Genomic DNA, 1,072,301 nt, shown 5'->3' with positions numbered 1-1,072,301 from the left:
GATACACCCAGTCAGGATACTTACTACAGTCTGAAGAAGAGTCTTGACCCAAAAGGTCAGCCATTCCTTCTCTCCAGAGATGCTGCCTGACCCACTGAGTTACTCCGGAGATGCTGCCTGTCCCGCTGAGTTCCTCCAGCATTTTGTGTCTACTTACTACAGAGCATCTGCAGAAATTTGTTGGGATATTCGGTGACTTAGCGAATCTCTTTAAGCTTCTCGGAAAGCCAAGGCACTGGTGCACCCTCTTGTGATTATATCTGTGTGCTGAGATGGGGCATCCGAGATGTTAACGCCCAGCAATTTGAAACACCTTGGCCTCTCAAGCTGAATGTGTTATATAAAAGCATGGGCTCTGAACAGAGTTTCCAAAATCTGATTCTATTAAAGTCATTAGAATTGCATTTATGAACCAAAGTGCATGCATTCTCCTGCCTCCAGTGGAAAATTGGTCCACCCAAAGTACTATTTAAACTGGAGGTAAAACCACAATGAGATGATGAGGGGGAGGGGGGGGGGGGGAGGCGTGGGTTAAAAATAATCACTAATGTTGAGCTGAGTGGTCTGTTTCTGTGCTAAATTATTTACAATTTTTCTTACTGACTGGCTTGTACTCAACATGGCATTTGTAATGGAAAGGCCGTGCATCGATGTTTTAGCCTTTTTCAAACGATCAATAGTATGATTCACAAATTTTAATTCATCATCAAAGTGACCAGTAATTGATCAAATATTTGATTAAATGTCACAGCAATGAGGCAGAATGTTAAAAAGAACTGGACCAAGTGGACCGTTAGGCCCAAACCACTCCTGCATTTGTGCAGTACCCTCTCCTGCCCCCTCCCCCCCTCCCCCTTTCCCTCCCTCTCCCCCTCCCTCCCTCCCTCCCTCCCTCCCTCCCTCCCTCCCTCCCTCCCTCCCTCCCTCCCTCACTCCCTCCCCCCTCCCCATGCCCACTCCCCCCCTTTCCCCCCTCTCCCCTCCCTCCCCCTCCCCCCTGCCCCTCCGTCCCTCACTCTCCCCCCTCCCCCTACGGTTGCCTCTTCTGCATTAGTGCAGCACCCTCTCCTCCCCCACTCCATCCCACACCATCCCTCCCTCCCTCCCTCCTTCCTCCCTCCCTCCCTCCCTCCTCCCTCCCTCCCTCCCTCCTCCCTCCCTCCTCCCCTCCCCCTCCCTCCCCTCTCTCCTCTCTCCCCTCCCACCCCCCTCCCCCCACCCTCCCCCCTCCACTCCCTACCCCCTCCCCTCGCTCCCCCTCCCCCCTATCCCCCCTCCCTCACCCACCCTTCTCCCTTCTGCCTCCCTCTCCCTCCCCCCCTCCCCCAGGGTTGCCTCTCCTGCATTGGTGCAGCACCCTCTCCTCCCCAACACCATCCCTCCCTCCCCCCCCTCCCTCCCCTTCACCCTCCACCCCCCACTACCCCTCCACCTCCCCCCCTCCCCCCTCTCCTCCTCCACCCCTCCCTCCCCCTCCCCCTCCCTCTCCTCCACCCCTCCCTCCCTAATCCCCACCTCCCTCCCCCTCCCCCTCCCTCGACCTCCCTCCCTATGCTCCCTCCCTCCCACTACCCCCCATCACTGCCCCGCCCCCTGCCCCTCCCCCTCCCCTCCTCCCCCATCCCCCCCCCTCTCCCCCCACTCCCCCTACTCCCTCCTTCTTCCTCCCCTCCCCCTCGGGTTGTCTCCTGCATTGGTGCAGCACCCTCTCCCCCCTCCTCCCCTCCCTCCCCCACCCACCCTTCCTTCCCCCACCATCCCCCCTCCCTCCCTCCTCCTTTCTCCCTCTCCCCTTCCCCCCTCGGGTTGCCTCTCCTGCGTTGGTGCCGCACTCTCTCCTCCCCCACTCCCCACTCCCCTCCCCTCAGCACTTCAACTCCCCCACCCATTCCCAATCTGACCTTTCTGTCCTGGGCCTCCTCCATTGTCAGAGTGAGGCACAGTGCAAATTGGAGTAACAGCACCTCATATTTTGCTTGGGGAGTTTGCACCCCAGCGGTATGAACATTGACTTCTCTAACTTCAATTAGCCCTTGCTTTCCCTCTCTATCCCCTCCTCTTCCCGGTTCTCCCACAGTCCTACTGTCTATTTTAATGTTTTAATGTTTAAGATGTTTCGATTTTAATGTTTAAATCTATCTACGAGGGAGGGAGTGGGTGGAAGGAGGGGGGAAGGGAGGAAGGGCGGACATAGGATAAGGGGGGATTGAGGGGTTGGAGTGGGGGCAGGGGGGGAGTGGAAGGGGGGAGTGGAAGGGGAGGGAGGGGGAGGGGGGGTGGGAGGGGGAGGGGGGGTGGGAGGAGGGAGGGGGGAGGAAGGGAGGGGGAGGGAGGGAGGGTGGGTGGGGGTGGAGGAGGTGGGATGGGGGTGGAGGGGGTGTAGGGAGGGGGAGGGAGGGGGGAAGAGGGGGAGGGGGAGAGGGGAAAGGAGGGGGAGGGGGAGGAGTGAGGAGAGGGTCGGTGCACCAATGCAGGAGAGGTTTGGGCCCAACGGGTCCACTTGGTCTAGTATCAGATAAAATTAGGGGAGAGCAATAGCACCCAAGTGTTGAGTGTGAAAGAACAATGAGGGGAACAAATAAAACAACAATGAAAACGTTTCTACTGTGATGTGCACACATTTAAAATGAAGTGGGAATATTCGAGGCAACTGTTTGTAGTAAGTGGTCAAGTGTAAAGAGAACAACAGAAACATGCCTTCCAACAGAATAGGGCAGCTCACTAAATATTACAAGGAACAGCACTGATAAAACTTGAAAGGGAAGAAGTGGATGGATTGGCTGAGAAAGTACAGTTGAACAGAGAAGAAAAGAAAGATGTATGCATTTCAAGATTGAAACAAAGTCCATGAACAGAGGAGACACAAGAGGCCGCAGATGCTGGAATCTTGAGCAAAAACACAAAGTGCTGATGGGACAACAGGTCAAGTAGCCTCTGTGGAGAGAATGGACAGCTGGAGTTTCAGTCGGAGGAAGGATCCCGACCCAAAACGTAGATTGTCGATTTCGCTCCACAGATGCTGCCTGACCTGCTGAGTTATTGAAGATCAGAGAACAGTTACTCAAGTTAAAGAAGAAATGTAGCAGACCTATGAAAAACATCAATAAAAATCATGGCTGGTGGAGATAAGAGATTTAATAGTTACTAGACCGTGGACCTGTTGAGCTTAAACCTCTCCTGCATTGGTGCAACACCCTCTCCTCCCCCCCTCCCCCCTCCCCCTCCCTCCTCCCCAACCTCCCTCCCCCCCCCCCTCCCTAGGAGATAGATTTAAACTTTAAAATGTGAATAACTTAAAAAATATAACACCGATTTCAATTAAACTTGTTCCATTAGCACCAAAGGGACGACGGTGAGTAAGGTGGGCCTAAAATTGTTGCTCTATCGTGTACCGTTTTGACTGTAGTTCAGGAACATACAAACAACCAAACAAACGAGTGTTTTAGTATACAGATGAGGACAGCCAGTTGTAAGAAGTGGAATCAATCCCAGATTTAGTGCTGGGAAACAAAGCAAGGCATTTCAAGATGAAAGGGGGACACTTGGGAAATAATAATTGTTACATGACGTTAAAAAATAATTAGGAAGGGCATAAGGCAGGGGATATCAAGATAGTGAAGTAATAAAAAATATTTTGAGAAATGAAGGTAGATTGAGGATAAACTGAAAGTGTAAAGAGAGAACAGTGGGAGATTTGTAACATAGGATCATTAGTGCTTTGGAGAAATAGAACCCCTTAAAAAATAACACCAAGAATTAGTGAGACATCTGGTATGAAAAATAAAATAATTGGAAAATAATTGTTATCCAATCCTATCACAAAAATTAGCCTGATGCCAGGTAAAGGTTATTTGTGTAATTTTACCAGAGGGTGCTGAAATATCTTTAAACTAATAGATTGCTGTTTAATATGTTAATGGTTCTCTATAAATCTTAGAGTAACTGATATTCAGTCTAATATAAGAAAATAACTGCAGATGCTGGTACAAATCGAAGGTATTTATTCACAAAATGCTGGAGTAACTCAGCAGGTCAGGCAGCATCTCGGGAGAGAAGGAATGGGCGACGTTTCGGGTCGAGACCCTTCTTCAGACTGATGTCAGGGGGGCGGGACAAAGGAAGGATATAGGTGGAGACAGGAAGATAGAGGGAGAACTGGGAAGGGGAGGGGAAGAGAGGGACAGAGGAACTATCTAAAGTTGGAGAAGTCGACGTTCATACCACTGGGCTGCAAGCTTCCCAGGCGAAATATAAGGTGCTGTTCCTCCAATTTCCGGCGGGCCTCACTATGGCACTGGAGGAGGCCCATGACAGAAAGGTCAGACTGGGAATGGGAGGGGGAGTTGAAGTGCTCAGCCACCGGGAGATCAGATTGGTTAACGTGGACCGAGCGCCGGTGTTGAGCGAAGCGATCGCCGAGCGTACGTTTGGTTTCGCCGATGTAAATAAGTTGACATCTGGAGCAGCGGATGTAATAGATGAGGTTGGAGGAGGTGCAGGTGATCCTCTGTCTCACCTGGAAAGACTGTTTGGGTCCTTGGATGGAGTTGAGGGGGGAGGTAAAGGGACAGGTGTTGCATCTCGTGCGGTTGCAGGGGAAAGTGCCCGGGGATGGGGTGGTTTGGGTAGGAAGGGACGAGTGGACCAGGGAGTTACGGAGGGAACGGTCTCGGCGGAACGCAGAATGGGGAGGGGATGGGAAGATATGGCCAGTGGTGGGGTCCCGTTGTAGGTGACGGAAATGTTGGCGGATGATTTGTTGGATTCGCTGGCTGGTGGGGTGGAAGGTGAGAACGAGTCTAATATACCCAGATCAGGATTGATACAGGTCTGAAGAATTACATTTTCCACTTGAAATAGACTACCCTTCCAAAGTTGGTCTAACTATGTCAGGATAAACTTTACAGACATTTGGGAGTTGGATAATTAAATGTGAAATCTTGAAATAGAAGATGGATGAAATCCCTATTTCTTTCTTGGAAGTAGTCAGGACGATGGCTATGTTAAAAGGGATCCCCCGTCATAGATCATTCCCAGCCAAATTCATAAAAGGAGCCTTTTGATATACAAAAGAAAAGGGCTGTTAGGGGAATAATACTCCTATCTTGTCTTTGAACTATTTTCAAAGACATCAATGGCATTATTTCTCTTATATTCAGTAAGTGCTTTCAGTAAAACTGTAAGTATAGAAACATTTCCTGTTCATTTTACATTCACTGTTTGCTCTTTTCCATTGCTAACTCCTGCATCTTCCTTTGTGCCTTACCTTGAAGTAATACATTGTGTTCAGTGTGTACAGCTAACTTCAGCTCTGCCACCTGAACTGCTTCTGAAAGGTCTTTTAATCTTTCTTCTTAGGTCATCCCATTTCAACAACATCAGCTGGCTGTTTATTTGTGCACCAATTCTATGCAAACATAGCCAACTATATTGTGCTTCTGTGCTAAAACTTGACATCAGTTTAGCAAATGGTCCAGTGCTGATCGTTATCAATGAAAACTTAATGCTGTGACTTTCAAAGTGCAGTTGAAGTTACAAGAGGAACAAAGACGATTTTTATAAATAGAATCCCTTTGATAAACTGATTCATTATTTTCACTCCGGCATCAAATGCTGTTGTTGAACTCCAAGGAATGAAAACAAGTTGTTCCCTGACCTCTCAACATCATTTCAATGTTTGGCTTCTCCTTTATTCCGCAGTTATAATTAATTCATGCTGTCATCTGTGCTGTTAATTTAAATTTGATAAATGTCAAGATAATTTGTGGATGTCACATTTTTCTATAATACCCATATTTTGGCTGGCAGCTTTTTTGATCAATTTTAGAGCAAGCTGACAATTAAATCTAAATGCATCTATCTGTTCACTTTGACCAAGAGCTCGCTTCCTATGGCTTAAATACAAGCCCATTGCACCAACTATTAATGCCCAACACTTCCATTATTCTTCGAAGAAGGAAAATGTTTTGCCAGGTGGGTTGGAATGAAGACTCACCAACAAAAATGAAAAGTGCTGTACATATCTGGCAAACAAGTGGAACATGATCTTTCGATCAGTCACGGAGTGCGGACACACATCCAAATTTATTTGGAAGCAAATGTCACATTTTTTGGGAAAAGACTGCTACACTCAAAGACCTATGAGGAAAGGTCTATTCTACAGGACCCATGGGAACTCTTCAATCTAAATGCCCTGCAACACTGAAAGAAGTTCACCAGAACTTTGGTCTTTGAGCAGCGACACAGACAACACACATCTGAACACTTCAGGAAAACCCTCAGACTCAACTACAAACTGGAGGTCCATGTGGCATCAGTGATTCCTCCCTCCATGGACAATCTCCACAATGTATGGGAATGTCTCCTCAATGTTCACCAAATACATTTGTAGGAAAAGTGGACTGGAACCAGTGCTCTCTCTCCCAGGCCACATCTCCAGCTCTGATACCCAGTCAACTCATTGGATAGACCACATTGTTTACATGCCTGACCCTAGACGCCTGAAACACACACACACAGTGGCAAAAGGTTACTACATGGATACAGGAAAAGATACAAAGATAATCACAAATTCTTCCTTCAGGCAGTGCTTCACCTTCAGCTACAGTACTTGTGGGAATTCCAGAATCACAACTGTTCCAAGTGGATTAGTTGGACTTGGGATTGCATTGAGAACCTTGAGTCACTCATCATGAACATCCAAAGCATAACTCATGAGGCAGAAGAAGCACACCGAGCCCCAGGCTACTCACTCGCTCCTCCACCTGACTCTTGCCTCCCTGTCTGTGGCAGCGTCTGCAGGTTGCACAACTGCCACGCCAGAACTCACTGGACTGGATGCAAATCATTGTCAATGTGCAGGGACTGGACCGCCATGGAAGAGTTTGCACAGTATTTGCCAAACAATCAGGAAACCGTAGACTTCTTCAAAAAAGGCCATTTAAATCAATTCATCGGCATGGCAAAGGTGTTCACTTGCTCGCTCTCAATGCCTCAGGCTCAAGATCTTTCTACGTAAATGATTTAGCTTTATGCAGCATGCTTACTCTCTTCCTTTGCATTAACTTTTCATCCTTTTATACTAGAAGACTAAATCTACGTTCCCCAAGCAATTTCCGTCCATTCAATGCAATATTGAAGAGTTCAGAGATTATCTGAAACCCAGGCACAAAAAATACTCACCTTGTCTTTTGAAGATCTCTTTAATTGAGAATCTCTTTGGTAGAATACAAGTGCTTGGTCCGGAGGTTATTTTTGAGTTCTTGCTCTGAAATGTGAAAGAAAACACACAAGAGTTATTAGGAAAAGTTAAGTGTGTGACTTCCAGGGTCCTCAGGTCTATCAATTGTATGACTTCATCTTTTAAACGATGAGGCACTAAACCGTACAGATTTCCTTTTGGATCTGTTTTATGATGAATGACTGGAACTGTTAGAAATACTCGGTAAGCCAGGTAGCATCTGCTTAGGGAAAATGGCAGGTCGACATTTCAACTCAATTAAATGATGAAGGCAATTAAAGGCCCAGTATAGATGCTGTATTTTCAAAAACATACAGTGCATTTCAAAATAGTTTACAGTGTGAAATGCTTCGTATCTACCTTTCAAGATAAGATCGTTCATAACTGTAAATGCTGAAATTATGTTGTTCAGAAATAATCTGCTTGTCCGCAGCCCAAGAAGGCCAGTGTGCCAAATCATCGAGGGTAGACAAAATAGAATGCAAAATGTGTAAGAAGGAACTGCAGATGCTGGTTTAAACCGAAGATAGACACAAAAAGCTGGAATAACTCAGCGGGACAGGCAGCATCTCTGGAGAGAAGGAATGGGTGACGTTTCGGGTCGAGACCCTTCTTCCGACTGGTTAGGGGTCAGGGAAACGAGAGATATAGATGGTGATGTAGAGAGATAAAGAGCAATGAATGAAAGATATGCAAAAAAAGTAACGATGATAAAGGAAACAGGCCATTGTAAGCTGTTTGTAGGGTGAAAATGAGAAGCTAGTGCGACTTGGGTGAGGGAGGGATAGAGAGAGAGGGAATGCCGGGGCTACATGAAGTGAGAGAAATCAATATTCATACCACTGGGCTGGAAACTGCCCATGCGAAATATCAGATGCCGTTCCTCCAATTTGCGCTTAGCCTCACTCTGACAGTGGAGGAGACCACACTGATATTGTGGAAATTCATTCCCCTCTGCAATTTCACAGTTTATGCTTCTCTACCTATGGTTATTTACCACTATCATGACGTTAAATTAATAAGGATAAATCCACAAGTGTGCCTACCATGTATGGTCTGCTGGGCGCAGTGATCTTTCCACACCATACTTCACGTCCTCTTGAATCCAATGTTCTTTGCCATCCATCATGCCCCCCCTCATTCATTGCTCCACTTTGCTGCCACTTGGTGCCTCTCAATTTTTGTGTATCTGCATAGTTGTAAATGATCGGTGAAAATGATGGTGAACTAATATTATTTGTTAAGAAACGTGTTTCTTCTTCACTATTCTCACACTTAAACCAGGACAAGCGAGCACAGCGCACTCCCTGCACATTATTGTTTTACATACGTGGGCATCCCACGCCCAGGTGGGGTACGCATCTTCATGAGGCAATGCTCAACCACTCCATGTTTGTAAAGGCTGAGATTTCACTTCCCACTTCTCAGGCTCCAAACCTAAATGCCTCTTTGCCTTGCATTGTTTGTCAGTGTCTTTTAAATTCCTCGTTTGTCACAGAATAATCTAAATTTCATCATTGCTAAATACACTTCCCACACTGCAGAACATCTGCATGTCGGTACCATCTCACAATGTCATTCTCAGAACCAATTAAATAGAAAGGAATTCTAAAATGCGACCATTTATCTTTTTTTCAAATGAGCTGTTGAGCTTGTGTTTAAGATAAATAATGTTTGCAGGGCACTATTCTGGGCATTGATCAGCAGCTTCAGTCAAACATGTATTTGTAGTAAATGCTTCCAGTTTAACCCTGCTTTCTTTATTTGTAAGTTAAATGAAAATTCCTGATTTTCCAAGCAGCAAAAAAGGAATGTCAATAGACAATAGACAATAGGTGCAGGAGTAGGCCTCTCGGCCCTTCGAGCCAGCACCGCCATTCACCGTGATCATGGCTGATCATCCACAATCAGTACCCCGTTCCTGCCTTCTCCCCATATCCCTTTACTCCACTATCGTTAAGAGCTCTATCTAGCTCTTTCTTAAAAGCATCCAGGGAATTGGCCTCCACTGCCTTCTGAGGCAGAGAGTTCCACAGCTCCACAACTCTCTGAGTGAATGTCCCCAGCAGTCATCTAAAAATAATGGATCGATTTCTTGCATCTCTCAATGTTGAGCTTCACAAGCAGCTGGTGAGGTTGGCACAGACTACCACATGGACAGAATGAGTATTGAAGGTAGAATGGCCTGCTCCCACTTATCTAGCCAGAGGCAATTAAAGTGACAGAGGATTCAGTGCGATTAGCTGTTTCCAGTGCAAGGGTAGCAGTCTTAAAATTAGATCAAAATAATTAGGATTGAAATCAAAAGCAACAATTTTGATCACCTCCCTGCAGCCCATTCCCCCTTCCACCATCCCCTGAACCCATGAATGTCTATCTCAACCATTCCCCCTTCCACCATCCCCTGAACCCATGGATGTCTATCTCAACCATTCCCCCTTCCACCATCCCCTGAACCCATGGATGTCTATCACAACCATTCCCCCTTCCACCATCCCCTGAACCCATGGATGTCTATCACAACCATTCCCCCTTCCACCATCCCCTGAACCTATGGATGTCTATCACAACCATTCCCCCTTCCACCATCCCCTGAACCCATGGATGTCTATCACAACCATTCCCCCTTCCACCATCCCCTGAACCCATGGATGTCTATCTCAACCATTCCCCCTTCCACCATCCCCTGAAACCATGGATGTCTATCACAACCATTCCCCCTTCCACCATCCCCTGAACCCATGGATGTCTATCACAACCATTCCCCCTTCCACCATCCCCTGAACCCACGGATGTCTATCACAACCATTCCCCCTTCCACCATCCCCTGAACCCATGGATGTCTATCACTACCATTCCCCCTTCCACCATCCCCTGAACCCACGGATGTCTATCACAACCATTCCCCCTTCCACCATCCCCTGAACCCATGGATGTCTATCTCAAGACTCCGATCAATTTATTTTCGTGAAGGAAGGGCCTCAGCGCTGGTCAGTTCAGTAAAGGTTTACTCATGGACAGACATGCAAGGATGATTGAACTTGAATACAAACCTGTCCACAAGACGTGTACCTCAACACCATACTCAGAAGTCTAGCCATTTTCTTTTGCAAGAATTATTTTTATTACAAATACAGAATGGGTGGGATGAGCAAAGTGCATTTTTACCAACGACCACAAATCTTCAGCCTTGCTTTAGTTAGCCTGTAAATAAGGTGATTTTTGGTCGGGTTTTTTTCGAGCTGATTTGGGGCAAATCCCAACGTGGCAGCGGAAACCTCGTGTTGTCAATTGCACAGTGGTGCAACACCGTGGATATCAAAGAGTTCATTGGGCAGCTTCTTTCTTACATCCAGGTTGAAGAACTAGTACACTATCTGGAGCTTCACATAGTAAGATAACCAAATAAATAGTTTAAAAATGAAATGACGTTCCTTAATGAAGGTCTCACAAATAGAATTAACAACATTTCTCTTCTGGCAATTTTTGTTGTGGACTATGGATGATTATCTTCATATGCATTGAACAATCTGTTCCAAACACTTGACGTCAAGAGCTGTCATTGCAGAACCACTTAATTTGTTTTGTTTAGTTTGGAGATACAGCGCGGAAACAGGCCCTTCGGCCCACTGAATCTGCTCTGACCTGTGATCCCTGCACACTAACACTATCCTACACACACTAGGGACAATTTATAATTATACCAAGTCAATTAACGTACCAACCTGCACCTCTTTGGACTGTGGAAGGAAACTGGAGCTCCTGGAGAGAACCCACATAGGTCACTGGGAGAACAAACTCCGTACAGGCAGCACCCGCAGTCAGGATCGAACCCGGCTCTCTGGCACTGTAAAGGCAGCAACTCTACCGCTGTGCCACCGTGCTGAGAGTGGTTGAGTCCTAAAAGTCACTGTTGAATCCACATTTCAGGCTGAGTTCGACAAGGAACTGAATATATGAAATGCAAGGCAAAGTTTGTGACAAACTTCCCTGAGATTGGCACACTGGAGGAACACATTCTGAACGATAACTACTGCTGGGCACGTCAGCGATGGAAGACAGCCTATATAGTTCATTAAATAAAGCATTACTTCTGTAAGACTTAATAGCAGAGCTGTCAGGCTGTCCACAGAACCTGGATTCTGCACACTCTATCAATCCACCATCTGTTGCCTGATTAAATATATTGCTTCACTCTAGGCACGAAATGCCATGACAACCTCCAGCTCCTTGATCATATCAAAGGGAAGAGCATCAAACATCGCAGCACGAGTGGGCCAGTCGATCACAGCTCCTCATGTGGGACAGCTGCATTTGCTATTTTGCAGAATTCTTGTCTTGCTGGTTACCATTTCCTCTGTCCTTACAGACGCATTTAATTCTCCTCGTAATCACGTACTTGATCTTCAGTCTTTGTTTGTCCTCCCCAGCACCTGTCCTCGGTCTTTACAGCACCTCATTCCCATGAGCTGTGAAGCGATAGTGAACATTGGGAGACATCATTGTGCCAAGGTGAGATGTTCCTGCAGGAGATATCACCGTGCACAAGGGGTGCCTGGCTGTGGCTGGTTCAGACATTGCACGCAACTGCCACCAAGGACACACTTTCAGTTTATTTTAGAGATGTAGAGTCGAAACATGCCCTTCGGCCCACCGTGCCGAATCCGCGCCGACCAGTTATTCCCATGCACTAGCACTGTCCTACACACTGGGGACAATTTGCGATTTTTACCAAAGTCAAATAACCTACAAACCTGTGTAAGAAGGGACTCGACCCGAAACGTCACCCATTCCTTCTCTCCAGAGATGCTGCCTGTCCCGCTGAGTTACTCCAGCACTTTGTGTCAACCTACAAACCTGTACGTCTTTGGAGACTGGGAGTGTCTTTAGAGTGCGGAAAGAAACCAGAGGAAACGTACACGGTCACAGGGAGAATGTACAAACTCAGTACCGACAGCATCCGTAGCCAGGATAGAACCCGGGCCTCTGGATCTGTGAGGCAGCAATTCTACCGCCGCGCCACCATGCCATCCGGGAATGGAGGTGTGCGTGTGGAGAGTTATATTCCTGAGGGTGAACTGCCTGTACCTTGTAAATCTATTCCCTTTGTCAAGCTTTCAAGGAGATATGTTTTCTAAAGACATAAATAAAGTTTATTTTTTGTGGAACTGAATTAAACAGAGCAACATTTTGTTGCAATGGCCAGAAGCCTAGCAACAAAAACACAAATTTTACCCCTGAGAGTTCACAGAATTCAACACAAATGTTGTTAGATGGTGTTAGATATTCTGTTAGTCGATGATTGAACACTGATGGAATAGACAAAGGCCCATCAGTGGCCACCACTGCGACACCACTCATGACTGCGTGTTAGTAACAGGGTTCAACAGATGGTCAAAGGCTGATTAATGATACAGGAGATGTAAGTGGTGAAAGGATGAGTGGCGATGAAGCTGGATACCTGTGTGTTGTACACTTGCCTGGCACATTGGGGAGAGATGGGCTGGAGGAATTCCCCAAGAGGACTGTAGCGGGGGAGGAAGTCAAAATTGTCAAAAACGGAGGCGTGATCGGGAGGCAGCTTCAGCCCAGAACACAATCACGCGCGTCTGACGGGTCAGTAATTACCACAGCCGGTAACATCATTAGCACATGGTAATGAGGCAATTCTGAATCAGATTAAACAAGAAGTTAAATTTAAGACCTTGAGGAATGGCTTTGCGAGAGTCTTGCCAGTAAACGGGACTGAGTAGGCTTCATAATGAGGTCTTTAACGTTCAAATTGCTGATCTCGACAGACATCCAGTGCTTTCAGCCATGTGCCAGTCAGTGCTCTCTCTGGTAAACATCTTGCAGAGTGTTTGTCAGCATTCAGATTGGGTTTTTTGAGAAGTCGGAAGGTTTTCATATTGGCCTCAGCACCATGAGATGGTGGGGCGTGTGGACCTCGGGTGAAGTGGACACTAATTGTCCAGCAGTCACAGCTATGCCGTGCAGAGTCAGGATCTGCAGGTACTCTCAGATCTGGTGCAGGGAGGAGAACAGAACAGAGCAGTGCAGGCAGGGGTTTGTGTGAGCCACTGTGGCAATCATGTAGGGTTGAGGGTGACTTGCTTCTGGAGGGCCATGGTCAATGTAGGATCTGCCACAGGATGGGTAATTGGATACAAACTTTGAATCGGAGTGTGGCAGTGGTGAGTTGTGCTTCACTTTGGAGATCAGCGGGGCGCCACAGAGATCGGTGTTGTCTGTCAACTATGTTAACGATTTGGATGGCAAGATAGTTGGCTGGGATAGTAGGTTTGCAGATGACATCGAAATTAGTGGTAACATTGCAATGAAGAAGGCTCCCAAAGATTACAACAGAATCTAGATCAAAATGGGAGAGTGGGCCAAAGTGAAATCTTGTGACACTTCGCTCCCTGATGAGATGAATGCTTTTCACGCTCCTGTAATAGGATTAGGCAGAGACAACATAGTTTATGAAGTACCTTCACGAGCCTCCACATCCCCTTATGACACTGTGATCTGAGGCCAACGTCAGACGATCCTTCAAGAGGGCGATGGTCTACCTGGCCACGTTCTTGAAAACCCGCGTGGACTAACGGTGCACAGGTCCAATGTCTCAGATCTCAAACCTGAGAGACGTCATGGACAGCCCTTCCAAGTCCAGTGAAGAATCCCTCCAGGGCGTTGCAGAAGAACTATCAGAAGCACCGTCTGTAATCTTCAAGCAGCCCAATGGGTCTGAAGTGGTCTTTCGTACTCACCAGAGGTGTGCAGCATCATAGCGGTGGACTGCCTCCCATGGACCATGTTGTGTTCTCATCTCCTGTGGGGTGAAGTAAAACAGGCCATAGAGTGAGTGACGGACAGATATTGTCTCCTTTGAGGGAAGCCATCGGGGCCTGACATGATGTCCCATTAGCATGGACACAGAGACGGGTGAGATGGGAAGTGAAGATGCAGAAACAAGGAACTCTCCGATGGAATTTACTTGGCAAATGACGTGAGGAGAAAGTGGTGTGGGTTTGCATTTCACCAGATCAATGTGTTAATGCGTGCACTGGCTGGCCAGTTAAACTGCTCCCTGCCCCATACCTTAGACTGGACACAACACATCTGTTGCTTACCGCATTCATTCCGGCCACATTACTTGGTGAGAGGGGCACATACTTTGCCAATGGCTGGGAAAACATCCATCTAGCTTTGGACAGCATTTGGCAGTAATGCCAGGGGAAGTCAGTGAATTCTCCAGCTCTCTTGGCTGCTTGTGAATCCATCTGAAGCAACTTGTTGCTGCTCCAAGTGCCATTTCTGCATTGGTTCTGGACTTTGGGTCAGGACTGCATCATGTCCACGTGCAGCCTGGACATACAACCACTGGGTGGAAGACGATGCTTGTGTTAAACCCAGATGGGATTACAACCCATTATCTTTATTTCCAAAATATTGCTCACAATTCCTTCCCCATCCAATGCCCACATCACATACGAAGCCTACCCATGCATTGTTATCAGGAACGTTGTGTTTATGTATATGGACTGTGAGTTCCTTATTTCCCACCTGTGAAAATGCATACCTGAAAATGGTTTGCTTAAGAAATCAATGGAAGATGATTGATCACTGCATTGTTATGCTATCGACTATGGAAGACCTTGATTTCTGGGGCATGTAAAGGATAAAAGAGGTCATGGAAGTATTGGATTTGAAGTCAGAGATTTACGCTATATAATTTCAGAAAGCTGGTAGACAAGAATTGCTGAAGGCATGGTGAATTGAGGTGATGAATTGCCACGGATGCAATGGAAGGGAATGTATCTGGAAGGAAATAAACAGAATGCTATGTAGATTTTATGTATATTTTGGAAATATACTATATATAATCACACGAACTAATAAAATAGAGAGATAACAAGGCAAAAAAAATGAAGAAAGCCGGATAAAAACAGAAAATGCTCAAGAGGCAGTTTGCACAGCATCTGCGGAAAGAAAAACACAGTTAATGTGCAAGGTCTGAGACAGCTTGGCAGACGTGGGATGGAGAGGAGTAACTAGTTATCTTTGGCAGAGTAGATAGAGGAAATAGACACAAAATGCTGGAGTAACTCAGTGGGATAGGCAGCATCCCTGGAGAGAAGGAATGGGTGATGTTTTGGGTGGAGGCACTTCTTCAGACTGAGAGTCGGGGAGAGGGAAATGAGGAGGGTTGAGTAGAACAGTGGGCACAACACCGATAGGGTGAGACCAAATACGGGAGTTAAGAGCACAATCTGCTCCTTTGTCTGCGAATGTGTTGCTAATGACAGGGCTAAAGGTCACGTCCAGTAGATAAACCAACAGGGAGAGACAGTCTCATCATCCCTTGAATATAAAAGATTGAGGGCAATCTGATGATACAAGGAGATGCTGGAGCGGATAGAAATAATTTGTCCAGATATGGCGAGTCCGAAACTTGTTGGTTGTAAGAGGAGTTTATTGCAGCCGCAATATTCGGATACAGAGTTAAACAACAAGGTAAAGGACAACCAATACAAACTTACTGTCTTCCTTGAAGACTTCGCCGAACTGACTCAATCGGGCGCCAAACGCGCACATGACATCGCTGGCCAATCAGCGATGTCGCTCCCTGGACCAATCCCTATGGTCGCGTTCCCACGTGACCTCGCTGGCCAATCCGAGGGTTCGACGACCTGGACCATTCTTTATGGTCGCTACATGACCCCCCCCCAGAACCCGAGGTGCGGAACCTAGCAGGGAGCCGGATTTCGCGACCATAACGAGTACGGAGAGGGACAGCCTGAACCACAGGAGCCGGAGGTTCCGGACTTGGCGGAACAGCCGGAACGAGAGGTTCTGGAGGAACTACCGGAACGGGGGGACCTGGAGGGACTGCCGGAACGGGGGGTCCTGGAGGAACTGTCGGAACGGGGGGTCCCGTACTGAGCGGAACTAACGGAGGTCGGCCTCTCCTAGGGGTTTGACCGACCAGGACTGGTTGATCCGGGTCCAAATGGGCAGGTTTGAGCCGGGACACCGAGACGAGCTCACTCTTGCCGCACATGTCTAAGGTGAAGGTAGCAGTTCCCTTACGTAAAACCCGGAACGGCCCTTGATAGACCCTCTGCAACGGGGCGTGATGGGCATCTTTACTCAGAAAAACAAACTCACAGTCCTTCAGGGAAGACGGTTCATGTACCATGGGACACCCATGACGTGAAGTCGGAACTGGAGCCAGGGAGCCCACCCGTTCCCGGATAGATGCTAACACTGATGGGACTGTAGGCAGCAGGTCTGAAGGGTCCGGAAACAGATCTCCGGGTACTCGAAGTGTCGAGCCATATACTAGCTCTGCGGACGACGCACCGAGATCTGGCTTAGGAGCAGTCCGGATGCCCAAAAGAACCCAAGGGAGTTGGTCTACCCAGTCCGGGCCTTCAAGCCTTGCACTGAGGGACGCCTTAAGTTGGCGGTGGAACCTTTCTACGAGTCCATTTGCTTGGGGGTGATATGCAGTCGTGGGTTGTAACTTGGACCCGTACAGTTCTGCCAGCGCGGCCCAGAGGGACGAAGTGAACTGTGGCCCTCTGTCAGTGGTAATAACTGCCGGGACCCCGAAACGAGCTACCCAATGAAGGGCCAAAGTCCTAGCACAAGACGCTGACGAAATATCAAACAATGGGAAAGCCTCTGGCCACCGGGTGAACCGATCCACCACCGTGAGGAGGTGGGTGTAGCCCCGGGAGGAAGGCAAAGGCCCGACCAAATCCACGTGGATGTGGAAAAAACGAACAGCCGGGACCTCGAAATCCTGTACGGGGGGCTGGACGTGGCGCTGGACTTTAGCGGTCTGACAGGGCACGCAGGAACGTGCCCACCCCGCTACCTGTTTCCGCAGGCCATGCCAGACAAACCTCGCTGCTACCAAGGCAGAGGTGGAGCGGATGGACGGGTGCGCCAGCCCATGAATGGCATCGAAAACCCGGCGCTGAAGGGAGGGCGGTACTACCGGCCTGGGACGGGGAATAGAAACATCGCACCAGACTTTCGTGCCCTCCGACCCACAAGCTACCTGGGCCAACTTCAATCCCGAAGTGGTGGACCGGTAACCCGAAACGGTATCCGCTAGGAGCTGTGCCTCCGCAAGCTCCTTGGGATCCACTTCGCAGTCCACCGCCGAAATAGGGGGAAAAGCAGGTCTAGACAGGGCGTCAGCAACGGCATTAAGCTTACCCGCGACATGACGGACATCGGTGGTAAATTCGGAGATAGCGGTCAGGTGCCGCTGCTGGCGGGCCGACCATGGGTCAGACAATTTCAAAAAAGCAAATGTTAATGGCTTGTGGTCCGTAAATGCCACAAATGGGCGGCCCTCGAGGAAGTACCTGAAATGACGAACAGCTAAATAGAGAGCCAGAAGCTCTCGGTCAAATGTGCTATACTTCAGCTCGGCCGAATTTAGTTGCCGGCTGAAAAACGCTAAAGGCTGCCAACGGCCACCGACCTGCTGCTCCAGAACCCCGCCCACCGCCACGTCAGAGGCGTCAACCGTCAGGGCCGTGGGGGCGGAGGGGCTCGGATGGACCAACATGGTGGCGTCTGCCAAAGCTGCCTTAGCTGCTGTAAAAGCCGACTCAGCGGTCGGGGACCACAACAACTCTACCGGATTCCCTGCATGGCATTGGAAGAGTGGGCGCATGACTCGCGCAGCTGCCGGAACGAACCTATGGTAGAAATTAACCATGCCTACGAACTCCTGTAGCCCTTTTACTGTGGTGGGCCTAGGAAATGCCCGGATAGCCTCCACCTTTTCGGGCAAAGGGGAGGCGCCGGCAGGGGTAATTCTGTGCCCTAGAAAATCAAGAGCAGGAAGGCCGAATTGACATTTGGAGGGTTGGATTATGAGCCCGTGGTCTTGGAGCCGCTGGAACACGGTCCGCAAATGGGCCTGGTGTTCCTGCACTGAGGGGCTGGCTACCAGGATGTCGTCTAAATAAATAAACAAAAACGGTAAACCCCGGCCCACGCGGTCCATCAGTCGCTGAAAAGCCTGTGCCGCGTTCTTTAAACCGAAAGGCATACGCAACCATTCAAACAACCCGAACGGAGTAATTGTTGCAGTTTTCTGTATGTCCTCCGGTCGCACCGGAATCTGATGGTATCCTCGCACCAAATCGATTTTGGAAAACACCACCGCTCCTTCCAGCCCAGATGAAAAATCCTGTAGGTGCGGTATGGGGTAGCGATCAGCCGTGGTGACAGCATTGAGACGCCGATAATCGCCACATGGTCTCCACCCCCCAGATGCTTTGGAGACCATGTGTAACGGCGAGGCCCACGGGCTGTCAGACTGACGGACAATTCCCATTTCCTCCATTTTCCTGAACTCCGCCCTTGCCACCACCAGTTTGTCTGGCGGTAGTCTCCAGGCCCGAGCGAAAACGGGAGGGCCTTCGGTGCGGATGTGATGGACCACACCGTGCTTAGCCGAAGGCGTGTCAAAACGTTGGACGAGCAGCTCCGGAAACTCTGCCAGAATCGCAGCATACGAGTCGGGGGCCGCGACGACGGCCTGGACAGTAGGGCTGGGCGAGGAGGCGATTGTCGGAGCGACGTGCTCATCTTCGGCGGAGGGTCGGAGGTCGTTACCGCGGACATCAGGAACCAGTGAAAAAGCCCAGAGAAAATCTGCGCCCAGGATCGCTTGTTTGACGTCGGCTATGATGAATGGCCATTCGTACGTGCGGAGGCCTAACACAAGGGACATCTTCCGTGTACCGAAAGTGCGAATTGGGCTGCCATTAACCACGATGAGGGTGGGACCTGTCTTACCCGATCTGGTTTCGAGGTCGGTCGGCGGCACTATGCTGACGATGGCTCCCGTGTCTACCAAAAATTCTGTGTCCGTGAATCGATCATGGACATAGAGGCGCCGGTTCTGGCCAATCGTAACTGCCCCTATGTACGATCGGCCGAGGCATTTCCCGCGAAGGTACAAGGCAAACGACAGTTGCGGGATTCGTTACCCCATCGTAGGTGATAATAGCACCAGCCGCGCTTGTGCGGATCTTTTTGGCGGGCTTTCTGAGAATTGGCGGGAGACATGGCGCCATCTTGCCGTCGCTGTGGCGTGGTCACTGATGTCGAGACTTTGTTGATCGAACCACTCGCCTTGTTTTTTGCCGCTATGAGCGCGTCCGCTTTCGCTGCATATGCTTCGGGGTCCTTAAAAGAACAATCCGTGAGCAGCAGTCGGACATCCTCGGGAAGTTTCTCGCGGAATGCCTGCTCGAACATAGGGCAATCCGTATGCTCACCGGCTAGCATCATCATTTCGGCCATGAGGACGGAAGGCAGTTGGTCTCCAAGATCCGGTAGGTGCAGAAGTTTTGCCGTACCACCATGCTTATTAAACCCGAAGGTTCGCAGTAATACTTTCTTCATGGCCTCGTACTTGTTTTCCGCAGGTGGATTCACGATGAACCGCATCACGCGCTTGGTTGTGTCCGGCGATAGAGCGCTGACGAGGTAGAAGTACTTCGTGGATTCGTTCGACACCTTCTTTATATGAAATTGAGCCTCGGCGTGGATAAACCAAGCTTGCGGTGCGTGCGTCCAAAACAACGGTAGATGATCGCCTGCCGCGCTTGACTCCGGTGTTCCCTGCTCGGTCATCGTCAATGAGGCGTCGGGTTCCTGCTCAGTCGGTGATCGTCCAGATCACGTCGGGGTCACCAATATGGCGAGTCCGAAACTTGTTGGTTGTAAGAGGAGTTTATTGCAGCCGCAATATTCGGATACAGAGTTAAACAACAAGGTAAAGGACAACCAATACAAACTTACTGTCTTCCTTGAAGACTTCGCCGAACTGACTCAATCGGGCGCCAAACGCGCACATGACATCGCTGGCCAATCAGCGATGTCGCTCTCTGGACCAATCCCTATGGTCGCGTTCCCACGTGACCTCGCTGGCCAATCCGAGGGTTCGACGACCTGGACCATTCTCTATGGTCGCTACACAGAGCAAAGGGCAATACGTTAACATTAAAGTTGTGCTGTTCAGAGGTAAAGGTAAGAAACAGTCCTCACACACCACAGATTGTGATCAGAAACCTATGGTGACATCCAGATCCTTCTATGTGTAAATTAATCGGTGACAATAAAAAGCGTTGCCGACGACTTCAATAACGCCATGTTTCTCAATTATATGTTGAGTAGCTTCAGTGGGTGAAAAAGTGGAAAGTAGTAATAATGCATTAAAAACTAATTTGTCCAAAGGATGTCTTTTGTTAATTTATATTATGATGTTATTATAAAATTACATTCTGCTTCATATTATCTTTCTATAGTACAATACGATTACATTTCTGATTAGCTGTGATGCATTTTTAACAGACACTTTCCATCGCTGGCATCATTTCCTCACTTATGTTAACATGGATTTGTAGAATTAATTTTCCAAAGATGTGCGTTTATTGCAATCAGTTTGGTTTGAATTGTGCTCCCACATACTTAGGAAAATCGATGTTACGTTGGAGCAAAAAAAAGACACAAAATGCTGGAGAAACTGAGTGGGTCAGGCAGCATCCCTGGAGAACATGGATAGGTGACATTTCAGGTCGGGATGCATAGGTGATGTTTCAGGTCGGGATCCTTCTTCTGATTCTTTTTGCCATTGCGTTGGTGCAGAGTAGCTTGTAAATTCATCTTGGAAGCACCGTAACAGGAAGGTACACTGTTGTTGGTACACATGGCAATTACACGCTTTTGGCTCTTTATCTACATGTACAGCTTCCCTGGCCATTCATTCCATATACCCGCCACCCTCTGTGTGAAAGGTTTACTCCTCAGACCCCCCCCACCCCCCCGTTAAATCTTTCCTCTCTCACCTTCTTCAGATTGATCACTTATCCACGTTCTCCAGAGATGCTGGCTGGCCCACTGACTTGCCCCAGCTCTTTGTGTCTTTTTTCTTCTGTTTAGTTTTACATTCCCCTACCCTGGGAAAAATATTGTGACCACCTACGCCCCTCATAATGTTCTAACACCTGCAAGGTTACCCTTCAACCTCCTACAATCCAGGGTGAAAAGTCTCAGCCCGTCTAGCTTCACATACTGTATCTCCGGCCCCAGGGCCGTTTTTACAGCATTATAGGCCCCCGGGCAAAGCAGTGTACTGGGGCCCCTACCATTACTCTCCCCCACCCCCCTTCCCTACCAGCCCCCCCCTGTCGTGCCGGCGAAAAGCACTTACCGAAAAGCACTTAGCGATGGACTTAGGGTGCTACATTGTTGCGAAAAGCACTTACAGATCGCTGTGAGAAGCACTTAGTGACCGAAAATGTTGCGAAAAAAACACTTATTGAACCTACATTTTTAAAGTAGTATTTATTTATTGCAAGTCACTTAACATACACAGATCAGCATGGGACCCCTATGCTCGTGGCCCCCCGGGCAAGTGCCCATCAGGCCCATGCGTTAAGACGGCCCTGTCCGGCCCGCCAGTCATAGAAACATGGAATCATAGAAAATAGGTGCAGGAGGAGGTCATTTGGCCCTTCGAGCCAGCACCGCCATTCATTGTGATCATGGCTGATCATCCACACACAGTAACCTGTGCCTGCCTTCACCCCATAACCCTTGATTCTGTTAGCTCCTCGAGCTCTATCTAACTCTCTTTTAAATTCATCCAGTGATTTGGCCTCCACTGCCCTCTGTGGCAGAGAATTCCACAAATTCACAACTCTCTGGATGAAAAAGTTTCTTCTCACCTCAGTTTTAAATGGCCTCCCCATTATTCTTAGACTGTGCCCCTTGGTTCTGGACTCTCCCAACATGGGGAACATTTTTCCTGCATCTAGCTTGTCCAGTCCTTTTATAATTTTATATGTTTCTGTAAGATCCCCTCTCATCCTTCCAAATGCCAGCGAATACAAGCCCAGTCTTTCCAATCTTTCCTCATATGACAGTCCAGCCATCCTGGGGATTAACCTCGTGAAAATTTGCTGCACTGCCTCAACGGCAAGGATGTCCTTCCTCAAATTTGGAGACCAAAACTGCACACAAAACTCCAGATGTGGTCTCAACAGGGCCCTATACAACTGCAGAAGGACCTCTTTACTCCTATATTCAAATCCTCTCGTTATGAAGGCCAACATGCCAAGAGCTTTCTTCACTGCCTGCTGTACCTGCATGCTTACTTTCAGTGACTGGTGTACAAGGACACCCAGGTCTCGTTGTACTTAGAAACATAGAAACATAAAAAATAGGTGCAGGAGTAGGCCATTCGGCCCTTCGAGCCTGCACCGCCATTCAATATGATCATGGCTGATCATCCAGCTCAGTAGCCTGTACCTGCCTTCTCTCCATACCTCCTGATCCCTTTAGCAAAAAGGGCCACATCTAACTCCCTCTTAAATATAGCCAATGAACTGGCCTCAACTACCTTCTGTGGCAGAGAATTCCACAGACTCACCACTCTCTGTGTGAAGAAATGTTTTCTCATCTCGGTCCTAAAAGACTTCCCCCTTATCCTTAAGCTGTGACCCCTGGTTCTGGACTCCCCCAACATCGGGAACAATCTTCCCGCATCTAGCCTCTCCAACCCTTAAGAATTTTATATGTTTCTATAAGATCCCCCCTCAGTCTTCTAAATTCCAGCGAGTACAAGCCCAGTCTATCCAGTCTTTCCTCATATGTAAGTCCCGCCATCCCAGGGATCAATCTGGTGAACCTTCTCTGTACTCCCTCTAAGGCAAGAACGTCTTTCCTCAGGTTAGGAGACCAAAACTGCACACAATACTCCAGGTGCGGTCTCACCAAGGCCCTGTACAACTGCAGCAGAACCTCCCTGCTCCTAAACTCAAATCCTCTTGCTATGAATGCCAGCATACCATTCGCTTTCTTCACTGCCTGCTGCACCTGCATGTTTACTTTCAATGACTGGTGCACCATGACACCCAGGTCACGTTGCATCTCCCCTTCTCCCAATCGGTCACCATTCAGGTAATACTCTGCTTTCCTCTTCTTGCCGCCAAAGTGGATAACCTCACATGTATCCACATTATATTGCATCTGCCATGCATTTGCCCACTCGCCTAATCTATCCAAGTCACCCTGCAGCCTCCTAGCATCCTCCTCGCAGCTAACACTGCCACCCAGCTTCGTGTCATCCGCAAACTTAGAGATGTTGCATTCAATTCCCTCGTCCAAATCATTAATATACTCTGTAAATAACTGGGGTCCCAGCACTGAGCCTTGCGGTACCCCACTAGTCACTGCCTGCCATTCCGAAAAGGACCCGTTTATTCCTACTCTTTGCTTCCTGTCCGCCAACCAATTTTCTATCCACCTCAACACTGAACCCTCAATACCGTGTGCTTTAAGTTTGTACACCAATCTCCTATGTGGGACCTTGTCGAAGGCCTTCTGAAAGTCCAGATATAACACATCGACTGGTTCTCCCTTATCCACGCTACTAGTTACATCCTCGAAAAATTCTATAAGATTCGTCAGACATGATTTGCCTTTGGTAAATCCATGCTGACTTTGTCCGATGATTTCACTACTTTCCAAATGTGATGCTATCACATCTTTAATAACTGACTCTAGCATTTTCCCCACTACAATTCCCCGTTTTCTCTCTCCCTCCCTTTTTAAAAAGTGGGGTTACATTAGCCTTTTTTTTACACTTCCCTTTTTACCGAATCTGACACCATTGAGATAATAATCTGCCTCCTTGTTTTTGCCGCCAAAGTGGATAACCTCACATTTATCCACATTATACTGCATCTGCCACACATCTGCCCACTCACCCAACCTGTCCAAGTCACCCTGCAACCTTCTAACATCCTCTTTGCAGTTCACACTGCCACCCAGCTTTGTGTCATCTGCAAATTTGCTAGTGTTACTTTAAAAGTCCTGGTAACATCTTTGTGAATCCTTCCTGCACCTTTCCATGTTATTGACATCCTTGCTGTAAGAAGCAGATCCTGGGTCTCTCATGTTGGCTGGTTCCTCTGCCTTGCTCAGTGCAACCACTCCCTCTGCACAGTCAGTCTGCTTGTCAAAGATATAGCAATCGTCCTCCATTTACCATTGGGATCAAATGTTGAGCATCGATGTCCCCACAACACGTTTTGGTCTTTTTTTTAGTTTTAGAGATACAGTGAGGAAACAGGCCCTTCGGCCCACCGTGTACATGCCAACTAGCGATCACCCCGTACACTAGTTCTATGTTATCCCAGTTTCCCATCCCACACACTTGGGGCAACTTACAAAAGCCAATTATCCTACAAACCTGCACGTCTTTGGAACGTGGGAGGAAACCGGAGCGCCTGCAGAAAATCCCACGCAGTCCCAGGGAGAACGTACAAACTCCATACCGACAGCACCCGTAGTCAGGATTGAACCCGGGTCTCTGGCGCTGTAAAGCAGCAACCCGACTGTTGCGCTACCCTGCTGCACCTGTGGTGGTGAAGCAAGGTGTTGGGTCTGTGAACACCCCTGCCTACAGCCTCTTCCCTCACCCCCACAGCCTCGACATACATTCGAGAATCACCTCCAATGCCTCTTCCATTTTCCGGCTCTCTCAAGGTCCCGTGTCACAGTTACCCGGTTACACATGATTACACAACTCTGAACCTTGGCCGAGCACTGCGACTCCAAGCTGGAAACCTTGGAAACGTGCCCGCACGGCACGTTTGTGCTGTCTTCCTTCATGGCCACAAAAGGCAGAGAGATAGAAACCTGAAACCTCATCCAAAAGCCTAATCTCAGAGGCGAGCAGATGGATGAGGCTCCCTACTGCACCATTAAATAATACAGATGCATACAGTGTGCTGACAGAAGTCAGAGGCAGCACTACACAGCACCAGCAAGAAGATTTAAATGCCAATTAATCAGTCAACTGGATACCCAGCCAGAGAAATGAACACACGCTTTGCCCAAGCATTGCGTGTCTGCCAGTCCCACCCCCTCACCATCCCCTTCTCACCCCATCCTCTCCCCCTTCACCCCACCCCCTCCCCACCCTCCCTCATCTCTCTCCTCCTCTCCCGATCCCATTCTCACCCCACCCCTACGCATTCTCTTCCCCTTCCCTCTCCCCACCCTCCATCACCCACGCACCACTGTACCACACCACCCCAACGTATAACTGGGCGGCACGGTGGCGCAGTAGAGTTGCTGCCTTGCAGCCCTTGCCGCCCCTGAGACCCAAGTTCGATCCTGTCTACATGTGCTTGTCTGTAAGGAGTTTGTACGTTCTCCCCATGGCCTGCGTGGGTTTTCTCAGAGACCTTCGGTTTCCTCCCACACTCCAAAGACATACCGGTCTGTAGGTTAATTGGCTTGGTATAAGTGTAAATTGTTCCTAGTGTGTGTAGGATAATGTTAATGCGCGGGGATCGCTGTTCAGTGCGGACTCGGTGGGCCAAAGGGCTTGTTTCCATGCTGTATCTCGAAACTAAATTAAATTGAACCAGAGGAGTGATTATCTGTTTTGGAATAATATACCCACACAAGCTGAAATAGCTGTTGTTCCTTGTTAGATATTCTGATCTGAAATAGATATCTCCACAACTTTAGTGGTGTCACCTTCCCATGGGTGGGTCCAATTCTTAGCTTCTGACAGAAGTTGACTCCCATTGTAATCTATTTACCAGCTTGTTATCAACAAATGAACACGACGATGAACTTCTCGTGCTCATGACTGCATCTGTGTGCCTTAGGCAAATCTGCACCTTAATCCTCCAAAGCTGGCCCGAATTAACAGATGGCACATTTGTGAGTTGCAATATTCTACAGCAACAAAACAAGTGTCGAGAGCTTTGGGGTTTGACTGGACGTATAATGTACAGTCAGTATAACTGATGGTCTTTTACAATTACAAAGCTAATGGAGGTCGCAGACGAGGTCCAGCCAAAAACCCTCCTGAGGCAGAGAGGAAGGAGACCAAGTTTGGACTTGTCTTCTTACTTGAAGATGATGACAACTCTGTGAGTCATCTCTGCAACCACCCCCTCCAACTAATTGAACAGCTGCCCCCCAAATCACAGAGTGGGTTCCATCCAAGATCGGCGGACAAGGTCTTGGGAAATTCTGAGGACATCACCAGTCACTGTGCGTGGCCTTGTTCAAACTCATTGCAGCCGTAGCCAGACCAGCTGGGAGGAAATGTGGAACATCCTTCCCAACAGTGACGCCCACAGAAAGGTGTCCATCTTGTATTTGCCTCATGATCACGTGCAGTCTTTCCTCCAAACCAACAGGCATCAAGCAGGGCCAATCATAGTGAAGACCCGTGTCAAACCAAGCTGTGTCATTGCCTTTCAATCTCTCGGCTCGAATCTGCACCTCATCTCCAACAAATTTCCCGTGGGAGTGAAGCGAATCTTCAGACCTAATAGAAACCGTTCAGTCCATTGTGACTGCTCCCAGACCCCAGCTCACCGAAGCGTCAATACTTTATCTGTTGAAGCAGATGCTGGGTGCCGTTGTGCACATTCAGGCATCAAGCTCGAAACCATCGTTTTTAGGTTCGTTCATTAGTATCGTTTATTGTCACGTGTACCGAGCTTTTGTTGCATGCTAACCAGTCAGTGGATAGACAATACATGAGCACAATTGATCCATTCACAATGTACAGATACGTGATAAAGGGAATAACGTGAATAACGTTTGGTGCACGAAGAAGCCAGTAAAGTCCAATCAAAGATAGTCTGAGAGTCACCAATGTGGTAGATAGTAGTTCAGGTCTGCTCTTTAGTTGTGGTTCAGTTGCCTGATAATAGCTGGGAAGAAACTGTCCCAGAATCTGGAGGTGTGCGTTTTCACACCTCTGTACCTTTTGCCTGATGGGAGAGGGGAGAAGAGAGAGTGACGTGTCCTAAATTATGCTGGTGGCATGCGATATAAATAGAGTAAATGGAAGGGAGGTTGGCTTGTTTGATGGTCTGGGGAGCGTCCACAATTCTCTGCATTTTTTTTTGTGTTGACAGTACTTAAATCATAAAACACAGTTTTTAAGTAATATTCCCTGTTTTTTTTGGACAATTTGGATGGCATGGGTGATATTTTCCTATCACCTTGAGGTGACTGCTGCAGTTCATCCTGGTCCCTGTATGGTGGATGGTCCTTAACTTATCATCCACGAGACAATGACAATGTTCCTCTAGCCAACTTCCCCTGTTGTACAACATTACTCTCCAGCAATGTAGGTTCGGGGCAAGGTCCCAGATATGTGGACCTTGAGAGGCAACTCCCCATGAAAGAAGGCATTGGTGATGTTCTCATCGTCAATGTGCCCTGCAGCCTTTGGTTGACTGGGGAAGCAGCTGTTGAACATCAACATAGAAACATAGAAACACAGAAAATAGGTGCAAGAGCAGGCCATTCGGCCCTTCGAGCCTGCACCGCCATTCAATATGATCATGGCTGATCATCCAACTCAGTATCCCGTACCTGCCTTCTCTCCATACCCCCTGGTCCCTTTAGCCACAAGGGCCACATCTAACTCCCTCTTAAATATAACCAATGAACTGGCCTCAACTACCTTCTGTGGCAGAGAATTCCACAGATTCACCACTCTGTGTGAAAAAAAACGTTCTCATCTCGGTCCTAAAAGACTTCCCCCTTATCCTTAAACTGTGACCCCTTGTTCTGGGCTTCCCCAACATCGGGAACAATCTTCCTGCATCTAGCCTGTCCAACCCCTTAAGAATTTTGTAAGTTTCTATAAGATCCCCCCTCAATCTTCTAAATTCCAGCAAGACCTCAGGCTCTGCACAGAATTTTTGGTGAACAGGTATCTCTGCCCTCCATATGTCTGCACGACCTCCATTAACTGCAGCAGTCACCCCAGGCACTGGGAAATATCACCAGTGCCACCTTGGCAAAATCCTTCAAATAATTAAAAAAAACAAGCAATATTTCTTAAAAACAAAATATTACATGATTTAAGCTTTAAGTCTTGCCAATCTAAATTTCAGCAAATATTCATCTGTTCAAGCTATCTTTTACTTTTTGTTTTTTTCACTTTGATCCATTTTTCTCCATAATAAAATATAATCTGGTTGAAAGTTGCAATTGTATCACATCTTTACAATATATTCAACCGACTTTGTGCCGTTTATGATTCTATCGGCATCATTGTGTGAAGCATCAAGTCCTGGATTTATAATCTTTTCCTTACCTTTACTGGCAGCAGAACTCCCAGGAAAGACTTTGCACCCTAGAAACCAAAGTTGCTTAGTTGGATTGCTTTGATTAAGGAAGAGGCTTTGATCAAGCAAGTACAGGAGAATGGACGTTTTGCTTAGCTGAGGGGCCAAAAGGCAAAAGGCACAGACATTAAACAATTGGTGAAAGGATCAGAAGGGAGAGGAGAGGAAAAAAAATATTTGCGAGGGGGTAGTCATGAGGAAGTGATTGTCTGAAAGGGAGATCAGGACAATAGACAATAGACAATAGGTGCAGGAGTAGGCCATTCGGCCCTTCGCGCCAGCACCACCATTCAATGTGATCATGGCTGATGCACTCATCAGTCAGCACAGGAATGTATACTTGAAGAGATGTGATCTGCACATTCCTGGGCCAAGAATTAGACTGGTTAGTTATAGTCATATAGTGTGAAACAGGCCCTTCGTCCCAACTTGCCCATGCCAATCAACATGTCCCATCTACACTGGCTCTACCTGCCTGCATTTGGCCCATATTCCTCTATACCTATCATATCCATGTACCTGTCCAAATGTAAGTTAAACGTTGTGATAGTACGCACCTCAACTATCTCCTCCAGCAGCTCGTTCCATATGCTTACCACCCTCTGTTTAAAAAGGATACCCCTCGGGTACCCACAGTTCTTCACCTAGTCACCTGCATCATTGAGTCACACGGCTCCAATAATCCAAAGCTCTTTTTATTCAATATCTCACGTTCCTTCTTTTGCATAGTGTATCACATTTAAAGTTCTTCAGCCTATATTCTTCCCGAGACAATATCCCAGTCCCACATTGCCATCCACACTGGCTCTCAGCAACTGCACATCAGTTTCAAACCTCTGCTCCTTTCCATTGCTTTGCCTTTACCTTCTCTGCATCTGGATTCAGCCGGACATCTGTTCCAGGAGTGTATCGGTAATGGAACCTGCCTGATTATCAACCGAAAACAACTCTCAAGAATAATCCCGCCAAGCTTGAAACATGACCCTGTGGAAGCATGCACACAATCACATTGTCTCATGGCAGAGATGGGCTGACATCAGCCATTTAAATCATGTAGAACAAGTATAGTCGACGAGCTCAGGTTCACAGAGGGCTGATGGGCTGTGCACCATCTGTGGAGGCAAAGGGATGGTGAATGTTTTGGATTGAGACCCTGCACCAGAAGCCTGTATTTGTGTCTCCAAATTACTAAGGTTTTCCTTTCACGTTGGCGAACAGATGAATGGAGCAAGTTATTGACTTAAATTGAAAGGTGCAGTTTTCTGCTGCAGTATTAGATTGTGCTGGGGGTGAAGGTCTTTGTTGCAGCAGAAGGTCACATTTGCCGAGGAGATAAACTGAATCAGATATTGCTTCCAGTCTCCTCGCAAGGCCAGTGAAGTGAACCAGTGAGGGAGAGGTTGCACATCTCCAAACCAATACAGGGCGCAGACAGCGCGGCACGGTGGCACAGCGGTACAGTTGCTGCCTTACAGCGCTTGCGGCGCCAGAGTCCCGGGTTCAATCCCGACTACGGGTGCTGTCTGCACGGAGTTTGTACGTTCTCCCCGTGACCTGCATGGGTTTTCTCTGAGATCTTCGGTTTCCTCCCACACTCCAAAGACGTATAGGTTTGTAGGTTAGTAGGCTTGGTATAAGTGTAAATTTCTAGTGTGTGTAGGGTACCATTAATGCGCGGGGATTGCTGGTCGGCGCGGACTCGGTGGGCCGAATTGCCTGTTTCCGCGCTGTATCTCTGAACTAAACTTAACTAAAGTGCTCAGCTGGAATGGGCGGCTCTCAGCAAGACAAAGAGATTTGGAGAAATGTTTGAAAATGCCAGGATTCTCACAACAACTGCAGGTAAAGTCCCACTGGCAGGCTGCACTGTTTTTTTCAATGCAGCTTCCAGAGAGGAGGGAACAGCTTGGCACAGCTCCTGAATAATAATTTGTAAAATAAAATAAATTAAACAGCTGAAGTGATTGTCTCCCGAAAGGGCATCCGAAATGAAATGGGAAGCAGAGAAATCACACTCCCTTGTCGTGTCAGCCAGTTTATCCGCCCCTTGAGATGAGGATTGCAAGCACAGAACCACTCGTTATTAGAGATAACTGAGAATTTAAAGCACCTCACAGCCATACGCTTGTACATGGAATTCTGTCACTTATCGTGCCTCAAGTCCACGTTAAGGCCATGGGACAGTCGGAAGGGCCAGGAGACGGGAAGATCTCTAGCGTTGTCAGCAGCAGATTGCCTAGGACTGTCCGTGACTATTACCGTTATTATAAAGATTAGTGCGCTGTCTGCTCAGGGACAACAGCAGATCACATATATCAATCCTCAGCATTTTGAATCATATATCAACACATTGGCGTCTCTTTGGAGAATTTGTCTTCTCGGGATTCTCGTTGCTTGTCAGCGTGCTCTGAAGGTTTCAGCTGCAACGTAACTGAATACCAAGAGACCATTCCCACCAGCACCTGTCCTGCCTTTCAATGGGCAGTGGTACCAACAGGCCCCAATATCGCCTTATGATAGGTGGGACCACTATTAGAGTCACAGAGTCATACAGCATGAAAACATGCCCTTTGGGCCAACTTGCCCATGCCACATGCCTCATTTACACTAGTCCCACCTGCCCCTGTTTGTCCCATGTCCCTTTAAACATTTACTGTCGATGTACCTGTTCAAATGTCTTTTAAACATTATTATTGTACCTGCCTCAACTACCTCCTCCAGCAGCTCGTTCCATACGTGTAAAAAAGCTGCCCCTCAGGTTCCTATTAAATGTTTCCCCTCTCACCTTAAACCTATGTCCTCTGGTTCTTGATTTACCTCCTCTGGGTATAAGACTCTGTGCATTCACCCGATCTATTCCTCTTGTGATCTTATACTTATTTATTATTTATATGACATGTAATTGCATGTTAATTCTTTGCTTTGCAGGTTATGCAGCAATGTAAGGCAGGGACATTTCAAGCTAAGATTATTCATAGAAATTCACCTCCCTGTTGATTAAACCAAATGCACTAAATAACTGCAGCTGTGCAGTTACTCCCCACCGTGACCACCACCAACTGTACTTGCATTTCCACACAACGCTTGATGCCGTACAGAACTCACAAAGTAACTTTTTAGGCTTAGGGTTCGGCTTATTATTGTCATGTGTACTGAGGTACAGTGAAAAGCTTTGTTTTGCACGCTATCCAAACAGATCAGATAGAACAGAACAGAACAGACCATTCCTTCTCTCCCGAGATGCTGCCCGACCTGCTGAGTTACTCCAGCACTTTGTGAATTAATACCTTAGATCGGATAATACTATACATAAATACAATCAAGCTAAACTCAAGTACAATAGGTAGAGGAAAGGGGAAGATACGGAGTACAGAGTGTAGTTCTCAGCATTGTAGTGCACCAGTTCCATAGACAAAATCCAATGTCTGCATGAGGGCAGAGATTAATCAGAGAGTACCCTAGAAATCGCAGCGACTGGTGGACTCAGCCCAGACCATCACACAAACCAACCTCCCTTCCATTGACATTTATACCTCACGCTGCCTCGGTAAGGTCAATAGACAATAGACAATAGGTGCAGGAGTAGGCCATTCGGCCCTTCGAGCCAGCACCGCCATTCAATGTGATCATGGCTGATCATTCTCAATCAGTACGCCGTTCCTGTCTTCTCCCCATACCCCCTGACTCCACTATCCTTAAGAGCTCTATCTAGCTCTCTCTTGAATGCATTCAGAGAATTGACCTCCACTGCCTTCTGAGGAAGAGAATTCCACAGATCCACAGTCAGCAGCATACTCAAGGACGAGTCGCACGCTGGCCACTCCCCTCTCCCATCAGGCAAACACACACCTCTAGATTCAGGGACAGTTTCAGGTAGCTGAATCATCCTACCACAACCAGAAAGCAGCCCTGAACTACTATCTACCCCATTGGTGACCCTCGGACTACCCTTGATCGAACTTTGCTGGCTTTACCTTGTACTAAACGTTATTCCCTTATCATGTATCTATACACAGTAAATGGCTCAAATGTAATCATGTGTTGTCTTTCCGTTGACTGGATAGCAATAAACTAAACTGAAATGTCAATTTCTATGACAATAAACTAAACTGAAATGTTTGTGGAAGGATCGTTGAGAAGCCTGATAACAGAGGGTAGTCAGTAAACAGCGTACTAAAATGAAGCTTTATAATCTTTCTGAGCCCACATTTTCCAGTGGCCCTGACAATAGGCTCAGCAGGCAGATGACCAATGGTGAGCCCAGAGGACCTGTCTAACTCTGGCGTGGGTAGACATCAGGCTGAGCGCCACGCTGCTTGGCCCATTTCCACTCCAGTCATTCACTCAGACTGCTGCCTCGCTCAGGAACAGTCCAGGAGCAGCTGAAACCTGTCTGAATAACTATGAACATCAGGGGTCACAGAATAGAACATAGAAGATATAAAACATAGTACAGTACAGCACAGGAATGGCCCTTTGGACAATGTTTGTGCCGAACATGATGCCAAGTTGAACCGATCTCATCTGCCAGTACATGATCCATATCCATCTATTCCTTGCACTTCAATATGCCTATCCAAAAGACTCTTTAAAAAAAAAAGAATTAATCTTTAAATCCAATTTTGAAATTCAAAGGGAGATGTACTAAACATATTGACATTATTTTGGAAGGTGTGGAAGAAGGACAGAGGGCTGGAGAAGTGGGACACATCGCCAGGAGAGGGATGGAGATTTCCTCTATTTTTTGGAGGTGCAAGATAGTTTGTGGTGTTCAGCGTGTCCTGTATGGGTCAGGAGGCATGACTAGCCACTCAAAGACAACTTGTGGCCAATCGTTTGCTGCTGCAGTGCCCACAGCCTGGCTCACCCTCAGCCAGCCCCGCTGTCTCCCCGCTGTGATTTATAGCAGCTCCTGAGAGCGTTTGGCTGCCTGGCATTTCAAGTGGATGGTGATAACTGGGAGATGGCAGCCGGTCAATAATGGCAGCTTGCTTTCTGCATGTTTAACTTCCGATCTAAGTGTTTGATCAGCAATCTGCTTGTAATGTGGGCACTGTGCTAAAACAAATTAAATGTTGGTTTTATTTGTGAGTAATATCTGATTATCAACCTTGGGAAGCTAGATGTAATGGATTCCCTGCAATCTAGATCTGTGTGACATGAACTTGGTGATCTGTTGGTGAGAGAGGGAATCTCCACACTTGGATAACTATGTCACCTGCTGGAGGCGACTCAATGGTAAGTTAAGGAAGAACTGACATTGAAAGCCCATGTAGGAAAAGACAGAGCAATGAAGGAAACGAACATTAGAAAGGGGCGGCACGGTGGCGCAGCGGTAGAGTTGCTGCCTTACAGCGATTACAACGCCGGAGGCCCGGGTTCGATCCCGACTGTAGAGGCTGACTGTACGGAGTTTGTACGTTCTCCCCGTGACCGAGTGGGTTTTCTCCGAGATCTTCAGTTTCCTCCCACACTCCAAAGACGTTCAGGCTTGTAGGCTAATTGGTTTGGTATAAATATAAAATTATCCATGGTGTGCGTAGGATAGCGTTAATGTGCGCGGGTCGCTGATCGGTGCGAACTCGGTGGGCCGAAAGGCCTGTTTCTGCGCTGTATCTCTAAACTAAACTAAACTAAAAAAAACTAAAGGGCTTGGCAAACCTGGAATAGAAACGTGCAAAACCTCCAAATTGAATGGAAGGCCATTTGAACTGTGTCTAAAGATGCGGTAGTCAACATTGAATGAGTCGTTCACCATACATCAGAGATGGTTATTTGGTGGGTGCACAATTGGCACCTAGTTCATCATTCCCTGTTTTACTACATCACCAAGAATAAAGCCCACTGACAGGGGAATGAAACTCGGAATGTGAGGATAAGTGCTCAGGATGCTCGGCTTGAACTAGTTTAGTTTAGTTTAGTTTGCTGTCACGTCTACCAAGGTACTGTGAACAGCTTTATGGCTGGATGCTATCCAGTCAGCGGAAAGAATTTACATGATTCCAATCTACAGTGTACAGATACAGGATAAATGGGATCATTAATGTGGATGAAGGGAAGCATAACTGGAGTAAAAGTGAAGTGTGGAACAGCAGAGTATTGATGAGGAAATGGAACATAACGCCAGCATGTATCTGGATGGAACAGGTGAATAAACAATAATAAATTCAGAATAGAAAATCGCATGTTAATCCAACACAGTGGCGGTGAAAAGTGAGTGGAGGGTTTAAAAATTAAAGGAGTTAGAAAACGAGTTCAAAGGCAGGTACATGGATAGCAAAAGTTCAGAAGGACATGGACCAAATGCAGGTTAGTGAGACTAGTTTGTATGGGCATCTTGGTTGGCATGAATAAGTTGGGCTGAAGGGTCTGTTTTTGTGCTGTTTGGCTCTATACAAAGCAATAAAGTTTAAAGTAATTTTAGAGAGTATCATGGCGAAGAATTATTTGTCTACCAAATTCTAAAACAAAGAAATTAGTCCTTACTGTACATGCGTTCAACACAGATACATTGTAATGTTATACAATGTACTCAACTTTATTCCGATTGACTTTGATTTCAAAAGCAAACTAATAAGAGAAACTGCTTATAAAGGTGGCTATCTTACTGATGACAAATTTCTGACTTCAATAAAAACAGAAAATGCTCGAAACACTCAGGCTGAGTGGAAAAAGCAAAGTTATTGTTTCAGATAAAGACTGATCAAAATATCACTTAAGCCATAGGAATGTTATTAAATAATAATAAATTAATTTATTGTAAAACCTGTTTGTTGTAAATAGTGCATTGATAGTTTAAGAGGCAGGTTCTACCACAAAGGTATAGAAACTATTGCAGATATAAAAATTAATATAGACCAATATAAACCAGAATTATGACTTTAAAATATCTTCATTGCAGCATGCCTGCACTAAAGAATGAAACAAGGCAGAGAAATTGCTCAATGCTTTGGTTTTGATTATTACATTTAAAACGGTTTACTGGCTTCATTGTATAATAGCCCCCACATACTGAGATTCCCCCACCTCCCTGCCCTTTCTCCACTTCACCGTGCCTGAGGGTCTGTCACTGGTACCTTGACTTTGCATCCAACACCCACAGGCCTTGGTGAGACCGCACCTGGAGTATTGTGTACAGTTTTGGTCTCCTAATCTGAGGAAAGACATTCTAGCCTTAGAGGGAGTACAGAGAAGGTTCACCAGATTGATCCCTGGGATGGCAGGACTTTCATATGAAGAAAGACTGGATAGACTAGGCTTATACTCGCTGGAATTTAGAAGACTGAGGGGGATCTTATAGAAACATATAAAATTCTTAAGGGGTTGGACAGGCTAGATGCGGGAAGATTGTTCCCGATGTTGGGGAAGTCCAGAACCAGGGGTCACAGCTTAAGGATAAGGGGGATGTCTTTTAGGACCGAGATGAGAAAACATTTCTTCACACAGAGAGTGGTGAGTCTGTGGAATTCTCTGCCACAGAAGATAGTTGAGGCCAGTTCATTGGCTATATTTAAGAGGGAGTTAGATGTGGCCCTTGTGGCTAAAGGGATCAGGGGGTATGGAGAGAAGGCAGGTACAGGTTACTGAGCTGGATGATCAGCCATGATCATATTGAATGGCGGTGCAGGCTCGAAGGGCCAAATGGCCTACTCCTGCACCTATTTTCTATGTTTCTATGTTTCTAAACCCCCCTTGCTGCCCTTTTCTCTGTGTACCAGTGTAAAGCAGGAGTTCACTTGTTGAGCCCAGGTTAAGGTCTCCAGCCAACCCCTGTCTCACAAGTCGTAAGTTAGAGTTGAAGTATATTTCAATATAGGAAAATAACTGCAGATGTTGGTACAAAATCGAAGGTATCACAAAATGCTGGAGTAACTCAGCGGGTCAGGCAGCATCTCTGCTTTTCAGTTCTACCACTTCCTCCCCTTCTCCAACTACATCCTTTCTTTGTCCCGCCCTCTCCCCTGACATCAGTCTGAAGAAGGGTCTCGACCCGAAATGTCACCCATTCCTTCTCTCCTGAGATGCTGCCTGACCCGCTGAGTTACTCCAGCATTTTGTGATACCTTCGATTTTGTACCAACATCTGCAGTTGTTGGCCTGTGCTAATTGTTTAACATGTGCATAACAATGCGACATTTCCAAGAGGTGTGTTAGATTTGTACTTTCATCTCCAGCTGGTTACTGAATTAATGATGCACATATGAAATGAACTGCAGAGTTATTCAACTTATGTGCGCTGTTTCCTTGTTATCTGGCTTGTTAAAATTGGCAAGCTTGTTCATTTGTTTAAAGTTATTTTGCTCTGATGACTGGTCCAATACATGGAATTAATTACTTGTACCTCGGGATGGCATGAGAGTGAAATATCAGGAGTGAAAACGTGCATAGGATAATGTCAGTGCAATGAGAATGAATACAATGTAGAAGATAGACACCCAAAGATTACACAGCTCAGTAGCTGGCAGGGTGGCCAGTTTGGGCTCCTGTGCAGCCAAACAATAAGGATATTGTTATGTCCTTCACAAGTTCACAAGTTCACAGGTTATAGGAGTAGAATTAAGCCATTCAGTTCATCGAGTCTACTCCACCATTCAATTATGGCTGATCTCTGCCACCTAATCCCATTTTCCTGCCTTCTCCCCATAACCCTTGACACCCATTCTAATCAAGAACTTGTTTATCTCTGCCTTGAAAATATCCACTGATGGCCTCCAGTAGAGTTCCACAGATTAACTACCCTCTAACTAAGGAAGTTCCTCCTCACCTTTTTAAAAGAGTGCCCTTTAATTCAGAGGTTATGACTTCTGGTCCTTGACTCACCCAGCAGTGGAAACATCCTTTCAACATCCACTCTGTCTATGCCTTTCATTATTCTGTACGTTTCAATGAGATCCCCCATCAACCTCTAAACTCCAGGGAGTAGAGGCCCAGTGCGGTCAAACGGTCGTCATATGCTAACCCACTCGTTCCTGAGTTGGCATAGCATACGGTTCAGAAACCATTCTCATTTTGGGGTTGTATCTCAGTCCCTTATTGATGGCCTGCCTCGCACCACAGTCCATTGGGTTCCCAACTCCCGAGTGAGGGACTTAATGACGTGATGCAGGGTCATGTGCCGGCCGCTTTCTGCACCATTACTTATTCAATTAGGCAGGAACATAAAAATCTGCCTGTTTAATTAGCAGGGGTCAGAGTTGGGAAATGAGAACAAGGCGCATTGCAGAAAGACCAGCACAGCCGACAAGTCTCACGGACTGATCTGACACACACTTTCTCCAGAGATTTAGATTCAACAACCAGACACTGTACGTTCCTTGAGATCATCGCGCCCACATTGGCCCTGGATGTGAGGGTGCAGGAAGTGACAGGCAGAAAGGCCAGGGTGCAGACATGGTGATGAATTAATGTGTCAGGGACTGGGAATAATCGGTCACTCCCGTGAACTGAACACAGGGGCTCAGCAAAGCCACCACCTGTCTGCCAAAGATCAAATCTGTTGTACACAGATCTTTCCCGTTTTACATCTCTTTGGGAATTGCAGGCAGCATGGGCAAGGCGGTAATGTGAATGACTCCTTGCTCACGTTCCAAATGAACACTGCAAGACCCTCGGGTGGTGTTGTGGGCAGACAGCATGGCACAGCAAGCCGTTTCACCCACTTACTGAAAGGACAATGAGTTGAAAGAACTTTAAGATGCATCTTTCTTCCCAGCTGTTATCCGGCAACTGAATCATCCTACTACATCCAGAGAGCAGTCCTGAACCACAATCTACCTCATTGGTCACCCTCGGACTATCCTTGTTCAGACTTTGCTGGCTTTACCTTGCACAAAACGTTATTGCTTTATCATGTACCTATACACTGTAAATGGCTCGATTGTAATCATGTATTATCTTTCCGCTGACTGGATAACACACATCAATAGCTTTTCACTATAACTCGGTACATGTGATAATAAACTAAACTGAACACCTCAGCTTGACAGCAGGATGAAGCTTCTGCCTTTGAGGCTGCAGAAGCAGGTGTCAGACCTGGACAGTGTGTGGAACTGTGAGCATGTGTCCTTGGTACCAACAGCCACAGGCTGCCAGTTTTAATGTAGGATAAGCTGAGACTGAGCTCTGCCCTTCAGGGTTTTATTTATTCCCTTTAAATTTGATGGGTGCACCTGCCTGCCAAGCAGCTTTTAATGAAATCATTCAAAACGGTGCCTGACACAGAACAACACAGTGACACAGGAGAAGCCCCCAAAACCACCACATGACACCTGCTGGCATGAACAAGAACAATCAACAATAAACATTTAGTTAAATATATATATGACTAATAGTAAATTCTGTACATTGCTTCGGGAATCCACTGGAAGTGTCCACATTCTGTCTGAATTCCCAATAATTTTCTAGAGCACTGCCCATCGACAAAGGGAAGTTTAGTTTAGTTTAGTTTAGTGTAGTTTAGAGATACAGTGCGGAAACAAGCCTTTCGGCCCACCGAGCCCGCGCCGACCAGCGACCCCCGCATATTAACACTATGCTACACACACTACGGACAATTTACATTTATAGGAAGCCAATTAACCTACAAACCTGTACATCTTTGGGGTGTGGGAGGAAACCGAAGATCTTGGAGAAAACCCAGGCGGTCATGGGGAGAACGTACAAACTCCACACAGACAGCACCGATCAAACCCGGGTTTCTATCGCTGAAAGCGCTGTAAAGCAGCAACTCTACCGCTGCGCCACAGTGCCGCCTGGAAGTAAAATAGCTTCCTTGCTTTCCTTGCTAAACAATGTACTCATCGCTCGGGAAATGTTTAAAGGTTTAAGGGAGGTTTACAAAGTCATTCCTATCTGTAGATTTCAACAAGGAATTCATCTTATATCAGAGGGCAATGTTATGGACGCCAGCATCCCATTCTCATCCCCTGCTCTGAACTGTTAACATGTGTTGATCCTACAGTGTACCTTCTAGTGTAAGTTAATAGGATTCTGTGTAAAATGGAACATTACAGTGAGTTTTGTCTTCATCTATCATCTCTCCTTTCAAACTATCTCAAGTGAATGGATCAAATGCAGCCAAGTCACAAACTGATGCCTTCTACTGAATGACACTATTCTCCTTACAACCTAGCGCAGCAGCATGATAGATACATGGATGTTTGGACAAACTATTGAACTGCATCCTATAGACAACTCTGTAAGAAAAGAAAGGTAAGGGTGGCACAGAGCGCGCGTGCAGCGGGTAGAGCTGAGACCGGGGTTTGATCCTGACCTCAGTGCAATGCAATTCTGTGTGCAATTTATACATACTCCCTGTGACCACGTGGACTTCCTCCAGATGCTCCGATTTCCAACCACATCCCAAAGACGTGCAAGTTTTTAGGTTAATTGGTCTCTGTAAATTGTCCCTAGTGTGGGCGGAGTGGATGAGAAAGTGGGACTTGTGTGAGAGGGTGGTCAATGGCTGGCATGGACTCGGTGGGATGAATGGCCTGTTTCCAGACTGTATCACTAAATCTCTGGCCTGGACAATAATCTAAAGAGTTTATACTGAGACTGTGACATCCAATGACATCTTGAGATGAAGCAAACTGTGGCCACTGACTAGGTCGGATATTCCATCATGAGTTGTTGCATTTCACATGCCCAGTGTCCCCATGCCCCCTTCACTGCCCTGCGGTCCAGCCGCCTGGGCCTTACTCCTTCACGTGTGGAGAGCTTGGCAAGCTGATCCTCGGCACCCAAGAGGCAGCTGTGAGGCAGACCACACTCCAGGCAGTGAGGAGACCTCAGGTGGTCAGGGTAGGGTTTGCGTCACATGTGAACCCACTGAGCTCTTCACCTCAGAACCGGGCTCTTTGGCAGCTCACTGCTGACGGAGGCATTTAACAACCTTTAAACATCATCATCAAAACATTTCAAAGGAGTTCAAATGCATTTGAATAACGTTTTAACGAAGAAAGTTTTTTATAAAATCACTGTAAAACATGGACAAACAATTACAAGTATTAGCATGAGGATAAGACATCCAAGCCGTGCCCAATCCATGGATTGGTGACTCTACTCCAATAAATGCGGTCACCATTTGCTCCCCGCCCCTCCCTGGGTGAAGGCCTGAGGCCCTACCCATTTTGCCCCACTCCATGGCACAGGATAACTCTGTCACTGGGCCAATGATCAGTGCACTGGTGAACCAGGAGGGAAACATGCTGGCATCTGATCAACAGATGCTACAGATGTCAGTTCAATTAGTCAGTTCAATGTTATTTCAATGCACAGCGTTGCAGTTGTGTCAGTTGTGTTAACTGAGACATTGTGAATGATGCGGTCTTTGTCAATGCTTCCAGCACCAGGGCTGCCCAGCTTTGATGTTGTTACAAAGTGTATTCATATCGCTTGGAGCTGTAGTGTAATGCCTTGCCGATTGGTTCAATGGGTTCAAATTATTATGCTCTATGTTGCACAATGGTACACTCTCCAAGACACTCCAAGTTTTATAACGTACAAATATTGGATGTTTATAATATAGAAATCCCTCCTATTTCATCCTTGCATCAGGGATATTTGCAAGTATTGGCAAATGGCCTTTATAGAGACTGTTTTATACGATACGATACGATACGATACGATACGATACGATACGATACGATACGATACGATACGATACGATACGATACGATACGATACGATAGAACTTTATTTATCCCGGGAGGGAAATTGATCTGCCAACAGTCATCAACGGCACGGTGGCGCAGCGGTAGAGTTGCTGCCTTACAGCGAATGCAGCGCCGGAGACAGGTTCGATCCTAACTACAGGTGCTGTCTGTACGGAGTTTGTATGTTCTCCCCATGACCTGCATGGGTTTTCTCCGAGATCTTCGGTTTCCTCCCACACTCCAAAGACGTGCAGGTATGTAGGTTAATTGACTGGGTAAATGTAAAAATTGTCCCTAGTGTGTGTAGGATAGTGTTAATGTGCGGGGATCGCTGGGCGGCGCGGACTCGGTGGGCCGAAGGGCCTGTTTCCGTGCTGTATCTCTAAAATCTAAAAAAAAAACACAAAATACATGAAACATGAAATTAAAGTGATGAGTGGAAAGGATTGGGGATGTTCAAAATTTGGGGGGGCTGAAGGGGTGTCAGTCAGTCTCCTCACTTTATAACTGAGACAGGATACTGGAAGGTGTGTAAATACATGCGCTGGTATTGTAATATATATGTTTTAATCAAATATCATATTTAGTATGTGCTTGCTGACATTTTGTTTTCAATAAAGATCTTTTGCGCATTTCTCATCCGCTGCTTGAGTTCTGCTTCTGTTATTTTGCAGTAACGTTCACATCTTTATTTGGTGCTTTTCTTGAAAAGGTGTCATTTTACCTTTCTTCCTCTCCAACCCACGTTGGCCCGACGGCATTCATCATCGTTTTATTCTCTGCCCTTTAAAAAATATTAGCAAGACGGAGCTTAAAAAAAAAGATTGTCTTCACTGTCAGCCTCCCGTTCTCTCAGACGGATGGAATATGCCGCAGTTGCTTTGATGAAAATATGAGATCGCCTGTCGTGCCTTCTTTGTGATTATTGATATATCCACCTTCATTGAAGGCGCAGCACACCTGAGTTCCTATCACAAGTCAGGCCCCTGCACATTTAATATGCTGGTGACGTATGTGTGCTCAGTCCCTGCGAGTTCACCAGATGATCCACTAGTAAAGGAAGGAATTATTCCCAGAATTTCATTGTTCCATTGTCAATACACACGATAATTAAACACCCTTGACTCCTGACTGATGCTCTGCTGTTGACACAAATGTTGGATGATTGGCGTATGAAAACCAGCACCCCTAACATGCACTGATGTCCTTCTAATATTATTTCTCATAAACTCATCGACACAATGCCGCCCCTCAGAGCAATCTCATCAGTCCCACTCCTCAGTTATTCCCCTCTAACCCATCTCCCTCACGCCCATCAATTCCACTCTGATTACCCAAACACCCGTCTACATCAGGAGCAATTTACAGTCTGCACGTCACCCACCAATATGTCCATGTGCTGAGAGAGGAAATGTGCAGGAAAGAACTGCAGATGCTGGTAGACACAAAATGCTGGAGTAACTCAAGCAGCATCTCTAGAGAGAAGGAATGGATGACATTTTGGGTCGAGACCCTTCTTCAGACCGATGTCAGTGGAGTGGGCGGGACAGAGATAAAATATATTCGGAGACAGTAAGACTGGTGGGAGAACTGGGAAGGAGGAGGAGATGGAGAGAGAGGGCAAGCAAGGGCTACATGAAGTTAGAGAAGTCAATGTTCATACCGCTGGGGTGTAAACTACCCAAGCAAAATATGTGGTGCTGTTCCTCCCATTTGCACTGGGCCTCACTCTGACAATGGAGGAGGCCCAGAACAGTAACCAAGCGCAGGCTCGGCGATCGTTTTGCTGCACACCTCCGCTCAGTCTGATCTCCCAGTTGCTCAGCACTTTAACTCCCCCTCACATTCACAATCTGATCTTTCTGTCCTGGGCCTCTTCCATTGTCAGTGAGGCCCAGCACAAATTAGAAGAACAGCTGCTCATATTTTGCTTGGGTAGCTTACACCCCAGCGGTATTAACATTGACTTCTCTAACTTCAAGTAGCCCTTGCTTTCCCTCTCTCTCCGTCCTCTCCCAACTTCCCAGTCCTCCCACCTGTCTCACTGTCTCCGACTACATTTTATCCCTGTACCGCCCACTTCCCTGACATCAGTCTGAAGAAGGGTCTCGACCCGAAACGTCACCCATTCTTTCTCTCCGGAGATGCTGCTTGTCCTGCTGAGTTTCTCCAGCATTTTGTGATTACCTTTGATGAGAGAGGAAACTGGAGCACTCCATGGAAACCCAACAGCCACAAGGAGTTTGTAGGAGCTCCCATGACTGGCACTAGGATCAAACCCAGGTTACTGGAGCAGCATGGCAGAACTCGGTGTGGCATCTCAGCACTCCATGTGGCATCTCAGATCTCAGGGTGGCACTTCAGAACTCATAGTTACTGGAGCGGCGTGGCAGATCCCAGTGTGGCATCTCCGACCTCAGGGTGGCACCTCAGACCTGAAAGTGACACCTCAGTACTCAGAGTGGTATCTCAGACCACAGTGTGAACTCTCTGAGCTGCCTGACCACCCCTCAGATACCTGATCACCACCCACTGGCCTTCGGCACTTCGGCATTGCTGGCTTGGTATTAATTCCACTCATTTCCAGAGGATTACAGCAACAGGCGGCACGGTGGCGCAGCGGTAGAGTTGTTCCCCAACAGCGCTTGCAGCACCGAGTTCGATCCCGACTACAGGTGCTGTCTGTATGGAGTTTGTACCTTCTCCCCGTGACCTGCGTGGGTTTTCTCCGAGATCTTTGGTTTCCTCCCACACTCCAAAGGCGTACAGGTATGTAGGCAAATTGGCTTGGTAAAATATAAAAATTGTCCCTAGTGTGTGTAGGATAATGTTAATATGTGGGGATCGCTGGTCGGTGCAGACCTGGTGGGCCGAAGGGCCTGTTTCCGTGCTGCATCTCTAAACTAAACTAAACTAAACAGCTTCCGCAAAGACCATCTTTACCATCTCAAACAAAGGAATTAAGACTAATTATGAGGGCAAGCATCAATTTTCTTGGCCAAAGAGTGAGACCAGAAGCAACACCTTGTATGAAGAAGGAGAAACTGAAAGGTGTTGCAAAAGAATCCTGAGCCTCACCCAATAGGAGTTGGTCAGTTGATTAAGGTTCCCAACCCAAAATCGTGGTCCTCCAAAGATGCTGCCCGACTCACTGAGTTAATCTAGATGTTAGGGCGGCACGGTAGCGCAGCGGTAGAGTTGCTGCTTTACAGCGAATGCAGCGCCGGAGACTCAGGTTCGATCCTGACTACGGGTGCTGTACTGTAAGGAGTTTGTACGTTCTCCCCGTGACCTGTGTGGGTTTTCTCCGAGATCTTCGGTTTCCTCCCACACTCCAAAGACGTACAGGTATGTAGGTTAATTGACTGGGTAAATGTAAAAATTGTCCCTAGTGTGTGTAGGATAGTGTTAATAGTGTTAGTGTGTGGGGATCGCTGGGCGGCGCGGACTTGGTGGGCCGAAAAGGCCTGTTTCCGCGCTGTATATATGAAATGAAATGAAAAATGCTTGTGTTCTATGAAAGATTCCAACATCTGCAGTTCGCTGTGCCTATCTGGAGTTGTTCACTTTGTTGAGTGTATGTTGGGCTGCTGACATATACTAACCTCTGGGCCCGGACCTTTCAAAATTATGCTTACTGTGCTTTTAGTTGTTGAAGGTGATTCACAAAAGAAAGATTAGCCCTCGCTCAAAGCTATTATTATAATTACAAATTCAATGAGAAAGTACCCAGAGGTAATGACTTGAATGAACAGAGGAAATGTGAAGGTCACTGCAACTTGTTGTTTCCCCAGACTGAGAAGTCATGGACATTAATGAAAGTAGCTCCAATAATTGTTATTGACCAATGCAACCCAATACCTGTTCACACTGGCCGGATATTTTGGAAGATTTAATTATTTTTAGATTTCCTTGTCATTTACCAATTTCTAGTTCCAATTCAGCAGTCATGACCCCTTCATTTGAAGACAACCTCCGCACCAGGGAGGTTGGAAGAAGTCGCGTTGTGCGGACAGATTCCTGGAGACGAAGACTAATTCCTTCAGCTGGAGCTGCAGACATTAATGAGTCAAGCATGAACAGCAACGGAGCAGAGAAGCAGCTCCAGCAGCCACCAGGATCATTATCGCATCAACCAAAAGACGTCTTGAAGCAGCACTTCAAGTTGCTGGACCTGGAATGTTTTACGAAACTGCTCTGGCAGGGACTGCAAGATGATTATAATTTGCTGCCTGCTGCTGAGTTTTGCCATCCAAAGACGTGCAACAATGGAAGGAGAACCTCTGGCAGCGACGACTGACAAATACCGAGTATTAGCTCAGGATATCACAGCTGAAACATCTTTAGAGACAAGAGGAGTTTAGATGACAGCTTCCCTTAGATTAGGCCCTTAGCTAAATGCCAGATTCATTTCAAGAGAAGTAATTTATTCCATTCTTCAGCCAGTTAGTTAAAATAGCAAAGGAATAGGTAAACTCTATGAGTATACTGAAATGGTGCAAAAGTTATTTTAATGAATTTATGCGCTGTCAGGTAATGGAAGTTAGTAATTAAATATGAAGTACCTGCTCTTTTCCATTAAGCATGCAAACCAATGACAGCCAAATAACTTACATAAGAAATTTGATTCTTCCACAACCATGTTCCACAGCACCAACATTACAACATGACCCAGTGCAACAATGCAATGAGTCATAAAGTCATACAGCCCTTCGGCCCTTCGGCCCAACTCATCCGTACAGAGATAGCCATTTAAACTAGTCCCATTTACCCACATTTGATCAATATCTCTCTAAATCTTTCCTATCCATGTAACTGTCCAAATGTCTCTTAAACATTATTGTACCTGTCTCAGCTAACCACCTCTGGCAGTTTGTTCCCTATACTCACCACCCTCCGTTGCCCCTTAGGTTTCCGTTAAACCTTTCTCCTCCCACCACACTTTCCCAGATGGCCATATTGCTTGGCTTGCATCAATGAGGTTGTCACTTGGTTCATATTTAGATCTTTTTTGTAATCCTATGAGCCTGTGCTTATTTGTTCGTCAGGAAAGCCTTGAATAACTTCACCAGTAATCCCTGCCATCCACAGACGAATCCAGATAACTGGGGTACAAACCTTGTGTAATGCTTTGGGGAGGCAAACTGATTTTTTCATGGATCATGAATTCTATTCCTATCTTTACACACAATTGTCAGGAGGACAGGCAGCATCTGAAGAGAAACAAATGCCATTGTAGTGACCTGAATTGTGTCTCTCCTTCTCTCTGCTCACATGCTGCCTGGCCCGTTGACTATTTCTAGTATTTTACTAGACCAAGTGGACCCGTTGGGCCCAAACCTCTCCTGCATTGGTGCAGCACCCTCTCCTCCCCCATCCCCATCCTCTCCCCCTCCCCCTCCCCTCCTCCCTCCTCCCTCCCCTACCCCTCCCCTCCTCCTCCCTCCCCTTCCCTCTCCCCCTCCCCCTCCCCTTCCCCTTCCCCCACTCCATACCCCTCAACTCCCCTTATCCTCCCCTTTCCCCCCTCCCCTTTCCCTCCTCCCCCCTCCACCCCTCCCCTCCTCCCCTCCCCTCCTCCCCCTCCCCTCCCCTCCCCCTCCCCCTCTTTCCCTCTGCTCTGCCCCTTCCCCCTCCCCTCCCCCTCCCATCTCTCCCCCTCCCTCCCCCCCCCCTCCCTTGGAGATAGATTTAAACTTTAAAATTTGAATAACTTTAAAAATATAACTAATTTCAATGAAACTTCTTCCATTAGCACCAAAGGGACAACGGTGAGTAAGATGGGCCTAAAATTGTTGCGCTATCGTGCACCGTTTGGCTGTAGTTCAGGAACAAACAAACAAACAAACGAGAGTTGTAGTATATAGATTTCAGATTTGAACATCTGCAGTATTTCATAAATATAGTCCAGATATTGCAAGCAAACTGGTCAAAGCAGAACTCAACAATCAGACAGCTTCATGAAAATTAATCAATGTTAACTTATTTGGGGCAGATCCTGGTAGTTTTGTGATGAATTGGGTCTGGAAGCAGAATTCACAACGCTTGAGTTTATTAGAACCTCACTCACTCTCTGCTTCACTTTGTTGGATTTACGATGGTGATTTCATTAACATGGATTAGGGGCTCACACCACAGCCCAGAGCAAATGTTTCACTGTGGACGGAATGGGCCACAACATGGAATGAATTTACTTGTACATTTCTCTCCACTTTGGTGCTGTTGCAGTTTTTTAAAACTTTTTCAATCTGATATTATTTCACCTCACTGTTTGTTGGAATGAAAGGTTTATATGTGGAACCGCAAAAAAAAATGAAGTATTAAAAGTGACAGTTTGATTCTATTTCTCACTGGTATTCTTGTGACAGAATAAGTTTAAAGGGTCTCCATTTAGTGCTCTGTCCTTTCTTTCTGTCGGCAGTTTTACAGCATCTAACTCTATTAAATTTAGACGACAAAGTCTCCCACTGACAGATTCGCCGCCCAGTATCACTTTCACCTGCACTCAATTCAACACTCGTATAATTGTCTCAATACCTAAACCTGACAACAACTATAAAGTGGCAGCAGTAAGTTTATTACTTTAATGCGGCTTAAATAAAAATTGTTCCGTTTTGAAAGTCATTTCCCTTTCTTTATTTATGGGATGTGAGCAAAACCACCATTCATTATCCACCCCTCACGGAGTTGGGATGCGCTGTTTGGGTGCTGTCAGAAGGCAGGCAAAAGTCGATCAGAGTGGGCGGTGTGAGGTTATATGGAGTGTCACAGATGGCAAGAGGCAGACTTCTCTCCATGAAGATTATTACCTTCTATGGTCACAATTGTTGTTTCTTAGAGTTATAGAGTCTTAGAGTTATAGAGTCATAGAATCATACAGCATGGAAACTGGCCTTTCGGCCCAACTCTCATTTGCTGCCCATTGATCTGACTAGGGCCTGTACTCGGTTGCTGGAGTGATGGGACTGGGGCTTGCTGGAATTTGTGAGGGAAAATGCCAGCAGTTCCAACAATTTACTTTTGCACCCAACTCAAAGGCATTCCTGGCAGAAGAGTTAAAGAATAATCGGAAGAGGAACCCCCATGAATTAGACAAGTCTTTAACCTGAAGTTGTTTTGCCTTTCTCCCTCTTCAGATGCTGCCTGATCTCTTCAGCTTTTCCAGCGTTTGCTACTTTAAATCCCTGTTTCTGTTTGTGCACCTGTGTTTATTTTTGTAGTTGCTTCCAGACTTGGTATTTTCCACAATGAAAGGAAAAAAGATTAATCACCCCCAACAATTAAAAATAGAAATTGTTACGTGAAATAAATAGAGTTTTGAAAAATGTCGGAAGACTTAGAATGAGTCAAACTCAGTAGGCCGGTTATCTCTGATAACTTTGCCGCATCTGTTATGAAAGCCTCCTTTTCTCTCTACAACAGTCAGGCTCCACTGGTTTACAAAAGATGCAAAAAAAAAATCAGACAATAAGAGCTCAATTATTCCATACACTGTTTTATAAAAAGCAGTGCAGTTAAAGTAAATACGGTTATTTAGCAGTAAATAGCCCTGGGCCTTCCACTGTGTTCCATTTTATGGTATTGTTTGGATTCATGCTTCAGATCAGGAATTTTTGTTCAACCAACCTGCAATATGAACTACAGCATTCCAAATTAGTAACAGAAGCTGTAATCCCTGTCTCTAGTTCCGACTCAGATATTCAATCTGGAAAACCACAGGCAAATGTGAATGCCTGGCTGATTGATGAAGATACGTAGACCTCAGCTGGCTGGACGTTTAATGGCCAGGTCTCATGCATCTGATGACACCTGAATGGCCATCCCTAGAGACAGCTGGCAGGATTCAGCCTCATGAAATACTGGGCAGCCCCGAGGCTGCAGGTTAAACTGCCAGGCTGTGAATGAATTAGGGATGCCGACATGGATGATACAAGGATGCCTTCGTTAAACTACTCTGTGAGCTTTGGAGGAGCACCATCTTGGAACATCTCCACCTCTCAACTCTGCCTGCTACTACTGTGCAGAGTATTATCATTGTTTCATGTAAATGGTAAGAGAACAAAATAACATAGAGTCATAGAGTCATAGAGTCATAGAGTTGTACAGTGTGGAAACAGGCCCCTCGGCCCAACTTGCCCACACTGGCCAACGTCCCAGCTACACTAGTCCCACCCACCCACATTTGGTCCATACCCCTCGAAACTTGTCCTATCCATGTACCATGTAACTGTTTCTTAACTATTGGGATAGTCCCTGCTTCAACTACCTCCTGTGGCAGCTTGTTCCATACACCCACCTCCCTTTGTGTGGAAAAAGTTACCCCTCAGATTCCTATTAAAACATGTGGATTTATTATCAGGTTGTGGTGCAGTGGATGTATGGATTTAATTTCTGTATATATTTTCCAAAAGGAAAGGCTATTCATGGATGGGAAATCAAACGGTAACTAATTTTGCAAGTGACTTAAAGAGTCACAAAGTGCACGCATTCTGAGTTATCATGTTCGATTAGTTTAGCTCAACCATGTTGTAGTGGTCCATCTAATAGAAATTTAATGTAATGTGTTGGCATGAGATTCCAATCTTTCCTGTAGCTTCAGCAAGCCTGATGGGTTCATGCCTGGACAATAATAGTTTTTTAAGCTTTAGTGGAGGGCAGTAAAATGATAGCGCTTTCTGAAATGGTTGTGTGAAGATTCTAATAGGCAATTATCCAGCAATGATCATTGACACGGATATCAATGTGGGTCTCTGGGAAAATATAATTGACTTGAGAATAGAAGGACTAGAACAGAGATTGTTCACTTATGTTGATACACAGGAGTCATGATTGCCCAGCTAAAGAGTTCTCCATTGAGTTGTTGCCAGTGAGCCTTGCATGTTCTCAACGTGCTCGACTCTTCACTGTGCGAGAGAGGTCCTTCATCCACAGGCCTCTCCAGGTGTTATCTGCAGTATTGGAGCATTGGCTAATTGACCAGAAAGCATGGTGCTGATCACCTGGTGGTCATAAGCAGGAACTGATACTGAGTGGCTGGGAAGAGGAGGAAAGGAGAACTGCAGCAACTGAGCAGGACGGGTATGAATATCAGCTGTGGCGATAGTCGGAAGATGTAGCTGGAGGTGAGGCAAAGCTGTCACACTCCTTTGTGTAGGAAGGAACTGCAGATGCTGGTTTGCACCATAGATAGACATAATTTGCTGGAGTAACTCAGCAGGACAGGCAGCCTCTCTGGAGGAAGGAATGGGTGACATTTTGGGTCAAGACCCTTCTTCAGACTCCTTTACTTCTTTCCAACTAAGCGGAGGTGAGGGTTATACAGTGTGAAACATGGCCATCTGGTGCAAGACCCCCATAATACCAAGCAAATTAGTTACTTGGGTCTGGGAACAGCTTCGTTGGAACTCTGAGTTGGGTCGATACTGAGCCATTAATGTTAAATCTGATTTATGGGAAAATTTGTCACAGAAAAATAAACCAATTGTGAAATCAGCAATATAGGTATTTCCATCTTCATGATCAGGTTGACCCATGTAAAGTTACAGGAGAGATTCTACTTCCAAGCTTCTGTTGAGGAAGTGCATGCCAGACAGGCCACATGAAGAATTGTTTCCCTTCGACTCTGTTCTGCTCTTAAACACTCGTAAAAGGACAAGCAGCAGAAAGAGGATGATGATAACTCAGAAGAGCTGGAATGTTGTTGTTTGGGAATGTGTGAGCATGATCTGATATTCTGCAAATCCAACAATTTTTAATTGTTGGGTAATTCTAGATACAGACAGACCAACACACATTAGGATGAAAGAAATTATAACCGTAGATCTCCTCCAAAAACATCTCCCCCCCCCCCCCCCCCCCGGTTTGAAGAAAAACTGTAATTTATTTTTTAAATGTAGGTGTTTTTCTTTGAACAAATAAACCTTGTGGTGCAATGCAGCAAACCGAGCAGCTTCCAGCTCCTCCGCTAACTGTGCCTCGGGAGGTCAACAAGTGAGGTGAGGAGAGCACTTTGATTCACAGCTTATGAGAGAGCAGGAGTGATTGGGAGCAGTCAGAATGGCACTGCTTTCTCTGCCTCTGTCTCTGCAATCATTTCAGTTGACCTCAACGTGCTCAAGAGTAACCCCAACTGCACCCCAGTGTGTGTTCTGCACCCTTGCAACAGAAATTAAGTTCCCATGGGTAGAAGGTTTCCAAGAATCAGAGAGTCTGCAAAGAAAGATTTTTGGAAATACATTTGTCACTTGCACTTTTATTTGGAACTAATGTTCTTGTCTGACTATGAATATTTGCTTTAATTAGTAGAACATATTTGCAAATCCTTTTTGCTACTTGGTTCTCTTGAGAGTGTCGAGGTAAGGAATAATGGCAGTAGGTCTCAGGGAACAGCTTCATTAGAAAATCTGCTATTTCTGGGGAATGATAATTATTTCTGCAAGATGTTAGCTCGGTGGATTAAAAACTCACAAGCACTGACAGACCAACAAGCACACAGAGAACTGAAAAGAATCTGTCTACTTCCCTGCCTGTGAAAGAGCCAATTAGGATTTCTGTGATTGCATTAGTCTGTATGCCAAGTCTCACTTATTAGGGACATTGGCTTCAGGCTTTTCCTGAGTCTCCTTGTGTGAAAAATGCAATGAAACTTCTGAACTGTAACTGCGACTGGAAACTATCAACATCCAGAGGGTGTAAAATCAACCTTATTATTTCATTACTTATTTTAAATGACGACATAACTGTACTGCAGGGTGATTGTAAAGGTTCTAATTTCAATAATCATGCAACAATATTCTAATTAATTGCCTGTAACACTTTTTTTTTAAAATTAGACACGGTATGTAACAGTGGCAAACAAGAATTCATAATGAAGGCACAAAATCAGGGGTCAGCTGAGTTTAAGAACGCCGAACTGTGTTGTGTTGTGTTGGACAACTTCTGTAGGGCTTTCATGTAATTTTGTTCTTAAATAGCCAGTTTCCAAAGGTAAAGCATAGGACTAACATGACAAGGAAAAAAGAGATTTGTAAAAGTTGGGATGGCGGTTTGCAGTCTGGGGAATGAAGACAGGAGTTGCCAGCAGGAGGAGGAAAGAATGTTTCACTGCCTTCAAACATAGTTGCCCGCCTCTCCAAAACTGAAGTCTGAATATTGAAGTAGCTTCCGTGAGCTGGGAGATATGTCGTCTCTAGATTGTCTGAAGTGAAATGATGTTCCAGCTCAAATGACATCTAAGTCTCCTCCATCCACACTGCTAATCACATGCATCACACCTAACCTACACCGACATGAATTTAATGAACATTCAGCTATATTTTTCATTGTTTTACTCTCGGTGTCTGCAATTTATTTATTTATACAATGAGTTATCATGTCTAAGCCTGAACTGTTTCAAAACCATCTACATCGGAATCATCTACATCTGAAATAACATTAATTGGATGTCTTGGTGGATGAAGAAGGGTCCCCACCCAAATTGTTACTAATCAATGTTCTCCAAAGATGCTATCTGACCAGTTGAGTTATTCCAGCTCGTTGTGTCTTTAATTGGATTCAGTACCATTTCCAGTTTGTGTTTAATTCACACGGTCCTCACTCACCCACAATTCAACATTTATCAGAGAAAAAAATTGCATGCAAAATCATGGGTAAAATAGATCGGGTAAATAATAATATAATAATAATAATATTCATTTATTGTCATTGCAACGAGTACAACGAAATTAAAAAATAGCCAATCCTGACGGTGCGTACAAACATATATGCAATAAATGCAAAAACAAATAAATACATAAATACAATTATATTAAGTACAAGATTTTTTAACGGTGTTGCCTAGTGCAAAGGTAGTGTTCAGTTCTCGTATGGCCCTGGGGTAAAAACTGTTCTTAAGTCTGTTTGTTCGGGATTTGATCGACCTGAAACGTCGACCAGAGGGCAGATGAACAAACAGACGGTGGCCGGGGTGGGATGGATCTTTTATTATTTTGCCTGCTCTACTGAGGCAGCGTAGGCTGAACAGGTGCTCCAGGGAGGGCAGTGAGCAGCCGATGATCTTCTGGGCCGTCGTGATGACCCTCTGAAGGGCCTTCCTGTCCTTTTCTGAGCAGCTGGCATACCATGTGGTTATACAGTATGCCAGCACACTCTCGATGGAGCAGCGATAGAAGGACAACATGAGCTTCTCCTGCAGGTTGGTTTTCCTGAGGATCCTCAGGAAGTGGAGTCTCTGCTGTGCCTTCTTTACCGTGGTGATGGTGTTGGTAGACCAGGTAAGATCCTCTGCGATGTGCGTACCCAGGAACCTGTAAGCGGGTACCCTTTCCACACAGACCCCATTGATGTAGAGTGGGTCGTATTCTACACTGGTTTTTCTAAAGTCAATTATAAGTTCCTTTGTTTTGGAGGAGTTCAGGACCAGATTGTTCACTGAACACCATGCTGCCAGCCTTTGGATTTCATCCCTATAGGCTGTCTCATCTCCTCCTGAGATGAGTCCAACCACAGTCGTGTCATCCGCGAACTTGATGATGGTGTTGGTGGGATGGGTGGGGGTGCAGTCGTGAGTGTAGAGGGAGTAAAGGATGGGGCTCAACACACAGCCCTGTGGTGAGCCGGTGCTCAGTGTAATGGTGGAGGAGAGGTGAGGGCCTATTTTGACGGTCTGGGGGCGGTTGGTCAGGAAGTCCTTGATCCATTGGCAGATGGTTTGGGAAAATCCAAGGTCGGAAAGTTTGGTGACCAGTCTGCTCGGGATGACCGTGTTAAAGGCAGAGCTGAAGTCGAGGAAGAGCATCCTCACATAGCTCCCCTGGTGTTCAAGGTGGGTCAGTGCAGTGTGAAGAGCAGTGTCGATGGCATCCCCTGTAGACCTATTTGCTCTGTAGGCAAACTGGTGTGGGTCGAAGGTGGGTGGGAGGCTGGCTTTGATGTGCTGCAGGACCAGTCTCTCGAATGCAGAGTCTCCTGTCCAGAGTTGGGGAATCAAGAACCAGAGGACATAGGTTTAAGATGAGGAGGTAAAAGGAAGCATGCAGGTACAGCAGGCAGTGAAGAAAGCCAATGGAATGTTGGCCTTCGTAACAAGAGGAGTTGAGTATAGGAGCAAAGAGGTCCTTCTACAGTTGTACCGGGCCCTGGTGAGACCGCACCTGGAGTACTGTGTGCAGTTTTGGTCTCCAAATTTGAGGAAGGATATTCTTGCTATGGAGGGCGTGCAGCGTAGGTTCACTAGGTTAATTCCCGGAATGGCGGGACTGTCGTATGTTGAAAGGCTGGAGCGATTGGGCTTGTATACACTGGAATTTAGAAGGATGAGGGGGGATCTTATTGAAACATATAAGATAATTAGGGGATTGGACACATTAGAGGCAGGAAACATGTTCCCAATGTTGGGGGAGTCCAGAACAAGGGGCCACAGTTTAAGAATAAGGGGTAGGCCATTTAGAACGGAGATGAGGAAGAACTTTTTCAGTCAGAGAGTGGTGAAGGTGTGGAATTCTCTGCCTCAGAAGGCAGTGGAGGCCAGTTCGTTGGATGCTTTCAAGAGAGAGCTGGATAGAGCTCTTAAGGATAGCGGAGTGAGGGGGTATGGGGAGAAGGCAGGAATGGGGTACTGATTGAGAGTGATCAGCCATGATCGCATTGAATGGCGGTGCTGGCTCGAAGGGCTGAATGGCCTACTCCTGCACCTATTGTCTATTGTCTATTGTCTATTGTCTATTTAATAGGAACCTGATGGGTAACCTTTTTGCACAAAGGGTGGTGGAATGGTGTATGGAACGAGCTGCTGGAGGAGGTAGTTGAGGCAAGTACTATTGCAACATTTAAGAAGCATTTATACAGGTTCATGGATAGGATAGGTTTAGAGGGATATGGGCCAAAAGCAGGCAGGTGGAACTAGTGTAGATGGGATATGTTGATTGGCATGGGCAAGTCAGGCCGAAGGTCCTGTTTTGACACGTTATGACTATGACTAAACAAAAGATTTGATCGGTAAACCCAGTGGGACAGCAACTCCCAATCTCAATCATGATGTCAAAAGGGATGGAAGTGATTAAGCAGAAATCCCAAGTTAAAATGTTCAATGTTCAATTTCTGTATGAATTCATCTGTGAAAAGCAATCCTAGCTTGTACTTCAGAAGTCACATCTCAATGACATCTCCACTGTGGCATCTGTCATGACACCAGATCAGCAATGACCACACTGGCACACATAGCAAGGTGAACTCATGCCGAACGCTTTATTTCCAATTTCCAGTGACAAGAAGATCCAGGTCTGCACAGGGGCATCGTCCTTCGTTGTCATTGAGGAAGCACAATTAAAAAGGGCTTTTCTCTCCCCCCTCTCCCCCCCCTTTCTTCCCCCCCTTCCCCCCCCCTTTCTTCCCCCTTTCTTCCCCCCCTCCCCCTCCCCCTCCCCCTCCCTCCCCCTCCCCCTCCCCCTTCCTCCCCCTTCCTCCCCCTTCCTCCCCCTTCCTCCTCCTTCCTCCCCCTTCCCCTTTCTCTTTCTCTTTCTCTTTCTCTTTCTCTTTCTCTTTCTCTTCCTCCCCAGAACTCCTGGGTTAACAAGGTGAGTTGATACAACAATCACCAATGGTATCCAGCTGTGGCTCGTTTGACTGGGGCCTCAGCTCAGTCCAGGGTGCTGGTGTTTCCCAGCAGCCAGGTGCTATTGGTGGGCTTCTTCTGACCTGTCTGCCGGTGACAGGGGTCGGATTGGACCGTAGGGAGGACATGTCATCACACCAGACTTCCGGTGACTCAGATACTAGGTTCCGTCTCTAGCTTAGTAATCTTCAGCAGCATTTTTGGAGAGATAGGCCTCGCTTGTTTAAAAAAGAGGTATTTGAGCTTTTATTGATTGTTTTTGATGGGAGGTTATTTGACAGAGCCTTTGCTCGAAGGAGAAATTAATTAATTTGGCTTCTAATTCCATTTGAGTCATGTTAATTATGTAGTTCGTTTCACCAGTTTCAAAATCATAGAATAAGTGAACAGCATGCATGTTGACTTGGTATCCAAATAATCTCAGATATTTTAACAAACCTATTTTCTCTCTGAGCAATTGAGATTAATGGATTGCCTACAAAAGGTCAAAGAAATGCCTTGATGATTGTGAGTCCAAGTCCACCGAGATATGAACATGAGGTAGACACAAAATGCTGGAGTTACTCAGCGGGTCAGGCAGCATCTCTGGAGAGAAGGAATGGGTGATGTTTCGGGTCGAGACCCTTCTTCAGGTTCTTTGCTTTGTTATTGATGAAGGGTCTTCAGCCTAACATGTTGACTCCACAAATGTTGCCTTATATTTATTTTAATTTTCATCCCTGCTCCTACATTCCAATCGTCTCTCTATGATGACCAACATACAACTTAAACATCTGTTAAAGTTGCATATTTACTTTCATTGACTGGTGGCAAGGACACAATGTTCTCCTTGCACCTCTGCCCTTCTTATCGTATGGTCTATGGCTATTCAGATTATAATTGGGCTGCCCTAGAGTGGATAGCCTCACGTTTATCTGCATTGGACTGCTACGACCGGGCACTTACCCTGTTGTGTTGGAACCTTTATGCATCTTCCTGACAGAGCCACACTCCCACCCTGCCTTGTGCCACCTGCAAACAATCATTTAATTCCCTCAACTGAAGGCGGCGGTGGTTTGAAGACCATCTAGACAAGTGGGGAAGTACACTGGATGACTCTAATCACATTTGAAACAATAGACAATAGACAATAGGTGCAGGAGTAGGCCATTCAGCCCTTCGAGCCAGCACCGCCATTCAATGCGATCATGGCTGATCACTCTCAATCAGTACCCCGTTCCTGCCTTCTCCCCATACCCCCTCACTCCGCTATCCTTAAGAGCTCTATCCAGCTCTCTCTTGAAAGCATCCAACGAACTGGCCTCCACTGCCTTCTGAGGCAGAGAATTCCACACCTTCACCACTCTCTGACTGAAAAAGTTCTTCCTCATCTCCGTTCTAAATGGCCTACCCCTTATTCTTAAACTGTGGCCCCTTGTTCTGGACTCCCCCAACATTGGGAACATGTTTATCATATCATATCATATCATATCCATACAGCCGGAAACAGGCCTTTTCGGCCCACCAAGTCCGTGCCGCCCAGTGATCCCCATACATTAACACTATCCTACACCCACTAGGGACAATTTTTACATTTACCCAGCCAATTAACCTACATACCTGCACGTCTTTGGAGTGTGGGAGGAAACCGAAGATCTCGGAGAAAACCCACGCAGGTCACGGGGAGAACGTACAAACTCCTTACAGTGCAGTACCCGTAGTCAGGATCGAACCTGAGTCTCCGGCGATGCATTCGCTGTAAAGCAGCAACTCTACCGCTGCGCTACCGCTACCGTTTCCTGCCTCTACTGTGTCCAATCCCCTAATTATCTTATATGTTTCAATAAGATCCCCCCTCATCCTTCTAAATTCCAGTGTATACAAGCCTAATTGCTCCAGCCTTTCAACATACGACAGTCCCGCCATTCCGGGAATTAACCTAGTGAACCTACCTACGCTGCACGCCCTCAATATCAAGAATATCCTTCCTCAAATTTGGAGACCAAAACTGCACACAGTACTCCAGGTGCGGTCTCACCAGGGCCCGGTACAACTGTAGAAGGACCTCTTTGCTCCTATACTCAACTCCTCTTGTTATGAAGGCCAACATTCCATTGGCTTTCTTCACTGCCTGCTGTACCTGTATGCTTCCTTTCAGTGACTGATGCACTAGGACACCCAGATCTCGTTGAACATCCCCTCTTCCTAACTTGACACCATTCAGATAATAATCTGCCTTTCTATTCTTACTTCCAAAGTGAATAAGCTCACACTTATCTACATTAAACTGCATCTGCCATGTATCCGCCCACTCACACAACCTGTCCAAGTCACCCTGCAGCCTTATTGCATCTTCCTCACAATTCACACTACCCCCCGGCTTAGTATCATCTGCAAATTTGCTAATGGTAAAGGCCATTGATTGAGGGCTGGGCAGTGATGCTCAACTTGGAATCCATATTCAGCTAACTATGATATGATGGACCAAATGTCTTCAAACCCTGATGTGAACAGTTATGATTATATGATTAAATGTGCTGACTGAATTATAAGACAGCTTTACAGAAAAATTGAATTACCTCCCTAAGTCAATGGCACTAAACAACACTCAGGTGTGATCAGCTTGCTTGATCTGATGCACATTTGGGGTTGTGGGATGGTGGATCTGCCATAACTCCACTCCAAAGTGGAGTTTGTGTTAGTCAGGGGTCTGGAGTTTAGAATGAGTGGTGACCTCCTTGGAATAGGACACAGGGCTAAGAAATCAAGAACTTGAAGCCACACTCTCAAAATAAGAAGTCGGCACGGTAGGACTGAAATAAGCAGAAATATCTTGACTCGGAGGGTGGGGAACCTTTACGCTGCATTATTACTCATTTCTGTTGAAGACCTCATTTGTTTACTCTGAGCACCATTGCATTCCACCCCTCTTCATTAGGCTGGGTCTAAGTGACCACACTATCAACAGTGTGGGGAAACAAATCTGGAATATTAAGGGGTGCAAGGTGTTGGCGAGGTAACCCCCACCCTCACCACATCTCTTCATGACATGATGCAGAAGAGTGTCAGAGGAAGTGGCCAGGACCTTAGCATTACCTGTTCTCCACGTCAGTGTGTATGCAAGGCAATTACAAAGCAGCCTACCTGCCCTGCCAGTGACTTATTTGCAATAGAACCTATTGGTTTCATGGTGCAAGCGCAGATGGTCAGTACCCTTGTGTGAACGAGCTCTGCCATTCTCCCAGGCGTTCCTTCAAAAATCATTGGCCTTGGTGTTACAGAGGAAGCCGTTCTCTGCTTTGAGATTATAGCATAGGTCTTAATGCAGTTGCAATGATATAGATCAAACGAGACACTGGGAACAAAAATATAATGGTTTTACAAATGAGAGGGATGTGCAGAAATAGAAGGTGAGCAAGGAGAGACCTGATTAATAAATATTTCAGTAAGGTGGACTAGGAGAATTGTTTTTTGTTAGATTATGGAACATCTTCAAACCTGCATCACGTTTTCCAAAGGTAGATGTGACAACCAGGAGATCAAATCACCGTCTTGAATGTAAGATGATGATGTGTTTATTAGATAAAAGTAGAGAGACAAAATGATAGTGAAATGAACATTAAGGGGTTTATTGAAGATCAAATGTGTCCCTCCTTGTTCCTTTATAGGTTTGTGATGAACAGCATGGTCAGCCCCCTGATGGATAAAGATCCTTTGACAAACATGGACAGGGGAATTATCCACAGAATGTTCACTCCTACCCAGACCATTAAAATGAGACAATTTGCATAAAACTTCATTTTGATCCTTCAAATTGAATAATGTGGTTTCTGAACACCTCACTTGCATATAAATAGTCACCATCAGCAGTGCAGTTTGAGACATGGGAACTATTTTGTATTTTTCAATATATTCATATAGTCGGCAAGTTTTCCAGCCGCCCTTTCCTTTTCATGCTTGGCAGCTCTGTTCTAAGTGAACACAACATGCTGGAAGACAGTAGGTATTTAACATAAAACATTGAACCTATATTCCAGATTCAAAAACGCACAATCTCTTGTTCACATTTGGAAATTCCGACTATAATTGACCTTCCTTTGCCAATTTTCGAACATCGTATGTGACTGGACTGAAAATCTGGTCAGAAGCTTGTCCATTTTGGCTGAACCTCTTGTTCGAGGAACAACACTAATGAGGGCGGAGGTCATTCAAGTTAGAAAAGCATGATTAAATAATTTAATCCCAATTTATGTCGGCCTTCTCGGGACGTGGGAAGACCAGAAATCACTGTTCAGGAATGGCTGCATGTTGGGGAATCCCACCCAGTTGGCAAAAGCCATGGCCCCCCTTCTCCCCACACTGATCATCTGAAGGAAAAGCCAGTGACATCTCCTCTCCTTCAGTGTGGAGACCATGTGGCCTGATCAATGCAGCAGCCTACAACAAACCATAGATGCAACAATCCAGCATGAGCCTGAGGTCAGGGAGCTAAGATTCACTCTGACCCCAACCTCCATGTACAAACCATTAAACACTATGATCCCAACCTCCACGTACAAACCATTAAACACTATGATCCCAACCTCCACGTGCAAACCATTAAACACTATGATCCCAACCTCCATGTACAAACCATTAAACACTATGATCCCAACCTCCATGTGCAAACCATTAAACACTATGATCCCAATCTCCATGTGGAAACCATTAAACACGATGATCCCAACCTCTATGTGCAAACCACTAAACATGATGATCCCAACCTCCATGTGCAAACCATTAAAATGAGACAACTTGCATAAAACTTCATTTTGAACAGACATGAGGTTTGAGGTTGTTTGAGATCACAGAGCAAGGTGGGCAGCACAGTGGTGCATTGATAGAACTGCTGCCCTCCAGCTTCAGAGACCCAGGCTCAATCCTGAATATGGGTGTTATCCGTACAGAGTTTGTGCATTCTCCTTGGACGGCGTGGGTTTTCTCCAGGTGCTCTGGTTTCCTCCCACATTCCAAAGACATAGAGATTTGTAGCTAATTGGCTTGGTATAAAATATGGGTTTTGTAGGTTAATTGGCCTCTGTAAATTGTTCCTAGGGTGTAGAGCAGAACTAGTTTATGGGTGATCGCTGGTCAGTGTGGATTCGATGGGCCAAAGGGCCTGTTTTCATGCTGAACCTCTAAACTAACTACAGTGAGGGCAATGTTTGAGTGTTGGCCCTTTATCAAGCAAAGTTTCAGGGGAAATGGAATGTGGTGAAATCTCGTTGTTCTCAAAGTAAGGAACTGTGATTTTCAGTGCAGTGAGGTCAAAGATCGTATTATACATAGAACATAGAAAAATACAGTGCAGGAACAGGCTCTTCCACCCATAATGTATTGCAGATGGATGCTGTAGTTTCCAGAATTCTTGGAATAGGTTGGGGGAGTTTTATATGAGAAATGCAATGTGGGTGAATGAAGATCCCAGGAAAACCAAGGAGATGAATTTCCGCACCCAGAGACATGCACCACTACTGTTTTCTGGTTTTGGTAATTCTCTTCAGCACAACGCTGTCTTTTTCAGAGTTATGTCAATCAATTCTAGTCCCGAGTGTCAAATTTATGGAACTGAGGAAAATTGTTTAAAATCTAGCTGGAAAATCAATTTTGCAATCCTCAGACTACTTCATTTCCTCTTGCTTGGAATGATATATTTATTTGTGGTTCAACAAATCCCAACTGTTTGCTATATTTTACTCAGCACTGACCTTTTTATGGCGGGTTGGATGAAATTTGACTTCAACTTCAAAATGCCTTCCAACAGGCTGCTCATAAACCCTTCAGACAGCTCCCCACTGATCTTCGCACCACCTCCAGACACCCTCCTCTCCTCACACTTCATGGCCAGCCTAGTGAATGCAACATGCACACAGGCAGCAGGGAGGGACCTGCAGTCCCTGAAACCGTTGCACTGACAGCATCCCTGATCCAAACAAACAGCTCCTTTCCAGCATTCTGGGAATGGTGATCACTACTCCTCACGTGTTAAAATAACTGTGAATAAGTTTGGACCTTGAGGGAAACTACTTCAACGGGGTTGTGGGGGGGGGAGGAGTTACAGCATTAATAGACAGGCACAAGGGAGGGTAAAATTAGCGCAGCTGTTTTGGGGTAAGTCCACATGCAATATGTGGGAGTGTGTAGACAATAGACAATAGGTGCAGGAGTAGGCCATTCGGCCCTTCGAGCCAGCACCGCCATTCAATGTGATCATGGCTGATCATTCTCAATCAGTACCCCGTTCCCGCCTTCTCCCCATACCCCCTGTAGGAAGGAACTGCCGATGCTGGTTTTCACCGACGATAGACACAAAATGCTGGAGTAGCTCAGCGGGACAGGCAGCATCTCTGAAGAGAAGGAATGGGTGACATTTCGAGTCGAGAGGGGTCTGAAGAAGGGGCTTCACCATTCCTGGCCCGCTGAGTAACTCCAGCATTTTGTGTAACATGTGAGAGATGTTTACAGACATCATTTAAGGCTCCATTTGGAGTATCGCATGCAATTCTGATGCACAGACACCATCTGTCCTGCAGAAAGGTTGTGGAGGGTTTGGATAGGGTGCAGAGGAAGTTTACCAGAATGCTGCCCGGATTAGAGGAATTAGCTGTAAGGAGATGTTGGATAGACTTGGATTGTTTTCTCTGGAATGTCAGAGAGTGAGGGGAGACCTGATGGAAGTGTATAAAATTATGAGAGGCATGGATAGGGTAGACAATCATTTTCCCAGGGTGGAAATGTCAACAACTAAAGGATACACCTGAAGGTGAAAGGGGAGAAAGATTAAAGGAGATGTGTGGGGCAGGATTTTTTTATATAGAGAGTGGTGGGTGCCTGGAATGTGCTGCCAGGGGTGGTGGTGAAGGCAGATGCAATAGTGGTGTTTAAGAGACTCGTTTATCTTGGCATCAGGTTCAGCACAGACATTGGTGGCTGGCAGCCCTGTCCCAGTGTCCTACTGTTCTATTTCTATGTTCTAGTTTATAGCTTCTAGTTTTTGTCTCTATGATCACCCTGGAACATGAGTGGGATTCATTGAGTAGTTTGTGGGAGTCCAGGGAAAGTCCACAGCGTCAACAGATGATGCTTTGGGTAGTGTTCCAAAGCATCTTCTGGATGTCTCTCAGAGTCAGGCATCTTTAATTAAAATGAGGACATGAGGATATTTTCACTATACATTCTCTATCCACAAATAAAGTGGGCATTCAAGAAATGGAGATGGACTCTTTCCCGGTCTTGCCAAAGGGTCTTTGATCTGAAATTCACAAATTCACAAATGTCCCCCAACCCGATAAATGTTCCCAGCATCTGCTTGTTTAATTTTCATTGAGTCATGGATCACTTTGTGCTTGTGATGTATTATAGATTAGCGACTGTGACACAAATTGTTGATACATTGGCGTGGTAGAGGTGGCCTGCAGTAGATATGAACTGGAGAATAGTGTTTGCATAGAGGTGAACTATGCATGGGGTGTATGCTACAAATTAACTGTGGATTAGAAACAGCATTAGTGTAGATTAATTTGCTTGTTACAGCTATTGTTTGGAGTATAGTCTGTGACCGAGGTTGACTATTGACTGGGTTCTTAGTGCCTGGGCTCTTAGTGCCTGTATTAGAGCTGCTTCGTACATTGGTACCTATGGATTAATGAAAGTATTATTAATAGAAGAGGGATTAGTGTTAAAAGAGGGATTAGTGTTAGAAGCGGATTGAGAATCAGTTTGAGTGTCACAAATGGAATGTGCATTAGGTCCTGTGCTGGCGGTGGAAAGTGAAGTAAGTGTCTCTGTAAAAGATGAATTGGGGACTGTGGATGGTGTCTGTGCTGCAGGCAGAGTGTGGATGGTGTCTGTGCGACAGGCAGAGTGTGGTGTGGAGCCTGTCCTACAGGTAGAGCGTGGATGGTGTCTGTGCTAGAGGCAGAGTATGGAGCCTGTGCTACAGGCAGAGTGTGGATGGTGTCTGTGCTCCAGGCTGAATGTGGAGCCTTTGCCACTGACAGAGAGTACAAGAAAATAACTGCAGATGCTGGTACAAATCGAAGGTATTTATTCACAAAATGCTGGAGTAACTCAGCAGGTCAGGCAGCACCTCGGGAGAGAAGGAATGTCACTCATTCCTTCTCTCCCGAGATGCTGCCTGACCTGCTGAGTTACTCCAGCATTTTGTGAATAAATACCACTGACAGAGAGTGGTGTGCATTCCATCACGCCTGTCTGACTCGAGCCCGTCGATGGTGGACGGGCTCTGGGGAATGAGGAGGTGAGTTATTCACTGCAGGATGCCTCATGATCACGTTACCTTTAAATCCCACCACTGAATATAAATTCAGGCAATTAGTAAATCTGGAATGTAAAACTGGTAAAAGTAACGATGAACCCACCGGATCATCTGGTTTTCTAAATGTCTTCAGGAGAGGAGGACTGGTCTGTCTGACATCTGACTCCAGCTCGGCCGATGTGATCGACTCCTAACTTCCCGCCGACGTGGGCGGCAGTCACTCCGGGGCCAATTAGAGACGGGTAATGGAGCAATATGCATGCCACGAATGAGCAATGAAAGCTTGAGCTGGAGATACTGGGGAAAGCCCACCTATGCAAGGCCACAGACAGTGACAAACAATTCACCCAACTCATCACATCCTTGCATTACTTACCGATGACATGATTGTCACTTACTTTAAATATGGTGATAACATTGTAAAATGGGAACAATCATATAATCCGATTACAAATGCCACATGTAATTATCCCCACACATTGTAGAGCAGTTGCTTCCATTCAATTCAGTGTTTTGTTATAGACAAGGGTGCCAGTAAGCATATCAATTAAAAATTATGGTATACAAAATTAGGAGATGCAGAAACTGCATATCAAAAGTATGCCTATCAATAATAAATTAAACTACATTTATCAAGTTTTTTTCCATTGATAGATCCAATGTTGGGGCCACTTTAACCTGTAATATAATAACTGAACTCTAAATCTAAACAAATAAATGTTCTACTCCATTCACTTATGATCCATTAGCTCAGTACAAGCACTAAACATACATTAGATGTGTCAGCATGCCGTCACAAAAAAAGCACTGGTTCCTGGAAGGGTCTGAAGAAGGGTCTCGACCCGTGACATCACCCATTCCTTCTATCCAGAGATGCTGCCTGTCCCACTGAATTACTCCAGCATTTTGTGTCTGTCTTCGTTTCCATTCCATTTCAGCTGCTCAACAGATGCAGCTGCTTATACCTGCACGCAAACCATAACACGAGGGGCCCAGGTGATAACCATTCTCTTTCAGGAGAGGCCTGATTGTCTATGTCTGACATTCAGTGGCATTTTCATTGCCACGTGTCTCACCATCAGTAGCCTGGACATCATCATTGACCAGAAGACCATAAGCTCAGCTGATCCAGTCACATGAAGATCATATCGGCCAGTGGAGATCAGAGGATGGTTATCCTGGGCCACGTGACTACCTACCTGACCCAGCTCCTGACACACATGGCTTTTTCAGCAACTATAAATCGGGAGAGGTTGAAACGTCCATTTTCCTGGATGAGTGCTGCACCAAACAACTCACCGTTCCCCCCGTACCCTCGCCCCCCCCGTCCCCACCCCCCCCTCCCCCCATCCCCCCCTAAGACAAAGCAACCCCCAACTTGCGTCTGAACCACCGTCTTACTCTCTGTCACTGGTGGACAGTGTCTGCAGTTTGCACCATCTCCACTTATTTTCCCAGTCACCTCTAACAGCATACCCAAACTCACAATGGCCACCGCCATGAAGGAAGAGGACAGCACACCCAAGCTCTCCGTCATCCAGCTGTGAAGATATATTGCTGATCATTCATCGTCAATGAGTGTCTCAGATCCCGAGCGCCATTTTCTTACCAGAAGGACTGGAGTGGGCGAAGGGGCAGCTCACCGCCACCTTCTCCAGGGCAGCCAGGGGTGGGCGATAAATGCTGGTCTTGCCACCAATGTCCACATCCAAACACTAAACGTAATGACTTGTGGAGGACCGTCAAGCCTTCAAAACGGCGAGTGTTGATTGGGAAAGCCCGACTGAGTTCATGGAACATCCAACAACAATCCGAGCTCCAAAGTTACGATGACCTGCCATATTATAGTCTGCTGCTTTCGAACATAGAACAGTACAGCACTGGAGTGGACCCTTTGGCCCACAATGTTTGTGCCAAACTCGATGCCAAGTTAAACTGATCTTAACTGTACATGATCAATATCCCTCTATTCATTACACTTCCATGTTCCGATCTAAAAGTCTCTTAACTACCACTATCATACCTGCCTCCACCACGACCCCCGGCAGTGCTTTTCAGATTCCCACCATTCTCTGTGTAAAATAAAACTTGCCCAATGCATCTCCATTAAACTTTCCTCCTCTCACTTTATAGCTATGCCCTCTAGTGCCACCCTGGGTTACAGGTTCTGACTGTCCCTATCAATGCCTCTCATAATCATATACACCATAATTACATTCATAATTTAAACAGAAAGGTATGAGGCACTCAGCCATGACTCGAGTTTCATGAATCCAATGAAAATGTGTTTGTTTGCGATAATTATTACGACTCTTGCACTTATCTGTCAAAGTAAATCTCAAATGTAATCACCCGGCAGCTATTGGCACTCCTGCACTCAGTCCACGCTAGCACGTACCTGTATTTAAGTTTACAGTTTAGACATGTACCATGGAAACAGGCCCTTCGGCCCTCCAAGTGCATGCTGACCATTGATCACCCGTGTGCTGTCAGTGTGAGCCGCGCCTGTCCAGCTTTCCGTCTCGTTACTGGACCTGGAGCAGTTCCCGAGGCAATAATTTCATGGTCCACACCAGGCTGGAATATGATTAGTCCAGCTCTCCAAAGGTATACAGGCACATTGATGGGATTGTTACATTGGTGACTGTTTGTAGACAACCCAGGTTGGAAATGGAGTGTCACATTAATCTTCATGTACCTGGTAGATTCACATTAAATTCACCTACTCATTACTTTGTAAAGATTGTAACAAGTAATACATGCGATTCATCCTTCTGTGCTAAAATTAACCGAGACTTTGAGCATCTTGCATCACCTGGAGTTATTTCTGGCCTGGAGTTTGCAGATTTAATGGCAAAGAGCCGCTGGCATTTCCCTTCATTAACTCTGTGAAACTGGACTCAGCTCCTGGAACCACAGTTTAGACACAAATGTCCAGAAGTTGCTGTCAGCAACTTGCTGTTTCTCACAATGTAAACTGGTTCGCAGCCTTCTCCAGCATGACCTTCAGAAATCACTGTTCAAACAACAGATTCAAACAGTTATGCCTCATTGAGCAGAGTTTTTAATGGCCATAATTAAGCCCTAATTGCTCTTTAGTAACTTCAATCCACTTTACAAAATACCTCTACATATGTGGATTATCACTCCCTCAGAAAAACAATGCAAGATTCACAGTTTTTTAAAAATAATAAACCTGGGGTCACACCCTCTTTTCCAGCTCCACACATCTGCTGGCGTCAGGACCATTGATGATCTAAAGCTCAGGATGCCGGGCTTGGTGAGGGCTTCACTCTGAATCGTGGACAGTCCAGGATATCTGTAGTATGGCAGTGAGCAGCTACCACCCACATGGGGAGATGTATCCTCACATTTCGGTGGTTATTTTTAAGGCAGAGATCGATAGATTTTTGATTAGTCTAGGTGTCAGAGGTTATTTGGAGAAGGCACGAGAATGGGGTTAGGAAGGAGAGATAGATCAGCCATGATTGAATGGCGGAGTAGACTTGATGAGGCCGAATGGCCTAATTCTACTCCTACCCCTTATGACCTTATTGCCAGTTGTCTGGCGAGGGAATCTATTCTACACCGGATGAGAGGTTGCTGCGAATGAAACTGTCTCAACCCTACCACGAACCTGAGGATGAAGCAACAATGCTGATCATGAGCGAGGACACCTCTAGTAACACTAGCCAGATCATAGAAACAAGGAGCTTCAGATGCTGGTTAATGCACAGGACACAATGTACTGGAGTAACTCAGAGGGTCAGGCAGCATCTCGGGAGAACATGGATAGGTGACTTTTCGGAGTTCCGACCCGCTATGTTACCCCAGCACTTTGTGTCCTTTTGTGTGCTGACCAAATCATCTCGACTTGAATAAAGTGCCGAGAATATTCCAGCCAATGAGGTAAATAATAGATCTGGACCGATAACAGAACTGTCCCTAAATCTGGACCTGTGTTCCACCATCTATTTTCTCTTCAGTAAAATAATTATTTTCCCTTTTCCATAATTTGTTGTCCTTGAGAATGTGTCGACGTATATGAGTTCACAGTCCGGTCAGGGCTGTCATTGTTGCTGGGCCTGAGAGATCCCTGGCAATTGCCATGAACTAAGGGACTCCCTCCCAACCACATCACTAGATCCTTTTATACAATGCCATTACCTCACCACCAACTGCAAAATACAGACTTATTATTTTCCCAAATGTGTTAAAATATTCACAAGCTCAATAGCAAAACTCTTGTCTAATCATATGTAAAAACTACCAACTTTCTGTCCTCCACAAAACCTCCCACTGGGAAATCCTCAGGAAAGCAGCCATATCCATGTGTGTGAAATTTTGCATTGTTACCTATAAATATTATTTCTGAGTGCTTGCACTGCACACATGGAGAGTCGCAGGACAAGACCATCGACTGTGAAAAGAGAGAAGTGTTTCTGCCAAGTCTTGAAATTGGTTCATTTTGAACGTACAATGGAGAGGTGTATTAACGCAGAGAGACATGGCCTCCCTGCTGATGTGAAACTATTCATGCTGCACCTGAACATCAGTTTCCTGTTGTGTGAAATGTAGACCTCTCTCCTTCATCCCCCCAGCCTTCTCCTCGCCCCATGTAACAGCGGCTTCGGTCTCCATGGGAGGGACAGGTGTGGGGGGGGGGGGGGGGGGGAGGGGGGGTGAACTGTATGTAGGGGTTGGCACCTTCTTGTCAAAGATGCTCAATAAAGTATTAACAGCTAATTTAAATTGACTCCGGGCGCATTGGTAACAGTGGATGTCTCCTTACAATGCATCTTTCTACCTGCAAGCCATTTTAAACATCTTGCAATGTCAACTTCACAATATTGTGCTTGAGACCTGATTCTTGAGACCTGCCAAATGTGGCAATAATTTAGTGCAGCAGTTAGGAATGAAATTTAATTTGTTGGTACCAGTGATAAATCTGATGTTTGTGTCAAGGATTAATGTGAGCACAAGCACACACCACCTGGCATGATAACCATGATAAAATCTCTCGTCTTTTCAAATAATTTTGAATCTCTAAATGGAACAAGATTGCTTGCATGGGAGGTTGCCTTGAACAATAACGTTGACAAAATCGTCTGAGTAATTCCCCAGCTAAATGGATTCTACTCATTCCACATGCATGTTTTCTCTTGAGACAATTACTTCCACCCTCAGAGTCCACAGTTGGCAGTGCGTCTCAATGTCAGAGGTTTAGTCCAGCGGAAAGAGATGCTTATGGTAGGTTGGACTGGGTACTGATGCCCCCTACCCTGTATGCTAAATGGGTCAGCGTGTCTCCCTCCCGCTCCACCCGGCCTCCCACTCCAGCCATGGAGCCAGCACTAGGGTCCTCCGTGCACTGACTGCACTGGATTGAGGAGATGGATTCATTCACTACTGACTCTGCAGCTGGAATTTCCAGGGACCCCGCATGCCCATCTTGTTTGATCAGGTTTGATGATGTTCACAGCAAAAGGCAGGGCAAGTTGCATATCTTTCATTCCTTTGTTCTATTTTTTCTCTGTATCACCATCTATATCTCTGGTTTCCCTTTTCCCCAACTCTCAGTCTGAAGAAGGGTCTCAACCCAAAAGGCCACCTATTCCTTTTCTACAGAGATGCTGCCTGACCTGCTGAGTTACTCCAGCTTTTTGCGTCTATCTTCGGTTTAAACCAGCATCTGCAGTCCATTCCTACAAGGACAACATAATTATTGGTTTCTGAAGTCTGAAGAGGGGTCCCAACACAAAACCTCAGCTATCCATGTGCTATGGAGATGCTGCCTGTCCCATAGAGTTTAGCACTTTGTACCCTTTGATGCATTCATTTTGTTTGATACGGTTCATTGATCTTCATCGCAAAAGGCAGTCTGAAGAAGGGTCTCGACCCGAAACGTCACCCATTCCTTCTCTCCCGAGATGCTGCCTGACCTGCTGAGTTACTCCAGCATTTTGTGAATAAATACCTTCGATTTGTACCAGCATCTGCAGTTATCTTCTTATAGGACTAGTTCATTGTTGGTTTCTCTTCCTTCATTTCAAACAACAGTTACATTTTAATTAATTTAGATGTGTTAAATGCGATTTCTTATTCTAAATTGTAAGTTATATAAAATGTGCGTAGACTGTTTTTAATTACCTCTGAACTTTAGAGTTTGAGAGACAGGGGGAACATCACCTGTGAGTTGCAGTCACCAGGTGGTGGGAGGAGAGGTGTTCAGGGCCAATGGCCAGTCTTGGACCACTCTGCCCATGGAATGCCCATAGCAGGGACCCCTCAGTGACAGTACACAGCCCACTGACAGGTTGTGTTGATGCAGAGCTCGGATCCCCTCTGATAGCCAGACTCCAGGCGAGGTGTTACCAAGAGATATGATGGCCCCCCCCATCTCAGACTCGCCCTTTGTGTGGTCTCTGTGGTCAGAATGACCAGTCATGGGCACATGGGACCCGTGAACTGGAGGGCTCGTTGCCACGGCTGTGTGGCAAGCAGAGACTCGGCCAAGAGAGACAGGCCCCCAGGACTGATCCCCGACTCACGGCATGGCCGTTCAACAACTCGTACTGTGAAATCTCTAAATGTTTCTGAGTGATGTGTGAACTCGTGCATACAAGATATTGGTGAGGCCGCACTTTGAGCACTGCGTTCAGTTTTAGTTGCCCTGCTATAGGAACGATGTCAATAAGCAGGAAAGAGTGCAGAGATTTACAAGGATGTTGGCAGGACCTGATGGCATGAGCGACAGGGAAAGGTTGGTCAGGCTAGGACTTTATTCCTTGGAGTGAACAATCTTATCGAAGTGTATAAACCCATGGGAAAGGGTAGGGTAAATGCACAGAGTCTTTTACCCAGAGTAGGGGAATCAAGAACTAGAGGCCATAGGTTTAAGGTGAGTTGCCAGGGGAGGTAGTTAAGCCAGGTGAAATAACAACATTTAAGAGAAACTTGGACAAGCAAATGATCCAAAATGGCGGCGCTGCCATAGCAGCTGCGGCTTACCTGCGGTCCATTTGTCTTTGTGTTTTTGTTGTTTTTTTGTCTTAATTGTAGTTGTGATGTGGTGTTTTTGTGTTTGTGTACTATGTGTGTATGTGGGGGGAGGGGGGAACTGTAAAATTGTAAATATGTGTCCCTTCCGAACGGAGACCCGACCTTTGTTTTCTGGGCCGTGTCTCCGTTCCTGCTGCGGCCTACCATCGGCCCAACTCCTGGAGCTGGCGGCCTCCAGGGCTCTGGTTCGCAGAGCCCGCGGACCGGACTTACCATCAGCGGAGCCGGCCGTCTTCGGAGGCTGCGGGAGCGGCTGCGACTCGCCTTAGGCTCGGGCTGCGTGGATGCCGACATCGGGAGCTCCGGCAGCGGCAGCGTGTTCGCCCACCCCGGATTGCGGGGCTTGGGCCGCGGACATTTCACCTTCCGGCGCGGCCTAAAATATGCCGCGGGATTTTTCTCTGCTGGGCGGGGGCTTCAATGTCGGGAGCCACGAGCGCCCCGACGTGCAACAACAGCGGCAGCGTGTTCGCCCGCCCCGGATCGGACTTATCATCGGCGGAGCAGGCCGTCTTCGGAGGCTGCGGGAGCGGCTGCGACCCGCCTTAGGCTCGGGCCGCTGCGGACCGTCCGGCGCGGCCTGCAACCACAACAACCTGGCCGCGGGAGAAGACGGCAGGAGAAGGGAAAGACATTGTGGCCTTCCATCACAGTGAGGAGAGGACTGGAGGAGACTCACTGTGATGGATGTTTCTTTGATGGATGTTTCTTTTTTTGTGTGTTTTTGGGGTTGTGTAATTTTAATGCCTATTTAATGCTTTTATTGTTGGACTGTGGGTGACTGAATTTCGTCCAATATTGGATGGCAAATAAAGCGATCTTGAATCTTGAATCTTGAATCTATAGGAAATGTTTAGAGGGATATGGGCCAAACACGAGCAGGTGGGACCAGTGTAGATGGGACATCTTGGTCGGTGAGGGCAAGTTCGCCAAAAGGCCGGTTTCTGTGCTGTGTGAAGTCATGATTCTATGACTAAGTTTAAAAAATTAAATTAAAAAAGAATATTTAATTGTCATAAAATAATAGTAACATTGTGCCCAGTAACACTGTACCTGGTAAAATTGTACCCAGAAGCTGTTCCACTCTGCATGAGTTGATGCGTGATTTTGGCGTGGTGTTGGCGTGGTTTTGGAGAGGTGTTGGCGTGATGTTGATGTGGTATTGGCGTGGTATTGGCGTGGTATTGGCGTGGTATCGGTGTGGTGTTGGTGAGGTGGTGCTTGCTCCTGTTGCTTTAGACGACACACTGAATGACACAGGCATTGCTACTGATGATATTCTCTGCCTCACCAGTTCAGGTCTAAGTCGGATATGGATGCTGTTCCGTCTCATCTGCCGACCAGTCTCAGTCTTTATGATGTACAACCTTCGGGAATCATATCGATAACTTTAGCTGAATTCGAGCTTTTCATATCTGGTTGATGTGCAAGCGCTCTCTGCCCTCGGCCCTCTCAGGGAATGATTTAGCGTGGTTGTTGTAGTGTTGCCTTCCTTTATTTTGTGCATCAGTCAGTGCTCGAGAGACTTCTTGTGGAAGTTATATTTTATGTGCAAAAGTTGTCTCGTCGTGCACTTTCTGGCAGCCAATGGTTCAGCTAGCAATTAAGAGATGTGGACTGGAGTGAGAACAATGCAGGGTTTGGGGATTCTTCAAGCTCTGTGTGTGATTAGGCTGTGCCCGATTGTTTTAATTCTGGATGAAAGTTCTGCAATAAATGTGATCTTGTCCGTGTATCCTTTTCCAGAGAATAGGGATTATTTGTCAGCATTTAGCCCGAGCCTCATACATCATCGCAGTGATGGGAAGATTGGTCGGCTTTGTCATTCACTCCATCCATCTCTATGTCATCTCCTCTGCCCACTGTTTCTCCACATCCTCTGAGGGTCCAGTTTATTTCCGCTGAAACATGTCCTGGAATATTGGAATTTGTATTGTTCAAATCACTGAGCCTAAGGGCCTGTCCCACTTAGGCAATTTTAAGGCGACTGCTGGCGACTAGGCTGTCGCCGACAGTTCGCTGGGGTGTCGCGGGCATGATCGTGAGGAGTCTTCAAAGAATCGTAATGGATCTCGGCGTGTCGCTGAGAAATTTTCCGGATAGAAATTTCTCGGCGACAGCTGGCTTGTCGCTAGGTATCGATGCTTATTGCGGGCGCTGTCACATGCTGTCCCCAGGTTTGCTAGGTTGCCGCAGATGCATTTAGAAGCACGTAATATTAAATTAAGAAAAGTCATTTGAAGATACCATAAAATACTTATGTTTAACCAATTTATTTACCGTCAGGACATTTGGCAGGTAGATTGGAGGCGACAGTTTGACGGTCAGGTAAGCGTGGGAATTTTGTGATGTTTATGGCCATCAGCGATTACTTTTAAAGTAGGCTCCCAACCCAGATATGCAACCCAGAAACCAGATGTGCATCTCCCGTACATTTTCAAAGAATGCCCACACTCCGCACAAAAATCCATTTAACTACGTTTTAAATTAAATTTCTTAATACTGCTATTAATAAACTGGAAGTCAATCCAATTTATGCCTTGTTCGCATGAAGCTTGGTTTTCAAGTAACCCAGGTAAGATGTTATATTTCAAAACTCTCAAGTAATTACAGACTTGTCAGTGATTTCAGCGAAAATTAGGACGCTGGAGAATCATTGATAAGCATGGGAATTTCGCGATGTTTCCGAGAACGGTGTAATCTCTTAGACAGGTGGTTTCAGAAAAACAAGTGGTTCAATGGAGCAATGGGCTGGAAGGGAATGCTTTGAGTGCTTGCAAGGACTTTTGTTTCCCTTTAGGTTAAAATACTTAATTTCTCTTTGGAAAAGTGTTTTCAGTTCTCTGTGCTCCTCCTCCATCTCTTGGTTTACGGAGATCTGCTGTGATTTACGATAGCTCCCTTCCTCTTGTCCACTTATATCAGGGCTGCCTCAGCTTCTGACCGAGCCTGACATGAGTTGTTTGAATCGTCATCTATCTATTTTACATCCTTGGGCTCTGCCTGTATCCGTAGCTTGTGCGACAGTGAACGCCTGCTTGATCAAAGGTTGCTGTGCCGTTGCTTCTGAACATGGTGAGCCCCAAATGAGTTGCACTATGAACCTCTCATCCACTACCTTGCATATGTTTTTGGCGAACTGTGTTTGCAAGCTTGTATGGGAATTGTCAAAAGGCCAACATGGTTCCAGACTCAGACTTCAGATCAGTGATTCAGTTTCACATCAAAGTACATTCTGAGTTTTTCAATGATGGCGTGGGGACCTTTATTCTCTGACACACTTGTTTCCCAGTTGTTCCAATTATTTCTCTCCCATCCGCAACAGAATACAGAGGACCTTCTCTTCAGAAAACTGTTGAATGTCAGATTATATTTTTGTTTAGAGTTTCCAAACACATCCATTGCATCATCAGCTTCTCGGCTCAACAAGGGCCATGAATGTTCAGTCATCAGTCTTCCTCAGCACACCCAGTACCTATAATAACCACAGATTCGTTTAGTTTAGTTTAGTTTAGATCATTATTGTCATGTGTAGCCAGTGAAGAGCTTTTTGTTGGATGCTAACCAGTCAGCATAAAACTATACCTGATTACAATCAAGCCATCTACAGGGAACAGATACAGGATATAGGGAATAACGTTTAGTGCAAGAGAAAATTCAGTAAAGTGCAATTAAAGATAGTCCGAGAGTCTCCAATGAGGGAGATAGTTGGTGATAGGATGGATCAGTTGCCTGATAACAGCTGGGAAGAAACATTCCCTGAATCTGGAGGCGTGCGTTTTCACACTTTGCACCTCTTGTCTAGAGGAGGGAGAAGAGGGAGTGACCGGGGTAAGACTCGTCTTTAATTATGCTGGTGGCCTTGCTGAGGCAGTGTGTTGGCCTGGGCTATGTTCACAAGGTCACATTTTAATTTTAGTTAGTTTAGAGAAAACAGGCCCTTCAGCCCTCCGAGGCCATGCTGATCCAAGAGCACCTGTTCACATTAGATTCATCATTCAAATCATGATGCGTGAATTTTACACACTGAATGCCTTCCACCTTGTTACATTTTTTGTTCGCAGAGTTTCGTAACTACAATTCAATTCTCAAATTGTTGTGTTTGTTTTCAGACACAGGCCAGGAGTTGCAGAGAGACACAGTGCGTTTTCTGCTCAAAATACAGCACTGAGCGTGGTGAATGGAATATGTGCTTGTGATAATATAATGATTTGTAATATTTTAATAGCTGTCGCTCGGAGCATTAAAAAAAATCAGAATTTAAAATTGAAAGTGAATCTCATCTGTCCCCATGCAATAACATATCCACAGACGTAGAGATAAATAAGTAATTTGATCCAAATTGTAGAAGAGAGATCCTCAACGTTTTTTGTGCAAGACTATCCCACTGAGAGAAATGGTTAAGAAATTTGTACATTTTCTTCAAATTTTATTTGATCAAAAATTCATCTTTTGAAGACTGTAAATGAGATGACGAATTTGTATGTGTGTAGGATTGCATTACATTATCACCTTACAGCTGCGGTGATGTCACATATTCCAGTCAGTTGTTAAAAGATACTAAGAGTCAGATTCAGAAACAGCTTGTTCCTCATATCATATCATATACAGCCGGAAACAGGCCTTTTCGGCCCACCAAGTCCGTGCCGCCCAGTGATCCCCGCACATTAACACTATCCTACACCCACTAGGGACAATTTTTACATTTACCCAGCCAATTAACCTACATACCTGTACGTTCCCTGCTATTATCAAACTACTGAATAGTCCTCTCATGAGCTATGGGTCTCGATCGCCCACACCACCTCACTGCAGCCTTTAGACTTTACTTTAGATTTTACACTTTAGAGATACAGCATTGAAACGGGGCCATTCGGCCCACCAAGTCCACACTGCCCAGCGATGACCCTGTACATTAACACCAACCTACACACCAGGAACAATTTATCATTTTTACAGAAGCCAATTATCCTACAAACCTGTACATCTTTGGAGTGTGGGACTAAACAGTTACTCCCGGAGAAAACCCATGCAGTCTCAGGAAGAACGTACAAACTCCATACAGCACCCGTAGTCAGAATCGAACACAGAATCAAACACAGAATCTAACACAGAATCGAACACAGAATCGAACACAGAATCGAACACAGAATAGAACACAGAATCGAACACAGAATCGAACACAGAATCGAACACAGAATCGAACACAGAATCGAACACAGATGAATTTAAAAGCGAGTTAGATGGCAGCCATGATCACAATGAATGGCGGTGCTGGCTCGAAGGGCCAAATGGCCTCCTTCTGCACCTATGTTCTATGTTTCTATGTCTCTGGTGCTGTAAGGCAGCAACTCTACCGCTGCTCCACTGTGCTGCCTTTACATTTTTTTTTAATCTGCACTTTCTCTGTAGCAGTAACACTATATTCTGGACATATTTTTCCTCTTGCCCCCCACCCCGCTTTTGTATATGGCTTGACTGTACTCATGTATAATATAATTTGATTTGACTAGATAGCATGCAAGCAAACTTGTTCACTGTATCTCGCTGCACGTGCCAATATTAAACCAATAACGATACCACTTTTTTAATTGATTTTTGTTGAGTACTTGGCTATCGAATAATTGATGTAATAATTCCATTATTCATGTAAAACGATTAATGGCCATTTTTGAAGGTTTCTATTGAATTTCTCCCTTCCTTGCTAGTATAATGTGGGCAAGTTGGTCCCTCCAATGTAGACAATGGGAGCATCCTCTGAGATGTGTACAAACCAGCTGCCACAGCTGTTAACAAAACCCCATTACAGATGTGGCATAACAAGACTGCGTAATATCTTCTCCAAGTATTGGTTGTGACCCTCCCCCAACCACGGTTATTTCCAGAGGGGGAAGTCTGGGCAAATGAGTTTACCTCCTTTCAGTTGTGGCCTCACCAAATGGTTTGCGAAGGGTTCATGGAGCATCTGGTGAAGGCAGTGGTCAGGGGTGATAGGTAGAGGGTCGGTGGACCCACCAGGTGAGCTGCAGGAGGCTCAGGTATACTCAAATTGAGCCATCATTTTCAGAAAGTACAAGAGAGGAGAGGGAAAGGTTAAAGAGTCTTTTAGACAGGCGCATATTATGCAGGGAATGGAGGGATATGGATCATGTGCAGGCAGATGAGATTAGTTTATCTTGGCTTCATGTTCGGTACAAACATTGTGAGTTGCAGGGCCTGTTCTTGTGCTGTTCCATGTGCAAAAATGCAACACCTTGCTCTTGTCCAAATTAAATTCCATCTGCCATTCCTTCCCCAGTTTACCCGGATCCTTTTGTAATCTTTGATAACCTTTCTACTGTCCACGACACCACCATTTTTGGTGTCGTGTATGAACCTACTAACCGTGTTAATAATATTGTCATCCAAATCATTAATATAGATGGCAAACAACAGTGAACCCAGCAAACAACAGTGAACCCAGCACTGATCCCTATGGCACACCACTGGTCACTGGTCTCCAATGTGAAAACAACCCTCCACTACCACCCTCGGATTCTCTCCACTAAGCCAATGTTGTATCCAAAGGGCAAGTGCACCATGTGATTTACCGTTCCAGACTAACCGATCATTCCTTGTCAAAGACCTTGCTAAAGTTCATGTAACAACCTCAACCAGCCCTGCTCTTGTCAATCCTCTTCATTACCTCTTCCAAAAGCTTCGTCTAATTTGTTGGACATGATTTTCCATGCACCATCTTGCTGGATCATCCCTTATCAGTGCTTCCCTTTCCAAATACTGGTAGATTCTGTCCCTCAGAATCCCCTCCAGAGTCCTCCACACCACTGATGTTAGTCTCAGCGGCCTGTAGTTCCCTGACTGGTCAGGACAACTGCTCCCATCACACTTGCTGGAACAGGAGGTTCCTGGCCAATGTTCATGTACACAAATAAAAGGCTTTTATTTTACCTGCAGCATTAATTCTGCTACCTGTTACCTTGCTTGGAATGTCCCTCATATTGATTCCAAATACCGCCAGTAGTTGACGTCTCTCTTAAACCATGGCTCAATAGAGGCTTCATACTTCCCCTGCATGTGACTTTTTCCCCCTCTTTCTTGTTTCAGTCTTCCCATTGCAGGCTCTGCGCTTTGCAAGACTGGAGGGGACAGTGGGCTGGAGATCGGAAATGATGGGCAATTCATCTCAGACTAACTCTAGCTCTTAGAATGAACAATGATGCATATCAGGTGAGAAGATTGAATCAGGGAAGATGAGATACGACATTTAATAGAAATCAAAATAAAATTCTTCAAAATGTAAGAGTGAGTAATCACATTTTTACTCAAATTAAAGTCCTCAATAACGTTTCTTCCTACACATATATCTTTCCACCCTCTGTGCGTGTCTCTACCTACAAATCTCTGCCATTAATCACGACAGATTTATGACTCCAAGCTCAGATGAGTTTGGGTTTTTCATAAGTTTCAGTTGCGTATAAGTTAACTATTATGAGTAATAATCTGTGATCGTCCATGTTAATGTGCTTGAGTGCCTGCCTGCGTGCGTGCATGATGCAGCAGAAGTCGTGCCGTGTGGTGAAAGGTTTGTGTGAGCTGTGGAGATGTTGAGAGTTTCGTGTGACCCAGGACTGGGGATTCAGCATGTCCACCGGCCTTTAGTGAATGCCGCAGGCTCTGGACACACAGTCATGAGTGTGGCCCACATCAGCATGTCCAGTACATTCATTGATCACTCCCACAGATACAGGATCTCACAGCGCTGGAGAGATCTGCTTTGTTGTTCCTTAATGGTGGCCTTTGAGCTTGCCCAGCCCATCGACTCTGAAGCTGGGACTATATCATTTCAAAGTACAGAGTTATTCATTGCAGTGCTTCCCTCATGTATGCCTCTCACTCCTCATCTTCAGCTATTTCATGAGTGGCCCAGGCATCTGCCAACCATGCCTTGAGGTCATGTACCACAGCAACAAACTTCCAACAAAACATTCCTTGGCCCATTTCCTGATTAAGGCCACTCTCCATCATTGCTGTGCTGTACTATCTGTTAGTTTTCATACTGAAGAAGTGATCCCCTTTCCCTGCCTCAAGATATTGCAAAGCGCGTTAAAATCAATTTTAAGTCTCTGTCCATGCACCCTATCTATTCCACTCATGATTTTATACACTTCTGTAAGATCACAGAATAAACAATTGAATTGTTTCAAAAATAAAATAATAGATATTTATTCAAAACACAGGATGCATTATGAATTCATGAAAAACATTAGTTATATAGGTTAATTTGACTGGGTAAATGTAAAAATTGTCCCTAGTGTGTGTAGGATAGTGTTAATGTGCGGGGATCGCTGGGCGGTGCGGACTTGGTGGGCCGAAAAGGCCTGTTTCCGCGCTGTATCTGAAATATGAAATATGAAAATAATAAATAAAATAGTGTCACACAGCATGGAAACAGGCCCTTCAGCCCAACTTGCCTATGCTGTCCAAGATGCCCCATCTATTGACCACGTGAACCAGTTTTGGCCCATGTCCTCCTAAACCTTTCCTATCCATGGTTGACGATCCCATTCATGTGAATGGGCTCATGCACAGGCATGAGCCGTGGTTGGACCAAATGTGAAGGGGTACCTACAAAGCATGTCCAGCCTTATAACTCACACTCAGCACAGGTGAGTTTCACCTCTGGAGTCCGTGCTGAGTCCAACATATACCCCACCTCTGCAGTGCAATGTGTAAGCAGAGACATCAGAAGCACAGAATATAGAATAATAATAATAATAATATATGCCTTTATTCATCCCACACCGGGGAAATTTACAGTGTTACAGCAGCAAAGTGGATAGCAAGCGATCATTCATTAAAATAAATAAAAGTAAAGACAAGGATAAATTGTATTCCTTAGCTGTTACTGTTGACTCATCTGCTGGGAGCAGTGCTGGTTGTGCAGTCTCACAGCAGCGGGAAGGAAGGACCTCCTATATCTCTCCTTCACGCACTTGGGGTGAAGGAGTCTGTCACTGAAGGAGCTACTCAGTGCAGTGACAGTGTCCTGCATGGGGTGGGAGTCGTTGTCCAGCAGTGATGTTAACTTTGCCATCATCCTCCTCTCTCCTCTCTCCCACCGCCTGCACTGAGTCGAGGGGGCAACCCAGGACCGAGCTGGCCTTCCTGACCAGCTTGTCAAGTCTCTTCCCTTCTGCCGCTGAGATGCTGCTGCTCCAGCAGACCACTCCATAGAAAATGGCCGATGCAACCACCATGTTGTAGAAGGTCCTTAGGAGTGCCCCCTGCAGTCTCCTCAGCAGATAAAGTCTGCTCTGGCCCTTTTTGTATAGTGCATCGTTGTTTTCGGTCCAGTCCAATTTATTATTGAGTAAACACCCTGGTACTTATAAGAGTCCACCCTTGTCATTACTCCATTACACCACAGATGGAGGCCAATCACCCCATCATGTCCATGCCAGCTCACAACCAGAGCAGCCTTTGGTTCCACCCACCCACCTCCACTTTGTCTGCATTTTCTCAATTTCTTCCCGCAAGATAGTTATCCAAATCCCTCTTGAGGGTCACAAGGCAACTCACCTTCCCCAACACATGCCAGGGTCCACACTGCAGAAAACAACAGAATCTTCTCATTTCATTTTTAATTCACTTCCCTCTCATTTTGTACCTTTGACTTCAAGTCTTGAATTCCCAATGGGAACAGACCTCGACTAACCACTGTCCCAGGACGCCTCCTCATTTTGTATACTTCTATCAAATCTCCCCTTAGTCTTACCCTTCAGTTTCCCCCCAAAACAACAGTTCTGGTTCCTCAAATCTATCCTTGGGACTGTAGACCTGAAAGGACACAAGACGTTAGCCCGTGATTTGCTGCAGAACCACCATCTGCAGATGAGCCCAATCTGGGTCGCTGTACTGTCAGTGACACAACACCATTCTTTCCGTGAGGATCGTGGAGTCGGTTTTATTCCCGTGGGCTCCCAGTGGGACATTGCGGTTCCTCTCCTTCCTGCCTGAAGCAGAATGAGGACATCCAGCCTTATTAGTGTTCTGTCAGATGCTGGAGTTAGCGTTTCCTCTCTAACCTGCCAGCCATACCCATCCATGCTGACTGTTCATGCTCGTGTCTGACCTCTCCTTGGATCACTCTTACATAAGCACAGAAATAGGTTTGTTTTTCAGGTCAATCTATTCAGTCAAAGCTTAAAAGAGGCAATCTTATTCTTGAAATATTAATTCCGTCAGTTTTTGTCGTTTCATAATTGCATTTTGATCACAGTGGGCAAGTTTATTAAACTCAGTTGGGATATATTTATAGTGCACTGAGTTCCTTGCAACTCCAGGATCATCCACCAAGACAAAGCTTTTCATTTTAATAACATATTTTCAGTATTTACAAGGGGAGCAGAATGGAGAAAAATATAAAACTTGATTTTCCATTAAAGAAATATACCCACAATAAATTAATGTCAGCGTTTCTCACAGGTAGGACTCGTGCTTCTGAGGTAGGTCGAATGCCACTCCAGATTACAGGCCAAGAGAGTACTTCACCATCTGAGGAAACATAGATGTTGGCCTTCCAGCTTTCCATTGGAAAGAGAAGATCCCAGCATATTATTACAGAAGAGGGGAGGAGTTGCCCCCAATACAATGATCAGTATCTGTTGCTCACTAGAGACACGCCACCTCTCCAATGGCTCATTGTCATTTGTGTGATCGAGCTCTGCACAACTTGTGACTGCTGTTCCCAACAGTCATCACTCCAAAGATAGACACAAAATGCTGGAGGAACTCAGCAGGACAGGCAGCATCTCTGGATAGAAGGAATGGGTGATGTTTTGGGTCGAATCCCTTCTTCAGTCTGAAGAAGGGTCTCGACCCAAATCATCACCCATTCCTATCCATAGATGCCGCCTGTCCTGCTGAGTTACTCCAGCATTTTGTGTCTATCTTCGGTGTAAACCAGCGTCTGCAGTTCCTTCCTACACAGTGACCTTTCCAAAATATACAAACAACTTTGGATGACACAGGTCATGTAAAGCGTCATGTACATGAAAGTCCCTTCCTTCTCTTCATTGTGTTTTGTTTATAGCTTGTTTAAGAGTGGACACACATGTGTGAATGTCCCTGCATGCCCTGTTGCTAATTATTTCTCAAGAATGGTTTTTTCAAAAGATCTTTATCTGTTTTATTTTGTCTTTTTTCTGAGATTGTGGTGAACAGTGAGCTGCTTCTCTGATCTTTTCTAAGATTCGGTTTGTACATCCAGCAGTTGTGCCTTACCAGTGCTTGGGCTGCTGCTTCTTTACCTGATCAGTGGCACATTGCCCTGACTTGGAAATATATTTCTGGGTCTCCATTCTGAAACTCTCCTGCTCATTAGTAATGAAACATGTGTAGCAAATGTCGTCTCAATAACAATGCCCATATCCCTGAATGAATTTTGCAAAAGTACCAAAGATAATGTTCTCAGGCAATAGGGTTATTGCCTTCTGTCTGGAATATGATGCTTATAGAGATATATCACATGCATATTTACACACACACACACACTTTGGCAGTAAACTGATGCTGGCACTGGCAATGTGGAGAACATTAGAACATGAAGAACAAAAAGGAATAAGAATCCATCAAACTGCACCAGGAACCTTAAAGTTTTGATTAAAAATGTACTGTTCAGACTTCTACGGAGAACTGTTCTTCATTGTATTGTCACCCTGTGTGATCAAATAAAGTCAGTTAACAAGGTTCATGTTAACGTGAGCTTGTGCTAGCCTGACAGGCCAAGCCTTTTGAACTTATTTAAGCAACTGGCAATGCTGAACATCTGAAAACAAGTCTTGTACTGTTCCTGACACACGTCACAAATTAATTGTTCATTAATATTCATATATTTTACTGTTGCCACTTTTGGATTTTCAAAATCAGTTTAATTCCCAAAGTAATTTGTCTCAATGAGTGCAAAAGCAGTTCTGCTTGTAACGTGTTTGTTATTACAATTCACATCATTCTACTCCTTGGAATATATTTTTGCTGCATAAATTAATGTGACTATGTTTGCATCTGATCTGTTGTAGCATCGGTGGAGATTTGTTCCTTTGCTCAGTCCAGGAACTTTTCACAACACTTATCCAGCGTTTATAAACTTCCACAGCCTCACATGTTCACCCTCTTGTGGGTTTCTACCTGTTTGGGATCGAGAGCTCTCTGTTCCCTGGAGGGTCATCTTTTGTCTCCTACTGCAATCAGAGTTCAGAGAGAAGCCTTGCGGATTAATCCACATTCAGCCGCTGTGATTATTCTCTCACTAACAAGATTGCTGGACTCCATTTCACACATTTTCTGTCACTTTCATGAAGCTGTGTAGCCGGTGTGGCAGTGCATCAATCATAGTCATAGAGCTGTACAGCACGGAAATGGGCCATTCGTCCCATCTCAGCTAAGCCCATGAAGTTGACATTCTGGGCTAATCCCATTTGCTGCATTTGGCACATATCCCTCTAAACCCTTCCTATCCATTTATCTGCCAATATGTCATTTCAACGTCATCATTGTATCTGCTTCTACAGCTTCCTCTGGCAACTCATTCCAGATCGTATCTCCGATCGCTCTGAGGCCTAGCCTCATGGAGCTGGTGGCCTTGCTTGAGACTGACTTTGAGCCCCACCGCGGGTCTGTGGATTTACCATCGGAGCCCTCGATTCCTTGCCTGGGATCGACGCTTCACCTGATGATTTCACCATCGAGGAGCTCACAGTCTCGGGTAGAGACTGATGTCAGGAAGCTCCATAGTCGCAGAAGGTTCGACTAGCCCCAACCCGTAGTCCAATTGAGATCCCCCCAATGCAGGAGCTTGATCACCCCGATGCGGAGGGCCTGACCGCTGGCTATGGGACCCAAGATCGCCCCATCAACGGAAGGCTCGAGGCCCCCGACCAAGGGAGGACAAAGAAGGGAAGAGATTGGACTTTTTTTTCGCCTTTCTTCACAGTGAGGAATGTGGAGGAGTCACTGTGGTGGATGTTTATGTTAAAATGTATTTTGTGTGTCGTGTTGCTTTTTATTGGTATGACTGTATGGCAAATCAAATTCCTCGTATTTTGCAAACCATACTTGGCTAATAAAGTATAATTATGATTATGATCATTCTGATTATGATTGAGTTCCTCCATTACTTTTTGTGATAAATCATTGAGATGAGTTTAATTTGAAACAGTTTATCCACTTGCAATATAAAAAGATTTAAATAGCAACAAGTTGCTCTTGCTCCACCAAAATGTGAAATGCAGAATTCTCATACCTCTTCCTTCTCCCCCTTTTCATCGCGGTTGGCTTCAAAGCCACGATCCGCTGGCACTCTGCCTTCCATTGACACTGGGTTCTCTCTGTCTCTTCGTCCCACAAATGATTATTGCCACTTCAACCCCAATGTAATTCTCAGCCCATTCCACCTCTCCAGTGGACTTTACCTCAGTAAAATCGACTGAAAATGACCCGCCAAAATGGATCTATGGAAAGGATGGACTTCGACGTTTCAGGTCAGGACTTCAGACTGACCCCCAATGATTTACTGTTTGGGAAGACAATTGTTATTTTACGGAAGCTTTAAGCATTGTTTGTGGTCTGCTAGTTATCAAGTTATCGTTACACCTTCAGTCTTCTTTCTACCCATGTTGGAGATATGTCCTATCACTCCTGGAGCATCACATCTGTCAGTCATGGCACGCTGCCCATTTTACAGATGTGTGTTATTATACAGGCTTATAGCAAGGCCATCCAACATCTAAGTTAATGTTCTGAAACTTCAAATATAAACATTGGTTTAGACCCATTGAATAAGATTGATATTACTGAAGTTACTTGCAAAATCTATTAGTTTTGCAAATGTCAGTGTTCACAGCTGTGTTTATAAGTAACACGATCTGCATTTGTGGCCAGACTGGCAAAATGTCAAACTTCAAATGGCAAATATTTTCTGCTGTTTGCGCCTTCCCTTTGTGGTAATGGCTACGATTTGACATTCGAGAAAAATAATGAAAGGGACTTTCAAATTGGAAATGCCTTTTGCATCTCCAACAAGTCAGTGCTCAGAGAGGACAGTGAAAGTTATTACCTCTCATGACCCTTCATTTGGACAGGTGCATGGACAGAAAAGGTTTAAAGGAACATGGGCCAAAGACAGAGAGCTGGGTCTAGTGTAGATGGACCATTTTGGTCGGTATGGACAAGTTTCTAGATTTAGATTTAGAGATACAACGCGGAAACAGGCCCTTCGGCCCACCAAGTCGGCGCCGCCCAGCGATCCCCGCACATTAACACTATCCTACACACACTAGGGACAATTGTTACATTTTACCCAGTCAATTAACCTACATACCTGCATGTCTTTGGAGTGTGGGAGGAAACCGAAGATCTCGGAGAAAACCCACGCAGGTCACGGGGAGTACGTACAAACTCCGTACAGACGGCGCCCGTAGTCAGGATCGAACCTGAGTCTCAGGCGCTGCATTCGCTGTAAGGCAGCAACTCTACCGCTGCGCCACCGTGCCGCACCTTCTGTGCCATATGACTCTATGATTCTATAATTGTGAGTCCTGTGTTGTTTGCAGGTACATGTGTGATACCAGCAGCAACTTGTAGAGTTCAGTGATTCCATAAGGATGCCGTTCCTCCTCCATCAGCAGAAGGACGTTATTGTTGACATATGTCAGTCTGAAGAAGGGTCTCGACCCGAAACGTCACCCATTCCTTCTCTCCCGAGATGCTGCCTGACCTGCTGAGTTACTCCAGCATTTTGTGAATAAATACCTTCGATTTGTACCAGCATCTGCCGTTATTTTCTTATACTTATTGTTGACATCTATCTCTTGTTGGCCTGGAACCCCTTCCCAGTGTGTGTGTCTGTTTCTGCACATGATCAGGAGCATAAACCCCAATGTAAGTCATGAGAATTGCTGAGCCCTGAAACAAATGGGAGAAGCTTTATAATATCAACGAGTTGGTTGTCGTCTGTATTTTGCACTGCAATGCTGTGACATTGTGCCTCCTTTGATGTAAAATGAAAATTACCACTGCTGAAAAAATACTTTCAAAACCTGAATAAGTAATTACTTCACCCTTTAGCAGTAAATTGGAAAAACTTAATTATTCCCTGCTGGCAATGAATTTATGTGTGAATTGTTTTTAAGCATATTTCAAGATTAGTCACGGATTTTAACTTTACTTTTAGCTCAGAATTACCCTGTACTGTTTCTTATCAACTTGCTTTACTTTTCCGAGAACACTTAAAGGTCAAACGACAAGGATTTCATAATGTTTTATTAAAATGGATTTTTTTGTGCATGTATTTCTTACCAAGTTTTAAATGCAATTAATTGCATTTATTTACATAAAAGTCATGAGGTTATTATGCTAGTCTAAGGAATGTTTCAGTCATGGAGTATATACTCAGGCCACGAATGTTGGTGATGGAAGAACAAAATAGGCTCTAGGGATATAAGAAATCTATCTGAGATTCACTAGGAGCTGTTTTACTGGGGAGGCAGGAACAGACAGAGCAAAGCTTGATTTTTACTTTTTTAGTTTTTAGTTTAGGGATACAGCATGGAAACAGGCACTTCGGGCCATTGAGTCCACACCGATCATCACCCATCCACATTAGTTCTATGTTATCCCACTTACGCATCCTACATGTTAGGGCCAATTTACACAGGGCCAATTAAGCTGCAAACCTGCATGGTTTTGGGATGTGTGAGGAAACCGGAGCACGCGGAGAAAACCTATGTGGTCACCGAGAGAATCTGCAAACTCTGCATAGACAGCACCCGAGGTCAGGATCGAACCCATGTCTCTGGGGCTGTGAGGCAGCAGCTCTACCACTGCTCCACTGTGCCGCCCTGATATGGTGTGTCTGCACACCAGCAGCGATGTTTGGCTGATGTTAACAACATGCAGTTTTGCAGACCTCCCCACAACACCAGGTCCAGCAGAGAAAGATTGAAGTCCCCTTAAAGTGGGCAGAGACAGGTCATCAGCTGGGGTTGAATGAATAAGGCACTGAATGCTCTGCTGTTAGGAGAGAGGGAACCAGGGGATTCCTTGTGAGGGCTGGATTACTTTTGACCCAAGGAAAAAGAACCAACAAAAATCTTCCTTGTCCTTGTAAGGTGGTGCAGCGGTAGAATTGCTGCCTTACAGCGCTTACAGCGCCAGAGACTCGAGTTCAACCCTAACTACAGGTGCTGTCTGTACGGAGTTTGTACGTTCTCCCCGTGACCGCGTGGGTTTTCTCCAAGATCTTCAGTTTCCTCCCACACTCCAAAGACGTACAAGTTTGTAGGTTAATTGACTTGGTATAAGTGTAAATTGTCCCTTGTGCGTGTAGGATAGTGTTAGTGTGCGGGGATCGCTGATCGGTGTGGACCTGGTGGGCTGAAGGGCCTGTTTCCGCGCTGTATTCTAAACTAAACTAAACTCTCGTAAAATAGCTTGTGTTCTTTCTATCTTTGCCCTGGAAGGAAAATCATTAATGTTTCTTCTTGTGAGTGAAACATACCTCCAGCCACAGTAACAGCAGCCAATCAGGAACTATTCATTTGTAGAGCCCCTCATTGGTTTGTGGCATTTTACTTTGTCTGCTTTTCAGGCAGTGGAACCTGGGCAGGTCTCTGTCCATACTACTTATTCCCACTATCTGTGTCACATCGGGTCAAAATTGGGTCCATCAACCTTGCAGATGCAACATGAAAACATACTGTCAGGTTACATCACAGCTTGGTTTTGGAACAGTTCTTCTCAGGACCGCAGGAAATTGCAGAGTAATGTTGAAGTAGCCCAGTCCATCTCACAGACTAGACTCCCCATCAATGACTCCATCGACATTTCACACTGCCTCAGAAACGCAACCAATAAAATCAAAGACTTGCCCCAACCGGTATTTCCTTCCTCTCCCTGCTCCGTCCGACAGAAGGTACAGAAGCTTGAAAGCGGGCACCACCAGACTCAGGAACAGCTTCTACCCCTCTGTTATCAGGCTTCTGAATGGTCCTTCCATCAGCTAGGGTACAGTCCGACTCACCTCTATCCCCTTGTGGACATTGGGTTTTGTCTGTGGAGCTGATGCGCTGCGATGCTGAGATCTATATTCTGCACTTGCTCCATCATTTGTACATGAGTTTGACCTGTATGGTATGTCTGATCTGTTTAGATAGCACAGAACAAAACTTATTTACTGTGCCTCAGTAAATGTGAAAATAGTAAACATAAATCTAAACCTAATGCAAGATAGTCATAAAAAACATGACCTTTGTAACAAATGCTCTACCAGTTTATTCAGGTTGGCCAAAAGGCAATTATTATATTAAAATATTCTAAATGTAAGACTTCCACCAAGGTAAGCCCGGTCAGGTTTTGAGAGCAGGAGCAGCATTGTGCTCTATCTGGGCTGCTATACGCCTTCACTAGTGGTGGAAACTCAAGCTTTGGTTCTTCACTATAGGCTTAGAATCCATTTCTGCTTTAAAATTTGACTGGTGGAAGAAAAGATTATCTTTTTTCTATTTTCGGGAGTGATTGATCTTTTCAGTAATTATAAATAATGCCTTTTCAGTCGATGTTGTTAAGACCGTCAGTGGTGATTGAAATATTTCCCAAATTTTGACATAAATGTTTGAGATAAAAAGGAGCTGGTATGTAAACACTGTTTTTAAAACATAAATTGATACTTCAGCACAAGCTGTCAATAGCAAATTGCCAGCGTGGTGCAATGTTTGTGTGTATAACGTTTTCCATTTCTGTGAGGCAGAGTGGGCAGTAAATTACAGACAGGAAGCAAATGTTGTTATGTTGGTTATTATTATTCATTGTAGAACATAACTGCAGACCCTGGTTTATCGGCATTAACTAGAACGCTCGATTTAAAAGAAAACAATACCTTTATTTTTAGCATTGTAAACTAACAGTGTTTGTCATGCTAAGTTGGATCTGAAGCACCTCCTTTGAGAGGACAATTATTTCCCACCCATTTGTCATCATTAAACATCCAAAAAAATAACCACCAAGACTCTACAGGGACTAAAGGTGCCATATTAATGGAGACACAAGAAACTGTAGATGCTGGAATCTTGAGCAAAAAAACCCCAAAAGTGCTGAAGGAAGTCAGTTGGTCAGATATTATCTGTGAAGGAAATGGACAGACGACATTTTGGGTCGTGACTCTTCAACAGTCTGAGTCTGAAGAAAGTTCCGACGCAGAACATCACCTGTCCATTCCATCCCCAGATGCTGCTTGACCCATTAACTTTCTCCATCACTGTGGGTTTTTTTTGGTGCTGTATTAATGATAGTTTAAATAATGCTAGCCAAAATATTGTTTCAGAAAGATGATACTAGTGATTATACAATGCTTGTGTATAATTGGTACAATTGATATGAATCAAAAATCTTCCCCAGCCAAAGGTAAATCTAAGTTTTCTTTCATTTACAAATTTTTCAGGATGTGGGTGCTGCTGGCTTTATCAGCATTTATTGTCCATCTCTAACTGCACTTGAAAAAGTGGAGATGAGCTATCTTCTTGACACTGCAGTCCTTCTGGTGAAGGTCCTTTCAGTGTGGTTGAAGACAGATTTTACAGGATGGCCCAGAGATGTGGAAGGTAAAGCTTCACAGCAGATTTCCAAATCTGTATGGTTTGCAACATGAAGGGGAACCTGTAGAGGGTGGTGTTCCCATGCAATTGCTGCCTTCCCTTTCTCGGTGGAGGTTGTAGATTCGGGAGGTGCTGTCAGAATAACCTTCTGATATCTGTAGTGCATCTTTGAGATGGAACAACAGTGCAGCCAGTGTGTGTTATGACGGTGGAAGGAGAGAGTGATTATGGTGATGGATGGAATGCCAATCGGCAGAGGTCATCGAGGCAAGTTGAGATGGTTCCATTGTGCTGCTACTTGTGATTTATTTATGGTGGAAGAGCTTTGTGGTGTCAGCACATTTGTCACTTGCCTCCAGATATCCAGTCATTTCCCTGTGGTAAGGAAACAACCTACTGTTGCAGTTACAGAATTCATCTGCTTGGTCCAACTGAGTTTCTGATCAATGATGACCTCCAGCGAACAGCAATCTCAGCAATGGTGATGAATCTCCAGTCCAACTGGCTGGATGTTCCTTGGTTTGGGCTGGTCATTGCCTGACCTTTCTGTGGTGCAAATGTTACTTGGCACCCATCCCTCCATTCCTGAATGTTGTCCATGTCTTGCTACATGCTGGCATGGGCTGATTCATTCATTCAGTAATTGCAATACATTGTTCCACTCAGAATACTTTGATTTAAATCTGTATTAAATGGATTCTCTAATGCTCAACACAAATAGGATTATGCTTTAAATCTGTAGTTAATTTGAGTGATGGGACAGTAATTTAATTTTAGGAACAACGCTGGTTTGATAAAACCAGGAAATGAACCCAAAACTCTTCTTGCTACCCTTGGGAGAGATTACAGCCCCTGCCGTTTGACATAATTTGTAACGATAATTATCGCTCTGAGATTGCATAAGAAGACTTAAAAGAAAGGGTTTTCTGGTTAGAAATCAAGGAGGTAATTGAATTAAGACTGCCAAATTTAAATATGTAACATAGTCTAAAGTTGGATTAACAGACTGATCTAAATCCATAACAAAGTAGAATGGAAAATAAATCTTATATCAGTGCAGTGCGATAACATTTATAATGTAACCTTAGGGTTGGATTAATAAAACTATATTAAAAAATACACAGCTGCAAATAATTTGAAGCTAGATAAAGAATTTCAGTGATTTTACAGTGTGAAATTCTGCCATCAGGACAAGTCGTTGAACTGCAGGGGAAGGAGCTTTCTACAGGTCCTGAGTCAGGGAGGTAGGGCTGAAATTGCTGACCTACTGTACGCAGGGAATCCACGTTAATGAGACCTACGGTTGACGTTTGAGATGTAGCTGCCTTCAGGAAGCATTCATTCATTCTCTTTAACACCTCTCCAAAGGAGTCCTTTCCCTGTTGGTAGTAGTCTTCTAGAGCAACACACTTCAAGATGTTTCAAGACTCCTAATTTCTTGCCCACTTTTATTATCAATTATTTTAATTGGATTTCCTTATTTATGGAAAATCTGTTTTTTATATTTTGAGGCGATTTATTTGATTTATCTACTGAGGAACTGAGTCAGCAACAGACCACAAGACACTCCTCCGACTTCATTATGCATTTACTGCTAATAACTGGCCGTGAATTTTGAAGCAAATGTCATGTGAAAGTCATGACTTTTTGAGAACTTGAAATTGCTTTGTTTTATTTGGCAAGTCATGACTTTTTGAGAACTTGAAATTGCTTTGTTTTATTTGGAAAGTCTTCGGCACCTGGAACTATTTACGATTTTGTTACAAAGGGCTGAGGTGAACTAATGCTGATGAATAAATTGTACTCACAGCTACTAGGTGCTCAGCAATGGACAGAGTCTTTGGGAATCAGGGAGACTTTTGCAGGTTCATTGTGAAATGAAAAGAAAACCTTGGCTGAAGTGGTGGGGGATGAAAGATGACATTCTGGAAAATTCAACCCCTATAGTTTTCATAATTAAGAGAGGAATGGTGGGATAGTAATGAGATTTTTGCTCGTGAGGGAGCAGTTGGGGTATATTGGAAGCCGGGAGAAGACACGATCCATTGCAGTGTCTGGCGCCTCCCAGGAACCCGCTGCACCTACTGACAGAGGGAACAGGCCATGTGACCAGCCGAAGTTCTGCTGATCAACAAGCCCCCATGTGCAGAAATCCTACGTCAATGCAGTTTCTTATTCTCCCTATGAACACCTCCCAGGTTCTACCACAAACCTACACAGGCAATACAATTTACAGCAGCCAATTAACCCACTGCCCACCCACCTCTGGGATGTAGGAAGAAACTAGAGCACCATGAGGAGAACATGAAAACTCCAGATGGATGGCACCAGAGGTTGGGATTGAACCAAGTGACTGGAGCAGTGAGTTACAGTTCCACTAACTGCATCACTGTGCTGCCCCTGCTCTATGACTGTACTCACTGCCCGCAACCAACTTGCCCCTCATTATTGGTGCAACAGCCCTGCACACATTCTCCCCAATTTATTCTCCTTCTCGTCCTCAGCCGTGAACATGGATAATTTCCATTGTCGCTAATTTTGTGTGACATGTTGGTGGCAGACGCAAAGATTACTGAGGTCAGAAAGCAGTTGACCTGCTTGTGGCAGCAACAGAAGGCACAGCCATTCAATATTGTATGTCCCAGAATGGAAAACGTTCATTAAATGCAACATTACCATCATTCTCCACGTACAAATCTGTCAGAGGTAAAATGATTTAATAGCTGAAGGCCTTTGAAGTTAGTAGTAACTGGTCTCTTCTGGTAAACTGCTCACAATGGCCATGAACTAAACAGAACAAAGAAGCTATTGTGTTGCAGTGGGACTTGACATTGAGAATAGAGGCCAAACTAGATGGCTCACATTGGAACAGGCTTGCTGGTTACTCGCTCTACCTCATTTTGCTCGGATGTGATACCATTGGGTTGCCTCTATAAGGCATTTTCCCCATGTGCATGATATCTTCCACAGCCGTGGTCGAGTCTTGTACTTGCGTTTAGCTTGGTTATCACCCAAATCAAGTTTGTAGATAATTTCTTGAACATCTTCCCATCCTTCTCATGAAGTGTCTCGTTCCGAAATGTCACCCATTCCTTCTCTCCTGAGATGCTGCCTGACCCGCTGAGGTACTCCAGAATTTTGTGATACCTTCGTTTTGTACCAGCATCTGCAGTTATTTTCCTGCACAACACTCGAGAGATATGATTGAACGCGAAGGTGCGGAGGAAATTCACCAGATGTAGCCTGGAATCGAGGGTTTGGTATAAGAAAGGCTTGAATGTTTGTGTTTGCTTTCCCATGTACAATCCCATAAAAACTCAAAGGGCAGAGTAGAAAAATATTCCTACAGCAGAGAGATCTAAACACAGAGCATGAACGTAGGGTAAGGAAGTTAAGGAGAATGGGAGGAAGATCTTTCCTCACCTCAATTCTACAGTGTTGGATGTGTTTTTTTTAATGACTGATCCACTGTGCTTTGATAAGCTAGTTGTATTCAGCTCAATGTAAAGCAGGAAATCACTAAGCAGATATTCAAGGGTTTGGACAGAGCAAACAGTGTGAGCATTATGTAGACAGCACGCCAAAGAAGCAGCAAAGTGCACATTGTAACAGCAGTAATGCGCTTCTGCTCTTGCTTATTGTTCTCTTTTGAAGAGGCAATTTTGGAAGCTCATTTATTCTTTAATACCAAATTACTGCCTCGGATAGACGATGGAATCTTTACTTATCAATGATTTTCAGCAATCTCAGTTTTGCATTGAATCCTCGACATTTTACCTTTCCCGGCACAGCTCAGAACCCAGCGCCCAGAGATTATTCTTAGCAGGTTTCTCTGAATCCTTTCCAATCAGTGCTACTTTGAAGATGGAATACCAACAATTCTACAGAATAATCCAAGTGTGACTTTAACAAAGAGTAAGACAAGGTTATATTAATCGGGGGATGTTGTTTAGAAAGTTGATTTATTTAGAACTGAACATACCTAAACAGTAAGCTGTTAAAAGCTTTGGTTAATCAAGCAGGAAATTTTCACTGCCAACCAAGGAGAACATGAAGTGTTGGTTGTTTATAGAATAGCCTGTTCAGTCAGAGCAATGTTGGAAATAGACAAATCAATTTCATTGTGATTTTACCCATTGAAGGCAGTTTGAACAGAAGGACCTGAAATAATTATTTCTGTATATGTTCCCCATTCTACACATAGGCAGAGCAAATGTCACCAATTTGAATTTCTATTAACGTTGTCACAAAGCTTTGTAAGTATCCAGGCAAGTATTCTTTATTAATTAGAATGTCACAGTCATGGAGTCATGCAGATGGAAACAGGCCCATTGGCCCAACTTGCCCATGCCAACAAAGATGCCCCATCTACACTAGTCTCACCTGTCCGCGTTTGGCCCTTATCCCTCTAAATCTTTCCGATCCATGCTGTCCAAGTGTCCTTTGAATGTTGTTATGAATGTATTTTAAATCTTGTTATAATTTAATTATAATTTAAATAGTGTTACATGAACTCTTTCTTTTGAAATTCCTGCAGTTAAATTGTTAAACCCTTTGTTCAAATTTTAGGGGGTAATCATTTATTTTAGTTCAATTATATTAAGTGTTTCTCTCAGCTTCATGGAATTGTGCAGTACTCCTTGAAGTATGAATTTACACAGGAATGTTTGGCAGCACCTTCGAACATGAAGCTGAGGATCTCAGGAAGGTAACAATGGCCAATTGGTTCAGTGATCAAACAGAAATCTATCATCTACATCAATCCAACTTTTTTTTCGTAGCTCTGCAAATTCTCCCTTTTCAGATAGCCATTTATCTCCCCTTGAATAAGGCAGCTGGATCTTCCACTCACCCCTGGCAATCCAATCAGGGTCGGAACAATTTTCCTCAGCACCTTTAGTTCCTTGCTAATCGCCTTCATTGCCTGTCCCCTGATCCTTGACCCCCTCCACCATTGGAACAAGCGCTACTGTAAACTTTGTCCATACACAATGTATTTTTAGTCCCTCTGTTTGATGACTTCAGAACCTTTCTCGCTCCAGGAAGACCAACCACAGCTTCTCCCCATATCTAAAGACCTCTCTTCCTGAAATCTCTTCCGCAACCTCTCTAAAGCTTTTTACGTCATTGTTAAAAAGCAAAACCAAGAACCGGACAAAGCAATGCAACTTCCTTGCTCTTGTGCATCTGTTTAAAAAGCCCGAGATCCCACCTTTTAACTGGTTCTCTACTTTCCCTGGCACTTCCAATGACTGGCACACACAAACACCCAGATATCTCGGTCCCTGGACCCCAGATAGAATTGTGCACTCTCGATAATGTTGCCTCTTCTCGCTCTTCCTACCAAAATGCAGCATTTCAATTTCTCAGCACTAAATGTTATTTTGCTACCTATTCATCCATTCCAGCAACCTATTTATACCTCCTTGGTCTGTTACCCTTCACCTCACAGTTCACTACAAGTTCTGTCATCTGCAGATTTGGAACTGTGCCAAGAACATCCAAGCCCAAGTCATTATTATCTACTAAGAAAAATATTGCTCCTGGTATCAAAGGTAGACACAAAATGCTTGAGTAACTCAACGGGACAAGCAGCATCTCTGGAGAGAAGGAATGGGTGACGTCTCGGGTCGAGACCCTTTATCTTTGGGGATCTCTGCCAGTCCAAACAAACTTCCACAACTACCCTCTGCTTCCTATCCTGGCCAATTCTCAGTGTAAAATACTTTCATTTCGTGGCTTCCAAACTGCTTCAGGGACAGAACAGTTTCATTTTAGTTGTGTTGCAGGGTGCAAATGGTTTATATGTTCCTCAGATATACAGTTAATCTGAGAGCCAGGTCTCAGCGCTGGATTTCTTTCACAACTCCTGTGTTGCCTGCACACATTTTCACAAAGATTGGCTCGGGGCCACTGGACACATATATATATCAGGGTAATGTCAACATTTCCAGTCCACACCTCCACACCAAGTCTTTGTGGACTATTTGCTAATACAGTTTATTCCCTTCAAGTCCAAAACATTTCATGAAACAAGCAAATGAATTAAACATTGAAAGTTCTGGAAGCATGCAGCAGAACAGACAATATTTTTTGGAGAGAGAAACAAGACACTGACCCTTCATCAGAACCACGATGCAAAGATGCTGCCTGACCTGCTGAGTACTTCCAACATCTGTGTGTTTTTATAACTCTGAATCAATTCAGGTTATTCCCATTCGAGACTGCAGAATGTTTCAAACAAATAAAATAACTGGGAACAGCTGTTTTGCTGCAATTGCAATGCTTTTATGTGACCCCAAGAATGATTGTTCAAGTGTACGGCCGCTTTTCAGTGGAGACTGTAGATGAAAAATGCTTCATCACCCAATGAAAGGGTGAAGCAACAGTGATCTGCCTGTGATGCAGCAGTGTAGGACTAAATTTAGAATTTAGAAGGATGAGAGGGGATCTTATCAAAACGTACAAGATTATTAAGGGGTTGGGCACATTAGAGGCAGGAAACATGTTCCCAATGTTGGAGGAGTCTAGAACCAGGGGCCACAGTTTAAGAATAAGGGGTAGGCCATTTAGAACAGAGATGAGGAAAAACTTTTTCAGTCAGAGAGTTGTGAATCTGTGGAATTCTCTGCCTCAGAAGGCAGTGGAGGCCAATTCTCTGAATGCATTCAAGAGAGAGCTAGATAGAGCTCTTAAGGATAGCGGAGTCAGGGGGTATGGGGAGAAGGCAGGAACGGGGTACTGATTGAGAATGATCAGCCATGATCACATTGAATGGCGGTGCTGGCTCGAAGGGCCGAATGGCCTACTCCTGCACCTATTGTCTATTGTCTAAACCCGTGAAAATAATTTGTGAATCAAAATTGCAAAGAAAATTAAAATGTATATTAACAATTCGAGCAGAATATTTGAGCACAGGTTGAAACATGAAACTGTGGTACATGTGCTTGAGATGCACACATATGGCAGCGCTGCGCAGCAGCTGCGGCTCACCTGCAGTCCGTTTGTCTTTTGTGTTTTTTGTTGTTTTTTGTCTTAATTGTAGTGTTTAGATGTGATGTAGTGTTTTTTTGTGGTTGTGTACTATGTGTGGGGGGGGGGGGGGGTGGGACTGTAAAATTGTCTCTTCCAAACGGAGACCCGACCTTTTTTTTTTCTGGGTGGTGTCTCCGTTCTCACTGCGGCCTACCATCGGCCAAACACCTGGAGCTGGCGGCCTCCACCTGGGACCACCTGGGCTCTGGTTTGCAGAGCCCGTGGACCGAACCTACCATCTGCGGAACTGGCTGCCTTCGAAGGCTGTGGTGGCGCCGCGAGTGCGGCTGCGACTCGCCTTCGGAGGATTCGGCCGCGGGCCGCGTGGATATTGGAAGCTCGCAGTCCCTGCCCTGGGTAGGGGCCGACATCGGGAGCTCTGGCAGCGGTAGAGTCTTCGCCCGCCCTGAATCGTGGGGCTTGGGTCGGCCCGCTTTGGACTTTTCACCGTCTGGCGTGACCTGGAACAGGCCGCGGGATTTTTCTCTGCCCGGCGGGGGCTTCAATGTCGGAAGCCACGACCGCCCCGATGTGGCAACTTCAACAGCCTGACCGCAGGAGAAGATGGCAGGGGAAGAGAAAAGGCATTCTGGCCTTCCATCACAGTGAGGAGGTGACTGGAGAAGACTCACTGTGATGGATGTTTCTTTTTATTTGTTTTGTGTTGGTTTGTGATTGTGTGTGTTATTGCTTATTTTTATTGCTCTTATTGTTGGACTGTGGGTAACGGAATTTCGTCCAAAAGACTTGTTTTTTTGGATGACACTAAAGGTGATTCTGATTCTGATGTATTTTTATATGGGTGGGAAGAAGGCATTTTCTACATTGCAGTCTCTCTTTGTTACCATTACTAATTATATCGCAGTACATAGACATCGACTGCAGTACCATTAAAGTTTCATGGCTCAACGTTCACCTTCTCTTGTCTGAGGAAGTGTGATGTGAAGGACATAGTTGTGATGAGCAGTGCTGCTGAAATGTGGCTCCATTGTTGGCTGTTGCTCCAAACTGCACATTTTTATGATACAATAAAGGACTATTTCAGGATTGTTCTCTATATTTACCTGTAGATTTAAATGTACAATCCTTGGCTCCCCACTGACACTCAGTAGCTTTTTAGTTTAGTTCATTATTGTCATGTGTACCGAGGTAAAGTGAAGAGCTTTTGTTTGTATGCTATCCAGTCCAAAAAAAAGACTATACATGATTACTTATACTATCTTTTGTAACCACTTCTTTCTATTTTATCTGTTTCCATTTATATTTTCTGTCCATTCCTGAGGCCCCCAGAAACAGTGTTTTTTTAAAATCTGCATTCTTCTCTCTTGTGTTGATTTTTTTGGAAAATCTCTATAACAAAAGACAGCTGTTCCTTTTCTTGTTGCTGCCATGCTGTTTAGATTTGGTGAATTTACCGCATCTCTGCGAGAATTTGCACCATTGCTTCGTTCACTGGGATTCGGCTAGAAGTCATCAACAAAGTTCGATGCGCAATTGAAAAGATTAGCTTTTCCTTGTGTCCCAGAACTCTTGTGGTGATCATAAATAACACTATTTTTTGTTTTTAAAACCACAAACTATAGTTTGAAAATATCCCCGCAGAGATCAGTTCAAGTTTAAGAATTTGGGAGTTATTTGGGGATTGGGTTCCCCAAATGGGTAAATGTTCTCGTCTATCGGATGGAGTTAAGAAGAATAATTGTTGAGGGTTGGGCTTTGTTGGTTTATATCAATGACTTGGATGAGAATGCACAATGCATAATTAGTAAGTTTGCAGATTTCACTTATGTGAATGGTATTGTAATCAGTGAAGATGGTTATCCAAAATTACAGTAGGATCTTGATCAGCTGGGCATGTGGGTCGAGGAATGGTTGAGTTTATTACTGATAAGTGTGAGGTGTTGCGGTTTGACAAGTCAAACCAGGGCAGGACCTACAGAGTGAATGGTAGGGCTTTGGGGGGTATTGTAGAGCAGAGGGATCTGACTATGCAGCTATATTTTTCCCTGAAAGTGGCGTCACCGGTAGATAGAGTGGTCAAGACAGCTTTCAGTCCTTTGGCCTTCATCAGTCAAGGTATTGAGTGTAGAAGTTGGCAGTCTATGTTATAGTTGTACATGCTATGTTATTGTTGGTGAGGCCGCATTTAGCGTATTGCATTCAATTTTGGTCACCTTGCTATAGGAAGAATGTTAAAATGGCGAGAGTGCAGAGAGGATTGATAAGGATGTTGCCAGGATTTGAGGGCCTGACCTATTGGGAGAGGTTGGATAGGCTAAGATTTTATTCCTTGGTGCGCAGGAAGCTGAGTAGAGATCTTCCAGAGATGTATAAAATCATGAGGGGAATAGATAGGTGAATGAACAGTGTATTTCACCCAGAGAAAGGGAATCAGGAACCTGAGACATAAGTTAAGGTGAGAGGGGAAAGATTGAATTGGAACCTGAGGGGCAGATTTTTTACACAGAGGGTGGTGGGTTATGGAACGAGCTGAGACAGGTACTATAACGCCATTTAAAAGACGTTAGGACATGTACACGAATAGGAAAAGTTTATAGGGATATGGACCAAACATGGGAAAATGGAATGTGTAGATTGGGCATCTTGGTTGACATTGGAAAGTTGAGCTGAAAAGGGCCAGTTTCCGTGCTGTATAACTCGATTACTCTATAAGGAATATGTACAGTGAGAAAAACTTAATTGTCCAGAACTTTACAAACCAGCATGCCTCTGATGTCAGGATTTACGAGGGAGGAACCGGTCTGGAGAGACCTTCACTGGGAGAGTAGCTCAACATGCCTGTGACCAAAGGTTTCAAAGGTCTTTTTTTATCACGTGTACCAATTAAGGTACAGTGATATACAAATTATCATACAGCCATACTAAAAAAAAGCAACACGGCACACGACTACATAAAAGTTAACATAAACTTCCACCACAGCAGATTGCCCACATTCCTCACTGTGATGGAAGGCAATAAAGTCCAAACTTCTTCCTCTTTATTCTCCCGTGGTCGGGGCAGTCGAACCATCCGTCGGGGCGATCGAAGCTTCCGCAGCCAGCGGTCGAAGCCCCCGCAACGGGGCGAGGTAAGAGATTGGAAAAAGTTTCCACCAACCCCCCCCCCCAACATAAAACAAGCTAAAGAACACTAAAAACATACATTTAACACAGTATTAAAACAACAAAGAAGGAAGGAACAGACAGACTGTTGGCAAGGCAGCCATTGCTGGCACAACCCAGTGGTCAGGTCCGACACATGCCTGATAACCAATTTTTTACTGTTCTCTTAGTTTATCACATAGTGATCATAGTTAGGGAAGACAGCAAGGCCAAAAGTCTTAAAAGATGAGGTATTCTAAATGTGAAGCACATCAAAATAATATCCCATAGAAATGAATGGAAAGCTCTCATTTGATTACATTATCTGAAATTGAGCAAATTAAATACTTGCACATTATCTCTTTCATACAACCGATGTGCAATGTAATTTTAAACAAGGAAATGGAAAGAAAATACCTCGGAGACACATTAGCACCTTGTTCCAGTGTGGCATGAAGTAATAGGCAAAAGCCTAAAATCATCAATACAGAATATCTAGCAGCACTTAACACTTCACTATTTTGGACTCAAATCTAAGTTACTGATAAATCCTCAAAAAATCTGCTAAAGGGATTGCTAACCGTGATCTCCCAATACGTGCTTTGGTTTCAAATAAATGGAGCCAATTTTCTCTCCCAGCCATTCTTCCCACAAAATTGCAAGGCTGCAATAAAATTTAATGACTATTAAATAATCGCAGTTGCTTTTGCCATGATCAAATTCATGTTTGATTTCAATTAATGTTGCCACTGCATTGGGATAGATTTCAGCAAGAGAGTTAACCAATGGGATGAACTCCCAATGCAGAGTTTAATGAGACGGGGCATGTCTGAGGAATTCAGTCAATGGGCCCAGCAATTCTCCTCCACTCATTAGGATCCCATGTTCATGGCAATGAGAGTTCAAGATGATGGTATGATTTAGAAATAAATTATTTATAACCCCCATTTCAATTGAAACGGATTTTCTACTTGTTTAAGTTTATTTCTGGCAATAATTTGCGATATAATGATTGGCTGGTATAACCTGTTATAGGTGTTCTATAGAAATATAGAAACATAAGTCAGGTGTCCCATAGAAACATAGAAAATAGGAGTAGGCCATTCAGCCCTTTGAGCCCATTCAATATGATCATGGCTGATCATCTAGAATCAGTTCCCAAAGTTGGGGGAGTCCTGAACCAGGGGCCACAGTCTTAGAATAAAGGGGAGGCCATTTAAAACTGAGGTGAGATGGAACTTTTTCACCCAGAGGGTTGTGAATTTGTGGAATTCTCTGCCACAGAGAGTAACGGAGGCCAAATCACTGGATGAATTTAAGAGAGAGTTAGATAGAGCTCTGGGGGCTAGTGGAATCAAGGGATATGGGGAGAAGTTGGGCACAGGTTATTGACTGTGGATGATCAGCCATGATCACAATGAATGGCTGTGCTGGCTCGAAGAGCCGAATGGCCTCCTCCTGCACCTATTTTCTATGTTTCTATGTTTCTAGTACCATGTTCCTGCTTTTTCCCCATATCCATTGATTCCGTTAGCCCTAAGTTATCCAATGTTTTAGACAACAACGCACTGGGATTTGTGCAGAATTATCAGCCCACTATCTGGACAGTTTTTACTGGGTCTAAAAGCCCACAGTAAAAACAGGTCAAAACACATCGCTCCTTACAATCCTGATGGTAATGAACCTAGGGCCCAACCCAGAGTCCTTATGAGCCTCAGAGTTTCATGGTTCAGTGCAGAGTGCATGAGTGCTTATCCAAGTCTGAAATTTGGCTCTGGTGTCGTCCTTGGAAATTCACCCCAGTTGACAGCCGTAATCTTGGAGATAGCCTAGGGGGTGTTGGCATATTTCTTGGGAGCAACCAGGGATGAGTTGGTCGACATGATTGCACTATTGTCCGATGCTGTTGATTGCATTTGTTTCTGGTCACTTCTTGGCTTCAGAGATTATCTGTTTGACTGAACTAATCACGTAAATTGGGGGTAAATCTCAAACTGGTGAAACTGGCACCAACTCTGGATGAATCTGGCCTGGAATCAACCACTCAGATTGTTTGCTTTGATTCCAATCTGGCCCCTGCATTGCATGTTAATTATATTAAAGAACAAAGATTGATTTTGGTGATGAGGTGACCTTTGCTGCTCAATAAACCCAGACAAGTAACACTGCCAATATTAATTATCAAACTGTCATTGCCTCTCCAAATATATGATATTCTCTCGCTCTGAACAAAATATCTACCCAGACTCATTTCTATTAATTGTTTCCTTGATAACGTTAATGTACCCAAACTGACAGGTGAACAGATGAACCATTGAACTATCCCCTTAATAGTTGAGGAATTAAGTAAATGCATTAAAGATTTGGGAAGCACTGCCAGGAAATTGATTTTCTATTGAATAAGAGATTTAAAGGTAAGTTATTCACTCCTCTCCTGTCCAACTGGCTGGGGAAGTACTCATTAAGTTCCATCCGTATCTATTGTATCAGAGCCAGGGAATAACGAGTGATGGAATCTCTCCCAGATCTTGCACCAATTCCTCCAGTGTTTCTGATCGATCTCTGGCCACTCTCTGCTTCAGAGTTTCTCCCTTAAAACACATCCTCCGCTGCCTCGTGTACGCTCTTGGCTGGCTTAATAGTGCCTCACCCGTTCTAAATTTTCAGAACATTCAGCGTCCAGTTCTGCATGAACAGAAATTTCCACAGATGGATTGCCAGATATACCAGAGCTACCTGTAGCCAGCAACTCCGCCCCCCTTCCCAGCAACCTGCCACAACTATTTGATGCTACCTAGAGTTTTGGATCATTTAACCATGCCATTAGTCAACCACACAATCCTGTCCCGGTGATACCTGACACTGAAACACTGGAGTGGAGTATCATTTATCAGTTCCATGGTTCGAGGGCGATTGCGGTTAAAGGAAGAAAACACAAAAGATTGCTGGGATCTTGGATAAAAAACAAACCATTGGAGGAACTCAGTGATTCAGGCAGCATTTCTGAGGGAAATGGGCAGACAACGTTTCTGGTCGGGACCTTGCTATGAAGATAAGCTTAAGGACAAGGGGGAAGTCTTTTAGGACCGAGATGAGAAAACATTTCTTCACACAGAGAGTGGTGAGTCTGTGGAATTCTCTGCCACAGAAGGTAGTTGAGGCCAGTTCATTGGCTATATTTAAGAGGGAGTTAGATGTGGCCCTTTTTGCTAAAGGGATCAGGGGGTATGGAGAGAAGGCAGGTACAGGCTACTGAGCTGGATGATCAGCCATGATCATATTGAATGGTGGTGCAGGCTCGAAGGGCCGAATGGCCTACTCCTGCACCTATTTTCTATGTTTCTATGTTTCTACGAAAGAAAACTGATGTCAGCCATTTGTCACTCCATACTTTAACTACGTAGCCTGATTTATCTACACTTGCATGACATTGCATTCAGGCAGACAAATATTTGGGTTAGTGTGTTTCAGTGGTCTAAAGCTTTGATGCTAGTTATGCCAAACCAGATCTATGCCAACGCTTTCAAATCTCAAACCCCCACCTCTTGGGGTGGACCCCTCCCTTGAGATGTGGAATTGAAATTTCTGACATCAATATAAACACAAAACTGTCTGGCCCTTCACCCCAGAGATACTTGTCGTGAATGGTTCATTGGCAGGGCATGTTTCCATGTTTAAATGTCCAGACTTGGTGGCTTTAGACCTGAACTACTGAACTCAAACCAAGTGTAAATATAGATTTCCACAGTCTCTAGGCAGCAACAATTCTCCAGCTGGCAAATGTGTGACTCACAGCTCGCTGGGCCAAAATAGCGTTCTCCTTTGCCGTAAGGAAACGTGTAGGTACGTCCCAAACAAAAAGTGAAAGGAATTTAGACATCAAAAAATTGTTCCTCTAACAACATTTCCAAATGCAAATTAAAATAGTAAAGATGTTTTAATTGTCTGTGCTGTGATGCCACTGTGGATTACACTAACATTGTTATTTAACTACAGTCAGGTTATTCACAGGTAATCCTAAACCCAGTCTAATAATCCAAACTCCCAACCTCAAAGCCATGGCAACTGGGGAATTTAAATACCGGTGATTACCTCTAAGTCAACCCTGTTGTGAAATTTGACTTTTAATATGGAATTTATAAGCTAGTATCACTACGCGATTTATTCATGTAATTTTGCAAATAATTCCTGCCACCCTTAACTCATTTTGGCTGTGTGTGACTCCAACGCTACAGGAATAGGTGCCTCAAGAGCTCTGAGAATTGGTGTCTCTCGCCATCTGCTTGGGGTCGTTAGGGGCAGGTCACAATGGCATTTGTGACCTGCCCCTTCTGCCTGGATCAGTAAACCTGCCGCATGCCCCAGCATCTCCGCACGTTTGGAGGAGCTAAGGAATTTCAGCTTCACATTCATGCGGTCACATCAGAAACTGGAATGGCCACTCAGCCCCTCGTTCCTGCTCTCCCATTCAGGCCTCTCGCCTCAGCACCAGGTTCCTCACTAACCCATATCCCTGGGTTCCCATCTTCTCCCGAAACCGTCGCGCCTTCAATCCCCAATCAAAGCTGAGAATTAATTGTAGATCTAGAGCAGTGACTCAGTTACTGGGATTCCGCTTCTTGGATAAATCATTACATGGAAGTCCTTGCCTGCTCTCCCAATAATATTTATCAAGGAATGGATAATTTTCCTTGCGTTCTGCTGACGTTTGTCCTGCAGATTGAACCATTGCAGTGTACCTGTTCATTGTCACTGTTTGCCTGCGTTCATACAGTGATGACACTTCACAAGTGTCTCAATGTCTGGAAAACATTTGAAATTATACAAAATGAGAACTCTTTGTTTAACATCCGGGAATCAGTCCTGTTGCTTTCTCTTTATCTGTGCAATAATAATATATATTTTTAAATAACCCCTAAGAAAATAGGTAAATACGTGCGTTTGCTTCTCTGAGGGGAAACAACTCACCTTATCTCTGTCCTAGATGGGTGACCCCTTACTTTTAATGCGTGATTTCTACAGCTGCACTCTCCCACAAGTGGAAACACCTGTGCTACATTCAGCCATAAAAACTCCGAGCACCTCATTAATTTCAATCAAGGCTTCTCTCGCTTGTTTGAATTCCAAAAGATAAGAGCCAAGCCTCCAATGTTCTCACAAAGAGTTCTCGCTCATCCCAGGTATTAGTCCAGAAGACCTTCCTCAAATTGTTTCCAGCAAGTTAACATCCTTCATTCCATCAGGAGACTAATACTGTGCTCTGTAATTCAGAACCTTGCTGGCACTTGCCCATCCTGACTGCCCGGTCAATCACATCTGCCGTGGCATCATCAGCAAGATGTTTATTCAATTATATTAATTTGGGACTGGGAAGGAATGAAAGTTTTTAAGTACACATCCCGATTTCTGGTATTGTAATTTTCGTAACCCGATTCATTTGTGGAAACAATAATGACCTTATCACCTTTTAGATCTTTAGATCCTTAGAGATGCAGTGTGGCAACAGGCCCTTCGGCCCACCGAGTCCATGCCGACCCCAATCATCCTCTACACTAACACTATCCTGCACACCGGGGACAATTTACAGAAGCCAATTAATCTACAAACCTGCATGTCTTTGGAGTGTGAGGGGAAACCAGAGCACCTGGAGAAAACCCACATGGTCACAGGGAGGATATACAAGCTCTGTCCAGACAGCACCCATGGTCAGGATTGAACCTGGATCTCTGGCGCTGTGAGGCAGCAACTCTACCACTGCGCAACTGTGACGCCAGACCTCTTAGTACAGGTTTTATCACCAAAAACCTGTACAACTAATTCAAACTCTGTGTAGTTGTACCATCCTTATCGCATCTGCTTTAAAGAGATGTTTTTTTATTTGGAGAGACAAATTCTGCCCAGATGTCCTGATGTTGATCTTTCTTTCTCACGGAATACCTGCATGTTTCTGGTAACCGCAATGCTTCATTTAATGCTATTACAATTCCATTTTCTCAATCACTGAGAAATTAAGTGCCCTGAATTATTCCAGGCAGAGATGGATCGGGAGTGATTTGCCTTGGTGTTCACAGGTAATAAATCATCTCACCGTGTTACAATATGATCATTAATGAGAACAGCCATGATCTACAGTCACTGACTCTGAGTGGTAGGAGCTTTCATTCATATGTAAAGATGTCGTGACACATAATAATCGTTGTATATTTTATGTAATCACCCGTGTCTCACAGCAGCAGCTGGGTTCATTTCTGACCTCTGGTGCTGGTTACAGTGCTTCATGTTCTCCTGTGACACGTGGGTTTCCCTGGGTGCCTCTGTCACATGTGCGAGTTCTTCCTCATTTATCCTTCCTCGTTCCCCCATTCCACTACACACGGGCACCAGAAGGAAGATAAATTGAAGGGCCAAACGCAAAAGGGAGGTGAATGGAACCGACAGGGTTGCTCCACAGACAGCCGGCATTGCCTTGATGGGCCACATGCTCATCTTCTGGACAAAGTCCAGATGTTGATCTCACAAAATTTAATGTCTAGTATTAGTGGTTGTTTCCCAAGTTACTGATCTTGAACAACAATGTCACCTACAGGCATGGAGGCTGCTGACACGACCATTCCAGAATACTCATGCCCATTTTAGTCAAACAACATTTTGGCCCATATCAACTCATCCTCTAAATGAACTGAAGTTCAACGAGAGGAGTTATGTAGTCTCCAAATCAAGGGTGAAGCTCACAATATTAGACACAATAGAAGATCTTTATTATGACAGTTCTTCAAAGATTTAATCCAGACAGATTGCAAAATCACAGAGAATAAAAAGATGGTGCTGAATTTGAATATGATTTTGCCTTTGCATTCTTCCCAGTGATGAGTTGTGTAACTGAGCAGCATAAGTTCAGGTGCCTTCATCAAATGGTTATGTTTTGTTTGGCCACAGGGTAGTTGTGACTGAACTACTTCTATACAAGGACATCCACACTAGATGGAATGTCAATAGGCTTCCGCTGATGAGCATCAAAGGCACAATGCACATCACTTGGTTATGTAGACTCCCACAAATGCATTGTGGGATGATTCCATTACACTTGCAGCCCATGGTAGCACTAGGAATCTTTGAAACAGGCCATTCTCTCTCTAGTCTAAATGATCATTGTTAATCCCAGGATAGAGAGTGTGAATGACCATCACATCGCATCTTGTTCATAAGTGTTGTCTTTCTCGAACTTGTCACTTAACACTATATATTGGAATAGCGAATGGGATAAATGTTTCTCTTTGTAACAAAGCCCATCTTCAGAATGAATACTAAAAATTCACTGATATCCAGAGACAGTGCCAGGCTGAATGTCATTCTGAATGTAATTTTTTAATTAGTACCATGCTGTTACTTGCAACAAATGACAATAAAACCAGCAATGCAGCAAACACCAATAGAACAATTGGTATACAGATGCTTTTCACAATCACAATAATACTTTATCAGCCAAGTATGTTTTTCAGCAAACGAGGGACTTCATTTGTCATACAGTCATAACAATAAAAAGCAACAGGAGACGCAAAATACATTTTAACATGAACATCCACCACAGTGACTCCTCCACATTCCTCACTGTGATGGAAGGCAAAAAAACAGTTCAATCTCTCTCTTCTTTGTTCTCCCACGGTTGGGGGCCTCTAACCTTCCGTTGATGGGACGATCTTGACTCTGGTAGCCAGCGGCGGGCCTTCCTCGTCGGGGCGATCAAGCTCCTGCATTGGGGAGGGGGGGATCTCAGCTCCCCCGTGCCAGCAATCCACCCTGGGTCGGGACCAGTCGAACCTCGTGCAGCTTGGAGCTCCCCGGTGTCAACCCAAGATTGCTAGCTCCTTGATGTTAAGTCCGCAGGCCGTGTTCGAACGTCGATCCCAGGCAAGGAATCGGCTCAGATGTTACGTCCACGCCCCCGCGGGGGCTAAAGGTCAGTCCCAGGCAAGAATCCAGCTCCTTAATGTTAGGCCACAGAGCCACCGGAGATACGACCCAGAAAACAATCGCATCTCCGGCAAGGTAAGAGTTTGAAAAAAAGGTTTCCCTCGACCCCCTCCCTCAACCCCCCATAAAACAAACCAGAGAACCTTTACACAAACTTTTAAAACACACTAAAAATATCAAAGTGAGTTTAAAAAGGAAAGACAGACTGTAGGCGAGGCAGCCATCGTGCGGCACCCCCTGGTGGTTGGACACAACAGTCCATCATCTCCACGAGTGCGTACTTTTGAAGACTGCAACTTTGACAGAACGTTTTGGTTGTTGAACTGATTTTGAATACTCGATAATACCCTGAACTCTGATAGTTTACTGAGCAATCAACCAGCTTTGTCACCAGTGCTCCTCAGGTGTTGAACTGCTTGCTAATTAAGATGGAACAGGTGGAAAAGGTTAATTCAATCCCCTTTTCATTTGATGGCCGACAGATTGTGGTGGTTCAATCAGCAGAATAACTGCAAACAGAAGTGCTTAGCAACCCAATGTCCATGCCTCTTCTGTAGATTGTATTTCTCTTTGCCTGCAGTTTATAATCTGATGGATCTAGCTGTGGCCTTCAATGAAATTGGACTTTCTGTTCAAGGAAAGGATTTTCTGAAGAAAACTTTGTGTAAGTACAACATCTCTCACAAAGGGAAGCATCGCTCTGGCATGTGAATGTAGCCCGTAAACAAACTTAATGAGGATAATTCCTGGATTTGTTATAGCACAGGAAGCACCCATTAGGCCCATAAAGTTCATGTTAAATGGCACTGCATGGAATGTAAGGTCGGGAGACAAGCCGTTAGATCCCACTGGCTCGTGCTGCAGTTTACGCTTCAGAATTACTTCCTTGTCCCTTAAATTAATTTCTAATTATTATTTCTCTTCAAAACAGCTGTACAGTAAGGCATGAGCTACAACAGGAAACAGGGGTGAAGGTGACCTACTGGTGAAATCAATCCTTACTAACGGGTACCATATGGGTACCATGCCATATTGGTGAAGTTCAGCCCATACCAACATTTCCCTCGCCTACTCCCGAGATGAGATGAGAGACTCAAAGTGGGAGATGAAATGTTATAAAACAGCGGCTGCATTGTTTGTTGGATATCCTACCAGAAAGCTGACAACAGCATTTGTGAAATTTGTATGACAGTGCCTGGTGATACAAGGAAATTGCAACATTCTCAAAATACTATTTTGTTTCCTGAAGGAAACGAGTGGCAAAGATTAATCACTGAACAGAGATTATTGTCTTTGTGGTTAGACGGGGAGTTTTTAAGTAGTTGTCTGATCCTCTGATGTAATTCAACATTGCAGTTAATGCAGGTGAAGTGATTTACAAAGATTGATGCCTCACCGCTCTATATTAAGTATTAATTTAGAAATCAAACATTGTGTACCTTTTTCTTTGTATTTTTTCCAAAAAAAACCAACTTAACCCAGATCAGTATCTCGTCAGAGACGGAGCACATAGAAACATAGAAACATAGAAAATAGGTGCAGGAGTAGGCCATTCGGCCCTTCGAGCCTGCACCGCCATTCAATATGATCATGGCTGATCATCCAGCTCAGTAGCCTGTACCTGCCTTCTCTCCATACCCCCTGATCCCTTTAGCAAAAAGGGCCACATCTAACTCCCTCTTAAATATAGCCAATGAACTGGCCTCAACTACCTTCTGCAGGTTTATTCCTTAAAACAAGCAAGACGATGTTGTTCACCTGCCTACAGTCATGGATGGATTTTTAAGATGCTGCAGTATTTACTTGTACTTCAGTGTGGAGGGCTCTGAAGTATGTATTAAACAACTGGGTGAACAAGAAAATATAGATTTTTGATTATGTGAGAGACAGAGAAACAATTAAGCAGGAAAGACTATGAGAAATACCAATGTTTCCACGCAAATATTTATTGAAATTGATAATCTAAAAAGCAAAGTGCATCTCATTTCTAGGGAGCAGGTCATCCAGACGGGTGGGAATGTATGATGTAGCATCTTTCGAGGCAAAGATTAAAGAGAGATGGACAGGCTGATGCAGATGATTGGAGAGGACCAGTAAATAACACAGTGGATGGTTCTGCTGAGGAATCTGCTTGTGCGCTGTTGGGCCAAGGCTTTGTGCTCTGCAATGCTTCAAATTCCTTGATTGTAGATTTAAGGCAAAATAATCATCAACAGAATGGATTAAGAGACACCTAGTAGAATAGTACGCACCACTTTAATATCTTAAAAAGCACTTTGATATGTGCCTCTGCTTGCCGGAGATTTTTAAGAAAACTCTTGTCATGAATGCCAGATCCATTCGCTTACAATTGTCGGTGATCAAAGGCTTCCCCAGCATGTTGTAACTGACTAAAACTCTGCACTGGGAGTTTTAATGAGGCTACAGTCCGCGCTGGTAACTGTGGTAACTGTCTGTCTCTTGCTCAGACAGTTTAACAGATTCTCCTGTCTGAAACTCTGCTCAACTTGACAATGCCAAAGGTTGAGAGAACTTTGAGGTTTATTGAGATTTCCAAGCTGCTGATACTCTCCACAGTTTTACAGTGAGCTGCATTCCTGTTCATTCAATTTCCCAGGCAATACCACTGGATCAATACGAAATAACCAAATTTCATTCCAATAATTTTGTCTATTCAAAAGCAGTGATGAACAAAGGTGATGGTTATTAACAAGTTTATGGAGGTTCCTGGAGTCCAGTTTGGTTTTATCTGTTCTTCAAGCAAGCCAGACAGTGATCCTCACAGCTGAAGAATGCATTGAAGCAAATCTATTGAATGTATATTATTATGTTTGCTGGACGGTGAAGCCTCATCTCACTGCTCTGCCAGTTCCTAATGCAAACTTTCTCCCACACCAAAGGCTGCAACAGAATGAGTTTGGAATTCTGAATGTGAAGGAAATGTGTCTGGACTGCATACTAGTTTCCTGCTTGTCTTCATCAAAACTTAATGGGCAGTCTTTTAATGTGACAAATTACAAATTACATTTCTCACTGAAAAATACTTTGTTTTTCAACAAAGTCTGACTTGATTTTGGAATTGGATTAATTTGCTATCTAAGCTCTCTGTCAAACCACAGAGAAGGGGTCAGTAATTGGTGGGAGTTTCAGAATTACTGGAAGTCTGAGTAACATACCAGATGGTAACCAGTTCTCTAAATCATTTAATGTGAATTGGTGGCGTTGCGTACAGAGGGTGGTCTCGGGACCACAGGTTGAGATCAATGTGTATTGAAATGGCAGATGGATTTTAATTCAGAAAAGTGAGGTGATGCATTTTGGGAGTACTGATGAGGCTAGACCATGCACCGTGAATGATAATGTCCTAGGGAGTATTGAGGAACGAGGAGACCTTAATGTGGAAGTCCAAAGACCGTTGAAGGCGGCAATGCAGGTAGTTAAGGTGGATAGCGAAGCATGTGGGACACCAGTTTTTAGTCAAGACGTTGAATACATGCGTAGGGAGTTACACTCTGTGTTGATCGTGGGTCTGGTTTTAAACAGGCCACTCCTGTTCTATGCAATAATTATTAAACCTGCTCCATTGAACATAGAAAGACAGATTTCCTGTTGTACTTTGCATTTTAATATATCATGATATTGGCTTTTCAAATATTTGTGTTCCAAATTAAATTATGGGTCTCGAGTCCAAATATTTCATGTGTTATTCCTGTAATAGCCTGGTGACAGAGAAAACACATTCTCCAATAACTCCAATCAATTAATGAAAAGCACATGAATGCTCCTGATCAATTAAGTGCATTTTTAACAAGTTTAATTTAACAGCTTTTGGAAACCACCTGTTGAAATTGAAATGTCACCAAATAATCATTTACACACACCAGGGAATTTTCTACTGTTGTGTCAAGAGCAATAAGGTAAATCAAAATGGTAATGTTTATAAAGAAAAGAGAAAATGTAACAATATATTGCAAATATGTTTTAGACAGACTTTTGAAGTTAGACGCAGTACTGAAGTACTCCAGCACTTTGTTTCTTTTTTTGTTGTTGTAAAGCAGCATCTGCACTTCCTTGTTTCTCCTCTGACTTTTGAAGTTGCCCAACTTAAAAACACAAATGGATGCCCTTATAACTGGTAGATAAATCATTTTGCTTACAGGGTAAAATCGAAAGCCATCAACCACATTGACGGCTGATGATACTGTTATCAATGAGTGTAACAATAGTTTCATGTGATATAATTCATCCGCCTAACAGTACTTGGAGATTCCCACCATGAGCTTAGCAGAAATGGAACCACTGCCTGGTGTGTGGCCATCCAAGATGAGTCCCAGACTCTGTTAACTTTCTGTAAGTCCAGGACTCAATGAATGACACCAGTTACTCCTGCTGTTGCCTAGTCCATGTGGAGTCTGAGGCAAAGGAGGTTCAGAGATCCCATTAATACTGTTCATTTTCTCAGCCGGTAAATTGGGATGGTAACTGTAATTGTTCTTACTCATTTAACATGATTATTTTTGTGTTAATTGGCTCTTTGTGTAAATAAATTTAAATTATTAATAATTTTAGTTTGTTTGTCTGAGTATCAGATATATCTAAAACTTTAAGTAACGGCCTAGCTTTGATAAGACGGCTCCTCATGTAGCCCTGCTTTTCCCGTCGACTGCCTGTGTAACGGACAATGTGGGTCTCGGCTCCCACTCACCACTGAGCCCTGGCACCTGTGCAAGACAAGATGGAAGGCCCCTCCACATCAGCCTAGGGCAGCGGCTGAGTATTATACAGCCCAGTCCAAAGTTTGACTGAGAAATAATATTTCATTCTTTTGTTTTTAAATTCAATAATGTTCTTTTTATAAACAGTGATTTTTAAAAAAAACTCTGTCCGAAGTAATAATATTTCGTTATGAATGAAGTATATTGTTTCATCGCTAAGTTGGGAGCAGTTTTGTGATGGAGGAAAAGTTCTAAGGGGGTAAAGATATGTTATGCAGTCTGAAATTCATTTCCCTTAATCTAAGCAGTTGTGCAGGAAAATAATCCTTCTTCATTAGACACTGCTGTCCAAACATAAAGATAATATCTCTGAACTAAATCATTTAGGCCTGAAAATATTTAATCGAGCGCCGTGTCTGATAAACCACTGTTTTATGAATACTTTACTCATCATAAAATAATCCAAATCATAGAGAAAAGTTATTTTTTCTACCTCTAGATGTGTAAAAGCACCAGAGTTTCTTTCAGAAACCTACCTAAATATTTAATTCACCTGTAATTAAAAAAAATCCTGGTGTGTTTAAATTTATATGTTTTAGTAGGTTCTGATCCCAATGGTGCCTGAAATAAGAGATGCACTGCTTTGTTTAAATTTTGCTGAGGGAAAAAAGGTAGATTGTTAAATTTTCAATGAAGAATGTAACGAAAGTGATCTGATCTGTATTTTGAGTGAATCCACATGATCTTGTACAAATGTCCAGCTTTAAAAAATAATAGAGATGGAATTGAGCAGAAAGCTTGGTTGTAATTTAATCAGTTTATGTTGTGGCTTTTCATTTATGAACAGGGGATTTTAAAAGTCATTTTTAAAGTAAAATAATGTATGTCATTTGGCTTTTCTCTAATTATCCTAGGGACTAAAAATCAATCAAACTGCTTCTGTGCCTAATGTACCTGGCATATGTATATTCTGCAGTGATCCTAAGTGAACCTTCTGCAATTGGTGTCCGATCGATTGAATGAATCCCATTTGCATCCATTTCCTATTTCATATAGCCTAACCTTAAGCTTTCGTTGTTCCAACATGTATTCCTTTTCTCCTTTTATCTGTTTCCCGACAGAACTCTCTCTGTCAATCTGAATTGGTTTCTGGGTAGTATTGTTAATAAGATGGGTTAAAAATCATAGGATTTTTATAAAACGTTAAAATCCACATAAACGAAGTGCAAGAAACCAATGGAAAGGGAGACTTGCAGTTTGCCTTTGCTGATGGGTGTTGACACAGGCCACTTGCAAATACCCACCAGCAGAAATCAAACACAGTACTTCTCAAATCCAAAGAGATTTGGAAGTTACAGACACAACAACTGTTCCATCACATGTCCACTACTTGTAAAGAATGAAGTATTTTTGACCAAGAAAACCAACATCACCCTCTTCTCAACTGCACCAAATGAGAGGACAGGAACAGAGTCGTGACTAAGGTAACAGACTAATGGCTAAAATATCCATCCATTTTATTGTTCAAAAAAACAATGCCTTGTATCAAAGTTTGTCCTCTGTGGTAAGCACTGAACATACAACATAATGACACGTACATCCAGTTCAACATGAGAAGCTGCTCAAACACCTTCCCCACAGTGCTTATGCCAGAGACCAATGTTTTGGCTGTGAATCATGATGTCAGCTGAACAGTATCTCCTTCCTTCCCCATTCACCAATGCAAGAGGATTGTGACTGTGACTTTCTGGTACTTCTGTCTCCATCACCTTGGCCAAGTAATTGAAGGAAATACAGCACCTGTCCATGTGCCTCTTCCTTTCCCATTATTCTGGGGCCAGAGTGGACTTTAGGTAGACAGGTGATGTACCTGTACATTATACAATCTGGTAATACCGCCTACCGCACGGTGGCGCAGCGGTAGAGTTGCTGCCTTACAGCGAATGCAGCGCCGGAGACTCGGGTTCGATCCTGACTACGGGCGCCGTCTGTACGGAGTTTGTACGTTCTCCCCGTGGCCTGCGTGGGTTTTCTCCGAGATCTTCGGTTTCCTCCCACACTCCAAAGACGTACAGGATGTAGGTTAATTGACTGGGTAAAATGTAAAAAATTGTCCCTAGTGTGTGTAAGATAGTGTTAATGTGCGGGGATCGCTGGGCGGCGCGGACTTGGTGGGCCGAAAAGGCCTGTTTCCGCGCTGTATCTGAAATATGAAATATGAAATATTCAATGCACGCGTTGTGGTGGTCTCTACATTATAGATTGACCAGCAATGTCTCTCTGCAAGGCAGAGTTCAATCTAATTTCTTGTCGGTGTCATTCAGGTCTATCTGTCTGTGGCCTCGTGTACTGTTATAACAAGGTTCAAAGACAGCTTGAGCAGCAGCTGCTGACTTGCACAGTTTGAATCAGAACTGGTCACCTGTAACATTTGTTCATTATTTTTCCTCTTTGGCTGATTTAGCCTGACCTGCTGGGCACTTCCCGCAGATCGACACTTCACATCTATGGTGTACTGCGTTTACTCTTTAACTTCCCTCACTAACCTACCACATGTAACTTCATCAACTGCCAGTCATCCTGCCAGCCCGAGCTCACCCTACCAGGGATATCTCCCCTGTCCTACAGCCCTGTCTCCCTGCGTTCCAATAATAACCCCAAGTCCATGACTCCCTGAAGTAGATTGAGTGGTGAAGAAGGCATTTGGTATGCTTGCCCTTGTTGGTCGAGGCATTGAGGATAAGAGTCAGGAAGTCATGATGCAACTTTAAAGGACTTTGAGGCTGCATTTGGAGTATTGCATGCTGTTCTGGTTGGCCCATTACAGGAGGGATGTGGATCCTTTGCAAAGGTTGCAGAGAAGGTTTACCAAAATTATGTCTGAATTCGAGGGTATTAGCTATGGGGAGAGGTAGGATAGACTTGGATTGTTTTCTCTGGAATGTTGGGGATTGTCGGGGGATCTGATTGAAGCACAAAAAGAATTGAGAGATATAGATAGTCAGACCTTTTTCACAGGGAAGAAATATCAAAAGTTTGAGTCCATGGCTTTAATGTGAGAGGGGCAAAGTTTGAAGGAATTGTGCGGGGCTTTGTTTTACACAGGGCGGTGGGTGATTTGAACGTGCCGTTAGGGGTGGTAGTGGAGACATATAATACTGGTGTTCAAGAGGCTTTTAGATAGGCATGGATTTGCAGGGAAAGGATTGTGTGCTGGCAGAGGAGATTAGTTTAATTTTTTGGCACAAATATTCTGGGCCGAAGCCCTTATTCCTGTGTTGGACTGCTCTGTGTTCTACATTTTCTCTCTTCTCCCTGTTCTGAGAAAAGGTCTGTGACCTGAAACATGACCTTAATTTATCTTTCCACATATGCTGCCTCACCTGCTGAGTGCTTCCAGCATTTTCTGCTTTTATCTCAGATCGGGAGGAAGAACATTGTACATCGAATGCTGATATTGCTGTGCAAAATAAAGGATTGCCAATTAGAATCAAATGATGGCCCTAAGCACATGGTGAATCCAAAGAGGTATTAATGCATTGGTATCCGTTTAATACAGCATTTAGTCACATGCCTGAGATGTGTGAGTTACGGCTCTTATCCTGAGATCACAAATCACAGGTGGTTGTACGCTGGATGATGTTGTGCACCTCCACAGAATTATTAATGAGGAGAGCCTTGTTTAGCAGACCGGGCTCTGAGGGAAAGCGTCACTAGTTCAATGTAATTAGAGCGGAACATAAATAATATTCATTTGTGAAATCCTTCAGCAATGAACTGGAACATCACACACTTAACTAGCAGCAGAATTTGTGCATTTCACTGAATTCTCTTTCTTTGTGGCCACTGTGACCAGCATTAAGGGGGCTATGTGTGACAACTGTTCCTGTGACTATCCAGTCAAGGCCTGTGCTCTCCACTGCGTCCGTCTCCATCCTCCCCTCAGCTCACATTGCTGACCCTAGCCCCGTGTGAGTTGTTTCTCAACCACCGTCTTTTAGCAAAGTCTGGAGATGTCTTTGCTGTTGAGCTTCACTTCCTGACCATCATGACCAATTGTCTTGTGCTTACACTGAGATTTGCTTGCACTTCTAATTAATAATAAACACACCTGATGTGAGCTTGGGTAGACCATTTGAACCTGTTCCACCATCTAACACGATCGGCTGATCATTCACCCTGTTCTTGCCACCTTTCAATTTTACTTAATCCTCTGGCCTTGAAAGAGAGTGAAAGCTGTCTGCACTGATATATTTCATGACTCTGCCTCCACTGTCTTCTGAGGTAGAGAGTCTCATGGCACATCACCAACGCCTCCTGGTCCAGCTTGTGGATGACATGTTCCATGTCCAGGGATGAGAAGGGGCATGAAGTCATGAGGGGCATGAATGGTCACTGTTTTTCCCAGGGTAGAAAAGTCCAAAATTAAAGGGCATAGATTTAAGGTGAGAGGAGAGAGATTTAATATAAACCTGAGCAGCTAGTCTTTCCAGACAGATATGTGGAACAAACTGCTAGAGGAATTAGTAAAGGCAGGAACAATTCCAATGATTAAAAGACATTTAGTCGGGTTCATGGATACGAAAGGTTTCGAGGGATGAGGCCCAAATGCAGGCAACTGGAACTAGCTGAAGAAGACAATTTTGTCGGCATGGATGAGTTGGGCCAAGGACCCTTTAATTTAATGACTGTTTAATTAGAGTCATGGAGTCATGCAGCTTGGAAATAGGCCCTTCAGCCTAACTTGCCCACCTCGACCAACATGTCCCATCTACACAAGTCCCACCTGGATCTGAGCGAGGCACATGTTACACGTACCCGAGGCATATGTTACATGTTCTCAAGGCACATGTTACATGTTCTCGAGGCACATGTTACACGTACTCGAGGCACATGTTACACGTACCTTGGTGGGCAGACCTGACTGCAGCATAAAGCTACGGTGCAACATTCTTGCCTTTCTGCATTTTTCTCTCTGCTACAACAGACTCTTTCTATGGAAGCAGCAGCACAGGACTGGCCATGCAAAGATATGGAGATTCTGGCAGTGTTCTGTGTGAGGGAGAGGGTAGGGTTTGTGTCCGGTATTTCTCAATTTTGGAATGCAGAGGAACAAACAATGTCTAATGTGTCAGCTCTTTATTGCGGCATGCCTGAACTTGAATAACACTCTTGAAATGTGATGTTCTTTTTTTCACTTCAGTGGTGAGTTTCAGGAAACCCTTGCACAGATGATTATGTTTAAATGCTGCTTGAATCATTCCAATAATTTACCGATTTTTAAACATTCACATCACAAGCTCATCTCTCCCGAGGAGCTAGTGCAGAAGGCCGAGCACATCACTCCTGAACTTTGAAGTCAGCGCATATAAACCAGATGTGCTAACATCATATGATACCAATTGTTCATTCGTACCTAAACCCAATCCCACCAAGTATTTCTTGGGATGAACAGCGAAGCATCTGCTTTTGGTTTTGAACAATATGAAAAATGAAACATCTTTTGTTCTTCTCGAGGAGCTGTGAATTGACCCTAATTGCCCGCAAACTGGAGACCACAATTGATACAATTTTAACATATTTCAAGGTGCACTGGAATGTTGCAATATTCAAGAGTTTACATTTGATTCAATATTAATTCAAGAAATTCAACTTTTGACTCTTTCCTACTACAAAACAGCTTGAAGCTTTTCCCTTTGAACACTGTATGTTGAGGTAGTTTTGAAGTCAATATCAAATTCAAATTGGAAGAGAGATATGGATAACTGCCAATTCACCATCAACCATTCCACATGGGAAGGGAATCCACCATTAAGTCCAATTTCAATTTCATAGCTTGTCCAAAGACAGGATAACATCCAATCAAGTACAGCTCATTACCCTTTTCCCCCAAAGAGTAAATTAATTGTCTTTATATCATATGTTGAGCAGATTAGAGGATTTTTGGTTTGGCTTTAAAGCTTTAGTTTTCCAAAACATGTTAGAAAGAATGTGAACAGAGGCAAGTATTACAGTATTGTGTTAAGGGAAAATCTTGAATTATTGTATTTTGCTCCTTGGAATGACACATAAATGCTATAAAGTTTGTTTTTGCACATTTAACTATTTTATGTTTTCTGAATCCAGTGGAACAATTAAAACTTCCCACACAACCGTCCAAGTTCAGGGTAACCGGCTTCCGTTCCAGTTTGTTGGGATCTGATGTTGCTGAGAGGTCAACATGGGACCTGTGGACTCTGCCCCTGGTCCACGGTTGCTCGAGGGGCCAGTCTGATGCAATGTCCAGGGGGTGGTGGGCTCTTCCTGCCGTTTCCGCTTGGCTTCATTGTTCTGTCCTTGAAGTGACACAACAGGTACTGCCTTCTGAGGTGCGTAGGGGGAAAAACTGCAGATGCTCCCGAGGTGCTCTCTCTCTCCATTGTGAGCAGGTATGGCTCATGGATTCCCATCATTAAATGTAGATGTTGTTTATTTTTACCCCCTCAAAAGAGACTTTGAGAGTGTATTTGCTTAGAGCTTAGAACATAGAACAGTACAGCACCAGAACAGGTCCTTCAACCCATGATATCCATGCTGAACATGATGCCAAGTTAAACTAATCTCCTCTGTCCTCTGGTCCTTGTCCTCTGGTCCAACTCTCAGCGCATGGTGTATTTTGTGGAGCTCACAGTCCCTTGGGAGGATGCTGTGCAGGAAGCCTTTGAAAGAAAGAAACTGCGCTACACAGACCTTGCAGCGGAGGCAGAACAGCGGGGCTGGAGAGCAAAGATCTGCCCGGTAGAAGTTGGATGTCAAGGATTCGTGGCAACATCTACCGTAAGACTGATGAATGACCTGGGGATCAGCGGGCAAGCCCTACGCCAGGCTATCAAGGAAACATCACAGGTGGCAGAGCAGAGTAGCCAGTGGCTCTGGCTGAAGAGGAAAGACCCCATCTGGTCTCCCAAATAAGCCGGCTAGGCAGATACAGAGGGGGGTGGTTCTGGGACGCCAGAATGCACTGCTGAGCCTACTGGAGACGTCGTGGGTCCAATCAGCGAAACGTCGATGAAAGTAGGTGCCCACTTGATAACCCCAATGACGTGTCTGCCTAGCCTTTCTCAACATCGGAGGAGCATAGGTGAGTGCATAAGCCTCCCATTACCACCGGGAGCAAGTTGACATTTGGCACTTTGGATTTCTAACATCTTGTCCTGTGTATTTGGAAACATCTCCTCCGCCTGCACATGATCCATGTCCCTCCATTCCCTGCATATCATGTGCCTTTCCAAAAACCTCTTGAACACCACTAGCATATCTGCTCCACCACCATCCCTGGCAGTGCATTCCAGGCACCCATCACTCTCAGCATAAAATATGAAAACTTGTCTCAAGCATCTTCTTTAAACATTGTCCTTCACACCTTAAACCAATGACCTCTATCATGTTTCAACACTGGGGGAAAAATATCCCAACTGACTACCCTATCTATGCCTCTCGTAATTTTAATTTAATCCACTTTTGGTGGGTTGTTTTTGCTGTGATTGTGTTCAGAGTGAGGTGTTTATTTGGAGAATCTGGTATCGGGTCAGTGCTCTGACACTGGGGATGATGGTCTTGGTAGGAAACCTGCTGTGAATTCCCTTGTCTGGCCAATGGATTTTGTAGCCTGGTAATATTCAAAGCATGGACGTGTCGACTGAAAGTTGTCCGCAACTCCAAAGCATACAGAGGTTGATTAACTGACACAACATTGTCAGTGACAATGAGTGCTAAATCTCTTTCTTTAGACAATACAAAAGTGACCTTAGCAATGGGTAAATAAAAAGACGAAAAGTGCTGGAGTAACTCAGCGGGTCAGGCAGCATCTGTGGAGAACATGGATAGGTGACGTTTCGGATCGGGTACATACTTTGAACAATGGGCATCTGTCAGTTTGAACCATCTTCCCAATGTCTTGGACTTGTTGAGGCTACATGGTTAAACCACACTGAAATTTCAACTTTTGACCAAATGATGACGGAAACCTGTGTTGCTGTCAGATTTCTGGGAGAAATGTATGAATAATTTTCAGCACCACCAACCAAGCAGAGAGTGAAGGATACTGAGAGATTCAAACAAGAGTGTACACATCTGCCACACAAATCAGCTTTTTCTACACGGCTCTCTACTACTTCCATGTTGTGTCACTAATCCTGTTTAGCTTGTTTAGTTGTCACCGAATACATTTATCATACTTTTAAGCTTATGGATATTTTTACTGTGTTTGTCTTGCACATGTGACCTATTTTTGTGCTGCATGTAGATTTCCTTCAGGGATTTTGTTCTGTTTATTAATTATCTCCCATTCACTTTTCCATTGTCCCCTCTAATTCAATTGCGGTGGACTTTGGCACTGCTTGCAGGCACCAATTTAACATGCATTAAAGCAGCGTGTCCTAGTCTGAGTCATACACAATCATTTGTGGTGTGTTAAGGTTAATCTTTCTTTAAGTCTATTAATTTATAAAATTGCAATATTATAATATGTACTAAGCTTTTTAATAGTATCAATCAGCAAAAACTTGTCTACCAAATTTGTATCATACTACATTATGCAATTTCCACGGCGATTTTCTTTAGAAATACATACAAAATCGAAGTGCTTGGTGCCTCAGGCCATGGTGCCACATGCTGAGATAGTCTTTACCAATGATCTTTGATGTCGTTTATCTGAAGGTACATGTCAGATTAATCCTTACACTGGAAAACAAATTGAGAAACATTTCTGTTCTGCACAACTCTGGTTGGAGTTAAAGAACATAAATCTGCAACTTCACTTTGATATTTGTTTCAGTGAAGTGAAGAACATTCCTCAGCCAAGAATCGGTTGCTTACATTTGGCAAAATGGATTGCACATCGACTGCCTTCTGAGCATCACACAATGCATGGAGCAGACCTACTTGAAAAAGCAGCACAAACATGAAACACACTTGCGCATTTTGCTATAAAGCATATGCTCTGTCTCATTGGCTTTTATCTCATTAAAATTAGTTGAATTAGTGAAGTAAACGTCAATTGTGAACATTATTATGGAGACACAAGGAACTGCAAATGTAGGTTTACAAAACAAAAAGACACAGTGCTAGAGCAACACAGGTCTCGACCCTTCTTCAGACCTACTGTGTTGCTCTCCAGAGATGCTGCCTGTCCTGCTGAGTTACTCCAGCATTTTGTGTCTATCTTCGGTGTAAACCAGCATCTACAGTTCCTTCATACACAGCAGGTCAGGCAGCATCCCTGGAGAACAGAGATGCTGCTTGATCAGTTGACTTACTCCCATCACTTTGTGTAAATCGCATTTAATCATTTTGATGTAAGAATTGCATTTTATACCAACCAAACCCAGTCAACCAAACAACATCATGTTGCAGAAACATATCTAACATTTAGTCTTCCTGGGGATTTAAAAATTGCATCCATCCAGATAAAAAATGAATATTAAACGGAAAAATAATAAATATTATTATATCAGCTCAAATTCTCTAAAAGATACCATTTTAACTCCATCTCATTTTCTAGCTCTACTTGGTTAACTGCTTGGAGGTCTCGCTAAGTCTGGGCGCATTAAAAAAAATATATATTAGAGATATAAGAAACTGCAGATGCTGGAATCTTGAGCAAAAACAAGTTGTTGCAGGGACTGAGTGGTCAGGCAGCATCTGTGGAGGGAATGGACATTGACCAATCGGATCGGGACCCTTCTTCAGACCGTCTGAAGAGAGTGGCGCCCCGAGCCACCGTCTATCTGTTTCTCTCCGCAGACCCGCTGAGTTCCTCTGGCGGTGTGTTTGTTTTTATTCAAATTGGTTAAAGATGTGTATGATATTGCACTCGGATCTCTTAAAGAACAAGTTCAGGTGTATAATAATATTGAAGGTTTATTTTCACCAATAAACAGTACAAATTATTTTCTGCAAAATAAGTACAAATTTAACAGTCCATGCATCCAACTTCACATCTCCAAATGTTAAATGGGCTAACATATCTAATGAGATAAATACTTATCACATTGGTTGAGAAAATAATGAAAAAATACAATTCATAAAAAATGTACATTTTTGGCACAAAATGTATCTATCACATAAAACACCTGGCAATGTTTTACAGCGTTTGCTTTCCCTGTTATCCCTTTAACATTGCACTCGAGGCACATGTTACACTTACTCTAGGTACATGTTACACTTACTCTAGGTGCATGTTTCACGTACTCTAGGTGCATGTTACACTTACTCTAGGTGCATGTTACACGTACTCTAGGTGCATGTTACACTTACTCTAGGTGCATGTTACATGTACTCTAGGTGCATGTTACACTTACTCTAGGTGCATGTTTCACGTACCCTAGGTGCATGTTACACTTACTCTAGGTACATGTTACACTTACTCTAGGTGCATGTTACACTTACTCTAGGTACATGTTACACTTACTCTAGGTGCATGTTTCACGTACTCTAGGTGCATGTTACACACACGCGAGGTGCATGTTACCAGTACTCTAGGTGCATGTTACACGTATTCTAGGTACATGTTACATGTACTCAAGGTGCATGTTACATGTACTCAAGGTGCATGTCGCAAGTACTTGTGGTGCATGTTACACATACTTTGGTGTGCAGACCTGATTGCAGCATAAAGCTATGGTGCAACATTTTTGCCTTGCTGCATTTTTCTCTCTGCGAGAACAGACTCTTTCAATGGAAGCGACAACAGAGGATTAACCATGCAAAGATATACGAGATTCTGGCAGTGCCCTGCTTCACTCCATATGTAGAATGTCTTTGTCCAAGCCTCCGTGCGAACAATGGAACATTGCTGACCCCAGCATCCATTATAGATTGCCAAGGGACATTCATACCCATACAATTCTTTCAGATAAACAACAATAATCAGTTTAAGCATTTTTTTAAATAGGACTATTTGGAAGAGCAGTTTAAAAAATATATTTTAATACTTTTTCATGGAATAATACAACAAAGAGTATAATTGCCATCACATAAGATCTTTATATCCATCCTTTGAGAACATGAAATCAACATTCATTTGCAATTAAAATTCAATTGCTTTATCCATATTCAAACCATAGTTATTTGGCCAAGACCTCTGGTGATTTATCAAGTTTTTTTTTAGAGATACAGTGCGGAAACAGGCCCTTCGGCCCACCGGGTCCGCGCCGCCCTGCGATCCCCGCACATTAACACTATCCTACACACACTAGGGACAATTTTTACATTTGCCCAGCCAATTAACCCATATACCTGTACATCTTTGGAGTGTGGGAGGAAACCGAAGATCTCAGAGAAAACCCACGCAGGTCACGGGGAGAAGGTACAAACTCCACACAGACGGCGCCCGTAGTCAGGATCGAACCTGAGTCTCAGGCGCTGTATTCGCTGTAAGGCAGCAACTCTACCGCTGCGCCACCGTGCCGCCCTTTTTTAGCATCCCCTAGAAACAAAAATTGTGCTTCCGAAATCTCTTGATATCGATTCCGCACAGACAAAGCGCAAGCCTCACCCGTGTGCCATTTGCAGCAGAAACCCTTTTCTAGTGCGGCTGCAGCAGTGGGACATGAAGTGTTCACTACAGAAGTTGCAAAGAAGCTTTGCCGAAGCTTTGTCCATGAATTAGAACTAACTGGTATTACGGTGAAACTGGGAGCAGCCAAAGAACAACAACGACAAGAGCTCGGTCTAGGGGGAGGGTCTGCAAATGTCACTGAATATTTTCTGAAGTTAACCACTTTTATTTAGTAATAATAATCAAGTGGAAAAGTTAAGTGAAGAAAATAATGAACAAGCTTCCAGCTGGTTATTGTATTGAGTTTATCTCTGTTAACATCTGTGGTGCAATGTTCAATTTAATTGCCTGCTTATTCATTAAAAGTCAGTCTGTGAAAGATTTTGAAATGCAAAGGGATTGAAGTCGTTTTAATAAAGGAGGGTTCTTATAGAATTAAAATTTTGCTGCTGTGAAGCTGGAGGATTTACTTTAGGTCAACAGCACTAGGTCTAAGGGATAGCTACGAAGGATCACATGATCTTGGTATAAAAGGGAACTGCAGATGCTGTTTTATACCAAAGAAAGACACAAAGTGCAGGAGTAAATCAGCAGGTCAGGCAGCAACCCTGAAGAACATGGATAGGTGACATTTCAGGTCGGGACCCTTCTTCAGATGTTGTTTAGCTTGAAGTTGCACATTTAGTTCTATTGCCCACCCTTTTCCAGAGGAACTTGACACTTGGAAAGTGTTAACTAAAATAACAAGACTGATAAAAAATAATGAGACTTATAAAAATCATATCAGATACAACCTCAAAGTTAATTGTGATAGAAACCTGTTTAGTCTTGTCACGGGAGACAATTTTTAACATATATATTTATAACTAGAGCCAGGATATTTAGGCGCTAAAAATCTCTGAAATAGGCAGGCAAATAGGCATAATAAAATTACAAAAAAGGCACGAAAAAGGCATTCATTGACAAAAAAGGCATAAGAAGGCATGTATTTCCACCCTCAAAATATGGTTAAAAATGATAATATAACGATATACTACATTAAATGACCAAAGTTGCCTGGTTGCACATAATCACTAGTTTTTTTTTTCAAATTATCTGGTTTTAAACTATGCCGTCTGCCAGACAGAATATGCTTCAGTTGTGGAAAACTTATTTCTACCCCAGCTGATGTCACTGGTGCATACCCGAAACAAGCTGCAGACTCTATATTCATGTCGATATACTCCTTGGATGGTTGACCTGCCTCCAGTACCGATGACCACATTGGCAACATATCTCCCCACAGCATCGGTTGTCTCGTCTATTGAGATCCATATTTTCTTGCATGCAACTTCATCTCTAATTTTCTGCACAACAATGTTAAAGTTGCTGTCAACATAATTTTTCCGTAATAATGACTCGCTCGGAATATGTTCCTCTGTGTGTTTCTCTAAAAAAAACTATGAGAGATTTGTTTTCCAATTTCCACAGTGGAATTCCAGCATCAATAAATGCCTTGCACAGATCACTCAAAAACTCAGATTTTTGACAGGAGCCAGCAGTAAATGTAGTGAGGAGACAAGCTTGCGTATTTCCCACCTTCAGTTTCTCTGCTGCCGACTTGTGTTTAGCTGTCTGTACATGCTGGGAGACAAAATATTTCTTATCATGATTCGCTGCTTTTCACATGCTTTGCAAAACAGTACACAGTTGGCTGTAGAGAATATATCACTCTGGTACACTCTCTCCAAATCGTTCAGTTTTTTAAAAGGCGTTGACTTGACTTTAGGCATTTTGATGCTTGCAAGGGTAGATCCTACAGGAGCGGGGATGCAGACCTCTACAGGCAGGCCAAGTACAAGCTGAGAAGAGGAATCAGAGCTGCCAAGGAAAGGTACTCTGAGACGCTGAGGAGCAAGTTCTCAGCTAATGACTCTTCTTCAGTTTGGAAGGGCTTGCAAGAAATCACAAGCTACAAGAGGAAAATCCTTGGACAATCGCCAGCCGACCAACGACCTGAACGAGTTCTACTGCAAGTTCGATAAACAGAAACTTAACCCTGGTACCCCCTCACCCCCCCCCCCTCCCCAAACAACGCTTCACACCTACTCACAGCCTGACTCCAGTTTGAAAAGACTGGACCCTTCCCCACCCACCCTTCTCCAATCACCACTTAACACCCACTTACAGCCTGACTGCAAAAGACTGGGGCATCGTACACTACCCACGAATGAACGACCGACGGTGGTGCCCCCGGTTTCGCCCCGGTGGTGGAAGTTTTCTTGTAAGTCACGTTAACACGGCAAAAAAAGGCTGATCTTGCTGAAATCATCAGATTGAAGAAGGGTCTCGACCCGAAACGTCACCCATTCCTTCTCTCCTGAGATGCTGCCTGACCTGCTGAGTTACTCCAGCATTTTGTAAATAAATACCTTCATGATATTGTTGGCTCTGTTTCCTTTGTCCTTGTAAAACAACACAGCTTCAAGGGTTTATGAAAGACATGTTGCTCTGAACTGGTATTGATCTACCAGTTGATTATATTGATATAATCTCGCTTGATTATAAAGTCAAGACTCATTGAATGTGCAATCATTTCCTGGGAGAATTTGATGGGTCAAACCATACTGACCAATAGGTGGACATTAGCTGCTCACTGTCTGCCTTGTACCAATGTGTACAATACAATACAATACAATATATCTTTATTGTCATTGTACCCAGGGGTACAACGAGATTGGGAATGCGCCTCCCATACGATGCAATAATTTAATTAATTTAACCAACAACAACCCAACGAAACAATTGTAACAGTTTTAACACAGAATAAAGTGCAAGTAGATCTGTGCCGGTTCACTGTGCGATGTGACCATCCGGCTCAGCAGGACCGGTTCATAGCAGCTATGGCCCTGGGGATGAAGCTGTTCCTGAGTCTGGAGGTGCGGGCGTAGAAGGCCTTGTATCGTCTGCCCGATGGAAGGAGTTCGAACAGACTGTTGCAGGGGTGTGAAGAGTCTTTGTGGATGCTGGTGGCTTTTCTGAGGCATCGTGTGTTGTAGATGCCCTCCAAGTCTGGTAGTCAAACATATAAGTCTGCAAAGTCCTGATGGTCAATGCTGGTGCTTCTGTCTCTCTACTTTGGAGACCTGTGACTCATTGAGGAATGTTGTTTGCAGTCAATCCTCTTGGACTGGCATAGGAATGTCTGGTGTAGTAACAAGGACCTGCAGGTGCTGGTTTACAGAAGAAGACAAAGTGCTGGAGTAACTGAGTGAGTCAGGCAGATTTATGGAGATCATGGACAGATGACGTTTCAGGTCGGGACACTTCTTCAGACTCTTGAAGGAATGTCTCCTGACGTACAATAAGGAATGTTTTTTTTTTCATTTCAATATTTTAAACTATTTGTTAGTTTTATAATGTGTTTAATTTTAGTTCATGTATTAATTTTAATGTTTTCTGGAATTGTTTAAGTATATTTCCATTGTTTTTAAATGTTTCTATCTATTCTATACTGCTATCTATACTGCTGTCCAATGCTATACTACTGTCCAATTATATACTGCTATCATTGAGTCCGTCCTCACCTTCTCCATCATGGTCTGGTTTGGCTCAACCACCAAGCACAACATCCGGAGGCTGCAACGGAACGTTCGCACAGCTGAGAAGGTTGTTGGCTGCAACCTTCCCCCCATTGACGAACTGTACACTGCAAGGGCCAGGAAGCGAGCGGGCAAGATCATCTCTGACCCCTCTCACCCTAGCCACAAAATCTTTGAAGCACTGCCCTCTGGAAGGCGACTCCGGACTGACAAAGCAGCCACAGCCAGACATAAAAACAGCTTTTTTCCACAAGTAGTAGTTCTACTCAATAACCAAAGTCTGTAGTCTCTTTTTTGCTCTGGTTTATTTTCACCCACATGTTTGAGACCTTAATGTTGTATCCTTATTGTTTTGGTGTTTATGCTTTATTCTTAATTGTTAACTGTATGTTTGTGTTGTCATTTGTGGGCGGAGCACCAAGGCACATTCCTTGTTTATGCACATATTTGGCCAATAAACTTATTCATTCATTCATTCATTCATTCATCCATTCGAGTGCCATATGACAGTGAGCAAGCTGTGAAAGCCTATGGGCAGAATCCAGGCTCGAGGCCTTGGGGTAGGTTGCGTGAGGCAAAGTCACAGTGCGGAGCTCACTCCCTCTTGTATTCGATGCCATGCGTCAGGTCATTAGGACCCGCACCTTCCAGAGGAGGGAGATTGGGCGGGTCGGCTCCACTGACGGTGAGTGCTTGCTCATTCCGTCCGCTCCAGAATGATGAGATGTGCTGTTACACTCAACTCAGCCCAGTATTAATCCTGTGACATTTGGGATGAGGTAATGTACACACTGCGTACGCATGCCAGCAGTTTGGATTTAAAACGTGTCGGCTTTTGTGGGACTTTGGTTCGGCTAAGAAAGTGAGCAGAATATGACCTGTAATGCTGAGGTAACCCACTTATGGTGCAGGGCCATTGAGCAGAAACGTGGTCTTTGTTTCTCAGGGTGCAGATGCTGCCTCATCTGCATTCTATTTCCAGCATTTTACACACGGATCAGACTGATTAACTGGACTAAAGTCGCAACTTGTCATCATCGGTTTAATTCAATTATATGCAACCAAAAGCTTGCATTGTACGAACCCAAGTTACTATTATCCTCAAAGATAGACACAAAATGCAAGAGTAACTCAGTGGGTCAGGCAGCATCTCTGGAGGAAAGGAATAGGTGACATTCCGGCTCGACTCTTCATCACACTAAGAGTCAGGGGCGGGGGCACTGGAGGTACAGAAAAAAGCAGAGCCTGCATCGATGACTCAGGAAAGGTGGAGCCCACAATGATCCCTTGTTGGCTGGGGATGAGGTGATAACGAAGGAATATAAAGGTGAAATTGGCAAGAGGGCTAAGGTCAGGGAAGGACGGAGAGAGAGGGAATGCAAGGGTTACATGAAGTGAGACGTCAATATTCATGCCGCTGGATTGTAAACTGATCAAGCGAAATATGAAGTGCCGTTCCTCCCATTTGCGTTTGGCCTCACTCTGACAATGGAGGATGTCCAGGACAGACAGGTCAGTGTGGGAATGGGAAGGGTGACTATTACTATTACTATTGTCCTCTACATTTCTCAATTAATATATTTACTGAAATGGGGGAATTGGCCACTGTAGAAATGAGCCAGACTCTTTTATCCTTTAAATTAGTTCAGTAAGAACTAACTTTCCTGCCAACATGTGAACAAGCTGTTCAGTGACGGCTGAGAAAAGCCAAGAAATGAGCAGCAAGAAACTCACAAAACTGTCAAAAGCCAACGATGTTAAAAGTCTTCAAGATGTTTTGTATTCTTTTCTTTCTTGACATTGAAACACTTTCCTCTTGTCATGTAGTTATGAAAATCTGTTCCAGGCATTTCCCTACATCTGAATACTGCATAGCAAAACTCAAGGAGGAGGCCCTAGAAATCGTGGATGCATTGGTGATCATTTTCAAATGTTCTCTCGACTCTGACTACCCTCCAGTCCATTGGAACTGATCCAATGTAACCCCATTTTTTCAGAAAAGAGGGAGAGAGAAAATGGGGAATTATAGACCAGTTAGCCTGACATCGGCAGTGGGGAAAATGCTCGAGTCAATTGTTAAAGATGTTATTGCAGAGTATTTGGAAAGCAGTGACAGGATCAGTCAAAGTCAGCATGGATTTATGAAGGGGAAATCATGCTTGACTAATCCTCTGGAATTTTTTGAGGATGTAACATGTAGAATGGATAAAGGAGAGCCAGTGGATGTGGTGTATCCGAACTTTCAAAAAGCCTTTGACAAGGTCCCACACAAGAGATTAGTGTGCAAAATTAGAGCACATGGTATTGGGGATAGCGTATTGACATGGATAGAGAACTGGTTGGCAGACAGGAAGCAAAGAGTAGGAATTAACGGGTCCTTTTCAGAATGGCAGGCAGTGACTAGTGGGGTGTCGCAAGGCTTGGTGCTGGGACCCCAGTTATTTACAATATATATTAACGATTTAGATGAGGGAATTAAATGTGACATCTCCAAGTTTGCGGATGACACAAAGCTGGGTGGCAGTGTGAACTGCGATGAGGATGCTATGAGGCTGCAGGGTGACTTGGATATGTTGGGTGAGTGGGCAGATGCATGACAGATGCAGTATAATGTGGATAAATGTGAGGTTATCCACTTTGATGGCAAGAACAGGAAAGAAGATTATTATCTGAATGGTGTCAGATTAGGAAAAGGAGAGGAGCAACAAGACCTGGGTGTGCTTGTTCATCAGTCACTGAAAGTAAGCATGCAGGTACAGCAGGCAGTGAAGAAAGCCAATGGCTTGTTGGCCTTCATTGCGAGAGGATTTGAGTTTAGGAGCAAGGAGGTCCTACTGCCGTTGTACAGAGCCCTGGTGAGACAGCACCTGGAGTATTGTGTGCAGTTTTGGTATCCTAATTTGAGGAAGGACATTATTGCTATTGAGGGAGTGCAGCGTAGGTTCCCCAGGTTAATTCCCAGGATGGCGGGACTGACATGATGAAAGAATGGGTCCACTGGGCATGCATTCACTGGAATTTAGAAGGATGAGAGGGGATCTTATAGAAACATATAAAATTCTTAAAGGATTGGACAGGCTAGATGCAGGAAAAATGTTCCCAATGCTGGGGGAGTCCAGAAGCAGGAGTCACAGTTTAAGAATAAAGGGTAGGCCATTTAGGACTGAGATGAGGAAAAATGTCTTCACCCAGAGAGTTATGAATCTGTGGAATTCTCTGCCACAGAAGGCAGTGGAAGCCAATTCACTGGATGTTTTCAAGAGAGAGTTAGATTTAGCTCTTGGGGCTAATGAAATCAAGGGATATGGGGAAAAAGCAGGAACGGGGTACTGATTTTAGATGATCAGCCATGATCATATTGAATGGCGGTGCTGGCTCGAAGGGCCGAGTGGTCTACACCTGCACCTATTTTTCTGTTTCTACGTTTCTAAAAACTTGCATTGATTTAACCATCTTTTTAAAACGACTTTTAAAAGACGTTTGGACAGATAGGAAGGGGTCAGATTGATGTGGGGCAAATGCAGGCAAATGAAACTAATCCAGTATTGCCAACTTGGTCAGCGTGGGCAAGGTGGGCCGAAGGGCCTGTTCCCATGTCATACGATTATTTATTGCTTCTGAACTTAATTCTCAGAAAGATTTTACTAATTATTTTGAGACCACATTAAAAGGCATAACTATGCAAAATACAGTAAAACTCCAGCATTTTGCTCTCTCACCATTCTGAAATCTTGATTGTTTGGCACCTGGGTCACTGAGTTATGATTGGCGTGAAGCCATCTGACTCTTTCACTCACTGTGGCCCTGGTTCTAGTGTCCCACTGTGACTCACTGTGGCCCTCGTTCCAGTGTTTCACTCTGGGCCTGGTTCCAGTGTCCCACCCTGACTCACTTTGGCCCTGGTTTCCATTATGGGAATACTAATAAGGCTAAGACCTACACCATGAATTGGGTAAAGTCCTTGGGAGTATCGAGGAGCAGAAGGACCTTGGCATGCAAGTCCAAAGAACCGTAAAGGTGGCAGCACAGGTAGATAACATGATTGAGAAGGTATGTTATGCTCCAACTTTATTGGCAGCTCTCAGCTGAAGTAATGCATGCAGTTCTGATCACCGCGCATTGTGAAGCCAGTGACAGTGCTGGGCGGCTGGTGAGGAGATTCACTAGGAGAGGCAGGGTCTGTTCTCTGGAGTGGAGGAGGTTAAGAAGGGACACGCTGAGGTATGTAACATTCAGAGATGTATCTATAGGGCAGAAAATGATTCCCCCACATCAGAAGGCATAGATTTAGGGTATGAGAGGATCTGAGGGTGACCTCTCTCACCCAGAGAGTGGTGCGTAGCTGGGACACAGTGCCAGAGAGAGAGGTGGAAGCAGAGTCACTGTCAGCACTAGAGTGTCTAGATGAGACCTTGAAATGCCCAGGGCTTGAATGCTATGGCCAAACATTGGGAGGTTGGGTGAGTGGCCACAGGTCAGTATGGAAAGATGGCCCAGGCACCTTTTTCTATGTTGTCTGACCCTGACCCTGGCCCTGCCTATTGACAAGGGAAGCACACATATGCTCATATGCTCATTTAAATCTGACGGCTCTTCACCAGAAGAAAAGGCAAGTTGACCAGAGCAGTCTGGATTCTCTTGGAATTTAAAATGTATTCTAATCTGAGTGTTTAAGATGATTTGTCTGGGCAGAGAGAGGGAAAAGATTAAATGAACAAACCAATGGTAATTAAGAGTTGATTGTGAAATGTATTCTTGCATCAATGTCCAGACTCTTGCCTCTAATAAAAATAAAACAGCCTGAGATAATCTCTCTGCTGCCCAGTCACATAAAACATGGTGTGCCGTGGGGATTAAATGCCCACTGTCATGTGTTTCATGTCTGACTGGAGAGTATGTCTTTGGAGATTTTACAGATGCTGTTCCCATGGGCTGACAGTTTGCCTGAGCCTTGACCCTCTGACAGGCTCCGTGTAGTCCTAGTTATTGAAGTGAGCGCCCTGCTGGGGCTGGGGAGACACAACTGTGGGCACGGGGACCTTGAAGGAGAGACCAATCTCCCCAACAAAAGGCTGAAATAAATCAGAGGCTGGAAATCTGGAACATAAGTGGTGTGAGATGTTCTAGGTCAGGAATATCCATGCAAGAAGATTGTCTAAAGAAGGGTCCCGACCTGAAACATTGCCTGTCCATGTTCTCCAGAGACGTTGCCTGACTCGTTGAGTTACTCCAGCATTTGCGTCCTTTTGAGGAAGAAACAGAGTTTCAGGCCAATGGACTTGATGGAGACAGTTGTGTTTTTATTTCAGATAGCCTTTGCCTTGAGAGTCCCGAGCCACTGTCTGGCATGTGTATGTGAAGGGCCCTCGCCTTGCACTGATTCCCTTCTGGTGGTCATCTTAACCTTCCTTTTAAACTAATCTGTATTATTGTTATTCTTATTATTCTTCTTCTTCTTATTATTATTATTATTATCAATATTGACAGACATGATCTGATGGATAGTCTGCACAGACAGCACCTATAGTCAGGATCAAACCCGGGTGTCTGGCGCTGTAAGGCAGCACGTCTACCGCTGTGTCACCATGCTGTCCTACATGGAGTCATCTTGCAACGACCTCAATCCTGTGATGCTTTGTTATTCCTGGAGTGCCATGCACTGGTCACCTCTGAAGCAAATTATTCTAACCTCTCTACAGTCAGTGTTGTATGGGAATGATGCTATGCATCGCTTGCCGGATGTGGGAATGATGCTATGCATTGCTTGCCGGATGTGGGAATGATGCTATCCATTGCTTGCCGGATGTGGGAATGATGCTATGCATTGCTTGCCGGATGTGGGAATGATGCTATGCATTGCTTGCCGGGTGTGGGAATGATGCTATGCATTGCTTGCCGGATGTGGGAATGATGCTATCCATCGCTTGCCGGATGTGGGAATGATGCTATGCATTGCTTGCCGGATGTGGGAATGATGCTATGCATTGCTTGCCGGATGTGGGAACGATGCTATCCATCGCTTGCCGGATGTGGGAATGATGCTATCCATCGCTTGCCGGATGTGGAAATGATGCTATCCATCGCTTGCCTGATGTGGGAATGATGCTATCCATCGCTTGCCGGATGTGGGAATGATGTTATGCATCGTTTGCCGGATGTGGGAATGATGCTATCCATCGCTTGCCGGATGTGGGAATGATGTTATGCATCGCTTGCCGGATGTGGGAATGATGCTATCCATCGCTTGCCGGATGTGGGAATGATGTTATGCATCGCTTGCCACACGTGGAAGTCCCATCGGGGCCACAGAGTTGTCTCCCATCCAAAGCACCGGCTGCACTTGCTAAATGACACAAAGTGACCCAGCAGTGGTGGCCATTAATTTTCACTCCTGGACAGATCAATTTTCAATCACAAAACACTGAAAGAAAATGCTATGCAATTGGATTTCTAGAGAAATGTGCTTTCTATTGCTTTTTGGGGGAATAAATTGTTCTGGTTATTCTACTTTTTAATATTGTGTCCACTTTTCTTTGAGAGATAGCTGTTGGCAGAGATGGGACAATTATTGGTTCTGGTGATTTAAAATCGTCTCAGTGACTTTGACTGCAGTCAGAGGGTTAGAAGGTGGGATGTGCATCGTTGGGAAATGGCAGTGTTTTGTGGGAGATTGGAGGGGAGGTTATCAGGCAGATAATGTGAATGGGTTATGGATCTATCCCCGTTATTAATCCTGATGCCTCGTCACCTGTTGAAGCCAGTAATATAGCAAAATGTGTTACTGTGCCTGATGATATATCACAAACTAAACTGCTTTGGACAGTCCATCAATCAGTTTAACATCACACATTGCAGAGCATCAAATGTTGTTGGGGATAAAGACAAAGAAAATCGTAATGGTTCAGGTGAGTGACATTTTTGCAGGTTCTGTTGCTTACTTGTAAACTTAATTGGAGCAATTATTATTATGGTGTATATTAATTAAACTTGGGAAAGTAAATACTTGGAAAGAGGTTCCACGTCAGGAATCATTTATAGATTTTGGATTCAACCACTTTTCTTCAGGCTTTGTGCAAATTTTGCAACGGTGGGAGACCAGGGACATGTTTACCAGTTCTGTAACATCGGGGGCTGCTGTTTGTGCAGATAAGTAAATAACTTCTGTCATTTATTTTAATGGAAATACTACCTGGAAAGTAACCTTTCACTTATCTTGCTTTTTTTTTCTCCTATATCTCTCCAAGCCTTCATTCTACTGTTAAGTGAACAGTTTATTGATCTTAAATTGAACTGCCCTCTTTAAACATAATGTTTCACCGTGAAAGACTGAACGATGTTATACATACAAAATATGCTTCAGATGTTTAAGGCTGAAGCGACAATGGCCAGGACTGTGCATATCAGGATAAGTCGGCATCACGACAGTGACGTTGTCATCCTTTTGCTCTGCACATGGATGGTGCACAAACCTGCTCGGTAATAGTGCATCCAGTGTGACTCCTCATGAATTCATCCATGTCTTGCTATTGCTGCCTGGAAGTTGAGGAATAGTTGCGACATGCTTAAAACAGCCTCTACCAATCGCAATGGTCATCCTTTGACCTTTCCCGGTTTCTTGATACAACTAATGTTATCAATAATGTGCAGGAAAGAACTGCAGATGTCCCTCCCCACCCAAGTCGTTGGACTAGCTCCAAAGTCATCTTGTTGAGTCTCGTTGTCAGTAACACGTTTTCAAGTATCCCTTAGCTAACAATGGCCTGTTTCCATTAACATCGTTACTTGTTTGCATATCTTTCATTCATTTGTTCTATATCTCTCTATGTCACCATCTGTATCTCTCATTTCCCTCCCCCCTGACTCTCAGTCTGAAGAAGGGTCTCGACCCGAAACATCACCTATTCCTTTTCTCCAGAGGTTCCGTCTGTTGAGTTACTCCAGCTTGTTCTGTCTCCAGAAAGCTGTTGGGTTACTCCAGCTTTTTGTGTCTATCTAATGTTATCAATAGTTTCCTAAAGTTTAAGATTGAATTATATTCTGATGAGAGCTTGCCATTTATCAGTTCTTTATAATTTATGACATTGTGACCACTGTTCACAACAAGTTTCCAATTTACAACTGAGATGGTGAGTTCCGCCATACTCGGGTAAAACAATAGTATCGACACAAAAAGCCAAAGTAACTCAACGGGTCAGGCAGTATTTCTGGAGAAAAGGAATAGGTGACGTTTCGGGTCGAGGGATTTCTTCAGTCACCCATTCCTTATCTCCAGAGATGCTGCCTGACCCGTTGAGTTACTCCAGCTTTTTGTGTCTATATTCGGTTTAAACCAGCATCTGCAGTCCCTTCCTAAACGGGTTTGTAAATTACACGAGTGATCAATGAAGTATATTATCTAAAATATTGAGCCAACCCCTGATGTGATTTACATGCCTAAAGATGTGAGGCTGTTTAATTTGGCTGTAAAGGGTAAGCATCCTGAAACCAGTCTAGGTCCTCAGGTTCCAGGCGTTGGCAGTGGCAGTTCAGGAATGAAACACAAACACTAGGATTAAACATTGCAAATTAATTAATTCTCATAATTAGTCATTTATTTTCCAACACTAAATTGGGTAAAACAAATTGAATTATTTACATATTTACATATTACAAATTTAACATAGGCATTAAACTAAGCTGAAATTGCTTCACTTATGAAGTCAGACTTTGAAATGATTCATGCCTTTAAATACTCTCACCACCAACTTAAATTCTGCTCCCATGCTGTGAAAAACACAACAGGCCCCATCTTCAATGTTAGACTGAATTGTTTAGGTTCATCTGTTCAAAACTTTTTCTGCTTAGATGCAAGGTTCAGTTTTGTGAACTTCACTTACAGAGAAATACTGTCTTCCTATAATCATTCAGTGATGAGTAAAATGATTCTCCATCTCAAGTGTGAAGGATAAATTATAACCCTCCACATTGTATTTAATGTATGAGATTGTCACTTAATGGTTCAATCTGTTGGATGTGTTCAAGAATGTGCTTTAATCCTTAATACCTTAATAGGATTGAACCTTTTTTAAAGAGAGCATGTATTCTTTTGATGGAGCCTTACTGGTTTTGCTCAGCTGCTAAGTCATGGCAACCTGCTGTGGTTTGTCTGCCACGAGTAAATGGATCTGATATCGGGCTGAGATTCCATTCTCCACAATTGGAGATTCACCAACTCGCTCCATTGACCTAAGCATTGCTCTCGGTTGTACAAGTGTGAACAATGGCAATAAATAAACTATCAGAGACACACTCTGATATGTCCACACAATTGTTTTTTGGTTCTACCATTATTAGCATCCCAAGCAAAACATTCACAGTTCAAACTCAAAATGTGCTGAACCGAAAATAATTAGATGCAGCCAGCTTGGGGTTAGACAGGAAGATTGTGCTTGACAAACCTGATAGAGTTCTTTAAGGAGGTGACAAACAGGATGGATGGGTGAGTGTGAGCTTTCTGACAGCCTTTGATGCAGCACTAACAGCAGAGCATTGGAGGAGATTAATGGGCATGGAATTAGAGGAATGTTAGCAAATTGGATTTTAAAACTGTTTGGAAGGGACAAAACCTGTGGTGGTTTCACGTGATGAATAGTGGTGTTCACTGGGATCTGTTCTTCAAGCCATAGTAAATAATGTCCGACATCTCCCAAGCCATTCTAAACAACAAACTGCACGTGGCTAAAGATTAAAACTGATATTGTTGTTAATTGATCGTGCTGGAGGAAAATTCTGAACATGTGAGACATAAAAAATGCTGATGAAGGTACTGACGTTCTGGTTTGCTCGAGTCGTGTCTGATGTGTGTTCTGTTCCCCTGTCTGTGAGAGAGAGATTGATCCAGGGACTGAGCTTGGAGCTGACCAGGGAGCAGGCTTTGTGCAGACTGCAACACCTGGAAGTGGCTGGAGCTGTCCGATGTACTGGTGCCCAGCACCGGCCATTGGCATTTGTCCCTGCCTCTTGTCGGCTGGATGGTGCTTTGTTTGTGGTTGAAGTGGGTGATCTGGCAGCTGAAACCTCAGCCAGAACAGGTTGAAACAGCAACATACCGCATCAGCGTGCCACCATGCAAAATATAGCAGCGTTGTTAAACTTTTTAATTTATCAATGGCATCTTAATTTATTAATGATCTATAACACATTTTAAATGATGGCTGCATTCAAAATTATGTCTAGGTTAGCACAACATGGGGATGACTACTAGCTTTGTTTTAATACAGTTAAGAAATGCCATATTGTGCAATTGAAACAGAAATCAGCTGTGTAATGTGTTCATTCACATCCACAGAGGCCTCTGCCTCATGAACGTAGATATGGTAATCACATCCAAGGAACTCTGCTCATCCTCAGAAGTGGTTAATTAGCTTGATCAAATCTGAGAGAATACATCTGACGCTTTCAAAGAGACTAATCAGACCTGTTAGTTCCTAGTTACTATGAATATAAAAAGAATAACTATATGCAGAAAGGAAGCTAATTGAAAGTTCAAGCTTGCTAATACCCTATTATTTTGAGGAGTTAGTACAAAAGCTACTTTAGAATTGCTCCACTCACGAAAAGCTACCAATCACGATGTGGACAAGTCAGATTGGTTGTCCCCCCCACCAATCACCTAGACAGGGCAGGTATATACACTTGCATTGCCTGCAGATGTTATTGTGAAAGAGATATCGACTGTGCGGACAAAGAGAGGACCATGATTTGAGATTGGAGTCCCCACCTTGTGTCACCTCTATTTATTCACTTGCTCATCAATCATTCACTCGGCTCTGTTGAACATTACAGTCTAAACAGGGGCTAATGTTACGACACTGTGCTCTGCTTCTTTTTAATTGTACGAAACACAAAGAGGCTGTGGAGACACAATAGCTAACATGACTTTGAATGCATCTATTTTTGTTCATTATTCTGTTCATGGCATCACAGCACCTTGGTAAGATCACACTTGGAGCATTGTGTTGAGTTCTGGTCTGATTACGGGACTGATGTCGTTAAGCTGGATGTGCAGAGAAGGTTTTCGAGGATGTTGTCAGGACTCGATGGCCTGAGCCATTGAGAGAGTTTAGAAAGGCTCGGACTTTGTTCCATGGAGTGTAGGAGGATGAGGGGTGATCTTAGAGGTGTACAAGTTCATGAGAGGAATAGATAGGGTGAATGAACACAGTCTTTTTTCCCAAGTTAGGGGAATCTAGAACAAAAGGGTAGGGGTTTAAAGCCAGAGGGGAAAGATTTAAGAGGAAGCTGAGGGGCAACTTTTTCATATAGAGGGTGATGGATATCTGAACAAGGTGCCAGAGGAGGTAAGTGGTAAGGTAAATAAAAACATTTAAAAGACATTTGGAAAGGGGACATATGGATAGGAAAGGTTTAGAGGGAAATAGGGCAAACGTAATCAAATGGGGCTAGCTTAATTGGAGGAATCTTGGTCGGCTTGGATTCTAAAACCAGCCAGATATCACAGCCAAGAAAAAGTTTCTCAAAGGCAATGATTCCTCCATGGTGCTATTCATCCATAACATAACTAAAATATCAAAAATTAGAAGCCACCCATCTCTACAAAATAAGGGCATCTGTGTGTAGTTACATGTCTTAAAATGTGACATTGTGTAAGTTACTGTAATATCCTCCCCGACATGGATTATCATACTTGTTTATGTTTTGTAATCTTATTTGGATATCTAAACAAGGAGCCAGAGAAGGTAGGTGAAGCAGGAAAGAGGAGGATGATGGCAAAGATAACATCGCTGCTGGACAACGATTCCCACCCCATGCAGGACACTGTCACTGCACTGAGTAGCTCCTTCAGTGACAGACTCCTTCACCCCAAGTGTGTGAAGGAGAGATATCGGAGGTCCTTCCTTCCGCTGCTGTGAGACTGCACAACCAGCACTGCTCCCAGCAGACCAGTCAACAGACCAATTAACAGTAACAGTTTTTTAAAAATACAGTAAATGATGACAATTATCCTTATCTTTATTTTTATAATAATGAATGTCTCTTGCTATCCACTTTGCTGTTGTAACACTGCAAATTTCCTCGGTGTGGGACAAATAAAGGAATATATTATTATTATATTATTATTCTGGCACCAATAGTGGAATTTAAGACGTTTCTGCTAATGATCAGCAAGTAGTTATGCGTTGAACATTATATAAAGTCTACATTGCTAAAGTATGCTCAGAAATTCAGAACTCTGACCAAAGAACTAAATCCCTCTACTAATATGTATTCCAATTAACTTTTTGAAAATCTTTACCATTTATAATACTGGGGAAATGCTATCTTTGCTAACTTTTTCTTTTTTATTGTGGCTCTCTCATAAATATTTCTAAATACAGGTGAATTTATTCATTTATTTTCTTATGACATTTCAGTTGCCATAAACTGCTGCACATGTTGACGAAGGGTCTCGCCCCCAAAACATCACCCATTCCTTCTTTCCAGAGATGCTGCCTGTCCCGCTGAGATACTCCAGTATTTTGTGTCTCTCTTCCAATCCTCTTCATCAGGCAGTCACCTCGGAAACTAATTGAAAACTGTGTGCTATCTGTGAGAGTTTTTTGTGTGATGGGCTACTCAGCCAGACGACGACATCACAACTGCTGGATGCAGGAAATCCTCTTGAACGGAGACCTGGTGCTGAGGATGTGGACAGAGGAGGCTCCCACCAGAGAAGGCGGGAGAGATTTGGCTGCATCTTTCTTCAAGGGCAATGTCATTATTTTCAGCAAATATCACAACTTATAGGGCCCTTTCCAGCACAAGGTACAGGCACCAGCCTTCTACCTCTGCATGTGCGACACCATTGGATAGGGCAGGAGACCATTGGAGACACAGCCGAGGGGGACTTGACCCGTTTGTGCAGATCATTCAGTTGAGGCTGTTGGGCAATTCATAAAGTGCTGGAGGAACTTAGTGGGTCAGGCAGCATCTGTGGAAGGGATGGGCAGGCGACATTTCAGGTCAGGACACTTCTTCAAAGGGAAACCGATGAACCTAGCCTCCCAATAGTCACTTCGATCTAGTACATTTCTAAGCAATTTCTAACTTTTAGAATAATTTATTTTGCATGTAACAAGTTGAATTTTGGGAGAATGAATCCACATATTGGGAGGTTATTAAAGAGGAAGCAGAGCTTGCAATGCGAGCAGGAACTGAAATACTGCTTTGACCAATTCTATTATTGACGATTGATTTTTATATTTTAGTCTACCCAGTTTGTTATTTATTGATCCAATCCTGCCATTTAAAAAAAAAAAGATTAATGGTGCAAGTATGTTGCTGCTGAGGTCAGATTTCATTGCTCTTGAAGATGAGCTTGCACTTCATCAGCAACTTGCCTAGGGGGGCTGTCACAATGCATGGCGATTTTATTACCACTGGATTGACTTGCTAGGCCTGTGTTTGAAGTTCGGCTATTATGCAGCGAACATGGAATTGATGAAACAGGTATCCTTCCCTAACAGGTACGAGTAGATCAGATGGAATTGTATAACAACCCAGCATTTTAATGATTACCAGAGTTGATACAAGTATTTTTATTTCAGAATACTTAATGAATTGACTTTAAATTCCATGGTTGTCAAGGTGAGATTTGACATGTATTTTAGATTACAAGTCCAAACTCCAGATGAGTCATCCAATCCATGACCATCAACCTTCAATCTACTCAAGACCCTTTGTATTCAGGACTAAAAGCTTTTAAAATCCAGCCCCATAGTGTCACGCTTTTTTCCACCTTGGCCTGTCCTTCGTCCACCAATTTACCAGATGACGGGATATTTGTGGAATTTAAATACACAAATCTGCAGTCCATCGCTCCCAGTTTCATTTCAGTTAACACCTTAAAATGTAGTGATTTAAACTGTGAAACTCTTGTCCTTAGAGGAAACCGATTCACTTCTCTCACCAATTAAACCACAGGCAAGTGGGATAGCTCTTTAGAGCATCAAATTCTTTCCACTTTTTTAAAGACTAACCAGTCCTTCGCCATATCGCTAACACAGTTGATTATTTAGTATTTATCCACTGGATTTTGGTTTGCAAAGTTACGATAGAACTCAAATTAATTCATGTAGCCCTGATCAATCAAGTAGCCTTTCCACGGAACATTTTGCTACTGGGAATTGCTTCTAGGAGGAGATCTCAGTCAGACCACAGTGAGGTGTGTTCATCATTAAATGTTTGTGGAGGTATTCTAATCTCTCTGTTTGCTTGATGTTAAGATTCATAGTTTAGTCAGTCACTAACTGAATGGTTCATCATGCAAGATTGGCACATGCTCTTTACTTTGATCCCTTGGCCCTTGTATCTTGAAGCATGGATGCGGTACAATCTTATCTAATATTTAATATCTAATCTAATCAATCTAATATTGAAAACAACGTTTTCGCTGGTAAAAGGAAACCAACCATTGTACTTTTCTGTTTTTGTACAATAAATCATCATCAGTTCAAACAACAATCTATTGACCAGCTGTAATGAATTTCTTTGTATATGCTATCACTCAATAATGTAATAATCACTTGAACTGTGAGACTGAAACAAGGAATTGAGCTTTGCAGATACTACATGACATATTAGGAATTGTGGAGTTTATTTTGGAAATCTAATGAAACCATTAAGAAAGGCCAGAGGAAACTCTCCTCTTCAAACCTAATCACCATTCAACATTTCCTCTTGATTGTAAGTCCCAATTCAATTAGAAATGTATCAGAGACATTGAACTATGCTACACGGAAGGTAGTTATTTAGTTTATTGTGTTTGTGCAGGATCTGTAAAAACACCGTTCAGTTCCCTTGATCTTTCCCGTGGTCTTTCACATTTCTCTTTCTCTGGCATAAATACAATTCCTCTTTGAAAGTTCGGACTGTATTTATTTCAATCACCTTCCCACACAGCATATCCCAGATCTTAATCAGATATAAATAATGCACAATTTCATCATTTTATATTTAAATGCTATCGCTTACATCCAGGTTCAGGTTGTTGCTTTACACTAATGCCACAGGCAGGCAGATGGACAAATGTGACTCTAGAACATTTAAATCCTTGTTTTCCCACCTCCCCCCACCCCCCACCCCTCCCCCATCCCCTCCAAAAAAATAATATACAGCCCTTGGTACCATTTCTCGACTTTGTGCTCTCTCAAGATGACAAATCAAAATTGGATCTGTCTAGGCCACAATTACACAGAAACCTAGGGAAGTTTCTGTGATACCTCACTCTATGGGCTTGCACAGATTCTCTGCCCCTTCTGAATCCCCACGTGCTATGTAATCTGCTCCCTATTGAAAATGAAACACGTTGTACAACCCACTGCTTGGATTCAGTCTTGCTTGAGATTACAAAATCATTTTAACTTAAATCAGATGTATCTCTCCCCAACAGGCCTCGGGCATTTTTGTTTAACTTCCTCTCAGTACTGTATCAGCACTACATGTGGAAAGTATCACTCACACATCCACACTTGGGAATCAGTCTGAACATCATTTGGTTCTGATATTTGATCACATTTCCTGGTCTTTTCAACTTTATCCTCACCAAAATGCTGCTGGAATTATTTTAAATTGTGCCAAATTGTGTCATCTCCCAACCTACCTCATTATGGCCCTTGCACTTTTTTAATTTGTACTTTCTCTGTAGCTGTAACGTTATACAGGTATTGCTGTAACACTCTGGTATTGTTCTCTTTGTGTGTGGCTTCTTTGTACTCATGTATAGTATGATTTGACTGGACAACACGCAAAGATTTCTCACTGTGTCCGGTTAATGTGACAATAATGTACCAATACCAGCAGCAGATCCTGGTCATATACGTGAACAAAGAACAGTGTCTCGTTTCTGTACAAAGGGCAGCTCGTGTTTACATTCCCCTCCCACCATGAGCTCTGTTCAAATTCATCTGAATATTGATGACCCAGCATGTGCGTTGAGCCAGTGTAATTCTGCAGCATTTTAAAATGCAATCTTTTAAATTATTGATTTTTAATAATGATAACTTGATAAGGTTAGATTAAGAGAACTGAAAAAAGTAGTTTTATTACTAAAACTGTATTTAAATTGGATGTATAATTTAACATTAATGTAGCATTCTTTCATCTTACTCTGATCCCTGATGCATCCCTAATGCATTTTGTGCCTTGATGCAGGGGGTAAGGGGAGAAGATATTTATCTGCAATGTGGGGGGATTGTCTGCAATTCTCTGCATCCACCTTTAGGATTATCCATATCTTTCACTCCGCACAGTTTCTAGATCGACAGTGTGTTGGTTTAACATGGTTTATGGGAACAATTGAGGGGCTGAGATGCAGAGATTGTTACAGCACTGGTAATGCAGAGGCTTAGACTAATGATATGGAAATGTGAGTTTCAATCGTGCCACAGTAGTTGAAGATTTATCGGGGAGGCGTCAGGGGAGTGGGATTAATAGGGCTGCTTTAAGAGAGGCTAGAAAGGCCATGTATAGTGCTGTCATGGTTGTACAAAAGCTGAGAACAGGTTGTCAAGACCACAGCTAATTCCATTTCTCCACGGGCTGATGTTTTCCAGCCATTTCCCAAAGGCCAGCAGGACAAAATACTTGGGAATGTTATCTAGGGATGGGGTGAGATTGGTTAGTCTTATTCATTGAGAATCTGAGTTTGCCTCATTTCAGCAGCGTTAGTATTATTTGGGACTGTTAGCAGCTGAGGTAAGGTGGTGATTGAAGCACAAGTGAGAATGTGCACGTTGTAGCGATTAGCTGGGTGCTTACTTTACTGCATAAAGGTCGTAGAGTCATGTGCTGTGGAAACAGGCCCTTGAGCCCAACTTGCCCACACCGACCAGCATGTCCCATCTACACTAGTCCCACCTGCCCATGTTTGGTGTAAGAGTTAGCTAGACACTGGCTTCTTCCTTAAATCAATCGCACATTACTTTTATTTTGAAAAATAATACTTCCAGTGAGTGGTTCGTCACCATCATTTGCTGAGATGGTTTGCACTGCCTTGATCAATTTTGTTAATATCTATGTGAAGTATTCTACACACCTTAAAAATGCTGCAACATAATTCTGTTAATGTCAGTTGTGTTAGGATTAGGGTAAAAAATATCGCTAGAAAATACAAAAAATCTTCTCATAAATCCATCCTTGTGAATATTAAGTATTCATTTATCACTTCGCCACGTGATTGGTATTCCAGTTGAATGGAATACTGCATACTGCTGCAATCAATTACAGCAAGTAAAAATAAATCTTAAACATGATTTCACATTTAGACTAAAAGTAATTCACAGGAAACCTACTGAATGTTGTGTTAATAGTTTCCATTCTTGTCTCAGTACAAAGAAGGGTCCCGACCTGAAATATCACTGATCAATGTTCTCCAGAGATGCTGCCTGACCCGCTGAGTTACTCTAGCACTTTGTGTCTTTGTTTTGTAAACCAGAAACTACAGTTCCTTGCTTCTACATTTTTCCATTCTTGTTCGTTCATTTTGCCCATGCAACGACTTGTGAGAACTCATCAAAATATATTCATGAAGACTGTTGTGATTTTTAAAAATAATTATTTTGGAACATTTTCCATGGCTGTATTTATTTTTTTCTAAAAAGAATAATGATTTTAGAAAAGTTGCGGTAGGCATCAAGACTGTAGGATTTGCTTCACTGAGATGCTGACCTGCTGTGTATCATAAGTAACCTTGACCACTTGAATAATGCTTTCTGATTCCTTGTGGGGTTTCTGCTGCAAGCTACATTTTACGGGATTATAGAATTACTGTGAAAAACTGACGACTAACTAAGTGAAAAGAAAAGCTGTTTTATTTTCATAGAAAAGTTTTTTGGTAAGTTTCTGTTTTTAAACACTTTTAGTTGTCCATCTTTTAACATTCGTGTTTACACAAAGCCTTCAGTTTTCCTTGCACCATCAGAAATCATTGCAATGTCTGTCCAATGTTTCAGGAGTCTACAAATCTGCACCATGATCGCTGGATGAAAGGGAAATTGGAAATTACTTTTTATCAGTAAGTGTAATTTATAATTCTAAACCAGGATTCCAATATTGGAAGAAATGTTTTTTTTTACTGAAATTCCCCTTCAACCTCCTTTCTTACTTGTATGCAAACGCTTAGTGCAGCAAATGTCTTGTACAGAACATTCCATTTAAAACACACCCTTTACATTGGGCTTTAGGTAAAGATGCACAGGAAACAATAGAGCCTGTAATGTGTCCCTGTGGTTACCCAATTTATTTCTACACAGCAAGTTGCTTCAGGAAATCCAAAGTCTGTTTTCATATAGACAGCATTAGACACACTAAGATGCCAAAGCAAACATGAGTATGTTTTTAACCTTTTTTTATTGGCAGTGTTGGAGTTGTATGATGTCCAGCACATTGATGTAAATCCTTTGGGAAGTGTTTGGACCCTCTGCAGCATGAAGTGGCTAACTCTCTGATCTCACGTCGGACCATAGTGCAGCCACTGTCACAGTCATCGTGCATTGGGCGGCACGGTAGCGCAGCGGTAGAGTTGCTGCTTTACAGCGAATGCAGCGCCGGAGACTCAGGTTCGATCCTGACTACGGGTGCTGCACTGTAAGGAGTTTGTACGTTCTCCCCGTGACCTGCGTGGGTTTTCTCCGAGATCTTCGGTTTCCTCCCACACTCCAAAGACGTACAGGTATGTGGGTTAATTGGCTGGGTAAATGTAAAAATTGTCCCTAGTGGGTGTAGGATAGTGTTAATGTACGGGGATCACTGGGCGGCACGGACTTGGAGGGCTGAAAAGGCCTGTTTCCGGCTATATATATATGATATGATATGATATGGGTGCGTTTCTGTGCTTGGGTGTTTACTCTTGCCTGTAGAGCATTCTTCTTGGATATTTTTTAACTGATCTAGCCAGTCAGGTTTCACAGGGCAGATTTTGCTGGGCATGCAGGATCAAAACTATTTTGTGGTCTGAACTTTAACCAATTGGAAACATGATTTAAAATGCATTCTCAGTTGTACGGTGCCCTCCATAATGTTTGGGGAAAAGACCCATCATTTATTTATTTGCCTCTGTACTCCACAATTTGAGATTTGTAATAGAGAAAATCACATGTGGTTAAAGTGCACATTGTCAGATTTTAATAAAGGCCATTTTTTATACATTTTGGTTTCACCATGTAGAAATCACAGTAGTGTTTATACATAGTCCCCCATGCAGTAATGTCACTCACTCAGGTACAATGAACCATTACATTAAACTCACATGAAACACAAATCAAAATAATACTCATGAAAGTGTGATTACATTCCAGGCTGCCAAATCATAGCTGTAAAATGTGGTGCGGAATTGCACGGCAGTCAATTTAACAGTCAGAGAAGCTACAAAATGTTGCAATAATCCTGATGGGATACATGATTAGAAAATGTCTTGACACCAGATAATGTTACTGAATCAACATTCATTGCTTCTTTTGTAAAGGTGAGTGCCTTTCCATCTGTTTACCAGTCATCTTCTAACAGCACCCTGAGGCCCTTAACTCTAGGCATGTTAATAGTCCCACAGAATCCTAGGCACTGCCTTTTATAATAATGGGTTTCCACAACAGGTAAGTGAGACTTGGACTGTAGCGGTTATTCATCAGGAGGATCGGACTTGCCATCTGATTTTTTTTCCCCGGTGTACTTGACTCCAGTAAATAAAACGCCTTGTCTTGCACCCAGTTCTGTGGCCGAGGAATCAAACGATCAATACACACGTGCCAGGACCACATGGCCAGACCCAGACTTGCTGCCGAACAACAATAAACATTGTCTGTTCCACTACCTATGTTTGCAAAAGGCAACAGGTCTGATGTTTGGCAGTTTCAGTCGTCAGAATCCACTCACGGATGGGGTGCAGCTATCCGAGGGACCGCGGCGAATTCAAACGTTCAGTTGAAACTATTTCAGCCTGGATGTCTGGCTCAGAAACCCAATATTCACAGTAAGTAGCATTCATAGGTCTGCTCCTATTGGGATGGATAATAAAGTTTAATTCATTCATGTGTCACTTTGGGGCAAATACCATCTCTTGGTTATGTGTTGGTGGCCTCATGAGCTGGCAGATCCTACACTGGACAAAATACAGGTTTTTAAAAATCTATTAGGTGAATTTATTTCTGGGTTGACATCTGGTTGTGGATGATGATGAAACTGATACATTGAGTCCATTCCAGGGAATTTGGAATTAGTCGGAACAGCAAGTTTCCAACCTGAAGAAACTACTTGACCTTTATAGACCAATGTGGTCAGCAACAAGTGATTCCCACGTTAAAAGAAATAAATTTAAATTCTCAAAAGGCTATGGTGAGATTATTAATCCAGCATCAACATCATGGCACTGCCACACCCGGAATCTCAGCAAAGTGTTCGTGGAGGGAGCTAATACACCCCACATGTAACTCAGAAAACGCAGGAAGACTTTTTTATGAAATCACCAAGGAGCTTGAATGAAATACAAGGTGTGCCAGCTGGAGATAAAGAGAGGATTTGTAAAATGTGAATAATGATCATAGAAGCCATGAAAACCTGTTAAAGCAAAGCACTGAAGACATCTTGCATAATTTACTGAGCAAAACTGTGAAAAATAAAAAAGTCTCTTTATTTCATCTGAGCTGCCCAAGTTGCAGTTAATGGCACAATGTGGCAAACAGGGAGTAATTGCACAATTTTGAGATATTTCTCTAAATACATCCAAAGCACCACTTTGATGTTACAACAAGCCTTGAATTCATCTTGCATCATTCTGTTTTTACAAGACTGATGAATCAAAGGCAGAATTGAGCTCAGTCCTACATTGAACATCCATTGGATGAATGGTTATTGGGACTTGTTAACAAGTTGGTGAGATTTGCCCTCCATCTCTTTATTCCAGAGCACCAACAAGTGCAATGTCCTCTTCCCGCTGTGAGACACACCATCTCCCACCCAGCTCCATGCAGGATGTAGCAAAACCTGCACCGGCTCCAGCAAATTACATTGCACCTAAAATACATGAAGAACATCCTGAACTTGGAATGTACAACTGTGAGTGTACGCCACAATGTGAGTGGACCGCTGTGAATGTACACTAGAACGTGAATGTATGGCTGTGAGAATGCACCACAATGTGAGTGTACGCCACTATGTGAATGTACCACTACGAGTGTACACCACAATGTGAATGTACCACTGTGAGTGTACACCACTATGTGAATGTACCACTGTGAGTGTACACCACAATGTGAATGTACCAGTGTGAGTGTACACCACTATGTGAATGTACCACTGTGACTGTACACCACTATGTGAATGTACCAGTGTGAGTGTACACCACTATGTGAATGTACCAATGTGAGTGTACACCACTATGTGAATGTACCACTGTGAGTGTACACCACAATGTGAATGTACCACTGTGAGTGTATCGGAACACAGCTACCAGACTTGGAGGGCATCTACAACACACGATGCCTCAGAAAAGCCACCAGCATCCACAAAGACTCTTCACACCCCTGCAACAGTCTGTTCGAACTCCTTCCATCGGGCAGACGATACAAGGCCTTCTACGCCCGCACCTCCAGACTCAGGAACAGCTTCATCCCCAGGGCCATAGCTGCTATGAACCGGTCCTGCTGAGCCGGATGGCCACAACGCATAGATCAACTTGCACTTTACCCTGTCTAAAAACTGTTACAATTGTTTCGTTTCGTTGGGTTGCTGTTAAATACTTAAATTATTGCATCGTATGGGAGGCGCATTCCCAATCTCGTTGTACCCCTGGGTACAATGACAATAAAGATATATTGTATTGTTGTATTGTACGTGAATGTACTATTGTACGTGTACACCACAATGTGAGTGTATCGCTGTCAGTGTGAATGTACCACTGTGCATGCACACCACAATGTGAGTGTACTCCATAACAAATATGAACCTGCTTTTCGCGAGATGCCCTGAGCATGGATAGTGTACGCACCACATACAGGAAGCCAGTAATGAGGATTTGAGGCCCTCGATTAGCAACAGTTGGCCTCGTTTTCCCTCGTTTTCCCTTCCACTGAGCAGTTCCTGCAGTAAAGCGCTGTCACACAAAATGCAGAACCATTCGATGTACAAAATAATTGGGCGCTTGTGAAAGAGCTGGAGGCTATTTATTGAGCTCCCTGTTGCTGACTGCCAATTCTGAGCTATCAATGATGTTCTCCACCCCTATGGCTGGGATTGGAGCAATCTAAACAATATGTCCAAACTGGTCGTTAATTCTGATCCAGGAGCAAGGGTGATGGATGATCGAGTGCAGTGTAGAAATACCTGACCCACACGGCCACCACCAACAATTGTGGTCTTGTGATGGAATAAGGAGTTCCCAAATGGTTTTGAAATTGCACAAGTTGCATTGGGATTCCTGAAACACAAGAGTTTAAACTATTTAATTCCTGTACCAAAGCCGGTCAAGTCTTAGGTTGGTTTCAACTTGCTTTTTTATGTTATATTATAACGCATTTTATATTGCTCACAAAGCATGTGATATTCCTCCTCCCCACCACCTTTCCCCTATACCCTCACAGCAACTAGTCTCCGGACATCCAAGTATCCTCTCCGCTGTTTACTTGCTATTAGAGACCCATGGGTTGAATATGAAATATTGAAATAATACTGCCAAATTCAAGGAATGCTTCATTGAACATATCACTTGTAAAACCTTCAAGTCTGAGAAAGATGCAGCATGTTTACAGCCACTTGGGCCCTCCCAGTCCATATGGTATTAAACACACATTCACACTAATTGTACATTGAGCCCTGTACTCCAGAGATGCTGCCTGATCCACTGAATTACTCCAGCACATCCTTTTTTTTTGTAAACCAGCATCTGCAGTTGCTTGTTTCAGCAAATATCTTCATTCTGGTTTCTCTTGAAGGCAAAGACTTTGTCCTAGACGTCGGCCATCCCCAGATGTGTTCCAAGCTCTCTGACATCGCCTCTCTCCTCACTGCCCATCGCTCTCTGCTCCCTATTCTTAACTCTCTTAGGCTTTTCAGCCAAACCCTCCTCTTTTGACAAGGGTAGAATTCTCTGTCTTTACGTTTTCTATTAAAAATAGTTGTAACACCAGAGCTAGGATGGTGAATAGTGGATAACTATAACCCATTGGAGATCTGAGATTATCTGACTGTGCAAATAAGAAAAGTTAACATTTTGTATAGTAATATTTTGATCAGAGTGATGGAAATTCATCCCAAGCAGCATTTCACACGAAAAATGTTCCAGACTTCCAGACTTTCACACTAAGGCTCTATAAGGCGCTATTCAGGCTGCATTTGGAGTATTTTGAACAATTTTCGGCACCAAATCTGAGGAAGGATGAGCTGGCTTTGGATAGGATCCAGAGGAGGTTTACAAGAATTATCCCAGGAATGAGTGGGTTAACATATGATTTGGAGAGGATGTTTCCACTAGTGGGAAAGTCTAGGACTAGAGATCATAGCCTCAGAATTAAAGGGTGTTTGTTTAGGAAGATGAGGAGGAATTTCTTTAGTCATAGGGTGGTGAATCTGTGGAATTCTTTGCCACAGAAGGCAGTAGAGGCCGTCAATGGACATTTTTATGGCAGAGATAGATTGATTCTTGATTAGTACGGGTGACAAGGGGTGTCCCGGGTGTCAGGGAGAAGGCAGGAGAATGGGGTTAGGAGGGAGAGATAGATCAGCCCTGATTGAATGGCGGAGTAGACTTGATGGGCCAAATGGCCTAATTATGCACCTATCACATGATCTAATGACTTGTGTATCGGAAATATCTTGTCAAAATGTAAAAAAGTCAAGGATAAATGCCTGGAGAAAATTCCAGTATGGAAAAAAAATTATATGCAGAGCTGAGGAGTCTTGTTCTGTTCTATCCCCTTCCTCAGTTATATCTTTAAATGTTGGGGAAATCTGAAATAAAAATAGAAAATGATGGAAATTAGAAACTGGTCAAGCAGCAGCATCCGACATTTTTCTTTCATTCTGGAATTTTCTTCGGGCATTCGGTTTGTGAATCATGCCATTTACAAACAAACAAAGTGGAAAGGTGTTTGGTCAGAGCAAGGTGGTTTAGCTTGAGGTATCTTTGGTTAACAGGCAATGCAGACCAGCCTCAGAGCTTCTGAGTAAGCAATTCATCATGATTGAGTTCAACTGTCAGTCCTATTCAAACGCACCGGCAGAAAATAAAAGTTGCAAGCTTCTTTTCACAGACGGTGCAATTCGCTTTACGCAGCAACAAAAAACCTTCCTTCCGGGAAAAGACTGAGCCACTCTGTTTCTAACAAATTATAAGTTCATAAGTTCAAGGTCCATTCCGCCCATCACGTCTACTCTGCCATTCAGTCATGGCTGATCCATCTTTCCCTCTCAACCCCTTTCTCCTGCCTTCTCCCCAAAACCTCTAACACCCATACTAATCAAACATCTGTCAATTTCCGCCTTAAAAATATCGATTAACCTGGCCTCCAATGAATTCCACAGATTCACCGCCATCTAACTAAAGAAATTCCTTCTCATCTCCTTTCTAACGGTGCACCCTTTTATTCTGAGGCTACGGCCTCTGGTCTCCCACTATGTGGAAACATCCTCTACACATTCACTCCATATAGTCCTTTCATTATTGGATAAGTTTCAATGAGATCCCCGCTTCATCCTTCTAAGCTTCAGCGAGTACAGGCCCAGTGCCTTCAAATGCTCATCATACGTTAACCCACACATTCCTGGGATCATTCTCGTAAACCTCCTCTGGACCCTCTCCATTGACAGCACTTCCTTCCTCAGCTATGGTGCTGGAAACGGCTCACAATGCTCCAAATGCAGTCTGACCAGTGCCTTACGATCCCTCACCCCTCCAGAGGAGGTTTACACTCCCTCATCCCTCCCTCCCTCAAATGATCACCTCTCAGCGTGTTATACTTGCCATTTTTCTCAGCTATCATTGGTCATGCTTTCATCTTAAATTGACCTTCCTCCAGTGCCCGACCTGAAATTCCTATTAAAGCCAAGGCATTGAACCATTATCATACTTGTAAGTTTTTAGAGCTTTGAAAATTGGACTCGGCTGATATGAAAAACAGTCATCAAATCGCTGATGAAAGGATCGTTTTTGATTCGGGAGTAAAAACATAACACGGAAGGTTAAAGAAAATGCTCAAAGTACGCAGTAGGTCAGGCGTTGGAGATCCTCAACCTCCTGATACAAGCAGAGAACATGCGTAACCTGGAGTTGCTGCATTTGACATGGAATCTGGAGGTTGCATTGCTCCCAATCATAATTAAGATGCTGTTCCTTCAGCCTGCTCTGACCCTGACTGGAACAGTGAGAGGCCAGGGATGGATAGATCAGTGTGGGAGTGCACCAGAACATTAAAGTGAGAAACAAATGGAAGCTCTTCTCTCCTCTGTCATCCTGGAATAAGTATCTCTCCCTTCACTCTCTGCTTTCCTGTTTGCACCTAGCTTATTCTCCTGGCTCTTGCCAGACTCCTTGCCTGACTCCTTGTCTTCCCACAGTCCTCACTACTCCATTACCCTTGCCCCATCTCCTGTACCCCTCCTCAGGGCATTGAAGGAGTTTGCTCAAACTAGGCCCACTTCAACACTCTCAAAAGCATGAGGAATAGATGAGACCTGTTCCCTTGTCCTGGCCTGAAGGGTAAATGGAAGATATTCTAAAGGAAATACATTGTCTTGCAACAAGCCACCATGGTTGAGAATTTGATCTTTTTTTCTCTCACTCACAAACAGCCATGTGTTGCGTTTAACAATAACATTGGGTCATCAAAACTTCAGCCACTGAACCCTCTCAAGCTCTTTGCAACCACAAGATATATCAAAGGGGTGGAATGATAATGGGGGAATTACTTCCACTGCAAGAGGAACCTTGTTTTATTTTTATAGCTTGTTACAGATTTAATGAAGGGCAAACAAACTGACTTTAAGTATGTCAGATCCCATGTGATCGTATAGAGTGACAAAATGTGGAGTTAATTGGTTGTTCATGCAGTGACAAGATATAGTTGAGATCTTGGACTCACGTCGCCTCTGTTGTGAGAGTGGAAGGGATGGAGAGGGGGAGTGGAGGGGAGGGGGAGTGGAGGAGACGGGGAGTGGAGTAGGAGTGGAGGGGATGAGGGGGGGAGGGGATGGGGATGGGGAGGGGAGGGGACGGAGTGTGATTACTCCACGGTGGCACAATGGCGCAGCGGTAGAGCTGCAGCCATGCAGCTCCAGAGACTCAGGTTCGATCCTGACTACAGGTACTATCTGTATGGAGTTTGTACGTTCTCCCTGTGACAGCATGGCTTTTCTCCATGTGCTCCAGTTTCCTCCCACACTCCACAGACGTACAAATTTGTAGGCTAATTGGTAAATTGTTCCTAACGTGTAGGATAATGTTAGTACTGTTAGTGTACTGGTCAGCGCGGACTCAGTTGGCCGAAGGGCCTGTTTCCGCGCTATATCAAAACTAAAAACTAAACGACTCATCTCCCTGCCGAGAGAGTGGAGGGGAGGGGAGGGGAGGGGATGGGGAGGGGATGGGGATGGGGAGGGGAGGGGATGGGGAGGGGAGGGGAGGAGGAGTGGAGGGGAGGGGATGGGGATGGGAGGGGATGGGGAGGGGAGTGAATGGGGAGCGGAGGGGATGGGGAGGGGAGGGGATGGGATGGGGAGGGGATGGGGAGGGGAGGGGATGGGATGGGGAGGGGATGGGGAGGGGAGGGGAGGGGATGGGGAGGGGAGGGGATGGGATGGGGAGGGGATGGGGAGGGGAGGGGATGGGATGGGGAGGGGATGGGGAGGGGAGGGGATGGGGAGGGGATGGGGAGGGGAGGGGAGGGGATGAGGAGTGGAGGGGATGGGGAGGGGAGGGGATGAGGAGTGGAGGGGATGAGGAGTGGAGGGGATGAGGAGTGGAGGGGATGGGGAGGGGAGGGGATGAGGAGTGGAGGGGATGGGGAGGGGAGGGGATGAGGAGTGGAGGGGATGAGGAGTGGAGGGGATGGGGAGGGGAGGGGATGAGGAGTGGAGGGGATGAGGAGTGGAGGGGATGGGGAGGGGAGGGGATGAGGAGTGGAGGGGATGAGGAGTGGAGGGGATGGGGAGGGGAGGGGATGAGGAGTGGAGGGGATGGGGAGGGGAGGGGATGGGGAGGGGAGGGGATGGAGAGGGGAGGGGATGGGGAGTGGAGGGGATGAGGAGTGGAGGGGATGAGGAGTGGAGGGGATGGGGAGGGGAGGGGATGAGGAGTGGAGGGGATGGGGAGGGGAGGGGATGGGGAGTGGAGGGGATGGGATGCCTGATTACTCACCTCCCTGCAATGCTCCTGTCAGACTGAAGGTGACTTCACTGTCCTTCCATTGTTCAACTCCCTCTAGTGTTGACAAATTGCATGTAATCCCCACAAAGTATGCCTACTTTGAAGAATTTCTCACCCTCTCCAACGAGAATTCCGGCTCATCGTTGCTTTTTGCAATCGTTCATTAATTTCTTCTATTTACTTTCTATATCTGCAGCTTCCCTCTCCCCTGATTCTCAGTCTGAAGAAGGGCCTTGACCTGAAACGTGTTCCATCTCTCCAGAGATGCTGCCTGAGTTACTCCAGCTTTTTGTGTCGATCTTCATGTGCATGAGGTAACATTGGCTTTGCAGCCAAACAGCAGGGTGGGTAAAGCTGCCTCACTGCTGGTGTCTTCTGTCTGACAGTCTCGCGAGTTGAGTAATAATATTAGAATAACAAGTGACAGAGACTGAAGGAAGATCTCGGATGATTAGAGAAGAAAGTGATCTCTGCCTTCCATGAGATTTTGGGGCAGTACGGTTTATCAAGGAGGGTTGGGGTTAGGAGCTGCTTCGAGTCCCAATGACTGTAGATGGTACTTCTGATTTTGTCAATATTGATTGATTGAAAAATACAGCATAGAAATAGACCCTTCAGCCACCGATCGATCCCCTGTTCACACTAGTTCTACGTTATCCAACTTTCTTATCCATTCCCTACACACAAGGGGCAATTTACAGAGGCCAATTAACCTACCACCCTGTACGTCTTTGGGATGTAGGAGGAAACCGGAGCAAATGGAGGAGACCCAGGCAGTTACAAAAAGAACGTGCAAGCTCCTCACAGACAGCACCTGAGGTCAGGATCGAACCCGGGTCTCCGATGCTGTGTGGCAGCAACTCTTCCAGCTGCACCATTGTGCCACCCTTAAATAGTTCCATTAAAGCATGGATTGAACATGTGGAAAGGATGGATTCATTGTGAAGGACATCGTGGAAGACAAGGTGCCATCCATTTCAGTTAATAAGTCTGAAGAAGGGTCCTGACCCAAAATGTCACCCATCCTTTTTCTCCAGAGATGCTGCCTGTTCTGCTAAATTACTCCAGCACTTTGCGAGTATAAACCAGCACCTGCACTTACTTTCCACACACATAATAAAAACATTGCTGGTTTCCGCCACGTTATGAAATAAGATACAGGTATTTGAATGTGTGGAAAGGAACTGCAGATGCTGGTGTTCACCAATGATAGACACAAAGTGCTGGAGTAACTCAATGGGTCAGGTAGCATCTCTGGTGAAAAAGAATGGGTGATGTTTCAGGTCAGGACTCTTCTTCAGGTTACAGGCATTTGAAGACCGAATTGAATTGGAAAAATACCTCAGTCCCTGTTCAGTAGTACAAAGATATGAATTTAAATGAGAGTTATCATCCAGGTGAAGGTATTGAGGACAATTGAAAGGCACAAGGAATGGCAGGTGCTAGAGGACATGTTCTCCAGAGATGTTGCCTGACCCGCTGAGTTACTCCAGCACTTTGTGCTTTTGGAGGACAATTGATAGTTAATTTAAATAGTGAAGGTCTCCACCCAGTTAAAGGTTAAATAGAGTTGGATGGATCTGATCTGGCTATTCTCAATTAACTTAAAGACTCAAAGTTTTCAACTACAATGATTTTTTTCCCTTGCTGTAAGAAGGGCTTCTGCACATCAGTTGCTGAATCCTAGAAAATGTGAAATAGACAAAGAAACACTCTGTGCTCAGATGTTCATCGTTGCTGCTGAGTTCATGGGTCCAAGTTGATTATGATCCAGAGAAGATGTTGCTGTCCTCCTGTGAAGGGCCACTGGGGTGGTGAGTTAGTGCACCAGATCCAATATGGAGAATGGGTTAGCATTTGATGAGCGTTTGACAGCACTGGGCCTGTGCTCCCTGGAGTTTGGAAGGTTGAGGGGGGGACCTCATTGAAATTTACAAAATAATAGAGTGGATGTGGAAAGGTTATTTCCACTGGTGAGAGAGTCTAGAACCAGAGGTCATAGCCTCAGAATTAAAGGGCGCTCTTTTAGTAAGGAGGTGAGGAGAAACTTCTTCAGTCAGAGGGTAGTTAATCTGTGGAACTCATTGCCACAGAGGGCTGTGGAGGCCAAGTCAGTGGATATTTTTAAGGCAGAAATAGACAAATTCTTGATTAGAACGGGTATCAAGGGTTATGGGGAGAAGGCAGGAAAATGGGATTAGGAGACAGAGATCAGCCATGATTGAATGGTGGAGTGGACTTGATGGGCCGAATGGTCTAATTCTACTCCTATAACTTGTGAGCGTGAACTTGTGGAATGGCTAATTAGTCTTGCATCATGGACTACTTGCATAACAGAGAGACGAAACTCACAATGAGATGACGCTTTGTGACTATCCAGTTTAGCATTAGTTTAGTTTTTTGTTTATTGTCACGTGTACCAAGGTACAGTGAAAAGCTTTTGTTGCGTGCTAACCAGTCAGCGGAAAGACAATACATGATTACAATTGAGCCATTTATAGCGTATAGAGTTTAAGAAGATCATAGTTAAAGTAAGAAACTTTGCTGTAGGGTTAGAGATTTAAGAGTGTGGTGCAATTGTGATATGTGATTGTAGATTTGCTTCTGTGGCTAGCACACAAATAGTCACCTGGGTTGGGCGGCATCTTGGAAGCCCATCTGCAGAATGGCAACATTTCACAGTTAATCCTATGATCAGAAGTCAGTGATTTTTATGGACAGAGTCTGCAAGGTGTATTTGGTGAATGGAAGGGGACACCACTAGTACCATAGAGTTAGAGGGGAGAGACGGGTGTTCACATTAATGGCATGTGTCTCACTGTTGAAGTAGATGATGGACCAGTCAGTGCAGCTTCCTGCAAGATATCGATGCAGATAAGATTGTATCATTCCATCACACAAACCAATCTCCCTTCCATTGACTTCATCTACACCTTCATGCTGCCTCGGCAAGGACACCAGCATCATCAAGGACGAGTCTCCTCACAGTCATTCCCTCTTCTCCCCTCTCCCCTCCCGGGCAAGAGGTACAGAAGTATGAAAATGCACACCTCCAGATTCAGGGACAGCTTCTTCCCAGTTGTCATCAGGCATCTGAACCATCCACCCACCAACTAGAGAGTGGTCCTGAGGTCACATCTACCTTATTGGAGACCCTCAGACTATATTTAATTGGACTTTACTGGACGTTATCTTGCACAAAACATCATCCCCTTTATCCTGCATCTGTACACTGTCGATGGCTCGATTGTAACAATGTATAGTCTTTCTGGTGACTGGATAGTATGCAGCAAAAAGCATTTCACTGTACCTCGGTACACCTGACAATAAATTAAACTAAAGTAAACTAATCATTGCTCACAGACATGGTCAGTCCCGTGGTCACCACCAACAGAGAGTTACCACATAACACAGAAGCATTCTGAAGTGCTTCATGAATGATACCCAGGTGCATCAGGTATCAAATAAATTGCCAGAAGTTTTATCTGATGCCAGGACTAGATAAGCACTTGGAGGATCCTCTGGAATGTCTGCAAACAATCCACCACCTGCACCAACCCATGACGTCAAAACACTTCCATGTTTAAGATGCACCAGAATGATACGTGATGAAAGTTTCTTTCCCCATTTGTGCTAACGTCATCTCCACTTACTCAACGCAGACAATGTACGGGGCCGATGCCAAAGCCGATGCCTAACAACAAAGTTAACCAAACCCAAAGGTGACATCATCCGATTAACTCAATGGGACAACTTTCTTCATGTATTCATTTTCAAAATTCAACGTGGAGAGTGGAGGGTATTCCGAATGCAGACTGACCAATGTGGCAAAACTCAAGGTTTAATGATTATTCTGCTGGAAACCCAGAGCGATCTTGGGGATAATAATGGAAGAGTGATTGTATCAAAGGCGGGATGGAGGTCACCTCCCAATGGTTCAATTTCTGAGCGATACTGTGTTTCATAAATTTGCTGGCTTTTCATTGATTTTCAGAAGGGATTACAGATATTGAATCATTCCCTTTCTAATGCCTGGCATAAATGTTGCCTTTTTCTACTTTATGAAGTGGAGGAACTCACAATTTCTGAGCTATTCTTGGTATTCAATTGTTATTTCTTTTTTGTCAGACTCTAAAAGAGATTTATATTTCATTGATCATTTTTCAGTTCTTTTTCACATGGGTGGCTTCAGTGGGAATTTTGTTTTATTCTTTGTAAATTAATCTATTGTCTTTCAGCTTTGTAACTTCAATCTGTGACATTAGAAATAATTTTCTCCCCACATATCATCTTCCTCTTCCTATCAGGCTCAGGGTTTCATGCCCAATCGTTAGTACTGAAGCATTTTTGTGTATGACTCGTAACTTTGGGGTCAAGATCCAGAGAGGAAGGGTTGTTCTGAGCTAGATGTTGAACAAGGAGTGATTTACTCTTGTGGGAAAAAAAAAATCAATAAACTGTAAGCTAATTGATCACAGGAGATACAACAGACAATGTTTCTCAAATTAATGCAGAGTCGATCCCATCTCCAGCAAAGGAAAAGATACACTGAATAAAGTTGTGCTTCACAAGGTGAGAAGGGCAACAAACAAGCATTTGTTACAGGAGATGGTCAAAGCAGCATCCAAGATTGTCTGAGGTCCACGAGTCTGCTCCGCCATTCAATCATGATTGATCTATTTTTCCCTCTCAGTGCCCTTCTCCTGCCTTCTCCCCATAACCTTTGACACTCTTACTAATCAACCTGTTAAATTCCGCTTTAAAAATACCCAATAACTTGGCCTCCACAGCTGTCTGTGGCAATGAATTCCACAGATTCACCAATCTCTGACTAAGGAAATTCCTCCTTATCTCCTTTCTAAAGGTAGGTCTTTTTATTCTGAGGCTGTGCCCTCTGGTTTTAGACTCTCCCACTAGAGGAAACAACCTCTCCACATCCACTCTACTCAGGCCTTTCAATATTCTGTACGTTTCAATGAGGCCTCCTCACATCCTGCTGAACTCCGGTGAGCCCAGACCCAGTGCCATCAAACACTCAGCTTATGTTCACCCAATCATCCCCGAGATCATTCTCATAAACCTCCTCTGACCCTCTCCAATGCCAGCACATCCCTCCTCAGATATGGAGCCCAAAAATGCTCACAAAACTCCAAATGAGATCAGACCAGTGCCTTATAAAGCCTCAGCATTACATCCCTACTTTTATATTTTAATCCTCTCAAATTAAATTCTAACATTTAATTTGCCATTTATAACCACCAATTCAACTTGCAAATAAACCCTTTGGGAATCCTGCACAAGCACGCTCAAGTCTCTTTGCACCTGTTCTAGACCTGCCAATATATTTTACTCCTTTACCTCTAGACCTATATAATAGGTGTTATCTATAACTCCTCATGTTGACCTTGCTATTATATTAGTCCCTGCTATTTACTCTATCTAGGCCATTCTTCATTTTATGCATATTAACTAACTCAGCCTTCAGCTATTCAAATGAAAGCAACTCAATCTAATTCTCTCATAATTAACCATCTCCAATCCTGGCAATATATAGTCGTAGTTGAGAAGCTGCTGGAACTGGGCCTGGGTCCTGGACTTTCTCCCTGCCAGGCCCCAAGTGGTCAGGATGGGGGAACACACATCTAGCTCCCTCACCCTGAACATAGGATCCCCCAGGGCTGCGTCCTTAGCCCCCTACTGTACTCCCTGTACACACATGACTGTGGGGCCAGGTTCAGCTCAAACTCCATCATCAAGTTTGCTGATGACACTGTGGTGGTGGGCCGGATCTCCAACAACGATGAGAAGGCCTACCGGGAGGAGGTGGCTGATCTGGCACTCTGGTGTCAGGACAATAGCCTCCTCTTGAATGTCACTAAAACAAAGGAGCTGATTGTGGACTTCAGAAGGGCTAAACATCCAAGGACGTACACGCCACTGGAGATAAATGGGTCGATTGTGGATAGGGTGAGCAGTTTTAAATACTTGGGAGTCCGCATCGCAGAGGATCTGACGTGGGCAACGCACATTGCCGCACTGGTGGGTAAGGCTAAGCAGCGCCTTTACCACCTTAGACAACTGAGGAAATTCAGAGTGTCTCTGAAGATCCTTCATTGCTTCTACTCTGGGGCTGTAGAGAGCATCCTGTCCGGCAACATTACAGTCTGGTTTGGGAACAGCTCTGCCCAGGACAGGATGGCCCTGCAGAGAGTAGTGCGTTCGGCAGAACGCACCATGGGAACTACACTCATCCCCCTGCAGGACCTATACATCAGGAGGTGCAGATCCAGAGCAAGTAAGATCATGAGGGACCCCTGCCACCCCAGTAACGGACTGTTCCAGATGCTACGATCAGGCAAACGCCTCCGCTGTCACGCTGTGAAAACGGAGAGGATGAGACGGAGCTTTTTCCCACAGGCCATCAGGACTGTCAACTTTTATAACCCCAGAGACTAAATTTTTGTCGACACTAATAGTAACTTATTAACTTTATTTATATGCTGTAACTGTAATTCTTTTTGTGCACAACCCGCAGGCATTGCCACTTTCATTGCACTGCACATCGTGTATGTGTATGTGACAAATAAATTTGACTTGACTTGACTTGACTAGATTCATAGAGGAAGGCAGCATGGGAACAGGCCTCTCAGCCCAACTCATCCATGCCAAACAACTTGCCTGTCTGAACTAGTTCCACGCTTAGTTTTGTTTAGAGATAGAGTGTGGAAACAGGCCCTTTGGCCCACTGAGTCCCTGCCAACCAGTGATATCCCATACACTAGTTCTCCCCAACATGCCAGGGACAATGTACAGAAGCCAATGAACCCACAAGCCTGTATGTCTGGAATGTGGGAGGAAACCGGAGCACCCAGAGAAAACCCACACGGTCAAAGAGAGAACATAGAAACTCAGTACAGAGAGCACCCATAGCCAGGATTGAACTTGGGTCTCTGGCGCTGTAAGGCAACAGCTCTACTGCTGCTCCACTATGCCACCCTTGATTACTGTACCTGCCTACATCATTTCTTCTGGCAGCTCATTTAAGCATATTAGCTCATTATAGTTTGATTGAATTTTTACTGTAACAGCTCCAAGGTCAGTATATCCTTGCTGAAGTCCCAGTTCTAGAACACTGGCGGCATGTACCCCATGTGCTAATGTTCATGCAGACAACATCTACTGATCTGCCTGCAACAACCTTCTTAGTCTCATCTACTCCAGAATCTAAAGAGTTTTGAAAAATTATCACTAATGCATCCACTATTTCTAAGGAAGTAGCCTCAGAAATAGTGGATGCATTAGTGATAATATTTCAAAACTCTTTAGATTCTGGAGTCGTTCCTGAGGACTGGAGGGTAGCTAATGTAACCCCACTTTTTAAAAAGGGAGGGAGAGAGAAAACAGGGAATTATAGACCAGTTAGCCTAACATTGGTAGTGGGGAAAATGCTAGAGTCAGTTATTAAAGATGTGATAGCATTTCATTTGGAAAGTGTTGAAATCATCGGACAAAGTCAGCATGGATTTACCAAAGGCAAATCATGTCTGACGAATCTTATAGAATTTTTCAAGGATGTAACTAGTAGAGTGGATAAGGGAGAACCAGTCGATGTGTTATATCTGGACTTTCAGAAGGCCTTCGACAAGGTCCCACATAGGAGATTGGTGTACAAACTTAAAGCACACGGTATTGAGGGTTCAGTGTTGAGGTGGATAGAAAATTGGTTGGCGGACAGGAAGCAAAGAGTAGGAATAAATGGGTCCTTTTCGGAATGGCAGGCAGTGACTAGTGGGGTACCGCAAGGCTCAGTGCTGGGACCCCAGTTATTTACAGTGTATATTAATGATTTGGACGAGGGAATTGAATGCAACATCTCTAAGTTTGCGGATGACACGAAGCTGGGTGGCAGTGTTAGCTGCGAGGAGGATGCTAGGAGGCTGCAGAGTGACTTGGATAGATTAGGCGAGTGGGCAAATGCATGGCAGATGCAATATAATGTGGATAAATGTGAGGTTATCCACTTTGGCGGCAAGAACAGGAAAGCAGAGTATTACCTGAATGGTGACCGATTGGGAGAAGGGGAGATGCAACGTGACCTGGGTGTCATGGTGCACCAGTCATTAAAAGCAAGCATGCAGGTGCAGCAGGCAGTGAAGAAAGCGAATGGTATGTTGGCATTCATAGCAAAAGGATTTGAGTTTAGGAGTAGGGAGGTTCTGCTGCAGTTGTACAGGGCCTTGGTGAGACCGCACCTGGAGTATTGTGTGCAGTTTTGGTCTCCTAACCTGAGGAAAGACATTCTTGCCTTAGAGGGAGTACAGAGAAGGTTCACCAGATTGATCCCTGGGATGGCGGGACTTACATATGAGGAAAGACTAGATAGACTGGGCTTGTACTCGCTGGAATTTAGAAGACTGAGGGGGGATCTTATAGAAACATATAAAATTCTTAAGGGGTTGGAGAGACTAGATGCGGGAAGATTGTTCCCGATGTTGGGGGAGTCCAGAACCAGGGGTCACAGCTTAAGGATAAGGGGGAAGTCTTTTAGGACCGAGATGAGAAAACATTTCTTCACACAGAGAGTGGTGAGTCTGTGGAATTCTCTGCCACAGAAGGTAGTTGAGGCCAGTTCATTGGCTATATTTAAGAGGGAGTTAGATGTGGCCCTTTTTGCTAAAGGGATCAGGGGGTATGGAGAGAAGGCAGGTACAGGCTACTGAGCTGAATGATCAGCCATGATCATATTGAATGGCGATGCAGGCTCAAAGGGCCGAATGGCCTACTCCTGCACCTATTTTCTATGTTTCTATGTTTCTATCTTGAAAAACTCTATCAAATGTTGAGACACAATTTCCCATGCACAAAACCATGTTGACTCCCTAATGAGTCGCTGTCTTTTCGAATGCAGTAAGATTCAATCTTTCAGAATCCCCTCCAATAACTTACCCACCACTAATTTAAGGCTCATCGATATGTCATTCCCAGGCTTTTCCTTGCAGCCTTTCTTAAATAAAGGCACAACATTAGCCTCCTCCAGTCCTATGGCACCTCACCAGGTTATTGATGATAGAAGTATCATCCTGTCAAAGGCCCTGCAAGTTCCTCCCTAACTTCCCACAATGTCCAAGAATGCACATCAACTTTGCATTAGTGACCAATCATTTTTCTTTATCACCTGCCCATTCTCTCCACAGATGCTGCCTGACCCATTGACTTCCTCCAGCATTTTGAGTTTTGCTCAGGATTCAAGCATCTGCAGTCTCTTGTGTCTCCATTTTCTTTTGTTATTTTGAAAATGTCATTTCCGTGATCATACTAAGTAGTTGTTACGATGATCAGTAGGAGTCTCTACCACCAATGAAGGACCATAATTAATTCTTTGTTAGAGGGATGATGCTTTTGAAAGTCCCTGGCTGTAACTGTTTGCTTCTAATGATTAGAAAATAAGTTGGCAGTGGCAATTCCTCTTTGAAATACGATGTAGTATGAATCACACTGGCACGAAATGGCTTTCCATAAAAACAAATTAGGCACAGGCTGTTTGTGCCCCTGTAAATAATCCACACAGGGAAAACTCATTTTTTTATTTGCATCCATTAGAAAATCAGATACAAATAGATAACTAGCTCTAGCTAATAATATTAGAATATTCTTCAAGAAACTGGATTAAAATGGTTTTGTGTTACTTGAGTCATCAGCCATAACAGTTAGGGCTCAGACTTGTCCATTAATTGCTCAATTGAGCTAAATCAATTGAACGTCAGAACCGCATATGAACATATTCATTATCAAGAAAAAAAAGTCATAATTTTTACACTTCATTAAACGCTAATCATATCTGATTTTAATAGGGAGGCTGAAAATTGGAAGATGCATTTAAAAAGTGAGCACTTGATTCATGCCCGCTGGCAGCTCCTGATACTGAGAGTGGTGTTGAACGGACAACCTCAATACACCAACCAGTAAATTGAATGTACGTGTGCAAGAGCTTAGGCTGGGCAGTTGAATGGGACATGTGCTTGTTTCACGTTTTTTTGTTAACCTCATTTTGAAGATTTCTAAATTTCGTTAAGTTAACTCAAACACAAACTGAAATTTTCACTTTGATAGTGAACACAGAACACTTTTACCTCGTCATTTGAAGTACATTTGGTTTCGGCATTAAATCACAGTGATGGAATTGCATAACAAGAAAATAGGACAAAGAACGTAGATGGACACAAAATGCTGGAGTAACTCAGTGGGTCAGACACTATCTCCAAAGAAAAGGCTTAGGTGATGTTTCGGGTCAAGATCCTTCTTCAGACTGAGACTCAGGTGACAGGGAACCGAGAGATATAGATGGTGATTATAGGTAGATATAGAACAAATGAATGAAATATATGCAAAAAGGTAATGCTGGTCAAGTAACAAAGAACATAGACGTCACATGTGAGTCAGGAAATGCATGTGGATGATCTGAACTCAAGCAAGTTTTAAGAAACGACGCCATCCTGGTCAAAGCAGCCCAGCTGAATGGCACTCAATCAATCAACCTAAACACTCACTCTCTTCCCCTTGGTGCACTGTGGCCGCAGGTGATGTTATCTACAAGCAACTTTATCAAAACCTCTTCAGCAACACATCCTAAACCCATCTTGAAGGACAAAGGCAACAGGTACATGAGATCAGTAAGTTCACCTCCAAGTCATACCCCACTTTGACATGGAAACTATTACCATTGCACCACTAGGTCAAACCCTGGAACTGTCTACCAGGTGGAAGTGCTGTGATAATTGCAGAAAGTGATTACTGCCCTCTCCTCAAAGTCCCATCGGGTTGAGCAATAATGTTGATCTTACCAGCGACATCCACATCCTCTGAATGAATTGAAAGAAAGCAGACAAATGCTTCAAACATTTATTAACATGCGTCCTCACAGTTTTAATGCATACATTATTCCTTAATTTTAAGTAGATTCCTTAATTTTATCATTGATCATCGATCCAATGATAATAGCATCAATATGCTCTTGGCTGTAAACGTTGAAATACAAGCAAACGCTGTGTTAATTTCCAAGAGTATTATTACTTTTTCTAAAGAAGTATCATTTGATTTCCTGGGTAAAATAATCTGAGAGTATCAAACCTCCGATGCAGGTTGGAACCTTCTTTTCAAGCACAAATTCTTGGCATCTGCAAACGACGTGATTGATGAGCAACAATTACAAGCCCTACCTCCACAAGCAAACAGCTGCAGGAATGACTGCAGATGCTGGAAATTTGACGTGATATCAGAAAATATTGAACATTTTCAATAGATTTGACAACATCTGTGCAGAGAAAAACAAAAACTGATTTTTAGGTGGTTGCTGAGCCCATTTATAAAGTAACGGACCTTGAAGGACAAATTAAACTTCAGATGCTGGAGCCTGAAATGTAAATAGAAAATGGTGGAAGAACTCTGCCAGTTGAGCATCTGTGGAAAGAGATACCAGTTGACATTGTGTGTGGGGTGGGGGTGACCCTGCTTTGGAACTGTGGGAAGGGTGGATGGACTAGCTTTCATAGCTCTCTGAACCCTGAAGCTGTGAGCCCTCCCATTCTCCCATTCCACTCTCAGTTCAGGTGGATTGCAAGTCCAGTTCCCTGCCTTTCAATGTTATCTACAGACCTTCTTTTTCATTCTCCCCCCACCGCCCCATATCAGAAAATCTGCTTTATCTCGAATTATCCCCTGTTCAAATGAACAGACATTGGCCTAAATGTTTCTAGTAAAATAATGTAAATCAACTTCTTCCCTTTATCCATTATCCTGTTTACACACATTTTGACTTTGGAATTGAAAAAGCTGAAAATCAATTTGGTTAAACCATCTTCTCCAAACACAACTTAAGCATTTGTGTTACTTATTTATATGGTCACTGAATACAAAGGCAGAAAATTATCTTTATCTCGCACAGTTCCCTTTCATTCAATGAGTATTCTGATTGAAAAAGAGTAAGCACATGCAGACTTACAAACATACCTTTGGTGCATGTAGGTGACAATCTTTAATATTCATGAGCAGTGCTGAAGTTTAAAACAAAGGGAAAACTCTTGTGGAAAAACTAGACACAATCAGGTCATAGCTGGGGAAAACACTAATAGCATGTTGATTTACAGAGCAATCGTACATTGTGGCTGAGATAGCAAAACTCTGCAGCACATAAAAAGAGGGCAATGGCAAATGTTTAAGCTGTATATTGCAGGAAGCATTGTAAATGTGTACAGTAATAGGCTACATAGGTTCATTGGCTTCTGAGGATCTGATTTTCTTTTACATATAGAGGATCAATGCCTTCTATATGGAGTACATTATCTAACTATCTTGAAGCTGCATTTATGCTTTCTATGGGTTTTTTTTTTGTCATGCGCAACGAGAATAATGTGCAAATATGTAGAATACAGTGTGAAAAATAATTGCCTTACATTAGCTGATAATTGATGATAAATTCCAATTTAGTATTCTAAGGTCAACTGTGTGGTTGGTGTTTCTGCAATGTTCCAATTATATATACACCTTTGTAATAATTAGCTTTACTTGTTTCATGTTCCCAATTTGAGCATTCTGAAGGATGTGTATCCATCCTCCAGTGACAGAATGTGGTAAACAACACCAACTCCTGTGCAGTACTGTTGAGCCAAATGATATTGCATGGTTTTGTTTTTGTAGGACATTTCCTTCACTATGGATACCACTTCATATTCAGGCAAAGCTTTTCATAAAATAATGACTGCATTGGAAGAATTACTGTGAAACAGCTCATAAACCATAATAAATCTGAACTTCTCTCTCGGTTTCGCTCTCTGCACCTTATTATCTGGGACTTCACAGCTCTCTGACTGGGTACTTTGCAATCATTGCTCTATCTTGTGAAGAGTAAAATCAAGGAATGGGGAGGTGCATGCACAGCTTGGTTGATAACAATAGGTGAGCTAATAAACTTTTAGTTTAGTTTAATTTAGTAGGAAACCATGTGAATGGCAACAAAATATTGTGAAATTGGGAGATTAAATAAGTAAGCAATGCTGGCAGCTAAAATTGAATAATATTGTCCATTTTGGATGTACGTAACACAGACAGAAGTATTTTTCAAATGATGAAGGGTCGGGAACTGAGTGAGATTTGGGGGCTTGGGCACAGACTTCATTGAACTGTGGAGGGATAAGAACAAAAATAAAAAGATAATGGGATGTGAGTTTTCATTTCAGGAGAGCTAGGATGCAAGGGGTGGGGAAAAAATGGGGAAATGATGGAGAAAGGTTGAGGGAGGATGGGGTAAGGTTTTGGAAAGGATGGGGAAAGATTGGGGAAGATGGGAAAAGGATGGGGAAAGGATGGGGGGGGGCGTGCAGCTAGCGTTCTGGACATGGGACTTCAGCAAGGATATTCTGACCTTGCAGCAGTCACAGTAAAAATGAAACCGAGCTCTAATGAGCTAATACACTTAAATTATGAAGAAAGTTTGCACAGACTAGGCTCATTTCCCCTTGGGTATAAAAATTTCAGGAAAGGTCCAACTATAATTCAAGAATTAATGGAGTAGAAAAGCTATTTTCTCGGTCAGGTGAAACCAGAACATATTAGAACATGAAGAGTGTGAAACATTTTTTCACATGAAGGGTAATGAAAGTCTGGACATGTTTCTCAACAAAAAACAGTTGAGGCAAAGTCAATTAAGCAGCTCAAAACGAGCATTGATAGATGTGCACAAGGCAATATTAAGGGCTATGGCAGACGGGCAGGCCAGTGGGCTCAAGAGAGAAAATGTCTGTGACCAAATTGAATTTCTGAGCCAGACTGAGGAGTGTATTATTCCCGTTCTGAAGTGTACGCTGCCTTTTGCCTATCAGTATAAAGTGGACCTTCAAAAGGCAAGATGCATATTGATTCCATCAGTCAAGGACATGGTAGAAAACCGGCTGAAACAATGGAGACACAAGGCACAGATGTTGGAGCAAAGCAGACATCTATGAAAGAGATAAAAATGATGGTATTAAATGGAGTGTCACTGACCCAAGAATGAGAATGGTGCTGAGGGCACGGAAGACAAAGAGGAGCTGACACAAAAAGGAATGAGAGAAAGAGGTAGAAAGTCTGTTAGAGGAAGATAATTTGAATTTTTTTTGTCTGTGAGCAATGTCAGTGGAGATTAACTGTCTTACAAGAGACAGTGTGCCACCTATTTACAACCGGTTGTTACAGGAGGCTGGCTCTTTGTCAGACCGCCGGAGGTGAAATGTAACAGTCAAGTGCTCGGCTGGCAGGTCATCCAGTTGATATTTTAGGCTGAAAATCAAACATGAAATAAAACAAATAAATACTTTTTGTAATATGATCTTTACAATAGCTCTTTGCTGGCTGCCAAATCTGCATTGTCCCCAAGGACAATTACATTAAATCCATTACATTAAAGTCAGCCAGTTTAGGCATTTTATTAAATTATTTGTGGTTTTCTAAGATTTATTTTGCCTCCCCATTACAGGTAGATTTGTTAGCTGTGCTTTACCCCTTCTTGTGGCTCCCATATGACAACCCTGTTTGGCTTCACACCAGACAGGGATTCAACCTCTTGCTTGCTCCATTTTTGAGTTTAATGCATGGATCACAGCAATGGTGTTGATTAATAATTGGGATGTCGTCTACAGTTGATACAATCTTATCGAAACGTATAAGATTATTAAGGGGTTGGACATGTTAGAGGCAGGAAACATGTTCCCAATGTTGGAGGAGTCCAGAACCAGGGGCCACAGTTTAAGAATAAGGGGTAGGCCATTTAGAACAGAGATGAGGAAAAACTTTTTTAGTCAGAGAGTTGTGAATCTGTGGAATTCTCTGCCTCAGAGGGCAGTGGAGGCCAATTCTCTGAATACATTCAAGAGAGAGCTAGATAGAGCTCTTAAGGATAGCGGAGTCAGGGGGTATGGGGAGAAAGCAGGAACGGGGTACTGATTGAGAATGATCAGCCATGATCACATTGAATGGCGGTGCTGGCTCGAAAGGCCGAATGGCCTACTCCTGCACCTATCGTCTATTGTCTATTGTCTATTGTCTATTGACCATCACAATTAATTTCTGAGCAACTGGTCAGTGTTTCACATAATCCTTGGTGATTTAATGGTCTCTATTTGTTTTATACCTTCGCGTATTTATTTTATTACTGTGACGCAAGTAGTATAAATATCACTTCTTTGTGCACTACTTTCACAACTGAGGCGTAATTACTGGATAACTTGTAACACACCATTGTGTGTATAACAGGACTTCCTCCCCCTAAACCAGTTACTGGTCATAAGTAACATATTAAATAGCCCAACCTCTGCTCTATCAACTCAATTTACAATGACAGCTGCCAGAAAGATAGCCAATATAATCTAGGACCCTTCCCACCCCTAGTTACACTCTTCTCCTGTCTCCTGTTTGGCAGATGATTCTGAAGTTTGTAAGAATGTACTACCAGACCCAGCTTCTTTGCCACTGTTATCAGACTCTTGAACATTACTCTCACATCTTAGGATGTTCTTGATCTCCCAACCTACCTTGTTTCAGCCCTTGCACTTTTTAAGTTGCACTTTCTCTGTGGTTATTTCACCACATATTAGATTTTTTTGTTTGCACTATCTTGCAGGATGTCTTTACTTATATATGGTATGCCACCTGGACAGAATGCAAAACAAAGTTTTTACACTGTATTCTTGTACATGTGATTGAAAAAATACGTACTCAAAGCTAGTTGTAAGGATCACTAGCCAGCCTTGGTTTAAGCTTTCCTCAATTCACCCAGAACCTGAGGCAAACAAAGCCTTTTGATGAGAATTTTAACATTAACATTGTTGGAGAGCTTATCACAGTGAAGGCCTCCATTTTTTATGCTCATTGCTTCTTTTCTGTCTGCTATATCATTAAGATATTTTTGTAATTAGCAAATAGAAAGTTCACTCATATGCAAGTACACGTTATCAGCAATACCAAGTATCCTTGTACTTCGAAGCAGGCACTTCCAATGCAAAGGAATGTGAAAAAAAATATTTTGTATCATTTTTATATCTCTAATAATAGTGAAACCAACTAATGCAAATGCAGTGCCAATGGAAACTGAATGTTTTGTCTGTATGAAAATATTCTGGGGCTAATGTTGAGGAGCTCTACCTCCTATCTTGTAAAAATAGCCTTCATTCATTTTCATCATTTTAATTAGGAAATGAAAAATCATCGTGGTGTCAATTTATTAATATGAATTCCATTGCAGAAGATTAGTTAAGTATTTTTCCCAGAGGTATTGATCTTAATAGATTGAATCTTGCCCATGCTTATGTGATGAATGAAGTACTCCCTTGTAATTTACTGTCAAAATAATGATTTTGATTGAAAGTGGCTGTGGTGCCATGTCCAACACATTGCAACTCAAATTATGAAAGTTCTCTCAAATTATGAAAGAACTGGGAACAGGAAAGAACTAAATCTCTTGACAAAGTGAAATCATTAGGAGGATATAGATTTTATTGATAGAAGGTTTAGAGTCAGTAAAACAGTTTTCACTCCATTGATGAGATGTGAATTGGATTCATCGACCCTGTTACGTTTACAAAGTTCTGAAATGTACAGTGAATGGTTTAAACCACAGGACTTCAGATGGCAATTTGGAAGATGGGAGTGATATAAAATGGCCAGCACGAATAAGATGGGCAGAATAGCCTCTCTTTTATGTTGTAAATTCCTATGAATCCATGAAGGATTTTGGCTGTTAATCCTTCTGTCTATTGGTTATCTTTACTGATGATTTAGGGAACACTATTTGTATTATAACTGATGATTTAGGGAACACTATTTTCTATTACAACTGAAATATGGTTATAATCTGATTTCCAATGGGAACTGGAGAATTATTTAAATGCTCCTTTGGAAAGCGACAAGCCCAGAAAAGCTGTCTTCAGCGTGAAAAAAAAATGTCTCTGGGGGATAAAAGTGTTTATATAATCAGGGTAGAGGATTCTAGAACTAGAGGGCATAGACGTAAGGTGAGAGAGGAGAGAGGTTTAAGTGGGACTTCAGGGGCAACTTTCTCACAGAGAGCATCCCACATCTGGAATGAACTGCCAGAGGAAGCTACATAAATGTGCACAATTATGGCATGTTAAAAACATTTTGACAGATATATAGATAGGTAGGGTTCCATAGGATCATGGGCCAAATACAGGCAAATGGGACTCACCCAGAATGTCAACTTGGCCGGCTTGGGTAGGATGGACCGAAGGGCCTGCTTCGCTGATGTGTAGCTCTATGACTTTAATCTGACACCAGTGTCTCTTAAAAACAGTGCATTCTCTGGAATGTCAGAGTTTGAGGGGAGACTTGACAGAAGTACATAAAATTATGAGAAGCTTAGAAAGGGTTGAAGGTCAGAACCTTTTCCCAATGATGGGAATATGCAACACTAGAGGGCATAGCTATAAGGTGAGAACGGGGAATATCATGCAGATGTGCGGGGCAATGTTTTTACACAGAGGTTGGTGGGGGCTTGGAACGTTCTGTTAGGGGATGGTGGTGGTGGTGGAGGCAGATAGGGTCGTGGCATTTAAAAAGTTATTCTATCGGCACATGGAAGTGCAGGGAATGGAGGGATATGGATCACTTGCAAGGCAGATGAGGCATCGTGCTCGGGCACAAACATTGTGGGCTGGGCTGCCTGTGCTGCACTGTTCAATGTTTACACACCTGGCTCTTTACACGCAATGACCATGGAAACTGACAATCACTTGCAATGATGCCCTGTTCAACAAGTTAACACACAGCCTTTGAAAATACCTTTATTTATGAAAATCCCGCAGCAATTGTTGTTGCCAATCTGAAACTCTGTAGCCCCTAACGGCTTTCTCCCCATTGACACAGATGTATTTAATAATGCGATCTTTCGGTAAGGCGGGTTTGTGGTAGAAACGCACCTCTGGCGCTACCGGGCACTGCCCCGGCTTCTCCACCCGGCTGTGTGTGTGGGTCCCCGGCTGTGTGTGTGGGTGCCCGGCTGTGTGGGTGCCCGGCTGTGTGTGTGGGTGCCCGGCTGTGTGGGTGCCCGGCTGTGTGGGTGCCCGGCTGTGTGGGTGCCCGGCTGTGTGGGTGCCCGGCTGTGTGTGTGGGTGCCCGGCTGTGTGGGTGCAGTAACGCCGTGTTGTCTTGGTGCTGGGTCGCCCCGCGCCCGGACCCGACCCGTTCCCCGCTGGCCCTGCACTCCGCTCCCAGTCGGCGCAGGTAACTACGAACCGCTGGACACCCGGCGGCTCGGGCAGTACCAGCCGGTAGCGACCCCACACCTGCCCTCCCTCTCTCCCCAACCTCTCCCACCACCTGCCCATCTCTCTCTCCCCCACCCCCTGCCCATCTCTCCCCACCCCAACCCATCTCTGCCCCGCCACCTGCCCATCTCTCTCTCCCCCATCCTAACCCAACTCTCTCCCCCACCCACCCACCCCACAGACGCTGCCCGACCCGCTGCGCCGCTCCAGCTGTTTGCGCCGCTCCAGCTCCGGGCTCCAACATCTGCAGTCTCCGCTATCCCGAGCAGCGCGCGCGCCCGCGCACCAAAGGGTTCTCGCGGCGCGTGCACGCGCGCCCGATCTGTTCCCCGCCACCTGTGGCCGCGCGCGCCCCCCCCCCCCTCCTCTCCTCGTGCACGCGCCCACTCGGGGACCGGACCCGCGGAAACTTTGTTCCAGCCCGAGCCCCGGGTACCCGCGCCCCCGCCCTGTACCCGCACCGCCCGCACACTGAGCCCGCACCCCGGGTACCTGCGCCCCCGCCCTGCACCCGCACCCCGGGTATCCGCGCCCCCGCCCTGCACCCGCACCGCCCGCACACTGAGCCCGCACCCCGGGTATCTGCGCCCCCGCCCTGTACCCGCACCGCCCGCACACTGAGCCCGCACCCCGGGTACCCGCGCCCCCGCCCTGCACCCGCACCGCCCGCACACTGAGCCCGCACCCCGGGTACCTGCGCCCCCGCCCTGCACCCGCACCCCGGGTACCCGCGCCCCCGCCCTGCACCCGCACCGCCCGCACACTGAGCCCGCACCCCGGGTATCTGCGCCCCCGCCCTGTACCCGCACCGCCCGCACACTGAGCCCGCACCCCGGGTACCCGCGCCCCCGCCCTGCACCCGCACCGCCCGCACACTGAGCCCGCACCCCGGGTACCCGCGCCCCCGCCCTGCACCCGCACACTGAGCCCGCACCCCGGGTACCCGCGCCCCCGCCCTGCACCCGCACCGCCCGCACACTGAGCCCGCACCCCGGGTATCTGCGCCCCCGCCCTGTACCCGCACCGCCCGCACACTGAGCCCGCACCCCGGGTACCCGCGCCCCCGCCCTGCCCGCACACTGAGCCCGCACCCCGGGTACCCGCGCCCCCGCCCTGCACCCGCACACTGAGTCCGCACCCGGATACAACGGACAGCGCCCGCACACTGAGCCAGCGGGCAGAGGGAAGCGGGGTCCGCCCCCCCCCCCCCCCCAGCCCGGGGAAGGAGGAGCGGGCGGAGGGAGGGAGGGAGAGAGAGAGGGAGGAGAGAGAGGGAGGAGAGAGAGCAGGCGGGGGAAGTTTGGTGCAAGTTTGATGTGGATTGTTTGAGCGGGGCGGTAAGACCCGTGCACCCACCCACCCACCCCCGGACCCGTGCACCCACCCACCCACCCACCCACCCCCGTCCTCAGCGGACGCCGGCGCCGCCCCCTCCCTCTCTCCCTCCCTCCCTCCCTCCCCGCTGCCCGTGCGAGGCGAGGCGAGGCGAGGGGACGCGGCTGGCGGCGGGGACGTGCGGCTTGTGGCCGCGGGCGGGCAGGATTGTGAGCTGCGGACGGACCATGGCGGGGAAGAGCTGCCTACTGTGGACGCTGGTGGTGCTGAGCGGGGCGGCAACTCGGGCACAAGGTAGGAGCGAGAGAGGGGAGGGGATGGAGGGATGGAGAGAGGGAGAGAGGGGAGGGGATGGAGGGATGGAGGGAGAGAGGGGATGGAGAGAGGGAGAGAGGGGAGGGGGGCTTGGATGCAGGGAAGGTGGGCGGCGGGTCAGACAGCCGGCAGGGCCGAGCGCCAGCCCGACTTACACTCACACTTGGGAAGCAAAACGTGTAGTTCAACAGTCTGTGCCGGAATGTGGGGATGGGGAGCCTGGCCCTGGTCGTGGGCACATTCACCCCTGGTCCCGGCGGGAGGTCCCTGCCGCTTACACACAGAGAGGGGGACGGGGGAATTGAGGCAACGGGAATTGAGGGAGAGGGAGAGGGGGGAGAGGGAGAGGGGGGAGAGGGAGTTGGCAGGGGAGAGGGGGTTGGCGAGGAGAGGGGGTTGGAGGGGGAGGGGGAGAGGGGGGGGGGAGGGGGAGAGGGGGGGGGGTTGGAGGGGGAGAGGTGGTTGAGAGGGGGGAGGGGGTTGGCAGGGGGAGAGGGGGGAGGGGGTTGGCGGGGAGAGAGGGTTGGCAGGGAGAGTTGGGGGGGGGGGAGAGGGGGTTAGCAGGGGGAGAGTTGAGCGGCGGCGGGGGAGGGGGGGGGGGGGGGGGGTAGTGTGGAAGTGACCGGGTCAGTGTGTGGTCGGTGACGGGTCCTCCTGCTTTCCGTGTCCAACCTGCGCATCTTTTAAACAGCGACCGCTCACACAACAGATCCACGAGCTCCTCTCTCCTGTGTGTGAATTAGTCGGTGCAGATTTTGGCGGCTTGTATGTGCCCGGTGTATAACGGCCACTCTCCCCGCCTCGCCTCTCCTCTCCCACCGCTCTAACTTGTCCTTCGCCGTTACTGGCGAGAGAACAACGCGCTGACTCCTGGCAGCTTCTGCCGCGATTCAATAATTCCCAACAAACTAAATGATCTCGCAGAGTTAAAGGGCAGTGATCAGTGTTTGCAATGTAGCGTTTTTGTTATGTAGCGTTGTTTTGAAAACTGAATGTGACATTTTAACACTGTTTTCAAATGGTGGTGGGTGTGAATCTGCAATGTTTCGGTCGGGGCAGGGGATTTGTGGTCAGGTGTATGTTTGCCCATTAAGAACACTTTACATTCTTATATGAGACTTGTCTTCAATGCGGCCACTGCCTGGGCAGAGGCAGCTTTCCGCCGTTGAAGGCCGTGCAGCGATGTAATGTGTAATGTGGGTGAAATGCGGATCTGTCGCCTGCCTTCATTTGAAGCTGCGAGACGCGGACACTGAAGCGTCGCAGCTGTTGCTGCTTTACATTGCAAACTTTTCCTTGCCGGCTGGCTTTGGCACAGAGGCAGGGCGGGGACCGCCGCCGCTCACAGACCCCACAATGTGGCAACAGCACCTTTTTTTTTTACAAAGTAAATGTAGAATCGACCGGCAAAGTGTGTGACAAGATGCTGACAATGTCCGACAGACACTGAACCTATTGCTCACGATGAGAGCCGATAACTAACAGGTGTGCGGGAACAAAGTTGGACGTGAATGCGAAGGAAGCAGCTTCGCAAACGTCTCATGTGGCGTTGAGCCTTGGGTGAGATGGACAAAGTCGCTGTCCACCACCTACTACTGCCAAATACCTCTGTGATCGCGGCCACTTCCCGGTTAACTAACGCCGCGATCACAGAGGTCTTTGACAGTGTAGATAGACACAGAATGTTGGAGTAAATCAGCGGGACAGAAAGCATTCCTGGATCGAAGGAATGGGTGAGGTTTGGGGTCGAGCCCCTTCTTGTGTTTGCTGCGGTGTGCATCGCCATCTCGGCCACAACTCACCTGGAACAGCTCTCTCTCTCTCTCTCTCCAGCTTCACGGCAACAACATACCCAATCAGTTACCTTCCTGAGCAGACTGCCTTGAAATACATAGTATAAGAAAATAACTACAGTCTGCTGGTACAAATCGAAGGTATTTATTCACAAAATGCTGGAGTAAGTCTGAAGAAGGGTCTCGACCCGAAAACGTCACCCATTCCTTCTCTCCCGAGATGCTGCCTGACCTGCTGAGTTACTCCAGAATTTTGTGAATAAATGCCTTGAAATACATGCACTGTGTTTGCTGCGGGAAGTTTTGAAAGCAGTGGAGGCAGTTCTAGTCCTGTGGGCCGCTTAGTGAGCGTAACGAGTTCCACTTCGGCTTTCTCCCCCCCCTATAAATCTACAGCAGGTTCCTGACACAACGTGCCAAGTATGAACCTTTGCAGAGATTACATGATACTTGATGTCGCTAATTGTAGCCTTCGGCAAGACTTGGGGGGGGAATAGCTGTTAAAATACCTCCGCATTTCTGGTAGCTGTACCCGATAACACCACATATGCGAAGTCATGTCAAGTCTTCAGTTTTAACGTTTGTTGTGGCTATTAAATGTATAGCGTTTCTCGACACATTTAAATACTTTACACAATCCTACTGCTTCTGGGAACGTCTAATCGGCGAATATTTTTCGACTAAGATTTTAACTAATCTTAATATTTTTGACTAAGATTCAAATCACTTGGAAGAGTTCGCCAGTGGAAAGGGGGGCGGGGGGTCCCCAATGACGAACATCGCCAATGGGTGTGTGCCCGCAGAGATTATTGTGCTTCATGGACAGCTGATACTGGGGGAGAAATTGTAGAGAAATAGCGGTGGCGCAGTGTTAGAGTTGCTGCCTCCCAGCGCCAGAGACTCGGATTCCATCCTGACTGTTGTCTGCAGGGAATTTGTACCCTCTCCCCGAGACCTGCATGGGTTTTATCTGGGTTTCCTCCCACACTTCAAAGGGCTACGTGTTTGTCGGCGAATTGGCTTGGTATAATTGTAAATTGTCCCCAGTGCGGGCGGTAAAGAAGTCTGTGTGCGGGGTTGGCTTCGGCGCGGTCTCCGTGCTGCGTCTCTGAACTAATAAAACGGGATGTTCAGTCTCCAGAGATGTGCTGCCTGACCAGCTGAGTTATTCCAAATTTTTGATCTTTGGTATATTTGATTTTGTTTAGTGAGAGATGGCCATCATGAAGTAAAGATATTTTTTTTATTTCGTGAAAATTAGATTCCCCCAAGGACTGCACAGGGCAGAATGTGGAAAAGATGAATCGGTAGTTTTGTACCTTTTCTCGTGGTTTGTCGCATGACAATGTTATTTTTCCTATTTCTGAAAGCACTGACTCCTTGCGATGGACTGACCTACAGACTTTGTGTCATCCAACTGAAGCACGGGTTTGTACAATGATGCACTAACAGCTACATGACGTTTGATAATCCAAGGCCAAACATATTTTCAGATCATGTCATAAGGGGTAGGAGCAGAATTAGGCCATTCGGCCCATCACGTCTACTCCACCATTCAATCATGGTTGATCTATCTCTCCCTTCTAAAACCATTCTCCCCATAGCACCTGACACCCATACTAGATGCACACTTATTTGATGCAAAATCCCTACCTGATCCTTGTTCAGGCCAGACCATACATAGACTAGTCAAGAGTGTTTTATTGTCATATGTCCCACATAGAACAATGAAATTATTACTTGCTGCAGCACAACAGAATATGTAAACATACTACACTGTAAAGAATATGATAAAAACAGTTCAGTGTGTATTATTCACATACTCACAAGTACACACACACACACACACATACATGTATATGTGTATATACGTATATATACACATACATACATGCTCAAAAAACAAACAGTAGTTGTGCAATCATAATAATAATAATAGTCTATTGAAGTTCAGAGCTTATTTGAGGTTGTTGTGTTTAATAGCCTGATGGCTGTAGGGAAGAAGCTGTTCCTGAACCTGGACGTTACAGTTTTCAGGCTCCTGTACCTTCTTCCCGATGACAGTGGTGAAATGAGTGTGTGGCCAGGATGGTGTAGGTCTCTGAAGATGCTGGCTGCCGTTTTGAGGCCGTGACTCCGATAAATTACTTCGATGGTGGGGAGGTCTGAGCCGGTGATGGACTGGGCAGGGTTCACAACCTTTTGCAGTCTTTTCTGCTCCTGGATGTTTAAATTGCTGAACCAGGTGATTATGCAACCAGTCAATATACTCTCTACTGTCCACCTGTAGAAGTTCAAGAGAATCCACTCTGGCATACCAAATTTCCGTAATCTTCTCAGGAAGTAGAGGTTGATGTGCTTTATTTACAATTGCATCAATGTGCTAGGTTCAGGAAAGATCTTCGGAAATATGCACGCCCAGGAATTTGAAGTTTTTTACTTTCTCCACCATCGTCCCGTTGATATAAACAGGATTGTGGGTCCTCATCCTTTCTCTTCCAAAGTCCACAATCAGGACGCTTTGCCGAGACATCGTTGCGGCACGGTGGCGCAGCGGTAGAGTTGCTGCCTTACAGCGAATGCAGCGCCGGAGACTCAGGTTTGATCCTGACTACTGGCGCCGTCTGTACGGAGTTTGTACGTTCTCCCCGTGACCTGCGTGGGTTTTCTCCGAGATCTTCAGTTTCCTCCCACACTCCAAAGACGCACAGGTATGTAGGTTAATTGACTGGGTAAATGTAAAAATTGTCCCTAGTGTGTGTAGGATAGTGTTATTGTGCGGGGATCACTGGGCGGCGCGGACTTGGTGGGCCAAAGGGCCTGTTTCTGCGCTGTATCTCTAAATCTAAATCTAAATATCGAGCTATTATGTCCACAGTGTATTGATCATCTGCAGTGGTCAAATGATCTTCAAACCAATGATAATGAAAGGTGTATTAAAGAACTCAGATGCAGGAAAGCTGCAATAAAATTCAAGAAATTCGCAACAGGTCAGGCAACATCTGTGAAAATAGATTTCAGGTCTGAGACACTTCTTTCCCAGTGGAATGCAGATGGGAAGGAAACGAGAAATACAGGCTCGGTCGTAAGTGCGTTTTGAGGATTGGAGAGGTTTCCCTTGCATTTGTTCTGCTACACAGTCATCTGTCAATTATCCGTTAATATCTGTTAACTTTCACAGACCACAACACGTCCTTTTTGCTGAGAGAATGCCTTCATCGTATATTTTTTATCTTACCTTATTTTTCCACATTTTAGCATTGATGTTTTTCTCTATTTTTCATCTCTGACCTTCCAATTACAATGTGCCTGAGGGCATATACGGCTATGATGTGATGACAGCCACAATTTAGGGAAGAATGTATGTCAGAATGAATGCCCGGTGAGTCTGGTGCAGCTCTGCTGGAGGATCATTGCTTTACAAGTCAGAAAGTCAGAGCAAACCTCCTGCTTCTGGAACCTGGCAGTATCTCTTGCATCCACCTTTGAAGATGTTTGGATTTAAGACCAAGTTCGGCATATAGCAATGGTCAGAAAAAAGAATGCAGAATTAAACAAGGTTGCAGTGCAGTTTTGCCCTGAGATCCTTTAAATGAATGAAGTTAGTGTGCAGGAATTTCTGGTAAAATGTTTTTCGCTGCACAGAATTGTAAATTTGTTCTGTGGGAGGCAACTTCCCTTAGTTTTTCAATTACTTTGTTTGGTTCTATTTCTGTCTCATGCCCTTTCCTCCTGGGCAACACTGAAAGGGTATCTTTCTTCTAGGTTTCTGCAGTGTTTTGTAAACATCACTTTGCATGGTCGCTAACCTTGCTGGAAACTCCTTGAATATCCCAGAATTGAATATTCCCCTGAACGTTCTAGAAGAGACCAAGGAGATGATTGTTGACTTCAGGAAGGGAAATCCGAGGGTCCATGAACTTGTCTTCATGGGCAGGGCAGCGGTGGAGATCGCCAACGGCTTTCAAGTTCCTGGGCGAGTACATCTCTGAAGATCAGTACTGGGCTCAGTGCATTGAAGCAATCTCAAAGAAAAGTCACCAATGCCTCTACGTCGTCATTCCGAGGAGAATCAGCACATTGCTCAATTCTCAATCTGCCTGAAGAAAGGTTTCGACCCGAAATGTCACCCATTCCTTCTCTCCAGAGATGCTGTCTGTCCTGCTGAACTACTCTGGCATTTTGAGTCTATCTTCAATTTAAACCAGCACCTGCATTTCCTTCCTACTCCCCCAATCAAACCTCTCTAGATATAAGGTAGAGAGCATAGTGATCTGTTGCATCACTGCTTGGTTTGCTCATTCAAACACCCAACAATGAAGATCACAGGAAGTAGTGGCTGCTGCTGTGTACATCATAGATCTGAAGAAGTGTCCTGACCCGAAAAGTCACCCATCCTTTTCCTCCAGTGAAGCTTCTTAACCTGCTGAGTCACTCCAGCACTTTGTGTCTATCTTTGATATAAACCCGCATCTGCAGTTTCTTTCTGCGCATAGGCATTGACCTACCAACCATCGGAGGGATCTATAAGAAGTGTGTCCTCAAGAAGGCAGCCAGGATCACATAAGACCTACACCACTCTGTCCACATTCTTGTCTCACTGTTACAATTGGGAAGGTGAAACAGGAGCATGAGAACCATTACTGATTCAAAGCAACCAACAGGTTGCAAGTAAACATCAGGCCCTTCAACCACCCTAACCACAACCTGAAATCAGCACAAATTATGATAGTCTTTTTTTAAATTAGGTTGCACTAATTACTTCGGCTTGCGCTATTATGATCTGGTTACCTCGTAAACCAGATAAACAATTCTTTCTATCATTGTTTATTTGTACGTTGTGTTATTACATTAATGAGCTGTACAGCTGCAGCAAGTGAGAATTTTGTTGTTGTTCCATTTCTGGTGCATATGACAATTAAACACTCTTTGACTTTACTCTTGACGTTGAAGATTAATGTTCCTGGGGCGCCAGTGCACATGAAGAAGTAACATTTGGATGCATTATTATTAAACTAATTTCATGATGGGACACTTTTCTGAAAACAACCAGGAACCCAGGGCCGTTTTTACAGCATTATGGGCCCCCGGGCAAAGCAGTGTACTGGGGCCCCTACCGTTACTCTCCCCCACCCCCCTTTCCCTACCAGCCCCCCCCCCCCCCGTCGTGCCAGCGAAAAGCACTTACCGAAAAGCACTTAGCGATGGACTTAGGGTGCTACATTGTTGCGAAAAGCACTTACAGATCGCTGTGAGAAGCACTTAGTGACCGAAAATGTTGCGAAAAAAGTACTTATTGAACCTACATTTTTAAAGTAGTATTTATTTATTGCAAGTCACTTAACATACACAGATCAGCATGGGGCCCCTATGCTCGTGGGGCCCCGGGCAAGTGCCCATCAGGCCCATGCGTTAAGATGGCCCTGCAGGAACCTACTGGTCAGAATACAAGTTGGAGGAACTCAAGATGCTGGGGTTTGATAACGTTAATCACTAAGGAAGTGCTGCACCTGTAGTTGATGATCAGGCACTGCTGAGCAGTGTCTGGAATGTTTTCTGGATTGCACAAGACGGAGGTTGTTTTGTCACATCCAGTTTATGCTATCTCACAGAACGTTCTCAGTCCCTCATTAACTTCCCTGCCACCCATTCATCTCTCACTTCCACCAACTCTCCCGAAGTTCTACCACTAGATCTGTATTTGATGGCGGAAGAAATGTAATCTTGTGCTGAAACAGTTTGTAGAGGGTTCTCTGCCCAGTAGATTTTATTAACTTCTGTCCAAGTATAATTGACAGATTTTCCGATAGGCAACCCACGTGCTTGTTTTGGGTATGTGGGAGTTGGTGGAGTGGGGTGGGGGGGGGGGGGGGGGAGGGTGGAAGGGGAGGCCCAGGGTGTGGCAGAAAGATGACAGCACTGGAGGACAGGATCTTATCCAGGCTCCTATCCCCATCACTGAATGACAGTCACACAGGCCTGATAGTTCATCTGTCACGGTGATGGGGTGTATGATGGTTGGAAGCCGGACGGGGAAACGTTTTGTGAAGGAAGGAACTGCAGGTGCTGGTTTACACCGAAAATAGATGCAAAATGCTGGAGTAACTTAGTGGGACAGGCAGCATCTCTGGAGAGAAGGAATGGGTGATGGTTCAGGTTGAGATCCTTCGGTCTCAACCTGAAACATCACCCATTCCTTCGGTCTCAACCTGAAACATCACCCATTCCTTCTCTCCAGAGATGCTGCCTGTCCCGCTAAGTTACTCCAGTATTTTGTGTCTATCTTTAAGGAAACATTTTGGATGGTCATTTGAGGATGTGGAAAGGGTGTTGTCATTGGAAAGATGGAATTGAGGAAGAATATTCACAGGGGAATGATTGCACTGTGGGGTCCTTCTGCCTGATTTTCTCCTAGATCTTTGCTACCTTTGGTTCATCCTAGGAAGCCACACTGCTGTGCTGCTTCCCAGTTGTATCATTCTCTCTCCAGACACGAATACATGATCAATACTTTTCGCACAGAGATATATAATACTGAAATAAGCCAATTTGAACCAACATGTAAGTTTCAACAGTTACAATTATGTAAGCTTCGTCCTTGTCATCAAACTCTTCAATATAACATTATATTCCTCTCTCAAACTAATGATGAGCACTGAAGAGAATTTTAAAAAGCATTAGGGTAACAGGTTCCATGGGAACTCTTTCTGACTTGTTAATCAAACTTGACATTAGTGTTCGATGCCAACAGAAAAGTGAATCTGCAAAGTTAGTGGCTTCTATTGCTTGTGGTTTTAGGCCTGAGTCTTTATAATATATCAATACCCTGCAAATGGATACAAATGTCTGGTATGTCAATTTCCCATTTGTGGAGTGAACAGCAATTTTCTCTAAATGCGTTCTTGCAGTCAAGGAGTAAGTGGTGAGATGCAATGTGTTGCCTGACCTCAGTTGCCTTGAGGACATGAAAAATCATTCACGTGATTGAAACTGGAGTCATGTGGAGTAAAAGTAGCATCTTCTGTTCGCTCTTGGACATCAGAAAACCTGTGGAATTGCAGTTTCACTATTTGTTATAATGAGATTCAAACTAATATCCTCCCAGTACCAATTTCATTCCCCTAACGTTGAATGTAAAATAGAGCATGGGCTTAAAAATGTTCTTAAAGTTAATAAACTTCTTAAAGTTATTTAAAATCCCAGTTGGTAACAGGTGATTCAATATGCAGTTTGGGACTGTAGACTGTTGACTTCATAGCATCAGTACTGTTTTTAATCAATTCAATAATTAATAGTAAATTTGACTTCAAAAGCAAGTGGCTGGCACAACATCAACAAAACCAATGTAGAATGTAAAATTAGCATTTGCTGTCTTTTCTGTTTTATGCGATCTTCCATTTTCTGTGTAAGTCTGCAGTAAACTTCACGGTCTACCTCCCTATTGTACCTGCAGTGCATTTATTTTGTGTGATCTTGTTTATTCTGCTAGATCTCCAGAGAGATCTCTAGCTCTGCTTTGGAACTATTAGTGTGCATGTTTGCACCTTAGTGATGTTCCTGAAGAAAATCATAGAAGTGTAAAATACACATTAAAAGGTTTGAGGGCTCTTTGGTAACTGGGAGAGAGTTTCACTGGAGCGATTTGGAAAACAAAGCGGATTTGGCTACCGTGTTTCGCATTAATCAACAAAGAAGTATCTCGCGTTTGAAATAAATGATGATAAAAGGAATCCAGTTGCTATTTCCATATTAATTGATGTTGTGGGAAATACCACCCTCTCTCCAAAGTAAATATATTAAAACACTTGCCAACAGTAATCGAGGAGCTGTAAATAAATAGAAATCTGGCAATGCAATTTTTAGTCTGAGATTTATTATTTATGAATCACTTTAGAGAAATGCACCTTTCATACCTTACAACAGTGGAAGAAAAGACTGAATGCTTTAAATTTGCATCACCTGTTTTCACAATCTATACCGTTAAATGGCATGAAACAGCTTTTATATTTGATAGTTTCCAACAATTGTAGTACAACAGGAAAATGGGAATTAATAGGTTTGTGGTGAATTTCTGAGCAAGTGGTATTTTCCCAGGTTCAGTGTCTTCACCGATGGGACTTGGACTCTGGGAAGTCTGCCGCTCTGGAGGTGAGTGAGGTGAGGGCCACTGTAACAAAGCAGAGGGGAAATAGATGCCAACGAGGAAGGAACGGTGTAGTTAGGACATTTTGAGGCTGAAGTGTGGAGTTCTGGCAAGAGACAGATTGTGTATCATTAACGGAGGCACGGGCGAGGATGAGACAAGAGTCATACAGTCACAGAACTGTACAGCACAGAAACAGGCCCTTCAGCCCACCTGATCCACACCAACCAAGTTAGCATACCAGGCTAATCACATTTGAAATGATGAGCATAGATTGGGATGGGTTGTCTTTTTCTGAGCAGGGAGCCTAGAACTAGGAGGTAAAGGTTTGAGTTGAGACGGGAGAAACTCAAAAGAGATTTGAGGAGCAAGTGGTAATTATATGGAACAAGCTGCCAGAGAAGGTAGTCGAGGCAGATACAATTACAACATATCAGAGGCATTTGGTAAGTACGGATAGAAAAGGAGGAGAATGCGGGGAAATGGGAGTTGGATATAAAGGCATCAGTGTCAGCACGGACCATTTGGGCTGAAGGACCATTTTCACCACTCTGATTCCGTGAGAAAAAAACAAGGCTTTTTAAAAATAAAAGAATGTTGGAAAGTTGAAGGTTTTTATAAACACTCTGTCAACATATCCCAGGTTTATTGTTGCATTGCTACATGCAGTGCAAATGTACATGACAACGTCACACTTTAACTTATCCCATGAAGATCTTCCCAATGTCCTTGCATTCTCATTGAGTGAGATTGCCCAGGGTAAGGTTACCTGCAAACAAGTCTTCTATGGTGATCTCTGGTGACCTGAGTAAGGTCTGCATGAAGTTGCTGGGAGAGAGTCACTGGAGGGCTGGTATCTCCATTCCACCTGCCAGCATTAAACCAAATTTCCAAGACAGTTTCTAAAGCAGTGAACTCTCAAACTGCCAGTGAAGTGTTCAATGACTGTGCTTTTATTAACGGCATAATTGCTTGAACTTTATCTTAGTTTCTGACCCAATTCTGTTAGTGGAATCTGAAAGGAAATTTCACTGGAGGCTTGGTGCTAAAACCCAATCAGATTATTTAATAATTAAGGTTGAAAACACACATTCATGCATCCACTGCAGCTTGATGTGCATAATTATAGTAACTTAATGATTGAAATTGAACAACAGAAAACTCAGTCAGATATTGAGAAAGAATATTTGAACAATGTCTATGTTGGGCAGGTATTTGTTGTTATAGTTGAAGCTGCCTTGTTGTCCTGTGAGCTGTGGGAATACTTTAGATCCGCGAAGATAACATTTTCTTCTACTCTGTAATTTGTGAGTTTTCTTCAGTAGAGCAGTTGCCATATCAATCCCTGATAGAATGCTTTCGCTGGTCATCTGTAGACATTGGTAAGTCTTTGGAGACGTGCCATACTTCCTTAGCCGTCTGAGGATATAGAAGCATGATGTGCTTTCTTGGCTACGGAGTCAATGTGGTTGTATCAGGACAAATTGTTGATGATGTTTAAGCCTAGAAACTAAACTCTTAATGACTCTCCACTTCAGTGGTGCAGACTGGGGTGTGTCCTCCACCCTGCTTCCTGAAGTCCATCACCAGCTCCTTCATCTTGCTGACATTGAGGAAGGGGTTGAATTCTTGACACCATGTTACTAAGCTCTCTCTTTCCTTCCGGTACTCTGTCTCATTATTGTTTGAGGTCCGCCCATCACAGTGGTGTCATCTGCAAACGTGGAAGTCAAGTTGGAGCAGTATTTAGAACGCATGGATGCGCATGTATTAAGAGTGTAATTAGGGGCTAAGAATGAAACCTTGGCACAATGGAGTTGAGCATTATCAGGGAGGATGGTTTGTCACCTCTCCTCATTAATTGTGGTCGCTCGGTCAGGAAGTCAAGGATCCAGATGCAGATATGCTGAGCTTGGTTGAAATGATGATATTAATTATCGCACCAGCTTGAATAAATAGTAGTGTGATGTAGGAGTCCTTGTTGTTCCAGGGATGAGTGTAGGGCCAGAGAAATGGTGACAGCAGTGGACTTGTGGTGAAGGGAGGTGAATTGCTGTGGATGAAGGCTGTCTGGAAGGCTGGGGTTAATTATGCCATGACCAGCCTCTTGAAACACTTCATAATGGTGGATGTCAGAGCCACTGAGGATGGCACTGGGATGGTAGTCCTCTTAAAGCAGGTAGGAACCACAGAGGGGAGTGGGGAGACACTAAAGATGTCCCAGAATTCTCCTATCATCTAGTCCAGGCAGGTTCTGAGGACACGGCCAGGGTCTCCATCGGGGCTGGGTGCTTTCCATCGGTTCACTCTCGGGAAGGTCAATTTAACGTCTACTGTGGTTACCCTGGGTACAGGCGCACCCGAGACTGTCGCGGGGGATGAAGTCATTCCTCTGACCTTTTGTTCAAAATGAGCATCTTTGGTTGTGTAGCAGTGGTTGAGGGTTTTTGGGCACCTGGTGTGAATGTGTTTATATATTTTCTTAGCGTACCCTTGAGGTTGTCCTGGTTGAAGGCCCGGTGATGATGAACAATGCCGCAAGGTATTTTGAAGACTATTAGTAGCAATGTACAGTACATCCTGTGTAAGCTTCACGTCTGCATGGGGTGGGATGTGAACTGCCAAAGTTAATTTTCACAGCAGGTAGTAGGGATGGCACTTCCCCATCAGATATTCCAGATCCAGCCATTTATTGTTGTTTTTATCAGTGCTGTACATGTACAGTGTACTGTGCACTCTGAGTTCACATGAACATGGAATTTCTTTGCATCCTGGTGTATGACCATCAATTAATCAGAATCTGGGTTTTTTTAATGGATATTTTTCTCTGGTTGGAAGGAAGTATTGTTGATACTTGTTGATTGTTGATATTGGCGGCACGGTAGCGCAGCGGTAGAGTTGCTGCTTTACAGCGAATGCAGCGCCGGAGACTCAGGTTCGATCCTGACTACGGGTGCTGCACTGTAAGGTGTTTGTACGTTCTCCCCGTGACCTGCGTGGGTTTTCTCCGAGATCTTCGGTTTCCTCCCACACTCCAAAGACGTACAGGTATGTAGGTTAATTGGCTGGGTAAATGTAAAAATTGTCCCTAGTGGGTGTAGGATAGTGTTAATGTACGGGGATCACTGGGCGGCACGGACTTGGAGGGCCGAAAAGACCTGTTTCCGGCTGTATATATATGATATGATTGATGTTCGAATGAAATAAGCATTGTTTAGTTTGCAATATTTTGTTCCGTAATGAGAATTCCAAAATACCTTTGTACATTTTTAATGAAAAATATTCTATCTTTATCTCAATTGAAAGTTAAATTCTATCAAGTATTCATGATAGACTTTAACTTTTACAATGCACAGTTTAAGATCCTACAGCTTTGAATAAAGCTTTCAGTAAGGAGAAACCCTGGGCAGAGGTGTAATTTTTGGCGCTGCGTATGTGAAGTGACCTTCACTGTTGGGTGGAATAGCTTTATTTAGCTTTTAAATATTGCATGCCACCATGAAATATGGTGGGCAAATTACTCCAGTTTCTGTAGCTCCAAGTTAGCAGCTATTGTGAGGAGCAGTGTGCAATACTTTCCCCTAATTGCTGACTTCACAAATATTGTGGCATCTTTCAGTTTTCCATTTCCGGAGCAGCAAATTTAAATTGCTTCTTTAGCAAATGAACTGTCTTTATATCTTTGCAATCCTGCCTGGAGTTTTAGCAGTCAGAAGATAGGCCATTGCTTTCCCTTAGATGATCAAGTTTTGGTACGATGTAACATGCAACAATACAATATTGTTATTCAAATTCAAGGCAAATGCGACATTGCGATATAGTGATTTTATTCAGACTGGTGAATAGTGTTGCTATAAAGCACCTGGCCTTTACCCTGATAATGAAGGCTCCATCTTTTTTATTTTACTACAAGTAGCATTTTATGCATCAATACTGAAATACCATTGCCAGCAATCAGTTTTAATTGTGCAGCTGTGACGATGATGTGACCTTCAGGAATATAATACATTTCTTGTATACCAGATTTAATTTATTTCATAAACCCTGCATTACATGCAGTATAACTTGAATTGTTCGTCACTTTAGCTGTTAAAACATTGAGACAAGAAATATTCGAGTGGAGGCAGCTGAGGACACTTTCTTTATTTGATTAGTTGCAAAGTTCTTTTGTTTCTTTGCTATGGGGCAATGCCTCTGATTGGATTTTGATTGATTTTAAGACAAACTGGTGCATTTTGCGTTTTACCTCTCATGCCTTGAGCTGTGCAACGATGTTAAGGAATGCAGCATGGAAACCGGCTCTTCGGCCCATCGAGTCCATGGTATTTCAGTAAATAAGAACATTCATTCAAAGACTCATTGGCCAGTTTAAAAAAAAGATTTTAATCAGTGTGACCTTAATGCCTGGGCAGATGTTCACCAAGTTATGGGGTCGCGTTGGTTAAACTTGGAACATTCTGTTTTCCAGCATAAAATCATACAATATGACAGCTATTTGTAGCACAGTTGCCTGGTGCTCTCACTTCTTTCTCCCCAGTTGTTCCTTTAAGACCGGTAATTCTGAGTGGAGCCATTGCAGGTTCCATATAAAATGGACATTTTTGTGATTCCCTACTTGGGAACAAAGGCAAGAATAAAACCCGCACATCTCTAACATAATACAGTCGCTCGTGCGGGCTAATCTGACAGCATCCCCCACACCTGCACCCCGTGCCTCTGAGAGCGAGAGCAGGTGCGTGGGGATTCCTGCGACTTCTCCTCCCAGTCTCTCACCTCAGGACATGAGGATGTGTCACTGTTCTTTAATCAGAGCTTGACCCAGATCCCGGCGTCTGCCTGAGCAGCATGGGGCACCTTTACCAGATGGATGAAGTGGTTCGGGAAGCTCTCTCGCTCACCGCTCCCTTCTCTGGTATCCTCGCCAACAATGTCCACATCCTCTAAAATGGTTCTTTTATGGAAAAGATAAGTGTGCCTTTATTGCAAGCAACTTTCCCCTAAATTCTTCTTGAACAAAAGGTCTATATTGGGGCACGGACAACTTTTAAGAACGTTTTTTATTACTTGTGTGTAACCGAAGAAAGTGACGATTTTCCAATATGTCATTGACTTTTCTTACTTCACCTGCTCGACATTTGTTTCCTGTTCCTTGAATTATGCCATTGTGAATACAACTTGCTTTTTTTTAGCTGGATTTACTAATTAGTATTGCAAGGAGCGGTTGAAAACTAAATGCAAGGTTTTTAAGTGAGTTTAAGACAGTGAACATGGGGTTAGAGGATGCTCAAGACTTGATGAACATTAAATAAATGGTGGCAGAGACTAGGATGAGCTCAAGGTTTGGGAAAAGAGTCAAAAGAGGAAAGGACTGGAATTGCATAATCTACCAGAGAGTTTGGGAGTATTAGAAAGGACCACCTTGAAATGTATAAAATCCTGATGGAACTGGACAGCGGAAAACCAGGAAAGATGTGCTAATCCTACTCCTCATTTCTAGGGTTGCCACAACTGAGGAGTTTGACAATGTCCTAACAGCCATATTTCAGGTTGAAACGTGTTAATAGTCTGAAACAGAAAGCTTAAAGTGTTGGCAAAAAGCAGCATGTGTGGACAGAACAAATTATGGTGACACCTTTTGCTTTGGTTCTGACAAAATTCAACCCACGCAATATTGTTTTCTCCAGAGATGGTGGCTAATCAGTTGAATACCCCCAACATTTTTATTTTTATTTCAGAGTATTTTTATGAGAAAATACAGCTCACAGACATCTGTGCCACTCTCCAGTCCCTCAGCAGTCCAGGGGCAGGAGAGGATTATCTGGATTTAGGACATACTGATTTAATTAAAAATTTAAATGCTTATGGAGGGATAAGAGTCAGGCCAGTATCATCAAAACAAATCCTTTGAACTCAGATGACAACTGCAATATGGATGGTCTGGACTTTTCTAATTACTGGATCATGAACACGTACAAATTAAATTAATTCTCAAAGTTGCTACCAAGATCTGAATACTTTGCTTTATAGCAGTGCACTGTTTTATGTATTACTGTATTTATGGCAGTGCACGGCATATCTTCGGAGTTTAACATCAATAAATTTCAACATTTGAAATTTGCCATGTCATTTTACAAATTATGTATAGTCCGTTGTACCAGCTGAATTGTTCAATTTCTAAATCATGAGAACTTAAGGGGGCATTCTGAACTAAATGCGTTGCAGGGACAAGAGTTTCTATTGTCACCAAAACAGAACAATGAAATTCTTACTTGTATACAATTTTGTACACATAGTACTCAATAGGCAATATAATAAACAAACATTAAAAAAAGCTAAATAAATCGAAAAACCCACTAAAGTGCAAAAAGCAAAACAAAGCCCAAAGTGCCTCGTGCAACCAAAGCAGTTTCTAGTTCAAAGTTTAGATGGAGTTCATAGTGTTCAATAACCTGATGGTTGTTGGGAAGATTAACACATTCTTAGCACAAAGAACATCTGACTGCTCGTAAGGCGATAGAGAGCAGGCAGTTTCATTTTTATCTACTGCTTAGAACATGAAGCGGTCAACTTGCAGTAAAACCTGAAAAATATTCAGTTCACAGGCTGGTAAGTGGTAAATAACATTTACACAAGTCCCAAAACGTGACACGAGTGAGTCTAACCACATCCACCCTGATGTCCAATGGCTTCCTCATCGCCAAGTCTCCCACCATCAATTGTAAAACAAGCAACTCAATAAGCTACCAAAATACAAGCAGGGCAGGTCAAAGACCAGGCATTTGTGATGGTACTCGCAATTTGGCCACTTGTAAGACACAAGTTAAGAGTACAGTTAAATGATGTCCATTTGCCTGTATGAGCACGGTTTCAACAACACAAATGAAAGTGAGTATTATAATGAACCTGCATGAGTGGCAACCCATGCATCACCTTGAATATTTATTTCCTCTGCCACCAATGTATCCTGACATGTCGGTAATACCTACAATGACAGCACTTCTCCAACCCAAAGCCCATGCTATCAAAGAGCGCAACGTCAGCAGAGCCCCGACAAGCCGCTCACGGTTTCAATCTGTAAATAAATCGCTCCTCCTTCATTGTCACTAACTTAGAATCCTACAATTTCTCCATCCAACAACACTGAACTGGTCATTATTATTGACCAGGGAGAAGGATGTTGATCAAGAACACAGAACAGTACAGCACAGGAACAGGCCCTTTGGCCCACAATGTCTGTGCTGCCCATGATGTCCAGTTAAACCAATCTTGGTTCCATGTGGGTAGACACAAAATGCTGGAGTAACTCAGCGGGAAAGACAGCATCTCTGGAGAGAAGGAATGTGTGATGTTTCGGGTCGAGACCCTTTTTCAGACTGATGTCAGGGGAGTGGGAGATACGGTCATTCGATTTAAACCACCATCTGCAATTCTTTCCTACACACTTGGTGTCATGTAGTTCCCTGTCCCTCTGTTTTCTTCAACATCTTTATTCCCCTCTCAGTCTTCATTTATAGGATGTGGGGATTGCTGGTGACCGAGCAATAATTGCTTATCTCGAACCAAAAAACAAATGTGAACATTAATGAAATTTGTGAATAATTAAGCTGCCTGCTTTAAACATGTGCACATGTATGTCTGGCAGTGACTTGGAGACTTCTATGTGAAGATAGCCGTGTATTTGTAGCTCCTGCTCTGTATACTTGTATTTGTACTCTGCTCTGTTCTAAATGACATACATTGTTTGGGTAACAGCCAACATATCATGTCCTTGGATAATCACAGCTATTCTCAATTAAAGCTTTGTTCAGTTTGGTGAATTTTTCATTCGGTTGATATAGATTACAAGTGGCAGCCAGGCCCAAGAGCCAATTTCTCTGCACCCTTTAGTCATTTGAAAATACGGTTGATTAATAAGATTCTACTAATTAAAGTGTTAACGTGAGTTTAGCCGCTCTCATTCCACAATAACTTTCAGGGAAAAGAATGAAGCAAATGATAAATATGACTATTTTTAAGAAAGTTATCATGTTCAAAAGTTATAGGAGTAGAATTAGGTCATTTGGCCCATCGAGTCTACTCCGACATTCAATCATGGCTGATCTCTGCCTCCTAATCCCATTTTCCTGCCTTCTCCCCAAAACCCTTGACACCCGTTCTAATCAAGAATTTGTCTATCTCTACCTTAAAAATATCCACTGAATTGGCCTCTACAGCCCTCCATGGCAATGAGTTCCACAAATTAACTTCCCTCTGACTAGAGAAGTTCCTCCTCACCTCCTTTCCAAAAGAATGCCCTTTAATTCTGAGGCTCTGACCTTTGGTCCGAGACTCTCCCACCAGTGGAAACATCCTTTCCACATCCACTCTATCTGTGCCTTTCATTATTCTGTAAGTTTCAATGAGGTCCCCCCTCAACCATCTAAACTTCAGTGAGTAGAGGCCCAGTGCTGTCAAACGCTCATCATATGCTAACCCACTCATTCCTGGAATCATTCTTGTCAAGCTCCTCTGGACCCTCTCCGGAGCCAGCACATCCTTCCTCAGATATGGGGCCCAAATTTGCTCACAGTACTCAAAATGCGGCCTGACCAGTACCTTATAGAGCTTCAGCATTACATCTCTTTGTTTAACAAAGTCATTTTACAATGGTGTAGAGTGCACATGAAAAACTTTGGTTGCACTGATTTTCAGACGTGCTGGAAATATTTTTATTAAATAACTACATGAATAGTTCTCGGGTGCTGGCTTGAGTTTTGTAGTGAATGTGGCACGTACGAAGGCCATAGCTCCAGACCAATGATAGGTGTAATATGCCCAATCCACGATGGTTGGAGGCCATGCAATGATGGCCCATTGGTTGTCGATAAAATGCCAGATAGTAAGCTTAGTCAGCATTCAGGTGGTGATTATTAATAATAATACTATATTCCTTTATTTGTCCCACACCGGGGAAATTTGCAGTGTTACAACAGCAAGAATCATTCATTATAAATAAAAATAAAGATAAGGATAATTGTCATTATTTACTGTGGGGGTTTTTTTAATGTCAGCTTTGCAATTTGGGAGCTCGGCGTTCTCCGTCCTCTCGTTTGGCAGAACCTGCTTTCAACAGCAGATGGAACTTTCCAAGTGTAAATTATAAAAGGATCATACGCAACCCTACAGTTTGATCCCATTTGCTCCTGTTTGGTCAAAGTCAAACTACTGAAACATTGGTGAGAAAATTTGGGACAAGCACACTTGGCCAATGTAAGGGGAAGTCCTGGTTCAGATGTGATTTAAAGGAATAAATGAGAATGGCTCCAGTCAGGAACATTGCCATTTATCAGGGCAATCTGTTGCATTGACACTAGCGAGTTTAGTTTAGGTTAGAGATATAGTGCGGAAACAGGGCCTTCGGCCCACCGGGTCCGTGCCAACCAGCGATCCCCCACATATTAACACTATCCTACCCCCACTAGGGACAATTTTTACATTTACCAAGCCAATTAACCTACCATACCTGTGCATCTTTGGAGTGTGAGAGGAAATCAAAGATCTCGGAGAAGACCCATGCAGGTCACGGGGATAACGTCCAAACTCCGTACAGACAAGCACCCGTAGTCGGGATCAAACCCGAGTCGAAGGCACTGCTTTCGTTGTAAGGCAGCAACTCTACCGCTGCGCCACCTATGTGCCGTTCTATGCAAACACCCATGCCATGTCATGGGACAGTGCAGTGTGGGGGTCACGGAGCCACAGGGCAGTGCCGTGTGGTGGGCACGGATTCATGGAACAGTGCCGTGTGAAGGACACGGAGCCACAGGGCAGTGCCATGTGAAGGGCACGGTTACAGGGTGGTGCCGTGTGAAGGGCACAGAGCCACAGGGCAGTGCCGTGTGAAGGGCACGGAGCCACAGGGCAGTGCCGTGTGGTGGGCACGGTTACAGGGTGGTGCCGTGTGACAGGTGCTGATTCCTCAGAGTAAACCTTCACTGCCGTCCCCTCTCGGTTCACAAACCATGGGGTGGCTGCAGGAGTTTGTCTTCCATTTGTCGATATGGAAATCACATTCCAATTAAGATTTGAATCTACATTACAGGAAGGATTTCACACAAACAGAAAATTCATCGAGCATAACATACTTCAACATGGATAACATTAATTTATTTCAAGAAGATTGTCGCGATCAGTCCAACAGGCTCATTATCATGCTTCATTGGGCAAATGATGTTCAGCTGCAAGACAATAATGAAGATATTGCCGTCAAAACTGATGTGATTGCTGTAATGATAACACTGGAATTGAGGGAAATATTTTTGAAGGCAGGCAGATATGCCTTCAGAGCCAGCTATCAATACATAAGTGCTAAACCAGCCAGCCCCTCTCATCTCCACTTAACACTTAGATTGCTGAGCATATTTGAGCTGTGGTTGAAGCGAGAAGAGAATTTTGTAAATATTACTGCCTTTGATGTTTTGGTTTAAAATTCATAGGAAGTTGAGAACGATGTGGATATTTATGTGCAGAGTTGAACTTTGGGATTCCCCAAGGTTTACATGTGACAGGATCCTTAAACCCACTGACTCTGGTGGGAATTGTAGGGCCATAGGGTAGAAAGGCAAGTTAATTATTTGTGATAGATTTTATATTTAAGTGCCTTTTAAGCAATTTAATTGATTTTTTTTAAAACAAATTTTTGTCCTTTTTCAAACCATTTTTATGGTTTTTCAAATATTTACGAATATCGGAAACACTTGGAACACTCCAAATTCGGCAACTGTCGACATCCGCCAGGAGAATTTCGTGGAGTGGGCTTGTGCTTGCTCTGGCTTGTCCAAGTCCCTCTAACAATGATGGGACCAGACGCCAGGTCCATTTCGGGAGGCAACGTTAACCATTGAGATTTGCCTGAGGGAAGTTTGGCTCAATGGTGACACCAGGCGATGGGCCAGTGGCAGTAAATATCTAGCCAATACAGTCTGAACAAAGAATATATCAAGGGTACACTGCACACTACACCAGTGATTTCAGTGAATAGTACACTTTTAAAGTGATTTTCAGTGATATTAAACTGGGCATTGAAAAATAAATTAGAAATGATAAGATGTGATAGGCATGTAGCTGCATTAATAGATCAGGAAATGGTTAATAACGTTACATACTTCAATGATTGATTTGGAGGAAGAAAATAACTACTACATTCTGCTATATTGTTCTTATATTGGTTTCAGAAAGGCTTATGATAATCTGATGATATTTAACTGTATCTTCATTTCATTGTGCCCAAATGCCAATTATGCTAAAAAGCAATCTGTCATCTGAGATAACACCAGACTAATTTCCCTCATAAAGGCTTCCGTGGAATCTGTCCATGTTGTTAAATTCAACAGATTGGTCCAGTAATATTTACTCATTCCAATGTTTTTTCTTCAGAAAAATATTACAACTATAAAAGATATCTGCAACCTCAATCACTGCAAAATACATCAATTGTTTTTGCATTCATTCCAAACTGAGCAAAGGCAAGTGGTTTTGGGCGAGGGTACTGATGCCCATGGGCCAGATCAAAGTGTCAGTCTCTAGTGAGAATGAATCTCCAGCAGTGAACACGTTATTATCACAGTGATTATCCCACTGCCCGCACACTAACACTCGAACCTTCATGCATACATTGCATCTGCAGTGACAGGGAGTCTGTTATGTGAACACTGTCTTTGGATAGAACTTGCCCATAAAAGCTCACAAGCCCTCTCCATCTGAGGTTCTACCTTAGGAAAAGCCATTGACTTCCATAGATATATATATACTTTTTAAAAATCAATATAGCAACTATTGTATTTGCCATAATTATACAATACAGAAACAAAATCTTCCAATAAACAATACAGAGCCCAACTCATCCATGCTGACCACAGTAACTACCCAAGCTCGTCCCATTTGCCTGTGTTTGTACAAATCCCACTACACCTTTTTTTAAACCAATGTATCTGTCAAAATATCATTTAAACACCACAGTCGTTCTCACCTCCACCACTTCCCATGGCAACTCGTTCAATATTCCATCGCTATTTGTGTGGAAAAAGTTGCCCCTCGGGTCCCTTCTAAATCTTTCTCATCTCACTTCAAACCCTATGAACTCTAGTTTTTTTTATATATAAAAAGATTGTGATCTTCTACCCTCTCCAAGCCCCTCATGATTTTATAAACCTTTAAGGTCATCCATCAGCCTCCAATGCTGCAGGGACAAAGTCCCAGTGTTTTCAATCTCTCCTTATGACTTGACCCCCACCCCTCCCCCTGCAAATAACATCCCTGTGATGTTTTCTGCTCAATTCCAGTTTACTGACATCCTTCCAATAAATTAGTGATTAGAACTGTGCACAGTAATCCAAGTATGGTCTCACCAAAGACTTGTACAGATGCAACATGACATCCCAACTCCTGTACTCAATACCCTGACCAATGAAGGCAAGCGTGCTAAACATTGTCTTTATCTCACTGTCTACCTGTGTCACGACTTTGAAGGAACCATGTACCTATACTCCTTGGTGTCTCTGTTCTACATCACTTTCTGGGCCCCTAACACATTGTATAACTCCTCTCCTGGTTTAACTTTACAAAATGCAGCACCTCACACGTGTCCGAGTTAAAGTCCATCTCCAGTTCCCCAACCCACTTCTCCAGTTCATCTGGATTGTGTTGTAATCTTAGACCACCGCCTTCACTGTCCACTGGATCACCAGTTGTGGTGTCATCTGTAAACTTACTAACCATGTTAACAACATTATCATCCATAATGGAAATATAAAGGACAAACAACAGTGAACCTAGCACCAATCCCTGTGGCACACCACTGGTTATAGGCTCAGTCTGAATAACAACTCTCCACTACCACCCTCTGACTCCTGACACTGAGGCTCACTTGGATCCCATGTGATCTAAGCTTCCACACCAGCCTGCCATGCCGGACCTTGTGAAAGGCCTTGCTAAAGTCCATGTGCACAATGTATTCCACCCTGCCCTCATCTATACTCTTTGTCACCCCTTGTACTTATGTATGTACTTTATTCGAGTAAAACTGGAAATATTTTGATACAATAATATTATACCTGCTTTGATGTTTGATCACATTAAACATGTTCCACAGAGAAGACCTATACTCAGGGACATCAATATACTTTTTATTAGCACAAGTGCCCCTGTACAGTAATCTGTCCACGCGCACACACACACACACACACACACACACACATTTAAGTAGATTACTGATAGCAAAATCACACTACACATTTTTTCCCTGAATATTACTTTCCCTGAAATGATTTTCCCATAGCCTGTGGCTACACTCTATTACATTTATTATGGGAAGGTGCAAATTCCACAACACACACAATTTGATTCTCAAGGTCACTATAATGAAAATGCTGTAAATATATTAGAAAATGATTCCTTTACAAGAGAAGAGAAAGGAGCAAAATTACAAAGGGCAGCAAAGAACAGATTGCATAATGTATCTCAATGTGCTGTTTCCACTTGTTTGACTTTTAATCTTTTTAGATGAGATGATTATTTCCTCTGCAGTGTTGTTCCTGCTGATCTGTGCTGGTCACAAAATAGGGCGATCGTGAAATCATAATTTGGTCATGTTTCATCTACTTCATGCTGTTGCTGCAATTCCTGTTTGCTGCTGTTTCTTCATTACACAGTAACCTTCAAATAGAACTGAGAAATGATGTTTGTAATGGACATGTGCTTTGTTTTACTGAATCTAATTACCCAATAATTTGCAATTGTTAGAAACCGAAGCTGTATTAGGGCATCTGACCTTTCACGCCTGTGGTGCTGCTCATTGAGATCATGACTGATCGATCATTATCTCAACTTTCCCTTTATCCCTTGATATTCAAAAATCTATCACGCTCCGCCTTAATATTACAGCAATGTTGATAGCTCTTTAAGCAGAACTTCCACACATATTTTTAAGTTGTGTCGATCTAAGTAATTGGCAAAGCTAAACAAATGCCAAACTCCATGATCAGATCAATGGATTATAGATTAGGGGATGAAATGCTGGCGGTTTCGTGTTATGGTCTGTTACTGTACACGGTATATACTGTTGATCGCTGAAATGTGATGTTGCTCATGAAAGGGACTGAACTGTATGGAAATACCTGGAAAATCGTTACTCTCTGAAGACAAACTAAAAGGGAGGCCAGGGCACACTGATAAGGAGTCAATAATGTTCAAGCAATTTCCAACTAAAATCAGGATACCTGCGCAGAGAAAGTGATAACTTTGTGTGGGGGAATCTTGGTGCGAAAACAGGGGAAAAATAATAAAAACAAAGATTGGAATTCCAGATAAATAGTGGTGGATTTTTTTTTTAATTGATGAACCTGGAATGTATTACAACTTGTTTCCAAGATTGGCATTAAAGAAGGTAGAGCAGAAATGGACGGGATGGAGTGGTGTACATCTGCTGTAACCTAACGACAATGGGACATGCACTAGGGCCAAACAAGCTGCTTTTCCTGTGATCTTGGGCAGTGAAGGTTTTGGCTTCTGATGCAGCTGTTTGTGGATTCAGGCAGATTGGAATGGTTTGAGATCATCTTTGAGACTGAGAGAATTGTGCTCTGTAGGATGTGCTTTTTTCAGAAGAAATATTGATCAGAGGCCCTCTCTATATCCTTTCAGGTGGGCATGAAAGAGCCTGTGGCAGCATTTGAAAAGCAGCAGATGAGATGTCCTTGCCAGTGTTTCCTCCTCAAAAATGTTACTTAGGCGGATTTGTAGTCAGTCTGCTTATTGCTCTTCTCAGGACCGTTTAGTCCACAGCTCATTTTTCTTGTCTTTCCTTCATGATCATACTGACAATACCTTAAAATTCTATCATTGTAAAACTCCTGGCATCCTGAAAAGCTAGGAGTTGCGAGCTACCTGCTTTTAAGTCTTTCTCCAGCTGTGGCCTTACAAAAATCCTTTTGAAATTTTTCATATATATTTTGGTATGCCATCTGAAGTAACAGATGTTGTTAAATGTCTGGCTACTAGTCCATTATGTAATGGCTGTATAATAAAACATATAAATATGTTGATATAATAAAATTGTAACAAGATCAAAATAATTCCAAGACATATCAAATGTTGTCCTGTTATATTTAGTACATTTACACAGCATCTAAAATGGCATTTATAATTAATTCAACCCTGAAAATTTAGTGTAGTTTTTCTATCTGGTTTACGTGGATTCCATTGTACTTTGTGACAAATACTTTGACTTAAACCTCTGGCCATGTTTTAAATGTAGCCTGCACACATTTCTTGCAATTTTAATGGTCAGAAAAAACTCATCCAAGGTAATCTTTTGGATGCTATAAGTGTTTCTGCAATCTGGTGAGATGTGGGTTGGAAATTTGAGTGAGTTATGTGTGCATACAATGAAGGCTGACATCTGATCACTTGGCTGCAAGTGGAAACAGCTATAACTCTGCATACAGGTTCTTATTTGAAATATTTCACATTTTGAAATATCTTCAATGTAATGAAAATGGAATCAAGGAAAAGAATGTTAAAGCAACAACGAACATGGTATTATGAATTTCCTGCAGATCTTAAACGGTGCTAGTTCAGAGACAGAATCCAGAGGAGGGTAGAATGACAATGTGGGAGAGAGACCTAGAATTTACACTCAGCACTTTTGCCAAGGTAATGGTGGAGGAAATCCAGCAACATGGCCAATGAACGGTTCGAGAAATTGTGGTGCAGCTCCCTCTTGTTCTAGGGGGAGGGAAGGGGACAATTCTTCATCCTCTATTGGCACAATCATTGAAAACCTGTGAACTGATGCAAACTTTGTCAAATCCCTCCCCACCTACGTCCAAGACACCTCACATGCTCTCCGTCTCCTCGATAACTTCCGGTTTCCAGGCCCCCATTCCCTGATCTTTACCATGGATGTCCAGTCACTCTACACTTCCATCCCCCACAAGGATGGTCTTGAAGCCCTTTGTTTCTTCCTCGACCGTAGAACCTGCCAAACCCCATCTACTAACACTCTCTTCCGCCTAGCAGAGCTGGTTCTTACCCTTAACAACTTCTCCTTTGACTCCTCCCACTTCCTCCAAACTAGAGGCGTAACTATGGGCACTCGCATGGGCCCTAGCTATGCCTGCCTCTTTGTCGGGTACGTCGAACAATCCCTGTTCCGGACGTACACTGGCCCTATCCCCAAACTCTACCTCCGCTGTATCGACGACTGTATTGGTGCTACCTCTTGTACCCATGCAGAACTCACTGACTTCATACACTTCACTATCAATTTCCATCCGGCTCTTAAATATACTTGGACTATCTCCGACATCTCCCTACCGTTTCGGGACCTCACCATCTCCATCACAGGAGATAGACATCTAGTGACTGACATCTACTATAAACCCACTGACTCGCATAGCTATCTGGACTACACTTCTTCCCACCCTGTCTCCTACAAAAAGTCTATCCCCTACTCCCAATTCCTCCATCTACGCCGCATCTGTGCCCAGGATGAGTTTTTTCACACTAGGGCATCAGAGATGTCCTCATTCTTCAGGAAACGGGGCTTCCCCTCTTCCATTATAGATGAGGCTCTCACTAGGGCCTCTTCTATATACTATATCCCTGGGGCTGATGATATACCAAATGGAAGCCTATTGAACTGAAACAATCCCAAATGCGTGTTAATAGTTAGCTTGGATTTAGATTCGTCATCTACACCTAACTGCAAGTAGGCATTTGTCAAGTCCATTTTTGTGAAGACTTGGCCGCCTGTGAGTGTGCTAAACAAATCCTCTGCCGTTGGTAGGGTATCTGGTATGCTATCTTCAAGTACCTGGTTTATGGTCACCTTATAATTCCCACAAAGTCTAACACTACCATCAGGTTTAGGTACAACTACAATGAGTGTTGCCCATTCACTACTTTTTACCTTACTGATAATGTTTTCAGCTTCCAGTCTTTTCAGTTCTTTCTCAACCTTGTCCTTAAGAGCATACGGCACAACCCGTGGTTTGCAATGCACTGGTGCCGCATCCTGCTTCACGCGTACTTTCACCATGTACCCCTTGATTGGCTCTCCCTGGTCGCTAAACACCTTTGGATGTTGCTTGATTACGTCCTCCGGACACTTGAATTCTTCACAAACGAGGAATATCTCGTTCCAGTTGAGCTTCAAGATCTGCTGCCAATTCCGACCTAGCAACGCAGGTTTATCTCCCTTTACAACTACAAGGGGCAACTCCGCCTGTTGCTCCTTATACCTAACTGGTACATGTACACATCCTAACACTGGAATCTTCTCTCCAGAGTAACCACGTAGCTCGATTCACTTCGCTTCCAAAGGAATTTGACTCAGCTTCTCCCGATACACAAATTCTGGAATCATGCTCACAGATGCTCCTGTGTCGACTTCCATGCTAACATGAGCTCCATTCAACTGGACTTGCACGGACACATTCTTTGTCTTCCGGTTTACTAGCTCATTGCTGCAGATGGTGTATATCTCGAGAAGCTCTTCCTCTACCTGCAGTTGATCCACAATGCAGCCTACTTGTTGTTGAACCTTTTTTCTGCTTAGCCTTTTGACAAGCTTTCGCTAGGTGTCCCATCATGTGACACGAGTAACACTCTGCCTTGAAGAACAGGCAAGACTGTGCTAGATGTGAGCCCAAACAGCGATAGCATGACTTTGTAGTCGTCTTGCTACCCTTCCATGGATAACGATTCTCTGACGTCTTTGTCGACTGATCCGTCTTTAGTTCACTGGACTGCAGCTTGTTCAACTCTTCCGCTGGTTGTCTAGAAGTTGTCCTGACTTCTCTAGAAACCCTTTCTGCCATATCCATTGACAAAGCAGTTTTACAAGCTGTTTCAAAGGTCAGGTCATACACCGTCATCGGCTTACTTCGGATCCGCTCACTTCTCAGTCCACACACAAAACGGTCTCTTAACGCCCGGTCTTGGAAATTTCCAAAATTACAATGAATTGATAACCTCTTGAGTGTCACGATAAAATTACTAATATCCTCCTCTGGAAGTTGGCATCTCGTTCCAAAACGATAGCTTTCAACTATTTCTAAGGGCTTAGGGTCATAATGTTCTGTTAACTTCTTCAGAATATCCTTGAAAGGCGTGTCCTTTGGTTTGGCTGGAGCTAATAAATTCTTTACTGTATCATTAACATCGGGACCCATTTCAGTGAGAAAAATTGTTCTTTTCCTAGTTTGAGTTGCTTCATTCAACCGTCTTGATTCTGCATCAGAAGCTTCTATTTCAGTGATGTTATTTGCAGTAAAAAACATCTCTAAACGTTCGATGTACGCACTGAACGGTTCCCGGCTTTGCTGGAACTCACCCAATCTTCCGATATATCCACTGGGCATCGCCATTTTAGATTTCTTTTTTTTTTTAACAGTCTCACAGAATTCAACTTTGTGACCCGATTTCCAGCTTTCCTTGAAAGTTGTACAACTTTCTCCGTGCCTCTGTAAAATTCCTTATCTACACCAAACAGTCTTTCCAGGTGAGACAGAGGTTCACCTACACCTCCTCCAACCTCATCTATTGTATCCACTGAGCTAGATATCAACTTCTTTACATCGGCGAAACCAAACGCAGGCTCGGCGATCGTTTCGTTCAACACCTTCGCTCAGTCCGCCTTAACCAACCTGATCTCCCGGTGGCTGAGCACTTCAACTCCCCCTCCCACTCCCAGTCTGACCTTTCTGTCATGGGCCTCCTCCAGTGCCATAGTGAGGCCCACCGGAAATTGGAGGAACAGCACCTCATATTTCGCTTGGGCAGCTTGCAGCCCAGCGGTATGAACATTGACTTCTCCAACTTTAGATAGTTCCTCTGTCCCTCTCGTCCCCTCCCCTTCCCAGTTCTCCCTCTATCTTTCTGTCTCCACCTATATCCTTTTTTCCGCCCCCCTGACATCAGTCTGAAGAAGGGTCTCGACCCGAAACGTTGCCCATTCCTTCTCTCCTGAGATGCTGCCTGACCTGCTGAGTTACTCTAGCATTTTGTGAATAAATACCTTCGATTTGTACCAGCATCTGCGGTTTTCTCCTACACAAACTTTGGGTAAATATCAGCTGTTATTTTTTTTGAGGAAAATTATGAATATTGCATTTTACATGAAGACTAAAAGTTGATATTACTCGTAAGCTGCAGTTATTACCTCAAGGTGTTGAGGATGAAAAAAATAATTTTAATCTGTGGATTGTTACAACTTCTAATTATTTTAATTTTTAATAAATATATTGTATTTTATTTGAATCTTGGCTGTAAACCCTATTCGTTTATTTCACACTAAAATATTCCAAAATATTTTGAATAATACCTAAAAATTGGTTTCTTTTAAAATTATAATCCTTTTGTCTTTTTATCTCCTTCTATATTTGACTTCAATTGTGTGGTGTGTCTTAGTCGCGAGGCGTGCCTCAGTCGCGAGGCGTGTCTCAGTCGCGAGGCGTGCCTCAGTCGCGAGGCGTGTCTCAGTCACGAGGCGTGACTCAGTCGCGAGGCGTGTCTCAGTCGCGAGGCGTGCCTCAGTCGCGAGGCGTGCCTCAGTCGCGAGGCGTGCCTCAGTCGCGAGGCGTGTCTCAGTCGTGAGGCGTGTCACAGTCATGTGGAGTGGTTGGTTTCTCTGCACAATTGCAAATGCCATTTCCAATGGAGGCTAATGATCATTTAAACAAGAGGGGTAAAATTCATGTCACAATTCACCAGATTTCGGGCAACTTTCATTGAGGCTGGCTCCAAGAGCATGCTCATTGATTACAAACTCCTGGCCTGTGTTTCTCGATAAAGTGGATATAAATACAACATTGACATTAGACCCCAATCCAAATGCACAACCAACTTACATACAGTGCAGTGTGTGTGTCTGCAAAGTTATTTAAAAGAGAAGGCATTATGGAACAATGGGTGCACAGCAGTGACCTTTCTGATGGGCTCAGCAGCTTGTTCCAGCACAGGCAATGCTTCCGCTGAGCAGTGACAGGAGGCGTTTGTTGTCAGTGGCAGCCTGGTGGGCAGTGGTTTAGGCTAGTGATCAACCGACCAGAGTACAATTCTGCTGGGCGGCCCACAGACATTATTCACACCAAAACAGCAGCAACGATTCACAAACAGATCTATTTTAGCAGCGTTAATTATTTCGCGGTAGTTTACTAATTACCATATTCGCCTCACACTAAAATGAGACTTCTTCATTTGCATCCCCGTCTAGACTTCTGAATTATGTTTCGGGCTTTATAAAATAACGTCCACTTCGCAATTGACCTGCTCGCTTGTTCGTGCGTCAACCTCCATTGTGTTTCAGTAACGACATTTAATCTCAGTGATTTCCTGCTCTTTTGAAGTTATGATAACAAACTGTTTTGTAGCTTGCTTCGAACACAGAATGCTGGAGTAACTCAGCAAGTCAGGCAGCATCTCTAGAGAAAATAAATACATGACGTTTCTGGTTGAAACCCTTTTTCAGACAAACGGAGTAAGGGGGAGAAAGCTGGAAAAGGAAGATGGAGGCAGGGCAAAGTCTGGTGATAGGTGTATTCAGGAGAGGGGGAAGAGAGAGTCATTGTGTTTACATTAAACAGCTAGCTGTATTGTGTTCCCTTCATTCAGCTCAACGAGCCTACCCTGCCATTCAATCATGGCTGATCTCTGCTTCCTAATCCCATTTTCCACCCTTCTCCCCATAACCCTTGACACCCATTCTAATCAAGAATTTAGCTATCTCTGCCTTTGAAATATCCACTAACTTGCCCTCCACAGCCCTCTGTAGCAGATGAACTACCCTCTGACTAAAGAAGTTCCTCCTCACCTCCTTTCTAAAAGAGCGCCCTTTAATTCTGAGACTATGACCTCTGGTCCTAGACTCTCCCACCAGTGGAAACATCCTTTCCACATCTACTCTATCTACGCCTTTCATTATTCTGTAAGTTTCAATGAGGTCCCCGCTCAACCTTCTAAACTCCAGCGAGTACAGGCCCAGTGCTGTCAAACGCTCATCATATGCAAACCCACTCATTCCTGGAATCATTCTTGTAAACCTCCTCTGGACCCTCTCCAGCGCCAGCACATTCTTCCTCAGATATGGGGGCTCAAAACTGCTGCCAGAGAACCTGGTTTGATTCCGACCTCGGGTGCTGCCCATGTGGAGTTTGCACATTCTCCTGGTGACGCGTGGGATTCCTCCGGGTGCTCCGGTTTCCTCCCACTTCCCAAAGACGTGCGGGTTTGTAGTTTAATCGGCCTCTGTAATTCTCCCTGGTGTGTAGGGAGTGGATGAAAAAATGGGATAACATAGAACTAGTGTGAATGGGTGATCGACGGTCGGTGTGGACTTGGGGGAGCCGAAGGGCCCGTTTCCATGCTGTATCTCTAAACTAAACAAAACACAAAATTACTGTAAGGGTACAGTCCCACCAGTATCAGCTTCACCGGTGAAACTGAAATTTAAATTAAAGAGGCACTTCCATTAGTTCTCATGCAGAGCATTGTTTCAGATAATTTCCAGCTGTGCCTGCCGGACGGAAGATCAGGCACCATGGAGCTTCCGGTCTCTCCCCTCACGCTCACTAATAGCATCACCCAGCTGTCCTGGTGAGGAACGTTGAAGACTCGGGTCCAGAGTGCACTCCGTGACCTCGCCACCCTCTTACTGGATTCTACGAGGAGGGGTCCCATTCACCTTGCTGAGAATGGGAGCTGCATCTCTGGCTTCCTTTTAGTTTAGTTTAGTTTAGTTTATTGTCATGTGCACCTAGGTACAGTGACAAGCTTTTGTTGCGTGCTAACCAGTCAGCAGAAAGACTAGACATGGTTACAATTGAGCCGTCCACAGATACAGATACAGGATAAAGGGAATAACATTGAGTGCAATGTCTAGTTGTTGATAGGATGGTTCAGTTGTCTGATAACAGCCGGGAAGAAACTGTCCCTGTATCTGCAGGTGTGTGTTTTCACACTACTGTACATCTTGCCTGATGGGAAAGGGGAGAGGAGGGAGTGACCGGAGTGTGACAGGTCCTTGATTATGCTGGTGGCCTTGCCGAGGCAGCGTGACATGTACAGCGAGTCAATGGAAGGGACACAATTCTATGCAATTTCCTGCGGTCTTGGATGGAGCTGTTCACAAACCTTCCATGCCTTCCCATGAATGAAGTGATACCACCACCCCTCTCTCTGTACAGAACTGTCCCACCGGGACAAGTGGGCCTCTGGAAGGTCACAACATACCCAGGGCCACTGCTGGAAGGACCATGTGTTTTAGAGTAAGGCTACATCTGCCTCTTGTTTGACCAGTCAGTAGAATATCTCTCCTAATTCTGACACATTCCCAGATGCTACTGAGCAGGACTTTGTAGCTTTGACAGCCGTGGGAATGAATGCCTTTGTCCCTGAATCAAGAACCTACTTTGATACCAACTTTTATTCTTCATGGTAATTATATTCAACTGAGTGTATTTTATAGAGCAGTTCAGATTCAAGTGAATCACTGGAATTTCAAGACGTGTTTTAGCTAGACCAGTTAAAGTGGTGTCCATCCTTCTCAGAATGGCAGCAGAACTGGATAGGGTTTTACAATACAATACAATACAATATATCTTTATTGTCATTGTACAGGGGATACTGACCATCTGGTCGTGTCTTTGTCAGCACTATTGATGCTTGCTTTCTATTCTATATTAAATTAGCTCAGTAACCACCATGCTACTGCAGAATAATACAACTTTCTTAATGCCTCTAGTGTGAGATGCCATCATTACAAAAATTATTGTTTTACAGCAACACTGTAAACTGTGTTATTTACTTTATTCTTTTTTGTAGACAGTCAGAATGTGTCTCTCTATACATCAATCATTGTTACTGCTGACTGTGTCAACTTTCCATCTGCAAGTTTTATTGGACAAGTAATGTTTATGGAAATATTACACCAGAGAAGGGACCTGCTGCAATGTACACTGCAGTTGTAGTTTGTTCTGCCAAGGTTATGCAAAAATTCTAAATAAAAACTTCCACCAAAAGAATGCTTTTGGTGAACGTTTTTATTTAGAATTGTTGGGATTCTTTTATGTTAACAGGTTATTTTTGTTGTATTTGCCTATCTGTTTGAAACTGTTTTTATTGTTTTTTTTATTGAACGCAATGTGTTTAAGTCTGATTTTAGAAGTGAACAAATCTCATGAAGTAATTTGACATGGCTTGCTTTGAGAAACTCTGTTCTCGTCCATTTCCCTGTTTCACATCTATTAGAATGGGTGGCTACAGTTGGATTTGTGGTATGTACATAGACGGCAGCACCTGTCCTCCCAGTCATATTAGAATGAGAAGACTTCTTTTTCTTTCATGGTGAGATTTGGAGTTTGGGTTGAGCCATATGGATTTGGAAATTTGATCTGTGTGTTGAGGGAAGCATTTGTGGTAACACATTCTGCTCGGCGCAGCTGTTGAAAGTCTGGAACTAATTTGCCTGTAATCTGGTTCTTAAGCATTGGATGCTGCAAATATCCGTGCAAAGAATTTCTCCGACCAGTTGGATTGCTCAGTCTGATGGATGTGTGTTTACATGGTGGGAATATAGTGCAGGTCATGTGCCGGTATGTGTAGGCAACATCATATCCACATTAATGCTGAGGATAGAGGGTGGTCAGAGGGAGGGCTGGACATCTAGCTCGGGGTTTAGAACTTGCACAGTAACATGTGGTGCATTGGAATTTCCCAGTTTTCCCAGAGACTTCATGTCTGGTTCATTTACTGCTTTCCTGGACCCGATTATCTTAGCAACATGATACCAGCACATTGATTATGTTATGCATAGCGGTTTGAAAAAAGAAATCAGCGACACAAGATGCAGGATTTTCAATTGAAACCTTGGAACATTTTGTTTTACTGAGCATATTTTTCCCATTGTTCTCTCTCGCTTGTCTCTTTCTCACTCAATCCCATTCCGCTGCTACCTACATGGTTTTCTCTGCTTGCCATTAATCCTCCTCTGCACCTCTTTCCTGCCCTCAATGCAAAAATCAGGATTGCTAAGCTGTTTTGGAGTGGAAACGAGGCTGCCTGTGGTGTGATGTTGGCTTATTCACTGTAATCAACAATTACTTATCTATATACTAAAACTCTCATTTGTTTGTTTGTTTGTTCCTGAACTACAGCCAAAATGGTACACGATAGCACGACAATTTTAGGCCCACCTCACTCATCGTCGGCACTTTGGTGCTAATGGAAGAAGTTTAATTGAAATCGGTGTTATATTTTAAAAGTTATTCACATTTTAAAGTTTAAATCTATCTCCTAGGGAGAGAGAGGATAAGGGGGGTTGAGGGGGATGCAGTGGGGGGGGGAGGGAAAGGGGAAGGGAGAGAGGGGGTGGAAGGAGGGGGAGGGGGGTGGAGGGAGGGGGGAGGGGAGGAGGAGAGGGGGGAGGGGGGGGAGGAGAGGGTGCTGCACCAATGCAGGAGAGGTTTGGGCCCAACGGGTCCACTTGGTCTAGTCACAGATAAAACCCAGAGAATCTTACTTTCCACAGTGTTGCACACAGCAGGTACAAAAAAAAGCATTGATATTAAATACAGGATTGACATCTGATGATGTACTTTTAGGAGAAACAGAATAATTATTGCTGTCGGACTCAATAGCAGGCTTGTTAAGGAAGGCTGCATCTCATTATGAGACCTAATGATCAATAATTACTGAAACGCATTGTTAGGTGTAATACCCGCCTAATCTACTGTCGAAGTCTGGATGAAGAATAGACTGATTTGGAGTAGAACGGGGAGATCGGAAAGTAACTGCGCTCTGAAACGTAGCCAAAAGACAAGGCAATGTGAAAGGCAGGTGAGAATGGTTGAGAAGTGTTGAAGTGCTTTTAACTATTGGGGAGAACACATCCTGCATGCATCATCTTCCACAACACTTCCTCGGGACTGAGGGCGATGGTTCCACTGTGGACAGAAAGGTGCCTGTGCAACATGCGATAGTTGTTGCTCACCAGCCACCTCACACGCACTCTAAGTATATCCCAGACGTACTCAGACCACACTCTGACACACTCGCAATCCTGCACACAATCTTCAGCATCCCTACCTCTGCACCTGTTTCTCCTGCCCGCCCCCCAATCTCTTGGTCCCTTCCTCTTAACCTACAGGGCGGCACGGAGCCGCTGCCTTGCAGTGCCAAAGACCCGGGTTTGATCTTGACCTCAGGTGCTGGTGTGGAGTTTGCACATTCTCCCTGTGACACGTACGTTTCCTCCCGGCTCTCCGTTTTTTATCATATCATCATATCATATATATACAGCCGGAAACAGGCCTTTTTGGCCCACCAATAAAGACAGAGAGCTGGGTCTAGTGTAGATGGACCATTTTGGTCGGTATGGACAAGTTTCTAGATTTAGATTTAGAGATACAACGTGGAAACAGGCCCTTCGGCCCACCAAGTCCGTGCCGCCCAGCGATCCCCGTACATTAACACTATCCTACACCCACTAGGGACAATTTTTACATTTACCCAGCCAATTAACCTACATACCTGTACGTCTTTGGAGTGTGGGAGGAAACCGAAGATCTCGGAGAAAACCCACGCAGGTCACGGGGAGAACGTACAAACTCCTTACAGTGCAGCACCCGTAGTCAGGATCGATCCTGAGTCTCCGGCGCTGCATTCGCTGTAAAGCAGCAACTCTACCGCTGCGCTACCGCGCCGCCCACATCCCAAAGATGCATGGGTCTGCAGGTTAATTGGCCCCCTGTAAATTGCCCCTAGCGTGCAGGGAGTGGGATAAATTAGAACTGGTGTGAACAGTTGATCTATGGTCGACATGGGGCAAAGGGCCTGCTTCCATGGACGTCTAAACTAAAAACCAGCTGCCCCATTGCTCACTTTCTACCTGGTTAACTCAACCCCCTCTTCTTTTCTCTCTTGATTCCATGCCCCCACTCCTTCCCAATCTCCTACCTCCAGCCCTGACCGAGAGTGAGGTACCACTGACTGGTTCTCTGGGGGGGCTGCTCCCCAGCTGCCGTGTGGAAGCTGCATTGTGTGTCACTGATCTGGTCGGCCCTGCACAGAGAGAATGGAGCACTGTCCCTCTGTTGATACCAGCTGGGTGTGAGCCTCCCAGCCTTCGATGGGGTTCTCCGTGCGATGGTGCCACATTACTATGCCAAGACCAAATCCACGTAGATCACAATACTTGAACTTAACCCTGCTTCCAGCAATCAGTTGGTATCTGAAAGTGTTGTTTCCAGATAGGTTGGGGAGGGTATTTGGCCGCTGGTGGGGATAAGGATCTGTGGGTGTGGGCTCGTGACCCGCCCATCTCCCTCGTGCCTCACTCACTGTCCCTTGATGCATGGCCTTGACACATCCAGCACAACTGCTGCCCAGAATACGGTTGTCAAGAGGTCCACGTGTAGAGGTGATGCTGCACTCTACCCCTGGTCTCTGAAGGTCGATGGACGCACGGGCCAGTCTCCGCATGACGACAACTGCCTCACTCTCGAGCAATGGTCCCGTGAAATCTCACATTAAAATCTGCCTGGCCAGTGACTGGTCAGATTTGCAGCAGTGTAATCCAATTTCTCGCTGCAATATTGCCGCACAAGGATTTCTGTCACTATGTGCATCCTGTGTGAATTTCCAAAAGATATTGGACAAGGCGCCACCGCGAGGCAGAGCGATGGCGCGTCGCTCACAGCAGTGGGTGGGTTAACAGGTGCACGTCTTTTTCAGAAATGCTGTTGACTCTGGATGGAGAAGTTGTACATTCCCTCACAAAAATATTGCCTCAATACTATATTAATTCCTGACTTTTTTTAAAACCCGAATGCTACAGTAAAAGAAGAGGAACAAACTAAATAATCGTTTTCATAAAGAATGGATTTCTTTTACTATGCCCATTTTTATTGTATCCCATCTCCACCTTGGAGAAAAAGAGCCAGAATATGAAAGAAGCAAACAAAAGATCCCAGTGAATTTTGGACACTGTGTTCCAAGAAGAGTCTTGCTTTAACTGAGCCTGCGTCAGAGCCTAGGCTATACCGTGCCTGTTGCCTGCCTCTGCTGCCTTTGACCACTGCTTCCCACTGCGATGTTTGCTCTGTTGACCACAGGGAGGCGGCTGATACAAAGAACTTTTCAAGGGGCCAGGTGAAAGGATCATTGCGGGCAAGTATCAAAAGTCAAAATGACAATGGGAGAGGCTGCAGCGACTGAGGATCTGATCCCTTAACTTAGTCATTTAATGAATACTCAAGGTCAAGGCACAAAGATAGGAAAATAAAGAAGCTGGAGAACGGTGTGGTTGCTCAAAAGTCGATCAAACGTCCTCTGCTGGTTCGGTGCCACAAGTCCGTTCTCCACCAAGATTCCTACAATCTGCTGAATGGCTGCTGTTTGATGTTGAGACCAAACCTGGAACAGCCCACCGCCCTGTGAGATTGTAAACGATTGAGATAACGTCCACCCAACACTTTAGAATGTAAGTGAAGATCTATGATCAGTTGGGGCAGGTTGCACACGATCTCAGCCATTGTTTTGTGACTGATGTAAAAATAGCATCTGCATCCTGCCCTTGGGCACCATGGATTAATTTATAATGGATTAACTTTGGAAATCTGTAGGTCATAAATTTGCTAATGAGCAGGAAAGCTTGCTGGCAGAAAGGCGCAATGATTGATATCGCTAATGGTTTGTAACATGGTTCCTCAACAGACTTGGACATGCCAAGTCTTGTGAATTTACTCGCATATTTGAGAGGCACCGTGCGCCAAGGCAAGACCGGGTAAGACTGCAGAGGGAGGAGGGCGAACTGCAAAGCCAATCCAGCTGCAAAGCCAATCCAGCTGCAAAGCCAATCCAGCCACACAGCTGGTAGCTGCCCACAGCTGGTCACACATTTCAGTAAGAAAACAATTTGTCCACTCTATTAATCGCGGAGCTGAGAGTCCTGTAGTGTGAAGCTGTTAAGATTTCGGAGTAAAGGGTAAAATTGAAAGGAGTTTGGGGTGTAGAGTGCATTGTGAGTTACTTTGCCGTTGGTACTGTGCGGAATTTTGGAACCAGACAATCCTTTTGGCCCCCGGCAAGTTTCCACATATGTCTGGCTGCAAATCCACAATGAGCACAGCAAATCACAAAAAACTGCCTCATCCGTTGGATGACTGTCAGTACAGCTGAGGTGAACAATGGTATAATGTAAATCCGAATGGTAGCAAATAGCTGACAGCTGTTAAAGAGGGATGGAAGGGATTAGTGCCCCCTTGGATGCCCGATAGATTGCAGATTAACCCACTGAGGTTTACAATATCTGCTCTGCATTCGTTTTGCTTTTGCATGTAATTCTCACAGAGCTGAATCAGGTTTATCGGTGCTTACACAAGGCAAAAATATAATTAGTTTGCTTTCAAAGTTTAAAATAGTCAGGTTTTCCTGATCTAATGCCACATATGCACAATTTAAGAAGAAAATGTTAAGAATAACAGTTTTGCGAAGCAGAATTTCCGATTGTACAGACCAGTTTGAGAAAATTATTTCAGATCAAGGCAAGGTTAGATTGGGTTGGTGTGAGTAAGAATCACCATGTTAAACTATACTTGGAATGATGCTTGCATAGTCTCATCCTGTAAACCATTGATGGTAACTGGATCTTACAGACGTTATTTCTGTCTTTTTGTATTATGACAACTTATTAAGTCATAAGAGCAGAATTAGACCATTTGGCCCATCAGATCTACTCCAGATAGACAACACCCACTGGCTGATCGATCTTTCCATCTTAACCCCATTCTCTTCTCAAGAACCTGTCAATCTCTGCTTTAAAAATACCCAATGGCTTGACCTCCACTGCCATCTGTGACAATGAATTCCACAGATTCACCACCCTCTGACTAAAGAAATTCCTCCTCATCTCCTTTCTCCAAGGTACATCCTTTAATTCTGAGGCTATGCCCTCTGATCCTAGGCTCTCCCACTTGTGGAATCATCCTGGTGAGGATGTTTTCTGTAATAGTGAATTACAGAATTCACTATTCTGTAAGTTTCAATGAGGTTCCCCTCATTCATCTAAACTCCATCAAGTGCAGGCTCAGAGCTATCAAGCGTACATCATACATTAACCCAATCATCCCAGGATCATTCTCGTAAACCTCTTCTGGACCCCCTCCAAGGCCAGCTCTTCCCTCCTCAGATATAGACTCAACATTGCTCACAGTACTCCAAATGTGATCTTAGTGAGACCCGTGCCTTATAAAACCTCAGCATTACATCCCTGCTTTTATATTCAAGTCCTCTCGAAATAAATGCTAATATTGCATTTATCTTCCTTACTACCGATTCAACTTGAAATTAACCTTTTAGGAATCCAGCACCAGCACTCCCAAGTCCCTTTGCATCCCCGATTTCTGAATTCGCTCCCCAGTTAGAAAATAGTCTACTCCTTTATTCCTACTTCCAAAGCGCATGACCATACACGTTGCTATGCTGTATTCCATCTGCCACTTCTTTGCCCACTCCCTCAACCTGTCCAAGTCCTTCTGCAGGCTCACTGCTTCCTCTATACTACATACTCCTCCACCTATCTTTGTATCACCCACAAAGTTGGCCACAAAGCCATCAATTCCATCATCCGAATCATTGATATACACCATGATGAGTAGCGGACCCTGCACCGATCCCGACGGAACACCACTAGCCACTGGCAGCCAACCAGAAAAAGCCCCCTTTATTCCCACTTTGCTGTTTGCCATTCAGTCAACCTGCTCTCCATGCTAGCATCTTCCCTCTGATAAATACAATGGGCTCTCATCTTGTTTAGCAGCCTCGCGTGCAGCACCTTATCAAAGGCCTTGTGAAATTCCAGATAGACAACACCCACTGGCTCTTCTTTGTCTATACTGTTATTTTCGACCCTCAAAGAATTCCAACAATTATATTTATTTATAACACTTTTCATACAGACTAACGTCCTGAAATTGCCTTGCAGAGAAGCAAATAAATATGAGGTTGGGAAGGAATGTGCATTTGGAGGAGAATTGGAGCATTTTGTGCTGAGAACCCAAAAGTCATGATCTCCACTTGTTTATGGAGATGGAAGAAATTGAAGCGTGAAGAAATTGAAATTGAAAAAAAAGAAATTCTGCCAGAGCAGCTGTATGTGGAACGTGCAGTGTTGGGGTGAGATCTGGTTGATGTATTCTGTGAAGCTTGGCTTCATTGCCCAGTTACTCAGTGAGGAGCGGAGGGTTAAGTGAATACAATTATTTGGTCGGTCGTCAACAGAAGCCTCAGCATGATACAAGTGTTACAGTAAGCCATTTGTAACATTGTCCCTTAAGTTAGGAGCAACTCGCCAACCTCAGGGTGATATTTTCCCTGACCAAACGGGTGGTCGTGCAAGAGTGGAGATGGTTGTGATGAGGTTATATTTCAGCAACACAACCCAATGATGGTGACTGATGCCATTGACTGGTTACATAAGGCCACAGAAGAATGTCGGCAATCTGCCCGAATGTGGCAGTGGAGAACAAATTTTACAAGAAATTGTCGTAGTTGAAAAGGGAAAGTACACCATGGTCAAGTCACAGGAAATAATTCATGGTTTTGTGCAAGACCAGCTCATGCTGTGGGAGGGTCACTCCAGATTGGAAAGATTCAAGAGTTTTCGAAAATAAAGTCATGGATGTTGGAGAGAGCATTGTGTTCAAGCACATAGGAAAGAAGTGAAACCAAGTACAGAGATTTGTATTTATAACGCTCAGTACAATTAACTATTGTCAGCTGAAAAAATAGTCAGTAAACTACATAGTTTAAGTAGATTTAAGCTTATTTTGATTCTGATGTAATGATATTCTTTTCACTATATTCACAAAAGAGTGCATTCATAACAAAGCTGCCCATGAGATTATCGCATATGAGCATTTCAAAGGCCACAATGAGAGAGGTTTTTTGGCGATGTTGAATTGTTTGATTGTATGTCCATTCACTGCATCTTTGTCGGTCTGCCACTGTTTGCCTGGCATCAAGGAGAGTATCGTATTCCATCAACGTCCACTCTTGGTCCAGCTGCGCTATCTGTGTGAATGGACTGGGGTCTGGGTTACCAGCCTGATATCCTGGCATACCATGCTTCTACAACACTGTGTAGAAATGAATAACCTCGTCCAATAATAACCTCGTCCAATAATTATATGGTAGCTGTAAGCATATTGGAAAATTGGCAGTAATTAAGGTCACAGTTGGGATTTGGACGTAGAGACCTTCTGGCTTCTTAGGTATTTTGAATGTTGTATTTTCTGTTACCTGAAGTGGAGGAGATCATAGATTTGGGACTCCCTTCATTTTATTCTTGATGGTAACTTTTTCATTTGAAATCCTCATTGTCTTCTCATTGAATGTCTCTAAAACCTCTCACGCATTTCCTTCTAATAGTTTAAGAAGATAACTGCAGATGCTGGTACAAATCGAAGGTATTTATTCACAAAATGCTGGAGTAACTCAGCAGGTCATGCAGCATTTCAGGAGAGAAGGAATGGGTGACGTTTCGGGTCGAGACCCTTCTTCAGACTTCTTCCTTCTAATAGTTGCTTCCTCTTTGCATTTCTACTTTGCCTCCATCTTGCAAGTAAAGTTGCTCATCCTCCAACTTTAACATTTTCCATTGGTATGCTAAGTCTCTGAATTGCAATCTGCAGAAAAGGCACTCGCTTGTCTATGGTTAAATTATTTCTATAAATATGAAGTGGTTATTTAGCAACTTGTGTCTGTAACTGATGTGATACAATGTTGAGAACTATGTTCTGCACTGTCTTCTCCATCACTATCTTTTATACGTGTTTGATTTGATTGTATTCATAGTTAGTATTATCTAATCTGTTTGGATAGCATGCAAAGCAAAGCTTTTTACTGTACCTCAGTACATGTGAGAATAAGCCTAAACCTAATCCACTTCAAGAATAAAGTTGCAATTAGGGAAGTCCTTGAAGTGTTCCTTATTATGAGCGTGTACTTGGTCAGTTCATTTCTATTCTTAGTTTGTCTCAAAGTGGAGTGGGACTTGCAATGCTTGGGCCATAGGTGAGATATCGTAGCGTTTATGAAACTATATGCCTTGCCCTTCAGCAAATTGTTGGTGGACCTCTGACCTCTTTTCACAAATGGGAGTGACATTCACACCGGGGAGATTTGAAGAATTGTAGAATGATTTATGATGGCTTGAAAAGGCAAGGTCTGGAAGTTGGCAAAAACCAGCACTTATGAAAATGACCATTTCAAAGCAGGGGTGGAACCTTGCTGAAGATACCTGAGACTTGGTTGTGCTTATTGCTTTCTGCCTGAATTTGTACAAGAATTGGCTGCATTTCTGAATAAATCTATTGGCTGAGACGTATTTTGGGAAGTTCTGAGGATGAGGTGCCATATAAATTCAGATTAATTCTCGAAGAATCTTGTCATTAATCTGCAAGTACATTCCTTGTGGAGCAGAATGACACAGATCCGAAACTCCAAGGTAGGATTTACAATTGCTGGTGAAAGCAGGATTAAACTGTGAAAGGCTTTAACTACCTTTTGTCCTTGTGTTTGTCAATGGAGTCATACCGCATGGAAACAGGTCCTTTGGCCCAACTTGCCCACTTTGGCCAACGTGTCTTATTGACACTAGCCCCACCTGCCTGCATTTGGGCCATATCCTATCCTCTAAACCTATCCTGTCCATGTACTTGTATAAATGCTTCTTAAAAGTTATGATAGTACCTGCCTCAACTACCTCCTCTGGCAGCTCGTTCCATGCACCCATCACCCTTTGTGTGGAAAAAGTTACCCCTTGGGTTGCTATTAAATCTTTTCCCCCTTTTCTTAAACCTGTGTCCTCTGGTTCTTGATTCCCCTACTCTGCATTTACCCGATCTATTCCTCTCATGCAATATTCCAGTCTCTTGCTGTTTTATCAATTTTGGGAGAGTGCCACCATGTACGATGAAAAGTGAGCAAACTCAATTGAATATGTCTTTATTATGTCCAAGTTCAATGCAAATGTTCCACTAGACCAAGGATTCTTGCATTCTACAAGGAGATAAGTGATTTTGAAGACACGGACGCACCGTGATGTGCTGTGCACTCTGCCACGCTGCATGTCTGTACGGACAGGTGATTTTATGACAATTCACAGTGAACAAGCTGGGAACTGACACCAGTGCCTATTGTGAAGCTGCATCCACTTCATATCATTAATATTGGCTCCGTTCATGCGCAAAACCTTTTTTGTCATTTGGAATTGGAAAATAATCCTTTCCGAGAAAGCTAGAGTGGATGATTGTGTTCACAGCAACTGTTCCCTGATGATGAACGTTTCTCAATTCTCCTACTCATTTATGAATTACTTACAGTTCAGGTACACTGTTTCAGGGCACAGACAATCATTTCCTATATACTGTATGTTATACATTTTCAGACAGTTGTGTTGTTCCTATATATATATATATATATATATAAATATCATGTATGCTCAACCAGATTTTTAACTTTGATTACATGCATGCTATTTAGCACTTTAGTTTGGTCATCAGTTTCTGAACCTAGATCATGGTTTAAAATTTTGTTTGTAGTTCAGTTTAGAAAAGGAAACAATTGATACCATGTCAGCTTGAGATGATGAGTAGCAACCGATGGGACTGAGAATTTACGGGTCACCTGGTCCAGTACACAATGCACGGCATGTTCTAGTTATAAAATGGATTGAGTTAAGAGGATTACTAAGTCTGCACTTGGCTAAAGTCGCCTGTGAAATAATTGCCTGTTATTTCAAGACTGATTTGGCTACTTTGAATAAACATTCAAAACACAATGTTTGTTGATCTCAGTTGTGCCATTGGATCATCAGGCTCAGCTCATGTACCTCACCGAATTGTCTTTATTTGGAATGTGGATAATCAGCATGAAAGAAAGCCATTAGGAAAAAAGACATGTGACGGGGTGAAAACATAATGAGTCCAATTATATCTTGCAGCGTGGGGAGGTGGCTGGTGAAGATTGGGATTATCAATTTTGGACAAACTGAACAAAGATTTTCCCAAGCATTCCCTTTTAAAAAAATATTTGAGTACAACTAAAGTTATTGAAAGGGAGACAATTCATTGCCCATTTCTAACTGATGAGATAGTTAATAGTCAGCCACTGTGGTGTGTTTGTTGTCACATATTGATTGGGCCAGTAAGGATGGAAGCTCTCCTATGAAAACCAGCTGCATTCTACAATAATCTAATAGTTTTGGTGATCACCATTACCTATAATCAGATTTATTCCAGAATTAATTTATCAATCGAACTTAACCTGAGCAGAGATTTGAGCTTGTGTTTCCTGAAAGCAACGTCACAATACCTTCAGGTCATGTTTTAGAAACCTAATACCTACCTGTGAATCTTGAAATGGGCCACAAAGCACACTTCGAGCTGTCTGTTGAAGTTCATTGGTTGACTACCATGTCCCTCCACAGCTGAAGGGAACAAGGATACAGATGTATGGGGTTGGTTTCCCTCTCAGTTGTACAACCTCCCAACAGAGCGAGATCAACATTACTTCTTATCTGTGTGTCCAACCCTGGAAATCCCAATGTAGTGCCGGTGGGAGTGACTTCTGGAGACAACTGCAGTCAGAGGCACTAATGAATGAGTAACAAACGTGGCCTTGCTTTTGTTGTTAATTCTGAGTGGCGTCTGATTCATTGCAAACTCTACGTGCCTTTTCAGTGACTCTGGACGAATACTAGTGTGTGGGTGAGTGAGGTATGTATTTTGTAAAGTGATGTTTCTTGAAGGAATACGTAGACTTGCATTAACATCAATTAAAGAAAGCATCAAGGCCGTAGTAGATGAATTATTTGTGTGTCTGAAAAATGTACCTTGGAGTTTTAGTCTGTAACCATGACTGGAACTATTCAGTGTGTGTTACAGAGAGAGAGATTCAAGAGAACAAGACATGAATAGGACTAGAGATTTCCTTTTAAAACTTTAACCATGGGAGAAAAATGTGCTGTTTGAAGATGAGGTTATTTTGTGTGGGGTGGTAGAGGGGATGGGGTGTGTTGAGGTGGTCTCTGTGGGATGGTGGTCCTTGAGGTTTTGGCAGATGCTCCTAGACATTGGCTGCGATTCAGTGCGTCCCAGATGTTGATCTTTGGAAACTCAACAGTGGGGTAATACCTCCCCAGGGCAGTCAAACGAAAACAACAAAAACCTCAGAAAGAACCATAAATCTATCAAGGGAAATTAAAAAAAGGAAAAAAAAGTTTTTACAATCACATAAACAATGAGAAAACGAAACCGGTTTTATGGGGAATATAAAATAAACTAAATCAAAAGTGAGGGAGATAGAGAGAGAAGCAGTGTACGTAAGGGACATATTTTGGGCAGATTTTTTGCCACATGTGAGGATCATAGTTGTGAGTATTTTACTTGTAAGACCAAATGCGCTTGTACCTCTTCTTGCTGTGTTTGAACTTGTGCTTGCCATCTGGTACACAGGTTAGCAAATGTGCTCACAGTGAGCAGTGTGCATTTCTGACACATTTATAGTGCAGCAATGCTGTGGAAACATTGAAAGGTGCCCCGCACATGACAACCGACCAACAGTGGAAGCGCTGTACAAGAATGTTACGCATGCTATTTGGGAGAGTTGATGGGCAAAGGAGAGAATCGGTTGCATGGAAACTGGAAGAAGAGGGGGTGTGGGGTGCGGAATGTTGCGAGACCCAGCAAAAACAAGATGCTGCCTACTCCTACCTTAGCAATAACCTGAGCAGTTTGCGTACCACCACAATAGACCAACAGCGATATGGCTGGCTCCCCATCCTGCACTGGACCGCTTGGACAACAAGAATCCATACATCAGGCTGTTCATCGATTACAGCTCAACATTCAATACCAACATCCCCTCCAAACATGTTGCCAAACCAGGAATCACAGTCTCTCTGCGCTTCCCTTTGCAACTGGATCCTCTATTTCCTCATGAACAGACTACAATTGGTACAATAATGGAAACAAAACGTCCTCCTCGATAACCATCTGCACAGAGGCACCTCAAGGCTGCGTGCACAGTCCTCTGCACTTTTCACCCTATGCCCATGATTGCGCAGTGGGACACAGTTCCAATGCCATCTTCAAATTAGCTGGCTACACCGCCGTTGTTCTATGACAAAATTACGAGTAATGATGAGTCGGTTCTATAGGAAGGAGATCGATTGTCTGATTGAATGATGCAAGAACAACAATCTTTCGCTTAGTGAGACCAAGGAGCTGATTGTTGACTTTAGAAGAGGGAGGCCGAGAATCCACAAACCTGTCTTAATTGATGGGTCGGTAGTGGTGAGTCAAGAACTTCATGTTCCTGGTGTGCATTTCTCTGAAGATCTGTCCTGGACCCAGCACATTGATGCAATCATTAAAAAAAAACATCAACACCGATACTTCCTTAGAAGATTCATGAGATTCAGTCTGTCGATGAATTTCTCCAGATGTACGGTAGAAAGTGTACAGACTGGTTGCATCATGGCCTGGTTCTGCAACTCAAACGCCAAATAACAAAGGAGATTACAAAATGTCTTGGTCCATCACGGGTACTGACCTCCCCACCATCGAAAGGATCTGTAGGAGGCGTAACCTTAAAAGGGCAGCCAGCATCATCAAGGGCCCATACCACCCTGGCAATGTACGCATTTCACTTATTCCCTGAGGAAGAAGGGAACGTCTGAAAACATTGACCTCCAGATTCAGGAACAGCTCCTTCCCAAACACCACAAACACCAATTAAACTACGGACTGTCCTGGTTGCACTAGGGCTTTTATTTTGCATTAATATTGGGTTTAGAATTGTGATTAAAAAAAAAAATTATATTATTTATTGAGTACTGTGTTTACAAACCTGTAATGCTGCTGCAAGATTTTCATTGTTTCCTTTTGGTACATATGGCAATTAAACACCCTTGAGAATTTGTCACGATACTCTTGACTAATTCTCTGCTCCATCTCTCCAGGACTCGTACCTCCATCCCTCTGATCAAATCCCAGAGCTGAAAACAGTACTTCTGATGGTTCTTGCCAGCTCTCTGCACAACTCTTAATTAGATGACTTCCACCCCTTGTGTTAAAGGGCAGCGTCTTATTAGTCTTTTCAGTTATTTCTGTACTTGTATATCAGTTTAGTTATCCTTGTAGTGGAACAAATGAAACCCCTCTGCTTATCTGCAGTTTTTAGCTTCTCACCATTACTGCTTGCTTTCTTCAGTCCAAAATGATAACACTCACAGCAGCTGCATTGATTGCCAGCTCCCACTAATTTGTCAATGTTCTGTTGCAATGGGGTGCTTCCACCAACAACTTACCCCGCCAATTAAGTAATTGTCCTTCCAGTCCTTCTCTGACCTCGGAGTCCAAGCTTCCACAGACTTGCAAGTAGTTCAGTGCCATGCCTTGGCCACTGATTGAGTGCTGCAGTGTCTGGGCTTGACATCGAGTTCATTACTCTCAGACAATAGTGACTGATCAACAAAAATGTCCTTTACGTGAAAACTTGTTGATTGCCTTCTGGAAGTCAGTGTAACTGACAATGTTGAGTTTCATCGTCCGTAACTCATTCTCATCTAACACACAGCTAACAATGGCTTGTTTCCTTTATCATCGTTACTTTTTTGCATTTCTTTCATTCATTTGTTCTATATCTCTCTACATCACCATCGATATCACTCTTTCCCTTTCCCCTGACTCTCAGTCTGAAGAAGGGTCTCGACCTGAAATGTCACCTATTCTTTTTCTCCAGAGATGCTATCTGACCCACTGAGTTACCCAGTTTTTTGTGTTTATCTTAAGCAGAGGCAATGCTTGTTGCTTTCTCGAAGTTCATTAGAAATTGAACGTTTTTAAGACATGTGGCATTCAACAGTTGTCTCAGCCAATGAAGAGGAAAGATTTTGAGGGATATGGGCCAAATGCAGGTGAGAGTAGCGTAGATGAGGCATCTTGGTCAACATGGTAAGTTGGGCCAAAGGGCCTGTTTCCATGCTGTGTAGCTCTGACTCTAATGAACTGGAGACAGGCTGGTGTGTGCACCCCTCGCTCCCACCAATCACCTGTTTGTTAATAACATCTGTTTACTCATAGGGCAGACTTTTGAAAAGAACTTTCAGCAATTTAAAAATAAATAAGTTGGGTAAATCCTGAAGAAAAATACAGGGAGAGAACAGTGAAATACAAAGAATCTGCATAAAGTCAGTGGGGAGGAACTCAGCGAGTCAGGCAGCATCCATGGAGAGAAATGGACAGATGAGGTTTTGGGTCAGGATCCTTCAGTTCCTCCAGCAGTTAGCTTTTCTGCTCAAGATTCCAACATCCGCAGTCTCTACAGATGCTGCCTGCCTCAAAGAGTTCTTCTAGCAGTTTGTGTTGCTGAAGATTCCAGCATTTGTAGTCTCTTGTGTCTGCATAAAATCCATCTCAGTCATCTACAGCATGGCAATAATCAGCCTTGATTAATGACAATTTAACACTGAATCTCACTCTGTCAATACCAAAGATACTAGAGGAACAAGATGGACCACTCCGTTGAAACGCCTATACTGAAGTGTAGTACGCAAAGGAGCGTAACGTCCGCCATTTTAGTAGGCAAAACCCACCGTTCGCTATGCCTCTCGCAGTGTAATCAGTGTTTTGGGGGAACAGTATGTGTGATGATACCATTAAAATGCAGAATATATCTCATCTATCAAGTAACAGATTTTGGTATTTTTCTTTTTAAATGTTTCTGCAAGTTTCTGCTCACTAAAATGGCGCCATGACGTACTACAGTTTTTAGGGTCGAGTGGTCTATCTTGTTCCTCTAGTATCTTTGGTCAATATTGCTATCACTGTAATCCACAGTCAATTTGTCCTGAATAAAAAGATCCCTGTAATATCCACAGCTGATGTTATATTCAGAGCCCAATCATTTATTAATTTTTATCTTGGAATCATGAAATGACGTAAGTATTTTGCACTCCAAAGAGACAGTCAAAAATCAGAATTCTGGAAGGACAAGTTGAATGCATTCGCACACATTTCTTTAATACCTAAAGCTGGAAATCATCAGTTCATGGTGAGTTGACAACATTCAATATGATGGATGATTACACTGTGAACAGGATGCAGCCCGGATGTTTACACATGTGTAATGTCACCTGGAATCCCAGCGATGCTCCCAGTAATTCATCTTTCGTCTATTGGCAATTTTTCTGATGTGGAATCGAGGAAGGACACTTGAAATGACATGAAATTATTTACAAACTTATCCTGCTTTAAAATTATCTGGAAGTTTGTACTTTTTGTTATGATCAAGTCCAGAGCATTTGAAATGACAATCCATAATTAGCATTTCGCAAACTATCTGGTGCTAAAACAAAAATTTAATATATATTGTAATTGCCTAGTATAAATTTTAATTTCAAAATATGCTTTTACACAATAATCACAATAATACTTTATTAGCCAAGTATGTTTTGCAACATACGAGGAGTTTTTCATTTGTCATACAGTCATAACAATAAAAAGCAACGGGACCACAAAATACATTTTAACATAAACATCCTCCACAGTGACTCCTCCACATTTCTCACTGTGTTGGAAGGCGAAAAAAAGCTAATTCTCTCCCTTCTTTGTCCTCCAGCGGTCGGAGGCCTCTAACCTTCCGTTAACGGGACGATCTTGACTCCCATAGCCGGCGGCGGGCCTTCCTCGTGGGGGCGATCCAACTCCTGCATCGGGGGGGGATCTCAGCTCCCCCGCGCTGGGCAATCTACCCCGGGTCAGGGTTTGTCGAACGTTGTACGGCTTTTGGAGCTCCCAACCGGTCTCAACCCGAGACTGCAAGCTCCGTGATGTTAAAGTCCACAGGCCGCAGTTGTAGCGTCGATGGTAAGTCCACGCCCCTCAGTGGGGCTCATAGTCAGTCCCAGGCAAGGCCTCCAGCTCCACGATGTTAGGCCGCAGAGCGACCAGAGATACGACCCGCAAAACAATTGCATCTCCGGCAAGGTTAGAGATTGAAAAAACATTTCCCCCGACTCCCCTCCCCCACCCCACACATAAAACAATCCAGAGAACATTTACACAAACTTTAAAAACTTACCAAAATAACAAAAAGGACAGACTGTAGGCGAGGCAGCCATCGTGTGGCGCCCCCTTTTAATTTCCTTGCATGCTGCGTAGAAATTCTTCCATGAGGATGCACTTACAACTTTAAAAAAATATTTGGACATGTACATGGAGAGGAAGAGTTTAGAGTACTATGGTCCAAATGCAGGAAAAGGCAAGACATACTTGCCCAGCATGCCAACCTGGTCAGCATGGACAAGATGGGCCAAAGGGCCTGTTTCTGTGCTGTATAGCTTTATGATCTATGATTGGCTCCACAGTTGAATATCGATAAAATATTGCCATCTTGAGTAGAAAAAAAACAAGTACAAGTTACGAATATTTACTAGACTCTTGGGGAAACTTTATCAAAGTTCTGAATTAAGCCTTGCTGCTGATGACAAATTTTGGCCAATATTGTAGCAATTACTTTTGTGATTCCATGTTAGATCCGAACATGTACAAAATGTAGAGTCTGACCGGCTTTTATTTCTGAGCGTAGTTGTGTACAGTCCATTTTGAAATCTGCTGGGATTCATGTAAAGAGTTCTGGATGAATTGTGATAATTGTGAGTACTTTTTAGAAAGTGCGTAAACATTAACAAAATGCATTGCTGTACCCATCAACTTTCATATTGTTCTATATTGTCTTCTGCCATCAAGTTCAGATTGAGTTTAAATAAGAGAGTGTAATCTCATTGAAATTCTTTCAAAACTTTAATGTGGGCATTCATATTGAATTGTTTCCGTATCATTTTCCAAATTCTGGATCATAGTATGCATCTTCCACTTTACTTACAGAGGCTCATGAAAAAGTGCAGATGCTGGAATCTTGAGCAAGAAACAGTGTTGGAGGAGCTCAGCAGATCAGGCAGCATCTGTGGAGGGAATGGTTAGACAAAGCTTCAGGCCAAGACACTTCTTCAGACTGGATCCCTTCATATTGAAGGGATGAAATGATCCAAAATGGTGTCTGAGCATTCCTCTATAGATGCTGAGTTCCTGCAGCACTTTGTTTTTTGACCCAATTAACTTATCTAAAGTGTATCGCAGATGGAGCCCGAATGGAAAAGTAGATCTCACCACATGACTTGAGTTGGTCTGAATTCTGTGCATTGAGGTCTGATGCTGACATACCTCCATTTATTTGTGGCATTTTCTCAACCTTGATGAGAGCGCAAAATGAAATCGTTCATTTTGGTTCCACGCAGCTATTATGAGGCTCTGATCTTGGTTCGATTGAGCTTCATAACTGCTACTTAAGTTAAACCCAGAGAATTCACTGCTACATTTCTGCTACTGCTAAACCCAGAGGATTGACATCTTGGCAAAGCATTAGTCTGGATCTTCACAATCAGGCCCCACAGCCAGCTCAGTATTTTCCATGATCCCTATCCTTGGTACATGAGATTTAGAAATACAACAAGGAAACAGGCCCTTCTGCTCACTGAGTCCACACAGACCATCCATCACCCGTTCACACTAGTTCTATTCTATCCCACTTTTGCATTCACTCCCTACACACTGTCTACACACTAGGGGCAATTTACAGAGGCCAATTAACCTACAAACCCGCTCATCTTTGGGATGTGAATGAAAACCGGAGCACCCGGAGGAAATCCGCACGGTCACAGGGGAATGTGTAAGGCAGGCGAGGTCAGGATCGAACCTGTGCCTCTGGTGCTCTACTTACTGCACCACTGTGCCGCCACTGTGTCCATTAGCACATGGTTCTGCATTTGTTATCCCCTTCACTGTATTAGTTGCGTGTGTACTTTTTGATGTTAGACCTTGCCGTGAATCTTTCTACTCTCAGAAGAGCTTCACAGTAATGTTCTCTTCTCTGCCTTGAGTCCTTTGAGCTTCCTGTTTCTGTGATTGATGTTCACCGTTATCTCCCTGTGCCTGCTGCTTTAGCACATTTTACTGGATGTGAGGACCCCAATAAAAAAATTCATCTGCAGTTTGATGCTTTCCTGCTCCCTGTTTAAAGGAGAACCCCATTCGTCAAGTGAGTAGAAGAACCAATTTCTGGTATTCTGAAGTTTCTCACTGGATTATTTTCCCCTCACCTATCATCCCCTGCATTCAATTCTCTGGATGTTGGTGTGTTCGTGTGTGTGTGTGTGTGCATGTGCGCGTGCACTGAAGAATTTGTCAAGATAATTTTAAAGGATTTTTGGGTTATACTTCCAAATATGAAAAATACAGGGAGAATAATATGTTTACTCCATGCAATGTTTTTCATTGATTTTTACTTCATCTTAAATGTCAGAGAATACTCTGCGTGTATTCCATTCTTTTAAAAGTAGAAAATAAAGAAAATAAGATTCCATATTCTCCATTACATTCTGTCCCTCTGGAGCCCTGTAAATCCTGACTCATCACCACACGGTCACATAGAGAATGGACAAACTCCGTTGCAGGCAGCACCCATAGTCAGGATTGAACCTGGGTCTCCAGCGCTGTAAGGCAGTAGCTCGACTGCTGCGTCACTGTGCCGCCCTTTGGTCTTCTCCCCTCTTTCTTCAGCACTCAGAAGGGATTGTTCCTTTTAAGTCCTTGGCCAGTTATATTATCTCCACAAATCACTCCGTTTCTGACAGCACCTGCCCATGCAAAGGCATACAATGCAGCACCAGTACATTTACAAGGTTCCTTCCCACATCCAGATACTTGAATAAGGTTCTCAGTTGCAGCAGCAACTCATCTTCACTTTTTCCAAACCGCTGCACTGTATTACACTGCACTCGTTCCATATTCTGATGGATCATCTTTGAACTGAAGCCTTAATATCTGCCTTTCTTTCCTCAGATGCTGCCTGATCAACTGAGTTTTTTCCATGTATTTTCTGTTTGTATTACTGCTGTATTACTGCTGAATTCCAGGCTTCAATGTTGTTGCATGCCACTCTGGCAGAAATGTATCAGGATATCCATTAAGTGGCCAGCCAGTTAGCTTTATACATTCTATGCAACTATGTGAAGGCAAAGTCACCACCCCTCCCTTCCCAATTCAATTTGGTCCCACCTCCACAGCTTCTCCATCTTCACCTTTGCCTTTTGCACCCCAGATCCCTTACAGAGCACTCTTGGAGGGTTTACCATCATCCAGCTTCCAGGAACTTCTAGTAGTTCATCAGTAATGTTGTCAGGTTTTTTTTCCTGTCCCACTTTGGTGAGTATGTTTGTATTGTTAACTTTTGTTGGCTTCCAATGGCTTCATTTTGGATCCTAAAAGTTGTGTCCAATCTATTTCATGGTCTTGTGCTCTCCAATGTTTATAGTGACCTCCATGTCATTTTGTACACAGTTTCTCCGATTTTGGTGATCTGGCCTCCATCTTTGAGGTCTTCACTCTTAACATGAGAACTCCTTTCTAAGACCTCTACTTTTCTGACAGCTTTCAAAACTTCTTTACAAAGCTAGCCATCCTGATAACTTTTTCTTTGGCTCAGCAATTATATTGCCTAAGCCACTTATGTGATTTACAGTGAGTAAGTGCTTTGTGTTTACCTTTGCACATAAATGTGAGTTGCTGCTTCAAAAGAAATGTCACACTTGAAGAACATCTCTCTTGTTCATCTAAAAACATGTAGTTCCACATAATGAACAAATACTTAATTGACCTGCCAGCCGAATGTTGATTTGCAGTGAGAGAATACTCCATTCATTTCAAAACTGCAGAGTATTGACAACATGTAGCCTCAAGGAAATGCAGCAATTCCATTTTGCTCAGTATAATGTCCCTGCCACTGTAAAATAATGCTTCCCAGTCAATTGGTTATCAAACTTGCATTGAACCTGGAGAAAATGTTTAACATTTTTCATTATTATGAAGCTACACAGACATTTGAGCAGCATTTTTCTTGAATAAATTTAATCTAAGTTTAGTTAAGCTGTTATTTTATTATTCATTTATGCATGCAGCTAAAATGTTTCTGGGATTAGGATCGTAGCCAAGAAGGGACATTCCTATTTTTCCCCCACCATAGGGGTGACCACTAGTAAGAAGATTTGAGTGCAGACTTTAAATGAAGGATTTCCTTTTGCAGGATTCAGAAATTAGCAAGTATATAATCTACCCAAGAGCTAAGACAGGCAATATGATGTTTCATTAGGTATAGGGACTAGATTATGGTGACAACTGAGAAAAGCAGAATTCTGATTCCAAGAAAAATCGGATGTTTTTATGTGTTGCAGTAAAAAGGGAGAAACATATTATTCTCCCCATTGATTTGGCATAAGATTAGCTGCATTAAATTATCCAGGCTGTGTAGGATCTGAAAGATTTGAGCAAATATGCGTATTAATCTTTGAAAGAGGCAGTGCATGTTAGTAAATCAGAAGGGATCTTGGGATTCATAAATTGAGGCAATGTGAAGATATGTTGAACCTCTGTGAAATACTGGTTCGACCTCAGCTGTCCCAGTTCTGGTCTCTCAATGTTTGGGAAGATGCAAAGGCTTGAGGGAGGATATAGAGAAGATTCACTGGTTCGATTCCAGGACTGAAGGATGTTAGCCAAGCTTAGACTGGAGAAACTGCAGGTGTTTTCTGTGGAACAAAGAAGGTTAAGAGGGAATTAACCAGCGAGTAAGATTTTGATAGGGTAAATAGAGGATTTGTGTTGATTGACTCATTTAATCGTTGAGGAACACGTTTAATCTTTTGGGCAAAAGGTACAAAGGGGTTCTGAGGAAAAATGTTTTATGAGAGAAATTCTGATCATAGATTTGCTGCCAAAAGGATGGATCAAGAATCAGTCAGTGTCCCCAAAATAGTAGAAACAAATAACTGCAGTTGCTGGTTTCTACCAAAGATAGACACAAAGTGCTGGAGTAACTGAGTGGATCTGGCAGCATCTCTGGAAAAAAAGGATAGGTGACCTTTCTGGTCGGGACCCTTCTTCAGATTGAACGTAGGGGGTGGTGGGGGGGGGGGGGGGGGGAGAACATACAAACTCCATACAAGTTGCAGCCATATTCAGGATCAAACCTGGGTCTTTGGCACTGTGAGGCAGCAACTCTACTGCTGCGCCACTGTGCCGCCCTGATACCCGGGTGAGGGAGGAGGTGGTCAAACAGAAACCAAATCATCATTATTGATCTAATCGGAAATGAACAAGGAAAGATTTATCTGCATCGTTAACAGTGCAACTCTGTCAGAAGTAATGTTAGTCTCATGTTATTGGTTCACCTTTTACATGGTAATCAAACGATACCAAGTTTCAAAAACTGCTCATTGGGAAATTGCAGTTACAACATTTTGCTATGTAAGATGTGGATAATTTGGTGAAAAAGCATGCATCTCAAGATTCAAACCAACTTGAGCTCTGGGCCTGTACTCGCCCAGTTTAGAAGGATGAGGGGGAGTTTAGAAGGATGAGGGGGATCTCGCTGAAACCAACGGAATAAGGAAAGTCCTAGATAGAATGGATGTGGAGAGGATGTTTCCACTATTGAGAGAGTCTAGGACTAGAGGGTATTGGGTCACAATAAAAAGACGTACCTTTAGAATGGAGGATAAGGAGGAATTTAGGTTGCCAATCTGTGGAATTAATTGCCACAAACAGCTGTGAAGGCCTAGTCAATGGATATTGTTTGAAGCAGAGATTGATAGGATCTTGATTAATAAAGGGCATCAAAGGTTATGGGGAGAAAGCAGGAGAATGGGGTTGAGAGAGAAAAATAGATCTGCCACAATTAAATGGCAGAGGAGATTCAATGGGCCAAATAGCTTAATTCTGCTTTTATATCTTATGGTTTTATGATGTTATGAACGTGTTAAAATAAATACTTCCTAAATTCTGCATTAGATCCCTAGACAGATGGAAGTCTGCAGTTCAGTTTGGCAGCTGGTGAGAAAGCTATCCGTTGATGCAGCAATAATTCAACCAAAAGCTTTGGAGGTCAACTAATTGAATGAGGAGACACCGTGCCAGAATGCATGTGGTACAAATGTTGAATCACAGCCAGGTTAGCAGGCATACTGCAAGACTATATCCAGTGTGACCGGCCAAGAACTGTGCCTAACTTAGATCTTCATATTTATGTTGCTAATCCTTGGAAATGTTAAACTCACTACTGGAACAAAAATAATGGAATCATTGATTTACCTGTTGCCTATTCTTCCCCCCCCCCCTCTTCCCTCCTCCAGTAGCCTTTATCCAGCATTTCCCTTGGAGTATTAGTTGTGGGTGCAGCTTTATTCTTCCTATCAATGTGTAACCCTAGAGCTTTATAGAATTACTAGACCAAGTGGACCCGTTGGGCCCAAACCCCTCCTGCATTGGTGCAGCACCCTGTCCTCCCCCCCTCTCCTCAACCCTCCCCTCCCCCTCCCCTCCCCCCCACCCTCCCTCCTCCCCTCCCCACTCCCTCCTCCCTCCCTCCCTCCTCCCCCTTCATCCCCCTACCCACCCGCTCTTTCCCTCCCCCCCACTCCATCCCCCTCAACCCCCCTTATCCTCCCTCCTTCACCCTCCCTCCACCCCTCTCCCCCCACCCCTCTCCCCCCTCCCTAGGAGATAGATTTAAACTATAAAATGTGAATAACTTAAAAAATATAACACCGATTTCAATAAAACTACTTGCATTATCACTAAAATGATGATGGTGAGTAAGGTGGGCCTACAATTGTTGCACTATTGTGTACCGTTTTGGCTGAAGTTCGATCACAAACAAACATACAAACGAGAGTTTTAGTATATAGATGTTAGTTGTCCTATGTTTTTTTCCCCATTTGTGTCTGAGTGCAGTTCACAACTCCTCTTCATCGCTGTTGCATCCTCACGGTATTTCTGTTTAATTTAGAGATACAGCTTGGAAACAGGCCCTTCGGCCCACTGTGTCCATGCTGACCACCGATTATCTGTTCACACTTGTTCTATGTTATCCCACTTTCGCTTCCACGCCCCAGACATCAGAGGCAATTAACCTATAAGCCCACATGTCTTTGAGATGTAGGCGGAAACCAACGCAGTCGCAGAGAGAATATGCAAACTCCACACAGTCAGTAACCATGGTCAGAATCAAACCCAGTACTCTGGTGCTGTGAGGCAGTAGCTCTACCAGCTGCACTACTGTGCCGCTCCATTGTATCTCACTGTTTAAATTAACGTGTTTGGTGATTCAAACTTCAACTATTCTCTGTGGCCCAGTGAGTTGTACGCCAACAATTCTGTGGAGGCATTTCTCCCAACCTGACAGCTGGTGATTATTCTAACTTGACTCTCCCTCTGAACATTTCATAATTCTAACCTGCTCTAACTTTGCTCTTGATGTGCCTTGCTTCACTGTCTCAAGCCATTCCACATTACTGTGTTTCTCTATCACTGGCTTTTAACAATTGAACCAGTTTACTGTCTTGCATTTTTATTTAAGTGGTACATGATGTACCTAATGATTTATGGTACATAAATAATGATGAACATTTAATCAATATTTAAAATCTTTTATGCAACGATAAATCTCAGAATTATCTTTGACTTTTACTAATCACTGTACATCTGCATGTAAATAGTTGTGTGTTTGAACCCACATTGTCTCTGTCCATATCCTCCTCCAATGTCTTACCATTGTAGGTATCTTCTATTTTACCAGTTTTGTTTTCTCACATTATCCACCTTCAGCTGTTTCCAACAAACATCTGAAGTGCCTTCCTTATGCTAAACTCCTGGCAATCTGTACAGGAGAACCCAGTCTTGTGGGAGGATTGCATTTCTAGAAATCAGTTTGCATCATGATCTTCGACAAGGCAAAACCTTATTTCCAATTGAAACCTTGTTTATGTGATGGGTTCCATTGGGATGTTTTTTTCTGATCTGCAGTTCTGATCAGGATCTGCAGATGCTGGTTTATTTTTTAAAAGGACACAAAGTGTTGGAGCAACTCAGCGTGTCAGGCAGCATCTCCGGAGAACATGGATAAGTGACATTTTGGTTCGGGACCCTTCTTCAGACTCTGAATCTGATGAAGGGTCCCGATCCAAAACGTCACATATCCATGTTCTCAAGAGATGCTGCCTGACCCGCTGAGTTACTCTCCAGTATTTTGTCACTATTGCAGGAAGGCTATGAGGGCTTTGGAAAGTGTGCAGAGGAGGTTTACCGGATTGAAGCCTGGATTCGGGGGTTTTAGCGACAGGGAGAGGTTGGATGTACTTGGATTGTTTTCTCTGAAACTCTAGAGGTTGTAGGGAAATCTGACAGAAGTGATTATGGATCGGTAATGAATCCTGGTCTTCCGCACTATGCTAACACCCTGGTAATAAATAAAATGTACTGATCCTAAGCCATGTACATTTTTATTACATTCATAATATATTTGACGCAATAACTAAATTGCATTTTCTAAGTATTGCTTTGTCAGGTAGTGTGGATCAGTTTATGTACCAAGCACAATGTATATTTTATAAACAGATAATATTAAAATGCATGTATAAGCCAGCTGGGGCATTTAGCTTGCCCCAAACAACCTTGAAACATGGAGAAGCATGGTTATCATTCAATCTACAAGCACTTGCACTCACCTTCCTATCATCAATCCTTCAATATCCTGCGAAAGTCCTCCCCAACGTTCTCAGGTAATTGAAATCAGTTGAGGAGATCACATTGATCATGTACCTACTCTCATATTTTGTACAAAGTGATGCTCTTCTGAATTAATATTTGCCCCAAGACATTTACCACTTCTATTGAACTCAGCTTTACGTTTGCATAAGCTTTGAATTCATGCTTCCCCCAATCAATCTTTGACTTTCTTACCACTTTGTCTGATCTTCTGAGTTCCTCCAGCATTTTGTGTTTTGCTCAAGATTCCAGCATCTGCAATTCCTTGTATCCCTCTTAAATCCTATCTTGCAATTCTTAATAATAAACCTGATATTAATACATTTATTTGGTTAATAATATTTTTCTAAACGATTTTATGGCAGACTAGGTTTTACAAAGGGCACTGCTAGCGGCCAGGACGGAGGTTCTCCAGATAGGATTCGCACACCGGACGTCAACATGTTATCTAGAATGTGTTCTTCTTGGGTCTGAGGTGGCATAATTCCAGTGAGTGCCAGGAACGGTCACATGCTGCCCAGTAAACCCATCTCGATCATCCCCCAAATCCTTATGCACAACACAGGGCTGTGTGCAAAGCAGGAGCGGGGAACCTCACAGGACGACCTGTAGGCTGTATAGTTTAGACAGCAGAATAGGAATCCAGTTCTCAAAAAGATTTAACTATTTAAATTTAAGTTAAATGGACTGAATGTTAGACTACTACAGATGGGCTGTCCTGCACTAATTGTGACATTAGGAACAGCGATATGTTCATTCACGGATAGCTGTATAGAAAATCAGCCATCAGTGAGGGGTTGTAAAGGATGGCTAACCAAGTTCCATGTTGTGACAGAAGCATTTTGCTTGATTTGTAATTTTATTTTGCTGCTCACTACCTCTTTAAAAATACTGCATAAGCAAAATACTGCATAAGCAAACCATCTAAGATTTGACATAAAATAAGTTACTGTCGTAGAAGTTCAACCACTTAAAGGGGAAGGTTGTGCAGTGACAACTAGCTAGGTCATGATTGATGTTCTTCACACACATGCATGTTAATGTCTGGAAGATGCACGGATGTACCAGCGACATGTTTAACTATCACTAAATAAGAGAGAAAATGTTTATTCATCATGCAGTGTGACAGTACAGAGTCCTTGATATTGCAATGAGAACTACCAGTGATGCGTTGTGCAGGTTAAAGCAGGTTCCTGTCATCTACTTTCATAAAGATATATGGGGCTGGAAGGAGTTGGAGCATGTAATTGCAGGCCAATCACAGTGGATAATTGGTTTTTAATGATAGTGACTGCCTTGCAAACTGTTTTCAACTCACCATCATTCTCAATTTATCAGTAAAGGTATTGTAAGCAAACAATGTAACTGGAGACGTTGGAATCCATTAGTACATTAAATTTTCTGGTATTTCCTGCGTCAATAATTACATTTTCTCTCCAGCAACAGATTAATGTTGTTACTTTCATTTCCAGATTGTGGGGTCTTTCTTCAAATTGTCTCCCGAATGTAATGAGAACTCATCAATAATTCATTAACTCTGCTGAGTGCAGAGGTCAAAAATGTGTGAAATGAACAAATATAAATTCAAGGAAGACGGACACAAAATGCTGAAGTAACTCAGCGGGTCAGGCAGCATCCCTGGAGAGAAAGATTAGGTGCCATTTGGGGACGAGATGAAGAAAAAGTCACTTATTCCTTTTCTCCAGAGATGCTGTCTGACCCGCTGAGTTACTCCAGCATTTTGTGTCCATTTATGGTTTAAACAGAATCTGCAGTTCCTTCCTGCACAATATAAAGTCAAGGGATGGAGACATGGAATTATCATGGCAGAGGATGTAGGTCATGAAGCCTATGGGATCCTGTTGCCTTTCAGACAAGCTAGGCAGCTCTGATCTCCCACTCGTTCACCATTGCCTTGTAAAATATTCCTCAGTGGTCTACCCACTTGTAATTTCAAAGCCTGGGTGGTGACAAGTTGAGGATGATAACCAGTTGTGTTATACACAGTTATTAGTAACCAGCATATCAGAAGAAATAACTGACAGAAATCTGATTTGGAAGTGATATAATTGGAAAACATTAGCATAGAGAATATTTTGTTTTGCATGATGCACAAATTAAGGTTGTTTGCATATTTTGTAGATAAATAATGCAATGGCACACAGATTGAATTTATAATATGTTTATGAGGAAAATGTGAAATTTTGCAAAGAAATATATTTTCTTTTCTTTATAGGAGCTGCTGGTGCTCAGAGGCATAATGCGAGTCATAATCACACTGTATCATTAATAATTTGTGCACTCTATCTTTGTGTCTAAGTGGAGGTCATTCCTCTCTCCCTAAAATGTCTAGAATGTAATCAGAGTCATGTATACTCCAATTCAGGGTCATCTATTTACAGTACAATGATTACTAACTTAAATTCAGTCTTATTTACGGCATACTTCATCAGAACATGAGGGAGAAGTACAAGTTCAGCATTCCTCTCCGCATATCTCTTGACTCTCTCGCATTTTAAATGTCCTTCAACATCTGCCTTGAATAACTCCATCTCCACACTTCTCTGGAGTGAAGAATTACAAAGATCCATGAATTTCTGTCAGAGGAAATTCCTCCTCGGCTGTCTTAAACAGTCTTTTATTCTGAAACGCCGCCGCTTAGTTCGAGATAACTTCTAGAAGTTGTCACATCTCAGCATCCACAATGAGTCTTCCTCAGAATCCAACATGTTTCACCAACATTATCTCACAGTCTTCAATAGTCCAATGAGTATCAGCCCAAACCACTCAACATTATTCCCTTAATCCCAGGAAGCCAGTGTAAGTAAATCAGTCTGAACAATGGTCCCGAATCAAAACATCATTAATCCGTAATGTTGAACCTGCCGAGTTACTCCAGCACTTTGTGTTTTATGCAAGATTCCAGCATTTGAAGTTCCTTGTGTTTCAGTGTGTCCAGAGAGACCAGAACATCGTGCAGTATTCCAGATAAGTCTCACTGCATCATAATTTCCCTACCTTTCCCTAAAGGCCAACATTCCATTAGTGTCTTAGTAGGAAAATAACTGCTGATGCTGGTACAAATCGAAGGTCTCACAAAATGCTGGAGTAACTCAGCAGGTCAGGCAGCATCTCTGGAGAGAAGGAATGTGTGACGTTTCGGGTCGAGACCCTTCAGTCAAAAGAAGGGTCTCGACCCAAAACGTCACCCATTCCTTCTCTCCAGAGATGCTGCCTGGCCTGCTGAGTTACTCCAGCATTTTGTGTTACCTTCCATTAGTGTCTTGATCACTTGACTTTATGCTGGCTTTGTGAGCTTTGTTTATCTAAGACCTCAGATCCTTTTGTACCCAACATGCTGTAGTTTCACTTTTTAAAAATTATTTACTTTTTCACTCTTCCAGGATGGGCAAGCTTACATTTAATGATGTTATAATCCATCTGCCAACTTCCTACCTACCCAGTTGACCTACCAATATCCCTTTGCAGGTGTCAGTGTCCTTACTCACAACTTGTTAAGCCACCTGTTCTTGTATCATCAGAGAATGTGGCTACTGCACACATTACTTCAACCAAGGCATCAGCATAGATTATGAATTGTTAGGGCTCCAGCACCCATCCTGGTGGCACCCAATTACTGACTCTTAGCTGGCCTCCAATGGACTGGACTGATTCTGTTTTGAATGTAGAACAGTACAGCACGAAAATAGGCCCTTTGGCCCTCATTGTCTGTGCTGGACATGGTGCAAAGACATGATGCACATAATCCATATCACTCTATTCCCTATATGTCCATATGCCTATCCAAATGTTTTTAAATGTCACTAACGTATCTACAGCAGCATGTTCCAGCACCCACCACTATCTGTGGTTCTAAAAAAAAATGCCCTTCACATCCCCTTTAAACTTTAAATAGACTTAAAATGCTGAAGTAACTCAGTGGGTCAGGCAGTATCTCTGGATCTCACGTCGGGACTTATGTTCAGTGTGAAGAAGGGTCCCGACCCGAAACGTCATCTATCCTTTTTCTCCAGAAATGTTGCCTGATCCGCTGAATTACTCCAGCACTTAGTGTCTATCTTTGGTATAAACCAGCATCTGCAGTTCCTCATTATTACATTTATCCTTTAAATTTTGCACTTCTCACCTTTGATAACTATGCCTGCTAGTAATTGATTAATTCTCCATGCCACTATTAAATGCAATCAAAGTATTCGCAAATACTGTCACGTCTGTTTTTCACACGCCTGCTTCCTCTCCCATTGCATAAAACGTGCCACATCTTTTATCACTTCAGGAGAATGATGGGCTGATGATACTGCCAGCAATCAGACCTGATCTGCTGGCTTCAATACTTGGCATTTAATTCACTTGAAACGGTGACAAAAGGCTTCGGTAATTGTGTGTCTAAACAAAGGTGAGGCACACTTCAAACCAAATTCATTTCATCAGAATAAGTTCAACATGAATGGCAATTGTGTCTTGCCAATGGTTGGCATCCGGCGATGCCAGACATATGTGCTTGGCTCCGCCCAGCCATTATACTTGGAATCAATAGCAGAATATTTAATAAGCATTCCAATTCACTGCTTCCAGTGTATTTTGTAAGAAAATTGCCTACTTATTGCCACGGCTGATTGATGGAGGAGGACAGATGACCAAGGAGAAGAGTCGTCATTGAGGCAACATCAGCACCGGGTGTGAATGAATGCCGACACGCGAAGCTGGCAGCAATGTTGATTGAAATGTCACTGACACTCCACCAGGATGCACTGGGGTATCGAGGGCAGCGGGGGCAATTTAAATGCACAAAAAGATCTGCCTGCCAACTACTAAATGACGATTGAGAGAATGGTTCACCATCTGGAAAAGTACCAGCCTCAGGACTTGGAGCGAATAATTCATCGAGTGTGAAAGATCAGAGCTGTTCCTTCGTGCCTGACTGCACATTAAAAAAAATTGCTTCCCCCAGTTACAATTATTCAGCCTTCTATTCGGTGATTTTTAGTAATCTATTTTATATTAACTTGTGCTGTTTAATGTAACAATAATATTGAACAAAACCTTCTGAGAATGCAGTTGCATTCAATGTACAAATAAATAATTCTTGCTGATAAACAGTCTCTCCATCCTCCACAGGTGCTGTGGAGCATATCATATTTTTGCCAATGGCAACTGTTCATTGAGAATTATGAGTGTGCAGCATATGGGTAACCCATACCACTTAAAAAAATCTGCTTTAAAAGAATAAAGCCTTACACAAAAGGCAGTATAAGTTCATCTTACTTTTCTAATATGGATATTGATAGGTCGTAAGCAGATGGTCAGCTCTCTAGGTTTTGCATGTTACTAGTTATAGTGATCATATTATGTTCCAATTTTATATTGATTTTAAAATAAAGTCTCATGCCATATCAAGGAAGACACTAACCGTTGTGGCACCACTTTACTGTAAAACAAGAAGATTTGAGTTTTTCCTCAAAGCAAATAATGTAATACTCATATTTTCTGTGGAGTTTTCATGTCTGCAGATAGAACGGAAATAGTGTATTACCTTGATCCATTCATGCAGATTAGTGCATTGACATATACACCAGTGAAATTCCTTGTTCGCATGAAGCTCACAGAGTTGACTGCGAGCATACAGTAGCAAACAGTGAAATCCAACAAAAAATACGGTGAGTGCAAAGCAGCAATATGATGCAAGATTGTAGTGCAAAATCCCGAGTCGTGCAGAAGAATATTAAAGTACACCAATGGAATAGCGAAATGAAGTAGAGTTAAGAGTAAAATAATGTGGCAGCACCTCTGGAAAAGGGGTGTGAAAGAGGTGATTGGTGCAGGAGTCTGATAGCAGTGGGAGTGAAGTTGTTCTTAAGTCTGTATTGCCAAGCAATCGAGTTCCTTTTCCTTTTCCCAGAAGGTAGAGGAGAGAATAGGGAATGACCCGGGTGGCAGACAATACTTCCAGCCCTCCTGATGCAATGCACCGTGAAGATGCACTGGATGGAATGACTGACGGACTGGACTGTGTTCACCACTTTGTGCAGATTCAGGCAATCAAGGGCGGAGCAGCTATCATGCCACTTTCTATAGTGCATTGGTAGAAGTTTGGGAGAATCCTCGTGGACATGCCAAATCTTCTTTGTTACACTTCCTTGATATCTGCTTCAGCATGAAGGGGTGAGATGGTGGTACGGATGCTATTGATTGTTTACAACAGTGCCTTTGCTGAAGATGCTTAAATTTACACCACGTTTCCTTAGGTCAACAACCAACACTTTTGTCTAGCTGACGTTAAGGACTAGGGTGTTGTCCTGACACCATAAACAATGTTTTTGGTCTGTTTACTGTACTTCATTGTAATATTTAACATTTATCTTCTTGTCACATAAGTTCATTTTTCTGGGACCACGGTTCGGCAGATTTCTTGTTTGTGGTATTTTAGGAGTATCAACAAAGAGTGAGAAATGTTCACCCTGAAATGCAGTAAAATAGAGTTTACAATTACAATCGTGTCCCACTATTTGTTAACAGGGACAGTTTCTTCCCAGCTGTTGTCACGCAACTGAATGATCCTACTACTACCACAGAGCAGTGCTGCACTACAATCTACCTCTTTGGTGATCCTCGGACTTTGATCCTTGATTGGACTTTGCTGGCTTTACTTTGCCCTTATCGTTATCATGTATCTATACACTGTAAATGGATCGATTGTAATCATGTATTGGCTTGCTGCTGACTAGTTAGCACACAACAAAAGCTTTTCACTGTACCTTGGTACATGTGACAATAAACTAAACTGAAACTGAAATAGAAACTGAAACAAGTCCAGGCCACCAGGGCCGTGCACCAAGCTGTGTTGCTTGTGTCCTTTCCACCCAAAGCTAACCGAGCAGTTTATTGTTGATGGGCATTGCTTCTCCACAAGCAGTCCATGTACTGACTCTGATCTTCAAGAGCATCTGCTCTGCTCCACGCCGGAGTGAATTGTTAATAAATAAACAGATAGACGTTAAAAGAAGAACAATGACAGAGAAATATAGATTTATGCCTGGAGAGGAATTTTTAAAAACCTCAGGCAGTTCACAGTGAGGTTCCAATACGGTCCATTTCCCTTGCGTTTCGGTTGTCCATTTATAATTATGTTTTGTGTACAGCTTTCCAGCGAAATCAGCAAGAGTCCAATAAACAAGTTAAAGAAGGATTTTACTTTATCCATAAACTATGTCACGCAGTTACTGCTGGATGGGTTGTTGGGACGGGTAAACGTAAGAGAGACGGACAATGTAATGTAAAAGACGAAATTTGAGAAAAGGTGCGACAGCATTTGATGTTCAGCAGCAAGCATGATGCCTGGTGAAGCAGGGGATGGGAATGGTGTGAGGCAGAATAAGGTGGAGGCACACTGTGGGTGAGACAGGCTCTGCTGGCTACCTCACTCAACAGGATTATCACACCGGCAAATGCCAGTCGGCCGTCCTCATCTGATGGCATATTGTCACTGCATTGTCACGGGTAGCAACCAAACATTGGGACTATCATTGGCACTACTAGAGTCCTCAATAAATGAACAAGCATGAGGTTAAAAATGTTTCTTTGAAAGTAGTTCAGGTGCGAGATTATAATGCGTCATAACTTCCAGGAGTAAAAAAAGCGCCCTCTTGTAATCAATCTGGAGAACGGTCCCGGCCCGAAACATCGTCCGTCCCTTCCATCCACAGATGCTGACTGACCCACTGAGTTTCTCCACCACTTGGTGTTTTGCTCAAGGCACCAGCATCTGCAGTCTCTTGTGTCTCTGTTGTAATCTTTGCGCCTGCATTGAGAATGACCTGGGTGCTAAAATGAGAGTGCCATGTGTGTGCCTTTCAGTGAGTGATTGATGAAGTGTTTATCTGAGGTCCATGGTTTTTCTTTCTTGTTGATTGACTTAACCAGCTGTGACTGCCACCCTGACAGATCATGAATTGAGGTGACTGTGTGTGTAATACTGACTTCATTCACTGTGGAACACATTCCACAGCATGCATTAAACTCTGTGAGTCAAGGGAAAAGTAAACAGAATCGTTTTGGTGTAAAAACGGAGCAATTAAACCTAGATATTTATTTAGACATTAGAGGAAATGTTAATATTGTAACAGTATGAGCTGTGGTGATATTAAGATTCATTTAAGCAAAAATTAGATGGAATTCTGGATTTTGACCCCAGTGTTTTTCAGAAATATTACCAGAGTGTTAATTGTGTGTACGTCTCTTGTCTCCCAATAATTTATATTTTATTGCCTCTCTTAATAACTGGATTTTCTTTTCAAGATCTGATTTCAACTCACAGTGGCCCCATATTTCAGAAAGAATGCAGCACTTGTTACATCATTGGGTTGAAAGAATCGTACCATTGAACTGCAATGAATAGTAGCCCCTCTGAGTGAGAGTGCTTTGATATAAAAAAATGGTCGTAAACTTTCATTGGAACAATTTGAGCAGCAGAATGGTGTGCAACACTATTGCCATCTCCACGTTGACTTGTTTAAACAAAAGCCTCGGGACCTGCAAAGTTCCTGTGTTTATAATTACAATCACTAATTGCTGGTGCAACATTTTTAACATGTTTTAATCCGTGCTCTTTCGTTTTAGAGATACTCCATGAGAAACAGGCCCTTTGGCGCACCGAGTCCGCACCGACAAGCGATCCCCGCACACTAACACTACCCAACACACTCAAGGGACAATTTTGCATTTATACCAAGCCAATTAACCTGCAAACCTGTATGTCTTTGGAGTGTGGGAGATAACCAAAGATCTTAGAGAAAACCCACGGGGAGAACGTATAAACTCCGTACAGACAAGCACTTGTAATCAGGATCGAACCTGGGTCTCTGGTGCTGTAAGGCAGCAGCTCTACCGCTACGCCACTGTACCACCAAAGTGGATAACCTCACATTTATCCACATTAAACTGTACCTGCCACCCACCCAAGTCACCCTGCATCCTCATTGCATCCTCCTCACAGTTCACACTGCACACTGACAGCTTTGTGTCATCTGCAAATTTGCTAATGTTACTTTTAATCCCTTCATCTAAATCATTAATGTAAATTAATTGTAAATAACTGCGGTCCCAGCACCGAGCCTTGCGGTACCCCATTAGTCACTGCCTGTCATTCTGAAAGGGACCTGTTAATCCCTACTCTCTGTTACCTGTCTACCATCCAATTTTCTATCCATGTCTGTACCTTATCCCCAATACCATGTGTTCTAATTTTGCCCACTAATCTCCTTTGTGGGACCTTATTAAAGGCTTTCGGAAAGTCCAGATACACAACATTCACTGGCTCTGCCTTGTCCATTTTCCTAGTTACATCCTCAAAGAATTCCAAAATATTAGTCAAGCATGATTTCCTCTTTGTAAACCCATGCTGACTTGGACCGATCCTGTTGCTGCTATCCAAATGTGCCACTATTTAATCTTTTATAATTGACTCCACATCTTCCCCACCACCGATGTCAGGCTAACTGGTCTATGATTCCCTGTTTTCTCTCTCCCTCCTTTCTTAAAAAGTGGGATAACATTAGCTACCCTCCAATCCACAGGAACTGATCCTGAATCTATAGAACATTGGAAAATGATCACCAATGCATCCACCTCCTTGAGTACCCTGGGATTCAGACCATCAGGCCCTGAAGATTTATCAGCCTTCAGTCCCATCAGTCTACCCAACACTATTTTCTGCCTAATGTGAATTTCGTTCAGTTCCTCAGATGCCACAAGTACATCTGGGAGATTGTTTGTGTCTTCCTTAGTGAAGACAGTTCCAAAGTACCTGTTCAACTCGTCTGCCATTTCCTTGTTCCCCATAATAAATTCACCTGTGTCTGTCTTCAAGGGACCCACATTTGTCTTAACTATTTTTTTCCTCTTCACATACCTAAAGAAGCTTTTACTATCTTCCTTGATATTCTTGGCTAGCTTACCTTCGTACATCATCTTTTCTCGCCGTATTGCCTTTTTAGTTATCTTTTGTTGCTCTTTAAAAGTTTCCCAATCCTCTGACTTCTCGCTCATCTTACCTATGTTATACTTCTTCTCTTTTACTGCTATACACTTGAGCTATATCTGAGATGCTTATCTAAGATGTATCTAAGTGCTTATGTATAATGATATGTACTGAACTGTACATGTGACACATGAAGTACCATTGAACCACCATTACCACTTTGGCCTTCTGACCAATGCAAGACTCCAGAATTATGCAAAATCTAGATTGATAAACTCTTTGAGATGCAGGGGCAAAGGGTTCTGGCTGCGGGTCTTGGTCAGGTTTGAGCTTGATATCAGAGCCAATGGCTCTTGCCATGCCTTGTGACTTAATGTCTTGTATCCATTACTTGAACAAAGCGGCAGTGAGTTTAAGGACCAGTGGCTTTGTTTAAACATTGTTGGGAAGGTTAGAGGAAATAAAGACTGCAATTCCAGCATCCATTGTAGTTTATTCAAGATCACAGTTCTTCAACACTGCTGTCAGGATGTTGGCCACAGGTTAAGCTGGTGGTCAGTTTATGACAACAAATACCTCCAGAAGATGCAGGGATGAATTAGGTACTTTTGGCTCCAAACCTGACGTGGTTGTGTGCTCATATGCCGTGGCCTGTGGCATCTCCTTCTGTCCTTCAACATGCAGCTAATGTGTAAATGAAGCAATATCAGCTTCGCGCCCAATTTCAGTGGATATTTTTAAGACAGAGATAGATAGATTTTTTTTTTTTTTGATTAGTACAGGTGTCAGAGGTTATGGGAGAATAGGATTAGGAGGGAGAGATAGATCAGCCATGTTTGAATGGCGGAGTAGACTTGATGGGCCGAATGGCCTAATTCTACGATCACTTATGACTTTACAACATGATATCTAGGGTGTGTCTGATGCTGGTCCTGTCCTTCTACAGTTAAGGACTAAGGTTCTGACAGGTCATGGTGTTAAAGATCTTGGCTGAAAATGGATCTTTTCGGAGAGCCCACAATATCCATGCTTTGTACGACCCGTCCAATTCCGTGCAATGGGAGGACCATAGACAGCAATTGAGAGAGTCCTCAGTGGGAACTGGCACTCTGCGTCTCTCAGTGGTCACTTGTGGTACTGCAATGGGCAAACAGCCTGAACAGATACATCTGTGAGTCAGAGTTCTGCAGCACAAAATCCACTCTTTGGCATAACTGGCTGTGATGCCTGCCTACGCTAATTCCATTTTCCCACATTAAGCCTGTATCCCACTACTTTCCTGCCAAGTTCCTGTCCAAATACTGTAATTACATCTGCTGCTTCCCCATCCTCGGATAGATCGTTCCACAAAATCCATTACCAACAAAGTTAAAACTTTGTACCCTACATCTTTTAACTGTCTCCCTTCTCACCATGAACCTATGCCATAGAGTTATAGTTATTGTTGTACAGCACAGAAACAGGCCCCTCAGCCCAACTTGCCCATGCCAACCAAATGCCCATCTACACTAGTTCCACTTCCCCGTGTTTGACCCATGTCCCTCTAAACCTTTCATATCCCATCCTATCCCTATTCTATACCGTCTCTATTTTGACTCGGACAAATACTTAACTATTTGGCCTAATCTGTGCCCCTCATAACCTGAATTATAGTCACTGTTTCCAGAGTGTTTCCACACGTCCACTTTCATTCATTTCATCGTCATTCCCTGCGATAAGGTCGACTACAGCCGTTGCTCTGGGGGATTCTCTATGCCATTTTATAGAATGCTCTTAGATGTATGTGCAAATTCCACTCCAAGCCCACGAGTAAAAGGTCAAATTAGTTTTCCCCTCTGGTTCTTTTGCAGTTCCCTCCTGCTCTTCTTTGCAGTTCAGTCTTGTGGTCAGGCGTGGTTGACTGATCTTGAGATGAGCATTAATCCCAGTACAGTTGTGTGTTGCTGCGCTCAGTGCCTCATCAGTTTTAGTTTGAGTTTAGTTCATTGTCACGTGTGCTGAGGTACAGTGAAAAGCGTTTAGAATCGTTTTCAACATGGACGAGCCTTGGTCATCTGCCCAGAGACAATGTAACTGATGGAGAATAATGGATTGGAGTGAAGAAACCTATTAATGCATTAAATGTCACAATTTATGCCCAAGATTGTATCATAACAGAAGTTGTGTGATACCCAGGGTCAATGTTGAATAAAACTGTAATTGCTGTGTGTCTTTTCTGCCCTTATTAGAGAAGAAATGTTGATTTATTTGTATTCTTCACCCTTGAAATCCTGGATCATTAATCTAATGCATCAGTGCTGTGATAATCAGTTTTACAGCATATTACCAATTAGAAACATACCCGGCTTTATGTGTTAATCAATGACAAATCATTAATTAATACTCAGTTCTTGGCCTGGCACTGGATGGCTTCCTCTATGAGCTGGATCAGGTGCAGCCGCTTGGAGCCTGTGTTAGTTTAACTCAATGTTTGTAAGAGATGTTGATGTAAAGTAGTACCGGAGACCAGCGCAGTGCCCAGCTGTACCACATTACTTGCTGAAAAGACATTGCAGACAGACGAGGATGAGGAAGCAAGGGAGGATTGTGTTTTAGTCTATCTTTTAAGAAAACGAAAACTTGATGGTGAGATGAAAAATGTCTGCGAATACTCCTGCCAGCTGGTCTGCACAGGTCCCATGGACCGGGCCGGTGACTCCATCTGGGCCAGTTGCTTTCCCCATTCCATGCTCAGGAAGGACAATCTGACACTTGTGATGGTGACCATGGGTACAGATGCACCTGAGGCCAACAGGGCAGATGTTGTCCTTCCACCGACCAGTTCAGACTGAGCACAGAAAGCGTTGAGCTCATCGGGGAGGGACCGGTTGGTGTCAGCGATATTGGCTGACTTCATTTTGTAGCTTGTTACAACATACAAGCCTTGCCCGAATCAATGGATGTTCATGTGGTTATCCTGGGACTCGCTTGGTCTGGAATTTCCTCTAGGCATCTTTGATGGCTTTGCAAAAGTAGTTGATAGATTATTTTGTACAGTCTCAATTGTTTGACTTCAATGCTGCAGACTTTAAAGACACATGAAAGACACCTGGACGTAGATGGATAGGAAAGGTTTACATGGATATAGATCAAATGTGGGCAAATGGGATGAGCTTAGATGGCACATCTTGACGTGGACAAGTTGCACCAAAGGGTCTGTTTCTGCGCAGTATGACTTGGACTTAACCTGGGAGTGGTCCTCACAGTTCATTTATGGTTTCCCACTGGGAAACAGTCATATTGTTGGCTTTGGCATGCATTCCTCTCCACACTCCCTGATGATGTCTGTGGTGATAGTGGCATGCTCTTTAGGTTGGCTGCAGTGTCTGAGTGAATACTGTCACAATAGATAAACAGTATTTGATTGTGGACTTGAAATGAAATGACATAAAGGCCAAGGACCAAGTGCTGGAAGTTGAGATTCATATAGATAGGGACTCTACAACTTTCAATAAAAATAAATCTTTTCACAAATATGCTTGAAATATCCAAATTGAATATTTCCAAAATTCAATTTGTTTCCAAAACTTAATAGTTGTTCAGTGCAATCTATACTTTCAAGCATCTTCTACCTCCTGTTCATATATTTTTATATGGATCTTCAGTCTGTAACTTAGTTGAAGTGGGTATTGGGAGCAGTCATCTACATCAGTGTGGCAACTCTATCTTTTGTACTTCGGCAATTTTTTTCATGGACACGCTGAGTGCTATTATATTGAAATATATATTTTAATCCGACCCTCTTCAAAATCTATAATGTTTTCCTTTTTAATAATACTTTGGCTTTAAGACCATGTGAACACCTTACTATCAACACTAAAGTATAATGTAACAGCTGCCTGAAATAATTACTGTTAAAAGCAATCGTATAAAGAAAATATGTAAAATCATTTTGTACCAAGTACATCAGAATACTTTGGCTGATTTGCAACCATTGTTGTTGTTATCCATTTTTGTTATAAGTTCAAAGGATATGAATTCAAGATCCAATCTTGCTTCTTCAATTGTTTTTAGTTTAGAAATAAAGTTAATCAGTAAGTAGCTGGTTATCTCCTTGGCTTTTCTCAAGCTTTCAACTTTAGCAAACATTGGTGAGTATAATTGATTTGGGAAAAAGTGTGTTCTGCATCATTAATCCATAAGCTGCACGGCGATTGAAAGCCAACGAAATGAAAAAATCACAGCCAAACAACTAATGTGATTAGTTCTAAATTGGTTGGTTAATTAGCTTTGGTCCAAATGCTCAGACCTGCTTAGTCTTGGTTGCAGCCAAGGCACCATTCCTCCTCAACAGCTGGGGCCTGTTTGGCTGCTATCACAGATCTATTTGCAAGTACAGTCCCAGCATTGGCAAACCATTCATGCCAACTGTTCTAACATTGTGTTGCCATTTCTGCAGCAGGACACTCAGCTATTTTTTTTTAAAAGTCAACTTACAAAAACAATTTATTTCACAGATATATATATATTTTTAGGATTCAAACACTTTTTTTCATGTTTGACAATCTTAAATTTATATTATCATTTTGCATCAGAAGAACGTAAAGACAGACGTAGTCACTTTGCGAAGTAGCCGTTCTGAACTTGCAATTTTTTTTCTTTCTGCACAAAAAAATCAAGACTCCTTTTGCTAAAAATCAATGCAGGTCCCTGAAGACCATACTTGGCATCAATGCTTAATATTGGCCAAAATGAGATTCTAAAGACAAATCGTTACCACATGCAACATTTCCAGTATAAAAAACATTTTTGATTGTTAACATGATGTCTGGATAAAGAACTCATTCATTGATCTGTCCTCGACTGTCTATTATACAGTTTATTTCAGTGAATGTGACATGCATTCAAAGTACCCCCTTGTTTTAGGAAGTAAAGTGGTGGATTCAGCTGCATGTTGTTGGACTTTCGTGAAATGATCATTCCACCTGTCAGTCAGCTCCTGTGCTGTTATCCAAAACCATGTTCAAGGCCATGACTGTCTTTGAAACATTTCTCAAAGAAATATCGGTGTTGAGCTTTCAGTGCAGCATATGTCCTGTGGGTTCCGGGGAAAACGGCATGGGGGAGGCATGTTGATGAGAAACAGTTCTGGCAAGAGCAACAAGAAATATAGTCAATTTGTAAAAGTAAGAATCCTCTGTATTTTTGCAAAATTGGGAACGCGAACATCTGAATAAAAATGTGCCCAGCCATATGAGTACATCTCCATTCCAATGAGACGCCGTGGATTGAAGAATTATGATCCTTTGCTATTTTAATATAGCACTTGGTTGCTTGATTGTCCAGTCTTAGGCATCAAAAATTGAGTAGATTCTTGGATGTCATCTGTATTTATGCCAAGGGGCATTTTTATATGTACCATTGTCATAATGAAATTTCTTTGTGCACATGGAGTTGTATTATATTTAGATTTTTCTCCTCAGAAATTGAGTTTGGGCTGGCATCGTCGGTCAGCAATTCTTGAGCAGGGTGAATATGGAAACTTTTCTCCTGTCACATTCTTGTATATCTGTTATTTCACATTCTGAGCTGTGAAAGTGTCCACATTTCCCAAATGAATGACTGTTTTACTTGTTGATGAGTTCTGGTTTCCATAAGTGTGACTTTGATCTCAGACCTGCTTCTGCCAGGGACCTTGGCAACTCTCACCATTTTACATTGTACATGACAGAATGTATAGTTACAGGTTACAGTGCAAATTTACAACAGACTGATATTTAATTATTTCATCAATTTGTATTAAAGCTTTCTCTGGACATAACTAAATAAATAGAAATAATACTTCTGCAACTGCCATTTCACTAGAATTATCAATTTCAACGTCGCCCATTCCTTCTCTCCTGAGATGCTGCCTGACCTGCTGAGTTACTCCAGCATTTTGTGAATAAATACCTTCGATTTGTACCAGCATCTGCAGTTATTTTCTTACAATTTCAACTAGGTAATGTCATTGTTCCTGCTGGTAAAAAGTCTATTTCTACTTTCAGTTTAGTTTCAGCAGATGTGTGAAGTTAATCAATGACTCACCAAATCGGCCACTTTCTAAAGGGAAGTTTGCAGGAAAGAACTGCAGATGCTGGTTTAAATCGAAGGTAGACACAAAATACTGGAGTAACTCAGCGGGACAGGCAGCATCTCTGGAGAGAAGGAATGGGTGACGTTTCGGGTCAGGACCCTTCTTCAGTGTCCAGCTGAGTTACTCCAGCATTTTGTGTCTACCTTCTCAAGGGAAGTGTCAGTTTGACCTTGCACTTAATCAGAACATTAACTTTCCATAGTTATACAAGAATACCTTTGATCTTATCGTGAGGTTCTGTGTAAAGTATTTCTCAAGATCTAGCCAGATAATCAACTGGACTTGCCTTGTTAAATGATTGGTCTACCCAAACAACGAACAAAATAAACTTCTTGTTGAACCAACTCAAATCTTTTATTGAGAAATTTGTTTGATGCCTGTAATTGCTTAATGTTAGAGAGCACTTGGTACATCATCTCTATCATCTATTTCAGAGATGCTGCCTGTCCCTCTGAGTTCCTCCAACTTTTTGTGTCTATTTTCGATTTAAACTAGCATCTGCAGTTCCTTCTTATACACTTATATTATGGCTGATCTTTCTTTCCCTCTCAACCCCATCCTCCGGCCTTCTTCCCATCACCTTTGATGCCCTTACTAATCAAGAACCTATCAATCTCTGTTTAAAAATAACCAATGACATGGCCTTTACAGCTGTCTGTGACAATGAATTCCACAGATTCCCAACCCGTTGGCTAAAGAATTTCTTCTTCATCACCATTCTAAAGGTAGAAACAAGGAACTGCAGATGCTGATTAATTCACAAAAGGACACAAAGTGCTGGAGTAACTCAGCAGGTCAAGCAACATTTCTGGAGAACATAGATTGGTGATGTTTTGGGTCGGGACCCTTCTTCGGGTTAATTATGGGGTGGCGGGGGAAAGAAAATGAAGAAGGTAGAGGCAGGACAAGGTGTAGCAGGTAATGTGGTCACAGGCAAAGGGGAGGTTGATAGGCAGAAAGTTGAGATCCTTGTTGATGGGTGGCACCTTCTTGAGGCAGCGCCTGGTCTAGATGCTTTTGATGGTGGGGAGAGGAGGGGGGTGTCCTAGCCCATCACTTTGATTCAGCAACACCCTAGTGTTGGATATTTGGCCTTTGTCTGTTTATATTTAAGAAGGTCAACTCTGGCGCCATGGTTAAGCTGTTAATGGACCAGAGGTTGTGGCAGTCTTGAACCAATGATGCATTTTTATTTTACAATCCATTGGCACCAAACTCTCATTTGAAAACAGCCCTAAACTTGAATGTTGAGATGTTGTGGTGTGGAAAGGCCCTGTCATTGTAATATCATCACATCCTGAAGTAGGAGTGAGGAGAGAATTAAATAACAGAAAGTTTGACTGTAAGTGTGTACTACTTGTTACCTAGTTGACATGCTGGTATCTCATTCTTTGTTGCCAAACTTCAAAGGCCCAAAGATGATTATTAATTCATTGATACCACAATGCAAATCAATTATTCACACTGGATTCACTTTAACTATTTCTCCCACAAGTATTTCAGATTAAAGGTGATATGAATATAATTCTAAGAAAAGACACAAGGAACTGCGGATGCTGGATTCTTGAGCAGAACACAAAGTGCTGCAGTAACTCAGCAGGCCAGGCAGCATCTCTGGAGGATATGGATGACAGGTGATATTTTGGGTTGGGACCTTTCTGCAGGCTTATTTACTTGGATTTGTCTGAGGATTTTGTGGATGTCATTATGGCCATTTTCAACATCTTTCTTCATTAAAAAAACAATATTTCATCTGTAGATTGGGAGGAAACCTGTCTGTGGAATTAATAGAATTATCTGTTATCTCTTTAACAAATACTTGCTGTTTTAAGTTTCCTGATAAAATTGCTTAGAAGTTGGACCATTCTTTCAGTTATTAAAGCATTACTTTATCATTGTAGCCTTACATCTCCATTCAAGTGAACGGGATTGTGTGGTGTTTGCATGTTCTCCCTATGACTGCGCGGATTTTGTCTGATTTCACCCCTTCCCTCCCGTCCGTCCATGGGTGGGGAGAGAGAGAGACAGAGAAGGGTGAAATGGTGAACGGATAATATGGGGAGAGGTGGGATGGGAGCTGTAAAGCTGATTGACTTCCTTCAATGTCACTTCAAGGTAGTGACACATGATAGGATCAGTTATTCATAGAATATTTTGTCCAAGAACTGTACTAGAGTAGAGCATCATGTACCCAAAACCAATAGCTTGATGCATTTGACATAGTGAACAAAGTTATGGCCTTCTATTTTAAATGCAACTCAACTCACACATAGAGCTTGGATTAATTTTTAAATTCCAAATTAGTAAAACAAACTGTCAGGACGAAAGGGGCATCTCTCATTTCTGTAAAGATAGGGAGCAAGTACATGGGCAGTTTGACCAGAGTAATTTACTCATTTGCTTGCTTGGGGGCTGTGCATTTGTATTGATCTTTTAAAGCAATGATAAGAATCTGACTCCGGACTGAGTACAGAGAACAAGGAGTCATCCAAAACTAAAGAAAGCATTCTGCAGCACTATTTAGATTTTTTGATCTTGGTGAACATGTACTTATGAAATATTCCATTGTGAGATAAACATCTTGAGGAAGGGGGTTGGACTAAAAATGGGATGTATTGAAGCTGCCTGGCATTCTGTGAGGGAAGATAAAATGAGGGTAAGGTCATTGAGATCAACTACATTTGTAAAGGACTTCTACTCTTGAGAACCATCCTCAGGAACCCTAGAGGGAGTAGAGATGTCAGAAAATGCCACCAAAAACTTGGTTACAATGCAAAGTGAAGGTAAATTATTGTTTGGCATCTGGCTGGAGGCTGACAGGAAGGCTAATATTGGGCTCCAAGGTTTTGTCGACCAGGAGATCCAGAAAGTCTGCAATGAGATTATGAATAAAAGGAAAAATTGAAAGAAGTTTCTCGGATCTAATCTGTGGGAAGAGAGCTGACATTTCAGGACAATGACATTTCAGGACAATGACCTTTCACTAGAAGTGCAATAAAATTTGATTTGCTATGGATTCAGACAACTGAAATCCCATGCTGAATATCGGCAGTAAAATGTGTCAGTTACTTTAGAACTTGTTGGATTTGTGAATGTTTCAGGTGCTCGGATCAGTTTCTTGTCATATTCACCAGGGTGCAATGACATTCTTTGTTCTGATGAAGCTCAGAGTAAGCAGCATGTATACAGTATTGATAAATACAACAATGAGATAGTCGTGCAAAGAACATTAAAGTGCTCCAATGGAATAGCCAACCGAGGGTAGAGTTTAGGGTAAATGTATGTGGCAGCACCTCTGGGTACAGGATGTGAAAGAGGTGATTGGTTCAGGAGTCTGATTGCAGTGGAGAAGAAGCTGTTCGTAAGTCTGATGTCCAGGGTTTCAAGGTCCTGTTTCTTCTCTCAGGAGGTGGAAGAGACCTAAGGTGAATGTCCGAGGTAGCAGGCATCCTTGATGATACTTCCAACCTTCCTGATGCATGAGGATGGACTGGATGAAAGGAAGTGATGAGTCTGTGATGGTCTGGACTGTGTTCACCACTCTCTGCAGGTTCAGGCAGTCAAGAGCAGAACAATCGATGTACCCGGCTGAGATGCATCCATTAGAATACATAGAAACATAGAAACATAGAAAATAGGTGCAGGAGGAGGCCATTTGGCCCCTCGAGCCAGCACCGCCATTCATTGTAATCATGGCTGATCATCCACAATCAGTAATCCGTGCCTGCCTTCTCCCCATATCCCTTGATTCCGCTAGCCCCTCGAGCTTTATCTATCGTGTTTCTGTAGATGTCAAGAGAATCCTTGCGGCCATGCTGAATCTCATAGTCATTCAGCATGGAAACTTCCACCCAACTTTTCCATGCCTACCTAGTTGTCTATCGACACTAGTCCCAACTGCCCGTGTTTGGCCCATATCTCTCTAAACCTTTCCTATCCATGTACTTTAACCACATTAACCATTCCTCAGCCCACTTGCCCAACTGATCAAGATCCCGCTGTTAATTGATCAGTTCAATGAATCAAATGTAATAGATTGGTTGTAATATCATGAACCTTTCGTTTCAATTTTGACACTGGTTTGATTGCCAATATGCATGCTCTTGAAAGAATGATAAGATGAGTGGTGATTGACTAAATATCCCACCAGCCACCTTGTCATCTGCCATGGCTGTGCTAAAGGTCTTCGACTTGTCGTGTTAGGCGTCAGTGAGCCACAATAATTTTCCCTTGTAAGGTTATTAAATTCAACAGATTCATGCATTTACTCTCTCCTTTCTTGAGCCTGGCTCTTCCTTCTATCTACACACAAGTTCTTTATTTCTTCGTCAATGTGTACAATGAGATTACTATAAATCCTACATGTGGTGTGGAATCCTCAAGTACTAAGTTTAGCAAATCCATATTCACTTTAAAATTGTGTTCACTCAATTTCGCAATATGTCAGGCCATTTTCTTTCTGAAGGCTTGAGAGGCTCACCATTCCGACAGGCTTAAATATTTAATTTGAAAATAGAATTGTGGAGCAATAGCTGTGAATTCCTCACGGCCTGATCAGGGCGATGACCGGAGATATGTTCTCTGTGGATCCGGCAGAGATACAGATTCCCCAGGAGCGAGGCTCATTCATACGCGTCTGTGGTGACTACCGTTTGGCTGACGTACAACATTTGGCATCACCTCATGAGAGAGGCACCTACATTTTTCGATCCGATTCAGATCTACTCTGGCTATTGTGAACATTGTGGAAGGTTTAAAACAGCACATTAGCTAGCCCATAACTAAATTATTCTCTAAGGTATCTGAGAAGCCTCCCAGAATTTAATGGCGACAGCGGGGCTGATTTCTTTAGGGTAATGAGTTGATCAATTCATCATGTCCTTCATCAGCAACACAGAATCAAGCAGGAGAGGAGGTTGTGAGCACCTTCCCAGTCAGTTCACCAGCTCCTCACTGTCGTTCAGTGGGTCCATATGATGCACAACCCACAGTGAATTATTGGTGTTGCCTACTCATCGGTGTTCTCTACTCAACACATCACGCTGTTGGTAAGCTGTTTTGCTGGCACTGCAATAACAAAAAGTGTTTCGCTTTAGTTGATTTAACAGCTGATGGACACATTTTATATAAATATGGAAAGAGCAAAGTTAATTTAGCATGACATTGACAAATTATGCCGCAGTGCACTGAATGTGTTGAAGCAGGAGCTGGTACCATTTTGATGTTGTTTTAACATATATTCATTCCAAAGTTCAACTTTGGCAGAGACCAGCATTAAGACCCCTGCTGCTGCCTAAGCTGATCACGACTAATTCAAAGCAAATTGAGGTTAGAACATGAAACCTCTTAGCCAACCACAGATATGTTTCTGAATAACCTTCAAAGCAGATTTTGTTTCGTATTTTGATTTTAATAGACCTTCACTTCCCCTTTTTATGGTCAATACCTTATATATAAAATTCTGAATTACATTGGCTTTTTGCAGCAACACTGCCAAATATTTGTGGAAAGAGCATTGTCGGGGGTTAAAGAGTGAGGATATATAAATAGTACAGGTGAAAAAGGCCAGCATGATATTGAAGGGTCAAATGACTTCCGTTTCAACCACAAATGTTTATGATTTTTGAAACCCCCTTTTATTTTCCTGCAGGTGTAGATAATTTCCTAGAAATAGCTGTGTGTGTAATCTGATATCATTAGCACGCTGGGTGTTCCAGTATCATTCCACATCATTTCTTCAAGGAAAGGCCTGTCTACTTTAATTATGCTTTTCAGAAAGTTTTTTTTCTTTAACTTATTTAACCATGAGATGTTGAATTAAGCTTCCCTGAACAATAATGGGTTCAAACAAAAGTACGCAAAGTGCTGGAGAACTTAGTGGGACAGGCAGCACCTCTGGAGAACATGGACAGGTGACATTTTGGGTCGGGAGCCTTCCTCAGACTATGTCGGGTATCTGGGCAGTTAACGGTTGCAGAGTCAATACTGCAGGTGACCTCACCAAAGGTGGGCATTGTGATGTTCTTCTGCGGCTGAGCACATCAGATTTTCCTTGTGCCTGTTTGCTTTTGGTAATCAATGTATTCTGCTGCACCTTTACCGGGCGAGTCAGCTGACAAAGGCTGCATTTCTAGGATTGCCTTGACTTTACACTCTCGCGGCAATGGGACCTCAGCAGCGGTGAATCCTTGCGATGGCGGAGATGCCTCGCGGGTCGACTCACAGTCGATGAGTACGTGGGGGAACTGCCTTGAGGGATGGGGAAGAATAATGGAGGACCCGGTGTGGGGGGACCGCTGTGAGGGAGGGGAAGGACAATGGGGAAGGGGAGAACAAAGGTGAATGGGGAACCTCTGGGGCGGGGGGTGGAGGGGGAAACAGAGGAGCTGGCCTACTTTGTAACTTTATCTGTGCTGTAGGTGGCCGCTATTCACATACATTGGGTATGCAAGCAAAGACTTTCACTGTGCCTTGTCACATGTGACAATAAAGTACTCCATTCCATTCATTTGCCTATTCTAGGTTACCCAAAATGAATCCTGTACCGGATGGACAAATATGTGCTTAGAGAGGTGTAAGGAGCAAAACACCAATTTATTTTTGTGCTATCTGGAACATGCTTCTGATACTGGAACTGGGGGAGCTGGCAGCTGCAGGCACTGGACAGCTTTTATAAGTCTGAAGAAGGTCCTGAAAAACCACCTATCCATGTTCTCCAGAGATGCTGCCTGACCCACTAAGTTACTTCAGTACTTTGTGTCTTTTTTTGTATACCAGCATCTGCAGTTCCTTGTTTGTTCAGTTCAGCTTTGTCCATAAGTCACAGGAGCAGAATTAGGCCATTCAGTCCATCGAACCTATTCCACCATTCAATAATGACTGATCTATCTTTCCTTCTCAACCTTATTCACCTGCCTTCTCCCCATAACCTTTAATGCTATTGCTAATCAAGAACCTGTATTGACAGGTTTAAAAATACCCAATGACTTGGCCTCCATCACCATCTGTGGCAATAAATTCCACAGATTCACCACCCTCTGATTTAAGAAATTCCTCCTCATCTCCGTTCTACAGGTACTTCCTTTTATTCTGAGGCTGTGCCCTCTGGTCCAAGACTCTCCCACTAGTGGAATCATTCTCTTCACATCTGCTCTATCCAGGCCTTGCAGAATTCGGTGTGTTTTAATGAGGAGAGCAGAATCTCATCCTTCTAAACAGCAAGTACACACCTGGTGCTGTGAAACATGGTATATGGGCAGAGGTAAAGTTGGAGATAACAAATTCCAGAGTATTGCAAGGTAAGATATGGCTTCATGGTGTGGAAGAAAAGGTGAAAGTACTTGGTGGCTCACTGAGAATAGAGGCTGCGGTTCGGGCTATGGGAACCAGGTTTCGGTTTATTATTGTTTTGTGCACCGAGGGACAGTGAAAAGCTTTGTTTTGCATGCTCTCCAATCAGATAATACAATCAAGCCAAACTCAAGTACAATAGGTAGAGCAAAGGGAAAGATACAGAGTGTAGAATATATTTCTTAGTATTAGTGTGCATCAGTTCCAGAAACAAAGTCCAATGTCCGCAATAGGATTGAGGTCAATCGGACAGCACCCAAGCTAATGGAAGTACCGTTCAGATGCCTGACCAACAGAGTTAATAGAAAGCATTGAGATCAGGCCAGGAGGATCAATCAGGTGGGGTGGAAATTTGGGACTCTTTGAGTTAAAGATGCCAGAGTCAATGGTGGAACAACTGTTGGGAGGATGTGATGCCATGCACCTTTGACATGGAAATGACTGAAGAGTGCAAACATGACTTGTTCCTGGAAGTATCTGGTCATTTCTCTGGAATACTGTACACCAGCCCACATGGTTCATTTCTGCAAAAGGCCACTCCTGATTGCATCATGCTGAAAAAAAGATGGTTGGGTAACTAGATTTCTTGGTGTTGATGTAGGAGTGTGCATGGCGGTATGTTATTCCACTACTACAACTGGCAGCAGGGGACTTGTACATTCCCCACTCTATCTGCAGCTCACTGTCGGATTGATATTGGGTTGTCGTTAAGATAAGGTTGGCATTGATGAACATGCATTAGTAGAGTCATAGGGTGATACAGTGTGGAAAAAGGCCCTTCAGCCCAACTTGCCCACACCGGCCAACATTTCGCAGCTACACTAGTCCCACCTGCCTGCATTTGGTCCATATCCCTCCAAACCTGTCCTATCCATGTACCTGTCTAACTGCTTCTTAAATGTTGGGATAGTTCCAGCCTCAACTACCTTCTCAGGCAGCTTGTTCCATACACCCACCACCCTTTGTGTAAAAAAGTTACCGACCAGATTCCTATTTACTCTGGGCAAGAGACTGTGTATCTACCCGATCTATTCCTCTCATGATTTTATACATCCTCATGACATGTCAGAACAGTTCGTTTGTTTGTTTTTATGTCTTGACTGTTTTTGTAAAGCGTCTTTGAGCATTTGGAAAAGCGCTATAAAAAATAAATGTTTATTATTATTATTATTATTATTATTATTATTATTATTATTATCATAGTATGCTGGTGAAAGGCTGGAAATTAGTAGATCTAGTGGCCTGTTCTGAACTAATCCAACATTTCCAAAATTGATAACAATTTTGTTTCAAAGCCTGTGAGATTGAGTAGGAACGTTATTTGGCTCTCTCAATCAGAGCCACACAGAGAAACTGAGTTTGGACTCTCAGCTTTGCTTAGCTTTTCCTTTGATTCCTCTCCTCTCTGGCATAATGGGTGGGTGTACAGCTGTGTGAAAATTCTGAAGACTTGTGGTGGAGACTCTCAGAGGGGGCTGGGCTAAACCGCTGGTGCCTGCCACTGTTCTGAAAAACGGCGCCTCTTATCCCGCGAGTGGGCGGAATACACAGCAACTGACAAATGCCTCCTTTGGCCTCTGAAATATGAAGTCAGGCAGCACTGCTGGGAGCATTCACTGCTTTGACCTCTATCAAGTAGGCTCCAATTAAAGCACATATTTCCACTGAGGGTAAGAATAGTTTAGTCAAGGATATTGAGCACAGATGTGTGAACTCAAACTGAAGAAATGTAGACTGCCGTGTCATGAGGAATTTCTTTCTTGGATGCAAAAAATAGCAATTGATAAAAATGTAAACATCATCAGGACATTACTGATGGGCCTGGCTTGTACATTAACAGTGAAGGTGGGGGTGTCATTGGTATGAATTATAAAGGGGTGTCTGATGCTGTAGTTTCATAACTAGCCCTTTTTGAAAAGAGTTCTCCAAGGGGAAGTAGTTGAGGTAGGAATAATAGTAACATTTAGTCATAGTGGCAAAAAAATCATAGTCATACAGCATGAAAACAGTTCTTTCGGCCCATCTTGCCTATGCCGACCAAGATACCCCATCTACACGAGTCCCACCTGCCCGTATTTGGCGTATATCTCTCGAAATCTTTCCTATCCATGTATCTGTCCAAATGACTTTTAAATGTTGTTATGGTACCTGCCTCAACTATCTCCTCTGGCAGTTTGTTCCAAATACCCACCAATCTCTGTGAGTAAAAGGTTGCTCTTCGGGTTCCTATTAAATCTTTCCAATTTCTTTAATCTCTATCTTCTGGTTCTTGATTCCCCTAGTCTGGGTAAAAACTCTGTGCATCCACTATATCTATTCCCCTCAGCATCTTATGCACCTCCATATGATCACCTCTTTGCCTCCTGCACTCCAAAGAAAAAATCCTACTCCTACTGCTTAGACCCTCAAATCCCAGTAATATCCTTGTGAATTGTAACTGCACTCTTTTTAGCTTAACAGCTTCTATCCTGTAGCAGGGTGACCAAAAATGAACACAGCAATCCAAATGCGTCCTCACCAACGTCTTGTACAAATGTAATATAACATGCCAACTTCTATACAGTACCCTGACTGATGAAGACCAAAGTGCCAAAAGCCTTCTTGACCACACCACTATTTACATGCATTCCAAGATCCCTCTGCTTTACAACACTCCCAGAGCTCTGCCATTCATTGTAAACATGTTGCCCTGGTTTGACTTGCCAAAAAAGCAACTCCGCACACTTATCTGCATCAATCTCCATAAACAATTCCTCAGCCCACTTGTCCAATGGATCACGTAGTTTTTGATAACCATCTTTGCAATCTACGCTATCTTCCGAAAACACATTTGGACAGGTACATGGACAGGAAAGATTTTGGGTTATGAGCCAAACATGGGCAAATGGGACTACTTTAGATGGGGCTTTTTGGTGAGCTTGGAGGATTTGGCAGAAAGGCTTTTTCCTGTGTTATGTGATTCCATGACTCTATTCAGCTTCTGACACTGATTTTCAAGAATATTCTGGCTTTGGTGTGGCCATTGTTAACTGGCTTGTAAAGTATTCCTCGTGTGGCACCATGGGGTTACGGGTGATGTGGTATCCGTTTCGCTCCTCACCAGTCCATGCTGGTTTATTGGCAATTTAAAACTTGTGATAGATAGGCACAAAAAGCTGGAGTAACTCAGTGGGACAGGCAGCGTCTCTGGAGAGAAGGAATGGGTTTTCGGTTTAAACCGGCATCTGTAGTTCCTTCCTACAAATTTAAAACTTGTGTTCTTTATGTATTTTCCATTTTTTAACCTGGGCTGTGAAACTGTATAATATCTAGTTCATCCTGAGTGAAAGAAATTGAAACAAATGCTTGTGCTCAACCGTTGAAACTGACACATTAGTCCGCTTCACTTTACTCACAGCGGTTGAATGTGGAATTCCAGTGCCGTGATAAAACAAAGCATCGTTGTTTTGCAGCAGTTTACTCAGTAAAATATTTAGTCCAAAAAAGGCTCTTGTATCATATGTTTTGATTGCAACCTTCCACAAATCTTTAGAATGAGACTGAATGGTGAAAAGTGAGAACAGAGGTGTTCTACTCCTCCAGGGCTGTCTGTTTCTTCACACAACCCATGTGTTGTGGGCCTTGAAAAATAGAGTGAAGCAAAGCTATTTCTTTTCAAATGAACTTTGAACATAAAAGAGTGAAGGACACCCACCAGAAGAATTGAATGTTACTATTTTCATTGTCCAATTTGGCTCCAAAACAAAGCAGGTCTGTAGATAGTGAATAAAGCAAAAGAACGACACAATTGTTGTTCAGTGCAATTCGAACAAAACACAAACATATTCATTTTCATATAGGAGTCAGTCCTTTAGCAAGGCTTAGTTCTTAACCCCAATGAAGTGCAGTGAATTTTGTACAGGAATGCCGCAAACAAACCAGCCTCAAAACTGCTAGGCGCTTGGAATGGCATGGCCCAGCAGTCTGCAAATGTCATCTTAACCCAAGACACAAGGCACCCAAAGGTGTCTCCTCCTGCATCCAGTTGCATGGATGACAACAATAAGGTTATGGGAGCGAGGCTTGGGATGTGGTGAGAGGATGGGATTGGGCAAAGATCAGGGGCGGGAAGGTTGGTTTGGGTCATGTGTGAGAGGATGGGGCAGACTGTGTGTGTGGGTGACGCACAGGCGGAGGGTGTGATTGACTTGTGGAAGGATCGGCATTAGATTGGAAGCTTGGGTTGCTTCCAAAGTACTGGGGATGGGGTTATTGGTTGGGGCATATGTATAGTTCACTGTGGAATAATTATTAACAAATGCACGGTTACCACTGAGAAGCCGAGGCCGGAGCCTCGGACCTCGCGGGTCGGAGGTGGAGACGCGGGGCTGACGGAGCCCGCGGGCAACGGTGCCTGGGTCGACGGAGCCGGTGGCTGGGGCCTGGGTCAGCGCCACAGAGGCATCCGGAGAGGAACCGGCAGCGTTAGTGGAGAGGTCGATGCGGCGGCCGATGATGGCGCCGACCGACGAACGAGGACGGACACGTGGAATGAGGACGCAGCTGCCGTGGGATGGAACAAAGGAGGACCTGGCGTGGGGGGACTGGTGTGAGGGAGGGGGAAGAGCAACATGGACCCGGCGTGGAGGGGACTGTCGTGATGGGGGTACATCAATAGACAAGGGGAGCCAGCGTGGGGGGGGGGGCACCATGAAGGAGGGGGGAGGCAGGAAGAACAAAGGGGAACTGGCGCGGTGGGGGGGGGTTTGTAACTTTGTAAGTCTCCTTTATGGGCGACTATTTGCATACCTTGGCAGGGTACGCAAGCAAAGAATTTCACTATAACTTGTCACATGTGACAATAAAATATTCCATTCAATTCACTTGCCTGAACTGGTTTTCCAATGATGAATTCTATAGCCTGGGACCATAGGCAGGTCATTTTTTTAATATCATGACAGAGCAAGTTCATGTGTTGAGAAGGTCTTATGGTCTAAAGGTCTAATCATGGACTCTATATTTTGGAGAACTCTGGCAAAAGTCTGTTGCATGACATGTTGTGCCAAGGGAAACAATACCCTGGCCAATTAGTTACGGATGCAAATTTAAAAAAAGTGTTCAATGGAAGATATAGATCTCATTGTATTTTTGCAAATGGATGTTTCTACTCAGGAATGTGGAGATGTGAAGATTTCAGCATAGCTGAGAGTTCCTTTGGGCTTAAGACTTAATACAGTAGCCTCTGTCATTGAACCACATCCCATCAAAACTCCATTGCAATTCCTGCCTCTGCCCAGATGAATAGCACATGACTAGGGACCAGTGTGTGCTTCTCATAACTACCCCCAACCTCGTTCACAAATCATGACGCAATACAGAGAGGCTATCAACATTCCACGTCCTAGTTCCACTCCTCGGCACTATACACATTGAGTTTCAAATTGGGTTGACTATTTATTCAATTCCCTGTTAAATTTATAATTGAATCAGCCACCTTCGCCGCTCCAGGTCATTGTAGTTTGTGAAATGATAACCCATTTACCCAGCACATCATCATGTCTCTGACAATTACCCACTGACCACTTATATTTCTCAACTTGTTTTCTGCAAATACCTTTAGAATTAAAATATATATTTCTGGACTGCGGACTGAAATAATTTGCTATAAAATGTATTGTCTTTGTTGCATTAGAGGGATTGTATTCTGTACGGTCAGTGCTCTTTTTCTGACAGTACACACCTGTACAGGTGCCTCTAAAAGCTTAAAAAACTGATTTTTGAATTTTATATACTTTTTAGTATACTTTTTAGTTATTAGTTTGTTTGAAGTTGATTGGTTACAAAATCAAACAGAAGAGAGAGGAATATTGATAGGAAAATATTGTTGTTAAATATAACTTCGTTTTAGATTTAGAGATACAACATGGGAACAAGCCCTTCGGCCCACCGAACCTGCACTGACCATTGATCACTTAATATTTAATTGATATAAAATTTACATACCAGAACCTTTTCATCTACAAAAAAAAGCACTGGGTGCAATGTCATATTTCTACATATGGAGGCTCTTCCTAGTACATTACCTGGCTTATTACCTGGCCAATTATGAATTTTATGCTTTATTCCTTGGAGCACAGGAGGCTGTGGAGTGATCGCATAGAAGTGCATCAAATCATGAGGGGAACAGATAGAGTGAATGTACAGAGACATCAGAGTAGATGAATCAAGAACTAGAGGGCAAAGAGTTAAGGTAGGAGGGGCAACTTTTAACATGAACCTGGGGTTAACATTCACAGAGAGGGTAGTGGGTTTATGGAACAAGCTGCCAGAGGAAGTTCTCTGAGGTGGGTACAATAACAACATTTAAAGGGCACTTGGACATGTACATGTACAGGAAAGGTTTAAAGGTTTAGATATTGGCCAACTGCAGGCAAATGTGACCAGTTTAGATGGGGCATCTTGGTCAGCATGGATGTGTTGTGCCAATGGGCTTGTTTCCATGCTGCATCACTCGGTGACTCTATGAGGAAAATGTTGGTCACTTACTTTCTTGTGGCAGCACCTTTTCTCCATTTGAATACTTTGCCATGTTTGATAGGTTGTCCTTTGCATGTCTGTCTTCTGCTGTGCCTTTGGTAATGCCTTGATATAATTGTTAGGCAAAGATCGTTGCACTGAACTGATAGCAATGCATTTAAATAGCATGTTTAATGTAGTAAACTGTCCCAGGTTGCTTCCAAGAAATGTAATCTTGCAACAATGGATGTGAAACCAAAGAAGAAGCTAATAGAAATCAGTGATCAAACATTTGATCAAGAAGGTGTAGTGCAAAGAACTTAAGGGAGAAAAGACAGAGTGTGACACATAGTTTATTCTTCATTTGGGAGATTAGCAAAGTGCTAGAGCGAGGGGGGTCTGGTATTATGCAAAGCAGGTACTTTGCGAGAAATGGGCATGACCACAAAAGAATTTAAAATAAGAGGACAAAATGTGCAGGAAGGAACTGCAGATACTGGTTTAATCCGAAGATAGACACAAAAAGCTAAAGTAATGTAGCGGGTTATCTCTGGAGAAAAGGATAGTCTGAAGAAAGGTCACAGCTCAAAACATCACCTATTCCTTTTCTCCAGAGAAGCTTTCTGACCCGCTGAGTTATTCCAGCTTTTTGCGTCTATCTCAAAGTAAGAGGGTATGGATTTTAAATCGGATTACATTGGAAGTAATTTTGATTGCAGAGATCAATTCAAGCTGGTGGGAGGTGGTGGGAGGTGGTTGGTGGGCAGGGTACATTGAGCTGAATATTGGTTGTTGATGTGAGAAAGCAAGTGCAGTTCTGTGGGCTGGAGGGGAGAGGCATGAATGAAGGTTAATAGCAAACCTTCCTGGCAGGTGTCCTGATTCAACACTGTTGTACAAGGAATATTGTATTGAAGCCTGAAGCAAGATCTTGACCCAAAACATAGACCGTTCCTTTCCTTCCACAGATGCTGCTCAACCCGCTGAGTTCCTGCAGCGATTTGTTTTGTGTTGCAGATCCGCCCTCTGCAGTCTCTGTGCCTCTAATGTTGCTTCACCTTGAACGTGTGAAGGATATGTGAACACCAAAGAAAGAATTGAAACTTTCATAAAAGAGAAACTGAAATAGGCCATTAAGGTGAACTAGTTATTACTGTTTGTAAGCTAAAGAACTGACATAACCTTAAGGCATCGGTTTGGTGTTGCTCCGAGAATGCATCATGTTCCACTGGTAATGGCTGGCTCTGCCTGGCAAGACTGAAGAGCGAAGTTGGAGAAGGTGCCCTGAGGCTACATCCTCAGAGGCAAGTGTTCAGCAGCACATCTGTTTCTGAAGACCAGACTTTTTTTAGATCAATTTGTTCAAACATGTTCTTTTAATATATAACAAAAGGCTCAACCCTGCCTGTTGCCACCCTGCAAGAACTCTTGCTTTGCCTGGGCTGCCAACAGCGATAGACTTTGTAGCCTGTGAAGCTCCCAGTGTTTCACACTCAGATGGCAGTTCAGCTAAAACTTCAGTCCAAGTTTGAAACGCGTCTTTTATACCAGGTAATCTCGGAAAATGTGTGGTTTATTATCCTTTATTAATAAAGTGAAATGCTTTTGGGGAGTGTTTCATTCATTAGGGCTGCTCAGACCCAAAGTTATGGTGACAATGATGAACCCAGTAACTGGTAACATTTGGTCAGATTAGTCAAAGGACATCTTGCACATCCAATTGCCATCCAATAAAATAGGTGATTGTTTCCAATAAATCCTACCAATTAAACATGGTAAATTGGCTTCATTGTTCATAGCAATTGTTAAGATCTTTGTATTGAGTACTTTCAGAGGAGATAGTCAGAAGTGATTTTTTTTAAAATTTGATTATGCAAAAGCAAATTTCAGGTCTTGTAATGCAAGACCTAATCCTGTCATTCTCCTCTGTAATCCTGTCGTTCTGCTCTGTAGGAGTGAGAAATGTACAGTTGACATCAAATGCAAACAGGATTACAATATGATTTCAATATGATGAACATGATGGTCGGTACTACAAAGAGGAAGTCTTTGTAAGTCAATGACACGCATCCCAGCCAGACAGTTCACTGGAAAATGGAGAGTTCATTCGCAATATTGTCATAAATCAGATAAACTAACCTGCAGATAACTGAGTGCAGGTCCTCCCCAGGTTAAGGCAGGGTTCCATTCCGGTTAGGGTAACTCTAAAGTCTCAGATTAATCGTAACCCGAACAGTTTGCAAGTCGACGATGTGGCCATGAACCGAGTTCCTACCCGGCAGGAGATGCGTGAATGCCTGCAGCAGTCTGCAGATCCACCTCACCATCACCCAGACACTCGTACATACATATGGGCTGTACATTAGTCAGCAGTTAGTAAGATGGGGAGTAACAAAAATCACAACCTTCTGCCAAGCATTTGTATTCTCACTCTGTGTAAGTACTTGCGTGGAGCAGTGTGGAATGGGATGAAGATTGTATAAGCTCTGCCTAAGTGGGAGATATTTAGTGCTTCTCTCATGATTTTGTTGTATTTATGTTTTCGTTGGTGGGCTTGACCCTGAATTTGAAAGCATTGACAAAGTTGGCTGATGAACTTTTGACATTTTGGGATTTCACATAAGTTTAGGTTTATGGTTTGGTAAAAGTGTACTCCTAGGAAAGTAGTGAATGTTGACATTTTGTTGCCTCTGTCACAGCTTGATGATGATTGTGTTTCTTGCTTATTTGTCCTGCTCCAGATGCCTAGAAGCAGACAGGTTCTGCAGTTGTGATCATCAGGAACATTGCTTCCTATGTTTGCAAAACAATTCACCACCATGGGACCATATCTGAATTACTGTGAATGGCTCGGTGTTAAGAAAGCATTTTCATGCTTCCAGTTTGGAATTTGCTCACAAATGTCTTCACTCTGATTTCCCTGTCTGAGATTAATTATATTTTATGATAATTTAATAAGGAGACCCCCCGAAATACAGCGATTCAGATTACAGATATTTGCCCTTATCAATATCTGAAAATTTGAGATAAGGAATAAAATTTACTCTCTCGTGGGACTTTGCAAACTAAAACGTAAACAAATCAAAAAGGGACTTTATTTCCTTGACTCCTGCCAATGATGTGGCTTCACATCATGGGAATTCACAATATGGATTGCTTTCCAGAAACCAACCCCCCCCCCCCCCCCCCCGATAACATGGGGGATCTTATTGAAACATAAGATTATTAAGGGGTTGGACTCGTTAGTGGCAGGAAACATGTTCCCAATGTTGGGGGAGTCCAGAACAAGGGGCCACAGTTTAAGAATAAGGGGTAGGTCATTTAGAACGGAGATGAGGAAAAACTTTTTCTGTCAGAGAGTTGTAAATCTGTGGAATTCTCTGCCTCAGAAGGCAGTGGAGGCCAATTCTCTGAATGCTTCTAAGGGAGAGCTAGATAGAACTCTTAAGGATAGCGGAGTCAGGGGGTATGGGGAGAAGGCAGGAACGGGGTACTGATTGAGAATGATCAGCCATGATCACATTGAATGGCGGTGCTGGATCAAAGGATCGAATGGCCTACTCCTGCACCTATTGTCTATTGTCTATTGGATGCCTGAATATGCTGATTAGGATTGTGCTTCAAATTGTGAATAATGAGAAATAAATTGCAATTTCAATCGGTGAATTGGCTTAATTTACATGTTGCAAAACGCGTAGCAACATGACAAAGAGAGCCGTCCTTCGATGCTGCAATGGGAAAGGTCATCGTTGACTGTCAGGGGTTTGTTCTTCGTGAGGGATGAAGTTGGCTCTGCACCTGATCTGTTCTGGTGGGAGAGTCTTCAGAAACTGACAACATTTTATGATTACATTTGACTGAGATAATATTTTGACTTTTTAAGTGTCTTTACAGTGGTGCAGGGAACAGCACAGTGGCGCCGCGATAGAGTTGGTACCTTGCCAGAGACCCAGGTTCGATCCTGATTACGGGTGCTGTTTGTACGGAGTTTGCACATTCTCCCTGTGACTGAATGGGATTTTTTGGGTGCTCCGATTTCCCCCCTAAGATGTGCAGGTTTACAATTTAATAGTAAGATTAAATGAGAACTTACCAGTTCGAAGTTTGATCTGTATTTTATGAGGAGTTACGATGAGGGATTACGTGAAGACCCCGTCCAGCACGCATGCGCGACATTCTTCAAAGCAGCGGTGTGGATTCACAGAAAAAACACAACGATTGAAATAAATATAGTAAAGAAAGAATAAGAACTTAATTACCAGTTGATCTGTATAAAAGAGGGTGGGAGCGGAGGGCACGTAATCCCTCCTCGTAACTCCTCATAAAATACAGATCAAACTTCGAACTGGTAAGTTCTCATTTAATCTTACTATTTTATTTCGGAGTCACGTGAGTGACTACGTGAAGACTTCAAAGCTCTGTGATTCCGAACCGTGTACCAGCTCATGCTTCACTCACTGTCTGAAGACCTTAGAGGGAGGAAGTATGTTATCGCAATCAAGAAACCTGTTTGTGAACAAAAAAGGTTTATTAATGACAACAAAAACAGAGAGCTCCCCAGGGCTCAAATTAAATATTATCTGCAGACTCTAAAATTCTGTCTGCAAATGTAGCAGGTTTCGCCAGCGGTTTATTATAAAACCTTTGGAAAGTTCTTTCCGAGGACCATCCTGCTCTGGCCAGAATATGGTCCATAGGCACGTCCATTCGACTAGCCGCCGACGTAGATGCAGCCCTGGTGGAGTGAGATTTGTAAACATTCGTATTGACTCCCGCGGACTTAAGCACCTGCTTGAGCCACCTTGAAATGGTTTGGCTCGTCACCTGACCATGAGGCTTCTTGTGGCTTATCCATAAGGCTTTTTCTCTCCCTCTTAAGTTGTATGTTGTGTCTATGTAATTGGCGAGATGGGTCTTGGCACACAGCCGTGGGTCAGATGAATATGCCCAGAACTCCATGACTGGAGGCGTGGTACCTGGTCTAGTTTGTTTGACCAGTCCCTGAATATGGAATGTGAAACAGTCCAATGACTCTGTCATGCTGTCCAGCCTCAGAAGGTGGAGGGACTGTACCCTTTGAGCTGACACTAGTGCCATGAGCATGACTGATTTCAGTGTAAGTTGTTCCAGCGTGAGTGCCCTGGGCGGTGGCCATCCCCTAAGGTACGTCAGCACAATGCTGACATCCCAGATCTGAGTGTACCTTGGTCTGGGGGAGTTAGTGTTAAAAATGCCCCTCATGATTTTGATTACTAGTGGATGGGACCCCAAAGCCAGTTGTCCTGCTGCTGGAACCAAATAAGCTGACAACGCACTCCTGGCTGTATTTATGGCGCTGTAGCTGAGTCCTTCTCGATGTAATCCAACCAGGAACTCCACAACACTGGTGGGTGTCGCTGTAGTGTAGGTAGTTCCTGTTTTGGAGCAATACCGTTCCCATTTCCTTATGTTGGTCAGGTATTGTCTCCTGGTGGACTCCCGGTGGGATGCGGTCATCATGTTGATGGCGTCCTCAGACAGTCCCAGGCCCAGTAGAGGTCTTTTTAGAATCTGCAAGCCAGGAGATTGACTCTGTCATGGCACGGGTGACTAATGCCTGACACTGGGTGGATTAATAATTCCGGACTGCTGGGGAATTCCAACGGTGTTTCGACAGCCATGTCGAGGGCCACTGGGAACCATGGCTGTGTAGGCCAGTCGGGTGTTATCAAGATTCCTGAAGCGGAATCCAATTGAATCTTGCGTAATACCCGACTGATGAGGCAGAAGGGAGGAAAAGCATAAAAGAACATTTTCCCCCAATACAGCGTGAATGCATCAACTGCTGCTGCCTCAGGGTCTGGTTCCCAAGCGACATACGTTGGTACCTGGTGATTCAGCCTGGATGCAAATAGATCGATATCTGGTGTGCCATATTGCTTTGTAATTTCGGCAAATACTTTGGGATTTAACATCCATTCGATGTTATCGTTAAATTTGCGTGACCTGGTGTCTGCCACTGTATTTTGCTTACCTGGTAGGTAAGTTGCTGATAACCAAGTATGTCTTTCGACACACCATTGCCAGATTAGGTTGACCAATTTGTCACACGATATCGACTTTATACCACCCATGTGGTTGATATAAGCCACCACCGTGGTATTATCTAGTTGCAACCGGACATGTGCATGATGCGTATTAGATGAATATGCTTTTAAACCATAAAACGCACCCAACATTTCTAAATAGTTGATACCCCGTGTCTGTAGGCAAGATGATTCAGAATTAGTCCATCTGCCCCCTGTGCTGGATTGCATGTTAGTTGCTCCCCAGCCCAAAGCACTGGCATCCGTTTGAATGGTTAATACTGGGTTGGTGATTATTATGGGACTGGAACTGAGCCTAATGTTCCTTGTCCACCATTGTAACTCTGGAATGGATTCAGCAGTTAAATACATAGCTCGGTCAAAGTGACCTGAGTTTTGCTTTAGTGCGTGCACTTTTGCTCTTTGTAAATTTTGGTAGTGCAAAGGCCCAAATTGTACAGCTGGAAAAGCTGCTACCATTTTACCAATAACTCTAGCTACCTGCCGTATGGTTGGCTGACGTTTATGCATTAGTTCGTGGCATGATAGTGCCAATTGTGATGCTTTCCCCTTCGGCAGAGTTACAAACATGCGAACAGTATCAATCGTAAATCCAAGATAGTCCATGGTAGTGGATGGTGTAAAATTGGATTTATCTGGATGTATGACAAACCCCAAAGTTTCAAACAAACGTTTGGTGGCTGCTACTGCCAAAATAGCTGTCTCCAAGGTTTTCCCTACTATTAAAATGTCGTCTAAGTACGCCATGACTATATGCTTTTGTTTCCTCAATAATGCCAAGGCGGGTTTTAAGATTTTAGTGAACAACCTTGGAGCGGAGGTTAGTCCATTTGGTAAGGCTTTAAATTGCCATAGCTGTTTCATCCAGATAAACTTTAAGTATTTACGATGCTCCTTGTGTATGGGTACTGAGTAGTAGGCATCTTTTAAATCAATGCCTGCTAGAAAGTACCCTCTAGAAATCAAAAGTCTGGCGGTTTCAAAAGTTTCCATCTTAAAATGTGTATACTTAACTGACTCGTTTAACGTAGTTAAGTCAATGATGATGCGACATCCACCATCTTTTTTAGTTTTAGTGAAAATATTAGACACAAATTCCAAAGGTTCATGTTTTGTTCTTTCAATGACACCTTTTGCTAGTAGCCTCACAAGTTCAGCTTGACCCTCTTGTTTCTCTTTGACTGAGAGGGTGAATACCCTTTGGGGTATATGCTGAACTGGCGGAATGTTTTCATGAACAAAGTCAATTTTATAGCCATGAATGCAGCTTAGTATGTACTTGTCATTAGTGATGGTTTCCCATGCATCCAAAAACAAGTGCAATCTCCCCCCTGATAGTATAGAGTCCCTACTGCTCATATGCTGAGAGGTACCAGACCCACCTACCTCCATGGTTACTGGTGTTACTTCTGCCTCTTCGCTGGACGATGAGGTGTCTGCTGGGCTGTAGAGGGCTGCTGTTGACGTTGATGTTGTTGGGGGTGGCGCATTTTCCATGGGGTCCGCTCTGGGCCCTGGCCTAAAAAAGGCTTACGGGGAATGGTTGCGGACCCCGAGCTTTCACCAGTCCCATATGGTGGTCTACGACTGGTGGACGCCGTGGGGTACTGCCGCCTGGGTTTGTTAGGTCTGCTCGGTCCCAAACCTGCCCTCACGAGACCAAAGGTCTTGGATTCTTCCTCTAGGTCTTTCACCTTTTTTGGAAGGTCCTTTCCAAAAAGCAGAATTGGAGGTTCTGAACCCGGTGTTTTGCAAAGTCCCGCAAACTTAGGGTTGAGGGCAGGCTTGATGATTTCCTTCCGTAAAATGTTTATCTGATATTGAGTGGTGCACAGCAGAGCTAATGTATCTTGCTGATTTGTGGAGATGTCCACACCATCAATGGACCGAGCATATGATGTCATCCCTGCAGTCAGGAGTTTAAGGATTTTCTGGAGCTTCAACTCCAGGTTCCTGATGTTCTGCCCCAAATGTCCCCAAATTTGGCTGTTTACAGCTGGTACATTCAATGATGTACAATTTTCTGGGGCTGTATATAGTTCAAGAGCCTCATTGACCACCCGTTCTTGTAGGGGTTTTGAGGACAGGTGGTCAATGCTGGCTGCAAGTTTCGGCTCTAAAGGCCGACCCCCTCGTGGAATGACCACGTAGCGGTTGACCACACCCAGCAGCTCTTCCTGATCCTGTACACTCTGCGTACTCCGGACATCTTCAGCCAACAACCCCTCTTCTTGACCAGCCCAGACCTGGTCGCCAATGCTGCCTTCAAAAGAAGGTGAGGCAATGGCCAGTGCCGTAAAGGGCACTGCGGGAGTACCTGGGCTCCCTTGGCGAGTCTGCTGCTGCTCTCTCAGCAGATCTCGCTGGAGCATTTGCTCCATAAGCCGTTCCATTCGGCTTAGGCGGCTGCCAGTGCCGCTCTCGAGCGGTGTGGCATCTTCATCCGAATCGTCGGATACTACCGCCCGGTTCTGGCTGCAGGTACCTCCAGCTCGCTGCTCAGGCTGCACTAGCGGTGCTGGGCTCGGCTCGGTAGTTAATGCTGCCGCCTCTTGCCCCCCCTCCAAAGAACGTTCCTCAACGGAAGACGAACGGGGGCGAGCTGCAAATTTCTTCCCTCTGGTCTTGCTCATTTTCTTGGAACCTAAAGCAGACCACAGAGAAAATACTCACGGCCACGGTAAAACTTACCTGTCGGCCCGACTTTTTAATTTGTAGCGGGAGCACCTTGAACTCCCGTTCGTCGCGGGTGCACTGCATGAACGCTAATGTCGCGCATGCGTGCTGGACGGGGTCTTCACGTAGTCACTCACGTGACTCCGAAATAAAATTGGCTTCTATTAAAAAATCTAATTTCCCCTAGTGTGTAGGATAGTGCTAATGTGCAGGGATCACTGGTTGGTGCGGACTCGGTGGGCCGATGGGGGTGATTCTGTACTGTGTCTCTAAAATCTAAAGTCAAAAATCTGTTTCATCCAAAATGGATAATTAGTTTAGCTTGTAACCATTTTTCATTTCCTGAATAGTTCCCTCCCAGAATTAAAAGCTGGCTTGAAATATTCTGAAACTTACATTGTGTTCATGGATTTGACAGCAATATTTGGTCTATATCTCGATTAGAACACCAATCAAACCGACAGTTTGAGAGGGTTTAAGTTTTGGGTGAAGCACGTCTTTGAAGAGTCGTCAAACTGCAGAAATGCAAATTATAGTTTAAGATCAGAAAGGTTTTCAATCCCTGGCGGTAATCAGAGTGGATAGCGTTTTCAGAACATATTTTATGTGATATATTCAGAATTTAGTAACACGACAAAACCAAACTACATGTTTTTAGATTTCTGTCACATTGAACACATTCGGGTTTTCATTTCAATTCAAGGCTAATCAAAAAAAACTACTGATGCTGGAAATCATCAGGGAAAAGCAAAATGCTGGAAATACTCAGCAGGTCAGACAGCACCCATTGAAAGAGAAACCGAGCTAACATTTCAGACTGAAGGCAAAGAGACTCAAATCTAAAGGGTTAGCCTCATTTCACAGATGCTTCCTCAGTTCCTGATGCGACCAGTTTTTTCTTTTTTTTTCATTTTAATTAGTTATTTCCTGCTTAAATACATATTACACATTTGACAATAGCATCTCATATGCCAGTCATCTATCAGTTACTTCCTGTAGAATATTAGAAGATGATTTTCTCTTAAACTGTCATTTCTTCCAATGATTATTGTCTGAGTGTTCCGCTCCGGAAATCTGCAATTTGTCAATGCGTGCCTTCTCAATCCCCTATGTTCTTTCCATCAATTTATTGGTCTCGACAGGAAATTACAGGTGTAATTAAACAATCTGCATGCCTCTGATATTGACTTTTACTGCAGTAAATGAGAACGTGTTAATTGGCCTCAGCTGAAGCTACGTTTGGTATTTCATAGAACTGTGGTTCACGAAAGTCTTAATCAGAAATTGATTGCTTATTGATAGGTGGTTAGCTAAAAATGCAGGCAATTTTGGGAGGGTAATTAGTTTAGCTTATTATTACTGTCACGTGGACCAAGGTACAGTGAACAGCCTTTGTTAGTGTGTTATCCAGTCAAAGAAAGGACCACACATGATGACAAACAAGTTGTCCGCAGCCAACAAAATAATAACACTAAAGAAAATCAATGCAATGTATTAATTTATAAACTGAACTCAAGTGATCGGGAAAAGTAATTAGTTGGGTGGCACTGAGGCACTTACTGCAGTAAAAGTCAAATAATGCTCAGCATAAACACTGAATGTAGCGTTCAAATGTAACTTGAAACAAAAGACAAGTTGTGTACTGCTCTGTTCGATGTGTCTTCAACCGGTCTACGCCAGCAATCAATAAAGTCTGAGAGGGCCTCAGCAGGTCAGCCAGCATCTGTGGAGGGAATGGACAGAGAATGTTTCGGGTTGGGAGATTTTGGGTCGAGACCTTCCTCAGACTGACTATGCCAGTGTTGACATTTGGATTTGTGGAACTTGTGGTTTAACTTTGTCCACGATATGCAGAAGTGCAGAAGTCCTTCTAGTAAACTCCTCCAAACATTAATGATTGAGTAGACAACCTACCTCATTCTGCAGCGTTGTGATGTGGCATGAATTTACACAGTTCATTAATTCCATTCACACTGTTGAATAAAACAAAATCCATGATCTCAGTCCCTTCATATTCATGCACAGTTAATCATTGGCATATTTTTCCTTTTTTATCATTAATGACAAGCTTTTGTATTTGATATAAATGATTATAAGCTCCTTTGAAGATAAATATGAACAAAACAGAGCAACAATGCAGAGTATGGTACCAGATAGTATTGGTGTTGGTGTATTATGGTCACGTGTACCAAGACACAGTGAAAAGCTTGTTTTGTGTGCTTTACAGTCAAATCAAAGCATTCATGAGTACAATCAGCTATGTGCAAGTACAACATGTAGTGCAAACAGAAAGATACCAGAGTGCAGAATATGTTGTTACGGCGTTATTGTGTTGCAGTTACAAAGAAAGTGTACTAAAATATGCAAGGCCCGCAATGGGCTAGGTTAGGAGATTAGGTCCACACCCATAGCTTATGAGAGGTCCATTCAGCAATCTGACAACAGGGAAGAAGCTGTTCCTAAACTGGTGGTATGTTCTTTCAAGTTTCTAAATCTGCCTGACGGGAGAGTTGAGAAGAGAGAATGACTTTGTGAGTGGTCCTTGATTAGTTGATTATGTTGGCTGATTTCCTAAGGCAGCATGAAGTGTAGATGAAGTCAATGGAGGGTGGGGAGCAGGAAGTGACGTGTGGTCAGTGCGATGGACTAGGCGATATCCATAACTCAGAAATTTCTTGCAGTCTTGTCCAAGTTATGATGTTATTCAATGGTATGCTTTCCATGGTCCATCTGTGGAAGTTGATAAGAGTCATTGGAGACATGCCGAGGTTCTTTAGTCTTCTGAGGAAGTAAAAGGGTTGGTGTTTGTCAATGTGGGTGACCCAGGATAAATTGTTGCTGATGTTTACACCATTGACTTGATCTTGACCATCTCCACTTCAGCACCATTGATGTTGACTGGGGCATATACACTGAGTTTAATAACTAGTTCCTTCATCATGGTGATATTTTGGAAGATGTTGCATCTTGACACCATGTTACTAAAAGTTCTCAATCTCCTTCCTATACTCTGCTTCGTTATTGTTACCACGGTGATGTCGTCTTGTACAACTCGGGACTGTTTGACTTGAACACTGCAGACGTAGACTTCCAGGTAATGGACTATGGTTCATCCATGGTTTCTGGTTGGGTTTTAGTCTGGAATTAATTCCACCCCACCCACCGACCCATGGGTTCCTCCTGGTGTCTAGTTTCGTTAGAGTTACAGCGCAGAAACAGGCCCTTCGGCCCACTGAGTTCGCACCGGCCAGCACTATCCTACACACTAGGAACAATTTACAATTCTTACTGAAACTATTGGAGGGCTGCCCCATACCTCCTGCTGTTGAGTTTATTGGTCTAGGCTACAACATTTTCAATCTCTTGTGTCTACAAACAAGTAGCATTGTTGCCTTTGAGAATACCATTCTGATTGAATAACATGCTGTTTCACAGAGAAAATATTGGTGATTTCACTCATTTAAAAGGAACCAATTTGCTACCTGTTTACATTCTTACCGTTAATCGGTCTTCATTAAGTTGTTTATGAACTTCATAAGTCAGAAATATTAGGTAGATGCACCAATTGTCAATCTTTCTCCGAGCATGCATTTTATGCTATGTTATTTATTCCCATATTTATACTGGTAAAACATTACATCCCAGTTCAAGCTGTTTGGAAATCAGCTAACGACTATAAATAACGTGGTTTTGATCGCACCTTGTTTGGAAGGCAGGTAAAATGCAAATAAAGTTAATTCTCTCAAATTTATCAATTAAGGTTTTACAAGCTAATTGCATGTCAGTTGTATCTTAACCAAAACAATGGCACTGTGGAAAACCTGAGATTCCAGTGAAGATGGGAAATTAATTAATTTAGTGACAAGGTATTAGATACGGCCATTAAAATGGCAAGGTGCCAATTCATGGCAACATTCTCTGAAGCTGACTTTAAATCGGTGAAATGGTTCACAATGCTGACCAATTAAACATCTATTTTGAACAGGTTCAAACTTCATAAAACATCAGAAATAAACCACAAAATTTAAGATATTGATATTGTTACAACAGAGTCCAAGCCATATAAAAATCAGTCTGAAGAAGGATCCTGACCCTAAATGTTATCTGAGCATTCCCCCCCATGAATGCTGCCTGACCCATTGTGTTCCTCCAGCACTTTGTCTTTTGCTCAAGATTCTAGCATCTGCAGTTTCTTGTGTCTAATCTCAACTGGACTGATTTCACATGATAAGCTATTTGTGGATCTTTAACCTTGTTTTTGGTGTTTCTCCCACACCAGCTTTCCTAACTCCCTTCATCAGCATCTATGATCTCCAGAATCAAATCCTTTGCCGTGGGATTTAAACTTCTGATTCTATTTAGCTTCTATTTAAACTGTGAAGCGCAAGAAGAAATTGAACGCAATTTGCAGGCAATTTCTTCTCTTCAGATAACTTCTCTTCAGAATTTTAATATCATTCCAATATTCCATTTGCCATTTCTAGGCCTATCTTCCAACCTATCTACATCCAGCTGTACATTTAGAGATCCCTTGCTCAGTATCAATAAGACCACCAATTTTGGTGCCGTTGGAAATTTACTAATAACGCCATTTACTAATGTTAATTTACTAATGTTAATGTTGCTAACAAACAACAGAGGACCCAGCAACGACCCCTGTGACATTCCATAGTCATGGCCAAAAACAACACTCTTTGCTTTGGCAAGGTGCACGATTGTTCAAGGGGAAACAGGGGGGCAATGGTAGTCACTCAATATTTTAAAGGAAGAAATAACCCGCAAATCCAGATTTGGAGTTTCTGTATGCGCTTCCGGGATGTCTCTTGAGGGATAGTTGTCTAACTTCACTTCAGGTCATCCATTACTATGGAGAAGAAATCCTTTCACAGCATGTGTAGGTAGGAACTGCAAATGCACTTTAAACCGAAGATAAACACAAAACGTTGGAGTAACTCAGTAACGCAGGCAGCATCTCTGAATAGAAGGAAAGGGTGACGTTTCGGGGCAAGACCCTTCTTCAAAATGTCACCCATCCCTTCTATCCAGAGGTGCTGCCTGTCCCGCTGAGTTACTGCAGCATTTAGTGTCTATCTTTCACAGCTTGTGTTGTGTTTGACTTTGGTTTTGCATATGTACTCTGTACTTTGACAGAAACAAAAATATTTCAATTATAACCAATTACAATTTTCCTCAAAGTGCTGACCTTCCTTGCTAACGTTCCTTGCAAAGTTGAACAACATTTAATTCATGATTACCCATCTGATTCCAGGGGCTAATAATTTTAATTGAAAAGTGCAAAGTTGGCCGATGCTGGAAATCTGTCACAGTTGAGAGGAGAAAAAGTTAACCGTTTACCTGGAGTGTTAATTTAGTTTTCTCTCCAAACTGATGCGAACTGACGTGCTGAATATCCTGAGTGCCTTGTTTTACTTCATGGAGCTGTATATCCTAGTTTGCTGGCTACACCGTGTTCAAAGACTCGGTGAATTGTCCTGAAGGGAATGGAAAGCTGCATGAGGTCATTGATAGATGAGGAAACTGGGCAAAGCTGGCAGATGGACTTCCAGTGTGGGAAAATGAGAGCTTCAGCTGTTCAGATTGAAGAAGGGTTGATCAAAGCATTTTCTAAATGGTAAGGAGCTGTACATAATGAAAGTGTGGAGAGAATTAGGAATTCTAATACAGAATTGCTAAAAGCTAGTGGTTAGGAAGGAAAAGTAATTAAGAAGGCAGATTCTACGTTGACCTTATTTCCGTGAGGGCTGGTGTATAACTGGGTGGAATTTCTGATATTCTGCAATCTGTTTTGGAGAGTCTCCTGCAATATTACCTTGAGCTAGAACAGCGCATTTGAGAAAAGATGCATTAATCTGGATGGGATTTCTGCACTGATTCGTCAGGTTAATAATCCAACTAAAGCAGTATGGTTCTGGGGCAAGTTGCATTGAGTGTAAAAGACGAAGAGGCGATTTAACAGAGATCTTTTATGTGATCAAAGGATTTGCTGGGATAGATAGAAATGGAATCCACATCGATTGGAACTAGTCATTCAGGGGTGTTGATGGGAACCATCTGTTCACACAAAAGGAAGTCAGAATCTGGAGCAACCTTTGAAAAGGCTGATAACACTTGCTCAGCTGAACATACATTGTCCATGCTGGACTTTATAGTTTTACCCTCACTCTGTATTCTCCAGTCACGTGGATTAAAGCAGGTTGTTTAGTTTAGTATAGAGATACAGAGAGGAAACCGGCCCTTTGGCCCACTGAGTCCGCACCGAGCAACGATCCCCACACATTAACACTATCCAACATGCACTAGGGACAATTTACACTTATACCAAGCCAATTAACCTACAAGCCTGTACGTCTTTAGAGTGTGAGAGGAAACCAAAGATCATGGAGGAAACCCACGCAGCCACGGGGAGAACGTACAAACTCCATCCAGACAAAACCCGTAAATGGATATCCAAGATCGAACCTGGGTCTACTGGCGCTATAAGGCAGCAACTCTACCTCTGTGCCACCGTGCCGCCCATATTCATCCCATGGGCATTGGTTCTCATCAGCAGTTTGACCTTACACGACCTCAGCCAATTCAGATTGTACAAATCACTGGTTGGGCAGTACTTGGAATATTGTGTGTAATTTTAGTTACTATGGTGATATAGGAAGCATGCGATTCACGAAACTGGAATTTTGCCTGGACTCGAGAACTTGAGTCACAGAGCTATACTATACAGAAACAAAGTTAGCATTTGGGCAAGTCCCATATTCCACTAAACCCTTCCTATCTATGTGCATCTGCCCAAATGTCTTTTAAGGATTGTAACTGTATCCACTTCTATAGCTTCCTCCGGCAGCTCTTTCCAGATATGGAGTACAAAATCAAAAAGGTGCTTCCGAGGCCTCTCTTCAATCCCCGTTCTCCTGCAGCCTATGCCCTCTAGTTTTGGTCCTCCACTGTGAGTGTTCACTTTATCCATGATCTTGGACGCCTCAATAAGGTCACACTTTAGCCTCCTACTCTCCAAAGAAAAAAATACAAACCTATCCAACATCTTCCTATAACTCAAACCCTCAAGGCCAGCTAACATTCAGGTGAATTTCTTCTGCATCTTTTCCAATTTAATGGCAATCCTTCCTGCATCTGGGCGACCAGAACTGCACACCGTACAAGTGTAGTCTTACCAATGACTTGAACAGCTGCATTATGATGTGTCAGCTTTGGTGCTCAATACCCTTCCCAATGAAGGTAAGTGTGTCAAACATCAACCTTACCATGGAGACACAAGGAACAGCATGAACAAATCCAGAACTGCATGAACTACAAAAAAAGACCCAAGGTCTTGGAGTAACTCAGCGGGTCAGGTAACAACTCTGGAGAACATAGATAGGTGTCATTTCGGGTCTGATCAGAAATGTTACCTACCCATTTTCTCCAGTATTGCTGCCTGAACCATTGAGTTACTCCAGTGCCTCCTTCACCATACTGTCCATTTGCCTTGCCACTTTCAGGGAACCATGCACCTTTACTCCCAGAGAGATTGAATAGGCTTGAACTATTTCCCCTGGAGCAAAGGAGGCTAAGCAATGACCGTACAGAGGTCTGTAGACTTACGAAGAGCATAGATAGGTTAGCTACTCAGTGTCTTTCCCAGTGTGTGGGAAGGAGGTTATCTAAAACTCGAGGGTATAGGTTTTAGGTGAGAGCAGAAAGATTTAAAGGAGATCTCATGGGTTGGTGTTTTGTACAGAGGGTGATGTGTATATTGAACTATTGAGCTGCCAGAGCATGTGGTGGAGGCAGTATAACTACAACATTTTAAAGATATTTGGACAGGGGTACCTGGGTAGAAAGGTTAAGAGGGACATGACCCATATGCAGGCAAATGGTATTAGTGTAGTTAGGCATCCTGGTCGGCAAGGGCAGGTTTGACCGAAGAGCCAGTTTCCGTCTAACTCTGAATCTATAAATGAGGGTAGACACCTAATGCTAGAGTAACTCTGCGAGTCAGGCGCCATCTCTGAAGAAAAACATTAGATGCTGTTGTGGGTCAGAACCCTTGAGACAAATGAGGAACAATTTGGAATCATTTTACTTCATCAATGTCTCTTTCAGCACTATTCCTCGAGTACATGTCACATTTATTACCCTTGTGCATTGCTTTGTAGCAATATCCGTGCTAAATTTGAATCGTCACTGAGTCACCAAAACACATATTCAAACTAAAAGTAGACACAAAATGCTGGAGTAACTCAGCAGGACAGGCAGCACCTCTGGAGAGATGGAATGGGTGACATTTTTGGGTCAAGAAGGGTCTCGACCCGAAAAGTCACCCATTCCTTCTCTCCAGAGATACTGGCTGTCCCGCTGAGTTACTCCAGCATTTTGTGTCTACCTTCGATTTAAACCAGGATCTGCAGTTCTTTCCGACACATATTCAAACAACCTAATTAGAAGTTTATAGTAATTTAATCAGATCGTTGATGTTTTCTGAGTTTCAATAGCGAGTTTTTGAATCTTGTTTGCTCATGTAAATTAAAAGCCTAGTTTTGGATTTCAACATTGAACCCTCGGGTATTCCCATTCACTCTGACAAATATTCCTGAACACCTTACTTACTACAGCCTTCATCTTTCAGCCAATTTGTTCACTTAAAAAAAATGTGTATTGTTTTATTCTTTGAATTAAGTGCCAGAGCTACACAGCGGGAATTGTGAAGTAAGATCTATTTGAACAGATGGTGTTTGCAGTGTGAGTAAAACACTTTAATGTGATCGAGGAATGAGATAATGTAGTCAAAACATCTTTCTGTTGTGTGAAATGTGTAGAGATTGCATCCTTCCAATGTTGTGTAGTCAAATGTTTAGAGCCAAGTCTAATGAATATTAAATGGTAACAATAAAATACTGAGGAAGACTTCTGAACCGAGTCTGCTCTTCCCACAGCCCAAGTGCAACTTGAGTGTTTGATTTTTTTCCCAAGGTGCTTAATAATTTTGTTCCAAATTATTTAATTTCCTCAGCAAGTTGAACAGTGAAGGATAGTGAGATGAAAACAGACTTTTTTTTGATAGATTGTGGCACAAGATGTAAATGCTAACATGCAAATGTAGATGCAAACATGCATAATGGAACAAATCCGGAGCTGTAAATAACAGTAAAATAAAATCAAAGCTTAATGTTCTTTGTTTAAATGCACACAGTATTTACATCAAGATAGATGTATTGACAGCACAGAGAGCAACAAAGGGGTATAATGTCATCAATTTTTCAGAAAGGTGGTGTGGGGTGAGACAGGAGCAAGAGCTCAACATTTCAGGTCAACCATAGCCCAGGCATTATTAATCAAGGAAGATGTAGATGGACTTCACACAAGGGTCTAGTTGTCTAGAAGATGATGAAGAGCGGGGGGGGGGGGGGGGGGGGGAGGAGAGGGGGGGGGGGACACACACTTGTGTTAAGTGATCCCCGAGGCAGTAGTTAGCACAATGTGAGAGAATTCTCCGGGTAGTCGGAGGATGAGCACCAGGGTCCATAACCAGTGGAGTATTTACATGTCCAGAAGGCATTTGACCAGGTGTCACAGAAGAGGCTGGTGTATAAATAGAAAACCCATGGTACCGAAGGAAGTGTGTTGGAATGGATTCAAAACAGGCTGGCTCATCGAAAATAGAGTTGGAATAAATGGGTTCTTTTCGATGAGGAGGGAGGTAATTAGTGGAGTATTGCAGGGATCAGTTCCTAGTGCACGATTGCTCACTATTTATGTGAATGGCTTGGAGGAAGGAGCAATATGTAAGATTTCCAAATTTGTCAACGATACATAAATAGATGGAAAGGCATGTTGCAATAAGGACACCTTGATTCTGGAATGGGATTTTGATAGATTGAGTGAATGGGCAAATGTCTGGCAAACAGAGATCAATGTGGGTCATGCCTTTTATGATGCGTGAGGTCATGCCCTTTGGTAAAAGAAATTGAAGGGCAGATAATTATTTAAATGGTGAGTGACTGCAAGTGAGTGAAGTTCAGAGAGATCTTGGTGTTCTTGTGCATGAAGCACCAAAAGATGGCAAGTAGCTCAGACAACTAGTTCAGAAGGCCAACGGTGTTTTGGTCTTCATTGCTCAAGGATTGAAATTTAAAGATAGGGAGGTTTTTTTGCAATTGTGCCGGACGGTAGTGAGGTCTCACCAAAAATACTGTGTGCAGTTTTGAACTGTTCAGCTAAAAATACAGCGACATTAGGAGGCAGTCCAGAGGAGATTCGCTGTGGGTTGCTGGGATGAGAGGGCTGGTAGTCTGGGCTTTAATCTTTGGAGTGTAGAAGAGTGAAGGCTAACCTTCTTCAAACATATCAAATTCTAAAGAGGCTTCACCGGGGAGATGTTGGCATGTTTTCACTAAATGTAGAGACCCAAACAAAAGGACACAATGGCACAACAGGAGCAGACCATTTAAAACTGAGGTACACAGACATTTCTTCTCACAGAGGGATGGATGGTAATCTCTGAGATTGCTGGCAGCAACATGTTGAAAGCTGGATCATGACAAGTATTGAAAGTGGAGGTAGGTCAATATTTGATGAGTTGTGGAACAGTGGGATCTGGAGAAAAGGAACAGAGGAAGAGTTCAGGCCAGCAGGGATCGGCCGTGATTACATTCTACAGTGGGGCTGACCTGAAGGGCTTGGTTGCCTCCACCTACTCCTATTTTCTTGTGTACTGTGAATGCAAAACCAAATTTTCGAAGTGAAGATTTGTAGAACAAAATTAAAAGCCACCCAAAAAAAAATCCCAACAGCACAAAAATAGGTGTCAGCGTGGCCAATATCTCTTGTCCGGAGTAAAAAACATATCTTCCTTACCTCAGTGATATAAAGAATCTGTTATTATGGGCATTCAGCTGACACCTTTTATTGAAGTTTTTGGTACAAATTCGAGTCAATAAACACTTGAGTTACTTCCTTTTCCAGCAAAACTGCGGCAGCTTTTATAGATTTTTTTTTTTCATAGAGGAAAGTCCGCAAATGTCATCTTCAATTTGCTTCTGGAAATATTGTGGGCTAACACCTTCTGGAGATATGACCTGACTACAGTGGAAATGACAAACTTGTCCATTTTGTTGACATATTCCGGAGAATTGTAGTCCAACAGAGGACTATCCAGACGGCTGCCGGTGATCGGCCTGAGGCATTTGGATGCTTATCTGATCAAGCCTGAGGAACCTCTCTTTCTGCGACCAAGAAAGCTGCACATATTTAAAGGCAGTTCCACATTACGACAGGATTTTGTTCCCGGGAAATGTTCGTAAGTCGGGGATGACCAAGAACGGTGTGTGGGAGAGGGTCACAGGACCAGGGGTGGCGGAAGAGCGAGTAGGCGGGGGGTGGGGAGAACGGTCACCAGCCGGCCTCACTGGCTCAGTGAATGAGGGGTGAGTCCGCTGAATGCTCCCAGCTCTGCTTGGCCCCACCCAGCACCCCCCAGATGTTGCAGCTCGAGGAGGGTGGGGCAAGAGGGCAATGGAAATGCCCCCGTACCCCCCTAGCTGAAGATGACTGCAGCACTGCAAATCCATCTCGCCACTCACCCACACGCTCGTTTGTATGTACAGAGTGTTCATAAAACAGGCCTTTACATTCTGGAGGGAACTGTATGGATTATGTCTGTTTTGGAATAATAAAGGCAGCTTGTTATCACTGATGGACTTATAACACAAGTAAGTGGTATAACTGCCATTAATTGACACTTCGCTGTAAGACTCAACACACTTCCTGGAAATTATCTTCCGTGAACCTTGGCTGTGAACACCTCGTGACATAGAGTTGTACTATCGGTCTGCAACTCAGATTCGGTTGTTTTACCACAGCAGCAAACGGCTGTTGTTTTCTTACATGTGAAAAGAACGCTGGTCATTTATCACCTCACCCCAGGAGTGCATTGCAGCAAACCATCACCACTGTGATACTAAGATTAATTGTGTACAGTGAGCTCAGCTACTTGTGTAGCATGTGGCTAAATGATGCACAAATAGATGAACTGATGCCACGTGGCTGGAAGCCAGCTCTGCTACTGAAACATTGCAACGAGGCATGTTTATCATCACCGCATGCTCTCTGCGTGTGGATCCTGAATTTTGCCAGCATCCATGTTCCATTGTGCGCACGTAATATTGTAACGGAATGAACATCTTATGTGTGTAAGACTGCATGTTCCAAGGTCAAGCTGTCATCCATTATGACGGGTAGGGCACAACTTCAGATTTTTGCAAAGAAAATAACTTTAGAACCAGCAGGCTCATTGCTTTACATAATAGAAATTAAAATGAATTCACATACTACTTTTCGCTGTCAAATATGTTAACAGAAGTATCATCTTGACAGTACAACGATCACCCTTTATAGATGAGCTGCTTCAGCTGGATTGCTCTCTTGATAATAGAACCACTTTTAATACCACTACTGAGAAAATAGCTTTGTCGAGTCGAGTGTTTAATTGCCATGCGAACCGGAACAGAACAATGAAATTCTTGGGTGCTGCAGCTGAACAGGCTCATTAACACAATAACACACAGTTAAACATACAATAATCAATAATACAATAAATTGTGAATCGTATACTAAGTAACCAAACATAGAATATGGTCCAACTGTCATCGAGTATTTAGCCTGTGCGAAAGAAGGGAGAGAACGGTTCTATATTTCCATTGTGTTTTGATCCATAGTTTTCAAGGGGTGAAGATCGCCAGGATTTGTTGACTTAGGTTAGCCTGTTAATTCAGCAGGTCTAAATTCGCTTTTTTCCCAGGAGTCATGGCCAATGAAACAGCTTCCTGAAAAATGAAAATCCATTACTTGTTATCAGCTAGTAAATTCTGTCAGAAACTCCGCTTGACCTGAACCTAAGCAGTTGTCGTTATCTCCCTAATTGAAAGTACTTTATCCAGACCTGTGATGACCACTGCTACCACAAGGTGGGATTGAATGGGAAGTGTAGATAGCAAAGTATTTTGAGGACAGGTTGGACCAACAGATGAGGGTGACAGTAGCAGGTGGGCTTGTTGACAGATGTGGATGACAAAGTATGGCTTAACTAGGACCGTCCGCTCGCATGTTCTGGTTTGCTTGAGAAGTTTGGAATAAAACAAGATTGGACTATTCAATAGAATATTTGCAAGTGAATTAACATTAATTTGGCTTGTGCTTAAAAGTGCTCTTTGGGACTTTGATACAAATCTACCTGATGTGCGGTGTGTAATTCTCCTAATTAGAAGAATCACAGTGTGTGCAAGGTGATAAATGGAGCGCTCTCACACAGATGCAGTTCAAATTGATCCCCTGCTTTAAAGGTCTGTGCAAGCAATTGGTGTGGAATAGAGATGGCTCTATTCTTCAGTTGCCATGGAAGTATTAAAAAAATGTGATTTTCAAAACGTAACAAAGTGCTTCACCTGATGCGCAAAGTTAATAAATTAGTTGATCATTTAAAATATATATATATTTCTTTCCCATTGTATAATGAAGTGGTGTTGTCCATTTTAACCTGGACCACCAATAGTGGTAAAAACGCTGTTGAGGCAGGTGTTGGCACGGTCCAATTGGTGTGATGGTCAACCACAATTCACTTGTTCCGTGGTTACCAAAGTTGCTGAACAGCGCTATTGAGCCAGAACCCAGTGCCCGTAACAGGTTATCGCTGTTTGTACAAGTTATGGATGTTGCTCTTCTGAATCTGACAATGTCGACATATTATCCAAAGCTGTACCATTGAAAAGCGACAAAGCCTTTGTGTGACATGATATAGTCCTGGGTCTGAGGATTATGGCACTGAGGGCCTGCTTGTGTGGTGATGAGAAGATGGAATACATTTCAAAACTTGATTGTCTGGTAAAGCCATTGCCTCAGGAAGCTATTAAGTATTCAGAATATTTCTGAATGTGTAGGACCTTCAAAATCCTTTGCAGATACAAACATTTAAAACTATTATGAATCAATCACATTTGAAACATTATTGGACAGTTTTGGACAAATAAAAATACTTATAAACAGTCAGGTGCAGTAAAGCAAATTCAATTAACTCAAAAAGCACAAAATATCTTAACTTGCTTTTTCTTTCACGCCCACTCCTCTCCTTTTAACTGAACAAGTGTCTGCAGAATTGCAGCAATTTGTGCTTTACCTGGGGACTGTACGCGCCTGTCAGTGTCAGAGTGCAGATGAGGGGAATGGCAGTGGAGCTTGATTGGGAAGTCGTCTCAACCCGAAACGTCACCCATTCCTTCTCTCCAGAGATGCAGTTTAATGTGGATAAGTGTGAGGTTATCCACTTTGGTGGTAAGAATAGGAAGGCAGAGTATTATCTGAATGGTGTCAAGTTAGGAAAAGGGGACGTACAACGAGATCTGGGTGTCCTAGTGCATCAGTCACTGAAAGGAAGCATGCAGGTACAGCAGGCAGTGAAGAAAGCCAAAGGAATGTTGGCCTTCATAACAAGAGGAGTTGAGTATAGGAGCAAAGAGGTCCTTCTGCAGTTGTACAGGGCCCTAGTGAGACCGCACCTGGAGTATTGTGTGCAGTTTTGGTCTCCAAATTTGAGGAAGGATATTCTTGCTATTGAGGGCGTGCAGCGTAGGTTTACTAGGTTAATTCCCGGAATGGCAGGACTGTCATATGTTGAAAGACTGGAGCGACTAGGCTTGTATACACTGGAATTTAGAAGGATGAGAGGAGATCTTATCGAAACGTATAAGATTATTAAGGGGTTGGGCACGTTAGAGGCAGGAAACATGTTCCCAATGTTGGGGGAGTCCAGAACAAGGGGCCACAGTTTAAGAATAAGGGGTAGGCCATTTAGAACTGAGATGAGGAAAGACTTTTTCAGTCAGAGAGTTGTGAATCTGTGGAATTCTCTGCCTCAGAAGGCAGTGGAGGCCAATTCTCTGAATGCATTCAAGTGAGAGCTAGATCGAGCTCTTAAGGATAGCGGAGTCAGGGGGTATGGGGAGAAGGAAGGAACGGGGTACTGATTGAGAATGATCAGCCATGATCACATTGAATGGCGGTGCTGGCTCGAAGGGCCGAATGGCCTCCTCCTGCACCTATTGTCTATTGAGATGCTGCCTGTCCCGCTGAGTTACTCCAGCATTTTGTGTCCACCTTCGATTTAAACCAGCATCTGCAGTTCTTTCCTACACATTGCTTGGGAAGTCTGCAGCTTCTGTCATAGTGGACATTGTGGACTGTGGACAATGCTAATTCTGCTGGTACATTCAAAGGGTACTGCTGTCAATTGCACATGGAACTGTCTGCATTTCCAGCAACTCTCTCCTATTAATTTGGGGGGGGGGGGGGAGGGGGGAGGGAAGGGAGGTGTGCATTGGAAAGAACACTGCTAAAACAATTACATGAACCTCAATTACCAAGTTGCTTTGTGTGGTTGAGATGGCAATTTCAATTTAATTGAAGAAAGTGATAGCGATGAAGTGCGTGATAAAATTAAGTTAAAAAAAATTATTTGTTTACAGACAAATATATTTTTACTTGATAAAGGGGAGCAACAGAAAAGGTTATATGTGCAACCAGGGTAATCAGGAATTAACAGAACATTTATGTGATTTAAAATTCCTTCACATACTGAATGAGCTCGTTAAAAATGCGACCTAATTTATGGTGCCCTGGGATCTCATTTCCTGTCTGTAGTTCATGTATTTTGTTTTAATTCCTCAATTCTCTTGAAAAATCGTAATCTCTTATAGACCCAAGTCTGGATATTATTATTTATACTTGCACTAAAATAGTTTTGTGTGTACAACGTGCTACAGCTATAATAAAAGGTGCCTTTCAGATTGCAATCTTGCATTCCACGGTTAACAAAACTGATGATGCTCTATCAAGTTTAATGCCTGTTTTTCCCACTGATCACGGTGATATTACACAGCTGCCACCACTAAACCTAGTAGCTGTGACTTTGGGAGCAACCTTTAAGGAGAGCCAAGGTGCACCCTTCCTCCCACTGGAGAGTGTTGCTTCTTTAAAAATATGCTTTAATGATGGAAGAGAGAAGGGCGAGTAGTCTCTGGATCTTATTTCGGAGACCAGGACAGTTTTACAGAGGCAAGGATTCAAGGTTTCTAGGTCAGTTTATTGTCACATGCACCAATTAAGGTACAGTGAAATTTGAGTTACCATCGAGCCATAATAAGTGAAAAGCAACAAGACACTTAGCCACATAAAATAAAAGTTAACATAAACATTCACCACAGCGGCTCCCTGCATTCCTCACTGTGATGGAAGGTAATAAAGTCCAATTAAGTTGAAGCGCCGGGTCGGTCTCCAGGAAAGGCCACGCCACTCCACGGTGAGGCCGCACTAGGGACGGAGATACGATACGGGAAAAAAATCGCATCTCCATCGACATAAGAGATTGAAAGAAGGTTCCCCCAGCCCCCCCCCCCCCATCCCATCCCCCACATAAAACAAAGCAAGGAACACTAAAACATGCTCTTTAATACGTACTTAAAATAACAAAACAGAAGAAAGGACAGACAGACTGTTGGCGAGGCAGAACCTGGAGGACTGTAATCTCTGCAATGGCACCACAGGGACCCACAAAGGTCACACCTGGTGCTCCTGGCATGAGGTTACCTGGTTTGGCTGCAAAGAGTGATACTACATGAGTACAGTAATGCATGACTGCGCTATGAGGAAGTAGTGTCAGTGCCTTTGTCTGTTCCCAGCTGGAGGGAAAATAGATGAAGTCTCTTCTCCTTGAGTATGGAGTTAGACACCACCCAATCATTTTTGGGGGAGTTTAACGTTGGAAACATATTCTTTGCATGAGTGAAAATCCAAACAGGTTATCCTTTCTTCAGGTGCACAAAATGCCTGGAACTATGCTGCAATTTTCCTTCAACCCATGTTCTAACCTGCATGGATGTTCAGTCCATGAATAATAATGTCTTGTCCCTAGTGTTATTTTAGTTGTGAGGATGGGAGAGGAGCGGGTTCAGGGGTGGAACATGTTTTGTTAGTGCACTTCCTGTCTGTAACCTGCTCCATTACAGCTACACAACTAATTAACAGAGGCTTTACACTCGAGTCTTGGGTTCAGCCATTTTAATTCAGGATCTCCTTGGCTACCGCCTCATGGGTAATATATCCCTGGTACTGCACCACCGGGTGCGCTATTCCCATAACAGAACAGACAGTGAATTGCGGCAGTGAAGCTGAGATAAAATAATAAACCACTTCTCACACTTGTAAAAACTCTGTCATCTACCAGCAAAGTTGAGCAAATGTATGGGAGCAATATCTGTGAGAAACCACTCTGTGAAAGTTGCTCTAATGGGTGATATACATCAGAGTCTAGCTTTTTTGTACAAACTCTTTAAGTTGCAAGGGAGAATTGGAATGTTGAAGGATTTTTTTATATTGAATAACAGCATTAAATATATTCATATTGATAACCAAGCTCAAATATATTCTTGGAAGATGTGACAGAGAAATGGATTGCATAGAGAATTCTGCTTATCTCTGGTTTCCTGCAATGTCTGGTGCTGAAATTGGGTGGTAATGCAGTGAAAGCAAACTCGCTCAATTGAAAATCATAGAACTGCAGAGCCTGGAAATCAGACAAAATACCCTGAAAAATGCTGGAATAACTCAGCAGGTCGGGCAGCCTGCCTGGAAAGAAAAACAGTTAATTTTTTAGGTCTGAGATCCCTCATCAGATGTGGTGAAAGTTCAAAACAAATATGTTAGGAATTGAAGAGAATGAGGGGTAAAACAATAGACAATAGACAATAGACAATAGGTGCAGGAGTAGGCCATTCAGCCCTTTGAGCCAGCACCGCCATTCAATGCGATCATGGCTGATCGCTCTCAATCAGTACCCCGTTCCTGCCTTCTCCACATACCCCCTCACTCCACTATCCTTAAGAGCTCTATCCAGCTCTCTCTTGAAAGCATCCAACGAACTGGCCTCCACTGCCTTCTGAGGCAGAGAATTCCACACCTTCACCACTCTCTGACTGAAAAAGTTCTTCCTCATCTCCATTCTAAATGGCCTACCCCTTATTCTTAAACTGTGGCCCCTTGTTCTGGACTCCCCCAACATTGGGAACATGTTTCCTGCCTCTAATGTGTCCAATCCCCTAATTATCTTATATGTTTCAATAAGATCCCCCCTCATCCTTCTAAATTCCAGTGTATACAAGCCTAATTGCTCCAGCCTTTCAACATACGACAGTCCCGCCATTCCGGGAATCAACCTAGTGAACCTATGCTGCACGCCCTCAATAGCAAGAATATCCTTCCTCAAATTTGGAGACCAAAACTGCACACAGTACTCCAGGTACAAAACAAAAGGGAAGTAAAACATTAAAGAGAATGCTGAAAATGTTCAGCAGATCATGTGGTGTCAACGATCCCTAGACCACATCTCATCTACTTTTCAAACTTCTTTTGAACAGACCAAGGATAGAGTTTCCCTGGTCTTCATCTCCCACTCACATCCGTGATGATCATATCATCTTTCAATTTCTATCAGCATTAACAAAATTCCACCACCAATCGCGTCTCCCCTCCTTTTCACTCAGCATTTCAAAGGGACCATTCCCTTTGTGACTCCCTGATTTGCTCTTCCACCCTTGAGTTACGTTTGCATAGAGACGATGTACTGTCCACAGTCCCAATCAGTCATTCAAAATTAAGCCACAATTGTTCTGCATGTATTGTTTACCATGTCTCCTCTACAATGTAGAAAGTACTCGTGAGTTGGCTACAGTTTTGCAGGGTACCTGTATTTAGTCCATTGGGGTCTATCAGAACTACCTCTGTAATTCTCTGTCCCACCCCACATTGACCTGTCTGTCAACTTCTGTGCTGTCACACACTTAATGAAACTCATTCATTCATTCATTCATTCATTCAATCATTCATTCATTCATTCATTCAATGCCAAATGCAAGCTTAAGAAAGAGGACCTTATCTTCGATTGGGGCTTCTCATCTTCTAATCATGAATGATCTTTCCGCTAACTAGATAGCACGCAAAAAAAGCTTTTCACTGTACCTTGGTACATGTGACATTGAATTAAACTCAACTCAACTCAACTCATCTTTTGTTTGGACCTTTCTGCACTTGTTGTAAGGTCACTTGTTTTCTCTGCATGCGTTGAAACTGGCCATTTCCACTGTGTCATTGCTCAGTTTACTCCTCTCATTACCAGTGCTTGACATGCTGAGCACATCCGACAGTGCTCAATTGTCCATGTTCTTTTGCTGGCATTCATGCTCTCCAGCTGACCTTGCATCAATGGGGTTTTTTTCCAATATTTCCTCTCTCTAGCTTCCCCATTAATCCATTGACTGGATAATGTCTGACAAATTATCCCCATTGCAACCCCGTTCCAACCTTATCCTTTGTCTTCTCCACTCTTCCCCCACCTTCTCTCGGACATCAATTTAATCTATTTTTCTCACTTTCTTGTTTCAGAAGAAAGGACTTTAAACATTGTTTTTCTCTCCACAGCTGCTGCCTGAATGTTTCTGATTTTATTCAAAATATTGTGTAGGTGCCTGTCTGGTTTATCTCGCTAGTTATAGACTGTGGGAGCTGCACTGACTTTCTTCAATCAGTGGGTAACTTTGTCTGTCCTGATTCCTTGCAATGATTACCAATTCTTCAGAAACTGTCTCCCAATGTACTAGCATCAGTTTTTCTACCGGGCTTTGCGCCCTTTTCAAATGTGGGCCCGCATATCTTAATTAAATTTGAAGAAGGGTCCCAACCTGAAATGTCACCTATCAATGTCCTCCTGAGATGCTGCCTGACCTACTGAGTTACTCTAGCACTTTATGGTTTTTTTTAATATAGCAGCATCTGCAGTTCCTTTTTCCTCTCGCTCAGCTTTGTCCAAAAATCTTCAATTATTATTATAACAGTTTGGGAAAAACATGTTAATCATGATTGGATCTTGTAGATTGTAGCATCTTTGTATATCAAATATACAATGTTTTTGTATATTTCGTCGTTGTAACATGTACCGAGGTAGAGTGAAAAGCTTTGTTTTGCATGCCATCCAAACTTCAGATATACCGTACATCAATACAATGAAGTCACTCAAATACAATAGATAGAGTAAAGGAGACGATACAGAGTGCAGAACATATTTTTCAACATTGTAGCTCATTGTAGCACATCAGTTCCATGGACAAAGTCCAATGGGGTAGAAGTGAATCGGGCAGTTCCCCGGCTTATGGGTGGACCGTTTAGATTTATTATACTTTAGTTTACATTTATCATCCCGTGGTACACCCCAATGTGAAACAGAATGAGAACTGACAACTATGATCCATTTCTTTCTTGCTCAGACTGCCAATGGCAGCTGGAAATTCCAAGGATACAATGATGACTAAAAATGTTTTTTTTAGCATGCCTCATGTGCTCCTTCACAGAAGGTGAGCCAGTTACATGTCTCTACAACTCTCCTTAGTTTGAACATTTAATGTTCATGAAATATTAAAAAATTCGCATTCACTACCTTGTTATATTAAATATTGCCTCTGAATTTTATTACACTGGGTTTTAAGTTGAACTATTTTTATTGGCATTTGTCAGTCAGATAATTTAATAGTTGGATCTGTGGCTCCTTGCTTTTAAAAAATATCAAGCCTCGGAAATATTTTGCTGGACAATTGACTCACATCAAAATCGGTGGCATTACATACTAGCTACAGTGCCCTCCATAATGTTTGGGACAAAGACCCATCATTTATTTATTTGCCTTTGTACTCCACAATTTGAGATTTGTAATAGAAAAAAAAATCACATGTGGTTAAAGTGCACATTGTCGGATTTTAATAAAGGATATTTTTATACATTTTGGTTTCACCAGGTAGAAGTTACAGCAGTGTTTATACATAGTCCCCCCATTTCAGGGCCCCATAATGTTTTGAACACAGCAATGTCACGTAAATGAAAGTAGTTATGTTTAGTATTTTGTTGCATATCCTTTGCATGCAATGACTGCTTGAAGTCTGCGATTCATGGACATCACCAGTTGCTGGGTGCCTTCTCTGGTGATGCTGTTTATTGGCCTGTATTGCAGCCATCTTTAGCTTATACTTGTTTTGGGGGCTAGTCCCCTTCAGTTTTCTCTTCAGCATATAAAAGGCATGCTCAATTGGGTTCAGATCGGGTGATTGACTTGGCCACTCAAAAATTTACCATTTTTTCGCTTTGAAAAACTCCTTTGTTGCTTTAGCAGTATGTTTGGGATCATTGTCTTGCTGTAGAATGAACCGCCGGCCAATGAGTTTTGAGGCATTTGTATGAACTTGAGCAGATGGGATGTGTCTATACACTTCAGAATTCATTATGCTACTACCATCAGCAGTTGTATCATCAATGAAGATAAGTGAGCCAGTACCTTCAGCAGTCATACATGCCCAGGCCATAACACCCCCACCACCGTGTTTCACAGATGAGGTGGCATGCTTTGGATCTTGGGCAGTTCCTTCTCTCTTCCATACTTTGCTCTTGCCATCACTCTGATATAAGTTCATCTTCATCTCATCTGTCCACAAGACCTTTTTCCAGAACTGTGCTTGCTCTTTTAAGTAATTCTGGGCAACTGTAACCTGGCCATCCTGTTTTTGCAGCCAACCAATGGATTGCATCTTCCAGTGTAGCCTCTGTATTTCTGTTCATGAAGTCTTCTGCGGACAGTGGACAAATCCGCACCTGACGCCTGAAGAATGTTTCTAATCTGTCGGACAGGTGTTTGGGGATTTTTCTTTATTATAGAGAGAATTCTTCTGTCATCAGTTAGATAGAGCTCTAGGGGCTAGCGGAATCAAGGGATATGGGGAGAAGGCAGGTACGGGTTACTGATTGTGGATGATCAGCCATGAGCACAATGAATGACGGTGCTTGCTTGAAGGGCCAAATGGCCTCCTCCTGCACCTAATTTCTGTTTCTATGTTTCTATCATTTGTGGAGGTCTTCCTTGACCTGCCAGTCCCTTTGCAATTAGTAAGCTCACCAGTGCTCTCTTTCTTCTTAATGATGTTCCAAACAGTTGATTTTGGTAAACCTACGGTTTGGCTGATGTCTCTAACAGTTTTATTCTTGTTTCTCAGTCTCATAATGGCTTCTTTGACTTTCATTGGCACAACTTTGGTCCTCATGTTGCTAAACAGCAATAAAAGTTTCCAGAGGTGATGGAAAGACTGGAGGAAAGACTAGATGCTGAGAGCTCTCTTTTACCTGCATGAAGAAGGCACCTGAGCAATTACAAACACCTGTGAAGCCATGTGTCCCAAACATTATGGTGCCCTAAAATGGGGGGACCATGTATAAACACAGCTGTTATTTCTACATGGTGGAACCAAATGTATAAAAATACCCTTTAATAAAATCTGACAATGTGCACTTTAACCACATGTGATTTTTTAACCACATGTGTCTTTGTCCCAAACATTATGGAGGGCACGGTAAATTTAGTGTTGAGTAAACTGATGAGTAGTCAGAGTGGTCATAGACTCCCGAGACGGAGTAAAGGCAGGAGCAGACTCTTTGCAGCTGTTGTCTGAAGTCCAATGCACACACGTTAAATTGGCAAATCGCCTGAAACTGATGGGATGACTGTGAGCTCAGACATTTGTAGTTTGTCTTGAAACAGCTGACAGCACAGGTCACCTTCTTGACTGATGAGAACTGTGTGGATAAAATACTTAATTCCTTTTTGTGCAAGATAGTAAAGCAGTGGATCCAGTTTAAAGTTCCAGGATAGGCAAACTAAATGTCTGTATTAAGTGCTGTTCCTTATTTCACTTTAAGGGTTTGATCGATCCATCTGTGGCCAATATTTTGGTTGATAAATTGGTCTACAATGAATACAATATGGTCATGATGCCAGGACAATATAAATCTTTTTGATTCTGTGAGGTACACGAATTGAGTTACTCCAGCACTTTGTGTCCTTTTTGTATACCAGCATCTGCAGTTCCTTGTTTCTCTAGTTCAGCTTTGTCTAAAAGTCTTTAATTATTATTATTAGCTTACTTTGGGAAGAACATGTTAATCGTGATTGGATCTTGTAGATTCTGGCACCTTTCATTTTTACATGAATGATTTTGCAGGACTGTTGTGCAGATAGAACATAAAAGATAAAACAGTAGAGCAGAGGAACAGGCCCTTCGGCCCACAATGTCCATGCTGAACATGATACCAGGTGGTTGGGATGTACTCGGCCCAGTGGCTTTGCTCCTTCCACATTTTATGTTGCTTCTGTGTGCTCCTTAAACCTAGACTTATCATTCTCATGACATCTTGGATGCACCTCTGCCACTTTGTGTGGATGTGGACATGGGATTCCCAAGAGCCAGTGAATTTCTTCAAGAGGGTTTGAACATATCATTGAAACTTGCCTTTGACAGCCTGGTAACCTCTGCCTGTGATAGAACTGAAACCAAGGGTTCTATTTGACAAGCTGGTCTTAGGCCAGCAAATAGCATTTGTTATTGTTAATATGGGAGTGTAAGCAAGTTGTATTAGTGTTACCCACATGCTAGATGTTCCAGGTGTTGCTTCTTAAGTCTGAGCCTGCCCTGAGTTCTGAGTTCTGCCATTTGGACCGTGAAATCATTGTGGTAAAGGTGGTTTTAGCAATTGTCTGGTGATTTCTTTCATCTCACCGGAGAATGCCTGTGGTGTTGTCAGAAACGGAAAACCACTGACTCACCCACTTAGCATGAAGTCTGAGAGGCAGCATCTCAGGGTCTGAAGGCTGAACATATTGCACATAGAATGGGTAACTCCATTCTCCTTGGTACAACACAGTACTTGTGATCATGTCTGGAATTCTACAGGAAATTGACCAGTGGTGGTAGAAAGTACAAGTTGCCTTGTTTGTCCTGTTGTTGTTGTGGAGCCGGAAATGTATTTTCTCTCAGGGCAAACAAGCCTCAGCTTGGGAAAGTGTCCGTGAACGGGATACCTGCCAGGGTTGCCAGGACCTGCTGATGGGGATGGAACTCTCCCTTCTCTCTGTACCCCTGACATGAGGAAACTAATCATCAATGCCACTTTACCAGTGTGTATTCAATCTTTTATTGCAGGATTGTTTTATTCACTTCACAAGTCTACAATTTCCGCCCACTTGTCCAACACAAGTCCCTTGTCCTTTTGTCCAAAATAGTCTAGGCCTCATTAAGAAGATTATTATTTTTTTACTGCTTGAAAACAGTGTTGCACTTAAAACTCTTTAGAGTAACATGATGCCCAACGTACTGTTTCCAGCACTTTATAAACTCTTATCTTCACTTCAGGTAGTGATTGCATTGAAATAACGTGGAATCTTGTAAAATCCTGATTCAGGTGACATAGGATATTGTCATCAGTCAGCCAGTTTAATAATCTTTAATAATTACTAAAACAAATCACAATATATTGATACTTCACCTGCCACTAGTTGAGGCACACTGTGAGGTTTGAAACAGATCCCCAGGGTAAATGTGTTCCCTATCCAGGGGCTCATCCCAGGAGGATATGTAGGCAGGTGGCTGATGCTTTGTTGATAGATCTGATGACTGAACTGGTGTTCAATCTGAAGAAGAATCCCAACCTAAAATGGTGTTTGTTCATTCCCTCCACTTATAAGACCCCAAGACATAGGAGCAGAATTAAGCCATTCGACCCATCGAAGCTGCTCTGCCATTTGATCATGACTGATCTATTTTTCCGTCTAAACCCCATTCTCCTACCTTCTCCCCATAACCATAATATATTGCCTGACCCACTTTCTCCCGCATTCTCCCCCCTTCTCCCACATTCGCCAACCTTCTCCCCATAACCATAATATACTGCCTGACCCGCTGAGTTCCTGCAGCTTGGTTTTCTTTGCTTCTTATGAAATGAGTATTCTTTAAGTTCCAAGGGTGAATGCCTTGTTTTTAAATAATCAAGGCTCGGAATTTATAACAAAAAATGCATTCTCCGTAATTTTTCTCCAAAACGGTCCTTGCAATTACTTCATAATTTACCACAGATGGCATGAACAATTAAGATTGGAGATAAAATATGGGAGTCCCAATTTTCTACCATCTGTTTATCTAGCACATGATAATTATTGAAAATCATGATAATTGGGATTAGTTATTAGAAAATGATGAATGGTCGCCTTGATGAGCCTTTTTATTTCATGCTATTGATCAAAATAATGAATTCTGCAACATCACAGTCAATTCATGTCAACGCATTTAAATGACTAGTTTGTCTCAACATCAAACTGAAATCCTGAATAATGATTTGTAACATTCCTTTCCAATAAAAGTCCCGACATGTCACATTTGTTTTCAAACGTCTGTGAGTATTCCCACTTTATATTCACTGGTGATTGAACTCAGATGCTCAGGGTGGGAATATGTGAACCACCTCTCTCCATCCCCACTGTTCCTGTGCATCAAACGATGTTTAATGTTCCGATGTTACCATCATATTGATATCTTCCTTTCTGACAAGATCAAACGTTTGTTCATTTTTTGCTGTTCGTTTTCAAAAGAAAAATGAAATATAATTTTTCCAACAATTAATGGAGGACTGTTTCATAAGTTATTGCGGATGTACTTGTGATAATTTAAAAGGAGTAGAACTGAATCAAATCATCGTTCCTCAAGATTAAAGAGATCTTTGATCTTCACTCACTGGCAGTGTGTGAAATGTAACCCCTTCAGTGCCCAAGAGAGATGATCTACCTTTATTTTGGTTTAAGTGAATATACTAAACATAATGTTCTTGATCTAAACTATACCAAAGTTTTGGGATGTGAATAGAAGAAGACAAAAATAAGTAATATAATTGTGTTTCTGGAAGGAACTGCAGATGCTGGTTTCCACCGAAGATAGACATAAAATGCTGGTGTAACTCTGAAGAAGGGTCTCGACCCAAAATATCACCCCATTCCTTCTCTCCAGAGATGCTGCCTGTCCCGCTGAGGTCTGGGGGTAAACCCATACTACAGGGGATGTGTAGTGGACCAGGTGCATTGTTTGTGCTTGCCATCCCTTTGCAATATCGATAAGACATTGTGCTCTTTAGTAATGTCACTGACACATAAATATGCACAGTAGCCTTTCCTCTTCCAGCTCTGCCAGTTTGATCCAGTGGAGGGAAGCGGAGTGATGGTGTGCTGCTCATTGCTGGTGGTGGGTCTGCGGGAGGGACGATGAGGATTGGAGATAGTTGAGATGGTGTGGGCAGAATGTGGCTTCAGGAGTTGGAGGACCTAAAAGAGGATCTGCATGTGAATGACCATGATCACGTAAATGACCTAGTGAGGCTGCACTCTTCAGTATGGGAGGGGTATGGAATATGCCTGCAGTGTGGAACTGAATCTGCAGGACTGGTCCAATGCAAGCACATTGCAACCATTTGTTCCTGTTGCCAAAGTGCTGCAGTCACGATGTTGCTGCATGCCAGTTACATGGAATTCAAAAAAGTAATCTGTCTACTAAAGTGTTGGTGGACATGGGTAAACTTGATTGGATTTAGATTAGTCTCATCACGCAGCGCACAAGAAGGTTGCAACATAATTTAGAATTTTACGGCCGATGTTGCAGAGTCTAGTTAACTTGTGCGAAACAAATGCTTTTGTTGCAGCATTTGTTCAGGTTGGGCAATTAAGGCAGAAAACTTTGATCCATTCAAACTTTAATCCGGGTGCATGTGCCACTTTCAGAGTGCCGGAACTGCAGGTTTGCATCGTCATGGCCTTCTGTTCATGCAGAACACTGATTTTATCTTCAATCTTAACATGCAGTCACCCATGCACATCTAATAGATAACAAGTATCGACCATGGATAAGCAGATGTTCTAAGTTGATAATTGGAAGATAGATTTTGCTTAGCCCGTGTGAAGCCAGCAGTGACTGCCTCGCCAACGTCTGACTGTCCCTTCCCTCTGTTGTTTGTTTGTATGTTTTCAGTGTTCATTAGCTTGTTTTATATGGGGGGTGGGGGGAGGTGTTTGGGGGAAACTTTTTCTAATCTCTTACCTTGATGGAGATGCGTTTTTTTCCGTACCGTATATCCGTCCGCCCTATCCGTCCGTCCGTCCGAGTTGGCGGCCTTTGCTGGAGACCGATTTCGGGAGCTCCACCGCAGAAGTCTGTGGACTTACAATCACGGAGTCTACGATCCCTTTGCCAGGGATCAACCTCTGGGCTCCAACTGCCGGAACCTGCGGACTTTAACATCGTAGAGCTTGCAGTCTCTGGTCAGAGACCGACTTCGGGAAACTCCAAGCCGCAGGAGCTACGACAGCCCCGATCGCAGGAGTTTCGATCGCCCCAACGCGGGGGCTTTGACCGCCAGCTGCGGGAGCTTCGATCGCCCGGACTGAGGATGGTTCCACTGCCCCGACTGTGGGAGAATAAAGAGAAAGAAGATTGGACTTTATTGCCTTCCATCACAGTGAGGAATGTGGGGAAACCACTGTGGTGGATGTTTATGTTAACTTTTATGTAGTTTGTGTCTTGTTGCTTTTTTTTTGTATGGCTGTATGGTAATTCGAATTTCACTGTACCTTAATTGGTACATGTGACAATAAACTGACCTTGAAACCTTGACCTTGAAACCTTGAAGCAGTTATTTTTGATAGATTGCAGTGCTGAGTACAATTTTCATTTACATGACAGGTCACTTAATGGAACAGAAAGTTTCATTTACCCGGCTTTGGCCATGGTATGTGTTTGCAGTTGCACTTGTTTGTAGGGGCTTCTTAGTACTATGAAGAAAATCATATTAGCTTATCAAGTGAGATCTACTGGAATCCCTCTGTTTAAGTCAACCTTTGTCCACAATGCACATCTTCAGAAACATCAATATGGCGATGTGCAGTCATTCATAAAGGTGGGTTTAGCCCTTAAAGCAATCTTTTGATAAATGTTCAATTGAATCAACTATCTACATGGTGCTACACAATGAATTCTGTACTGAGCTGTACATAGTATTCTGTATGTAATGCAGTTTGCAGACCTCAAGAACATAAAAATTGTTACACAAGAAAGAAAATATTTCTGATCCAAAGATAATTATTTTTACAACACAAATCTTGTTGAAGCATATTTACATTTTCATGTGAAATATAGTATTGGAGTTGCATTGAAGCAAGTTTATAGTATCACGTGGATTTTAGCATTACAGTTGCATTGAAGATTAAAATCATTATTTGGTGCATTTTGCTTTTGCATTTTGTGAAGCCTGTGACTCAGAGTCAATAGAGACAATAGACAATAGGTGCAGGAGGAGGCCATTCGGCCCTTTGAGCCAGCACCACCATTCAATGTGATCATGGCTGATCATTCTCAATCAGTATCCTGTTCCTGCCTTCTCCCCGTCATACAATTGCCTTCGGCCCAATGTGCCCAAACCGACCAACATGCCCCATCCACACTAGTCCCACCTGCCTGCATTTGGTCGAACATCCCTCTAAACCTGTCCTATCCATCTACTGGTCTAATTGTTCTTGAGCATTGCATTAGTGCCTGTCTCAACCAGCTTCTCTGGCAGCACATTCCATACACCCACCACCCTCTGTATGAAAATGTTACCCCTCGGGTTCCCATTAATTCTTTCCTCCCTCACCTTAAACCTGTGGTTCTCGATTCCCCTACTCTGCAAAACTCTCTGGCACAATTGAAAGGCAACATAAGAATTAGATTATTTACAGAGTTTATCAGACTGAGCTACGGGATGGTAGGACTGATGTATATTAAACATAAATTTGGACAACAGCAATTAGATTCACCTGAGTTTAATGGGAAAACACCAACATGAAAGTTCTAAAATCAGACAAGACTGGATAGACGAATGCAGGAAGGATGTTTCAAATGATGGGTGTGCAGACCCAGGATCAAGCAAAGGAGAGAGGAAATGGCATTAGGATTGCGACTAATTAACTGAGACTATTATCCAAACAGAAGGTATTTGGGGCCAAATCATATATACAGTAATCACCCAAAATTGCAAAATAAATGGCAGTCTTCTGTAAAGGCCATTCGGCCCTTCGAGCCAGCACATCTGTAAAGGCAGGGCATCGGTAAAAATCCAGGGGAACCTGGGAGGAGAGATTTATTCCCAAGCATTTGACCCACATGGCTGAAAACCCTGTGTCTGATTGAGATGCATCAATAGGATAGGAGGGGGTTACAGAGTCACGTCAGGACATTATTTATAAATGGGGACAAAGAATTTCAGTTTGGAGCGATGGCGAGAGGGAATCAGTGGAAATCGAAGATCAGGATTGATGATAAGTGGGATGGAATGCTCAATAGGATGCAACGACCTTTGTTTTTGACACATACTTTAGAAATATGATATTGAGGAGCTGGAGCTGAAATGATCAGCAATCCATTCTGATGCCAGTGGTTCAGTAATATGGCACGACTTGACACCCCATGACAAATTGGGCAGATATCTATCTTTAATATTAATTTATTGCATGAGTATCCTCATTTGCATTCATAAACATGCCATTGCTGCTATCTAAATTTACATTTTTCGCAATGAACCCAGAAGGATTTTACTTGCCATAGAGCAGCACAAAGATTTATGAGATTGATTTCTGGGTTGAGGGAGCTGACCAAAGATCAAAGATTGTGAAGGATCTGCTTCTATTCTGTGCAGGTAAGAAAAACGAGTGGCGTTCTCATCGACACACTTCATGTGTAGAGAGGGATTGACACGTAAATCTAGAGAGGCTTTTTTACCAGCCGGAAGGGTTACAGAATTAGGGCAGATCTGCGTGTATCAAACGACGATGAGAAGAATTGCCTTCTGTGATTTGGATGTAGTCTGTAGAATTCTGCAGCGGAGAGGGTATCAGTAAAATAATAATTAGTTGCAGCTAACTCACAGAAATGAAAATATGTTTTCATGCATCAAAGGTTTAATATAATAGATTGGATGTCACATTGCAACTTTACAAACTGGTTTGATTACATTCAAAGTACTAGTTGGCCGTTCTGACGACTACAGTATAGGAAGGATGTGGTTGGGCTGGAGAGAATGCAGAGGCGATTCACCAGGATGCTGCTTGGATTAGAGGGCTTCAGGTACGGGGATAGATTGGATAGGCTAGGCTTGCGTATCTTTTTTTTAGGAGATGGGGCATGGAAACAGGCACTTTGGCCGGCCGAGTCCGCTCCGACCAGTGATTATCCATACTCTAGTTCTATCCTGCACATTAGGAACAATTTACATATAACAATAACATATAACAACTACAGCATGGAAACAGGCCTGTCCGGCCCTACCAGTCCACGCCGACCATTCTCCCTGACCTAGTCTCATCTACCTGCACTCAGACCATAACCCTCCAATCCCCTCCTATCCATATACCTATCCAATTTACTCTTAAATAATAAAATCGAGCCAGCCTCCACCACTTCCACCGGAAGCCCATTCCATACAGCCACAACCCTCTGAGTAAAGAAGTTCCCCCTCATGTTACCCCTAAACCTTTGTCCCTCAATTCTGAAGCTATGTCCCCTTGTTGGAATCTTCCCCAAGCTGAAGAACACTAAAAACATACATTTAACACATATTTTTAAAACACCAAAAAAGGGACAGACAGACTGTTGGCAAGGCAGTCGTTGCTGGCTCCACCTGGTGGTTTCTTCAAACTTGCCCCTCTAACCAGGAGCCTGTGTTGGTCTGGGTCAGACTTTGTTCCAACAGATCCAGGAGGCACTTTGAGAAGTTTTGATCACAACTGTTGTTGGCTACTGATATCGCAATGTCTTCATGGAATTTCAGTTTAAGATTCTCAACTCAAACAACATTCCTTTTGCATTAAACTGAAAATGTAAGGGACATTTTTTTTCGAACACAATGGAGAATCAAAGACTCAGTAAAGTTTCTCTGATTGGACTTGTAATAATTATGAAAGATGGAGTGTGTGAATCTCGGAGATGGGCTGAGGGAAATACTCATTCAATCTGCTTTATTTCATAAAATTTTAAACAGTAAACACCAGTGGATCATTGCAGTTGACTAATTCTCTCAATTGTGATGTGTTGACAGTTACAATAAATAGATGGTAATCATTTACTCCTGGGAGATAAAGTTGCCAACATCTGTGAGATTCCAGAGAGAGAGAGAGAGAGAGAGAGAGGGAGCAAGAGAAAGACACAGGCAAAAATTCTCACCAGAATTTCATTTCTTTTTACATTAAATCAGAATTAAATTTAAATCAAACAATTTTTCTGCTTATGGAAATGTAATCTATTGTACTGTTTGATAAATGGTCCTTGCATGCCGCTGGGTGGGATCGCTGCCTTTGTTACTCCATCTCCATTCCAGAACCACTGGAAAGAGATGACCTTGAAAGCAGCATTGTGTGCCGCAGTCCGTCTACAGCGAGCTGAAATCATTCAGTCTTGCCGAGAACAGGAGTGATTCCTGCAACTATGTCCATCATGTCTGTTTAGTTTAGTTTTGTTCATTGTTATTGTCACATGTACCATGGTGCGCACATGTACAAAAACTTGTTTGTGTGCTGTTCACTCAAAAAATAGACTATACATGAATATAACCAGGCCGTCCACAGTGCAAAGACAAAGTATAAAGGCTGCAGCATTTAGTTCAACGATGCGACTTTGAAGTCTGATAATGTCTGATTAACGATCATTATCATTGAAAGGTCTCCAATGAGGTAGATGGGAGGTCAGGACCACTCTCTGGCTGATATTTCATCATGTCAGCAGAGATCGTTCTATTCAATAAGTTTACTCTTAGACTATCTCTAGTGACCAGTTGATCATATGTTTTTACATTAGATGTCCTCTCCAAACAATGCTGAATCATTTCTAGACTGATCTTTCATGATTTTGCCTCTCGCTCTTTCACCACATTATATTTGAACCTGATCACTGACCTCCACAGGAGTTCCGGTCTCCAACTATAATTGATGGATAATGATTGGCAGGAATGTCAGCAAATGTCTGGCCCAACCTGGGAGTGAATCGCCATTGATGTTAATTGCACGCGCACTGCCAAGGCCAGCTGGTTGCAGTTTACTCAGCATGGGGTTAAGAGTGGATGTGTGAACTTCTCAGTTTCTGCAGCACACTGTTACATCAAGATTTGTATTAAGCCATTGACCCATTGATACCCAGCAGTCTAAGACACAAAGGATCAGTAATACACAGCAATTGCATGACAAATAAGCAATCAGCCACCTCCCTTTTTACAATGAAATCTGCTGATTATGAAATAACTACAAAGTTTCATCCTGGGACTGCAGAGAGCTGTCTTTCTTTTGCAATGCTTCAAAATGACCCACAGAAATGGCATTATTGCTCAGTCCTTGGCCTCCACTATTCCCCTGAACGGTGATGCCCATAAACTTCTTCAGTGGTTTCACCAGTGCCTGCGCTCTGGTGAAGAGACTGACCCCCGACTGGGTGGATAGACTGGCCTAACCAACCATGGCCCTTGCCTTTGTCATTTGCAGTTTAAAGATAACCTGATGCCTCCTGACCTCATTGTGCAAAGGCCATGAGTCCGATTCCCTCAGTGTCAGGATGGTATTTCACTCTGGAAGTTGCTTACGTCACCTGTAATAGAGTTCTCAGTGTGGAGTCAGCGCAGGGCTCTCATTGTTGTATTATCATTTCATCTCCACCTCTAGCGCGCTCCTCTGATGTTGTCAGACTGCCAGTTGGGATGATATTGCCACGGTCATGAAACGGGGATACATCTTCATTCATCGGGATAAAACTTGAAAATACTTCATAACGATCACCATCTTTTAATGTATAACTGTGAGCCCGCATTTATAAGTTTTAAAACATTTCTATTCTGAAAATCTGGACCTGAAACATACTCTTTTTTTCACCACTAAATCAAATCTGGAAATTGCCGACTTTCTGAACGTCACCTGTAGCAGTTTCTGTGATTGCACCCCCCCCTGTTAATTTGACCAGGCAAGTTCTGGTTCTGATGGTCACCTTCATACCAATCAAATGCAGCTGTGCATTGTTTCCCCTGCAATATTCCCTCTGGGGCTCTGAGGCACACAGAAGCTCACCACGGCAGGTCATCTGCTTACCTTTTGTCCTTTGCCATAGACCGGTCAATCCAACCTGCCAAGTTCCCCAGTCCCAATACCCCACGGGCTCCAACTCCCTCGACCTGTTCATTCCATGGCTGATCCCCCTCGCACCCACCCACAATGCCTTCTGATCTGCTCCTCCTTCGCCACCCCAGAAACATCGATTGGTCGAAACCCGGAGCTCCCAGATGTTGGAGGTCCTGATCTCCGAGACCTTTCCAAACCCTGGCCCTAGAGTGACCCCCAACTGCTGGACAATGACCTGCTCACTCCGACCTTCTCACCCCTGGGCCTTGGGGGCCATTGAAGTTGGAAGCAGTGGTCTCATGGTTGGAACGGTCACTGCCACAGTGCAACCATGGTTACCTGGTAGATCTGTGGAGGTGCAATATCATGTCAGGTTCACGGTATTTTTTATCAGGAGGTATCCAAATAATTATCCCGTGCTGTTACTGGCCAAGCAGTAATTTCCAGTGCATCCAGAGGTCTCTACCTTGTTGGCCCCACTTGCTGAGAGTGCATTTAAAGTCTGTGATTTATTGTAAATTCCTCTGCTATTAATGGCTGTGGCAAAAGAAAAAGTATTTAATTTAGGCTGCTCAGCCATTTCTGATATTTAACTCCTGGACATTGATTCCTGCTCTTCATATGGGGGAGGATGTAAGTCTTAATGGTTCACGAGCAATAATATTCTTGGGCGGCACGGTAGCGCAGCGGTAGAGTTGCTGCTTTACAGCGAATGCAGCGCCGGAGACTCAGGTTCGATCCTGACTACGGGTGCTGCACTGTAAGGAGTTTGTACGTTCTCCCCGTGACCTGCGTGGGTTTTCTCCGAGATCTTCGGTTTCCTCCCACACTCCAAAGACGTACAGGTATGTAGGTTAATTGGCTGGGTAGATGTAAAAAATTGTCCCTAGTGGGTGTAGGATAGTGTTAATGTACGGGGATCACTGGGCGGCACGGACTTGGAGGGCCGAAAAGGCCTGTTTCCGGCTGTATATATATGATATGATATAAGTTTGTAGCCAGTGTAACCAAGTGATATCATTTGGTATTTACTGTGCGTTTGGTCTGTCTTTGTAGTACATCAATCTTATTCTTTGTATTAAACACATTCAAGAATAAAGAGCCAGTTATCCACTCTGTTTGAAGATGTGCATTTGTAGACTAATTTTAACTGAAATCCAAAGCCAGGCGAGTCATTGATAAAAAGATTTCGGCAGTTGATTTTCTTCCAAATGTCAGAATACGATTTTGCTTTTTCTCTGTCTTGTTATTTATTAAGTCGGTTTAGTTTAGAGATACAGCGTGGTAACAGGCCCTTCGGCCCATCGAGTCCACACCGACCAGCGATCCCCACACACTATGCTATCCTACACACTAGGGACAATTTACACTTATAACCAAGCCAATTAACCTACAAACCTGTACGTCTTTGGAGTGTGGGTGGAAATCGAAGATCTTGGAGAAAACCCACACGGGTCACGGGGAGAACGTACAAAGTCCGTAAGGCAAGCACTCGTAGTCAGGATCGAACCCACGTCCCTGGTGCTGTAAGGCAGCATGTTTACCACTGCATCACCACGCCGCCCTGAATCACGCACATCCTGTTCTGTTCTGTTCTATGCAATGTCTTCTCTGTTCATGGAGAACATTATCCTCCTCTCCACCGCACACTCTGTTGACCCTCCTGAACCCTCCCTTGTCACTAGTCTCGTGCTTAAAAATCTGATTTGTGCTGTCTGCTGAAATATTAGCCATCCTTGCAGCGGGAATATATCCTTTCATGTTAAGTCCCGCTAGTAACTGTGAAGCCAGAACCGTTATGATATTATAATTCAGTGGAGTAACAGTAAATAATCGGACAGGCAGGGCAATTACTGAGATCTCGCCAAACCAGCAATAATTGTGTTTTATCTCCCCTCAAGGCTTCCATTGGAACTCTACTTTTAGGTTGACATTGGATTAGTTTACAATTTATTGGCTGTGTGAAACGTGTGATATCTGAATGAAACTGTGCGATCTTACCAACAGTCACAGCATCAAATCATGGCAGAGAAGTACTTCTTCTGGCATGAAATCATGGCGGCGGCTCCTTTGTCAGGGAGAGAGAGAGCATGGCAGATGATCTGAGATGCCATAATTGAAACCATAAGGGAAACCAGTCTGACCACAGAGTATCACAGAGATCGCAGTAATTACAGAGGGATCTCTATGATCTCAGCCGCTGAAGAAATCGTAACGAGAATAGTTTTCAGTCAATCCCCCAGTGCCCCGCAAGTTGGTCTCAGAGCTACAGTACGCTTCTTGTCGGTTGAAAGAGAAAATGGACACGGATCACACTTTGGAAACATGTAGAGAGCAGAACTGAGCAATATACATGGCCCACGGAACGGTACATGGTTCCACCTCTTCTAGCTTTTTTCTCCCCCTACAATCAATCTGAAGAAGGGTCCCGACCCGACACGTCACCTATCCCAGTTCTCCAGAGGTGCTACCTGACCCGCTGAGTTACTCCAGCAGTTTGTGTCCTTTTTGTGTATTCACCAGCATCTACATTTTCTTGTGTATTTTCTACATTTTCTACATTTTCATACACTGTGTACGGTTTATTTGACCTCACACATTGTTTGGCTAGTTTTAATTTTCAACTGAAATAGTTTTAATTAGATATAATGCTGAAATAAAAGTGTAAATCACATCATCATCATTTAATCTGTTTTTAAGTCTGTGCCAGCTGCTTGTAAAATATAAATTATATCCATCCACATCAGTCTGATTCCGGCTTTTTCAGACTGCTTTGTTTTCCAAACTCCCTTTTTAACCACATCCTTTGTGTGGGATCTGGTACTAGATTACATGAAACAAATGTCCTCCAGCTTCACGCAAAGATATTTAGTTCTTTGCTTTGTACAAAATCTTCTGTCTGCACAGAGAATTGCTGAATTGTATATTCCTTTCAGACGTTTCAAATGTGCAGGATTTTGTGGGGTGAGTGGTCTGTGTTCAACGTTTTCTCTGATCTTTGAAGGTATTGCTGATCAGAATCATCAAACAACACATCCTCAGTGCACTTGCAATGGGCTGGACACACATTTCAAGCAATGGTCATGAAGTGTGGACTCGGCTGTTTGCAAGTGAAGTAATAAAACATTGTATGTTATTGGTCATGGGGAGTTTCATTAATGATGTAGTCGATGTTCACATTAGTAACGGGTAGGAAAATAACTGCAGATGCTGGTTCAAATTGAAGGCAGACACAAAATGCTGGAGTAACTCAGCGGGTCAGGCAGCATCTCAGGAGAGAAGGAATGGGTGACGTTTCGGGTCGAGACCCTTCTTCAGACTGATAATAATGAGGGTCATTACCAAATTGGAGTGATAGCGATGATACAATACCTACGTCTAACGTTAATGATTGCAGAAACCATGAGACGTTTTCCAAAGAGGTCCAGAGGAAAATACACGAAAGTCATTGTAAAACTTTTTTTCAGATCAAAAGTTTGATGTACCTCCTTTGTGAGTCTGCTAAACTGCATATAACTGACCATTGAGAAACAATGTGCTCTTTAATTTTTTTTGCAGAAATCAAGTTATTTGCTTGAATTTGTCGTATCTCATTTCTGTGTCAGAAACGTTGACCCTTACAATGACATTTAATTCGCAGACCAGTGGAAGGTGGATGGAGCTATGACTGACAGTATATGTAGTATTGTAAAAAGGAACTTAGCATGTTTCGTGAGGCAAAGATTTTGTGAGGTTGGGGATTTATGGAAGCAATTTGTCATGTGTTTGATGACATAGCAACAGATAATTGGTAGGTTTTCATGTCTAGAGTTTGATGATAATTAACTGAATTTATGTTAGTCATTCAAGCACTGCAGCTCCAACATTAACATTATCAATTATCAATGATAAAATTATCCAACATTATCAATGCAGCTCCAACGTTAAAGAGCTTTCCCCAAAGCAATCAGATATTTGTATATAATAAAGAATGGGCCTTTATTTTCGGGGAGGTTTCATTTGTAGGAGAGGAAATATAGCTGGCATTTGTAAACTGAGATGCGCTGCATGAGTTTACCCGAGAAGATTCAATACCCTTGCATCACATAAGACAGTTCTCCATCTGATGCCCTTGAATGGAAACACGGCCAGCCCTGGTGACCATGCTGTTGTCATTTTCCTGCATTGTCCCAGTTAAGGACACTTTTTTTGTTGACTGCCTTACTTGCAAAACATACTTGGCTAATAAAGTATTATTGTGATTGTGATTGTGATGATGTGGCTTCACGCTAAGGAAAGTTGTGTTACGGATTGTTGAGGTCGGAACGTAACCTCCCCCCACATTATGCTGGCGTTGCATGACAATTGAGTGTTTTTCTGCCAGTTGAGTGTCAGTCATCATGGGCTTCACTGGATTAAATTGTAAATCTGAGACATACAATGCGACCTCCCCCGTACACTCCTGTTCCTGGGCTTGGCATTAGTTGGGTCTCCGATGCATGTATCCCTATAACCTACTCTCCCCTTTCCCAACCCCTTCACTAGCTCATTGCCCAAAGATCCACCCTAAGCACGTTACATTATAAAATATGGGTGGCTTTGTTAAGTCAAAATCTTTAAGTACATTAGAGTATGGTTATAAAAGCTGAAGTTAGCTCTGTGAGAAAAATTAAATTGTTTTCTGTATCTCGTTTACTGCTCTACATGCTCGGACCGCTGTCTGATTGGCCTTTGCTGGAGTATTTCTAATGAAGGATTATAGGAACAGGCTAGAGTGGTTCCAGGAACAGGGCAGGCTTGATCGGCAAATTAAAGTGTTGAATGTAGACTTGGTATACTAACTGCAAACTGATATACAGAGCTGATTTGCTAAGTGGACTATAATGATTTCAGCGGCCATGAAATACAAAGAGTACACGTATAACAATAATAAAAATGGGATGCTGGGATCTCCAGAGTCCAAGGATCAATGTTGATTTGATATTAAAATTATAATATTCAGCAAAAGGCAGTGCAAGACTCCCTTCCACCATCACGTGGAGCTTTTCAAGTTTTAATTATTTGTATTGACATGGAAATGTTTTAAAGTGCAAATGTGATGGCATAAAAATACAAATTCAGCCAACAACATATCTGATGTGATGTTGAAAAATGAACATTGTTCAAATTACTTAAAGTGAAAGATCGTGGCTCTCAATCTGAATGCTCCCTTGTTCGTTTCAAGGAGTCAAGAGTTTAATTATCATATGTATCAGCAACGGGGTGGCATGGTGGCACAGCGGTAGAGTTGCTGCCTTACAGTGCCAGAGACCCGGGTTTGATCCTGACTGAGGGTGCTGTCTGTACGGAGTTTGTACGTTCTCCCTGCCACCTGTGTGGGTCCACACCAACGTTTCGTGCTTCTGGAAACTAACTTTCAAAACTCATGAGCTTTTGTCAACATTTTATGCTTTTTCAACTGCAGAGAGCATTGCATTTCTTCCAATATCAATGGAAATTCAGTTTTATTATGTTTGTTCATGGTTCACTGTTGGAATTTGGAATGAGACATGACAATTCTGTTTCATATACTGTCCATAGAGTCTTGTTGATAGACACTGTCGGAGAAACCACATCCAGTCTACAGTAACTTCACTTCTAAGTTCAATTCCAGAGAAATGCTGCTGTGGGTAATATTTTGTACTGGGGGTAAAAAAAAAAGCCATTTTAATTTCTACATTCCTAATTTCCACACACATCAGTTTGCATTCATTATCATAATAGTGTCCATATTAAATATTTGACACACTATGTCTGCAAATTGACATACATTACTGACACAGAAAACAGAGCAGAATGGCCTGCATAATGCTTCCGTGACAGCCAGATAATAGCAGAAAAGAAGAGAGAAAACCTGATAGTAGCTGAAATTAACTGGAGGTTGAAAGAGAAATCTGGGGAAAAAATACAGCTCATATTGATGACTCTCAACACGGTGTTCAGTGTAAAGTCAGTGATGCCCATTCCGTGGTTCTGTCCAGGATTGCCAACATTGGTTGGATTTATTCCCGGAGATATTGGTACACCATTTTCCACTCTAATACCTAGTATTATCGGTCTGCTTCGTTGGTTTAAATCATTCATGACAGATAAAGTAGGCGCACTCCATCTATACTTCATGCTGCCTCGGAAAAGCAGCTAACGCAATCAAAGACTTGTCCCGCCCCGGTCATTCCTTCTTCTACCCACTCCCATTCGGTGGAAAGTACAGAAGCTTGAAAGTGCACAGCAGAGACCTAGGGACAGCTTCTTCCACTCCATTGTCAAGCTTCTGAACAGTCCTTCCATAAGCTAGGGTACCATCCGATTCACCTCTACCCCATTGAGGTCATAGGACTTTGTCTAAGGAACTGGATACAATGTTGAGAACAATATTCTGCACTCTGTATCTTGCCCTTTGATCTGCCTATCGTACTTGAGTTTGAACTGATTGTATCTGATCTGTTTGGATAGCCCGCAAAACAAAACGTTTCACTGCTCCTCTGTGCAGGTAACAATAATAGACAATAGACAATAGACAATAGGTGCAGGAGGAGGCCATTCGGCCCTTCGAGCCAGCACCGCCCATTCAATGTGATCATGGCTGATCATTCTCAATCAGTACCCCGTTCCTGCCTTCTCCCCATACCCCCTGACTCCGCTATCCTTAAGAGCTCTATCCATCTCTCTCTTGAATGCATTCAGAGAATTGGCCTCCACTGCCTTCTGAGGCAGAGAATTCCACAGATTCACAACTCACTGACTGAAAAAGTTTTTCCTCATCTCCGTTCTAAATGGCCTACCCCTTATTCTTAAACTGTGGCCCCTTGTTCTGGACTCCCCCAACATTGGGAACATGTTTCCTGCCTCTAACGTGTCCAACCCCCTAATAAAGCTAAACCTACTACTGAAATTGCCCTGTCCCAAGGCAGTGCAGACCACACACGTGCACTGAATGCATCATAGGATTACACGGAGCCCCTGCTGCCACTGCAGTCATGTGTGAACATTCATGTTTAAACTGTGGTAGTACCACCGATACAGTCAGCCAGTGCAATCAGCAAGAGAGCACATCGTCTCCAATGCTGTTGTGACCAAATCCATGGGATTAATTCTCCAATGTAAAATAATGCAGGACAGACAGGGAAGGCTGGCATTGTGATAATAGAAAATACACTAGTGTTTGCGTTGTTTGGATTTTTGGGATAGTTGAAACTGAATTCTTAACCACATGTTCTGAATTTATCTGATGTCCAACAACCATCCTACCCAACAGACAACTTCTGCATCTTCTGCAGTAGGGACTTCTTCAGATCCCACAAAACCAGAATGGAAACAAGCTCATCCTAGGTTCCAATCTAATAGAAATACTTGAACTAACGTTCACCCAATGTGTTTCATTGTTCGCAACTTTTAAGTGTCCATAGTCTTTGTAACCTGCTGAAATAGGTCAGACTTTTCAGTGGGAATAACCAAAGAGCAATGTCACAAACCAGGGCCATGGTATTCCAAACAAAAAGCAGGTCTGAGTGATTCAATGTGACCTAGGGCTGAGGCTAATCCCTGTGACAGTATAAGGCACAGGCTGGTTTGAGGCGGGTGGAGCTGACAGCCCTGATGTGTCAAGTTACAGTGGCTGAACCCCATCTGCTCCGAGAACCCCACCATTGCCCCGTCCTCTCCGTTCCAATGTCACGATGGCCTTTGTTGGAATCTCTGCACTGCCTTAACTAAATATTTCCCATTCACTTGTAAAAATTCTAAGCAGTCCTTTGTGCTCCACCGATATTTTTAAAGCGTGTCTCTGTGCCACAGGGACATTATGTTGTGTCTGTGAACTGGCTCAGCGAAAGTATATTTTAACATCAGCTAAGGATTTGGAAAAACACATCACAGAGCCTTAAAATCTTAACCTGGCACTCGTTAATGGAAGCATTGAGGGCACATTCGGGAATGTTGCAGCCAAACTGTGACTACAAGCTTGTCTTGGTTTAAGAAAGGCTTACATTGTATAGTGTCCTTCACAGACTCAGACCTGAACAAACACACATTACTAAAGCAGAATGCTGGGAATCCAAAGTAAAAGCAGCAAACGCTGGAAATATTCAACAGGTTCAGCAGTGGGTTTTCGGCACTGCAGAGAGAGAAAGAGTTGGTGCTTCAGGTCACTAAACCTGCACCAAAACGTATCAGCTGGACACTTATCTCATTTTTGTTTATGGACATACTTTGACTTTGCTTGATTTGACTTAGAGTGTCTGTCACTTCATGAACATTTCCAGGGACTTCACTCCACTATTCTTCACCATAGGTCAGACATTCGCATCTAATATGGTTACATCCTCCCCTCCGCCCTACCCCTCCCCTTCCATCTACATTCCTTCCTCTAGCTTCACAATTTGCAACTCTTCAATTCTTTTGTCTTTGCAAACCCTCACTATCAGCCTATAAACTCTGCCCCCCCCCCCCCCCCCCACCTGTATCAACCTATTACCTGCCAGGCTTTGTCCTGCCTCTCCTACTTTCCAGATTTCTTCTCTCCCCCTCGCAAACAATCAGTCCGAAGAAGCTTCCCGACCCAAAACGTCACCTGTCCATGTTCTCCGGAGATGCTGCCTGACCCACTGAGTTACTCCAGCACTTTGTGTCTTTTTTACATCTCTCGGTCATTCAGCAGAATTTCTCAGGTTTTTCTATGAAAGCTTTCTGCGTGCACATTAGTGTCGACATTCATCAGTGGCCACACTTCAACAAAGAATGTCTTGGAGAAGAATTATCTTGGAATGTTCTGAGGTTATAAAGGAAACTAAAGAAATAGTAAATCTTTTGTCTCTCTCTCATCATTGCAGCCTAACAAAGGGCTTCCAAATCCATCAACTTGGTTACCCTTCCATGGGCAAGCCCTCACGTAAAGCAGAGCAAGGAGACAAACCTCTAGTGGTGTCTCAGGAGCAGGCTGCAAGTTTCATTGTCACTTTTCTGCAACTCCAGCTGATTCTGTTAAAAACTATTAGAGTGGACAAAGCCTCAGTTGTCTGGACAAACACTGGGAAAAAGAAACAGTCATGTCTGCAGGTCTTCATTGCCAAATGAGTGCTTGAATGGCGTGCCGAGGCCGCAATGGGCAGTGTATTAAACACTTTGGCTGCATGCGAGCAAAGGCTTAGCCAGCACAACATTCCGTGCCTCCACCCTCATCCCCATGGAAACCTGTCAGACAGAACGGAATCATCATTTCCCATTGAAAGTGCCAACCGTACATCGTGCACCAACTGTGTATTATGTGTAGGAAAATAACTGCAGATGCTGGTTCAAATTAAAGGGAGACACAAAATGCTGGAGTAACTCAGCGGGTCAGGCAGCATCACAGGAGAGAAGGAATGGGTGACGTTTCGGGTCTCGAGACCCTTCTTCAGACTCAATGGGTGACATTTCGGGTCGAGACCCTTCTTCAGACTCAGATGTTTTGGGTCGTGACCCTTCTTCAGACTGACATTTCGGGTCGAGACCCTTCTTCACACTCTACGTTTTGGGTCGAGACCCTTCTTCAGACGCAGACCCTTCTTCAGACTGTGTACCATAGTCACAATCTCCTGATGAAATTTGCTGCATGTCCAAGTAATGTAAACGTGCTGTCAAACAACATTGGTTGGGCTTTAAAGAATATCTCAACAGCATCCTATTATTTATTCCAGCTCTTAAGTCTGTCATAATGTTATCTGCCTCGGAGTGTATTTCATTAATTGTCATCAATATTTCTCATACACTGTGAATGCCAATGCTCCTAACATCCCAAGCTTGATACACTGAATTGAATTGAATTAAATTGAAAGATACCGCATGTAAATAGGACTTGCAGTCCAATGAGTCCACGCTGACCATTGATCACCCATTCATACTAGTTCTATGTTATCCCACTTTCCCATCCACTCCCTACACATCAAGGGGCAATTTTACAAACAATTTTACAATTAACAATTTTACAAACAATTTTACAATTAATTTTGGGATGTGGGAGGGAACAGAGAACATGTAAACTCCACACGGACAGCACCTGGGGTCAGGATCAAACCCAGAACTCTGCACTGTGAGGCAGCAGCTCTACCCGTGATGTGATTTTTGACTCTGAGCTTTTGAGAGGTGAATCAAGATTTTGGCCAGCAAAGTGTATCATCAACATTTTGTGTCGTACATCAATTTATGCTTAAGTATTTTACATTGAAAACTAGTAGCATTGTTAGATAACAATATAAAGGAATGAGGTTGACTAATTTAATCTGAAAATCTGCATATGTTTTTAATACATGTATTTGGAATCTGATATGTGGCCACACACTTTGTGGTGAAGTCTGGGTTTGTGCATGTATGAGCAAAGTAATGATTGTACTTCCCAACGTTAAAGGTAGAGAAGTTTAACAGTACGCAGGTGACTGCAAAGCTCTTCAGCACAAGCAGAGGCCCTTGAGGGTGTCCTGTCAGTATATATCGATCCTTCTTAGTAATCGTAATCCCTTTGTTATTGTAAACCTGCCCAGCCCTTTGGAACGGTGGAGATTTATAGTTCAGCTTCCTGCTCCCTTGTAGATATATTTGGCAAGAATGAAGTGGGAAAAGTAGATTCATGGATAAGATGGTGGATATTTTATAAATCTCAGCAAAGATATATTTATATTGGAAACCACAGCTCCAGAGGAACGATGCATCATCCGTGACTAAGTACAGGAGTTGAGGATGGTATTAAATTGAAAGAAAGGCACACAAAGAATATGAAAGTAATCCTGGAAATAGCTTAGACACAGATAGTAAAAGGTATATAAAAAAGTAAGTAGGTGTGAGGACGGGTCCTGACCCGAAATGTCACCTATCTGTGTACTCCAGACATGCTGCCTGACCCATTGAGACTCCAGCACTTTGTGTCTGTTTTTAGGTTAAATAAATATTGGATCATTAGAGGAGGAGATTGGAAAATTAATGATGGAAAACGGGAAATGGGACAGAGACAATTAATTATTTTGGATATTCCTCATAGTGACCATAATATCCACTATAAACATGTCGGTGATAACAGATAATCATGCGGGGAAAAAGTAAAAACAATGTCCATTACAGAGGACAAATACTCGGCATACTAATGGAGCAAAGGCCCCCTTTCCCCACAATCCGATGGCCTGAGTCCATGCGTCTTCACGACATTGATTCATTGGCTCTAATACATCCAATTCCATGGATCCTGGAGCTACCCCAGGCCACCGGAAAATTACAAACATAACGAGGTAGGAAGGAGGCTATAAGCAGGACATGGTAGACCACTTTGCCTCGCATCTAGAGTCATAGAGTCATACAGTGTGGAAACAGGCCCTTCGGCCCAACGTGCCCACACCGCCCAACAACTCCCATGGAAAATGTTGGGGTTCATTAGTAATGAGCTCGGAGCAAGAGATTTGATCAAAACATATCAATCATGCAGATTTATCCTAGTTTTATGAATGCAGAGTTGTACTTAACAAATCAGTTGAAGCTCTGTGAAATGTTATGCATAGAATGCTGAGAAGGATTTGAGACATTAGGTCATCCTGACCAATATATAATACCGACAGAATATCTGCTGGAATTTCCAATATTGTTCAAGTCCCAATTTATACTGAAATACATTCAGTATTTTGTTAAAATCTCACCATATTTAATTCTCCATTCACTGTGTGAAATTGGAACTGTGTTTGAGATGAGGCCTGCAGGGTATAACTTGGAAATCCAGTTACTTACTATTGTGGCAATGTTTACTTATTCCATAGAATAACCGTCTATATGTTGAGAATTGCTCGTAAGCACTCATTGGATCAGTCGTGGGTAGAGTTACAAGTCTGCCCACAGAAGGAATGTATGAACTGACCTTTCAAAAGAAGTAGCAGATGTTACAGATTAAGAACAGGGAGGCTGGAGTATTTTTCAAATGTACGTGTTTATATTTCAGATTTTGTGTGTCTGCAATTCTCTTTTCATAACCGATTTATATATCATTGAACATCAAGTCATTTTAAAGTCAGTATGACCCATAATGAAGAGCAATTCTCCGTGAAGGAAATCGTCTTGATGTCGCAACACTGGGAACATTGACTACCGATATTGTTGCTGAAAGGTTTGCAGTAGGTTCCGGTGAAGCCTTCACCACAGGCCAAGGCAATTAAGAGAAACAGATGATTATCAATGTCTGAAGCCTTCTTTATGTACCTCTGTCTACTTCTTGGTGTAAAAATGCCCCTTCGGATGGGTCAAGTCAGGTTTGCCTTTTAATGAGCCTGGGGAAGAGCACATTGAGTGCATTTGTTCACGAAGCAGCTGTGTGTGATACTAATTATGCCCAACACACCCATTTCACTTCAATAATCATTAAATCCTACTCAGGAGAGAAGATCAGAGCTGTAATTATTTGTGCATCCACTAATAGATAAGAAAAGAAATGCATTCTCCTTTGATTAACGTTGGAATGATTAACGTGAATTAATTATGAACCTCAGAGTAGAGACTAGAGCCGGTTTTACATTCATGACTGTTCTCCCCTAGGGAAACACGTACAAGTTTTGAGCTCTTTTTAATCCCCTTTTTATCCTCGGCAACTCATGCTTTGAGTGACAAGTTATTGTGCAGAAGTGTTTTGACTTGAGAAGAAATCAACATTTTTATTTGATTGCTCAAAATATTTTCCCTCTGGCTGATCTACATAGACCAGGTGGTAGTGACATAGATTGATGCATATTCTCCAACACTACACAGAACAGATAATAGTGAAGGGAGGAACTGTAGATGCTGGTTTAAATCGAAGATATGCACAGGAGAGAAGGAATGGGAGACGTTTCGGGTCTAATGATGGGTCTCGACCCAAAACGTCACTCATTCCTTCTCTCCAGAGATGCTGCCAGTCCTGCTGAGTTACTCCAGCATTTTGTATCTTTCCAAGTAATATTGACATGGATCAATACTCCAATGCTACACAGACCAGGTAGTAGTGACATGGGTTAATGCATAGATTCCAATATAAGCCATCATACACATTGTAAACCATGCAATAATCAATGCTCACAGCTTAAAATAATCGTGCCAAATTGATCTGAGACTGTTGATGTTTTTGCACTTTTTGAAATAAAAGAATATGTAAATAGAGAAAAGTTCACTCTTCATCACTTGCAAAACTCGTTTTAGACTTTTCATTATTTTTTTCTTTGCTTCTAATGGCAGTCCCTATCTCTGATTCTTATTAAAGTCCATGACCGAGGAAGCTTTTGACCCCTGATGGGGATGGCTATTTCAAGCTAATAGATGAGTTTGAGAGCTGAATGGATTCCCTCGCCTTCTTTCATCTTATTGTTCAGAGTGGAGTTTTACAGAAGTCACACAGGAGCTGCTTGGGTTTAACAGTGCGGTCTCAGGCTGTCTAGCATTTGCTTCCATCTAGTATTCTTGCCTGAGTATAGACATGTTTGGAGCAGCAGACGTAATGAGGATTACATTGAACATTCAGCACGAAATGGAGGTGTGGCAGTGTTTATATTTCACAGGAATTGTTCCAATCTTTTTACCATTTTATCTATCCATCTGCACCCATTCTTGTTACAAAACCATCTTGCGTATTTTTATAACACACTAATGTATCTTTAACACAATTAAAACTGTGTCCCTCATCCATTATCTGCGGTAATAAATTCCACATTCTAGGCCCCCTTGAGTGAATCATTTTCTCCTCATTTCCTTGTTGGATTAATGAGCAACTGCCTTTAATTTACATCCAGCCTGTGGTTTGGGATTCACCCACGATGGTAATATTATCCCCACATCTATCCTGTCCAATTCATTCACATTTTTAAAGAGCAGCTTTAACACTTGTGAAAATACCAATCTGGTTGCCTTTCCCCTTGTACTGTAATTACAAGGTTCTGTTACATCCTCTCGGTGAGGACAGATGGGATTAGTCAGGTTGGCCACATGGTTGGTGCAGACAAGGTGGTCAAAGGGCCTGTTCCTGTGCATTTCCGTGTAACATAACTATCATGTCAGGCCTAGCTCAGGATCTGACTTAAATTTAACTGAGTACCCCAAGTAATACCTCGCTTTTTCCTGAGCACAGCCATGATTTAAATGGTGTTTTCTACCTGCACCCTGACGTCCCTTTGCCTTTCTACACCATTCTGTTATATATTTCTACATTGTGATATTTCTATTATCTTCTCAAGTGTTTCTCACTTCTGATAAGGTTATTTTGTCAGCTGGCTGTCGAGTTTGGCAGTTTTTTCATTGTTGTTTTGTATGGTGTTGCAGGCCTCTGTGCATGGTTTGGAACCAACTACAAATGTTGACATTGACTTCCTCCTTCCAGAAACTCTCAGTGCTGTGAGAGTCAGTCGTTGCTCCGAGTGTTAGTCATACCTGGGAGCTGTTAGTCGTGGCTCTGATCGTTAGTTTTTGCTCTGAGTGTTAATCGTTAGAGGGAGCTGTTAGTTGTTGCTCAGAGCATTAGTTGTTGCTGAGAACATTAGTTGTTGCTGAGAGCATTAATCGGTGCTGAGAGCATTAGTCGGTGCTGAGAGCATCAGTCATTGCTGCGAGCTGTTGGTCATTGCTGGGAGCTTTAGTCAGTGCATTGAGCATTTGTCATGTTTCTGAGCGTTAACTGTTGCTAGGAGCTTTAGTCGGTGTGCTGAGCGTTAGTCATGACTGAGCATTAATTGTTGCTGGGAACTGTTATTCGTGTCTCTGAGTGTTAATCGTTACTGGAAGCTGTTAGTCGGCGCTCCAAGCATCAGTTGTTGCTGGGAGATATTAGTCGCCATTAGTGTTGCTTGGAGCTGTCCTCATGGGAGGACACAATCTCACACGACAGGTTTGCACGAGCAATGTTAATTCTGAACGTGGTCACAGGAATTATAATGTAATATTAAAATACGTGCAGGGGAGGGAAAATTCTTGATGGGCGAACAGAATGAAGAGCGTAAAGAGAAATATTCATTTCAAAGTTCATGGTAGACTGATGGAAAAATCTCCAGTTTGTGTGTTGGGAAGGTTTAATGAGTTTCTGGTGTCCAGTGCGTTAAGGGAGAGCAGACCTGACTGCACGCCAGTGGCAACCAAGTCAGAGCAGCATCGATAGAGCTGCCAGAGATTCCGTCCCGTGTCAGTGACGGACGCCATCTGACTCAGCTGCCTGTGCAGCTGCGACTCTTTTCTCATTCAAATTCTTGTTAATAAGTGTGATCGCATCTCTCGGTCTGAAGGAAATTAAACATTTGGTCTTTTAAATGAATGTTTTCATTGTCAGTGTTTTCTCTGTTGATTTTCCCCCAGTGTTTTCTCTTCATTGCTGACACTCTTGGCAGATGCCTATGGTGTTTGAAGCTGCACTGCTGTATGGAGTCACTGAAAGATGATCGTATAACCTAGAAAACCATGAAGAGTAAAACCCTAGTACGACAGATTCCTTCAGTGCTAACCAACGATCCAGTTTACATTGCTGCAAAGCTAACACAATAATGCACTCTGATGGTAATGGGAAGAAGTTGTCCCAGTCTTAATGGTTGTTTTATTTCCGGGCCAAGCCCTTTGATCCTGTCGCACCAAACATGATATCTTCGACTTGATTTGCATCAGAGGAATGAGATACGGTCGTCTTTGTTCATCGCTGCTGAAAATCAACAATGACTTTGGTGCCCTGATTCCACCAGATGTGATTCACATCATTGCCAGCGGTAGAGTTGCTGCATTACAGCGCCAGAGTCCCAGGTTCAATCCTGACTACAGGTGCTGTCTGTGGGGAGTTTGTTCGTTCTCCCTGTGACCGCATGGGTTTCTCCAGGTGATCACATTGCCTCCCACACTCCAAAGACTTCAGGTTTGTTAATTAATTGGCTTCGGTAAAATTGTAAATTCTCCCTAGTGTGTAGGGTAGAGCTAGTGCACAGGGTGATTGCGGGTCGGCGCGGACTTGGTGGGCCGAAGAGCCTGTTTCCACGCTGCATCCCTAAACCAAGTTAAACAGTGATCAAATAATGATGCGTGCAAGCAAACAAGGTTGGTTATGTTCCGAGATTAGGATGGCCATCCATTGATAACCCATGCAATGCGAAGAGAGCCACAGTGTTTTACTACGCACATCTTCAATCAGTGGCTTAATTAAGACAAATTATACACCAATGTTCCCATTAGATAGAAGTGTTATTAAAAGATTACTTTTCTCAGTTATAAATCAAAAGTGTGAAGCAACTTGTCTCTGTTTTTAAATCTTTAATAATTGATATTTTTAATTCAATGCTGAAATTTGGTTCTATTTGCATTCTCTGAGGTCTGATTTGTCTGATTTCTATTCAAGTTACCATGAAACACATTCACAAAGGATTAATTGAATAAACCAGACTTCCCATCCGGGGCAGCTTGACTGAGATCCGGGCTCTTCCACTGCCATACAAAAAGTCTACATTAGTTTAGTTTAGTTTAGAAATACAGCATGGAAACAAGCCTGAACTGCATGCGGACCCAAAACCGTTGAGGTGGGTCTGAAGAAAGGGTCTCGACCTGAAACGTCACCCATTCCTTCTCTCCAGTGACGCTGCCTGTCCTGCTGAGTTACTCCAGCTTTTTATGCCTATCTATGGAAACACACCCTTCAGCCCACGCCGACCAACGATCACCCATACACTAGTTCTATCCCACACACTGGGGACAACTTAAAGGAGTCAATTAATCTCCAAACCTGTATGTCTTTGGAGTGTGGGAGGAAACCTGGAGCACCTGGAGGAAACCCACGTGGTCACAGGGAGACCGTACAAACTCTGTACAGACAGCACCTGTAGTCAGGATCAAACCCGGGTCTCTGACACTGTAAAGCAGCAACTCTACCGCTGCATCACTGTGCTGGATGCTTAGTTTGGATGCACCTCTATCTCATTGGCCCTTGGACTTCCCAGAGTGGTCTCCACCAGTGCAGCACATTTAGTGATGATATGTCCCTGAGGAGCAGTTTACAGCGGCCACTGGGCCTCGGCCATGGAAGCTGAAGTGGATATTGGAATGGAGACCAAGTGCTGGAGTAACTCAATGGGTCAGACAGCATCTCTGGAGAAAATGGATAGGTGATGTTTCAGGTCGGGTCATTGGAATGACCTGATGGCTTTTTGATGTCAGAAGGCCTTTTCCACTGCTTCTAAAAATCTCATGATTTAAACGAGTTAAAATCTATTTACAAAATAAAAATGAATGTATTTTAAATACTTATTGTGTCAGTTAAAATTATTTTTTTAAATAGCCAAAATCAAGAATAAATGAAACCAATAGCAATAAATAACTTCAGATGCTTGTTTATATGAAAGATAGACACAAAGTGCTGGAGTAACTCAGGCAGCATCACTGGACAAAAAGGATGCGTGACGTTTTGGGTCGGGACCCTTCTCAGACCATTCAGTTCATTTTTCTAATGAAGGGGCCGCACTATATGTGGCTGGTTTAAAGCTAAGAAAGAAAATACAAAGTGTATCAACTCAGTAAAATTGGAAACCCTAGTCTAGCTGTTTCAGTACAAATATTGCACTGGCGTCTACCATTGATTGTCTATGTGTTCTGCTGACGAGAGCCACACAAATTCCGTGACTGATTTATCATCAACTCATCTGCTCTCGATCACCAGTAAGCGATGGATATTGTAATCAGCAGGAGCCAAGCTGCCACTAACCTGGTCAAGACTGCTCCAGCCGCATTCAACCACAGCCTTGCTGTCCAATGCTGTAATAGTTTCATTGATCAGTATAAATGACTGCCTGCTTTTTCCATCTGCCTGCGTTATTTGTGCTTTCACGGGTGACAATCCTCGTGCATTTATTACTGTTTTGCAGTGAGCACGAGCCTTTTCTCTTGAGGTGCACCTGTCACATTTTAAGACTATTGATCATTTATATTTTCTTCATAAAAAGATTTGGGAATGAGTTTTGTGTTAAGTGTTGTGTTTTAAAGAGTGCTCTCCGATGATTTTGCGAAGGCCGTAGCTACCCAGACCAAGGGTTTATTGGTTCATAAGCCAGGCAGTGTAGTTTTATGTTAATGCACGACGTGTCAGGCAATGGAAATTCCTGGTTCACAATCGTTTTCTTGTTGAGACAACTAGAATCCATGGTTCAACTCTGCCCTGTTAAACCAGGAGGGGCACTGTTGACTTTGGCACTAAGAGGGGCTGGTTCCTTTAGAAAGCAGGAAGTGAGAAAACTGAACCAGGGACCAATTTGGAAAATGCTGGAACCCATTGCTTGGAAAATATGAAGACATGGGCAAACTCAACATAAATTGATCAAAAGGAAACTCAGCTTGGTAAATAATGATACAGTTGTGTGTTGTGAAGGATGTCCCATGGTTCATTGAGGTTTGATGATGTCAGTTTTTCCATACATTTGCTCACTGTTGCAAAAAAAAAACAGCTGACCAATCCACCGATTTATTCTGGTCCACCTTCAGAAAGCTTACTGAAAGGCACATGGAATGTAGGCAGCTTGCAATGTCCAAATAAAATCACAAGGATATCTCTTAAATATTTCCAGCTTTCTATTCGTAAGTCTTGGGTGTGTTCTGAACAGGTGCAGGATGAAACGAATTGTGAGGCTCCCAAATTAACACTGTTAACATGCTCACTTTGGGCGTTGGGTGTTTGGCCATGAGGAAGTCAACCAATTCAATTGTTGGATGCTTCATTGTTGATGTGATTTTCCAGACACATTTGCCAGTGAAGCACCAAATATTTCTAAACAACGGATGTAAATGGAAATACATTCTGTTTGCAAGGACAGAGTCATGTTGGATATGTTGGAAATAAATTGTTGAGAAACATAACTTGAATTTAAATTGATAAACATGCTTCTCAGCATCATATTGTCTACAAAAAAGTACTGGATACAAGTATTCTTTAAATATAGCATAAGGCACCCTCCTCAGCAAGGTCAGTGTGAGGTACATACCAATGATACTAGTAGAGCAAGATGAACCACGTGTAGTACGCAAAGGGGCGTAACGTCCACCATTTTAGTAAACAAAATCCGCCGTTCGCTATGCCTCAGTGTTTTGAGGGAACAGTATGTGTGCTGATACCATAAAAATGCAGAATATATCTCATCTATCAATTCACAGATTTTTGTTATTTTTCTTTTAAAATGTTTCTGCAAGTTTCTGCCTACTAAAATGGCGCCATGACATACTACGGTTTTTAGGGTTGAGTGGTCTATCTTGCTCGGCTCTATTATCTTTGGTACATACCGAGGTGTGATTCTATGGCAGCAACATAAATAATGTTGGCCTTGTGTACGCCATCGTCCATTACACGTATCAACAGGTGCCCAGTCTGACCAACTAACATCAAATATTATTTGGACTTCCCCGTCTCCTCTAAGTACAAAAGTGGACCTTCGTTGAATGTTATTTGCGATGTGTTCATGGAGTGGCCAGCCTGTGAAACATCCCATTTCATAGCGTTTACCATCCAACAACACAAGCAGAAGATATTAATCTTATATTGTGATAAAATAGTAGCATGAAATTGTATTTCACCCCATGGCAATGCACATCAGTCTCCACTTGTAAAGTTGCAACAACAGAGAGAAAAAAATACCACCGAGAACATCTCAAACATTGACTAAGTTTGCTGAAACAAGTCAATGCTGTCTTGTTAAACGTAAAAATATCATAGCTATTTGGCAAAGAATAAATCTTTTGAACTATCTGCTAAAAGCCCATAATTAATAATCATAGCTTCTCAAATATTGTCTGTTAAATAAGTCATTCTTTCATTTTTAAAGAGGCTTCATCAGAAAAACTTCAGATTATAAAGGTTACAATGCGCATTTTGTACCACTACATCTGTACTGTGATTGATGCCACATAATGCAGGTTCTCAAAAGCAACAGTTACAGTGACAATCTCTCATGTTTCTGCAGTGTGACAAGAGAAAGCCTGCAGAAGTATCACCATATTAAAGTGTCATATTATTATGGTGATTTTTTTGTAAATGCATATACGTTTGTTAATTCAGTTGAAGGTGCTGTTAATGGTTAAAAAAAACTGCAATGTGCTGGATCTTATCCAGAGTACAGAGTCCTGGCAAGCTGTATTCCCCACTTGGTAAACTCTAAATAGAATCGATTCACAAAAACTACCTAACAGCTTGCGTTCTCTTCTCCACTGTAGCTCATTCTTCAGACTGGAAGCAAATGGTAGTACTTACATTTTTAACTTTAGTTTTACTGTATGATGGCAAGGACTCTACCATGATAGTTTTATTTGGGGCAAGGGAACAGAATGGAAAAAGGTTCACTCTGGCTAATTAGTTTCCAAATACACAGGACAAGATGTTGTGTCATCCAAAGTGCCAAATGTCAATTTGCTCCCGGTGGTAATGGGAGGCTTATGCACTCACCTATTCTCCTCCGATGTTGAGAAAGGCTAGGCAGACACATCATTGGGGTTATCAAGTGGGCACCTACTTTCATCAACGTTTCGCTGATTGGACCCACGACATCTCCAGTAGGCTCAGCAGTGCATTCTGGCGTCCCAGAACCACCCCCCTCTGCATCTGCAATTGCCAAAACAACTCCACCAAAACTCTTGCGTCACAGAAAGGCTGGCTGTTGAATGCAACGGGAACAATGCCCTGCGATGTGTAAAAATGGAAGATTCTTTGCATGAAAGCATCAACAATGTTTCCATATGAGTTGGGAATGAGGGAAGCACGAGATTACATTTGTAATCCACTCCTTCTTCACCCTTGACGTGACTGCACAAGTTGGTCGGCAGTAAAAATAATTGCTGATGATTTTGAGATGAATAGTTTTGAATCTTCTGAGGGTTTGCACTAATCTTACAAATATTGTTTGTAATGCAGCAGAAAAATACTTAGCTTGGTTTTATTATTGTCCACCTCTTATCTTGCTCCTTAGTTTTACACCAGCCACATATACTGTGGCCTCCTCATCACAGTATTGTCCATCCCTTATCTCCTTCTCCTTGCTCCTTCCAGTTTCTTCCCCAACCTTCTCCCCCCCCCCCCCCCCCTCACCCCAGCTCCATGAGCCCATGTTTATTTATAATGTTTCCACCTATTGTCCATCAGCTCCCCTCCCAACCCAATGCCACCACCTGAAGTAGACTGAGTTATCCAACACGAGAGTTCCAAAACAGACACTCTGCTCTGAGCTCTGTCACAGGCAAAGATTACCGGGCAAACAGATAAAAAGATTCAACTTTGACTCCTGGGAAGGAACATTGTGGAATTGACATACATTGCAGCTGTTCACAAACTGGTCCAGCTGCAAATTCCCTGGAAAATCTTACACTTTGTGACATGAAGTCCAAGTGAGTTTTTAATGACATACAATGCCACCTTTACTGTGGAGAACACTGTCCTGCTTTTGTTGAAATTATTTTATGTATCTGGAGAAGCATCCCAACCTGAAACGTCACCTATCCATGTTCTCCGCAGATGCTGCCCGACCACTGTTACTCCAGCACTTTAACACTTTTTTGTGTAAACCACCTCCTTCAGTTCCTTGTTTCTTTATCCTTTAAATTTTAGAAATACAGGGCAGCCTTCAGCCCACAGAGTCTGCACCAACCTGCGATCACCCCGTATATTAGCACTATCCCACACAATTGGGACAATCTACAATTTTTAAAGAAAACTGATTAACCTATAATCCTGTACATTTTTGCAGTGTGGGAGGAAACCGGAGAACCTGGAGAAAACCCACACGATCACAGGGAGAATGTGCACACTCCGTACAACCATTGCCTGTGGTCAGGATCATACCCAAGACTCTGGAGCTTTAAGGCAGCAACTATACCGGCTGTGCCTCAGAGCTGCCCAAATATTGCTGCATGATTACTCATCGTCGTTTAATGACAAAATTGCCCTTATTATTTCTCACTCTTTCTCAGCCTCATCCCACCATTTTGGTGCTTCCTTTGAGGTTTGCAGCCACTACAATCCTTCAATCTCCATGGACTTCCAATTTTTGCATTTTGGACATCCTTAGTTGTCATCAGTCCACAGTTGAAAACTCCCTAAATCTCTCTCCATCACTTCTACGTGGCTTGATGTTCATTTTGTTGTGGGATGTTCATGTAAATCATACAGGGATTTGAGGAGCAAGAGAAAGATAGTTAATGTTATGTACTTGAAAAACATTTGCTTCCAGTGGTTTGAGAATGGGACTGCATTGAAATGTGCGTGTGGCTTACATATCAGCTGATAGACATTCCCAAATTATGAGCTACCTTGTTTTTCTGAAACCTTGCCATGTCCAAATGATCTGATAGATCCCAGTGTCGCATGTGCTCTCAGCCCCGTGATAATCTCATCATTAGTCTCTTCCACAGGAAGATTGTGTAAGCTCACAAGAAAATTCAACTTGATGAAGAGCGCACTGCATTATTAACTGTGAGAACAGTGGAGACACTAACCCCACAGGCTGCACAGATGATCAGAGTAATCAATTCATAATTAGAAAGCTGTGGCCAAATGAGATTTGGTAGTGCTCAATTGGGGTAATGTTTAAGTGGTTTGTGAGTGCCGTGTACACTTTGGAAGACCCTATGGCTTTCTGGAGTTAGGAATGGGATGTCAGAAGTGCAACGGAGGCATCAGACTTGATGTTTAATGTGAGCTCTCTATGCTCTGAGGGTACTGCCTATGAAGACCAAAGTTTCTGAAGATGCACAACAAAAGTTGCAATGGGGACGTAACTTTCGCGAGGGAATTTTATCTGATTGTTTTGCTCATTCTGGCAGTAATAACTGCAAAAGGGCAGGCCAGTGGAAAATGGAAGTGTAATATGTTGATGCATTTAGTGAGAGCTTGTTGTATACTTGAGGGAATAGGTAATGAGGACAATGTGTGGGGATAATTACAGTGGGAGGAAACTTTGTGGAGTGTAAATACTGTCATAGTACAGATTAATGAAATGACTTGTTTCTCTGCTGTAGATTCAATGTAATTATCATGTGCCTGTGAAGGATAAAAGGTGAATTAAGAGTATCTCTTTTATCTGCAACCAGTGATGGATGACAGTTTGTGGACCTGTCAGAGGGAGCTTGCTGCAAGTTGTACATCCTTTGTAATGGTGCATTTGTTGGAGCAGGCTTCTATTTGTAACTTGGGCTTTTTTACTTGTTAAATGTCAGTGTGCGGTTGGAATCCATTAATTTTTTATGTCAGTCGGTAAGGTAATCCTCCTGATTAAACAACGTGCATGCGGAGGAGTGCTTTATGATCCTGCGGTCAGCGTGGTGTTTCAGTGATGCAACGTTAGAAGCTGACAGCGAGAGGCCGGACTTTGGCCAAGAGGCAGATGTGTGCAAGAGCCCGCGCGGCTCGTGGGTTTCAGGACAACATTTCCAACCGTGAGATTCATTAAACTAGGATGATCTAGGCGGCACGGTAGCGCAGCGGTAGAGTTGCTGCTTTACAACGAATGCAGCGCCGGAGACTCAGGTTCGATCCTGACTACGGGTGCTGCACTGTAAGGAGTTTGTACGTTCTCCCCGTGACCTGCGTGGGTTTTCTCCGAGATCTTCGGTTTCCTCCCACACTCCAAAGACGTACAGGTATGTAGGTTAATTGGCTGGGTAAATGTAAAAATTGTCCCTAGTGGGGTGTAGGATAGTGTTAATGTACGGGGATCGCTGGGCGGCACGGACTTGTTGGGCCGAAAAGGCCTGTTTCCGGCTGTATATATATGATATGATATGATATGATCATTTAAGAAGGCTTTTCTCCTTCAAAGTGCTGCTCCCCTCCTGTAACTTGCAAGTTTTTGAATTGAATTTCAAATCACATCTGCATGCCACGTTTATTTACGATGTGGTCAATGGCTTCAATAGCAGGTGCAGGTTAGTACAGGGGGGATGATTGAAGATGCAAGAGAGATTGGAAAGATCAGAGATTATGTTCCACAAACATTCATAGAATGTGCAGTTCAGTGTAGAAAGATTATAAATGGACAGTGCTCAAATTATGGCTGGAAATTGCACCATTTTATCAAAGGCAACACTGCGGAGGGCAAATATGAAGGAGAACACATACAATGGTCCAGAGTCAAACTCCTTGGTTTTGGCCCGTTTTGTATGTAGGGAAGGAGCAACCCCTAACATCCCGTTTTGTATGTAGGGAAGGAGCAACCCCTAACATCTCTACCTACCTCGACTCCATCCTATCCCCCCTGGTCAAATCCCTCCCCACCTACGTCCAAGACACCTCACACGCTCTCCATCTCCTGGATAACTTCCGGTTCCCAGGCCCCCACTCCCTCATTTTCACCATGGATGTCCAGTCACTCTACACTTCCATCCCCCACAAGGATGGTCTCGAAGCCCTCCGTTTCTTCCTCGACCGTAGAACCAGCCAATCCCCATCGACCAACACTCTCCTCCGCCTAGCAGAGCTGGTTCTTACCCTCAACAACTTCTCCTTTGACTCCTCCCACTTCCTCCAAACCAGAGGCGTAGCTATGGGCACTCGCATGGGCCCTAGCTACGCCTGCCTCTTTGTCGGGTACGTCGAACAATCCCTGTTCCAGACGTACACTGGCCCCATCCCTGAACTCTACCTCCACTACATCGACGACTGCATTGGTGCTACCTCTTGCACCCATGCAGAACTCACTGACTTTATACACTTCACCTCCAATTTCCATCCTGCCCTTAAATATACCTGGACTATCTCTGACATCTCCCTCCCGTTTCTGGACCTCACCATCTCCATCACAGGAGAAAAACTAGTGACGGACATTTATTACAAGCCCACCGACTCGCACAGCTATCTGGACTACACTTCTTCCCACCCGGTCCCCTGCAAAAAGTCTATTCCCTACTCCCAATTCCTCCGTCTACGCTGCATCTGCGCCCGGGATGAGGTGTTTCAGACTAGGGCTTCCGAGATGTCCTCGTTTTTCAGAAAACGGGGCTTCCCCTCCTCCATTATAGATGAGGCTCTCACTAGGGTCTCTTCTACATCCCGCAGCTCCGCTCTTGCTCCCCATCCCCCCACTCGCAACAAGGACAGGATCCCCCTCGTTCTCACCTTCCACCCCACCAGCCAGCGGATCCAACATATCATCCACCAACATTTCCGTCACCTACAACAGGACCCCACCACTGGCCATATCTTCCCATCCCCTCCCCTCTCTGCATTCCGCAGAGACCGTTCCCTCCGCAACTCCCTGGTCCACTCGTCCCTTCCTACCCAAACCACCCCAACCCCGGGCACTTTCCCTTGCAACCGCACGAGATGCAACACCTGTCCCTTTACCTCCCCCCTCAACTCCATCAAAGGACCCAAACATTCTTTCCAGGTGAGACAGAGGTTCACCTGCACCTCCTCCAACCTCATCTATTGCATCCGCTGCTCTAGATGTCAACTCATCTATATCGGCGAAACCAAGCGCAGGCTCGGCGATCGCTTCGCTGAACACCTGCGCTCGGTCCGCATTAACGCAACTGATCTCCCGGTGGCCCAGCACTTTAACTCCCCCTCCCATTCCCAGTCTGACCTCTCTGTCATGGGCCTCCTCCAGTGCCATAGTGAGGCCCGCCGGAAATTGGAGGAGCAGCACCTCATATTTCGCCTGGGCAGTTTGCGGCCTGGTGGTATGAACGTCGACTTCTCCAACTTCAGATAGCTCCTCTGTCCCTCCCTTCCCCTCCTCCTTCCCAGATCTCCCTCTATCTTCCTGTCTCCACCTATATCCTTCCTTTGTCCCACCCCCGACATCAGTCTGAAGAAGGGTCTCGACCCGAAACGTCACCCATTCCTTCTCTCCCGAGATGCTGCCTGACCTGCTGAGTTACTCCAGCATTTTGTGAATAAATCGATTTGTACCAGCATCTGCAGTTATTTTCTTATACTAACCCCTAACAAAAGATGTGGATCATAATCATGGTGCACTGGTTCCATCTATATCACTGCTATCGTAACAACTGCAGAATTGTGATGATGAGGTAGGTCCAAGGTCGAGCTCGATACTGAATGTTGGTGAAATAAAATGGATTCATGATAAACATCCATGTGAGTTGGAAGCTTGCCAACTCATGGCTTAACATTGACATTTTAATTCGAATTAAGGCACAGGATCGAAGACTCTGTCGTACACATTGAATCAGAACCAGTGCAGTAACTGGCCTGCTCGTTCCCTTTCCCTGAATGGAAGATGAACTCTTCTATCCCAATATCCTGGTTCTTGGAATATTGTTAATACCCATTTAATCAAAACAGCAGACAGTTTCCCACAACAAACGAAGCAGCTACATAAGAATGTGAAAGAATATTTAGTCAGTGAATTAAATTCATGAGGAGAAAATAAGTTTGAAAGACACAAAGTGCTGGAGAACTCAGCGGGTCAGGCAGCATCTCCAGTGAACATGGTTAGGTGAAGTTTTGGGTTGGGACCCTTCTTCAGATCCTGAACCCGAAACGTCACCTATCCATGTTCTCCAGGGATGCTGCCCCCTGACCCTCTGAGTTACTTCAGCACTTTGTGTCTTTCCTTTGTAAACTGGGACCTGCGGTTTCTTGTTTCTAGACAACATGTTAGAATCTGAACAAGTTCCTAACTCGGAGGCAGCAATGATCATGACATGTCTTCCCTCCATTTTAACCCCCTACTGCCATGCATTCTGCCATCCACACAAAAGCTGCTCAGAAATTGTGTTTGTTAACTGAATATCAATATCAATATCACTCAATGTATAATTTCAGATATTGTCCTGTAAAAAGAAACTGGAAACTATTCTCAAATGCGAAAGAACGAAGTAGTGTAACTAATTTCTTCGAAGGAAAACTAGGAGAAATCGGCATCCTCACGATATCAGGAATGTCTGACATAGTCTGGAGGAAGGCGAGCTGTTTTGATGTGCAGCCATTTTCCAACGTCCTCGCAGGAGCTGGAAAATGCCAACAGATGACGGCCCTGGCAGGGAGCTGGGCATGGTGTGGCCATGCTTAGTCCAGGGTGGGGTGTCATACCAAGGTTCACAGGAAGATCAGACCTTCCTCCAGTGCTTTGAAGGAAGATTGGAAAGAATTAGATTTTCAGTGTCGAATTCAGGGAAAACCAAAACTATTCATGCTTTGCGTGGATAGGAACTTGTGAAATATTTGCACAGTTTATCATTCATTTGCAAATATTGCACAGTTGTGAATTCTGCACACTATTGCTGATCAATAGAGCAGATATTTAGATTGATGCTAAGTCCAATTTTACCTCAGCAAACAAATTCCCAACATGAATCTCCCAATCTACCCATACAGATAAATCTAGATTGGGTCAATTTGTCACAGTGAAGCTCAGAAATGTTGTAAATCATCCAATATTGGCTGAAGGATTATTTTTTGAGAGCTATTCTGAAAATTGGCTACAATGCAAGATAATTTATTTTTCCTTTGATTCCATTTTTATGGATTAGTTGATTAACTTGAACAGCACAACACAATAAGTCTCAAATTAAAATTTAAATAATTCTCACTGCTGGTTGCCAAGTTATCACAAATGAGGATTTATACTTATTGTTTTCTAATCCCATTGCAAAACCATTAAATTAGTTTAAAAAAGAGTCTGTCCAATTCTGTAATCGATGAGGCTGACAGAGAGAAAGTATTCCATCACTGTTGCTGTCCACAGTTCCAGTAACAGAAGTCCTGTTACTCAAAACTTGTAACCAACATAGCAACTTTATCTCAATACACAAGGGTAGAATTATTCATGGTTTATGGTTCAATGGGCAGATGTGGCTCGTCAGCCGGGGAAGGCAGTCCATCACGGAGAGGGAAAACTCTGATCTAAAACCTCCACTGCCTTGTGGCCATATCCAGTCATGGAAAAGGCTCCAGGTGTAAACCTCTAGAAAAGTCCGGAGTCGTCATCCCTAAGGCAGTTCGTCGTTGTCTACAACCTCGTTCTGGCAGCTCCTGCGACGGCGCTGGGGCCAAGCTGTAACGGCTCTGCTGTTCCTTTGGATCGATCAGCGACGTGGAGACGTGCAGCATGGGCAACAGCCTGTCCTTCATATGACATCGCCCAGGCTTGCATCCGACCACACATCAACGCTGCTCTAACCGAGGTTTGGAGCAAGCAGCCAACAACCAGGATGCATCACCCATGGTCAGCCATGACCGAGGGGGGCCTTATGGTTCAATGGTTTCTTATTGTCTTATGTACCTAAGTACAGTGAAATTCCTTTTTTTGCATGGAATTCATTAAAAATCTTAATTAGGCACAGTCATACCCAAGTACATGAGTCTAAGAATAGTAGATTAAACAGTACACAAGAATTACCATATTTCCAGCGCCATCTTACACCCTTCAAGTCTCAATTTTTTTTAAATGCCCGTTGTCCTGGCGATGACAGTCCTACTTCAGCAGATCAAGTCAAGGTTTGATTGTCATATATACCGACAACGGAACAATGAAATTCTTACTTGCTGCAGGGTAACTGGCCTAGAAACACAATAACACATGTAAATAGAAATAACTCATAATACAATAAATTAATAACCTTAATACTAGGTAAGCATAATAGTGCAAAACCAAAGTCCATAGTGCAACCAAAGACACAGTCTGTAGAAGATCATAGTTACTGTGGTTAGTGTTGTGCAGCATTTAAGAGCCTAATGGTTGCTGAGAAGAAGCTGTTCTTGAACCTGGAGATCACAGTTTCCAAGCTCTTGTACCTTTTCCCCAGTGGGTGTAGCGAGATGAGAACATGGCCAGGGTGGTGTGGGTTTGTGATGATATTAGCCGTCGTTATGAGGCAGCGCCTCCTGTAGGTATGCTGGAGTGAGTTTGTGCTTGTGAACTAGGCTTGGAAATTGACTGTTTGTTGAACAGAGGAGACAGGAATATTATTAAATATATATTTTTACTTTATGGCAATTCCAGGCACGGTTTTGTGCAGTAAAATAATTGAAAAATTAACTTCAGTTACGCATAAATTTCTATCTCAAACTGTAAAACAAATTAAAAGTTAGAGGGTGAGCCGTAAAATCAGAATAAATATGCATATTGATTAAAAAATTCACTGCAGTTTTCTTTATTAGGTTTCATAATAAAGTTACACTTTTCTTCTTAGTATTGTTCTGCTCTGCAGTGCTTCACAAATCCACGTTTTTAGCGACCGTGTTCGAAAGCATTAAATTCACTGTCATTGAGGAAAAGTGAACCCAGGACTTTGCAGGAAACTAATGTTGAACATAACTCTGAGCTAGACTGCAGCACTTAGCCCTCAGCAGTTCCTCGGCAGCTATGAAACATGCCGTACAAGGACTAATCAGTTACCAGATCTTAACGGTTTCCAGGAGCATCTGTTGGAATGTTTCTTCATTCCTCTCGCCTCCCCCCCTTCCCCTGGCGCCACTTCCCAGTATCCGGCATCATGTCCACTCGCTCAATGCTCATTCCTTCTATACAAATGGCAGCTGTTCATTCATCTGAGTACTCACTCAAAGGTGAATCAATGCAAAGCACAATGTGCTGGAGGAACTCAGCGCGTCAGGCAGCATCTGTGAAGGGAATGGACAGATGGTGTTTCAGGTTGGGACCCTTCTTCTGAATCTAATCCAACACTTGCACACATAATGGAGAAACAAGGAACTGCAGATGCCAGTTTGTTCAAACTTGAGATGATAATAGGGAATATTACTCTGACAATTTCCTCGCCATTTTAACCTACCTTTTCTGAAACAAGTCCAACAAGTGAAGTATATGTTTCCATATATTGATCAGTCTGCAATGGCGTAAGATGAGTCTGACTGTTATTTTAACCAGTGGCTTGGGAACCCAAAATATTGTAAGATAAAAAACATAATTTTTTAGTTCTTGTTCAGCTGTGGTGTACAAGTGCATATTTTCCCAAATCCAGTCTTGCCCTGGTACTATAATGAATCTGTGCAGAATCGTACACCTGTAGTTTTCCAATACATGTCACAGATTCCCGCTACCCCATTTCACCTCTCACTTGACCATTGACCGGCGTTAAAATCCAGGCCAACCTTATAGTTCCCCATTCCCACAATGCCTATTTATATCTCCATCCCAAAATCCACAAACAGAACTGCCCTGGTGCACCCATTGTTTCATCCTATTCCTGCCCCACTAATCTTTTCTTCAAAATGCCTCGATTTTATCTTGTCCTCTTTCCCCCCCCCTCCCCCCCCCCCCCCCCTCCACTTGTACACTCATACTCCACTCAGACAGCACCAGAGGTCGGAGCTGAACCTGTGTTGAGGGAACAGCACGAGCTGCCTCTACCTGTTGTGCCGCTCCTGTTGAAGCACCTGTCTTCAACAGAGTCAACGATGTTTGGTTTTTGCATGCATCGGCGATGGAACAATTAAATTCTTACTTATTGCAGCTTCACAGGATGGTAAATACAATAACACACAGGTAAATATATAATAATTACAAATACAATAAATTACTAACCTTAATACCAGGTAACTATAATAGAACAAAACTGAAGTTGGTAATACAGCCAACAGTCCACAGAAGATCATAGTTGCTGAGGTTAGTGTTGTGCAGAGTTCAAGAGCCTGAAGGTTGCTGGGCAGAAGCTGTTCTTGAACCCGGTGGTCACAGTTTTCAGGCTCCTGTACCACCTTTTATAATAGTGAAATGGGAGGGTGGCCAGGGTGGTGAGGGTCTTTAATGATGTGGGCTGCCTTTGTGAGGCAGCAGATCCCTTCGATGTAGATCCCTTCGATGGTGGGGAGGTGATGGACTGCGATGGACTGGGCAGTGTCTACCACTCTCCGCAGCCTCCTTCATCTCTGGGCATTCACGTTGTCCACATCTTATGAACAGATGATCTTGGTTTTGCAACTGTTTCAACTAATGTTGACATTCATCTCCACGCTTTTTATAAGAAAATATTTGGTGCTTTGCCCACATAACTCAATTGTTATTTCCCTGGGCTACTGCTGCGAATTCTGTGTTTCATTTATTCAGTTTCCTTTCATTCCAATATCATTGTTTCATTCAGTCAATTCTAAATTCCAGCAAGATTAACTTGAATCTGTTCAATTTAATGCAACTTAAATAAGCAGCAAGAGAAATGGACTGTGAATTTGAAAGATATCAAATTGGCTAACTTTGAGGCAAGAATATGTTCCAGTCTGATCATTAATAGGGTCGATGTATGACTAATCCTGTTCAGTCTGTCTCTGTTTAATCCTTGCAAGTAGACGAAAATCTCATGCTCCAGTAAATTCCCTTCAACCTTTTTTGAAAATTACGGGAGTTTTTTGCCTTTGCTTGTTACTAATTATCAAGAAAAATATAAAGGTTATTGATTTAATTAACATTTTAAAAAGAATCAAAGACCATGTTTACATCAAAGTGAACACTAAAGCATTGACAAAAGAAAGCAAAGAAATGGGTTCCAGCGAACAAATCAAGAGTAAAAAAATTAAGTTTCAAGTAACAAAATAATGAAGTCAAGCAGGCAGACAAGAAGTGAAGGGCCATGTTATTGATCAACACTGATCACGAGCAGAGTAGTAAATATTTTACCCAATATTTTCTTATAAATATTCGTCAATCTCCATTTTCTGCCTCATTCTATAAGAAGCATAAAATGCAAATTTAATTCAAAAAATAGGCACAAGAATTTATTTTAAAAACTACCAAAACAAAATGCCTAACTTGCTAACTTACTAACTTTAGTTTAGAGACAAAGCATGGAAACACCTTCTTCGGCACACCGAGTTCACACCGACCGTCGATCAACCGTTTATACAAATTCTATATTATCCTGCTTTCTCGTCCACTCTTGACTCTTTAAAGGCAATTTACCGAGGCCATTTAACCTACAAACCCACATGTCTTTGGGATGTGGGAGGAAACAGGAGCACCCGGAGGAAATCCTCGCGATCCCAGGGAGAACATGCAAACTCCATACAGACAGCACCTGAGTCAGGATTGAATCTGGATCTCTGGTGCTGTGAGGCAGTGACACCACCCACTGCACCACTGTCCCGCACTGTGCCATCTTAGCACTCAAACAACTACGGATCCCACGTTACAGCCTCTGCACTGGGGTTAATATGATTAGTTTTAATTTGCAATTTGAGAAGGAGAAGGTTAAATCGGAAGTGTCAGTGATGCAGTTGAACAAAGGGGACTATGAAGGCATGAGAGAGGAGCTGGCCAAGGTTGACTGGAAAGGGATCCTAGCAGGAATGACGGTGGAACAGCAATGGCAGGAATTTCTGGGCGTAATCCGGAAGACGCGGGATCATTTCATTCCAAAAAGGAAGAAAGATTCTAAGGGGAGTAGGAGGCAACCGTGGCTCACAAGAGAAGTTAGGGATGGAATAAAACTAAAAGAAAAGATGTATAACACAGCAAAGAGTAGCCGGAAGCCAGAGGATTGGGAAACTTTCATAGGACAACAGAAGGTAACAAAACGGGCAATACGGGCTGAAAAGATGAAGTACGAGGGGAAGCTGGCCAAGAATATAAAGAAGGACAGTAAAAGCTTCTTTAGATATGTTAAGAGAAAAAGAGTAGCAAAGTCAAATGTGGGTCCCTTGAAGGCAGACACGGGTGAAATTATTATGGGTAACAAGGAAATGGCAGAAGAGTTGAACAGGTACTTCGGGTCTGTCTTCACTAAGGAGGACACAAACAATCTCCCTGATGTACTGGAGGACGGAGGATCTAGGGGGGTAGAGGAACTGAAGGAGATTTTCATTAGGCGAGAAATAGTATTGGGTAGACTAATGGGACTGAAGGATGATAAATCCCCTGGGCCTGATGGTCTGCATCCCAGGGTCCTCAGGGAGGTGGCTCTAGAAATAGTGGACGCATTGGTGATCATTTTCCAATGTTCAATAGATTCAGGATCAGTTCCTGTGGATTGGAAGATAGCTAATGTTATCACACTTTTCAAGAAAGGAGCGAGAGAGAAAACGGGGAATTACAGACCAGTTAGCCTGACTTCGGTGGTGGGAAAGATGCTGGAGTCAATTATTAAAGAAGTAATAATGGTGCATTTGGATAGCAGTAAAAGGATAAGTCCAAGTCAGCATTGATTTATGAAAGGGAAATCATGCTTGACTAAGCTTCTGGAATTTTTTGAGGATGTGACAAGTAAAATGGATGAAGGGGAGCCAGTGGATGTAATGTATCTAGACTTTCAGAAAGCCTTTGGTAAGGTCCCGCACGGGAGATTGGTGACTAAAATTAGAGCACATGGTATTGGGGGTAGGGTGTTGACATGGATAGAAAATTGGTTGGCAGACAGGAAGCAAAGAGTAGGAGTAAACGGGTCCTTTTCAGAATGGCAGGCTGTGGCGAGTGGAGTGCCGCAAGGCTCGGTGTTGGGGCCGCAACTGTTTACCATATATATTAATGATTTGGAAGAGGGAATTAGAAGCAACACTAGCAAGTTTGCGGATGACACAAAGCTGGGTGGCAGTGTAAACTGTGGAGAGGATGTTAGGAGGTTGCAGGGTGATCTGGACAGGTTGAGTGAGTGGGCAGATGCATGGCAGATGCAGTATAATATAGATAAATGTGAAGTTATCCACTTTGGCGACAAAAACAAGGAGGCAGATTATTATCACAATGGTGTTATGTTAGGTAAGGGGGGGTGCAGCGAGACCTTGGTGTCCTTGTACACCAGTCACTCAAAGTTGGCGTGCAGGTACAGCAGGCAGTGAAGAATGCTAATGGAATGTTGGCCTTCATAACAAGAGGATTTCAGTATAGGAGTAAAGAGGTTCTTTTGCAGTTCTATAGGGCCCTGGTAAGACCACATCTGGAGTATTGTGTACAGTTTTGGTCTCCTAATTTGAGGAAGGACATCCTTGTAATTGAGGCAGTGCAGCATAGGTTCACGAGATTGATCCTGGGATGGCGGGACTGTCATATGAGGAAAGATTGAAAAGACTACGTTTGTATTCACTGGAGTTTAGAAGGATGAGAGGGGATCTTATAACAGTATAACAGTATAACAGAGCTTTATTTGTCGTTCGGTACCGAAGTACCGAACGAAACTACATAGCAGTCATAGAAAAAAAGAACACAAGACACATAGCCCCAACACAAACGTCCATCATAGTGACTCCAAACACCCCCTCACTGTGATGGAGGCAACAAAACTTCCACTCTCTTCCCCACGCCCACGGACAGACAGCTCGTCCCCGACTGACCCACACAGTCCCCGCAAGGGGATGGAAGTCCCCACGGCCGAGTCGCACCGGGTGCTGAAACGTCTCGCGGCCGAGCCGGGCGATGGAAGGCCCCGCGACCAAGCCTTGCGCAGCTAAGTCCCGTGATCGAGCCGCACCAGCGATGTTAAGTCCCGCAGCCGAGCTGCACCGGGCACTGTTAAGTCCAGCGGCCGAGCCGCACCGGGCGATGATAGGCCCCGCAGCCGAGCCGCACCCCGCGCCATGAGGAAGAGAAAAGTTTCCCCCACCCCCCCCCCCGCCACCCCCCACCCACACCACCACCCCCCACACATACACAACCAAAAAAAATACAAAAACCATCCCAACACCGACACACAACAAAAAAAAAAGGAAAAAAGACAAACAGACTGCTAGCGAGCCGCTGCCATTAGGCGCCGCCACTTCCGCATGTGATTTCTTTCTTATAGAAACATATAAAATTATAAAAGGACTGGACAAGCTAGATGCAAGAAAAAATTTCCCAATGTTGGGCGAGTCCAGAACCAGGGGCCACAGTCTTAGAATAAAGGGGAGGCCATTTAAAACTGAGGTGAGAAAAAACTTTTTCACCCAGAGAGTTGTGAATTTGTGGAATTCTCTGCCACAGAGGGCAGTGGAAGCCAAATCACTGGATGGATTTAAGAGAGAGTTAGATAAAGCTCTAGGGGCTAGTGGAATCAAGGGATATGGGGAGAAGGCAGGCACGGGTTATTGATTGGGGACGATCAGCCATGATCACAATAAATGGCGGTGCTGGCTCGAAGGGCCAAATAGCCTCCTCCTGCACCTATTTTATGTTTCTATGTTTTGAAGACTGGATTATTGGTGACCTTGTGCTCTTTGACACCGCATTTTAGAATAATTATAGATTCTGAATATCAACCAGACCCTGTTATGGAATAGACATCATTGTCATGTTCGAATTAGCTAATCCATACCACAATTAAATGTTGCTTCTATTCAACCAGCAGGAAAGACACATTTGCACACATTTCTAATTAATGGGAAGTGTTATCCAGAATACATAAAACTCGGTTTAATCATCTCAAACTTTCAGTCACCGACATACGGCTGAGAAGCTTGAAGTTTAAATGAGTTTAGTTTATTATTTACTGTCTTTCTAGATTATCCCAGATTCTAACCACATTGAAACAATCTTATTTTTAAATGCACAACATTATACAACTCTTTTATATAATGCTTTCTATCTTCACTCTGATTAACTTTGATGTTAATTCTTTAGTTTGCATGTATTGAAACTGACGGCAAGATGGGGATAGTAATATCTACAACTTCCACAAAGAGCTTCCAGTGGGAATGAGATGGAATTTGAATGGTAGATTGTGAAATAGGCACCCACGGCTCCACTGCTAAACCAGCAAGGCTTCAAGTTTAGCCACCTTAATCCTTTCCTTGTCAGAACTGTTGAGCTCCATTTATATTGTATCATATCTTGTCAGTCTTGGGAGAGTTTTCAATCATTTGTGTTTTAAGAAGACTTTGGGTGCAGTTTCAATTCCTTTTTTTCCATGGGTTGGAAAACATTCCTGATTGTTAACCCAAGGTGGCGTTCACAATTGCAGGTCTAACACAATGAAATATGTATTTTTGTACAGTAATCTGCCATCAATTACTGAGAAAACTGTGATGTTTAAAACATGACAGTTTAAACCAATTCTTAGCCCTCAGTTCTGTCCAAAGCATTATTGGATACAATGCTGAATGCAATTGGATTAATATCCTTCTACTCACATCAATGATTGTTTCTATTTCCAATGTACACAGTCAACTGCAGCAATGAACTTTGAGTACATATATACCGGAGTTTGTGCTTTCTCTATTGGTGTAGGATTGAAAAGTCATAGTATTTGTGCAAAATGCTGAAATATACACTTGAAATGTGTATTCAAGGGTGTATTCTTAAGTGAAAGGTTTACACTCATTAATGACCTTGCACGTGCATAGCTGTTATGATTTACCCGTGAGAACTTGTGGTGAGAGGCACTGAGCATCAAGGCCTCAGCATCATGAGCAAGGGCCACCCACAGAACTGCTGGAATATAATCAGCTATGCCTCCAAACAAAAGTTGTGAAAGTTTCGGACATACTGAAATGTCCAAAATAAAAGTTAAAAATTATTCCGACTTAAACTGACTCTGAAATAAAAACTGATTTCGAGATCTGTCAGTGTGGAGTTTACACGTTCTCCCTGTGACCACTCGGGTTCCCTCCGGATGCTCCGGTTTCCTCCCACATCCCAAAGACGTGCAGGTTTGTAGGTTAATTGACCTCTTTAATTTGCCCCTAATATTTATGAAGTGGATGAGAAAGTGGGATAACATAGAGCTAGTGTGAACATGGTGGGTGCAGACTCAGTGGGCCGAAGGGCCTGTTTGCATGCTTTATCTGTAAACTAAACCTGCCGCTGCAAAATGCATAACTCTTCTAAGTTGCTCTTCAGCGGAGTCATCAACGATCTCTCCTTCACACGGTCAGAAGGAGCATTGATTCCTTGTGATCACAATATTTTCAATTTAATATGGAGCTCTTCAACTGAAGAAGGGTCTTGACCTAAAACATCACCAATTTATGTTCTCCAGAGACGCTGCCTGACCTGCTGAGCTACTCCAGCACATTGTGTCCTTTTGTGTATCAACCAGTATCTGCAATTCATTGTTTCTGCATATTCCTGTCCACATCAGTGTCGGGACAACACTCAAGTTAGGAAGTAACGTTCACAAACACAGGTGGAAGGCAATGACCATCTCTTGGTAGTGGTTTATTACTGTCATCTACTGAGATGCTGTGAAAAGCTATGTTTGCATGCTACCAGCCAGATGATACTACACATGAGTACCATCAAGCCACACACATGTAAAACTGGTAGTGCAAAGGGAAGAATACCAGAATAATGTGTGATAGTATTCTAGCATTACAGTAACAGAGTAAGTGCAGGTAAAAAAAGTACAAGTGGTAGGTTGGAAAATCAGGTCTACACCCTTACCTTATGGGAGGACTGTTCAGTAGTCTGTTGAGAGCTGTTCCCAAATCTGACGGCACCTGCCTACCTACAGAGCACGGTGTAGCTCATAGTTGGGATTTACTTCCTGATTCCAAAGCCTTTCTATAGCCTGTCATTAACAAGAGAGGAGCGTGAATGGATAAATGCAGCTTCAGCAACACTGAAGAATTTTGACATCATCCATTGTAAAAGAGCTTGTTTGATTTGTCTTCCATCCACCATCTCAAGGCTCAAGACCGAGTCAAAAATATTTAATTGTCATATGTGCAGTCAACGGAAACATTTTTACTGTATATATTACATGAACATGCTGCTGGGGGTGGTGGTTAAACAGGTACGTTAGTGGCGTTTAGAAGACTTTTGGATATGCACATGGATATGGAGGGATAAGTGACAGTCTTGGCATCATGCTCAGCACGGACATTGTGGGCTGATGGGTCTGTTCCTGTACTGTACTGTTTTATGTTCCATTAGACTTTAGAGACACAGTGCGGAAACAGGCCCTTCAGCCCACCGAGTCCACACCGACCACCAATAACCCCGTACACTAACACTATCTGACACACTAGGAACAATTTTTTAACTTACCGAACCAATTAACCTACAAACCTGTACTTCTTTGGCGTTTGGGAGGAAATCAAAGCACTCGGGTTTAAACAACAGAGAAGGTAGGGGAACACAAATGTTGCTGAGCATAACATAAAATTGTTCTGTATTCTCCATTCAGATAAGATAGCGCATTGGAGCAGACACAGGGATACCTCATGCGGAAAATGTAAAATCTAATTGAGTGTGTTGTTGTTTAATTGGGGGTACTGATAAAGCATCAGGAGCACAGTTTCACTCTGCACTATCTGTCCCAGAGAACAGTTAATTATGCAGCCCCTCATCATGGCATGCCTTCATAATTCAACACAAGTAATTTAAAAGGCAAATAAATAGAAGTGGAATGGTCAAATGGCCGTGAAGCATCTCGAATCAATGAAAGCAGTCACTGTTTAAGTGAGTTGTGGGCAGTGGAGATAATTGAACAGAGAGAACAATGGGGGGGATAATTGACAATGAAACAAAAGGAAGGTGGCAGAACATTTTAACAAGGAAAATTATGAGCAAGGATGCGATGCTGAAAAGGATAATGGATGTATGGTCAGAGTTACCACCTACCTCATTGGAGACCCTCGGACTATCGTCAATCGGATTATATTGCAAATTACCATGCACTAAAAAAACATTTTTCACTTTATCCTATATCTGTACACTGTGGATAGTTTGATTGTAATCATGTATAGTCCTTCTGCTGACTTTCAGTTTCACTGTTCCTCGGTACACCTGACGATAAACTAAACTAAACTAAACATTCCAAGGTCAGTTGAATAAATATTTGATAAATTGGTAATGCTGTGGAGAATAATAATAATAATAATAATACATTTTATTTATATAGCGCTTTTCATATACTCAAAGACGCTTTACAGAGATTTTGAGAACATAGGGAAATTAATAAATAGATAAATAAGTAAATAAATAAATGAACAGAGAAAGGAGACAGTAGGTGAGGTGACCTTCAGTGGTTGAAGGCAGTACTGAACAGGTGAGACTTCAGCGATGTTTTGAATGTGGTGAGTGTGGGGGAGTCTCTAACGGTTTGGGGTAGTGAGTTCCATAGGGTGGGAGCAGCGATGGAGAAAGCCCTGTCCCCCCAGGATCTGAGTTTAGTCCGGATGTGGGGGGATAGGAGATTGGCAGCGGCAGAGCGGAGGGTGCAGGTGGGAGTGTGCCTGTGGAGGAGGTCAGTCAGGTAGGATGGGGCCAGGTTATGGAGGGCTTTGTAGGTTATGAGGAGGATTTTGTACTGGATTCTCTGGGGGATGGGGAGCCAGTGGAGTTTATAAAGGACGGGGGTGATATGGTCAATGTTCAGGATAGTGCAAGTTGTGGAGCAGTTAGATCACAAACCTGATGCAGGTTGGATGGGGTAAAAGGCCTCATGTTGTGCAATGGCCAGTCACATATAGATTCACCGAGCCCCAATCCCCGGCTGAATCATACAGTCCTGGACGATTCTATGTGTGTTTTTACAGGCACAGATGCCAGGAGCCTGGCCACTGACTGGTGCAGCTCCATCGCTGTAACTTTTCCCTACATATTGGCAGGGTCTGGGCCTCATGGGTAAGACCAGTCCTTGGTGCAGTGCAGGCAGCAGTAGTGGTGGTGGTGGTGGCCCCTGCCTAGAATGGCTGCAGTCCTCTAGGTGAAGATCCTTGGGGCCATTGGGCAGCGAGTTCCAGGTTTTCGACCATCAATATTGAAGGAATGGGGTAATAGATTTCTAAGTCAAGATGAACCTGCAACTTCGAGGGGAACCTGCAGGTGATGGTATTCTCAGGTCCCTGCTGCCCTTGTCTTTGTGTGATTGTGTGATATTCTGTGTTTTTTGGTTATTCTTTGCAATATTTTTAATTCTTTAGTAAAGGACAAAGTGCTGGAGAAACTCAGCGGGTCAGGCAGCATCCCTGGGGGACATTTAATAGGTGACATTTTAGGTCAGGACCCTCTTTACTTCCATTGTATTGGTTTTGAATTTTCCATGACATAAGGCGTTTAATTGTCCGTGAATGTAAGACATTTAAAAACCATGAGCTGCACCACCTCCAGTTTACCAGCTGTGAATTGCCAGAGTAGTTCCAGGCAGGATCTCACCCTCTGCAGTACATTCATGATGTTGGCTGGGCTGGGGGGTGTAGAGAGGGACTCTCTGCGTCCAGACACAGTGAAGGCATGTGTGGACCACCGCAGTGGATCAGGTCCTACTGGTTCTGGTTGTTACCTGCATGGGTAGATACAATGGTCACCGTGGAGTCATTCAACATGGAAACAGGCCCTTTGGCCCTTCCCTCTAAACCTTTCCTATCCATGTACCTGTCACCGTGTCTTAAGGGGTCGAAGGTTCTGGGGAGAAGGCAGGAGAATGGGGTTGAAAGGGGAAAATAGGTCAGCCATAATAGAATGATGGAACAGACACGATGGGCCAAATGGCCTAATTTTGCTACTATGTCTTATGGTCTTTTAAATGTTGTTATTGTACCTGTCTCAACAACCTCCTCTGGCAGCTCGTTGTTTATACCTTCCACTCTCTATGTGAAGAAGTTGCCCCTCATGTTTGTATGAAATCTTGGCCCACTCACCTCCAATATGTATCTTACCTTAATCATCTATAGATACAACTAGCATTATATCTATCAAAGCTTGTTTCTGTTTTTCCTACCCTGGGGAAAAGTGATTGCAGGAGGGGACCGTTCTGCTGTGCCCACTGTTGTCTGATGCCATTTCTTTCCCCCAGAGATGGTGAGAAGAGTGATTCTCGGCTGTGCTCGGTGCTGGCGTCAGTAATTCTGAGCTCAAATCAGGACTTCAGCATCTCAGTGAAGTAAAACATTATGTCAGGTCAGGTTTTAGTGTGCTGCTCCTTTCGATCCAGCAATCTATTTAAAAAGTGCAGGGCAACAACACAAGCATGTGCAATGGATGAAATGGGCAAGTCTTGTTGAAACTATTACCTTGTAAGTGTTATCCAGGTTTTTCCCATGGCAGTCAGTGTAGTTTCCTGGAACATTGCCAGTGTTTTTGGATGTATCATCATGCCTCAGGTCAGGGACTCCAAGAAGTAAAAGTCTTCCCTAAATGACTCGCCATTCTTGGAGAGGATAAATACTGGAGTAAAGTCTTCCCAGTGGGCTAAAGCAGGCTGCACATTATTAAATAAATTGGCAGCACAAAGCTGAAGCCACAACCTGTTGGGAATTGGATAGAAACTTGCTGATCTGGAAATGGAAATCCTGCTTAGAACGGTATGATCCTCGAGTGTGCTTACGTGAAGACGTGCACCCAATGTTTTGGAAAAGTATGCCAAATAACAACAACAATGTTATATTTTACACCTGTCATCTTCCATTTAGGTGATCACATTTTATATGGCGCTAAACTTTGTTATCTCATATTTTAATTTGTTAAACTATAACTACATGAAAAAAAATAATTGCTGTCCCTATATTAATGCCCTGTCTTTCATGGAGAAGTGAAGATTAATTTGAGAATTTCATTGCTTGCTGTGTTCAAAATACCAGCAACCCTGATGTGTATAGTCTGTTTAACAACCACAGCAGTCAGTGTACACAGTTGACATTATTTAAAATGGCTGTAATTCATTTTACCCAGACAGAAAATTGTGGTTTAGAGACATCGTGTGCAAAGACATAATTCAGGTGCACTTAATACATGTGAGCTAGTTGATAAGGAATTCCATTTAATGGAGAAGAGGGCAACATGATTGAAATATTAATTGATGCTACTTGTCTGACAAACACACTTGATTGTGGACTTTGATGTGGGAATGGACACTATTTATATTCCGGTGGTTATAGTGATTTTAAAGGGCTTAATGATAAGGAACCCTTTTATTGATTAAGGTCTAGGCAAGGTAAGGCCAAGGAAAACTACAGACATTGAGGATGATAGAAAGATCATCATGAGCCTGCCTTTGTATCTGCAATGAAGATGGCCTTTAATGGTGGAGCCTGATCATTGTCATCCTGGATTATTATTGCAAGGACTCTTCAGAATATTGTCCTCACGATTTGCCTCAGCGATTACCGTTTCTGCCCAAAATAGCAGGAAGATTCTGTTGACTGTTCATTCAGTAGAGTTCTATTCTTAACTCATATAATGAGGAAGTCGTCCAGTTCATCTGACAGCAGGAGCTGCAATATATCCAACAGGGACAGTGGTGGGTGGCAAGTTAATGTCACCAAAGTATAGGCTCTGACCATGTCAAATGGCAAAAGATAAATTACACTGATAAAAGGTGCTGGAGTAACTCAACAGGTCAGGCAACATTGCCCAAAGGTCCTGATCTTTTTACTTTAGAGATTCAGCGTGGAAACACGACCTTCTGCCCGCCGAGTCCGTTCCGACCAGCGATCGCACCTTACACTCGCACTATCCAAAACACTAAGGACAATGTTTCATAATTTTTTATCGTAGCGAATTAACCTATGAGCCTGTACATCTTGTGGGTGCGAGAGGAAACCAGAGCACCCGAAGAAAACCCACACTGGTCACGGGGAGAATGTGCAAACTCCGTACAGACAGTATCCACAGTCAGGATCGAACCCGGGTCTCTGGTGCTCTAAGGCAGCAACTCAACTGCTGCACCACTATACTGACCTGAAACGTCACCTATCCATCTTCTGCAGGGATACTGCCTGACCTGCCGAGTTACTCCAGCACTCTGTCTTTTTTTGTAATCTAGCATTTACAGCTCCCTATTTCTACATCAATTAAATTGACTTCAAAAAGTACACAATTGCAGAGATTGTGAGTGACAGCAATTTGGCAGTTGTCAGATGGTGGACTCTCCATTTCCACCACTTGACTACAAAAGCAGAGAGAGCCTGCGTGTCCTGAGGTTCGTGGATCACCTGAGCTCTCAAATTCTCTGAACCATTTCCGTGATTGGAGTCGCCCTGTGATGGAACGTTTCTCACCGGCCTGGCCACAGTAAAGAAGCGCGGTACAAACAGACAGGGTGCAGAAAGAGAGTTTCTACTTGTCTGCATCTTTCATACTCACAGCAAATAAGGTTATTTTGCAGTGCAGAAAAGTGGTCAAAACAATGTCCAAATTCTTTATATCCAAGCTAATTTTTTATCCAGTCAGCCAGCTCTCCTTAGATCCCATGCGATCTAAACAGTGCCGCAGCGGTAGAACTGCTGCCTCACAGCACCAGAGACCTGGGTTCAATCCTGACCTCGGGTGCAGTCTGTGTGGAGTTTGCATGTTCTCCCTGTGACCGCGTGGAGTTCCTTCAGGTGCTCCGGTTTCCTCCCACATCCCAAAGACGTGCGGGTTTGTAGGTTAAATCGTTCTCCGTAAATTGACCCTAGTGTGTAGGAAAGAACGAGTGTGAACAGGTGACCACTGGTCGGCATGGAGTCAGTGGGCTGAAGGGCCTGTTTCCACACTGTATCTCTAAAACTAAAACTAAAATAAATCTCAGTAATATGAAAGATTTGGGAAGAACATATACTGAGAACTATGTAATGCCTCACAGCATGGATCCTAGAGACTGAGACCGCTAAAGTTTATACTGATAAAAATGTCTATAAACAAATTCCTTTACAAATCATGTGATTCAGCCATAATAATTTGGAGGAAAATAGTCATGCTTAGAACGGTTATGGCATTTCGTAATTTTATGTTGTCAAACATTACATGGTCAGACATTTAGACAATAGACAATAGACAATAGGTACAGGAGTAGGCCATTCAGCCCTTCGAGCCAGCACCGCCATTCAATGCGATCATGGCTGATCACTCTCAATCAGTACCCCGTTCCTGCCTTCTCCCCATACCCCCTCACTCCGCTATCCTTAAGAGCTCTATCCAGCTCTCTCTTGAAAGCATCCAACGAACTGGCCTCCACTGCCTTCTGAGGCAGAGAATTCCACACCTTCACCACCCTCTGACTGAAAAAGTTCTTCCTCATCTCCGTTCTAAATGGCCTACCCCTTATTCTCAAACTGTGGCCCCTTGTTCTGGACTCCCCCAACATTGGGAACATGTTATCTGCCTCTAATGTGTCCAATCCCCTAATTATCTTATATGTTTCAATAAGATCCCCCCTCATCCTTCTAAATTCCAGTGTATACAAGCCCAATCGCTCCAGCCTTTCAACATACGACAGTCCCGCCATTCCGGGAATTAACCTAGTGAACCTACGCTGCACGCCCTCCATAGCAAGAATATCCTTCCTCAAATTTGGAGACCAAAACTGCACACAGTACTCCAGGTGCGGTCTCACCAGGGCCCGGTACAACTGTAGAAGGACCTCTTTGCTCCTATACTCAACTCCTCTTGTTACGAAGGCCAACATTCCATTGGCTTTCTTCACTGCCTGCTGAACCTGCATGCTTCCTTTCATTGACTGATGCACTAGGACACCCAGATCTCGTTGAACTCCCCCTCCTCCTAACTTGACACCATTCAGATAATAATCTGCCTTTCTATTCTTACTTCCAAAGTGAATAACCTCACACATATTTAACACATATTTGGACAAGTACATGGATAGGAAAGCGTGAGAGGATTATGGGCTAAACATGGGCAGGTGGAACTAATGAAGATGTGACATCTTGGTCAGCATGGGTAAGTTGGGCCGAATGGCCTATTTCTGTGCCGTATGGCTCTATGACTCCATTTTGATTGACAGTAAAAAGCTGAAACACAGTTTGTCTAAAGGTGCAATCGGCATTTCTATATTACGAGCATGTCCTTTTCAGAAATGTGTTTGGATCAGCTCTCTGATAGTTATTTGTGTAGAAAGGAACTGCAGATGCTGATTTATACTGAAGATAGACACGAGTGCTGGAGTAACTCAGCGGGTCAGGCAGCATCTCTGGAGAAAATGGATGGGTGGCGTTTCGGGTCTGAACCCTTGAAATTGAAAGTGTAGGGGAGGGCACTGGAGGTAGGAAGAGGCCAGAACAAACCCAGACCGACGGTTATTGTATTGGTTTAAAACATGTATTTGCATGGCACGTATTTGAACAGTGTAAAAGTGGAATGAGGAGGATTGGTTAAAGATATCTGTGATTTATTTGACCATCCTAGTCCTTATTGAATTATGAAAATTGTCACAATTTTCATGGCTTCCATTGTCCACATGAGGTTGGGGAGCTTTGCACTTAATACAGCCACAAAGCTGGAAGCAATTATAAAATCAATCATTGAGGCTATGTTGGCATTAACAGATGATTTAACGTTTCCCCAGAGTTTCCATATAGTCATCTTACACGGGTCTTTATTCTTTATTGACTTCTGCAACAAGCAAGAAGAACAGTCCAATTACTTTAGTTTATATTTAATGTTCTTTTTCTGTAGCCATATAACCTCGGGTCACTATCCTGAGTTAACCAGTTATTAAATATTGTTGAACATGTACTGTTCACATCAAACAGACTATAATGTGCCTTTTCATGTTTAAGGGCTTGCTGACTAATTTCGTACAGTTTTTTTCTGTTGGTGTCTTTGCCTCCTGCCTCCATGTCACTGTCTCCAGAAACTGGAAATGTTGTGCACGTGATGCTAATTCCTCCACCTGCCTCAATAACACTATCAATAACAACTAACAGCTGCTACTAATTAATATCATTTCGGGTGTGATATTCACACAACCAAAACCATTGAGATATTGTGCTGTAAATTAGTTACCCACTCATTTATTCTGAAGAAGCGTCTCGACCCGAAACATCACTTATTCCTTTTCTCCAGAGACGCTGCCTGACCCGCTGAGTTACTCCAGCATTTTATATCTATCTTTCATTTATTCCTCAAGTTCTCTCGATGGTGAAAGACAAATTTGTGCTTCAAAAATACTCTTAAAACTGGAACACTAGCTTATGAGTCTTGTTTTATTTCCCCCTCACTGCCTCACTGCCTCTGACAGTCAACAATACCATCGGGGATCACCCAGTCTCTGCATCGTCATGCCTTTGCAAGCATCCCCTTGGCTTTACCCCACCCCTTCCCTTCTCTGCAATTTAAAACCTGTCAGATTTCTTACTCTTCCTCTTTCAAATAAAAGGTCACCTGCCTGAAATGTTCACTCTTTCTCTTCCTGTAGGCAATGTCTGGCCCTCTGAGCATATCCAGCATTTAATTCATATTTCTAACATCTGCAATTGATTGCTTTTGCTCTGAATTGGACAGCAGTCTCAAAGTTGTGGCACGGCATTAGGGTCCAAATGGTCATCCTCACAGTTGGAACCAGCAGAATAATGTCACAGAGTGAAGGCCGTTCTCATTGTGTTTGTGCTCTGTGATATATTTGAGATAAAAGGCAACAGAAGAATTAGAAGGGAAATGTGTTGGAATTCTCCCTTTTTTTACAAAGTTTTCCTCCTTTGAAAGCATTTGCAATAAATCAGTCGAACATATTTTGATGAATAACTTAGAATCAAAGTGATAATAAATCACCTCCTAGTCGCTCTGAGTATTGCGACTGTACGCCATTAATCAGGGTGCAAGCAAGAGTGATGTTACGCAGAACATTCTGGGAGAGGATAGATTGTTGGAATCTTTAAAAACAAATTCTGTTCCAGCTACAAAATGGAAATGGCTAATGGCTTTTCCCTGCTAAGCTTTCCTGTCATCTGAGCCTGACCCGCATGCATTCTGTTGTCGATTCCAATCTGACTTCTTTCCGTAATTACGTGGATTTCATTACTCTTCGTCGCTTGCAGCTGCAGACACGCCGTGATTATGTTTTTGGACAAATAATCCAGAAATAGGAGTCGGGGCTATCCATCAGTTTGAAGTAGGGTCCCAACCGAAAGTGTCATCTGTACGTTTCCTTCCACAGATGCTGCCTGACCCACTGAGTTCCTCCAGCACTTTGTGTTTTGCTTACTTGCTGTTGACTCCGCGGGGCCTTCCATCCCCTTGCGGGGGCTGTGCGTGTCGGTCGCCTCGGTAGGGGTCGAGCTGCCTGTCCGTGGGCGCGGGGGGAAGAGAGTGGAAGAGAGTGGATGTTTTGTTGCCTTCCATCACAGTGAGGGGGTGTTTGGAGTCACTGTGATGGATGTTTGTGTTGGGGTCGTGTGTCCTGTGTTCTTTTCTTTTTTGCTGTGTCTTGTGACTGCTGAAATTTCGTTCGGTATTTATACCGAATGACAATAAAGTTCTGTTATGTTATGTTATGTTATGTTTGCAAATCCATTCAAAATCATCTGTGAATATACACATGAAATAACATGAGGATGTTGCTCCATTTTAGATCACTTGCACTTTTTTAAGGTTCATAGTTTCCTGATGCCTTTGCCTGATGGACGAATTTCAATTCACTTTGATTCAAGGAGGCTTGGACAATTCTGGTAAAAACATTTCCGCACGTAGGCTGTCAATGCAATAGTTACAGATGTACAAAGCTTGTCTTTCACAGACATAGATGCCAGTAGACCTATAACTATGATTTATCCAATTGTGAGTTCTGGATGGGTGGCCAAGGATAATGGCTGCTGCAAGCTTTCCCTGTGTGGGAAGGGCAGAAATTAAATAAAATAGAACAAAATATTCCGAGGAAGTCCCCCTGACATTGTGCAGACACCTGTGACCACCATGGACCCACTATCTTCCTCTTCACATACAATGCCACTGAATTAAGGTGTAGTGACATATTTAGCATTTACACCAGTAAAGTATGATATTTATCAAATCAAAAGCTATTTTTATTCTGAACTGCTCCCTTGTTTACGAAATATTGGAATTGTATAAGAATAGACATGAAGCCATATTGAACAATTATGGTGAGGTATAGTAAGTGTAAGAAAATAACTGCAGATGCTGGTACAAATCGAAGGTATTTCTTTCACAAAATGCTGGAGTAACTCAGCAGGTCAGGCAGCATCTCAGGAGAGAAGGAATGGGTGATGTTTCAGGTCGAGACCCTTCTTCAGTATGATCCCCCTTCAGACTGAAGAAGGGTCTCGACCTGAAACATCACCCATTCCTTCTCTCCTGGGATGCTGCCTGACCTGCTGAGTTACTCCAGCATTTTGTGAAATAAATAACTTCGATGGTGAGGTATAGGTGCAATGAAAATCTAGCTTGCAGTAGCACCACCGTCACAGAGTATCAGACAAACACACAATGTAAATTATACATAAACTACACATAAACAAATGAAAATAAAAATACTAAGAAAAAGAAAAAAGACAAATGACGTATTAGTGCAACACATAATTAAAAAATGAATTCCGTGGTAGTGCAAGAGGTGGTCCATGTGCTCCGTTGCTGAGGTAGGATTAAGGTTGTGGGGGTCGGTTTACAAGCACCTGATGGTTGTAGGAAACTCGCTGTTCCTGAACCTGGTGGTGTGGAACTTCAGGCTTCTGTACACCCCGCCCGACGGTAGCAGTGAGAAGAGGGCACGGCACGGATGGTGGGGATCCTTGATGATGGATAGCGCCTTCTTGAGGCAATGCCGCAGATAGAAGGTTTTGATGGAGGGGTGGCCTGTGGCCTGTGACCGTGATGGATCAGGCTGAGTCCGCCACTGTGGAAATGCTTCACCAGGATATGATGCAACCAGTCAGGATACCTTCTACAGTGCATCTGTAGAGGTTTGTTAAAGTATTTGGTGACATGCCAACTCTGTTTCAACTGCTAAGAAAGTAGAAAAGTAGAGGCACTAATGATACTCCTTGTGGTTATATCTGTGCTGGATGAAGGCAAGTCTTTTAGACATCATCTTCACCACCCCATCCCACTGTGTTGCCACTTTCAGGGAACAATATACCTGAATTTTGAGGTCTCCCTGCCATTCACTCTGTAAAATCTTCAGCATCCTCTGCATTTAAGATGCATTCATTTTTTCATAAAATGCATGTTATTTATTGTCCCCTTTCATGCTGCATCAAAAGAATCACAAATAACATTGTTGAGCAGCCAGCAACTCAATATACAATGTCACGGAACACCCCTATTTATCTTGGATTCACACACTTATTTTATCGTTCAATTTTGGAGCTGCTTTGTATTCATTTTCCAATAATATTTAAGTCATGACAATTTAGGATTAAACAATTTAGAATTGTACTTCACTGTGAAATATGCATTGTAAACAAAAGTATAGTTTATGCTGTGAAATCACATTTCAACACATTTATTTTCATTAGCTGCCTTCCCCATCTATTGGTTATTTAGTAAGGGTAAGGTTGCACACAGCTATAATCAATCACAATACCAGAACTCCTGATTTGTTTGTATTTGTAGGGATTAAATTGGTCTTGGACAGAGTTCGGTTTGACTGATGTTGCTCACTGCCTCATACCTCCACCGTTTTTGATGAACAAGACATACAGGTGTGCAGGTTAATTGCTTGGTACAACTCTAAATTGTCCCTAATGTGTGGTGGATAGTGTTAGTGTGCAAGGATCACTAGTCGATGTGGACTCGGTGGGCCAAAGGGCCTGTTTCCGCGCTGTATCTCTAAACTAAACTAAACTAAACTAAACTAAGTCCAGTCACTGTAGACAGGCTGCATCCCAGTGGACAGCAAAACACACAATTCTAATGCCACACCTGCATACTTGCCATTAGGAACCGTTTGATCAGAATCAAATTATGGAGCCGTGTTTGATGTTTCTCCCCCTTTCCTCATCCAGGGACATTTTACAGGTGGACAAGCCGTACACCTTCCAGACTGTTGAGCCACTCAGGTAGATTGTGGGTGATTTGTAATTAGTCATAGAATCATACAACATGCAAACAGGCCCCACGGCCCAACTCGTTCATGCTGATTAGGATGCCCCATCTAAGCAAGCCCCATTTGCCCATATAACATATAACATATAACATATAACAACTACAGCATGCAAACAGGCCTGTCCGGCCCTACCAGTCCACGCCGACCATTCTCCCTGACCTAGTCTCATCTACCTGCACTCAGACCATAACCCTCCAATCCCCTCCTATCCATATACCTATCCAATTTACTCTTAAATAATAAAATCGAGCCAGCCTCCACCACTTCCACCGGAAGCCCATTCCATACAGCCACAACCCTCTGAGTAAAGAAGTTCCCCCTCATGTTACCCCTAAACCTTTGTCCCTCAATTCTGAAGCTATGTCCCCTTGTTGGAATCTTCCCCACTCTCAAAGGGAAAAGCCTACCCACGTCAACTCTGTCCGTCCCTCTCATAATTTTAAAAACCTCTATCAAGTCCCCCCTCAACCTTCTACGCTCCAAAGAATAAAGACCCAACCTGTTCAACCTCTCTCTGTAGCCTAAGTGCTGAAACCCAGGCAACATTCTAGTAAATCTCCTCTGTACCCTCTCCATTTTGTCGACATCCTTCCTATAATTTGGCGACCAGAACTGCACACCATACTCCAGATTCGGCCTCACCAATGCCCTGTACAATTTCAACATTACATCCCAACTTCTATACTCGATGCTCTGATTTATAAAGGCAAGCATACCAAACGCCTTCTTCACCACCCTATCCACATGAGATTCCACCTTCAGGGAACAATGCACAGTTATTCCCAGATCCCTCTGTTCCACTGCATTCCTCAATTCCCTACCATTTACCCTGTACGTCCTATTTTGATTTGTCCTACCAAAATGCAGCACCTCACACTTATCAGCATTAAACTCCATCTGCCATCTTTCAGCCCACCCTTCCAAAAGGCCCAAGTCTCTCTGTAGACTTTGAAAATCTACCTCACTATCAACTACTCCACCTATCTTAGTATCATCTGCATATTTACTAATCCAATTTGCCACACCATCATCCAGATCATTAATGTAAATGACAAACAACAGTGGACCCAACACAGATCCTTGGGGCACTCCACTAGACACTGGCCTCCAACCTGACATACAATTGTCAACCGTTACCCTCTGGTATCTCCCATTCAGCCATTGTTGAATCCATCTTGCAACCTCACTATTAATACCCAACGATTTAACCTTCTTAATCAACCTTCCATGTGGAACCTTGTCAAATGCCTTACTGAAGTCCATATAGACAACATCCACAGCCTTGCCCTTATCAATTTCCCTGGTAACCTCTTCAAAAAATTCAAGAAGATTAGTCAAACATGACCTTCCAGGCACAAATCCATGTTGACTGTTTCTAATCAGGCCTTGATTATCCAAATAATTATATATATTGTCCCTAAGTATCTTTTCCATTAATTTTCCCACCACAGACGTCAAACTAATAGGTCTATAATTGCTAGGTTTACTTTTAGAACCTTTTTTAAACAAAGGCACAACATGCGCAATGCGCCAATCTTCCGGCACCATCCCTGTTTCTAATGACGTTTGAAATATTTCCGTCATAGCCCCTGCTATTTCTGCACTAACTTCCCTCAATGTCCTAGGGAATATCCTATCAGGACCTGGAGACTTATCCACTTTTATATTCTTCAAAAGTGTCCGTACCTCCTCTTCTTTAATCATCCTAATTTCCATCATTACTCTACTTGTTTCGCTTACCTCACATAATTCAATATCCTTCTCCTCGGTAAATACCGAAGAAAAGAAATTGTTTAATATCTCCCCCATTTCTTCCAGCTCAGCACATAGCTGTCCACTCTGACTCTCTAATGGACCAATTTTATCCCTCACTATCCTTTTGCTATTGACATATCTGTAGAACCCCTTGGGGTTTACTTTTACATTACTTGCCAAAGCAGCCTCATATCTTTTTTTCGCTTTTCTAATTTCCTTTTTAAGATTCCTTTTACATTCTTTATATTCCTCAAGAACCTCATTTACTCCCTGCCGCTAATATTTATTGTATATCTCCCTCTTTTTCTGAACCAAGTGTCCAATTTCCCTGGAAAACCACGGCTCTTTCAAATTATTATTCTTTCCTTTCCACCGAACAGGGACATAAAGACTCTGTACTCTCAAAATTTCACCTTTAAATATCCTCCATTTCTCTATTATATCCTTTTCATAAAACAACAATTTCCATTTCACTCCTTTTAAATCCTTTCTCATCTCCTCAAAATTAGCCTTTCTCCAATCCAAAATCTCAACCCTTGGTCCAGATTTGACCTTCTCCATAATTATATTGAAACTAATGGCATTATGATCACTAGACCCAAAGTGCTCCTCAACACATACCTCCGTCACCTGACCCATCTCATTTCCTAACAGGAGGTCCAACACTGCCCCTTCTCTGGTAGGCACCTCTACGTATTGCTGCAAAAAACTATTCTGCACACATTTTACAAACTCCAAACCATCCAGCCCTTTAACAGAATGAGATTCCCAGTCTATATACGGAAAATTGAAATCACCCACAATCACCACTCTGTGCTTACTACTAATATCTGCTATCTCCTTACATATTTGCTCTTCCAATTCTCGTTCCCTATTTGGCGGTCTATAATACACCCCTATAAGTATTGCTAAACCTTTCTCATTTCTGAGTTCCACCCAAACAGCCTCCTTAATCGAGCCTTCTAGTCTGTCCTGCCAAAGCACTGCTGTGATATCCTCCCTGACAAGCAATGCAACACCCCCACCTCTTGCCCCTCCGATTCTATCACATCTGAAACAATGAAATCCTGGAATATTTAATTGCCAATCGCAACCCTCCTGCAACCATGTTTCACTGATCGCCACAACATCATACTTCCAGATGTCAATCCAGGCTCTAAGCTCATCCACCTTTCTTACAATGCTCCTAGCATTAAAATATACACATTTAAGGGACCCATCATTTCTTATTCTCAGTTTATTTCTTTTCCCTTCTTTCTCTCCTACATATTGGGTCTGAGTGTTTCCCTTTTCTGCCTCTTGCCTCACACACTGCCTATTAGCTATCTGTGTTTGAGTCCCTCCCCCCAACCGTACTAGTTTAAAGTCTCCGCAGTTATTTTAGCAAATCTCCCCGCCAGGATATTGGTTCCCCTCGGGTTCAGATGCAACCCGTCCTTTTTGTACAGGTCATACTTCCCCCAGAAGAGGTCCCAATGATCCAGAAACTTGAAACCCTGCTCCCTGCACCAGTTCCTCAGCCACGTATTTATCCTCCACCTCACTCCATTCCTATTCTCACTATCGCGTGGCACAGGCAGTAAGCCTGAGATTATTACTTTGGAAGTCCTTTTTTTTAACTCTCTTCCTAGCCCCCTGAATTCTCTTTTCAGGACCTCTTCCCTTATCCTACCTATATTGTTGGTACCTATATGTACCACGACCTCTGGCTCCTCTCCCTCCCCTTTCAGGATATCCTGGACACGCTCAGACACATCCCGGACACCGGCACCAGGGAGGCAAACCACCATCCGGGTCTCCCGACTGCGTCCACAGAAACGCCTATCTGACCCCCTCACTATAGAGTCCCCTATTACTACTGCTCTCCTCTTCCTTTCCCTACCCTTCTGAGCAACAGGGCCGGACTCCTTGCCAGAGGCCCGGGCACCGTCGTTGCCCCCAGGTAGGCTGTCCCCCCCAACAGTACTTAAACAGGAGTACTTATTTCCAAGGGGTACAGCCACCGGGGTACTCCTTAGTCCCTGCCTCTGTTCCTTGCCCCCCCTAACAGTGACCCACTTGTCTACCTCCCGTGGTCTAGGAGTGACCACCTCCCTGTAACTCCTATCTATAACCTCCTCACTCTCCCTGATCAGACGGAGGTCATCAATCTGCCGCTCCAGGTTCCTAATACGGTCCCTTAGGAGCCCCATCTCGTCACACCTGGCGCAGATGTGGATGTCTGGAAGACTATCAGACTCCCAGATTCCCCACATCTGACACCCAGAACAAAAAACTGCCCTGGCAGTCATACTCTCCAAACAAAGCCCCGCGCTCGGTTACTAAATCTACCGCCCGGCCGCTACTCCAACCGCTCCAACCGCCCACCCAAAAGAACTGAGTGATCTCCTGGGAGAGGCGAAAAACCGGATAAAAAACCCAGGCCAATTTGGGAAAAAATCCGGGAAATTCCTCTCCGACCCCAAGCTAGGCGATCGAAACTAGTCCGGGAGATCACACAGGTCTTACTCCTTACTATCCCCACACAATCCCCACACACTACTTCCCAAGCAACACAGCTTGGTGCTGCTGCTGCTGCTTGGTGCTGCTGCTGCTGCTTGGTGCTGCTGCTGCTGCTTGGTGCTGCTGCTGCTGCTTGGTGCTGCTGCTGCTGCTTGGTGCTGCTGCTGCTGCTTGGTGCTGCTGCTGCTGCTTGGTGCTGCTGCTGCTGCTTGGTGCTGCTGCTGCTGCTTGGTGCTGCTGCTGCTGCTTGGTGCTGCTGCTGCTGCTTGGTGCTGCTGCTGCTGCTTGGTGCTGCTGCTGCTGCTTGGTGCTGCTGCTGCTGCTTGGTGCTGCTGCTGCTGCTTGGTGCTGCTGCTGCTGCTTGGTGCTGCTGCTGCTGCTTGGTGCTGCTGCTGCTGCTTGGTGCTGCTGCTGCTGCTTGGTGCTGCTGCTGCTGCTTGGTGCTGCTGCTGCTGCTTGGTGCTGCTGCTGCTTGCTACTGCTGATTGCTGCTGCTACTGCTGATTGCTGCTGCTACTGCTGATTGCTGCTGCTACTGCTGATTGCTGCTGCCCCTCTAAACCTTCCTTATCCATGGACCTACCCAAATATCTTTTAGATTTTGGTATAATACCTGCCTCAACGACCTACTCTGGCAGCTTGCTCCACAAACCCACAACGTTAGTTCTCTGCATGGTTTAATGGAGACCTGGATAAAGAGACAAGGCTGCAACTAATTATCTCAGCTCCAATTATAGTCAAGGTCTGAGTAAAGTGCCTCAAAATCACAAACAGCATGATCTTCTCTCCTAATGAGGTAGATTCCGAGCAGGACGGCAAACCTAACCTAACTGTTCAAGCTTTGTGAATTTGCAGTGGCGCAGCGGTAGAGCTACGGCCTTACAGCGCCAGAGACCCGGGTTCGATCCTGACTACGGGTGCTTGTCTGTACGGGTTTGTACGTTCTCCCCATGACCTACGTACGTTTTCTCCGAGATCTTCAGTTTCCTCCCACACTCCAAAGATGTACAGGTTTGTAGGTTAATTGGCTTGGTATGAATGTAAATTGTCCCGAATGTGTGTAGGATAGTGTTAGTGTGCAGGGATTGCTGGTCGGTGTGGACTCGGGAGCCGAAGGGCCTGTCTTCATGCTGTATCTCTAAACTAAACGAAACTAATCTGGAAGAACAAATTTGATGGATTTCCCATGATATTAAAAATAGAAAAATGTTCATATCAGGGTGGCATCGAGGTTTATGTCATAGAGTCGTGACAGGCTCTCAAACAGGCTCCTCAGCCCATCTTGTTCATACCAATCAAGTTAGCATATTGAGCTAGTTCCATTTACTTACATTTGGCCCTCTCGACCCTTTTTATCCATATATCGATGCAAATATCTTTTCAAAGTTGTAATTGTATCTATTTCCATAGCTTCCTCAGATGAGAGAGAGATCTGTTTTGTTTCTCAGGACAAAGAAATGATTGCAAGGGTTAAACTTCAAGCTGCTACTTCTGCACAGAGAGTGGGATTAAGCTTATGTTTTGGTCTTTGTTTTTGGGGCCTGTGCAGCATTGATACCACTGCAGTCGAGCCTGCCGCCTCAGTCCAACATCTGCTCAAATGATTCTAATACTGTATTGAATGAGGGAATAAAACCTAATCCTGTTTTAGTCAATAACAAATCTAGTGCAGACATTCAGATACAATTAAATGAAAAATAGCTTTCAAGAAAGAATAGAATATAGCTTTGTTCCTTTATTTGATGGCATTAACTTCAAAGGGATTTTTTTGTGCGCACCAAACAAAACAGTAGGAGGATGGGAATTTCTATAATAAGAAAGTAATTATCTCAATAATACATCAGCAGGTTCAGAAACAGCTACTTTCCAACAATCCTTGCATCGACCTCCATCAGCAACAGAACACCACGGCCCACATCTTGTACTAGTGTGGACTTGTTTTCTAATTGTGTTTTCCACCAAGGTCTTGGTTTCTGTACAGTCTTTTTCTATACGCTGTCTAGTAGAATGTATGTATAATTTATGTTTCATGTGTTTTCTGAGTTTTGGCTGTGTGCCTTTGATGTTGCTGCAAGCATGCTTTTCATTCTTCCTGCATCGTGTTGTACTTGTGCGTATAACAATAACCTGTACTTGACTTGACTTTTGCCATATTTTTTTAAGTTCTTTGTTCTGAATGCTAAATCTCAGTTGATTCAGCAGGCATATTCAAAACTTTGGAGGCAAGGTTTGCACCTTTGTCCAGAATGATTTTCTACTGGTACGAAAGAATAGGTTACAGCGAAATGGCCTGTTAGAGGGTTGGGATCGTCCTGTGGGTTGATGAGGACACGATGGGCTGAATGGTGCCTTCCCTGGGTGTAAGAACATCTGATGTATCTAAGTGGCAATGTGACATTTGAACTATTGGAACAAGATACCCAGTTCTGTCCATCTGCTCTCGTAGAGTCAAACAGGCAAGGACCTCATTATCTCATTAAAACCCAATTGTGGAAAGATAAATCAACCACCCAGTCTGAGTTACACTGAGATGTAATAGATAGAAGTGGTAGCTTGGGAGAGCAGACTGGAGGTAGTGATCATAACTGAGTTATCTTATGGTAAAGGTAAGAATAAACAAGGTTTTAGTGAAACTAAGGCCCATTTTGATTAAGCTGAAGTGACCCAATGTCATCACAGATCATGTCTTTTTTATAGTTTGCTTCCAGTTACAGCTATCCTTTGATTATGATCAACTTTTAACAATACAGCCAGAGAATGACATTGTGTTTATGGGGATATGGCCATAAATAGAAACTCATTACGTGTCATTATTGTGAAAAGGTCTCAGCATCTCTGGATGCGAATCTGAATTAACCGACTTGGACAGACGGATGCTGCAACAGCCCATCTTCCATCGTCAGCTTGCATGCGTATGACCAAACTGTCTCTAGGTTGTTTATTATTATGCCAATTATGTTTCATGTGCTCTTTTATTTATTTTTTCAGAAAATATCAATGTTAATAAAAACATAAATCAGTAGCAACTTTAAACAAAAGTAAAATGATGTTTAACAAAACTGAGCTTCCCCAGTTTCAAAGAGGAAATTCCAAGTGGAATTAACAGGTTTTCAGGTGGGATTAACTGTGCCGGGTCGAGATATGTAGGAAGGAACTGCAGATGCTTTTTCTTAACCAATGATAGACACAAAACGCTGGAGTAATTCAGCAGGTCAGGCAGCACAACTGGAGATAAGGAATAGGTGATGCTTTGGTTCAGAACACTTCAGACTGAAAGCTGGGGGGGGGGGACTGGAATTGAGGAAAGGCCATCCCTGATTTGTTCTGGCCTTTTCTTGCCTCTAGTTCCCCCCCCCCCCCCCCCCCCCCCCCCCCCCCCCCATCCCTCTATCTTTCAGTCTGAAGGAGTTTCCGACCCAAAACATCAGCCATTCCTTCGCTCCAGAGATGCGGCCTGACCCCCTGAGTTACTCCCGGTCGGACTGTGCCGTGTTGCACACTGCACCGGGGAATTCAGACAGGAACGGGGCTCTGGCCTTAAGTTCCACGTGGCTCTCTGTCATGATGAATGAACCCATTAATATTAACAGGGCACTGACGTCTGCTGTATTGATGCCAGCAAGATCTAAGGTACAAAAGATTGTCCGCAGATCTCATTGAACACATTTGTGGATTATTCCAGAATGTTTGAAACTTTACAAAGCCTCAGGCAGTCCCTCATGGTCAAGGATCACCTGTTTCCGCTTCAGTTCCGTGGGTGTTGAGCTGGCAAATGAGGCCAATGTGGGAAGCGCAGGATTCTTCCCGGGACAGGCATGAGATGTGCCAGTGTGTAGTTGGTGTAGCGGTGTGCCCTGTCTGAGAGTTGTTGTGTGCTCCCTATGCATGGCCCCACTGCCCTCAATACCACCCTGAATGGGCCTTCTCCCAGCCATGAGCCAGGGATTCCCAAAAGTCAGGGGGAACATTGCAATTCCTCACGGAAGCTTCAAGCACACACTAGAATCTCTTTCTTTCTACACCTGGTAATCTCTTCCCATGACCGAATTCAGAAATGGGTGTTTTAAGAGTCTGGTGTTGGCCCTGTGGAAGATGAGCCCAGTCCAACCAAGCCAACAAGGTAACTAGAAGGTCCGTGCTATGGACTTTGGTCTAGGAGAGGAATCTGATATTTATCCTTCCACTGGCTGTGGAGATTTCTGTGGTGGCACCATTGATAAGATTTTCACAGTGCCTTGAGATTCCTGTTGTATGTGAGCCAGGTCCTGTAAGGGGTAGGTGTTCCTACCGCCCACCAGCCACGAGTTTCAGACCATCTCTGAGGTCAGGTCTTCAATCACAATCCACCAAAGGCTGTGGTGGATTTGATCCTCAGTGAAACCCTCACTGAAAGGAAAGTCTCAAGAAATGAGAAATCATGTTCCTTCTGAAGAAGGGTCCTGACCCAAAACGCCACCTGCCCATTACCTCCACTGATACTGCCTTGTTTTATAGGTTCTTACAGAGAGCTTTGACTGTGGGCGAGCACTGTGGTGCGGTGTGGCAAGTTGGTACAGGACCTTGGTCCTGTGGATGTCGATTATGGGCCCAGCCTTTCGTATGCCTCACTGACGGAGTTGACAACACCTTAGATCTTGGCAAATGCAACATTATCTCCATATTGCAGCACTGAGGCACTGGAGTGGAGTTGCCAAAGGTTGAACGGTTTCCCATTAGTGCAAGACCACCCCTGTGAGCATTTTGTTGGAGGTGAAATGCAGCACTGGCAGCAAGGACTACACTAAGTGTTAGAGCGATTAGAGAGTTAAACATTTCCCTGGGATATAAGCTCATAATATCTCATAGTCTCCCTACACTGGACTCTGCTTTCTTCAATAATATTAAAAAATCTGAAGTTTTTATCTCTGTCTATTTATAACACTGTTCTTGAGGAATGAGGATAATTTCCCAAACTACATGACAACATTTGAGAGTAGGAGAAAACTCCAGGAACTGCTATTAAACGTTTATTGGCTCTGAGTAAACTACATATTTTTCCGTGAGTGGAATCTGGCATTGGTCATTAGCAAGGTAGCTGATCCGATGTTGGCATTTAGTCTTCAGTCGGCAGCACCTCTTGCCTGGCATCCTTTGCTCCTGGATACATATCACAGAAAGATGTACAAAGCTGCTTACTGATGGAGTCTCCAGCTATTATCAGTTGAATAGCTCTCTCGTGAATTCAAGGTCTGAAATGATTGGACTTCTGGAAGCTGTGAGAATAAGATCAAAGCTAAATGCTGCTGCATTGTTAAAGCAATTTTATCAATGTTTTAGTGGTAAGCGAATTTGTGGGGATGGGAATGTCATTTGCTTTATCCCGCATTTTCTCTGAAAGTGTTGAAACCACAAATTTGTAGGAACTGAGAATGAAATGTAAAATATGACTAAAAATAATTTAACATAAGTGAGTTTGTGACACGGTTGTAGACACTTCAATGTCCATTTGCAAAATACTCATGCAATGATGAATATTAAAGATGCCATGAAATGGTGTCCAGGTCGAAAAATTTAAAATAATTGAGCACAGAGCATTTCAATATTGCCATTGTTTAACTGGTTATTACCAAACATACTTGCACAAGCAAAAAAATCTAATCTCTGGTGTTTGATGCCAATGCCCAAAAATACATTCACAAAATTTAGGTCTAGGTTCTCCTGCAAATGTTAGTTTGTTTGGTTTTATGTTTCTGTTATTTAAGCAGCTGTTATTTAACTGATTTAGCATTCACCAAAAGGCTTTGACAATCCCAACTCTTGATCTGTTCTATAAACCATCATTAGCAACCCCACCAACAGTGACAAATGAATGTCAGGCTTCAGAAATCAATTCTGTGCCAAGGGGAACCATCCATGCACCTGTTATAGCAGATTGATTCACTGCTTCTAATTACAAACAGTTTAGATAGTTAATTAGGAAAAATAGCAGCTACTCATTTTCCTTGTGGCTGTTGGCTTTTAGTTTAGAGATACAGCATGGCAACAGGTCCTTAGGCCTGCCAAGTCCGCACCAACCTATGATCACTGGTACACTAGTTTTATGTTATTCCAGTTTTGTATCCGACACATTAGGGGCAATTTACGGAGGTCAATTAACGCACAAACCCGCACATATTTGGAATGTGGCGGGAAACCAGAGCACCCAGGGGAAGGCCACGCTGTCACAGGGAGAACGGGCAAACTCCACACAGATAGCACCCGGGGTTGGTTATCGGGTCGGGACTCTTCTTCAGAATGATGAACTTCCATCACACTCCTTTTTCGTGCCTTATGGATAGTGGAAATACTTTGGGTGAACAGATGGCTACTTACCACTGGATCTCCAGTCTCTGAACACTGCTGATAGCCACAGTAGTTATGCAGTTGGTCCAAGGAGCTTTCGACCAAAGTGAGCCCCAAGCCATTAATGCTGAGGGATTCAACAACATTAATACCAGGGTAGGTGATTGACTCTCTCTTGCTGGAGATGGTCATTGGCTGGAATCTTGTGGCATAAAAGTTATCAGCCTCATATCACCTCTTACCTGAATGTTTTTGAAGTTTTGTGCTATACACACATGGACAGGTTCATTTGCTGGGGACCTGGTCACAGACAGTTATCTGCAAATATTTCAACTTTATGTCGACCAGATGAGCACATTGAACTAGATCATATACAGTCTGACCCACATCCCAGGCGGCACAGTGGTGCATGGTAGAGTTGCTGCCTCAAAGCGCCAGAGACCTGGGTTCAATCCTGACTATAGCTGCTGCCTGTACAGAGTTTATCCATTCTTCCCGTGACCATGTGGGTTTTCTCCGGGTGCTTGGGTTACATCCCACACTCCAAAGATGTGCAGGCTTGTAGGTGAATTGGCTTCTGTAAATTGTAAATTGACCCTAGTGTGTATGATAGTGCGAGTGTACGGGGTGATCCTTTGGTCGACATGGACTCGGTGGGCCAAACGCCCTGTTTTCATGCTGTATCTCTCTAGTCTAATCACCTTATTCGGCTAGATCCCATAGTCTGCCCTACATCCCCGCCTGGTGAGACCTAGCATGGGCAGGTATGGAGAGTGGTTCAAGCAGCCTGGTCCTGACTCCCTGCCCCAGAGATCCCGAATATTGGAAGACAAGCCTGGGGGTGAGCAGTCAATAGTCAATAGTCAATAGTCGTTTATTTGTCACATACACATAAATGTGTAGTGAAATGAAACATTACCCGCAGTTGAACAATAAGACCAATAAGATTAATCAATAAAAATGCAATAACACATACAATCACAACTAACACCAAACAAAAAGAAACATCCATCACAGTATGTCTCCTCCAGTCCCTTCTCACTGTGATGGAAGGCAAGAATGTCTTTTTCTCTTCCCTGCCGTCTTGTCCCACGGTCAGGCTGTTGGAGTTGCCACGTCGGGGTGGGCGGTGAAAAATCCCGCGGCCTATTTCAGGCCGCGCCGGACGGTGAAAGGTCCGTGGTGGGCCGACCCAAGTCCCGCGATTCGGGGCAGGCGAACACGCTGCCTCTGCCGCTGCTGGAGCTCCCGATGTTGGCCCCCATCCAGGGGCCTGCGGGCTTCCGACATCCACGCGGCCCGCGCCGGAGCCTCCGGAGACGAGTCGCAGCCGTTCCCGCAGCATCCGCAGGCAGCCAGCGCCGCAGGTGGTGAGTCCGGGCCGCGGGCTCTGCAAACCAGAGCCCCAGGTGGTCCCAGGTGCATGGCCGGTGGTAGGCCGCAGCGGGAACGGAGACACGACACAGAACAAAGGTCGTGTCTCCGTTCGGGAGAGAGAATGTTACAGTTCCCGTTCCCTCCCACCCCCCCCCCCCCAAAACATAACATACAACACTACATCATATTAAACTACAATTCAGACAAAAACAACAAAAAACACAAAAGACAGACGGACTGCAGGCAAGCCGCAGCTGCGACGGCAGCGCTGGCTCCTCCTACAGTCTGTCCCGTCATGGCCCATGAGGTTCCTTCCACCGGTCCTGTCAAGAAATATCTCTGACATTCAACTGCAAAGTGAAATATTCATATCACTGACGCAAACAATGTTTAAGCAGAAAAATATAGATAATTAATTTTAAAACATGTATTATTAATTCATGGAAACATAAACCAAAGTGTAATAATGTTACAAAATATGGACCACGTTCCCTGGGTGAGATTCCTCATTGTAGTGTACAGGACTCCATCCGTTTGGCAGCTGTAACTGGCGTTGAACGATTTACGTGTGACCAGACACTATTGAGTTCCACGTCGGGTCTCGTCCAAAGGCAGGATGGCAGAAATAGTGAGGCAGTAAGTCCTAAGCTTTGACGTCAGGCCGACTTTGACGACAGGCCGACTAAAGTCCAGTGCCTATTTGCTCAGGAACTGAACAACATCAGATCCAAAAGGTCATAGCCAGCATGATTCAGCTCGTCTTTACACTAAACCTTTCCATAAATCACTGGCAAGACTCCAGCTGGAGTATTGCCTTCAGATAGGAGCACTACACTTCAAGATGGATTTCAAGGTCTTACAGGTGATGTGGAAGAGATTTACTAGCGAAATACCAGGGATGCGGGATTTGAATTAATTGGAGAGATGAGAGAAGATAAGATTGGCCTTGGTACATGGCCTGTTTTGGGGAGAATTGGGTAAAGGTATTTTAAAGCCTTTAATGCAGAAAATACCGAAAATCTCTTTTTGTGAGCACAGTGAGGACACAGGCTCGAAGTAATTGGCAAAAGTGACAACAGGGATCATTCATCTCAGCGGTACAGTTGGTACTAATTTGTAAAAGTGGAAAACATGAAACACATAGTTGCAGCTGGAGAAAGTTTCTGCCTGCAGTCATGGCTCAACGTTAAATCCAGAGTTAAAAGTAAAAGACTATTTATTTTTACTTCTCTTTCCAAATTGATGTTGGAAATAACATACACATTATTGAAACCTTCTCTCAGCAGCTTAATGTGAAATTGCCAGAACTTTAAAAACAGAGCTAACTAGTAGAAAGCCATAAATTACTCAACAGTTGTTAACATGTACCCACTCAGTAGCCTAGTCCCTTAGATGAATATACCTCTCCAATATGTCAGTGTTTTCAGGATAAAAATGAATGAATTTCTTCCAGACTCCCCACCTTTCATGCATTCAGTGTAACCCCGTGTTGTTCTTGGGTAAGTCAGAGGAGAGAGAGTTTGGGAGGGATGTACAAACCATGGTTGGTTTAGATGGAGCGGCTGGTCCCAGCAACAAATGGTTCATCAAAAGGGAGCACAGCATTCAGATGTCCAGCGGACACAGAATTGGATAACCTTCGAAAACTAGGCACTGTGGTAGCGGATGCAATAGATAGCTCTGGTGCTGTGAGCTGTGCATGTCTACTTCAGTACTGTTCATTGAATCTCCCCTGAATGGGGTGGTACGGTGGCGCAGCGGTAGAATTGCTGCCCGACAGCGTTTTCAGCACAAGGGAGGCGGGTTCGATCTCGACTGCAGGAGTTTGTACGTTCTCCCTGTAACCGCATGGGTTTTCTTCGAGATCTTCGGTTTCCTCCCACACTCCAAAGATGCACAGGTTTGGAGGTAAATTGGCTTGGTATAAATGTAAAATTGTTCATAATGTGTGTAGGATAATGTTAATGTGCGAGGATCGCTGGTCGTTGCGGACTCGCTGGGCCGAAGGGCCTGTTTCCGTGCTGTATCTCTAAACTAAACAGCTAACCATACATTTATAATTCCAATACTCTATTGGTCTAATTTTCCCAGTAGGCTTGCGTTGTTGCACCACAGTGTGTGAAGTAACTTGATTATCCCATTAGTGTTGCACAACCCCATGTGGATAGAGTTTAATTGGGACATTCAACATTTGGTACATTCAACATTTCTTGTGTTTTTTAATTAATAATTTGTCCATGTAACCTGGGACTTTGATATTTTCATTCTTCCCTCAAACTAAACTAAACCAATTTCTTCAGGTGTCTAACTGAAGCCCACCATCCCTGGAATTGTTCTGGTTAATCTTTCTGCCTCCTGTTTGGGACCCTCACATTCTCCTCAAAGTCAGCTGGCCAGAATTGAGCTCAATATTCCAGTTGCAGCCTCACCAACGTGCTTTGTCCAAGCTTATCACATCTCCTTTGCTTTGTACTATTGCTCTCTGCTTATGAACTGAGAATCCCATGCATTTTACCAACAACTATCTCCACATGCACTGCCACTCATGAAGATTTACATACATCTGCAGCCAGATCTCACTGTTCCAGCAAACCTTTTAAAAATGCATCACTTATCTGATGTTGTGTTATTTCTGCCAAATTGTATTAAATTACAACAGCCACTTGTCTGCTCTTTCTGGCAGCCTATCTGTATCTTTTACCAGTTTATCACGGTCCTTCCCCCTCCTGGCCAACCCCACAGGCTTTATTTCATCTGCAAATTCGGGAATGTTATTCTGCATGCTTGTGTCTAAATCATTGATCAAAGGGCAGTGAGTGGTCCCAGCACAGGTCCGTGGGGAGCACCACAAACTATCACCCTTCAGTCTGGGGATACAGATTTCTGTGATTCAGTGATTTCTGGATTGCTTGAAGCCAGTCTCAGGCCACAGCCACTGCAGGCTGCAGTGTTTGTGTGCCGGGGACTGAGCTTCTATCTGAGTCTCACCGATTGTGAATGCAAGCAGGGTGCCAGATGAATCACAACACATGCGTGCGGCTGCATTTCTTTTCCATTTTCCTTCACTAAATCTTGCATGTGGTTTTGAGACACTGAGAGAATGCATTAAGTTAATATATTTAAAACCAACACTGAGCAGTCAGCTCCTCTCCTTTCAACATCGTTGGCCTGTTTTGAGATTCAATTAAAGATGACTTCTGAATGTAAGAGCCTTTCATACGTATCAGATTAAAACTCCCATCTGCGGTGGAAGTTGAGTCTGATGTGAGCCCACCTTGCTGCTGCCTCTGCTGCTACGAGTTAGCATTCCCTGAACCGCCACCAGGTTTTATTTATTTAGGAAGCAACAAGATAATTTGACCAAAGCCAATGGTTTATTCACAAAGGAGAAAGGATTGGAGTTGAAACTAAAACCCTTGTCTTTCCTCTGGCATCATCTGTCAGACATTGCAGACTCTTTCAAGAACGTTCTTCTCTCAACTGTTCTGGTAACTTGGGCTGCTCATGAAATGTGGAGGTGCATTTAATAAGAGCTCATGAATTATTCAAGTGCTTTGCAGAATATCACACAGTGTATTATATATTCTTAATAAATAGGGCAATAACAATATTGAAAGCATGACCTTTGCCAGTGCTTGCTATAGTTCATGACCAACGTTATTGATTACAATGAGTAAATAATTGATTATGGCGTAAATGGAGCCACTTAGTTTCTTCTGCATCATCTACAACATGGCAGGACTGTGTCCAGTGCAGTCGTGGATGAATCATCTATTGATTATTAGAGATGGATCTCGTATTAATGGGACTATAGAGTTTAAAAAATGGGAAATTAACCGCTGGTTCATCAGCATGTTCCCCATTACGGAGACATTTGGATGTTAACCAGTTAATTGCGTGAAGCACCTTGTGACTGTCCCAGTCTCTAAAACAACCAGATTTTGCCAGGAAGGAGAGGACGGTGGCAATGTGAATTCTGAAGGGCCCTCGTGTTTGATGCTGTTCTTGTAATACCATGAATAATTTAAAGTGTGATCGTTCTTCTGAGGAAGACAATAAGGCATTGAAATGGTGTGTACTTCACAGCGTTATAGTTTAATTCCCCGCCAACAGTATTTCCCAAATATTACTGCTATTATATACCAAGAACAATCTAAGCTTTCCCTAATGGTTGATTACACCACCTGTCTAATGGGGTAAAAGGCAAAAATAACCCGAGTCAATATCAGATCTTATTCTGGTATGCAACAAGATGAGACATTGGCAGAGAAAGCCACTACATGGACAACATGGACAATGTGTGAAATTAAACCAAGTTCTATGAATTGCTCAGATCCCCCGCACCTTTTATAAGCTGAGGCTGTACCTAGTACTTGATGTTTTGTTCATGCTACAAAAGCATTTAAACGAGGTTTAAAAACAGTACTGTAAATGCACAATATTCTAAATGCGGTCTCACCGACGTCTTATACAACTGCAACAAGACCTCCCAACTTCTATACTCAATGCTCTGACTGATGGCCAGTGCCAAAAGCCTTTTTGACCACCTTATCTACCTGCGACTCGAACTTCAAGGAACCATGCACCTGTACTCCTAGATCCCTCTGCTCTACAACACTACCCAGAAGCCAACCATTTACTGTGTAGGTCTTGCTCTTCTTTGACGTCCCAAAATGCAACACTTCACTCTTTTCTGTATTAAATTCCATCAACCATTCCTCCGTCCACCTGGCCAATCGATCCAGATCCTGCTGCAATCTTTTCACAAACATCTTCACTATCTGCAAAAAAACGAACTTGTATCATCAGCAAACTTGCCCTGTATGTTCTCATCCAAATCATTGATGTAGGTGACAAACGGGCCCAGCACCGAAACCTGAGGCACATCACTAGTTGCAGGCCTCTAGTCTGAGCAGCAACCTTCCACCATCACCCTCTGCTTCCTTCCATGGAGCCAATTTGCTATCCATTCAGCTATCTCTCCTTGGATCCCATGCGATCTAACCTTCCAGAGCAGCCTACCAAGCGGAACCTTGTTGAACACCTTACTGAAGTCCATGTACACAACATCAACAGCTCTGCCCTCATCAACCTTTTTGGTCACGTCTTCAAAAAAATCAATCAGATTGATGAGACACGACCTCCCACATACAAAACCATGCTGATTGTCCCTAATCAGCCCTTGCCCGTCCAAATACCTGTATAACCTATCCCTCAGAATACTCTCCAGTAACTTACCAACCACAGATGTTAAGCTCACCGGCCTATAGTTCCCAGTATTTTCCCTGCAGCCCATCTTGAAAAGAGGCACAACATTTGCCACCCTCCAGTCTTCCAGCACCTCTCCTGTATTTAAGGATGACTCGTAAATTTCAACCAGGGCTCCCGCAATTTCCTCTCTAGTTTCCCGCAATGTCCTCGGATATATCTGATTAGGCCCTGCAGATTTGCCTATCTTCAGTACTTCTTCTATGGTAACCCTGACTGCTCTCAAAACACTTCCAGTGACTGCTCCAATTTCCTCCGTCCTACTGCTTTCTCTTAGGTAAATACAGAGGAGAAATAATCATTTAGGACCTTGCCCATCTCCTGTGGCTCCACACAGAGGTGACCATTTTGATTCCTGAAATTCATGAATGAAGAAAGTTACTCAAAGATTGTAACTAAGCATGCCAGCTACATGTTCACTGACTTGGATTGTGAAGTGAAACAGTTTATAAAGAAACAGCCTTGTGCATCTGGAAAATAATTAATTATCCATTTTTTTATTTGCGTCATCCACTGTATATCCTTGTAGAGTAAGTCACAAATAAGAAGCAAACTTGAAAGAATCTCAAAACCACACACTCCACCCTATTGAAAGTGGCTTTTTTTTCCAAAGGAGCTTCTTGGACCTGATGTGTTCTGGCCCACCAACGTGACAGATTACTGTTTCTAGAGCCAAACACTGAATGGATCTCACATGGGATGGTCTGGATCTGGACCAAATGGGTGTGTGGCAGAGGGGAAGAAGACCAGTGAGTGAGGGGAGAGACACACACCAGATGCTGGAATCTGGAACAAAATACAAAGTGCTGGAGGAACTCAGCAGATCAGACAGCAACTGTGGATGAAATGGACAGGCGACGTTTCTGGTCGGGACAGGAAAGAAGGATCAGTTCTGAAGCAAGGTGTCAACCGGAAATGTTGTCTGTCTATTTCTCGAGAGTTGCTGCCTGTCCATCCCCTCCAGAGTTGCTGCCTGTCCATCCCCTCCAGAGTTGCTGCCTGTCCATCCCCTCCAGAGTTGCTGCCTGTCCATCCCCTCCAGAGTTGCTGCCTGTCCATCCCCTCCAGAGTTGCTGCCTGACCCACTAAGTTCCTCCAGCACATTGTGCTTTGAGTAAGGGTGCTTCACCCATTCAACAGCATCAGGACTGTTCACTAACACAGCCTGAGGAGACAGGTTCATCTACCATCTCTGAATGGTGAACTCAGATCGAACACCTGACTGATTTAGTGTGGAAACTGAAGATGTTGTTGGCTTTGGAGACGCGGGTTTACAAAAAAAGACACAAAGTGCTGGAGTAACTCAGCGGGTAAGGCAGCATCTCTGGAGAACATGGATAGGTAACGTTCCGGGTTTGGATCTTTCTTCAGTCTGTATTTAGTTTGTTAGTTGTGCGCAGAAGAGTCACGAAGTTAATGAAACTTGCCAGCTTCTCCGGTCTCTTAAACACCACAAATTAAGTAGATTTTGCAGTGAACCACCAAGCTGGAGTGGGAAGAGTTAAACTGTATAACTTAGATGTTTGAAGTTGGTGTGATTATAAAAGATGTAATCTTAGTCCATTGGTCTATGAGAGGTGAACTTTGAGTGAACTGAAATGCCTAGCTCGATAATTTTTCTTAGTTCTTCAAAGCAGTCAGCAGAAATGGATTTGCAAGACAGCTTTGAAGGTTTTGTCATTTTTTAATGTTAATTTACACACAACTGACTGTAGTTTCTTCAATAAACCATGTTGTAATTTGAAAATTATCATCAATAAGAGACCGATTACTAAAAAAAAATTGTGAATCTTATATTTCATTTTTTTAAGTCTACCAAATTATTCTGCATTTGGCGGCAGTAAGAAACTGCAGCAATTCCAGGAATAAACAAATACTTTTGAACATGCTGGGTAATGTTTAATTACCCTGTTATTTTCCCTGTAACCTCTTCTTCCCAATTCCCATCAAAGCCATCCTAGATTCTGCTGTCGGCCTGCACTCGAAACAGTTTATTGCAACAATGGAACACCCGATGGAAATGCTCACAGTACAAATTCCACACAAGCAACACCAGAGGTCAGGATTGAACCTGGATCACTAGAGCTCGGCTCTCCCAGCTGCGTACTGTGTGGTCCGTGATAGTAAGTGTCCGTTCAAAACTGATTACCCCACACATCCCTGAACGCAGGCCTTCCATTGAAGTCCTCTGCCACAGAAACGCACAGCTACGCATGAAACACAATGCAGGATCACACAGTGACACTGAAGGTTATCTCAACTTACATTTAGGAGCAAAGGGAAAGTACTTTATTCAAGTAAAATTATTTGCAGAAAGTATAAAAGTTGGAATAAACAGCATGACTCATTTTATCAAACACTGAGTCAGTAAACAGGAGATGTATTAGAATTATTGAACCTAATCATAATTTATTTAAAATAAAGCGGCCACGAAATTAAATTGTGTGCTGCTGTTTATTTTCGGACCATGTGAGCAAAAATGTGTTTGACGCTTGAATAAATGTGACAGCAATAAATGTAAGAACCAGAAGGCATAGATTTTAAGGTGAGGGGAAAAGATTTAATAGGAACCTGAGGAGCAATTTTTTCACACAGAGGGTGGTGCAGGAGTTAGTTGAGACAGGTACTACCACAACATTTTAAAGACATTTGGACAAGTACATGCATAGGAAAGGTTTAGAAGGATATAAGCCAAATGCAGGCAGGTGGGACTAGTGTAGATGAGGCATATTAGTCGGCGTGGGCAAGTTGGGCCGATGGGCCTGTTTCCACGCTGTGTGACTCTATGACAAGTGAACACATTTTACTCAGAGTTTTACTCACTGTAAGTTGTGTGAGACGCACTTAAAGTTATTTTGCTCCCTAAGTTTAGTTTAGTTTAAAGATACAGCGTGGTAACAGGCCCTTCGGCCCACCATCTCCACGCCGACCAGCGATCACTGCACATTAACACTATCCTACACTAGGGACAATTTACCAAGCCAATTAATTTGCAAACCTGTACAACTTTTGAGCGTGGAAGGAAACCGAAGATCTTGGAGAAAACCCACGCAAGTCACGGGGAGAACGTAAAAACGCCATACAAAAACAGCACTCGTAGTCAGGATCGAACTCGGGTCTCTGGCTCTGTAAGGCAGCAACTTTACCGGTTCAAGTGCGTTGCTATTTTCCATCTTTCCTATCCTTGCATCTGTCCAAATGTCATTTAAAAGTGGTGTTTGATCCACAATTTCATAGGCTGATAGAGATTGATGGACTGCATGGATCTTCCACATTCAGGATTTAATAATGTAAGCAATAAAGAGCAGGAGTGGGCTGAGAGGCCCCCGTTCCTGCCTCAATAATTGTTCCTCAGCTCCAGGTTCCAGCCAGTTGCCCAAGATACCAAACTCTCCTGACTCGGCCTTGAATACCTTCAATGATTCAGCTGGTGGAGCACAGATTTCTGAAGATTCATGGTGCTCAAAGAGAAAAAAAAAACTTCCTCTCTTAGTGTGTGACCCCTTTGTTGAGGACCGAATCACATTGACACTATCCTACACACACTAGGGACAATTTTTATATCTACCCAGTCAATTTACCTACAAACCTGTACGTCTTTGGAGTGTGGGAGGAAACCGAAGATCTCGGAGAAAACCCACGCAGGTCACGGGGAGAACGTACAAACTCCGTACAGACGGTGCCCGTAGTCAGGATCGAACCTGAGTCTCCGGCGCTACATTCGCTGTAAGGCAGCAACTCTACCGCTGCGCCACCATGCCGCCCATTCTCCAAGATCTTCGGTTTCCTCACACATTCCAAAGACGTACAGGTTTGTTAATTCCTACACTTTGTTTCCTGTCTGCCAACCAATTTTCTATCCATGTTAATACCCTATCCCCAATACCATGTGCTCTAATTTTGCCCACTAATTTCCTGTGTGAGACCTTATGAAAGGCTTTTTGAAAGTCCAGATACACTACATCCACTGACTCTCCTTTATCCATTTTACTTGGTACATCCTCAAAAAATTCCAGAAGATTAGTCAAGCAAGATTTCCTCTTCGTAAATCCATGCTGACTTGGACCGATTCTGTTACTGCTATCCAAATGCGTCGCTATTACATCTTTAATAATTGACTCCAGCATCTTCCCCACCACCGATGTCAGGCTAACTGGTCTTTAATTCCCTGATTTCTCTCTCCCTCCTTTCTTAAAAAGTGGGATAACATTAGCTACCCTCCCAATCCACAGGAACTGATCCAAAATCTATAGAACATTGGAAAATGATCACCAATGCGTCCAAGATTTCTAGAGCCACCCCCTTGAGTACCCTGGGAGGCAGACCATCAGGCCCTGGGGATTTATCAGCCTTCAGTCCCATCAGTCTACCCAACACCATTTCCTGACTAATGTGAATTTCCTTCAGTTCCTCCGTCACCCTAGATCCTCTGTCCCCTAGTACATCTGGGAGATTGTTTGTGTCTCCTTAATGAAGACCGAACCAAAGTACCTGTTCAACTCATCTGCCATTTCCTTGCTCCCCATAATAAATTCACCTGTTTCTGTCTTCAAGGGTCCCACATTTGTCTCAACTAATCTTTTCCTTTTCACATATCTAAAGAAGCTTTTACTATCCTCCTTTATATTCTTGGCTTGCTTACCTTCGTACTTCATCTTTTCTCCCCGTATTGCCTTTTAAGTTACCTTTTGTTGTTCTTTAAACGTTTCCCAATCCTCTGGCATCCCACTCATCTTTGGTATGTTATACGTCTTCTCTTTTCATTTTATACTGCCCTTGTCAGTCACGGTTGCCTCTTACTCCCCTTAGAATCGTTCCTCCTCTTTGGAATGAAATGATCCTGCATCTTCGGGATTATTCCCAGAAATTTCTGCCATTGCTGTTCCACCGTCATCCCTGCTAGGATCCCTTTCCAGTCAACTTTGGCCAGCTCCTCCCTCATGCCTCCATAGTCCTCTTTGTTCAACTGCAATACTAACACTTCTGATTTTACCATCTCCCTCTCAAATTGCAGATTAAAACTTATCATATTATGGTCACTACCTCCTAATGGTTCCTTTACCTTGAGTTCCCTTATCAAATCTGGTTCATTGCACAATACTAAATCCAGAATTGCCATCTCCCTGGTTGGCTCCAGTACAAGCTGCTCTAAGATAGGTGCACGCGGGCTGAGCGAAGATGTTCTGCGAGATGAATCGCCCAGTCTGCGTTTGGTCTCGCCGATGTATGTCCACATCTTGACCAATGGATACAGTAGATGAGGTTGGAGGAGGTGCAAGTGAACCTCTGCATAACCTGAAAGGACTGGCGGGGTCCCTGGACAGTCGAGGGAGGAGGTATAGCGACAGGTGTTGCATCTTCTGCGGTTGCAGGGGAAGGTACCTGGGGAGAGGTGTACCATGCTCTGTCCTTGTTCAGATGTAGTGACTGTGGAGCAGTTTAAATTTTCTGCACAATGAACCTGACACAATGTGGGATTGTTTAGTAATACAAGAAGGTGAGGAATAGAAAGGTCCAACCTTCCAGTTTTTTGATAAAATTTGTGCTTCTTGGAGATGTCCAACCATCGGAGCGGTTCTTGCCTGAAGAATGTGGTGATGGGAAGAGATGTAACATAAAATGAAGGAACGCTTATTTTTAAAAAAGAATTATGGATACTTTGAATAAATTCAATTTTTTTTTCACATTTCAAAGGAGAAATTCTGAATGTACTCGAGACACAAAGGTATTTAGCAGATTATTAATGTGATGCTGAGAGCAATCTTCAGAAATGAATGATCCATTAACTGTGAAATGAAATGAGCACAGATCATTTCCCACACATACTGCAAGAAATATTTCAATAGAATATTAATCGTTCGGGCTGCAGATAATGTTATCCCTGTTGGATGTTTTTACCTGAATGGAGATTGCACTTCAGAATGGCATAATTTAATTGTGATTTAATCTTGGATTATTCCTGGATTCCATGGATTTTAAGAGATTAACTTTGTTGGTTTTTGCTGTGCCCCATGTTGCTGTGGTCCCCAGTACCTCCAGCAATTAGCTAGGATTCTGCCGAGGAGACTACTGACTCTGAAGCTGCCAGTGTATGTTCGCCATTTCATTCTGTAAAAGACTGAGACCAATTTTTGGGTTTACTGCACAAATGAACAAGGAAATCAGAACCTACTGACCATGAAACCAGGCTCCAATCCAGTGCAGAGCCTCTGTTGATGCTAGAACATCAGCTTCTTTCATATACCGCGACATAAAAACGTCTGAGAGAGTTGGAGCTTGTTCATTCAGGAACAAGATACAACAAATTCATCAGTCGTTTACAGCACCAAACATGCAATGTTCTCGCCTCTAATGTTCGTTCTACAGATTTCACCAAAATCTATTGTGGGTGCAAAGTATAAAATCTATCACCATCACAACAAATGAAGAGTGAATTTCAAGGCACGAGTTTCTTAATTGTGTGTTAAGTGTATTTACTACCAAACAAGTTTTTTGCCACTGCTCTGAAAAATTAATTTGACAAGTAGTGTTTTATTCCTGAGGAAGAAAATAAAGGACACACCTGTCTGCTGCTGTGAACTGTTCACTGCAGCCAGTGAAAGGAGTGAACAAACAGTGCACGGGAATGATGCTGAAGCGAGATTCACCGTTGTTCTCGATAAACAACGCCATTCGCTACCATTGCATTTTAACCCAATAATCCAATTTATTTATGAACTCATTCTGAAATATGATTTTTCACAATTTAAACCATGAACAACTGATGAAGTTATTGATGAGACGGTAATATTCAGGCAGAGGGAGAGGGATTTGGAAATGATAAGGCAGATTGAAATTTGTGATGGATTAATGCGAAATCAGTTCTCCTTTTGATCGGTGCAAAGTTGGAAGTTGGTTTGGTGCATGGTTGGAAGTTGGTTTGGTGCATGGTTGGAAATTGGTTTGGTGCAAGGTTGGAAGTTGGTTTGGTGCATGGTTGGAAATTGGTTTGGTGCAAGGTTGGAAGTTGGTTTGGTGCATGGTTGGAAGTTGGTTTGGTGCATGGTTGGAAGTTGGTTTGGTGCAAGGTTGGAAGTTGGTTTGGTGCATGGTTGGAAGTTGGTTTGGTGCATGGTTGGAAATTGGTTTGGTGCAAGGTTGGAAATTGGTTTGGTGCAAGGTTGGAAGTTGGTTTGGTGCATGGTTGGAAGTTGGTTTGGTGCATGGTTGAAAGTTGGTTTGGTGCTCTAAACACAGGGTCACAGGACTTTCCATCTTGTTTGCGTGAAGCTCAGGATCACACCTTCACTGTTTGGTGATGTGTGATTGGAAGTTGGTATGGTGCATGGTTAGAAGTTGGTTTGGTGCGTGGTTGGAAGTTGGCTCCTCCCACCTGAAAAGCAACCAAAGTCCCCGACAGTGAGATGTTTGTCAACAACTTGTCGCGTGTGCAAATAAAACCCGGTCTCTCATCATTGATTTTCATCAGCTAACGACAACCAATTCTCTTTATGGAGTTGGGAATGATGTATTTGTTTGTTCTAAAATAATCAGCGAATGTGTGATCCTGAGCTTCTCACAAACAAGATGGAAAGTCTTGTGACCCTGTGTGACATGGTGTACTTCATAAGTCACAGGAGAAGAATTAGGCCATTCGGCCCATCGAGTCTACCCTGCCATTCAATCATGGCTGATCTAACTTTCCCTCTCAACCCCATTCTCCTGCCTTCTCCCCATAACCCCTGACACCCTTACTGATCAAAAATCTATCAATCTCGATTGCCCCAACTACAATTTGGTAGACGGATTTAAGAATTGAAGATATTGAATGAAAGAACATATGAAAACCAGATTTCTCAAAGTTTGACAAATTATTTTAATTTAAATCTGTAACTTTTTGAGGCTCCACTTCTTCAACGTCTGCAATAAGATGCTGCAGATGTTCTACCAATCGGTGGTAGCCAGTGCCATCTTGTTCGCTGTCGTGTGATGGGGCAGCAGGGTGACGGCCGCGGATGCCCTATAGAATTAAACTCATCAGGAAGGCTGGCTCCGTCCTGGGGCAGAGTTGGATTCATGGGAGGTGGTCTTGGAGGGGAGGATGCTCCTCAAACTGTGGAGCATCCTGGACAATACAGCTCACCCCCTCCATGACACACTAGTCAACCTGAGAAGCACCTTCAACAACAGACTGGTCCCAGCAAGATGCAGGACAGAACGCCACAGGAGATCCTTCTTCCCTGTGGCTATCAAACTGTACAACTCATCCTCCTTCTGTCGTGAGGTAGACTGAGACTGAGACTGAGACTGAGACTGAGACTGAGACTGAGACTGAGACTGAGACTGAGACTGAGACTGAGACTGAGACTGAGACTGACTCCCCCTCCCCAATCTTTGCACATCCCCAATCCTTTCCATGCATCACTTTAATTTCATGTTTCCTGTATCTTGTCTTTTTTATGACTGTTGGCAGATCAATTTCCCTCCTGGGATAAATAATGTTCTATCGCATCGTATCGTATTTTGGCCTCGGATGTCTTTTATGCTGTTTTTTCTACTATTCAAATTTAGTATTTTCTGAAATGGAGTCGTGACAAATAAACAGAATTAGTTTTTATTCGATTTGTGTTGATTCAGAAAGCCACACAGAGGAGTGGTGAACGGGCCCCAAATCGATAAATTATAATCCATGGAGCTAAGCTCCTTGAAGTTGCTCCACAAACTCAAACTGATCTGTTGCTTCCCATTCCACATTGAATGAGTGGTGAAGAGGGTTTTATAATCTGTTAACACTCACGCACCATCAGCCGCCAGGTATCTCCAGTCCAAACAGTGACAAGCAGAGCACCAGAAAGGAGAATCCCTTTTTAACTGGAGCATAGTTTGTCAAGTTTCCACTGCCCAGAAAAATGTTTGCCTTATAAAAACAACTTGCATTTATGGAATTCCTTTAATATAAACGCACGTCCCAGACAAATAACCCATAGTCTTTGTAAGAAAATAACTGCAGATGCTGGTACAAATCGAAGGTATTTATCCACAAAATGCTGGCGTAACTCAGCAGGTCAGGCAGCATCTCAGGAGAGAAGGAATGGGTGACGTTTCGGGTCAAACTTCAGTCTGAAGAAGGGTCTCGACCCGAAATGTCACCCATTCCTTCTCTCCTGAGATGCTGCCTGACCTGCTGAGTTACTCCAGCATTTTGTGAATACATAGTCTTTGTAAGGTGCACTGCCCTGTTAATGATGCGGTAATGAAGGGAGGAGAAGATTAAGAGAGGAAAGGTACAAGAGTGTGTAGGAAAGAACTGCAGATGCTGGTTTACCCCAAAGAGAGACACAAAATGCTGGAGTGACTCAGTGGGACAGGCGTGACTCAGCGGGACAGGCGTGACTCGGCGGGACAGGCGTGACTCAGTGGGACAGGCGTGACTCGGCGGGACAGCATTTTGTGTCTATCTTCGGGGTAAACCAGCATCTGCACTTCTTTCCAGTTACTCCAGCATTTTGGGTCAATTTAAAGGTACAAGAGTCCTTGACTCGAGATGTTTGGATACCTTGAAGATCTGTGGTATAGCCGGAACTTCCAGAGAAAGGGGGGTGGACGATGACAAAGGATTTCTAAGAGCAATTGACAAAGTTAACACTGGGGCATTTTTTTAAGCAAAAGCCCATATTCCTGTGCTGTATTGTTTCTATGTTCTATGTGTTCTATGTTCTAGGTCAGCAAGGGAGTGATGGATGATTGAACTTGGTGCAGGTTGGGATACTGTGCAGCAGAATTATGAATGCGTTTTAGTTTCGGTTTCGGGGGAGTGGAAACTGGAGCTGTGGGCAGGTGTGTGTCTGAGAACAAGGGTTCCTGCAGCCAATGAGCTGGGGCACCGCTGGCAAGGGGCAGAATCTCACAGTTAAAGTAGGCAATTCTGCTCTTGAACTGGTTATAATCAGTGACCCCCCTCAGAGGGTCAGAAGGTTAAAGTTCAGACTAGCTCAGCCCACAGCTGCATGGGATGGGTAGGGTCAGCGGTGGAAGAGTGAGTTCGTGCCAGGGAGCTAACACAGGGGCATTGTTGGTCTTTCGAATCTTCAGCTGGGCAAAATATCTGATACACCATCTCTGAATGTCACCCAAACACTGACGGATCAGAGACCATGGAGGGGCCAAGGAAAGTGCTGATGAAGTAAACTTGGGTGTCTTCACCAAATATACTGTCATACTATTTTAGTTTGCTTCAAGACTTCTAGTGCTAAATATTTGTCTTACAGCTTGAAAACACGTCAAATCAAGTCAAGTCAAGTGTGTTTTATTGTCATATGTCCCAAAACAGAACAATAAAATTCCTACTGACAGCAGCACAACAGATATGCTCAGGTTGATAGCTGGAGTAACTCAGTGGGTCTATGGAGAAAAGGAATAGGTTTCGTTTCGGGTCGAGACCTTTCTTCAGACTGAGAGTCAAGGGAAATGGAAATGAGAGATGTAGACAGTGATGTAGAGAGATATAGAACAAATGAATAAAAGGTATGCAAAAAAATAACGATGATAAAGGAAACAGGCCATTGTTAGCTGTGTGCTGGATGAGAATTGAGTACAGACAATGGGACTCAACAAGACGACTTTGAAGCTGGTACGACTTGGGCGGGGAAGCTGGTACGACTTGAAGTTAGAGAAATCAATATTCATACCTCTGGTTTGTAAGGAGTCCAAGCAAAATATGAGATGTTGTTCCTACAATTTGTGTTTGGCCTCACTCTGACAATGGAGGAGGCCTAGGGCAGAAAGGTCAGTGTGGGAATGGAAAGAGGAATTAAAGTGTTTGGCAACCGGAAGATCAGGTAGGTCCAGGCGGACTGAGCGAAGGTGTTCAGCGAAATGATCGCCCAGTCAACGTTTGGTCATGCCGATGTATCAGAGTCCACACCTTGAACAACGAATACAGTAGATCTGCTGAAAAGGCAGAAGTGAATGATTGCAATAACTCCATCAACGGGAAGTGTTCAGAGGTACTGAGCAGCAATGTCTCTGTAGACCCGGATTTTCAAAGGCTGCCATCATTGACAAAAGGGACATTTGGCTGTGGGGCCAAATGTAAGATTTCAAAGTTTGCTCATAACACAAAACAAAGCAGAAATGTCAGAAGTGATGCAAGTCAAATCACGGTTATTATCTCTGTTGTTGTTTTTTTAAATCTGTTTATTGATGCAAGAGCCATCAAGTGGATATAAAACATTAAACACATCGACAGCACCAGAACAGTTAGAGTGCAATGCATACACTGGAACATTATCCACTTCACGGAAAGAAATGAGCAGAATATGTTTTGAATAGAAACATGGAAACATAGAAAATAGGTGCAGGAGGAGGCCATTTGGCCCTTCGAGCCAGCACCGCCATTCATTGTGATCATGGCTGATCATCCACAGTCAGTAACCTGTGCCCAACTTCTCCCCATTTCCGTTGATTCCACTAGCCCCCAAAGCTCTATCGAACTCTCTCTTAAATCCATCATGATTTGGCCTCCATCTTAAATTCATCCAGTGATTTGGCCTCCAATTTAAATTCATCCAGTGATTTGGCCTCCATCTTAAATTCATCCAGTGATTTGGCCTCCATCTTAAATTCATCCAGTGATTCGGCCTCCAGAATGTTGAGAGACTGGGAGAGGTTGCTTTCCTTGAGTCAATCTATCTTTATATTCTTCAGTGGAGTTTGCTAAAAGTTGAAAAGCACTGAGGTCATATATTTTGCAGTTGCAGCTAACTGCGGCATGGTAGCGCAGCGGTAGAGTTGCTGCTTTACAGCGAATGCAGCGCCGGAGACTCAGGTTCGATCCTGACTTCGGGTGCTGCACTGTAAGGAGTTTGTACGTTCTCCCCGTGACCTGCGTGGGTTTTCTCCGAGATCTTCGGTTTCCTCCCACACTCCAAAGACGTAAATGTAAAAAATTGTCCCTAGTGGGTGTAGGATAGTGTTAATGTACGGGGATCACTGGGCGGCACGGACTTGGAGGGCCGAAAAGGCCTGTTTCCGGCTGTATATATATGATATGATATGATATGATAAAGATACATGACCATTGTGTTGGACTGTAGACATACGATACGATACGATGGAACTTTATTTAGCTCAGGCGGGAAATTGGTCTGCCAACAGTCATAAAACACATGAAACATGGAATTAAAGTGATGAGTGGAAAGGATTGGGGATGTGCAAAGATTGGGGAGGGGGGGGAAGGAGGGGAGTCAGTCCACCCCACGACAGAAGGGGGAGGAGTTGTACAGTTTAATAGCCACAAGAAAAAAGGGTCTCCTGTGCCGTTCTGTACTGCATCTTGGTGGAACCGGTCTGTTGCTGAAGGTACTCCTCCGGTTGACCAGTGTGTCATGGCGGGGTGAGCCGTATTGTCCACGATGCTCCACAGTTCCGCAAACATCTGCGTTCCCTGGTTCCCTGTTATTCTGACCGCTCTGTGGCACCCGTGTCCGAGGCTCTGCGCGGTGGGTGGCCTCTGGTCTGAAAACTGCCGATGGTGGTGGCGGCAGTCCGACTTTAGGATGGACGGTACTCGACAGCGCAGTCCAGCCAGCCACAGCGAGACGGTGGTACTGGCCAATGTCATAGACTCTGCTCAAGAAGGGTGGTGCCTCTGTTACCCCCTCTACCCATGGGCAGGGGCCCTGCACTCTTGGTTTCCTGTAGCACTGCACTTGAATGACCCTCCTGCTCCTTGGAGTTTTTGGCGAGTTATTCCAGATAGGAAACATTTAGAGAGATATGGGTCAAATGCAGGCAGTTGGGACTATCCTAGATGGGGCGTTTTAGAGTCATGGAGTCATACAGCGTGGAAACAGGCCCTTCGTCCCAACTTGCCCACGCCGCCCAACATACCCTATCTACACAATATATATATGTACACAAGAAAGGAGCAAAATAATTGACTGCTCCAGTTTTCAGCCAGTAATTGACATCTATTGTTGACCTTACTTCAAAAAACGTAATCAATAATAAAATTGTCAGCGGCAGACTTGGTGACGTCTTTACACCAATGCTCTGCGATGTGTCTCAGCCAGAAATAACCCTTCTATCCAGACTATTGATTCTGAGCAGCTTCTCAATTAGCCTTTAATGTACTGATTTACATGAAGTTAGATGAAGTATGGACTTTGATATGAAGCACCTAGTTTAAAAGAGTATTGATTTCATAAGAGCTCATTCAGGGTGGTAGAATGCGGCAGGAGTAAACCGATATCTGACGAATCAAATTCTGAAGCAGAGTGTGAATTGTTGATTAGACAAAAAGACCATCTCAGTGTGTACAGAATCTGCTTCCTTTAGAGAAAATGGGTAATGATGCCAAGAATATCGGGGGCATTTTAATTGTGTTTAAAAATCTCATGAAAAGGACACCTTTTGTGCAGAACCTTTAGACTTCATTTACATTGCGTCTGTGGCATTAGAGGGAAGGAGCTCTGTATCTGAATGAAAGACTCACCATAGATTAACTCCTCCTGACAACCGTGCAGACTGGGAAATGCGGAGAAATAGTCTAAAGAAGGGTCTCGACCCAAAACGTCGCCCATTCCTTCTCTCCTGAGATGCTGCCTGACCTGCTGAGTTACTCCAGCATTTTGTGAAATAAAAAGCCCTTCTCAATACATCGCCAGATCCATGAAGATCGTATGATGACCCAGGTTTGCCTTGGGTAAATGCCGCTACCTCTTTTTCTCCAACAGGCCAACCATTTGAGCATATTTAACACTGAATAATATCTCAAAGTAGTGATATAAAATGCAACAGCTCTCTCCCTCTCATCACTTGCCACCTTCTCCCTCCCTCACTTCCACCAGCACTCTCTCTCTATTCCAAATTGCTTCTTAGAACATAGAACATTACAGCACAAGACAGGCCCTTCAGCCCACAATCTCTGTGCCGAACATGATGCCAAGAGCATCACTTATCTACGTGCACATAACCCATATCCCTCCATTCCCTGCATGTCTATGTGCCTATCCAAAGGTCTTTTAAATGCCATTGACGTGGCTGCTTCAACCAAGACCGCTGGCAGTGCATTCCAGGCACCCACCACCCTCTGAGTAAAAAGACTTGCCCCGCGCATCTCCTATAAACGTTGCCCACTCTCACCCCCACTCTGCTCCTTATCTTTGCGAACTTCCTTGGTGGGAACATGAGGGTTTTGCCGCGTATGCAGACTTCACCTTAGAGAGATGAGACTGACCTATACTGCCAACCCAAATGTTTACTGCTGATATTCATGATAGTATGGACTCTGGACTAATTCTGCCGTTGCCGTCTTGTTGGTCAGGATAGTGGTGACATTATTTAGTGAAGCCCTGTGGTTGTACCTGCATGAAATGTGAACTCAGGCCGGTTCAAATTTATCTGGATTGTGTTGTTTGGAGACTCAAGATGTTTAATGCCCATTTAATTGCATTCAGAAATGTGTTAACTAGGACCCGATAAGAGCAAGTGAGATTCACAATCTGTGGTCAATGGTGCTTTATTATTACATGTGCAAACACACAATGAAATTATTATTTTTTGCATACAGTTCAATAAAGTATTACCATCCCCGATTAACAAAGTGAGGAGAAATGGTTCACTGAGACTGCATGCAAGAGGTGCCAAGTTTTGGTGCTATTTTCAAAGTCCAGTTCGTGCTCTTGGCCTTACGAGCTGTAGGGCTTTCTTGGGCGTGTGGATCGACCTGCGAACCAAAGTTCCTCTCCTTGCCCGTTCACCTTTGTGCCCCGGTGGCGCCCCCTGCAGCCGACCTCGAGGGCATAGAAGGCCAGACCCTGGTTCTTTCTCCTATCAGCCTTGCTCCTCACGTCCGTCGTCACCGGCTACATCTTCTCCAGTCTCTGGTCTTCGGAGGACGAGCAGGGACCGGCCTGGCAGCTTCCCCCTGCAGGTCACGGCCCGCTGGATCTTCTGCAAGTGGCCGGTCTTATTTACTACCACTCTGGTGCTTGTCTTGAAGAGAAGGAAATTAACCGGTGTGCCAAGAGGTGACCCTGCTCGTTGAATAGATCCTTGAAGATTTTGTGTAAAAGTTAACTAGATTGACCAGGTGAAAAGTAAAAACTGAATATACTGAAATAAAAAGAAAAACTAATGGAATATTCAGCAGCTTCCATGGAGGCTAGTTTAATTGCTGTGTTAATTTGATCATTTAGTTGCAAAGAAACAAAGTGCTGGAGGAACTCATCGGGTTGAGCATCTATGTGGGAGGTGGAGGGGGAAGGTATTGTCGATGTTTCGATTTGAGACCCTGCGTCGGTGGCTGAGAGTGGGGAGGGAAGGGAGTCTATATAAAGAGGGGATGGCCAGGGGTGAGACAGGTGGTGCTAAGCAGGTGATCCACCTTACATGTACTGGCCCCCTGTCTCTCCCTCAACCCATACCCTCCCCTACCTTCGTTCCACTGGCTCTCTTCCCTCTCCACTCTCAGCCTGATGCGGTACCTCAACCTGAAACGCCAACATATCCTTCCCTCCACTAATGCTGCTGGACCCGTTGAGTTTCTCCAGCAGTTTGCTTTTCACTCCAGATTCCTGCTTTGTGTACCCCTGATAATTTTGTTATATGGATTCATAAACTTTGGAACCACTCCCAGCTGCAAACTGTTAACTCGGTTTCCTTCTCCATAGAAGCTGGCTGGCCTGTTGACTATTTCCAGTAATTTCTCTTTATTTCAGACTGAAATGACCTCAGTCTAACACCCGACTCAAAAGATAATGGTTCAGGCAATGCTCAGTGTAATACATGAGTATTGAAATTAGCTTGCGTGTCAGAATTCTGCAGTGGGCATTCAATCCAGTATCTTTTGATTGACAAATGTAGCAATGACTCATTTCTGCCAATGGCAGGTTATAAATGGCCACTTGCAAGTATTTCACTGAGATGAGACATACTTTATATTACTGTAGGTCTTCCAGTAAGATCTGGTCATTGACGTAACACACAATTAATTCATAGTACCAGCAGCCCACTGTAACATTTCTGAATCATTCCGAGCCATTCACTTCCTCGGCTTTATTCTCTGTTGAATAAGGGGAAGCTTGCGAACCTCTTTCAAGATAATGTTCCATATATGAGGGATGCAGAATTAGTTTTTGCTGTGCTGTCCCATACAAATATGTAAAAGATAGTTCAACTGTGGTTTGAATCACATTTTGTAGACTCTGTGAAGTAAATGAATTTAGGCTGACTGAAAAATGTCTTCTTTGATCCTGTGTCATTCAAAGAAAACCCTTTAACCTCATCAGTGAAACCTGAGTGGTTTGTTTTCACCTCGGCTCTTTGTTATTTTCTTGTTTTACATTATGTGATAAATACCGAGATTCTGACAGCAATGAGCAAATTTGGGCGTCATGGTGGCGCAGTGGTAGAGTTACTGCCTTACAGCGACAGAGACCCTGGTTCGATCCTGACTAAGGTTGCTTGTCTGCATGGAGTTTGTATGTTCTCCCGGTGGCCGTGTGGGTCTCCTCCGGGAGCTCGGGTTTCCTCCCGCACTCCAAAGACGTACAGGTTTGTAGATTAATTGGCTTGGTATAATTGTAAATTGTTCCTAGTGTGTGTAGGTAGTGTTAGTGTGCTGGTCGACGTGGACTCGGTGGGCTGAAGGGCCTGTTTCCGCGTTGTATCTCTGAACTGTATCTCTAAACTAAACAACAGAGATCTCAGCTGCCATGACAGAAATTAAGGAAGTGATACAGTCCATTTTCTTTCCAAAACTACTTTATCTTCAGAGGGAATTTCCTTTACTAATGTCACCCTTTATCCAGTATACGTGGACAGTGGACAGCTTGATGTAATCATGTATTGTCTTTTTAACTGACCAGATAGCCCATAACAAAAGAGCATTTCACTGTACATGTGACAATTATAAATTAAACAAAACTAAATATACTTGTATACATTACGGTAAATTCAAAGCAATCCGCACTTGTGAAACCTGACGAGTGTTTTGTTAATTTTGTTGTGAACTGTATCTTGCTGTGTGAGAAGGTCAGCTTCACCTCCAGGACAAGAGCTCCCTACTGATGTACAGCTGTCGCACAAGAGGCCTTACACATCTGGGAAGAAGCACAAGCAAGCTTGATAATTTAGTAGAACAGTTCAATAATCTTTGGATCTAGTAGGTCCAGCTGTATTTAGGAAAGACACAAAGTGCTGGCATAACTCAGTGGATCAGACAGCATCCCTGGAGAACATGGATAGGTGACCATTCAGTCGAGACCCTTCAGTCTAAAGAAGGATCCCGATACGAAACATCACCTATCCATGTTCTCCAAGGAAGCTGTCTGATCCACTGAGTTGCTCCAGAACCTTGACTCTTTAACGTTGACAGAGTGACAAGCGTGGGATCTGGACACCAAGTTTAATTTGTTTTGAAAACAGAACAGGTTGGAAATGTTCAGCAGGTAAGGTACCTTCTGAGGGGAGGGAACCAGTTAAGGTGTCAGATCCATCCAAGACTCCTCATCAGCCCGAGAGGCGCTGCCTGCCCTGCTGATTGTTTCCAGCATGTTTGATTTCATTTCAGATTTCCAACATCTGCAGTTTTTTCCTGAATTTAATTGTCTCTTGTTTTATTTCATTTAATGCTTGCAATTTTCAAAAAGTGTGATTGGAAATATTCTGTGTATATATTGTGGAAGTGTATCAGAAAAGTGTCTATTAACAGATTTGATGACTGATGAGACTCTTTCAATAAGACAGGTCAGCAGGTAACCTTGACTATGTTTCATTCCACAGCTCCTGAGCTAAATTTGGCACCTCCTTCATTCTCATTGGTCTAAGGTTACAAAAAGACTTGTCTTCACTCTCTTGGTGTATTGAATTGCTGAATCCCTAATCCCAATTCAGAACACCTAAATTAATATATATCTATCGATTGAGTAAATTATTAAAGGCATTGATTTAGACTTCACATCTGACATCAGAACCATTATGTCTAAACTCAAAAAAAAAACTGTAAAGACGTTTGGCAGAAAAAAATCCAGAATGAAAAAGAGCAGATAAAAATGTTTAAAAGGTACAGTCAATGTGAAGGTTAATGTTACAGAGCTGTGTGGCTTTGCACATAAAGAGCGACTGATGAATATAGATTTTAATGGGAAGCAACACTTTGTTTCATTTCTCAAGAAAATGTGAAGCTAAGTAACAGATATTAGCTGTAATGTTCTGACTGATTACACCATGTCATCGAAAAGAGATTGCTGTCCTGTGGAGTTACCACAATATATGCGTGAAACCAATTGTACAATCAACCATTTTTTGGCTGAATAAAATTGAAGAGATCTTACCAGGGATGTATTGCGGTTGTGCGTGCTGCAATGTTCTTTGTTCTGAACACGACCGGTGAAGCCCCAGAGCTGGAATAAAACTCCAAATCTCGACTTTGAAGGTGGGGGTAGGCGCCGTGTAAATTCATCAATTTACTGTAGGTACAAGGAACATCAGATGCTGGAATGACATGCTGATAGGGTAAACTGTCAGAACGTTTATCCCAGGGTGGAAATGTCCAACACTGGAGGGCACAGCTATAAGGTGAGAGGGGGAGATGTACTGGGGCAAGTTGTTTACACAGAGAGTGGTGAGGGCCTGGAATGCACTGCTAGGGGTGGTCGTAGAGTCAGTTACGATAGTGCCATTTAAAAGGCTTTTAGATAGGCACATGGGAGTGCAGGGAATAGTGGCACACGGATCATGTACAGGCAGATGAGATCGTGTTTGGCACAAACATTGTGGGCCGTAGGGCCTGCTTCTGTGCTGTACTGTTCTATGTTCTATGAAGAACATTTATTTGTCAGCTTCATTGGTTGCAACCCACATCTCTCTGCATTGTTTAATTATCACTCTGTCCCTGAGTTTCAGCTCTGCACAGTGACAACAAACACCAGGTTTGTTTCACCATCTTACAGTGGCATTGACAGCAGCTATTTCAAAAATTGCTCCATAAACTGAGTGAACATATTTAGCAATTTCTTTTCAGTTTCACATCAGTAAACAAATTATTCCCTTTGCGAAGTTGCACCATTTTTGTCCATCCTATTTAACATTTCTGAGTTTATGGCTCGCATCTTGTCTCTCTCTCCCTGTTTGCCTGTTTAAATAACACTCTCATTGCCTTTCTACGTTTTCCACTCATCCTCGACTGACCCCATGTCCCGTGGGGAGCAGGAAATTCCCTCCACTGCCCTGGATAATAACCTTGAATCAACATCAAAGACATAAATAATGTAGGCAAGGATACATGAGCGCAAAAAAAACACTGCTGGAGGAACTCAGCAGGTCAGGCAGAATCTGTAGAGGCAGAGGAGAGGGTAGAAAGAGGTGCAGTTGCAACCTTTAAAAGACATTTGGACAGGTACATGGATAGGAAAGGTTTAGAGAGACTTGGGCCAAACACAGTAGCATCGTATTAACATAAATATACCTTAAATATACCCTTAAATATACCTGGACTATCTCTGACATCTCCCTCCCGTTTCTGGACCTCACCATCTCCATCACAGGAGAAAAACTAGTGACGGACATTTATTACAAGCCCACCGACTCGCACAGCTATCTGGACTACACTTCTTCCCACCCGGTCCCCTGCAAAAAGTCTATCCCCTACTCCCAATTCCTCCGTCTACGCCGCATCTGCGCCCGGGATGAGGTGTTTCACACTAGGGCTTCCGAGATGTCCTCGTTTTTCAGAAAACGGGGCTTCCCCTCCTCCATTATAGATGAGGCTCTCACTAGGGTCTCTTCTACATCCCGCAGCTCCGCTCTTGCTCCCCATCCCCCCACTCGCAACAAGGACAGGATCCCCCTCGTTCTCACCTTCCACCCCACCAGCCAGCGGATCCAACAAATTATCCACCAACATTTCCGTCACCTACAACGGGACCCCACCACTGGCCATATCTTCCCATCCCCTCCCCTCTCTGCGTTCCGCAGAGACCGTTCCCTCCGCAACTCCCTGGTCCACTCGTCCCTTCCTACCCAAACCACCCTAACCCCGGGCACTTTCCCTTGCAACCGCACGAGATGCAACACCTGTCCCTTTACCTCCCCCCTCAACTCCATCAAAGGACCCAAACATTCTTTCCAGGTGAGACAGAGGTTCACCTGCACCTCCTCCAACCTCATCTCTTGCATCCGCTGCTCTAGATGTCAACTTATCTATATCGGCGAAACCAAGCGCAGGCTCGGTGATCGCTTCGCTGAACACCTGCGCTCGGTCCGCATTAACGCAACTGATCTCCCGGTGGCCCAGCACTTTAACTCCCCCTCCCATTCCCAGTCTGACCTCTCTGTCATGGGCCTCCTCCAGTGCCATAGTGAGGCCCGCCGGAAATTGGAGGAGCAGCACCTCATATTTCGCCTGGGCAGTTTGCGGCCCGGTGGTATGAACGTCGACTTCTCCAACTTCAGATAGTTCCTCTGTCCCTCCCTTCCCCTCCTCCTTCCCAGATCTCCCTCTATCTTCCTGTCTCCACCTATATCCTTCCTTTGTCCCACCCCCGACATCAGTCTGAAGAAGGGTCTCGACCCGAAACGTCACCCATTCCTTCTCTCCCGAGATGCTGCCTGACCTGCTGAGTTACTCCAGCATTTTGTGAATAAATCGATTTGTACCAGCATCTGCAGTTATTTTCTTATACTATCGTATTAACATAGATAGCTATCTTGGTCGGCATAGACAAGTTGGGCCAAATGGCCTGTTTCCATGATGTATGTCTCCAGGAATCCGAGTTCAATAATTTTATAGTGCAGCAGCTCTGAAGAAGGATCCTGACCCAAAACATCACCTATCCATGTTCTCTAGACATGCTGCCTGACCTGCTGAGTTGCTCCAGAACATTGTTTTATTTTTCAAGCATTTTAAAGTTCTACACAGTACTTTAATATGAAATTAAATGGACTCCATCATAAATGTACATGCATAATACATAAAGTGGTTCAGTCTCATGATTGCAGCTTAAATTTATGTCTTATTTATTAACATCAGGCCACAGAGTTTATTGCACACCAGAATATTGATGTTTTTAAAATATGCATGTGTCTTTGTTACATCTGGGCAAACTTGCTCTCTGATTTTCACTCAGTTAGGTTACTGTTATAGGTACATTATCCATTCAGTTTTGGACGAAATGTATTTCCGACAGAATAAAGTCTGAGTTCAACATTGGGTCAATAATCTAACCTTCGCGGCACATCCAGCTAACAGCCATCCATGTACAATGGACTTCAGCATTGAGTTTAAGAGGATGATGGATGAGTCACATTGCAAGCTATAACTAGTTTGGAGAAATGTGAGATGAATTCACCAGCAAAGATTGGACAGAGCTATTAATTGATAAAACCAGGGATGAACAGAGGAAGTGTTCAAATAAACATTTGATGACACACAACGTCTGTGCATATCCTAAAGAAAGAAGAGGTGTCACAATACAAACTCCTTTGCCTGCTCTATGCCTTGTCGGCCTCCGAACAGAAGGCTGTGGAGACCGTCAATGGATATTTTGAAGGCAGAGATTACCAGATTCTTGTAAAGATGTCAGTGGTTATGGGGAGAAGGCAGGAGGATGGGATTGTGAGGGAAAATAGATCACCAATGATTGAATGGCGGAGTAGACTTGATGGGCTGAATGACCTAATTCTGCTCCTACAACATGAATTGATGTAATGAAAACTAAATTCCTGTGCCAATCCCATCCCTAACCCAACAAAACAGTCTGTCACCAACAGAAATAACCCTTCAGTTTTAGGTCACCTGCAATATTAAAGATTGTGCATGTCCTACACATGTAAGAGACTGTCACCATTCTTATTGCCAAATATAAAATGTAACTTCCTGCAACGCTACCCCCTATACGACGTAATGAGAATTAAATGGTTTAACAAAAGTTCTCTGATCAGTGGCCATGTCAAGCATGGAACCCTTGCTACGTTGGAGGCAAGTGGACTGTGGTAGTCTTTCGTGTGTGTGGATCACAGTTGATTGCCTCAGGAAGGCAGGCACAGTGACTTTGTAGAAAGCAGCAAGAAACCTGACTGTTCCAAACCTGCTGCAGGGACCGCATCAGGCAGCACAAATGAACTTCAAATCTGCAACTAAAGGCAAACTTGGCATCTGCTGCTCTGCAAGCAGAGTGCGCAACAAGTAGATTTCACCACCTAGGCCATCAGCAGAAGGGAGTGAATACACAACGTCTTACCCTGGCACGTTTCCAGAACCTGCTGCGCAGAATCTCTGATTATCACACGGGAATACAAGTGACAGACATTACTGTTGGATAAAAGAGCAGAGTTGTTAATCTGCATTTGTTAATAAATGGTACACAAGGAGCAGAAATGAACTGAGGCGAAGTAAATGGGCATGAAGGATCTGACACTCTGCTCAGCATGGATTCCCATGGTCTCCAGGCTTCATTACCGAAAGCTTGCTTACTCGCCCGCCACAAATGCTGCCTGACATCCTGACTATTTCCAGACTCTCTCTCACACTAATCATCATCATATAGGTTCAATAGTCCGCTCTCGGATTTCATATCCTCAGCCATTCCCGCGAAGCCACCTCCAAACCAAAGCTCGACGTAAAATGCTGGAGTAACTCAGCGGGACAGGCAGCATCTCTGGAAAGAAGGAATGGGAGTGAAGAAGGGTCTTGACCCAAAATGTCACCCATTCCTTCTATCCAGAGATGCTGCCTGCCCCGCTGTCACTCCAGCATTTTGTGTCTACCTTCGGTTCAAACCTGCATCTGCAGTTCCTTCCTACACTTCCTGAGCTCGTTCCTATTCATCCATTTCTTTCCCCACGCTTTCTTCAGTGCATTCTTCCTGGCACGCCTTGGTGATCACCCGGTTGCCTCCTCATTTTGACCAAGACTGCCAGTGGTTAATGGGAATCACTGACATTTCATCCTGTAACCAGCAACACAAGTGCGGCACAATGACGCAGCGGTAGAGTTGCTGCCTGACAGCACCAGAGACCCGGGTTCGATCCTGACTACAGATACTGTCTGTACGGAGTTGGTATGTTCTTCCCATGACCACGTGGATTTTACCCAGGTGCTCCAGATTCTTCACACGCTCCAAAGACATACAGGTTTGTAGGTTAATGTGCAGGACAGTGCTAGTGTGTGGGATAGTGCTAGTGTACGGGGATCGCTGGTCAGCGGGCCAAAGGGCCTGTTTCTGTGATGTATCTCTAAACTAAACTAAAGTGTGCTGTTCTGTCACACTAATAGCTTTCATTGTAGCTGTCACTCTGAACCTCCCAAGACAAAGTCTACTTGGGTTGAGAGGAGCATAGATCAGCATTGCAAGCATCACATGACCTTCTGCTTTGCAAAGAACCTCTTGGAAAGGGGAGAGAAGCCAGCGGCGTGGCAGGGCCGTCTTTACAGCATTATGGGCCCCGGGCAAAGCAGTATACTGGGGCCCCTACGACAACTACTCACAGGAATAAAAATGTAAATGGTCGATAAAATTAAACATATATTTATTTTATTGGCACTTCCAACAAAATCGGTGTTGAAACATTAAAAACATGCTGTACAGCAACAACTAATCAACATGATAAACATTGTTGCGAAAAGCACTTACAGATCGCTGTGAGAAGCACTTAGGGATGGAAAAGCAAAGCACTTAGGGAGCTAATTGTTGTGAAACAGATCGCTGTGAGAAGCACTTAGGGATGGAAAATGTTGCGAAAAAAACACTTAGGGACCGAAAATGTTGCAAAAAAGCACTTATTGAACCTACATTTTTAAAGTAGTATTTATTTATTGCAAGTCACTTAACATACACAGATCAGCATGGGGCCCCTATGCTCGTGGGGCGTTAAGACGGCCCTGTGGCGTGGGAGTTATGGAGGCCGGCAGTCGACTCATGCAGACTGATTCGTGACAAGTGCAATGTTGAGGGAGCATTGACTGCAAATTTCAGTTCCTAAGCATGTCAATGTTCACGGGATAAGACATATTTTGTTACCCCTAAAATGTTTCTGAGGCAAGCGTACCAAATATTTATGGGATTTGAGCAGAGAGTGGGATGAAGCAAATAGACTTAAATAAAATATTTTTTTTCCTTTTTGTGACTTCAGTCTGTCAGAATATAAAAATTAATACACAGGAAGGGTAAAGCTCAATCTTACACTGCCTTCCACAACTCATCTCCACAGGTCTGTTTGGAATGAATTATTTTTTTCTAAAAAGATTTGAACTGGTGGAATGTATTCTTGTGCAAACTCAAGACGAAGGTCAAAGTGTGATGGAGATTTACAGCCCTGTATACAGAGCTGAAAATTGGTTTTGCAGCATGTGAACCAGAGATCACATTGCCACGCTCAGCAAGGGGCAGGGGGTCAGTTCAGGAATTTACTACGTGATTTGTACCAGGGCTGGTGTGGAATTTCCAATGTTGCTAAGAATGAGTGTATTATTGAAAGGAAAATGTTGTGCTCAGATGAAACAAACAATAAACTTTAAACTATACAGGCTATTCTGGGTTTACGCAGCAGGGATGTGTTTTCAATTTGTCGTAAATTTACATCTAATTACTGAGATGTAAAGATATTGTGGTGTTAAAATAGGAAGTGATTGGAATTGTGTCATAGTTGGAGCAACGGATCTGAAATGCGAGCAGAAATGTGGGCGGCACTTAATGGGTCAAACAGCATCAGTGGGGGAGGGAAGTGGGTTAATGTTTCAGGCCAGGGATCCTTCATCCACATGGAAAAGTGAGGAAACAAGTGCATTTTAAGGTGCAGGAAGCTGGAGGAGCGGGGAGAACAGAGGGAACATCTGTGATAGGATGGAGACCATAGTTGTCAATGGTGACGACACGTCCTCCCTCAGGGCCACTCCGATCATCATCGCTGGCAGACAGGCCAGAGGAAACCTGCACTCATCACCACAAACAAAGCCTGGCTGCTGGAAAACGCCAGCACTCTGGAGCCAACTGAGGCCTCGGACAAACGAGCCACTGCTGGGTCCAATTAGTGATTATTGGATCAACTCACCTGTACCTCATCAGCCCACTCTTTATAAACCCAGAGAGCAGGGTCCAGGAGAAGCTGCTGGGATGAAGCCAGGGGTCTCCTCACGGCTGATGAAGGACTCTGCCCTGGACCTGAGAGGCCATTGTTTGACGTTGGAGTTACAGCCTACTGCGTGAGTTCACCTTTCTATGAGTGCTAGTGTAATCGTTGTTCGTCTGGTGTCACGACTGATGCCATGCACTGTAACAATCACTTTAAAAAGCTGACTGTTGGTGAGAGAGAAGATAAAAAATAATTAAATTCCACCTGGTCCACCATGAACAGATCATCCTCTCTAACCTTCTCCCCTTCAGTGAGACTGCTCCATCCCCTCCATTTCTGCCTCTACCTCCCTGGCTCGCACTTCCATCCCCACCAACCATTTCCCCTCTCACAATAGTTATTGTATAAATGCAAGGGATGTAATGCCCATCTTTTATTTATCTCTTCCCTTCTTGCCATCCACGGACCAGAGCAATCTCTCCAAGTGAGGCAGGAAGTCACTTGCATATCTTGCAATGTGGTGTATGCATTGGTACATCGTGGTCTGGCCCAAATGCAGAGCACTGCTTCTCTTGGAGCCACCAGGACCCGACCTCATTAGAGACCCTTGGACTATCTTTAATCAGACTTTACTGGGCTTAATCTTGCACTAAACATTTTCCCCTTTATCATGTATCTGTACACTGTGGTTTATCATGTATCTGTACTCTGTGGTTTCCCTTCATCATGTCTCTGTGCACTTGATTGTAATCATGAATTTTCTTTCTGCTGACTGGTTAGCACACAACTTAAACATTCAACGCTGCCTTGCTCTTTCTATTTCTTCCCATAACTATGTTTTAATGTTGAATTTGACTACCAGTATCAATGTATAGCCTTTGTATCAAATACCGTTTAATAATTTTCTGTAGTGCAATATTTTGCTACATTAAAAGATATTTATGCGAATTCAAGAGAGATGCAGAACATCGCAGTTGTGTGGGAAATGAGAGAGAAAGCCCTCGGTACATGTGACAATGAACTGAACTTCAAACTTCAACTTTGCTGGAGGAGGGCTCTGAGCTTCCAGTTACATTCCACTTTAATTCTCCACCCGACTCCCTCTGTTGACCTGACCACTCCGTCTGCAGCCTCTTGCATTGCTGCAATGACAAGCAACACAACCCTGAGGGGCAGCACCTCATCTCCTGGTTACGCATGCTACAGCCCTCAGGATTCAATATTGAATTTAACAGTTTCAGGTATCCATTCCTCTCTCTCTTTCTCTCTCATTTCCCACACAACTGTAATGTTCTGCATCTCTCTTGGATTCGCATAAATATCTTTTAATGTAGCAAAATATTGCACAGTGCATTACAGAAAATTATTAAACGGTATTTGATACAATGCTATTTATTGATACTGGTAGTCAAATTCAACATTAATAAATAGTTAAAGGAAGAAATAGAAATAGTGTTGAATGCTCAGCCAATTAAGTTCGTTGATCAATGTCTACAACTTACCCATTTTTATTGACTTACTTAAGAATCTTTGTTCAAATTCAATGGAAGCCTTTCTGATCATTACTCATAGGACCTCACTATTGAATTTATTTTAGTATTCATACAAACATTTCCTAGTTTAATGTGTAACAGCAAGCAAGATCTGGTTCTTCTGTTCTTCAAATGGTGTCCCTGAGTGATACTGTAAGATCCTTGAAATGTGTGGGAGGGAATGTTAAATACTAAATGGTTGTGCAAAGCTATGAGAAAACTCAACAGAATTTACATCAGGGCCAGGGACAGACTGTCTATATTTCACATTTTATATCCGCTTCACAACTGAAAAGAACCAATTAAGGCAAGTCAAGTCAAAATAAGTTTATTGTCATTCTCGCAAGTACGGTGAGGTACAGGTACAAATACAATCTTGCTGGCAGCAGCATGATGGACACATAGACTCAGACAGCACACTGAAATATAAATGACAAATCAAACCTAGATTATACAAAATCATGCAGTGAAAAAGACTGAAAAAAAAATTAAAACATTAGTGCAAAAATACAATTTTAAAAAGCAGTCCATGGTAGTGTTCCGTTATTGAGGTAGTTTAGGATTATGTAGGTCCGCTCAAAAACCTGATGGTTGTCGGAAAGTAGCTGCTCCTGAATTTTGTAGCGTGGGTTATCGGGCTTCTGTACCTCCTACCTAATAGTAGCAAGGCAAGGCATAGCCCAGATGGTGGGGATCCTTGATGATAGATGCCAACTTCTTGAGGCAGCGCCTGGTGACGAGGGCTGTGCCCATGATGGACCGGGCTGAGTCCACCTCTCTCTGCAGCCTCTGGTGTTCCTATTGGAATTATCGTCCAGGCCTTGATGCAACCACTCGGGATACTTTCTACAGGGCGTCTGTAGAGGTATGTTAGAAAATTCGGTAATGTGCTGAATCTGTTTAAAATTTGAAGAAAGGTCATGTGCTGGCATGCCTTCTTCATGATTACATCTGTGTGCAGGGCCCTGGACAGATCATCTGCCATGTAAAAGCCAGGGAACTTGAAGCTGCCCACTCTCCACTGCCGACCCACCCATTAAAAACTGGCTTGTGGTCTCGCAATATGCCTTTCTTCAGTGAAAGCTAGGGCCAGGACAGTGAAGGGAAAGAAAGATGCATACGACAAGCTCAGAGGGGAAATAAAAGTTAACTTATTTCTGTATTACCTTCAGTTCATCTCAGTCGTTTCATTAGCACACTTGCATGAAGGTTCTGAATTTGTTGGAAATATAAGTGGTTAATCCATTAGATTGAGGGAAAAAATGCTGGAGTAACTCAGCAAGTCAGGCAGCATCTCTGGAGAAAAAGGATGGGTGGCATTTCGGATCAGGAGCTGCCTTCAGACTCAAAGGGTCCAAAAACCCAACTTTTTTTCTCCAGAGATGTGGCTTGATCCACTGAGTTCTCCAGCACTTTGTGTCTATCTTCGGTATAAACCAGCATCTGCACAAGTTAATCCCATTGTGATGTAAAGTCACCCGATCATCGTGCCGGATAACAACATCCCAGACAGGTTGTGGGCGTAGCCACTGCTCCATTTGCTCCACAGATTGGAAGATTCGAGACATTTCCGCCCATGCTAATTGAACTTGCTGCAGTCATTAAGGGCTGGCACTTACCAGCATCAGTGCCATTATAGTGATGTCCTTGGAATGCCATTGAAACTCTTCAGAAAGGCAACAATTAAGCTGTGGGGACTGACTCATTCTGTAAGCTGTAAATTGTTCTTAGTTGTTAATGTTTGAAATTATGAACTTTAAAAGTTTTTAGCTTCTTTTCATTGTCCCCATGCATCTCCCTTTTAATTCAGTCTTCCCCTTTTATATTTCATCACATGTCTGATTGAATTTTTATTCACCCAATTTCCTTCTCAATCGGTTCCCTATTGCTTACTCAAACCTAAGATCCATAGGTCAAAGCGATGGACTCTCATTGTTTATCATTGTGCCAGGGGACACATTGACCTGAATATGACAATCACACTGTCGACTCTAATAACATGGAAGATACGGCACAGGGAAAGGTCCTTAAGGCAACTATGCCTGTGCCAGTCATGATGCCAACTATGAACTAATGAAAATATCCATTTGAACATGCTGTGACATTGACCGGTTTAGCAAATCCTTAATTGCAACATATGACACCGAAGCAGACTGATCAACCTAACTGGACTGCACTTTGGTTAATGACCCATTAGGGGCACCATTTCGTTGCCACTGTTGACTGTGGAGGCCAAGTCATCAAGGTGCAGATTGATATCTTCTTGATTAATAAGGGTGTATGGGGTTATGGGAAGAAGGTAGGAGAATGGGGTTATGCGGAAAAGGTAGATCAGCCGTGATTGAATGTCGGATTAGACTTGATGTCGGATTAGACTCGAATTTTTCTCCTATTACTTATGAATTTCAGAACTTTAATTTCTTTTAACCTACCCTCACCTGCACACACTTGCATTCCCTTCTCTCATCTGTTTGCCCAGATTCATGTTAAGGACTGTTGTAGTTCATTTCCACCGTCACACATGATCACTAACTCCACATTCGTCAACTGTTGCTCACAATATTCACTTTGGTGGCACGGGCATTTTGCTTCCCACCATTAAAATATTACTGCCCATATTTTTAATTTACACCATTTAAGTCACCCTGCTGCAGGAAGGATGTTGTTAAACTGGAAAGAGTGCAGAGAAGATTTACGAGGATGTTACCAGGACTCGAGGTCCTGAGCTGTAGGGAGAGGTTGGGCAGGCTTGGACTTTATTCCTTGGAGGGCAGGAGGCTGGGGGGTGATCTTATAGAGGGGTATAAATGATTGAGAGGAAAAGATTGGATGAATGCACAGAGTATTTTTACCCAGAGCAAGGGAATCAAGAACTAGAGGACATATGTTTAAGGTGAGGAGGGGAAAGATTTAATAGGAACCTGAGGGGACACTTTTTCACACAGATGGTGATGGATATATGGAACAGGCTGCCAGAGAAGGTAGCTGAAGCAGATGCTATAACAGCTGAATCTGTTTATTTACCTATTCCCATCATGGTTTTATACACCTCAATAAGATTACCCCTCAGTCTGTGCTCCAAGTAGTGAAGTCCTAGCCTGCCCAACCCTGAAGTCCTGGCAACATCTTAAAGTCTGAAGAAGGGTCTTGACCCGAAACGTCACCCATTTCTTTTCTCCAGAGATGCTGCCTGTCCCACTGAGTTACTCCAGCTTTTTGTCACACTTTCCCTGCACTCTTTCTAGCTTAATGGCAACTTTGCTGTACAGGATGAGTGAAGCTGGATGCAATGCTCCTCTTGTGTCTCTCTATGACAGGAAAAGTGGCCAAGAACTCTGGTATCCATTATCTCTTTGAAATAACGTTGTCCTAAAGCTGCGTAATCCTCTGCAGATCTCTGTTCTGTGAGGTGTGGTTGCTCATTTTCCTTGCTCCTGTCTTTGTGCGCGTGTCTGACGGTGGCTGCTGGGTAAAGAGGTCTGGACTGTTGTCGAGTGGAGCCAATGCCCAAGGCAGTCCCCAGAGTGCTGGAAGCAATTATTGATTTAAGCACGCAGTGTTTTGATCAGTTGATGATGAAAAGGACTTGCATTTCTTTGTGAACACCCCATGCCGAACAAGATGAAAGATAATTGTAAGTGAGGTTACCTACTGAATGACAGGAGTCCCAAAAAATCACCAAATTAAAATTGACTTCATGGTCTTGGTTTATCATTGCTGTTTGGCGAGCATTTATGCTTGTGGGTTGATGTTTGCATTAAGCGAGCACCTCTGTACCAATTTGTATTTCATTTAGCCTTGTAAGAGAATTCTATCATTCTGAATCACTGGCATTTGTTGACCATGTCATTTATTATCCAAGCTCCACTAATTGCATCTTTCAGCAACGTCTGTTGATGGGATATTTGATTCCCTACTAGCTTTTGCACTTTACTGGGACAGAGAAGCTTGGAAGTTTCATTTTTTATTCTCTCATGGTTCATCTGCTCCCTGGAGCAGATCCATTAAAGTGACGATGCAGCCATGATTGTAGTTGAGAATAAACCCAGGAGCACTAACCATTACAATGGATTCCTTCCACTTTGTCCATTAGAACAAAGCGACTGATACTCCTCATGTTTGTAAACTGCGTCCTCGAGCACTGAGTACTTTCTGTGGATCTGGTGTCAGTGCTCGCCAAACCTCTCTTGGGGTCTGGTGTCAGTGGTCGCAAAACCTCTCGTGGGTGCTTTCAAACGGTGCTCAACCCAAGTCAATGAATGATACATGGGTCCTGTGTGAAGTCAAGGCTTTTGATTACTTGGCATCCAACAATAATTGTCACTATGGGTTTTAAAGCTTTCGGTTTGCCAGTGAAGTGGAATTTAATGTGGGAAGGAAATGCAGATGCTGGTTTATACCGAAGATAGACACAAAATGCTGGTATAACTCAGCGCGTCAGGCAACATCTATGGAAAAGAAGAATAGGTGACGATTTGGGTCAGAACCATTCTAAGGATGGGTCCTGACCTGAAACGTCATTGATTCATCTTCTCCAGAGATACTGTCTGACCTGCTGAGTTACTCCATCACTTTGTATCAATCTTAAGTGGAATTTACTGTTATTCTTCTGTAGGTTTGATCAATTTTTAATGTCTGGAGAAAGTTGACCATCTGCTGTTAGAGAATAACCTGGCAAAGCTTGTTGGTTCATCGTCTCATTCCACATTTTGTAATTTGTCATCAGCTTTTGGATGATGGGTCGAGGGAAGCATTTGTTGTGTGGCAAGCAGTGTTCTTCACATTTGCTCCAATACACCGTCACTGAAACTGTCAGCTCACCCTCTTTTAGTAAAATAAATGCCAATCAATCAGTTCCGGGCGCACCTAGGAATTCCTACAAACATTGGCATTTAGCAGGTCGGAACAATTTGTACTGCCTGAAGCAGTTTTTATGTGTGCTTATAAATGTTAGCGTGGGTTGCAGTAAGTCCATTCTGAACCTGCAGGAGCTGCAGCAAGAAGGTTGATTTTTTTTTTAGTCACTGATTTTATGGTGTCATGTTCTGCTTTCTCTATGCTCCCCAGAGTTAAGGAGTATATAATGTGTGAGGAACTTTGCTTCCTTTGTATATTTCTTCTTCTTTGGTTTTATTGTCTCTACATTTCAAACTTTCTGTCGAGTCATTGAGTCATACAGCTTAGAAATATGCCTTTTGGCCCGTCATGTCCATGCTGATTAGAGGCACCTGTCTGAGTTAATCCCATCCTTCCCCCAATAAACTTGCAGCCTTGTACACCTAGATAATGTTAAACACTGTCATGACGGCTTCCGCCAGCCTCTCTGACATTGCATTTCAGGTATTCACTACCCTCTGGGTGCAAAATTTCCCCCTCAAATCCCCCTAAATCTCTTACCCCCTTATCCTAAATCTATATTCTCCAGTATTATTTATCTCTGATGGAGGGAAATGTTTCTTGCAATTCACCCGTTCAATATCTCTGATAACTTTGCATATCTCAATCATATCCCATCTTCATCTTCCCCTTGTCTCAGAACTGAGCTGTTCCATGCCAGGCGAATCTCCTCTGCCCTCTGTCCAATGCCAGTGCATCCTTCCCCATAATGGTGACAAGAACCTGAACCTTTTTCATTGTATGTCACAGCATGATATTTGACTAGTTTCAGCCTTGCCCTAACCTGCATATTTCTAATTAAAATCTGCCAGCTTCTCTCCCTCTTGTGATCATTCGCTCACACAGTATCAGTCCTTATCCTGAACAAACTCTTCCTCCTGTCTCTCAAACCCCCACCGTAGACTCCCTCTCACATGTCCCCTCATTACCCAACCATGTTTCTATCATTCTCCCTTTTATCCTCCTCACTCACGCAATGACTTAATGTTTAATTGACTTAATTCTTTTTTGTGCACAATCCGCAGGCATTGCCACTTTCATTTCACTGCACATCGTGTATGTGTATGTGACAAATAAATTTGACTTGACTTGACTTGACTTTTACATGGTGTCCAGTTGTACTGTGACAATACGATGTGAGCATTCTAGGTCTGACTATCACTCCAGCACTAATGTAATTCTCTACATGTGTCTTGTTATTCCCTTAGATATTTCATGATCTACCGGATTTCAAAATAGTTGTTAATATCAGAGCATATTTTTAGATATTTCATTTGATTTTTTATTCCAATTTTTTTCAAGCGCCGATTTTTAAGCTATTTGCACATTTTTGTATTTTTCCTCTGCAGTTTGATATGCGTGGGAATTCTGCAGACTTGGCCCGTTTAATACATGAGTGGAGGGCCAGTGTGCACTACAGTGACATCTGAGATCAGTGCTCCCTCTCTCTCTCTCTCTCTCTCTAAACTGCAGTTCACCACAGTGATCTCCTCACCAAGTTCACAAGACTGGAGCTTTCAAAGGAATGGAACCTCGTTAAGAAAAAAAGAGAAATTTGGCTTTGACACAAAAGATTTCTATCTCAAAATGTGAATTGAAATGCCTTTGTTCACTTCAAAATAAGTCAATGTTTGAGTTATGTTTTCCCTGATGACCACTCACTTGATTTGGTCTATTTCCCATTTACAATACTACGTTGCTTGCAGCACTAGCTCTAGATTGTTTGAACTGCTGCAGTCACATAATACATTCATCCCGTTTATTTGCCTGGTTAATGTTGCATTAAGGAGACACATTCCTCCTTGATTGTTGTATTTGTAGTAGCATTTATGTGGTTCCACTTGGGAGATATTAGCCAAATTACTGTTAGTGGCAACATTCGCTTCCACTGTGAGGTGTAAGTGAAGTGATGGGCAATAAGTACTTTGGTCGATCTCTGAAATTGAATTACTGCACCATCAAAGCACAAATTACATTTCAATCAAGCAAAAACTGTCTTTCCTTATGTTAACCAACGATTACTCTCCTTGTTTAACTGTTGAGTTAACATTAAGAAATGGTCACTGCAGTGTCCCTTGTTTCTTTGTCTCTGTTTACAATGCAAGCAGACTTCCTTCCCTGTCCCAGGTAACACTGGATGGCTAAACACAATCTGTCAAAACCGAACTCTTGTTTGCATTACCCAGTTCCATAATGAGATGAACATTTACTAAGTAAAACATTACAGGTGCTTGTAGCTTCATGTTTAGTGTGCAACAAAATCATTATCAATTTGCAATTGTGTTTAAAATGATCAATTGCAAGCTCTTCACTTAATTAGCAACCTTGCAGAGCATAATTAGATCATAAGAGTGCTGGGATGCTGTCCCAGATAATCAAGGCCAGCACTGCAGAGTCATTGGTGGTTTCTCTCCATAGCATAATAGAACTTGGTCTGTTCTTGTGAACAGAAGAAACCTGCTTTGGATCCGACCACCATTTCCCGAATCCACCTTTTTGTTCAAACTCACATTTTATACTGAGCTCCTCCTGCGCTTCCACAGAACAGCGCAGGCAAAGCACCAAAGCCACAACATATTATTTAATTTAAAGATACGGCAGGTAAACAGGCCCTTTGGCCCATCGAGTCCACTCTGACCAGCAATCACTCGTATACTAATTCTAATAGGTTAGATTCTAATTCTGTATATATACTAATAGGTTAGAACTAATTCTGCCCTACACTGGTTCTAATCTACACACTGGGGACAATTTACAGGAGCCAATTAACCTACAAACCTGGACATCTTTGCAATGTGGGAGGAGACTGGAGTACCTGGAGAAAACCTATGGGGTCACAGGAAGAATGTGCAAATTCCACACAGGCAGCACCCACAGTCAGGATTGAACCCGGATCTCTGGCGCTGTGAGGCAGCAACTGCCACTGTGCCACTGAACCGCCCTTATTTTGGTTTTATTTTGATTGTGATAATGTAGGTTTCAGATTGTATAACAATCATTCATGCAGCACATTCAGGAGTTTCCAATCAGGAATGCTCTCCAACTTTTAATGAGATTTATATTTAAACTGTAAAAATCCAACATAAATAGAATAGAATAGAATAGTTCCTTTATTGTCATTGTAACATGAGCCATGTACAACGAAATTGTAAAATGTCAGCCAGTCAGTGCACCATTCAAACATTTCTAAAAGCTAACGATACATACAAGGTAAAATATTTTAAAACAGATAAACAACTAAAATAAATATCATGAAAATAGCACGCATAAACACCCAACCCTACATCCTTCTGTCGATTTCACAGTCTCTTATTATGTATCGCCCCTGCGTTCCTTGGCGGCTACATTTAGTGCCTTTATAGCAGTGGGGTAAAAACTATTTTTAAATCTGTTTGTCCTTGTCCTTGTAGATCTGTACCGTCTGCCTGACGGTAACAGTTCAAACAGGGAGTGTCCGGGGTGGGAAATGTCCTTTATAATACTCTGGGATTTTTTGATGCAGCGGGAACTGTGTAAGTCCTCCAAGGTAAAAATCCAACATAACTAAAACACTCAAACGATTGGAATGAAACACCATAGAGTGATGTCATTTTCCAAGTGAGGACCAAGTATAATTACATTATACTTGCATTTGAGAGTTGGCCTGTTACCAATGTGTTGGTTGGGAAGCATGTTGGAGACTTGGATGCATTGTAACTGTAGAAACAATTTGCTTTCCGAGAGTAGTTAAGCGGACAGGGCAGTGAAGGTGTTTGGCACGCTTGCCTTCATTGGGAAGAGTATTGAAATCAAAAATTGGGGTATCCTGATGCTGCTGTGCAAGTCGTTGGTGAGACCAGACTTGGATTATTGTGTGCAGTTCTGATCACCTAGCGAAAGGAAAAATGTCATTAAGTTGGAAAGGGTGCAGGAGAGATTTACCAGGGTGGATGGGCTGGGACCTTCTTCTTTGGAATGTTGGAGGCTGGCAGCGCAATACACCTGAGCTTATTGAGGCATACAAGATCATGTGGCATGGATAAAGGGAACGCTCAGTCTTTTTCCCAGTGCAGAGGATTCTGAAACTCGATGGCATAGACTTGGGGCGAGAGGGGAGAGATTTAAGAAGGACCTCGGGAACAACTTTTTCACTTGAAGGGTATTCAGCATCTGGAATGAGCTGCCAGAGGAAACTATAGAGGCTGATACAATTATGACTTTTGAAAGACATTTGGACAGATATACGGATAAGAAAAGTTTACAAGGTTATGAGCCAAATGCAGGCAAAACCAGTACGCCAACGAAGTCAGCATGGACAAGGTGGGCCGAAGGACCTTTGTTCGTGCTGTACAGCTCTATGACTATCATATTCTCTTGAAACTCTGTTCCCCTCTATACTCCAACATAACACCTTGTGGTTCCCTTTATGTTTGCTGCCACATATGCTTCTTGTCTCGATGACAAACAATATAAATCAATCTTCTCGTGCTCTAGTCCTATCCCTGAGACGGTTTATCTCTCCTAATCATTTTAGCACTAATTTATTTTCTGTATTACCTCACCGTGCTCATCCCTGCTGAATTGCTGCTGACTTTGCCCACGGCTTGGGTGAGGTAAGTCCCAAGGACATTGGTCCCTGCTCCGTGGAGCTGCAATCATTTCTTTGTGGCTCCCAACACCCCAGGAATCCTCCAGTCTCAGCTGCCCTCCATCTGTCTGTGTTCTCCTCCTTTGGGTAGTAAAGAAAGAAACTCATTGCTCGTCTTTATTTCAAGAGGGCTTGTATACAAAAACAGGGATGTAATGTTGAGGCTCTATAAGGCACTGGTAAGTCTGCATTTGGAATATTTGGACACCATATCTGAGGATTAATGTGCTGGCTCTGGAGAGGGTCCAGAGGAGGTTTACAAAAATGATCCCAGGAATGAGTGGGTTAACCCAGAGATGGTGAGTTTGTCGAATTCTCTGCCTCAGAAGGCAGCGGAGGCTGATTCGCTGGATGCATTCAAAAGAGAGTTAGCTAGAGCTCTTGGGGCTAACGGAATTAAGGGAAATGGGGAGAAGGCAGGAACGGGATACTGATTGTGGATGATCAGCCATGGTCACATTGAATGGTGGTGCTGGCTCGAGGGGCCGAATGGCCTACTCCTGCAACTATTGTCTATGTATCTGTATCTATGTATTCACTGTGAATGTCCCCAAGCTCCAATAAACCCTGAGGCGTTTTGCTGTGAGCTGCCAAGAGTGAGGAATTTGCCTATGAGTTGTGTGTGGTCTGGATAGATGAACGCTGAGGTCGGGTAACCATCGGTGCTGTGAGCCTTGCAGTGTGAGGGTGCAGGGAAGCTATGGCAGGCCACAACTCCAGCCTATGTCTAAGTGAAGACACTTCATGCTGATCTGAAACATTTACCATTGAACATCAGACATTCTACTCTCTCTCGGGACTGGGAACTGAATATTCAGGGTTATACATCCTATAGAAAGGACAGGCAGGTAGGCAGAGGAGGTGGGGTAGCTCTGTTGGTGAGGGATGAAATTCAGTCCCTTGCGAGGGGTGACATAGGGACTGACGATGTGGAGTCACTGTGGATAGAGTTGAGGAATTGTAAAGGTAAGAAGACACTAATGGGAGTTATCTACAGTTCCCCAAACAGTAGCCCGGATATAAAGTGTAAGTTGCAGCAGGAGTTAAAATTGGCATGTAACAAAGGCAATGCCATTGTGGTTATGGGGGATTTCAATATGCAGGCAGACTGGGAAAATCAGGTTGGTTCTGGACCCCAAGAAAGGGAGTTTGTAGAGTGTCTCCGAGATGGAATCTTGGAGCAACTTGTACTGGAGCTGAGAGAAGGCAAGAAATAGTATTGGGTAGACTGATGGGACTGAAGGCTGATAAATCCCATGGGCCTGATGGTCTGCATCCCAGGGTACTCAAGGAGATGGCTCTAGAAATCGTGGATGCGTTGGTGATCATTTCCCAATTTTCAATAGATTCAGGATCAGTTCCTGTGGATTGTTATCCCACTTTTCAAGAAAGGAGCGAGAGAGAAAACGGGGAATTATAGATCAGTTAGCCTGATGGGGAAGATGCTGGAGTCAATTATTGAAGAAGTAATAATGGCGCATTTGGATAGCATAAAAGGATTGGTCCAAGTCAGTATGGATTTATGAAGGGGAAATCCTGCTTGACTAATCTTCTGGAATCTTTTGAGGATGTGACAAGTAAAATGGATGAAGGAGAGCCAGTGGATCTCGGGAAATCCTTTCAGAAAGCCTTTAATAAGGTCCCACACGGGAGGTTGGTGAGCAAAATTAGAACACATGGTATGGGGGTAGGGCATTGACATGGACAGAGAATTGGTTGGCCGACAGGAAGTAAAGAGTAGGAATAAATGGGTCCTTTTCAATATAGCAGGCAATGGCGAATGGAGTGTCGCAAGGCTCGGTGCTGGGGCCGCAACTATTTACAATATATATTAATGATTTGGATGATGGAATTAGAAGTAACACTAGCAAGTTTGCAGATGACACAAAGCTGGGTGGCAGTGTGAACTGCGAGGAGGATGTTAGGAGGTTGCAGGGTTACTTGGACAGGTTGAGTGAGATGGCAGATGCAGTATAATGTAGATAAATGTGAGGTTATCCACTTTGGCGGTAAAAACATGGAGGTAGATTATTATCTCAATGGTGTCAGATGAGGTAAAGGGGAAGTGCAACGAGACCTGGGTGCCCTTGTACACCAGTTACTGAAACTAAGCGTGCAGGTACAGCAGGCAGTAAAGAAAGCTATTGGCATGTTGGCCTTCATAACAAGAGGATTTGAGTAGAGGAGCAAAGAGGTCCTTCTGCAGTTGTATAGGGCCCTGGTGAGACCACATCTGGAGTATTGTGTGCAGTTTTGGTCTCCTAATTTGAGGAAGGACGTCTTGCTATTGAGGCAGTGCAGCGAGGGTTCACAAGGTTAATCCCTGCGATGGCAGGACTGTCATATGAGGAAAGATTGGAAAGACTGGGCTTGTATTCACTGGAGTTTAGAAGGATGAGAGGGGGTCTTATAGAGACGTTTAAAATTATAAAAGGACTGGACAAACTAGATGCACAAAAAATGTTCCCAATGTAGGAGTCCAGAACCAGGGCCCACAGTCTAAGAATAAAGGGGAGGCCATTTAAAACTGAGGTGAGAAGAAACTTTTTCACCCAGAGAGTTGTGAATTTGTGGAATTCTCTGCCACAGAAGGCAGTGGAGGCCAATTCACTGGATGAATTTAAAAGAGTTAGATAGAGCTCTTGGGGATAGTGGAATCAGAGGATATGGGGAGAAGGCAGGCACAGGTTACTGATTGTGTATAATCAGCCATGATCACAATGAATGGCGGTGCTGGCTCCAAGGGCCAAATAGCCTCCTCGTGCACCTATTTTCCATGTTTCTAGAACATACACTTTTAAAGCAACTTTGGAGGTAGTTGAGGCAGGTACAATAATAACATTAAAAAGACATTTGGACAGGTACACAGATTGGATGGGTTCAGAGGGGTATGGGCCAAACGTGGACAAATGGGACTAACTTGGATGGGGCATCTTAGTTGGCATGGACGAGTTGGACTGAAGGACCCGTTTTTGTGTTAATGACAATATTTTACATTATTGTAAAAACATACAAATTATAAAATAATAGGCATAACGTGTGCTTGTGTTTAAAGATGAGGCAGTAACATCCACAAATCTTTTATTTTGAGATGTTCATGGATGACAATTATATAGCACATAAAATCTAGTTGTTTAAGAATAAGGAGTTTGCTGCGTAGTAATTGTGGCTTTGTGCATCATTTAAAACTCACTTGGGCCCCATTGACAGGAAGTTGTTACTTCATTTTATAGTCGGTTTATCATATCATATCATATCATATCATATATATACAGCCAGAAACAGGCCTTTTCGGCCCACCAAGTCCGTGCCGCCCAGTGATCCCCGTACATTAACACTATCCTACACCCACTAGGGACAATTTTTACATTTACCCAGCCAATTAACCTACATACCTGTACGTCTTTGGAGTGTGGGAGGAAACCGAAGATCTCGGAGAAAACCCACGCAGGTCACGGGGAGAACGTACAAACTCCTTACAGTGCAGTACCCGTAGTCAGGATCGAACCTGAGTCTCCGGCGCTGCATTCGCTGTAAAGCAGCAACTCTACCGCTGCGCTACCGTGCCGCCCGTCCGTGAATAACTCTAGTTCTTATCAATGAAAGTGATTTCATGTTGGTCGAAATAGAGAAGGCTGCAGACAGCTCAGCCAAAGGGGAGCTTTGGGACACTAACATTGGGATCTTTATATTAAACTGCCCAACAAGGAATACCTCGCAAACTGGACGAACAGCACCTCATCTTCTGCTTGGGTAGCTTACAACCCATCGTATGAACATACCACTTGGACTTGCACCTAATTCTCCCCTCCCCCTACCCTTGGACTTGCACCTAATTCTCCCCTTCCACCCACATTCCTTCCTCTGGCTTCACAATTTGCAACTCTTCAATCCCTTTGTCTCACACCTGCTTTTTATCTCTGCCCTTTGTCCAACCATCTGCCTATCAAACACTCCCTGAACTGCACCCATCTATTACTTGCAAGGCTTAGTCCTGCCCGTCCTCTTTTTCAGCTGTCTATCATCCAACCCCATCCACAATCAGTCTGAAGAAGGGTCCTGACTCCAAAACATTCCCTATCCATGTTCTCCAGGGATGCTGCCTGACCCTCTGAGTTACTCCAGCACTTTCTTTTGTTGAAAACCAGCATCTGCAGTTCGTTGTTTCCACTTTCTCAGGAATGTCCTCAACATGCTGGTAATTCCACAGCCTAACAACATCGATCGCCAGCAGCCTCACTGTAATTGCCACTTCAATGTTCGTGCCTCGACGCCCGCCGAACAAGAGTGGAGGAAAGTCTTCCTGCATTCCAAGGGACTGCGTACAATGAAGGGGAAAAGGGCTACTGGTCCTCCACAAGGAGTAGACCCCAAGAAGAGGCAAGGACTGATGTTGACCACGAACCCGAGGCCATGCCATTTCTCGCGGTGCCGTGCCCATCTCCTTGAGATATACACCTGGCATTGACTTCACAGTTATGAGCTCTTGTGCCATCTCGCTGTGCGACTGATCTCTCTCCGAGTTTGAATCGAGAGGTGCAGCCTCCCGATGAGCAGTGAGCAATGATATTGTAGACTCTTGCTAGCTCGTGCATTCAAAGAGCACAGCTGGGAGTGATCGCAATCACCGGAATAAACACAGCAAGGAATTGCCACCAATGGCCGTGGACTAATAGATGCTGCTCTCTCTGTCCATATTCAGAGGCTCACCAACTCGACCTCAAGATCATTTAAAATAGAGCAAACTCCTCCATTAAAATCTTCAGAGCTTTACTTTGAATGTCCTGGAAACACAAGGAACTGCAGATGCTGAAATCTTGAGTAAAATACAGAGTGTTGGAGTTACTAACCTGGTCAGGCACCATCTCTGCTGGACCAGGATCGGTGACATTTTGGATTGGGACCCTTCTTCAGACAGGATATAACCTACATTGGTAGTAATGGTCATACATCTGGCTTCCATGTTTACTGTGGTGAACATTATCCACATTATTGCAGATACGTCCTCTCATGTTCAAGGGCTGTGGACTAAACGTGTGACAACTCACGGACACCAGGCTAAAATAGGAATGCGCTATAAAGCAAGAGAAACATTAAATTTCAGAAGACTGAGCCAAGTTTTTAATTATAATTTAATCTACTTAAAAGATATAATTTAAACCTAACCAACAAGTGAAGTCAATGGCGGGACCAGTAACTTTTTACCAATTGCATTTGAAACCTTTGAAGTTGTTTTTAAAGCAGCTAAGACATTAAAAGTGGAACATGTGAAAAACCTTTGAAGGCCAGTCAGTTCATTTTAATAGCTGGAAATGTGTGGACAATCAGAAAACTGTCTGCAAAATGGATTTCAAGACACAGTCACCACTGGTTTTTTTTTACCAAGCTTAAATTGCTATCTGAAACATTCATGCAAAAATTGCTGGGCAGTGAGTGAATGTGTTCCATTGCCACGCGATGTTACCTCACCAAAAGGAACATTGTTCTGCAGGCAACTAATGGATTTCCATCGCTCATGAGGTGCCTGTGTTTCTAATCGTGTGTTGACTTTACAAACTACATGAGCTGAACTTGTCATCCCATTTGCTCTGGATAATTCTTTGTGGCTGGCTGGCTGAATTTGCTGAGGGGTAGACGTAACTGATGGAGGAGCAGGTCACTGGCAGGAACACTGCGAAGCTCACATCATTCACAAAGTCGTGTTGAAACATGACCCCCTTCAGCTCGCAAGGGTCTAAAACTTTTGAGAGGAGGTGCCAGTTAGAGTATTCGTACTACTTCGCATGCAGACAGCTCTGTTAAGTTTTTGTTTCTGCATGAAATGTAGAACATCCATGTCTCATTTTATCTGAAGCTAAATTTCACAATCCAGAGCTGCCATTTGTCATGTTTACGATGGCAGTCCCTTATGGCAGCAAGGTGCCAGATGGTGTACTTATTACAGCTGTGTAGATTGGATGCAGATAGCAGCAAGTGACATTGCACTGGCACTCGGCTACAAATAGCTTGTGTTCCTGCTCCTGCATATCCTCGGGTAGATCGTTGGCTGGCGACAGGTTACCGGCTTAGCTTCTGTCTTTTCAGCAAATCTCTTCTGACGTACCTGACAGAAAGGTACTTCTGCTTTTGTTTGTTAAATTGTTTATAAGACTCTCAAGATTGAGCTGCTACCTCAGTGCCAGAGACCCAGGTTCAGTCCTGATCTCGGGTGCTGCCTGTGTGGAGTTTGCATGTTCTCCCTGTGATTGTGCAGGTTTCCTCCGGGTGCTCCGGTTTCATCCCACATCCCAAAGCCGTGCGGGTTTGTAGGTTAACTGGCCCTGTGTAAATTGCCCCTGGTGCGTAGGGAGTGGGTGAGAAAGTGGGGTAACGTAGAGATTGTATGAATGAGTGATTGATGGTCGATATGGGCTGAGGGGTATGTGTCTGTGCTGCTGTATCTCACTAAAATAAACAAATATTATTATGCTTCCCACATACTATGATATGTCCTAAGACAGACAAGCCTTTCTTAATGCAATACTTATCACAAGCTTTATGTTATTGTGAGCAAGCACACAGGGTGATCCCAATGTGTACGTTCAGAATATGGACTGAATGACTGTGTGGTCATTGTAACACGAAAAAAGAGCAGAAAGCAAAGACTAACAGTCGAGTGCCTTCAGCTCTTTGCTATGGCATAGAAAACAGAGAATTTCTCTCAGTTTTGATGACAGGTTTTGATATTTGGCAAGAAACAGGTCGGTGACCCCCAAGCGCTCTTCAGTTATTCCTGTCAGGCAAATGGATGGCTTCAATCGAGAGCTCCACTTCCAACCCGTGTGTGGAGATTGCATCAGTCTTTCCCCAGATGAAGCTTTTAGAAAGAAAGGCTTCTCAAATTGGTTTCCATAAAGCATCTGCGACACGTCAGATAGTTTAAGATACTGAGTACAAAGGGTAAGGTGCACAAAACTTTAAAAATAAACTATGATTGCAATGATTTTGCAATAAATTAGTTGAAATTAATAGCAGCCGACTTATGGTGCCATTGTCTTAAACTTTGCACAGAAAATATGAAATGCATTTAACTTTTTAGAAGGAACAGAATGTTGAACCTTCAGATAAGTTCAAATCCAAAGTTATATAATTTTTTTCAAAACACTCTGCTAGGGGAACATGGTAGTGGGAGAGTCTGGGACTAGAGGTCATAGCCTCAGAATTAAAGGATGTTCTTTTAGGAAGGAGATGAGGAGAAAATTTATTTAGTCATAGGGTGGTGAATCCATGGAATTCTTTGCCACAGAAGACTGCAGAGGCTGTCAGTGGATATTTTTAAGGCAGAGATAGATTTTTGATTTGTACATGTGTCAGAGGTTATGGGGAGAGGGCAGGAGAATGGGGCTAGGAGGAAGAGATAGATTAGCCATGAATGAATGGCGGAGTAGACTTGATGGGCCGACTGGCCTAATTCTACTCCTATCACGTACAACCTTATGATCAGCCAGAATCTGTGGGAGGGAATGGGCAAGCGAAGTTTCAGGTCAGGATCCTTCTGAAACATCACCTTTCCATTCCCCCCTCAGGTGCCGCCTTACCCACTGAGTTCCTCCAGGACTTTGCGTTTTGCTCAAGATTCCTGCACCTGCAGTTCCTTGCACCTCCAATAAACCGTCAAATCATTCCTCAAACATTAGATTGCATTCAAGCATTACAAAATGTCTCCACTGATAATTTCAGGAAGGATACAGAATCATGTGCAAGAAATAAATCCCTGCACTACAGGCAGAATCCGCAGTAAATCATGCCACCATGTCACCTGAGCGGAGCACGCGCCCATTTATAATAACAGTGGTGTGAGAGGTTATTTTGCTAACCTCCACTTGCAACATGAGCAAAGTGAAACGCTGGTGGTAAAGTGTGAGCAGAATCTCAGTGTTTGGAAATATTGGGCATTGAGGCCTGGGTGTGGTCATGTGGAGAGCTACTGTTTCACAGCAGCAATGCCCAAGCTTCCATATCTGGATGTAAGGAAAATGCTGGAGGTTAGCAGTGATGCTTCTGTCACCTCGTCAAGTCCAGACATCATAGACGGCAGTGTGCTGCGCCCAGCTACCCTCTGCTCCTGGCGCCGCTGCCACAGGTCGGTAGGTTAATTGGCTGCTCTCACTCAATCAAGTGCAGTACTGTGGCGCAGTTAGTCGAGCTGCTGCCTCACGTCGCCAGAGACCTGGGTTCGATCCTGACCTCAGGTGCTGTCTGTGTGGAGTTTGCAAGTTCTCCGTGGTTGTGTGAGTTTTCTCCAGGTGCTCTCATTTCTTCCCACATCCCAAAGACGTGCAGGTTTGTAGGTTATTTGACCCTCTGTAAATTGCCCAAAGTGTGTAGGGAGTGGATGTGAAAGTGGGAAAACATAGAACGAGTGTGAACGTGTGATCGGTGGTCTGTGTGAACTCAGTGGACTGAAGGAACTGTCTCCATACTGTTTACAAAAAAACTTTCTTAAATGTCGCCCTGATAAGTAAATTAGTGGGGAAGGGAGTCAGTGGGAATTTAGGAGGATAACATGGGATTAGTGGACAGTGTTGACTTGGTGGGCCGAAGGGCCTCTTTCCATGCTGTATATCCCTAATCGTATCTGATGGATCCAGCTCAGTCTTGTGGTGTCAACCTTAATGAATAAAGTTACGTGAAAGTATCTTTTTACTTTAGTTTAAATAATCATGTTGTTTAATTAATGTACATCAGTTGAATGTTTTAAGCAAATTGGGTTATTTTAATTAAGCATTTACATTTTTTACATTCATCTCAAATGACATAGACATTTGAACGGAATGCAAAGGTGTCTCTGAGTGTAAGTGGTGATGCAGAGAGAACTTGGTGCAACTCTGGGCCAGTGCTCCAGTGCTCCAGTGCTAACGAGCACAGGCACAGTCAGGCCAGCGCAGTGGAACCCGAGTCAATAAAAACCGAGGAAAAAGTGAAAGAAATAGAATCAATCCTTTCCCGAATAAACATTGTAAATATTCTATTCTACTTCCAAAGCGTCAAAGGCTGTCTCTTCGAAGTACCGGAGACCAATAATCGGTTTTATGTTTTGCTAGGCCTGATCTGCTGGGCATCCTCTGCGGTTGCATTGCACAACCTTTACATGTTCTTTGACATTCCTTCTCTTTCTCTCTCCATCTCCCTCCCTGCCTGCCTGCCTCTTGTCGGTCTGTGTCTGTCTATATATCCCTCTGTATTATCACCATGACAACCTGGCTTGGTCAATCAGAGATTATCCTATCAAATCTTCATTTTGATTCCAGCCTTGCCCCAGTTACTCAAAAAAAACATTTGCCTGCATCTTGAGTTCAAACTTCACCAGTTAGTGTGGGCTGAATGCCTACCAAAGACTTGCAATACAAATTGCTGGAAATACTCAGCGGGTCAGGCAGCAGAGGGAGAGAGCAGAACAGAGTTAATGTTTCTGTTGAGTGACCAAAAATTCATTGCCTGGTTTTATATCAGTTTTCCAGCACATGCAGTGTTTTCCTTTTGGCTTTACTTGGCTTAATCTAGGACCCTTAATTCTTGGAATGCTCCATAATTTAAGGATGCTTTATTTTCCTAAAGCTGAGCATCTGGCTTCATTCCCAAAAGAAAATATTGTGTTAACTTTTGTACACGCCAACAATAACCTTACAGTTGAATGATGTCATTGCTTACTAATGACTATGGAAACTACTTGTACTGCTCCAGTCTTATTCTACTTTTTCCTTGCTCTTAAATCTCTAGGTGTCCAACATTATTAGAATTAGACAGGGTAAAGCCGTTTTGTTTAACTTGCCCAAACCCTTACTTCTCCATCTCCACAACTAAACTAATCTCCTCTACCTGTATGTGGTCCATATCCCTGCATATCAAAAAGGCTCTCAAACAGCACTATTGTATCAGTCCCCACCACCACCTCTGGAAAGGGCCTGTTTCCACACTGTATCGCTACCTCTAAACAAGCTTCAGTTAGCAAGTAGTTCTGCTGTGACTTGTTGCACGGATGTTGATGTTAAGGCCCTGAAAAGACTGCAGTGTGAAGTTTTCCAGCCCTTCTGCAGACTGTCACCAACGTTAGAGCAACCAGTATGAAGCTGCTGGAACTTTGTCAGTGCAGTTCAATGCAGACTCAGTGTCTGAATGGAAATTGATTGCTTCCTATTGAATCCCAAGTCCTACAGTGAGTGAGGTTGAACCGTGAAGCCTGTTTGCTTGGATTTGAAAGAGAATGGAGTGCGAGACGAATTGTGGACATTAAACCACCTGAGATCACTTCCCAGTTTGGGGTGGTTACACAGTGATAAAAATCTGCTCACAATTATCAGAATCAGAACAAACTCAAAGTTTGAAAGAATTTTGACTCAAGTTCACACAGAGGCGAGTTTAATTTTTATCATTTCGCATGTTAAGGCAATGACAAAAGCATGACTCGGTGAAAATAAAACAGAGTCATCTGCTGTGACTTTCCCCTCATCTCCCAAATGGCCAGTGCACACATCTGAGGTCCGCTGTAGTAATGTATCAGCTTTCAACTGGGAAGATGTAGCCCTTGGCAGAACCCAAGGATTCAATTACCACTGAAACTCAGTTTGCCAAAAGCAGTCCATAAAAAGCAAAATTAAACAATGGCAATATGGCTCACGAACAGTAAAAGCCCTTCTCTGATCACATTAAGCCCTGTGCAATGTAATATCTTCTCGCCAGCTATTCGTGTAAGAGAAGGTTATGATGGAGCATCTTGATGAGAACTTTAAAAAAAAATATTTATGAATTAAACAATTTAATTAGTTCATATTCTGCAGAAAGAAAGTTTTATATTAGGAATTCTCTACCACAGAAGGCAGTGGAAGCCAATTCACTGGATGAATTTAAAAGAGAGTTAGATAGAGCTCTAGGGGCTAGTGGAATCAAGGAATATGGGGAGAAGGCAGGCACAGGTTACTGATTGTAGATGATCACAATGAATGGCGGTGCTGGCTCGAAGGGCTAAATGGCCTCCTCCTGCATGTATTTTCTATGTTTCTATGTTTTCTATGAATGGTAAGATATATTGCAGAAACCTTTATCAACTGATACATGGGCCAAACTCGGGACCAGCCTAGAAGAGGCATCTTGGTTGACATGGGCATGTTGGGCTGAAGGGCCTGTTTCAGCGTTGTGTGACCCTGATTCTTACTGAGAGAGGGCAAACTTACTCCAGGATATATCTTGGAGTTACTAGTATGGTAATAACAGAGTGTTGCATGCTAGTGCTTGAAGCAAGCAATACATTTTTAGTGCGAAGAAGGATCCCGACCTGAAACCTCTACAATCCATGTTCTCCAGAGATACTGCCAGACCTGCTAAGTTATTCCTGCACTTTGTTCCTATCCTTGGTAAACCAGCATCTGCAGTTCGTTGTTTCAACAAATTTCACTTGCTAGATCAGAACTGATGTTCAAATGTTTTTTTAAGTGAGCCCTGTGGAGTATTTCAGCTGCTCTGTAATGACAAAGAAAATAAAAATCGCATTCAAACTTTCTGAAAACCCAGTAGTCTTTTGCTCATTGAAAAGTAAGTTCAGCTAGGCTAACCAGTCAAATTATTGATTTTGAAATTGGTCTTGCAAAGATCTTTGAAAGAGAGAGGGATGAACAATTGGAGAGATTTCGGAACAGGGACATGACAATCTAGTGAAGCAATGAGAGTGGGTTTAATAGGCAGCCTGGTGGGGAGAGTGTTGGCACATAAAACTAAAGGGCTTTGCAGAGTGAGGGTAGGATCACAAAAATAGGGATCTGCTTTGAATTTTCTGTGATAGGGTCATAAAGAACACAATCTGGATATTATTGGTATTCTGCACGAGTTAAAGATGAACTAGTAAAGAACTCACAAGGCTGATTCAAGGCTAATTCACTCCAGCCTTCCTGTGAGGCATGGCGCCTGCTTGAAACTATTGAGTTTTGTGAAGTTTTTTTAAGGTAAGCCTTTGATAGGACCATCCCTGATGTCCTAGATTTGGCATCGAGCCAGCTGCTTGTACTCAAATGTTCACATTTATGGGAAATGTCACAATGTGAAGAATAGGCAGTGAACTGCTGATTAATACGCTATGAGTAAAACATACATTGGAGTGTTTCGCAGTTATCTAATCTCCAATTTAATGCTCTCCATTTTATAACCTTGAGACACAGCCCAACAATCACAAGACACAGAGTGACTCAGTGGGTAGACAGCACCCGTGGAGGGATTGCACGGGCGGGTTTAGGGTCAGGACTCGTCCTCTGACTCGTGACCGACCCGAAACGTTGCATGTCTACTCTCTCCAGCAATGCTGCCTGATCCAGCGACTTCCTTCAGCACTCTGCGTTTTGCTCAAGATTCCAGTATCTGCAGTTTCTTGTGTCTCCGCATACTGTTCAAATTTGTTACAGCAAACCTTGGTGCCTTTGTCTTGGCATTGTAACAACTGATGCAATCTCCATGCTGCACAGGTCTGCTCAGGCAACGCGGGGTTCAAATGAAGTTTTAACCTAAACTAACAGCAGGGTAAATGTACCAATTTTATTGTCTGTTTTGGGGATCAGATACTATTTCCGAGCACCATTGACAGTGCAATCAGACTGTAAGTGTTGTTTAATGGAGACCTGATAGCACACTCAGCCTCCTGTAACAAAATATAAAAAGGTTACATTTTTATTATTGTCTACCCTTAAAAATAATTCTTCCTTTGAAAGAATTCTCCAGGAAGATTTACTTGCATGGTCCATAGATTAAAGCCAAAACATCCAACCGTGAGGTGGTTTGCTCACTCACTCACTCCTCACTCACTCACGGAAGTGTATTAGCTGCAAAGTATTTGGCTTCTACTTCACGGTGATGGGAAGACAGCAAGGCCTCTGATCCGTGGAGACAAACTGGACAGATGAAGAAAACCACATGGCAAGCAGTAATGTGACCAACATCCACTTTATGGTTGATCTGCTAATTAGTGTTAAGTTTCTTTGGAGTGCCCAGACTGTTCAGCAGCAGCATCTGTACAAGGCATTCTCTTTATCTGGCCCATGTAAGATTTTTTGCAGTATGGCTGAAGCAACTGGTGATTAAAGTAAACGTGCCCATTGTTGAGCTAACCACTTTGGTGTTGAGAGGAGGATTTTATATTGCACAGTGTAAGTAAACATTAAAGGAAACTGCACATAGAAACTAACTCTTTTGAGAGTGGAAGGGTAGACAAAGGTCAATGGACGAGACACTCTTTTAGGAAGGTATTTTTGTGCATCAGACAAAGGAGTTTCACCGCAGACCCGATCTGATCCTTCATGTGTGGTTCTCATTATATTAACTCCAGGTAATCGTGCTTCTTACACTCAGGAACATTTTGGCAAACCATAACGATGAAGCAAGACGTAAATGCATATCTCTTTTTCTTCAGCAGAAACCTCCTGCACCATTTGTGAGTACAAGTGACAGCGAAACTGTGGTGGACATGGAGTTTAAGACCTAATGCTTTAAGCATCCGAGTTACTTGAAAAATGTTCAAAGCCGATTCCGCCACTTGCAAAGCAATTGATGATGTGATATTTTGGGCACGTCGGTTACCTGTGGACCTTTTTAACAAGTTCTTCAAGAATGAATTAATGCATATCTGCTGTCAATACAAGTAAGACAGATCGCCAAATGTGCAACCTGCAACATCAAAGTACCAACCATCAGAAAGATTAACTGCTCTGATCTTGGCACTATCGAGGCACTCTGAATATAAATGTAGAATTAGCATTTGTATTGGGTGGAATTTTAAGAGGGTGTGGGTGGACAATTGTTCAGAAATGCAGTCCCTGACAGTCGAGCTGAACATTCTCCATGGGTGCAGTTTGCTTTGTAGAACGTAATTAAACAGGAAAAAGGATGGGCTCTGGACCCCATCAGGCCTGCCTGGCAGAGGTTCATCTGCCCCACACCTCATCTCTTTCTTTGACAGTTCCCCAATGCGTCCATTGACAGATATTCCAAAAATTAATTTCTCTCCTTGTTGAATACCTCTTCTTACCTCAAGAATAGAGATCTAACCCGTTGAGCCCCTCATGACAGGCCAACACTTTCATCCAGGAATCAATCTGGTGAATCTCTTTTGGACAATCTCCTGTGAAAGTGTTAGAACATAGAACATAGAACATGGGTCTTTAGCCCACAGGTTCTGTGTCAAACATAATGCCAAGACCATAATTTAACTACCTGCACATAACCCATATCCCTCCATTTCCTGCATATCCACCTTGCTCTCCAAAAATCTCCTCCCCCCCCCCCCAACGTGAAACGTGAAATTAAAGTGACGTGGAAAGGATTGGGGATGTGCAAAGATTGGGGGGGGGAGGGGGATGGGGAGGGGAGTCAGTCTACCCCACGACAGAAGGGGGAGGAGTTGTACAGCTTCATAGACACAGGGAAGAAGTGTCTCCTGTGGCGTTCAGTACTGCATCTTGGTGGAACCAGTCTGTTGCTGAAGGTACTCCTCAGGTTGACCAGTGTACCATGAAGGGGGTGAGCTGTATTGTCCAGGGTGCTCTGCAGTTTGAGGAGCATCTTTCCCTCCAAGACCACCTCCCATGAATCCAACTCTGCCCCCAGGACGGAGCCAGCCTTTCTGATGAGTTTGTTAATCCTGTGGCGTCCATGGCATTCGCCTTCCTGCCCCAGCGCACGACAGTGAAGAAGATGGCATTTTTTCCCCTTTTTCAGACTGATTGTAGTACGGTGGATCTTTAAAATGTCCCCCTGCTCTTTTGATGCCCGTATGTTACAATACCGGGCATCGTCCAATGTGATGTGCTTATTGACACCCAGCACGATGCACTGGATACAGCTGAGGCTCTGACCCCAGCGACATCGTGGTTCTAGTGAAGAGGTTCCCCAGGTCCAGCCTCGTATGTTGCCAAGCTCCAGTAAGCATTTTTGCAGTCATCAATAATGATGCCCTTGCCAACAAGGCAGCTACAGACCCAGTCTTGGTGTCAAGGATTGGCAGTAACTTCGAAGTCTCCGCAGATCAGGGGAAGATCCTCCCCTGTCTGGTACAGGCTGTAGTTGTGCCGCATACAAAGATAATTGTTGTTGGAAGCCACTCTCCTAAGCCCCAGGCAAAGCTTCAGGACTTCCTCCAGGGCCGGACTGGGCACTGATCTTTTCCACTGTTTCAGTGGTGTGATTCTTCCATGGTGAGAGAGCAATCACTGATCATGTTGTCCATTTCCATTCACAAATTCTCAGCTAATGAAATCCAACCCCACAGGCAGCAAGGTGCAAGGAAGGTAATATTCAAACCAGGTGGGGACATGAGAAACTGCAGGTGGTGAAGCAAGGGGCAGTGCTGGAGGAACTCGGCTGGTCAGGCAGCATCTGTGGAGGGAATGGACAGATGATGTTTCAGGTCGGGACCTTTCTTCAAACTGATTTAAACCACACGAGTGGCAGGCAATGATGGTCTTCTACAAGAGGGAGTCTGAATAACTCTTGCTGACATCCAGTGATGTTACCATTGCCAAAGTCCACTTTCCCAACATGGTCATAGAGTCAGAGCCATACAGTATAGAAACAGGCCCTTCGGCCCAACATGACACGCTGACCAACCTACCCCATCTACACCAGTTCTACCTGCCTACTTTTGACCCATATCCTTCTGAACCTATCCTATGCATGTACTTGTCCAAATATTTTTAAACGTTGTGGTACTAGCTGCCTCCTCTGTGATAGTGCCTCCTCTGGCAGCTCTTTCAATAGACCTACCGCCTTTGTGTGTGTGTAAAAATAAAAAATAAATAAAAAGTTGCTCCTTTGGTTCCTATGAAATGTTTCTTCACTCACCTTAAACCGATGTCATCTGGTTCTAGATTCCCCTTACTGGGGGAAAAAGATTCTGTGCATCTACCCTATCATGATCTTGTACACCTCTGTAAGATCACTCTTCGGCCTCCTGTGCTCCAAGGAATAAAGAACTAGCCTGCTCAACCTCTCTGTGCAGCTCAGGCCCTCGAGTCCTGGCAACATCCTCATAAATCTTCCCTGCACCTTTCCAGCTTCACATCTTGGGATTACTATTAATGGTTTGCCGATGTTAATACTCTGGCTCATTGACAGAAAATGGTTGAGCATTCTGCTTTGAGTGACTTATTTCATGTCTCCCTTTAGACTGTGACTAAACTCAAGGAATTAACACTGGAAATCTGAATCACGGCTAGTAAATGCAGGCAGCAGTTTAGGTAAAATGCATATAGCCTGGATTTCTGAGCACCTGATTAATTGTGCAAGTTAATGGTCATTGAGAAAATTACCCAACATCAGCAACCTTGAACAGAGCACAAAACAATCAGGTAAACCTCTTTTATTAAGTTATCGACTATTTTTCATGGAAAATTAACATTCCAGGATGATCCCCCACTGCAGTTTATATATCATCGTTAAGTTCAAAGTTGCTACAATACAGTACGTAATAACTATACAATGTGCTTTAATACGGACTAAAAGAGCAATTGTAAATCATCTGCCGGAGGTTGTTAATAGATGAGGCAGTAAAGGGGTGTAGATTTTTAAGCTGAACCCGACGTTGGTTGAAATCAAACGCCTTAATTGAGTTCCACAGCTGTATTAGTACACGTTTGATTGATTTGTCATATTTAATAGAGATGGCCTGCACCTTCTCAATGCACGAAGGCAAAGGAAAAAATAATCTTTTTTCAAAAAGTGAAATAGGAACTGCAAAATTGTAAAGAGCTGGATATGGCCCAGCAAGATTCTACCTATAAATATTTTACACTCCACATGCAGTTTTATCACAGAATATTTTGTTTCCAAAATCACAGGTAGATTTTGCAGGTGATTGGAAAGTGTAATCCCACAACAATCTTGTGGAATGTTTTTTGAGATGATTTTGACAAGGTCATGGATGAGTTTAGACATGAGACATAAGGTGAGGTTTCTAAAGCTACTAAGATGGTAAATTAGCCCAGGTTTTCTGTCCCAGAGCTGTGGACTTCAGATGGAAACTGAATGAAGTGTGAAATTAGTGCAACCATCAACACCAACAGAATCCATTCTGCAGGACAAACTATGGGGAGGTGGCAGTGCATGAAAAGATGGAGAAAGAAATAGTTTGAAATGAGCACGAAGCAACTTTGACTTGTTTCAGCTGTAAATCTAAACGTTCCTCATTAGCAGTTAAATTGTCAGCATAAACAATGCTATTTATTTATTCTATATTTGGTGCATTAAGGATCCAAGTGATTTATGGTGCAAGCCCATTTTACGGTACTGTAAACAGCTTCATTTGATTTTCTAATGCATGGGGGACCATGTGTTGAGCAAACTTGAAGCAACTATAAATCAGGGACATGGCAGATAAGTTATTCTTCTGTCACATGTGGAAGTGGCTCTCTGATGCAATGCCAGTGTAATAACATTATTGGAAAGGTAAATGCAATCGGGAATGTTAAGGACATTACATGATTACCAGCTACAGCTGATTTTATTTGCACTGCTGGCCATTACAATATTATTTTCTTAATCTTTTGTACAAAGTGATCTAACAAGTAAAATTGCTGGTAATCACGTGCCATCACCTGTGGTATTCATTTTCTCAGTGTTTTTGTCTATATATACACTGTGGCGCAACGGTAGAGCTACTGCCTCACAGCGCCAGGGACCTGACTATCCTGATCCTGACTATGGGTGCTGTCTGTACGTTCTCCCTGCCACCATGTGGGTTTTCTCCAGCAGCTCCGGTTTCCTCGCTCATACCAAAGACGTGCAGATTTGTAGGTTAATTGGCCTTTCTAAATTGCCCGGTGTGTAGGATGAGAAAGTGGGATAGCATGCAACTGATGTGTGGGTGATCAATGGGCAGCGTGGACTCAATGGGCCGAAGGGCCTGTTTCCATGCTGCATCTCTAAACTAAACAAGCTTCCAGCATGATGAAATGATTACCCATAAAGCAGTATACTGCAAACATCCACATTTATTTGCTTTTGAATCATAAAAGTATAACGATCATTAGGGGTTCAGTTTGCTTCACATATTATAAATGGATTGTCCATTTGCAAATGCACAATTGAGCTAAAGGTTTGTGACAACTCCATTATTCAAAAATAATGTATGTACCAACACAAAGAAAATATGTTAGATATGTTAATATGCTTCAGTGTGGATATGAAGCAGCATTCATTTACACCTTAAAAGCAGAACTTTCATGTCATTAAAATGTTGTGCCTATATCACATTAGACTGTTTAATGGTTAAACTAACCATAGAAACCTTCGAATGGTATTTTTTAACAATCTCCAGTGAGGTTTTTTGTAAACTCTGATCAGATGATTCAGAACATCAGGGAACAGATGTTCCTGCCAACTTGATTTGTTATGAGGTACAAATGAGGGGTGGGGGAAGGGGGAGGCAGGTTTAAGTTTCACATCAGATGGAACAGAACAGACCTTTGTTACTCGCCCTTTCAAATATATACTTTTTTTTGTAAATTGTACAGTTATCAAGATGATTGATGTTGGTGCAAGGGAATGGAACACATGCTGACTGGTATCCAGATTCATCAAATACAGACACAGTGGATTACAGATTACAACTCCATCTGCCAGGTTTAAGAACAGCCTTAGTCGCATCAACTGCCTCAACAACATTCTCCAATGATCTATGTGGGGTTTTTTTTGTTGTGGACCAACCCCTTGAGAAATGATGGTGCTTATTGTGAGAGAAAGAAAGGCGGGAACCGTTTATCTCTCTGGATTCAGTTTGATTCCTTGTTTCAGTAACCCCTTCATGCGCTCGGATAATGTCAAACAGGTAAATTACGGACCTGTTTCAAGCACTGAAAATGGTAAGAATGTAGAAATAGGAGGAGCTGAAAAATAAATTGCACTTGCCTTTCTTGACTTCGATGTCTCAAAATAATTCATGGTTAATGGTGGATTTCTGAGATCTTTTCTTAAAGTAGTGAATAAGCATACAGCAGAGTTCCACAAATCTCACTCTGAATCTCCCCCTCCCCTCCCCTCCCCTCCTCCTCCTCCCCTCCCCTCCTCCTTCTCGCCTCCCCTCCTCCTCCTCCCCTCCTCCTCCTCCACCCTCCCCCAGGTCCGTCTTAACGCATGGGTCTGATGGGCACTTGCCCGGGGGCCCACGAGCATAGGGGCCCCATGCTGATCTGTGTGTTAAGTGACTTGCAATAAATAAATACTACTTTAAAAATGTAGGTTCAATAAGTGCTTTTTTCACAACATTTTCGGTCACTAAGTGCTCCTCAAAGCGATCTGTAAGTGCTTTTCGCAACAATTTAGCACCCTAAGTCCATCGCTAAGTGCTTTTCGGTAAGTGCTTTTCGCCGGCACGACAGGGGGGGGCTGGTAGGGAAAGGGGGGTGGGGGAGAGTAACGGTAGGGGCCCCAGTACACTGCTTTGCCTGGGGGCCCATAATGCTGTAAAAACGGCCCTGCCCTCCCCCTCCTCCTACCCTTCCCTCCTCCCCTCCCCCTCCTCCCCTCCCCCTCCTCCCCTCCCCCTCCTCCCCTCCCCCTCCTCCCCTCCCCCTCCCCCCTCCCTAGGAGATAGATTTAAACTTCAAAATGTGAATAACTTAAAAAATATAACACCAATTTCAATTAAACTTCTTCCATTAGCACCAAAGGGATGACTGTGAGTAAGGTGGGCCTAAAATTGTCGTGCTCTCGTGTACCATTTTGGCTGTAGTTCAGGAACAAACAAACAAACAAATGAGAATTTCAGTATATAGATAGATGGGCCAGGCGTGGGCAAATGGGGACTAGCAGAGATGGGGCAGCATGGGTGATATGGGCCGAAGGGCCTGTTTCTGTACTGGATGATTCTAGGGGATGTTAACCACTGAGTCATAAATGTTAATCATTCGATCAGAAGAGATCTTTTGCTCTTCCCTCAAGCGTATCATGAAATCCGACCTGAGATGGTAGATGATACCCAGTTTAATGTTTCATTCAGAACATAGAGATTGACCTACAGACTTTATAATCTCAAAACTGCCAGCATTTCTCTCTTTACACATTGGGATCCGTCACCCAGATTGTTGGGGTGTGGAGACCTGCCAGATGTGGGTTTGGTGAGGTCTCTGGCTCTGTGTGGCCATGGGATATATGGCTCAGTCTGGGTCTTAGTAGTGGTTGGGGGAGGAAGGTGTGAATGCAGAGTTATCTGCCTGGAAACCTAACATTTATTTATGTTAGTGATGGGTTGAAAGAGCAATGGGTGTGCTTACTCAATTCTTCAAGAAAGGGCGACAAAATGTATTTTCGGTCCGGTGACTGACCCAAGATCCCCAAACTGAGGGACTGGTGGTTTTGAATGAGTGGATATTGTATCAGATCACCACATTTCCACTGCCAACACAAACTGGATTAAGAGAGATCAGAAACTGCAGATGCTAGGATGTAGAGCAGAACACAATGGGTCAGAGCTTCAGAATGAAGAAGGGAACTGACCCAAAACATCAGCTGTCCATTATCTCCATAGATGCTCCCTGACCTGCTGAGTTCCTCCAGCACTTTGTTTTTTCACAATGCTAAAATAACTTCTGTTCTTACACCAAGCCCATGCACCCAGGTGCAGCTCACCATTTGCCAATGCTGGTGTCTCGTGCGGCTTTATTAGCCAGGATGTGTTCACTCTCTGCTGAGCGTCGCCATGGCGATGGCCTTACCCTTGTTCAATCAGTAACAGCCTTGAAGGATCTTAACTCTGCAGATCTCACAGTAGCTTCAGTAGAAGTATTTACCATCAGGTTCTTGCTGGGAAAACAGTACCATCGACTCCCATGTAATACTGAACAGATTAAAAACATCAGGAAAGCTGTGACTGCTATTGAAAACTTCACTGAAACAAAACTGCATTCACGTCCCGTTAAAAGGTGAGGACACTAAGTGCTGGAGTAGCTCAATGGGTTAGAGAACATCTCTGGAGTACTTGAATAGGTGACGTTTCAGGTTGGCTCACTTCTTTGTAAACCAGCATCTGCAGTTCCTTGCTTCCACGCATTAAAAGGGATTGGGTTACTTAATATATATTATAATATATGAAGTTTTCGGCTGGTGAGTGACAATGTTTGTATCAAGATCGGTAAGGTCGTTTATGAAATGTTCAACAGGAGGACACATAGTGAGGAAACTTTTATCACCACGTTCGTGAGCATTTCGTAATAATAAAGGAGATTCTGATGTCACATTATATGTGTGTTTTGGAGGACTCACATCACGAGCATGCCCCAGGCAGGTCACAAAATACAGAAGATGCAGGAACTTAAGGTGATCTGCAGTTCCCCAGGTAGTTGATGGAAGTAGTGTAACAGCATTCAAAGGACACCTGGACAGGTACATGGATAGAAAAGGTTTCGACAGAAATGGTCCAAACGCAGGCAAATAGAACCAATGTAGATGGGGCATCTTGGTCAGTATGAAGAAGGTGGGCCAAAGGGCCTGTTTCCATTTAATGACTCTCTAGAATCTATGTATGACTCAATGACATAACTAGCAGAGAGGAACAGTGAGCACTGGATCAGAGGCACTGTGTATATCTACACAACTTGCCCTTATACCACACCTTTTAGGATGTAAAACATTCTAATGCATTCCACAAGAATATTCCCAGACACATTTAATATGGAGCTCTGTACAAATACTTGGTTGGATGGTGAAAAGCTTGGGTGAGTCGACTGGTTTTAAGGAATGTTCTAACCGAGCGCAGGGAGTGAACAACCAGAGAGAACTTGCTGTATCACATGGAACAGATTCAATGCATTGTCTCGTAAATCATATTTTCAAGGATAATAAACAGTAATTCTACCCTCCAAGGTTACACTGTCACTTTTTTTTAAATAGGCTGGTGGAACTTTGCAGGATCTTATTCAATTTTAAAAATATTTCCTGCATTCTTACAGCATGAGCTGTAAAGGTACAAGCATTGCACATTTATTGTAATAGTTTACCATGTCACCACAGCACATAAATCTGAAGCGACAAACAATGCTTCCAATATTCAAAGTCCATCGTTAAACATTGTACTTGGTGTCCGTCATATCTAAAGTTCAGAGGATGTTAATTCCGAATTCCTTCGGCCTGAAATGTCAAGAAATATTTGCTGGAAGTGGAGATCACAGCACAGAAACAGGCCCTTTGGCCCACTGAGTCCACGCCGACCATCGATCACCTGTTCAGACCCTGTCTGAAGAAGGGTCTCGACCCGAAACGTCACCCATTCCTTCTCTCCTGAGATGCTGCCTGACCTGCTGAGTTACTCCAGCATTTTGTAATACCTTCGACCTGTTCACACTAGTTCTGTGTTATCCGACTTTCTCATCCACTCCATACACTCGGCAGGTAATTTACAGAGGACAATTAACCTACAGACCTCCGTGTCCTTGGGATGTTAGAGGAAACCAGGGCACCCAGAGGAAACTTATGCAGTCACGGGGAGAAGGTGCAAACTCCACACAGACTGCTCCCAACGTCAGGATGGAACCTGGTTCTTTAGTTCCAAAGCCATCCCCAGTAACAACACTGATATATCTTCTTTCTAACAGCTGGAAGTGATTCTATACGAAATGACAATGGCCTGACTCAGACCTAACTCAGCTTGGTTGCAGGATCCCACCCCGAAGCTGATTGCAATGGAGCATAAATTAGCCATTTCACTCAGACAGTGCTTGATTACCTGCTACACAGGTGGGAGACAGCGGAAGTGAAGAGTGTCCTTCTGATAGACACAAAGTGCTGGAGTAGCTCAGCGGGTCAGGCAGCACATCTGGAGAAAATGAGGAGGTGATGCTTCTGGTCGGGACCCTTCTTCAGACTTTCTCAGTCTGACGAAGGGTCTCGACCTGAAATGTCACCTATCCACTTTCTCCAGAGATGCTGCCTGACCTATTGAGTTACTCCAACATTTTGTGTCTATCTTTGGTATAAATCAGCATCTGCAGTTCCTTTTTATTAGACTGTCTATCTGAGGTGGCTTTACTGTTGTGACAAGTGGAAGGAGAATTTGTTCTGCATCTGCTCTTGCTTTGTGGTTGTTGGGATCGAGTAGTGAATGGTTTCTCCACTCTGCTCTGGCAACCCTAATTTAGGTGAATATAAAAGGAAATGTTGTTTATTGCAGAATTTGTCCTCTTCAATTGAATCGGAAACATAAATGTCACCAACCCATTTTTTGAATGCACTGAAGTTAATTCTGTGGTTAGATGTTTTTGCACAACAAATGAGCTGCTGTAGGCAGCAATCACATTCCCCGAAGACGGTCGTCCCTCGGATCAGTGATTATTTTAGTTCCAGGGGTAGCGTTGGCAGCCACAACACAGCAGGCAGCAGCTTTCTGTCCACAGCAGCCTTGCAACAAATCAGTAAAAATCCATGTTACACAATTCCAATAGATGGAGAGTAGTTTTACTGGAGCTGTCATGAACAAGTGTTTGTATGGAATGGAGTTTGTGATCACAGGAAAATAAATGTAAACCATTTAAGATTGTAGCTCTGTTTGTTCTTTAAGAATGATGCAAGTGAAATGTGTCATTATAAACTGTGATGAACAATCATGTTGTTTCTATCGGTTGCTTGCTGCATCACTTTCCCAGCTGACGATGCTTCCAACAGCCCATTCAAGTGGCTAACAAGGAACAGGCCTTGGCAGGTAATATTTGCAGAAAGTCTACAATGAAGGGCATCACAATCCCTCTGAATTTCACTTGGCATGGTCATAGCCACAGGATTGCTGTTGGGTGGCTTTCAGAATGGACCACCATTCACTGCAGAGCTGTGAGGAGGTGGAAGTATGGCTGATGCCCTCACTTTGGCAACCATGGGCCAGTTGGATCAAGCAAACCAGTGCAGAGCTGCTGGCTGAGCACTGATGAGGAATTAAAGACCATCGCTCCACAGGAGTTGTAGTAACAGGATTCTGTCCTCTGGCCTGTGAACAAACTGTTCTGCTGCCTTCACAAGCAGATGCTAGTTCTGTTTTTTACTGTATACTTCATGCAGTGACTATAGTAGCAGATTCTTCCCAGTTATCCGGCAACTGAACCATCCTATCACCAACTAGAGAGCTGTTCTGACCTGCCATCTACCTCATTGGAGACCCTCGGACTATCTTTAATTGGACTTTACTGAGCTTTTTCTTGCACTAAACGTTATTCCCTTTATCATGCATCTATACACTGCAAACAGCTCGATTGTAATCATGTATAGTCTTTCCGCTGACTGGACAAGCAACAAAAAAGCTTTTCACCGTACCTGTGACGATAAACAAAACTAAATTGAACCTTGGGCCACCTTGCAGGAAAATAACTGCAGATGCTGGTACAAATCAAAGGTATCACAAAATGCTGGAGTAACTCAGCAGGTCAGGCAGCATCTCAGGAGAGAAGGAATGGGTGACGTTTCGGGTCGAGACCCTTCAGTCTTCTTCAGCAATTTTGTGATACCTTGGGTCACCTTGGGTAACTTGCATCAAAGAGCGATGGAATTCGTTCCCTCGTCTCCCTCGCCACTGCCTGTCAGTCTAAAGAAGGACCTCGACCCGAAATGTCACCCATTCCTTCTCTCCAGAGATGCTGCCTGACCCGCTGACTTACTCCAGCATTTTATGTCTATCTTCGATGGAATTTGTTCCGCAGATTGGACTACATTGAGGTTGATGCTGGCCAAACACAGGGTGGACATTGACACCAATCTATCAGTCCCATTGGTGGATTGAAGGATGGCAGGCTTGTCAAAATCAGGAGAATATCACATCATCAAAGCATGCGTTCGAGCAGCAATGGAACGTGACTGCACTGGGCATAAGTGCCAGGAGAAATCCACAGTTTGGTGGACTGCTGGAGGATGTGTGCTGACATCTGGCAGAGATGTTGTGAAGTGAATCTAAAGGAATATTCTACCCAAACTTTCAACAGGAATTGGATGTGCATTTGAAGGGAAACCATTTGCTGTGATGTGGGTGAAACAGTGGGGAAGAAAACAAACTGATCCAGTAGCTCAATGACCTCTTTCTGTGCTGAAACAAAGTAGCTGCCATACACTTATGCAATTAAAATCCGCATGGTAACTAAAGAAAAGATATAAGTCGTAATTTTACACTTTAGTGACGCTGTGCGGAAACGGGCCCTTTGGCCCACCAAGTCCACGCCGACCAGCGATCCTTGTATACTCGCACTATCCTACACACTAGGGACAATTTACAATTTTACCAAAGCCAATTAATCCACAAAAGATGTACATCATTGAAGTGTGGGAAGAAACCGGAGCACCCAGAGAAAACGCACGCAGTCACAGGGAGAACGTACGAACTCCATACTGACAACATCCGTAGTCAGGATCTAACCTGGGTCTCTGGCGCTGTAAGGCAGCAATTCTATCGCTGCGCCACTGTGCCGCCCCTAAAGGAACAATGTAAAGGAAGCAATGGCAACATAATTCAGCTATTTGCGAAAAAGATTAGTGTCGAAACTTCCCGATCTGTGGAGAGTGATTTGAAGATGTCAAAAGGGTGAAGATCTTCAAGAAAGATGTTTATTGAAAATCTCTGGCAGGCAGAGGGTCAAGTCAAGTCAAGTCAATTTTATTTGTATAGCACATTTAAAAACAACCCACGTTGACCAAAGTGCTGTACATCTGATTAGGTTCCAATGGAAAAAAAATGAAACATACAGTAGCACGCAAACAGTTCACAGCGCCTCCTCAATGAGCCTCAAACGCTAGGGAGTAGAAATAGGTTTTGAGCCTGGACTTAAAGGAGTCGATGGAGGGGGCAGTTCTGATGGGGAGAGGGATGCTGTTCCACAGTCTAGGAGCTGCAACCGCAAAAGCGCGGTCACCCCTGAGCTTAAGCCTAGACCGCGGGATAGTGAGTAGCCCCAAGTCGGCCGACCTGAGGGACCTGGAGTTAGAGAGGGGGGTTAGAAGATTTTTGATGTAGGGGGGGGAGTGTCCATTTAGGGCTTTATACGTGAATAGGAGGAGCTTGAAGTTGATTCTGTACCGTACAGGGAGCCAGTGGAGAGAGGCCAGAATCGGGGTGATGTGGTCCCTGTGTGCTGATGTGGCTGGCTGCTGAACCACTGTGTAGGCTACGAGGAACAGTTCCAGGTAAACGGACATCAAACATGTAATCAACACTTGCAAAGGAAACTACTGAAAATTAACAAGTAAAAAGACCTTGAAATTGGAGGTTGTGATCTCTTAAACAACAGTTCAAGAAGTGAGGTCAGGTGGTTGGATGATATATTGCAGCAGATAGCCTGAGGTTATTGGCTTCATGAGATAATAAAGAAGGAAAGAAAAGAGAGAATGCATTTAGGTAGCATCTTTCATAACCTCCTCACGTTCCAAGTGCCTTCCAGCCGATGAATAATAAAAAATAAACAACACAGAGCTACTATACTCACCTCGCTGGCTTTGGTTGTAGAATGGGTCGGGGATTTCATGGGAAATTCTGTAGCTGGCTAGTTGGGGAGGGGAAGAGTGATAGGGAGGATGCAAATATTAAAGGGTAGAGGGCATAGCTTGAAGGTGAGAGGGGCAAAGTTTAAAGGAGGCATGTTTAGGGATGATGGTGGAGGCTGATCTGATAGTGGCATTTAAGCGGCTTTTATGAATGCACATGGATGTTCAGGGAATAGAGGGATATGGATCACGTGCAGGCAGAAGAGATTTGTTTATCTTGGCATCATGTTCGGCACAAGAATTGTGGGCCAAAGGGCCTGTTCCTGCACAGTTCTGTTATGTGTTTCAAAGAATCTCATCCTAACGTTTCAGCCTTCATTGCTGCCTGCTGGGTCAGCTGATGTTTGTCCGGCTCCTGTCTCTGTCAGTCGTTTACAAGTGAAGCCGCTAACATGGGGGAAAACAATCATCCCAATCCTCTTTCTGGTGTATTGGCTGCTTCTGTAATGTTGGCCAGAATTTCTCCTTCATCTAAACCTCTTCTGCAGCATTATCAGGCATGATCAGGATCCAGTAGCTCATTGAAAGATAGATCAGGTTCATTGGGCAAGTTTGATGGGTTACTTCTGCAACTAGTTTCACACCTTGAATCCTGGAACGATTCGCAATATCTTGGAAGTCAGCAAACAAAGTAGGATCCGTCCATCCGTAAAACAATCCTGCACGTGTCATTCACAATTTACAACAACAGTTAGATGGACAACTTGACTGGATTGTCTTTGCAGCGCTTTGTTTTCCAATGGATGTGAAATAAACACCATAGATTTAAAATTTGACGTCCTTTCCTCAAAGAGGGATGAGTCTTGTGAGCTGTTTTACATTCGCTAACATCATTGTAAAGCTATGTAGGAAAATAACTGCAGATGCAGGTACAAATCGAAGGTATCACAAAATGCTGGAGTAACTCAGCAGGTCAGGCAGCATCTAGGAGAGAAGGAATGGGTGACGTTTCGGGTCGAGACCCTTCTTCAGACTCCTAGATGCTGCCTGACCTGCTGAGTTACTCCAGCATTTTGTGATACCTTCATTGTAAAGCTATGTGTTCTAGTCTCAACCAATGAAGAGGAACAGTTACTTTGCAGATTATACATTATAATAGATTGCATCTCAAGACTCCCCTGTTCGTATTTTATTATTTGATGAAGTTGTTTATTCGCTGTTTATTTTAGTGCAGAGCTGCCGTAACCTCTCGTGCATTTTCCTCCTTCTCCTCTGCCTTTGATTTCTATGATTTTACACGGGTTTTTCTTAAATTCATACATCGTTTGCCATCACCTTATCCGTGTACCAACATTTCCCTTCACCTTCAATTTCTCTCCTTACCTCTCCTCTTATTTCCCTCCATTTTTATGCCAAATATTCACTTTCCTGTTTCTGGTTAAAATACACAAAAATTATCAAGACATCACAGTTCCCCCCCCTTCCCCCCCTCCCCCCCCCCCCCCCCCCCCCCCCTCCCATTAAATAAACATAACCCTAAATAAAAGATCTCCAGAAGTTGGGAATTTGAAACAGAAACAGAAAATGCTGAAAGACCTTGGCAGGTCAGGTGTGCAAGGAAAAACAGTTAATGACAAGTTTTTTTTACAGAGTATCTCAGGCAGATACAATAGTGGCATTTAAAAGGCTTTTAGATAGGCACGTGTAAGTGCAGGGAATGGAGGGATATGGTTCATGTTCAAGCAGATGAGATCACTTTAAATTGGCATCATGTTCAGCATGAACAGCGTGAGTTGAAGGACCTGTTTCTGTGCCGTCCTGTTTAGTATAGTTTAGAGATATAATGCGGAAGCAGGCCCTTCGGCCCACCATCTCTGCACTGATAAGCGATCCCCGTACATTAGCAATGTCCTGCGTACTAGGGACAATTTGTAATCTTTATCGTCGCCAATGAACCCGTACGTCATTAGAGTGTGAGAGGAAACCAGAGCACCCAGGGAAAACCCACGTGGTCACAGGGAGAACGTTTAAAAACTCCATACAGACAGCACCCGTAGTCAGGATCGAGCCAGGTTGCCTGGGCCTGTAAGGTAGCAACTCTACCGCTGCATATCATGCTACCATTCTGTGTTCTATCCTTCGGTGCTGGTTTTTGTTATAAACCATCGCTGTGAAGTGCCTAGCACCTGCTTTGACACGCTTAACATCAATGGAAATTACTGCAGTCCCAAAATAATACCGTTTATACATCAGCACTGTAGATTCAGTGCAACACGGTTACTACTGTTCTACAGGAGTGGTTTTTCAGGAATATGACTGCTGAAGTCTCCGAAGTTAAACGACTGCTGGAGGCAACATCTTTTCTGCAGCAAGCAGGGAATTCAAAGGAAGGGAAATGTGCATGCAGAGGGTCCATTTGATCTTTCCAACAAGTTTAAGATCAGAGACGAAGTCAGCCGTGCTGTCTCACACGAGAGCAGTGCTCATCACTCTGAAATCTTGGATAAGACTTGTGCACCAGCGCTTGACCGGACTCCTGCCTCCAACTCCAACTCATTCTCTGCTCCTTTTACTGCTCAGAGCTCCCTCATAACGACACGGAGTGTTGGCTCCCGCTTGGCGCTCTGCCAAGTGTTCACTTATGCTGCATTTATTAGCTCTGCTTGCCAGTGGATACCCAGAGGTTTCATACCCAGAAACGTTCCATGTTATTCAAAGATTATATTCTTCTCCGTCTTTTTATCAAATAATCTTTCCATGTTTCATTCCCTTTCCTCTAAACCAGTCAACTGACCAAACCACTCCCTGTCGTATGCCTTACACATTATTATATATGTTTGAAGAACGGTCACAACCCCAAAACGTTACCCATCCTTTTTCTCCAGAGATGCTCTCTGCCCCACTGAGTTACTCCTGTACTTTTGTGTCTGTCTTTGGTATAAATGAGCTTTGTTTCTACATTGTATATGTATTGTTGATTGAGAATTTTGAGTGCATGTCCAATAAGCTGAGGAAGGAACAACTAACTGTACAGATGATTGGCAATAAAATTGTGAAAATCAGCTGCCTGTCTTAGATTCCATTTTCCACAAGACAGATGCTCTGGTTCAAACATGCTCGAGTTGAGCCATTCCTTGGACAAGCACTTATTGTATCATCAAAAAATGTCTGAGACATTTGTGTGAATGAGTTTTTTTGCCCAGAGTAGGGGAATTGAGAACCAGAGATATAGGTTTAAGCTGAAAGGGGAAAGATTTAATCAGAACCTGAGGGCCAATACTTTGAATATATGGAACAAGCTGCCAGAGGAGGTATTTGAAGTAGGTACACTGACAACATTGAAAAGACATTTGTTCAGGTACATGGATAGGAAAGGTTGATAGCGATATGGGCCAATTGTAGGAAAATGGGACTAGCTGAGATGGGCATCATGGTTGGCATGGATCAGGCAGCACCTGTGGAGGGAATGGACAGATGACGTTTCAGGTTGGGGCCATTCTTTCCACTGAAGGATCAACAACAAGGCATTAGCTGTGCTTCTCTCACTCACAGATGCTGCCTGACCTGCTGAGTGTTTCCTGCATCTAACTCTGGAAATGAGAGACTTGCGGCATTTGCTTCCGTACAGAATCAGTGGAAGACAGTGAATGTGTTGTGTTTTTTGGGTTAAATAAAAGTGTGCACAATAGACTGAACAGAATTTAGTTCAGAACAAAGCAGGAAAATCCAAGATGAGGTGTTGCTATCCTTCATCAAAGTGACTTCTCGCGCAGGGGCAGGGGTGTGCTTCATGCTGGGGACACAGTGGGTGTGTTGGGGTGACTACCCACCTTAAAGTCAGGGCCCAGGCAGATGGCCCACCCTGCTCTGCCCAGCAAGTTGGGCCAAAGGGCCTATTTCCATGCTGTGACTCCCCTTGCTTCCCTCCCCTCCCCCCCACCCATCCCTCCCTCTGCTGGCCAAGTGTGTGGCTCAACATGTTTAAACAAAGTGTGGGTTCAAGTAGGATAAGCTGTTGTCTTGCTGATTCAGCTGGATCCAAACTAGCAGAGGTGATCCTTAGTTTAGTTTAGATTATTATTATTGTCACCTGCATTGAGGTACAGTGAAAAGCTTTTGTTTGTGTGATATCCAGCCAAAGAAAAGATTGTGCATGATTACAATAAAGCCGTCCACAGTGCAAGGATAAAGGGTAAAGGATGAAGAATTCTGAACCTAAAGGGTCAGACCGCATCTCTGGAGAACATGGGTTACTCCGGCAATTTGTGTCCTTTTTGTTCACCTGCATCTGCAGCTCCTGGTATCTACTTGATTCTGAACCTTACCAGTCGTGCCTCTACCCAGTTCATCACAGAGAGGACCAGCATGCAGACAGGCCCCTTGTCCACTGCCTATGCATCAACCGTACATTTCTCCAAATTCTACATTAAATCCATTTATTTTGCCAGCGGCGTTGAATAATCCCACTGGCAATAAATGCTAGTTCATCGAGTCATTCCTTATTACTCATCGCTCAGTTGCCGGAGGGATGAGTAATAAATAATGACTCGATAAACCAGCACTGTTCAAAATCAAACGGAGATGTCTCGGGGGGAGATTATAAACTATACAGGGTATTTAACAAGATTGAGATTGAGAAAGTAAGCTGAAAATAATATTTGCCAATGCATGCACACAAGCTCAACTTCCAACCTCTGGCAGCCAAATCTAGGACATCTATTTAGACATTTGTTTTTGGTACAATATTAACCAACATCTATTTGGGATTTACCAAAGACAGACACAAAATGCTGGAGTAACTCAGTGGGTCAGGCAGCATTTCTGGAGAAAATGAATACGTGACATTTCGGGTCAGAACCATTCTTCAGACCCTTTTCTCCAGAGATGTTGGCTGACCCGCTGAGTTACTCCAGGACTTTGTGTCTATGTTTGGAATAAACCAGCATCTGCAGTTCCTTCCTACACATTCTGTTTGGGATTTGCCAGTAGCTCATTCTTATACAATCTTACAAGACAGACAAAGGCTTTTTTGGCCCCTCAAGTTTGTACAATCTCTTTCAAAGAGCAAAGAAATTCACCTATGGACACTCCAGCAAATGTACCCTCCAAAACTATCTGTCCAGTCCCCTTTTAAAAGACCCAACAGGTTCTTGTTCCATCATACTTTCAGGTAGAAGAAATTTCTCCACAATTTCCCCTCCAGTCCTTCTCCCAACCAGTTTAGATGAGTAGTCCTCAGTTGCCAGGAGAAATAGTTTCCCCGAAACCTATTTCGCCAAAATAACCATAATTGACTCCTGCTGTTGGAAAAACGATCACAACTTCTAATCTCTCCACATAACGGAACATTTCCAGTCGTATCAAGCTGGTAACCTCTTCTGAAACCTGGTTCAGATTACAAACTTCACGATCAGAAAGCTGCTGTAACATTGTCACTTAGGCTGCCCTATGGAACCATGCCATCTTTACATGGTGAGATCATTTCGCTGAACACCTCCCCCGAGTCCGTCTTAACCTCCCGGTGGCTCAGCACTTCAACTCCCCCTCCCATTCCCAATCTGACCTTTCTGTCCTGGGCCTCCTCCATTGTCAGAGTGAGGCCCAGCGCAAATTGGAGGAACTGCACCTCCTATTTCGCTTGGGTAGTTTACACCCCAGTGGCATGAACATTGACTTCTCTAACTTCAGATAGTCCCTGCTTTCCCTCTCTATCCCCTCCCCTTCCCAGTTCTCCCACTAGTCTTCCTGTCTCCGACTACATTATATCTTTGTCCCGCCCCCTCCCCTGACATCAGTCTGAAGAAGGTCTCGACCCGAAACGACACCCATTCCTTCTCTCCCGAGATGCTGCCTGACCCATTGAGTTACTCCAGCATTTTGTGTCTACCTTCATCTTTACATATATTGTCCGTGCTAACATCAGCAGAATCAACTGGATCCATTGTTCTCTCCCCAAAGCAAACCAAATGGAGATTTGGATGTGCTGTAAGAATCAACTAGATGATGCAGTACAGCTCACAGAAGTGGCATTCAGAGACACAACATCAAATGAGCTAAAGAATTTCCTTTATCTAAATTGCTTCTTTTATCTGGCAATCTTCTATAGTTTATGATCAGATAAAACTTGGCTACATCCAGGTACTTAATTTCCCTCTGACCAAAAATGTTAATGGGGATGGGATTGTTAACATTTATTAGATTTGCTGGTAGTGAGGTCAGTTATGTTGAGCATGTATTTATGTTCGGGGAACCTTTTCCAACTGCGAAGATTGTCAAGATGAATGTATAGATCAGATTCTGAATTGCTAGAGGTTGAGGCCACTTGGCTAACAGACAATAGACAATAGAAAAAACAGATAGTCTGGCAGCCATGAGAAAGAGGAACAGAAGTGTGCCATTCTGCAGTGCAAGTCTGCTCGCGTTCGATCAACTTTCCATCAAATCCAAATCCCTGCCTGGATGCACAACCCTCGGTTCCTTCAGCGTTGTGCACGTTCCTGAATTCAGCCTCCAGGGAAGATACTCCAAGCTTTTCAAGCCTTCCTCCTCTCTGTGTTAGGTTAGCACCTCACCCTGAGTCCCTTTGGTCTGAGATTCTCCTGAGGGGCAACATCCATCCCAGCATTTGCCCTGTTACTCCCCTGAAGGATCTTTCAATAAGATCACCTCTCAATTAGCATGGACGCAACTCGGTCAACCCTTCCTCAGAGCCCTCCATGCCTAGGATCAGCCTGCGATGAACTCCCTCCAACAATAATATGTTTCCCGTAACAAAGGGACTCAAACTGTTGTCTTTAGTCAATTGCGGCGGGTGTCATTGTCGTACATGTACATGATTAGGAAAAGTTTAGGATGTGAGCCGTGCGCGGGCAAATGGGACCAGTTTCGGTGGGGTATCTTGGTTGGCATGGGCGAGTTGGGCTGAAAGGCATGTTTTTGCACTGTGTGACTTTATAACCCTAAGTTCTTTAAAGATGCCAAGGAGGTTACCAGTCAAATTCAAAGAGATAAAAAGAAGTGATTAAAAACTTGTTCAGCGGTTGGTATTAAGCAATGGGAAATCCAATCTTCACCACAGGGAGAATGCTGAGAGTGGTGTGGAAGGGATGGGTGGAGAGGAGGGGAAGGGATGGGTGGAGAGGAGGGGAAGGGATGGGTGAAGAGATGGGGAAGGGATGGGTGAAGAGGTGGGGAAGGGATGGGTGAAGAGGTGGGGAAGGGATGGGTGGAGAGGAGGGGAAGGGATGGGTGAAGAGATGGGGAAGGGATGGGTGAAGAGCAGCAGATGTGAGTGAGTGTGGAGCCATGGGGAAGTGTAAAGCAGAGCGGTAAGAGGAAGACAATCCATCAGGCACGGAGGGAGCGGGAGATGCAGAGAGTTAGCAGTGTTAACTCACCACTGGGTAAATATTTAATTTGGTTTTAAATTATGGGTAGAGTTCATTAAGTATTTAGCTTAAAAAAATAAAAAAGCTTTCCTGTTTAAATACAGAAAGTTTAATTAATTAATTAAAGGTTGGATTTGTTGATTGTGGTTGGTTGGGGAGTTGCACTGGTCTACTTCAGTTGCTGGGAAGAGCATCGCATTCATGCAGATGGCAACTCATGGAGTCACAGAGACATATAGCACGAAACAGCCCAACCGACCAAGATACCCCATCTAAGCTAGTCGCACCTGCCCACATTTGCTCGAAATCCTTCTAAACTGTTCCTTTCCATGTCCCTGTCCAAATGTCTTTTAAATGTTGTTATAGTCCCTGCCTCAACAACTTCCTCTGGCAGCTTGTTCCAAACACCCACCACCCTCTGTGTTCCTCTGCAACAAACGTCTGCACCTCGAGAGGCTTCAGTTCCGAGGTGTTGGATTGGACTCCAATCTGATCGCAGGGCGTCAGAGTGACACAGACAACTGGATGATGGATCCTGGAGGCAGTCAGTGCTCTCCCGCCGGGTCCAGCAGAGACCTGGTGCGTGGCCACGTGACAGGGAGATCAGTTCCTGAATACAGTGCAGTGGGAGACACAACCCTTCTCCTTCCCAGCACACTCACGGTGCTAACTACTAGTAGAGATGGGAGCAACTCTGCAGGCTCCATGAGCAAACTGCCCACTGCACAGGTTCAGGAAGCCACTCAGCTGTAACGCCTCAGAGGTTTACCTTTAAAAAAAAATGGTTTACCTTTAAAAAAAACAAAGTAAACGCTCACATGTGGTCGGCATGATTGTAATCATATATAGTCTTTTCGCTGACTGGATAGCGCACAGCAGAGAGTTTTTCACTTTGCCTTGGTACATGTGACAATAATCAACTAACAATGAACTAAATTAAAAGAATCTTGCATCTGGAACTTCTGTGGAGAAATCCAGTTACATTACAGAATTAACACTGGTATCAGGTCGAATGTCTGGGCCAGACTAATCGGGCAGGGCCAGACTAATCTGGTCTGGTTACAGGAACAAATGATTTGAAATGTCAGTGTTTCAGTTTTGTGAAGTTATAGATACCCAGGTTAACAAAGGACAAAATAGTGAATAAAGCATTTTTAGATTTTCAAGTTTGATTTGAAATGGTGCCACGCTAAAAATTATTGCAGGATAATTGCAGCACAGTGGTGCAGCGAGAAGAGCTACCACCTCACAGCACAAGAGACCCGGGTTTGATCCTGATCTCGGGTGCTGTTTGTGTGGAGTTTGCACGTTCACCCCGTGACCGCCTGGGTCACCTCCGGGTGCTTTGATTTCTTTCCACGTCTCAAAGACGTGCGTGTTTGTTGGTTAATTGGCCTCTGTAAATTGCCCCTTGTGTGTGGGGAGTGGATGTGAAAATGAGATAACATAAAACTTGTGAATGGTTGATCAATGGTCAGCATGGACTCAGGTGGCCAAAGGCCTGTTTCCATGCTCTACCTGTCAACCAATTCAATCAATCAGAAATTAGATATCAAGAGAATGCCAATAATATCTGAACAAGGAATACTTGTTGGCAGATGGATGAAAGAGGGTGTAAAGAAGTTGTCCACGGTGGGTTGATGGGATGTGACCAGCAAGGGTCATTGCCTGAACCACAGCTGTTTATAATCTGTATCAATGACTTAGATCAAAGGAATGATAGAGGGGATTGGAACCCAAGACAACACCTTCGTTCTGATCTTTTGTTTGTGACTGTTGAAAATGAATATTAAAATTGATGATTATCTGCATATGATTGATTGAATGTTCAAATGGAGTAGCCATGAATTGATTTCAGTCTGTTCCTTCTCTCGTACTGCTGTTGGTCAACATGGTGCCGTACTGCAAGTGTGCAGGACACTTCACCACTGGCAAACTCTTTAGAATTAATACCATCTTATAATACTGTTGAGTTTTGTGCTTTGCTTGCAAACTGTTGGCAATATCCTTCAGTTCCACATATTGATGACCCCCAAATCCGTGTTGAAACAAGCTCGGATTTATTTTGGACGACAACGATGACACTGTGTGCTCCATCATTTTTTTTGAAGTTTGATTCTATCTGTTTCTATCAATCTTCTGAACTTGCTGACATTTTTCAAAGAAAAAGCAGGATAATTCAATGTGAGGGAAAGAGAAGACAATTGACTGTATTTAAAATTCACATTCGAATACTTGGACAAAATGTACTGATGGACATCAAAGGTTGTTTTGTTTTATATGGAGCCAGTGGTGTTGCCTTAATTCTGATGGTTTCCGTTGTAAACAGCTCCATCAGCAGTCGTTGAAAGCTTTCATTTCTCCACATTGCTGTTCTCTGTCTGATCAGTTGTGTCAGTGGGCTTGTGGGATGAATGTTAAGGCTGCTATGTGACAATTAAAAAATCTTGACAGCTGAATCCAAAGGAAGGTGTTAGGGTGGATAATGCTGAAATGTTCTAGAGTTTCACATCATCTTGTAAGTATATTGACTGATGAAAAGTTCCGTGTGGCATCAACAAAAAACAAAAGAAGCCACATCATGTCAATGTCTAGAACAGCACTTTTTCTTCTCAAAAGTTTTTTGTCTGCCAACAGAAGTTCAAGCCAAGGATTCCTCAGTCAACCACAGCTCCACAGGCATCAGTCGGCTTATGGTGAAACGGTAGAGCCATAGAGTCATGCAGCATGGATGCAGGCCATTTGGCCCACTGAGTTCAGACTGGCCACCAAGCACCTGTTTGCACTGAACCCCTTGTTTTACTCTCCACGTCCCATTCAGCTCCCCACAGATCCTACATCTTATCTACACCAGGGACAATAAACTGTCCATTTTAATCCACCAACCTGCACTTCCTTGGGTATGTGAGGAGACCAGCGGAAACCCACAGAGTCACAGGGAGAATGTGCAAACTCCATTCATACAGCACTGAAGTAGAGACCTAGTTTGTTGGAGTTGCAAGGCAGCGGGACATCCAGCTGCAAAACTGCTTGAGAGCGACACCAACAAGTCCAGCAGCAAAGGATCTCCTGACATCCACCTGTGCACTCCCAGAAAATGGCAACCTGATGGCAGCTTGGCAGCAGATGCCACAGCTCCATTGCATTCACTGCGTCAGATAGGCTGAATAAGGTTGCATTTGTCCCATGGTAACAGCCCTAGAGAAGATTGGGGCAAGGGGAGATTGAATCTGGGGTTCCCAGATCTGCATGGCTTCAGCATTGGTAGGAAAACTAGGGCAACCCTCAGGAAAGAAGAGTAATGACTGACAGGAACTTGGACATGACGGAGAATTACTGCTGGTTTCCAGGCCCACCATCACCAACCTTTGTTAGTTGCATCATGACTGCAGTTCATTGAGGCAAGGCAAGGCTGAATGGGGTTTGCTCATGTTGCCAACATTGTAGCAACAAATGGAACTGCATGGAAAGAGAACATTGACCACAAGCCAAGGATACAATCTACCAATCCAGCTCATTGTGACTGTCAATCTGCCATCACAGCAAGATTTATCTTTATTCGGGAACTAAGAGTTGTGTCTTGTCAAAATAAATGATGAAGGCAAATGCACCCAGTCATTGGCCATTTTTCTTTTAGCTTTAAAGATAAAGCATGGTAACAGGCTTATCGGCCCACCGAGTCCACGCCGACCATCGATCACCATACACAATAGTCCTACGTTATCCCACTTTCTCATCCACTCCCTACAAACTAGGGGTAATATACAGAGGGCCAATTAACCTACAAACTCGCATATCTTTGGGATGTGGGTGTAAACCGGAGCACCCGGAGGAAACCCACGTGGTCACAGGGAAAACATGCAAACTCCACCCAGACAGCGTCTGAGGTTAGGATCGAACCTGGGTCTCTGGCGCTGTGAGGCAGCAACTCTACCCACTGCACCACAGTGCTGCTCTTTTGTGTTCTGATAGAAAACATTTGGCCAGCTGCAGAATTTGTTAATGGGCCAACAGCCGTCATATTAAAGGGTGTTCAAAAATTGTCCTTTTTAAAATCCCTCCGTGGATCTGAGGTCCACATGGCCCTGTCTAAAATTAGACATTTAAAAAAATAAAATTGAGGAAGAAACTTCAGTTCCCAAGCTTTCTGCAATAATGTTAAGCTATGCAATGTCTTATAGAGGGAATTGTTGTAATATATAAGACAAGGGGGATGTTGTGATATTGCTGGGACTACTTTGTTTTGTTTCCCTTCAGGGCTTTTCTTCTTCTTTTTTTTCTTCTTTTTAACCTTTTCTGCTCGGGCATGCTTCATTCCCTCCCTAGGCGAAACACCAAGCCGCTGCCACCATGTTGTTCTTCGTGGTCCGGTACCTGTTGTACCTTTGTTGTGACTCTGGATGGACCACGAGTGCACATGTTTAAGATGTTATCATGGTGGAGCTTGTACTCCAGGCTGTTTATTCCAAGGCCGCCTGGATCCAGAGTGACCGCCTAATCACACCAATCACTTATATACACAGGCATACAAAGTAGTCCTTGGATACACAAAGTAGTCCCAGCAATATCACAACAGGAATGAGACCAGACAAAGGTGTGATGGACACCTCAGGAATTAAGCATTCAGCAGATCTTTTCAGCTCGTTGATTCCCTTAGTTAATAGTTTAAAAAAACTGATGGCTTTGAAATAATCCAACATTAAAATCACTCAAATGACTTTATTGAAATGACTCTGACAGTAGTAGTGTCAATTTTTTTTCAGTAAAATGTTAAAAATTAATTCAGCAATCCTGCATTCTGAACAAGTAACCCAGGGATGGATGCATCACAATATTTAGTTTGCTGTTCTGAGTTCCTGCTGAGCTTAGCCTAATGCTGGGAATGTGGAGATGCTGTACACGTCCATAAATTGGTAAACAACTCTGCTAACGTTGCATTTCTAAATTAGTAACATGCTACTTAATTTCAAGATCCTTGCAATCCATTTTTTTATGTTACCAATTACAAAACTGCCATCATTGCTAATGCGGTTTATTGCAAAGCCAATTGGCTTTGTACAATGGAGAACACATCTGTGAGTGGGTTTTGGTTTGAAGTGAAGGAGAATTACCTGTTTTAATTTAATTCACCTCTACAACTCAGTCGTTTTCTTTGTCCTATTGAATGTCAAAGGACATTTCAGAAAAATTGACACTACTACTGTCAGAGTCATTTCAATAAAGTCATTTAGGAGGATTAAAGAAGAGGAGGTACGGACACTTTTGAAGAATATAAAAGTGGATAAGTCTCCAGGTCCTGATAGGATATTCCCTAGGACATTGAGGGAAGTTAGTGCAGAAATAGCAGGGGCTATGACGGAAATATTTCAAACGTCATTAGAAACAGGGATGGTGCCGGAAGATTGGCGCATTGCGCATGTTGTGCCTTTGTTTAAAAAAGGTTCTAAAAGTAAACCTAGCAATTATAGACCTATTAGTTTGACGTCTGTGGTGGGAAAATTAATGGAAAAGATACTTAGGGACAATATATATAATTATTTGGATAATCAAGGCCTGATTAGAAACAGTCAACATGGATTTGTGCCTGGAAGGTCATGTTTGACTAATCTTCTTGAATTTTTTGAAGAGGTTACCAGGGAAATTGATAAGGGCAAGGCTGTGGATGTTGTCTATATGGACTTCAGTAAGGCATTTGACAAGGTTCCACATGGAAGGTTGATTAAGAAGGTTAAATTATTGGGTATTAATAGTGAGGTTGCAAGATGGATTCAACAATGGCTGAATCGGAGATACCAGAGGGTAATGGTTGACAATTGTATGTCAGGTTGGAGGCCAGTGTCTAGTGGAGTGCCCCAAGGATCTGTGTTGGGTCCACTGTTGTTTGTCATTTACATTAATGATCTGGATGATGGTGTGGCAAATTGGATTAGTAAATATGCAGATGATACTAAGATAGGTGGAGTAATTGATAGTGAGGTAGATTTTCAAAGTCTACAGAGAGACTTGGGCCTTTTGGAAGGGTGGGCTGAAAGATGGCAGATGGAGTTTAATGCTGATAAGTGTGAGGTGCTGCATTTTGGTAGGACAAATCAAAATAGGACGTACAGGGTAAATGGTAGGGAATTGAGGAATGCAGTGGAACAGAGGGATCTGGGAATAACTGTGCATTGTTCCCTGAAGGTGGAATCTCATGTGGATAGGGTGGTGAAGAAGGCGTTTGGTATGCTTGCCTTTATAAATCAGAGCATCGAGTATAGAAGTTGGGATGTAATGTTGAAATTGTACAGGGCATTGGTGAGGCCGAATCTGGAGTATGGTGTGCAGTTCTGGTCGCCAAATTATAGGAAGGATGTCGACAAAATGGAGAGGGTACAGAGGAGATTTACTAGAATGTTGCCTGGGTTTCAGCACTTAGGCTACAGAGAGAGGTTGAATAGGTTGGGTCTTTATTCTTTGGAGCGTAGAAGGTTGAGGGGGGACTTGATAGAGGTTTTTAAAATTTTGAGAGGGACGGACAGAGTTGACGTGGGTAGGCTTTTCCCTTTGAGAGTGGGGAAGATTCCAACAAGGGGACATAGCTTCAGAATTGAGGGACAAAGGTTTAGGGGTAACATGAGGGGGAACTTCTTTACTCAGAGGGTTGTGGCTGTATGGAATGGGCTTCCGGTGGAAGTGGTGGAGGCTGGCTCGATTTTATTATTTAAGAGTAAATTGGATAGGTATATGGATAGGAGGGGATTGGAGGGTTATGGTCTGAGTGCAGGTAGATGAGACTAGGTCAGGGAGAATGGTCGGCGTGGACTGGTAGGGCCGGACAGGCCTGTTTCCATGCTGTAGTTGTTATATATGTTATATGTTATAACCGCAAAATTAACTTGATCACTTGGGAACACCATTGGCTATCAACAGGTTAGGTGCATTGATTCTGGGACAATGTACAACATTAACCACCACCTCAGCAACTGTGATCGACTGAGGACTTTGTTTTGGTCACACAATGGACTTCTGTTTTGCAGTATTATGGTTCAGTTATGGTAGTACTGATTATTAATTTATTGTGTTATTGATTATTTTTATTCAATGGGCCCGTTAAGCAGCAGCAAGTAAGAATTTCATTCCATTGTCGATACATATGACCATTAAACACCGAAGATAGACACAAAATGCTGGAGTAACTCAGCGGGACAGGCAGCATCTCTGGATAGAAGGAATGGGTGATGTTTCGGGTCTCGATCCGAAACGTCACCCGTTCCTTCTATCCACAGATGCTGCCGATCCCACTGAGTTACTCCAGCATTTTGTGTCTATCTTCGGTGTAAACCAGCATCTGCAGTTTCTTCCTGACAATTAAACGCACTTGGAACTCTTTGTTAGAATATTGTAAACAGCTGGTGTCATTATGTTCTTTAGTAAATAAAATCAGTACAAGATGCCTTGTCCTTACACATTTCCTCTATGTATTTCAGATGATGTGCCTCCCTATTTTAAAACCGAACCAATTCGCTCTCAGATCCATCTGGAGGGGAACCGCCTCGTGCTGACATGTATGGCTGAGGGGAGCTGGCCATTAGAGTTCAAGTGGTTGTACAACAACATCGAGCTGACACACTTCTCTCTGGAATACAGGTCAGAGGACATTTTACATTTTCATTTTGCAAAAGTGGAATGAACAGTCAGAGAAAGTTGTTTATGCAAAATCAATCAATGCCTTTTAAAAAGTACCTGGATTACGTTCTGCAGATGGGAAATGGTGTTTGAAATTTGAAGGGTGGAAAATGGTACAAGAAGCAATTTATCTCTCTCTAATACGAAACAATCAGCCACAGACGAGTCTGATTTTGTTGGCTATGAGTCCCATTCGAGGAACTTTAAGCAAAATTCCAATGCTTAGATTGCAGTGCAGAATTGAGCAAACTGTCAGAGTTGCTTATTTTGGATGAAATATTAGTTTAGTTTAGAGATACAGCATGGAAACAGGTCCTTCAGCCAACCGAGTCCGCCCCGGCCAGCGATCCACGCACACTTGCTCTATCCTACACACTGGGGACAATTTTCAATTCTACCAAGCCAATGAGCCAACAAACCTGTACTTCGTTAGAGTGTGGGAGGCAACTGGAACACCCGGAAAAAACCCAAGCGGTCATGGGGAGAACATACACACTCAGACAGCACCCATAGTCTGGATCAAACCCAGGCCTTTGGTGCTGTAAGGCAGCAACTCTACTGCTGTACCACCGTGCTGCCTAAATATTAATCCAAGGCCTTGTCTGCTCTCTCAGCTCAACGCATTTTTCAGTGAAGAGCAGAGGAGCTATCCATCATTTCCGAGCAACATCTACCTCTTAATCACTATCACTAAAACTGAATATATTGTCATTAGATCACTGTTCGTAGGTGCTGAGTGCAAATTGGCCACCAAGTTGTTTCATTACCTTTGTCCCGCCCCCCTGACATCAGTCTGAAGAAGGGTCTCGACCCGAAACGTCACCCATTCCTTCTCTCCCGAGATGCTGCCTGACCTGCTGAGTTACTCCAGCATTTTGTGAATAAATCGATATATTGTACCAGCATCTGCAGTTATTTTCTTATGTTTCATTACCACAACAGCTACACTTCAGAAAGTACCCAACTTGCTATAACGTCCTTTTGAACATTTAGAGGTTGTGAAAGTGATATAGGTGATATCAATTCAAGATTTTTTTTTGTCTTTTAACATCGGATCAACAAATAATGATAGAGGGAAATGGGTATTATGAAAAATCAAACTGATCTGGAATGGATCTGGTTTTATGAGCCAAATAGTTTTTTATTGCTTCGGCATTACTTGTGTATGTAATGATATTGTCATGAATTGTATGCCTGCCATTCTTTTTGAAAATGATTATCTTCAATCTGGCGTTTGTGATCTTAATAACCTGGCTGTTTCCTCATGGCAAGAGCTCGGGATTTACAGGACCAGTCCCCATCACTTATAACTGTATGTGCGTCTACAAGTATTAGTTCCTTGGTTTCCTTGATGCTGAATGAGAGGTTGTTGTTGTGGCACTACTTAACCAGGTGTTCTATCTCCCCTTCACACTGACTCATCACCACCCGTGATTTGGCCCACAATAATGGTGTCTTTGGTGAATTTCTAAATGGCATTGCAGTTGTGCTTAGCCACACAGTCATGGGTAACAAGAGTAGAGCAGGGGGAGGTGCCCCAGTGTTGTAGGTCAATGAGGTGGAAAGACCCAAAATGCTGGAGTAACTGAGGAGATGGTCAATGAGGAGGAGATTGTGTCATCAATCTGCATTGAATAACGTCTGCCCTTGAGGAAGACAAGGATCCAGTTACAGAGGAAGGTACTGAGGCTGAATGAAGAAATCTTTACCTCAGTTAGTATCCACTGTCATGTTGCATCCACTGTCATGAAGTGTTTTGAGAGGTCGGTTATGGTGCGAATGTGGCAGGGGCATTCCCTTGCGTTTGGCTTCTTATTTGGTGATTTTTTTCTTTAACACCACCAGGAGAAGGTGAAGAGTGGCGTTGAAATGATTGGTGTGTCTGGGCAGCTTAGTGATATAAACACGCAGACCACAGACTGATCCCGCGTAACATCAAGGGAGGTCATCTGTTGGCCTGATACCAATGCCCGTAAATCTCTCTCAAGCTAACTTGCAGCGCTCGCAATTTGGATCAAAGAACGTTGCTATCTGCCATTACAGGAATTGGTTGGCAGATTGAGTATTTGGCAGTCATCTGTTTTAGCTGATCGGCTTTCATGGAATAGATGGTTGAGTCGTGCTTAAAGAAGCAAGTTGCAAACTGAGGCCGTTGTGGAAGGGGTTGAAATCAGCGGTCCACTCCTTTGTAGAGTCTTTGAATCGAGCAATTGTCCTCTGCTTCCCTGTCAACTCTTTGTCCTTTCTTTCTGATGACTTTCTGACTTCTACCCATGTGACTCAGAAAGGTCCACCTTATTTTGTTAAATTTGATATATTTTCTAATTAAATAGAGATTACTAAAGCTGCTTTATTTTTGAAACTGCTTGTGTCTGAGGTAGAACTTACTGCCATTGCAAGAGAGAATTAATGCAGGAGCAACAATTCGTGGGATAGCTGGTGTCGATTGTAGAGAGGAAAAGTTTATAACCAATTCAATGGTTCATTGGAACCTTACTATCACATCTACCTAGTTACAGTGAAATATTTTGTTTTCATAAAATTTGGTATAATTATACTAAGGTACATAAGCACAATCATACATAACTACAACAATTATAATGTAGGAATAGCAGATATTTTCACCAAGGCAGTATGCAAAATGTTACCATGTTTCCGGCCTCATCTACTACCAATGTATATTGTATTAGCGTGGCACAGTGGCACAGCAGTAGAGTTGCTGCCTTGCAGCGCCAGAGAGCCCGGTTCAATCCTGACTACGGGTGCTGCCTGTACAGAGTTTGTATGTCCTCCCTGTGACCATGTGGGTTTTCTCTGATGCTCCGGTTCCGTCCCACATTGTATCTTTAAACTAAACTAAACAAAGTTTATATTCAGACCAAAATGTGAACTTCACATTAACAGAGGTAAAACCACGCACTGACCTGGTGTGGACTTTGATTCAGTGCAGGAAAGGCAACAAATAGACAGAGAAAAATAACATCATAGTGGAATCTGAAACAGAAGAAAAGTGAAAGACAAGAAGATGCAGACTTTATAAAGGAGAGACAGATGAGATAAGATGAGAACACACAGACAAAAGGAACACAAAGATGGATGACAGCATCTTTATGGTGGACATGGTGAGACCAGTCACCATAAACAAGGCCACAGGGCATTTACTCAAGCCTGCCACAACAAACAGTTTATTTTGTTGCACCGAGGAACAGGAAGGAAAGAGGTTAATTTGTATTTTCTAATGGAATTTTGCATTTAGGATGGATCACTAATGCAAATGTTGGTGTGATTCTTAGTCATGTGACTCATTGGACTTAAGCAAAAAGGTGTTGTGACATAAAGCACATGTGGTATACTTCCTATGGACTATTAAATCGGGAACATCTATCACACAGTTTAAAAGAAACATTTTGTGACTTAAAATGAAATAATGCTTTCAGTGAAATGTAGAATTGCTACAAAGCCAATGGAGCCAACGTGGGGGGACTGGCTTTGTAGGAAGTAGGCGTGGGGGGACCACTGTGAGCGGAGGGGGGGGGAACCGCCACAAAGGAGGGGGATTACTTTGTAATTTTGTCAGCGCCCTTTATGTGGTGACTATTGCATACCTTGGGTATGCAAGCAAAGAATCTCACTGCGACTTGTCACATGTGACGATAACGTATTCAATTCAATGGTGTGTTTAAGAGGAGTGTAGCACAGGGTGGATGCTGTGTGAGCTTGTGTTTGGTTCATTATTGCCAATGGGTAATGAGGAGCAGGTTCGATCCATTAAGCACTGAGAGAGCGGTGCTATTAGTCAGCTGCAAGGCATGGAATGTGGCGATGCACTTGAATGGAAATTGCCAATCCACTCCTCCTCAGAACTGAATGTGAAATGTGGGCTTTTAAAATATGATTTACGAGTTAATTTTTTCTCCAGTTAAACTAAAATAATAATTCTATTGCTTGCCCTTCTCCCTTTTATGGCTGATCCTATGAAATGCTAATTCAGAGAACTGTAAAACGACAAGTGAGCAGAAATCGGACCTGATAGAAAAGCATTGATGTTGCTGTGAAGATTTGCAATCATGCCACCGTCCCAAACATCGCAAGGCTTCAATGTAACCACAGTCTAGAGATCTTCCACTGCTGGAGATCTTTCCCCTTTCACCTTAAACCCATGTCCTCTGGTTCTTGATTCCCCTACTCTGGATAATGACAATTTCTTCCGCCTTATCCTAAATTTATGTATTTTTCTCATATCCACCTCAATGTTTCCTGCTGTAAACCCTCATAATTTTATATACTTCAGCCATCTCCCCTTTCAACTTCCTGCACTCCAGGCGAACAGATCACTCCTGTCCAGCCCTTCATAACTGAAGTGTTCCATCCCAGGTTATATCCTGGGATTTTTAAGTCTGAAGAAGGGTCTCGACCCGAAACATCACCCATTCCTTCACCAGACCAGAGGTCATAAGGTCATTAGTGATAGGAGCAGAATTAGGTCATTTGGCCCATCAAGACTACTCTGCATTCAATCATGACTGATCTATCTCTATCTCCTAACCCCATTCTCATGCCTTCTCCCCATAACCCCTGACACCCGTACTAATCAAGAATTAATCTATCTCTGCCTTAAAAATATCCATTGACGGCCTCCACAACCTACTGTGGCAAGGAATCCTTAGGTTCAGCACCTTCTGACTACATAAATTCCTCCTCATCTCCTTCCTAAAGGAAGGTCCTTTAATTCTGAGGCTATGACCTCTAGTCCTAGACTCTCCCACTAGTGGAAACATCCTCTCCACATTCACTCTATCCAAGCCTTTCACTATTCAGTAAGTTTCAATGGGGTCGCCCCTTCTAAACTCCGGCGAGTACAGGCCCAGTGCCATCAAACACTAGCTCCTGCTGCCTGGCCCGCTGAGTTACTCCAACATTTTGTGAATATCCTGGTGAATCTCCTCTGCACCCTTTACAGTGTGGTCCCATGCTTGCAAGAGCCTGGCTCCTAGAAGTACACTCAGTACTCCACTTGAGGTGTATCCAAAGTCTTATTCAGTTGGGTCAGAACCTGGTTTGGTATTCAGTGCCCCGACTAATAAAGGCCAATATCCCTTATGGCTTCCTCATCACATTATCTACTTCCAGTGCTATCTTCAGTGATCTCCGGATTTGTACCTGGATAGGCAGGAGCAAGGGAAGGTTGGGAGGAGTTGTTATTAGGGATGTCCACATTTGGCAAGTAGGCATCATTGAAAGGCCAGCCGGCACAAATTCAGGATGAACGGGTAGGTCCTTGGAAGGAAGATAAACAAGGAGACCAAGGTTCGAGTACGAGAGACTTTTGCAAATTTAGTCGCAAAGGAAAAGGAAGCATACATAAGCTGAAATCAAACAGGAGGCTTTGAAGTAAACAGGAGAGAACTTAAAAAGGAAATCGGAAGAGCTGAAGGGGCCATGAAACGTTCTTGGTGAGTAGAATTAAAGAGAATCTCAAGGCATTTTATGCATACATTGCAAATGAGAGGGTGACTAGGGAGAGGGTAGGACCATTCAAGGGTAAAGGAGGGAATTTATGCCGGAAGCCCTGAAGCCAGAGGAAGTGTACAAGGCACCAGAAGAGTGCATCAGTTCACCAAGAGGAGATCAGGGTGGGGTATGCTGCAACTGTTGGCCATGTTGATATCAAGAAGGAGAAGGTGCTGGGTCTCCTGAATAATATTCAGATGGATAAATCCCTATATTCCCTGATGGAATCTATCTTGGGTTATTGAGAATGGCAAGAGAGAAGATTGCAGAAAATATTTTTTTTGTATCGTCTTCAGGTGTCCTAGGGGACTGGGGAATAGTCAGTCTTGTTCCTCTGTTTAGGAAGGGCAATGGTGACAAACCAGGAAATTATGGACAGTGAACTTTATATCAGTGGAGAAGACATAGCTAGAGCATTAACTCGCATCTGGAAAAGCAAAGAATTATCGAGGATAGTCAGCATGACTTTATGCAATGTAGCTTATGCCCTACATACTTGATTGAGTTCTTTGAAAAGGTGACAGAGGGTAAGGCAGTGGATATTGTATGCATGGACTTTCGTAAAGCATTTGACAAGGTTCCTCATGGTAGGCTGATCCAGAAGATTAAGGCACATGAGGTCCATGGTAACTTAGTAGATTGGATGCAAAATTGGCTTGGTCATAGAATTGAGAAGGTAGTGGTGGGAGGGCTATATTCTGGCTGGAGGTGTGTCACTCGTGGCCAAAGTTTAAAGGAAATGTGTGGAGTATGTTTTTTACACAGTAAGTGGTGGGTGCCTGGAATATGCTGACATGGGGTGATGGTGGAGGCAGTTATGATAGTGGCTTTTAGAAAGGGGCATGGATATGCAGGAAATGGAGGGATATGAATCACATGTAGGCAGAGGAGATTAGTTTATCTTTGCATCATGTTCAGCATGGACATTGTGGGCCATAGGGCCTGGTCCTATCCTGTGGTGTACAGATCTATGAATCAAGTTTGTTTCTGAAAATAAAAAATAAATACTTAACTGACCTAATAAATATTGAGAAAAAAAGACACAAAGTGCTGGAGTAACTCAGCGTGTCAGGCAGAATCTATGGAGAACATGGAGAGGTAATGTTTCTGAAGAAGGGTCCCAATCTGAAACGTCACCTATCCCATGTTCTCCAGAGATGTTGCCCGACCCGCTGAGTTACTCCAGCACTTTGTGTCCTTGTGTGTAAACCAGCATCTGCAGTTCATTGTTTCTAATGGTAAATATCAAGATTGTAAAGATTATCCAGGAATGAATGTGCTGCAAATGCAACTTTTAAGTGTCTAATTGTGTAACTCACAAAGACTGTTTCTCAGAATCCACAACAGTTCTTTGTGAACTGGTATCATTAAGCAGGTTGACGTTCCCACAACAGTGCTGACATCTAGAGGCAGGCTGCATTTGATATCCTGAATGTTCAAAGACACGTTTACAGAATTGAACCCTCTGAAACAATACAGCTTGTTTAAATGATCAGTTATCTTTATAATGAAAGGAGGATTTTGGTGATGTTTTGAAGGTTGAATGATCATGTACATGTCCAGCCTTGACAGCCATTAAACTGATTACATTCTGAAGCAACATCCAATGAACCACTTAAGGTGATCATTCCATGCCTGGTCATTCCACATTCTGCTCCATCTGACAAACCGGTCACAAGAAGCCAAGTGTCCACTTACATGTCCACAGTCACATTGACGTTTGTGCTTCTGTCTACATTACTTGTCGAACCTGGGGCTGCCATTAGCAGTTTTCATTTTAGTTTTAGTTTAGTTTAGTTTATTATCAAATGCACCCAGGTACAATGAAAAGCTTTTTAATGCACGCTATCCAGTCAGTAGAAAAACTATAAATAATTACAATCGAGCCATCCACAGTGTACAGGCACATGATAAAGGGAACAACATTGAAACCAGTACCCAGAAACCAGGCTCCCTGTCGAGGCATTGTCCTGAAACATCGTTTGTCCATTCCCTCCACAGATGCTGCCTGGCCAGCTGAGTTCCTCCAGTGTTTCGTGTTTTGCTCAATTTCAGCTTCTGCAGTCTCTTGTGTGTCCAAAAAATGTGTTGTAACAGTTGCTACAGCAGGCAGTGAAGAAAGCCAATGGAATGTTGGCCTTCATAACAAGAGGAGTTGAGTATAGGAGCAAAGAGGTCCTTCTACAGTTGTACCGGGCCCTGGTGAGACCGCACCTGGAGTACTGTGTGCAGTTTTGGTCTCCAAATTTGAGGAAGGATATTCTTGCTATGGAGGGCGTGCAGCGTAGGTTCACTAGGTTAATTCCCGGAATGGCAGGACTGTCGTATGTTGAAAGGCTGGAGCGATTGGGCTTGTATACACTGGAATTTAGAAGGATGAGGGGGGATCTTATTGAAACATATAAGATAATTAGGGGATTAGACACATTAGAGGCAGGAAACATGTTCCCAATGTTGGGGGAGTCCAGAACAAGGGACCACAGTTTAAGAATAAGGGGTAGGCCATTTAGAACGGAGATGAGGAGGAACTTTTTCAGTCAGAGAGTGGTGAAGGTGTGGAATTCTCTGCCTCAGAAGGCAGTGGAGGCCAGTTCGTTGGATGCTTTCAAGAGAGAGCTGGATAGAGCTCTTAAGGATAGCGGAGTGAGGGGGTATGGGGAGAAGGCAGGAACGGGGTACTGATTGAGAGTGATCAGCCATGATCGCATTGAATGGCGGTGCTGGCTCGAAGGGCTGAATGGCCTACTCCTGCACCTATTGTCTATTGTCTATTGTCTATTGCTACTCTGCAATGTTAATTGTTTCCAATCGGAGGCAAGAGGCTCTTGAATGAGTTTTTGGATGAACCAAACATGAAGCTTGAATAAATGCAAAATCTTGATGATGAGCTTGGAAGTGAAGGTACCTCCCGTCCGATATTTCTTCAACACAGTGCGCAACGGAAAGGGAATGGATTCAAAATAAGGAATGGATCTCGAGCTCCAGGATTATTGGGAATGTAGTAGGAGACGTCTGTGAAACTCTGGCAGGGGCTTATGGAAGGAATGGCTGTGTCTCTGATGCAAAATACAGTGCAAACTGCACAGTAAATGTGCGCAAAGGTGTAGAATACAAAATATATTTTAAAAATAACAAGAAGGTAGGCACAAACTGCTGGGGTATCACAGCGGGACAGGCAGCATCTCTGGAGAGACGGAATGGGTGACGTCTCGGGACGAGACCCTTCTTCAGGCTGATTAAAAGAAACAAGTTCCTTTCAATCTTTGAACAACTGAAAAGAACATATCCCCTAGATAAAAGGTTTCTGAACTTCTGCAGGTTACGGTTAATGCAGTAATCTGGCTCTAGTTTCATAAATGAACAGCCATGTAGGATTTATATTGTAATTAGATTTTTCCGAAATACATCAGAATCAATCAATTTAAATTCATTTGTGAATTCTTCTCTTGAAATAAATCTAGAGATAAATGTAATGTGACCACAACAGATTAAAAACAGCAATGACACTACCTAATTTCCAAAGTATCTACGTTCTCTCTGGTGATATTTATAAAGTGAATTAATGGTGAGGGTAATCCTGTTGTGGGATCACAGAATTGCTGTGAGTAAATAATGTTTAATGCGACCTTGGCTGCAGCAGAAATTCAAAACACATTGCATTTTTGCAATTACTATCCTTTTCTGAACTGTGCCTATTCAGAATACCACCAAATTAATTCAAACCTGCAGTTATCTATGTTCTTTATATTATATTCTGAATCATGTAGTGATTTAGAATATAATAAACTGCATAAAAATTTAAATGATGTCCGATGATCTATGACTGACGCAATGAGAACTGTTTTGCTTTACTTTGATGCTACATGAACTGTTTTCACTTTCAGATCATCATTGATGTAGTCTGTCTCCTTATTTCAACTAATGACTTGCTGTTGGCTCTTATATCTCAGCGGACAGATGGGTTTCATTTGGGTAGAACATGATGCAAGTGGAAACGGCTGTTTTTTCATCATAGATATTTGAAGAGTAGCGATAAACTACAAATAAACCGGCCTCTCAAAGCTTAAGAGCTTCAGCTCTTCAGAAAACAAGAAGGTCTCATCTAAACAGTAAATGGAGCAAATTTTGTGGGAAAGACTTTATTTTAATGAAGGGACTAAATTGCTTTAGAACAATCGAGTTAGATGCAAAAAGTGGATTCAGCTAATCATATGCGTTCCCTCCATTTCTGCTCTGCCATATTGTCTCCATAAAGCTTTAATTTCCTTCGGAAGAAAAGGAGGTCTTTACGATCACCCAGAATAAAATCAGGCATCAAGTCCAAAATTGATTCTGACATCTGAGTTATCTATTTTGATTTGTTCCTTTCTTCCTTGTGTTTGATCATCTACACTACTTCTCCAGAACAATTAGTGTTACTGGACACAATGAATGTATGATGGAACAATACGGCTAAAAAAAATATTCACGGAGCATAAACTCAGAAAAATCTGCACCATGAGGCTTTTGATGGAAATATGTAGAGCAACAAAAGCCCAGACTGTGCACAGCTTCTCCAAAAGGATTCGATAAATCCTACAATCTTGCCATTCTCAATATTAGTAATTATTCCCGCAACCAAAGAAACTTGCACTTTTCACAAGATAGGCAACTTTTTATTAAGTGGAAAAAAATGTATTACAATTTATAATTTGATAATTGTGTGCTCCAGATTCAAAACTTCCTCAAAAAAGGGCTAGCCATCCTGCTATTAACTTTCAGTGTTTGCATTAAACGAAGCTTAAATGAAGATAGGTGACAGCATTGCATTGTTTTATTCGATGAGTGAATGTCGATTGCCAAGTGTGGGAATAAAGCTGTAAATTGATACCGTGCAGTGGATATCTATTATTCATATTCCATCCATTGAAGAACTTTCATGTGTTGGGAAATGTATTACTAAAACATAGCTTACATTTGTTATGACAAAATGGACCTTGAAAATGTCAAACGTCACATCATCAACTAACTTCAGTGAATTAGTCTTTTGATCTCACGAAGGTCAAAGGTTTGTGTAGGAAGGAGCTGCAAATGTTGGTTTACATGAAAGATAAACACAAAATGCTGGCAGCATCTCTGAAGAGAAGGAGTGGGTGATGTTTCAGGTCGAGACCCTCCTTCAGGTAGAAGGTTTGTTAATGCTAGAGTAGTGCAAGCCAATGAGTCATCCTGGACTCCCTTTAATGCTGAAAGTTGTGGCCAATATCAGTTGAAGTTCAATTGCATTCAAACAGGTCTACATGGAGACATAGACCTCTTACTGACGACTGATTGCTGCTGCATTATTGATGTTACTTTATTTCACATTATAAGGACACAACATGCTTGAGATATTTTGGCCCTCAATCACAAGATATGAACACAAAATTAAAAATTAATTCAAAAGAAAGAAAAATAGAAAGGATCACATTCCAATTTTGTGCTTCGACTCCTCATCCTAATTTCATGCTTGGCTTTCAGTCCCATCCCAACAGCTAATTTAATTTCATCCCAACTTGCTGCACTATTTAGTTCTCTCTCACTCCAGTGCCTTTTTAGCTTCTGCTCCACTTCACTGGCTCCTGACATCTCATTTCACCCAGGCTTTTATCTTTTTCCATCAGTTGGAGATGCCGACAACAATAACGTTTTTGAGATAGCTTACATCTTTGTGCAAAACAACAATGTGCTGCGGGAACTCAGTGGGTCAGGCAGCATCCGTGAAGGGAATGGACAGATGTTGCTTCGGGTCGGTACCCTCCTTCAGACTGATAGCATGAGAGTTCCTTGTGGCTCTATCCTGCATCCTCTCCTGTGTGGTTGGATCAGAAGACCTGATTTCTCATTGATGTCGGGATAGGCTTGCTTTTTTCTGGGTTAACACAAAAATGGCTGGGAGGTGATAACTACAAGAGGAAGAGTAAATTGCTCAGAGTTTATGATCATATTTTTTGAACCAGGGAAATCAACATTTTCTCCCATCAATATGAAATTTCTGACTGCCAGTGTGCATTTGTCAGCCCAGAGTGTAGGAATCATATTGGGTGCCTGACCTCAAATCGTTATCTGTCGAGAAAGGCTTTTCTCTCTAACTATTCTGATTTAAGAACTGAATATTTTATGGAGGAGGAGACATGGTGAATTAGAATTAGATTTAACAGGTTTTTACACTTTTAAGAACCAATCTTATGTTTCAAGTTCAATTACAATCAATGTGTAATTATGATTAATTGAAGCAATGGAAAGAGCTACAATTTTCACACGGCTTCTAACCAGAGTTATTTTATAGACAAAGAAATGTCTATTACTATGATATGTACACATACCAATTGAAAATTAAGCTACATTTATTGACAATTTATGTCCCCCACTTTGATTTTGTGTCCAATCATATTCTAATTTAACAGACTAATAACAAAGTATAAAATCAACACATGCTAAAAATCAAACATTAATCTGGATTTAAATGTTTTCGAGGTGCTGGCATGCCGTACCAGCGCATACCATTGTACAAAGGCACTGCTAACAACTAACCATTGCAAAGTTTCCAGCTCCTTGTGGCAATGGACAATTCAGAGTTCACGTCTTTCCCTGCTGTACAATTAATGCCGCACAACTCCCCATTAGCCGGACCCAGCAGGTTCTGCACCAACGATATAATCTTTTGCTCCAAAATCAACCATGGCTTGCTTCTTTCATTGGCTAAAGTCAAAACTCAGAATAATATAATACAGATCCCTTCGATGGTGGGGAGGTCAGTACCTGTGAGGGACCGGGTAATGTCCACCACTTTATGTGGCCTCCTTCATGCCTGGGCGTTCGAATTATCAAACCAGGCTGGTGGTACGGCTGGTTCTGCTGCTTTGGCTGACCCCATGGCCTTTTCTCTATCTAAAGATTCAAAGTACTGGAGTAATCCTGCAGTCAGGCAGCATCTATGGAGATGCATGGATAGGCAATGTTTTGGGTTTTTAGTTTCAGAGATACAGGATGGAAATAGGTGCTTCAGCCCACCAAGTCCATGTCAACCATCGATCACCAATTCACACTAGTTCTATGTTATCCCACTTTCTCATCCACTCCCTATACACTAGGGGCAATTTACAGAGGCCAATTAACCTACAAACGGTACGTCTTTGGGATGTGGGAGAAAACCAGACCACCTGCAGGATGCCCAAGTGGTCACTGGGATAATCTGCAAACTTCACGCAGACAACATCTGAGGTCAGGATCGAACCTGGGTCTCTGGCGCTGTGAGGCAGCGGCTCTACCAGTTGTGCCACTGTGCCACTGGTAGAGTTATTCTATTCTGAATCTATATTCTCCTGCTGTTGTGGTAGGATCCACACCGTAAGCCTCTGTATATCAATCCTTAACCGTTGTGCCTCTGCACCTAATTCCTGTGTGGGGGGAAGCTATCTAATTACAATTAAAAACTATGTTGTTAAGTTACAGTTCAATTACTGAAAAAACCATTCATAATTTATCAGTGAATACGAACATTTGGAAAGAATAATAGAAGAAAAAGGTTATTTAATCCATGATAAGTTTAATAGAAATAACCTGGTGAAGGTTTATTAGCTGAGCTGAAAATGGGTTTACGATTTTTAATTATTAATGATTTTAATTAATGATTTTTAATTAACCAGGAGAATGATGTTCAGTTCTCTACTGGTGAGCAACCTGATTAAAAATCACTGGAAATTGCTTTAAAAAACCGCATCCTACGCCATTTAGTTGTTTAATTAGTGTGCACAAGTAAGTTTCTGAGAAAATTAAATATTTTACTCCATGAAACTCTTATGAACAGGCCAATGTGTGTCTAAGAAAATGAGACTCATCTGAAACGCCTTCCCTGATCTTGCATTTTCCCTCAACGTGCAAATTGAATGTGAAATCAGCATAAAAGATCATAGAAACAAGAATGTAAGTAGTTTTGGGCATAACCCGCTGAAAAATGCCTGATCTTTTGCACAAGTTCAGCCAATTAATTTTGACTGGATAACTTACAACTGACATTGCAAAATTAAAATTGCATTTGAACAAATTTAAAACTCCAAATTATTCAAGACTTCATTACTTCATTACTTCCACCAAACACCTATTTTTCTAGCAATTTGGCAAAAATCAGGCAGTGAAGTGTGAAGTGTGTTACAGTTTTCCAATGATTGACTAGCTTACTGTTTTAAGAAGGAAGTAGGCATTTGGACACAAAATGCTGGAGTAACTCTGCTAAGTTAGGAGCCACTTTTAGTTGTTTCACCACAGATGATCTCCATAGAATTGCTCAGGTATGACATACACCTGTACATGGTGTGGGAACTGGGACTGCAGATCACAGGTGGACATGTCCAATATTTTCCAATGAAAATGCCTCACTTTACCCATTCAGAGACTCATGGAATTTTAATTCTTGGTCAGTAATTTCAGTTCTTTCTGAAGTTAAGGAAATGAAAGGCAAGATATTTTGAGAGGATTTAGTGTGCTTCTTCCAACCTACACTGACCTTTCTTTCTTGGGGATTTGTTTCTATTCCAAAGCAAGATCTTTGAATGGAAATGTCCTCTTACATCTCACAGCTGCTTCAAACAAGAAGGTTGCTTCAGAATTGGTGGCCAAAAGCTTTTGCAGCTTAGGATGAAGTCCCATTTTATACTGCCAGTGAAAATATTGCTCATACCGTGCACAAGTTGCTGAATCTTAAAGGTTCTGGGGCTTGGACCCCTGACAACTGCCCAGTGACAGGCTGGAAGTATGAGGCTGGATGGGATGTTCCCATCCTTAGTTAAAGGATACCAGGCTGACAAATGGGAGGTGGCATTTTGGACAATGTTTCAGTTAATGAGTCTGTAAAGCTGCAACAAGTAACAACTTCATTGTTCCGTATCAATACATATGACAATAGACAATAGACAATAGACAATAGGTGCAGGAGTAGGCCATTCAGCCCTTCGAGCCAGCACCGCCATTCAATGCGATCATGGCTGATCACTCTCAATCAGTACCCCGTTCCTGCCTTCTCCCCATACCCCCTCACTCCGCTATCCTTAAGAGCTCTATCCAGCTCTCTCTTGAAAGCATCCAACGAACTGGCCTCCACTGCCTTCTGAGGCAGAGAATTCCACACCTTCACCACCCTCTGACTGAAAAAGTTCTTCCTCATCTCCGTTCTAAATGGCCTACCCCTTATTCTCAAACTGTGGCCCCTTGTTCTGGACTCCCCCAACATTGGGAACATGTTATCTGCCTCTAATGTGTCCAATCCCCTAATTATCTTATATGTTTCAATAAGATCCCCCCTCATCCTTCTAAATTCCAGTGTATACAAGCCCAATCGCTCCAGCCTTTCAACATACGACAGTCCCGCCATTCCGGGAATTAACCTAGTGAACCTACGCTGCACGCCCTCCATAGCAAGAATATCCTTCCTCAAATTTGGAGACCAAAACTGCACACAGTACTCCAGGTGCGGTCTCACCAGGGCCCGGTACAACTGTAGAAGGACCTCTTTGCTCCTATACTCAACTCCTCTTGTTACGAAGGCCAACATTCCATTGGCTTTCTTCACTGCCTGCTGAACCTGCATGCTTCCTTTCATTGACTGATGCACTAGGACACCCAGATCTCGTTGAACTCCCCCTCCTCCTAACTTGACACCATTCAGATAATAATCTGCCTTTCTATTCTTACTTCCAAAGTGAATAACCTCACACTTACCTACATTAAACTGCATCTGCCATGTATCCGCCCACTCACACAACCTGTCCAAGTCACCCTGCAGCGTTATTGCATCTTCCTCACAATTCACACTACCCCCCAACTTAGTATCATCTGCAAATTTGCTAATGGTACTTTTAATCCCTTCGTCTAAGTCATTAATGTATATCGTAAATAGCTGGGGTCCCAGCACCGAACCTTGCGGTACCCCACTGGTCACTGCCTGCCATTCCGAAAGGGACCCATTTATCCCCACTCTTTGCTTTCTGTCTGTCAACCAATTTTCTATCCATGTCAGTACCCTACCCCCAATACCATGTGCCCTAATTTTGCCCACTAATCTCCTATGTGGGACCTTGTCGAAGGCTTTCTGAAAGTCGAGGTACACCACATCCACTGACTCTCCCTTGTCAATTTTCCTAGTTACATCCTCAAAAAATTCCAGTAGATTTGTCAAGCATGATTTCCCCTTCGTAAATCCATGCTGACTCGGAATGATCCCGTTACTGCTATCCAAATGCTCAGCAATTTCGTCTTTTATAATTGACTCCAGCATCTTCCCCACCACTGATGTCAGACTAACTGGTCTATAATTACCCGTTTTCTCTCTCCCTCCTTTCTTAAAAAGTGGGATAACATTTGCTATCCTCCAATCCACAGGAACTGATCCTGAATCTATAGAACATTGAAAAATGATCTCCAATGCTTCCACTATTTCTAGAGCCACCTCCTTAAGTACTCTGGGATGCAGACCATCAGGCCCTGGGGATTTATCAGCCTTCAGTCCCATCAGTCTACCCAAAACCATTTCCTGCCTAATGTGGATTTCCTTCACATTCCAACATTCCTGACAATCCAACACTCTTGATACTTGATAGACACAAAACGTTGGACTAACTCAGCGGATCAGGCAGCATGTCTGGCGAAAATGGATCGATAACGTTTCGTGTCGGAACCCTTCAGACTGATTGAAAGGTCCCGACCAGTAACGCCGCGTATCCATGTTCCCCAGAGATGCTGAGTTACTCCATCATTTTGTGTCTACGTTTTGTATAAACCAACATCTCCAGTTCTTTTTTATTATTCTTGACTCTTGAATGTCTTGACTCTTGAGTACAGCTGAGCACATTGAGGAGTAAACAAAAATAATAACAACACAACATTGCAGGGAAAACTTGTATTGAAATGAGAAAATACAGTTTGAATGTGTTAAAACAAAACATGCAATTTTTTTACTTTGGACATAATTGTCAATAGATAATTTACAGTCATAGTTTGGAATTGAATTATTTGCAAGTGTCTGGTTAAGCTATTTCCATGCTGCCAAACTCTGGGTATTGCACAAGTAAGCACATTCAGTCAGGTTTTTATTGTGAACATATTGAATGTTTGCAATAGTCTGTGAAGGTAAACTGATTTTAAGTGGTTGGAAATTGGTACACTGAACCAATTGCTAGTTTTGCAGTGCTCATAGCATTATGTAGGACAGAATCAGGCCCATTACCCCACTGAGTCCATGCCAACCATTGAGCTCTCATTTACACATCCTGCACTCATTCCATTGCATTTTACCCACATTCCCATCAACTCTCCCCTCATTCTGCCACTTGCTTCTACACCAGAGACAACTTTCAGTTGCCATTTTAACCTCCCAATGCTCATGTCTTCGGGATGTGAGAGAAAGCCAGAACCTCCAGGGAAAGTCCATGCAGTCACAGGGAGATTGTCTGCACTCTACACTACCTGTTGTACTTGTGCAGAAACAAGGAACTGCAGGTGCTGGTGTACAAAAAACCCACAAAGTGCTGGAGTAACTTAGCGGGTCAGACATCATCTCTGGAGGGCATACGCAGCTGGCATTTTGGGTCTGATTAGCCTGAAGTAGCATTCCAACGTCACCTATCATGATCTCCAGAGATAGACACAAAAAGCTGTAGTGACTCAGCGGGAAAGGCAGCCTCTCTGGAGAGAAGGAATGGGTGACCTTTCGGGTCGAGACCCTTTTTCCAGACCCGAAAAGTCACCCATTGCTTCTCTCCAGAGATGCTGCCTGTCCCGATGAGTTACTCCAGCTTTTTGTGTCTATCTTTGGTTTAAACCAGCATCTGCAGTTCCTTCCTACACATTATCTCCAGAGATTATAGAAGTTGGAAGGTCATGTTGCAATTGTATAAGATGTTGGTGAGACCGCATTTAGAATATTGTGTTCAGTTCTAAGCACCATAGTTATAGGAAAGATATTGTCAAGCTTGAAAGGGTTCAGAAAATATTTCCAAGGATGTTATAGGGAGAGGTTGAGTAGGCTGGGTCTCTATTCCATGGAACGCAGAAGGATGAGGGGAGATCTTACAGAGGTATACAAAATCATGAGAGGAATAGATCGGGTAGATGCACAGTCTTTGCCCAGAGTAGGGGAATCCAGGACCAGAGGACATAGGTTCAAGGTGAAGGGGAAAAGATTTCATATGAATCCGAGGGGTAACTTTTTCGCACAAAATGTGGTGGGTGTATGGAACAAGCTGCCAGAGGAGGTAGTTGAGGCTGGGACTATCCCATCGTTTAAGAAACAGTTAGACAGATACATGGATAGGATAGGTTTGGAGGGATATGGACCAAGCACAGGCAAGTGGGACTAGCGTAGCTGGGACATTGTTGGCGGCGTAGGCGAGTTGGGCCGAAGGGCCTGTTTCCGCACTGTATCACTCTATGACTCTATGACCCGCTGAGTTACTCGAGCACTTTGTGTCTTATTCTGTTGTACTTGTGTATAGGTTGATTGTACTTGTGTATTGTATGATTTGATGCGACTGGATTGCGAGCAAACAAAAGCTTTTCTCTGTATCTCAGCACACGTGACAATAATAAAGCAAAAGCATTAGCAGCAATGTTTGACATTCTACTATTTATAGACAAGTGCCAAAAGAAAACTTTTAAAGGTCCTCTCAGGGGGCCACAACTAAGTGTGTTCATTGGAAACTCAACACGGTGATGATGTGATTTGGCAGCACAGCCTGTTTATGGATGGATCTCCTCCGAAACATGCCCTGTACGGGGCAGAGCTTGTGGCAATCCCATTTGACCTGGAGCGTGAAATTTCAAAGTCTTTTGCACTGAATCAGACCAATTTAGACAACTTTCATGCATTAATCAGGCCAGCTAGTGGAGTCACCAGCCCAGCAATTTCAAGCAATTCGGGACTTCAGACTCTTCTTGCTTGTTTAGTTTAGTGATACAGCATGGAAACAAGCCCTTCGACCCAGCGAGTCTGCCCTGACCATCGATCCCCGCACAATAACACTGTCCTACACACACGAGGGATAATTTACACTTATACCAAGCCAATTAACTTACAAACCTGTCTGTCTTTAGAGTATGGGAGGCAACCGAAAACATAGAAACATAGAAAATAGGTGCAGAAGATCTCGAAGGAAACCCACGTGGTCAATGGGAGAACGTATAAACTCCATACAGACAGCAGTCAACGTTCGGGATCAAACCCGGGTCTGCAGCGCTGCAAGTGCTGTAAGGCAGCAACTCTACCGCTGCGCCACCGTGCTGCCCTTGTGCCTTGAACAATGTTTAGAAATAAATTGTGTGAGCTTGTCAGAGAGGGAGTTTATCTCCACTGCATGTGTAGGGAGCAAGAGATGATGATAGGTTTTGTATTTGACCTGGGTCATATAAACATAGAAAATAGGTGCAGCAATAGGCCATTCGGCCCTTCGAGCCAGCACCGCCATTCAATATGATCATGGCTGATCATCCAAAATCAGTACCCCATTCCTGCTTTTTCCCCCATGTCCCTTGATCCCGTTAGCCCTAAGACCTAAATCTAACTCTCTCTTGAAAACATCCAGTGAATTGGCCTCCACTGCCTTCTGTGGCAGAGAATTCCCCAGATTCACAATTCTCTGGGTGAAAATTCCACAGATCCACAACTCTCTGGGTCACCACATTAACAGAAAGGGCAGGGTTTAACTTGATATTTATGCATCTGGTTCTCGCCTCATCCATGACATAGTCAGATGTCGTTTTGAACTATCTGTGCCCAATGAGGCTGGTGAAACAAGGGTCTTGCATGACTTCTGAGGAGGAAAATGTGAGATACTTTGGAAGTACCTGTGTTATCATTGTGGGTGGCCCCATGTGGTTCAGCATATCTCCTTGAGCTTATCTGCTGGGGCAGGCCTGGTTTACTAATGTCACGATGATTGAACGCTTCAGTTGGTAATTTCCCTGGAGAAAACACTTAATTAGCAGAGGGTAGAATTACATTGTAAGTCACGCAGATGAGAGTCATATTATCAGTGTCATGAATTTAGTAAATAAATTTACATGCTACACGAGATTACTCATTGAGAAATAGCCAGGCATTTGTAACGGCACGGCACGGCATTTCTTGAACAGCACCTACGGTACGTGGAGTATAACAACCCATTGGTTCCCCATATAATTTATTTTGTTAATTATATTAGGATTACATTGATTTGTCTGGCAAGTGATTTTGTGGACATTACTGGGAGAAATTACTGTAGCAGCTTCCTAATGTAATCTAATGTTAAATTAATATTGCACAGAGTATACAATCACTGACCTTCCAGTTTTCAGTTCGAACACTGGTCACGTTTATGAAAGGGACACAGTAGCTGGTTTTGACAATTGCTGTTATTATTGGCCTGGAAATTGTAAGGGAAATTGTAGGGAAAATTCCCTTCATGAGGGAGTAAACAGCCAAGTAATTTACAAAAGGCACAAAGAGTTGGGTTATTCAGCATTGCAGACAGGGGTGGTTCCCACCACACCAAACTTTCCCTTCCACTTTCATGTCATCTGAGAAATTGTTGGACCTTTTTTCTGCAAAGCGGCCGAGGACCGACTGTGGAGACAGAAGGAACTGCAAATGCTGCGATCCTGAGCAAAACACAAAGCGCTGGAGGAACTCAGCAGGTCAGGAAGCATCTGAAGAAGTGTCCCGACCCGAACCATCGTGTCTATTCCCTCCACTGATGTTGCCTGACCCGCTGAGCTCCTCCAGCACTTCGTGTTTTTGCAGAGACTGACTGTGATCTTTTCACTTCACAAAATGCTGGAGTAACTCAGCAGGTGAGGCAGCATCTCAGGAGAGAAGGAATGGGTGACGTTTCGGGTCGAGACCCTTCTTCAGTCTGAAGAAGGGTCTCAACCCGAAACGTCACCCATTCCTTCTCTCCTGAGATGCTGCCTGACCTGCTGAGCTACTCCAGCATTTTGTGAAGTAAATACCTTCGATTTGTACCAGCATCTGCAGTTATTTTCTTACACTACGTGATGTTTTCACTGATGCCCAGAGCATTATTTTGTTTGTGAACCTACAAACTTGGCAGTGGTCAGATCCCCTGAGCTGCCCAGTGCTTGTGATTATTTACATCAGCTTCTTCACAAAGTACTGAATAACATATCATTTTTGCTGAACCGAAACATCCAATTTAAAATATTAGTAGGTTTAATCATAAATGTTAAGGTTTGAGTGTCTTGCTTTTTTTCTATTTTGGTCTTGAAATGCCACATCTATCAGTGCTGTTGTGTTTATAATTTGTGCCCCAAAATATTGAATGTAGAGGAGATGAAGTGCCATCTGAGAGATTGTGCACTGTGTAAAAGCTATTTTCATTTTATCCACGACAGATCAGGAGTGAAATGATAAATTTTGGGGCCTATTAATCCGAATAGGTGACATATTGTTCTGCACAACTAGCCTCACTGGACAATCTGTTATGTCAAAAAGCATCTGCTGCCATTGGAAGCTGGCGAGTGGCTCCAAGTTGGGGAATAGTTAATGGAGACATCCCAGAGGCATGCTGGATGATGTACAACAGCATCTTTAATGGACTTGTGCAGAAGCATTGACAGAGGAAGTAATTTAAGCAAGAGATTTAATGGAGCGTAGTCCTTCATGGTGGCCAGACATTTAACAAAGTAGATTGATGGACTTCAGGGTTCTGATTTACAGATGTGAAGACTGATGGCTGGGAGCTGAAGATAACTGTGATACTTTAGACGTAGGTTTAACATTGTGCCTGTTGAAGTTGAAAGCTCTTATCAGACTGCTGTTGGAAGGGAATATCATCCGATTTTACCCTTTCATGCTCAGCCTTTCAAAGGCACACAGCAGCACTCCTTTGTTATCTAATGGTAAATATTTAACTTAATTTACTGGTGATGATAGTTTGTAAAATATAATAGTCGAAAGAAGAATTTGGGGTGCAAATTCAGTAGCTCTCTGAGCTTGACAGCATGTGCCACCAGACTTGGGAATGGCTTCTTCCCTCTGTTATCAATCTTCTGAATCGTCCTCCCACAAGCCAGAGTGTAATCCAGATCTTCCAACCAACCTTATTGTGGACATTGGACCTTTCCTCCATAACTGTAACACTATCACGCATTAATACTATATTCTGCACTCTGGTATTTTAATTTTTCCGCTAACTGGTATATACATGTGTGGCTTGATTGAACTCACATGTATTATGATTGAACTCGTGTGTAGTATGATCTGATTTAACCATGTAGCACACAACTTTTTGCTTTTCATTGTATCTCAATGCATGTGATAATAATAAACCAATAGCAATACACTTGGTCTGATGAGGGTAAATCCAAAGTGTTGTTGAAGGAGCTGTCATTGGACAACTCTCAATTTGGCAAATGGAATCAGAATAGTTTATGGAGACACAAGAAACTGCAGATTCTGAAATTTTGAGCAAAAAAACAAAGTGCTGGAGGAACTCAATAGGTCAGGCAGCATCTGTGGAGGGAATGGACAAACAATGTTTTGGGTGAATGCAGGTGGGGGGAGTTGTGTGAAGTAAGTGACAAAAGCTGGAGATAAAAAGGAAACAAAAGGGTATCAGACAAGGAGAGAAGCGGAGGAGTGAAATGTAAAGCCGGAAGGAGGGACATAGGTGGAAGAGAGGGGGAGGGAAAGCGGAGAGATAAAAGGGAAATGGGGATGGGGATGGGAGGGGAGCAGAAGAAGAAGGGGAAAGGATCAAGGGACTGGGATGGTGGGAGATGGAGGGAGAAAAGTGTGTACTCTGGGGGGGGGAGGAGAGGGGGGGGGTGGGGTTCTATCATATGCACAAACTGACATAGAAGATGGAAGTTTACTGTTACTAATCACTTTATTTCTGAGATTATTCTAGCATAATCAAAGACAAGTCGCACCATGGCCATTCCCGCTTCTCCCCTCTCCCATCAGGCAAAAGGTATAGAAATGTGAAAACGCACACCTCCAGATTCAGGGACAGTTTCTTCCCAGCTGTTACCAGGCAACTGAACCATCCTACCATAACAAGAGAGTAGCCCTGAACTACTGTCTACCTTTCTGGAGAACCTCATACTATCTCTGATCGGACTATTCTGGCTATATCTTGCACTAAACATTATTCATGATATTCCCTTTATCATGTATCTGTACACAGTGCATGGCTTGATTGTAATCATGTATTCACTTTCTGCTGACTGGCTAGCTCGTAACAAAAGCTTTTCACTGTACCTCGGTACACGTGACAATAAACTGAACTCAAACACAAATATTATATTTCCAACTTTTCAGTTATAATTGGTAATCTGTTGTAAGCCACAGTCATAATTCATTTTTAAGATGTTTGTCTTCTGAAAGAAAGATTCTTGTAATCAAACGGGACATTGCACTCCACCTTGTGTCCTTCTGGGGTTGGGAAACTGCCTTCGATTTCCAGCAATGTCCTGAGGAGGATTCTAGTGACTTTCTGTCATACATGTTAGTGTGAGCCTCTGCTTCCTATAAACACTGCAGCTGGGGTCTGACAGACTATAGACACCCACAGGGCCAATTGATCTGAACTGTCCCAGTTGAGTGCACTTTAGAATCGTTCTATTGAACAGCGACACCCTTCGTGAGTCAAAGGGGGAAGAAAGCAGGTTGTTTCCAATCACTGGTAACGGTTATATTTGAAAGGTTCTTCCATTTTGTTAACATAGAACAGTATGGCTTGTATACATTGGAATTTAGAAGGATGAGAGAGGATCTTATTGAAACATATAAGATTATTAAGGGATTGGACATGCAAGAGGCAGGAAACGTGTTCCCAATGTTGGGGGAGTCCAGAACCAAGGGCCACAGTTTAAGAATAAGGGGTAGGCCATTTAGAACAGAGATAAGGAAAAACCTTTTCACTCAGAGAGTTGTAAATCTGTGGAATTCTCTGCCTCAGAAGGCAGTGGAGGCCGATTCTCTGGATGCTTTCAAGAGAGAGCTAGATAGAACTCAATGATAGCGGAGTCTGGGGGTATGGGGAGAGGGCAGGAACGGGGTACTGATTGTGAATGATCACCCATGATCACATTGAATGGCGGTGATGGCTCGAAGGGCCGAAGGGCCGAATGGCCGACTCCTGCACCTATTGTCTATTGGCACAGGAACAGGCCCTTCGGCCCACAATGTCCGTGCCAAACTTGATGCCAAGATAAACTAATCTCATCTGCCTGCATGTGATCCAAATCCTTCCATTCCCTGCAGATCCATGTGCTTATCTAAAAGCCTCTTAAATGCTACAATCGTATCAGCCTCCACCACTTCCTCTGGTAGCAAGTTCCAGGCACCTGACACTTGCTGTGTAGAAACACAGTATAAGCACAGTCATAGCGTCACACAACATGGCCCTTTGGCCCAACTTGCCCATGCCGATCAAGATGCTCCATCTGCACTAGTCTCACCTGCCTGAGGTCGGCCTGTATCCCCCTAACCCTATCCTATCCATGTACCTGTCCAAATGTATTTTAAGTGGTGTTAAAAGGCATATGGATGGGTAAATCTCTAAACGTAGCCCCTCTCACCTTATAACTATGCCCTCTAGGCTTTGACATTCCCAAGGAAAAAGGGTTCTGACTGTCCACCCTATCTAAGCCTCTCATCATTTTATATACTTCTGTCTGGTCTCCCTTCAACCTCGGGCATTGCAGAATATACAATCTAAGGGTATTGTTTTCTTTTAGTAACAAATTGGCATTAATTCACTCAATTTTTCACTAAACAATTTGTCGGCCAGTTCATCTTTGCTTCAGGCACTTTGATGACAGAATTTAGACTCTACCCGGGTACGGTAGCAATGGAATCTCATGTCATCAGAAAGGCCGACTCACTGCTGGGATGGCAACAGAATATGTTATTAATGTTCATTTACAGTTGATATTCTGAAAAGAGGGCATTAAATGGGATTACGGGCTTCCTCCATCCATTCCCAACTTTACTAGGAACAGAAATTGAAAATTAAAAGAACTGCTGATCTGAAATAAAAAAATTTAAACGTTGGAAACATTCAGCAGGTCAGGCTGCATCTACGGAAAGGAAAACAGAGTTGACATTACAGTTTGAAGACCCTTTGTCAGAAAATAGTTCAAACTTAGCCTTAGACCCCTTGTAAGTCTGACGTGAGGAAGGCAGATGTAATGGAGGATTTGAATGAAGACCAAACAAAGGGTCTTCAGCCTGAACATTAACTCTGGGTTTTTTTTCATAGATGTTGCCTGACTATCTCACTAACTATTTCTTGCAGTCTTTGTTCTCTACAGGAACTGTCTGACAACAAATTATTTTTATTCCCTTTATGAAAGTGTTGATTCTGTGCAATTTTCTTTTTCCGTAGAAATAACATAGAGAGCTTTGAACCATGCTCATCTATCATTGTCTCAATACTTCCCTCCTTCCTCCACAGCTTCAGTAGAAATTCTAAAATGTTTTAAAATCATTTTTTATTTTATATTCAGACCAAATGTATAAAACTTGCCTTTGATATGCAACATACCGTTGACGAACCTGGCTTGGGGAAGGGATAAATGGCCATGAACATCTGGTATATTTAATATTGCAAAAAGATTTCTAAATTTTCAAAAAATAAAATTTCTCAATTAAATTTGCGGTCGGGGCCATAAACAGCTGATAGGACGACAATTGAATAAATTGAATTGAATTAATTGAATAAATGTTGTTAGCCAAGTGTGTATACATACTTGGTGCTTTGCTCGCAAGTAATAACACGATATACAGTAAACAATTAAGAATAAAACATGCTAATTTAAATATGTGAAGAATGCAATAAATTACCAGAGCAAAAGGAGGCTACAGAATTTTGCCTGTTGAGTAGAGCTACTGCTTGTGGAAAAAATATGTTTTTATGTCTGGCTGTGGCGGCTTTGGCAGTCACCTTCCAGAGGGCAGTGCTTCAAAGAGTTTGTGGCCAGGGTGAGAGGGGTCAGAGATGATCTTACCCGCTCGCCTCCTGGCCCTTGCAGTGTACAGTTCGTCAGTGGGGGGAAGGTTGCAGCCAACAACCTTCTCAGCTGATCGAACGATCCGTTGCAGCCACCGGATGTCATGCTTGGTGGCTGAGCCAAACCAGACCATGACGGAGAAGGTGAGGATGGACTCTGTGATGGCAGTATAAAATTGGACCATCATTGCCTGTGGCTGATTGTGTTTCCTCAGCTACCATAGACACTAACAGCAAGAAAATGATGTGTGCACTGACACATCACAGGGTGACACGGTGGCTCAGCGGTAGAGTTGCTGCCTTACAGCGCTTGCAGCACCGGAGACTCGGGTTCGATCCTGACTACGGTTGCAGTCTATACGGAGTTTGTATGTTCTCCCCGTGACTGCGTGTGTTTTCTCTGAGATCTTCGGTTTCCTCCCACACTCCAAAGACTTACATGTTTGTAGGTTAATTGGCTTGGTATAAATTCAAATTGCCCCTGGTGTGTATCGGTAGTGTTAACGTGTGGGGATCATTGGTCGGCACGGACTCGGTGGGCCGAAGGGCCCGTTTCCACACTGTATCTCTGAACTGAAAAAAAGGTTTAGTTTAGTATCTCTGAACTAAACTAAACTAAACTTTTTGCTCTACAAAAGAAAGTATTGCATTCTCACCTCCCACATCATCCATTGCAAAGGAATTTAAACGGAATACGAGCTTCCAGCAAAAAACAGAATGCGAAGACTGTCTTTTTGCCATCTCTTTATGACGATTTTATGTCATCACCTGATCTTTCCTTGACCTTTGTGCCATAAAGTCAGTAGAATTACAGCACTGGAGGCCATGGTATTCTGAATGGCTGTGGACTATTGAGTCTGATTTAATTTCACTGCCTTCTCCCTACAGGGTTACAGATTGTTCCTTTTAAAATATTTGACCAGTTCCATTTAGAGGCTATAGTTTCTGTGTCATTAGAAAGTTATTAATAGAGTCTATATAATTCCCTTCTCTTGTATAATGATAATATTACTAAATTCATGTATTTAATGTTGTAACAATCAATGACACTATTCTTCATAGAATCAGTGAAATGTTTTGCCACAAAGGAGGCCACTTAGCCCATCTACACTGACTCCATGTCGAGCAATCCCAACAGCCCCATCCTATCCCACTGGCCTGCACATTACCTACACTTACCTACATATCCAATTCACTTTTGAAAGCTTTAACGACCTTATTTCCATCAAAGGCAGTGAGTTCCAGATCACAGCCACGTACCTTCACAGAGCTATACAACATAGAAACAGGCCCTTCGCCCCAACTCGCCCATACCCACCAAGGTGCCTCATCCATGTTAGTCCCTCTTGCCCACGTTTGCCCCATATCCCTCTGAACTCTCCCTATCCATTTATGTCTGTCCAAACGGTTTTTTAATGTTTAGGGGGAAAAAAACTGCAGATGCTGGTTTAAATCAAAGGTAGACACAAAATGCTGGAGTAACTCAGCGGGTCAGGCAGCATCTCTGGAGAGAAGGAACGGATGACGTTTCGGGTCGAGACCCTTCTTCAGACTGATGTCAGGGGAGGGGGCGGGACAAGGATAGGATGTAGTTTACATCCTATCTTTGTCCCGCCTCCTCCCCGACATCAATCTGAAGAAGGGTCTCCAGCTGAAACCTCACCCATTCCTCTCCAGAGATGCTGCCTGACCCGCTGAGTTACTCCAGCATTTTGTGTTTACCATCTTTTTAATGTTATTGTGGTACCTTCCTCAACTACTTCCTCTGGCAGCTTGTTCCATATACCCACCACCCTCTGTGTGAAAACATTAACCCTCAGGTTCCTATTAAATCTTTCCCCTTTCACCTTAAACCTATGCCCTCTCGTTCTTGATTCCCCTACATGGTGGAAAAAGTGCATTCACCCTATCTATTCTTATAATTTTATACACCTCAATAAAACAACCCTTCTCTCTCCTGCACTCCAAAGGATAGAGTTGTAGCCCTCCCAACCATTCTCTATAGCTCTCGCGTCCTGGCAACATCCTCGTAAATCGTCTTTGCACTCTTTCCACCTTAATGGCGTCCTCCCTACAGCAGATTGACATCTCACATCCCCTTGTATCCTTTTTACCAAAATCTTAATTTCCGCTCTCTTGAAGTATCCAGTAACAGGTTAGCCGCTCTCTGAAGCTAACATGCTTTTGTGCAGTTCCATCAAAACTCCTCTCAGCTGTTTTAGCTTCAAGAATATAGTAGTGGCAGCGGTACAAGTAAATGGCTGAAGTCCCTCATGCCAGAAACCACTCCACTGAATCTATTCTCGTCTTCCCACGTCCATCAAACCTTCCCTCTTGTTGAGTAACCAGAAATGGACACGAGGCCCCAACCGAGTCTGACTGGTGTTTGATGACAGCTGAAGATAACTTTGTGTTTCTGTCCGCTGTCCCTGTTTACGAACCACGGGATTCATCCTTTTCATCACACTCTCAGCATGCACGGCCATTTTCTCAGCAACCTGATTTATGGGGCAGAGCACAAACTGCTGGAGGAACTCAGTGGGTAGGGCAGCATCTGCGGAGGGAATGGACAGATGACTTTTCAGGTCCGGGCCCTTCAGACGCTGCTTATCAGAGCAGTGGGCATAACTTTAAAGCAAGATGAGCAAAGTTTTTATGCAGAGAGTGGTCGGTGCCTGGGATGCGCTGCCTGGGGTGGTGAAGGAGGCAGCTACAGATACAACAGTGGCATTTATGAGGCTTTTAGTTCGGCACTTCTACTTAGTATGATTGTAATGTATAGTAGGATTGTCAATTAACTGTTTGCCAAAAGAAAATTGCACTGTACATGTGACAATAAATTACTATTGAACATGGATTTGCAAGGTATGTTGAGGTGTAGATCATGTGCAGGTAGAGGAGATTAATTTAACTTGGCATCATGGTTGACACGGACATTGTTTAGGATCTTCAGGATGGAATGTGGATGGTTAGGTTTAGGTTTATCATTGTCACGTGTACCGAGGTATAGTGAAAAGCTTTTTTGGAGTAAGCTATCCAGTCAGTGTGGGCTGAAGGACCTGTTCCTGTGCTGTACTGTTTGATGCATTGGGTTCTAATTGTCTTACTACCAAGCCCTCCATATCCTTCTCCTTCCCATGTTTACCCAGCCTTGTCTGACATATCTCTCTACTCTTCACCTCATCCACATTCTCACCATTCCTTGCCTAAAGAAGCTTCTGATGAATTCCCACCGGGTGGCGCCACCAGCACTGGCTGCCTCGCCAACAGTCTGTCTGTCCTTTATACTGTTTTTATTATTTTAAGTATGTGTTAAAAGTATGTTTTAGTGTTTTTTGGTTTGTTTTATGTGGGGGGTGGGGGGGGGGGGGGGGGAGTTGGGGGAAACTTTTTTCAATCTCTTACCTCGACGGAGATGCGATTTTTCTCCGTATCGTTTTCCTGTCCCCTCTGAGGCCTAACATCGTGGAGTGGTGCAGCCTTTCCTGGAGTGCGGGTGCGGCGCGAACTTTAACATCGTGGAACTGCGATCCTTTGCCAAGGATCAACTATGGAGAGCTCCAACCACGGAGCCTGTGGACTTTAACACCGTGAAGCACGCGGTCTCTGGTAAGAAGAGGCCGACTCGGGAGCTCCATGCTGCGGAGAGTGTTTCAACCATCCCGATGCCGGAGTTTCTGACACGAGGGCCTCAGACAGTCGGCAGCGGCGACTGCAGATAGTTCAACAGCCCCGACCGCGGGTGAACGCAAAGAGGAAGATAATTGAACTTTATTACCTTCCTTCGCAGTGAGGAATGTGGAATCTGCTGTGGTGGATGTTTATATTAAATTTTATTTTATGTGGCTGTGTATCTACTTAGTATGGTTGTATGGTAACTCAAATTTCAATGTGCCTTAATTGGTACATGTGACAATTAAATTGAATCTTGAATCTAGAATCTTGGTCACAGACGGGCACCGGCAATGCCTGTTACCATGTTGACGCATTCTCTCCATGTCTATTCTATGAAAACAGTTTGTGATTTTAGTGCCATTTGGTCATCCCTCAGTCTTCCATTTCCAAGAGAAAAGAAGTACTCTGATCATCCTATCCTAATGTGTATAACCTTGCATTTCTTGGGTCTTGGTCATTCATTCCATACCTTTTCTGATACTTCTATATTCTTTCTGTAACATAGACACCAGCTTAATATGCATTGATCCAAGTGGTCTAGCCAAACTTTGATGGTGCCAGAAGAGACGGCAGCTGCTGGAATCTTGAGCAAAGGATATTTTTCTTTCTGTATCTGACAAATCAGAACCTGCATGACGATGTGCTAATAATTCCAACGGATGAAAATTTGCAAGTGATTTGCACCACCATTAGTTCGGTCGAGGTCATCCGAAAGCTTCACGCATCATCTCGTACATGTTGTAACACCAACATTTGCTTCATATTTTTACTTCCATGTATCTGTGCCACCAGAAAACTGTGCAAAGAAGGCCTGTTAGTCTGGCGTCTGTGTCTGTAAAATATTCTCCACAGGAAATCAATCCGATATTGAACGTTGTTAATGTGCCCTCTTGCAGACTTGGATAGAACACAGCAGTGGCCTCGTGGCATCAAATCTCACTGTTGCCTGGCAACGTAAGTGAATGAATTTACATCTGGATTTATACCTGACATCCAATCTCAGAGTTACAGATAACAGGGAACAATTATGATTATTTGAAAAGGAACACTCATGGCTTTGTCAACTGGAATAGCACAAGGGTGATGCAAGTGTCAAAAATGGGCACAAGAACGTTAAAAATATGTAGATATAAGTCCTGCCTCTACCGTTACGAAACATAGCATTATTGAATAAGCTGATGCATTGGTCAAGTTTTTAGATTCAGACATTGGGAATCTCAGCCTTCCCTGACCAAACAAGATGACTTTTGTATTTCCCAAGGCTCGACAGCCTGTCGGAAGGTGAGACCATGGAGATGTGGAAAGTAAACAGAATGTCAAACTAAGAATGGAATAGAAGTCTGAAGGCAAGAAAGGAATGTATCTACCATTCATGTCCCTCTGGGTTTTTTTCGCTGTGCAGAGACTATCCTGTTCAAATGAACAAAACAGATGGCAACGTTTTAGTTTAGTTCAGAGATACAGTACCGAAACGGGCCCTTTGGCCCATCGAGACCACACCGACCAGCGATTCCTGCACATTAACATTTTCCTACACAAACTAGGGACAATTTACACTTATATCGACCCAATTAACTATAAATCTGTACGTCTTTGGAGTGGGAGGAAACCGAAGATCTTGGAGAAAACTCACCCAATCACGGAGAGAACGTACAAACTCCTTACAGACAGCTCCCGTAGTCGGGATCGAACACGGGTCACCTGCGCTGCAAGCGCTGTAAGGCAGCAACTCTACCACTGCACCACAGTGCCGCCGTTGTCTTCCAATGTTATGGAAGTTGGCTCAGTTGTTCTTCCTTTCCCACGAGCGTAGCCTGGAAATGTAGAGCAGAGACCTTTTACGTTCTGATTTTGGAGACAGGATGTAACCCGAGCTGTTCTTGAAATCCAGACCTAGTACCATGGTCTTCATTGTGAGGAAGACTTCACCACACCTTTGTGTTTTGCTCAAGATTCCAGCACCTGGAAGTTTCTTGTGTCCTCACTTTTGTCCACCTTAGCCGTGGCTAAATGTTAGTTCAGATTTGTCACTAATTCTCCTTCCCACCCCCTACCCTCCACAGTTGCAGTTGTAGGGTGATCATTCTGATCACATAGCGTTTCAATGATATGAAAGTTTGTAAATCGACGAGTTGAAAATGCAAACCGCTGGAGGAACTCGGGGGGGGGGGGGGGGGGGGTCAGTCTGAATCAGTCTGATTCAAATCAGTCTGAAGATTCCAGCACTTGCAGTTCCTTGTGACTCTATTCAATCCCTGCGAGGTTATGATCAATTGTAGCTTTCCAGTAGCTACTGTACCATGATTTAAGTTGATTTGTTGAAGTTAATTTGTTGAAGATTTGTTGAACTATCATTTATAGTAATGTTCCTGCTATTATTAAAGAATCATCAATTGGAGTGAGATTTCATAGCTTAGTTCACTTTTTACGGGCAAACTTGTCATTCACACGCCCTATTAAACAAGAACTACCCTGTCATTTCTTAAATTGGCATTTTTTCTGTTGAGGGGAGATGAGGCAAGACGAGGTATCGGCTTTTGAAGCTGACAGGCAGCATGAGAGGGTTTTCCGCTTGGAATCCTGTTTATCCCAACAACCTCCTTTAATAATCACGTAGAAACAAAGAACAGCAGATGCTAGTTTACAAGCAACGACCTGACCCGCTGAATTATTCCAGCACCTTCGAGATGAAGGGGCTCATCCCGAAACGTCACCTATCCATGTTCTCCATAGACACTGCCTAACCCATTGAGTTACTCCAACTCTTTGTGTCTTCCTTTATTGTTTGTTCATGTTTGGACAGCTCCTACCAATGCGAGTGGTTTTCACCTGTACTGTACCTGTTCTGAGGAACAGTGAGGCAGATCTTCTGCTATCACCTGGACGGTGCTATAGCATCTGGGGGCATCCTGACCACAGGTGGGAGACCTGGTCATGGAGAAGGTGCATGGGACTTGTCCTAGCACAGGTGAGCAGGTACACCCCCAGAATGGCCTCGGCAACCAAAGGGAGGCACAGTGGTACAGTTGCTGCCTCACAGCGCCAGTGACCGCGTGGATTTTCTCCAGGTGTTCCAGTTTCCTCCCTCACTCCAAAGATGTAGAAGTTTGTAGGTTAATTTGCTTCAGTAAAAATTGTAAATTGTCTCTCGTGTGTAAGATAGTGCTAGTACACAGGGTGATCGTTGGTCAGCATGGACCCGGTGGGCCAAAGGGCCTGTTTCCGCACTGAATCTCTGAAGTCTAAAAAAGGTCAAAGGAACACTGCACGCATCGTCCCAAGGCATCTCCATTATCAAATACGTATGACATTTAAACTGTATGTTTGTGAATATCCAACCGTTTGCCTGAAATTCTGCATTTCCACAGAATCAGAGTCATACAGCACGGAAACAGGTCCTTCTGCCCAACTCATCCATGCTGACCACCCTCCGTGTGAAAAAGTTGACCCTCATTTTACAGCCCAAAATTAGCCGAGCCTATTTTTCCCTTTCTTCACTTCTCTTTTCTCTCACTTTTACTGCTGATGATATTGACTTCAACACCTCATACAAGTAAGCGTTATTTATGTTTGAAAAGTGACAGTGGCTGTCATCAGCCTATTATCTATGAGATGGGAATCCATTACAGGCGCCGGCTGGTGTTTGAGAGGCAACCAATTTAATCCCTTCGTGCCGTGCTTGAGGTCAGTCACAGTTCTCCTGATGCTGCCAGTGTTGACGAAGCAGGGGATTGAATGTGGTGCCATCCTGGCCGCGCTATAGTTTATTACTCAATAAGTAGGCAGATTGAAACGCAGCCAGTCGGGTGTAGCAGAGAACATTAATGGAAGCAGCAATATAGCGTGAAACTGTAACTCAAGTGTGGCATGCAACTATTGAAGGACTGGGGGGTAGTTCATCTTCTGCTTTTCAATCCCCTCTTCCATGCAGCAGGCTCGTCAAAGCGACCCGCAGGGACATGTTCGCAGATAACCGCTTCCAATTCCGACCCTTTTCTGCAGAAAGAAAGAAATAATCACACAAACCGAATGACGTTTGTCGCCCAACTTTCTGACACATGCCTTGCCGATGTATTCACACTGTCTGTGTTACCTTGCAGAGTGTGCTGGTATCCGGAGAGCTGCTTTAGTTTGTGGGATGAACAAGGTCCCCACTCACCTCTGTGGTGAACCCTGATAAACTCAGTGAGTTGTCAGTGCATTATTTTGAGAGTGCAGCGTTCGAGGTGAGCAATGTCAGTGGAGGCCATTATGCTCACTCTTGTTCATTCTTCTGTGGATCTTCTGATGTCTGCCTCGGTGACTTAGATTCAATGCCATCAGGGGCTATATGCAGGAAGAAGGGGCACAGCCAGGTGGTCGGACTTTTTTTTTAGAGATACAGTGCGGGAACATGCCCTTCGGCCCACCGAGACTGCACTGACCAGCGATCCCCACACATTAACACAAGTCTACACACACACCAGGGACAATTTACATTTATACCAAGTATACAGACCCAAACCATTTAACCAAAAACCTGTACGTCTTTGGAGTGTGGGAGAAAACTGAAGATCTTGGAGAAAACCCATGCAGTCACAGGGAGAACGTACACACTCTCTACAGACAACCCCTGTAGGAGTGGTCGAACCCGGGTCTCTGGCGCTGCATGCGCTGTAAGGCAGTAACTCTACCGCTGCACCACCTTTAAAGCGTGTACTTCAGCAAAATGTCCTGAAAACTACCGCATGATTCTCAAGAATGTTTATTGAAGAGATTATAGTCTTGCCTTCTTTCCTAACTTTGTATTCTCAGAAGTCAGATTAAATATGTAATTTGTTAATTTTTAGAAAAATAGATAATTTGCTTGTTTCTCAGAATCGGAGGAACTTTGCTTGCTTTCCACAGGACCCTACGTCACAAATTGCAAGCACTAATTTCAATAGAATGCTCCATTATACGCCTGTTAATGAACAAATCATTTAATTGACATGTTACTTTAGTGTATTTGCAATATTTAGGGAGGTAATTTGTCTTAGCTATGTGGGCTACATCAATCCTGCAAAGCCTTAAAAGATCTCGGAAAATCTATATTCCAAATAAATGATTCCACAAAACTCATGGCCAAATGCAGAGGAACAGTATAGATCAAACACTGATCAGGAAAATCTTTTAAACAAAAAAGAAGTGGGATTTGTTGAAATGAAACTAATTTTTTACTGTTGTTGGACTTAGATCCTAGACAGCCCTTGCAACCCCTGACACTGAACAACATTCCACACAGGACAGCATTCAGAAGGGTTCTGAAACCAGACATGTCAGGTCATAAGTGATAGGAGCAGAATTAGGCCATTTGGCCCATCAAGTCTACTCCACCATTCAATCATGGCTGAACTATCTCTCCCTCCTAACCCCATTCTCCTGCCATCTCCCCCATAACCTCTGAACCCTGACATGTATATCAGATGGATGATCAAAATGTCCAATGAAACCATTACAAGAATGAATTTCTAAAATATGTACTTAAATTCTGTCAATTTTCTTTCAACATAAAACAATGACTGAGAAAGAGTTTAATTAGTATTTAACATTGTTGATCAAAGAGAACAGAGAATATCTCCTACTTGTAGTCAAATGATATCACCTTCAATCCTTCAATCCTTGTGTGGTTATCTGAAAGAATAGACAAGTTCCATTGATTGAACATCTCATGGAAAATACACCACCACTGTTATTCATGACTGCCCTGGCTAGGTGTTCCAGTGCTAGACAATAGACAATAGACAATGGGTGCAGGAGGAGGCCATTCGGCCCTTCGAGCCAGCACCACCATTCAATGTGATCATGGCTGATCATTCTCAATCAGTACCCCGTTCCTGCCTTCTCCCCATACCCCCTGACTCCGCTATCCTTAAGAGCTCTATCTAGCTCTCTCTTGAATGCATTCAAAGAATTTGCCTCCACTGCCTTCTGAGGCAGAGAATTCCACAGATTCACAACTCTCTGACTGAAAACGTTTTTCCTCATCTCAGTTCTAAATGGCCTACCCCTTATTCTTAATCTGTGGCCCTTTGTTTCTGGACACCCCCAACATTGGGAACATGTTTTCTGCCTCTAATGTGTCCAACCCCTTAATAATCTTATACGTTTCGATAAGATCTCCTCTCACCCTTCTAAATTCCAGTGTATACAAGCCTAGTCGCTCCAGTCTTTCAACATGTGACAGTCCCGCCATTCCGGGAATTAACCTAGTAAACCTACGCTGCAAGCCCTCAATAGCAAGACCTGGTTACAAATCTCCAAAAGTAAAGACACAAAGTGCTGGAGTAACTCAGTGGGTCAGGCAGCGTCTGAGGAGAACGTGGATCGGTGACTTTTCGGGTCGGGGGTTCCAGCGCTGAGTCTTTTTTTGTCATTGTATTTGCAAATCTCTAACCTCTCGATTATTTCAAATGAGCCAAGCTGCTATTTTGCTGTTTGACTAGGATGCTTCCAGAGGTTTGAACCACTGCTGTTTTTGTTTGGAATCAGCGCATGGTCGTCGTGTCTTTTCCTGCAACAAAAGCCACGAGCCTCAAGCAAACCATCACTCACTGTGCACAGGCCTACAGGAGATTGACAACCGCCTCTTTTGTTCTTTTCATCAGTAATGAATATCTGTGGCCATGTGATGCAATTTCTTAAAATGCTGGAGTAACTCAGCAGGTCAGGCAGCATCTCAGGAGAGAAGGAATTCCTTCTCTCCTGAGATGCTGCCTGACCTGCTGAGTTACTCCAGCATTTTGTGACCTTCGATTTGTACCAGCATCTGCAGTTATTTTCTTATACAATTTCTTAAAATGTTCATCTTCTTTGCAGTTAAATTAGTGAAAATCTATCGCATATAATTCATAATATTGTCGACTGATGTGAAAGAATAATTACTGGGCAATAGGTGCAAAGCAAAACATCTTAAAAAGATGATTAATAATTGCATTTTTGCGCAAATAAGTATTTGGTTTGTGTTGGAAGGTATTCAGGCACTTAAAAATGTCACGATTACATGGCAAATTACGCTTACATGATATTTTACATATTACATGATAGATTACATGATATTACATGACATATTACATGATTACATTATATTACATGATTAACACGTCATAACAACAAATATAAAGCCTGTCCCCAAGGGACTGGGCCCTGTGTGAACTCAAGGGGTGAGTGGTGTTGGGTTAGTGCAGGGAATGCCCCTGCAGTCTGCATCAAACCTTCTGAATCCAAATGTACCTTTGCCTTTGAGGTGAAATCCAGGCAACATTAGCATGGGATACATTGAAATTCAGGCCAACATCAAACCGAGAGGCTTCAATCAATAATTCTCTGTCTGTCAAAGTCCAGGATTTGAAAGCAAACCGAAAGTTCTCTGAAACTTAACAACAGAAAGAGAGCACCTGCAGACAGTCCCAACCTGGAGATTTAAACTGGAATAAAATCATTCTTCTTGTGAAGATCATCAGTTCAGCATGGCTGTGGCTGAAGAAAAAAGTCAGGCCTGAAACTTTTCTTCACTCCACTCCACTTCAAAGAAAATCTATCTGTTTTGGTTATTTTGACAGTAATTGAAGTGTAACTTGCATCAAACCAACCGAACTTCCCAGCTATTTCTATTGCATAATTTAAGCCATTACGATATGTTTTAAATGTTAATAAAGCTTCAGTCATTATTCAACCAATAATGAAGAAGGGTCTCGACCCGAAACGTCACCCATTCATTCTCTCCTGAGATGCTGCCTGACCTGCTGAGTTACTCCAGCATTTTGTGAATAAATACCTTCGTTCTGTGGTAGAGTTACTGCTTTACAGCACCAGAGACCGGGGTTCGAACCTGACTATGGGTGCTGTCTGTATGTAGTTTGTACATTCTCCCTGTGACTGCATGGGTTTTCTCTGGCTGCTCTGGTTTCCTCCACACTCCAAAGATGTACAGGTTTGTAGGTTAATTGGCTTTGGTAAAATTGTAAATTGTCCCTAGTGTGTAGGATAGTGTTTGTGTACGGGGATCGCTGGTTGACCTGGGCCGAAGGCCTGTGTCCACTCTATATCTCTAAATTCTAAAGATGAAAGCAGAAGGTGTGAGACAGGCTTGAAGAGGTGTGAATTGTGAAGCTAGAGATATAGGTGGGAGTCTAGGTGAGTTCTGTAAGCTCAGTTGCTGTTGTGGGCCGTGCATTTGTTGGAGCAATTAGGCTTGTATACACTGGAATTTAGAAGGATGAGGGGGGATCTTATTGAAACATATAAGATAATTAGGGGATTGGACACATTAGAGGCAGGAAACATGTTCCCAATGTTGGGCGAGTCCAGAACAAGGGGCCACAGTTTAAGAATAAGGGGTAGGCCATTTAGAACGGAGATGAGGAAGAACTTTTTCAGTCAGAGAGTGGTGAAGGTGTGGAATTCTCTGCCTCGGCACGGTAGCGCAGCGGTAGAGTTGCTGCTTTACAGCGAATGCAGCGCCGGAGACTCAGGTTCGATCCTGACTACGGGTGCTGCACTGTAAGGAGTTTGTACGTTCTCCCCGTGACCTGCGTGGGTTTTCTCCGAGATCTTCGGTTTCCTCCCACACTCCAAAGACGTACAGGTATGTAGGTTAATTGGCTGGGTAAATGTAAAAATTGTCCCTAGTGGGTGTAGGATAGTGTTAATGTACGGGGATCGCTGGGCGGCACGGACTTGGTGGGCCGAAAAGGCCTGTTTCCGGCTGTATATATATGATATGATATGATATGAGAAGGCAGTGGAGGCCAGTTCGTTGGATGCTTTCAAGAGAGAGCTGGATAGAGCTCTTAAGGATAGCGGAGTGAGGGGGTATGGGGAGAAGGCAGGAACGGGGTACTGATTGAGAGTGATCAGCCATGATCGCATTGAATGGCGGTGCTGGCTCGAAGGGCTGAATGGCCTCCTCCTGCACCTATTGTCTATTGTCTATTGTCTATTACATCTGCCACTTACATTATGATGAATCTGTAACCGAAAACACTTCAAGCCAACACATGTCGTAAGCTGATTCCGAGGGCTGTTTCTGAATTGCGGAGTTTTTGACACAATGATTTGCTTTGACCTGGATGGTCAGCTCTGACTCTTGCCTCAGCCTGATACATATTGAACTGGAAAGTTTGATCAGACTGTCAATTGGCAGCCCTGTATTACTTATCGCTGGGTTTTGGTATGTTTTTGACAATCAGCATCATTTTAAAGTTGCTGTCAGGTCATGGCTAAGTTATTTTAAATGCAAAATAAAATCTGTCAATTAAGAATGAAACGTACATCACGTAAATCTGAACATTTCAAACGAAAAGTTAAATGACCTTTTCAAATTCGAGTAATTGGTGTGGAATTAGGAGAGGAAAATGATTGGGATACAAATTGATAAATTAGTAATTGTCCATTTTAAATGACTACTTAAATGATGTGTTAATTACCTACTTGGCAGTCTGGTTTAACCTACTGTGGAGAAGATTTATTAAGTAGGACAGTGCAACGATATATCTGGTCTATTATTTTTTGTGTATCTTCACATGGACGTGACGATACTTCAAATGACATTTGATGAAAAGAGCAGAGTCTCCACTAATGAGCATCTACTTTTGATAACTGGCAGCAACAACAGGTTATGGGCAACTCAATCCATTTTTAATGTTATCGAGTCAGGCAAAGGTACAAGGCTTTATTCACCTGACCTTTCTCAGCATTTTTTCTCGTTTCACATCACTTTCTCCCCTCTCTGTTCAAGACATCACTTTCTTCCAGAGCTGTGAATTGTCAATCGGAATAGACTCAAAGGGCTGTGCAGCACAGAAACAGGCCCTTCAGTCCACTTTGTCCGTGCCAACCAGATTGGCATACTGGGCTAGTCCCATTAGCCTGCATGTGGCCCATTCCCTCTAAATTTTTCTTATATGTATATCTGTCCAAATGTCTTTTAAAAGATACAATTGTATCCACTTCAATAGCTTCACATGGCAGCTCATTCCAGATATGGACTGTCCTCTGAGTGAAAATGGTGCCCCAATGTCCCCTCTCACCTTAAGCCTATGCCCTCTAGTTTTAGAATCTTCTAACCTGGGGAAAAGACTGAGCGTCCACATTAAACATGATCATATACACATCTATATGGTCACCACTCGGCTTTTTCATTCCTAAGAAGAAAGTCCTAACCTATCCAACCTCTCCCTAGTACTCAAGCCCAGGTAACATCCTGGTGAATCTCTTCTGCACTCTTTCCAACTTAATGACATCCTTCCTGTAGCTGGGCGACCAGAACTGCACAGAAGCAAATATTCTTCATTCAGATATGAGCCTCAGTGGTAAGTTGTTCAAACATTGGGGACGGTCCCATGAGATTTGAACTTTCCCTCATCCTATCCACACACATGATCTTCCAGCAGGAATTCATGTGACAAATGTTCCTATTTTCTCCTTGTGACTAGCACTGGGAGCCCTGGCTAGGAGTGTCTAACTTCAAACAACACAGGTTCAGAGTTAGTTTAGAGATGCAGTGTGGACACAGGCCCTTTGGCCCTCTGAGTCCGGGCCAACCAGTGGTTCCTATACACTAACACTATGCTACACACTAGGGACAATTCACAATTCTTACCTAAGCCAATTAATCTACAAACCTGCACGTCTTTGGAATGTGGGAGGAAACCTAAGCACGCAGAGAAAACCCACAAAGTCACAGGAAGAGTGTACAAATTCTGTTCAGACAGCACCCGTAATCAGGATCAAACCTGGTGCTGAACGGCAGCAACTCTACTGCTACACCACCGTGCCACTTGTATAGTTGATTCCCAGATAGATTTTTGGCAACATTGAAGGACTTCACAACATTCCTGAACTGGATTAAACTTTCTATCAAATATGAACCAATAGAAACTGGTAGAGCTGCTGCCTCAGGGCGCCACAGCCGAGTTTGACGTTGACTTCGGTTGCTGTCTGTGTGGAGTTTGCATGTTCTCCTTGCGACTGCATGAGTTTTCTCTTGGTGCTCCGCTTTCCTCCCACATCCCAGAGACATGCAGGTTTGTAGGTTAAATGGCCTTTGTAGGTTAAATGGCCCCAATGAGAAAGTGGGATAATGTAGAACTAGTGTGAACAGGTGAACTCTGGTCGGCGTGGATTCGGTCAGCCGAAAAACCTGTTTCCCTCCTCTATCTCTAAAATATACAAACTTTAAATACATAACTTCACATGCTCGGTGTGAATTTTTGAGCACTTTTCAAGATGTCAATGTGGAATGTGATTTCCATCAAGTTGACTTCATTGATGTTTCTGCTTCCTAAAATGTCTTTGGCCCTTCTTCAAGAGAGACAGATACTGGGGGAGAACAGAATTGTCAGTGCCATATCAATATTGTTTGAAGTAAAACAAAATTCTCTCTCTTCTGGCATCTGCCACTTTATCCCAGCCGGTCTCTTTGCCTTTGTCGCCATCTACTTATTTTTCATGCTCAAATGTTCAAGGTGCTAATATTATGTACAGATAGTGAATAGTTTATGAGCAGTATAAAGCAGTCATCAGTAATGGCAGTGGATGGTTTATAAATGTACATATAGTTTTTAGTTTAGTTTAGAGATACAGAGTGGAATAGGCCCTTCAGTTCACCGAGTCTGTGCTGACCAGCGATTCCTGTCTACTAGTTCTATCCTACACACTTTGAACTGTTTCTAAGAGTTCTAAATATATTTAGCATCTCTTTAAATCTTTGATCATTTAAAAATATGTTTTAAATGTAATCACAAAATGCTGGAGTAACTCAGCAGGTCAGGCAGCATCTCAGGAGAGAAGGAATGGGTGACGTTTCGGGTCGAGACCCTTCTTCAGACTGATGCTGCCTGACCTGCTGAGTTACTCCAGCATTTTGTGGTTCCTTTGTCCCACCTCCCTGACATCAGTCTGAAGAAGGGTCTCGACCCGAAACGTCACCCATTCCTTCTCTCCTGAGATGCTGCCTGACCTGCTGAGTTACTCCAGCATTTTGTGAATAAATACCTTCGATTTGTACCAGCATCTGCAGTTATTTTCTTATATTTTAAATGTAATCATTCTGCTTCAATAGCTTTTGAATCTTAGGGATATTCAAAGATATTCATAGTCCTTGACAGGTTTGACAACTTTTAGTCTGAAGAAGGGTCTCGATCTGAAACGTCACCCATTCCTTCTCTCCAGAAATGCTGCCTGTCCTGCTGTTACTCCAGCATTTTGTGTCTATCTTCGGTGTAAACCAGCATCTGCAGTTCCTTCCTACACATTAAAGAAACAGCCAGCACACCCAGAAACAATTTTTTAATGAAGTTTTATAAATATTATATGTGCTAAATAAAGATTGATTAGAGTAGAAGCCAAGATGTCAAAAAAAGGTTTCATTTCACAATCTCTTATATTTTGAAATATTCACATCAGAAAATTAACCATAAAATTAGTTCACAGGGTCGGTTAGGATGCTAACAATGAACTAATCAAATGAATACTTGAGCCTCGGGTAATGAGATTTCCAGGGAATCTTATGGCAGGACAAGCTCATAAACTCAGTGTTTATAATGAGACTCTCGCACACAGCACAAACTGTGGCCTAATGCTGAGTCATTTTGGAATTTCATCATCAAACTTTGCAAATCTAAACTCCTGGAGTTGCTGAAAGTTTACTGTGTGGGGCAACCCTGGAAATTGTGTACAAGATACTTCATGTATGATGAGCTCATAAAAACTGAGGCAGAAATGAACACAAAGTGCTGGAGTAACTCAGCAGATCAGGCAGAAGGGTCCTGACCCTAAGGTTGCCAACTGTCCCATATTAGCCAGGACATCCCGTAGTTTGGACTAAATTGGTTTGTCCCGTACGGGACTGCCCTTGTCTCGTATTATGCCCGGACGGCGATGTAGGCCCAGACACTATAGGCCCGGATACTGTAGCCCGGGGGCCGCTGTAGTCCCGGACAGTGTAGGCCCTGGCGCCGCCGAATGGAGGTTGCATAGCAACCGCCTCCCAGCCCAGGCGGCCGCCATTAGTGGAGCGGGAGCACGTGGCCGCTAGCTGGGTGAGGTCACGAGGGGCGCGGGGCGGTGACGTCACCCTTTCTTCCGTATTTGGGAGTGAGGAAGTTGGCAACCCTACCTGACCCTAAGTGTCACCTGTCCATATCCTTCAGAAATACTGCCTGACCCATTGAGTTACTTCAGCACTTTGTGGGCTGAAGTTGTGAGGGAATTCTCGCAGCATTTGTGTGAGATGTTTGCTACATGCACATCCCTCTGCACCCGCTACGCTGTTCCCTTCTTTCCATGTCCATGGGTTCATGTGAGCAGAATCACTGAGCTGTCTCCTAAGCTCCCCAATGGACACTGTGGACCGCAGTGGCCGAACTGTTTGCTCAGGTTCAATTTCTTATCATTTCCGTTCTTTTAACATCTTATTTTGTTCACTTTGCAGGGTACTTAATTATGATTTGCATTTTAATAGTCTTTTGGAGAATTAATCTGAGCATGCTTGATGTTGTCAACTGCAGTGGTGCAAAATCTTTAACTAAATCAGAGATTAGTTAAATCACTAATTTAGCTCAGGCTTGGAATCAAAATATTCACCAGTCAGGTTTTGTAGCTACAGACCAAATCACGTGATAAATTCACCTTCAAATCACCAAAGGAAATTGTGAATTTTATATAATGTTTCAAATAACTCTAAAACTTTCACTCAAATAGCAGCCTTGTATTACACTGCAAAAAATTAATATCAATGAACCAAAATCACCAGCAATGTATTGTTGGTATTAGTTTCGACCTTTAGCACCTAAAACCCCAGTCCATCCGGGGATAATCAGACAGGACACAATCTCCCTGATGTACTGATGCTTGTTCAGAGCACCCAAGTTCCCAAGATATGTTCACGTATTCACCCGCTGGCCTCTATCAGCATACGAGAGTCTGCCTTCTGCAGATCAATTTGACAAAAATCATTGTTACATTTTCAGGATTCTTTTATCTTTGTTGTTTCAGTATTTTCTGACCCCCATGCTTCAGGTTAGTCAATGAACCCAAGTCTTCACCTCTCTTGCCATTGTGGAGATGTTCATAGCATGATGAACTGATAATCAATGTGCCTTCCTCAGAAGAAGGGTCTCGACCCAAAACGTCACCCATTCCTTCTCTCCCGAGATGCTGCCTGACCCGCTGAGTTACTCCAGCATTTTGTGTCTGCCTTCCTCAGAGTTGTTTCAGCAGCTCGATCTACCCTGCTCCTTTGGACTTTCTCTGCGATTAATTGCCTTTGAAAACTCCAGGATCGATTCGATAGCTGCAACCAGCACTCTCTCACAACTACCAGCTAATTTCCAAACAACCTTCCAGTCAAACAGACAAGATGATGCCTTAGCATTTCTCTTAACTCTTGATTTCAGTCATTTCATTTTAATTACTTTCACAGAAAGAGATGACAATGAATATATCAATTTTGGAACTTTTTCAAATCCCAGATTGTTGCTGTTTTCCACAAAGGAAAGCTAATTTCCACAGGAAGACAAGTTTAGGAGCAGGAGTAGGTCACTAGGCCTTACATTCCAGCCCCGCTGTTCAATACAATCATGGTTGATCTTGCCCAGTCCTCACCTCCTCTCTCACCTCCAAAATATCCCAAATATCTATCTTCCATTTTAAACACATACAGTGAGCCAATTATCAGGGTGAGAGAATTCCACAGATTCCCTACCCTACACCACATCAAGAAATCGCTAAGTACCGCACATGTAAATGACCAGCAAAAACAATGTCCCCTGAATTCCCTCAACATTCCCACTCATATGGTCATTAAGTTATTCGACATGGAAACCGGCCCTTCGGCCAAAGTCATTCATGCCAAGTAAGATGCTAAATCTAAGAAAGGCCCATTTGCCTGTGCTTAGCCCATATCGCTCTAAACCTTTTCCATCCATGTACCTGTCCAAGTGTCTTATATTGTTACCACAGTACCTGTCTCTTCCTCCTCTGGCTGCACACTCGAGCACCAAAGCACCATTTGTTCACCGAAGTGGGGATTCTGTCTGGGTTCCATGAGACTTTTTGGATCAGTTGGAAATTTATTATAATGCTTTATAATCTTTCTTAAAATTGAAATTAGAAGGGTGTTGAGAGCATTAATAGAAAAAAAGATTCAAGTATCCGAAATATCTGCTAGTCCGACATCACCAAAGTCCTCAGCAAACTTGCATTTGCATGACACCTGTCACAAAGTCAAGCCATCCTTGACCAGATGATCTACTGAGAAAGTACTTGATGAACCACGACCACTGAAATGTGAGGATTTGCAGTGACCAATTTGCACAGAGCAAGGTCAAATGAACAACAATTAATTAAGGAACCAGACAATGTTTTAGTTAAGTTGGTGATGGATAAAAGATGGTAAGGACATGAAGATGAAATGGCACTTCAATACATATATTGGAACATGAGCCAATCTCTTCTGAGCTCTCTTTGTTATTAACGAATTGATTGAGCTTGACTTGAGCAAACCCCAGAGAGGGCATCAGTCCTTTGCTTGTCCTGTCGACAGCAACGTGCTCTCCAAACCCCCGGAGAAAGACCGAGTGCTGGTACGAATCTTGCAAGTGGCAAGTGTTATTTTGAGTGGTGCAGTGGGCGAGTTGAAGCTTCTGGAGCCTACAGTAACACCCTGGTCCTGGTACTGCGGAAAACATGTGGCATGATCAGCGCAAACTAATCTGCAAATCCTCCAATAGGCTCCAAAGATTAGGAACGTGTTGAGTTACCTATATCTAGATTGATGCCACTTCACTGTTTAGTTCATGCAGGCACAACTTCCCATGTGCTGCCCTGTTACTAACTTTAAGATCTGCTTGGACATTAATTGACCATTCAAATTGCTACTGAAAGTTAACTTAAAATATTGCAATGAAGGGCAGAAGGAATCTGAGTAATTCTATTGTTGTACCGACCCAGCTCCACCGACACATTGTTGGGATCCTATGGAGTGTTTTTAGGAAACAGAGATATATTGGGGGAGACATTCAATGGATGTGGTGTCAACAAAAATGTGGGATTGCACCTTCCCCCCCTCCCCCCCCCTCCCCCTCCCCTCCCCCCCCCCCCCCCCCCCCAAGCCATCCTGCTCTCAGGCTCGGGGAGGGGTGAAAATCGGAGCCTGGTGTTTGAGGAGGGGTATGGGTTGTAGTTGGACCAAGAGTCAGTGTTTGTGCTGCTGGTTTCAGTTTGGAAGTTTTGGAAGTAAAGGCCGTGGGCAAAGCTTTGGGATTTCGGGGGATTAGTCACGAGTCAAGAGTATTTTGGTGGGGAAGATGCTGGAGTCAATTATAAAAGACGAAATTGCTGAGCATTTGGATAGCAGTAACGGGATCATTCCGAGTCAGCATGGATTTACGAAGGGGAAATCATGCTTGACAAATCTACTGGAATTTTTTGAGGATGTAACTAGGAAAATTGACAAGGGAGAGTCAGTGGATGTGGTGTACCTCGACTTTCAGAAAGCCTTCGACAAGGTCCCACATAGGAGATTAGTGGGCAAAATTAGGGCACATGGTATTGGGGGTAGGGTACTGACATGGATAGAAAATTGGTTGACAGACAGAAAGCAAAGAGTGGGGATAAATGGGTCCCTTTCGGAATGGCAGGCAGTGACCAGTGGGGTACCGCAAGGTTCGGTGCTGGGACCCCAGCTATTTACGATATACATTAATGACTTAGACGAAGGGATTAAAAGTACCATTAGCAAATTTGCAGATGATACTAAGTTGGGGGGTAGTGTGAATTGTGAGGAAGATGCAATAAGGCTGCAGGGTGACTTGGACAGGTTGTGTGAGTGGGCGGATACATGGCAGATGCAGTTTAATGTAGATAAGTGTGAGGTTATTCACTTTGGAAGTAAGAATAGAAAGGCAGATTATTATCTGAATGGTGTCAAGTTAGGAGGAGGGGGAGTTCAACGAGATCTGGGTGTCCTAGTGCATCAGTCAATGAAAGGAAGCATGCAGGTACAGCAGGCAGTGAAGAAAGCCAATGGAATGTTGGCCTTCGTAACAAGAGGAGTTGAGTATAGGAGCAAAGAGGTCCTTCTACAGTTGTACCGGGCCCTGGTGAGACCGCACCTGGAGTACTGTGTGCAGTTTTGGTCTCCAAATTTGAGGAAGGATATTCTTGCTATGGAGGGCGTGCAGCGTAGGTTCACTAGGTTAATTCCCGGAATGGCGGGACTGTCGTATGTTGAAAGGCTGGAGCGATTGGGCTTGTATACACTGGAATTTAGAAGGATGAGGGGGGATCTTATTGAAACATATAAGATAATTAGGGGATTGGACACATTAGAGGCAGATAACATGTTCCCAATGTTAGGGGAGTCCAGAACAAGGGGCCACAGTTTGAGAATAAGGGGTAGGCCATTTAGAACGGAGATGAGGAAGAACTTTTTCAGTCAGAGGGTGGTGAAGGTGTGGAATTCTCTGCCTCAGAAGGCAGTGGAGGCCAGTTCGTTGGATGCTTTCAAGAGAGAGCTGGATAGAGCTCTTGAGGATAGCGGAGTGAGGGGGTATGGGGAGAAGGCAGGAACGGGGTACTGATTGAGTGATCAGCCATGATCGCATTGAATGGCGGTGCTGGCTCGAAGGGCTGAATGGCCTACTCCTGCACCTATTGTCTATTGTCTATTGTCTATTGTCTATTTTATTGTCGTATGTCCCGAAACGGAACAATGAGATTGCTACTTGCAGCAGGCCATCAGATATGTGAACATAGTACCCTGTAGGGATTAGACGCATCAGGATACAGTTGGGTAAATCTGGGGATTAGGAGGACAGGAAACATTTGGGGAATCCAGACGAAACGTGTAGGAAGGAACTGCAGAAGCTGGTTTACACCAAAGATAGACACAAAATGCTGGAGTAACTTGGCGGGACAGGAACATCTCTGGAGAGAAGGACTGAGTGACATTTCGGGTCTGAGGAAGGGTCTCGACCCAAAACGTCACCCATTCCTTCTCTCCAGAGATGCTGCCTGTCCCGCTGTGGTACTCCAGCATTTTGTGTCTATCCAGGGAATCCAGAGACTGGGAAGGAGTGGGACTGCAGGTTGGTGGGAGCTGCGTGGAGCTGAAGATCAGGGAGGGGTGTGGACGGAGACCCGGGGATGGCGGACTTCCACTCGCACCCTGGAGTGAACACCATGTTCCTCCGAGACTGGCCAACAACCCCATCCCTGCCCAAGACCACGTGGTTGAAACTAGTCTGCCATGCTTCTGACAGATCACTGCACAGTGAATGCTATGGAGCATAGACACAAAAGCCTGCAGCAGCTCAGCGGGTCAGACAGCATCTCTGGAGAAAAGGAACAGGTGACGTTTCTGGTTGAGACGCTTCTTCATTACCATTGAGGTGTGTATTCCCACTGTGAACGTCACATTGAGGGAGATTCAGACCCAGAACTGCCAGGGTGGATTTCCTAAGTGATGCAGAACAACCTGGAAATGATCATCACATAGCTGTGGGTGAAATCAATTTTCAATTGTTGAATAATGAATGAGCTAATTGCATTTCTTTGTAACCATGTTTTAAACAAAATGGTAATTATGCCCCTAATTATATGCAGAACAAATAATTCAGTCTCCACTAAAGTTTAAAATAAACATTGAGAAATACCAGTAGGTGTTAAATATTTGACTTCACCACAAGGCACAGCAGTGATTTGAAGAGAACAATTTTTTACATCTTTATTCAGTCACCATTTCATTTCCTTTGATGAGCTGGGGTGAGTATTGATTAGGTTCTGATACCACAGTGATTAAGGTCATCCTTGTCTCATCAATGTTTGCATCAATGGTATCGGGAATTACATTGAAGTACAGCGTGCCTGAAATGAGATCCCAGCCCATCTTCCCCATTAACAGCAAACCATTCCAGTCAAATGCATTCAACGTGACTCTACTATAAACTAATGAAAAAGCAGAGCTTTGCTCACTGTAGTTCAACGCATCAATCAGCACATTCATCTTTAGGAAAAATATTAATTTGCTGTGATTGTTTTTTCTTTGATTAGGTGTACTGACAGGCTAAGGTGATGTAAAAACACAGTTCACAATCAGGTGGCAAACGAGAGCTTGGAGCTGCCCTGGGATACTTACAGCATTCGTCTCTGACTAGTGGTTAATTCCTGATTTTGGCCTCGGGGGGGGACGACTTGTACTTTGACCAACACACCTGCCGACAGATTGGAAAACACAAATGAACCATGACACCCGAGATGTCCTCATTCTTTAGGGAATGGGGGTTCCCCTCCCCCATCATAGATGAGGCCCTCATGCGTGAGGACCCAGCAGTTCCGTCCTTGCTTCCCCCTCCCCCCCCCAGTCACAACAGGGACAGTCTCCCTAGTCCTTACCTTCAGCCGTCACATACAACACATAATCCTCCGACATATTCGCGACCTCCATCAGGATCCCACCACATCTTCCCATATCCACTCCATTCCACCTTCTATAGAGACCGTTCCCTTTGCAACTCCCTGGTTAACTCATCCCTTCCCACCCATGCCACCACCTCCCCAGGCAACCGCAGGAGATGCAACACCTGTCGCTATACCTCCTCCATCGACTCTGTCCTGGGACCCCGACAGTCCTTTCAGGTTGGGCAGAGGTTCACTTGCACCTCATCCAACCTCATCTATTGTATCCATTGTTCAAGATGTGGACTCTTATACATCAGCGAGACCAAACATAGACTGGGCGATCATTTCACTGAACACCTTCACCTGGTCTGCCTGAACCTACCTGACCTCCTGGTTGCCATACACTTTAATTCCCCTTCCCATTCCCACACCGAGCTTTCTGTCCTAGGCCTCCTCCGTTGTCAGAGTGAGGCTAAATGCAAATTGGAGGAACAGCATCTCATGTTTCACTTGGGCAGCTTACAACCCAGTGGTATGAATTTGATTTCCCTAACTTCAATTAACCCCTGCATTCCCTCTCTCTCCATCCCTGAATGAACGTTGTCACTCATGTTCAGTGTGAATATAGACAAGCTCTGAGCAGATGTCATATCAACCATGTCAACGTGAATCATTGCTAAAGTACAGTTGATGAAAGGAGTAGATATTGAGTGGCATTTCATCAGGTGTGTATGTGTATGGGCCGTGCATTGAGTGGCATTCCATGAGGGTATGTGTGTGGGCGCTGTGCATCTGATGACATTCCATCAGGTGTGCATGTGTGTGGGTACTTTGCATTGCAGCTTGATTCAGAAATCCAGTTCCTTTACAGCCAATTTTCAGGTCAATTTCTGATCAGCAATGTAAGCAGGAAACTCCCTTTCCCAGACAGTGCTGTGTTGGTGTTCCAAGAAACTTTCAAAGCTCAGTTTTCGATTTCTAATTTCTTTGCTTCCTGAAAAGTCTGTGTCTAACTTGAATTGTGGTTCTCCCTGATACTATCATTGGGAAACGATATACAATTATACGTTATACAATTCAGAATGCCAACAAGCTACTTCACCAAGCTATTTCCATGTAAACTAGTGAACACACTGAGTGAAAGCCAGCATGTTGTTCTTCTCTCTTCTCTCTGCTCGCTCGGTCTCCCTCTCTTTCTTATTATCTCTCTACTTCTGAGGAAACAGTCACAGCTTCCTGCCCCTAATGATGCTATGAAACTGGACTTGTCGCACTGCCCTTGGGCAATGTGACTTGGCCATAATTATTTTTGTTATTTGTATATTCCAACTTTTATCTTGTCTTGAATTTTACCTTTTTGGTAATTTAATCTATATCTCCGATATATGTGTAAAAATGAATCTAATGAACGTTAATTTTATGGCTGTATTCTCTAAACTTCTAATTGGGTCTGTTGGAGACCAAAGCATTTGCTCTTTGTCGAGTTCCACCCTTCTCCCTGCTTGACTAATGATGTCAAGGTTCTTTGATGGTCCAAGCCAAGACCTCAATCACTGGTGATCTCTGAATTTCTTGCCAAGAAAGAGCTCAGATTTTGTCTTCGTGATTTGCGTTTTAACGATTCTGAAATAAAAAGCCAAACAAAAATCCAAACGCATCCAAATTCCGTGAGATTGTAATGGGAAGGAATGCATCCGTGTTCATTGGCACTCCCAGTAGGTGATGTTGGAACTGTCTGCTGTCGCCACCTCCCAGGCTTTCCTTCTATCAATGTCACTGGAGCTGAGTGTGCAGCAGAGAGTCCCTCACGCGTTTAGTGCCGGGCATCAGAAGAAACCTTCCCCAATTGTCATCTGAAAGGATCAATTACTTAGCTAGTTTCCTGTTGCAACTGGAAGGGTGGCAGCAGGTTTGAATGAAATCATTCACTCTGAAGCAGCTAAGGACTCAGTCAGGCAGTAAAGGTCATCTCCTCGTCCTCTCCTCCAGACGGTTGGCCTGCCACTGGCACCAATCTGTCGTCTCGCCACCATCTAGTGTCTGCTCTTGGATCTGCAACTCAGTCTGACTTCTGACGTCACAACTGCTCAAAATGCCTCCCAAGTTGTTGTTGTCGCCTGCCCTGGTTCTGTTCAGACAAACGTCCAAAGGAAAGATGTGCTTGGTTCCGCAGATTGCATCACAAGTTCCTAAGTCTACATTAATAACTTTAGTCAGTAGCTGTATTACGCAAAGAGTTGATGAAATGCAAAATGTTAATTAATCGCAGTCAGTTCAAAGGAGACACAAGGAACTGCAGATGCAAAAACACAAATTGCTGGAGTAACTCAGCAGGTCAGGGAGCAACTGCGTGCGAATGGACAGACGATGCTTTGGGTCTGGACCTGAAAGGTAACCTATCCATTCCTGCCACAGATGCTGTCTGACTCGCTCTGTGTTTTGCTCAGCCAATTCAATGATAGTTGGATAGAGAGAGCAAGCTGGAGTTTCATCTGCAATATATCCATCAGCTGCAAATTCCTGTTCATGTTGGTGCGTGGAATAATTTTTCGCAGAAGTTATAATGGAACATTTTTAGGCAGAGCATGTATCTAGGGAACAAGTACAGAAATCGATACCATTTATATTCCTGCCACTTTTATGTAGACGAGTTAGTGCGTCAACAAGCTAAGTAGCAGGAGTCAGGTGGAGATTGATCTCTCCAAAAGCCAGCCTTGCATTGGCAGCAGAAATGCCTCACCCATGGTGAACAACTTCAATTGCTTCATCTTTCAAAACAGTACCTCATCTGTTTTGACCTTTACATAGACTCAGTGCTTTTACTGTGATGGTATGTGTTGGTACGATGGAGCAACACCTCCAAATATTTGGGTGTAATTTATTTCAATAATACGTTTAATTTTTAACATGGGTTTATTTTATACGTTTTGGTTAGTGGCGACACAGCGGTAGAGTTGCTGCCTTACAGCTTCAGAGACCCTGGATGTGGGTGCTGACTGTACAGAGTTTGTACGTTCTCCCTGTGACAGCGTGGGTTTTCTCCGGGTGCTCCGGTTTCCTCCCACACTCCAAAGGCGTGCGGGTTTGTAGGTTAATTGGCTTTGGTAAAAATTGTAAATTGTCCCTAGTGTGTAGGATAGAGGTAATGTCCAGAGTGACCGCTGGTCGGTGCGGACTGAATTGAGACTTCAATGAGACTTCCATGCTGTATCTCTAAAAATCTAAAGTCTAAAGTTACTTGTTTATAAATTAGAAGTTGATTGGTCACAAAAACAAAACAGCAGAGAGGAGTTTATTGATGGAAAGAAATTGTACATAAATGTAGCTTAATTGATTTGTATACTGGTATCTTTTGTGTAGAAAAAAACACCACAGTGATCTTCATAAAATACCTGTGTTCTCTGTTGAACAAACATACTGAGAGTCAAGTCGAGGTGAGTTTGTTTTTTTCTGTACTGGTACAGTGAGATACAGGTGCCTTGAAAATCTTGTTTGCAGCAGCATCACCACAGACACACAGACACATAAATTATGCAGGACAATAAAAAGAAAAAACCGTGAGAACAAGACGTAAGTGCAAAAACATATTCAGAGAAACAGAGAAAAATAGGTGCAGGAGTAGGCTATTCGGCCCTTCGAGCCAGCACCACCATTCAATATGATCATGGCTGATCATCTAAAATCAGTACCCCGTTCCTGCTTTTTCCCCATATCCCTTGATTCCTTTTGCCCCAGGAGCTAAATCTAACTCTCTCTTGAAAACATCCAGTGAATTGGCCTCCACTGCCTTCTTGGCAGAGAATTCTACAGATTCACAACTCTCTGGGTGAAAAAATGTTTCCTCATCTCAGTTCGAAATGGCCTACCCCTTATTCTTAAACTGTGACCCCTGGTTCTGGACTCCCCCAACATTGGGAACATTTTTCCTGCATCTAGCCTATCCAATCCTTTAAGAATTTTATATGTTTCTGTAAGATCCCCCCTCATCCTTCTAAATTCCAGTGAACACATGCCCAGTCGACCTATTCTTTCATCATATGTCAGTCCCGCCATCCCGGGAATTAACCTGGTGAACCTACGCTGCACTCCCTCAATAGCAATAATGTCCTTCCTCAAATTAGGAGACCAAAATTGTACACAATGCTCCAGGTGCGGTCCCACCAGGGCCCTGTAAAACTGCAGTAGGACCTCCTTGCTCCTAAATTCAAATCCTCTCGCAATGAAGGCCAACGTGCCATTAGCTTTCTTCACTGCCTGCTGTACCTGCATGCTTACTTTTAGTGACTGATGTATAAGCACACCCAGGTCTCATTGCACCTCCCATTTTCCTAATCTGACACCATTCAGATAATAATCTGCCTTCCTGTTCTTGCCACCAAAGTGGATAACCTCACATTTATCCACATTATACTGCATCTGCCATGCATCTGCCGACTCACCCAACCTATCCAAGTCACCTTGCAGCCTCATAGCATCCTCATCGCAGCTCACACTGCCACCCAGCTTTGTTTCATCCGCAAACTTGGAGATGTCACATTTAATTCCCTTATCTAAATCGTTAATATATATTTTAAATAACTGGGGTCCCAGCACCAAGCATTGTGACACCCCACCAGTCACTGCATGCCATTCTGAAAAGGACCGTTAATTCCTACTCTTTGCGTCCTGTCTGCCAACCAGTTCTCTATCCATGTAAATACCCTAGCCCCAATACCATGTGCTCTAATTTTGCACACTAATCTCTTGTGTGGGACCTTGTCAAAGGCTTTTTGAAAGTCCAGATACACCACATCCACTGGGTCTCCCTTATCCATTCTACTTGTTACATCCTCAAAAACTTGTTACATCCTCACGCATGATTTCCCCTTCATAAATCCATGCTGACTTTGACCGATCCTGTCACTGCTTTCCAAATATACCACTATAACATTAACAATCGACTCAAGCATCTTCCCTACTGCCGATGTAAGGCCAACTGGTCTATAATTCCCCCTTTTCTCTCTCCCTCCTTTCTTAAAAAGTGGGGTTACTCTGGCTACCCTCCAGTCCACAGGAACTGATCCAGAGTCGAAAGAACATTGGAAAATGATCACCAATCCATCCACGATTTCTAGAGCCTCCACCTTGAGCACTCTGGGATGCAGACCATCAGGCCCTAGGGATTTATCTGCCTTCAGTCCCAGCTGGTTACCTAACTAATGTGGATTCGCTTCAGTTCCTCCCTCCTACTAGATCCTCGGTCCCCTAGTATTTCTGGGAGATTGTGTCTTCCTTAGTGAAGACAGAACCAAAGTACTCGTTTAACTGTTCTGCCATTTCTTTGTTTCCCATTATAAATTCTTCTGTCTCTGATTGTAAGGGACCTACATTTGCCTTCACTAATCTTTTCCTTTTTACATATCTGAAGAAGCTTTTACAGTCAGTTTTTATATTCCCCGCAAGCTTTCTTTCATGCTCTTTTCTCCCACTCTTAATTAACCCCTTTGTCCTCCTCTGTTGAGTTCTAAATTTCTCCCAGTCCTCCGGTTTGCTGCTTCCTCTGGCCAATTCCGATGCCTTTTCCTTGGTTTTAACACTATCCGTGATTTCCCTCGTTAGCCACTGTTGAGCCGCCTTCCCTGTTTTATTTCTTCGCCAGACGGGGATGAACAATTTTTGGAGTTCATCCATGCGGTCTTTACATCTTCGCCATTGCAACCCTTTAAGTATAATTGCCGTCTATCCTATCCAATTTCCGTCTCATACCTTCAAAGTCTCCTTTCTTTAAGTTCAGGACCCTAGCCTCTGGATTAACCGTGTCACTTTCCATCCAAATGCAGAATTCCACCATATTATGGTCACTGTTGCCTAAGGGGCTTTGCACAACAAGATCACTAACTAGTCCTTCCTCATTACACAATACCCAGTCTAGGATGGCCTGTCCCCTAGTCGATTCTTCAATATATTGGTTTAAAAAAACATCCCGTATACATTCCAGGAAATCTTCCTCCTCAGCGCTGCTACCAATTTGGTTGGCCCAATCTTATATGTAGATTAAAGTCACCCGTGATAACTATTGTACCTTTACTACACGTATCCCCAACCTCCCTACTGCTGTTTGGTGGTCTTTATACAATTCCAACAAGCGTTTTCGCCCTTGGCTATTTTGCAGTTCTACCCATACCAATTCTACGGCATCCAAGCTAATGTCTATCCTTGTTATTGCAGGCTAATGGCTCTCCTTTCTATTGCATAAACAGGAGTTTCAAACAGGACTGTCCATACCTGTGATTCCAGCAGACTAACTCTGAAAACTTAAGCAAGCACCACTGCACTTCGTTCAGTCAAGCACCTGAACCTCTGCTTAAAGCCAACATCCATAAGCGAGGGTACTGTTCAATTCACCTCCACACCATTGAGGACAGTTGCCCATGGAACTGTTGGGCTATAATGCTAAAAACCATACTCTGCACTCGAAATGTTCCCCTTTGTTCCACCTATTGTACTTGAGTTTGACTTGATTGGATTTATGTATGATATAGACAATAGACAATAGACAATAGGTGCAGGAGTAGGCCATTCAGCCCTTCGAGCCAGCACCGCCATTCAATGCGATCATGGCTGATCACTCTCAATCAGTACCCCGTTCCTGCCTTCTCACCATACCCCCTCACTCCGCTATCCTTAAGAGCTCTATCCAGCTCTCTCTTGAAAGCATCCAATGAACTGGCCTCCACTGCCTTCTGAGGCAGAGAATTCCACACCTTCACCACTCTCTGACTGAAAAAGTTCTTCCTCATCTCCGTTCTAAATGGCCTACCCCTTATTCTTAAACTGTGGCCCCTTGTTCTGGACTCCCCCAACATTGAGAACATGTTTCCTGCCTCTAATGTGTCCAATCCCCTAATTATCTTATATGTTTCAATAAGATCCCCCCTCATCCTTCTAAATTCCAGTGTATACAAGCCCAATCGCTCCAGCCTATCTGATCTAATTAGATCACATGTAAAACAAAGCTTTTCACTACCTCAGTACACATGATAATAATAAACCTGAGGCTAAACCTTAAGGATGTTGCAGCTTTAAAGTAATAAAAGTCCTTTTACAAGTAATAAGAACATAAGAGCATTAGAAACATAAGATGAGGAAGGGCAGCTCTTTGTGGCGGATCCATCATTCAGTAGGTCAAGGATGATTTTTCCACCTCAGTCCTACGTGCTTTCACTAAACCCATCTCCCACAAATCCCTCAATATTTGAACATTTATCAACACTCCACATAAGCCACTGCTTTCCTTCAATATCAGAGGGAAGAACGGTTACACCTATTCCTGTTCATACGTCTGCAGGTGAGGTGTGTGGCTCTCTATGATACTCTCCACAGTGCTGGCGTAACTGTTCGCTGGAGATGTGGACTGACCATCAACTTCTTGGTTCACCATGATCTCTTTATCACCACTCTGACCATGGCTTTTGCTTATTGCACTGTGATATCCTCTTCTGATCTACTTGACTCCTCGGGAACTTTCTGTTGACATTCACATTGGCTCTGCACACCTCCCAGATGATGCTGCCTCCCAGATCCCATCTGGATGTCTGAGCCTCAGAAATCCTTGACATCCAGTCAAAACCGTCCTGCTTTTTGACTTGTCTGGAAGTACCTTTCTTGACTCCACTTTCTCTCCGGAAGTTCACCAACAACTTGGCCGCCACTGATGAATAGGAGTGAAGCTCACTTGGAGCACAGGAGACTGAGGGGTGATCTTTTTGAAGTGTGTAAAATCATGAGGGGGAATAGATAGGGTGAATGCACAGGGTCTTTCAGCGAAATCAAAAAACGGAGGGTCTCGGCTTAAAGTGAGAGGGGAAATGCTTTAATAGGAACCTGAGGGACAACTTTTTACACAGAGGATGGTATGTATATGGAATGAGCTACCAGAGGAGGTAGTTGAGGCAGGTACTATAACAACATATATAAGACATTTGGACAGGTACGTGAATAGGAAATGTTTCAGAGGGATATGGGCCAAATGAGAACGAAAGGGATTAACAGACAGGCCATCTCAGTTGGTATAGATGAGTTGGGCTGAAGGGCCTGTTTCTGTGCTGTATGACTCTATGAAGCAGTGTATGTCAAAAGGGAGGTGCAATTGTGTTGTGAGTGAATTCAAATACTGATGTCCAACTTAGTTGCCTTTGTACCACTCATGTGGTCATTGAATCCAGTTTATTTCGTAAATATTAAAACTGAATATTCACCAGGCAATGAACTGTGGTGTTGGTCATTCAGATTCACTGTTCTTTGGAGCAGAAAGACATGTGTTTGCTCCTATCCTGGTGCTAGCTGTCCCCAGACCATGCCATTGCTATGATAGATGAGGTGGGGGCAGCACTGTTTGGGAGGGGGGGAAATGTAATTCCACCAGGGAGCCCTGCAACTCCTGGTCCCATCAATAGCAGCAGCACATTCACACAGAGAAACCATGATTATTTATGTTGCGAGGCCTTCTGCTCACACAATTAAATTCTATATTGCAAAGCCCATGAAATCTTTGGAAAATAAATAATTAATAATTTAATGGTTATAAATGTATTGCGATGGAACTAATGCCTGCTGCTTTTGCATAATTGAATCATCGTGGCATTAGCACGATTTTTACATAATTAAAGATATTGTGCAGTTAATTGTTATAATACAGACACTAATTCCCATCACCACTCTCTCTGGAAATCATGGCATCTTCCTCACCTCAAGAGTCAAGACTGGTGCATCTTTGTGATAGCATACTGTATGCTGGTACAGCATACTGGCCCTGCTCAGTAGTTAAAAACGGATTAGTGCATCAACACAGAAATAACTGCAGAGATACAATAAATAAATATGCAAAAAGGGCGGCACAGTGGCAGAGTTGCTGCCTTACAGTGCCAGAGACCCAGGTTTGATCCTGGCTACAGGTGCTGTCTGTATGGAGTTTGTACGTTCTCCTCGTGACCGCGTGGGTTTTCTCCGGGAGCTCCGGTTTCCTCCCACACTGAAAAGACGAGTGGGTTTGTAGGTTAATTGGCTTTGGTAAATAAAATTATCGTTAGTGTGTAGGATAGTACTAGTGTACAGGATGATTGCTGGTTGGCACAGACTCGGTGAGCCAAAGATCTGTGGAATTCTCTGCCTCAGAGGGCAGTGGAGGCCAATTCTCTGAATACATTCAAGAGAGAGCTAGATAGAGCTGGCTCGAAGGGCCGAATGGCCTCCTCCTGCACCTATTGTCTATTGTCTTAAGAGCCTGTTTCCGTGCAGCATCTCTAAAACGAAAAACTCAAACAAAATCAATAATATAATAAATTAATAAGAATAATCAATAATACTAGGTAACCAGAAACCAGATGATAATTGTGCATCACCGAAGTCCTCAATACAACCAAAACACCATCCTTGGGGAATCACAGTTGCTAACATAGAGAATAATGTTGTGCATGTGTTTCTAACATAGAAATCATCAAGATTCAGGTGAGGCTCCCTCCACTTAATGCAGAAAGGAATTTGGGATTCTGAGTCAATAAGAATTCTCAAAGTACAAGTTTTCAAGATTTCGCTTTTAAGAAAAACATGAACTAGTAAGAATAAGTTTATTGGCCAAGTATGTACACATACAAGGAATGTGCCTTGGTGCTCCGCTCGCAAATAACAACACGAACATACAGTAAACAATTAAGAATAAAGCATAAAACATTAAAACATTAAGAATACAACATTTCAGTTTAAACATGTGAGTGAAATAAACCAGAGCAAATAGAGACTACAGACGTTTGGTTATTGAGCAGAGCTACTACTCGCGTAAAAAAAGCTGTTTTTATGTCTGGCTGTGGCTGCTTTGGCAGTCCAGAGTCGCCTTCCACAGGGAAGTGCTTCAAAGAGTTTGTGGCCAGGGTGAGAGGGGTTTAGAGATGATCTTGCCCGCTCGCTTCCTGGCCCTTGCAGTGTACAGTTCGTCAATGCGGGAAGGTTGCACCCAATAACCTTCTCAGCTGATCAAACGATTCGTTGCAGCCTTCGAATGTCGTGCTTGGTGGCTGAGCCAAACAGGACCATGATGGAGAAGGTGAGGACGGACTCAACGATGACAGTATAGAATTGGACCATCATTGCCTGTGGCGGATTGTGTTTACTCAGCTGCCGCAGGAAGTACATCCTCTGATGGGCCTTTTTGACTGTGGAGTCGATGGTGGCCCCCCCCATTTAAGGTCCTTGGAGATGATGGTTCCAAGGAACTTCAATGACTCCACAGATGTGACTGTGGTGTTGTTGATGGTGAGTGGGGGGAGGGGAGTGGGAGCTTCCTAAAGTCTACAATCAGTTCCACTGCCTTAAGAGCATTGAGCTCCAGGTTGTTGCGATGGCACAGCATCTTCAGCTGTGTCATTTCCTGTCTGCAGGCAGATTCCTCCCCAACCTGGATCAGTCCAATCAGGGTTGTGTCGTCCGCAAATTTGAGAAACTTGACAGAGGAGTCTGTGGAGGAACAGTCGTTGGTGTGGAGAGAGTAAAGGAGAGGGGAGAGTACGTAGCCTTGCGGTGCTCCTGTGCTGAGGGTCTGCGGGCCCGAGATGTGCTTTCCCAGCCTCACATGCCGCTTCCTGTCTGTCAGGAAGTTGATGATCCACTGACAGAGGTGTTCAGGCACAGTCAACTGGGAGAGTTTGGAGTGTAGTAGCTCTGACATAATGGTGTTAAATGCAGAGCTAAAGTCCACAAACAAAATCCTGGCATAGGTCCCCTTGCAGTCTAGGTGCTAGAGGATGAAGTGCAGGCCTAGGTTGACTGCATCATCCACCGATCTATTGGCCGAGTATGCAAACTGCAGAGGGTCCAGCAGGGGGTTTGTGATGTTTCTCAGCTGGGCCATGTACAAAGAATGTACAAAGAGAATATAAGGTATTACCTTCCATCACACTGCGCTATGGTAGACGTTTATGTTAATTTTTATGTAGTTGTGTGTCTTGTTGCTTTTTTGGTATGACTGTATGGCAAATCAAATTCTTTGTATGTTTTCACATACTTGGCTAATAAATTAATTGCAATTACAATTACAATTACAAAAGGACATTCTCTGACATTCTCTTTGTACCCTTCCATATTTCTAGTTTCCCTTTCGCCTGACTCTCAGTCTGAAAAAGGGTCTTGACCCGAAACATCACCCATTCTTTCCCTCCAGAGATGCTGCCTGTCCTGCTCCCTCATTTTGTATCTATCTTCATTGTAAACCAGCATCTGCAGGTCCTTCATACATAACTATAAGGAAAGGTTGGACAAACTTAGTTTGTTTTCTCTGGAATACTGGAGGTTGAGGGGAGACCAGAAAGAGGAAGTAGTTGAGGAAGGAACAATAACAGCATTTAAAAGACATTTGGGCAGGTACATGGATAGGAAAGGTTTTGGAGGGATAAGGGCCAAACACGGGCAGGGGAAACTAGTGTGGATGGGACATTTTGGTCGACGTGGATGAGTTGGGCTGAAAGTGTAGGAAAGAACTGCAGATGTTGGTTTAAATTGAAGGTAGACACAAAATGCTGGAGTAACTCAGCGGGTCAGGCAGCACCTCCGGAGAGAAGGAATGGGTGAAGTTTCAGGTCGAGACCCTTCTTCAGACTGATGTCAGGGGAAGGGGCGGGACAAAGATAGAATGTAGTCGGAGACAGTAAGACTGGTGGGAGAACTGGGAATGGGAGGGGATAGAGAGGGAAAGCAAGGGCTATCTGAAGTTAGAGAAGTCAATGTTCATGCCGCTGGGGTGTAAACTACCCAAGCGAAATATGAGGTGCTGTTCCTCCAATTTGCGCTGGGCCTCACTCTGACAATGGTGGAGGCCCAGGACAGAAAGGTCAGATTGGGAATTGGAGGGGGAGTTGAAGTGCTTGGGCTGGAAGGTCTGTTTCCGTGCTGTATGCCTCTATGAATCTATTCCTCGGCACTTGACTTAGCTTGACAATTGTTGCTGGTGCTTTGAAAATGTGTCTTCACACAGAGAGAACTGAGCTTCTCTCAGGGCACCCCTTCGTGCAGAATAAAAATAGAAAATTGCATTTAACCAGATTCTTTGTATTAATAATTTCTTTGCATCGAAACACGACACAAATATATTACAATGAAGACACAAGAAACTGCAGATGCTGGAATCTTGAGCAAAACACAAACTGCTGGAGGAACTCAGCAGGTCAGGCAGCATCTGTGGTGGGAATGGGCAGACAAAGCTTTGGCTTGGGACCTTTCTTCAGACTGCAACCCTTAGAAACCATCATTTTTGTCCCTGCCTGCAGTAAATACATAGCAGGTTGGCATTTAATCCATTCTGAACAACTCCAGTTCTGTCCTCTATGTGATCCAATTGATTCTAATAGTGTTCAGTGCTGCAAACTGAACTAATGAGTTATTATTGATAACGTCCAGCTCTGTGATAAAAGCACGCCTCTTATTGAAATGCTGTCAGTTTAAACACTAAGGTACTGACCATTGTGCCCTGTGATGTCTGCGATCATTCCACAGGGTGCTGGGTTTCAGATTTGTGAGGGAAGCCTTAATGTGATGGTCTGGATTTTGGAAGTGTGTGAAGAGATTGCAGTATATGTCATTCAGCGGTAACTGTGAACATCAGAAACACTGGCAGATGGAGGTCATCTCTCACACCTGATCCACATTCAATAAGGTGATTTAAAAAAGGCACAAAGCGCTGTAATAACTCAGCGGGTCAGGCAGCATCTCTGGAAAACATGGATACGTGACGTTTCGGGTCGGGACCCTTCTTCAGACGTACAAACATTTTACAGGCAGCACCCGTAGTCAGGATTGAACCCTGGTCTCTGGTGCTGCAAAGCAATAACTCTACCGCTGCTCCACTAAGCCACTCACACCTCTCTACAATGAGGAATCATCCAGCTTTGTCCAAACCAGGTAAAACTTCCAATGTAATTTAGGATATTATGGAGAACTCAATTTTAAAAAAAACAAGATCTGTAAAGGTGATTGAACAAATCATCTTAATTCTTGTAAAACCTGACATCTCAATGACTGCAGTTTGCTTCACTGACAAATTTGCACGATCTTTAATTTCTCCACAGTTTCTGTTCATCTTGTATTTTAAATAAGGTGAAGTTTTCTTTCTTGAGAATAATGGATGCAATGTAATAAATAAAAGATTTATTCACAAAATGCTGGAGTAACTCAGCAGGTCAGGCAGCATCTCGGGAGAGAAGGAATGGGTGACGTTTCGGGTCGAGACCCTTCTTCAGACTAATGTCAGGGGAGCGGGACAAAGGAAGGATATAGGTAGAGACAGGAAGATAGAGGGAGATCTGGGAAGGAGGAGGGGAAGGGAGGGACAGAGGAGCTATCTGAAGTTGGAGAAGTCGACGTTCATACCACCGGGCTGCAAACTGCCCAGGCGAAATATGAGGTGCTGCTCCTCCAATTTCCGGCGGGCCTCACTATGGCACTGGAGGAGGCCCATGACAGAAAGGTCAGACTGGGAATGGGAGGGGGAGTTAAAGTACTCGGCCACCGGGAGATCAGTTTTGTTAATGCGGACCGAGCGCAGGTGTTCAGCGAAGCGATCGCCGAGCCTGCGCTTGGTTTCGCCGATGTAAATAAGTTGGCATCTAGAGCAGCGGATGCAATAGATGAGGTTGGAGGAGGTGCAGGTGAACCTTTGTCTCACCTGGAAAGACTGTTTGGGTCCTTGGATGGAGTTGAGGGGGGAGGTAAAGGGACAGGTGTTGCATCTCGTGCGGTTGCAGGGGAAATTGCCCGGGGTTGGGGTGGTTTGGGTAGGAAGGGACGAGTGGACCAGGGAGTTACGGAGGGAACGGTCTCTGTGGAACGCAGAGAGGGGAGGGGATGGGAAGATATGGCCGGTGGTGGGGTCCCGTTGTAGGTGACGGAAATGTTGGTGGATGATATGTTGGATCCGCTGGCTGGTGGGGTGGAAGGTGAGAACGAGGGGGATTCTGTCCTTGTTGCGAGTGGGGGGAGGGGGAGCAAGAACGGAGCTGCGGGATGTAGAAGAGACCCTAGTGAGAGCCTCATCTATAATGGAGGAGGGGAAGCCCCGTTTTCTGAAGAACGAGGACATCTCGGAAGCCCTAGTGTGAAACACCTCATCCCGGGCGCAGATGCGGCGTAGACGGAGGAATTGGGAGTAGGGGATAGACTTTTTGCAGGGGACCGGGTGGGAAGAAGTGTAGTCCAGATAGCTGTGTGAGTCGGTGGGTTTGTAGTAAATGACCGTCACTAGTCTGTCTCCTGTGATGGAGATGGTGAGGTCCAGAAACGGGAGGGAGATGTCAGAGATAGTCCAGGTAGTCCAATAAAAGACTGTATTTACACATTGCATTGATTCAGAAGATCCCAAGCAAAGATACTAGAGGAGCAAGATGAACCATTCCGTTGAAATCGCCTATACTGAAGTGTAGTACGCAAAGGAGCGTAACGTCCGCCATTTTAGTACCAAAATCCACTGTTCGTTATGCCTCTCGAAGTGTAATCAGTGTTTTGGGGGGACAGTATGTATGATGATACCAATAAAATGCAGAAAATATCTCATCTATCAGTTCACAGATTTTTGTTATTTTTCTTTCTAAATGTTTCTGCAAGTTTCTGCCTACTAAAATGGCGCCATGACATACTACGGTTTTTAGGGTCGAGTGGTCTATCTTGTTCCTCGAGAATCTTTGATCCCAAGAAACTTGATAGCCAGTGAGCAACATTTGAGGTACAGTCACTTCTACAATATATGACGGCCAGTTTTTGTGGGAAGTAAACCCCCACCAGCAGTAGTGTGATAATCACCAAAGCTGATTGTTGTTAATGCTGAACGAGGAATACAAATGGACCAGGACACCAGGGTTATTCCTCTTGGTCTCAACCAATGTCATTCAAGATAGAATCAAAATGCTGGAGTAACTCAGCGGGCCAGGCGGTATCTCTAGATAAATAGCCGCTGAGTTACTCCAACATTTTGAGTCTATCTTCGGTATAAACCAGCAACAGAACAATACAATTCTTACTTGCTACAACTTAACAGGCCTGTAAGCACAATAACACACAGATAAATATACAATAATCACTACATTAATTATCAGTATTACTAGGTTGCCGTAATAATGCACAACCATAGTCCATAGTGCAACCAAAGACCCAGTCCATCGAAGATCATAGTTGCTGAGGTTGAGTTTTGTGCAGTGTTCAAGAGCCTGATAGTTCCTGGGAAGAATCTGCTCTTGAACCTGGAGGTCATGGTTTTTAGGTTCCTGTACCTTCTTCCCGGTGGTAGCAGTGAGATGGGAGTTTGGCTTTCACGTCCAACAGAGAGAGGAGATATCGGTAAAATTCATCTGAAGGCTGGCACATCCGATAGTGCTGCACTCTTTAGGTACTGCGGGTTTCGGTGTCAGCACTTCAACCCAGAACCTGCCCCAACGTGTGCTTCTAACAGAGCCACGGCTGACTGAAGCAGTAAGCCAGAACCTCCTCGTAACAACTTACCTTGTACGCTGAAAGTGAACAAAATATTTGATCACATTTGAGATTAATTGAGTTCCAGCAGCACTGCAGAACAGTGTTGTGAACTGAGATCTGGAAACAATCCATCACCTCGGCGCCTGGCTCTCTCCCTGGGCCATCCCCAGCTATTTAAACAATGCAGTAAATCACAGATCTGTTACAGTGAGGTCTCATTTTTAAAGGATGGCTGTACAAGAAGCCTCGAAGAATATCAATTTATTCATTGTGAGATTGTTCACATGTTATTGGTTGGGATTGCCAGCTGGCTCATGGAGTGAGTCAGATAGTGGACACTGAAGTCTAAAACTGGGCATCGGGCCAGGGTTTGATCAGACCATCAGGAGGGAATGCTCACTGCATGCTGGCGGTAGTGCAACAGCAGTGTAAATGCAGATCACAGGCAGTAGGAATTCTAAAAAGAGCATTGGTGCAAACAGCAAACTTCTACATGATCTCTAACCAAGTAACTTTGTCCATTCTCGTAGGTACCTGATCCCATCACTGGATCGCTCCCACACCGGCTTCTACCGGTGCATCGTGAGGAATCGTGTTGGGGCCCTGATGCAGAGGAAGACGGAGGTGCAGGTGGCATGTAAGTTTGCACAGCGGGGTGGAGGAGTTAATGCACAGGGAGGCACCGCCAAGCTGTCCGTGGTGGATGATGTGACATCAACCGGTGAAATGTCCCAATCGCATATAGAGTCATAGAGCATGGAAACAGGCCCTTCAGTCCAACTCGTCCATGCTGACCAAGGTGCCCGTTTAAGGTAGTCCCACTTGCTTTGTGCTTGGCCCATATCCCTCATAAGCCTAATATATAGAAAAGTGTCCGTCCGACAAGTTCACCCCGATGGTTACTGTCAGTGGATGAGTTGTGGGACTGACAAAGAGTGATGGTTGGTGATTGTGAGAAGCCAAGGAAAACACTAAATTATGGAAGGAAACTTTGCAAATAGCCATTCTGCTGATGTTAGCAGAAATCTAATCTAAAAAAATAATTAAGCAGAAAATATAAAAAGTAATGATTCTTTGGGGAGTTGTTTTATATTCTCTGCTCCAGCATATCAAGGGCATGTCTACTGCTCATCGAGTCGTTATATTTAGAACAGTCCTGCCCTAAATCTCTCTCTGTACACAGATGGCTTCCTTTCCTACTCTGGAGAGACCTTGAGGGAATTCCTGACCCTCAAACTTCCCATTCCACAGTAACCTGAAATTAAAATTGGGTTAAAAAGCAAGCAAGAGTCACGAGAGAAACAGAGTTAATATTTTAAAAAGCATTTCCAATATTCCCGAGTGCTTGTGGAACTCGGGAGAGTCGTGTTACAGACTGTTGGCGTCTACTTCTCATTGTGAAAGCCTGCTACTGGCTGAAGCAGGATTCAGTAAAGCAGAGGAAATGTCAGCACAATGTGTAAACAGTGCATGTGCTGAATATTCCCAATCTCCGTTTGAAACACGTCAGTGCCATCTAAACTGAGTTACTTGCAGGGTTATTTTGTTGTGCAAGCACATTTGGTTACAACTTCACACAGGTATTGCAATCCACCTGTGTCCAATCTGTAGTCACCTGAACATGGGAAAGAAACTCAGGAAAAACCAGTAATTCTCTACATGACACCCAGGATGTTGTCGTACTGACATTGTCAGAGTAGGCCAAACGCCTGTGGACTGGAACATTCCTTACTTCACATCAAGCTCGGGCAGTCTAGAGGAATCAGTAACTCACGATGGTTTGACACAAAGTGCTGGAGTAACTCAGCGGGTCAGGCAACATCTCTGGAGAAAAGGAATAGATGACATTTCGGGCCTTCAGTTTGAAGAAGGGTTTCGACCCAAACCATCACCAATTCCTTTTCTCCAGAGATGCTCCCTGACCCGCTGAGCTATTCCAGCATTTTGTGTCTATCTTTGGTGTAAAGCAACATCTGCAGTTCCTTCCGACACAATGGTTTGAAATAGTTTTCAAGATGCTGCCTTTGTATGTCACCGTCCTTATTCAAATCACTATTTTTGCAAAGAAACCTCTCCAAACCATTCCTTCCCCTCTAACTTTTGCGTTTCATGCTAATGTTTCCCCGCACTGTTCCACATCAAGCACCTGCTTGCCTTCTTCTCCCCTTCAACCTCATGGTGGAATTACCAACTTTTTGTTCCATTGCTCCAATATTCATTCGGTTGGAAAATAAACAAAGTGACTCGTACAGTGAGCTCGATTTCCAGGGAAAAGGTAGATGAAAGAATTATTTGCCTTTCATAGTGGTTTCATTTCCCCAGGACCTTACAGCTCATGCATTGACTCGTGGTTCTCACACAAGGAGTGCAGTAGCCGAGTTGTGCACAGCAGGATCCCACAGCCTTCTGACTTAGAGGCGAGCATACTACCCGAGGACTGCTCTGGCGTGTGCTGTGCATACGTAACGTACGCTATTCAAGCGGACAGGTTTATTACACTTCAAGCCAATTAACTATCCCAGGAACTGTTCTACTGAAGGATTCCCACTCTTCTGGCTGCTTTTAGTGCTAATAGTTTAATCATGCAAGATGTAAACTGTACACATTTGTGAAGCCACATGCTACTTCACATGTAGCTTGATATTATGTTTTATTTGACGATTCTCCCATGAGATGTCTTGAGGTATTTCTCTATATTAAAAGTGCTCTATAGCATATTGCTGATTTCAGATTAGTTTCCACGTTATCATTTCTATCAAATACGTTTTTACATCATTTAGAATTTTCACACAATTAAATAGCAGAATAGAGGCCGGTGATGTCATAGAGTCATATAGAGTCTTACAGCATGGAAACAAGCCCTTCAGACCAACTCGCCCACGCCGGCCAACATGTCCTGACTACTGTAGTCCCACCTGCCTGCATTTGGCCCAAATGTCGCTAAGCATGTCCTTACCATGCAAGTCATGAGGAACCAGTCCCAACAACATCTGCAACACAACCCTTTGTTGGGTGCAGACTGCTCTGCAAGCTTTTTTGAGTGCTCTGCATTTTTGAAGACATTGATTGGAGTATTCTGCTTTCCCTGTCATCGAACCCACGGAAAATATCTGAACTACTAAACAATCCCCTGCGACTTGGTACACCTGCCACAGATCGAGTATTGTGGTCAGTTTTGGCCATCATGTTACAGGAAATATGTTGTCAAGCTGGAAAGGGTGCAGAGAAGATTTACAAGGATGTTGCCAGGACTCAAGGGCCTGAGCTATTGGGAGAGGTTGAACAGGCTAGGCTTTTATTCCTTGGAGTGCAGGAGGATAAGGGGTGATCTTATAGAGGTGTAAAAGATCATGAGAGGAATAGATAGGCTGAATGCGCAGTGTCTTTTGCCCAGAATAGGGGAATCATGAACCAGCGGGCAAAGGTTTACGGTGAGGGGGAACGATTTAATAGGAACCTGAGGGGTAATATTATTACACAAAGGGTGGTGGGTTTATGGATTGAGCTGCCAGAGGAGGTAGTTGAGGCAGGAACTATCGCAATGTTGAAGATACATTTAGACAGGTACATTTAGACAGATAGATTTAGAGGGATATGGGACAAATGCAGGCAGGTGGGACTGGTGTAGATGGAACATAGACACAAAATGCTGGAGTAACTCAGCAGAACAGGCAGTACCTCTGGAAAGAAGGAATGGGTGATGTTTCGAGTCGAGATCCTTCTTCAGACCATCCCTCCAGAGATGCTGCCTGTCCCGCTGAGTTACTCCAGCATTTTTGTGTCTATCTTCGATTTAAACCAGCATCTGCAGTTCTTTCCTACACAGTGTAGATGGAACGTGTTGGTCGGCGTGTGCAAGTCGGGCTGAAGGCCCTGTTTCCATGCTGTATAACTATGGCATTTGTATACTCCAGCGACCATAATGGCAAGCCTCCACAAGAGACAATGCATTATATTAAGTATAGCTTACAGCCCTAAAATCAAAACACTGATGTAGTTAAAAGTCCTCTTTATTCTCAGTCAACCTGTCTTCACGGGCATAAACCGTGTAACAATGGTGCAGAGACAGCTCCGTGTGTTTAGCAGTGAAGGGGAAGCAGCAAACTTGTGAATAGAGAGAGGCAGTCATCACACGATATCCGTTACACTCTTCTTTTCCTTTTCCTTTTCCTTTTCCTTTTCCTTTTCCCACACTCACTTTGTCAGTAGGTTTTATTCATGTACCACGTTAGTAGGCTGCACAGGAGCTTGATCTGACATGGTCCTGTGCATTTACATGCTATGATAGAACATAGAAAACCAAGAAATTGGATCAATCATAATGTTTGAGACAAAGCTCTCGCGCACCAAAGCCTTTTCCGGTTCGCAAAACTGTTTGTAGGATTTGATCTTGCAGTGAGATGGTCCTACTTTGGCTCGATGGCTGGCAACTGCATTCTGTTGCGAGCCTTGTCGATGTTGTAGATGATACAGGAGGAGCTGTTCATGATGGACTGACAGAGCAGTCTGGAGTCGTCGACTGTGGGAGATCGGCGCATGGACCACTGACTGTGGGAGATTGGTCAGGAGTCACTGACTGTAGGGCATCAGTGCTGCCTTCCTCAAGGTGGGGAAATGCCAAAGTCCTCAACCCGCACACCATGCAACCTGGAAATGTGGAAACAAGAAACTGCAGATGATGGTTAATAGACTAAAGGACACAGTGCTGGAGTAGCTCAGCAGTTCAGGCAGAACCTCTGAAGAACATGGGGAGGTGACTTTTCGGCTCAAGACCCATCTTCTGACCCCAAAAGGACACAAAGGGTTGGAGTTACTCAGCAGGTCCTGACCCATGTTCTCCAGAGATGCTGCCTGACCCACTGAGTTACTCCAGCTCTTTGCGTCCTTTAGTGTATTAACCAGCGTCTGCTGTTCCTTGTTTCCACATCCTGAACCTGCTCACCACACGGTCTCTTGGAGGACCGGAGAGATGACAATGCAAGGTTCCACGGACACTCGGACTGCTCCAGCTCTGCTTCGGTCTTCAAACTCTGCGCTGACCCAACCAACACATAAGCTCCTCACTGTAACCCCGTGTTCATTACTACAGTGACCTGCTCACGCAGTGAACACAGTGCTCTCACCACCAAGCTGCTCCCTGTCGGGCACCTCCCAGCTCCTGAAGATCACCAGATCTCGTCATAGGATCATACAGCATGGAAACAGGCCCATTGGCCCAATTTTGGCCCATGCCGACCATAATGACCCATCTACGCTAGTTCCACCTGTGGCAGAAACACAGCTTGAGACCGTTGCAAATAGATCACTGCAAAATAAGCTTAGATTTACAGGCTTGCACGCCAATGCTCAAGGTACCAAGAGACAGTACAGACATTTACAGGCTGCATGTTGGAGAAGGGAGAAGGGAAACCAGGGGTGTTACACTGCAGCTTAATTACCCACATAATGAGGAGCTAATCAGGCAACAGCATTAATGAATAACGATAATGTGAAAATCACAGAAGATTTTGTACATTGTTTTAATGAGTATAATTAACCACAGTCTATTTGACTGCAGCAGAATTGTGCACATATATTTCAAGCTGCAGATGACTGCTACAGAAATTACATTACTAGCACATTGTCTGTTTGTGCAACACAATGGATTGTTCTTCAAAAAAGTTCACACATTCATTCTGTACTCAGGGCTCCAGAGATGCTGCGTGACCCGCTGAATTACTCCAGCACTTTGTGTCTTTTTTTATAAACTAGCGCCTGCAGTTCCCTGTGTTCACATTCAGTGTGGGCCTGCGAAATTCCCTCAATTTCTTTCAGATGCCATTAAGAGATAGACAAATGGATATGGAGGGATATGGATTATGTGCAGGCAGATATGAGATGGTCTTGGCATCATGTTTAGCACAGATATTGTAGGCCGAAGGGCCTGTTCTTGTGCTGTATGGTCCTTTGTTCTATGAATTAGAAACACAAAAAAAGTGGTTAAAAAAAAGTCCTACATTTTTTTTCCTACATTTAGAAATGTAGAAAAGTTACATCATCTTAGAAATAATATTGGTGTTGGTTTATTGTTGTCGAGTGACCCAGATACAGTGAAAAGCTTTTGTACTGTATGCTACCCAGTCAAATCACACTGTACATGAGTACAATTAAGCCACACACAAGTACAACAGGAAGTGCAAAGAGAAAAATACCAGAGTGCAGAATATACAGTTACAGAGAAAAAATCCAATGTCTGCAATGAGGAAGGTTGGACGATTAGGACTATTATCCTGGCTTATGGAGCAGTAAAAATGAGTACTTTACTGTTCAGAAGAAAACAAATTAATTTACTGCTCAGAAAGAAAACAAATAATCTACACTACATTCACAGTACAGACTAAGCTCATCAGTATACATCAGTATGATTTTGTGAATAAATCATCAGTATACTTGTTCCCCACAAGCGTCCTTCCCCCTTGCTACATTGCATCAGCAATTTAGTAGCTTATTAGTGACTACTTCATACTCTAAGTACCTGAAATTATTTTGTGATTACCTTTAATCATCTTACGGCAGACTCCTGTAAACAGCAGATACAGATTGCTTTGATTGTGCTCCTCTGTAGTGCCTCTTGATTCAAACACTGAAGTGGGAAAGGACAATTGGAAATCCACTCTGCCAGTGAGCTGCGAATGATGTTCGTGAATAAACCCTCCATGTAAAGAGACATTCAGTGTTATGGTCATAGAAGCATACAGCACTGAAATGGGTCCTTGTACCACGCCAACCAGCATGTGACCGCCTATACTAATTCCATTTGTCTGTACTTGGTTTGGTTCAATTTTAGTTTAGTTTAGAGATTCAGCTTGGAAACAGGCCCTTCGGCCCACTGAGTTTGTGCCGACCAGCAATCACCCTGTACATTACCACTATCCTACACACTAGGGGACAATTCAGACATTTTGTTTTAACCAAAGCCAATTAACCTACAAACCTGTACGTCTTTGTAGTGTGGGCGGAAACTGGAGCACCCAGAGAAAACCCATGTGGTCGCAAGGAGAACATATAAACTCCGTACAGACAGCACCCATAGTCAGGATCAAACCTGGGTCTCTGGCGCTGTAAGGCAGCAACTCTACCACTGCGCCACTGTGCCATTCTTCTAGTTGGTACCATTTTATGCCTTGCAATGAATATAGAACAGAGGGGCAGAATTAACTTAAATTTGTAAAAATGGGGATTAATCAAAGATAGCCTGGGGAAAGTGATGTCTGACCAATTTGATCAAATTTGTGTTGAAGAGACGTTCTATGGACCAGTCTCCCATGTCCATAAGTCCATGAAGACTAGAGAAGATAAGAGACTGCAGATGCTGGAATCTAGAACAAAGAAGCAGAACGCTGGAAGAACTTAGCCAACCAAGTGGCATCTGTGGAGACAAAGAGTTCAAGTCAGTGCTTTGGGTTATGACCCTGATTCAGGGTCTAACCCAAGAGATCAATTTACCCCCTTCTGCCTCCACAATTGCTGCTTGTTCTGCTGACTTCTTCCAACGTTCATTTTTTATTCCCTGAAGCCCATGTCAACTGCAGGTCTCTTCAACACAAATTTGACCAAATTGGTCAGATATCATCTTCCCCTGACTGTCTTTTACAAATCTAGGTTGACCCTGCCCCTCAGTTGTTTGTCCAATGAATCACCTACTACTGATGTTGGACTCACTGGCCTGAAATATCCTGAATTTACCTGCTGCCCTTCTTGAATAAGGTAGCCCGTTTGAACCTGACTTTCTGGAAATGCTGTTTCATAGATATGGCAGACTTCGAGACTGGAGAAAAGCATTTACACGTCTCGCAAGGAAATGCTGCAATCATCAAGGCTCCAAAGATCGCCAGCTTCCCACAGCCCCAGGTCACATGGTTCCGAGATGGACACAAGATCTCGCCCAGTAGTCGAATGTAAGTTTCAGTAAGATATCTCTATCCTGCATTTTTAAATTAACTTTGCCTTAAAGCTATACTAAATAATGTCATTATTGTTTAAGGAGGGAAATGTTCTTGGGTAATTTTCAGATTTTTTTTCTTTATATTTCATCTTGTCAAGAATGTTTAGCTGTCATATGTACAGGTAACAGAGCAATGAAATTCTTACCTCCTGCAGCTTAACAGGCCCATTAATCCAAAATCACACAGATGAGTATGCAATAATCAATAATACTATACTTAAATAATCAGTAACACTAGGTAACCAGATGGTATCAGTGCAAAGCCAAAGACCATATTGCAAATAAAACACGGTCCATAGAAGATGAGGTTAGTGTTGTGCAATGTTCAAGAGGCTGATGGTCGCTGGGAAGAAGCTGGTCATGAACCTGGTTATCACGGTTATCAAGCTCCTGTACATTCATCCCGATGGTAGCAGCGAGATGAGAGCGTGGCCAGGGTAATGTGGGTCTTTATTGATATTGGCTGCCTTTGTGATGCAGCGCCTGATATAGATCCCTCCAATAATGGGCAGGTCCATGATGAACAGGGTAAAGTCTAACACTCTCTGGAGTCTCCTTCGTTCCTGGACCTTCATGTAACCAGTCAGTATGGTCTCTACTGTATATCTTGCCACAAGTCTTCAGGGACATACCGAATCTCCTCATCTTTCTTAGGAAGTAGAGACATTGACTGATGAAAAATGTGTTTGAACTGCTCGGGGTATTTTTAAGTTAAGTCGTTAAGCTAGCCAGTATGTCCATGTATTAAACCAGAAGATGACACATCTTTAACCAGAGGGTAAAGAATCTGTGGTATTCCTTGCCATAGACAGCTGTGGAGGTCAAGTCATTCGGTATTTTTAAGGCAGAGATTGACAGATTCTTGATGAGCAAGGGTGTCAAGGGTTATGGGGAGAAGGCAGGAGAAAGAGGTTGAGAGTGAAAGATAGATCAGCCATGACTGAATGGTGGATGAGACTTGATGGGCAGAATGGCCTATCTCTGCTCCTAAAACTTGTGAACATTAACCAAACGCTGCCTCAACTTCAATTGTTGATGTTAATTTAACTTCCTCAACCTTTCACTAATGAATCATGAAAGCTTGTTTGTAATCACTTGTAATTGTTTAGTTTTCAAAGCCAGTACAAATTGTGAAACTCTTTTTCATTAATTACTCTGACTTAATTACTTCAAAAAACAGCTGCTTTGCTCATATTCTAAAGACATCGAGAGGGAAGAAAATGCAGACATACAAATAAACGTGAAAATTATATTGGCTCAGGCAATGGAGCTCCAAAGCATTTGCGATGATTCTGTGCTGCAATATTATGTTTCTTGAATTGTGCAGTAGGTGGAATAATATTTGTGGAGTCCTGGCAGTTACATGGTGCGATGAGAGTTGTCATGCCTGGTTTCATCACTTCCTCACAACTGGTTTCTTGTAAAAGACCCACATCTCCCTGTATAGGAAAATAACTGCAGATGCTGGTACAAATCGAAGGTATCACAAAATGCTGGAGTAACTCAGCAGGTCAGGCAGCATCTAGGAGAGAGGAAATGGGTGACGTTTCGGGTCGAGACCCTTCTTCGGACTGATGTCAGGGGGGGCGGGACAAAAAAAGGATCCTTTCTTTATCCTGCCCCCCTGGCATCAGTCTGAAGAAGGGTCTCAACCCGAAACGTCACCCATTCCCTCTCTCCTAGATGCTGCCTGACCTGCTGAGTTACTCCAGCATTTTGTGACACATCTCCCTGTAGCTCCTTTATTACCTGAGTTGAACACTTGCTGGAAAATTATTTGTGAAGATCCAAATTGCAACATGTAATAACTTCCCAAGGCTGCCCTGCCTGTTTTATTACGATGGGTGTTGAAGAATATTTGACCTGATGTGTTCCACCCCACTTGTGTTTGAATTAAATTGATTTTTGATGATCTTTACTCAGATGATTGCTGTTGTTCCTGTCAATAGCTATGTTTAATGATTTCTTTTCTCAGTTTTTGTTATTTTGATGCCACTTATGCTTCAGGATTGTAAGAAATTGCAGATTTTAATTGGGGAATCATGTATTTTTACACTGCTAGTTTTTGAATATGTATAAATTTATCACCTTAAAGTAGTCGTACACTTAAATCTTAAACTGTGTGTTTACATGACAGGTATAAACTTGTGTACAATATCGCGCAGTGCATTTGCCTAATTATCCATATTCATTGATCATATTTGAAATGAGTAATGCTTAGTTTCCACAGTAATTATATCAATCTTCCAGTAATCACCACTGCTTCTACTGGTTCTGCCTAATAACCACTTCAGAAAATGTATCTGTAAATCATGCAGGGAAGCATGTTTACATCCTCGGGTATATTCCACCTGCTGGATGGAGATAAATCCACACACAGAGAACCAGCATGCTTCTCCCAGACCAAGGGGTGCAGGGACTGAATAAAACATCACACCTGGAATTCCTTGGTGGAGTTTCTGACGCCCTTGGGTCCAGGGATGGCAGACTCATAAAGTCATAAGTGATAGGAGCAGAATTGGGCCATTCGGCCCATCAAGTCTATTCTGTCATTGAATCATGGTTGATCTATCTCTCTCTCCCAATCCCATTCTCCTGCCCTCTCCACATAACTTCTGACACTCTCTGGTGCTTTCAATGTGGAGTTTACATGTTCTCCTTGTGACCACATGAATCCCTGGCTGGGTTGAGTGCTCCCAGGTTTAGCTAGATACATTTGGGATTGTAGTGTACGGGCAGGTGCACACCTCCATTACATTGAACCCGAGCAATGTGGAATCAATGGTCAACCAGTGGGAGGGAGAGAATATGTGCAACTGGTTCACCACCCGACCCTGGGGTATGTGCCTGCTCTCCATTAAGGGCCACTGGAAGTATGTGTACACTCTCCTTGAGACAATGTCACAGTGACACCTTTAGCCTCCGGTGCAAATGGAATGTTTCAGTTGAGAACTGCAGGACAAGGTTGTGTGAGAAAGGGGGTGGAGTGATGACTTCTAAATCCAACACAGTTTGTCTTACATTCGTTGGCTAGATGTTTCTCACTCATACAAGTACTTTACAGTTTGAACTGATAAATTGATTGAATGATTGATTGAAAGTCACAACATGGAAACAGGCCCTTCGGCCCACCAGGTCCACACCGACCATCAACCTCCCTTTCATGTTATCCCACTTTCTCGCCCATTCCCTATGCACTAGGGGCAATTTACAGAGGCCAAATAACCTGCAAACCTGCACTTCTTTGGGATGAGGAAGGAAACCGGAGAACCCGGAAGAAACTCACAGGGAGAACGTGCAAATTCCACACAGAAAGCACCTGAGATCAGGGTCAAGCCCGGGTCTCTGGCGCTGTGAGGCAGCAGCTCTACCTGCCGCACCACTGGGCCTCACATTCGTGTCATTCATTTATATGCACTGCTGTCACTTATTTGACAGGAAAGTGTGGACTGTGCCTTGTTACTATTGACAGGATTAACTCACGTTTTCCGGTTTGTTTTGATCTTCCCCGAGGACCTGGTTGTTGGCATCATGTCCATGTGGGCCCATTCAGTAGAAACTTGTCATTTTTTCCACAGTCTGTCTCTCTTCCATTGTCCCCTTGAGATCTGGCTGTGTTCTGAGCCCTCTGAGCATTAGTGATTCAGCGGGGCTGGGACCTGCTCTGGAATGTGCTGTCACAGTAGTTTAACAAAAAGGTTTGACGTGAGCTTCCTCTATAGTATTTGTTTCTTCAATGCTTCTTTGACAGTTCTCACTGATTTCTCAGCTGCAACATTTAATGCTGGATGAGATGGTAAAATAAGTTTAAGCTTTATTGCGCTTTGTTTTATAAAACAAATAAACTGATTTTGTTATCTCAGACTTATTCTCATGGTAAGCCATATCTTGAGAAAATAGAGCCTGATTATGTTAATAGTATCTTCCAATGTAGTACTGAATCCAAAATACTTCACCTCCACCTATTTCCACTGTTAAGAAAATATAAATACCCTTCTTGCAGCAATCAACATAACCTTCAAAAAGCTTATATAGGAAAATAACTGCAGATGCTGGTACAAATCGAAGGTATCACAAAATGCTGGAGTAACTCAGCAGGTCAGGCAGCATCTAGGAGAGAGGAAATGGGTGACGTTTCGGGTCGAGACCCTTCTTCAGACTGAAGAAGGGTCTCAACACGAAACATCACCCATTCCCTCTCTCCTAGATGCTGCCTGACCTGCTGAGTTACTCCAGCATTTCAAAAAGCTTATGGTCTCCGAGCTAGGTAAAAGATCTGCCCAGTCAGATTGATGAGACTTTTGCACTCCTAAATTAAATTCTTCACAACTCTTTGTGAACTTAAGCATAAGCCCTTTGTCAGTGTTCGTGATGCAAACCTAATTAGTTGCTGTTGACCATTATCTGATTCAGACTGAATTCATCTCCCGATCTATAATTTGGAACTCCAGACTCATATTTGGACATGTGTGTTGCATTGTAGCGAAGTAACGAAGACTCACTTCACAAATTTCTCTGCCATAACCTGTACACCCCTTGCTGCTCTTTGCCCCAACTTTGCTCTTCACCCTTCGTCAGCAAGTAATGTACAAATGTTGTCAGTACTGTTGCAACGTCTGGCAAACATCTATTGTATTCATATTTTTTTTCAGTTGTCCTTACTTTCACTATTGTTTTTACTTTTTCATTAACTATTTGTAATCGATTTTCAGCTTTGTTTAGCCCAAGAAACACTATTATTTTCTGTAGGAGCGCACAGTTCCTTAAAACTTCCTGTTGTGTTCATGTAGCCACCTGATCATTTCTAACGTGCAAAAAAAAATTGAATTGGTGCTTTTCATGATCGGCAAACCTTCTTAATTGCCAAGCTAATGATCCGTGTGGCGTGAAAGATCTCCAGTGATGATTTAAGACCAAACAACACCCACCATCCCATCTCCACCATTTCAATGCAGTATCTAAATGGTAACAAAATATTGCTGCCTTTCTTCTATCTATATACATACTGTTAATTCAAGAACAAATGCCTGATATTATGAAATTATATCCAGTGATTGGAATGAATACATTGAAACTTTAATATTATATTGCATTTTGTTAATATTCACAATTATCAGATATGATATAACTAGAATCCACTTTGTATTTGGACACATGATGTTTGATGGTTTCCAACAAACAGAATTTTTAAAAAGGCAGTCAAATTCTGGGCAAATTTAATTTTGCAAAGTTGAACCAAGATTGTAACGTCTTATCATAAGGGCACTCTGTACAGTGGGAAAAGAGATGCAATATTACAAAAATTCATTCACACTACATAACCACTGCCACACTAAAGATACTCACCCCATATAACCACTGCTACCCACACACACTCACACCATATAACGACGGCCACACTATATACACTCGCCCTATAGAAACACAGCCACAGGATATATACACACCCCGTATAACCACGACCACCCTAAAGACTCTCACCACTATAGTGACTGCTATCCTATATACATACACTATATAATCACTGCCACCTATAAAACCACTGCCACACAACATACATTCACTCCCACACACTACACACTCACTCCCACACTATATACTCACCCCCCACACACTACACACACTCACTCCCACAAATGGTATATACTCACCCCCACACACTCACCCCCACACACTATCTACACTCACCCCCACACACTACACACACTCACCCCCACACACTACACACACACACCCCCACACAATACACACACTCACCCCCACACACTATCTACACTCACCCCCACACACTACACACATTCACCCCCACACACTACACACACTCACCCCCACACACTACACACACACTCACCCCCACACACTACACACACTCACCCCCACACACTACACACATTCACCCCCACACACTACACACACTCACCCCCACACACTACACACACACTCACCCCCACACACTACACACACTCACCCCCACACACTACACACACGCACCCCCACACAATACACACACTCACCCCCACACACTACACACACTCACCCTCACACACTACACACACTCACTCCCACACACTCTATATACTCACCCCCACACACTACACACACTCACCCCCACACATTACACACACTCACCCCCACACACTCACTCCCACACATGGTATATACTCACCCCCACATACTACACACACACTCACCCCCACACACTACACACACTCACCCCCACACACTACACACACTCACCCCCACACACTACACACACACTCACCCCCACACACTCACCCCCACACACTCACCCCCACACACTACACACACGCACCCCCACACAATACACACACTCACCCGCACACACTCACTCCCACACACTCACCCCCACACACTACACACACTCACCCCCACACACTACACACACACACCCCCACACAATACACACACTCACCCCCACACACTATCTACACTCACCCCCACACACTACACACATTCACCCCCACACACTACACACACTCACCCCCACACACTACACACACACTCACCCCCACACACTACACACACTCACCCCCACACACTACACACACGCACCCCCACACAATACACACACTCACCCCCACACACTACACACACTCACCCTCACACACTACACACACTCACTCCCACACACTCTATATACTCACCCCCACACACTACACACACTCACCCCCACACATTACACACACTCACCCCCACACACTCACTCCCACACATGGTATATACTCACCCCCACATACTACACACACACTCACCCCCACACACTACACACACTCACCCCCACACACTACACACACTCACCCCCACACACTACACACACACTCACCCCCACACACTCACCCCCACACACTCACCCCCACACACTACACACACGCACCCCCACACAATACACACACTCACCCGCACACACTCACTCCCACACACTCACCCCCACACACTACACACACTCATCCCCACACACTGCATACACTTATTCCCAGACTCAATGTCTTTACTTGAAGCTCTGTGAATCAGTGAGAAAATGAGTGACAGTGGGACTCTACTCTTGAGACCGGTACAGAGAGACCTGCAACACTGACGTGACATGAAAGATATACTAGTGCCGTTAGCCACACTTGAAGTTCTTTATTTGCTGCCCACCGATCAGTTCTCCCTGTTTAGCTTAATTCTCTTGCCTCTGCTTTCCGTAATCCCACAGCACTGACAGCAGGAAGGACCACATTTTGTGCACAGAATTAGTATCGGACTTGAGTAAACTGCGTGACATTTGACTACTGCTGTCACGCTGTGAGTCTCGTGTCATGCAGTGCTGAAGTGGATCGAGTGAATACAAACTAAATACTTTACAAGTAATTTTAAAAATGAATTTCCCATTGTCAGAGGGAAAAAGATAGGTCGCATTTGGTGCACTTTCTAAACTGGAATGTTTAGATCATTTATGAAAATTGCAGATATAATTTGGTGCTAAATTTGCTCAGATGAGCCTCATTGTCTGATTTTGAACTCTATCAGAGCACTTGTTTATTGTAATCACAGCACACTGCTGCAGCTCTCTGTGGAGCCTGCTTCTGCTGATCTTAAATGGGCAATTAAAGATTATTAAATTGATGTATTAATGGTAATTAGTTCCCATAATCATCCACATTCCTGCCCACCATCCACTCCAAACTCAACATCTCACATAAAGCTTTTCCAAATGCAAAAGAACACTTATTACATCAAAATTATTTTACATTTAAACATTTAGAGGAGCTATTTCATCACATTTAATGATTGACCCCAGCTACTTTGGTAAGGTCATGGACTTTAATTTCATTTGCAGCATAATTCTAAAGATGTATACATCACTGCATAAAATGGACAGGATAGCTCGACACAGTGGTGCTACTGTGGGAATGGTGAGCTGGGTGTGTGTGTGTGGTGGGTGTGGGGACGACATTAGACATGCTTCTAATTCATCCCATTTCAAGGATTTATCTGATACAATATCTTTATAAGTGAGGTGCAATTTGAAAGGTGATTAGAAATCTACATATTACTCAGTTTAGTTTTTTTGAGTAAAATAAAATTAACATGAAAGTATCCCAAGATGTACGTCTAAAATGCAGAATGAGTTCAAAAAGTAGCGATGACTTTATTGAATCTGCAAAATAATTGACCAAGTGTTTCAAAGTTAGCTTCTCAATTGGACTTCACTATGGTCTGGTACCAGCACATGAACCAACATTATAGAATGAATCAACTGGACATGTTGCTTCACTTAATTGAAACTTTCTTCCCTTGGACACCAAGCCATCCCTGCTGATGATTGAAGATGGTCCACTTCAGTGGAAATAATGTGAAAGAAAAAAAAAAATGAGGACCATAACAGTGAGCCATCTATGCTGCTGATGTATTACAGTTCCTGAGCCTCTAACACTAAAGGCAACTGGGAGACTCACTTCATCATGTAGATATAGATAGTCTTGTCGCATCACCTCATTTATCTTGTGTACAGAAGCTGTGTGCAGCCAATCCTCACCTGACTGGAATGATAAGTCTGCATGATAAATATATCACTGAAATAATATGTCTTGGTGCAAGATTAAATGCTTCTTTAATAATCTAACTCTCAATGCTGAGCCTGTCATGTCGGAAACCTGTTTTCAAGTGAAGAGGACACGGTGACATTTATTAGATAACTAATTACATTTGGGATCAAATGTTTTTCTTTAGTATTTTACTTCAACTCTGCTAAGACGTCTTGGAAATTTGTCAATAATCTTTGCAGTTTGGAGAAATTCTGATGCAATCCAAAATGTAAACACTGGCATAGTAGTTAGATACTGAACATTCAACTGCCTGGCAGATTAACCAAAAGAAGTTTTATAGTAAAGTTGATGAAAAGATGTTTAGCTGCATCATGTTTGATTCCTCATTGCTCCCAGACTCAAGCCAAACTTCTATCTCAAAGATGGAACTCAGTTTCACTTGCAGTTACCAGAAACCTTGTTGGAGGTTGTGGATCACAGCATCAGGTGTAAAATGTGCGATTTCCACTGAGTTTAGATATTTGGACTCCAGATGCACAGAGCACATTGTTCCCTTGAAGAGAACTCAGGCAGACTACACAATATGCTGGCCTCATTGTTCTCACCTTGTCCCAACAGAGCTATTACCTTGGAGAACACACTTGTCATCCTGTCGACAGTCGCTCCAGACACGGGGAGATACTACGTGCAGGCAGTGAACGACAGGAACGGAGAAAACAAAACCAGCCAGCCTATCAGCTTGACAGTCGAGAGTAAGTACTCCAGACTCCACCACCAGGTTCAGTCTGATAAACTTTCATTAATAGGTTAAACAATGAAACATGGAAAAAAAACACACAAAGTGCTGGAGTAACTCAGCAAGTCAGGCAGCATCTCCTGAGAACATGGATAAGTGATGTTTCGAGTCGGGACCCTTCCTCAGACACACGACAAGTGAACAGGTGGAAGAGAGTTTCGACACCCGCACTAAACACATTCTAAAACCATACTATTCTGTACAGAAACTGAATCGAGAATTATATAATTCCATCAGTTGTAATCATTTGCTAATTGATGTGTACGATCATACCATCACTTGTTATGTTTTAAAAAAGAATGCCAAATGACTCCAACTGCAATATTTTCCAACTAAACATAAAAAGTTGGGGCGGCACGGTGGCGCAGCGGTAGAGTTGCTGCCTTCCAGCGAATGCAGCGCCGGAGACTCAGGTTCGATCCTGACTACGGGCGCCGTCTGTACAGAGTTTGTACGTTCTCCCCGTGACCTGCTTGGGTTTTCTCCGAGATCTTCGGTTTCCTCCCACACTCCAAAGACGTACAGGTTTGTAGGTTAATTGGCTGGGCAAATGTAAAAATTGTCCTACCAATATGATGGTTAATACATTAGCAATACAGGATGTGCAGAAAATCTACAAGGGAGGGTCCTTGATCCTTTAATTATTTTGTTTAAATTGTTGTCGGGTCAGAGGATTAATAATTTAAGTGAGACTTCTGTTTGCCCCAAACACTTGAAGTGTTTTCTTTTTCGTCTTCTTACTTCAGCAAATGGATTCACACATCCACCAGTGGAACAGAGTACTCCTAATAATAGTAATTTCTCTATAAATCAATAACTAGTGGACTAAGGCATTTCAGAATCCCGAGCTACTTGGACCAAAGTAGTCAGCTGTCATCATTAAGTTGTCGGCGAGAAGCAGGAGCTTACCAACAGCCCAACAATCACTGACAACAAGTAATCATTTGTCCTCACGCAACACCTTAAATCCACAGATGGAATATCAAATGATTATTGCCAGCTCGAATTGAGACATTTACTGCAAAAGTGTCACTTTCTTTTTTGCACCAATTCAACATTTTCTTGTATTCAAACTTAAAGCTGTTCACAAACTAGTGCAGATGGAACTTTTAATGGAGACACAAAGAACTACAGATCTTGAGCAAAAGATAAAGTGTTGGAGCAATTAGCGGGTCAGGCAGCATCAGTGGAGGAAATAGATAGGGGGCGTATCAGGTTTGGACTCTCCATCAGAGTATAGGATTGTAAAATATCAGCCATTATTTTACCTCAATATACTTCTTAACAATGTTGGACAGATATTATTTATTGGTTAATTAATCAACAAATCAGGGCCACGAGTACTCATTCATTGGTTTCAGTGACCACAAAATTTTGTTTGATTCTTCCCATGACCAGACTGTCGTTGTGTTTTCCATATTTATTTCCCAATGTTACGGTCTACATATTAGGAGTTTGAGCCGGAGAGATATTAGTACAATAATAGAACAAACTGACACTCCGTGTGATGGAATCCCATCTGCACAGACAGGGCTCGGTTTGCCACCTTCATGCATTATTCTTTGTTCTTTCATTTCATATTGATGGGGACTCGGTTCCAATGTTCTCCAGTCCTCATTTTCTTTAATACATTTCTGGTAGAGCCAGTGCCTCACAGTGCCAGAGTCCCAGGTTCAATCCTGACCTTGGGTGCTGTCTGTGTGGAGTTTGTATGCTCTCCCTGTAACTGTGTGAGATTCCTCCAGGTGCTCCAGTTTCCTCCCATATGCTAAAAGATGCACAGGTTTGTAGGTTAATTGACCTCTGTAAATTTCCCCTAGTATAGGGATTTAATACGAAAGTGGATAACAGAACTAGTATGAATGGGTGATCGATGGTCGGTGTGGGATCAGTGGAACAAAGGGCCTGTTTCCATGCTCTAACTTTCAATCAATCAATCAATCAATTTCTCAATGCAAAATGGTTAAGTTCCCAGATGACAAACAACTAGCCAACAAATGCAGGGCAAATCTGTGTTGGATTTCGAAGTAATCTCTCCAACTCCCCCCCCCCCCCCCCCCCCCCCCCCCCCCCCCCCCCCCACCCACATGACCTTGTCCTGCAGTTCCCAACTAAAATATTCCATTTACTGTGACATAGTCTCAAGGAGACTGTATACATACTTGGCCTTTAATGAGGGCAGGCACATGCAAGGAGTATGTATACAGGCATGTATACAGGCATGTATATGTATCTATACCTTTTTCCCAGCGAAGAAATATCAATGACTATAGGGCATAGCTTTAAGGAGATGTGTGGGGCAAGCTTTCTTTACACAGAGGGTAGTGAATGCCTGGCATGTGCTTACAGGGGTGATGGTAAATGCAGACACAATAGTGTCTGTGTAAAATGCTTCTAGATAGGCACATGGGCAGGCAGGGAATGGTGGGATATGAATAACGTCAGGTTAGTTTTACTTGGCATCATGTTCAGCACTGACGTTGTGGGTCAAAGGGCCTGTTCCTGTGCTGTGCTATGTTAAAAATCATAATTATATTCTTCGCTTGATTCTTTTACATTTGCTTTTTTTTCTTGTCATTTGATTATAATGAAATTGACTTTTGAATTAATGATATGCCTTTTGAAAGAAATCCTTTGGAACTGAAAATACCAGTTATCCAGGCAGTAATCAGAGTGAACATGCTATTGGCGCAGTGCTCTTATTGCCATTGAATTTCAAGTTGATTGAAGATGTGCAGTATTATTTTGGCTTGTGAACCAGTGCATAGGCTGTAGCTCAGTAGCTCTGGCATTCCCTTTTGCCTTTGGCTGACTAATCTCTGAGCACAAAAGGAAGCGAAGAATTCATGCCCGTTCTTTGCACCTCACACTCTTCACCAGATTAAGTATTTTAAAGAGCTCTGAGCAAGTCTTCAGGTTTCAGATAATCCTGCTAGTCTCCTGCAGAATTTAATTTGCAGTAAATCTCCACAGACTGACATAACAATGTGGTGTTTAACAGTTGTTCAGACAAATTTACCACATTCAAAGTTTATCCCATTTTAAGCCATTCGTTTGTGCCTTGTTATTGACGGAAGTACCGGCCATGAATGGTCCCTGTAACCTGAGGAACTTTTTTGATGAAGCCTTGAATAAGTCAGTCTGGGCAGAGTTCCCAAATTCAAGCAACTCTGGGCAGCCCTGAGTAAATAATGGGAAACTATCCAGAAAGTGGAACTATGTAGGAAGGAACTGCGGATGCTGGTGTAAACCAAAGATTGACGCCAAAAGCTGGAGTAACTCAGCAGGTTAGACAGCATCTCTGGAGAAAAGGAATAGATGACATTTCGGTTCTCTCTGGAGATGCTGTCTGACCTGTTGAGTTACTCCAGCATTTTGTGTCTATCTTCTGAAAGTGGAACTGCTGCTCTTCCCAGCCATGCCTTTCACTCATCCATCCTTCGTCATTGCCTTAGAGCCACGCGGCACTGAAACAGGCCCTTCGGCCCAACTAGTCCATGCCGATCAAGATGCCTCTTCTAAGTAGTCCCATTTGCCCACGTTTACCCATATCACCCTCAACCTTTCCTATCCTTCTACCTGTCCAAGTGACTTTGAATTGTAATTAAATGCTGGTTTCTGCTTTCTCCCGGCCTTTTGCTCTTTCTTCAGAGGAACCATTTTCCAGCATCCTTCATCCCACAACAAGTGAAATAAAGATAGAGTAGAATAGTGAATATAGAAGTTGGGAGGTCATGCTGCGGTTATTTTATGATGTTGGTGAGGCCACATTTAGTGTTCAGATTTGGTCAACATGTTATGGGAAAAATGTTGTCAAGCTGGAAAGGGTGCAGAGAAGATTTACGAGGATGTTGCCAGGACTCGAGGGACAGAGCTATAGGGAGAGGATGAGCAACTAGGATTATATACCTTGGAGCGCAGGAGGATGAGAGGTGATCTCATGAAGATTTACAAAATCATGAGAGGAATAGATCAGGTAAACACACAAGGTCTTTTGCACAGAGTAGGGGAATCAAGAACCAGATGACCTAGTTTTAAGGTGAGGGGGGAAAGATTTAATAGGAACCCGAGAGATAACTTTTTTATACAAAAGGTGATGGGTGTTTGGAACGAGCTGCCAGTGGAGGTAGTTGAGGCAAGTACTATCGCAACGTTTAAGAAGCCTTTGGACAGGTACATGGATAGAATATGTTTAGATCGATATGGGCCAAACGCAGGCAGGTGGGAATAGTGCAGATGGGGCATGTGGGTTGGCATAGGCAAGTTGGGCCATAGGTCCTGTTTCCACGCTGTGTGACTCTATGACTCAAATGAAAATTGTTTTACCATTCAAGATGTGCTTGGTTTAATTCCCACCACCCCCACTCCCCCAACCTGCCCCAAATACCCCTTATGCCCTAACGGTTGAAAAATCTACTGGCCATTGATTTAAATACACTCATTATCTTGAACTGTTTGCAGTAGAAAGTTTCAACTGATGTTGCTTAAGATCTAACCAACAGGTCACTTCAGTCGGCTCCTTCCTCTGAACTAGGAGGATCTGGGTTCAAGCCACAATCTACATTCAGGAGCCACTGAGCGCTACTGTGGAATATTCTGTGAGCGCTGCATTTTAGCTGCCCGATTTGAGAAAAACCGTAGAACACCCTTCTGATCTTTCCGGTAGATTAAATGCCCGAGAGATCAGAACTTCTCCATTCTCCTTTGTCCTGCAGGATACCAATGTGTCTTTCAGCCCAACGGCAACATTAAAATATCCACCTTCTCTTTTCCAAGATTGTCAGTGCGCTGCCCAATAAGTTTCCTGCAGCCCAGGGGCAATGGTAGCTCCAGGCTGACACTGTGCGATTAATCTGCATGATTCAGGAGACTCGAGGGACAGGAGTGTTGTGGATAATTTATTGGCCAGGTATCCAAAGGTCTAGAGTATTGATCTGGAGAACAGCGTTCAAGTCCCACCTTGGCAGAAAGAGAAAAGCTAATATTAATTGTGCTGGACTGCTGTAAACCCTCATGTAGTACATTGAAGTGAGGAAATCTGTCTTCATGACCAGGTCCAGCCTAGATGGGTCTTTTTGACGTACATAGGTCATGCCAGCAATGCTACCTCCCATGAACAAAGATTGGCCTAGATCCCCTTGCAGAGGTTGTGGGACAATGTATCCAACAATATCTCCTGGTTATTGTAATCCAGAAACTTTCATGACACTGTCCAATGAATGCATTAGTTGTGTTATCCCTGTACATCAGTCAAGTGCCTTTTGAAATAAGAGGTCACCCATTTCGGATGAAGGTGACGAGGAATTAATTCTCTGAGAGCTTTGTGGGCATCTGTAACTCTCTGTCGCAGAGGTGGAGTCATTGGATATATTTGTCAAGGACAATTTTATCAAGAAGGGAGTCAAGGGGATTGGGGGAAGTGAAATGTGGTCTCAATTGGATCAACCCTGTCCTTGTTAACGATGGTGTGGGCTCAAGGGCAGGACTGGCTTCTACACACTAGTGTGTCTTGGTCTGAGCTTCTTATGCAACATCTACAACAGTGAACAAGAACAAAATAACTTATTGATGATAAATATAAAGAGGTGGATGTTAATCAGTTAAGGCTACACCATAATAAATTTGAAGTTAATAAACAGTCAGTTCCATTTCAAGTTCATTAGCTTTGAGAATGTTTTCATATAGTTTCTGGTATGTCAAGGATTCAAATGGGAAAGGTGAAGGTAGGAGATACAAAGAATACATCAAAGTTTCCATGAGATATGATTCTGGCCACAAAGAACAGGAAGCAGAATCAGGTTAGGCTCGGAAAAGAGTTAACTGGGAACAAAAAAATATTGAGCAAATAACAAAGGGCTCAGCAGGTCAGGCAGCATCTGTGGAGGGAATGGGCAGATGATGTTTCGGGTCGGGACCCTTTTTCAGTCTGATCCAGTTATGCAAAATGTATTGTGTAAGAAGGAACTACTAAACTGGTTTAAACCGAAGATAGACACAAAAAGCTAGAGTAACTCAGCAGGACAGGCAGCATCTCGAGAAGGAATGGGTGACATTTTGGGTCAAGACCCTTCTTCAGACTGGTTAGGGATAAGAGAAATGAGAGATATAGACGGTGATGTGGAGAGATAAAGAACAATGAATGAAAGTAACGATGATAAAGGAAACAGGCCATTGTAAGCTGTTTTTAGGGTGAAAATGAGAAGCTAGTGCGTATTGTATTGATGGGAGCAGGCTAACAATCAGAAACAAGAAGAGTTTGTAGCAAAGGTAATTTAATAATTGTGTGGGTACAGACAAGATCGGGTGAACCAAGTCGGCAAAAGTTAGTTTCTCAACTTTGTTTACAGGTTCAAATTTGTTCAGATTCCTAGACATCACGTTCTGGGATCTGGAGTACATTGCCGTTGAGCCTCGCCTTGTGTTAGGTTAATTACTAATATCATGATAGAGGATTCTTGAGGGAAAAATAAGCAGATTGCAACGGCATTTTGGTTTTGAGAGGAACACAATTCAGTCAGGAGTAAGGTCTTGAATTTAAATAAAGTCAGTCATTTTGTAGGCAGTGTGAGTCAGCCAAGGTGGATTGGAAATTCGACTGTCAGCGTAGCTGGGGAAACAGAGGCAAATATTGAAAGAAATATTTAATTATTCTCAACAAATGTACATTCCATTGAGAAAGAGAAATTCCACAGTCAAAGTTTACTGAAAAACGTCAAGGAGAGCAAAATATATATTTTTAAAGCTTGTCTTGTAATATAACCAAGCACACTAGTTACCCTGAGGACCACAGTTTAGAGACCAGATAAACAGAAACTTGATAACAAGTGAGGAACCTTATATGAATAACTGGCAGGAACATATTAAAAATATTTAATTGGTAAAAGGAAGTAGGAAAATTAAATGTTGGGCTTTGGAGATGGAGGCAGGAGAAATTATAATGGGGAAATTTAAAATATGTTTGAGGTATTAAATTAATACTTTGTATCTTCAATGAAGAACACAGCAACATATTGTGGAGCCAGTAAGAGATTTAATTGCAGTACAGAGAAAATAATAGAAAGGTAAAAGGGAACTAAAACAAAAAAAAGCCTTATTCTGGACATCCTACATTAGAAGTGGCTGCAGAAATTGTGGATGCAACCAATAACATACACCCACCACCCACTGAGTGAAAACATTGCCCCTCAGGTGCCCATTAAATCCTTCCTCTCTCACCTAAAATCTACACTCTCTAGTTCTTGCTTAGCCTCTGTGAGAAAAGACTCTACGTTCACCCCATCTATTCCCCTCATGATTTTATACACCTCTATAAGATCACCCCTCAGCATCTGACCAAATGTTTTTAATTAAAAAGACTAGAAATCTCTTAAGACCGAGTTGGTTTATTCTTGCGCCTCTACCGTGACTGATCGGAGTTGAAATAAGCACGCCAGACCTCAAGATCACAAAGCCAGCATCCTTCACCAGTAACAATGCTCTGTCCAGAACCACAGGAAGATATTCTTATTTCCACTCCCAGTTGTGTGGTGACTCAGTATTCCTGCCCTTCACATTCTCCACCTCCTTTCATTTACAAAACCAGCATGAAAGTTTAATTCCATTGTCCAGTTTCCATAGAAAACTAATGAAGAGCCTGTCACACCATTTGTGATAATTCCTCAATGTTTTCATTAAATGCTTGTCAGTTTAGATTTGCCTTCTTGAAAGCATAAAAAAATTGGAGAAAATTAAATTCTGTTCAATTTCGAATTTACTTAAATTTGAATTAATTTTAGTTTGCACCAATTATCAAATTTAGTGCTGCACTAAAAGTGGTTGAAGGTTGGATTCTGCCAGTTCGACTGAAGTTCATGCAAGATTTCCTGGGTTCACAGTTGGGTAACTCTTTAATGAAATCCCTTCCAAATAATCAGCTGTTCCAAACTTCAGCTTTTGCAGAACTCCAGTCCGTACCAGGACAAGGTATTGTCACAAATCTGGATAATAAACTCCCTGCTTCCACCTCACCAGTTTGAGAATGTGAGCAAACATGAATTTTAAGTTCATTTCCCATCTCTTTCACACAGGATGTCCTTGTGTTAGTTGCCACAGGCTCCAAAGATGCTGCACAATGCACATAAATTGTCTCTGTTAGATTATTTTTTAACTTGCTGGCAATAACAGCTTTAGATTTAGGATTCATCTATCAGTGAGGCAACCGAGCTTTAAATAAAACATTCCTGGCCTTCAAGGTGGCAACATATCAACAAGACAGATCAGGGCATAATAAAGCAAAGTGTGAATGGGATTGCAGGTTTGGGCCTCAAGGACTTTGGTGCCATGGTGGGAAATTTGACAACCTTGAACTGGTGTTTTCAAAAGCTGATTTACTTTTAATGAGATTAATGTATCACATATAGAGTACCACATAGAGGTCTGAGCAAAGAGTGAACTGCCAGTCATTGAGCAGGCACTTGATTGTCATTGATCACCAATTGATATTCATTGATAACCATTGGCTGTCAATTAATGATACCAGGTATTTTGCCAGTTTCACTGCTTCTCTCAGCAATCATCTCTAATAACATTGCGATGGAGAAAGGATGTTTGCTGCAAATTTAAAAAAAAAATTATAACAAAAGATAGACACAAAAAGATGGAGTAATTCAGGGGGGGGTCGGACAGCATCTCTGGAGTAAAAGAATAGATGATGTTTGGGGTCGAGACCCTTCAGACTGTCCCAGTCCCAGTCCCAGTACTGTCACTAGCTGGTAACTTTACAATGTATCTCCCTGTGAAATCTGAGCAGAAACAGAGGCAAGAGCCTCATTTTTATATTTATTTCACCTGTCTATAATCAAGGATTGATTTTACCCAGATTAAATTGGGTTACCAATTATTTGCAGCTGAAATCGTGTCGTTCCACAAAAGCTCCAAGATAGCAGGTGGTACAGGGGAGATCGTCCATTTCACCGTGCAACCTCGCTCAGTGGAACCCCTCCACAGGTTTGTCGTTGTAAGGCCGTACTTGGAGCATTGTGTTCAGTTTCGGTCACTGCTGTAGAAAGGATGCCATTAAACTGCAAAGGGTGCAGAGAACATTTACAAGGACGTTGCCAGGACTTGAGGGCCTGAGCTACAGGGACAGCTCGGGCAGGCTAGGACATTATTCCTTGGAGCACAGAAGGCTGAGGGGTGATCTTACAGAGGTGTATAAGATCATGAAGGGGATTAGTTAGATAGGGTGAATGCACAGTGTTTTCCCCAGGGTAGGGGAATTGTTTATGGTTCCATTTTGGGACACATGACAATAAAATCCTCTTGACTCCTGAAGAAACATAAGTTTAGGCTGAGAGGGAAAAGATTTAATAAGAACCTGAGGCACAACTTTTTCACACAGAGGGTGGTGGTTATTTGGAACGAGCTGCCAGGAATGGCATTACATGGCCCAACATGGATAGTCTACACTAATTTCACTTGCCTGCATTAATTCCCTGTCTGTCTATACCTTTGCTCATTCAACCACACAATCAATACAGGTAGTGTTCCTGTCTCCACCACCACCTCTGATAGCTCATTCCAAATAGCACCTCTCAGATCCCCTTTAAACCTTCTCCCTCTCACCTTAAACACCGACCCTCTGGTTTTAGACTCTCGTACAATAGGCAGTTGCTGTTATTAAAAGAAAAAAGGCAGTATATTTACTCTTCACAGCTGATATCCTACTCTGATCGCTGTGCTGCAAACATTGGCAGCTGCCCTGAATGTCAAGAGTCAAGAGTGTTGTACTGTCATAAGTCCCAGATAGAACAATTAAATCCTTACTTGGGGACGGGGTTCAGTTTTCTGGAAAGGCTGTTACACTCTTGGAGACTGTCTTGAAGGCAGGTGCTGGGATATTGAGCAAAACCAAAGTGCTGGAGGAATTCAGCGGGTCAGGCAGCATCTGCAGAGGGAAATGAACCTTTGTTTCCTTTCTTGATTTCATGATGGGAGCCACATTTGGGACAAAAGCTTGGGGAACCATTGTTTTAAATGCACCTGGAGGAGGAACATTCCAATTTCCAAGAAATGTTTGTCAAACTCTTGGAGACAAGGCGCCGAAAGCAAAAATGTAACAAGTCAAATCTCAATCCATCTCCTCCCTCAAACTCTTTTTGTTCTATTCATAAAACATTGGGACCTTGGATCTATATAGAGTGTACTTTGTGCTTAGCATGCCTAAACATGCCTCCCATTCAATGAATTACCTTACATATGCAATTCTTGTTTTTAAAGTTAGCGGGACAGGCTTCATCTCTGGAGAAAAGGAATAGGTGATGTTTCAGGTCGAAATCCCTCTTCAGACTGAGAGTCAGAGGAGAGGGAAACTAGTCGTAGAAATAAACTCTTGTTCTGTATCTATTAATAATAGATGATATCCCACAGTTGGGAAGTCCAGCAAAAGAGAAAGGCAAGGGTATAAAACATAGTCCTTCAACATATTTCCAAAACAAAGTACTTCACGACATAAAGAAGCTTTCATCTCAACCGCCTCTAATCCTACACTTGCACTGGGACATTGGGATCAAACACACTGGGTCTGGCTGACTTTGCTTTCCGTTCCTCACTACCTGCTGCACAGGTTCTGACCATTGGTCTCTACGGAGCCCGGCAGCCCATTGCTTGTTCATGCTTTTAAAAGACTTCCAAACTCTTTCATAAAAGGGATTTATGTTTACAAAATGAACTGTTATTTCTGTATCCATCATTAATAGATGATGTCCCACAGAGTTGGGATGTCTGGCAGTAGGGTAAGGCAAAGGTAAACTGCGACTCGTAGCCCAGATATCAGAGGGGATTTGGTAGAGGGTGAAGGCTGGCTATTAGCCAGCACTATCATTGCCTTTAGCTGGTACGCACCAGACAAGCTCACTTAACAGGCTCATCATCAGATTAATTCCTACCTCAAATAGATTTTACTCTGTTTATGGAGCAAACTCATTGTAGATAATCTGAAAAATATTAACATTTTCTTCCAGGTCGCGTTGTTAGAGTCATGGAGTCATACAGCATGGAAACAACTTGCCCATGCCGACCAAGATGCTCCATCTACACTAGTCCCATCTGCCCTTGTTTTGCCTTTCTATATACTAAAACTCTTGTTTGTTTGTTTGTTCCTGAACTACAGCCAAAACGGTACCCGATAGCGCGACAATTTTAGGCCCACCTTACTCACCGTCGTCCCTTTGGTGCTAATGGAAGAAGTTTCATTGAAATCGGTGTTATATTTTTAAAGTTATTCACATGTTAAAGTTTAAATCTATCTCCTAGGGCGGGAGGGAGGGAGGGAGGGGTGGAGGGAGGGAGGGAGGAGTTTACTATTGCTGTCCTTGACCTAGCAGCAGTGACAACTGTAAACATGTTTACAGCTATTCTTCCGTCAGTGAATAGCACCTTTCATTCTTCGACTGATAGGGTTCAAAATCAGTCTGAAGAAGGATCCTAAACCGAAGCATTCATCCATTCCCTCCACAGATGCTGCCCGATCTTCTGAGTTCCTCCAGCACTTTGTATTTTGCTCAAGATTCCAGCGTTTGCAGTTTCTTGTGTCTCTCTTGGTGAAAATCTCACTGGAGATGAATTTTGGGGGCAAGACTGCTTTGATTCCATTTGAGTGGATTGGATGCCGAAAGGAGAGCACAGGAAAATCTCACACCAGAGAACCAATACTGGGTTACCGGGCAACGATGCCTTCTAGAGATGCATAACAAATCTCTTAACGCCGCATTGAAATCAGTTTTTTCTGTTTAATGCTGGGATCATGTCCGTTTCATTTCAGTCATTTTTGAAGAAAACACTCCATTAAAAATGAAGATAGACACAAAAAGCTGGAGTAACTCAGCGGGTCAGACAGCATCTTTGGAGAAAAGGAATAGGTGACATTTCAGGTCGAGACCCTTCTTCAGACTTAAATCAGCATCTGCAGTTCCTTCCTACACATTAAAAGTGAAGTATTTCCTGTTTAAAGATTAAAGTTGAATCATTGTGGATATTCTTAAGTTATAAGAGCAGAATTAGGACATTCAGCCCATCAAGTCTACTCTGCCATTCAATCGTGGCTGATCTGTCTTTCCCTCTCAACCCCATTCTCCTGCCTTCTCCCCATAACCCCTGACACTCGTACTAATCAAGTATTTTGTGCAGTTACCTCCTTTTTCACCTTTGCTCCGGACATCAAGTAGTTTGCACTAGTTTGAGTTTATTGGCCTTTGTAAAAGTACAAATTCTCAAGTGTACACAGCCTTTAAAAATAGTTCCTTTCAGGGGTTGTTTGTGTCTTTTTCTGTTGTAGATACCGGTGCTCCTGCAGATCCCATCGCTCCGGTTATCATCATCTCACCCAGAAACACCAGTGCTGTGCTGGGCTATCCGGAGGTGACACTGGAATGTGTGGCCAACTCCAGGTCAGTGCCTCGGACTTCCACCTTCGTCTCGCGTGGAAATAATTGGTCAAAGTGCATGCCCACCAACCTCTTTCTACAGTTTAGAAACTGCTGGTTTACCGTGAAAAGCAAGGTTTGTAGATGTGCTCAATGAGCAGAATATTAGCAAAACTTCTATTCCAAAGAACGATGTTAAAGACTTTTGGATTGGTGGGACTAGTGTGGTGTTGGTCAGCATTGTTAAGTGGGGCTGAAGGGCCTGCTTACATGCTGTATGACTCTATGACTCTCCAGTCATAAAGACACAGAGTCCTGGAGTAACTCAATGGGTCAGGCAGCATCTGTGGAGAACATGAATACGTGACGTTTCGGGTCTGGACCCTTCTTTTGTTGCGAAGACATTGCTTGTACAGTTTCAAATAATCTGTTCTGGTCAAAAGTATCACATATTTCACAGTTTTAACACTGTTGCAATAGTAATTTGAAATTGTTTTCATGAATCATATTAATTGCTTTTGGAATCACCGACAAATTACAAACTACAAAAAAAACCCACAGGTGCAGTATCATAATTGGGTGAGTTGCAGAATAACTCACGGCAGAATTACTCGTTACTGCATGCCGTTCCCGTTGCCCCTCCTGCACCTGCCCTGTTACTGTGGCAATCAAAAGCTTCAGGTGTCAAGCCCGAGCTAGAAAGTGGTGCCGATCTCTGGAGAGCACGGGAACAGAAACTCCGGGTTTCTAGACAAATCAGAATTGCTCTCTCAGCTTGATTAGTTTCTTGCTGCTTTACAAAATGAAACCTTGAATCTTGGGACCAGTCTGATAAAGAGAAGCCAAACCCAAACATCCAATGGACAATGAAAGGTCTGTTCCCTGGTTCTGTTCAGAAGCACATGCCTGCTGGACAATGGACAAGAGAGAAGCATAACTGTTTGAAGTGTGTTTGCTTTCGTTTAGTTTACTGTCACCAGTAGAGAGGTACACTGAAATGCTTGTTTTGTTTACTACCCGGTCATAACATACTGTGCACAAGTACAATAGCTCCTCTTCGGGAATGGCATGCAGAGTTTAAATGATTGGAAGTTTGAGGGAAGGAACGGTAGATGCTGGTTTACACTGAAGGTCGACACAAATTGCTGGATAACTCAACAGGATAAGCAGCATCTCTGGAGCGAAGGAATGGGTGGCGTTTTGGAGTCTGAAGCAGGGTCTTGACCCAAAACGTCCACCCATTCCTTCTCTCCAGAGATGTTGCCTGTCCCGTTGAGTAACTCTATGTCTATGATAGGAAGTTTGGATGTTTTGAATTAATAAAGACTGATGAAATCAAATACTACAGGGCATAGCTTAAAGGTGAGAGGGGCAAAATTTATAGGAGTTGTGTGGGACAGCCTTTTTACACAGAGGGTGGTCGGTGCCTGGGGTGGTGATGGAGGCAGATACAATAGTGGATTTTAAGAGGCTTTTGGATAAGCACATGGATATGCAGGGAATGTAGGGACATGGGTTATGCGCAGGGAGATAAGAGATAGTCTTGGCATCATGTTCGGCACAGACTTGTGGGCCTTTCCTGTGCTGTACTGTTGACTGTTCTCTAATACTCACAAAGACTGTTGTGCAAAATGCCTGGTTGCCAAGGCCTTCAGTGTGGTGCTCGAATTATTTTGGACATCAATGACATTATTTTAGAGCCGACCACATCCAAAATTGAATATTTTCTTCTGCTTAACTAATCTTTACAAATCTCCCATTCATTCAGAATTAATCTCAGGTGGGTCACCGACATAATTCATGTACTCACCCACACAACTGTCCATCCCTCCACCCACACTCCTGTGCGTGTCCCCACCCATACACCTGTCCATTCCCCAACCCACACACCTGTCTGTCCTCCCCACCCTCACACCTGTTCATCCCCATCCACACATCTCTCAGTCCCACCACCCACACACCTGCCCATGTCCCCACCCACACACCTGTCCATCCCCACCCACACACCTGCCCATGTCCCCACCCACCCACACACCTGCCCATGTCCCCACCTAGCCACACACCTGTCCATGTCCCCACACACCTGTCCGTCCCCCACCCACGCACCTGTCCGTCCCCTTCCTACACACCTGTTCATCCCCACCCACACACCCGCCCATGCCCCACACACCTGTCCATGTCCCCCCCCACATACCTGTCCTTGTCACCACACACTTGTCCGTCCCCCCACCCACACACCTGTCATCCCCACCCACCCACACACCTGCCCATGTCCCCACCCACCCACCCACCCGCACACCTGCCCATGTCCCCACCCACCCAATACCTGTCCAGGTCCAAACCCACACACCTGTCCATCTCCCCACCTACCCACACACCTGCCCATGTCTCCACCCACACACGTGCCCAGGTCTCAACCACACCTGCCCATGTCCCTCACTGTACCCCGTTCACACACGTTCCCACCCCAGTTCCCACAAGAGCCACGTTTCAGATCAGTGGGCACCACCCATGGACTGGACACTGCATTGCTGACGTTGCTCCAGGTGTGCAATCACCTGTTGTATTCATAGCACGTTTCATTCCTGACATATTTTTATGACCCATAAAGAACACAAAGTGCTGGAGTGCAGCTGGTCAGGCAGCATCACTGGAGAACGTGGACAGGTGACACTTTGGGTTCAGACTCAGACGGAAGAGGATCTCGACTCGAAACGTCACCTATCCATGTCCTCCAGAAGTGCTGCCTGGCCCGCTGAGTTAACTCAGCTCTTTGCGCATCTGCAGTTCTTTGCTTCTACTTTTATGACGTAGACTTGATCTCCCACCTTCACGCATGTGGAAAGAGTTCCTCTTTGCCTGCTGCTGGAAACCCTTTCAGAATGTTTGACTTCTGTTCTGCACTTTTATTCTTCATATTTCTTGAGAATAGAGCCCTCTCTTTCCAACCTACATGCCCTGGCATTGTGACATCATTGTTTGCATCTGGTCAGTGTCTGTAACCTGGGTGTGATGGAGACGGCAAAGGAAAAAGCACTCTAACCCTCTTTCCTTACGATGGCATTTGTCATTTCTGTGGGAGTGAAAGTACAACCCAATAGATCTTTGTCTTGGTTTCCCTTGTTTCAACAGACTGAAAATTATTACCTTATGCTCACCACTTAAGTCCCATTCATCCTTTTACAAAGAGCTGTCAGAAATGATGGCAAAATAATGACACATTTCAACAATGTGAGAGGTGCTTAAGTGTCATAGGCAAGGATTGCAATGAATTTGTTTCAGTTGAGATGCACTTCATCAATCGTCAGCTCTACAGAATCCAAATGTAACTCAGTTTGGTGGTGACTCCAAGCTGCAGCGTGAACTGATGGCAATGTGCATTATATTTTATAAAATGTTCTAATTATGAATGTAGCCATGCATGGAGGTGTGCCCGCAGCGATCCAGCAGTAGCTCATCTAACACCCTCTGTGTAAGTACCTCGAGCTAGGGTACCTCTCCTACCACCGGGTCCTGAGCTCAGTGCACACGTCCAATCTTAAGGTGGAGGCAGAAACCTGTGGTACAGCACGGTGGCGCAGCGGTAGAGTTGCTGCCTTACAGCGAATGCAGCGCCGGAGACTCAGGTTCGATCCTGACTACGGGCGCCGTCTGTACGGAGTTTGTACGTTCTCCCCGTGACCTGCGTGGGTTTTCTCCGAGATCTTCGGTTTCCTCCCACACTCCAAACACGTACAGGTATGTAGGTTAATCGACTGGGTAAATGTAAAAATTGTCCCTAGTGTGTGTAGGATAGTGTTAATGTGCGGGGATCGCTGGGCGGCGCGGACTCGGTGGGCCGAAGGGCCTGTTTCCGCGCTGTATCTCTAAAATCTAAAAAAAAAAAATGTTTTTAAATGGTGGCGTTTGAAAGAATTTTAGACAGGCGCATGGATATGGAGGGAATGGCATCATGATCATCACAGACTTTGTGGGCTGAAGAACCTGTTCTTACTGTACTGTTCGATCTATGTTGAAGGAAAATGACTAGTTAGGTATGATCGTTCTATATCTTACATTTTACTGCACAATTTCCCTAGTTTCTTTGTGACGAGGTTGAATGCATTTGCCCAGAGGAAGCTTTCTATCTGGGCATTCCTTGTTTGTCCCTTGGTTCTAAGCCTAACATCGAGATAGAAGGAAGACACAAAGTGCTGGAGTAACTCAGGAGATCTCTGGAGAACAGGGATAGGTGACCTTTCGGGTTGGGGCCTTTCTTCAGACTGAATGTAGGGGGGGGGGGTAAGAAAGCTGGAAGAGAGGAGTGTCCTGACGAAGCCTGGTAGGTAATGTGGATGCAAGTGAGGAGGGCTTTTGTTTGGCAAATGGTTGGACAAAGGTCAGAAAAGGAAAGATGGAAGATACGAGACAAGAGGATTGAAGGGTTGCAAATTGTGAAGTTAGAGGATGGAATGTAGGTGGAAGGGAAAGATAGGCGTGAGTCCAGGTGGGAAGATAGGGGTGGGAAAGAAGGGAAGATGGGAGGGTGGGGGAAGAAAGGAGAGGGGAAAGGTTATGTGGTTACCTAAAATTGAATAACTCATTGTTCATATCGTTGGATTGTGACTACCCAAGAGGAACAGGAGGTGCTGTTCCTGCAGTGTGCGTGTGGCCAGGCAGAATGTGGACTTTCTAATAGTTCTTTTCAATGTGTCCGTCAGTCCCTGTGAGGCAAATGGATACCCACTGTTGTTTCACCTGATACCCAACCAACAAGGTCACGGTCGATTACCGGACGTGTTATCACCAGTCCAAAACTGGCAGAAAGAAGGGGTGAAGAGGATGCACTTTCTCTTTTTCTTTGTGGAGCCAGATGAACAAATACATTCTTGCAGGTACCAAGGGGAATGCCTTGTCTCTCTGTGTCGTTTCCTTTAGTCAGGATTTCTCAAACAGTTGAAGGTTAAGTCTAGGTGGAGTGGATTGGCAAAGGATGTATTCCACAAAAATCCCTGCTTTAATTTCTCCTTGTTTGAACAGAGAGGTGAAAGTCACACATGGGTTTGAAAAACAATCACACAAGTTTCGTTAACCTTTTCACAAGACCATGTTAAAACACGAGGCAGGCAGTATTGACAGCATACTGATGAAGTCAGCCCAGACATTTGTGTGCAAGTACATAATGCCTGGACACAAATTACAACTAGACATTGAAATATTGATTGAAAGATACAACATGGAAACAGGCTCTTCGGTCCACTGAGTCCATGCCAACAGTCGATTGCCCCTTCACACAGCTTCTATGTTATTCCACTTTCCCATCCACTCCCTACGCACCAGGGGCAATTTACAGAGGCCAGTTAACCTACAAGCCTGCACGTCTTTGGGATGTGAGAGGAAACTGGAGCATCTGGAGGAAACCCCCACAGTCACAGGGAGAACGTGCAAACTCCACACAGATAGTACCAGGGCCGTTTTACAGCATTATGGGCCCCCGGGCAAAGCAGTGTACTGGGGCCCCTACCGTTACTCTCCCCCACCCCCCTTTCCCTACCAGCCCCCCCCTGTCATGCCGGCGAAAAGCACTTACCGAAAAGCACTTAGCGATGGACTTAGGGTGCTACGTTGTTGCGAAAAGCACTTACAGATCGCTGTGAGAAACACTTAGGGACCGAAAATGTTGCGAAAAAAGCACTTATTGAACCTACATTTTTAAAGTAGTATTTATTTATTGCAAGTCACTTAACATACACAGATCAGCATGGGGCCCCTATGCTCATGGGCCCCCGGGCAAGTGCCCATCAGGCCCATGCGTTAAGACGGCCCTAGGGCAGTAAAATTCAACATTGTTAGCACATTTCCAATGCTCTTTGGTTTTGAATTTAATCATATAGCACCAGAGAGTGTGCGAGAGTGAAGGACAGGGGGAGGAGAAGGTGAATCTCAACCAGCCCCAGGCATTAAAAAAGGTTATTAAAATATCTGTAAGTAATTTGGGAAATGGAAAATGACCTGATCTCATCAACCATTCGTGATGATCACCGGTTTACCAGTGGAACCCATCACTGTAACGAGGTGTGTCTGCACTGCAGTGCAGACAGAATGTATCTGGCACCAATGTACCTGTTTATGGGACTGGCAAAGATGGCACTCCTGACTTGAGGATTAATTGTTGCATTCACAGTCAGCAGGAATTTCCTCGGGGAGAAAAATGCGAAAAAATAATGCTAAATTTAATTTTAATTACATTATCTGGGGATAGTTAATTTATAACAATATTAATCTTTATGGTACATTAAAGAACTTGCTGTGATGCTGTTTAGTGATGGACAAAGTTTAATTTATTACTCATGAGATTTTCATCGTTCAATCTACTGAGCACAAATTACTTCACCTTACAGGTGAGGTATTCAGAACTGTTGAATTATTCACGTTGAATTAGTGTACCACGTTGCTGTGTCAGAACATAGAACATGGAACAGTCCAGCGCAGTATCGGGCCCTTCAGCCCACAATGTCTGTGCCAAACATGATGCCAAGACCAACTCTTATTTGCCTGCACATAATCCATATCCCTAAACTCCCTACATATCCATGTGCCTAAACACCACGATCATTTTTGCCTCCACCACCGCCCATGGCAGCACATTCCAGGCACCCACCACCCTCTGTATAAAGAAACCTGTTCTACATCTCTCCTTTAAACTTCGTCCCTCTAGCATCTTGTATCCCTTAAATCTAGTATTTGATACTCGAAGAAGGGTCTCGACCCTAAAGGTCACCCATTCCTTCTCTCCAGAGATGCTGCCTGTCCCGCTGAAGTTACTCCAGCTTTTTGTGTCTATCTTCGGTTTAAACCAGCATCTGCAATTCCTTCTCACACATTTGATGTTTTCACCCGTGGGTAAAAAGGTTCTGAATGCCAAGCCTATCAATGCCTCTCGTGATTTTACAGATTTCTGTCATGTCTCACCTCAACTTCCGGTGTTCTAGAGAAATCAAACCAAGTCTGTCTAACTTCTCCCTGTAGCTGATACCCTCTAATCCAAGCTTCATCCTCATCAACCTCTTCTGCATCCTTTCCATAATTCCTGTAATGGTGCGGCCATTTTGAGTGACACAGTGGTGCAGCAGTAGAGTTGCTACCTTACAGCATCCGACAACTGGGTTTGATCGTGACTAAGGGTGCTGTCTGCATGGAGTTAGTATGTTCTCCCTGTGACCAGGTGGATTTTCTCTGGGTGCTCTGTTTTCCTTGCACATTCCAAAGGTGTACAGGTTTGTAGGTTAATTGGCTCCTGTAAATTGTATATTGTCCCGGGTGTGGGATAGTGCTAGTGTACAGGGTGATCTCTGGTCAGCACAGACTCAGTGGGCTGAAGGGCCTGTTTCCATGCTGTATCCCTGAAGTCTATCGACCAGAGCAGTACGCAATACTCCAAAAAACGTTGTACAAAGCTGTATCATGGTTTCCTGACTCATACACAATGTCCCGACCAATAAAGACACGCATACCATATTCCATCTCTTCTATTCTATCTACGTACACCGATGAGCCAAAACATTATGACCACTGACAGGTGAAGTGAATAACATTGATTATCTTGTTACAATGGCACCTGTCAAGGGGTGGGATATATTAGGCAGCAAGTGAGCAGTCAGTTCTTGAAGTTGATGTGTTGGATGCAGGAGAAATGGGCAGGAGTAAAGACCTGAGCAACTTTGACAAGGGCCAAATTGTTATGGCCAGATGACTGGGTCAGAGCATCTCTGAAACGGCAAGGCTTGTGGGGTGCTCCTGGTCAGCAGTGGTGAGTACCTACCGACAATGGTCCAAGGAGGGACAAACTACAAACCTGTGACAGGGTGTTGGGCGCCCAAGGCTCATCGATGCGCGAGGGCAACGAAGGCTATCCCGTCTGGTCCGAACTGACAGAAGGTCTACTGTGGCACAAGAGACAGAAAACTTTAATGGTGGTCATGGGAGGAATGTGTCACAATACACAGTGCATCACACTCTGCTGCCTATGGGGCTGTGTAGCCGCAGACCAGTCAGCGTGCCCATGATGACCTCTGTCCACCATCGAAAGCGCCTACATTGGGAGCGCGAGCGTCGGAACTGGACCTTGGAGCAGTGGAAGAAGGTCGCCTGGTTGGATGAGTCCTGTTTTCTTTTAGATCACGTGGATGGCCGTGTAAGTGTGCGCCTTTTACCTGGGAAAGTGATGGCACCAGGATGCACTGTGGGAAGACGACAAGCCGGTGAAGGGAGTGTGATACTCTGGGCAATGTTCTGCTGGGAAACCCTGGGTCTGGCCATTCATGTGGACGTCAATTTGACACGTGTCACCTGCCTAAACATCGTTGCAGACCAGGTACACCCCTTCATGGCAATGGTATTCCCTGATGGCAGTGGCCTTTTTCAACAGGATAATGCGCCCTGCCACACTGCACACATTGTTCGGGAATGGTTTGAGGAACATGATGAAGTGTTCACGGTATCGCCCTGGCCTCCAAATTCTCCAGATCTCAATCCGATTGAGCATCTGTGGGATGTGCTGGATCAACAAGTCCGATCCACGGCGGCTCCACCTCGTAACTTACAGGACTTGAAGGATCTGCTGCTAATGTTTTGGTGCCAGATTCCACAGGACACCTTCAGGAGTCTTGTAGAGTCCATGCCTCGGTGGGTCGGCTCTGTTTTGGCGGCGCACGGAGGCCCAGCAGCATATTAGGCAGGTGGTCATAATGTTTTGGCTCATCAGTGTATGGTGCCATTTTCAGGGAGTTATGGACTTGGACCCCAAGATTCCTTTGTACCTCAATGCTGGAGTCTCTTCAATGTTGGCTCATCAAGTAATGGGACCATGATGTAGGAACACCAAAGTCTATGGAGACCAGTTCTCCTCATTTGACAGGCAATCTTACTCTGACAATCCTCAATGAAATTTCACATCTCGTTCAATAAAGGGCCTGTCCGAGTTACGCGATTTTTAAGGCGACTGCCGGCGACTGTCAAAGTCGTAGCAGATCGCCAAAATTTACTTTTACCCTACGACAATGACCACGACAATGCCGAGTCAGGTCGATACAAGTTACTTTTTTTGTGAAACTAGCACCTGGCTAAGAGATTACACCGTCTTCGGAAACATCGCGAAATTCCCACGCTTACCTGACCGTCAAACTGTCGCCTCCAATCAACCTGTCAAATGTCCTGACGGTAAATAAATTGGTTAAACAAAACTATCATCTGGTATCTTCAAATGCCTTTTCTTAATTTAATATTACGTGCTTCTAAATGCATCTGCGACAACCTAGCAAACCTGGGGACAGCATGTGGCAGCGCCCGCAATAAGCTACGATACCTGGCGACAAGCCAGCTGTCGCCAAGAAATTTCTAGCAGGTAAATTTTTCTGCAACGCACCGAGATCCGCTACGATTCAATGAAGACTCCTCACGATCATGCCCGCGACACCCGGAGAACGGTCGGCGACAGCCTAGTCGCCGTAAAATCGCCAAAGTGAGACAGGCCCTTAACACTATTAACTATTCACTAGTCTTGCAATTACATATTGCACAGTAGAATTTCAGTCTTACACTACTGCAAGTTCTTCATGAAAAATAGATTGTGGGATCTACCAGACTGTACCTTTATTTGAAGAAGAACTGATTGACCAATCTTCAAATATTGCTGCTTAAATTGAGCAGGAAAGAATGGTAAGTGTAAGCAAAGAGGAGGGTGAAATTGGCAAAAAGTATTTCTGAAGCTTTTTACAGTTTCTCCAACTCTGTTGATTCTGTGTAGTCAATGATTGATGTTCAGTCAAGAAGAATCTGTCTTGACATAAAGTTTTCCAATTATGATTAAAGAAACAGCGGTTATTTATTCTTAGTCACCAATATTATTTAGCTGAGGAACCCGTGAGACGGGGCACTGTGGGATTGTATCAATCTCCCAGCTCTCACAGCTGCCATGTTGGTGAGAGATTTACACTGTTTACTTTGAGGCTGGTAGCAATTTGAATCCAGTCCCTGAGGCATTGAGAGTCTTATAAACACGAATAAGCTAATGTTTGCAAAATGTCAGGAAGGGCTCCCTTGAAATTTGTAGCATAATTTGATTGAGATTTCTGATTACAGCTCGCGAGGAGGTATAATTGATCATTTGCAGTAAAAGCTCTTGTGAATAAGAAGATCGGTCTTAACTTAGATGTTGTTAGTTTCATAATGGTATTACTAACGCAAGAGTCAGACTTTCACATGGTGACAAAACGGGCAAAGGAAATGTTGTGAAGCACCTTCTTTTGTCCTAGGTCTGAACTCTTCGATCACACATGTGAAGGTTCTCTCTCCCTTTCATTCAGTCCAAATGTATCTGCCCACCTGCCTGTTTTCTTTCTTCAGTTCATTTCATTCAATGTTCTACAAGATGGCCCAGGCCCAGGCCCAGGCCATCACACAAACCAACCTCCCCTCCATCGACTCGATCTACACCTCATGCTGCCTCGGCAAGGCCGCCAGCAGAATAATGGACCAGTCTCCCCCTGGTCACTCCCTCTTCTCCCGTCTCCCATCAGGTTCAGATGTGTGAAAACGCACACCTCCAAATTCAGGGACAGTTTCTTCCCAGTTATTAACAGGCAACTGCACCATCCTATCGCCAACTAGAAAGCGGTCCCGCCTTACCACCTATCGCATTGGAGACCCTTGGGCTATCTTTAATTGGACTTAATTGGACTTCATCATGCACTAAATGTTATTCCCTTTATCCTGTATCTGTATACTGTGGATGGCTTGATTGTAATCATGTTTGGCTTTTCGCTGAAGAGAGACACAGAAAGCTGGAGTAATTCAGCGGGTCAGACAGCATCTCTGGAGAAAAAGAAAAGCTGACATTTCTGAGTCTATCTTTGGTTTAAACCAGCATCAGCCGTTCCATCCTACACATTTAGACTTTTTGCTGACTGGATAGTACACAATGAAAAAAGCTTATGTGTGACATGTGACAATAATAAACTGAACCAAGTTGTGTGCCGGAGCATGCTAGGATAATGCTGGAATAGATACGGCTCAGCAGTCATTCCCCGACCCGTGGACACTCAGCTTGCATTGAACTCCATGCATATTTAACCCCTTGTATTTGATTCATTAGCCTTGCCTCCCTGTAGCTGACAGGCTGATGAAGTTGGAAAGGTTGGGTTCTGTTAAATCAGGAAACTATTTTCTTGCGGAACCTCAGATTCCCAGCTGTCTGATGTTCTTTAGGCTGCACTGGTTGGGAACATTCTCTCAATAATGGCACAGTATCATCATGTAAGGCCACCACCCTCATACGGGTTCATTCATTCATTCATTCATTCATTCATTCATTCATTCATTCATTCATTCATTCATTCATTCATTCATTCATTCTGGTTGCAGTGATTGCGATGACAAGCTACTAAAGAGTTGATTCTACACATGTCAGGCAGGCACGGTGTGCAGGCTTTGATACTTCCCCACACACGCAATGTGAAAGCAATATGAGAGCGCGATCTCTCGGGTGTCCCAGGGCTTCCTGATTCATGCATTCATCAACCCAGGGATCAGATATTTACACTTGACATTTACCTGCCCTGACCAGTCCTTATCCCCATCCAACAATTCATTTTGCTCTAAATTGTAAGCTGATACTTCCATGTTTGATGGAGTTTTTCCATGTCGGTTTTTGAATGTTCTGTTCACAGTGCATTGAAAGTTTTCAATTTTTGATTACAAACACCATTGCAGGAGTGAATGCCAGAGTTTGCACCCAAAGCTGCCAGCGTTCCCCAACTGAACCATCTTCTCACCAGCTAGAGAGCGGTCCTGACCTCCCATCTACCTCATTGCAGACTGTTGAACTTTCTTTAATCGGACTTTATCAAGCTCCAATGTTATATCTTTGCTCTAAATGTTGTACCCTTTATCCTTCATCTTTGCACTGTGGATGGTTTGATTGTGTTCATGTATAATTTTCCTTTGACTGGATAGCTCGCAAACAAATTTATTCCTCTGATCCTCGGAACATGCGACAATAATAAACAAACAAAGTAGGGCGCACCACCACCTAGCATGACTGTGTTATGAAATGCTCGGTATAACTACTGCGGGCACGCCTCAAACTCTTGTTGTGAAGCTACAATTCCCCTTTAAAGTTACTTCTCTCATTATCAGAGCACCTGGTGAAGATCTCATACTCTGAAAGCCTGTTCTACCTTTTTCAACTCTGTTTCATTTTCTTTAGTTGCACACATGTATAGTGGCACGCAGGCACAAAAACGCACTGAACATTTGGCCGATGCACATTTTTTAAATGCAACGGGTTTAAAATGTTCATGTAATGTTCAATGCTGCCTGGATTACAGGTTTCGGCTAAGGGGAGAGGTTGGACAAACTGGAATAGTTTTCTCTGGAACATCAGAGGTTAAGGGGAGACATAATTGGTATATAAAATCATTAGAGGGTCAGAACCTTTCAGGGGTGAAATGTCAAAGACTAAAGAGCATAACTAGAAGGTGAGAGGGGCTCAGTTTAAGGGAGATATGGGGGGCAAGTTTTTTATGCAGAGGCTGGTGGGGGCATGGAACTCACAGCCAAGGGACCACTGGTGGTGGGGGCAGATACACCGATGGAATTTAAGTGGCTTTAAGTAGGCACATGGATACGTCGGGAATGGAGGGATATGGATCATGTGCAGGCAGAGGAGATTAGTTTATTTTAGCATTATGTTCAGCACAGGCCTTGTCGGCTGAAGGGACTGTTTTGTGTGTTGTACTGTTCTGTATTCTATATTGTTTATTTTTCTCTTGACATAAATGAAAACTTCAAGTTAGTATATCTGGCAGGTGAAGCCCGTTTTATATGTTATTTCTAAAGAATGAATTGTTGTCATGCAGCCAGTTCCCAACATCAAGAGACAGAAGATCAGACTTGCTGAATGATCTTGCCACTAATCCAAACTTACCAGGTTTCCAGTAATTAGTTATTTTGTACTGAAAACCTCGCGTGGGTGCCACTGCAAGAGATTGCCCTACAAAGACATCAAACAAGCTACTTAAATGAGGCATGAAACAATCATTATACGTTCAGTTCATAGTCAACAGACGTCCGCAGCACAATCTTAGAACAGCATTAAAGATAGAACAGTACAGTATTGGAAGAGGCCCTTCGGCCCACAATGTCTGTGCTGAACATGATGCCGAGTTAAACTAATTTCTCCACCCTGCATTCCCTGCATATCCACATGCCTATCCAAAAGCCTCTTAAATACCACAATTGTATCTGCCTCCACCACCCCTAGCAACGTGTTCCAGGCACGTTCCACCCTCTGCACTTCTCCTTTAAACTTTAACCCTCTCACCTGATACATAGGTCCTCTAGTCCTTGACATTTCCACCATGGGATGAAGATTCAAACTGGTAAACTTTGATATAAGATTGCTTTATCTCCAAATTTTCTCTTTGGACAAAAAGCAAAAGTGTCAAGTTCCATGTCGTGAAATGCCTGCTCTGAATCCAGTAAGATTGCTTGTTAAAGAACGACAGGAACGGCAAACCTCGCCATTACACCACAAAGTTCTTAGTTTGTCAATGAAAAGGACAATGCAAAATTCAATCGCCTTTCTTAATAATACACCTGATAAAAAGAGATGTGGCAAAGTGGCACAGCAGCAGTTAGTGCTGCTGCCTCGTAGCACCAGAGACCCGGGTTCGATCCCGACGTCGTGTGGAGTTCGTACTTCCTCCCTGACCACGTAGGTTTCCTCCGGGCGCTCCGATCTCCTCCCCCATCCCAAAGACATGCGGGTTTGTGGGTTAATTGGCCTCTTTAATTGCCCCTGGTGTGGAGGGAATGTGTGAGAAAGTGGGATAACATTAAATTAGTGTGAACGGGTGATCGATGGTCAGTGTGGACTCGGTGGGCCGAAGGGCCTGTTTCCATTCTGTATCTAAACATAAAACAAAGTTTGGAAAGTTGTTCTAAACTTTTTCATGATTTGTATTTAATATTCTGTGCTGTACCTTTTGGACCTGTGCCTACACAAGATGCTCTGTTTATAATTTTGTATTCTAATTTAGTTTTGTTTATTGTCAAGTGTACAGAGGTACAGTGAAAAGCTTTTGTTGCGTGCTATCAGAGGAAAGACAATATAGGGTTACAATCAAACTATCCACAGTGTCCAGATACACGATAAAGGGAATAACGTTTAATGTAAAATAAAGTCCAGTGAAGTCAGACTGAATATAGTCCGAGTGCCTCCAATGAGGTAGATTGTAGCTCAGAACCGGTCTCTAGTTCATATCATATCATATCATATATATACAGCCGGAAACAGGCCTTTTCGGCCCACCAAGTCCGCGCCGCCCAGCGATCCCCGCACACCAACTAGGGACAATTTTTACATTTACCCAGCCAATTAACCTACATACCTGTACGTCTTTGGAGTGTGGGAGGAAACCGAAGATCTCGGAGAAAACCCACGCAGGTCACGGGGAGAACGTACAAACTCCTTACAGTGCAGCACCCGTAGTCAGGATCGAACCTGAGTCTCCGGCGCTGCATTCGCTGTAAAGCAGCAACTCTACCGCTGTGCTACCGTGCCGCCCTTGTTGATAGAATGGCTCAGTTGCCTGATAACAGCTGGAAAGAAACTGTCCCAGAATCTGGAGGTGTATGTTTTCACACTTCTGTACCTCTTGCCTGATGGGAGAGGGGAGAAGAGGGAGTGGCCTGGGTGAGACTCATCCTTGGTTAAGCTGGTGGCCTTGCCGAGGCAGCGTGAAGTGTAGATGGAGTCAATGGAAGGGAGGTTGGTTTGTACATTTAACCTGTTACAAAATGGCATCTACTCGGGGTCGAAACATCAGAGCACATTGTTACCTCTCAAGGCTGTTACATGTTGATGCACATTGCATTAATTTTGTCCCGAGCCTCTCCTTTGCCACGTGAGGTTTGGTGCCTTTGGCACAATGCTGTGCTTGCAGCAAAGCCCGCAATAGTTCTTTTGTCATTAGGGCATCGCGTAATACAGATGGAATGCTAATGAGATCTTTAATTAATTAGTTTTAAACTAATTTTCTCTCAGCTAACCCGCTACCCCCTCAAGTCAAATGTTCCTTCTGTCTCTTTGTTGCCTGTGTGTTTTCCATCATCTGCAACGTTCACCCCGTGTTGATCTCGAATTGGCACCAAGTGTAGGCCAGAGCATTTACTGACTCACTTTATTGTCTCTTACTTAAACATTTATCATCTTAGTATGTGTAAAAGAAAGACAGACCTCCCACCAAGCACACATGCAAAGAATTTGGCTATTCTTGTAGAGTCATTCATTTCTCTCTCCTCAAATAATTATTGTTAACAAGAGGGAAAAAAACCATTAGTCTCTCGTGGAGACTGAGATGCCTTAGTTTAATGTAGTTTACTTTAGTCTAGTTTAGAGATGCACCATGCAAACAGGTCCATATGCCCACCGAATCCATGCCAACCATCGATCACCCATTCACACATGTTCTATGTTATCCCACATTGAGAATGGCTACTGATTGAGAATGATCAGCCATGATCACATTGAATGGCGGTGCTGGCTCGAAGGGCCGAATGGCTTCCTCCTGCACCTATTGTCTGTTGCCTATTGTCTACATTCTCATCCACTCCCTACACACTAGGGGCAATTTACAGAGGCCAATTAACCCTCAAACCACATGTCTTTGGGATGTGGGAGGAAACCGGGGCTCCCAGAGGAAACCCATGTGGTCACAGAGAGAACGTGCAAACCCCACACAGAGACAGCACTCGAGATCAGGATCGAACCCGGGTCTCTGGCACTGTGAGGCAGCGGCTCTACCAACCGCACCACTGTGCTGTCCAAAGGAGCTGAAGGAAGGCATGCTGGAGATGAAGAAACAAGGTGCTGCAGGTGCTGATTTACAAAACAAAACACAATGCACTGAGTTACTCCAGCACTTTGTGTCTTCTTATGTTGGAGATGGACATCCATCGCAACATCAGCATTTATGTGATATCTGAGGGACAATATTGACTGGAAATTTTAATCAATTAATGTTTAATTGCAAAGGAAGTTCTCCAAAGAGAATAGTGGTAAGCTCCCCAGATCACGAGCGCGTGAAACCTCTGTCTTGTTTTTGTCCAGGCCATTAATGAAGCTGAATATCAGTTGGAAGAAGGATGGGATACCGCTGAGAAGTGGAGTGAGTGACCACCACCGGAAACTGACCATCCTCAACCTGAAAGCGCGAGACACGGGCCACTACGAGTGTGAAGCTGTGCTCCGAAGCAGCAGCGTCCCGTCAGTCCGTGCGGGGGCCTATCTGTCTGTGCTGGGTGAGTTTCCCACATCTGTACACATCTGTACAGAGTCAAGCACGTTTAATTGTCACACGGACTGGAATGGAGCAATGAAATTTCTACCTGTAGCAACATTACAGATCTGTAGACACAGAACCCAAAAGATAACATCATAAGACAAACAAAACAAAGTTCAATACATTTTTTTAAAAGCTATATCAATGCCAAACAAAAGAGTGCTTACATATGGTCACAAAACATCTTGCAGATCAATGACGTCTGAAATCTATATCAAATTGATCTATTTAATTACCAGTTGAAGGATGTAAACTGTTATAACATGAAAACACAATGCATTATCAAGGTTACTGATTTTTTTAATTTAATTTTTACTGCTGTTTCACAGCTGGTGATAAATTCACGCGCGTTATTTTGTTTAGATTTGAAATGATGCATCAGTAACGCTGGTCATTTGTGTAAATTGCATTTGGAATGCAGTTCATTTTATCCAATGGCTTGTTAAACCTACCATGCAGCAGATGGAAACAAATATCTCGGACTGAGAGGGTGTGGAGATTACATGTTTACAAGTGCGAGTTTATAGTGGCAACAGGCTGATTAATTAGTAGCTTCTAAATTCACTTCTCAATGTAAAGTATGTTGTGTCATGGAGTGATGAAAACAGGCCCTTTGCCCCAACCTCTCCAGGAACACTGACATGCCCCGTCTACATTAGTCCTATGTGTCTGCATTTGGCCCATGTCCCTCTAAACCTTTCCTACCCATGTACCTGTCAAAGTGTCTTTTAAATGCTGTTATAGTACCTGCCTCAACTACCTCCTCTGGCAGCTCGTTCCATATAGCCACCACCCTCTGTGTGAAAACGTTGCCCCTCAGGCTCATTTTAAATCTTTTCCCTTTCACCTTAAACCTGTGTCCTCTGGGTTCATGATTCTCCTACTCTGAGTAAAAGGCTCTCTGCTTTCTGCTTTGTACCTCCATGTTCGCTTTATATATTTTTTAATTTATTTTGTTAAATTGTCAACAATGACAGCAGAGATGCAGTGTAATGGAGAAGGACACAGCTGGTATCTACGTCAATGAGCTCAAGTCCCACCACAGTCAATGTACATTTAATGATGAACTCATGGAAAGAGGGATATAAGCCAAATGCAGGCAAATAGAACTAGTTTAGATGGGGCATCTTGGTCAGCATGGACGGGTTGGGCCGAAGGGCCTGGTTCCATGCTGTATATCTCTATGACTTGTGGGCTGGAACATTGCCTACCTATCTCCCTCTAATACAAGCGATGTTAAAATGGAGTGCAATGGTGATAAATAGATCCTCAGGACAATTGAAAGCAAATGAAAGCTGAAGGGCAGCACGGTGATGCAACGGTAGAGTTGCTGCCTTACAGCACCAGAGACCCGGGTCCGATCCTGACTACAGGTGCTTGTCTGTACGGAGTTTGTACGTTCTCCCCGTGACCTGTGTGGGCTTTCTCGGGGATCTCCGGTTTCCTCCCACACTCGAAAGACGTACAGGTTTTTAGGTTAATTGGCCTGGTATAAATGTAAATTATCCCTAGTGTGCAGGATAGCGTTATTGTGCGGGGATCGCTAGTCGGCACGAGCTCCTTGGGCCGATAAGCCTGTTCCCGCGCTATATCTCTAAACTAAACTAAATTACCAATGGCCATCCTCCCCACTGTATTCATTTATACATTTCACCTGTAGGAATACAGACACAAAATGCTGTGGTAACTCAGGGGGACAGGCAGCATCTCTGGATAGAAGGAATGGGTGGCGTTTTGGGTCGAGACCCTTCTTCAGACCTGTATGCACTGGATTCTGTATTCACTGTATTCAATATTCACCTGTAGGAATATTGTGTGGGAAAATAACTGCAGATGCTGGTTCAAATCGAAGGTATCACAAAATGCTGGAGTAACTCAGCGGGTCAGGCAGCATCTCAGGAGAGAACCTTTCGGGTCGAGACCCTTCTTCAGACTGATGTCTGGGGAGGGGGCGGGACAAAGATAGGATATAGTGGGAGACAGGAAGACAGTGGGAGAACTGGGAAGGGGGGAGGGGAAAGGGAGGCACAGAGGAACCATCTGAAGTTGGAGAAATCAATGTTGGGGTGTAAGCTGCCCAAGCGAAATATGAGATGCTGTTCCTCCAATTTGCGGTGTGCTTCACTATGACAATGGAGGAGGCCCATGACAGAAAGGTCAGACTGGGAGTGGGGGGGAGGGGGAATGTATGTAGGATTATTGGATCACTTTAATTGTGCAGAGACTTGTGCTTTGCTGTTCATGATTCAATCTTTGTCGTCTTTCAGAGCACCCGCAGTTGGTTCAGGAGCCAGAGCGACACATCAGTGCTGAGATCGAGAGAGTGGTCGATATTCCCTGTCAGGCACAAGGTACGATCAACGGCCAACCTAGATTGGCTACATTTAAGAGGATGATGATATGTAGGAGAGGCGGGGAGTTTAATTTTTATATAGATGGTCATGAAGTGAGTAAATAACATGATATATTTGAACAATTGATGCATACAGCACGGAAACAGGCCGTTCAGCCCAACCCGCCAATGCCAACCATGATGTCCCATGATGACCATGACTTAAGCGAGTCTCAATTGTCCATGTTTGGTTCATATCGCTCTAAACCTTTCCTATCCATGTACCTGTCCTAATGTATTTTAAATGTTGTTATTGTTCCTGCCTCAATAATTTCCTCCATCAGCTCGTTCCATACTCCCACCACCCTCTGAGCGGAAAAAATGCCACTCAGGTTCTTATTAAATCTTCCCTGTCTCACCTTCAACCAATGCCCTCTAATTCTTGATTCCCCTACTCTGGGAAAAAGACTGTATGTATTCACTCTGTAGCATTCCCTTCAACATCCTAAGCTCCAGGGAATAAAATCATAGCTTGTCCAACCTCTCCTGATAGTTCAAGACTTGGCAACATCCTCATAAATCATCTCTGCACTGTTTCTAGCTTAATAGCTTCTTTCGTATAGCATAGTGAACAAAGTGGAATACAATACTACAAGTGCGGTCTCACCAATATCTTGTACAACTGTAACATAACGTCTCGACTTCCGTACCCAATTCCCTGACTGATGGGGGATGCAGTTGTCAGTTCAGGTAGCAAGTCCGGCCAGGATTATCTGCCCTGTGGTGTTTCTCTCTTTGGCAAACCTTTTCCACTGCTTTGCTGGATTTGCTCTACAAGATTTATCAATGTACGTGATTTTAGTGAGCTGTTCTGTGTGGCCTTGGTTGAAAATCAGAAAGCTTTTGCTGGGCAATGCGTTTCATTCAGAGATTGAGAATCACAAATTAGCATCATCAATTAGGAGACAGAAATTTCGGAGTTGACTTAGTTTAGTTTAGAGATACAGTGCGGAAACAGGCCCTTTCGGCCCACCGGGTCCGCGCCGACCAGCGATCCCCACACATTAACACTATCCTATACTCACTAGGGACAATTTTTACAATTACCAAGCCAATTAACCTACAAACCTGTACGTCTTTGGCGTGTGGGAGGAAACCGAAGATCTCGGAGAAAACCCACACAGGTCATGGGGAGAATGTACAAACTCCGTACAGACAGCACCTGTAGTTGGGATCGAACCCGGGTCTCCGGTGCTGCATTCGCTGTAAGGCAGCAACTCTACCGCTGCGCCACCGTGCCGCCCTTCATTATCAATTTGCAGTAAGTTGTGAACTGATGGATTGGAGATGAGTAGATGCAGTTTGTAATGGATGAAATTATCTACCCCCCTCCCCCCCCCAAGTGGTTTGAGATGTGATTGCCCAATGTGGCATTTGAATGGCATAGTTACAGCGCCAGAGACCCAATTTTGATCCTGACTACAGGCGTTGTTTGTACGGAATTTGTACATTCTCTCTGTGAATGTGTGGCTCCAGTTTCCTCCCACATCCCAAAGACGTACAGGTTTGTAAATTAATTTGTTTCTGTAAAAATGGTTCCTAGTGCGTAGGATGGAACTAGTGTACGAGGATCGCTGGACTCTCTGGGCCAAAGGGCGTGTTTCCACGCTATATCTCTAAAGACCATACTGTTTCAGATTTGATTGTTTCTACCGGGTTGTTAGAAAGACAAAGTTAGCTCTACCCGTCTGGGACAGGAGGAAAATGATTTGCAAAAGTGACCATTTCCAATTGCTCTCCACAATATAGACATTGGCCACGGGCAGAGTGATATCTGTGCTATCTCTTTGTGATATCTATCACGATTACAAGTCCCACTGACACTGTGAGGAATAGAGTTTATGAAGGCTGTGGATCGCTCTCAGCACCACTGCTGCTGTTCCCCAGTGAGGGTGCGTGCCTGCAGCGTCAACCTATTACCCTCCTTCTCATCCATCATCAGTCCCCACGCCTGCTGCACTGTAATACGTTTCGTTCTGTGGAAGGTGTTATTGCCATGAAGCGTGCACTGGCACCTCCACAACGTTTGTATCTGGGAGGAGCAGGCGTGCAAGGCGCTGTGACTTTACGAGGTGATGAATATGGTGAGTTCAAGTCTGCATTGAGAGATTACTGCAAGACCAGCACTCTTGCTTATGCTGCCAAGGTGGTAGTTTGTGATATTGAAAATAAACTGTTCAAAAACAACAAAACTATCCCAGACACTGAAAATGACACGTTCAACTTCATGGGTTTTGAACACTTGCCACTATTTCGATTTGAATTAATTCAGCCAAAGTCTTGATGGGTTTGATGTTTCTATATTTTTAATTTATTGAGAGTTCTCAGAAGAGAGGCCAGAATGAATATAAAGGCTTCTGAGCATTTCTTGCTGGTTGAGCACCTTTTCTGGAAATACTGCGCTCGACATGCCTGTGTTAAAGATGTCCCGGTGTTGTGTATGTATTTACAGGAGTGCCCCCGCCAGTGCTGTATTGGTATAAAGACGCGACGCTCATCACCAGGCTAACTGCCCCCAGGTACAAGGTGATGTCCAACGGCAGCCTCCAGATCAACGGGCTCGTCCCTGATGACACTGGCATGTTCCAGTGCTTTGCCCGCAACGATGCGGGTGAGGTGCAAACTTTCACCTACCTGGCCGTCACCAGTAAGTAGTGTCTTTCACTCATCTAACACCCGGCACACACACCCCAATGGTCCATTGTGCAAGAGGATTGTGAATTGAGGATAAATGTTTCAATCGGGCCTTCTAATCCAATCCAATTCTAATTCCAATCTAATCTTTACGTCGCATTTTATCTTTAACTTTTCTCGGAGCTTTTTGAGGCAACTGACTTGCTATCACTCCAGGAATAACTAATATCATAAAATAGGACAAGGGAAATACTGATTTGGAAACTTCTTCGGGTATGGAAACAGGCCCTTCGGCCCACCGAGTCTGCGCTGACCAGCAAACGCCCCATTCACTAATTCCATCCTACACACTGAGCATAATTTACAGAAGCCAATTAACCTACAAACCCACATGTTTTTGAGATGTGGGAGGAAACCGGTGCACCCAGAGAAATCCCACATGGTCACAGGGAGAACATACGAACTCCACATAGACAGCACCCATAGCCAGGATCGTACCTGGGACTCTGGCACTGTGAGGCAGCATCTCTACTGCTGCACCACCGTGTTGCAAGGGTTCTGAAGGGATGCAAGGAATTGTTTGTTCAGAGTAAACCCTTTAACATAAGGGCAAGTATATGTGCATGCAAATGGCACAATTGCTTTATTTTGTAGAGGTCAGAGAGCCTTTCCAGTACCTCCATCGACATTTGTTCCCCATTCACTCATCACCGAATCAGTATTTGCTGATGTGTGGCCTTACAGAGAGTTCAATGGCAGATTTATTTATCGTCATAGCAAGAATGAATCAGTAACTTGGGGCAAGAGAAACAAAGGTGATCTTTCTGATGTTCAGCACCTGCAGTTTATTGATCTTCACATTAAAACAGTGGTGTATGTTCATAGAAATCTGATCCATTGTCTTGTGTAAAGATCTAATATCTCCAATTTTATTGTTCATTCAGTAATCGTATAGAATGCATTTGATAAACGTGCCACGATTAAACTGAGTGCTATCATAACGTAAATTACTCAGTGATATCTGCAGTAACGTGAGAGAAACGGTTGTGTTTGGTTGTTGCAGGTATTCCTCCCAATATCACCAAGGGGCCAACCGACAGCACGGTGATAGACGGGCTCTCGGTCATCATCTCGTGTGAAACGTCGGGGGCACCGCGACCCGCCATCACCTGGCAGAGGGGCAAGTATCTACACCTACTCCCACATCTCCCATCACCCTGCCTTTCCTTCCTCCAGCACACAAACATTACCACGCTGCCGACTTCGACGGTCTATATTCACTGATCATTGACCTCGGAGTGATGGATAATGAAAGGGCAACTTCCAGTTGCCCAAAACCTGTGAATGTGTGTGTTTACTTCATTGATTATTCAGTTTAGGAGGGTCTACGTTGTTTGGAACAGACACTTGGCATGCCCACTGTTGCTAAACGACCTCTGTGAGTGGTATTTTACAAGCACAAGGAGAGTAACACCTGGAATCTAAAGCAGCCAGAAACACCCTCTCAGAGAGGGTGTTAATGTCTCCCAGGGGCTGGTTCCAACAGTCCCAAGCTCTTTCTCTCTTTAAAACGTAGTGAGATTTTTTGTTTGAGCAATGTTGAGGAAGATTCTACTGAAGTGACAAACTCAGGAGCTATTCAAGTGATGAGCTATGGCCAGCTCCAGCTTCCATCACGAGCAGGCTGAGTAGTTGGGTCTGACCCTGTCGAGTGAAGCCAGTGGCACAAGAAGGACATCTGCCCACTCATCCACTGAGCGGTGTGGCTGAAGAAAGGTCCCGACCCGAAACGTCACCCATCCTTTTTCTCCAGAGATGCTGCCTGACCCGCTGAGTTACTCCAGCACTTTGTTTCCGGTATAAACTAGCATTGTGCAGTTCTTTGCTTCTACATCTGTAGCCCTGTCTGCCTGATACATCGAACAAACAGTGTCAGTAATAATGACATGGTTCTGGCTAGATCTGTGGCAAAAACACTGGGCTAAAATAACTGCTTTGTTTTCATTCTAGGTTTAGGTTTATGGTTGCCACATGCACTGAGGTACAGTGAAAAGCTTTGTTCTGCATGAAATAGAAACAGATCAGATAATACGACACATCATCACAATCAAGTCAAACTCAGGTGCAACAAGTCGAGCAAAGGGAAAGATAGAGAGCACAGAATATAGTTCTCAGCATTATCGTGCACCAGTTCCATAGACAAAGTCCAATGTCCCCTGACTCCCTGTCTGAAGAAGGGTCTCGACCTGAAACGTCACCTATTCCTTTACTCTAGATATGCTGTCTGACCCACTGAGTTACTCCAGCTTTTTTGTGTCTCAAAAATGTCCTCAATTGGGTAGAAATGAATCAGACAGTACCCTAGTTTATGGTAAGACCATTCGGAAGCCTGACGACAGAGGGGAAGAAGCTGTTCTTGCATCCATGGTGCATTCTTTCAAGCTTAGAAACAGAAACATAGAAAATAGGTGCAGGAGTAGGCCATTCGGCCCTTCGAGCCTGCACCACCATTCAATATGATCATGGCTGATCATCCAACTCATCCAAGCTTCTGTCTCTTCTACTGACGGGAGCAGGGAGAAGGTGGAATGGCCGGGGTGGGACAAGACTTTGATTATGTTGGCTGCTTTCCCGAGGTAGCGTGAAGTGTAGATGGAGTCAATGGTGGGGAGTTTGGTCTGTATGAAGGATTGGGCTACATCCTCAACTCTGCCATTTCTTACTGTTCCCAAACCAAGCTGTGATGTATGGAACAGAAACAGTGCATTTTCTGTGGTGAATGTGTGAAGCACCAAGTGCAGGGCAAGTTTTTTTCCACAGAGATTAGTGGGGGTGTGGAATGCATTGCCTGTGGTGATGGTGGAGGCAGATATGATAGTGGCATTTAAGAGATTTTTGGATAAGCTCATGGAGGTGCAGGGAATGGAGGGATATACTGGAGATCACTTACAGTCAGATGAGATCAGTTTAACCAGGCATCATGTTTGGCACAAACACTGTGGGCCGAAGGGCCCGTTCCTGTGCTGGACTGTTCTATGTTCTAAAGTGAAGCGTCACTGATAAATATCATGAGTGACATGTGTTCCCTTTTGCACACAGGAGAGAAAGTGCTGGCGAGCGGTTCTGTCCAGTTCCCCCGCTTCACCCTGCTGGAGTCCGGCAGCCTCCTCATCAGCCCATCCCACATCTCTGATGCCGGCAGCTACACCTGCCTGGCCACCAACTCCCGCGGCGTGGACGAGGCGTCCGGAGATCTCATCGTGTGGGGTAAGGTCCCAGTGTGTGGGGTAAAGTAACGTGTGGGGTAAGGTCCCAGCATATGGGGTAAGGTAACGTTGGGGTAAGGTCCCATGTGTGGGGTAAGGTAACGTGTGGGGTAAGGTCCCATGTGTGGGGTAAGGTAATGTGTGGGGTAAGGTAATGTGTGGGGTAAGGTAATGTGTGGGGTAAGGTAATGTGTGGGGTAAGGTAATGTGTGGGGTAAGGTAATGTGTGGGGTAAGGTCCCAGCATGTGGGGTAAGGTAACGTTGGGGTAAGGTCCCAGCATATGGGGTAAGGTAACGTTGGGGTAAAGTCTTGTCTGGGGTAAGGTCCCATGTGTGGGTAAGGTCCCAGACCCCATTGTGTGGGGTAAGTGCCATTGGGCGGCACGGTGGCGCAGCGGTAGAGTTGCTGCCTTACAGCGAATGCAGCGCCGGAGACTCAGGTTCGATCCTGACTACGGGCGCCGTCTGTACGGAGTTTGTACGTTCTCCCCGTGACCTCCGTGGGTTTTCTCCGAGATCTTCGGTTTCCTCCCACACTCCAAAGACGTACTGGTTTGTAGGTTAATTGGCTGGGCAAATGTAAAAATTGTCCCTAGTGTGTGTAGGATAGTGTTAATGTGCGGGGATCGCTGGGCGGCGCAGACTCGGTGGGCCGAAGGGCCTGTTTCCGCGCTGTATCTCTAAATCTAAATCTAAAGTCCCTGTCTGCGGGTCTGAATCCACAATGCTCCACATTACAGTCGAAACTAAAGGAAACTCAAAACCAGAACAAAGCAATTGTTGAACCCATCTCCAAACATCAAGCTCTTCTCTCACCATTTCTCGTCCATTAGTAGCAGAGTAGCAGCTGTGAAATGAACACTCTGGAGACCGAGAAGAGATTATTTTCAACAAAGCAAACCTGTGTTGCTTTACCGTTGAGGCCACCAATGGAACTCGAGCAAGGGTACTCTGTTTTATAGGCTGTCTATTCCGCATATGCAAAGTAGATGTAGTTAGCATTGCCTTGCGAGCCTATCTAAACAATAAATATTCATGCTACTAATGAACTCTGGGGGCATTTAATTTATTGTGGGTTTCACTTAGCATTTCTAATTGAACTTTTTCCACTTGGCTTCTTGTCATCGCTAAACAGATTCAGGTGGCCGGCAGTGCCAACATTTAGCTTAAAGCCTGCAGCTTGGCATACAGTGTTATTGAATAACCTGGCATCTCTCGGGCCCGGAGATGGCTTCGAAAGACATTGTACCTGTAGTGGAACAAAACGGGTCTGCTTTTGGCCAAAGATAAGATGCAGATCCAAAACCAGAAGGGGTATTTGAAAAGGCAGGCAAAACTCATTCTTCATATTGGAGTTTAGTTTAGAGATAGAAACAGGCCCTTCGGCCCACCGAGTCGACCCCGACCGTCGATCACCCGTTCACACTAGGTCTATGTTATCCCACTTTCACATCCACTCTCGAAACACTAGGGGCAATTTACGGAAGCCAATTAACCTACAAACCCGCAAGTCTTAACCTACAAACCCGCACCCACCCGCACATGGCTGATCTATCTTTCCCTCTCAACCCCATTCTCCTTCCTTCGCCCCATAACCGCTAATCAAGAATCTGTCAATCTCCACCTTAAAAATTATCCATTGACTTGGTCTCCACAGCCATCTGTGGCAATGAAGTCCACAGATTCACCATCCTCTGACAAAATAAATTCCTCCACATCTCCTTTCTAAAGGCACATACTTTTATTCTGAGGCTATGGCATCTGGTCCTAGACTCTCCCACCAGTGGAAACGTCCTCTCCGCATTCACTCTATCCAGGCCTTTCAATATTCAGTAAGTTTCAATGAGGTCCCCCGCATCCTTCTAAACTCCAGCGAGTACAGGTCTAGTGCTTTCAAACGCTCATTATATGTTAACCCAATCACTCCTGGGATCATTCTTGTCCCCCCCCCTCTGAGCAACTTAAAATGTGTTTAATTTCAAGTATTTCCCAACTCTGATGAGAAATCACCAACCTGAAACATTGACTTTCTTTCACTCTCCACAGATACCGCCTGGCCTGCTCAGTATTTACAATGTTTTCTGTTTTATTCTGTACTATACATACTGTATACTAAAAAGCCAAGATCCTGGCTCCCTCGTCAAATTATGCCATTCAAAAAATGTCTCCCTATGTTACCGCCTGCCATCTCCCTCCCACCTCTGTAGTCATTTACAGCAGTTATCCTCAACCTCATAGTCTCTCGGTTTTGCGAATAATAGATACAATGGAACAGCATCCATGTAAAGAAAGAACACTAGCTGAGATAGTTGAAGAGGTCTTTGTACCACCCACTCCCCTGACATCAGTCTGAAGAAGGATCTCGACCCGAAACGTCACCCTTTCCTTCTTTCCAGAGATGCTGCCTGTCCCGCTGAGTTACTCCAGCAATTTGTGTCTATGAAGAGACAGAGAGTTGAGGCAGGTACTATAACAATGTTCAAAAGATGTTTGGACAGATACATGGATAGGACAGGTTTAGAGCAATATGGGTAGGTGGGAACAGTGTAGATGGGGCATCTTGGTCAGCATGGGTACGTTGGGCCAAATGGCCTGTTTCCATGCTGTATGACCCTATGACTAAATGATAGCGGCAGTGTTATTTAAGGTTCCGATCAATTTGATCTGCTACAATTCCATCTGATATTTTCTATATAGTTACAAATGATTTAATTGAGACTATGATGACGGGTGTTATAAAGCAGTGACTGTGACTCTGGTTTAAGTTAAACTGAGAGGCGATGTTAGAGTGCTCTCTGCTGTTTCTGTCTGAGTACTGTAACGGCAGAAGCAACTGCCAGATGCCTGGGGAGTGCTGAACGTGCCGGGAAGTGTGTGCTGCTCCACGTGTACCTTGTGTGTGGTCTCCTCCTGGTGTCCAGCCAGCGTCTGGACCACCCTGGCACTCCAAGCACCTTGTACCCTTGGCACAGCTTTAGTGCTTCCACCCTTTTCCATGGAGAACCTCTACAAGTGCCAAAGAGAATGCAGTCATTAAAGACCCAGCCACTACAATTTTTTTTTAATGTTTTTGTTTTAATGACTTTAAAATTGGGAATAACATTAATATATTTTTTATAAGTTTAATTATGCTGCAACAAGTTCCCATGAATGTCAGAGACACCGGCAAATATTCATTTGCTCTGAAAGCTTTGATTGCCTGTACTGATTTAATGCAGATGAATGTGAGGTGTATTTTGGGAAGTCGAACCAGGGCACGGTCTACATAGTGAATGGCAGGGTTCTGGGGAATGTTGTCGAGCAAAGGGGTCTCGGATTGCAGCTACATAATTCCTTGAAAGTAGCATCACAAGTGGATAGGGTGGACAAGAAAGCTTTTGGCACATTGGCCTTCATCAATCAGGGTATTGAGTATAGAAGTTGGGATGTTATGTTAAAGCTGTACAAGGTGCTGGGGCGTTACAGTTTTTCTACTGTGTTTAGTTTTAGTCACCCTGCTATAGGAATGGTGTTGATAAGCTGGAAAGAGTGCAAAGAAGATTTATGAGGATGTTGCCAGGACCTGAGGGTCTGAGATACAGAGAGAGGTTGGGCAGGATAGGAATGCAATCCTTGGATCGTGGGAGGATGAGAGGGGATCATATAGAGATGTATAAGAACATGAGGTGAATAGATAGGAAGATGCACAGAATCCTTTGCCCAGAGTAGGCCAATCGAGAACCAGAGGACATGGGTTGAAGGTGAGTGGGGAAAGATTTAATAGGAATCTGAAGGGCAACGTTTTCCACACAGAGGGCAGTGCGTATATGGAACGAGCTGCATGAGGAGGTAGTGGAGACAGAAACTATAACAATATTTAAAATACATTTGGACAGGTACATGGATTTGAAAGGTTTAGAGAAATATGGGCTAAATGCTGGCAGGTAGGAACAGTGTAGATGAGAGATGTTGGTCGGCATGGGCAAGCTGGGCCGAAGGGCCGATTTCTGTGCTGCTTGGCTCTATGACTGCACTCCCAGAGCGTGGTGAACTGTCTGTTGGAGCTCGTCAGTGGCATGGTGGTGTGGTCCCTTGGCGAGCGAGAGCCGGCTCAGGGGACTTGCTGCGTATGTGTGCCACGGTGGGAGGAGCACGGACCCACTGAGGGAGAAAGGAGAGAGCCGTGCCGTGGGTCAGGGGCCGTGCACCCCTCCCACAACTCCTGGGGTTCTAGAGATCAAGGCACAAATCAGACCAGTACCTCTCCTTGTGATAGACACAACATGCTTGAGTAACTCAGTGGGTCAGGAAGCATGTCTGGAGAAAAAGGTCTGACCCTAAACGTCACCTATTCATTTTCTCCAGAGATGCTGCCTGATGCGCTGAGTTACTCCAGCACTTTGTGTCTATCCTAGGTGTAAGCCAGCATCTGCAGTTCTTGGTTCCTACCTCTCCGCGTGAGGTTCTGTCTCTGGGAAGAGGGGGATAAGATTAAATGTCCGTGCAGCTGCTGTCTCCACATGAAACGTTCCCCGTCATTCCCTGACCCAAGTTGAGTCCATCCAAAGGCGTTGTGGGACACTGCTCAGAACTGGCAGATTGCCTCTGCAAAGTTGCCTTTCTCTGACCCGAACGTGGGCCATCTTGTTGCCTGTGGAAAGGAATACTTGGAAGCCGCAGCGTGACACGCTCTCCCTCCTCTTTTACAGCACGAACACGGATCACAAATCCACCGCAGGACCAGAGCGTGATCAAAGGGACCATGGCCTCACTGACCTGTGGTGTGACCCATGACCCCAATGTTGTCATCAGGTATGCCCATGTGGTGAGAGACTGCTACTGCCCTCCCCGCTACAGATGGTCGTGGCTGCCAAGTCCGCTGCTCTCCAACCAATCCACATATCTGTCCTCGTGATCTAGAAAAAGCTTGTGGCGCGAGAGTCCCCAGATGCCTCAGAGGCAAAGTCATTGGGTATTCTTAAAGTGGAGATTGATAGGTTCGTGATTAGTCAGGGTGTCAAAGGTTACGGGTAGATGGCAAGAGAAGGGGGTTGAGAGGGAAAAAGAGATCAGCCATGATCAAATGGCGGGGCAGACTCGACGGGCCGAATTGCCCAATTCTGTTCCTATGTATTATAATTAGTTTTGTTTATTATTGTCACATGTACCGAGGTGCCTTGAAAAGCATTTTGGTGCGTGCTATCCAGTCAGTGAAAGACTGTACATGATTACGATCCATTGACTCAATTTATACCTCACACTGCCTCGGCAAGGACACCAGCATAATCCAGGGCAAGTTGCCACCTTGGCCGCTCCCTCTTCTCCCCTCTCCCATTGGGCAAATGGTATAGAAGTGTGAAAACACACACCTCCAGATTCAGGGACAGTTTCTTCTTCCCAGAAGACCTCGGGTCATCTCATGACTCAGGCAACTGAACCATCCTATCATAAACTAGATAGCAGTCCTGAACTACTATCTACCTCATTGGAGACCTTCGGACTATCTTGGAATGGACCTTACTGATATTATCTTGCACTAAACGTTATTCACGTTATTCCCCTTATCATGTATCTGTACACTGTGGACAGCTCGATTGTAATCATGTATTGTCTTTCCGCTGACTGGTTAGCGTGCAACAAACGTTTTTCACTGTACCTCACTATATGTGACAATAAACTAAACTCAAGCTGTCCACAGTGTACCAATCCACATATCTGTCCTCCACAGGGTAAAGGGAACAACGTTTATTGCAAGATAAAATCCAGTAAAGTCCAATGGCCTTAAGGTGTTCAGTGTGCCATCCGATGATGACAATGATGGGGTACTCTCTTGTGTGCAGGCACATGTGGCAGAAGAACGGGGCTACCTTAGATGTGGCTGCCACCCCACGTATGCGGATTAATGAGGTGGGGACGTTGTACATCTCTCAGACCTGGTCAGGAGATATCGGCTTGTACACCTGCAAGGTGCTCTCAGTCGGAGGGAACGACTCTCGGAATGCACACATCAGAGTGAGGTAAGTGAGGAGTGTGTGGGACCAGTCTTAGTGCACAGGCTACAACACACCCTCTACAGGCAAGCTAACCTGGGGCAACTCAACGGAATTAAACCCCAACCTAATTCAGGACTTGAGGAAAATGTGAGTGCATTGATTACACCGAGTCAAACAGCAAGGCTGCAACTCCACCAGTTATCATGCAAAGGCTTCATGCTGTCGGGGATATAAGGACCTGCAGATGCTGGCATCTTGAACCAAACACAAAGTGCTGGAGGAACTCAGTAGTAGGTCAGGTAGCATCTGTGGAGGGAAGGGACAGGAAACGTTTTAGGTCAGGAACCTTCCTCAGAGGATCTGTCTGAAGAAGGGTCCCAGCCCAAAACATTGCATTTCCATTTCCTCCACTGATGCTGCCTGACCCGCTGAGTTCCTCCAGCACTTTGTGTTTGGTTTCATGCTGTAGAGATGTTTTCATGCAGCTTAATGCTTCATTACGAATCAACACCGAAAACACCAAGGTGCTATACAAAAGGGGCCAGAGCAGACTTTATCTGCTGAGGAGACAGGTCCTTTGGAGTGCAGGGGGCACTTCTAAGGACCTTCTACAACACGGTGGTTGCATCAGCCATTTTCTATGGAGTGGTCTGCTGGAGCAGCAGCATCTCAGCGGTGGAGGGGAAGAGACTCGACAAGCTGGTCAGGAAGGCCAGCTCTGTCCTGGGTTGCCCCCTCGACTCAGTGCAGGTGGTGGGAGAGAGGAGGATGATGGCAAAGTTAACATCGCTGCTGGACAACGACTCCCACCCCATGCAGGACACTGTCACTGCACTGAGTAGCTCCTTCAGTGACAGACTCCTTCACCCCAAGTGCGTGAAGGAGAGATATAGGACGTCCTTCCTTCCCGCTGCTGAGAGACTGCACAACCAGCACTGCTCCCGGCAGATGAGTCAACAGTAACAGTTAAGGAATACACAGTAAACTGATGACAATTTATCCTTGTCTTTACTTTTATTTATAATGAATGATCTCTTGCTATCCACTTTGCTGCTGTATCACTGTAAATTTCCCCGATGTGGGACGAATAAAGAAATGTATTATTATTATTAACACAGGTTTGCATTAAGTATCGGAGCATAAGAGTGAGCCACAATCAGCATTATTAATTGCTGTCATTCAGATAAAGGTTCTGTGTTTCACTTGGAGTTTATTGGTATTGTGTACTGTAAGACTCAGAGACAGCCAGAGTAAATCAGACTCCATGATGACCATCGACCACACTTGGCCAGGCCAACCCTGCCATGCCTGCAGGACAAACGGGCCTTCATGCTCAGGTTAAGAAACTCTGGGACTTGAACATTTTAGATTGTAATGTGCGCTTTCAGATCCACTTCTGTGACCAGCACACCTGGCGTGGCTCCCTTTAACCCAAAATGGCGCCAAACCTGGCGACTCTTGTATGCTGTCAGAGTCTACTATTTCTATACACTTGTACTGTATCTAAGACGTGCTCATGTGTAGTAATACTTGTCGTGAACTGTCTGCAAAAATGAATTTCACTGCACCTTGGTGCATGTGACAATAAAGTGGCATTGAATCGATCTGCAGGTTGGTGGGCAAACCGCACTGTGATTTGACTCTCCCCTTCTTGTGTGACCTGCAGACAGCTGCCCCACGCGCCCGAGAACCTGGCCGCCCAGCTGAGCACCAGTGAGAAGAGAGCCATTGTACTGACGTGGGCAAAGGCCTTCGATGGCAACAGCCCCCTGCTGCACTACATGTTGGAGGTGTCTGAGAACAGTGAGTTGTTAACAGCGTTATTAAGAATACACGCTGTTTTCATAATCGTAGATCACAGAGCTTTTTGGTGAAATGAAAATGAAAATAGTCTCTGTTTTATTTTATCATTGGCAATGAATTGTAGAATTTCTAAGTGTCACACTCCCTTAAGCAACGCAGTTGAAACAGTGACTATGATGCCTTGACTCTGTTTGGATTTATTTAGTTTAGTTTACTTTGGAGATACAGCGTGGAAAAAGGCCCTTCGACCCACCGATTCCACACTGACCAGCAATCCTCATACACTAACACTATCCTACACAGTAGGGACAATTTATAATTTTTACCAAAGCCAAATTAACCTGTATATCTCCAGTGGGAGGCCATTGGAGCACCCAGAGAAAACCCATGCGGTCACAGGAAGAATGTGCAAACTCCACGCAGACAGCACCCAGAGTCTCGATCGAGCCCGGGTCTCTGGTGCTATGAGGCAGCAGCTCTACCAGCTGCGCCACCGTGCCTAATTCTCCAGGGATGCTGCCTGACCGACTGAGGTACTCTTGCACTCTGTATCTTTTTTTTGTAAACGCACGCCTGCATTTCCTCGTTTCTCCAAATTGTTTGAAGCTACAAAGTTATGATTATGATGCATCAAAAGGAAGACGCAGTGAATAACATCAGTGATCGTGTATCACATTGCAGACTGACATGTCAATCTTCATCAGGGAGCAATAATAGTTTTGTAGAAACAAGGAACTGCAGGTGCGGGTTTACAAAAGAAGACACAAAGTGCTGGAGTAACTCAGAAGCTCAGGCAGCATCCCTGGAGAACAGGTTAAATAATGGCTTCACCTGTTTCCTATCACCTGAGGTGAATTTAGAACAGGTAAATTTGGCAGCTTTCCGATCACGTTCCAGCAGTAGCAGATGAAGTGAGTGTGGAATACCAAATGGATGTGGTGCAGAAAGCCATTATCACATCAATGTATGATCGATGAGAGGCAATGTTAAATCTCACTCCTCATTTGTTTCTGCTGTAAACTAGTTTTATTAAATTTATGTGAAAAGTTCAAATGTAATTGACAATTCCTTGTCTCAGAGCCTATTTAAACTAGGGATTTATGATGCTAACAAGTGTTGATCTGTTGGACCGCGCTTGTTGCGACACCTGATTTCGTGCCGTTACTTGGTGATCTTTGCCCACAGCATAGACCGTGGGGCATGAGGGCAACCTCACCTGCCCTCCACCGCCGCTGTAGCCAGTAACGTGGCCAGGTGCCTGCTGTTTCAGTGGAAGATGATGATACTTTATTGTCGCTTGTACCTAGCTCGGTGCAGTGAAATTCTTTGTTTTTGCAAACAAAGTGTACAAAAGAGTCGCCACAATGGCACTGACAAATTTACAAAAAGTACTCATCCCTTCTTCGTCCCCACTCCCCCCACCAGGTCCCCCTTTGTTCTCAACGGCCCCCACGTGCCGGCTCCCCCTTTGTTGTTGGCGATATGGCCGGCCGGCCACAAGGTCCATCCTTCCTACGATCCACAATCTTAAAGCTTATGGATACAAGGAACTGCAGATGTGGTTTACAAAGAAAGACAAAAAAGTGCTGGAGTAACTCAGTGAACATTCTGAGCCCCTGCGTTACTCCAGCACTTTGTGGCCCGACCCCATCCCTAGGCCTGTCTCGACCCCCAGGCTCCCGACTCCATTCAAGGCTCCCACCCAACCTTGTCCTCGGCCCGACCTCAAGGCTCCGACTCAACCTCGTCCTCGGCCTAACTCAACCTCCGACTGACCACCTCGCTCCGGGCTGGCTTCCCCGTAAGGCCCGGCGCCCTGTGGGGCAAGTCCTCCTCCGTGGTCTGACCGCAGCGGGCGAGTCGGGCCTGATTCTCGGGAGCGCCCGACCCACTGCTTAGATCTGTTTGGGAATAGTGAACACAACTCCATAGGTTTTAAAGACACAAAGTGCTGGAGTAACACAGTGGGCTCAGTATGTTCCATTGCCCACTGAATTACTCCAGCACTTGTGTCTTTCTTTGTAAACCACATCTGCAGTTCCTTGTATCCATAGGTTTTAAGATTGTGAATAAAAGGAAAGATGGATCTTGTGGCAAAGTATTAAATTGGAGTAAGGCAAACTGCAGGTTATTAGGCAGGAGCACGGGAGGATACACTGGGAGCAGTAGTTATTAGTTGAGTCTACATCTGACATGTTGGGGTTGTTTCAAGACCAGTTGGTCATGTTTCAGTGAAGAGGAGGAGGAATAAGGATGGCAAAGTATGGGAAGCATGGATGACCAAAGAGGTCGTAAATTTGTCCAAAAAGTAAAAGGGAGTGCATGCAAAGTTTAGGAGGGTGGAATCATTCAGGCATTCTGAAGAATATTAGCAAAGGAGGAATGAATTCAAGTAGATGTTTAGAATGGCCAAATGGTTCCACAAAATGGCTTTGGTGAGTCAGATTAGAGAAAATCCCAAAGATTGGGAGTCAGAGAGCAGGTGAGCAAAAGCAACGGTGAGGTAAATGTGACTGTCCTGGGCAGCCAAACAACCTTGGCCGAGGTTAGGCATCATTTCACAAAATGCTGGAGTAACTCAGCAGGTCAGGCAGCATCTGAAGAAGGGTCTTGACCCGAAACGTCACCCATTCCTTCTCCCCCGAGATGCTGCCTGACCTGCTGAGTTACTCCAGCATTTGGTGAATAAATACCTTCGATTTGTACCAGCATCTGCAGTTATCTTCTTATAGGTTAGGCATCAGTTCAGTTTAGTTTACTTTAGAGATGGAGCATCAACCAACCCTGCTCAAACTGAAGTTACGGATATCACCATTTTGTTTTGCTCTGATTGTCACGTCGGGTGCAGTGTCCGCTCTGCTGGGGCGGTGAAGTTTTCACGTCTGGGATCTCCTGACCAGGACAGTATTGCCTCCTGCTTCCCCTGGCCAGTCAGGAATCGAGACGTGACTAATTACTTTTCCAATTGGCAAATAAAGGAGAGCAATATACATTGTTGTTGGAAATGTAATCTCAGTGCTCGTTCATTAGACTCGAAAGTGGACGTTGCCCATTATCCTGCATCTGTCCACCGTGGAAGGCTTGATTGTAATCATGTATAGTCTTTCCGCTGACTGGTTAGCATACAACAAAAAACATTTCACTGTACCTTGCTACACGTGACAATATTAAACTAAACCAAAACTAATAAACCAAATTGAACTTGTATATTATAGACAATAGACAATAGACAATAGGTGCAGGAGTAGGCCATTCAGCCCTTCGAGCCAGCACCGCCATTCAATGCGATCATGGCTGATCACTCTCAATCAGTACCCCGTTCCTGCCTTCTCCCCATACCCCCTCACTCCGCTATCCTTAAAAGCTCTATCCAGCTCTCTCTTGAAAGCATCCAACGAACTGGCCTCCACTGCCTTCTGAGGCAGAGAATTCCACACCTTCACCACTCTCTGACTGAAAAAGTTCTTCCCCATCTCCGTTCTAAATAGCCTACCCCTTATTCTTAAACTGTGGCCCCTTGTTCTGGACTCCCCCAACATTGGGAACATGTTTCCTGCCTCTAATGTGTCCAATCCCCTAATTATCTTATATGTTTCAATAAGATCCCCCCTCTTGTTAGGAAGTAACTGCAGATGCTGTCTTAAACTGAAGATAGACACAAAATGCTGAAGTAACTCAGCGGAACAGGCAACATCTCTGGAGAGAAGGAATGGGTGATGTTTCGGGTCAGAAGAAGGGTCTCAACCCGAAACATCCCCCCTTCGTTCTCTCCAGAGATGCTGCCTGTCCCGCTGAGTTACTCCAGCATTTTGTGTCTATCTTTTAAATACAATAATGCCTATGGTTTGGGAAGTAGTGAATACATGTGTTGCAAGTGTTCGTGTACTGACAGACAAACACTGTAGGAAAGAAAACTGCAGATGCTGGTTTAAATCGGAGGAGGACACAAAATGCTGGAGTAACTCAGCGGGTCAGGCAGCACCTCTGGAATGGGTGACGTTTCGGGTCGAGACCCTTCTTCAGACAAACACTGCTCTCTGGTTCCTCATGGACAGCAATGATTGAGAACCGCTTTTCTTTCAACCAGTGTGTCCTCTACCGTGTCTCTCATCATGTTTGTCAACAGTTACTCCCACTGCTGCCCACTCGCTGGCTTCTGAGGCCGTGATAATGCTGAAGGTACCAGTGAAGTATCTTCCCTGCCTTTGGTGTTAAAAGAAGAATGAAACTAGAAGTCACTCAGCAAAGTTATGTCTCCCTTTTTGTGTGCTCTGCCCAATCATTGGTCCTTCTCACTTTCCCATATTTATCAGAGTTTAAGACCATCTCAATGTTAATCGTGTTGTTGCCATTTGCCTTGAAGTGAAATAACATTTTCAGAAGAAACGTATCTTTTTTGCTGAAGATTCCCCTTGGACGGTTCACCTGATGAGCGTTAACCCGGAATCTGTGGGTCTGACTGTCACAGGACTCATCCCAGCCCGGTCCTACCAGTTCCGTATCTGTGCCATGAACGATGTTGGCAGAGGGCAGTACAGCAGAGAGACAGAGAGGTGAGACCTGTCCCCAGTGCTGTACTCTCACTCGATAACTTACATATTCATCACACTGTAAATATCGCTATTAATTGTGATGCTACGCCATACCTGCATCTCTAATCAGTTAGAAAATTAGATTTTCACATTTTAGATATTTTAATGTTACAAAAAAATTTGTGAAATTTAAAAAGTAAAATGTATTGCTTAAATCAGGTCCTTCAACAGGTTAAGCAGCTTGTAGGATGGTCTGCCATAGACACCATCAGCTGGGAGTCGTAGACAGAGACACCAACAGTAAGGATTCATAGACAGGGATACCAATTGTAAGGAGTCTTAGACGTAGACACCAACAGCTAGTAATCTAGGACAGAGACACCAACAGCTAGTAGTCTTAGACAGAGACACCAACAGCTAGTAAGTAGTCTTAGACAGAGACACCAATAGCTACTAGTCTTAGTCAGAGACACCAACAGCTAGTTGTCTTAGATGTAGACACCAACAGCTAGTAGTCTTAGACAGAGACACCAATAGCTACTAGTCTTAGACAGAGACACCAATAGCTACTAGTCTTAGTCAGAGACACCAACAGCTAGTTGTCTTAGATGTAGACACCAGCAGCTAGTAGTCTTAAACAGAGACACCAATAGCTACTAGTCTTAGACAGAGACACTAACAATAAGGAGACACTAGTCGCACCTGTCAAACGCGGGCAGGTGGGACTAGTGTAGATGGGCATGTTGATCGACGGGAACAAGTTGGGCTGAAGGGCCAGTTTCCATTCTGTATGATTCTATGACTCTTCTTCTTCTTGTGTTTGAGGCAACAGAAGTTATGAAGCTGCTTCTGCTTCTGCTGTCTCTGTTTGTTGTCATTCGCCTGACTGAGGGCAGTTGACAGGGCTCACCATGGGGAGGTCGACAACATGAGCTATGACAAGGAACAGTCTGCATACTTATTATCTACAAATGAAGCCTTGGTTATATTGTTATGATCTCTGACATCCAAGGCAACCACAAAGATTCTCTGCACATTACAATTGATCAGCTACTATTGTACCATCATCAGATATAAAAGTATGAGAGGCATAGATAGGGTAGACAGTCGGAACATTTTCCCTCGGGTGGAAATGTCAAAGACGAGAGAGCATAGCTTTAAGATGAGGGGCAAAGTTTAAAGGAGATGTGCAGGGCAGGTTTTTACACCGAGGTTGGTGAGTGTCTGGAACTTGCTGCCGGGGGGGTGGTGGTGGTGGTGGAGGTCGATACGTTGGTGGTGTTTAAAAGAGGCTTTTAGATAGGCACATGGATTTGCAGAGAATGGAGGGATATGGTTCATGTCCAGGCATATTTGCGATTTGTTTCATTTAACATCTTCTTCGGCACAGACATTGTGTTTTGGCCTGTTCCTGTGCTATACTATACTCAGTTCTATGTTCATTTGGAGAACCAGAGGACATAGGTTTAAGTAGAGAGGGAAAAGGTTTAATCGGAACCTCAAGGGGCAACATTTTCACTGAGAGGGTCATGCGTATATGGAACAAGCTGCCAGAGAAGGTAGTTGAGGCAGGTACTCTAACAGCATTTAAAAGACACTTTGACAGGTACATGGATAGGAAAGATTAAGAGGTATATGGGACAACACGGGCAAATAGAATTAGTTTAGATGGGTCGTCATGGATGAGTTGGGCCATAGGGCCTGTTTCCACATTATATGACTCTATAACTCTATTCTTAAACTATAATGAAGTCATGAGCAGTAGTCATAGCATGTTGGACGCACCTGACTTTTATTGTTTTGCGTTGAGTTAACTCTGTTTCCTGATGATTAATGTTCTCTCTTTCACACTGAATGGGCAACCCCATGCAGGCTCTCACTGCCGGAGGAGCCACCGAGTGCCTCTCCCCAGAATGTCATTGCCAGCGGCAGAACCAATCAGTCCATCATGATTCAGTGGCAACCACCCCCGGAAAACCAGCAGAACGGCGCGCTGAAGGGCTACATCATCAGGTACCGCTCAGCACAGTCCTTCCCCACCGTCATCACTGGTGGAAAGCAGCTCAGATCGCAACGTCAGCATATTCTGTCATATTTGTCCACTCATAGTAAAAACCAACGGGTAGAGCTGCAGTCTCACAGAGCCAGAGACCCGGGTTTGATCCTGACCTCAGGAGCTGTCTGTGTGGTGTTCGCACGTTCTCCCTGTGACCGTGTGGGTTTGCTCCGGTTTTCTCCCACATCCCAAAGACGTGCGGGTTTCTAGGTTAATTGGTCCTCTGTAAATTGCCCTCAGTGTGCAGGGAGTGGAGGCGTAAGTGGGATAACGTAGAACTAGTGTGAACAAGTGATCAATGTCCGGCGTGGTCTCGGTGGGCCGAAGGGACTGTTTCCATGCTGTATCTATCATTCATTCAAAAACTTGCAGCAAACAGCAATCGACACAAAATTATGCCAGATGTTTTAAACCACAGTAGCAATAAATTACGGAGGTACTGTTACCTCATGTCTTTACTCAGAGGGTGGTGGCTGTATGGAATGAGCTTCCGGTGGAAGTGGTGGAGGCAGGCTCGATTTTATTATTTAAGAGTAAATTGGATAGGTATATGGATGGGAGGGGATTGGAGGGTTATGGTCTGAGAGCAGGTAGATGAGACTAGGTCAGAGAAAGTGGTCGGCGTGGACTGGTAGGGCCGAACGGGCCTGTTTCCGTGCTGTAATTGTTATATGGTTATATGGTTTGGTGTCAACGGTAGCTTTCTTTACCAATTCTGGAGTTTTCAATTGTAAGTTATACATTTGTGTTTTTGCGGATGTTCATATTAGTTGTCCTGAAAACAGAGGGTAATGGTTGACAACTGTATGTCAGGTTGGAGGCCAGTGTCGAGTGGAGTACCCCAAGGATCTGTGTTGGGTCCACTGTTGTTTGTCATTTACATTAATGATCTGGATGATGGTGTGGCAAATTGGATTAGTAAGTATGCAGATGATACTAAGATAGGTGGTGTAGTTAATAATGAAGTAGATTTTCAAAGTCTACAGAGAGACTTGGGCCTTTTGGAAGGGTGGGCTGAAAGATGGCAGATGGAGTTTGGGATGTAATGTTAAAATTGTACAGGGCATTGGTGAGGCCGAATCTGGAGTATGGTGTGCAGTTCTGGTCGCCAAATTATAGGAAGGATGTCGACAAAATGGAGAGGGTACAGAGGAGATTTACTAGAATGTTGCCTGGGTTTCAGCCTTAAGCTACAGAGAGAGGTTGAACAGGTTGGGTCTTTATTCTTTGGAGCGTAGAAGGTTGAGGGGGAACTTGATAGAGGTTTTTTTAATTTTAAGAGGGACGGACAGAGTTGACGTGGGTAGGCTTTTCCCTTTGAGAGTGGGGAAGATTCCAGCAAGGGGACATAACTTCAGAATTAAGGGACAAAAGTTTAGGGGTAACATGAGGGGTAACTTCTTTATTCAGAGGGTGGTGGCTGTATGGACTGAGCTTCCGGTGGAAGTGGTGGAGGTAGGCTCAATTTTATTATTTAAGAGTAAATTGGATAGGTATATGGATGGGAGGGGATTGGAGGGTTATGGTCTGAAAGCAGGTAGATGAGACTAGGTCAGAGAAAGTGGTCGGCGTGGACTGGTAGGGCCGAACGGGCCTGTTTCCGTGCTGTAATTGTTATATGGTTATATGGTTGTATGCAGAATGTAAAACTCTTACAGATGTTTTCACACTTGCTTTTCCGACATATCTTTAAAGTGCACTTGGATCGCTTTTCCTGGTTATAGTTTGTGCACTTTGTACACTTCGTGTGGACGTAGTATTTGAAAGAAACCAGGGCAATAATGACGAAGGTTCTTCATTCTGCAGGTACTGTTTGGCAGGCCTACCTGTGGAACACCAGTACAGGAACATCACCAGCTCCGATGTTAACAACTTCCTACTTGAAGACCTCATCATCTGGACCAACTATGAGATAGCTGTGGCGTCGTACAATGGGGCCGGGCTGGGAATCTACAGCCCCACAGTCACTGAGTGGACCCTGCAAGGAGGTAAGTAATTCCTTCTAGCCGGAGGCAGGTTAATGGGTGCCGGACCATGAAGGTATCAAGATCCAGGAGCAGGGGCTGATTACTTGTTATGCTGGCGATCACTGATTGCTTCTGTGCTGTGCTTTCCTTGTATAGAAACATAGAAAAATAGGAGTAGGCCATTCGGCCCTTCGAGCCAGCACCGCCATTCAATGTGATCATGGCTGATCATCTAAAATCAGTACCCCATTCCTGTTTTTCCCCATATCCCTTGATGCCTTTTGCCCTAAGAGCTAGATCTATCTTTACAAAAGAAACCTCTGCTTTCTTTCAATCAATTAAAAATAATCAGTAACAAATTAAGTATAATCAATGCGTAATTGATTCTGCAGCATATCAATTAAAAATTAAGCCATGTTTATCAAGTTTTTTCCATCAATATACCCTCTCTCCTCTTACAGTTTTCTGAACATCAATTTCTTATTTAATGAAGTAACAAAAACGTACAAAACTATTTAAAATTAAAAAAATTGGAAAATCTGATTTTTGACTGTAGCAGTGCATACCATCACAAATAAAGCACCAAGACTGTGCGGAGGTCAGATATATGTGTGGCCTCGACTTTCTTGCACTCCTAGATGGGGAAAGTCATGCCATAGAGAAAGACCTTAAAGTATGGAAAGAGACAAACCTAACAAATTCAGGGGAAACTAAACTTTATGCCAGTGAACTTGTGATGTCTTGCAAAAAGCAGTCGAGCTACTGCCTCTCAGCTACAGAGACCCAGGTTCAAGGTTTCAAGGTCTCAAGGTCAGTTTATTGTCACAAGTACCAATTAAGGTACAGTGAAATTTGAGTTACCATACAGCCATACTAAGTGAAAAGCAACAAGACAAAACGGCACGGTAGCGCAGCGGTAGAGTTGCTGCTTTACAGCGAATGCAGCGCCGGAGACTCAGGTTCGATCCTGACTACGGGTGCTGCACTGTATGGAGTTTGTACGTTCTCCCCGTGACCTGCATGGGTTTTCTCCGAGATCTTCGGTTTCCTCCCACACTCCAAAGACGTACAGGTATGTAGGTTAATTGGCTGGGTAAATGTAAAAATTGTCCCTAGTGTGTGTAGGATAGTGTTAATGTACGGGGATCGCTGGGCGGCACGGACTTGGTGGGTCGAAAAGGCCTGTTTCCGGCTGTATGTGTATGGCAAGACACACACCCACATAAACGTTAACATAAACATCCATCACAGTGGATTCTACATTCCTCACTGTGATGGAAGGCAATAAAGTTCAATCTGCTTCCTCTTTGTTCTCCCGCGGTCGGGTCAGTCAAACCATCCGCAGTCAGGGCGAACAAAGCCCCCGCAGCCGACGATCGAAGCCCCCGTCGGGGTGATCGAAACTCCCGCGTCGGGGCGGTTGAAACTCTCTCCGCGGCATGGAGCTCCCGAGTCGGCCTCTTCTTACCAGAGACCGCGGGCTTCACGATGTTAAAGTCCACAGGCCCCGCAGTTGGAGCTTCGATCCCCGGCAAAGGGATCGCAAGCTCCACGATGTTAAAGTCCCGCAGACTCCCAGAGTGCCGGGTCGGTCTCCAGGAAAGGCCACCAACTCCTCGATGTTAGGACGCAGTGGGGACGGAGATACGATACGGAAAAAAATCGCATCTCCGTCGAGGTAAGAGATTGAAAGAAAGTTTCCCCCAAACCCCACCCCCCACATAAACAAACCAAGGAACACTAAAACATACTTTTAATACATACTAAAAACAACAAAAAGAAGAAAGGACAGACAGACTGTTGGCGAGGCAGCCACTGCTTGTGGTGCCAACCAGTTCGATCCTGACCTCAAGCACTGTCTGTACGGAATTTGTACGTTCTTCCCATGACTGCCTGGGTTTCTACCGGGTGTTCCGGTTTCTTCCCACATCCCAAAGGCGTACAGATTTGTAGGTTAATTGGCTTTGGTAAAATTATAAATGATCCCAAGTGTGTAGGATGGTGCTCGTGTACGGGGATCACTGGTCAGTGTGGACTCGGTGGGCCGAAGGGCCTGTTTCTGCAATGTATCTCTAAAATAAAGATACTGATATCGATCAATTTTCTCTTATTTTGTTTAGCAAAATGTAACAACAGTGGAAGCTATTAGCAGTTCTAAGCTACAAATTCAAGGTAAACACAGTGTAGGAGCATGCCATTTGATGCATTCCGACTGCAACAGAATTAAAAATTAAAATCAGAAGTGGTCAACAAAGGATTTGTTCTTGTGTTTGCACAAATGACTTGTCTTGAAGCAAGGTTTCCTTCCCATTGATCTCTCTTCCCGTGTTACCCGTCTGAAGTTATCTCTGGTTCTTCTAGTTCCCACAGTGCCTCCAGGAAACGTGCTCGCTGAGCCCATTAACTCCACAACCATTCGATTCACGTGGACCCCGCCCAGCCCGCAGTTTATTAATGGAATTAACCAAGGCTACAAGGTAATACTCACAGCTTCAAGTACAAATCCACTGTGAACAATGACGTCGAGGTTTTGCTCAGCGTAAGATCGTAGGATTGTTGAAATTTTGCTTTGTAAGTTCATAGGATTGTAGGCGTGTAGGAATTAATGTCAAGCATTTCTTGGTGGATTAGAAAGAGCTACAGGGAACTCTACCACATTATCTTGAGTGGTGGTGTCAAGATTTGGATTTTGCCCAATTGCATTTGTGAACATTTGGTTTCGTTTCGTTTATTGTCACGTGTACCAAGGCACAGTGAAAGGCTTTTTGTTGCGTGCCAGCCAGTCTGTGGAAAGAGTGTCCAAAGAGACTGTTGATTGACTCGCTCCAGTGGTAACGTCAGCGTATCGATTATAATGCCACTGCGTCAACATTATTGGGGATGCTGCCAGTGTTGTCACTGGCATGTGGGTAACCTGGAAGGTCGTTCCATGCCCACCATTTGACAGAGCTTTAGAGCAGAAAATGAGGGGAAATCTCTGCAATAAACCCAATTGAATCTCATCACCTTTCATCAAATGCTTGCCTAATTCAGAGCATGTAACCTTAAAAAACCAGAGCCAGGACATTCACGGGAAAAGGTACACTTCTTCACACAAAGCGTGAGGAAAGTGTGGAGCTCTCTCTCTCTCTTTCTGCAAACGATACGGGAGTCCTGCACTTGTGGAGATATTCTGGCAGTCACACCCAATTATGGAAACCAGGGTAGACGTCCTGCCTCCAAGGGGCAGTCCTTCCTGATCCATCGAGTGACACTAGTGGTAGCAAAATCTAGAGAAGTGTTCATGTTGTTGATCCTGACTGTCCCCACCCTGGCTCCTTGCCTGGAACACAATGAGACAGGAACATTAGCCGCAGTGACAGTGACTGCTCAGACAATAGTTTAGTCATTAGTTTGTAATGTTCTAACCCCTGTCCTGCATTGGTTTGAATTCACTCAACCTCTTTTGTGAAGTGATATTGGTGTCCGGCTTAAAGTTATTTTATCATGCTGGGATGCAGCACTGGAGCAAAACCTATCTCAATGAGAACATTTTGCAGTTTCCATTTGGCACGTCAGGCAAACAGGCAGCTTTTTAGCTGAACAAATAATAAACATGCAGCCACAATCCACATATTGCCAACCTCTAGCTTCTTCCTGAAAGCTAAATGGAACATTAACCAATAATATATTATCAGTCTTCTGTGTATGAACTTTTATCTTTTGTCCACATTTGCAAGGGAAACCGCTGTGATAGTGTTTTTGCCGACAGCTCTCGTCCCCTGCCAGTAGAGGTGTAGTAATGCCAAAACTTTGTCTGCCGTATCTTTACTCCAGCGAGACTTGCATTGAGTTTGTTTTGCTGTAATCCAGAGATTCAACCTCAGATCCACTGTCTGAACTCAGTACATTTCCTTGAAGGAATCAGTGGCAAATGGGGGCTGATTTCTTTGGCTTAAATCCTCGCTAAATCTCTGGAAATATTTATAAATGTATCGAATAATATAGACAGATAAGTCAACAGACTGTTTTGGAATGTGCAGTGAGCAGCTGAAAGAAGTCAGAGTAAAGGTCGCAGAGAAGGCTCCATTCTTTCAATCTACCTTAAATACGTTAAGTAGACGTGAGCAGCCTCTCAGTAACCTTGTTCAAGAACAATCTTTGTAAGTTACCTAAATAGTTCAATGTCAGCAGCAAAAATATTCTTCAACTCCATGCTTTGAGATAAAATTAGTAAGCTTTTAAAAGCAATGGTTCCTCAAGGTCAGCCAGCAAAGGTTTATCGCTCGTTGCGTGCTATTTAAAAATAATGGATGTGACCTATTAAAGTTTAAAACGTGAGTGTAGCAAATATCTAAAAATGTAAAGCCCAAATGTGTTCATTTATTTTGTGAAACCAAGTCTCATGGGAATATGTAATTGATGGAAGAAACACAAGGAACTGAAGATGTTAGTTGACAAAGAAAAACAAAAGTGCTGAAGTAACTCAGCAGGTCAGGCAACATCTCTGGAGAACATGAATTGTTGAAGTTTAGGGTTGGGACCTTATTGAGTCCCAACCCAAAATATCACCTATCCACATCCTCCGGGGATACTGCCTGACCCGCTGTTACTCCAGCCCTTTCTGTTTTTCATGATGGAAAGACACCGAGGGATTGTGAAGAGATGCTCAAGGAAGTGGTTCACGCCCACAGTAAATGAAGGCGCAAATAGACAAATAATATTCAAAATAACATTAGGTTTTGTAAATATCAGACAGCCTTAGAGCACCAGAAACCCGGGTTCGATCCTGACTACAGGTGCTTGTCTGTGTAGAGTTTGTCTGTTCTCCCCGTGATCTGCGTGGATTTTCTCCAGGATCTCTGGTTTCCTCCCACACTCTAAAGACAGACAGGTTTGTAGGCTAATTGGCTTGATATATTTATAAATTGTCCCTAATGTGTGTAGGATGATGTTAGCATGCGGGGATCGCTGGTCGGCGTGGACGCGGTTGGATGAAGAGCCTGTTTCCACGCTGTGTCTTTAAACTAAACTAAATTAAACAGAGCAGAGCACCATAAGAGCTCCTAACATTCTACTCTGCCTACTAACACTCCACTCCTCCCACAACAACTTCTCCTTTGACTCCCCACTTCCTCCAAGTCCAAGGCGTAGCTATGGGCACCCGGATGGGCCCCAGCAATGCCTGCCTCTTTGTAGGGTACGTTGAACAATCCCTGTTCCAGGCGTACACTGGTCCTATCCCCAAACTCCATCTCAGTTACATTGATGTCTGCATCAGTGCTACCTCCTGCACCCATGAGAACTCATGGACTTCAACAACTTCACCACCAATTTTCATCCTGCACTCAAATTTACTTGGACCATCTCCCTCATCTGCCTCCCCTTTCTTGATCTCACAGTCTCCTTCACAGGGAATAGACTATTGACTGACGTCCAATACAAACCCACTGACTCTCACAACTATCTCGACTACACTTCTTCCCACCCTGCTTCCTGCAAAGACTCTATCCCCTATTCCCAATTCCTCCATCTACGCCGCATCTGCGTAGATGAGGTGTTCCACACTAGAACATCCAAGATGTCCTCATTCTTTAGGGAACGGGGGTTCCCCTCTCCCACCATAGATGAGGCCCTCACTCGTGCCTCCTCGGTACCCCGCAGCTCCGCCCTTGCTCCCCCTCCCTCACGTCGCAACAGAGACAGAGTCCCCGTAGTCCTTACCTTCCACCCCATCAGCCGTCGCGTACAACACATAATCCTCCGAAATTTCCGCCACCTCCAACGGGATCTCACCACCAGCCACATTTTCCCATCTCCACCCCTTTGCGCCTTCTGCAGAGACTGTTACCACCACAACTTCCTTGTTAACTCATCCCTTCCCACCCAAACCACCCCCTCCCCAGGTACATTCTCCTGCAACCACAGAAGATGCAACACCTGTTGCTTTACTTCCTCCCTCGACTCTGTCCTGGGACCCCAACAGTCCTCTCAGGTTAGGCGGAGGTTCACTTGCACATCCTCCAACCTCATCTACTATTATTTGTTCAAGATGTGGACTCTTATAACATCGGCAAAACCAAACGCAGACTGAGCGATCGTTTCACGGAACACCTTCGCTCAGCCCGCCTGAACCAACCTGATCTCCCAGTTGCTGGACACTTTAATTCTCCTTCCCATTCCTACACAGACCTTTCTGACTTCGGTCACCTCCATCGTCAGAGTGAGGCTAAACGCAAATTGGAGGAACAGCATCTCATATTTTGCTTGGGCAGCTTACAGCCCAGTGGTATGAATATTGATTTCTCTCACTTCAGGCAGCCCCAGCATTCCCTCTCTCTCTCCATCCCTTCCCCACCCAAGTCGCACTAGCTTCTCATTTTCACCCTACAAACAGCTTACCTTTATCATCGTTACTTTTTTGCATATCTTTCATTCATTGTTCTTTATCTCGCCACATCACCGTCTATACCTCTTGTTTCCCTTATCTCTAACCAGTCTGAAGAAGGGTCCTGACCCAAAACGTCACCCATTCCTTCTCTCCAGAGATGCTGCCTGTCCCGCTGAGTTACTCCAGCTTTTCGAGTCCATCATCGGTTTTAACCAGCATCTGCAGTTCCTTACACTATAAGAGCAACAGTGGCTTTTAAACAAATCCTTAGGTACTTTGTTTGCACCAAGTTATGGAGAGGATAACAAAGTCAATGAGAACAACAATGGGAACATAAAGCAGATTCTCCAGGATAACATGAGATGGGTAATTATATTTACAAAAAAAGAATCCATTGGAACAAAAGAGATTTAAATTGAAATGTTATGGTGGCTTTTAAAAATCTAAAGAGTTTTAATTGAATGAAGATGGAAAGGTGATTTTCTCTGATGGGAGAATAACTGGGAGTGCTTGGTGTCAACTCATTACCAAGGAGGCAGGTTGGAAGATGCTTTTTTACCTGGTTGGGTTTTGGAGCAAAGGGTGTTTTTAAAATAAAGGGTAGTTTCAGAGGAAGATTATTATCTCTTTCCAAGGAAAATTAGATGAATGTTTAAAAGAAGAGGGTTGGGCAGCATTTAAAGTTGGAGCTAAGTGAGAGTCAATGCAGACACATTGCTGTGCAAAAGCCCCCTCCTCTGCTGTAAACCTCTACAATGAATGAGAAGAAGGGCTGTGGACATCCACAGCAAACATTCGTTAATGACAGAAGACTAACGAGATAAATGTGGAAAATCTCCTTGGAGCATCTTGCCCTTCAGTGTAACATGACCCCACTAATTCAAAGCAAAGCGGAACATGTGTGGAGCTGGTTAGTCGATCCTCTTTCCAGTTGCAGAGCTGAAAATTTGATTAACTCCAAGTTCAACTAATTATTCAAATGCTAATTGCACTCATCAATTCTTTGACCACAGTTGGCAAGTAAGTTTGTCAGCAAACCTGCAAGGCCATTAACTATTTAAATGCATGCGATTTTTCATTCCGGTAAATTGATCACGGGGTGATCGCTGGTCGGCATGGACTCTGTGGGCCGAAATACCTGTTTCCACGCTGCATCACTAAAGACTAAAGAGTTGCTATGTACAGATCACACTGTTAAAGCCATGTACCATAAATAGCAGCAGTACAGAAATACATGGAGATTGAAACTACTGTCTGAGCCAGTGGGACACATCCTCCAGTATGATCCTCCAGTGAATGACAGTCACCCATCTTTTCCAGGGAAGTCTTGACCAAGGATTGCTTTAAAGTTGCCAACAAAAAAAATTCACCAGTAAAATCTGTTCTTTCCCCTGTTTGTTCAAAAGAGCTTTATAATTTGACTGTAGGCAGCTCAAACTACGGCAGACTTGGATAGTCAGGCTGCTGGTATCTCAATTATAAATTAATTTTAATTAATCCTTGAAGCCAGGAATAAATGACATGACCCACACTGCTTGCAACTTTGATGTCCCCTCCATGTGTTGAAAATGTACAGTTACATCATAAGTGTATAACTGATACTTCTGAGAGTTTGACAATACAGAAAGACACTTCTTAAAAAGACAAAGATTGGCTTCCCATTAAAGTGGCCGTTTATCCAATTAAGGGATCGAAAGAAGCATCGTCAGTAAAATTCACATTCACCTTCCTCTGGGAGTTAAAACCTGAAACCAGACACTTGGCTTACAGTTAACAAGAAATTCACAGGAACTTAGCCTATGATTGCAGTAAATATGTTAATATGCTGCAGTGCATTTCACAACCTGTTCCTCTCCCATGTATCCTTTTGTTTCACACCTTCTGTTTTTTTCATCTCTGGCCTTTCTCCAAACTTTCTGCCTGACAACCCTCACCCCTCCTCTTCCACCCCCCCTCCCCCTCCCTTGTATTCACCTATTAGCTACCAGATTTTGCGCTATCCCTCCTCTCTTCCACATTTCTTCCTCCTCCCGCTCCCCCCCGCACAATCAGGATGAAGAAGGGTCCCGATCTGAAACGTCACCTATCCATGTTCTCCAAGATAATGCCTGTCCCGCTGAGTTACTCCGGCACTTTGTGGAGCTCCAGATTCAGGGACAGTTCTTCCCAACAGTTATCAGGAAACTGAACCATCCTGTCAACAACTAGAGCACGGTCCCGAGCTACCATCTACCTCATTTGGGACCCTCAGACTATCTTTAATCGGACGTTACCGGACTTAATATTACACTAAACCTAATTCCCTTTATCCTGTATATCTACACTATGGACGGCTCGATTGTAATCATGTATTGCAAGCACGCAACAAAAAAGCTTTTCACTGTACAATCGTACACATGACCATAATGAACTAAACCAAACATGTCCTTTCCCATGACGTTCCCTGTGATCATTTTATTATCATTTCAGCTGCTGGCCTGGGAGCCTGGTCAGATTGAAGACTTTACCATGGTGACCGTGCGGCCAAACTTCCAGGATATGGTGCATGTTGGTTACATACGCGGCATGAAGAAGTTTGCCGAATATTACACCTCTGTGTTGTGCTTCACCACCCCAGGGGATGGCCCCAGGAGTCCGCCCCAACTTGTGCGCTCTCATGAAGATTGTAAGTATCTTGCCCGTATCACGGGTCCTTCAATATATGAATGAATGAATGAATGAATGAATGAATGAATGAATGAATGAATGGATGAATGAATGAATGAATGAATGAATGAAACTTTATTATCACATGTGACATGTTATAAATATACATTAAGTGACAACTCTGGTTGTTGGCTGCATAAAAAATGGATGGCATTGTAACAGAGGAACAGAGGTTCTAACCTCCTTGGTTTTGACATCGATGATTTGGAACATAGAAACATAGAAAATAGGTGCAGGAGGAGGCCATTCGGCCCTTCGAGCCTGCACTGCCATTCAATATGATCATGGCTGATCATCCAGCTCAGTAACCTGTACCTGCCTTCTCTCCATACCCCCTGATCCCTTTAGCAAAAAGGGCCACATCTAACTCCCTCTTAAATATAGCCAATGAACTGGCCTCAACTACCTTCTGTGGCAGAGAATTCCACAGACTCACCACTCTCTGTGTGAAGAAATGTTTTCTCATCTCGGTCCTAAAAGACTTCCCCCTTATCCTTAAGCTGTGACCCCTGGTTCTGGACTCCCCCAACATCGGGAACAATCTTCCCGCATCTTGCCTCTCCAACCCCTTAAGAATTTTATATGTTTCTATAAGATCCCCCCTCAGTCTTCTAAATTCCAGCGAGTACAAGCCTAGTCTATCCAGTCTTTCTTCATATGAAAGTCCCGCCATCCCAGGGATCAATCTAGTGAACCTTCTCTGTACTCCCTCTAAGGCAAGAACGTCTTTCCTCAGATTAGGAGACCAAAACTGCACACAATACTCCAGGTGCGGTCTCACCAAGGCCCTGTACAACTGCAGCAGAACCTCCCTGCTCCTAAACTCAAATCCTCCTGCGTTTACAGTTGTGTTTAGGGGCTCCTGCGGTCTTCGGGTCCGTGCAAGGTGATGTTGCGCAAGTAAAATTAGCAATCTCCAGAATGAGGAATTGAATCTGCACTAGATGCAGATGGTGCCAGGTTTTTGCATGCTGTTACGTTATCAGATGCAGCTGTAATAATCCGATTTCCTGCGTCTGATTACTACAAAAGATCACCTACGGGAAATCAATCCATAAACGTTGACCGGACCAGGTTCAGCGATAACGTCACTCGCATCCTCTCAACGCTGGCTGGACATCGTTTCCTCTGACTTCAAAGTAACCCGTACACAATTGCGTGTGGAAAAGTTCCACTCAGGCAATTAACTGGAGGGCACACCGTTACGTTGAAAGAGTTTAAGGCAAATAAATCCTCGGTTAAATGGCACTTATCTCAGCATGTTGAGATTAGTGGGGAGATGTGTGAGACTGATTTTCACTATGACGGACATTGAGAACAGGAAAAATAACACTTTTTCGTAAACATGATATCAATGGCCAAAAAGATTGCAAAACCTACTGAGCTATTTCTAAATCCCTTAGATTTATTTCAGTTCCACTGCAATAATGGAATCAATTAATAGGAATAACTTTATGGATTACCCGTTCAGCAGATAATGTGCGGGGATCGCTGGTCGGAACAGACACGGTGAGCCGAGGGGCCTGCTTCCACACTGTATCTGTAAACTAAACTAAACTAAACAGTGTAATAAACAGCAGTCAGTACAATGAACAGTAGGCCAGTTCATTGGCTATATTTAAGAGGGAGTTAGATGTGGCCCTTGTGGCTAAAGGGATCAGGGGGTATGGAGAGAAGGCAGGTACAGGTTACTGAGCTGGCTGATCAGCCATGATCATATTGAATGGCGGTGCAGGCTCGAAGGGCCGAATGGCCTACTCCTGCACCTATTTTCTATGTTTCTATGATGTGAAACATTTCACTTTATCTGTCTGTTTATTTGAAAAAGTGAGTGATCGGGTGAACTCCCTACATCTGTGCACTGACCCATCGACAATGAACTTGGCATGGGGTGTTTGCAACTGTTTAGGTCAAAGCTTTGTGGTTCATGGCAAAACTCAAGAGTAGATAAGAAGCAGATTACAGAGCTGAAATCCAATCACTACTTTTCCTAATTTGTGCCATTCAATTGTACTCTGAAGTGCAACACAAATTGGCTAAATTGCATTGGGAGACAACAACGTTGGAAGAGGTGGCCCTGAAGCTACATAACACATTGTGACCGAATAATCGCAAATTAAATGCAACAAATAGTAGCTTGCATTTTACAATCCATTCAATGTCCATTGAATGAATTCTAGGCCTATGCCAATCCAGAGCATACAATCATAGATACACAGATACACAGACAATAGGTGCAGGAGTAGGCTATTCGGCCCTTCGAGCCAGCACCGCCATTCAATATGATCATGGTTGATCATCCACAATCCCCATTCCTGCCTTCTTGTATTAGGGGGAGATAGGTAGGCAATGTTTCGAGTCAGAACCTCCTTCATACCAATCTGAAGTCAGAAAAAGGGTCCCCACCCGGACATCATCTGCTCATTCTGCCAATTCCCTCCACAGATGCTAGCCAACCTGCTGAGGTCCATCAGCACTTTGCATTTTGTTCAAAATCAAGCACTTGCAGTTCCTTGTGCCTCCAGCTTTGACAGGCTTTTGATTTGCTCACTCTTTAGACCCTGGTCCAATCGGACACCTCAGTTTCACGGAGATTCTGGACACTTCGCTCAAAGTCAGCTGGAGGGAGCCGCACGAAAAGAATGGGATTCTCACAGGTCAGAAGTTTCAAAGTTTGATTTCACAAATGTAAATCCGCATTGTAGAATTATTTTTTACATTCCAAATGGGCATGGTTTGTGTGCAAATTGCCCAAAAGTGGATTTTTGAGAGGTTCTGAGGAGCGTTGAACAAAGAACTGGATTAAAGAGTGGAAGAAGAATCAAGAGTCAACCTTACAATAAAATTCTGTGGAGGTTACAGAGTTTCGAATTTGTGTTTCTATTTTGCACAATAATTATTGCCACCATCACAGCGCCAGATGTGTAACAGTGTAAGTAGTAGTGCAACAAGCCTGAAGAAGGACCCCCACCCGAAGCGTCACATATCCATGTTCTCCAGAGATGCTGCCAGACCCGCTGAGTAACTCCAGCACTTTGAGGGTTTTTTTTGTAAACCAGCATCTGCAGTTCCCTGTGTCTAAGTATCCACGTTGGTGTTTCTGTCTAGGTTACCGCATATCTTGGGAGGAGTACAATCGCACCAACACGCGTGTGACACACTACCTGGCAAATGTGACACTAGGCTACCGAGTCACGGGCCTGACTGCTCTCACAACCTACACCATTGAAGTGGCAGCCATGACATCCAAGGGCCAGGGCCAGACCTCCTCTTCCACCATCTCTTCAGGAGTTCCTCCAGGTAGGAATTTTATCCAGTTCTGGCGAAGCCCAGCAGGTCAGGCAGCATCTGTGGAGGCAGCAGATAGTCAGCGTTTAAGATCGAGACCCTGCATCCAGTCTCGATGTAAAGTCTCAACCCAAAGCGTTGACATCCCTCTGGCTCCACAGATGCTGCCTGACTCACCAACTTCCTTCAGCAGCTTGTTTCTTCCTCCAGATTCCAGCATCGGCTGTCTCCAGTATCTCCAGGATAAGTGGAAGGACAAATTGGCAGATGCATCTTACTGTAGGGAGAGCTGAGATTATTCATTCTAATGGAAAGACAAGGTTTTTCTTAAATATGGATATGCCATTGCTTTGCGTTGTTGTATGGGATTTACTGAAAGTTAGCTTCAAGTAGAGGCCGGCACATCGGTCGGGTTGCTGCCTTACAGCGCCAGAGGGCCGGGTTCGATCCTGACTACGGGTGCTGTCTGTATGGAGTTTGTACGTTCTGCCGGTGACCACGTGCCGGGTGCTCTAGTTTCCTCCCACACTACAAAGACGTGCAGTTTTGCAGGTTAATTGGCTTTTATAAATCGTAAATTGTTTTTAGTGTGTAGGATAGTGCCAGTGTACGGGGATCACTGGTCGGCGCGGACTCAGTGGGCCGAAGGGCCTATTTAAACACTGTATCTCTAAAGTAAAGTTTTGAGCACACATTTGGGATGTGAAATGCTCTTGTTGACCTTCATCACAATGGGATTGCAGTAAATAATGAAGAGCCTTGTTGCATTTGTCCATACAGTTAGCAAATGTTGCTTTGTCCTTCTTTGTAGTTGCAGTTTGCCAAGCAATTGAATGAAATATTCTCTGCATCTACCCACAGGCCTGCCATTCTGATGATGTGTTAGCTTCCACAATTCATTTAATATTCTATCAGCAAATGAAAGAAGATAACTTTGAGAATTCCTAATCATTTTCCTCCAAGTCAAACATCGGTGCCTTTTTTTTTAACCAAAAATAATTTAAATCAATAATTTACAAACGTTGGTGCCTTGGTCCAGTTTAATGTCAGTGAGGGCAGTGTGCAATGCTGTTGCATCTACGCACATCTCCATAACGCAACGGCATGACTGTCTGTGTATGATTCCTTTTCTAAACCCCCTGTTAAAGTATTGAATACTTTTCCAAGTTATATGTGCTTGTTCCAACAGAGTTACCTGGCTCCCCCACAAACCTGGCCATCTCGAACATTGGCCCTCGCTCGGTAACGCTGCAGTTTCGGCCGGGCTATGATGGTAAAACGTCCATCTCGCGCTGGTTGGTGGAGGCTCAGGTAGAGTACGCACACAGACACTTACAGTCGCTGGTACAGTACACACACTGACACTTACAGTCTCAGGAAGAGTGTACACAGAGACATTTACACTCAAGTGCAGTACACACAGACACTTACAGTCACAGGTACAGTACACACAGGCACTTACAGTCAGGTACAGTACACACAGGCACTTACAGTCTCAGGTACAGTACACACAGGCACTTACAGTCTCAGGTACAGTACACACAGGCACTTAGTCTCAGGTACAGTACACACATGCACGTACAGTCTCAGGTACAGTACACTCAGACACTTACAGTCTCAGGTCGAGTACACACAGACACTTACAGTCTCAGGTACAGTACACACAGACACTTACAGTCTCAGGTACAGTACACACAGACACAGCCTCAAGTACAGTACACACAGGCACTTACAGTCTCAGGTAGAGTACACACAGGCACTTACAGCCTCAGGAACAGTACACACAGGCACTTACAGTTAAGGGGGTGAATGATGAGCAAGGTTCATAATTCAATGGAGCATGGAAAAAATACTGCCTGCTCTATTCATCAGTATGGCTGTATGGTAATTTGAATTTCACTGTACCTTAATTGGTACATGTGACAATAAACTGACCTTGACCTTGAAACTTTGAAAGGTCCCTGTCTCTCTGTTTGAGACAAGAGTAGTTGTTAATTTTTTTCCATGTACCTGTACTTTGGTTTTGACTTCAATCAGCAGAACGCTCCCAAATAACATGGGGGAAGCTTCATACTTACACTTCAGGGATCTTAACACTTTAGACTTTAGCACTACAGTGTAGAAACAAGCCCTTTGGCCCACCAAGTATATATGCACCTTAAACACAATCCTACACACTGGGGACAATTTACAATTTTTACCAAAGCCAATTAAACTACAAACCTGTACATCTTTGGAATATGGAAGGAAACCGGGGGTAAACCCATATAGTCAGGAAGAATATACAAACTGCACCCACAGTCACGATCGAACCCGGGTCTCTGGCGCTGTAAGGCAGCAACTCTACCACTGCACCACTATGCAGTCACTACATCTCTCAGCAGTGACTTGCTCATCAGTTAAAGTCTGGCAACGGAGCAGGGCCGTGGGTGGCAACGGTCATTGTTATCGCCTGGGAAAACCTGAATAATCCTGGTCAGAACATGGCTGGAAACCTTTGACAGCTGCAAATTCGCTCCTCTGGCTTTCTGGGTTGTCGACGACTTCTAATGCTTCTGAAAACTGGTGGGGGCTGCTGCCTCACAACTCCAGAGACCCGGGTTCGATCCTGACCTCAGGTGCTGTCAGTGCGGAGTTTGTATGTTCTCCCTGTGACCGCGTGGGTTTCCTCTGGGTGCCCTGATTTTCTCCCACATTCCAAAGACGTGCGGGTTTGTATGTGTATTGGCCCCTGTAAATTGCCCCGAGTGTGTTGTGAGTTGACAAGACAGTGGGACAACACAGAACTATTGTGGACGGTGATCTGTGGGTCAGCGTAGACAGGGTGGGCTGAAGGGCCTGTTTCCATGTTGTATCTTTCAATCAATTCAATTCAGAACATTTGAAAGCCATTCAAACACAATTGGCATTTTTTTGTTTAAATCAAAAAAGAAACAATTCACCCATTTCAGAACATCTATAAAATACTTTTTTTAAATAATGAAAATCATCAAAGCAAATACAGTTAGTTTAAAAGCTGTAAAAAATGCTTTAGGGATAGAGTTAATTAACTGAAGACAGTTAAGGGAAGTGGCAGAGATGACTTCTAACTCTTAATTCTGATGGTAGCCAATGAATGAAGCCATTGTTTTCAGGGACATGTGCAGGAAGAAACTGCAGCTGATAGGCACAAAATGCTGGAGTAACAACAGGACGGGCAGCATCTCTGGAGTGAAGGAATCGGTGACTTTTCGGGTCGAGACTCTTCTTCAGACTGAGAGTCAGGGGAGGGGGAGCCTAGAGATAAGGAAGGGTAAGGTGTGAAACCAACAGATCAAAGCAGATGGTGCTAAGGAAACGTAGAATGGTTCATTGTGAGCTGAGTGGAAGGTCTAAGTAGCACTAAGGTGGGGAGGGACGGAGAGGGATGAAATGCAAGCGTTACTTGAAGCTAGGGAAATCAATTTTCAAATCGCTGGGTTGTAAGCTGACAAGCGATACATGAGGTGCTGTTCGTCCAGGGACTCGGTTGAGAATCCATGATGGAATGGTAGACATTGTCTCTTCTTATTTGCCATATCTGTCTGCTTGAATCTCCATCTCAACCTCTGCCTGAGCCTTCATCTTAGGCCAACTGAATTACATCTTCATGTCTTTCTCACTTTACATTTAGTTTTTTAGTAGTAGAGAAGCAGCTGGGAATCGGGCCCTTCAGCCCACCGAGTCCATGCTGACCATCGTTCACCTTTCTCATCCACTCCCTGCACACCAGAGGCGATTTACAGAGGCCAAATAACCCACAAACCTGCACAACTTTGGGATGTGGGAGAAAACCAAAGCGCCCGGGGGAAACCCACGCGGTCACAGGGAGAACGTGCAAACTCCACACAGACAGCACCTGATGTTGGGATCGGACCTGGGTCTCTAGCGCTGTGAGGCAGCAGCTCTACCACTACACTACTGTGCCGTTCTAATACTGTTGCTCAAATACTCTGCATCATATTCTATTTCACACCTTCCCTCTCATCAGTGCCTTAATTCAATAGTCGTTTATTTGTCACATACACATAAATGTGTAGTGAAATGAAACATTACCCGCAGTTCAACAATAAGACCAATAAGAATAATCAATAAAAATGCAATAACACATACAATCATAAACTAACACCAAACAAAAGAAACATCCATCACAGTGAGTCTCGTCCAGTCCCCTCCTCACTGTGATGGAAGGCCAGAATGTCTTTTTCTCTTCCCCTGCCGTCTTCTCCCGCGGTCAGGCTGTTGAAGTTGCCACATCGGGACGGTCGGGGCTCCCGACATTGAAGCCCCCGCCGGGTGGTGAAAGGTCTGTGGTCTATGTCAGGCCGCACCGGACGGTGAAAGGTCCGCAGCGGGCCGACCCAAGCCCCGCGATTCGGGGCGGGCGAAGACGCTGTCGCTGCCGCTGCCGGAGCTCCCGATGTCGGCCCCCACCCAGGGGCCTGCGGCTTCCGACGTCCAGGCGGCCCTCGCCGGAGCCTCCGAAGATGAGTCGCAGCCGCTCCTGCAGCCTCCGAAGGCAGGCAGCGCCGCAGGTGATGAGTCCGGGCCGCGGGCTCTGCGAACCAGAGCCCCAGGTGGTCCCAGGTGCATGGCCGGTGGTAGGCCGCAGCGGGAACGGAGACACGACACAGAAACAAAGGTCGCGTCTCCGTTCGGGAGAGAGAATTTTACAGTTCCCGTTCCCTCCCACCCCCCTCCCCCACATAACATACAAACACTACACCATATTAAAACTACAATTCTGACAAAAACAACAAAAAACACAAAAGACAAACGGACTGCAGGCAAGCCGCAGCTGCGAGGGCTGCCTGATGACTGATGACTGTGACTGTGACTTCTGGGCCAAATGTTTTCAAAGTCTTGCTGCTGGCACTGACCATCTCTCACCCAATATCCACCATCTCCCTGCGTCTCTCCATTTATACATCAATAGTCACTGGTGACACTGTCATCAGCCGCCCAAATTCTTAATCCCCTCCTCGAACCTCGTCCACTCTCCAACACCCTCTTTAAAACCATTCTGAAAAACTGAAGTCTGTAGAAGAGTCCCAACATGAAACGTTGCCTGTACATTCCCTCCACAGGTGCTGCCTGACCTGCTGAGTTACTCCCAAACACTTTGTTATTTTGCTCAAAATTCCAGCATCTGCAGTTCCGTGTCTCCATTTTTAACAAGCGTTTCCTTCTGCTCCCCCTCATTATCATAGATTTATTCGGCTTGGCTTGGGCATTATGCTAATTTTGCCTCTATGGAGCAGAATTTCTCTTTGTGAAAAAGTTTCTGAAATGCAAGTGGTAATTAAGCCATCACTGTAACAAAGAATATTGTGGACACTAGACCAAATGCAACACAGAGTTTGATGTAGTTCACTAATTAATTCTGATTTGGCTAATACTCTCTGAAAAGAACTGGAAAGAATATTGTACAATGTGACTGAACAAAATATCTCAGCTGTTTTAATCCTGCAGTCCGTTGTGTAATTATAATTGATTTAGTGTTTCCATTTGAGGAAATTAAATTGATGTAAGTGATTATGTGTAGGAAGGAATTGCAGATGCTGTCTTATACCGAAGAAAGACCCAAAATGCTGGAGTAACTTAGTGGGTCAGGCAGCATCTCTGGAGGAAAGGAACAGGTGATCTTTTGGATCGTACCCACCCGAAATGTCACCCATTCCTTCTCTCCAGAGGTGCTGCCTGACCCGCTGAGTTACTCCAGCATTTTGGGTCTATCATTGACGTAAGTGATTAACTGAGTAATAATATTGTAAGTGTTGAAGAAGGGTCTCGACCCGAAACGTCACCCATTCCTTCTCTCCTGAGATGCTGCCTGACCTGCTGAGTTACTCCAGCATTTTGTGAAATAATACTGTAAGAGTGTTTTCCATCTCCCTGATCTTTTTGAGATTATTCAAATGTATTTCAACGTGGGCTGCAGCCATTCCATGTTTCCTCCAGAGTATGAAGCCTGGCTGATTGGGCAGTGCCCCTGGGCTGACCTTTGCTTTCCTTCCTCAGGTCGGCGTAATTGGGGAGCATGAGGAATGGCACCTGGTTCACCAGCTGGTCAACGAGCCTGATGTCCGCTCCCTGGTGGTCCCCAACCTCAACCCTTTCACCCATTACAGGTACCGTGCACTCATTACAGATTGTTCACCCATTAGGGTACAATTCATCCATTACAGGTACCATTTGCCCATTACACCTACCATTCGCCCATTATAGGCACTGTTCACCCATTACAGGTACCATTCACTCATTACAGGTACCATTCACTCATTACAGGTACAGTTCACTCATTACAGGTACCACTCATCCATTACAGGTATCATTCACCCATTACAGGTACCGTTCACCCATTACAGGTACCGTTCACCCATTACAGGTACCATTCACTCATTTCAGGCACCATTCACCCACTACAGGTACCACTCACCCATTACAGGTACAGTTCACTCAGTACAGGTACCACTCACCCATTACAGGTACCACTCACTCATTACAGGTACCACTTCCCATTACAGGTACAGTTCACCCATTACAGGTACCGTTCACCCATTACAGGTACCACTCACTCAGTACAGGTACCACTCCCCATTACAGGTATCATTCACACATTACAGGTACCAATCACTCATTACAGGTACCATTCACATGTGGAATGTCCTGCCATTCAGTGCCCGTCAGGGTGGCATGGAATGTCCTGTAGCTCAGTGCCCATTCGGGGGTTGTGGATTGTCTTGTATCTCAGTGCTCGCTCTGTGTCTCTGCAGGTTCCGCATGTGCCAGGTCAACATCGTGGGGACGAGCTTGCCGAGCCAGCTATCACGCAAAATTCAAACGTTGCAGGCCCCGCCTGACATGGCTCCTGCCAACGTGACCCTGCGCACTGCAAGTGAGACAAGTCTCTGGCTCCGTTGGGTGGTATGTAACAGACCAGGGCTCTCGTCTCAGGAATAACCAATATCACTTGTCTTCTAGCTTGTTTAAGTGCATCTGAAACTCTTGTATTGCAGAATGACATGAAACCTTTGTCTCCGAGTGCAGCCTCTTGCCCCACCCTCTGCCTCTCCCTCCCATCTCCATCCAAACTGAGTTGGAGAACCTTCCACAGGGCTTGCTACCAAATCCACTAGTACCGCGCTTGGCGGTCATTTGAGGGCTTTATTTTTAAGTTTAGTTTTATTATTGTCACATGTACCATGTTCTTTGCATTCTCACCAATCCGATCAGATATACACTGTGAAATCTGAAAGTAAGTGAGGCAATAATATAAAAGAGGAGAGCAAAAGTTTCTTCAGATAGATAAAGACTAAGAAAGAGGCCAGAGTGGACATTGGACCACTGGAAAATGATGCTGGAGATGTAATAGTGGGAAATAAAGAAATGGCTGATGAATTGAATATGGTTTTTTTTGCATCAGTCTTCACAGTGGAAGACGCCAGCAACATGCCTGAAATTCAAGAGATTGAGTGGATGGAAGTTAGTGGAGTGGCTATCACAAAGGAGAAGATGCTTGGGAAGCAGATGGTGGTGGATAAGTCTGAAGGTGGATAAGTCACCTTATCAGATGGACTGCACCCCAGGGTTCTGAAAGAGGTGGCCTTGGAGATTGTGGAGGCATTAGTGTTGATCCCTCAAGAATCACTAGAGTCAGGAGTGGTTCCAGACGATTGGAAAATTGCAAATATTACTCCACTGTTCAAGAAGGGAGCAAAGCAGAAGTGTGGAAACTATAGGCCGGTTAGCCTGACTTCAGTGGTTGTAAGATTTTAGAGTCCATTATGAAGGATGAGGTTTCTGAGTGCATGATAAAATAGGCCCAGGTCAGCATGGTTTTGTAAAAAAGAGATCTTGACTGCCAGACCTGTTGGCATTCTTTGAGGAATTAAATAGCAGGATAGGCAAAGGAGAGTCAGTGGATGTTGTTTACCTGGATTTTCAGAAGGCCTTCGATAAGGTGAGGCTGCGAAAGTGGATGAGAGCCCATGGTATCAGAAGGAAGATACTAGCATGGATAGCCGGTTGGCTGAATGGCAGAAGGCAAAGAGTGGCCATAAATGGAGCTTTTTCTGGTTGGCTGACAGTGACTAGCGGTGTTCCGTAGGGTGTCGGTGCTGGGGCCGCTACTCTTCACGGTGTATGTTGATGGCACTGTGTATGCCACAGAATGGTTTCACCACTCAAAACACAAACCGTCATCGGAGCAACAGTAAAGTAACTGTGGCCAAATCACCTGTCATGTGCCTTCACCAGTGTAACAGTCACTTTCCCGTGAATTAATGAATCTTCCATTCACCATTGGTCAAATCTTCAATTTTGAAGCTTTCCTGCAACATTAATTTTCTGATCCCGATATTTGTAAGCTGGCAGGAAGATTATAGCATTCCACAGAACGTTAATTTAATCAACATGATTAGCTGGTGTACACCCAGCGAAGATTCTCCCCATCTATTATCTGAATGGGAATGTGTACAAAACCAAGTATAATTAACTGAAAATGATCACTCTCAGTGTCAATTAATCTAATGTGATAATGTACATTTTACACCTTTAAATTGACTCGATTTTTGATCTCTATTGCAGAAACCCATGGCAGATTATTTTTATTATGGTGGGAAAATGATGGTGAAAGATGAAAGCAGATTAAACTTTAACTATAATTATGACATTGAATTAAAGGCGAAGGTTCATTCAGTTGAATGCCTGTGAGAAAGACCAGTTAGTTTTATTTGGATAAGTTAGGCGTTTACACAAAAACCAATTAAAACTTCTAAAATTGAACTGATAAAGACGATGCAGTCAGAAATTACTACATTTCTTTCCTCAGCCTTTGCCTGAATCGGAGTACAATGGGAATCAGGAATCAGTGGGATACAAAATAAACTATGGGAAGTCAGAGGGGAATGGGTCATCTCTGACCCACGTCATCCACGATCGGATTGAGCGGGAGTTCACCATCGAGGATCTGGAGGAGTGGACTGAGTACAGAGTGCAGGTGCAAGCGTACAACGCCATCGGCTCAGGACCCTGGAGTCCACAGGTCACTGGTCGCACCAGAGAATCCGGTGAGTTTGTTTACAAGAGAAACTCAAGGACCTGCAGGCGCTGGTTTACAAACAAAAACACAAAGTGCTGGAGTAACCCAGAGGGTCAGGCAGCATCTCTGGAGAACATGAACTGGTGATGTTTCGGATTTTTCTGCAAACTCTAGAGAAGTTCTGATTCTGAAGAAGGTTCCCGGCCTGAAACGTGGCCCATCCATATTTTTCAGAGATGCTGCCTGACCCGCTGAGTTACTCCAGCACTTTGCGTTTTGTTTTTAAGGTTGCTTACACGCTGGTGAACAACAATGGGCCTCATCTCAATTCCCACAACATTAAACTCGGTGCTATTGTGGGGAAAAAAGTTGCCAGTTTGCAGATCAATTCAAAATCAAGTTACATTTATCAAGAATTTTATTTCTTCAATACCCACTTCATTTGAATTAATTTTGTGACCGATCACCTTCTAACTTAATAACTAATAAAGGGGCACTAATATGAGTTTATTTGGAAGGTATTGTAAATATATTGAACTTTTTGTTTGTTATGTTATCTATGAGGACAGTGTTTACAGATCTGTTATGCTGCTGCAAGTAAGAATATTGTTCTGGTTTCAGTACATGACTCTTGACTAAAATGTATTAAATCAACTATTCTAAAAATTTGAAGAGTCACAAGCGCCCAACTTGCCCACATCGGCCAACATGGCCCATCTACACTAGTCCCAACTGCCTGCATTCGGCCTATATCCCTCTAAACCTGTCCTATCCATGCACCTGCCCAAACGTTTCTTAAATATTGTGATAGTCCCCGCCTCAACTACCTCCTCCAGCAGCTTGTTTCATACACCCCACCACCCTTTGTGTAAAAAAGTCACTCCTCGGGTTCCCATTAAATCTTTCCCCTCCTCACCTTAAACCTATGTCACCTGGTTCTCGATCTGAAGGTCTAGTTTGTAACCTTCGACAGGTGCTGGTAGTCTGTACCAGTGTGTACTGTCACAACAAACGCATTGATTGAAGTCAAACAGCCTGTGGTTTTCTGCCCAGCTGTGTAGACCAGAGCGCTCCAAGGTCAAAGATGGGGCAGTTTTGCACGACAGTTTCTGGCCCCACAGCCCAGCGGTTAAAGCACAGAACTGATGAACCTGAGCTTGTTCAACCATTTCACACCAGAGTCCAGAGTTCCCAGCTTTATTGCGTTCTCCTCCCTGAGCTGGTGATGTCTGGATCACTGGGAGCAGAAGCAGATGTCAGGGATGGCAATGTCGTCCTTCAAAGAGTGATGGAAACTTACACTTTAGAGTTTAGAAGATGTGATCTCATTGAAATGTGCAGAATTCTTAAGGGGCTTCTGGGGAGCAGTGGAATTGATGTTTACCCTTGCTGAGGGCATTTCTGTCCATATGTTGAAATATTTATGTCCAGATGTTTATGTCACATGATGAAAGAATGGATCAACTGGACTTGTATTCACTGGTATTTAGAAGGATGATAGGGGATTTTATAGAAACATAAAATTCATAAGGAATTGGGTGCAGGAAAAATGTTCCTGATGTTGGAGGAGTCCAGAACCAGGGGATACAGTTTAAGAATAAGGAATAGGCCATTTTGGACTGAGATGAGGAAAAACTTTTTCATCCAGAGAGTTGTGAATTTGTGGAATTTTCTGCCACAGAAGGCAATGGAGGCCAATTCACTGGATGTTTTCAAGAGAGAGCTAGATATACAGTAGATCTTAGGGCTACTGGAATCAAGGGATATGTGGAGAAAACAGGAACGGGGTACTGATTTTGGATGATTAGCCACGATCATCTTGAATGGCAGTGCTGGCTCGAAGGGTCGAATGGCCTACTCCTGCACCTATTTTCTATGTTTCTCTGTTTAGAACCCAGTGTCATAGCCTGTGGCCAACTCTGACTCACTGGAAACGATGTGGTGGATGGTTCTGGTGGCATAGAAAGTGGTTGACGATATCCAGCAACAGCAGCCTTGTGGTTTTGCATGCTTTTGCACAGACTAAATGGCCACCAAAGTGAAATCATCAGATTCCAAAATAAATGTGCAGAAATCTACCGCAGGTCATGGTGGCGCAGCGGTAGAGTTGCTGCCTTACAGCGAATGCAGCGCCGGAAACTCAGGTTCGATCCTGACTACGGGCGCCGTCTGTACAGAGTTTGTACGTTCTCCCCGTGACCTGCGTGGGTTTTCTCCGAGATCTTCGGTTTCCTCCCACACTCCAAAGACGTACATGTATGTAGGTTAATTGACTGGGTAATATGTAAAAATTGTCCCTAGTGTGTGTAGGATAGTGTTAATGTGCGGGGATCGCTGGGCGGCGCGGACTCGGTGGGCCGAAGGGCCTGTTTCCGCGCTGTATCTCTAAATCTAATTTTTTTTTTAATTACATTTAAATACTTAAAATAAACCAACACTAAACAATATATTAACTGTATGTAAAAATGAAGTAAATACGTTGATTTAACTAATTTGAAGTTAAACTAAGCACAATAACTTTTTTTTTAACAGTAATTAACTGAATGTAAAAATGAAGTGATTATGTTGATTTAAATAATTTTAAATTAAACTAAAGACCTAGATACCTACTTTCTTTTAATTGTTTCAGACCTCATTTCTGTGTCTTGCTGTATTGCCATGTGGCTGCCTCTGCTGTGATTATAACTTCAATTAGAAACTCATTGCTGGATTTGCTGGATGCGTGGCTCATACCTGGGATGTGTCGGGTTTGTATCTACTGGTGTTTAGATCGAGCGGTAACTTGTTTGAAAAGTGTCAGATTCAAAGGGGTCTTAACTGACGAGACATTAAAGGATATTTCCCTCTTGGGGGAACATTCGGAATGAGAGGTCACCACTAAAAATAGAAGGTTACAAATTTAAGAGGGAAATGAGAAATGTCTTGTCAGAAGGTCATGAGCTGTCAGAAATGTTTCCCTCCAAGGGCAGTGGATTTGAGTCTTTGAATATTCTTAAGGCAGAGATAGATCCTGGATGCTGACAGGATGATTGGTGAGGGGGTAGGAATGTGGAATGAGGTTACGGCCAGACCAGCCACAAAAGGCAGAGAAAGTTAGAGGTGCCAAGTGACCTTTCTGTTCTCATGTATTGTGCATCTCCCCATATGAGAACATCCTGGACATGTCACAATGAGCAACTGACAATACTTTCCAGGGCACTGTTTCCTCTCCACTGGTCTCCTGACATTCAAACGGTGGCCAAGGTTTTAACACACAATGTACCGACCTATTTTAAAAGATAGAGTGCATGTACAGTGAAAATTGTCACATGCATTGTGGAGGAACTCATCTAATTTTGAACAAGATTTTTTGTAAAAAAATTACTATTTTCTCAGACAGTTCACTTTCATGAAGTTCACCTGAGTTAAATGCTACCCCCCCCCCCCCCCCACCCCACCTCCCCACCTCACTACCAGCATTCTCCACCCCCCTCCACTGCCACAATGAGTCCGCGGAAGGGTCCCAACTGGAAGATCCATGGTCTCATAAGTCAAAGGAGCAGAATTAGGCCATTCAGCCCATCGAGCCTATTCCACCATTCAATCATGGCTGATCTAACGTATCTTTCACTCTCAACATTCTCCTGCCATATCCCCATAACTCTTGACACCCTTGCAAATCAAGGGTCAGCCGATGTCCACCTTAAAAAGACCAAAATTCTCCAGAGACGCTGCCTGACCCGCGGAGTTACTCCAGCATTTTGTCATCTATCTGTGATGCGTCGATGCATCCCGATATTATGTTTTCTACAATGCATCCATTGATGTTGGTAAGAGTTGTTGGAGATTTGCCAACATTCCTTATTCCCCTGGGGAAGCAGATACGTTGGTGCAATTTAGTTTACTTTAGTTTAGTTTAGTTTATAGTCATGTGTACCGAGATACAGTGAAAAGCTTGCCTGAGGCATCAATGTAGTTGGTCCAGGACAAATTGTCAGTGATATTTACACCCAAGGAACTTGAAGATCTCGACCATCTCCTCTTCGGCACAACCACCGTTTGTGGCAATGAATCCCACAGATTCACCACCCTCTAGCTAAAGAAATTCTTCCTCGTCTCCTTTCTAAAGTTACGTCCTTTTATTCTGAGGCTGTGCCCTCTGGTCCCAGACTCTCCCACTAGTGGAAACATCCTCTCCACATCCACTCTATCCAGGCCGTTCACTATTCAGTAGATTTCAATGAGATTCTCCTCATCTTTCTAAACACCAGTGAGTCCAGGCCCAGTGGCGTGAAACTTTCCTCAGACTTCACTGTAGACTCTACTTTAGAGATGCAGCATGGAAACAAGACCTTGGGCGCACTGAGTTCACGTTGACTCGCCATCACTCTGTACACTAGCACTATCCTGCACATGGAGGACAATTCACAAATCTTATCAAAACCAATTAACCTACAAACCAGTACATCTTTGGAATGTAGGAGGAAACTGGAGCACCCGGAGAAAACCCATGGGGTCACAGGGAGAACCCACAGACTCTGTACAGACAACACTCGTAGTCAGGATCCAACCCAGGTCTCTGGCACTGTGAGGAGGCAACTCTACTGCTGGCCACTGTGCCGCCCCTTCACCCTATCATCCCTGCCATCTTTTTTGTAAACTACCTCTGGACCCTCTCCAAACTCTGTTAGATCTCTAACTTTCAGCAGCTCTAATGAAAGGTCACTGAGATAAAACATGCCCCTTGTTTTTCTTCCCACTGCCAGACCTGCTGCCTGTGTTTAGTATCTGCAGATTTAATTTCAGACCACCAGCATTTGCGTACTTTCGGTGATTTGGAAAAATGTTCGAGTGTGTCCAAATTTTGAACATGGCTCCAATAAAGATCCTTGTTGGTTAGAAAACAAGATTGCACCTCACTGTGCTTGTGCATGTGACAATAAACTCGACTTGTCTTAAACTGCAGGAATCTTTCCTGAGGTTGGCAAGGTGCCACAGTGGACAGCCGCTGCCTTGCAGTGCCAGAGACCCTACTCCAGTCCTGACTATGGCCGTTGTCTGTATTGGGGTTTGCACGTTGTCCCAGTGACCACGATTTTGTTTTCTCCGGGTGCTCCGGTTTCCTCCCACACTCCAAGGACGTACAGGTTAATCGATTTTGGTAAAATTGTAAATTCTCCCTAGTGTGTAGGATAGAGATAGAGTAAGGGGTGATCGCTGGTCAGCATGAACTCAGTGGGCCGCAGGGGATGTTTTCCCGCACTGTATCTCTAAAGTCTAAAAGTCTGAAGTAAAGGATCTGCATGCACGAGCACTTCTCAACTGCCCCACCAGATGGCACAAATGAGCTCAGCAGGGAAGAGGAATTATTTACTAAGCAGCTACAGAGGAAAATTTAAAGTTGGAAATTTTACTTTTTTTACATCAACTTTGTGAACATTTCATGAATATTTTGAGGTTTGCGAAGTTTAACATTATGATTGTTAATAATCTTTAAAGTTAACATCATCATTGTTGGTAATTTGGAAGGTCATTGGTGGTTTGAAGTTTGAAACAATGTTCCTTTGTATCTTTTTGCCTGATTACTGAAATGTCCCCTCCCCCCCCCCCCCCCACTTCCAACAACACACAGGGGTCTGGCCTGATAAACTGGAGATTGTACCCAGGCCGGGAGTATCTGTTCGATAATCTGCGCCGTCTGAAATCTGGCATTTCACCCTAGGGTCAGAGTTCTTGCTCTCGATGTGGTCTGTGGTAAATGTGCTCCCATTCCCTGAAGCTTTGCAGCTGAAGGTCACGCAAGGTCATAACTGAGGTTGTTGTAGATTGGCCTTGTGCTTTCTGCAGAATCTGATCTGCACAGATTCTGATAGAAACTCAGTCATTGCAGGCCCTTGCTGAGGGTCAGTAACTGATTGTCGGTACCAGTTCAGTTACCGGTTCAGTTACCAGTTCAGTTACCAGGTCATTTGCCAGCTGGTAACTCCTCCCGGCTAGTTTCTCCAGCCGGCTGGCGTTGCAGGAAAGAGGCCCCTCTGTAACGGTGTCTGATTGTCTGCAGTGGTGCTGTGGGAGAGGCAGCCCTAGTCCTGCTGTCTGAACCTCACAAACCGAGTGTCGGAGGTTATGGGAAGAGGGCAGGAGAATGGGGTTAGGAGAGATAGATCAACCATGATTGAATGGCGGAGATAGACTTGATGGGCCGAATGGCCTTATTCTGGTCCTATCTCTTATGAAACCAGTCAAGTCCGTACGACTTCCAATTTAAGTACAAAACTGCTTCTTTATTTGTGGCGTTGTTTAAACACAATTAGAAACACGCTGTCCACAATAAAACAAAGCAGCTGGAAGCAATGATGTGAAAGGAAGTGATTAATATACAATATATAATAACACAGTGACAGAATCAGTGATTTTTATTGTGGCAGTACTCACTAGTACAGCGTACCGGCACCTTTGCAAAGTTAAACATTCGATATTCAACTTTTTAGAATTTCAATTTTTTATTTAAGGTGAGGGAGGGAAGATTTAATAGGAACCTGAGGGGCAGCTTTTTTGCACAGAGGGTGATGGGAAAATGGAATGAGCTGCCAGAGGAGGTAGTTGAGGCAGGTATTGTCATAACATTTAGGAGACTATTGGACAGGTAGGGCAGGATAGGTTTAGAGGGTTACGGGCAGGTGAGACTAGTGTAGATGGGGCATGTTGGTCGGCATAGACAAGTTGGGCCGAAGGGCCTTTTTCTACGCTGTATGACTCTATGACTAATATTTAAACTTTTATTGTTTTTATACTTTTTGAATATTAGTTTATTAAATTAGAAGTTGATGGGTCACAAATTCAAAACAGCAGAGGGAGGTATATTGATGGAATAACCGGAGATCGATGTGTTGGTTCCGTGCCTGAAGCCCTTGCTCTCGACACTGGGGTCGCTGGTTGAGGAGTGGCAGGCGAGACAAGGCAGGCAGCACAGTGACACAGCGGTAGAGTAGCTGCCTTACAGCGCCAGAGACACAGGTTCGATCCTGACTACAGGTCTGTATGGAGTTTGTATGTTCTCCCCGTGACCTGCGTGGGTTTTCTCCGAGATCTATGGTTTCCGCCCACACTCCAAAGACGTACAGGTCAATTGGCTTGGTATAATTGTAAAATATCTCTAGTGTGTGTCGAATAGTGTTAGCATGCAGGGATCGCTGGTCGGTGTGGACGCGGTGGGCCGCGGTGGGACCTGTTTCTGCGCTGTATCTCTAAACCAAACTAAACAAGTAACTGCAGCAATGGTAACTGACTGAGCTTTCACTGGGAAACTCGAAGTGAGCACTGACATCACTCCACCCAGTTCCACGTTCTCACTGCCAGTCACCACAATTGCCTAAATATTTTGTTTCTAAGTTTCTAACAATCCCATTGTACTTCAATGTAAATTGACTCTTTGAACATGCAACTTTCATTCTTAATTGAAACTAACAAATCAGTCATTACAAATTAAGCCCAACCACAGAACATGAGGCATCAGATCATTGCAGAAGCGGCCCAGCAACGAGAGACTAATCTCCTGAGCTATTCTCTACCTCAATAGAGACCCTTGGACTTCACTGGAATTTACCTTGCACTTCATGTTATCCCTTTATCATGTGGACGGCTTGATTGTAATCAAGTATAGTCTTTCCACTGGTTAGCACGCAACAAAAGCTTTTATTTGTACCTTGGTACACGTGACAATAAACTAAACTAAACTAAAACTCTTACTAAATGTCTCCCTTCAGAGTAGACATTCTACTGTGCTGTAGGGAGAGAAAAAGACAAAGTGCTGGAGTAACTCAGCGGGTCAGGCAGCATCTCTGGGGAGAAGGGATGGGTGACGTTTTGGGTCGAGACCCGACACATTTCTTCTGTTATAGATAGATGTTGGTGTCAATATGTTGCTATTGCATCATGTTCTACTACAAAACCCACGACACGGCATCAAAAAATCTAATGCTAGGATCACCTTTAAAGGAAGAGGGAGTCATAGCAAGGAACTGTAGATGCTGGTTTACCAAGGAAAGACACAACGTGCAGGAGTAACACGGTGGGTCAGGCAGCATTGCTGGAGAATAAGATAGGTGCCATTTCAGGTTGAGAAAAAGGGTCTCAACTAGAAACGTCACCTATTTAAAAGAAGAGATTTTGAGGAATGGATCGCAACATTGTGGGACTTTGGTAGCTGATGGCAAGTACAGTAATGTTGGCCAGGGTTGGAGCAGGGTCTGATGGTGGGAAGGGGCCACAGATGTGGGTGAGTAGTCTGAGAACAAGTCGGGGAGAGATTACGGGTGATTGAGACTCGACAAGAGTTGGCATTCGGGTAGTTTCATTTCGGAGGAGCTCACCATCAGCCTATCGAGCAATCGCATTACAATTTGGCAACAGACCAGTACATTAAATCCCAGAATTATTTTACTATTCCCGACACGATGCTACATCCATCTGCTAATTATTAGATTATGATGATATAAGGACAAATATTTTCGATTGAAGGTATAAAAAAAATCAAAGACGGTGACGAAAATATAATCAGCAGCTAATCTAAACCTGGAGCTATTTCTTTAAAGCCTATATATAGAATGATGCCAATGACGGAGTCATTATGAATTTAATTTCCTAATGGCTGATCTGGTAATGCTTGTCGACGTTAGCTGTGATTGCACATTCTTGGAAAAGACATGAAGAAATGGCTTATAATGTGAAGTTACTGTGTGTTGAATTACAGCTGGATTTAATGTGCATCAATCATTGAATTCCATTGAATTATAGCAGGAAGTAATGTTTAAATTAAATAAAACTCGTTAAGTAGCCTGTTAGGCCTCCTAGTTTCTGTGGAATTGGTTCTATTACTCATGTGTTTATATCTTTTACCAAATTCTGATGGAGTCAGGGGTAAACAGATTATCGTGTCAAAATATTGTGTCTTGAATGTGGTAACTTTGAGTGAATCTCCCACTGTGAGTCTCATGGATAAGGAGAGTCCGAGCGGTGTCTCTGGACAGCCCCTAGCGAAAGGAAGGGAGTGTTCGCATTGGTTTCCTATCCTGGTAGGTTTAGAGATTGGAGATCCAGCAATGGAAACAGGCCTTTCAGCCCACCGAGTCCACGCCGACCATCGATCACTCGTTCACACTAGTTCTATGTTATCCCACTTTCTCATTCAATCGCTGGATACCAGGAGCAATTTACAGAGGGCCAATTAACCGACAAACCTGCACGTCGTTGGGATGGGGAGGAAAGGGGAGAAGCCGGAGGAAACCCACAGGGTCACAGGGAGAACATGCAAACTCCACACAAACAGCACCTGAGGTCAGGATTGAACCTGGGTCTCTGACACTGTGCGGCAGTGGCTCTACCAGCTGTGCCACCGTGCCTTGGGTGTACCATGATTCTTTCTTCAAGCACATGCATGCTTTAGTTGGTTGAATAGTAAGAAGTATAACGGCCGCCATGGTCAGATGTCCTTTGAGCATTCACTCACTAACTTCCTCAGTGAAAGTCACCAGACGACATACTGGATAGCTGCTGTCTCTGAAATCAGACTATAACTGTGCAGGGAACAAACCTGATCACAACTCATCACCCACCATTACTTTTCGTAGTGTCGCTGCAAAACTTACTAATATCCACGAAGATGATTCAAACATGGACTAAAGGACAGTAAATAAACAGCTCAAGTTTTGACCCTAATATAGTATGGTTTAAGATTATTTAAAGTATTGCCACATAATTTATGCAGAATACACGGTGAAAAATTATGAAATGTGATCTGCTTCCCCACCTTGGTCTTGACCATAACTGTTTTGATTTCTGGGGTGACCTTATCGAGGTGTACAAGATCATGAAGGGCATGGATAAAGTGAACGCTCACAGTCTTTTTCCCAGGGTAGAGGTTTCTAAAACTAGAGGGTTTTGGTTTAAGGTGAGAGGGGAGAGATTTAAGAGGGACCTGAGTGGCAACTTTTTCACCAAGAGGGTAATCTGTATCTAGAATCAGCTGTCAGAGGAAGCTGTAGAAGTGGATAGAATTACAACTTTTGAAAGATATTTGGACAGATTTGTGGATTGGAATGGTTTAGAGGGATATGGGCCAAATGTAGGGAAATGGCTCTGGCCTAGTATGCCAGCTTGGTCAGCATGGATAAGGTGGGCCAAAGGGCCAAGGTTCATGCTGTACAGCTCCATGACTACAAATCTGTGAGATATTTGGTATCAAGGAACATTTCAAAGGGCATCATTACGACCTTTTCCACCGTGCTGTTAACTAGTGTTAATATTTAACGTTTTTCACTGGCACTCCAATGTTGTGAGCCCTGATGAAGCCAAGATCTTTTGGGAGGAGACATGATAGTCTATGAGATTAACCTAATGCGTTGTACTATTTAGATTGCTCCATTCATCAATATAACTTTGTATTATGTTATGTTGAGGTAGTAGTTGAAACCAGCTCAGGTGCAATGTAGAGGGACAAACAGAGCCAAGCCCTGACTTGTTCACCATGTTAGCCATTCAGCAGAGCCAGGTCATGACTCTGAACAGATAATCCTCAGGTGGGGTAATAAATCATAGAGATGCGTGGAACTGCAGGTGCTGGTTTACAAGAAAAGACACAAAGTGCTGGAGTAACTCAGCAAGAACATGGATACGTAACATTTCGGGTCAGGACCCTTTTTCAGACTGGGTCCCAGTCCAAAATGTCACCTATCTTTAGACTTTAGAGGTTCAAAATGGGAACAGGCCCTTCGGTCCACTAAGTCATGTCCAGCGATCATCCCGTACATTAGCACTATCCTACACACTAGGGACAATTATTATTTTTACCAAAGCCAATTACCCTACAAACCTGTATGCCTTTGGAGTGTGGGAGGAAACCAGAGCACACAGAGGAAACCCACATGGTCACAGAGAAAACGTACAAACTCCATAGAGACAGCCCCCGTAGCCAGGATTGAACCTGGGTCTCTGGTGGTGTGAGGCAGCAACTATACCCGCTACACCACTGTGCAACCCCAAGTTCTCCAGAGATGCTGCCTGACCTGCTGAGTTACTCCAGCACTTTGTCATTTATTGCAATGTATCAGTTGAATGAAGCCCTGAAGAATTGTAACATCCTGTTGCTCTCTCTATTCCTTTTCCCATGAAAGCTGATTGCGAATCAGGACAATGATGAACAGCTAATTACATTTGTTCAGTGGTATTGGTCGGCAGCCAAAACTGAAATTACTGTGTGGTCGATGAGTGAGCACCAGCCAAGAGGACTTTCCTCCCAGTGCAACTAACCTTTTTGAAAATGACCAATTAACTCCTCGATTCTGGGTCCCATCTGGGATGTTTGACAATTGCAGTGGCCACAGGCGCCACTGTCTGAGCGGGAACTTGTGGCCAGAAAGTAATCCTCAGGTTGTCCTCATCTGAACTCTGGGGGCTGTTTGGCCTTTGGTCGATAAATGCCAATGTTTCAGCCCCTCACTTCCCCTCATGTTTCCTCCCCTTGGCCCACTACGGATTCCCTGCACTTCCATGTGCCTGTCTAAAAGCCTCGTAAACATCACCATCATATTTGTCTCCACCACCTGGCAACGCGTTCCAAGTACCCACCAGCCTCTGTGTAAAAAAAAAAAGCCTCACACATCTCCATTAAACTGTCCCTTCTCACCTTATAAATAAATATGCCCTCTGGCATTGGACATTTCCACACTAGAAAAAAGTTCTGACTGTTTATCCTATCTGCAAGCAATACCCTCTCCTAATTTTAAACACTTCTATCAAGACTCCCCACAACCTCGGTCGTTCCAGAGAAAGCAATCCAAGTCTGTGAAACGTCTCCCTGCAGCTGAAACCCTCTAATCCAGGAAGCATTCTGGTAAACCTCCTCAGCACCCTCTCCAAAGCCTCCAGGTCCTTCCTGCAATGGGGCGTCCAGAAGTGCACGCCATACTCCCAATGCGGCAAAACTAAAGTCCTCTTAAGCTGCATCATGAGAGCTGTTTTTTAATAATATTCCACAAAATAATCAGTTCACTTTTAAAAACCATCCTGAAAAGATTTTTTTTGAAAACACGTACAAATAAACATGACTTTTTAACACTGCACGATATGACTAATTATTTCGATCTAAGATTTAATAAACAAAGGAAGTTCATGGGTCATCAACTTGTCAGTGCAGATTGGCCTTGCTGTGTTAGAAACATAGAAACACAGAAAAATAGGTGCAGGTGTCGGCCATTCGGCCCTTCGAACCAGCACCATCATTCAATATGATTATGGCTGATCATCTAAAATTAGTACCCCATTCCTAACATTTCCCTATATCCCTTGATTCCTTTAGCCTTAAGAGCTAAATCCAACTCTCTCTTGAAAATATCCAGTGAATTGGCCTCCACTGCCTTCTGTGGCAGAGAATTCCACAGATTCACAACTCTCTGGGTGAAAAAATGTTTCCTCATCTCAGTCCTAAATGGCCTACCCCTTATTCCTAAACTGTGACCCCTGGTTCTGGACTCCCCAACATCGGGAACATTTTTCTTGCATCTAGCCTGTCCAATCCTTTAAGAATTTTATACTGTATGTTTCTATAAGGTCCCCTCTCATCCTTCTAAATTCCAGTGAATACAAGCCCAGTCAACCCATTCTTTCATCACATGTCAGTCCCGCCATCCTTGGGAATTAACCTGCTGAACCTACGCTGCACTCCCTCAATAGCAATAATGTCCTTCCTCAAATTAACAGACCAAAATTGCACACAATACTCCAGGTGTGGTCTCACTAGGGCCCTGTCCAACTGCAGTAGGACCTCCTTGCTCCTAAACTCAAATCCTCTCGCAATGAAGGCCAACATGCCATTAGCTTTCTTCACTGCCTGCTGTACCTGCACGCTTACTTTCAGTGACTGATGTACAAGTACACCCAGGTCTCGTTGAACCTCCCCTTTTCCTAATCTGACACCATTCAGATAATAATCTGCCTTCCTGTTCTTGCCACCAAAGTGGATAACCTCACATTTATACACATTATACTGCATCTGCCATGCATCTGCCCACTCACCCAACCTATCCAAGTTACCCTGCAGCCTCATAGCATCCTCATCGCAGCTCACACTGCCACCCAGCTTTGTGTCATCTGCAAACTTGGAGAAGTCACATTTAATTCCCTTGTCTAAATCATTAATATATATTGTAAATAACTGGGATCCCAGCACCGAGCCTTGCAGCACCCCACTAGTCACTGACTGCTATTCTGAAAAGGACCCGTTAATTCCTACTCTTTGCTTCATGTGTTTCTTGGTCTAAGCCTTCCTCTCTCCCATCCAAGTTTATTTATCCACATCAGTGCTCTCTACCCCCCAAACCTTCTCTTGCCATTTTGCTTTTGTACAGATTGAATGGCGTAGTCATTTGCCAGCTGTTTTGAAACCTCTGTACCAAATAGTGCAATGATTTTTTAAGAACCAAGCAAATCAATAGTATGGATTCTAAAAAACAATGCCACAATTATAATCTCAGCCATGCAACAAGATCACATTATTCCCTCACATTTAAGCATCAGCTGCAGTCGCAAGTCTATCCGTTTGCTTCTATCTGAAACTGAACTCACGGCAACTTTTCCTTCTTTTTGAAGTTCACTATAGACACACATAAAGCTGAAGGCAATAAAGTGCCCTCGTATTTTGACAAAATATTAAAACAAGCAGTATCATTGATATGCTGAAAAATTTGTCAGTTGATACAGGGTGTTAAATTTTTAATGATTACTGCAATGTCGAATATCCTTCATTAGGATGCTAATGGCATCTTTACAGTATCTGTTGCAGGCATCATGTTTGCTTCTGTTTCAGAGCTTCAGATAATATAGATTACATATTAGTGTGGAGTTACTCATAATTGCTGGAACCCAATTTCTGTTAAACTTGGTTGTCAATGTTTTGCAAGTGAATGTGAATAACACGGTCAAAGTTTTGCAGAAAGTTGTGTTGTTTAAACCAACAATGAGCCGAGCGATGTGGGGTGGAGGGACACCAGGATAGATCTCTAGCTCAAACAGTATGAGAAAATAACTGCAGATGCTGGTACAAATCGATTTATTCACAAAATGCTGGAGTAACTCAGCAGGTCAGGCAGCATCTCGGGAGAGAAGGAATGGGTGACGTTTCGGGTCGAGACCCTTCTTCAGTCTGAATATTTTGTGAATAAATCTAGCTCAAACAGCGTGCATGTTGCAGTGGTCTCAATGTTCACACAGAATGAATGTTATGGAAGCATAAAAAATAATGGTAAAGAAAACGATTATTCATCTCATCCGATAAAGAGAAACTTGGTATTGGTATTTAGTTTAGTTATGAGATACAGCGCGGAAACCGGCCCTTCGGCCCACCGTGTCCGCACCATCCAGTGTTCCCCGCACACTAAAGGGCCTGTCCCAGTTACGCGATTTTTAAGGCGACTGTCAAAGGCGTAGCAGATCGCCAAAATTTTCTTTTACCCTACGACAATGACCACGACAATGCCGAGTCAGGTCGATACAAGTAACTTTTTTTGTGGAAAGTAGCACCTGGCTAAGAGATTACATCGTCTTCAGAAACATCGCGAAAATTCCCACGCTTACCTGACCGTCAAACTGTCGCCTCCAATCTACCTGTCAAATGTCCTGACGGTAAATAAATTGGTTAAACAAAACTATCTTCCTGTATCTTCAAATGCCTTTTCTTAATTTAAGATTACGTGCTTCTAAATGCATCTGCGACAACCTAGCAAACCTGGGGACAGCATGCGACAGCGTCCGCAATAAGCTACGATACCTGGCGACAAGCCAGCTGTCGACGAGAAATTTCTATCTGGAAACTTTTTCTGCGACGCGCTGAGATCCATTACGATTCATTGAAGACTCCTGACGATCATGCCCGCGACACCCCGGCGAACGTTCGGCGACAGCCTAGTCGCCGGCAGTCGCCTTAAAATCGTCTAAGTCGGACAGGCCCTTAACACTATCCTACACGCATTAGGGACAATTTTTTTACAATTTTACCAAGCCAATTAACCTACAAACCTGTACGTCTTTGAAGTGCGGGGGGAAACCAGAGCACCCAGTGTAAACTCACGCAGGTCACGGGGAGAACGTACAAACTCCGTACAGACAGTATCCTTAGTCACGATATAAACCGGCTCTCTGACGCTGCAAGGTGGCAACCGCCCATTGGTTATTGGTATTGATTTTATAATTGTCAATAATACCGAGATGCAATGAAAAGCTTTGTTTGTGTGCCATCCCATCAAATCATACTTTCCATGAGTACAATCAAGCCAAGTACAAGTACGACAGGTAGTGCAAAGAGAAAAGTACCATAGGGTTACAGCGTTCCAGTGTTACAGTTACTGATAAAAGGTTAATCATTGGCAATGAAGGTTGCTTAGAAGATCAGGACCACACCAAAGTTTAGGGAGGACCGTTCAGTGGTGTGTTGACAACAGGGAAGAACGTGAGTTCTCTGGTAGTGGAGGCATTCTGCTGTCTCCAGACTGCTACTCTTAATTAATTCAAACTATGCTGGATGTTGTGTTACAGCATTGTAGCGTCATAGTTACAGAGAAAATTCAGATTAATAAGTGCAAGGGCCATAATGAGGTAGGTTGGAAGATCGAGACTACATCCTTGCCTTATGGGAGGACCATTCAGTAGTCTGATAACGGGGAAGAAGCTGTTTCTGAATTTGGTGGTACGTGCTTTCAAGCTTTTGTATCTTCTGCCTGAAGGGAGAAGAGAGAATGAGGAGAGGGGTGTGAGTGGTCCTTGATTATGTTGACTGCTTCCCCAAGGCAGCGGGACGTGCAGATGGAGTCGGTGGTGGGGTGTCTGGTCTGTGTGATGGACTCAGCTACATCCACAACTCTCTGTGATTTCCTGCAGACTTGGGCAGAGCTGTTCTCAAACCAACTGAGAGGATGCTTCCTGCAGTGCATCTATAAAAGTTGGTATGAATTATTGGAGACATGGCTTCCTTCCTTAATGTCCTGAGAAGTAGAGGAGTTAGTGTGCTTTCTTGGGTGAAACATCAATGTGGTTGGCCCAGGACAAACTGTTGGTGATACACACCTCGGAATGGAAAGATCTCAACTATCTCCACTTTGGTAACCTTGATTCTGACCACTGGTGCTGAACGTTGAGATTCAGGTTGATTTCATTCCCTGCTCTTTATTCATCATCTTGCTTCCAGGTATTTTAGTGCTGAGAAATGTAATTGCTTGATGCTGTTATTTTCTTTCCCACCTCACTATCCTCAGCATCATTCACCCCTCCCAACCCTTCCGAATTTGGCGGAAAGTTTCCGCTTTCTTGTTTCATTTCCGCTATTCTGATTTTGCCTCGCATTCTTCCGCAAAACAGTATGTGATTGCAATTTGTCAATTCGGCCGCTAGAGATCGCTAGGGATTCCGCCCTGGAAGTCTCCCCGAAAAAGTGGCACCTAGGCTGGGCAAGGCAGCCAATCTCTACCTCATCGGGACTTCCATGGCCGATCGGTGGGTTGAATTTGCAACCTGTGGCCGGGGCTCTGGAACTCCAGCCCAGCTGGAGCCAGCACATATATCCTCATAGCCGACTTCCTTGATAAATATGGATAAACCAGCAAAGATCTGGAACCAAGAGTGCCAGAAAATCAGTGGTGGAACTGTAATGAGTAAATATTAAATTTAAGTGCAAGATTATATAACTATATTAATGAAGACGGTGTTAAAATATAAAACACAGCAGAAAAGCCAATTACCACCTTTTTGGGCTGATTATCAAATAATGTGCAAATTTACTTCACCAAGTACATCCGTATGCTTAGTCGAGTTGCATATATCAACTCTTTCTTCAGAACTTAGTCATACATTTTATGACCATTGATCTTTTATTCAATACCAAGAGAATTGGGATGTATAAGGAAAAAGAAAAATAGAAAAAACAAAAAAAACAAAATTTTCGTTGTGTTGCAAAAAGTATCTCTGTTCAATAACCTTTCTATAAATAGCAGAATATACCCATGATAGGCCTGACATTGTACACGTAGTCCAAGAACTACAGACTGTTGGATATAGTAGTAGTTTTTCACACATGAATGTAGCGCAACGTGTATGCGCATTTGGCGTGCATACTTTTTCATTGCTGAAAAGTTGCATTACGTGCCATATTATGAATTTTGATGCAAAATTCTGAATTTTGGACATCAAAATTATGAATTTGTAAAATCAAATGTTGGGAGGTCTGCACAATTGAAAATCAATAATCGGCGGTAAAACATGGCAACGACACTCTCCGGGTCATTTAAAATTACTCCAGCAATTCAGCTCGAGTTCCCTTTATAATCCAATGTGTTTATAGTTGCTTCTGGCACATAGCAGAAGAGCGTAGACCAAATCGTCCAAGAGGACCATTCATTCCCTGGATAATACCTGCACAGCCAGGCCATTCCAGCTCAGTGAAGATAGACACAAAATGCTGGACTAACTCAGCGGGTCATGCAGCATCTCTGGGGCAAAGGAACAGGTGACATTTCGGGTCGAGACCCTTCTTCAGACTGAGAGTCAGGAGTTTATATCAATTAGGATCGGACACCCCTGTCTACGACAATGGATGCTAAAAGCTGTGGAAATGAGTCAGGGTGAAAACCATCAGGACTTGCCGTGGCTCGGCACAAGTACTGCAGTAAAATTATTATTGACTTCTGGCACCAAAGTGCTATTTTATTCCTTTTAAATATTTAATCTCTGAAGAATGTATTTCTCCAATAACCCTGCTGGGTAACAGGAGAGGACTGCCCGATGAAGGTCGGCTAGGCCGCAGGGAATATGAGCAGAATTCACCATTATATCCAGGCGCTTGCAGTATTTACTGCATGACCTTGTGAGCATGTGATACTGTTTAATAGTCGAGAGGAGGGTGGGGCTGGAATGACTGATGTACATAAAGTAGACAGGAGACGAGGCAGCATGTTACTGGGTCAGCAGAATAAGAGAAGACGTATACATCAGCAAAATATATGTTCAGAAATAGAATCTTTACTTCTGAAGAAGTTAATTCTCCAAAAAGCCCAATTTATAACTGGAGACCTAATGAAATAGAATCAGTAAACACAGAACATAGCACAGTACAGCACAGGAACAGGCCCTTTGGCCCACAGTGTCCACGCCGAACATGATGCCAAGTTACACTAATCTCCTCTGCCTGCACGCGATCCATAGCCCTCCATTCCCTGCATATCTGTGCGTCTATCTAAAAGTCTCTTAAACACCTCTGACATCTGCCTCGACCTCCACCCCTGGCATTGTGTTCCAGGCACCTTTGGTTGTGGCATTTGGTTGCCAGAGTTTAGTACAGTACGTGTAGGAAGGAACTGCAGATGCTGGTTTAAACCGAAGATAGACGCAAAATGCTGTAATAACCCAGTGGGACAGGCAGCATCTCTGGAGAGAAGGAATGGGTGAAGTTTCGGGTCGAAACCCTTCTTCGGACTAGTACATTACTGTGGTTTTAGCTAATGATATTTTGATAGGTTCGGTCAGTGCTTTCAAATTGTTGAATTGTCTTTGAAATTCTTCTTGTGGCTGTAGAATAATTTGTTCCCTGTATAATTCCTTTCTTTGTATTTTTAGTTCCTTCCTCAGGTCCAACAAATGTCTCTTCCCTTGCTCTTAACTCGAACAGTGTCCTGGTCAAGTGGAATGAGGTCCCCAAACAGAATCGCAATGGACTCGTCCTAGGCTACAAGGCAAGCTGATATTAATGTTAATCATAGTCATGGAGTCATACAGCTCGGAAACAGGCCCTTCAGCACACCTCGTCCATGTCGACCAAGATGCCCCATCTCAGTTAGTCCCATTTGCCTGGGTTTGCTCCATATCCCTTAAACCTTTCCCATCCATGTACCTGTCCAAATGGCTTCTCATGTGTAAGAAAGAACTGCAGATGCTGGTTTAAATCGAAGGTAAACACAAAATGTTGAAGTAACTCAGCGGGACAGGCAGCATCTCTGGAGAGAAGGAATGGGTGACGTTTCGGTTCGAGACCCAAACGTCACCCATTCCTTCTCTCCAGAAATGCTGCCTGACCCGCTGAGTTACTCCAGCCAACTGTGTCAACCAAATGACTTCTCATCTGTTTATAGACACAAAGTGCTGGAGTAACTCAGCGGGTCAGGCAGCATCTCTTGAGAAAAAGAATACCTGACATTTGGGGTCGGAACCCTTCATCAGATTCTTCAGTCTAAACAAAAGGTTCCGACACTAAACATCACCAATTTTTTCTCCAGAGATTCTGCCTGACTCGCTGAATTACTCCAGCGGTTTGTGTCTATCTTCGGTATAAACCCGCGTCTGAGGTTCCTTCCTACTACACAATGGCAAGTGGCCATTGCCAGATTTGCCTCTCGAAGCAGCAGGTGTGACCGCTGCATCCAATTCCAGGCTTTGCTGCCAATCGGGAGGGGGAGTTTACGTCCGTGCAGTTAAAAAGGGAGGGAAGAGAATGTGATGTTCCAGCCCATAGTTGAAGAGAGCCCATAGTATGGAGTACGCTTGCTCCTCCTGGCTCCAGTTCAACCAGAGAATAAACCCTGAACACGGGACTAAAAGTCGGCCCATGCCAGCTGCCAGTCTCATGCACCGCCCCGCAGTGGGTGCTCAGCACCTCAGGGGCAGGTGCAGCTTGCTTTCTGCTGCACCCCAGACACAGGGAGGTCTGAGCCCTGGATAGTGCCAACCATTTAGGGCAGCACAGTAGCACAGCTGTAGAGCCGCTGCCTGGCAGTGCCAGAGGCCAGAATTCATTTGTGACCGCAGATGCTGTCCAGGTGGAGTTTGCATGTTCTTCCTGTGAGTTTCTGTGGGTTTCCTCCAAAAATCCCCAACATTTCTGGGTTCATAGATTAATTGTCCCAGTATGTACGTTGGTGGTGAATTCTGAATGTGGGGACAGTGAAGAATGTGATTAGTGTAGGATTAGCGTGAATGGGTGACAGATGGTCAGTGTGGATGCTGGGCCGAAAGGGCCCGTTTCTGTGCCCTATCTCTCTTTGACTATTTCTCCAGCAATGTCTCCAAGAATCTTGGGGAACAAAGTAAATTGCCTTAACCACATGGGCGTGATTTCACAGGTCAGCAATCTTACGTGGAGAGACCACAAACCTTGTGAGAAATGTTGACCGAGTCAAAGAAATGCGCTCTTCTGAGATCTGGACACGGACAAATTTTGTTTTAAACTCAATTAGTTCACATGAGCCTGATCATGGGACTAGCTTTAACAGAGCCCAAGGCTCAATGACTCTATAACCCAATGTGTTTTGTTGCTGATGTTAGGTACAAATATCTACCATCAGTCAGCACCCAGGATCGAACCTGGGTCTCTAACGCTGTAAGGCAGCAACTCTACCGTTGCGCCACTGTGCCGCCCAACCAACAATCAACAATAAAATGGCAGATGCTACTATTCATTTTATCAAAAGATGAACGTGAAACATTACTTCGTGTTGGAATTCTTCCCCTCATACTGTGCGTGCATTTTTCTCTGTTTGAACCTAGGTCCTTTACAAGGAGAAAGACCTGGAAACCCCTACGAAGTTCAGGACCATTGAAGGCAACACCACCCATGCTGTCCAGCTTGTGGACCTGGGGAAGTACGTGCTGTACAAGATCCAAGTGCTTGCTTTCACCAGGATTGGAGATGGAATGCCCAGCTTCCCGCCCATTCTTGAGAGAACCCTGGACGATGGTTGGTATTTCCGCTGCGATGGGTAGATAATTGGTCAAAAACTCCATTCGAAATTTTCCATCGAATGGGATGATGATAAACAAGCGCTATTATTTCATTCAACCAACTCCACAAGAGCAGAACTCTCCCATGGAATAGCAGGTGAACCTACAGAAGGGCAGGCTGGCACACACTTTCGGGTGACCTTGGAGCATTTGGGAAATGGGTTTCTCAGTGCAACTCTCATTTGTTCCCATTTTCCCTGTGTTTTTTTCCTCACATGAAACATCTCCAGCTGTACCGCTGTGGTGCCAAAGAAACGGAACAATGATTGGTGTTTATTTAACATCCAGCCCTTGAGCCTTGGTCATTTAGCAATATGACCCTTCATTTCCAACGCTGTTAACAAAACTATAATTGCCATAACTTTGCAAATTGGACTTATGTCAACGTACCTTCTAGTCTTGAGAATGATCTGACTGTGAAAGCGTTGTGGACGGAGCCAGCATTAATCTAAGACACACAGGAAGTGCAGAGATCTGATGGAGTAATAAAAATTGCAAAGAGCTAGATCGTACAGTTGTGGATGATGTCAGGGATCAGAAACCATATCGTTTAGATTGGAGTGCAGGAAAATATTCAATAGTAGTTGAATGGGTGAATGAATGAGTGATGCTTTATTATTGCATGTGACATATCACAGTGAGACTATTTGTTTTGCATGCACATGTATGTAAAAAGTCGCAACATGTAGGGCGCCGACAAAGGTACAAAGTATTCCATTTAGTCCCCAATGGTCCCCCTTTGTTCTCTTGGTGACTCACCTACACTGGGTCCCCCTATGTTTACTTGGCGCCCCCCCCCCCCCCCCACCCACATGGGGTCTCTCTTTGTTTTCGGCGGCACGTCCGGCACCCACCATGGGCTCGTCCAACCTCCAGAACCCACTTGGGCCCTTCCTCGACCGACTCCCGGCACTCTCCGCCGGCCCGTCCTCGACCACCTTCCTCAACCGCAGCTCGGAAATCACTGCAACTCTTAAAATACCAAATACAGCAAAACAATCTCTCTTGAATGCCGTGTACAAGTGGATTAGATGTTGAGATGCAAATCGAGTCGTATTTCCCCATTTTATAAGGAAACCAGTGCATTAACAGCCTAACATGCAGTTTTAGTGAAACCTATAAGCATCTTAGAGGTAAACCTATAAGCATCTTAGAAACCTATAAGCATCTTAGCATGTCAGAGTTTGAGATCCACAGTGAACTGAAGGAATCTAAAAGCAATGTAAAACCGAGAAGGTTTCAAATGAGAAAACAATGTTTGATCCCTTCTATTTCTCAGTGCCGGGACCTCCTGTAGGAATTCTGTTTCCAGAGGTGCGGACAAAATCTGTGCGGCTGGTGTGGCAACCTCCAGCCGAGCCCAACGGGATCATCCTGGGTAAGTGAAGTGGACGTCCGTGTGAGCAAATACACTGGCACTGAGCTCTCTCCCAGGTGTGTCGGAGATGGAGGCAGGGTATGCAACGGAACATCTAAAGCATTCCTTAATTCCTTAGCTATCCCACAGTGTTCAAAAAACATGGAAAAAATACTCTAGCCTTAAGCTAGTTAATGAAAAGCGATCACAAGTGCATGTTTTTCCTATTTCTTTCTTCACTAAGTGCTGCAGCTTATGATGGCACTTGTTGCATGAAGGGGCATTCTAATCCAGGTCTGCTGGGCAGTTTGGGTTCTATTTGAAAGGACATTAAGGGCTGGCGAAACTCAGCGGGGCAGGCAGCATCTCTGGAGAACGTGGACAGGTGATGTTTCGGGTCGGGACCCTTCTTCAAACTCACTAGTTTTTTTTAGTTGAACGTAACTGTAATCTTGTAACAATGACCGCTGTAAACTAACATTCACAAAACAGTACTCCATTAACTCACACTCTGGGCAAATAAACCTGAATGACAATAATTTTCATGTTTTAAGTTTATCACAGACCCAATGAAATGTTTCTACCATTCAAAGGAACTGCAAGGAAGTAGAAGCATCTCCAGTTCCTTGTGTACATTTCCCTGCCCCAATGCAGTGACTCCTCCCACCAACGGGAGTTCTGTGAGATTCCCTCTCACTGTTCCTCCTCTGAGTCCACCTTCCGCTTGCTTGACTTTATCCCACCCCCACTTCTTTTCCAACTTTCTACCCCATCACAATCAGTCCGAAGTCGGATCCCATCCCGAAATATCACCTATCCACGTTCTCCAGAGATGCTGCCTGACCCATTGCACTAATCAAGCTCTTTCTGTCTATTTTGTAAACCAGCATCTGCGGTTCCTTGTGTCTACATTGGCGTGAGGGTATTTGAAATGATAATTTTCTTCTAGTTTCAGCTTCCCACCTGAAACTGCTGTTACAGCTGCAGAATTAATTTACAGAGTTAACGAACTAAGGTGCGATAAAGTTAACAAAAGAATGCAGGAATACTGGAGAGACATTTCCAGGGGTTGCTCGTATGAAACAAACCCACCCCAGCTTCCCTCCCCCCCCCCCCACCTCTCCCCTTCACGAACCCCACCTTACAGACGCTGTCCAATGCTCAATAAAATAATTGGCACGTGACATTAGCAGCCAATATAAAAATGCCTGCATTATACTAAAGCACAAGCTCAATTTCCACAGTCTGATGTTTGCCATAAATTGAATCCAGAAATAAATATCACAACCCATGGGTTGACTTTCAGATAAGGTTGAACCGCAATAGGTTGCAGAAGGATGTTGCAGAGCAGAGGAAGCTTTTTTTTTGACACTTGCTCAACTTTCTCCTCAGCTTACCAAGTGACTTATCGATTAAACACCAGCAACACGAACGCAGCCACGGTGGACGTGTTGAACCCAAGTGCCCGGCAGTACACGGCCACCGGACTCAAGCCCGAGTGTAGCTACGTCTTCCGCATTACAGCTCAGACCCGGAAAGGGTGGGGAGAGGCGGCAGAAGCCTTGGTGGTAACCACAGAGAAGAGAGGTGAGTGGAACACGTATGGCCACCTGTCAACACTTTACCCGAATCATCTGCACACGTGACAATATAATTTACATTAATAGCATTTTATTAACTCGCAGTTGAAACGTTAACTCTCTTATTCTTGAAATTGAATTTTTGTTTAGTGTCGTTTAGTTTAGAAATACAGCTCGGACATAGGCCCTCCAGCACACCAGGTCCACGCCGATCAGCGATCCCCACACACTAACACTTTCCTACACGCACTAGAGACAATTTCCAATTTTACCAAAAAAGTCAACCTACAAACCTGTACATCTTTGGAGTGTGGGAGGAACCCGGAGATCCTGAGTTAAAACCCTCACGGGTCACGGGCAGGACGTACAAACTCCATACAGACAGCAACCTTAGTCGATCAAACCCAGGTCTCCGCCACTGTAAGGCAGCAACTCTACCGCTGCGCTACCGTGCCACAGTTCATCTGAAGCTGATGGGCATCCTCTTTTCCCAAGGTTCCAGTTGATAACAATTTGCATCTTGCTTTTCCTGGGAGGTTCTGACCTAGAGAGTAGAATTGAAGGGGCAAGTCTGCCAGCAAGGAATATCTTGAAGATCTGCCCTAAAAACAAAACAGCAACTGAGTGGCTCAATGAAGAAAAACACCTCATCCTAAACTATTCTGGATGAAGGGAATAATGTTTAGTGCAAGATAAACTCCAGCAAAGTTTATTTGAGTTTCGAGATACAGTACAGAAACAGGCCCTTCGGCCCCCTGGGTCCTTGCTGACCAGCGATCCCCACATATTAATACTATCCTACACACACTAGGGACAATTTTTACAATTACCAAGCCAATAAACCTACATACCTGTATGTCTTTGGAATGTGGGAGGAAACCGAAGATCTCGGGGAAAACCCACGGAGAGCATAAAAACTCCGTACAGACAGCACCCGTTGGGATTGAACCCGGGTCTCTGGTGCTGCAAGCGCTGTCAGGCAGCAACTCTACCACTGTGCCACTGTGTTTCCAAAGTCCGATTAAAGTTAGCCCGAGTTCCCCAATGAGGTAGATGGTAGCTTAGGACCGCACTCTATTTTTTGAAATGATGATTCAGCTGCCTGATAAGAGCTGGGAAGACCAAAGATATATACCCCTTTGAAGGAGCCTGCATAGATAAAGTGGGCTGAAGGGCCTGTTCAAGGTTTAAGTGTATTTGATCGGTGACTTGGTTTCATCCCCAGCTCACCCGCAGCCTCCCAGCAAACCTGCCGTCCAGCAACAGGATGTCCAGCCCCGCAGTGTGCTCCTGTCCTGGGAGCCCGGTAGTGATGGCCTGTCCCCAGTCCGATACTACACCATCCAGTCTCTGGAACTCCCCAACGGCAACTGGTCACTTCACTCGGCCTCTGTCAGCCACGAGTCCGTCACCTATCTCGTTGACAGGTAACCAAGTGATCGTCTGTTATATGTTTATGTAGCTGGAATTACGATGACTTCTTTTGGAAAATGTATCTGCAGGTACTGACCTCCCTGTCCCGTCTGTCCAAAATGAGATGTCACCCAATGCGTTCATTCTACGAATGTTTTCAAGAGGATCTAAACCGAGAGGTGCCCTGAATGATTAACTCTGGAAAGCTATGGTCAAAGGTTATTTTGGTGTCGTCGCCGACCCCCGTCAATAAATGCCACCAGATGTCACAATTCAACTTCCCCCTTCCATTCCACTCATTGCCGCTGCATAGAAACGTTGCTGTACGTTCTCGTGTTGAAGGAGTAATTCACTCAAAGTAGATAGAGCTATAGAATCACAGAGCTGTACAGCACAGAAGCAGGCCCTTCGGCCCACCTTGTCCATGCCATCCAAATTGACACACTCGGATAGTCTACCACTTACCAGCCTTTGCCCCAAATCTTTAGACTTTGAGACTTCAGACTTTAGAGATACAGTGCGTAAACAGACTCTTCGGCCCACAGTCCACGCCGGCCAGCAATCACCCCGTACACTAGCACTATCCTACACACAAGGAACACTTTGCAATGTTTTTACTAAAGCCAATTAACCTACAAACCTGTATGTCTTCGGAGTGTGGGAGGAAACTGAAGCTCTCGGAGAAAACCCACATGGCCACGGGGGGAACGTGCAAACTCCGTACAGGCAGCCCCCGTAGCCAGGATCGAACCTGGGTCTCTGGCGCTGTAAGGCAGCAACTGCATCACAGTTCTGGCCACTGTGCTGCCCAAAACAATTCCTCGAAAACCCTTCCGAATATATATCTGATCAAATGTCTTTTAAAAGTCGTTATTGTATCCGCTTCTATAGCTTCCACTAGCAGCTCATCCCAGATATGGACTGCCCTCTTGAGTGGAAATGTTGCCCCTGAGGTCCCTCTTACATCTCTCCCCTTTCACTTTAAGACTGTCAGCATCGTTCCCTGTGTGATTGAAGCGTTTGGCTTGCTCTCACAGCTACATTTAAGGAAATGTTTGCTTTTAGCGTGGCTGCAGGATTGCTTCAGAACAGATCCATTATACAAATTGTCCCCTTATCTGCAATCACGACTGGCTTTTCAAAATCATCATCTGAGACCAAATAATGTGTCGGGTAATCACTGTGTTTAAAATGCCATTGTTCGGCAATCTTGTTGATTTCCTTACCATTGTAACCTTCCCTAAGCCAATTTAACACTTTGTACATCCCAACAATGTAGGGACATACGGATTAGCGGGGGGGTCTCGAACCCTCGGTTGGGCTAACGAGTCACGGGATGCGGGAGCGCGAGGTATAGTTGTGTCTGGCGCCCAGCTGGAGAGATGAGATTAGATTGTATTGGCTAGTTAAGTAGTGTGTGTCCAAAGTAAGTGCGTTGCAGTTTGTTACGGTTACCTACGAATAAAGACCTTTGAACAATAACGCTCGTTTTGGACTCACTACATTGGTGACCCGAACGCGAAGAACACGCAGAATGTCACTTTTACCTTACAGGTGGGTAATCGCCAGGAACTCGTTTCCGTATCCCGGCTCAAGCCGGCCCATTTGGACCAGGACCTCCCTGTGTCGGTAGCCCAGCCGCCGCGCAGGGGCCGGCCTATGGCCGCCCCCCTGGTGCCGCCAGCGGCGCCTTGTTTGCCACCCCTCAGCCCCCCGCCGCCTATGGTTGGGCCCGGGCCCCCGTTCCCGATCAAGCGCTCTCCGTCGCCTACGCCATCCGCTTCCGTGGCCCCTCCATCGCCTCCGGCGGCGGCGACCTCCCCGCCTCCCGTCACATTGGCGGTATCGGTTTCCCCCCTCCGTACGCGTTCCGGGAGGGAGGTCCGGGCACCCGTGAGGTACGGTTTCGAGGGTTCTGGGGGGGTCATGTAGGGACATACGGATTAGCAGGGGGGTCTCGAACCCTCGGTTGGGCTAACGAGTCACGGGATGCGGGAGCGCGAGGTATAGTTGTGTCTGGCGCCCAGCTGGAGAGATGAGATTAGATTGTATTGGCTAGTTAAGTAGTGTGTGTCCAAAGTAAGTGCGTTGCAGTTTGTTACGGTTACCTACGAATAAAGACCTTTGAACAATAATGCTCGTTTTGGACTCACTACACAGGAGTAAATATTTTTCTCGGTCAAATGCACTAAACGTGCAATATCGAGAATAGGTAGAGAGTGATTCAATGAAACTGATCATCAGCTGAGTTCAACACTTGTACGTTGTTACTGAGCACATACACTCTCAATAAATATAAACCTTTAAAGTAAGGGTGAGGAAAATCTAAAAAAAGATGATTGTACGAAGGATAAAGAAACATTACAATCAATAGCAATGAGAATGAAATGCAAACATTTCTTTTCCAGCTTTCTTCTCTCCCTCGACAATCAGTCTGAAAGGTCTTGACCCAAAACGTCACCTATTCATGTTTTTCAGAAATGCTGCCTGACTTACTGAGTTTCTCCAGCACTTTGTGATCTTTATCAAACATAAACTGTAAAATGTGCCTTTGAAGAAGGGTCCCACCCAGAACGTTGCCATTCCATTCCCCCCGCAGATGCTGCCTGACCTGCTGAGTTCCTCCAGTATTTATGTTTTACTGAAGATCCAGCATCTGCAGTTTCTTGTGTTAATGCCTTGCCTTTCTGTGTTAGTATTTATTAAATCTGGACATACCAGTGTGGAACAAATTTAAAAAAAACAAAAATACCCGGAATGAAAATAAAAGCAAATTTGCAGCCTATAAAAATGATGAAACATTGGTGATGTGTAAAACCATTTAAATGTTTATGTTTGAGTTCACTGCCTTGTCCATCAGGGGTTCTGACCTCCCACCATCGAAGGGATTTGCAGGAGACACTGCTGCAAAAAGGCAGCCAGCATTATCAGAGACACACACCACCCCTGTTTTACACTCTATTTTACTCCTCAAGATACAAGAGCCTGCAAACTGTAATGTGTTCTTCCCATCAGCCATCAATCTACTAAACACTACAACCTCCAAATAAGCTGAACTATATAGACTTGGGGGCATTGCTTTTGTCTTTTTGCACTATTATTGTTTGTTTGATTTTTAATGTATACTAGACCAAGTTGGGCCCATTCCGCGTAGAGGGGGGAAGAGGCAAAGGGAGAGGGTGTCAGTGAATGAGCCCTGGAACCAAAGCCTCCCCTGTATTGGTGTAGCACCCTGAAGCCCCCATTCAATCCCCCTTATCCCCCCCCGTCCTCCCCCACTGACCCACTCCATCCCCCTGCCCCACCCCCACCTGCACCTCCACAGTCCCCAACCCTACTCCCCACAGCCCTGCCTCCACCCCCTTACCCCTCCCCACCCCGATTGACCCCTCCCCCACTCTCCCTGCCCGCACCCCACTCTCCCCCCACCCCAACCCTCCTTCCCACCCCCACTTTCCCCCACTATTCCCTCCTCCCCACCCCACCCTGCCCTCCTCCCCAGCCCTACTCTCCCCCCCACCCCCACTCTCCTCCCCCACACCCCACTCTCACTATCCCCCACTCTCACTATCCCCCACCCCCCCTTTATCCCCCCTACCCTTTCCCCACCCCCCTTTTCCCCCACCCCCCTTTTTCCCCACCCCTTTCTCCCCACCCCCACTCTCTGCTGCCCCACCGCCTCCCCCCCACTGTCGCCTCTTCCCCATCGCCACTGTCCCCCTTCCCCCCCACCCCACTCTCTCTTCCCCCACCACCAACCCCACCCCCACTGTCCCCCTTCCCCACACCCCTCCTCCTCCCAGCTCCACTCTCCCCCCCCACTCTCACTCTCCCCCACCCCCCTTTCTCCACCACCCCCCCCTTTCCCCCTCACTCCCACTCTCTCCTCCCCAACCCTGTCCTTCCCCACTCTCTCCTCTCCCCTCCTACCCCACTCTCCCCTCCACCCACTCGGCCCCCACGCCCACTCCCCTCCGCGGACCCGTTGGTGGCGAAAGCCACTTATCAAGCGTGCAGGGAGGAGGAGGGAGCACCAGAGTGCGGCCGTTACTGTGGCCTGGCCGAGCCGGGCGCACAAAATGGCGGAGCGTGAGGAGGAGGAGGAGAGCGGCCGCCATCTTTCTGAAATCGCGATGGGGCTGTCGGTGGCAGCGGCCCTCGTCGACGCCGCCATCGGTGGAAGCGGCCGCTGAAGGAGGAGGAGAAGAAGCTGCCCGCTGCGGCTTGTGTGCGGTAACATTGCGGCACGCTGGACCCGGGCGATAGCGGGGACTCGATGACGCCGTGGGTTGAAGGGAAGGATGAGTGGACCATCAGTCCGACCATCTCCCTCCTGCTCGGAGTGTCCCCCGGGTGTGGGAGAGTGGGGAGAGTGAGGGGAGAGTGGGGAGAGAGGAGAGAAGCAAGAGGAGAGAAGTGAGGGGAGAGTGGAGCCCCTGATTGCGGGCAGGCGGCTCCGCTAACGGCGTCCATCTTGTTTGTGCGAGTGAAGAGAGAGGCCGTGCGTGCCCTATGGTGACGTCAGACGCACAGCACTTTGAAAAATGTGTTCAGGAATGAAAGTTTGAAACTTTAAAATGTCTCTAACTTTAAAAAAATAAGACCAATTTAAATAAAACTTGTTTTTAACAGTCTGCAGGATCAAGGTGGCGCAAAAATTGTGGCACTATGGTTTACTGTTTTAGCTGCAGGTCTACATGTCTCTCAGAGAGATATACCTACATACATATATACAAGATCTGAGTTTTAGTAGTGTTTTTATATATAATAATAATAATAATAATAATAATAATGCATTTTATTTATATAGCGCTTTTCATATACTCAAAGACGCTTTACAGAGATTTTGAGAACAAAGGGAAATGAATAAATAGATAAATAAGTAAATAAATAAATGAACAGAGAAAGGAGACAGAAGGTGAGGTGACTTTCAGTGGTTGAAGGCAGTACTGAACAGGTGAGACTTCAGCGATGTTTTGAATGTGGTGAGTGTGGAGGAGTCTCTAACGGTTTGGGGTAGTGAGTTCCATAGGGTGGGAGCAGCGATGGAGAAAGCCCTGTCCCCCCAGGATCTGAGTTTGGTCCGGATGTGGGGGGATAGGAGATTGGCAGCGGCAGAGCGGAGGGTGCAGGTGGGAGTGTGCCTGTGGAGGAGGTCGGTCAGGTAGGATGGGGCCAGGTTATGGAGGGCTTTGTAGGTTATGAGGAGGATTTTGTACTGGATTCTCTGGGGATAGGGAGCCAGTGGAGTTTATAAAGGACGGGGGTGATATGGTCACGGATCGAGGTGTGTGTGAGTAGACGGGCAGCGGAGTTTTGAATGTATTGAAGTTTATTGATGATTTTTGAGGGTGCGCCATAGAGGAGGCTGTTGCAGTAGTCCAGACGGGAGGTGATGAAGGCGTGGATGAGGGTTTCTGCAGCTGTGGAGGAGAGGGATGGACGGAGACGGGCAATGTTTTTGAGGTGGAAGAAGGCTGTCTTTGTGATGTGTTTGATGTGTTTGTCGAAGGAGAGGGTTTGATCAAGGATGATTCCAAGATTCCGGATGTGAGGTGAGGTGGATACTGGGAGACCATCAATGTTGAGGATGAAGTTTTGGGTGGATTTAGTGAGCGTTTTTGGACCAATGATGATGATTTCAGATTTGTTGCAATTGAGTTTGAGGAAGTTTGATTGAAGCCAAGATTTTATTTCAGTGATGCAGTTTGTCAGTGTAGAGTGTGTGGTGGGGGAGATTGACTTGGTGGAGATGAGGAGCTGGATATCATCGGCGAAGCAGTGGAAGTTGAGACCATGACGGCGGATTAATTGACCAAGGGGGAACAGGTAGAGGATGAAGAGGAGGGGGCCAAGGACTGAGCCTTGGGGGACACCTTGGGGGAGGGGAGCGGTGGGGGATTTACAGTTGTTAATGGAGATGAACTGGTGTCTGTCAGAGAGGTAAGATTTGAACCAGGATAGGGCTGTGCCGGTGATGTTAAGGGAGGTTTCAAGTCGGGTGAGGAGAATGGAGTGATTTATGGTGTCAAAGGCGGCGCTGAGGTCAAGTAGGATGAGGATGTTGAGGTTGCCAGCGTCGGAGGAGAGGAGAATGTCGTTTGTGATTTTGAGGAGCGCAGTTTCAGTACAGTGGTTTGAGCGGAATCCGGATTGGAAAGTTTCATACAGGTTATTGGTAGAGAGGTGGTATTTGAGTTGGGAAGCTACAGCACGTTCCAAAACTTTGGACAGAAAGGGTAGGTTGGAGATTGGTCTGAAGTTGTTTGGGGTGTCAGGGTTTAGACCAGGTTTTTTCAGAATGGGGGTGACAGCAGCGATTTTGAGGGATGGCGGGACGATGCCAGTGGACAGGGAGGAGTTTATTGTTGCAGTGATAAGTGGAGAGAGAGCAGGAAGGCAGGCCTTGACAAAGCTGGAGGGGATGGGGTCCAGAGAGCAGGTGGCAGTTTTTATTCCTGTGAAGAGGTCAGAGAGGTCAGTGGTGGAGATTGGGGAGAACTGAGGCAGGGGCTGACAGGATAAGGGGGGGCAGGTGGTTTGAGGGGGAGCAGGTGTGTTGGTGGTTAAGGTGCTGTAGATGTTGTCTATTTTGCTTTGGAAGAATGAAAGGAAAGTGGTGCATTTGTCAACTGTGAATGATTGGGAGATGGTGTCCAGGGGGCTGAGGAGTTTGCTTATTGTAGAGAAGAGTGTTTTTGGGTTTCCGGAGCCAGAGTGAATTATTTGAGAGTAGTAGGTGGAGTGGGCGCGGGAGAAGGCATCTTTATAGTGCTGTATGTGGTCTTTGTAGGCTTGGGAGTGAATTGTGAGACCTGTTTTGTTGCGGAGTCTTTCAAGTTGGCGGGCATGAGTTTTCCTCACGTGGAGTTCAGGGGTAAACCAGGGAGCAGAGTGGGTGAAGGAAACTGTTTTGGTTTTTATAGGTGCAAGCTGGTCGAGGCAGGAGGAGAGAGTGCGGTTGTAGTAGTCAGTGAGGTCAGAGGGGCTGTGGAGGTCAACGAAGGGAGAGGCGGACATTATTTCAGAGAGGGAGGATGAGAGCGAGGTAGGTGAAACAGAGTTCAGCTTGCGGAAGTTGATTTTGCGTTTTTGCTCTGGAGCTGGGGTGGGAATGTTGACAGACATGGTGATGGCTAAGTGATCAGAGAGGGTGGGGTCGGAGCCAGAGAGGTGATGTAGATTTAGTCCAGTGGAGCAGACAAGGTCCAGAATGTGCCCACGGTTATGGGTGGGAAAATTGACGTGTTGAGTGAGGTTAAAGCAGTTGAGTATTTCAGTGAAGTCAGCGGTTATTGTGGAGTCAGTGGAGTCCATATGGATGTTGAAATCACCGAGGAGGAGGATTGAGGGGGAGAGAGAACAGAACTGGGTCAGAAAGTCAGAGAAGTCAGAAAGGAATGATGGGTGTGGTTTGGGAGGGCGGTAGACAACTGCCATGACCAATTTTGTGTGGCCAGAGAGTTTGAAAGCCAGGTGTTCAAATGAAGGAGCAGATGAAATGGAGATGAGGTTGATCTTGAAGTCCTGTCGGTGAATTACGGCAATCCCACCACCTCGGCCTTCCGAGCGTGGTTTATTGATGTAGGAGTATCCGTTGGGTGTAGTGAGGTTGAGTGGGAGGTAGTCCAGAGGTTGTTGTCAGGTTTCTGTCAGACAGAGGAAGTCCAGTTTATTTTCCAGGATGAAGTCATTCAGAATGAGGCTTTTATTGTTGAGGGACCGTAATATATATAGATGTATGTATGTATATGTATGTATATGTGTATATATATATATATATATATACTCACACACATAATATATACTCACACACACTGAACTTTTTTTTCTTGTTTATTATATTGTTTACAGAGTACTTTTTTAACATATTCTGTTGTGCTGCTGCAAGTAAGAATTTCATTGTTCTATCTGGGACATATGACAATAAAACACTCTAGACTCCACTCGATTTAATGCATTAAATTAGGCGTTATTAAGAAGCCAAAAATGTGTAGCTGAAAGGTAGATGTGGCATGAAAAGTGCATCTCTACTTTCTTTGAGTACACACAACATGAATGGTAATCCGTGAGGTGCTCGCGTCCAACAAATTTAAAATTCATCAATAATTGGAATAGTTGCTAATGATAAATGGGGGAGTTGCTATTGAGAAGATACAGAAGCATTTCTCGATCTTCTCCTTTGCCTGTCCCCAATCATAATTCTGATCAGCTCCCACCCCCTCCCTCCCATCCCCCCCCCCCCCCCCCCCGGTTATCTCAGCAATCACCTCTCATTATTCACAGCACAGAATTAGACGGAGAACTCATTTGGAGCCCATCCAAGTCTAGCACAGCCAAGGACAGTCCTTTCCCTCCAGTTGACATGGATACACTTTCAGTGGACAATAGTTAATAGAATTAGGAGTGGGTCTCCTGATGAATGTGTTCCCAAGCCTGTTGACAACGTGTAATGGAAACTAAGGGCTCTGTTGGTAACCAAAACAAACGCTGTTCTTTAACAAAACCACTTGTATCGTCACATCAGCTTTAAACAGAACTTTAAAAAACGGGCACAATATGTCAATCCTCCCTAACTTTCCTTTCCCAAAACCAGGTGTAAGCCAATCACATTCACAATTGGTAGTGTGTGGGAAGGAACTGCAGATGCTGGTTTACACTGAAGATAGACACAAGATGCTGGAGTAACTCAGTGGGTGAGGCAGCATCTCTGGAGAAAAAGATGTTGTTCAGAGGTGCTGCCTGACCCACTGAGTTACTCCAGCATCCTGTGTCTACATTCATAATTGGTATTGGTTTATAATTGTCATGTGTACCGAGATACAGTGAAAAGCTTTTCTTCGCATGCTGTCAGATTGTACTATACAAGAGTACAATCAAACCATACACATGTACAATGTGGGACTAACCCTTTGCTTACAAGAGGACTGTTCAGTAATCTGATCCCAGCGAGGAAGAGGGTGTTCTTAAATCTGGCGGTACTTGCTTTCAAGCTTCTGTATCATCTGAACAGTGGGAGAGAGAAGAGGCAATGACCAGGTTGTGTTGCTTGATTATGTTGTCTGTTTTCGGGAAGAAACACATAGTGTAGATGGTGGGGAGCCTGGTCTGTGCGATGGACTGGGCTTAGACAATAGACAATAGGTGCAGGAGGAGGCCATTCGGCCCTTCGAGCCAGCACCGCCATTCAATGTGATCATGACCGATCATTCTCAATCAGTACCCCGTTCCTGCCTTCTCCCCATACCTCCTGACTCCGCTATCCTTAAGAGCTCTATCCAGCTCTCTCTTGAATGCATTCAGAGAATTGGCCTCCACTGCCTTCTGAAGCAGAGAATTCCACAGATTCACAACTCTCTGACTGAAAAAGTTTTTCCTCATCTCAGTTCTAAATGGCCTACCCCTTATTCTTAAACTGTGGCCCCTTGTTCTGGACTCCCCCAACATTGGGAACATGTTTCCTGCCTCTAACGTGTCCAACCACTTAATAATCTTATACGTTTCGATAAGATCTCCTCTCATCCTTCTAAATTCCAGTGTATACAAGCCTAGTCGCTCCAGTCTTTCAACATATGATAGTCCCGCCATTCCAGGAATTAACCTAGTAAACCTACGCTGCACACCCCTACTGTAATTTCTTGCGGTCTTGGGCCGAGCAGTTACCAAACCAAGTTGTGATGCATCCCGATAGGATGCTTTCTACGGTGCACCTGTGGAATTTGCTGAGAGCCTTTTCATTTCAGAAAGGAAAAAAAGCATTATATAGTGTAAGCATTATATAGTGTAAGAAAATAACTGCAGATGCTGGTGTAAGCACCTTTCACATATAGAACCTTTCACATCCTTTTCATGGTTATCCAAAGTAATGTTTTTCAAGCATAATCATTGCTGTCATGTAGAAGATTTAAAAATAATATTAATGTAATTAATCGAATCTAAACATGTTTTGCAGACTCAAACCTTTCACCTCTTACAAATTCCGTGTGAAAGCAACGAATGATATTGGCGACAGTGAATACAGTGAGGACTCTGATTCTGTCACCACCCTGCAAGCTGGTGAGTTTCAGGTTAAACCATGAGTGTCGTATTTCTGGCACTCAGAAACCGTTTACAGAAACCGTTTCAAAAGGGGATTATTTGAATGAATGTTTTTTGTTTAATGATAATTGAATCTGATTGTCTGATAATTAATGTTTAGTTTGGTGTATTATTATTACGTGTGCCGAGATACAGCTTTAGTTTGCATGCTAACCACATAAATCAGATCATACTTTACATGAGTACGATCAAGTCACACACAAGTACAACAGGTCGTGCACAGAGAAAACTATCAGCGTGCAGAATATAATCTTACAGCGTCAGAGACCCGGGTTTGATCCTGTCTATGGGTGCTCACTGTAAGGAGTTTGTACGTTCTCCCTGTGATCGCATGGGTTTTCTCCAGGTGCTCCGGTTTCCTCCCACACTCCAAAGACGTACAGGTTTGTAGGTTAATTGGCTTCTGTAAAATTGTAAATTGTCCCTAGTGTGTAGGATAGCGCTAGGGTACGAGGTGATCGCTGGTTGGCACAGACTTGGTGGGCCGAAGGGTCTGTTTCACGCTGTGTCTTTAAAGTCTAAAGTCAATGCCTGATTCAGCAAGAGGTATTAACCATCTGAGGGACCCCACTTCACCATCAACTGTCCATGCTGAACAGGAAACAGAAATCTACCGCTGTGCCACCCTTTGTTATTGAGTCTTGTAGTGTATGCTGGTATATAGTCAGGATCAAACCCGGGTCTCTGACGCTGTAAGACTATATTCTGCACGCTGATAGATTTCTTTGTGCACGACCTGTTGTACTTGTGTGTGACTTGATTGTACTCATGTAAAGTATGATCTGATTTATGTGGTTAGCATGCAAACTAAAGCTGGTAAATGTTGGTATATTTTGGAATGCTGAGATGCTTTCTTTGGTACTCTGAATGCATTCAAGAGAGAGCTAGATAGAGCTCTTAAGGATAGCGGAGTCAGGGGGTATGGGGAGAAGGCAGGAACGGGGTTCTGATTGAGAATGATCAGCAATGATCACATTGAATGGCGGTGCTGGCTCGAAAGGCCGAATGGCCTCCTCCTGCACCTATTGTCTATTGCCTATTGTACATCGGTAAAGGTTGGTACAAGTTATTACAGAATGCCAAATCTCCTCCGCTTTCTAAGAATCCTCCGCTTTCTAAGAAGGTAGAAACACCTTTCACTCACCTGTCCCAGTACAGGCCCATATTCTATTGTAATGTCATGTTACTTACAGTCCACTTGGAAATGTAAGAATGTCTCCAAAATAATGTTTATTCATACTTCCTCACCACAATTGTAAACTCCAGTTTTATTTCTTGTGCTCCCCTGTTGTCCTTTCGTTACAATATTGCATCCTCAAATGCCTTAAATTTGACATTAAATCTGTTTGAAACTTCAACCCCCATCACTTGCCATCTGAATTCATTTTGCCTTCCCTCCCAATCTCCCACATGACATGTATGTGTATTAACCATGCACTGAACAGAAGTCATAGTGTGGCAGAGTCAGACTTCACAGAAACAGGCCCTTCGGCCCAACTCCTCCAAGCTGACCAAGATGCTCCATCTAATCTAGTCCCATTTGCCTGCATTTGTCCCATAGCCCTCTCAGTATTTAACTTCAAGTAGTGAAATAAGTTTAGACCCTGTAAAGCCACCACTCAAGTCAAGTCAAGTCAAGTTTATTTGTCACATGCACATACACGATGTGCAGTGAAATGAAAGTGGCAATGCCTGCGGATTGTGCAAAAAAAAAAGAATTACAGTTACAGCATATAAATAAAAGTTAATACGGAGAAGACAAAATTTAGTCCCTGGAGTTATAAAAGTTAACAGTCCTGATGGCCTGTGGGAAGAAATTCCGTCTCATCCTCTCCGTTTTCACAGCGTGACAGCGGAGGTGCTTGCCTGACCGTAGCATCTGGAACAGTCCATTGCTGGGGTGGTAGGGGTCCCTCATAATCTTGCTTGCTCTCGATCACATCACCTCCTCACATTTGAAGGGCGTTGCTGGGTGCAGCTCAGAAATGACGTGGATCTGTAGCTGTTCGTGTTTACATGAGGTGTGTTTGAGCTGTTTCCCCGTCCAAGATGAGTCAGGTTGTTGCAACATGTAGCACGACAAGGCGGCTGCTGGGAAATGTAAAAACCTGTTACAACCATTCTTCCAGCACATCTTCTGGTAGCAGCTTTGCAGACCAGTTAGCAGACCCGTGACATCCCAAAGACGTGCGGGTTTGTAGGCGAACTGGTCTCTGTAAATTGCCCCGAGTGTGTAGGGAGTGAATGAGAAAGCGGAATAACACTGACCCACTGAGTTACTCCAGCATTTTGTGTCTGCCTTCAATTGGAACCAGAATCTGCAGTTATTTTCCCACCTACAGAACTATTGTGAACTGGTGATCGATGGCTGGCGTGAACACGATGGGCTGAAGGGCCTATTTCTATGCTGTACGTTAAATCTACACTAAACTAATGCCGACAACAATATTTGTCCCTTCTATTCCTTCGTTCAGGGATGTTCCATGATCAGAGATTTTTTTTAAACACTGAATCGTAGTTTTTAGACAAGTACTTCGTACATTTCCCAGTGGCTGGTGCTGATCATTTTACAACATTCCCGCGCCCGTCAGCTTGAAGGGGATTCACTCACGGGAAAGAGAGTGCTCATGAATTATGCACATCTGCACTGAAGGGAGCACAGAGAACGTACTTCAGTGCTCTTGGCACAAAGCCTGTGCTGGGGACAGATCAATTTATTCTGATCTCACGCAAAGAAGAGGATAAAGGGAGGGTTTCTAGACTGGACAAGCTGCTGCTTTTCCAAGTATTATGCGAGTGACATTGTCTTACATTGGAGGAAGGCACCTGTCTGCAGTGAGTGAATGCATTTGAAAACAGTTTCAGATGATTCATGTAGAAACAAGGAACTGCAGATGGCAGGTTTACACAAAAGGACACCAAGTTCTGGAGTAACTCTGCGGGTCATGCAGCAGGTCTGGAGCACATGGTTACGTGACATTTCGGGTCAGTACCTTTCTTCAGACTGATTGTGCTGGGGAAGCTGGAAGAGAGAGAGGTGGGGGTGGGATTTAACATTTAATTTAGCATTAGAAACATCAGCTTGTATACACTGGAATTTAGAAGGATGAGGGGGGATCTTATTGAAACATATAAGATAATTAGGGGATTGGACACATTAGAGGCAGATAACATGTTCCCAATGTTGGGGGAGTCCAGAACAAGGGGCCACAGTTTAAGAATAAGGGGTAGGCCATTTAGAACGGAGATGAGGAAAAACTTTTTCAGTCAGAGGGTGGTGAAGGTGTGGAATTCTCTGCCTCAGAATGCAGTGGAGGCCAGTTCGTTGGATGCTTTCAAGAGAGAGCTGGATAGAGCTCTTAAGGATAGCGGAGTGAGGGGGTATGGGGAGAAGGCAGGAACGGGGTACTGATTGAGAGTGATCAGCCATGATCGCATTGAATGGCGGTGCTGGCTCGAAGGGCTGAATGGCCTACTCCTGCACCTATTGTCTATTGTATCACCTATCCATGTTCTCCAAGAGATGCTGGCTCACCCGCTGAGTTACTCCAGCACTTTGTGTCCTTCCAGCACTTTGTGGCTCATCATTAGCTTGAGAAGATTAAATAACTAGCTTATTTATTCACAGAATGCTGGAGTAACTCAGCAGGTCAGGCAGCATCTCAGGAGAGAAGGAATGGGTGACGTTTCGGGTCGACCCGAAACGTCACCCATTTCTTCTCTCCTGAGATGCTGCCTGACCTGCTGAGTTACTCCAGCATTTTGTGAATAAATACCTTCGATTTGTACCAGCATCTGCAGTTATTTTCTTACAATTCTTAAATAACTAGCTGAGATCTGTGTGGAGATGCTGCGGGCTGGGCTGGGGCTAGTCACAGGCAGCTCAGCGAGTGAACTGCAAGCAGGCACATCTATTAAAGTTAAATTAGATTACAGTGGATTATAAAGTCAGATTTGATCCCTTTCTTCCTCTTGGCAAACCCTGGACAAGAAATAAGACCTTGTGTTAATAACACATCAGTAAAATGCCACATTCTCTCTTTCCTGCTGCTGTCCTTTTCACATTCAGTTGGAGATCAGTTGGTCCATACTGTTTTTTCTCCACGAGATTAGAATTTCCAAACCCCAGCCTGCTGATACATAGACAATAGACAATAGGTGCAGGATGAGGCCATTTGGCCCTTCGAGCCAGCACCGCCATTCAATGTGATCATGGCTGATCATCCACAATCAGCACCCCCTTCCTGCCTTCTCCCCATACCCCTTGAATCCACAAGCCCTAAGAGCTCTATCTAACTATATCTTGAGTGCATCCAATGAATCGGCCTCAACTGCCTTCTGAGGCAGAGAATTCCACAAATTCACAACTCTCTGGGTGAAAACTATTTCCTCATCTCAGTTCCAAATGGTCCACCCCTTATTCTTAAACTGTGGCCCCTGGTTCTGGACCCCCCCCCCCCCCAACATCAGGAACATGTTTCCTGCATCCAGCGTGTCCAATTCCTGAATAATTGAATATGTTTCTATAAGATCCCCTCTCATCCTTCTAAATTCCAGTGAACATAAGCCCCGTCGCTCCATTCTTTCATCATATGACAGTCCCGCCATCCCGGGAATTAACCTGGTGAACTTACACTGTACTCCCTCAATAGCAAGAATGGCTTCCTCAAATTGGGAGACCAACAACTGCACACAATACTCCAGGTATGGTCTCACCAGGGCCCTGTACAACTGCGGAACTGATCAAGCGGAATCTTTTGTTGTGGCTGCAGGTACATTATTCAAATCTGTGGGGCGGCACGGTGGCCCAGCAGTAGTTGCTACCTTGCCGTGCCAGAAGCCCGGGTTTGATCCCGACTGTATGTGCTGTCTGTATGGAGTTTGTACGTTCTCCCTGTGACTGCGTGGGTTTCTTCCGGGTGCTCCGGTTTCCTGCCACATTCCAAAGACCTACAGGTTTGTAGGTTAATTGTCTTTGGTAAAGTTGTGAATTGTCCCCAGTGTGTAGGATAGTGCTCGTGTACGGGGTGATCACTGGTCGGTGCGGACTCGGTGGGCCGAAGGGACTGTTTCGGCGCTGTATGTCTAAAGTCTAAAATCTAAACTTAAGTCTGTGCCTCCATATTCCTAGTCAACTTTCATTTTTATTTTGCTCCCTTGTGAAAATGTTCAACAATAAGTGTGAAAGGGCATAATTCAGAACACTTTGTTTTCATGGTGCTGGAATAGTTAACATTCCAGTGCAGGCTGAACAAAATCAGATGTTGAAACGCAACCCTTGTTATTTATTTAACCTCAGTTATCTACAAAACCTTTGTTTAAACAAACACAAGCAGAATGCTTTCTCAAAATACGAATTCCATTGTAATTGTAGGATACATTTTCAGAAGATAACTGTATTTACTGCTGCAGTTTGGTGGATGAAAAGGGTGAAAAGTTAGTCGTGCTTTGGACTAAACTACCGATGTACTTTGGCATTTGTGCAGGAAACGTTTCAAGCCATGACAGCTTAAACTGTGATAAAAATGTATAATCCAGCCAAAAATGAATTGCAGAGGAATTTAAAGATTTAAGATTCGATGCAAGATTCAAATAAAAGTTACCATTAAAGATTTTTATAACTTGCTACACTTTTCAGATATTCGGTCACGATTATTTAATTTGGACAAGTGACCATCTCTTTCACTTATTTGTGGGGTTTTTTTTTCACTGAGCCATCCGTGAGAAGTCTTACTTTGTGGTATTGCCCAAAGTATTCGAAGAGAAACAGAGATTGTTTTGTTAGCGTGCGGACCACATCTCTGGCTTGGATCTGTGGGTTCCATTTGCTGGAGAAATAGAGGGGAACAGTAACATGGGGCTCCCCCTGCACCACGCACTCCCCCTGCACCACGCACGCACACACCCCACCACCCAACCACTCCCCCCCACACCCATACACCCACACACTCCCCCCGCACCACGCACACACCCCCCCCCCGCAACCACACACTCCCCCCCACACCCACACACTCCCCCCGCACCCACACACTCCCCCCACACCCACACACTCCCCCCCCGCACCCACAAACTCCCCCCGCACCCACACACTCCCCCCGCACACCCACACACTCCCCCCGCATCCACACACTCCCCCCCCCCACACCCACACACTCTTCCCGGACCCACACACTCCCCCCCACACCCACACACTCCCCCCACACCCACACACTCCCCCCCACACCCACACATTCCCCCCCACCCACACACACCCCTCCCCCCACACACTCCCCCCCACCCACACACCCCCCTCCCCGCACCCACACACTCCTCCCGCACCCACACACTCCCCCCCCACCCACACACTCCCCCCCGCACCCACACACTCCCCCGCACCCACACACTCCCCACACACACCCCCCCCTGCACCCACACACTCCCCCCCCCACCCACACACCCCCCTCCCCGCACCCACACACTCCCCCGCACCCACACACTCCCCCCCCCACCCACACACCCCCCCCCTGCACCCACACACTCCCCCCACACCCACACACTCCCCCCGCACCCACACACTCCTCCCGCACCCACACACTCCCTCTCACCCACACACTCCCCCCCGCACCCACACACTCCCCACACGCACCCCCCCCTGCACCCACACACTCCCCCCGCACCCACACACTCCCCCCGCACCCATACACTCCCCCCGCACCCACACACTCCCCACACACACCCCCCCTGCACCCACACACTCCCCCCGCACCCACACACTCCCCTAGCCGTGATGACAGACACTGCTTATCATGCCAGTCAGTGAACAGCGTGACATGCAAAAGGCCCTGAGGTGGAAGAGAAACAGGTATTTCATGAGGAACAAGAAGTAGGCATTACTTCAGCACCAGGGGCACATGCACAGCTAAAGTTGCAGTAAACCCTGGCAATCCTGAAATCAGAAAGGGAAATTCAGCCAGACGGATCTGTGATTGCCCAGCCAGTGATGCCAGCTGGGCGATACATGGGGATCTGTGATTGCCCAGCCAGTGATGCCAGCTGGGCGATACATGGGGATCTGTGATTGCCCAGCCAGTGATGCCAGCTGGGCGATACATGGGGATCTGTGATTGCCCAGCCAGTGATGCCAGCTGGGCGATACATGGGGATCTGTGATTGCCCAGCCAGTGATGCCAGCTGGGCGATACATGGGGATCTGTGATTGCCCAGCCAGTGATGCCAGCTGGGCGATACATGGGGATCTGTGATTGCCCAGCCAGTGATGCCAGCTGGGCGATACATGTTGCTGGCAGCCCCGAAGGGCAAAACTCTGGTAATCTGTACCATCTGTCAACATCGATCTGAAGATTGGTCACCTATCCACGTCCTCCAGAGATGCTGCCTGACCCTGACTCCATGTTTGCTGTAAACCAGAACTGCCTTTCCTTGTGTCTCTCTCTATCTGCCCTGTTTCTGCTCACAGTGTGTCCACTCAGACTGGCACTGAGCTTTATCCTGCAGTGAAAGACATCGTCTCTGGGAGAAAGGGAGTACACAGCAGATAATGGATAATAGAGATAATGGAGACACAAGGAATTGCAAAAACTGCAAGGAACTGGTTTACAAAGGAAGAAACAAAAATGCTGGAATGACTCAGAGTGTCAGACAGCATCTCTGGACAACATGGGTAAGTGCTGTTTCGGGTCGGGACCCTTCTTCAGACTGATTGTAGAGGGGGAGGGGATGAACGCTTACAAGGCCTGACAAGTGATAGGTGGATACAGGTGAGGGTGGGGGCTTTATTGGCAGGTGGTTGGACAAAGGCCAGAAATTAAAAGACAAAAAGTGTGAGTTAAGGGGAACTGGTGCGAATTGTGAAGCCAGAGGAAAGAATATAGGTGGATGGGGGGGAGGGGGGGGGGGGGAGAGAGAGAAATGGGTGCGAATCCAAGTGGGGCGGGCACATGCTCAGCTTTAATGGGGTTCACATCTTTCTCAGCAGGGCCACGTGTTCCAGCAGTGTTGGGGGGGGGGGGGGGGCGGGGGGGGGTAGTGTCACTGTGTGGATCTGGGGTTATCAGCACTGTAACACTAACATAAAGTTATGTGTTGCAGCTCCCGATGAGCCTCCTGAAATCCTGTCGGTGACGCCACACACCACAACCTCGGTCATGATCCGATGGCAGGTAGGTTCAAGCCACTCGTGGAAAACTGCCCCGTCCCACTGCACAGTCTCAGCCCATCAACTGTGTGGGACACTTGAGTGTTGATCCAACAGTCAAGAGTGTTTCACTGTCCCATGTCCCGAGATGCAACAAGGAATTTCCTACTTGCAGCAGCACAACAGATATGTGGACAATAAGATATATGAATATACTAGACCAAGTGGACCCGTTGGGCCCAAACCTCTCCTGCACTGGTGCAGCACCCTCTCCTCCCCCCCTCCCCCCTCCCCTCCTCCCCCCCTCCCCCACTCCCCCTCCCCTCCTCCCTCCCTCCCTCCTCCCTCCCCCTCTTCCCCTTTCCTCCCTCTTCCCCCTCCCTCTTCCCCCTCCCTCCACCCCCCTCCCTCCACCCCCCCTCCCTCCACCCCCCCCTCCCCTTCCCCTCCCCTCCCACCCCACTCCATCCCCCCAACCCCCCTTATCCTCCCTCCCCTCCCTCCTTCCCCCCCCCCCCTTCCATCCCTCCCTCTCCCTCCCTCCCTAGGCGTAGATTTAAACTTTAAAATGTGAATAACTTGAAATATATAACACCGATTTCAATGAAACTTCTTCCATTAGCATCAAATGGGCGACGGTGAGTAAGGTGGGCCTAAAATTGTTGCCCTATCGTGTTCCGTTTTGGCTGTAGTTCAGGAATAAACAAACAAGAGTTTTAGGAAAGAGATAAATAAGTAGATATGGAAACATACAATTAATCCTGTGATTTATTGTGAAATGAAGCCACAGAACACTTTATGTCTAAAGAAGGGGTCACGATCCGAAATGTCACTTATCCATGTTTTCCAGAGATGCTGCCTGACCCGATGAATTACTCCTGCACTTTATGTCTTAGTTAATGAAACTGATGGGCGCTGTATTTAAACAATGATTCAATGATACTTTATTGCCACATGTACCGAGGTACAGTGAAATGCTTTGTTTTGCACACAACCCGGTAAAATCGTCCAGCAGACCTCACCTCGGCAGCACACATGTGTCTGGAGCCGACAAAGTTACAAAGGGCCACCGAATACACAGTCGCATGCTGCATTGGGAGGGAAGATCTCTCGCTGGCTTGTTCCATCTTCTTTACAACAAAACTCATTGCTGACTCTTTTTCCTTCACACAAAGCCTCCGGCAGAAGAGAAGATTAATGGGATTCTGTTAGGGTACCGGATTCGATACCGAGAACTACTTTACGACAGCTACCGAAGTTTCACCCTCCGCAGTGTGGGTAACCCCAGTGCCAAGTGGTCTGAACTTACACGTAAGTCTGTTTTGTTTACATGGCTTTACAGATCAGGTTTCCGTCTCCATTAATGCAGTATTTCTTTGTTGGTTCACATGGATGTAGCCTGGCAGGTAGCTTGATAAAACATTAGTGAAAAAACAACCCTTAATATGGTAAATCACAAAGGATAAATTAACAAAAAGGGACCCCAAAAAAGTGTTGTTGATGTCTAGGTTGGGATTTCAAAAGTTGAAGGGTGTGGATGGAAGATTAATGAGGAGATTCTAGGAAAGAAATGTGATCTGAAGTTAATTTCAATGCCATGACTCCAGGGGAGACAAGGGAGTACATATCTCAGGGTTCTTAAACTTTAAATCGAGCAAGAAAGAGAACCAATGTGAGTAGTGAAATGGTTCGCTTGAAGTAGTACTAAATTAGCATTCTTGCACCGAGAAATAAAAGGACGATATGGTTGGTATGAATTAAATGTTTATCATTTGGGCTCGAGACACGTTGCTGGGGAAATGTTAAAGGAAGCATTGCTCCATCTCAACCATGCGGTATTAATCCCTGAGCACTTTGCTCCCACCATGATCGGAATAAGCGTGAAAGGTTCATTCAAAGTACGAAATATTCTGACCTTCTCAACCCAATGTAAAATTGTAGAATTGTATTTTGCTACGAAATAAGTTCAGTGTGATATTTGTCAATATTTATGTTCAAAGACACTTGATGAATGTGGCTGCAAACCAGTCGAGGTAAACGGTCTAGGTGAACACACGGTCTAGGTAAACACACGGTCTAGGTGAACACACGGTCTAGGTAAACACACGGTCTAGGTAAACACACAGTCTAGGTAAACACACGGTCTACGTGAACACACGGTCTAGGAAAACACACGGTCTAGGTAAACACACAGTGTAGGTAAACACACGGTCTAGGTGAACACACGGTCTAGGTAAACACACGGTCTACGTGAACACACGGTGTAGGAAAACACACGGTCTAGATAAACACACGGTGTAGGTAAACACACGGTCTAGGTAAACACACGGTGTAAGTAAACTGTTTGACATTTACAATGCAATCCGATCTTTCGCAACCACTGCAGCAGATAATCAAAGCAATCTACGCTCATTTGAAATGAGGAAATGATGAATACAACAATGTCCCCACCCTATCTTCTTGCTTCGGCTAACTTGGTGCATTTTTAAATCAGGCTACTTGTTGCTTTTACAAATCAGGAATTGTTCATTATATTTTGCCCCTACAATGTTTTTCATGTGGCAAAGCTTTAGTATCTTACAACATATTCTGATTATTAGTATCTCGGTGCATATAACTGTGTTGTGCATGGTTTTTGTATTGATTGAGATTGCTGCACCTGCATGTAATTTTCTTTAACATGTCGTTGAAATGATGTTGTCATGATTTTAGGAGCAGCTTAGTAAAATTTTGTAAGCCCTGCTCGAGACACCATCTAATGTAGACCTTTAGTCCCGACAACCATGACAGCAGATAAACGGAAGATCATGTTGCTCCTCCCATTATTATTCCTGAGAAGTCCCCATTGCCCAGAGCATTGACACCAGGTTACCTATTGGCTTGCTCTCCTTTAGCTATTGGCCTGTGGCTTCCTTTGTGTGAACTATGTCTGTCCATTTTTCCAATAACCATGCGATAATTTGCAATAACCAGAAGAGTGCTTATAATGTGTTATTGAATTACAGTGGCACTTACTTCAATGAATGTTGCACGAGTGATGTTTGTGTTCACTAATATTCTCTGTTCGTTGTAACCTGTATTTTCACGCATCACATCTCCTGTAGCAGTGTATCATGTTCGGAACCTGAGTGACTCCACACTTGCACAATATGAGCTGGACAGTAAGTCAACTTTATTACTCTTTTTAATGTATTTTGCTTCACTCTTATTATCCCCCATTTTCTCTCCTCATTCTCAGAAGCCAATAGCCCAAAGGAAACCTTTGGAGGCATATGGGCCAAATGCAGAGAAATGGGATTAGTGGCAGGGGAAGGGCGTGTTTCCATGTTGTATGACTCAAAATACAGACATGTTCCTGCACACCTTGGGTCAATAGTTCAACCTCCTCAGTAATTTAATCCACTTTGTTAGGTCAGTTGGCCAGAGGTCACCTCTATGGTGCACTGACTGGACAGTGCACATGATCATTTTGGTCACAAGATATCGCTGTCATCATTCTCTCCCACCTCACCATAGAATGGATGACAGTGATCAAAGGCAAGCCAAACGGCCGGTTGTCATCATATCTGGCCAGTTTTAGATGATAACCAAGAAACTAAGTGAGTTCCTGTGAGTAAGAACTTACTTTAAGAAGTGCATGATTCTTAATACAAAAAGTATTTATAAGGATATTGTGACCTCACGTAAAAAGTAAAACCCATTTATAAATAATAGTTCACATGATAATAGCATTATTATTTTTTTATGTTTCATTTTTCAGTAGAGTACAGAAAAGCAGACTTGACTCTGACTTTCAGCTAATTTCCATCATTGATCTTCATGCTCATGTCTGCTCTCAACTGGTGAGGTGGAAGAGGGAGGCAACTGACCCCTGCTCAAAGTTGGGTGTTTCTGCAATGTCTGAAGAAGGGCCTCGACCCAAAACGTCACCCATTCCTTCTCTCCAGCAATGCTGCCTGTCCCGCTGAGTTACTCCGGCATTTTGTGTCTACCTTTGGTTGTTTCTGCGTTTTGTGTCACATCAGCAGCTGCCCCCACCCCCACCCCCCCCCCCCCCCCTCCCCCCCGCTGGGCATAAAGCACAATTGTGTTGATGTCGCAGGGATGTTGCGACTGAGGTGCATTAGAAACATACAAACATAGAAAATAGGTGCAGGAGTAGGCCATTCGGCCCTTCGAGCCTGCAGCGCCATTCAATATGATCATGGCTGATCATCCAACTCAGTATCCCGTACCTGCCTTCTCTCCATACCCCCTGATCCCTTTAGCCACAAGGGCCAGATCTAACTCGCTCTTAAATATAGCCAATGAACTGGCCCCAACTACCTCCTGTGGCAGAGAATTCCACAGATTCACCACTCTGTGTGAAAAAAAACTTTCTCATCTCAGTCCTAAAAGACTTCCCCCTTACAGTGATAATATTGTATCATTCTAATACAATATTAGAATGAACAATATTAATTGCGAAGAGCCTCAAAAAGCTATGCCCCGTTTAAAAAAGTTCAACTTGCTCGAAAGATCAGAAGAACTATAAATAGTTAGCAGGTCAAATCCAAACCAGATCTTAATCCCCAGCTGACCTAATCTGCTTACCCATCAGCCGACATGAACATTTCTTCAGGGAGCGTCACGTAAATCCTGCAGAAATCATGATTAATTACTGAGTGTTAAATTCGATCATCTGAGGCCGTTCACTGAGATCCTTTTGCCCTCCTGCCTAAAATCAATTATTCTTAGTTGTTATTGTATTTACAGAAACAGCATAACAATAACTGTCAGTGTGATCTTTAACGGTGGGGGTTATCTTGGCTGGGTTTATACTCACCTTTCTTCAAAGCTGGAAAAAAGACACAAAATACTGGATTAACGAAGCGAGTCAGGCAGTAACTTTGAAGAGAATAGGTGAGGTTTTGGGTCAGGATAGTCTGAAGAAGAGTCCCAACCCAAAACGTTACCTATCCATGTTCTCCAGAGATGTTGCCTGACCTGTTAAGTTACTCCAACAGGTCCTATTTTTTTGGAAATTGGCATCTGCAGTTCCTTGATTCTACTTTGTTCAAAGCTGTCTCTTCCAGTGGAGGTCACAGATTAATGTTCTCAATACAGGCTCCACCTATTTCTCCTCTTTCAATCCTGCACAGTTACCTCCAGCAGCTAACCCTGTACACTGCAAACACTAGCCCTGTGTCACTCCTGCTTTATGCCTCTGTGACACTTAATTCTCGCACTCATACAGAAATAACGCTAAAAGTTACTAGCTATCGGTCACATGTGTATTATTGGTATCTGAATGAGGTGAGATTTGGCCTTGCACAAACAGGAAGATATGTTAATGGAAGATTTTGTTGAGCTCAACAACTTTTAATCCATCTTCAGTAGCACTTGACAAACTTGTAATCCATTTTAAGATTTACCTGACGCAATCTTTAGTCCTCAAACACAGAGAGTTTTGTTATAGTGAGTGTTACCTGGTCTGTGGTGAGCAGCCTGCTGATAAAATATCAAAACTCAAGAATCAACAATAATCTAAACCTATCAAAACGAGAGCGGTGGCAAGGAGCAGGGAGGCTGTCGACTGCAGGAAGATGTAGATGGTCTGGTCAGTCTCGCAGGAAAAGGGTATCTTTCTCAAGCAACCTTTATCACAAGCCGTCCCGGTGGTGTATGAACACCTTCACACGAACAAACTCTCCTTATACCACCACACGCGAAAGTCCAATTACGTACGGTTGTTCATTCCAAAGAACAGCGTTACCAGTTTCCTCTCTCTCCACTTTTAGAAATTGTCCTACCTGATCAGTCTGATGTGCTTTTGACACCATTTAGTTCAGTAATGAGTAGGCTTGATTGCCGTAGCGGGAGAATTTTGGGTATCTTCCAACTTCTTGATTAGTAAGGGTGTCGAAGGTTTACGGGCAGAAGGCAGGAGATGGGGTTGAGAGGGAAAGATAGATCAGTCATGATCGAATGGCAGAGTAGACTCGAGGGGCCAAATGGTGACAAAATCTCCACATAAACCCCAATCCAGAATCCAGATCGATGTAATATGTCGTGGTCCCTCTAGAGGGAAGTCACATCAAGACACTAATCAAGGTTCTTAAAACAATTAGCACATAATGAAACTTTGACTAACGCTGAGATCATCTGCCAGGCAGTGCCAGCTGGGACCAGGAACTAAGGATGTGATTGGAAATCTTTAATGGGGAATGGTTTTAAAAGAAATTAAGTCCTGGCTTCCATCAAGCAAAGATGATTAAAATAAGATGTTATATTAGAAAAATCCACACAGAGATAACAAAGAGAAAAATGCTGCAGAAAACCTTCAGAAACAGACAGGCTGACCTTGGCAGTCACATACCAAAGTAGGTTGTACAAAGACAAAGAATATTATTCACAATAATACATTTTATTTAGAATCATATTAGTTAGGATGACAGGCCTCCCGTGGGACTGCAACAAAGCCGGGCGGCGAGGCCTGCCTGGGCCAAAGGAGCCTCAGCGGCGGCTACGATGGGAGCTTCGGGGGTGAGGGGAGGACAATGGGGACCCGGCATGGGGGGAACGCCATGAACAACAATGGAGGACCCAGCATGGGAGGACCACAGTGAAGGCCAATGGAGACCCAGCGAGGGGGGACCACAGTGTGGAACAGTGGGAGAACAAAGGGGGACCCAGCATGGGGGAGGGGGGCACTCGAGTTTAGAATCCTCTGCCCCGGTTTGGTTGTTCATTTTTGGTTGTTCATTTGTTCCGGTGAACACGACAGACAGCCAAGGGTCGCTTGTCTTTTTCTTTTTGTTTTCACGTTTAATTTCAAGTTTTCGTGTACTTTGTTGTGCGTCGTGACTGTTGGCAGACCAATTTCCCTCCGGGGATGAATAAAGTTTTATCGTATCGTATCATCATAGCATTTAAGAATGATCCCATTTCTCTGCATGAATGAATGAATGAATAAGTTTATTGGCCAAGTATGTGCATATACAAGGAATGTGCCTTGGTGCTCCGTTTACAAATGACAACACAAACAACTAAGAATAAAGCATAAACACATCAAAACAATAAGGATACAACACTATGGTCCAAACATGTGGGTGAAAATAAACCAGAGCAAAAAAAGAGACTACAGGCTTTGGTTACTGAGTAGAACTACTACTCATGGAAAAAAAGCTGTTTTTATGTCTGGCTGTGACTGCTGTGACAGTCCGGAGTCGCCTTCCAGAGGGAAGTGCTTCGAAGATTTTGGGGTCAGAGATGATCTTGCCTGCTCGCTTCCTGGCCCTTGCAGTGTACAGTTCGTTAGTGGGGGGGAAGGTTGCAGCCAACAACCTTCTCAACTGAGCGAACAATCCGTTGCCGCCTCCGGATGTCGTGCTTGGTGGCTGAGCCAAACCAGACCATGATGGAGAAGGTGAGGACGGACTCAATAACAGAATAATAACAGAACTTTATTGTCATTCGGTATAAATACCGAACGAAATTGCAGCAGTCACAAGACACAGCAAAAAAGAAAAGAACACAGGACACACGACCCCAACACAAACATCCATCACAGTGACTCCAAACACCCCCTCACTGTGATGGAAGGCAACAAAACTTCCACTCTCTTCCCCGCACGCCCACGGACAGGCAGCTCGACCCCTAACGAGGCGACCGACACGCACAGCCCCCGCAAGGGGATGGAAGACCCCGCGGCCGAGCCGCACCGGGCACTGAAACGTCCTGCGGCCGAGCCGCACCGGGCACTGAAACGTCCCACGGCCGAGCCGCGCCGGTGATGTTAAGTCCAGCGGCCGAGCCACGCCGGGCGATGTTAAGTCCCGCAGCCGAGCTGCGCCGGGTGATGGAAGGCCCCACGGCCGCTGCTAAGTCCCGCGGCCGAGCCGCACCGGGCGCTGCTAAGTCCCGCGGCTGAGCCGCACCGGGCACTGAAACGTCCCGCGGCCAAGCCGCGCCGGCGATGTTAAGTCCCACAGCCGAGCCGCGCCAGGCGATGGAAGGCCCCGCGGCCGCGCCGGGCGCTGAACCGTTCCGCGGCCGAGCCGCGCCGGCGATGTTAAGTCCAGCGGCCGAGCCGCGCCAGGCGATGGAAGGCCCCGCGGCCGAGCCGCACCGAGCGCTGAACCGTCCCGCGGCCGTACCGGGCGATGGAAGGCCCCGCGGCCGAGCCGCACCGGGCACTGTTAGGTCCCGCGGCCGAGCCGCGCCAGCAATGTTAAGTCCAGCGGCCGAGCCACGCCGGGCGATGGAAGGTCCCGCGGGCGATGGAAGGCCCTGCGGCCGAGCTGCGCCCCGGGGAAGAGACCTAATAAAAGAAAGGTTTCCCCCACCCCACCCGCCCCCCCCCCACACCACCCCCCCCCCACACATACACAGCCAAAAACAGAAACAAAAACCATCCCAACACCGACACAAACAAAACAAAAAAGGAAAAAAAGACAAACAGACTGCCAGAGAGCCGCAGCCGTTAGGCGCAGCCACACGTGACTCAGTGATAGCAGTATAGAATTGGACCATCATTGCCTGTGGCAGATTGTGTTTCCTCAGTTGCCACAGGAAGTACATCCTCTGTTGGGCCTTTTTGACTGTGGAGTCGATGGTGGCCCCCCATTTAAGGTCCCTGGAGATGATGGTTCCAAGGAACTTAAATGACTCCACAGATGTGACTGGGGTGTTGTTGATGGTGAGTGGGGGAAGGGGAGGGGGAGCTCTTCAAAAATCTCCAATTGGTTTCAAGATTCAGGCAAGTTTTAAACAAAATAATTGCAGTGAATGACTGAAGGAAAAGGGATAATGGTTAAATTACTTGCTGGTTATTTTCTTGAGTGGTTCATTAGGGATAAAGACATTGTTGTGCTTTTTCTAATTTGATGCTGAAACTTGGGTCAGAATATTTTTAAATATGTGGCCATGATGAAAAGATTGTGTGCAAAACATCTCACAGGCATAATTGCTTCCTTTTTGGCGTGACTGATTTTGTTGATAAATTATCACTGATTAATTATTTATGCCCATCGTCCTTTGCCATTATCGACCCGAGTGCACATTTAACTGACCAACACAACATTCTGAAGTTCTAGGAAACTGGAGCACTTGGTTACAAACTCATTCAGTCACAGGGAGAACGTGCAAACTCCACGCAGACAGCATCTGAGGGCAGGATCTAACTTGGGTTCGGGGGCATTGAGCATCACCATATAACCATCAGTTTGGACCTGGCAAAATCCCACTCTCAGTAGGATGGATGACCACTTGTCCTCCATTTATCACCCCCTGCTTCTGTCGCTATCTCCACCTTCTTTCCCCCACCTGGCTTCTTTCTGCCAATCAGCCCCTTCTCACCTGTGTCCACCTATCACTTACAAGCTCTAGCCCCCCCCCCCCCCCCCCCCCCCCAGCTCGCCACAGTGATGGGCCTGTTTTTGTCTGAATACCTCAATAAACCTTTTATCAGAGGTTAAGGGCTGAAGATTAAAAAAATAATTTGTGGAAGAGTTAGAGGAAAGATGAGGAAGTGGCAGAGATCTGGAACCCTCTGCCCAACAGCTGACAGGGTCAATCGCCACGTTTAACAAGTGCTTAGATGTGCTGAAGAACAGCAACTTGCAGGAGGTTCCAATGAGGGTGGGTGCACATTCGTGATGGGCTGAATAGTCTGTGGCATGCATTCTCTGTAATCCTATAATTCCATCTTAGTTCCTCATTCAAGATGTGGGACCAGTGTGTAATCTTGCTAAGAAACAAACCTCCTTCTGGTCTCGTGATCTGAGATGATCAGATGGATGGGCGGCACAGTGGTGCAGCGGTAGAGTTTCTGCCTTACAGTGCCAGAGACCCGGGTTCGATCCTGACTACTGTCTGTATGGAGTTTGCACGTTCTCCCTGTGACCGCTCCGGTCGCTCCAGTTTCCTCCCACACTCCAATGACGTGCGGGTTTGTAGGTTAATTGGCTTCGGTAAAGATTGTAAATTGTCCCTAGTGTGTGGAATAGTGCCCGTGTCCAGGATGATCGTTGGTCAGCATGAACTCGTCGGGCCAAAGGGCCTGTTTCCACGCTGTATCTCTAAAGCCTAGCCATGTTAATGGTCATGAGGGGAGAGCCGTTAGACTGGTGCAACATCTGGATAGTTTCACCAGTACAATCATCATAGATTTTGGAACAATTCAAGCATTGCTGACTTCAGCTTGCTGTGATGTTGTTTATTTGATATTCCAGCAGTCCTCGTACAAAATCCCACAGGAAATGCCAGTCAGAGAGTTTCACTCATGGAAATCTTTGGTAGGGAACAGAGCTGAACAAGACTCGGCTTCTGTGAAAGGAGGCAGAGCGTAGTTGTGAGCCCAGACTGTGGAGAATGAGGGAGAGTGGGGGGAAAGGGGTGGGGGTGGTGAATGGAGTCCACTTCAGGCCACAGCATAGGCCACGATCCAGAAACCAAGGGTTGGCCGCTCAATGTCACCAGCACCATCACCACCACAGTTTCACAGACAGGCTCACCCAATCGTTCTACTCAATGACTGCTTAAAATATCTGACTGTGCAAAATTCTCGACAGTAATGTTAACTATGACGACTTTTTCTTTTTTAATCCTCACAGAGCTGAACAAGCACAGACGTTATGAAATCCGAATGAGCGTGTATAACGCGGTGGGGGAGGGGCCGACCAGCCCTCCTCAAGAGGTGTTTGTGGGCGAGGCCGGTAGGTACAATGGCATGAAGAGACTGTCATAGCCAGCAAAGTGCTGGATTAACGCAGCGGGTCAGGCAGTATTTCTGGAGGACATGGATAGGTGACGTATGTGTTGGGGATCGGGATCCAGTCACCGATCCATGTCCTCCACAGATGCTACCTGACCTTTGTGCGTTACTCCGGCACTAAACTGGTAATATCTGACCAAGCACCTATTCATTCTTACACTAACCTTCCTTCGCTCTGACTGTATCTGTCACAGATTTCACACAGCCTCTCAAGCCCTGGATTTAGTGGCAGCAATAATCCCGAGGCTCTCAACATTATCAACATTGATAAATCAAAGAGTAACTTTCTGGATTTTGCACAAGCATTAGATCATAAGATCATAAGACATCGGAGCAGAATTAGGCCATTGAGCCCATCATGACATAGTAAACCAACAATCCTTCTTTCCTGCTTCCCCACAAACTTTGTTTCCCCTCTATCTCACTGAGAGACCTGGCAGTGAAGGAAATAAAGGTTTCCATCTGCCCTGCCTCCCACACGCCGCATCATCCTTCCAGTTAGAATTTGTTCACTCAACTGTAGGTAAATATTGGCTGCACATGAAGAATTAGAAACATAGAAAATAGGTGCAGGAGTAAACCATTCGGCCCTTCGAGTCAGCACGGCCATTCAATAAGATCATGGCTGATCATGTAAAATCAGTACCCCGTTCCTGCTTTTTCCCCATATCCCTTGATTCCTTTAGCCTCATTCCTGCAAATGTTGATTGTCGTTGGAGCGTTTTCTTTAACTTTCTATCTGTTTTTATTTCTCTTTCTTGCGTGCTCCCTCATTTTCAATCATATTTCCATCTTTTTTACATTTTCAGGTTCTATTCTTGATTTTACGTTGATTCTAACTTTAACTTATGCTTCCTGGTTTAGACTCTGCATGTCCCATTACCGTTTTTTCAATGTGATTTGCTTGAGGAATCATCTTGCTTGTTTTGTTCACACAAAACACACAGACCCCGCAGAAGTCCTGATATAGGCTTTCGATCCAAAGCGTGGACCATTCCTTTCCCCCCACGGATGCTGCCTGACTCCCTGAGTGTACGGTCTCTTGTGTCTCCATGCACAGCTTAGCCAGCTCACCAAATGAGTGCATTCGGGGCCTCTATGCTGGGATATTGACCTGGGAGGGAACTTTAATGGTTCATTTGTCTTGTCAAGCACTTGTCCACTGAAACATCTCAGAGAATGAGGCATCTGCAAAACTAAAGCCCAGTTATCCTGTATCTGTACACTGTGGATGGATCGATTGCAATCAGAAGGCAGTGGAGGCCAATTCTCTGAATGCGTTCAAGAGAGAGCTGGATAGAGCTCTTAAGGATAGCGGAGTCAGGGGGTATGGGGAGAAGGCAGGAACGGGGTACTGATTGAGAATGATCAGCCATGATCACATTGAATGGCGGTGCTGGCTCGAAGGGCCGAATGGCCTCCTCCTGCACCTATTGTCTATTGTCTATTGTCTATGTTTAGTCTTTCCACTGACTGGTTGGCACGCAACAAAAAGATTTTCACTGTACCTCAGTACACGTGACTATAAACTAAACTAAAAGACTAAATTTCGCAATGTAAATTTGTCCTCCAACAATAAAAGTCCTCAAGAACGTTAACACCAATATTTAAAGGACATTTAGAAAGGTACATGGATACGAAAGGTTTAGAAAGATAAGGGTCAAACATGGACAAACAGATCTAACTTAGATGGGGTATCTTGGTCAGCGTGGACGATTTGGGCTGAAGGATCTGTTTCCATCCTCTATGACTCTGTGATAGCAGAGGATACTTTAACAACGTGTCCGAGTCCCACTAGAGGGACTTCTAGAGGAACCCATGTTCTTATCGAAACGTATAAGATTATTAAGGGGTTGGACACGTTAGAGGCAGGAAACATGTTCCCAATGTTGGGGGAGTCCAGAACAAAGGGCCACAGTTTATGAATAAGGGGTAGGCCATTTAGAACTGAGATGAGGAAAAACGTTTTCAGTCAGAAAGTTGTAAATCTGTGGAATTCTCTGCCTCAGAAGGCAGTGGAGGCCAATTCTCTGAATGCATTCAAGAGAGAGCTAGATAGAGCTCTTAAGGATAGCGGAGTCAGGGGGTATGGGGAGAAGGCAGGAACGGGGTACTGATTGAGAATGATCAGCCATGATCATGTTGAATGGCGGTGCTGGATCAAAGTGCCGAATGGCCTCCTCCTGCACCTATTATCTATTGTTTATTGTCTTGGGGTGGCATCAACAAACTAGGAGAACAGAGCTGTGGGAAAGTCGGCCCATGGAGACGGATGTTGAGGTCATCTGCCAATCAGCGCCAGTGAGACTGAAGGTTAAGTACGCTATTCCATGCCGGCAAACTCTACCGGAGAGACAGATTAAAATTAATTACATCCAGGCTTTGGTGGAAAAATGAAAAAAACATTTTAAAGCTGTAATACAAATAGGAAACATGGAAATAAGTGTTAAGCAAATAGAGGAATGGAAAAATCAACAATGATAACTAAAAAAAATAAAATAAAATTTCAGAGTAAAAACAGGATGAACCTTGGAAAGGACATAAAGCATCAAAATAGATGACAAAGTTCACTGGAGAAAAGTATAGAGATGAACATTAAACACATTAATAAATCTCTGTTTGTTAGCAGTGAAAGGACAAAAATAGTTCAGGAAGTAGATATGTTTTTCATTGAATATTTGAAGATTAAGGTTCAATTATCTGAGTAACTCATTGGGTCAGGCAGCATCTCTGGAGAACATGGAATAGGCAAAGTTTCAGGACGAGATCTTCAGACTGAAGCGTGGTCTCAATTCGAAACGTTGCCTATCCATGTCCTCCAGAGTTGCTGCCTGACCCAATGAGTTACTCGAGCACTTTGTGTCCTTTTATGTATTAACCAGCATCTGCAGTTCTTCATTTCTACGTTGTTAAATTCCTTGCTAATTTGTTAAATTAGTTTCCTGTTTTGTCTCCTTCATAATGGAAATTTTATTTTGTACATTTGACATATTCCCCAAGAGTTTATGCCTCAGCCTTATGAGTGTTTGACTGTAAAATGTTTTGCTCATTTGCAGCGTTATTTTGAATGAGAAATTGTGTTGCCTTGTTCAAACATTGAGGGTGGAGTTACAAAGGTGGAACTGAGACTGGGTGGGACAGAGGAAATCAGGCAATTAATTACATGGAGAATTAACATTAAGTGACATTAACAGGATGCCAAAGTGAATTGGATTCTTTCCTATTTTGTTCTACCCACCTCAATCATTTGGAAGGGTAGGAGCATTTTAAACTATACTCACAACCCGTCCCATAACTTATGTAGGAAGCAACTGCAGATGTTGGTTTACACTGAAGATAGGCACAAAATGCTGGAGTAACCATTCTAGCATTTTCTCGCTTCCAGTTTATTTCCCCCCGACCCCCAAATATATTTTCAGTCTGAAGAAGGGTTCTGACCCGAAATGTCACCTATTCTTTTTCTCCCGTGATCCTGCCTGACCCACTGAGTTATTCCAGCACTTTGGTGTCCATCCCATAACTTAATGTTTTAATTTCTGTTGCGATGTCGTACTTTAATTCTTACAACCACTCTGTTTCTTTTGTTCAGTCCCCACTGCGCCAGCCCAGAACGTGCAGGTTCAGGGTTCAACAGCAACACAGTTGGACGTGTCCTGGGAACCTCCCCCACCAGAAGCACAGAACGGGGACATGCAGGGGTACAAGGTACAGTCAGCCGCTGCCAACTTCAAGAGGAAACAGCAATAAACAACAAAGGAAACAACGGCAAAACATAGCAGCAAAATCCATCAATACTTTAACACAATGCATATAAAGCCACACGACTGAGGAATCCTAAACAAACAAATCAATGATTTGCCATAGATAGACACAAAATGCTGGAGTAGCTCAGCGGGACAGGCAGCATCTCTTGAAAGAAGAAATGGGTGACGTTTCAGGTCGATATAAAAGGTTGGACCCTATTGGGTCTCGACCTGAAACGTCACCCATTCCTTCTCTCCAAAGATGTTGCCTGTCCCGCTGAGTTACTCCAGCTGTTTGTGTCTATCATTGGTTTAACCACCATCTGCAGTTCCTTCCCACACCTTCTTCTTCATGCGTTTGAGGCAGCAGAAGTTATGTAATGCCCTCCAGGTGCTGTAGCCAGTGCAATGTGCTGTTGTCAAAGGCCGTGTGGTCTACCCCTCCACCAGGGGGACGGAGGACAGTGCAGTCGAAAATGACGTGCTGCGCTGTTTGCTGGTCTGCTCCACACACGCAGGCTGCCGATGAACGCAACCCCCAACGATGCATGTTGGCGTTGAACCGCAGAGGGTCGCTGCATGACGGGAGAAAGGGCGACGAGACGACAGGCCCAGTTGCTGTGAATCCTGGGCGAGGTGATGCAAAGGATGTTTGGCGTCCGATGGGGCCTTGCACACCAGCCTATGAGTGAAGAACTCTCTGCGAAGCTTAGCGGGTGCGATACCTGCGAGCACCGGCAGGAGATCCGTCGGAGTAGGGCGTAGGCAGCCAGTGATGATCCGCATGGTGTCGTTGAGGGTGGCGTCTAGCTTGCTGGTATGAGCGCTGCGGCACCATGCTGGGGGGGCGTACTCAGCGGCGCTGTACACGAGTGCAAGAGCACTGGTTTGAAGAGTAGACGTCCTGGTGCCCCATCACGATCCGGCCAAGCAACGCAGGAGGTTGTTCCGTGCTGAAACTTTAGTATGGAGAGCTTTAAGGTGTTGCTTGTAGGTCAGCTGCCGATCTAGTTTCACCCCGAGGTATGTAGGAAATGGGTTGTAGGGTAGGGGTGACCCATTGAGGGTGACGGTTAGCTGGCATTGAGCTTCCTTGAGGTGAAAGGCCATTGTGGTGGTTTTTGCCACGCTCAGTTTTAGTCTCCAGGTCTTAAGGTAGCCCACGACAAGTTCCATATCCGCCGAGAGCACATCCTCCACATTTAACCAAGAACAAATACAGTGATATAGAGAGATCAAAATTAATTTTCTGCCGAAATTTTATACTAAGTTAACTCCAAAATATTTTTAAATTGTTTTATTACTGTGGCATCATTTGATAAAAGGACACTTCCAGTTCTCAAGCTGTGCAGTTTGTTATTTAATATTCTTAGTTTTCATCTCTCCAATGTGGCCATAGATCTCCATTCACTTTTATTTCAGATTTCCAGACTCTCCTCACACTTGCACCATGGCTGCCGATCGCCCCCCCTCACCTGCATCCACCTATCACTCACCAGGCTTTGTCCACAACCCCCCCCCCCCTCTTTTCCAGCTTTCTCCCCCCTACTTCATCAGTCTGAAGAAGGGACCTGACCCGAGTTTCCACCTATCTATTTTCTCCACAGATTCTGCCTGACCCGCTGTGTTCTTCCAGCACTTTACGTTTTTGTTCAGGGTTTCCAGCACCTGCCATTCCTTGTGACTCCAACATTGTTGTTGTGTTTTGTTTAGTTCCCCACACTCAAAGAAGAGCTTGTGAGGTGATTGAGAAACACTGGCTCCTTTATAAGTCAGGAAGTCTCATGACCATACGTTCTGTATTTAATTATGTGTGAAAGACGTGTTCATGAAAGGCAGGCAATGGTGGGCCTTGCCTCAGGTTCTTTAACAAGATGTTTGCAGTCTTCTGTTTAGTGAGTGGTCCATGTGATATGTTCAGACGTATTGGTCTGAAGTTTCACATCTGCGGCAGAGCAGAAGTTCCCCGAGAAGTTGCTTCTGTTCGTTCTCTTCTCTCCTGCTGCCACATGCCTTCATGTGTAGGAAGGAACTGCAGATGCTGGTTTAAACCGAAGATAGACACAAAAAGCTGGAGTAACTCAGTGGCACAGGCAGATCTCGACCTAAAACGTCACCCATTCCTTCTCTCCAGAGATGCTGCCTGTCCCGCTGAGTTACTCCAGCTTTTTGTACCTATCCTCACAGCACAGCAATTGTCAGGTTCTTGAACACTATACAGCACTAACCCCTCGCAACTATGAGCTTTTACAGACTATGTTTTATGTTGCACTATCGACTTTGTTTTTTGCACTATTATAGTTACCTTGTATTACAGTTATTGTATTATTGTCGAGACCCTTCTTCAGTCTGAAGTGGGGTCTCAACCCGAAACGTCACCCATTCCTTCTCTCCAGAGATGCTGCCTGTCCCGCTGAGTTACTCCAGATTTTTGTGTCTATCTACACGGACCGTTACGGTGTTCAGTAGTCAGTTCCAATATGTCTGGTTGTAAAGTTCCCAACCTATTTCACCCCAACGTCCAAATTACTGGTCGTGTTCACTCCACTGACTCCTGCCCCCTCATTCCCACTAACCATCCAAAGTACCAGGCGTGGGCATCCCACCCTTTGGCCAAGGTCCACTTAGACCGGCCACCAGCCACCCGACCCTGGTGTCCATGGGCAGCACATGGCAGGAACGTTGATGCGATCGGGAAGGCAAGCAGTCTTTGGATGTGTTTAGTTCATTCCACATATGAATATAATTTATAGGACTTTAGTTGGGCCACACATTGTTTGCATTTCTGGTTGCCCCATTATGGGAAGGGTGTGGAGGCTTTGGAGAGGGTGTAGGGGAGGTTTCCCAGACTGATGCCTGGATTGGAGGGTATTAGCTATGGAGAGAGCTTGGACAAACTTTAATTGTTTCCTCTGGAACACTGGAGATTGCAGGTAGACCTGATGGAAGTATATAAAATTATGAGAGGCATAGATAAGGTAGACAGTCAGAACCTTTCCCCCCCCCAGGTGGAAATAGCAAATACTAGAGAGGATAGCTTTAAGGTAAGAGAGGCAAAGTTTGAAGGAGATGTGCAGGGCATGTTTTTTGCACAGAGGGTAGTAAGTACCTGGATATGGATTATGTGCAGGCAGATAAGAGTTGGTCTTGGCATTGTGTTCGGCACAGTCATTGTGGGCCGAAGGGCCTGTTCTTGAGCTGTACTGTACTATATTCTATGCAATTTTTAAATTTCACACAAGGTCTTGAGATGATTCTGATGGAGACAGCATCAACACTATTGGTTGTACTATTGGAATCAACACTAAAGAGCTGAGAGTTCTGGGTTTCCTTTCAGATTTATTACTGGGAGTTCCAGCGTCAGAATGAGACGGAGAAACTGAAGACTCTCTTCCTCCCTGAAACCAACGTTAAACTGAAGAACCTGACCGGCTACACCACCTACTTCATCAGCGTCAGTGCCTTCAACGCCGCTGGCGATGGGCCAAGGAGCACTCCCATCAGGAGCCGCACGCAACAGGCAGGTGAGAGAAGGCAGCCGTGGCTGAAATAGTCAAAGCGTACTCCTCGAGATCAGAGGATATATCTTGTGATTGTGTGTTAAAGTAGACACTGTATTTCACGTAACGTCGTCTGAAAGTCCTGCCCAAGGGTCTGCTGTTGGCCGCTGGTCCACAGGTGCAGTGTAATTGACAGAGAAGCCGCACGGTTCAATGACGCCCTCAATCCAACACTATTGCCTTCAGGTTCACAGGGTTATCTCAGTGATTGCTCAAAGGGCAAAGGTCCTGCTTCTGTGTCAGAAGGTTGTGTGTTTAATCCTGATTTCAGCCACTTGTGCTCTTGCCTTGGTGAACAGGTTGGGACAGGAATGAGAGCCTCAAAGTACCATTTTTCAGATGAAATGATGAACTAAGTAAAACCCATTCTGCTCTCGCAGGTGGAGGTCAAAGAATTCATGGCAGTTCCTGAAGAGGAGTTTGGTGTTATACCTCAACCAATAGTACTCTAACACATTACTTGGGCATTACATTGGTGCTGGTGGGAGTTTAATCTAACAGACTGTGCACTGTATTTCCTATATTACAGCAGTGATTGTACTTCAAACATACCTTTTTTTCACCACAAGATCCTTTGGGATGTTTATTAGAATGAGAGGGGATCGCATTGAAACCTACCAAATAATGAAAGGCCTAGATAGCGTAGATGTGCAGAGGATGTTTCCAGTAGTGGGAGAGTTTAGGACTAGAGGGCACAGCCTCAGAATAAAAGGATGTTCCTTTAAAGTGGAGGCTTTGGAGGAATTTCTTTAGCCAGCGGGTGGTGACTCCGTGGAATTCATTGCCACAGACGGCTGTGGTGGCCAAGTCGATGGTATTTTCAAAACAGACTGATAGGTTCTTGATTAGTAAGGATATCAAACAGTACAGGGAGAAGGTAGGAGAATGGGGTTGAGAGGGATAAATAGATCAGCCATGATTGAATGGTGGAGCAGACTCGATGGGCCAAATGGGCAAATTCTTGTCCAATGTCTTATGGTGATAAAAGCCAATGTATGTACATACAAGTCAGACACAAAAGTCAGTCTGAAGAAGGGTTTCGCCCCGAAACGTACCCTATCCATGTTCTCCAGAGATGTTGCCTGACCCGCTGAATTACTCCAGTTTGTGTTTATCTTTTGTATAAACCAGTACTTGCAGATGCTGGTTTAAATCGAAGGTAGACACAAAATGCTGGAGTATCTCAGCGGGTCAGGCAGCATCTTTGGAGAAAAGGAATGGGTGACGTTTCAGGTCGAGACCCTTCTTCAGTCTGAAGTGGGGTCTCAACCCGAAACGTCACCCATTCCTTCTCTCCAGAGATGCTGCCTGACCCGCTGAGTTACTCCAGCATTTTGTGTCTATCTGCAGTTCCTTGTTATTACATGCGTCTTTTTCTCCTTTGTTATTTTAAATGTCATCTTGTAGTTCTAAATGTTACATGTCATCATTGATTATTTTTTTCTACTTGTACCTATCTCTGAAGTCATTTTTCATCAAACAAAAATAACTCAAATGTCAAGAATGTTTAATTGTCATATGTACCGGGAACAGAACAGTGCTGTCATGCTGCTGCAGCTTGACAGCCCCATTAACACAATAACCAGCAAATAAATATACAGTCCTCAATAACGCAATATATTAATAATCAGAAGGGGTGGCACAGTGGCACAGCGGTAGTGGAGTTTCTGCCTTACAGCGCCGGAGACCCGGGTTCGATCCTGACTGCGGGTACTGTCTGTGTGGAGTTTTGTACGTTCTTCCTGTGACCGCGTGGTTTTCTCTGGGTGCTCCAATTTCCTCCCACGCTCCAAAGACGTACAGGTTTGTAGGTCTCTGTAAATTGTCGCTAGTGTGTAGGAAAGAACTAGTGTACGAGTGATCGCTGGTCGGCACGGACTCAACGGGCCGAGCGGCCTGTGTCACGCTGTATCTTTCTAAATTCTACAGTCAGTAATACAAGGTAACCAGACCATTGTTGAGCAAAACCAAAGTCCGTAGTGCATCCAAACAATTCCTTTCACAAAAGGCCATTCTGCCCACCCTAACGGTGCCACCCCTTTGTGAGAACAGTCCCATTGTTCCGATCCGAAACGTCACCATGTTCTCCAGAGATGCTGCCTGAAGTTACTCCAGAAATTTGTACCTTTATTTGGTAAACCAGCATCTGCAGTTCTTTCTTCCCCCATTGTTCACTCCTCTTCCTGTCAGTTTGACTTTCTCTGCTTACATGGTTACTCTACCTTTTCATTTCAGTCCTGCACGGCTCCCAAGCCTGAGTGACAAAACATTTCACCTCCTGGCACTTTGCTTTTGTCTCCCAGTGATAACTTTAAATCGGCAACTCCTCAACACCCACTCACGTCTGGATAAAATAATCTCTCCACTTAAACTTTGTCAAAACTTGTCACCATTGACAATGGGCCATCTGCTCTTTTATCCTTCACACACAGTCTCAGTCTCTCGGCTGCACTCTCTGTCCCTGCACCAGCGCACGTGCCCTCAGTGGAAGAAAGAGTAAGAAAATAACTGTAGATGCTGGTACAAATCGAAGGTATTTGCTGGAGTAACTCAGCAGGTCAGGCAGCATCTCAGGAGAGAAGGAATGGGTGACGTTTCGGGTCAAGACTGAAGAAGGGTCTGAAGAAGGTTTGAAGAAGAGTCTCGACCCGAAACGTCGCCCATTCCTTCTCTCCTGAGATGCTGCCTGCCCTGCTGAGTTACTCCAGCGTTTTGTGAATAAAGGCCCTCTGTGGAAGCCACTGTCGAAGTTTGTTTAATGTGGGTGAAAATCCAGTGAAAACTTTACTCATCTCCAGGACTGTGGAAAGTTGGGTTAAAACTAACTACAGTTACAGACAAATACTTCATACACTTTGGATCAACGTTAAGCTGCTTCAAGAGCACCTCGGCACAAAATAGATGCATTGACTGTGAAACTTCAGAAGCCAGTTGCAGGAGGTCGGAAGTGTAAATATTCCGTACAAACTTTATTTTCAACAAAGATGACTTCAGCATGTTAGTCCTGGTTGACCACTGAACAATAGTTACATTGACCATATTGATTCATTATTCTCACTGAAATGAGTTGCAGTCCTGTTCAATTTACCAAAGTAAATGGCATAACACGGCAGGCTTCCTGTTTGGAATTATTGCATGTGACTGGTTTTCACCAAACAATGAACAGGGTTTTCTGTGAGCACTCAATCCTCGACACATGCATGGGAAGAGAGATAAACTTGAGGGCCTGAGCTACAGGGAGAGGTAGGGCAGGCTTGGTCTTTATTCCTTGGAGCACAGGAAGATGAGGGGGTGATCTAATGGAGGTGTAAAAAAATCATGAGGGGAATAGATAGTGTGTACACACAGAGTCTTACTTTGGGTTGGGCAATCAAGAACTAGAGAACATAGACAATAGACAATAGACAATAGGTGCAGGAGTAGGCCATTCGGCCCTTCGAGCCAGCACCGCCATTCAATGTGATCATGGCTGATCATTCTCAATCAGTACCCCGTTCCTGCTTTCTCCCCATACCCCCTGACTCCACTATCCTTAAGAGCTCTATCTAGCTCTCTCTTGAATGTATTCAGAGAATTGGCCTCCACTGCCCTCTGAGGCAGAGAATTCCACAGATTCACAACTCTCTGTCTAAAAAAGTTTTTCCTCTACCTGTTCTAAATGGCCTACCCCTTATTCTTAAACTGTGGCCCCTGGTTCTGGACTCCCCCAACATTGGGAACATGTTTCCTGCCTCTAACATGTCCAACCCCTTAATAATCTTATATGTTTCGATAAGATCCCCTCTCATCCTTCTAAATTCCAGTGTATACAAACCTAGTCGCTCCAGTCTTTCAACATATGACAGTCCCGCCATTCCGGGAATTAACCTAGTAAACCTACGCTGCACGCCCTCAATAGCAAGAATATCCTTCCTCAAATTTGGAGACCAAAACTGCACACAGTACTCCAGGTGCGGTCTCACTAGGGCCCTGTACAACTGCAGAAGGATCTCTTTGCTCCTATACTCAACTCCTCTTGTTATGAAGGCCAACATTCCATTGGCTTTCTTCACTGCCTGCTGTACCTGCATGCTTCCTTTCAGTGACTGATGCACTAAGACACCCAGATCACGTTGTACGTCCCCTTTCCCTAACTTGACACCATTCAAATAATAATCTGCCTTCCTATTCTTACCACCAAAGTGGATAACCTCACACTTATCTACATTAAACTGCATCTGCCATGCATCCGCCCACTCACACAACCTGTCCAAGTCACCCTGCAACCTCATAGCATCTTCCTCACAGTTCACATTGCCACCTAGCTTTGTATCATCGGCAAATTTGCTAATGGTACTTTTAATCCCTTCATCCAAGTCATTGATGTATATTGTAAATAGCTGCAGTCCCAACACCGAGCCTTGCAGTACCCCACTAGTCACTGCCTGCCATTCTGCCAGGTTTAAGATGAGAGGGGAAAGATTTAATAGGCACCTGAGGGGTATTTTTTTCACACAGAGGGTGGTAGGTAACTACCAAAGGAGGGAGACACAAAGTGCTGGAGTAACTCAGTGGGTCAGGTAGCATGTCTGGAGAAACGGAATAGGTGACGCTTCGGGTCGGAACCCTTCTTCAGGTAGTTGAGGGAGGTACAATTACAACATTTACAAGGCACCTGGACAGGTACATGGATAGGAAAGGTTTAGAGTGATATGAACCAAATGCAGGTAAATGGGATGAGCTTAGAATGAGCATCTTGGTTGGCATGGACAAGTTGGGCTGAAGGGCCTGTTTCCATGATTCTGTGTTGTGTCCTCGGTCAATGGGGAGCTGGGTGCTGCAGACCAGAAACCCTTACATTAACTGATCTTAACCAGCTGAAGAAAGTGGAAGTATTAGCAATGATTCCTGAACAATGATCCTTCGTGGCAAAGAAAGACGCAAAGTGCTGGAGTAACTCAGCAGGCCAGGCAGCATCTCTGAAGAACATGGATAGGTGACGTTTTGGGTTGGAACCTTCTTCAAACGTCAGACTCTGAAGAAGGGTCACTACCTGACACATCACCTATCCATGTTCTCCACACATGCTGCCTGATCCGGAGTTACTCCAGCACTTTGCGTCTTTCTTTGGTGTAAACCAGCATCTGCAGTTCCTTGTCATGAAATGATCCTTCATGACAAGTTCACATGATGGGGATTTGTTTAGGAATGGCTGTGATGTTGTCCTCTCCCTCTCCCAGACAAGCAGCCAACTCGTTACTACTCAGGACCACACAGGAAAGAAAGGAGTTTGTCAACCAGCATCTTCAGCGTGCATCCAAATTAACATATTTAGTGAAGGAAGAGTTAACGTGGTGCAGACTATCTCTGCCTTGTCATACAATCTTCAAACAGATTCACAGGACATGAAATTCTCTGTACAATCAGTGTGGGCTGTTGCCAAACTAACCACACATGATATCTGCAAAACCTGGAGCATTTAAATCACAAAGTTTACTCATTTGAAGTGCAACATTTCTGTGGAAATCACCCAATAATACTTCAGAGCACTTGGAAATGGAACTAACATTTGCACCATGTAAAAGTAGGATTAATCGTGTACTCATTTAATTGGGATTCCAGGAAACTAGTTGTTTCTGGATTTAAATTACACAATCTGCCAGAGACAGATTCAAGACTTGAACTGCTCCCAGGAGAAGGAAGCCAAGTAGAGCAGTGTCAAATTTAGCGAAACTTTCAGACACACTGGTTTCTTGGGCTCTGAACAACAGCAACTGTAGCAAATTAACAAAGCACCAATTGAGGATTAAACAGCATCAAGGCACAAGTTTGCTCCTCTGATCAGCAGTGAATGTGGCTTGCTCAGTCTTCCACTGAAACAGGCAGGACCTGGAGTGATTAACAAGTAAATGGCATGTATTAAAGATCCAGCGTGGAAACAGGCCCTTTGGCCCACTGTGTCCATGCCATCAATCACACGTACACTAGTTCAATCCTACACGCCAGGGACAATTTACAGAACTTAACTAACCTACAAACCTGTATATATTGGGGATATGGGAAGAAATCGGAGCATCCAGAGAAAATTCACACGGTCACAGGTAGAATGTACAAACTCTGTCCAAACTGCACCTGAGGTCAGGATTGAACCCGGGTCTCTGGCACTGTGAGGCCGCTGTGCTTCTGTGCTGCCCTATTAATGACAAGGAGAGGTCATACAGAATTGGATCTGGGAATAATCTGGAAGTTGCAGGATCTTTTCATTCCAAAGAGGAAGAAAGCTTCTAGTGGGAGAAAGAGGCGACCGTGGCTGACAAGGGAAGTCAAGGAGAGTATAAAACTAAAAGAGAAGGCGTATAACATAGCAAAGATTGGGGGGAGGCCAGAAGACTGGGAAGCTTTTGAAGAACAACAGAGAGGTAACTAAAAAGACAATACTGAGAGAAAAGACAAAATACGAAGGTAAGCTAGCCAATAATATAAAAGAGGATAGCAAGAGTTTCTTCAGTTATATAAAGAGCAAGAAAGAGGCAAGAGTGGATTTTGGACCATTGGAGAAGTGATAATGGTGAATAAAGAAATGGCAGAGGAGTTGAATAACTTTTTGTGTCAGTCTTCACAGTGGAAGGCACCAGCAAGGTACCTGAAATTCAAGAGTGTCAGGGGGTGGAAGTTAGTGGAGTGGCTATTATTAGGGAGAAGGTGCTTGGTATTATTCTCCTTGCACTACCTGCTGTATTTGTGTATGGCTTGATTGTACTAAGGCATAGTGTGATCCAACTGGATAGCACTCGATGTGTATCTCGATACACAGGACAATAATAAACCAACACCAATACTTCGATGTGTAGGGAAGGAACTGCAGATGCTGGTTTATACCAAAGATAGACACAAAATGCTGGAGTAACTCCGCGGGTCAGGCAGTATCTCTGGAGAAAAAGAACAGGTGACGTTTCGGGTCGAGACCCTCGAAGAATGTCTGAAGAAGGGTTCCGACCTGAACCGTCACCTATTCATTTTCTCCAGAAATGCTGCCAAGACTTAGATGATGTGCCCCAGTTGTTGCAGTTAGAATGAAATTAGGTTGATTGAAGCAGAAATGGTGCTCCACATCATTGACCAGGAAACTAAGAAGGCCAAATCTCAGATGCCGTGACTTGCGAGTGAGGTTATGGTATGCCAAGTTTGAGGAGCTAGTTTCTTTGATAAATATACACATGAGTTCAGAGTTTTCAATGTGAAACATATGCACTAATATATGGCAAAAGCTAACAGCAGGAAATAAGATTTGGTGGACAAGAAATGCAAAAGATGGGCGAAGTTTAATAAATATATGGGGAGAAGGCAGGAACGGGGTACTGATTGAGAATGATCAGCCATGATCACATTGAATGGCGGTGCTGGCTCGAAGGGCCGAATGGCCTCCTCCTGCACCTATTGTCTATATGTGGTCATGTACATGTCCTTGCAGTGTTTTCCTGCTCTTCCTCTTCTCTGAACGTCACCCATTTCTCTGCCTGCTGTATGTTTGGTTGAATGCGCACAAAGAAGAATGGAAAATTTGAATGATTGTCCATTGACGTTGATGTTAATAGGTCTCATTTACCTAACCTCTGGTTGGGTCTCTGGTCTCTTCTCATTGTCTGAGTTGTGGCCATGGATCACAACTGATCACTGTCTTGTCTTTCCACTAACAGCTCCGAGTGCTCCAAGCTCCATCCACTTCAGCGAGCTCACCACCACCTCTGTCAACGTGTCCTGGGGAGCACCCAAATATCCCAATGGCATCATCGAAGGATATCAGCTCGTCTATGAGCCTTGCATGCCTGTTGATGGTAAGCATTAACGTGTTTACTTCACATAGAGTCAGAGAGAGATGGAAACAGACCCTTCGGCCCATTGAGTCCATGTCAACCATCACGCATCCACTTTCACACCAATCCTACCCTTACCCATTTTATATTCCCCACATTCCCATCCACACTCCCTAGATTCTACCACTCATCTACGCACTAGAGGCTACTTACAATGTTGGCATGGCAGTAGAGTTGCTGCCTTACAGTGCCAGAGACGCTGGTTTTATCCTGACTACGGGTGCTGCCTGTACAGAGTTTGCACGTTCCCTTTGTGACTGCATGGGTTTTCTCCGGGTGCTCCGTTTCCTCCCACACTCTAAAGACATACAGGTTTATGGGTTAATTGGCTTTGGTAAAATTGTAAATTGGCCCGAGTGTGTAGAATAGTGTTAGCGCTGACTCGGTGGGCCAAATCCGCACACACTGTACCCTGTTTCCATGCTGTGTCTCTAAAGTCTAAAGTTAGGTAAAGGAATCTGATGGAATGACATGCATCTCCGGATCAGCACAGAGTTAATATGATGAATGACCATTTGGCAAAGATTCCACTGGGCACTTGACCTGTTGGTACACAGCGAAAGGTCCATCTTCAGAAGGGGTGGGGGGGGGGGGGGGAGGGGGAGGAAAAGCAGAAGGATAACACAAAATGATGCATATTACCGTTGTCATATTTACTGATTTTTATCTCTGTGATTGTCTAAAGTAATTGTTCACGTTATTATACTTTATCCAAAGTCTGTTGTAGTTGTTCTCAGCGTATTGCCGTACATGCCAGCCTATCCAGCCAAAGTGCTGGAAGAACTCGGTGGGTCAGCCAGCTTCTGTGGAAGAAATAGACAAACGGCGTTATGGGTCAAGACTCCCTACTCCATCAGACCGAAGAAGGGTCCCAACCTGAAACATCGTCTGTCCATTCCCTCCACAGATGCTGCCTGACCCTCTGAGTTCCTCCAGCACTTTGTGTTTTGCTCAAGGTCCCACACCTGCAATTGCTTGTGTCTCGGTGTCTGCATGTTGGTGTCTGGTTGAGGCAGATTCAATGATTCTCTTGCTGTGCAGGTGTGAGTAAGATTGTGACCGTGGATGTGAAGGGAAACAGCCCCCGATGGATGAAGATTAAAGACCTGTCGGATGGCGTGACTTACGCTTACCGAATCAAAGCTAAAACCTTCACGTATGGACCAGAAATTGAGGCAAACATCACAACTGGACCAGGAGAAGGTAATTAAATATATTTCTCTCCGAGTCTGTGAGAGAGAAATTCCTCCCCTGTTTCATCAGGAACCTGGTCTTCTTGACAACTCAATACCAAGTGACAAAGCCAACTCAACTACATTCTACTCTTGGAGTTTGGAGTTCCTCAGGCGCCAGCGCAAAAGGAATTCCTCTGTTTCAACATAATTTGTACATGTCTTAAAAGCCTTGCTAAAAAAAACTATTAATCACCAAACACAAAGCGCTGGAGGAACTCAGTAAGTCAGGCAGCATCTGTGAGGGAAATGGACAGAAACCTTTTGGGTCGGGACCCTCTTCAGACACAAACATCAACCTGAAACGTCTTTTGTATATTCCCCCCACGGATGCTGCCTGATCCACTGAGTTCCTCCAGAGCTTTTGTATTTTGCTCAAGATTCCAGCATCTGCAGTTTTTTGTATCTCCATAAATTGATGTCTTTTGTTTGGCAAAATAACCGTGTGAAAAGCTGTTTATCCGCTGAGTGTGTGGTGCTTGCAACAACAATGGATGCGATTTATCAAAATAATTTATGTGAAAGGGCAAAAAACATTAAACCTGGCCTTCATAGTGTTAGATAGTCAATTAGCACTGGTGTCACTGTGATGAAGAGGATGGGACCCTAATGCAGAGGATATCCATAATGAAGTTTAGACCATTAACGATTCTGAAAAGCAGTTTGTCCTGTCCAAGCGGCAATGGAAAAGCCCTGGGGTGGCATGTTAGTGAGATGGGTGTCCCATGGATATGGCCAATGGGATTGGAACAAGCTCAAGTGGGACAAGGGATGGGAAGTAGTGCCGTGGGGAGAGGTAGAACAGAGAGGTCCACGAGTGTGCAGAGACCTGCCTGAAGAAGGAGGAACCATGCACTGCACTCGAGATTCCCAATGCTGCTGTTAGTTCCAATAATCTCGCTGCAATGGACTGAGAAGACATTGGATCACAAGAGTCAGGACAAAGGGAAGTGTGGAGCATTGTAAACTTTGTGAGGGTGGACTTTTCTTCCTTATTCTTTCATTTCCTCCCATTTTTTTTGAAAGAAAGTGAGTTGACATAGGAAAACCAACAGCCCCATGTCCTGACCCAAGACGCCATCTGTCCATTCTCTCCACAGATGCTGCCTGACCTGCTGAGTTCCTCCAGCAATTTGTTTTAGCCCAACTACATTGTGATATTGAATGGCCAACATTTATCATTCACCCAACACTCCTCGCAGACAAACATTGAGGTTGGTGCTGTGTGGGTGACCTTACCAAACATAACTTGGCTGACACATGTTTCCCACATTATAACAGGGACCGAACAGTTTGATGACGGAGTGCTTTGGGGAGTTGGGAGGATGGGAGAGGCCTCATTACAGAGAGTGTTTCCTCACCCATGTGCTTATCCTCCCTCAGGTTCCCCGGGGCCTCCAGGTGAGCCACTGATCTACAGGTACGGCTCCGTCATCACCATTCATTGGTCCAGCGGGGACTCGGGAAAGGCCCCCATCAGCCGATACGTCATCGAGGCCAGACCATCAGGTAAGAAACTTGACTCACAAAACCTTACACTGCCATTCACCTCGACACCAGGTTCCCGATCTGCTGCTGAATATTTCCAAAATATTGTTCCAAATTTCACGTCTAAAAGTATTAGCATCGGAAGCATGTCTAAAATGTATAACTCTCCATTTCCTGAGTTCCATATTCCTTGGAACCAACTTAGTATCCATCCACAATTTTGTTTGGTTTAATTTATTGTCACGTGTACCGAGGTACAGCGAAAAGCTTGTTGTTGCTATTTGGTCAGCGGAGAGACTGTACGTGATTACAATCGAGCGATCCACAGTGTACAGAAACATGACAAAGGGAATCTGTGGAGAAGAGGTTTAAAAGAGTGGAGCGATTGTAATGAGTGATTGCAGATCCTCGTCAAGGACCAGCATGCAGAGAGTCGCCTGGCTTGGGCACCATCTTGTTGGTGTGCCGCCAGTGGTTTTAAATAAATCCAGAACAATCTGGAAGTGCTGGATCTAACTGAAGGAAGAAGTTGAGGCCTGTACATTTGCGACATGTAAAAGACATTTGGACAGGGACATGGATGGGGAAAGTGTGGAGGAGCACAGGACAGACACAAGCAGATGGGACCAGCTCAGTGAGACAACTTGGTCGGCAAGGACGAATTGGGCCAAGGTTGTGTTTCCGTGCTGTATGACTATGACTCTAATCAAGTGAAGGGTTGCTGATAAAACATTGGACAAGGAAAGAGTTTATATCTTGAATCTTGTCTTACTATCAGCTGCATTAATCTAAACTTTGTGAGAAATCCCATAAATTGCTCAAATAATCTCTCTTGCTTTGGATAGTAAACAGGTTGAGAAAACTCATCCTAAATAGTTTTCAAAATGTTTCTGCTGCACAACCGCCAACATCTGGGCTATCTCATGCAGGTTTCGCTCGCGTGGGTACCGGTTGCAAAAAAAGGTTATTTAGATTCTTATGTGGGCAAGTTTGGTGAGATGATCCATGTCCAAGCTGTCGAGTTGTGACTCGAAGAGTGACAAGGTTGGTGCACATCTGGGGTGTTGGGAAGGATGTTCCACTCTGGGATAGTCCATGGATATAGTGACTGTCGGTAGCTATTTTTGTTTGCTCTAATTCTAGTATAAATGAAGTGACTTGAGGACTGTCTTGTAAATTTCTGGGTATTGGATTGAATAAAGTGAGATATGTTACTGGGGATGATACCATGAGTCTCTTTGTCTGTACATAAGCGATGATATACCAATCTCAAATTAATTATATTGATTCAAGATGCTTTGTTTTGTAGAAAGGGTATTGGAGCTTTTAAAGAGTTAACAGTGCTGCATCAACTAAGCCAACATCTGTTTTTAAGTACTTGTTTAATTAAATTTTCCAGGAATGTTTCCATTCTGTTTCCATGTTGTTTTTTCAATCTTCCAGTTACATAAATTATCCCTTCCACTTAATTTTTCAGTATTGTTATTACACTGGGCAGTATTAAAGAGATCAATCAAAAACAAATGCTGAAAATAATTTTTTTTAAAGCATAAAATACAAATAAATTACAGATCCGCATTGCTGATAAAACATTGGACAAGGAAAGAGTTTATATCTTGAATCTTGTCTTATTATCAGCTGCATTAATCTAAACTTTGTGAGAAATCCCATAAATTGCTCAAATAAGCTCTCTTGCTTTGGACAGTAAACAGGTTGAGAAAACTTATCCTAAATAGTTTTCAAAATCCTTCACAGATTAGGAGAGGGGCCAAATCCAAGTATCCAAGTATGTTTACATCACAGGGAAGAATTGCCCTGAGCACTGCCGAGCAAAATCCTTAAAAGGTGCCGAGCGATTAGTCCGCTGTGCCTTGCCCTCAACACAGCTCTGTGGTGGGGCCACAGGTTTCACTCAATGGCTCCGACACCTTCACATGAATCCAAATTGCAGAAGAGGACTTGATGCAGATGTAAGAAGCACAGAAGATGTGAGAAATACTTAGCTTGTCAGACAGCGTCTGGAGAGAGAAAATTGTCCTTCACATTTCATGTCCAAGGATCTACAATTGCCAGAGGAAGCTGCAGAAGCAGATACAATTATGACTTCTAAAAGATGTGTGGACAGATGTATAGATAGGAAGAGTTTTGAGAGCCATGGGCCAATTGCAGGCAAATAGGACTAGCCCAGTATGCCAGTTATGTTGGCATGGACGAGGTTGGCTGAAGGGCCTGTTTCCATGCTGCGTGGTTGAATCTAAGCAGAACAGGTGGTCACAGCTCTCGGTGTTGTCTGTGAAGTGTATGCGCCCCCTCTAACACCATGTGGGCTTCCTCCAGGCACTCCACATCCCTCCCACCACCCTAAGGCAATAGACACAAAATGTTCAGGTAATAGACACAAAATGCTGGAGTAACTCAGCGGGACAGGCAGCATCTCTGGAGAGAAGGAATGGGTTGCTCTTCGGGTCGAGACCTTCAGTCTGAAGAAGGGTCTCGACCCGAAACGTCACTCATTCTTTCTCTCCAGAGATGCTGCCTCCAGTTGAGCTACTCCAGCATTTTGTGTCTATTTTTCATTTCAACCAGCATCTGCAGTTCCTCCCTACACATGCTGTTCAGGTAATCGGCCACAGTCAATTGCCGTTAATGCAACTGATGACCAAGAGGAGTTGATGGACGTGTGTGAGAGTGAATGATGAACAAGGAGAGGCGGAATGGCATTGATGGGCTTGCTCCCCTGGGCAATGGTGTGGAACAGCCAAGTTACGTTCAAGTTAATGTCGAGGTTATTGCCACATACACCAGTACGTGAGGTACAGGTACAATGAGCTGCAGCAGCGCCACAGGCACATAGACAACACACAAACACATAAATTATGCATTAAGTAGACATAAAATTCTAAAAGACTGCAGAAAATAAGACTTAGTACAAAAACATAATTAGAAGAAAAATAGAACAGTACTGCACAGGGACAGGCCCTTCAGCCCACAATGTCGATGCCGAACATAATGCCAACCTGATTGTCATGGTTTTTAGGCTCCTGTACCTTTTCCCTGATGGTAGTAGTGAGATGGGAACCTCTGCCCCCTGGTTCTTGATTTCTACTGGGGAAGAGACTTTGTGCATTTACCCTATCAATTCCTTCCCCTCATGATTTTATACACCGCTATAAGATCACCCCACCGCCTCCCACACTCCAAAAAGTAAAGAGGCTTGCCCAACCTCCCCCTGTAGCTCAGGCCCTGAAGTCCTGGTAAATCTCTGCACCTTTCCAAGCTTCTTCAGGAACCATGGGATGTGAAGAAGTGAAAGGATTGCAGTGGTGGCAGGCAGCAGTAGAGTTAACAGGATAGTTAACTGTTCTCTGTAACTGTAGACGGCATCCTGAACACTGAGTTAGTTGCCTGCCAAGTGGCGGGTGAAGAATATTTCCTCGGGGCTGGAGAGGAAATCTGAGTGGGAGGGGAATGATCCTGTGGCCATGGTTGACAGAGGCAGGGTGAAGAAGGAAGTCTTGCTGCAAGAATGCGAGCAGCAAGACATCGACTTAAAAGCCAAAGCCACAAATATGAAGAGTACTCCCTGAGCAATGTGCGCATTGGCACAGGGAGAATGAGGATTGAATATCTGGCTCAGGGAGTGGTGCAGGGAACATATTTATTTATTCATCAGACAGTGGCACCAACTCAAGCGAAGAGAGGAACGTTCTGTTGGGTTGGGTAGCCTGGGATCAGTGACAACGCAGATTGATTAACCAGGGCTATCGATGAGGCTTCAGACTAAGTTGTTGCAGACAAAGGGTAAAGGTTTTCTAACGGTACATTTAGAAAATGAAAGGTATCACAAAATGATGGAGTAACTCAGCGGGTCAGGCAGCACCTCAGGGGAGAAGGAATGGGTGACGTTTCGTGTCGAGACCCTTCTTCAGATGAAAGAGAAGAGGGAAACCAATGATACAAGATAGTAAAATGGATAATGGTAAGCTGAGTCTGTCTGAAAAGAAACGTCCCATCCAAATTAAAGAGTTTGCCTTTAATTCGAGAGTCTAGAGTGTTTGCCATATGTGCCAGCAACAGAACAATGAAATTCTGACTTGCTGCAGCTTAACAGGCCTCTAAACATGATAACGCCCAGGTACAAATTCAATGATCAATAATACAACAAATTAATAACCGGTGACACTCATTAACTTGAGGATAATAGTAAAAAGACAAAACTGAGAGTTTTTTAAAATCTGAATGTGTTGATCATTCTTGACTAAATGTGGCATAAAGGCACTATTGGAATTGAGTGGGTTAGTTAATTAGTTAGTTGATCTAACAGCCACGACTGAGGCATGGGTGTAAAATGACCAGGGATGGGAACTGAATCTTTCAGATTACAAAATTCAGAGATAAGCAAAATGGAAAAAGAGATGAAGGCCCTGATGTTTAAGATTGGGTAAAAAAACTAGAGAGGAAGGTTCTTAGCACAGAAAAATTAAAAGAGGCAAAGAAACAGCAAGCAGCAGGAAACGTTCCAGGGAGTTGTATATACACTCCAGATGGTTTGCATAGAACTAATCAGGAAATTACATGTGAATATAACAAAAGGTGGTGCTGAATTCGCAGGGGACTTTAACCCGTGTATTGCCAAATTAGAAAGAAGTGTGAAGAACGACTTTATGGAGCGTATAACAGATGGTTTCCCATATTACTATGTTGCAGTACTAATAAGGGAATAGGCTATTTTAGACCTAACATTGTGCAGAAAGAAAGCATAACTTGATGATCTGGTAGTTAGAAGGTCTTTAGGGTACAGTGATCCTAATGTGATAGAAAATCATGAGAAAGTTGAACGTAATTTCGTTTTTCAATCTGAAATCAGGATCTTAAATGGAAATTTTTTAAATGTTGAGGTGAGGTGTGAGTGGACTCTGAACGACAGGGAACTACATGGAAAGGTGTGGCAGTGAACAAGCAATGTCTGAAATGTAAAGAATTAGTGCATAGCTTAGAGGCAATATAGTATCTCGTGGGCTGGCGGTGGAGCCTTGTGGCCCAGACCTAGTAGGCCGGTACCTCGTGGGTTGGACAATAGACAATAGACAATAGGTGCAGGAGTAGGCCATTCAGCCCTTCGAGCCAGCACCGCCATTCAATGCGATCATGGCTGATCACTCTCAATCAGTACCCCGTTCCTGCCTTCTCCCCATACCCCCTCACTCCGCTATCCTTAAGAGCTCTATCCAGCTCTCTCTTGAAAGCATCCAACGAACTGGCCTCCACTGCCTTCTGAGGCAGAGAATTCCACACCTTCACCACTCTCTGACTGAAAAAGTTCTTCCTCATCTCCGTTCTAAATGGCCCACCCTTTATTCTTAAACTGTGGCCCCTTGTTCTGGACTCCCCCAACATTGGGAACATGTTTCCTGCCTCTAATGTGTCCAATCCCCTAATTATCTTATATGTTTCAATAAGATCCCCTCTCATCCTTCTAAATTCCAGTGTATACAAGCCTAATTGCTCCAGCCTTTCAGCATACGACAGTCCCGCCATTCCGGGAATTAACCTAGTGAACCTACGCTGCACGCCCTCAATAGCAAGAATATCCTTCCTCAAATTTGGAGACCAAAACTGCACACAGTACTCCAAGTGCGGTCTCACCAGGGCCCGGTACAACTGTAGAAGGACCTCTTTGCTCCTATACTCAACTCCTCTTGTTATGAAGGCCAACATTCCATTGGCTTTCTTCACTGCCTGCTGTACCTGCATGCTTCCTTTCAGTGACTGATGCACTAGGACACCCAGATCTCGTTGAACATCCCCTCTTCCTAACTTGACACCATTCAGATAATAATCTGCCTTTCTACTCTTACTTCCAAAGTGAATAATCTCACACTTATCTACATTAAACTGCATCTGCCATGTATCCGCCCACTCACACAACCTGTCCAAGTCACCCTGCAGCCTTTTTGCATCTTCCTCATAATTCACACTACCCCCCCAGCTTAGTATCATCTGCAAATTTGGATGTGGAGCTGCAGGGGTCGATGGAGCCCACGACCATGAGTTCTTGGGCTGGCGTCACGGAGGCATCCAGAGAGGGCCCGGCAGTGTTAATGGAGAGGTTGGTGCGGCAGCCGATCGCCGGATGAGGGCGGACACGTGGAGTGAAGATGCCGCTGCCAAGGGAAGGAACAATTGAGGACCCGGCATGGGGGGTGCTGCCATGAAGGAGGAAAAACAAAGGGGGAAATGGCGCGGGGGGGGGGGGGGGGTGGGATTTATAACTTTGTAAGTGTCCTTTATGGGCAACTATTTGCATACCTTGCATACCTTAGCAAGGTATGCGAGCAAAGAATCTCACTGTGGCTTGTCACATGACAATAAAGAATTCAATTCAACTATTTTAAGACTACGGGTGTTGTCTGTACAGAGTGTGTACGTTCTCACCGTGACCGCTTGTACATTCTCTGTGTGCTCCTGTTTCCTCCCACACTAATTGGCTTCGATAAAACTGTAAATTGTCCTTAGTGCGTTGGTTAGCACGGGGTGATCACTGGTCAGGGCAGACACAGTGAGCCAAACAGCCTGTTTCCACACTGTATCTCTAAAGTCCAATGGAGCACAGAAGGTCTAGCACGGTAGCGCAGCGGTAGAGTTGCTGCTTTACAGCGAATGCAGCGCCGGAGACTCAGGTTCGATCCTGACTACGGGTGCTGCACTGTAAGGAGTTTGTACGTTCTCCCCGTGACCTGCGTGGGTTTTCTCAGAGATCTTCGGTTTCCTCCCACACTCCAAAGACGTACAGGTATGTAGGTTAATTGGCTGGGTAAATGTAAAAATTGTCCCTAGTGGGTGTAGGATAGTGTTAATGTACGGGGATCACTGGGCGGCACGGACTTGGAGGGCCGAAAAGGCCTGTTTCCGGCTGTATATATATGATATGATATGATATGATAATGAATGAGGAGCTCAAAGAAATTAGCATTAGTAAAAAAACAAGTGTTGTGCGAATGATTACCTGATGATTTGCATAGTAGGGTTTTGAGGAAGGTAATGCATGCTGTGGTTGTCAATTTCAGGATGGTGTGTGATGGAGGAAACGTGCCTGCGACGGTCTTCCCATCATTTGCTGCCCTTATTCTCCTTGATGCTGGAGGTCTTGGGTCAGGGATGTACTGGAATAGTCTAAGAAGATAACTGCAGGTGCTGGTACAAATCGAAGGTATTTATTCACAAAATGCTGGAGTAACTCAGCAGGCCAGGCAGCATCTCGGGAGAGAAGGAATGGGTGACGTTTCGAGTCGAGACGTCTGAAGAAGGGTCTCGACCCAAAACGTCACCTATTCCTTCCCTCCCGAGATGCTGCCTGACCTGCTGAGTTACTCCAGCATTTTGTGAATAAATACTGGAATAGTCTGGGCCAGTAATGGCAGTACACTTTATGGATAGACAACACTGCAGCCAAATGCACTAGTGGTGGATGGGATTAATATTTAGGGTGATAAATGGACTACCAACCAAATGGGCTGCTTTGTCCTTCTCTGTTGTACATAATGTGGATGATTGAAGGACACAGCATGGACAGAGGCCCTTTGGCCCACCGTGTCCATGGTGACCATCGATCACCTGTTCACAGTAGTTCTTCGGTGTAAACCAACATCTGATTTGTGAAGGTAGACACAAAATGCTGGAATAACGCAGTGGGTCGGGCAGCATCTCAGGAGAGAAGGAATGGGTGACGTTTCGGGTCGAGACCCTTCTTCAGTCTCGTCCCGGAACGTCACCCATTCCTTCTCTCCTGAGATGCTGCCTGACCCACTGAGTTACTCCAGCATTTTGTGTCTATCTTCGATTTAAACCAGCATCTGCAGGTTTTTTTCCTACACATCTGATTTGTGACGTAGTTGCTGGAAAGGCTTTGGGGTGTGAGAAGGTGTGTCATTCATTGCTGACTCCCAGACTTTGACCTGCTATTGTAGCTGTGCTGTTTATGTGATTGGTCCTGTTGTGTTTCCGGTCAATGATCCCAGGATTTTGATCGCAGGGTCGCAGTGATAGTTTAGCCACTAAATTTCACAAATAGCGGTTAGATCCTCCCTTGTTGGAGATGGTGGCTGCCTGGCTGTTCGGTGGTGCAGAGATAATTTGTTACTCACGAGAAACCTTGCCTGAATGTTGTCCTGGTCTTGATGTGTGCAGGTAGGGGCTGTGTCATTTGTTGAGGAGTTGCAATGGTGTTTGGGAGGTAATTGATGCAGTAATTACAGATGGTTGAGCAGAGGTCACTGCCACTGTTAAATTTTTGGCTGGAGTGGTTGGGCTGCAACAACCAGGACCAATTTGTTTGGGCAAGGTACGACTCTGGCCTTTGGAATATTTTCCCATTGATAACTTAGTTTTCACCAGGGATCCCCGAAGTCAAGAGCTGCCAATCCCATCTTACATCGCGCTCTTTGGTCCATGACTGAGCAGAGACTGATGAAGTCTGGAATTGAGTGAAACCAAACTCGGTAATAACAAGGAACTGCAGACGCTGATTTATACCAAAGAAAGACACAAAATGCTGGGGCAACTCAGCGAGTCAGGCAGCATCTCCAGAGATCACAATCTCCACAGATGCTACCGTTCTTGATTAGTACAGGTGTCAGAGGTTATGAGGAGAAGGCAGGAGAATGGAGTTAGGAGGGAGAGATAGATCAGCCATGATTGAATGGCGGAGTAGACTTGATGGGCCGAATGGCCTAATTCTAATCCTATTCCTTATGACCTTATGACCTTACCCGCTGAGTTACTCCAGCACATTCGAACCAAATTGGTTGTGACTGAGTAAATGCCACCGTCATGGCTGCTTTTGACCTTTCTGTTACATTAAATAATCCCGTCAAACTCACGAGGCTTTTTATAATTTTTTGCACCTTATCTAATTCTCTCTTGACCTCTATTTCACCCCAGCCTAGCCCTCATAACTAAAACGCTTCAGTCACAGACAAGCATGTAAATCTCCACCACACCCCTTACACAGACCTGTCACGTCCCTCTAATAAAGTGGTGACCAGAACTGTGCACAATACTCTAATCAAGTTTTATGTCATTTTACTTTTACCTCCCTGGTCTTATCATATCATATATCATATATATACAGCGCGGAAACAGGCCTTTTCGGCCCACCAAGTCCGCGCCGCCCAGCGATCCCCGCACATTAACACTATCCTACACCCACTACGGACAATTTTTTACATTTACCCAGTCAATTAACCTACATACCTGTACGTCTTTGGAGTGTGGGAGGAAACCGAAGATCTCGGAGAAAACCCACGCAGGTCACGGGGAGGACGTACAAACTCCTTACAGTGCAGCACCCGTAGTCAGGATCGAACCTGAGTCTCCGGCGCTGCATTCGCTGTAAAGCAGCAACTCTACCGCTGCACTACCGTGCCGCCCATATGTATTCCATATATTGGCTAGAAAAGCTGAGAATCCTGTATAACATATGAATCATTTTGTCTGTCAGGCCTGTGGACATTTATTACAAGATATCTCTGGATTCCTTGTTTCTACTTGCCAAATGGTATTGCCTTACACCTCTCTGGTTGGAATTAATTTGCTACTTTTTTGCCTGCTTTCGCAATGCAATGATAAATTATTGGAGGCCCATTACACTTGGAGTCATGGAGTCTTGCAGTGTGGAAACAGGCCCTTTGGCCCACACCAGCCAACATGTCCCATCTACACTAGTCCCACCTGCCTGCATTTGGCCCATAACCCTCTCTAAATCTGTCCTGTCCATGAACCTGTCCAAATGTTTCGTAAACATTGCGATAGTCTTGCGCAGCGGTAGAGTTGCTGCCTTACAGCGAATGCAGCGCCGGAGACTCAGGTTCGATCCTGACTACGGGCGCCGTCTGCACGGAGTTTGTACGTTCTCCCCGTGACCTGCGTGGGTTTTCTCAGAGATCTTCGGTTTCCTCGCACACTCCAAAGACGTACAGGTATGTAGGTTAATTGACTGGGTAAATGTAAAAAATGTCCCTAGTGTGTGTAGGATAGTGTTAATGTGCGGGGCTCGCTGGGCGGCGCGGACTCGGTGGGCCGAAGGGCCTCTTTCCACGCTGTATCTCTAAAATAAAAAAAATTGCGATAGTTATTCCCCATTATTAATAACATGATTGTTTTTGATGCACAAAAGAATTGACTAAGAGTAGCTGATGTTTACTGTTTATCAATTATTATTATTTATTTATTTTTTTAAATCAAAAAATACTTTATTCAAATTATGTCAGTGAAAAGTGAACATTTGACAAGCAATTATGAGAGGTTTGTATGAGCCACGACACATTTATATGGGCAGGAAGTGTATTTGTCCAATGAGAAAATATTTTCTGGATGAGTTTATTGAATCACTTTAGCTGCTTTCAATGCTATTGTTTTGGAAGAAATTGACAATGGCATCACACGGTCTGCCTTGGTGGTGCTTTTTTGGCATTCTGAAGTTTCAATCCAAACCTCTGACCAAATCATTTTCACTTTACTTTAGAAATTAGAGGTGCAGCGCAGAAACTTTATTCAAATAATAAATATCATTCACAAAACATATTTTTAAACAAGCCCATCCGACATTTCCGGAGGTTACATTTGATACAGACATTCCCTTAGACATTTACTTACATTTAGACATTTACCCAGTATCTCTTATTTGGAGGGGCGTCTCGCAGAAACTGGCCCTTTGGCCCACCGAGTCCGCACCGACCCGCAATAACATAACATAACATAACAACACTTTATTGTCACTCGGCACAACACCGAGCGAAATTTCAGCAGTCACACAAAATACAGCAAAAAGAAAAGAACACAGGACACCCGACCCCAACACAAACATCCATCACAGTGACTCCAAACACCCCCTCACTGTGATGGAGGCAACAAAACTTCCCCTCTCTTCCCCCCGCACCCACGGACAGGCAGCTCGACCCCTACCGAGGCAAACGACACGCACAGCCCCCGCAAGGGGATGGAAGGCCCCCCGGCCGAGCCGCCCCGGGCACCGAAACGTCCCGCGGCCACACCGGGCGATGTTAAGTCCAACGGCCGAGCCGCACCGGGCACTGAAACGTCCCGCGGCCGAACAGCGCTGACGATGTTAAGTCCAGCGGCCAAGCCGCACCGGGCACTGAAACGTCCCGCGGCCACACCGGGCGATGTTAAGTCCAGCGGCGAAGCCGCACCGGGCATTGAAACGTCCCGCGGCCGAGCCGCACCGGGCACTGAAACGTCCCGCGGCCACACCGGGCACTGAAACGTCCCGCGGCCACACCGGGCGATGTTAAGTCCAGCGGCCGAGCCGCACCGGGCACTGAAACGTCCCGCGGCCGAGCCGCACCGGGCACTGAAACGTCCCGCGGCCGCACCGGGCGATGTTAAGTCCAGCGGCCGAGCCGCACCGGGCACTGAAACGTCCCGCGGCCGAGCTGCGCCGGCAATGTTAAGGCCCGCAGCCGAGCCGCACCGGGCACTGAAACGTCCCGCAGCCGAGCTGCGCCGGCAATGTTAAGGCCCGCAGCCGAGCCGCACCGGGCACTGAAACGTCCCGCAGCCGAGCTGCGCCGGCAATGTTAAGGCCCGCAGCCGAGCCGCGCCCCGGGGAAGAGACCTAATAAAATAAAGGTTTCCCCCCGCCCCACCCCCCCACCCCACCCCACACCCCCACCACACACCCCCACCACACATACACAGCCAAAAACAGAAACAAAAACCATCCCAACACCGACACAAACAAAAAAAAAGAAAAAAAGACAACAGACTGCCAGAGAGCCGCAGCCGTTAGGCGCAGCCAACCCCACACACGAGCACCATCCTAAATGCTGGGGACAATTTACAATATTACCAAAGCCAATTAACCAACAAACCTGTACGTCTTTGGAATGTAGGATATACAATCTTGCTATACATTGACCCTGGAAAGGGCTGTTCACACCTCATTTAGGAGTTTATTTTCGGCAATTTGAATCTACTGCACATTCTCTCGCACCTTGAGATTCATCTCATTGAGGTCATGATTGGATGATAAGTGACCATAAACGTTGTGCATTTTCTTTAAATGACCAAAGAGAGATGTTGCCACGTAATCGGCTGCCTGCAGCTGTTGCTGGTGGATGCTGCTGGCTTCAGAATGGAGGGGGGAGTAGGAGGTGAGGGTGAACTTTGGAGCAGGGGTGGGGAGTAGGAGCTGGGAAGGGGTTCTGTAGATAATTCGACCCAGAGAAAATGTCAACGTGCAAATCAAACCGTAAACAATTATCTGTTGTTTCATTATATTACCTGTGAATAATAGGATTGAAAAGCTTTCTAGATATGTGATTGTGTGATAGAATTGTAATGATGTATTAACTTGTCAAGAACTCATGAGCTATTGACTGTAAATGCTCCTGAGACAGCATGAACTAATTTTTTAATTAGTTGTTCAAGGTTGCTGAAATTTGTCGTTTTATGGTGCATGGAAACTGAGATTGAAGCCTTACATGGTTGCTAGATGTTAGGACATAGATTTTGCTCGATGATATGACACAGTAGCCTTCCCACTCCCTGATTCATGGACTCCCCCCCCCCCCCCCCCGGCCTGATACAGGAGTAACAGTGTGAGGGCGGGGCTTTGAATGTAGGCTGGGCCGACTGACCACAGGCGAATGTTTGTTCAACATGATCGCTTTGTGTTCGGGAGGAAGTGAGTTGTAGTTTAGCACTCCAGTGATGGGCATCATTCCTCTGGACATGACCAATTGATTTACCACACCAGAAGGACAAGAGGTCATATCCTCAGAATTAAAGGACATTCTTTCAGGAAGGAGATGAGGAGGAATTTCTTTAGTCAGAGGGTGGTGACTCTGTGGAATTCTTTGCCACAGAATTCTGTGGAGGCCGCCAATGGATATTTTTAAGACAGAGACAGATAGATTCTTGATTCGTACAGGTGTCAGAGGTTATGGGGAGAAGCAGGAGAATGGGGTTAGGAGGGAGAGATAGATTGGCCATGGTTGAATGGTGGTAAACTTGATGGGCCGAATGGCCTAATTCTGTTCCTATCCCTCATGACCTTATGACTTATGACAGCGTCATGTTATGTCCGTGTCGGTCATAAACGGGCTGTCTGGCTTCATCCAACCGTGCACCACTTGGTCCATTGTCCCAAGAGCATACCTAGTCCTGTTTTAACATGAGCCTCTCCCGCCCATTCAGGCAGTGAGCTGCAGACCCTGACTGCTCCTGGGATGATCAAATCTTTCTTTAATCTTCCTTCTCTTCTACCAATCATTTTAAACCTACTCCCTTTTTTTTTTAAATCATGTTTCCGAAGGAAATAGCTCCTTATTTGTTCCGTATATATCCTCATTATTTTATGCACCACCATTACATTTCCTGTCATAGAGAATGGATATCGGCCCTTCAGCCAACCTTGGCCATGCTATCCAAGTTGGCATACTGGGCTAGTCCCATTTGATCCATAGTTCTCTAAATCCATCCTCTGAAGAAAGATCCTGACCCAAAACATCACCTATCCATGTTCTCCTGTGATGCTGCCTGATCCACTGAATTACTCCAGCACTTTGTGCCTTTTTGTAAGCCAGCATCTGCAGTTCCTTGTCCAAATACCTTTTAAAAGTTGTAGATGCATCCGCTTCTATAGGTTCCTCTGGCACTTATTCCAGATACAGACGACCCTCTGGGTGAAAAGTTGCCCCTGAGGTCCCTCTTAAATCTCTCTCCTCTCAGCTTAAACCAGTGCCCTCTAGTTTTAGAATCCTCAATCTTGGGGAAAAAGATTTGTGAGCGTTCACTTCACTGTCAGGAACCTCATCTCCGGAGAAAACCACCCTGAGCTTATTAAGTTGTTCTTCATGGCTGAAGCTTTCTAGTCCCAGAAATATCTTTGTAAATTTCCTCTGCGTTCTCACCAGTGCAATGTGGTGTACCGAACTGTGCTCAGTACTCAGACTGGGACTTGCTGTGGAACTGTGCAGTAATCCAGCACTCACGTAGTCGTTAATCTTGCCTCTCTTTATATGGCCATTATATTCTGGAATTTTGTGTCATGTGTTAACATTTTACTTCAATGCTTCTGAAAATACTATCCCATTAAAGTGAAATGTATCCAGATGCTGCAGCTGATGACTCAGTCAATAAAGGTTCTGCTCAGAGGCTTGATGGATGGAGAGGATTCAGGATCAGCGCTGGTCTGTTCTGAGTTAACTGATCCAAGCCAGAACAATTGTAAGATCCCATATTTAATCCCGGGATGCTGGAATTTTCCGCAAAAGTCAAAGTGCTGGATAAACTCTGAGGGTCAGGCAACAACAGTTCAGGAGATGGACAGACGACACATCAGGTCAGGACCCTTCTTCAAGATTGTCTTAAAGAGATGTCCTGACCTGAAATATTGTCTGTCCATCCCCTCCACAGATGCCGCCTAACCCGCCGAGTTCCTCCAGTACTTTGTTTTTAGCCGACCTACATTGTGAAATTGAATGGCCAACATTTACCGTTCACTTTTGCCCACCTTTAACTGTTCATGTGCTAGAAAGAAAATGATCAAACATGGTTCTGATTACTTTTAGTCTTAAACATGTCAGTGATTAAATAGGATGAAACTATATTAGGGTCGGCTATGACATTTCTGCTGCTGAGTACATCGCCAGAACTCCTTGGCTCCATTCTCCTGGAGTTTTACGAGCCAGCTTTTAAACATTTGTGTTTCCGGCCTTGGTTGCTGGTCATTGGGAGATTGCCAAATGATGAACAGAAACAAGTTTGTTTAAAGCTCTCCAACAGCTGAAAACGTGGCTTTGCTCTCAAGCGAAGATTCTCCAGATTGTTTCTGCAAGAGGTCAGGTAGAGAAGGGGATAGAGTTAATGGTGAGGCAGGTGGTCCAAGGGTACAGGATGACATTCATAGAATCGTATGAAGGGGTCCTTCGGCCCACCACGGACAAGCCGACTTTGGTGCCCGTCCACACTCATTCCATTTGCTGCATTAGGACCACGTCCACCTATGCATTCTGCAGTATGCTCCAGATATCAGCCACCCATTCTGTACAAAACGTAACCCCAAGAATCCCCTTTAATCTCCGAGCTCTCACCATAAAACGATGCCCAATGTTATCCCTGTATTGTTGAATGAATAAAATGTAATCCTGATGAGAGGGAAATTACCTATTTTGGGACAAAATTAATAAAGGTAGGGCGTAAACAATGATTGGTTGAACTCTGGAGGGTATTGAGGTACAGAAGGACCTTGGTGTACGTGTCCTAAGGATCACTGAAGTTGGCAAAACAGGTCGATGGGGTGATGAGGAAGGCATGTACGATACTTGGCTTCACTAGCTCCAGTGGAGAATGTAAGTGTGGGAAGGTTATAAGGTCATAAGGAATAGGAGGTAATAAGGAAGGTGATGGTACAACTTAATAAATCAGTGGTGAGACCTCAGGTGGAATACTGTGCACTACCAATGCAGGCCTGAGTTATACAAAACCCAGGAGGACATGGACCAGGTATACAGTAAGAATCGTTTCCTCATACCAGCAGTATGTAAAACTAGAACAAAAACACAAAGTGCTGGAGGAACTCTGCGGCCCAGGAACATCTGGGGAGAGAATGGACAGGCGGCGTTTTAGTTCAGGACCCTGCCGACTGTTTCCCTATGTAAAGCTAGAGAGCATGGACTTAAAATAAGGGGCTAGAGACTTGGAGAGGATCTGAGGAGGGCGTTTCCACCCTGAGGGTGATTGGCATCTGGAATGGTCTGTCTGAGGGAGTGCTGAAAGCAAACGCTCTCACTTTAAGATGCATGGCACCATGCGCTGGAATCCCCAAGCTGCAGCCAACTACCATAAATGGGATCAGTGCTGGATGCCAACAAGGCCACTGTGCAGGGTAGGTATGGCTGGTGTCTGTGCTGTATGACTATCTCACTCTGGGAGTTTCTCATGTAACAACTCAAGTCCAAATGGTGAGCAGCGTGGCTCAAATAGCAGGGGGTAGCTGCGACAGTTACAGCCGCCTTATACAGGCCAACTGACTGAAACAAAACCGTTTAATCATATGGTAAATCAGCAATGGCATAACGAGCCAAAGTGCCTGGCATGTTGTGCACAGTACCTTTGTAGACTGCCCTGGCTTTGGGCATCCAGCCATGTAGTAGCAGCTCACTGCAGCTAACGTGCCAGACACATCCTGGTGTGAAAGTCATGAATTTGTAGGCTGTGTGATTCCCTTTTACACTGTGTGTGGACATAGTCAGCATCACTCTGGTCTGTTTACTGGGATTGGGTTGGATGTAGTCATGATTAGATTAGTTAACTGTGCGTCACCTTCTGCATTATCTGCAGACTGTGGCAATGTTTGATAATGCCTTTGCTCAGAATTGTATATTTGACCATCGGGCTTCCTAGCAGGAACGCACTCCCAACAAACATTGTGCAGTGTACAGGGCTGCAGCCACGGTACTTGAGAGCTTGCAGACCGAGCCAGGAACATAAAACATGTCATCAGAGGGCAGATAACACGCTCTGTTGCTTGGGGGTTGAACACTCATCATTGCTGTGGAATTCAACTGTTACTCTGGGAAAGCATTCAATGTCAGAAGGCACACATGTAAAAGATGGCTTGATCTCCATGACTACACATGGGCTCTTGGTTTCCTGTTGTACGGAGGACTAGCCTGGGTGAGCTCTGGAAATGTAGACAATGGTGGAGCTGGTAAGAGGAAGACAGCATGTCTGGTCTTGACAGCCGACTGCGGTTCGCAAACAGGATGTGGAGTGAGAGAATGTGGTCCTTTCCTGTCGACGTGACACTAACGTCAATCAATGGTCAAGGGAACGTCCGTGACCACACATACTCATTCTCAGATTCTTCGGACATTGTGATATTGTGAAGCCGTGATTCCCAATGTACACGTAGCCATTCCACAAACAGAAATTGATGAAATTACCATCTGCAGAGTTGACAGCACCCCAACAGAAATATGGCACTGAGCATGTTTACTTGAGTTACGTTCAGAGATACAGCATAGAAACGGGCCCTTCTGCCCACCAAGTCCATGCCAACCATCGATCACCCGTTCACACTGGTTCTATGTTATCCCAGTTTTTCATCCACTCCCAACACACTCGGGACAATTTACAGGACAATTAACCTACAAAACTGCACGTCTTTGGTATGTGGGAGGAAACTGGAGCACCTGGAGGAAACCCACGTGGTCGCAGGAGGAATGTGAAAAACTCCGTCCAGACAGCACCTGTAGTCAGAATTGAACAGGGATCTCTGAAGCTGTGAAGCAGCAGCTCTACCAGCTGGGCACTGTGCACAGTTCATTAGTTGTTGCCCCTGGAACCTTGAACACTGTGTCTCAAGTCGTCTTTGTCCTGTATATTTCTTTGGAATAATAGTGGGAACTCTTCCTTACACTGCCTTAGGAAAGTAGGAAAGCAACAAACTTAATCTAGGACCGTGCACTTCCCAGTCATTCCCTCTTCTCCTCTCTCCTGTCGGGCAGAAGATGCAAAAGCTTGAAAGCACGCGTACCACCAGATTCAAGACCAGTTTGTGCCCAGATGCTACCAGGCTCTTGAGCGGGCCTCTCTGGTGCTCAGGTTGTATCCCGGAGCTGACCTTCTACCTCAGGGCAGCGTTCAGAGTGCTTACTATCTGCACTTTCTCTGATGAGATGAATTTGCCCTGTGAGCAACCGTCAGTGGACGTTCCCAGAAAAGCTACACTTTATTAACCATGCTGAATTAAGATTCTTTTGGCCCCCATCCCGCCCATCATATAGAACATTAAACAGTGCAGTGCAGGAACAGGCCCTTTGGCTTACATTGTCTGTGCCGCACATGATCCCAAGACCAACTCTTATCAGCCTGCACATAATCCAGACCCCTCCATTCCCTGCATATTCATGTTCCTATCTAGCATTTTCTTCAACACTGCTATTGTATCTGGCTCCCATCACCACCCTGACTCTGCATTAAAATTTGATAAGCAAGTCAACGCTGTGGTAAAAGCCAGCTTCTTCCAACTTCGAACCATAGCTAAAATCAAACCTTTCCTCAAATTCGACGACACAGAAAAAATCATTCACGCTTTAATTTCCTCCCGCCTAGACTACTGCAACTCCCTATACACTGGGATCAGCCAATCTTCCCTGTCCCGCCTGCAACTGGTCCAAAACGCCGCAGCGAGACTCCTGACGGGTACCCGTAAAAGGGACCACATCACCCCGATTCTGGCCTCTCTCCACTGGCTCCCTGTACGGTACAGAATCAACTTCAAGCTCCTCCTATTCACGTATAAAGCCCTAAATGGACACTCCCCCCCCTACATCAAAAATCTTCTAACCCCCCTCTCTAACTCCAGGTCCCTCAGATCGGCCGACTTGGGGCTATTCACTATCCCACGGTCTAGGCTTAAACTCAGGGGTGACCGCGCTTTTGCGGTTGCAGCTCCTAGACTGTGGAACAGCATCCCTCTCCCGATCAGAACTGCCCCCTCCATCGACTCCTTTAAGTCCAGGCTCAAAACATATTTCTACTCCCTAGCGTTTGAGGCTCATTGAGGAGGCGCTGTGAACTGTTTGCGTGCTACTGTATGTTTTCATTTTTGTTTTCTATTGGAACCTAATTCAAATGTACAGCACTTTGGTCAACGTGGGTTGTTTTTAAATGTGCTATACAAATAAAATTGACTTGACTTGACTTGACTTGACCCCCGGCAGCTCTTCCAGGCACTCATCACCCTCGGCTTGCCCTGCACATCTTGTTTCTCGTGTCATTCATAATGCCCACTGTGGCACCATCATCCGCACTCTGTTGATTTTCTCTTTTTGCACGATCTGTTGGACTCGTGCATGGTCCGTTCTGCCCCAAAGCACACAAAACAAAGTATTTCATTGTGTCTCCATGCACATGACACTAGTAATCACCCAACCAAGCAATGCACCATGGTTCAAGCTGGTAATAAGTTGAAACAAAGAACTGCAGATGCTGGTTATGTAGGAAGGAACTGTTTAAACTGAACACAGTTTAAACTGAAGATAAGACACAAAAAGCTGGAGTAACTCAGCGGGACAGGCAACATCTCTGGAGAGAAGGAATGGGTGATGTTTCGGGTTGAGACCCTTCTTCAGACTGTTTTTGAAGAGCAGACTAGCTCTTCTTTAGCCTGAAGAAGCATCTCAACCCGAAACGTCACCCATTCGTTCTCTCCATTGATGCTGCCTGTCCCGCTGAGTTACTCCAGCTTTTTGTGTCTATCTGCAGATGCTGGTTAATACACAAAAGGAGAAGTGCTGAAGTAACTCAGGAGATCAGGCAGCATCTCTGGGGAACATGGATTGGTGATGTTTCGGGTCGAACAGCAGTACTGAAGAAAGTGCTCAGCTGTGTGGAAGATTGGTTGGGACCAGGGGTGGGGAGTGATAAGGGGAAGTTCACCATTGAACAGGATCCTGGTTGAGGTCTGGCCTCGTGGGTGAGCGATGTGTTTGTGTGTCAATGGCAAGAGCTGGGTTGGTGCCAAAAGTATCCCCAGTCCAGCAGTGTAGTATTAAGTGTTGTTGTCCCAGAAAATCCCCTCATGGCCGTTCACAGAACAACTCCATCTAATGTCTCTCACAATGCATCGAAAATACATGGATAGGAAAGATTTGTAGGGATATGGCCAAACGGGGACAGGTGGGACAAATGTAGATGAGGCAGCTTGGTAGGCATGGGCAAGTTGGGCCATAGGGCCATTTTACATGCTGTATGACTCTGGGGAATGATGACATTGCATTCCTCAGTCACTTCCAGCAAACAACATTGACTCAGAATGGAAAGTCCCCAGTCGAATTTTCCAAGTCATTGCCAAGTTCAGCCCATCTAGTCTGCTCTGCCATTCAATCATGGCTGATCTATTGATCCATCTCAACCCCATTCTCCTGCCTTCTCCTCATAACCTTTGAAGCCCCCTTACTAATCAAGAACATATCAATCTCTGCTTTAAAAATACCCACAATTACTTGGCCTCCGCTGTCTGCGGCAACAAATTCCACAGATTCACCACCCTCTGCCTAAATAAATTCATCTTCAGCTCCATTCTAAAGGTACGTCCTTTTATTCTTAGGAAACATCCTCTCCACATCCACTCTATCTAGGCCTTTCATTATCAGGTTGGTTTCAATGAGGTCCCCCCTCATCCTCTAAATTCCAGCGAGTACATGCCCAGACAGGATGGCCCTGCAGAGAGTAGTGCGTTCGGCAGAACGCACCATGGGAACTACACTCGTCCCCCTGCAGGACCTATACATCAGGAGGTGCAGATCCAGAGCAAGCAAGATTATGAGGGACCCCTGCCACCCCAGCAACGGACTGTTCCAGATGCTACGGTCAGGCAAACGCCTCCACTGTCACGCTGTGAAAACGGAGAGGATGAGACGGAGTTTCTTCCCACAGGCCATCAGGACTGTCAACTTTTATAACTCCAGAGACTAAATTTTTGTCTACACTATAGTAACTTATTAACTTTATTTATATACTGTAACTGTAATTCTTTTTTGTGCACAATCTGCAGGCATTGCCACTTTCATTTCACTGCACATCGTGTATGTGTATGTGACAAATAAACTTGACTTGACTTGACTTGACTTGAGAGCTGTCAAACACTCATCATATGTTAATTCAGTCATCCCCGGGATCATTCTCGTAAACCTCCTGAAACGCTGTCCTGTACACTGCAGTCTGCCAACCTGGAACACTGTGGTTTTTGGACAGAATAGTGAGCCAGGGTTGGTACTGGTCTATTATTGTCACGTTACCGAGAGAAAAGCTTTTGATTCTGTGCCATCCAGTCAAATCGAATCATACAGTATGTAATCACAATGAAGCCATTCACAAGGAACAACAGGAACAATTCCACAGTGCAGAACACAATGTTATCTCACTATGACGTTACAATTACAGAGAAAAGGTGCAGGTCCACAATTAGGTAAGTGGTCAAACCAGAAAGTCTTGAAAACACTCAGCAGGTCAGGCAGCATCTGTGAAAAATGAAACGGATAATGTTTCAGATTTTAAAAAAATCTGTTGTTTCTGGAAACATTAACTGTTTCAATTTCAGATTTCCAGCATCTGCAGTTGTTTTTGATATTTCTATTTGTTGCAGGAATTTGCATTGTTGTTGCATGTTCCGTGTTGTCATTCACCGGTTCGTGCGGTGGGTCCAGGTGCCACTCCTGCAGTAACTGTCTGCACTGCACGTCCCCCCGGCTACACCTTGCCAATTATTCCGTCACCTCTCACGCGATCAAGAGAGTTTCCCCAGCAGCGGGCAAGAGCTTCAAAAATGTTGATGGAAAAAAAAATGAAGGAAACAAATTACAGTAATTTTGTTTTAAGTTTTCAAATGCTGTGACAATCTTCATTGTCACATGAAGACAATGGTGTTGCCTTTCAGCAACGTGGAGTCTCCAAATCACTCAATTAGTTAAATCCCCACGTGTTCCACATTAGGTCCGCTGTGGGCCACTTTGGGCACTTTGTACGTACTCTGGGCATTAAGAGTAGCGCTCTGATCTTGCATTGTCAGCAAGTCCAGAGGATAATGGTGGAAAGGTCGTATCTTTATCCCCGAAGTGAAGGTGTTGGTGATTGCGTGGGCTGCATGATGCTGACAGACTGACTGTCGTATCACTGTTGTAAGGCTGACTTGCTGCCTGCCATATGGCCCAGAGATCGCAGCTGCTGTAAGCAGAGATAAAAGCTTCCGAAAGTATGACATGATGTGGGATACTGGTTCTGGAGAAACAGCCTTCTTTGCAGCATGTGGAGTCAGTTTAACCCTTCCTGTCAGCAGCTCTGTGGGGCTCATTGTTGGAGCTGGGCATCCCATGAAAAGCCCCATGAGTTAGATTTAATTCTGCATCCTCTGACTCATAAAACATTTATGCCATCATCTAGTGGAAACATGAGCAGATAACAGAGCAGCATGGGCAATAATAGTGTAGGAAGGAACTGCAGATGCTGGTTTATACCAAAGAGAGACATTAAATGTTGGATTAAGGTTCCGGGTTAAAGGGTTCTGACCCAAGACGCCACCTATTCCTTTTCTCCAGAGATGCTGCCCGCCCCACTGAGTTGCTCCAGCATTTTGTCTGTCCTCGAGCTATAACAGGTGAGTCGCTACTCTTGACAATCTGCCTCCCTTGGTAATGGAAATTAATGACTAGGTAAGCACATGAAACAAGAGAGAAAGAGTACAATATATATTCGAGAATTAATTGATTATCTAAGAAAATAGGCCAACGAATGGAAGCAAAGATTGACAGAATGGATTAAGATAAGAAGCATAAAAATGGTAAATCCAATCTTTTCTAACAAAACGATTCTCTGCTAGAATTAGCCAGCCATTTACATTGTGGATGTGTGAATAGAGTTTGGCATGGCTTTATGTATAATAATTTCATTTTTATCACTGAATTATTAACTCTCTGTGATGGGTCTAATGGGCAATTAATGCACAAATGCAGCAGGTTCTTTGAAATAATGGGACTGCGATAGTAAGATGAGGTTTATTTAAAGTAAACACTAGTGCAATATCAATCAGCCAGGACCTTCTTGAGAGCAGCAGTCACATTCTTCGCTGCAATCGCATGGACACGCTCCCCAATTTGTACATCAGTAATCTTACACCACGTTATTTTTCCAACAGTTTATTAGTGGAACTTGTATTCTGGATTGACAGGTGAACTTTGATTCATTGCAATGCAATTGGAAATGATGGTTTACTGAATCTGAGGTTGTGGCAGCAAAATAGGCTTCTGAAGTTAGACACAAAGTGCTGGAGTAACTCAGCAGGTCAGGCAGCATCTCATCAGCATAAGAGGGGATTTCATTGTACTCCGAGGCACAATTAAAACCTTCCTTTTGTGTTCTATCCTGTCAGCGGAAAGACTATACATGATTACAATCAAGTCGTCAACAGTGTACAGATACAGGATGTAACTAGGAAAATTGACAGGGGAGAGTCAGTGGATGTGGTGTACCTCGACTTTCAGAAAGCCTTCGACAAGGTCCCACATAGGAGATTAGTGGGCAAAATTAGAGCACATGGTATTGGGGGTAGGGTACTGACATGGATAGAAAATTGGTTGACAGACAGAAAGCAAAGAGTGGGGATAAATGGGGCCCTTTCGGAATGGCAGGCAGTGACCAGTGGGGTATCGCAAGGTTCGGTGCTGGGACCCCAGCTATTTACAATATACATTAATGACTTAGACGAAGGGATTAAAAGTACCATTAGCAAATTTGCAGATGATACTAAGTTGGGGGGTAGTGTGAATTGTGAGGAAGATGCAATAAGGCTGCAGGGTGACTTGGACAGGTTGTGTGAGTGGGCGGATACATGGCAGATGCAGTTTAATGTAGATAAGTGTGAGGTTATTCACTTTGGAAGTAAGAATAGAAAGGCAGATTATTATCTGAATGGTGTCAAGTTAGGAGGAGGGGGAGTTCAACGAGATCTGGGTGTCCTAGTGCATCAGTCAATGAAAGGAAGCATGCAGGTACAGCAGGCAGTGAAGAAAGCCAATGGAATGTTGGCCTTCGTAACAAGAGGAGTTGAGTATAGGAGCAAAGAGGTCCTTCTACAGTTGTACCGGGCCCTGGTGAGACCGCACCTGGAGTACTGTGTGCAGTTTTGGTCTCCAAATTTGAGGAAGGATATTCTTGCTATGGAGGGCGTGCAGCGTAGGTTCACTAGGTTAATTCCCGGAATGGCGGGACTGTCGTATGTTGAAAGGCTGGAGCGATTGGGCTTGTATACACTGGAATTTAGAAGGATGAGGGGGGATCTTATTGAAACATATAAGATAATTAGGGGATTGGACACATTAGAGGCAGGAAACATGTTCCCAATGTTGGGGGAGTCCAGAAAAGGGGCCACAGTTTAAGAATAAGGGGTAGGCCATTTAGAACGGAGATGAGGAAGAACTTTTTCAGTCAGAGAGTGGTGAAGGTGTGGAATTCTCTGCCTCAGAAGGCAGTGGAGGCCAGTTCGTTGGATGCTTTCAAGAGAGAGCTGGATAGAGCTCTTAAGGATAGCGGAGTGAGGGGGTATGGGGAGAAGGCAGGAACGGGGTACTGATTGAGAGTGATCAGCCATGATCGCATTGAATGGCGGTGCTGGCTCGAAGGGCTGAATGGCCTACTCCTGCACCTATTGTCTATTGTCTATAAAGGGAATAATGTGTACTGCGAGATAAAGTCCAGTCAAGACCAATTAAAGATAGTCCAAGGCTCTCCAATGAGGTAGATGGGAGGTCATGACCACTTTCTAGTAGATGGCAGGATAGCACAGTTGCCTGATAACAGCTGGGAAGAAACTGTCCCTGAAACTGGAGCTGTGCGTTTTCACACTTCTGTACCTCTTGCCTGATGGGAGAGGGGAGAGGAGGGAGTGACCGGGGTGAGACTCGCCCTTGATTCAGGTTTAGCGGGACATGGGACAAACACAGATAAATGGGACTAACATGGTTGGGGCATCTTGGTCGGCATGAATGAGTGGGGCCGAAGATCCTAGGGATTGTAACTTTGCAATCTGGGGCATTGGGGGGCATTAGAATACCTGCTTCATATGTGACCATAATCAGAAATATGCTTTGGTGTCAGCAGAAATCCTGAAGAATTGCATTTTTGGAAACACAAGTAACTGCAGATGCTGGAATTTTGAGCGATGTTGCGGGTCAGGCAGCATCTGGGGAGGGAATAGACAGGCGATGTTTTGGGTCGGGACCCTTCTTCAGACTGATGGAGTGGGGGGGGGGAGAAGGCTGGAAAAGAGAGGCGGGGGTGGGACAAAGCCCGGCAAGTGATAGGACAGAGGGCTGATTGGCAGGGGGGTAAGGGGCAAAAGGAAGCAAAAGGGTGTCGGACAAGGAGAGAGGAGGAGGTGAAATGTAAAGCCGGAGGGAGAATTGAATTTTTATTAAACCTGTTTAATTTTATTTTTCAAATAATAAAACATAATTACATGTTATTACCTGAGCTCCCTGACTGAGCCAGTGCAGGTTCAGTGAGTTTATCATGTCACAACACAGTCACATTCCTGCTCTACTCCCTGCCGTGACATGTCCTCCCTTGGACAGTGCGGATGCTGTGATTAAACTTTGAATGAGGATGTGGAAGGAGCAATCAAGTTTCCTTGGATTGTAAGAGGCTGAGTGTTCAATGGTTCTTTATCATCACATGTACCGATGTACAGTGAAATTCTTTTTTTTTTTTTGCATACAGTTCAGTATATTATTATGATACATAAACAATCAAAGATTAAGTACAAAGTGTATAGAAATAACCCACTGAGCCAAAATAATAATAATAATAATAATAATAGCAAGAGTCGCCAGGTTTTGGTGCCATTTTCAAAGTCCATTCTGCAGCTGGTCATAAAGTCCTGTTGCAGCCATCGCCTCCGTCCGGATTGTCCCACAGTCCGACATCCCTCCCATGGCCACCTTCAGCCTTTGTGCCCCGGGGCACCTCCCACAGCCAACCTTGAGGACGCGGAAGGTGAGTCCTGGTTCTTCCTGCCCGCCCTTTGCCCGTTTCCACAGTTGCCGACTCCTTCCAGCTGGTTCTCCAGTCCTCATGGACGTGCAGGGTCCGGGCTAGTTGGCTTCCCTCTTCAGCCGGTTCCCGGTTCCGCGGCAGGAGAGCCAGGTCTGCTGCCGGGGTATAGCTGTGGCCCGATGGTGTTCCTTATTGAGGGGTACAAGATCATGAGGGGCATGGATAAAGGGAACGCTCAAAGACTTTTCCCCAAGGGTAGAAGATTCCACGGCACGGCGGCACAGCGGTAGAGTTGCTGCCTTACAGCGAATGCAGCGCCGGAGACTCAGGTTCCATCCTGACTATGGGTGCTGTCTGTACGGAGTTTGTACGTTCTCCCCGTGACCTGCGTGGGTTTTCTCCGAGATCTTCGGTTTCCTCCCACACTCCAAAGATGTACAGGTATGTAGGTTAATTGGCTGGGCAAATGCAAAAATTGTCCCTAGTGTGTGTAGGATAGTGTTAGTGTGCGGGGATCGCTGGGCGGCGCGGACCCGGTGGGCCGAAGGGCCTGTTTCCGCACTGTAAATCTAAAAATCTAAAATCTAAAAGTAGAGGGCATTGGCCTTAGGTGAGAGGGAAGAGATTTAAGAGGGAGCTCAAGGACAGCCATTTCACTCGAAGGCTAGTCCGTATCTGGAATGAGCTGCCAGAGGAAGCTATGGAAGTGGATGCAATTACAACTTTGAGAAGACATTTGGACAGATAGATGTATGGGAATGGTTTAGAGGGCTATGGGTCATTTCAGGCAAATGGGACTAGGCCAGTATGCACATGTGGTCTACATGGACCAGGTGGGCCGAAGGGCCTGCATCTGTACTGTACAGCTCAATGACTGTTCTGACCAAATAAAGATGATTGGTCATCTTAGATTACATTCAATCTCAAAGAAAGAAAGTGGCTAATTTTGAACTGGTGGGAAACTCACGTGTGTTCACTCATGGTGAGTGGGAAATAAATTCATGCTAATTGTGACCTTCATGCTGAAAGCAGTCCACCAGTGTCTTGCCCAGAATGAATAACTCCAGTCAAGAATGTCTAATTTTCATACGTTCCAGCAACAGATACCTTTCCACTCATCACTTTAATTTCATGCTTCATGTATTTTGTGTTTTTATGACTGTTGGCAGATCAATTTCCCTCCTGGGCTAAATAAAGTTCTATCGTATCGTATCGTAAAAATGTAATTCTTACTTTACACGCCCATTAATGAAATAATGCACAGATAAATGTACAATTGTCTATAACACAATAAATTAATAATCAGTGATACTCTGTAACCAGATGATGGTCGTGCAAGACTAAAGGAGGGAGTGCAGCATCTTTGAGTGAAGACCATTGAGATGAAATCCATCACGATTCAGACCATAAGATTTTGAAGTCCGCAGCGCAATTCTCTCTGAGACCTTTCACTCCTTGGAAACAGAAAGAACCTTCCCTTAGGGATGGACTGAATCATTTACCCGGCTCCCTTCCAACACCGTGACTCTATGATCTGTGCTCGAGTATCAACATTGCACAGAATAATTTCTCAATGCCCTACCAAACACATCATGTTAAAGCCTTCTGAAATGTCAGATCTAATTTTGATTTGAAAAGTCTGAAGAATGTCTGCCCTTGGGTTCATAATTGTTTCCACCGACGCATTTCTGCTGCGTCTTATGACTGTGGACAATCGTTGTCAAGGGGTAAACTGCTCTCTTCAATGGTGCCTCCTTTCACATCACTTGGCAGAGTGAGGAGTGAATGGTTTAGCCTTGATAGACAATAGACAATAGGAGTAGGCCATTCGGCCCTTCGGGGCAGCACCGCCATTCAATGTGATCATGGCTGATCATTCACAATCATTACCCCATTCCTGCCCTCTCCCCATACCCCCTGACTCCGCTATCATTAAGAGCTCTTGATTGCAGATGAATTGGTCTGAATAGGACACAAAGTGCTGGAGCAACTCAGCGGGTCGGGCAGTGTCTGTGGAGGAGGTGACATTTCGGATCGGGACCCTTCTTCAGACTGACAGACGATAAGTTAGTCTGTTTGTTTTCTGTGACACATCTGGAGGGAACTAAAGCTCTGGAACCCAAATTGCCTTTCTTCATTTCCAAGTCTGACAGACCCATAGACAACAACAACCATCTCTGCTCAAGGAGCAGCAGCATTAGTGCTGCACCCCCAGTCAAAGCTTGAAATGGTAAACGGCTGGAGGTCAGTATATTTTAGTGAGTACCTGCACCACTGTGACAGGATCTGAAGGTAGTGTAGGGGCTGGTCCTTTTGGTGACGATGCAGGTCGTTACAGCGTACCCAGATACTCGGAAAGATAACTATCATTATTTTGTTTTCCGATCACCTGACATACATAAACAAGGAACTGCAGATGCTAGTTTCCAAAGGAAAGTCACAGAGTGCTGGAATAACTCCATGGAAACAGTCTGAAGAAGGGTCCCGTCCTGAAAGGTCACCCCCCTCATGTTCTCTGCAGATGTTTCCTGACCCACTGAGCCACCCCAGCACTTTGTGTCTTCACCTGACATGTATGTTTATTAATCGCGCGCACCAGCATTTTTTGTCTACAAAATAAGTCTGGGTTTGGGAAACAAGACTAGAGGACATAGATTTACGGTGAGAGGGGAAAGTTTAGTAAAAACCAGAGGGGCAACCTTTTTACACACAGGGTGATGGGTATATGGAAATGAGCTGCCAGAGAAAGTAGTCGAGGCAGGTCTATCACAACATTTAAAAGATAATTGCAGAGATACATGGATAGGAAAGGTTTGGAGGGATATAGGACGAGCTTGGTATCTTGGTCTGACTGGGAAAGTTGGGCCAAAGGGCCTGTTTCCGTGCTGTATCACTCTTTGAGCATCTTGACCATCAAGCAGCTGGATTGCTTAAGATGGTAATAAACTGGAATAAATTGGCCTCTTTCTCTGAATGTGGATAAATGTGTTTTACTTCCCTTTCTACCTGTACCCTTTTACCAGTCGGCCTCTGCCAGATTTGAGAAGAGAGACCAATACAGGCCAGGGATCAATCCTGGCTATTGGTTGATGATCAATATACAACCCTCAAAAAACCCATCAGTTTTCAGAGTATTGATTTCCCCTTATAACAGATATGTAAAACAGACTTTGAAAAACAGATGTGATGGGAAAATACACTTGTTCTCTCTTCTTCTATCAAAACTGAGGGACATTTCTTTCTGTGGGTCTGGCAGCTTCAGACTGTTCCATCAGTGGGAAGAAAGGTCCTGACCTGAAACGTCATATGTCCGTTCCCTTCGGAGCTGCTGCCTAACCCACTGAGTTACTCCAGCACTTTCTGTCTTTTTGTAAACCAGCATCTACAGTTCCTTATCTCTTGTCTAGACTTGGTTTTTTTTGCTCAATATTCTAGCAACTGCAATCAACTGTGTTTCTTTTTATGTGACTCTGCTTCCATAACATTTTTGACTTCCATATTTCTGGAAACTTTTACGAAGTTTATGCTGCCGTTACTAATTAGTCGCCTTTCCCATTGCATCGGATAACTACTGTTTGGTGCTTTCAACAGGAGAGTAGTCTAATCTTGGAGGCATTTGGCATTCAGTTTTCCCACTTCACTGCTAGTTTACGAAACAAAAGGATACAGCCCACAGTTGGCGAGGTGTGAATGTCTAACTCCTCTTCGGCAGATTCCTCCCTCTATTACTTTAATGATGCATATACCACCTTCCAACTATCCCATCTTTCACATCTCTTTCAGGATGCGCACCACACTTTACACACAATTAAATACTTTTGATGTGTTGTCGCTATTGTGTAGGATTTATTAGTTTAAGTGCAGCAATGCAGCATTAATCTGATTACTTGTTGTACAATGGACAGATAGCATACCTGCCATTCTACACAATAGTGCTGTGGTTTCTTTAATTTTATCGAGGGGTTAGACCAGTCCTTGGTTTAATGTCTTGTCTCAAAGACAGCACCTCCAGTGACCACAGTCTAGTGTTCCCCCCACTGCGGGACATTGAGGGGATAATAGGTCTGGTGGGGACACCCCTCAAACAAGGGAAGGGCTATCACCCCAGGGGGGGGCACAAGAATGTCAAGGGTGCTGGGTTTAAGGATATTGTGAACACTACCGAATATGACACTACTGTTACAATTCGTTTCATTGAGTTGTTGTTGTTTAAATTAATTAAATTATTGCATCGTATGGGAGGCGCATTCCCAATCTCGTTGTAGAAACATAGAAACATAGAAAATAGGAGCAGGAGTAGGCCATTCGGCCCTTCGAGCCTGCACCGCCATTCAATATGATCATGGCTGATCATCCAGCTCAGTAGCCTGTACCTGCCTTCTCTCCATACCCCCTGATCCCTTTAGCAAAAAGGGCCACATCTAACTCCCTCTTAAATATAGCCAATGAACTGGCCTCAACTACCTTCTGTGGCAGAGAATTCCACAGACTCACCACTCTCTGTGTGAAGAAATGTTTTCTCATCTCGACTAAACCAAGGACTGGTCTAACCCCTGTACAATGACAATAAAGATATATTGTATTGTATTGTAATTAATGTATAGATGCTGAGTATGTCTGAAGAGTTTTTGCTATGTTCTTGCATTGTATATATTTTTTATTCTGAATTAGGTTTATTTTGGGGGTGGGGGAGGAAAAAGTGCTTTTGGTTTGCGTCAGTGTTGCCTCAGGAAAATGTATCTGTATATTGGTTGAATCGCAAAATTGAGTTTCTCACCTCAGCTTCCTGAGGAACACATTAACTTTAGGAAGTTTTAATAACATTATTTCTTCTATTTTCCAGATGAAGGGCTGTGGGATATTCTAATTAAGGATGTTCCTAAGGAAGTGACATCATACACCTTCAGCATGGACATCCTGAAACAAGGTGTCAGCTACGATTTCCGAGTGATCGCAGTAAATGATTACGGATACGGAACCCCGAGTTCACCTTCCCCGTCAGTTTCAGGTACAGAATTCACCTCAAAAATGCTTTTGTAGTTCATAACCTGAGCTGTCGAATCTTAGTCATCTTCTCAGTGGCGTTTCCGTTAATACAGACCGCACTGCACAGAAAAAGGCCATTGGCCAACAAGCCCATGCCAGCGTTTACACACAACTCCAGCCACCTCCGCATCTTTCCTCATTAAATCCAGCAATGTCACCCTCCATTCCCTTCCTACTCAATAGTTTAGTTTATTGTTGTCATATCTACTGGGGCACAGTGAAAAGCTTTTTTGTTGCCTGCTACCCAGTCAGCGAAAAGTTTATCCATGATTACAATCAAGCCATCCACGGTGTACAGATACTGGATGAAGGGCATAATGTTTAGTGCAAGATAAAGTCCAGTAAAGCCCACTAAAAGGTAATTGGAAGGTCTCCAATGAGGTAAATGAGAAGTCTGGACCGCTCTCTCGTTGGTGAGAGGATGGTTCAGTTGCCTGAAGCGTGTTCATACTTGTTCAGCCTCCCTATAAATGCTTCTGTACTAACCTCTGCAACCAATGCCTGCCTGTGGTAACAAGTTCCACATTCTCACCACTCTGTGGACAAAGAAACTTTATTTTCTGAATTCCTCATTGGACCTCTTGATTACTGTCTTACATTGACAGAACTCTTGTCAGAACATTTCTGCCAGAGTCTATTTAAGGGCGTAGACCAAGATCCAAGTAGACCAAGATCCAAGTCAGGAAATCAACACCTACTTTCCTGTCACGATAGGATTGTTTGTGAAGAAATCGGATCATGGGGCATTATTTGTTACAGCACTGGAGGAAACCTGCAGTCAACAACATTTAACCCATTTATGGCTTAAAGGAACAACAGACTCTGTGAAAACCCTCTACAGGTCAGGCAGTATCTGTGGAAAGAGAAACAAGTCTCAAAGGATGTTTCCAGTAGTGGAGAGTCTAGAATCAGAGGACAGATGGTAGGTCAGAACTGCTCTCTAGTTGGTTGTGTAGGATTTTAGTTCTAGTGAGGGTAGTTGGTCAACCGGCACCTCCTCCAACCTCATCTATTGTATCCGTTGTTCCAGATGTCAACTTCTCTACATCGGCGACGCAGGCTCAGCGATCGTTTCGCTCAACACCTTCACTCAGTCCGCCTTAGCCAACCTGATCTCCCAGTGGCTGAGCACTTTAACTCCCCCTCCCGCTCCCAATCTGACTTTTCTGTCATGGGCCTCCTCCAGTGTCATAGTGAGGCCCACCGCAAATTGGAGGAACCGCACCTCATATTTTGCTTGGGCAGCTTGCAGCCCAGTGGTATGAACATTGACTTCTCTAACTTTAGATAGTTCCTCTGTCCCTCTCTTCCCCTCCCCTTCCCAGTTCTCCCTCTATCTTCCTATCTCCACCTATATCCTTTCTTTGTCCCCCCCCCCCCCCCCTCCGTCCCCCCGACATCAGTCTGAAGAAGGGTCTCGACCCGAAACGTCACCCATTCCTTCTCTCCGGAGATGCTGCCTGACCCGCTGAGTTACTCCAGCATTTTGTGATACCTATGCTCTCTAGTTGGTGATAGCTACTTGCCCAGATACATAGCTGGTCACTGTACCCACCATAATCCATCCTCCCCAACCACTTACCCGGTAACTTATCAACCCCCCACCCCCACCGCCATCTGGCCCAGGCAGATCCATCCATGATCGGTACGGCCCAATCATGCTACGCACCGCAAACCTTCCCACATCTCCCCCTTCAGCATGTAAGACAGACAACACTGCCGGGCATTGCTTCAAAGGGTTCTAAATAGGCACTGCCACAAAACCCACACCACTCGCTTATCTTGTGTACCATCGGGCATAAATACAGCTTCTTCACAGCAACTATCATGCTCTTGAGAACCACACCGCACACTCCCAACCACATCCTTCCTCAGCAACAATCTACAATGGTGTTTGGTTGAATTATGGGCTTTGGTTTTGCATTGTTGTGGTCTGGTTACCTGGTATTACAGATTCTCGCTTATTATATATTTATCGGTGTGCTATTTTGTTAACAGGCCTGTGAAGCTGCAGCAAGGAAGAGTTTCACTGTTCCATTGCTGGTACATATGACAATGAAACACTCCTGACTCCTGTGTTACCACCGCTAGTTCACAGTAATAACCACTCTGACCTCTGGTCAGGGCAGCCACTAGTCAGGCTGCCCACCATCTGCTCCTGTACATGTAGCTGCTGTCTCACTCGCCCCTGTAGCTGGGACAGTGGCTTCCCCTCCTCACCACAGCCTGTCAGTGGTGAGGGAGGGAAGGGGCTGGGGTGCCTGGGGTCCTCACACGTTATCACTCAGACTCTAATCCGTGGCATTTATTCTGGCACACTCTTAGACGGAACCACTCCCTTGCTGTGTCTCAGAAAGTGGCTTCTGTGCTTGTCCTTTGACTTGCTTTGTCGTATTTAAATCATCATTATCTTCCCGTGCTTGCCTTCTGCTTGGCAGCTCCCTGCTGCCCTACTCCCCTCCTTCCCCACCCCCTCCCCCACCCCCTCTTTCCCCTCCCCCCTCCCCACCCCTCTCCTTCCCCACCCCCTCCTTCCCCACCCCCCTCCTTCCCCAACCCCCCTCCTTCCCCACCCCCACCCCTCCTTCCCCACCCCCTCCTTCCCCTCCCCCCCTCCCTCCCCCCCTCCTTCCCCACCCCCCCTCCTTCCCCACCCCCCTCCTGCCTCATCGCCCCTCCTTCCCCACTCTCCACACTGCCATGCTCCCCACTCCCCTGCTGCCCTGTTCCCTCTCTCTCCACTCCCCACCTTACCCGCTCACCCCACTGTCCCGTTCCCATGGTCCCAGTCTCTCCACTCCTGTTCCCCTCCTTCCCCACTCTCCCCACTGCCCTTCCCTGCTGTTCCCCCACTCCCCTGCTGCCCCTCTCCCTTACTGCCCAACCCCCCCCCCTCCCCTGCTGCACCCAGTCTCGCCCCTCTCCTGCTGCATCACCCCCCCCCCCCCGCTCCCCAGTGCCCGGCTCCTCTGGGACATCAGCTCCACTGAGCATTTGGTGAGTGTGGCAGCAGGAAGCACGCAGTCTCCATACAACAGCTGGCTGCTGCTCTCCGGACAGAGAGTAATCACCAATTGCCTGACTGCCTGAGAGATTTACAGCCCTGCTGTAGTGACCGGATCTGCACAATGACTGAACCATGTTCAGAAATCTGTCACTGAGCATTAAGTAAGTCACCTCTGCTTACACGCCTCATTGGTTTTGTCTTCAAGCCTAATGACATTTGCTTTAAGAATCATCACCCCAGACCTTCTACAGTTTCTTAAATGTTTGCCTGTACAGTAACGGAACCGTACAGACCAGATGCCATGGTCTGACCCGAGAACCAGTGACTAGCAACAACAATCTAATTCATTCACGTGTCCAACTCAGTCCCAGGAGACTGGAGCAGTACTTGTTCACTTTTAGTGATGCCATAGTTCTTTTGTTTTTGCCCCACGTCCCATGTCCCCACGACCCCTGATAGTTATTTAAATACATGGATAATACTTGTAATATAATTTATTAATAAACCAATACCAAATAGATATATATATATGAGGAGTATAGTGAAAGGCCTGGATAGAGTGGACGCGGACAGGATGTTTCCACTAGTGGGGATTCTAGGACCAGAGGCCATAGCCTTGGAATAAAAGGACGTACCTTTAGAAAGGAGATGAGGAGGAATTTCTTTAGTCAGGGGGTGGCGAATTCATTGTCACAGACGGCTGTGGAGGCCGTCAATAGATATTTTTAAGGCGGATATTGATAGATTTGTGATTTTTAGGGTGTCTGGGGTAACGGGGAGAAGGCAGGAGAGTACGGTTGAGAGGGATAGATCGATCAGCCGTGATTGAATGGCGGAGTAAATGTGATGGGCCGAATGGCCTAATTCTTCTCCTAGAACTTATGAACTGAGATTTTCGAAAGACATGTGAAAGATTAAAAGACAAAATGGCTTTGGAACGGAGTTGCAGTGTTACTTGATTCTTTTGGTGGTTACAGTTTCTAAGATATTATTTATAGAGCACTAAAATATTAGTTTCCCTTTGCTTCGGCTGAGGTTTGTGCTGGGCTTCACTCAGAGGTCGTCTTGCAGCCTGTTTTTATTGTTCCAGATTCCAGCCATTTTTGTCTTCTATCCCACATCACTGTATGTTTTTAACTGTGTGCCCAGGCCATTCCTCATCTCCACCAAATCCTGAATTAACAGGTTGGAAATAAATCTGCAGATGCTGAAAATCTGAAGTAAAAATAGAATATGCAGGATAAAGCCAGTAGGTTGGGCAGCCTGTGTGGAGAGAAAGTGCGGGCCGAAGGAACCGTTCCCCTAGTGTGCAGCTCTATGGCTGTGAGTTAATGTGTCAGAGTCATAGTCATAGAGTGATACAGTGTGGAAACGAGCCTTTCAGCCCAACGCCCACACCGGCCAACATGTCCCAGTTACACTAGTCCCACCTGCCCGCATTTGGTCCATATCCCTCCAAACCTGTCCTATCCATGTACCTGTCTAACTTTCTTAAATGTTGGGATAGTCCCAGCCTCAACTACCTCCTCTGGCAGCTTGTTCCACCATCCTTGTATGGAAAAAATTACCCCTCAGATTCCTATTAAATCTTTTCCCTATGAGATCTTTCAGATCTAATAGTTGATTGATGGGTTGATTCTGTGTGTTTTCCTGCCCGTATATTGGGAATAGCAACTAGTCAGTTCACAAGGTTGAACAGACGTTTCAAAATGTGTGAATAAATGGGTGAGCTCCATGTAAAGCACAATGAAGTCACTGCCTGCTGCTGTCAGCTGTAATCTGTGTGTAGCATCCTGCATTGACCATCCAAGCAGGCACACCCTGCTCGGTTTCAAACAAATTAGCAGCAAATTTGTCAACCTGCAAACAAACTAATTTAAATTCTAAAAATACACTCAATGGGTGATTGGGCGTGCATATTTCCTTTCATTAAATCCACCTTAACTCTTTGTTTATGTTCATTCTGAAATCCCGGAGATAGTGATAAAAAACATAGCTCTGTGGGGGAGGACCACAGTCTAGGGTCCTTCAGCGACTGGACATTGAGGGGCTGAGTCTGATGGGGACACCCCTCGAACAAGGGAAGGGATATTCTCCCCATGGGGTTACATAGGTGGCAATGGTGTTATGTGTAAAGAAGATAGGAAAGGTTCAAGGATCGTGACCCGAAACAGCACATATCCATCATGTTCTCCAGGGATGCTGCCTGAACTGCTGAGTTGCTCCTGCACTTTCGTCTGTTTTTGTAAACAAACGAAAAAAATCTGCAGTTCATAGTTTTTTCATTTTGGTGTTAACACTATTGGGTTTAAGATTAGCAATACTGAGCACACCAAGAGTGTATCAAGAGTTTTGCATGGTGTTTTATTTTGTGTATATTTTATATTACAAATAAACAAAGTTTGAAATAAAAACTCAGATATGTATACCAGGATATAATGCCTCGGCTGTTATCAAAACTCCCCTCAAAATAAGAGGCTGCCCTTTCCACTGTAACTTCACAAAGTCCAATCACCCGCTCTTGTCTGTGTCTGTCTGCTGCATGTTATTTACCACGTCTTGCACTTTGTTTTCAAATTTTCAGCCCAAAATGCAACGCCATTTTATGAGGAATGGTGGTTCCTGGTGGTCATTGCCTTGGTTGGACTCATCTTCATCCTCCTGCTGGTGTTCATACTGATAATCCGCGGACAAAGTAAAAAATACACCAAAAAAACTGATTCCGGTGAGTACGCAATAATTCTGTCGTAGTTCATCTGATCCTTGTAGAATTAAGATTAAGATTAAATTGATCTTTCCAAACTGGCTAAATTAAAACAATTCAATTGGTGGCCGACACAGTGGCGCAGTAGTAGAGCCGCTGCCTCACAGTGCTAAAGACCCGGGCTCGATCCTGACCTCTGTTGCCTGCACATTTTCCCTGTGACTGCGTGGATTCCCTCTGGTTTCCTCCCACATCCTAAAGATGTGAATGCTTGCAGGTTAATTGACTTCTGTACAATTGCCTCTGGTGCATAGGCAGTGAGATAACACAGAACAAGTGTTGTGGGCGATCAATGGTCAGCATGGACTCGGTGGGCTGAAAGGCCTGTTTCCATGCTGTATCTCCAAACAACATGACATTGGCTTCTATCATCGCAACACATACAAAGATATCCTAATAATAAGATGATTTTACAATACATTTTATAATGCAGGCAGTACACTTACAATTAGCCCAGTATTTGAAACTTTTAAGGACTAAGTATCAATAGACAATAGGTGCAGGAGCAGGCAATTCACCCCTTCGAGCCAGCACCGCTATTCAATGTGATCATGGCTGATCATTCTCAATCAGTACCCCGTTCCTGCCTTCTCCCCATACCCCCTGACTCCGCTATCCTTAAGAGCTCTATCTAGCTCTCTCTTGAATGTATCCAGAAAGAACTACAAGAGGTGTTTGGACGCTTGAAGTGATGTTTTGGTTACAGTGTGCTCAGGCACCATTGACGAGTGAGTCACATCCACATCAATATGTTAAAGAGTAAAGTGTAAAAACACCCTCCCAAAGAAGCGTCCAGACCCGAAACGTCAGTGATCCATGTTCTCTAGAGCTGCTGCCTGACCTGCTGAGTTACTCCAGCAGTTGTCTGGTAAAATTGCTTGTAATTGTTTTCCCAATAAACATACAAAGTGATCTCATGTGCAACAGCAAACACATTGTCCACAATATTTTCATGAAGAAAACTGTCAGTGTCTTCATGATTTTTCTCTTCCTCTCAATGGTCATTCCTGGCCACTTCAAGTGTAAAGAATTTAGCCTCTGCCTGGTGAACTTGAGCTTGTGTGTTGGTGGTATATGCTATATCTGTAAAAGAAAGTAGTCACATGCAGCATCCAATGGATGGCCGGAGTTGCCCTGTGGCAGCCTTGTGAAGCACAGACTTCCTCTTGTGGCAGGGTGATGCAGGGAGCTGGATTCTGCCCTGCAGCTGTGGTGGGCACTGAGCCAGCCTGAACACAATGCAGGACATTGGCAGCACCCTATAACAGGAGCACTACAGGGGATATAAACCCATCACATATAAAATTACCAAACACTTTTGGGCTTCAATATTGTCTGCGACCCATATGCCAACGATGACGATTCAAAAATCTTTAATTATCGAATAAATTTGCATTTACATTTGCAAATGTAAACTCACTGGGCCATTGGAAAGCTACAATGTGTGGTTAAGCATGTTGAGCAAGGATTGAATCATTCTGTACTCTTAAACCAAGGCAGGAAAGGACTACAGTAGACTTTAGTATCCCGAGATTCAGATTAGGGAATGTGTAGGAAGGAACAGCAGATGCTGGTTTACACCAAAGATCGACACAAAATGCTGGAGTCATTCAGAGGGACAGACAGCATCTCTGGATAAAAGGAATGGGTGATATTTCAGGTCAAGACCCTTCTCCAGTCTTCAGTTACTCCAGCATTTTATATCTATCTTCAGATTAGGAAAATTGGTAAGGACTCTCGCTGAGATGTCATCATTCTAGAAAATGGGTACGGTTTAGATCAAATGTGTAAGAAGGAACTGCAGATGCTGGTTTAAATCGAAGATGGACACAAGATGCTGGAGTAACTCAGCGGGACAGACAGCATCTCTAGAGAGAAGGAATGGGTGCCGTTTCGGGTTGAGACCTGTCTGAGTCTGAAGAAGGGTCTCAATCTGTAACGGCAGCCATTCCTGCTCTCCAGAGATGCTGCCTGTCCCACTGAGTTACTCCAGCATTTTGTGTCTATCTATGCTTTAGATCATTTAACCAGGGTCCCACGCAAGATAACTGAGAAACATAGATTCATACAGCCCAGACACAGGCCTTTCAGCCCAACTCTCTATGCTGACCAAGATGCCCCATCTAAACTAGTCCCATTTGCCCGCATTAGTCCCATATTCCTCTAAACCTTTTCTATCCATGTTCCTGTCCAAACCAATTCTCAAGAACAAAGTTATAGTACCTGCCTCAACCATTTCCTCTGGCAGCTCGTTCCATATACCTACCATCCTCTGTGTAATAGTTGCCTCTCAGGTTCCTACTAAATCTTTGCCCTCTCACCTTAAATCTGTGCTTCTAGTTCTTGATTCCCCTACCCTGGGAAAAATACTCTGTTCATTCACAATTATCTATTCCTCTCATAATTTTATACACCTTTACAAGATCACCCCTCATCCTCTTGCCCCTCAAAGAACAAAGTCCTAGCCTGCCCAAATGCTCCTTACAATTCAGCCCCTCAAGTCCTGACATGCATGGATGTTTCAACGTACCTATCAAAAGGAATCAGCATACAAGGGAGATGGTGCATGTGAACATTTTGCAGTTGGATCATCTACTACATTAACCATGACAGACAATCAAATTCTCAAGAACAGAGTGATGTATGTGGTTGAGACCTGACCATCCATTGCATTAGCAAGACACGATCTGTTGTGCATAATAACTTTGCAGATTCCAAGTTGTAACTTTATGAACTTTAAGCAAAAGACAGCTGATAGATTACAGAAATGTACTTCAGATGGAGTCAGTTCAGGTTGAAGGAAATTTGTCTGCCACAAATGCATTGTAAAACAGCACGAGCATTATCATTCTATTGCATTCCCTGCAGAACCCATCAACAAAATAATCATATACATGAGTGTTATTTTCAGCCAGCTGCTCAATAATGGTGTGAACTTGAGACATGTGCGCGCACTTCTGAGATGTGATTTGTCAGTCATGTCCAGAAAAGATCGCATGATTGAATTTTTTAATACTTTTAAAGTGAGGTAGAAGACAGGTGGTACGTGGATGATTACAGGGCTGCAAGTACCAATATTGAGCAGTCATTCTACTGAATGTTGAAGCCAAGCCACACGTTATTTGTTTCAGAAAATTTCACATTGGTGTCAAACGCAAACCCAGCTCTGAAAGACTTCCATTTTGTAAATTGATAAGCACATTAGAAAAAATGACTGCTCCAAACTTCATTATCTTTTCTGAAGAAGGGTCTCATTTCGCTTTCTCCTAACTCTCAGTCTGAAGAAGGGTCTCGACCTGAAACATCACCCATTCTTTCTCTCCAGAGATGCTGCCTGTCCCGTGAGTTACTCCAGCATTTTGTGTCTATTCCCACACTATTAATGATCTGTTTCCTCGTCAGTTTCTTCCTTTGTTTTCTGAAAACGTTGATCGCTTGTGCAACAGTTTATGTAAAAACTTATAGCTTGCATTCGTAGCTACTGTTTATGCATAAACTGCTGTGATAAGAGAGACTTTCAACTGCAGCCTGTCATCTCACCAAACATGCTATTGTTTAATGCTGTTGTGGAAACACTTCAAATAATCATAATCATAATCATACTTTATTAGTCAAGTATGTTTTGCAACATACAAGGAATTTGATTTGCCATAGCGTCAAACCAATAAAAAGCAACAAAACACACAAAATACATTTTAACATAAACATCCACCACAGTGACTCCTCTACATCCCTCACTATGATGGAAGGCGGAAAAAAAAGTTAAACCTTCTCCCCTTTGTTCTCCCGCTGTCGGGGGTCTTGAGCCTTCCATTGACTAGACCAGAGGGCACGAACGCCGGCTCTTGCAGAGGGCCCGACCACCAGCTCCCGCAGCCGGCAGTCGGGCCCTCCGCATCGGGGTGATCAAGCTCCCGCATCGGGGGGGAATCTCAGCTTCCCCGCGCCGGCCGATCAGACCCTGGGTCGAGGCTAGTCAAACTTTCTGCGACTTTGGAGCTTCCCGACATTGGTCTCTACCTGAGACTGCAAGGTCCTCGATGTTGACATCCGCAGGCCACAGTTGGAGCATCGATCCCAGGCAAGGGATCGCAAGCTCCGATGGTAAGTCCACGGCCCCGTGGTGGGGCTTAAAGTCAGTCTCAAGCAAGGCCGCTAGCTCCATGATGATAGGCCGCAGAGCAACCAGAGATACGATCCAGAAAACAATCGCAACTCCGGCAAGGTAAGAGATTCAAAAAAAGTTTCCCCTGACCCCCTCCCCCACCCCTCACATAAAACAAATCAGAGAACATTATTAACACATACTTTTAAAACACACTAAAAATAACAAAAAGACGAAAAGACAGACAGACCGTTGGCAAGGCTGCCATAAAACTGGATAGTTGTCAGGTGTAGTTCCCTTATTCGATTCCTTGCTAGATTAACACCCAAAGGTACAATAAAAACTGAAAATGCTGTAAATATTCAGGTGCTGCCTGACCTGCTGTGCTTCTAGCATTTTCTGCTTATATTTCATGTTTCCAGCATCTGCAATTATTTGATTTTCATCTTCTCTTAACCTTGCTTAGAGCAAGCCCAGCTGCCTTAATCTAACCAAGAGTCAAGCATGCTTTATTGGCATATATCCCAGGTAGAACAATTAAATTCTTACTTGCAATCATATCAGTGAACTCTCCTCTCCCTGTAACTGTTCTAAATCTTGCCTGGCACCCTATCCATAATCTTAAGATTGGTGACCACAGTTAGATCAAGGTCTCTAATCAGTGTTTTAAACAATCCAAATGGTGTAAGAAAATAACTGCAGATGCTGGTACAAATCGAAGGTATTTATTCACAAAATGAATAAGGGTCTCGACCCGAAACGTCACCCATTCCTTCTCTCCCGAGATGCTGCCTGACCTGCTGAGTTACTCCAGCATTTTGTGAATAAACAATCCAGATGAGTCGTTTTGTTTTTATATTCTGTGTTCACATTCTATCCCCTACTTGGTAACACTGGTATGTTGAAAGATCTTTTCCCTGTTATCTGTAAAATGTTTCATGTCAGCCTGATTGAGTAAGATTATACATGTTGTCCACAGGTGTTATGTGTGGCAAGTCTTGCTGAAGTGCTGTGTAAATGTTCACATGACAGTGTTTCTGCTATGACGTGCGTTTCCATAATGCAGTATGAAGTGGTTGATAGATTTGGGAACACTGTTTGTATTACTCGGGCTGCAATAACACGACTTCCTCAAGGTTTCTTAAGAATGTAACTAATGCTTTATAGCTGTATATTTAGTATTCAGGATTTCATTTCAATTTAGTGAATAAACCAATGAAATAAATGTTTATCACATAAACCAAACAAGAAAAATATTATTATATGTAATTAAAATCCAAGCACAGGAAAAGGCAAATCTGTTGATTGTATCAGTTACCAACCTAGCAAAGAAAAGACCACCGGAGACGTGGCTATATTCTCACGAGCCCCAGTTCATTGACTTTTGTCTGATAGATTACTTATTGTCAACATTGGCAGGTCACATATGCTCTTTCCCTTTTAATATGAAACACCCACAAAGAATTAGTAAATTTCACTAAAATTGTTGCTCACAAACATTACACAGGTTGAATGATGAAAAGTTGCAAAAAATTGACACCTGAATAACATAGAAGTCATAGAAATATTTGAACAAAAGGTCTCAGCAGTTCCGGTCACCCAGCGACAGGAAGGATATCAGTAGATTGGAAAGGGTGCAGAAGAGGTTCACCGGGATGTTGCCTGGGCTTGCTGGCTTGAGCTACAGGGAGAGGTTGGATAAGGTGAGGCTTTTTTTGTTGGAGCGTCGGAAGCTGGGGAGGTGACCATATTGAGGTGTACAAGATCATGAGGGGTAAGTCAATACAGGGACTCATTTAATAAAAATAAAATTTGTTGACGCTGGAAATTCAAAACAAAACAAAAAACATCAGAGGCCTTCAACTTCAGCAGGTCAGGCAGCATCTGCGGCAAGAGCAACTCAGTCAATATTCAGGTCAATTGCCCTTCTTCAAAGCCCTGTGGCTAGTCCATTTTTTATAATGCACTCAACTGTGTTAGTATCACATGGCTCCATTTTAACTGCAGGTTTAGTCGTATCTAATTGGAATTATGTTAGTATATCTTCCTTTAGCTATATTAATCTTTGATGAATTAAATAATCTTAATTCAAAATCTCAAAATATCTGGTTGCAAATGTCTGATTAATTTAAAATAGGAATCACTTTTAGCCTTTGGGGTGAAATCTTTTTAATAGATAGAGCTTAAAACTCCAGGCGCGTTTTAAATAAATATTAATGCACTGCTGGAAGTGCCTGTGATTATTTATGGTGAGGAGGGAAGTCACATGTTCCTCATCTCTCAGCAGAAAGTCCCACATCAATCCTTCCCATTCTGTTGCATACGAACAGAGGCTTCCAATCCATCCAAGCTTCCTTTGTGTTTCATTTTCAAAGGATATCTGGCAGTCATTACCTATCCACACAATTTAATTTCCCTTTTTCAAATTTTTAGCAATCTTTCCTCTGATCTGGAATATGATTCTGTTAGCATTGGCTCCTTTCCTATGCATAGCTGGAGAGAGAGTGTTTGCAAGCAGTCTACCAGTGAGTAGGGCAGCTGAGCTCATTTCTCACGACTTGGCCACTCAAATTCCACTTGGGTAGCTTCTAACCCAATGGTATGAATAGTGAATTCTACGATTTTAGGCAACCTCAAACAACACCCCTTCCCTTCCCCCCTCCCCCCCCCCCCCCCCATCGTGAAACCATCTACCTATAAACCCTACCCCCCATCCCCCCCCCGCCTGTTTTCACACATTATTTACCACACAGTGTCCTGCCCTTCTTCTAGCTTTTGTTCCCCCCCCCCCACCACCTCCCCACATAACCAATCTGAAGAAGGGTCCCACCCCAAATTGTCACCTATCCATGTTTTCCAAAGATGCTGTCTGACACAATGTTACTCCAGCACTTTGTGTCTTATTTTTGTAAACCAGATCTTCGTGTCTACATGTCTGACCACATTCAGTTGTTGCGCTTGTATATCTTCTAGAAAGAGAAACCACTAGGTAATGATGTGGAACAGTAAAATGTTTCAACCTTTGTCAGGAAGGAGGAATGGGACTGGGGCTCATTAAAATGAGCATCCTGTCACCTTCTGGCTAAACATCATTCTTATTCCTCACTGTCCTTAGGTGGCCGGGAGACCCATTGGCAGCAGGTAGGAGCATCATACATGTATGCACAAAGTGCTGGAGACACTCAGCAGCTCACAGATGATGGATCCATCGATCACTTGCTATCTTTTGACCCCTCCCCCATTCTACCCTCTACACCATCAGTGCGAGAAAGAGTCTAGACCCAAAACCTCTGCCTATTCCCTCCACAGATGATGCTTGGCCCACTGAGTTCCTCCAGCACCTTTTTTTAGCACAGGATTCAAGCCTCTGCAATCTTTCTGGACAATCTATGTGATCCACAAAAGTGCTGGAGTAACTCCGCAGGTCAGGCAGCATCTCTGGAGAACAAGGGTAGGTGACTTTTCTGGTCGAGACCCGTTTTCAGACACGGAAGACCACCTATCTATGTTCTCCAGAGATGACACTAATAAACCAGTACCACCTTTTCAACCAGTCAGATTAAGCAATAGTAGTGTCTGTAATGATGAGATCTTGAACTGAAATAGTTAATTGAATCAAGGTTTACATAATTTGAGCTCATTTGTTCTCGGCTGGGTCATTTTCCAAAACCTATAAAAACTGCAAAACTAAGGAATGGATTTTTTTATGATTCAATTAATGCTGCTCATTGTAGTGTGAGATCTAATTAAGATCAGACTATTAACAGCAAATATCTTTCTTAATCGTCTGAGTATCTCTGCCTTATAGTTTTTGTACTTTTGTATGAATCTGAACGTTGTGATTTCAGATCCGTTTAATAGATCACACAGTGGCAAAATGTTGTTTTGCTCATATTTTAATTGGGTACAATATACCTACTGGAGCCAGCAATGTCCATCATGTGTTCTTACAATGATTCCAATAAATGCAGCAATTCCCTTTGTCATAGAGAAGTCTCACGGTGATGTGAAATGCGCCTCAAGCCTGGAGCTGAGTAAGACCAAAGACAACATTCTGATGAAGGATGTCAATTAATCTAACTAGGGAAGAGGAATTTCTAATTAGTCAATTGACAGCTTATTGGAATTTTACATGGTGAAAGTGTGTACCGTGTGAGTGCTCACAGTATTGATCAGGATTATCACTCTGACTCTCCACAGAATTTGCACATAGTGGTACAAAGGGTATAGGAAGGAACTGCAGATGCTGGTTTCAACTGAAGATGGACACAAAATACTGGAGTAACTCAGCGGGACAGGCAGCATCTCTGGAGAGAAGGAAGGGGTGACGTTTCGGGTCGAGCGAGACCCTTCTTCAGACTGATGTCAGTGGAGAGGGAGATACATAGATAAGGAAGTGTAAGGTGTGAAAATAGGGCCAAGGAAATGATGACAAGGTAAATGTGGAATAGATCATTGTTAGCTGAGAGAAGGTAACAACAAAGCAAACACAGATAAAATGTAGTCGGAGACAGTAAAACTGGTCGGAGAATTGGGAAGGGGGAGGGATGGAGAGAGAGGGAATGCAAGGATTACTTGAAGTGAAAGAAGTCGATGTTCATACCGCTGGGGTGTAAGCTGCCAAAGGTGCTGTTCCTCCAATTTGCACTGGGCCTCACTCTGACAATGGAGGAGGCCCAGGACAGAAAGGTCAGTATGGGAATGGGAGGGGGAGTTAAAGTGTTTAGCAACCAGGAGATCGGGTAGGTTGAGGCGGACTGAGCGGAGGTGTTCAGCGAAATGATCGCCGGAGTTGTCTTGACATCTTCCCTCTGCTGTCTTGGTATTTCTGAAAGTACAAATTCACCGACAGGAAACCAGAAGGTGTAAAAGCTATCTTCTTCATACTTTTAATACAGTTTATTCCCTGACAATATGCTTGTGAAATTAATATGTTTCATAATTTTGCAAAAATGTGAGGCGCTCTTAAAATTGGATTGAATTTGCAATTGATATCTGAGATCTCCTTCAGAAGCTGTGCGCAAGTGTCAGTGCAGTGGTAAGTGCTGACTACACACGCAGGGAACAAAGATCTGCTTAACTGGAGTGAAATATATTTTACCATTTTCTTATTGCAGGAAATAACACAAAAGCTGGCACTCTGGCTCACGAAGAAATCTTGAGCTTAGACAACGGACGCTTCCCTGCGCTGGAGCTCAACAACAGACGACTTTCAGTGAAGAACTCCTTCTGTAGAAAGAATGGTATCTACAACAGGTAGCCACAATCATGTTTTAAAAAAACTGGTATTATATCCTGCTGAATATAACTTCTCGATGTTGTCAGAAGTTAAGATTCAAGAATGGGTTTAAAACTTGGATTGGCAACATTTGTCAAGGCTGAACTGAACAGGGAGGGAGGCTGGTGGGAAGTAGAGGCAGCAAATGTTGCTTTGAGGGGTCTTTCAGAGCATTGCACGCATTAAGGCACATTGCAGCAATCTCTCTCTGGGCTCGCCTCTCAACAACAGGCAGCGCACTTCTTTCTTTGCAGCTTCTCTCTCTCTGTTACAAGATTTCCAAACCCTCCTGCAAGTGTGCCTGTTATTGAACGAATGTGCCATGCTTATGCCTTCTCATTACAGCTTATCATTTGTATTATGAACTTGTATCCAATTTTTGTATGAGTTTATTTGGAGTCATTGCCAAGTTACATTGCTTCCTATTTGAGTGTAAAATTGTGTTTTTGATTCTGTTATATTATTTTGCTGGACTCCCTTGCTATTTATTAATGATTAACAGTTGTACTGCATTACATATTGTGTTTAATTTTAGTTTTGGATTAATTATTCTATTTATTTGAAGATTATGCACATTAAGTTTTCTAGTTATGGTGTTGCTGTCTCAGATCCGTGACTAGGTCCCAGCATTAACCTTGGAGCCAGCCACACTTGCTATATGTCCAGAACCTTCCGCAATAGTAAGTTGTCTTATTCGCAGCTGTGGTGGCTTGTGCCTTGCCTTGCTTTGTGTGGTGGGGAGTGGCAGCTGTATGACTCTTAGCAAAGGGACACAGTCGGTTTCATCAATGTCATTGGCTGTGCAATCCCCAAATTTCACAATTCACTTTGAAAACTCCCCTTCATTTCAAGCACCTGGACGTGGGAATAGTTAAGACATGGGAATACTTTGCTCTGAAACTTGGAATGCGAACAAAAAGAAAGGTTTTTTGCATGTCCGGACATAATGGCAGCACTCCAGTTAAAGTCCAAACGTCACTAAAAATATTCATTACGATAAAGCATTGGACCAATAAGGAGGCAGGTACAACCCCAATAAATAAGGTGATTATGTACATTTGCCTTCCAGTTCTTGTTTATGGTGGTTTATCTACAAGACGGATCTTGTTTATAGTAGCATGCTGGGATCTGAATCAACAGGAATAAATTCCACAGGAAACCTGCTTGCTGAAGTATTTTATTGCACAAAATATTCCAGTTGGTCAGACTTTCTGCTTGGTCTGACGTGAGGTTCAGGGGGACATTACAGTGAGCAAGTAGTTTGGCCCAGCAGCCATCTGCTTCCATTTTACACTACACTTTCCTGTCAATGATCTTTGGGCGAGCCACTTCAGATATGGCTCTAAAATTGACTTTTCAGATGATATGTATGTGTGCAGCCAGTGATTGAATGAACTTCAATTTTTTTTGTTGCAAATTGCGTTTTCATTTGGAGGCTTTATCCAGTGTACAATGTTTGCGTGATAGATCAGGCAAGGGCCCAGTTCCATTTTCATTCTAGTTAGAAGATTTCAGTTTAAGCATTATAGGAATCCTATAATTGTCTTTTCCACGCCCTGGATTACAGAGAGAAAAATCAATTGGTTTGGTTGTCACCCATTAACTCTGACTGGTGTGAGAAAGGATTTTTGTGAGTTGTTACAGATTTCAGTGTTGAACGGCCTGCTGTTTAAATTCGTACAAGAATGGCAACTCGAGAACTCACAGGTAGTCTGAAGCGGAATTGCTTCTTAGAGTCCGTGCTTTCAGGAGATGGGAACCAAGGCCAAAATAACTTTTACGCTGTCCTATCTTAAATTTGTGAGAGGCTCCAATTTCAAATGTTCCTCCATGAAGTGTCTTGAAAGGCACTTGGTATGAGAGTAACAGAGGGCATGCTGCTGATTTCCCCTGCTCTGTCACTTGCAGCAGTTTGCTGAAGAAAAGGGTGATTGAAGTAGATGGTAGGAAATATCTCCGATCCTGATGCTATTTTTGAATGCCTGTGTGGCACAACACCAGTAAACATCACTTTTAATGACAAAAGCCTGTACACTGATCATAATTTCTTGGTGAATAAAAAGGTGCAGAATAAACAAAATGGTAGACTGTGATTCATTTTGTTCATGAATGATTTGGGAAACAATCCTGTTACATTCTGTAACTCTATCCAAATTCAGTTCAGCGCGGAGCTGCTTATATATGGAGGATACATTTATTTTTGGCCATGAGTATTAAATGCATGTGAGAATATTAACTGCTGCCTGTTCAATTGAGAAATAATAGAAGCATGCAAACAATCTAATGCTATAAACGTAGTGGGTTGGCTTAAGAAGGCCTTTCATCTTCATCCACTGGACAAATCAAATTGGCAATTGCCTTGTGAATGACACATTCATGGAAAGGGGCATGACAGCTTCAAGAACAAAATATTATAGCCCAAATAGGAGAGGGGATTCGCTCGTGTAATGGGGGCGGATTGATTTAGTAATTGTACAAAATAGGATCCTGTGGGAGACAGGTTTTGTAACTGGACAGAATTTTGCCTTCAATTTGATGATGACAACTTGTCCTAGAGTCTTAAACCTAAATAAAGGCAAGCATATCGCTAGGAACATAAGACACAAAGTGCTGAAGTGACTCAGTGGGTCAGGCTCAACATGATCTGATGCGTTACTCCAGCACTCTGTGCCTTTTTTTTGTAAACAAGCATCTGCAGTTGCTTGTGTCTACATTCCTATGAGTGGCGTGTAAGCTATGAGTGGCGAGAAACAACAGGGAAGTGGCATATATTCGGAGACTGATGGTCCGGTATCCAATTGAGAAAAATCTTGATGGTTTGCCATCTGACTCAGCGGGTGCGTTTCCCACATTCCCTTTAAACCTGTTACCCACACTTCCTTTCTACTCACAAGTGACCTGTTTCCTGTGCTGTGCTCCCTTTAAATTGTTCGTTGGGAAATTGGTCCACTGTGAAGCAATGTTTTTAAAATGCCAATTAAATTAGATTGGGATATTACTAAGAGTAATGGTCTGAAAAATCTGCTCATCCAACACCATCAAAATCTCGAGTTTGCTGAATCAACATTTTAATGTTTTATATCTACTCTACCCATCACAATAGTGTACTGCTATGAATGGTATTTCAAAAATCAAAGGTAATCAGGCAGCAAAACTAAATGAGGTATCTAAAACAACCAAGTCACTGTGGGAAAAGTACAATAGAGAGAAAAGACTGCCGAATGCTTAGGGAAGGCACACAAACTTTTTGTCCTGCATCCTCGGATTCCAAAGGAACTGGCTCTGGATTGTTGCGATGCTGGAATTTTGAGGAAAACAAAAAGCTGGAGGAACTCAGCAGGTCAGACAGCATCTGTAGAGGGAATGGACAGAGAACATTTTGGGTCAGGACCTTTCTTCAGAAGATTCTACTGGGATAACATAATTACCCCTAGCATTGAAAGGTAGATAGTACAAATTCCAGCTTGTTATTAGTTGTTTTCGAAATGCTGGAATGCAGTGTTAACCTAGTGATAAACAGAGTACTTAGAAAAGCAGCACACAAGGAGGCAGAGCTAACTGTTAGCAGGAGTGGTGGGGAGCTGAAAGCTTTCTTTGGGTAAGAGTAAATGATGTGTGCAGGATACAATGAGATCAGCCAGGACTTCACTGGCAGAGCCAGCTCAAGGCACTGACTGATCCACTCCAGCTCCTAATTCATAAATTGGCATGCAACCTTATTTTATGAAAGGGAAATCACATTCACAGAATTTGCTTGAATTCTTTTCAGGATGAAGCATCTGTGGGGGTAAGGTATTTGGATTTCCAAACAGCATTTGTTAAGATGCCACTTAAAAGATTATTGGCCAAGATAAAGACTCATGGTATTCAGGAATACTGGAGACAATGAGCTAACACAAAAAACAAAGAATTAGGATAAATGGCTCATTTAAGTTAGCAAACATTGTCTCAGAGATGCCTCAGGCACCTACACTATGGCCTCAGTTTTTGTTATTTGTGTGAATATTTTAGAAGAATGGAGTATGATGATGAGACCAAAATTGGCAGTAAACTGCGACTTTAGATTTTAGAGATGCGGCGTGGAAACAGGACTTTCGTCCCACTGAGTCTGCGCCGACCAGCAATCAGCAACCAGTACATAAACATTATCCTATAGGAAGAATTTACAATTTTACAAAAGCCAATTGACCGACAAACCATTACGTCTTTGGGGTGTGGGAAGAAACCGGAGCACCCGGAGAAAACCCGCTCGGTCAGGGGGAGAACGTACAAACTCCATACAGACAGCAGCCGTAGTCAGCGTCTCTGGCGCTGCAAGGCAGCAACTCTATCGCTGCGCCACTGTGCCGCAATTGTGCAAAGAATGGCAGCAAAGAGATACTGATAGGTTGGAAGAGAGAAAGCTAAATTGTAGTTTAATGAGCAGATATCTGAAGTTATCCACATAGGAAGGACAGAAGAGCAGTGTATTGTATAACATTTTGTTGTACTATTAAATGTTGTTTGGAGGGATCTGGGTATGGTCACACACGAAAGTTAGCTCTCAAATGCAGTTAAAAAAAGGACAGTGCTGGAATAACTCGGCGGGTCAGGCAGCATTGCTGAAGAACATAGATAGGTGACTATCGGGTCGGGACTCCTCTCCAATGTGAAGAAGGGCCCCAAACTGAAACGTCACCTATCCATGTTCTCCAGAGATGTTGTCTGACCTGCTGAGTTATACCAGCATTAGTGCCTTTTTTCTGTGAACCAGCATCTGCAGTTCCTTGTGCATATATTCAAATGCAACAAGTTATTAACAAGGCACATGGAATATTGGGGGGAATAGAAGAAAATAAGGAATCCCTGCTATATCTTCACAGGACTTCTGTGAATTGTGCTCAGTTTTGATCTCATTCCAAGTAGGATATGCCTGGAAAGGATTGTAGTGAATGTTTACTACATTGATTCATGATTTGAGTAGGCCACTTTACAGAGAGATTAAGTAGATTAGCCTCAAACTCTAGAATGTGGAAGAATGTGATATGATCTAATTGAAATAGACTTCATTCTCACATGGCTCAAAAGATAGTTGCTGCAAGGATATTGCTTTTACCATGATGGAGAGATTTTTGCTGGCCGGCTAAATAGGGGGTTATGGGAATGGCAGGAAAGTGGAATTGAAGGCAAAATCAGGGTAGCATCATATTGTCCATTCTCTTCCTGCTCCTGTTCCCTGTGTTCAATCACATACCAGCCCTCCCCACAAACTCTCCTTCCTATTTTCATTGCAGATTTCTGGATACTTCATTATCAAGAAGCTCCTGCAAAAGCTGGAAATATTAGCGCCCTGAGAACAACCAACATCAGTTGTGATTCAGTTGTTAGCAGTCTTTCTCTTCCCAGCTAGAGAAATGACAATAGACAATAGGTGCAGGAGTAGGCCATTCGGCCCCTCGAGCCAGAACCACCATTCAATGTGATCATGGCTGATCATTCTCAATCAGTACCCCGTTCCTGCCTTCTCCGCATACCCCCTGACTCCGCTATCCTTAAGAGCTCTATCTAGCTCTCTCTTGAATGCATTCAGAGAACTGGCCTCCACTGCCTTCTGAGGCAGTGAATTCCACAGATTTACAACTCTCTGACAGAAATGGTAGGTTTCTAGCCTGTCCAGAGACTAGAGCACAAAAATACCTGCACAGACCCATGCCGATTGCCTCAAATTTGCCCATTCTCTTCTAAATGCCAATAAATCTTATCCCTAAGAATCCTCCTGTAGTTTCCAGACTATTAACGTGAAGCTCCCTGGTATATAATTTCGTGGATTGTCCTATTCCCCTTCTTAAACAAAGGAACAACATAGACGATTCTCCAGTCCTCTGGGTGCTCACCACTGCGGATACAACAATCTTTGTCAAGCCCCAGCAATCTCCTCACTCAATGATTTGAGATAAATCCCATCAGGCCCTGAGGATTTATCCAATTTAATGCTCTTCCAGAGAACCAACACCACCTCCTTCATAATCTCAAAGTGCCCGATCATAGTCGTATTCCCCACACTGACCTCACTGTCCTCCATGTCATTCTCCTTGGTGAAAACCGATCCAAACTATTCCTTTAGGACCTCACCTACATCCTCTGACTCCAAGCATGAATTCCCTTCTTTATCCTTGAGTGGTCTTACCTTCTTCCTGGTTACCCCCTTCCTTTGGGATTCTCTTTAATCCGACTTGTCACATAGAGCGAGGTGTTCAGAGAACTGATCCATGATGTGTTCTGAGTCAGTCAATCTCAGCAGGAGTATAGCCAGGGACTCAAGTTCCCTTGGCGGGACAGGCAACTCAGCCGGTATTCCTGGACTTGATTACACTGAACTGCCCAGCAATGAGAGATGGACAGAATGGGCTGCACATGCACACGCATACACACACACACGCACGCACGCACGCACACACACACACACACACACACACACACACACACACACACACACACACACACACACACACACACACACACACACACACACACACACACACACACAGTCTGCCCTGGCACCTTGCTCACCATCGCATCAATGTTTTCCAGTCATGTGTCTCCGTGGGCAGAGTGGGCTGCAAGTGGTGACTAAGTGTCACTTGCCGAGGCTCTGGCCCCAGCATGCCCTCTGACAGTTCACATTAACCAGTCTCACTGCTCTTAAATATTAGTTTGGTTTAGCTGAGAGATAGAGTGGAAACAGGCCCTTTGGCCCACTGAGTCTGCACCGACCAACAATCGCCCAAAAACTAGTTCTATCCTACACACTAGGGACAATTTACAGAAGCCAATTAACCTACAAATCTGTAAGTCTTTGGAATGTGGGAGGAAGCCGGAGCATCTGGAGGACACCCGCATGTCAGGATTGAACCCTGTGCATGAATGTGCAAACTCTGTACAAAAAGCACCCACAGACAGGATTGAACCCAGGTCTCTGGAGCTGTAAGGCAGCAACTCTACCGCGGCACCACTGTGCTGCCCTTATCTTGGATCATTTAAATTGACTTCAATATTTTAAATATAAATCATTTAAAATTAAATAATAAATTAATTTAAAATCTCTTGAACTCCTGTTATTTAACGAAATCATTAATTACAAGATAATTGGACAGGCACATGCTTGGGGAAGGTTCCGAGGGATGTGGGCCAAATGGGGGCAGGTGGGACTAGTATAGACAGGGCATCTTGGTCGGCTGCACGACTCTAATAATGGAAAATAAAATGAAGAAAAGACGCGGCAAAACTTCCGTTTTCAATAAAGTTCAACAATCCACTTGAAATGAATGGGGCTGCACCAGGTAAATATTGGTAGCCAGGTGGGACTGCAGCTGCCCTGAGGTTTAATGGCGAGTCCTGAGATTAGATCTCGCCTCGAGTGCACTCCTGTGCTGCACTGCACAGGGGCAGATGTCCTGACACAGTGACACACATAGCAGAGAGCCGGCCGTTCCCCACGGAACTGTCAGCTGGACATCAGAACAGTCTGGCCCAGAGTGGCTGCAGCCATCCTCAATCCACAGAAAGATCCCTGATGTATTAAAATAAATACCGAGTATTACGGGAAGTGAATGTCTGAAATAAAACCAGAAAACCAGGAAATCTGTGGCGTAGGAGAGAGTAAGTGAACACTTCAGATCAATCATTTCCTCTGTCCTTAGCCCCTCTTCCAGCACAGTCCATAGGACGGATTCACTCCCTTCATAAGAAAGTGTCTGACTTGAGCCAAGTTTCTGGAATTTGGCCGGTATCCAAAGAGCCACAGCTTTGCTTGTGGTGCCTTTGTTGCAGCAGTGAGAAATAGTTTATGTAAAAAAAAATTGTGCATGATAAGTTATTCTGCAACACTACCACCTTTTCCCTGATTAATTCATTCACTAATTTGGATCCTAAATTTAGAATGAATTACATTTCCAAGATCATTTGACAGAACCCGACCACAAAATGTTAGTTGCATTTGAGCAGGAGGGTGTATGTTGTTAAATTGAGCTTTGGACAGCGCGATAAGAATTGTTTCGGCTGCCACGGATTTCATTAACATTCAAATACGAAGTAACATTGAAGGTCACTTGCAGAATCAAGGGATAAATCTAGAAATCGCTGCAAACATTCACCAGGTCAGGCAGTGGTCACAGAGAAAACATAAAGGGGGAAAAAACCTACACTTATACATTACATCTGAAACCACTTTGCATTGAATGAATTACATGCTCATGGTGTGTTGTCATACAGCACAGAAACAGGCCCTTCAGCCCAACTCGTCCATACCGACCAAGATGCCCCATCTGAGCTAGTCCCATTTGCCCGTGTTTGGCACAAGAGTCAACATCACGATGCCCCTCAATCTTACGATATCTCGTCAAGTTGTAATATAGGAAGTGTTCCATAGGCCAAAAAATGTTACCTCTGCTGCTCCCTTAGATGTTTATTTTAGATTTACCGCATCTGCAGTATTTTGTGATTGTTATTAATTAGCAGGGAGCCGAACGTGAAAAGGGACAGACAGAGTTTCCAGAACATTATACTGCACAATTTTGTTTATTTACAAAATGTTGTGATAAGCAATTTCCCCATGCTGTAATTAAGATATTTTGGAGGGAAATGCTTTGTGCTGGTCTCAGATGAGAGAAGTTTAACTTTCTTGAGTGAAACATGGCGTTCTGAAGCATGCTCTTGGGAGCAGTCTGGTATTTGTAAAAGAAAACCGAGAAAGGTATGTAGGTAAATTGGCTGGGTAAATGTAAAAATTGTCCCTAGTGGGTGTAGGATAGTGTTAATGTGCGGGGATCGCTGGGCGGCACGGACTTGGTGGGCCGAAAAGGCCTGTTTCCGGCTGTATATATATGATATATGATATGATGATAAAGATGAATACCTTCAGATTAGGAGACTCAGCAGAGAGAAACAGGGTGAATATCCCAAGCCTAGGGAAATGGGGGAAATAAAGGAAGGAACACAAATGAGGGTATTAGTCAGGATGGAAGGCAGGAAAGATTAAATTAAAAAAGGGATAATGTTGCAAGATAAAATGGTCGACATCTGCCTCCAATATCTTCCCAGCTGCAATTATCAATGCTAAGGTATAGTTCCAAATCATTTTAATAAAAGGTCTCCTTAAATGCCATGTTTAAGTGTCCACAAACAAAATGGTCAGAATCAGGAAAAAAAGTGTCAAATTAAAGGCAAAACCAACAAAGAAAATGGGGAAGAGAGTTGCCACTAGATTTGGTCAGTGCAAGGACTTTACTGGGATCAGTGAAAGTGAAAACAATACAATTCAATGTGATGTACGAGTAGGGGAATCAGGAACTGGAGGACAGGTTTAAGGTATGAGGAGAAAGCTTTAATAGGAACCAGAAGGAGTACCTTTTTCTGCATAGAGCGTGGTGGGTTTATGGAACAAGCTGCCAGAGGATGTAGTTGAGGCAGATACTACAGCAACATTTAAAAGACATTTGGACAGGTACATGGGTAGGAATGGTTTCGAGAGATATGGGAAAGCGATGGCAGATGGGACTAGTGTAGATGGGGCATCTTGGTCGTCATGGGCAGGTTGGGCCGAAGGGCTTGTTTCCATGATGTCTGACTCTATTAAAGTGACAACGCAGCATAAATATTTTGGGACACAAAGTGTTCAGGATGAAGAGGGACGGAATGATAGGAGAACGGGGCAGCAGAGTTAATTAAAGAGAATATTAGAGTGCTGCACAGGGTAGTGCTGAGGGATTAAAGAAAGAGCATTACTGATTGTAGCTGAGTAACGGGTATATTGTACAGGTCACCAATGAGTGGGAGAAATATGGAGGAATGAACATGTGCCAAGATTACAGAGAAATGCCAAAGCTATTGGGCAGATATGATGGGGGACTGTATTATATCCCTGTTTATATTATAATACTTATAGTCAAATGCAGAAAGGGGGAAGAGTTTCTAAAATGTGTCCAGGAGTGTAGTATGTTTCCAGTCCAACTAAGAGCATTGCTAAGTCTGGTGCCAGAGAACGAGGTGGTCAAGAACGACAGTGATCATAACGTCGCAAGTTTGAAATACTAGAGACTTCAGATGTTGGAATCTGAAGCAAAGAAAAAGCAAAGTACTGGAAGACCTCAGCAGGTCAGGCAGCATGTTTTAGACCAAAACGCAGCACATAAGTTTGAGATTTGCTGTAAAAATGGAGGAACAATTAAAAGTAAAAATAATTAATTCGTGGAAGGCCAGTTCCAATTGAGTAAGAGTGGATCTGGCCCGGTAGATTGGAAACAAATGTTGACAGGCAAACCGTAGCAGAATAACGGCTGCCTTTAAATAAGTGAATTTGATAGAAGTATATATAAATGAAGTGGAACCTGGACAGAGTGTGTACAGTGGAAGATTTTTCCCTTTGGCAGAAGCGTTGAGGACTGAAGGTCACAGGTATAAGGTAGAGGGGAAGTAATTAAATGAGGTAAAACCTATCAACACAGCATGTGGTTGGAATCCAGATCACACTGTCTGCAGATGTGGTGAAAACAGGTTCTACTGTGGCCTTCAAGAGGAAACGGGGTAAATATGCAGAAACATTTGCAGTACCACAGAGAACATGCCAATGGATGTAATTCATGAGTTGTTCTGGCATGGACATACTGGGCTGAATGGGTTCCTGACTGGAACCATTCTATGACTGAATTATTACACCGCACAGATACATTAGCCTGCTACACAACAACTTCTAACCCCTCCACATACCTTTCTGACCCTTTGCCCTCATGTGTTTCCCCAAGTTTTTTAAAATACAAGCATCCTTTTTGTTTCACTGATACCTGTAGTTACAATCTAATCACTCTCTTGCTTTCCTGGATGTATTGGTGATCATGCAAAGCTTATCCGTTGGATTATTTTTCCAAAGATAGAGGACCTGGTCTGTTCATTCTTTCCTCTCTGGTATAATCCTTCAGTTCTGCTACCCCTATCAAAGGTTTTACATGTTTTTATACTCATCCATGCTGACCAAGATGTCCCATTTAAGCTTGTCCCTTTTGTCTGCATTTGGTCCATATCCCTTGAAACCTTTCCCACCCATGCACCTGTCCAAGTGTCCTTTAAATGTTATTATAGTACCTGCCACAATTACTTTCTATGTCAGCTCATTCCATATACCTACCACCCTCTGTGTAGAAAGAGTTGCCCCTCAGGTTCCTATTAAATCTTTCCCCTCTCATCTTAATCCTCTGTCGTCTCATTCTTAATGCACCTACCCTGGGTAAAAGACAACATAAATATCAAAGCATTTTCATTCCGAGTGTGATTTAGCGAATGTTCTACACTCGGGTGAATGTATTATTCGATTACTGAAACTAATCCTGACTCTGACCTTGCTCACTGAGCAGCAGGAGTCACCTGACAGTGATCAGGAAGATTTTGCTCAGTCATGCCTTCGATGCCAACTCAAGGGAGGTTTATTAATAGCACATACCTGGAATACTCTGGGCGTTTTCACTCAACAGTGTTTAAAAATACCCAAATTATGTGATATACATTTGTTCGTTAAATTCATAAAATTAATTCCGTTATAAATCGTGAGGGGAATAGATTGGGTACAATGCAGAGAGACTTTTCCCCACCAAGGAAGGGGAATCAAGAAATAGAACGAAAGAAACAAAGTGCTGGAGTTACTCAGCAGGTCAGGCAGCACCCTGTAGAACATGGATAGGTGATGTTTCGAGTCAGGGCTCTTCTTTAGAAAGTGGTGGGTATTTAGAACGAGCTGCCAGAGCAAGTAGTTGAGGCAGGTACATAGATAGAAAAGGTTAAGAGAGATATGGGCCAAGCATGGGCAAATAGTACGAGCATAGATGGAACATCTTGGTCGGTATAGAGAGGTTGGGCCAAAGGGCCTGTTTTCGTGCTGTATGATTCTAACCCATTCTTCTATATATGGCCAGGTAGCCGGTTTTCCCAACATGAACCAAGATAGTAACTATTCAGGTATCAGAGAAAACAACCAGATCAGTCATTGCCTTCCAAAGCTCATACGCATGGATGTAAACAAGTGGATGCTTAGGCTAGCTATGTTTCTAATTGCTGTTTCAGCTTTCATCAGCACAAATGAGCACAGTGTGGAACCTTCCAGCTTGTGTGGTTCAGTACCACGCTGAGCCTTTAGGCCTTATTGTGAAAGGTGAGAAGTAAAATTTTAAAACTGTAATACATATGTGCAATTCCATCATCACTGGGGAAGTGAGCCGTTTATTATTGCAGCAACTTGTAGAGCTGTTAGTTTTAATGATGTTTGGGGGTTTCATACATTGACACACTTTAAGTGGTCTTTGAACACTTTTACCCTAGTTATTATCCCATATTATCCCAGAGTATGCAATACTGATTTGGGAAGAAAAATAAAATTGTTCAAAATTGCTACGTTAAAAACTGCAAAGGGCAATTGGTGCCCAAATCCAACAGTTGTTTCTCTTCACAGATCAGTTTAGTTTCAAAATGGAATTCTCAACAGGGATTTGACAGAAACTATGCATGTTATATTTATTGTTTGGTTTAATGTTTCCTTGATTACTTTTCCCTTATCAACTTCCTGTGACTGTGGGATAGCCATCTGTCAGCTCTTGAACTGGACAGTCTGGTTTCAGGGCTAGCTGCCCAGTATATTTAATGATTGTAAATAAGATGGGATAAATCTGCTTGCTGCATGCTTGAATGTTCTTGGCTCCTCAATGTGCTGGGTTTATGCAAGAGCAACTGAACAGCACGAACAAGAAAGTGCCAAATTCAATCCAACTCCGCAGACTTGAGCTGAAGCAGCTAGTGAGAGCAACAAAACTTTCTAACATGATTAAACCTTCCTATTGCTTTGCCTTCATGTCCTCTCCAGTCTCTGTAGCAAGTGTGAAAAAAATCTCAATGGACAAAACACAAGGTGCTGGAGCAACTCAGCAGGTCAGGAAGAATTTAAAACGTCATCCGTCCATTCCCTCCCGTGATGCTGCCCGACTTGTTGAGAGTTCCTCCAGCACTTTGTCATTTGCTTAAGATACCAGCATCTGTAGTCTCCTAGTCTCCATTATCAGGTGGAAGTCTGCTCAGGTACATAATTGAAAGCTGACCTAAACATGGTCCAGCCCTAATCAGTCCAAGCCCACACACCAGGAGGGCTCACCCAATAATCAAATTGTAATTTCCCTGCCACACCCCATCCAACCATTGTTATATATACAGCAATCTCAAACAGGCTTTACAATTGTTCAAACATGATTACGAATCAGAGGAGACGTAGGAATACTAAACAATTCATCCCGACCTTGGTAAGGTACTTAAGCACAGTCAATTGTTTCAGAGTGCAGATATTTGGTCAGAATATGCACTCAATCTGACTGTAATCTTGGGTGCAGATCAGCTAACCTGGACACTTACAGGTAAATTGGATTAAATTAACTATGTCTCTCAGTTGCCGAATTCAATCTTAAAAATATGACTTTTTTCTGTACTTTTAGAATTATAAAACTTTGCATGGAGAACAGATGAAATTAACCGAATTCCTGTCCTGTTTAGTAATACCAACATTCTACAAGCAACTGTAGAATTTTACTTTCTGATCAAGTGCTGGCTGGCTCAGTCTGAGTGAACTGTTGAGGGGAATAGAGAACCACAGTGCCGTGAAGGTAAATCTTCACACGGAAATTGTACTCTTTGGGGTTGGGTTCTCAGAGCTCTACACGCAAGTGAAGGAGAGCGAGAGGTGAAATGTTAGCATGCTGCAAATACCACAGAGAACTGGAGTTGAATTTGTTGCTGCCAGAACTGCGATTTGAACAAAATCACAGCAGCAGTGTTGGAGGGACCACAGAGGATCAAAGTGGAGAATGATGCCTTGCTTTGAAGTATTAGCTGTAATGAGAAATCAGACAGACATGGGGTTTTTTTCTCTGGAATGTCAGAGGTTCAGGAGAGACTTGACAGAAGCATACAAAATGATAAGAGGCACAGATAGAGTTGACAGTTAGAACTAGAAACAAGGAATTGCAGAGACTGGTTTACAAATAAAAAAGACCCATAAGGTGAGAAGGGCAAAATTTAAAGGATATGTGCAGGGCACGTTTTTTTTATACACAGAGGATGATGGTGCCTGGAATGCACTACCAGGGGTGGTGGTGGAGGCAGATAAAATAGTGCCATTTTAAAGACTTTAGAATAAGAACGTCAATATGTAAGGAATGGAGGGATATGGATCATGTACAGGCAAATAAGATTTGGGCTTGGCATCATGTTTAGCACAGACATTGTGGAACAAAGGGCCTGTCCCTGTGCCATACTGTTTTATTCTCAGAGTAGGATAGGTGCCTTTGTATAACGACCTAGAAGATTGAGCTGGACAAGAAGCTCAATCCTCTGGGTCACTATACAGCTATGGTAAAAGTCACCAAGAATGCCATTCATATATTTAGTTCTATAATTTGGTTGATTGTTGGAGAGGGCGAATGGGATTTAAATAGTTCCCTCAAATTAGGTGTAAAAAAATGTAAATTATCAAAAGCGTCAAACACCAAAGAGCTGCTTCACAGAACCAAAGGCCTTCATAGTTCACCTTGCTGGGTAAGAAAGCCTCCAACAAGGAGAGTGGTGCACAGTGAACAGCCAAGGAAGAGGAAATAACAGGATGAGGATGGTAAAGTCTATGGCAGGAGCTGTGGTTGATGCTGTGAATTTGGCAATCACAAAGTAGGGGCATGCTGCAAAATCTGCAGAAGTTGTCATTTATGTTGGCACAGCAAGGGAAGCAATGGTAGACCTTTGCCTAGAAATTGGACATCAGGCATTTCTGTTGTAGAAAATAGTTGCTGCATGAAGCACAAATGCTAAGTTAGATCACCAAAAAATTGTGAAATTGGGACTTAGCTTTACAAAATGTCACGTATTAGAGGCAACTAAATTGATGGAAGCGGCTGGGCTAATACCATATCAAATGTTATAGCACATAGTATACATAGTCCTTAAACGTGCACGCACAATAATTCATCTCACAATGGTCAGCACCTCCTCACTTCACCTGTCTCCACAGACTGCGATATTTAATCATGGCCATTTTACACAGCTATTTGAATCATCAGTATTTGTTTCATGGCTCTTACTTTTACATAGAAATCAAAAGGCAATTGCTCCAAATGAATTTGGTTGAAACAACCTCACTATGTTTTCAGTTACACATATATGTGGCTCTCCTTCCTACGAGCATCTCTTTAAGTTTGGAATTTATTTCTTCACCACGTTTACATTTATTGTATTGCAGGCATTGCTTCCTCTGCAAATGTAAAAAAAACATTTGAAGCATAAGTAGAAGTAGTTGACGAAAGGACACAAAGTAGTGGAATAACTTAGCAGGTCAGGCAGCATCTCTGGAGAGTGTATGGGTGATTTTAGGGTGGAGTTCCTTCTTCAGACAGAAGTAGTTGAGACAGGATAGGAACCCAAGAGGCAGTTTTCTTTTAACTCAGAAAGTGGTGGGTACATGGAAGGAGCTGCCAAAGGTGCTAGATGAGGCAGGCGCTATAACAACGTTTAAAAGACATTTGGATGGGTACATGGATTGGAAAGGTTTTGAGGATATAGATCAAACACAGGCAAATTAGATTATTTTAGATGGGATATCTCGGTCGGCATGGACGAGTTGGGTTGAGGGGCCTGTTTCCTAGCTGTACAACTATTTAATGAATCTACATGAGGAAGCCCATTCTTTGATGCAAAGACCACTACTCCACGCAGTTGGCTCAATGGGACCTAACCAAACCTTGCACAATAAATATTTCCTTACTTTTGTGTTTCGTACCTTGCGGTACAGGCCAGTTTTTAAACATTGTGTTAGTTTTCCAGCGTTAAATGAGATAAAATGTCCTTCCCATGGAAGCCATCCGTGGTCTCTGCCAGCCTAAAAACATCTCCAAAGGTTCCTTCTGTGAACCCCCTGAAGTCAACCAACTGCTCCGTGGCCTCGCTCCAGTAGTGAGACTCAATATACACAAACATAGCCACATGTTGAGGGCAAAACAAGCCCAGCCCACAAAGCAGCTCAACGAAACTTTGTGAGCAGGGGAACTCTGCACACTGTTTCGCTGGTTGTTGGATGCATCTGACATTCACACGCACTTCAAAACTATTCAGTATCAACATATACAAACGCTTCAGAACAATTAGGACATTGAACGAAATGCCATGAACTTTGAAAAGTGAACAATGGAATTACTTGCAGTGCTCTCTCACATCTGTTCTTCACAAATCCAATTTGCGGAGTTCTTGAAGTAGGGTCCCAGCCCGAAACATCACTTGTTCGCCAGAGATGCTGCCTGACCCGCTGTTACTCCAGCCCTTTGTGTCCTTTCATGGAGTTCTTGGTTCTGCATCAGGTCTATGGATACAGAGTGCAGCATCGCCGCATGCAGATGGAAAGCAGCGCAGTTTATCCAGCCTGCGGACTCCACAAGGAGTTGAGCACAAGAAACTGTCAGCCTCGCACATACTGAACTTCTGGGGTCATGGGCAAACCCGTACTTGCAGCAGTTTACTTATCTCGGCTAATCTTGTCCTGTGTTTATTTTAAATATATAAAATATTGCAGATGCCGTGATTTCTAAACTAAACATATTATGCTGAAATCTGTGGCAGCATCTGTTTAATCAGTTAATTGCTCAGCTTCCTGGCAAAGACCCACATGGGCAATGTTCCCGTGTTTCCTTGCTAAAGGTGCTGACCGACTTGCCCAGAGCTTCCAGCATCTAATATACATCCCGTAAAGTTGTATTCCAGCCCCATTTGTTATCCATGCTTTTTGTCTTTCATTTAATCTTGAGATCATGATGTATGCTTGGCTACATTCCTCAACGTTTCCATGTTTTGAGTCTGCATGCATCAACCTGGTTATTCCAACCGTAGAATTACTTCCTGTGGGATGGGAGATTAAATAATCATATCGAGAAAATACTTCATGAATATAGATCGTCAACTGTCTTGCAGATTAGTAACGCAGAATAGAAATGTTACTTTCAATTGGCTGCGTCCACTTTTTTTGCCAAGCATATTTTAAGTACAAGTTCTGTCTGTCCGGTGTAATTATTGGAGGAGAGCTCTAGGGAGTGTGACCACTAGGTCTCAGTGACTGCTACAGTGAGCATTCGCATTCAATCACACACCGCTCCTTGGAGAGCAGCCATCACACTCATTCACGGCTGATCTTTACTTTTTTTTTATTATGTAGCCATTGGGCTGTTAATGTTTATAAGGTTTATTATTCTCCTGTGAGTCATGATCAAATTTTTTTCATCCCTTTTCATTGTCGGCAAGCTTGAAATAATAGCTTTATTTCACTAAACATTTAAATATATCAGAAACCAGAGAATGGGGGAAAAGACTGGAATTCATTTAAGGCTGAGAAAGCTTAATTGGTGAAAGGAAGTTCAAAGTGGCAAGCTTGAAATGTGCCAGAAGAATGACATTTTCTGAGATCATTAGAAGGGAGTTACAGAGGAGTAGAAATGGAAAATGGGCAAGTCAGGTCACTGTTTAAATTGGCCATAAATTATATTTTCTTGGGTCACAGAGTCTTGGAAACAGGCCCTTCGGCACAACTCATCCAAGAAGACCAAGATACCCTGTCTAAACTAGTCCCACTTGAGTCCCACATGTTTGGTCCATATCCCTCTAAACCTTTGGACCTGTACCTGTCTAAATTTTGTTGTTGTACCTGCCTCAGCTACTTACTCTGGCAGCTCATCCTATGTAACCACCAGCATCTGTGTGCTTAGAGATAGAGCATGGAAACAGGCCTTTCGGCCCACCAAGTTGATGCTGACCATCGATCACCCATTCACACTACTATGTTATCCCACTTTCGTATCCCACTTTTGCATCCACCCCTTGCGCATTAGGGGTAATTTACAGCGGGACTATTAACCTACAAACCCCCACGTTTTTGGATGTAGGAGGAAACCAGAACAACCGGAGGAAACCAACGTGGTCACGTGGAGAACGTGCAAACTCCATACAGACATCACACAAGGTCAGGAATGAAACTAGATCTCTGGCGCTGTGAGACAGCAGCTCTACCAGCTGTGACACTGTGCCGGCCAACAATTTTAATTAATATTACTGTGGTAACTCCAAACAGTCTAACCTGCTTCCTGCCTTGGGCTGGGTTTTTGTGACTAACAAAACTATCGGGATTAACACCACTGTGAATAAAATAAATTATAAATGTTTCCTCTTTAAGCCATCCATCTGTGCTAAGGTGCAGAACCTGCTTGTAGCTGACAAATTGACAGGAACTCGCCCTCTAAGCTAATTGTGTTTTTGCTGAAAATATTTTAGCAAGCCTTGTAACTTCTAACCGTCTTCAGTTAGAGGGAGTGTTATAAATGAGAATAATCTTTTCCCCACCACCAAAACATATTTCTGAAATAAGACTTCTTAAAAGGACAACTCTAGTGCTTCCCAGTGTTTTGGTGAAATAAGTCATTAAAAAAATACAAGAAATACAAAACAGTGTTTGGCTTTTTTTACATACATTGTGTTGTCCAGTTTGTACATTCACAGTATTATGAAGTCAATTCATTCATAATGTAATCTCATTGATACATCCTACATACAAAGTACCAATACAACAATACGCAGGAAGTTCCCAGGTTACAACAGTGTTCCGTTCCTGAGAACTGTGTAACCTGAACTGTTCATAAGTCAGTGATGAATATGAACTGTGTGTGGGAGAGGGTCACAGGAACAGCAATGATGGGAGAGCATCCTTACTGACTCAGTGAGTGAGGAGTGAGTCTGCTCAGTGCTCCCAGCTCTGCTCAGCTTCATGTGCCTTCTAAAACTACCTGTACTTTCTTCAAAATTTTAAGAGATTTGGTATTTCTCCAAATATTCTAACGAACCTCAACAGATGTACAGGAGAATGTATCCTAACAGGTTGCATCTTGGCTTACAAAACAGTAGCTCCAATGCCAAGGACTGCAAGTGACTGCAGAAAGTAGTGGACCCAGCCTGGTCCATCACGGGCACTGCCCTCCCCACCATCAAAAGCATCTACACGAGGCGCTGCCTCAAGAAGGTGACATCTGGTATCATGTCGATGCTGGATCCCCACCATCCAGGCCTTGCCCTCTTCTCACTGCTACCATCAGGCAGGAGGTACAGACTCCTGTTGTCCCACACCAGAAAGTTTAGGAACAGCTACCGTCCTACAACCTCTGGTTCTTGAACCACTCTGTACAACCTTAATCTAATATAACCCTACGGAGCACCTCTTGCACTGTCTTAAGCAATAGGAGCAGAATTAGGCCATTTGGCCCATCAAGTCTACTCCGCCATTCAATCATGGCTGATCTATCTCTCCCTCCTAACCCCATTCTCCTGCCCATAACCCCTGACATCCGTACTAATCAAGAATGTATCTATCTCTGATTTAATCTCTGGACTTTCTTTCTAATTATGTCATTTTTGTATTAGTATATTTTTTTGCACAGCCTTTTTCTTGTAGAACTGTCTTGTAGAACTTATGTGTACTTTATGTATAATTTATGCTTTTTTGCCATTGACTACGTCTGTGATGCTGCTACAAGCAAGATTTTAATTGTTCCTTTACCTGACCAAACCTGTGCATATGAAAATATACTTGACTTGTTACGTCGGGCGTTTGTAAGCAGGGTAGGGGATCTGTAATGCATTACTGCAATAAACCCTAAACCTAGTGGACAAGTTCCAGGTCATTTCAGGTCATGGAAAAGTGGCCATTACTTCCTGATACAAACAGGTACCTGAATAGAAACTCATTGCCCATGCATTGTTTTTACAAAGAAAATTTACGTTTGTGTTGTTGTGCCTTGCTGAACTTAGCTTAACAAACTGAGTTTGAGTTCTGAATCACTGAACAATATCAATTAAAATGAAAGCTTCCATTTCCTGAATCCTCAGAAGTGAATGGTTTCAAAGCTGGTAAACAACACAAACTGAACAAATCTTTGTTTCCTCATCCATGTCAGGACTTGCACAATCAAAGATTTGCAATTTGACTATCATCTGAAGGCAAATACTGTTGTCAAAATTCAGTTGCTGCTTTAATTGAGTTCATACCAATGTTATTCGTACATCAAGTAAGATATTCAAGCAAACGATTCAATGATGTGTACAAAGCAAAATTAGAGTGCCCCAGAATTGAAACATATTCAGCCTCTCTGTGACTGTGTGACAAAGCCTGCTTTTTTTCTGCATGGTGACTACGTGGGATGGCATTCTGCCGTGTCACAGACGAGGGGAAAAGGATTTGTGGTTAACACAGAAGACCAGCCAGATGATGTTGGCCAGCAGCCAGGATGGGGGAGGGGTGGGGACCTCCATCATTGGTTGGAGAGCAGGGAAACTGGAGCCTCTTTTGAAAGCTTTCACATCTAACTCTTTCCATCTGAAAGGACCTTTGTGTTTAAAATGAGGAGATTTCTCTTCGAATTTTTCTTCTCCAAACCACAGGCACATTTTTGTTTTACTATTGTGGCATTTTAATATGCTACAGCACTTGAAAACAAGACTGCCGTACTATAACTGCAGCCTTTTTGTCAACAGTCGAAGAATTTGATGAGAAACATTTTTCAACTAGAATCAGGTTTATCTAGTACGTTATGATTTTGTTTGTTAGGGATTGTTTAGGAGTAAAAGTGATAAACTCAATATGTGTAGTAGGAGAAAACATGCTTAATTCTATTGCTGCAGAGGAATTAAGCATTTAAAAATGCAAAGTAACACTTTTAATGAAAACGTATACAAAACTATTTCATATTACCACTGGTTTATTATTACTGTATCAATCCTACATCTTCAGACTAACAGCTCATTTCATTTGGACATGCCATCCACCATATAAAACCATAGAAAATGGAAAACAGTTCCAGGCTTTTAAGATTTTATGAAGATCTCAACTTTTTTTAATTTGATGCTCCATTTGGGTCTAAAACCATGATAATTTATTCCCCTTATGATCTGCAGCTAAGGGGACATTTTTAGGTCATTTCTGGAACATGTTAGCAGTCCTGCTTGGAACTATCATCATTTCTGATCACTGTGTCTTTGGTTGCACTATGGACTTTGGTTTTATAAGAAAATAACTGCAGATGCTGGTACAATATCGAAGGTATTTATTCACAAAATGCAGGAGTAACTCAGCATTTCGGGAGAGAAGGAATGCGCGACGTTTCGGGTCGAGTCTGAAGAAGGGTCTCGACCCGAAACGTCGCCCATTCCTTCTCTCCCGAGATGCTGCCTGACCTGCTGAGTTACTCCAGCATTTTGTGAATAAATGGACTTTGGTTTTGCACTTTTATGGTTACCTAATAGTACAGTTATTCATTTGTTGTATTAATGATTATTCTATATATTTATCTGTGTGTTATTACGTTAATGGGTCTGTTAAGCTGCAGCAAGTAAGATTTTCATTGTTCTATTGCCATACATATGACAATTAAACACTCTTGACATAACTGTCACGAGGCTTGAGATTCCCACTCAAAAGGTCCTGAACTTCCTAAGAAATACTATTAAGTGATTCCCACCTGTGGTGTCCAGCAACAGAACATCAGATTCCTGCAACTTCACAGCAGTTACACTAGGTAATCTTTCTGCTGAACACACGGCAGGTGTAGATTTATCAAAACAAATCACCTTGGGTGAGGCACGTGCAAGATAAAGAGGTAAGTTACAGACACAATTACTTGCAATTTAATAGTCTTTGTTTAATGGTTTTATTTGTTTTAAGAAGAATTACATAAATTATATTACCTTCACAAAACTAATAATATCATTTGAACAGTTGAAATGTTTTTCAATATATGTGACTGGAGGAGCTCAACGGATCAGGCAGCATCTGCGATGGGAAATGATCAGACAACCTGAAACCCATCTATCCATTCCATCCACAGATGCTCTGACCCACTTAGATCCTCCAGCACTTTGTGTTTCGCTCAAGACTCCAGCATCTCCGGTCTATTATGTCTTCAGAAATACTTGATTGTGTTCCAGTTTAACAGCTAGCAATGGCTTATGGGGGTGAGGTTTGATCTAAAATGAAGGCATTGCTGTGGCCATGGGCTTCTTGCAGTCCTGGCATGAGATGCTCCTTGTGATAAAAAAGCCCTGAATTATATAGGGCCTCACAAAACACATTGGGGTCAGCTTCATTCAGGTAGCTGGCACCAAAAAATTCCCTGCAGTTAAATGCGGATCGGGTGATTAGAGGTTTAGTGAGCTGCTGTGTGCCAGGAAATTTAAGGTTGTTATGTGATCCCTCAGTCCTTGGGAACTGTTGAGTACCTTTAGTGTCCCATAATGTTTACATAGAGAGTATTGTTATTTATTTAATGTCCTGGATATGTCACACACCCTCACGTGATCAGCTTGACCTAAGAGTACTCTGTAAAAATTCACTGTATCTCTACACATGTGACAATAAATAAACAAAATTAAATCTATCAATCTGTTAGATCTTAAATTGAATTATGAAGTATGGACATTTTTTAAAACAATATGTTTCATGTTGAATCTAGTTCGATTCCATTCTCTGCCCACAGCTCTTCCTACCTGCATTTACCACGGGCAGATGTAGAGAGTGGATCAAGCTGACCTCCCCCATCGCCACCAGCCTCCAACCCTTTCGTCAACACAAGAAATGTCCTGAAAGGTCACAAAGCCCCTGTTGGGAATGGGCCTCAAGCAGTGCACTGCTGAGAGCCTTCCCCCAGAATACCCTGACAGCATTGTAGAGGGGAAACCTCACATCCTGTCAAAGCTGGAAGGATTTGCTTGAACGGCTTTTAAATGTCAATGTAAACCAAATAATTAAAAACATTAGGAAATAATTTTAAAGATTAAAATAAAGCTCAAATAAAAGGTGACTAACTGAACGTGCCTTATTTATCTTTTCCCATCTAATCTTCAGGCCAGGAATCCCCATTCCAATGGATAGGAATGCCAAGTTATCTGGCATAGCCAATGAGACTTGGACCCCTGGTATGATGGATATGCAGGGAACAGAGGGATAAGGATCACGTGCAAGCAGAGGAGATCAGTTTATCTTAGCATCATACTCAACATGGACATTGTAGGCCAAAGAGCCTGTTGCTCTGCTGTGCTCTTCCAAGTTCGATGATGATGGAGAATTCCACACAATCAGTCTCCACCAGTGGAATCTTCCCACCATCATGTCACCGATCGTGTCCAGACCTACACAGGTCTGTGTCAACCTTAGGTGACAATACTCTGGTCTGTGTCAACCTTAGGTTACAATACTCTGTTTGGAAATGCAAGCTATAGTAAGCTTAATTCAGCTTTATTTTGCAACAGAAGAGGCCCAGGAAATAGCTTCATACCGTGTTGGTACGAAAACAGCATTGTTTATTACTCTTCAGGCTGTTTGTGAAGATTGTAATGGTGATTGTGATTCACGGAACCACATTATTAGTTTCAGCACTATGTTCCTGACACGTGTGTTTGATGTTGTAGGCTTTAACGGATTTCAGAGAAGAGAAAGCAGTTTGAATCTTCTTCTCAGGCAGACAGTCAAGATTGAGGATAATTTCATTTCACTCCAGAATAGTGGGTTCTGCCAATCTGGGAACTTCAAAGTTCTCCATAAGTGAGGTGGACCATTCCTCCTGCTCCTTTCTCAGTACAGTTCCTGACCATTTCCCATCACAGTACAGCTCCTGATGCATGGTCCCAAGGTTCTCAATATCATTTTGAATACTCCTTCTCCACTTCAGTTCAGTGTAGAGATACCAAAGCGGATGTTGCTTTTCTTTAAAGGCGGATTTGAGCACATTCTTATAAATCAGCATCTGTAGTTCTTTGTTTCTACTATTCCATTGATGGCCTAGCAATCTATTCCCATGATGGAAATCAAATAGAGATCCTGTTTCTGGAATCTGGTGTCAGACATATAAACAACATGACCTGCACAATTTAATAGACTGTGTAACTAATTTGATCCTTAAAAAAGAACAGTTTCAGGAGAAATCTGCTTTTTGCTTGTGAATAAGAAAGGTTGTTTCTCAGATCAGTGAGGTTGAACATCTCACTGCAGAATAACTTTGTATGTGGTATTTCTGTCAATGACATTTAAAGGAGTTTTAATTGGAAAAGTTGCCAGGGAGAATGAAAGACCCACTGAACAATGATGAGATGACCTTGCTGATAGCCACTAAGATATCGGGAAATGTTTATTCCTCTTTTATTCTTGGTTGAAGTTTTAAACTGCAGCAAGCTGCTGTTTTACAGAACTAAATAAATACATTTCCAACCAACCTTTTTTTTTCTAGATTATCTGAGTTAATTTTCAATCCTCACATACAAATCACAAGAACAAATTATTTTTGGGCTGTTAAGGAATTTTAGAAGCATACTGATATGTAAAAAACAGCTAACTCTCTCCACACTATCATTATCATATCATATCATATATATACAGCCGGAAACAGGCCTTTTCGGCCCACCAAGTCCGTGCCGCCCAGCGATCCCCGTACATTAACACTATCCTACACCCACTAGAGACAATTTTTACATTTACCCAGCCAATTAACCTACATACCTGTACGTCTTTGGAGTGTGGGAGGAAACCGAAGATCTCGGAGAAAACCCATGCAGGTCACGGGGAGAACGTACAAACTCCTTACAGTGCAGCACCCGTAGTCAGGATCGAACCTGAGTCTCCGGCGCTGCATTCGCTGTAAAGCAGCAACTCTACCGCTGCGCTACCGTGCCGCCCAAATTTGGATTATATTTGGATAATTGTATTTATTATATTTATTATAATTATATTTATTATAATTATATTTATCCACTATATTTGGATAATTGGTCAAACTCAAACTGAGGGTTTCAACTTGTATGTGTGACCATCATTACAATGGCTCTGATTAGAGCTGTTAAACTGGGAATGTTGAAATTGTACAATTACACCAAGATGTAAGATGTTCAGGGGAATAAAACACAGAGGGAACATGCTGTCCTTAGCTCCTTACCAGGGTCACAATCAACTAGTGCCAAGTTTCAGATGTCCTGAAATTGGCTTAAGTTTAAATAATTGACTTAATTACTTTTTCAAACATCTAAATCAGCAGCTATCAAGCCAAATTGTTGAGGTCTTAACATATTTCAGATAACTTACTTTTCATCATCTTATAGACATGATGTCTGCCAAATACAATCACGGAGTAAATAGACTTGAACGAGTTTGCAAGACAAATTTTTAAATGACTACCATAATCCAATTGAATGTTAGACTTTAAAAAGAACAACCCTTCAAATTGAAAGTTTTGCTTTGGGGTAGGGGATGCTTGTTTGGAAGCCAGTATTATTAGTCTGCTTCATGATGGCATGCAAGCTGTGATCTGATCCAATGGATCCACAACGGAGCTAAGCTCAACACAGATTGCTCACAAGCAGAGCTATGTCACAACACTTTTTCCAACATTTCTCAATGCAATGCCGCAACTCAATTCCAACAAGCTTCCTGTTATGCTGCTCCTAATCCAGGGGACTAATTTAAAATGTTCAATAAACACTCCATTACTGACATCACCCCAGCTTCAGAGTCGAGTGTTTAATTGTCAAATGTACTGACTGCAGACCAATTCAATTCTTACTTAATGCAGCTCAACAGGCCAATAAACACAATAACACAGATAATATAAAATAATCAATAATACAATAACTGTAATACAAGGTAACTATAATAGTGCAAAAAACAAAGTCGATAGTGCAACATAAAACATAGTCTGTAAAAGCTCATAGTTGCGAGGGGTTAGTGCTGTATAGTGTTCAAGAACCTGACAATTGCTGTGCTGTGAGGATAGGTACAAAAAGCTGGAGTAACTCAGCGGGACAGGCAGCATCTCTGGAGAGAAGGAATGGGTGACGTTTCGGGTGGAGATCCTTCTTCAGGCCATGAGGAAGCAGTTTATGAACCTAGTGGTCACGGTTTTCAAGTTATACCTTCTTCCCTTCAGTAATTACGAGATGAGAGCATGGCCAGGATGATGTGGTTTATTGATGATATTGACTGCTTTTTGAACCAGTAGATTTCTTCAGTGGATGGGGAGGTCAGTTCCAACGATGGAACGGGCAATGTCTGCCACTTTCTATGGGCTCCTTCATTCCTGGTCGTTCAGGTTGTTGAACTAGGCTGTGATGCAACCAGTCAGTATGTTCTCTATTGTACACCTGTGGAGACTGGATGGAGTATTCCAAACAATGGATGGACATACCAAATCTCATCAATTTCCTCAAATGCCTCAAGAAAGTAGAGACATTGTTGAGCTTTGTGATCGTGGCCAAGCTGCAAGTATGCACTGTGATTTAGTCATCACACATTCAGGGTCTATGCTCAGTTCCTCTAGCACTTTGTTTTTTTAATCATGATTTCATCATCTACAGTTCCTTGTGTCCCAATAATAATAATAATATGTTTCATAGTGCTTATTAACAACAGGATACAGGATATATTCCACTAATTAAGAGTAATTATTCAATTAAATAAAATAATTATAGCAAGCGTCTGAAGAACAATACAATATAGGTGTTTTGTTGGTTCAGGTGGACATTAAAGATCCTATACCACTACTTAAAGAGTAAAGATTTTTTTTAACTCCCAAACAATATTCAATCCTTGATTACACATGCTAATTCTAGAATCTTCGTTACTACAGGCAGGGTAGTAGAAATATGGAACAAGGTGTCAGAAGATGTGGTTGAGGCAGATATAATAACCACATCTGGACAGGAATATGGCTAGAAAGAGTTCAGAGGTATATGGGCCAACACTGGCTTGGATGGGGCATCTTGGTCGGCATGGATGAGTTGGGCTGAAGGACGCATGTTGGTGACTCTATGACTCTATCTACAAGTTAAAGCAACAGCACAAATAAATATATGACAGACAACACTACAATAAATTAGCCGTTTTACAAGGTAACCAGAATATAAAACATCACCTACATCAGTAATTGGATTATTTACCTATGAAATGATCTTTCTACAGTCATTTATTGTTCAGGAAATGACATTAGATTTTTCTGAGTTCAGAACTGGATCTGCTATTTGTTGCTGAATCTGTGTTGTATGAAGGTTCTTCATGGGCGCCTTGTTCTTGTACCCTATGCCTCTACTCATAAAGCCCAGGATCCCTCATGATGTTCTAACCACTCAACCTGCACTGACAAGTTTCTACAAACTATTTAGAAAGAAAGAAAGCCTTGAATATACAATGCTTCTTTTACAGCATCACCACCCCCTAAGTGTTTTCCAGCAAATTAGGTACTTTCTTAAGAGCCTGTCCCAGTTACGCGATTTTTAAGGCGACTGCCGGCGACTGTCAAAGTCATAGCAGATCGCCAACATTTTCTTTTACCCTACGACAATGACCACGACAATGCCAAGTCAGGACGATACAAGTTACTTTTTTTGTGAAACGAGCACCTGGCTAAGAGATTACACCGTCTTCGGAAACATTGCGAAATTCCCACGCTTACCTGACCGTCAAACTGTCGCCTCCAATCTACCTGTCAAATGTTCTGACGGTAAATAAATTGGTTAAACAAAACTATCTTCTGGTATCTTCAAGTGCCTTTTCTTAATTTAATATTATGTGCTTCTGAATGCATCTGCGACAACCTAGCAAACCTGGGGACAGCATGCGACAGCGCCCGCAATAAGCTGCGATACCTGGCGACAAGCCAGCTGTCGCTGAGAAATTTCTATCTGGAATTTGTTTCCGCGACACGCCAAGATCTGCTACGATTCATTGAAGACTCCTCACAATCATGCCCGCGACACCCCGGCGAACGTTCGGCGACAGCCTAGTCGCCAGCAGTCGCCGTAAAATCGCCTAAGTGAGACAGGCCCTTTAGCTTTATTACCTGCATATAGGATGCACATCAACCTATTTGTACATGAAAAGTTCCTACTAACAAACAATAAACCAAACAAGCTATTTTAATGACTTTGGTCAAATAATTAATAATGGATAATAATACCGAGGATAACTCTCCTTGACTTTTCAAAAAAAACAAAGGATTTTTCACATTAACCTGAGAGAGCTCAAAAGCTTCAGCTTAATAACTGAAGTAACAACTCTTACAATGCAGCATTCACCAGTGCTTCTGTGCCATGCAGTACGTTTATTGTGATGGTACGCACTGATAAGATGTGCTGGCACCTCTAAAAGGTTGAAAATTAGATTGATGTGCTCCAGCCAATAGCCTTGCGTGAAATGTTATCTGCCTACCGGTACCTTTCTGTCTGCCAAGAAAGCACTGAGCCAAGAGATAATTTCTGCCCCACCTTGGGAGCAAATAGAGCATTCATTTAATATCTGAAATGTCAGATAATGACTCCACCAGTGCAGCAATTCCTTGCTGTTCTGGAATGTTAGACGAGAGTTTTAGGGAGGATTTAGACCCACAACCGCATGCTGAACCCTTGTCGACAATAAACATGCATGGGGTCCCCAAGAATAGCAAAACTAAATTCTTACACATGTAAGATTTAATAATTTGGGGGGAGTTTGTTATGAAATACCAAAATATATTTTCAGATCATTGGTGTGGTGCTGATCCATCATTGTGTCGTGCCACACCTAAATATTCAAATACTTTGAGTTGCAAACGTTGTTTGCTTCAATCTCAACGATATAAACATCAGTCATTCAGTTACCAGATGGTATTACTGGGAACACAGGATTTTGTTGGAAGTGACAACACATCCACACAACCAGCATTTGTTTATGACTGTATCACTGACTGCTGCAGTTGACGTAAATAAACTGCGTAAAGCATAGTCAGGAGTCAAGAAAGTTTAACTGTCATGTGTACCTGCAACAGGACAATTAAATTATTACTTGTTGCAGCTGAACAGGCCTAAAAACACAATAATATACTGATTATATGTAATAATCAACAACAATCAGTAAGTTAACAACCGTAACCATAATAGTGCAAAACCAAAGTCCGTATTGCAACCAGAGACATTAAAGTCCAATAAGATCATAGTTGATTAGGTTAGTGTTGTCCAGTGTTCAAGAGCCTGATGGTTGCTGGGAAGAAGCTGTTCATGAACCTGGTGGTCTTCAGTCCAGAATGAATGGAGCAATCTACTAGTTTCAAATAGAAATCATTCATAATTTATTGATTTTTTTGAATCACACATTGAAAAATGTCATAGTTTTGAGTTTTTTAATATGATTAACACACGACAGCAGTAAATGTATAATCCCTGATGTCAAAAAATTCACTGCAAGATTGGGATATAATCTTCAAGTCATTACAGAACCTTTCCGGTGATAAATATCAAAGCAGAATACTTAATTTGAATTAAATAAGACTAATTAATCATAGGCGGGAGGACACAGGGATGGCAAAAGCCTTACTATCGATATTTTTAGTAATAATATTTTGGATGTGGATGTATTTGATGGACAGTAGAGACAAGATGAGCCAAAGATCCTGTCTCTCAGCTCAACCTCGTACTTACCATTTCTTTGTGAATCCTTTTCTCTCTCAAGAAATTGTATGTGACCCCTTTAGATATGATAGCTCCCTCAATGCCATTGCAAGCATCCTTGCCACCGTGAGACTTTATCCAAGTTACCATTCCTCACACTTGTATCTGGACAGAAGTTGCATGGTGGCAATCACATAGCCAATTTTACATGCTGGGTACAACCGCTGGGTTCAGTTGAAAGCTATAAAGATTGGAAATCCTGCTCTGTTATTCTCTCCATTGTTAATACATTGGCACTGCATTAGAATTGTAGCATGACTCAAACTGTTCAAGTCAAAACCTGCTAATTCGAGACCAACCGTGAGACTTTCCAGACCTCTAGCATTTAAAACCACACCAGACAATCTATTAGTAACCTAGACCATTGTGCTATTTTATATTAATTGTGCTGTGCATTAATTATTTCTTTTCACACAGATTAAAAATCAGAGGGCTGAGGGTAGCTTGTCAGAGGTTGTTCACACTGGACACCATGTACTCCTGCCACATGGATTCAAAGGTGATGACACCATCCTGAAAGAAGGGTCTCGACCTGAAATGTCAGCCATTCCTTCTCTCCCGAGATGCTGCCTGACCCGCTGAATTACTCCAGCATTTTGTGTCTACCATCCTGAAAGCTTCTCATCGAGCAGTCATAGGTCGGGGATTCCCAAGAGTCAGCAGGAATGTTGCATTTTCTAAGGAAGGCTTTGTACTATTCCTGTGATTATAGGCAAGTTACACTAACATTGGCAGCATGATGGGAGAACATATTACGACAGGAATCATAGAATAGTAATGAAGTTATAAACTGCGTTTTTGAACCAAAGAGACCAGAGGCCCATTGTAAGACCTATTCTGCTATATTATCATTGATTCTGCTATTCTGATTGACGTTCACCAACTCAGGACAGATCTCAGATTTACTTTGAGGTCTTCCTCGTCGGAATGCTTTACCTCCATGGAAGCTCTCACTTTGCTTGTCTAAGATTGAGGAAAGTTGTAAATAAGTGGCAATGTAACACACCGAACTCGTAATGAATGAAATGCATATATTAATGAAGCTCCTTCACAGACTTCCCAAAGTCATTTCCAGCTGATGATGGGATGTTGATCCCAAGATTGTCTACTTTGCAGAGACCTTCTAAAGTTCCAGAAATAACTTTTGATATTCGAATGGCAGGTTTAATCTGGACGCTCAGAAGTCCTAACTTTATTGACGTTTTAATCAAAAACATGTAACATTAACAGTCTCCTGAAACTTGTTTGGTGATCTTCCAAAACTCAGTGCTTTCAAAGTGGTGTTACGTGAGGTGTGCCCTGCTTTGAGAGTATTTCTTTCATTTCTAGGTTCATAACAGGGTAACCGATACTGATTAAATATGTGATGGACTTAAATATCAAGGGTTATTACAGGCTTTCAAAAGTGTCTCATTTCCACAGATCACCCCCACGGCCAAGCCCTGGCAGCCTCCATTACTCAGACGAGGACATCAGCACAAAGTACAATGATCTGATCCCTGCAGAGAGCAGCAGCCTGACGGAGAAACCCTCTGAAATATCAGACTCTCAGGTAAGCAAGAGTCAGGTACTGAGATTCTTTGCAAAATCCAAGATTATCCAAGATTGATGAAGTATTCTTGGAAGTATGCAACAATGATTCACATTGTGCTCAATGTTACAAGTGTTCCATGTATAAAAATCTAGAATTACAAAGCACACAATACCCACCCTTCACTGTCAAATTCAAAGGTCATATTAAATGCTTAAGGTTTTACCCAATGTTTACCCAATGGCAATAAATATGGTGCTGTTGGCTACACAGACCAAAAGTAAACATGAAAAAACAGACAAAAGTGCTGGAGTACCTGAGCGGGTCAAGCAGCATCTCTAGAGAACATGGATAGGTGACGTTTCGGGTCGGGACAATGCTTCAGACTTGAACATGAGTCTGCTTTTTAAAAGTGGTAAGATGCATCATTGTCGTAAGGAACATACCATCTGGAAATCTAATCGGATACCACTGTCATGTGGACTACACTGTTTAAAAACCACTTCATAATTCCAGTAGTATTTTCAGTTGTCTTTGATGAGCATTACATTAGAATTGACATCACCACATATCTGAGGCAGGAGGGAGGGGAGGGAAGGAGGGAGGGAGGGGGGAGGGGGAGAAGGGAGGGGGAGTGGGGTAGAGTGGAGGTGGGAGTGGGGGAGGAGTGGGTGCTGCACCAATGCAGGAGAGGTTTGGGCCCAACAGATCCACTTTGTCTAGTATGACAATAAAATTCTCTTGAATCTTGGCTCTCTTGACTCTCCACTCAGTCTATATTTAATTATTTGGGATTTCGATTTAGTTCATATCTAATTTACTTAAAAATATTTATCTGTTAAAAAATAGTCTATATTAATTCTAGTACGTTATATATCATATATCATATATTGTGGCGGCTCCCGAGGGTCGGGCCATACCACTCACGACCCCTCGGCAGGGGAATGGGTCGAGCCAAGGAGGCGGACTTCGGCCGGGAGTATAAAGGTCAAGGACCGCATGACTCTCATTCCCTTTTGGAGTTCCAGAGATACAGTAAACACGCTTTCGTTAACCTTGCCTACTTGTCGTTATTTTGGCCTACTTGGCCCACTACAATATCATATATATACAGCGCGGAAACAGGCCTTTTCGGCCCACCAAGTCCGCGCCGCACAGCAATCCCCACACATTAACACTATCCTACACCCACTAGGGACAATTTTTTACATTTACCCAGTCAATTAACCTACATACCTGTACACACTAGACTTATTAAATTCAAGAGAAATCTTAAAACAATATTGCCTGAAGCTAACAGGAAGCACCATAAGTATTAAAGACAAGTTCTTCCCATCGGCCCTGAATTCCCATACTGGCTAATTACTGGCTCTCATACTGTGTTTAGGTTCAATGTGGGTTAAACCAAAAAAGGATCAGGTTTGATATCCTCTCTGCATTGGGTTCATTGATCTCAGCTTCGCAATATTAAAGACAATATAATGGACCTAAGTGCTTCAGGGCAGAATTATTACATTGATCATCATTCCAATTCCGATCACTGTTCAGCGTTGAAAGGTAAATCGCTGTAGAAATGCTCATGGTTCGTACATGAATAATATATGTTTCAGTTGATATATCAGCGGAGCCTCTAAATTTATAACTCAGCAAATCGTGGGTATATTCCAAATGGCAGGGGCAGAAAATCAGGGAGGAACATAAAAAAAACAGACAATCCAAACCCTTTCAATGAACTTGCTTGTTACATTATGGAAACTGAAAATGAGCATATAAAAGTAAGAGATCATGTACCTCTAGCACTACCATCCTTTGAGATGACATTGATAAATTTTTAACTGACTGGTCAGTGGAAAGAAAATCTATTCCCGTGATACATAGGAAATGTTTTAATTTAATATTCTGACAAAAACATATACCAGTATCCTTTCGTAGCCAGGGGCAGAATTTGTGAAAAATGAATCTAGTTTAATTCAAATTCATGGAACATTCACCAGCTTTTGATGTTTCCACTGTCATTTCACACACACAGTATACATTCAAATCAGTTTTCATGAAATAACATGAGGGAAGAGTGTTTAATTGTCATATGTACCGGCAACAGAACGATTAAATTCTTAATGGTGCCATTTAACAGGTCCATTAATGAAATAAGAAAAAATATCTAGGTTTAGTTTAGAAATGTGATCACGTAACACAGGTTTTAATGCACCACACAACTGAATTAAATTGTAAAAGTTCTCCAGCTACATTCAACACTTTTGAGCACATAATAGAAATATGGATTGCTCTTGCCATGTACTGATACTTTGAACATGCATTTTATTCTGCAATACAATTTCAGGAATAAAATATTTATGATTCAAGACAAATAAGATCTTGACCTCGCAAAAACAACATTTGACCCATCAAACACTGAATTTTTTTACGTTGAAAAATGTCATTATTTTTATTTTCAGTACAGAGAAACAATCTAAATCTAATCAGATTTGTCAGAGTATGTTGCTACCAGCAGCAATCAACAAATCTATGTTCACTGACGTAAAAGGAATTACAGGTATTATTTGCTTTTCCCTGAAAATGTCTGAAAAATGCCTAATCCCCATTGTTAATGAACTCTCTGTTGATAAATGGAAGATAGAAATATTTAAAGAATGAAGAGGAGCAAATAGATCCTGTACTTCAGTAGGACAGGCGCATTTTATCACTTTTTTTAACAAGGGTAAGTGAACATAAGGATCGCTGAGGCTGGAATTCAGAAAGCCCAGACATTTTTTTTCTTTTGAACCTGAGGTGTTGTGCTTTATTTTCATGCACAGTCATTCTAAATGTTGATCTAATGGTGAACATTGGGTGAGATTATACAACATGTTTACAGCTACTGACCAGGGATAAATATCTAGGTATCTTTGTATTCAGGTAGCTTCTTGGTTAATAATTATGCAGAAAAATACTGAAGAATTATGCAGTGGAGAAAGAGATCTCATAGCTGGTAGACGGCAGGTGAGAAATGGCTGCAGGGTAATGTACATTCAATTAACTTTTTCTGGTTTCTGATTGAAGGATCCCAATTGTCGACTAGGGTCTATCTTTGTCCCAATGGCCATATTGAAATAAATTAATGAATACCTTGGAGCAATAATGTAATTGTAATTTAATTCTAAATAGATTTATGTCATGCCTAGAATGTTGAGAATTTTAAATGATTTTAAGTCATTGATTGAAGAACAGAATAACATAACAGACTAGATGATCTTGAATTTGTTGTTCTTATGTTTAATGCATGGTTTATCGTAACATTCCAGTTTTTTGTGATTTTGCTGAGCTACCAGACACTACATTTGAGTCATTATCTTTAGCATATAAGCTTAGACGATGAATTACTGCTGGCTATTTGACTTGGGGCACATTTCAAAGGGATTACTATGCTTTTCAGGGGGTGATGTTATTTATCCATTTGAGGGTATTGCCTTAGGCTAAATTACTTATCAATTCCAGCGCATAAATTCAATACGTATGACAGATAGGATCGCTACAAAAATTGCGACCTTCAGTCTTTCCTATCACCTGAAAAATCTATCACTGCGGGTGAGTCATGTACATCTTTCAACGAAATGTTTTGTGACATCAAAACAGATATGCATTAATGAATTCACCTCGAAAGTATAACTATAATTGTCAAACAGTTGAAGGCCAAGAGGTTGAAATTGTAACAACGGCAAAATTATTGATGTTTGCCATAATTATGGTGCAACATAATTTTGCTGGTAGATGTTAAACAACTTCACAACTTCTACATTTTGTACTTGTGTAGTTTTGTTGCTTTCATTTCAGCCTTTCATCAAAGGAAATGACGTTTACAGCCTTTTCCTCTACTACTTCATAAACAAAATACTTGAAAATATATTTTGTTGCAAGAGGTCCAATTAATTTCCTATTTGTGCACTATGGTTGATTATAATGTAGACATTTTGAACTTTATATATATGGATTGTAATTAAGTATTGACCCAGAAAGGACTGGCATTTACTCGTGTAAATACCAGCAGTCTTGAGACTTTGGCACATGCATATTCAAATAGAAGGACTTACTGACAGATTCATGCTGTTGAATCTGTCACAAGACTCTGTAGGGAGGCAGTAACACGGAGTTTTCCAGCATTTCCGCTGCGAAACCTGCTGCATCTTTCTCTGCCTGGTTAGAGCAGGCACTTAACTCTTGAAACCATCCACATGTATGCAGATTTTACACCTGCGAGCATGAAAGGCAAGAATAAGTTGGATTACGTCATTTTCATTAGTTATATTTGCTGTAATGTACTCAATCTTTCAAAGTCTTTTAAATTTTTTACTGTTTATTTGATTTTTCATTCGACAGCAATGAAAACCAGACAGCTTTGACAAATGTCAGATATGCCCTGGCATCAGTCAGAATGCTGTGGACATAGTTATGCTGTTACTCAGAGGTCTTTCACTCATTTTGTGGCCTGCATTTGTTCTGGCCTACATGGGAGACGGCAATGGATGTTCTCATTTAAGATCTGAAATGATCTTCACAGGCTCAGCTTTTCAGATAGAAATCAGGTAACCGCATAACTAATAAGCACCTGGGCAGTAAATGCAGCTTATAAACCGTTCTCAGAAAAACACAGGCCAACATTTTGACTAAACCCTATTGCTAAATTGTGTTCACCTCCTCTGGCAGCTCACTCCAGATACAGAGGACCCGCTAAGTGAAAAGGTTGCCCCTGCGATCCCTCATGTCACTCCCCTTTCACCTTTAGCCCATACCCCTAGTTTTAGAACCTCTACCCTGTGAAAAAGAATGCGAGAATTCACTTCATCCATGCCCTTTGTGATCTTGTATACCTCCATAAGATCATCCCTTAATCTCCAACACACCAAAGAAATACTCCCACCAAAGTCCCATCAAAATAAGCAACGTTCTTGTCTCAGATGTTGCTGGATCATTTTGGGGACATTATGCAGAGTCAGCAGTGGGCTCCATTAATTTGTTGAACAGATATTGATATGCATTGACATATAGTTCAATAATTTTGCAAGATGCATTTTTTTACTCATTTTGTCATATTAGGCAAATTTTTCCTTTTGTGTACTGCAGCTGAAATAAAGTATACAAATTACCCATGATTTTCTATGTCATGGTTGAATGAGTCTTACAACTTCATTTTCTGTGCTACTAAGAAAGCTGGCCTTTTGCCACAGTTGTCCAACACTGACGAGCATTCATTACAGCCCACTTCTAAGAAAACTTCTTACTTAATGGAAAACATACTGTGCAATGAATAAAGAAAAGTATCTGAGGCATTCATCACTAAAATGAAAGCCCATTTTCTGGCTCAGAATTCTGAGCATTGCACAGAGACACAGGCAACTTCCTGTAGGGTGCAAGAATAATATTGTTGTTTTCGCTCAAACACCTCCTGGTTTAAAATAGTTACCCTCTATTTGTTGATTACAGCAGATTATCTGAGGATAATGCCAAAAATTGTGCTCTCTGAACAATAATCTTAATGTTTGGCCTTAGAAGGGTAGTTTCAACTGCAGAAGTATTTATATTTTCAATTTGCATATTGGCCGTCATCTGTTTCAATGCTATTTTTAATTTACATCAGTCTGTTGTGACTTCAAATGAACTAACAACTATAGGGGTTATTAATCTATATATTACTCAAACTCTCTGTTTGTTTGTTTCCCCCCCCCCCCCCCCGGATGATCATGCCTTATCTTTGTGCCCCCATCACATGACAATTTTAGGTCCACCTTACTCACCATTGTCCTGGGGTCACCCTAATGCAAGTTTAATTCAAATTAGTCTTATATTGTTAAAGTTATAGACATTTTAAAGTTACAAAAACTACCCTTTAAACATATGCTGGCCGTCTTCAGCGTTCGACGTCACAATGGGACCCACTCGAGTGACGGTGCTGGCGGCCAATGGGGGGGGGGGCATGATGGCCGCCAGAGACAGGACCCACCAGAGTGACAGGAGTGGCGGCCAATGGGGGGGGAATGCTGAGCTGATGAGCTGCCGCTAACTTTAATAAGTGCGCTTCCCCCCCCCCCCCCCCCCCCCCCCCCCACCGCCGGGAGGACGAGCTGCGTTTTCGACATCAGTCCGCACATGCACAGTTGGAGCCCGTTGATCTAATACAGATGCTCCCCGACTTACGATGCCTCCACTTATGTTCACGGGGGGGAGGGGAGGGGGGAATGAGGGGTTGAGGGGGGATGGAGTGGGTGAGTAGGTGAGGGAGGGTGGTGTAGGGAGGGATAAGGGGGGTTGAGGGGGGATGGAGTGGGTGAGTGGGGGAGGGGAGGGATAAGGGGGGTTCAGGGGGATCAAGTGGGGGGGAGGGGAGGAGGCGGGATATTGGGGTTGAGGGGGGATGGAGTGGGTGAGTGGGGGGGAGGGGGAGGGGGAGTGGGGGAGGAAAGGGTGCATAGAAGGTTGATCAGAATGCTGCCTAGATTAGAGAGTATTAGCTACAGGGAGAGGTTAAACAACTTTGGATTGTTTTCTCTGGAACGTCTGATGTTGAGAGGAGATCTGATAGTGGTGTATAAAATTAGAAGCATAGATAAGATAGAACTATCAAATACTAGAGAGCATAGCTTTAAGGTGAGAGGGTAAAGTTTAAAGCAGATGTGCAGGGCAATCTTTTTTAACGCAGAGGGGGGTGAGTGCCTGCAACTTGCTGCCGGAGCTGGTGGCGCAGGCAGATACAAATGTGGCATTAATGAGACTTTTGGATGGGCACATGGAATGAAGGAATACGGATCATGTGCAGGCAGGTAAGCATTGGTCTTGGCATATTGTTTAGCATAGACGTTGTGGGCCAAAGGGCCTATTCCTCAGCTGTGCTGTTCTATGTTCTATGTACTCAGTCTTGCTTTTTTAAATTTTGTTTGATATGTTTGATCAGGTCTTCTGACCAGATGCCAGCACTTCTACCATAACTAACCCAGGTATCCCCACCACAAGTTCAGGTTCCAAGCACTGACAATAGTCAATCCAATGGTAGCATCTTCTGTCTGCTGGCACTGCTCATGCCCAACACTGTGCATGCCCTGCACAGCTCAGGGATGGCACTGCCCATGCACTATACTGCCTATGGCTAACACTGCCCATGGCTAAAACTGCCCATGGCTAGCACTGCCCAAGGCATGCACCACCCATAGCTGGAACTACCCATGGCTGGCACTGCTCCTTGGCTGGCAATGCCCATGACTGCATGGAGATGTATCTAGTTTTGTGGGATTTGTTGCCATGCATGTTTCCTCGTCTTATGTACAATTTGAAATTTCTGTACCATGTGGATGTTCAGCACTGGTCCAAAAAAAAAACATTGAGCAAGTCAGTGTAGTAAGAGGGTTAATCTGTGCAAATGTTGGCCAAAAACAAACATACAGACGCACAAAAGACCTTTCAGAGTTCAGAGAGATCTGATTTCAGCAGAAAGCTTTTGTAAAATGATAGCTGTGCACTGTGTCCTTGTGGTTACATGATCCTTCACAAGAGGACACTGGTAACATGCCCAAAAAGTCAGGAAATAGGAGTAATTAGTCTCCTTGTTGATTATCAGCAGAACAGAAAAGTAACTCTTAATTGGTGGAAGACAGCAAAAGCATATTTTGCCATGGTAATTTACCATAAATGCAATCCTAAAATTGACATTAGCAAATTCATAATACTGTATAAGAAAAAATAGGGACTGGATGACTTACATCTCAACATTTCAAAGAAAAGGACTAAAGATACTTCAACTATATTCTTTTCAGTCTTTCAATTCAGGAACAGATCCTTCAGGATGGAAAATTGAAGATTTTACTCGTACTAACGATAGAAGTTAACGATGGAAGAATTATAGATCAATTAGTGTAAAAATGTTGGGATGATATTTGTCTACAGTTGAGAATGCGTAAATGAGCTGAAAATGTTCACAAATGCAGAAAGACTTGGCGTAGATTGTAAATGGGAAGCTTTATCGTAACCAACCTAACTGACTTTTTTAGGATATAATTAATTTCCACTGAGGTTGGGGTTTCTCAACCTCTATGGGGTTTGAGAAAACATATGATAATACTCTCATAACAGAATATCTAAAGTTGAAGCTCATGAAAATAGTGGCAAAATTATTGAGCTGTTTGGGAGATTGGCTGCCAGGAGTCAGAGAGTGGGGATGCATTCAAGTGACAGGATATAATAAATGCTGCCGCAGGGGGATCTCCATTGGTTACCAAACATTTTCACACAGACGGAGGTGGGTATATGGAACAAGCGGCCAGAGGAGGTAGTTCAGGCCGACATTCCATTTTTACAGGTTTATGGATAGGAAAGTTTTTAGAGGGGTATGGACCAAACGTAGGCAGTTGGGACTAGTGCAGATGGGGCATCCTGGTCGGCATGGGCAAGATGCGCCGAAAAGGCTTGTTTCCGTGCTCTATGACTCTATGACTCTCTAATTCAAACAGCTAGGTTTTTAAAATGTAACAGTAAAATGTGAATAAAATTACAATCCAGTATCTTCTCAATTCTATTTGATGCAAACCATCCTCTTCAAAACCAAGCTTCGCAATACTGCGATTGTTATCAAATAGTTTATTTTATCACATTTATAAGGAAGAAATTGTCATCAAAAACTTGACTTTGGTAAATTAAGAGTAAATAAGCTAAATATATAAAAACGTGCAGCGAGCATCCATAAATATATAAAAAGAGAGTAACTCTTTTTAAATGTTGATCTCTACAAGAATAAGACTGGAAAATTAGTAAAGGTCGTATCTGCATAGAGTGTATAAAACACTAAAACAAAATTTTGAGCAGGACACAAAGACAAAAATGAAGAGCATTTTTTTCCTCTCTCCGAGGCTCATAAATTTTTGAAATTCTCAAGTGCAGAGATCTGTGAAGGCTGAGTCATTGAATGTATGCAGTGCTGAACAAGGCAATTTTTTTGAATTTAGGGAAATCAAGGAGTATGAGGAACAGAGTTCAGCCCAAGAACAAATGAACCATTTTTTTTAATGATAAAGGGAACTCCTTGGATCTCTTTGATCAGCTTTATCTTATGTCACCTAGCTTTTATCATTATACTAGACCAAGTGGACCCGTTGGGCCCATTCCTCAAAGAGGGGGAACAGGGAAGGGGAGAGGGTGTCGTCACTGAGTGAACCCTGGACTCAAAGCCTCTCCTGCATTGGTGTAGCACCCTCAACCCCCCCCCCTCACTCAATCCCCCTTATCCCCCCCTCCTCCCCCCACAGACCCATTCCATCCCCCCTACCCCACTTGTCCCTCCCCTCCCCCACCCCCACTCTCCTGCCCCCCACTGTCCCCCTTCCCCCCACCCCATTGTTCCCCACACCCCCACTGTCTCCCTTCCCCCCCACCCCATTGTTCCCCACACCCCCTCCCCACCCTCTCCTCCCCCTCCCCCACTCTCCCCGACCCACTCCCCCCATCCCCACTCTCCCCGACCCACTCCCCCCACCCCCATTCTCTCCCCCCCACCCCTACTCTCCCCCTCCTCCCCCCCACTCCTACCCCCACCCTCCCCTCCACCCAGTCGGCCGCCACACCCACTCCCCTCCGTGGAGCCGTTGGCTGCAAAAGGCACTTACCAGTGCACATGCGTTCAACGCTGACTGCCGACGTGCGAGTCTCTGCCGGGGCAGGGCTGGGCGAGAAGCGAGGGGAGAGGGGGAGGGGAGAGGGGAAGGGAGAGGCGAGGTGCGAGGGGGGATGGGACGACTGAGGCCGGGCGGGCGGCCATCTTGTTTTGGCGAGTGAGGAGCAAATGAAGTTGAACGTGGAGCATTGTGACGTCATACGCTGAGGAGTTTCAGGAAATGGGTTAGAAAGTGAATTTTTTAACTTTAAATGTCTGTAGCTTTAAAAATGTAGCTTCAATTTGAATGAGAGTTGTTAGAGATTATGCCCATGATAATGGTGAGTAATGTGGTGCAAAAATTGTGATGCTATGGTGTACCGTTTTGGCTGTGCGAAGCACCAAAGTTATGGTGTGCACAAACACACATACACACGGACAGAGTTTGACAGACAGACACAGACAGACAGACACAGACAGACAGACAGACAGACAGACAGACAGACAGACAGACAGACAGACAGACAGACAGACAGACAGACAGACAGACAGACAGACAGACAGACAGACAGACAGATAACCACCACATAAACCTGATTTTTTTTTCTTTCTGATTTGAGCACCTCATATTCTTTCAAAAGCTTGCTTTGTTTTCAATAATACATTTTCTACTGTTTATACCAGTTTCCACTGTGAGTTTCTCAGATCTTCTCCATGGTTTTCTGTTTTCATTTATGCACTGACCAAAGCTGTGACATTTCCAAAATACCGTATTTAGAAATCATATTTGTTTTTTAAATTAAGTCAAATGAAGAAACCACCTTTGCTCTGTGTTAGTCAGGTTGCAAATTGTGATGAATGACAAATAAGATTAGATTAGTTTAAAATAGTACATATAATTTATCAGTTTGGTATGACCAAGAAAACCAGAACATGGAGGACAAAATGCTGTAAATAGTTGTTGAAGGTATGAGCTTTACTCACCATAAGTACATTTTAGATAAACAAAGACACAACATGACTGGTTTTATTTTGTGTCTGTGATGTAACAGAGCACAATAGAAAAGCTTACTGCCCGCAGAAATATGGTCATTAAATTTATTATTGCTATCAATGGTTGCTAGTTGATATGTCTTTTCATTATGTTTGTTTGCCCAAAAACAACTTAAATGTGATGGCTTCTGACAACAAGAAAGAGTTTCTAAAATAGTACTAAGAATCTGATAAACATTTTTTAAACAAGCATTTACTTTTTTTTCCTCAACAGGGCAGTGATAGTGATTGTGAAGTAGATCAGAACAGACCGAAGACACATTCTTTTGTAAATCACTACATAAGTGATCCTACATATTACAACTCATGGAGACGGCAGCAGAAAGGCATCTCAAGAATTCAAGCCTACAGCTACACAGAGAGTGAATCAGGTGATCTAGCGCCTAGCCACCAACCTGCTACGAATTCAACCAACAACATCCATGTTCCTCAACAGGGCAGCCTCTACCGACCTAAGAGAAGCCTTACGCCCACCCCTCAGCAGCCTTCCAATAGTGGCAGCCAGCCAGGTACCCTGTATCGACCTGCTAGCAGCCTTGCTCCAGGATCTAGAACACCAGTAGCGGGATTTTCTTCTTTTGTTTAAACAGTACAAGAAGATATCCTTTGTTACTTTTGAAGAGTTATTGTGTGGAAGACAATCAGTAAAATGCTGTTTGCAGCCTTGCACAGATTTTATTTGGAGAAATACACACAGTTAAATGGAAACAAACCTTTATATGAGCATTCTGTGTGACGTCCTGCCATGGCCCAAGGAGAAGGAGCTCTCAAGCAATTGCAAATGTAGTGGCGGATCGGACAGTTACCCACAGAACTACTCATGCTTTCCAAATGGGCTTAGATTCTGTTTGGTTGAAAAGTATACGAATCTCATGTGTGGTGATACATGTGAGAGATAAACATAACCTGATGTTCTCATAGACAATTGCCAAGTCAAATAATCCAGTGGCTGTAGTTAATTTCAGTGTGCCCATTTTATATATTTAAAAACTGATAGGTTGGTTTTAGTTGCTATCTTGGCTCTTTGCAACTATTCAGATTGGTGAGTTTTTACTTCATAACTGCTGCATGACTGCTACAATGTGAGTCTCCAACAGCTAGTTATCTGCGCTTTCTAAAACTATAATGTTAATAATTTTATCATTGCTTTTAAAACATTTTCTTTGAACAAATCTTCAGATTTGTATCCGAAGATATGGAGATGTCTGCCTTTTCTTTGTCTGTTAACTTGTGGTTGTAATTCACGAAGACAAGAGTGTTTGCATGAATCACAAGACATTATTGACCATGTGTTGTAATGTCGGTCTTTGTGTTTTTTGAATAGATTTACAAAATGGAAAAAGCGTTCCCTCAAAAATAAGGCCGGACATCTGTCTTGAGGTTTAAAGGCTAAATATCTATGAAATATCCTATCTGTAGAGCGAATGGGTGAAGGTCATCAGGAAATTTCCTTGCATAATAATAACAATTACCAGCATATGGTGTTTTTTCTTTCTAACAGCATAAGTCACAGACACTTGATCTGAGCTTATGGATATCTTTTTTTTCAATTTCTTCTGCCCTTAAACTTTGGGAAATAGTTGCAAATGCAGCATGATTAAATTCAAACCAGTTCACAACAAAACTCTTAAGATGTTAATAAAATCCAAAACTAGTTTAGGCAAACGTATATTAAATCAGTCTCATGCTAAGCCCACTTATTTGTAAGGTGTCACGATGATTTTTGATTGCTCTTGATTTCTTCTGCATAGTTTGTTTGTTCTAGATGAAAAGAATGACATTGTCATGTAGGGCCACTGTACACACTGTAAAGACAGGTAGAGTCACCGAACAGGGGAGCATTACCATTACCATGAAGAACACTTATTCACGTGGAGATATTGCTCTACCATGAACAGGAAAAATGGAATGATGTGGTCGTTATTGTAATCATTGTACCTGTAATTGTAGAAGCCACTGGTGGTGACCATTCTGCATTTCTCAGCAGCCCCCTGCAATTTCAATTCAAAGCAATTAATTCATGAAGGGAAAGGTATTTGAACCTTGGGGTACAACAAAAATTACAACCAACTACACAAAGAACTTTTAAAATATTGATGTGCAGTCAGGTGATCGTTAATTTTTTTTTAATCTATTTTATTTTCTAATTTTTCCACTTCATAGACTTTGTGAAAACATTATACAGTACAGCAACATAGAATGACCATATTGGATAGATTGCATAGTACTTATTTTGTAAGCAGGATTAATGTCACAAAAGCAATTATTAATTTCCCAATCAAAATTGAAGTTGATTTGTAATATCAGTGGAATATATATTATCATTAAATATCAAGAAAATATTCTCTTTTATGGCCTGAGGGTGAGTTGCAGTCTCCAGGTCAGAACACGGTTATTTGTATCAAATTGATGTTTATTATTAAAAAAAACACAGGAAAACAGATTGATGGTTTTAATCTACTCATATGGAAAAGATTTTGATGTGATCCTGGTGCAAAGTAATCTTTTGTTCCATCTGAAGTCAAATCAATAAAACAGAAATGGAGCATATATGGTATAGCTGAATAGCCGAAATGTGTATGAAGGAATCTGAAGAAGGGCCTCGATCCGATATGTCACCCATTCCTTCACTTCAGAGATGCTGGCTGTCCCGCTGAGTTACACTAGCATTTTGTGTCTATCACAGCTGAATAACCGTCCATCTGACTATAGAGTTCTCTACTTTTTATTCCTGTTTTGCAATATTGTATTGTGGAATAGTAATAATAATAATAATAATACAAGACACTGAATTGATACTGGGAAACACCTCTCTATTGCGAAGAGCTCCCAATAGTGCACAAATCTTTACAACACCATACTTCATTCAAAGTCAGCGCCAAAGTTGGTCATTTTACAGAAATGTCAAAAATGTATTTCAGGGATAGTTGAAGTGGAAATGCCAAACTGAAGGTATTTGGAGTAAAGAAGGAAATATTTGCATGTTAAACATCCCAAATTCCTCTGCAGTGAATAAAATACTTTCTAAGTGCAGTTACGGTGGTTATGTGGAAAATTTAGCAGCCAATTTGGACATGGAAGTCGCCCAAAAAAGCTAATGTGATAATGACAGATCAACTGTTTTTAGTAATGTTGACTCAAGAAGAATTATTGACAGGCCCTCAGGAATTCCCTTGCATTTCTTGGATAATAATGTCATGGATTATTTTTACCAGCATCAGTTTAATGTCTCATCCAAAGAATGGTACTTTGAACAAACAGTATAGTTCCTGAACAGGACACTGGAGTCGTTGCATTAGTTCATGGACTGAGGTCAGGGGAATGGGACCCGAACCCGTATCTGTCAAACCTAAAGCTACTAAATCACCCAAGACTGAAAATATTTGAAAAACAATTGTATTTTAATGGAGATGATACAATAATAAATCTGAACAAATGGTGAGACTGGTGAGCCTAGTTATTTAACCAGATTTTACAATACAAATGTTATGCATCCTCAGGATAAATTAATCTAGCACTGCTGCCTCATAGCTCCAGAGATCCAGGTGTGGCCTTGACCTTTGGATAGAATTTGCATGTTGTCCCAATGACCACGTGGAGGTCCTCTGGGTGCTCTGGCTTTCTCTCACCAAGACAGATTGGTTGGTAGATTAATCAACTGGGTTGAAGTTTGTAGGCCATGTTTGTAGTTGGGTGACAGGAGAAATTAGGAGGGGGCAGAGTCGTTGATGGTGATGTTGACATGTGGTTGATGATGGTCACAGACTCAACCGTTTAAATTTCTTGAAAATTATTACCAGACATTTAAAGATTAGAGGAGAGTTTGTTGTTACTTTTATAAAGTTATCAAGATGTTGCAAATGTGATGATTTTGTGAGGATGTCACAACGCATTTAAGTAGAGAAAGATATGGTTGGTCTTAAACACAAACACACACATGTATTCATATATATTTGAGATCATTTTTATTTCATTGTTATCAGAAGAAGTATTTTCAATAAAGAATACATCTTTATCTAGAAAAGACTTGCTCACGGGAAATGGACAACAGTGCAGAATTTAGAAAGATTAAAAGAAATAGGAAAACATAAATTAAGCGGTTATAGTTAGATATTGCTGATCTTATTTTTTTTTTTTAATAATAGATTTGCACAGGAAAGATAACCTGAGAGAAATAAGATATTCTGTAGTTTGAGATGCCAGATAGACTACGTTGGAAAACTGTGAAGCGAGTCCTCAATTAGGACCCAGATTTTCCTTTCAGCAACAGTTTCCTTAGGTTTTCACTGTACCTCGGTACACGTGACAATGAACTAAACTAAACTAAACTAAACATAACTGTCACCCACTGCTTTGAGACTCCCACTTATGGTTATTTGAGATCCTTCTCAGCACTGCATCTACTTCTGGCGAATTGTGGCAGCAAGTAATTTCAACCAACCTGAATGAAGGATGCTCATTAACACAGATACCAAACCATAAAAATTATAACAATTAATTCAAAATAAAATCATGTACAGAAAGAGTTCATGAACTGAGAAACTTGGTATTGTCAAGGAAAGAGAGAAGGGATGAAGAGAAAAATAAAATACGTCAAATAAAAGTGATGTGGTTGAATAATTGCTGATTTTCTCCTGAAATATGTGTTACAATATTTTCAAAGAATACTAAGATTGATAAGTTAATAGTTTTATATTTAATGTATTCCTCTAACACCACCTTCTTAAAAGATAGTTCCATCCACAATTAAAGTACACTAAATATTTGAATGTAAATATTTTCATAAATCAAGAGGATGGACCATAATGACCATTGGCATCCCATAAATCACATATCCCCTGCTTCCTCCTTCCTCTCTCCATCACCAATTTTCCTCAACCTCCATCTCCACACTTCCATGTTATCTAGGCACATAACATTAAAGCAGTATTCATGGAAAATGTCATGTCACATTTAGAGCAACTTCAAGGAGACTTCAATAGTTGCTAACAACTTAGAACGATGTGGGTTATATGATACAATTCGATTTGCCATACAGAATCATTTTATAGAGTAAGATAATTGCAAATATATCTGTTGCCAAGAAGGAAAGATTTGGTGCTAGTATCTTGTCTTACGTTCTTTCTATTAATCCACATATTATCTTGCCACAGGACAGGCCTCAATTTGAATGTTCAAATCTAAACATATGACCTGCTAAATAACATGGAGAAATGATTAATATAGAATTGAATCCATTGATTTATATCACCACCATTCCAGTTATAGTACTTTCTGGAGATGGTGAAAGACTGGAGGTGGCATCTATTGTCATTTCACTAAACCAATTAATTTAAGAAAGTGTTTTGTTTATAAAATATTTTCAACAATATATTACTGAATATGTCGGCTCACGGGACCTTTCTGACGAATATATTCAAAAACCATTTGAAGAATACAATTTATTTTTAAAGTGTTTGGCAGTGGAACCAAGAGAATGGTTGGAATTTACAAATCAAAAATTTACTTTGCTTTGACTTCTATAGAGCCAAATCATCAAAATATTGCCTTTTAATGTGTTTTGTCTTTGCTTTCCCTGTCAAATAAATAACAAATTATATATTGATTATTTAGCTAAATTACGTTCATATCAGGAACTTCAAATGATATTCCAAACTAAGAAGTGGCTTGTATTTACTATTTGTTAAAAGGGTTGGTTAATCAAGAACATCAAGGTTCACCAGATTGATTCCTGGGATGGCAGGACTTTCATATGAAGAAAGACTGGATAGACTCGGCTTGTACTCGCTGGAATTTAGAAGATTGAGGGGGGATCTTATAGAAACTTATAAAATTCTTAAGGGGTCGGACAGGCTAGATGCAGGAAGATTGTTCCTGATGTTGGGGAAGTCCAGAACAAGGGGTCACAGTTTAAGGATAAGGGGGAAGTCTTTTGGGACCGAGATGAGAAAGTTTTTTTTCACACAGAGTGGTGAATCTGTGGAATTCTCTGCCACAGAAGGTAGTTGAGGCCAGTTCATTGGCTATATTTAAGAGGGAGTTAGATGTGGCCCTTGTGGCTAAAGGGATCAGGGGGTATGGAGAGAAGGCAGGTACGGGATACTGAGTTGGATGATCAGCCATGATCATATTGAATGGCGGTGCAGGCTCGAAGGGCCGAATGGCCTACACCTGCACCTATTTTCTATGTTTCTATGTTTCTATCCACTTGCTATTACAATGATTAAAAAACAAAAATGCAGATGCTGGAAATCCAAAAAAACAGAAAATGCTAAAAATAAGCAGCAGGTCAGGACGTATCTGTGGGAAGAGACACAGAGCCAATGTTTCAGATCAAAGACCCTTCATTAGAAAGGTTCTGCCATATGGTTTTCAACTTGAAATGTTAGCTCTGTTTCTCTTTCTACAGATGCAGCTAACCTGCTGTATGTTTCCAGCATTTTCATTTTTATTTTATGCGTTCTGATGAAATTGGGATCTGACAGAACATTTGTTTTAAATCAAAAGACAAAAGGCAGCAGATAGCAAGGTGAGCTGGCCACTTAATTCCAATAAAAAATCAAAAGGAAAATGTTCTCACTCTTCCAATGACTTTGTAGAAGTTAATACTGACAATTCCACACTTTAATTGTTAAGGAAGGATTATTAACTTTTTACATTTTATTGTGGAAGATATCCTTAACTTGCATTTATTACATGAATTGTTGATTTGATAGAATGATACTGAAGGGATACTGAACAGAATGGCAGTCATATCTGCTTGCTGCCCATTATTGCTGCTGCTGAGGCTCAGACCATTTTGAAGGCTGGGGTTTGTTGCATCTGCTAACAGTTACCAATCCAAAAAAAAAGACACAACATGCTGCAGTAACTCAGCGGGTCAGGCAGTATCTCTAGAGCACATGGATAGAATATGTTTTGGGTCAAGACCATTATTCAGATCTGAATCAGGGTCCCGACCCGAAACATTGCCTATCCATGTTCTGCAGATGCTGCCTGGCGCACTGAGTTACCCCAGCACTTTTTGTCTTTTTTTGTAAACCACCATCTGCAGTTCCTTGTGCCGACATTTTCCCAAAGCAATCTTCTCTTGTCCCAACAAGCATGACAGGTTTCAAGTGATTTTATAAAATGCCCTCCAGCAGTAACAATTTAGCCAACTTTATTGTGCTCACTCCATTTGTACATTAAAATATCTGTTGTCCCCCTATGAATCTTGTGAAACATTTCGTTTCCCTGCATGAAATGAACAGACAGTTTAGCCATTGTAGAAAGTCTGGTGCCTAGATGACACTAAGTGAAAAAGAGGAATACAGGAGGTCAACCAAAACTATTTTCAGTCCACCACTGCTGTATTACATTTAAAAATTATCCCCTCAATATACTTTAGAAATTGTTCATTCTTCTGCACATGGCATGCATCAAAATTCCTTGCAATGATTATTCTCCCACCTTGTAGTTACAATTATTGCAAAAAATAACAGAGGTATTTATCTCTCACCTTTATTCTCTTGTCTTCAGTCTTACTTGAAGGATGAGAAAGCTTATTTTTCTCTGGCTATCCATTATAGAATCTGATTATTTTAAAATTGCTGGAATCAAATGATGGCCAAATGGAAATGCCCAACTGCAAACATTAGTCACTCCCCTTTTTGGCAATATTTGTGAGCTTTGTACAAAAATAGTGTTTCTATATATTTTCTTAAATTTTCTTAAATAATATTATTGTTTTTAATCTGATGTAATTTAAAATCATGAAAAAAATACATTATTGTGAGGTAGCAAAAGTCTTCACACTTCAATCTTTTGTTTGTGCAATGAATGACAGATATGTCTTTATGGTAAGTTCAAACTGAGGCGATGTACTTCTAGATAGTATCTGACCTATCACCCTGTAGGAGGACTGTATGAAGAAAAATGCTTCATTGTTTTGCATATGTTTACATTCTATTTTGCCAATGAGTCCATATCTCTGAACTGGTTGTATGGTCAGTCTTGCCATTTACAAACTGTGATATTTTCTTGTGGTTGATGGAAAATCTGCTTTCCAATGAAAACTTAAAAGTCGCTGTATTCTTTTCAATTATGGGTTAGATTTGTGAATTTTATGTTATATTTGCTTTTGTGAACCGGTATGTTTGTACTATTCTTTTAACAGGTTAAGCTATTTATTGTTAATGTTTTGCCGAATTTATTCTGTCTGCAACAATATAATAGTTTGTAAGAGTGTTTCACTGTACACAGTACTTTACTGTTATGTGATTTTTTTTCCCGTTATGCTTTTGTTCATGATGTTTGAATACATTAGTTTTATCTTTGTTTCCTCTTTTCCTGATTTTATTGCGAATTTCATATCAATGGAAACAAGCATTCGAAACACTCAGTACTTTTTACATTCATCAAATATACAACAATAGATAATTAAGATATATTTTAAGCCTTCAATTTTAAATGTGCCTTTGTGAAATGTTATATATTAATATTAATTGTTCTGGTATTACAAGAAAAACAAAAAATGCTGGAATAACTCAACGAGTCAGGCAGCATCTCTGGAGAATATGGATAGGTGGTGTTTCATATTGGGACACTTCTTCAGACTAATTGTAGGGAGAGGGAAAGAAAGTTGGAAGAGAGGAGGGGCAGGACAAAGCTTGTCAGGTAATAGGTGAATACAGGCAAGGGGGAAGTTTGATAGGCAGATAGTTGGACAAGGGCCAGAGATGAAAAACAGTAGGTGTGAGATAGAAGGATTGAAGAGTTGCAAATTGTAAAACCAAAGGAAGGAAAGGGTGAGGAGATGGAGGTTGTGGGGGAGAAAGAGGAGGGGGAGGAGAGGGTTACCTAAAATTGGAGAATTCAATGTTCATACCCTTGGATTATAAGCTACCCAAGCAGAATATGGGTGGATAAATGGAACAGCATTTCATCAATTATTATTATTTTGAGAAAGCAATGCGGATAGAAAGAGCACATTTCGTGACATGGTAGAAAGTATCATGCTAACTTCTACATTTTCAATGAGGCCCAAAAGGAATCAATTATTCTTATGTTGACATTCTTTATAATTTTGTACAAATACAAACCCAGTTCACAAATGGGCAAAGGGTTTCTGAAAAATGTATTTTTATTTCCATCTGTGACTTGAAGCATAAAAAGGGTTAGATGGCTTTTCTCTCACAAATAGAAAATATATGTTGCAGAGATTGGGGAAATTATGTCATTGAATGAAAACAATGTACAAAATCAAAACATTATGCAGTAGGAATTCATAGAGGTAGCATCAAATATATATATCTAAGCTAAGAATGCATGGCCCAGAATTATTCAGCATCCAAAAATGTGCATTAAAGAGGCGCAACATGTCACATGGGGCACTAATGCAACATGCGCACAATAATTGTTAATCCTAGGTTATGTGAGTGATTTTGCAAAAAATTGCTGAAGTTACAATGTTATAGATGAAATGCAAATTTACCGTTCTAATCCCCTACCATTGGAGGAGTTCTTAAAAACCACAGATATCAGTGGGACAATCTCAGGCAGCAGTGTCCTCGTGTTGGGGAGGTTATTGGAACAATTGTAATGCATCTTGCTGTTTTTGGAATTGTTGTAATCCCTGCCCCTGTTGGAAACATAAACAATCTTAACTGAGAGATGAACAACTTCAGGACCATCCTTCACTTCACTGTTGGACTCCCGGATTGCAGCTCATGCATGGACTGACCCATTAATTTACACGGAGCAGGCGATCACCCAGCTTTGGGGTCAGGGCCTGCCCCTGCATTCGAAGACCACAGTTCACAAAACATATATTCATTTTACAACTTCACAAAAGTAACATCAATCATGCTATACATTGTCCAAGCGGCCAGCCACCCTGCTTGAGCATGTCATGCAAGTGGAGGTCTGGACAATACTACTTAAGTATATAATGTGCATTGAGTTCCCAGTCATTTTCACTGATTGGTTTTATGGTTTTAAGAAATGATTTTGTAATGCAGGAAAATTATCCTTCATGCATTCAGAGTTTTGAGTCTGATTTCTTGGTCCACTGTAGACAGTAGACAATAGACAATAGGTGCAGGAGTATGCCATTCGGCCCTTCGAGCCAGCACCGCCATTCATTGTGATCATGGCTGATCATTCTCAATCAGTACCCCGTTCCTGCCTTCTCCCCATACCCCCTGACTCTGCTATCCTTAAGAGCTCTATCTAGCTCTCTCTTGAATGCATTCAGAGAATTGGCCTCTACTGCCTTATGAGGCAGAGAATTCCACAGATTTACAACTCTCTGACTGAAAAAGTTTTTCCTCATCTCTGTTCTAAATGGCCTACCCCTTATTCTTAAACTGTGGCCCCTGTTCTGGACTCCCCCAACATTGGGAACATGTTTCCTGCCTCTAACGTGTCCAACCCCTTAATAATCTTATATGTTTTGATAAGATCCCCTCTCATCCTTCTAAAGTCCAGTGTATACAAGCCTCGTCGCTCCAGTCTTTCAACATATAGTAGTTTGGTTTCATGCTCCACTTAATGGATCCTGATATATTTGAATTAAACCTCTGGCAAAATCTATTCTTTAAATACAGTCTATTCTTACCAGTTCTCTTAATAAAAATAAACTTAAACAATAAGAAAATAACAAAGATTTTGTGAAATAGATAATCTGCTTAAGTCTACAACGTGGTGATTTTGGTTCAAATCCAAGCCATTTTACTTAGAGATAAAGATGATATTTTACTTATTAGAACATTCTATCCATGCAGCATTTACAGAATTTTATTTCTACATCAAGTAGGATTGTCTTATTTTCAGGAGTTAAATGTACAGAATAAACAACTGCATTTGTTCCATAACAGACTGCTTCATTTAGAAGATTTAAAATTGCCTCCAAATTCAAATTAAAAGAATAAAATAGTGTTCAGAAATATTTGTGGTATGTCATACAATATTTGCCTTGTTCAGAGCTAGTAGCAAATGATGTAACAAAGTTCTGGAGGAATGTAACTAGCTTGGTTAGATATCTTTGTCAGTGTGGATGAGCCTGTTTCCATGCTGTATGACTCTTTGACTTTAACTTCTTGCTGAGTGCAGTTACACAGAAATTGGTAACCTGATCAAGCATCAAGAGTATTTAATTGTCAAATGTGCTGTGACCAAAACAATGAACCTCTTACTTCCTGCATTAAATACAGCAACACCACAAATGAATTATCATTTATTCTATGTTTTGCATGATTATTATTAATGTCTGAGTTTTGATATCAAAAAAGGAGTAAACTGTTGAGTCACAGAGTATATATGTACACTCATTCAATCCTGTCTATATCTCATTCAACAAGGACATGGAAGTATCACGAGTTTTCCAATTTACAATGTTGAGCCCAATTGTGAAGACCCTACAATTTACCACCATCATGACTAAAGATGATCAAATCAATGGTTTAGCTGATAAATTTGTTGAACTACTTAAGTCACTTTTTAACTTCTTCATTACTTCTCTGCTCAACTTGCTGCAGATCTATGTACAAAACTTTTTGCAATAACATTTCTTTTAAAGTAATCCTGACAGTCATTGAGTTTGTGAGAAAAAAGTAGCCATGACTTACATACACATTTTTGTCATTTGTCAAATGAAAACATCTTTATTTCATTTAGTTCTCCTGCTCAAAAAGAAATGTCTCCCATTGTTGTATAAATGGTAACTGATTAGTAACAAAGAGAGCACATTATTTATACTGAACCAATGTCAATGAATGATGAACAAGCCTTCACCCAGAGTTGTGAATTTGTGGAATTCCCTGCCATAGAGGGCAGTGGAGGCCAAATCACTGGATGGATTTAAGAGAGAGTTAGATAGAGCTCTAGGGGCTAGTGGAATCAAGGGATATGGGGAGAAGGCAGGCACGGGTTATTGATTGTGGACGATCAGCCATGATCACAATTAATGGCTGTGCTGGCTAGAAGGGCCGAATGGCCTCATCCTGCACCTATTTTCTATGTTTCTATGTTTTACCACCCTCCCTTAATCAGCATCACCACCACTTGTATCATTCAGCCTCTCTTAGTCTCCACACAATCCTGGATATTCCCTTTGTTAGTAATAGTCATAGAGCATGGAAACAGGCCCTTTGGCCCAACTTGTCAAGACCGACCAACATGCTCCTTCTACACTAGTCCCAGCTGCCGGCGTTTGGCCCATATCCTTCTAAATCTATCCTATCCATGTACCTGGCCAAATGTCTTTTAAACATTGTGATAGTACCTGCCACCAACCTTTATGTGAAACAGTTGCCCCTCAGGTTCCTTTTAAATCTCCTCCACGCCCTTAAACGTATGTCCTCTGGGCATTTAATTGATCTATTCCTCTCATGATCTTATACACTGCTATAACATCACCCCTCATTAGTTTCAGTTTCAGTTCAGTTTATTGCCACGTGTACCGAGGTACAGTGAAAAGTTTTTGTTGCGTGCTAACCAGTCAGCAGAAGGACAATACATGACTACAATTGATCCATTTACAGTGTTTAGGTACACGATAAAGGAATAACATTTAGTGCAAGATAAAGCTAGCAAACTCCGATCAAGGATAGTCCGAGGGTCATCTAAGAGGTAGATAGTAGTTTAGCACTGCTCTCTGGTTGTGGTAGGATGATTCAGTTGCTTGATAACAGCTTGGAAGAAACTGCACCCAAATCTGGCAGTGTGCGTTTTCACACTTCTATACCTTTTGCCTGAAGGGAGAGGGAGTGGCCTGGGTGCGACTCGTCCTTCATATGCTACTGGTTTTGCCGAGACAGCGAGAGCTATAAATGGAGTCAATAGAAGGGAGATTAGTTTATGTGATGGTCTGAGCTGTGCCAATTGTCGCTGCAATTTCTTGCGGTCTTGGATGGAGCTATTCCCAAACCAAGCCGTGATTAATCCAATAAAATGCTTTCTATGTTGCATCTGTCGAAGTTGGTGAGAGTTGTAGGGGACATGCCAAACTTCCTAAGCCATCTGAGGAAGTAGAGGTGTTGGTGTGCTTTCTTGGTCGTTGCTTTGATATGGGTGGTCCAGGAGAAGTTGTTGGTGATATTGACTCCAAGGAATTTGAGGTTTTCAACCATCTCTATTTCAGCACCGTCAATGCAAACTGGGGTATGTGTACCGCTTCGCTTCCTGAAGTTGATTACTATCTCCTTTGTCTTGCTGACATTGAGAAAAAAGTTGTTGTCTCGTCACCAGGACACGAGGTTCAAAATCTCCTTCCTGCACTCAGTCTCATCATTATTTGATATCCGACACACAATGGTGGTGTCACCTGCGAAGTTGAAAATTCATCCCAAGGAATAAAGCCCTAGCCTGCTCAACCCCTCCCTTTAACTCAAGCCCTCGAGTCCTGGCAACATCCTCGTAAATCTTCTCTGCACCATTTCCAGTTTAGCAACATCTTTCCTCCAACAGGTTGAACAAAATTCAACACAATACTCCCAATGTGGCCTCACCAGTGTCTTGTGCAACAGTAACATAACCTGCCAACTTCTCTACTCAGTACGTTGACTAATGAAGCCATTGTGCCTCATGCCTTCTTGACCGCCCTATCTACCTGTGACACCACTTTTAGGGTACTATGTACCAGCACTCCACGATCCCTCTGCTCTGCAACATTCCAGAGACCCCTACCATTCACTGTGTAGGTCCTGCCCTGGTAAGACTTCCCAAAATGCAACACCTCGCACTCATCTGTATTAAACTCCATTAACCATTCCTCAGCTCATCTGCCCAAACAATTAAGATCCTGCTGCCATCTTCGCTATCTACAATGTCACCTACTTCTATGTCATCTGCAAACATGTTAATCATGCCTTGTACATTCTCATCCATTTTCTCCGCACATTCCTCCTGTCTTTATAACTTAAAACATTTTTGATTTCTAACTTTACTAGCTCTGCTGAAAGGTCGTCAAACTGAAGTATTAATTCTGTTTCTCTCATCGCAGATTCCTGTTCATATTTCAGATATTCAGCATCTACATTTTTTAAACTTTTCTGTTGGATGTCCAATTGTTTCTTTTCACCACTTTGACACAGTAAAAGATTATTCCTTCCAAACATTCGTGAGATGTGGAGAGAAAAAAACAAAGTTAATGTTTCATTGACCTGACCTACTTAGCTTGCATTTTCTGCTCTATTTTTTTTTAACAGATTTGAACTACAGTTTATTGCTTTTGACCTATCAAAAATAACAGTATGGAATGATGCAATGTCAGTGACAGAGAAACCAGGACAATGGAATGGTGTTTGTGAGGAATGGAAAGGAAGAGGAATAATCCTTCCAGGAAATAGAATGGGAGGAAGTATGGTGGTCTTGTGGTTAAAAACCCAGCAAGGAAAGTGTTAAATGTATCTATTAATAGATGTCAATCACTGGACTACTCCTGGAAAATGAGACAAAATTGAAGTGAGGGACAGATGGACTGAAGGTAAGGAAATGACAGAAAATGGCATCAAGCTTGATGATATAACAACATAACATAACATAACAAAACTTTATTGTCACTCGGCACAACACCGAATGATATGTTGCTGATCAGGATGCAATCTGGCAAGCACCACTAATACTGTTATCCCTGTACTAATTACAGAGATAGCCTCAGACAGGAACAGAGATGTATATGCCCACAATGAGACAGGCGTAAAAGGGGCACGGATCCTCATTCAAACACCTTTCATTTGGAGAAAGTGAACCACTTAAGCTAGTTTTGTGGCGGCTTCCAAAGGTTAGGCCACTAATTGAACCCCTCGGCACTGTGATGGACAGGTCCTGGGACGGCCCAGGCTACAGGGTTTACATACAGGGATTTTTGGCGCGAGGCTTCAGGGTGGTTTTGAGTCAATTAAACAACCCTTGCGGAATTCACCTGGCTCCTCTCCTTATTCCGGGTTCGTACACTCACCCGCTACAGTTTAGTTAAAGAAAGCTGGTGGTGGGTGGATGGTGTGACATTTGTTCAAAGAAAGGGTCCTCGATTATGCTGTCAGGAAATGTCAGTAAAGTTTAGTTTAGAGGTACAGCACAGATGCAGACTGTTGGGCCCACCGGATCCACACCGACCATCAATTATCCATTCAATTCGAAGATAGACACAACATGCTGGAGTAACTCAGCGGGATAGACAGCATCTCTGGAGAGAAATAATGGGTGACGTTATGGTGAGTCCGAAAACTTGTTGGTTGTAGAAGAAGTTTATTGCAGCCGCAATATTCGAATACAGACTTAAACAACAAGGTAAAGGACAACCATCAAAAACTTACTGTCTTCTTCGAAGACTTCGCCGAATGAACATTTCGGGCGCCAAAAGCGCACATGACCACGCTGGCCAATCAGCGATGTCGCTCTCTGGACCAATCCCCATGGTCGCGTTCACACGTGACCTCGCTGGCCAATCTGAGGGTTCGACGACCCGGACCATTCTCTATGGTCGCTACATGACCCCCCCCAGAACCCGAGGTACGGAACCTAGCAGGGAGCCGGATTTCGCGACCATAACGAGTACGGAGAGGGGCAGCCTGAACCACAGGAGCCGGGGGTTCCGGACTTGGAGGAACTGCCGGAACGGGGGGTCCTGGAGGAACTGCCGGAACGGGGGGTCCTAGAGGAACTGCCGGAACGGGGGGTCCTGGACTGAGCGGAACTAACGGAGGTCGGCCTCTCCTAGGGGTTTGGCCGACCAGGACTGGTTGATCCGGATCCAAATGTGCAGGTTTGAGCCGGGACACCGAGACGAGCTCACTCTTGCCGCACATGTCTAAGGTGAAGGTAGCCGTTCCCTTACGCAAAACCCGGAACGGCCCTTGATAGACCCTCTGCAACGGGGCGCGATGGGAATCTTTTCGCAGAAACACAAACTCACAGTCCTTCAGGGAAGGCGGTTCATGTACCATGGGACACCCATGACGTGAAGTCGGAACTGGAGCCAGGGAACCCACCCGTGCCCGGAGAGATGCTAAAACTGATGGGACTGTAGGCAGCTGGTCTGAAGGGTCCGGAAACAAATCTCCGGGTACTCGAAGTGTCGAGCCATATACTAGCTCCGCGGACGACACACCGAGATCTAGCTTAGGAGCAGTCCGGATGCCCAGAAGAACCCAGGGGAGCTGGTCTACCCAGTCCGGGCCTTCAAGCCTTGCACTGAGGGACGCCTTAAGTTGACGGTGGAACCTTTCTACAAGTCCATTTGCCTGGGGGTGATATGCAGTAGTGGGTTGTAACTTGGAACCGTACAGTTCTGCGAGCGCGGCCCAGAGGGACGAAGTGAACTGCGGCCCCCTGTCAGTGGTAATAACTGCCGGGACCCCGAAACGAGCTACCCAATGGAGGGCCAAAGTCCTGGCACAAGACGCTGACGAAATATCAGACAATGGGAAAGCCTCTGGCCACCGGGTGAACCGATCCACCACCGTGAGGAGGTGTGTGTAGCCCCGGGAGGAAGGCAAAGGCCCGACTAAATCCACGTGGATGTAGAAAAAACGAACTGCTGGGACCTCGAACTCCTGTACGGGGGGCTGGACATGGCGCTGGACTTTAGCGGTCTGACAGGGAACGCAGGAACGCGCCCAACCCGCTACCTGTTTCCGTAGGCCATGCCAGACAAACCGAGCTGCTACCAAAGCAGAGGTGGAGCGGATGGACGGGTGCGCCAGCCCGTGAATGGCATCAAAAACCCGGCGCTGAAGGGAGGGCAGTACTACCGGCCTGGGACGGGGAAGAGAAACATCACACCAGACTTTCGTGCCTTCCGACCCGCAGGCTACCTGAGCCAACTTCAATCCCGAAGTGGTGGACTGGTATGCCGAAGCGGTATCCGCTAGAAGCTGTGCCTCCGCAAGCTCCTGGGGATCCACCTCGCAGTCCACCGCCGAAATAGGGGGAAAAGCAGGTCTAGACAGGGCGTCAGCAACGGCATTAAGCTTACCCGCGACATGACGGACATCGGTGGTAAATTCGGAGATAGCAGTCAGGTGCCGCTGCTGGCGGGCCGACCATGGGTCAGACAATTTGAAAAATGCAAATGTTAATGGTTTGTGGTCCGTAAAGGCCACAAATGGGCGGCCCTCAAGGAAATACCTGAAATGACGAACAGCTAAATAGAGGGCCAGAAGCTCTCGGTCAAATGCGCTATACTTCAGCTCAGCCGAATTTAGTTGCCGGCTGAAAAACGCCAAGGGCTGCCAACGGCCACCGACCTGCTGCTCCAAGACCCCGCCCACCGCCACGTCAGAGGCGTCAACCGTCAGGGCCGTGGGGGCGGAGGGGCTCGGGTGGACCAACATGGTGGCGTCTGCTAATGCTGCCTTAGCTGCTGTAAAAGCCGACTCTGCGGCCGGGGACCATATCACCTGTACCGGTTTTCCCGCAAGGCACTGGAAGAGCGGGCGCATGACCCGCGCAGCTGCCGGAACGAACCTATGGTAGAAGTTAACCATGCCTACGAACTCTTGTAGTCCTTTTACTGTGGTGGGCCTGGGAAATGCCCGGATAGCCTCCACCTTCTCGGGCAAAGGGGAGGCGCCGGCAGGGGTAATTCTGTGCCCTAGAAAATCAAGAGAAGGAAGGCCGAATTGACACTTGGAGGGTTGGATAATGAGCCCGTGGTCTTGGAGCCGCTGGAACACAGTCCGCAAGTGGACCTGGTGTTCCTGCACTGAGGGACTGGCGACCAGGATGTCGTCTAAGTAAATAAACAAAAAGGGTAAGCCCCGACCCACACGGTCCATCAGTCGTTGGAAAGCCTGTGCCGCGTTCTTTAAACCGAAAGGCATACGCAACCATTCAAACAACCCGAACGGAGTAATCGTGGCGGTTTTCTGTATGTCCTCCGGACGCACCGGAATCTGGTGGTATCCTCGCACCAAATCGATTTTGGAGAACACCACCGCTCCTTCCAGCCCAGACGAAAAGTCCTGTAGGTGCGGTATGGGGTAGCGATCAGCCGTGGTGACAGCATTGAGACGCCGATAATCGCCACATGGTCTCCACCCCCCAGATGCCTTGGAGACCATATGTAACGGCGAGGCCCACGGGCTGTCGGACTGACGGACAATTCCCATTTCCTCCATCTTCCTAAATTCCGCCCGTGCCACCACCAGTTTGTCTGGCGGTAGTCTCCTGGCCCGAGCGAAAACGGGAGGGCCCTCGGTGCGGATGTGATGGACCACGCCGTGCTTGGCCGAAGGCGTGTCAAAACGTTGGATGAGCAGCTCTGGAAACTCCGCCAGGATCTCAGCATACGAGTCAGGGGCCGCGACGACGGCCTGGACAGTAGGGCTGGGCGGGGAGGCGATTGTCGGAGCGACAGGCTCCTTGCCGGCGGAGGGTCGGAGGTCGTTACCGCGGACATCAGGGACCAGTGAAAAAGCCCAGAGAAAATCTGCGCCCAGGATCGCTTGTCTGACGTCTGCTATGATGAATGGCCATTCGTACGTGCGGAGGTCTAACACAAGGGACATCTTCCGTATCCCGAAAGTGCGAATGGGGCTGCCATTAACCTGTCTTACCCGTTCTGGTTTCGAGGTCGGTCGGCGGCACTATACTGACGATGGCTCCCGTGTCCACCAAAAATTCTGTGTCCGTGAATCGATCGTGGACGTAGAGGCGTCGGTTCTGGCCAATCGTAACTGCCCCTATGTACGATCGGCCGAGGCATTTCCCGCGAAGGTACAAGGTGAGCGGCAGTTGCGGGATTTGCTACCCCATTGTAGGTGATAATAGCACCAGCCGCGCTTGTGCGGATCTTTTTGGCGGGCTTTCGGAGAACTGGCGGGAGACGCGGCGCCATCTTGATGTCGCTGTGGCGTGGTCACTGATGTCGAGACCTTGTTGATCGAACCGCTTGCCTTGTTTTTAGCCGCTATGAGCGCGTCCGCTTTCGTTGCATATGCTTCAGGGTCCTTAAAAGAACAATCCGTGAGCAGCAGTCGGACATCCTCAGGAAGCTTCTCTCGGAATGCCTGTTCGAACATAAGGCAATCCGTATGCTCACCGGCTAGCATCATCATTTCGGCCATGAGAACGGATGGCCGTCGATCTCCGAGGTCCGGTAGGTGCAGAAGTCTTGCAGCGCAATCATGCCTATTAAACCCGAAGGTTCGCAGTAACACTTTCTTCATGGCCTCGTACTTGTTTTCCGCAGGCGGATTAACGATGAACCGCATCACGCGTGTGGTCGTCTCCGGTGATAGAGCGCTGACGAGGTAGTAGTACATCGTTGAGTCGTCCGATATCTTCTTAATATGAAATTGAGCTTCGGTGTGGACAAACCAAGATTGCGGTGAATGTGTCCAAAACAATGGAAGGTGAACGCTTACCGCGCTTAACTCCGGTGTGCCAGGCGCGGCAATCAACAACGAGGCGTCGTGTCCCTGCATAGTCGGTGATCGTGCAGATCACGTCGGGGTCACCAATATGGCGAGTCCGAAAACTTGTTGGTTGTAGAAGAAGTTTATTGCAGCCGCAATATTCGAATACAGAGTTAAACAACAAGGTAAAGGACAACCATCAAAAACTTACTGTCTTCTTCGAAGACTTCGCCGAATGAACATTTCGGGCGCCAAAAGCGCACATGACCACCCTGGCCAATCAGCGATGTCGCTCTCTGGACCAATCCCCATGGTTGCGTTCACACGTGACCTCGCTGGCCAATCTGAGGGTTCGACGACCCGGACCATTCTCTATGGTCGCTACAACGTTTCAATAGACAATAAGCGCAGGAGGAGGCCATTCGCCCCTACGAGCCAGCACCGCCATTCACCATGATCACGGCTGATCATCCACAATCAGTACCCCATTCCTGCCTTCTCCCCATATCCCTTGACTCCGCTACCATTACGTGCTCTAACTCTCGAGACCCTTCTTCGACCCGAAACGTCACCCATTCCTTCTCTCCAGTGATGCTGCCTTTCCCGTTGAGTTACTCCAGCATTTTGTGTCTATCTTCGTTTTAAACCAGCATCTGCAGTTCCTTCCTATCCATTCAGTTCATCTAGTTCTGTATCATCCCACTTTTTCATCCATCCCTGCACATTAGAAGTAGTGACGCAGCAGCTCCATCAGCTGCTACCTCTCCACTCCAGTGTCCTGGATGGAACTCTAATCTCGGATACTGTCTTTGTGGAGTTTGTACAATTTCCAAGGTGGTTTCCCCCTGAGCTGTCTGTCTTCACCTCACATCCCAGACGTGGGGATTGGTCAATGGCCACTGTAAATTGCTCCTATGGACAGAAAGCAAAGAGTGGGGATAAATGGGTCCCTTTCGGAATGGCAGGCAGTGACCAGTGGGGTACCGCAAGGTTCGGTGCTGGGACCCCAGCTATTTACGATATACATTAATGACTTAGACGAAGGGATTAAAAGTACCATTAGCAAATTTGCAGATGATACTAAGTTGGGGGGTAGTGTGAATTGTGAGGAAGATGCAATAAGGCTGCAGGGTGACTTGGACAGGTTGTGTGAGTGGGCGGATACATGGCAGATGCAGTTTAATGTAGATAAGTGTGAGGTTATTCACTTTGGAAGTAAGAATAGAAAGGCAGATTATTATCTGAATGGTGTCAAGTTAGGAGGAGGGGGAGTTCAACGAGATCTGGGTGTCCTAGTGCATCAGTCAATGAAAGGAAGCATGCAGGTTCAGCAGGCAGTGAAGAAAGCCAATGGAATGTTGGCCTTCGTAACAAGAGGAGTTGAGTATAGGAGCAAAGAGGTCCTTCTACAGTTGTACCGGGCCCTGGTGAGACCGCACCTGGAGTACTGTGTGCAGTTTTGGTCTCCAAATTTGAGGAAGGATGTTCTTGCTATGGAGGGCGTGCAGCGTAGGTTCACTAGGTTAATTCCCGGAATGGCGGGACTGTCGTATGTTGAAAGGCTGGAGCGATTGGGCTTGTATACACTGGAATTTAGAAGGATGAGGGGGGATCTTATTGAAACATATAAGATAATTAGGGGATTGGACACATTAGAGGCAGATAACATGTTCCCAATGTTGGGGGAGTCCAGAACAAGGGGCCACAGTTTGAGAATAAGGGGTAGGCCATTTAGAACGGAGATGAGGAAGAACTTTTTCAGTCAGAGAGTGGTGAAGGTGTGGAATTCTCTGCCTCAGAGGGCAGTGGAGGCCAGTTCGTTGGATGCTTTCAAGAGAGAGCTGGATAGAGCTCTTAAGGATAGCGGAGTGAGGGGGTATGGGGAGAAGGCAGGAACGGGGTACTGATTGAGAGTGATCAGCCATGATCGCATTGAATGGCGGTGCTGGCTCGAAGGGCTGAATGGCCTACTCCTGCACCTATTGTCTATTGTCTATTGTCTAGAATCTACTGGGGGAGTGAATGGAAATGTGGGAAAATAAAACGAATGGTGTTACTGGATGTTCCTGGCTTGGATTCGGTGGTCGAAATGACTTCATGATCACGGACAGAGAATGATGTGGAGCCACTCAACCGATCAGACAGTGTCTTTGGGAAGAGTTTGCAGAGGTAACGTTTCACCTCGAAGACCTTTTCTGATCCGTTCAGTGTTTGTTTTTGAATAAAAATCCAGCTTCCTAATACATTCAAGAGAGAGCTAGATAGAGCTCTTAAGGATAGCGGAGTCAGGGGGTATAGGGGGGAGCAGGCAGGAACGGGGTACTGATTGAGAATGATCAGCCATGATCACATTGAATGGCGGTGCTGGTTCGAAGGGCCGAATGGCCTCCTCCTGCACCTATTGTCTATTGTCTTATCTACAAGTGGACCTCTCGGTCCGTTTACCTCAGACGAGCAGTGATGCCGCGAGCTCCTGGCCGCCGGTGGGCGGGACCTCTGGGGCCGGCAGCTGATTGGTCCTGGGCTTCAGGTGACGCATGGCGGTGACGTGGCGGGCGGGCAGGCGGGATTGGCGGCCGCCGTCTGAAGGGGGAAGACGCGGCGGGACAACGAGAGCAGGGCGATGATGAGATGAGGTGGGTGCCGGTTTTTGAATCGGGTAGCGAGCGTCCTGCCTGTAGAGGGGCGTCTCCTGCCCCGGTGGAGCGTCTGGATGCTCGCCGCTGTATTGAAGGGAATCGGGCTGAGCGGACGCCCGCAGTCCGGCGGGATCTGAGGAGCGGGCGTTGGCTCGAGGGGAGAGAGACGTCAGCGGGCGCTGGCTCGCGGGGAGCGGGCAGCGCCAACGGTCAGCGTGCGGTGGCTCGCGGGGAGCGGGCAGCGTCAACGGTCAGCGGGCTCGAAGGGAGGGAGGCGTCAACGGTCAGCGGGCGCTGGCTTGAGGGGAGGGAGGCGTCAACGGTCAGCGGGCGCTGGCTCGCGGGGGGGGGGAGAGCGGTTGCCCCCCCCATCCCTCCCGGAACGCGCGCTCCTTCCCAGCCGCTCCATGGCCGCTACCTCGCCCAGCGCCACCCGAAACGACCTCCCTCCCCGCCGGTTAAACGCTCTGTCCGTTTCCTTCCTCCCGTTGTTCCCATCGGCGAGGCGTTGCATGGGAACGGACGGTCACAGTGGAGCAACGGTGGAGGGGGACAGTACCTCTGAACGCCGCTGCTGCTATCGTCTTCCCTCGCTCTTCATTGTTATCTTGGTTGTGTGATGTGAATTCGCTGGTTAATTTGTTTCCTTGTTGCGAGCAAATGTTTAACTATGTAAGCAGAGTCATTGTGTGTAGTGTAAACCAAAGAAACATTTTAAATAAACCGTGGGGTGGACTTGAAACAAACGACAGATGGGTGATGGGGAAGAAGGGAGACAAAGGAAAATGGAAATAAGACATGGATGACAACAACCACCACTCCCACTAACCTTGAACGTATCTGACTTGCCCTGTCCTTCTTGTGGTTGTTACAGTACATTGACGCTGAGCCATATATTGAAGTGATTGCCGAAGGAAGGGCTTGGTCAGAGATTTGAACTTTAGGGAGAGCTTTGTAAGAAAGGGTATGGATGGGAAATTTTGGAGCCGAAGGTTTGAGCAGATGAATGTTTTATTTCAAAACAATTACAGTATGAAAGGAGGCCATTCAACATCTTTACTACATCCGTCCCTCTCTCCCACTTCCCACCCTTTTCCTAGAAACACTTTACTGTTGTTATTCCAGCTTTCTTCTCAATGTAGTAATCAAATCTACCTTCACTCTGGCGCTTTTAAGATTTCTTTTGTTTCTTCTGGTTCATTTACTTATCACACTAATCCTACATTCTTGAGTTCTAGACCCCCCTTCCCCTGTGGCAGGAAAAGAGCCACAGCTTATCCGTTCTTCATCCTTGAATCATTGTGATCAGTCTTCCCTGTGCCCACTCCACGTTCTGCACACCTTTCTTAAGGTATGGTACAAGGACTGCACAAGAGTCTTCCGGTTGTAGCCTAACCAATGTTTCATAAAGCTTCCTTGTGACTTTCTTCTTTGTGTCAGATTATTGAATTATTTACTACATCACTTGGTGTTTTGGTGCCATGAAGTGTGCTTAATTAGATTTGTTCCTGCAAATAGTGAATTCATGTGCAGCTGTTTGACCAATAAGATCAATTTTCATGTATTTTAATGTAAACTAATCCTATCTCTAATGTCAATATCACTCCTTGGATAATGACAGCTCATTGGTTTAAGACGAACATTATATTCCTTCAAGATATGGGGACTCAACCTGTCTGAAAGTGAGGTGTCATAGGGAAGTCTGTTTCAGTCGTTTCAAATTTGTGTGTGATGTCTACACGAGTTGAAGGTCTGAAATCAAGAATGTTATGTATGGCTTGCCAAACTCTTCCAAAGTTTATCCATGGAAGAAAGTGCATGCAGTTGAGAAACTATGACCGATTCACAAACCATATCAGGCAGTGAAGTAAGCTTTCAATACCTTCACCCATATTCCCTATAATTTCCCTGTTCCACATTATCTTCTCTTCACCACCACCTCCCCGCCCTTATTTATGACCATCCTGTCCATGTAGATTTAAAAATCTCTTTCACCAGCACCCACCTCCCTCCACTCCCATCCAGATTAGATGCGAACAACTCCCTGGACTTGTGATGTCCTCATTCTTGCCACACGGCGGCACGGTGGCGCAGCGGTAGAGTTGCTGCCTTACAGCGAATGCAGCACCGGAGACTCAGGTTCGATCCTGACTACGGGTGCTGTACTGTAAGGAGTTTGTACGTTCTCCCCGTGACCTGCGTGGGTTTTCTCCGAGATCTTCGGTTTCCTCCCACACTCCAAAGACGTACAGGTATGTAGGTTAATTGACTGGGTAAATGTTTTTTTTTAAATTGTCCCTAGTGTGTGTAGGATAGTGTTAACATGCGGGGATCGCTGGGCGGTGCGGACTTGGTGGGCGGAAAAGGCCTGTTTCCACGCTGTATCTGAAATATGAAAAAAATATGAAATACACCCAAGGCTATTTTACACTTTAGCAGTTTCTTTCTGCACGCAGCAAGGGGTACAAATTGCATTTATTCATTGTTTTTAATTAATTCAAATGTACCATATGTGCCACTCTTAAACATTATTCTCAACATGGTATTGGACCAGGTGACCAAAATCTTAGTCTGAGGGGACACTAATGGACACCTTGAATGGATGGGATTCCAGTGATTAAATATGTTGTCAATTGTGGTGGTGTTTAAAGTTATGATCAAATAGCAAAAGAAGAGGAGCATGGCTTTTCCAGCTAATCTGGATAAGAGTTTGAGACAAGACCAATGAGGAATTTGAAAATGAAGATGAAAACTTTGCAAAGACACTAAATGCTGGAGTACATGGATAGGTGATGTTTCAGGTCGGGGCCCTTCTTCAGACTGATTGCAGGGGTGGGCAAAGAAAAAAAAAGCTGTGTCTTTCCTTGGTAAACCAGCATCTGCAGTTCCTTGTTTGTAATTAAAACTTTATAATCGGGTAGATGCTGAATGGGAGCCGATGTGAGCAGGCAATTAGAAGGATGATGGGTGAATGGGACTTGTTATCAGTTAGGATTTATGCAGCAAAATTTTAGATAAACTTTATGAACTTGCTGAGAATAGAATGGAAGACAAGAGAATTGGGGAACAAATGAATTAACAAAAAAAGGCAAGGATGGGTGATTTGACCTGAGATTCGCAGAGGCAGATGTAGGCAGTCATAGTGATGACAGGAAAGGTGAGTTACTCCAGCTTTTTGTGTCTATCTGAGGAAAATTAAATATCAGACAAGCGGTCTGACAATTTTAATGAAACTATTTAATGAAACGCAATCCTTATTTAAAGGGCAAGTAGATTTTCCATGGGCAATGGGAAATGATCAGAAGTCGAGATGAGGCCGGGCAGATCAGCCATGATCATACTAAACAACGGGGCAGACGAGGGGCTAAGTGACCTGCTGCTGGTTTTGTTTTCTTGCATTATGCTCAGTGTTCATACTGCTGTGGTCCAAGTTGCCGAAACATACTCTTGAGTTAATGACCCTAATCCATTTTCTTGAGTTACCATAATTTGTGAAGGAGTTTAAAATGTTAAACATACCTAAAGTAACTCTTGAGGCCACCAATAGATTCCAAGTGTATAGGAAGGAACTGCAGATACTGGTTTAAACCAATGATAGACACAAAATGCTGGAGTAATTTAACGGGACGGGCATGGAGAGAAGGAATGGGTGATGTTTCGAGTTGAGACCCTTCTTCAAAAGGGTCCAAGTTACAACTTCAAATTCTTTATTCCGGTACTCTTGGGAGATCTGACCAGGGCTTAGACCACAGAAGCAGTCCTGAGAAACAGCTCCTTTTGTTAGTTTCCAAAGCAAATATCTTAAGTGGCTTGCCATTGAACCAGCAGCCTATAATCGGTGTCCGCAGTAAACTAGTTCAGTTGTTTGTATATGTGGTATGTTTTTTTTCCACATTAATTTTGTAAGTGAGCATCGTTATTTCATATCTCAGATTTGTAGTTATTGAGTGATACAGTGTGGAAACAGGCACTTCAGCCCAACATGTCCCATCTACACTAGTCCCACCTGCCTGCTCTTGGTCCATATTCATATCCAAACTTGTCCCATCCATGTACCTTTCTAACGGTTTCTCAAACTTTGAGATAGTCCCAGCCTCAACTACCTCCTCTGGCATATGTTCCATTCACCCACCACCCTTTGTGTGAAAAAGTTACCCCTCGGACACCTATTACATCTTTTCCCCTTCACCTTGAACCTATATCCTCTGGTCCTTGACTCCTCTACTCTGGGCAAGAGATTCTGTGCATCTACCCGATCTATTCCTCTCATGATTTTATACACCTCTATAAGATCACCCCTGGAACTCCTGTGCTCCAAGGAATAGAGACCCAGCCTACTCAACCTACTTGTCAAAGTGCCAAAAGCCTCTTTGACCACCTTATCTACCTGCGACTCAATCTTCTTTTTTGAGATAAATTTTTTATTGGAGATAGGTACATCTTTACAGTCATACATTTTTAAATTGATAATATTGTCAATTATTATTATATTGTCTCCAATACATTTTGCCCCCTTTTTTTTTTAAACTAGATAGAACTAAAGAAATAGATGAAGTAAAGAAAGAAAAGAGAGAGAAGCAAAATAAAAACAAAAACAAAAACAAATTATAAAGATAAGGAAAAAGTTAGTTAAAGAAGAATGGAAAAGTTTATTAAAATAACAAAAACTTCATTCGAGATATATACATACATTTCAAAGTATAGCATTTCATCCATTCCTTAGTCCGAGTGCTAGTCAGGTTCCTGTGCTGAACCATTCTGACCCTTTAAGTAATCAATAAAAGGAGACCATATTCCAATGAATAATTCCTGTTTGTCCAACTCAATCTTCAAGGAACCACTCACCTGTACTCCTAGATCCCTCTGCTCTACAACACTCCCCAGAGGCCTACCATTCACTGTGTAGGTACTGCCCTGGTTAGACGTCCCAAAATCCAACACCTCACATTTCTCTGTATTACATTTTTTGGAAGTTATTTGTCAGTTCGCCAAGGGTGAATTTCTGTACCAAAACTGCCGTAACATGGGTACACAGAAGAGATAATAAAACTTAAAAAGGGGAAACCAAGTAAATTTATTAATAAATTCTCTAATGCAGTCACCATAGGCTGCTCTGCAAAATAATGGCACCAGTTTCAAAACATGAATAGCCATATCACAAAATGCCAGACTGGAGTGTTCCGATCTGTATTTAACATTTTGTATTTGATTTTCACTTGTGTGCTGCTCCACAACAGTCTTGTCTGTGAGTATGGTAATTTTTGTAGATTTAAAACCTTTCTATTCAGATATGTGAAAGGTGTTTCATTTTGTCAACATTTGTTTTACTGCTGGTTTGAGATTCTAGTGTCAGGTGAATTTAGGAGAAATTAAACCTCATTAGTATCTGAATCTGATGATCTGCACTGTTAAACTCAACTTGGCTATTGGCAATTGGTGGAAAGAGCACTATTTCTCACCACAATGTTTCAATGTTTCCTTTTGTGGGAGAATATTGAAAAGAGGGAACATCTTTTTTTAAAAGAATCACTTGCTTAAGACTGATGAGGTATCTTTTTTTCCACAGGAGTATGATTTTTTTGGAACTCTCAGAATTGTGGAAACTGAGTTTTTGAGTATTTCTAAGGCATGGGTGGAACAAATTTTTGATAAGCAAGAGATAAAAGGTAATCATGGGTACAGGATTATGGAGTTTGGGTTACAATCAGATTAGCCAAGATTTTGCAAAATGGCAGAGCAGACGCAAAGGGTCAAATGGGCAACTCACTCCTATTTTCATATGATGGATCAATCAATACATAGGTTCAATTCAAATTATTTAAATTTTGTTTAGTCCAATTATGTCTTTAAATGTTTTTAAGGTGAGGGAAGGGTCAATATGACGTAGCCAGGCAGTGCGATAAGTAATAGAGATTGGCACACATAATACTGTATGGATATCTTCCTCATGTCATTTTCTGGAGAAGTTACCCTGCTATTTCCTCTGCTTGTTGACCAGTATACTGTCTATGAGTTCACTTTGAGAGTCATGTACCTTGTTCCACCTCAATTCACTGGCTGATACTGTTGGTAGTGAATAACATTGTTTTATGTATGAGAAAAATATTTTCTCATACTTGCAGAACAAACATTTGATGTGATAAAGATAAAATCCCATTTAAGATTTAGAGTTGTTAACTGCTGGAGTGGGTGGGATAATTTAACTTCCCATGCTGAATACAAAACATTAGCCAAAGTTCTGGTTTCTATTAAATATACTGTAAGGTGTATATTTTGGCTAGAGTTTGTTATAGGTTTTGAAGAAGGCAAGGGAACCCATTACTTGTTAATTCTACACAAGTAATTTTATGAAATGGTGGCATAATTGTTCACTGAAGACTTTCCTTTGCAGATTATAATGTGCCAAATTGCTCTAGAGTTGGATTTTAATTTGTGCAATTGGTGATTCTGCTCCAGATGAATGGTCTTCATTCTAATTTCACTCTTTCGTGATTTGCTGCTGAGCAATATTTTCGATTGCTCTAATTCATTAAATTATTTAAAGGAGTTAAATACTCTAGAGATCCTGATCAGGAGGAGATCCTGAGCAGCTATATCCAAGGACATTGTGGGAATCTAGAGAGGAAATTGCGGGAGCCCTGGTTGAAATTTACGAGTCGTCTTTAAATACAGGAGAGGTGTGGGAAGATTGGAGTGTGGCAAATGTTGTACCTCTATTCAAGAAGGGCTGCAGGGAAAATGCTGGGAATTATGGGCAAGTGAGCATAACATCTGTAGTTAGAAAGTTAATAAGTATTCTAGGATAGGATATACATGCATTTGGATGCACTGATATACATGCATTTCGAAGGGCTGATTAGGGATAGCCAGCATGGTCTATCCCTAGTCAGCTGATTGGATAGAAAATTGGCTTCATGGTAGTAAGCAGATGGCGATGGTGGAAGGTTGCTTCTCGGACTGGAGGCCTGTGATTATTGGTGTGCCTCAGGGTTCGGTGCTGAACACGTTATTGCTGGGCCCCTTGCCCATTAGATGAGAACATACATGGCAAGATTAGCAAGTTTGTAGATGATACAAATGTGTGTGGTTTTGCAAATAGTGAAGGTGGGTGTGAAAAAATACAGCAGGATCTTTATCGATTGGCCAGGTGGGCTGAGGAATGGTTGATGGAAATTAATACAGAAAAAATGTGGGGTATTGCATTTTGGGAAATCTAACATGGGCAGGACCTACACAGTGAATGGTAGGCCTCTGGGGAGTGTTGTCGAGCAGCGGGATCTAGGAGTGTAGGTGCATGATTCCATGAAGGTGGAATCGTAGGTAGATAAAATGGTCAAAAAGGCTTTTGGCACTGGCCTTCATCAGTTAGAGTATTGAGCATAGAGGTTGGGAGGACATGCTACAGTTGAATACGATGTTGGTGAGGCCACATTTAGAGTATTGTGTTCAGTTCTGGACACCATGTTATAGGAACAATGGTGTCGAGCTGGAAAGGGCACAGAGAAGATTTATGAGGATGTTGGCAGGACTAGAGGGCCTGAGCTACAGGGAGAGGTTGTGTAGGCTGGGACTCTATTCCTTGGAATGCAGGAGGATGAGGGGTGATCTTAGAGGTGTAAAAATCATGAGAGGAATAGATCAGGTAGATGCACAGTCTCTTGCCCAGAGTAGGTGAATCAAGGCCAGAGGTCATAGGTTTAAGGTTTAAGGGAAAGATGTAGTGGGTATCTGAGGGGTAACTTTTTCACAAAGATTGGTGGGTCTATGGAATAAGCTACCAGAGGTGGTAGTTGAGGCAGGAACTATCCCAACGTTTAAGAAACAGTTAGACAGGTATATGGATAGGACAGGTTTGGAGGGATATGGACCAAACCCGGGCAGGTGGGACTAGTGTAGCCGGGACATTTTGGCCAGTGTGGGCAAGTTGGGCCGAAAGGTGTGTTCCACGCTGTATCACTCTATGACTGTGTTAAAGATGGTTCAGCAAATGCAAAAACTAAAGTGCTCTAATTGCATCACAAAATTAAGTGTTTTTAAAAACTGCAGGCGGAAATCCTAGAAACTCTAAGTGACCAGGGAGCATCAATGGAATGAAATAGTTCATGTTTCAGTTGTGAGACCCTTTATGAGAAGTACGTTTTTTTCAGTTCCACCCATCTCTCCATCTTCCCTGTAACCTAAACTAGTTCGCTTTCTCTGAGCCTGAAACTTGAACTCAGTTTTTCTTTTCAAGGATGTTAACTGACCTGATGGTTACTAGAGCTGGGTGCAGAGATATGGAGAAACATAAGAGCCATAGATTTGCAGAAGACAATGTTGGGGGAGTCCAGAACCAGGGGCCATGTTTAAGAATAAGGGGTAGGCCATTTAGAACGGAGATGAAGAAATACCTTTTCAGTCAGAGAGTTGTAATTCTGTGGAATTCTCTGCCTCAGAAGGCAGTGGAGGCCAATTCTCTGAATGCATTCAAGAGAGAGCTAGATACTCTTAAGGATAGCGGAGTCAGGGGGTATGGGGAGAAGGCAGGAACGGGGTACTGATTGAGAATGATCTGCCACGATCACATTGAATGGAGGTGCTGGCTCGAAGGGCCGAATGGCCTACTCCTGCACCTATTGTCTATTTAGCAAGCTCCAAACCGGACTAGCTTTAAAGGACATTTCGAAGGATTGTATCACAAAATGCTGGAGTAACTCAGCGGGTCAGGCAGCATCTCTGGAGAGAAGGAATGGGTGACATTTCGGGCAAGACCCTTTTTCAGACTGTTTTCGAAGGATTGAGTTGGTGGCATTAAAGACTTTATCTGGCTTCAGCACTCATTGTAAAATGATTTAAACAAGAAACTGCAGATGCTGGAATGTGGACCAACAATCTGGAAAGAACTCAGCAGGTTGAGCAACATCAGGGACGTCACCTATCCGTGTTCTCCATAGATGTTGCCTGAACCGCTGAGTTACTCCAGCACTTTTGTAAACCAGCATCTGCCGTTCCTTGCTTCTCTATTCCTTACCCACTGCTCTTTGACTCACTAAATTCTCCATCAGATTATTAAATTATACTATATGTCTACCATATACAGTACTACATTTAAACAAGGTACTATTGTATCTACTGTTCCAGGTGTGGACTCCTATATGTCAGGAAACCAAGCGCAGACTCGGCGATCGTCTCGCTGAACACCATCACTCAGTCTACCTAGGTCCATGCAATCTCCCGGTTGCTAAACGCTTTAACTCCTCCCATTCACATACAGACCCTTCTGGCCTGGGCCTCCTCCACTGTCAGTCAGGTCAAACGCAAATTGGAGGAAGAGCACCTCATATTTCCTTTGAGCAGCTTACAACCCAGCGCTATGAATATTGATTTCTCTAACTTCAAGTTACCCTTGCTTTCCCTCTCTCTCCGTCCCTCCCCCACCCTAGGTCTCTGACTAGTTTCACTACACTCCTAATTAATTTTACTGTTTGTATGCTTCGTTGTCATTATCCCCATAGCCATCAATGAACCATTGTCCATTCCTCCTTGATGATCCTCCCGCCTGTTTTCACTATTACCTATCACACTTTGTCGTGCCCTTCCTCTCTTCTAGCTGTCCCCCCGTCCCCCCCCCAATCTGAAAACTACCACCCTGAATCATCCTCTAGCCATGTTCTCCAGAAATGTTGCCTGTCCCGCTGTTATTCCAACGTTTTGCGTCTATCTTCGGTGTAAACCAACATCTGCAGTTCCTTCTGCTACTATTTCTACTATACACTATTTCTTCTACTATAAACATTTCTTCTACTATATTTCGAGCCGGTATGTTACATTGGGACAAAGGGCCCACTACATCCACCTTGAGCAATTGCAGGTTTAGTGTCTTCGTCGATCCACAGTCGTTTCGTTTTCTGAACGTACTGGTAGAAACGTATTCTTTCAAACAGGTTTTAGCTGTACAAATTCTTCATTACGTTAATTGGGAATGCAATTTTCCACGTGGATCTCTCTGTGAGAGTTAAAGGGGCGGAGATAAGGTTTTGACTGGCTCGCACTACGCCACCTATCCCAGAACGTGTTGTGTATTTTACCAGACGACGTCTGCTCGAAGACGCCCGCCAAGAGATCCTGAGAATCAGCCCGTGGAAGCGCCGAAATTTAGCACAGTTCGGAGTCAAGTTCCCAATTTTCCGCAAGTCTGGTGTTAGCTTAACTGCTCGTCGAAAATAAATCCGACGAAGGGACGAAACGAAGCAGATGCAAGCATTATTCCAAAAACGGATATCTGGAATATAACCTTCGGGGGATTTATTCCCGTTGACTGGATTTCAAAGGTTAACAACTTTATTGACCCGGGTAAGTTCGATCTTCTTTGAGAAGTTTCTTCACAGTGCAGTACTCGTAACTTTTGAGTTGAGTGCGTTCACTCAGCATTTCGAGCATGATGTCATGGCTCATGATGTTCAGGCGTCTGCTGGACGGTTCCCGTAGTTTGTCGCCCCCTGTCTAGATATAGTGCCGAGTTTGGAGCCGATTCAGCTAAATTTTATCCCTTTCGTTTTTCAAATACGTTTTTGTACTCGTCAACCAAAATAAAGTCATTCTTGGTAGTAATTAGGTTCGCATGGGCTGCTTTGAGTTATGGTTTCGCAATGGAAATTTTGAGTCTGGCGCAGTTTTGTAATTGGAATAAAAACCGAAGTGAAAGTAAAAGAATTAATCCAAGTAAAACGTTGAGATGGGAAGCAAAAACAAATCATTATCGTGTTTTAATTAGGGCAGTTACACGGGTGCTTGTCAGTTGCTCTTCAGTTGACAAGTTGCTAAACCGAATCATTCAATTGCCGCCATTAAGATGAGAAAGCACGTTTAACTGTATTTGAATCTAATGCAGTATGCAGTGGAAGAAAAAAGTAAAAATAGCAATTTTACAGTGTTTCTTTATATAAGTGTCTAACAGGAGCCTTAATACTTTGCACCAAATGATTGGGAATTATAGGAGATGATTCTTAGGTACTGGATTTGCTTAAATTTGAAAAAAGCATGTTCTGATCAGGTATAGTCCTCATAACTTTGTGCAGGAGAGGTCTGATTTAGTTCTTTGACGGTAGGGCAGTTGTTTTCTACATTAACTTTAGATCTGCATTAAAATCAGTCCTTTGTGGTAGGCTTGTGCAGAAAATTGGGTCACAGTGGGTTACTAAATCAGTGCCAAAATTAGCTGATCAGAGAAGACAGGGTAGCAGTGGAGGGGTACTTCTCTGACTGGAGGTTTGTGACCAGTGGTATTAAGCGTGGATTAGTGCTGGGTCCTCTGTTTGTGGAATAATTTTGGATGAAAATGTAGGTGGTCTGATTAGTAAGTTTGCAATCAACAATGAAAATTGGTGGGCTTGTGGGCAGGGAAGAAGGTTATCAAAGAATACAGTAGTTACATTGATCAGTGGGAAACATGCAGAGAAATGACAGATGGAGTTGAATTTGGACAAATGTGAGGTGATGTATTTGGGAGGTCATATGCACGAGGAAAGTAAAAAATAAATTGCACACAGCACAAGGAACCACAGATGCTGGTTTACAAAAAAAATAATGGTAGGACCCTGAGAGGCATTGATATGCAGAAGGATCTTGGTGTGCAGGCCCATAACTGTCTGAAACACAAGATAAGGAGGGTTATGGTATGCTTCCCTTTATTGGTTGGAGCATTAAATATAAAGGTTGGCAAATAAAAACAAACCACTTGGGATACTCAATAGGTCAGGCAGCATCTGTGGAAGCAAATGAACAGAAGAAATGTGTTGGGTCTCGAACTGAAACTTCAACCATCCCTTCTTTCCAGAGATGCTGCCTGTCCTGCTCAGTTACTCCAGCATTTTGTGTCTCCTATCTTAAATGAACAGAATTTGTATTTTGGGTCATGACCATTCTTCAGACTGATGGAGTAGAAGGGAGATGACTGTAGGAAGAGACAAATGGAAAAGGTGGGACGAGCACCGGCAAGTGCCGGTGATTCAGGATCAGTTCCTGTGGATTGGAGGATAGCTAATGTTATCCCACTTTTCAAGAAAGGAACAAGAAAGAAAATGGGGAATTACAGACCAGTTAGCCTGACTTCGGTGGTGGGGAAGATGCTGGAGTCAATTATTAAAGAGGTAATAACGGTGCATTTGGATAGCACTAAAAGGATAATTCCAAGTCAGCATGGATTTATGAAAGGGAAATCATGCTTGACTAATCTTCTGGAATTGTTTGAGGATGTGACAAGTAAAATGGATGAAGGGGAGCCAGTGGATGTAGTGTATCTAAACTTTCAGAAAGCCTTTGATAAAGTCGCACACGGGAGATTGGTGAGCAAAATTAGAGCTCATGGTATTGGGGTAGGGTGTTGACATGGATAGAAATTTGGTTGGCAGACAGGAAGCAAAGAGTAGGAGTAAACGGGTCCTTTTCAGAATGGCAGGCAATGGCGAGTGGAGTGCTGCAAGGCTCGGTGTTGGGGCCGCAACTGTTTACCATATATATTAATGATTTGGAAGAGGGAATTAGAAGCAACACTAGCAAGTTTGCGGATGACACAAAGCTGGGTGGCAGTGTGAACTGTGAAGATGATGTTAGGAGGTTGCAGGGTGACCTGGACAGGTTGAGTGAGTGGGCAGATGCGTGGCAGATGCAGTATAATATAGATAAATGTGAGGTTATCCACTTTGGCGGCAAAAACAAGGAGGCAGATTATTATCTCAATGGTGTTGGGTTAGGTAAGGGGGAAGTGCAGCGAGACCTGGGTTTCCTTGTACACCAGTCACTGAAAGTTGGCGTACAGGTACAGCAGGCAGTGAATAAAGCTAATGGCATGTTGGCCTTCATAACGAAAGGATTTCAGTATAGGAGTAAAGTGGTTCTTCTGCAGTTGTCTAGGGCCCTGGTAAGACTACATCTGGAGCATTGTGTACAGTTTTCGTCTCCTAATTTGAGGAAGGACATCCTTGCAATTGAGGCAGTGCAGCATAGGTTCACAAGATTGATCCCTGAGATGGCGGGACTGTCATATGAGGAAAGATTGAAAAAACTAGGCTTGTATTCACTGAAGTTTAGAAGGATGAGAGGGGATCTTATAGAAACATATAAAATTATAAAAGGACTGGACAAGCTAGATGCAGGAAAAATGTTCCCAATGTTGGGCGAGTCCAGAACCAGAGGCCACAGTCTTAGAATAAAGGGGAGGCCATTTAAAACTAAGGTGAGAAGGAACTTTTTCACCCAGAGAGTTGTGAATTTGTGGAATTCTCTGCCACAGAGGGGAGTGGAGGCCAAGTCACTGGATGGATTTAAGAGAGAGGTAGATAGAGCTCTAGGGGCTAGTGGAATCAAGAGATATGGGGAGAAGGCAGGCACGGGTTATTGATTGTGGACGATCAGCCATGATCACAATGAATGGTGGCGCTGGCTAGAAGGGCCGAATGGCCTCCTGCACCTATTTTCTATGTTTTTTAAGTGGATCCCAGTGAGGAAGGTTTCATTGGCAGAAGTGTCATATGGGGGAGTGAAGAGTGAAGGTAGAAATCAAGGCTGGTGGTGGAGAAGACAAAGATACAAATGGCAGAGCCTGATAAGAAGGAAGGTGGAGTAAAATGTAGACCCAATGGGAGGAATGGGAACTGAGAAGAAAAATGGGGGACTTGGAGTAAGCGGATGGAGGAGCTAATGGAGGGAAAAGGTACAGGGTGACGGGACAAGGGTGTTGGAAAGAAAGGTGTGGGGGAGGTGGTGGGGAGGTGGTGGTAAATGAACAAGGTGGTTACCTGAAATTGTAGAATTAAACGTTCATACCCAGTTGCTAGCTGTTTATTCCCCGATTCCCATACTTAAATGTCTGATTTCTGCCTCCACTGCCAGAGAGGCCACATTGCAAACTAGAATTTCTTGTATTCCCCTTGGATAACCTACAACTCAGTGGCATGAAACAGTGTCCTTCTCATTGACCAGCTACCATCCCCATACTACATATTTGTTCCACACCCTCTACTCCATCCACTGTTCTCTTTCTCCAATTTTCTTTACTCTTTCTCTTTCCCTCTTCCCATTTAACTCAACCACTCAGATGTTAACGCAAATTGAGTTCTGACCTGAAAAGATGCCTGCAGCAGCTGACAAATCTATGCTATCGAATCCAATTGAATGAGTGCTGGTCTCCCAAACACTCGAATGTACAGGGCCATGCAGAAGTCATACGATCATAATGGAGAGATGGGTGGGGATGGTGAAGAGAGATCTGTATTGCCTGTAAAGAAAGGTTGAACAAACTTGAATAGCTTTCTTTGGAGATTTGGGGTGCCCTAATAGAGGTATATACAATTATGAGAGGCAGAGATAGTGAAGCTAGTCAGAATTTTTCATCCCAGGATTGAAATGCTAGGGAACATAAGTTTAAGATGAGAGAGGGAAGGCGATCCTAGTGAGGGAAGGCGATCAACCTGAAGTCGTTGTGCACGTGGGCACGAATGACGTCGGGCGGAAGAGGAAGGAGGTGCTACAGCGGGAGTTTAGAGAGTTGGGAAAAGCACTGAGAAGTAGGACGTCGAAGGTGGTTATCTCTGGACTGCTACCGGTACCTCGTGCTGGTGAGGCCAGGAACAGAGAGATAGAGGGTATGAATTTATGGCTGAGGGGCTGGTGCAGAGAGCAGGGATTTCGATTTCTGGACCACTGGGATCTCTTCTGGGCTAGGGGTGACTTGTACAAAAGGGACGGGTTGCATCTTAACAGCAGGGGGACAAACATTCTGGCAGGCAGGTTTGCTAGTGTGACACCTGTGGCTTTAAACTAAGTAGTGGGGGGGAGGGGTTAACAAATTGTGAATATGAAGATGAGGTAAAAGGGAATACAGGAGATATTGCAAAAGACTCTCGGAAGAATGGGAACAGAAGTTCTAGAGCGGAAAAGAAATTAAGGGCAGGGCCAATTGTGAACGATGTGAGAGAGGAGGTAAATACAGAAGTTAAAGTGTTGTACTTAAATGCGCGTAGTATAAAAAATAAAGTGGATGAGCTTGAGGCTCAGTTAGTCATGGGCAAGTATGATGTTGTAGGGATCACTGAGACATGGTTACAAGAGGACCAGGGCTGGGAACTGAATATCCAGGGGTACACAACGTATAGAAAAGACAGACAGGTGGGCAGAGGGGGTGGGGTTGCTCTGATGGTAAGGAATGATATTCATTCCCTTGCAAGGGGTGACATAGAATCAGGAGATGTTGAATCAGTATGGATAGAAATGAGAAATTGTAAGGGTAAAAAGACCCTAATGGGAGTTATCTATAGGCCCCCAAACAGTAGCCTCGACATAGGGTGCAAGTTGAATCAGGAGATAAAATTGGCGTATCAAAAATGTAATGCTACTGTGGTTATGGGAGATTTCAACATGCAGGTAGACTGGGAAAATCAGGTTGGAAATGGACCCCAGGAAAGAGAGTTTGTAGAGTGCCTTCGAGATGGATTCTTAGAACAGCTTGTACTGGAGCCTACCAGGGAGAAGGCAATTCTGGATTTAGTGTTGTGTAATGATCCTGATCTGATAAGGGGACTAGAGGTAAAAGAGCCATTAGGAGGCAGTGATCACAACATGATAAGTTTTACTCTGCAAATGGAAAGGCAGAAGGGAAAATCGGAAGTGTCGGTATTACAGTATAGCAAAGGGGATTACAGAGGCATGAGGCGGGAGCTGGCCAAAATTGATTGGAAGGAGGCCCTAGCAGGGAAGACGGTAGAACAGCAATGGCAGGTATTCCTGGGAATAATGCAGAGGTTGCAGGATCAATTTATTCCAAAGAGGTGGAAAGACTCTAAGGGGAGTAAGAGACACCTGTGGCTGACGAGGGAAGTCAGGGACAGCATAAAAATTAAGGAGAGGAAGTATAACATAGCAAAGAAGAGTGGGAAGACAGAGGATTGGGACTCTTTTAAAGAGCAACAAAAGTTAACTAAAAAGGCAATACGGGGAGAAAAGATGAGGTACGAGGGTAAACTAGCCAATAATATAAAGGAGGATAGCAAAAGTTTTTTTAGGTACGTGAAGAGGAAAAAAATAGTCAAGGCAAATGTGGGTCCCTTGAAGACAGAAGCAGGGGAATTTATTATGGGGAACAAAGAAATGGCAGACGAGTTAAACCGTTACTTTGGATCTGTCTTCACTGAGGAAGATACACACAATCTCCCAAATGTTCTAGGGGCCGGAGAACCTAGGGTGATGGAGGAACTGAAGGAAATCCACATTAGGCAGGAAATGGTTTTGGGTAGACTGATGGGACTGAAGGCTGATAAATCCCCAGGGCCTGATGGTCTGCATCCCAGAGTACTTAAGGAGGTGGCTCTAGAAATAGTGGAAGCATTGGAGATCATTTTTCAATGTTCTATAGATTCAGGATCAGTTCCTGTGGATTGGAGGATAGCAAATGTTATCCCACTTTTTAAGAAAGGAGGGAGAGAGAAAACGGGGAATTATAGACCAGTTAGTCTGACATCAGTGGTGGGGAAGATGCTGGAGTCAATTATAAAAGACGAAATTGCTGAGCATTTGGATAGCAGTAACGGGATCATTCCGAGTCAGCATGGATTTACGAAGGGGAAATCATGCTTGACAAATCTACTGGAATTTTTTGAGGATGTAACTAGGAAAATTGACAAGGGAGAGTCAGTGGATGTGGTGTACCTCGACTTTCAGAAAGCCTTCGACAAGGTCCCACATAGGAGATTAGTGGGCAAAATTAGGGCACATGGTATTGGGGGTAGGGTACTGACATGGATAGAAAATTGGTTGACAGACAGAAAGCAAAGAGTGGGGATAAATGGGTCCCTTTCGGAATGGCAGGCAGTGACCAGTGGGGTACCGCAAGGTTCGGTGCTGGGACCCCAGCTATTTACGATATACATTAATGACTTAGACGAAGGGATTAAAAGTACCATTAGCAAATTTGCAGATGATACTAAGTTGGGGGGTAGTGTGAATTGTGAGGAAGATGCAATAAGGCTGCAGGGTGACTTGGACAGGTTGTGTGAGTGGGCGGATACATGGCAGATGCAGTTTAATGTAGATAAGTGTGAGGTTATTCACTTTGGAAGTAAGAATAGAAAGGCAGATTATTATCTGAATGGTGTCAAGTTAGGAGGAGGGGGAGTTCAACGAGATCTGGGTGTCCTAGTGCATCAGTCAATGAAAGGAAGCATGCAGGTACAGCAGGCAGTGAAGAAAGCCAATGGAATGTTGGCCTTCGTAACAAGAGGAGTTGAGTATAGGAGCAAAGAGGTCCATCTACAGTTGTACCGGGCCCTGGTGAGACCGCACCTGGAGTACTGTGTGCAGTTTTGGTCTCCAAATTTGAGGAAGGATATTCTTGCTATGGAGGGCGTGCAGCGTAGGTTCACTAGGTTAATTCCCGGAATGGCGGGACTGTCGTATGTTGAAAGGCTGGAGCGATTGGGCTTGTATACACTGGAATTTAGAAGGATGAGGGGGGATCTTATTGAAACATATAAGATAATTAGGGGATTGGACACATTAGAGGCAGATAACATGTTCCCAATGTTAGGGGAGTCCAGAACAAGGGGCCACAGTTTGAGAATAAGGGGTAGGCCATTTAGAACGGAGATGAGGAAGAACTTTTTCAGTCAGAGGGTGGTGAAGGTGTGGAATTCTCTGCCTCAGAAGGCAGTGGAGGCCAGTTCGTTGGATGCTTTCAAGAGAGAGCTGGATAGAGCTCTTGAGGATAGCGGAGTGAGGGGGTATGGGGAGAAGGCAGGAACGGGGTACTGATTGAGTGATCAGCCATGATCGCATTGAATGGCGGTGCTGGCTCGAAGGGCTGAATGGCCTACTCCTGCACCTATTGTCTATTGTCTATTGTCTATTGAGAGGGAAGGTTTTTAAAGGATACTAGACCAAGTGGAACAGTTGAGCCCAAACCTCCTGCATTGGTGCAGCACCCTCTCCTCCCCCACTTCCCTCTCTCCCCCCCTCCTCCCCTCTCTTTTCCCCTCCCTCCCGTCTCCCCCTCCCTCCTCCCATTCCCCCTCCTCCCTATCCCCTCCCTCCTCCCCCTTCCCCTCCCCCCACTCCATTCCCCTCAACCCCCCTTCTCCTCCCTCCCTCCCCCCTCTCTCCCTAGGAGATAGATTTAAACTTTAAAATGTGAATAGATTTTAAAATATAACACCGATTTCAATGAAACTTCTTCCATTAGCAACAAAGGGAAGGTAAGTAAAGTGGGCCTAAAATTGTTGCGCTATCGGGTACCGTTTTGGCTGTAGTTCAGGAACAAACAAACAAATAGATGAGAGCTTTAGTATATAGATGTGCAAGTTGGGTTTTTTTGTTCAATGGTAGGTGCTTGGAAAGTACTGCCTGGGGAAGTGGTAGTACACAAGTAATGGATGGTATTGTAAATAAAAAAGATGGTTATCAAAAAATACAGGAGGATCTTCATTAATTGAGCAAGTAGACTAAAACCTGGTTAATGGATCTTAATGCAGATCAGTATGAGGTGTTGCATTTTGGCAAGTCACACCAGGGCAGGACCTTCAGATTAAATGGTAGGGTTCTGGGGAGTCTTGGAGAGCAGAGGGATGTAAGAGCGCAGATACATAGTTCTTTGAAAGTGGTGTCAGAAGTAAATAGGGTGATTAAGAAGCTTTCAGCACATTGATCTTCATTAGTCAGGGCATTGCGTATAGAACTTGGGATGTTATATTGCAGTTGTATAAGGTGTTAGTGAGAGCACATTTGTAGTATTGTGTTCAATTTTGGTCACCCTGCTGTAGGAAAGATGTCAGACTGGAAAGACTGCTGAGAAGATTTACGAAGATACTGCCAGGACTTGAGGGCTTTGGCGATAGGGAGAGGTTAGGCAGGCTAGATGTATAAGATCATAAGGGGAATAGATAGGGTAGGTGCAGTATTTTACCCAGAGTAGGGAATTCAAGAACTAGGTTTAAGGTGACAGGGAAAACTTTTGCACACAGAGGGGAGTGGGTACATGGAATGAGCTACCAGAGAAGATAGTTGAGGCAGGTACTATAACATTTAAAATACATTTGGACAGATACATAGATAGGAAAGATTTAGAGGGATATATGGGCCAAACGCTAGCAGGTGGAACTAGTGTTAGTCCGCATGTGCAAGTTGGGCCAAAGGGCCCGTTTCCAGGATGTATAACACTGGTTCACTAAGACTACCAGCGTTTTGAGTCATTTAGGCACAAATAAACAGTGGAGAAGGGGTATATGGGCTATGTGATATAAGAGTCGAGTCCAGTGTGTAATTGACACTAGACCAAGTGACAACTAGGTCCAAACCACTCCTGCATTGGTGCAGCACCGTCTTCTCCCCCACTCCCATCTCCCCCTCCCCCTAGGGTTGCCTCTCCTGCATTGGTGCAGCACCCTCTCCTCCACCCCTATCCTCCCCCGCACTCCTGGGAGCATCCCACGGTTGTCATAGCAACCCGCTTCCCTGCCCGGGCGGCCAGCTGCCATTGGTGAAGCGAGATGGGAGGAGTCCTGTCCCGTCCCGGGGATGTTCAGTGGTAGACGGCGGCGGCTCTCCCACTGTTGCTGAGGTCGCTGGATTCTGGGCGGAGTGGGGAAGGCGCTGAGCCGGCCGGGGAGGGGATGGGGGCAGCTGAGGGCAGGCCTAGGCCTCTGCCTCCACCAACGCCCGGCCTCACCGCTGCTGCCTTTCCCCTTGACTCACCTCAGGCTCACGGTTACCCGGTCATGCCCCGGCTCCAGCTGCTTCCCCCTGCCACCAGGCCTGGCTCTCCCACCCCCAAGGGACAGGCGGCCGAGCCCTGCTCAACGGGCCCCAACGGCGCAGACGCGTTTGTTTTGTGCACGCGCGGATGTGGCGGCCATCTTACGTAAATACCAGATCAACATAGCCCAACTACGCATGCGTGGCTTTTTAAACTTTAAAATGCGAATAACTTTAAAAACGTGACACTGATTTCAATGAAACTTCTCCATAGGACCACAGGACGACGGTGAGTTAGGTTGGCCTAAAATTGTCGCACTATCGTGTACCGTTTTGGCTGTAGTTCAGGAACAAACGAGAGTTTTAGAATATAGCTATATATGTACTGAAAGAACAGAGAAATGACTTCTTGCAGCAGCATAACAGGCCTGTAAAACACAATACTCATAGATAACATATAAAAAACAAAAAGTTCAATAAATTAATAGGAAACAATATTAGTGCGAAAAAAGCCCAAAGTCCCCAATGCAACCAAAATAGTACGTAGTTGGGGAAGAAGCTGTTGCTGAACCAAGAGGTCGTTGTTTTGCAGTCTCATACCACCTTCCCAATGGCAGAAGTGAAATGAACGTGAGGTCGGCCTTTTTAAGGTAGCACCTCCTAAAGATCCCTTTAGTGATGGAGAGGTCAGTATCCATACCGAGCGGTCTCCATCACTTTTTGTAATCCCCTTTGTTCCTGGGCTGTGATGCAACCACTCTACATGCTCCCTCCCGTACACCTGTGTGCTGATCGCACCTCCTATGCTGATGTTTATTGAGGAAGAAGTGTTGTTGCAAATTCATACTAACTGGACTGTTGATGAGGAAGTCAAAGATCCATTTGCGCAGAGATGCAGTTCCATGAGCTTGGTAACAAGTTTGGAGGGGATGATGGTGTTGAGCGTCGTTGGTGGTGATGGGGTTAGATTGCATTTGTGGTCAGTGCAGATGTGGTGGGCAAAAGGGCTTGATCATGTACACATTAATACTTGATGCTTTTGTAGTCGACACACTTGCAACCTTGCCATTCACACCTCGTTATCCATTTTTGTTACAGGGTTCATTTTATAGAAACAAAATTTAGAATTCACCAACAATTGTATCACTTTGTAGCATTTCTCCAAGTTGCATTTCTGTATTGTCATTTTGAGTATGTCATTCTGGCAATAAAAAGATACACAATGTGTGTAGGAAAGAACTGCAGATGCTGGTTTAAATTGAAGGTAGACACAAAATTCTGCAGTAACTCAGCGGGACAGGCAGCATCTCTGAAGAGAAGGAATGGATGACGTTTCCGATCCTTCTCTCCAGAGATGCTGCCTGTCCCGCTGAGCTACTCCAGCATTTTGGGTCTACCTATAGATACACAATCCCGACGAACAATAATCCTTGCCTCCAGTAGTTAAAAGAAACTATATATAAGAAAATAACTGCAGATGCTGGTACAAATCGATTTATTCACAAAATGCTGGAGTAACTCAGCAGGTCAGGCAGCATCTGGGGAGAGAAGGAATGGGTGACGTTTCGGGTCAGACTGAAGAAGGGTCTCGACCCGAAACGTCACCCATTCCTTCTCTCCCCAGATGCTGCCTGACCTGCTGAGTTACTCCAGCATTTTGTGAATAAATCGAGTTAAAAGAAACTACTTGATTTACAGTTGCAGCTGTTTGCAAATGAATCCAAAATAAGAATCCTTATAACATGTGGATATATGTTATCAGCTAACCAGAAAATTGGAAATTAAAATGCATACAACCAAAAAAAACTGCAGAGAGGGTGGGGGCAGGGTGAAATACCAGCCCTCAAAGTTAGCCATGGAAGTTGGCTATGGGAACGAATCTACCAGCCTGGCCAGAGTCCAGAGCCCATGCCGCAGAGTGCAAATTCAACTCGCCAATCGGTGCGGATGTCCGATGAAGTCAAGATCGGCCACCTAGTCGCCACATTTTTTTGGGGGGGGGGGGGGGTGGAGAGCCCACCAGTTGTCAGAAATGTGGTAGAACTACATTTAAAATCATAATATGTCTCAACAGTGGTAATAATGACAATGGTTGCTGGGTCTTCAACCAAAAGTAAACATGAATGGATTGGTGGTAATTGGCAGAAGTAAAGTGAGAAAAAGCTTTTTTGTAGTGAGAGGTTAGGATCTAAGTTACATGGTTAGTGGAAGGAGATTCAATTGTGACAGTTGTAAAGAGAACTGAATAAGTTTTTATTTAATCAAGGGAGGTGGTCTTTGCGGGTTAAGTAAGCATTTAATCACCCCTCCCTAACTCCCCTTGAGAAGTTAGTGAGCTGTCTTGAACCACTGCAGTCTTTGAGGTCTGGATCAGTCACAATGCTGTTGGGGAGGAACTTGCAAGATTTTGATTCAGTGACAGTGATGAAATGGTGATATAGACAATAGGTGCAGGAGTAGGCCATTCGGCCCTTCGAGCCAGCACCACCATTCAATGTGATCATGGCTGATCATTCTCAATCAGTACCCCGTTCCTGCCTTCTCCCCATACCCCCTGTGACTTGAAGGGCAGCTTCTAGGGCCTGGACTGATTTCTTATTGGAGGAGTCTTGAATAGTGCTAAACATTGTGCAACTCTCAGGAACATCCCTACCTTGTGATTGAAGGAATGTTATAGATGAAGCAGCTGAAGTCTTTTGTGATGAAGATGATTGTCCTTCAATCGTCTCAGCCATATTCCTTTGTGCTATGGAAGTTTCCAACTAGCAGAGGGTTTTCTGTTTTCATTGACTCCAGTTTAGCCAGGGTTCCTTGATGCTGAGCGTAGTTACACTCTTCACCTCTGGAGTTCAGCTCTTGGAGTACTTGGAGGGGGGGGGGGGGGGGGGGGGATAAACACAGGACTATAGGGGAAAAGTCATGCAACTATTGTGTTTTTGCATGGAGATGGGCCAAATTGCAGGCTTCTGTGTGGTAAACGTTTTGAGTCTGATTTGTGTAGAATCATTCATGACTTTGGAACATCCCAGGCGCTCTCAAGTTCACTAAATGCCTTTTTTAGATGTCATGGTGTTTTCCGAAATGCAGCACCCAGTGTATGCAAAGTATGGATCTAGTACCGTAAATGTGTCTGCAGTTGTTTTTCACTTCGTGTTCAACTTGCTGCCACTTCGCTTTCAGGAATGACAACCTTGAAGTTCTCCTCTACTCCATTTCTGATGAAGGGACCCAGACCGGAAACATAAACTTTTTCTCTTGGCCTTCATGGCCTACTGGGTTTTGGTTTTAAATCATCTAGCACAACTATTTTTGGAGAATGATTGGAAAGTAAATATCAGCTGGGATGCCAGAAGTGGAGTGACTACTTTTCTATTTAAAATAATGTCATAGGATCTTTTGCATTCACCTAAGTATTCAAGATCTTTATTTTATATCTGCCCTGAATTTATTCAACTTAAGTTGTGATGTCAAAGTCTCTGGAATGCAACTTGAACCCAAGCGAAATAAAATAGCCAATTTGCAGGCAGCAATTAATGGATAACAATATTTTTTATCGCATTCAGTTGAACACTTGTAAGTTAATTTAGAATGGATCATATCTATACAATGTCATGGGTTTTTGTTTCTTGGCTCTTGAGCAATAAAAGGATTGAACTTCATTTGAATTATGGAAAGTGGCAGGTTGGTCATGGGACAAGGGGAATTGTAAGTGTGAAAAGCATGCATATGTTCCAAGGAAATATATTAATATTTGTTATTTAAGACCTTTTTATCTTTGAAAACCCTACTGAATAAACTTGTTTACTTTGTTATTGAGTCGAACTCTAATCCCCTTTTCCCTCTTACACAATTATTTTTATAATGCTGTTTTTTGTAGCATGCAATTTCTTGGAAACAAAATTATCATGTTATAGCAGAACTACCTGTACATTAATTGCTTGTCATTTTCTTCACTGCATAGCAAATACAAGAAACATCAACTTTCAGTTGTACTTTGAGATGGTTTCTTTTGAGCTAATATACTGATTTAATTTAAGACTATGTTCCTGCTATATGCTGGTCTATATTCTGTGATTTAAAGAATGTGAAGTAATTTTTATCCAATTTTTATTTTCTTTTAGGTGCATTAAATTAGAATGCTTGAAGCAAGGATTGGCGAAAAAATGGCTGCAAAGGATAACGACACTTCATGAACTGTAATTTTATCTCACATTTGACTTTCATTGTTTAACATTATGCTGAAGGCCTCGGCTGTGGCTTTGAAGAATTAATTTGGCTTTTATGGCAGAGAGCTGAAGACCAGAATCCTTTGCTCACCCAGCACTAATATCCAAGAATTCCAGTGTACTCGCGTTGTCATCATTTAAATTTGGAAAATGCCAATCCTGAAACAGCTCGTGGCCAGCTCCAGCCAATCTAAACGCCGCTCCCGTGTGGACTTGACTGCAGATATGATCAGTGCACCCCTAGGAGATTTCCGCCACACAATGCACGTGGGTCGTGGAGGTGATGTCTTTGGAGACACCTCGTTCCTTTCGAGCAAGGTTGGAGCTACAGCTGCTGCTCCTGCTGAAGCAACACCTAAACCAGGTTTGCTCTCTCGGAAGTTCAGAAGCAGCAGCAAGCGGTCTCAGTCAGTAACACGTGTTGATAAACAAGATGTACTGACGCAAAGTGATTCTGCTATCTTTGTGAAAAATGCGGTTTCGCTACCTCAGCTAAATGATAAGTCTGAGGAATCTAGTAATCAGTTGGCTAAGAGTCTTTCATCAAGCCCTCTAAAGAAGCTTGCAGATGAAAATATGGAAAATAAACCCGTTAATGGGGCTGCCAGTGTGGTTGAAAATAAATCCACAGAGTATCAAGATGAGAGAGATTTTGGAGACATCACTGACCTTCCTACTTCACTCTCCAGTGGTGGGTTTCCACTAAAACATGCTGAATCCATCATGTCCTTCCACGTTGATCTTGGTCCTTCGATGCTTGGTGATATTTTAAGTGTTATGGAGAAAGATACATGGGAAAGTAGTAATCTTGGTTTGGGAGATGCCAAGGAAGATGATAGTTTATATTCACAGAAGACGATGACACAAAACTTTGTGGAGGATCCCTCGAGGGCAACAACTGCTTTGCCAAGTACTGTTAAAAGTGTTGCATATAGCCCTGGTTCTGCAAATTGTTTATCACAAGGCACTGGCTCTGTGTCAAGTTTGGCATCTGGGACAACTGAAGACATGCAGTCAGTTTATGAAGGAGTTAGTCATGGAAATACAGACTGCATGAAAGATATAGATGAATCGACAGATGACCTCAGAGAGGAAGGGAATGAAGGTGAGGAATTTACCTTCATGGATGAAGAGGATGAAATCCGTGTGTAAAACTGGCCTTCAAAATGATTGAGTTAAAGAGCAAGATGAATTTGCCTGATCTAGCATTTGTTGAATTAATGAAGCACGGCAGGATTGCACTAGACTTCACACCACAAACTCTTCTTCCTGTAATAGAAGCTGTAACCAAAATTCTCCAGTGCACACAGGCTAGCAGTGTCTACAGATACTCATCATGACTAGTTGCTTGTTTTGGTTGATGAGAATAAACTATGTAAAATGCACATCCCATACAGTGCAAGTAATGTATGTACTATCTTTTGTAGATAGTGCATTACCATTTTTGAGCTTGTATTATAATTGTTGACTGCAGATGGTGAGATGAAAAATGGCTTGCCTCAAAAGATGTGGTTTGTCTACTTTTTCTTTCAGTGGTCTGCCTTGCCTTTAGAACTCTGGTTTAAGGTGCTCTCACATTTTCAATTACCACCACCTTCCTTCCTCTCGGTCATTCCTTTGGCAGTTTTAGAACAGATCTTTCTGTACGTGCACACAATCTCCTGCATAGAGATGGACGCATGTCACCAGCACATGGGTGCCAGGTTTTGCAGGTTCTCTCTGTTGCCAATTCAGACTATTTTCATTTCTCATAGTAAAGAGTCCTTGAGCATTAATGCATATCGCATACAGATGTTCACTACGGATTTCAATCTTTGTATGCAATGCATGTTCAATTGTCTGTTCTATTGAACAACAGATTCAACATGATCACCTGCTGTGCGATACATATCAGGTGGTGTTCAGATTAAATGTGTCTTTGAGACTTATCATCAGAAGTGTAATGGTTGATGACCATTTTTGCCAAGTTATTTAAATGAAAATGAATCAATTTGTCATGAATGGATTAAAACTTTTTTAAAGTCCTGTTATACCTCCTGCAATGTTTTAATATTAAGCATTCGTAATGGTCCAGCATCCATTCCATAAGTATATTTTAAAAGTGCTTCATTAACTACAGCATTTATGTGACATCCTGGGGTCAATGATGCTGTGTAAATTAAAGGGTATTTGTTCATTAACAAGGAGAATCCCAGACTGATACATTTTTAAGATTAATTTGATTTCCTGTCAATTGTTTTGTAGGGTACAATTCTTCAACTATTTGATACATTGCTCTCTTAAGTGCCACCTCTTACCAAGTAAATTCTTATGGTCGTGTTTTTCACTTTCCATTGGGATTTAGGGATTTTATATCCAAGGAACAGATCGACCAGTTGCTGGAATTGAGTGGAGGTATTTTAAAAAATCTTTTGCCAGGACATAAATTAACTCGAGAGTTACTTGTTTTAAAGGCAAGTTTAGGATTTAGGACATTGGGCTTTTCTATACTTCAACCAAAATCTTTGAGATGAAAGGCAAAGTATTTGTGTGCGTGTATGTGTGTCTGTGTATAATATAACTGATCATACATGGGAAACCTTTAAGTTGTGTATCTGAATTATTCCTTTGCATTTTGCAGATGAATTTACAAGTAGAAAGTAGAGTATATTGTAGATGCAATTTTTAGCATTAATATATAAATAGTCTCATTTAATGGTGAATCTGGATCCATAAAATATTTAGTAATGCAGGCATTGAATTGAATTTAGATGTCTGACTTGGAACAAAACATTGAATGCAAGGTAACATAATGAAAATGCAGATATTTTATTTTCCACTACCTAGAGCTGTTGCTGACATCCAAAAGAATGAAATTGAGGCAAACTATTTCTGTAGAAAGAAAAACACTAACCAGCAGTTCAGCACTGATTTCAATCTATTTTAGTTTAATTTTGCACTTTTTGGAACATTTGGAGTCAATTGAAATGCCTTGCAGGAATGAGCATTTGAAAATCTGGATATGTCACCAGCTAGATCGAGATATGTAATTTTGGAATGGAACAAAATATAACAAACAGTGCTTTTGTCTGTAATATGCAGGTGTCTACATAATAAGTACAATTCAGGCTCCGATTATATCTTCTGAGCTTGTTATGATATAATAGTTGCTTATGTGGACTGTTGGAAACAGTCCCCAAAAATGCTTTAGGTACATTGTTCTAACCTGTAGGGTCAAAAAGAGCTTGCGGATATCCAGGCTCTCAAAAAATCTCCTCTGATCCTTTTGCAAGTTTGACACCCACCCACTCTCCCTGCCAGTGGATCTCTGGATCAGCTATACAATGTGGTTTGTGCTGATCTCGAGTAACCAAGGGCAAGCATTGCAATTGCAATAGTTACGACCCATCTGCCCAAATTGGTCAAACAGTTCATTAGTTAATGGCAAGCACCATGGAATATTGAAATGTTATTAACTTGGCACTGCTTAGAGTTGTGATTCCCACCCTTTGTTCTTGTGATTTCTTCCTGTTTGCAGTGGTGAATTAAATTAATTCATCTCTCGATAACATTAATACCTTCCATATCTAAACTTTCTTGGCTCTACAGTAATGAAAAGTAGTTTACCTTAATGCTCGTTGAAATTGATCTTTTATCATACTGCATTCTGAAAAGTGCCCCAATGGAATATTAATGTTGCCATGTATAACATGCTAAAACACTAGAGATTCCTGAAGGCAGCAATTTGAAGAGTGTTTTGTGCATTTTACACTACTGTCATTATATTACAGTTAAAAGCAATCTGGGTTGAGAATAGATTTTTGTTCAGTGGCTAGATGTGGTGGCACACAACATGCTGCTTTAATCTTTTTTATCATTTGAATATTTATACCATTTAAGCTGTGTTGCGTGAAGGCCTCTGAATGTTGGGATGTAAGAGGCAGGTTGGGAGAAAGCTATAGCAGTGCAGTTTGCTTTAATGTTTGTAAACAAGTGTTTTTCTAGTCATTTTGCCTGCTTTTGAATGGTACAATGTAAAATTTTGATCAGTGCTTTATTTTGTACACTCAGCATGTTAGACAATGGTCAGTTTCAAGCTGGTAGCTGTGCCAACAGCTGGTGTGTTGCATTAACTGCATGCAAAATAGGAAATGTGAAGGTTAACAGTTTCTTTTGGGCAACTACCCAGATAATGACACTAATTTGTTTCTTGACAAGAGTTGCGATCAGATTATTTGATTCGATGCTCACTGAATAGTTGGTGTAATTTAGCTTCCATCTTAAATACATCTCATTTGTGTTTTAGAAAATCTGTTTGTATAAGCCAGAACATTCTGTTCCATTATCCCAGCTGCAGAAAATTCAAGTTCTTTAATTTCATGTCTTGTTTAAAATATAATTTGTCCAACTTCAGATGTGGCTTGTACAATATACAGTGTTTTTTTGTGACCAAATGATCCCAGCTAAAAAGTTGTAATCCTGTACATGTATGTTTGTCTGATTTAAAAATTCTGTACAAATCTTTAACTGTAAGGTCAAAGGAAAATGCTGGTGATCTGAATTATTAAATGTTGGCAGTACTCAGCAAGTAGTTCTGATGGGGTTTGCTGTTTTGGTCATGTACTGTTCAGAGCATGCTAATGCATGGATAAAGACTCTGCTTTTTTACACTGTGTCTAGGGTGGCCTCACGGGTACAGCTGCTGAGAAACACATTAGGGGTGGATAGAAGAGACATCATTGGAATATTTTTACTATCAATAACAGTTGGTTTGGGGAAAATTGAGCAGAAAACAAATTCAGAAAATACAATAAATATTTTGCTTTGTTAACAAATGGGGCCCAGAATGTAATGCACAAATTATTTGAAAGTTACCACTAAAGTGATTTTGTAAAAAAAAAATGCACATGACCTATTTTGCTAGTAATATTTTAATCCAATTGTGTGCCAAATATTTAAAGAAATCTTAATTGCTAAGCAAAGCCGTAGTTATGAAGTGCTCTCTTCTATATGCTGTCAATCATACTTAAATACAGAGGTATTACATAGTATGTGTGTACATATTGACTCTGTACGGTTTTCTATGTAAAATTGAATGTAAATAAACTGACATTTTAAAGGTTTTATTTTTGAAATGCATTGGTACTAAAACGCAAGTAGTACTATCACTGACTTTATGAAACACAATCTAATATTTTAACATGTTTTGTCACATCAGTGTAGTAATCTTCAATAGTTTGATTCATCCAATTATTTTTAGTTAATAAACTGCCAGCATATTGGTTTCTTTGTGTGTTGTTGTTACTCTTCATTACTGAACTTCAATTATGTGCCTGTTGCTGACGAAAGCCATGTCAGGATGGAGAAAACCATCTCAAAACATCATCTCAGCAGCAATTGTTTGGCTGACGTCCATAAAGGCACTTTCCAGCAATGTCAGGTGGTAGCATAGTTTTCAGTTCAGCTATTATTCAAAGTTTGAATCACTGGCCAATGGTGGAGATTGGCCTGAGACTCGATTTATCACTCCTGTCTCAAATGCAATTACATGTTGGAGCATGTGCTGTGGGATATAGTTCATGCACTGTTATTGGTTCATGCAAACTGAAGCACTGTCTCTTTTCTAATCAAATTTGCAAACACTGAATGAGTAGGAGAGTGCAACTTGTGAGAACATGGAGAAGTCGAAAATAGACCTGCAAACTAACAGTTGTAACTTAAGGGGGTTCTGGGCTAGGAGGTGTCAATCTTTCTATTTCTCCTGATGTCAATCCTTATCTGCATTGAGATTTTGTGTAGCTCAACCTGAGACTATGGCTTGGCAGAGTAAAGTAGTGGGATGCAGTCTATCTCCTATGGGGTTATTAATTGCTCTAAAACAGGCCATTGGTATTGTGCTCTGAGTAGTAGTGGAAGAGAGCTAATGCACTAAAATGTAGCAAGCTACGTCAAAGCTAATCTGTTCGAACTGTACTTGTTGTTCTGAGCAACTCGCATGTGGATGCGTCAACACATTTTACCAAGTGTGTCAAGACCTGAAAAGGTTAGTTCATAATCGCCACCCTTTAGGTGTAATATAAGAAACTACCAAAGTTCTTCCAAGCAGGACCCCAGTGCCTCAATTGTTGGCTGGTTGATCTTTATTTTGTCCTGTTTTCATGCACTTGTGTTTCTCTTGTAAATTAGTAAGACGAATTACTCTTGTTGACTTCTAAGTTCATGCATCTATTTGGGGGTTTACGTTTAAAAAAAGTAAACATGCTTTGTTCGCCTGCCATGATCACTTAATCAGCTAAATAAAAACAACAGATTTGGTATACTGGAGCAAAAATTCAAACAGAAACATTCCCAAACATCTCTCACCTCCCTCCGTCCTCTGTATAATTAACAAGTGACACATTTCTTGGGTGGACTGTAGCATTTCTTGGGTGGACAATGCAGGATTTGCCAGACAAACATTGCTAAACGATGAACAGAGTTGGCATTAGTAGCAAGGGGCGAAGGAATGATGGAATGCAACCAAATAATATCTAGTGAATGGCAGATGGGCAATCCAGCTTGTTAGCTGAACAAGGATTGAAGAATGAGAAGGTATGGGTCTTTTGGATGACCAGATAGATTGCAAATTTGAAGTGTATGCACGGTTTAGAAAGATGAAACCAGACCTGTCTTTGAGGAACATAAAGCAAGAAAGAGAACATGGGCAATTAGAAACAACAAACGGTTTTGGTGAGTCAGATAACAGAAATACCAAAGTTTTTTACATTAAAAATGAGGATAACCAAGGAGAGTGGTGTTGCTCAAGGATGAAGGAGGGAATTTATACTTGGAGTCAGGATGTAGATGAGATACTAAATGAGTGCTTTTCATCTGTATTCACAAAGGATAAGGGCATGGAAGACAGCGAGATCAGTGTAGTGAAATACTAATATGCTAGGGCTGTATGAGATAAAGGAGGTGGTGTTGGGGCTCGTGGAAGCATTGAAGTGGATACATCCCCAGTGCCTGATGGAATTTATCCCAGATTATTGAGGTGCAAGAGGGATTTCAGGGACCTTGACCCAGACCTTTTTTTATGTTCTTTTGATCCTGGAGGATTGGAGAGTAGATAATGTTCCTTTGTTTAAGATGGGAACTAGAGTGAATCTAGGGAATTAGGCCCTTGAGCATCACGTCAGTGATTGGGAGGCTATTGGAGAGGACACCGGGATAGAATTTACTCAAATTTGAAAGCAAATTGAATAATTAAGGATTCTTCGTGGCTTTGTGCATCTTACAAACTTGATTGAATTTTTATTGAAGAGGTAACTAAGGTAATTAATGAGAATAGGGTAATGAATGTTGACTGGATTTTAGTAGGGCATTTGATAAAAGTCCCTCGTGGTAGGCTGATCTAGAAGATTAAGATGCATGGAATCCAAGGTGGCTTGGTCATTTGGCAGATTCAAAGATGACAGGGTTGTGGTGGAAGGTTTGGGACCAGTGGTGTCCTGCAAGGGTCTGCTGATCACACAGGTCATCTTGAAAGCATGTACCACCTCTTTCAGGAATGGCTTCTTCCCTGCTCTCATTAGATTATGAATGTCCTCCCATAAGACAGGAGCAAATTGATCGTGGCAGGTCTATTTTATCCCTCTCAACCCCATTCTCCTGCCTTCTCCCCATAACCTTTGACGCCCTTACTAATTAAGAACCTATCAATCTCGGCTTTAAAATTACCCAATGACGTCTTTCTCAGCTGTCTGTGACAATGAATTCCACAGATTCACTACCCTCTGGTTAAAGAAATTTTTCCTAATTTCCATTCTAAAGTTACATCTTTTATTCTGAGGATGTGCCCTCTAGTCCTTGACTCTTCCACTATGGAAACAATGTCTGCATCAGAAATCCAGTCCTGATCTCCCAACCTCCCGCATGCATCCCTTGAACTTTGTTATCTGCACTTACTCTGTAGCTGCAAGGATACAGTGCAGTAACACTTCTGTACTCTGGTATCCTCTCTGTGCCGCCTGGTGTACTTGTATATGGCTTGATTATATGTACAGTTTGATTGGATACCCAGGTAAAGAGTGTTTTTCATTGTATCTCAATAATAAACCAATCCTAACACCCTATCTCTCATGCTGGCAGGACCAAGCTACCAGAGATGGGCTGTGGTTTGCCCAGAACAAGTTTCAAACTCGTACATTAATGTGTTTTTGGAATATTCTACCATATACACAGTATTTGAAGAACACATTTTTGCATGTTCAAATGCAGAAGTACCACATTGATGGTCTGTACATGTGTTTCTTGTTTTAAAGGTTCTGTGTAAGCTTTCTACAGTGGTAAGTTTATTAGAAATGTGAATTGAAGCTGAGCTTTGATGCAAATCAAGTACAAAACCATTGTGCTTGCCTGCATATGCCCATTACAACATGGCTAAATGATGTTTATTCCACTGTACTTTAGTAATAGTGAGCACAATCAGGGAGAAATTAATTTATTTCAAATTTCAAATTCACATTACATTAAAAGGCTAGAGTGGAATTTACACTTTCAAATTCCAGATACAATTCTGATATAAAGTGGGCTTGGTTATTGGACCAGATCATTCTATGTCTTGCCTGCTGTGCCAATGTGCCACACGCAGTGCCCACCTGTTTGCACTAAACATGGACTACCAACCAAATTAACCTTTCATACCCGACATACCATGAGCAAGTTGGAGGTATTGGATTCTATTCAAACGATTAAACAAGATGAAAATCATTGTAATTAATATGCATTTGAATGCACATAATTCAATAAATGAAATTCAGTGGCATTGAACGTGTGGGTAGTAGTTCTCCATCCTAGTATAAAGTAAAGGGCAGATATGAATTGTACATGAGCATCATGGAACACTTCCTATGTGTAAGAGTGCGGCCAGGAATAGAGGCCCAATTGCATAATTTCCTTGTAATGTTTGGGAAGAAACTAGAAAGTATTCATGTTCATGTGCTAGGGGCAGAATTAGGCCATTTGGCCCATCAAGTCTACTTAGCATTCAATCATGGCTGATCTATCTCTCCCTCCTAACCCCATTCTCCTGCCTTCCCCCCCCCCCCCCCCCCCCCCCCCATAACCCCTGAAACCTGTACTTATCAAAAATTCAAATATCTGGCTTAAAAATATCAATTGACTGCCTCCACAGCTTTCTGTGGCTATGAATTCTACAGATTCACCAAAATTCCTCCTAATCTTCCTAAAGGAATGTTCTTTAATTCTGAGGCTATGACCTCTGGTCCTAGACTCTCCCACTGGTGGCAATATCCTCTCTGGGCCTTTCACTATTCAGCAAGTTTCAAAGAGGTCCCGCCTCATCCTTCTAAACTGCAACGAGTAGAGGGCCCAGTGTTGTCAAATGCTCATCATATGGGATCATTCCTGTAAACCTCCTCTAGACCCTCTCCAAAGCCAGCACATCCTCAGATATGGACCCAAACTTGCTCACAATACTCCAGATGTGGCCTGATCAGTGCCTTCTCGAGCCTCAGCATAACATCCCTGTTTTTGCATTCTAGTCCTCTTGAAATAAATGATAGCATTGCGTTTGCCTTCCTTACTACCAATTCGACTTGCAAATTAGCTTTTTGGGAATCCTGTACCAGCACTCCCAAGTCCTTTTGCACCTCTGAATTTTGAACTACATTGGAATGGCATTGAGGCAAAAAAACATTTCTATAATTTTCCTAATGTGTTATATGACACACGTTACATTAAAAATTGTTTCTGTTTGGTGTACAGTTTTGGTCTAATTTGAGGAAGGACATCCTTGTAATTGAGACAGTGCAGCATAGGTTCACGAGATTGATCCCTGGGATGGCGGAACTGACATATGAGGAAAGATTGAAAAAACTGGGCTTGTATTCACTGGAGTTTAGAAGGATGAGAGGGGATCTTATAGAAACATATAAAATTATAAAAGGACTGGACAAGCTAGATGCAGGAAAAATGTTCCCAATGTTGGACGAGTCCAGAACCAGGGGCCACAGTCTTAGAATAAAGGGGGGGCCATTTAAAACTGAGGTGAGAAAAACCTTTTTCACCCAGATAGTTGTGAACTTGTGGAAAAGAGACTACAGACTTTGGTTATTGAGTAGAACTACTCGTGGAAAAAGCATACTCAAAAAACTGAGTGAAGAAGGGTCTCGACCCAAAACGTCACCCATTCCTTCTCTCCCGAGATGCTGCCTGACCTGCTGAGTTACTCCAGCATTTTGTGAATAAAAACCTTCGATTTGTACCAGCATCTGCAGTTATCTTCTTGTACTCAAAAAACAAACTGGTACATAAATTTAAACACTCTTGACTTCTCGTCCCTCGATGAAGAAGGTTAACATCAACCAGTCACTCCCAGAAACATGTTTAGTTTTGAGTGTGACTCTTCCCTCTGAGTCAGAAACAGTGTGTTCAGGATCCACACCAGATAAGGATACAACCATCAAGACTGAGTTTAGGAATGCTGTCTGACTGGATTTGTGGTCTGTGGGATGAGTCATTACACTGAGCCAGTATCTCTACCCTTTCCCTGACACTGTTGAATCTAGAGAGTGCGTAGGAAGGAACTGCAGATGCTGGTTTAAACCAAAGATAGACACAAAAAACTGGAGTAACTCAGTGGGTCAGACAACATCTCTGGAGAGAAGGAATAGGTGACTTTTCAGGTCAAGACCCTTCTTCAGACCTTTTTCTGTTCTATCTGGAGAACTGGGTTATCCCCAGTTTTTTAGCCAGTATTTGTTCCTTGGTTGATACTACTCAAACACATTATTTAGTCATTATCACTTGGTTGTTTAGACATTTTGTTGTTGCCCAAAGTAACTTCCAAGCTTCAAACATTTCAACATGTTACTACATTGTAATGGCTGTAACGCACAAGATAGTTGTGAAGGATGCCATGAAAATGTTTCATCTGAAGGCAATTTGGCAAATGCTGGGGATATTCAGCATCTATTGAGAGAGAAACCGTTAAGGTTTTGAGTTAATGATCTTCCATTAGAATTGTATTCTATATTATCTGCCTTGCATGTACCCCACTGGGCTGAATCCATCCTGTCTGGCCATGTTTCTTGAGCTTAAGGAAAGAGGGATTAGCTTTGGGCAGAAGCTAAGTATCTTTGCAGTCCTGCTTTCCCCGAACCCACCAAAATCTACACTTTTGCTCCCAATCACTCTCATGCAAGCCCCTACCAGTAAAGATTCCCAGGATTAGGGATTAGTTCTTCATTTGTTTCAGGAAATGGGCATCATCATATTGTACCTGTATGGGGGGGGGGGGATAGAGGAAAGTTGACCAGCTCAGTGTTTTGCATATGATTGCATCTGCCATATTCCAAAAAAAAAAATGCTTGTAGAAATTTATTTTGAGCTGCCAAGTAATCCCCAGTAATAATTACTACAGGCTAGTCAGCAGTAGGAAATGGATAATTTTGTTACAAACCCAGTCTCAGTGCTCCATCTCCACTGAAGGCCACTTTCTAACCATTGCCAGAGCTGGTTGTCAGCCTGAATCTCCAACTGTCAACTCAGTTTCTCCCCCTGCAAGTTCTGCTTGATAGGCTGTTCATTTTATGCTTTGTATGTTAATCCACCCAGACAAGGGTTTGTGTGGTGTGGTGAGGTGTGGCGAAAGTGAAAGTCTTGCCTTCAGCAGAACCACAGGCACAAAGACTCAGCACGCAAAAATATTAATTGGACATAACCACACGCACACAATTTCTGAAAGAAATTGGAATAAACAAGAAAAGAAATACATTGGTGCAAAACACAATTCGCAAAATAAATAAGAAAGAAAAATATGTCGTGCTTTCCTTTTGCAGTGGATGGCATAGATTTTCAGGTTCCAGTCATCTCATCCCTCCCCCAAAAGTACAGAGGTTCGACAGGACCATGTCCCATCCTTGATATTCTCCTGTGGTATTCCCTCCATTAGAGGGGAAAAGGGGTGTTCATTAAAATCTGCAGAGCGTTCAGCTTCATGTACATCTCCCCATTGGGGGGCCGCCAGGAACAAAAGGGACAATTGCAAATTTGTAACGCTACATTGTAACTTTGATGGCACCCAATATGCGGTGACCTTTTGCATACATGTGTATGCAACACAAAGAATCTCACTGTGACATGTGACACATAGAATCATAGAGTGATACAGTGTGGAAACAGGCCCTTCGGCCCAACTCGCCCACACCGGTCAACAATGTCCAAGCTACACTAGTCCCACTTGCCTGCGCTTGGTCCATATCCCTCCAACCCTGTCCTATCCATGTACCTGTCTAACTGTTTCTTAAACGATGGGATAGTCCCAGCTTCAACTACCTCCTCTGGCAGCTTGTTCCATACACCCACCACCCTCTGTGTGAAAAAGGTACCCCTTGTACTCCGATTAAATCTTTTCCCCTTCACCTTGAACCTATGTCCTCTAATCCTCGATTTCCCTACTATGAGCAAAAGACTGCATCTAACTGATCAATTCCTCTCATGATTTTGCATACCTCTAAGATATCCCCTCAGCATCCTGCGCTCCATGGAATAGAGACCCAACTCCCTATAAGCCCACACCCTCTAGTCCCGGCAACATCCATGTAAATCTTTTCTCAAGCTTGACAATATCTTTCCTCTAACATGGTGCCCAGAACTGAACACAATATTCTAAATGTGGTCTCACCAACGTCTTATACACCTGCAACATGACCTCCCAACCTCTAAACTCAATACTCTGACTGATGAAGGCCAAAGTGCCAAAAGCCTTTTTGACCACCTTATCTAACTGTGACTCGACCTAAGAAGGAACAATGCACCTGTACTCCTAGATCCCTCTGCTCTACAACACTACCCAGAGATCTACAATTTACTGTGTAGGTCCTGCCCTTGTTCAATGTTCCAAAATGCAACATTTCACATTTCTCTGTATTAAATTCCATCAACCGTTCCTCTGCCCACCTGGCCAAATGATCCAAATCCTCCTACAATCATTCACAACCATCTTCACTATCTGCAATACCACTAACTTTTGGATCACCAGCAAACTTGCTAATCTTGCCCTGTATGTTCTCATCCAAATCATTGATGTAGATGACAAACAGCAACGGGCCCAGCACCGAACCCCGAGACACACCACTATTCACAGGCATCCTGTCTGAGAGGCAACATTCCACCGGTACCCTCTGTTTCCTTGCAGGGAGCCAATTTGCTATCCATTCAGCTATCTCTCCTTGGTTCCATGTGATCTAACCTTCAAGAGCAGCCTACCGTGGGAACCTTGTCGAAAGCCTTACTGAAGTCTATGTACACAGCATCTACAGCTGTGCTCTCATCAACCGTTTTGGTCATGTCTTCAAAAAAATCAATCAGATTTGTGAGACACGACCTCCCACATACAAAACCACACTGAATATCTCCAATCAGCCCTTGTCCATCCAAATGCCTGTATAACCTATCCCTCAGAATACTCTCCAGTAATTTACTAACTACAGATGCTAAGCTCACCGGCCTATAGTTTCCAGCATTTTCCCTGCAACCCTTCTTGAAAAGAGGCACAACATTTGGCGCCCTCCAGTCATCCGGCACCTCTCCTGTATTTAAGGACAACTCGTAAATTTCAACCAGGGCTCCCGCAGTTTCCTCTCTAGTTTTCCGCAATGTCCTCGGATATATCAGATCATGGCCTGGAGATTTGTCTACCTTCAAACACGATAAAACTTTCAGTACTTCTTCGATAGTAACCCTGACTGCTCTCAAGACATAGTGACTGCTCCAATTTCCTCTGTCCTTCTGTCTTTCTCCTCAGTAAATATAGAGGAGAAATATTCATTTAGGACCTTGCCCATCTCCTGTGGCTCCACACAAAGGTGACCGCTTTGATTCCTGAGAGGTCCCACTCTCTATAGTTACCCTTTTCCTCCTTATGTATTTATAAAATCTTTTCAGATTGTCCTTAATGCTACCCGTCAGAACTATCTCCTGGCCCCTTTTTGCCCTTCTGATTTCCTTTTTTAGTTTACTCCTTAGTTCCAGAAACTCCTCCATGGATGCACTTGATCCCAGCAGCCTATACCTGTTCCATGCACCCTTCTTGTTTTTGACTAACGTCTCAATTTCCCTCGTCAGCCAAGCTCTAACACGTGATAAAGGATAATTTCAGACAACATGTGATAATAAAGTATCATCCATTCACATGATTGGGTAGTCCGTAACCACAATCAAGCATGGGCTAGTTTTCGGTGAATAAGACGGGTACTGAGTGATGGCAGCACCATCACCAAAACTCATAGTTTGCAAAACCTGAGTGAGAGCATGAAATTCGTGCTGCATAAAATTGCTGAATCATGAACAAAAATGCAGCCTGAAAGATATTTCTCTTTTTATTGAGAGAACTTTACATTGTATCAATAAATGTGCATGATGCCTTGGGTTCTGATTTTGTGGCCCAATAGCTGCAACAACACTGTTTGGCAGAATAGATTTTTTACAGTTTGATATTTATGTTTTTATGCTCAAACATTGCCACAGTTGTTGAGAACATACTGACTGGTTGTAGCTCGAATGCCCAGAGGCAAAGGGGACTTTTGAGAGTGGTAGACACTGTCTTTTCCTTTTGTGTAGGAAGGAACTGCAGATGCTGGTTTAAACCGAAGATAGACACAAAAAACTGGAGTAACTCAGCGAGACAAGCAGCACATCTGGAGAGAAGGAATGGGTGATGTTTCGGATCGAGACCCTTCCTCAGACTCACCCATTCCTTCTCTCCACAGATGCTGCCTGTCCCGCTGAGTTACTCCAGCATTTTGTGTCTATCTTCGGTTTAAACCAGCATCTGCGATTCCTTCCTACACTACATGTCAGAGTCAGAATCAGAATCAGAATTACCTTTATTGTCATCCAAAAAACCCCAAGTCTTTTGGACGAGATTCCGTCACCCACAGTCCATCAATAAGAGCAATAAAATAAGCAATTACACACTCAACCACAAACCAACACAAAACAAAAAAAGAAATATATATATATATATATATATATTTTTTTTTTTTTGTGTGATTCTGTGTTGGTCTTCACTGTTCCAGTTGTCCCTCAAATGCCCGCCTAAAAGAGAGTAGTGCAGTGGAAATAATATTGTTGACCAAAGATAATAGAGACTGCGCTGCACTGCTGCTGGTTTCGAAGAAGTTCGCGTTCAGTGGGCGCCGTACGTTTTGTCCGCGCGCGGGCCCGTCGCGGGCCGGGTAAGTGCCCGGATGTGGGCGGGGTCACTTCTCTCTCTCGCTCGCTCTCGCTGGCGGCCGAGCTCAAGGTAGGCGGCGGGCAGCGGCCATCCACCATCCGTCGCCATCGTCCCTCCCGCAGCGTCCGCTCCGGCCATCCGCCATCCAGGCCGACGGCCGGGGTCCCGGGTCGCCCGATCCCCTGCGTCTGGCGCGGAACCCGACCCCGGGGGGCGGGAAGGGGGTGATAACCGCAGCCGATCTCTCCCACTGACCGCCCCTGTTTTCTTCTTGCAGTGACAGCCGACAGTCCGTGCCCGCGCCATCTCGTCGCCATGGTAAGTCCCGGTGTGGAATGGATCCGCGCCTGTGCTGGGCTGTGGGAGCGGCGGCCGCGACCTTCGTCGCCTCTCCGGTTCGACCCCGGGGCAAGGAGGGCCGAGGCCTCAGCCGCAGACAGCCGGTGATCCACAGGGTTAAACTGTCATGTGCACCGGCAATAGACCGGCTGTAGCTTCACAGTTAACGCAATAACACATATAAATATATTCTTATGTATGTGTAATATATGTGTACACATATGTATGTATAATATATGTGTATATATTTTAAAAAGCAGTAGATTTATAAATACAAATATATGTAGGATAAATATATAATAACGATTGGTAATACTAAATAACCAGAGCTTAATAGTGTAAAACCACAGTTATGCTACATGGAAAAGACTGAAGAAGGATCCTGACCTGAAATGTCACCTGTCCATGTTCTCCAGTGATGCTGCTGAGTTACTCTGCACTTTGTGTTTTCTTTGTAAACCAGCATCTGCAGTTCCTTGTTTCTCCATGGAACGGTACACACTGGAACAGGCCTTTCGGCCCACAATGTCCGTGCAGGTCATGACAATAGACAATAGGTGCCGGAGGAGGTCATTCGGCTCTTCGAGCCAGCACCGCCATTCAATGTGATCATATCATATATATATACAGCCGGAAACAGGCCTTTTCGGCCCTCCAATTCCGTGCCGCCCAGCGATCCCCGCACATTAACACTATCCTACACCCACTAGGGACAATTTTTTTTTTTTTACATTTACCCAGCCAATTAACCTACATACCTGTACGGCTGACGCCAAGATGCACAAATTTCTGCTTGTATGTGACGCATATCCATGTGCCCATACAAAAAAAACCTTAAATCCCACTATTATATCTGCCTCCCCCACCATCCCTGTCAGCATATTCCAGGCAACTTGCCATCCTCTACAAAAAAAACTTGTCCTGTGCATCTCCTTTAAAATGTGCCCGTCTCACTTTAACTATATGTCCTCTTGTCTCTTGAAATTTTCACCCTGGGAAAAGGGTTCAAACTGTCTACACTATCTCTGCCCCTCATAATTTTATATACTTGTATTGGGTCTCCCTACAACCTCTGACTTTCCAGAGGAAAAAAATCCAAGTTTGTCTAAACTTTCCTTGTCATTAGTACCCTCTAATCCAGACAAAAATATTCTGGTAAACACAGACACAAAATGCTCAGTGGGTCAGCATCATCTCTCGAAAGGGACGACTCGACCTGAAACATCGCCCATTCCTTCTAACCAGAGATGTTGCCTGTCACGCTGAGTTACTCCAGCATTTTGCCTGTCTTCAGCATCTCTTGAGAAAATGGATAGGTGATGTTTTGGGTCAGGATCCTTTTTATTACATATTTACAACATTCCGGTAAACCTTTCGAAAGCCTCCACGTACTTCCAGAACTGCGTATAATAATGATAAGTGCAGCCGAGCCAAAGTTTTATAAAGCTGCAACATAACTTCCAGGCTCTTATACTCAATGCTTGGACTGATGGTTTATTGGCTCACCTTGTCCATGCTGACCTATTTGTGTAATCCCATTTGCCTCAGAGCCCTCTAAACCTTTCCGATCCATATATCTATCCAAATGTCTTTAAAAAGTCATTATTGTATTGGCTTCCTATAGCGTTGTTGGTTCAACAATATACCACAGGATTGGAAGTTTAACTCGACTCACGGGGAGTTTGGAGGCGAAGTGCAACAAGGTGCTGGGAAAGATTGAGAATAGTATTGGGACCAAATATTTGGCTTAGTTGACTATACAGCACAGAAACAGGTTCATTGGCTCACCCTGTCCATGCTGACCTATTTGTGTAATCCCATTTGCCTCAGAGCCCTCTAAACTTTTCCGATCCATATATCTATCCAAATGTCTTTAAAAAGTCATTATTGTATTGACCAGATGGTATCCATATTCCAATCGCCTTGCCAGTTGCTGGGAAGTGAGTGAGAACCTGAAGAACTCTCCCCTAAGCCACAGTGCAGTGGAGAAACTGGGGGGGGGCAGATACATATGTGGCTGGGCTGTCCCTCCCCATGGATGAGCTGGCTCAGTTGACATCTGTCTGGTTGAGGCCTAGCGATGGCACCTCACCATTTATTTTATAATCTAACAGGCAGTAATCATTGAAGGGAACTGGCAATTCTAATGTACGGCCATTGAAGTTTAGTTTAGAAATATAGCGCGGAAATAGGCCCTTTGGCCCTCCTGCGCGAGATAACCACTTATGAGGTGTTTGCGCAGTAATCAACCAGAACCAAGTGGATTTCTGTGGTCCGTTTAATTTGAGGAGAACATTCCCTTCCAACGGTCAGCAATCCCTGCACACTAACCTACACATATCATCATATCATATATCATATACATACAGCCGGAAACAGGCCTTTTCGGCCCACCAAGTCCGTGCCGCCCAGTGATCCCCGTACACTAACACTATCCTACACATACTAGGGACGATTTACAATTATACCAAGACAATTAGCCTACAAACTTGTATGTTTTTGGAGTGTGGGAGGAAACCAGAGCTTCCCGGAGAAAACCCATGCAGGTCGCGGGGAGAATTTACAAACTCCGGACAGATGAGCACCCGTAGTCAGGATTGAACTTGGGTCTCCGGAACTGTAAGGTAGCAACTCTACTGCTGCGCCACCGTGCTGCCCTTGTGTGTGGCAGGAGTATGTGTGTAGGACATTGATGTGAACATGCAGAACTCATTGGTCACCTCGTGCACAACATATGTGATGTACTCAGACTTTTATGAGCTGCTTTTGATGGGTTTCTGATGGCAGTGGATACATGCACTGCAGAGCCAGTGACCATCATGGACAATCCCTCAGATTTAGCGGAGCAAATCCGAGATGATCAGTGATGGGATTGGAGAACATAAAATAATTACACATTGTGTGCAAGTAGTTTCACTTTCCCAACATCTTTTTATATTGATTTAATGTTGTCTTCCAGTGCTTATAGCTAAGTTGTTCATTAGCTGACATTCTGTACTTGGAAGCTGTTGTTGGAATCACACCCATACACAGGAGTAACAACTCATTGTTTTATTGTAACACAAGCAGAGGAAACATTACATGCTATTGTCTCCGTAGTCAGTATCAAGTCTGCTGTGAGACAGTGGAAGGCAGCTTACATAGTCCAGATAGGAACAAAGATCCGGACTGGATCACATGTGGAATGTGCAGCATGCATAATAAGTGATTATTAGTCTGAAGAAGGGTCTCGACCCGAAAGGTCGCCCATTCCTTCTCTCCTGAGATGCTGCCTGACCTGCTGAGTTACCCCAGAATTTTGTGAAATAAATACCTTCGATTTGTACCTGCATCTGCAGTTATTTTCTTACAATAAGTGATTATATATATAATATATATATATATATAATATATATATATATATATAATATATATATATATATATAGTGATTACACATATAGTGAAGGCGATCTAATATGGTAGATCTGCAGAAGCCATGAGGGTCAGCCTTATTCGAAGTAAAATTCCAGATACTGGAAAGGTGACTTTTTTAACGTTTGTAGATTATAGTCATTGTAGCATTTCTACGGAAAGTTCATTCGAAGATGTGGAATCAATGTGAATGTTGGTAATGACACCCAATGGCTGCATCCCAGCCATCTTGATGTCTTGTCTCATTTTTAGTATTGTTGAGCTGCGCTATCCTCCGATCTTGCTGAGTTCGAAGCCAGCATTTGCCACAAATTTCATCCACCTTCCTGGCCATGGTGAACTTCCTGGTCTTGAACTAGCTGACTTGTAACCTTCTAAGGAAGGGTCCTTGACCTGAACCATTAACTGATTTATTTTCCTGCTTTACTAGATAAATTCTTCCAGCATTTTCTGTTTTTGTGTTTTGGTCAAAGTGAGTCATTTGAGAGCTTGTTTAATGCTGTTAGACCCAAAAGGCTGGAAAAACAGAGGTTTAGGCAATACCTCTGGAGAGAAGGAATGGGTGATTTTTTGGGTCGAGACCCTTTTTCAGTCAGTCAGGGGAAAGGGAAATGAGGGAGATATAGACAGATATAGAGAGATAACGAACAAATGAGTGAATGAAAGATACGCAATGTTCAGTCATCTGTTGGTTTATGGGCTTGATGTTGATTTTTGGCTTGATTATTTTTCTATGACTAGCGAATTAAGAGATTACATTTTTACACAAAAATGAGTGTTTCACATAGATATGCAACGTTTCCTTTAATGTCCATGACCATCATTGATTGTTTTGGGAGAAACAAAAAAAAGCATCTTAATATATGACTAATATTGTTACACCTTTGCTGCTTTGTGCACCAGGTCACTGATTCATTTCACAGTTTAGTGTCTGAAGTCAGAACAATATCTTGATTTTAAAGTTTTGGAACGTGGAGTCCTGAATAGGCAAGAGGAGAGAATGACTCCTGAAATCGATTCTTGAAATCTTTAACACTGTTTTGTAATCGTAATCATAATCGTAATTTATTAGCCAAGTATGTTTTGCAACATATGAGGAATTTGGTTTGTCATACAGTCATACCAAAAAAGCAACAAGACACCCAACTACAGAAAAATTTGACATAAACATCCATCGCAGCGGCTCCTCCACATTCCCTGATGTGATGGAAAGCTTTTTTTTCCTCCCACGGTCGGGGGAGTCTAATCATCTGCAGCCACGTTCGAGCTCCCGCATCGGGATGGTCGAAACTCCTGCGGCTTGGAGTCCCCCAAACCAGGGACCGTGAACGTTGCAAATTTAAAGTCCACAGGTTGCAGCACCAAAGGCAGACCCCTGGCAAAGGGATCGCCAGCTCACGACGTTAAAGTCCACAGGCTCTGCTGTTTTGGAGCTCGAGAAGTCCCAAACATGAGGCCGTCAGCTCCATGATGTTAGGCCACAGTGCAGACAGAGATACGACTCGGAAAAAGTTGCATCTCCGAGGAAAGAGATAAAAAAGTTCCCCCCCCCCACAAATATAAAACTAAAGATAAACTAAAACATACATTTTACAACAAACTAAAAATACAAAGAATGAAAAAGACGAAGACAGACCGTTAGCAAGGCAGCCCCCTAGTGGTTTTTAGTGGGAGTAATATTTTTGTACTTCAGTGTGAACATTTCAAACATTAATTTTACTTTTTGTACTCTGACAGCCTCGAATGATTGCTGAAATCAAAGACTTCTTGCTGACAGCAAGAAGAAAGGACGCAAAATGTAAGTGAATTTAAAATCATTTTATAAATTGTGGGATTCAAAATTAAGTTACAGGAACGGAATACAATACAAGGATGAAATTACACTCGATGTGGTAAATCAGAATCTAATCTGTTTGGGGTATTATGTCAGAGCTCAACATGTTGTCTATAATAAATGTCTTGAGTTAGATATAACAGGCATAGTACTCCAGGTGCTGGAAGCATAAAATAAAACTGCAAAATGCTTAGGATAAAAATGTTTGGCCAATCAGGCTGTATCGGTGGAGAAAGGGTTAATATTTTGAGCTAATGGCCCATAACAATTGAGATAAAATTTGGACTTTAGGAGAATTATGCTATTGAGCAGGAAAGTAAAATTGAAGGTGAAAAGCCATTCATTATCCCACAGTTTATGGGGGGTGTATGATGTGTAGCTACATTTCCACTGGTGGCGCCACCAGCATTGGCTGCCTCGCCAACACTCTGTCCTTTCTTCTGTTTTTGTTATTTTAAGTATGTGTTAAAAGTGTGTTTCAGTGATCCTTGGTTTTATGGGGGGGGGGAGTTGGGGGAAACCTTTTTTCAATCTCTTGCCTCGACGGAGATGCGTTTTTTTTTCTGTATCGTATCTCCGTCCCCACTGCGACTTAACATCAAGGAATTGGTGACCTTTCCTGGAGACCAGCCCAGCGCTTCATGCAGCACGGACTTTAACATCGCGGAGCTGCGATCGACTGGAGAGCTCCAACCGTGGGGCGTGTGGACTTTAACATCGCAAAGCACGCTGTCTCTGGCAAGAAGTGGCCGACTCGGGAACTCCATGCCGCGGAGAGAGTTTCAACCGCCCCGACGTGGGAGTTTCGATCATCCCGACTCGAGGGCTTGGACCGTCTGTCGGAGGCCTCGACTGCGGATGATTCAACAGCCCCGACCGCGCGAGAACAAAGAGGAAGTTGATTGAACTTTATTACCCTCCATCACAGTGAGGAATGTGGAATCTGCTGTGGTGGATGCTTATGTTAAATTTTATTTTAGGTGGCTATGTGTCTTGTTGCTTTATACTTATGGCTTTATGGTAACTCAAATTCACTGTGCCTCATGGTACATGTGACAATAAATTCATCTCGAAATCTTGAATTTTATCAAGTGGTAACTTTTTACTATTTAAATAGATATTTCTATTCATCTTTTGCAATAAAAAATATAATGTTGGAGAGACTTAGCAGATTGAGCAGTATTTGAGAAGAAAGAAACTGAATGTTATTTTCTGTGAGTTATCTTCAATTCTAACCATTTTATTGACCAGAAACATTAAACTTTCTCTTTCCGTTGCTGTGGCCTGCCGACTGCCTCTGGCATTTTCAGGTTATTTTAACTTTATAGCACATGCAGGTTTTGATTTTTGACCAACTGGGCAGAGTTGTGAACTATCAGTTTCTCTCTCTCCCTCGTCAAAGTCTTTCATGGTGTGTTGTACATTTACACACATGCTTGATTCTTAATATTGGAATGCTTCCATAAAGATTACTTTGTCAACTATTTAAAGAACTTGCCTATTTTGTTTTACATAGCTGTGAAAATCAAGAAGAACAAAGACAATGTAAAATTTAAAGTGCGGTGCAGTAGGTATCTGTACACACTTGTCATCACAGACAAGGAAAAGGCTGAAAAACTCAAACAGTCCCTGCCCCCAGGTAAGCAGTTTGCAAATTGTATGGGTTGGGTAATGAGAAGGGCAGCTTGGCTGGTTGTCACACTTGGTGCAATGTGCCTGAACAAAGCAGGGCGGCACGGTAGCGCAGCGGTAGAGTTGCTGCTTTACAGCGAATGCCGCGCCGGAGACTCAGGTTCGATCCTGACTACGGGTGCTGTACTGTAAGGAGTTTGTACGTTCTCCCCGTGACCTGCGTGGGTTTTCTCCGAGATCTTCGGTTTCCTCCCACACTCCAAAGACGTACAGGTATGTAGGTTAATTGACTGGGTATATGTAAAAATTGTCCCTAGTGTGTGTAGGATAGTGTTAGTGTGCGGGGATCACTGGGCGGTGCGGACTTGGTGGGCCGAAAAGGCCTGTTTCCGCGCTGTATCTGAAATATGAAAAAATATGAAAAAAGCACTGTAGTTTAAACAGCAGTATATTAAGGTCGAGTTCAATTTCTTCAAGCATGTTCGCCATAGGTAAGGGGGCTGTTTAAATGAATGTGCACATGGATGGGAATACCCTTTTGGAATATAAAATTCATATCTCAGATTTTACACAGATTGAGCAACACATTTGAGTGACTGGGAGGTAAAGGTGATTCCTCAGGCTACATACAAAGATCAAGTTGTGCAGTGTCTGTGAGGAATTTAGGATGATTTATCTGTATATTTTGATGTCTGTTTTCTATTTTAAAACTACCTTATGGACTAGTGTACTTGGGTGAAGCTGTCCCTTTGGTGTTACTGGTCAGAGTTGAAATTTAGCTACATTTTAAATCTCCATATTGAAGTAGGAAATGTGTTTCTGTTCAAAGTGATCATTAATGGTCACGTGTTCGGTGAAGTATTGAGATTATTGTTATTTCCACATTCCTCTAATCTTGTTTTTTTTCTTTCAACCAGGTTTGGCTGTCAAAGAACTCAAGTGAGCAGCTGCAATTCCAATGTTCAGATTTTATTGAAATAAAACAAATGGTGAAATGCTCCTGTGGTACTTGTTATTTTTCAATCGCCAAAGTGCAAATGATCTGTTGATGTTGGGTATGTATTTGAATAATACGTTGGGTTTTAGATGTACGCTGGAAGACTCGTTATGTTCCAGTCCCACTCCAATTTCTTGAACATGAAAATTGAAGCCAATATTCAGTGCACTGTTGAACGAGTCCTTTGGGCTGAGCTTTCCTACTCTTTGGGAATGTAGATACCATGACATTACTTTGAAGAAACATAGGCAACTTGGCCTTGGTGACTTTACACTGTCCTCCATGAGGGAGAGGCATGGGCTTCCTGCAGATACCAAGGCCCTCTTTTTTTGTCACAGAATTATAAGGCAACTGAACAGTCCTCTCACCAACTAGTGCGACCTGACCTCCCATCTACATTATTGGAGTCCTTTGAACTATCTTTTATCAGACATTCTCTTATACTAAATATTGTACCTTTTATCCGCATCTGTACACTGTGGACGGCTTGATTTTAATCATGTATAGTCTTTGACTGGATATCACACAACAAATAGCTTTTCACTGTGCTATGATACACATGACAATAATAATTTAAACAGCATGGACACAGGCCCTTTGGCCCCATCTCAGGTAGTCCCATTTGCCCATGTTCGGCCCATATCCCTCTAAGCCTTTCCTATCCAAATATACCCGTACAAATCTCTTAAATGTTGTTATTGTACCTACCTCTACTACTTCCGGCAGCTTGTTCCATATACCCACCACCCTCCATGTAAAAAAACTGCTCCTCAGGTGCCGATTCAATTTTTCCCCTCTTATTTTAAACCTATGCTCTCTAGTTCTTGATTCTCCTATCCAAGGAAAAACACTACATATTCACCCTATCTATTTCCCTCATGATTTTATCCATCTCTATTGTACACCCGCAATTAGACATAAGTATACTCTATAATGTTCTAAAATATGCAAGTGTTAATAAATATGCAAAAGGAAATTATATTGGGTAACAAACTATTCTGAAACTTGGAGGCAATAATAGGTTTTAAATTGCAAGCCAGGGGCTGCGCGAACAAAGGCAGCTCTGCACAGCAGGACATCTGACCTAAGTGGTCAGTAAACTGATAGCCATCTGTAGATAATGATTGGTTCTTCAATGTGGGCATATATACAGCACTTATAGGAAACAATTCAAGATGGGGCCTGGTCTGACCTTGTGAGTGTGGAATCACAGGTAGCAAATCAGTGGTGGGTGGCTGGCTGGAACGCGTTGCCAGAGGTGCTGGTGGAAACAGATATGATAGTGGTGTTTCAGAGGTGTTAAGATAGGCGCATGGATCAAGTGCAGGCAGGGATTAACCAAGTAATCTTGTTTGGCACAGCTGTTATGGGCTGAAGGGCCTGTTACTGTACTGTTCTGCTTTATGATTATATGTACATGTAAGCCTATGTATATTTGTGACCCAGGTTACAAAACTAATCAGGTTTTTTTTCTGTACAAATACCCAGTTTGTAAACAGTTAAATATGACGAAGATGTCTCCTTGTGTCATTATTTTAGTTGGTGTGCATGGACAACATCCCTCAACTTTAATGTTTGAAAGCATCATGACTGACATTTGCTGAAGGAATAGGTCCTAGATTTTATACACTGTTAAAACATGGCTTTTCTACTAACAAACCTAACACAACCAGTCTTAAAATTCTTTTTGACAATATGCTTTTGATTTTGACCAGAAATGTCACCAATCAATGTTCTTCAGAGATATTATCTGATCTGCTGAGTTATTCCAGGACTTTGAAACCTTTTGTCGAAACCAGCATCTGTAGTTCCTTATTTCCACATTTTGCAGGATGCTTTTGGTGCCCAGTAGATGGCAGCAAATGCAGCTTATGTTAAAGATGAAATCTAGTTTCGTTTATTACAGTCACATGTACCGCCGAGGTACAGTGAAAAGCTTTTGTTTGCGTGCTATCCAGTCAACAAAAAGACTACATTAATACAATCAATCCGTCCACAGTGCATAGATAAAGGGTACAACATCAACCATTATATTTTACTGTCTACAAAATCCAGGTGCAGGTGTTCAATTAGAAATAGCTGCTGTAAACAATTGAAAAAGTTATAAGCTGACAACCTGGAGGTATGTTCTTTAATTTTCGTAGTCTATGCTGGTGCGGTAAATTCATGTATAATTTAAATTGGTTTAAATCTTATGTGCCCTCATTTTTAAATTGTTTTGCAAACATGGCCTCCTCTTGTGGAACTTTTTTCCTTTGGGGGTTGATTGTGGTCAGAAATGTATAAGAGCTGTATATTGGCTCATTGTTGCCAACCCAAACCAGCTTAAGGTGAGAAGGGAAAGGTTTAAAAGGGACATGAGGGGGCAACTTATTCCACATAAGAAGATGGTGCGAATATGGAACAAGCTGCCAGAACATTGATCATCCAAAATTTTCCAGTCCTCTAAGCAGTTCCTACAGATAGAAGGGTAGAAAATATAGCTCAATATTTTAATAGAGGGAAGGGAAAAAACAACGTTTACTGCCTTGCATCAGTGGCAGGGAAAATGCTTGAACAAAGCCAGTGTGGATTTTGAAAGGGAAACAAATCTGTAGTTGTTTGATGGTGGAATAGTTAAGGAAGAACCAATGAAAGTGATCTATTTGGATTTTCAGAAGGATTTTGATAAAGTCGCACATGAATGTTTGCGAAATGTAATCCGCTGGGATTGGGGATATTTTGGAGAAGAAATAATAATATTATATAATATTAGAATAAATGTGTCTCTTACTGTGCGCGTGGGTGTGGTGGTGTGATGGTGATAGGGTACTGGTGAGTGGTGGGGTAACGGTGAGCGGTGGGGTGATGGGGACCGGAGTGGTGGGATGAAGGTGATAGGGTACTGGTGAGCGGTGGGATAACTGATGGGGACTGTTGAGTGGTGGGTTGACTGTGAGTGGTGGAGGAATCAGTGCTTGTGCATCCACTGTTCATAATATATGTTAATGATTAGGATGAGGAAACTAGATGTTTCATTTTCAAGTCTACCAATGACAACACTGGAGGATGCACATCTCTGATTTGTTTTTTGAAATGTTGGATGAGTGGACAAATGATGATACTTTATTCTCATGTACTTAGTACTGTGAAATTCTTCGTTTTGCATACTATACACACAGTATGTAAAGAGTCGACAGGTATAGGGCGCTGACAGAGTTACAAAGGTATTCAATATCGTCCCCATGGTCCTTCTTTGCTCTTGGATGTTCATGCCATGGGGGACTGCCGAGCAGGTTTACTGGACTGAATCTTGTTAGGGCAGTCTGCCATGAGCAATGGGATCAATTGGGACCCTATTCACAGGTGGTTAGAAGAATAAGGGGGGATATGACAGAAATATATAACATTATTATAACTACACCAATAGACCTGATGGTGGGAGGATGTTCCTGGTGGCTCAGGGTGCTATGCCATCTAGGCAAAATGATTATTTTTCCACCCAGAAGCTATGAACCGGTGGAGCGCTTCACCACAGAGAGCTGTGGAGACCAAGTTATTTAAGATCTTCACCAAGGAGATGGATGTGTTCCTCAATGCAACGGTGATCAAAGGGTGATAGGCACAAAAAGCTGGGGTCAGACAGCAACTCTGGAGAAAAGGAATAGGTGACGTTTCGGATCGAGACCCTTCAGGTTTAAAACGGCATCTGCAGATCCTTCCCTCACTGATCAAAGGGAGTAGGGAGTAATTGGTCTGAAGATGCTGAAGTCACAATTACTCGTGTCCCACTCCAGACTCTGGTTTCTATGTTTGGGAGAAAACGTCGAGGCAAGAGGTTGGTCAATGTATTGTACTTGCTGCGCGCTGTTAAAGGGCCGCCTGCTTTTATCTGGCAGCGTGGACCTGCACATGGACTTGCACATGGTACCTCCGCTACATCGACGACTGCATTGGTGCTACCTCTTGCACCCATGCAGAACTCACTGACTTCATACACTTCACCTCCAATTTCCATCCTGCCCTTAAATATACCTGGACTATCTCTGACATCTCCCTCCCGTTTCTGGACCTCACCATCTCCATCACAGGAGACAGACTAGTGACGGACATTTACTACAAGCCCACCGACTCGCACAGCTATCTGGACTACACTTCTTCCCACCCGGTCCCCTGCAAAAAGTCTATCCCATACTCCCAATTCCTCCGTCTACGCCGCATCTGCGCCCGAGATGAGGTGTTTCAGACTAGGGCTTCCAAGATGTCCTCGTTCTTCAGAAAACGGGGCTTCCCCTCCTCCATTATAGATGAGGCTCTCACTAGGGTCTTTTCTACATCCCGCAGCTCCGCTCTTGCTCCCCCTCCCCCCACTCGCAACAAGGACAGGATCCCCCTCGTTCTCACCTTCCACCCTATCAACCAGCGGATCCAACATATCATCCACCAACATTTCCGTCACCTACAACGGGACCCCCACCACTGGCCATATCTTCCCATCCCCTCCCCTCTCTGCGTTCCGCAGAGACCGTTCCCTCCGTAACTCCCTGGTCCACTCGTCCCTTCCTACCCAAACCACCCCAACCCCGGGCACTTTCCCTTGCAACCGCACGAGATGCAACACCTGTTCCTTTACCTCCCCCCTCAACTCCGTCAAAGGACCCAAACAGTCTTTCCAGGTGAGACAGAGGTTCACCTGCACCTCCTCCAACCTCATCTATTGCATCCGCTGCTCTAGATGTCAACTTATTTATATCGGCGAAACCAAGCGCAGGCTCGGCGATCGCTTCGCTGAACACCTGCGCTCGGTCCGCATTAACGCAACTGATCTCCCGGTGGCCCAGCACTTTTACACCCCTCCCATTCCCAGTCTGACCTCTCTGTCATGGGCCTCCTCCAGTGCCATAGTGAGGCCCGCTGGAAATTGGAGGAGCAGCACCTCATATTTCGCCTGGGCAGTTTGCAGCCCGGTGGTATGAACGTCGACTTCTCCAACTTCAGATAGTTCCTCTGTCCCTCCCTTCCCCTCCTCCTTCCCAGATCTCCCTCTATCTTCCTGTCTCCACCTATATCCTTCCTTTGTCCCACCCCCGACATCAGTCTGAAGAAGGGTCTCGACCCGAAACGTCACCCATTCCTTCTCTCCCGAGATGCTGCCTGACCTGCTGAGTTACTCCAGCATTTTGTGAATAAATCGATTTGTACCAGCATCTGCAGTTATTTTCTTATATTATGACCTGCACATGGACTTGCACATGCACATGGACTTGCACATGCACATGGACTTGCACATGGACATGGACTTGCACATGGACATGGACTTGCACATGGACATGGAACTGCACATGGACATGCACGGACCTGCACATGGACATAGACATGCAGATGCACATGGACCTGCACATGGACATGGCTTGTGCCCGGGCTCCGTGCAAGAGATCAGAACCTTGCCGGCGCGCGCGCTACCGCCAGTGGGCGCGCGGGGCAGCCGCCGGGCGGGGACGCGCCTCGGACGCGCGCTGCCGCTGACTGAGAGCGACCGGTCGGAGTTGGAGCTGCTGCCGGGGCCCGGGGTGGGGGAGAGACCGGGGGTCGGGCCGCTGCCGCCACCGCCGCCATGGCGTCCCGCTTCGACTACATCGCGCCGTGGTGGACCTACTGGCTGCACAACTTCCCGCACTTCAACCTCCGCCTGCAGCCGGGGGACGGAGCCTTCCGCCCGCAGGAACCGGACTACCAGCAGGTCAGCGTGGGCCTTGCCCTTCGCCCCCCGCCCACACCTCCTTAACCCCCCCTAACCCCCCCCCACCCCACCACCCTCCTCAATCCCTCCCCTCACTTCCATCCCTCACCCGTACTCTTACCCCCTCACACACCCACACCCCCTCCCTCACCCATTACCCACCCCCATACCGCCCCAACCTGACAACTTCAGACCCCCTCCTCAATCCCACGCTGCTCCATCTTCACTCATCCAGTCCCCTCCTTCGGCTCCCCTCTTGGCCCTCTCTGCCTAAGCTTCCCCTTTGCCACTCCTCCCTCCCTCTCCTCCCTCACAGTCCTACCATCCTGTCCCACTCATTCTCCGCCCGAATCCTTGAACTGCCAGACTCCCAACTCTGCCCCTTTCCCTGAACAATCATTCCCTATTTGCCTGAATCCTGACCCCCCCTTTCCATTCCGCTGCCAATTCCTCCCGCTGTACCTCTCTTGCCTCACACCTTCCATCGCTACTCCTCTTTGACTTCAGTCTCCCCATTAACTTTCTTCATTTTCCACTCTTTGTTTCCCCTCCTGTCTATAGTTTTCTTTCCTGCTCTTCCCATCTCTGTCCGCTCTGAAAAGCTGTCTTTGTTCAGAAGGGCCTCTATCATTTTTCACTTTCCTGCATGATTTCCAAGCAGCTGTTTTAGTGTACTTTAAGTAAAGCTGTATTGGCTGGGTTGAAAGGACGGAAACGTATGGAGAAATCTGACGACTTCCAGTGATGACAAGAGTCTCTTTCCATGTCATCCTGTTTGGGCAAATGGGTGACCAACAGTGGTGTAAAGTCAGAAGATAAGGAAATTGCAGACAATCCACAGTGCAGAGCTAATGTGTGTAACATAGAAAAAAGGTGCAAGAGGAGGCTATTCAGCCCTTCGAGCCAGCACCACCATTCATTATGATCATGGCTGATCATCCACAATCAATAACCCGTGCTGCCTTCTCCCCATGCCCCTTGATTCCGCTAGCCCCAAGAGCTCTATCTAACTCTCTTTTAAATGCATCCAGTTAATTGGCCTCCACTGCCTTCTGCGGCAGAGAATTTCACAAATTCTGGGTGAAAAAGTTTTTTCTCATCTCTGTTTTAAATGCCCTCTCCTTTATTCTTAGACTGTGGCCCCTGGTTCTGGACTCCCCCAACATTGGGAACATTTTTCCTGCTTTTATAATTTTATATGTCCAGTGGTAGCTGACCATTCGGCCTCAGAGTCAGTGTTCCCGCAGCAGTGACTATAAGGAGTAAGTCCGCATCTCCGACTGAACTAAACCTCAAATTGTTTCCAAAAAGATTTAAAAAACAAAATGTGCTGTGATATCTATAACTAACATAGGTTTTTAAAATGTTACTTTACAAGAAGCCTTAATGTAAGAACTTGAAATATATTGCAATACTGTTTAAAACAAAATTAATAAACAAAGGTTTTAAATTTAGGTTTACCAGAATGATGCTTGGCAGTATTAGGTACAAGAAGAGACTTTTTATACTTTAGACACACAGCGTGGAAATTGGCTCCTCGGCCCACTGTGTCCACGCTGACCAGCAATCATCCCATTAACATTCTCCTACACACTAGGGAGAATCTTTTTTACAGTTTACCAAAGTAAATTAACCAACAAACCTGTACGTCTTTGGAATGTGGGAGGCGACCGGAGCACCCAGACAAAACCTTGTAAAACTCCGTATAGATAGCACCCATAGACAGCAACTCAACCGCTGCACCACTGTAACCCCAACACGGACGTTGGACAGACTTGGATTGTTTTCTCTGGAACCCAAGAGGTTGTGGGGAGACCATATAGAAGTGTATAAAATTATGAGAGACAGAGAGAGAGTAGGCTGTCAGTAGCCTTTTTCCCAGGATGGAAAAATCAAAGGCTAGAGGGCAGAGCTTTAAAAGTAAAACTTCAGACTGATTGGGATGGGGGTGGGGGTAAGTGGAATGTAGGTGGAAAGGGAGGAGGAGGAGGGAAATAGGTGAATCAAGTGGGGTACGGGGAAAGGGGTGTGCAGGGGATGGAGGGGGTTTGTAGTGAGGTAGAATTGGCGAATCAATCATCCCTATGGGTTGCCAGCTACAGTAACTGAGCGGAAAATGAGATGTTGTTTCTCCAGTTTGCATGTGGCCTCACTAGCAAGTGAGGCTCAGGACCGAAAGGTCATTATGGGCAGGGATTGGGAGTTAAAATGATTAGAAATCGGGAAATCCAATAGGCCTTGGCGGATTGAGTGCCAATGTTTGGCAAAACGGTCTCTGAGTCTATGCTTGGTTTTGCTGATGTCCACGAGACCATATCGGAAACACCGGAGGCAATAAATGAGGTTAGAGAAGATGCACGTGATCCTCTGTCTTCCATGGAAGGACTGCTGGGCAAAGTTAAAAAATAATGTGCGGGACAAGTATTTTTACATAGAGGGTGGTGAGTGCCTGGAACGGGCTTCTGGGAATGGTGCCTGAGGTAGATACTGTATGATAGTGGTGTTTAAGAGACTTTTTGAAGGCACATCGATATGCATGGAATAGAGGGAAAATGGATTATTGGTAGGTAGATAAGATTTGGTCTTGGCATCTTCTGCACAGACATAGTGTGCCGAAGGGTCTGCTCCTGTGTTGTTCTATGATCTATAAAGTGATCAGCCTCCCAGTAATTTCCTGGTACAATTTACCCCTGCAAGTGCTGACAGTTTTGGGACTTCCGTGTGAGTGAACAGATCCATGTCTTGCGGGTCGATGTCTGCTGGCCATCTCACAGCTGCAGTCTGCCTGGAGTCCAGCAGTGGAGCAGGAACTTGCCGGCATTTCTCGGCATTTGCTCGAGGGAATTGCTTCTCAGATCATGCGCCAAGTTAAACCTGGCACAGTATCTGGCTGCTCATTCATCTGGACAGTAATTGTCGGGCTGCCAAGGATCAAGATAAGAAGGCTAAATTGTATATTTGTCACTTAAACGTTTCAGTATTTAAATGGATTTATTTCATGGATTTAACATATTTTAATTTTAAAATTAATTTTCTTTTTTTTACTGGTTTTGTGTGTCTGAAAGTCGAGAGGATTTGAATCATTCAAAGAGCCTTCTCTGCTTTGATAGATGGCAGAACTGGGGTGGGATTTTATTTTCAAAAAAGGTTTCACGAGCTCAAGACTAGTTCCGGCCCACCCACATCAACCGATAACATCTTGTTGGGCCCTGCCGATGCTCACAGCTTTGCTGCTTGTTTCCCAGGAGGGCGCACTCCGGATAAAGTGCAGATGATGTCAGGATGCTTGGGGATACACAGCGAGAGAGGGTGGCTCCTAAATCCAAGCTGGGAATCTTTGCCCATTGTGGTGGCTCTTAGACCAATGAAGTATATAAAATTATGAGAGACATAGATAGGCTAGACGGTCAGAACTTTTTTCCCAGAAGGAAATGTCAAATACCAGAGGGCATAGATTTAAAGTGACAAAAGGGGAAATATTTAAAGGAGATGTGCCCGGCAAGTTTTTGTTATGCAGAAAGTGGTGCATAACAAAGTGGTGCCTGGAACATCTGGTCAGGAGGGTTTTAGATAGATGCATGGAAGTGCAGGGAATAGGGATATGGATCACATGGAGACTGGGGCGATTAGTTTAACTTAGGCGGCATGGTGGCGCAGCGGTAGAGTTGCTGCCTTACAGCGAATGCAGCGCCGGAGACTCGGGTTCGATCCTGACTACGGGCGCTGTCTGTATGGAGTTTGTACGTTATCCCCGTGACCTGCGTGGGTTTTCTCCGAGATCTTTGGTTTCCTCCCACACTCCAAAGACGTACAGGTATGTAGGTTAATTGGCTGGGCAAATGTAAAAATTGTCCCTAGAGGGTGTAGGATAGTGTTAGTGTGCGGGGATCGCTGGGCGGCGCGGCCCTGGTGGGCCGAAAGGCCTGTTTCTGCGCTGTATCTCTAAATCTAAATCTAAACTTGGCATCATGATTGTATTGGCGGGCATTGTGAGCTCAAGGGCCTGATTCTGTGCAATGCTGTTCTATGATCTATGTTTTTCAATGGCTTTAAAATATAACACACATTGGCATTGAACACCCTGCACCCTAGCAAATAGCATGGTGATGTCAATGCCATGAATATTTTAATACTTACCAAAAGTCTACTTAGCATTTAGAGACACAAGGAACTACAGATGCTAAGTGCTGGAGGATCTAAGCTGGTCAGGCAGCATCTATGGAAGGAATACACAGATGCTATTCTGGAAGTCAGTACTCTTTTTCACACTGAACAAGTTGGGGGAAGAAGAAAGGGGATAGCATAGGAGATTTCTCCCCCTCCCCCCTCCCCCCCCCCCCATCCCTCCCCCCCACCCCTCCCCCCCCCCCCCCCCCCCCACACATAGTTCCATCAGTCTAAAGAGGGTCTCAACTCTAAATGTCTGTCCATTACCTCCACAATGCTGCCTGACCAAACTTGCTGAGAACCTCTGGCCCTTTGTTTTGCACTCATAACGTGGACTTGAGTGTTTGGGCTTTGGATGGCTTTAGCAATGCTGAGGGACACACCCATGTCATGGTTGTCAGCAAATGTCCTACACTCATTAGTTCATAAGTGATAGGAGCAAATGTTATCCCACTTTTTAAGAAAGGAGGGAGAGAAAAAACGGGTAATTATAGACCAGTTAGTCCGACATCAGTGGTGGGGAAGATGCTGGAGTCAATTATAAAAGACGAAATTGCTGAGCATTTGAATAGCAGTAACGGGATCATTCCGAGTCAGCATGGATTTACGAAGGGGAAATCATGCTTGACAAATCTACTGGAATTTTTTGAGGATGTAACTAGGAAAATTGACAAGGGAGAGTCAGTGGATGTGGTGTACCTCGACTTTCAGAAAGCCTTCGACAAGGTCCCACATAGGAGATTAGTGGGCAAAATTAGGGCACATGGTATTGGGGGTAGGGTACTGACATGGATAGAAAATTGGTTGACAGACAGAAAGCAAAGAGTGGGGATAAATGGGTCCCTTTCGGAATGGCAGGCAGTGACCAGTGGGGTACCGCAAGGTTCGGTGCTGGGACCCCAGCTATTTACGATATACATTAATGACTTAGACGAAGGGATTAAAAGTACCATGAGCAAATTTGCAGATGATACTAAGTTGGGGGGTAGTGTGAATTGTGAGGAAGATGCAATAAGGCTGCAGGGTGACTTGGACAGGTTGTGTGAGTGGGCGGATACATGGCAGATGCAGTTTAATGTAGATAAGTGTGAGGTTATTCACTTTGGAAGTAAGAATAGAAAGGCAGATTATTATCTGAATGGTGTCAAGTTAGGAGGAGGGGGAGTTCAACGAGATCTGGGTGTCCTAGTGCATCAGTCAATGAAAGGAAGCATGCAGGTACAGCAGGCAGTGAAGAAAGCCAATGGAATGTTGGCCTTCGTAACAAGAGGAGTTGAGTATAGGAGCAAAGAGGTCCTTCTACAGTTGTACCGGGCCCTGGTGAGACCGCACCTGGAGTACTGTGTGCAGTTTTGGTCTCCAAATTTGAGGAAGGATATTCTTGCTATGGAGGGCGTGCAGCGTAGGTTCACTAGGTTAATTCCCGGAATGGCGGGACTGTCGTATGTTGAAAGGCTGGAGCGATTGGGCTTGTATACACTGGAATTTAGAAGGATGAGGGGGGATCTTATTGAAACATATAAGATAATTAGGGGATTGGACACATTAGAGGCAGATAACATGTTCTCAATGTTGGGGGAGTCCAGAACAAGGGGCCACAGTTTAAGAATAAGGGGTAGGCCATTTAGAACGGAGATGAGGAAGAACTTTTTCAGTCAGAGGGTGGTGAAGGTGTGGAATTCTCTGCCTCAGAAGGCAGTGGAGGCCAGTTCGTTGGATGCTTTCAAGAGAGAGCTGGATAGAGCTCTTAAGGATAGCGGAGTGAGGGGGTATGGGGAGAAGGCAGGAACGGGGTACTGATTGAGAGTGATCAGCCATGATCGCATTGAATGGCGGTGCTGGCTCGAAGGGCTGAATGGCCTACTCCTGCACCTATTGTCTATTGTCTATAATTAGGCCATTCGGCCCATCAAGTCTACTCCGCCATTCAATCATGGCTGATCTATCTCCCTTTTACCCCATATGAGAATGCCTTCTCCACATAACCTCCGAAACCCTTACTAATCAAGAACCTATGGAAGTAATTCACTAAAGAACCTATATCATATCTGAAGAACTGTAGGAGGTTTTTACCCATTGATCTTAATGGAAGAGATTGGCTGTAAGAGACCAAGATAACAGCATTTAAATTACATCTTGCTACTTTGGAAGGTTTCTCGTGGCTTTTATAAATTATGACAGCCATTAAAATCTCATTATTCACAAAATGCTGGAGTAACTCAGCAGGTCAGGCAGCATCTCGGGAGAGAAGGAATTGGTGACGTTTCGGGTCGAGACCCTTCTTCAGACTGATCTGCCTGTGAAGAAGGATCTCGACCCGAAACGTCACCCATTCCCCCCCTCCAGAGACGCCGCCTGACCCACTGAGTCACTCCAGCATTTTGTGTCTTCTTTCCATTTAAACCAGCATATGCAAAAGTCCTCCCTTACAAAAGATAATGCTGTTTTCATCAAAAGTCAATGGTGATCTTTGTCAATTCACCAGTGATTGCAAAGTCTTGGCCATTTTTTTATTTTGCAGCAGGATCTAATTATAAAAAGTAAGATCTCAACTACAGCTACTTGTTCTTGTAATTATTCTTCAATCCCATTTTTTTCTAGAATTAATTCGTAAAGCTGGTTGAATAACCTTGCCTGGCAATTGTGCATTGGGAGACCAGCTGAGATAAAAATTTAAACTAAAAAAATCAAATTTCTGACAAATATTCTGATAAGTATTGAAATGCTATACCATGATAATTTGTCTGGAATGTTCCATTGTTAGAAATGTTAATTCATTCGGTGGAACAATTGTTCCTTCAACTTTTCTGCTTGGCCCACAATTTGCTTGTCTTGCAAATTGATACAAATGTCTTGCATTTGTTTCTGTTTACACTCTCGCCATCCACTATCTGCTGCATCCATGCCTCCAGAAGAGCTTTATCTTTCCCCATGAGTAAAGTTTACATTTTCAATCCAGGAATAGTCTATGTTTATAGTTGATTTACTCCTTACTCTCCTGGTCAATTTCATCAAACTAATCCTGGATTTTATTGGGAGAGAAGCCTGGAGTTTCTTCACAAGTCCAGTTTTAGCTGACTATGCAGCAGGCTGTCATCTCTGGGCATTTTGGTGCTCCAGTATGCCGGAAGTAGGCAGGTAGTCTGAGAAGAGGCATACAATGGCACAGTAATGAAGCAATAGCACCTTACAGAGCCAGATACCCGGTTTCGATCCTGATTGTGGGTGCTGTCTGTACGCTCTCCCTGCGACCACATGGGCTTTCTCCGGGTGTTACAGTTTCCTTCCACACTCCAAAGACATACAGGTTTGTAGGTTAGTTGCCTTCAGTAAAAATTGTAAATTGTCCCTAGTATGTAGGACAGTGCTAGTGTACGGGGAGAATGGGTTGAAGGGCCTGTTTCCACACTGTATCCTCAAAGTCTAAAGAGCTACTTTTGTGGGGTCCTTGAGAACTTTGACATCAGACTCTCGAACATTGCACAACATCAACCTCCCTCAAACGCTATGATCTACAATGGCTCTGTTTTAGTGGCACTATGGACTTTGGTTTTGCACTGTCATGGTCTAGTTACCTGGTGTTATTGGTTATTAAATGAATGTATTATTAATGTATATTTATATGTGTGTTATTAATGGATCTATAAAGCTGCAGTAAGTAAATAAGTAAATTCATAAGTAAATTCTTATGTTGCCAGTACATATTGCAATGAAATACTTTTGACTCTTGACTTGATTTGACAGTGGCAGCAGTTATGTTACTTATGTTTTGGGGCCAGATTGATAGGCGCAATAAATTGAATTATGTAGTGGTTCGTCCTGCTGTAACTGGTGCATATTATGGTTTGATCTTGTGAACTTCGAGTCCTTCACTGGAGTGATGATAGCATCTAACAGGTGACAGTGTTTGGACTAGGGAGATTGCCACAGAAGGGGCACGTCTTGTGTTCTTCCCTTGCTATGGCAAGCCTGTTCTACAAATAATTTGTCAAGGATGGGAATGAAAATCTTCTCGTGTTGAAGGAAATAATCCAGTGATTTACAGAAGCTTTCCCATTTATCATTGAGTTGCTGGCAGTGAGTCCATTGAGCTCATTGTTACCAGGATGTCTTCAACATTTTCAGAAGGGAATCAAGGGCAGAGAATAAACAAAATAACCTATAATGCGTTCATTATAGAATGAGATAAAGATATTTTAAAAATCTATTAACGTTTGGACCTGGTGAAGTGAAGGTTTGCAAACAGAGTTTATAATGAAGAGGTTGAGATGTGAGGATTGATTTAACAGAACGTTTGTACCCTCAGGAGTTCAGTAGGATAAGAGTTGATCTAATTGAAACGTACACATTTCTGAAGAGGTTAGCAGGCAGCTGCTATGACATGTTTTCTCTTTTAGGAGAGTAAGAATTTATGTTTGTGAAAATTTGGAATTCTCTATCCCAGAAAGCTATATGTATCATTAATTGTAAGCTAACCTCCTGAACTACATTGTTACTTTAAATTGTCTTCTGAATAATCAACCAGGCAGATGTGGAAGCCATGATCAAGTCTTTAATTGTCATATGTACCAACGATGACATTCTTACTTGCTGCAGCTGAACAGGCCCATAAACGCAAGAACACACAGGTAATATATAATAATCAAGCATACAGCAAACTAATAACTATAATCGTGCAAGGCAGAAGTCGGTATTGTAACCAAGGACTCTGTCCAAAGGAGATCGTAGTTGCCTAGGCCAATGTCCGCAGTGTTCAAGAGCCTGATGGGAAGAAGCTGTTCTTGAACCTGGTGGTCATGGTTTTCACCTTCTTCCTGATGGTAGCAGCGAGATGAGAACGTGGCCAGGTTGGTGTGGGTCTTTGATGATACTGGCTGCCTTTTTGAGGCAGCGCTTCCTGTAGATTTTTTCAATGGTGGGGAGATCAGTACCTGTGATGGGAAGACCACTCTCTGTAGTCTCCTTCATTCTTTGGCGTTCGATTTACTGAACCAGACCATGATGCAAATAGTCAGTGTGCTCTCTGCCCTGAAGTGGGCTGATGCAACTACTGGTAGTGAAGTAACCGAATGTGACTCAACGTGTCATTTGGTCATTTGTGTAGTAATTTAGAATTCTCAGTAAGATGTACTCCATTGTGAAATAAAGATTTTACAGTAAAAATGATTCATTCTTGGCCTAAAAAGAAATTAAGAATGGTATTAAGTTGAATAAAAGAGCAAACAATGTTGCAAAGATCATTGGTAGGCTAAAAGATCGTGAAAAAAATTGGAAAGCAATAAAGAATGGCTTAGAGAAAATGGATTGAGAGTAAACACAATACAGTTCAATCTAAATATTATATAAATATATTGAAAGCAAATTTAATTTGCTACAGGACAAGAGGTGAGAATTAATGATGGGGTGGAGAACATTCTGGAGGTCTAGGGCCAATATGTTCGCCTAAATCTTTCCTTTCAGATTGGTAATTAATGAGTTAAATTAAGCCAATGAAGGCACTGCATTTGCAGCCGACACAAAGATGGTGGGGAAGGAAGGTGTGAGTATGGCCCAAAGTTTGCCCGGGGATATAGGTTAACAAAGTGAGGGGAATTTGACAGATGAAGTGTGAACTTGTGAGATTGTCCGTCGTGGTTGGAACAGTGGTGAAACAGAATGGAAAGAGACAACAGAATGCTTCTGAGTAGAAAGGTCTGGGTGTTTTCATACTTAAAGGAAATAAATCATAGAGACACATAGAAACAAGGAACTGCAGATGCTGGTTTACACAAAAGGACACAGAGTTTTGGAGTAACTCAGTGGATCAGACAGCATCTCTGGATAGCATGGCTAGGTGACATTTTGGGTCTGAAGAATGGTCCTGACCTGAAATGTCACCTATTCATGTTCTCCAGAGGTGCTGCCTGACCTGCTGAGCTACTCCAGCATTGTGTCCCTTTTTTAAGCCTACGTACACATTCAGCAAATAATTTGGAATAAGAGCAGGGAGGTCTTGTGTCCAGAACTGGAACACTGAATACAGTTCCAGTCTCCTTATTTAAGGAAGGATATAGTAACATTGGAGACTGTTCAGAGAATATTCACAAAGTTGATTCATGGGTTGAAGGGGTCATCTTAAATTGAAAGGATGAGCAGAATGGATTTTAAAGGATTTGCAGGCTTTGCAGGCTCACAAGAGGTTTACCAGAATCCTGCCTGGATTACAGGGTGTTAGGTATAAGGAGAGGTTGGTAAAACGGATTGTTTGCTCTGGAGGTTCTTAGAGACTTGACAGAAGTTAATAAAATTATCAGAGGCACAGATAAGATAGACAGTCAGAATCTTTTTCCCAGGATGAAGATGTCAAATACTAAAGGGCGTAGCTTTAAGATGAGAGGGGCAACTTGAAAGGAGATGTTTGGGACAAGTTATTTTAAACAGAAAGTGGTGAGTGCCTGGAACGGTGTTTAAGAGGCTTTTAGATAGGCAGATGGATATGCAGGGATATGGATCATGTGTGGGAGGAGGAGATTAGTTTAACTTGGCATCATGTTTGCACCGTGCTCTAAAGGCTGAAGGGGCATGTTCTTGAGCACTATTCTTCTGTGTTCAATGATAATAATCAGAGTTGAGAACAATGATGGGTTATTAATTGAAGATACAAGGGTTGATGAGGCTTGGCAGAGGAGATGCTGTTTTCCTTATGGGGAAATGTGGAATGGGGGAGTGTAGTGTCGGAGAAAGGAGATGCCATTTAAAAACGGGGAGCACCATCTCTCAGGGTTACTGAAATTTTCAGTGAGGTTAAATATATCTCCGGTAGTGAGGTATTTTATTGTATAGTTTAATTGAGGGTTATGGGGATTGAACAGGAAAGTAGAGATAAGGTGACAGATCAAATTGGCAATAATCTTGCTGAATCGTGGAACAGTCCCTTCTGAAGGGACTGCCAGACTAGCTAAAGATCAGGGAGCCAGGTGGGGTTTACAATAATCAGGTGGTTTCAAAATCTCCATAAATACCAGCTTTTGATTCTGCTATTCTGGTGGTATTTGCAATCAAATCTCCAGATCAATAGTCCTGGACTTTGGATACTTGTTCAATAATGTCACCACGTTGTTAACATTCCCTTTGTGTATTCCATTTTTCTTTAAATCTTTAGGGTATTGTAACAGAATAAAATAAATAAAGGTAATATATTGGGGCAGTCTTAAGGAAGTATTGCATTTACCTGAAACCCTCCTTCAGATGAGGTGTTAAAGTCAATCTCTTGTGTATAAGCTGCTATTTGAAGAAAGTTTAGTTTTCTGTTGTAACCAATGTCAATGAAAACAAATCAACATTACTTTTGTGGTGAACAATGGCAAGTGTTTCAACATTCCCAACAAATGCACATTCTACTGAGATATTAAAAAACTCAGTCTTTGGCTAATTAAGGAGGTCAAGGTTGGTATTTGATTAAAAGAGTCTAGAAGAGGGTCACATTGTCAATCTGGAGTTTCAATTGTTTAGTAATGAGATGATTTGGTAAAGATCTTTTTTTGGAATCCTGCACCTTGGAATGTTAATGCTGAGTTTTTGAGTGTATGTAAAGATGAAAGTGATGTAATATGGGGCATGACGGGAATTGGACATATGGTCATCAAATGGTGATGTGGATCTGAGGCAGAGGCGCAGCTGGGGTCTTTTTAAATTATGCAGGAGGCATGATGGGATGTTTCCTGTCTCTTGCATTCATATATAAGACTGTTTGTCTCCTGATGTTTGCTTTTAAAGTGTGACTGCATTTTTAAACAATTCATGTCTCTAAGGAGACATGTTGAAGATGTAAGGTTGGGGCACAATTTTCTGGGCACCATTGTTTTGTATACATCATTGAAATAGAAGCCTTAAAGTGAGCTTCTGTTTCATCTGAAGTCGCATTAATAACCGCTGCATGACTTGAAGTCTTGTGATATTTTTGTCTCTGCCTGTGGATTACTTCATCTTTTGTATGTGGTGTCCATGTGGCTTGAAATGAACTTTGTACATTTTTAAAGTGGTTGGATGAATACAGACTTCGTTTCTAATTTCCATTTATTTCAAGATGCAAACTCACATTCCTATACTTTTTCACAGTTCCTCTGGGATCCCTCTGCTATAGACCTATGGCCCCCTGGGTTTTTTTTTAAAGGAATAATCTTGTGATACAATATATTTTGGTGTATATAGGAGGAAAGTGGAAAAGCAGCCCTGATTGGTCTTCATTTTGAAATGCATCATGATATTGGCCCTTACTTTGACAGCACAGAAAGATTCAGGACTCCCAGCAAATGCAGAAGTCTCAAACTTGTTGCATTCAGGCTCAATCTTGCTAGGATTTTTCAACAGTTAAGCTGGGGTCATGTTCTTGGTTTCTGTGCCAATCTAGACTTGGCAGAAGACCAGCATGCCATTGATTTGCAGAGAGAATAAAAGGGAAACATATGTTGGCTTGGATTTAAAAAAATTAACTCTTTAGTTTGTTCAAGTGCTACGTGATTTGAAGTTTTTAAAATCAAATGAAATAGTTAAACCATTTTTAAACTACTTATGGATGTCAGGTTCCAAATCATTGAACTTGCTGACAGTCTGAACCACTGGCAAACCTGACAGCTGCCACAGTCTTGGGAGGTGTTTTGTAGGGTCCCAATGTTTGATGCTTTGTCGTCGCTCAGTCTCACCATGTGGTCAGAGAATTGTCTAAAAAAAACAAGACTGGCTTTCAGGATTCAGTGGGTTTGTTCACAAAAATGGGTATTGCAGTCTAGGTCGAAAACAGTTGGTACAGAGAAAGTTGCCTTGAAAGACCAGTGTGAAAAGAATTGCATTTATGTAATGACTTTCATAATCCCGGGATGTCACAACAAATACTTTTGACTATCTTCCACTGTTACTTTACACAAAACGCAGCAATTAATTTCTTAGTTGAAGTCCACTTATAGCAAGGAATAAAAAGATGGTCTGTTTATTTTTAATCAAATGGTGTTGGGTCATTCTCAGTTTTGTTTCAGGGAAGTCAGGGCAGTAGTTTATTAACTCATCAAAAAGGCAGCACTTGGAGCAAAGCAACCAGAGAGTCATACAGCAGGAAACTGATCCTTTGGCCCACTTGTACACGTTGACCAGGATACCTCAAAAAGCTCAACCTCATTTGCCCACGTCTGGCCCAGTCCTAGCAAGACAGCTGAGATTTGTTGGCTGAAGTTTCTACAGGGAGAACAGACTAACTTTGTGGTGTGGGGATGGCTCCTGAGCAAAGGCTGAGACAATGACCAACAAGAGTTGGTAACACAAGCTCTTTCAGCGACGTCAGATAGTTAACTTGGAGCATTTTGTCATGTCATCATCTGTATAAATTATTTTTTCATTCCAAAAATGAAATATTTTATTAATGGAAACCATGGAAAATGCCATTTGAATCTGGTGCAGTAGAAAATATCTAATGGATCGGTGGTGTAACTAACCCATGTCATATGATCAGATCTATGGGAGCTGCTCAGTCAGTCTTTACTACTTTGCCAGATGTGGTCTTTGTAGCAGCCGGCTTCTGGTTACTTCACAGGAAGGGAGGAAAATGGATCAGAGTACATTACTGTGCACTATTTGTTATGCAGGTCAGGTTGTGGAGGGGGAGGAGTGGAGAGGGTGACGGGAACACTTGGTATAAGCAGGAGACCGTGGGAAGTGGAATGCCGCACACGGTAGTGGTATCTTGAGGGAGGGTGGTGAAGGTTTGCCGCAGCCACTTCACTATCTATGCCTCCCCATCCCACCCACCCTTTCTTGCAATAAAGCAAAGCCAAATCTGCGGACACATTTGAGAGCCACATGAGGAGGAAGAGAGAGAAAGTTTGCCCAGATACAACTCTGGTTCCAGGTGGTGTAGACAGCAACGGAAAGGAAGTCATCTATTTTTAAGTTTCTCAATACTTCAGGGGCATGTTAAAACTAAATCTTCATTTTGCATAGTTTAAAACATTCAACATGTGGAGAACAATCAGATTGTCAGCTCAGACGATGATTATTTGTTGACTTGTCTTGAATATTTTAAAATCATTAAGAAATCTGCCTCATGTTCCAGTGATTTCCAGTCCATTTATTTCAAGCATATTAAATATTATCTTTAGCAGTTTGCAGAACATACTGCTTTAAATAGTGTGTACATTCAGATTTGTTCATGTCTATATAATTTGCAGAGCTTTGTTGTAAAAGTAGAGGTAAGGAACATTTCTCTGCAGCCCAGGGGTACAGCAGGGCAGTGAAGTTACAAGAAACTGCAGCTGACAGTTAATTAAAAAACAGACACGTGCTGGAGTAACTCAACGGGTCAGGCACCATGTCTGGAGAACATGGATAGGTGACGTTTTGGGCAGAGACCCTTCTTCAGATCTTCTTCAGAATTGTTCAGTTCTCACAGAGGTGTGGTGACTTGTTTACGAGTTATGAGTTTCCTCTGTGGTGGATAACCAGACATTAGATGTAACAAGTGGCTGTTGTCTACCTTCATTGTCAATGTTGCTGATAGTGCACAAAAATGTTTTCAACATTTTTGCTTTGAGACTGATCTTTAGTCCTTGGTTAAAACTGTGTTTTAATTTTATTTGAACTGCTTTAAAAATCACCTGAATCTCATGTTCACACCACATTCAATACCTTGGCTTAAAATCATAATTATCATAAAATTAGGTGGAAACTTTCTGTTGTAATGATCAATATCCTTTTATTATAGCATGAATCAGTTTGTATACAGCATCAATCATGACCAAAAGATTGAGAGACTTCACTCTACCTTTCTCGATACTATGTCCATAGTTCATATCTGGAATGAGCCGCAAGAGAAAGCCATGGAAATGGATGCAATTATGACGTTTAAAAGACATTTGGATAGACATATGGGCGGGAAGGGTTCAGAAGGCTGAGGGCCAAATGGGACTAGTCCAGTATGCCAACTTGGCCAACAGGGACAAGGTGGGCCAAAGAGGTTCTTTCCATGCTGTACTGCTCTGTGAATCTGTTAGTGTGCTGAATGATTGACGGTACCCATGCATGTTATGATCTGAATCTTTACATTTATCAATTAACTACACAAGTGATATTGGTGACTGTGATTCGATGTGTGCAAATGTTGAGCAATATTTTGACTTTTGCTTTTCTATTGTTCCCTCAGGCACTGATCTTTTTGGCTGCCATTGCCGCTGTCTGCTTGGGCTTCAATTTGATTTGCCTCTTGATTTACTTGCTGTGCACCTGCTGCTGCAAGCCAGCTGATGATGAAGAGACTAAGAAGCCACATTCCCGCTGTGTCACGTGGACAGCTGTGACCGCTGGTCTGATATGCTGGTGAGTGGGGATGTGGGAGGTGACCAAACCTGTAGGTGTCCTGTGAGCCATTGTATGAAGTGTAATGTAGTCTTGTTTGAGCTCCATCTACAAGTTTTACGAGGATGTTGCCTGGACTCAAGGGCCTGAACTTTGGGAGAGATAGGCAGACGAGGACTGTATTCCTTGGAGTGCAGGAGGCGTAGGGGTAAACTTATGCGGGTGTAAAAAATCATGAGGGCAATAAATAGGGTGAATGCACAGTCTTTTACCCAGGGTAGGGGAATCACAAATGAGAGAACATAGGTTTAAGGTAAGAGGGAAAAGATTTTGTAAGAAGCTGAGGGGCAGCTTTTTCACTCAGAAGGTGGTGTATATGGAACAAGATGCCACAGGAGTTATTTGAGACAGATCACAATAACAACATTACAAGGCACTTAAACAGATGTTTATGGGCCAAATTTTTTTTAAATTTTTTTTTAAAATCAATGCTTATTTATTTTTGCTGTCCACTTTGCTGCTGTAACCCTGCAAATTTCCCCATTGTAGGACGAATAAAGTACTTATTATTATTATTATTAAATACAGACAAATGGGACCAGCTTAGATGGGGTACCTTGGTTGCATGGCGAGTTGGGCCGAAGGGCCTGTTTTGTGCTATAATACTCTATGACTACATGTATTCAGTAAAATGTAATGTTAAATGGTGAGAGGCTGGTTACTGTTAATTCGCAAAGGGAATCTCGTGCATTGATTTAGAGCAAAACATTGGCGTTTTGTACCCAATGCCTTTGGTCAACGTTGTTTGGTCCACATTGGCGAAGGCTTCAATGAGCAGTAGTGGAGTGATGTGAAAGGTGATTGCTAATTTATTCTTTCTTGACTTGTAAGGTCATAAGTAGGATTAGGCCATTCTATCTGGCTGATGGCTGATCTATCTCTCCCTCCTAACCTCCATTCTCCTGCCTTCTCCCCATAGCCTTTGATACCTGTACTAATCGAGTATCAATCTCTGCCTTAAAACTATCCATTGACTTGGCCTCCACAGCCTTCTGTGGCAAAGAATTCCGCAGATTCACCACCCTTCATGGTAATGTCAGAAAGAGGTGTAATCCAGTTCCCTGAATGACCATCCTGTCACATGTACTGACAGGCGAGATACTCTGTGAGACATTGCATTAAAATATCATCAGACCACACCAAGATGTTCACTTCCAAGCAAGGATAATTATTGAGGGGTAGCATTCCGACCTTTGGCCTAACCTAGAATGCTGAGATTAAACTGCAATATCTTCATCGCTTGTCTAAGAACTAAAGGTTGGATGGGAACTGATCATTTTATTTGCACATTCTGACACTTTACTATGCATTTCAGGTTAAACACTTTCCAACATAGTGCTAAAGCTTAGAATATTTATTTTAATCAATAGATTGGCAGGTCAGCAGTAACTAGTTAAGGGGCACAAGATTTTGTTTAGAGCCTTCTCATCTTGCTTTAATTGAATTTGGCTACAAAATGCTTCTTGTTCATTAACTTTAAACAAACCCTTTTTGTTAAACTGTCAGGGTTAATAATAGCGTCTGTCACTATGAGGGATATTAATAAATTGAATTTTCATGAAATTTAAGATTGTCATGATGGTGGTGCCTGAGTGCATGGTCAAACCAAGTGGTATCTTGTGAGAAGCACACGATGCCAGAGTAACTCGACGCATGTATCTTGTGACTGATGTAATTAGTAGGCTGCATTTTCTGATTTGATAGTGTGGCAGTAATGACATTTTGTTCATACTGAACCAGTTGCTCCCTCCTTTCCTAATCCATTTATTTATTTTGGTGTAGAGGTAATTAATTTCAATATCACACAGTCACGTTTTATCACCAATTGGAGGCATAGTGTGCAGCTGTTGAGTTGCTGTCTTACAGTGCGAGAGACCCGGTTTCAATCCTGACTACGGTGCTGTTATGGGTACAGAGTTTGTATGTTCTCCCTGTGATGGCGTGGTTTTTTTTTCTCCGGATACTCCGGTTTCCACCAACACTCGAGAGACATACAGGTTTGTAGGTTAATTGATTTCGGTAAATATTGTAAATTGTTCCTTGTGTGTTGGATAGTTAATGTTCGGGGATCGATGGTCAGCATGAATTTGGTGGGCCTGTTTCCATGCTGTATCTCTAAACTAAATTCCACTAAACTAAACATAATAAACAGGCTTTTGCCACTGAGAATTAAGTTGTGATCATCCGTTGGTAGAATTGGTTCTGAAATCCACAGAATTTTTCTTCTATTGTTAAGATTAAACTCCTCACTTTAAAACATTAGCGGGAAGGGATTGGATTTGCCAGTCTATCACTTTTTTTCGAGCTTCCTAAACTTTCGTGTCTAGGCCTCGGGTCATGAGTCCAGTAATTTAATGGGCTTAGCCGGTCGAGGGCGATGGAGGTGGCCCTGCAGCAGCCTGGGGCTTATCTGGATCGGGACTGATCTGGACCAGACTTTGGACTTTTTGTAAATGGCACCAAGATATGGCAACTCGTGCATATATGATCTATGCAAAAAGAATGTCACTGTGCGGTGCCAGTAAAGCACGATTGAAGCATTAAAAACTGATCACAATCCATCATTGCCGATGGTGGAACGTTCTATTTGTGTGAAGCCCTAGGTACTGTGTGCGGCAGAATAGACCCTTTTTTTGTGGTCATCCCATTGTGGGGAGTCCGAGGTGGTGGGTGCGGAGAAATGGCGTGTGGGGAGAGCATTGCTGGAGGAGGAGAGGGTGTCTGGAGCAGAAGATCAGTTCTGGTTGTTGGATCACTGCATTGTTGGGCAGATGATTATAGGAATGGAGACAGGTTGGTGAGGTTAATGGGTGAAGGTGGAAGGTAAATGTTGATCAGGTGGGATACGTGTTGGCCAGTTGATGGGGCTGGGGGACTTGTTTGGGCAGACAACGGTGTGGTCAGGGTTAGGCTTTGGACAGATCATGGTGGATTGGAAGGTTAGACAGATGATTGTAAGATGGAGTCATGCAGCATGAAAGCAAGGCCCTTCGGCCCAACTTGCCCATGCTGACCAATATGCCTCATCTACATCAGCCCCACCTGCTTGTGTTTGGCACATATCCCTGTAAACATCTCCTGATGCTGAGAACTTTGTCAGAAAAGCATGGTATAATCAGTAATCTGAACCTGCCACTGTCATTGAAAGAATTGCTTTCGAAGAGCAACCCTGTGATATCCCGTTGTACTAAGACATCAAATATAATTGGCACAGATGTGACTGCTGCTAGGATTCGGAATGAAGTGAAATATTTCCTGCTGTGCTATTTAGTTACACTGCATTCAGCTGACAAACCAATATTCTGAGATAATTACACTTGGAAATGTAAGAACACAATGTTGTCTGCAGATATATTTAGTCTTTATTCTGCATCCAGCACATAACTTTAAATTGCTTGTAGAACTAAAGGCCATACCATTAGCTTGATTATTTAACCACAAAATGTTGACACCATCCTATTAGTGGTATTTGTTTTGACACTGTAATCCCTCTTGTGAGTGCTTGTGTGAATGCGGGGTGCATTTTCCTGCTTTTAAGAAAGTAATGGAGTAGCAATTACTGTTCTGTCCATCAAACTCCAAGTAATATGCTCATGTGGCTTTCCCTTTATCAGCATTGAAGTATGTTCTAAACCATTGAAAGAGTCATTCAGAAGCCTATCTTGATTTAACATTTAGAAACAAACACATGAAGGTAGGAAACCAATTAAAATAATGTTTTGCATAGGGATTTCGGTTTGGATACCTGGTTAATTCCCGGAATGGCGGGACTGTCGTATGTTGAAAGGCTGGAGCGATTGGGCTTGTATACACTGGAATTTAGAAGGATGAGGGGGGATCTTATTGAAACATATAAGATAATTAGGGGACTGGACACATTAGAGGCAGATAACATGTTCCCAATGTTGGGGGAGTCCAGAACAAGGGGCCACAGTTTAAGAATAAGGGGTAGGCCATTTAGAACGGAGATGAGGAAGAACTTTTTCAGTCAGAGGGTGGTGAAGGTGTGGAATTCTCTGCCTCAGAAGGCAGTGGAGGCCAGTTCGTTGGATGCTTTCAAGAGAGAGCTGGATAGAGCTCTTAAGGATAGCGGAGTGAGGGGGTATGGGGAGAAGGCAGGAACGGGGTACTGATTGAGAGTGATCAGCCATGATCGCATTGAATGGCGGTGCTGGCTCGAAGGGCTGAATGGCCTACTCCTGCACCTATTGTCTATTGTCTATTGTCTAAAATTCAGTTGCATTTCCCATTTTTCGTTAAAACAGTAGCCAAAATGTTTACCATTGATAAAATTACTGTTAATTCTTCCTGCCAAATGATCAGAGCTCATTACTGTACTCTTTATGTTGTTTGGTTACATTCATCTCTATCCTGAAAAAGTTGTTGGAAGCCATTTCTGGACTGTTATATCTTTAGCTGTTTTTACGGTGTTGTAAACACTCGCTGGGAGGAAGAAATAGCCCCTCTCGTTATTTTCCTATCAGAGGTTTGTACAGTAAAACTGTGGGAGCCCTGGTTGAAATTTACGAATCATCCTTAAATACAGGAGAGGTGCCGGAAGACTGGAGGGTGGCAAATGTGCCTCTATTCAAAAAGGGCTGCAGGGAAAATGCTGGGAACTATAGGCCGGTGAGCTAAACATCTGGAGTTGGAAAGTTATTAGAGAGTATTCTGAGGGATAGGTTATGCAGTCATTTGGAATGGCAAGGGCTGTTTAGGCATAGTCATCATGGTTTTGTACGTGGGAGGTCATGTCTCACAAATCTGAGTTTTTTGAAGACATGACCAAAAAGGTCGATGAGGACAGAGCTGTAGATGTTACAGTGCCATCCATAATGTTTGGTAAAAAGACCCATCATTTATTTATTTGCCTCTGTACTCCACATTTTGAGATTTGTAATAGAAATAATCACGTGGTTAAAGTGCACATTGTCAGATTTTAATAAAGGCCATTTTTATACTTTTTGGTTTCACCATGTAGAAATTACAGCAGTGTTTATACAGAGTCCCCCCATTTCAGGGCACCATAATGTTTGGGACACAACAATGTAATGTAACTGAAAGTAGTTATGTTTAGTATTTTGCATTCCTTTGCATGCAATGAGTGCTTGAAGTCTGCGAATCATGGACAGCACCAGTTGCTGGGTGGCTTCTCTGGTGATGCTCTGCCAGGCCTGTATTGCAGCCATCTTTAGCTTATGCTTGTTTTGGGGGCTAGTCCCCTTCAGTTTTCTCTTCAGCATATAAAAGGCATGCTCAATTGGGTTCAGATCGGGTGATTGACTTGGCCACTTAAGAATTTACCATTTTTTAGCTTTGTAAAACTCCTTTGTTGCTTTAGCAGTATGTTTGGGATCATTGTCTTGCTGTAGAATGAACCGCCGGCCAATGAGTTTTGAGGCATTTGTTTGAACTTGAGCTGATAGTCAATAGCCAATAGCCGTTTATTTGTCACATACACATAAATGTGTAGTGAAATGAAACATTACCCGCAGTTGAAACATTAAGACCAATAAGAATAATCAATAAAAATGCAATAACACATACAATCATACACTAACACCAAACAAAAGAAACATCCATCACAGTGAGTCTCCTCCAGTCCCTTCTCACTGTGATGGAAGGCCACAATGTCTTTTCTCTTCCCCTGCCGTCTTCTCCCGAGGTCAGGCTGTTGAAGTTGCCACCTCGGGGCGGTCGTGGCTCCCGACATTGGAGCGCCGCGCCGGACGGTGAAAGGTCCACGGCCTATTCCAGGCCGCGCCGGAAGGTGAAAGGTCCACGGCGGGCCGACCCAAGCCCCGCGATTCGGGGCGGGCGAACACGCTGCCTCTGCCGCTGCCGGTGCTCCCAATGTCGGCCCCCACCCAGGGGCCTGCGGGCTTCCGACGTCCACGCGGCCCGCGCCGGAGCCTCCGGAGACGAGTCGCAGCTGCTCCTGCAGCATCCGCAGGCAGCCAGCGCCGCAGGTGGTGAGTCCGGGCCATGGGCTCTGCGAACCAGAGCCCCAGGTGGTCCCAGGTGCATGGCCGGTGGTAGGCCGCAACGGGAACAAAGGTCGCGTCTCCGTTCGGGAGAGATAATTTTTTACAGTTCCCGTTGGATGTGTCTATACACTTCAGAACTCATTATGCTCCTACCATCAGCAGTTCTATCATCAATGAAGATAAGTGAGCCAGTACCTTCAGCAGCCATACATGCCCAGGCCATGAAACCCCCACCACCGTGTTTCACAGATGAGGTGGTATGCTTTGGATCTTGAGCAGTTCCTTCTCTCCTCTATACTTTGCTCTTGTCATCACTCTGATATAACTTAATCTTCATCTCAAGACCTTTTTCCAGAACCGTCGTTGCTCTTTTAAGTACTTCTTGGCAAACTGTAACCCGGCCATCCTATTTTTGCAGCTAACCAGTGGTTTGCATCTTGAAGTGTATTCTCTGTATTTCTGTCCATGAAGTCTTCTACAGACAGTGGTCATTGACAAATCCACACCTGAATCCTGAAGAGTGTTTCTGATCTGTCGGACAGGTGTTTGGGGATTTTTCTTTATTACAGAGAGAATTCTTCTGTCATCAGCTGTGGAGGTCTTCCTTGGCCTGCCTGCCAGTCCCTTTGCGATTAGTAAGCTCACCAGTGCTCTCTTTCTTGTAAATGATGTTCCAAATAGTTGATTTTGGTAAGCCTAAGGTTTGGCTGATGTCTCCAACAGTTTTATTCTTGTTTCTCAGCCTCATAATGACTTCTTTGACTTTCATTGGCACAACTTTGGTCCTCATGTTGATAAACAGCAATAAAAGTCTCCAAAGGTGATGGAAAGACTGGAGGAAAGACTAGGCACTGGGAGCTCTCTTGTACCTGCATTAAGGAGGCATTTAAACACACCTGAGCAATTACAAACACCTGTGAAGCCACGTGTCTCAAAAATTATGGTGCCCTGAAATGGAGGGACTATGTATAAACACAGCTGTAATTTCTACATGGTGAATCCAAAATGTATAAAAATACCCTTAAATGAAATCTGACAATGTGCACTTTAACCGCATGTGATGGGTCTTTGTCCCAAACATTATGGAAGGCACTGTAACTGAGCAGATTTCAGTAAGGCATTCGACAAGGTTCTGCATTGTAGGCTGCTCTGGAAGGTTAGATTGTATGGGATCCAAGGAGAGATAGCTGAATGTATAGCAAATTGGCTTCATGGTGGAAGGTTGCTTCTCAGACTGGAGGCCTGTGACTAGTGGTTTGCCTTAGGATTCGGTGCTGGGCCCGTTACTGTTTGTCATCTACATCAATGATTTGGATGAGAACATTAGGGCAAGATTAGCAAGTTTGCAGATGATACAAAAGTGGGTGGTTTTGCAGATAGTGAAGATGGTTGTGAAAGATTGCAGCAAGATCTTGATCAATTGGCCAGGTGGGCTGAAGAATGGTTGATGGAATTTAATACAGAGATCTGTGACGTGTTGCATTTTGGGACGTTTAACATGGGTGTGGGGGGACTTTCACAGTGAATGGTAGGCCTTTGGGGTGTGTTGTAGAGCAGAGGGATCTAGAAGTGCAGGTGCATGGTTCCTTAAAGGTCGAGTCGCAGGTAAATAAGGTGGTCAAAAAGGCTTTTGGCATATTGGGCTTCATCAGTCAGTATTGAGTATAGAATTTGGGATGTCATGTTACAATTGTATAAGACGTTGGTGAGGCCGTTTAGAGTATTGTGTTCAGTTCTGGACACCATGTTTTCGGAAAGATATTGTCAAGCTTGAAAGGGTTAAGAGAAGATTTATGAGGATGTCAGGACTGGAGGGGCTGAGCTATAGGGAGAGGTTGAGTAGGCTGGGTGTCTATTCCTTGGAACGCAGGAGGATGAGGGGTGATCTTCTAGAGGTGTATAAAATCATGAGAAGAATAGATCGGGTAGATGCACAGAATCTCTTGCCCAGAGTAGGGGAACCGAGGACCAGAGGACATAAGTTCAAGGTGAATGGGAAAAGATTTAACAGTAATCTGAGTGGTAACTTTATTCACAAATGAGTGGTGGGTGTATGGAACAAGTTGCCAGAGGAGGTAGTTGAGGCTGGGACTATCCCAACATTTCAGAAACAGTTAGACACGTACATGGATAGGACAGATTTGGAGGGATATGCACCAAATGCAGGCAGGTGGGACCAGTGCAGCTGGGACATGTTGTCCGGTGTGGGCAAATTGGGCTGAAGAGCCTGTTTCCACACTGTATCAGTCTATGGCTCTCTGACTCTAATAGTGTGCATTGCCACTGGTTGGGAAACCTGATGGTTTGGACTCTGGCTCACTGGTCCTGTTTCCTGCATGTCTAACTCCCTGGAGCCCGTTTCTCACACTCCCTTTGAACTCGATGGGGCCTCGTTACCTCCACTCTCTTCAACCTTATTGGGTTAATTGGAAAGTTTATTATACAACTAAGTAGCATCTAAACGGCGGTGAATTACAATGTAGAAACAAGAAACTGTAGATGCAAGATTACCAAAAAAAGACACAAATTACTAGAGTAACAGTCAGGCAGCGTCTCTGAACATGGACTAGAAACATCACTTATCCATGTTCTCCAGAAGTGCTGCCAGACCTGCTAAGTTACTCCAGCAATTTGTCTTTTTTTAAATTTAAAGTTGTGTTTGGCTGATCGGAGGAACATCCAATTGTCCCCAAAATCCACCAAAGTCTCAAGTGTAAAGGATTATTAGTTTTAATTTATCTTGCAACCTGGAATATGAATCAGCTGTCTTTGCAACTGCTAATTCTTTGCAAAAATCTTTGATCACGAATGATTTCTTAATTTGTATGTAGGCATCTTGTTCTGTGGGTATGGTATCTCTAAATCTTTGGACTGATCATCTGACATCTAACTTTGAATGAGCCACAAATTCCTCCAATTGAATTGTAGGAAGATCAGGGTGATTACTCTTAAATCTGGGTCCCGATTCCCATTCCTGTGTCACTGACTCCATCTTTCCAGATCTAGCTCTCTGAAACACAACCAGGTTGTGTGCAGCCCTGAATATCACCAACTTCCATCTCCGTGACATGGGCCAACTCCTCCCCAGGTCCAGCTCCTCAGCTGCTGAAGCCCTCGCCCTGAATTCGTCATCTCCAAGCTTGGCAATTGTAATGTATCCCAGGCTGTTCTTTCTTTCTCCAATAGTACCTGCTAGAATCTTCCTGTGCTCCGACTCAGTCATTGGTGCAAGAACCTTAGTGACTAGCATCAATTTCCATTTAACCGATGCCATTAGTTTAAAATTCTCCAGCTTCTTTGCATGGTCCTACCTTTCTGTAGCCCTGTGCTCTCCGCCAGCTTGTGACCCCTTGTGATGTATGTGCTCCTTAGCTCCTCTAGTTTGGTAGCACAGAGAGTAATTGTCCTGCCAGTGGTGGCCATGGGGTAGTAATCTCGGCTCTGGAATACCCTGCCCCAGCATGCCAGCTCTGCAGCCATTGTAAGGTGCTCCTTAACCTTTCACTAATTGGTAGGGTTTTGGTCACCTGCTCAGCTATCTTCAATAACTCTGCAAGAGTTTCTTTGACAATGTACTTGTGCTGGGTTGAAGATGCTATTTATATATTGTTCTATTATATAAATGATTGTTAACAGCAGATAAAATCAAGTATAGTCTTGAACATTTCTATCATTGAAGAACTGTGCAGCAGTAGAGTTGCTGCCTTACAGCGAATGCAACGCCAGAGACTCAGGTTCGATCCTGACTACGGGCGCCGTCTGTACGGAGTTTGTACGTTCTCCCCGTGACCTGCGTGGGTTTTCTCCGATATCTTCGGTTTCCTCCCACACTCCAAAGACGTACAGGTTTGTAAGTTAATTGGCTGGGCAAATGTAAAATGTAAAAATTGTCCCTAGTGGGTGTAGGATAGTGTTAGTGTGCGGGGATCGTTGGGCGGCGCGGACCCGGTGGGCCGAAGGGCCTGTTTCTGCGCTGTATCTCTAAATCCAAATCTGAATCTAAACTACAGTTTAGCTGGAACTGCTAAACTGCTGGAATCTAGTGACGTCATACTTGATCTATTTTCCAACATGACATATTCATCTCTTAAACTTTTTTAAACATCAGAATCTACATTAAAGAAAACAAACATTATGCATCACCCTGTAGTCCAACTGATGGCACTCCCTTCCTCTTTGATCAAAGCACCAAACATTTCCTGTCAAAATTTATCTAGGGCAGCATTTTCTGTACTCGGTTATAGTGACAGAAATGGTTTGTTGATTTTCTCTTGTGATGTTATCTCCATTAACTCTGGGATTTGCTGGCACACGGCTTATTGAAACATACTTCAGAATAATCTGCAGCTATAAGTACATTGGTTTTTAGTAATTCTGTTGTGTGTGATTAGTTCCAGAGGCTTACATCTTATTTGCAAATAAAAATAGCAGAATTGAGTAACAGAAGGGAAAAATAGGTTCAAAGGTTTTTTAGTGTCACGTGTACCAATTAGGGTACAGTGATATTCGCTTTACCATGCAGCCATATTAAAAGCAACAAGGCACACATCTACATAAAAGTTAACATAAACATAAGTGGAGTAAGAAGCAAGTTGTTGAAGTTAACTCGGTGGATTAAGCAGCATCTGTGGAAGCAAAGGGACAGTCAAAGTTTCGGGTGGAGACTATGTATCAGGACTATGATTATACTGGCTTTATACTTTATCTATGTTGATATATACACCAAAAATGCAGGACGCACACATTTACAAAAAATGCAGGATTATAGCAATGAGGTGCATTCATTCAAGTACTAACACAGTGATATATACTTGCTGGCATAACTGTCATAGGCCACCACACATGCACTGATAAGTGATGTCGGGTGAGTGAGTGAGTGAGCAGTTGTCAACGTGTTCCATGCACTGACACGGTTTACTCTCAATGACGTTCCGGTGGATTCCTTCATCTGTGGCTGCTCCATGAACCAAGAGCTCTCGCTGGAAATGTTGCCCAGGATGTGGGACCTCACTAAGTGCTGGACCTGGATGCATGGACACATGTTACTGAAGATAGACACAAAATGCAGGAGTAACTCAGCGGGTCAGCATCTCTGGAGAAAAGGATCTCCAGATTTTCTCCAGGACTTTCTCCAGAGATGCTGCCCACTGAGTTACTCCAGCATTTTGAGTCTCTTTGATGTAAACCAGCATCTGCAAATTCCTTCCTGCACTTGGAATGTATGGTCACCTTATCTGAAACAAAGTAAATTTACTTTATTTCCAAGAAAAGATGTCCTGTGTTATGAAATTAAGCACAGCCAAAATAAGTGTTTTTTAAAAAATATGTCAACTTTTAACTGCAAGGTCTGAAGCAATATACTCCCTCCCAAGTTTGATTGTGAACTGAAAAAGCTGGGCAATGGTGAGGATAACATCTAAACAACATTCAAATCCATTTTAATATACGTTGCCATATTCCTCAATGAGGCCTGGATTTGGGGGTTTTAGCTACAGGAAGAGGTTGGACAGACTTGGATTGTTTTCTCTGGAATGCCAGAGGTTGTGGGAAGATCTGATATGTATTTAAAATTATGAGGCATTGATAGGGTAGACAGTCAGAACCTTTTTCGCAGGATGGAAGAGTCAAATGGAGGGCATAGCTTTTAGATGAAAGGGGCAAAGTTTAATGGAAGAAGGGAGCCGACCCAAAATGTTGTGTATCTTTTCTCTTCAGAGATGCTGCTTGACCCGCTGAGTTACTCCAGCACTTGGTGTCTATCTTTGGTATAAATCAGTATTTGCAGTTCTTTGTTTCTAAAGTTTAATGGCAGGTCAAGTTTTTTTACAGAGGGTGGTGAGTGCCTGGAACGAGCTGCTGGAGGTGGTGGTGGACGCAGATATGTTAGAGGCATTTAAAAGACTTTTGTGTAGGCATAAGGATATGCAGGGAATGGAGGGATATGGGTCATGTGCAGATTGATAAGTGATGGTTGGCACAGAAATCGTGGGCCAAAGGGCTTGTTCCTGTGCTGTACTGTTCTATGTTGTAAGTAATTGTAGATCAATGGAAAGTGATCGCTGTGCTCTCTAAATTTATTTCTTGAGTGACAACATTCTATATATGACAACTTTAAAATGTACATTTTGTGACTATATATGACAACTTTAAAATGTACAAATTGCAAATCCTGGATCCGTGGTATTTTTATTTCAAGAGTATGTTTGTTTAACAGTGCTGCCATTGGGATTGGCTTCTATGGGAACAGTGAAACCAATGACGGTGTCTACCAGCTGACCACCTCCATCTACAATGCCAATCACACCTTTGCTGCGATCGATGGCTTGGTAAGATGATCAGTCTCACGTTTAGCAATTATCAAGTGATAATTTTCTTTCATGTAATAACTGACGGCGTATTACTTCAGCCTAAGTATTTTTTTATTGCTTTTTATTATTTTGCATATTTCTGCTTGCAGAATTTAATTTTCCCAATCCCAAGAACCAATTATCTTCTAGTCCTGTGTTTAATGCTAACCCAAAATTACCCATAAAAAGTATTTTGTTCCGTTTTTCCAGACAATGTGCATTGCAGAATCTTCCTTATTTTTGTGTCTGTAGGGTAATGAGGTGCTTACCTCAATGAGACTCCCAAAGATACTGATCTTGATTTCGCTGCTAAATTCCAGCAGTTGTTCCTTCTGAGTAAATGTTCTTACTTACAATTCCTTATTAAATAGTAGCAAGACCAAAGACTACGCATACAGTTGGGCACTGAAACCCCCTACTTCCCATTATTTGGAGCCTGCAATCTCTGTCCTTTGATCCCTGTGGAGTCTAGCAGTGAAGCTCTACCTTTCCATGACTCCCTGGCATTCACATGCTGTGTCACTTAAGCTTGGGCAAGGCATGATCAGATGCAATGTCTCAGAAATCGAGATCAATAATGCTTCATGGAGTTTCCAAATGTAAAGTAAAATGTGAGCACCAATAATTTCAAACTGACTCCTAACTGACATTAGCTATTTTGGTATTGATTTGTTAGATGGAAAATGGGCACTGGCTAATTATTGAATAATGGTTCCTTTCTCCTCCTCCACTGGAGAATGAAACCATTCATTCATCTTGCTTTTTTTTCACCCATTGATATCTCACTTTTACGTAACAGAACTCTACTTTTTGTGTTTTTGCATGCATGTAAATAGCATGTGTTATTATGTTCTCCTTATTCTCAGTGGGGTAGGGGAGTGGAGGGGAGGGGGGGTTTGTTTCCCTGAGGAGGTTACCATTTATTGCTTACCCGTAAAAGGGCAATACGCAATCATCAGCCATGTCCTCACTTCTGATCTTATGGAAGAAAGAGGCCCATTGATTGATGAGGCAGCTGCTGCAGGTTTGTTCGTGGGTAATGCTCTGAGAACCTCCGTAATCATGACCTGTGACTATGGCAATTGACCTCCAGCAGTCATTAAAATATCCTTTATATACCAAATGACTCCAGCTGGTGAAAAGTTCTCCCTCGACTCCTGTTGATTTTCATTTTCCTCATAACTTTCTGATTTTATAGTTTGTCCAAGGGTGCTTGCGTTAAGAGCATTCTTTCCCACTTTGCCTTTGGAATAGGCTATTTTGTCAATATTGGGATGAATGATTTAAGAAAATGTACATCATAGTACAGGCCTGGGAAGGCCCAGAATCCAAGCATCAATGGGCAAGGTTTTGAGAGATGCAACATGAAAGTTGATGGCACCTTCTATCATTTTGCTGATTGAGATTGATGATTGGGAATTGATTAACAGCATGACCGGAGATGGAGTGTGTTGTGGAGCACGAGTCTTCAGAAATGTAGTCAGAGAGCTGTACAGCATGGAAATAGGCTCTTCAGTCCACCTTGTCCATACAGACCAGGTTGACCTACATAGGTTAGACCCATTTGCCTGTATTTGCCCCAAGGCCCTTTTAACCTTTGATATCTATATATCTGTCTAAATGCATTTTAAATAGTTGTAATGCATCTGCTTGTATAACTTCCTCTGGCACTCCTTGTGCCCTCTGAATCCTCTACCTCAGGGAAAAAAAAGTCTGAGAGTTCACTTTATCCATGCCCTTCATGGTCTTATACACCAGTTGGAATATAATGAAAACAGATAAAGCTGGAAATATTCAGCACCTTAAGCAACACCTGTGGAATGTGAAACAAACTAACCTTGCAGGTCATTGATCTAGTTAAGATTCAATTTTGAATTTTAGTATAAAACATCCCAATGTTATTTTTACACTAATCTTCACTATCCCATTCTCAGTATTTGCATTAAAATGATTAAATGGATAATCTCCAAGCTATTTCCATTCTAAATAATGTCTCTTGAAAACGTTTGTACAATATAATAAACTGAAAATAAAAATAAAGTTATTTCTAAGTGTTGGACAAGGTAAACTTTGTTACAATTAAGTTCAATAATTAGAAGTCTGTTTAGAATTGAATCCAGTTGTCCCGCTTCAGGTAGAAACAAGGAACTGCAGATGATGGTTTATAAAAGAGACTCAAAGTGCTAAATTAACTGAGTGGAACAGGCAACATTTCTGGAGAACATGGATAGGTGACGTTGTGGCTCAGGACCATTCTTTGGACTGATTGTAGGGGTGTGTGGGGAGAAAGAAAGGGGGAAGAGAGGAGGGGCAGGACAAAGCCCAGCAGGTAATAGGTGGTACAGGTGAGGGGGGTGATGGGTAAATGGTTGGACAAAGGCCAGAGATGAAAAGACAGAAGGTGTAAGACAAAAAGATTCAAGAGTTGCAAATTGTGAAGCTGGAGGAAAGAATGTAGATGGAAGTGCAGGAGGAGGCCTACTTCAAGGGTGCTGTTATTGTTTTTGTATTGACCACATGACTAACGTAATGTGGTCTCTGCATTCACACACAACATCCCTTCCCCAAATCACCGCCCCCCAACCCGTTCCCCTAACCCCAATGCAGCTGATACCTCAGGTGTTCTGTAGCCTTTTAGCACTTACCGCTTGTGGTAAGGACTAATTTAGAGACCTACTGGGACCATCATATGATAAACAAGTCCGTTGAATGGGCTTGTGCTCATTAGGTTTACGCCATATGAGATCTCTCAAAAGAAAATTCATCTGAAACATGTGTTACCTAATCACTTTGCTTATAGCATTAACTAATTGTAGGACATGATAGGATTGTGTGCTCCAATAGAAACAGTAAATCACACTGGGCGAAGTTATGCTGGCTGTGAACTGGTTTAGGTTTATTATTGTCACGTGTACTGAGGCACACAAATTTTTTTTGTATGCTATCCAATATATCAGATATACCAGACATAGATGCAATCAGTTTAAACTCGTACAAAAGATAGAGCAAAGGGGAAGATGCAGAGTGCAATATTATTAAAACATTTAGAAATGGTGCTATTCTCTCTGGTAGAAGAGTGATTTAGAAGAATAGAGCAATTGTATCGTAAGATAACAGATCCTTCTCTGGAGCACACAAAGAGTCGCCATGCTTTGGTGCCATCTTGGTCATCTACGATGCCATTCAGTGAGTCAAACTGAAGTTTAAAATGTCCTGAGGATTATCACTGAAAACCTCTGGTTCTGGAACACTGATCAGATCCATCCCTTTGCCTTTGTACCATTATTCCCTTTAGAGAAAAAACTTTTTGTGCAATGTCCTTTGTGCAGTCACACTAAAACTGAAAATGAAGTTTGCGGAGAGAGAGGGAAAGCAGACTCGGGGATTGTTTCACTGAACACCTCCACTCAGTCTGCCTAAACCTACCTGATCTCTCGGTTGCTAATCACTTTAACTCCCCCTCCCATTCACACAATGACCTTTCTATCCTGGGCCTCCTCCATTTTCAGAGTGAGGCACAGCGCAAATTGAAGGAACAACACAAATTGGGCAGTTACGGTGGCGCAGCAGGTAGAATTACTGCCTTACAGCGAATGCAGCGCCGGAGACCCGGGTTCAATCCCGACTACGGATGCTGTCTGTACAGAGTTTGTATGTTCTCCCCATGACCTGTGGGTTTTCTCCGAGATCTTCGGTTTCCTCTCACACTCCAAAGACGCACAGGTTTGTTGGTTAATTGGCTTGATAGATGTAAAAATTGTCCCTTGTGGGTGTAGGATAGCGTTAATGTGCGGGGATCGCTGGTCGGCGCGGACCCGGTGGGTCAAAGGGCCTGTGTCACTAAACTAAACTAAACACCTCATATTTCACTTGGGCAGTTTATACCCCAGCGGTATGTATATTGACCTCTAACTTCAAGTAACCCTTGCTTTCCCTCTCTCTCCATCCATCTCCCCTTCCCAGTTCTCCGACCAGTGTGACTGTCATTGTTTACATTTTATCACTGTTTGCTTTGTTGTTACCTTCTCCCAGCTAACAATGATCTATTCTACATTTTCATTGAACTTCATCACCTTTGTCTCGTTTTCACATCTGACACTTCCTTATCTCTGTATCTCCCTCTCCCCTGACTCGGTCTGAAGAAAGGTCTCGAAACGTCACCCATTTCTTCTATCCAGAGATGCTGCCTGTCCAGCATTTTCGGTCTATCTTCGGATTAAACCAGCAACTGTAGTTCCTTCCTACACAATATGTACCATAGTATCATCATCATAATCATCATCATACTTTATTAGCCAAGTATGTTTTGCAACATATGAGGAATTTCATTTGCCATATAGTCATACCAATAAAAAGCAACAGAGCACACAAAATACATTTTAACATGAACATCTACAGTGACTCCACCACATTCCTCACTGTAATGGAAGGCAAAAAAAAAGTTCAAACTTCTTCCCTTTGTTCTCCCGCGGTCGGGGGCCTCTAGCCTTCCGTTGACGGGGCGGTCTTTACTCCTGTAGCCAGCAGATGAGCCCTTCTTGTCGGGGCGATCAAGCTCCTGCATCGGGGGGGAATCTCTGCTCCCCCGCGCTGGGCGATCTGACCCGGGTCAGGGCTGGTCAAACCCTCTGCGACTTTGGAGCTTCCCGACATCATTCTCTACCCGAGACTGCGAGCTCCTCGATGGTGAACATTAGATCATCTGACAACACTTCTGTTTGTTGCCATCCTAAGTCTGCTGCACTGTCAGACCTTTTAGCCACTGCTATCAACTAATTTGTGGGTAGTTACAATTTCAGAGACATATACAAAAGGACAAAATAGTTGCAGGATAGGCCATTCTGCCCCTCGAGCCAGCCATTCAATATATCATGGCTGATCATCCAAAATCAGTACCAATTTCCTGCTCTTTCCCCATATCAGATGTGATAGAATCGGAGGGGCAAGAGGTGGGGGTGTTGCATTGCTTGTCAGGGAGGATATCACAGCAGTGCTTTGGCAGGACAGACTAGAAGGCTCGATTAGGGAGGCTGTTTGGGTGGAACTCAGAAATGAGAAAGGTTTAGCAACACTTATAGGGGTGTATTATAGACCGCCAAATAGGGAACGAGAATTGGAAGAGCAAATATGTAAGGAGATAGCAGATATTAGTAGTAAGCACAGAGTAGTGATTGTGGGTGATTTCAATTTTCTGTACATAGACTGGGAATCACATTCTGTTAAAGGACTGGATGGTTTGGAGTTTGTAAAATGTGTGCAGGATAGTTTTTTGCAGCAATACGTAGAGGTACCTACCAGAGAAGGGGCAGTGTTGGACCTCCTGTTGGGAAATGAGACGGGTCAGGTGACGGAGGTATGTGTTGAGGAGCACTTTGGGTCTAGTGATCACAATGCCATTAGTTTTAATATAATTATGGAGAAGGTCAAATCTGGACCAAGGGTTGAGATTTTGGATTGGAGAAAGGCTAATTTTGAGGAGATGAGAAAGGATTTAAAAGGAGTGAAATGGGACTTTTTGTTTTATGAAAAGGATATAATAGAGAAATGGAGGATATTTAAAGGTGAAATTTTGAGAGTACAGAGTCTTTATGTCCCTGTTCGGTGGAAAGGAAAGAATAATAATTTGAAAGAGCCGTGGTTTTCTAGGGAAATTGGACACTTGGTTCGGAAAAAGAGGGAGATATACAATAAATATAAGCGGCAGGGAGTAAATGAGTTTCTTGAGGAATATAAAGAATGTAAAAGGAATCTTAAGAAGGAAATTAGAAAAGCGAAAAAAAGATATGAGGCTGCTTTGGCAAGTAATGTAAAAGAAAACCCCAAGGGGTTCTACAGATATGTCAATAGCAAAAGGATAGCGAGGGATAAAATTGGTCCATTAGAGAGTCAGAGTGGACAGCTATGTGCTGAGCTGGAAGAAATGGGGGAGATATTAAACAATTTCTTTTCTTCGGTATTCACCGAGGAGAAGGATATTGAATTATGTGAGGTAAGCGAAACAAGTAGAGTAGTGATGGAAATTATGAGGATTAAAGAAGAGGAGGTATGGACACTTTTGAAAAATATAAAAGTGGATAAGTCTCCAGGTCCTGATAGGATATTCCCTAGGACATTGAGGGAAGTTAGTGCAGAAATAGCAGGGGCTATGACGGAAATATTTCAAACATCATTAGAAACGGGGATGGTGCCGGAAGATTGGCGCATTGCGCATGTTGTGCCTTTGTTTAAAAAAGGTTCTAAAAGTAAACCTAGCAATTATAGACCTGTTAGTTTGACGTCTGTGGTGGGAAAATGAATGGAAAAGATACTTAGGGACAATATATATAATTATTTGGATAAACAAGGCCTGATTAGAAACAGTCAACATGGATTTGTGCCTGGAAGGTCATGTTTGACTAATCTTCTTGAATTTTTTGAAGAGGTTACCAGGGAAATTGATAAGGGCAAGGCTGTGGATGTTGTCTATATGGACTTCCGTAAGGCATTTGACAAGGTTCCACATGGAAGGTTGATTAAGAAGGTTAAATCGTTGGGTATTAATAGTGAGGTTGCAAGATGGATTCAACAATGGCTGAATGGGAGATACCAGAGGGTAATGGTTGACAATTGTATGTCAGGTTGGAGGCCAGTGTCTAGTGGAGTACCCCAAGGATCTGTGTTGGGTCCACTGTTGTTTGTCATTTACATTAATGATCTGGATGATGGTGTGGCAAATTGGATTAGTAAATATGCAGATGATACTAAGATAGGTGGTGTAGTTAATAATGAAGTAGAGTTTCAAAGTCTACAGAGAGATTTGGGCCTTTTGGAAGGGTGGGCTGAAAGATGGCAGATGGAGTTTAATGCTGATAAGTGTGAGGTGCTGCATTTTGGTAGGACAAATCAAAATAGGACGTACAGGGTAAATGGTAGGGAATTGAGGAATGCAGTGGAACAGAGGGATCTGGGAATAACTGTGCATTGTTCCCTGAAGGTGGAATCTCATGTGGATAGGGTGGTGAAGGAGGCGTTTGGTATGCTTGCCTTTATAAATCAGAGCATCGAATATAGAAGTTGGGATGTAATGTTAAAATTGTACAAGGCATTGGTGAGGCCGAATCTGGAGTATGGTGTGCAGTTCTGATCGCCAAATTATAGGAAGGATGTCGACAAAATGGAGAGGGTACAGAGGAGATTTACTAGAATGTTGCCTGGGTATCAACACTTAAGCTACAGAGAGAGGTTGAACAGGTTGGGTCTTTATTCTTTGGAGCGTAGAAGGTTGAGGGGGGACTTGATAGAGGTTTTTAAAATTTTAAGAGGGACGGACAGAGTTGACGTGGGTAGGCTTTTCCCTTTGAGAGTGGGGAAGATTCCAACAAGGGGACATAGCTTCAGAATTGAGGGACAAAAGTTTAGGGGTAACATGAGGGGTAACTTCTTTACTCAGAGGGTGGTGGCTGTATGGAATGGGCTTCCGGTGGAAGTGGTGGAGGCAGGCTCGATTTTATTATTTAAGAGTAAATTGGATAGGTATATGGATAAGAGGGGATTGGAGGGTTTTGGTCTGAGAGCAGGTAGATGAGACTAGGTCAGAGAGAGTGGTCGGCATGGACTGGTAGGGCCGAACGGGCCTGTTTCCGTGCTGTAGTTATATGGTTATATATGGTTATATCCCTTGATTCCGTTAGTCCTAACGGTTAGTCTAACTCTCTCTTAAATACATTTAATCTCTGGCAGGTCTTGTGAAAGGCATTTTCCCTTTCAGATTAAAGATTAAAGGTTTAATTTTGTATAAAACTGAAACCGTTCGATGTTTTTCGAATCTTGTGACCAAGATGAACTCGGCCCTCTCTAAATTCCTTGATAGAAGCGATACAATCCCTGCTTTGATTTTTAAAAAGAGAATGTTTTTGTTTGTGTAAATGAAAAGGTTTCTAATTTTGCAAACTGCCGTTCCATTCACAGAAATAAGTTTTAGGCTGTTTACATACTTGAGCAGCATTATTTAAAATATATTTCATATTTTAAACAACTTTTTTTTAAATTCTAAGTGACGCAATGCAACTATTACAGATTTTTAAAAACAACCATTTGAAATACCTCAGGAAAATATTTCATTTTGATTGAGAATAATTAAAAAATAAAGTGCGCTGCATTTTTCTCAGGAGTTGGAATTGGCGTGTAAAATCTCAAGTGGAAATGAGTTGGGCGGAGAAACAAAGAATGAGGACATGGGAAACGGTTGTTGGTTTGTACGTCCCTGCACCCCCTGCTGGGGGAAACCCTGTCAGAAGGATTTCCTCTCGATTCTTCTCGTGCAACAAGGTCTCAGAAAGTTCCCCTTCCCCCATATTTTGGCCAGGAAACCAATATAATACACATCCTTCCAGAGAAGGCCTGATAAGGTCTAATCCACATACAGGCTTCCTCAAGCAAGCACTTGCTATGAGTCTATTGATAGAATCCTTGAAGCATCACACAGACACGGGCACGCACACAGACATGCACGCACACGTGCGCGCATATACGCGAACACACACAAACACCTTCTTGAAATTTTCGGATGTTTAATTGTTTTTTATTAAAAAGTTTTGAGTTTATGTTTTACAACCATTGGAAAAGCATTAACATCATCAGAAGCAGTATTATTGCGCTGAATGCAATAACTAGTGAATTTCCTGGGAGATCAGTAGCTAAGTTATAAATTGGCAGGAATCTGACTCTGCAGTTAACCTATAACATGAGGTAAATCCAAGTGGAATAGAAATCTGCTCTCACACAGCTGGATAAATTTTCTTTTGAAAATAGGAGATAAATTGCCACTTCCAGATTTCCCAATACCTGGTAAGAAATTTGATCCTTAACATCCTGGTGAGATTTTCACCAAAACTAGAAACATGATTCCAGTGTAAAACTCCCCTCATGATAATAGTACTGCTCCATCCAGACAGTAGGTGTACATAGACCACATTCTTGCAGCATTATTCTCAGAGACCTCCCCGGCAGCCTCCTGCTCCTGCCTCTAGCCCAGAAGTGTGGCTGTGGATAGAACATGCTGACAGTAATGTTCTCCACAATCTATCCATGTTTCGGTTACTCTGAGACTGGCTGCTCTCCTCCCCCACCCCTCTATCTATTTTCGAAGAGCAGCAATCTTCAGTGGCCATATCTCACCCTGGTACACCTTCCTTCAACAGCATTGACTGACTCTCCATTATCCTGTCTGTTTGACTCTTCTGAGAAAATCCACCTATTGTTCCAACTTTTGGTCACCATTCACAACATTGGTTTCAGGCTGGTATATTCACAGTTCCTGCACCATTGGTCTAAATGTATTTTGTTAGAGACATCTCATTTAGATACCAAAGAAGCAAAGGAGTAAGTGACTACATCTTGGCTGCAAATATCAGCCTATCATATCCATCCGCTGATAGATTTAATCTCTGTGTAAGGCTGTTTTAGTCTGCTCCCATATTACTTGTCATCTGAGATGAAACTGTCAATTCAGACTGACACTAAAAGTCCATCAACAAATATCCCCTCAATCCTTCTATTGCAACAGCTTCTGAGGTGAATGGATTTAACCCAACAGCTCTTCACCATGTTGAAGGATGATTTAATGAATCAAATTATGTTAAAAATGTATCGTTGGGATTTATCGTAACAGATTTATCGTGATAATTTTCTGGAGAATGTCAAGAATTATGTTTTAACATTTATTGTAACTACCACTGATTTCTTTTTAGGTATCTGGGACGATTGGGAATATGAGAGTTGATCTAAAGCAACACATCGCAAGGCTGGATGAGATCTTCACCCACAAAATGGAGTTTATTTATACACTGCAGTTCATGCAGCGGCTGGCAGATGCCATTGTCTCCCAGCTATCTGGGCTCCCAACGTGGAATGATATCGACCTGAATGTGGCAGCAACTGCTGACCAAATTGGCTACTTTGAATATTACAGGTAGGAATTTATGAGAAATCTTATTGGAATTTTTAAAATTATGAATCTCAGTTAATTAAGTGATTAGTATTGGTGCTTGATTTTTCAGGTGAATGCTTGTAGTTCAGTGCATTGGGTAATGGCTTTTGTTTCCTGGAAATATTCTTTGCTTTAACCAGACATGGGTTTGCAGCATTGATAATTTCTGTTTAACCTGGCCATCTGTAATATAACAGTTAAACTTTGTGATTTAAAAATAAATAATCTTCATGAATAAAATATGAGCATGAAGTACAGTTGAATAGAATGTCAGTGGATAATTGCCATTGGTGCGATCAGGGAAATAGTTGCCGAGTCAAATGGAAAGCATTTCTATATTGAACTCAACTGCAGAGGTTAACACTGGGGGGCAAGGGGGGTAATTTACAATAGATTGGGGCGGCACACTGACGCAGCAGTAGAGTTGCTGCCCTACGACAACAGAGACAAGGGTTCGATCCTGTCTGCGATGCTGTCTGCATAGAGTTTGTACGTTCTCCCTGTGACTGCGTAGGTTTTCACCAGGTGTTCCGGTTTCTTCCCACGCTCCAAAGACGTGCAGGTTTGTAGGTTAATTGGCTCCTGTAAATTGTCCTTAGCGTGTAGGATAGAACTGGTGTACAGGTGATCGCTGGTCGCCATGGACTCGGTGGTCCAAGGGCCTGTTTCCACACTGTATATCTAAACTAAACTAAACATAACGTGACTCTGAATGTGTGGATTAATTTGCTTATGATTTAAGAAGTTAAGAAGCAAGCTGACCAATTTGCTGATTCCAGTCTGATATCTAGATTCGAATCCACTTGGAAAGAGGAAGTATATGTATTGCAACAGCATGGGAAATAATTGTGCGCTAGGATCTCTTGACTTGACGTCAAACTCTCCCCAACCTCAGAAAAAATATAACACTGACCTAACCATCTACTGCTGGTGTTGCCAATTCAAGCAAAAATGATTATAAATAATCATATTTATCCAAACCATTCCCACATCTCTATTACCTTCACTTAATATTGAACACATTCAAACAGACAGGTTGAGGTGGGGTGACAAGCCACCAGGATGATAGTTTGCTAAAATTGTTCATATTTTATGCAGATGATTAAGTAAACGGGTTGCACAATATATTTCCCATCAAGGAAATGTAATGTGGCTGGATTTTTTTTTTAAAGTACATTTCTGGAAATCTGAAATAAGAACAGGAAATGCCTCGCAGGTCAGGCAGCATCTGAGGGGAGAGTAACAGAGTTAATACTTCAGGTCCAACTGGAGGGTCTTTAACCTGAAACCAAAACTCTTGTTTCTCCATTCACATATGCAACTTGATCTCTTTGGTGTTCCCAGCCTTTCTCTTTTTAATTATAAATGGAATTTAGTCATTTGCATTATTATTTGACAGGTTGGGAATCAAATATTGTCAGTTCAAAATAAAAATTCTTGTTATTTTACATTCTTTCACATAATGGGTTTAAGACACAGGATTTGTTTAAGTTAGAATTTAATTAACTAGATTCCACATTGTAGCCAGACGAATGGGATGAGCAGTCATACAGCAGGGAAACAAGTCCTTCGACCCAACAAACCAAGAATAACCCATACCAACCAAGGTGCCTCCTCTAAGCTAGTCTCATTTTCCCACGCTTGGCCCATATCCCCCAAAACGTTTCCTAATCATGTCCAAATGTTGTTATTGTAGCTACCACAGCCACTTCCACTGTTTCATAAACCCACCACCCTCTGTGTGAAAAGGTTGCCTCTCGAGTTTTAGTTTAGTTTAGATCTGCAACATGGAAACTGGCACTTCATCAAGTCCACATTGACCATTGATCACCCGTTCACACTAGTTTTACGTTATACCACTTGCAGACAATTTACAGAGGCCAAATAACCTACAAATCTGCATGTCTTGGGATGTGGAAGGAAGCCTGAGCACCCGGAGGAAACCCATTCTGTCACAGGTAGAATGTGCAAACGCCGCACAGACAGCACCCGAGATCAAGATTGAACCCAGGTCTCTGGGTTCCTATTAAATCTTTCCCCTCTCACCATAAATCTATGCCTTCTAGTTCTTGATTTTCCTGTGCAATCACCCTATCTATTCCTGTCATGATTTTATATACCTCTGCCAGATCACCCCTCAACCTCATGCACTCCAAGAAATAAAGTACTACCCAACCACTCCCTATAACTCAGGCCCTTGAGTCCTTGCAACATTTCATCGTAAATCTTCTCTGCACTCTTTCCAACTTAATGACATCCTTCCTACAGCAGAGTCACCAAAACTGAACACAATATTCCAAGTGCGGCTGCAGCCTCACCAATGTCTTGTACCACTGTAAACTAATGTACCGACTTCTACACTCAGTTCCCTGATTCATGAAAGCCAGCATGCCAAAAGTCGTCTTCATCACCCTGTCTATCTGCAACGCCACGTCATGCTAGCTCAACAGTCCAGGTTTTTTTGTTCTGGATGACTCTTAACTTTATTCAGATCTCAATAGAATTATTAAAGTGGAAGTAATGCATTGGGGTTAAGCTGGCAAGAGCAGTGAGGTAATTGCCAATGGAGGTAGAATCTAAATGAAAAAGTGTACGTGTAATTCAGCTGCTGTTTTCCCCCACTTATTTGTTCTCCCTATTTGCCTGAACAAAGACCTGAATAATTGACGTCAGTGGTGTGAGTCTTGCTCCTATTCAGGTTTCTGGCTGTATTTTCTCCAGCTGTGTGTAAGCTGTGTTCAGTCACATCAGTCAGCCAGTAACCCAAGTGGTGATGTGACCCACAGAAGCAGTAGAGGCTGGCGTGGGAGAGATGGGTGATGGGGAGAGTTTGAATGTGGTGGTTGCAAGAAAAAAGTATTGAGGAAAATAACAAAGCCCAGGGAACTGATGAGTAGATAATCAGAAAGATATTCAGTTTTGCGTGAGACAGCCCAATAAAGAGTCCAGAGTGTTTAATCGTCATGTACCGAAAATGGAACAATGAAATACTTACTTGCAGCAGCATAACTGGCCCATAAACACAGTATTCATAGATAACATCAAAAACAAAAAATTGCAATAAATTTTAAAAATCCCAATATTATTGCAAGAAGTTACCGAGATGAAGAAAAGAATATGAAAGAAAAAATTGCCTGAATTGTGCATTTGTCTTCCAGGCATTTTGTACCATTTGTCTTTTGGGAAGAATCTTTTTCCTTGCTAATTCTACTGTCTTCATGTTAATAGGTTTCTATTATGGATTACTTGTTAGTATTTACTTTTTGTTGTCACCCATTCACTAAGTCTAAAGGCATGGTTGAGAAGAATGGTAATGTTTTAAATAATCACTTTCATGTTCTGTTTTGACCAGGCCCTGACTTGCAAAGCATATTTACATCTACAAAGAAAGAATTTAAATAACACATTTCCACCCACTGCAGCATAAATTTAAAGCTTTATGATTCAGAGATCTTCACTTTTGGGCCCTTTTCCCTTTCTAACTTAATTAAAAATCCAAATGTAATTGTGTTCTTAATTTTGAACATTGGTTTACCATTTTCTAATTATGTCATTTTCCCCCTCTATCTTGTGAACATTCCATTACCTTAAACACATATTTCCTGAGCAACCTGAGATTCAAATCATTCAGACCAGGCACCTTAGCCATTCTAGGCTTGGGAAGCATTTCTCTGGTATACTGCATTAATTTTCACCCTTTCTATTCATTCCACCATCTCCATTTCTTCTGATATTTTGTTAATATCCCTTTCATGAGTATGCATCAATAAAAAGTACTGGGACAATATTCTGGCCTTGTCCTAATAGGTTCACCAGTGTGTCTTGCCACTTGCTTAATATTTACTTGCGAATAGCAGATCTTTAAATTAGCTCCCCTTCTATTTTCATATATAAACAGAATATTCTCAGCAAACATGCAGCATCTGTGGAAGGGGATGTATCAGATCAAAGGCCCCACATCAGAATTCTTTTGGATTTTTAATTCTATTACATAATTGTCTTGCTTCGCCAGTGTTATTTTACTCTTCACTCCCCCTCTCCACTTATTGTACTTGTCTTGGTTCTCACATGAAGAATTCACTGATGAGCATGACGCTCTCTTTTTATGTTTCATCATATTCTCTGTCTCACTGGCTTTGATTCTCCTTCCCTCCGGTGGGATTGTACACAGCCTGTACTGGGAATGCCATCTCCTGAAAGGTTGTCCCATGGTCTCATACAAACTTAAAAGTTTAAACTTTCTTTTAATCCATAATTTTTGTCAAATTCTGCTTGAGGGAGATAAACCACAATGGGATATAGGTCAACTATTAGTGCAAATTCGATCTCTCTGTGCCCTTCGCTTGTGGTTTTAGTCATTTCTCCTTGTTAAATTCTTTCTTTCCTGCTTTATTACAGTAGGGAATGTTAAGAAACTGCTCTATCTCTCTGTGCAATGTGATTTTAGTGAGCAGGGGAAGTGAGTTCTGGTGGTATTTTAGTATTTTGGGGGGCAGGAAGTGGCGATGGCCAGGTCACATTGCATGGGGCACAAGGTGACTTAGCTGAAGATCAAGACTCCAGATTGACAAGTTGTGTGACTTCGCTGAGCTCTAGCTGTGCTGATGGTCTGGTTGAAATAGGTGGAGCAAACGTTAAGTTCACAAAAAACAATACTGTGAGACAAGAGAATTAATGAAAGTCATCTTTAAAATAATTTAGATTTCACCTTTGTTAAAATATATATTGGGTTGCATAATCTTGCAAATAAATGCAGAGGATTTGAGGCCTGCGAGTCCTGAAGATATGTGGTGGTCCATGGTCTATTGTTATCCATGCAGTTCTATTGCAGTTTCAGCTTGACTCTTGCCTTTTGCCCTCTGCTGGTCCACCCTCTGTCAGGACCTCAGCATAATATTGAACCATGGGCCAAATTATTTGAAGTGGCTCCAAATTATTGGCGATATTTGATTTTGGAGTGGACGTGAAGTTGATGCTCTGTGTCCATCTTTTTACATTGCCGAGTTAAATGTTTAAGCCAGCATCAGGACAAGTATTAGAGTATTTTGGGGATTTTAACTTGGAGATTTTTTATCTTTATATATTTAATGCATTCACTCTTAACTTCACTGCAGGTGGCTGTCGTATCTTTTGCTCCTAATTATCGACTTGGTTATTTGCCTGGTAGCATTTCTGGGTCTGGCCAAGCGATCCCGGTTGCTCCTCACACTGTGAGTATCATCTTATCGAATCTATCCCATCAGGACAAAATGTACACAAAGCAATTTGTATTCCAAGTGATGCAGATGAGGGAACTTTCCATTTTATGTGAAATGATTTCCTTTATTGAAAGAGAGCACCTCAGTTTTGAAGCAGGTTTGTATTGCCAGGGCCTCAGTGGTGTAAATGGAGGAGCTTCCCTTTGCTGCTCGTCCACTGTCATCTGAACCAAATTGATAGGGTGCCCGTGGAAGGAGGTGGTAATCTCCTTGACATGGAATGAGCCAAGACAAATGTATTAAAGCATCAGTTTTCTTTGGTCCTGAAAAATGTATATGTGAGCCACATGTCAAAGCAAGTTTGGAGTCTGAGAACTAGGGCAATCATAATGAGTAAACCAATCTTTCTGGGCATTGAGGCACTGCAATTGACTTGTGATGCCAGTGTTCATGAGGCAATTCCTCTGTAGGTTTATGTAAGGTATATCAAATTTCTCCATCATTGAATACCAGTTTTAAAAGTTAGTCAATCTTCAAAATCAATATTTTGGAAAGCATCTATTTTGTCTGGGCAAAATGTTGCAGAATGCCGTTTCTATTGGAATATTTTTTATTTAATTAACCTATAAAATGCCACAATATAAATATCACAATCCAGATTTGCTTCTGTCTATTAGAGATGAAAGATGAAAAGAGAAATTGGTATTGGTTATTATTGTACCTAGTTGCAGCAAAAAGCTTTGTTTTGTGTGCTATCCAGGTAAATCATACCATACATGGGTACATCAGGTATTGCAAAAGAATAAATAGAGTGCACATATTACAGCTACAGAGAAAAAGCAGCTAAAATATGAAATGTATCCATTGTATTGTGCAAATACTGGAAATAAAGGGGGGAATTGATAGGAGTGAAATCTCGGAATATATTTTCCCATTCATCCAATGAAGTAGCTTTATGATTAAAGCATCACTTTGCACAAATTACCCTTTTAGTCTTTGTAAGTTTTGCCAACGTTCATGAAGATCAGTGTATTGTGCAGAACCCAGAATAGGACACTTCCACGCAGCATCTATGTTAGAATGCATAACTCAACAAAATAAATCACTGTTGCTAATTTGTTTGGGACTCTAGAAGATTAAAATTGATCTTATTTATTTGGCTGACAGTAAAACGGGCTGTGATAATTGCAGTAAAGGCAAGCATTCCTTGCTCACCAGAACCAAGGTCATTATTGTCCAGATTCTGGTCTAATTGAGGGACCACCTCCCCCTGCAATCCACCTGACAAGGAAACTACAATATTCCCAGCACATTACTTCTCATTTTCCAGTGAGAAGTTATGAGGCAAAGGAGTACTATTTAAAAACTCATTCTGCTCTTTACTTCCATTTCCAACTTAATGGTGATTGTTAATGACGAGTTGGACTTCGGTATATCTCCTCACCCTAATTCCATTCAACAATAGTCATTGATTTTCTGTCCTGTTGAGTTGTCATAAAATGTAATTGGTCGTGTTTTAGTTAATATTTGATGTACCCGGAAGTATTTGTATCGCATTACAGCTTAAGGTTGTAACCACTTTAAAATAATTTATTTATAGTCACTTTTCTTTTTAAAAAAAGTTCGTTTATATTTGTAATATTTAGAAATGTTGGTAATTAGTGAAAACTGCACATTATGTTCAAAAAATGTGTTTTCTTAACAATAATTGTGTGTTCCTGTACCATCTGCTTGCCTGACAAGCTTCAAATTTTAAGCTCCAGCATCTTGAAACAAAGAAAAAGTACAACATAAAATTATTCATGTTTAAAAAAAAATTAAATTCATTTTGAAATAACTACTCATCAAGCTCGGTTGTGATTGTTGTGCAGAATTTTGTTTTTTCTCGTTCTCTTTCTTTCTCCTTCCTCACATTCCAACCTCCAAGATGAGATTTCTAACTCAAGGGTTGCAGGGCAGCTGTAACAATTTGAATGCAATCTGTCTTTGCCACAAGCCCAGTTTATTGTCATGTACATAGATTCAGTGAGGTACAGGTATAATGAAAAGATGTTGGCAGTGGCTTCACTGGCTCAGACAACACAGAGAAACATAAATTTTACAAAAAAATACACAAGCACTGCAAGCCAGTGTAGAGAAAAAGACTGTACAAAAACAACACATTCATGCGAAACATAATTAGAAAACAAATCCATGGTAGTGCAAGAGGTGGCCTGTAGTGTTCCGTTGTCAAGATAGGAATACGGTTATGCAGGTCGGTTCAAGTACCTGATGGTTGTAGGGAAGTAGCTGTTCCTGAACCTGCTGGTGTGGGAGTTGATGCTCCTGTACCTCCTGCTTGACAGTGGGCATGGCCCGGATGGTGGAGATTTCTTGATGACACATATTGCCTTCCTGAGGTAGCGCCTCATGTGGATGCTTTAACGTGGGCTGAGTGCACCACTCTCTGCATCCTCTTGTTCTCCCTTCTGTTGGAATTGAGAACTTGGCTCTGATGCAGTCAGTCAGGATCTCTGCTCAACTTTTTCAAAATTTAAAATCCATATCCATTAAAAAATAATAATTTAACACCAGAAATTATGAATTTGACAACGGTGTAAAAATTTGAACTTGCAGGCTGTAGGGAATGAACAATACTGACAAATTGCTAAATATTGTGAACCATTATTTAAATTAAGATTTAACTAAATGGTTGAGAAAAGAAATTAGTTATGGTAGCTGTGTACTGAAAAACCAGTATCAACCGACTTCATCATAAGTGATAGCTGCTGGAAAGCCTCTAACATTACACATCGCATGGGACATTGTGTGTGACGAGGTTCAGCTGGCTAATTAATGCCACCAGGGACAGAGCACTTTACTGTGGCAGCAGACTCGTGTTTTTTGTCACATTTTAAAACATTACCTTGTTTGTGCAAAGCTTTTAGTCTTCGAGTACGTTACTATTTCATGTTTTTTAAGAAAATGTCAGTCTTTTGAAAAGCCTGGCTTTTACTATTTAGCTTCCCTTGTTCTGTACGTTCTACTGCTTTTAGGGTAAGTTAGCAGCCCAAACCGATACTTCGTGCTGCTTCTGACATGCCACTAAAGATGCTTCCAAATTACCATGGCAAATGCACCCTTCTTTCACCATCAATCCTGGGAAATATAAAGAGCTTGACCTCCTGATCCCTTTTAGCAGAACCTTGCGAACCATCATGGAATTGTTCCTCTCTCCTGGGCTGTTTAATGCACAGATCTGGTTCACTCTTTTCATACGCTTAAAATTTGCTCAATGCTGAAAACTGGGATTGTGGGGTAATTACTGACGGTTTTATAAGTGCATGCAGAACATTAGCCTCTCTGCAACCAGTTCTTTATGATGTGATGTTTGGTGAAAACACAACCAAGTGACCCAGTGCCACCAGGAGGCATTAAAACTATGCCTTCCACATTGGGTTAAAAGAGAGGGCACTTGAAGTATTTTTTGGAGGAAAAAAATCTGGTGTTTGAATCAAGACATTGTTAAACCAGTCCCCAATGAATTGAACGGGATGAGGATGGCTACAATTTCCATTTAGTAAAAGTACTTTGGTCCTCAAATTAAGATGCTTCTGGTTAAGGCAAATTTTATTAAGAAAATGGGACAGTTTAGACTTTATGTACTTGCACAGTTTAAAATAAATGTGTTCTAAAAAACAGTGAAAATACACTACAAACCTACAGATGCAGGAAGCTTAACACTAAAACTGAAAATGCTGGAAATACTCAGCAGGTCAGGCAACATTTTGGCACAGATGGGGAAGGGAAACAGTCCATGTTTCAGGTCGGAGAGCTCAGCTTGCTGAAATGTTCCAGCAATTTCTGACTTTGTTTTGATATTTGAAAAACCTCTGTCAGGGCTGATCTCAATGTTTGGAGGCAAACGTGGATAATAACTAATTTATAATAAATCCAGATTAATGAAAATCCTGCAGTGTTTTTGTTTCTGCAGTTAAATTACAAGTACAACTGATTTCAGCGGTTAACTTATTCTGAAAGTCAAACCTGTAAGAACAACACTGTTCCACTCGTAACTCATTACATTTACATGTTTTATTTTCCAGAATGATTGTCTTTGGTATCCTGACTCTGATCCTCAGCTGGGGTTCTCTGGGTCTGGACACTGCTGCAGCTGTGGTAAGTCATGGAATGATCCTGTGTGTGTGCGCAATGCAATTCTTCCTGCAGCATACAATCAGTGAATTCTACTTGTAAAAATATGATCAATATATACAGAAATAGAGTTTACATATTTATGCACATCAAAAGAACATGCAATTCATCAGTAACCCATACCCACCACTTCAAGGAATCTTGTTAGTTTCCACTACCATCACTGTATCAATTTCCTCCAAAAAAATGTCATTCTAGATTAACAATACAATTTGAGACAAATTGCTGGAGTAGCACATGGTAAGATGATGTTTTGGTTCGGGACCATCCTTCAGGTTTGAAGTACGGTACCGACTCAAAACGTTATTTGTACATGTTCTCCAGAGATGCTGCCTGACCCGTTGAGCTACTCCAGCACTTTGAGTCTTTTTTGTGTAAACCAACATCTGCAGTTGCTTGTGTCAACAACACAGTTCCTTGGATTTCACCTGCCTTCAAGGATGTGGGCAATTCTAAGTAGGAATTCAAACAGGACATGGTAATGTGGCCAATTAACAGAGAACGGATAAATCAAACCTTCCTCTGCCTATGAATGCAGTGATTTAAAGTAAGTCCATCATCACACCCTGCACACCCTGTGCAATATCTTTGAGAGAATCTCCCACTCCAACAAATCCAAATATACTTCAAGGTTAATATATACATTTTCCTTCAGGCATACACAAAAAAATGAAGTCTCCACCATACAGTTCTTTGATTTTAATATCTTCCTTCTCATATTTTCAGACATTTTATTTTAAATTGCAAATTGTTTAACTTCCATATGTTTCAGGGGATCAGTGATTTCTGCGTGGCTCCAGATAAATTCATCATGAACATGACCCAGAATAAAATCAACTCGGGTAAATTAACGCTTTTTAATTTAAAAAAAAATTGTTTTATATAAAAATGATTCTTCCACCTTCTCCCCCAAACTGGCAACTTACATAAACAATGCTGTTCTGCGGGCCATTGGCCTTGCTACCCTTTTAATGGGTAGTTTTTAAAAAAAAAAGTGTTCCTGGACAATAAATAACAGTTATTCATCTCTGGCTAATCTCATCTCATCCCAATTCAGGACTTTATAATACACGTGCAGAGAAAAATATGAAAAATAGCACAAGATTCATTAGACCCATCATTCTAGATCCATTCTGCTTTCTTTGAATCAATTCTTTCCCAGGCACTTGTATTTTTCTTGTTCATATATGTTGCAGCTCCCATCGTATCAATTATGTATAATACCAACGACGTGTGTTCTATATATAATTATTTATCCTTTTGTGGGACAATCTTAAATTCGTGACTTTTTCTCAATAAATCAATTTTTCCAAGACTCAAAATTGTGATAATTGGATAGTTACGCTTTTTGTCTATGGAAATGACTGTTTCATTTTGAAACTAAAACCTAAATATTGATGCGGACCATTTAGCATCTTGCTAGAAGATGGAATCCAAAAGATTCTCAGTCAAGCTGCTGCTTGCATTTTCAAATTGTGTGTACTTCCTGGATAGAAACTGATTTCAGAATAGTTGTGCACTTGTACAGGTTCTTTGCATAAATAGCTGGAAATGTGCTAACTTATGGCTGTTTGGTTCTGTTCCAGATGTTGTGCATTATTATCTATACTGCAGCCACAGCACGCGAAACCCATTCCAAAAGGTACACGTTCTGTTTTATTGCGATAGGATATGAAGGTGATGCAATTGAACTCTTTTTTTAAATGAGCTTCAGATATGGGATGATCTAATTGACTTCTGACTTCCTACAAAACTAATGCAAACTGATTTCTTAATGCAATGCTATCTTATAGTGTGTTTGGAAAAATAAGGTGGAATAGAGCTGACTTGTAAGGTCTTTTAGGAAGCTGGTGCAAGTGTGAAGAACTGCTTGTCCTTCCATGGAGTAACGTTCTGTAAATTTCAGTCCAGTAGATCAGAATTGGTGAGCTAAACTCGTTTCTCAACACTAACCACTACCTCCGCATGATCTACTATGGACTGCGTTTTGGTTGCAATCCAGACAAGTTTTGCACTATTATGGTCTAGTTACCTTTATTACTGATTATTAATTTGATTGTGTATATATATATATATATATGTACATTTTGTATAAATGGGCCCAAAAAGCTGCAGTGAATCTCATTTTTTTAAATTAGAACAGGATTTTTTATATTGTTAGCTGAACAATTGAAATGAAAAATAAAATTAAAGTGAGTTTTGAATGCAATATTTAAGTCAGTATATTCTTTCCTTTTCTGCAGACTCTGTCAAGTTTCCAGCGCTCCCTGACAACCATGCAGCTACAGGTCCAAGGATTGATGCACATTGCCATCCCAGTATTCCCCATGGCACAGGTGGAAGCAGAGACTTCTCTTTGCAATGTCTTTTCCAGTCTGATTGTTAACGTGTCCAAAAGTGTTTCGTCACCTCTTGAGATCCAGTGCTTTTGTTGTGCTCTACATGCCAGCACCTCTAACTGGACACGTGTTTATTCATTGTGCTTAGCTAAAGAAGGCACTCCCTCTTCTCCCCTCTCCCATCAGGCAAGAGTTACAGACGTTTGAAAACGCACACCTCCAGATTCAGGGACAGTTTCTTCCCAGCTGTTATCAGGCAACTGAACTGTCCTCTCAGCAGCTAGTACTATCCTCTCGCCAGCTAGAGAGTTTTTCTGACCTCTCATCGACCCCATTGGAAACTTTTGAACTATCTTTAATTGAACTTCACTGAACTTAATCTTGATCTAAACGTTATACCCTTGAACCTGTCTCGGTTCACTGGAGGGCTTGACTGTAATCATGTATAGTCTTTTTGCTGACTGGATAACACGCAACAAAAAGCTTCGCACTGTAGCTTGGTACAAGTGACAACAATAATAAACAAAACTAATGGATAACGTATGCGAATGCATTAGAACATTTGTAGTTAAAATACAAAGTGCTGGAGTAACCTAGTATCTTTAGAGGACGAGGATGTGTGACGTTTCGGGTCAGGACCCTTCTCCAGACTCATTGGATTAGAACATTTATTTCTTTAGACTTAGAGTTCGGTTATTCTATTATGCGTTTAAGTTTCCGCATTGTTGGGTATATTAATGGAAAAAATTGTTGATAAATGTAACTTAATTTTATTTGATATGCATTCTGGCACCGTTTTGTTTACGAACTAAAACACTGCCTAGATCTTTTTCCATTTTACAACAATTCATGGTTCAAGTAATTTAATTAGAGTTTTAACTCTGCTACTGTGATACGACAGCCTAAAACAAGGTCAAAATGACATCTACCATAATTGTGGACATGAATCCTTCATGACCCTTTTAATTTAGACACTTCAGTACCTGAAATCCCCATGAATCATTAAACAGCAGAAAATTATTTGAAAGCCACCTTTGCTGCTCAGAATAAAAATCATGAGGGTCTCTTATCCCATGGTTTGTGGAGTCAGTGTTCTAAGCATGGTGACAGATATAATGCTATTTGATGGAGCCATTGAATTCCAACAAGCCAGTTTCCTCCAATTTTTTTATGACTGAAACTGCTTTGATTTGTTTTGAATAAATAAAAACTCTCCATCCTTTTTTGACAGAAGGACATTATTGGAATAATACAGGTGCTCAATAAATCTGAATCCAATTTGCACCAACTCACAGCAATGCTCGACTGCCGAGGTCTGCACAAGGTAAACATATACATAAACTAATCTCATCTGCCTGTACATGATCCCTATCCCTCTTCCATGTGCCTATCTGAAAGCCTCTTAAACACCACTGTTGTATCTGCCTCCACCACCTCCTCTGGCGGCGCATTCCACGCGTCCACTATATGGGTAAAAACTTGCCCTGTACATCTCCATCCCCCTCTCACCTTAAAACTTTCCCCCTCCCACCACAGAAATAATTCCTCTCCTTCTTTAGTAGGATGTGTGCTTCCATGTAGTCTGTTTGCTGCCTTTCAGCTTGGCCAAGAATGGCTCAGGAAGGTGGAGGAGAGCGATGGATAGAGCAAAGGGAGTGTCTGTGTGAGGGGAAATGATACAGCTGATGGACAGGTGACCTCCTGTCTCTGTGTGAGGTGTGGCTGCTGATGTGAGGTCTGGGTGGGGTGTAGTACAGCCCTCTGAGAGCATGGGACAGAGTATATAAAGGAAACAAATGCAAAAAGAGAGGAATGGCAGGCACAAATGGCCAATTCTGACAAAACAGAAAGAAAGAGCAAGTCATCTGAAATCGGAGAATTGAGTATTGATTGCTGCAAGCTGTACTGCAAAAGATGCTGTGCTGAGCCTTCAGTTTGTGTTTGGCCTTGTTGCAATAGTGCGGCAGGCCATGGGGAGAGAGGTCGGAGAGGGATTGAGATGATCAGTTCAATGGCAGGCAGGCTCACCTCTGTAGACTGAGTGCAACTGCTCCTTGCGCTCGCTTTCCCCAACGTGGGCGAGGCCACAAATGTAGCAGACCAGATTGGCAGAAGTGTAGGTAAGCCACTGCCTTACCTGGAATGACCAGGTCCTTCAGTGGTGGGAATGGAAGCTGTAAGTGGACAGATGTGCTGTGGAGGCATACTCTGGGTCAGGGAGCGGTGGGTGGAGATAGAAGAGTGGATTCAGGAGTACATCAGCTGTGTAGTTATCATATCATATCATATCATATATATACAGCCGGAAACAGGCCTTTTCGGCCCTCCAAGTCCGTGCCGCCCAGCGATCCCCGTACATTAACACTATCCTACACCCACTAGGGACAATTTTTACATTTACCCAGCCAATTAACCTACATACCTGTACGTCTTTGGACGTAGTTGCATCTCACATTGTTGGATCTAATTGTTTGTTTGTTTGTTTTAACCAAGGATTACTTGGATGCCCTGAATGGTGTTTGCTACGACGGTGTTGAGGGGCTGCTCTACCTGTTATTATTCTCACTCCTTGCTGCAGCTGGATTCTGTGCCTTGATCTGCTCTATATCCCGTGGCTATGTTCACTTTGCAAGCAGGCAAGTGGAGGAAATTTTAAATATTTCTAGGAATTATTGCAGAAGTCCAGAAGTACCTTAGAGGGGCAATTGGAGGGTGATTCACTGCAGAGATTGATATTGCAAGAAATTGGATAAAGACCACAGGGGTACTGTTTCCAGAGATTGAGTATTCTCAAGCAGAGGAACATAGACGGAAGATTTATAACAGCATCCCTGCTTTATGCAGAAGGGTCTGAGGCTGAAGAATGAGTTACTTTTGGAGTGAATAAATAGGATAAAGACCATGTTGTCATTTAAGAATAGATCCAAATATGTAACATGCAGTTGCTTCAATTAAGATTAATGTGGAATTACACTCGTATTAAGAAGGAACAGGTAACATGTCTGAAAATCCATTCATTTAATGAAAATTAAGATGCTGAATATGCTGCTGTTGGAAAATCGTTTTCAGCAATCCAAATATGGTGCATATTAATTTGTGGAGATAGAGAAAATGTCCTTGATGCCTCTAAAAATGTGTATTTTGTGACAACAGGAACTGCATGGATTCCTCTTGTTGGTTTATTGCTGCCATCCTAACATGAGCTATTTTGTGCTGCAGAGATCGAGATTATGATGACATGGATGAAGCCGACCCTTTTAATCCACAGGCTCGTCGCATAGCAACCCACAACCCGACCCGAAGCCAGATACACAGCTTCTGCAGTTTCAACAGCAGTACAGGCAGTCAGATCAGTGTCCAGCCAGCTGCCAACACCAGCAGCGCTCAGCCACTCAACACAGCCCCTGTGTCCGAGTACATGTACGTACATCAGTTGTACTAAACTCCAGTTACACTACTGGCCTTGGAACACCTTCTGATCTTGTGTCTCTACTGTAATTGCAGTTTGTGCAGTCAAGTAGTTTATTAAAACTACTGTAGGTTACTATATAATAGTAGGTTATTAAACCACTAAGTTACTACATAATATGAAAATTATGATTTTCATATCATTTATTTCTATGATACTGTTTAATATAATTTACAAAGATTGGGTAAAACCACAAGGAGTGAACAACAAAGATATTGTGCAGAAACAAAAAATGCAGATGCTAGTTAATACATGAAAGGACACACATTGCTGGAGTAACTCAGCAGGTCAGGCAGCATCTCTCGGGATAGACGCAAACAGCTGGAGTAACTCAGCGGGACAGGCAGCATCTCTGGAGAGAAGGATTGGGTGACGTTTCGGGTCGAGACCCTTCTTCAGATGTCTGAAAAGGGGTCTCGACCCGAAATGTCACCCATTCCTTCTCTCCAGAGATGCTGCCTGTCCCGCTGTTACAAAAGCTGTTTGTGTCTATCTTCGGTTTAAACCAACATCTGCAGTTCCTTCTTACACACAGCATCTTTGGGGAACATGGATAGACGATGTTTTGGGTTGAAACCTTCAGACGTCTCAACCCGAAACGTCACCTGTCCATGTTCCTCAGAGAGTTTCCTGACTTGCTGAGTTCCTCCTGTACTTTGTGTCCTTAAGAAATATTGTGCAACTGTTCATTATAAAAAAATACAACTGTCCATGTCTTTGACTAATACTAGAAATTAAATATCCAAAAAGAATTAAATAGCTTTATGAGAACTATAATTACTAAAGGTTTTCCAATACATTTTCTAGTGGGTTACTGAGGATTGCAGAACTTATCAAGTGTGTATAAAAACCATGAGGACAGTTTAATGAAAACAAACCCCCTCATAACATGATGCTAATTATTTTATTATACTGATTGATGCAACCCACAATTAATTTCATTTCTCCTACACAGGAATAACACTGTGTTATTTGGTGGGAATCCTCGATTTGAAAATGTTCCACTGATCGGCAGGAATTCACCGCCACCTTCGGTACGTAGGGAACATGAGGCAAATCTATCTTGAGGATGTTTGCTGTGATTCTTTTCCTAATTTTCTTTTGGACTGTTTTCATTCATTCCTCGTTATATTGAGCAAATAGTATCATGTGATAGAATGGTGCAGCACATGAACAGGCCCTTCGGGACACAATGTTTGTGCCGAACTAGACCAACTATTACCTGCCTGCACAGAACCCTATCCCTCCATTCCCTGCATATTCATGTGCCCATCCACAGGAAACATTAACCGTAGGCCTTGTCACCCTGCCCCGATAAGTGCAAAAGATCCCACAATGAGGAGGAATTTCTTGAGTAAGAGGGTGGTGAATCTGTGAAATTCATTGCCACTGACGGCTGTGGAAGCCAAGTCTATGGGTAATTTTAAAGCAGAGATTAATAGGTTAATGAGTAGTACGGTTGTTAAAAGGTTACGGGAAGGAGTCAGGCGAGTGGGGTTGAGAGGGAAAAATAGATCAGCATGATCGAATGGTGCAGAGGATGCACAAAAAATGCAGATGCTAGATAATACATGAAAGAACACACATTGCTGGAGTAACTCGATGGGCTGATTGCCCTAATTCTGCTCCTATGGTTTATGGTCATACTTTAGAAGGAGAGCAGGTTTAGTGAACACCTACTGCTTAACCAAATCACACTGATCTATCATAGGATACATGGCAGATGCAGTTTAATGTAGATAAGTGTGAGGTTATTCACTTTGGAAGTAAGAATAGAAAGGCAGATTATTATCTGAATGGTGTCAAGTTAGGAAGAGGGGATGTTCAACGAGATCTGGGTGTCCTAGTGCATCAGTCACTGAAAGGAAGCATGCAGGTACAGCAGGCAGTGAAGAAAGCCAATGGAATGTTGGCCTTCATAACAAGAGGAGTTGAGTATAGGAGCAAATAGGTCCTTCTACAGTTGTACCGGGCCCTGGTGAGACCGCACCTGGAGTACTGTGTGCAGTTTTGGTCTCCAAATTTGAGGAAGGATATTCTTGCTATTGAGGGCGTGCAGCGTAGGTTCACTAGGTTAATTCCCGGAATGGCGGGACTGTCGTATGTTGAAAAGCTGGAGCAATTAGGCTTGTATACACTGGAATTTAGAAGGATGAGGGGGGATCTTATTGAAACATATAAGATAATTAGGGGATTGGACACATTAGAGGCAGGAAACATGTTCCCAATGTTGGGGGAGTCCAGAACAAGGGGCCACAGTTTAAGAATAAGGGGTAGGCCATTTAGAACGGAGATGAGGAAGAACTTTTTCAGTCAGAGAGTGGTGAAGGTGTGGAATTCTCTGCCTCAGAAGGCAGTGGAGGCCAGTTCGTTGGATGCTTTCAAGAGAGAGCTGGATAGAGCTCTTAAGGATAGCGGAGTGAGGGGGTATGGGGAGAAGGCAGGAACGGGGTACTGATTGAGAGTGATCAGCCATGATCGCATTGAATGGCGGTGCTGGCTCGAAGGGCTGAATGGCCTACTCCTGCACCTATTGTCTATTGTCTATATTCTAATATTTTTATTGTACAAAATGTCAAATAATTTTGATCTTGGCCACAGAAATACTGAAGACAGTCTGTCAGCTTATCTGAAAAGTTACAGTAGTATAAATATATTTCAAAGTGGATTTACTTGAAGTATGTGTTGCTGAATGTGATATGACAGTTGTTGATGGATAAGGAAGGTTTAGAGGGATATGGGCCGAACACAGGCAAATGGGACTAGCGGAGATCTTGGTCGACATGGATGATTGGAGCTGAAGGGTCTGTTAGGTGCTCTATAACTCTATGACAGTCAAGCTAAACACAATGTACATTATTCAGTATATCCCTCTCTTCACCTCCTTGATGGAAATGCACGAGTCAGCGGGAAAGAGAACCGCAGTGATCTAATCTAGCTCCATCCTCTGAGGCTTCTCACTCAGGTAGTGGAAATAGATACATTTTGAAGAATATTCATTAAAAAATTCACAGGTTTGATGACTGTTCAGATAGAATAGCTGCGAGGTGCTGGGCAGCAGTTTGGGTGAAAGGGATGATGTTGGGGGAGCCTTTATCTTCACAGCAGAAAGCCACCTTTCCTAGTTTCACTTGTCATAGAAAACGGAGCTGGCTGTGATGTTGCAAACGTGGCGACCTCACACGATCAAATGTAGACAGAGGACACTCATGAAATACTCTTGGTAACTGATGGGAGCAATCCTTATCCTGACGTATAAAATAGGCAGCAAACTATCTCTCACTTTCTTTATGATACACCTGCATGCCATTTATTGCAACTTCATCACAGTCCATTTGGGACAGGGTTTTGTAAAATGTATAAGTATTCGTAATTACATTATTTCTCTTATACTTTGGTTGATTATCATTTGATTAGTGGGGAGAGAGGACACTCAGAGATAATTGTATGACACTCAGAAAATTGTATGATGTTTTGTATAAATATTTTATGGCAAAATATATTTACAAATTTTGAAGCCACAGGATCATATTAATATATATATTTATATATATATATTTACAAAGCCACATGATCATATTAATTTCAAAGAAATTAGTCTTTCTGTTATTGACTCTTTTTACATTTAACATGGAGTTATTGAAATGTTCAACATAAATATTACACCGATAAAGGAATGCTTGAGGCAGAGGTTTCTGCCAGTAAATGGGACTATTTGTGTTGATGCATTGTGATGGTGCATCTCCCCTTCATGGAGTCAAGTTCTTTGTACTATTTCATGTTCACTTCAGTGAGCAAGGATTAACTTAAATGTTTATTATTAACTCCTTTTATTCATAAGTGACAAAGTATTTTGTTTAAGCCTATCGGAATACTTGGCTACTAGTGGAAGGGTGGTATTAGGGTGCACAATGAGATTGGCAGTATCCAAAGGGTGAGTATTTATCTGGTTCACAATGTGGTAAAGTCACATCAGCCATGACCACTGGGTGGCGCCAGCAATGGCTGCCTCGCCAAAAGTATGTCTGTCCTTTCCTTCTTTGTGTTTTAATTGTTTGTGTTAAATATGTTTTTAGTGTTCTTTAGCTTGTTTTATGTGGGGTGGGGGTTGGGGGAAACTTTTTCTAATCTCTTACCTCGATGGAGATGTGATTTTTTTTCCGTATCATATCTACGTCCGCACTGCGGCCTAACATTTCGGAGTTAGCAGCCTTTGCTGGAGACCGATTTTGAGAGCTCCACCGCGGTCGCCTGCAGACTTACCATCGCGGAGCTCGCAATCCCTTTTCCAGGGGCTGACCTTGGAGCTCCAACCATGGGTGCTTGCGGATTTAACATCACAGAGCCTGCGGTCTCTGGTCAGAGACCAACTTCGGGGACTCCAAGCCGCAGGAGTTTCGATTGCCCCGGCGCGGGGGGCTTCAACCATCCCGACCGCCCCGACGCGGGGGCTTCGACCGACCCAACGCGGGGGTTTCGACCGCCAGCTGCGGGAACTTCGATCACCCCGACGGATGGTTTGATTGCCCTGACAGGGAAAATATAGAGGAAGGAGATTGGACTTTTTTGCCTTCCATCACAGTGAGGAATGTGGGGAATCCGCTGTGGTGGATGTTAATGTTAACTTTAATGTAGTTGTGTGTCTTGTTGCTTTTTTTTGTATGGCTCTCTGGTAATTCACAAATCACTGTACCTTAATTGGTACACGTGACAATAAAAGACCTTTGAAACCTTTGAAATACCTTTATGAAGCCTGTGAAGAGGAGAAAATATGTATACAAGGATTTGAATCCAGTTCTTAATTGAGAAATATCTTCATTTAGGATTTTTAAATTAAATTGAAAGATACAGCAAGTATCGGCTTGCCATTCGGCCACACCAACAATCGATCACCTATTCACCTATTCACACTAGTTCTATGTTATCCCACTTTATTATCCACTCAGGGCAATTTACAGAGGCCAATTAACTTGCATGTCCTGGGGATGTGGGAGGAAACCAAAGCATCTGGGGAAATCTACAGGGAGAAAGTGCAAACTCCACACAGACAGTATTCGGGATCAGGATCGAACCCGGGTCTCTGGAGCTATGAGGTAGCAGCTCTACCAGCTGTGCCACTGTCAGTATTTAGCAAGAGACTGGTAGTTACATTAACCATTTCTCACTTGTTTTCAAGCCTCCATTTGTTGATTTTAATTTTTTTAATTTATCGTTATGGTTTTTGTTTCAACAACAGAATTTTCTCAAAGTTAAGTTAGTGCTTTGTGGTTTTTTTCTACTGCCTTTTAAGATTGAGGAATATTCCATGTGATCAAATTAAAGTTGCATTCTGTTACTGGTTCTGTGTTTCAAAAACTGTTTGTAATGCCATTATTTCATTTTTCTGGATAATTTTCGAGCTGAATTATCAGTGATACGAAATAGTAAGTTCTCGGCATTTTTTGTTCTATCATATTTTGTTTCATTTCCACCAGTGGTCATTTGATATTCTTTAAATCAACCGTCTATCATGATTTTTCCATTATTATGTCATTTATAATATTGTATCTCAACCATTACATAAGGAAAAGCAGGAGTTTTGGATTCAGCTGACTTGAATCTGCCAGCCCCAGAGGTTCCCTTTTCATTCGGAACATCTTACATTTACAATTAAATTGAATCCACAAAGAAATACACACTCCTGCAACCTTTTGTGTACATTTTTGTAATTACTTCAGTAATTTATATTTGTCTCATGAAATTGTGGTTAGTGGTAAATTAAAACTAAAACCTTTTGTTTATTTCTTGTATTAGTAATACAGCATAGAAACGGGCCCTTCGGCCCAACTTATCCATGCTATCAAATGCCCCATCTAAACAAGTCCCCTTTGCCTGCATTTCCTCCATATCCATTTAAATCTTTTCTATACATGTACCTGTCCAAATGTCTTTTAAATGTTCCTGCCTTGACCACTTCCTCTGGCAGCTCATTCCACACACCCACCTGGGTGAAAAAGGTTGTCCCTCAGATTCCTATCAAATCTTACCCCTCTCACCTTAAACCAATGCCTTCAGGTTCTTGATTCCCGTAATCTAGGCAAAAGACTGCATTCACCATATCTATTCCCCTCATACTATTATACAACTCTATAAGATCACCTCTCAGCTTCCAGCGCTCCATGGAATAAAGTCCTAGCCTGCCCAACCTCTCCTTCTAGCTCAGGCCCTCAAGTCCCAGCAATATCCATGTAAATCTTCCCTGCACTCTTTCCAACTTAGTGGCATCTATTACTGGAACAAACTCATGTGATATTTCTTTATCACTCCTATCCATTTTATTTTTTAACATCTCCACAGTCAACCTTTAAAACCATTCCATAAACAACAAGTTACATCCAATTGTGGCAAACTTGATTTTTCATTCAACCTTGCTGCTGCTACAAAAGTGAGTGGTTTTGCATATAGTGAAGATGGTTGTGAAAGATTGCAGCAGGATCTGGATTGATTGGCCAGGTGAACAGAGGAATGGTTGATGGAATTTAATACAGAGAAGTGTGAGGTGTTTCATTTTGGGACATCGAACTAGGGCAGGACCTACACAGTAAATGGTCGACCTCTGGGTTGTGTTATAGAGCAGAGGGATCTGGGAGTACAGGTGCATGGTTCTTTGAAGGTCGAGTCGCACGTGGATAAAGTGGTGATAAAGGCTTTTGGCACTTTGGCCTTCATCAGTCAGAGAGAGTATTGAGTATAGAAGATGGGAGGTCATGTTGCAGTTGTATAAGATGCTGGTGAGACCGCATTTACAATAGTGTTCAGATCTGGACACCAGGTTATAGGAAAGATATTGTCAAGCTTGAAAGGGTTCAGGAAAGATTTGCGAGGATGTTGCCAGGACTAGAGGGTGTGAGCGATAGGGAGAGGATGAGTAGGCTGGGTCTCATTCCATATTCCATGGAGTGCAGGAGGATGAGGGGTGATCTTATAGAGGTGTACAATATCATGAGAGGAATAGATTGAGTAAATGCACAGAGTCTCTTGCCCAGAGTAGGGGAATCGGGGACCAGAGGACGTAAGTTCATAAAAGATTTAATAGGAATCCGAGGGGTAACTTTTTCACACAAAGGGTGGTGGATGTATGGAACAAGCTGCCAAAGGAAGTTGTTGAGGCTGGGTCTATCCCATCATTTAAGAAACAGACAGGTACATGGATAGGACAGGTTTGGAGGGATATGGATCAAGCATCGGCAAGTGGGACTAGTGTAGCTGGGACATTGTTGGCCGGTGTGGGCAAGTTGGGCCAAAGGACCTGTTTCCACACTGCATCACTATGACTAACCTGTCAGTGAAATTTCTCCTGTAAATGTTTCTACCCTTTAACCTAGAATATTTTATTATCTGTTTGCTAACTGTATTTTGTGATCACTGAATTCAAAACTTGCTTTTTATTATCTTACATTACTCTTGTCACTGAACCTCCGAGACTCAACTTGTTCATCAAAAATCACATTGCATTGTATATTTTAATGTTTGAATGTTTATTGAGATGTTTCCTTACTGATTGTTTATCTCTCCCTTCCAGTACACACCCAGTATGAGAGCAACCTACCTTGCCGTGAGTGAAGAACCAAACAGAATTTACGGAAATATATTTCCTGTTTAACATTACTGCTGGGCTTCATAGCAGAGTTCAAAAGTTCTAAATAATAGCCCAAAGTCTTACTGTACTAAACAAAGAACGTACTCTGGCCAAAACCTTCTGATTCAATGAAGCCTGATGGAGCAAGTCAAGAGATGCCGGCAATTTATTAACATTTTTACTGAAATGATGTTCATAATGACAGTTATTGAATGCTTGACATTATCTCTGAAAATACTGCATGATTTTTTATGTACCTTCATTGATATGATATGTGCTTAGAAGATGATTTTGAATTGTTTTTCAATTAGCATTTGATACAAGGAGTGCCTTGCAGACACCTTTTTTTAAAATAGCTGAATATCCAAGGTGTCCACATCAAAGTTTAATGATGAGTTTAATTCTAGGGCTTTAATCACATGATTAATTGCAGAACACCGTTGAGACTGATTTATTTTATTCTTGATCAGGGTGCACAGTAGAGAAGATGATACGATCAAACATTGCATTTCCCCAAAAAGATCAACACTATTCTAACCGGTTCACTGTGCTTTTGTGTGTTTGCTATCTTGCATTCTGCCAGTCAATAGATCAGGGATCAACAAATGAGCGTGAGGGCCAAGGGGAATAAGAAAAGTCCAACTTTTTTTAAACAAATAAAAATTCTCAACACGTAATTTCTTTAAGGACTGACTCTGCCATGAATTTTCTTCAGTAAATTTTAGTTAATACCATTTTATACGAGAGATGCAAATACCAAGCCAGTCAGTCTGAATGACACAATTGGCACCACGGGTAATGTGTGTTTTCTGATAAAATAATCATTTGCCATTATAGTAATAGAGTTCTTTCTTTCTAATAAAACTGAATCTAAATTCAGATTTCAGATTTAAAATTTATACAGTATTAGGTTCCTTCTATCAAATAATGTGCCAGTATTTCACCAAATTGTGTTAGCTGATATGCATGTAAGGAATGGTGCCTGGCTTTAGATCTTTTTCACGTTTGATCTCCTTTCTGGAGTTGGGGATGATTTCCCTAAACGTTATCCTGTATTCTGCAGCAGCAGGAACACTTGACAGTGTCAAGCTGCATTCACTGATGTTACACCGTGAAAACGGCAGCAATCTGAGGATTTGTTGGAAATGCGAAAATTTCCAAGTAGTTGCAATTGATTCAGAGCCCCATCACAAAACATACTGCCATAGTGACTCATGGGAATTAACAGGAGCTTCAAGAAGGCTGTGTGAACTTGAGCTGATTGTCTGTTACTTACAAAGTTCACATGTTGCCACAGGTTTGTTGAAAAGCCTGCATGCTGTGTTCCAATCGTGTAGATTGTGAAAGAAGGTTTTTATGGAAGAAAGTTTCAGGCAATGACAAAGCGAGGCTCAGGATTACAGATTTTTGAATGCTTACTAATTTAAAACAATCATGTGGTAATAGCTCGGCATTTGGCTCTTAACCGGTTTGTTAACGTAAAATTATTTTTAAGCTTTCCATGTTTACATGCCACATTTATGTTTTTGCTATTTGAATGAAGTACAGATTTTATTCAAGTTTCACCTGTATGCTCCTTTGTGTTTTCCACCATCCCACCTACGTGTCCCTAGATGAGGACACCGTGAAGGAGAGAAACGCCTTTTAGATTTGTGATCCAGAATTATGTTTGTGGACTTTGTAAACACAATGTGGAGAACTATAAGCAAATGTCAGACGACATGCCTGGAGCATGGAACGAGAGCTGCTTTGACCCATCCAGGAGAGTGTGCCAGCAGAGGCCTTCCTTTGACAAGAGACAATGTTGCGTGAATAAGTAATGATCCAGGTGGCCACCTCCATGATGTATAAAGGAGGACTTTCAGCACTGCTCTGGACCCACACTGCCTCACAATTAATTCAACCACGAAACACAGATTGTGAGAACAGTCAGGCAACTACATTATCACTGTGCCACCAGCTTATGGATATCACATCCCTGGTAGTTTCTGACTTCACCGATTTCTGACCCATCTCAGGCACAGAAAAGCGACATCCATCACGTTTATTGACATCATTGATTAATGCTTGGGGTCGTCCTTGGAACCCAATTTCATTTTGATGGCGTTAAAACATGAAACTATCACATCAGAAAAAGATTTATTTGATTAAATGCAATGATCCGTTCAGCTGTGTTTCCCAAATTCAGTGTAGATTAGTGGAAAGATTTTCAAAAAGCTTAAATTTTATGTGACATTCCTGACTGCAGCAGCTACCATTGGGATGAATATTAGACAACAGAGAGTACCTGAATTGTTGTTATTATTGTCAGTTTGAAGAAGGGTCCCGACCTGAAACATCACCTATCCATTTTCTCCAGAGATGCTGCTTGACCCACTGAGTTATTCCAGCACTTTGTGGCCATCTTTGGTATAAACCAGCTCCTGTAGTTTCTATTTATTATATTAGAGATGATTACCCACTGAAGTAAAATGCACAGAGCTGGAGGAAATCTGGGTCAGGTGTTTCAGGTTGTGACATTTATTCACACTGAGACCCAAAAAGTCATCTGTCCATTCCCTCCACAGATGCTGCCCGTCCTCTTGAGCACCTCCAGTATGTTGTGTTTTGCTCAAGACTTCACTATCGCAGTCTGTTGTGTCTCCATTACCCAGTGAAGTAATGGGTCACAGGACAACTAACTGTAGAACCAGAAGAAAAGGTCCATGTGTGATGTGTGCCCATAGCAAGTGATGGGGCTAATGGCTGGGGAGATGAGCTCATAGTTCCAAATGAGACAATGCAGTCGTACTCTGATGTGACAGATTGCGTCAGTGATTTGCACGTTACAGCATTCTCTTGGTAGATCCTTGACTTGCAAACATAGATGAGTCTAATGTCTTAATAAGGGTCCCAACCCGTAATGTCACCCATCCATTTTCTCCAGCGATGCTGCCCAACCTGCTGAGTTACTCAAGCACTTTGTTTCTATCTTAGATGAATAAAGCATGATTGCCTCAGCTTCATGGGCGGGCAGAGGAGGCAAAGGGGGTTGTGGATAGGTTTTACTGCCATGTAGATGAACAAGCCTGTAATGCACAATCTTTGTCCATGGGCCAAGTACCCTCAATCTAGGAATCAGCCTTCTGATTCCATGCTGCATTCACACGTGAGCAAATCTTCCCTGGATAGAGAACACAAAAGAACATAGGGTATCAACAAAGCCCTGTCATAATCTGGAAAACCTTTTATTTTGTGTTCCAACCCCTTTGTCACAAAGAGCAGCAATCCATTTGCCTTCCTCATCACTGAGTGTATCTGCTGTCTATCCTGTGTCAGTTCAGTCTGTTTGCATTAGAAAACTCTAGAGCTCCAGTGGCCACAGATCAGGAAGCTTTCTTTTCATTGCTCCTTTGGCATGGAGAATTGGACAAAGTAAATGGGCAGTTTCTTTCAGGCCACAAGTGAATGCTGTTGGTTTCTGCTGACTACAAATCTGGGCCACTTTAAAAAACGGTCTGCTGAATTGTCCCATTCGTGGAGCCGGCATTTTCTTTACCACGCTGCATGCACTGATTTAAATTAAAAGAAGAGCTGCAACTTAAAATGTTTTACATACTCTGCCTGAACTATATCGGATGTGATTTGTTTACTAGACATCCACCGTTATTAAATCCTTATCAATGTTGCTAAGGAATTATCTTACAAACAGTTAATGACAACAGTTGTGTGTTTGATCAACAGGACTCTTGCACATACTATCCAGAACAAATGTTCTGCAGTTTGACTTGAAATCCAAACTGCTTCAGCCAACAAAATAATTATGATGAGCTGTAGAATTAAGTATTTTTGGTGCTGTATTATAATTTATGGTGAATTACTGAGTGCCAAAATGTTTTACAGCAGCTTTATTCAAGTTATTTATCCCGCCCCCAATAATTAGTGAATGTAAGATTGCCGTGTTGAAATTAAGTGAATCTTTAAGCAGCAGCTTAATCAATGTTTTTGTTTCATTTATATCAGAAAGAGTTCTAACTTTTTTTAATCGCCATTGATTCTTCATAAAAAGAATTCCCAAAATGCAATCACGAGTAAACCATGGTGAGGTCGGTAAAAGGATTAAACTGAAGACCTCTAATGTGATGCAAAGCTTTCCAAACTAAACAAAGCCCTGTGCTTCTCGGTATTCGGTTCCGACTAGATAGTTCTTGGCCAAAAATTGTACATTTGCCACATTTGAATTGAATGCACTATTATGTTTTTTTGTTTTATTATATACTTTTAATGTTGGAAGAAATGAATTCTGATGCATGAAATTCTGTATTGTACCAAACACATTACTGCAGTGCTAAACATCTTGGTTCAATGTGTTTCACTGAATGAAAAATTAATGGAAGACTAGCTAAAATTAAGAACTCTGAGGCTAAAATTAATTTGGACGTAGAAAATGAATATTGTCTATTATCAAGATCTAAAATCTTACATACTTCATTGTGAAGTGGAATTATTGTTGTCTTTTAGTTCTGCATTTAAGCACAATACCTCAAACCTGCTGCTTTGTCTGCTCCAATTTGGGTCATCTTTACATTCCAAAATACTGAGATACAGTGAGATCTTAAGCAGTATTTACTAAGCACAAATTCATGGAATTTATTCAAATGTTATCAAAGTACTTTATACCGTACATTTGGAATAGACAAAGCATGTTACTCTATATTGTGAACCACTGTTGAAACCATCGCACAAAGCCAGACTGCTGTGTGAGTTGTCTCTACTTGTGAAACCTGTTGTGGGTTTAAAAAACAGAAAAAGAACTCAAAATGCTGGAGCAACTCAGCGGGCCAGGCAGCATCCCTGGAGAACATGGATTGGTGATGTTTCGGATTGGTACCCTTCTTCAGACTCTCGACCCACAATGTCACCTATCCATGAGTTGCTCCATGGTAAACCAGCATCTGCAGAACTCAGCAGGTTAAGCTGGGTGCTGAGCATTTCTGGTCTTTTCTGCTTTTGTTTCCATCTCTACAGTGTGTAGTTAGTTGTTTACTTCAATTGATTTTTGTACTGTTTGACTGAATGTTGCAAGTTAATATATTTAAACCACTGTTTCAGTAAGAAATTAATTCTGCAGGCTAATACTTTTTGATGCATTAATATCTACTGTAGATTTCAAGAGAGCTAAAACTAAAAAACCATTGTTGTGAAATAAAGTGTTTGTTCTATGCCATTTCCAGTGAGACTTAAGGTACACAACTAACTTCATTGTCAAAGAAACAGCTTTAACACATCAAAATGATCCCAACACAAAATCAACTGAATTATCAGATTTTATTGATGTTCATTTGACAAGACCACAATTAATTTCTTGACTAAATCTGGCTCAGGGATCCATTTGATTATTATTGTGAGTTTTTAAGTATTACATAGACATTGCTGGGTTGCTTTTGACAAGTTTGTTTTAAAATGCAAAATTGTTGATGAATTTCAATGACTATTGCCACTGTTAAGCAGCATGTAAACAAGATGTGTTAATCTCATTTAAATCATGTATTAAACTTCATTTCAGAAATTTTAAATAGCATTATTTTGATAAATGTATTTAGTTATTCACAAAATGCTGGAGTAACTCAGCAGGTCAGGCAGCATCTCAGGAGAGAAGGAATGGGTGACATTTCGGGTCGAGACCCTTCTTCAGACTGGTGTCGGGGGTGGGACAAAGGAAGGATATAGGTGGAGACAGGAAGATAGAGGGAGAACTGGGAAGGGGGAGGGGAAGAGAGGGACAGAGGAACTATCTAAAGTTGGAGAAGTCAATGTTCATACCGCTGGGCTGCAAGCTGCCCAAGCGAAATGTGAGCTGCTGTTCCTCCAATTTCCGGTGGGCCTTACTATGGCACTGGAGGAGACCTATGACAGAAAGGTCAGACTGGGAGTAGGAGGGGGAGTTGAAGTGCTCAGCCACCAGGAGATCAGGTTGGTTAAGGTGGACTGAGCGAAGGTGTTGAGCGAAACGATCGCCGAGCCTGCGTTTGATTTTGCCGATGTAAAGAAGTTGACATCTAGAGCAGCGGATACAATAGATGAGGTTGGAGGAGGTGCAGGTGAACCTCTGTCTCACCTGGAAAGACTGTTTGAGTCCTTGGATGGAGTTGAGGGGGGAGGTAAAGGGACAGGTGTTGCGGTTGCACGGAAAAGTGCCTGGGGAGGGGGTGGTTTGGGTAGGAAGGGACGAGTGGATCAGGGAGTTACGGAGGGAACGGTCTGCGGAATGCAGAAAGGGGAGGGGATGGGAAGATATGGCTAGTGGTGGGGTCCCGTTGGAGGTGACGGAAATGTTCGAGGAAGATTTGTTGGATACGCTGGCAGATGGGGTGGAAGGTGAGAACGAGGGGGATTCTGTCCTTGTTACGAATGGGGGGAGGGGGAGCAAGAGCGGAGCTGCGGGATAAAGAAGAGGCCCTAGTGAGAGCCTCATCTATAATGGAAGAGGGGAAGCCCCGTTTACTGAAGAATGAGGACATCTCTGATGCCCTAGTGTGGAACACCTTATCCCAGGCGCAGATGCGGCATAGACGGAGGAATTGGTAGTAGGGGATAAACTTTTTGCAGGAGACAGGGTGTGAAGAAGTGTAGTCCAGATAGCTGTGCGAGTCAGTGGGTTTATAGTAGATGTCAGTCACTAGTCTGTCTCCTGTGACGGAGATGGTGAGGTCCAGAAACGGTGGGGAGATGGATGGTGAGGTCCAGAAACGGTGGGGAGATGGATGGTGAGGTTAGGTCAACATTGTTCTTAAAGTATTGCATTGGGGTATTTTATCTATTCCTGCAAAGTATGACTGTTTCTGAATGAAAATGATACAATAAATTATTAATTGTCAATAAAGATATTGTTAAATTGACAAGTTTTGTTTGAAATTTGCACCATTTTAAATGGTCTGTTTTAGTGAATTTAGATTCACTTTAAGTTGTACTCAATCTTCATTAAGCACATGGCGGTTATCTCTCATAATGTAATTCTCATTTGTTATCCTCTGGCATTCAAGACTAAGCAAAGTTAGATTTTGTAGCTATAATACAGGTTGATTGAAAAAGACTGAAGATTGCAGGGCATAGCTTTATGGTGAGTGGGCCAAAGTTTAAAGAAGATTGCAGGGCAAGTTTTTTGAAGGTGGTGGGGGCAGATATAATAGTGGTGTTTAAGAGGCTTTTAGATAGGCACATGGATATGGATCATGTACAAGCAGAGGAGATTAGTTTAACTTGGCATCATGTTTGACCTGGACACTGGGCCGAAGAGCCTGTTCCCAAGCTGCACTGTTCGTACTGCTCCCTGTCCTGTGTTAATTGCAACCCCTGTGCCTCACTGTACTGCTCTATGGTCTATGCTCTGTACTTCACTGTAGTGCTCCGCAGTCCATGCTCTGAGCCTCATTGCCGTTCCGTGGTCCATGCTTAACTCACTGTACTGCTCTATGATCTATGCACTGCCTCACTGTCCTGCTCCATGCTCCATGGCTCACTGTACTGCTCTGTGCTCTGTACCTCATTGCTGCACCGTACCTCACTGTACTGTTCCATGCTCTGTCTCACTGTACTGCTCTGTGCTCTGTACCTCACTGCTGCACTGTACCTCACTGTACTGCTCCATCTCTGTGCCTCCATCTCTGTGCTGCTCTGCAGTGTAGGAAAATAACTGCAGATGCTGGTACAAATCGAAGGTATCACAAAATGCTGGAGTAACTCAGCAGGTCAGGCAGCATCTAGGAGAGGGAATGGTTGACGTTTTGGGTCAAAACCCTTTTGCTCCTCTGCCTCACCTTACTGCTCTGTGCCTCACTGTATTGCTCCATGCTCTGTGCCTCACTGTACCGCTCTGTGCCTCACTGTACCGCTCTGCCTCACTACTACTCCATGCTCTGCACTACTCTGTGCTCTGTGCCTCACTGGACAGCTCTGTGCTCTGTGCCTCACTGTACCGCTCTGTGCTCTGTGCCTCACTACTGCTCCATGCTCTGCACCGCTCTGTGCCTCACTGCACAGCTCCATGCTCTGTGCCTCACTGTACCGCTCTGTGCTCTGTGCCTCACTGTACCGCTCTGTGCTCTGTGCCTCACTGTACTACTCCATGCTCTGCACCACTCCGTGCTCTGTGCCTCACTGGACAGCTCTGTGCCTCACTGTACCGCTCTGTGCTCTGTGCCTCACTGTACTGCTCCATGCTCTGCACCGCTCTGTGCTCTATGCCTCACTACTGCTCCATGCTCTGTACCGCTCTGTGCTCTGCACCCCAGCGCTCTCCCACGTGGACAATCTCCACCAGGGGCAGCGCACCCCACGTGGGTCGGGCCGGGCCGCAGCGCGCCTGCGCGGGGCCCAGCTGTTGCTAGGAGACGGTAAACTTGAGCCGGGGGTGACGGCAGCGGACCGCAGACACCGCGACCAGCGGGACACCAGGACACCAGGGACAGGACAGCGAGGTGCCGACGGGCGCCGATCGCTGGTACCGGGGACAGGGCCGGGATCAGGGGATGACAGATCAGCGGGGCACCGGCGGCGTGGGCCCGTCACCGGGAGCGGGGACCGGGGGGAGGGAGGGAGGGGGAGGGGGCCGAGGTCCGGACCATCCCCTCCCGCTGTGGGGGGAGAGCCCGCCGCTCCGGCCCTTCCTTGGGAAGCCTTCCCTCGGGGTGTCTGATCGGCCAGACACCTGAGGCTGCACTGGCCTTGGACATCTATCTGTAGAGCAGGGAAGCAGGCCCTTCGGCCCACCCTGTCCATGCTAACCCATGTGGTAAAATGTAGACACAAGGAATTGCAGATGCTGGTGTACAGAAAAGGACACATAGTGCTGGAGTAACTAAGCGGCGTCAGGCAACAGCTCTGGAGAACGTGGATAAGCGACTTTCGGGTCTGGACCCTTCTTCAGACTGATTGTGGGAGGGGGAAAGCTGAAGGTGAGGTGGTGGCAGGATAAACCCAGGCAAGTGATAGGTGGATACAGGTGAGGGGGAAGGTGTTGGGTTGGTTTCAAGTTGCCCACCCATTCCTCCTTTTATCTGCTCATCTGCCGATCACAGTCCTCACCTGTATCCACCTATCACTTGCCAGGCTTTGTACCACCCCTGCCAGCTCTCCCCCCCCCCCCAACAAAATCAGACTGAAGAAAGGTCCGGACCTGAAAAATCATATATCCAGGTTCTCCATAGCTGCTGCCTGACCTGCTGAATTACTCCAGCACTTTGTATCTTTTTATTATTGTGATGAAAAGGTGCCCCTGAGGTCACTCTTACAGTAAATCTCTCATGTTCAGCTGTGCCCAAAAGTTTAGAGTCCTACATCAGTACCATCAAGTCATACATAAGTAAAACAAGTAGCACACAGAGAAACAAGTTGGTATACTAGGCTCGTCCCATATCTTACAAAACGCTTTCTATTCACATATGTATCCAAATGTCTTTGAAAAGGTGTAATTATATCCACCTATAACTTCCTCTGGCAGCTCATTCTAGATACAGACTACCCTTTGAATGAAAAGTGCCCCTGAGGTCCCTCTTAAATCTCTCACGTTAAGCTGTGCCCTATAGTTTAGAATCCTCCACCCTGGGAAAAGGACTGAAACATTCATTTTATCCATTTCCCTCATGATTGTGTACACCTCAACAGGGTCACCTCTCTCCCTCCTACACTTTAAAGGAAAATAATCTTTATATCTTCAGTTTTATTGATATCTGTAAAACAACAAAACCGGTATTCTTGTATGGCTTGTGTAAAAACCCATCATCAAATTTTGTTGGAAACGATTTTGCAACTTTCGCCTCACCACTGACCCTCAGATCAAAGGCCAAAATTACCAGATATGAAGACGATTTTGTACTTGAGTCATTTTCACTTTTTTAAATCACACCATCGAATATTTTGGATATTGATACCTAGGTGGGCTAAACTAACCAAGAGTGTTTAATTGCCTTTTGTACTGGCTACGGAACAATGAAATTCCTACCTGCTGCAGGCTCATTAATATTATAATACATATAATATAATCAATAATACAATAATGTAATTACCAGTGACACAAGGTAGCCATCCATAATGATGCAAAGCTGAAGTCCGTGGAGGGTTATAGTTGCTGAGGTAGGGTTGTGGTACATGTTGGAACCAATATAACCTCAGTGAAGTGTAGCCTTAATGGACACAATTTTGAGATATATTGAAAGACATATATAGAGAGACACACTAAAAAAAAAACTCACACAAGGCCAAATTCCATTCTGATACTTGCCACAAGAAATGAAATATTTGTTTGTCAAATGAAGAAATTGAGACCGTTTACATTGAAAGACTAATCTTTCACATCCATAAATATGTCCTGATTTGTTTTCTACAGTATTTGATGGAGAAAGGTTGAAGGCATAGTTTGAGAGTTGTGTAGCCAGTGGCAACCTATAATTGATAACATCTATTCAATCTTTACATCTCAAGTCAGGTCGTCAAGTTTATTGTCACATGCACAGTGAGATACAGGTACAATGAAAATCCTGCTTGCAGCAGCATCACAGGCACATAGACTCACACAACACACAGAATATCAATTATACATAAACCATACAGTGAAAAATTTAAAAAACTCGCCAGAAACAGAATAACTGCAAATTGCAATTCAAAAACAATTCCTGATAGAGCAAGAGGTTCATGATGATTTCACAATGTTCCGTTGTCGAGGTAGGATCAGGGTTGTGCAGGTTGGGTCAAGAACCTGATGGTTTCAGGGAAGCAGCTGTTCCTGAACCTTGCAACGTGGGACTTCTGGCATCCGCCCCTCCCGCCTAACAGCAGCAGTGAGAAGAGGGCACGGCCTGGAAGGTGGAGATTCTTGATGATAGATGCCGCCTTCTTGAAACAGTGCCTGGTGTCGCTGCTTTTGATGGTGGGGAGAGCTGTGCCGTGATGGAGCGGGCTGAGTCCACCACTCTCTGCAGCCTCTTGAGCTTCTCCTGTGCAGTACCAGGCCACAATGCAACCAGTCAGGATACTTTCTGCAGTGTATCTGCAGAAGTTGGTGCAATTTATTGGTGTTATGCTTTTAAACTTGGTCTGGTGATGCATGCAGCTGTTTAACTTATTTTACTGCATATCACAGTAAAACTCTAACATTAATAAGTTGGTGAAGTAACATATTACCTTAGTTTTTACTGCAGCCATGATGGAAATAGTGTATGTCTACACTAAAATACGGAGTGAATTTGGCCGGCAATGCAACTTTTCTGATCGGCCTGCAGAGCTGCACGTTGACATTATTCCAGATCCAGCGTTAGCAGATCACTTCATAGAAAAAAATCCAGTCGATGTGACTGTCCAATTTTCAAAAGACATGTCGGAACACGAGGTAAGATTCAATGTTGCAGCATCTCTAACTGTTAAGTCCGTGTAACATCCCTGATATTTCATTATGGAAACTGTGTTGACAGTGTTCATCTGACAGGGGCAGGCTGAAGACGAGTCACCGATTACTCCACATTCTCATCTTAGTTTAGTTTAGTTTAGTTGATTGTGCATTTTAGTTTAGTTTAAGTATACCAAGGTACAGTGAAAAGCTTTTTTGTTGACTAATATCCAGTCAGCAGAAAGACTATATATGATTACAATCAAGCTGTCCACAGTGTGCAGATACAGGATAAAGGGGATAACGCATAGTGCAAGGTAAAGTCCCATTAAAGATAGTCCCAGGATCTTAATGTGGTAGACAGTCGCTCAGGACTGCTCTCTAATTGTTGATAGGATGGTTAAATTGCCTAATAACAGCTGGGAAGAGAATGTCTCTGAATCTGGAGGTGTGCGTTTGCATTTGTTAGCAGCTTGCTGTTTACATTCAGCAACCAGTGAATAAATGAAAATGCAGAGTGATTTGAGAATGTGGAGCAAGCACAGGGCTGGACCCATCCAGTGACTGCATATTGGACACATCTACACTGTGGGCTGATCAGATAATTTATGGAGATCAGGAGACAGCACTAAAATATTTTGATCCATGGTCAGTGTGGAATATGTGGACCGAGGTTCCTATTTCCATGCTCTGTCTGTCTGCCTGTCCCATTTTCTTGCGGAGGGCATAATATAGATATAATCATCTGTAATTTATACCACAACAAATAAATATTCTCAAGGTGTTTTGAAGTGATGAGGAAAAAAACAAAATGATGAATTTGGAAAAAGAGACTTGGACAGGATAAGCAAAGGCTTTTTCGTAAATGAAGGCCCTTAAAGGAGGAGAGAGTTGGAGAGGTCATAAGTTCCAAGGAGCAGAATTAGGCCATTTGGCCCATCAAGTCTACTCTGCCATTCAATCATTGCTGATCTATCTTTCCCGCTCAACCCCATTCTCCTGCCGTCGCGCCATAACCCCTAACATCCTTACTAATGAAGAATTTGTCAATCTCTGCCAATCTACTTCAGTTTCTCTTGTCAGAGATCTGTTTTCTCTTCTCTTGCCTCAACTATTTTTTGTTTTTATATCCGAATTCCTGAATTTTTGCGGTTTTAACTGGAAGCAAAACGGCAATACATAATTTGGTGGCAGCATTTATTGCTTGCTTCAATATTGTCTCTCTAATTGCTTCAACAATACCTTGTATTGAACTTTGTTTTTCCAACATTTTAAAAGTAAGGAAGCCAAAGTGTGGCCTAGGGTTTTGTCAGATTATGTTCTCCGCCACAAAATAACCCTGAGATTATGTCTAAGATATGGGTGGGGTCTTGGTGATAGCACCAGAAAACTATCAATTCCATGAGTTATGCTTTTACTAATTAAACGATTTGATGCTTTTGTCGAACGCTCTTAAGTCTTTTTTTCTGTCGATTTTAAGGTAAACACAGAGCATATTTCAACAGAAATACGTGGGATTAACCACTTGGAGGGCGGCTGGCCTAAAGATATAAACCCAAATGATCTTGAACATACAATGCGTTTCCGCAAGAAAGTGGAAAAGGATGAAAATTATATCTTCACACTCATGCAGCTGGGCAGTGTAAGTGATGCAGAAAAGGAGACATCAATGCAAAATAGACCTTTCTTTGCTCTCCGAATAATTTAACTGTTGTAATATTACTACAACAGAGCCAGCACACTAATTGGCTCCTGTAACCAGTTTATGTGCTAAATATTTTTTGACACAATGTGGCTCATTTTTGAGATTGTTCATTTACGTTTAGCCTTTAAATTCTTTCTTGCAAAGATATTGGAAGAGAGCAATCAACAATTATGACAGTCACTTGGCAGTTAATTGTACAGTTGGCAAACTAGTTGGCCTACTGAGGACTAGTTAGCCAACTACTTGGCTTGCTAACTACCAAGGCAACCAGTATGTTGAGAACAAGAATAGAGACTGTTTGTAGAAACAAAGAACTGCAGATGCTGGTTTACAAAAAAACCCCCACAGATGCTGGTTTACAAAAAAAAAGACACAGAGTGCTGAAGTGACTGCAGGTCAAGTAGCATCTGTGGAAAATATAAACAGGAAATGTTTTGTGTCGGGAACCTTCTTCAGATTCTAGTAGGGACCGCCTGTTCCAGTAATATGGAGTCCTGATGGAATTGCATCTGGAATATTGTGTCCCAGTGTGCTCTGCCTACCTCAGGAGGGATTTGCTGGCAATTAAGGGGGTGCAAAGAAGGTTCACCATATTGATTTCTGGGGTGACTGGTTTGAGAATTAGAGAAAAGACCACACAAAGGGTTAGGGCTACCTGTACCCTTTTGAGTTTAAATCAATGAATGGTAATTTCATAGAAATGTACATAATTGTTTCTATTGACTGGGGTACTCGGGGTGGGAGGATGGGGGAGGTGGGTGCAGGCTCACAGTGTCAACATAAGAGGAGGAGTTTTTCCAGTCCATCAGTTCAAAGAAGGGTCTTGACCCGAAACGCCACCCATCCTTCTATCCAGGGATGCTGCTTGTCCCGCTGAGTTACTCCAGCATTTTGTGTCTATCTTCAGGATTTTCATTTTGCTGGTTGTGAATATTTGAACTTTTCTCCACCAGAGGGCAGTACAGGCTCAGCTAATCAGGACATTGAGGAAAGAGATCAGTAGAAGTTTAGATGTTAAGGGGACCTAGAGATATTAGGAATGTAAGGAAGGAGCATTGAAGTAAAAACTCAGCCATGATCGTAGTAAATGACAGGACTGATACGGGGCCGAGTGGCGTAATCCTGCTTCTATCCCCTGGGTTCTCATACTATTTGCAGTTGCTTGGATGAATGTAGTGCTGGCTTTGGACCCCACATCTGAGGAAGGATGTGCTGGCACTGGAGAGGGTCCAGAGGAGGTTTACAAGAATAATCCCAGGAATGAGTGGGTTAACATATAATGAGTGTTTGACAGCACTGGGCCTCTACTCGCTGGAGGTTAGAAGAATGAAGGGGGACCTCATTGAAACTTACCGAATAGAGAAAGGTCTGGATGGAATGGATGTGGAGAGTCTAGGACCAGAGATCATAGCCTCAGAATTAAAGGACATTCCTTTAGGAAGATGAGGAGGAATTTCTTTCTCTCTATCTATCTCTCCCTCCCAATCCTCTTCTCCTGCCTTCTCCCCAAAACCCCCGACACCTGAACTAATCAAAAATCTATCTATCTCTGTCTTAAAAATATCCACTGACAGCCTCCACAGCCTTCTGTGGCAAAGAATTCCACAGATTCAAAACCGTCTGACTAAAGAAATTTCTCCTCATCTACTTTCTAAAAGAACATCCTTTAATTCTGAGGCTATGACCTCAAGTCCCGGACTCTACCACTAGTGGAAACATCCTCTCCACACCCACTCTATCCAAGCCTTCCACTCTTCTGTTTTCATTGCCTCCGAATTATTGCTGGATTTAAATCCTGGAACCCCCTCGCTAACAGTCCTAAGAAAGTATCTTCACCAGAAGAATTGCCAAATTTCAAGGTGTTCCAACATCATTATCTCGGGAGCAGTTAGAGAAAGCTATTTGCTTTTAAATAAAACACATTATTCTATCACAGAAAGATGAAGAATTTCTGCTACTTGCATCAAATCCCAAATTATGTCCCACTCTTTCATCAGCCAGCATAAGCTCTGTGGTCTATCATGTTGAACTCAAAACTTTACCGTGTGATGAAATGTGTGGCAAGGAACTGCAGATGCTGGTTTAAACCAAAGATAGACACACATTGTTGGAATAACTCAGCGAGTCAGGCAGCGTCTCGGAAGAAAATGTTAAGTCTGAAGAAGGGTCTCGATCCGAAAAGTCACCTTTCCATTTTCTTGTACAATCCATTCGATTGATTTTGAAATCACTGTTGGATGCCAGCTGATAGTTTTAATTAAGGCCACAGAGACTGTTTTTGAAGCTTTCAACAGGCAGTAGTAATAAATCCAATAGAAGTGCTTGGTTATAGACTAATGGCAGGCAGTCCTGTCCCTCAACTGAAAAAGCAAAAGGGGGTTTTGAGTATCACCTACAGTACTATTTGTCCAAGAATTAAATGTGAGTTACGTCAAATATTGCTCAGCTCTGTATTCCTTCTTGTTTTGCAGTTAATGGAGCACTGCATTAAACAAAACAATGCGATCAATATTTATGAAGAGTACTTTGAAGATAAAGAGGAATCTGTAGGAATAAATGATGAGCCTCCCACTGCAAAAACCATAAATGTTTTCAGGTATTGCTTTCATTCTGCAGAATTCTGTATACCTCTCATAGTATGATTTTAGAATTGTCACAAAGGTACATGGGAATTGTTTGCCAATACGCAAGTATTCTGAGAAATTAAAGTAAATTTTCAAAAAGGATTCATGAAGCTTATCCATAATTTTGCTATTCTGAATCTCAAGGAAAATAAAATTCATGCATTTTTTCAACCGCAATGTGATCATCGACTGTCACAGCATGACACTCAAGTTTCATTGTTTCATTGTGTACTGAGTGGGCATTTAGGCACAAGAGCAGTCAGTCATATCATTAGTAAATGTCCCTTGTTGCCCAGTAGAGTCATTGAGCGATACAATGTGGAAACAGGCCCTTCGGCCCAACTCGCCCACACCGGCCGACAATGTCCCAGCTACACTAGTCCCACTTGCCTGCAGTTGGTCCATATCCCTCCAGCCCTGTCCTATCCATGTACCTGTCTAACTGTTTCTGAAACGATGGGATAGTCCCAGTCTCAACTACCTCCTTTGGCGGCTAGTTCCATAAACCCACCACCCTTTGTTGTGAAAAAGTTACCCCTCGGATTCCTATTAAATCTTTGACCTACAACCTACAGTGCCCTCCATAATGTTTGGGACAAAGACCCATCATTTATTTATTTGCCTCTATACTCCACAATTTCAGATTTGTAAAATAAAAAATTCACATGTGGTTAAAGTGCACATTGTCAGATTTTAATAAAGGCCATTTTTATGCCTTTTGGTTTCACCATGTAGAAATTACAGCTGTGTTTATACACAGTCCCCCCATTTCAGGGTACCATAATGTTTGGGACACATGGCTTCACAGGTGTTTGTAATTGCACAGGTGTGTTTAAATGCCTCCTTAATGCAGGTATAAGAGAGCTCTCAGCACCTTGTTTTTCCTCCAGCCTTTCCATCACCTTTGGACACTTTTATTGCTGTTTATCAATATGAGGACCAAAGTTGTGCCAATGAAAGTCAAAGAAGCCCTTATGAGACTGAGAAACAAGAATAAAACTGTTAGAGACATCAGCCAAACCTTAGGCTTACCAAAATCAACTGTTTGGGACATCATTGAGAAGAAAGAGAGCACAGGTCTCTTTGGCCTGCCTGTCCCTTTACGAATCGCAAAGGGACTGGCGGGCCGAGGAAAGGGCCTGTCCCATTTAGGCAATTTTTTAGACGACTGCCGGCGACTGTCAAAGTCATAGCAGATGGCCAAAATTTTCTTTTACCCTACGACAATGACCACGACAATGCCGAGTCAGGTCGAGATTACACCGTCTTCGGAAACATCGCGAAATTCCCACGCTTATCAATGCTTCTCCGGCGTCCTAATTTTTCGCTGAAATCACTGACAAGTCTGTAATTACTTGAGAGTTTTGAAATATAGCATCTTGCCCAGGTTACTTGAAAACCAAGCTTCACGGTAACAAGGCATAAACTGGATTGACTTCCAGTTTATTAATAGCAGTATTAAGAAATTTAATTTTAAACATGGTTAAATGGATTTTTGTGCGAAGTTTGGGCATTCTTTGAAAATGTACAGGAGATGCATATCTGGTTTCTGTGTTGCATATCTGGGTTGGGAGCCTACTTTAAATGTAATCGCTGATGGCCATAAACATCATGAAAATTCCCACGCTTACCTGACCGTCAAACTGTCGCCTCCAATCTACCTGTCAAATGTCCTCGGATATATCAGATCAGGCCCTGGAGATTTGTCCACCTTCAAACACGACAGTACCTTCAGTACTTCTTCGACAGTAACCCTGACTGCTCTCAAGACACTTCCAGTGACTGCTCCAATTTCCTTCGTCCTCCTGTCTTTCTCCTCGGTAAATACAAAGGAGAAATACTCATTTAGGAATTTGCCCATCTCCTGTGGCTCCACACAGAGGTGACCGCTTTGATTCCTGATAGGTCCCACACTCTTTCTAGTTACCCTTTTCCCCTTATGTATTTATAAAATCTTTTGGGATTGTCCTTAATGCTACCTGCCAGAGCTATCTCCTGGCCCCTTTTTGCCCTTCTGATCTTTTTTAGTTTACTCCTTAGTTTCCGAAACTCCTCCACGGATCCCAGCTGCCTATACCTGTCCCATGCATCCTTCTTGTTTTTGACTAACATCTCAATTTCCCTCGTCAGCCAAGCTTCCTAATGTTTGCCTGCTTTGCCCTTCACTTTAACGGGGACGTACACATCCTGAGCTTTCTTCAGTACACTTTTAAAAACATCCCACTTTGCTGATGTTCCTTTTCCCTCTAATAACCTGCTCCAGTCAACTTGAGCAAGATCTTCTCTCATACCCTCAAAGTTGGCCTTACCCCAGTTGAGCATTTTAACACATGGACCCTCTCCATCCCTATCCATAACTATCTTAAACCTAATCGAACGGTGATCACTGGTCCCAAAAGTCTCCTCCAGACACACTTCATTAACTTGCCCTTCCCAATTTCCCAATACTAGATCCAGTGTTGCCTTCTCACGTGTGGGGGCCCCCACATACTGCTTAAGAAAACTCTCCTGAACACTTTTGAGGAATTGCACCCCATCTGAACCCTTCACGCTATGATTTTCCCAGTCTATATTGGGAAAGTTAAAATCCCCGACTACAACAACCTTATTTGACCTGCAGCTCTCTGCTATCTCCCGGCACAATTGTTCTTCTAATTCCAATTGACTATTCGGGGGTCTGTAGTACACCCCCAACAAGGTAATCATCCCTTTCTTGTTCCACAACTCCACCCATTTAGCCTCAGTAGACGAACCGTCCGTAATGTCACCTCTGAACACAGCCATGACATCCTTTTTAACCATCAATGCGACCCTCCCTTTTCTTTTTCCCTCACCCCTGCCTCTCCTGAAGCTCCTACACATTGAGCTGCCAGTCCTGCCCCTCCCTTATCCAGGTTTCAGTCATGGCTACAACGTCCTAGTCGCTCGTACCTATCCATGCCCTAAGCTCATCTGCCTTACCTGTCAGGCCCCTTGCATTAAAATGCAGTTTAAACCAACCCTCCTTCCTCGCTCTTCGCCTTTCACCTGTCTATTCTGTCTACTAACCTTTCCCACACCACCCTCCATACCAACTTCTAGCCTCTCACGTGCCTCTGTCCTGCACGAGATCCCACCCCCTGCCAATTTAGTTTAAACCCTCATGGCTCAAACGAGTGAAGGTATAATTTCAAACATGGCACGAACAAGTGAAGGTACAATGACTGCCGTGAGGATGTCTGGCTGATGTTATAATTCATCGCCTGGTGTTATACATCACTGGGCCGAGAGGGTGGAATCCATTTCATTCCCAATGAAACCCGAAAAAGGACAGTTGAAATGCACTGCCCATAGTGTGATGCATGACAGTCATTTCTACCCTGCACTAATGATGGTACATGCTTACTTTGAAGGCTGAAAAAAGACACGTAATGTAGGTTGGATGACTTTGGTTAGACGACTGCGTGTACTGCGTGGGATAATAGTGGACAGCAAACTGCACGTTGTGTCGTTCACCAGCTCCAGCTGGAAGGAAATGTCATGACTGTATGGCAACAAGGAACTGCAGATGCTAGTTAATTCAGAAAAGGACACAAGGTGCAGCGGGTCAGGCATCATCTCTGGAGGACATGGATAGATGATATTTTGGGTCGTGACCTTTCTTCAGACGTCTGAAGAAAAGTTTTCACCCAGCGGTAGCGGCACGGTAGCGCAGCGGTAGAGTTGCTGCTTTACAGCGAATGCAGCGCCGGAGACTCAGGTTCGATCCTGACTACGGGTGCTGCACTGTAAGGAGTTTGTACGTTCTCCCCGTGACCTGCGTGGGTTTTCTCCGAGATCTTCGGTTTCCTCCCACACTCCAAAGACGTACAGGTATGTAGGTTAATTGGCTGGGTAAATGTAAAAATTGTCCCTAGTGGGTGTAGGATAGTGTTAATGTACGGGGATCGCTGGGCGGCACGGACTTGGAGGGCCGAAAAGGCCTGTTTCCGGCTGTATATATATGATATGATATGATATGATATGAAGATGTCATCCATCCATGTTCTCTAGAGATGCTGCCTGACCCGTTGTGTTACCCCAGCACTTTGTGTCCTTTTGTCACTATTGTGGTTGTTTTGAAGATTTCTGGCAATGGGGTTCATAGCTAATCTGGAATTATCTTTGGGACAGCAATGGATGATTCTCAGCGGACATTCTTACTGAATGCAAATATCTAACTCACTGTTTCTCACTGCGATCCATGTGGGAAATGTCTCCTGCATCACCCCGGGCAGATGCTGCTCATTGAGAACCCGTCACTTGCCCCACATCTTAAACACACTCGTTTTCCCGCGATGCTGTTCTGTGGAGAATGATTACCAATACACCTGAGGCTGGGAACAATTGTTTTTGCAAGCAGCACCCAAGATCAGGATCGAACCCAGGTCTCTGAAGTTGATGATTATTTAATAATTTTATATACTTTTATCAGGTCTCCCTACAACCTCCAGCATTCCAGAGAAAACAATCCAAGTCTATCTGACCACTCCCTGCCGCTAATATCCCCAAATCCAGGGTTCATTCTAGTATATGAAAAAGTCTGGTAAACGAAGAAGATGTATCCAAAGAAGATGTATCCAAAGAAGATGTATCCAAAGAAGGGTCCGACCCGAAATGTCCCACATCTTTTTTCTCCGGAGGTGCTGCCTGACCCTCTGAGTTACACCAGCATTTTGTGTCTATCATTCTGGTAAACCTCTTCTGCACCCTCTCAAAAGCCCCCACATCCTTCCTGTAATGGGGTGACCACAACTGCACACAGTGCTGCAAATGCAGCCGAAGCAAAGTCCATAAAGCTGCATCATGAATTCCTGACTCTTGTACTCAATGTCCCGACCAATGAAAGCAAGCATAGCGTTTCCCTTCTTCATCACTCTATCAACTTGTGTAGCCACTTTCAGGGAGTTATGGACTTGGACCCCAAGATCGTAATAGTGAGGCATTCCTTCATAATGCCAAACAATTTCAAACAAAGATGTAACAAAGATGTCAGATCCTTCACAGAAGTTAATTAATGTCCTAAACTGCTTCTTCCGCACACATCTGCCACATGGTCAGTGTACACACCTTTTCACTAAACGCCTTCAGCATAATTTTAGCTCCACGAGTACGAATATCCACGTTATAGATGACAATTTTACAACTCCAAGGACAAAAAAAAGAGACAAAAATTCAAGCTGTAAGTATTTTCGGTCTAATTTGCAGACAATGGTGGTAAATAAGTTGTGTGAAAATGAATTTATGTGTAAAAATTCAACAGATAAACAGGTTTATGATTAGTTGTTTTTATTATTTTTGCAGCATTTAATTCAGAGAATTAAGCCTTTTCACGTGGATGAGCGTGCAAGCAAATTGGTACTGAAATAGATTTTGTTCAAGAATTTGTATAATGAATTATTTCACCTTTATTGTTTCTCGTTAGTGATCCTAACATCATTAAACGGACGGTATCTCACATTTCCTGGCACCCAGATCAAGGGAGGAAAATGGCAATTTCCTATTGCTGCTTGGAGTTTCAAAAAATTGTCTTTGATACCAATACTGAATCGTACATCTGGGACATGGGTAACTCAATTGCCATTCATGTGAAGTAGAACTGTCATTGATGTGATTCTTTTTATGGAATACAATCTAATTGAAAATCTTTTAAACTTTACAGCAATATTATCCATTTCACAATATATAAAAACTGAGAGAGCACCTGTAGCAGAGGGTTCTCTTAAACACGTAGTCTAGTTCAGTTTACTATTGTCACGTGTACCAAGATACAGTGAAAAGTTTATTTGCATGCTATCCAGTCAAAGAAAAGGCTATTTGAAAACAATCAAGCCTTTCACAGTGCACAGACAAAGGGCACAACATTTAGGGCAAGATATAACAATGAAGTCCAATTAAAGGTAGTTCAGTGGTCTTCAATCAGGTAGATGGGAGGTCAGGACTGCACTCTAGCCCTTGTAACACATGCAAACTTGTCAGATGTTTACACAAGTTTATTGTATTCCTTGAATCAAAAAGCCACAAATGGTCCACGTTTGCAAGATCTGAACTAAATCCACACTCAATGGAGGTATCGCAAAATGCTGGTATCACAAAATGCTGGAGTGACTCAGCAGGTCAAGCAGCATCGAGGAGAGAGGGAATGGTGACGTTTTGGGTCGAGACCCTTCTTCAGTCTGAAGAAGGGTCTCAAACCGAAACGTGTGTGAAGAAGGGTCTCGACCCGAAACGTCACCCATTCCCTCTCTCCTAGAAAATAACTGCAGATGCTGGTACAAATCGAAGGTATCACAAAATGCTGGAGTAACTCAGCGGGTCAGGCAGCAACTCAGGAGAGAAGGAATAGGTGGCATTTCGGGTCGAGACCTTTCTTCGGACTGAATGGACTTCTTCCACACTCAATGGAAATCTCTGGAATTAGGAATAGAAATCTCAGGAATATCTAATTCGGCTGCAGTCCAACTTTGCCCTAATAAAAAAAGCTTTAATAAAATATGACACCAAGTGGTGGAGTAACTCAGTGGGTCAGGCAGCATCCCTGGAGTACATGGGTAAGTGACGTTTCCAGTCGGGACCCTTCTTCCGACTCTTATTAAAAAACTATCTATCCAGTATCCTGTTTGAAAGAAAAACATCTGTAGTTATTGTAGGGAAATAGACACCCCAATCTGGGGCATGTCTACTTTGAAGAAGTAATTCCAATCTAAAATAAACAAATTGCAGAAGATAGCTGGGCAGAAATGTTGAATGAGAAAGGAAATCTAAGAAGAGTGTTTAAGTGAATCGTATAAAATGAAGCTCGAGTGAGTAGGAACTGCTAGTCTGTTGTTAGTTTTGATAATATTGGAAAGATCCCAAACCAAGCTCCGTTCATCCATATACTTGGTCGGTTTTATATCAGAAATGTTTTGTGCGAACTAGTTGAAGCATTGATGTGGTAAAGTTTAAAAATTTGCATGAGTTTATAGATACCATGTATCATAGATCTAGATACCATGTATGTATACACTGTATTTGGCCCATTTGTAATCATGTATTGTCTTTGTGCTGACTGGTTAGCATGCAACAAAAGTTTTTCACTGTACCTCGGTACACGTGACAATAAACTAAACTGAACTGACCTGAATGAGTTGCTCACATTTCATGTTTCAGCTGATCACATCGCTGACAACAGTTAGTCTGTAAAAAGCTATGAGCCACTTGACCTTTTAGGTTGTTATCTAAAATTGGAGAATTCAATTATTCACTTAAACTTGGAGAATTTTGCAGTTCCTTGTGTCTGGCCTGTCATATATGTTGCCTATTCATTGATTCACTTGCTTGGCAGTCTCTTTTCTTGATTTGTACATAAAATTACAATATAGAACAGGCATGAAAAAATAGAAAAAGGGGAAGGTAATTCAGCCCTTGAGCCTGCTTCAAATTTCAATACGATTGTGGCTTACCCTATATTTCAATATTTAATTCTCCTATACTCTTGATGCCTCTTGTGCCTAGAAAGTTATTAATTGCACAAAGTGGAATTGCCAAAATAAAAGTCACATTTAGAATGATCAGCAAGGTATTCAAAAACCGTGGTCCACAACTTGCCACCCCGCACACAAGAATTATGGCATTTGTGTAGAGTTGATATACCTATAGCAAAGAGCTGGTTGAACTCAGTGGGTCAGGCAGCATCAGTGAAAGGAATGGACAGATTAGTTTCAGTTTAGTTTAGAGATACAGCATGGAAACAGGCCCTCTGGCCCACCGAGTCTGCGCCGACCAGCACGATCCTACATACTAGGGACAATTTGCAATTTTTATCAAAGCCAGTTAACCTACAAACCTGCACGTCTTTGGAATGTGGGAGGAAACTGGAGCACCCAGAGAAAATCACAGGGAGAATGTGCAAACTCTGTACAAACAGCACCGATAGTCAGGATCAAAGCCGGGTCTCTGGTGCTGTAAGGCAGCAACTTTACCACTGCGCCACCGTGCCACCCCTGCTGTTCTAGGTCAGGACCCTTCTTCAGACTGATATACCTATACCATTTCTATCTGTTTGTTCTGTTTTAGTTTCTGAATACTATGACATTGTGATAAGCAGGAAACTTGCTCCTAGGGATTTATCTTTGCTCTTCTGTAATTTTTCTCTAATGTTAAGTATGGCTTAAAGTGATGCACATATTATATTTTGTTTCACACTGCATACAGGTACCCAGATATTTACTCCCTGAAAATAAATCTGAATAAAACATATTGTTTAGTTTGGTTTAGAAATTCAGCATGGAAACAGGCCCTTCGGCCCACCGAGTCCACGCAGTCCATCGACAACCATTCACACTAGTTCTATGTTATCCCACATCTACTCTCTATACACTAGCGACTATTTACAGGGGCCAATTAACCTACACACCCATACGTCTTTGGGATGTGGGAGGAAACCAGAGCACCCAGAGGAAACCCACGTGGTCACAATGAGAACGTGCAAACCCCACACAGACAGCATTCGAGGTTAGGATCGAACCCGGGTCTCTGGCGCTGTGAGGAAGCAGCTCTCCCTGCCATCCTACACGTACTTACGTAAAATTCTGTACTTTACCTGAAAAATGTATGACCTATGCCACCTTGTGCTCTCGTCAAATAAAGGGACTGTCGCATTATAGTTCTATGATCAATTCTAATATTAATCTTTTTCTTCCACAGAAAATCCAACTAAGCACGATCTAACAATAAAACCAGCAAGTCCTCTTATTTGTCTGGAGTATAATCCCAAAGATTCACACATTCTGGCTGGAGGCTGTTACAGTGGGCAGATTGGTCAGTGCACGAGTTCTGCTGCAAACCTCCAATATTGATATTTCAACAGTTTGTTATAAATTAAATGATTTGCCAATTTTTAAATGAAAGTTTCTATTCACATCTAGAGAATCAAAATAATTTGAGCCAATTTGCACTTGGGAACAGTGTGACATAATTGAATGGCCGGGTGAGGTATCAGTGTATGCACTTGTGTTTAAATATTTGTAGCTTTACATGAACTAGCGAGAGCTTGCGTTCCTAAAAGAACAACCCTCTTCTTAATTGCGTTAGAGATATAAAAACAAGGAATAGAAGTAGCCAAAAGTGACCAGAAATATACAGACATAATTGCTAAGAATTCAATGATCAAAGTAAGCCGAGATATGGAAGGGACCAATCCAGAGTTTAGAAGAATGAAACATGATCTAATTGAAATTTTAAAAGTATTCAGGGGGTTGCTGAATTTCTGTTTCCCTGCCTCAGAAGCATAGAACTGAAGCTGGGAATTATACTCTTGAGGTAAAAGAATGAAATGAGAATACATTTCTTCACTCATTGAATCTTTGGAATCCAGAAATCTGGGATTGGTCAAGGAATGCAGGGATCAGATAGGTTAGTGGAAACAACAGCAACATTTAGCTGTAATCATACTGAATAGTCAAACAGGTATTGGTATATTATTGTTATGTGTACTGAGATAAAGTGATAATGTTTGTTTTGCACGCTATCCAGGCAAATCATATCAGACATGAGAACATAAGGTAGTGCAAAAGTGAAAATAAACAAAGCACAGTTTATAGTGTTACAACTGCAGAGAATGTACAGATAGAACAAAATACAATGTTTGAGAAATGTATGGGCTACCTCTGCCCCTATTTCTTATGTAGACAGGAATGTCCAAATGCGCCATTATTGCCTCTTTAATAATTGACTCCAGCATCTTCCCTAACCTGACATCGGTGGTGGGGAAGATGCTGGAATCAATTATTAAAGAGGTAATAATGGCGCATTTGGATAGTAGTAAAAGGATTAGTCCAAGTCAGCATGGATTTATGAAGGGGAAATCCTGCTAGACTAATCTTCTAGAATTTTTTGAGGATGTGACAAGTAAAATGGATGAAGGAGAGCCAGTGGATGTAGTGTATCTATACTTTCAGAAAGCCTTTGATAAGGTCCCACACGGGAAGTTGGTGAGCAAAATTAGAGCACATGGTATTGGGGGTAGGGTATTGACATGGACAGAGAATTGGTTGGCAGACAGGAAGCAAGGAATAGGAATAAACGCGTTCTTTTCAGAATGGAAGGCAGTGGTGAGTGGAGTGCCGCAAGGCTCGGTGCTGGGGACGCAACTATTTACAATATATATTAATGATTTGGATGATGGAATTAGAAGTAACACTAGCAAGTTTGCAGATGACACAAAGCTGGGTGGCAGTGTGAACTGCGAAGAGGATGTTAGGAAGTTGCAGGGTGACCTGGACAGGTTGAGTGAATGGGCAGATGCATGGCAGATGCAGTATAATGTACATAATGTGAGGTTATCCATTTTGGCGGCAAAAACAAGGAGGCAGATTATTATCTCAATGGTGTCAGATTAGGTAAAGGGGAAGTGCAACGAGACCTTGGTGTCCTTGTACACCAGTCACTGAAAGTAAGTGTGCAGGTACAGCAGGCAGTGAAGAAAGCTAATGGCATATTGACCTTCATAAACGAGAGGATTTGAGTAAAGGAGCAAAGAGGTCCTTCTGAGGTTGTATAGGGCCCTAGTGAGACCACATCTGGAGTATTGTGTGCTGTTTTGGTCTCCTAATTTGAGGAAGGAAGTCCTTGCTATTGAAGCAGTGCAGCGTAGGTTCATGAGGTTAATCCCTGGGATGGAGGGACTGTCATACGAGGAAAGATTGGAAAGACTGGGCTTGTATTCACTGGAGTTTAGAAGGATGAGAGGGGATCTTATAGAGACCTATAAAATTATAAAAGGACTGGACAAGCTAGATGCAGGAAAAATGTTCCCAATGTTGGGGAAATCCAGAACCAGGGGACACAGTCTAAGAATAATGGGGAACTGAGGTGAGAAGAAACTTTTTCACCTAGAGAGTTGTGAATTTGTGGAATTTTCTGCCACGGAAGGCAGCGGAGGCCAATTCACTGGATGAATTTAAAAGAGAATTAGGTAGAGCTCTAGGGGCTAGTGCATTCAATGGATATGGGGAAAAGGCAAGCACAGGTTACTGATTATGGATGATCAGCCATGATCACAATGAATGGCGGTGCTGGCTCGAAGGGCCAAATGGCCTCCTGCACCTATTTGCTTTGTTTCTATAGTCTCAATAAATATGTCTATAAGAATTCTAAAGTGATATGACTCAACGTCATTCTCTTCATAGGAGCAACTTCGGAGATGCGGAGAGTGCAAACTATAGATTGCTCCCATTATATAACCATTATCATAATGTACAGTGCGCAACAACAGTTTAAGATCACTCCATTTAAGAATGTAGAGATTACACAAGGGCTTTCTCACTGAATTGTCAGGGTAAGGTGATTGTAAAACTAAACAATAACTCTGGGTGATAACATGGAAAACAGTCTGATGTGAGAACTTGTTTTTCAAAAAAATTATTTTTAGAGTAAAGCAGTCAGAGAGCAAAAACAAACACAGTGCTCGAGAACATGAGTGGGTGATGTTTCACGTCGGGACCCTTCTTTTGACTCCAAATTTGAAGAAGAGTCTCGACCTGAAAAGTCACCTATCCATGCTGAGGTACTCCAGCACTTTGTGTCTTGTTTTGTAAACCAGCATCTGTAGTTCCTTGTTTCTACAGAGATCAGAAATGTTGGGTCATGAGTCATTTGGAGATGTCACATGGAATTGAAATTGTAGAAAATGTCTTGTCAATTCGGTGTTATCATTTATGTTTCAGAGTACTAGTTTTATGTGCACATTGTTTTCACAGACAGACAAATCATTTTCACTGAGTGCTGAGTAGGGCAGGTTAAAATACTGAGGAACTAACATTTTTATACAAAATGCGAATAATTGATCAAGTGGAAGGTTTCTTCACAAAACTAAAATAAAAATATCAATGAGCGCACACCTACATGAAATTATTAGTTCTATTGCAAAGACTCTTATTTCCACTCTGTAGGGTACTGGGACACACGGAAGGGAGGCCAAGCAGTCGAAATGCCAGCAATTGAACTTGGACATCGAGATCCAGTATATAAAATCATTTGGTTACAGTCTAAAACAGGAACAGATTGCTTTTCTACTTCTACTGATGGACAGGTAATTGCATAATGTTCTTAAAAACATCTTTCCTATCACAAGGTGACCAGAACTGGACACAATACTCCATGCGGCATCACTTATGTCTGTACAGCTGTAACGTAACGTCCTGACTTCTATACTCGGGGTTCTCTGACTGATGAAGGCCAGCACGCCAAAACGCCTTCTTCACCAGCCTGTCTACCTTCAAGGCTGAAATCACATAACTTCTCAGCCAGATATGAAAGTTATTAGAAATGGAGGAGCCCAACTCCACATCTGTCCAGATGTGTCCTGGTCAACATTTATCCTGCGACTGACACCACCCAAAACAGTGATCACATCTTTATCCCATTGATGTACATAGACTGGCTGGCATCTTTCTGTCCATTAGAATAGAAAGTGCATTTCAGGGGGGAGGGGGCATGGTGGCGCAGCGGTAGAGTTGCTGCCTTACAGCGCCAGAGACCTTGGTTCGATCCTGACTGCGGGTGCTGTTGGTACAGAGTTTGTACATTCTCCCTGTGACCGTGTGAGTTTTCTCCGGGTGCTCCTGTTTCTTCCAAACAGTCCAAAGGCGCACTGATTTGTAGATTAATTGGCTTCGGTAAAATTGTAAATTGTCCCTAGTTTGTAGCATAGTGCTAGTGTATGAGGTGATCATTGGTCAGTGCAGACTCAGTGGGCTGAAGGGCCTGCTTTCGCGCTGCGTCTCTAAAATAAAATAAAATAAAAAGTGCTTTATCAGGTGTGAAACAATTGGGATTGAGATCTATCTGTGCAATGTCTCTCTTTAAATGCACATTTTATTTGGTTTACTATTATTGTCATGTGTAACAAGATCTGGTGCCAAAATTTGTTTGCGTGCTATCTAGACAAATTATACCATACATGAGCACAATTAAGCCATTCACAAGTACGACAGACAGTGCAAAGACAAAAATATCAAGAATGCAGAATATAATGTCACAGTGTTATAGCTTTACAGTTACAGTGAAAAAGACCAAGGGCTGCAGTGTTAGGTTGCGAGACTGGGACGACACTCTAGCTTATGGGAAGACAATAGACAATAGACAATAAACAATAGGTGCAGGAGTAGGCCATTCAGCCCTTCGAGCCAGCACCACCATTCAATGCGATCATGGCTGATCACTCTCAATCAGTACCCCGTTCCTGCCTTCTCCCCATACCCCCTCACTCCGCTATCCTTAAGAGCTCTATCCAGCTCTCTCTTGAAAGCATCCAACGAACTGGCCTCCACTGCCTTCTGAGGCAGAGAATTCCACACCTTCACAACTCTCTGACTGAAAAAGTTCTTCCTCATCTCCGTTCTAAATGGCCTACCTCTTATTCTTAAACTGTGGCCCCTTGTTCTGGACTCCCCCAACATTGGGAACATGTTTCCTGCCTCTACTGTGTCCAATCCCCTAATTATCTTATATGTTTCAATAAGATCCCCCCTCATCCTTCTAAATTCCAGTGTATACAAGCCTAATTGCTCCAGCCTTTCAACATACGACAGTCCCGCCATTCCGGGAATCAACCTAGTGAACCTACGCTGCACGCCCTCAATAGCAAGAATATCCTTCCTCAAATTTGGAGACCAAAACTGCACACAGTACTCCAGGTGCGGTCTCACCAGGGCCCGGTACAACTGTAGAAGGACCTCTTTGCTCCTATACTCAACTCCTCTTGTTACGAAGGCCAACATTCCATTGGCTTTCTTCACTGCCTGCTTGCTGTACCTGCATGCTTCCTTTCAGTGACTGATGCACTAGGACACCCAGATCTCGTTGAACATCCCCTCTTCCTAACTTGACACCATTCAGATAATAATCTGCCTTTCTATTCTTACTTCCAAAGTGAATAACCTCACACTTATCTACATTAAACTGCATCTGCCATGTATCCGCCCACTCACACAACCTGTCCAAGTCACCCTGCAGCCTTATTGCATCTTCCTCACAATTCACACTACCCCCCAGCTTAGTATCATCTGCAAATTTGCTAATGGTACTTTTAATCCCTTCATCTAAGTCATTAATGTATATCGTAAATAGCTGGGGTCCCAGCACCGAACCTTGCGGTACCCCACTGGTCACTGCCTGCCATTCCGAAAGGGACCCATTTATCCCCACTCTTTGCTTTCTGTCTGTCAACCAATTTTCTATCCATGTCAGTACCCTACCCATGTCAGTAACCATTCAGTAGTTTGATAAAAGTGGGGAAGAAGCTGTTCCCGAATCTAGCTTTAAAGCTTTGTGTCTTCTGCCTGATGGTGGCGGGGAGAAAAGGGAATGACCGGGGTGAAAAAGAACCTTGATTATGTTGGCTGCCTTCCCAAGGCAGCGTGAAGAGTAGATGGAGTCAATGGTGAGGGGTCGGGTCTTTGTGATGCACTTGGCCACATAGACAATAGGTACAGCATGTAGGCCTTTCGGCCCTTCGAGCCAGCACTGCCATTCACTGTGATCATGGCTGATCTTCCACAATCAGTACCTCGTTCGTGCCTTCTCCCCATAAACCTTGACTCTGCTATCTTTAAGAACTCTATGTAACTCTCTTGAAAGCATCCAGAGAACTGGCCACTGCCTTCTGAGGCAGAGAATTCCACAGATTCACAACTCTCTGAGTGAAAAAGTTTTTCCTCATCTCCGTTCTAAACGGCCTCCCCCTTATTCTTAAACTGTGACCCCTGGTTCTGGACTCCCCCAACATCGGGAACATGTTTTCTGCCTCTGGCATGTCCAATCCCTTAATAATCTTATATGTTTCAATAAGATCCCCTCTCATCCTTCTAAATTCCAGTGTATACAAGCCCAGTCGCTCCATTCTTTCAACATGCATCCTGTCATCCCGGGAATTAACCCCGTGAACCTACGCTGCACTCTCTCAATAGCAAGAATGTCCTTCCTCAAATTTGGAGACCAAAACTGCACACAGTACTCCAGGTGTGGTCTTACTGGGGCCCTGTACAACTGCAGGACATCTTTGCTTCTATACTCAAATCCTCGTGTTATGAAGGCCAACATGCCATTTGCTTTCTTCACTGCCTGCTGTACCTGCATGCTTACTTTCAGTGACTGATGAACAAGGACACCCAGATCTCGTTGTACTTCCCTTTTTCCTAACTTGACACCATTCAGATAATAATCTGCCTTCCTGTTCTTGCCACATCTATAACTCTCGGAAATTTCTTAGTCATGAACAGAGCTGTTGCCAAACCAAGCTGTGATGCATTCCGACATGATGCTATCTACGGTGCACCTGCAGAAGTGGGTATGAGTTGTTGGCGATGTGCCAAATCTCCGCAGTCCTCTGGAGTGGATGCATTGGATTACTTTCTTAGCTTCAGTCTAGTTGGTCCGGGATGAATTGTTGGTGATATTTACACCTGAGAACGAAACTCAACTATCGCTACCTCAGCCCATTAATGCTGTTCAGGCCTTGTACTGCACCTTCTTCCTGAAATCAATAACAAGCACCTTTGGCTTGCTGACATTGTGGGAGAGGTTGTTGTCTTGACACCACGTTACAAAGTTCTCTATCTCCTTTCTGTACTCTGTCTAGTCATTGTCCGAGATCCAGTCCACCATGGTGCTCTCAGTTGATCTCACCTGTGAATGGAATTTGAACAGAATTTGGCTGAATAGTCTGGAGTGTGTGGGGAGTATAGTCAGGAGCTAAAATGTATTTTTACTAAACTAATAATGTTGAGAATTATTGTTGAGGATTCTTTGTCACCTATCCTTACTGATTGTGGTCTGTGGGTCAGAAAATCGAGGATCTAGCTGCAGAGATGGATATGCATTCCTAGGTCCAGGAGTTTGGAGATGGGTTTGGATGTGACTATGGTATTGAAGATGGAGCTGTAGTAAATAAATAGGAGTATAACATAGGAGTCCTTGATGTCCAGCTGGTCCAGCAAAGTGTGGTAGATCAAGGCTGGCTGGGAGGCTGGAGGTAATATGTGCCATCACCAGCTTTTCCAACCACATCATGATGGTGGATGTCAGAGCCACTGGACGGAAGTCATTAAGGCATCATACCTTGCTACCTTGCTTTTCTTTGGTACCAGGATGACAATGATCATCTCGCTACAAGATAGCCATTGTGACAAAATGTAGTTCACAAATCAGACACATGCTTTATCATGACTAAATAAACCTGCCAATGGAAAGAACAGTTTTGTTAACGGAATGGTTTATGCCTCTAGGTACTCTGGTGGGATATCCGTAAAATGACCGAACCAGTGGAAAGACTCATCCTGGATGTGACAAAAAAAGATAATCCAGATATTGCGTATGGAGGCATTTCACTGGAGTTTGAATCCACAATGGTAATTAGTAACTCGCGGCATAGATATTTTAACATAAGACCATAAGACATCTGAACAGAATTAGGCCATTCAGCCCATCAAGTCTATTATGCCATTCAATCATTGCTGATCTATTTTTCCCTTGCAACCCCATTCTCCTGCCTTCTTCCTGTAACCTTTGATTCCCCCTATTAATCAAGAACCTACCAATCTCTGCTTTAAAAATAATCAACGGCGATCTCCACAGCCATCTCCGGCAATGAATTCGACAGATTCACCACCCTCTGGCTAAAGACATTCCTCCTCATCCTCTACCTGGGGAATGATGTTTAACACTGGAGGATTCAGAAAAGAAAAGAATATACAATCCTTTTTCAGGCCAAGCCTAAGTCTGGAGATGATGTTACGTAATGTGTTCATTTCCTCCACGGATTACCTGCTGACTTCTGACATTTGTTCTTTTGTTCAAGATTCCTACATCTGCAGTTCTTTGTGTCTCCAATAGAGGGGGTCATGTGTCCTCTTTTCAAGCTGTTGTTCATGATTGACTGGAGCGATTGTGTGGGAGAAATGATCAAGTACAAAAAATCAAAATATCAAATTTGCAAGGGAGGAGATGGATGGGGAAATGCACATTTTGTTTTAACTTTCGGAAATACTCTCTCTTTCAAACACAGTTTATGCAGATACTTCGGTGTATCTACATAAATACACCGTGATGGGGGAATATCCGAACTGTCTGATTTCTGCTCTGATTAATGTATTATGTATCGTTTCCTTAAATCTGACTGGTGGAAAGATAGTTAAAACTACTTGGTCATATTGTTCAGTCTGACACTGAATGAAAACATTTCTCTGGGTTCTGAAATGGGAATGGTTTGATTTGGGGAGCTCTATGGTTTGCTAACATGCTGCATTGTTTGTTTGCATGTGGGAAATCGTTTCGATATTTTCAATGGTTAAAAGTTATAAAGCAAATTGCAATAGAGTGAAACTCAGCTAATAAAACAAAAGCACATGGTTTACAACTCTTAATTTGTAATTGAATTTGATTATTGAGTTGGACTAGATTTCCATTTTGCTGTTCTGCTTAAGTTGTTTCACTCAAAGAAATAATCTGTATTGGTATAAACCAATATTCAAAATCCTGCTGTATGATTATTGTACTTCTATGTTTATTTTGGATTTTCAACATTAATTAAAATCACATACTTTCTGGTCTCCGAACTAAATCCTTATTGTGTTCTGTAATTGTGTTTTGTGCCTGTAGCCAACCAAGTTTATGGTGGGGACTGAACAAGGTGCTGTGATATTGGGGAATCGAAAGGGAAAAACGCCTGCTGAGAAGATAGTGTCCTCCTTCACTGGTCACCATGGTCCTGTCTATGCAGTGCAGAGAAATCCTTTCTACCCAAAGAACTTCCTGACCATTGGGGACTGGACGGCCAGAATCTGGTCTGAGGAGATCAGGGACTCCTCTATCCTCTGGACTAAGTGAGTAAAATGTTTAACTTGGAATAAAAGTAAAAGATAAATTAAAAAATATACTCTTCTCAATGGCATTTATACCTGGGGGTGCAGGAGGCTGAGGGGGTGATCTTTTAGAGGTGTATACAGTCAAGAGGGGGATAGATATGGGAAACGCAGAGTCCTTACCCTATCCAGGGTAGGGAAATCAAAAACCATAGATTTAAGGTGAGGGGAAAGATTGAATAGGAACCAGAGGGGCAACTCTTTCACTCAGAGGGTGGTAGGTAAATGGAACGAGCTGTCACAGGAGGTAGTTGAGGCAGGAATTGGAGCAACATTTAAAATACATTTGGACAGGTACATGGATAGGAAAGGTGGAGAGGGATATCGGACAAACACGCGCAGGTGGGGACTAGTGTAGATGGGGCACCTTGGTTGTCAAGGACAAGTTGGAGTGTACAACCTATTTCTGTGCTGTATGACTCCATGACCTTGTCACAAATACATGGTTATTTTCTAAATATATAATATGAATTTTAAAATAATATTAGTGATGTACTTGCTGTTCCAAGGTCGATAGTAAATGTGAAATCTGAATGAATCTGTCGAGCTGTGGTTCATGAGAATTTCTCAGTGCCAGGAATCCCTCATCTGTTCAAAAGGATCTACTGATATTGGAAATGTTTAAAACTTTAGTGCAGCTTGTTCTACGTTATTTAACCACTCAGGGGTTCAAGGCTTATTCTCTTATTTAATCATTGTCATAGTTTTGTTTATTTATTGGCACATGTACAGATGTACAGTGAAAAGCTTGTTCTGCATGCAATAGACAATAGGTGCAGGAGTAGGCCATTCGGCCCTTCGAGCCAGCACCACCATTCAATGTGATCATGGCTGATCATTCTCAATCAGTACCCCGTTCCTGCCTTCTCCCCATACCCCCTGACTCTGCTATCCTTAAGAGCTCTATCTAGCTCTCTCTTGAATGCATTCAGAGAACTGGCCATTACTGCCTTCAGAGGCAGAGAAATCCACAGATTTACAACTCTCTGACTGAAAAAGTTTTTCCTCATCTCCGTTCTAAATGGCCTACCCCTTATTCTTAAACTGTGGCCCCTGGTTCTGGACTCCCCCAACATTGGGAACATGTTTTCTGCCTCTAACGTGTCCAACCCCTTAATAATCTTACATGTTTCGATAAGATCCCCTCTCATCCTTCTAAATTCCAGTGTATATAAGCCTAGTCGCTCCAGTCTTTCAACATATGACAGTCCCGCCATTCCGGGAATTAACCTAGTAAACCTACGCTGCACGCCCTCAAAACAGTCAAATCGTACCATACATGAGTACAATATATCCTCTTCTGGAACTGCATGCGGAGAGTTGCCACAATCTGGTGCCATCTTACATCTTCCAAGTCTCTGAAAAATCCAATCTTGGATGAAGGAGATGTGCGATTTCTTACTTTCTCACTCTAAGGCCCGGTAGTCCTGTCGGCACTGATTCGATGAAGTAGGGCCCAGTGCGATGCCGTCGACTCTTTCCACCACCATTAAGCCTTATCAGATGAACAATGTAAACTTCTCACTTCACTGACTTACTCCTGGTCTGAATATACTTGAAAGTACATAGGAAATCAGTATTCATGAACCTGTGGAGATGGAGCCATGATGTTAGATACCCTTGGGGGGAAAAAAGGTTGTGTCAGGTCTACATTGAATCTGGAAATTTCTCACGATTCCTCAAATACATTGTGCCACCTATGTAACCATAGTAGAAAACTGAGTGAGTCCCTGGTAACGGTATAGGCTATGTTTACACTATTTTGTTGGGGTTTCTGCTGATCATTCAGCAAAGCGACGGCTTGCTTATGATACAGTATTTGGAATAGCTTTACATCATTCTATTATCTATGCAAGTACAGCAATAAAAGATCTTCCTCAGCAACAAATACTTAGCTTTCACCTTCCTCTATAATGATGCAGAGAGGGGAGATTCACACGGGAGCTCTTTGAGCTATAATTGAATTTTTATTTAGATATATTAATAGTTTATTAAAGCCGCACCACTCACTGTGAGAGTCTAGTCTTCCACTTGCAACATTCCACAAAATCAGTGTTGATCTATGATGTTTAATTGTGGCATTTAATATAACATTCTATGATATTTTTCAGTGGAGCAAATAACCCACTTGGCATAAAGTGATATTATTATTTTTGGAATTTAAAATATTTGGTAATGATTTTCGACTGTGGAGTTTCAATTGAAGATTATCTAATTTACGAAGAATATATGTTTTTTTAAATTAATTTGCTGGTATTTGAGTTTTCCAGTCTGTTGTGTTCTGGGTGGATATGCCAAGTGTCTCACTGACTGAGATGGAAACATATAATTGAGACTGAGAAAAGTCTGCAGAAACAAGGAGCTGCAAAAAAAGACACAATGTGCTGGAGTAACTCAGTGGGTCAGGCAGCATCTCTGGAGAACATGGATAGGTGACGTTTTGGGTTGGGAGCCTTCTTCAGACTGGAAAGTTTGGAGTTTTCTTTATTTTAATTTCAGCCCACAAATCTGTTGAGGTGAAAAACTAACCATTTGATGTTGCTAGTGAACTGCTCAGACAGTCTTTTGGAGCAGGGATTGCTTTCATCACGAGGTACCAGAACTGTAGGATAGCAAATGTGCTTTTATTTAAGGGATGCTGTGGGGATCAGCCTGAGAACTACAGACAGGTGAGCCTCACATCAATAGGTGGAGTATTATTGGAAGGGATTCTGGGGGGCAGGATTTATTTGCATCTGGAAAGAGAGGGACTGATTAGGGATAGTTTGTTTGGAAGAAAGTGCAGATGCTGATTTATACCGATGATAGACACAAAGTGCTGGAGCAACTCAGCGCGCCAGGCAGCATCTCTGGAAAAAAGGAACAGGTGATGTTTCGGGTTGGAACCTTTCTTCAGTTATATAGTTAGGATGGGTTTGCATGAGAAATTGTGTCTGACGAATTTGATTGAGTTATTTGAAGAGGTGATCAAGAGAATTGATGAGAGCTGGGCAGCGGGCGTTGCTTGTGTGGACACGGTGAATACGGTGGGCTGGCCTGGAAGGTGAGAGTGCATGGGATCCAAGGTGAGCGAGCAAGTTGAGTACAAAGTTGTCTGGGTGGTGAGAGGCAGGGTGTGCAGTGAAGGTGGTTTATTTAAGAAGGATTCACCACAGGGATTGGTGCTGGCTCTTTAGTTGTTTGTCATGTATATTAATGATCTGGATGTGATTGTAGCTGGTATGATTAGTAAGTTTGCAAATGACTAGTAGAGTTGGATAGGGTGGGTCTATTTTTCCTGGAGCAAAGGAGGCTGAGGGAGCATGATAGATTTATATCAAACTATGAGAATTTCAATATAAGAAAATAACTGCAGATGCTGGTACAAATCGAAGGTATTTATTCACAAAATGCTGGAGTAACTCAGCAGCTCAGGCAGCATCTCGGGAGAGAAGGAATGGGTGACGTTTCGGGTCGAGACCCTTCTTCAGACTCTTCTTCAGTCTGAAGAAGGGTCTCGACCCGAAACGTCACCCATTCCTTCTCTCCCGAGATGCTGCCTGACCTGCTGAGTTACTCCAGCATTTTGTGAATAAATACCTTCGATGAGAATTTCAACAGATGTTTGGACAGATCTATGGATAAAAAGGGTTTAGATAGATATGTACCTAATGCAGGCAAATGGAACTAGTCCATAATGCCAACTTGGTTGGCATGGACAAGGTGGGCCGAATGACCTGTTTCTGTGCTGTTTAGTTCGACGGTAGTTTTAAGGAAACATTGTGATGCAGCAAGAATACAGCAGTCTACTAACAGATATTTTCATATTACATTCAAATGTATATTAATTTGTTTTCTTAACCATTTTTATAGTTTAATATATCAGATTTGTATGTGCAACTTCAGTCAATTGGTGTATTTACTGGGTTTGGAAAATTAAATCCAAAAGATTTGCTTTTGTTTACAATTCAATTGCCCACGCCTCAATGTTGTTGGAACTCAATGGAATTTAGTCGGACGTTCAATGTATAATCATGATAGTGGTCATGGAAACCTTTGTGCAATAGTATGTTCATGGCAGTTCAAGGTAAATTATAAGTTATTTCAAATTTTAATAGAATTGACATTTCAGTCTTATTTTCCACCAAACGGTGCAGAAATAGAGCAACTATGCCACATCTGATGAGTTATGTCATCGTACAAAAGTTAACACCCCTTCATGCTCAGAACAGGGAAGATGAATATTGAGACACCACAGAATTCACTCGCCAACGTATTAATTGCCACGCCCCAGCTGTTTGCTTCCATTCCCATGGTGTCCGTTTACAGCATTCAAACCCTGCCTTTTATGGAACAATGTATCACCAAATAAAAGTTACCATAGTATTGAACAGCATGTTCAGATTGCTCACTGTGCTGTAAAATTTCAATTTGCAAAGAATGTGGACCTCGGTAATGGCTCCAAGATATTCCACAAATAAAGATAAACTTATTATTGAAAGCGAAACCTAAGGGTGATTTGAAGTTTTGGCGAGTGGGATAATTTAGAGCAACGAGAGGTGACCTTATTCAAATATATACGGTCCTAAAGGGGTGTGAACCGTGGGAGAATCATGAACAAGGGAAATAGCTGCTGTAACATAAGTCAAGAGTCACAAGTGTTTTGTCATTTGTCCCAAAACGGAACAATGAAATTCTTATTAGCAGCAGCACAACAGATATGTAAACAGGTCATTTAAAACTGAGCTGCGTATATATTTGGAGACACAAGAAACTGCAGATGCTGGAATCTTAAACAAAACACAAAGTACTAGAGGAACTCAGTGGGTCAGGCAATATCTGTGGAGGGAGATACAAGGATCTGCAGGTGCTGGTTTACAAAAAAGACACAAAGTGCTGGAGTCTCTCAGCAGCTCAGACAGTATCTGAGGAGAACATGAACAGCTGACGTTACAGGTTGGGGTCCTTCTTCAGTGTGGCAGGAATAGGCAGACGATATTTTGAGCCAGGCTGTCTGTTTATCTGTTGAAGAAGGGACCCATTCTGAAATGTCATCTGTACGTTCTCTCCACAGATGCTGCCTAACCTGCTGAGTTCCTCCAATACTTTGTGTTGTTTGCAGATATTGCTTCTCTCAGAGTAGCGAATCTCTGTTATTCCTTGCCCCAAAGAGTGGTGGAGGTCCGATAGACCAGCTGTGATCATATTGGATGGCGGCCTACCCCTGCTCCGATTTTCTAGCGTTCTTGAGCTTTAAATCAACTTATTATCTCCAAACATCTCAGAGTAGACACTGGATCTGAATTGCAGAATACCTGCATGCAACTGAGATTATTTGCATGAGGTCTTGTGAATCAGAGCACATCAAAGGTACTGTCAGTGTATCAAATTTAGTAAAAATGAGGAAGTTGTCATTGGTAAGGAAAAGGCAACAGGTGGGCTGCTGATCCATGAAGAAACTAAGTCACCTGAGCCAGGTAAGATGCCTCCTAACGGAAGTGAGGATGGAAATTGCAAAAAGGACTTGCCATAAATGTGACATTTTCCCCTGATAGAGGACAGAGGTAGAGTGGTTGCCAGAGGATGGTGACATAAGTAGGTGTAAGAACATGTCAGGCAAATGCCTGCCTGTCATTCTAACATCGCTGGTGGAAAGGCTTGTAAAAAACAAGGCGAGGGAGAAACTTAATGACATTCGGAGAAATTTTATAATGAAGAATTGAAATTGTAAAAATTGAAGAAACAAGCCAGTCAGGGCTTTCGAAATGGAATTGGGCAAGAAATACAGAAAATAGATTTTTAGGGTAATCGGTAAAAGGCAGGAATACCACTTGGAAGTCCATTTCATTTATTTTACACAAAAACTCCCTAACAAAACACAAATCCTCAGATTACTATATTCTCAGAATAAAATTCATAGAAAGATGATATATTTAACTGTTTTTTGTACTAAAGCTTTTTGGAAGTGCCTTGTTTAATTCAATCTTTGTAATTTATTTTATAGTGATCTACCAACTTTCCCTCGTGATTAAGCAGCATTAAATATGATTTCCTTGCATAGATTTGCAAGGACTGCTTTGGACGTGAGATATTTAGGATGCGCTCAGGTTGTTAAGCCGTAACACAAATCCCAGTTCTCTTTTGATTGGGACCAGCTTTAACCACAAGTTAGAACAGTAGGCATTCTATGTAGGGCTGCTCTAGTCAGAGCATGGAGCATACAGCATGGAAACAGGCCCTTTGGCCCAACTTGCCCATGCCAACCAAGATGCCCCATCTACACTTAGTCCCACCTGCCCGTGTTTGGCCCACATTCCTCTAAACCTTTCCTATCCATGTACCTGTCCAAATGTCTTTTAAATGTCGTTATAGTACCTTCCTCGACTAATGTTTCTGGAGGCTTGTTCCTCCACCACCCTCTGTGTGAAAAAGTTGCCCCTCAGGATCCCATTAAATCTTTCCCCTCTCACCTTAAACCTGTGTCCCCTGGTTCTTGATTGGTTCTACTCTGGGTAAATGTTTCTATGCTTCACCCTATCTATTCCCTGCATTAAATTTCATTCCAGAACCATCGTGAACAGGTGTTACACAATATTTAAAAAATGTTACCAAACATGTTCCAACCACTTCTACTGTAAGAAAACACATGTGAAATAATAATCCAATAAACATGAAATTATGAGAGACTTGTACTGCATTAAGTGGTTCATAACAACTTTACTGGGTCAGCAAAGGGATTGAATTAGAGGCGAGAACACTGACATTTAAGTTCCCTGTCAGCTCTATTGCATTTACCTTTCTTGGTATGGGGAGAAGGCAGGAACGGGGTACTGATTGAGAGTGATCAGCCATGATCGCATTGAATGACGGTGCTGGCTCGAAGGGCTGAATGGCCTACTCCTGCACCTATTGTCTATTGTCTATTGTCTATTCATATTGAAAATGAATGTTAGCAACTGTTTTGTGGCACAGTGAATGTATATGACCATTAACTGGAGATTGGCTGCTTCTGTGAGGTCTACGTTACACTTCTATGCAACTGGCATTGAGTTCAGTATAAATTGGCATGAATTTTGAGCTGCACCATTGAGAAGACAAGGCCACGGTAATGTTATATGGATGTACTCTGTGTGCATGCCTGGTCATTTTGGACCTGTATCCCACTGATATTCTGTTACAGCAACAGAAAAGACTGTCGTGTTGCCTTCACACAATCGATCACTTGGCTCTGAAACTTCTTCTAAGTTGTTTTCAGGAGTGAGTGGGATTAAGATACCGTCTGGATAACCAACATTTGCAACTGTAGAGCGTTTATTGTTTGACTCGGGTAATGAACAAAATTCACCTATTTCAGGCCTTTGTGACTAAACTGGGGGAGTGGGACTTAATCTTTCACAGGATTTACAAAAGTCCTTAAACTCAGAGGAATTGGACATAATTTTATGTTGGACATAAGCAGGCCTGATATGTTCATTACCCATGTTCTGCAGTTAAGAAATTTGTTGAAATAGACAATGTTAATATGGTTGAATATAAAATGCCCTATCTGTTGGACAGCATTTTAAACTAGATTATAGGGATGGCACAATGGCGTGGAGTTGCTGCCTTACAGAGCCAGAGACCCAGGTTTGATCCTAACTGGGTGCTGTCTGTACGGAGTGTATATGTTCTCTCTGTGACTGTGTGGCTTTCCTCCCACACTTCAATGACGTACATGTTTGTAGATTAATTGGCTTCAGTAAGTTGTAAAATTGTCTCTAGTGTGTAGGATAGTGCTAATGTAAGGGGTGATCGCTGGTTGGCACAGACTTGGTAGGCCCAAAGGGCCTATTTCCACGCAGTATCTCTAAAGTGTAGAGATGCAATATTATTAGTCCACTGACCAAATGTGTTTTTTTTAAATCACATCTTAGTATAAAATGCTTTATTTCAGCACTGAAAGAAGATCATATTTTTATTTCAGAAAATAGATATATAATATGGGGAGCACAAAGAACTGCAGATGCCGGAATCTTGAGCAAAATACAAAGTGCTGAAGGAACTCAACCATCCATTCCTCCAGTCTGAAGAATGCTCTTGACCTGAAACATCGTCTTTCCATCCTTTCCACAGATGCTGTCTGACCCCTTTGAGTTCCTCCAGCACTTTTTATATCCATAATATATTTGTTTCTATCCTATCAGGGTTTCCTGGTTATTTGCGGAGTGTCTGTTATAATAGCCGTGAGCTATTCTTCCCAGTTCCCCAATGGAGAATTATCTTGAATGTTAACCAGGAATTTATACACAGAGTCAAAGAGTCACACAGCATGGAAACAGGCTCCTCAGACCAACTCGCCCTTGCTGACTAACATGCCCATCCACATTAGTTCCATTTGCCCACGTTTGCCCCATATCTCAACAAACTTTTCCTATCCATGTACCTGTCCAGGTGTCGCCTAAATTTTGTTATAGTCCCTGCCTCAACTACCTCCTCTGGCAGCTCGTTCCATATACCCACCACCCTCTGTGTGCATTAACTGCTGTATTAAGAAAGATGAGTTTTTACTTCTTCTTGGAGAATCATACTAATACAGTACCTGATGAAACTACACATCAGTTACAATATTTTGTCATCAAGGTTCTTTATGTGGATTAATTAATTTTGCTATTTTCAAGATGCTATAGATTTTGGAAAGATCCCAATTGGTGGAAATTGACAAATATAACACCCCTGTTCAAAAACAGTAGGAGACAGAAACCAGGAGATAATGTACCAGTTTGACACTAGGAAAATGCTGGAACCCACCAGGACGTCACAGGGTATTTAGAAAATTAAAATCAGGCAGTGTGACCATGCGATTTTCACCGATGGGCTGTAGGCTTCTCAAGAGGAACACAAGATGCTGTTCATCCAGTTTGCCTGTGGTTTTCATCTCCATTCACTTCAATTTCCCAGACACTGCACTATCATTATATCTGACTGATTTGTGTATCTCAGTATATTTCTGCTGCTGAAAATTCCTTTCAATTCAGACTAGATGGAGAGGAGTGGGGGATGGTAGAGGGAGTTGTTACTTTAAAAACAAAATGTAAGTGTGTGATTGATTGATCTTTGCATAATCTGCTGAATGTGACTGTCAGCAACATCTGACATTGGCCCGTGCTGAAATCACAGGATTCAGAGAAACACGTGGGTGCCCATCCATCTGAGGAAGGTGCCACATTGCTGGAGGATAAGGAGAACAACATTCTAACGTATGCTTCTATTATAGCATGGAACATTTTCTTCAGATCTTCAATGAGGAACCTCACTATCATTGTGGTTTCCCTTTATCTGGTTCCCCTTTAGCAAGCCAGCCTTTCCACCAGGTTGGAAGTGGGAAAGTTGCTGAAGAGAGCGAATGGTCAGTCATATCTATTCTTATGACAGTAATCTTGTCTGGGGTAGCTAGACGGTCCAACACAAACAAGCTCCTGGATTTTGCTGGAGAAGGCCAAGATGCAGAGGTCAGGCATTCCAGAGGAAATTCAGTGGAATTGAGGAGAAAGGTTGCAGATTTTTGTTGTCATCATGGAAAAGGCTTCTTTAACAAGAACTGATCATATTCCATCTGCTGATTTTTGTTTCAGATATCATATGTCTAACCTGACAGACGGATGTTGGAGCCCTGTAAGGCCAACTGTCTTCTACACATGCAAAATGGATGGTACTGTTGATGCCTGGGATTTGTCATTTAAGCACAGCGAGGCTACACTCAACATTAAGGTACACGTATTGCTCAGCGTTAGGAAGAGTTGCATCATGTTTTGTTTATCAAAAATCCATAAAGAGAAACTAATGGGAAAAAGCCTTCCCAAAGCAACATTTCCAAAGCTCAAGCAGTTCAGTCAAGGAAATCTAAACACATAAAAGTATCTGAAATAATAAAATATCATTTTATTCACAGTTGAATCTCGAACTAAGATAAAGAGCATAAGGTTCACACCACGTGAAACATGCAAAGTGCAAAGAAGTGGAGAGAATATTCTTCTAAGATAATCTAGGAGATATTGTCCATTTAAGGCAGAGGCAAGGCAAAAAAAGTTTCTGAGTCTTTGGAACTGACATCCACAAAGGCTTCTGAAGGAAGAATTATCTTTGAGGGAGATTCCTGCTGAAGTAATGGAATGAAAGGTTACAAAGCTTTTAACTATGCTAGCGGTTCTTCAGTTCACCATGCCCAATCTGCTAGCCTTTTGTTTTATTTGAATCACTGTTAACTCAATTGAACAAACTTGTTACGATGGTACTTCTACTGTCATGGAAGCAAGCTTTAAATTAGTAGCTCTGGTGCCCTTGTTTCAATTGTTTTTGTGGTATCACCTTATAAACCATCTCATCTCTGCCCTAAATGTTAATTCCCTACATCATGAGTTGTTCATGGTCACAAGATCTATAGCCTACAAAGTACAGTACAGTAATTCACTGAAGTTTTGTTGATAGTCCTTCCGAAACCCACAACCTCTAATTCACCTGGCAGAATAGCGATGGGGGGGATTGGAGCTTCACATTTCCTTCCAAAGCGTATGCCACCTTGACGTGACAGGTCCTTCATCAACGGGTCACGTCCCTGGTACTTGTTATGGTAATGGGAGAACCTTAATCATCAAGGACTGGACTGGTTCAAGAGTGCTACTCCGCATTACCATCTCAGGAGCAAGTAGTGAGGGGCATGAGATGGTGGTCTCGATAGAAATGCCATCATCTTGTGAAGAAAAGAGGAAGTATCTCAATTAGTGGTGGATGTTTTTTTAAAAGGATTGTGATTAGCGAGGGGTAAATTTAAATTCGCCATCAAAGTTTCGAGTTGTGAGTAGCTTTCCTTCTACACTGATGTAACGCAAAAATAAAAACTTTACCCCTATTGAAATGTATTTAAATGTGGGGCTGGTTTAAAAGGGACAATCTATTTTGCGTATCATTTTGTCTAAAATTTTGTATTCACATTGCCGAATCTTGACATTTTCCCTATATACATTTCATTAATTCCCCCTATTTCCCCCCAATCCCCACTTCTCTCCATCCAATCAGGTGTGCGATGACCCTCTGTACAGCTTGCGTATCCAAGACAACGGACAATTCCTTGCCTGTGGTTCTCAGCAGGGTACAACAACCTTGCTCGAGTTTTCATCCAGTTTTTATGCTTACCTGAAGCAAGAAAAAACAATTGCGAATGCCGTAAGTGTTCTAGTTAGCACGGTGTCCATTTCTAGTCCGCCTGCAATTAAGAATAATTTCAGTAAAACTACCACACAGAAGAGGGAGGATAAAGAAGGGTCTCGACCTGAAACGTCGCCCATTCCTTCCCTCCAGAGATGCTGCCTGTCCCGCTGAATTACTCTGGCTTTTTGGGTCTGCCACATATAAGAGCTTTCTTCAAAGTTCCAACCATGGCTGAAACTGTGGGTAATAGTTCACATAAAATCATCGCAGCAACATTTGCTGTTTACTTGAAGTTTTGCTTGTTGTAGATGGGTGAAATATCAAACCAAAAAACGAAAGATGCTCGCACATGAACGTCTTGGTTACCAGTTCTATCTGACCTTTTCATAACTTGTCTGAATGATCTATCCAAATTTAAATCTATTAGGTCAAAAGGGTTAGAGGACTATGCAACCAGCCCACTGTGTGGCATGGACAAGTTGAGCCGTAGGGCTATGTGTGTAGGAAAATAACTGCAGATGCTGGTTCAAATTGAAGGTGGACACAAAATGCTGGAGTAACTCAGCGGGTCAGGCAGCATCTCTGGAGAGAAGGAGTGGGTGACGTTTCGGGTCGAGACTCTTCTTCAGACTTGTAAGAAAATAACTGTAGGGCTATTTGGTTCTCTGACTCTAGTTCACAATCAAGTAAATTCTATTATTTTCCATTAATGAAATGATGTAGCCAAGTATAGTTATTACATTGTTTTAGTTCAGTCTGCCTCAGAACTCAATAAACTGGAGATTTTTTTTCAAATCATTTGTTTTTACATCTGACAAATATTCCATCAGAGGAAAGATGTGCAAACTATTCCTTAATGAGTTTAGAGATATAGCATGGAAACAGGCCCTTTGGTCCACAGAGTGCATGCTGACCATCGATCACCCCTTCATACGAGTTCTATGTTATCCCACTTTGTCATCTACTCAGTACACAGCAGGAGCAATTTACAGATGCTAATTAAACTGCACGTCTTTGGGATGTGGGAGGAAACAGCTCTACCAGCAATCTGGAGCAAATACAGTGCTACAGGAACTCAGCAAGCCTGATCCACTTAGTTCCCCCAGCACTATGTTCTGCTAATCGAACTCTACATTAGAGTAGGTTTTGTAGAAACAGTGTCACCAGTGTCATTAGCTCTTGCCATTAAAGTGTAAAACACAGCAATTTTCAAAATGCAAATACTTTATAGCTTTAATTATCTCTCCTGTTTCTGTGTAAAACTGCAAATATTTCCTCACAGGTCCTGCCCTTAGTGTTTATGTCCGCAAGGTTAGCTTACTCTCACACTAGTTAGTTTGCTTTCTAGAGAATGTCAAAAGCATGAACTCTTGAGATGTTGTTTTATTCAATCTAATCTTGGTCTTGCGCTGCTGCAGTTTAATATGTACATTTCAACGTTTCCAATGGAATCATCAAAATGTCACAAGACTTGGCAGTTCTGCGATTTATATTGTGTCTGTACCAGCCAAGAATTTTTACAGAAGACAGGAATTATTTTAATAGGTATGCCTATAAAATGAGATGTTGACCCAAAGTCATTCTCTTCATAGTATCATCTTAATGAATTAAGCAAGTGCAAACTAGAGATTATCCCCAATTAGATAACTATCATCATAATGTACCCTGCACATCAGCAACTTAAGATCACTTCATTCAAGAATGTCGAGATTACAAGGGAGGCCTTTTCACAGATTGTCAGGCCATAGTAAAACAAAATAATAACTGGTGGTAACATAGAAAACCAGTCAAATGTGAGAAGTTTACTTTAGAAAATATTATGTTTCTAGTAAAGCATCAGGAATTTTGAGTCATGAGTTTGGAGATGTGATGTGGAATTGAAATAGTATTAAATGACTTGTCAATTCTGTGTTAAAATCTATGTTTCCGAAGACTAGTTTTATGTGCACATTGTGCTCACAGACAGACAAATCATTTTCACTGAGTACTGAGGAGTAAAATACTGAGGAACGGTAACATATTAATATTAAAATAGAATAATTGATCAAGTGAAGGGTTTCTTCATTAAACTATTCTAAAAATATTTTGTTGAAATTTTAGATGTTTGAGCGGGAGACAAAGCGGGAGAAGATTCTCGAATCACGCCTGCGTGAGATGCGGGCAAAGGAACGAGCTAAGTCTGACCAGGAGAAGGTGGTGGACCACCAAGCAGAGGACGAGGAGGACACCATCGAATACAAAATCGCCAACGCTGAGAAAACGTTCTTCGAAACTATTGCACAAGAAAAAGACAGGTTTGAATTGGAAAAAATGGAAGACAGTAAGGTAAGAACAGAAGATGTTTCCATTTTTAATATAATTTAGTTTATTGTCACGTATACCGAAGTACAGTGGAAGCTTTTTTGCTACGTGCAGTCCAGTCAGTGGAAAGACTATAGATGATTACAATTAAGCCATCCACAGTATTTTAGATAAAGAATAAAGGAAATAACGTTTAGTGCAAGATTAAGTCCAGCGAAGTCTGACGATAGTCCGAAGGTCTCCAATGAGGTAGATGGGAGGTCAGGACTGCTTTCCAGTTGGTGATAGGATGGTTCAGCTGGAAAACTATCCCTGAATCTGGAGGTGTGCGTTGTCACCCTTCTGTACCTCTTGCTTGATGGGAGAGGGGAAAAGATGGAGTGACTGAGGTGAGATTGGCCTGTGATTACGCTGGTGGCCTTTCTGAGGCAGTGTGAAAGGTGTCAATAGAAGGGAGGTTGGTTTGTGCAATGGGCTGGGCTGCATCAGACCATCACGCAAACCAACCTCCCTTCCACTTTATGATACATCGTAAATACATACATATTTTTGGAAATTTGGAAATTATATAATTTCCAAATAAATTTCCAAATAAATTATAAATTTCCTTTATAAATTTACCTGTAAAAGCTGTGAAGGCTGCTGCTTGATGAATGTTCCCATTCTAATATTGTTATTCCAAACATTCAAATGCTCACTAATCAGGATCACCTCGAGAAACAAAAAGTAAAGTGATGCAGGAACTCAGCGGAACAGGCAGCATCTGTGGAAGGAATGAACAGATGACGTTTTGAGTCAGGACCCTTCTTCAGTCTCCTTCCACAGATGCTGCCGATTTTAAACCTCTCTCAACCAGCAGATTGGCCAGGAAGGGGTGACAACATGACACAACTCGAAGAGTAGCACCTTCAAAGCTCCAATGGCTTGGCTTAACTCCTGACCTCTGGTGCTGTCGACGTGGAGTTTGTATGTTTTCCTGTGATTGCATGCTCCGGTTTCTTCCCAAATTCCCAGTGGCGTGCAGAATGTTAAATGAATTGGCTACTGTAAATTGTCTCGCGTATGAAGGTGAACATTTGCATCTGGTAGAGTTGATGGGAATGTGGGAAGATTAAAATTGGATTCATGTACGCGGGTGCATGATGGTTGGCCTGGACGGTGGGCAGAAGGACTGTTTCCATGCTCTGACATATATCACGGCCAAGCACAACTTCTGGAGATGCACGTCAGAGACCAACATTTCTGGTAGTTGATCTGAACTGACATAAGTGTTGAGAAAGATGCGAGAGTGGGTGAGCCGAGAGGCAGAGATGTTTTGTGCAACTAGAATTCAATTCCTACAAGTGTGAGGTCAGACATTTATTGAGAGCAAGGCAAGTAAGATAACTCACTGAGAATGGTATGCTTCTGAAAACTGCAGGACAGAGGGACCCTGGAGTGCCTAACCACACACCCTTGCTGGGAATAGGACAGGGAGGTAAAGTGGAGAGGAAATCAGACATCTTTCTTGTGTAGTGGGTTAAGGGATGTGTAAAATATTGAAGGTTACAATGCCAGGGAGAGTCATGATCTTGAGCGTTAAGAAAAAGTTAGAAACTGCAAAGGATGATCAAAAGTTGAGAAAGGGCAAAAAATGAAATACGAGAACAAACTATGTAAAGGTATTTAAACAGACGAGTGTCTATAAAAGGGAACGAATAGAGGGAATGTGCAGGAAGGAACTGCAAATGCTGGCTACACCAAAGATAGACACAGAATGCTGGAATAACTCAGCGGGTCAGGCAGCATCTCTGGAGAAAAGGAACAGGTGACGTTTTGGGTTGAGATGGTCGGAAGAAACGTCTTGACTTAAAGCATCACCTATTCCTTTTCTCCAGAGATGCTGCCTGACCCACAGAATTATTCCAGCTTTTAGTATCTATCCAAGGTGTCTTTCTTTATTGGCATAAGATCTTGAATATACAAGTGGGAGTTGATGCTGGGACTACATAACGTGTTTCTGAGTTTTGAAACCAGGTTGTTTCATCCTTGCAGGAATCCTGGTCCGAGGATGAGGAGGACGAGGACGAGGATGAAGATGAGGTGAGAACAGCCTCTTGTGGATCTCTTCAAATTCCAAACAAATCACATCATGACAAATTTTCACAGATTTTTGGGTTAATTAAATTCTTTAGGCAGGGTTTAAAATCTAATTATGAAGCACAGTGTTTCAATTATTCACCGATTACTTTGAGGCACAGCTGAATGGTGAAATCCTCCTGTGTGTCTCTTGCCACACTTCCAATTGTCAATGAAAAGGATTGGTGATTAACATTAGTATTAAAATGGGGCTTTCAAAACAGAGTGAAGTTGTAAATTGCTTGTTTAGATGGTGTTCCAAAGGTTTATTTCAGAGATGCCACTGGAGTTTGTTGTCTGGTACCTGCACATCTCTGACAAGTTCTAAAAGTCATTGTCTTAGAATGTTAGATAGACCTCTAGGGGCTAGTGGAATCAAGGAATATTTTCATATTTCAGATACAGCGCGGAAACAGGCCTTTTCGGCCCACCAAGTCCGCTCCGCCCAGCGATCCCCGCACACTAACACTATTAACACTATCCTACACACACTAGGGACAATTTTCACATTTACCCAGTCAATTAACCTACATACCTGTACGTCTTTGGAGTGTGGGAGGAAACCGAAGATCTCGGAGAAAACCCACGCAGGTCACGGGGAGAACATACAAACTCCTTACAGTACAGCACCCGTAGTCAGGATGGAACCTGAGTCTCCGGTGCTGCATTCGCTGTAAAGCAGCAACTCTACCGCTGCGCTACCATGCCGCCCTTATGGGGAGAAGGCAGGCACGGTTTATTGATTGTGGACGAACAGCCATGATCACAATGAATGGCGGTGCTGGCTCGAAGGTCTGAATGGCCTCCTCCTGCACCTATTTTCTATGTTTCCATGTTTCTTTTTTTAGATGGATGACTTCTGATCTGAAAATGCGAGCGGTTCACAGTACCAGTCGACTGCAGTAGATGTGTTTCCCTGCTACTGGAACACCAACGACCACAATCTCACAACTTGGATATTAGCTTTGCCCCCTGAAGTTATATGCACCTATTTTCATATTACGTGAATGTATTCAAAATATTGTTTGTGCAGTTATTTTTAAATAAAGGATTCACTCTGTATTTTACAGCCTCTATTTCTTTGTCATTGTAAAATATTTGTAGTGAAGCAGCAATGTCATTTCAGTTGCCAAACAAGTTTCCTAATATTCTTGACCAAAACTGTAAAGTCTCCTGTCTGAGCTCTCACCTAAGACAAGGGAACCTACTTTAAGTCATAGCTTGCACATCATGGAAACAGGCACTTCACCCACCTTGTCCAGTCCCAATTGCCCCAAAGCCCTCTAAACCCTTCCTATCCGTATATATGCCCAAATATCTTTAAAAGTTGTAATTGTATCCATTTCTATATCTTTTTCTGGCAGTTAATCTCAGATACAGACTACCCTCTGAATTATAATGATGTCGCTGAGATCCCTCCCCTATCACCTTAAACCTATGTTCTCTAGTTTTAGAATCCTCCATCCCAGGAAAAAGACTGAGCATTCACTTTATCCATGCCCCTCGTGATCTTGTACACCTCAATAAGTTCACCCCTCAGCCTCCCACATTCCCATATTTCTTTCCCAATAGATGCAGGTACAATAACAGCATTTAAAAGACATTTGGACAGGAAAATGGGTAGGAAAGATTTAGAGGGACATGGTCTAGCTCAGATGGGGTACCTTTGTCGTCATTGTCGCATTGGGCCTTCTGTACAACTCTAACTCTAGATCCATTTTAAAATCCTCCTGACTTCACCTGTTTGGCATCAAGATTTGAATCACCTGCTGCCATTGTGAATCAAATGGGTTGAATGCAAATTGATTTGTGGAGCTCAAAATAGCAGACATCTCAGTAGCTTTTCATCTTTGAATATATGCACCTATCTTTCTGACCCACAGCATCACTGAAAATCAAAATCACAGAGATTCAATGAGCAGTAGTTTTTATTTAGTTGGAAGACTTGGTTAGAATCTTTCTGTTCTGTGTCATTCCAACATACAATGGAAAGCAAAAGAACAACGACAAACATGTAATAGAAGACTGGAATGGCTGGTCAATTTAGAGTCGTACAGCACAGAAACAGGCCCTTTGACCCAACTCGTTCATGCCAACCAAGGCATCTTCCCGAACTTGTCCTATTTGCCTGCATTTGGCCCTTATCCTTCTAAACCACCCCTATCCATGTACCTGTCCAACTATCTTTTAAATGTTGTACCTGCCTCAACTACCTCCATATACACACTGCCCTCTGTGTGGAAAAAGTCCCTCAGATTTCAATTAAATCTTTCCTCTCTCATCTTAAACCATGCCTTCTAGTTTTTGATTCCACCACCCTGGGAAAAACCCCTATCTATTACACTCATGATTTTTATACCTCTGTAGGATCAGCTCTCAGCATGGTTGTCCCAGGAATAAAGTCCGAGTCTATTTTAATTCAAAGAGGGTCACACGTGAGCTGTATTTGCACAGAGCAGTCTACAAGTTCTCTGACCTCCTTCTTGATGAATGAACGTTCTTTGCCAATAAAAAACCCCATATAAATAGCGGCCAAATCTCTGTGAACTAAAAATAACAAATGACTTATGCAGAAGCTGGGTACTTACAAAAGAACACTCTAGTTGTCAACTAACACTGTTGAATAATATTTCTGTCAGCAAACTACCTGTTAAAAGTGGCCACGCACATTGAGGCTTGTTATTGAATGTTGGAGGAGGAGTCGTCCACCACAGACCGACGATGGAGGATTTGTCTGCTGGGCTCAGCTCGCCCTCCGCACTCTGAATCGGCCCTGAGCCAGCAGCGCCGACGGAAACCGCGCCATTGAGAGCAAGGAGGGACCAAGAGCGAGGTGGACCGCCAAGAACAAAGGGGGACCCACTGTGGGGGGGGGCGCCGAGAACAAAGGGGGACCCATTGTGGGGGGGCACCGAGAACAAAGGGGGACCCATTGTGGGGGGACACCGAGAACAAAGGGGGACCCAGTGTGGGGGGGCGCCGAGAACAAAGGGGGACCCATTGTGGGGGGGCACCGAGAACAAAGGGGGACCCAGTCTGGGGGGGTGCCAAGAACAAAGGGGGACCCATTGTGGGAAAGCACCGAGAGCAAAGGGGGAACTGGGTGGGGGGGGCGGTGCAGAGAGAACAAAAGGGGAACTGGGTGGGGGTGCAGAGAACAACAGAAGACCCAGCGTGGGGGAGCGCCGAGAATGAAGGGGGACCCGGGGGGGGGGGCACAGAACAAAGGGGGAACTGGGTGGGCTGCAAAGAGAACAAAGAGGGAACTGGGAGGGGGATGCAGAGAACAACAGGAGACTCAGCATAGGGGGGGGCTGCCGAGAACAAAGGAGGAACTGGGGGGGAGGCACAGGGAACTGGGGGGGGGGGGGGGGGGGGCGCGCAGAGAACAAAGGGGGAACTGGGGAGAGGAGGGGGGAGGCTGCTGCCACAAATGGCGGCAGGCTGTAGATAGGACTGTTCGGTTCTTTTTGTAACTTTGACGGCACCAACACATGGCAGCACTTGTGTACTGCCTAGGTTGTATGCAAATCAAAGCTTTTCACTGTACTTTTCACTACCTTAGGTATATGTGACAATATAATATCATTAATTCACATTGCCAGAACACATAGATGGATAAGTGAACTGATTTCTAGATCCCTTCCAAACTGGCATTTGCTAATTCTGGGAACTTTGAAGAATATTATTCAAATATTTAATTAAAACAATAAACATGCTTTGCATAATCAGTTTCCATGAAGATTTTCTTTGAATATTGGATGATGTGTGATTCCTGGGAGGGTGCAGGAGTTGGATGGTTCTTTGGTGTTTCAGTACAGCAGATCTTTCCTGGAAACAGAGGCAGATTTCAGGCTTGGATAGGGTAGACAGTCAGAACCTATTTCCTAAGGTGGAAAATCAAAGACCAGAGGGGATGAGTGGGGCAAAGTTTAAAGGAGATGTGAGGAACAAGTTTTTTACACAGACGGTGGAGGGTGCCTGGAACCCACTGCTGGGGGTGGTGGTAGAGGCAGATACATTTGTGGCATTTAAGAGACTTTTGGATAACCGCATGGATTTGCAGGGAAAGGAAGGATATGGCATACCTTGTGTAGGCAAGCAAAGAACTTCACTGTGCTTTATCACTTGTGACAACAAAGTATTCCATTCCATTCCGATATGGAGATCGTGCAGGCAGATAAGAGATAGTCTAGGAATCATGTTCGGCACAAACATTGTGGGCCAAAGGGCCTGTTCTTATGCTGTACTCTTCTGTTCTATCTTCTATGGACATAATGAATGAAGTGAAAACTGGCAATGTTGTTCAGCTTTCTCCGAATTAGTTCAGTTATTATACCGAATGCATTTTAACTTTCTGTTGATAATTTCAATATTTATAATTTGATCACCAGCCATTCTTTATTATTTTCAACTGATAAACAAGTGCTGGAGGCACACGATGGGTCGAGAAACTGGACAGATGACATTTCAAATCAGGACCCTTCTACAGACCGTCCATTTCCTCCACAGATGCTGCCTGACCCACTGGGTCCTCCAAAACTTAGTATTTTGCTTAAAATTCCATCATCTGTAGTTCTTGATGCAGTTATCCCTGGGTTAGGAATGCCAACTAATGGACATCTATACACAGGAGCAAGCTCTCACAAAGTTATTAAATTCAAAAGTCCGAGATTTGAATATGCATTCAGAGAGTCGTGGAGGAACATTGAGCTGTACAACGCGGAAACAGGCCCTTTGGACACCTTGTCCGTGCTGATCAAGTTGGAATATTGGGCTAGTCTCATTTGCCTGCATTTGGCTCAGAGACCTCTAAACTCATCCTGTCCATGAATTTGTCCAAATGTATTTTAAAGGTTGTAATTGTATCCACTTCCAATAGTTTCCTCTGGCAGCTCATTCCAGATATGGACTATCGTCTGAGTGAAAAATTCTGCCTGAGGTCCCCCTTAAATCATTCTGCATTCACCTTAAACCTATGCCCACTAATTTTAGAATCCTCTACCCTGAGAAAAAGACTGTGAGAATTCACTTTAACCATGTCCCTCATGATCTTGTACACCTCAATGAGGTCACTCCTCAGCTTCCCACACTCCAATGCAAAGAGTCCCAGCCTCTCTAACCTCTCCCCAACCAAGCCTGCAAGCCCAGATAACATCTGATGAACCACTTTTGCACCCTTTCTTGTCAGTCTAGTGTGCTTTTGATGTCATTCATTACAACGCCCTGGAGGTCTGTGTTCCAAATCAGGTGATTTTTTTTGTGTATTATCAGAATTATGGACAAAATCAGCTCATGGATGATTATAAATGGAACTCGTTGTCCTCTAGGGATATCCTGTATCAGAGCATCTAGACCCATTCCTCAGCGCATTATCCACTACAGCCTCACCACCACACCAGTCTGGCAGGGGAATGAGAAGCCATTCATCAGCAAAGGAGCAATAAGCCATTTGAAGCAGATAAACGCTGGCTGAGGACCAAAACATGGTGGAGGAATATTCTGGCATGCATTCACGTCCAGGTAATTGGACAAGGCTATGGAAACAAAACACAACATTCTATTTCTGACTTTTGACTTCAGGGAATGCCATTGATGAGGCAGCCGAGTATAACAGGGCTGAGTACTGGAGTAACTCAGCGGGTCAGACAACATCTCTGGAGAAAAAGCACGGGTGATGTTTCGGGTCAGGTCAAGTCTGCAGGAGGGTTCCAACTCGAAACGTCACCTGTGCTTTTTCTCCAGAGATGCTGCCTGACCCGCTGAGTTACTCCAGCATTTTGTGTCTGCCTTAGATATAACGATAGTGCAGTGTATGGGAAATGGAAGTGACCGGTATCAATGAATGGAGACCGAGACCAAGGGCAGTCCGGACGAACAGCACCTTGTGTTCCTCTTGGGAAGCCTCCAGCCCAATGGTGAAAAACCCATGGTGACACTGCCTTGATTTTAATTTTCTAAATATCCTTAATGGTGGGTTCCAGCATTTTCCTCGTGGCAAACTGGTACATTGTCTCCTGGTTTCTGTCTCCCTCTGTTTTTAAATAGGGACATTATATTTGTCAATTTGCACCAACTGGGATCTTTCCAAAGTCTATCTTTGGTATAAACCACTGTCTGCAGTTCCTTGTTTCTATAATTCCCCTTGTGAAGAGAAGTGAAGGGATCTCCCTAATTCTGACTGACTTCAAGTTTCCTCCTGCTCCTTGAACCGCCCATGGCTAAATGCTCCAGCTGTGATTCTCACTATTTATTAGGACGTAGTACATATATGCAGCAATTGTAAAGAGGTCCTGTGTAGATGAGAAAGGTGCTGATATACATTCCAATTAAAAATTAAGACAGCACCTCTGGAGAAAAGGAATAGATGACGTTTCAGGTCGAGACTCTTCTCCAGAGATGCTGCCTGACCGGCTGAGTTACTCCAGCACTTATGTCTATCATTGGTGCACTAGTTTTACGCTCTGTCAACAAGCCCTCTGCCACTGTGATGATAATCAAGTGGAGCTGCTGTGGCGAGATCAGATTTCATCTTCCTGATAATTTTCATGAGAAAAGGAGCTTATATTTTTACACCATGCACAGCCATCAGAAGATTAGGACAAAACCTCGGGGCTGTTAATAGACGCAAGTTCAATGCTGACCTCCAGTGCTGTCAGTGTGGAGTTTTCCTGCTTGCTTCCCAGTGCTCCTGTTTCCTTCCACATCACAAAGTTCATTGGCCACTGAACATTGCACAAGTGGTAGATTCTTGGTGGGTTTATCACGAGTGTAAAGAGTTTAATTGTCATATGTACTTGCAATGGAACAATTCCATTCTTCTTTGTTGCAGTTTAACAGGCCCATTAACTAAAAAAAACACAGATAAGTCTGTAATAATTAATAATATAATGAAGGAATAATCAGTAATTACATGGTCAAAATAATAATGCAAAACCAAACCCCATAGTACAACAAAAACACAGAGCTCTGTAGATCATTATTGCTGAGGTAGAGGCTAGTTTAATGCAGTGTTCACAGTGGTTGGGGCGCAACTATAGATTTCCTGCCTTACAGCGCCAGACCTGGGTTGGATCGTGACCACGGGGGGGGGGTGATGCCTGTCTGTATGGAGTTTGCACGTTCTCCCTGTGATCGCATGGGTTTTCTCCGGGTGCTCTGGTTTCCTCCCATACTCCAAAGGCATACGGGGTTGCAGGTTAATTGACTTCAATAAATTTGCAAATCATCCATTGTGTTGTCCCGAGACAACACACAAAACTACAAATGCTGGAATTAGACTGAGGAAATGTCCTGACCTGAAACATTGTCTGTCCATTCTCTCCACAGAGGCTGCCTGACCCGTTGCATTACTCCTGTAAGTGATAGGTCGATACAGGTGGAGGGGCACAAGGAACTGCAGATGCTGGAATCTTGAGCAAAATACAAAAGTGCTGAAGGAGCTCAGCAGGTCAGGCAGCATCTGTGGAGGTTCTTTCAGCACTTTGTTTTGGTAAACCAGCATCTGCAGTTCCTTGTATCCAGTTATGATTCACCAGGATTTGTCCTGCCCCCCCACCCCCCCCCCCCCCCCACTCCAACAGCCTGAAGAAGGGTCCCGACCGAAACATCGTCTGTCCATTCCATCCACAGATGCTGCCTGGCCCCCTGAGTTCCTCCAGCACTTTGTGGTGAAGTAAACATGAGGGTCTGCAGCCTCCTTGTGTTTCTCTATTACAGCTGTGTCCTGGTCACAGACCGAGGTCCCAGTCTCTGGGGTCTGATCTGTGTCTGGAACCCCTCCCTTTCCCCCCTGTCCCCTTCCCCAGTGTGAGACCCACGCCCCATCTTCACCCCCCATCCTCTCCCCCCTTCTCCCTCTCGCCATCTCCCCCTCTCCACCCCCTTCTCTCCCTCTCCTCCTCCCTTCTCTCCATTCTCCCCCCATCTCCCCCTCCCTTCTCTCCCCTCCTCTTCTCTTCCTCTCCCTCCCCCCCCTCTTCTCTCCCTTTCTCTCCCTCCCTTCTCTCAATCCCCCCTCTCTTCCCCCCCTCTCTCCCTTTCCCTCCTTCTCTCCCCTCCCCACCTCTCCCCTCCGACCAGGGACAGCCTTGTCCCCCCGCGGGCGGCCGCCAGGCGGCCTCAGTGAGCAGCGCCACTGGCCGGGACGGGGACGGGGACCTGCAGTGGGACAGACAGTCAGGGGGTAGCAGCGGCTCAGAGCGGGTCCGGCTGCGGGACAGCGGGGCTCCCGGGGCGGCGGGCGGGCAGCCTCCTCCTGCAGCCCCCGGGCCGGGGGACGGGTCTACCCGCTGGGTGAGCAGTGCAGTGGCAGTGGCAGTGGCAGTGCCGTGCAGCGCAGCACCGGCCCGGCCACAACATGAAGGACGGAGGCGAGACCAAGGACCAGCAGCTGACCGTAAGTTCGCGTCACCCCGCGGGATCCCCCGAGTTACCCCGGTCCACTGCGTCTCTTTTTTCCCCCCTGCAAAACCCGCACCTGCAGTTCTTGGCGCGGCTGGTGACCTGTTTGTGGACACAAGCAACTGCAGACACTGGTTTGCAGAAAAGACACAAAGTGCTGGAGGAACTCAGCGGGTCGCTGAGTTCCTCCAGCACTTTGTGTCTTTTCTGCAAACCAGTGTCTGGAGGGAATGCCCTGCCTTTTATATCCGCAGGTGCTGCCCGAGCCGTCAAGTTCCTCCAGCACTTTGTGTCTTTTTTTTTTTGATGTACGAGTTAGTTGCGTTCTCTGCACTTACTTTGACACCACAACATTGCAGAAAGTTGAAAACACTGGTCTACTTGCAGTTTACAGGCAGGCGGTTTACAAAACAATAGGATGGGGGGTTGTGGTTTTCATGTTATTTTACTTAAAAGGTTGAGCGTGAATCTGTAACATTTGGTGCACCGAGCGAGTTTAGGTATAATATTCACCTACATGTATTTTGGTTCATATTCCAATCGCCTACGAGGTTTTAAACGTTCTTTCAAGGTTCTTTCAACGACTGTTGCAAGATAGAAAATCCTGTTTCTAAATTGTAAACAGATCCAGGTTAGTTTGTTGCCATATGCACGCACCAATGAGATTCCTTGTTCACATGATGCGAACAGTGGCGAACAGTGCACAGACAGCAGTGATAAATGCAATGATGTGCAAGACAGCAGAATAGTGCAAGAATATAGTGCAAAAGCCGAATGAAGGGCATGAGATGGTGGCAGTAACGCTAGGGAGGAATGTGAAAGAGGGTTCAAGCTCCTGCATCTTCTCCCAGGAGGTAACAGAGAGGAAAGGGAATGGCCAGGGTTCAACTTCCATGACAATACTTCCAGCCTTCCTGATGCACCGCACCGTGAAGATGGACTGGGTGGAAGGAAGAGCCGAGCCTGTGGTGGACTGGGCTGTGCTCACCACTCTCTGCAGGTCCAGGCGGTTAGGAGCTGAGCAGTTGTCAAACCAAGGCTGAGATGCATCCCGTCAGAACGTACTTTGGATCTGTCTTCACTAAGGAAGATACAAACAATCTCCCAGATGTTCTAGTGGCCAGAGATCCTAGTGTGACGGAGGAACTGAAGGAAATCCACATTAGGCAGGAAATGGTGTTGGGTAGACTGATGGGACTGAAGGCTGATAAATCCCTAGGGCCTGATGGTCTGCATCCCAGAGTACTTAAGGAGGTGGCTCTAGAAATTGTGGATGCATTGGTGATCATTTTCCAATGTTCTATAGTTCAGGATCAGTTCTTGTGGATTGGAGGGTAGCTAATGTTATCCCACATTTTAAGAAAGGAGGGAGACCGAAAAAGGGGAAATTATAGACCAGTTAGTCTTACATCAGTGGTGGGGAAGATGCTGGAGTCAATTATAAAAGACGAAATTGCGGAGCATTTGGATAGCAGTAACAGGATCGTTCCGAGTCAGCATGGATTTACAAAGGGGAAATCATGCTTGACTAATCTTCTGGAATTTTTTGAGGATGTAACTAGGAAAATTGACAGGGGAGAGCCGGTGGATGTGGTGTACCTCGACTTTCAGAAAGCCTTCGACAAGGTCCCACATAGGAGATTAATGGGAAAAATTAGAGCACATGGTATTGGAGGTAGGGTACCTACATGGATAGAAAATTGGTTGACAGACAGAAAGCAAAGAGTGGGGATAAATGGGTCCCTTTCAGAATGGCAGTGACTAGTGGGGTACCGCAAGGCTCGGTGCTGGGACCGCAGCTGTTTACAATATACATTAATGACTTGGATGAAGGGATAAAAATACCATTAGCAAATTTGCAGATGATACAAAGTTGGGTGGTAGTGTGAACTGTGAGGAAGATGCTATGAGGTTGCAGGGTGACTTGGACAGGTTGTGTGAGTGGGCGGATGCATGGCAGATGCAGTTTAATGTGGATAAGTGTGAAGTTATCCACTTTGGTGGTAAGAATAGGAGGGCAGATTATTATCTGAATGGTGTCAAGTTAGGAAAAGGGGACGTACAACGAGATCTGGGTGTCCGAGTGCATCAGTCACTAAAAGGAAGCATGCAGGTACAGCAAGCAGTGAAGAAAGCCAATGGAATGTTGGCCTTCATAACAAGAGGAGTTGAGTCTAGGAGCAAAGAGATCCTTCTGCAATTGTGCAGGGCCCTAGTGAGACCGCACCTGGAGTACTGTGTGCAGTTTTGGTCTCCAAATTTGAGGAAGGATATTCTTGCTATTGAGGGTGTGCAACGTAGGTTTACTAGGTTAATTCCCGGAATGGCGGGACTGTCGTATGTTGAAAGACTGGAGTGACTAGGCTTGTATACACTGGAATTTAGAAGGATGAGAGGGGATCTTATCGAAACATATAAGATTATTAAGGGGTTGGACACGTTAGAGACAGGAAGCATGTTCCCAATGTTGGGGGAGTCCAGATCAAGGGGCCACAGTTTAAGATTAAGGGGTAGGCCATTTAGAACAGAGATGGAAAAACTTTTTCAGTCAGAGAGTTGTAAATCTGTGGAACTCTCTGCCTCAGAAGGCAGTAATGGCCAAGTCTCTGAATGCATTCAAGAGAGAGCTAGATCAAGCTCTTAAGGATAGCGGAGTCAGGGGGTACGGGGAGAAGTCAGGAACAGATTGAGAATGATCAGCCATGAATGTATTTACTTCAGATACACTAAAGTATCCAAGTACACTCTGTTCTCGTTAGAATACTTTCTAAAGTGCATCTGGAGATTTTCGAGGAGAATCCTTGTGGACATGCCGAATCTTCACGGGCTCCTTAGAGTGGACGCACGGATGCACTTTCTTGATCACCGCTCCAGTGTGAGGGGACCAGGTTTGGTTGCTGGTGATGTGGATGCCCAGGAACGTACAGCTGTTGACCATCTCTATAGCAGCCCTGTTGCTGAGGGCAGGGGTGTGTTCACCCCTTTTGCTCCCTGAGGTCAATAACCAACTCTTTCGGCTTGCTAAAGTTAAGGGCCAGGTTATCACCCTGACACTAGGCTCTCGATCTCTTTCCTGTACTTTGTCCCATCGCTGGTGTAAGTCTGCTTGACAACAGTGGTGTCGTCGGCAGGCTTAAAGATAGAGTTGGCGTTGTACTTGGCTGCACAGCCGTCGGTGTACAGGGAGCCGAGCAGGGACTGAGCACACAGCCCTGAGAAGCACCAATGCGGAGGGCCAGGGTGGAGGAAATGGTCCAGCCAACTCTAACTGACCGAGGGAGGTCTGCTGGTCGGAAAGCCACTTGCAGGTGGAGGTCCCACTGGCAAGGATGAGATATTTAGGGATGAGCTTATTCAGCGTTGAAGGCTGAGCTGTTGGCAATGAATAGCATCCTGACATGATGTGAGTTCTTAATGTCGGGATGACCCAGAGCTGAATGGAGTACAAGGGACAAGGAGACCTTTGTAGACTATCTGTGCACGGGGTCAGATTGTCCGGGAGACAGGTACAGATGTGGGTGACACCGACCTTTCAAAGCTCTCGCTCTCCTTCAGTGTTCCAGCTACTGGGTGGTGAGCATTGAGGCAGGTCACACGACCTTACATGGGGACAGCAATGATGGAGGTTTCCTTGAGGCAGATGGGGACAGTAGACTGTTGAAGTGAGAGGGTGAAGATGTGAGTGAGGACTGTGGCCAGTGAATTGCCGCACGATTTCAGAGCCTGTGCAGGGACTCCATCCAGGTTGTCCACTCTCCTGGCATTTACCCTCACACGAGCAGGTCTGACCTCTGTCTCCGAGGGATGTGGGACAGAACCGGTGAGCGGGGGGGCTGACGGATGGAGTGGGGAGGCAGTGGGGGGATGCACCTCAGTGAGGCTGTGTTTGCCCGTTCAATAACGGGAGAAAAAAGGCATTGAGCAGATTGGATGGAGCCGGCTTGTTTTCCAGAGATTGCCCAGATTTCATCTTGGTATTCAGGTCTGCCTGGCATCAGGTTGCTGGAATCGAGCCTCCAATTTGTTCTGGAATTGTCCCTCACATCACCGACAACATCGTGCAGATCAGACTTGGACTCCTTATGCAATCGTGCAGTCACCCTTCATGGCAGCTCATAGATCTGGGCTTCAGTGGAGAGTGAGTCTCCATGTTCATCCAAGGCTTCACTTCCGAGATCCGAGACAGATTATTTCCAAATGGGAATCAAGTTGTGCAACTGTGAAGCGACCTTCAAGCCTTCACCTCATATCATGCACCAGACAACTACTCTGCTCCATTACTCCCTCCTTTTGCTCCACTCCTTTCCCAAAGTCGCTGCCTCAACTCTCAGAATTGGAAAGTCTCATTGTTCCTTGCCCAATCATAGGACAGGGCAGCACAGGAACAGGCCCTTCGGCCCACAATGTCCATGCCGAACATGATGCCAAGGTAAATTAGTCTTCTCTGCCTTCCCATATCCCTCCATTCCCTGCGTATCCATGTGCTTACCTAAAAGCCTCTTAAAAACCATGGTCATATATCCCTCCACCACCATCCTTGGCATTGCGTTCTAAGCACTCACCACCTTCTGTGTTAAAAAAAATCTTGCCCTGCACATCACCTTTAAACTTTGCCTCTCCCACCTTAAAACTATGCCCTCGACAGTAACAAGGCACAATCCACAAAGCCCATGGTACAATGCTATTCTGTCTCTGCCTCCACTGGCATCCTTCGAGACCAACGTTAGCCCTTGCCAGAATAGACCCCATGAAGTTGGCTCTATCTGAGGTGGAGACTGATCCCTCTTGTGCTCGCTATGAAGTGAGGACAGGTTTGTTTTGAAGCACAACCAGAATCTTTCTCAACTGACTGGTAATCAGAGTATTCATTATTTTTGCTATTCAGCTGGGGAAAGTATAGAACAGCAGCCCCTTGTTGGGTGAAGTGAGTGATCCAACCATAGCCTGTAAGGAAGCCTATTAGGAACTCATCTGGCATGGCACACCCTCCACGATCCCAGCCATCATCAGCACACAATCATTTCGCAAACCACAAAGAGTTGCCAAGTAAACTTGATCTGACAGTCTCACTAACAGTGAGGGGCACTCTTTCCTGGAATAATGCGTGTTGCATGTATCCATTTCGTATGAAAAACAAAGATAAGAGGAAATGTGCACAATGGAACCACTGTTCCGCCTGCAATTGTGCAGCTTCTCAACACCGCCCTGTTTCACATTCTCATTATTTGCCCAAATATACAAAGCCATTATTTTAATTTACGGCCGTTCTTGACCTGAAAGAGAAGGGACACTGGGGGCACACGGCATGGCAAATAAAGGACCTGGAAACGCTAGGGTGGGCTCCAAGTAAGAATGAACATGAGTGCCTACAAACCCTTCTCATCTCCATCTTTCCCCACAAACCACGGCATCCTCTTGGCTGTAGGACCCTGGTAGGACCCTGGTAGGACCCTGGTACATACCTAGAAAGCCCTTTGTAGGTCACTGGTAGGACATTGGACACTGAGAGAGGCTGGTCTTGACCTGAGAGGAAGGACACTGGTTTACTAGAAGCTTGTTTACTTTGGTAAATATGCTGACTTGGTTCCTAATGGCCCATCTAGCATACAAAGTCCTTGGCACATCTCCGCAAGAGGGAAAGTGGTGGCTCAACATGTTCACTGCTCATGGGAGACTATCAGAGTTGACATTGAAGTTTGGAGGGGAGGTAAATATAAATTGTGATTCGCCCACTGCCAATCCAACCTGTGCATAAGGAGTTTTGTTTTCAAAGGACTACAGATGCTGTGGTCCAAAGCAACCGACTACAGTTGCTGGTGACCAAAGCAAAATGCAAAGTGCAGACTAGCTTAGATGGGGCATCATAGTTGGCACGGGCAAGTTGTGCTGAAGGGTCTGTCTCCATACTGTGTGACTCTGACCTAATCATGAATGTTCAGGATTCACTTCACAGGTGACCCCCAGGACAAAGTACCTCAATGGGGAATGAATTTGTTCAGGTGATCTCTTAAAGAACTGAACCACACACAATATGTGCAACTTCCAACCAAATAAACACAACCAGGTGTTCTTTTGTAGACAGAAACGTGCCAGTAAGCATATCAATCAAAAATTAACCAACAATCATCACCAATTTTTATCCATCAATTTAACTCCTCCTTCTGTTTTGCTCTTTTTTTAGACCAGTCGACTGATAATTTAATAAACTGCTTAAAATTGAAGAGTATAAAAATTAAAATAGTAAAAATGTGTAAATCTAGTTTTTAACCTTTTAGAGGGACTGTTGCGACCCATGGCGCAAAAAAACACTGAATCCATGAAAAGACAACACTGAAGGCGCAGAATGAGTAAGCTCACAGCGCCAGAGACCCAGGTTCAATCGTGACCTCGGGTGCGGAGTTTGCACGTTCTCCCTGTGACCGCGTGGGTTTCCTTCGGGTGCTTCGGTTTCCTCCCACATCCCAAAGACGTGCGGGTTTGTAGATTAATTGGCCTCTGTAAATTGTCCCTAATATGTAGAGAGAGAGAGTGATTAAGTGGGATTACATAGAGTGAACGTGTGATCTATGGTCGGTGTGGGCTCAGTGGGCTGAAGGGCGTTTTCTGCATGTCTTGCATTCGTCCATCAACAAGAGACTGTCCTTGTGTTTTGTGCAGGTGGCTCTCCGCATCCGGCCTATTAACGACACTGAGGTGGAGGAAGGAGCCACGATCATCGCTCACAAAGTCGACGAGCAGGTCAGGGCGTTTCCGACTGTTTTTTACCCGCCCCAACACAGGGCAGTTAGTCCCACAGTTTTATTTCCCTTTGCCCTTTGAATAGTCAACACTGTAAAATGTAGCCACAAAAAGCTATCAATGATGGCCTTTCGCTTACTCACTTCTAGAGGCGGAGGGAGCTGGTGACTGAGCAAGGTGGACTCGTCAAGAATAACCTTGTGTGAAATTCTCAACAGTAGATGATGCTCACTTTAAATAATGATCACAATGTTCACCTGTTATAGGTAGCCCAAACATTCAGTGTTTGGACCTGTGTTCAAATAGACAAAGGAAACAAATTGCATGCACATGATTGACAGATTAAATGTGAACAGAAATATATGGAGGAAGACTGGTATGGCTGAACTTGTTCAGTTTTGGTCGCCCTGGTGGAAGAAAGGTGTAATTAAGCTGGAAAGAGTGCAGAGAAGATTCACAAGGATGTTGCCAGGCCTCAAGGGCCTGAGCTCTAAGGAGAGGTTGGGCAGGCTAGGTCATTTTACCCTGGAGCGCAGGAGGGTGAGAGGTGTATAAAATCACGAGGGGAATAGATAAAGGTCTTTTTTTCAGGGTAAGGGAATCAAGAACTAGGGGGCATGGGCTTAAGGTGAGAGGGGAAAGATTTTATGGGAACCTGAGGGGCAATGTTATCACACAGAGGGTGGTGGGTTTATGGAACAAGCTGCCAAAGAGAGTAGTTGAGGCAGGTACAGTAACAACATTTAAATGACATTTGGACAGGTATATGGATAGGAAAAGCTGCCAAGGATATGGACAAATGGGACCAGCTTAGATGGGCCATCTTTCGGGTTGGGCTGAAGTGTCTGAGTCTTTGATTCTGTGACTCTAATAAGAATCTATGGCTGAACCTAAATCACAGACTTTGTAAGTAATGGAACTGCCATGGAAAATGATGACCTCATGTGTAATTAATGATGGTGCATAAATCACACGTTTAATCACACAAAGCAAGACCTCTGGACACAATTAATTATTGGAAAACAGTTCTGCAATAACTCTTCACAGAACCCAGCACATCTTTATTAGATTTCCCCCAGGTATAACGTGATTTATTTTAGCCGCAGTGAGGAGCAGAGTACAATGTTCTAAATGAACCGCAGGAGGTTACTTCTGATCTCACAGCTATGCAAACCCACTCTGTACATCTGTGTTAAAGATTAGTGGGACTCTCGCACGGGGTTTCATGATTCAGACCAACACAGGGTGATCTCATTTCTTCCTTTTAAGTAAGCCTTCATTTTGCAAACAGATTGAAAAATTCATATTTGCTGATACTCATTTGTCTCCTTGTAGTAACCACGCTGTTTAACAAGTCAGTCAGTCAGTGATGTCTGAGATAGACACCAAATGCTGGAGTAACTCAGTGGGACAGGCAGCATCTCTGGAGAGAAGGAATGGGTGACGTTTTGGGTCGTGACCCTTCTTCATATTCGTCAGATATCTGAGTCCTGTCTTGCTGAGACGGAGTGTGACTGGTGTCCACAGTAACATTGCCATCACTGATGTAGTTGTGTTTACAAATGGCTCTCAAGTGGACTGGGCTGTTCGACTAGTTTCACTGTTTCCCTTTCCATTGTGTCTGCCTGATGATGAGATCGTCTTCAGCAACACTGGGACGTTTCCTTCTCTTTCCCTCTCCATGAATCCTGTCCTCTGTAGCTTTGCACCTCCATCAGTTCTGCCCTCACCCCCCCCGCTGGCCCCCTCCCGCTCCCACTCACTGAATCCCAAGATAGTGTTCTGTGTCTCAACATCGTTAGACTCATCTATCCTGGGAGCCCAACACACCACTCCAGACGCCCCGCTCCAGACGCCCCCCTCCAGACGCCCCCCTCCAGACACATCGCTCCAGACAGCCCCCCTCCAGACGCCCCCCTCCAGACACATCGCTCCAGACGCCCCCTTCCAGACGCCCCCCTCCAGACGCCCCACTGGCAGATGCCCCACTCCAGACACATCGCTCCAGACGCCCCACTGGCAGACGCTCCACTGGCAGACGCTCCACTGGCAGACTCTCCACTGGCAGACTCTCCACTGGCAGACTCTCCACTGGCAGACTCGCCACTGGCAGACGCTCCACTCCAGACGCGCCACTACCAGACGCGCCACTACCAGACATACCACCGCAAACAAGCTGCCACCGGTCACACCATGGCCAGACACGTTCACACACCCAACCACAAACATAGAAACATAGAAAATAGGTGCAGTAGTAGGCCATTAGGCCCTTTGAGCCAGCACCGCCATTCAATATGATCATGGCTGATCATCCAAAATCAGTACCCCGTTCCTGCTTTCTCCCCATATCCCTTTGATTCCGTTTGCCCTAAGAGCTAAATCTAACTCTCTTGAATTGGCCTCCGCTGCCTTCTGTGGCAAACATGCTGCCACTGAGCGCGCCAGGGCCAACACATCACCTCATCTCCCCCTTCTGCATTAGCAGAGATTGCTCCCCCCATGACCCTTCCTCCCTCCCTCCACTCCGCGCCCACCCCCTGACCAGGGAGGTGATTCCCTTTGCCGCTTTTCAGTGGTTTACTGGGAGATCCCTACCAAGTACTTCTGTGGTTCCTGCAGCGATCAGGGCTTACCTAGAATAAAATCCAGGTTGATGTAACTGCTCGATATAACTTGTCTTGCAGCCGCGTTTGTGGGTCGGTGGATGGGGGTCCAGTATCTGAGGAACTATTCTCGCTGGGACTGAATCTCTCCTCTGCCTGTGCAGAGTTTGATGTCAGGAAGTGTGTGTGTGAGGTGATGTGGTGCTGGCTCTCTCCACACGTCTCAGATAATGGCGGCACGGTGGCGCAGCGGTAGTGTTGCTGCCTTACAGCGAATGCAGCGCCGGAGACTCAGGTTCGAACTCAACTACGGGTGCTGTCTGTACGGAGTTTGTACGTTCTCCCCGTGACCTGCGTGGGTTTTCTCCGAGATCTTCGGTTTCCTCCCACACTCCAAAGCCGTGCAGGTTTGTAGGTTAATTGGCTGGGCAAATGTAAAAATTGTCCCTAGTGGGTGTAGGATAGTGTTAATGTGTGGGGATCGCTGGTCGGCGCAGACCCGGTGGGCCGAAGGGCCTGTTTCTGCGCTGTATCTCTAAATCTAAATCATCAAGTCAAGTCAAGTCAAGTCAAATTTATTTGTCACATACACATACTCGATGTGCAGTGAAATGAAAGTGGCAATGCCTGCGGGTTGTGCACAAAAATAATTACAGTTACAATAAATAAAGTTAATAAGTTACTAAACATAGCACCAAAAGTGTCGACAAAAATTTAGTCTCTGGGGTTATCAAAGTTGACAGTCCTGATGGCCTGTGGGAAGAAGCTCCGTCTCATCCTCTCCGTTTTCACAGCGTGACAGCGGAGGCGTTTGCCTGACCGTAGCATCTGGAACAGTCCGTTACTGGGGTGGCAGGGGTCCCTCATGATCTTGCTTGCTCTGGATCTGCACCTCCTGATGTATAGGTCCTGCAGGGGGACGAGTGTAGTTCCCATGGTGCGTTCTGCCGAACGCACTACTCTCTGCAGGGCCATCCTGTCCTGGGCAGAGCTGTTCCCAAACCAGACTGTAATGTTGCCGGACAGGATGCTCTCTACAGCCCCAGAGTAGAAGCAATGAAGGATCCTCAGCGACACTCTGAATTTCCTCAGTTGTCTAAGGTGGTAAAGGCGCTGCTTAGCCTTACCCACCAGTGCGGCAATGTGCGTTGCCCACGTCAGATCCTCTGCGATGCGGACTCCCAAGTATTTGAAACTGCTCACCCTATCCACAGTAGTCCCATTTATCTCCAGTGGCGTGTACGTCCTTGGATGTTTAGCCCTTCTGAAGTCCACAATCAGCTCCTTTGTTTTAGTGACATTCAAGAGGAGGCTATTGTCCTGACACCAGATCAGCCACCTCCTCCCGGTAGGCCTTCTCATCGTTGTTGGAGATCCGGCCCACCACCACAGTGTCATCAGCAAACTTGATGATGGAGTTTGAGCTGAACCTGGCCCTACAGTCATGTGTGTACAGGGAGTACAGTAGGGGGCTAAGGACGCAGCCCTGGGGGGATCCTATGTTCAGGGTGAGGGAGCTAGATGTGTGTTCCCCCATCCTGACCACTTGGGGCCTGGCAGTGAGAAAGTCCAGGACCCAGGCACACAGAGGGGTGCTAAGCCCCAGTTCCAGCAGCTTCTCAACCAGTCTGCTGGGGACTATTGTGTTGAATGCTGAACTAAAGTCAATGAACAGCATCCTCACATAGCCCCCCTGGCTGTCCAGATGAGAGAGCATGTAGCATGTTGGACAAAACAATGCTATTAGTGGTTAGTATTATGTGGGACATAGGTCTGTTTATGATCCTCTGTGATATCCCACCTTATATCGTCGGTCAGTCAATCTTACAGCAAGCATCCTCCACTAGGCATTTATTTATATTAAGAGTCAAGAGTGTTTTATTGTCATATGTCCCAAAACGGAACAAAATTCGTACCTGCAGCAGCACAACATATATAAACATAGTACCCTGTAAAACCCCTCAGAAACAACAGCAAAAAAAATATATAAGTTATAAAGTCAAAAACAATTCCCCTCAAGTCTATATAGTTAGGAGCCTATTTGGATGTTGTAGTGTTTAAGCGCCTGATAGTTGTAGGGACGAAGCTGCTCCTGAGCCTGGACGTTACAGTTTTCCAGCTCCTATAATTTCTTTCCGATGGCAGGAGTGAAATGAGAGCGTGGCCATGGGGGGGGGGGGGGGGGGGTGGGTCCTTGATGATGCTGGCTGTCTTTTTGAGGCAGTGACTCTTGTAGATCCCTTCGATGGTGGGGAGGTCAGTACCTGTGATGGACTGGGTAGTTCACCACTTTTTGCAATCTTCTTTGTTGCTGGGCATTCGAGTTGTCGAACCAGGCTGTGATGCCACCAGTCAATGTGCTCTCTGCTGTACACCTGTAGAAGTCCAAGTAAGTATTTGTTGACATATCGAATCTCCGCAATCTTCTAAGGAAGTAGAGGCATCGATGGGCTTTCTTTATAATTGCATCAATGTTCTTGGTTCAGGACAGATCTTCAGTGATATGCACGCCCTAGGAATTTGAAGTTTTTGACTCTCTGCACCACCGTCCTCATCCTTCCTCTTCCAAAGTCCACAATCAGTTCATTGGTCTTACTGACGTTGAGATCAAGGTTGTTGATCTGGCACCATTTGATATGTTGGGCGATCTCCCTGCTATACACTGACTCATCGTCATCTGTAATTCGTCCAACAACGGTGGTGTTGTTGATGAAGTTGGAACTGATGATGGAGTTGGAACTGTATTCGGCTACACAGTCGTGAGGAGAGCAGGGAGCTGAGCACACCACCTTGATGTGCTTCCGTGCTCATAGTTATCGAGGAGGAGGTGTTGCTGCCAATTCATACAGATAGTGGTCTGTTGACGAGGAAGTCGAGGATCCAGTTGCAGAGGGATGTGCAGAGACCCAGTTCCGTGAGCTTGGTAACCAGTTTGGAGGAGATGATGGTGTTAAACGGTGAGCTGTAGTTTATGAACAACAGCTTTTATGAGTTGAGTTTCAAAAGGTGTGATTCTGAGCAAATGCTATCAGTTTAGTTTACTTTAGAGATACAACATGGCTCACTGAGTCCGTGCCGACCAGCGATCCCTGTACACTAGTTCTATCCTATACATGAGGGATAATTTACAGAAGCCAATTAACCTTGAAGCCTGCATGTCCTTAGGATGTAGGAGGAAACCGGAACAAGGTGAGATCAATCCTAGGCTGCATTTATGGGAAGGATTTGTCACCTGAAGTCCCAGTTGTGTTTACTCATCAGGTTCAGTTACACTGGAGCCGAGTCACATTAATAGATGCTTCCTGGTTGCTGAGTGAATGTGCTGAGCAAATTGTTGGTAAAGACTATTCCTAAAATACACGAGGGCTTCCTGCCAGTGCCACATGAATAAAACAAAGGATGGGCTTTTCCCAATCAGAAATATGTTGTCAGGTGCAATATGGGGTGAATGCAGTTACCACACAGGCAGGTACAATAACAACATTGAAAAGACATTTGGACAGGTACATGGATAGGAGTTCAGAGAGATATGGGGCAAACGCGGGCAGACGAGACTAGCATAGATGGGGCATCTTGGCCGCATGGGTAAGTTGGGCTGAAGGGCCTGTTTTATACTGTACAGCTCTGTGACTCTATAACATTTAAAAGCCATTTGGACAAGTATATGGATAGAAAAGGTTTGGAGGAATATGCACCAAACATGGGCAGATGGAACTATTGTAGATGAGCTTGGTCAGCATGGACATGTTGGGCTGAATTACCCTAATTCTTTGCTCTGGGTCTCCATGCCTTTATGCCTCTTGTGCATCTGTGCCTCCTTGAAGATACCTTCCTGACAATTACGTCAGACCAGGACTTGGTTTGTAACTGTTACCACCAGTGTTTTGATTTGCATGACGTTCGCTGTGATGAAAATCTGTTACCAGGATCATAAAGTCAACATGCAGCAAATGATAAAGATGAGCAATGTGTGGTTGCTTAGTCGCTCTGATTTCCCACTGTTTACATGAAATATTAATTGCCTGAAATTTATGTTGGGCAGGGTGAGAACAGAAATAGCAGCAAATAAATCAGACTTTGAAGACTCAAAACTAAATGAGAATATATAAACTTCATTAAATGGGGGAGGCTTGTATTATAATATTTTCAATCCTTTTAATATCTTAACTTTGTGACTAACCAACGAAGATAAAAACTATGGAGATGATTAATGTATATCATGAAGGGCAGTATTTTCTTGATACCCAGTGTATTCATTGTCCAATTAAGTAAAACTGGGTCCTGTGGTATTGTTGTGGAAGTCAGGCATAAAGAGAGATGGTGTTTAATTGTCATATGTACCGACACTGGAACAATGAAATTCTTACCTGCATCAGCATAGCAGGTCTAAAACTGCAACGCACACAGATAAATAAAATAATGCAAACAAATTCAAAATTTAATAATTGCAAAACCAGTGCAAAAAAGACACAGTCCATAGAAGATCACAGTTGCTGAGGTTAGTGTTGTGCAGTGTTCAATAGCCTGATGGTTGCCTGGAAGAAGCTGTTCTTGAACCTGGAGGTCACGTTTTCCAGGCTCCTGGACCTCCTTCCCGATGGTCATAGCATCAACTAGTCAAAGCTGCCACACAGAACCACGTGTGTCGTACACAACAATAATCTCCGCACTTGCAATCTTGCGATCAGATCGATGCTCTCCAATCGTGCCACGTGTTGTTGTAGGCGGTGATGGACAACTGACCAGCTGATGGGAGGGGCAGAAGATCCCCCTCCTCAATGACACTGGAGCCCAACACTTTCCCAGGACAAGGCTGAAGGATTTGCCACCATGTTCAGCCCAAGGTGTTGATGGTGAGATCATCGCGGTTCACCCCACTGGAGGGCTTGCATTAAGATGAGGTTGGACAGGCTGGGACTGTTTACCTGGAGCTGACTGGATCAATGGGTCTGCCAGGGCAGTCCGGATAGGTTAAAAAAATGCAATTGTAACCAAAGGTTTCGGAAAGACGTTTGAGTGCGTTCGTAGACTTCAGCTGAGTATCCACAGTCAACAAAAACCCTGTGTAGGAAGGAACTGCTTATGCTGGTTTCACCAAAGGTAGACACAATATGCCGGAGTAACTCAGCGGGTCTCTGGAGAAAAGGAATAGGTGATGTTTCAGGTTGGAACCCTTCTTCAGACTCACACAAACTCCCTGCGGCAGTAGTGGTGACAACTGGCAGTTCTAATACAGATGACAGAGCCTCGCCCTTGGCCTTCTGTATTGTAGGACCGGTGTAAAGTGAGACGGGTTGGCCAAGGTGAGAGGCGCCTGGGCTGATCATCCAACACTCACATTGACCTCCTGGCTGTCACTGCCTCATGCATTACTAAAATGGCCATTGAAGGTCGGATTTGAAGGTAGACTTAGCACTGTGAATGATGAGCTTGAACAGCTTTGGCTCCTGCAAAAAAATACTTTCAGAAGAGGATTTCAGAAACTTCATGCTACTGCCCTGTCCTTCATTAATAACTCATTTGGTGCTAAAAGATCAATGCAGGATTATGTTTTCTGTCCATTTGTAGAGTGTGATGGGTGATATGTCTGCCTGGTGTTCTGACTGAGGAGTGAGATGATTCCCACTCTGGGCGACCGGCACAGTGGTGCAGCGGTAGAGTTGCTGCCTCACTGCGCCAGAGACTTGGATTCAATCCTGACTATGGGTGCTGTCTGTACGGCGTTTGTACGTTCTCCATGTGACCATGTGGGTTTTCTCCAGGTGCTCCGGTTTCCTCCCACACCTCAAAGACGTACGGGTTTGTATGTCAATTGTCTTTTGTAAATTGTTCCTAGTGTGCTAGTGTACGGGGTGATTGCTGGTCACCATGGACTCAGTGGGCTGAAAGGTATATCTCCATGCTTTATCTCTAAAGTCTACTCTGCTGATACACCATGGAATCATTCATCCTCTGCAGTGCAGAAAGCTGCTAAACTTTCCCCTGCCTTCAATCCACCGTCCCCAGACAAGTCTTCTTGTCCTGGCATCCACTCTAAGCCCTGCAAATTATTCCCCATGCAAATTATTCCGCTGCACTTGCGTGTCCATTTCCCTTCTGCAGAACGTCTGCCGGGTGTCCTGGGTAATGGGGAGAAGGCAGGAGAATGAGGTTTAGAGGGAAAGATGGTTCTGCCATGATTGAATGGCGGAGTAGACTTGACGGGCCGAATGGCCTAATTCTGTTCCTATACTTTGTGAAGTTATTATGCAGGTGATGACTGATTCCGTTTCCACCATCCGACAGACAGCAACGTCTGAATCTCATCTGCTCTCTCAATAAGAAGGTTTTCCCCACAATCTCCTTCTAACTGTGTCCAGCGTGTTCAATCTGTATCCCTGGACCTGGCACGGTGGGCGAACGGAAACAGCTTCCCTTATTTAAACTGGTCACAATGTCGAGTATTTCTATCAGATCTCCTCTCAACCTTCTCTGCTCCAAGGAGACCGCTGGTATCTCCAGGATTTTCCAGTCATTTTCCGGTCCATCTGATAAAAAAAATTTCACCACATTTTCCTGAGCTCCGACACCCAGCCTTAAACTAAGTGGACAATATTGGACGCGATCCCTCAGTCGCTGCTTAACCAGTGATTGCCCGCCCGATGCTTCTGTTCATGAGGCCTTTTCAACACTCTCACGTTTCCACTCAGAGGGTGGTGGGTTTATGGAACGAGCTGCTGCAGGAAGTAGCTGAGGCAGGCACTATAACAGCATTTAAAAGACATTTGGACAGGTACAATGGGAGGAGAGGCTTGGAGGGATATTGGCCAAACACAGACAGGTGGCACTAACTCAGATGGGGCATCTTTGGTTGTTATGGACGAGTTCGGCTGAAGGGCCTGTTTCTGTGTTGTATGACTCTGTGATTCTCGTAATATGCTCTGCCACTTTCAAACCCCCCAAGTCCCCTGTCCCTCTATGACCACTAGAACTGTTCTATATTCTGCAATGTCAGCTTTTTTATCCATGCTGACCAAGACATCGCTGTCAAGCGATACACATTTGCCTGTGTTTGGCCCATAACCCTCTAAACCTTTCCTATCCATGGACCTGTCCAAATGTCTTTTAAACATTATTATTGTATCTGTCGCAACTACCTCCTCTGGCAGCTCATTCCATATACCCATCACCCTCTGTGCAAAAAATAAGTTGCCCCTCAGGTTCCTATTAAAACTTTCACCTCGCCCTAAACCAATGCAACTTTTGTTCTTGATTCCTCTACTCTGGGAAAAAAAGACTGTGCATTTATCTACCCCATCAATTCACCTCACGATTTGAATAGGAATCTGAACTTGAATAGGATTACAATCTCTTCTTCACATTGCAGCGTGTCTGGCTCGGCTCCAATGTAAAATATAACCGCTCGTATGTAAGGTGGCATCTAATGTAGCAGAACATTCTCTGCAGCTTTGTGGAAATAAAGGCAGTGGGACAGGATGGAACAGCTGCCTGCCATCGTGGAATGGGCAGAAAAGAAATACTTTGCAAGGGACCTACTAAAGAGCATTGGACTTCTTTCTCCCTTGATATCCCTTGATTCCGTTGTTCTCTGTCTAAATTTCTGGTACGTGTCCACACAGATAAAGAGGCTAAGATTAATTTTGTTTGATTCTGAATTACTCTTCCAGATTAAAGAGCACAATGCAAATAATTTCCATTCCTCATTCCCCCCTGAGAAAGCAATCCAAGTCTGTCCAACCTCTCCCTGGATTATATAATCTGGCATTCATGCTGACTAATACATTCCCTACCAGTGAAAAATAACATTTGAATGTGAATTAAATGGTTCAATAGTGATTTTATTGTCACATGTGCAAATGCAGAGTGAAATTATTTTCTTGCAAACAGTCCAGTGCAGTATTCCCAATTCTACGGGCACCCTCGATTAGAGAGTGTACTGAAATAATCCGCCGAGTCTGCATGCCTGAGGCACCATGTTTTGCCGCTATTTTTAAAGTCCAGAATATACCTATATAAAGCATTTTGAAATATGTTTGCTATGGTTTATGAAACAGATGCTAAATTCTGTTAATTTTAAAATGTCAATAGACCAAGTGGACCTGTTGGGCCCAAACCACTCCTGCATTGGTGCAGCACCCTCTCCTCCCCCACTCCCCCCTCCCCACTCCCCCCCTTCCCGCTCCCCCATCCCTCCCTCCCCCTCTCCCTCGCCCTCTCCCCCTCCCCCTCCCCACTCCCCGCTCCTCACCTCTCCAGAATTAGGCCATTTAGCCCATCAAGTCTACTCCGCCATTCAATTATGGCTGATCTATATTTCCCTCTCAACCCCATTCCCTTGCCATTTCCCCATAACCCCTGACACCCGTACTAATCAAGAATTTATCAATCTCCACCTTAAAAATATCTATTGACTTGGCCTCCACAGCCTTCTGTAGCAATGGTTTACACAGATTCACCACCCTCCGACAAAAGAAATTCCCTTAATCTCCTTTCTAAAGGTACGTTCTTTTATTCTGAGGCTATGGCCTCTGGCCCTAGACCCTCCCACTGGTGGAAACCTCCTCTCCACATCCACTCTATCCAGGTCTTTCACTATGCGGTAAATTTTAATGATGTCCCCTCTCATCCTTCTAAACTCTAGTGAGTACAGGCCCAGTGCCGTCAAACGCTCACCATATGCTAACCCAATCATCCCTGGGATTATTCATGTCTAGGGATCAAGAATACAATGTGACTAAACATAACTTTAACATGTCCTCTGTGATGTGTAAAATAGCAAGCTAAATCCATGCGAGGTCCTTTCTGCAAAGGCTCCAACCATTGCAACACGTTTCATTCACAGAATTTGACTTTCAAGTTTTTATTTTGCCTCTTAGAATTGAAATGTTGTTTGGACTCTGTGTAAATCTCTCGGATCCTTTTAGAAAGGAAAATCAAACAAGTGTCAGGATGGTTGCTATTTGTGAGTTGTCAATTGAAGTCTTTTACTCAGGTCACACATCAGGTTTTATGCCCAGTCAGGCATTTCACATCTTCAGCCTGCTAAACGAAGCAATGGATCTATTATTGGGGATGTCACGCCTTGTTGACCGACAATAAAAACAGCATCTCGTAAGCCAAGGGCTGCCTTTGTGCGCGGTTTCCATGAACTTCAGTCAAGACCAAGCAGTAAGTCACCAGAGTATAGATGGTTTTATCCCAGCTCACTGCAACCATAGAAACAGGGCTCTGAAGACGGGGCTGTTCTTTTAGGAGCGGTGATCCTCCAGCAGGGAGTGTGACCGACACTTGCTGCACGAGGGCCTCTGCTAGGTGGAGGCTGTGTCCATGTAAAGCACTGATGGGTAAATGGAGCCCGCAGAGTGTTGTAATGCATCCGCCTAGTCCTCTTTGTTAAGTAGCTTGCAGTAACCAAATCTCCATCCACCTTCTACAATATGCCCAGCAGCTGGTCTGTTACGCAACGTGCATGCACTTTTGTGTTCAGGGAAACTGGATACTCTTTCCTCCCATTGTGCCAACAGAAAAGCAACAGAAAGTCCAACAGAAAGTCCTGGGCCTTTCGAAGCTTGGAAAGTCAGATTCTGAGTTCAATTCCCCACCTTCCCTTCTGAATGGCACCCATTGACTGTGGTGCATTCATCTGGAATTTGGGACATACCAAAAGACCTGCCTCTCGCAGCTTATTGACGCCGAGTCTCATTGCTTTGCCTCCAGGCCTTTCTTCCATTCACTCACATCGCTCACCCACTTCAAATTTTGCTTTTCAATTATTATTTAAGTTATTACTGAGTTTCATTTTAAAGGACAATCACAAACAACTTTCTAGTGTAAGAAAATAACTGCAGATGCTGGTACAAATCGAAGGCACTTATTCACAAAATGCTGGAGTAACTCAGCAGGTCAGGCAGCATCTCAGGAGAGAAGGAACGGGCGACGTTTCGGGTCGAGACCCTTCTTCACATTTTCTAGTGACTATGGGCGGCACGGTGGCACAGCTGGTTGAGTTGCTGCCTCATAGCGCCAGAGGCACAAGTTAGATCCTGACCTCGGTTGCTGTCTGTGTGGAGTTTGCTCGTGCTCCCTGCGACTGTGTGGGGTGCTCTGGTTTCCTCCCACATCCCAAAGACTTGCAGGTTTGTAGGTACTTGGCCTCTGTGCAGGGAGTGGATGAGAAAATGGGATAACGTAGAACTAGTATGAATGGGTGATTGATGGTCAGAATGGGTGATCTTAGGGCCTCTTTCCGTGCTGCATCTCTAAACTAGACTACACTTCAAAAACAAGTCATTGACAGAAGCAGAGTGACCTTTGAGGTCTGTGACTAGTGGTATGCCTCAGGGATCGGTGCTGAGCCCATTGCTATTTGTCATCATATCATATCATATATCATATACATACAGCCGGAAACAGGCCTTTTCGGCCCTCCAAGTCCGTGCCGCCCAGTGATCCCCGTACATTAACACTATCCTACACCCACTAGGGACAATTTTTACATTTACCCAGCCAATTAACCTACATACCTGTACGTCTTTGGAGTGTGGGAGGAAACCGAAGATCTCGGAGAAAACCCACGCAGGTCACGGGGAGAACGTACAAACTCCTTACAGTGCAGCCCCCGTAGTCAGGATCGAACCTGAGTCTCCGGCGCTGCATTCGCTGTAAAGCAGCAACTCTACCGCTGCGCTACCGTGCAATTGTCCATTCATAAATTTGCAGATGACACTACATTAGGTGGTATTGTAGGCAGTGAAGATGGTTGTCAAGAATTACAGTGGGATCTTGATCAGCTGGGCAAGTGGGTGAAGAATGGCTATGAGAGTTTAATGCAGTCAGGTGTGAGCTGTTGCATTTTGGGAAGTCAAACCAAGGCAGGACCTTCAGTGAATGTTAGGGCCCTGGGGAGTGTTGAGGCAGGTACCACAATAACATTTAAAAGACATTTGGACAGATACATGGATGAAAATGGTTTAGAGGGATATGGGCCAAATGCAGGCAAAGAGGACTAGCTTACATAGGGCATCTTGGTTGGCATGGATAGGCTGGGCATGGGTAGGCTGGGAATTGCAGAAAATGGGGACAGCTGTGAAAGGATACAGTGGGATATAGACCTGTTCAGAAATGGGTGGAAAAATGGCAGAATGAGATGCTGCCTGACCCATCGAGTTACTCCATGGAGTGTGACTCTGTTTAAGTTTTTATTTTATCTGTGTAATTGCCCCAACAACATCCTCTGGCCATTTTCAAAACTTCCGTTGTCCAAGTTTAATCACCATGAAGTCAGCATCCTCCGAGTGCAGAAACAGGGCTGCTGCCTGGGGAAAAACCTGGCTGGAAACAGGGTCACCGGGATACCGGGATCATCCCCATGAATTTTAACGTTCAATTTATGGCGAATACTAAAGGTGAAGTCACCAATGACATTGTGAGACACCTCACTGATGAACTGATGAGGTGAAGGCCATGAGCTTTAAACATTCTTATAAAGTTCCACAACTTTCTGAAAGAAAGCAGGTTCCAGTGCAACCCACCAATTTTCCAGTGGCATTTTTTGCAATCTTACTATAGCCATTGCAAGTGGAATGGCTATAGTCTCCGTGTGTCCATGTGCCGTGTACATGGGCTGTTCTATCCATGTGTCTGTGTACCGTGTACATGGGCTGCTCGCTCCGTGTGTCCATGTGCCGTGTACATGGGCTGTTCTATCCATGTGTCTGTGTACCGTGTACATGGGCTGCTCGCTCCGTGTGTCCATGTGCCGTGTACATGGGCTGCTCGCTCCGTGTGTCCATGGGCCGTGTACTTCCACTGCTTCCTTGCGTTTCTGGCTATGGCTTAATTATGGACAAACCAGTCTCTTGTGAGATGTTTCTCAACCTTTACGCACTCGACTAGTTATCCCCATTAACAGTGATGACAACACAAATTGACCACCTGACCTCCACTTTCAGAAAACGAGTAGTAATTGGACCCGTGCTCTGTGAAGTGGCTCATTAGGTTCTGGCACCAGGGCCAGGAATCACTTGCTCCACTGATCCGTCAGAAACTTAACAAGAGAAAGCCCACAAAAATAAGGACGTCATTCTTCTTCTTTTGTGTGTCAACTACAACAATCAAAAGTGGCCATTGATGCTTCAGAGTACCGTAGTTGAGGCTTTGCTGCAAATGTTGCCAGTTCCGTAGAGCTACCCAGGGTGGACGATGACCACGTAAAGCAGCTCCCACCCCCGGTCATTGATTTTGAAGAAACCTCTGTTTCCATTTTCTCATTTAAATTAGTGTGTCGTTTTATCTGTATTATGCACATTACAGATAAACCTATCCATTGTAACCGTAAAACACAACATTGGAAGAAAGACACAAAGTGCTGGAGTAACTTGATGGGTCAGGCAGCATCTCATTCTGCCATTTTTCCACCCATTTCTGAACAGGTCTATATCCCACTGTACCCTTTCACAGCTGTCCCCATTTTCTGCAATTCCACCAGTTTTGGTGTCATCTGAAAGTGTCATCTGGGAGTTAGATGTGGCCCTTTTTGCTAAAGGGATCAGGGGGTATGGAGAGAAGGCAGGTACAGGGTACTGAGCTAGATGATCAGCCATGATCATATTGAATGGTGGTGCAGGCTTGAAGGGCCGAATGGCCTACTCCTGCACCTATTTTCTATGTTTCTATGTACTAACCGACCCATCGACAGTTATGTCCGTTGTTTATATTATATATATATCACAACAATGGTCCAGGCACAGAACCCTACAGAACTCCACTGGTCACAGACCTCTAGCCAGAATAACGCCCTTCCATCAAAACCCTCTACCTTCTATGACTAAGCTAGTTCTGAATCTTAAATCCATGTGGGCAACATTCACTGATTTACCCTCTTCAGTCACCTTCATCACCTCCTCAAAAATGCATTCAAGTTAGTCAGACATGACCTGCCATGGACAAGCCATGCTGACTGTGCCTAATTATCCCATTCTTCTCCAAATGTGAGTGCATCCTATCCCAAAGAAACCTCTCCATTAGCTTCCCTACCACTGACTTAGCCGTCCTTGACTCTGCCCCACACTGGCACGTTCCGGTCTTGAACTCTGATCAGCTGGTCTTTAAGCGACCCCTGTGTAGAGTTGCCAACCTTCAAATTCCCAAATACGAGACAAGGTGACATCACCGCCCGTGCCCCACATGACCTCAACTAGCCAGTGGCCACGTGCTCCCGTTTCACCAATGACGACCGCCAGGAGGTGGGTTGCTACGCAACCTCCGTTAGGCGAACACACTCGGCCCCACTCCCCAAACACACTCAGCCCCGCTCCCCGAACACACTCGGCCCCACTCCCCAAACACACTCGGCCCCACTCCCCAAACACACTCGGCCCCACTCCCTGAACACACTCGGCCCCGCTCCCCGAACACACTCCATTAGCCTACACTGTCTGGACCTACAGCGGCCCCCGGGCCTAATACGGGACAAGGGCGGTCCCGTACGAGACAAACAAATTTAGCCCAAAATACAGGATGACCCGGCTAATACGGGACAGTTGGCAGCCCTACCCCTGCATGTCTGACGTAGACTTACGCAATAACAACTACTCCTAATTTATTCTCCCAAGCTCCTACCTAATGATGTATGATCTTCCTTAACCCCAATTTAGTACCTTCCCCCAAGTAAAGAATTATTCTTATTCATAACTAACTTAAACCTTATGAAATGTAGTTTAGTTTAGAGATACAGCATGGAAACGGGCCCTTTGGTCCACTGAGTTCACGCCGACCATCAATCACCTATTTACACTTGTTCTCTATTATCCTAGTTTCTCATCCACTCCCTGCACACTAGGGGCAATTTACAGAGGCCAGTTGGGTTGTGGGAGGAAACCAGAGTACAAGGAGGAACAAGGGGCCACAGTTTAAGACTAAGGGGTAGGCCATTTAGAACTGAGATGAGGAAAAACTTTTTCAGTCAGAGAGTTGTGAATCTGTGGAATTCTCTGCCTCAGAAGGCAGTGGAGGCCAATTCTCTGAATGCATTCAAGAGAGAGCTGGATAGAGCTCTTAAGGATAGCGGAGTCAGGGGGTATGGGAAGAAGGCAGGAACGGGGTACTGATTGAGAATAATCAGCCATGATCACATTGAATGGCGGTGCTGGCTCGAAGGGCCGAATGGCCTCCTCCTGCACCTATTGTCTATTGTCTATTGAAACCCACGCGGTCACAGGGAGAACATGCAAACTCCACACAGACTGCACCCAAGGTCAGGATTGAACTAGGGTCTCTTCCACAGTGAGGCAGCAGCTTAACCAGCTATGCCACTGTGCTGCCTGTTATTAAGGTCCATTACATTGCATGCAGTGTCTTTACTCTCCCTGACCCTAGCAGTCGAGAGGTTACTGCATGAGGTGAATCATCGTAAGAGGTGAGGGGATCTATGGTGAGGACATGCCCTCAGGCAGAGCGGGTCATTAGTTGTTGTGCTTCTGCAAACACAGATCCAATTTGCTCTGTACCAATGTAATGGGATCTTCCCTGTGATCTGTCTGATCTGCCGGCAGATGCAAACGGCTTTGAGGCTTATCATGCCATTAATCGTGGTCTATCTGCCTAAATACCCTTTAAAAATAATTATGTCGGAAGGAACTGCAATGCTAGTTTATACAGAAGATAGAAATAAAATGCTGGAGTAACTTGGCGGGTCAGACAGCATCTGTGGAGAAAAGGACCAGGTGATGTTTAGGGCCGGGGCACTTCGTCATATTGAAAGAGAAGGTGTGGGGGACGGGGGGGGACGGGGGGGGACTGGAGGTAGGAAACAGCCAGAACAAATCTGGGTTGGCACGGATTTTCTCACGAAAATCCTTTCTCCAGAGATGCTGCCCGACCCACTGAGTTGCTCCAGCACTTTGTGCCTGTCTTTAAAAATAATTGAAAATGTGCTGCCTCACGTTAATATGCAACGGTCTTCACTCTGACGAATATTATTTTCAGGACCAATCTGCATCATGTCCAGATAATCTGCAACAAAAGGCAGATTTGTGAATTCTCAAGAAATAGTAAAATGGATTGTTTATATTTTTTAGTCAACCCATTTCCCCCCTGCTGATGTGTGAAGCAGCAGAGCCCTACTGAGGGGCAAGACCGGCCAAACCCTTGCCATGCCCCGAGGGTTTCCCCTCAGCCGCCTTGGTTTTAGAGCTGAGCTCAGCTGAGATTACAGATACTGGTACTTCCTTCACTAGCCTAGACTTTGGAACCTTTGTCATTAACATGGTTATTGTATTTGGACGGAACAATCTTCCATCAGTCTGAAGAAGGGTCTCAACCCGAAACGACACCTATTCCTTCTCTCCCGAGATGCTGCCTGACCTGCTGAGTTACTCCAGCATTTTGTGAATAAAACAATCTTCTCATTGTTGGCTACACGAACCGATCTTCTGATTTCAGCCTATAATGAATGAAGCACGCAATTTTAATGAATCACAACGATGAGGCTAGGTGATGAGGCAAGAATGCACTCCACCTAGAGTTAGTTATTTAGTTTATTAATTGGCACGTGTACAGAGATCCAGTGAAAAGCTTGTTCTGCATGCTATCCAGCCAAATGCTACTATACATGAGTACAGTAGATCCTCTTCTGGAACACAAACGCCATGTTCCCGGTGCTGTCTTGCAACTTCCAAGTCATGCTCATAAGTGATAGGTCGGCGTGGACTCATAAGGTCATAAGGTTATATGATCATAAGCAATAGGAATAGAGTTCAGCCATCAGGTCTACTCCACCATTCAATAATGGCTGATCTGTCTCTCCCTCCTAACCCCATTCTCCTGGCTTCATCCCATAACCTCTGACAGTCTCCCAGGGCACTTTCCGATGGTGCAGGAGGAGAGTTTGCAGACAGTTCACAGCCGCCGACATATCCCTTCACTTTCCATCATCTCAGAGTTGGACCTTTCCAATGGGAGGTATTTATTCGCAAAGTGCTGGAGTAACTCAGCAGGTCAGGCAGCATCTCAGGAGAGAAGGAATGGGTGACGTTTCGGCTCGAGACCCTTCTTCAGCACATGAAGCAACACTTTCTCCAGTTCTAAAAATTTAAAGAAAAACTCTACTTGTTAACTATTCACCCTTGAATAAATGCACAGAGTTTAGTTCACTTTCATGGTGATGATCTTCTCTAGAGTGTAGGTATCACTATGGGTGTACGAACCTGCAAACCTCTAGGCAGCTGATTGCTGTGAGGATGTCAAACCTTGCCCAACTGGAAAGTATTGTAAATCATTTCCAAAGGTGCTTTAAACACAGTTAGATAATGGTAAGCAGAAGTGAAATATTTTGGAAAAACAATCAGAAACATCTTTTCTTATACGCTTGAAGTGGAAATAATGAGAATGACGAGCATGTTTCTTTGCTCGTACTATCAGCAGAATTGCAAAATTTGGTTATATGTATGTGTGTGTAATATCTGTATAGATACATATATTTATATATTCAACATGCAAAATATCCCATGTGACTTCATGCGGTGGAATGTGACGGAGCCTTCAAGAATGTGTCATCTCAGAGTCACTATTCCGAATCACAATATATATTTGTTAGATTATTTTAACTTTTATTTTTTTGTTATTTTTTAAGAGAACTTTTCTACTATCATTTTGGAAAAAACAAGTTTCTTGCATTTTATAAAAGAGTTAACAGGATATTCTTGGAATTGAACATTCAACCAGTCCAAATTCAAATGATGCTCAGAACTGTTGATCAAATATAAAATGGGCCAACTGCGGAATCTATACATAGTTGTGAAAATTATCAGTTGAATTAATTTTGAGTCCTGTATCCAGGGGTTTTAATCATGAAAACATATCAACACACTATCTTGTGATCGGTTTTGCACAGCTAAAGAACTGCTTTTGCATAATTATTTATTTTACCATGATAACTCCAAAGCGACAAGAGACAAAGACAAATGCCTGGAGACTGGTTTGGCCACGAACCCGGGCTCCCTCAGCAAACTGGTGCGTTGGGTTTTGTGAATGTGGATGAGACAGCCCCAGCCAATGTGTCAGATCAGTGGGCAGAGGAGAGCTGAGGGAGGGACAGTGGGGAAGGTGGAGTGCGTGAGATAGGAGACACACAGAAGTGGTGGAGTAACTGGCTGACAGCAACCTACAGTTACTGGAAGAGCAATATCATGAGTGCAGGATTGAGAGCTTCTGAGGGTGTGGTTGGGTTAGCGATCAGCACCTGGAGAATAGAATCATGGTAATTAAATTGATTTATTTTATCAGTCCGAAGAAGGGTCTTGATCTGAGACGTTACTGACCTATGGTCTCCAGAGACGATGCCTGACCCGCTGAGTTTCTCCAGCCATTTTTTTTGTTGAAAATCAGCATCTGCAGTTCCATGTCACTCAATTTGGTACCAACTGATTTCAATTCTGTAAATCTAAAAATGTTTTAAATGTTTCCCCTCAAACACTGAATCTATTGGTTCATTGACTGAAGAGAATAAATTTATGAAGTATTTTGTGGGTGACGAGGGATCCCAGGAATGATGAGCATTTGAAGGCACTGGGCTTGTACTCGCTGGAGTTTAGAAAGATGAGGGGGGACCTCATTGAAACTGGATAGGCCTGGATAGAGTGGATGTGGAGAGGATGTTTCCACTAATGGGAGTGTCTAGGACCAGAGGCCATAGCCTCAGAATAAAAGGACCTACCTTTGGAAAGGAGATGAGGAGGAATTTATTTCATCAGAGGGTGATGAATCTGTGGAATTCATTGCCACAGAAGGCTGTGGAGACCAAGTCGATGGATATTTTTAAGGTGGAGATTGATAGATTCTTGATTAGTACGGGTGTCGGTTCATGGGGAGAAGGAAGGAGGATGGGGTTGGGAGGGAAAGATAGATCAGCCATGATTGAATGGCGGAGTAGACTTGATGTGCTGAATGGCCTCATTCTGCTCCTACAACCTATCAGTTTATAAATTTATAAAATACACTTAAGCAAAACACAAAGTGCTGGAGGAATTCAGCAGGTCAGGCAGCATCTGTGGAGGGAATGGGTAGGTGATGCTTTGGGTAGGGACCCTTCTTCATATTGATGGTAAAAAGAGGTGCGGGTGGGGCAAAGCCTGGCATGTAATAGGTGGACACAGGTGGAAGGGGACATGATTGGCAACTGGGTGGATTATGTGAGAGAGGCGCGAGATGAAAAGGAGACAAAAGTGTGTCAGATAAGGAGAGAAGAGGAGGTGTGAAATGTAAAGCTGGAGGGAGGGATGTGGGTGAAAGGGAACAGAGGGACCCTCCCTCTGCGACTCACTGTTTGATTGGTTTGTTGCCGTTTCATTGTTGCTTTAATAAATGTTTTGTAGCGACCATAGAAAGTCGTCCTAGTTGTCGAACCCTCAGATTGGCCAGCAAGGTCACGTGTGGGTGCGACCGTAGGGATTGGTCCAGAGAGCGACACCGCTGATTGGACAGCGTGGTCATGTGCGCTTTTGGCGCCCGAAAAGAGTCAGTTGGGAGACGTCTTCGAAGAGAACAGTTAGTTTTAATGGTTGTCTGTAATCTTGTTAAGAAAACTTTGTAATCGAATATTGCTGTCGCAATAAACTTCTTCAACAAAGAACAAGTTACCAGACTCGCCATATTGGTGACCCTGACGTGATCCAGCCGATCACTTACCATGAGTGAATCAAACGCCTCGTTGTTGGTTCCTACGCCCAGTACACCGGAGCTAAGCGCGGTCAGCGTTCACCTTCCGTCGTTTTGGATACATCAACCACAATCTTGGTTTGTCCATACCGAAGCCCAGTTTCTCTTAAGGAACATCTCAGCAGACGCAACAAGGTATTACTACCTCGTCAGCACTCTACCGCCGGAGACGACCGCGCGGGTGATGCGGTTTATCATCAATCCTCCGGCAGAAAACAAGTACGAGGCCATGAAGGCACTGTTGTTACGGTACCTTCGGGTTCAGCAGGCAGGACCGAGCTAAGCGTCTTATGCACCTACCGGATCTCGGAGATCGGCTTCCGTCCGTTCTCATGGCTGAAATGTTAACGCTAGCAGGTGAACATACGGATTGCCTCATGTTCGAGCAGGCATTCCGAGAGAAGTTTCCCGAAGATGTCAAACATATGCTCACAGATTGTTCTTTTAAGGACCCCGTGGCATATGCAGAAAAAGCTGATGCTCTCATGGCGTCCAAATCGAAAGAAAGAGGTTCGATCAACAAGGTCTCGACATCAGCGGCCGCGCCACAGCGACATCAAGATGGCGCCGCGTCTCCCGCCATTTCTCCAAAAGCCCGCCAAAAGGATCCGCACAAGCGCGGCTGGTGCTATTACCATCTACGATGGGGTGGAGAATCTCGCAACTGTCGCTCACCTTGTACCTTCTCGGGAAATGCCTCGGCCGGTCGTACATAGAGGCAGTTGCAATTGGCCAGAACCGACACCTCTACGTCCGAGACCGATTCACGGACACAGAATTTTTGGTTGACACGGGAGCCATTGTCAGTATCGTACCGCCGACCGACCTTGAGACCAGATCGGGTAAGACAGGTCCTACCCTCATCGCGGTTAATGGCAGCCCCATCCGCACGTATGGTACGCGGAAAATGTCCCTGGTTTTAGGCCTTCGCACGTATGAATGGCCATTCATTATAGCAGACGTCAGCCAGGCGATCCTAGGCGCAGATTATCCTGGTCGCCAGCCCCTCAGTGCAGGAACACCGGGCCCACTTGCGGGCCGTATTCGAGCGGCTCCAGGCACACGGGCTCGTCATCCAACCCTCCAATTGTCAATTCGGCCTCCCTTCTCTCGATTTCTTAGGGCACAGAATCACCCCTGCCGGCGCCACCCCTTTGCCCGAGAAGGTGGAGGCTATCCGGGCATTTCCGCGGCCCACCACAGTGAAAGGTCTGCAAGAGTTCGTAGGCATGGTTAACTTCTACCATAGGTTCGTCCAGGCAGCAGCGCGGGTCATGCGCCCGCTCTTCCAGTGCCTTGCGGGTAAACCGGTAGAGTTGATATGGTCCCCGGCCGCGGAGTCGGCTTTTGCAGCAGCTAAGGCGGCTTTGGCAGACGCCACCATGTTGGTCCACCCGAGCGCCTCCGCCCCCACGGCCCTGACGGTTGATGCCTCTGACGTGGCGGTGGGTGGGGTTTTGGAGCAGCAGGTCGGCGGCTTTTGGCAGCCCTTGGCGTTTTTCAGCCGACAACTGAGTTCGGCTGAGCTGAAATATAGCGCCATTGACCGAGAGCTTCTGGCCCTCTATTTAGCTGTTCGTCACTTCAGGTATTTCCTTGAAGGCCGCCCGTTTGTGGCCTTTACGGACCATAAACCATTAACTTTTGCTTTTTCCAAATTGTCCGACCCATGGTCGGCCCACCAGCAGCGGCACCTGACTGCCATCCCCGAGTTTACCACCGATGTCCATCATGTCGCTGGTAAGCTTAATGCCGTTGCTGACGCCCTGTCTAGACCTGCTTTTTCCCCCATTTCAGCGGTGGACTGCGAGGTGGATCCCCAGGAGCTTGCGGAGGCACAGCTTCTGGCGGATACCGCCTCGGCATACCAGTCCACCACTTCGGGGTTGAAGTTGGCTCAGGTAGCCTGCGGGTCGGAAGGCACAAAAATCTGGTGTGATGTTTCCCTTCCCCGTCCCAGGCCGGTAGTGCCGCTCTCCCTTCAGCGCCGGGTGTTCGATGCCGTTCACGGGCTGGCGCACCCGTCCATCCGCTCCACCTCTGCCTTAGTAGCCGCTCGGTTTGTGTGGCATGGCCTGCATAAACAGGTAGCCGTTTGGGCCGTTCCTGCGTTCCCTGCCGGACCGCTAAAGTCCAACGTAATGTCCAGCCCCCGGTACAGGAGTTTGAGGTCCCAGCGGTCCGTTTTTTCCATATTCACGTGGATTTAGTAGGACCCTTGCCTTCCTCCCGGGGCTACACCCATCTGCTCACGGTGGTGGATCGGTTCACCCGGTGGCCAGAGGCTTTCCCATTGTCAGATACCTCTGCTGCCTCTTGTGCCAGGACCGTGGCCCTCCATTGGGTGGCACGTTTCGGGGTTCCGGCTGTTATTACCACCGACAGGGGGCCACAGTTCACTTCGACCCTCTGGGCCATGCTAGCAGAGCTGTACGGTTCCCGGTTGCAACACACCACAGCGTACCACCCCCAAGCTAATGGGCTTGTGGAGAGGTTCCACCGACAACTCAAGGCGGCCCTCAGTGCGACGCTGGAAGGCCCGGACTGGGTAGTCCAACTTCCCTGGGTCCTTCTGGGCATCCGGACCGCTCCTAAGCAGGATCTCGGTGCTTCGTCCGCGGAACTAGTATATGGCTCGCCACTTCGAGTACCCGGGGATTTGCTTCCGGATTCCTCCGGCCAGCTGCCTCCAGTTCAGTCAGTCTTAGCATCTCTCCGGGCACGCGTGGGTTCCCTGGCCCCGGTTCCGACTTCACGTCATGGGTGTCCCATGGTACACGAACCGCCTGCCCTGAAAGACTGCGAGTTTGTATTTCTGCGTAAGGATGCCCATCGTTCCCCGTTGCAGAGGGTCTATGAAGGGCGGTTCCGGGTTTTGCTTAAGGGGACGGTCACCTTCACCTTAGACGTGGGCGGCAGGAGTGAGCTCGTCTCAGTGTCCAAGCTTAAACCTGCGCATTTGGATCCGGACCGCCCGGTCCTGGTCGGCCAACCACCTCGGCGAGGCCGGCCTCCTGCAGTTCCGCTCAGTCCAGGACCCCCCGCTCCGGTAGTTCCACCAGGTCCGGAATCCCCTGCTCCTGTGGTTCAGGCTGCCCCTCTCCTTACTCGTTCTGGTCGCGAAATCCGGCTCCCTGCTAGGTTCCGTACCTCGGGTTCTGGGGGGGGTCATGTAGCGACCATAGAAAGTCGTCCTAGTTGTCGAACCCTCAGATTGGCCAGCAAGGTCACGTGTGGGTGCGACCGTAGGGATTGGTCCAGAGAGCGACACCGCTGATTGGACAGCGTGGTCATGTGCGCTTTTGGCGCCCGAAAAGAGTCAGTTGGGAGACGTCTTCGAAGAGAACAGTTAGTTTTAATGGTTGTCTGTAATCTTGTTAAGAAAACTTTGTAATCGAATATTGCTGTCGCAATAAACTTCTTCAACAAAGAACAAGTTTCCAGACTCGCCATAGTTTCATTTTTAATTTTATGGTTGAAGTGTTCTTTCCCCACCATTGATCCGAATACTCGAAACCTGCTTATCTCTGCGAAGTGCACGGTCATATTTCTGAACTGGCAGGACATTAACTGAAAATAATCTTTATTAGTATTTTTCTTGGGGAAAAGTTAATTTGCAATCATGCTGCATTGATATAAATAGAGAAGCTCAGTTAAATTCTAAGCCTGTTGTATGACCCCCAGGAGTATTGTTTGCAAACGTTGTGGTTAGTGTCAAATAGTTCAATCTATCTCTTCAGTAGAAAGTGGATTGTTGTGTTCAAGCCTAATTTAATAACGACTAATTTGTATGTTGCTAGTGAAGATTGGGTTTGTGTTGCCCAACTTGTGGTCTTTTCATTTAACCTGAAATGTTTCAAATCCATGTTTTATATGGATAGGAAGGTTCTGAGGGATATGAGCCAAATGCATGCAATGGGACCAACTTAAATGGGGCATCTTGGACAAGTTGGGCCGAAGGGCCTGTTTCCATGCTGTATGACTCTGTGACTCTCTGTCTAAGTCAGTGTGCAGGAGGCTGAGTGGGAGCTGTCAGCTTGCATCATTGCAATGTTCGGTGTGCCAGTTATTTTTCAGATTAACAATGTTGGGCAGGCAACAAGATCTATATAAATGATTGTTTATATGTTGTTATGGAGACCTGTCTTCCCAGTGCAATATCTGTCAGTTCCACATCGTCTGGTAGTTAACTATTAACCAGTTTGCAATAATGCTTCCAAAGTAGAAGAGATCAGGTTTTAAGCAAGGAATAGGAAAGACCTGTGCTGTGAGATTTCCTGACAAAACATTTGTGTTTTAACTCTCCACTGTTGGTTAATATTCAACGTTGTGTCATATAACAGTTTTCCATTTCTACTGCCTTTCACAATCATCTCAAAAGACTTGAAGAGATAACAAAAGATTTGGGAATATTGAATAAGCCTTTTTACAAGTAAAATAAGTTAATAAGCTTTGAATTTTGTATGACAGTCACCACAATTGTACATTATTAGATAACATCAACTCCCTCATGACAATTTCTCCTTTGTTTCTTGCAGTGTTTCATTACTGTGACTCTGCATTCACCCTCCACTGCATCTGACTTCTACTACCCCAATGCCTTTAGGTAACCGAGCTTTCTTCCTCCCTGCCATCACTGTTGACGTCCCAAGGTTGTCCTCTCTTCCGTTCCCTCTCTGCATTGCCTCCAGTGCTTGCACATCTACCATAACTCTGTTAAATGCTTCCTTTGCACTCTGGCTGTACAGTCCTGGGGCAACATCAGTAGACCCGTTGCTATGGTGACACCACTGACCGGATCTATTGAAGCGTGTCCACTTTGCAATGCAGCCCGCCCTCCTCCCGTGCTTGGTCAGCATTGTCACCATTCAGTAAATATGCCAAGCCCTTTGGACACTGAACGTTTTAACAAATAGATATACAATAATCAGTAGTACAATCAACTAAGACTCAGTAACATTGGGTAACCAGACCGTATAGTGCATAATGAAATCCGTTGTGCAACCAAAACCAAGTCCACAGTGGATCACGGTTGCTGAGGTTAGTGGTGTACAGGGTTCCACAACCAAGACTGGCAACTGCAGGACTTGCTGTAGATGAGGCTCTGCTGTAATGCAGGGCATGGATGTTGAGGGTGGTACATGAAGAGTGTCGTGTCACCAGTCTAAACTCTTAAAGTTCATATCTGTCCAAATGTTATAAGTTTAAAAGTCATAAATGTATCCACTTCTATAGCTTCCTCAGGCAGCTCATTCCAGATACGGACTACCCTCAGTGAAAAGGTTTCCCTTTCTCTCCCCTCTCACCTTAACAAGTTCATCAGGAAGGAAGTGGATTCATGGGATGTGGGCTTGGAGGGGAGAACGCTCCTCAAACTGCGGAGCATCTTGGACAATACAGCTCACCCCCTCCATGACACACTGGTCAACCTGAGGATTACCTTCAGCAACATACTGGTTCCACCAAGATGCAGCACAGAACACCACAGGAGATCCTTCTTCCTTGTGGCTATCAAACTGTACAACTCCACCCTTTTCTGTTGTGGGATAGACTGACTCCCCCCCTCCCCCCACCCCAATTTTTGCACATCCCCAATCCTTTCCACTCATCTTTTGTTTTGTGACAGCTGGCAGATCAATTTCCCTCCTGGGATAAATAAAGGTCTATCGCATCATATCGTTAACCCCGTCCCCTCTATTTTTGGAATCCACAACCCTGGGAAAAGTCTGTGAACGTTCACTTTATCTGTGCCCCTCATGATCACGTCCACCTCAGCAGTTCAGAGATCACTGCTTTGAGTCACATGCACTTGATGATATCCTAGAGGAACAAAGAACAGATGTGAGAATATTATCTGTTTGTAAAATGTGTTTTACAAGATAAGGCAGATAAATGAAAAATACACAAAGGCGGTGATGCGGAAAATGTGAAGCTTTTTATGATACTGAAAGAAAGAACTATATTGAGTCGATTTATTGTGCAATATGGAGATTGGCGTTAGTTGTTTCCTCAGGATATAAAATTATTACATTCTGTGGCCAGAAAATAAAGATTGGTATGAGCAAGAGTTTACTATATCATGCGTCAGCTCTGGGTGAATAGTGGAGCAGTTTATGTCTTTCCATTTACCAGAAAATGAGTTGATTGAAAGATGCAGCTTGGAAACAGGCCCTTTTGGCCCACTGAGTCCATGTAGACCATCGATCACTCTTTCGCACTAGTTCTATGTTATCCCACTTTCTCATCCACTCTCTACACACAGGGGGCAATTTACAGAGTACAATTAACCTACTACCCCACGTCTTTGGGATGTGGGAGGAAATCGGAGGGAACTCATCCGGTCACAAGGAGAGCGTGGAAACACCACACACAGACAGGACCTGAGGTCAGGATTGAACCCGGGTCTCTGGCACTGTGAGGTAGTGTATCTACCCGCTGCACCACTGTGCTGCCATGGAGCTACAGCAGCCCAGGTTCACCAGACCGATTACTGGGGAGGTAGAACCTTGCGAGTGAAAAGACATTGGAACGATGAGGCTTGTATAAGCTGGGATCGAGAAGACTGAGCGGCAACTCATTGCAACTGATAATCCTCATGGGACGGGACTGACAATGTTCACGAAGACAGTGCCAGGTGGTGGAAAGGTTCAAAACAAGTAGAGCAGTCTTGGGATACGAGATGAACTATTTACACGTGGGATGAACAGAAACTCCTTCACTTCGAAACAGTATCCCGTGAAATCTTTACTGCAGCACTGAAGCCAAATCAGTATACATATTCACAAAGCAGGTAAATAGTTTTCTTATGGACAGAGAGTGAGGAGGAATAGGATGATCTGCCCTGATCATGTTGATCATAATATCAAATCTTATTATGGTCGAGTCACCTTGTACCCGCACCATCACACGAACCAACCTCCCATTGACAAGGCCAATGGGAAAGGCCACCAGCATAATCAAGGACCAGTCTCACCCCAGTCATTCCCTCTTCTCCCCTCTCCCATCAGGCAAGATATATAAGTGTGAAAATGCACACCTCCAGATTCCGGGACAGTTTCTTCCCAGCTGTTTTCAGGCAACTGAACCATTCCATCAACAACTAGAGAGCGGTCCTGAGCTACTATCTACCTTATTGGAGACCCGAGACTATCGTTAATCGGGCTTTACAGGACTATCTTTCACAAAAAGTTATTCCCTTTATCCTGTATCTGTACACTGTGGACGGCTTGATTGTAATCATGTATAGTCTTTCCACTGACTGGATAGCACGCATTAAAAAATCTTTTCACTGTACCTCGGTACAGGTGACACTAAACTAAACTACTAATCATTAATTTATTGTATGACTTATTATTGTATAGTTATCTGTGTATTATTGCATTAATTGACCTGTTAAGCTGCAGCAAGTGAGAATTTAATTGTCTCATTGTCGGTACACATGACAATTAAACACTTTAGACTCTTAAATTGTAAGGCAGGCTTGAAGGCGGAATGGTCGATTGTTCAGTTCAGTTTAGTTTTTTGTCACATGTACCGAGGTACAGTGAAAAGCTTTTGTGCTAACCAGTCAGTGGAAACATAATACATGGTAACAATCGAGCCATTTACAGTGTATAGATTAATGATAAGGTAATAATGTTAATGCAAGATAAAGCCAGTAAAGTCCGATCAAGGATAGACCGTGGGTCACCAATGAGGTAGATAGTAGTTCATCACTGCTCTCTGGTTGTGGTAGGATGGTTCAGGTGCCTGATACCCGTTTTCTGTCTCCGTAATTCCTCTCTACAACCCTCTCGCTGGATGATTCCAAAGAATCGCATGGCTCCAAAGGAAAGATATTTCTTCCTCTGATTGTCTCCTTCTGCCGAGGCTGTTCCCCCGGCTCACAACCCCCCCCCCACAACTACTACCACGTACTGTCAGGCCCAGTCAGAATGTTCTATACCACTGAAATCATCCCAATATTCTTCATTAAATTGAAGAATTAGTTCAATCAGTATATTAACCTCAGCGATTAATTAATTGTGTCTGCCTTCCTTCCAATCTATATACTAAAACTCTCGTTTGTTTGTTTGTTCCTGAACTACAGCCAAAATGGTACACGATAGCGCAACAATTTTAGGCCCACCTTACTCACCGTAGTCCCTTTGGTGCTAATGGAAGAAGTTTCATTGAACTCGGTGTTATATTTTTTAAGTTATTCACATTTTAAAGTTTAAATCTATCTCCAAGGGAGGGGGAGGAGAGGGTGCTGCACCAATGCAGGAGATGTTTGGGCCCAATGGGTCCACTTGGTCTAGTATATTATTAGTGCTGCTATTGGAAGAACGTTGGTAATAAGTGCTATGCTATCCATCTATTGAGATGGTTTGTTGAGGTTTCATAAATAAATAAGCTTTCAGAATGTAATGAGTTTTCAGAACCTGGGGTTTACTTAAAAGCAAAGTGCTGGAGGAACTCAGCCAGTCAGGCAGCATCTGTGGAGGGAATCGACAGACAATGTTTCGTGTAAGGACCTTTCTTCAGACTGGGGTTTAGTTTAGGTAGGAAGTGTTCAGTTTGTGTGAAGCGTGTGGTCCAAGGAACTTCTGTCGATGTGTAGAGTTTACTCAGAGTGCTTACAATGTTCCTGTTGCTCTTGCCCCAAACCATAATCAATGTCAGCTATTTCTTAAATATGCTGCCTACTTTTCATTGAGAATGTTTCATTGCGTCCGATCTGAAAGGATTTGGTTTTGTTGTTTGTTCTTGGGCAATAGAGTATGTGTTTGCATGTGAAACCCAAGCTGGAATGTAACTCTTTTCTAGCTAACAGTCAAAACAAAATTAACCTGGCTGATGAATAAAATGCATTCCTTTCCAGATCATTTAGATTGTGTCACTCGGTGAGTGAACACTTTCTGCAGCTTTGTCTCCCTGTCAATGCGGCACAACTTGTGGCTTCTGTTGTATGTTTATTTTCTTGCTTGCATTATTAAACAGATGTTTTCAACACTTCCAACGCAATTCATCACTCTCCTAGGCTGAAAATTGGTTTAATGGCCATTTTATTCTAAAATATTTAGTCGACCCTAATAGATTGACAGGAGTGGTTTTAGTGGTTGGAGGGAAATGGGGAGCTAGGTTATCTTTAGAAAGAGGGGAGGAGCTATTAACAGTGCGTCTGAACAAGAATGACTCGCGCTGGTCAAGCAAAGCGCTGAATTCTGATCCAAAGGGACGCAAACGAGCGTTTTGATGCACGGCGTGTGCACAAAGCATCTCAAGTCTGATTGTGACTACCTTGTCCCGTTAACAACTGTGTTTCCTCCTCTGAATACTGGACTTTGAAAAAAAAATTCACATCCATTGATTTTCGTGTGCACCAAAAAATAGTAATACATTTTTTTAAATGATATAATTAACGTTTGCAAAGTAAAATAAATCAGAACTAAACAATGTCAAAGTGTAACACACTGTCACCAGTAAGTAAAGGATGTACCTCTAGATCGGAGATGAGGAGGAATTTCTTTAACCAGAGGGTGGTGAATCTGTGGAATTCATTGCCACAGATGGCGGTGGAGGACGTCATTGTCATTGCATTGTCATTGTTTATTACAGCATTGAAGCCAAATCATTAAATATATTCAAGAAGCCGGTAAATATTTTTCTTATGGACAGAGAGCAAGCAGGAATAGGACACTGAATTTGGATGATCTGCCGTGATCATATTGGTATGATTTAATATCATAATATCAATTCTTATTATGGCCTAGTTACCTAGTGACAGCTTCTTTGCAGCAACCACCAGGCTCTTGCTGAGGCAACACTAACCTCAGCCCACCCCCTACAATCAATCTGAAGAAGGGTTCTTGTTCATGTTCTCCAGAAATGCTGCCTGGCCCATTGAGTTACTCCAGTACTCCAGCTGGGGTAACTCAATGGGCCAGGCAGCATTTCTGGAGAACATGAGTCTGTTTTTGATAATTAAACTCTGTTTTTGATAATTAAACTCTCTTGACCAGACTCTTGATTTGCCACCATCTGATTGTTTCATAGAATCATTAACCTATGAACAAGGTCATGAGGCCATTAACGTAAACGAGAGAGGACATCATCTGAAAATTGACCGTACATATGTTCAAATAATTTCTCGGCTTTAGCCCTCAAGATGCTGAATGGAAACAGCTCTGTACTTTTGTCCACATGGAGAGAGTTTGGTTCAGCTGCAGGATCTGAGCATCACTGGCAGGGTTAGCATTTACTGCCAGCCCCAAATCCCCTCGTGATTTTAGTGCTGGGCTGTCTACTGTGTCTTTGGTTGCTTCACAGACTGTTTTTTTGCACTATTATGGTTGCCTAGTATTACAGTTATTAATTTATTGTATTATCAATTATTGTAAGTTACCTGTGTGTTACTGCATTAATGGGCCTGTTAATCTGCAGCACGTAATTAGGATTTAATTGTTCCATTGGCAGTATATATGACAATTAATCACTCTTGCCACGCGACCTCAATTATAGGAACTCGGGGAGCTGTTTCCAACATGCCATTCATCGCTCCCCACCCAGTACTGTTGTGATGAGGGGAGCTTTATTCCAGGGAATTAGAAATTAAAAAGGAGAGGGTGTATTCAGTTGTGGTTGATATTAGCAATCTGGACTTAATCATGTTCAAAGCTGTGTGCATTTTCTGAAGTTTTTGTAAATTTGTAATGTCAAATATTTCAAGAATCAAGACAACAGGCAATGTTTTGGAGACTACTTTTTATCCAATGAAAAATATTCCTTTGATCAATTGGTGCAGATTTACCAATGCAACTGGAAATAGATTGATTGCAAAATATGTGCATTTTAATGCATCTAAAGGTTTTACCTGGAGTGATCTGATATCAAATATGCAAAACTAATTTTAAAGAAGCTACTGAGAAATGTGCACTAGTTTAATTGCGGAACACCAGTCAATTTATCCGTACATTAGATATATTAATATTTAAAAGTAGCCTGCAGGTGTTCTTGTTCCTAAAGAGGAAAAATATCTTCTCAAAGGCTGCAAATCAATGCAATTAGCAGAAACCTGCGGATGATTAAATTGATCAAATGTGTGTGAACAGTTTGGCTTTCAATGCCTATTTTCCAAACCAGTATGAAAGCTGATGAAAAATTCAATTTGCTCTGGACAAATATTGTATTAGAAAGATTTTGATTTATAGGGACATAAGGTCATAAGCGAATTAGGCCATTCAACCCATCAAGTCTACTCCGCCATTCAATCATGGCTAATCTATCTCTCCCTCCTAACCCCATTCTCCTGCCTTCTCCCCATAGCCTCTGACATCTGTACTAATCAAAAATCTATCTATCTCTGCCTTAAAAATATCCATTGACTTGGTCTCCACAGCCTTCCGTGGCAAAAAAATCCACAGCTTCACCGCCCTCTGACTAAAGAAATTTCACCTCATCTCCTTCCTAAAAGAACGTCCTTTAAATGTAAGGCTGTGACCTCTAGTCCAAGACTCTCCCACCAGTAGAAACATCCAATGCATTTCTTGCATTGTTGGACAAATTTGGTGAATTGTATTGTTTTAAACTAAAATCGCTGCCGCACACACCTGGTTTGGACTGTCGGATAAATCACTCTTTATCCAAACAGGCTTCCGCCCAACTTCACCTCCTCCAGCTTCTCAATAATTGCCTGTGAGCCGGCTTGTCTTTGCAGATTGATGCTGGTGGAGTAAGTTCTGTCAACAGTACTGGTCACCCCATTACAGGAAAGATGTGGAGGCTTTGGAGAGGGTATAGAGGAGGTTTACCAGAGGGTTTCAGCTACAGGGGGAGGTTGGATATCGATGGATTGTTTTCTCTGGAGGTTGAGAGGAGACTTGATAGAAGTATATAAAATTATGAGAGGCATAGATAGGGTAGTCAGTCAGAACCGTTTTTCCAGAGTGGAAATCTCCAACACTAGAGGGCATAGTTCTACGGTGAGAGTGGGAAAGTTTAATGGAGATGTGCGGTGGCAGGTTTTTTACACAGAGGGTGGGTGGGGGGGGGGGGGCTGGAAAGCATTACCAGGGGTGGCGGAGGAGATTTTAGATTTAGATTTAGAGATACAGCGCAGAAACAGGCCCTTCGGCCCACCGGGTCTGTGCCACCCAGCGATCCCCGCACACTAACACTATCCTACACCCACTAGGGACAATTTTTACATTTGCCCAGCCAATTAACCTACAAATCTGTACGTCTTTGGAGTGTGGGAGGAAATCGAAGATCTCGGAGAAAACCCACGCAGGTCACGGGGAGAACGTACAAATTCCGTACAGACGGCGCCCGTAGTCAGGATCGAACCTGAGTCTCCGACGCTGCATTCGCTGTAAGGCAGCAACTCTACCGCTGCGCCACCGTGCCGCCCTTAGATGGTGGCATTTAAGAGGCTTTTGGACAGGCACATGGAAGTGCAGGGAATAGAGGGATTCCGATCATGTAGAGGTAGATTAGATCAGTCTAACTTGGTGTCATGTTCGGCACAAACACTGTGGGCCCAAGGGCCTGTTCCTGTTCCATGATCTATATCTTAATGAAGACTCATTTCTCTCTGAAGTGGTCCATTGTCATGAAGTGACTCTCGTGGATGCGGTTAGTGCAGAGTGCTTTCATTACTGAAGGTCAGTTTACCCACTGGCCTAAGATAGTTTCTAGAGTGTAGAGGTATTGAGATCCACTTTCTGCATGGAGGATTATTTAGACATGTTAGAGATAGGGCTTTCTATGTCGGCTAAAGAGTGCCAGTATGCAAAACAATTAAAATATGAGGTACATTTATCAACATTTTCTTTCTATCAATATCCCCCCCCCCCCCCCGTTTTGATTTTGCAACCAATCACCTTCCAATTGAATAAACTAATAACTAAAAAGTATAAAATCAATACATTGAATGAAAATGTAAAACTGTGAAAATCTTGTGTTTAACTTTTCAATGATGCATGTGCCATCACTGGTCAGAGACATTGCTTATTTAGAGATTATAGCTACTGCTGGTCACAGAAATCTTAATTTGAAACTTCTCTCAAAAGCCTTGCTGTGCGCTGTGCTCTTTCATTTCAGATTGGTTTTGATCATATTCAGGGCTGGGTATTTAACTGAATTAGAATACATCTGCCATGTATCTGTCCATCTGCCTTTGTGGCCCAGATTTGCTGAATATAGCCAACCTTCTGCATATTTGTTACCATGTAATTAAATATTTTGAGTCGTTCCTTAGCACTCGTGAATGCTCGTGACTGGACTTTTGCAGATACCGTATCTCTTTTATCCCTCAAAGTCTATTCATAACCTCTGCTTTTGTTTTCCCAGCAAGTTTTTGAAACATCTAATTTGCCATTAATGCCATTGCCTTCATTCTGAAAGTCCTGTAGGTGGAATTTTGTTCAATTGTATTATGAGGATCCTTGCCACCTGAATTCCATTTATCTACATTCAAAATGATTTTTGGATTCTATGTATGTATGATTGATATCTTGTTTGTTTGCTCGCATTGCTCATATTAAGCCTTGTGTGGATATAACCAATTATTTGAAAAAGTGATTTATCGTAAAAGAGTAATTGTAATAAAGACAGTTTCTGTGGGTGAAAGGTCTTGTTCTGTTTGTGTACCGACTGAGTCTCAGTGAAAAGCCCATGTTGATCTCACCCAGAACGTTTCAGTACATCTCCTCCTCTATTGATTTAGCACGCAGTCAGCTGTGTAAGTTTTGTTCAAAGACGAGTGCAGGCATGTTTGGCTCTTTGGAAGCTGATCATTACTTGTCAGAGGTTTAACTGATTTCTGTGAGGAAACTTCAGTGAGTGCAATCCGCAAGTTAGCTATTGCAACAAGTCAATGCATACAAAAGTTCTTAACAAAAGTCATCTCTCTTGAAGATTACCAGATACAAGAGGCTTCCGGCTGTACATTTGATTGTAATAGAAAAAGAAAATGTTTTGGAACAGCCAATCTGAAACATAGATTGAGTAAATATGCATTTGTTATCTGTTGCACGAATGTAACACTCACTTTGTGTACATTGAAATGAGACATTCTGTACAAATGGAAGGGCGATGCATCAAATGGGATTTCGGTTGGGTATGGGATGAGGTCATTTGTTCTGGATCAGGATCGCACAGAAGGGGGTACTTCTGGCCTTTGTGATCCCACTGTGCAGGCGTTCCAAGTGAGCATCTGATCTAATTCCCTTCTCATGTCATGGCTTTCCCAGTAATTACATTCTTAAAAGAGCATGATATAAGTAGGGGATTAGATAGTACAGATATCTGAGACTTCCTTCCAGAGATATCAACACCTGTAATTATTAAAAAATCCATCACTCAATAGAGTCATTAAGTCATACAACTCAGAAACAGGCCCTTCCATGCCCACCTTGTCCATGCCGACCAAGACACACAAGGACACAAAGTGCTGGAATAACTCAGCAGGTCAGGCAGCATCTCTGGAGAACATGGACAGGTCCAACACAAATACAACAAGTAGTACAGAAGAAAAATACCCGAGTGCAGAATATAGTGTTACGGTGTTATAACATTACAGTTACAGAGAAAATGTCCAACCTCTGCAATGAGGTAGGTTGGAAGATTGGGACTACACACTAGCTGGGTGAGGGAGGGTGATTGAGGCAAAAGTTAATACAAGTGATATTTTTGGAGCAAGTGTCAATATAAGATGAATAAAATTTGGAATTACCAAAAACATTCTGACTGCTGGAAATGGGAGATCCAACGGCTGGAATTACTGATTTTGTTTATCATTGTTTAAGCTACTAAATTTTCCATCGTCTGTGCTGACATTGTGAATCCAGTATCGCATTACACAACAATCTGGATGCAAAATATTGTAGGCACTGGAAATATGAAGTATAATGTAGAATGCTGGGAAAGGTGAGACAGATCTGTGGAGACAGATACAGGGTTCACCTTTAGGTCCCCGATCCTTCATTGGGGCTGAACTGACCTTGTGAACGGTTCACTGATTTTCAACTGATGCCCATTGACCTGCGAAGTGGACCACCGTGAGAGAGGAGGGGACCCTTGTCGCCAACAGCTGCCTGGCATGGGACAGCCGAGAACAATGGGGGACCCAGTGGTGGGTGGGGGGGGGGGGGGGGCGGTGCCTTGAATATAGGGGGACATGGCAGGGTAAGTCCTTCGTTTGTTAGGCATTCTTCTGGGAATTCCTCAAAGGGCTGGGCCAAAGATAGATTCATAGAAGGAGTTTTGCCCAGCCAGCAAACCCATGTTAGTTATTCAGCTTTGATTTTAGAGTGGCAACATTCCTTATTTCTCAGACTAGATGCTGAAGACTTTCAATTGCAGTTTTTGCATCTTTATGGAAATTAGAATTCTCCGTGCAATCTATTGGAAGGTGGTATTGTCCGTAGACATAATTAGTCACCAAACTGTATGGTTCCTTTTAGGAACTGTCTCCTCCCTGCACACGTTAATCTCGTTTGTTCAGTGGAGTATTAATTAGCGATATTGAAGGAGATTAATTAGGGATATTTACTCTCACTGCATAGAACAGTCGTTGCTTTTCGTTGGAGGATGGAGCACCTGCAAACAAATCCTGTTGCTTATTTTATCTTTTGTAAATTAGAAGTGGTTGCAGTGTGGTGTCTGGTGTTAATGTATAATTCATCTTCTGGCAGAAGGGTTTCTGTGGCGACAACTGCTGTGGTTGGTGTTTTCCAATGGGAACCCCTTTTAATGGGAAGACCTGGGGGCATTATCTCTGACTTTGCACTACTATTGTCTATTCATTTGTCTATTCATTTGACTGTGTTTTTTAAATATATATTCAACTTTTTTTTGGTGTTTGTTATGGGTTTTACAGAGTAATATGTTTACATATCGGTTGTGCTGCTGCAAGTAAGGATTTTCTTGTTCCATTTCAGGACAAATGACAATAAAACACTCATGAATTGACTCACTTAAAAATCGATGGAAGAAAATGTTAAAAGGTTCTTACTTCACACTTCAGGGCCGGAGTAACTACACCGGATTGGGGTAATAGTCTGGATTGAAAGACCTGGGACAGGAGGATGTGGCTGTGAGTCAGGGTGGTTCCAGGATGTAAACAGGCAATGATTCAGACTGAGTTACTGGCTACTGTGTGATTCAGTTCAGTTTCATGGAAACAGGCCCTTTGGCTCATGGGTGTCAGGGGTTATGGGGAGGCAGGGGAATGGGGTTAGGAGAGGGAGAGATAGATCAGCCATGATTGAATAGTGGAGTAGGCTTGATGGGCCAAATGGCCTAATTCTACTATCACTTATGAGTCTATGACCTTATGAGTCCACCTCGACCATCGATCACCCGTTCACACTAGTTCTATGTTATCCTGCTTTCCCTTCTACACCCTACACACGAGGGGCAATTTATAGAGACCAGTTAACCTGCAAATCAATGCATCTTTGGGATATGGGAGGAAGCTAGAGCACCCGGAGGAAACCCACACAGTCTGGAATGGACAGTTTATTTAAATGTAATAAATAGTTGATGTGAAGAAATTGACTGCACAAAGCAAGGTAGTTGAAGCAATAGCTCAAATCCAAAGACCAGAGATGTAGCTGGATTAAGACCAGGTTGGGACAAAATATTCCTGGTAACTTGTTGTTTCAGACGGAGAGATGATATGGAAAATCAGAATAACACTCACAAAGATGACGTTGGGCCAGTAATAAGGAATGGTCTTAACTAGAAGGTCAGAAAGCAGAAGCAGTATTTCTGGAAATAAGAAATGATAAATTACACAAAAATATCACTGTAGATTATCTGTATCCTTAATGGCTGTTCCAATGGACAGAGTATTAAACAGAACATTTCAGCCTGTAACAAAGGCGATACGATAATCACAGGAAGCTTGTACCTGTGAATTAAATTGGCAAAAGTCATTTGAACGATGAGCTTACAGAATGCCCTTGAGTTCATTTTCAAGATCAAAACATTGTAGAATTGATCTGGTACGGACTATTTTAGTTCTTGTGTAATGAGGCCAAGTTCGTTGATAATCTTTTGTAAGCAGTACTTTGGAGAAAATTGATGTTAATGTAGTAGAATTTTCATTCAGTTACAATGTCCTCTTGTTCAAAACTGAACCTTAAATGTAATTATGAAGAGAATGCATTAGTTAAAACGGATTGTGATATTTGATCAAAATATATGACAGGAGATAACTATTTAATATTTTTTAATTGTACCAGATTCTGAAAAAAATATCAAATCCTTTAGAAATGTGCTCCATTTTTGCCTAACTACAGCATATAAGGGGATGTGTAAAATATTGAAGGTTACAATGCCAGGGAGAGTAATGATCCCGCGTGTTAGGAAAAAGTTAAGAGCAGCAAAGAATGATCAAAAGTTGAGAAAGGGCAAAAAATAGAATATGAGAGCAAATTAAGTAAAGATATTTAAACAGATGAGTGTCTATAAAAGGGAAGGAGTAGGAAGGAACTGCAGATGCTGGTTTACACCGAAGATAGACACAGAATGCTAGAGTAACTCAGCAGGACAGGCAACATCTCTGGAGAAAAGGAAAATAGGTGACGTTTCTGGTCAAGACTAATGCATGGACCCAACACGGGCTGGTGGGATGAGCTTTGATACGGCATCTTGGTCGGCATGGATGAGTTGGGCTGAAGGGCCTATTTCCGTGCTGTATGACTGCATGGCTCTCATTAATGTTAGTAAAGGAAGAACTTCTCAGAAATTAGGGGGACTTAAAGCTAATAGATCCCAGGACCTGAAAGGAATGATTGATTGAAAGATACAGCGTGAAAACGGGCCCTTCAGCCCATCGAGTCCACGCCGACCATCGATCACCCGTTCACACTAGTTCTATGTTATCACACTTTCTCATCTACCCCATACATGCCAGGAGTAATTTCCAGAGGACCAATTAACCCACAAACCCACCATCTTCAGGATATGATAAGATAGAAGGGCAGAACGTATTCCCAGGGTGGAAATGTCCAACACGAGGACATGGCTATAAGGTGAGAGGTGGAAAGTCTAATGGAGATGCGCAGGACAAGTTCTTTTTGACACAGAGGGTGGTGGAGGCCTGGAATGCATTGCCAGAGGTGATAGAGGAGACAGATACAATTGTGGCATTTAAGAGGCAGGGAATAGAAGGATATGGATTATGTTTAGGCAGATGAGATCAGTTTAACTAGGGATCATGTTCGGCACAAACATTGTTTGTGTGCTGTACTGTTCTATGTTCTATGAAACTGGAGCACCTAGAGGAAAACGTGCATGGTAACTGGGAGAACGTGAAAGTGACATACAGACAGCACTTGAGGTCAGGATCAAACCCGGGTCTCTGGTGTTGTGAGGCAGTGGCTCTACCATCTGCACCACTGGCTGGATGGATGCACTTTGTTTTAGTTGCTCAAGACTGCAGCATCTGCAGTGTCATGTGTGCCCCCATTAAAGGTGGCACAGTGGCAGAGTTGTTGCCTCTCCGCACCAGGGTCCCGGGTTAGATCCTGACTACGGGTGCTGTATGTACGGAGTTTTTATGTTTTCCCCATGGCTGTTCTTTGGGTGCCTTGGTTTCTTCCTGCTTTCCAAAGGCATACAGGTTTGTAGGTTAAATGGTGTTGCTAATATTGTATATCGTCCCTTGTGTGTAGGATAGTCCTAGTGGACGGGGATCGCTGGTTGGCACGGACTCGGTGGGCCGAAGATGCCTGTTTACATGCTTTATCTCTAAACTAAACCAAACTAATGTGAAGGAAGAAACTGCTACGATCCAGATGCTACGATCAGGCAAACGCCTCCGCTGTCACGCTGTGAAAACGGAGAGGATGAGACGGAGCTTCTTCCCACAGGCCATCAGGACTGTCAACTTTTATAACCCCAGAGACTAAATTTTTGTCGACAATAATAGTAACTTATTAACTTTATTTATATGCTGTAACTGTAATTCTTTTTGTGCACAACCCGCAGGCATTGCCACTTTCATTGCACTGCACATCGTGTATGTGTATGTGACAAATAAATTTGACTTGACTTGACTTGCAGATGCTGGTTTAGGCACAAAATGCTGAAGAAGGATCTTGACCCAAAAACTCACTCATTCCTTTTCTCCAGAGATGCTGCCTGTCCCGCTGAGCTACTCCAGCATTTTGTGTCTATAAACTAATGGGACGATTGCTCAATGCATAGACATTATGGTTGGTATTCCACTTTCCATCATCACCCGTGTATTTAAGATGCCTCTGCGCCAAAGTGCTTGCTGAGCAACAAGAGTAGAATAAGGTATAATTGACCCAAATTATGCCTCTTATCTGGTTTGTTTATGCTTCTTTTATAAATTAAATACATTATGTAAGTACAAGTAAAAGCCTTTATTATTTTTAGTCACTGATTCACATTCAGTGTCTGGTATGAACACGTCACCGATGCTTTGATCTGTGTCGGGAGCCCTCTCGTACAGCTGACCTGATGTTGACAAACAGCACATTGTGTGTAGCTCTACAGGGTTTCTCCAAAGATAATCACTTTAATGGAATTGTTTTTCATGGATTAGTGAGCTTTAAGCTGTGAGCTGCTGAATGCCTGCCACAAAGTGATACCTATTGTTTCAGAAGAAGCTAATGTATTGTATTTAAGTGCAGGGCCATATGGCAGACTGGGGCTGTTCTTCGGGACAATAGAAGTCCTGCATCTAGTGTGCATCTAGTTTCCAGCTCCAGGTGGCAGGTGGAACTCTAATGACCCAGCTCTGTCTCCTGAATTTCCTCTATTTAGCAGGTCAGCCTCTCCCGCTGTGACATGCCCACTTCATGGCTGTTGTGTAATCTAATTATAAATGATACCATGCGTGTCGAAAGAACATGACTAATTTATTTCTGGTGGATTAATTCTGTGGCATTTGCTTTGCCAAAAACGTACATATGTCAGTTGAGTAAAAAATAGAGTGCTGGAGGAACTCAGCGGGTCAGGCAGCATCTGTGGAGGGAATGGCAGATGATGTTTCAGGTTGGGATCCCTATTCAGACTGAAAGTGTGTGTGTGTGTGTGTGGGGGGGGGAAGGGGGGGGAGCCTGGCAAGTGATAGGTGGATAGATACAAAATGCTGGAGTAACTCAGTGGGTCAGGCAGCATCTAGGAAGAAGAGGATTAGGTAACGTTTCGGGTCGAAACCTGGCTGTAGAAGTCTGCATGATTGAATGGCGGAGCAGACTCGATGGGCTCAATGGACTAATTCTGCTCCTATGTCTTATGGTCTTATGGTATCCACAGTGAATGCATGGTTTGTTATTGAAGCCACGAGCTCTTCATATTTTTTAGAAACGTTTCGTAATTTATGCCCTAGATTGTCAATGCAAATTTGGTTATTATAATTCCATTCCACCGATTGCAAATTAAATTTGTATCATGTGTTTCTTGGACATCCAGAATTTCTCTAGGAAAGCTTAACATTAGGAGTGGTGGGTGCCAATTACATTTCCACATTTATTCCCTGCCCCACATGAAATAAATGACCACTGGGGAATATTTATTTATGCTAATAGCTGGGCTTATAGGTAAAACCCTTTTTGGCATTACGTTTGATAATAAAAGTGCGATATTTCCAGAGTATTTTTGCACAGAAAATTAAATGGCTTCTGAACTCCATGGGAAGAAATGTTGCAACTATTAACCATTAATTCTGAGGGCACTTGGAATCAACCAGGATCTTACAGTGTCCAAAGAACATCAAAAGGACCCCTATAAGATCACTGTTGACCAAGTTCACTTTTATCAAAGGTATTGTCAGTGTAAAAGGTGGAGCAGATGTACGGCCTGCTATTGATCAATGTTGGGTTTCCACACTTTATCTCTATTGTAATAATAGAAGCTGTTCCACAATAACACCTCCTACAGCACCAATAGACAATAGACAATAGGTGCAGGAGTAGGCCATCGGCCCTTCGAGCCAGCACCACCATTCAATGTGATCATGGCTGATCATTCTCAATCAGTACCCCGTTCCTGCCTTCTCCCCATATCCCCTGACTCAGCTATCCTTAAGAGCTCTGTCTAGCTCTCTCTTGAAAGCATTCAGAGAATTGGCCTCCACTGCCTTCTGAGGCAGAGAATTCCACAGATTTACAACTCTCTGACTGAAAAAGTTTTTCCTCATCTCCGTTCTAAATGGCCTATCCCTTATTCTTAAACCTTGGCCCCTGGTTCTGGACTCCCCCAACATTGGGAACATGTTTCCTGCCTCTAACGTGTCCAACCCCTTAATAATCATATGTTTCAATAAGAACCCCTCATCCTTCTAAATTCCAGTGTATACAAGCCTAGTCGCTCCAGTCTTTCAACATATGACAGTCCCGCCATTCCGGGAATTAACCTAGTAAACCTACGCTGCACGCCCTCAATAGCAAGAATATCCTTCCTCAAATTTGGAGACCAAAACTGCACACAGAACTCCAGGTGCGGTCTCACTAGGCTCATGTACAACTGCAGAAGGATCTCTTTGCTCCTATACTCAACTCCTCTTGTTATGAAGGCCAACATTCCATTGGCTTTCTTCACTGCCTGCTGTACCTGCATGCTTCCTTTCAATGACTGATGCACCAGGACACCCAGATCTCGTTGTACGTCCCTTTTTCCTAACTTGACACCATTCAGATAATAATCTGCCTTCCTATTCTTACCACCAAAGTGGATAACCTCACACTTATCCACATTAAACTGCATCTCCCATGCATCTGCGCACTCATATATCCTGTCCAAGTCACCCTGCAACCTCATAGCATCTTCCTCACAGTTCACACTGCCACCCGGCTTTGTGTCATTTGCAAATTTGCTAATGTTACTTTTAATCCCTTCATCCAAGTCATTAATGTATATTGTAAATAGCTGTCTTGCGGTACCCCTCTAGTAACTGCCTGCCATTTTGAAAGGGACCCATTTATCCCCACTCTTTGCTTTCTGTCTGCCAACCAATTTTCTATCCATGTCAGTACCCTACCCCCAATACCATGTGCTCTAATTTTGCCCACTAATCTCCTATGTGGGACCTTGTCGAAGGCTTTCTGAAAGTCAAGGTACAATACATCCACCAGCTCTCCCCTGTCGATTTTCCTAGTGACATCCTCAAAAAAATTCCAGAAGATTAGTCAAGCATGATTTCCCCTTTGTAAATCCATGTTGACTCGGAACGATCCTGTTACTGCCAATACTTCCTTCTCCGCGATAATCTCACACTGATCGATTTGGATCCAGTTTACTTTACCCAATCCTACCATTCCATTGTTCACTGAGCTAAACCGTGGTTCAAAACCAAAATGCCACGCTGAGTTTAGAAGGTTAATTTGAATTTTGATTCAGAACAGTTCACATTATGACTCCACAGCTATAGATTTCCCAGATGAGAATTCTTCACGATTAGTTTTGATGTGTAGAGGTAGCATGATTTGATGAATGTATCAACCTTTCATCTCCTCAGCCACTACTCATCCAATATCTTACCTAATGAGATAAAACCTTCAGGAGAACAATTGGTGAAATTGCAGTGAGGAATGAACTCCCTTAGACATTCCAATATGATATCTTCCCTTACAATTGAATGTGTTGTGGGGAAATAAGTGGTAAATGTTTATGCAAAGAACCGTAAAGAGCCAGCATTCAACTGATGGGCTGATAGATGTCGTGAGGGAATTTGAAATGTATGAAAACTAGTGTCACCTCACCTCACAGTTTATTTAAATAATTGAATTTAACATCCCCAGCTGACAAACTTTTGTATCTGAATCAATAATTTGTCATTCTTCAACATTATCCAAGTTCTACAAGGATCTAATTCAGGGGAAAAAGATCAAGTATGAATGCTGGAAATATGAAATACAAAGTTAGGTTGGTAATATCAGATTTCATTATAACATCTGTCTGTTTTTTATCAGCTCAAAATATAATAGGCATTGACTGAATTCTATGCGTCTTGAAGTTAGGGTTTAAGAACATGAAACACGGAACCATCCTACAAAGGAACAGGCCCTTCAGCCCACAATATTGGTGCTGAACATATGCCAAGTTAAACTAATCTCATCCGCCTGCACTTGATCCATATCCCTCGATTCCCTGCATATCCATGTGCCTGTCGAAAAGCCTCTGAAACGCCACTATCACACCTGCCTCCACTACCAACCTTGGGATGGCACAGTTAGAGCTATTGTCTAAAAAAAAAACCCCATCCCAATCTCATTTAAATTTTGTCCCTCTCATCTTAAAACTATGCCCCCTAATCTTTGACATTTCCATCCTGTGCCAAAGGTTCTGACTGTCTACCCTATCTATGCCTCGCATCATTTAATATATTTCCCCTCAACCTCCGGCGCCCCAGAGGAGACAATCCGAGTTTATCCAACCTTATCCAAAAAAAACATTTTAATATAAAAAGAATCATGCAATCAATTAAGAATTGTAAACACGTTATTTTCACTGAGGATTATCTCATTTACTTCCTGGTCGTAATTTCATGTAAATTAAACCCATTGAACTAGAAATATTCATAACATTAACAATATTAAACCAGTTATGAACAGTTACATAATAGCTCATTGTTATTCCAGTGACCTGCTGAGGAAATGAATAACGTAAGGATTTATAGGCCAGGATGCAGAGATTATCCAGCTGCGCATCACATTGATATGCGGGCTTGGGGAAGCAGCTATTTCATAGTTTAATTTAGTATAATGTCACGTGAACAAAGACACAGTAAAACGCTTGTTGTGCGTGCTGACCAGCCAGATTGTGCCGTACATGATTACAATGGCTCCTCATCTGGGCCAGCACACAGAGAGTCGCCGCTGTTCCGGCGCCATTTCACAAATTTCAAGTCTCTGAAAACTCCGCTCTTGCCCACGGAGATGTGCAATATCTTATTTTCTCACTCTAAGGCCGGGCGTCCGGGCGGCACTGGATCAGTGAAGTCAGGGTCGGCTTGGCCCAGCGAGATGCCATCGGCTCCTTCCACCGCCGCTCCGTGCAGCTACCTCAGGCTGCGCTCGATCCGCTCGCCCACCTGCTGTGGAGCCTCCTGCGGAGGTCGGGTGGATCATTAGAATTAGACATTAGTTTAATTCTTTCACTCTTATCCTCTTACGTAGCTCAATAATTGCCTGTTTTGCAACACCCCCCCACGTTAAAAAAACGCCTGCCAATCTCCTTTAAAGTTTGTCCCTCTCATCCAAAAGCTATGTCCTCTAGTCATATATACAATGCCAAGAGGCATAGATAGGGTACACAGTCCAAACCTTTTTCAGTGTGGAAATGTTCAGGACGGCACAGTGGCGCAGCGGTAGAGTTGCTGCCTTATAGCGCCAGAGTTCCGGGTTCGATCCTGACTACGGGTGCTGTCTGTATGGAGTTTGTGCATTCTCCCTGTGACCACGTGTGTTTCCTCCGGGTGCTCCGGTTTCCTCCCACACTCCAAAGACGTACAAGTTTGTAGGTTAACTGGCTTCTGTAAAATTATAAATTGTCCCTAGTGTGTAGGATAGTGCTAGTGTACGGGGTGATCACTGGTTGGCGTGGACATGGTGGGCCGAGGGGCCTGTTTCCGCACTATATCTCCAAAGTCTAAAGACCCCCATTAGGCACAATGTGAATTAGTTGCTTGATTTCTAAAGGCTGCTCTTGTTTAATTTTAAGAACACGTGAAGCAGGAACACAAGGACATGTAACCATTCGAGACTCCTTCACCCATCAGCAAGAATCCGGCCGATTTAATGTCTCAAACAATTTCATGACCTATCACCTTATCATAGATTTCCTTTAATATCAGGAAAGTATTGATCAATACTGGCCAATCAGGATTGAAAAGAGAAATTTCTTCATAGAATCCAATCTGTGATCAAGCCTCCACCACGAAGCAGGGTGCTCCAAAGGCTACAACCTCCGAGTATAAAGACCCGTGGGCAGGTACGTGGGTAGGAAAGGTTTTAAGGGGTTTGGGCCAAATGCGGGTAAATGCACTGACATAAATGGGGCATCTTGGTCAGCATGCCATACTGTATGACTCTATGAAGAAATTTCTCTTTTCAATCCTGAATGGCCAGCTCTTTAGAGTCATAGAGCTGTACAGCATGGAAACATACCATTCGGCCCACCTTGTCCATACTGACCAAGTTCGTTCACATTCTGGGCCGGTCCCGTTTGCCTGCATTTTCCTCATAACCCTCTAAAACCTTTCTATCCATATCTCTGTCTAAATGTCTTTTAAAAGTCAGAGCTGCTATGCCTGCAGGTGATCCATACCCCTCCATTCCAAGCATATCAACGTACCTACCTAAAAGCATTTACACTGCCAGCATCGTATTTGTCTCCATCACCACCCCTCTGGCAGTTTGTTCCAGACACCCACCACTCCCTGTGTAAAAAAGAACTTGCCCCACACATCTTCGTTAAACATTGCTCCCCTCACCTTCAAGCAAAGCTGTCTACCCTATCTATGCCTATCATAATTTTATATACTTGTATCAGGTCTGTTCTTAATCTCCGGTGTTGTCGAGAAAACAATCAAAGTCTGTCCAAGCTCTCCTTATATTTTCTAAACCAGGCAACATCCTGGTAAACCTCTTCTGCACCCTCTCTAAAGCTTCCACATCCTTCCCATGATGAGGTAACCAGAACTGCATGCAATACTCTAAATAAGTTTGAGGTGGTTATCTGCTGTGGGGTGACATCGGAACTTTACATTTATCTGTTGATTTCTGCAGAATAACTACTTTTAGTTTGTTAACACACAAATTAAGCTCCCGTTCCTTCCATACGGAAAGAGGGACGTAAACCACACCAGCAACGTTTGTCCTGAACATCTGCAGGGAAATATGAGGCACGCCATTAATAATCAATAAGAGCAGAATAGATTGAGAAGCCCAAGACACAGGCAATAGCCCAGGGACATCCCAAAATACAATATTCAGCTGCCAGAGAATGTTTCTGCGGACTGTTTGTATTTTCAATAATGATTTCACTTGAAGCAATTTTATTTCCTGTGTAAGGAAATAAGTTACGGTGATGGGGACAAAGGAATAATGTGGACATTGCTGTCATTGAAAGCAGATGAATGTAAAATGTTTAACATTCCTCCATACATTGTTTCAAATTTTTTTTTTGTTAAGAGGAAGGCAAGGATCCACAAACCTGCCTTCATCGACGGGACAGTGGAGGAGAGAGTCAAAATCTTCACATTCCTGGGCGTGCATAACTCTAAAGATCAATCCTGGACCCAGCATACTGATGCAATCATAAACACAGCTCACTAACACCTCTACATCCTGAGAAGACTGAGGAGATTCAATATGTCAACGAATAGTCTCTTGATCTTCTACAGGTGTACAGTAGAGAGCATATTGACTGGTTGCAACTCAAACGCCCAGGAACAAAGAAGATTGCAAAAAGTGGTGAACACTGCCCTGTCCATCATGGATACTAACCTCCCCATCATTGAAAGGATCTATAGGAGTTGCTGCCTCAAAAAGTAGCCAGCATCATTAGAGACCCACACCACCCTGGCCACACTCTTACTTCACTCCCGCCATCAGGAAGAAAGTACAGGAACCTGAAAAATGTAACATCCAGATTCAGGAGCAGCTTCTTCCCGACAACCATCAGGCTATTAAACACTACAACCTCCAAATACGCTCAGAACTACATAGACTTGGGGCATTGTTTTTGTCTTTGCACTGTTGTTGTTTGTTCATACACAGACGCATGCGTGCACGCACTCACACACGCACACACATACATATATACTGGACCTTTTTGTTACTTATAATGGTGTTTACAGAGTACTATGTTTATATATCTGTTGTACTGCTGCAAGTAAGAATTTCATTGTTCCATTTTGGGACATATCATATCATATATATACAGCCGGAAACAGGCCTTTTCGGCCCTCCAAGTCCGTGCCGCCCAGTGATCCCCGTACATTAACACTATCCTACACCCACTAGGGACAATTTTTACATTTACCCAGCCAATTAACCTACATACCTGTATGTCTTTGGAGTATGACAATAAAACACTCTTCTAACTCTTGAAATAATTCTACAACTGGAAAAACTACCATTTGCTTTCCTAGTCGCTTGATGAACCTGCATTTTTACTTGCAGTGATTGGTATACCAGGACGTACAGGCACCGCTCAGGACTAACACTTCAATTGCTCCGCATGTAAAACATTCCTCACTTTTTATTTTCAACCAAGTTGGACGTTCTGACATATTCCACACGACGCGCGGTTTCCTTGCCCAGATATACCTCACGCAGACGGCTGCTTCACATGGGGGTCGGGGAAGTTGCCTTCATTCACCTTTACATGTTGCCCCCCTACAGATGGTGGTGCTGATGGACCCAATGGGAGATCCTGATGACATACTGCGAGCCAACCGGTCTCGGGAGAAATCGTACCTGTTTGACGTAACCTTCAATTACTCTGCAACGCAGGTGAGGCATTTACTCTTGCACAACACCATGGGCAAGGCTCACTCACAATTCACTGTCCAGTTTTACCCCACCCCGTAACAGTTGTGATATTGATATCAGCCCCGCACAAGGGCACCTGAAGGAACATTTTCTCAAGGGTTACTGTGGCATTAGTGACATTCAGAGTGAGCAATGCCTGTGTGGGATTCAAAATCGTAGCCATCTAAACCTGATATCTTGTGAATGTTGAATGTAGAGGCAAGAAATATGATTTTTGATGCATCTGAATGATCACTGTAAAGCAAGGTGACAACTTACCAAACAAAATGTTTGATTCCGTTTCATCACCATCAAATCAAAAATATGAATGGGTTACATTTATTCAGTGTTTGTGTCTTGGAGCAGGATGCAAGATTTATACATCTAAACTTTAACATCATGTGGGGCAGAGCACAACATAAGTTGTTGAAATATTGGTGACAGCAACAGGCAGCAGACCGTTGGGCTCAGACCAGGTAATTCTTGGTTGGACTGCTGTCTATGGTGATGTTTGTTGTAAACAAATAGCTGGAACAATCCAACAGAATAGTGAAGCTGTACGCCGCACATTTCAGCTGGCCTCCGGTCTCTGATTCATGGCTTTAGTTTAGTTTAGAGATACAGCGCAGAAACAGGCTCTTCAGCCAACCGAGTCCGCACCGTCCAGCGACCCCCGCCCATTAACACTATCCCACACACACAAGGGAGAAAACCCACGCGGTCACAGGGAGAACGTACAAATTCCTTACTGACAGCACCCGTAGCTGGGATCGAACCCAGATCTCTGGCGCTGTAAGCGCTGCAAGGCAGCAACTCTACCACTGCGCCGCCCGGTGACTGGGCTCCCTGGGAACTAGAGGTCTGTTGCTGGTGTGGTTCAGCAAACTGTTTTATGCAAGTTGAATCTCAGATGGATTTTTCACTTCCGTTATGAATCACCGCCATCTGGACAAGTGGATTAGGCCACAGGTCAATTTGGAGATTTTGCCACTTTGATCTACCTCTATATATTTGTTTTAATTACTATCCAAAGATCTGACTCGACAATCTCCACTTCAGAAAGTGTATTTCAGATCACCAGCCTTAAAAAAATCAAAGAATCATCAAAACTTTTGTTTTAAGCGATTGGAAAAGTATTCGGTTCTGATACAACCGAGCTATCACTGAATGTTATTATAAGCAGTAAATTTATAGATGCCTCAATTTAAAAAAAGCAATAAACATGCTGAATGTCTTATTTGGAATTTATTGATCTGTTTGCAGGTGCTGAATATTATTTGATGATCACAAAAGATTATTCATTTGTTATTCATTTGTTGAAAGGGGAGGCCTTGGGGAAAGTGTGGAGGCCTGGACTAACAGACCAGCGACCTGGGCTAAAACCCTGTCCTGACAGTCCGTGATAGTTAAAAAGTAGTTAGTAAGCTGTGGTTGGGCTTTGTAATGATGGCCACTCCTACCACTGAGTTTGATGTAGCCCCTCTGGAGGGAAGTCTGCCATCTCTCAGCAGAAGTTTCCTACTTACGACTCCAATGAGACTGACACTTAAATGGGTCGACCAATGTTCCACAGTTAAAGACATTTATACACTTCTCATGACACCAGGTAGTCCCATTGTGCTTGACAGCCAATGAGGGTGATACAGTGGTGCAGCGGTAGGGTTGCTGCATTGCAATGCCAGAGACCCGGGTTCGATCCTGACTCTGGGTGCAGAGTTTGTTCATTCTCCCTGTTATCACGTGGGTTTTCTCTGTGTGCTCCGGTTTCCTCCCACTTTCCAAAGACATGCTGATTTAGAAACATAGACATAGAAACATAGAAAATAGGTGCAGGAGTAGGCCATTCGGCCCTTCGAGCCTGCACCACCATTCAATATGATCATGGCTGATCATCCAGCTCAGTAGCCTGTACCTGCCTTCTCTCCATACCCCCTGATCCCTTTAGCAAAAAGGGCCACATCTAACTCCCTCTTAAATATAGCCAATGAACCGGCCTCAACTACCTTCTGTGGCAGAGAATGCCACAGACTCACCACTCTCTGTGTGAAGAAATGTTTTCTCATCTCGGTCCTAAAAGACTCCCCCCTTATCCTTAAGCTGTGACCCCTGGTTCTGGACTCCCCCAACATCGGGAACAATCTTCCCGCATCTAGCCTCTCCAACCCCTTAAGAATTTTATATGTTTCTATAAGATCCCCCCTCAGTCTTCTAAATTCCAGCGAGTACAAGCCCAGTCTATCCAGTCTTTCCTCATATGCAAGTCCCGCCATCCCAGGGATTAATCTGGTGAACCTTCTCTGTACTCCCTCTAAGGCAAGAACGTCTTTCCTCAGGTTAGGAGACCAAAACTGCACACAATACCCCAGGTGCGGTCTCACCAAGGCCCTGTACAACTGCAGCAGAACCTCCCTGCTCCTAAACTCAAATCCTCTTGCTATGAATGCCAACATACCATTCGCTTTCTTCACTGCCTGCTGCACCTGCATGCTTGCTTTCAATGACTGGTGCACCATGACACCAAGGTCACGTTGCATCTCCCCTTCTCCCAATCGGTCACCATTCAGGTAATACTCTGCTTTCCTGTTCTTGCCGCCAAAGTGGATAACCTCACATTTATCCACATTATATTGCATCTGCCATGCATTTGCCCACTCGCCTAATCTATCCAAGTCACTCTGCAGCCTCCTAGCATCCTCCTCGCAGCTAACACTGCCACCCAGCTTCGTGTCATCCGCAAACTTAGAGATGTTGCATTCAATTCCCTCGTCCAAATCATTAATATACACTGTAAATAACTGGGGTCCCAGCACTGAGCCTTGCGGTACCCCACTAGTCACTGCCTGCCATTCCGAAAAGGACCCGTTTATTCCTACTCTTTGCTTCCTGTCCGCCAACCAATTTTCTATCCACCTCAAAACTGAACCCTCAATACCGTGTGCTTTAAGTTTGTACACCAATCTCCTATGTGGGACCTTGTCGAAGGCCTTCTGAAAGTCCAGATATAACACATCGACTGGTTCTCCCTTATCCACTCTACTAGTTACATCCTCGAAAAATTCTATAAGATTCGTCAGACATGATTTGCCTTTGGTAAATCCATGCTGACTTTGTCCGATGATTTCACCACTTTCCAAATGTGATGCTATCACATCTTTAATAACTGACTCTAGCATTTTCCCCACTACCGATGTTAGGCTAACTGGTCTATAATTCCCCGTTTTCTCTCTCCCTCCCTTTTTAAAAAGTGGGGTTACATTAGCTACCCTCCAGTCCTCAGGAACTACTCCAGAATCTAAAGAGTTTTGAAAAATTATCACTAATGCATCCACTATTTCTGAGGCTACTTCCTTAAGCACTCTGGGATGCAGCCTATCTGGCCCTGGGGATTTATCTGCCTTTAATCCATTTAATTTACCTAACACCACTTCCCGACTAACCTGAATTTCCCTCAGTTCCTCCATCTCATTAGACCACCGGTCCCCCGCTATTTCCGGCAGACGGTTTATGTCTTCCTTAGTGAAGACAGAACCAAAGTATTTGTTCAATTGGTCTGCCATCTCCTTGTTCCCTATGACCAATTCACCTGTTTCCGACTGCAAGGGACCTACATTTGCCTTAACTAATCTTTTTCTCTTGACATATCTATAAAAGCTTTTGCAGTCTGTTTTTATGTTCCTTGCCAGTTTTCCCTCATAATCTATTTTCCCTTTCCTAATTAAGCCCTTTGTCCTCCTCTGCTGGACTCTGAATTTCTCCCAGTCCTCTGGTATGCTACTTTTTCTGGCTAATCTGTATGCTTCATCTTTTGTTTTAATACTATCCTTGATTTCCCTTGTTAGCCACGGATGCACTACCTTTCCTGGTTTGTTCTTTTGCCAAACTGGGATGAACACTTGTTGTAGTTCATCCATGCGACCTTTAAATGCCTTCCATTGCATGTCCACCGTCAACCCTTTCAGCATCAATCGCCAGTCTATCTTGGACAATTCACGCCTCATACCCTCAAAGTTACCTTTCTTTAAGTTCAGAACACTTGTTTCTGTATCGACTTTGTCACTCTCCATCCTAATGAAGAACTCTACCATATTCTGATCACTCTTGCCCAAGGGGCCTCGCACAACAAGACTGTTAACTAACCCTTCCCCATTACTCAATACCCAGTCTAGAATTACCTGTTCTCTCGTTGGTTCCTCGACATGTTGGTTTAGAAAACCATCTCTCAAACATTCCAAGAAATCCTCTTCCTCAGCACCCCTGCCAGTTTAGTTCACCCAATCTATATGTAGATTGAAGTCACCCATTATAACTGCTGCACCTTTAGTGCATGCATTTCTAATTTCCTGCTTGATGCCATCCCCAACCTCACTACTGCTGTTAGGTGGCCTGTACACAACTCCCACTAGCGTTTTCTGCCCCTTAGTGTTTCGTAGCTCTACCCATATCGATTCCACTTCCTCCAAGCTAATGTCCTTCCTTTCCACTGCTTTAATCTCCTCTCTAACCAGTAACGCTACCCCACCTCCTTTTCCTTTCTGTCTATCCCGCCTGAATATAGAATATCCCTGGATGTTGAGCTCCCAGCCTTGGTCACCCTGGAGCCATGTCTCCGTAATCCCAACTATATCATAATCATTAATAACTATCTCCACATTTAATTCATCCACCTTATTACGTATACTCCTTGCATTGAGACACAAAGCCTTCAGGCTTGTTTTTACAACTGTCTTACCCCTTATACAATTATGTTGAAAAGTGGCCCTTTTTGATTTTTGCCCTGGATTTGTCTGCCTACCACTTTTACTTTTCACCTTGCTACCTGTTGCTTCTACCCTCATTTTACACCCCTCTGTCTCTCTGCTCCTACTCCCATCCCCCTGCCACATTAGTTTAAATCCTCCCCGACAGCACTAGCAAACACTTCCCCTAGGACATTAGGTGAATTGGCTTTGGTAAAAATCGTAAATTGTCCCTAGTGTATAGAATAGTGCAAGTGAACAAGGATTGCTGGTTGGTGCAGAATCGGTGGGCCGAAGGGCCTGTTTCTGCACTGTATATCGAAACTATTCTAAATTAAATGGATCTGGCCAGAAGGTAGCATGGACGAGTTAGGCTGAAGGGCCTGTTTCTGTGTTGTGTAACTCAGTAACTGATGTATTTTGATATTATATTTGATATATTTGTTATTATTATAACAGTGGAAGTCAGCAGCTAGTTTGGACCCACAACAGCCCACAAATACCAACACCCATCAACCCCCCCCTTAACTCTGTTCACATATTACCTGCCACACTTTGTTCTGTCTTTTCTCCCTTCTGACTTTCTTTCCATCCCCCTACAATCAGTCTGAAGAAGGGTCCTGACCCGAAACATCACCTATCCATGTTCTCCTGAGATGCTGCCTGACCCGTTGAGTTATTCCAGCATTTTTATCTCTTCTTCCACAAACACCAATGCTGCTTATGATATAGATTAATCAATGGCCTCTGTGAATTTGTCATAGAGTCATACAGTGCGTAAATAGGCCCATCGGCCCAACTCATGCATGCTGACCAAGGTGCCTCATCTAAGCTAGTTACGTTTCCCCATGTTTGGCCCATATCCCTCTAAACCTTTCCTATCCGTGTCCAAGTGTCTTTTAAATGTGGTTCTAATACTTGCCTCAACTACCTCTTCTGGCAACTCGAGCCATCAACCCACCACCTTCTGTATGGAAAATGTTGCCCCTCAGGTTCCTATTAAATCTTTCCAATCTCACCTTAAACCTACGCCCTCTAGCTCTTGATTTCCCCTACTCCAGGAAAAAAAAACTGTGCATTTACCATCATGATTTTATACACCTCTACAAGATCACCCCTCAGTCTCGTGTGTTCCACGTCCTTTGCTTTTATTATTAATCTATTTTGTATTTTTTCAAGGACGATGTGTATCGGTCAACCACCAAGGATCTGATTGAGGGAGTTATTTCAGGGTACAATGCCACCGTATTTGCTTATGGGCCCACAGGTAGGCAGCATGGTATTTATTGCCAAATGGAGCACTCTTAAAATCATTTGTGTTTATGCTTAAAAACCATGTAATATTAAAGCCGAAGAAGGGTCTCGGCCCAAATCGTCGCCTATCCATGTTCTCCAGAGATGCTGCCTGACCCACTGAGTTACTCCAGCACTTTGTGCTCTTTTGTGTATTAACCAGCATCTGCAGTTTTTTGTTTCTTCATTATATTGAAGCTAACTTGCTGATTTGAAGTAGAATTTTATCATTCCATGTAACATGAAGTTGAGTCAGCAGACATGTTGGATTGCCGTCTCTTTAGTCTGTAACATTACCCTGTGTGCACCACTTGTTCAGTGACATTGGTATCAGGGCAAACTACTGATCTTTGGTAGCAAGGCTTTCAATTATTCGGCTGATGAGAGAGGAAGGTTATTAATGAGATTTCACGATACCACCACAAATTAAACTGTGAATTTGAAAGATTCAATTCTAATCTTTATCTCACATAAATTTCTATTGCACATGCACTAAATACTTGGAGGTGACACCAGACTGAAAGATTGCATCGTTCCCTAGTTTCTCGTCAGTTTGGATGTGAAGTGCAGGAACTGGTGGCATGTTGAGCCTCAGTGAAGCAAGCTCCATGCACAGTTTCCTTCTAACGGCCGTGCCTGTGTGTACAATTAGCTTGGGTTCATATTGGCAAAAGTAATAATAATTGATGCAATCCCACCTTGTAGTTCGTAAGTAAGTTCATAAGTTATAGGAATAGAATTAGGCCATTCTGCCAATCAAGTCTACTCCGCCATTCAATCATGGCTGATCTCTGCCTCCTAATCCCATTTTACTGGCTTCTCCCAATAACCCTTGACACCCGTTCTAATTAAGAATTTGTCTTTCTCTGCCTTAAAAATATCCACTGACTTGGCCTCCGCAGCCCTCTGTGGTAATGAGTTCCACAGATTAACTACCCTGTGACTAAAGAAATTCCTCGTTACCTCCTTTCTAAGCGAGCGCCCTTTAATTCTGAGGCTATGGCCTCTGTAGTCCTGGACTCTCCCACCAGTGGAAACATCCTTTCCACTCTATCTATGCCTTTCATTATTCTGTCAGTTTCAATGAGGTCCCCCCTCAACCTTCTAAACTCCAGCGAGTAGAGACCCAGTGCTGTCAAACGCTCATCATGTGCTAACTCACTCATTCCTGGAATCATTCTTGTCAACCTCCTCTGGACCCTCTCCAGAGCCAGCACATCCTTCCTTAGATATGGGGCCCAAATTTACTCACAGTACTCCAAATGCGGCCTAACCAGCACCTTATAGAACCTCAGCATTACATCTATGTTTTTGTATTCCAGTCCTCTTGATGTAAATGCTAGCATTGAATTTGCATTTTTTACTACCGATTCGCCTTGCTAATTAACTTCTTGGGACTCATGCACCAGCTCCCAAGTCCTTTTGCAGCTCCGATTTCTGGATTCTCTCTCCATTTATTAATATTACCAAAGTGCAAGACTCTGCACTGAATACTGAATTTCATCTGCCACTTCTCTGCCCACGCTCCTACCCTGTGGAGTCCTTGCCTCCTCTACACTGCCTGCCCCTCCAGCTGTCTTAGCATCATCTGCAAACTCCACTTCATTTATACTAGAATTACAGCAAACAAAAATAGCTACCTACAGTCACTATTTTCAATGGACTATCCCAGAGTGGAACATCTCTCCCGACACCACCAGATGTGCAACTCGAGTCACAACTCGACAGCTTGGACATGGATCATCTCACCAAACTTGCCCACAAAAAAAATCGAAATGACCCTTTTTGCAACCTGTACCCACGTGAGCGAAACCTGCACAACTAGCCCAGCTGTTGGCGGTTGTGCAGCAGAAGACAGAAACAGAAACTTGTCCACAAAGCCTTCAATCCCCTTATCCAAATCATTAATATTCAACGTGAAGAGAAGCGGCTCCAGACCTTTGCGGAACTTGTAGTTTAATTGAAGTCTATGCTTCACACAGGTAAATCCACACCCTTAGCCCTTCCAAAGCCAATACATTCTTGCACACAAAGATGATGGAGTAACTCAGCAGGTCAGGCAGCATCTCTGGAGAAAAGGAGTAAATGATGTTTTGGATCGGGACCCTTCCTTGTTCTGATCCAAAACGTCACTTATTCCTTTTCTACAGAGATGCTGCCTGACCTGCTGAGTTACTCCAGCACTTTGTATCTTTTTTTTGTAAACTAGTGCTTGTGTCCTTGCACAAGTTCCTTGTGTCAACGTGTTTTCCTGTCCATCTTTGTTGTCTAGGTGCAGGGAAAACGTACACAATGTTGGGGACAGATAGTGAGCCGGGCATTTATGTACGGACCCTCAACGACTTGTTCAAGTGCATTGAAGAGACGAGTGACGATATGGAATACACAGTCTCCATGTCGTACCTGGAGGTAAGTCCGATCGTGGAAACGCTCACGTCAGCCATCCCGCTGTGGTTGTCAGAGTACAAAGTCTCACAGTGTGGAAACTCTGCCTCACGCTGGCTTGTTATCCTTCACGAGGAGATGCAGTTTGTCAGAGATCCCTACAGCTATGCACCCTGTGCACCAGTTTAACGTGCCAGGGAGCACCATAACCGGGCACATCCTCAGCTCACCGCCTCCTCACGGTCAACTCCAACCCAAATATGTCACCTGGTCAGGATTAGTAGATTACTAACCCAATCCAGCATTGGATTCGTGCTGCAGAGTGCAAAATGGGCAGAAATGGCCTTTCGTTTTATTTTATTTACAAATAGTGATATGCAGTGCTTTCCTTGTCGACTAAAAGGTGCCGGTATGCATATCAATTTTTGAAATGAAGCTACCATTCCTTCCTTCCTTCGCCCATTCCTTCTCTCCAGAGATGCTGCCTGTCCCGCTGAGTTACTCCAGCATTTTGTGCCTATTTAAAATTGAGCTACATTTTTTTTCCATCAATAGTTCCAATATTGGGGTCACTTTAACTTGTGACATAAGAACTGAACACCAAGTCTAAACAAATACATGTTCTAATTCATTGATTTATATTATCCCTTAGCTAAATGTGATAAAATCACCCCTCATTCTCCTGCCCACCAAGGAATAGTGTCCCAGCCTGCCCAACCTCTCCCGATGGCACAGGCCCTTGTGTCCTGGCAACACCCTCCCAAATCCTCTCTGCACTTTTTCCAGCAGAACAACATTTTTATATCACGGCTGATCTCACATCTGGCGCGTACCATCACAAAAATGTACTGGCGATATGGAAACACAAAACGTGCATTGTGTTCTGGCAACAAGGGAGGTGATTTACAGCAATCATCTAGAGACACTATTCTCCTCAGCTTGAAGTTACATATTTGACAAAGTAATTTTCAAATCATGTGGAATATAGGAAGATCTCTTCCCAGAATAGCCCTCTCTTTCGTGTGCTGTCTGATGATGTGTGTAGCTGCAATGATAATTAACGCTGTGGTGTTGAAGGCAGATAATTATGTCATGGGTGGCAGAGGGAATGTTTGGGAGACTTCCTCTACATAGACTGGGTGGTTGTGTGTCAGCTCGTCATCACCACAGGCATGTATCAGCGCATACAGGTGGAGGCCACTTTGCCCATCACACCTGATAGAGTCCCACAGTATAGTAGCAGGCCATTCAGCCCAACTCATCCACGTTGACTAAGGTGCCCCATCTAAGCTAATTCCATTTGCCCGCGTTTGGCCTGCATCCCACTAAACCTCTCCTACCCATGTACCTGTTCAAAATATCTTTTCAATGTTATTATTGTACTTGCCTCAACTACCTCCTCTGGCAGCTGGTTCCATATACCCACCACCATCTGTGTGGAAAAAGTTGTCCCTAGGGTTCCTATTAAATCTTTCCCCTTTCACCTTAAACTATGTCCTCTGGTTCTTGATTTCCCTGCTCTGTGCATTCACCTAATCTCTTCCCCTCATGATTATACACTTCCATAAGATCACCACTCAGCCTCCTGCACACCATTGAATAAAGTCATAGCCTGCCAAAACTCTCCCGAAAGCACAGGCCCTCAAGTCCTGGCAACAACCCTGTAAGTCCTCTCTGCATCCTTTCCATCTGAACAGCATTTTTAAATCATGGCTGATCTGATTGTAATCACAATTCTGCATTCCTCTCTACTTGTGATAACCTTTGTTCCTTCAGTATCTGTCCTTCCCTGCCTTGAAAACACTGGAAGACTCTGCTTCCTTCGAGGAAGAGAGTTCCAAAGATTCGGAGCTTCTCAGAGGGCGACCGATATTAATAATAATAATAATAATCCATTTATTTTATATAGCGCCTTATCACATGCTCAAAGTCGCAACTCTGTCTTATTTGGGAGACCACATCTCTTTGAACAGTCACCCCCAGTTCTAGATTATCCCACATGTCCTCTGGTTGCATGTCTTTCATGACCACATATATCTGCAGCTGGTGACCCCTCATGCTTGTGAGCTCAGTGAACACTGGTCTGGCAGTCCAACATCGAGGTACAGTGAAAAGCTTTGTTGTGTGGTTTCCAGTCAGCTCAAAGATTATACATGCCATACGTGACTTGCCCACATCTGCCAAGATGATTTGAAGATGGCTACGACCTATGTTGTAGATCAAGGCCAGGGTCCAATGCGACCACACACATGGGCCCGGATAGTGTGGATGTGGAGAGCATGTTTCCACTAGTGGGACAGTCTAAGACCAGAGAGCATAGCCTCAGAATCAAAGAACACACCTTTAGAATGAAAATTAGGAGGAATTTCTGTAGTCAAAGGGAGGGGAATCTGTGGAATTCATTGCCACAGATGGCAGTTGAGGCCAAGCCATTGGGTATTTTTAAGGCAGAGATTGGCTGATTCTTGATTCGTAAGAGTGTCAGGGGTTATGAGGAGAAGGCAGAAGAATGGGGTTGAGAGGGAAAGATAGATCAGCCATGATTAAATGGCAGAGTAGACTCGATGGGCCAAATGGCCTAATTCTGCTCCGAAGACATGAATATATGGACTTTGCTGACTTGCAAGTCAAGCAGCAAAGCAGTTCCAATCCTGATGGTGACAAGAAGCCAGATGGAACTCACGAGATCATAAGCTTTGTGACAGATCAGGTACGAATTAGTCAGAGCCTTATCACAGGTGACTGCCTTCCCTCGAAGGGAGAAAGTTGCTGATAGGACAATTGTGAAACAAGTTTTAAACCCTCCCCCCCTTCCTTGGCATCCGTCCATCTGCGGGAGATGATGGTGCAGTTTGGCATTGTCCTGCTTGGAGAGGGGGATCTTCCATCTGTGGTTACAAACCCCCCCCCCCCCCAGTTCTCCTTTTAAGAAGTAAATCTGTTTTATTCTTCAAGTTGCCTGTTTATGTATGAACACCGGTCACATATCTATTCAACGGCCAAAGATATACACAAAATGCTAGAATAACTGCATTTTATTACATTCATTCAATGGTCTTTTTGCCACCAATTGTTGATGCCAAAAAATAAATAGTGTGTCATTTATCTTTGTGTGAATTTGCATTGAAATGAAATTTAATCCAGTGAGATTGTCAGCGTTTTGTGGAAGTGCTTGCATCTGATTTAAAACTGGACTGAAAGGTAACAAAGGAAATCCTGAGAGACAGGGAACCACAGTCCCAGATGAAAAATCTGATATATTTTTGTGGTTTATAATTTTACATTTTTTCTGTTCATATTACGATTCGGTTCACTCACCCCGAACCAAACCGCTTGGCTGTTGGTTCGCTGACATGTTGCTGACCTGGAGTTTGTTGTGTGAGATTATTGCCATGGTGCCGCGATGCATTCGATGCAGCATAATAGCAGGCCCGGCAGATTGTGTAGGCTAACGCATTAACGGCATTAGTAACAGGAATCTCGCAAATGCTAACAAACACATCACTTACGTGTCAGTGACAGGCTGCTAACAGGCAGAAGGATCCTAGCTGCCCGGCAGTGTTGTTTCAATGAGGACGTGGGAGCAGTGATGGTCATGTTGCCTTGTGCACTCTGGGCGTACAGTTGCTCGGGAGAGTTTTGCTTTTGTGCCCAAATTTAGTGAATAAGAAAAAGCCTAAAGTAGTAAAAATTCATTCACTAATCACACGAGTTAAATAATAAAATGGAGATAGTTCCAGCTGTTCATCACAGGGGACATTTGAGAGGGGCATGGATGAGACTAAGGATGGGGTTCCATCACTAACCCCTATCCCCGACTCTGTAAAACACAGTGCTGGAGGTACCTCATAACCTCAATCATAACCTCATTAGGTTAGGCAGTATCTCGGCAGGGATGGACAGGCACGATTTTGGATCGGAACCCTTCACTCTGCTGGGATTTAGTTTAGTTTAGTTTATTGTCACGTGGCACAGTGAAAAGCTTTTTGTTGCGTGCTATCCTGTCAGTGGAAAGATTATACATGATTACAATCAAGCCGTCCACCGTGTATAGATACAGAATAAATGGACTAACGTGTCGTGCAAGATAAAGTCCAGTATATTCCGGTTATAGCTAGTACGAGGTTCTCCAATGAGGAAGATGGGTGGTCAGGACTGCTCACAAGTTGTTGATTGGATGGTTCAGTTGCCTGCTAACAGCTCAGTTCAGATTTGAACATGCTTTTGGGAAACGCCAAACCAATTTTTTTTAAATGCTGATTATGAGATGTATTTCCATACCTCACTGGGGACTAGATTTACTGAGCTATGAGAAGTCCTTGTTTTGAACGTGAAGTGATACTGATATAAACCGCCAGGCACCCCTGCACCTGGATCATAGGATCATGATATCAGAGCAGAAATAGGCCATTTGGCCCATCGAGTTTGCTCCGTCTATCATGGCTGATCTATTTTTCCCTTGCAACCCCATTCTCCTGCCTTCCCATTACCATTGACGCACTTACTAATCAAGAACCTATCAATCTCTGCTTTAAAAATACCCAATGACTTGCCTCCATCACCATCTGTGGCAATGAATTCTAGATTCATCACCCTCTGACTGAAGAAAATCATCTTCATTCTAAAGATGAGTCCTTTTATTCTGAGGCTGAGCCCTCTGGTCCTAGACTCTCCAGCTAGTGGAAACACCCTCTCCACATCCACTCTATCCAGGCCTTTCATCAAAAAAAGGGCATGCTTTTCCAAAGTCGGCCCAGTGTCCACGTTTTAAAGGGAGCACCATTTTATCTGCTCAAGTTTGAAACTAAATCCAGGTTCTCATAATGAAAGAGGGGTTTATTCTGTCATTGTTTCACCGTATCCTCTACCAGAGGGGATACCTCAGTCTGTTTGTTCTCCAGTAGTGTTTGTGATGTTAGGTTCCCTGGATGAATGCAATGTGTGGTCCAAGCCAACTAATCCTGGAGAAGGTTTACGGTCATAAGTTCTCGGAGCAGAATTATGCCATTCGGCCCATCAGGTCTGCTCCGCCATTCAATCATGACTAATCTATCTTTTCCTCTCAACCCCATTCTCCCACCTATTCCCCATAAACCCTTGACCCAACAAACACAAACTAGACTACAAAATGACATTTGATTGTAGAAGACAAAAGAAATAGCATTTTACAATTTGGACAGCACATATTCTAGGCATCCCGATGCATTTATAAATATTAAGCATATATATACACTGTTGTCTCAGTTACTGCCTGGGTAAATGTATTCACTATTTATTAACCCTCCAGTATAATTTAATGCATCATTAAACAAATTGTTCACAGTAAGCTGCAATTTCGAAATTATTTTCAAGCTTTGAACAAAAAAAAATTGTTTTAGTTCTGGCAAAAAATATCAAGAGTCATGTGTTTACTTGTAAACAGAACAGTCAAACTCTTACTTGCTGCAGCTTAACTGGCCCATTAATGCAATAACACACAATAAATATATAATAATAATAATGTAATAAATTAATAATCCATAGTACTAGATAACGATAATAGTATGAAACTAAACCTGTAGTGCAACCAAAGACACAGTCCATAGAAGATCACAGTTGCTGAGGTTTGTGTTGTGCAGTGTTCAAGAGACTGATGATTGACCAGGAAGAAGCTGTCCTTGAACCCAGAGGTCACGGTTTTCAGGCTCCTGTACCTTCTTCCCAATGGTAGCAGTGAGATGAAAGCATGGCCAGGGTGGTGTGGGTCTTTGATGATGCTGGCTGCCCTTTTGAGGCAGCGACTCTTATAAATCCCCTCGATGGTGGGGATGTCAGTACCTATGATGGACCAGGCAGTGTCCACCACTCTCCATAACGTCCTTTGCTTCTGTCCATTCAAGTTACTTAACCAGGCCATATTTGCTTTCAAAGTCACAATCTATTTGTTATTTGGCCTGCAGAGCAGCTCTTAATTTTAAAGAATAATATTTACCGGATGACGAGTTTCTGGATTAGGCACTGGCTTTATTGTTGATCAGTCTGAAGAAGGGTCTCGACCCGAAACGTCACCCATTCCTTCTCTCCTGAGATGCTGCCTGACCCGCTGAGTTACTCCAGCATTTTGTGATACCTTGGCTTTATTGTTGAGATCTGTACGCCTAGAGTGGATATGGGGTCACTTGCGTACAAAATAACTTAATTTAGAGCAGGAGTAGGCCACTCGGCCCGTCGAGCCGGCCCTGCTGTACAATGTGATCATAACTGCTCTACCCAGCCCTCATCTCCTCTACTCTGCCAGATCCCTGTCCCCCACAGTTCCTTGTTGAATGTCATCAGTGATCAAGCCTCCAGGCATTCACTGCCATCGGCATGAAGGTCTCTCTGTTCATCAGTTGTAAAAGATTGCCGTCAAATTCCAACCATGTCTCCTTGTTCAAGATTCTCCTGAGTGTATGGAGGATGCAAGCAGAGGGCAGGTTGTACTAGTTTTGTGACCTCCTTGTCTTCTCTCAGTCAGCATCGAAGGACTTGCACGGAGACTTTCTTCTATTCTTACCGATTTATTTTCCTTCACAGATTTACAATGAGATGATCCGGGATTTACTTAATCCGTTGTCTGGCTTCTTAGATCTACGGGAGGACTCAAAGGGAGGGATCCAAATTGCAGGAATCACTGAAGTGTCGACCATTAACGCCAACGAGGTAAAGTACAAACGTTCACTTTTACTGGAGCAAAGCACAATGTGCTGGAGGAACTCAGCGGGTCAGGCAGCACCTGTGGTGGGAAGGGGCAGGTGGCGCTTCGAGACGCACTTTTACTTTCTTGCTGGAGTCCCTGCATGACTTCAGAGGCAGAGAAGATGGAACAGGGAAGGTTAATAATTCCGTGGAACAGTGTTTAGTTTTGTGACCACTCGAACCCATATGGCACCTTCATAATGTTTAAAAACTAGATTTTCTTGATGTTTAATGATTCAATAGTACTTTATTGTCACGATACCCAAGAACAGTGAAATTCATTTAGCGTTGCAGAATATAGTTCAGTGACAATCCTTGTATACACAAGGCACAATCATACTATCGTACAAGAGTGTAAGAAAGCAGACCATACTATAGTCAACCTTTTAGTTAACTTTCTCTTAACTAAAAAATAAATGTTCTACTTTTTCGTTATTAGTTTATTGGATTAGAAGTTGACTGGTCACAAAAAAAGGGTGACATAAGGATGCAGCGTCACTGCGCCAGAGACCCAGGTTCGATCTCAACCTCACGTACTGATTGTGCGGAGTTTGTACGTTCTCCCTGCGATCTCGTGGATTTTCTCTGGGTGCTCCGGTTTCCTCCCACACTCCAAAGACGTACAGGTTTGTAGGTTAATTGCTATCAGTAACAAAAATTGCAAATTGTCCCTAGTGTGTAGGGATAGTTCGAGTGTACGGGGTGTTCGCCGGTTGGCAATGGACTTGGTGGGCTGAAGGGCCTGTTTCTGTGCTGTAATTTTAAAGTCTAAAATTAAAATAGTACGGAGCTATATTGTGTAGGATAGAACTGCAGATGCTGGTTTAAATCGAAGGTAGACACGAAATGCTGGAGTAACTTAGCGGGACAGGCAGCAGCTCTGGAGAGAAGGAATGGGTGACGTTTCGGGTCGAGACCCTTCTTCAGACTGATGGAGCTACGTTGAAGGGGAAACAAATGTTGGTAAACGTAGTTTATTTTTCAAGTCACGTGTACTGGCAGCATTTTGTCTACAAAAAACCCTGACGTTGTGGGTCGGGCTGAATTGAGTAACTGAGAGGGAAGTTTCATTGATGGAGGGACAGAGAAACTCAACGAATGGCGCAGAGTCCTTGTATGGGGCAGGGTCGGCTGGAGAGGAGTCTGGCTGTGGGAGCAAGAGGTTTGGAATGGATGCTGGTAACTCACCCCACACATCTTTCCTCTGGTTCAGTTACTTTCTCTGTAAATATTATCCATCCCACGTGGCTGCCTTGTGTCTACCATCAAAGGCAAATCATTCATTGGAAAGAACGCACTAAAGCAGCAGCAATTGCCATTCAAAACCAATTCAGATTAGATTACCACAAGGTCTACAGATGAATCGATGGACAATCAATGAAGGGTCGCGCTCTCCTGTCAAAAATGAAAGTATTTACTTTCCTGAGTAAATATTCTGTTTAATTGTTAATGTATTATTTTCCGGAATCATCACTGCTATTTGGATCGAAAACCATTCTACCTAATGAGATAGTGCATCAACATTTCTCACAGTGATCGATGCTGCAGGAAATGCATTCTAGGTTGGAGTTAAAGTTTGTGTACTCTGAGGTTAGGTGTATGTTTTGGTTGTGCGATCTGGAACAAGGAACAAGGAACTGTGCAACACAGCAACAGGCCCTTCAGCCCACAATGTCTGTGTCGAACATGATGCCAGGTTCACTCCACGGCTAGCACATGATCCATATCCTTCCCTTCCCTGCATCTCCAAGTGCCTGTCTAAAAGCTGAAACAACACTATCATATCCTCTTCCATCATCACCCCTGACAGTGCGTTCCAGGCTCCCACCACTCTCTGCGTAAAACAAACACTTTTCCTGCACATCGCCTTTAAACTTTTCCCTCTTCATCTTAAAGCTATGCCCTCTAACGTTTGACATTTCCACCAGTGGAAAAAGGTTCTGACTGTCTACGCTATCTGTGCCTCTCATAATTTAATACACTTCTATCTGGTCTTCCCTCAGCCTCCGACGCTCCAGAGAAAACAATCCAAGTTTGTCCAACCTCTTCCTGTACCTAACACACCCTAATCCAGGCAGCAGTCTAAACCTCTTCTGCACCCTCTCCAAAGCCTGCACATACTTCATATAATTGGGTGGCCAGAACTGCACACAATGCTACGTCCAGCAAGATGGTACCTGCTTGAGACCCATGGCTTTGGTTGCCAGTGAGTGGCTCCCCTTCGTCTACTTCACCTTGCAGGGTGCTGGGAAAGGAATCTGGTCATTCTGGGACAGGGGCCGCACAGGGTGTGGTGGAGGGAGAGGGAGACCTGCTGGTGGAGGTTGGAGGTTGGGACTCGGATCTGAGCCTCGTCAGAAGTCAGGGTGGGAGTGCAGCCAGAGTTTCAGAGGCTCAGGAGTCAGGGCGGGAGTTTAGAGTAGCTGGGGATTACCGGGCAGATTACAGTCCCTGGTGTCGGGAGGTGCCTGGAGAGGGAGTGAGTCAGGAAAGCGAGGGGTGGGGTGGGAACCGATGCTGTAGAGCTGCCGGTCATGGTCTTGGACAGGGCCGTACCATCGGATTTCCTCGGCATGGATCCAACACGTTTCACGTGTCTTTACATCATTCCATGCACACGCGCAGCAGTGACTGGAAATGCCCGTTGCAATATCCAAAGTGCTGTGATTCCGCCCAGAGGTTGTTCAATTACTCTCTACCCCAGAACTAACTGATGTTGCAACGTGCATTGCTGAAATTAACACAGCAAAGCACGCCGATCTTTCCACCCGTGATCTGACTGTTTCGTGATCGTGGAAACACGGAACTGCAGACACTGGAATATGGAGTAAAACATACTGGAGGAACTCAGTAGGTCAGGCAGCATCTGTGGAGGGAATGAACAGAAGATGTTTTGGGTCAGGACCCTTCCTCAGAGTCTGAAGATGGATCCAACTCGAAACGTCACCTATCCATTCCCTCCACAGATGCTGCCTGACCCTCTGAGTTACTCCAGTACTTTGTGTTTCACTCTATTTCAAGATCATATTCCATTAATTAGATTAATCTAGCGGCATTGGACAGTTTTATATCCTCCTTGCCTGTAACATGCAGACTAATTTATTTGAATAAATCACCAACTCACCTTTAAACATTTAAAATAAAATAACAAATAAGCTTTTCCTCCCTCGGTGTTGAGGAGGCAATAGTCAAAGAGATAATGCTTAGTTTCCCAGCAGACTTATCAAAATCACTTCAGTCAGATCACCACTTCCACTTAAGCACCTGTTGTCATGCAGGCACTGGTAATAATAGTGCTTTACTGCAAAAACAAGTGCTTGCCATCATTTTGTTCATTGAAGCTGTTGAAAGGAATGATACGGTAGGAACTGAAAGGGAATTAGATAAGGCTCTTGATGGCACTCATTCCTGGAACTTAACAAACGCCTTGTTTAGAATGAGTTTGACGCCTTAACCTTATAATGATGCAGCGGAGGCTCATTAGTGTCCTGGCGGTTTCCCATTCTCTGTCCTCTTCTCTCCCCGACTCCACAACCACCCAGACTCACTCCCTCTCCAGGCACTTCCCGACACCAGGGACACCCTCTGTAATCTGGCCAGTAATTCCCAGCTACTCTAAACTCCAGCCCTGACTCCTGAGCCTCTGAAAATCTGGCTGCACTCCAGAGTTCCCCCATCAAATCCCCTTGGCTTCTTTTTGCCATTAACTAACACCAATGGCAAGCTTACAGTAGCCAAGTAATCTACCAGCCTGTCTCCAGGATGTAGGTGGGAAACCAGAGGTCACAGAGGACAAATATGTGGTCACAAATAGTCACGAGTGATTCATTGTCGTATGCCCCAAAACAGAACAATGAAATTCTTACTCACATCAGCAGTGCAACCAATTTGTGAACACTGTACTCAATAGATGATATAATAAACAAGGATGTTCCTCCAGTACTTTGTGCTTTACCCCATATTCCAGCATCTGCAGTTCTGTGTTTCCATGATCATGAAACAGTCATATATGTGTGAAAAACGAAGCTCAATAAAAAATTTAAAAAACAATATGGAGCAAAAACAAAGCCCAAAGTCTCTAGTGCAAGACCAGGCAGTTTGTAGTTCAGAGTTTAGTTGATGTTTGTAGTATTCAAGAGCCTGATGGTTGTTGCGAAGAAGCTGTTCCTGACCCTGAACATCATGGTTTTCAGGCTCCTGTGCCTTCTCCCCTCCCGATGGCAGGAGTGAGATGAGGGCGTGGTGTGGGTCCTTGATGATGCTGGCTGCCTTTTTGAGGCAGCGCCTCCAGTAGATCCCTTTGATGGTGGGGAAGTCAATACCTGTGATGGACTGGGCAGTGTTCAGCAGATCCAAGGTCAATATTGAGCTCGGGCCACTGTAGCTGTGGGGAACAATGTAAACTGCAGCCTCACCTCATGGCCCCACCTGTAACTAATTACATTACACTGCAATTGCTAGAAATCTAAAACGGAGACAGAAGTTGATGTATGTACTCAGCAGCTGAGATCCTGGGTGTGGAGAAAAACAAAATTAATGGACAAGAGATTCTGACCAAAAAGGACACAAAGTGCTATAGTAACTAAGTGGGTCAGACAGCATCTCTGGAGAACATGGGTAGGTGACATTTTGGGTTGGGGCCCTTCTTCAAACTAAACATAGGTCCTTCTGAATTGAGAATGGAAGACAAGAATGACAGATGAATTCAACCAGCATTTTGCACCACTTTCTCTGTGGAATATAGGTGTCATTGCTCAGAATTACAATAACTGGGGCATTAGCACTGAACTGGAGCAGTAACCAACCGATGCTCAGCAAGTTCATCCTGGGGATTTAAAAGTTGCTATGGTAATAGTCAAAGATACATCGCCTCCACAGATGCTGACTGACCCGTTGAGTTCCTCCAGCACTTCAAATCTTGTTTAAGATTTCAGCATCTTCACTTCCTTGCACCTCCATGATAATTGATGCATGGTTTCAATTTTCCAAAATGCCTTCAAAGTGGACAGGTTCCACTAGATCAGTAAATGGCAAATGTAACTCTGTTCTCCAAAAGGTAGGGAGGTAGAAATTACAGGCCGGTTGGCTAAGCAGAGGGAAGATGCTGTCTGAAGAAGGGTCTCGACCCGAAACGTCACCCATTCCTTCTCTCCTGAGATGCTGCCTGGCCCGCTGAGTTACTCCAGCATTTTGTGTCCACCTTCGAAGATGCTTTAACCTTATAGTAAAAGGTGATTCAAAATAATCAGGCAAAGTCAATGTGGTTTTGTGAAATGTATTGGAGTTCTTTGAAGGTGAGATGTGTCATGGATATGTAAGGAAGACTTGCTAGTCGGCAGCACCTCCTCCAAAGGCACATCGAGTGACGGGACCGGGAACCAGCCCAAAGGCTCGTCAGACGGTGTAACTGGGAGGGAGCTGGAGACATCGGATGTGAGGAGCAAGGGCCGATAGGAGGGTGGACCGGGGTAATGCCTCCAGCGCCCTCCAGGTCGGCTGCTGGAGACGTCCCAGGGATACAAAGATGAACAGGAGAGGAGAGGAGAGGGACGTTGGTTCTTGTGGGAACTGCTCCAGTACATCCGGGGCCGACCGGAATTTGGACTTTGAACAATGGCGCCAAAAATGGTGGCGCCAGCATGTGTAATATTTGCAAAAATAATTTCACTGTGCTGTTGCATATGTGACAGATAAAACACCATTGAAGATGTTATGTGTGAAACTAATCCAGGAGGAGTTGCTCCGCTCAGATGGCGTGGTTAATTTGTGGAATTCACATCCACGAGAATGAATGAATACATAATCCATATCCAGCCGTTCTCTCCGGCAGATAATGCAGCTGTTGATGAAAGGGAACAAGCAACGGACACAGGAACCCACGGCTGCCAACAAAACCTCCTCTCGGTCGCACGCCGTCCTGCAGGTGACCGTAAGGCAGAGGAATCGCATCAAGAACATTTTGCAGGAGGTACGAATAGGCCGTCTGTTCATGATTGACCTCGCTGGATCAGAGAGAGCTTCACAGGTATGTCTCTGCAATATGCCGCCTCTCTCTTACAATCTTTATAGCCAGCAGTCTGGAGTTTATGGAATGGATCCATTGCAGGGGTTGGGGCAGAAACGGTCCCTGCTGGATCATGCAAGCATTGACAGAGCTCTGTGAAAGTCAGTCCTTGCCACAGCATGGGTCGATGTGCCTCTGGATATCACCTCCTTCAAAGCAGTGAATCGGTGGATGGTTTATGACAGGATATTTTCTTAGAACTAGGGCTTCAATTGGATCACCAGTTAAAGCTGTCTTAACAATTTACAATTGTTAATATTGGGTGGGCGGCACTGTGGCGCAGCATTAGAGTTGCTGCCATACAGTGCCAGAGACCCAGGTTCAATCCTGACTATGGGTGCTGTTTTTACGAAGTTTGCACGTTCTCCCCGTGACCACGTGGGTTTCCTCCGGGTGCTTCGGTTTCCTCCCACGTCCCAAAATTGTAGGTTAAGTGGCTTCTGTAAATTGCCCCCAGTGTGTGTAGGATGGTAAGTAGTGTACAAGGTGATTGTTGGTCGTTGTGGACTCGGTGGGCCAAAGGGCCTGTTTCTACATTGTATCTCTAAAGCTTTGAGGAGACGAATTAATCTAAGTGTAAAGAAACTGTCATGATGAAGAGACACCAGTGGGGGCTCGGGGGCGGGGGTTTGACTCAATGACAGGTTGCAGCAACCACAGTGTTCTGTTTTTGTCTAGTCCAAATAAAAATGCTTTTCTTTTGTTTAGGAACATAGAGCAGAACAGCACAGGAACAAGCCCTTCGGACCACAGTGTCCATGCCAAACATGTTAAATTAATCTCATCTGCCTGAGATCCATATTCCCTCCATTCCCTGCATATCCACGTGCCTATCGAAATACCTCTCAAAGGCCACTGTCATATCCGCTTCCACGAGGCTCAACATAAATTCAATGCCCTCTTTAATTCATTGCAATCCCAAAGCCAGGAATTAACTGTATCACTGTGTGGGCAGGAGGATGTATTTAAGATCTGAATGTTCAGACGGTAGGATGTATTCAAGCATTTTAAACAAAGTTCCTGCAGGTAGTTCCAGACTCAGGAACAGCTTCCTCTCCACCATTATCAGGCTTCTGAACAGTCCTTCCATATGCTAGGGTGCTGTCCGATTCACCCGTATCCCATTATGGACATTGGACGTTGTTTATGGACTGATGCCCTACAATGCTTGATTAGTAAGGGTGTCAGAGGTTATGGGGAGAAGGCAGGAGAATGGGGTCAGGAGGGAGAGATAGATCAGCCATGATTGAATGGTGGAGTAGACTTGATGGGCTGAATGGCCTAATTCTGCTCCTATCTCTTATGATCTTATGCTGAGAACTATATTCTACACTCTGTATCTTCCCTTTTGCTCTACCTATTGTACGTGAGTTTAAACAGTGTGCATCTATGCATTGTATTTCTAATCTGATTGATTGGTTAGTATGCAAAACAATTTTTTTAACTGTACCTTGGTACACGTGACAATAATAAACCTGAACCTAGTTTGCAGCGTCAAGCCTAGTAATTGTGCTCTCCTGTGTAAATGTTACTGCGTAACAGAAAACTTAAATGAGAGCATGGTTGCTCTCTCTGACTCAAACGCACCATCTAGTGGTTGCAAAAGAAACAGATTTCAAGAGTGCAGTGTTTAATTGTCCAAGGTACTGACAACGGGACAAGTGCACGCTTACTTGCTGCAGTGTAACAGGCCCATGAACATAGTGACACACAGATCACATATAATAATCACTAATACAATAAATTAATAATCAGTAATACTAGGTAACCATAATAGTGCAAAAAAGCAAAGTCCGTAGTGCAACCAAAGACACAGTCCATAGAAGATCACAGTTGCTGAGGTCAGTGTTGTGCAGTGTTCAAGAGCCTGATGGTTGCTTGGAAGAAGCTGTTCTTGAACCTGGAGGTCACGGTTTCCAGGCTCCTGTACCACCTTCCCGATGATAGTCCATTTCCTTGCTAGTTTCCAGGGGAAGCCAGCAAGGATGACACTAATGAAAGATGTATATAAAATGCTGGAGTAACTCAGTGGGTCAGGCAACGTCTCTGGAGAAAAAGGATGGGTGACGTTTTGGGACCCTTCTTCAGACTAAGAGTAGGGGATACCCCTAGCATTTTGTGTCTACCTTAGAATAAAGCTATTGAGGGAGTGCAGCATAGGTTCAAGAGGTTAATTCCCGGGATGGCGGGACTGTCACATGTTGAAAGAATGGAGCGACTGGGCTTGTATACACTGGAATTTAGAAGGATGAGAGAGGATCTTATTAAAACATATAAGATTATTAAGGGATTGGACACACTAGAGGCAGGAAACATGGTCCCGATGTTGGGGGAGTCCAGAACCAGGGGCCACCGTTTAAGAATAAAGGGTAGGCCATTTAGAACAGAGATGAGGAAAAACTTTTTCACCCAGAGTTATGAATCTGTGGAATTCTCTGCCTCAGAAGGCAGTGGAGGCCGATTCTCTGGATGCTTACAATAAAGAGTTAGATAGAGCTCTTAAAGATAGCAGAGTCAAGAGATATGGGGAGAAGGCAGGAACAGGGGTACAGATTGTGGATGATCAGCCATGATTACAGTGAATGGCGGTGCTGGCTCGAAGGGCCGAATGGCCTACTCCTGCACCTATTGTCTATTGTCTATTATTGTCTAAAGCAGCACCTACAGTTCCTTGTTTCTACTGTTTATACCTCTTGAAAGATGTGCTGCCCCCATCTGCAGGGCTTCTGTGTTTGTCTGTAAATCCCAAAGTAGGAATGTGGGGGATGCGTGGACACGATGCTGCAAGTGTCAGTGTTTTACCACTCACCCAGGTCATTGCCTTGTGTATGGAGATGGTGTGTGGAGTCACAGAGGAGGCTGCTTGGTGTAAGGAGAGGGTCCACCAGAGGGCAGCTTGGTGGGGGCTGGTCCTTTGAAACAAGCGGGCAGCTCTCAGACTGTCCTGGGTCTCAGAAGAGTTGCAGCCATGGACGAGAAGGGGGTAGAGAAGGGGAGGAATGAGCCAGGATGGGAATCGGTCATTCCATGAAACGTTGTGTCATTGTGCTGGGGGTGGTGAGGAGCGGATGCCAGTGAATTGGGGTCCCACGAAGTTGGATGGAGCTTTCCAGAGAGGGCCCTGGCTACAGGTCCAAGCCCTGCCAGCCCGGGCCTACACTGGTTTGGGTTGGCCCTGTCAGTGGTGATCTAGAACAGGGAACAGTACAGCACAGGACCACGCCCTTCAGCCCACAAGGCCCATGCCGAATACAATGCCAAGCTAAATTATTCTGGCCTGCCAGCACGTGATCCATATCCCTGTGTATCCATGTGCCTAACCAATGTCTCTTAAATATCACTATTGTATGTGCCTCCTCCACCATCCCCGGCAGTGTGTTCCAGGCACACACCACCATCTGCGCATAAAAACCTGCCCCACACATCTCCATTAAACTTTGCCCCTCTCACCTTGGGAAGAATCTGAGAAAGAATGCAGTGATGTTTAGTGCTGGATTCTGATCTGGGAAATAGTTAGAGGTGTTGGCAAAAATAGAATGTCAATTTCTTCCACACTGCAACTGCAGGATGTAACTGAGAGATTCCTCCATGGGTCTTGAAGGGCGGCCAACTACATTTTAAAATGAATCAACTTGTCTTAATATACGGTGGCATGTATCACGATGCATGTTCCCGATGTTGGGGAAGTCCAGAACAAGGGGTCACAGTTTAAGGATAAGGGGGAAGTCTTTTAGGACTGAGATGAGAACTTTTTTTTCACACAGAGAGTGGTGAATCTGTGGAATTCTCTGCCACAGAAGGTAGTTGAGGCCAGTTCATTGGCTATATTTAAGAGGGAGTTAGATGTGGCCCTTGTGGCTAAAGGGATCAGGGGGTATGGAGAGAAGGCAGGTACGGGATACTGAGTTGGATGATCAGCCATGATCATATTGAATGGCGGTGCAGGCTCGAAGGGCCGAATGGCCTACTCCTGCACCTATTTTCTATGTTTCTATCACTGTTGGAAGAACTGGTCTGTATCCCCTGTTATATTTGTCACAAACTTTGTCGAATATGCCCTGTTATATTGTCATAATCTCACTCTACGTTTTTGTTGATATCTCCCTCAACGTCTCAGACACAAAACCGTGGGAAGCGAATGAAGGAAGGAGCACACATCAACCGTTCACTGCTGGCGCTGGGAAACTGCATCAACGCACTGAGTGAGAAAGGAGGGAATAAGTATGTCAATTACCGAGACAGCAAGCTGACCCGCTTACTGAAGGTATGTGAGTAAGTGCACGTGACAAACAGGGCCGTTTTTACAGCATTATGGGCCCCCAGGCAAAGCAATGTACTGGGGCCCCTACCGTTACTCTCCCCCATCCCCCTTTCCCTACCAGCCCCCCCCTGACGTGCCGGCGAAAAGCACTTACCGAAAAGCACTTAGCGATGGACTTAGGGTGCTACATTGTTGCGAAAAGCACTTACAGATCCTGTGAGAAGCACTTAGTGACCGAAAATGTTGCGAAAAAAGCACTTATTGAACCTACATTTTAAAAGTAGTATTTATTTATTGCAAGTCACTTAACATACACAGATCAGCATGGTGCCCCTATGCTCGTGGGCTCCCGGGCAAGTGCCCATCAGGCCCATGCGTTAAGACGAACCTAAATGGTCACCAGGTTCATCAACAAAATGCTCCCTCTCTCTCTCTCTGTGCTCTGGGGCAACCTTCAGACTGTCCTGAGTAGACCTGACAGGGTTACTCTGTGAAATTCAAACCATGATTTGATCACCTCTTAAATTTGGACACTTCTTAAGAACTGTGATCTTGGCATCATGTTCGGCACAGATATTGTTGGCCAAAAGGTCTGTTCCTGTGCTGCACTGTTCTATGTTCTAGGTTCTAACAGTGGCACAGATGGTAGAGCTGCTGCCTCACAGCGCCAGAGACCCAAGTTTGATCCTGACCTTGGGTGCTGTCCGTGTGGAGTTATCGACAATAGACAATAGACAATAGGTGCAGGAGGAGGCCATTCGGCCCTTCGAGCCAGCACCACCATTCAATGTGATCATGGCTGATCATTCTCAATCAGTATCCCGTTCCTGCCTTCTCCCCGTACCCCCTGACTCCGCTATCCTTAAGAGCTCTATCTAGCTCTCTCTTGAATGCATTCAGAGAACTGGCCTCCACTGCCTCCTGAGGCAGAGAATACCTCAGATTTACAACTCTCTAACTGAAAAAGTTTTTCCTCATCTCCGTTCTAAATGGCCGACCCTTATTCTTAAACTGTGGCCCCTTGTTCTGGACTCCCCCAACATTGGGAACATGTTTCCTGCCTCTAACGTGTCCAACCCCTTAATAGTTCTCACGTTCCCTGTGACGGCATGGGTTTCCTCCGCGTGCTTCGGTTTCCTCCCATCATATCATATCATATATATATACAGCCGGAAACAGGCCTTTTCGGCCCTCCAAGTCCGTGCCGCCCAGTGATCCCCGTACATTAACACCATCCTACACCCACTAGGGACAATTTTTACATTTACCCAGCCAATTAACCTACATACCTGTACGTCTTTGGAGTGTGGGAGGAAACCGAAGATCTCGGAGAAAACCCACGCAGGTCACGGGGAGAACGTACAAACTCCTTACAGTGCAGCACCCGTAGTCAGGATCGAACCTGAGTCTCCGGCGCTGCATTCGCTGTAAAGCAGCAACTCTACCGCTGCGCTACCGTGCCGCCCATATCCCAAAGACGTGCGGGTTTGTAAGTTAATTGCCCCCTGTAAATTACCCCTGGTGTGTTGGAGGTGGATGAGAAAGTGGGATAACGTAGAACTAGTGTGAACATGTGATTGATGGTCAGTGAGGACTCCATGGGCCAAAGGGCCTGTTTCAACAATGTATCTCTGAACTAAACTAAATAACAGAAGTAATAAAAGGAACTACAGATATTGGTTTATACCAAAGACAGACACAAAGTGCTGAGTAACTCAGTCGGTCAGGCAGCATCTCTTGTCAAAATGGATAGGTGACGTTTCGGGTCAGGACCCTTCTTCAGACTGATTGTAGGGGTGGGGGAAGGGGGGGGGTGGGGAACTGGAAGCAAGAAAAGACCAGGACAAATCAGGGCCTGCAACTGATGAGCTCAGGCAGAATGGTACCCTGATCTGTTGCTGGCCCTGGTCTTTTCTTGCTTCCAGTTCCCCACCCCCCTCACCCCTACAACAAGTCTGAAGAAGAGTCCCGACCTGAAACGTCACCTATCTGTGTTTGCCGGAGATGCTGCCTGACCCACTAAATAGCAGAAGCCTTGGGTCATAAGAATCTTTTATTTGTAATGTGGAGGTGTGTTACGGGCGGGCAGGCATGGAGCTCGGTGTCTCACTCTGTCCCCTTCTCGTTGGCGGCAGGATTCGCTGGGCGGGAACAGTCGAACGGTGATGATCGCTCACATCAGCCCAGCCAGCAGCTCCTTTGAGGAATCGCGCAACACTCTCACCTACGCCGACCGTGCCAAAAACATCAAGACCAGAGTAAGAATCAGCCTTTACTGCAGCAAGTTAAATGATAACAGGTGGGATAGAGGTAAATTGTACTCCATTCGACACAAAGTGCTGGAGTAACTCAGCGGGTCAAGCAGCATCTCTGGAGATAAAGAATGGATAATGTTTCGGGTCAGGACCGTTCAGTCTCCCTACTTTCATTAATTCCCTTACTTTCTAGTTCCTTTACTTCCCTTAGGTCCCAGATTTTCTTGACTTTCTACACACAAAAGGTGTGCTTTGATCACCTTTTAATGCAGGTACTTAAAAATAAATTTTAGCCAATGACATTTAAGAGGGAAGAGAGTTAAGAGGGAACTCGTGGACAACTTGTTCAGTCAGAGGGTGGTCTGTATCTAGAATGAACTGCCGGAAGTGGATACAATTACAACTTATAAGACCTTTGATCAGATCTACAGATAGGAAGTGTTCGGAGGGCTATGGGCCAACTGCAGATAAATGATACTAGCCCAATATTCAAACCTAGTTGGCATGAACGATGTGGACTGATGGGCCTGTTTCCATGACTGTGAAGTATTTGCCTACTGACCAGATGTAACCATCCTGACAATGGCTGTGCAAATTCACAGCAAATGTAATAATAATTAACAGAGCTCACAACACATTGATCAGCATCCAGCAAAATAAAATTTAAAAGATTTATAGTTAAAACATTTTAAATCAAACCATTTTGAGTATTCTAGCCTTGGCCTGAGAGAAAAGGAGTTAATTTATTGCAACAAATCAATAAGCTTTCAGCATGGAAATGGCAGATTAATGTAAAATCTCGTTATCACAGCTTTGCTAGAATCTCTTTGTAATTATTGCCAAATTCAAGAGTACAGGCACTTCCCAGCCAGTGCCAGGTGTCAGGATATGTTGTGCTCACAACCAACAGCCTTGTGTACAGAAATAACAGTAGCAAGCAGGAATTTTCCACAAACAGCAGCAAATTGAACGTGCCCATGTTACCGAGAAAGAAATAATTTATTGTACATGCAATGTTTTGAACTAAGATGAGAGGAGAGGGTGCTTAGGAGCAACGTTTTCACTCCAGAGGGTAGTCTGCATCTAGAATGACCTGCCAGAGGAAGCTATAGAAGGATACAATTATGACTTTTAGAAGGCATTTGGACAAATAAATGGATAGGAAGGGTTTAGAGGGATATGTGCCAAATGCAACGAATTGGACTAGCCCAGTGTGCCAACTTGAACAAGGTGGGCTGAAGGGCTTGTTTCTGTGCTGTGCAGCTCTATAACTCTCTGTAGCTCTAGTCTAGTTTGTTATTCTGGTTTTTGGGCAGGGCTAGTTAAGGCACAGCCGGGCCTTGTTGTTGTTCTTCTTCTTCTTGCGTTTGAGGCAGCCGAAGTTATGTAACGCCCTCCAGGTGCTGTGGCCAGTGCAATGTGCTGTTGTCGAGGGTCGTGAGGTCTACCCCTCCACCAGGGGGGCGGAGGACAGCGCAGTCAGCCGGGCCCAATGTGACCTTTATTTCATTCACCAGGTAAAGCGCAATTTGATGAACGTGTCCTACCACATTGCTCAGTACACCAACATCATCTCCGACCTACGCAGTGAGATCCACCGGCTGAAGAAGAAGATCGACGCACAACGAATTCAACAAACAAAAAATGAAAAAGCGGATATCCGCAACGTTCAAGGTGAATGGTTGATCTAAAATTGTAAACAGATATTTTGCCCACTCCCCTGTAACCTGTCAACTCACTCTGTGCATGTAACCATCCCTGGAATGCTTTCTGTGGTGCATCTGTGGAAAAAATACATAGAAACATAGAAACATAGAATATAGGTGCAGGAGTAGGCCATTCGGCCCTTCGAGCCTGCACCGCCATTCAATATGATCATGGCTGATCATCCAGCTCAGTAGCCTGTACCTGCCTTCTCTCCATACCCCCTGATCCCTTTAGCCACAAGGGCCACATCTAACTCCCTCTTAAATATAGCCAATGAACTGGCCTCAACTACCTTCTGTGGCAGAGAATTCCACAGACTCACCACTCTGTGTGAAGAAATGTTTTCTCATCTCGGTCCTAAAAGACTTCCCCCTTATCCTTAAGCTGTGACCCCTCGTTCTGGACTCCCCCAACATCGGGAACAATCTTCCCGCATCTAGTCTCTCCAACCCCTTAAGAATTTTATATGTTTCTATAAGATCCCCCCTCAGTCTTCTAAATTCCAGCGAGGTTGGTGGGAGTTGTTGGCGATGTGTTGAACCTCCGTAGTCTCAAATGCAAGAGTGTATGAATAGGACTCTGAGGCAGCACTGGGCCAGTTGTTGGAGACGTGCTGAACGTCCTGTGTATGCATTGCTGTTGCAATGGTTCTTCAAGCCACCAGCATCCACAAAGACTCTTCACACCCCTGCAACAGTCTGTTCGAACTCCTTCCATCGGGCAGACGATACAAGGCCTTCTACGCCTGCACCTCCAGACTCAGGAACAGCTTCATCCCCAGGGCCATAGCCGCCATGAACCGGTCCCGCTGAGCCGGATGGTCACATCGCACAGTGATCCGGCACAGATCTACTTGCACTTTATTCTGTTTTAAAACTGCTACACTTTGTTTTGTTGGGTTGTTTAAATTAATACTGAGTAGCTAATTAAATTATTGCATCGTATGGGAGGCGCATTCCCAATCTCGTTGTACCCCTGTACAATGACAATAAAGATATATTGTATTGTATTGCGTTCCAGTGAAGACCTCTTCTGCTCTTTGCTCTTTCAGCCGAGGTCCAGTTTCATTCCTCTCGGTATGACCGGCGGGAGATGGAGAGGCTCCGCGAACATTTGATCACGGCCTTTCGGGAACAGATGGAGATTCGCCGCAATCTCCTGGAACTGGACAGCAATAACATGCAAATCCAAGTCGACACATCCAGACACCTACTGACTATAGCAGAGTAAGTGCACCTCCTGTCTCCCTGGTTACCCCTCCCAGTAAGCAAGCAGACACCAGGACCTGAATCAGGGAAGATAATGTTCGACGATCTTCCAAATTTGATTAGTTTAATCAGCCAAATAAATTATGATACATTAACGTCTTTGGAATAAGCAGCAATTATTGCACTATTAATTATTTATTAAATCTTTGATGTCAGAAGTTCATTGTCATTGTCTTGCTGACATGTATGTAAAATTAATAACTCCCTGTGGCCACGTGGGTTTCCACCGGGTTCTCCGGTATCATCCCACATCATAAAGACGTGCGGGTCTGCAGGTTAATTGGTCCTCTGTAAATTGTCCCTATTGCATCAGGAGTGGATGAGAAAGTTGGATAATATAGAACTAGTGTGAAATGGTGGCCGATGGTCAGCAAAGACTTGGTGGGCTGAAGGGCCTGTTTCCATGTTGTATCTTTCAATCAAAAAAAGATTGAATGAACCAAGTTGGTCAAAGCTAATGATGTGACAGTAAACTATTCCAAGCAAGACGTCAGTTTGCCTGTTTGTACCCGCAGCTGGGTGCAGGAAAAGGCACGGCGGGCCAGGAAATGGAGAGAGGAGAATCGCAAGGAGGTGTACAACAAGGAGGACAGCGAGAAGGACTCAGACACGGGGGACGACCAGTCCGATGTCATGGAGCCGACCGAGGTGGCCGTGGCCCGGGAAAACGTCGCCACCCTCGTGGCCGAGCAGAAGAAGCTGAAGTGGCAGAAGGTAAGGGTGAAGCCCGTTGTCCACTGTACTCTTGCACAGCACAGGAGCACGCTGACGCAGATCGACATGCTCACCTCTGCTGGGGAAAACCATCGGCCTGGGCAAAACACACAGTGATGGAGAAACTCAGCAGGTCTGGCAGCATCTGTGGACAGGCGATGATTTTGGGTTGGGACTATTCTCCAGACTGTGTTCCTCCAGCACTTGTATCAATCCCCATCACCTGTATCCACTGATCAATCCCCTCGCCTGTATCCACCTATCAATCCCCATCACTTGTATCTACATATCAATCCTCCTTCAGTCTGAAGAAGGGTCTCGACCCGAAACGTCATCCATTCCTTCTCTCCAGAGATGCTGCCTGTCCCGCTGAGTTACTCCAGCATTTTGTGTCTACTATCAATCCTCTCACCTGTAACCACCTATCAATCCCCATCACCTGCATCCACCCATCATCCCTCTCACCTGTATCCACCCATCACTTGGCAGATTTTGTCCAATCCCCACCTCTCTTCCAACTTTCTCTCGTTACTACATTCAATTTGAAGAAGGGACCAGCCCACAACGTCACCTATCCATGTTCTCCAGAGATGCTACCTGATCTTCTGAGTTACTCCAGCACATTGTGCCCATTTTTTTCCTGCAATACTTTGACTTTTGTTTCAGATTCCAGTATCTGCAGTTTTTCTTCCGTGAGGAGAGGGTTGATTTAAACTCTGACTGGATTTAGTTTAGTTTAGTTTATTGTCACATGTACTGATGCACAGTGAAAACCTTTTGTTGCGTGCTAACCAGTCAGAGGAAAGACTATACATGATTACAATTACGGCATCTAAAGTGCGCAGATACAGGATAAAGGGCATAATGTTTAGTGCATGATAAAATCCAGTCAAGTCTGATTAAAGATAGTTTCAAGGTTTCCAAAGAGGTCGATGGGAGGTCATGACCGCTCTCTAGCTGGTCATAGGATGGTTCAGTTGCCTGATAACAGGTGGGAAGAAACTGTCCCTGAATCTGGAGGTGTGCGTTTTCACACATCCGTACCCCTTGCCTAATGGGAGAGGGGAGAAGAGGGGGTGACCAGAATGAGATTCGCCTTGGACTGTGCTGGTGGCCTTGCCGAGGCAGCGTGAATTGTAAATGTAAATAGCAGGCAACAAAAAGGCTTTTCGCTGTACCTCGGTGTACGTGACAATGAATTAAAACCAAGCTAAACTAAAGCAAACAGCTTGCTGCCGCTGAAGTGTTCCGGTCGGTCTCTTCCCTCTGCAGATGGAGCTGGAGAAGCAGTTTGCGGACATCCGATTGCGAGCTCACCGACTGGAGGAGCTGTTGCCAAAGCGGATCAGCAGTGAGCAGCAGCGCGAGGTTCTCAGCCTGCTGTGTAAGGTTCACGAGCTGGAGATCGAGAACACGGAGATGCAGTCCATCGCCCTACTCAAGGACAACGTCATCCGGCAGACCAACTACGTCATCCAACGCTTCGAGCAGCACCGGCAGCTGTGTGCTGAAATCATCCAACAGCAGCGGCAGATCATAGATGGTACAACAGCACTCAGTGCCTCTCCATCACTTATTTTGGTTCAGCTGTTAATTACAGAACAATTGCCCGGAGGAAACCCACGCGGTCACAGAGAGAATGTGCAAACTCCATACAGACAGCACCCGTAGTCAGGATCGAACCCTGGTCTCTGGTGCTGTTGATAATTCAAGTTCTTTACCTTCAGCCTGAATAACACGTATACTGGATGAGTACAACAGATTTATTCCACAGTGGGGTTCTTCCCGTGAGGATCTCCAAATACAATGCTAGTGTCTGAAAACACCTCAACTGGGGAGAGGGAAAGAACAACTTTTCCACGATTGTTTACTTTTTATACAGAAAGGAAAAAGGGGTGTGACGGAAAAGAAATCAATGACCAATTACAATTCTAATACAATTCCCATGGTTACAGAGAAAACAAAACCATTAATACAAGTCACATGCTTAGAAACCAAACCATTAATATAGGTCACATGCTTTCGGGGAAACGCATCAATTTACCTTGAGTAGATTCGAAACTTTTCCTACTTTCACACGCACCAATATAAGGAGTTGTTTTTGAGAAAGAAACTTTTTATCTACTATATACGAGCAATCTCGCAGCTGCACGACCTTGCTTCTAGCTGTTTTAGTACACAAGCTAACACTATCAGACAAGGGAGTAATTTAAGGACAAAGAACCCCTATACTCCTCTGTCTACTCCCTATCACTCGCAATGGGGCAAACACATTCCATTCCCAATGATAACATTTCTGCTTTCTACTGAAAATAAGCATTCATTTTATATTAGCTAAAACAACAACAAAATAACCCATCTTCAACCATCTACACCAAAATATCAATATCTCTAATTAACTATATCAGCTAATAGCATAGATTCTCACTGTAAGGCAGCAACTCTACCGCTGCGCTACTGTGCTGTCCTTGGCAGCGTCTTCCAGACACTCACCACACTCTGTGTGCAATAATTTGCCCCGAACGCCTCCTTTAAATTTTGCCCCATTCACCTTAAAGCTACACTCTCTAGTCTTTGATATTTCCTCGCTGGGAAATAGGTTCTGACTGTCCTCCGGGTTTCTCTGTGGTTTACTCCGGGTGCTCCGGTTTCTTCTCAAACTCCAAAGACGTACAGGTTTGTGGGTTAATTGGCATAGGTAAAATTGTAAATTGTCCCTAGTGTGTAGAATAGTGCTGGTGTACGGTGTGATCGCTGGTCGACGCGGACTCGGTGGGCCAAAGAGCCTGTCTCCATGCTGCATCTCCAATGTCTAAAGTAAACGTAGAACCTAGAATATAGAACACAGAACAGTACAGCACAGGACAGGCCCTTCAGCCCACAATGTCTGGACCGAACATGATGCCAACACAAACTAATCTCCTCTGCCTGCACATGATCCATATCCCTCCGTTCCCTGCATATCCATGTATATGTCTAAAAGCCTCTTAAACATCACTATTGTATCTGCCTCCACCACCATCCCTGACAGCTCGTTCCAAGCACCCACCCTTCTCTGTGTGAAATAATGCCCCGCACATCTCCTTTAAACTTTGCCCCTCTCACATTAAAGCGGCATTCTCTAGTCTTTGACATTTTTACCCTGGTAAAAAGATTTTCACTGTCTAACCCATCTATGCCTCATAATTTTACGAACCTCTATCAGGTCTCCTCTCAACCTCCAGCGTTCCAGAGAAAACAGTCCAAGTTTGGCCAACCCCTCCTCCTAACTAATACGTCCTAAACCCGGCAGCATTCAGGTTCACCTCTTCTGCCACCCTCTTCATAACAAAGCATCCTTCCTATAATAGGGGAACTAGAACGGCGTGCAGTACTGCAAGATAAGGGCGGCACGGTAGCGCAGCGGTAGAGTTGCTGCTTTACAGCGAATGCAGCGCCGGAGACTCAGGTTCGATCCTGACTACGGGTGCTGCACTGTAAGGAGTTTGTATGTTCTCCCCGTGACCTGCGTGGGTTTTCTCCAAGATCTTCGGTTTCCTCCCACACTCCAAAGACGTACAGGTATGTAGGTTAATTGGCTGGGTAAATGTTTTAAAAAAATGTCCCTAGTGTGTGTAGGATAGTGTTAATGTACGGGGATCGCTGGGCGGCACGGACTTGGTGGGCCGAAAAGGCCTGTTTCCGGCTGTATGTGTATGGTATGGTATCACCTCAGATTGTTTTCTCCGGAGCATCAGAGGCTGAGTGGAGACCTGATAGAGATATATAAAGTTATGAGAGGCAGAACGGTCAGAACCTTTTTCCCAGTGGAAATGTCAAAGGCGAGGGGTAAAATTTGAAGGAAATGTGTGGGACAAATTGATTAGTACGGGTGTCAGGTTATGGGGAGAAGGCAGGAGAATGGGGTTGGGAGGGAAAGATAGATTGGCCATGACTGAATGGCAGAGTAGATTTGATGGGCCGAATGACCTAATTCTGCTCCTAGAACATATGAAATTGTTTTACACAGACCATGAGTGAGTGTCTGGAACACGCTGCCAGGGGTGGTGGTGGAGGAGGCAGATACGATAGTGGCATTTAAAATCTTTTTGACAGCCACATGGATATACAAAGAATGGAAGGATATGGATTACTTGCAGGCAGTGGATATTAGTTTAAGTTGGCATCATGTTTGGCACAGACACTGGGGGCTGTACTGTTCCATGTTGTACCAGCTTCAGGTTCTGGGTTTATGGATTTCATTATGTTTTTTATGTTCCTGGATGTCCATGTCCAGATATTGCATAGAAATACATGATTTAGGAATTACTACTTTTTTGTTTTTATTGTACAATTCATTAGTGATTTCCCTATTTATTCTGTCAGGATCAGACTGTCAGTGTTGCTGCTCTTTAGTTTTCAGCTGCATCAATAGTCTGACCCTATGATGACTCGATTGTAATCATGCATAGCCTTGCCGCTGACTGAATAGAATGCAACAAAGGCTTTACGCTGTACCTCGGTACACATGACAATAAATAAATAAACTAATCGAAACGTATAAGATTATTAAGGGGTTGGACACGTTAGAGGCAGGAAACATGTTCCCAATTTTGGGGGAGTCCAGAACAAGGGGACACAGTTTAAGAATAAGGGGTAGGCCATTTAGAACTGAGATGAGGAAAAACTTTTTCAGTCAGAGAGTTGTGAATCTGTGGAATTCTCTGCCTCAGAAGGCAGTGGAGGCCAATTCTCCGAATGCATTCAAGAGAGAGCTAGATAGAGCTCTTAAGGATAGCGGAGTCAGGGGGTATGGGGAGAAGGCAGGAACGGGGTACTGATTGAGAATGATCAGCCATGATCACATTGAATGGCGGTGCTGGCTCGAAGGGCCGAATGGCCTCCTCCTGCACCTATTGTCTATTGTTTAAACTAAACAAACTGAATTGTGTCTGAGTGTTTGACGATTTGTGTGTGCACAGATCATAACCTGCTGGTCCCGTCACAGTTGGACGAGTTGTATGAGATTTACCTGCGGGAGTTGGACGAGGGTAATCTCGACCGGATCGTATCCATGCATACTGTCACAACAAGAACCCTGAAGGTACAGCATCGCTCAGCATTACTGCTGGTCTTCATGCAGGGTCCACTGTGGAACCCGTGAATCTGAGAGCCACATTAACTATTGAATGAACGCAATGTTCCCTACCCCTCATGGCTTGTGTCTCAAACTTTCTCCTTTTATTTCAATTCTCACTCATTTCACTTGATTCAAAGCTTGCCCCTTTCCTAAAGTATTGCTTTCTTCCTCTCTACCCCTATCCCTCTCTCTCTCTCTCTCTCACTCACTTTTTCCATCCCTCCCTCTGTTCTCTTCCCTGTTTCTATCTCTATTCCTCTTTCACTCTCAAATCCCTCTTTTTGTATCCTCTGTCTTCCCTAGCTATCTCCATCCCTCTCTTAATCCCTCCTTCTCCTCTCCCCTCTTTCTGCCTCTATCCCTCTCTCTCAAATCCCTGTCTCTATCCTTCTCCCTATATTCCTCCCCTCCTTTTCTATCTCTATCCTTCTTTCATTCTCTCTCTTTCTCCACATTCTCATTTCTTTCCGTTCCTTCTTAATTTCTCATCCTCTCACTCTCTCTGCTTCTCTTTTCTTTCTTTATCACCCGCTCACCTTCTTTATATCTTGCCCAGTCATGTTATTTCTTAAACCTTCGCTCTCCCTTGCTATCCCCTGTCAACGCTGTGTATCTGTTAACGTAGCAGTTTTACATAAAGTATTACATAACTAATGACCACAAGGAGAGAAACATCTTAAGTGTCTGAATTATAAGACTGACTTGGGCTGTGTCCTCTGGATGCATCATAAGGTTCTGAAGCATAAATCAGTTATTAATGTGATCAAAGACTAATCTCTGGTTAATCGATCGTTTACAGGCGTGGTGGGGACCTTCGGATGGTTCACATTGTTTTGCTCCCACAGGATGGCTCGGTCATTAACGTGGCCCAGAAGCTAAAGGTGGGAGAGGTGGTCCAGGATGTGGACTCTGACCAGGAGAGTGTGAGAACCATTGGATCTGAGAAACATTATCCTTGGAGAAGGAATTGCAAAGATGCCCTCCCACCACTGGTTCCAGAGTCGGAGAGGTAACATCACATTACGCAGGGTCTCAGAGAGAGTTCGGAGTCCAACAAGCCATGGGTCAAGTGTATTTAATTGTCATTTGTATCCACAACAGAAGAATGAAACACTTACTTGCTGCAGCATTACAGACCCGTTAATGTAATAACACACAGATAAATATACAGTAAATAATTGTACAATAAATTAATAATCGTCAATACTAGGTACCCATAATAGTGCAAAACTGAAATTCGTAGTGCAACCAAAATAAAGTCCATAAAACTCCACAGCATCAACTCCATCTACACACCTTGCTGCCTCGTGAAAGTATCCAAAATAATCAGGGACCTTTTTTTCATTCTGGTCGTTCCCTCTTCTTCCATCTCCCATCAGACAAAAAAATATAAAAGCTTGAAACCACGTGCTACCAGATTCAAGAACAGCTTCTTCCCTGCTGTTATCAGACTTCTGAATGGTGCTCCCATAGACGAGGGCACTGTCCCGATCTTCAAAGCTACCCCATTGTGGATATTGGATTTTTTCTCTGTAACAATAACGCCATAACGCTGCAACACTATATTCTGCACTCTGCTATTTTTCTCTTTCCACTAACAGTTGTACTTGTGCATGGCTAGATTGCACTCGGGTATTGTATGATCTCACCGGCTAGCACGCAAACAGAAGCTTTTCACTGTATGTCAATACATATGACAATAATAAACCTTTTCCTTTTCCACCCTGTGCCCGTTTTGAACACCAGTGACAGTAACCGTGTGTTTAAAACCAGTCCCCTCGCTCAGCAGAGAAAGAATTCAACGGTGATGACCCCTCCTCCAATCCACGTGAACGGACTGCTGAACCAAGAGGTGAGGCCCAGTGAACCCCACAGCCTGCCGACTGTACGTTGAAAAATATGACAACCTCAAATCTATATATGCAGGAAACTATTCCAAGCCAGCATAGGTCAAAAGGACTTCAAGTTGATGTTAGCATGAATTAAGACTCAAAGTGCTGGAGCAACTCAGCGGGACAGGCAACACCAGGTGACGTTTCCATTCGGGAGCCATTTTCAGACATGAATAACATGAATTACCTGGGTATTCCAGGAATTAATCCGTTGCAGTGTCCAAGAATATAAGACCATCCCTTTTACTCATAGTGGGGCAACACGGTGGTGCAGCGGTAGAGTTGCTGCCTCACAGCGCCAGAGACCCGGGTTCGATCCTGACTACGAGTGCTCTCTATACTGAGTTAGTACATTCTCCCCATGGCTGCGTGGGTTTTCCCTGGGTGCACCAGTTTCCTCCCACATTACAAAGCCGTACAGGTTTGTAGGTTAATTGGCATTGGTAAAGATTGTAACATGTATCTAGTGTGTAGGATGGTGCTAGTGTACTGGGATCGTAGGTCAGCGTGGACTCGGTGGGCCGAAGGGCGTGTTTCTACTCTATCTCCAAACTAAACAGTCTCAGATTTTCCTTTTCCACTAATTTTAGTGATGAGAGGGATATGATCAGTACTATCTTTTTATCAGATTGGTTCGGTGTACCGGCACCTCCAAAGAATGAAAAACTACATTTTTCAAATTTTTTGAACATTTTAATATTACAAGATCAGTCAAGTTTTAAAAACAAAGAAATATATTAATTGTTAGGTGTTCAGGCCGTTAAACAGCTTATAGAACGACGATCCACCATAGTCACCAGCATCATAAGTGTACCAGCACCTTTATGTCCACACAACTGCACTGTGTGTGAGTGTGATGTGTGGTCATTAGAGAGAGAGCCTTGATGCTATGCAGTTCTTGTCTATTTGCTCTGGCGCTGTGAGACAGAACCACTGTTTCACAGCGCAGAGATGCAGGTTCGATCCTGACCATGGGTACTGTCCATGTGGAATTTTCACATTATCTCTGTGACCTCGTGGGTTTCCTCTGGGTGCTCCGGTTTCCTCCACATCCCAAAGATGTGTGGGTTTGTAGGTTAATTGGTCTCTGTCAAAAAAAAAAGCCCTCGTATGTAGGGAGAGAATGAGAAAGTGGGATAACATAGAACTAGTGTGTACGGGTGATCGATGGTCGGTGTGGACTTACGCTGTATGACTCTATGACTGTAAAATGCAGGCAGGGAGTAACTTCTGTTCCACATGTTCACCAGGCACATCAGCTTGAGAGTTTGGTGAGTGTGAGTGGGATGAGCAGCGCCAGCAGCCATCTGAACTCATCGCCCGACAGCAGCGAGAATTCTGTGGACCACCAGCACCCGCAGACAGTGTTCCTGAAAGGTAGGGCATCTAAAAAGCACCACAGAGTCATGGAGCTGCACAGACAGGAAACAGGCCCTTCAGCCCATCCTGTCCATGCCAACCAACTTGGCATGGTGGGCTAGACCTATTTGCCTGCATTTGGCCCACATCTCTCTAAACCCTTCCTAAGCATATACCTGTCCAAGTATCTTTTAAATGTTGTTATAGTACCTGCATCAGCTACCTCCTCTGGCAGCTCATTCCATATACTTCACTACTTGCAGCCATTTTAAAATGGAACTCCCCGAACTCTACCTCCGCTACATTGACGGCTGCATTGGTGCTACCTCTTGTACCCATGCAGAACTCACTGACTTCATACATTTCACCACCAATTTCCATCCTGCTCTTAAATATACTTGGACTATCTCCGACATCTCCCTACCGTTTCTGGATCTCACCATCTCCATCACAGGAGGCAGACTAGTGACTGACATCTACTATTATTTAAAGGTCCCGCCCCCCTGACATCAGTCTGAAGAAGGGTCTCGACCCGAAAGGTCACCCATTCCCTCTCTCCTAGATGCTGCCTGACCTGCTGAGTTACTCCAGCATTTTGTGATACCTTCGATTTGTACCAGCATCTGCAGTTATTTTCCTACACATTTTAAAATGGACATTTTTAAATGCCAAATGATGGGAATATCATCACTAAGTCAGCACGGAAAGAGGCCCTATGATCCACCGTGTCCATGGCGACCAAGTTGGCATATGGGGCTGGTCCCATTTGCCTGCGTTTGGCCCACATCCCTCTAAACCCTTTCTATCCATATATCTGTCCAAATGTCTTTTTAAAGTTATAATTGTATCCGTTCCTGTAGCTCCCTCTGGCAGCTCATTCCAGATACAGACCACTCTTTGACCCAATGCAATACAAATGAGACGGTCGCAGGCAGGGAGCGGAGCAGAGGATGGGCAACCACATCCTCACCTCTGGTCTGAGGCAGATAGTTGATTCATATTCAGAATACTGTTGCTTTCAACAGTTGCAATCCTTTTACAATCAGTTGCAATGATGCTCGGAGTGTGTCCCCATTCGAAAACCGATGACCTTGCAGGAGGCAAAGCAAGTTATTCCCGACATCCCACCCACCCCGTGCATAGACTCCCTGACCCACAGAGGGAGCCATCTGAAGGAATATCCAGATTTGATGTCTCCAAATGTGATCATTCGGGCATTAGAAATGCAGTGTACGTTGCAAGCGATATAAATTAAATGGACTGCCATGATGGTGGCAATGGAATTAAAAGAAAGGTTTACATTTAGAGTGCTGTTTTCTAGGCTTTCTAGCGCACTTCTAGACCATAAGTTGGTTTTGAAGTTATAACGTAGGAGACATGATGACTAATGTTTCCACGGCTAAGTGAGCAGATGGGACTAGTGCAGATGGGGTATCTTAGTCTACATGGGCTGATTGGGCCAAAGGGCCCCTTTTTGTGCTGTATGTCTCTATGACCCTGGCTCTGCCCACAAGCAGTACTGTGGAAAAAACCTGGACCTCTGCCTGCACATAATGTCAAGTATGTGATAAATTGGGCCAGTGCATCAATGATAATTAGCCTGCACCTCTTTGATAAAGGACTATAGTTTATAACTGATCAAACACATGAGCATTCAGTTGGAAAGACATTGCCTCCTACAGTGTTTCTGCTCAACTGCAGTTCAGATGTTTGTGTTCAAGTTTCTGGAATTGGAAGCTGCTGACTGAGAGGCAAAAGAGGCAACTGGGCCAAAAATGATGTATACTTACACCATATACCCACACAACTGGGCCAGAGATGATGTTGCGTGCTTACAACATATACCCACACAACTGGGCCAGAGAAGATGTATACTTACACCATATACCCACACAACTGGGCCAAAAATGATGTTGCGTGCTTACACCATATACCCTCATAACTGGGCCAGAGATGATGTTGCGTGCTTACACAATATACCCACACAACTGGGCCAGAGAAGATGTATACTTACACCATATACCCACACAACGGGCCATAGATGAGGTTGTTTTCTTACACCATATACCCAGAGAACTGATTAACAACAGAGGTCTCTTTTTAACAGAACGTAAGCAGATGTTGACGGGCACCAAAAACATTGCAGTGAAGGCAGCACGGCGGCGATCAAAAGCACTGGAAAAAGACAACAGGTTGCACGTTCTGGAACCGATGAAGGAGAAAACAAGTATCTCACTGCACTCGATGAGCGAGACCGAGGAGTCATGCTATCGGGACAATCCCGGGCTGACACTGTACAGGCATCAGCAAGGGCAGGTGATGACGCACGCGGCCAGCGAGGACAATCTGTCCAGCAGCACGGGTGAGACTGCCAACCATCTCCAGCACCATCGTGGCCACTTCCCCAAGGATTGGTCTCCGTCGCACAAAAAGGAAAACATAAAGACAAGCAAAAGAGAGGAAATGGTGGAAGCCAAAAGGAAGAAACGGCGGTCAAGGTCTTTTGAAGTCAACGGGCAAGGGGTTGGTATTTGGTTTATCAAGGAATGAGTTATAATTTAGACACCAAATGCTGGAGTCAGTCAGCGTGTCTCCAGCACTTTATGCCTATCTTTGATATAAACCAGTGTCTGCAGTTCCTTGTTATTACATTATAGTTTACCCATAATTCATATATTTTAATGAATGTTTTTTAATGTTGACATTGTAATGGAAATTAAATGCAATCAGTAGTTGATCACGAGCAGATACAGAACCCTGCCTTTTTGCTGGGACAATTTATTCTAATTAATGGTATTAAATGGGGAGAAGGCAGGAACGGGGTACTGATTGAGAGTGATCAGCCATGATCGCATTGAATGGCGGTGCTGGCTCGAAGGGCTGAATGGCCTACTCCTGCACCTATTGTCTATTGTCTAAATGGATGTTGTCAATATATTACAAACCCGGTTCTGAATAAATTGTACCGAACACCTACCTCCTGCCATGCTTTGTCCTGCCCATCCGCTCTTCCAGCTTTCTTCCCTCCCCAACCTACCTCCCCACAATCAGTCTGAAGAAGGGTCCTTACCCAAAACGTCACCTGTACACGATCTCCAGGGATGCTGCCTAACCTGCTCAGTTACTCCAGCACTTTGTGTCCTTTTTTGTAAACGAGCATCTGCAGTTCCTTGTTTCCACACCTTGCTTTGAATATTTCCTTATTGATCCCGTGGGAATGTTTGAATATTATATGACCTTGGATTTTGTGGTAAATTGGGAAAATCTTGCGGAAATTACATTTCAAAGCCAGCACCAAGGACTCTGAGCACAAACACATTGACTGAGCTGTTGTGTCAGCAGCAGTACACAGCAACATCAGTACTTGTAAGTGTTAGAAATATTTACAAATGTCTCTACATGGAGTTTATTTCAACAATCTCTATGAAGAAAGCTGGGGTTTTTCCAGTATAACCCTGAGGTGTAAATACATTTGCTCCTTTTGGTTTCCCTTAAACCAGAACCTAGGTTTTTACATAATGCTAGGACTGGAACAAATCATTCTGCCTCACTCAGACAACAGCAAATTGATGAAACAAAGAATTACAGATGCTGTTTCCATAAAAGGACACAAAATGCTGGAGTAATTCAGTGGGTCAGCCAGCATCTATGGGGAACATGGACAGGTGTTATTTCGGGTCAGGACCTTTCTTCAGATGTCTCAGAAGAAGAGTCCTGACCCAAAACATGATCTATCCATGTTCTCCAGAGATACTGCCTGATCCGCTGAGTTACTCTGCAGCAAATTGATGTAATCTTTGGTTTCTATCAACCTAAATCTCATTGTAAGAGGCCGGCGCAGTGGAGCAGTTGGTAGAGCCACTGCCTCACAGTGTCAGAGACCCGGGTTCATCCCGACCTTGGGTGCTGTCTGTGTGGAGTTCGCACATTATCTCTATGACTGTATGACATTCTTCCGGGTGCTCCGTTTTCCTCCCACGTCCCAAAGATGTGTGGGTTTGTAATTTAATTGACCTCTATAAAATGTCCCTTGTGTGCAGGGAGTGGATGAGAAAGTAGGATAACTAGTGTGAATGGATGATCGATGGTCAGCCTGGACTCAATGGGTCCAAGGACCTGGTTCCTTGCTATATCTTTCAATGCATCAATCATAGCTTGCTCTACACCTTGTTATGTACTTTGTGTCCTGTTTTGATTCAGTTCCACCATTTTCTGCATGTTCCCAGTTACCCAACTTAAAGAACATCTCATCTCGATTCCAACCATTGGAGAGTATTTCGGATAATAGATTTAATGTCAATGGCCAATCTCTGTACCGGATGCATGGCAAAGCAACACACGTGCCTGGGAAGGTGAAATTCCCAATCAACCATTATGCAGGTATGTGGGATCATCACTAACAGCGATCGCCCAGTGCTGACACTCTCTCCTGTCAGGGGCAGAGTGTGCCGGCTGCTCAGAGGAATAGGTTCAACGACCTACTCAACACCTCTCTGAGGGAATGCAATGTCCCCATTGACATCTTGGAATCTCTGGTTAAAGAGCAACGTGGTGATGGTGTTGAGAAGCTCAGGGACGCACAGAGCCTAAGGACAGTGGTGGAAGGTGTGAACTCCCTCACCGACCATCACCTGCCCCACCTACACCTCACACCCCTCTCGTCTAGAGATGAAGGAAGTCTTCCTTGATCTCGAGGGACTGCTTGAAATGTGTAAGATTTGCCCTTGACATTCTTGATTCATTCATGTTTTGGGGATCTTGTGAATTGACTGATGTAGACTACATTTTCATGTCATTCTGTACATTTTCTGTTGTGGAAGAGCATGACCACGTAGCCAGTTAGCACAACTAGTTAGTTTTTGAGGGGTAACTCAATGTCGTTCGATTAAGTTTGAAACAGGATTGAAAAGTGTAATTACTTAAAGCTTTGAATATCACAAGAGGCCTCAAGAGTATCTAAATGTCATATGTACCAACAACAGAGCACTCATAAGTGGTCTTCCAACAGCTTAGTGCGGTGATATATTTTGTTCACTTACAACACATCACACTGACAGTGAGAGAAAGATAGAGAGAGACACACTCTACTGTGTGCTGACTCTCACACAGTTAGAACTGATTCTACCAGTAAAGAGCTGTTGCTCCTGTGCTCCACAATCAGTATTGCATGTTACACTCTTGGGGCTGGCACTGTGGGTAGACCCCACTGAGTCACAGCGCCAAATTCCAGCATTTGATCCTGACCTCGGCTGCTCTGTGCATGGTTGGCACGTTCTTCCCCTGTGACCGCAGGGGATTCCTCCGGGTGCACTGGTTTCCTCCCATATCCCAAAGATTAATTGGCCCTCTGTAAATTACCCCTTTGTGCAGGGAGTGTGAGAAAGTGGAATAATAGAACCAATCTGAACAGGTGAGCGATGGCTGGAGAGTTTGTTTCCATGCTGTATCTCTAAACTGGAAACAAAGACATAATTATGCAATACGTTCCATACCCTTTCAAGCCCTTGTTCTGTCATCTAAGAAAGTATTTGTGATGTGTTACAGTTTGATCAAGTTCCCACAAACAGTAAAACAATAATGACAGAAAATCTGTTTTCCATGTTATAGGAAAAGGGATCCATATTGCCAAATATGTTGGAGATAATTCCTCATTAAATAAACCCACATTGAGGTCATTGTGACAAATTCTGCAAAGAGGCTGCCTTGTTTCCTTATTGACTCCAGTCAGTAGACATGCCCAGATCTCTGTGGAATTAAACCAAGGTGCTCCCATATTGGCTTCCAGGTTCCACACTAATTCAAACAGCAGCAGATTATCCTCATCAATTCTTGTCCTTTTTTTTAACGTCAGCCAAGTTACATAAGTTAGAGGTCTGAAGAAGGGTCCTTACCCGAAACGTCACCTATCCATGTTCTCCAGAAATGCTGCCTGACCCGCTGATTTACTCCAGCACTTTGTGTCTATCTTTGGTATAAACCAGCATCTACAGTTCCATGTTTCTACTGTAACGACCAAATGTTAGTGGTCTTCCAACAGCAAACTCAGTACGGAAGATATATTTTGTTTACTTTTTGTTTAAAATCTGCATATATGTTGTACATATAAATGAAAAAAAATATATATAATTTTTGTGTCTCTACCTGTGTGATCAGATGAGAGCGAGCTGCAGATGTTGGAGGTGGTTAGTACACCGCCCAGCACCATCTACCAGAGAAACTGCATTGGGAAAGGGTTGGTTGTACAGAAGAAGGTCCGAGGTGAGAGCACGGTGATGGCATGATCAAGTGGAGTGTGAGGAGATGCAATCTCATAGTGCATTTTTTTGTTTAGGAAAGTGACCATTCGATCAACTTGCATTGATGACTACAATTGGGCTTGTGTCCTGACTTGAATGTACATTACAGCACAAAATAGATGTTCGGAAATCACTTAGTGGTGTGGTTGTACTTAAGAATGTTTAAGTAGTTAGCAATTACATAGATGCATTGTTGCAGCCTCTGGTATGGACAGGAAACTAGCTGAACAGCGTAATCCTAATGAGGGAAATGATGGTCATATAGAGATCTAAGGAACTGTACATGCTGGAACCTGAGTAAACCACAAAGTGCTGGTGTAACTCAGTGGGTCAGGCAGCATCTCTGGACGACATGGAGAGGTGACGTTAGGGTCGGGACCCTTCTTCAGATTTGTCATACATTGGAAAAGCAACAAGATCAGAATCCTGAGCAAAGAACAATGTATTGGAAGAATTCAGTGCGTCAGGCAGCATCTGTGGAGGGAATGGACAGGGGGAAGAAGGTTCCCAATCCAAAATGTCATCTGTCCATTCCCTTCACCGACACTGCCTGACCCGCTGAGGTCCTCCAGCACTTTGTGTTTGGTTCAAGATTCCAGCATCTGCAGTTCCTTGCATTTCCAAGAGGAGATGCCTAGCAGGTGGCTCTGAATCACGACGTCAAAAGCTCTAAATTATGTCAATAATTTGATTCAGAGTACAAATTTCTCACATTTATAAGGGACTAAACCAAGTCGACCCGTTGGGCCCAAACCTCTCCTGCATTGGTGCAGCACCCTCTCCTCCTCCCTCCCCCTCCCCTATCCTCCCCTCTCTCCCCCCTCCCCTATCCTCCCCTCTCTCCCCCTCCCCCTTCCACCAACTCAACCCCCCCTTATCCCTCCTCCCTCCACCCCCCCTCCCCTTCCCTCCCTAGGAGATAAATTTAAACTTAAAAATGTGAATAACTTTTAAAATATAACACCGATTTCAAAGAAACTTCTTCCATTAGCACCAAATGGACGACGGTGAGTAAGGTGGGCCTAAAATTGTCGCGCTGTAGTTCAGGAACAAACAAACGAGAGTTTTAGTATATAGATTCTCAGCTGGACCATGAGACAGTTAGGTTTAAGCAGTCAGAGCAACAGAAGTCTGGTCGATAAATGTGTAGGTGACTGAGCAGTCTCTGCATTACTTGCCCTGTGCCCTTCATGATTGCCGTTTGAATAGCTGCGGTGACATTGAAAGAAACCATGGCAAATAAACATGATTTTTAATATCAATATTTGACATTAAATAATTTTGCTTGTGTTATTTGGAGGAAAGGAAATTTCAAAGTAAATTGGTTGAAGGTTTATGTGAAAAAAATATGAATTATAAGCAAAAACGTACAGAGTGGTGACACAAATATTAGCACGAGCAAATGTGAAATAAAGATTAAGAAACTGGGATCAGGAAAGGAAACGAAACTGAACGTTCTCATTAAGGGTGTTGAGGTTGACACTAAAAAGATTCCGGTCACAAATTGCATGATATAAAGTCATAGAGCCACACAGCACGTAAATAGGCCCTTCGGTTTTGATTGTGATTACAGGTGCTGTCTGTACGGAGTATGCACATTCTCCCTGTTTCGGGTTTTATTCCACATTCTAAAGACGTGCGGGTTTGTAGTTTAATTGGCTTCTGTAAATTGCCCCTTGTGTGGAGGATGCAAAACTGGGATAACATGGAACTAGTGTACAGGTGATTGTTGGTCGGCGCAGACTCAGTAGACAAAAGGGCCTGTTTCCATGCTGTATCTCTAAATTAAAAAACGAAATCTCCTCTCGTCCCACCTACCCATATTTGGCCCATATCCCTCTAAATCTTTCCTATCCATCTACCTGTCCAAATGTCTTTTAAATATTCTTATGATATCTGTTTCAACTACCTCATCTGGCAACTTGTTCCATATACACACACCACCATCTTGTGGAACACTGCCAGGTATGGTGGTGGAGGCAGATACAATAGTGACATTGAAAAGTATTTTAATAGGCACATGGATATGCAGGGAATGGTGGGATGTGGATCACATGCTAGACAAAGGAGATTAGTTTAACCTGGCATCATGTTCAGCACTGGCATTGAGGGCCGAAGGGCCTGTGGCTGCGCTATTCTATTCTATGGCCCATGAAAAATTCAGATTGAACAAATTCTGTCATCTTGAGATCACCCTTTCCCAATGGCCACTTTGCTACAACATTAATAGTTAATTCTTGCTCATTCCACAGCGCTCAATGTTAAATAACCTATTTCCAAATTGGATCCTCATCATTCTGATCCTGAAATCCATTTTGTGGCACTAATTTGATTTGTTCAATTAATATTTAAAGTCTCCTCTAATTACTCACGCAGCCATTGTACACGCATCTCTAATTTACTTGTTTATACTGTTTTCTACAACTAATCAGACCGACTCTGGCAACAACTCCCACCAACACTTTATAGATTCCCTCAATCCATCTCCTCCATGCTGACTGAGATGCCCTATCTAAAGCAATCCCATTTGTCTGCTTTTGGCCCATAGCCCTCCAAACCTTTCCTATTGCATGTACCTGTCCAAATATCATTTAAATGTTAGACACAATATGCTGGAGTAACTCAGCGAGTCAGGCAGCATCTCTAGAGAAAAGTCTCTAGAGGTGGCGTTTCGGTCAAAACCCTTCTTCAAACACTTCGACCCGAAATGTCATCTGTTCCTTTTATCCAGAGATGCTGCCTGACCCACTGAATTACTCTAGCACTTTATGTCTATCTTCAGTGTAAACTAGTATCTGCAGTTCCTTCCTACATGTTTTTAAAATGTTGTTATTGTACCTGCCTTAACTATCTCATCTTGCAGCTCATTCCATATACCCGCCACACTCTGTGTATAAAATGTTGTTCCTGAGGTTCCTATTAAATCTTTCCCCAAGCCTTCCAGATACTTGGGTCAACAGACCCATGGCCCTGACCATGGTCTGATTCGTCTGAGAGGGAACTCCCTCCTCCATTAAGAACTAATATGATCTGGGTATTGGCGTGTTGTCACCACTGTCTTCTGCAATATCTGGTGTTGGTATAACGTAAGATTCAGCCCCTCATGAGGGCAGTTCTTTAGCATCTTGTGGTAGATATGCAACGTCCATTAGTCTTTGTATAGCTCATTACACTTCTGGTTCCTTCCTGTTCTGTTGGTAATATTTACGTATTCATCTGCAAATTGTGCCACTCGCAATCTGAAAGAGGCGTACGCTCAATATTACCTGTAAATAGGGAACAGGATTTAAAAAATTTAAACAACGCTGAAGTTAATATCCATACATTTTGTTGTAATTACAGGTCAAAATAACACAGCACCAGATGCAGCCAGCTCAACTGCTGTGTTCCATCAGGCTGGGAACTTCAAGAAGCCCGTCAGACGTAATCCTCAGCCACATTTTAACTACACCGTGACAAATGGAAAGAATGACATCAGATGTAAGAGACACTAACTGAGTGGAAGACAAGACTTAATGTGAATCTTGCTGAAGACTTAGAGGAAGTTCATGGTTTCTTGCTGGAAGAAAGCAAAAAAAATAAAGCATATCTTCCACGGATGGATAAGATAAAACTGCTCCGAAAAAGGAACAAAAAACTAAAACATTGCAATGTTTGCAAAAGCATAAGATCTCGTTTCTTTAACTGTTATTGTTTGTCTCGATCAGTGGATAGACCTGTTTTTGTTATAAATGTATTTTGAGAAACGGGATTGTTCTGTGTTTTGCTTTTATTGAAGGAATACCAAGCTTGGGATTGTTTCTCTTTACCTAGTTCTAAAGAAAGCTTGGTGCCAAATGCTCAGTTATTGGACTCAACCAGTTCTCTCTAGGTCTTATCACAACTTTGCATTAGACAGGATGCAAATGATTCTTTATTCTTTGGTAATACAATAGTTTAGAATCTGCTCATGACATGCATTGACTTAAAACGATGCACAGAGTGAACTAAATGTTTCACTCTTTTTATTTAAGCAGGCTTTGAATATATGAATGTTCTCTTTTAAAACCGAGGCAGAGTGGATGCCTTATTCATACTCCACTTTGGTAAAGAACTCGGACCAGACAACACACAGGTTCAAGAATATTAATTGTATTTTGTATTAAAACTGTAAGCATATTAATTGTTCTCCCTCAGCAGCGGATACATGCATTTTTTGTGCATCAGATACATTAGGCGTTGATTGAAGATAAATTAAGATTTATCTTATAGGTCCACTTTTGATCACGTTTATAACAATTGATTTCAAGTCATCTTGTGATTCTGAAGAAATTGTTAAATTGCTCTAGTTTTAATTTAGCTCTTAGTTCCTGTACGTTATCATAAGCCTTTAATTAACTGGGACAATGTGGTAATCTTTATCACAAAATTACAGAACCTATTGACAACATTACTTAGTTTTAGTCAGCTACAAAAGTCTCGTCAAGTGGAGCAAGTTAGTCTGTGCCATTTTTATATGTGTGTTTTTATTACATTGAGAAGCAACTGACCAACCTAACTCACAGAAGGAAGAATTATGGGCTCAATCTTACAAGCCAAAATAAATTCACCTTCACAGGGAATGGCATATTAAATTACCAGTGCCTCTTGTGTTACTGTGTACACCAGCAAAATTCTGTTGTGCATGATCCTGAGGAGTTTATTGCAATGGGACATGGCTAGCCTGTTGAATGGGCAAAGAAGAATGGCCAACATTGCAGAGAGAGCAACAGAACTCAAACATGGCACTAGACAAAGAGGAGAAACTGGAAGGTCATGAAGATTGTGTTAGGGCTTCAGAGGGGTGTCGTGAATCAATCCTGAAGCTCGGGTAAGGTAGGCAGGGGTGGGCTAGCCCGTGATGTGGTGGTAGTAGACGAGATGCCATCGAGAGACACTTCATCTAAAACAATGAGAGAGTGCACACCGTATGAGAGAATTTCTTGCAGATGGCATGGTGTATGGAAAAAAAACAGCCTGAGAAACCTCTGTGCAATGTACATTGGGCTCCATACACACAGAGGCCTGTAGGCATTTTCATAAACGTCACTAACGACACAGTAGTAATCTAGTCAACTCCAGTGACAGTCTTGTGATGAAGCTCTACCGTGTGGTGCCCATAAATATTGCAGTATGCAGTTGAATTCATGGCCGGTGCTGAGCTTCAGATGCCTGCTCTTGTGCCCTATGCAAAGCAACAAAATCAAAGCTACTGCAATATGAAGGAACAGTAAAGGACGTGAAAAGTGAGAATTGCAAATTATTCCACATTCAAATTGTAATATTAAAAAATGAATCTTTCATAAAATATGTATAGTTTTCCACCTTTACGATTTTGAGTCATACAGTGCAGAAACAGGCCATTTGACCCAACTCGTCCATGCTTGCCACGTTGCCCCATCTAAGCTAGACGCATTTGCTTGTGTTTGGCCCATATCCCTCTAAACCTTTTAGAGGTAATACACTTGAACTTAAAGATCCAGTTGTGCCATCTACACAGATCGGTTTTCAGTTTGTCATTCTTGTTTGATATTGTTTTACTATCAACAGCAAGACAGGTCTTTTACCTTACTCAAATAAATTGTGATTTTACACAAAAAAAGACATCTAACATTGAGCAACAGAAACACATTGAGGCAGTCGTGATCTGGTAAGAGTTTTGGATCTTATCCAAATTGGACATTTTACAAAACAACTAATTGATGGAAGTTTAATTGGTGCTGGAAAAACATAACACGGTGTACTGCAAATGTTCTCATTTCATTGAAATTATTAACTAAACACCAAAGTTTATTTTCTTCTATATGAAAAAATGAAGCAATTCCAGGGACAGCATCTTTTGAAAAATATCCCACCTCTTGAAATATAAAGTTAACGCTGTTTTTAAAACTATAAAATAAACATTGTAAAATATATTCTCCTGAGTAAATTTCTACAAATTTTACTTTCAATGGATAAGCAGTGAAAGACAAAGATTGGACGCACAAGGAGCAAAACACACAGTGGTGGAGGAACCCAGCAGGTCAGGCAGCATCTGTAGGGAGAATGGACAGACGATGTTTTGGGTTGTCTGAAGGGTTCTAACCTGTCGCCTATCCATTACTTCCACAGATGCTGCCTGACCCGTTGAGTTATTCCAGCACTTTGAATTTTGCTCAGGACAAAGATTATCTTTTAAACATTAACAAATCTGGGAAATGATTTTTTTTTTACATCTATATGCTCGCCGCTGTTAACTATCCATGTCATTCACCCCATCTTCCCTCCACCCTCTGTTTTTGGCAGTCTGAATCACAAATAAGCAAGTCCTTATTGTGCTGTGATGTGACAGGAGGGACAACTGGAGTGAATTAAACATTTTTGTTGTATATTTGCAGTGTCCAGTTAATGACCCACAGCCAACTAGCCTTCACTCAAGAAACTAAAAGTAAGAAATGCTTTGGAAGTTAATACATTTGCAACTTCCAGAAGACATTCTGTGTTCAAGAGGAGCAAACAACATCACAGCTATGCCAATAATTCATGCCCCCCCCCCCCCCCCACCACCTGAGCATTAGTTTTGCTCTATCGTTATTTAATTCACACAACCGATTAGCCATTCTCTAGAAACTCCTTCTTGAGAGCTCTGATAATCTTTTGGCATCATGTTCGGTACAGACATGTGGGCCGTAGGGCCTAGAAACATAGGGCCTGTTCTTGTGCTGTACGTTCTATGTTCTATTTTTCCAAGTCATCTGCCTTCTTGTGAATCTCAGGTGTATGTGGAACGATGAATGATGGAACAGTTAATCCTCTGAGAAGGTGAAGATGAGTCTTGGTGTGTTTCCCATTGAGTAATGTAGCCAAACTTCTTCACGATACCCTGCAAAACAAATTAGAATCTACCCTTATGCTAAACATATATTCTCCAACTCAAAAAGCTCTTACATAACAATTAGACATTTTTGGTGTTTTGCCAAGTTACATTTAGAAATCCATGAGGAGGTTTTTCAACATAATACACTAGGCCACCCACGGCTGTTGTTTGAAACAGTCAAAATTAATTTGCTCTACATGGTTACAATATTACTGGAAGGCAATTCTTTGTGAAAAAAGTTCTTGAAGTAAATTCCACTGTGGTCTATGTATTAACTTTATAGATTTGGATGTACTATAATAGTGAGTTTTTTAACTGTTACCAAACTTGTCACGATGTTGTTGCCCAGTTGATTTTGACGACTATCCACTGGTCCGGTTACTATAAAAATGTTTTTGTGGCATCTGATGATCTTTGTAGAAAATGCCATGCAAACATTTTCTTAGTAAAGATACTTTACAAGTATTTATTTAACAAGTATCTACCTATATATAGTAACCAAGAAAATAAAACACTCAAAATGATCAAAAGATGCTTGCACGCACTACTTTTTGTCTTAATGTTTGCATTTGTTATTATTTATTATCATAGTTATAATTCAGGTACACAGTAAGCCTTCTTTGTCACTTTTTTTAACAGTTTGTCAAATTCACACTTGAACCCTTCATGAATGTAAAAACTTGTAGAGTCTTAACATGACATTGTAAAACAAAGAAAATTAACAGATAAATCTGTTTACTGTACCTCAGCAAATTGGTATTGGTTACTCTTTCCTATCCAGGCTAAATAAACTAGCTATTTAAACAGCTGAGAATTGAAGGATTTATCAAATGAATAGAGAATGATAAACTGTATGGTTCATAAGGGGCAAACCACCACCCAAATGGATTAATATTCATTTCACACCTGTAGCATTTATTAATTTTCATGGTGATATTAGGTCAAGTTAAATTGAGTTTATTGCCAGATGCACAAGTACGGTGAGGTACAGAAACAATGAGAATCAGCCTGGCAGACAGAGTTAACATGCTGAACATAACAATTCATACAGTGAAAAGGACATTAATGCAGTGCTCCATTGCCACGGTAGGATTAGAGTTGTGAGGGTTGCAGGAAAGTAGCTATTCCTGAACCTGCTGGTGTGGGACTTCAGGCTTCTGTACCTCTTGCCCGACGGTAGCAGTGAGAAGAGTGGGCGGCACGCTGGCGCAGCGTTAGAGTTGCTGCCTTACAGCGAATGCAGCGCCGGAGAATCGGGTTCGATCCTGGCTACGGGCGGCGTCTGTATGGAGTTTGTACGTTCTCCCCGTGACGTGCGTGGGTTTTCTCCGAGATCTTCGGTTTCCACCAACACTCCAAAGACGTACAGGTATGTAGGTTAATTGACTGGGTAAATGTAAAAATTGTCCCTAGTGCAGGAGAGTGTTAATGTGCGGGGATCGCTGGGCGGCGCCGACTCGGTGGGCCGAAGGGCCTGTTTCCGCGCTGTATCTCTAAATCTAAAAAAAAAAGAGGGCACGGCCCGGATGGTGGGGATCCTTGATTGTAGATGCTGGCACCTTGAGGCAGCTTCTCATGTAGATGCGTTTGCTGGTGGGGAGGGCTGTGCCTGTGATGGACTGGGGTGAGTCCACCATTCTCTGCAACCTCTTGTGTTTCTGTGGTTTGGAATTGCCGTACCAAGCCGCAATGCAACCAAACAGGATACTTTCTACAGTGCAGATGAAGAAATTTGTTAGATTATTCCGTGACATTCCGATTCTTCCTAAACTTCTAAAAAAAAGTCGAGATGCAGCTTTAGAACCAGAGATCACATGATCATCAGTAGATGAGAGTTAAATAATTACTGAGAAAACGGTAAGAGGTTCTTTTCAATCCAATACCACTATCGTATCTGCCTCCTCCACCACCACACCTGATATTGGATTCTAGGAACTTGCCACCCTCTGTGTACAAAAAAATTGCCACACACATCTCCTTTAAACTTTGTCCCTCTCACCTCAAAGCCACGCCCCTCTGGTTTTTCATATTTCCATCCTGGAAAACAGGTTCTGACTGTTTACCCTATCAACACCTCTCATAACTTTATATACTTCTCTCAGGTCTCCCCTCAATCCCTCCGGCATTCCAGGGAAACAATCTGATTCTATCCAACCTCTCTGTACAGCTGATACCCCCTAATTCAGGGATCATTCTAGTAAACCATCTCTGCACCCTCTCCAAAGCCTCCACATCCTTCCTGCAATGGGGCGACCAGACTGCATGTAATACTCCAAATGCATCCTAACCAACGTCCTATAAAGCTGCATCATGACTTCCTGACTCAATGCCTCAACCAATGAAGAGAAGTGTACCACACACTTTCTTTACCACCCTATCTGCTTGCGTTGCTACTTTCAGGAAGTTATGGACCAGCACCCCAGAAATCCTCTGCCACCAGTGTTTTAAGGGTCTTGCCATTAATTGTATATTTTCCTCTTAAATGTGATAAAGTAATAATTTGTATAAAGAGATGCCAGAGTGAGAATATTTTTAAAATAAAGCTGGCAAACGATTGCTACGGCAGAGGCATACTTTAAAGTATAAGACAATAACTGCAGATGCTGGTACAAATCGAAGGTATTTATTCACAAAATGCTGGAGTAACTCAGCAGGTCAGGCAACATCTCAGGAGAGAAGGAATGGGTGACGTTTCGGGTCGAGACCCTTCTTCAGACTGATGTCAGGGGGGCGGGACAAAGGAAGGATATAGGTGGAGACAGGAAGATAGAGGGAGATCTGGGAAGGAGGAGGGGAAGAGAGGGACAGAGGAACTATCTAAAGTTGGAGAATTACTTTAAAGTAATTCACCTCATCATTTTCTATGCTGGTGAATAAGATGTTAGCATTCAACCTTGCAAATTCATCTGATAAATAACCTTACAGAGGACAAAGAGGTGAACTAATGCTAATTTAGTAGACTGATTAATCCACACGTACGGAAGCATAGTAATAATTATTCAAGTTGAAGTGGTGTTTAACCTCTTGAATACAATCTGTGATTACCACTTTTTATTATAGATTTTTTTCTAACACTGTCCAGAAGTGGCCCTTTCTAATGACAGCTTTCTTAAAAGCAATGAGCAAACATCACTTTAAAAAAAACACAATTTTGCCTGCCCCTTTCCTCCTTTCCATGTTTAAATGCCATTACTGTTCACGTTTCAATCATTTTGATTAATATTTCTGTCAGATCATACACTAAGAGCATTTCGCAAAGGAGAAAATTGATTTTCATTTCCTGATCTCAGTGCAATTTATATTCCCTGCTATTTTCCCAAGAGGCAATACTTGCAATCTAACGATTCGTATATCTTTGGTCAATTAAGGAAAAAGGCCATTAAAAGATTAAGACCTTAGATCAGCCATTGAACTCAAGGTCTCTCTGCCAGTAGTCATCCCTCTCCTTTTGGGATCTAGATGTCTAATTGTAGGCATCACAAAGCACTGGAGAGATGCCATCAATGTCACCTCTGCAAAATTCTCCCAATTTACTGGAAGAAGGAACTGTCTGTGATCTCTCTCCCCCCCCCCCCCCCCCACACTCCCCAGCTTTGAGCCACACAGTTTACATGCCTGCCACCAGAGTCCCAAAAGAAACTCTCTGTTCCAAACTGTTGTGGAAAGAGATAAGCAGGCAGGAAGTTCAAAGATGTGCTCAAATCCTCCTTTATTAAATGGAACACACCGATTGACTCTTGGGAATCTCTGGTTATGTCAGTGGGAGACAGAGCATTGGCATTGGTCCACTGAGTCCCTGCTGACCATCGATCACCCGTTCACTCTAGTTCTATGTTCACCTATTTTCGCATCTACTCATGCACTCCCTGCACACTAGGGGCAATTTGCAGAGGGCGATTAACTTCCAAACCTGCACGTCTTTGGGATGTAGGAGGAAACATGCACCCAGGGAGAACATGCAAACTCCACACGGACAGCACCCGAGGTTGGGATCGTACACATATTGGGGTGGTATTGAGAAGTTCATGATCAACAATGCATGGAAGTCCTGCATTAACAATGGAAGGATGATGGACAAACCAACCATTACCCCCCCACCTTCTCTGACAACCGTCGAAGACTTTCCCTCACTGGCACAACCAAAGATACTAGAGGAGCAAGATAGACCACTCGACTCTAGTAGGGCATGGGTAAATTTCAGTGCCATTTTAGTAAGCAGATTCCGTATGCTAGACTGGGCAGTGTTCACAACTCTGCAATTTCTTCGTAGATAAAATGTTTGCAAACAATTATTTTTGTTCAACTTCTTGAATAAGTTGATAGTTGACATTTATAACTATTTCTTGAAGAATTGCTGCTTCGTGATCTTTAAACTTTGGATGTTACTGTTTGACTATTTGCACTGGAGATCCACTCTGTATCAGGCCAATTAATCAGATTTACTTAACTGTTCTTTGCTTTCTCTGTTAATTATAATTTCACCTCCATGAGCTGTATCTCTTTTTGTTTTACTTTAAAAAGTCATGGAAGCAGAGATTAGGTATTTGCAAACAATAGAACTCTACTGTATCCACAATATAATTGAAAAGACATTTAAC

At 43.7% G+C, this 1,072,301-nt stretch overlaps 6 protein-coding genes and 1 non-coding gene across 20 annotated transcripts; 6 read left to right on the top strand and 1 right to left on the bottom strand.

Moving 5' to 3' along the window:
• Nucleotides 1-123,975: 123,975 nt before the first annotated feature.
• Nucleotides 123,976-124,126, bottom strand: LOC144594990 (U11 spliceosomal RNA). Its single transcript, XR_013547445.1, has one exon. It is a non-coding gene; the product is annotated as a U11 spliceosomal RNA (small nuclear RNA).
• Nucleotides 124,127-174,783: 50,657 nt separating this feature from the next.
• On the top strand, nt 174,784-774,023 carry sdk2b (sidekick cell adhesion molecule 2b). 4 transcript variants are annotated; one of them, XM_078401131.1, is made up of 45 exons: nt 174,784-175,007; nt 449,810-449,969; nt 514,657-514,763; nt 521,916-522,063; nt 531,278-531,411; nt 543,769-543,880; nt 560,007-560,197; nt 562,506-562,589; nt 565,083-565,277; nt 566,328-566,444; nt 568,364-568,531; nt 573,220-573,322; nt 574,351-574,527; nt 576,170-576,306; nt 580,712-580,859; nt 582,711-582,851; nt 584,701-584,882; nt 587,223-587,338; nt 593,701-593,896; nt 596,496-596,594; nt 597,046-597,237; nt 598,415-598,536; nt 603,265-603,374; nt 604,020-604,170; nt 606,077-606,314; nt 624,920-625,035; nt 626,843-627,032; nt 628,356-628,454; nt 629,826-630,020; nt 631,239-631,440; nt 641,379-641,482; nt 649,613-649,683; nt 650,834-650,969; nt 652,763-652,819; nt 660,254-660,355; nt 664,004-664,119; nt 667,495-667,681; nt 675,394-675,531; nt 676,612-676,773; nt 678,186-678,311; nt 708,712-708,876; nt 714,506-714,646; nt 723,908-724,046; nt 755,083-755,212; nt 766,087-774,023. In XM_078401131.1, the coding sequence occupies exons 1-45, from the start codon at nt 174,941-174,943 to the stop codon at nt 766,456-766,458; spliced, it is 6,543 nt and encodes a 2,180-aa protein (XP_078257257.1). In that variant the 5' UTR covers nt 174,784-174,940; the 3' UTR covers nt 766,459-774,023. The 4 variants fall into 4 exon arrangements, with proteins under 4 accessions (XP_078257257.1, XP_078257258.1, XP_078257259.1 ...); XM_078401133.1 differs by lacking the exon at nt 174,784-175,007 and adding an exon at nt 374,457-374,516; XM_078401134.1 differs by lacking the exon at nt 174,784-175,007 and adding an exon at nt 397,501-397,576.
• Nucleotides 774,024-787,793: 13,770 nt separating this feature from the next.
• On the top strand, nt 787,794-816,998 carry cdc42ep4b (CDC42 effector protein (Rho GTPase binding) 4b). 5 transcript variants are annotated; one of them, XM_078401125.1, is made up of 3 exons: nt 787,804-787,851; nt 797,903-798,186; nt 811,692-816,998. In XM_078401125.1, exon 3 carries the CDS (start codon nt 811,947-811,949, stop codon nt 812,946-812,948), a length of 1,002 nt encoding a protein of 333 aa, XP_078257251.1. In that variant the 5' UTR covers nt 787,804-787,851; nt 797,903-798,186; nt 811,692-811,946; the 3' UTR covers nt 812,949-816,998. The 5 variants fall into 5 exon arrangements, with proteins under 5 accessions (XP_078257254.1, XP_078257251.1, XP_078257252.1 ...); XM_078401126.1 differs by having other exon boundaries at nt 787,821-787,851; nt 797,925-798,186; XM_078401128.1 differs by lacking the exon at nt 797,903-798,186 and having other exon boundaries at nt 787,794-787,851.
• Nucleotides 816,999-826,996: 9,998 nt separating this feature from the next.
• rpl38 (ribosomal protein L38) lies at nt 826,997-835,232 on the top strand. Its single transcript, XM_078401124.1, has 5 exons — nt 826,997-827,085; nt 827,294-827,334; nt 832,505-832,565; nt 834,118-834,240; nt 835,151-835,232. The coding sequence occupies exons 2-5, from the start codon at nt 827,332-827,334 to the stop codon at nt 835,174-835,176; spliced, it is 213 nt and encodes a 70-aa protein (XP_078257250.1). The 5' UTR covers nt 826,997-827,085; nt 827,294-827,331; the 3' UTR covers nt 835,177-835,232.
• Nucleotides 835,233-840,740: 5,508 nt separating this feature from the next.
• On the top strand, nt 840,741-907,248 carry ttyh2 (tweety family member 2). 4 transcript variants are annotated; one of them, XM_078401122.1, is made up of 15 exons: nt 840,741-840,949; nt 856,284-856,456; nt 868,697-868,808; nt 878,558-878,778; nt 883,911-884,006; nt 888,080-888,152; nt 888,961-889,030; nt 889,775-889,830; nt 890,432-890,524; nt 891,759-891,851; nt 893,021-893,163; nt 893,747-893,947; nt 894,952-895,030; nt 901,558-901,590; nt 903,228-907,247. In XM_078401122.1, exons 1-15 carry the CDS (start codon nt 840,824-840,826, stop codon nt 903,240-903,242), a joined length of 1,584 nt encoding a protein of 527 aa, XP_078257248.1. In that variant the 5' UTR covers nt 840,741-840,823; the 3' UTR covers nt 903,243-907,247. The 4 variants fall into 4 exon arrangements, with proteins under 4 accessions (XP_078257248.1, XP_078257247.1, XP_078257246.1 ...); XM_078401121.1 differs by having other exon boundaries at nt 891,762-891,851; nt 901,558-907,248; XM_078401120.1 differs by having other exon boundaries at nt 901,558-907,248.
• Nucleotides 907,249-909,944: 2,696 nt separating this feature from the next.
• On the top strand, nt 909,945-951,803 carry dnai2b (dynein, axonemal, intermediate chain 2b). Of its 3 annotated transcripts, none has more exons than XM_078401837.1 (14): nt 909,945-910,070; nt 912,777-912,976; nt 914,454-914,615; nt 917,150-917,274; nt 922,746-922,888; nt 926,009-926,122; nt 929,254-929,393; nt 933,589-933,711; nt 934,961-935,184; nt 944,814-944,949; nt 946,255-946,401; nt 948,487-948,711; nt 950,722-950,769; nt 951,654-951,803. In XM_078401837.1, exons 2-14 carry the CDS (start codon nt 912,791-912,793, stop codon nt 951,666-951,668), a joined length of 1,788 nt encoding a protein of 595 aa, XP_078257963.1. In that variant the 5' UTR covers nt 909,945-910,070; nt 912,777-912,790; the 3' UTR covers nt 951,669-951,803. The 3 variants fall into 3 exon arrangements, with proteins under 3 accessions (XP_078257963.1, XP_078257962.1, XP_078257964.1); XM_078401836.1 differs by having other exon boundaries at nt 909,945-910,093; XM_078401838.1 differs by having other exon boundaries at nt 909,976-909,986.
• A 7,157-nt stretch (nt 951,804-958,960) lies between these two features.
• kif19 (kinesin family member 19) lies at nt 958,961-1,068,479 on the top strand. 2 transcript variants are annotated; one of them, XM_078401118.1, is made up of 21 exons: nt 958,961-959,203; nt 965,866-965,946; nt 1,014,635-1,014,745; nt 1,020,679-1,020,766; nt 1,023,065-1,023,201; nt 1,029,733-1,029,858; nt 1,035,725-1,035,919; nt 1,040,076-1,040,222; nt 1,042,355-1,042,477; nt 1,043,992-1,044,148; nt 1,045,233-1,045,407; nt 1,045,965-1,046,163; nt 1,047,436-1,047,706; nt 1,051,125-1,051,246; nt 1,052,128-1,052,291; nt 1,053,029-1,053,134; nt 1,054,425-1,054,551; nt 1,056,641-1,057,056; nt 1,058,760-1,058,913; nt 1,060,687-1,060,791; nt 1,064,172-1,068,479. In XM_078401118.1, the coding sequence occupies exons 1-21, from the start codon at nt 959,165-959,167 to the stop codon at nt 1,064,321-1,064,323; spliced, it is 3,195 nt and encodes a 1,064-aa protein (XP_078257244.1). In that variant the 5' UTR covers nt 958,961-959,164; the 3' UTR covers nt 1,064,324-1,068,479. The 2 variants fall into 2 exon arrangements, with proteins under 2 accessions (XP_078257244.1, XP_078257245.1); XM_078401119.1 differs by lacking the exon at nt 1,058,760-1,058,913.
• The last annotated feature ends 3,822 nt before the right edge of the window (nt 1,068,480-1,072,301 follow it).

This window comes from Rhinoraja longicauda, chromosome 6 (assembly GCF_053455715.1).
Source record: "Rhinoraja longicauda isolate Sanriku21f chromosome 6, sRhiLon1.1, whole genome shotgun sequence".
Lineage (NCBI taxonomy): Eukaryota > Metazoa > Chordata > Chondrichthyes > Rajiformes > Arhynchobatidae > Rhinoraja > Rhinoraja longicauda.
The sequence above is the reverse complement of the archived record's forward strand: the minus strand, read 5'-3'. Positions and strand labels throughout refer to the sequence as shown.

Bases quoted from the DNA above. Each gene is read 5' to 3' on its own strand.
- rpl38 (XM_078401124.1), top strand. The intron at 832,566-834,117 runs GTAAGTGAATTT...TGTTTTACATAG, and splicing joins AAGAAGAAAGGACGCAAAAT to CTGTGAAAATCAAGAAGAAC. The intron at 834,241-835,150 runs GTAAGCAGTTTG...TCTTTCAACCAG, and splicing joins CAAACAGTCCCTGCCCCCAG to GTTTGGCTGTCAAAGAACTC.
- sdk2b (XM_078401131.1), top strand. From the start codon at position 174,941: ATGGCGGGGAAGAGCTGCCTACTGTGGACGCTGGTGGTGCTGAGCGGG. The intron at 593,897-596,495 runs GTAAGTATCTTG...CTCACTCTTTAG, and splicing joins TGTGCGCTCTCATGAAGATT to ACCCTGGTCCAATCGGACAC. The intron at 649,684-650,833 runs GTAGGTTCAAGC...CTTCACACAAAG, and splicing joins CGGTCATGATCCGATGGCAG to CCTCCGGCAGAAGAGAAGAT.
- ttyh2 (XM_078401120.1), top strand. From the start codon at position 840,824: ATGGCGTCCCGCTTCGACTACATCGCGCCGTGGTGGACCTACTGGCTG. The intron at 856,457-868,696 runs GTGAGTGGGGAT...TTTGTTTAACAG, and splicing joins ACCGCTGGTCTGATATGCTG to TGCTGCCATTGGGATTGGCT. The intron at 890,525-891,758 runs GTGGAAGCAGAG...CTTTTTTGACAG, and splicing joins CAGTATTCCCCATGGCACAG to AAGGACATTATTGGAATAAT.
- kif19 (XM_078401118.1), top strand. From the start codon at position 959,165: ATGAAGGACGGAGGCGAGACCAAGGACCAGCAGCTGACC. The intron at 1,040,223-1,042,354 runs GTATGTGAGTAA...CGTTGGCGGCAG, and splicing joins AGCTGACCCGCTTACTGAAG to GATTCGCTGGGCGGGAACAG. The intron at 1,042,478-1,043,991 runs GTAAGAATCAGC...TTCATTCACCAG, and splicing joins CCAAAAACATCAAGACCAGA to GTAAAGCGCAATTTGATGAA.
- cdc42ep4b (XM_078401128.1), top strand. From the start codon at position 811,947: ATGCCAATCCTGAAACAGCTCGTGGCCAGCTCCAGCCAATCTAAACGC.
- dnai2b (XM_078401837.1), top strand. From the start codon at position 912,791: ATGATGGAAATAGTGTATGTCTACACTAAAATACGGAGTGAATTTGGC. The intron at 917,275-922,745 runs GTATTGCTTTCA...GTTTCTCGTTAG, and splicing joins AAAACCATAAATGTTTTCAG to TGATCCTAACATCATTAAAC. The intron at 944,950-946,254 runs GTACACGTATTG...CCATCCAATCAG, and splicing joins AGGCTACACTCAACATTAAG to GTGTGCGATGACCCTCTGTA.